The sequence below is a fragment of the Lycorma delicatula genome, chromosome 5 (genome assembly GCF_047948215.1).
Source record: "Lycorma delicatula isolate Av1 chromosome 5, ASM4794821v1, whole genome shotgun sequence".
Classification (NCBI taxonomy): Eukaryota; Metazoa; Arthropoda; class Insecta; order Hemiptera; family Fulgoridae; genus Lycorma; species Lycorma delicatula.
The window spans coordinates 124720245-125541565 of NC_134459.1; the positions used below are offsets into that span (position 1 = coordinate 124720245).

Here is an 821321-nt window from a genome sequence, read left to right on the forward strand (position 1 = left end):
TCTTAATAATTGTGTCAACAATAAATACCCATTTACCTGGTAGGTTCAAGATTTATTCAATGATGGTAAAATAAACAATACAGTTTGTTTCAGTCACTGCAACACACAATTAGATTCTACTTATTATTGATATAATTAAAAACACTGCAAATTTATATAAAAAAGAACTATTAAAGATAAAAAACTATTATAGATAAAAATTTAAGGTCAGTACAAACAAGTTAGACCACCTTAAAAAAGAACTTATGAAAAGAAAACGAAAAAAACTTAAAAAAGAAAAATATGAAAAATTATTTGATGTAACTCTATTAACATAACTTTGGGGGAAACGACATAACAGAACACTTCTGAATATTTTTGTATGAAAAATCAATGAGTTCGCTTAAAAACTTCCTGATTGGATATGGTAAAAGCTAGTTCAGGTTGGGAGACCCATTAAAAATTTCCTAAATCAATGAATGCTAATGACATGAGATTTTTAAAAAAATATGTAAATGATTTAATGTACAACAGATTGTTTTTAATTTAGTATACATAATTTTGAATAACTTTAAATTTATTTAAATTTAGCACATGCAATCAGTTTCAAAATCTACTTGAATTAGTGAACATATGCAGTAATAATTCCAATTCTACTGAGATATAACCCATTTGTATACAAAATGGGCTTTTCTGAATTATCTGGATTAGTATTTATTCAAATAACTTTAATTCCTATTTTATTAGTTTAAATAAATTATCCTTATATTGTTTCTGTATATTGTTTTGTTATATATAACGTTTAGAATTTATTTTCCTGTTTTTATTTTTTGTGGAGAGTATCTCTCTGTCAGGTTATCGAAAGATTTTTCAGAGAATATTTAAGAAAAAATGGAATATGACAGAAAGAAAAAAAATGATGGTTGATTAGTTGTAGGAAAATTTATATATTATAATACATATATAAATATATTTTGTTTTTTATTACAATTAAGTTTTGAAATGTAACGACAACATTGTAAGGGAAACTCCAAGAAGTTTCGTGTTGTAACGCGGCCTAGTGATATGTAATTGTATATAGCTTCTAATATAATGAGATAAGTTGCTATAACAACGCAAATATTAAAATTATAAAGCACACTTGATATTAATTTTTTTTTGTTATAATTTTTTAATTTAATTATCTGTTTATTTTCTTATTACTGAATATTCAGTATCGTTGGTGTGACTCTGTATATATTGTATAAATTATATTTAATACATCTGACTACAGTATGATGAACCCATATGCAGGTCATCATTTTCTAGTTGGATATTTTTTATTACCAACATTAGATTAAAAAAAAAAACGAATACTACTTAAGAATTCTCATAATATATTATTTTAGTAAAATTTGTAGCTGATTGCCATTAATTTTCACTGATTAACAATAAAAATGTGATGTTGTGATATAATTGTAAATTTTAAGCATATTTAAATTCATTATTGTATTATACTTATTGTTAGTAACTTTAATAATAAATTTATTATAAAAAAACAAATCAGTTAAGTTTAAAATAATGAATAGTTAATAAAATTGTTATGTTTAATGTTAAAAATTAAACTTAATTATTTCTATCCTAAAAGGATGTTAAATAATATTAACTTAAATTTGGATTTTAAAATATAATTTGTTTGATAAAATCCTACACAAATTTATTTTTATAATTTCATGTGAAATACTTATGTGATATTTTTATTTTTAAATTAGTGTAATAAATCATATATTGCACTGTAATATATAAGAACATAATATTTATATTTTTGTCTTACAGTTGTATAATTATCTACTGTACTTATGTTTTTTTTTAATAATCAGTGCATTAATTTAATTATTGGTGTGTGTGTGTGTTTAAAAATCAATAAGTTTTTTTTTAATTTTAAGTTTATATTATCAAATAAATTGTTCTTAGCCTAATGGTTAATTTAGCAAAGTTATAGGTTTTAAAATTTTAAAACTACCTTTTTATAGATTTTTAACAATTTGTTAGCAATTTTTTAATTTTTTTTTAAATAGCCAGTTGTACAAGAGGCTATAAAAAGTTAAATACTGTTCAATGAAGTTAATTGTACACGAGGATTTATGTGATTTGTATAATAGAAAATAAGAGATGGGAATATAAAAGAAAAAGTAAAAAATAAGATTAAAATACAACATATGTTAAAAAAGAGATGTTTTAGGAAAACTTCTACTCATACTTATTTGGCTACATAAATTACAGATTTATTTTAACAAAAAAATTCATGAAATCAAGAAATAATAGTGAAATAAGTTTATAAGTGTAGGATGTTGGACATAAACTGAATCTGTGGAATTAAAATAATAAAATGCTCTGTGTTAATAAGTCATGGGTTTTTGTTCAAATACTTTACTAAACACTGGTGTATGGAAAATAAAATAGATTATTGCAGCGAAATTTTCTGTCATATTGTGCACCAAATCTTTCTGTTTTATAATTCTTATTGGAAGACTTAAAGAAGAATGTCTCATTTTATTAATGCATAAAACTTATGCTAGTAATAAGTACATGATTTTACCTTTTAGGTTACATTACTGTATTTTCAATTACTGCAGTAGCATTCTTAAATCTGTGATTTTAGAAAGGATGTATTCAATGAGCTTTAAAAAGCTATAAAGTATTACTTGATTTACTGCAGAAAATTTGATTTAGTTCTCCAAAATAATTTTACTTATACTTCAGTCATGATTTATGAGCTATCTCTGACTATAGTTCTGAAAGATGTACTGCATTATATTGTAAAAAGCAAGCCATAATGAATCAGTTTCTTTTGAAATGCATTACCTTATTTTTTTATGGTTAATTCACAATATAAATATTTTTACACATATATCAATGTTTAAGACAATTGTTTATAAACAAAATATGAACATTATCTCTTGAATTAAATGTATGGAAAATAAATATCATAATAAATGATATAAAAAAATAAGAAATTAAAAGTATGTTAAAACATAAAATGACATTTAACTCATGGATTTTAAAGTAAATGGATTAGCTTCACAAATTGTGTTATCTGTTCTTTAGTTAATATTATACACAGGCTTTTAATAAAAGATGTTCAGGTCAAATTATTTTGTAAATGTGTTACAATGAAATACAGTATAACTTATGTGATGTTTAATTTTAAGTATCTGACTCAGTTTTGAATGATAAATATTCCCATTCTTTTTTTAATTTGAAAATATCAGTATCCATTAACTATATTCTACTTTGTAGTTTTTTTTCATTAATTTTTTGAGTGGTCCTTGATTTCTTCTTTAAGTAACATCCAATACTTACCTTTGAGAATGGTATAGTAGTAGAACATATTTTCACACTGTACCATAGCAATGTATGAAATTATACGTTCATGTCTTCCCCGTTTTATGGCTATTAGATTGCTATTACCCAATTTCTCACCATTTAATCTCTCATATTTGTTCCAAAACAAATTTACCATATAAATAAATAGGGTAGTAGTGCTCTACGTTAAGCCACCACTATTAGGAACAGAAAATGGCCATTACTGTAAAGCTGATTGTATTAACATTGTTACGAGTGTAATAGTTTCACACTGTATCAATTTGAAAACTGATGGGACTGTCTTCTTATCCTACACTTCCCTCACAATTCTACTTCTTTTCTCTCTCACTCTCTCTCTCCTCTCTTTTTCTATATGTTTATTAGAAACAGACTTCAGGTATAATCCATTATAAAAAAAATTAATTCCAAAAATACATGTTATGTTTAAATTCTGATAATTATATTCTAAGATTGAATATTCATTAGATTAATTTTTCTCGGAATGAAAAATGATAGTGTACATTTAGGTAGGTTCTGTTAGATATTAATCACACGTAAAGGAGAAACAGAGTACTTCGAAATTATAACTGAAGTTGTAGATGAGAGTTATTAATTTCTCATACCGACTATCTGCTTTTAATTTTTTATCAATGGCCATATTTTTCTTCACAATTATATAAATTTTTTCCAATCACTTTTTTTCAGTGGTTCATGACTATTTATTTTTTTGTGTTTATGTTGGGCATGACTAATTTTGGAAATTGTTAGCTTTATTATTATTTTTAACTAGAAGAGAAGCAACTTTTATTTTCTAAGAATTATATTCTTGATAAAGAATAAATACTTTTTTTTTATTTCGTATAGAAACAAATTACAGTAGTTTTCATTCTGGTCTTGAGTATATTATTAAATAAATCCCAGCATATTTATTTAATATTGGCACAAAAAACAAAAGAATACAACTACAGCTAAATTAATGATTAACAAAAAAGAAAGCATTTTATAATAATAAAAAAATATTTATAATTTTTGAATTTTTGCCTGACATACCACTTATATAACTTACCAAAACAGTTGTGATATTTACTCCTGTCTATTAACAATATGGATTAGCTGTATATAGGGTTTTAAAAGTATAATTAAATTAATATTACTGATAAATAAAAGTAGATTTTTTTTTATAATTATTTTTAGTGTACATTAGGTTATCAAAGTGTATAATATTACATTATAATAAGTAATGGATTTATAATATATTAAGTTAACAGTATAATATTGTAAGATTATATCACATTTTATAACACTGTTTCTTTTTTCCTTTTTTATAGCCATATTTGTAATTATAACAAGATTATTAATATTTGTAAATTTGGAGAATAGTGATTTACACATTCATGAACTGTTTTTATTATTTTCCTTACTATGAATCCACTGAAATAACTCTTAATGATCAAAAATCTAGTTTAGAAGTGATCATATTAGTTTAGATTCTTTATCCTTTTAATAATGTGATCCTTTAAGTAAGTGGTTTTTCTACTTGTTAAAATGGCTTTTTGTTAGATCAGCTTTGTAAGTTCTGCAGTTCTGCTTGATGAATTAATTCTGATATAAATTTATTCTGATGAATTAATTCTTTTTTTAGTGTTGCATTGAGAATTCACAAATTACATCATTTCATCATTTCTTTCTAATTAAGATACAATGTTTCACCATCCATTTTCTCTTTGGTAACCTATTCTACAATTAGAAATATTTTATTCTGTATGTAAATTACTGAAAAAATATTGAATATCTATGGCATCTCTCTCACTTTCCTGTCTCTGTAAAATGTGTTACCACTTTTGGTTAGTTTAATCAACATTATTTTCCTTTAATGAAAAACTAAAAATATTTTTGCATGTGACAGTATTATTTCTGGTCTAATGTGATGTAATTGTCAGAGTTAATGATTTGATTTTATTATATCAATAAATAACTGCTGATATTGTGTCTTTGTAAAAGTAAGAAGTGGCTAATAAGAAAGAATCTAATATTAATAAGAATGTTTTGTTGTAGCACAATAAAAAAATACACAATTTTTGATTTTTTTTTTTTTAAGTATACATATTTTACGTATTTATGTATGTATTACGTGTTTACTTATTTCGGTTTTTTTTTAAAGTTTGCAAAATGTTTTATTAAAGATTCTAATTTATATACTAGTTAATCACATCATGTGCTAAAAATATCATTAATAATTATCATAACAAGAATTGTGTTTTTTCATCATAAGTAGAACAAATGGTGTTATATTTTTAATAAACATTATAATTGTATTCTTTAATTACATTACTTTCAAGTAATTCTTTTTTAAAAAAAGAAAGTTAATGTTAACACTGAATTCACAATTTTTTATTTTTGTTAGTGCATAATATTGTGATATGTATAAATTAATTAGTTGTTTGAAAAGATTAAATTTTTAGGAAAAACAGCTCAATATCATTTCTAAAAATAATTTTAAATATTCTACACCCTTATTTGGTTTCTCATTTTTAAGCATTACTTTTTTAAAAAAAAAATTAATTAGTGCCTGTTATCTATGTAACTGGTTTTTTTTAAATTTATTTATTTTGCAGTTATCTTTCATATTTTGGTTTTAATAATTTTTTTAATATAAAACCTAATTTATAAAGTGCTGAATTAAAATAAAAAATTGTTAAATGTTTCCACATATGAAAAATGTAAAAAAGTTTTTTATATTTCAAGGATTCATTTTTTATTATTTTGACATTCTTTCTATTTTCATTTAATATCCTTATTACCTATCTTAACAACAAAAAAATTTGCATTCTTTTTAATTTAAAATAAAAATTAGTGTTTAGTAGTCATTTTTTTGGAGTTCTTTTTCCAACCGATATAGTTGGCTGTAAATAAAAGTAGAATTAATTAATTGTGAATGTTCTTATAGTGAGAAAACCTGAATTACACATCTAATTTTATAATAAATACAACATTATGACTAAAGATGTGTCTTGTTTAAAATTAAAGTTTTTCTTGAATTTTTTCTTTTCATCTGTTTTTCTCATTTTGTCATATTTTATAACAACATACTTTTGACATGAATAACTCTTGTATTATCCATATTCTAAATATGGGCTTCCTAAATTCTTTTTAATTTAATTAATGATTTATTTTTCCAAACATTAATGATTTAATAATAGCAATTTTATTGTTACTTTGTTTCCTAAATATTTATAAATTGTAAATAGTTTTTTATTAATAAAATGAAAACTTTAATATCATATTTTGAACATAATATTCATTATTTTCTATTTAAAAGTTATTTGATAATAAATTCACGTTCACAGTATTGACAAGCATAGATGTATTTTTTATTTTTTATTAATATATAAGAAAGAATATTTTTTGTTTTCATTATACATTTATTGTATATTTATTTAATTGCATTACACATTTATTATCATCATTATTCTTAGAAAAAAGTAGGTTTACCTAGAAATAACAAAATACTGTATACCCATGATGTTTTTTCTGTTCAGTTTTACTTTTTTTTTTAATAATTTTGTAATGCATTTTAATAAAAGTAAAAAATTGAAAATATATATTATTTTTTAAGTGTTTTTTTTTTTTATAAAAATGATTGTAGTATTATAATTGTCTGGAATTATTATAGTAACGTTTTAAAACCTATTGTCTGTCTTAATTGTCTGTCGTCTTGTCTGTCTATTTACTCTCAATATGTATATCTCAACTAAAGTGTGTTTCCTTGAGTGAACGAATGAGTGATTGTAGATTGTTAATTAGATTTGATTAAATCAAAGCATATGCTGCGATCATTTTTAAGAATGAATTTAAAAAAAAAAATGTACTGTAAAGTTTGACATTATGTAAGTCATCAACGGAATACACTACTTGATTTCAGTTTATTTGTTCAAAATTTATTTTGTTGATAGTTATATATCATTACATTAGAGTTTGTAGCATTGCCCCATTATATAAAATTATTACATAATTATTTAATATTTGCTATTTATTGCGAACATAACCATTGTAATTTGGTTTTGCATTTCATTATATTTTCTTGGGGTCAATAAACAGTACAAACTGAACTGTGTTTTTTTATATATAGCTTCTCATTATTTTATTTTATTTATCGTATTCTGTAATAATTTATTTGCTGTATGTTTTTTAAATTATTTTATCTAAAATAAATTATTTAAAATAGTATGTATTTTGTGTTAAATCCAATTTGCTAAAAGTACCTTAATTTCCTTTTGTATGATTCTTTTACAAAGGGCACTAGTCCTTTGTAAAAGTATCTGTAAAAGTATCAAAGCCCTTTGTAAATCAGTTAATCACGCTGACTCGCCGCATAACCCTTTAGCTCGCATCCTGCATGCTTCAGTGGCTGGGAATTCAACCTGTGCCCACGAGCCTCCCTCGACCAGCAGCCTGGTTGTTGTGTTCATGCGAGTACTGAATTATTTTAAGGCGTCTAATCCGAAAGCAGTTTGTTTACTGATTTCTCTTCGTGTAAGGCCTAAGAATAATAGTATATGTTTATCGTTTGTGCAAATGTCACCAGTTTGGACACACAGCTGAAAGGTGTAAACATCTGGAGGTAGTGTGCTTCCACTTTGTGGATGAGAATCATAAACGAGAGGAATATACTAAGACGTCGGAGGCACAACTTGTGTTAACAGCAGACGTCTTGGGAAGGACCATAAGCACTCTGTAAATAAGTAGTGTGCGCATTATAATCGGCCTTTCATAATGTAATACAATTTAAAATCATTAGATGGTTAAAATTCAGTAAATAATAGCGTAGGGGTCTTATATTGCACAGATAGAACTTGGCAAGATCGCCACACATAGGGGGTTGGATGTTGTCTTGTTGCAGTATCCTATGTTGTGTCCGGTGAACTGCCAGGTTTTTCTCGTTGGAAATGTTCTTAGTTTGTTTCTGTTAGCATGTCTGCTGCAATGTGAAGAAACGAAATCATTCTACAGTACGCAAACGATCATCACTTTGTTGTCCGTGCGATGATCAGAACTTGCAACTGTATTCTTCACGTTCATATTTTCATTATAGAGATACTGCTGATCTCATTTTGAGGTCTGGTATAAAATCCTACGTTTCTCAGGTGGCAGTCGATTCTTTGTTTGTGTGGATGTGAACCCTAAGTCTCTTTTGTGGCATAGCGCCTTCAATGATGATGGCGGTGAATTAATAGGTTGGTTTTTTCGCACAACATAAATTGCAGGTACATAATGTAATTGGCGAGTTGCCCACCTTAGAAGGTACGGAGACGAGCGTCCGGTTTTTTTACTTTGAACAAATACAAGGACAACCATGAGTTGTGGAAGATACTGTAAAGTGGTGGTCGCAGGGCAATGTGTTGATCAATTATTGTGAGTGGTGGAGTTTGATTCACTTCTGAGGACTAGATTGCTCAGCGGGTTTCGCACCATTGCTTATGCTGTCGATGGTTTCCTGTTGGGTAAGGGATGCTCCTGGAAGCAGGTTGTATTCCAAGACACTCAAGCATATGCAGGATACACGAGCAAAAGCGTCATCAACATAAATTGTCCATTAGCTCGGAGAAGTCCACGATGATGCTTCTCAAAGACGTCAAAGTCTGTGAGGCGGCCAGTCAGCGTATCAATGTTTCGAACACGAAATACAGGTTATCATAAAAGAATGGTGCGGTTTTGAACATGGTTTAAATTAAAACAGAATTACTTACACTTTGTTTTTTATTTTTCAAATTTGTCGTCTCAAACATATTTTTACATAATTAATAAATTTCAATATGTGCGCCCTTAGTCGCTCGACAAATGTCCAAACGATACTGAACTTCTCTCCAAACATTGGTTAACATTTCTTCGTTAATGGTTGTCATTGCTTAATTATTCCTGTTTTTTAAGTGGTTTAGGTCGCAAATTTTTTGTGTATAAACAACGCTTTTGATGTACCCCCACAAGAAAAAGTCGCAAGGCGTCAGGTCTGGACTCCTTGGAGGCGAAAGTATGGGTCCTTGCCAGCCTATCCATCGATCTCCAAATTTTTCGTTCAAAGCGTCCGTGAACAATGCATTGAAGTGCGGGGTAGCACCATCTTGTTGGAAATGAAGTTTATGAATGTTTTTGCGTTCATCCAGCTGACGAAAGCAATAAATGGTTAACATGTCAAGATACACAACTCCATTAATTGTTTTTTCAGCAAAGAAGAAAGGCCCTATTATACAATTTTTCATCACACCACACCAAACATTAACTTTAGGTGAATCGCGTTGTTTCTCAATAATTGCGTGTGGGTTTTCAGAGCCCCATATTCGTGAATTGTGTCTGTAACACATCCATTCACATGAAATGCAGCTTCTTCTGTAAAAATTATATCATCTAAAAATGATTCGTTTTCACTTATTCTGTCCAACATTTCAACAGCGAAATTGTAACGTTTTACACCATCATCGATCGGGTTTCAATTCCTGCAATATCTGGATTTTATAAGCATGCTATTTCAGTTTTTTATGTAAAACTTTGTGAACTGTTGATTTCGGAATACCTAATTCGACGGGAGATGGACTTCCCAGGACTTCTAATTGCCGATTGTCTAATTAGTTCAACCGTTTCGTCTGGTACACTTGGTCTGCCAGTTTATTTCTGTTTCTTAACTGATCCAGTTTTTTCAAATTTTTAGAACCAACGTGTAATGTTATTTTTGTGTGGTGGATCTCTTCCGAATTCTCGTTGAAACGCACGTTTCGACGTGTTTTAATTCAGGTATCAATAAAGGTTCAGGTTTTAATTTTAATTCAGGTATCAATAAAACACACTTTGCTTTATCTTTATCCGAGAACATAGTAACTCACTAAACTCACCGCAACAGCAATACAAGAACTGACGTTGTGGTTACAACTGCTAATAAACAAACTTTTGGGTTGGAGGCTTTCAGGGATACCTAGAAATTTCCCTACAATCTTCCTATTAATTACTGAAACCGCACCATTCTTTTATGATAATTCTGTATAATGCAGCTGATGATGCGAAATCGGGAAAGCACTCCTGCATATATAGAGGAATAATGTAAGTCATCTTATTTTATTTATTCTGTACTTTGGTTGATCTAATAAAATAAATTTGCACGTGTGCGCATGTTGTATGTTTGTATAATATGCACTATTAATGCAGCAAACTTAAATAAAGATGAAATCAAGTTAGACTATTATCACATGTTTGCTATTCTATCAATTTGTCGTTCTAGCATTTCAGAGCAAAAAATGAAATCAAAATTTGATTTTAACTACCGAAAACTCTACAAGGATAACAGAACCAAGAAAGTGGTAACCGTGTAATCTAGAAAACTCTATCCTCTTCATTTCTTATTTTCTACAGAGAAGGTAATTTAAAGTAGAGTGTTTTCAATGTACTTTTTTTATTGCCTTTACCAAAACAAGATAATCAGACTATGTTTACAAACAACTTGGAAAAAAAGGAATATGCTTTACAAACCCTTTAAACGTGATATATTATACTGAATGAAAGTTAGGCTGGGTTTGTATTGGATTGAAAGTAAAACAAATTAAGGATTCACTCCAAAAATAAAACAGATATTATTCCAATTAGTTATTTTAATTAGGGCACCATCATTAGTACTAATGAACTTCATAATATTCGCAATTTGGACTAGAGTGTTAATCTGTAAAACACATTTGTTTTAAAGCTAACAAAATGAACTAGTTAAATTAATTAGTTAATATGGGTATTTTTAAAATAAAAGATTGTACTACTAACAAATACATAAATTTATTTAAAATATTAACAACAATAAAAAATTTGATAATAGATAAACTATATAATTAATCAAATAAATATTAAACTATCAAGAAGTAGAATCTAATAAATAATATTTCCACTAATATAGTGGTCCCAAATGATAAATTATTTTAATATTATATATTTCTGAATAATACATACAATACAGTAAAACACATATTGGTGCAATGAAATGGAAGATGTTCCAATTTTTAAATTATAATACAGTAAAATGTCAGTAATATAACAACACATAACTTTTATAAATCTGATGTGAAGAAAAAATTATACATCACGAATGGTAGTAATACTGCTTATTAAGAGTAACCACCATAAATAAACAAACACATAGAAGTCTCAATTACTAATCTGTTCTGATACACAACTAAACTTTAGTTCAGTCACTTGTACATGTAAATGTAAGTTTTATTCATAGTAATTATAAGTGACTTGTCATTAATTTTGTGCATGTCCTGGTAACAAGCTATAACAAAATTTATCAGTAGTTGTATAAAAATTTGTCAATAGTACAATAACATTTAATCAGTAATTTATAAGACAATAAAATGAACATTTTATAGAACTGCTTAATGATACTAAAATACTTAAATGAATGCTTCATAATGAAGGAAGTTTAGAAAAGGAAGAAAATTCTCATTTGTGAACAATATGAAAGGATAATATGGGCTTTTTAAAGTTGCAAGATGAGAATAACATGGAGGAGCAGGTGTTAGAGCTACACACAGAACAATAAATTAAAGAAAATTTTTTTATACAGTATTTCGTTATATATTGAATTTAATTATTTTTAAAATATGATTTCTAAAGAATGTGAAAAGTAGACTGTAGAGAAAACCAAAATGAAATATAAAGAATTAATCTCAAACAGAAAAATGACAAGTAAGTAAATTTATTAATTCTTTCATAACATTCTCTTTAAATATATAAATATAAATGAAAAATTATATTATACAAGCATATAAAGTTGAAACTAAATGTTATTGTACTTACATTTAAAAAGATAGATACTTACATTCCGGTAGTTTTATTAAAAATGAAAATAATAAGGTATTTATTAAAATAACTGATGCCACTTACAGATAGGCAAAAATGTTCACGGAATTTAAATTTCTTTTATACAAAACAATTAAACATCATAGACGACTAATGATCAGTTGTGGGTCAGACAGACTAGATACATAAAAAACACACAAATTAACAATAAAATTATATGGTGCTGGGCTCTCACCAATTAATAATAATAATTCACCTTTGTAACTTAATTAATGTACCCAAGTACAATTCAACTGTGACATATAAAAATACATAAGTATACTATTAATAATAATTTATTTAGTCATATTACCTACCTGAAATACACTACGAATAAGATTTATTTACTGATAGAAGTTCAATTTTAAATAAAATTTTTCACCAAATCATATCATCATTATCTTTTTTTGAAGAAATACACAAATAATCACTTGTGAGTGATGTACACTAGAATTAATTATTAAAATTCAGTGTTCTAATGTATGTACAACTCATTATTGGAAAGTAGATGATGATTAATCTTTAAAAAGCGACACCTGTAAACATTTTCATCCCTAAGTAATAAAAGAAGAATGACTGAAACTGAACATATATATTTTGAATTTCACTTAAATATTCCATTAAAAAAATAATGTTGTTAAAAGTTTAATATATAAAACTGAAAGCAAAAAAATAGGACATTAAAGATAATGTCTGGTTAATCCAAAGGAGATGATACAGTCAAATCAATCTAGTTCTGGGTTTCTGCTGTACTGGCATACAATTTAATTTACATGTATCATACACAGTATTAACAACAGCTGCTTAATGACAACTAAATTGCTTAAACTTCAACAGTAGTGATGTTTTCTGTGATAGTATCCATGATATTTTGTTACCCTTCTAATTAGTTTGGGAAATATTAACTTTCTAATTCAGTCATTTCGCAAATACAACAGAAATGAATCTATAAAAAAATTAATTAAAATATAGCAATACAGTCTGGTGGTTAATTTTGGAGATGAAAAAAGTTTTTAACACTCATCTCTGTACTTCCCTTCAATTGCTCCTTTATAATTATACTTAGAAAACAGTAATACAAAACTTATGTTGTGAGAAACAGAGTCAAAAATAAGGAAAGGAAGCCAGGACTGGGTAGTGGCCTAGTTTTTCTCTACACAAGCAAAGTAATAATATTATAATACTTGTTAGTACATCACCCTCAATCCTAGATGAGTTTTGTTTTGCATTAATATGAAAAAACTTGTGACAAAAACTGATGCACAACTAGCATTTGTTGGGTACACTCTTTTTTTTTATAAAAATAATGAAACTATTTTCACTTATTGTAATAAATTTTGTCAGTTAGGAAATTGATCAAAAAAATTTAATAATTATCCACAAAAAATGCAATCTTTGTTGTATATATTAAAACACATTTGAAACAACATTTTTGCTGAATTAAATGATTTCTCTGCTAACAGCCTCATACATCTCAATATATAAAGGTAATCACGGTATAATAATGTATAAAGATATAGGAAGCTACAAAATTAAAAGCATACACAGAAAATACAGTTTTTAAATTTATGGTAGCAGCAATCCTGCTTCTTTTTTAATAGTGTAAATTCTGAATAATTTAACCATACAAAAGTGTGCAAAATAAAACATTCCAAGTTTTTTTCTAGAATTAAACAGGTTACCATCTTCTAGACTCTAGAGTAACCAATTAGACTAAAACAATCCTCAGTGCCATAATAAACTCTAAAAAAATTTATACCTCAACTTTAAACTAAACTTATTTAAATGTAAAATGTTCCATTAAAAAAAAATTAAATGAGCTATCCAACACAGGAAGTGTTTTCATTTACAAAAGTATCAGTGAAAATATTTATGTACTTATTTTGTATTGTTTTATTCATATAGCATTCACTTTGGCAGTATTTTTATATTATACATTTATATAAAATAACCTTTTTTGTTATTTATTTTGACTGGTTTAAACCGTTTACCATTACTTTTTTACATAATCTTTTTAACTGAACCTATTTCCTACATCATACATTCACATCCTAAGTATATTTAACTAATATAGTTCCTTTACAACCTGTAAACACAACTCTCATTTTTTTCCTAACTTTTACTAAAATTACATTACACGTTTGTAATACAAGTTAGTTTAGAATGACCATCAGATTAACATAACTTTAAACAAAGGATTGTATAATTTAATACTATATTCAATGACACGTTTAACTGAGCCTATGAAGTACACACCGTGACTAATTTTTAAATACAAATTTATTAAAAAGAATGATGTAATTACACATTATAATAAAAATAAATACACATGGAAAAGTATGCAATATCAAATATTAACATACTGACTGTGAATTGCAATTTTTTTTTTAAATAATAAAATTTCAAATCATCTCTATTTAAGCAACAGTTTCAAAAAAATATATCATTGAGTATAAATACTTTTAAATTAAACAAGATTAATTATTAATATGTCCTGAAAAACGACACTACAATAAGTACACTATTTTTATCTACCACATATTAAAAAAAGGTTTATGGATACAAAAAGATCAGAAGCAATAATTCAGAATTAGGATAGTAATTTAACCATAATTAGTAAAAATAAGATTTACCTAAAATTACCCATTTTGCTCAATGTAAATATACCAAAAATCTTTTAAAGAACAAGATTAGATATCGTACATAAATTATGCAACATATTCTGTGAGAAGAGGAAGTTACAACGAAATGTTACGATAGGATATGAGAGCAGAGAATGTACTGTACATAACACTTACCTATTTAACATAACATAATACTTACATAACACTTCTATATTTTGATATACTCTTGAAAATCTATAATTTATTATAAAGGATAACTGGTATCTAAAATAAAGCAGGGTTTTCCTCATCCAATAATCAATCATATCAAATAGCTATTATGTGTTTTACTCATTAATATATATATATATATATATATATATACAATGCTGTATTAACATATTGACAGCATGTTAAAGTTTTTAAATATGTTTTAAATCTAAAAAAAATTGCTTACTGAACAAATATTTGTTCTAAAAATTTTTACGTAAAATTTTAATATGTAAATGTAAAAAAGAAACAAATTAAAAGATTACTGAAGACCCGAAAAGCACTTTAAAAAAAAAGTAAGGTAAGTATTCTTTAATTCTGTACTTTATGGGGTGGCTGAATAAGTTTATATTGTATAATTAGCTTGAATTTACATACAGAGGAAATATGGACTACAAAAAATTTAATCTAAATAGGTTTATATATATATTTAGCTAGTATTTATTCAACTCACAGGACAGCATGTTTAAAAAATTAAAATATATATATATATATAATAAATTAAATATGAATAAACCTGTCAAAACTTAAATGTAGTCACTTATTATTCTTCAGATATCAGTTAAATTTCCAGAGAATGTAGAATCTTGAATTGGAAATTGAAAATTAAAAAATTAACAAATCAGGGTTGAGCCATACTCACAATAAATAAGTTTATTCTATTTTAGGTACTTAATTACTTGGTGCACTTTACTAAGTAAAAAAGTAGGAAAAAATAGAAAGCTCATAAAATTTACAATACATTTGTAAATATTTTTTTTCAATTGCAAGTATATTTTTTAATAATTTATTTGCACAGGGAACAATTTAAAAAAATAATCAATTTTTATGAGAAAATTCTTCTGAATTTTGACTAGAGGTTCACATCCTGGAAAGAAAAAACTAGGTGAAAGTTGAGCAATAATATTTTAACTGTCAGATACATAAAACAGAAAGTCACATACATGAAATTCACATATTTTTTCATACAGTTTTGAAAACAGTGTGAAAAAATATCAACGTATCAAAAACAAAGATACAACTCAGTTGTAGACCTACACTATTAACACTTGATAAGAATATTCTGGACCAAAGGATGAAGCTCAAGAAGAAGAAATAACCATTTATTAACAGTGAAAAAAATCTATTACCTGAATCTGGTAAAATAAACAAAAAAAAAGATATACACATATAAAAATTTACTAATAAATTAACACTAGGAAATTTTTTAAATAGTAAATGATTTTTTCCTAAATAATCAAATTTAGAAAATATGCTTAGTAACAAGTACAGAAACAAAAAATTAAAATATTAAAATTAAAAGTTGTAGACCTGTGTATAAAATTGCTGTGATGCCTTAAAATGTTAAGTTTAAAACCACTTGTATATGTATCCATGTACTATTTTATTATATAAATAAACATATACATATATGCACATATTTATATATAAATATATTTACGTGAAAGATAATTATTTCAAGATGACATTGCAGCAATTGTCTTAGACTTAAAGGAAGTTCCACAATCCTCAGAGGTTGTGGTACGTCACAGACAGAAATTGGAAGTCAAAATACTGTAAGAAAAGATTACATAATTTATCTCATTAGCAGAATTAGTAAAGTTAATTTTTTTTTTTGCCTGAATTATCTAAAAACATGTGTATAAATAATAAAGTTCATATTTATTGGATAAATGTGTTTTCTTATTAAAATCAATTAATTTATTACTTGTGCAGATTTGTTAATTCAAGCGAAGTGAGTTACATTACAATTCAATATTTATAAATTTCATGTCCTGTAACTTGAAAATTATACAAAATAACAAGCTGATATTCTGAATATTTATTTAAAATAACGCTTAAATAGACATACTCACAAAAGATAAACTAAAATATATATTCTTCTCACAGAAAAAACAGTGTAATAAAAATTGTACATTGTGGAAGGTGATAGCTGTTACTGGTAGGTGACAGAACAGTTATTTATACATCACTTTATACATAAATGACATTTTATGAATAAAAGAACATTTTATATTTTTTTTCTTTTTATGATTCTGGCTTTATAACTTTATGTTTAAAAAAAATATTTTTAATACTTTTCCGAAAAACACTTTAGTGGACTTTTTAATTAAAAAAAAATTAACTTAAGTGGCAATACAGTGTTATATTTTCATAATAAAAGCAACTACTCTGAATTTAACGTGTTTTTAAACTCAAAGTATAAAGCAATTTTCACATTGTGAAAATTGATTTGACTTTATACAACCAATTACTTTCTGAAAATACCTTATTGTAAATTAATGAGTCAAACTGAATAAACCAGAATTTATAAACAAACATACACTTAAATAAATACTTTTTAACGGTTGTTTATTTTATTTCAACAAATAATTAGGACATTTAGGGATAGTTAATAAAATTAATTTAAGAACAACTGAGTTTTAATATGGAGGATATTCAATATTTTTTTTGGTTTGAAGATGGATGCCCTAGATTTAAAAAATGTACATCCAACATTTTTTTGATACTGATGAATGAAATTATTTCCACTCTGAAATAATCTGGATAACATCTACAAGTGCATCCTTCTGAGATCCCATTACACTGTTGTTAGTGATAAAAATATGCATTACAATCATTTTATTAATGCATTTAAAATGCATACAAACATAAATTCTTACAGTTAATGTAAAAACAAAAGAACACAAAAGTGTACAAATTCAAATATTCAAAAGTTTCATAACATAGATTCAGTGTTTCTGACAAACTGAAATATATTTCAATATTAATTATTACATGTTACTGTTAATTACTACTTTTATAATATTTTTGTCTATTATTACATATTACTTTTTTAATTTTAAAATTACAAATTGTAAAAAAAAATAAATGTTCCTTATCTTCGATTATTTCAGTTTATCTAAGTATTTTCAAAGTTTTATAGAACTGCTTAATTCTTTATAGCCAAGCATTATCATTAGAGCTTCTTCAAGGTAAATTAATAAATGATATATGTGCATGTTAATGAGTGAAGTCATTTAAGTAATTATGAGTTTGTTTTTCAGTTATTTATTGAAAACAAACTTTAATCATATTTTAATTAAATAATAATGCATTATTTACAAAAGTACTGTAATTATTTTTAATGTATTTTATGTTATTTAAGAATGTTTAATTTATACATGCTTAGATAATGATGCTTACCGATTAAAAGTGCTAAAGCACTGTACATAAACCTGTATAGATAATAGATAAACAAAATTATTTAAATACTTCATATTGTTTAATAATACAAGAGCTAGTGTTAAAAAAGTATAAATTTATTGGATATTAGAAGACCCAAAATTTAGCAAATATTTAATGTAATATATCAACCTACCAATTAATCACCATCTTAAATTGTTTATTTTAAAAGGATCTAAATAATCCTTTTATATAAACCTACTTTTACATATTTTATAGTTATTTTTTTCTTTCTTTCAGTACAAAAAAAATTTGTATTCAAAAGGCAACTAACAAAATTCAGAAAATAAAGTCTGAAGAAGAGAGCTGTGTTGGAAAGAATATTTATGAACACTAAAAAAATGCAAAAATAGTAAAAAGCACCAATTTTAACATAGAACCATATAATTCAAACCTAACTAAACCTATTGCTATCATTGATATAGGGTTTACATTGAAATTCAATAAATGATCAAAGACTGCATTAAAATTTAAAAAATATATATATTTATAAAATTAATTGAACAAGAGTTAAAGTAGTAAAATATTTGTAGTCACAGAATTAACTTATAATAACAATGGAAAAAACTCTTTAACCAAAAATTTCACTTAATTTCTTTAAAATAAATTTTCTTTTTACTGAATATTCAGATAATATTTTATTTTAAAACTTTACTTCCAAAATTTATACAATACGTAATCCTTATAATATTGTAATAATTACATGTATCACATGGTAATAAGAATTTTTTTTCATTTATTAAAATTTAACTTATTTACAACATGCAAACAACATAAGTTAGAATAAGTAGTTACATAATTATTAAATTAACAAGTACATACTAATAAATATATATATATATATATATATATGTATGCAACATGTAATTTATCTACACAGATTGATTTTTTCCCTTTAAAATATTATCTTTTACCTGAGTATAAAAATTAACATTTTTATCAATTACATTTATTACTTATATACATGCACATATTTTATAATATATTTACAAATGCATTTTGTGATTAAATTAATTACTATCATAATTACACAGAGTTGGTCATTTCTACTTTTTATACAATGTATTGTATTGATTGAATAATCATAATTTTACATAATATAAAATTGAGACACTAAAATTGGACACTATTGAGATTTTATCAACCATAAGGTGCTGATCATCTTTAATGAGGTCTTGTTCAATCAAATGTCATCCATCACACTTGTCCTTGAATGCCTATTGCGACTCATTTTCTACAGTTTCATGACTTCATAAATTTCAGTCAATCTCTTAAATCTTTCCAGAGTGACTCTTTGAACTGTAATAAAAAATAAAAAATTTAAGCAGCATCCATTTTAAGGCTTTTACACTTTAAGCTATGAGAATTTCTAGAGTTCATGCTTCTATTAAAATTAAAATGGAAAATTTGTTGAACATCTTTACTGATGATAATATGATGAAAGGATTCCAATGATTATTTGATTATAAGGCCATAATTATAATCTTATCTGAGAATCTGAAAGAGAAATACAAACATGATACTTCAGAAACATTTAATGTTAGTAAGAAATGTTTCAGAAGATTTAAGAAGGCTTTATTTACATAGTGTAAGTACTAAATAAGGAATAGCATAAGCAGATATTGGATGTCAGTCAATAAAACTGATCTATAATGAAAAAGTATGCCAAACAAAACATTTTAGTCCTATGAAGGGAAAAATATGCCTGGATATAAAGTATAAACCTTTGATGAAGATTTAATTATGCTTTTGGGTAATAATGCTGCAGTAGATTTTAGAATCAAGCCTCTTATAACACAGAATTCTGAAATTCATTTGAATTTAGAAAAATTAAAAATTTAATTCATTGGTTATCTGGAAGCTAGAACATAAAACCTCTCTTTTTTCCTGTTTAGCCTCCGGTAACTACCGTTTAGATAATTCTTCAGAGGATGATATGTATGAGTGTAAATGAAGTGTAGTCTTGTACATTCTCAGTTCGACCATTCCTGAGATGTGTGGTTAATTTAAACCCGACCACCAAAGAACACCGGTATCCACAATCTAGTATTCAAATCCGTGTAAAAATAAACTGGCTTTACTAGGACTTGAACGCTGTAACTCTCGATTTTCCAAATCAGCTCATTTGGGAAGATGCGTTAACCACTAGACCAACCCGATGGGTTAGAACATAAAGCCTAGATAAAGCAAACAATTTTTCAACTTTAACCAAAAATAATTTTGATCCAGAGTTTGAAGCCTTCAGTAAAAAGCCTAGTTTGGCAAGCAAATGAATACCATTTCTTGACAATGCATCCAATTATTCTAGTGCTGAAGAACTTGAGTTATCTTTTCTCAAGTATGATATCATTATCCAGACACAAATAACCAGTTAATAACTGATAATAACCAGTCTATAACTGATAACCAGTTATTTAAAGGAAATGTTTTCAAAGGTTTTCAACTAACAAACACGGAAATAAATTACTTTTATATAAAATCTTTTTTGTGGGTTCTGAAAAAAATACATCTTGCATGTCTTACAAAAAAATAGCTCATACCTGGAATAATATTAAAAAAAATAAAATAAAAAATCTTACTACGAGTTTGGCATAAATTTTCATTCAAGAAGAAATATTCAACATTCAGGGAGATTAAAAAATTATCGTTCTTCAGCTGTAAAAGAAATTGTCAAGGAAGAATAGTTGGATTAAACATCTTGAACAAAACGTTAAATAACTGACTGATGATGACAGACTTGACCTTCCTAACAAGGAACTAATTCAAACTAGTCAAGAAGTGAGAAAAGCAGCTACTAAACCTACTTATGATGACAAACAGCCTTCATTAACTATAGATAGTAATTTTGATACATAGACCGCTAGAGTTGGACAGTATGATTGTCAGTGAAGGAATGAATGATTTTTTTTCACTTGCAGAAACCTTTTGATTATGTCAAACATAATGGAGCCTGATGATTATTGCAATGTAAAAGTAATCATAAATGTAATTTTTTATAACAGTACTTTGATTTACAATATTTTTTTATAAATTATTGTATTCTGTTTTCATTTTTATAGCGTAGTACAAAACTTTATTTTAATTTACAGTATTTATCAGTAGATACACTCAGTAAATTTTTACTTGTAAAAATGTCAGATGTTCATATAAGCAGTTTTTGTGAAGTTTTGACAATATTTCAAGTTGTGTATAAATGAAATGTTAAATAAATAATAATAATAATAATAACATTATAAATCTTATTGTAAGAACAGTTATCCAGGGTAAAGGTATATCCTAAAGTAACAGATTATATTAAAAAAACTAGTTAAGTTAATTTTTTTTTTAAGTTTTCGAGCTACGATTGGTCGTGGACGTCTTTCGTAGTGCTCTGTACTTGAGATCTACTTACGTGTTTTTTTTTCTATTTTTGTTGTTGCTATCGTTCGTTGTTCTTTTCATTTCATGTTATAGTTTCATGGTTTTTGTTAGGTTTTTTTTTTATTTTACTGTTTCACTGTCGAAGTTCCCATAGCTAAGGATTGTTGTGCCGGTTGGCAACGGTAGGTTGAGTGTTTTTATTATTATATTCTCTATGCTATTTTGTTTTTACTATTTCCATGGACTTGTTCAGTGGCTTATTTGACTGTGAATTACTATTTTTTACTGTTTTTTTTTGGACACATTAATTGACTTCTGCTGTGGCGATTTGTTTACATCTCCATACCTGATTCTATGTTTACATTCTGGACTAACTCATGTTTGTCTGTGATGACAGATCCTGGTGTACCCTTGCCCGTGGGTGGGAAGTTTGCTACACCTATGATTAGACGGAAGCCTACACAGCATGACAAGACCTGTGGGGGATTGTCCGGTGACAGCGAGAATGAGCAATCAAGAGTCAGGCATTGGGTACCTAGGCGAGTGCATAGGAGTTCGGGTGATTCGGTGGCCTTGAACTGAGTACTGCTGCTTGTACGAAACATATGAACTCAAGGCGAGACGGAAGGCAGAGAAATATAAGGCTACATTACTTAGCCGGTAATTACTATCAAATGCTTCCTCGTCGGTGGCTAACGACAACTCAGGGAGTGATGACTCTGATGGAGCCCTGAGTTATGTCTACTCCAGCGAAGTAGGTCTCAATCTCTAACTGCAGATATGTCGTGGGCGCAGTTGGCTCCTCCAAATGAGACTGTTGTAAATACGAAAGATGTTATACTGCAGATTAGGACAACGACAAAGTGGCAGTACGGTTTCCTCCCCGACCACGTTGTGGTCGGTTAGAAGGGAGGGGAAAAATCCAAGGCTCATAATGAGGACTCCTTCGTTTCGATAGAGGGGATGGAAAATGGAACATCAGTGTGGGAGCTAGTTGGACTTCATGAAAGGTGTTCTACTGTGAATATGGAGGGCGTGGAACACCTTCCGGATTGTAGTGACGAATTTAACTTAGAGATGAGAGAGTTGGGCAACCAAATTAAATTACTGAGTTGCCTAGTCACCACGAGCATTACTACAAATGATGAAATCAAACAATGCGCAAAGAAGCTGAGTGCTTCTATGAACCAGTTTGATGGCCACCGCAAAGTCTTCTGGCGGTCTGCTCAGAAGCGAGAAAATCAGGGGGTGGAGGTAGCCACACAGACTCCCATTACGTATGGTGGCCAGGAGATCCAGAAGTCTTTGGAGAAAAGCGACGAGGAGTAGGTGTTGATGGAGTTGGCCGGAAAGAGATGGCCGAAAGAATTCTTCAGGTACAGTGAGCTGGTGGAGGACCCTGAAGGCTTGGGTCTTTGACCTGGCGGCTGATATAGAGCAAAAATTACAGAGGAAAGTGGTGACAAAAATACCTTGGATAAAAAAATTAGCCCTATACTTTAACTCGGGATCGGCGCACACATAACTCTTATTTTTATATTTTATATAACCGGAAAAGCACTTAGTAAAATTAAATTTAAGGCCGATGTCGCCAAAAAAGGATTCTACCGCGTTTAGCTGTCTCTTCCCAACCCTTGGACAACAAGACAGCAGGACCAAGTCATCGGTAAACCCGATGGCAGCAGTCGTTCCATCAAGCTCACCTAGTGTCGAGCCAACAGTTAAATTAAAAACGGGGTTAATAATTATATTAAAAAGGAGTGCAGACAGCGGATCACCCTGTTTAACTCCGCGGTGGAGAGCAATGTTGAACTGCTGACCCTCGGACTGGAATACTGTCTGGGCCCCGGTGTACATGGCCCGAATAGCTCCGACAAATCTGTCGGGAAAACCGCGCGCCTTCAGCGCAGCCCAAATGGCTTCATGCGGGACAGTATCGAAGGCCTTTTCCAAATCAACCATCGTGACCACTGCTTCCTCCTGTATACCTGACTTGGCCCCACGAATTGCTTCATTCAATATAAAACAATTAGTGAAACATCCATTCCCGGCCACAAATCCTCTCTGAGACGGGTGCAGCTGGACTCTCGCCCGAATAAGGGACTCGAGAAGCCCAGCATACACCCTCGCTAGAATGGAACCTATGGTTATAGGCCGCCAAGCCCCTGGATTTTTCAGATCCCTATTAGGTTTAGGAATGAATGTCGTCCTATTTACTTTCCACGGCTCAGGGTAATAATTTTTAATAAATAAAAGAGAAAATAACTTTAGCAGGAGGTGCTCGTAGCCTGCAATGAGAACATCATTACGACACAAGCCATCAGGGCCAGGAGCTCCCTTCGCCTCGAGTCGCTTTACCCTTTGCCTGATTTCTTTTAATTCAAATGGCGGCATGACAAAATCAATAGTCATAAAATCAATAAATCAATAGTCAAGTAAGATAGTTAAATTTCGATCTAACTGATTGTTCCCAGAGCTCGTTATAAGTTTCCTTCAACCGAGCTATCGGGGCATTTATCCTCTCCTCCGAGTCTTTGAGGAGGGAAAGGTCACCTGCAACTACCATCTCAAACAAGTTTGCTCGGCGCCTTGCGGTAGAGGTCCTGCGTTCTTGCATATCGACTCTTCTTCCTGTTATTATGGCCTTTACCGCGTGTGCGTCCCATATTTCATACTCTAAATTTTGAATTACGGGGTTTTATATTATTAGATTTGAATTTCAGTGCATCGGCGAGTTCTCCGACCAACCCGTCAATGATTTCACACCCGAATTCCTGCCCTGCAATGACATAATCTAGCAAAACATTACACTGGTCGATAAACTTGATGAGTTTACCGCCAGAGAGAGTTTACCGCTAGAGTGGCTTCTCTAGCCTTCCGCGCCACCAAGAAGAGATGACCGCACCCATCACTTCCCGCCTCAACCTCGGTCACTTTTGTATGAACGGTGTCCTGGCCCCTCATAGCCATTAGCCTGCGAGATGGTGTATCTCGGTTCAGATATGGTTAGATATCTTAGTTAGATACGGTTAGAATAATATATATATATATACAAAAGAAACTATGGTTAGAATAATATATACAAAAGAATGAAAAATAATTTGGAGTTAAAAAAATAAACGTAAATTTTACGTATACAGTTGAACTTTGCACAGTTTCAACTATTAAACACTCATGCTAGTAGCTTTTATAAACAAAAATCAGTATCATAGAGAGCTAGCTGTGCACTTCTCTTCTCCAAACCTGCCAATAGGCAGTTAAACACCATTCACTCAGGCGATCAGAGACACAAATAATAAAACAAGGTTCAAAATTTAGCATCCCAAGGAAATATATGACACTGGATAACGCCTTCAGCCGGTGATTTTAACCGGCTGAAATTAAAATTTAAAATAGAAGAGAAAGATCGATGGGGGGCGCCTGCCTGCTGGTAATAGGCAAAGGCGTCGCATACTTTAAAGATAATAGGGCGGGAAACTCCTGGCTGTATGAAGAGGGTCTCCTCACGGATTCCCGATTCATTAATACCCTGAAACTGAGGTCGGACAAGCTCGAAATTAGAGTCGCATGCGCACGGGCTTTAGAGCCTGAAAGTGATGTAAATTGCAGAAATTGCAAGGAGTGTCACGCTTTCGGAGGAAAGAGCTTCAGATAAGTGCAGCAAGGAGTCCCATGGTATATGACGAAATCATGGTCCTCGTCATGAAACCGTACTTCAATATGCCAGCGGAGCCTTCAATCTGGCGATGTGTGTCTTACGGACGGGAGACAAGGGGAGGCGGTGAGGACCACCAGTAATACGTTTCCAACTATACGGATGGGCTATGGCAGGTGTCAGGGTGGAGACCTCTCAGGCACTGCTTGTCAGCTGCTACTTCTCCCCGAACGCATGACGAGTTTCTGGACGATGAGTTGAGAAGAGAGGTCGCTCGCCGGTCGGAACTTTGTACGATTATAGCGGGGGATTTTAATGCCAAGTTCGTCGCGTTCGAAGGAGGCACTGACCGACGCGGACGTGCTCTCACGGAGGTGATGACCGGATTAGCCTTCGTTGAGTTGAACGATGGTGGTGTGCCCACATTCCACAGAGGTGACAGCCATTCATACATTGATGTCACCTTCGTTAAATGAGCTGTGAACGAACCGGGTCACTGGGTGACGCGTTATAGAAGAGGTATCACTCAGTGGCCATCAAACTATAGCTTTTGAGGCGGGCTCACATGATGCAGTTCAGCGGAGAAAGTGGATGCCTCGGCCGAGGCTGACAGCGGCCAAAGTTAGGCAGTTCGAAAAAGCAACAGCGACCCGGCTTGCGGAGGATGAGCATGTGATCCCAGAGCTTCTGTCGGCAGTCGTCCATGAGAAGCATATGGTGGAGTTCAGCGCTGGAGTGCGTGACCAGTAGAAGAAGAAGTATAATGGTGGACGTCCGAGATCGCCAGATCGAGGAGGGTGTGCTGGAAGGCCAGGCGAGCATTCTAGAGGTGCTCCAGAAATGTTGTAAAGAGAGACGTTCAGTGTGAGTGTATCTGGGAGCCAGCACTTAAGTGAGCCATTAAAGATTCCAAGCGCATCAAATAGAGAGATCTGTGTAATGAGCTGAAGGAGAACATGTGGTGGGATGCCTTTAAGATAATGTCCAAGAAGTTCGAGAGGAAATTGCCGCTGCTGAGCTCTGACCTTTTATGGAGGTTGTGAGGAGCTCTTCCAGGAAGGGTGCAGGGTGATAGAGAAGAGATTGCGGCCATGAAGATCCCTCTGTTTATGTACCAAGAATTGTTAGCTTCGGCCAAGAAATGTGTGGCTGGCAAGAGTCCTGAACCAGACAGGGTCCCCCAGGAACTTGGAGCGAACTCTTGCTCTACTTTAAACTTTAAAGTGGTGTTTGGGGCGGTCCTAGAGGCCTGCAACACTGTGCTGCTTCAGGGAGTTATCCCTCATGGGTGGAAGGAAATGGGGATGGTGCTATTGAAGAAAGAGGAAAGCCACCAGACAATCCATCAGCGTACTGGCCAGTATGCCTCTTGAATAGTGTAGCCAAGCTGTTTGAGAGGATGCTGGATAGGAGGTTACAAGTGGAGGAGGTTGAGGAGAGTAGAGGTTTGAGTGAGGCCATCAATTTGGTTTCAGGACAGAGCTCTCCACCATGGATGCTATCAGGAGATTGTGGACAGGGCAGTGTGTGAGAATCGACATTGGAGGCTGATTCCAGTCGTGCTCCTAATTAATATAAGAAACGCATTTAATAGTTTATATTGGGTGAGCTTTTTTGATGAGCTCAGAAAAAGGAATCACCCTCTATTTGAGGAGGGTGGACAATGATTACCTATCAGACAGGTTGGTGACCATGGCAAGTATCAACGAAGATTTTGAGTTCATGGTCACCAGAGGCATTCCCCAGGAATTGGTTCTTAAGCTCCTGTTGAGGAACATTGTTTATGATGGGGTCCTGGGGTTACGGTTCCCAGAGTGGGTATACCAGATCGCTTTTGCAGGTGACCTGGCACTAGTCGTCTGCAGGAATATGGAAAGAGAAGTCATGGATGCCAGCAATCGCTCCCTTAACATCATCAAGAAATGGATGGGGAATAAGGGATTGTGCATCACGGTGGAAAAGACAGAATTAACAAATATTTTATTATTTAAGCCATGGCGTCAAACCAAAATTACAGACATGATAGACAGTCAATTTATGGAAGAAGAGTTTAAAGAGATATTCGTATTTGAATGCAATAACAGCAAGAAGAAGTCAGTTACATGCAAGATGGAACACATTATAAAGGCAAATCTATACAATGTAACTTCAAGGCAAGTGGATCTAGTGAGTCCAAAAGGTTCAATCTTTGGCGGTATGTAAAGCATAATCATCTTGAAATTTAAAGGATTAGTTAAAAAGAAGGATCAACAAGATGAAGCCGCTGCAAGAAGAAAACGTAATCACAAAAATTTTACCATAGCACTTTTAATCATGAAAGTGCTATGGTAAAATTTATACATATTTTACATCATCAAAGAATACAATCATTATGGGATAGTAATACTTTCCATGAGGGACTTCTTGAGATGGTTTGTATGAGTATGACACCACTCACTACATTCACATTAAACAACAAAGGTTTTTAAAAAATTGCTGGTGAAATGCCTCCAAAGCTTGGTGTATCAACAGGACATGATACTGTTAATAAGCACAGCAGAGTCTGCTAACGTCAATCTAAGACAAATTTTAAAAGGAAAATTATGCTATTTAAAGCTAGATGCTACAACCCATGGAAATAGAAATTTTCTTGCCATCAGTGTGCAGTTTTGGAATGAAAAAAATGAGAAAACTGAAATAAAAACATTGAATACTGTCGATATTGAAGGAAGGCATAATTCTTTATATGACAAAAATCAAATTAAAGAAACTTTAAACAAATTTGAAATCGATGATCAATAATAATAAGTATTTGTGTAGATAATGCAGCGAACATGACATGTGCTGCAAATAAACTTGGCCATCATGAAAATATTTCCCAGGATAAAGAAGATGAAAAAACTGAAGACATTGAAGAAATGAATGTAGACATTTCACGACAGTGGGTTAAAGATCCTTTCCTAATATTGCCAGCATGGGCTAATGATAATACAAAAATTCAACTAATGAGGTGTGGGATTCACACTCCAACTGGTCATTTGGGATAGATTAAAGAATGAATGAATAATAAAAATATTAGGGAAAATTCTACAGATTGTGGTAAAATTACAAACACCAACAATTCGCAATGTTTTGCTGAAAATGTATGGTAAAACTCAATCCCTACATATAGTAACTAGATAAGGTTCTACATATGACATGCTTGATCATCTTTTTTCAAAGACTACTGCGACCAAGTAGCTGCTGCCAGGACAAAAAAACCTATAACTTAGCAAAGCAGAATGGTATGCAGTAAAGGATGTCAGAGCAATTTTAGAAAACCCGAATATTTTGACAATTTCCCTTCAAGCTGCCGATCTTACTCCGGGGATATTTATGAAAAAATGGTGTAAACTAGAAAAATGTATGGAAGAATTTGGAGGATATATTGTATTAGGAATTCTGTCCTCCATGAAATAGCAGAAAGAAAAGCTTTTTAAAAACACATATTTTCTTGCTGGAGTGTATTTTGATTCTAGGTATAGAATCTTATTAAGTACGGCAGAAAAACTAAAAGCGAGAGAAGGTCTTTCAGACATCCAACGGTGAATCAGAAGGCAAATACTAATTGATTTGGCTGAAGAGCCAGCAATTGTTGAGCTGTCACAGTTAACCTGTAATATAATAATTATAGATTTGGAAAACAATGATTTTGAAAAAGAATTGGATAGAAGAGAAAACTGTTGTCGAATTTCCACTATACATAATAAAGATGACAATGAAATAGACAAACATACTGAAGAAGACTGCAATGCAATAGATTTTGTGGCGAGATTAAGGGTGAATGTATTCAAAGCCATTGACCATTATCCGGAGCGCATCAGAAAAGCACGCAGAGTCGCTTCAGGCATACCAACTTCTCAAGCAAGTGTTGAGCATCTAATTCCAGATTAAGATTAATTATATGTAATAATGGGACTCAACGAAGGACAATTTACTGTGTGCCATTTATTTATTAAACTCAATGAATAATTTTTGATTGTATGTTAATTTTTTAATAATAAATAAAAAAAATTAAAACTCTTTTAGTTTTCTCATTTAATTTGTTTTGTATACTTCTTTCACAAAAAAATCTTAAAAAATCATAAAAAAATATTATTCAAAATAAATTAATAAATAAATTTATAATAAATAAACAAGAAGTCTGTCTGTCTTCTTGCATAGAACTCTGTAAGAATTTTTTTTTCTTTTATAATAACAATGTCAAAAATAAATTTTGTTTTTCCAAATTTAACCTTATTAAATTTTATCATCTTTAGATATCAGCTTTTTTCCTGGTCTTAAAATATATTCATACATTTCTAACATGTATGAATATACATTTTGTTATTAACAGCTTAGAGTACTGAGGTGTTATGAAGAACTCGTCAAATACTAAGCATAAGGTATGATTGTATTTCAGTGTACCAATTACGTTTACTTGAATTTTTTAATAAACTGTGTGATTGCACTTGAGAGTTCTTTGTTTATAATACTGAATAAAATAAAATGGTCTAAAATTTTAACATAAAAATTTTATGTTCAATACGAAAATAAAATTATACTTATGCTAAGAATATATCTTAATAGTTGCTCATTAGAAGAGTATATCATCAAAACAGAATAATTCAAGAAATAATATAACACAATTTATTATACTGGTTATCCATTCTTCAGTATCAAATTTGCAACATTTAAAAAAATTCTACACACTTTTAATAAAATTAAACTTTAGTAAGCGTAAAAAACATTAACACTTCCGTGTTAAATCATGTTACAAAATGCAAGTTCTGAGTATTTGAATAGCATGATAAAAAGCAATAAATAAAAAATGAGGAACAGTAGAAAAAAAGATAAATTATCTATTAAAAAATAGTAAAGTTTATAATTATTGAACAACTCTGCATTTCAATTTATTAAAAATAATTATTTATCACAATAATTGATTTTGTTTTTAATGAATGACAGTAGACTTTCCTGTAACCAACATGCTTCATTGCTTGCTGGATCGAAAATTTGGAAAATGTATCAAGACGAATTACATCAGATATCATTATTTCAATGTGTTTTATATTATATTTCTGATGTGTTACCAACCTGCCCTTAACAATGGTAATATTATAACTGTATAAATAGTATTGTTTTGTGCGAGAAAAAGCAATGTTTTTTTTTCTTTGATTGAATCATCAATTCCATCGAATCTTACATCAGTTGTTAAAAATTTATTCTAATAATAAATGTGCATCTTATTGGAATTTTAACAGTTAATTTTTTGTATTCTTTTAATTAATTAGAAACACATTAAAATTTATAAGTCAAAAGTAAATATTAAATTTGCTAAATAGTCTTTTGTTTTTCTTTGCTAAGGCATTGTTTCATATGAAGTTCATTGATAGGAAGCCTACTTCATTTCTAATTTATTTATTTTTATTTTGTTTAAATAATTATTATTTTATCATCAATAAATAGGATACAGAAAACATTAACATTTATCTATACAAAGATATATAGTAAAGAAATTAATTACAGTAATTATTATTTCTTTTTTTGAGAAATTTCTTACTTATTTATCACAAATTTTTATAATAAAATAACAAACATTGAATAAAAGAAGTGCAAGATAAATATAACTATAATAATAATATGGCACTAGTTTAGAAATTGTTAATAATATTATTAGAATTAGAAGAGTCAAGTAGTAATAGTAAATAGAGTATAAAAAAATGTTTGAACAATCAACATTTCTTTTAAAAATCTATAACAATAATACAATAGTGTATGTCTGACATTATATATATCCAAGAAGAATAGTAACTTAAATTTTTTAAGAAATTTGATAGAGATACCAATAATAGTAATATTAATAACGATACATCAAAACGGTAACACAATTGTCTTACACTATTGATTCACTAGCCACTAGGTCTTTCTTTTAATTCATGATAGTTTACTACATAAATCAGCAACAAAAGTTTTTTTTTCATAATTCAATCCTTCATTGAAAATAACAATATTTTTACAACTAAATTATATTCATTTTTAAAAAATAAAAATTAGCAACCCAGATAGATAATTACTGTTTTCCTAAATATTTAATAAAGTTTGCTACTTTTTTAATAAAAATAATTCTTACATACTTAGAGATCAAATTCCAGTTATTAATACAGTAAACCCCCAATTACTTGAAATGAAATGCCAAATAAACCAAATTTTGATGTTTAATTTATTGCTAAAAATTGAATGATCCACAAAAAGTTAAATTCAGTTAGCATATGCTTATCATATCTATAACGACTTAATAATGGATGTAAATAAAGGAATTAGTAAATGGTGTGTACTTAGTAAAATAGCATTTATAAAAAAGAAATCACAGACATTTTATTACCTTTTTGCTAATAACTGTTTATCATAATTTTACTTCATTCTAATTCTCAGATGTGTAGGATTTATAAGATTATCTGCCCCACAAATCTTTCATGGATAAATAAAACCTGACAAGTAACAATGAAACATCTGAACAGGCAAATAGATGAAATATACATTGTTGGGGGTATCAAAAGTTTAGAGGGAAGGCCAAGTTAAAGATGTTATTCTAATAATTTATAATATACCATGTTTTTGTATAATACATAATATATAATTGTCTATCATAAATTAATAATATTTATTTAAAGATATTAGTTAAATTAATAATTTTTAATTTACCACATTAAATAGCAAAACATTAGAGTTATAAATTAATAATTCATTAAGTGATTAGAAACTACTGATATATTTTTTTCTTACTTATGTAATTATTGAATTAGTAATCTATTATTTTGTCATTTTTAATGTTGAGATTTAATTTCAATAAATTTTTAGTAGTAAAGTATTAATATAATTTTAATTGCTCACTTACAGTTACTAGTATGGATATCAGTTTACTAAAACAAAAATCACACACATTAATAGAAATAAGAATTGTATTACAAAAATTCAGTAAATTTCAGGAAAATAATATTAATAGAAAAATAAAATGCTTTCTCTTTAAATTTGTTTTTGCAGAATACTATTCAATTGGTAAGCTAGTTATTCTAATGGATACATACACACTATAAAACTAAAACTGAGTTTGTTTTCAATTCAAATAACTCCTTTATATCTATAACACAGATTACTTCTCTGTATAATGTAATTATTGAGTCAATTACTAGGATTTTCCTCATCAGTAGACTTTCTGTCTCAATTTTAATATGTTTTTATTTACTTTGAGTGTTTAAATTTACATGAAAAATATTAGTGTAAGGGAATGTAATTAACAAATATCAATTTTGAATATATGAAATCAAGTAAGAAGCTTTCTTATCTATCATAAATAAACTATTAATGCTATCACATTAATAGTGCAAATTATCACTGTAAAAGATCACCAATACCCATTTCATTTACAATATTAATAAATAATTTAACAAAGTAGATCCTAGCAGCAGATTATAATTTCTTTATTAAAGTTTATTTTCTGTGTTTTTATTTACTACTTTTTCTTTTTACCTCAACTGAGTACTTTCACAGAGATCTATCCTTCTTCAGAGCTCAATTTTTATAAAAACTTAATTAAGAAACATAATTAAAATTTTAAAACTGGTAGTGAACGAAGTGTGATTTTAAACTGAGTAAACAATAAATCTAGACACTATACTTTTCATATACATTTTCTATATTTTCCACTTGTTTTTAGGAGTTTAAATTGTAAAACTATGCTTGCTTGAAATCTGTATTTAAAAATATCCACTGATTGAAGTTTTATAAGCTGACATTTTTTATTTTTTTTTACTGTATACCAGATATTTTAATCAATATATAGTAGAAGATGAAGTGATTCTTCTGTTAGTTTTTAAATCAGTTTAAAAATGAATACTTGTTTTTTTAAGTACATAGGTTTCTAATGAGTATGTTTATGTTTCCTACATAAAGATGATTTTGTGCCTAAAAACGGAATAAATTCAGGTTATCCAAAATCAGTCTGCCTTCAGGAATAAAGGAGGAGGAGGAAACACACTACAGCTCAAATTTTTTAAGATTAATTCATTAAATCATAAATAAATTTAATGATTAATTAATTCACTGCGTAAGCTCAAAGGTAGTGCATGGGAGTATGGAATGGAAATTTTTTAGTACATGAAAAATCCCCAAAATTCAAACAAGGTATCTTCTGAATGAAAGGCTGAACTGTTATGACACAGCACACCTTTATGGTGGAGTGTATTAAAATTGTTTAACAGACCACTATTAAAAAATATGCTCAGAAACACCAATAAGAGTAAAACAACAAATGGATTCTTTATTCTTTGGATTTACTTCAAGTAAAAGTTGTTTTTTAATTCTTTATGGGCTTGTTATCATCCTAGACGCTTATCTGATAATTTTATGAGGAAATTAGTATGTAAAAAAAAATGATATGCATTTAAGGAGTGAACTGTAAACAATGGCAAAATTTTGATATTATATTAAAAATGAAAATAACACAGACCTAATTGATTTGATACATGAAGAAAGATATAGAATGTAGCAGAATTTAATGAGTGATGAGAGATTGTCAACTTCGCTAACCTCTGTTGTGGTTGATACCTTTCATTCAAAGATTCTTGATTTTAATACCAGTCGGGCATTTTTCACGTTATGGAATTCATTTCATCTTATCTTATCCAGCAGATGTATTTGGTCTTAAGCCTGTAGTTGTTTGTGATTGTAAATAAACAAATTATATAAAATATAATTTTAATATAAATAATTAATATAAGATACAATTCATATAAAATTATGTAAATTAAATATAATCATTTTCAACCAACCCCCGTAAGCTTAGAAAGACAAATCCACTTCATACAGCTCTTACAAGTGAAATAAATTGGCAAATGAGGTGGTTCCTAGGTGGTTGCAGGGGAAGGCATGACAGTGATCTATTTTTGCTGTTGTTGAGCAGAGTGTGGACGAGTGGTAGTGGAAACAGTGTTGGGTACTTGGCTGATGTGAGCTTGCTCTGCTGAAGTCTTGTGCTGTTCAGTGTGAACCAGTCACTTAGGCCCTTGGCAGGGAGTGTCCCATGGGTATCAGAGCCCTTGCTGCTATGTGCGAGATCTGGATCATCAGTATAGTAGGTCAGGCAGTACCTGAGTCCCCAGCCAAAGTTAAATTGGTGGAAGGCAGCTGACAATTACTGATTCAAGGCATGCTCAACTACCTCTCTGCACATACCTTGCAACATCTTGACTGGTGTTTTTGTAGATGGCATCTTTTACTTCCACACTTTCTGTGATAGAAGGTTCACTCAAAAACCGTCATCCTGGAGAGCCTTTGTCTTTACAGTGAAGAGAAGGAAGAGTAAAGCATTTAGCGATGTAGAAAAGACAGAATTAACCAAGTTTCAATCAAAGAGTAGTGTAATGATGCCGAAATATTGGGTTATCAAGAGGAGTGAAGGGGATTTCGTTAAGATCAGCCCTTTTGTGATAGCTCAAGGCATCATGGAAGCTGAAGGAAGAATGGTAAAGAAGGTAAGAAGACGACTATGGAACTGTTTTCTGAATCATCAGTGATTTATAATCACTATAGCTACCCAAGAAGATTGGAGTGATGGATATTGAGGTTGCACTGCATGGCACTCTAAATAACTTAAAGGTAGTTATGTGCAGGGACTTGTTGAACTACACAGAAGAGGAAATAGTTGACGAACTTAAAAAACGTGAAGGCGTTACAGTGTATTGATAATTGAACACACAATATAATGAAGTTGTACCCTCCACGTCGCATGTCCTAACATTTAATAAACTGAAATGAATCGAGGAAAAAATAAAGGCTGGTTCTTACAGATTATTTGTTGCCCATTCATCCTGACTCCATTGTGGTGCTTTGCATAACAGAGATTTGGATATACAGCAGCTTGATGTTACAAGGTAACAGATCTGTACCCACTACATCTGGATGTCCCCTGTGCAGGGATCTAAGTGTCTATGTCAGCTGTTATGGTCATTATCTAATAAGATCTCGAAACTGCCCAACATGTAAGGAAGAAGTAGAAATTCAGGAAATGAAGACTATACAAAAGGTCAGCTACTCTGAAACAAGGAAAATCATACATTGTAGATCTTATGCCCAAATTACTACAGCTCCTGCAATGTCTTTGAAACTGAAATATGTAATCTCTGAGTTAGCCCTAATTAATATGGTTGAATGAATTAGTGGGAAATTGAAAGTTGGCCAACCAAAGAAAGCAGCCATATTCTAAACCAGCATAAAAAAAAACCAGATATTGCTTAACAAAAGAGTTCTTTTCAACTCAAGAATGAGCCTCTGACAATTCATAAGGTGAAGTAAATGAAGCGAAAATACAGGAGGTCTGAACCTAATGTAATGTTGGTCAAAGTTCAGATGGAGAAAATCCCCAATTTGCGAAGTAAGAATGATGAGATAATGATTGTAAATAAATAAGTAGCTATGGTGACTCCAAAAACAAAATTGACTCCAAAAGTGAGGAAAAGCAGTTTAGTCATCCCAAAAATCTCAGCAGGGGGTGGATCCATCCCAACCCCGTAGGGGAAGACACCCGCCTGGTGATGTTCTGGTCGCCACCCCCCTCCCCATTCATAGCCCTGTTGTGCTTTAACGGGAGTTGTCTACCGCCCTCTGACTTTTTACATCTCATAGTAATAAGCTTGGCTTCATTGGGATGCCATCAATGAAAATCCTAGGTAGACACCAATGATTTATTAACTCAGTTTTTGCCTTCACTGTAGGCCTTGTCCGGAAGGGAGTGGATCCAGTCTAGACCGTGCTCCACCTAGGATATCAGCTGCTAAACATCCTCTCAACCACCACTGGTGATATCAGAGGTGAATGAAGATGCCAACTCTGAGGTCCCGACACTCTGAGTTTCAGAGTCTGTCATATCAGGATGATGGAGAAAAAAAATAATAAAAAAGACTGGCCTAAAGGATAATATAGGTGATAAAGCTTATGAAGTAAATTTTCTAAGCTACTGATGAATTTATTTTAATGATGTGTTTTTAATAAAAGCGAGCCCTTTATACCTTTTGATAACATTTTTTTTAGAAATTGATTATGTTTTTAAGTACACACCCATGTCACCTAGTGTTCTTTTGGTTTTAATGTGTTATGAGAAGTTTGTTTTCAAGTTTGTTTTCGATCTGACAAGACTGGGCTTTTGACTTGGACACTATTTTTTATCAGGGTGGGAATGTTTTAGTCTGGGACAAAGGCTAATGACTGTAGCAGAAGATGCCCACTAACCCAGCAAGAAAAAAACCATCTTTCTACCTGTAAACTGTAAAAACACACACTATTATTTTTAATCACCAAACTAAATGTAATGTATGGCTTTATCTTGAAAACTAAGCAACAGCCCATGATACTGTTGCTTAAATTTCTACTACATTATGTATTTATTTCAATACATGATCCTAATGTGCAACAATATCATTTACAACTTGGTACAGAGTTATAAAACATAAGCCAAGGTAACATATAACTAATTGAAAGAAGTAACTTTTTTATGTTACATCCATTTTATCAGAACAATTTAAATCAATAATAAATCTACTGAACGACATATTACACATGGCATTGTTTAACCTCATTTTATACAAAAACCTTCACTATGATTAAACAGCCACTGAAAATAACATATATTAGTGTCCTAAATTTGTGAGGACCCTGACATCAAGTTAAATTGTTACAGTGTGCATGGTATTAGTTGGATGCTGAGTTTGGGACTGCTTTTAAACCAGTGAACTGTAATCATCCACACATGTTTTAATTAATGTTTTTTACCTTACTACTTTTTATAGATTGTTTAATATGTATATAGAAAAAAATGTTGGTTTTTATGATGCAACTGTATTTTTATATAAACTTTTTTGACAGTCCAAAAATATGCTAAACCTAAAATTATACTGTGTTGCAATTTATGCCTTCAGCACATTATTTCCCTGTGTATTGTATAGAATGCTTTTATTGATATCTGGATGCTTGAATCATTGCTACAGTTAAAATATGTGCCATTTAAAATCTATTAAATTAATATATTACCTTAAATTCTTTTTTAGTTCCTTTATAATAGAATTCTTATGCTCTGCTTATCATTTTTCTTACATGTTTAGATTAACATATTTTCTGATATATGGATTAAACAAACCTACAAAGTACTGAAATTAGAATGTAAATATCTTATTTGTCTATTCTGATATACTGTACATGTTTATGTTATTTAACACTTAAAATCTCCCTCCAATGACTTTATGATTATATATTATGATTGATTCTTTATCTAGAATGTATAACATTAATGTCATCATCAATTTATCAACATGATTGTAAGTCAAATAACATAATTTTTATTTTTAATAAATTCCAGTAATTTTTTTATTATTATAATCATAATGTAGACTAAAATGCTTTATAAAATAAACAAACCTTGGTTTATATTTAATAAAAATTATTCAAATAAATAGTGTTTACTGATTAATTCTAAACACTGAAGATATAAAATATGATAAAAAATTTTTGTACACAAAAAATACTGCCCCAAATAGCATTAATTAAAAATAAAAAACAATGCTTAACAAAAATATTTACAATATAGGCATTATTGTTCAAATTTTTAAACATGTTTAACTATTCTGCTAACTTAATGGTAAATACAGAATCAAAGATTGAAAAGAAACCAAAGAAGTTAGAATAGTAACAGTGGTTTCCTAAAAGACAAAAACAATCTAAGTAGAAAAATAATTTTTAAATAATCTCTTATATCAACTATTTCCATTGTTTATAAAACTTTTACAAAATTCTGTAAAAAGAAGTGTTGTGTATAAAACAGATAATAATTTATAAAATCTATAAATTTTTATCTCAATTTTTCTTATTTAGAATAGGACTGTTTATATACACTTTATAAACTTTAATGTCATTAAGGAATTGGTAATGGTGTTTACATGTTTAGCAAACTAAAAATAAAGGCATCATCTTAATTGCTTGATTAATCATTATTATTTTATTCATTGCACAGTAGAATCAATACTGCAATTATTTTAAAGAACAAACTCTACCTGCTTTAAAGACCACGCAAAATTAATTGAGATGAAAAGAAAATGTAAAATATATTTGTACCAAGAATTTGTTTAAAACTCTGAAATTTCTTCTTTAATATTATTTAATTAATCTTATTATTCTGGATTTAAAAATAAATCCTATTATTGAATTAGAAAATTCTATTATTTAAAGAATGATAAGTTATAGCTACAAAATGGATAAATCAATATTTCATTAATAAACAAATCGTTTACAATTGCCAGTCTAAGAATATATTTTTTTTAAATATAAAGACGTGATAGACTTTGTATTCTAAACAATTAATATCCTTAATGCTGTATGTTTTACTGTTATTTTTTAAAACTTGAAATTTGATTTTTAATAATATTAGGATTTCTCTAATTTTAACACTTTCATTGTCCAAGTGTTTTATAAACTGTTACTCAATAATATGTCATCCTTTTTTTCTATAAGGAACCAACTAAAACTCAACAATTTTTCAGAACACACAAAATTTTTTAAAATATTTTACTTAAATAGGGTTCCTACAGAATGATCTGCATTATGCAATTCAATCTCCATCCTTCCCTTCCATCCAGTCCCCAGCCACACTCTCTTTCATCACCCTCTGCACCTCTTCTCTTCAATTAATTTTCTTGCTCCATTTACGGTATTCCTCTTTTTAATTTCCTTAGCCTATATGAGATATCCACAGCATTATTAGCCAACACCATCAATCATCTGCAAACAATAGTGAAAAAGGCAATCATTTCCAATGCCTACTCCCATCCTTCTACACTTTCTTGCTTCTTCAACGCTTCTTGTACATATAATTTATAAGTGTGGGTGACAAACACAACCTTGTTTCAAACCTTGGTCATTTTAAAACTTCTTGAAATATTATTCCTCATTTTCAGTGAACATTCATAACTTTTATATAAATTATATATTGTCCTGACACATAACTCATTTAAGTTTGTTTCCAAGAACTCCAAATAATTTATACAGTAGGATATTGTCATAAGTCTTATCTAAATCAATGAAAAGCATGTGCACTACCAAGTTCCTCTATCTTCTTTTCTCAGTCATCAGTCTCAAAGTAAAGATATCCAAATATGAACGCCCTGCTCTAAAACCATTATGCTCCTCCAGATCAACAATATTGCTTTCAATTCTCTCTTTTAATATTTGGCCATACAATCTTGTCAAAGAATTAATGACACTAATCCTTCTATTTTTACTACAGACCTTCTTGTATGCTTAACTAATATTCCATTCTTTTAGTGTTATCCCCTTCCATTAAATATTTTACAAATCCATTCAATAATTCAGTAGTTCCATGCTTCACCAATTCAGTAAAAATGCCTTCCATCCCAGGCGACTTGTGATTTCGCACCCTTTGCAATTCTTTCACCCATTCATCCTTAGTAATCTCTTGGCATTCGGTGTTACTTCTCCAAAATTAACTGGGTTATCCTCCTTTACATACTCTCTTCTCTCTTCATTCAATAATGCCTTATAGTAATCCATACCTTCAAACTGATTACACTCACTGAGCTCTTACATTTTTCTGATCTATCTTTCCTCAAATCTTTAATAAGCTTGCAAGCCCCTGGTACCTGTGCACCTTTCTGCATCCTCACATCTCTTTTCCTATGTCTTCCCCTTAGCCCTTACAACTACTTTCTTAACCTTTCTGTCTATCCTTGAATAAGCTTTTCTATCCTCAATATATCTTGTCTGAATCCAAGTATAACTCCTTCTTAAGCTTAACCTTGATTTCTATATCCTTATTCCAACATCCAGGTTGAGATGTACTCCATTCTAAACTATCCAAAGCTTCCTTTGCAGCTTGCAATATGCTTGTTTAATCTGTTGATAAATGCACTTTGCACTTCCTTCTTTAGCTCTTTAGTTAGACTGAGTTTGTATAAGAATTCCACCAACTCATTCTTCAAACTATCCAAATTTAATATAACTACATATAACTTCTCATTCTCCAGATTACTCAGCCTCTGAATCTCCTGCTTCTTATAATTAAAAAACACTTTTGCACCCACAAAAAAGTGAACTGAATCACACTCCATTCCTTTAATACACCCTAACATCCATTAAAGTGTAATTCTGATACTGAGTAATATAATCTATAATTTACCTAAAGTTCTTCGTAAGTTGAATCAATGTGAACATGTGTATATACTTACAGGAGAAAATATTTAAAATTAAATAGTCCCATTTAAAATTTTTAAGGAAAGTTCTCTACACATATTGATTAATCTTCTGCCACTGTCATTTACACATTCCTCTCCATATTCGTCCAAACATGATATTACTATCTCTCCCTTCCTTGGATTAAAATCCCCTTGAATAATGATTTCCTTTCAAGGATTATTATTAATATTTATAAAAACTCCCTTCAAATTTTCATAAAACTTTTCTTTAATCAATTTGTTTGCATCATCCTTTGGAGCATACACTCCAATTTAATATTAATGCACATGCATTTGTGTTACGCTCCACTAGTATTATCCTTTCTTCTATTTCTTCCCAGCTTTTAACATATTTCTTTGATTTCTGATGAATACCAACCAGTAGACACAACTATCTTTGCTCTTTCATCCCTACTAACCCCGATGTAAAAGTTAATATATTTTCCAATTACTTCATTTCCCTTCCCATTCTTCTTTGCCTCCTTGAGAACACATACATCCACTGGCATTTTACCAAACTCCTGAAACATCTCCATTCATTTATTACTAATTTCTTAAACATTCTATGTAGCCATAAAAAGTGTATGTTTCCATTTTAGTTTATCCAATTTTTTTCCTGATATTGTTCTGATTGAGATTTTTAGCAATAAAGAATATTTTCCCAATGGTTTTTAATACAGAAAGAAAATTTATCTTTTAATATAGAATTTTTTTAAATAATTGATAAAATGTGATTTTCCTACTTAAATTCATGTTTCTTTTAGCCATTGTAACACGCAGGAGGCAAAATATAATTTTTGAAATAAATTAAAAAATTTCAGAACAAATATTTGTTCTGAAATTTTTAATTTTATTAACAAACAATTTTTACACAATAAAATGTAAAAAGCTAAAATTAACGTGTATATGTAAACAAAGAAGAATTTATTAAAATAAAAAATATCACTGAAGATGGTCTTGGGCCTGAAAACGTTTTGATGAACATAAAAAAGTAAAGGTAAGTGTTCTCTAAATCTGTACTTTGTGGAGGCAGAAAATATATTATATTATACATATTTATTTAACTTACAGATGAAAAAAGAAAATGGACTACAAAAAATTTAATCTAAATATATTAATATATATAAACTATGTTCAAATTTTTTATGTATTTTAAATTTATTTTTTTAGACAGTAACAATAGGCTATAGTAACTTGATGATAAATGTATTTCTGTAGCCTTTGAAAAAATGCCATGCTTGACTAGAATTCAAACCTGGGACCTCCAGAAGTAAGACCAAGATACTGCTACTTAGCCTCGGGGATCAGCAAAAATGTTTGATCAGTCATTTTTGAACATGCTTCATACGTTTAAATAGAGTGAAATAAATAAATTAATATTAAAAGAAAGAAACCTTAATTTTTAAAAAACCTTTTATCCCTATGTCTGAAATATACCATCTACTTTCCATGTCCAAGGTAGTAAGAGCTGTACATCAGTACACCACATACAGCCGGCTAATGGTTGCTTTAATGATCCCATACTGACTTCCATCTTCAGTTACAAACTGGACACTTTGGTCCCCTGCAGAGCATGTATAATAGAAAGCGATTTTGAAAATGGACATATACCACCTTTAGAGCTGGCAAGCCAGGTTCAATGTGATAGCAGGTATAATAAAGACCTTTCCATTGTCCACATGCATGCCCCTGTAATGGCATGTAGTAAGGAGCCTTTGCGTGTCAATGCATGGGAGCCCTGGGAGCTTCAGTAGGGAACTGGATTTGTGGAGAGTCTGCACATCTGCTCTCTGCCCGAACATACCCCAGTTCTACTAGAGTACTGAATCAGATCTCCAAGATTGGTAGCCCTGGAGTGATCGCACTTCTGATAGTGATCAGTTTGGAATGTATCGTATATAACAGTTTCATCAGTAAGAAACAATGTGTTGTGGTTGTCTTTGATCTGCAGAAAGCCTTTTATATGACTTGGGGGTCAAGGAATAATACTTCAATGGGTCATTCATGGCAATTTACTTGGCAACACATTTATGTACAACTGTAGTTTTCAAGTACAGGTTTGTAATGCAGTTCTCATCATCCCAACCTCATAGGGGAAGACATCCACCTAGTGATGTTCCGGTCGCCATCATAGCCCTGATGGGCTTTAATGAGAGTCGTCTATCGCCCTCTGACTGTTTACATCTCATAGTAATAAGCCTGGCCTCATTGGGATGCTACCAATGTAAATGCCTTGGCAGACATTTACATCAGTGATTTATTAACTCAGCTTTTGCCTTCGCTGTAGGCCTTCAGAAAAAGGCATACCACAAGGCTATCCATTAAGCAGTAGTTTGTTCACAATTGCTGTTAATAAACTGATATTAGTCATTCCAGGAGAAATCAGTAACAGCATTTACATCTGTGATCTGACAACCGTATACGCTAGTATACAACCATGGTTGTATTCTAAGCTAAAGGTTGTATAGCGTATACTAAGTTAAAATTGTAACAAGTTATGAATGCCCTCAATGAAGATGCAAAGAATAATGGATTCAAAATTTTCACTAGAGAAAACCTGCTATGTACACTTCTGAAGGAAGAGAAATCCACATTGTAGTTGCTGTTTTTAACATTGATGACCATTCAGTTCAATACAAAGATAATATTTACTTTTTAAGCCTATTATAGATAAATCCCTTACTTGGGCCATTACACAAACAGAATTTGAGTGTTAGATGCAAGAAAGCCCTCAACATTATTAAATGTTTATCAAATATCAATTGAGGGATAAAGAGACACTATTGTGGTTATATAAAACATTGGTTCAATCGTAGCTCGATTACAGATGTATTGCTTACTTGTCCGCTAGCAAAACACATTTAAGAAAATTAAATGTGTACAAGCCTGGAGTCTAATGTCTGAAGCCAACATGATACCATTACATTATAGAAGAGAGATTAAGATAGCAAATATATGAGCCTATCCTATCCATACAAATTGTGAAACTTAATAATAATTCATTCCTTCTTTATACTGTGAGTTAGCAATTAAACACAAAATTGCTTTGTCTAATACATTATCAATTTCAATATGAGAAATATCTTTGTGACTTCTGCCCAACATAACAAGATCAGATCTCTCCTACGGAAAAATAAATGGGAAATCATGAATGGTCATCCAACTGGACCTCAGTAGCTATGAAATACTTTTACTGATAATTCTAAAACTGAACACTGTGTTGGATGTGCTACATACATTAATGATGAAGCTCATTCTTGGCTACTTCCAGATATGGCCAGTGTTTACATACCAGAGCTCATTTCTATACAGTAAAGTCTTCTTTACGGAGAACATTTCTGTAAACAGAGAGTGTTCATATATTCTGAATCTTTAAGCACTAACTGATATTCAGAACAAAAACATTGATGATGCCCTTGTCGCAAACATCCAGTCCATTATTCCATTCTATATATACTAAACTGAATGAGAACTGATGTATATTCATACAGAGTTCAAGGCACGCTGGCATCTCAGGAAATGAAAGCACAGATGAAGCCGTCAGAATGGAAACATATTGTTAGAATACAGACATAATCTCTGTTCAAGTGGCAAACATCAAAAATCGCTTAACCAACACTGTCAAAAATATTTGGAGTAATGAATGGAGAAGATTAAATACTAAATTAAACTGAATAAAAATTATTCTATATTAGAGGAAGAGTGATATGAAACTCACTCATCAGGAACAAGTGTTGTTGACAAGAGTGAGAATCGGTCTCACAATAATAACACAATCATATATTCTTACCAGTGATGAAAGACCAATGCACAATGCAAGTGACAAACTTCTCACTGTTGGTTATCTACTTGTTGAGTTACAATGTATGGAAAACTCAGAAAGAGATGTGGATTAAAAATTAATGTTGCTGTTGATTTGGAAAATGGCTTGGATTATTAACTTGTTTGTAATAAGCCTTTGGTAAAATAAAGATTTGTGCTTATGTTTGATTGTAGATCCTCTGCATGAAAGCCCTTTACACCTGAGCATAGGTTTTCTTGTTTTTGGAATTGTCTAGCAATTTGTATATTTTATTTAATTGTTTCTAATGTTAAGTTTATTTTTGGGTTGATGACACCTACTGGTGTCATCTACTTTATTTTTAAACCTTTGCAATAAGGCTACTAACCTTAGAAGTTGATGCCCTTACATCTAAATATAAAATCAATTACAAGCATAAAAAACATTTACAAACATATAAATGTGCAAACCAATAAACAACAGTTCATGCATAGTAAATTATTATTTACTATTATTGACTTAAATCATTATTATTGACTTCTGAACTGAGTTTGCAAGTCAGAAAAATAAATTCCTACTAAAAGTTTCAAGTTTCATCTATTTAATTATTTTATATAGAAAATATAAACAGAAATAACTCATATATCAAACTTGTAGTAACTAGATGACTACATAAATATTCAACAGAAAGAATAACTCTCTCTGTACTATTTATTGAAAAAAATATTGCAATGATTTCTTAAAAAAAAATTCTATACAATCAGTTTTATTGACTATGTTTAAACAAATGTTGGCATATCTAATTTATAGATAGGAACAAATGCTGATGTGGAGACAGCACTTACAGTAAAATTGCAGACTTCCAGAAAACTGTATTTAGACAGTGAAAGAGGATACAAGGATCTTTAAAATTTCAATTTAAATACACATTTATTTTATATACATTTAAAAAAGAAGTTCCAAATTTAATTCAATGTAATCAAATCTAACAGCTTAATATCAATATTATCAAGCTGTTAGATAATATTAATATTCTTTAACAAAGCTCTTAATATATTTAAAATGCTCTTAAAAACATTTATTTAGCTGGAATCAGTGGAAGATCCTTTAATTAGATGGAACACTAATTAAATGTTTGGAATGCTCAAGTGTTCTAACAAGACACTATTACAATATCGTAAGTTACCAAAAAATATCAACTCCAAGCAAGAATGTTGTTATTTGTATAACACCAATACTTTTACAATAACATGTAAAATCAGAATCCAAGGAATTTAAAAGAAATTATTTGTTATTAATTATATCACAAATTATCATTATAGCATAATTTGTTCCACATTTATGCATGTAAAAAACAGAGTACGGTATACATATTTGTTAGCATGAATGAAAAATATAAAATCATGTTATACAATTTCTTTCAAACTATAAGAGATATAATAAATAATAGAATTAAGTAAAAAGAAGTGTGTTTTTATTTTTATTCTATTAAATTAAATATTTATTATTTTATAATGGAAATAAGATCATTTGAGTCAATTAATTTTCACAAATAAATTTAATTTTGGGACAATATTCAATATTTGTGCACAAAAAAAAATCTCTAAAATATTTATCATATTACAGGATAATACTGATATAATGTTCAAACTTTACATAAGATACAATGATAAAAATACTCTTTTATTAATTATATTTACAATTTCATAAACGTATAAAATATTAAATTTATAATTACAGTTTCTCTACGTATAATAAACAATCTAAGTGAAAAATTATACAACTTCCTTCATTAAGTTATAAATATTTTACCAATTAGTTCAAATTACAATTTATACATTTTAATTTAATAAAATAAATTCATACATATATTTTAAAATTATAATTTGGCATATGTACATGTAAATAATTTAATTAAAAAAACCCCTTTGACTATAACAATGAATATTTTGTTCTAAAAATAGGAAAATAAATAAATCTGCTAAATATATATACCATACTTTCTTAATATAAAAAACATCTGAATGTAAGCTTCAAACCAAGAATTAGATTCATGTATGATTGCATTTCATTTTATTCATATGATGAGATTTTATTTTGAAACAATCTTATTTTATATTAAAGAACATTATGAACACAGTCTACTCCATTCTACTACAATAATAATCACACAATTAATTGTCTGGTTAGAATAAGCATACATAGTGATTAACTATGGTGGGTGTTTAGAGGAAACGTTTAGTGTTCAATTGGATGTTTCACACTCTAGATCGGCTTCTTTTCTTTAAATTGCTATGACTTGAAAGAAATAAATCTTTCTTAAGTAAAATATATTTACATAGATAATAAAAATAATCATAATATGAGGGTAGCTCTTCCTTTAGGAAATCTCTACCTTTCTTAGATAGCATGTTAAAATCTGGAGAAATAGAAATTTTGGGCAGAAAGTCCAAGTACCTGGAAGGAACTTTGAGCTATCCTCTGGATGGTAGGGTTGTTTATCTTGTATTGTGGTTTTTCTAAGAGTACATTGTTCTTTCTCACATTTTCCCCTTTTCCTTCCAATTTATATTTATGAATATAAGTCTGTCCCTACAAGATCTACGCAGAGAATGCTGGGGTTAGTACAGCTAGTTCATCCTTAGTGTGATCTGTTATTTGGGTTTGCCAGTGGATCAACCCTCCTGGTTACTACCTGATAAAAGGATCAACAGAGACATTATTTTCGATTGGTAGAATCACAGTAAGCCTAATGGCTGAAGTACCTAAAACTTGCCATAAACTAGATGTTTTTTTTTCTAGCTTTGTTATTTGGCATTTGATTAACTAATGTAAACATGCATTTATATGCTTCATCAATCATACTTTTTTCAGTTTTTAGGTAAGAAAATCAAGTAGAAAATAAGTTTCAGTATTAAATGTTCAGATTATATTCGTTAAAGATCACATATTTGTAGGACAAAACATATATAGGGAGATTTTTTTTAAATTAATAAACTTACACTGGATAGTAAGAGTTAATTAAATTGACATTCCAGGGCTTATCCACATTACTTTAGTTTACCACATTAAATATTTATTTAGTAATTTTTACTAATTTAATATTTTAACTTTAAAATCATTTTTTCATCATTCAGGTTCTGTACAAAAATGTTTAGTAAACAAATACATTTTTATTCATATCAAATAGCATTAACAAATTTTACCATGCAAAATTATACAAAAACTGATTATAAAATAAGAATTATACAAATATAAGTAGATAAATTAAATAAAAAACAGACAAAAAATAATATTTTCTAAGATACTAAGCATAAAACTGTGGATCAAAGGGTTTCAATTAATTAGAAAAATGATAAGGTAACTAAATTATAATTATTAAATCAAATAACATAAGTATATTAAATAAAACTATTAGAAAAGGTGATATGATATTTTGTTTTACTCTCACTTTAAAATAATGTAAATACTATAAAATCTCCTTTTAAATATACTACTAAAATATTTTACAGTGAAGTGACTATTTACAGAAGAAATAAATGATACCAATTATTATTACATTTTTGACAATCAGAAATAAATTTTTCCAGCGAATGAAGTAAAATTTCGTGGAATAAAAAGATAAATGTACAAACTTATCAACAATTTTCATAAATTAAAAATAATTAGCAATTAATTATTGTACCTAAAGTGAGAGTAAGTTTTAACAACTACTTTGACTTACTTAAATGGTTATAACATTTTAAATTACCGTAATATATAAAACTATAATTAAATATCACTTTGTATATACCAAATCTGGTATAACTATAAAATAATTTACATAATAAAATTAAGCACCATCCTTATTCCCTTACATTATCAACATGTAACAAATATCAACTAATGATGTAATCATAATGTTAAATGCATATTTTGTTAAATTTCATAAATATTTACAAATAAAAAACATAAAAATTTCAATTTCTTATTTAAATAACAAATTAAATATATAAAACCATCTTTTATATAGAATTTATAACTTAGATTAATAAATTCAAAATGCATACAAGTTTTTTCTACTCCTTGAGTAGTAGTAATTAATCTCAACTAAAACAAACAACAGTACAGTACAGTAAAATACTATTAATAAAAGAATGTTATATAATCAAACCACATTACTGAAATTTCTAATTATTTCCTTAATATTGAGAAGTACTGTACAATAAATAGATTATTAATCATATTTATTATAAAAACAATGGAAAAATATTTTAAAAGAAATTCTGTAGTTTAACATAAAATTAAGTACAAACTCAAATACATATGGAAATAGGTGGTGATAAGTAAAAAAAATCATATTTTTAAATGATTTTATGATGAATGTAAATATTAAATTTTGCACAACACATGATTTCAGTCAATTGTCTGACCCAAAGCATTCTTATCATTCAAGCTGTTTTGCTCAAGGCATTCATACCATATTTTAAAGCTTCATTTAAATCTTCTTCATTTTCTTTTTCTAAAGCTGTCACAGAAACAACACCGCCTTACAAAATTTCATTCCTAGAAAACAAAATTTTAAAAATTACCAATTTTTTTTAGGATATAGACTAATATACCTATCACCAGGGGTATATCCAGGCTCAAAACAGAAAGAGGAGCAGCTTTATGAATTTAACTTCTTTCTTGGAGAAATGGTAATTGATGACAGTGGGTTGCTATGCAATCATACACAATAATAACATTAAAGAATAAAATACTTATTTAAAAAATAATAATTTTTTATCAATAGTTTACAAGAATAAGATGCAAATTGTCTAACTACAATCTCAACTAATTACTCCTCGCTAGTGATTCACCCATTGTTGGTGAATACCAACAATGGGTTATGTTAAACATTCGTTTAACATATCTAACCACCCGTTTAACCTTTTTTCACAAATGGTGCTTCTGAGCTATGTTTTAATTCACTGAAGGGAGCTAAATGAACGCTTGACAGTAATTGTTGTGCAGGGCTGTGAAAGCAATTTCAACAGAGCCTTCTAACAGACGGGAAAAACAAGTCCATCTTTTTTTAATGAATGACTATAGTAGCTGATAAAATTCAAATGTATGACTCTTATCATTAAAACATTAAAAACTTATGGAAGAATCATCAATAGACAGACGATAGATATTTTTTAAAAACCACTTTTTTGGATCTGGGATCTTTAAAACATGTACTTACATATATAAGCATATCATAATCATAAATTTGTCACAAGGTAGTTAAATATTTTCCTTTCTTTACTGACAAATTTAAGGTAGAGTAGCAACAAGCAAATTTTACTGACATCAAAACCGAGTAATTGCAAAAAGCAATATTGGTAATTAGACCATGTTTTGAATTATTTTTAATTGTTCATCAAAAGTATTTGTTCAGGTTGGCTATAGATATTCACTTTAACAAATTACTGCACCTGATATTAATATAAAAAATGTATTTATTACCGATATGTAATACATTACAACAAATTAATACTTAAATAGTAATAATAATAAATAGGCTCATGAACATTTTGAATTTCTTGTCTTTTAACCTCACTGAGTCACTGTCCTTCATCAACTAACCAGCCACACAACAATTCAGTTCGTTGCCACTAAATCTCACTTCCACTCCATCACATCTGACTGAATTTTTATTTTCAACAGTATTGATAATTCAGAAGAACTTAACAAACATCATAAATTTAATATGTTGAAAAGATCCAAAAGAATCCCAAGTAGCATAACATTAACAAGCATAGAAAGATAACCAAAAACTGAAGAATAACAAATTTTTAGTTACTTGCTTTTAAAGCAAGATATTAATGTAACACTTATGTAAATTTATGGTAAACATTCCAAGTTAAGTAAAAACATATAAAGAAACATCACAGTAGGCTAATTACCAAAAAAAAAATGTTCTAATATCTCTTGTTACAGTAAAGTGGATGACAGGTGACTAACAAGAAAAAACAAACTTTACAATCATAAAAAATTGTCACTACTTACACACTTGTGTGAAAGTAACAACTGCAGTAACTCTAATCAAAAATATGTGCGCCCTTATATACTTCGTAAATAGCTTCTGGAATATTCCCACTGTATCATGAAATGAGATAAGAATACCAGAAGAAAACTCTATTCTAGAAAATTCTTGTTTTCTAGATTAGTAAGATGGCATACCGTTCTTTAATTTTCTCACAAATGGTGCGAGTGTTTTGCTTTATTGAAAATTTTTTCTATCTTGAAAGGGGGGGGCAGCTGCCTCCTTGCCACCCTCTGGATACGCCCACGCCTATCACTAATGTTAACATAATTTTAAAATTAAGAAAATATTTGGATGTGCATAACTTATACAACTACCTAATATTTCTATACTACTATATAAAGATGAAGAGGATTTTTGTATGTTTGAGATAAACAAAAACATTACTCCAACCATTAAGCGCAACCAAATTTTTTACCCATGTTTCTTGGCGTAACTGAGAAGGTTTTTAGATATACTTCATCATCAAAAATCTCAAAAAACCAACCAGTCAATTGCTTTGAAATTTTCAGGATAGATTCGTATTATACCATGGAAGGTTTTAAGCTGCAGACTGAGGTTCTAGCTCCCTTGAAGGTTAAAATATTAAAAATATTCATTATTTCTTCACTCCAAGGAGGTGAAGTTGTAAAAAAAAGATATTCATTAAGGAAAAAAGAATAATCCTTTTACTTTATTATATTTCTACCTCAAGGTGTGTATACTTCAGTTACCATAGCTATATAATTCTAACCCATCGAGTTGGTCTAGTGATGAATGTGTCTTTGCAAATCAGCTGATTTCAAAGTCGAGAGTTCTAAGGTTCAAATCCTAGTAAAAAAAGTTACTTTTATAAAGATTTGAATACTAGATCATGGATAACGGTGTTCTTTGATGGTTAGGTTTCAATTAACCACACATCTCAGAAATGGTCGACCTGAGACTTCACTTACACTCATACATATCATCCTCTAAAGTAATCCTGATGGTGGTTCCAGAAGCTAAACAGAAAAAGAAAAGAAAGTCTACATAATTGTATCTTTTGTAATTAAGTTTCTTTTCCAGGTAAATCCTGAATACTTTAATTGTTATTTATCAGTATTATTTTCATAATCATGAGGATAACGAACAGTGCGGTGGTTCGGGGCGCGTCTACCCTCTGGGTAGATGGGAACGGTGACAGAAGCAAACTCTGCAGGTGTCAAAGGCACTGTCGCCTTGCAACACGGAATGGTGAGCAAATCAAGCTGTGTGATCCTGAGTAAGACCTGTGGCCTTGGGAGGCCCTGAGGAATCCCTGAGTTGGCTCCGGGCCAACTCAGGGCCCTGAGGATCCAGATTCTGATTAGATGGCCCAGCTAACATAATATAAATACAATGATAATAAATTATACATAAAAGTAACTAATTGCACCATTAAATCTAATAAAAAAACAATAGTAACTAACAATACCTTTGTAAATCTGCTTTCTTAAGTAAAGCTGCTCTTTTCCTAAATTTAGGAAAAGAGCAGCTTTTCCTAAATGTGTATTTTTAGTTCGGTTACCCGATACTAGTCAGCACTACATAAATCTCTCCTAATATATTCTAATACTGTTTTTCATAAAATCTAAAAAATGTTTACTAAATCATGTTCTCAAATTCTATTCTAAGAATTACAATATTACTACTTTTTCTTTATTCATAATTTACAAACTAAAATAAACATAAATTATGCCCATGAACCTAAACTGAAGAGTCTTCTTAAGTTTTTTCAAGTGTACTACATATCATGAAAGGAAGTCAACAAGAATATATGTATTAAAATATGTAAATATATATATATATATTTGTATATGTAACATATATAATATTTTCAATTTAATCTGTCATGCATGAACTTAAAAATCATTAATAAAAATGAGATAACCTATTCATTTTCTGGAATCAGATAATAAGTTTAAATGGAATTGAATGCTTACGTTATTGGTGTTCATATTTTAACTGGGGTTCACTTAATGATGCTGTCATAACAATAATTATTAAGCTGAGATTGGACAAAACAGACTGCCAAACTGTAATTAAATAGTTTACACCGAATTGTTAGGCAAGCATAATTTGGAATGAAATCGACATAAAACAAATTAAGTAATACTGACATGTATTCCACATTAGACTTTTGATGAAAATGTCACAGACAGAAACAAATTTATGATGATGATGAATGAACGTAAAGGTACAGTCCATCACAATACGGTATCCAGAGTCTCCAGTGACTGTAATATTTGTTCATCTCTTGAACACCATTCTACCAATTCATCAATAGTTACAACACCATCCTTGTTAGTATCAATTAACTGTAATCAGAATAAAAACCATTATAAAGAAAAGGCAGCAAATGAAAACAAAAAAATGGAATGGGAGTAACTAATACAGAAGTTACACATATCGGATATATGTAACATATATCTGATACAGTATTCTAGGCAAGGTGAGTATTTTGCTATGAACTGTACAAGTGAAGGTTAAAATACATGAATCACGTGAAAAGTAGTAATTCATACATTTTAACTGACATTCTTCAAGAGTTAAGAGGAACCACATTCTATTCACAAGTGCATCATGAATATTTTGGAACACTACCTGTTGATTCAGCAATATTCAAAATGCTATGATTTTACATCCAATTCTTTTTTCTTGATTGTAGTGTATAACCTAAACCTCCAACTTTAAATTAAAGACTAGATCTATAAAAAAGGTCTTGTTGTGGAATACAAATGTAGGTCGTCTGCAAACTTTACAAACAAGAAAAACATTCATCAGTTGCTGTATTTTCCACAAAAATAACTGAAAAAGATTTCTCAAGAAATCAGCTGTCTCTAAGTTCCATTCAAAAGACTACAAAATACTTAGGGCATTATAGGATTCAAGAAGTACATAATCTTCAAGAACCTGACTTCAACACAATTCTTCAGTACTGCTGTAGGTAATTAGTTCTTTAAAACAGTGGTGGCTTGTAGCTAAAATTAGTGAGGGTGCTGCTCCAGAAAATGTTTTCTGGGCCTTTTCAAGGACATGGTTAAAGTTTTCTGTAAAATAAATGAACAAAAAAAATGAATCAAATAGAATAGCTGGTAGCAGGATAATAATCTAATTTTACACTTTATCACATTCAAGAATATGGTACACGGTTTTTAGGCACAATATGCTTAAAAACCATATTCAGTTTAAATGAATGAATAATAAAATGTCAATACAGATAATATTTTTTAGTATTATGAGATAATACCTTAAGAAAATGTCCACTTAAAAACACTATAGTCCAATGGCGCTTACTTAATTTAAATTTCTGTGTGTACAGAAACAAATACATAATTAGTTTTTACTAATTACTTTCTCTTTCACCCTTTCAGCAAGTTTTTGAACAGATTTGGTAATAAAAGAGCTTTTGCTTTCCACCATCTTCTGATTACTACTAAAAAATAGCTAAACCATTTTCATATTCCTACCACCGACTGAACTAGTAAAGGGAAAAACAAGGAACGTTCCTTATACACATGGAGTAAAAAAAACTACCTTCCACCAGCACGCCGACACTGTGGGAGCGACAGTGTCCTCTCTCTCTCTCGCAGCCTTGTGCACACGCGCAGCTTTCTATGTGCGCATGTGCACAACAGCCAAATACCACGCTGGTGGAACTGTGAAGCGCACAGTTCCATACAAAGATTTTTTGTATATTTTTCATAAACTAGAGGATGGCTACTGATTAAGCTTAAGGATTATATATTATACAAATATAAAGAACGAATTAAAGAAAAAAGGCCTCATTATATTAAATTATCAATAATATCAAGTGGAAATAGGGGGTGTTGCAGTTCCACACTGCCTATACACGAGCTGCCACTGCTTAAAAGATATGCAAATCATATCTTCAAAGATATGACCATAAAGATTTATAAGACCAAGATTATATATTTGTACAAAGATATGTGGTAAGCTTTTGAAACTTTTTAAGTAGGTGAAACATAGTTTCATTTTTTCAGATACATTAACAGCCAAAACAATGGAATGTACTGAGAATCTCCTTATTTTTCAGGAAAATACTTTTGCTTTCTAAAGAAATACTTAATATTTGATGTATTGTTTCTAGATGAAAAGTAAATGTGTCCATCTTTTCTATGACATTAATTATTAAGTGTTACTTGGAAATTATATATTTAGTGTTGGAAACTGATGAAGGTTTAAATTTTTGAACAGAAAGTTTTTACAGCAGGAATTATTAAATAATGTGCTAATTCACATTTTCAACCTGTATTAAAGAACTCAGGTGTTTTAAGTAATTGGTTTTATAAAAAGCAACTATAAGTTTTTTACTCAAAATATTAATAACATCTAGAAACAAAAACAGTACTATGAAAACTAACATGGAAGATTTTTTCAACATGTTCCCTTGCAGAATGTTCATCCACTTGTGGTTGTGTTGATCGTCCAAGCATCTCGTATATACTTGAAACAACATCCAACATTTCCTTTTTTGTTATCAGTCCATCACCATTCAGATCATATAACCCAAATATCCATTGTAATTTTTCCTGAACACTACCACGTGATACCTTGGACAGAATTCCAAGAAAATCCTGTAACAAAAATAATAGTTTTATGGTAATAAGTTCGTCAAAAAATAAAAAAATAAAACAAGCCTACAAAATTCTAAACATTTCTTACTCATAAATTATAAAGATATACTTTATTCATTTGCTAATCGAAAGAAAATATTGTTTTACTACCTCATCGTTTTACTTAAAACAATAAAACACTTGCTTTATGCTTTATTACAAAATGTTAAGATTAAGAGTACATTAATTTGTTAGTTTACACTACCTGTCCTAGTCTTTGCTACAGCTATGATGCATGTAAAACAACTTGAAATACAAGAGGCAACAATCAGAGTTGTTTTTTCTGAGAATAATGATACTTTATACAGCCAATCAGTCCACAAAGGTGTCACTTGTATTATCTACATTTTGGCTGGTTTTTCATAAATTATGTGTTACATTTTGGAAAATCACAATTAAACCTGAAAAATATTGATTAAAATAATCTAAACTACTCAAAATTCCTACCAGCTTGGACTATTCATCATGTCCTAATACAAGTCCATCATACGAGTATATTGATGGAAAATAAAAAAAATTATTTCTGGAAAAACAGTGATAACATAAACTTTTAACCACCGACAGAAATATCTTCTTTCTTAAAAATAATTTAAAAAGTTGTTTAAAGTTATTATGATAGAAAACTTTCACAAAAAAAAAATTTAATAAATTTAAAATTATAAAAGTCTAACACCAAAAAGAGAGAAAATAAAATAAATTCATTTAAAGTTCAATACAAAAATTCAAATAATATGACATCTTTAAAAAAAAAATTAAGATATTGCATGAATTTCCTGATCTTCCAATCCTCTCCCCTCATTCTCTCTTTCTTACACACACACACCCTCTATTTATTTTTTGTCTTTCACTTACATTCTCTGTATTTCCAACACACATGAATGCATGCATGTTTTTTCATACAGTAATAAAAAATCAATGGAAGGTATAAAAGTTAGATTGGGTAGAGACTGTAAATTTGATTTTTTTTAAACTGAATTATGCGTATATTACATTCATTAATAAATTATGCAGAAAAATAAATGAGATGCTTGTTGACTGATTTACCATGCAACAACTGCTACACATCTTATGTAAGATGGAATTTATTTATGCATGCATTCATTTATAAATGGCACTAATTTTAAATGCATAAAGAATATTTTTAGGATTACAAAACAAAAATCTTACAAAAACTGACCAATTATATGAGAATTTCATTAGAACTTAATAATTTAGTTCATTAATATGAATATATATTTTTTTTTATAATAACATTTTAATTAAATATTATGAGTTGTAAATATTATAATTAGTATAATAAATGAATTGTTTTACAATTTATTAGATCTTATCATTGTTCAACAATGAATTTTCTTTAATATTGATAATAAATTTAATTTCCTTGCTGTCTAATTCATATGTAATACAGACATTTTCCACAACTTCGTTTCTTATAAACTAACTCTGTTATCAGTTAAGTTTCTAGGCAATGGTGAGATATAAATAATTTCTTTGAGCTTTATGCTTATAACAAGGCAAATGATCCGTTACACTACTTTTAATGTTTCTTTTACTTTGTCATACGCATCCTAAATTACATTTTTACAATTCTTATCATACAGAAATTCAGAAAAATATTATTTACTCATTCCAGCCATCTAAATGCAATACTGTCCATTTAGTTTTATGTAGAATGTTTTATTTTGGCACTTGTTTCAGAATGGAACATTCCTCTGATAAGGAGGAAAAAATTCAAGGAGCAGCCTAGTTATTTTTTTAAAAGTTTTAATATTTAATTACCATTAATTTATCATACAGGAAAATAAATAATTCATAAATAAAGAGCAGGTAAAGAAGATTTTTGAGGAGGACATCGCAAGAGGTATGAGTAAAAAAGATAAGGTAGAAAATGTAGAAGAAGAATGGGAGAATGTTAAAAAGGAAATTCTTAAATCAGCAGAAAAAAACTTAGGCGGAATAAAGAAAACTGGCAGAAAACCTTGGGTTTCAGACGATATATTGCAGCTGATGGATGAACATAGAAAATATAAGAATGCTAGTGATGAAGAAAGTAAAAGGAACTAACGGCAATTAAGAAATGCTATAAACAAGAAGTGCAAACTGGCGAAAGAAGAGTGGATTAAAGAAAAGTGTTCAGAAGTGAAAAGAGAAATGAACATTGGTAAAATAGACGGAGCATACAGGAAAGTTAAGGAAAATTTTGGGGTACATAAATTAAAATATAATAATGTGTTAAACAAAGATGGTACACCAATATATAATACGAAAGGTAAAGTCGATAGATGGGTGGAATATATAGAAAAGTTATACGGAGGAAATGAATTAGAAAATGGTGTTATAGAGGAAGAAGAGGAAGTTGAGGAGGATGAAATGGGAGAAACAATACTGAGATCTGAATTTAAGAGAGCATTAAAAGATTTAAATAGCAGAAATGCTCCTGGAATAGACGGAATACCTGTAGAATTACTGCGCAGTGCAGGTGAGGAAGCGATTGATAGATTATACAAACTGGTGTGTAATATTTATGAAAATGGGGAATTTCCATCAGACTTAAAAAAAAGTGTTATAGTCATGATACCAAAGAAAGCAGGGGCAGATAAATGTGAAGAATACAGAACAATTAGTTTAACTAGTCATGCATCAAAAATCTTAACTAGAATTCTATACAGAAGAATTGAGAGGAGAGTGGAAGAAGTGTTAGGAGAAGACCAATTTGGTTTCAGGAAAAGTATAGGTACAAGGGAAGCAATTTTAAGCCTCAGATTAATAGTAGAAGGAAGATTAAAGAAAAACAAACCAACATACTTGGCGTTTATAGACCTAGAAAAGGCATTCGATAATGTAGACTGGAATAAAATGTTCAGCATTTTAAAAAAATTAGGGTTCAAATACAGAGATAGAAGAACAATTGCTAACATGTACAGGAACCAAACAGCAAAAGTAACAATTGAAGAACATAAGAAAGAAGCCGTAATAAGAAAGGGAGTCCTACAAGGATGTTCCCTATCTGCATTACTTCTTTACATGGAACTAGCAGTTAATGATGTTAAAGAACAATTTAGATTCGGAGTAACTGTACAAGGTGAAAAGATAAAGATGCTACGATTTGCTGATGATATAGTAATTCTAGCCGAGAGTAAAAAGGATTTAGAAGAAACAATGAACGGCATAGATGAAGTCCTACGCAAGAACTATCGCATGAAAATGAACAAGAACAAAACAAAAGTAATGAAATGTAGTAGAAATAACAAAGATGGACCACTGAATGTGAAAATAGGAGGAGAAAAGATTATGGAGGTAGAAGAATTTTGTTATTTGGGAAGTAGAATTACTAAAGATGGACAAAGCAGGAGCGATATAAAATGCCGAATAGCACAAGCTAAATGAGCCTTCAGTAAGAAATATAATTTGTTTACATCAAAAATAATTTAAATGTCAGGAAAAGATTTTTGAAAGTGTATGTTTGGAGTGTCGCTTTATATGGAAGTGAAACTTGGACAATCGGAGTATCTGAGAAGAAAAGATTAGAAGGTTTTGAAATGTGGTGCTATAGGAGAATGTTAAAAATCAGATGGGTGGATAAAGTGACAAATGAAGAGGTATTGCGGCAAATAGATGAAGAAAGAAGAATTTGGAAAAATATAGTTAAAAGAAGAGACAGACTTATAGGCCACATACTAAGTTTTTGAAGATTCTTTTCTAAATCAAAACAAACACACTTTGTTTCTTCATCAGCAAATTCTGTAAAACTGAGAAACTGTTTTCACTGCCGCTAAAACATCTGGAAGATTTAGTGGGTTGATGTCTTCATCGTGTCACTATAGTTACCTTTGTTGTCATTACCAACGTCCCTGTCTATTTCTGCTAGTACTGAAGCCACTACATCATCATCTGTTACAGTATCATACATTTCTAAATCTTTGTCAACTTTTTGATAATCTTCAAACAATGCATTTGATATTGATTGGTTTTGCAGACTATTGTCCCATTCTGCTAGATTCTTCTTTGCATGCGAGGTCAGTAACTTCACCAGCCTATGGTAAATATCCTGCATGTCGAAAGCAATTATTTACAGTCAGCGGACTCATTCTATGATCTTTCTAACATAATTATAGCATCCAGAATAGTTATCTGTGTTTCCTTTTTTGATCTAAATCCTGTGTAATTTGTAAAATTATGTGTTTTTTGTAGTGGACTTTTACCGAACACGGCTTGATCTAAGGACTGTAAGACTGCTGTTATTTTCAGTTGTAAGAACACTACCTTTATACACGAAAGATTTTCAACGTGTTGATGAGCCGAACAGTTGTCAATGAGCAGCAGTATTTTTGTCATTTTCAATCTTCAATTCACTGTCCCATTTTCATAATAAAGACGTAAAGATATCACTTGTCATCCAAGCTTTCTTGTTACTTTTGTACATAACAGGAAGCGATTTAAAGTTTCAAAACATCGAGGTTTAGCACTTTTCCCTATAACCAGAAGTTTGTTTTTGTCAGTTCCAGTCACATTTGTAGCAATTAGTACTGCTAGTCTTTCTTTTGATAATTTTTCCTCCGAACACATTTCGCCTGTAAACAGAAGGGTTCTTTCTGGCGTCAGTTTAAAAAAAAGACCGGATTCATCAGCATTATAGAATTTTCGTCCGAACAGCCCTCTTTTAATTTTGGCCAAATGGTTTCTAGCCATTCTTCTGATACAACAGTTGGAGGTGCTGTGGCTTCGCCGCTTACTCTCCCAGACACACCGTTGTATCCAAGCTGAAGTTATTTCTCGTGATTTACCGAATTTTTTGGAAAAATCGTTCGCCTTAGTTTGCAACGTTAAATAAAATACTGTACCTGCATGATATGATACGCTCACAGCAAAAGATTAATAACAACTGAATGTGGTTGCTTCAGTTTACAATAATCTGGTACAGGAAGAAGATAAGAAAAACAAGAACTATAGTACATATGCAGGTAAAAAAGAAAGGGTGACTCAATTTAACCGTCAAAATACTTCTGTAAACAATGTAAACACAACAATATAAAACGTAGATTTACTACGTAACTGACGAGTCACTTCTGTCCGCCATTATAAGCGATAAAATGTTGCACTGTAGTAAAACAAATGTCATAATAACCGATTTGTCACTACAACCGTTGTAATTATAAACAATATACATACTGTGTTTATGTATTAACAGTGTACCAAAACCAACAAAGAGACAAGTTTTTGGTCACTATATTGGATGTTATTACAAACGATACTTACTGTAATTGGATAGCACTGTTTAATAATATATATATATATATATATATATATATATATATATACATACAAAGTGTTTCTAAAATGGTGAGATATAACGGATTGAAAAATAAACATGGCCGCCATTTTGTAATTTGCGAAGGTATTAGTTTTATAAGTAGTCCTCATTTTTTGCAAATTTTAAAACTATTACAAAGACGCTTACCAAATATTAATGTGTTTCCTCTATCCGGACTTGAGATATAAATTTTTATATAAAAATAACAAAGGAGAAACTGCCATTTTTCCTAGGATATTTTTTGTTTAGTTTAAAAGTAGAATTTGAAAAATATAGCCAGCCCACCATTTTAGAAACACTCTGAGAATAAGACTACACCTTTTTTTTCACTGTCTTAAATCTTTTATTTGACGGAAGAAAATTCTTCAATTAAAACAAAAAAGAAAAACATTTTTGATTCAATTAAGAAAATGATTCATAGCAAGTAGATGTGCATTATAAAACGATTAGAATTCAGATAATAATCATATTAATTTTAAATTTACAATCCTTTTTTATTTTGAAATAACTATTTGGTAGGTTTTAGCTTAAAGTAATTTGATATTATAATATTAAGGAATTCATAGATATGATCATGCAAGTGTATAATGTTACACACTTTATTGACTGTGCACCAAAATACATTATTGCAATCCATACTCATAAAACTCATTCATTATAGAAAAAATATTTTCAAAAACTATATATATTCATCAGGAAAAAATGGAAAGTATTGTCTAAATTCTGCAGGATAAATAAAGGAGTTTAAATTGTTATGAGTTGAAAGTTAGTATTGTTTCAGAAGTATAAAATATTCGTGATGAACAAAACGTATGTTTTATGTGTAGGAATAGCAGCTGGATACAATGATTGAATAAAAGTTTTGCAAAATTTAGATATTTTTTAGCTGTGATTGTTGTAACTTTTTCTCACTCATTTAAAATGTTGAAAACTTCATACACATTTCTCGCTTCAATCTAAATTATTCCCACTTTTTCCACACCTACTTTTTCTTTCTTTCAAATGGAAACTTTGTTTTTATAAGAATAAATATTTTATTACTAAATACGGTTTCTTTGTGAAGTTAAAGATTTATATTCTGGTAAAAGACCCCCCTCCAAAAAAAATACAAAAATAAACTGATCTATGTTTAAAATTTCTAACTATACTGACTTCTGATAAAATTTTATTTTCAAAAATCTATATTATTGTAATCTATATTGTCTATTATTAAACGTAAATTAAAACATTGCAAAGAACAGAAAGAAATGGAGGTTAGTAAAAACTAGATGAATGAATAATTTCTCCAAAAAACACTGACATAATGTTTAATTCACCACAGAAGCTTTGAAAGTTTGTGTACGGGAATATGGAAATGTAGTTTTTTAGCATATGAAAAATCCCACGCCTGACCAGATTAGAACCTGGGACCTCTGGATGAAGGGCCAAAACACTCCACTCTACCATGAAGTATAAAAATTAAATTTGATAAGATATTGTCTTTATAATCCATTTAAAACAAACGTAGGTTATGTAAAAGGGAATTAATCTTAAATTTATACTCAACATTATAAATAACAAAAATTAAAAACTCTATTTTTATAAAAATTACATCCATATAAGTATATTGGTAAAAAAATTATAAAAACAATAAAAAAGTGTTTCAATTTTTTTTTCCTATATCTTTTTTCATCATTATTACCTTGCTAAATATTAAAAAATAATCCAGTCTTTTTTTAATATAATAACTATTTGTATTTACAATTATAATAAAAAAAATGTAATAATAATAATAATAATAATTCGTTAAACAAAAAAATCTCTATTTATAAGAAAATTATTAAAGATTGTATAAAAAAGCCTAAAAAAAATAGTACCTTTAAATTGAAATTATAATATTAAAAATGTAATGTTTAAAAAAGGATTATGTTAAGAAATAATTTAAACTGCATGCAGAAAAATATTCCTTGTATATATTTATATGTACAAAATTACAGAAAATACAATTTTTTTCTTAATAACAAAAAAATTTTTTTTTAATTTTTACCATCTCTTTACTTCATAAAACTTTGTTAAATATATGAAAGTTAAACCTAACAACAAAAATCAGAAAGACAATACTGTAAAAAATATAAAAAGACTTAACTGATTTAGAGAAATGATAAAATAGCTGCATATAAACTTTACGTTAATTGCGAGTAACAGTCTTCCAGTTATTAAAGTTGTATAAAAAAATACATATAGGCTATAGGCACACCAAAAAATTAAATTCTAATACTCCGTGGTAAAGTGGTAGTATCTCAGCCTTTCATCTGGAGGTTCCAGGATCAAATCTCAGTCAGACAGGGTATTTTTCATAAGCTACAAAATTCCACTTTCATATTACTACTTACAAGCTTTCAAAGCTTCTGCGATGAATTAATTCAGCAAGCAATCTTTTTAATAAAATAATAAAAGTGGGATACTAGTTTTTAAGAGCATACTAGCTAAATAGAAAAAAAGTAACAGAATCAAGAAAGAAAATACACGGCTGCCTATCAGAATAGTCTACCTAACTGGTTCAGAAAAAGAGGTAAAACAGAGTACAAAGCAAATTTCATATAAATAATTTCAAGGGGAAAACCAGTTGCATGTATACTGGATTAATTTGTACACATGTTGTCATATGATGGACAAGGAGCACATAAAAAATAATATATTTATAAAAATATTTTGAAATAATCTCTGAAACATGGTTTTTTCCTGTGTGTTTCTCTGTGTACATATATATATTGTACATATTTAATCTTAAGGGCTCTTCTACTCTTCTAAGTGAAAAAATAAAAATAAACAAAGAATGATATAAATCTGTAATATAAAAGATTCTTAATTAAAAATGCAACATATATGCAGATATACAAACAAAAGTATTTCAAAAGTGTCCATACTGAATAAGACATCTCAAATATTTAACTACTGTTGAAAATAAGAAATGAATTTAAAAATTTGTATATTTTTTTTAAAAATCAGATATACTACAATTATGTTTTCTGTTCTTTAAAATAATAAAGAAACACTAAAAATGACTTTTAGTTTTAATGGTAATGGGACGAATTTTGAATAAGAAAATGAGCCAGATACTAGCACAGTAAAGTGATAAATTGATGAAACCACAACAAACTATGTGGTCTTAGAAGGTACACAAGAGGTTTTGTTTGGCAATGAAGTCTACACCTAAGATAAAGAGGCAACTATAACTAATTTTAAGTAATTTCTCAAAGTGTCTAAGCGGTGTTTACCAAACCCCTTTAACCTATAATGTTCTAAATACTTTTAACAAAACAGAATACTTGGTTAAATAAGAAAAATTAAAAAAAAAATATTTTTCAAAGTTTTTTTTGAGTTAGTCAGATTATTAAGGTTGGATACAAATGCTGATATTGACTGAAAAGCATTAAGGACAGAAATTTGTAGTGCGAAAAAGTGTCAACACTTACTGGGATTCAAACCCAGAACACTGGATGAAAGAATAAATAATCTAACAATACCTTATTTTTTTTAATTAGCAGTAAAAGAAAATCCCTTTCGGCACGCCGGAAGGCGGAGGTAGATTTCTCCAATGTTATGTAGGGAATAAAAAGATTTCCACCTTAAAATTAAGAAAAACTTAAAATTTAATCAATGTGACAATGGTTGCACGTGAAAAACGTTTCACATGTTTATCATATGAAAAGCCCCATATTCTTACAATAATAGGAAAGTTATAGTGATATTTTGGTTTTTTGAAAAAGTCTTTCCATTTCCACCCCCATGGTCTGTTTTCGGACATTAACAAATTCAACCAAGATATTGAGTCGTTATATTTTACATATCAATTTCAAAGTGATTGGTGCAAAATTACAGCATTTACCATGTCCACAATATATATATATACATTTCACTTTCTTATATATATTATTATTATTATTATGCTTTTACGGCCAACATGGGACCACTTAAGTCAATTTTAGTTGGATCTTTTCTGAGAAAAGCGTGTTATTTTACTCTTTCGAGCTGCCCAGTATTTCTTCATCCGTTCAGATCTTGCTTTCTTTTCTTCATCCGTAAACACCCTTCGTTGTATTTTGTCGTTTGTCTGTCTTTTGTTTAAATCTAATGCTTTTATCTTTTAGCTTTGTAATTTTTCCAGTTTTATTCTGTAGGTCAGTCAGGGAAATTCCCAATTCTTTCATATCTTCTCTAATTTCTTTGATCCATCCTACTTCTAGCTTTTGGAACCAGAGCTTTTCAATGATATTTCTTGACAGTCTTGTTTGCGGTGTCCTTATGAGATGACCGAAGAAAGAGATTCTTTTTTTCCGCATAGTATCAGTAACAGGCTCTATTTCTCGATACACCACCTCATTTGGCACAATCCACCATTGGCCTTCTTTTTGGTGTTTTTTATTGATACACGTTCTGACAATTCTCCTCTCTATTTTCAGAATTTTTTCAATTCGGTTTTTCTGAGTGATTTTGAAAAGGGTCTCGCTTCCGTAGGTGACTTCTGGCTGTACTACAGTTTTATAATGTTTAAGTTTTGTTTTAGCAGAAAGGCATTTTTTGTTATATGTTGACCAAGTTAATTTTTGGGATTTAATCATTTTATTTGTCCTGTTTTGCCATGTCACTTTTTCATTTAAATTATAAGTTATTATTTCCCCTAGATATTTAAATTGTTTTACTATTTTAATTTTCTGATTGTTTACCGTAATGTGCTCTATTACCAGAGGATCTATGGCCATTAGTTCAGTTTTTTCGAAAGAGATATGAAGCCCTATCTTTTGTGCTAGGTTTTGAAGGCTCATGATTTGTGTTTTGGCTTCTTGAATATTATTTGCTAAAAGAGCGAGGTTATCTGCAAATCCTAGGCAATTTAGTGTGATGGAGTTTTTCTTAGTACCCATTTTTATATTTTTGGGATTTATTTCATACCATTTTCTCATGACAAATTCGAGGGCGCAGTTAAAAAGGAGTGGTGAGAGGCCGTCTCCTTGCCTCAATCCAGTTTTTATGTAGAAGGGTTGAGAGAGTTCACCTCTGAATTTCACTCTGGACTGGGTATTGGTTAAAGTTAATTTTATCATGTTTACGAGTTTAGGGTGAAGGCCCAGGTTTCTCAGAATATTCAGCATGGATGGTCGGTGTATACAATCATAGGCCCTTTTAAAGTCGACGAAGGTGATTATTAGTTGTTTTTTCCGTCTTTTATATAAGTCCATCATTAGTTTTAGGGATATTATTTGCTCCGGGTAACCTCTCCATGGCCTAAATCCCCCTTGGTATTCCCCAAGTTCCAGTTCAAGTTGGTCTTTGCATCGGTTGTATATGATTCTCGACAGGATTTTGTATGTGCAATCCAGGAGAGATATGCCTCTGTAGTTTTCAGGATTAGTTTTATCCCCTTTTTTATGTAATGGATGGATGAGGGCTGTGGTCCAGTGTTCTGGAAGTTTTTCTTCGTTCCATATTTTCACGAGGCATAGATGTAGGGAAGTTTTGACTGAATAAACTGATGAGTGTTTCCAGAGTTCTGCGAAAAGCTGGTCTTCTCCGCTTGCTTTGTAGTTTTTTATTTCATTTAAGGCTGCGAGAACTTCTTGAATTGTTGGCGGGTTGATATTTACTGGTGAAGTTTTAACTGGAGTTTCAGTGTCAATCTCAAAAAGCTCTGGGGGGTCGTCACAGTTGAGGAGTCTATTGAAGGTTTCTGCCAAAATTTCAGCATTTTCTTTATTGGTGTGGGCCATATTTCCTTTTTTTCCTCTCAGCATAAGGGTGGGTGGTTCATATCTTTGAAGAGCCTGACCAAAAATTTTATAATAGTCTCGGAAATTAGTTTTCTTGGAACTTTCTTCTTTTGCTGAATCAAGTTTTTTTGGGCTTGTCGTTTGGTTCCTCTTATAATTTTCTGTATCTTATATAGATATAGACATTTGAACTGATGGTGGTTTTGGGGTCTGCGGGATGTGAAACGCAAAGATATATTGAAATTCCGGAAGTTGAATCATAGTATTCATTACAATAGATAGCTTTCTCATGAAATCTACCTAAAAATGTGAAAAATATATATATTTTATTGTGCAAAAGTGAATAACCAAGTAGTAACCTAAAAATTTCCATTACAGAGATTTACATCTAAAAGCTTTTGTTACAAATATTAAATGAAATATGATAAATAATACTACAAAAATTAATATTTTCCATTTTGTGATTTTTACTTCACAACATAATACATTTATCATTAAAAATTGAACAAAAAAAAACAGAACTATACAAACTGTTTATGAAGGCAAACTTTATAATGTGTATTTATAACTATTAATAAATTTAACAAAAAATTTTCAAATGTTTTATATTTCATAAAAACATTCGAGAATACATTTTTTCTTTACTTTAGAATAAAACTGTATTATAAATTTTTGAAAAACTATATTAATTTTACTTTCTCTAATAATATAAATTATAAATAAACTAACATTGAAAATTTATGAAGCATTTCTTGATTTAATATAATCTGTTAAAATTCTTAAACACCCGGAAGTGATTTTTAATTCCTGAAGATTATCTTTAAAAATATTTTTACCTATTAATATATTTCTTATAATTTTTCTCTCTACTTAATTACTACTTACATAAAAGAGCTTAATTTATCTTATATTTTAAAAATAATTTTGATACATAAAAAAAAGTAACAAATAAGCACTGCTGTATGTTTTTGTGTTATTTGAATGAACTTATAAAAAGTTTACGGTATGTCAGTATTATGGAGAAAGAGGCAAATATAGTTTATATATAAGCTTATATATTTTTTTATTATTTAGAATAAGTAAATGGATCTCACAACAGTAAAACTGATAGTTAATGACTCCCATGATAAATAGGGTGCAGTATACTATATATATATATATATATAATATATAGATATATAGTAAAATAATAAAAAGGTTACATAATAAAAATATAATCAGTAGAACGGAATCAATAATTGGATAGTAGTAGAAAAAACAGAAAGGGAATAAATAATTATATTTTCAGCAACAAAGCTGCAAGTTAAAAATATTTATAATAATTTCAAAATCTTTCCAATAGAATAATCATGAACCTTTAAAGGATTTCAATTTTTCATTCCATCTAAAATTGGTCGCACAAACACGCCCTACCATTATAACTCATAAACACAAAAATGAACTCCTTGAATTTTTTCCAATTTTTTATCTTATTGCCTTCACACCATTAATTCAATTCTCTTCTTGGCCTTAATTTATGTGTCTGATTTCCTTACCATTCACTTTAAACTAATTTCTATGGAAATTTTTTTTAACACAATCTTCACTTTACGGAGAAAGTTATTCACGAGTAGAACATTTATTACTAAAGATAAGTTATATCTAGTAACAGAAATCTGAATTCGCAAAACAGTTGTTACATTTAATTACAATTAAGAAAAACAAATTTAAAGTGTGAAATATCTGGAGGCCCCAGGTTCGAATCCCGGTCAGGCTAGGCAGCGTTTTCACACACGTTACAAATCATTCATCTCACCCTCTGAAGCAATACCTAACGGTCGTCCCAGAAGTTAAAAAAATTTGAATTTAATGGTTTAGTAGTTCACTTATCATTATATATACATTCATTCTCTATCAAATCTGGATCTTAAGAAGGCAAATAAAACAGCTGAGCATCTTTCAAATACAATAAATATTTTTCCTTAATTAGTAATTGTTTTAATAAAAAAAAAAAAAAAAAAAAAAAAAAAAACAGTATAAATTTATTACATACAAGCTATTAATGTACATACATACATACAACAGTAATTTTTACGCAATATAAGCACAAAACTACGAATTACTTAAAATTTTAAATAAAATGATAATTGTAATCAAGAAATAATCATTATCTTATTCCAGCCTACCTTTAATTTCTAAATAAAACATAAAACGTATTTATTTTACAATCATGCACTAAAATAGGCACCAAAAAATGAATTTATTTACTTTAATAAAAAAAATTACTTGCTTCACATCATTTTAACATCAGAAACAGTTTACAAAAAAAATTATATTTAAAGTTTCAAAACGCGCGCGCGCACATACTCACAGCACATTCATATCATAATAATGTGTAAAATCAACTCCTGGAAAATTTACAATAAAAAATGTCTTACAAAAATAAAACCATAAATTTATTAAACCCCTGTTCTATACAGACAAATGAAGAAATGAGTCTACTGACTGCAGAGAAGTCAAATGAATTTACGAGGGAACAATCGCATTAGATAAACGACAGTAAAAAAAAAATTATATCATAGTTTTTTTTTTATTATACAGAGTTATAAAAGAATGATCTGAATGATAGATGAACTCCATCCAGCTGAGTTCATTCGCTCCATCGATCTCGAGCTAAAGGGTTATGCGGCGAGTCGGCGTATCGACGATGTCTAAAACACGAAATATATTCTAAGTTCTCACAGAGATAATTATAAGAAGAATCACTTTTTTTAATTTTTCTTACTTCCTGTTCATCCTAGACCAAAACTATTCAGGATCTCCACCGATCAAGAATGGTTTTGGTCTAGGATGAACGGGATGTGAAAAAAATTAAAAAAATTGATCCTCCTTATAATTATCTCCGTGAGAACTTAGAATATATTTCGTGTTCTAGACATCGTCGATACGCCGACTCGCCGCATAACCCTTTAGCTCGCGTATTCTGCATGTTTCAGTGGCTGGGAATTCAACCTGTTCCTACGAGCCTTCCTCGACCAGCAGGATACCACCAGTAGCCTGGTTGTTGTGCTCCAACCGAGTTCTGAACTATTTTAAGGCGTCTAATCCGAAAGCAGTTTGTTTACCGATTTCTCTTCGTGTAAGGCCAAAGAATAATAGTATATGTTCATCGTTTGTGCAAATGCCGCCAGTTTGAACACACAGCTGAAAGGTGTAAACATCTGGAGGTAGTGTGCTTCCACTTTGAATTCAGTCCCCCTGACAAAAGAGATTAGCATGACCGCTTTCTTAACACTTTTAACCACTAGTCTTGTATTAATAACAATAGTACAATACATAAGACAAGTATAAAATTCTTTTACTGCAAATACCTTTGCTGTTCACAAATAAAACTACTCAACCGTTTATGAATGAAATTTAGTGCGTTATTTCTTGCTCTTACAGCCTAACAGTAACTCACTGAACAATTTCTCGTTCTCATATATTTGAATTACTTGTGACGTCCGCTTAATCGCGTCGAACTTTCTACACACTAGAGATTCGCTCCTTCACTGACCTCCTCACAAAATACTCACTCACAGCCCTCACATCCCGTAGCCTCTGATCTCGCAGACTGACATCATAACGTCTCGCTTAGACTAATTCGCAGAACCGATTTCAACTGGTCTTCCCCGGAATATTTATCTATCTTCTTTAACTGCCGGACCAGACCCCAGTTGAGCGTGAGAACAATCGCCGGAGCCCTTTCGTTCCCATGCATTTCTAACCTAAGTCCGGTAACTCTTCTCACGGAAGAACATCTGTTTATTATGTGTCAATGGGCAGTATTAAAAAAGACAATTGTTAAACGAACCTGTTACTTTAATAAAAGGGTTCCTTTTAGCCCCTTTCTGGATTCCTCCCATTATTATTTTCTACTACTTTCTTCTTAAATGGTAGGAATTCATTACTTAGGTTCGTTATACCAGTCTTATTACAATATGTTATTTAATAGTAAGAAATTAGTAGGTGGTAAATTTATGGAGAAAATAAGCACAAACATAGCTCTAAAAATTGTTATACTTCTTTATACTTTATTTTTGTAATTTTTCAATCTCACTTGTGACAATGTTCCTTGTGACAATTTTTTTAGCTGAACAAATAATATTTCTATATAATACAGCAAACCAAGAAACATGAAACAAATTATTTCTCACCTCATAAAAGTTGTAATAAAAAGTATTATTTTAAATTTCTTATCATTTTTTGGTTGTAACAGTAATTTTTGCAAAAGCTGACAACACAATTGTTCCCGTCATGCGGCTTTTTTCTGATGCATAGCTTACACACACAATTTAAAATATTTATAATTTTATTTAAATACAATATTTTTTGTTTATCTAATTCAATAAATATAAATAAAGCGCGCGCATATTTATATTTTATTCGCGCGGTCGTGGCGGTACTAGATGCTAACAGAAAGAATTGCAACAAAAAAGACCCACTGTACTGCCTTCTACAACGTTTTAAAATTATAAGTACTTTTTGGAGTGGGAGTGCAATTTAGCAAACAAATTTTTACACGAAAGATGTTTTTCTTTTATAATTGTTCCCTAATTATCAAAAAAAAGAACTGCAACGAAAATCACCCCTTGTAATTGCCTTCTATAACTCTTCAAAATTAAAACAGTTTTTAAGGGTGGGGATGAAATTTAGCAAATTTTTTTTACAATAGTTATTAACTTTATTAATATTCACAGAATTATAAAAAAAAATTTATCATTAATTATACAAAATCTGGAGACGACTTCGTTTCTCCCCCCCCCCCGCCAGTAATCACCATCCCCTGATCTTTTGAATTGAAAATTTAGTAGCATCAATGCCCCACATATAGAAATAATGTGACCAAGTTTGCAATCAGTCGAGTAGTTCTGGAGATGTAAGGCGATTTATAAGCCAACATACGTACGCACATTTTGTCGCGGAAATTTCGATCCAATTTTTCAGTTTTCTGGAGTCCTTAGGGGTCAATTCGTCAAGATTCACTGAAAACCAGATACGCCCAATTTTGGCTGATGCCATTTTTCGGTTTTATGGGGTCCTTAAGAATCAATTCATAAAGATTCAGTGAAAACCGGATACAACCAATTTTGACCGATCATCATATTTTCCCTTATATAACTGCTATATAGACGGGAAAGTAAAATTTAGAATGGAAAATCTTAGTTTTTAGAATATTGATGTAAATAGTGTTCCATAAAAAATGTATCAGTTTAAAAAGTATGTTCTTCTGTCAAACAAAAACGGCTACTCCAAATAACTAGAAAAACATAATTATGTATTTAAAACATTTTGAATTTTCAAAATGATTCGTTACTAATGATATTATTCTATAGCTAGAAAAAAAAAATAAATTTAGCAGCCCTTTAAATGTTTTGAGGACTAATTTTTTTTTAACTAAATAGATGATCTTGACTATCTTTTTTTCTGTGTAGCCTCCAGAACCACCGTAAGGTATTACTTCTCAGGATGAATGATGATGATATGTATGAATGTAAATGAAATATATTCTTGTACAGTTACAGGTCAACCATTCCTGTGTGGTTAATTGAATGAAACCCAACCACCAAAGAACACGGGAATCCACGATCTAGCATGCAAATTCGTATAAAAGATTTACTAGGATCTGAACCTTAGAATTATTGACTTCAAAATCAGCCGATTTGCGGTGACGAGTTAACCGTTAGACCAGCCACGTGGGCGATCTTGCCTACTTGCTTCCAACAAAATTTACTTTTATCAAAATTGATTGTTTAGGTAAAATTTCTAAGAAATTCTTATACTCCATTTGTATAATTAATTAATTTATAATTTTCTTTGATGTGACCAAAATTATACTTTGCTCATGATAGATTTAACAACAATTCAATTCAATCTCATTTTTTAACAATCTATCTTTCTTACATTTGTAAAAATTATTTATTTTTTCAGTATAAAGGCTTATCCAAGTCTTTCTGCAAATGTTCATCTTGTAAATAATTAAAAAGACAATGAACAAAGACAATTTTATTATTTTCATTAAACAATTTTATATTTGCAAAAAAAAATTAAATATTTTAGATAAAATATATTTTGTTTAGTTAAGATTTTAACAACCTACATCCCATGGATCAATTAATATCATTTTGTACTTGCTAAATTCTTTGTAATATCTGCAAACTAAAATAGATAAACTGTTTAAAAATAATTTTTTTTGTATATACCAGTCAGATCTTTACATGTTTTATTTGGAGCATCTATCTAACTAATCACTCCTTTACAACTTACTGTTAAAACTATAAATGTTCAAAGAAATCAATAAATTAATTTTTTATCTCTATTTTAAAAAAAATTAAAAAGAGCATTCACAACATCCAGGAAAATAACACAAATTATAACAATTTAAAAATAATAAAAATAACAATAACTGATATAAAACAAATTTTAATTAGATTTGTGTAAATACAAACAGTATTTTCTTTATAAAAAAATAATTTTAAAAAGTTTATAAAAATAAAGACTTCATATAAATTCAAATCAAAAAAAGAAATAAATCCAAACACCAAGGAATCATAAATTTTATTTTACAAATAAAAAGAGGTTTTTGATACATTGTAATGACATTCGCATGTTGAATGTTAGAAGGTAGAGTGAAGTTTCAAATACACAATGAAAAGCACTCAGCACCCAAAACAAGTCAGTCAGAGGATACTGCACAAATGGGAAGGGAAACAAACAGGATCAGGCAAACAAGGTACAGGAGAATGTGGTTGTATCTCAGTGGATATGTTGATAATCTATATGCTTTTCTGTTGTGTTAAATTTTACATACTCACGCATCCTACGCATACGCAAATCTGTTGCAAAATTGAAAAGAATCAACTTTTTACTTAATTTGTTACAATGTAAAAAATAAATATTGGTTCAATTTCTTAACCTGATGTGTATGTAATTTTCTGAAAGTAATTTTTAAAAGTTTCTGATATTTTTTTCATTTACAAGTAGTTGTATGAACATATATAACAGGAAACCCAGTTTTATTTTTTTTTTTTTTAACACATAATAACATTTTTAATTTGAACAGTATCACATCAAGTAGAAAAAAAAATATTTACAATAAAAAATGATAGATGAATTATGTGTTAGTTATATTCTGTGTAGAAATCATGCATGCCAGTATCCATTCTTGCAGAGTTGTGAAGAGATCAGTATACTGGAGGTTTTATTTTTAAAAGGTATTATTTGACAGATTGGTAAGGGGAATCACTAAGCCACAACAGAAAATCCGGGTTAGAATCATAAGTGAACTCTGCTTATAATTATTTTTACTGAAAACTTTCTTAAGAAAAGGATGATAAAAACAACCTGTTTTTTTTTTTGTTTTTCTTAATACTAGATGATATGCCCGTTTTTGACAAGGTGAAACCTGAAACCAGAAGAGTTGATAGGATATATGTAACCATCCAAAGATGGTCGGAGAAGGGTTGACAAATCTGTGAGAACAACGTTGCATATAACGCATGAAGATGGTAGAAGAATGGGTTTTCAGTTAGTGTAGGGATGGGTAGGGCAGCCCCGCCCGGGAGGGCCTGCATGCCGAGGTGTGCTGCTGGTTCTGATGAGCAGTTGGGACTCCTTGGGAGATCAGGTTGGGGTTAAATTAAAGACTAAGTCCTAGTCACTGGGTTGGGGCCCATAGTCGGACCTGATTAACCCTCCCTGGGATTTGAGGCAGATGATAGATCAAACTGTAAGCCGACCTGCCATTGCAGACGTTCTGCCGGTAGGTATGGGGGCTCATTTGAGTTAAAGGACACTCTCCTGGGCTGAGCTTTACTTGACTGTATGTCCAGCCCAGGAAAGTACAGAAAGAAAAAAAGAGAATACTGAATTTTAATTTTCTTTCTTTTATATTCCTTTGTCCTTGTGATCTCCAGAAAACACTTTTTTCCTAAAAATTAAAATTTTCATTTGTAAGAAAGCAAATAAATGTCAATAAATAGTGTCATTGGTGGTCAAATCAATTTTAAATTCGTGTATGACTGGAATATATGAATAGCTACCTAAAATAGAAAGATTTAACTTTTCACATGATGATTTTATTTAATGATTTTAGTGTTTTCAGAATATGAACTGAAAAAACACAAAATCATTTATTCCAGTTTCTGGTTTTAAAAGAAATCCTGAAATAAATTTTCAAGGAATTTTATAACTAAAATTATCCAAAACATAAAAATATATAAGAAACTGGAAAATTCATGCTTATCCTTTATCACCTGTAATGTTATCACCCTTTCCTTTTTATGTTCTTTGTGGCTTCCACGATGCACCTGTTCTTTATGACTGTTGTGTTTAGGATGTCTTGAATTTAACTTTACATGCATATTCTCTAATTTTACTACATGTATAAAGTACTGGAATGTTGCATGGATGCTTTAAAGTTTGTGTACTTTTGTGTACTCAACAATTTAATTTCAAGGTGAATGACTTGAGTCTGTTCAAACTACTACAACTTGCTACTTAAGCTAAGATAATGTATCTTACGACTTACTACAGATCTGAAAATAAATTCATAATCTTTCTAGAATGTCATCATCCATATTTCTTTAAAGATATTTTTGGAATGTTTCCAGAGCTAGAAGATACTTGCTTATCAAAATTGAATCATAAAATATATCAGCACTATAGAATTCACCCTCGATTCAGCTTTTAGAGAAGAAACTTAAACGGAATTGAACCAAAAAAAATTATGTAATTAATCCAATCTCTCGACAGGCCCTATCCCCTTGCATTTCAAAATGATCTAAAACAATCGGAATACAATTCTTTCTTCTTCCATTCATATGTTATGAATGCTCATCATTTTAAAAATCGATAAAATACCGTAAGCACCATCCAGCAGTAAGGGGAAAAAATCCAGGCTCTGTAATACCAGGGGTACACATCTCTGAATTTTCACACAATTAATGAAAAAGTAATATGTCGTCTATCTATAGATACTGAACATTAACACTTTCAGAGAAAGCAACTTAAACAGAACTATTTATATCTCAGATAAATGCATCATAGCCTTAAGAAAGACTGGTACATGATAGAATAACATAACTAAATCAGAATATTATAATAATCATAAAAGCAAGACAATCATTCAACACACCAATATGAATAAAATTAAACTGTCAACTGTCAGTAGAATAATTAATAAAGAAACTGTTAACAGTTTTGTCTTGTCTTCTAATAAGCTGAATGACTAATATTTATAACATTAATATGCTTGTGATATAATGATTGTGATATAATATATAAATATTATATATATTTTTAATTTATATATATATATATATATATATATATATAAATTAAAAACATACAAAAGGTGATCTTGCTTATTTTACAGTAACTGATAGTATTTACTTTAAATCTAGATTGCATTAAAAAGGAAGCTAAGGTGTTTATGTATATTATCCATAACTATTAATGTTGTATAAAGAGATGTGTGACAGAATAATTAAAATAGAAGGAATCAATTTTCTAAAAATCTTGCACAGTTCTGTGCAAAAAGACTGAAATTCTTTTCTGACACCCTTACTATTTCATAGTCAGAAGTGCACTGATTTTCACACTATGTTCATTCTATTAACCAGTAGATCTACTCAGAAGCATTAAGTTTCAACTCATTTACCACTGTGATTACTAAGTCACAGCTTATGCTTTGGCATAAATGCATTTTAAAAATACACCACTACACAGTCAACATAACCTCAAACTAGTTTTTTTTTTACTTTAAATTGAGCATAACTCAAGAAAGACTCAACTAATCTTCATCAAATTTTCACTTGCACAACTTCCAATGTACTAAACAACCCACTGGGTTGGTCTATTGGTGAACTCGTTATGGGAAATCAGCTGATTTTAAAATCGAGAGTTCTAAGGTTGAAATCCTAGTAAAGGCAGTTACTTTTATATACTAGATCATGGATAACAGTGTTCTTTGGTGGTTGAGTTTCAATTAACCACACAGGAATGGTTGACCTGAGACTGTACAAGACTACACTTCATTTACACACACATACCATCCTCATTCATCCTCTGAAGAAATACCTTACAGTAATTCCGGAGGCTAAACAGAAAAAGAAAGATATACACTAAACAGCATATCTAAATTTCAATGAAATTTATCTAATAGTTTTGGAGTTTTTCAAGCCAAAAGATTTTGTATATAGACCTGTAATATATGTGTGTTTTTATATATATGTATAAATAAAAAACACAATTTTAAGTGAATGGTATTTTTGTACTCCTCATACCTCAAAATGTAAAAAATTCATTTTCCACTCCCACCATACAATCAAAAGAAATATATAATTTTTATTTATTTGTTATTTTTTATTTTATTTTTATTTTTACCGACTTTTCTATTCTAAAAAAGTTACTTTATTTAATTATATTTTCATCATTTAAAAAGATTAAATAAAAGATAGAAAGAATTTCTTAGTGAAAAACAATTCACCTAACTATTAAAACTGGATAAAAAAAGTATGTTACTTTCTACTACTAGACTTCTTGTAATTTAATGCGGTATCAAAGTATAATTATGAGAAAAAAATGTTAAATAGAACTGAATTTAAAACACTTTGAATAACTTTATCCCCAAAATCAAATTTAATTACACAGATTAATGTTTGTCATTTAAAAAAATAAAATTACATATATGAGAAGATTCAAATAGTTGCCCCTATTTTTTTTTTAAATGTTGTATTAAACTATAGCTCGGTAAAAGGAAGAAAGAAAAAAGATTCCAGCATAAGTGACCTAGAACCTACACAATCATTTAGGCTGTAATATTGGTTTTAGAAGTTTGGCAGGTAGAGCACCTGAAATAAATAAATATAAATTCTGAAAGGTAAAATAAAAACAATGATAAATGATTTCATTTATTGGTTAATTCAATACAAAAATGTATGTATTTCAACTTGGATTGAAAAAAAAAATTGTAAGAAACATAATAAAATGTATATACATAATAAAATGTATGTATAAAAATGTATATACATAAAATATATCATGATACTAAAGTGGAAAAAGCAAAATTTTCATATTAAAATTTAAAAGGTATGGTTCCAAGATAAAACAAGATTAATTATGAAGTAAAGATGAATTGCATAATTTGTTATCAAAATGTAATAATTTTGACTGTTTAAAGGAAACTAAGGATGATGGCAGAATACCAAAGGGTGAATTCAAACGTAAATTTTTACGTTAAAAAACATGTTATTAATAAGATTAATTAATAGGAATGAAGTAGAAATAGCTTTACAAAAAGAAAATTTGACAAAGAATCAATGCAAGTAATGCTAAAAATCAATAATATACTATTAATAATAGTTGTAACTAGTTTAACTATTTTTGTTAAATTTTTTTAATAATGAAAAATGTATAAATGTAGATGAGGAAACTGAAAAAAAATGTTAGCTTTTGATGTTATTTTTTTCAGTAAGATAGCTTTTCTTTTTCCAATAACAGTCATTTACTAATAAAAGAAAGTACTAGTACTTTCAGTTTTCATAAATTTCAAACAATGTCAGTCGAATTGACAACTAAAGGCAAAGTAGAAACTGAATGAAGCATAGATTCTTAACTCATCTTAACATCTGACATACTTTTAAAATAACTGACAAATAATAATATACACAAAATTTTGACAGTAAGCCTAATGCATTTTCATCTAATATTCATTTTACATGTTAAACTTTTTAAACATAAAACTTCTGGTTACCTTCTTACACCACAAATTCACTCTTTTTTCTTTCCGTCACTCACTCACTTTTTCATTTTTTACAACTCACTACCATTTACTCAGTTCCATTATTACAAAAAGTAAATTTATACATAAAATTCAATTTTATATGTTTTTTACTAAAAATTTTATACATTTATAATAAATAATCCATAAACTATGGTTATTATAACAAAGCTAAAAAACTACTTATAACACAGCATTTTATTAATTTATTGTAAATATTTTGTGTAAGAAAAGAAAGTTTTACTGTGAATCAGTAAAACATATTTTACTCTGTTAAGTTTAACTCATTCATTGTTGTAATATAAATATATAACTGGTGTAAATTTTCATTAATACAATAGTGGTTAATAGTAACACTATTATTTAATCACAATAGAATCTACAATAGGATAACGTTTTATAGAACTAAAAATAACAGTTTGACTAGGTGCATGTAAATGTTTCCACATTGTCGGTCTCCATGGCGTGAGTAGTAGCATCTTGGCTTTTCAATTGGAGGTCCCGGGTTTGAATCCCGGTCAAGTGTGCATTTTTACACACTACAAATCATTCATCTCATCCTCTAAAGCAATACCTAATGGTAGTCCTGGAGGTTAAAAAAAAAATGTCCACATTAGCGCTGACTGTTTTTTCAGTTTTTATTACTGCTATTCATTATCTACACCCACTATCATCTTATTGTTGTACCATACTTGATAAATTATTAAATAAACATGACAAAAACTGTACCTAAAAGAAATGAACTAATATTCATAAATTTTACTTACTGTATGTTAGTAAATTACAATCTTATAATAATAAAGTAGGAATTAAAACACTATACATTCTACCTACAACTGACCTCAAAACTTATTTTCCCAGTCTGATTGTGTTTGATTGTATTGAACACATAATGAGCATATTGACTTGCATCTGAAAATAAAAAGTAACATTAATTTTTGTATATACAATATAAAAATTATATATAATATAAAAAAATACAATAAATATATTAAAATAATGTAAAATGTATTCACATACACAAAGTAAAACAATTTTTATTCTCATATATAGATAACAATACATTTTAAGATCACATCATGAACAAGTAGATATGCTACTTATAGTTAAAATGAAAGTAATCATCTCCTGGATGATTAAGGAGAAATCACGGGAAAAAATTGACTAGCAACACAAAATATACAATTCTTTAAAAAACAGGTAATGGTAATTTAAGTCTATATTAATTATTTAAAATATAGGTAAATTTAAAATATGAAGATACTGAAAATAAAAAATAACTAAAAAAAATAAATCATAATTTAGAAAAGTGTTAATGAAAATTATTTTCATTAACTACGTATTTATGAAGTTAACATGTTATGTATGTGTGAACATATTTATGTACACACAAAATGGTATGCAAAAGAAATTCAGGATTTTTAAAAAAAGATTATTAATTAAAAAGCTAAAAATAAAGTTTCTAATACTGTATTGACATTGGTTATTTATTTTTATACACTGAAAAAATAATGATACATGAAAAAAGTTATCTGAGAATTATTTTTTGGGGTGGGGGTAATTTACGATGAACTTTCATTATAAAATTATTATGTTTAAATAAATAAAAAAAGTTCACAAAATTAAAAATTCATATTTTTTATTTTTTTTCTGCTCCTCCACCTCCAAAATCACCTTCCAAGAACTTTTTTTTTTATATTTCTACATTTAGTTTGTTAAATCGAAGGAACAAAAAAAAATTCAATGAAAAATGTACAACCAAGAAAAAGTTACCTAAGATTTCATTTTTTATTGGTAGGAGGATAAATTAAGATGAAATTTTATTATAATAATAATATTATTATTATTATTAAAACTTTAAATAAAAAAAAAGTTTTAAAAAATTCATAAAATAATAATTTGATTAGCTTCCATACACCAAATATTGCCCCCAAAGTATTTTTTTTTAATCACTTGCATTACTATTATGCATGGGAAGACAAAAAGAATTTGGTTAAAAAATATGCAATAAATAAGATAGCTTTTATTCAATTTTTCGGGAAGGGGGAACTTTGGAGCAAAATATTTTAAAAAATAAAAAGATAAGCATGCTTAACTATATATAAAGTGAGTTTAAAATTTTGAGAAAATTGACCTCAAAAAACCATCTCCCCGCTTCTTAGAGATACTTCCTTCAAAATTTTAAATACAGATTGAAAAAATTGACCCCAAAAAAACCATCTCCCCATTCTCTAGAGATACTGCCCTCAAAATTTTACCTACAGATTCCCTTTGTATACAAAACTACAAAATTTCAACAAAATCAATTTTATCCAGTCGAAGTTATTAAGATTCAAACACAGCCACACACATAAATATGTATGCACGAACATTACCCCCCATTTTTTTTGTTTTTTGGGTTCCTGGATCATGAAACATCGAGAAATGCAAAAACCCATACTCCATTTTTTGACTGATTACCATACTTTCCTTTTTGCAACTCTAGAGCTACAAGTATGATGTCAGGAAAATAGAAATTCATTGAAAGAGAAATATTGTTTTTACAAATGAAAAAATCTGATGTGGACAATACGACTTTCTTGTATGCCTATTAAATTACATTTACACATTTTTTAAAATTAAACGTACATAAATCTTATTTCATTAAAAACTTCTGATATTTTTTCAATTTTTTTTTTGTTATTTAATTATTATTTACTGTAAAAATTTTTTTGCATTAAGAGATTAATAATTATTAATAAATCAATATATTAAAATTAAAAAAAAAGGACATGAAGTCTGATTCGAACCAATGTGCCTTCCTCTAAGATCCAAATATTTCATTAATTAAAATTTTATTTGGCAATAAATCTGGAACAAACGAAAATAAGTATCACTTATGATACATAGTTGAAAAGCACTCAATGAGAATTTATTACCAGTTAAGAAAAATTCCAAAATCTAATTTTTTTTTGGATTTTGGGCTTTTATGGACACTTTTGATTCAGTCGATTGCAATCAAAAGAGGAGGTGCACAACTAGATGTACAAGCTTCCAGCTTATGTATCGATATCATAAAAAAATGAAATAAAATAAATTAATTTGAATAATCAAATATTTATCGCCTATCAGAGAATCAATATATCATATTACCTGAGAAATTGTATACAACTGCATTAACCTACTATACGTATATCAAAGAAAAGAATTAAAATTGTCTGATATTCAATAATTAACAATAATCAGCAGCTTACGCTCTCGTGATTAAGTGGATTGACTTTAGCACATGTCCACCACCTAGCGAAGAGCCAATATACTACGTAAAAAGTTGTTGCCTGAGCGCAACATATCCACCTCTCAACATAAAGCATCAACATATTACGTATGGAGGCAGTAAAGCATTATCTTTTTAATGTGTTTTTTTTATTGTTGTTTTCAATGTTTCTTCTAGATTTTTTGAGAAGAATCTACAGACCTTCTCACTTATGCCAAGAAACATGGGTGAAAATTTGATTGTGATTGATCGAGTAGTAGTTTTTTTGTTTATCCCAAACAGAAGAACCCCTTCCTCTTTATATAATAGTATAGATATGATTTTTTTAATATGTATCTGACTATAAAAATAATTTATGTTAAAAAATAACAGTATCCATCTACTTTATATCAGACATGACAATATTTTATGAGTAACATAGCATTACACTTCTACCCATGAGAAACTAACTACTTTATTGTGCTTTTTTGCTAATTTTAATAAAAAAATTAGTATTTCAGTTAAAAGATCTTCCAACTATTTTATTTAAATTGATATCTTTTGATAAAAATTTTTAAGTCGCCAAAGAAATCCGTTAGATATATGGTAGGAATAAAGCAAAATTAAATATGTAGGCAGTATTTTTTTTTAATTTACAGTTAATGACCGTACTTTCATTACTTATGAAAAATAATTAACTGTAGGCAGTCAGATTTTAAAATTAATTTACAGAGAAGGATGTCTCTGCTAGTCTGCTTGAGCTACAGAATTGTCTCCTTTTAGGCGGCGTTCGTTATTGCCAGTATGCCACCGATAGATTTGCCGGCAGGTTCAGGGATGACTGTTACTGAGGGAAGGATAGGAACTTTTCTTACGGTGTTCTCCTAGACAAGGGGCTAACAGGCTAATTAAACGTGTCACGTCATGGGTTAGTAAGGGATTTGGAGAGGTAGACTATTTCCTTACTCAGTTCCTGTCGGGTCATGACTATTTCAAGTCATGGCTATTTCATAAATAATCACAGATATTGATCATGAAACTGACCTTAGAATGAGTTCACCTAACTATCTAATTATTATAGTTTAACTTTATGTCCACTTGAATATAAATATATATTTTTTTCATTAATTATTACATTATACCTCTTTCTCTATGTATTTGATGGTATAAAAAAAATCCCAGTGAATGTTCAAGCAATGAATGGAGGGCTTGCAAATGTTGCAAAACTCTTTTGTCTTTATTAGAAGTGATGATGTATTATTGCATATTCTAATAATGGTGAATGCAGATATGAGTGTACATATACTCACTCCTCTACCACTAATACAAAACCATTAATCACCACCAGTTTTCAATAGAATAATTCAATACCTACATTTTCATTCATCTCTGCAGCCACATGAAACCATGAATAAACTATATTATTATTGAAATCATTGAGTGGTAATATAACAGTTTAATTATAATTAAAAAATATTTCAAAGGCAATAAATGATTCATGTATAAATTATATATTGTGAAAATAAATGATATGTTCTCAATGTATGATGAATGAAAAGTATGCTGATGAATATAAAAACAACAAATCAATAATATAAACCAAACCGATGTTGGAAAATGAAAGTTTGATAAGTAGGCCTTAAACAAAATATACCGTTTATTAAATACATGATTATTTTTAATAATTCTTTACGACACTTATAATGTAGTTTTTATAATTGAAGACAAATGAAAATAAAAACAGGTTACATTAATCTAAGTACTAAATAGTATTAATTCATGGATTTGTTAGAACTCCAATCCAGAGTAATGTTCTAAAATGTTTTTTCCCAAAGAAGATTATTTTTTTTTAACTTTCTTCTTTCAGAGTTTTTGTTTTATGTTATTAATAGGTTTACAGTAATAATAATAAATAAAATAAATACAAAATAATATGCTAATAATAAGGTGTGTATATAAATTTGTAATGTTTGAATTTTAAATATTAATAATTTAAGTCATTTTCCAATAAATAAGAACACATTTGCTTTTTTATAGTATGAGATTTATATTTATTATAAACAATAGATTTCAACATCATTGTAAACTAAAGTAGATCATTTAATATCCTAGTAGAGAAACACTCTAAATTCTTACAAACAGATTCAAACAAAACAAAGTATCATAAGAACATGTTCAGAAATAATGAATGTTGTAAATAACACAAAACAATATTACATTATATTCTAAAATGAATATTATACACAACTTAACCTACACCTATAGCCTTCCTATACACTTCTGTATTTTCAGCATCAAAATAGAAATTTTTCTGCAACACAGAGCAAACACATATTCTCACCATCAACAAGTATATGCTCATATAATAGTATACTTGCAAAGGTATATCGTGAAGATACCATCTTGTTGCATCAGAATAATGCATGACAATGAGAACTATTAATATTCATAAAAAAATACCGCTAATTAAATGTTACACCTGAATATTAATTAAATAATTTTCTTGACCAGATCATTACAAAAAGAAACAAACATTCAATATGTACTGAATCAGCAATGATATTCTCTTTCATTGACAGCACATCAAACCACTAAATCAAAATAAAAATCTAATTAACATTAACATAAAACGATTAATACTTTTTTAAGGACATATGCATTATACAATGTTTACTATCTGCTTTTAGAAGTATGACTTTTAAACTATTTGATTTTTCACTTGAGTGGACCAGCATTATATAACCTAGCATGCACACAGACAACACACATATTTATACATAAAATAAATATAAATAAAGGCAAAAATAAATCAATAAAAAATATACATTTACATAAATAAACACTTTGAAAAAATAGTTCACAAATTAAAACTCTGAATACAATGTGACGTTCAAACCAATAAACAGATTGAATCATTATAGGTACACAAATACCAAATATAATACCGCCACTGTAATATACAAATTGAACTGCTCCCCAAGAGCACAATGTTGCACTTGCAGATAGTAAAATGGACACAGTTTCAAAGGTACAATGAATGTTAAAAGTCCACCATAACAAGAGTGGGCAGTAAAGTTTATGATCTTCAATGAGATGGTTGAGAAAATTTGCTAATCAATTTACAGATGCAGATCGCAAGTCGACCAACATTAACAACAACCATGATATGGATCATAAAAAAAATTACATGTTAACTCACTCAAACATTTTGAAATACATAAACCGCACATAACAATATAATAAATGAACAAATACAGTTCAAATCTACGTACTTTCTAATCACATCTAACTCAAACATAAGCTTACTACATCAAATTGATGCCAAGGTGAGAATAACAGCACAATTCACTGAAGATCGCTACAAGAGGAAGTGAAAACATTATTTTATAAATTTTGAAAACATTGTATTTATTAAACATAGCTCGGTTTGCAATTTAAAAAGTTTTATTTAATTTTCTTCACAGATCATTGCAAATAAGAACATAGCAGCTTATTAATTTGTTAATAATAGTATATAATAATAGTTTACGCAATTAGTTTAATAACTCAGAACAATGAAAATTGACCCACGGATTTATCCTTCCAAGAAATGAAATTGTTGGGTAAGTTAACAAAAATAAAAGAACACACAGCTCATATTTGCCAAAAGAAATTGGACTTTAATTAGAAAGAAAAACTGAACTTATGTTAAATCACAACCTTAAAAAATTAACAGAAATTATGAAATAAACATAACTTAATAATACTTAATAAACATAACTTATAATAATACATAACAAATACAGAAAATAAACATTATTCAAATAATAGTTTTGAGAATCTACAATTAAACAAAGCCTGAAAACAAGAGAACATAGAACACCTTATTTACAATTATATACTTAGAAAAACATAACATCAATAAACATAGTATGACTGGAAAACTATTGCATTACTTACATATGCTGTAATATTGAAAAATTAGCAATGAACAAATGTCATTAACTTAGACAAATAAACTACAGTAAATCTTATTATTGGCACTGGCCTTTTCTGAATTATGAACATCATCAAACTTAACATTAAATAATTAAAGCATGTAATTCTAGTTTAGTATAGAAAAAAGGTCACGATAATATTCCAGTATAAAAAAAGTTAATTACAATAATCAAATTGAAATAAGTAAGCATGTAAAATATGTTGCATATGAACAATAACATAACTTTATATACGCCACCTGACGTGACTGCACTTAAGAAAATAAATGGTTTTTTAAACCAAACTTGAAATTGAAAAGCATAATGTACGATTAACTGAATGTTTCGCAAATTTTACTAATAGCGTAACTGTTTACAATAAATAATAATGAAGGATTTGAACATCCCTTAATAACAAACGAATATTGGTAAAAAAGATCTCGTGAAATTAAAGTGCACATATTCATACAGTTTATCCTTGGCGTAATCTGTAATTGCGAATCAAAAATAACAGAGGTAACAATTTGTGATTAGAAGTTGAAACAAGACGTGGCGTCTCAGATTTGTAGTAATGAGTTTGGAGAGATTCTGCATCGATGAAAATGTAATCAGCAGCTGGAGAAGATTCGGCGTCGATAGAGTTGGCTGGTTTGTAGTAATTGAACCACTTTCAACAGAGACGTTATCTATTGAATTTGAAAATTAACTTATCGAAGAAACGAGGCAAAAACGAACATAGAAATTTGTAAAATCACAAAACACTGACGAGTAGAACAAGAGAATATTTTGACAGAGAAATACCACAACGTTTATGAGAGTATGAAAACGATGAAAGTATTAACATTAATTGAGAGAGAGAGAGAGAGGGCCGCAAGCTGGTCCCCACCCAGGGACCAGCCTCTACATCCAAACAACATGAAATACTGAACTGGAATGAACAAAGCTGGCGTGGTGAGAAGTAGGGGAAGCGAACAAAGCAATGGACAGAAGAGTGGGTGTGTGTTGACAACAAGAGTAATGTGTAAGTGTTAGTATGAGAACGATTATAGAAAACGAGTGGAATTCGGGAACGAAGACATAACAAAAATAATTTACAAGCAAGCAGACCACTAAAGAATTACACATAAGGCTGAAAAATAAATTTCTGAATACGCACAAGTTGAAGAAATGACATCAGGGCATTAAACAGAAATAGACTTCTAGGAACTATGACAATATTGAAATGGGTTGAGAATAAAAAACACTTAAGAATAATATATATATTAAGACTAAACAGCAATAAATAATGCGTGATAGAAATAAGCTGACACCAATATGATGATGCAACAGTCAAACTGGACCCTGAGAGAAATGATATCGAAAACAAACCCAACAACCTATTTTAAAAATACACGTATGATAAGCCTTACAAAAATGCAAAATAAATTTACCAAGCCTGTAAACTACAAGACTGGACCATAACCCTGAATTTATTGGAATAAAACGCAACTTTACGCAATGGCGGAAACAGAAATCATAAATGAAAAAACATCTTTTTTACAAAATAATCCTAAAAGGTTACTTATACCAACAATTAACCTAGGTTAGATTAGCCTGTTAGGTTGAGCAATTCACTGAGAGAGAGAGAATGAATTTTTACCAAAAGTTAGTTCAGTGAACAGATTTTTTTTACTTGATGATATCTCCACATAAGCTTTAAGCTTGAGCGTGTAATATATAAATGGAATTTTGTAGCTTTTGAAAAAGCCATGCCTGACCGGGATTCAAACCCAGGATCTCTGGATGAAAGGCCGAGATGCTACCATTCTGACACAAAGATAATGAAAGTTAAGAATTCCAGCCTTAGGCTTTAGTTCTATCATTAGAAGAAAAAAAAAGAGAAATTGGTTGAAATATCTAATAAAAATGAAATATTTGTAATTTGAATATCTAGGTGGTAAGGCTTAAACTCTCTGAACATGAGATAATACAACAGAACAGATTCACCAGAATCCAAGGTAATGAAATGACAAAAACCAATATGATAGAAAATCCTTTGTAAAAATTATTCTTCTACTGGTAAGGATAAATTAATCATTGAACAGAAATGACATTATAGCTTGGCCAACACTATTTTTGATCAACCTGCAAGGCAGGGTATTTACTTCTTTGTACAAAGTAAAGAAAGTATTGTGATCGCGAAAAATCTCAGATTTCAACGAAAATATCCATTTTGACTAGTTTCGGCTTGACGTCTGTATGTACTTATGTATCTCCCATAACTCAAAAACGATTAACCATAGGATGTTGAAATTTTGGATTTAGGACTGTTATAACATCTAGTTGTGCTCCCCCCTTTTTTGATTGCAATCAACTTGACCAAAAATATTCAAAAAAGCCCAAAATCCAAAAACTTATGATTTTGGACTTTTTCTTAACTACAGATACTTATTTTCATTGGTTCCAGAGTTATAGCCAAATGGATACTTGGATTTTACAAGGGGAAGGCACTTCAGTTCAAATTCAACTTCATTTCCTTTTTTTTTTTTTTTTTAATTTAAATATATTAATTTATAATCTCTGATTGTAAAAAAAGTTTTACAATAAATAATAATTCAATAACAATAAAAAACAAATATGAAAAAAAATCAGAAGTTATTAGTAAATAAAATTTTATGTACTTTTAAAAATGTGTATACGTAATTTAATAGAAGTACAAGGAAGTCATGTAGTGTCTACATCACATTTTTTAATTCTGCTTCTTTGAATAGTGGTATGGGTTACAGAAAAAAATTTTTTTATTCAGAAAATTGTATTATTTAGAAAGAAATCCTTTTAGAAAAATATAACAGCAATAAATAATGTAATCTTTAAATTGTAGGACATGACCATGAGAACACCAAATAACTTTAGAATTACGAAGAACATAATTTTTTTGAAAGTGTTCAATATAAGTTTTCATAGAAATAGCTTTGGAATTCAAAAAAATAATACTTTAGTTGTACCGATCATGCAAAAGTAGTTTCTGTTGCACATGATTATGATTTAAGCTGTTTTTATTTTTAAATGTCTTAAAACAAACTGTAAGCTGAATTATAATTCAAAATTCATTGTTAAATTGTTCTTGAACAATATAAGGCCACTAATAACTCTGATGATGCCATTTACAAAATCTGAAAGGAACAGAATATTTTACTGATGAAGAAAAACATCTAGAACATAATTTAATTCAATTAAAAGCAATAGATCTTTAACTGGACTTAAATCTGGGTTCTGCAGCATCCCAAAAAAAGATGTTTAAACAGCCAATTAATGGATGGTGTTAATAATTTATTAAACAATTGATTAGTGATTTGTTTGAGCAGTGTATCAAACATTTTACAATGAAGACATAAATATAAATATCACCATAGTTAGGAAAAATTCAAAAGATTATTTACAAATTAATAAAAATCTAAAGCCAGATATTAATCTCAACTCAATATTATAAGGGAATTATGATGTATTTAATGTAGTCGGCACAAAGGTAGTAATAAAAAAACTGAAAATAAATAAAAGAAGATTTGACAAGAGATGGACTTACCCTGATTCTAATCAACTGCGTCCTAGACAAATTAATGGACATCTTTTTGAAAGAAAATACATTACACTTAAAATTAGGGCCTAAAAAGGACAAAATGTACTTCCCATCTAACATCATGGATTATGTAGCTTTATTAGCCAAAACAAAACAGGAAGCAATTAAACAACCGGAATACCTCAAGAAATAGCAGAAAAGATAGAACTACAAATATCATTCCAAAAGATAAAAATAATCTCCAACAGAGTAGCCAAAAACACACCAAAAGAAATGGAGATGAAGTAAGGCAAAATCATAACCACAAAAAAGTTCTAATATTCAGGAGAAATAATAGCAGACAATGTTCTAGATGAAACACCATTCCAGGACAGATAGGTGAAGTTGGAAAAATTAATGAACAGTCAGAAACTTGTACAACAAGAAAAGCCAAACTGAGGCACTAAACCATTCATCAGACCAGTAATATTCTATGTACCATAAAGACTCCCACTAAATACAGAATCAAAAAACCTTTAGAAAATAGAAAAGAAGATTCTAAGAATAATATATGGGTTGTTGAAAACAGAAAACTGATACAGAAGAATGCCCACAAAGATATATAAACACTTAACTATCATCAGACAAAAACTCAAATTTCATGGACACATAAAAAGGATAGAAGACAAAAAAATGTTTGGTGGATGAAATAAATCTACACCAAAATAACCATAAAACCAACTACATGTTCACAAAAACAATGAAGGAGGTACTAAGCAAACATAACATCATAAATGAATTATGCAACAGATGGGAACACAGACAACACCTGCACAACATCAGAGTCCTTGCAAGCGAAAGAAGAAGATGCAAAGAGTAGCCCAGTGATCGGATTCAGAGAAAAAATAACTTCTCAGAGCAGATGAAGGTCTATTGTAAACGAGAAAAATGAAAACCCAAAAACTCTCCAACTAATATTTGCATAGTTCACTTAGAAGGCTAGATTACAAGAGAAAAAAAAAATTGGCAAATATAAATAAACAATAAAAAAAACACAATACTCATGAATTGATATATTTGTTAATTATTTTATTGGTGTTTATTTATATGAACAAATATATTTATGTCAACCTTTCTTATTTATTTATATTGACTGGCGTCTATGGATCACATTACAACTTTTACAACTTCCTTGGTCTGTTATTTTCTCTTTTTTCAATATTCTTTCTTCACTTCACACTGCTGTTTCTTTCCTTTTTTCATCAAACGACAGGATCTTATGATTTTTTACCTTGGAAACCTTTTAATTTTCTGATTCTTTTCCTAAAAACTTCTCTACATTGGATTTCCTCTACAGAGATATGTTTTCTCTGAAGTATTTCTGACCTTCTTAGAATATATTCAGTTTTTTAAAAACTGTATATTTTCGTTGAATCTATTTTTGTCCATTCCAGAAAGATTTCCATAAAATATGAATTTTTTCTTATTTATCAAATCAGAAATGGTTTTTTTTTTACATACTCAACGTTTCCTCTTTTGTGGGTTCTAAATTTTTCTTAATTGTTTTTTTACATACAATCAATTTTCTGTTTCTCCTCTACAGATTATATGTAAAGATTTCTGAGTTTCATTAGTATGCAATAAACAACTTTTCTTTTATATGTGTTACTTATTTATTTGTTTACCTTTGCTAATTCTTCTTTAATAGTTGAAATACAAATTTAGTTTTAAATTTGTATTCTTTTATAAATGGTTTTTGAGCATTTTCTGATACTAATCTGGTTTCCTAATTTGGCTTCTTTACTAATTTACTTTGATAATTATTTATTATGTTTCTCTGCTTGCATTATCAACACTGATGCTGAAGAAGCAGCATAACAATAAGAAATAAAAAGAATGCAGTCAGTACTAAGAAATATTTTTAACTTTTGTATTTATAAGTTAGGTATGCTTTATTTGGAAATATATTTAGGTTTACATATCTATAAAAAATGAAATACATTATAATGTACTGTGTATTATCTTAAAAAATGAAATCCTCAAATAAAACCTGCTCATAAATAAGGAAACATAGATCTTACAAAATGAAATCAATAAAAAAAAGAATAATAAATAATTCAAAACAGAATGAAAAATTCAATCAGTCTTTGTATAAAAATTGGATTGAATTGGAAGGATGCTTTAAGAGATTTACGAAGTACTGAATCAAATTTCACAAACACACACACACACATGCGCGCGCGCGCGCACACACACACACACAGAGAGGGGGGGTAGTGAGAGAGAGAGGAGTGAGAGGGTAGGAGGGAGAGAGAGTGGGAGAGAGAATAGAACAACATTGTGATACGACTGAATAAGTGAAACGATATTGAAATGCTGTTACCATGGAAACTAACTGGATGTTTTCCCTAAAACCCTCTACTAGCTCTGTCCTCTTTTTGAACAGTTACAATCTACCAGTTTTGCGTAACAGGTAAAAGAGCTACAGGTGTATGTGGACAATATGTGTTCAAATTCAAACTCAATACCTTAAGAGTAACTGCCACTCAGGGGAATAAAACAGTACAAAAATGGGTAATGGTGATATTTAAATCAAACCATTAGAACACTTAAAAATAGAGATGAAACATATTAACACGTATTAAATGAATCACTTTCAAATTAATGGAAAATGTTCTGAAGGCCTTTCAGACCTAATTAACTACTCTTTTCTCAGTACAGTGACTATAACATTATAGGAAATGATGTCCCCTTTGAAAAAGCTGGAAAACTCCTTTCTATCATTTTCTAAATATGCACTTGTTTTCATTTATTTGTGTTTATATGTTGTTTTTGTAAATTTCATACTGTTGATTTCAGATGTTTAAGTACATCTGAAATATTATTGGTTTTCATGTACTACGTATTTAAAATTTATGGGTTATTGTTTATATATTTAGCTCCTGTTTCTATGAGGTGATCACAAAATTTTATTCTATTGTTTGCATACTAGAAAATTTGATTCTTTGTATGATTTTAATTTTTTAGTTATTATCAATGATTTGTATATAGGAAATCTCCCCCTCATTACTGCATCGGTACAATGATGCCTTGCATGTTATACAATAGCTTAAAATATTTCCTTAAAAAGGGAACTGACTCTCATTCACTTTCTTCATTATTTAACAATTTTCTGAAATTACAGGCAATATTAATGTGTATTCATAAACCTTATTGGTTCATTTGTCAAACAGATAAAAGAAAAATAATAACATTCAGTAATAATATTATTAAATCTTAAACTTATTTTCTAGCTATATCAGTGACATATATATAAGAAACTTCCCCCAGCCTCATTACTACATACACACATTTTAAAAAGTACATAAAATTTTATTTCACTAATAACTTTTGATTTTTTCTTTATTTTTTTTATTGAATCGAATGAATTGGCAATTCATCGTCGACCACCACCTGAAGAAGAAATTGGAAGAAAAAGTCCCCTGGCCGGCTCAACGTGGGACCTCCTGGCGGTTGCCAACATCCCCGCCGGAGCAGCAGGCCTGGCCGGCCCGCCAAGGGAGCGGCTGGATGCAGAGGCTACCTTCCCGCTCCAGCTCCAGCTCACCGAGCTCAGCAGCAACAGCCATCCCAGCGTGAGATCGCTCGGGGAGAACCGCCTCGGCCGTGCCAGCGAAGGAGGACCGACGCCGACCCAACACTGCAGGGCTCTGGGGGCCACCACTGCCAAGCTGTAATGGGAACCCAAATGCCGCTGAGGAAAAGTCCGGTCGGACTTCCCCGACCTGAGGGGAACTCCGACAGGGGAGACAACTCCCCGACTTCGCTGGAGACCAGCTTCTGGACCCATCAGCTCTTCTCAGAGCTAATGCTAAAAAACGGTCCTTTTCAGGGCCACCGCAAGGTTATGAATTATGTGCCGTCGAAGCCATTTGGCAACAATATGTATATAAGTACAAATTATGTGGACTGAAAATATTTTGATGTAATGAGAATGCAACACATTGTCATAAAAAAGGATTGATTAATTTGTTGCTTCAGAGAATTTGTCACAGGTTTTTTTACAGCTCTGACATAATCAAAGCATTTGAGGTAAAAAAGATATCAATTTTTAATGACAACAATGATATTCGCGTTGAATAGTTAGTGCTTGTGAAAAGCAACTTTAAGTGGCATATTCGTATTTGATTCTTTTTTTTTTGGTACCACACAATGAAAGCGTTGTGATATATTCAAGTGAAAAAGGCAACAGGAAATTCCTTATTCTTCACTTTTCTTAGCAAGTTTGTTATTCTGACTGATGGTTATGCCATCTTGGGGAGTGAACTTATATCATATCACTTTCATACTTCAGTAGGATACTCACATGATACTAACGACAAGTAAAGTTTCTTTAGAAACCTATTCCTATTCTTGGATAAAAAGTAATTTGTCGCAGTACATATTTTTGATAGTTAATCTGAAACCATTTATTAGTCTTGTGCTTCTCGTACCTATGTAATAATATCTTAATCTCTTGAGGTACTGTGGGGATTGTGGATATCTGCTAGTAGATGGTGAAGGTAGCAAACAGTACCTATGAAGCTGCATCCTTGATGTGATCTGGAACCAGCCCACATACTGTTTCCTGTCCAATGACAATGCAACAAGCCTTATGACTGAAGTCCAATCAGGGTAATGCCAGGTCTCTAAATTTCTTCTTCAAAACATAAATATGAAACTTATATTTATAATATGATTGTTATTTTCATATTTAATATAGAAATACCAATGATATTATGACTGTAAGAATCCAAAAAACCATCCAAAATGGAAAATTTCCATTTCAAGATTGTTAATTTTGAATTCAGAGATTAAAAATCTTTGATTTTCATGTATTGGAATGACTAAAATTATTTACACATAGCTCTAACATCTTGCTTTTATTCTCACTTTAAATCTTTATATTTATACTGTATGCTGGCTTTTAGATCAAGTAATCTCATACTTGTTTCCAAGCACAGTTCTGGCATCTTTTCACATGCCATCTCATCTTTCTTCATTAAAGTATGAGTTCATCATGCCCAAGGATACATTAAAAAATACAAATATTTTCCTCTCTTGAGTTGTTCTGTAAGAAATAAAACCAAAGATTTATAAGGAAATTAACACAAAACTTAAAAATAACAAAAACGAGATTCCAAGAAGTTGCTTTGGAACTGCTTCCTAAAAATCATGAAGCCATTTCAAAAAGGAAGAACCTTTGATAAAACTAATTTCCAAAAGATATTAAGAAGGAATTAACAAGTTTCTGACACAAAGGTTCAAAAATGAGTACGTCGGACTGTAACAGATAATTTTTCAAACCAGAATAGGGTTCATTATTATTCCAAAGACCAAAAGTAGAGCTTGATGTCTCTGTGCAAGGAATAAATGCCTAGTGAAAAGATAACAAAAAAACCAAGCCAATACCAGAAATAAGTATCTATTGCATTTCAGAAGCTTCTATATAAGTGAGGCAAGCTGTTTTTCTAAAACCACGGTTATTAAACATTTTTACCACATCTATTGCTATAATGAAAAATACTACAGAATCTTTCAATGCTATAGAAGATAATTTTAAAAGTACAGAATGTTCCAATGGTACATTTCATTAAATGAGAGGAACTCAAAATTTATGAAAGAGCAATTTATTATAATTACATAGTAACTGTATCATAACACATATTTTATTCAACTCTTCTAAAATTTATAATATTCAACTTTAAACTGAATAAAAATCAACTGACACTACATGAAATACACACATATTTATTTCTAAGCAACAAACTTTAAACTGAATATTTAAAAAAAAAAAAATTTAATTCATTCAGTTTAAGTAATGTTGTACATGAATTAAGTTAAATAAAGAAAGTTTAAAAAAGTAAAAAATGAATCTTAAAAAAAGATTTCAAGTATAATATCTATTTAAATTTTAAAAGAAAGTAAAAATATTATGTCCTACATTTTAAACAGCCTTTTTTATTTGTATGAATTGCATCTGTTGTATGAATGGACTGAGATATTCATTTGTACATTCATTTCATTTTTACTTTTATTTGGCATGTTTTGCTTTTTAAGCTGATTTCTTTCATTCATTTTTCTCGTAAAATCTCTTTCCTTATTCCTTTTTTTAATGCCATCCTTCCATACAGCTTCATTTTTCATTGTCCCATATTAAACGTAGAAAAATTCTTATTTAAAATTAAAAATCTGTGTAAATACTGAGAGTAAGCAAAAATATTAGAAGATTTAACATTTCAGCAATAAGTATTTTATATTTCTGTCGACTAATAAAATGTAAAATTTGCAATTATTAATTTTTTTTTATCCAAAGAGTTCAGTAGGGTTTCAATTTATAAAGCTGACACATATTTAATTGCAATGTATTATTTACTGGAAAATTAATTTTAATATATTATCGATGATGAGTTTTATAATAAGGGTAAAAAAAACTGAGGATGGTTTTATTTATTCCCCAATCATTCTTCTATTAATTACTATAATTCAATTTCAATGGTGAAATTTATTCAAAAAACTGAAAAAAGGATCTATTAAATGCCTTAGATGTAATCTTTTCTCATTTTCTCACCCAATTTTTGGACCAACAGTTTTCCAATTATCAGTCATTTTAGAAGTTATTATGTAAAAAATAATTATGATGGAAAGGATGAAGTAAATAAGTAAAGATAATAATAAGTAAGGATTTGTAAATAATTTGTGATTTTGTGCCAATATGGTTGATGAACAATAATTTTTTTCAACAAAATATTCCCTGGTATGTTGTTTTATGAGCAGCAGTCTAATATGTAATCGTTAAAATAGTCTACTATCAAACACTACTTAGTTCTCATAGTAACAATTGCCATTTTAAATTATCGTTCAGATTCACTTATTAAGATAATAAAAAATAATAAACCAATTTTATAATTTTTAAAAATAACCATTTCTGACTGAAATAAATATTATTTCCTAAATTATCAATAATCAGAAAACCATATATAAAAAAATGACCAAATTATGAGAACAAAATGAGAATGAATATATTGGTTGTTAAGCACATATTTCTTCTTTTTTTTTTGCGCGATTCACGAATGTGTAAATTCGAGTTAGATTAAAAAGTATTGAAAAAACCTTCTTTTTTGTACAAAAAATGTAATGTTTTAAAAATGTCAGATTTTCTTCAGTTTTTTGAAGAACAAATTAATAAAAGGAGATTTCACAGTTTATCAAAATAAAGAAAGAAGAATAACAATAAAAAAAACCTTCCGCCAATCTCCGTTGCAGAGTGATAGCGTCTTTACTTTTTATTTGGAGATCCCAGGTCCAAATCCCGGTTAAGCGTGCATATTTTATAGGCTAAAAAATTTCCATTTATCTTTACCATGGCACAAGATTCGAGCTTTTGTGGTGAACTAATTATAAAACAAAAGAAAAAACTACCCTTAATTTTTCAATGTTACACGAGTATTAACCTTTAAATTCTTTAGAAAGTTTTGGTTATTTTAAAAATTATTCACACCACATTTTTTGACAGATTTATTACTCAATTAATAAATAAATAAATATATATATTTAAAAAATTCCATATTTGATAAAAATGTAAAATTGTTTTAAATAATTTGTGTTCATATAAGCGATGTTATTTTGTACTAAGCATACTATTAGTATTATTATTATTAATAACATCGTGTAATATAAAATTAAATTTCCCAAAGATTTATGTTGGGTCTGTCAGTAATTTTTTTTGTATACCAATCTGCTACCTGCCAACGTAAGAATGCTCTCATTTGAACTATTTTTAATTAAAAACTTCTTTCGATATATTATTATTTTAATAAAGTTATTATAATATTTAGCAAAATAGAAACGAAATATAGCCTTAAACAATACATAAATTAAATACTGAATACGAGAATTACATGTAAAAATGAATTATTCTTAATTAGTGAAGGCTTATAAGAAAATTGGAAAATTATTTTAGCTTAATGGAATAAAGTAAACAGAAGTTTAAGACAATTTAAGACCTAATTAAAATTAAGATTAATTTATTACATCTGAAGACAGAAGAAGAATACGAAAAGAAGTTCAGTTATTAATTAAATAAGAACAGAATATACGGTCGTTTCTACGTTTTCTTTTAAATTTAGGTGAAGGTAACACATGGTATACACATTATAACTTAACGATAACAAATTTTTGTCACTTAAAACTTTCACATGCTGTGACTACAGCAACCTTTGATCCTTTATACAAGTGAACAAAATAACCTGATCAAAATATATAAACTAAACGGCAGTTCAATTTTCGATAATGCAGACTTACGTCTTTCTCGCCTTGAATTCTTTATTTTTAAAATTTATTCTGTTTTATTTTTTCGAACGACAGCAAATTTCTTCAAGGATTGCATGAATATGATATGAACATATAACGCCCATCTACATTTCGTAGTATTTAAAAAAAGTGCCTGATCGGTCGATCGGTTGGTGATTTTAAAATAGAGATTATTGGCAGCGTAGTAGATCGGGAGAGGTAAAAGGTGGGTATTAAACCTTGGGTTTACAAAAAGTGGGATGAATCAGATGTTAAACTGTGCCAAAAGAAAAAATATGTACAATAAATTAAGCTCAATACGGTGATATTAGATCCAACAAAATATATTTACAAAGATTAAATAATGATGATTTCTCATATATTTTATTTTCATTATGTTTGTATTACAAAGTATAAATGAATTTGGTGTTATAAAAATGAACATTACCTCTTAATATAAATTGAATGACTGAATGAAAAATACGAACCCTACCTATCAATTATCTAAACGACACTGTCTATCAGCATTCTATACACAAAAAATCTGATGTGGAAATCACGTGACTTCTTTGTACACCTATTAAACTACATACACAAATTTTTTAAAAGTACATAAAATATTATTTCGCTAATAACTTCTGATTTTTTCTTTTTTTTATTGTTATTATTGAATTATTATTTATCGTATTTTTTTTTTACAATCATAGGTTAATAGTTATTAATAAATCAAAAAATTTTAATTAAAAAAAAATGAGATGAAGTCTCATTCGAACCGATGTTCTTTCCCTTGTAAGACCCAAATAATTCATTAATTAAAAGTTTATTTGGCTATAACTCTGGAACCAATGAAAATAAGTACTATTTATGATATATAGTTGAAAAGCTCTAAATGAGGGTTTATTAGTGCAGTTAAGAAAAAGTGTAAAATTCAATTTTTTTTGGATTTTGGGCTTTTTTAGACACTTTTGGTCCAGTAGATTGCAATCAAAAGGGGAGGTGCACAACTAGATGTTACAACAGTCCTAAATCCAAAATTTCAACATCATACGACTAATCATTTTTGAGTTTGCGAGATACAGACGTACGTACAGACGTCACGCCGAAACTAGTCAAAATGGATATTTCTGTTGAAATCTGAAAACCGAAATTTTTCGCATTCACAATACAGGGTTATCATAAAAGAATGGTGCGGTTTCAGTAATTCATAGGAAGATTGTAGGGAAATTTCTAGGTGTTTTACTGGTATCCCTGAAGCCTCCAACCCAAAAGTTTGTTTATCAGCAGTTGTAACCACAACGTCAGTTCTTGTATTGTTATTGCCGTGAGTTTAGTGAGTTACTATGTTCACGGATAAAGACAAAGCAAAGTGTCTTTTATTGATACCTGAATTAAAATCCGAAATTTTAGTTCAACGTGCGTTTCGACGTGAATTCGGAAGAGATCCACCACACAAAAATAAAAATTATATCATCTAAAAATGATTCGTTTTCACTTATTCTGTCCAACATTTCAACAGCGAAATTGTAACGTTTTACAACATAATCGGGTTTCAATTCCTGCAGTATCTGGATTTTATAAGCGTGTAATTTCAGTTTTTTATGTAAAACATTGTGAACTGTTGATTTTGGAATATCTAATTCGACGCTTCGACGGGAGATGGACTTCCCATGACTTCTAATTGCCGACTGTCTAATTAGTTCAACCGTTTCGTCTGGCACGCTTGGTCTGCCGGTTGATTTCTGTTTCTTAACTCATCCAGTTTCTTAGAATTGTTTGAACCAACGTGTTATGTTATTTTTGTGTGGTGGATCTCTTCCTAATTCACGTCGAAATGCACGTTGAACAAGAATTACGGATTTTAATTCAGGTATAAATAAAGCACACTTTGCTTTGTCTTTATCCGTGAACATAGTAACTCACTAAACTCACGGCAACAACAATACAAGAACTGACGTTGTGGTTACAACTGCTGATAAACAAACTTTTGGGTTGGAGGCTTTCAGGGATACCAATAAAACACCTAGAAATTTCTGTACAATCTTCCTATGAATTACTGAAACCGCACCATTCATTTATGATAATCCTGTATATTCTAACTGCTCACAGAAACAATTATAAGGGGGATCACTTTTTCTAATTATTCCGACTTTCGTCCCAGACCAAAACGCTTCTGGTTCTCCATCGATAAAATTCAAAAAACCCAAAAAATTACCCCCCCCCCCCCCCAACACCATCAACAAACTCTTCGCCAGGTCAAATCCTTCTGTTTAAAACAGTTTTTCGCCATTTCCGACCTTTGACCCAAAATACTCTATAAAAAAAAAAACAAAAACAAACGCCTAGAAACGGCAAGATTTTGGCGGCGAAATGTTTTTGGGGAGGCGTAATTTTTGGGGTTTTTAGGACTTGGGGTCAACAGATGGCGGTGGCCCGGATCGGTGGAGATCAAGAATGGTTTTGGTCTAGGATGAACGGGATGTGAAAAAAATTAAAAAAAGTGATCCTCCTTATAATTATCTCTGTGAGAACTTAGAATATATTTCGTGTTCTAGACATCGTCGATACGCCGACTCGCCGCATAACCCTTTAGTTCTCGTATGCTGCATGTTTCAGTGGCTGGGAATTCAACCTGTGCCCACGAGCCTCCCTCGACCAGCAGGAGACCACCAGCAGCTTGGTTGTTGTGCTCCAACCGAGTTCTGAACTATTTTAAGGCGTCTAATCCGAAAGCAGTTTGTTTACCGATTTCTCTTCGTGTAAGGCCAAAGAATAATAGTATATGTTCATCGTTTGTGTAAATGCCGCCAGTTTGAACACACAGCTGAAAGGTGTAAACATCTGGAGGTAGTGTGTTTCCACTTTGTGGATGAGAATCATAAACGAGAGGAATATACTAAGACGTCGGAGGCACGACTTGTGTTAACAGCAGACGTCTTGGGAAGGACCATAAGCACTCTGTAAATAAGTAGTGGGCTCGTTATAATCGGGCTTTCATAATGTAATACAATTTAAAATTGTTACATGGTTAAAATTCAGTAAATAATTGCGTAGGGGTCTTATATTGCACCCATAGAACTTGGCGAGATCGCCATGCGTAGGGGGTTGGATGTTGTCTTGTTGCAGTATCCTATATTGTGACCGGTGAACTGCCAGGTTTTTCTCGTTGGAAAGGTTTTTAGTTTGTTTCTGTTAGCATGTCTGCTGCAATATGAACAAACGAAATCATTTTACAGTACGCAAACGATCATCACTTTGTTGTCCGTGCGATGATCAGAACTTGCAACTGTATTCTTCAAGTTCATATTTTCATTATAGAGATACTGCTGATCTCATTCTGAGGTCTGGTATAAAATCCTACGTTTCTCAGGTGGCAGTCGATTCTTTGTTTGTGTGTATGTGAACCCTAAGTCTCTTTTGTGGCATAGCGCCTTCAACGATGATGGCGGTGAATTAATAGGTTGGTTTTTTTGCACAACATAAGTTGCAGGTACGTAATGTACTTGGCGAGTTGCCCACCTTAGAAGGTACGGAGACAAGCGTCGGGTTTTTTTTACTTTGAACAAATACAAGGACAACCATGAGTTGGGGAAGATACTGTAAAGTGGTTGTCGCAGGGCATTGTGTTGGTCAATTATTGTGAGTGGTGGAGTTTGATTCACTTCTGAGGACTAGATTGCTCAGCGGGTTTCGCACCGTTGCTTATGCTGTCGATGGTTTCCTGCTGGGTAAGGGATGCTCGTGGAAGCAGGTTAAATTCCAAGACACTCAAGCATGCAGGATACACGAGGAAAAGCGTCATCAACATAAATCGTCCATTAGCTCGGAGAAGTCAACGATGGTGCTCCTCAAAGACGTCAAAGGCTGTGAGGCGGCCAGTCGGCGTATCGATGTTTCGAACACGAAATACATCGTGTATATTAAAGCCTGTCTGATAAAAGTTAAAATCAGTTTCTACTGAAACGAAATGTAAACAATAACTACGAGTGATAAACGAACTGATCACACTCTTTTACAATAAAGCGTAATTTAGAACAGAATATCAAAAAGAGATGTATTGTATACCTAATGATCCCTATGCTACTAAATTTGGGCTTTTCTGTCAACTATTTTTACTTTCCTAGCATCATGGCTCTTTAGAGCTATGCTGCAAGAAGGAAAGTATGGTAATCAATCAAAAAATATGGTATGAGGTTTTTTGCATTTCTCGATCCAAAGATCACAAAAAATAAAAAAGGGAAGAAATGTTCGTACGTAAGTACGTACGTGTGTTGGCGTAATTGAAGTTTAATAATTTTGACTGGACAAACCAATTTTGATGAAATTTTGTACAAAGACTCGTATATATGGAAAAGCAAGTTTTGGTAAAATTTTGGGGTAAATAATTTGGTCGGTGAGGGGGGTTTGGGGATCAATTTTCTCAAAATACGAGAAAAGTGTATTATAATGCCCTACAAAGCGACTGTCTGCCTCGCGCAAGCAAGCTTTTATTTCCACGTATGCGCTATACATACGGATCGAAATGAGTATCTCTCTTCATCTTTTAAAGTCAGTTTTAAGCAAAAGGTAATGACAGTTACAAGGAAAGTTGCATGAATACAATTTATAGCTCCTTTATTCAGGTACGGATAATACTATGGTATGAAATCCTTTCTTTCAGAGAATAACAGAGAGTGAAATCCGTTATAACTAAGTACGTAATTATTAATTTGTTTAATAATTTGACTGTTTAACTTTTACCAATCACAATTAAGTCTTTTCGATTGTTTTAATGAATGTTTAGAAATAACTAAACAAGAAGCTATTTTAAAGAAATGTTTATAAATTATTTAGATGAAGGCTTTTTACAAAAGTTTATATTTTAGAGATAAAAATATTAAGAAAATTTCATCGGGTTTTCAACTGTAAAATATAGATAAAAATTAAGAATTGTTATTTAAAATAATAATAAATAAATTATTTATACTTCGGCATAAAATATTAAATAAAAGTTATTTTATTTAATAACGCATTTTACCACGAAATAGCGTATTTGTTCATTAAAAACGGCAAAAGGCACAGTAATTCAGCAATTATGCAACATGCAAATTCGTCCCTCTTCCCTTTAATTTCCCTCGGTAGATCACACAAGCTTAACTACAACGGGGGGTAGTTCCACAAGCCTTCTGGCGTTCACTCAACTTTATTCAAGTCGGTGGCAAAACCGAACCCCTTCCCACATGGCCAGTATTTACCAATGAAATTCGCTCGGTTGTCGTCGTATTATTAGTAACTCCCTAGGAGATTCTTAACCGTTTAATTAACGTCTACTGAGCAGACTATGGCCCGACTTTCTGTTTCTATTTGACCGATACCAGTAACATTGGCAGTATGCCCGATAAACTTAACCGGCTACACGTACCCAGACCTCACCGAACTACCGCATCTTAATGGCGATAGACACTTCCTGCTTGCTGTTAATTTAATAAACTAGCTAATTTTCAGAGCTTTCTGACGACCCAGAAGGCACTAATGAATATACCAGTATACACGCACACACGTCAGTATACACGCACACACGTAAATACAATTATCGTAAGTACGTGAGATAAATAAATAGGACGAGTACAGAATTTCTTCGGGGGATCCACGTATAAACTATTCAGTATAATAGGAAAATACTTCTCAGTAATTCCAAGTTATTGTCAATTAAGTTAAATAAATTATATGTATTAGGATTAACATTTTTTTACTTCGAACAAGTAATTCGTATATAAACTCAAAAGAAATCTATTTTTTTCGTAATAATGAAAAATACAAAGTTTTATGCAAGCCAAATATGCACTTTCTAAAGTATAGACGTCTAAAAGATACATGTACACGATACATACGTCAGTTTTCACTGGTCACTAAAATCTTAATATTTTTTATCAATATTATTAAAAGATGAATAAATAGTTGTAATACATTCCTGAAATTGGTTATTTATACTTGTATAGTGAAAAAACAATTTATACATGAAAAAAAGTTTCCTAAGATTTCTTTTTCGGAGTGGGGAGTGAATTATTATTGTAATGTAATATTATTACTAAAAGTTTATTAATTAAACTTTTAATAATATAAAAAGTTTAAATACCCCAAAAACGTTTATGAAATTTAAAAAAATCTCAATTTTTAAGATTGACCGGCTTCCCCAACCCAATATTGTCCCTAAATTATTTTTTTGGGCCGCTTGAAATACTGCCACGTCTAGGAAGACAAAAAAATCGGTTAAAAAATAAGCAATAAATAAAAAGATAGCGTTTATTCATTTTTTTGGAAGAGGATGATAATTTGGGGACAAACTTTTTTTTTAATTATAAGATAAGCATGTAAGCGTGTACTGAGCTTAATATTAAGTGGGGTTATGTCGAAAAAAATTTGACAAAATTGACCTTAACCCCTCCGCCTCCAGTCTGGAGATATTTATCTCAAAATTTTACCAAAAAAAAATCCCCCATATACACGAGTCTCTGTACAAAAGTTCATCAAAATCGGTTTATCCAGTCAAAAGTATTTAAGTTTCAGTCACGCCAACACGCATACAAACGTAAGTACGTAGAACATTATCTCCCTTTTTTGTTTTTTGCGGTTCATGGGTTATAAAACTTCGAGAAATGCAAAAAAACCCATACCCCATTTTTTGACTGATTATGATACTTTCATTCTTGCAGCATAGCTCTAGAGAGATGTGATGCCAGGAAAGTAACTATAGTTGACAAAAATAAACCTAAATTTAGTAGCATACGGATAATGTTTTTACATAAGTATACAATACCTATCTTTTTAATATTCTGTTTTAAATTACGCTTTATTGTTAAACCGTGTGGTCGGTACTTTTATTATTTATTGTTTACATTTTGTTTTAGTGGAAACTCATTTTAACTTTTCTCAGAGAGGCTTTAATACGAGGGTTATTTTTTTCAAGGTCCTATCGGTCATGAAATTGAAACCACAGTGAAAATAAAAAATTTTTTATTTGTAACAAGTACTTACATAGTTACGCTATTTCTCTACATAGTGGCCACTCCGATTTAGACATTTGTCGTAGCATGTTACTAACTTTCCAATACCCTCGGCATAGAACGGAGCCGCCTGTGTTTTCAGCCTAGCCAGCGTTTCATGTGATCAAAGAGATGAAAATCGGATGGAGCCAATTCCGGGCTGTATGGTGGGTGAATAAGAATAAGCGGAGAGGAATGTTGTCAGCAGGCATAGTCTCTCTCCATGACAATCGTCGGCCGCACACTGCAGCTGTAACAAAGAAGCTCCTGCAGCGTTTTCGTTGGGAAGTGTTTTATCACCCACCATACAGCCCGGACTTGGCTCCATCCGATTTTCACCTCTTTGATCACATGAAACGCTGGCTAGGAGGACAACATTTTGGCACAGATATCGAGTTGCAGACCAGCGTAGAAACATGGCTGAAATCACAGGCAGCTCCGTTCTATGGCGAGGGTATTGAAAAGTTGGTACCACGCTACAAAAAATGTCTAAATCGGAGTGGCGACTATGTAGAGAAATAGCGTAACTATGTAAGTACTTGTTACAAATAAAAAACTTTTTATTTTCACTGTGATTTTAATTTCGTGATCTATCGGACCAAAAATAATAATAATCCTCGTATATTATAAATTTACAAAGAAAATTATATTCTACATTTTATTTTTGTTACGAATTTAAAGATATTTAGTGTGAGTTTTTATATAACAAAATTTGAAATACTACATTTTTTCTTTAACAAAATTTTATTTACAGAAGCAATTAAAATAGGATTGTATATAATAATATGCCACCAATAGTATACAACACACTGAATCAAACTTCTGAGGATAAGAGAAGGAACTAAATTAATGTGTTTTAAATTTCTTAAAATGGACATTATTTATGTTTTAAAGATTAATCGCACCATTTTAAACTCGTGTGTGTAATACTCGTATTTAATATACATCTTAACCTTTTTCGTCAAAATTGTTTGACACTACTTCATGGAGAAAAACTTACGTAAATCATTTTTACTCTATTATACAATTCCAAATCATTGTTTCAGGATGTTTGGTTTTTTGAACACATTGAAAAAACTCAATTTTATAATAAAAAAAAATTGAAGAAATATTTATAAACTGTTTTACTAGGTTAAGAGAAATATTATTCATTATAATTTTGACGTAAAGTATAAATGTTGACGTAATAAGTAAATACTAATTTTAACTTAAACTTTAAGATATAGAAGGACAGAGATAAAGTTTAAATTTAACTCAAGTAAGTTTTAATTTTATTCCCGTCGCTAATTAAGATTTGACAGATCCATTAATAAATCTAAAAAAAAAAATTATATAAAACTGAAATGAATGGATGCAAGACCCTACAGTCTTACATTTAAATTTAACTTTTTTCTTTGTATTCTTTCTTACCTAAGAGAGAATTACATGATTTTTTTTATATTAAAAAGAAATAAAAAATGAACAAGTAAAATTGAGAGCAGAACCTTACCTCCTTGTGGGAAGAACTGAGAAAAAATATGTTTGAAAGAATCTTCATCCACCATCCCTGTCGGGCATTCCTAGAAGTAAAAAAAAAAATACAAAAATAAAAGATAAAGTAAGAAATACTGCTTTATAAATCTATTTTCTTCACGCAAAATAAATCTAAAAAAAATATCTTGTCTGTCAACGTTACTTCTCTAAAAAAAAAATGTATATATAATAAATAACCTTTACAGAATGTAGTTTTGTGCGAAAAGAAATACAATAAAGAAAGAAAGAACTTAATATTTCATCAAAAAAACAGAAAAATATACACATGCAACAAAAGAGAAAAGAAAATATGAAAACCATATATAAAAAGGTCTATTATAAAAATGTTGTAAAGTTTAACACATACTTTTATCAGTTTTAAAAATACTTATAACACGTTTTGAACTTTCATTCTAAAATAAATATAAATCAGAATAATTCAGAAAATTGTATTCATTGTGAGAATACAATGCAAAGGTTATTTGCAAGAATTACGAAAATTTATTAAATTATAAAATAAAAGCAATTAAACAATTATTTCTAGAAATATTCAATTAAATTTATTATTAAATTAAGTATTGTATTTCATACTTTCTTGCAAAATCATTGTCATATTAAACATAGCGTATAACAAAAATAATGATCCGATTTAAAAACCGTACACCTGTGCAATCACGCATGGTCAGTGAATGAATTTTGCTTTGAAAGTGTGAGTCTTACGAGTTTCGCTAGATTCCAGTGCTAGCGCTCAAACGTATGATAATCTCAGTCGGAAACAACACTGCATCTATGCATGTTGTCACAAAACAGAAGGGGTTTTGTGATCTATAATTTAACAAGACAAGAGTCCGTAATAATAGTTCAACGTGCGTTTCAGGAGTGATCCACTATCGGCTAAGAACATTCATTGCAGGTAAAAACGATTTGAAGAATCGGGGTATTTATGCAAGGTGAAGAATTCAAGGCGACCACGCACTTTCGAGAAAATGTACAACGAATTCAAGAAGCTTTTCAGCGAAGTCCAAAAAGTCCACTCGTCGCGCTAGCCGAGATCTTGCAATCCCTCGTACGACTGTTTGGTGTGTTCTAAGACGAGGCTTGCATTTCAAGCCGTATCGATTAAAACTAGTACAAGCTCTTCGTGAGCCGGCCACCGTGGCGCGAGTGGTAGCGTCTCGGCGTAAGGGGTGGTCCCGGGTTCGAATCCCGGTCAGGCATAGCATTTTCACACACGCTACAAATCATTTATCTCCTCCTCCGAAGCAATACCTAACGGTGATTCCGGAGGTTAAACAAAAAAAAACCTCTTTGTGAAAACGAGAAAAGAAAATGAAAATATTTCTAGGATATGCTCTTAATTGTTATGGAAGATGATAGGTTCTTACAGCGGTTAATTTTTTATGATGAAGCAACATTTCATTTAAGCGGTAAAGTTTTAAGTCACAAAGTTCGCATATGGGAGGACTTGAGAATCCATATGAGATTATGAAGCAGGAGCGAGATTCACCGAAAATTAATGTTTTCCGGGCGGTTTCGTTTACAAAAATTTATGGTCTTTTATTTTTGAAGGAAATACAGAATTAGGAAATTTTTATCTTTAGATGCTGAATGACTGGCTTTTTCCACAACTAAATTAAGATTCTGAAGAATCGATTTTACACAAGATTGAGCCCCCCGCCAGCATTGATGATTGTTTCAAACCGACGATGTTCGTCGGTTTCTAAATGAAACACAGCCTCAACGCTGGATAGGAGGGCGAATGAGAGCCTAAGACATGAGATTACACTCTTGAACCCCTAGATCCCCAGACATTACACTTTGTGACTTTTTCTTCTGGGGATATGTGAAACAAAGTGTCTATGTTCCACTATTACCTGCTGATTTGGATGAGTTAAAAACCAGGATCGAAACAGTAATTTCTATAACAGAAGAATGTCTACAACGCCTTGCGGAAGAATTCAGCTACCATCTTGATGTTATCCGTGCAACAGATAAAACTTTTATCTGTTGCTAGTAAACTGTTGTTAGTAAACTTTTATTTTTTTATAAAACTTTTCTAACTTATTAAGTGAAATTTTAAACAATTTTGAATAGTAGGTAATTTTTCTCCAAATTGTATCAGATTTTAATTATGAAATATATCTGTTTGAAATCGGGTCATTCTTTTTGATACACTTTGTATTATCTTTATGTGAAGAAACAACCTCAACTTAAAAAAAATCTAGAAATTAATTTGCATATTAAAATTCTACAACACAACTTATCAATCATCACTAATTTTTTTATCTTTCTTGAAACTTTTTTTCGTGCAGACCTATCAAAGTATAATGCTGTCCACCGATATCTGTTCTATTTTAAATTACAAAAAAAAATTGGTGTACCGGAATATGATGAATTGATGAATTACAAAAGATTTTGTTTAAAATTTGTTATTTTAATAATAATAACAAAAATAAATAAAAAAAATTATAAATTTATAACAAACATATTTCATTTTTTAATTACGATTTTAAAACAAAAAACCTATCACGTAAAATTTATAGTGCTCTAATAAATATTTTTAAAAACAAAAATGTTGAAAAAACTAAAGATTTTAAAAAGAAATTTATAAAAAAGAAAAAAGTTAAAAAATAATTAAAGCCTGTGTAAGAGAGCTTTCGTCCACGTTTATGTAGTTTAGAAAATCTAAAGAACTATTTTTCTACTCTGAAGAAGTTTAACATAATACGAAAGATAACTCAAATACAGATAAAACTTTAAGAACTTTTATCTCACGTGCGAAATAATCGATTTTTAAAAAAAATAACTTTTTAAAAACGGTAAATCATGTATATCACAATTCAAATTTTAAAATATTTCACTCTCAAAAATGTGCATAGTTTTATATTTTAAACAAAAATAATCAATTAATACTGCACTAAACGAAATGTTCTTTTAATCACCTTTTTTTTAGATTGATAGATGTTTGAAATTAGAAATCAAATCGTTAATATTAAAAATTATACTTAAATATACAAGCGAAAGTTCTCTACTACCTTTTCCTTACATCCAGGCAATCTGCTGGAATAATAAGACCTCCCCGCCCATATACTACTTTAGTCGCCTGCAACCTTAGAAACGATTAATAAAAATTGATACATATTATTTTAAAACTGGACCTAGCATAGAAGAGATAATTTTGGTGCAATTATAAGAAAGAAGAATTATATTACTAAATTTCTACCGATCAAACTTATCAGAATTGTTCACAGAATTGCCTGGAAAGAGCTACAACATTGTCTTCCAAACGTCATAATCATTTCAATTCGGTATCCGTAACTAATTATACTGGCGAATGTCAGATGTAAAATTATATATTTTTTTATTTTTACGTTTTTTAAGTAAAACGTTACTGTTTTTATTTTTTTATTTTTAGGTGTCTTTCTAATAAGTAATTATTTTTTATCTATATCAGATTCTCCATTTGTTTTTTGTTTGGCCAAAAAATAACTAATTAGTTGAAACTGCTGAAAAACTTTTACTTTTAATTACAATGTGCTATAATTAAAAATCTTACCTGAAAAGACATTTTTTCCCTCAGAAATTTTGAGAAAAAGCATTAAGAAAATAATTAAAAATAATTACCTATTTCAAACAATTATCTTTTTTCTGTGAAAAATGGCATGTAGAATTAAAGTAAGTTAATTTTGTTTGAAAATATGCATATTAAGTTAGGTTAATTACACAATAATTAATTATAGATTTTTGTATAGGTTTGGTATAAGCTTACCTATGTAATTACAGTGACAAGACATGTTACATAGACAATACAGATAACTGTGAAAAAATAAATAAATAAAACAATAAATTTTTTTCTGAAATTTTGAACTTACTGGAAAATAAATCACATTATTGTACACAGTATGATATTTATTTTTTCTTTCATACATCAATTATACATTTATATATAACAAATATACATCAATGTATATTTTGTTTTAATAAAATAAAATGTTTAATTTTTGATTTTACATTCATCAGCAGTTAATTTGTTTAAAAAAATTAATAAATAACTTCCAGACTTATGTGCGATATAGTTATTGGGATTTATAACTGAAATATTTGTAATAATTTAAACCGTCAACAAAATTAAAAATTGTCAGAGCAAAACGTTTCATTCTTTACCAACAGTTCTTTTTTTTTACGCACCCAGTACTAAAATAGTAGTACTGTCTCTTCGTATCGGTAGTAAGGATAATAGAAAAAAATGTATGTGTAGATCATCCGGACTCCGGCGTCAGGTTCCGTGGTAAACGCAGAATCTACAAGAGCTACGTCAGAGGTAGAGCGATTACATCTTGTACAACGGCTCGTAGATGCCATTCAAATAGTTGGAAGTAGGATTAGTTAATTTAAATGAGCGGTTCAGTCGTGAGTAAAAAAAATGTCGCATCAGGAAGGAGGAGACAATGCAATGTAATTACACAAAAGACTAATCAGAACAATTCCAATGGAAATTATTTATAATGTATTTCAAAATAAGCAGAAGAGGGAGAATATTTTCATACAACAAATTTACTGAGATATTATTTTTGGATAACGTAGTCATAAAATAAAGCGACTTTCACTGTTATTTCAAAGATGAGGAAGTTAATAGAGGTTTGATGAGAAATATATAATGGTAAAATAATTGAAGAGTTACTTCGCTGCATATTGAAGGGGTGGTTCTCATAGGAAAGTGAAATTTATGCAATTTTAAATATGGAATATTGTAAATGACTAATGACTATTGTATAAACTGACAATAATATCATAAATATTATATGTCCTTAAGAGATGTTTTGATCAGGTCAAGACATCACTTAATGAAATCTTATAATCAGTACCTAAGGTATGGACAATAACAGAGACCAGTTAAACTCCTTTATAGATGGTTCACAAATGGATGCTGAATTAGGAAAGTTAAGCTTTAGCTCTAGATAAGGAATGAAGACTGATATCATTTATTCCTCACCTACTGTATTTTGCCTTCAGAAACTCTTTACGGTGCATTCATTTTATTAATTATATTAGGATTTTACTTCGTGAAGAACGACTAATGTTAAAATCGGTTTTTATGTTTTACCGTAATGTCTGATGATGCGCTAAGTATTTTTTTAGAACGTACCATCGGTTGATCAAGAGGCTTACTTACGTAAGCGGATTCAAGATGGAAAACCAGCAGGTAAGTACGAATTGTAATCGCTAGGGCTGTAAAAGAAGGATTATGACAGACATGACAGAAAAGATGGAACGACATTCTTTTTGCAGGTATCGACTCGTTTCATCTATTTTTTAAAGATTTAACTACAGGGGATTCGTTGATGTTGAACTATAACTCCGTGGCCTGTCAACATCTGGGATGACCCAGATGTTCATAGGCCACGGGAAATTCATCACTAGTTATAGAAAATAAATATTGTTGAAGAGACTTCGTGTAGGTTATGTAGGGATAGTAAGGATAGTCTGTCGTGATAATTTGACTTGTTTATAGGTGAAGGATTTGAGAATAACATTGCAATTAGGTATGCCGGTAGGCATACTTAAGCGACTAGAAACAATATAGAATAGTAGAAAAATATTCAAAATTTCGACAAATTTTGAATGTGATTTAAATGATTTCATGTGTTATAGCGCCGGGTATTATCTGCGGACATACAATGTAACTAATACTCGTTAATTTATAATTCTGCAGTTCTACGGATAAAATTATGAGGAACATTACTAAAATAACTATGGAGTACTAAAATAACTATGGAGAACTAATGAATTTCCTGTTTTGTTTCTGTGCCAGGTATCAATTTAAATCCCGTTGGCGCCAGTACAGGATTTATTCCTGTTCTCTCAGCCGTTTCCATGAATCTCTGGTATGAATTTTGTTACGGGCTGAGAAGGCTTTTTAAAAGCATTCATGACTTAGGATTGTGCGGAAAAACAATATTCATGTAGTAAAACTACCGTTATGGGCAGTAAGCCGGGTACAACCAACCGGGTTGGTCTAGTGGTGAACGCGTCTTCCCAAATCAGATGATTTGGAAGTCAAGAGTTCCAGCGTTCAAGTCCTAGTAGAGTCAGTTATTTTTACACGGATTTGAATAATAGATCGTGGATACCGGTGTCCTTTGATGGTTGGGTTTCAATTAACTACACATCTCAGGAATGGTCGAACTGAGACTGTACGTCATTTATACTTATACATATCATCCTCCGAAGTAATGCCTGAACGGTAATTACCGGAGGCTAAACAGGAAAAAGAAAGTAAACCGGGTACGGTAGGTTACCCGGGTATGACTTGAACAGTACCCTCGCAATCCCAAACTCCGTCCATCTTTAAACTAGAATAAAAATAGATCTGTAATCGTCATTAAAAGAATTATATACCAGATAAATAGAAAGACCAAGCAGCAAGGGACTGATTTCCAGGCTCTGCAATAAACAAGACACCCCGACACCCTTGAGTTCCATTCCGTTATCCTACGGTAAGCATCTCCCTGCTTCGAGTTAGAAGTTTGATTTCCATTAGGTCCTTTAATTTATTTCACGAATTATCTTTTTTCCAACCGTATATACTGTATAACTTGCTCATAAGTACCATAACGTTTGAAGCCAGATAATGTATTATCTAGAAAACTAGGAATTACGGGATAATGACTTAAAAAAGATTGAAGGAATATCGGTGGTAGTAAAGAACACAGTATCTTTATATTAATGGCATAATTACTCGATTTTTGATCACCTATGCTTAAGTCACTGTAGAAAAATAACCCCATAAATCTTACGTTAAACGGTAGCGGTGCAAGATCGCTTGAATTATTCAAGCGAAACTGACATTATGTCAGTTTAGCTTTAGGTTTCTGTTTACGTTTATCTGAAATGCATTATTCATTTTTAATTAAACAATGAAACGAAATATACGTAACTGAAAACTTATGATTAATGTTGGTGTGTGATGTATGAACATTCCATTCTTTTATTGCAGCTGAGCAGTCTCTATTGTGATCACTAGTACATTACTAAATTATGTGGTATATTATTTTACTATACTTAATATTTAATGAAATTGGCAAATAATTAAGAAAATATTGTACTAGTGACCGGATGTATTCAATTTAAATCACTGAAAGTAATTTATAAAGTTATCTAATATTTATATTACAATATATATTTTTTACATTAAAAACTTAGATAAACAAAAATTTTAAATAATTAATAATTAAAAACCCACTTACTAACAACTCTTTTATATATGCGTTCAAGCGCTTTCAGAGTAAAATTCCATCATCAGGAACTAAAAAAATTTTTTTATGTTATGATTATTAAAACTAAAACTGCTTTGTCATGTAAACTGTTATATTACGTAGCATAAACAAATTTACCTGACAAAAGAGTTTTAGTTTTAATAAGATAACAAAAAAAATAAAAAATTTAAAAAGCTTTTTTAGTTCCTGATGATGGAATTTTATTCTGAAAGCGCTTGAACGCATATATAAAAGAATTGTTGGTAAGTGGGTTTTTAATTATTAATTATATAATCATACCACAGGACCATGTTTGATAAAATTATTATAAAATTGTAAATACCTGTTTGAATCCTCTGTATATTAGTTGAATCTCCTTTTTTGTAAATTTTGTGGTTTTTGTTAATTTAGTCAACTCTTCTGGCCTATACCTAGCCACATGGATGTTGAACTGATCCAACTCCTCTTCTGTTAACACACAAAAAAGAAAGAAAAATGAAAGGGTATAGTTATATATTATTTATTTACATACGAAAGCTAGACACAGTATAAGTATTACGGGAAAGAGATGGATATGAAAAGTTTTTTTAAAGAAAACTTAATAAATAATTTTATTTAAAATTCTAGAAAAAATTACAAAATCGAAAATATTAGATTTAAATACAATAGCAGAACATTAAAAAAAAATTATATCTCCTTGCTGACAAAAGCGGTAGCGTTCTCGATTACTACTTGGGGTTAATTTTCAGATAGGGCCTGGAGAATTTATAACGAATCAGCTGCAAGTTTTAAATCTCATATTAATCCATGATAAAGTTATATCAAAGTTTTATACAACTTAAATAAATTTTATTTAAAATACGTCACACGATCAATAATAAATAAAACGATTAAAAAAACTCGATTACTTTCTATAAGAAATATGAAAAAGAATTTAAATAGTTTACCTGTAAAATTTAAAGTTAATCAGAAGAAAAAATAAGAAAGAAAATAATTATAAAAATATTAAAAAGAATTTAAATAAAATATTTGAAAGATTCTTAGTAAAATAAAAAAAGATGTTGCTGGCATTAGATAAGTTTAGAATACAGAAAACTCTAAACTTTACCCCCCAGCGGTTTATATAGGTTGCAGACATTTTAAAAAGACATTATTGGAAAATAATTTTAGAAGATAAAACTTAAAGAACAATTTCAACCAGTAAAAGAGAAGTTATAAGAAAAAAGGAAAAAAGCTGAATAACGAGAAATTGAAAAATCTTTAAAGAGAACTTGTAAGCGGTGTCTTTACAAAGGAAGAAGTTTACAATATTTATAGCCTACGGATCCATGGATATAAGTTTTTCAGAAAAAGGATTTGATAAAAATTAAAAAAAGCATTAAATAAATGAAGGTGAAAATTCAAGAAAAAGAAATCAAAGTTTTTGATTAAAGCTTAATAATTTAGATATTTTAGGCTTGATTTAAAAGTCAAAAATAATAACAGCATGTGAATATGACAGATGTATAATAACACAGGAAATTAGCTTGAACTCACTGAAAAAACAGTGGAATTCACACTGATCATAAATCTTTAATGATTGAGAAAACTTGAGATGTTAATTTTCGAGCTTCAGTACTTTTTTCTAATGTGGATTCGAAATTTAAACAAATACTAAATAACCTGTAATATAACAGCGATAGACATCAGTCGAAATGAATTAGCATAAATATTATAAACAGAAAGCTGCTAAAAAATTGAAATTGTATCCCTATTGCGTACGATTAGTCCAAGAGCTTCAGCCTCCAGATTTAAACAAGCGATTGCAATATTGCTGTTGGTTTAGGTATCTCGTAAACGATAACGGAATCGAATTTTTAAACACAGTGTTCTTTAGCGGTGAAGCTTGGATCCATCTAGATGGTTATGTGAACAGTCAAAACTGTCGAATTTGGGCGGTTGAAAATCCTAACGCTTTACAAGACAAATCTTTGCATCCTGAAAAAATTGGTGTGTGGTGTACGATATCTCGTCATCGTATAGTCGGACCCATATTCTTCGAACAGACAGTAAATGGTGAAGTATACAGGAATATTGTGCGCAAATTTGTGTCCCGCCTGGAACCTCAAGAACGGTATTGCTGGTTTCAGCAAGACGGCGCTACATGCCACACGTCTCGAGAAACCATGGATTTTCTGCAAGAGTTCTTTGATGATCGAATAATAAGCAAGGGTTTATGGCCTCCAAGGTCCCCAGACCTCAGAACTCCTGACTACTTTTTGTGAGGCTATATTAAGTCCGAGGTCTTCAAAAACAATCCTCACAATATTGATGAACTTAAGGCAATATTACAGACTTAATCAGGAATATTTCCAATGCAACTCTTAAAAAGGTTTCTGCTAATATGCTGAAAAAAGTCCGTGCATATATAACCGCAAGGGATGGGCATTTTGAGCATATTATTTAATAAAATAGCTTTTTATTAAATATTTTTTGTAAGTAACAAATACGTTTTTTTATTCCACCTAAATTCCCTTTCTTAATTACATTTAAAATTGGGTAACAGGACTAAAAAATCACTCTGTAGGCCTAACAAATCAAAAAATTGCGTGTTGAGTTGTTTCTATCTCATGATGCATAAAATTTAATAAACTATATCGTATAACTTACACGATAATTGTATACTGTCCTCATCCATGTCGTTAAATACGATACGTATTTCAGATGTGCCTGGACAATGAAACTTTGCTTAAAATCAAAGCTCTACAACACATTGCCTAACAGAACAAAGGCTATCGAACAAACCTGGTAAACTACATAAGGTACAAGATTAAATTTTACTTAACCGACAACACCTATAAGTAATTTCGGTTCATGCCTAAAGCAATATTTAACTATTCAAAGTTAAATAAATAGATCAATGAAACAGTCATGTTATATATTATATTATTCAACTTACATTTAAAAAGTTAAAAACTCCATTTACGAGCCTTAACAAAATAAAATAATTTTGATGCGTTCTACAATATCATATGAATAACGCAGAGTTTCCGTTATATTTTATAAAAGGAGAAATATTCCAAAATATAAAAAAACAACTTTAACTAGCTTATCACGGAGTTTGTTAGAACTTCGTCGTTAAGAGGCGACGAAGTCAACGAACTACGTTAACAGTTCTAAACATGACCTAACGTAATAGGGAAATGAAAATTGGAAAAAATAAAATAAGCGTGAAAACATTATATTTCATATTTCAGTTCAATTAGATTTGTAATAAAGAATGCTTTCAAAAAATACCTCGTATTAGACTACTTTTTTTTTCTTGATGAACCGCGGGACTCGAATACGTCATTTTATTCATTTTTTTTTTTTTTTTTTAGTGTACCTTTACGAATCGCGCCGCTAGATAGTAAATAATTACAAATATTTCATTAATTAAAATTTTAATTTTAATTTCGATTGCAATCAAAAAAGGAGGAACACAACTAGATGTTACAACAGTGCTAAATACAAAATTTCAACATTCTACGGCTGATCGTTTTTGAGTTATTTGAGATACATACGCACATACACACATACGTACGTACAGACGTCACGCCGAAACTAATCAAAATGGATTTAGGGATGATCAGAATGGATATTTCCGTTGAAATATGAAAACCGAGATGTTTCACGATCACAATACAAAGAAGTAAAAATATCACATTTCCACTTTATGAGAATTAAAAAAAAAGTAAATAAACTTGATTACGATTACGAGTTTTGATAGTTTTTCAACTGTGCAGAAAGATTTAATTTTATTATGATTAAAAGTGAACAATGAAGATTAAGACTGGACAATAGGTGGTACCGTTAAAACTGTTCAAGAGAAAAAAATAGTAAGTATTATAGAAAAACAGGATAACATCTCAAGAGAGTTCACCCTATCATTTTTAACGTTTGGTCTCCTACTTCATCCACTCTATCTTGCATTGTGATTTTCCAGTAAAAGAAGAATATCGACTAAAACCATTGAAGGAAGACAAGTAAGCCGATTTAGTAAAATAAAACATCAACACGAAGCTGAACAGTGACCCTTTCAACAATCATTTCAAAAGAATGAAATAAAAGATCAAAATAAAAAAGTGAGAAAAAAAGATACAATAGTCTATGATCAGACAGATCGTGTTGAATTTACAACGTACTTTTAATTAAAATTAAATTATTTTCCAGGTTGATGGTTGTTATCAAGAACATAAGTTGAATCAGAAATAAATGATTGTAAATACAAGGAGCGTATCAATGTAAAAAACACAGATAATTTCAAGTAAAATTTATTACAAATGAGATAAATATCAACTGAAATAAATATTTTATAATAATTCGGTAATTGTTATATTTATTTATACAATAACACTCTATTAATTTAAGAATAAAACTCTAAAAATGTTAACTTATTAAAACTGTTATAAGTATTATATGTGAACTAGAATAGTGCATTTTAAAGTTGTAATTATAAAGATAACTAAAAAATAAATGCGAATATAATTTTTAATTACTGTACGAAATTAAATGCACATTGCAAGATTTTCAGTTAAAAAAAAGAAAAACAAAAAACAAGAAAAAAGAGTTAAAAGAGTTAAAAGAAAAAAAAACACGTTTAATTAAACTTACGCGTTTAAAAATAAAACGCATAACTTTATATGAAGCTAAAATAATACTGGCGTTGACTATTCAAAAGTCAATAAAATAGGTCAATCTTAGTCAAAATTAGTCAATTTGACTAATGTCAAATGACATTAATAAACGTTCGTTGACTAACGTCAATCAACGTTTATTAATGTCATAATATAATTGACGTTAAAATAAGTAAGATTATTAGGTTTATAAAAGGAGATGCAGTAATCAGTCTGTACGCGACAGTTGTGGCGTACACCATTCTATGAGATCAAGAAATTGATAGGTTTTTAATATGAAAGTTGCAATTCAGTGGAAAAAGACTGTGCAGAAAAATTAGGTATTTTATTATAAAGAAAACTGCTAAACGGTAAGAAATTTTTCATTCAGATTGTCACAAGTTCTGCATGTATGGAACAAAGGACTAAAACATTTACCGTGTCGAAAAAGACAGAACACAATTGACAAGCATGCTATATTCAAGAAAAAAAAAATCAAGTAAGAAAGAAAAATAAGAGATTGAGAAAAACTTCCAACAGCAGAAGGTTCTCCAGAAAAACCGTCTCTAACCCTTAAGAGAAAAAAAGAGCACTCCCGACTATTTAACGTATGTACGTTGACAATGGCTTCTCCGGAGCTCTCATCCGGTACGAGCCTTCCTTAACAAGAAAGATTGGTCCTCCATCTAACGTAAAAGGAAATCAACTACTTAGGAGAGAGAGAAATCCTGGAAGATCACCTAAGAGTGTTTTTAATCTCAGGTGGCAATAGTGAGAGTGGCTCACTAGAATCAAAGGCGGGCTTTGACACAGGATGATTCAAAGAATGGACAGATAAATAAAAAAATAGGTACATTATTTGAAAAAATATAGAAAGCATGAGTAAAATGCCTAACTGCAAAACTGTAAATACATAACTCTAAATACATAACTCTAAATACGTAATTAATTTAAATTAAATGATTAAATCTGTAAACAGATTTAAATAATTTTTTTATAAAATGCCACTGAAGAAAATCGAAATTTTTTTTCTCGAGATATCCCCCTTAACGAATTCCCACCTCCTAAATGAATTTCCAAAAAAAATTAACATGATCAACGCACCACATATAGGAATATTTGAGCGGAATTTGAAGAAATCTGTTTGATCAATCCTGAGTTATAAGGGCAAAAGCAGTGCAAACATACGTAGTAGGAACATATGATTTTTTTTATCTAGATGAACTAGTTGCCACTCTAAAAAGTAATATTTGCAAACACCTCAATACCTCATATTTCTCTAGATAACCTTACTTTCCCTTTTAACTATTCTAGCTGTATTCACCGGGAAAGTAAAATTTTATACATGTAAATGCAAAAGTTAGTATCACAGAGCAATAAGGTCTAAAAGAATTTTAAAAAATGTAACGAAATTGTATAGATAAATTCTTATTGAATAATTTAATAGTAAATTGTCTGAAAATTCCAAACATTACATACAAGTTACTTATATTTAATGTATTTGTATAATATCGTAGTCAGTGATGTATGACTCACGATATAAATTTCAAATGTAAAATAAAAATAAAATATATTACATTAAAAATAATTTTATAAAAAAATAAGTAAAAATTAAAATTAAAAATAATAAAATAAAGTAATTAAATAAGTAAATATTAATAAAATAATAATAACATAAAAATAAAAAGTAATAAATAATTTTTATACCTTTCTTCAACTCTTTCAAGGTAGAATTTCGAAAAATCCAGAAATATCTTTTTATGATATTCACATGAAGATTAGACACAACAAAAATCAATTTGATATCTTCATTTATTACCGAAAAATTGTAAAATTTAATCTTACCCCGTTTTAAACTTTTAAACTCGGAACTTCAAATAATCCTTTCCTAGCGTGCACTTACACCGTAAGAACTTATATACAGATTTTAATCAGTTTATCTTCAGTAGTTTATGCTGGTCACCGATTATAAGTTAGTTAGGACATTTTGTTTTATAAGTGTGCATATATGGGAGGATTACATTTTGTAGCAAATTGCGTTCTAGGAGCAGAATACAATTATTTATAAAAAAAACTAAATCTTCCACTTAAGCTTTATTATTTCTTTTTTACCTCTAAGTTTAGCGTTTTTGAAGAAATTTATTAACTGTACTGACAGTTGTTATTGTTAATACTGTTTAATACAACCACACCAATAAAAATTAACAACATACTGTTGATGGGATAATTAAGCCATTCTAATAAAAACTAAATGGAATATAATATTGAGTTAAATAAAAGATTTAATTTAACTAGATATATTATAGAAATAGAAAATTATTATAGTATAAAGGACTTGAATAAATTAATTAAACGTAATAATAGAATATATAAATTTAAAAATTTTAAAAAATACACAAAATAATTATTATATTTCATTAGATACAAACTCGTATAACTCAGAAAGCATTTAATAAATAATAGAACTGCAATTAAAACAAACAATAAAAGACTAGATACAATAATTAAATAACAAGTCTAATTATAACAATTATAATAATGCAGGAGTTTATAAATTGAATGCAGAGAGCAAAATTATAAATATTTCAATTCAATTTTTCTATAAAAAAGACAGAAAGATAGAAATAAAAACAAAATACACTTTAACCGCAAGTATTTACAAATATATAAATATAAAACAGAAATCCAATTATGGTGATCGCATAAATATACATTTTCCAATATAAATAACATAAATAAAATTTTAAATCCAACTCTTAAGAAAATACGAGTATATATAAGAAAATACATATAACAAAAAAACAACGTAAAAATATAATTAATGAACAAAGTTTAAAGATAATTGGATTACGGATTAGAGTAGTACGTAGATTTAATATAAATTTTTAAATTCAAATTTAAAAATATATTATATTATAACACCAACTATAATATCATTGCTGTTGATATTACAAATAGAACTATTGTTCTAGTTTCTGCCACCCTGTAACAGCAGCAAAATAAGATGGGCTACATACTTTATTATATTTTAATTTTCTAATATAGGATGTTTTAACCTAGCATAAATAATTTGATACACTCTAATAAAGCAGAGATCTCTACGAAAGCATTAAACAAGAAAAAATAAAAAATAATCCGCGTTATAAACAAAACAAATATTTTCCTTTAAGGATTTTGATACTGATACATATTAAAAATATTGTGAAATAGTTTTATCATCAAAAAGGCAAACACGTATAAAATACAAGATCCACAAGAAATATGAAACATGATTTTCCAACCTTCTGAAAACTTTAATAAAAAAATAAATTGTCAAGACTGAATTTTTATTTTTAAAAATATACACACAGAAAAAAATTAATAAATGCAGTAAAAATTTATGTTGTGTAATTTTAGATTCCCTTTAATTACAATTATCTAATAAATAGAAGTATTTGATGACGAGAATGCAAGAGCCTATGATAAATTTTAACGGAGATTTTAAAACTGATAGGAGGTTATTTATTATAATGATTCATAAAATAAATAAAAATTCCAAAAATTTACTAAGAATTGAATTTCATAAAATGAAGCAAGCGTTCTAATTATTACAAAAACTGATTCTGATAAGAATCAGGTATTTTTTTAATAAAAAAAAAAAAAATTAATTATGTTAGTAATGTAGAAAGTAGTTATATGAAAAGTCCCTAGGGGAAAAATAATGAGAATTCAATTGTGATTCTTCATCGGGCAGAATCTTATTAAAATACAACTATAAAGTAAAAAATAAAAAATAAAAGAACGTAATCAAGAGAAAATTCTTAATTTTAGGCTAAAAAGCATTTCTACAACGTATTCTCGCCCTAGTACATTTTACCTTAATTTAACAACCATTATATTTATTTATAAACAATTTCGGATGGAAGTGCTTATCTATAAAGCAATCAACTAATGCATTACCATGGACAAGCAGCTAAAGTAATTAGCGTAGGTAAATAGGATTGTTTACAAATGTATAGCATTTCAAAATTATAACATGGTTTTTTACTGGACCATAACAAAACTTTAAAAGTAATTCCGCTTCTTTCATAAATAAGTATATAAAACTTAATTTGTTTCCAATTAATTTATTTTCCTTTAAAACAAAAAACGGTGAAATAAACGCTTAATTAATATTAATTATAGATTCCATACTGTGCCTATTAAGGAGGTATGATTTTTTTGTCTTCAAACCCCATTTTTTCCACTCCCTGGGCCAATGGTTGGTGATATCAAAAAATCTTACTTAGATAAGTTTTCGTCCCTTATCCGAAGAATAGTACGAACTTTAAAAGAATTCGATATTTTACTTAATAGGAAAGTTATAGGGATATTTTGTTTTTTTCGAAAAAGCCTCCCTCATTTCCACTTCCATGGTCCGATTTTGGTCGTTAACGAACTCGAACGAGATTTTGTACAAGTTATTTTTAAGGAACAATTTGAACGTGATTGGCGCAAAATTACGGCAGTTGTCATGTCCACAAGAAAGTGAAATATATATATATATATATATATACACATATATAAATGTACAGAAATGTACAGTTATATATATAAATATAATTGAGAGGAGAGTGGAAGAAGTGTAAGGAGAAGACCAATTTGATTTCAGGAAAAGTATAGGGATAAGGGAAGCAATTTTAGGGCTCAGATTAATAGTAGAAGGAACATTAAAGAAAAACAAACCAACATACTTGGCATTTGTAAACTTAGAAAAGGCATTCGATAATAAAATGTTCGGCATTTTAAAAAAATTAGGGTTCAGATACAGAGATAGAAGAACGATTGCTAACATTTACAGGAACCAAACAGCAACAGTAATAATTGAAGAACATAAGAAAAAGCCGTAATAAGAAAGGGACTCCGACAAGGATGTTCCCTATGACCCTTACTCTTTAATCTTTATATAGAACTAGCAGTTAATGATGTAAAAGAACAATTTAGATCCGTAATAACAGTACAAAATGAAAAGATAAAGATGCTTCTACGATTTGCTGATATAGTAATTCTAGCCGAGAGTAAAAAGGATTTAGAAAGAACAATGAACGGCATGGATGAAGTCCTTCGCAAGAAATACCGCATGAAAATAAACAAGAACAAAACGAAAGTAATGAAATGTAGTAGAAATAGCAAAGATGGACCACTGAATGTAAAAATAGGAAGAGAAAAGATTACGGAGGTAGAAGAATTTTGTTATTTGGGAAGTAGGATTACTAAAGATGGACGAAGCGGGAGCGATATAAAATGCCGAATAGCACAGGCGAAACGAGCCTTCAGTCAGATATATAATTTGTTTACATCAAAAATTAACTTAAACGTCAGGAAAAGATTTTTCAAAGTATATGTTGGCAACGTTGCTTTAAATGGAAGTGAAACTTGACGATTGAAGTACCTGAGAAGAAAAGATTAGAAGCTTTTGAAATGTGGTGCTATAGGAGAATGTTAAAAATCAGATGGATGGATAAAGTGACAAATGAAGAGGTGTTGCGGCAAATAGATGAAGAAAGAAGCATTTGGAAAAATATAGTTAAAAGAAGAGACAGACCTATAGGCCACATATTAAGGCATCCTGGAATAGTCGCTTTAATATTGGAGGGACAGGTAAAACGAAAAAAATGTGCAGGCAGGCAACGTTTGGAATATGCAAAACAAATTGATAGGGATGTAGGATGTAAGGGGTATACCGAAATGAAACGACTAGCACTAGATAGGGCATCTTGGAGAGCTGCATCAAACCAGTCAAATTACTGAAGACAAAAAAAAATAAAAATAAAATAAATGTATATATAAACTTTTGAGCTGACTGTGATTTTGGGGTCTGGAGGATGTGAAACGCGAAGATGTTGAAATTTTCCGGAAGTCGAATCATGGTGCCCATTATAATAGGTAGCTTTCTTATGAAATCTACCTAAAAGACATGAAAATAGCAGGTGAAGAATAGAGTTTACTTTTTTAAATAACTTAAAACCTTGACTTTCACAGACTTAAAAGTTAGGATCATTTACCGGATTTAGGTCCCTAAGATCCTAAAAAAAACGTTAATTACAATAAAGTAGTTAAGGGAACGTTACAGATCATAAAATCGTTAATGTTCACCTTTTCTGATGACAGACTTAATACCAATTCACTTGGAACGACTACGAAGAATTATATATTTTAAAAAACCATCCTGCTATTTTAAGTTAAATTTAATTAAATGATAAATTAATTAAAAATGAGTAACTGAACAGCGTTTCAAAACACTGTAAAACGAATATCTTTAACACTTTTTAGAATAAATGCAAATTGCAACAATTGATTTATTTTTATTCACTTCCAACAAAAAGATAAATTTAACTTAAAAACATCTGAACCACTGTAATTCGTGCTACCCACCACAACCTATTACACGGCTCTTTGTATAGGGTTGCATAAAATAGAAATTTATCTCAAGAATAATAGAGATAATATGACACCAAACCGATCGAAGAAATATCCACTCCTTCTAAATGTTATTTAGAGCCGTTTTAAGTATTTTACGGCAGAAACTATTTCTAAGATTTAAAATTCTAAAAGGCTATTAGATATTGATCCGCCTATAGTTATTCAGCAATAAAATTTCAGCATTATGACTGATAAAACTAAATTTGCCAATAACTGTAATATACATCGTTTAAAATTTTCGTTTCTGTAAACATACTTTGTAATCAGCTTCGAACCAGAAAAGTCGGGCGTAACTCAACAGGTTACGATCCTTTCTCTAATCTTTTATATTTACAATGAGCCAAATGGCGTTCATTCTAGTTTTCATCTCACATTCTAAACTGGAATTATTATCTTACAAATAATTTTAAAATGCAATTTCTTTTCATTTTTAGCGTTTCCGAGGGTAGAGGAAAATTTCCTAGACGTAGCTACGGTAACTTAGAATTGTAATTTTTACTTCGTGTAGTTGTTATAAGGATAGCGGAATGTAATTTTCCCATGCTTTCTTCAATCCTGGTTCTGTATTTCTGAAATAAAGTTGCTTTGATACAATTACTATTTTCTTTATGGTTTTTCTAGTAAAAGAATTCGGATGTATCGTTAATAAAATTCATATCTCTTCAACAAGGATTGAGGCTAACTGGCACCCGTTTCGCTCAGTAACTGTCGAGTTGAAAGCTGCCATCTTATGTTTACAACAATGATGGTAATATATCGAATAGTAAGTACACAAATCTTTTCTTAAATATCAATAATGATTTTATTATTTTTTGAATAGAATTTTAAATCTAAAATATATCCATTTTTAAATTTTGTATTAAGTTTAATTTTTTTATAAAAATATTTTCAACACGATAACAACTGCCAAAAAAAGTAAAAAATCATTCATATTTTACAACTAAACTCGTGGGAAATACAGAACATATTTTTTAGCTTAATTAATTTTTTGTTTAATTACCGAATAGAATGGAAAAATTTCTTAGAAAAACAAACAGAGAAGTTACAATCAAAACTGCTATTCTATCAGTTTTTCCAGAAAATCATAAAAGTATTTTGTTTTACACAAAAAATTTGTTAATTTCAAATAATTCTCTATTTTATATGAACCAAACGGATTGGATATCGATCAATCACTCACAATCTCCATTTTTCATCGAAAGGAGTGGTGAGATATAAAGCAGCAACATCAAAAGAAATAAAAATCTCATCTGATCCATTTGTGAAACCTAATTTTATAAATTAAGTTTTATTCGTTCTATTATATACGACAGTATAATGTTACTTCATAAAATACGGTATAGTTATTGCATTCCAAGTAAATACAATAATAATCATATATATTGTAGCTAACAGGTAAGGCTATCGATATCGATTACAATATAAGGAATCATATCGATATAAAGGTAGATGAATCAGCATTGAGATAGTTTCCAGAGAAACTTAATTACTTTTGTCTGTTAAACAAGCAACACAATTGAATTGAATGATCAAAACAGAACGTGTACCAATATATAACAATTACACCGAACATCCCTCAAGGCTATTACAAACCCGCAGAGCCTAGAACAAGAAAACATTGCATTGTAATTCAAACAGATCCATCCAAGCTAATATATTACCTACAATACGGGTTAGCTTATATATAGCCAACAGTAAATAAAAGTTATAAGAAAGGATCATTCAGTATCAATAGGGAAAAATTCAAAAGTATAATAAATAGATGGGATTATAAGGAATCTATTAAATACAATAGCTTTGAAATCATTATTGTGATATCTATCATCTACATAACACGTAAAAAAAATAAAAATTAAACTACCTACAAATTGATCACCCTTATCTTAAACAATTTTATAATCTTGTTATAAAACGAAAAAACTAACTGACTTTATTCCAATTAAAATAATCTAGAATAAAAATAATTTTAACAGCACGAAATATAATCATTGTTTTAAATTGTACAGCTATTGGCTTCTACACTACCAAAATAATAAATACGTACCATCTGACGACATCTGTGGCTGAGTAGATAGCGTCTCGCCATTTCGTGCGGAGATCCTAGATTCGAATCCCGGTCAGGTACTGCATCTGACCGGGATGCAATACCGATCAGATGCATCCCAATCCCGTAGGGGAAGACACCCGCCTAGAGACGTTCCGGTCGCCACACCACCCCCCCTGGTTCCTAGCACTGTTGGGCTTTAACGGGAGACCGATCAGATACAACCAATTTTTCATATGCTACCAGTTTCTACCGAGCTAATGACTATAGTTGTTGATGCCCGCTCTTTTAAAACAAAAAAAAAAAAAAAACAGCCCTGGAAAATTATTTTTTCAAGAAGAATAATTTATAATAATCAACAATATTTAAAGAAATAAATAACTGAACGAGTTTAAGAAACTGCCTATTCGCTTGTTAAATATTCTTATAATTTTTCTATTTTTGTATATATTTTACTGTCCTGACATCATAGCTCTACAGCTGTGCTGCAGAAAGGAAAGTATGGTAATCAATCAAAAATGTTTTTTTTGTCATTTCCCGACGTTTCATGACCCAAAAATCCCAAAAAGCAAAACAAAAGTGATAATGTTCGTATGTATGTACACGTGTTGGCGTGTTGAAATTTAATAACTTTTGACTGGATAAATGGATGTTTATGAAATTTGGCACGGATCCATATAGGGTAATTAGTTGGTAAAAGTTTGGGGGTCAATATTTCCAGGGAATAGGGTAGATAGTAGTTTCATTAGGGTCAATTTTCTCAATATTTTGCAAACATAACCCCACTTTATGTTAAGCTCAGTGCATGAGTACTTACTATTTAAAAAAATATTTGCCCTAAATTCTTCCCTTCACCAAAAATCGAAAAAGAAAATATCGAAAACAGAAAATAAAAATATTTTTTTTATTTATTCCATATTTTTAACCGATTTTTTAATACCTTCTTAAGCATATCAATAGTACAAAATGGTCAAAAAAAATATTTTGGGGCAATACTGAAGGAGGGAAGCCGATAAAAGTTTTAAAACATCATTTTTTAAGATAACCCTTTACTAGTTGTAAATTTTTTCAGTGGAATTTTTTTTAGTTTCTTCCATTTAACATTGTAAACGTAGAAAAATCAATAAAATTTATTGGGAAGTGATTTTGGGGATGGGGAACAGAAAGTTTTTAGAATTTTTTTAAACTTTCATCTCATTATTTTTTTATTATATAAGAATAAATAACCAATGACAGGAAAATATCACATTTTTTTTTTTAACGATATAAATTCACTATCTAATGATAAATGGTTAAAATTCTGCACCAAAAAGCTCTTATGTAAGATCATTTATTTATATTAATATGATAATGAAGTACATACAAGATCGATTTATGACATTTAGTTTAAGTTTTTTTATAATAACATATTTAATACAGTTATAAAATGAGAAATATGAAATTATAAATATCATCGGTGTTTAAATATATTCAACTGTTTTATGCATCGTCACAAGTGTTAAAAGTAGGAAAATTCATAAGCAGGTGTGAGGCGAGTGAACGTGAGTAATCTTTTATACAGAAAAAACAAACTAAAAATTTTAATTACGTAAATCAACTGTAATGAAATCAAAACGTAATATTTTACATATGAAGTGCAGATCCTTAAAAATAAACGGAAAAAAGGAATAAACAGAGCAAAAAATTGAAGTGGTGTATAATTTACGAGCAGACTGTATATTAAATAAAACTCATTTGCAATTTTGAAGCAGTTTATCACATATTTTTACTTTTTGTCAAGTACGAGATAAATTGAGGTGAATTTGTTTAAAACGATAGCAGAAAAAGTTAGTTAATAGAAAAATGGTGGATGATTAGGAACATTTTATGTATGTGTTAATAAGTACTGCACGTGACAGTTAATGTAATAAGGGATTAAGAACGGGGTGGTCGCTAAAGGTATTAAAGGTGCAAATCAACCCTACCCGGTTACGTCGCTAATGAGGGAACCAGACAACAAATCTGTCATTTTAAATGTCACCACCCTCACAAGTTAAAACCACAAAACCCCACCTAAACAGTCACTAGCAGACTATATCAACCATCACAGACACCACTCTCTAAATACACAATTCTGTATAACCTCCTTTAATTAAACTCTTTTAACTATCAGAATATATTATAAAAATCAATATTTTAAATATATATATATAAAAGTTGATCTTCGCGTGAAAATAATAAATAATAACTTTATAACAAATATTTTAACTGAAATAAACCACAAATACTATTTTTGTTTAACATTTCACATTATAAAGATAGTATAATAAAGCGTTGTTACTCCTATACTCATTCACAGAATGGTCATTAAATTTAGCAACAAAAGAATGTTAAGGTGGCTGAATTGTTATATTTTAATTAATAAAACAGCTTGCGAAATCAGAAAACAAATCATTTCTAATTTCTAAAATTCCTCGTTTGAAAAAACTAATCAAAAGAAAATTATTTAAAGTATTAAAATAATGGTGAAAAAATATTTTCCAACTAATTCTCAATTTAATTCGTAAATTTTACGATAATTCAGTTAACGTCTACTCTTAAAATCAATGATAAGACCAGCGGAAATTTACTAAGGCTACACCAATCATAAAAATATACTCTTGAATAAACTAAAAAAACACTTACAAAATAAATTCATGTATATTACAAAACGTTGTATATTTATATCTAATCTTTCCATCATTTTAGATATTAAATAATTGTACTTTCTATTAATTTTTCTTAGAATATTTTTAACATATATTTTTGAGAAATTTTTTCTTAAAAAATAATTACCAGCTGTTAAGACTCGTGTCTCTCTTTCTTTTTATTCATTTCTAAGAGTAAAATTGTTTATTTTCAGCTGGCCTATGTTACCAGCTGATATTTAATAGTAACGATGTATCTAATCGTAATTTATTGAACTGTTCAATCTTCGTCTATCTACACTTCATACTATAATCATGTATATACTACTCCTAACATATTAAAAATTGTAATATTTTATAGTGGAAAAATTAAAGATTATATTAAATTATATTTATCATGGCTAAACAATAACTATTATTTAACTGAATTATGAACCAGCGAAATTAGAATATAGAATAAGAACACCCAACCGATAAACCAAGGCGGTTATTGATTCGAACATCCTTCTCTATACACACATATCAGAAGCCAGAAGCCAATTCCTCTCTCGCTCACTCTCTCTCTCTCTCTTTTTCTCTCTCATCCTTACTGTCTACACTTCAAAAATAATATCGGTAATGAAGTACTTTAGTCCATATTATTAATACGTAATAATGTAAAAATATCTATTCATATTTTATTATAACTTTATTAATAAAATAATATTAAGAACTGGGACAGGCTGCAACTTATTGCTATTTCATTCACTTATACGTTTTAATTTTTTTATTATTAAATACTACGTAAATAAAGTATCTGCAGTTATTTGAAAGATACAGCTTGCATCATTCATACATGTATTATTTATTATCTAATAAATTGCCATCTGTTTAGTTAATGTTTAAGTATAGTAATTTACATTTTCCTTAACGTTTTCGATAGTATTACCATCAACATCAGAGGATCAAACTTAATTAAGTATATATATACTAAAGAAATGAATATATTACAACAATAATTTTTAAAAAATTTTGTAATCATGTCGTGATCATGTAGTCATGAGCGCGCTAAGTAGAGTAAGAACAGTATAGGGCTGCTATTTTTAAATCTGAGCCTGCTCCATGTTTTTTTTCAGAAATTCACTTCCTAGGTTTATTATTGGAAAAGTAGAATTAAAACTTTCAGCATACAGGTGTGAGTTCTTTGAACTTACTTTAGCAGGGAATTGAAATCCCGAAACTGAGATTCAACGACCAATAAAAGGTTGCAATCTAAGAGATCATACACGAAGGGCTACGATAAGGGAAAAACTAAATTGTAGTTACCTGAAAAATTGAAACATGACAAAAGGATACCGGATTATACCGTTCCAAGCTATGGCCTATAAATCATTTGGAAGAAAACATTTGGGCAGAACTAGAAAGAAGTGGAAAAAACTGGAATATACTACTAAATCCATAATGGAATATTAAGAAAAAGAAAATAAACAATAAAGAAATGTAAGAAAAATTTGGAGTCTGCAAATACAGATAAAGAGTAAAAACTGAAACATAATTCATCTTTTCTAAATAGCTAAAATATAAATCTATTTTAATTCATTAGTTACGTATTATTAAATACTACGTAAATAAAGTATCTGCAGTTATTTGAAAGATACAGCTTGCATCATTCATACATGTATTATTTATTATCTAATAAATTGCCATCTGTTTAGTTAATGTTTAAGTATAGTAATTTACATTTTCCTTAACGTTTTCGATAGTATTACCATCAACATCAGAGGATCAAACTTAATTAAGTATATATATACTAAAGAAATGAATATATTACAACAATAATTTAAAAAAAAATTTGTAATCATGTCTGTAGAATAAAATAACCTAATTGGTATTGAAGTTTAATAATATCTATTAGTTATTAGATTTTAATTCATAAAATCTGCATGGCAACATTATTCGTTTTTATAAGTATGCCATATGATAAAAAAAAAGTTATAAATATGAAAAAACGAATCATACTTTTCGTTACGAAGTTGTTATCTGCTTTCTATGTACAGCTATAATAAATGGTACGCGAATCTATAATTTGTAAACCTGAACATAAAACATTTTTGTAAAGCTGAAAGTTCCATAGAAATTCTTTAGACCACCAACTAATTATAAATTTAATACAAAGTTTTAGAATTTAAAAATGGAAAAATATCAACAAATTTCTTTGGAATAAGATTAAAGATAAGCAATCTTTGAGATTAAATGCTTTGCTTGGGTGCAGATTTTAAAAACAGTAAAATAATGTAACAAATTTTATGTTATAAAATTGAGCGCGAATAAAATTTACTTTTAAAATTGAAATTCAGATTCTTTAGGAGTTACTGATTCTAGGAATAACTGTCTTGAACATTCCATGCGACAATATTTAGAAATCCGTTACTCACAAAACTCTATTCTTTTTTCGTTTCTGATTGATAGTTTCCTTAAATTGAAAATCCTGCTCACATTATGAGCGCGCTAAGTAGAGTAAGATCAGTATAGGGCTGCTATTTTTAAATCTGAGCCTGCTCCATGTTTTTTTTCAGAAATTCACTTCCTAGGTTTATTATTGGAAAAGTAGAATTAAAACTTTCAGCATACAGGTGTGAGTTCTTTGAACTTACTTAAGTAGCAGGGAATTGAAATCCCGAAACTGAGATTCAACGACCAATAAAAGGTTGCAATCTAAGAGATCATACACGAAGGGCTACGATAAGGGAAAAACTAAATTGTAGTTACCTGAAAAATTGAAACATGACAAAAGGATACCGGATTATACCGTTCCAAGCTATGGCCTATAAATCATTTGGAAGAAAACATTTGGGCAGAACTAGAAAGAAGTGGAAAAAACTGGAATATACTACTAAATCCATAATGGAATATTAAGAAAAAGAAAATAAACAATAAAGAAATGTAAGAAAAATTTGGAGTCTGCAAATACAGATAAAGAGTAAAAACTGAAACATAATTCATCTTTTCTAAATAGCTAAAATATAAATCTATTTTAATTCATTAGTTACGTAGTACTTAAGGATTTTTTTTCAAACAGTAAATCTAAATCGAACTTTTAATATTTTAAGACATCTACATTCTTAACAGGAAAAGAATAGAGAAAAATGACGTAATGAATCTGACCTGTAATAGAAATGATATACGGTTGTAAAACATTTAAAATAAATAGAGAATGCATTCTAAGCTCTTCCGTCGTGCAACATGCCATTTTATTCTATGAGTATGAAAAAAGGGCTTGAATATAAATGAGCTTCAACTAAAAGTTTAAAGTATAACGTGGAGGAAATTTGTAAAGAAAAATATTTTAAAAGTAAAAAATATTAAAAAAAAACATCATTTAGAATTGAATACTTCCTTGTAAAAGTAATTTTGACTAGACGTAGTATTTTCTACAACTAAATCAGACTTATCGAATATATTAACGCCTTATGTTGATATATATATACACATAAGCTTTATTTATATGAATATTATATCCTACCCTGCTAAAGGGCATTTGTGTGTGGGTCAGTGTATGTGTATGTGTTCATACCCCTTAGCTTAACACCGGAATGTACCGATCACTAGCGGAGAATCCCGATTCGTTAGTATAGGTATCGCGGTGGTCAGCTGTTTACTTGTTATATTTTTATATATCGATACATAAGCGAAATATATATTAAAATTATATTTTTTTATTTATGTGATTGTTTTTCTTCATAGATAATGAACTATAACCAAAAAGTAGGCACCGGAATGTACCGATCATAAACGGAAAATCCCGATTCGTTAGTATCAATTTCTAGAGTTAAATTTCTAATACTTTCGTTACATCAATTTTCAATTAAAAAAAAAATATTTTTACACAAAAGGTAATCAATTATGGACACCTAATAATCCAATTCTGAGACGTCGTGCGGAGGGCCTAAATAAACTAGCTGCAGAGGGCGTGCTTTAGGCACGTCCTCTGCAGCTAGTTTATTTACTAAAATTAATAATTAATTACGACATAATACGTTAATATATAGATTAATTAACTTAATATCTTAGAAGCGTCCCACGCCCGGACATTTTAGGTGTTAAGTGAAGTGGTTTTCTCTTACATTGACTCAAATCTATTATCATCATGTAAGCACTTTGATTTTTAGAAAACATTCAATCTGTTCACTTTCACTTTTTTTACTAAAAATATATGGCGAAATAGTGAAAATCATCATTTTCAAAGACAGCAACACTGACTTGTACTTATTTATAACTCGATGTTTTACAGGCTTCACAGCCATAAAAAATATTGCGATAGATGATGTAATTAATATACTAGATTATATATTAAATTGATGTAATTACTATTGAACTGTGTATCTTTTTCTGCCGTAAAGTAACGCATTCAAAACACTGCCTCTACTACATTACATTAATTTTTTCATACATAACATTTCTAAACTTCTGAGCGCAGGACTCTTATTATATTGAGTACATATTTGTATATATAATAGGGGATCAGGGATCATACATTTATTACGTATATAATGTACGTATTACATATATTTCAAATGAAATAATAAAAACATGCTTGCTTAGATAAATACGCGAATTACGCCCACAACACTCTCTTAGTAATCTAAACAGCGGACATAAAGCTTCTCACTTCAAATATAAAACTAATTAGCCGGTTATGAATAACATATATTACTCAGGAAGCTAAAACGGTAAAAAAAAAACTTAATTTCGTTTAGTGATGCCAATTAATCATCTTTTTATATAAAATACTTTTTTATACGTGCTTTATGTTTATTTGCCAAATATTTCTTGAAAAATAATTGATCCTTTTCTCCACCCTCATCATAAATATAATAACATGAAATAGAACGTTCATATGTTGAATACCTATGACAATACGAGTTAATTATCTTCTGATACGTTCTAATAATAAATTCATCTTATTTAAATCATTTCATAATAGTTTTTATTTTCAGAAATTCTGAGGAAGAAAAGTGATCTGAATTTAAAAAAAAAGTGTTGTTTACTTTTCTGCAATCACATAATTATTTTTTCTTGAACGCTTACGCAAAAACGTATTACTGAACTACTGTAGAATAAAAATCAATATAGTTTATAGTTTTTAATACAAAAAATGGTAAACCGATAAAACAATAGAACTATGTAAATTTTTTTTTTCTGCATGATGAATTAATTCACCACAGAAACTATTATGGTTCTAACAAAGCTTAATTCCTATTTCCCTCCCCTTACATCAAAACCATACTTAACTGCATTTGAAATAATGTTCGTGCATCCATACCATCATGATCCTGCATCCGTTAGACAATTACGTTATTGAGAGTAATAGCCAGTTCCTTTTCTCTCACAAATAGAAACAGTCCATGCATATTATTGGCATACTAATCTTTAGGTGATACTAATCTGCAGGTGAGGAAGCGATTGATAGATTATACAAACTGGTGTGTAATATTTATGAAAAAGGGGAATTTCCGTCAGACTTCAAAAAAAGTGTTATAGTAATGATACCAAAGAAAGCAGGGGCAGATAAATGTGAAGAATACAGAACAATTAGTTTAACTAGTCATGCATCAAAAATCTTAACTAGAATTCTATACAGAAGAATTGAGAGGAGAGTGGAGGAAGTGTTAGGAGAAGACCAATTTGTTATCAGGAAAAATATAGGGACAAGGAAAGCAATTTTAGGCCTCAGATTAATAGTAGAAGGAAGATTAAAGAAAAACAAACCAACAAACTTGGCGTTTATAGACCTAGAAAAGGCATTCGATAACGTAGACTGGAATAAAATGTTCTGCATTTTAAAAAAATTAGGGTTCAAATACAGAGATAGAAGAACAATTGCTAACATGTACAGGAACCAAACAGCAACAGTAACAATTGAAGAACATAAGAAAGAAGCCGTAATAAGAAAGGGAGTCCGACAAGGATGTTCCCTGTCTCCGTTACTTATTAATCTTTACATAGAACTAGCAGTTAATGATGTTAAAGTACAATTTAGATTCGGAGTAACAGTACAAGGTGAAAAGATAAAGATGCTACGATTTGCTGATGATATAGTAATTCTAGCCGAGAGTAAAAAGGATTTACTCTATTACGCAAGAACTATCGCATGAAAATAAACAAGAACAAAACAAAAGTAATGAAATTTAGTAGAAATAACAAAGATGGACCACTGAATGTGAAAATAAGAGGAGAAAAGATTATGGAGGTAGAAGAATTTTGTTATTTGGGAAGTAGAATTACTAAAGATGGACGAAGCAGGAGCGATATAAAATAACGAATAGCACAAGCTAAAGAGCCTTCAGTAAGAAATATAATTTGTTTCCATCAAAAATTAATTTAAATGTCAGGAAAAGATTTTTGAAAGTGTATGTTTGGAGTGTCGCTTTATATGGAAGTGAAACTTGGACGATCGGAGTATCTGAGAAAAAAATATTAGAAGCTTTTGAAATGTGGTGCTATAGGAGAATGTTAAAAATCAGATGGGTGGATAAAGTGACAAATGAAGAGGTATTGCGGCAAATAGATGAAGAAAAAAGCATTTGGAAAAATATAGTTAAAAGAAGAGACAGACTTCTAGGCCACATACTAAGGCATCCTGGAATGGTCGCTTTAATATTGGAAGGACAGGTAGAAGGAAAACATTGTGTAGGCAGGCCACGTTTGGAATACGTAAAACAAATTGTTAGGAATGTAGGATGTAGAGGGTATACTGAAATGAAACGACTAGCACTAGATAGGGAATCTTGGAGAGCTGCATCAAACCAGTCAAATGACTGAAGACAAAAAAAACTAATCTTTACTATGTAGTAAAACGTAAATATTTAATTAAAAAACGGATGTGGACAACACATGACTTCCTTGTTCGCCTGTTAACTTACATTTACACATTTTTTTTAAAATGTAAAGTACATAAAATTTTATTACGTTAATAACGTCCGATATTTTTTCCTTTTTTTATGTTTATTATTGAATTATTATTTACTGTAATTTTTTTTTTTGCAATCAGAGGTTAATAATTATTAATAAATCTATATATTTAATATAAAAAAAAATTAATAAAAAAGAAAGAAGATTAAGTCGGATTTGAATCCATGTGCCATCCCCTCGTAAGATCGAAATATTTCATTAATTAAAATTCTATTTGGTTATAACTCTGAAACTAATGATAATAAGTACCACTTATGATATATCGTTGAAAAGCGAGATGAGGGCTTATTATTGCAGTTAACAAAAATTCCAAAATCCAATTTTTTTTATTTTGGGCTTTTTTGGGCAGTTTGGTCTAATCGATTGCAATCAAAAGGGGAGGTGCACATTTAGATGTTATAACAGTCCTAAATCCAATATTTCAACATGCTACAGCTAATCGTTTTTGAGTTATGCGAGATACATACGTACAGATGTCACTCCGAAACTAGTCAAAATGGATATTTCCATTGAAATCTGGAAATCGAAATTTTTCGCGATCACAATACTTCCTTTACTTCGTACAAGGAAGTAAAAATTTAATATTCCTAAAACAATTAACTGCATTTGTTGCGGCTACGTATTGATCGCATATGTTTGTTTACTATACATATAAATAATACGAATTTTAATTAAAACTATTTCCACAAAGCTAAATTTAATTAAGTTAATTGTAAAAGCTAAAAATACTTAACAATGAAACTGTTAGAATTATTTGTAACATTTAATGAATCAATGATAACAAAGGATTTTTGTACACAAAAAGGAAAACAACGAATTTTAATAATTAAAATTCCTTTTTTAAAACTCTGTGAATCATTTATTTATTTCGTTAAATTAAAATAAAACTAACTGAAAACGCACATTCTTTTTGTAGCATTTTTATACCCTTTGGAAATCCAATCGAAATTTAAGAATGTTGGTATACGACATTAAATAAAGTAAAATTCTGCTATATGTAAATAATTAATTTTTTTTATATAGATTACTAGCAGATCCGGCAATGCTTCGCTATTGCTAGATTTGAGTGTATATATAATAGATTAAATGAACACAACTGAAAGTTTTATAAAACATTAACAAAATGAAAATTACGAAACTTCACAAAATTTAACCTTTCCCTTTTACCCTTTCTCCTTTTTCCCCATTTTTACTTTTACCAATTTTCATTTTTACAATATTCCCTTCCCCTTTCCACCTATTTTAGATTTCCTCCCACTTTCCCTTTTCTTCGCCATTTCTCTTTCCCCTTCTCCTTTTTCGCCTTTCCCCGATTTTCCTTTTCCCTTTCTTCTCTTTTACTTTTTCGATTTTTCCCTTTTACCATGCGCGAAAATCGGTCCAGTGGTTTTTTTTAGTTAATAGCGGACACCTATATTGGAAACATTGAGATGGAATCGTAAAATATTTAGTGTAGCGTGTGCTGCTTTTACGTCCAACAGATAGCGCTGTTTTCCAAAAAAAAAGTATATTTTTACCTGTCGTAGGTGTTACATAGGTAACCCACCGGGTTGGTCTAGTGGTGAACCCCGTCTTCCCAAATCAGCTGATTTGGAAGTCGAGAATACCAGCGTTCAAGTCCTAGTAAAGCCAGTTATTTTTACTCGGATTTGAATAATAGATCGTGGATACCGGTGTTCTTTGGTGGTTGGGTTTCAATTAACCACACATCTCAGGAATGGTCGAACTGAGAATGTACAAGACTACACTTCATTTACACTCATACACATCCTCATTCATCCTCTGAAGTATTATCTGTACGGTAGTTGCCGGAGGCTAAACAGGAAAAGTAAGAAAAGAAGGTGTTACATATGTATATAAAAACAGGCGCGTATTCGAATTCAACGTAGTGTCAAAATTTCAAAGCAATCGGTGAAGAACTTTCGGATTTTTATGCTTTTGAACAAACGAACATTTTACATTTTTATTTATATAGATGTTTTTACGTTTCTTAATAAGAAGGGCGTTAAAAATAATAACCGGAAACAAAAAACTCCAAATTGTGATCGATATTTTACTAAATTACATTAACAAATCTAAATAAAAACTTACGAAGAATTTATAAAATAAAATTATAAAGAAGAAAAACTACATGGTTTCTCAATTTTTCAGACCATACATTACCAAACGGCTTAGCAAATTTGTATTAATAATTCTTGTTATTTTTTTATACTGTACGTTGATGACTTTTTTATAGTTTTAAATATTTTCTTTGGTAATTTAATTGAGATGTTTATGATTTTAATAATCTTAGTCTATCTATTTTTTGTTGTTACTCTGTAATTTAAAATGATCTGTTCTGAATTAAATTCTTATCGATGGAAAATTTCATTATCAGAGGTAATGAAGATAGATTGCATTATTTTCAGCCATGATTTCACGCTTGATTTAATCATTTCATTACATTTTTAAAAAAATTCATAAGATATTTGAAATTTTTGCTTTCCTGGCTATGAGGATATATATGTTATAGCAATAACGGGAAAATATAAGATCGGAAAAAATCTAAATATATTGGTCTTTTTTTAAGTTTTGGGCCTTAAAAAGACATTACAAAAGTTAACAAAAAATCCTATTTAAATAAATTGAAATTAATCTGCGAAAAATCTTTATTCCAATGCACACAAGCCGTTGTACCTGATAGACGTTTGTGCGTATATACGTAAATGTACCGTCTTCGGGGAATAAATTTACTCTCCTCGGGAGGAAAGAATGTATAAAAGTTTTGCAAAAATTGGAAAAAGAAGTGTAGGTGTTTTGGCCGAAATAAAATTCCAAATCTTTACTGGGTTTTTTTAGCAAAAAACCTTTCTTACTCAAGATCAAAATTACCGAAAGTTTTTATTTAATATTCATTCCCCTCCCCAAATAATGACTACATATTTTTCATTTTTTTAAGTTATATTTTCCTTCAGAAAACGAGTTAATTGGAGTTTTTTGAATGCATCTTTTTTACATTAAAAGGCATTAAAACCATTAAACGATTTTCCCCCATCCCACTTCAACGGTATGTGGTAACAAAAAATATTTTTTTAAATTAAAACAACTTTTTTAAAAATTTATTTTAAATTTAAATCGATCTCGCACAAGTTACTCACTGCATTTAAAATGTAAAATTCTTAATTTTTTGATAGCCCATATTCTATAATATTTCTTGAAACAAAAAGTTAGCCAAAACTTTTCACCACTTCCTATAAAATTTACAACTTTATTTATTTAAAATTATTGCTGTATATTTTTTCACCTCCGTGGCTGAGTTGTTAGCGTTTAAGCATTTCGTGCTAAGGTGCAAAAGTTTGTTTATTGCTATTTCAAATTTTTACTGCTCAAAACATATTTCATTAAACAACAGTTACTGAAATAACTTAATAATCCTTCACTGATGGAAAAGCTGCAATATTTAAAAAAACAAAATCGAATTTTTTTAAATTTCTATTTAAATTTATTTAAAACCAATCTTCGTGAAAATTTTAATCGTCAAAAACCTCCTGATGCATGATCACCCCCACATTTTACAGAAGTTGAAGACATATTTTTCGAAATTATAATGAGAACATACTAATATTAAACATTTTCAATATTGATTTACTTCATTCAGGATCTTGACTTCAAAAATTAAAACATATTTTTCAAAAATGAACTGAACATTGCATAATACAATTGCCGGTCAAGCTATGCAACTCATTACATGTTTTATATCCGCGACAACGTCATAGTGATGACAACCAAACCAGACTTTTTAAGATTTATTTTCTTTCGTATTTTAAATTCCAAAAAAAAATTATATAAGCAAAATGATTGAATCTTATACATTTTTTCATCACCTTTCGACTTAAATACATTTTTGATTTATTAAACGATACTTTATCACTGCCTCGGTGACTTTCTGTTTATTTTTCTATAAATGATGATTTCTATAAAATTTTCAATAAATCCTTACAATTTTCAACAACACAATTAATTAAATTCGTTTAAAAAAACAAAATATTCAATAATTCTATGCGATTGCATATAAAAACTGATATTCATAACCCAGTCCCTAATTAATAATATACAAAAAAGTTTATTTTATTAGCACTAAAGGCATGTGGTAACGTTTTGGGTTAACGCTGACGTCTATATTAAAAATATTCTGTTTGAAATACCACACGCGTATGTGAAGTTGAGAGTGGGCTGATAATTTTAAATAATATTTTAAGCATTTTCAAACTGACGTGTTTTCACTGTCACTCATACGTTATGAACCTCATTTATGAATATTAAAATGTTGTTTTATTTTTATTATTTTAATACTCGTATATGCCAATACTCAAACCATGTTTTTAGTCTGTTTTGTAACACATGGTATTATATATATTCATCTTTTGTTTGCGATTTCAGTATCAGTTTCATATTTATTTATCTAATGAATATCCGGGAAATCAAAATTAAAAAAAAAAAATACCATAAAAATGTTTTAAAGTACAGTGCGCGTTCGGAAAGTCGCTGTGAAGTATGCTGTAGAATTACGTGGTGCATTCTGTTCTTTCGGCATTAAGTAGATAGCCCTGTGGGTTCGTGGGTGTTGTTCGATAATAAGCCATTACGTCAGTTGTTGAGTTGTGATCGAACGTGCTTCGTTTCGTTTCGTATTTTTTCGTTTATCGATATCAATAGTTTCGAGAAACGTAACGGTTTTTTTCGGTTAACTTAATTTTTTCGTCGATCGTCTTTCGTGAACGCGACAAGTATACTGATTTAGTGAAGCACAAGTTTCCTGAAAAATTTTCAAATACTCCTGTTCCTCACCGCAATACAGTTCCAACTCTTCGAAAGATTTCGGGCAACAGGCTCTGTTGAAGACGCTGGTCGAAGTGGAAGACCACCTAAACTAAACGAACAGAAGGTGCTTGATATTTCGGATCCTATGACGAAAGTCATAAAAGTCAACGCGTAAGTTAGCACAGCAGCAAGATATCGGACTTGCTACCGCACATAAAACTGTAAGAAAAGAACTGAATCTTTTCCCCTACAAGTAACATGTGCTCAAAAATTGAAACCTATAGAATACACCGAAAGACTAAATTATTGTCAATAGTTTATGTGATCAACGAATAACATTTGAAGTTCGGCGCTGATTCTTAAATTAATTTGTCATAAGTTGATGTTATTATCTATTGTTTATTATATTTAAATATACTTTTGTATGTATAAATTGAATGTTTAATATACTTGAATGATTAAATGAATTGTTTATACATTATTAAACGTTTATTATAATTAAAATATGAATTGGAACGTTACTAAATGCGATTGTACAGGAATAATGCGATTGCCGTTTGTAGGTGAGTGGCTGGAACTGAACAAGAATGACGACTGAAGAATGAATAATGAATGACGATGGACTTTCTTAAATAATGTTGCTGGAGCCGTCGCTTCGTCAGGAGCTGAGTGATGTGTAAGGAGCAGCTAAATCGTCAGCTGCCGAATGTATACGAAAAGAGCCGAGTGTACTGTATACATCCGAATGAATCCGGCCGAAGATATTTAAATTTAATAATTCTATTAAATACATTTAAGCTTCAACATTTAAACGATGACAAAATATAAATATGTAGAGTATTTAAAAATCAATGAAAACTAAGCCCGAACAGTTAAAACGTTCTATTGATAAAAATTCTGTATATCCTCATTATATTTTGTACAGATGAAGCGTAGTTTCATCTGGAAGGGTATATCAATTCAAAAAATACACGCCTGTGATCGACAAGTAACCCCCGTGAATTACAAGAAGCGAAAATTGGATTCTGGGTCGGTGTGAGTAGAACGCACATTGCGGGTCCAATCTTTTCTGAAATTACAGTAAAATAGTGATCGTTACCTGTGCTGTTTTAACAAACTTCATTAGTCAATTAACAGAAGTGAATGAAAATCAATCACGGTTGCTTCCAACATAATGGCGCTACAGCGCACACAGCTATCAGGTGAATGACTTTTATACGAAGTGTCTTTGGTAAAGGAATCATTTCAAGGAGTTTGTGGCTTGCATGATTACCCGATCAGACTCCTCCAGATTACTTTCTACGGGAGGCAGAAGAAACAAGCAGTGTATCGTAAGACTGACAAACTAAAAACCGCAATAACGGCATACGTACGAGGCATTCCAGTACATCAGCTAGTTAAAGTGTTTGAAAACAAATTGAAACGCGTGCAGTGTTTTACTGATTTTAGTGGAGGTCATTTTCAACACCTTTTATACACTATTCGTTATATAATATCTGTTCCTTTAAAATAATGAAATAAAAATACAAAGTAATAATTAGAAAGTTTCGTCATTACACTTTCATAATTCCAGTGCACAGCAACTTTCCTAATAGATACCTTTTTAATCTTTATAAAAAAAAATTTTCAGGCCAAATATTGTTACACTAAAATATACTTATGTAGAATAGTACATTTATATAGATTTGAAATTCTCCATTCAAGGATTTTATAGTTCATTTGATAGATTTAAAATAATTATGGTTTTTAAATTGAGAAAAAACAGCGTACACCAGACGCGATTTTGTTTTTATTTTACCAATAACTGTCAATCTTAATTTTTTAATAACTGACAATAATTCACGCAATTAGGATATATCGTTTATTACCCATTTATATTACCCATCGTATATTACCCATCATGGATATTGAAGCAGATAAAAAATAAATTAACGAACAAAAGTGAAGTAGATGGAAAACTTAACTTCCAGTTAATCAGTTGCTGGTTTTGTTCAGTCACAAACTAAAAGTTCCTAACAAATGTCAATAATTTAATTATAGTGGCAGAAGTAAACCAATAAATCAATGTTAAAGTTAAATTATTCCGGTTTAAGAAAGAATTCCTTCAACTAGATTTGACTGCAGCCAAAGGGCTGTGGTCAAATATAAAATATAGGGCTGTAGATAAACAGAATTAATATCTAGTTGGTAGTTTAACCACTCATACGGCTGATAGAATTGTATAAAAGCATGAAAAGAAACGTTAAAACAATTTAAAAATGATGGTCAATTTTTCTTTTACTTAACTTTTATTATAAAACATAAGTAGAAGTAGAGGATTTAGTTTTGCTAATTTCCCCCCTGAATCTTCTGACGATGATTGTTTAAAAGTTGAAATATGCACCCAGTTTTAAGTTTTTTGGAAAGTTTTTAGAAGCACTTATATAATTCACGAAGAATGTAACAAATTTCAGAAAATTTTACAGATAAAAATAAAGAAGGAATTTCATAAACATAGATTCGAAAACGCTTCGTTAGCGAGTGTCAGCTAGCGAAAGATATTACCTTGATCTCTGCGCCTTCGGTAAAATTAAACCAGATAATTCTTAGAATTTAAGTAATGGGATAAACTTAGTGCTTTTATATAAAATCTGTTCTGGAAAATTGAAAAAAAAAAATTGTCCCATAACTATATTTTTAGTATTTTTCAAGAAATCTGCCATAAAATACAGACATTTGGGTCTAAAGAACTATTATGTTTGGCGTAAGTTAAATGGTAAACACATAAAGATTTTAAATAAAACTTAAAGAGAATTTGATTCTAAGTTGTACGAGTAGAAATTAAGTACAATTAAAAATTTGTAATAGAAATTAAGTACAAAAATAAGAATATCGAAGTTAACGAAGACAAAACATAACAAAATGTGGCAGATTTTAACTATGCATTATGAAAGACCACACTTCATTTATACATATCATTCTCTAAAGTGATAACTTACGGTAGTTCCGGAGGCTAAACAGGAAAGAAAAGTATTAAACGAAACAAAATTTTCAATATTACGAAAAAAAAGAATCAAGTATTTAAAAAAGATAATAAATACAACATAAACAAAAAAACAAACTCAGAAAAAATTAAATAAACTGATGAAAAATGACCACTACAGTGAATGCAGCACTCTGACTTATGAACAATGTTTTTGGGGTAATTCATATCTGTTTATTAATATTAGTTGTACTGCACTAAGAATTCTAAAAACCGTTTAATAACAAAAACATAAAATCTGTCATATTTTGTTTTTAATAAATATCGAAATTCTTAAATTTATACTTTTTTCTGTTTAGCCTCCGGAACCACTGTCAGATGTTACTTCAGAGGATGAATAAGGATGATATGTATGGGTGTAAATGAAGTGTAGTCTTGTACAGTCTCTGGTCGAACATTCCTGAGACGTGCGGTTAATTGATACCCAATTACCAAAGAACACCGGTATCTAGTATGCAAATCCATATAAAAATTAACTGTTTTTACTAGGATTTGAACGTTGGAACTCTCGACTTCAAAATCAGCTGATTTGCGAAGACGCGTTCACCACTACACCAACCCGGTGAATTAAAATTGTACTTAGTTTCTGTAGACTTTATTCATACCATTTTATTTAGAATCAAATTCTTCATTAGCTTTATTTAAAATGTCTACGTGTGTATTACCCGTTTAACAAAGTTATTTTAAGTCAAAAATAAAATAGCGTGTTTTTCGACCCCAATTTTTTGTCTTTTACTCCAGATTTCTCGAAAACTACTAAAAGTACAGTCGTGGGACCAATTTTTTTTTCAATCTTTCAGGTCAGATTTCATATAAAACCACTATACGTACTCTATAATTTGAGTCCAAAGAATTACAGTTTGTCTTAATTTTACCAAAAGCGCAGAAATCAGGATGAAACCTTTCGCCAGCCAACACTCGCTGACGAAGCATTTTCGAAACTATGTTTATATGAACTTTCTTTATTTTAACTAGTAGAATATGTTTTGAAAGATTGTTACATTCTTCGTAAATATGTGAATATGTATTATATAATCTGTCAATCGATAGACCCAAGAATTACAAAGAAAAAGATCACAAACCACGGACAGTAAAGAAGTGGACTAACGAAGAGAAGAGGAATCATAGTGAAAAATAAGCTAAACTTGAAGCAACGAATTACCCGCGGTACAAAGAAGATCAAAACGAATATGAATGAATATATATCTTATATATATATATATATAAATCTCGTATCACGATGTATGTTGGGGATAAATTCCGAAACTACTGAACCGATTTTGATCAAATTCTTCAAAGGGAAGAAAAGAAATGGGGGAAACAGAAAGGAAATATAGTATAAATGAAAATGGAAAAAAGGGAAGAAGGGTAAAATGGAAGAAAGAAAAAAGTAAAAACGGGAAAAGGAAATGGAAAGTAGAAAAAAGGGGAAGGGAAGAAAGAGAAAGGAGGAAAGGGAAACAAAAATGAAGGAAGTAAAGGGAAACGAGTAGAAAACGGAGAAAACTGCAGAAAGGGAAGAGGAAAAATGGTGGAAAGAGAAAAGGAATATGGTAAAAATGAAAATGGGAAAAAGGAAAGAAAGGGAAAATGGAAAATATTTTTAAAAATGTGGAAAAGGAAAAACGGGAAAAGAAAATGGAAAGGGGAAAGGAGAAAAATGAAAACGGGAAAGGAAGGAAAAAAGGGAAATAAGAAAAGGAAAGGAAAAGGAGGAGAAAGTAGTGGAAATAAAAGAGGGGGAAATGGGAAAAGAGAAAGGGAATATGGTAAAAATAAAAATGGGAAAAGTAAAGAAAGGGAAAATGGAAAAAAGAAAACAGGGGAAAGGAGAAAAAAGAAAAGGGTAAAAGGTGAAAAAGGAAGAGTGAAAGGCAAATCAGGGAAAGTGAAATGAGAAAAGGAATAGAAAGGGGGTTAAAAAGGAGAAATTTGTGGAAAGGGAAGAGAGGAATGGGGGAAAGAACAATGGAATGTGGTAAAAATGAAAATGGGAAAAGGAAAGTAAGGAAAAATTGAAAAATAAAACAGAAAAAGGGGAAAATGTGAAACGGGAAAAGGAAATGCAAATGGGAAAGAAGAAAAAAGGAAAGAAAATAAAGAGAAAGGGGAAATGGAAATCAGGGATAGAAAAATGAGGGAATGAAAGGGAAAGGGGAGAAAAGGAGAAAATGGTGGAAAGTGAAGAGGGATAAAAATTGTAATGGAAAAAGAAAAATGGGAAAGGAGGAAAAGAAAAAAGAAACTGAAAATAAGAAAGGAAAAGGGAGAAAAGGAAATTCGGAGAAAGGGAAAATAGAAGAAAGGGTAAAAGGGAAAGGTTAATTTTTATTAATTCCGTAATGTTCATTTTTGTAATGTTTTATGAAACTTTCAATTGTGTTCATTTAAACTATATATATATATATATATATATATATATATATATATATATATATAAAAATAAATAATTAAACCATCTTATTGTTTCTATACCCTTAAAAAAGGTTTTAATGGAAATTTTCTGTAGTTAGATTAGGCATATTATCTATTAGTATAAATATTAATATATGAAACAGCATCAAGATTCGGTGGAAAATATGTCGAAGCAAAGGGAATTTTCAACTGATTGCCTACTGGACCCTATTACCGCTATGCTACCTGAATAATTAATAAATCGAGATGGCTTACTGGAGTAATTGGTGGACGAAACTTTGTAGTCAATTCACTTTGAACTTCCTTTTATAAAAGGAAAATAAATAAATATAAAAGGTTCTGTAACACACTTATTTAATTTTAAAATCTTCACATCTTTACATGTTTTTAATAAACTTAATGATTATGGAAAATTTTGTTGCAACATAAAATTTAAATATAATGTAACAATCTTCGTCTTTTCTCCTTTCTCTCCATGATGCAATTTTTAAGAAAGAGGGAGATTAAAATAGTTCACTACAAATTCAGATTGAGAAAAAATTACTTAATTTTTTCATAAATACCAGTAAAACAAAATTTAAATGACCAAAGATACGAATATAAGAAACGATGGAAAGTAAATATTTTGATAAAGGTCAAATGATACAAAAAGGAAATATTTCTTATAAAAGATTAACATATTTTAATATGTTAACTTTTAATATTAACATATTTTGAAAACCATTTTCTTTAAATTTGTAAAAAGTAAAATTTTAAAACTAGATTGGAAAAGAAGACTGCAGCAAGTTCTATCACAAATATTCAAATATGAAAAATGTGATACTTAAAACATGAAGAGCTTAGTTATTGATAAATCTCATATCAAAAGTATAAAAAATAACCATATAAAACCTTTATTGGAAAAGAAATATAAAAATATTTACAGAATAAAGTTGAAAATATCTCGTATTACGGATTATGGTATACAGGCAGAAGTTGAGGTAGAAAAGATCTGTATGCAGAAAAGATGAAGCATTTCATCATATTGTTAAAAAAGAAATCACACATTTCATTTCCTTATCTGCACTAACATAAAGCATTATTTTTATTATGTATAACACGAAAAAAGAAATCCGTTTAGAACTACACAATTTTATCGCTGCAAATTCATAAAAAAAAAATAATTATATAATAGCAGAAATAAACCCAAGTTTATTATTGCTTATTATATTATTTAAGTAAACACGAGATTGTTATTATTAATTATTAAACTGTACGTATATTTGTGTATATAAAAGATTTGTGTATGTTACAGCCATTTATAACAAATTATTTTTTCATTTCTAATGTAAGCCATCTTTGAGGCTACTTAAAAACTCAATTTTTCGTGCAAAAACTTTCACTACGGAAACATTTTTCTGCAAATATATCATAGTAAGATAACCTTATCGCATATATTTTAGTCAATAAGTACACCATCCCTCTATTTCAAGAGGTTTACACTTTCAGAACCATTTACAAAAGGAAAAACAATGGGAAGAAACATTAACCGTTGCTTCATATTCTTTATCCTTAACCAAAAAATTTAAGAAAAAAGGTTATATATCCTTAAAGATTTTCAACATTTTATAAATTTTTTTAAGAAAATGAAATATAAATATTTAATCAACTTTAAGAAAAAAAATATATTTACCTTAAAACTACTGCACAATAAATAAATAAATAGATGGAGCCTTATCTTGAGCAGACACTGGTAAATTATGTAAATAAATTTTCTGAAATCTAGTCGGGAAAATAAGTTAAATGGCTATAGGGAACCAAGTAACAGAAATTTTCGATGTGAAATTGGAAGAAAGTGCAATGTACGTAAATAGATACTGAACAGTAGGATGGGTCTGGAATCGTGCGAGAATAGGATAGGATGATAAGTAAAGGTTTATGTAGAAGGAAGAGAGAAATGAGAGTTTGGGTGGAAATTGGGTGGGGAATCTTAGGAAGGGTGAGAGAAAGATGGTATCTGAAGGCAATTTCTGTTGGCAATAAGTTATATGCAGATAGATTTATTGTGAAAACCACCATCAATATTAGTTTAGTTTTGGTGAAACTAATAACTGTAGTCTAACAATATTACAAAATAATATATTACCTGCTTACGCACAACTTTATCTAATTCTATATCATGAACTGCTACTTTCTTGTAACATACTAATTATAAAATTATACAGAACGCTGAGGTTGCTTAATATATATTTTCCAAATAATAACAACTGATCGTTTTAAAATTAAATTAATAAACAAAGGACTAATTTTCGCCGAAGGATATTATAATAAAGTTTTAATTAAAAAAAAAGAAAATTATTTTCTTAAATACCCGTTAAAATAAATATAAGCGGTAAGCGTAGGTTACGTCCGTTTTTTTATTTTTCAAAAAAAGAAAAAATGTTCAATTTTTTATTCCATTTTAATTATAAAAAAAATCACTACGACGGAAACAAAAACACAAAATCAGTCGAATGTTTTATTTAATTTTTAGTCACCGATTTCATTTTTGTTAAATCTTAAAAAAAAAGCAAGCTGACGTCAATGTGGGAATACACAAAGTAATTAAAATCTGTAGCATATATTTCCAATAGAAGCATAAGTTAAAGTAAACACGTTCAGAAAACAATAAAATAACATATACGATACGTAAGGAATAATTTGGGTCAAGCCAGGAGTGCGCCTGTGTATATATTATACATCTACACACATACACAGTATAATATATATATATATATAAGGAAGTAAAAATTATATGAGTTACAGCAAAAAAAAAAACCACAGAATATTATATTTGTTAAAGGTGGGGAATATATTTTATAAAAATTTTAAAAATATTCATTCATAGGTTAAGGTTTAATCAGATTTTCTTTAAATCTAATACCCTGTAATAAAAGGTAAACAAGAACGTAGCGTAATAATTTTGAAAAAGCTTTACTTTGTTTAAGGTCCGGAGTTTATAATTTTGAAAACTTGTAGACATTTTTTGATAGGCCTATATAATATGACAGACAAATACCAAAAAATTTTAGAGATATATTAAAACCGAAGGGTGACAGAGCAAAAAGATAAAAATATACATATATTTATAATTAAATTTTAAGAGCTGGGGGTTGATTATTTTAAAAAAGGATTTTTGATCTATTTATACAATTTAGGTAAAAAATCTGCCAAAGAAAACGTTTTTCTAAAATGTCTCTGAAGAAAATCGAAATTGGTTTTTTCGTGATATCTCCAATCCACTAAAAGAATTTTGAGAAAAAATTAACAAGATCAATACCCGACATTTAAAATTTCTTGACCCAAAATTTGGAGAAAATCGGTTCGGTCAATCTGAGATATAAGGCCAAAAGTGTGCGACAGAAATTTCTACATACGTACGCATATACATCCTAACATAAATATGTTTTTTTTTGTGTAGATGAACTAGATGGACCCTAAAACGTAAGATTTGAAATACCATTTACCATTTCTATTTTTGGTACGATCAATATACTATTCCTTTCAATATAGCTATTCTAGCTATATTCGCCAGAAAAACAATACACACGCAAGATACTAAGTCAAAAAGTAAAGGGAAATCTATAAAACCGTTTACTATTATTTCCATTTAAAAAAATTACGCTTATTTTTCAATATAATCCTCTTCCTTCTATGCACTTCAGTCTAGTTTTCAACAAGCATTTAATTTCCTTTAATCGTACGCAAAACTTTTAATATTTTTAACCGATCAGTCTATTCAAGGATCCTTTGTTCCACTCAAACAACTCTTCATATCGTTAAAACTAATTTACAAATCCCTTCTGTTTTCATATCTTCTGAAATGAGAAAACACTACATTAATTTCCCTAAGTGCAATCGGAAAAAGGAGCACTCATCTTAAATTAATTTTTAAACACAACCACAAACAGCTAAAAACGAAACGATACTTCAAATCAACAGATTCTAAATTATAATTTTCAGTAATATTAAAGAATCAGATGTTTCACCAAATCTGATGTGGACACCATATGACTTCTTTGTACGCATATTAAATTACATATACACATTTTTAAAAGTATATAAAATTTTATTTCTCTAATAACTTCTGATTTTTTTTCATATATATATATATATATATATATATATATATATATATATATATATATATTGTTTGAGATAAAATATTTAAATTGAGTTTATTTGTTTTGTAGTTTTAACAAACTGGATTTTTCTCAAAAGTCATTTTAGACTTATGACATTATTTTACTGGGTGTACGATATGACCTCATTAATGATAGAAGATTTTGAGGAATAAATTACATTCAATAATACAAAATATCACGTTTACTACATTTTTATACACTCCAAAGATACAAAATCTATTAAGTCCAAGAAAACTAACTATCTGGCATATAAAACACCAACGAAGATAAGTTTTTTTACAAAGTAATAAACAATGTGGGCAGGAGAGGGAGAATAAGAACAAGCGGCTTGCAGGAGGTGGTGAAAAATTTAAGAATTATGGGTATAGAGAACTGGACAGTAATGGCACAAAGGAGAGAGGGGATTGGAGTCAACTAGTGGTGATGATCCACAAGGGATTGTAGCTCGAAGAAGAAAGAATGTTATTGGCCAACAATACATCACAGAGGATTCTAATTGGTGTAGTGTAGTAGTAAAGAGATACGATAAACGAGACAAATAATTCTTAGTAAAATTACTGGTTAAATAATTTTTCTACAATATTCAAATAATTTTCTGAAAGAAAAAATGTAAATAAATTATTAACTAGAATTATGACATTGTAAGTAGAAAGTCAGAATTTAACAGTGTGAGAGCTAAACAATGAATGCACAATCAATTTTTTAACAGATTTCTAATTATAAATAATATTTAATGTTAATATTGAATTCCAATAAGACACAGTCATTATAAATAATTTATTTACGAAAGTAAATTAAAAATGAGGTAAATAAAAAATGGGACGAAATTTTTACTACGTCACATTAATTTAGTGATAGAAAAATCCTTTCTAATACCGTATTAATAAAAAATTATTTTGATAAATAACCGACAGTAGCACAAAAACGAAATAGCAGATAAGTGGAAAACAGAACAGTATTAACAGAATATAAATAAAAATGAATGATCAAAACACTTCAATTTCATAAAATTTATTGATCTTATCAAAAAATATCCAGTTAATAAAAGAGAAAAAAAGTAATATTTATTGCGATGAAATTGTAGCTGAGAGTTGCATAATAATAGATTTAACAAAATCATATTTTCATAAAACTAATTTTTTTTTAATAATACTGAACACATCTTATTTCTAATTAATCCCACGAAATTTTCTACTGAAAATAAAAGTAATGTAAATAACTAACAGACAATAAAAGAAAACCTTATAACTGCAAATAAAGTATATACTAGAATAGTAAGTCGGTGGAAACAACTACGAGAGACAAATTGGTTTCCAATTTAATTCATCTGCTCCAGTAGTTAAACCGTTCAACCATCAATATAAAGAGTACGATGGTTCAAGTACTTTTACTCAAACTAATCCCATTTCATTATAAATAACAGAGGATTCACAATACGTTTTGGATCCACAATGAATTTAAAAAATAAATAAAAGTATAGCACATCGGATTACATAATTAAGTTACCATGTTAGGTAAAAAGTTCAAATAATTGTCATGTGATTGAAGTTTAGTTAACAACGAAAACAGAAAGAAACATCTCAGTTTAAATCGTTATAATTTTCTTAAAATCCGTTATAAAGACAAAACATATTAATGTTTTTTTTTTTACATTCTTTAATAAAAATATCAATTTAATCATTAAGAAAAGAACAGTAATATTTTTATAAGAACTTAGAAAACAATTTTTACATCCTTTTTTTATTTACGATTTTAAAACTTTAAAATTTCAGAGAAAATACTTAGTTAACATAGGTTAATGAGTCGGAGTTGAACAGACAGTTAAGGGTTCCGGAGGGAAGTAAAGGTAAAAATTGTATATTTAAAGATACTATAATCAGGCCACCGATTGATCTCCGACAACACAACCTGACCTGGCGATCCAGAGACGTAACGAGCTGCAGGCACACTCATACGAACAAGGGAAGTATTTCTTTACGGGAGTCAGGAAAATGAACATGTACAGCAGAGATTTCTAGAATACCACATGAATAAATTAAGCATATGTTATTAAAATTGTATATTTAATGTTATTAAACTTTTATATTTAGTTTCATCAGAATTTACGTTTTTTTCTGTTATTTCGAAGGTTGACTTTTAAAAAACATACTCTTCTTCACCAAGTACATAATCAAAACGATTCTTTTACAGTAATAAACAACAAAAAAACCAAGTCATATATATGAAGTGACCGTACTGTATGCCCAGTCACTGACTATGAACTATGAATTAAGAATATGAACAGTCATAACTACCAATGAAAAGATAAATGAAAAAAGATGGCATAAAAGTAAATTATATTTTCCACAAAAACTTAAACTTATTTTTCCGCCTAGTTTCTCCCAACGATGAACCGGTTTTCTCATTTCATCAATGAAGAATGCTGGCGGTGTTTCCTTGATTTATTACCTTAATGTTTTCTTCAATTTATCATGGTGAAATAAATATTCTTTATATCCCTCTTCAATAGCAGAAAGAAATGAAAATCGCCGGCCTCAACTGGTGAATTTGGAAGATGTCAAAATGTGGAATTTCGACTTTACAAGAGCCTCGGTGGTTGCTAGCGATTATGCTAGGTGGCCGAGCATTATCGTGAAACATAATTATTAACTACGTTGATTATCGAATAAGACACACGCGTTTCCTAAAATGTTTAAACGTCTATATCTATCAAACAGGATTTAAAATCGATACATTTTCCAGATAGTCAGTGACATAAGCCCGTTTTGAATCTCAGAACGCTGTCAAGAAAAGTTTTTTTGCAGTTACGTTTTGAATTTTTTTGATTGTGGTGCCCATCTCCCGCCTGCGGAGGAGGCTTTACAGCCTCGCGGTGGAAGCAGGGCAGCAGGAATAGCACGCCAGGACTAAGGGAATGTCCTTGTATAGATTTATACAGGATCTGGGGGGATGGTATACCTCTCCTTCATTTTTAAGGGCAACGGGAGCCCGAGTGCTCTCCAACCATGTAAATATTTCTTTAGGTTCCACCTGGCAGCTGATGAGCTGTGCGTCTGCGGGGAGGTCCAATCGGACGAACACATGATGTTCGATTGCCCAGCTCTTGGGGGGGCCAGAACTCAGGCCACCCTGGAACTTAGAGGTCAAAGGGAAAATTGGCCACTCACAAGCGGTGAGTCAATGTGGCGAGAGCCGCATTGTCGGACCGTGTGGGAGTTCCTTGATGCGGTTGCTTTGTTCAACCGACATCAGTAGTTTACCTAAGGAAAAAGCCTCCTACTGCCCTGCTGTAGGAAGCTAACCAAGAGATACGGCTGGCTACCAGCCAGATTAATGCTCCAAGCATTTAATGGTGGACAGGTACTTGCTGACATTCAGCGGCCTAGACGTGGCAGCGAATTGCTGTCTTTGACAAGATAAATTAATTATTGATAGTCATAGTCTTAGTAGTTGACGGGGTGCGCCTACCCATTTTAGTGATATATGACAAGTGGACGGTGGAACACGCAAACGAGTGGTGTATGGTACCACGATTATTCCGCTCACGCATTTAGGTTAGCTCTAGGAGCTAGTTAGGACACTGGCCGCTAAACTGTTTCGTGGCTCAGTAGGTGTTTGTGACACAGACATTCGGTCTTATGCTTTAGGGCGACCGAATGGGGCGGTGGCGGGAGAAATGCCAAGCAAACCATACAACCACTTCAGTGGAAATGTAATTAATTATTCATTAACATAGTGCGAATAAAATTTTCGTTAACGTTTATAAGATGGCGGCAAAAAGCCATCCAATTAATTCGATTAGCATGGATTAAATGTACTGAATTTTATATGGTATCGTGTGTAAATCCTTATGTGAAATCGTTCAAACGTGTTTGACAAGCAAAGTGAAACTACTGAAGACTGCTTAGGACTTGCATTGCAGCTCAAAACGTCTATGTTTTTCTCTAAGCCTTTAATGGTTTAGCTGACAGAACGGTACCGCATTATTCCGATGAATAAATGAAATGGCGTCGAAGCAAACATTAGGAGCCTGTAAAATTGTCTCCATTTTTGTAGAATGTTTTTACGTAAAAGCTCGTTCTTTACTCGTTCAAAATGTATTGTTGGACAGATATCTACAAATTATATGAATAATATTCATATTTAAATGCTAATTTTTATGTAAAAGGAATCCATTTTTACCGGATTTGTTATGTTATCGGAAAAACGATGTTTATAGCCGCCCATTCTATTGTCTTCCTCTTTATTTTTCATAAACGTAGCTTTTATAGTTAAAATGTTCTATTTAATTAATTTAAAAAACATTAATTAAAAAGGTATTAGTGGATAACAAAGTTAACAACTCGCTGATCAGTGTCGTTTTATAACATAAACGTTTCCTACATTATATTACTATTCGTGTCTTACATTATATTATTATAAATAAAACGAGTTTCACTATAAAATATTTATATTTTCAGCGAAAACTTATGACGTATCCTAAAATTTTACACACACAAAATCATGAATATATTTACGTTCCTATCCATCTTTAATTAAATATTCTTATTGAATACTGTGTACAACAACATATCTATTTTTATTAAGTAAATTAAAAAAAATCATTTTACCAGGTACTTCAATTCATTATAATCGGTCATAATCCATAAATATATCGGTAATAGTTCAATTAAATAAAGTATTCGATAAATTAAAAAACAAATCTTGTCTAATTTTACAAATACTTGATAAAAACGACTTGAAAATGAAAAAAATATATACTACTGGTATTAAAATTTATGTAAAGTTATTCATAATTAATTTTAAAAACAACTTTTTAAACTAATATTAAGTCAGCATAACGTTTCTTTATTTAACAAATAAAATTAAGTTACATAAAGATAATAGAACAAAGTTTAAATTAAAACGACACAGGTGTACAATAAAAAGTAATGTCACAAAATAGAAAAAGGGGAAAAAGATTAAGATCTAGCCGAAATTAAATAGAAAGGAAAAAGGTAGAGAAAGACAGAATAGAAAAATTGCGAAAGAAATAGAGTAAATTAAGTGATATGGGATTACAGCACACATGTATACGATTTTATACGCATCTATGTTAGAAGTTTATAAAGGTAAACTTACTTAAACTGCAACGTATATACATGTGGATATACTATGAATGTTTATTAGATGAAGTACATTTCGTTCTACTTTATAAAAGTAAAGCACTATTCGAAATTGCCTTGTGCATTGTACTTCACACAGTCTGTAAACGATGGGTTAAGAGAAAGTAGAACAGATATTAAAAGACAGATAGAGAGAGAAAACAATTCTCAAAGGTTTAGATTTAGATTTTGAATTTTCCATTAAACTGTCTCCTTTAAAATAAATACGACCTACCTAAACCACCATTAGTTTTATATATTCGTACAAGCTCCTCTAACCGTGATTTCCGAAAATTCATTTCAGAAAACAATAACATCGGAACCAAAGGAAATAAAATATTTTAAACAGGATATTTGTTGGAATAAATTCTAAAAGAGCAAAGGATAATTTTCTATCATAAACAAATACATATGATCATGCGGACGCGTTCACACGACTTAACAAAATATATATATTTTTTTTATAATTTTGCTTCAAAAATTAATTTTAGAAATATTAATTTTCAATTAATTAAATCGAGAATTTAGATCATTCAGAATTAAAATCTACAGTAACAATTAATGGTAATGTAAGTGACAACGGCTTTTGCGTATCTCAATTTTTCTTCACTACAATATATCAAGAAAATTTAATTTAATAAATTAATTAATTGTATTTTCATTAAAATTAATAAATTTTTATATAAAAAGTTTTAAATAGGCTCATTTCAAAAGTACATAGAAATACGTTTCTAGAATTTTTTTAAAATTTTTTTTCAGTTTCTTCAAGACAAGACCATTAACATCACCATCTACAAAATCATTGATAAAGGAACTGACCAATCCTTCCAAACAGATGTTCTAGAAGTGTATTTAAAAGCGAGTAATATATTTTAAATTAGTACTAGCCGGTAAAGGGCTGGCTTCGTTCACCCGACCGTCTAGCAAGTGGGTTCCTCATGTTTGTGAGAGTATTAAGTATTTTACAGATATTTATTAAAGAAAAAAAGATTAGTAATATTACTTATATATATAAGATGGTACGATTTGCTGATGATATAGTAATTCTAGCCGAGAATAAAAAGGATTTAGAAGAAACAATGAACGGCATAGATGAAGTCCTACGCACGAACTATCGCATGAAAATAAACAAGAACAAAACAAAAGTAATGAAATGTAGTAGAAATAACAAATATGGACCACTGAATGTGAAAATAGGAGGAGAAAAGATTATGGAGGTAGAAGAATTTTGTTATTTGGGAAGTAGAATTACTAAAGATGGACGAAGCAGGAGCGATATAAAATAACGAATAGCACAAGCTAAACGAGCCTTCAGTAAGAAATATAATTTGTTTACATCAAAAATTAATTTAAATGTCAGGAAAAGATTTTTGAAAGTGTATGTTTGGAGTGTCGCTTTATATGGAAGTGAAACTTGGACAATCGGAGTATCTGAGAAGAAAAGATTAGAAGCTTTTGAAATGTGGTGCTATAGGAGAATGTTAAAAATCAGATGGGTGAATAAAGTGACAAATGAAGAGGTACTGCGGCAAATAGATGAAGAAAGAAGCATTTGGAAAAATATAGTTAAAAGAAGAGACAGACTTATAGGCCGCATACTAAGGCATCCTGGAATAGTCGCTTTAATATTGGAAGGACAGGTAGAAGGGAACAATTGTGTAGGCAGGCCACGTTTGGAATATGTAAAACAAATTGATGTAGGATGTAGGATGTAGAGGGTATACTGAAATGAAACGACTAGCACTAGATAGGGAATCTTGGAGAGCTGCATCAAACCAGTCAAATGACTGAAGACCAAAAAAAAACAAAAAAAAAATATATATATATATATATATATCTTTAGTACCAAGAAGCATGATGGTTTTATACTTATTTATTTTTATAAAAAATATCAAAACAACTTATGTCTACAACATTTTTGTTTTAATAAAATGTAAAAAAGTAATAAGTATAATAAATGTTAATGTAAACATCGTACTGTTTATAGTACGCTATACAATTTATTATATAGTTATTAGTTCAATTTTTTCCGCTAGATGGTAGCGCTCAACAACAGCTATGCGCAGCCGCCCGGCGCAGCACGTGGTCCACTCTGCGCCAGTAGTAGCTAAAATAAAAATCTGAGCACATACTACAAACATACTAGTCCACTATGCGTTTTTATTGAAGGACTTTTTTTTACATAATATTACAATACTACTAATACTAATTAAAAATTTTAATTTTTTATAAATTACCTAATTAGTATTTTTTTAAAAATAGATTTAAAAACCATACTTTTTATTATGTTGTACCAGTTTTGTTCTATTATTTAAAATTTGCCATGTTTCACTTCATGTAAATAAAACAAGGAAGATAGGTAATTGAAAATAAAAGTGTAAGAAAAACCCCCTAAAAATTAAATATTTAATTTTTTCAAACGTTAATTTCAAAATACATCGTTCTGAAATATATTTCCACAGTTATTACTTGTGAGTAATAACGTGACTGATATTGTTTTAAATTACGGTTAATCTCTGAATTTAACTAACCATCTTGATCGATCAATTACAATTAATTCTAGTTTTCTAAAAGAAACTCTCAGATATACAATTACAAAAATAATATTCTAATAAAATATTATTAAAAAATTTTAGAAAATATTTTTTAAAGCGATATGTGAATATCATCTACATCCATTTCAATCTGGATAAAAAAAAATGAAAAAATAATAAAATATCTAACTACGCTTTATTGGTCCAATGTAGTTATAACTTTACCTGAATTTTCTGAAAAATTTGAATGATATACCTATAAATACAGATCATAAAGAAATATTAATAAGTTATCAGATTTTCATTAAATTTAGTTAAAAAATTAAATAATGCTCTTCTATATTCCGGTTATTATCCGCAAAAATCAGTCACATGAAATCCCAACTGAAAAATAAAAAAAAAAGTTGAAATTTATAATTTATAAATGTTGTATCCTCGGGCCTAACTGAACTCTGCACCCAATTTATTCTTTTTTTTAAAAGCCTTTGTTAAATTCACACAATTATATATAAGCTAATGAATTATAGAAAAAATTGAGCATAGGTTTACTAAATTTAGCTTAAAAGTAAACAAACGTGTCAGTATGGGAAACAGTACCGATTTATTCAAACTGTGAATTAGAATTCCAGCACGACAAGTAAAAGAAAGTTAAAAAAAAATCAAACAACAGATACATTACTATTATTATTTTTTAATAGTTATTAATTCCAAAATGTTTTGGTCTTAAAATTGAAGGAAATATTTACTGCGGATACCTTCCTTGGACCAACTAAGATCCCTGCAAAGCATCATATAAATGAAATTTAATCATCATGTGTTTTTATAACTGATTAATTAAAAGTTGGCAATCGAATGAGTATCATTTGCATCAGTACAGAAAATTTATAGTACAAAAATTATATCAAATTAGTCCATTTGATATAACTTTACTAAATGGTTACTATTTAGTACAGCTAAGGTCGCTAACTAATACAAGCCCAATAAAATTTATTACTTATACTAGTGAATAAAATTTGGTCCCTTAATGGTTGATAAGATTACACTTATAAATTACAAATCGGTGTAATGTTTTTCAAAAATTTCATTCTGGAACTGTTAAATTTGATTTTTCAGATCAAAAAACATAAGAAACAATCACATTTACCTTTTACACAACGCCTTCAAAATTTTATTATGACCTTCATTCCTCAAATTCTCTAGATGATATAAAATTTTTTATTATTTTTGAAAACATGAACAGTAACCACATTTCTTAATTTAATTTCCTGAAATTCTTAATATACCCTATAATAATTTTTCTACTAAAAGAGTATGCAGAAATCTTTGAATAACTAGTATAAGGACATCAATTTATGATCTCGGATATATTAATCTCAAGGATTTAAGCTCACTCGTTATTAATAAAAATTAAAACGTTTAATTAATGAAATACAATTTTATGTACTTTTCATTTTACAAAAAAATGTAATTAACAGGCGTATAAGGAAAGTCATGTGGTGCCCACGTCAGATTTTTTTATCTAAGGGGATCTTGATTTTAACTACAAATTTTGGCCAGTCGCTATACACTTCCTTTTCAGCTATACTGCTGCAATAGTACCAGAGATTAGTCGGAAAAGTAATTTATTAATACGCATAGAAAAATAATAAATGACGTATGTAGGAAAAAATATAATGTAAACATAAGTATCATAGTTGAGCGATGAAACAAAGTAACAAAATAAATGTATATGTACTAATAAACACATACGCATGCGCGCATACAGACATGTGAAGTGAGGAAAAATAGAAAATGACGTAAATTATTAACAGACAACATAACAGAACATTTCTTCTGGAATTGTTTCACAAATAAATAGTTGTACTTTACAATTCTCGTACGAAACTCTTTGAAAGAAATCCTTAAGAAAAATTATTGTAGATAAATAGGGATAAAAAATAATAGTAGACGTACGAATGGGTAAACTGAGGGTGGTAGCATTACAGCGATACATTGCAAGCAATCTGTAAAGGAAAGGGAAAATCCTGACAAATTGTGGTCGATACATTTGTCCCACGTAAATACATACAGAATCCTTGTAACAGAGGTATAGACGCAACAAAGGGCGGTTTACATCCTAAACCGCCCTAGTACCGGCTGCAACTGACTTGTTCAAAACTACACCGCCTACCAACTTAATCTTCCATATTATCCAGACAATAAATAGTCTCCTCCCAAATGTCAAGTTAAGTAAACAATTCATCAATGGTTTATGAGTATAACTTTACATAACCAACTCAAAAAAAAATTCAACCATTATTTATATGATAAATTTATACGCTTAACCAGTTTTTTAACACAGATTTGTCCTAAAAAAAAGAGGTACGAAAATGTGTAATGTTCAAGTAGAATTAACCAATTAGTAGCCACTTGAATAAACGTTTCATATTGTATTATTTACATAATATTAGAAAAATTATCAACATGTTCAATAACGTGAAATAGTCATACTGGTTAAAATTTTGGTACAGGTTTTATACTGAATGCTGCTGAAAAAATGTCATTCAAAAAAATTAACTAAATGACATTACGTTTAGTTAAATGAAAATATATTTTGAATCCTACGCATAAAATAATAAGAAAGTGTAAGGAGAAAATATTGAAGACAAAAAAGATTTTAAAATCAAATGTTCTCTGAAAGAAAATATTATTTATTTATTTCTACAATAGATGGACAATGAAATTGCAATCGCTAAATAATGAGTACATAAATTATCTTACCCTTATAGGATATAAATTATTCCCAAAAACGAAGTATACGGGCACATGAGAGGAATTGATTATATTGGTTGTTTACAAGGCGGTAAAATGACAGTGACCGCGACAGAAATTGTTACGTACACTTTAGATGGGTTACAAGGAAGTTGGCTGTAAGCATATGACCAATAAATAAACTATACTATGTATTTTTGCCATTATGTAACATTCTGCCATAAGTCAGTGGCTTTTTAAATTTTCTTGTACGAAGTACAAGGAAGTATTGTATTCGAGAATATTTTCGGTTTTCAGATTTCAACGGAAATATCCAATTTGACCATCCCTGAATCCATTTTGAGTAATTTCGGCGTGACGTCTGTACGTACGTATATTTCTCGCATAACTCAAAAACGATTAGCCGTAGGGAAATTTTGGATTTAGGACTGTTGCAACATCTAGTTGTCCAGCTCCCCTTTTGGTTGCAATCGACTTTACCAAAAGTGTCAAAAAAAGCCGAAAATCAAAAAAACACTAGACTTTTTCTTAACTGCAGTAATAAACCCTCATTGAAGGGTTTTCAACGATATATATATATAATAATAATAGTGGTACTTATTATGAATGGTTCCAGAATTTTAGCCAAATAAAATTTTAATTAATGAAATACTGGATCTTACAAGAGGAAGGTACATCGGATCAAATAAGACTTCATCTCCATTATATTTATTTTTAATTTAAATATATTGATTTATTAATAATTATTAACCTCTGATTGTAAAAAAAAAATACAATAAATAATAATTTAATAATAACATTAAAAAAATCAGAAGTTATTAATGAAATAAAATTTTATGTACTTTACATTTTTTTTAAATGTATATTTATAATTTAATAAGCGTACCAGGAAGTCATATGGTGTTCACATAAAATTTTTTTTAATAATTGGATTTTATTGGTAAGAGGAGATGTCTATATCTCGATTGTAACTATATCACCTAATCGATTGTAACTTTATCGGACGTAATTACTACAGAACATAACTGGTTATCTCTACTAAGACCTCAGAAAAAGATTATAATCGAACATGATTTTTTTTTTTTTTTGTCTTCAGTCATTTGACTGGTTTGATGCAGCTCTCCAAGATTCCCTATCTAGTGCTAGTCGTTTCATTTCAGTATACCCTCTACATCCTACATCCCTAACAATTTGTTTTACATATTCCAAACGTGGCCTGCCTACACAATTTTTCCCTTCCACCTGTCCTTCCAAAATTAAAGCGACTATTCCAGGATGCCTTAGTATGTGGCCTATAAGTCTGTCTCTTCTTTTAACTATATTTATCCAAATGCTTCTTTCTTCATCTATTTGCCGCAATACCTCCTCATTTGTCACTTTATCCACCCATCTGATTTTTAACATTCTCCTATAGCACCACATTTCAAAAGCTTCTAACCTTTTCTTCTCAGATACTCCGATTGTCCAAGTTTCACTTCCATATAAAGCGACACTCCAAACATACACTTTCAAAAATCTTTTCCTGACATTTAAATTAATTTTTGATGTAAACAACTTATATTTCTTACTGAAGGCTCGTTTAGCTTGTGCTATTCGGCATTTTATATCGCTCCTGCTTCGTCCATCTTTAGTAATTCTACCTCCCAAATAACAAAATTCTTCTACCTCCATAATCTTTTCTCCTCCTATTTTCACATTCAGTGGTCCATCTTTGTTATTTCTACTACATTTCATTACTTTTGTTTTGTTCTTGTTTATTTTCATGCGATAGTTCTTGCGTAGGACTTCATCTATGCCGTTCATTGTTTCTTCTAAATCCTTTTTATTCTCGGCTAGAATTACTATATCATCAGCAAATCGTAGCATCTTTATCTTTTCACCTTGTACTGTTACTCCGAATCTAAATTGCTCTTTAACATCATTAACTGCTAGTTCCATGTAAAGATTAAAAGGTAACGGAGATAGAGAACATCCTTGTCGGACTCCCTTTCTTATTATGGCTTGTTTCTTATGTTCTTCAATTGCTACTGTTGCTGTTTGGTTCCTGTACATGTTAGCAATTGTTCTTCTATCTCTGTATTTGAACCCTAATTTTTTTTAAATGCTGAACATTTTATTCCAGTCTACGTTATCGAAAGCCTTTTCTAGGTCTATAAACGCCAAGTATGTTGGTTTGTTTTTCTTTAATCTTCCTTCTACTATTAATCTGAGGCCTAATATTGCTTCCCTTGTCCCTATACTTTTCCTGAAACCAAATTGGTCTTCTCCTAACACTTCCTCCACTCTCCTCTCAATTCTTCTGTATAGAATTCTAGTTAAGATTTTTGATGCATGACTAGTTAAACTAATTGTTCTGTATTCTTCACACTTATCTGCCCCTGATTTCTTTGGTATCATTACTATAACACTTTTTTTGAAGTCTGACGGAAATTCCCCTTTTTCATAAATATTACACACCAGTTTGTATAATCTATCAATCGCCTCCTCCCCTGCACTGCGCAGTAATTCTACAGGTATTCCGTCTATTCCAGGAGCCTTTCTGCCATTTAAATCTTTTAATGCTCTCTTAAATTCAGATCTCAGTATTGTTTCTCCCATTTCATCCTCCTCAACTTCCTCTTCTTCCTCTATAACACCATTTTCTAATTCATTTCCTCCGTATAACTCTTCAATATATTCCACCCATCTATCGACTTTACCTTTCGTATTATATATAGGTGTACCATCTTTGTTTAACACATTATTAGATTTTAATTTATGTACCCCAAAATTTTCCTTAACTTTCCTGTATGCTCCGTCTATTTTACCAATGTTCATTTCTCTTTCCACTTCTGAACACTTTTCTTTAATCCACTCTTCTTTCGCCAGTTTGCACTTCCTGTTTATAGCATTTCTTAATTGCCGATAGTTCCTTTTACTTTCTTCATCACTAGCATTCTTATATTTTCTACGTTCATCCATCAGCTGCAATATATCGTCTGAAACCCAAGGTTTTCTACCAGTTCTCTTTATTCCGCCTAAGTTCGCTTCTGCTGATTTAAGAATTTCCTTTTTAACATTCTCCCATTCTTCTTCTACATTTTCTATCTTATCTTTTTTACTCAGACCTCTAGCGATGTCCTCCTCAAAAATCTTCTTTACCTCCTCTTCCTCAAGCCTCTCTAAATTCCACCGATTCATCTGACACCTTTTCTTCAGGTTTTTAAACCCCAATCTACATTTCATTATCACCAAATTATGGTCGCTATCAATGTCTGCTCCAGGGTAAGTTTTGCAGTCCACGAGTTGATTTCTAAATCTTTGCTTAACCATGATATAATCTATCTGATACCTTGCAGTATCGCCTGGCTTTTTCCAAGTGTATATTCTTCTATTATGATTTTTAAATTGGGTGTTGGCAATTACTAAATTATACTTCGTGCAAAACTCTATAAGTCGGTCCCCTCTTTCATTCCTTTTGCCCAGCCCGTATTCACCCACTATATTTCCTTCCTTGCCTTTTCCAATGCTTGCATTCCAATCTCCAACTATTATTAAATTTTCATCTCCTTTTACGTGTTTAATTGCTTCATCAATCTCTTCGTATACACATTCTACCTCATCATCATCATGGGCGCTTGTAGGCATATAGACGTTAACAATCGTTGTCGGTTTAGGTTTTGAATTTATCCTTATTACAATGACTCTAACGCTATGCGTCTTGAAATACTCCACTCTCCTCCCTATTTTCTTGTTCATCACGAAACCTACTCCTGCCTGCCCATTAACATGATTAATTAACTTAAATACCATTAATGAAGGGAAAAAAGAAAAAAATTAATGAATTAAGTTTACTAATTTTCGTATTTATAATATTCTCTTTAGAACACAATGGATTCATATTTTCATTTGCAATATGTAGAGATACTTTTAAATTGTAATTAAAAAGTGATTATTAAATTACTGAAGTGTAAATGAATTTTCACCAATCGAAAATCGAGTCCTTTTATAAAAGATGATTATTTAGTTGTCTTTAAAATACTAAAAAGTTAGCAATATAAATTTAAATGGAATCTCTCATTAAAGCGCAAAACAGCAGTTAAACATGCTCGCATGCGCAACGAACACATACCGCACGCACGTGCGCGAAATGTATACACATAGTAAATTTATTAATAACCTTCATCTTTTATACAAATAATCCTTGATGCGTATACATGGATGCAGATAACTCAATGTATTTTTCGTAAAAAGAGAGTAATATGAAATATTTTCACATGTAATATAGAGAAAGCTTTTAGGGTGTAATTTAAACAGCCAATACATTACTGAAATGGTCATAGATTTTCACCATTCATACCACACTTTAAATCAAATTTATAAAGAAGCTTAGAAAAGTTGCTTCATTTTATATTTTTACCTTGCATTTCATATGCAGGTTTTATCAAAATTAGGGCACAACACTAACCTATTCCTTCTAATACAAACTATAAAACAAAAAACCGAAAAAAAAGACTGCAATAAAAACTTTAAAATATATATTTTTTTCATTTCTTCATTAAATCTTGAATTTGAAAAACTTGCTATAAAATAAAAAACCAAAAATTACAAAAAAGTTTCAATATTTAAATCCTCAACATGACGCCGATTAAAAAAAGTAAAATTTATTTTGTATCTTAAATTATAAGAAACCGTAAGTAAATTTCAATCACAATAATGAATTTATAAAATTTTCCTTGAAACACCTTAATAAAATACATTCTAGACATTAACAGTAAATCAAAGGTAGACTAAGCATTGATAAATTCCAGCCAGTAATGAACTAGAAATCATATTAATAGGCTTGGCATTTCTCCCGCCACCACCCAATCGGTCGCCCTAAAACATAAGACCGAATGTCTGTGCCACAAACGGCTAATAAACCTCGAAACAGTTTAGCGACCAGTGTCCTGAATAGCTCCTAGAGCTTACCTAACATCGTGAACAGACTAAGCACGGTGCCATACACCACCGGCTTACGTGTCCCAACCGCTCACTTGTCATATATTTACTACAATGAGTAGGCGCACCCCGTCAACTACTAAAAATATATATGACATCCATAAATTAAAATTTACTTCGTCTAGACAGCAATTCGTTGCCACGCCTAGGTCGGTGAATGCCAGCAAATACGTATTCACCATATTAAAGCGCTTGGAGCCATAACTGGTGGGTGGTCAGCTACATATATCTCTAGGTTAGCTTCCCACAGCAGTGCGGTAAGAGTCTTTTCCCTTAGGTAAACTACTAAACTGATGTCGGTTGAACAAAGCAACCGCGTCAAGGAACTCCCACACGATCTGACGATGCGGCTCTCGCCACATTGTCTCGCCGCTTGTGTGACCAATTTTCTCCTTGACCTCAAAGTTCCAAGGTGGCCCGGTCTCTGGTCTCCCCCAAGAGCAGGGCAGTCAAACATCACGTCATCATTTGACTGATCCTCCTCGTAGACGCATAGCTCATCAGCTGCCAGGCGGAACCGAAACAGATATTGATATATATTAACATGTTTCGTGAGCACCCGGGCACCCGTTGCCCTTAAAAACGAGCTCGAGACATACCATTCCCCAAGATCCTGTATAAACTTATACAAGGATCTTCCGTTAGGCGTGGTGTCCCAATCCAGCTGCCACACTCCATAGCGAGGCTCTGCAGCCTCTTCCGCAGGCGGAAAATGGGCAACTGAACGAAATTTAGATCCGGTGTATTGTGATCACCGTTCCGCTCCGGTATTGGCCCGGCTCGAAACTACATCCCAAATACCTCGGCCTGCTGGCCTCTTCACAATCTCCAAATGGCTGCTCGAACTTTCACCAATAAATCATTGGAAGAGCCTTTCCCAATACGGTGGTAGCCTCGTAGGAGGTTGTTTTAAAAACACCAGTGCATGCAATTAAAGCTCTGCGTTGGGCACTCCTTAATTTTGAACAAGTGCTCTATTCATATCCAACCTATGCGCCCAAACGAGCACCGCGTGTGAGGTCATGCTTTCGAAGACACGTCGGTACACCATGTACAATTGACGGCCGGACAACCCATAGTCTTTCCGAGCAATCCTCATACGTTTGTGCATTACTGAGACGGCGTCCACCGCTACTTGCCTAATGTGGTTGCTTAACAGTAACTTTTCATCAAGCAAAACACTTAGGTACTTATGAACTCTAACTCTGCTGATTACACAGCCTTTATATTTAACATGGGGGTTTCGACTGTACGATAATTTGTCTGCACCCTTGAGAAGCATAAACTTCGTCTTGAGCACAGAAATCTTTCATTTTTAATGTCCATCCAGCCCTCCGCGGTTGACAAGGCCGCCTGCGCCCGGTCTTCTAGCTGTGGTCGTGAATTACCACAAACTAAAAGAAGACGGTCATCGGCGAAAGCCTGGGCCGTGACCCCTTCTGGAAATGTCAATCCCAGAAATCCGTTGAATAACAGGTTCCACAGCAGGGGACCGAGAACGGAACCCTGCGGACTTCCCCTGGTAACGGATTTTTCCCCAATTAGGTGCGCATCCTTTGTCTAACCGTACGGTTAGACAAATAGTTATTTACCACGACCTGCAGGGCTATAAAGGCAGACCTTCCAACTCATAGAAGACAGAACTCCGACACAAGAAAGGAACTAGAAATCATTACAATGTCCAGTACTATGAATAAACCACAACGTGAAAAGAAAAAATAGTAACATAGGAACAAATAACATAAATACTTTGATAACGCACAACTTAAGAAGAGAAGCCTCATCATGAGTATTACTTCTAGGTTCCTAGATTCATTACATGTACTCGCTTTAATGTCTCGGAAAGTTAATGCATCTCGCAAATTTATTCTGGAAACCCTGAACAATCACTTGATTGCTGGAACTTTCCAAACCCCACAGTTAGGATTCGTATGTTTTAGAATCACTTTGTACAAAAAAGTAGCTTATGAGATAGGAATAGTTGCGATTTCCTGCTTAATGACTAGTATACTCCTTAAATTCGATATCTAGCTGTTTCGTTTATTCTTTAATGTGAACCTTCCATGTTATACGACGATCTACGTGAGAATTTAAATACCATATACTTTCAGCTCGCGGGATATAACCTCCATCTAAGTAAAAATTTAAAGAAGATTAACTGGAAGTATAATTTTTTATAGTTTTTGGTGTAGTTTTTTTTTTACACAAACAAAGTAAATACGGGCTTTTACCTACTTACTTTATGAAAGTCGATAAAAAATGTATCTACTAATTTTAATGTTTCACAGAACATTCATATAGACTGAATTATAATTATTTTCAGAATCTGACATCTAAAATATAGAAAAAGAAAAATAACAGATGATTGTATAATTTGTATAAATAAAAATGTAAATATTCGTTGGTTCAAAATCTTAAATCAATGAAGTTGATCTGTGAAGTTCTTCATAGATTGCTTTGAAATTCGGACACAATGTTACATTCGAATACGCGCGCGTTTTATTATATATCTACTATTTATATACATAAGATATCACACCTGTGACAGGTAAAAACTGCTTTTTAAAAAAAAAAACTGCGTTATCTGTTGGACGTAAAAACAACACACGCTATACTAAATATTTTATGATTCCATTTCAGTGTTTCCGATATGTGTGTCCGCTATAAAGTAAAAAAATACTGGACCGATTTAAGCGCGGGGAAAAAGGAAATAAAGGGAAAAATCGGAAAAGGTAAAAAGGAAGAAGGAGAAAATGTAAAAAAAAGGAAAAGGAGAAAATATAAAAAGGGAGAGGGGACATAATTGAAAGAGAAAAAGTGGAGGAAAGAAAGGGAACGGTGGAGGAAAAGGGGAAAACGGGGAAAAAGGAAAGACCATATGGTAGAAATAAAAATGGGAAAAGGAAAAAGTTAAATTTTGTGAAGTTCCGTAATGTTCATTTTGTTAGATTTGAGTATATATATATATATATATATATACTCAAATCTAACAATAGCGAAGCATTGCCGGGTCTGCTAGTAAGAAATAAATTTTCAAAATGTTTCACGAAGAACTTTAAAACTTTGTGGAATTTAAACAAAAATAAAATTAATATATAAACCGGAAATGCATAAAATTAAATTTTTTTCTATTAATTATAAAAATTATTAAACAAATTTAATAATAAATTTTTTCTACTTACGAATCTTTAATGAGAAATAATAATTTTAACTTTTAATTTGCAACTCGTACATACCTGTAATTAGAAAAAATATTTAATTAAAAAAGTTTTTTTTAAACAAATATAACGTTTAAAAGACAAAATTAAATCGTTCTAACTCAGTCACATTTTTACCTACGTATATCAAATAATTAACAACTATACTTTATCTTCTTCTCAGAATCTTATGATTTATCTTATCTTTCTGTCAGAAGCCTTGACAGACGGTAAGGGTCAAACATTTTTTCAATTATTATATCATTCATCTCAGCTTCCTTGCCAATATACGAATAATCATTTAATATATTAATTTAATGAATAAGGATAAAAAATTAAAAAAAGAATTCATGATACACATACAAGTATGGATGCACGCACCTTAATACAAATTGTTTCTTAGATGAATATATGAAGTTTTCTTTAATCTCATCGAATAATTTTTTATTTCAATTAAAATTACATTAGCTTTTCATTTCTAAAAGCATTATCTAGAGATGTGCTACGAAATAAGAAAACTTCTTTTAATTATTTACTGAATATCACTTTTATTACCAATTATCATTGAAAATGAATATATTGTCAGTTATCTTTTACTCTAAATATAATGTAGTATACTTCCTGTAAAAGATAATTAATTTCATACAGTATATGTGTTTTTGGAAAGATACAGTTTATACATTTATTACAACAGAATTAATTATATCTTGGTTCCTTTAGGAAAAAAGTTAAGAAAAGTTGAAAAACGTTATTCGATGTATATTATAAGCTTGTGATACTTTTAAATAAATGACAAGAAATAGAAAAAAAAGTTAATAAAATAATAATAGGTTCTAATAGTTGGTTTGTAAGAGAAAGTTTTACGTACATTTAATTTTATCGTAAACAAGAGTACGCATATTAAACGGGAAGTATAAAAAGCAAAGGTTAAAACGACCACTACGAAACCGGTAATAGAAAACTGTTTTTACAACATACTTTTTAAATACAAAAATTATATGAAATGAAGATAAAAATATTATTCATAAACTTATTTCATTTCAAAAAAAGTATGAATTAAAAAATTATAACGTTGTATAATTAAATATTACATGATTTAACTTACCAACAGAAAACTTCAACAAAATTAACTTATAACTAATTAAAAATAATTAAGAGAGCACATCTTCAAGCAAAATATAAATTTTGTAATAACCTAACTATAAAGTTTGAAAATAAAAAGAAAGTTTTACTAAATACTATTAACTAAATTTTTGCTTATTTTTATTTTTCACCATAAATGGAACATCTTTATGTTTGATATCGATTACATTTACATTATAAAAACGAAATATAAAAATAATATTTGGACTTCAAACAACTAAATAATTTATGTTTTATTTAATTTTTTTCTTACGAGCTCAAACGAAAAATTAACTTACTTTTTTATAATAAAATTTTATTTTATACACGTTTTATTATATAGCCAAATTTAAGTTCAGGGAATAAACTCTCATGAATAAACTATACAGGAAAATTTATGATGCGTAAATTTAATTCTTCATTAAATGAATACTTCTTTAATTTTTTCCATTTAATATTTATTTCTTACCAATGAATTATCCAGCTACCTTATAGCCTAACTCTCGCAAGCATCCTCCTCCAATAAATAGATGATTTTTTTTTTATTGTTATTAAGTTATTATTTATTGTTTTTTTTTTTTTTTTTTTTTACAATCACAAGTAATAATTATTGATAAATCAATATATTTAAATTAAAAAAAAGTTAAAAAAAAGGAGAAGTCAGATTCGAACCGATGTGCCTTCCCCTTGTAAGATCCAAATATTTCGTTAATTATAATTTTGTTTGGTAACTCTGGAAAAAATGGAAATAAGTACCACTTATAATATATCGTTGAAACGCTTTCATGAGGGCTTATTACTACAGTTAAGAAAAACTACAAAATCCAATTTTTTTGGATTTTGTGCTTTTTTGGACACTTTTGGTCCAGTCGATTGCAGTCAAAAGGGGAGGTGCGCAACTATACGTTACAACAGTCCTAAATCCAAAATTTAAACATTCTATGGCTAACATTTTGAATTATGCGAGATATATACGTACAAACATCACGCCGTAACTAGTCAAAATGGATTCAGGAATGGTCAAAATGGATATTTCCGTTGAAATCTGAAAATTGAAATTTTTCGCGATTACAATACTTCCTTGTACTTCTTACAAGGAAGTCAAAAAACTCATAACAATGTATAATTCCCACTACAATTTTATTTCAGACATAAGATTTGAATCATGTTACTCATTTACCATTACTTATTTCTTTACTTAATGGTTTCCACATCATACTTAACAGTTTACGAAATATCTCCACACTGTCATTAGTTATGGATTAATAGAAGAAAAATAATTATCTGTCGCGCTTTAAAAATTGTAAGTCGAACTGTTAATTAATAATTAACATTTTCAGTAAAGTATTTAATTTAGTTTATACTAGTTATCAATGAAAACTCTAGTAAGATTTTTCACCAACCAAATCCTGCTTGAAGCGAGGATAAAAGGACCTTTTCTTTCTAAAATCCAAACAAATCGATTTATTTACATTTTTTCGAGATTTTTCCAATAGCACGCGTGAAGGAAATAGGTAATAGAAGGAAAAAAGGTAAGATTGGGGTAGGTCAGATTTGTATCTTTTTTTTTAGAATTGGAACAACATATGCTTTCTTCAACTGCCACGGGTACATTCCATTCCCCCGTATCTGACTATATAATTCACTTTGTCAGCGGTGCTTAGGTGTCAGCAAAAATATTGTTTCTGTAAAAGAAAATATTTTAATTATATTTTAAACAAACTGGTGAGAAGATTTCTTATAAAAAGTTCGTTAATTTATGAAAAATAGTAACGAAAATTTAATAAGCCTCTTTCAAATAAACAGAAGAATTGTACTGAATTATATGAAATCAGTTCTACTGACTCGTTTGGTAGAGGTGGTAATTCTTATTTTTTAAGGTATAACGATTATTTTTAGTACAGATTATAATAAAACAGAATTATTTATGAATTCTTTTTTAATTTTTTTGAGATGTATTTTAGACATCAACATCTGAGGTAATAGCTCAAATGGGATTTTAAAGCGTATGAAAAATGCAATGCCTGACCAGGATTCGAACCCTGGACCTCCGGATGAACGTCCGAGACGTTACCACTCCACCACGAGTTCGCAATTTTATTTTTAACTAGCATACTCGGCAATGCTTCGCTATTGTTAAATTTGAGTATATATATATATATATATATATATTAAATGAACACTATTGAAAGGTTAATAAAACATTAACAAAATGAATATTATGGAACCTCACAAAATTTAATCTTTACCTTTTACCCTTTCGCCCTTTCGCCCTTTTCCCATTTCTTTTTTCCTTTCCTCTATCCATTTCCTTTTCCCAGTTTTCCCCTATATTCGTTTTCCATTTTCCCCTTCTTCCCCTTCTCTCCTTTTATCTTTTTCAATTTTCCCCTTTCTCTTTCCCCCCCCGCGCTTAAATCGGTCAAGTAGTTTTTCGACTTTAGCGGAAAAACATATCGGAAACACTGAAATGGAATCGTAAATTATTTAGTATAGCATGTGTTGCTTTTACGTCTAACAGATAGCGCTGTTTTTTTTTTAAAAAAGCATGTTTTACCTTTCACAAGTATGACATCTTAGGTATACAAATAGTAGGTATATTAAAACACACGCGTATTCGAATACAACGTTGTATCAAAATTTCAAAGCAATGGGTGAAGAACTTTCGGAGATTTAAGATTTTGAACAAACGTACATTTACATTTTTATTTATATAGATTAAACCTTTTTGGAGATATTGTGACGAATACATTAGCTGTATAATTATCACGAGTTTATAAAAGAGAATATGAAACTTTAAATAAGAGAAACATAATTTATTATAATTTTCATTCATTTACGTATAACACGCTAATTTTTAAAAACTGAACCTATTTAAACATTGATATGAAACGAATATTATACGCAACGATATTTTTTAATCGACGAGATTACAAAAGCAATCTTTGTACAAGAAGCTGTAAAGAAAATATTAAAAATTTAAAACAAAAAACTTTTACAATATTTTAATATCAAAGATTTCTCACTCATAAATTTAACACTCTTTGACAATGTTAGCGGTTGTTCATAAATAATGTACGAACATTTTAAACTTAGCAGCAAGAAATATTGGTTTTTTTTATCAAAGACGACGTGTGAACGGGAAGGATAATTGATGTGTTACAAAACAGTTTAACGTTAAAGTAAAAGATTTCAGGAATCGACAAATAAATTTTGTTTAAAAATATAATCTGTTTATGTTCTAACCATTTTTCAAATAAGGTTTAAATAACATGATTTATAATTTAACTGCTGTTCGTTAAAGCAAATTTTTGAAAGAACTCTGCTAAGTAGATTTTCTTGAAAAGTTCCACAACTTTAATTGAATCTGAATATTCCAGTTGCTGGATATGTAAGAGAAAAGAGGAGGTTGCGAGCGCAATAAATTTGTTACTTTTATACGACTCATCAGCTCAAATTGAAAGACATACACCTTATAAATTAAGATATATAGATGTACGTACTATTTCATCCTCAATATAATAAGATTGATTTTGTATATTTTCTGTTCAACTTCTCAAAAAAACAAAAAGTTTTTTATTTATAACTTTAAAAAAAAAATATTAAATAATATTTAATGAGTATTATTTTTTCTTTTTCTTTTTTATTCCGACGTACATAATCATTACCTATAAAAAACGTTAATCGAAAATAAGTGCTTCAAGACCAATTAAATTCAACAAAATGGTAAGAATAATGAAAAAATAATAATTTAATAGTTAACATTTTATTAGTTTTACCAGTTTCCCACGGACATAACACGTCAACTGAATTTAAAATTACCCAAAAGAGAGTACATCTTATTTTTTCCCGTTATTTGAAGACAAATTAAGGTAACACAGGTTAATTCAGATATGATTAAAGAATAAAACAGGACTACCCTTGATTTTTAATTGTTTTTATGAAGCGAATTATTAAACTTCAAACTCATTGGATATGATACAACGTGACTAGAATAATGTTTGACTATTTTTTTATGATATAAAAATATAAACTAATTTAATTCTTGAAAAAACCAAATATTTTATTTACGTAATACTGAATATAAAATTTCAAACACTTCGTCAAAACACCGATGACTTCGTCGACTTTTCAATGTAAATTATTTGTATATAATTTACACTAAAGTTAAGATTAAAATATTAATAATTTTTTAATCGATAAAACTCGAGATAACTATAATTTTGTTTGCTTTTATAAGTCAAAACAGTTATAATATCTGATCAGTTCTACCAAACAGCTATAGAAATCTTAAGTAGCATTAGGCAGGAGTATAAAATCGAGACTGATACTTTAAAAGCTACTTGTTATCACCTTTATAATAAAAGAAAACAATTGAAATTAGATATTACGAAATATTTTTGTATGTTTGGAGAAATTTATAAATCAATATCTGTTAGAAAATGGAAACAGATAAATTTAGAAGAAATAATCATAATAGTTACGTTTGAATGTAAATGGATATTCATCAACATTATGTAAACAGGTAAACAGCAATGTACGATAATTTTGGTGGCGTTTACATAAGACATGTAAACTTAACAATATGTATAGGCTACCTTCCATCTACAAACAACGATTTCGAATGCAACGATATGTTAACGTTATAATCATCAGGTAACTAAATAATAATAATAAGTAGAGTAATAAGCACAATAGAAACTTTGTACCGAATCAATAATTTGAAATGTTACTTGTTACCCCTATAATTGGAAGCAAATAATACGATGAGAAGTTGGTACCTTTATACTAATGAAAACTAGTAATATTATGATTTATCATACCGAGTTCGCCGATGGGCAATCAGAATTATGATTGTTTATCGAAATTACCTAAACAATTTCTGTCTGATAATTGCTTATAACAATTTTATTACTTGACAGTGGCTAGCAGTACTGTATAATGAAGTGAATAAATTAAAATTTATCTATACCTATTTGCAATTTGCATGAAGATCATATCAATAAGCAGTGTTTCTGACTCAAATACACAACATATATTTTAATCAAAACCCATCTGAAAATACAGCGTCCATGAATAAATGATTACAATAAATTAAAATATATTTTTATTAAAGAACGTAAATGAAAACTTTTTACAAATATACAACAAAAAACGTTTAAAAGTGAGCTTCTAATAACGTGAAAATATCTACATAAAATTCACATCTACTTCATTACATTATATTTTGCATCATACGTAGCAGGGGTTCCTAATCATTGTTGATCGACAAAACACTTCACTGAAAGCCCACGATATCGTGATACATTTGTTTTTTATTAATAATAATATATAATACCTAATTCTGAGCATCAGATATCCATTGTACACAGACCGATGTTAACACGCAAGCGGGCGCATTCTTCTAAATACAAGCAGCATTTCAAGCGGCATCAGAGAGAGACAAAGGTAAGTAAGGAATACCGACCTATTCATACCTGAAGTTCGAGTGGAAAAAAAAATGTATATATATTATATAAATACATATTTTTTTTTTTAAACTCACCTCTAAAATTAATGTGAAGTATGCGCTCGGTGTGTTCCACCAAGATTGTGTGTTCAACACGTGGCCTTACAGTTGACAGGTCAACACGCAAATCAAGATGTACCAGTCTAAATGTTCATTCTGTTAAAAACCAGTCTGTTAAAAATGTTTCATTCAAAAATCACAAACTCTGCTAGTTTAAAGTACTCCAATCAGCCAGATTTTATTGAGCTACTTCTTTCGGTTGGGGAAAAGCATGTTTAATTATCGCTTCTAAAAACAAATTTAATCGTGTTTATCGTGGAAGAAAACATATCTAATTATGTTTAAACCTGTACGAACATAAGAGTACGTTATTATCTACATATGTTCACCTAATTTGACTACTCGCATATTCTTGTGCGTAAACACATACAAACATAAATCAATGTTAATATTTTATGGACATGGGTATCTTGTCTGTTGAAAACTTGGAATACAAAAGTTTAAGAATTAAAAATTTAATGAGAGAAATAATAACATTTAGTTTGTAAATAATCGTACGTACCCGGATATACCTGTAAAATCCTTTTTGTGTACATAATTTCTCTGCCGGATCTTTTGTATAGCAATACGGAGCAATCCCTCTAACATTCTTTTTATTCAAAACATTTCCATACTTAATCTGGATTTTTAAAGGTATTAATAAAAAATCTTTTTCATTCAAAAGTGAGCAGGGTATGCTTTCAGAAAAATAAGTAATTAGTAGATAAATAATAATAAATGAAGAAAAAGAACCTTGAACATATTACTGAATGAAACAAAACTATACACATCTACAATAAAAAAGAACAATTTAATTCAACAACACAGAATATCATCAGCGAGAAAAACTAAAAGGCTTTTAATGACATTCGAAAAGTTGAAGTCACTGAAATGAAAAAAAAGTTATACTTTTCTTCATAAATTCATATTAATCCACTTAATCCTGACAAATGAATAAGTTAATAAAAAATAATAATAATAATAGTTTTCATTGAGAATAATTATATTTTATCACGAAAATGTTTTTATTGGTTTTAGCATTTCAATATTAAAAAAAGTGATCTTAAGAATATATTTCAAGGTTTGATACAAGGAAAATATAAACAAAAATGGTACTTAATAAAAAAACAAAATCCTTCAGAATATTTTTACTTTTATGATCATCATTTATTCAGGTATCGTAAATCTATTTTTATCTACTAAACAGTTTATTAATTTATTTAGCATCTGCATTAAATCTAAATTTTTAAATAGTTAATACTACGTAAAAGAAACGTCTTTCAGTTAAAAAAAAAAAAAAAAACTATTAAGACGGTAAAAACTAAATTTTAAACAGAAACTGAGATGATATATATGAATATTTCTGAAAAGAAATAACATTAATAAATATTGAAATCAGTTTCAAATGATATATCATTAAATAATCATAATAATATAAATCAGATGTTTTTAATACAACTGTTTAATTATTTTAATGGAACCATTAGACGAGTCCTAAAAAACCAGTTGCGTACAAAACTTCATTAAAATTTTATAAGACCGCTTCGGTTCTTACTTTTATACATGGAGAAGAGACTAGTTGCTTAACAAAACAGAATGAGAAAGGAATTCAGGCGGCAGAAATTGTTTTGAGGAGTGTTACAGGATACATCTTATTGGATCAGAAACGAAATGAAACTCAAAACTCGCGGCGAATTGGATATGTTTAATTTGAATGAGCGTATTAAAGAATATTGGGAAAGTTGGGTCAAACATGTGGAAAAAATGCATGCTGTTAGAATACCTAAGGGTTTATAAGATTATAAGCCAATTGGGCCAAGAAGTTTGGGTTGCCTCAGGAAATGAATGGAAGGATCAACTTGTATTGTCGTTATCAGGCTATAGCACAATACTTGAGAAAGAAGAAAATTAAAGAATAAAAAAATAAATATTTAATTACCATTGTAAACAAATATCAAGTTTACTGAATTTACTATAATACAGTAAAAACAATACAGAATATTGACAATACAGAAAATCATTAAATCCCGTAAAAACGAATGTCATATAAACCCTTAAATAATATTCTTTACATATTCTGATTTCATGGGTAAAGATATTGATAAAACGATTATTTATTAATTTCAATATGGTAATTTAAACAATAAATGTGTTTTAAATTACTACCCAAATGGATTTAAATCCAATATTGCATAAAAGAAATTAGAATATTCTACTAGAAAATAATCATATTAAACGATAAAATGGAACTAAGATTTTAATTTTTTATTATAAACAGAATTATTCCATAAATGGTGTTTTCGAATGTGATTTGAAATCAATTTTAAAAATGTGTAGAATAATTTTTTTTTCTAATTATAAACTGTTCAATTCAGACAATATAAATTTCGTAGACATAATAAATCTGAAAGTAAAGGTTTACAAGAATAAATCTTACCTACTGAGCCACAATAAATCTAACAGGATTAATCCTTATTTTACTATTTTATAAATTTAAAATGAAACATTATAAAATTTGTTGTTATCTTCAAAACTACATAATTCTTGTACATGTTTTTGCAGGAGAATAAATATTTAAAAGATTTCAAAAAAATTTCAAGGAATTGAGGAAAATAATATGTAAAATTCAGATTATAAAAAGAAAACTATTGCAAAAAATGAAAGCGAATGTACTATATAAGCTCGGATTTAAAATTTTCTGTTTGTATAAATTGTTAAATGCTCAATTTAATATTGTTCATTTGGGAAATGCGGGTATGTAATAATGAATAGTGTTACCTTGTAGGCAGCAGCGTTAATTCCAAATGAATAACTGATAACTTTTGTTTTTTTTTTTTTTTTACTTGTTTTAAAATTAACATATTTGATTATATAATGAACTTATTTATCCACAAACCGTAAAATCAAGCAGAAAGAAATAAAAAAGAGTTTTTAAAAAAGAGCAGATAGAAATGGTATTCATGCAAATACTAAATTAACTGTAAAACTTGAAATTTTTTGAATTTTACTATTTATTTGATGATTTACATAATAGCATTGTTAAAAAATGCTTTTTAGTGGCATTTATTAATTTAAAAACATATATGCATAATTTATAATATTAATTTTATTAATTCCTTTAATTTTGTAATATGACTGAAATTCATATACTCAGAAATGATATGGTAGGAGAGATGATCGATCAACCAGACGATTCGTCCTTGTTCATCAGAGGTTTGATGAACTTCCTACCGAAGTTTATTTAAACTCACCATGAAATAATCTGGCAAGTATAGATAAATAAGAAAATTCTTTCAAACGTATTAAATATCTAAAACAATTAAAAATTATTATTTAATAAATAATTTCGATTTCTTTAAAATTTTTTTTTATATATTATATTTTACAATGGTTTAAATCTAAACAATGAGATACCAAGTGTGCGGAAACCAAGAAAAGATACACAAATACAAAAGTAAATAATGTACGAGTAATTAGATTTTATTTTACGTCATTTCAATTAAAAGTAAATAAATCTTTTATTCTGATCCCAAAATAATACATTATATAGATTTCATCATGAATATTTACGACGGATTATAAGATAACAAATTTCTTAAACGAGAGTGGTAATGCGTTGGTTTGTTGTATGTGCTCACGTTTTTATTTTGAATGAAACGTTACCGTCTAGCGGAAAAAATTGAACTAAAAACTGTATAATAAATTGTATAGAGTACTGTAAACAGTACTCTATATTTATTATAGATTTATTATATTTATTATTTTTTTACATTTTAGTAAAAAAAACTATTGCAGACATAAGATTTTTGAAATTTTATAAAAGTAAATAAATATAGAATTAATATTAATGTATACAACGTACTGTTTATAGTAAACAATAAGTTTATTATAAGTTGTTACTTCAATTTTTTGTCATTTCCTTCATTTTCATTTTTTTGGTGTTGTAACGGTTATATTATTTTGTATAAAAACATTATTTACGAACGATATAAAATGAAACAAAGCGCTCCAGCATTTGACTGGATGCATTAGGAGAAACCATGATAAGAACAGAGCTATAAAATACTTAATCCTTCCTTTATAATAATGTGGTAAGAAAAACGCTGAATACACGAAAAACTGCAATAATTCGAAACCTAATTGATCTGTTGGGACAGACAATGGCTTAAAACATTTGGATAATCAAGTCACACCTAATGAAACTTTACCCAAAATTTTTTCTCAACTCAGAGTCGAGATATGAGCGAACGTTTATTCTTCCTATGTTATAACATAGTAAGAAAACCCGTAAAATGCTGGCCACGAAGCGGCTAGTAGATATGATTTAAGTCCATTTCAATTACTTAGAATATGAACACACGAATAAATATATGAAGATATTATGATATAAACAATTCGCAATTCACAAGGAGTTATTGAAAATTATCTGAGCTCATATTTATATACACGTTGAACGGGATGAGGAAAATTTATGGCTTTTAATTATTTTAAATTACTATTATTAAACAATTCACTGAGAGAGCGATATTTTTACTGTAAAAGCAAATTTTTTAATTGTATTTTAACTATAATGGTAGGACGATTATTTATAAGTTACGTTTTTTAAAAAAACAACGGAAGCACAATAACGTACCTTTTCTGTAAGATGAAGTAGTGTGTTGAGTTACACAAAAAGAGTTCTTTTGTCCAGTATGATACAAATAGATGTAATTTTTTTAACAATAAGTGATGTAATAAAGATTGCAACATTCATAAATGAGCGAAGGGATAAGTAAACGTAATTAATTTTCTAAATATTGGTCAACATGATTTATAATTATGAGCATTAAACAATGGGCGCTAGAAATGAGCCCCCTTTTTTATGTTTAAAACTCATTCTGATTTTTGAGGGAGTCTTAAGAGATGACATTTTATTTTAAACGGGAATAGGTAAGCATTAAAATATTTATAATGATGACGAAAGTGGTTCATTAAGAAGCTTCAAAGTAAAACAGTCCGATTTGATTTTGATAAAACGAAATCAATCTGATCAAATTTAACATAAATTATCATGTAAATAAAACACCCAGAAATTTTACTTTACGGGCAACAGAAATGTCAGCGTTATCATTAATGTGAATTCTACGAGTATCTTCACATAGTATCACGAGTATCTTCTACCTGAGAAGCACAATGAAATGGTTTTATACGTATTTAAAAGTTTGATGAGCAGAATCCATCCAGTGAATAATTTTTTTTAACTGCAATCGCAGAATTGTCAATTCATTTTAAATAATTATTTTTCAGATGTAGATGCAGTTGTGTCATCGACGAAGAAGGTATCGCTGAAGATAGTAAAAAAGTAAGGTAAGTTAATAAAAAATAAGAAAAACAAGGAACAGAGGGAAATTGCTTCTACAAGTAGTTTACTATCATTCTAGGCACGGGACTTAATTGTTTCAGAGAATCGCTTCTCTTAACGGTACCTTGAAATTAGTTTCGACAATGTAAACCGATTTATAGCGTTAAACTTTTGAAAATAAATTATAAAACAAATAATGCAGGTTGTATATTTATCTTCCTTTTTTTCTTTTGAACAATATAAAGATCACGATGTCCTTCGAATATTTAATCATTATTTCTCGGTGATTTTATCTTCTTTCTACTGTCCATGCGTAGGCTTTTAAAGATGTTCTTTTCTATAGAAATTTTTGCTGAAATCAACATTTTGAGAAGAGATCTGTCCACTATATGTATTTTTATATCTTAAGCAATATAAGATCCTTCTCGACTTCTTGAAATTATTTCGTTTTAATTTCCTTTTTTCAAAAAAAGTTAAACATTTGTTTTGTTAATCTACTGATTTCTATTTTACACTGATGACCGTAAACTTTTAATCTTCTTTTCCTGAAAAGATGATCAATTCTCTCCTAGTTTTTGAAAAGATTTTCTTTTTTTTCAGTTCCTTCCTCTAAAATCGAATTATGAATTTTTCCACGTATCTTTCTTTCTACTTTTCCAATTATTTTTTTGTAAAGAAATCAAGCATTCAGATCCATATGAACTAGTTATTTACAGTAATCACCCTTAAACTACAGTATTTTTTAAACGTACATTTTCTTAATTTAAGTGTGGGAAAGTGAGAACTGTCTTTTCCACAGTTCCGATGTTGGCGTTTTGGTGGATGGTAATTGTTTTTTTTTTAATCTGCATGAATAAGTAACGTTTTTTGTTCGTTCTTTTTTTGTAGTTTATTCGGAAAAAAGAATATGAAAGCTGTTTTTTTTCAGTACTGATCGGAAGATGGCGTAACGAAAGAGCTCTTTGATTGACAAATCTTTTCAAAAATACGTCGGAAGGGTGAAAGAGATATTAATTAATTAAAACTAATTTCTGTGTACATAGAAATTTAAATTAATCACCGTTAAACTATAGTATTTTTTAAGCGGACATTATCTTAAGTTAAGTGTGGGAAAGAGAGCACTGTCTTTTCCACAGTTCCGATGTTGGCGTTTTGGTGGATGGTAGATTTTGTTTTTACTCCGCGTTAATAAGGAAAGTTCCTAGTTCGTTACCTTTTCTATTTTATTCGGTAAAAGGAATATGAAAGCGGATTTTTTCAGTAGTGATCTGACGATGGCGTAACGAAAGAGCTCTTTGATTGGCAAATCCTTTCAAAAATACGTCGGAAGGGTGAAAGAGATATTAATTAATAAAAACTAATTTCTGTGTACATAGAAATTTAAATTAATCACCGTTAAACTATAGTATTTTTTAAGCGGACATTATCTTAAGTTAAGTGTGGGAAAGAGAGCACTGTCTTTTCCACAGTTCCGATCTTTGCGTTTTGGTGGATGGTAGATTTTGTTTTTATTCCGCGTTAATAAGGAAAGTTCCTGGTTTATTTTTATTTTCTAGTTTATTCGGTAAAAGGAATATGAAAGCGGTTTTTTTTTCAGTAGTAATCGAAAGATGGCGAAACGAAAGAGCTCTTTGATTGACAAATCTTTTCAAAACTTAAGACACACTGTCTTATAGTGCCTAAGTTTAGAATCTCTCGATATTGATTTTTTGTTATAAATTTGTGCTATCACATCTATTTTTTTCCATTTTTTGTTTTTTACTCTTGCTTTCATAATTTCAATTACCAGAACATTAGAAATGATTACTTCTTCAAGGTATTTAAATTACGAGGTTTTTAATCTTTTTATTAAAAGATACTTTAATTACACGACCGAGCTTTTGTGTTAGAAATCTATTCCGTTCTTTCTTCCTTGTACGAAGCAAAGGAAGTATTGTAATCATGAAAGATTACAATACTTCGGTTTGCAGATTTCAATGGAAATATTCATTTTGTCCATCCCTAAATTAATTTTTACTAGATTCGGCGTGACGTCTGTATGTAGATACGTATGTATCTCGCATAACTCAAAAACGATTAGACGAAATTTTGGATTTAGAACTGTTTAACATCTAGTTGTGCATCTCCCCCGTTTTGAATATAATCGACTTGACCAAAAATGTCCAAAAAAACTCAAAATCTAAAAAAAATTGAATCTTAGACTTTCTCTAAACTGCAGTAATAAGCTCCCATTGAGAACTTTTCAAGATATATAACTGGTAGTTATTTTCATTGGTTCCAGAGTTATAGCCAAATAAAATTTTAATTAATGAAATACTTGGATCTTACAAGGGGAAGGACATCGGGTCGAATCCGACTTCATACGTATATTTTTTTAACATTTTTTTTTAAATTTAAATATATTGATTTATTAATAAATTGTTAACATCTGATTGTAAAAAAATGTTTACAATAAATAATTCAATAATAAAAAAAAACATGAAAAAAATTCAGAAGTTATTAGTGAAATAAAATTTTATGTACTTCTCAAAAATTTTTACAGAGGTTAATCAATATATTTAAATTTAAAAAAATATATATATGTATATCAAATCGGATTCGAACCGATGTGTGCATAGTTACGCATCCGACACGTATTTACTTATACCATATAATTACTTGGGCGACGTGAAACAAGATTAAAATATAAACTAATATAAAATGCTGATACGGTCACCACAAAAGTGTGATACAATGTGGTGTCCGCCAAAATGCAATTGTGTAACTGTCCCCTTTATTAAAGAATTGGAGGATCGTACCTCACTCTCAAATGAAATAAGTTTAAATGAAGCGAAGCAAAAATGTATACATGTAATTTAATAGGCGTACAAGGAATTCATGTGGAGTCCACATCAGATTTTTTGTATGATATTAGTAATCTGTTTTACTTACACATTTTTCTATTTCTACTAGTTTAGTTTGTCCTTTCTCTGAGTTATTTGCAACGATTGTTTTATCATCCAAGAAAGCAAGATGATTGATTGACAGAAATTTACTTTTAGTGCCAAATTTTACAGAATTATAGAACTGCTAAAGCTTCTTGATCGAATTTCTTACAACCTTTTCCAAAGAACAATTAAACAATACTGGGGGGAGAGGAAACCATCTCCTTATGAGAAAAGTGATTCTCTTTGAATCGAATCACATGCGTTTTTAAAGTCAACAAGAATTGCTACTACATTTTGGTTTTTAATTTGTGAATAATATTGTCATTTTTCTTCCAAAATTGAGGTTATCAAATTACATGAGTCTAAATAATTGTGTCCACAACGTTTAAGAGAATGCTTTTTAAGTGATTTTATTACCTTCTGCTTATAAACAGATGACATGAATTTTCTTATGCAGAAAGAATTAGCCATATACGATTTAATTAATGGGAAAGTTAATAGATAGAACGTTTTTTTATCCATTACCATTATGGAAATGTTATTAGAAATCAATTCGATCTGAAAAGCGGTTATTTAGTTACAGAATGATTTATTATAGTACAATGTACTATAAATAAACATAAAAACACAGGTAGGTTTTTCTGAATAGTTACTTTTACCCCTCTTTAACTGTAAAGTAAACAAAAGAGTACTAATATATTTCCTTTAGTTTAATATTTAAAAAAAAAAAAAAATATTTATAAACTAGATCTATTTAAAATAATTTCGTATTGAAAACTATAAATCAGAAAATTACGAATAATAAAATATAATTTTAGAATTAAAAAAAGCAAATTAAACGAAAATGGTATTTTTATTATATAAAAAGATTAATCGTTTTAATTTATTAAAATTATAATATATATACGAGGGTTATTTTTTTTCAAGGTCCGATCGGTCACGAAATTAAAACCACAGTGAAAATAATAATTTTTTTATTTGTAACATGTACTTACATAGTTACGCTATTACTCTACATAGTCGCCACTCCGATTTAGACATTTGTCGTAGCGTGGTACCAATTTTCCAATACCCTCGTCATAAAACGGAGCCGCCTGTGTTTTCAGCCATGTTTCTACGCTGGTCTACAACCCAACGAAAACGCTGCATGAGCTTCTTTGTGAGTGAATAAGAATAAACGGAGAGGAATGTTGTCATCAGGCATTGTCTTTCAACAAAATTCCAACCAATCGTATTCTTTGTTTTTTAACCAATCATAAGGTGAAAGTAATTCTTATCATTATGAGGCACAAAATTCCAACCAATCGTATTCGTTGTTTTTTAACCAATCATAATGTGAGAGTAGGTATATATAATCATATGTTTCAATATGGCTCTTTATATAATGACAAAAAATAGAATTTTAATAACCTTAATTTAGGTCCATCAATGAAAAATGTTAAAGATTTTTATATCACCCGTTTAGTTGAAGGGTAAAACTTTGGTTCTGCTAAATTTTAACTGTTTGACGAATTTGATCGACTGGTATCTATGACATCGGGAATTTGTTTTGCGCGGGAAGAGGGCTTAAAATAGATGAAATGCCCGTTATAAAAACCTAATATGAAAAAGGTTATAAACATTGGAAATAGATTTTTCAACACGCCTTTTTACAAATACTTTAAAAAAGCATGTAACCCAAATTAGTATCAGAATTATCATATCAAATGTATTTATAAAAAAAAAAAATATATATATATCACTCCGTAAATGTAATTTTAAAGGTGATGAACTTGAGATTATGGGTCCAGTTAGTCCTAGATTGTATTGGCTGTAATATAAAATACATTAATTATATTTTGGGAGGCAGAAATTTAGAGAAAAAGTACACAAGTTCATAAAAGATTTATAATTGTTCAAATACTTTTGAAACAAAACAGTCGACAAAATTGGATTGGCATATTAGACAAACATTTTGAATTTGAAACAGTTTATTACTTACAATATTATTTTTCTTTATGGACGATTAACTATTTAAAAAAAAAAAAAACATTAGGTCATCATTTTTAAGCCTCTAGGACCACCGTTAGGTACTGCTTCAGAGGATGAGATGAAATGACAATTGTTCACAAGTTAAAATGCCATGTCTGACCGGGATTCGAACTCGAGACCTCTGGTTGAAAGACTGACACTACCAATCGCGCAATGGAGGCCGTATAGTATTCATTATCATATGCCTTGTTGAAAAATATTCACGAATCTTATTATTATTATTATTATTGGTTGCATAAGAGGTAACGGGGTATACGTTTTTGAATTGAAGATGCTGAACTTCAAAGACAGGCTTGAATTTGAACGGTTTTTACCATATCACAATTCAAATTTTTTATCTTTAGTTTTCATTTTCAGCAACGTGATAATTACGAATAACTTTGTATAACGGGTCTTAAGCTAAAATGAATAAGTACTATCCATCATATTCATTTCGATTTTCCACACAATTTCAATATTTTTTTTTTCTTGGAGAGGGGAAATATATCTCTTTGAAATGATAAATATTTTGCAGTTACAAAAACTTTTCTGCTCTAAATACTTGTATGACAGATGAACAATTCCAGATTAAAACACGGTTTATTTACAATTTCTATAGTAAATATAGTTCGAAACTGACATTTATAAAAACATCAGAAACAGAAACTGAAAAAGTATATCAAACGTTCATCGATATTAAAATCATTAAATAAATAAAATGTAAAACGTAATGGATTTACCACAAAAGAAAGTTTAAATAATTCTTTAAACTTTAAATAATTCCTTAAGAATTCGATTAACTTAATGGAATGAAATACCACTTAAAAATTTATTTCCTATAATAATTGTCAAAATATTTAACGGTATTTTAGGATAATAATAACAATCTAGTAAAGGAATTCACAAAAAACCATACTTATGATATATAATTATGTCTGTGGTAATTCAAAACAGATGGACGTAATTAAAATAGCTTTAGAAAAAATTAAGGTTTTTGTTTAAAATAATTTTCTACATCTATTAAAAATTCGCAACACATTCTTCTAACAACCGATAAAGGGAGCGTTAGGCAATTTAAATTCTTTTTGTGGTTTTTTCTCACTCTCCCTTTTTATATTCCCTTTCACTGTACTGTTACAAGCAAAAAATATTAGCAATAAATATCGTTTATAATAAATAGTATTATTTTATAATACCGTTGCACAAAAAAAAAAAAAATCGGAGTTTTAATTTGTTATATCTCTTTGAGTAGGTGTACAGGTTGATTTACGGGTAGAATCAAAGAACAAAAGAGACACTTTTAATTTTTCATATGGCCGTAGATTAATTCCTTATCTTTCCGCTTGACAGCGCCACTAGCAAAAGTGGCTACTCATAAACAGACAGTCTTTTGTGTTTTCCAGTTTGCTAAATGTGATTTTCTAGTTACAATTCAACGTGCGTTCCGTAGAAAATTTAATTTTGATCCCCAAAGAGATAATAACATTCGTCGATGCCATAATCATTTTGAAACGATCGGGTGTCTGTTTAAGGGTAGAGAAGGGGACGACCAGGATTTCTGAAGAAAATGTTGAACGCGTCAGAGTGTCCCTCCTGCGTAATCCTAAAAAATTCGTTAGGAAGACCGGCCGCAAACTAACAATGCCGGTGATGACAGTGTAGAATGTTTTAAGGAAACCCTTATAAATGCGTTAATACTGTTTACAGCTGTTATAGGCTTTATAGCCTACTAACTACGCTGTGCGTGCCGATTTCACAAACATATTGTTGTACTATGAAGATGACAAACTTTTTGATTATATTGTATTTAGTGATGAGTCAGCATTTCATGTTAACGGAAATATTAACGCTTATAATGTCCTTATCTGGGGATTAAAAAACCCCATGAACTCATACTGCGAAATGTAACTCCTCAAAATGTTAAATGATTTCTTTGCGATAACTCGACGGGAAGTTTACGGGCCGTTCTTTCTCGCTGAAGTAAATGTAACAGTAATTGGTTATTCGGATATGATGCTACATGGCTCTTTCCTCAATTGCAAGATTTTATTTCGTAAAAATATTATCCGCCTTCTCATTGGCATAACTCTGTACGTTATCGGGAGAATGGTTGGGTGGTTATATATAATATTATTTATATATAAATCTAATGGAATGTAAAGCAAGTAATATTTTGCATCGATCAGAGCACTATGATGTTAAACTGCTACTTAATTCTATAAATATCCAGTGATGTTTTGGGATTCTTAAAGAAAATTTAAGCCTTAAGATTTTAATATGATGTAGCTCAACTAAAGCAATTTTTTTTGTAGTACGTATTTGAAATACTCGACGCGGTAACTACAGAGCTGTAATAATTTATAAAGTATCTTGTGCATGTGCCTCTGCTGCCTACTGATCTTCCTGGTTTGAGGTACAGGTTATTGAAGTAGCTGTCGTTTACAATACTCCGGATATGATGATTAAAGTACAGGACAAACTCTCCTATCGGTTGGATATGTACAGCATGATTAAAGGGCTAACATTAAACACCGTTAGAAAAAAATTGTAAGTTATTCTTTCATTTTATTTCTAATTCATTATTGTAAGTCAAAATTAGGATACATTTAAATAGCTTTAAAACCCCGACATTATTTTTTGTACAGCCGTAGTATTAAATAAAAATTTATAACATTATATAATAGCAATTTTGTTGTTGTATGTATTTGAGATAGTCGACCCGTAAATAAGGAGTAGTAATACAGATCCACCATCAGTAAATAGTGTGTATAGTGATACAGATACTGTATAGCAGCAATATATTATCCTCAATCTCTTGGGAAGGATTGTGTGCAGAACGAATCTCCATTCTAATTTACTAATATTAGAACCAGAATAAAATAGGATTTTAGGTAGATTTCATAGGAAAGCTACCTATTGTAATGGGTACATGATTCTACTTCCGCAAAATTTCGACATATCTTCGCGTTTCACATCCCCCAAACCCCAAAACCGCCGTCAGTTCAAAATCATATTTATATTATATTCTATATAATATATTCTTATTTTTATTTTTAAATTAAAAATTTTAAAAACATTTTTTTAATATTTTATATTCTTATTTTTTAATAATTTATTTTTATATTCTATTTATTATATTTATTATTTAAATTTATATTTTCATCTATTATATATTATTTATATATATAATATAATTTTATATACATAAAATATAATGACCCAAAATCTCGGTCGAGTTCGTTAATGAGCAAAATCGGACCATGAGGGTGGAAATGGGAGGGTTTTTTCGAAAAAAAAAATCACGATAATTTTCTTATTAAGTAAAATATCGAATTCGTTTATATCCCTACTATTTCTTGGATAAGGGCCTAAAACTTATCTTAGTAAAGATTTTTATCACCAACCTCTGGCCCAAGCGGTTAAAAAAATGGGGTTTCGAAGAGAAAAAAGAATCAATCATAAATCCCTTAATACACAAAATATTTAATCGGTTTAAAGTGGTCGTTAGTTCTCTAAAATTACCTAAACCTTTTGTCTAAAACAATTTTTTATATGACCAAACCCTTACGGCAAGGGATGACCAATTTTGCTGAAATTGTAAGAAGCTAGTCGGATGCTTAACATGTGAAACTTTTTTCACATGCAACCATTATCGTATACAGTAAATTTGAAGTTTTTCTTAACTTTAAGGTGGAAATATTTTTTATACCTTACTTTGCACCGGTGAAATCTACCTCTGCCTTCTGACGTGCCGAAAGGGATTTTTTGAAATCCCAAAATTTCCTAGAAAGTGATAACAAGATTAATTCGTAAAAGCCAAACGTTTAAAATAAGCTGCCCCCATAATAAGCTGGAATTACATGGTTGGGAAACCGACTTATTATCAATAATGATGAAATTAATTGTTGAATAATGATGGGGTCCAGTATCGATCAGCTATTATGCATTTTTAATTTTTCATAAATTAAATTTAAATTAAAGAAATAATATTTATGTGAAACTGTTCTACAGTAAGAACATTACGCCGGCCATCCCCTCCCTCAAATTTTGTTTACGGAAGGGATTTTTTTTGACTGCCTAATCTTTGCTATGCTATCAATCTTTCTTGAAATAAATTTTTGCCTAATTCAACTGAACCATAAAGAGCGCCATTTGGTCGTGATAGGCAACCTACAATAGAACCTTTAATACTTAGACCGTATTTGAGAAATTTTCGCTTTCTTAGGGAATTATTTAAAACTATGCTTTATAATTTCTAGTCATAAATTATCTCTATTTTAAAAATATACATAGCTATTCTTTTTGTAGCATTCAGTAATACTGTTTACTTAATTTAATACTTCTTTTAATTAATTTATTTTGTTAATTTAAGAACGGAGGACTTCATGTATAAAGTTAGATAATTTTAATTATTTTAAATATTACATAGACAAATAATCTTTTACATTACTTTATATGTATCATAGGATCATAGCTGAATAAATAACCCAAATTTGAACCACCAAATTTTGTTGTATTTAGCTTACCAAATTGAAAAATCATTAAAACATTATATTTTAGAACCCCATAATTTAAGCTGAAAAATAAATTAATGAAAATAAAAGAACTTGAGTTGGTGAACAGCCTTTTGTTTGTTAGATTTAAACAACTGGTAAGGTAAAGGACCTGGACTTAAGCCAAGGAAGGTGGTTCGCGAAAACCACATTTAGTGAAGTCTTTTTCCAGTGGCTTTAAATAAATTAAATTTTTAATTTTAACTACACTTTTACGCAAATATATATATTTTAAAATTAAGCTTGACTTCTATTATTTACTTATGTTTAAAAATATGTATCTAGGGGCTACCTAGTAGAAGAAAGTCAGAAACAGCTTAGGGCAGGAGCTTTCCAGATTTTAGTTACAAAAAAACATTTTTTTTTAAATTTATTTTATTACTAAGATCTCGTAAATGCTTCTTTATTTATCTTAACAAGAAAGATGAGGTGAATGATATGAAAAGTTAAAATAAAATTCCAGACGGTTGTCGGGTATCGTATCTAAGATCAGCTGAATTATAAACCAGTATGATAACCATTTAAATAACTGACCATATAAAAAACCTAGGCAAAATGATTACTTTTTTGAAAATTTTTTCAAATGATTTAAAATAGGCCTACGTGAAGGAAAAATTTGACTTGTATTTTACTGATGCAAATGTTTGCCGAGGTATTTACATCGGTGGCATCCCGACCGAGGCCTGGCTGATGACTGTGAGAAGTAATCAGTAGAGACCGGATTATATGCATTTACATATTAAACCCATTCTCACCGGTTATTGCATATTTTCCTTAAAATCTAGTGATGATGCATATTTTCGCTATATTTACATAGTTTTGGCAGGGTACTTTCATAATAAATGAAATCGTACGTTGTAGCCGGCCAAACCTATTAGCTGCACGGCTCTTAAAGCGCACTTAGCAGCCACGGAACAGTATCTCTGATTGTTCATGTTTAAAACAGCAAAAAAATGTTACATAATTGTTAATTATCGAATTTATCGATAAGTTATTCAACTACTTACTAATTGCATATTTTGCTTAATAATAGCTGATTTTGAAATAAAAATATTAAAAATTACTATTTTTTAAAATTATTTAAAGTTGCATATTTTGACACTTTTCATGCATACTTTCACGCTTTTTATGTTGCATATAATACGGTTTCTAGTAATCAGTTAGAGGGTCTAAAGACGACCTCCGATAAAGCCCCCCCAGGGCTCAGATCGGAGGGGATGTTGTGGCGTCCGGTAACGTCACAAGGTTGTCTTCCCCCTACGGGGTTGGGATGATTTAAAATAGATAAGTTACTAATCCTATTAATTTATATATATATATATATATTTATATATAAAACTTCTACCTTTTAAGGATTTATCATTTATTTGGTGAAAATAAACGATTAAAAAAAACCTTCAAATGGGAAAAATTTTCATTTCACAAACGAATGATGTTATTGCTAATATTTTAATATTAATCTTTCCCTTTTAATTCTAAAAAACCATTTTTCCAATTTCTATACAATTTTTATTTCATAAGCCACCTTGTTTTGTTTATGAAGTAAAAATATATACGTCCGTAAAAATATATAAGTATATTTACGATATAAATTTACTTCTATTAATGAATCACGAAATGCAATTTAATCTTTAAAAATTTTAATTTTTGGGCCTCTTGTTGACACGTTCGGGAAATTTAATGTTTCAACCGTTTAGTTAGAACGATTTACCTGCAAAATTTTGTCACTTCTACGGCATTATTAGGAAAACTGTCCTGTTTTGTACGGTGAGAGGACAGGATAGATGAATTGGTAATCATAAAAAGAAATTTATACATATTCATTTTTAAAATTTAATTATAAAAACTGTAAAAACAATGGACTAAAGCATATTTACGATTAGAACATGAAAGTACTCAAATGATATATTTGCACAATATCGGGCAATTATATTTACAATTCTATTATTTATTTATGGTTAAAAATATGTTCAGAACATAAGAACATATATTCAAAGAATATATTTTATAAAAATAACAGTTAATAAATAAGAAATTCTAACATTATTACAAAAAAAGCAAAACCAGGGTAATCTATTCACCTTTATAAAGCGCAATGACGTCATAAAGGTGAGTGAACACTGTTGTTTATCTTCATTAAGAGTGTCACCACCAAGCGTTGCCATCGTACTTTACAATTATGTGGCACAACAGGTGGTGGCGGTGCTATTTTTATTAACGATCCGCGACTCAGTAAACCTCCCTCCATCTACCGGTGAACCTGGCTTTAAATAAAAATTTACCTTTGAGTATATTTATATTCAGTAAACAGTTACAAAATCTTACTAGGTTCCCCCGAGAGAATACTGCGGGGTAAAGTTGCATTATCTAACTTTAAATAAAAAAATACATAAGAAAAATTGATGTACAAACATAACTTATTATAAGTGCTAGTTACCGTTATGCATCCTGAACTACTGTAATAAGTTTCTGTTTTTAAAAAAAGTTCATGTTTTCAATATGATCGTTTAATCATTTAAAATTTGAATGCATTCAGATCCTTTATTGATAAGCTTCCATCATCAAGCAAAGTAACTACTCATAGAGGGGGCGCATAAACGTAGATTGCTTCTATTTTTATAAATGTCAACTTTAAGTTCTTACAGAGTAGAAATTTAGTGTTGCATTATTCATCATAGAATGTAGTATGCATCGTAGTATGTTATTCATTCAACGAAATCAGTACAAAATTGTTGCATGCTTTAAAAAAATAAATTAATAAAATAAGAAAAAATAAATAAAATTTTTGAAGATTTAGAAACCATAATCCAAAAGACAAGATTCAATTTTGTGGGACATAAGATTCTATTGAATTTAAAGAGATTGAACAAAAAATATTTTTTGATAAAAATTGGAAATATAAAACTTCGCCCCCATATAAAAAAAGAAGTAAAGGAAGACCTAAATAAAGTAACTGCAGAAATAAAAAGTTGTTCAGATAAGAAAAAGTTTAGAGAAAAGAAAACGCAAAGGTTGGTTAATTATTCAACCAACTTTTACTTTTATCTTTTACGTTATTTTCATTCTAACCTTTTTTCCTTTTTCTTTTTCGTGTTTAGCCTCCGGGAATTACCATTCAGGTATTACATCAGAGAACGACGTATGAGTGTAAATGAAGTGTATTCTTGTACAGTCACTGTTCGACCATTCCTGAGATGTGTGGTTAACTAAAACCCAACCACCAAAGAACACCTTCATTTTTAAACTCGTCGAAATAAAATAAACTCCAGACAATTCCATTAACAATCAACATGATTTACACAAAGATCTACCAAAGCAAAATAAATAAATAGGGTAAGCAATTAACTAAATCAGCCATGCTCAACCTTTATTTTTCTATCGGGCGGCGAGTTACATTTGTTTGCTATACAACGCGGGCTGCAACTTGTTAATGTACAAAATTGTCAATTAGTTAAGACCGCTGTCAATTTTAATCAAAGTAGTTATATAATAGTTATAATCAAACTTTAAATTCTCCAAACATTTATTTATTTAAGTATTAATGTGATTTTTGGCACTGAGAAAAAATTTCAAAAATTTTAAATAAATTACCCTTAGTATTGCTACATGTTTCTCTTTATACATCATCCAGATATGAATCGGTAAGCCGGATTTTAAACTTTCTTCGGATATCTCATTTTAAAATAGGGTGTTTCGCAAAGATATGTTGATGTGAACAACGTGAACATGTGTACACATTTGTATAGTCTTATTTTTTTCAGGTACTAATTTCCAAAATTCTGCATACTCCTTTACCTTGAATACTTATTAAAAAATACAGCAAAAGTATCAGAAATTGTTATTTTTATTTGTTTTCATAAAGAAAATTACCCAATAGATATTTTTCTTGAAAGATAACCTCCAAATTCGTACAGTTTTTGAACTCAATGAATTCGTCAAATAGTCTTCCAAAATTATATCTAAATGTACTTAGCTTTGTAAGAGTTGCTGTTTCTAAGCGCTAGGGATTTTCTATTACAGAGACAATTCTTAATACTTCTTAAATCTAGAAATCTACTTATAAATTCCTTCGACAAGGCAGATAAATAGCATGAAATGATCGTCTAGGTATATTAAGAAATGGTAATACTATCTTCCTTAGCTTGTATATGGCTTTCTATTTCTTCATGATAGACACTTGCTCAGTTTCTTTACAAAGGCGAATACTTTATCCGCCATTTGTAAAACAATTGCATTTTCACCTAATAAACCAAGGTTTAGATCACAAATTTTGTCTGTTATGTCGCATAAAAAGGCTACAAGACACCACCCATTATTGTAAAGCTCGCTGTATTCTTTAGTTTCTTGTAAAAATAAAATAATTTCATGAAATAAAGGTAAAAACCAATTCAAAACTTTTCCTCTGCTTAGCCATCGTACCGAATTATATACAAGTACGTCGCCGTTAATTTCTTATAAAAGATTTAAACATTTTCTGTGGTTTAATTCTCTGGATCGATTATAATTTACTACGTTAATTATTGTTTTCATCACGGCATTTACTCCTTTAATAGACACATGCGCTCCAAGTTTTCTTGGTAAATTAAACAGTGAAATGATAAAAGATTTGTTAAATTGTATTTTGTTTTTAATATGGAAACAAATCCCTTTAAGGGCCGACATGAAATGCATCATCGGTGCACAGGGAAACCAATTTTTACTTCCTTGTACGAAATAAAGGAAGTAATGTGATCGCGAAAAATTTCGGTTTTAAGATTTCAACGGAAATATCCATTTTGACCATCTCTGAATCCATTTTGACTAGTTTCTACGTACGTACGTATATATCTCGCGTAACTCAAAAACGATTAGCCGTAGGATGTTGAAATTTTGGATTTAGGACTGTTGTAACATCTAGTTGTGCATCTTCCATTTTTATTGCAATTGACTGAACCAAAAATGTCCAAAAAAAGCCCAAAATCCTAACAAATTTGGATTTTGGACTTTACTTAATTGCAGTAATAAGCCCTCATTGAGAGCTTTTCAACGATATATCCATAAATGGTACTTATTTTCATTGGTTCCAGAGTTATAGCCAAATAGATTTTTAATTAATGAAACATTTGGATCTTACAAGGGGAAGGCACATCGGTTCGAATTAGACTTCATCTACTTTTTTTAATTTAAAAAAAGAAGAAAATTAAAAAAAAAATATGAAAAAATATCAGAAGTTACTAATGAAATAAAATTCTATGTGCTCTTCATTTAAAACAAATGTGTACATGTAATTTAATAGGCGTACAAATAAGTCATGTGAGCCCACATGACTTCAGATTTGGTGAAACTTCTGATTATTCGTTTTAGTTTTAATTTTGTTGATGGTTACATCATAATTTAAAAAATATAGTATAAGATACATATAAGACTTACATTTATTTACAGAGTAATAAAGGGACTTTTACTCTATGTTACTATTTGAGGTAAGATTGTTGAATTAATAACTGTATAAATATTTGATGATAATAACTAATATTTTAACAACTGTGAAACTGTCCACTTTATTAAAGAATTGGAGGATCGTATCTCACTTTCAAATGAAATAAGATTAAATGATGCGCACCAAAAAATGTGTATATGTAATTTAATAGGCGTTCAAGGAAATCATGTGGTGTCCACATTAATGTTTTTATTTCAATATTGTTCTCCTCCAGAAATGTATTACTATTTTCTAGAAAATCTCTGGGTTTAATTCATCCGAAGAATTTCAAAAAAAATCTTCCTGAATTAAATTTTATTGAGTAAAATATCTGATAAGTATGGAACATTGAATGTTGAAATGTTGGTGCTAGAATCAATAGCCAAGCTAAAATACGAGTATTTACAATTTTCCAAATTTCCTATAATGTGATTAGAAATATATTTCGCAACTTGCTCAATTTGTCTAACGCAAGAAGAATTTGAGAGTTGTAGTTTCTTAATTTCTCTTATTATTTGATTTTTAATGTTAAATTAAAGCAATAATATGCTGGAAGCGTTTATAAAACATTCGTTCACAGCCTCTCGTCAGTAAATGGTTTCATATTTTTGTCAAAAAAGTAACAAAATTCATATGATTCTCTTATAACTGATAATTCTTCTGAGATCGCCATTGACATTAAGCTTTGTTGTCCTTCCAATAATTTTTTGAAGGAAACTAATTTTTCACGTCCCATTACAAACCCGCGAAGAAAAGGGTCATTTAACGATTTGTGTTTCATATTACAATGACGAACAATATTACACTTTTTAAAACAATAGTCTCCCGACAAATTAAACACGCTGCTGAACCTTTTTTGTTTATAATGACAAAATATCCCTCATTCCAATTGTTTTGAAATCCCCTATTTTCCACGGAAAGTTTTCGTTTGTTTATGAAAGTCATTACGTGTTGTTAAATTATAGTTTTGATTTTAAAACAATACTTTGAAAGAAGATTTTTCTTAATATATTCTTTCTGATATAATAAAGAAAATTTAATAGCATAAAATAAAAATTTGTCACTCACCTAAATAGGAATACCTTCAGCAAAATGTAAGACAAACAAATTTTTGAAGTAGAAATACTGCACTTTTTACTGTTACTGGAGAACTGACGAAGAAAGAGTTACACCTCTAGTTTTATGCAAGCAGGCAACTGACTCTCCTGTCAGATTACCCATCAACTGATGGCTACCGTCAACTTCAAATTTTTAAAAACTTAAATTCTTAACTTTGCGATTGAGCCGTAGGTTGAGTATGACAGAACTAAACTCTAATAACATTAAGAAAAAATAACTTTCTAGTGAAAACGTTGTTACAAGATTAACTTACATTTTTTTAATAATCTATTATTTAATTTTATTATTTATTTATTATTAAGATACAAATAAAATTACAAAACCGATTTTTTCCCAATCCCGAGACAGGAAAATCCAATCCTTTACATTCAAAATTAAGTCGAATATTGTTTATTAATAGTAAAGGCACAGATTCTCCATGAAGATTATGGTAGATAGAACAATTCTTTGTTAATAACAATTAATTATCTAAGGTTCGACTAGGATATTCCTTAGAATAATTTCTCTCAGATAAGATGGATTTACCAAGATGAGTAGAATTTTTTGAGACATATATTCGAATCGTCAAAAATCGTTGATCTGTAATGTACGGAATACGATCATTCTCGGTAAAGATACTCCGTATCCAAAGGAGATGATACTGATATTGATATCCAGTAGAAATGATTCCATCACCTGAAGAGGATGTGATAAACTCTTTTGAATCGGTTTTCACCTCATGTTTCGCAGTTTCATCTGAGCAGATTGTGTTCCTTTGTCATTATTCAACGCTTTTATTACTCATGATCAGTTCTAGTCCGGGATGTTCTGTAGGTTTGGGTAAATGTCCAATGGATCAGTGCAGTTATACATACAGACGTATAATACCTACAGAGTTTTGGTATTCTTGAAATTTCTTTGGGTTTGTGGAAGCCGATTTGTTTACGGACCTCTCTGAGGTTTCCTATTCTTTATCTGCTGCCTGCAAAACAAATTTATCTCGAAGCTGAGAAGCTTATTAGAAATACCAATCAAGGCCAAATAATTTGTTATAATACATACTGGACAAATAGATTTTAGAGCGAGGGTAGACTGTATTTTTGTTTTTAGATGATGATGATGATGATAAAATAAAACAACGCCTTGTTATTCTTGATGAATCGTTGTTTAATTTCTTTTTACACATAAATTTACTTGAACATTATCAAGAATTACAACTAATATATATACTTGAAGATTATTTAGTAACAGTAACCCTAAGCGCCCATCCGGACTGAAACGAAAAACATGACCGAACTGTACGGGATTCTAACCTCGAATGAAGTTCACCTAAACCATCATAACCGCTCCGCGTGGTATTCTGACGTAGAACGATCGTATGATCCTAGCTTGCCAGTGAGCTCTAGTATCCACTACATAGCAGCACCTGACGGCTAGAAGTGGAACGTAAAACATACATAAGCGTTCCAAATCTTTTGCAAGTGATTTGAGTACACAATGTAAAATAAATATGCATTATACATATGAAACAGTTCCTAAGAACTGTTTATTTTATTTTGAAAAAGCAATCAGGTTGCTGATTTAGTGTTCCTCAACAATTAATTTAGATATCTATCTCCCTAAACACAGTTAACAGATCACTTACGTGAAATAGGTAAAGGTTTTCCCATGATTTTTACTTATTTGCCAAAAGTTTCATAATTTTGAAAAATTCTGTCATAATGAGAAACGATTGCTACAAGATTTTATAAAAAAAATTGAATTATTAAAAGGGATTAATTAATTCAGTAATGGAGGAAAGTTTATCGGATAAAAATTGAAGTGAAAACAAATATTGGAGTATATAATGTAAATAATTAAACATACAGAACATTCTAAATATGTTAGCACGGAATAGAAAGATATGAAGAACTGCACCAAACTAGTTGAGTGAACTATAACGACAAAACGAAGTGCGTGAATGCTCGTTTACAGCAGAAATTACTACGAACGTGAGCCATTTTTTAAAGAAAAAATAATTTTTAGTTAAATAAAACATCATGTAAGTAATTATTTTAATAGTGAAAGAAAAAATCAATAAAAGCAAAACAAAACGCAGCAAAAGAGTATGATACAAAAAGATTATTATCCATTTTTTTCTTAATTAGTTATTCTAACTTTTAATATTTATCTAGTGAAACCAGCCAGTACGCCATTTGAATAGTGGTTAAAATAAAGTGAAGCAAGCAGTGAGAGAGTGGGAAGCTGATTAAGGAGTACGGATGAAGGAAGAGAAACAAATAAAATTTTAATTTCATGAAGTCATTTACTCTGTAAAAGTATTATTATTTTATCAGCTTTTTAAAGTTGAAATTCCGTTTGAAGTAAAATAAGTCGTTTAGATGAAACCACTACTTTTCATATTTATCAAATTAAAAATAAATCTTCACTAAAATTTTAAATATATTTTGCTCTGTACTATTTTTACCGTTGTTTTCTTTTGACGTCAAATAATTTTAAAATGTAGGGTAAGAGTTAATTTTCATTCAGAAATACTCTTATTTAAATAACCTCTATATTTTCTAATTAGAGCTAAAGAACTTAAGGAAATCTTTCCCAACATTTTTCTAGATTATTAAAATTAAATTGCTGTTTGAAATTTTCGCGCAATTCAAATTTCTTTAAATATTAAATACTTAATAAACTATAATTAGTTTAAAAATAAAAAAAGTAAGTTATAAAGTTGAAAGTTATTTAAAGAACCTACAATGGAAAAATCCCGATTTTACCAACAGAATTCCGAATAAAAACCCAGATGAAGTGAATTGATCGTATGCTTTTCGTCGAAGAAAACCCAATATTCAGAATTAAAAATTGTCCCTCGCTAAGAGCTGATCGAAGAAGCGAAGAATGAAAAACTTTAATCTAATCTAGATAGTAAAACCAATATCTAACTAATGGAGGCTTGCCTGTTGGAAGTATGCGTGGTTACAAGAAACAAAACATCACGGCTAGTGAGAACCAAACAAATATTGTGATCACAAACAACGATTAAAATACAGAAGTGAATAGCAAAAATAATTTATCTTCATTATTCTTCGGACACTTTTAGAAAATATCGGATAAGCTTCCTGTATTTGTTTTTTATTTTTATTTCAACTGTGCTGTTAATCCTAAAAATGGAAAGCATATTTTTGTCTACTTGCACAGAATGACAACACAACGGTTATTTATTGAACGATAATGTATTTATAAAATTATTCGTACATTCTTTTATCTTATGATATGCTGAATCACTGAAAAATTCTCATTTATTATTCCGTACAAAAATCTGAAACGGTTGAAAAAATTCAACAAAAAACATTACTCTTTTCATTTTTTACACGTCAGCGAGGGATGATTTTTCTGCAGAAATTAAAATGGCGTACGATAGAATGACATGTAGAGTACATCATCCGAAATTTACTAATTTTATCTCTTAATTGATTTATTTACTCTGTATCTTGTTATTACGAAGCACAAAGATGTGCTTGACCTACTTTAATTAATTTTTAAACCTTTAAATTGCGAAATTGATGTAGTAATTCATCAAAATAACAATATAATATTCATGACCATGGTCTATAATAAGTGAATCATTAAAAATATTAATATTTTTACAGCATTCTGTCAAATAGATATTGAAATATTTTACACAAGTTAATAATTAACTCTGAAAAAAATTGAAAACAACTTAAAAAGCTTAAAATATCGATACGTACGCGTAACAGACGTCTTCTAGAAGCTAATAATAAACTGTTACCAAGCGGGCAATTATTTTTATAAATCATACTAACAGCCGACTCACAAAATAAATTAAACCGCTTTCTTCTGAGAAACCTGAGTAAAATAGTTTAAAAGAGAGAGAGCTTAAAAGTAATGAATAGGTTTACTTGGGCTTTATAATTTTTATTTGCGAAAGAAATGGAACAAAATGCAGGCGTCATAATAGAATTAAAATGCATATTATTCAGTAACACTGCCTGGGAGGTTAAAGATTAGCAAAATTTTCCCATTACGAAAGTAGTAATATTTTAATAATTTATAGTATTATTAAAGAAAATTGTTTTGAATAAGCACGCTCTGAAAATTTAGATATACACCTGCCAACGGTGAGCAGTGTGCACTAAGGCACTTTAAAAAAGCTACTAATGAATTTTTAAATAAAACAAATAATAATTTTTAATAATCTAAGTGTAATATCTTAGTATGCATTTATGTGTGGAAAAAAGGGTGTCGAGGTGAACAAAAGTAATTCTCATTTCTATATATACACGAATAATAATACTAGGTCAAAAATCTAACGGTAGATTAGTAAAGTGATAGATTATCCCGTATATTGTCGAGATTATTTTTTTATCAGGCTTTGTGATTCAAGCTTAGCGGATTATGCAATACATTATCCTAAGAGTATAAGAGGATTCCGTTCATATTACATCGCTAGTTTTTACTTAAAAGCAATATTAAAAATGTTCAAACGCGACGTACTCTCTACTCCGTACCAAGAGAAATTTTATATAATAATAATTTTTAAACGTTCAATCTTCTTTAACATCAATTTCGTATCTTAAGTTTTTTTCGAAATGAATTATTACTAAGTTAACATTTCATCATCTTTAACCCCTGTTACACATACCTGATGCACGTCAGTAGGTCAAATATAAATGGCACGAGAAATTCATCTCGATAAATAATAGATATGTATAATTATTAAAATGTAAAATCATACTAAGTACGACATTTTCTCATTTCTAATGAAGCATCATGCTTTTATAAAATGTATAAATGTAAGCTTTTTCAAAGTTAAATTACAAATTATACAGATAAAACGGATATTACACGTTAGAAGTAGAAAACCAGTTGAATTTATTGCAATTTAAATGTGAGAAAATATTTTTATTTATTTTTTTATCATTCTGAAAAGATGTGCGATCCATTCAGTAAGTGAGTAAAAAAATCTGATACGTACAACACATGACTTCCTTGACCGCCTATTAAATTACAAACACACATTTTTTTTTTAATGAAAAGTACATAAAATTTTACTTCATTAATAACTTCTGATATTTTTTCATATTTTTTTAATTTTATAGATTACTGAATTATTATTAATAGTACTTATTATTTTACAATCAGAGGTTAACAATTATTAATAAATCAATATATTTAAATTTAAAAAAACAGGAGGTGAAGTCGAACCGATGTGCCTTCCCCTTCTAGGATTCAAATATTTCATTAATTACAATTTCATTTGGGTATAACCTTGGAACCAATGAAAATAAGTACCACTTATAATATACCGTTGAAAAGCTCTCTATGAGGGCTTATTACTGCAGTTAAAAAAAGTTTAAAATCCAACTTCTGTATAACTCGGCTACTTGTTAACCGATTTTCAAAAATAAAATGTTATTTTGTTTAAAATAAAAGGCTTAATACTTCAGCAAATAACTTAAATTTTGATAAAACTAACATTTACGGAGATGTAACAAATTGAAAAATAAACACGGCCACCATTTTGTAATTTGCGAAGATATTTAGGTCCTGATTTTTTGCTACTTTTAAAACATTATTACCAAGACGCTTACCAAATATTAATGTGATTCGTCTATCCGAACTTCAGATTTATATTATTTAAAACTAACAAAATGGAGGACAGGAGGAGAAATTGTAATTTTTCTTAAGGATACTTTTTGTTTAGTTTTACAAATAGAATCCGAAAAAGTATAGCCCCCACCATTTTAGAAATACTCTGTGTGTATGTGTGTATATATGTTTTTTATCATTCTGAAAGGTGAGCGATCTGCTCAGTTATTGAGTAAAAAAAGAACATTTTAACATGAATGGCCCACTTAAGTCACTTCATAAAAATTAATTACATCAAGAATGAAGAAGTAAATATTTTATTAAACTAAAACTAATGCAAAGTCAAAATTTTATGAATTGGCTGTCATTTTAATGAGAAAGACTGAATGACTGTTTCATTTTCCTTTAACACAAATGAGAGTGGAGAAGTATTAAGTACTGGTATTTAAAAAGAAATCCTCAAAATATTAATATGGTTCTGTAAAAAAAATTATTCTTTCATCAGTCCTCTCATGTCCAGAGCTGGTGATCCGACTCATATCCCGCTGACAATTTCCCGCCATATCTCACGATCCTCTGCCTTTCGAATCAACGTGCCTAGCGTTTCTCCAGTCGCTTTTTCAATTTTTTTTCTAACCATCTTTTCGGCGGTCTTCCGCGTGACCTGGTTGATTTTTCCGTGTCTACGGACTGTATGGGTGAAAAAGCGGAGGATGCGCTGGAAGCATATTACAGACAACCTCCTCTGTACACCCAATTAGTTTATAATCGAGTTGATCCTCTTTTCCGTTCATGCGACGTGGAGAATTCTTCTATAGCCCACATTACGAATGCATCAATTCTCCTCCGGTCTTCCACTTTGATCGTTCAGGTCTCAACGCAGTACATGACTACTTTTCTTTCTTCTTTCAGCTTGGAACCATCGTAAGGTATTACTTCAAATAAATATGGATGAAATATTCAGATAAATGAGGATGATATGTTGAATATAATTGAAGTTTAGTCTTTAACAGTCTCAGGTCAACCATTCCTGAGATTTGTGGATAATTGAAACCCAATCGCCAAAGAACACAGGTATCCACGATCTAGTATTCAAATCCATATAAAAGTAGTTACTTTTAAAGGCAGTTGCCTTTAGTAGGATTTGAACCTTACAACTATCGATTTCGAAATCAGCTGATTTGCGATGTCCAGTTTACCACTAGACTAGCCTGGTGGGCTAGTACATGACTACTGGGAAGACTAGTATCTGAATCAGTCTCAGCTATGTATTCCTTGTAATTGCCCTATCCTTCCAAACACCTGTCAACTTCATAAGCGCCTCCTTCACCATAATAATTCTTCGTATTTCAGCCAAATCTCCATCTTTATCTATTGCGGATCCTAAACATACAAAACGGTCTACCTTTTCGAAATCATACGGACATCACTGACTGTAAAGTCGTTGGCTCTGTCTACGATCATAAATTTTGTTTTTCCCATGTTTATTTCAGCCATAGTGTTTCACTTTCTCGGTGAACTCGGTTGAAGATCTCCTTCATTTCAACTTCAGAGCCTGCAAACAGGGTCGTATCGTCAGAAAACTTTAGGTTAATTATACGCCGGCCTCCTATTCGTACAATGCCATGGCAGTTTTTCAGGCTCTCCCGTATGATATATTCGCCGTAAATGTTGAATAATTTCGGGGACAGAATACATCCTTGTCGTACTGCTCTCGACGGGTGAAAGTGTCAATTTTCAGTCTTACTACCCTCTTTATATACAGGTTCCGAATGAGGGTAACATGGAACGCCCACCTCCTTCAATACTCGCCACAGATTTTTCCATCTGACCATGTCGAAGGCTTTGGCGTAATCTTGGAAACATATAACAAGAAAAGTATTAAATACTCACAGCTAAAAATTCTTTAATTTAAACAAAAATCGAAGTTTACTTTAAACAAAATCGAAGTATTATGCTGTATTATCTTTTAAAAGGTTATAAATTATAGGTTGCAGTAATGAAATTAAAAAAAAAAAAAAGTGTTATAATTGTATATTGTTAATTTTCATTTAAATAAAAACATTTTAATGTAATATACCAGAAACAAGAAAAGTATCAAAAACAGTCAAAGTGTTTTACCCGGTTTTGTTAAATGAAAAAGTGAATGACAGCCTTTTCTCCAATGGTAAACTACCAAAAACATATGTGTAAAATTTTGTACGGATCAACTGAAGACTGTTTCTGCAGCCTGAAATCACAAATTAAAAATATTTTACAATGTTTATGTGAAACAGTGATTCTCGTTTACAGTTTGAAAGAGTTGGATAAAAAGAGCAGGAACATCAAACGTGTTAAAATGAATAATAAGTACACCAAGAGAAAATTGAATTGAATACACAATGTTCGTAAACTTTCTACAATAGTATATTATAACAGAAGAATGAATTTACTGTCCAAATTTCAACTGTGATTTAAATTTAATTAAGAATTCCTAAAAGTTTTAGTAAAATAATTTCCTTGACCTTCTATATCATTTCCTTTGATAAAATGTTCACGTATTTATTTACAGATAAAAAAGACGTTTAGAATTTATCTAATAACAAAAGCTATATAACTGAAATAAAGTTTGTTAGTTAACAATATTTATTGAAAAACAAAAAAAAATGAATCATATTGAATCTCTTTGTAAACACATTCAAATTTTCAAAAAATAAAGGTAATTTTTTTTTTTAGTAGAACTTTAAAGCACATATGTATAATATAATACAACACTGAACGAAATATTTTTTTTAAAAATAAAGCGTAATTTTTTATGTAAAGTTACAATTTACGGCATTAAGTTTTTTAATTTCACTTTTCCTTTATGAAAACACTTTTCTGATTTTACAGCAGTAATAACCTAATAATAATCATAATTTTATACTTAAAAATAATATTTTTAAGTCAAAACCAAACAGAGTTTTAACAAGTAATGAAATACAAAATTACAATCTTAATACTTCAACAAAATGATTATACATTTGAAATTTATTTGTACAATAAATTATTAAATTATAATTATACGCAGATAATATTGACAGTATTCGTTACAAGTTGCAAAAGATAATTGAAAAGCGTTTTAATAAAGACGACAGAAAATTCAATAAAACAGTTAATTGATTTTACTGCTTTTCAGTTGTTTTAATATATTTTCAACTATTACTTATTCAAATCGCTTTCAAAACTCATTTATTATCTTTTGTTTTTACACGTGTCTTATAAAACAAACATAATTTAGTAGACTATTGATAAATGAGAGAGTTTCATTACGTCTGTACGTCTTATCGTTTGTCCTTCAGTCAATTAACCATACTAAAAAATATACTGATATTCCTCAACCACCTTGTTTCTCAACACTTCTATTAATTCAAAGACGAAATGAAGGCTACACGTACATTTAAAAATTTTAATTAAAAAATAAATAAATTCAATTTTATTACGTTTCCGATTGTTATATTCCATTTTTATGTGTTTAGACTGAAAAAATTGACAAACACATTATCTTTACTGTTTAAAATTTATAATTTACTAAAATCGTTTCAAATTAGAATTTCACAATTTTATGAAGCGATTTCGAAATCGCGAAGACGCGTTCAACACTAGACCAATCCGGTGGATTACAACTATAGATACACCTCTCTTTTTCCTGTTTAGCCTCCGGTAATTACCTTTCAGATAATACTTCAGAGGATGAATGAGGATGATATGTATGAGTGTAAATGAAGTAGTCTTGTCTATCAGTTCGACTATTCCTGAGATGTGTGTTTAATTGAAGCCCAACCATAATACACCGGTATCCACGATATAGTATTCAAATCCGTGTAAAATTAACTGACTTAACTAGGACTTGAACTCTGGAACTCTCGACTTCTAAATCAGCTGGTTTGGGAAGACGCGTTCACCACTAGACCAAGCCGGTGGGTAACTATAGATACCTGGGAGTAACGTGACTAACCACACTAATTTAATTTTAATATAACCGTACTTATTAAGTATCTATTAGATTTTGTAAATTTGGATTTCACCCATAACACAGATTACTCTAATCATTTTTAAATGAGTTTAATATTAATCCGTAATTTACGTATTCTAAATTAGAAGTATTTTCTGGAATAAATTATTTGAAAATTTTTGACAAACATCTATGGTATTAATAACATACGAGAAATTGTACATAATATTAATAATTTTCGTTTAATAATAGATCAAATCTATTTAAAATAAAAGGACTATCTTACAAATATATAAAAACGATCGATTATCATTTTAGAAATTAAAATGTACACTTTCAAATTAGAATTTTTCCCTATGATCACTCATTTTAAGTGTTCATATTTAATCTTTTGTAAATATGACATAGCTTTATATCGCATCAAAACCAGTTATGTTTAAAAAATTCCATTCATATTAATTTTTTTAATATCTCAGTAATGTGAAATCTGTTCGGCAATACTATTACTCACAGAAACGTTTAATTTCTCAATGTTATTTTCATGAAAAGTTTTTTTGTTTATCTGTTAACACTTACAATCGGTACCTCATAGAAGACCATAGGCAAATTTGATTCATGATAAATCATGTGAAGAGAGGTCTCCAACTAAACGCCTCATTAAAGCACGATAAGGTTCAATACCTCATATATAAGAAAAGGACTTGCACAGACGGTCTAAGTACAATACTTAACATAGCACTAGAAATAAACGGTGAACCAGAAGAAAAAAAATAAAAGTAATATCTTAAACACCAATATATGAAAATAATACTATAGATAAAACAAATATTCGTCGGTAAATAGAAATAGCAATAATTCGTAGATTAATAAAGTAACGTTCACTACACATAGACTGAGCCATCCTGTGTTTCCACTCTTAGGTTCCTTCTCCAGATCAATCCTCTGGTTACATCTCCAGGGCCAGCACATAGAAACATTTCAGTCGTCTGATATCATCGCTGTTGACCAATAGATTTACTGCCAGATAACTTAAATGTTTATCTAACCTGTTTGTACTGCGAGCCAATCTTTTTGGATTTCTTTGTAAACAGAAGGTAATCCAAGATAGTTATGAATTTCTCTACCCCCCTAACAAATCACGGCGCCATCTGTGGCCCTCACCAATTTATTTTTGAATTTTTTAATTATTTCAATGTTGATGCTGCTCATCGTTCTCCACAGCTGGATTCCTATAAGTACAGATAGGTTTAAGGATATTTCTGTACATCAACAGTTTATTAGACAACAGTAACTGAGCTTTTCTACCCAACAACTAGTTTAATTTCTATACTTGATGTAAAGCTGTTTACCCTTTTCTACCACGTAGCCATTCCACGTCAGATAACGATCCAAATGTAAGCCAAAGTACCGTATCCTATCCGTGTGAGGGATATACACGCCACACAGAAGGATCCAAGAACAATCACCCCTTTTCTTCGTAAACGTCACATGACTAGATCTGTTCTGGATTCACCCTCATTTTCCATTTCGTCAGCCATGCGCCGACCTCCTATAACTCTGTTTGTAGTTTACCAGAGGCTTGATTCGGATCTTCAACTGCGAGTTAAAATTGCCGTTTCGTCTGCAAACGGTGCGACAAGTGACGTAAACCGATGGAGGAAGGTCTGATGTAAAAATCGAATACAGAACAGGTCCCAGAACAGAACTCTGAGAAACTCCCGACTTCATGTTGAAAAACACCGATAGTTCAAGACTGAACTTAACTTGGGAAAACGCCCATTCAAGTAACTTCGCAGAATTAAGTAGAATGGCTAAGGGAGGCTCTGTTTTAGGTTATACACCAGACCTTATCAAAGGCCTGCTGAACATCCAAGAACGCTGCTGAGTAGTACTTCTCCTTCGAGCATTTGGTTATGATGGAAATAGCCATTATTATTGTTAATAATAATAATGATACCTTTCTTTGAAGAGAAAATATTTACATTGCACAGTAAAAAATATATATTATATGCATAATAATTCAAAACAATACTCTTGGTCATCATAATGCTAAAACAAAATAATTAACGAACGAAAATGAATAACTTCCAAAATACATTAAATTAAAACAAATTTGAGTAAAAAAAAAGTAAATTCTTTAATTAATCGATATCTATATTACCCATGCTTCTTGAAAATATTTAGTAAAAACTATCCAATTCAAGCCATTTAAAAATTCCCTTAATTTATAGAAAGATAGTATTATTTATACAAAATGCTCAAATCTTATTTTGTATAGCATTGGACAGGCAGCAATAAAATTTTCATGTAAGATTACAAGAACCTTCATACAAGGAAAGGTTACATTACATGAACCTTCCCTTTAAGGTTGCATAAAAATGAGTGTATTTTACAACTGGAAACAAATAACAGAAAAATTTTAAACAGTAAAACTCTTTTTTAAAAAGTAATAAAAAGATAGAGGGGAAAGCGAATAAAGATTTTCATGGTACAACAACAGTAAATAAAAAAATTAGAAAAAACCCAAGGAAATTTTCGTATCAATTTGTTTCATAAAAAATAGACATTTAAATGCAGTGCTGATAGTCTTTTAAACCAAAAATTGCCTGATAAAAATAAGAATGCATAACTGACAGCATTTTTCTTGCTAACATATTTTATGAATTTTTTTTTTTTATCTTAAATAGGTAAGCTTATGTATGTAATTAAATAAATTAGTTTTTGCCTCGTATATATAATATGTAATTACCCTTAGTGGTAACCTGTCTGTTTTGATAAAAATAAGTTTCAGGACGAATCTGAAAAAAAATTCATTAAAAAACCTTACAAGAACACCAATTGTTGGACAGAGTTAAAGAAACAAGGCTTAAATTTATTTCGAATGTAAGGAAGAGGATCAGAATGATATACGGATTTAAAAAAAAAAATAATTTTTAAAAACGTAACATATAAACATATTTATTGATTTCTAGTCTTGCAAAGCAAGGAATTACCTTAAAGGTACTACGTGTTTTAGTATTGTGGTCTGGGGCACGTAGCCAAACGTTATACTGGCAACCTGTACAAATTTATTCGTATTGTGCTAAGGGAGGGTTATTTTGCCAAGGACTGCAATCAGGAAGGAGAACGGAGGCTCTCCACTACGTGTTAGTTGTTTGCGGGTAGGGAAGCCCGCTCAGAACGACTGTAGGTGGGACACCATTGTCCTGCCTACAAACGTACTCAGGAAGTGTTAGGCAGTCGGACCGACCTTTAGATATGGAAGATTCAGTGTGTTTGTGGATGAGGATTTTGTGGGTTTCTTCTGTGTTGCTTTTTTCTATTTTCAGTTTTGGTTTGATTTGTGTCATACGAGTATGTTCTATGTTATTTGTTTATCATTTTTTTTATTGTTCTAATGTTTGCTATTGTGAAGTCATTCTTATTTTAGTATGTTTTAGTTGGCTTTGGCTCAATTTGTTGTTGGTTGATTTTGGTTTATATTATTGTTATTGTTTCATTCATGTTTCACGTCTCGAGTTTATTATTAGTAATAGTATTGGTGTTTATAGTAGTTAGGTTTTGCTGTTGATTGTCCTTTAGTTTTGTTTCTTTTGTAGTCTATTGATTTTTTGGTTTTGATATCTTAATGGTAGTTTTTGGAGTACCTTGTGTCATTGTTGTTTTGGGAGTCACTTTTTGTTGTTTCGAGTTTTCTGATTTTATCTAGTTTAGTTAAGGGTACTTACGTATTAACGCCACCGCGGCTACAGCTTTATTTAAAAACAAAGTAGTCAATCGGATTTCGGTGGAAAATGAAAATATTTTATAAATATAATTTAACCAAACTTAACCTACGCTCGCTAACCTTGACTAATTAACACCGTAATTTTTTGAGTATTTATTTAATAAATTCAGTAATTATTACAATTATTTATTATTTAAATAATCAAAACCCTCCTGTTAATTAGTCAAGGTTAGCGAGCGTAGGTTAAGTTTGGTTAAATAAAATAAATATAAATAACCATTTATTAAAATTAATAAAGAGACTGTTTTGAATCTATGTTAAGCTCTATATCGGCCCATTTTCCACCAAAATCAGATTGACTACTTTGTTGTTAAATAAAGCTGTAGCTGCGGTGGCGTTAATAAGTACCTAGTTAAGTTTTGTTTCTGTTTTTATGTTAGTTTTGTTTAAATTGTTTATCTTAGTGTTCATTATTGTATTATGTTGTCGGTTATTTCATTTTGTTGTACTTTTGTTTTGTTCACGTTACAGTCACGTTGATGTATTGTTATTTTATATTTTATGTTTCTGATGTTTATTTTTCGCGCCATTGATGTTTCCTGTTGGAACTTATTTTTCGGTCGAGTAGGTTTTTCTCGATCGGTTGGTTTCGCCCGAAAATTCTTGATAGTGTTTTGTAGGATCTACAATAGGCGTTTTACACCGATGGGAATGTCAGACGTGTTATTCGCATCGGTGGAATTTTGACTGTGGCCAAACTGCAGTATGTCTTAAGGCTTCGAAAATGACTGCCGGTAAAGCCCCTAAGTGCTAGGTACGGAGGTGGTGGCGTGACGACTGGATCCATCACATGGCGGATGTATTCCCTTCGGGGTCAGGATGGTAAGGAATGAAAAAACAATTATCAGAGGACTACAAAAGAAAGGATAAATGGGAATAATATTTTGCGCGCGTGCAAAATATACCTAATTAGTTATTTGTTTTTAAATATTTTATTAAGCAGAAAGGATAAGGCGATAGTAGATTATTCAGCCATGAAATCAGCGCTACACTTTTATAACTTAAACTCGGCGTTATGATAAGTGATTTGACATTCATTCATTGATAATTCAAGAGAAAGCAAACGCTTGTTAGCGAGGAAACTATTTAATCGTAAATAATAGAAATTAATAGTCAATGACGTTGTACAAATATTAAATCATTGGTCATTGTACTTTTGATTTTATGAACATACAAAAGAGAAATTCAAATAACAGGAAGGTCACAGTCCGCTCGGTCAAGGATAAACAAAAAAATCGATTACTATGCTATGTGTAATAAATATTGATTAAATTTTTACCCTTATAATGCTGCACATTATTCATCGAAAAATGACAGGTTAAATTTACATTCTAGATCATCATTGATACGCTACTACCCTTCACTCTAATGTTTACAAATCACACTTTACAAAAATAAATAACATATAATTTAACAACAAAAAAAATAATAGAAGTACAACTTAATACAACTAACTGTATTCTTCCTAACAGCAGTCTTCAACGAAACGTTTTAAAAAAAATATGAAGAAAAAGATTACATCAGTTTTAGTGAATGTGCAACTTTCGTTTAGGCTACGTGACAGCTTGAATCGTCCCTTAACTAAGTCATCGAACAGTGGTTAAATGAATGGCGAACTGTAAATGGAACACATATATATATATATATATATATATATATATATATATATATCGCCAATAAGTGAAAATATGAAAGCGCTTGTACACACACGCACTAAAAGAATTAAATAGTATAATAAGTTATTATAATAGTATTCACAAAAGCTAAGCATTTTGAGTAGAGCTCTGTTTTTTTTCATCCTATCTGCATGTATGTTTAATTTTTTATTTTATTTTTAACGTTATATTTACATTCAATCATTATTGTATTATATAAAAAGATTCAGAAAAAATTCTTTAAATTATTTAAAAAAATTGTTTATTCAATAGCATATCGCAAAACAATTTTTTCTATCACCATTACATAAAACTGATCAGGGCAATAGGCAATTTAATAAAGGAGAGGATTTTAATATATTTAAATAAATAATAATAATACAAAAATAATAATAATCCAACATTATACACAAACTTAATCATGTTCATCCAGAAAGATTAATTAAGTATAAATCGTACATTAAAAAATACACAGTTAATTTATGTAGCTATTGAAAAAATTTAATAATTAAATAACTTGCAAAAAGGTACAATTAAACATAATCGTATAGTATTTCAAAAATAAGGGAAAATCTTGAAGTTTTAACCGCTATTATTCAGAGTTAATCGGTTTTGAATTAAGAAAATACTGAATTATCACGCTCACTTTATCTCTCATTTATCCACTCACTCAAAAACTTAACTAATTTACGTCTTAGACTAGTGATTCCCAAACTGTGCACTGCGGCCTCTTCACAGAGGCGCCGCGAAATATTGTAAAAGCTTAATAATTAATTGAATATTTATAAGTATTAATTTAATGTTAATAACTTAAAAAAAATAATGAAGATACACGGGTTTTATTTGTTTTTATCTCTCTCTTACTTACGAGTAGTCATACTTTTTACTTAGGGTAGGGCACCATGGAAAAATTTTAATTGAAAAAGGGCGCCGCAATTCGGATAAGTTTGGGAACCACTGTATTAAGATTGTTTTAGAGTGACAGTCACATTAGTGGAAGGAACTATTAAACATAAGAACTGAGTGACAATAACAAACACGAAATTAAATTCGTAAAATCTTCGAGTCATTTTATGAACTGGTACATTCAAGTTTATTCACTACACGTATTACAAATATTAATTATTTGCCATTAAAAATAACAATACAATGAATAACCGTTGCATGATGATTCAATAATGCTATGCATGAAAAATAGTAACAGTGGTTATTTGTTGCTATGACGAATATCTATATTAGTATAACAACAATAACTAACACGGGCTAGTTAAAATCCCACAAAAATTTAGTTTTCAAGTTAACTAAAAAATATCTATTATGTATAATAAAATTATAATTAGGGTCGTCCCTGTGCGGGCATCACGTAAAACGTCTGGACAAATTTTAACATAATTTTGTAGGGGTTTATATCTTAGAGGCTTAGTAATTATTTCCAATTAGAATTACCACAATATTCCTGATGGGGTTAAGATATTAAACACTTTATTAAAAAAAAATTCATCCTTTTACTTCATTATACATGCATTTCTGTTATCATGGTAACAGAAAAAGATTTCTGAGTACAAATCTACATGAGCTCTGTAAAATATTAAATATGTCATTAATTTATTATTATTAGTTATTATAGTTACTTTTTTTTATGTAACGGGAATCAACTGCTATGATCATTTTCCCAAACACAAAATAAAAATAAATTTCTTCCCCACTCTGATAAAATCACAAGCAAACTAATCAGAGAGACCAGAGAGACTAAGACCAGTCCGTCAGACAGAGCATTCAAAAATAGACTGGTTATAAGTTTATATGTTATAAGTGTATATGAAAATCCCCACCCAGTTAGTCTAGAGGTTAAACTCGTCATCGCAACATCAGCTGATTTTCGAAGTCGAGAGTTCTAAAGTTCGAGTCCTTGTAAAGGCACTTGCTTTTATATGGATCTGAATAATAGACTGGTGGATACCTGTGTTCTTTGGTGGTTGGATTTGAATTAACCACATTGGGAAGGCAATAGCAAATTACCCGTAAAACCGCCAGTAAAATTCCAAGAAACTGGAATCGCCAAGGTTCTAACACGAATGTGGCAAAATGTTTATTTTTTCTTTTTCTTTATATGGAAAAACTCCAAAAGAACATAGAATGAAATTAGGTGGTCCTTGCCACTTAACAACATACTTCCACTTCAAAGAAATATTATCATATCTGTCAAAACGGGTGTAATAATTCTGTTTCTTAAAAACTAAGCCTTAATGAAAATTCATCCAGAAAATTATAAGAATAACTACTTTCATATTATCTATCGCCTAGGTTTACCCTTAATTCATCCTTTTTTGTTTCTTTTTTCCATCTTCCTGACGGCCTCCACCTCTCATTTCAGAATGCCTGAGGCCTCGGAGATGGAATCTACAGATCCTCTAGCGTAAATCAATGAGAATTTTTTTGCTGCTGGAATCAGATGATATCGGCCCAGATGTGCAGTGAACACTGTAGCAGAATCGAAATTTGATGCACTCCACGCTAAAATGTTTTGGGTAGCTAAAGTGCTCGCCTCCACTTTTAGAGGCCTTCCTGCTTTCGGGGGCTTCATTGTTACTTGCCGGGGTTCTCTCGATCTGAAGCTTGACTTGTGATGCATTTAGTTTAGGCTTCTTCTGAACTTCCGCTTTATTTTCCTTCGCTTTAAAACTGGTCGAACGTTAAAATTTTAATAACATCTGCTAACTTCTGTACCAATTTTGAACTGGCTTCTCTAATTGGCCAACTTTTCAGTTTCTCATTAATATGTTCGCTACAGCTGGTGCCAATTTACAGATAACGACTTTTGGTTTAAAGGCTGCAGGAGCTGCAATAACTTGAGCATAAGAAGCAGCCTTCGGTGATCTGCTAGGCACCATCTTCCTAGCATAAAGTAGCTGATTTTTGTATGGTCTTCACTTTCTGAATTGATACCTCTCCTTTATAAATCAGACAATCACGCAGAGTAATGCCCATGACATTTCAGGTAGATTCTTGTATGGGTCATCAGAATGCAATAGTTCACCATAAATACAGATTTGCTTTCTCGTGCAACGCGCTGCTGCATTGTCCTAATCTCTGTCAGCCAAAACACGACAATGAAGTTGGGATGAAAGAACGAACATCAAGTCTATGAAAGCCAGCTTTAATCTTCTCTGGAAACTTAGGTTTTTGAAATTCAGACCTGTGACATGGAAGATACGACTTCACAAATTGTCGACATGCAACAACTCGTTGCCAATGAACTTCCTCAATAACTTTATTTTCTGTGCAGCTTAGCAAATCCCTGTATACAACTACTTCCTTGGAGGTATTTAGTGTACCGTGCGGTACAGCCTCAATGGGTACGAGTCCAATGTTCACGGCTTTGAGTAGCCGTGACGACTGTAGGTCTTTGACGGTTTCAACAAACAGTTCTACAGCAGTATTTCTTGTCTCGTTAACAGGTTCTCATGCAGCTTCCATGATCCTTTGAGCAATCACAAAATAGCTAATCTTAGCAAAATCCCCTTCTTTCTTCCTAATCATCAAATATTTTGGGATTTTGGTAGCGCTTCACTACCCTTTAGTCGGAACTTAGTTTGATCCTTCTTTTCAAGATCACCGAACTCAACGTTCTTCCTTTGCTCGCTTGCAAGACTCTCCTGGATGACAGCTTTTATGTGAACCCCCTGCCAGAGAAATTGTGAATGTTAAAAGCTCCATGAATAAAGTTTCGTTAGTCATGATGGGCGGAGAGGCGGTTGGGCATCTTCCAAATCATTAATCCTGTCTGGGTTCCCCCAATCAGCCGCCTCCCACAGATGTAACCGGGGCCGTGTGTCAGGTACTCTCTGACCCGCTATACCGTCATAACAGAGCTGACACGTAGCAGTAAGGGCTCAAATACACTCACTCATGAGACAATTCCTGCGAGGGCCCGAAGTGACCGACTCATGCTGAGCGGCGCAAGATTTCGGCAGAGCACGATCACAACAGCTCGCCCTCAGCCCGGTCTCCACCATCAGGAGGAGGGATAAGCACTCCCCGTCCGCAACCTGCGCAACGTCGGCAGAAATAGATCACGATCTTGTCCCCCGCCCTGCTCTAAGCAGCGAAACCGAAAAGCACAATCGCAACCAGCTCGGGACTGCCAATCCCGTGCTCCTGAGCAATACCATTGCCCCGTTTGCCGGCATAAGTGAAAGTGCATAAATGGATTTGGTCCAAGGCATTATTATTATTATTGTTGTTGCAATTAGCTTAAGTTAGCACATTTAGCGACCTTTTATGGACATGACTGTTTATTTTGTCTGACGATATTGGATTGTAAAATATAAAAAATAATATGCCTTCAAGAAAGAGAAGTAGTAACCTTTCTTATTATTCAAAGTCTGCAAAAGAGTGTGAGTTTCTCGGTCTTCTAAAACAGCTGAAGTGCTTGGTTATCGGGTAGCTGCTGACCGAGAGCGCTACGCCTAGACCCGAGCTGCAATAAATTTGCAACGCGAGTTGCAGTTAAATTCCTCACGAGTTCTTACTGACGTCATTGTACAGCTATCATGGTCACAGTCACATAAGGATAGAAATGGATTTAGCTGTAATGTACATATTATGTATTATTATGTACGCCGATCACGGACATACTGGCGCCACGATAGAAGTTTGATATTGTCATGTTTGGAAATGGAAAGAGAAACCAAAAGGAGTAGGCTCGTCTGCAGCAGGAAGGTATCAGAGCTTCTATGTCAAGAGCAAGGGAAACGTTGGAGGAAAGAGCTTTTCAGACTTTAGTTATTATTTACAGTATTATTCTTACAACCATGAAGATAACGAACACAACGGGGTTTAGCTAAGCGGGAAGGTTAAGTGAAGCGAGCCCTGACCGGCTAGTTATTGAATAATAACTTTTCTTTGTACAGGATTAATTAAAATCAATTAAAAATAGTTTTTTAAGTAATCAAGTTATTTAGTTTAGCGGAAGAATTAAAAATTAGATTAATTAAAAAAAGATCTTGATCAGTTTAAAATCGAGACTTGAAGAAAATTCTCGGAAACTATTATCAGAAAAATGATGATGCAATCAATGTAAAATATTTATTAGTAAGTATATCTTTAATTTATACTAAACGGAAAAATCAAAATTACGGTATCCTAAAATTATACCTACTTTAATTAAATCATTTAACGGTGTTTTAGTTTCATCGAACAATATTTTAGAAATGCAGACAGTAATATTAAATAAATGTATACAAACGAGCGAGCACACACGCGCACGCGTATGTATATGTGTGTATATATATATATATATATATACACATATGTGTATATATATATATATATATATAAATAGTTTTTATAATATCGGTGAAAAGTTATACATAAAATAAATTATACATTATAGGAACATATTAAAGCATAAATTACAATAAATACTTATACAGTTTCTTTCAACTATACTTATGAACGTCAATAACAATTGAACAAATAAATTTCAAGCTTTTAGCAAATCGGTTTATAAGTAATTCATGAAATATGCGATTTGAATAAAATATTAATATTAGATTTTAATAAAATAAAATTCAACTCCATGATCTCTTACAGTCTAATAAACTAATATAACCGTTAAAACTACATTTTTCTAGCAGTTTATTATCAGTGGAAATACAATAACTAAATATTTAATTAAATTCTAAATATTAATTAAATATGAACTCTATTTACAATGAATTAACTTTTTCTTATAACTAAAAAATGTAAAATTTTATTATATATATATATATATATATATATATATATATATATATATATATATTTTATTTTGTTTTATTATGTACAATTTTTTACTCCAAAGGAACTAGTAAGTATGAGCTATGTAATATGAATTAGTAAATTTATCAATACGCAGACCCCAGTAATGAGAAACAGGCTTAATTTGTTTGCAGTGGAAAAGTAAACTTGACTAATACACAAATTTACAATATGTAGTTTTCGGTGAACAAAAATGTTACACGTCACAAACATTCACATTAATTTTTTCTTTCCTTTTTAGCCTCCGGGAATCACCGTCAGGTATTACTTCAGAGGATGAATGAGGATATATGTATGTTTGTAAATGAAATGTAATCTTGTACTACAGTCTCAGATCGACCATTTCTGAGATGTGTGGTTAATTGAAACCCAACCACCAAAGGATCCACGATCTAGCACTCAAATCCGTAAAAAAGTAACTGCCTTTGCTAGGAAATGAACGCTGGAATTCTCGACTTCGAAATCAGCTGTAAAAGCATTCTACAGTGACAAAATAAATAAACTAATGTAAATATTAAAAGCCTAGTGAATACATCCAAAAGATAAATAATTAATTGGAGAATTGCATCTCGAATAAAAAAAAAAGTTACGAAATTAAACTTCTTAAATTGAATAGTAGTTTAACTCAGAAAGAAGAGTAAGTTAATTGTGCTGCCTATCACAAACTTTGTTTAATATTAAAGTTGAAGATACGATCAAATTTTGCCTTGAAGAAGACCAAGGGACAAATGTATAAAGGAAGGGTTATAATTTGTATAAGGTTTACAGAGGACAAGATTTTTTTTTGCACTGGATGAAACAAAATCATCAACAAATAAATTAAAAATTTTAAGGCAGAATATAAATATATATGAATATATATAAATGAATTGTACGACAGAATACAAAATGAAAATTAATATTAAGAAAACAAAAATAATCAGGATTAGAGGCAGTAATCCAATAAATACTTGCATAAAAGAAATAAAATTTGAACAAGTAAAACAACCAGATAACAACACAAAGTAAGCACCATGTTAACAGTAGATTTCCAAAATGAAAACAAAATAAAACACAAAAATTGCAATTGGTATGATATCGTTTAACAAAAGAAACAATTATTACGTAGTAAGATGAAGTTAAACTTGAAGAAGCATCTATTCAGTATTATATTGGGAGAGTAATACTATATGGATGGTGAAACAACATGAATATTAAAAACGGAAGGAAAAAGATAAGCTGAAGGCTTTGAAATGTGAACATGAACAGAGACTGGACGAATAAAAGGAAAAAGTATTCAGGAATGTGAACGAGAAAAGAAACTTACTTGGAACAATTCTGAGTTAAGAAAGCTAACTGGCTGGGAGATATGAAAGAAGAGAAAGTTACTGATATAACATTAGAACGATCTGTTGAAGGTAAAAAAAAAAGGCTGGAAAAGAGTAAAAATTATACTTTAATTTAGAAAGAAATACGAGGTATCACAATATCCAAAGTTTATTCGAGTATAGAAAGGAGATAAATATTACGCAAAGGACCAGCATTAGGAAAATTAATCATGTAAAGGTAATGATTAAAACAATTTATAGTATTAAACTTAGAACAGGGCTACAATTAAACCAAAACTAATCAACTAATGTAGATATTATTATTACTACGAATATTAAAAAATTAATAATACAATTATTAATTAATATCCGACGTTAATCAATTTAAAAAAAGTTGTATTTTTATTTTAGGTACAATAAAGCTACAAAAGAAGAAACGAATTTTTTTAGTATGGTTGAATAGGGTTTATCGAATTAATTTAGAGTTTATCCGATAAATAAGCAAAATTATAAATTCATCAAAAGTTGACGTTGATGTTTCTGTTCCTGAAAAAAAAAGAAGAAACAAGGAAAAATAAATCACAACCGAATGAGCAAAATAAAGTGTGAAATATTTACAATAAACGATTTGAAATATAAATAAATAAAATAAAAACGAAGTCAAAACAACAGTAAAATATTATTAGGCTAATATATTGTCTGCCTGACATAACATGCAAATCCTAACAATAAACAAACCAGGATACAACATCCATAAATCATCGAAAATCTACTTAAATTTATTGATTATCATTCTAATATATTTATAATTTCGTGGGAAAATTTGTAAAAATTTCATTCTTCCATCGATTGAGCGGTAATAAAGGGGATGTTATTAATAACAGTAGATGATACGATTAAAACCTCTCGAATTTTTTATAATCTTTGATTTATCTGTTTTCAAATTGGGTCTGTTATTAATATGACGTAGTAGTCATCCAAGTGAGTTAATAAATAAAACAAAGAAATTTTTATTACGGATTTTGATATTTTTTTCAATTATACTGAGAAAACCTGCAAAATTTTTAAGGTAAATACATCATTTCATCAAGAGGATCAAATTAGACACAAGTATTTTTAATGAGCAATTTGATATTTTTTGCAATTGTGGGTCAAATCTGCTTCCTTACCAGGTCAAACAAACTAACAAAAATAGTATTTTGACTGTTATTAAATAGATTTCATAAGAAAGCTACATATTGTAATGGGTACCATTGATTCGACTTCCGGAAAACTTCGACATACCTTCGCGTTTCACATCTCCCAGACCCCAAAACCACAGTTCAAAAGTTTATATATATATATATATATATTTCACGTTCTTGTTGACACAATAACACTGCCGTAATTTTGCGTCAAACACTTTCAAATTAATACATAAAATATAACGACTCAAAATCTCGGTTGAGTTCGTTAATGGGCAAAATCGGACTATGGGGGTGGAAATGGGGGATTTTTCGAAAAAAAAACAAGAAATCGCTATATTTTCTTGTTAAGTAAAATATCGAATCGTTTAAAGTTCCTACTATTCTTTAGATAAGGGCCTAATTATCTAAGTAAAGCTTTTTGATATCACCAACCATTGGCCCAAGAGGTGGAAAAAATGGGGTTTCGAAGACAAAAAAAAAATCATACCTCCTTAACACACACAGTATCGAATCTGTTTAAAGTGTTCGTTTGTCCTCTAAACATTAACTAAAAACTTATGTTTGAAACAATTTTTGGTATGACCAACCCTTACGGCAAGCGATGACCAAAATGTTGCTGGAATTGTAAGAAGATGAGGCTTGTCGTATACTAAACATGTGAAAATTTTTTCTCATGCAACCACTGTTGTCGTATTGAGTAAATATGAAGTTTTCCTTAACTTTAAGGTGGAAATATTTTTTATCCCCTACTTAGCACTGGTGAAATCTACCTCCACAGCTTTCCGGCATGCCGAAAGGGATTTTTAATAATAATATTATTAATAATTTATAATTAATAAATACTATTAATTGGTTTATTTATTATAATATTTACTATTTTTATTTTCATTTATTTTATTTAATTAATAAAATTATTATTAAATCTCATGCCACTAAATGTTGTTTGACTTTTGCATTCAAAAAACCAAAATTATTTACAATTTTTATTTAAAATTAAGTACGCTTTTCTTAATCTTATTGTATTACTACCATTTATAAAATTTTATTGAACATAAGAGGCAGTGCCGGGAAAGTTTTTAATCCATTTCTGGAATTTTTCTTTTTTATTAATATAAAGTAGTAAATATTTATAAAAAACAGTGTACAAAATTACACTTTTTTGTTTAACATGGTCTTAGATTTTACGTAGAGTCAAATATTTTGTAAATTATTATTCTGTTAAGTAATAGAATAAAACTAAAGAAAAAAAATTAAAAAGCGATTTTAAAATCAATCTACGCTACTAAATATTTAGGTCGCAATAATTCTGCTTTTAAAGAACATAGTTTTACCAAGGGTATTTTAGTGATCGTGTGTGTGTGTGTGTGTGTGTGTGTGTGTGTGTGTGTGTGAGTGTGTATGTGTGTGAGTGTGTGTGTGTATGTGTGTGTGTATGGGCGCGCGCGTGTGCGAACGACCTAGTGAACTATGACCTTTATTGTTTTATAAATTCTTACAGACTTATCCTGCAGGGAGAACAGCTTTTACTCTTTTTAAAATCCAGTGCAAGTGTGCTAGGAAATAACTCAAAATATATATGTCAGACGGAATATCTTTATCTATTCATAAATATATAAAAAAATTTGAATGTGAAGAATTTTTTTCAAAAATAATCATGTAACAAACCGGAAACTATACTTTTTTTGGTTTATAACTGTTAATAAAAAAAAGTAAAACGTAAAATAAATTTCTTGAATTCGATATCACAAAGCAAATCAATAATCATGTTACACTGGGTAGTGGAATTTTTAATATTAATAAACCCGTCACAGCAGTCGGTACGTAAATGGATTCGCTGATAAAAAATAAAATTACTAAATTTTTAATGAGAAATGATCATCCCAATTGTTAAAGCTGCAATGAAAAACAATATTACTGACCTCTAGTGAAGGGGTGTGGCAGGTTAAGGGTGAACAAATAAATCATAATTTAATGTATTTCCGTGACATAAGACAATATTTGGTAAATTTATGTTTAAAAAAGTAATCTAGAAAAACCGTTTTTTTTTACAAATATTTTTTGAGATACGATAAAATGTACTAATTTTTCCCCTAAGCAGTCAGATGATTCTCCTATTCATAGAAGTCTAAATATAATTAAATTATAATCAATAAATAAGAATAAATCTATATGTGTAAATATAAAAATAGTCTTTTCTAAGCTAAGAGAGATAAAACATATACAGAGGTATTAAAAAAATACTTTTAATAATGATACAAAAAGGTTCAGGATACAGCTGAACTTTGTAAAATAAAACCATTATTCAAATCAGCCGAAAAAATTAACCGAGGGAATTAAATCCTATTCATTTGTTAAATAACGTCACAAAAATTATGGAAAAAATAATAAAGATCACATTATTGTGCTTTTAAAAAAAAAATTTAATATAACTGATCAAAACTAGTATGGATTTCAAGAAAATAAATGTACAAAAGATACAATCATAAAACAAACACAACGATTACTAATAATCTCAACAGCATAAAAAAATCATCCATTATTTTGGTTACGGGAAAAGCGTTTAACACGGTCCCTCATGATAGATTAATATACTTCAATTTTATGGAATTTGTGGTACACCATTGAAATTAATTACAAGCTATTTGAATGAACAGGAAAAATTCCTGGATAATAGTATTGAATTTCTATGTAACTATCGTTTACCACAAGGGCACGGTACTCTCGCTCTTGCTATATATAAATTATCTGTTTAAAACTAAGACGGGTAATATGTTTGTTGTATCTTTTGCCGACGACACTGCTATTTTATTCTCACCAAGTGTTGAAACTATGATTTCTACACGACAGAGTATTCTTTTAAAATTAGAAGATGGATTGAACTTCTAAAATTGGAAAATGGGTTGAACACAATATGCTAACTTAAAATCGGGATCAAATCAAATATACAGGGTCATTCACGGGAACCGGATGTTTTTTAAGTGGGTTGTACTCGGGCGTTCGTGGTGGGAGGGGCACGTGGCTGGTGTCTGACGTTTCCTTTGTTCATAGCATTTACATTTTAGTCGTTGAGATGGAGCCGTGGACGCTAGACCAACGCCTGTACGCGTATGACAGTTTTGTGCGAAATGACGAATCCGTTAACTGCTGTTCAGCGAGATTTCCGCCGTCAGTTTAATATCCATCGTAATGCAAGTGTCCCTTCTCGTAACACAATATTGCGATGGGTAAACAACCTTCGAACAAGTGGTTCAATATTGAAGAAAAAACTACCAGGTCCCCGACGAACTGCTAGCACTCCGGAGAACATTAGGGGAAACCATTGTCAGAAGCCCACGCCGCTCTATTCAGAGGCATTCAGCAACGCTTCAAATGAGCACAAGTACGGTAAGACGAATTCTGCATACAGACCTGCATTTCCATCCTTACAAGATAGCCGTCGTGCAGCAGTTAAACGAGCAAGATTTCACGCAGCGATTACAATTTTGTCGACAAATGCTTACCATTTTTGAAGAAAATTAAAATTTGTTATTGTTAATGAGTGACGAAGCCCATTTTCATCTGAATGGCTTCGTCAACAAACAGATTTGCCGGTATTGGGCAGAAAGAAACCCACATCAGCTAACGAGAGACCACTTCATAGCCCAAAGGTGACTGTCTGGTGTGCAATAGAAAAGGTCGGTGTTATTGGACCATATCTTTTTGAAGAAAATGACGCTGCCGTAACTGTAACATCTGATCGTTACATTGCGATGTTGAATACGTTTTTCATCCCTGAGTTACGAAACCGGGGAATCGATTTTCAAAATATGTTATTCCAGCAGGATGGAGCTACAGCGCACACAGCGAGGGCAACGATGGCTGTTCTCCGTAACTTGTTTCCGGGACGGATCGTTTCCAGATTCGGCAACATTCCTTGGCCCCCTCGGTCCCCCGACTTGAGTAGTTAAGATTTTTTCTGTGGAGGTTTCTGAAATCGCGTGTATACGGCAATAAACCGCGTACATTGGAGGACCTAAAGATCGCAATTCGTCATCACGTCACCCAGATTGATGTAGACATGCTGCAAAGAATTAAAACCAGTTACCGTGAAAGGCTACAACAATGTATTGCCCAAAATGGACATCACTTGCCGGACATAATTTTTCGTTCATGAGTAAGTAACCAATGCTTTGATTTAACAAGTGTTTCAGTACCAATAAAACTTTTTGAAAGTAAATATTCAATTTTTTATGATTATTTTAAAAACATCCGGTTCCCGTGAATGACCCTGTATAACAGTTTCTCCAAATGTTGCTGGCCAGCCTATGGATAACCACTGGATCAGAATTAACATTACCACTTGTGAGGTGGTTCATGATATTATAAGTAACAGCGGTTGTAAATTTATAACAAACGCTACGACGGTAAAATATCTGGGTATCATGATAAATCAAAATCCCAAGTCAAATCTTTAAGTAATAGATTAAGGATATTTAATTTATCAGTTTCGGAAAGTTAAATTTTTTTTATATAATTAAATTAATTTACTTTTACAAGGAGCATTTGATCCTTGTAAATAATTATTTTTACTGCAAAAATATATTATTCTTAACAGCAGTCTTGGGTAAATGTCGCCTATATTCTAGCAAATTTTTTTTTAAAGAAATGGATGTCCTAACAAAAAGACGTCAACAGTTTAATTAAGAATAACAATTTAAACAAGAAAGAAATTTTTACAAGAAATTTGTCATATCATATACAACGTGAATTTTGTTTCAATGTACCGAGGTTTTTCATGACTAGGTGTAGGAGCGAGTTTCATTACACGTCACAAACTGATAAACCTTATACTTACAGAATTTATATTTTCGAGGTTAAGTAAATTCACACGTGGAAAATTCTACGAGAATCATTTTATTGTTTTTATTAGTATTATTCTGACAACCATGAGGGTAACGACCACTGAGAAGATCCAGGGGACGGAGCCCTCTGGGCAGACAGAAATGCCGACCGAAGCGAATTATACGGGTGTCCAGAGCGCCGGTCCCCCGGAATGGCGAGCAAAGCGTGGTCTGCGGCCCTGAGGTAGACCCCGTGGCTTCGGGAAGCCCCGAGGAGCCCCTGAGTTGACTACGGGGTTCGCCTGAGGTTCTGGCTTGACGGGCCGGCTAGTGAACCCAAAAAAAGTTCTAGTGGTAAAAGTAAACTAGTAGTTAAGTGGGTATACTGTATCATTAGTAGCCCCTCTCCCCAAAAGGCGCTAGTACAGCATTGATATACAGCTACTGTAGTCGTCTATTATGTTATAACGTTACAGGTCAGCAGTAGAATTAATTTAATGAATTATATTTAAAGTGTAAAAAACTATTTAAGTGGTTGCTAGTACCGCCACACTCGCGCGATTGCAATATGGTATGTGCGCGCGCTTTAGCTAGAATCATTGAATTAAATAAGCAAAAAAAATTGGATTTAAATAAAACGATAAATATTTTCCGTGCATTAGAAAAAGGCCGCTTGGCGGGAGGGTCCTACAACGGTGTTGTCACCTTTTTTTAATATCGATCGGGCCTGGTAAAACATTAATTTCCTTATTTCTTAAATAAATAAATTGTTGCTGCAATTTTTTTGGTTTGTAAACTGTTATTAAATAAAATTACTGGAATAATTAATTTTAAATTTAAAGCAAAGTATTCTATATGTTTACAAGCATTAAATATTTAATTTTAATTCTCTTATCGGAACTTTTTATGTTATTTTTCATTAATTTTTTTGTTACACTTTAATTTTGTTAAACTCAGCTATTTGTTTTACAGCGTATAATAAAAATTACTACGGATATTTATTAAAAACTGATTAAAATGGATTGTAGAAGTTTTAAATTAAAACAACACAAAGCCAAATGGAATTTTTATTTTTAATTAAATTTTATAACTAAAGTGTTAAATATATTACAATCATCTAAATAATTTATACACAATCAGTGTAATAATCATATGTAAATTTAATTATAATTGTATAATAATATTTTTTCTACCATTAGTGTAATGTGTAAATTGTAAAAAAAAAAACGTTAAATATACGTATATTAACCAAATTATTCAATTATTTTATTCCTATACATTACTAAAAAATTAATTAAATTAATTATCAAATTGTATGTGCTAATGATTTCATTCTTTAATTAAGAGGTTATAACATAAAAAGATTACAGTACTTGAATTAACTAAATCAAATTGAATAATAATCGTTTAAATAGAAAAAAATTTGAATATATTAATTGAATTTCCGGGCGCAGACGTAACACGTAAACAGTTTCAACGATTTACATAAAAATATAACGCTGGCTTTGCAATTTAAAAAACACATTACCTAATACTAATATTAATAATTATACTATATAAACATTAAAATTAGACAGCCGCTATAAATACTGAAGTTTAAATTATATAGTATCAGAAAAAGAGAAAAAGAAAAATTAAACAGAAAATAAATAAATGTTATAAAAATATATGTTTTAAACTGTTAAATTATAATTTAAAAAAAAATTAAATAAACTACATTCCAATAAACGGAATGTTTACGAAGAATTTTATATTCTATTCTATATTTCATAACTCGTATATCCCGACAAATTTATCAATCATAATAATAATATTAGTTATTAAAAGAGACGTAAATATAAAAAAAAAATCAATTTTTTTACATTATGAAAAAGCGAGCATCAACTACTAGCAGATATAAATGAAGAATACACTTACAAAAAACACATTGGAAAATTTGAAATTTTTAACCGGTCCCGGAATAATAAATTTAATTTAATCTTTTGAATAGCAAGATGACCATGCAGTACACAATTTTCATGCAAATTTTCACAAATAAACGAAATAAAAACATTCTTTATTAAGCTTGTTTTTCGGTTGACAGAAACAAAAAAAGTAAGCTGTTTAAGTCAGGCAAGAAATGAAACGAGAGAGAACATATAATATTTTTATGTCACGTTTTAAATTTATATTGTATTTAATATACAATATGTTTTACAGCAATAACACTTACTTCTGTAAACGAACACAAATATTATTAAAATTTTCAATTAAATGTTTTATTATGCATCTTTGTACACAATTTAAGATACTTACATTATATAATGCAAATTATTATGAAATTAAATAAATTATTATAGATCACGTGATATTTACAAAAATTATAATTTAATGTATATTGGTATTTTCATTTCAAAAATGTTTTAACTCACACTAATACAAGCCTTGATACGAGACCAGTTGAAACGGAATTTTCTCAATAAAATAAACAAAGAATTATCGTTATTACTGCGTTACGTGAAGATAAACACACATATGAATAGATTAAGAATGTTTTTTTAATGTCCTTTAAAGAAAATCGTTTGCGTAAAAAAAAAATAAAATTAGTTTCACAAAGAAACATCAGAACGAAGCTAATCATTGTATCTTAGAAGGAATGAATGGTAATTAAATTATTATATTTTTATCGATAAATTTGAAAACTCGTTTAATTATAAGACAACTGAACATAACCTTATTTTATTCGCTAATCATGTTTTTCCATGCGATTAAGTTTCATTTTATTTCAAAATTCCTCTTAATTGAAGAAAGTTAAAAAAGTAACATATTTATTCTTTAATGAAACTTAAACTACATAAATGACACAAGCATTTAAAATTTCTAAAATAAGTTATATATTTATAAATTATATTTAGTATATAATATATAAATATAATATAATATATATATATATAATATAAATTATATATAGTATAACAATAACAGAAGATTACAGAATTGTATCATCTGACTAGAAAATTTATATCCATCTATACCATTAAAACGAACTATAAAAATTTTAGAAAAGAAACTAAATAAGGAAAAGATAAATTATAACTTACAAACAGAAACTATTAAAATATTAGAAACAATTTTTCAACTTAACCAGTTTAAATTTAATAATAAAATTTGTAAAACGAAGGATGATATGGCATGGATAACCCAATATCAGCCATACTGAGCGAAGTATTTCTACAGAATATGGAAGTAGATAATATACCAGATATTATGAAAAAATACAACTTTAGAATATGTTATTAGGTACGTTGATGACACATTATTAGTATTTAAAAAGATATAAATAATTATGAAGAGTAAATTGAATTTATATTTATTTATTATTATAAATAAATATATTTATATAATAATTATACAATTATAAATATAATAATATATGTGTATATATATATATATATATATATATATATATATATATATATATATATATATAATAATAATTTTTATTTATTATTTATATATATATATATATTTTTTTTTAATTTATTTTTTTTTTTTATTGTACGATGGAAAAAGAGAAAGACGAAACTATTAATTTTCTATACCTAACAATAAAAAGAAATAATAAGAATCTAGATTTTGAAATATACAGAAAAGTAACCTTTACAGTTATCGTAGCTTACGATTCGAATCACCCAATGGAGCATAATTAGCGGCTTTTAGATAAATGATACAGTACATAAATTACCTTTAAAGAAACCAGCATACAAAAAAGAATTAAACACTAATTTTCAAATAACAGAAAACAACGAGTACAAAAAAGAAATGATCAGAAAATGAATAAAAATAGAAATAAATTAAATGAAACTAAACAACAATTGATATAGAAACCTTTAAATGGAGTAAATTAATATTAATGGGAAAGAAATTTATCCAATTAAACAATTCTCTAATAAAAATAATATAAAAATACATAAAAAAAGATTTTTAATAGCAATATAGAAGAAAAAAGTATATACAACAGTAATGGTATACAAAATAAAATGTAAATGCAATGCAACATACATTGGATAAACCGGAAGAAAACTAAAATGAGATATAACGAGCACATGAGCTCTTTCAAAAATAAAAAAAATGATTCTAATTATGCAACGCATTTAATAGAAGAAGAACATACTCCAATGAAAATGGAAGAATCAACGAAATTAATTCACAACTGTGTTAAAGGAAGAAGAATGAACATTTTAGAAAATCTAGAAATCTTTAAATTAAAAAGTAAGAATAAAAGGATCATAAACGAACAGATCAATAATGAAGCTGATGTCCTTTTCAAGAACCTCAATTTATTGAAAGCAGGAGAGATAAATCAAATTAAAAGATAAGTAGAACTATCAATAAAAAACAAACGTCTGTACGTTTGTTTTGAGGACCAGATAAGGCATGATGTCAAATAAAGGGAGAAGCGTTGATTAAAAACTAATGAAGATTAACAGAAATATAAAGTATCAGTAAAGTAAGTTTTGCAATGGAGTGGTTCCGAAACGCGTCAACAAGAGATAAAAGAATGAAGCTGTAAGAAAGGTATGCAGTATTAAACATAGAAACTAAATTTTGAAGTCTTTGTACTACAAATTCTACAATTAAATATTAGCTATCTCAGTCAAGAATGGTTATTATTTTTGGTCATGATATTCGAGGACATCCAGAATATAATACGAGTCAATGAGTCAACCGATCTCATACTTCGAATATAGCAGCAGTCTAAATATCGCAAGCAGCAGCAAACAAACTATTTTTCTTTTCGTGTGAAAAACGTAAAACGTTGTACATAAAACACTCACGTATGAAATTCTAAAAGAATTTCATTACTACGGAATGGATTTTTCTGTGGAAAGATTATAAAGTATTTTATTTTTTATTCCAAAAAAAGTGGTAAAATATTTAATAAAAATTCTCATAACTACTAGTTTTGTTCATTGAATTCAAATGAGTGTTGCAATTTCATCCTTACTGAGGAACATGTTGTAGACTTCATCATCTTTTGAGAATTTCTTTTGACTTTTTAGTGTATAAAAACTACAAGTTTTCGGAAAGAAATTTGTGCTGCTTTTTCAGCAATAAAATCCGATATTGAGATAGAATCATTTCAAATTTACAAAAAGTCAGTTAGTATAACGTACTTTAAGAGTGTTTTAATACCGACATATATCCGTTTTCTAAAAACGGAAATTCACAACTGTTCTGGTTATTGTAGATAAAAGAAAGATTAAACAGTAATATCACAGTTAAAAAAATCTACACGTTTTAATTTTTTTCAAAAGAGTTTTATTTTTCTTGTTAAATCGAACCGACAATAATTTGTCACGCGTTTTACGTCATTATAACAACCCTAGAGGAATAGCTACATTCAAAAGATTCCCGAATTATGTATTTAAAAAAAGGAAAATAATTATCTAAATAATTAACTATTTCATAAATATCACACTAATTAAGAGACGATGTAAATCCGCTGTTAAGTTTGAATTTCTGAAATAATCATTTATAATCACACGTAATGATGATATAAAATTGAAATTATTAAAAATAAAAACAATGTTTTCATAAAAATGTGTATCTAAAGATTATCCTTGCATAACGAAAGTAAAATATAAAATTATTCAATAAAAAAAAGCCTACGACATTATAATCTAAGTAAATTATTAATATTAATAAAATTCAGTTTTTAATAAATGAATTATGGATTCAATGAAAATTAAATAGTAGTAATAATAATAATAAAGCGGGATATAATTCAGCTGCGCTATCCACGTTCTTCAGAAGCCTGAGCAAACCTGGTGAGATTAAACTGCCTACTACATAAGCGTTCCTTCTTTTTACCCTCACCGCAATTTATTTACATTCTTTAAAGAAAACCTACGACCGAGCTATATAGCCAAAAAAGGATTACCCAAAATAATCTTTGGAACGCAGCACTGTTGTAAGTTAACACAGAAGGGATGAAAAAATTTATTCAATATATTTTTTAATATTTCAATCTAAATTTATCTAATCTTTAGACAATTACAAAAATTTTGACTAACAATGAAATTAAATTTTATGATTTTCTTTTTTTAAATATTCTCTACTGTAATTTTATATATATATATATATATATATATAAAAAACAAATTGTTTTGTTAAGAACACATTTTTTTAAAAGAAAGAAACAAAAAACTCATTACGTCCTTTTTTGGTAAATATGTTTTCTTAAAACTTTAATAAGACGATTTCAAAAATATATACTTAACACATATCAAATTTTAATTTTCAATCAAATTTCAAATAGTTTCATTCAATTATTTGGGGATGATAAACTTCTTAAAAAAAATGTTCTATCCCCTCCCCAGGTATCAAATTGAAATGTATTTCAATAGTTTTATAAATATAAATTAAGAAAATTTAGTCAATCGTATAATTATAATTATATTTATAAAGAAAATTGAAAAAATAATTTTTCAAAATTCTATTTCATTTTTTAAAAGATTTATTTTAAAAATCCAAGTACTTAAACAACTGATACTTAATTAAAAATTTTTTTTAAAAAACTGTCAAAGTGTTTCATGACTTTTCCTGCTTCGCCTGCATTCTGCATGATTTATAAAATAACAAAACGATTTTTTTTTTAATATTAAAATCGAAGGGAGATCAAGCGCAAGAAAAAAAAAACAAAAAAAAAATATAATTAATTTTAAGAGGTGTGTTTTTTTTGTTGAAAAAAGCTATTTGGATTATTTACATAGGCAATTTAGTTAACATATTTGCTAAAGTAAAGGTTTTCCTAAAGTGCCTCTGAAGAAAATCGAAATTGGTTTTTTCACATTATACCCCACAAACGAATTTTGAAAAAAAAGTTAATATGATCCATGCCCCTCCAAATATAAAAATATTTCAAGAAAATCGGTAAAGTCAATCCTGAGAAATAAAACAGTGCGACATTCATACTTACGCACAAACCACGTTTATAACCAACTGCAATTGCTGTTTTTAAGATCGCATCTTAAAAACAGCAATTGCAATTGATATTTTTAACAGATGGTAAGTTTAAACATTTTTGGGGCGCTAGAAAATTTTTGATTCTCAATGTGAGCGGTGGGCGAAAAGATTTGAGAATTAACGCTCTAAATGAACTTGTTGGATCCTAAAATGTAAAGATTTACAAAAATCCGGTACTCATTTTTACATGATCACCATACTTTCCCCTTTAATATATCCTTGTACGCCTAATTACATATACACATTTTTTTTAAAAAGAAAAGTACATAAAATTTTATTTCATTAATTCTAGGCTCGGCTGACAAATTTTGCACACTAGCTACGCTAGTATGCACAGTGTGCTAGTGTTACACGGAGACAAAAAGTACTATCGAGTTGAGCGTGGCAACATATGATAGCTAAAATCCCCCTCTACAAACCTGCGATAATGCATTGAAATCCGTTGACTGATTTGTTTTCGTAGCAGGTAAACTGGAGTCGAGAATGGCCAAAATGTCAACACGGTTAAAACAGCGCGCAGTGAAATTTTTAACAGCAGAAAATGTGAATCCTACGAATATTTTTCGTCGTTTAAAAGCGGTTTATGGTAGTGAAACTGTTAACAGGAGTACTGTGAATAGGTGGGCGTTGAAATTTCGCGAATGTAAAGCTAGTAAAGCGACAATCGGGACGCACCTAGCAGCAGACGACTAGTTTTTATGATTGACGAGAAAAATCGAAAGAAGGTGGATGATTTGCTTCAAGGGGACCGGCGAATCACCTAGAAACGCATCGCTATTCAGTTAGTAATATCTAAAGAATGAGTAGGCCATATTATCGAGTAATTGGGTTACCGTAAAATCTGTGCATAAAGGTACCGCGCAAACTCTCTGATGGCTCTCCGCAAACTAAAGTTTGAGGCTATACCGCATCCGGCATACTCGCCGGATTTCGCTCGGTGCGACTTCCATTTCTTCCCTCATCTCAAGAGGGATTTGAAAGGTAATCATTACACCATTAACGATGCGATAAAGGAAGTTGTGGCCACTTGGATCCGAGAAAGACCGCATAAATGTTTCAGTGACGGAATGCAGAAACGTGTCACACGTTGGGAAAAGTATATCAGTGTAAACAGGGATTACATTGGAAATTAAATATTGCATTTTGTAACTAAGGTATGGAACTTTTATTCATTTCTTATTTCATTCCAATATATCTTTTCATTCCCATGCTACGTATACATGGGCAAAATTTATCAGCCGAGCTGGTAACTACTGATATATTTTTTTATTGTTTTATTGGATTATTATATATCGTTTTTTTTTTTTACAATCAGAGATTAATAATAATTATTAATCAATATATTTAAATTAAAAAGAAAAAAAAATCTGATTCGAACCGATGTGCCGGGTAAGATCCAAATATTTCATTATTAAACGTTTATTTGGCTTAAACTCTGGAACCAATGAAAATAAGTATCATTTATGATACTTATTTATGATATTATTGATTTATGATATATCGTTGAAAAGCTCTCAAAAATGGCTTATCCTACACTTAAGAAAAAATCAAAAGTCTAATTTTTTTTGGATATTGGGCTTTTTTGGACACTTTTGGTTCAGTCGATTCAATCAAAAGAGGATATGCACAACTAGATGTTACAACATTTTTAAAATTCAAAATTTCAACATCCTACGGCTAATCGTTTTTGAGTTATGCGTACATACACATGTACGTGTACATACTTATGTACAGACGTCACGTCGAAATTATTTAAAATGGATTCAGGGGTAATCAAAATGGATATTTCCGTTAAAATCTGAAAACCGAAATTTTTCGCGAACACAATACTTTCTAAGGAAGTAAAAATAGGGAATTTAGAATCTAGATTAATTAAGGTAAATAATAAATGGTTACTTATATTTGAAAGTGAGGTATACTTTAACGAAAGGAATGGGAAAATGATATAAATTCAATTTACCATATTTTTATCAATATCATAAGTTTGATAACCTAGATAAATCCATTTTATTCAATATCTAGCTCGAATAACGGAGAAACAAAATAACTAAAGTAAATAAAATAGTACGAGTACGTTATATAAATGCTGAAATTAAAAACAAACAGTCCTGAACAGAATTTTATTATTATTATTTTTTTTTTTAATATAAGACGAACGAATACTGTATAATCAAAACATGAACTGTAACAAATATTAATGGAATTACTAAAATCTTAAAGCAAAAAAAAAACTTGGTACCTGTCAAAACATAAAATTATTTTGAAAAGATTCAATCAATACTAGTAGTACTAGCTTATATAGTAACATCTTAAAATTTTTAAAGTATCATTATTATATATTCATTTAAAATTGAATTCACTATATATGTATGTATTTTATAAAATGAAGATAAATACGAGGTGTGATTGGAGTGTTTAAAGGCTGGGCATATAATTTCAAAATGGCAGTACCTCTACAGGCTATTGCAATGGATCTCCTTCAAAATAGTTCCTTTCTACTCAACACACTGATACCAACGGTGTTTCCACTTCTGGAAACTTTATTTCTTAAGGGTGTTAAGAACCCTCTCCGTATTTGCCAGGATGTCTTCAACTGAGTTAAATCGGTTCCCTTTCAGCGAAAATTTCAATTTAGAAAAGAAGTAGAAATCCCCAGAGCTTAAATCAAGTGAATAGTAGGTTTACGAAAGCACAAGAATTTGGAATACAAAATGTCCGCCATCGAGAACAAACGATGAGCCGGTTCGTTGTTGGAGGACCCAATTCTAGTCTCCCTGAGTACAGGCCTTTTCTTCCGCTCATTTTAGTGCAAACGCGGAAAGACACTTTTATAGTATTCCTGGTTGACTGTCTGCCCCCTAGGGATAAATCTGTGAGGCATGACACTGATAGAATCGATGAAAACCATCACTTCACATTCAACTAACTTTGTCGCCCTTTGTTTGGTCGTGGCGAACTTGGACCCTTCCACTACGATGATTGTGACTGTTTCTGGATCATACCCATATCCATGATTTGTCGCTTGTAATTATACTATTTAACATATCTAGATCTTTTTCGGTCCGATTAATCAGTTCTTAGAACTATTCAATTCGATATTTTCTACTGTTCTGAAATTTTGGATTTAATTTCGCGGAAACAATTTCGAGCACGTTCAACAGTTAAAATTGAGTGAAACGGGTAGGAACTTAAATTCAGTTCAGCAGCCATCTCCCTAATTGTAAGTCTACAGCCAGAGTGTAATAAATCGCGAACTTTCCCAATGTTTTCGTTGGTTTTTGAAGTGGAAGGCCGACCAGACCGGGGTTCATTTTCGACTGATTCTCGGCCATCTTTGAATCTATTGAACCAGATAAAAACATTTGACCGGCTCAGGCATATATCCCTGAAGTCCATTTTTAACAATTCGTAAGTCTCGGAAGTTGATTTTCTGGTTTTCAAACAAAATTTGGCACAAACTCATTGTTCTGTTTTTTCATCCTTCTGCGAAATCAATAATCCCGCCGAGAATCGAAAACACGTCTTCACTCACCAGAATGTCACTCTCTACTGAACATAGATATCGAGGTGATCTTTTCAGGACGTTTCAAGAACAAAACAAGCTTTCCCTTCCACACGCGGGAAAACTTACCCTCTCATAATGAGCAGTGGCGGGTTAAAACTTTCCAATCAGATCTCGAATTTTACTATAAATATATTAAAAAAGCAATTACGGGATACGTAAAAGAATGAAATTTACGGATATTTAATAATAAATTCTGAACAATATTACTTCCACCTGTAAAATTTTAGTAATAAAATTTAAATAAACAAATTTATTGGCCACAGTAAAGAATAACGTCATAGTCATACGACTTTTTATATTTGCCTGTACATATCTATGAATAAAATCTGATCCATAAAAGAACAATAAATAAATTTACAAATATCTTTAGGGGAAAACTCTCAGAAAAGTTACCTCAAAATATTAACAAACTGTTATTACAACAATAATAATTAGTATAAATCTAAAAAAAAGACATTCATTACTGATATCAAATCTTTCTTTCTTGTTTAAGAAAGACGATTTTTAACCTTTTTTTACAGCGTTTAATATTATCCAGTGTTGGTTTTATTTATAAATGATTCTTAACTATGCTCAATTTTAGAATCTTTTATTATGGAAATAACGTATATATTTTTATTTATTATGTACAATATTTCTGTTGTCACGGTTTTAAGGTCTTTTACTGAAACATTTAATAATTTCGATGTTCGAATTGTTTGATGTGCCTCATAACTGGATGCCGTATATTCAAAATTGTTTTATTAATGGTTTTTATTTTAAATCAGTTTGTTATAGAACAAATTAACTATAGTAATATTTTTATATTATTCTTAAAGAGTAAGAAATATCTGAACAGAAAATGTTAATTGAAGTTAACTGACACCAACATATACAATTATTATTATTATTAATGGTATAATACTCTTTACGCGCAAAAAAATAATATCATTCTGATAGCATAATAGATTGGAATTTTAACTGCTGTATTTTTCTATACCGAAAAGGATGCAATCAAAGAAATATTTTGAGAATTTTTTAAATTGTCAATTTTTGTAAATTGAAATGAAATTTCTAAGATGTTGAAATTATTTGGGTGATAGATAGGTTCAATTTCTTCTTACAAAACTAATTCACTGAAACTACACAAAAGTAAAAGTAAAAAAAAAAAAAAAAAAAAAAAAAAAAAATTGAAAATGATTTAAATAAAAATGTATCTGTTTTATTTAAGCTATCTTTTCATCCCATTAATTTATTTAGTAAATACTTAGAAAAAAAACTATAAAAACATTCAATATTTTATTATTTTAATTTTGTTTGAATCGAATGATTTCACCAGTTGCAGGTGCCTCACGCCTACAAAAATTTCTTAAATTTTCCGATTTAAAAAAAATCTTTTTTTTTACTCTATTCCTGGAATAAAAAGTCGGAAAAGTTATAAAATGCTTAGATGTTCACGTAACATTTTCTTTCCTTTTTTTTACTTTACAACGAGAAAATTTACTAAATAAGCGATGCAATTATTCTTTAGCTTTGAATTTGTCCCATTCTATTGTGTATAAGTGTTGTACAGCGCGTTTAAACTATTTCAAGGCTAAATAGAATCAAGTATGCACAAACTGTGTGCCACATGTTCCCTGAGCCGGGAAGCGGCAGGTACCATTTAATTAGAGTAAAAAGGTTTAAATATTTGTTTCGAACACTACCAAAATAATGACAGTAGGTTTACGACTACGTAATTACTAAAGTAGGATATAAAATACTTATAAAGTCATTAAGAAGAAATTCTGAAAACCAATAAATGAAAGAAGATTAAAACAACTGCAGTAAAAGATTTATGTGAGAAGTGCAGCAGTAAAATCGAGGAGTCATTTTAGCGTTCGTTAAGATAATCCTTAAAACCTTAGCTCGTATTACTTTACTCGTCTAATCTTGTTTTAACACTTCCTCATTATCAACAAACTCTTCTCATCAGTAAACAAAAGCAACTCTTGTCGTCAGGTTCTAGATCATTAAACTTGAAATTAGATATTTCTCCTTTTCGTTTACGTCAATTTTATGGAATAAAAATATTTTCTGTTCAGACTGATCAGTAATTATTAGCGTTCAAACAAAATATCTCAGAATCCAATGAATCTGATTTGTTCAAAAAACTTTTGATTGACATTATACATCAGTGATTTACTACGGTAATTGATTTTATCGATAAACTTACTGAGCTCTAAAAAAGTATAATTTTTTTTTTAATCAAAAAAAGTTTATGGTATATCATTACAGCTGGGAAATGTGGTAAAATATAACTTCGTAAACCTATTAGAAATTTCAGGAAAATATTCCTATTTACTTATGTATGGTTATTCTTTTAGTTCTTTTTTCTTATAATTTCACCTATTAATAGTTTTTAATAATATCTTTTTGATGATATAAATGACTGGAATTTGTAGATTCAGAGCTATGCACGAAATAGAAAATGAAAAAATCAAAACAGAAAATATGAACCTCTCAGAAGAAAGTTAATTTTGGATTAGAAATCTAAAATTGCAGACATAAGAACTGCTTTAAAATTATAATAGAACAAGAGTAAATTTTGGGAAATGCGAAAATTATAACTTCAGAAGAAGAAATTAACTGTGTACAAGAGGACAATAACAATTTCGTATGTTTTTAAGTTTCGTAAGTTTAGCCTTAGCGGAGAAGTACGTTGGTCATCCAGAAGAGGAAGCTGACTAAAATTTTATTTTATTTTATTAAATTATGTTTGGTTTATAGAAAGGTAAATGGTCAACAGAAAAAATATCGAGACAAAATATCGGATAAATGTATTTATCAGATACATCAGTATCAAAAGACCTGACGTCACGTTGCAACTTCAGTATAAATAGCAATATAATACTAATGTGGATTCTATACAGATATTTTGAATTCCCTCTCAGTGCTGGCTGTGTCATTGATCTTTTTCATACTCCCTAATGAAATAGTATTAGCTGTACGTGACTGACTATTCTATGACTATCACAAGAAGAAATTATGATAAAACTTTTATCGAAAATACATTTGATATCGATGATAAATTATTTAAACAGAATCATAATAATGATTTATGAGAACGAACACTTCATTACACAATACGAAAAGAGGAAACAAATTTTGTTTTTATATTTTGACTGATAAATTTATTCGCTTCATAATAACTGTAATAAACCTAGGATTGTCTTATTCGCTAACGTACACAATTTCATTTCATTATTCAATATTCTTCTTCAAAAATAAAAAGAGTAAATAAAAATACTTTTTTTGATTAACTTTTAACAAAAATCGTGATTATGTGAAACGTCCAAAAAAATTCTAAAAACATCTCCTGTTGGCTAAAGATAGCTTAAATTTTCTTCTCAATGTTCTCACCCAATCTGGGCATATTTGAATCAAAGATTTTTCAGTTTTTGACCATTTTTTAAATATTAAAAATTTCAGTCGGCAATGGTTAATTTAAAAAATACTTAAACTGGTATGTAATTTAAATACGCCGTAGTTAATAATCGTTATGACAACGAGAATGAAATATTACTTGAAAATAAAACTAACTGCTACAGAAAGAAATATTTTTAACAATATTATAAATATAATCGACAACAGTAACAGTTGAAACTACTAGCAACATCCTAAGAACAACATAAAAATATTTTTCTTACGGGAGTTTGAAACAACCATTTATCAAGTGAAAAATTCACCTAAACATCCCCAGTGTTTGGTATTAACACACTGCTTTTTATGGATTTATTTATTAAAAATTTATGTTTTTAGACATTGGAAAAGATTTTTCCTTTACGCTTTATAGATCCAAATCTATATTTTGTAATTTTTACACTAGCATTCATTTTCTAAAGCTATTCGAGACGATAATCAATGTTTTGGGTTCAATTACAATTTCATTCTTTCGTTTCCTTATGAATTAAAATATATTCATTTAATTATCTTTTCGTCTAATTCAGATAAGAGAAAGCTTAGGGGGCTCCAACTCAAAATGGCTTTGACCCAAGCTATATAATTTTATTTTTATTTTCCGTACTGTGATATAAATTTTTCATTGCTCTTTCTCTCTTTCTCTATATACACACACACACACACACACACACACACACACACACACACACACTGTTGCCACAAGTTGGGCTTCAAATCGGTGAGCGCAACGTTAGCCGGTATGATGTCAGGGAAAGTTACAGTTTTTAACTACGCGTCTACACGCGCTCCTCCCACCAAAAAAAATTAGCGCAAAACATCTTTTGGTTTCGCTAGAATTTTCAGTTTAGTGAGTTAATGGTTTTTATGGGATAGGATCCCCAGGAATGGTATTTAGTCCAGTTTGGTTCACAACTCAGTTAAAAAAAAAAAATTAACAAAGAAATATTCTATTATTTTTCGCTTTTAAGTCTCTTTTTTAGTATTAAAAGAGTCTAGGATCGAATAATGACCAGGTTGTCCTTTTTGGTTGTCCTGAATTTGTGAATTTCCCTGTTGGTTTCATATGACCGGAAATAATTCATTTCTGAAAAGAGTCTCGTTATAAAGCATCCTAATTGTTGAGATTTGTAGATAGATATATATATTATAACAACAGATTTTAAAAACATTTCTTGTAACTCTATTTAGATATCAATTCCTTTGTTTCGATATCTAAGTTTTGTCAAAAGAAACACAGTTTCTCCTTAACTATGAATTTGTTAATTTTTCCCTCAGCTTTAGGTAATGAGGAAAAACGTCCCTATCGTGTTTGAATTCCATATAGGTTAGAATTTATTTCAATTAAAAAGTGAGGAAGTAAGTCAGGCTTGTTGTTTAATACTGTATAGATTTAATATTCCCGGAGCAGTTAGTACTTAATTCAACTTATCTTAATTTAAGTGATAGTTTCAATTAACTGCGTCATCGAATGTAATTACAGACTACATAGTTAAATGCTGTTCATAACACAGAACACTGCCTTTTCATTTTCTTGTAAGTTACTGACGATTCAAAGCTCGAACTGATGCGTAATATTTAATCACATTTTAATTATAATCTAAATGGCGACGTAATGTTTTTTTACACCTTTATATACATTTCACACTTAAGTCATCAAAACAACATACCAAATTTTTACAATTTTATAAAGTTACGATTAAAATTAAAAATACTGTTATTAAATGGAAAATACTGTTCGAAAACCCTCTATAATGGCAGAAAAGAAAATAAGAAATTAGATAGATAACTAGGTATATTTTTTATATTTTTTTGCATCTTCCTCGTGTTTACAGTTTCATTTAAAAGTAGGAAAATAATTAATAATTTTTCAGTTCTTTAAAAAAAATTGTTGTGCATAAGACCAAACCCTGTTATGCAAGCACAAACTTCAACCAGAAGCGAAATTCAAAATGAAGCTATCAGAAGTATTAAAAATCCAACGGAAGTAAGACAAGGAAAGGGATTATATTCAATTTTTTTAAACGTATATTAGAAAAAGGTAGGGTGACGAAAAAAATAAAATTGAAAAAGTACGATTAAACCCAACAGAAAAAGCTCTAGATAGGTTGCTCGACTTTTTCAGGAATCCTCGTAATCCTACACAAAAATTTAAAGACAGCCCAAGAACAGATCAACGCATTGAAGAAAATAGCTAAAAAAAAAACGGCCTACGAATAACTTTCGAAAGAAATCAGAGCTCATAAACAATGTACCCACACATCTTAGTATAAGATACTGTAAAATCAGGAGAACTGAAATCTATAAGTACCTTGGAAATTTATACACGCCAATAAGCCTGTATAACGTTAAGTAATAGTAAAGAAGCCAACAAAACCAGGATCCAGCCAGCACATGTGACTCCCTTAGAAAAGGGGAGTGCATTGCCTCCTCAAACACTAGGGTCCCCGGAAGTCGGATTATTGCTAGGCCGAAAAACGGTAGCACTGACAGGACTTCCGGAGACGGACTGAAGGGGAATCGTGAAGGGAGAACAAAGCTCATATGCGCCTAGTTTCTTATGATCAGTTCCTGGTCAATTATTTCTCACTGGTCTAAAGGATCGGAACTCAAATAACAACTCCGTCCATAAATAAAACGCAAAAATCTATAACCGCCACTAAATAAATAATGATCCGCCCGATTCAGACTCAGCAACGAGGGACATTCGGCCAGGCTCTGCGATTAGTCCTAGCGTTCCGTTCCGTTCCAAAACCAAGATCACAAAAGCTTATTTAATGACAGAAATTATATATATATTTTTTTTAAAAAGGGGAATTAAAAAAAAAAGAGGTATATACGCTGTCGGATGCACAACATTAGAACAGGGAGAAATAAGCAAACTTGAAAACATAGAAAGGAATACACATATATATGTGGAAAATACTCGGGCATAGAAAAGCAGAAAATTGTTAAAACAACGAAAAAAATAAACTGTACCGGATGGTAAACAAACTCTTAGTGGCGATTAGGGGAAACGTAGACTTGCCTTCTATAGACATCTGATGAGAATGGACGAAAGCAAGACTAAGCAAAGAAACCAATAAAACCAAGACAAAGTGGTTTAACAAGGTCAAAGAAGATCTAAAAAAAATAAAGTAGAAACAAATGAGATCACAGAAAAGAGACACGTCCACAAAAAAGTCAAAACATTGAAAGATTCTAGAACAGAATGGACCAAGCAAAGGCGAGAAGAAAAGTCAGACAAAGTGAAGAATACTGGGAACCGAAGAAAAAAACAATAAATAAAAGTTTTTATCGTGATCCTACAGCAAACGGTGTCGATTTACAAAAAAAAAAAGAAGCAAATTAATTAAACTTCGATACTCGGTAAATATTTATAGATAACACAACTAGTATATAACACCAAACTGAAAATCGACTGAAGAATCAGATATCAAAGGACATTAATAATGTACTGCAATGCAATACTGCGTTTTAACCTACAATTATATTATCATATTATTAATCGGCAGAGACAATAGAAGACTGATCAATTTTAAGTGGTAAAGAACAAATATTAAAAATAAAAATAATATTATATGCTGATAGTGTCTGAAAATATTTAATTTATATAACACTTAACTGGAATATTATTAAATAATATCTAATTAATAAACGTAAAATTTTGTAAAGCAATGCTAGAAAAGAATTAATTTAGCTCTCTATGGTAATTGCCAAATGCAGTTTCGTACAATAATAAATTCATTCTGTAAATGAATTCTGCAGAATTCAATGAGAGATGAAATCTCTCAATTTGCTTTTTTCATATTTGTGTACTTCTTGATAACCGAAGAACATATGAAGAGTTAGTAAATCAAAATTTGAACACTTTTTCTGAAAATACAATTTGTAAACATAGATGTGAATTGAAAATAGTAGAATACCTACACCTAAAAACCTTTTTTTAAAAATAAAATCCTCAGAGTTTATTTTCTAATAAATTACATTTACTTTCATTACATTCAAAACTATTGAATCATGCGATTCAATAGTTTTGAATGAATTACAAATCCGTTCTAATTGTATCCTCTTACAAAACAATATGGAATAGTATGTACAGGTGATTTTTTAGTCCTGTTACCCAATTGTTAATGTCTGGTAATTTTTTTCTAAGAAAGGGAAATTTTGTTTTGTGACACGAAGTTGGTAGCACTATTCAACCGGTATAGATACGGCAGTGTGAGTTGATTCTCCTTGAGTTGTGTAAACTTTTGTGCCGTTTCCGGTCGTGTTACGAACAGAATGTCTTTTACCATAGAACGAGTTTTCATTCTTGAACAATATTTGGCTACGAAATCGTACGCAAGTGCAAAAGAATCATTTCAGATTAAAATTTTTGGTGTTCTTCCGCCAGAAAAAATGTCAATTTCTAGACTAGCAAACCGATTTCGAGAGACAGGTAGTGTTTGCGACAGAAAACGTAGCGGTCGACCAACTCGCTTGACAGATGACGTTTTAGAGAATGTGAAAACAAGATTGCTCAATTCTCCACGGAAAAGTTTACGAAAACTTTCAAAGCAAGTTGGCTTGTCATATTCAAGTGTTCAGAAAGCTGCTACAAAAATTGAAATTGTGTCCGTATCGCGTACGATTAGTCCAAGAGCTTCAGCCTCCAGATTTAAACAAGCGATTGCAATATTGCCGTTGGTTTAGGTCTCTCGTAAATGATAACGGAATCGAATTTTTAAACACAGTGTTCTTTAGTGATGAAGCTTGGATCCATCTCGATGGCTATGTGAACAGTCAAAACTGTCGAATTTGGACGGTTGAAAATCCTAAAGCTTTACAAGACAAATCTTTGCATCCTGAAAAAATTGGTGTGTGGTGTGCGATATCTCGTCATCGTATAGTCAGTCGGTCGGACCCATATTCTTCGAACAGACAGTAAATGGTGAACTATACAGGAATATTGTGCGCCAATTTGTGTCCCTCCTGGAACCTCAAGAACGGTATTGCTGGTTTCAGCAAGACGGCGCTATATGCCACATGTCTCGAGAAACCGTGGATTTTCTGCAAGCGTTCTTTGATGATCGAATAATGAGCAAGGGTTTATGGCCTCCAAGGTTCCCAGACCTCACATCTCTTGACTACTTTTTGTGGGGCTATTTTAAGTCCGAGGCCTTCAAAAACAATCCTCACATTATTGATGAACTTAAAGCCAATATTATAGACTTAATCAGGAATATTTCCAATGCAACTCTTAAAAAGGTTTCTGCTAATATGCTGAAAAGAGTCCGTGCGTGTATATCCACAAGGGGTGGGCATTTTGAACATATTCTTTAACGATTATGTAAGTAATAGCTTTTTATTGAATTTCTTTTGTATGTAACAAATACATTTTTTTATTCTACCTAAATTTCCCTTTCTTAAATTACATTTAAAATTGGGTAACAGGTAAAATCACTCTGTAGTACATGCAGATATGCGACAATATATTTTGGCTCGGTGAAGAAAACGACAAGCCAAACCGATTCATTTCTCACTTTTTTTTAATAACCCCTCAGAAAATGAAATAATGTATTTTTTTCGAAGAATCTCTTTTTTTGAATAAAACTGTACCGACCTACAATAAAATATTAAAATAGGTTACAGGCTTAATGTTATAAGATATTAGTCATAATTGGTGTTTTATTTTACATATACAGAGTATAATTTCATTTTAAAAAATCTAGGAAAAATATTGCACTGTCAAACAAATTGTGTAGGTCATTTTATATTTATTGAAAGGAAAATCTCATTTCTCATTATTTTTAAGTTTTAACCAGTGAATGGGTTCTAAAGACCAATTTTATTTGCTCAGAATATAATTTACTTCATTTTTGATAAGTATTCCATAACAGTATCACAAATTAATAATTCAGTATGATCTAAATTTATCTTTTTTTCCTGGTTTAAATATTTATTTTCCCATTAAAATCCTAGTTTTGAAAAGTAGGGTTGCTTATTTTTAAACTAAACGTTTTATAAAGAAACAAAGCTAGTTAAGATCTGATTTTTGGTAAGATTTGATGACCAGAACATTGGAAAAAGATTAGTGTTCATGAACAGAATGTTTGGTCGTATCCCAGACGTTTGCCGAAGTTGTGGAAGTAATTCAAGACATCAAAATAAACGAAAACGTTCATGGGAACAACCATTTCTTCCGTTTACCATTCTCTTTTTTTCGGTAAAAATGTATATTTTAAGCAAGGACTGAAATATTTTTATGAAATTTAGTACCCATCTAATCAGTATCTTTACAAAACAAATAAGTTTGAACATTTTTATGTTTTACACATTTTTATATTAGAAATTATTATAAACTGTTTTTTAATTCATTATTAAAGTAAGTAAAAACAGGCACGAAATTGTCAAAGTGCGTAATTTTTTGCAATTCACTTTCAGAAACTTCAGCATTCGCTGTCAAAGTGGGCGATAATGCCCACTTGTGGCCGCTGAAGGCCTTCAGGGGGGTCGGTAGAAGGCCCACAGAAAATTGGGGAAAAGCACATCAGATTCACAGAGCACATTAATGTGTTATTTTTCAAATGAAAGCTTTGTTTTAATTATTGTATTGTTATATTGAATATGCTATCACTATTGTTGTTATATAACTATATAAATACTATCGTAATTTTTTTGAAAGCAGTTTTAATAAAAATAATTCTAAATATAATTAAATATGTGTTTTAATTGCTCTCATTTATTTATAAGTTTCAATTCAAAAATAGGATATGCCACGTTTAAAAACAATAATTGCAACTGCCGTTTTTAAGAGCGCATCTTAAAAATTGCAATTCCAATTGTTATTTTTTACAGATGGTAAGTTTAAAAAATTTTGAGGGCGCTAGAAAATTTTTGATTTTCAATGTGGATGGTGGGCGAAAAAGATTGAGAATCAATGTTCTACAACAATCTAACATATTATTATAATAAAGATTACTGTACTAACAAAGGAAGAAGCAACAGCATATAATGTTGAGAAGAGGATCTGAAGGTAAATTATCTGAGCACACTAAACTAACCGGTCAACTCAAAGTCAAACACAGATCAGATTACATAAGTAAACAGCCGTTTCAGTTTTAGTTATCAACACAAATTTGCTTACACCATGAAATACAATCAACTAGAGTCGAAAATTCTACGTTCTAGGGCTTACATTACATATTAGCGGATAATGATAAATAATATCATACTGTTTTTACAAATTTTATCTTAGTACGAAATATGAAACTAAGACAATCCGTATTAATAATACTTTATAAAAAAAGGATAGGGAAAACACAAATTACCAATCAAATTACATAGATTTAGACTAAGAAAAGAATAGTAAGATTTAGATAAAAAGAAGAACAGTAAGTACAATAAAAACCTAATATAAAATTATATTTAAGTTACTATTAAATTCCACTTTTAATTTTTTTCTGACAGGTTTACTTGTAAGTTTAAAAAGGTAAAAATGTTAACTGCTCCTGTGCTGAGTGGAAGCAATATATGTAAGCTAAAATAAGGGTTGTTACTTCACAAAAACGGGGAAATTAATTTCTTATTTAACATTATATTTCCCTATCTTTTTGTTTCTGTATGTAAATCATATGGGCACAAGTAGTAATACTAAACTTTAAATGTAATTTCTTTCCCTTAAAGTAATGTATTCATATATGAGTACAACCAATGTACGGAGAGGGGGTTTGGATATGGATAGGTGACCATAATGTCATTTGTAAGGTTGAATTTCATCAGTATTTCAAAGTGCTTGACAAGATTATATTTAAGGATTTTATTTAGGCAGTGAAAAAATCAACTGAAACTATTCTTCTCCTTAAGTTTCCTATAAACCTGATAAGGACAGCTTGTTATTTTTGGGGATAACTTTATTATTTTAAGAAGTGACTTATCTAAAGTCGCTTACAATCATTAAATTATAGCACCAATCATTAAAGCTACGGTACAGTGCGGCCTGTTAACTTAGCCGCACTGTACTCCCTTAAATGGCCGCACTCCCTTAAATGGGAGAAAAGTTTGATTTCTAAACTATCATTTGTCTCGATCGTCGTATGGGGTACAAGTACAGACGGGCAAGCGTCCATTACTGTTATTCATATGTCGTATATTAAGCATTATTATTTTCTTTTATTATTACTAATAAATTTTTATTGATATTATTGCTACTTGTATTCGGTATGAAAAATATGTAATTTTGAATTGTTAATTAACGAATTTTTCAATTAACATTAAATTTAGTCTATTAGTTGGTGATTTATTTTTTATTTATCTCATTTTCTTTATTTTGGAATAGTTAAGACCGAAAAAACGATCGCAAAAGACAGCAAATATAAGAAAACTGTATATTCCTTACAGATGTAGAAATGTTATTAAATACTTCGGTGAAGAGAGAAAAAAGAGGTAAATTATTTCATCTTCTTCAATGGCAAGTTGTTAGTTCTTATTTTTCCCGCATGTGAACTTAAGTTCATTACGGTGTAGATTGGTAGTGATCACAGCGCTGTGACAATCAAATCTCACATGCAATCTTATTTGGTCACGGAATACGTAAATGCATATATATTTTTTAAAATTAAATTTGGGAAATTTTTAATTAAATTAGTTTTTTATTCTGATCAGATTAAAAAAAAAAAAAAATTACTTTAAATTGTTCGTAAGCGTTTTGTTTGTACATGTATAAAACAAATACGTATCGAATATAATAGTATAACATATATAATATTTTTAAGGACAGGTTCTACCCAATAAAATTCTATTATTATTCTTATTATTTTGATAAGTGGTAATATAAATTTATAGAGCATGTAATATAGTCATTAATATGTAATATATTACAAGTTAAATGTGAAGAATACAGAACAATTAGCTTAACTAATCATGCATCAAAATCTTAACTAGAATTCTGTACAGAAGAATTGAAAGGAGAGTAGAAGTGTTAGGAAAAGACCAATTTGGTTTCAGGAAAAGTATAGAGACAAGGGAAGCAATTTTAGCGCTGAGATTAATATAAGAAGGAAGAATAAAGAAAAATAAACCAACATACTTGGCATTTTTAGACCTAGAAAAAGCATTTTAAAAAAAAATTAGGGTTAAAATACAGACATAGAAGAACAATTAGTAACATTTACAGGATCCAAACAGTAACAGTAATAATTGAAAAGCATAAGAAAGAAGCAGTAATAAAAAAGGGAGTCCGACAAGGATGTTTCCTATTCCTGTTACTCTTTAATCTTTACATAAAACTAGCAGTTAATGACGTTAAAGAACAATTTAGATCCAGAGTAACAGTACAAAGTGAAAAGATAAAGATGCTATGATTTGCTGATGATACAGTAATTCTAGCTGAGAGTAAAAAAAGATTTAGAAGAAACAATGAACGGCATGGATGAAGTCATACGCAAGATCTACCGCATGAAAATAAATAAGAAAAACGAAAGTAGATGTAGTAGAAATAACGAAGATGGACCACTGAATGTAAAAATAGGAAGAGAAAAGAGTATGGAGGTAGAAGAATTTTGTTATTTGGGAAGTAGGATTATTAAAGATGGACAAAGCAGTAGCGATATAAAATGCCGAATAGCACAGGCGAAACAAGCCTTCAGTTAGAGATATAATTTGCTTACATCAAAAATTAATTTAAACCTCAGGGAAACATTTTTGAAAGTATATGTTTGGAGCGTAGCTTTATATGGAAGTGAAACTTGGACGATCGGAGTACCTGAGAAGAAACGTTGGAAGCTTTTGAAATGTGGTGCTACAGGAGAATGTTAAAAATCAGATGGGTGGATAAAGTGACAAATGAAGAGGTGTTGCGGCAAACTGATGAAGAAAGAAGCATTTGGAAAAATATAGTTCAAAGAAGAGATAGACTTATAGGCCACATCTTAAGGCATTCTGGAACAGTCGCTTCAATATTGGAGGAACAGGTAGAAGGAAAAAATTGTGCAGGCATGCAACGTTTGGAATAAGAAAAAGAAATTGTTAGGGATGTAGGATGTAGGGGGTATACTGAAATGAAACGACTAACTCTAGATAGCGAATCTTGGAGAACTGCATCAAACCAGTCAAATGACTGAAGACAAAAATAAATTTTACAAGTTGCTTCTGATGAGGGAAGAACACGTAAAAAAGGCTTTACTCAAAAATACTGATTAAAAGAAGACTCAATATATTAAGTAAAAAAAAAAGTTTTAAATTTAATTACATATCCAATTTTATAACTTGCTTTAATTTCAAACACTTTCACAATACTTTAAGATATTTATAGAATTTATTGTTTTTTGAGTGAACGTGTTCCAAATAGTAATAGGACTATGAATCTATATCTAAATAATAGAAAATTAAAAGATTACATCTACCAATATGATTGACTATTTAGCCTTTCTTTTTCCTGTTTAGCCTCCGGTAATTACCTTTCAGATAATACTTCAGAGGATGAATGAAGATGATATGTATGAGTGTAAATGAAGTGTACGACTCAGGAATAGTCGAACTGAGTCTTGTACAGTCTCAGTTCAACTATTCCTGAGTTGTGTGGTTAATTGAAACCTAACCACCAAAAAACACCGGTATCCACGATTTAGTATTCAAATCCGTGTAAAAATAACTGACTTTACTAGGACTTGAACGCTGGAACTCTCGACTTCCAAATCAGCTGATTTGGGAAGACGCGTTTACCACTACACCAACCGGTGGGTTTGACTATTCAGTCTGAATCAAAATCAGCGTTACTATTGTGTACGTTTTACTATCTATTACGTACAATGTTATCAGTAACGTTGAGTCTGGAGCTAATAATGTAATATAAAGAGCACTCAAGTAAATTTCATCCATTAGTACAGGGTCACAATGAGAAATATTTTAAAACTAGTTTGTGCAAGTTTAGAGTGAAAACAGAGCACATGACAAAAATCACCATTTTTTTTTTGTAATAATTTTAAATTCAACTTAGATAATTTTATTTTATAATTTTATAAAAGTTTACAAAAACTTACATTAAAAGTAGGGGGAAAATATTTTATTAAATATAATAATTTTTATATTAAATTTACACATCAAAACCAGATTTAAATCTTTTCCATAAAAAAGAATGGGGTGTGGGTTTGTTTATTTATTTATTTAAACTGCTATTGGAGCAAAGCAGACCAATAATGGTGCACCGGGCGGCTGCGCGCAGGACACGAACGATTCATTAGTTCGAATTATTTATAATGCTTGATAGGAACGATTTATCTGAAATTATATTTGTGATTTACGGATAAAAAAGTAAAAAAATTGGGTTAGAGCTGTGTTTATAAATAACAACTCAAGAAATAGCCAAAAATGTTCAGGATTTATTATTTTTTTCTCCGATAATCATTCGTGGTGCGTTGGCGTGTTTCTTCTAAGTGTGTTCACATTTTTATTTTAGCTATTTACTATTGGCGCAGAGCCAACCACGTGGTTCGCTGTGCGCCAATAGCAGGGTAGCTGCGAACAGCCGTTACAGAGCGCTACCATCTAGCGGAAAAAAATTGAAATAATTATATAAAAAATTGTATTGTGTACTATAAACAGTATGTTATTTATAATAACATTTATTACACTTATTATTTTTCTACATTTTCTTAAAAAACAACTATCGTAGGAATAAGTTGTTTTTTTTTTTTTTAATTTTGTGTAAAAATAAATAAGTACAGAAGCATCATGCTTCTTGAAACGTTACGTCACATTACTGAAATATGAAACTAAGACAATCCGTATTAATAGTAATATTTACTCTATAAAAAAAGAATAGGGAAAACACAACAAACAGTTAGTTATAGATAAAAAGAAAAACAATAAAAACCTAATATAAAATTATATTTAGTTTTACTATTAAATTCCACTTTTAATTTTTTCTGACAGGTTTTCACTGGTTATACATAAAAGTATACTTTATTTTGAAAAAAAATTATCCCTTAGATAATTTCGTTAGATACGAACGATATATATATATATATATATATATATATATATATATATATATATATATAATATGTAAATATATTAATCCTTTTACTTCATTATATTTCTGTCACTAAGGCAACAGAAATATAATTAAGTAAAGTTACTAATCTTTTTTTCTTCAACGAGTATCTATAAAATATTTAATACTCTCATAAACATGAGGATAGGAACGCGTCGAGGGCCGAGGGGCGGAGCCCTGACCGGCTAGTGTTAATAAATTAAGAGTGTACAAAATAATAATTCCAATTATAGTTGAACCATTAACCTACCTATCGGTTAGGTAATTCAATACATTCTAAGTAATCAATTTATAATGAACTAAGTACATTCAATGTAATCAATAACCTTTGACCAAACCTCCGGTTACATTAAGATAGGTTCAAATATCCTCTACGGTAAATATTCAAGTGTTCGGTATAACAATGCGGAGATAATTACACCTCATTTGAGTAAGTAGCAATACGATGCATTCTGTAGGACCTAGAATGCTCATTATTTCGCTCCTTTAGATGAATACAAACAGATTCAACAACTCATTAAACAAGTTTGCTACAAGGTAGCCCTTTGGTAATTATTTACACCAAATAATATTCTCGAATATGAGAACGAAATTGGATATAACAACAATAATGAAAACAATGCTGACAATAATTTTCGAACTTCCCCGACTATTTCTAGTGTATGTAATCATTCTAGTGGTGTATCATTCTAGTGTATGGAATGAGAATTAAAAAAACAAAAAAAAAAAAATATAATGTCCTTTTAAAGTATAAGTGAGTAAAAAATTTCATATATTACTTTAATTTTTTGTACTTTTATCACGATGGAAAAGCTTTTTTTAATTATAGCCTATTAAATTTTTTATAGTCCTCTTAACATTTGTTTTGAAATTGCTAATTTTGATATTGTAAAGTTAAGTTTAACGTATAGGCAAGTCTTTTATACTCTTTTTAATCTATGCATTTTTGAATGTACTATATAATAAAAATAGTAATTTTTTATAACGAAAAGTTCAATATATTTTATTGAAAATAAAATATATTGAACTTCAAATACGGGTAATATATATTATTAAAATATAACCAATATTTTTAAGTTTATTTAAAAAACTAAGTATTTTTAGATATATAGAAAATCTTTATACATATTAAATAAAATTAATGGTTTATAAGACAAAAAAGTTCCTCCCCTTTTGGCCTATAAACCAAATTAAATTATCCTATTTAAAGGAAATACAATCTTTTTATTGATGATGTAACAGGCTTGCAGGAGAAACACAGACGAAAAGGAAATCATGAATAAAAAAAAAGAAGACAATTATCTTTCTGTTTCAGTTATAAGAGCCAAATATATACATACAGGCTGTTATGGCTTACGATTTAGGATCTGATAGGAAAATATAAAAGTTTAAAAATTAAAAAGTAAATTTTTAGTAAATTTTGAAAGCCGACTATACAGAATAATATTAAATTGGAGATTTTCTTTCTAAATCATTGGTAGTTTGCGTGATTTGATGCTATTGATGATTTTTTTAAGAACTACGCGAAGTTTTATTATCAAGATACTTTTATATCCTACATCCTCAATTACCCTTTACAATCCATGGTTTGTATCCTTTGCAGATATTTTATCTTCTCTATGTCCCTTTACCATCAAATTAAATAAACCTGAATGTCTTAAATACATGGCTCAGTAATCTAATTCGTCACGAATTACCAATTTCTATCCTCACCTATTCGTCTTAGATCTTTTTTTTTCCGAATATCTAATTTTTAACATCCTCTTGTAACATTATATATCAAAGGCATCTATTCTCTTAATCTCTGTTTTTCTATTGCTCATATTTTGTTGCCGTAAAGCGTTACAATTCAGACAATATGTTCAAGAATATTTTACAGATTCTTAGTCCCACATTTCATAGTCCCACAGTTCCCTGAATTAAAACTGCCCTTGTTTGTTCTAATATGATTTTGATCTACATTTACATTATTTGACGGTCTAAAAACTAATTTTTGACTTCTACAAAAAGGCAAAGAACAACTGCGAATCTCAACCTTAAAATTTGATAATTACCGCTTTGAAATTTAACAGAAAAGCCAATAAAAGTTTTATAATTAAATAAATACAGATTTCTTTCTGCGGAATTCACTAGGTAAATGCATAGTGTTGTTAAATTACTAATTATTGAATGTCTATATCATCCATCACAAATCCTTGAAAAATTTAAGTATGAAATTACCGAAAAATAACCTAAGTCGCCTCATTCTACCCAATGTTCTTAGAAACAAGACATTCGAAATATGTTAATCAATGAACTAGTAGACGAGAACTAAACTTTTAAAAATAAAATAAAGAAAAATTTAACTGTCCATGATGTGAATTGTCCAATTTACACATGAAAAAAATCTGATGTTGACACTACATGACTTCCTTGTACGCCTATTAAATTACATATACATATTTTTTTTTAAAAATGAAAAGTACATAAAATTTTATTTCACTAATAACTTCTTATATTTTTGCATATTTTTTTTAATTGTTATTATTGATTTATTTGTCGTAAAGTTTTTTTTTACAATCAGAGGTTAATAAATCAATAAAAGCCAATTAATAAAACAATATATTTAAATTTAAAAAAAAGGAGATGAAGTCGGATTTGAAGCGATGTGCCTACCTCGCGTAAAATCCAAATATTTCATCAATTAAAATTTTATTTGGCTATAACTCTGAAACCAATGAAAATAGGTATCACTTATGACTTATCGTTGAAAAGCTTTCAGTGAGGGTTTACTACGACAGTTAAGAAAAAAATCAAAATCCATTTAAAATTTTTTTTTGATTTTGGGCTTTTTTGGACACTTTTAGTTTAGCCGATTGCAATCAAAAGAGGAAGTGCACAACTAGATGTTACAACAGTCCTAAATCTAAAATTTCCCTACGGCTAATCGTTTTTCAGTTATGCCGAAACTAGTCAAAATGGATTCAGGGATGATCAAAATGGATATTTCCGTTGAAATCTGAAAACCGAAATTTTTCGCGACTACAATACTTTCTTTACTTCGTACAAGGTAGTAAAGATGAGCAATTGATCTTTAAATCTTTTTGACAGACAAAATTAATTAAAAGATGATTCACGAAGAATATAACAAACTTTCAGGACATGTACTACTGTTGAAAATAAAAAAGAAAATTCATACAAAACAGATTCGGTAATACTTCGTTAGCGAATGTCGACTGGCGAAAAATTTCGCCCTGATTTTTGCACTTCTTAAAAACTACTAAAAATACAAATCTGAGACCTATTTTAAAAATGTTTCAGATCAGCTGTCATATAAACCCCTAAATTTATTCGTTATTTGGGTACCAAGAATTTCACTTAATTTTACCGAAGACGAAGAAATGAGGGCGAATTATTTCGCCAGCCGACATTAGCTAACGAACTGTTTACGAACCTATGTTTATATGAACTTTCTTTTCTATATTTACCTATCTATTTTATATTTTTTATATTACATGTCCTGAAAGTTTGTTCTTCGTTAATCACCCAGTATAAATAATGGTGGATAAGAAAAAATTATACGCTATACCAAAATAAAATAGTTGAGTTTGTTGATAACATAAAAATAAACATTCTTTAATTAAACTGACAATTTTTTTTGCGAAAAGATTATATTTTGTAAGTAGAAAATAAAATATTTGAGCGATAAAAAACGCTAACAAGGCATAACTTACATCATTTATTATTACTATTTGATGAACACATGTAAAAATAAGCAAAGTTTCCTTCATATATCTTCCAAATCATAAGATCTGAAATTACACCTAGATAAAAATTAAAATATGTATCTAAAATGATAAAGTACAATAATTTAAACTACACACACTCCTCAAGAATTAAGATAGAAATCACATTTTTCAATGAATACCCTCCCCTCTTAACGTCTTATCAAATATGTCACTTCAATATTTCCCATCTATTACGATTATTTTTATCTAAATCGTTTAAATTTCTTGAACATGGTTCTGCTAGTGTATTTTAATGAAATAATTTAAAGTAATAAGTAAGTGATTTATATCCACCTTACCAGTAAATAAGTGTTAAGTCCTCGAGATCTTTCGATTTTTTCAAACCATCATCAGGAGTTAAAATATTATAATTAAGTCAAAAGTTAAAATACCTATACAGTCATCACTGTTTGCATGTTAAGAGTATACTCAAAATGAAACTGGATTTTAACTTTTGACATAATTATAAATTTACTCCTGATAAATCATTTAATACAGAATAAAACTTCGGATGTTTATCTGAACAAATGCGTTTATGTGTATAAAAAGGTATCTTTCTACGAAGTGAATTTTATTTTTATTAATAAAATTTATTCGACTGGAATAATGGATACTAAAATAACAATGAAATGTAGCAAATATTTAATTAAAATATGAAAATTATCTGAACATAACTCATAATAGATTTAATAAATCACATTTATTATTGCTCATTAAATTATTAAAATAATTAAAAATATATGAGTGCGCTGAACAGTTAATTAAGTAGTATGCACATATAGAAATAAATTGTTTCACTAAATTACACTGAATTTACTTTCATATTAAAATAAACGTCTTAAATTGTTCCCCAATCTTTCCTTTAGATAGCAAATTGTTTTTTGATTAGATATTTTCAAGGTGTGGGGGAAAAAGCCAGTCTATTTTATCATTAAAAGCCAATCGTTATTAACATTATCCCTCAATTAAATTCAAGTAAAAGTTTAGTATTTATACGGAATAAGTATAAGAAATATGTGTGTTCCATTCCACAGATTAAAGTACATATATATTAATCTAATAAAATAAAGAAAAATCTATAATATTATTAAACTCCTTTATTAAAATATCAATATCAATGTACGCCTACGCATTTTCAAGCACCAGGATAATTTTTCGAAAGGTCTCATTCAATTTACTTGGCTCTCATAGTATACGTTATTCCCCAACTAAAGACTAAAAACTCGTGTTTATCCCCACAACTAGAACACTCATCATTCAAGCAGCGTTATACCAAGCAGCACATCATTACGACATGAAGCACATATCCTATTTCATCTCGGTAGGATTTCTAATTAGGCTTTTGTTGTTGAGTCGAGAGTTTGTTGAAGTTTTCTCCATCTAAACCAGCCGCCTTATTATTCACAAAAACAACAGTATAATCATCCCTATAGAAAGAATAAACTTTTATAAATGTTATAATCACACAGCGGTAATATCAGTTGTAGTATAATTAGTAGTTTTTAAAACAAACAAAGGTTTTTTTCGAAATCACTATAAAAAACACATAAGAATCTAATAATTTATTTTAATATATTTCCATTCGAAAAGGTTAACACTTTTAAATATTTTATTTTTATTATTATTATTTTTTTTAATTCTTTCTATTCTATTTATAAATAAGAAAACAAGATTGTTCAAAGCGAATATTCATGATTTTTTGTCTCCGAATGAAACACAACTTAAAAAATATTTTATTCTCATCAATATATAATAACACGTTAGATTACTTTAGAAATAAGCTACTATTTGAATAAAAAAAAAAAATCTGCCCCAGCATTTACCCGGATAGATCAAGAGAAACCACAGTAAAACATTATCTGAATAGCATAACAGAATACAAAATTAATTAAAAAATAAAATACAGAAATGGTTGGAGTCCGTACATACAGAGTGAGGCAAAAGTATGGAAACCTCTCAACAACTTTAAAACCGTTCTAGATAGAATACTCTAAATTTAAGGGTAAGGTGTCGGTGAACTACTTTACCTTTTCACAAGAAATCGAATTTCAACCCCTTCCTGAGGGATGGCCCAAGGGTTGTAAATAAAATATTTTAAATGGTAACACCCTTTGTGCGATACATCACTTTAAAAGTGTCTTTAAGACAACTGAAATGGTATAAATAAAAGTTGGTAAGATGTGTCAAGGGGATAAAGTTTAAATTTTGAAAAAAAAATTACATTGATAATTTAAGGTAGTGTCATCATAAATAAATAAATTTATAAAAATTTTATTGAATGGATATTATCGAATAAATTTATTAAACAAAAAAATTATTAAGCAAAATGTTTGCTTATTTACTAAGATTTCATTTTATTCCGTTTGTTTGGCAGTGTACCATTCGGTTGTAAAAGGATGACTGTATTATTCAATAAATAATGATGTTTTGCGATGATTCTCGAATTTTATTTTATAATTTGTCAATATAATGGAGCTTATTATGATAAACAATAACTTTTAAGTGGACCCGTAGAAAGTAATCCAATGGTGACAGATCGAGTGATCTTGATGGCCATTCTATTTGACCCCTTCATGAAACATGGATTAGCCATGTTTCAGGAAAAAATGCATTTAGAATTTCACGTATCCGAAGACTGAAATGGGGCGGGGCACCGTCTTGTTGAAACCAAATGTTTTGGAAGTGTGGCCAACAACGTTTTGAATGTTTGGAACGATATGGTCAAGAAGCAAAGCCTTATATTTTAGTGCGTTTAATTTACATCAATAAATATACGCCCTATCAACACAGGCCCGGATTTACCTTTGTCCGGCCGGTTTGAGGCAGGAAAAATGTGAAAAAAAAGATCCAGAACTAGGGCCGGACGTACTGCCGGCGTGTGGGAAGCCCGTTAGAGTCACAAGGACACTCCCCTGGGATGAGAAATACTTGACTGTTGATCCGACCCAGGAGAGCAAAGAAAAAAAGGCCCTATCAATCGTCCAGCAACAATACTTGCCCATACATTTACTTTGACTGGATATCGTGTATGCGCCTCACGATACCAGTGTGGATTAATATCAGTCCGGTATCGATAATTTGTAGTGATTTAAAAAAAAAGGCCTCATCACGGAAAACTATGTTTAATAAATTAGGATCTACACAAATATTGTGCATCATAATTTCGCAGAACTCATATTTCCAATCGCAGTCATCTTCATTAAGTTCTTGCACCGGACGAATTTTGAAGGGTTTGAAATTTTCACTTTTTAATGTTCGAATCACTGAACTTTGGGTAATGTTATGTTCGTATAAATATGTACGTTTAATGTAATGTTTGTAAGAATACAAAAGGTAAATTCATATGTGTTAAGATACGGATAGGTTTTGCCCATAAGTATAGTGTGTATATAACATTTTTATTTACTAAGTATCCTTTTACATGACTCATATTTACGGATGCCAAAAAATGACTCAACTGCCTATTGATATATCTTGAAGAAACTAACTTTTTGAAGGAATCCAAAAAGATGAATTTTACTTCAAATAGTTATTACACTTATATATTTAGAAATAATATATTTTCAAACTTACTTTTATTAAAATGCTTAAAAAACATAATGTTTTTTGTAAACAAAATCCATTTAATTATTATCCCAAGAAAATTTATCATACAATAAAATACAAAGAGATTTTACACAACAGGTATCATAAATACTACTGATATCATTAATGGTAATTCTAACCACGTGATTGGCAATGTTACACCTATCTGAGAAGCCATATAATACGTATCACTGTCAGTTAATACTTAACCACGTTTTACGTAATATTTACGTTAAAAAGAATTTAACTAAAATGTTTTGTACTTTTCCGTAAATATATATCTTAACTGTAAATAGTTTCTGTAACACGAATGACGATAATTAGAAATGCATTTTTAAGAAAGAGGTACATAATATAAATACCAAAATGCTGCAGTAAAATTGCAAAGATGGGTAAAGTAAGGACTCTGAAAGGCAGACTTAACATACACAAGGGAAGGTTTCAAGCCAAAAAAGGATCGGCTAGCATTAAATATAAAACTTAGAATTAGGATAAATTCTTGAAAATATTTATGTAATTTATAATTATAATTATCTATGGTACTGAAACTAAGAAAACAATAAAAATATATAGGAAAAGCGCAGTTCTTTGAAATTTCATATTTTGCTGTTGAAAAATGCTTAAAATTAATTCATACGTATGAGGTCTGATAACCAATAGGAGAGCCCAAAAAATTCCATCAAACAAGGATAAAATGAATAAATGAATCATAAATTAAGGTGTCCAGGTTAATTAATAGCGGATTGTTTAAAAAAAGTAAAAACCGTAAAGGAACACAAAGAATATATTAAACAAACAACTGGAGTTGTAAGATTTAATAAATATCTCAAACTTAAAACATTACATAGAACAATTAGAGAATGGTATAAAAGCAGTCTAATAAAAAAAAGCTACAGGAAGAGCTTCAAACCAATATTTTCTTTAATTTCTAACGGTTTTACGTGTAATTTAATGGATAGCAATTCCTGCGACCAAAAGAATATATGCAAAAAACTTAATCTTTTACAAAAAAAACTTAGTATTTGTTAAATACAGCAATATTATATATAACATTAACGTATTTTCAAATATGTGAAAATATTTTTCATAAAATGAGTTAGAGTTTACATAGTCGGAAAAAAACTGGATCTCTGGAAAACAGAGTGTTCCGATTTGTTACGCTGAAGGTTACGATACAAAAATAAAAGAGCCCATTCCACAAAACACACCTGAAAATATATATACGCCATTATTCCAAGAATCTCTCTCGTAAATCATTTCTTAATGGACGTACTGTACTCATACTACAAAAATGCAAGAGTTTTGAATTCTTTTTTATTTAATGTAAATATTTCATTGACGCAGTTAGATCAAAACAACTACTGAACCTGAAGTATTTGTTTATAATTAATGAAATGTTTGGTATGCAACAGATTACGGATTATCTTTCTTTATTTCAACTCAGTAAAATATTTTGCCAGAAAATTATCGCAATTAAAGACTACATCTCTCACGAGCTACTACTGGTTCCTACACACCCGTTTTCATACATGAATTAAGAAAAGTTATTCACTCACACTTCCAGAACCTAGCCTAAATGCTTATCTGCATCACATCGCGGACAGAACCTTGAATCGTACCATAAAGAAATATAAAATATTTTTATATTATTGTGGTTCAAACGAATACCTATCCAACACATTTATTTCAACCCACAATTATCTTCAAGAAAAAAAATTCCTACAACAAGGATTATAGATAGGTAATATTTTTTTCTACATTCTCGTGTTATTTGGAAGTCATTCAATAGTGTACGGTATACGGTTATTTTTGCTTTCCAGTCTAGAGTTATAGCTTACAAAAAAAAAAAAGAATTGTAATCGGTCCAATATGGGCATGTGTGGTTTTAATCCGATCTTTACGTTTTAACGCCAACGAAACCCAAAGAATCGGTTGGAAATATTCCCGATGTTAATGTTCGTATGTACGCTTTGTGTTCGGTATCGTCCTCTAAATCATCTTATATTTCCAGAACTACTGGACCGATTTAGACCAAATTTGGTCAGATTACTTCTATATATATTACTTTTATATAAAAGGGGCATTTATGCCATTAAATTTTCAACTTAAAGGGTCAAGGGAAAGAGGCTGTACAGCAAGGTCACCTTCAGTATCTCGAGATTTTGCCTATTTAAAGTTTTAATTTTCTTAGGCATATTTGTTAACAATTAAGATATAATAATTTTATCAAACATGGCGCCGTTGGTATGAATATATAATTAATAATTAAAAAACCCACTTACCAACAATTCTTTAATATATAGCGTTCAAGCGCTTTCAGAATAAAGTTCCATCATCAGGAACTAAAAAAAAAATTTTTTTATGTTAAATTATTAAAAGTAAAACTCCTTTGTCATGTACATTTGTTTATGTAACGTAATATAAATAGCAGTGGTCGTTATAATTTAAAATTATGTCGACGTAATAATAGTATACATTTTTTTGGTATAAAAATTAAAAAAATAAATTAAATACTGACATTTTTAGGAGGCCCACCAAGCAAAATACAATAATGCATTACGAATCTTTTCAACCTTATAACCAAAACATGACCACTTTTAATAATTTTATGTATAGAGCCTTAAAATTTCTAAAATATAATGATATAAAATTTAAAAAAACGATAGAAAAGTATCAAATACATCGCTGTAAATAACGGATATAATAAAAATTTAACAGATAAATCACTTAATAGAATAAAATACAAAATTTACATAAAGGATAACGTAGATAACATCTATACTAAAATCGAGTGTAATATAAATTATAGGAATTTCAACAACATATTTAAATGATTTGGTTTAAAAACTGTATATGCAACAAATAATAAAACATAAATAATGTAGATTTAACATTTAAAAAAAAAAAAGTTAATAAAATTAATTTCGATGGACGGCGTATAAGTTTAAAATGTGCAAATTGTGAATTAAAATACAGTGGCAAGACCAATAGGTTATTCTCTGTTAGAATACGAGAACATATGAAATGTATAAAAAACGATAAAATAAAAAAATGTAATTTCGCCCAACATATTATAAATAACAACGATAACTACAACCCTGGAAATTTTATTGACAATCAATTTTTCAAATAATACACAGATTACCAATAATTTAGAAAAGTACCATATATATTTTAACAATGATAAATTAATAAACGAACAAACATGATTTGTTAATGATATATTGTATAAGCAAGTACTACATAGTAACTACAGAGTGAGTTGACCATACTGTTCCCATTACATTTTACAATAATGGTGGAGACAGTCATACTGACAGGACGTTATGTCGACATAATTTTAAACTGTGACAAACACTGTTATATTATATTACGTTACATAAACAAATGTACATGACGAAGGAGTTTTAATTTTAATAAGATTATAACAAAAAAAAATAAAATTTTTAGTTGCTGATGACGGAAATTTATTCTGAAAGCGCATGAACGCATATAAAAGAGAATTGTTGGGAAGCGGATTTTTTAATTATTAAACAATTAAATATAATATTTTCAAAAAAAAATTGTTGCAAAATCCCATCCCATTCCAAAAAATGCTCTAAATAAACAAATGGCTAAGGAGGTATACTGCATCAATAGTGCTTCCTCTTACCACAAGCAGCGCTAGTGTAGCACTGATGTACAGCTGTTGCAGTCGTCTGCTAATGTTGAGACGTCTCAGGTGAGCGGTAGAATTAAATAAATGAATAATATTTAAAGCGTAAAAAGTATTTAAAGTTGTCGCTAGTACCGTCACACCCGCGCGAATGAAATAAGGTGCGCGCGTGCGCTTTAGTTAGAATAATTGGATTAAATAATAAAAAAATATAGTTAAATAAATGATAAATATTTTTAATTAAGTTTGTTTGTTTGTTTGTTTGTTTGTTTGTGTGTGTGTGTGTGTGTGTGTGTGTGTGTGTGTGTGTGTGTGTGTGTGTGTGTGTGTGTGTGTGTGTGTGTGTGTGTAAGATGTACATAAGAAAAAAGCCGCGTGACAGGAAAGTCCTACAATTGGGTTGTCAGCTATTTCAACTGTCGGTCTCACTCGAATCGACCGAGATTTCACGAAGGATAGAACAATCAATAAGGACTTGCGACCACCCCGATTTCCAGACTTAACGCTGTGCGATTTTTACCTCTGGGTCTAACTGAAAGGGACAGTCTACAAGAACAATTCACGGATGTTGGAAGAGTTGAAACACAACAAATGACAAGAGATTACCAGGATTCCAGTTGGAGAGTTGCAGAAAGTTTTTCTGAACACGATTCGCCGCGCTGAATTTTGTACAGCGGTTGGTGGTAGGCATTTAAACACAGACGTTAAAATTACATTTCATCATAATATCTATTATTTATAAAAAAATTTATTGGTGTCTGTGAGTGTTACTCTTTCAAACAAATTTAAATGAAATATATCAAAATCCAATCACTTACTACGGCTGCTCGTAATAATAGTAAAAGATATTCTCACCAATTTATTTAAAATCAAACTAACGTACATATAGTTTAAAGAACAAATTAACTTTTCGATAAGTTTTGAAATAAAATAATAACAAAGATAATACATAGTAAGACTGAAACAAAAATCTCCTCTTTCACCACGAAAATAACGTATTAACAGAATAATTTATCAGTACACATAAACTATAAAATGAATTTAAACTTTAAAATTACTAAATTTAATTTTTAGTTTTTTAAGGTGATATTCGGATTTCTGAATTAAATATTACATTGAGTTTCGTTCCCATAAATCTCGAAAATCTTTTTACATCACGTATTCATAGTGTATATTTCAAAAACAATTATTAAAAACATTTACAAAAACTCTCTTTTCTCGTATATGACGGATAAAGTTCAATTATTTTCGTTATAATATGTTCAGTATGCACAATAAGTCTTCCCTACCTTTTCCAACGTTATACATGTTACTACCGCTTTAAAAGTGGCGCGGCATTCGGTTCTTAATAAAAATCTCTTTACTATAGTTGTATCCTTCCTCTCAAGCGCCATGTTAAAATAGAACCGGGTATAAAACGATTTTTACCAATTTTTTTATTGAATGCTGACATTGAACAGCGATGTAGTGTGCTATCGTTTATTAGCAAGATATTCAAATGCGATTTCCTGTACAAGAGTGATGTTTTCTGAAGAATGTACAATTTATTGCAGTTACGTCAGGAATGTAGTTTTATCGGAAAACTATTTAACTTTGGAAGCTAACTACACCGTATTGGAAGGCGTGACGCCTTAACTGTACATTATGTACAGAGCACGACATTGTCGAACACACCTTAGATGCGAGGACTGTTACGCCTTGGTGTGCCATCTACAATGATCAGTTGGGAACTTCGTACGTGACGTGTACCGCTGGCAGTTCCCTGTTGTGATGAAGATTTTGAGAACCCGTCATCCACTAAGGGGAAGTTAAGACCAGAGTCCGGTGGGGGATCCTCTTGGGGATCCCTCATTTGAGGTATAAGGCACAGACATGACAGAGACCCGGCCTTCGACATGGAAGTAAAGATTGCAGCTTAGCTGGATCCGGAGTCTCCTCGCTGAGGGTAAGATGCTGACACAATAAAAAAGATCCAACCAGTGGCCCGATCTGCCTTGCGGACGTACAACTGGTGGGCGGGAAGGCCCGTTAGAGTTAAAGGTCACTCCCCTGAGCTGAGTTATACTTAACTGTGAATCCGGCACAGGAGAGGGGGAAAAAAGGATGACATCGTGATATTTGTGACTTTGATCATATTTTTTTGAAGAGTATTTAAATAGTGATTCTTATCTGCTAATTTTGGAAATATGGTTAATATCTCAACTTGAAAAGAATAGTATTATTGAATGTGTCTGGAAACGGCAAATGGGGACCCAGTTATTTTTTATCTCGAGTCCGCGATTTCCTAAATGAACAATTTCTTCATAAGCATTACCGGCCCCCGTAACGGCCACCACAAAGCTCCACCTTACCAATACGGGTAGTAATCAAAGGGTATACACCTCAACATCAATATGCAGCAAATGAAGAATTGCGTAACAGTGTGGAGGAGATCCTTTGAACCGTAACTCTATTACTATCATCATTATTATAATCATTACATAAATAAAATATTTATATTATCATTATTAAAATAGTAGTATTTTCATACATTTTTACCTGTAACAAAATTAAAATTATTTAACTGTTTTAAATAACAGTGCTGTACAATGTTTGATAAATTCATTTTCACAATGCGATTTTGTTTTCTACACTTACGCGAAAAATAAAAAAAAAAGAAGTGTCGTTTTTAAAACCTATTTTTACTTAAATACTTCTGCTTATATTATTCAAGCTGTTTTCGCGAATAACGAATAACTAAAATATTATTAAATGAGTCTTTTTAAAATAAATTATTATTATTAAATGTAAAACAGTAACTTAATTCGTTTAAATTGTTTATATGATTTTTACTGCTTAGTAATTAATTACAACCGAATTAAACAAAACAAAAATTATTAAATAAGCCAATGTGCATTTACGATTTGGACTTGTTATAGATGTATGAAACCGATATTAAAGCGTATAAAAGTAAGAAATACCATTCAAGTCGGATTTGAAAAGAAAATTTAGAAATCTCGTAGAAATCCCTTTTCTGCTTGAGACCAATTCGTGATTCATGATTCATACATATATATGGCCTACATTTTTTTAACGATAACTGGCGAACTGCTAAAAAAATCTTCTAAATTAATTCAATAAAATATTAGTAGTAGTAGATTTAATAACAATATTATTACCAGGCAAATTTTTCTTCTCATAAAATTTAATGGGTTAATTTTATCAATTTAAAATCTAAAATAAAACACAACTCGCAGTATCCAGATTCCTATTGATTTAATTTTTGTGATTAATTTTCCCACAAGAGTGTAAGACGAAAAAAAAAAATAATAATGCAAAATTAATAACCATTATAACAGCAACACTTAAATTTTATGTAGTGATGCACAAAACATGTAAATATATGATTATTCATTCAGAATTTTTGTACGCTGCAGAATATTTGATAGTGATTAATGAGGACCTTTTAAAAGAGATCCATACGGAAAATATATTTTTAAAGAAAATATTTGATTCTATACGGAACAATACATTTAATTTATATAAACGCTACCCCAGAAATAAAAAAAAAATCTTTCGGCACGCCAGAAGGCGGAGGTAGATTTCACCGGTGCTAAGTGCTTTTATATATATACATTTTATATATATATATATATAAAATGTATATATAAACTTTTGAACTGGCGGTTATTTTGGAATCTGGGGGATGTGAAACGTGAGGATATGTTGAAATTTTACGGAAGCCGAATTATGGTACGCATTACAATAGGTAGCTTTCTTTTGAAATCTATCTAATAGCAATGCCGAAGAGGAGATTGGTTTTCATAGGCGACATTTTATGAATTAGTAATAATAGTATTTCCAAGAATATCCCTTCTTCTTTTAAGTATAAAAAAAAAAAACTAAAATCAAATATGTTGATAGGGTTAAGAAAGACTTAAAATAAATTCCAGACACACAAAATCGGGAGAAAAAATTAAAAGACATTTAGAAAAGAAGGATTCTACAATGAATCAATTCTACAAAGAATCTACAAAACAAAAAAAAAGTAACAGAAAAATTCCGGAAAAAGGTCATTAACAGACGTAAACTGTGAAGAAAGGAAGAAGAGGGACACTAAGAAAAGTATTAACATGTTTCATAGCTCGCCGAAACAAAACAAAAATAATAATAATGCCAAGTAAAGCCTGATGTACGATCATTAACTGACTGACCAGACAGCGGGGTACTGGTTGATATGTGTGTGCTTATCTGCGAGCTGACAACACTGGTTAACAATACGTTCACACAATATTGGTCTAGATTTACTAGAGTTTTTGCAAGTCATTTAAGTTATACTTAATAAATAAAATTCGATGAAATAACTAGTTCTCTAGTCTACATATTAATTCAATAATAATTTAATTTTTAATAAAATCTAAATAAAAAAAGCTGAAAACACAGTTTCAGGACTTTCCCGTCACGCGGCCTTTTTCTGATGCACGGCTTACACACAAAACTTAATTAAAAATATTTATCATTTCATTTAAATGCATGTTTTGTTTATTCAATTCAATGATTCTAACTAAAGCGCATGCGCATACCGTATTTTATTCGCGCGGGTGTGACGGCACTAGCGGCCACTTTGAATCCTTTTTTAAACTTAAAATTACATTCATTTATTTAATTTTATCGCTCAACTGTGACATCACAACACAGCTGATGCCAGAGGCTAACAGAAAAAGAAACATTGACTATAGCAGCTGTACGTCAGTGCTACAATAGCGCTTCTTGCGGTGAGAGCGACTACTAATGACAAAACACACGTACCCACTTGGCCACTAGTTTATTTAGAGCATTTTTTGGGATGGGGTAAATTTTTGCATTTTTTTTTAGCAATATTATTTTTTTAATTGTTAACAAATGTGTTAAGAAAAGCAAGACCATACTTAGGCGAAATCTTGAGATACCGAAGGTGAACTTGCTGTAAAGCCTCACCCCCTTATCCTTTTAAGTAAAAAAATTAATAGCATCAATACTCCAAATATATAAGTAATCTGATCAAGTTTGGTCAAAATTGGCGGTCGAGTAGTTCTGGAGATATAAGATGATTTAAAGGCCAACACCCCGAACACACACACACGAAGATCCGGAGATTCCATCCGGTTTTTTGCGTTAGCTCTGCTATAGGAATAGACGAGAAAGTAAAAATAAAAATAAATTAGCTGTCGCATATTTATTTTATATCAAACAGTAACTTTATGAGGCAGGAAATGTTCTTACTATTATTTTTAATTTATAATTTTGGTTCAATTATCATTAAAAAAAAAATCACGATTAATCTTTGAAATAAAAACTATATTTTTACATTACGAACTATTATTGTAAAATATAAACGGTTATAAAACGATTTCATAGAACAATTTAGAAAAAAATCTTTATGATAGTTAAAACACTTTTTAATTCTTAATTGTTTCACGTAAAAAATATAATAATTTTTTCCTCCGGTTATTTAAATTGGTGTTGTGGGTTTATATATGAGAGTTTACGTACTGTTGACTGGAATGGGAAAAGATTAGGTGATGGATATTTATTTATACCTTAAGTAGTAAAAAAATTTTTAAATTCAGTGTTACATCCTCAATTATCTTTATTTAAGACTGGTTGAAAAGTGTACTACCACTTATCAATAATGGAAAAAAATGTCGAAATATCAATTTCAACTCTTACAACACACACACAGCATCCCACGAAAAAACGGAGAAACTTTCAGGACAAGTTCTACTGGTGACAATAATGAAAACAGTTCATACAAACGTAGGTTTTGAAATGATTTGTTTTCGAGTTACGTCTAGCGAAAAACGGTCTACTTTTTAGATTTTTTGAAATTCAGAGTTTAAAAAGTTAAAAAGTAAAAAAATTGAATTTTTTTTTATACCAGCTTATTTTTTTTATATTTTCGGCAACAAATTAGATATCAACTTGATTTTAGGTGTGTGTATAATTTTCATGTAAAAATCTAAAAACAATTTAAAAATTTTTCCAAATTCGACCTGGAAAGGGGTGAAGAAAGGTAAAAAAAAAAGTTGAACAATGTTTGCAAATTTTCCCCACTTTCGACTATACTAAACGAGATATTTTCTAGATTGGGGCTTGCAAATAATCTCAGATAAATAGCTAAAAACCATTTTCAGTTTTTTTAATTTCCATTTTTTAAGGGGTGCGACGGTGTACGGCATGGTGGCTCAACTTACACAGCTACTGTTACTACATGTGCGACACGCCTGGCTGCACCTGCCTCCGGTTACTTGGTTAAAAAAAATATAAAAGTAATTAAAAAAATTAAAAAAAAGAAGAGTCTAAAGTATGGTCACCTCCTGCTGATATTTATCGGATACCGCTAAGGACCGGGAAAAGTACAACATTACCCGTACTTCGTACAGGAATACCTAATATTTTTAAAATGGAGGCCTACTACTGTTTTGAAACACGCATTCTTCAGACCACTCAGTTTCGGGTCCTGTACTGACCAAACACGTTGCTGTAAAAAATTACAATACACTGATAATTTTTATAAAATTAAGAGGTTTTAATTTTTATTTACCATTATTATTCATAAAAATATTAGTTTAATGAACACAGTGGGGTCCACTGTGCTAGACGAGAAGGGCGAGGGAAGCGAGCCCTGACCGGTTAAACATACCCTAGCCGCGACGGGAAACGCATGAATATATATATATATATATATATATATATATATATATATATACAAACTTTACCCCCCTCCAGTTTGCTTCCTTAATACACACAGAGATAAAATTTTAGTAACTGTCATTACTGCAAAGTTGATGTATTCTTTATTACGATGAAGGTAATTATTTTTTCATGATTTCAACATTCAAATTACTAACGTTATAAAAACTAAATTACAGTAAATTTAACAAAACAAATATGAGTTATCATTACAAAGAGTTATCAGTTATTATTACAAAAGTTTGTAGAATATAAATAAATTCATAATGCTCTTTAAATAAAGTACAACTGAGCAATGAATTTATAATAAATTAATAGATGCTTCCAACCGTAAAAAAAATAGTAATCTATTACAATTAAGTTCATTAATTACGGCATTTTACAAAAATAAATTAATAAACTCAGAACGTAATAATTCGCGGTAAATAAGATGTTAAAAATAATACAATTGTGTTTATTTCCTTTTTAATTTTTTAAGAAATCTATATATATACATAATAAAATGATAACTAGCTAGTGTCGTCCATGTGCGCGCATCGCGGAAAAACTACTGGGCAGATTTTAATACAACTTTGCAGATTTATGCCTAGAGGCTTGGTCATTATCTCTGATTAGAATTATCAAGATATTCCTAATGGAGGTTGATATTAAAAATATTCATTAACGAATACAAATTAATCCTTTCACTATTATATGTTTGTTACCATGGTAACAGAAAAATATCAAATCTACATAGGTATAATCTATTCTAATCTGTAAATATTTTCAATACTTTATCAGTTTATTATTATTATTGTCGTTATAATTAATTTAAATTAGAGCTTTTATAAACTTAAATTTACCGAATTTTATGGGTTTTGATTGATTATTTTGGCTGTCTGTATTAGATTATCAAAAGTTAAAAAGATAAGCCTTCAAGAAAGAGAAGTAACCTTTTTTATTATTCAAAGTCTGCTAAAAGAATGAGAGTTGTCGGTCCTCTGAAACAGCTGAAGTGCGTGATTCTCGGTTAGCTGCTGACCAAGAGCACAACGGCTAAACTCGATCTGTAGCTTCGTCCACAGTTCCTACATTAAGAACGAGGAAAACTTTGGAGGAAAGAGAGCTTTTCAGGATTTAATTGTTATCAGTATTATTCTCACAACCATGAGGATAATAAACACAGCCGGGTTCAGACGGGAAGGGCGAGCGAAGCGAGCACTGACCGGCTAATTATGTAGTTTTTTATATGTTTCTATGTACGTATGTTTTTGTATTAGTTTCTTTATATAAAAACATAATTATTTTTCTTCCTACCCTACGGAAATTCTACTACTACGGAAACCGTATGGTAATAATTTAATTCATCATTACGCTTATAACATTTCTTTTTATTTCGTTTTAGAAAAATGTGATTATTTTTAACTTATTAGGTTCACTAAATAAATTACTTGATGAACTGAATTACGGAATCGATAGGTTAATGGTTAAACTATAATGGAAATCATTATCTTGTACTCTAATAATTCACGGAACAAAAGAATAGACCATTAAACCTTTTTATATAACCTTTTGTGTAAAAACTCCCGTAGTAATTTAAATCTGGTTTTATTGTGTAAATTTTATTTTAAGATTATACTTAATAAAATATTTTCCTAGTGTTTTTAATAATGGTTTTGGCACATTTTTACGAAATTATAAAATAAAGATACAATTTTAAATTAAAAAAAAAAAAAAAAAAAAAAAAAAAAATGGTGAAATATGTCATGCGCTCTGTCTTTAAACAAACACAACATAGTTTTAAAATATTCATCATTGTGTCCCTTTACTAATGGACGAAATTTACTTGAATGCTTTGATGTTAAATGAATAACTCTAAACTCAACGCTAACATCATAGTAACGTTAACTTTGATTTAGGCTGAATAGTCAATCATATTGTAAGATATAATTATTCCATTTTTTATAATTGCAATATAGACTCGTAATCATAATCTGTATTATTACAATTGAAACAACACAATCAGTCTAAAAAAATTTCCATATAAAGTATTGTGAAAATGAAATTAAAGTGTTTTTAAAATTTAATATAAATTAAATTTAAAATGTTTACGTACTGATTTTTTAATGAATATTTTTGAATAAAAAATTTTGAAAGGATTCTTCCATCATCATCCGCAATTAGTATTATATTATAAACTAACTATATTATATAGGTACTATAAAAATTCACAAAACTATAAATCAAGAATACGATTTTATTGAGTAGAACACTTCTTAAAATCATTATTGTATTTTATACTGTAATATCCTAAACGTATTTTGTTTGATGTAAGTAGAAAAAAACACATAATCAAAATAATATTTTCATTATTTTTAATCTGATCAGAATAACAAGTTCATTATTTTAATTTAAAATTATCCAAATGTAATTTATAAAAATATATAAATGTATGCTTTACATGACCAAATTAATATTTTATCTAAACCTGATCGGCAAAAGAGCTATCTATGATCATTATTAATCTATACCGTAATCAAGTTAACTTCATTTGCGGGAAAATTGTGAACTAACAGCTTGCCATTGAAGTAGATGAAATTATCAACCAGTTTTGTTTCTCTCTCTTCAACAACTTATTTAATAACATTGCTAAAAATATTTCTATTTCTTTATGGAATATACGGTTTTTACATATTTGCTGATTTAGAGATCATATTTACGGTCTTAACAACTGCAAAATAAAAAAAATTCTATATCAATTATAAAAAAAAAAACTAGTATTCTAATTTTAATGAAAACAGAAATGTAACAGACGCTCTCAACCCATTCGCACTTTTAATCTTGTGACTGCTGAGTCAACTGGTGGTTTGGATATGATAAGACATTCTAGTTTAAACGTGGTTTGGATATGATAAGACATTCTAGTTTAAACGTGCTTAAAATTTATTAATTGATAAAAACCAATTGGATAAATCCCGCGAGGTAAGACTCCTTTAAATTTATTTTAATTGTTCTTTATTAGATTTCCTAGTTAAATTTTATTTATTTATTTTGTTAATGAAGTCTAACGAAAAAAAATATCACACTGAAAAATTCAGTTAATTACTAATAATTATCTATTACATCAATTGTTTTAAAGTAAAATGGAATAATTTTGCAAGAAATAAGCGATTATAAATTTTTTAAGAAGCACTAACAAGCGATGACGGAGTTCTTTGATTACAGATTAGAAATCATATCTATAATTAAAATAAATGAAATGAGAATAAGTGAATTAGTGAGTGAAGTAATAATGTAGAATAATGAATCGTACAATTATAAAATCAGATATCTAAATAAGACATACAGAAAAGATGTTAACATAAAAGTAGAACAAAAAAAAGAAATAAAAATAATATCAAAAGAAATAAAAATAAGAAAACAAACTTTGCTGATAAAACGTTTATTTGAATGATATATATATATATAATTTATCTGGATGACTGTTTTAAATGTTTAAAATATTGAACTATATGCGTGGAACACAAAAAAAAGAATTGAAATATTTATGAAAATAAGTGAGTACTCATAGGTTTTTAGGGAAAAAAACGACTAAAGATGCACGGGTCATGGGGTTATCAATTCCACTACCTAAACCATTGGTTACTGATAATAGTAGAATATGGTACATTGAATTTTATTAAGCAAAACATTTTATGATAAAATATGGAAAATGGTTTTTGTTAATTATATAAACTAGTGTATATTACTCTATTGATTTACTTTGTCGTCCCAATTTTTCTTATTATTGTAATATATTTAAATGCCCTTTTTTCTATGGCACACGAAGAAAACACATCCACTTCCAAGTCAAGATACCTATGGCACAGCGGGGAATAAGTGCACCGCACTTATATAAGTAAGCTCTAAATCCCCCGTGCTCCATTAAAATCTGAGTGAAGGTATAACCGATCTCTCCATGTTCTTTACTGAACTACGGGTCCAGGACCAGTGTAATTCTGTATGTCCTCCGCCCCTTATGTGCCGCGTACCAACGCTGCTGCCATACCTCAACACTTGTCCTCCTCAAGTCCTCTTTACCTTGAGGTGCCACCAATAAACCTCTTCAGCGTTCATATATAATCGTAAGTTCATTAGTCCCGCCAAAACTAAGGCTGCAGTCCCCGCCGATAGTGTCCTATATGCACAAAAAACACGGGTAGCGCACTTCCTGCGGACTGATGCCAGCCTAGTTGCCCTTGCCTTAGTTTTAAGGGCCTTTTAATAGCCTGAGCCCATATCGTCGCTTCATACAGCAGCACCGACTAAATAACGTCCGCCAGTAACCTTCTTTTTTCCATACTAGGGCCGCCGGTATTTGGAATTCCTAGTCAATAAGACGCCCAAGACAAACGCCCTGTCAGGTACTCTCTCGATGTGAGGCCCAAATCAGAAACGAGTATCGAGCCAAATACCGTGATACTTAATTGTAGGCTTAGACATGATCTGTTACCCGCCCACTTCGACTACCAGAAATTTCATCCTCTTTCTTTTTGAGATGAGGAGAGCTCCGTTCTCTCTGAAGCGATGCGCAATCCGGCTTCAATCATCCAATCTTCCTCTAACCGTCCTCTTGCAGGTTTGGCGCGACTTGTTCCAGATTGTCGCCAGCAACAAGGAGCGCTATATCATCAGAGAATCTCACAATCTTGGTCCCCACGGGAATCCCAACCTCAGGATGATGTAAACTCCAGGGGGATAGAAAGTTTATTTGAAATGAATTTTCTCAAAATTTTGAACACAAGCCCAGTAATTTTGTACTGAGCTTATATTATGCTCAGTACATGGATGCATGCAAGCTTATCTTACATTTAAAAAAATAATTTGCTTCAAAATTCCCCTTCCCTCAAAATCGAAAAAACCTGTCTTTTTATTTATTGCATATATTTAACCGACTTTTTTTTAGGTCTTCCTAGGCATTGTAGTAGGGCAAGTGACCCACAAAAAAATACTTTGGAAGGTGATATTAGTGGTGTGATAGGGGATGCCGATCAAAGTTTAAAAATAACGTTTTTTGAATTCTTTAAATCTTTTAGGATTTATTTTCATGTGTCATTACTTTTCTACTACATAAGAACAAATAACCTATACCAGAAGTATTACAAATTTGTTGTCACGGTTTTTTTTTTAGAAAAACCTAAAATTATTAACAATGTTTAAACAATTCACAACCGACATTTTTAAACGTTATTATTATTATTATACAAGTAAATATAAGACATAATAGGATATTGAAAAAACCTTGTAAAAACTAAACTGTTTTTCATGATTATGTAAATTTCTCCCATCTTATAGATGTAACGGAAAAAATGTAAATAACATTCACCAAAAATAAATGGCGGTATAACTTGAAAAGTAAACAGAGAAACTTTCGTAGTATTATAAATTATTCCGATATTCTTCACATTTTTTATCTATTCAACTAAAATAATATAAAAAATTTATTTTATTTTGTATCACATAAAGAAAAGACGAGACAATACAAAATGTATACCGATTATGAGGTTTACTTTACACTAGCAATCGATGAAAACATTTGTAAGAATAACACTAAGCAAGAAAGAATGGTAATAAAACTCTTTCGGGTCTCCGTACGATCATAGTTTACAAAAATTATTGCTTTGTGTTATTTATAACACTCCGTAGGTTTATTATATAGCTCAGGGCTTCTTAAACTTTTTTATATAGCGACCCCCTTCAAGCTTAGGAAATTTTAAACGACCCCCTCCTCCATATAATGAAATATATATTAACCGTAGATGTAGATGTAATATCGCACTATTTTACAATGTAAATAAAATAAGGATTAAAGAATACGTACCCATTCATTTCACATATATATAATTGGAAACGTTGACGGGATATCGGTCGTAATAAAACACAATAAATAGAATGACATAAAACTATATATATATTTATTCAATAGAAAAAATAAACTTTTGTAACAATTTTTTTATAAGAAAACATAAAACTATATCTATATATTCAATAGAAAAAATAAACTTTTGTAACAATTTTTTTAATAAAAACATATTATTAACATCAAACAATATTAATATGACGGATGTGATTGTTTATTTTTACACAAATAATTAAATCTAGGCTCAATTTGAGTTAGTGCAGATCGTAATAAATTTTCAACGTTTATTAAAGTTGAACGGTATTTTGATTTTATGTAAGTTAATGTGGAAAAGGCTGATTCACATAAATATGTTGTACAAAATGGCAGTAATTTGTTCATTGCCATTTCCGATAGTAGGGGATATTCTGATTTGATTTCTATCCAAAATTCATGCACAGGCACTTGAGAAAATCTAAGTCGGAAGGTAGTATCACTTGTTAATTCGGCAAATTCTTCTTGTGCTTTTAAGTTTAAAAAATTAATTTCTTCCATTTCAATTGAAAATGGATTGCAAATCCATTGTTGTGTATCGATATCATTGGGAAAATACCTATGCATGTAAACTTCCATATCCTTCAAATGATTAACTATAATTTTTGTTATAGGAGTATCTTTTTTTGAAATATTGTTACTAATTATATACTCGTCAGTAAATGGAAACATTTCGAGCGATCCACTTTCCACTCTGTTCTTCCATATAAGAATTTTTTTAACAAAGGCCTCAAGTTTATTTTTTAACATAAACATATTAACGCAGACTCCCTGCATTGATAAATTCATATCATTGATTTTATCAAAAATATCTGCCAAATAGCATAGCTTGAGAAGCCATAAATTATCTTGAAAATAATCGGCCAAATTAGAATTTTGCTCTGTTAGAAATATAAGAACTTCATCTTTTAAAGTTAATAATCGTTTCAAACTTCGACCTTTTGATAGCCACCTAACTTCAGCATGTAACAATAAACTTGTATAATCCGAATCCATATCAATGCACAAATTTTTAAACAATCGACTATTAAGTGCTCGACTTTTAATAAAGTTAATGATTTTGACTGCATCAAAAAACACAGTGTTTAATTCTGGTGCAATTTTTTTAACAACAAGTGCCTCTCGGTGAATCATACAATGTGTAAATGTAATATGATCATTTCCAGCTTTAACAAATGCTGTAAAACCAAGATCTTGTCCGGTCATTGCTGCAGCACCGTCCGTGCACACACCAACACAATTTTTCCAATTTAATCCTTCTTTTTCAAAAAACTCATTTACTTTTTTATATATATCTTTTCCACGAGTATGACCTTCCAGAGGACGACAAAACAGTATATCTTCATGAATGCTTCCCTCATAAATATATCTTACAAAAAGTAACAACTGTGCCATTTTTGAAATGTCTGTCGACTCGTCCAGTTGTATTGCAAACTTTGAGCTGTCTTTAAGCCTCATAAGAAGCTGTTGAAATTGATCATTGCTAATGTCTGAAATTCTTTTGGACACAGTGTCATTTGATAATGGAATTTTACTAATTTCAGCAGCATACTGTTTTCCATGAACAATTTCAGACATTCTTATAGCTGCAGGTAGTAAAAGTTTCCAATAGTAAAAGGCTTTTTCGTTTTTGCTATCAAATACGAAACTTCATACGATGCCAATAGATATTTATCATTCAAAGTAACATACTTCTCCAAAGTGTTCTTTTCTTTATTTGATGTTTGCAAAAGACGCTCAAAATATTCTATTGGCTTTTTTGATAACGTTGCATGTTTAGTATTCAAATGTCGTTGCAGTTTTGACGGTTTCATGCTTTCTGCAGCCAAAACTTCTTTGCAAATTAAGCACACTGGTTGTTCTTCATTGTTGTGAGAAGAGCATGTGAAGCCATACTGCAAATATGATTCGTCATATTTTCTTTTTTTTGTTTTGCTAGAAGTCGGATTTGAAGCACTGCAACTTGGTTGTGACGGCGTGGCAGACTTATTAGTTGGAATTTTAATTAGCCATTTATCCATGATGGTTAAATAATAATAAATAATTAAACAAAATGTAGTTGAACTTTAACGTAATAATTAAAAACACCAACTGAAAATTACACAGTAAATACACACATGTCACTACGAAGACAAAGCTGAGTCCAAACTGAAGTACAAACAGAAAAATAACTACACTCGAATCTTTACCAGTGTAATGACAACAAATTACGATCAGATCAACCCCGACGCATGGCGTGTTCAAAGTGTGCAGCGCACAAAGGCACCGTATCACAAAGACGCCGAAAAAGAAGCTTTCATTTAATTTTTTTTATTCTTTTATAAAAATAATATGCCGATTCGCCTAGCCTAGCATGATTATGCTTCCGTATTGTATGTGTAAGCTGTAAGGCGACGGGGCGTCTAGGTACTTATAATCACTAAGTTATCTTTCAAACACTGACGCCGGCGGCCAGACATCAATGTCGAACGTTCAGTTGAAAATCGAGGAGCGCGTTGTATTTATTATTTTAAATGCTACTTCCATATTTTCATTTATAGGCCCTACATAACAGTTTTGCATTGCCACTTTTTTCAAAAAATAGTTATAATAAAACTACAATAGTATTTTGTATGATTTTTATTTGTATTTATATTTGTACGTAGTGTGTATACTAATTTTAAAATTTTATTTATAATGATTGAAAAGTATCAGATCTTTGTGACCCCCTTTCAGTAGTCTCGCGACCCCCCTGGGGGTCGCGACCCACAGTTTAAGAAGCCCTGAATAGCTTATACCGGTCTCACGATCGAAGGATTAACACATAATCGCAACATATGGTTCTTGAATAAACGATCTTTTATAGCACACACTATACATACATCAATCTTTCCATTTATTGAAACTGTTATTTTTTTTTTAAGAAATACTAACAATTTGTCATTAGTTTAGAAATATATACATACATCACTGAGTGATAAAGTTAAACGTCGAGGATCTTTTTCATAACCGCTATGATAAACATTTCATAACAGTAATAACAGTTAATTAATTTATATTTTAACAGTTAATAGTCGCAACAGTAAATTTCAAAACTGCACGTTATGAATTATTTCAAAGAAATTTAATGGGCTGATGCACAGTAATGTTTGAACAACATTTTTGAGTAATGTAAATAATTTACTGAGCAAATGTGTCAGCATTGATTAATATATATATGTATTACCGATTTATTGGAGATATTAGGGGTTCAACTAACAACACTGTCTCAACGTTAACATCAAGACTAGAAAAACAACAAACAAGATAAATTAATTGATTTATATGAAGCAGTATGACCAAAACAGAAATAAAAATCAAACTATTAAAAAAATAATTTTTAGCTATAGTTCTCTTCGACTACCAAAAATTGAATAATTTATAATTTAACAATTATTAAGTATAAAAAGTGAAAATGAAATAATTACTAAAAGGAAAGAAGGATTCTCTCAATTCAACTCATATGTTTAATTCTTGTTCGTAAAGAATGCGACAGATTTCGATGACGTTTCAATTTTATTATATGTAGTGCCTCAGCCTTTGGTGATTTTGTAGGATTAAATTTAATATAACTTCAGAAGAGAATTTTTAAAGGAAAGATTACACGATCACAAAAACTATTTGAAGTCATTACTTCATTAGAAACATGTAATAATAAATAGTAAAACCTAATCATTCTGACATTCAAACTATTTCAATGAGATTTTTTTTTAGAAAATAATTGGAGAATTTGAGGTGAAAAACTGTATGTATTCCCGAATTCCAGGCAAACTTAGCTCACGCTCGGCAGTAGCCTACTTACCCAATATTATTTTTCTGTATTCCTTTATGAAGGTGCACCGGTTTATCAACCTAATGTTATTAGCGAATGGTCTTTTTATATCGGTATTCTTTTTCGTAAAAGAAACAGTAAAATAAAATAAGCTTCAAAATAATAATAATAATAATAAAATTCACTTATAAAATGCACCAAATTTTATTTCATCCTTCTATTTCAACTTATGTCTGTACCAAATAAAGAATAGCTACTTCTTTTTTTACTGTAGAGTACGGTATTATTTACGGTCATATGGTAAGAGAGGGTGAAAATGAATTTTTCTTTAGGTTGTGAGGTTTTAGGAGTACGAAAATACAATTTACTTAAAATAGGGTTTCCTATTTATACCTATGTATAAAATTTTGTGGCTCGAAAACCTTCAAAACTATAAAACCAATTTCACTGAACTTTAGATATGCTTTATTAGTGTACCTGAGGTTGTACATATTGAAATTTGATGAATATCGGTCGAGTCGTTCATGAGTTACGCTCAATTTAAGGTCGAAAAAGGTTGAGGTTATGTCGACTACGTAGTGGTATATTATTCATTCATACCGCTTACGCAGCGAGTTTAAATTTGTTATTTTTTTTATTTTTTAGAGTAGTGATTTTTTGACATTATTTTTTTATGAATCAAAAATTTTTTTTAGATTTGGAATTAACTTCAAAAGATTTATGGAAGAATTAAATAGTTTTGTTTTTATTTACATTTTAGTACGCTTTTAAGGTCTATTCTCTTCTTTTTTTTAATTATTTTATTTACGAACGAAAATCAAATTAATTAATTAAATGGTTTTATGAGAAACACAGTTTCAGAAAACAAAATCGTAATTTTTGCTTAAAGTGGATAGTGACAAATAAAAAAGGAAAAAGCAAAGTGGAAGGAAGAAGGAAAACTGATGAAATGATTACTGTTGTTATGTTTGTTCGACTGATGATTCGGTGACATGAAAACCAGACATCAACTCTACAGAAAGTATTGACTAAATGACAAAACTGTATAATGTATTAGAAATGAACAAAACAAAGTGAGAAAAATTGTGACCAGGAAAGAGAAAGATAAGAATAAAACAAAGAGGGAAAGAAGACAATCGTTAGAAAAAAAAAAAATATATATATATATAATGTTATAATCACACGCTAACAGAAACATGAAACTTCATTATATTTATCAATAGTCTATAAACTTCGATCCGATTTTAATTAAGATATCATATGAAAATCATACCAAAATATAGTTGTGCATGCATAATTTATAGAAGTACGAAGAAAATCTGTGTTCATTTGATATGTCAATAATTTACTTCTAAATTAATTACTTATCAATTATTTCATAAACTAATGCAATTTTTATTGCAAAGAATCTTGTACCAATAACAAAAAATAAATAAATAAATACATAAAACCATAAAAAAGGAATTTATTACGGTTTATAAATAAATAAATCAATAATCAAATAATTATTATTTCATTCAAATCATTAATCAATAAATAAACTGATAAATTATCAGTTCATCTTGAAAGTTTTATGTCCAGTCGATCTCAAAACATTTTCAGAAAAATACGTGGAAAAACATCGTAAAGATGTAAAATATTTCCTTTAATACAATTTTTTTTTCTTAGTATTTATAGAAAATTATTTAATTTTAATATTTTCGCGTAAATAAATGTTTAAATCTGTTCTTTTCAGTTGAGTGCAACATTTTAGTTACACTAATAAACACAATTTTTGCACATGTAAAAGTCTTATTGTGTTCCTAATGTAACGTTTTATGCTGAATTCAAAAGGGCAATCAGAATTTTTCTATAACCCACACTTTTTGTGTATAAGTTTGCATTTGCAGAATTCTACATATTTTTTAAAGGAATAACTTATGTATATAAAATAATGTTTTAAATGATTTCTAACAGATGGTGGGGAAAACATAACATTATGAAGGCAATAACTGAATATACGTGATTATTTATTTAATGTAAGGTTCTGACATGTTAGAACAGAGCATTAATTTACACATCAGTGTAGTTACCATTGATTCTCAAACTTTTTCGCCCACATTGAGAATCAAAAACTTTTTCTAGCGTCCCCCACAAAATTTACTTACCATCTGTTAAGAATAATGATTGCAATTGCTGTTTTTAAGATTTTTAAGATGCGCTTTTAAAAACAACAATTGCAGTTATTATTTTTAAAGAGACATACCCTATTTCTGAACTGAAACTTACATTTTACTTTTCAAAAATTATTTTTTCATGATATTTTATCATGAAAAAACTTTTCCTTTTTGCCTTTTTTTAATCTACCATCGCCTTTCTAGACCGCCTGAACGCCCTCAATTTTCTGTGGGCCTTCCACCGCCCCCCTGACGGCCTCAGTCACTCACAAGAGGGCGTTATCGCCCACTCTGAAATCGAATGGTTTAAACGCTCGCTGTGTATGACGTACTGAGGTTTCATTATGTCTTGTGATTTACAATTACTGTGTAAAGTGTGCTGCGTAAAATAAATATGCCAAGGGAGTGCGTAAATAATCCGGATAACTCCCGTTACGGATGCGGGAATTTGACGTTTAAAGAACGACTAAATTTGCCACCACTTTTCAAAATTTTTTATGAACCATATTTTGGCTGCAAAGTTGGGGATCAAGATAAGAACTGAAGCCATCTCATCTCTTGTTTGGCCTGACTGACTGGGCTATGGGTAAATGGCACATGAGCTCTGCTACACTGGATTTTGGCGTGAAACCACATGGCTATTTGGCCGACTGTTATATCTTTATTATAAAAATAAAATTAACAAGTAATAAATCCAAACAAGCAGTGCAGTACTCGAATTTATCGTTTGTTATAAGGCCTTATGGTGAGGATTTACCTGTACCGCATACTCTAAGACACATCTAACCTTAGAACATGAATCGGAATATGAGGTAGCCACTGACGTTCGAAATGAGGAGTAAAATGATCCTATATCTGAAACAGAATCTCTACTCGTGAACCTTTGCTGACAACTCAAGGTAAATTAAACAACCTTGTCCGGGATTTAAACTTTTCGAAGAAACAAGCCGAGCTTTTGGGATCTAGGATGAAAAGCTAAAATCTTCTATACACTGAGACTAAGGTGCGTTTCTTTCGTAATCTTAAGGAAGGATTTCAAGATTTATATTCTGAAGAAAATAGTTTAGTGTACAATAAGAATACTTGTGCTGTCATGGATGCACTTCATCATGGATATAACTCTACATAACTGTTTATTAATTCTGGTAAAATTAGAATAAATCTAGTACAATTACCTGTGGACTATAACCTGCTATTTAAAAGATATTAATGGGATTGCATCTCGACTACACTAAATTTTGTTCCTTTTTGAGAAAATGAAACAAGAAAAATCCTTATATCAGGAACGAATGGCCAAAGTGTGAAGCAATTAGCCTAGACAGAAAAATATTCTTTATCGTCGATGTAATTAACTTGGAAACGATTCTTCTACCGCCACTCCATATAAAATTAGGGTTTTTCAAAAGCTTTGCTAAGGAGATGAATAAAAATGATGCTGGATTTCATTATTTGATAGAGAAATTTCATCGTGTTTGTGACGCTAAAATCTAGGAAGGAATATTTCTGGGTCTCCAAATAAAAGCTTTAATAACAGAAGACAACTGGAAGAACTGTTAATCCAAATCGAAAAGTCAGCATGGAAATCATTTGAAAGTGTTATGAAAAACCTTTTAGGAAATCATAAATCCACAAATTTTCACGACAATATGGATGAATTATTAGAGTTATAAAGCCATATGTAAGGTAATACGTCTAAAAACGTATCTCTTGGATTCGCATATCTCTTGGATTCGCATCTGGATTTCTTGCCGTACAGTTTCGGCGTTGTGAGTAACGAGCAAAGAGAACGCTTTCACAAATCATGAAAAAATCGCAATCATGATAAACAGTTCCAGCGACAGCAGAGCGTAAGAATGCTCGCAAATCTTGTTGGATGTTAAAGAGGGGTGTTCCAGATTCTAAATGAAAACAACTACCACATCTTAGATAAGCTGAATAGTGACCTGCATCTATGTAAATTCTTATTTCTTTCAAAGTTTACCTTCCTATCACAAAAAACTGTGGTTGATCGAGAAAAAATTTATTTAATTGAATTCAGAATGAAAATTTTTATTAAAATCACATATTTTGTTCATTGTGCCAAAAAAAAAAAAAACAATTAATTTTGTTCCTCAATGTTATTTTGAATTTATATATTTTGTTATAAGACAGAAAAAATGATTAGGGCAATTAAACAAACACGTTCGTGAACTAGTCTGAGATTTCTTTGTTAGATTTGTTGTATATATGTTCTGTTTTGATTTGATTTTGTTTGATCATGATTTATATTGTCTGTCGTTGGATGCTTTTTCTTGGCGTAATGTTATTGCTATGTATTGTTTGGACGGTGATGTATTGCATTATGGTGTATGAATGTATGTGTGGGTGCATCACCCCCTTTCCTGAAATAATGCTTCTTTAAGCAATTCGAGGAAGGGCGGGTAGCCAGGGGTGTAGGTTTAGTCGGTAGTGCGCAGGTACACATACGCATTTAACAGCATCTTACAAAACCGGATAGCGACTCCGACACTGCCATATGGCCTCTGTAAAATGGATTCCCCACCTCTACGAAAAAAAATTAAACAAACAAGTAGGAAAGAACAATTGGTATTGAAACAAACACATTAGTCAGAAAAAAGACATTGAAAAGTACATCTACATTAAAGTTTTTATTTATATTGTAGTTGAAACTGTAAGTTTTAAATTTTAGTACTTGAAAATTGGATGAAGCGATTAGAAACGGGAGATTTGAAAAATTGTCTGAACAGATCGGTTAGGAAATTTTTTACCGATCGTTTATCTAAAGCCTAAAACATACACGTCCACAATACTTTAAAAAATTGAACTAAAAATCATAATTTTTATGATCGTTATGGAATTTTTTTAGACAGACCTCAATTTATTCACTACTTATAATGAGCTAGAGTGTGATTTTCATACCAGCAAAAGATGTACGTATCATAGCTAGATTAAATGAAGACAATTCTAAATTATAATTCCAATAATAAAATAATTAATGAATTTTAAAATAAATCTATTAATTATAATACTTATTAATTAAATAATAATAATTTAATAATTATTATTAATAATTATTATTAATTTAATAATAATTTATTAATTGCTTAATGAATTACTGTAACAACCTTTTTATTAATTAAAGCTGTATTTACCTTTATATCTTGAAACTATGAAATCTGGTTCGTTTGAATTCATTTTCAATTAACGTCACCTTTTACACCACAAAATGTAGTTCAAACTAATAAAGAGAACTAGTTACAATAAATTAACTACCTAGTAGACACATCGAGGCATATGCACATACTATGAATATGTAAGTAATATTCTTGCTTAAGAAGCCATATACGTCTAAGCACCACAACAAGATTTCTTTATTTTTCTATAGTTTTTACTGTCCTCAAATTACAAACTTCAATAACTTTTATTACGTACTCAGAGAATCGCGTGGAAAGATAAAATTTAATATCATTAAATTTTTGAAGTTTTTTTTTTTAAATAACTAATTTTAACTAGGGACAACGATTTATATCAGTCTAAACAAAACAAGGAAATTTACTCACAAAATTAATTAATAATAATCGTATAATGTAATCATATTCAATAAAGGTAAAGTAATAATAACCGTACAAATTCTATTGATAAGTTATTTTAATTTCTAGTCAACATTTCTTATCAAGCTGAAGACAAAACCTTTAATGTAACTTACAGACAAAAAATTAATTTCTTATAAAAGTTTAATAATTAAAGAAGATATAGATAATGTTGTATCATTACTACCTCAATCAATAATTTTTTTTCTTCTTTTGTTATGAAATAGCATGCATTAACAACTAAACTACGGTCATTGGCCTGGTAAAAATTGGTAGCATATGAAAAGATGGCTTGCCTGACCGGAATTTGAATCCGGGAAATTTTTATATAGAGTAATACGAGGGACGATCAGAAAGTAAGTTATACCCCCTCTATGAAACAAATACATATTTATGAAACAATTGGTTTATTTTTTATTGATCAAAAAACTACAATTTTTATCTATTTTTCAACATAATCCTCCGACTATTCCTGGGATATGTGGTTAATTGAAACCCAACCACCAAAGAACACCGGTATCCACGACCACTAGTATTCAAATCCGTATAAAAGTAAACTGCCTTTACTAGGATTTGAACCTTAGAACTATCGACTTTGAAATCAGCTGATTTGCGAAGATTTTTTTTATTGAACAAAAAACTACATATTTTTATTTATTTTTCGACATAATCACCGAGTTTTTCTACACACATTTCATACCCTGACATAAGGTTTTCAATTCCATTCTCATAAAAAAATTTCCTCCAATTTCCTACAACCATTTAAGGACCGCTTTCTTAAGTTCATCATTAGCGAAACGCTCCCCTCCCAGGTCTCGCTCGAGAGGACCAAACAGATGGTAGTCGCAGGGTCCTAGGTCAGGGCTGTAAGGCGGATGAGACCACACTTACCACTTGAATTTTTACAGTAACTCCTTTGTCACATAAGCTGAATGAGGAGTAGCTTGTCGTGAAGAAAAAGAAATTTGCAGCGTATGAAAAATGCCACGCCTAACCGGGATTCGAACCCCGGACCACCGGATGAAAAGCCGAGACACTACCGACTCAGTTACGGAGATCGGCAAATTTATTCCTTCTTTTTCTAAAATATGAGTAATTTATTTCACGTAAATATTTAATTTAGTCTTTTTCTGAGATTTTCATTTTTTTGATTATACTTTTATTATTGGAAAAAATAAACGTAGAATAAGTACAGTAGTTTTATAAGTACGTAAAATAAAATACGTTTAGTAAAACTTAATCATCGGAATATTGGAAACAGTGTTAAATTCATTCAAATTTTATGTAGAAAACAATCGATTGAATAGAGAATAAAGTCCAAATACCAACAAAAAAATTGTACAATTACTATAAAATAAATGTACTTAAAGACTATTCCCTGAATTTATCTATCCTATTTTATCTATTGTTTGTATAATATACATACGAAAACAAAAATTTGATTATACTAACAATATACATGATTCCGGTGTAGAATTTTTTTATGCAGATCTTAGAATTAAACAGATTTTTATTTTTAATATTTTGCAAAATAAAACACATTAAAAACGAATGGTAATATCAAGAAACAGAATGACGAGATCGTTAAAAAAAATTCAACCAACTTTTTACAGTTTATTTTAGGTCGACACTTATCTATCTTTAATGAGTTTCGAATAAATTTACAAATATTCATAAAATCGCTCAAATAGAAAATGTATTTCAAAGAATATTAAAAAAATATTTACCAGTTAAGCATACTGTGCAAGTATCATATTAAAGTTCAGTAGAACTCAATAATCCGAATTTTACGGCATCGCAAATTGTCCGATTAACTGGAAGATATCTTGATATTTCTATTATAAAATAAAATTTATAATATTTGTACTATTAACTTCTTTTTTTTTATTGAACTATTTAAACTAAATTTATAACTTGTTTATTATTTTTTTATATATACATCTAACCCCAAGTACAACAACGGAATTTTTACGGAAATGTAAATCAGTGATGTACAATTAAAAAATTCAAAGTATTATCGGTAACTTTTTTCTTTTTCTAGTTAGCCTCCGGAACCACGTACGGTATTACTTCAGAAGATGATATGTACGAGTGTTGTAGTCTTGATGGTCAGGTCGACCATTCCTGAGATGTGTGGTTAATTGAAACCCAACCACCAAAGAACACCGGTATCCTAGATCTCTAGTATTCAAATCCGTATAAAAGTAGTAATCTTGCCTTTACTAGGAATTGAACCTTAGAACTATCGACTTTGAAATCAGCTGATTTAAGAAGACTGTAACTGCCTGTAAAAAATAAAACTACTTTCTAATAATTAAACTGAGTATACAGTAATATTAAATTTTATAATTTCTTTCATTATTTTATTGTGGTTGGAAAATTTTATTCGATCGGCTTAAACCAATCCTGTTTAACGGAAACTCCAGTCCAAATAAAAAGATTAACTAGAATGTAAAATTCTGTAAGGAACAGTAGCGAAAATATCCGCTTTAGACAATAAGTATCTACAAAAAAAAGCTGTTTTGTAATAAAATATATGAATGTAAGAAAAAAGCTGTTGGAATCATAAAATTTATATTTGATGAAGAAAACAATGCACATAAAGATCAAAGGATTCTTCGCGATACAGAGAAAAGATAAATATTAATTTTTATCACCATTTCCATCAAAAGTCTTTCGTAATTTTTAATCTTACGCAATACTAGTCGCTTTAACTTTATCCAAACAGCAACTTATCTGAAAAATTCAGTCATAATTTTATGTGACTACCCCAAGAATAAACTGAAAACAATGTAGAAAGAGTATTCATGATTTTTTCACTTGTACGTAGAAGATTTAACAAAATTATTTCTACATTTCTGGATTCAGTGAACATTAAAACGTTCAGAAATCAAAAATACATGTCCAGTAGCTTTTTGTCAGATATCAGCAATTTGGGTTGTAATTATGATAAACTATAATAAATGGAAAAAATCTATTAAAAAGTGTCAAAACTATGCACAAAGAAAAACCTTCTCTGTAGATACATATGTAAATTTTCAATTACGACCCAAAGTTAAAATCATCGTAATTACGAAATTTTTTATTTTTGAGCACGAGCGGTATCTTTTCGGATAATTATACATCATAAACGGAACTTCTTCAAAATTACTGGGGTATAGTAATTTATTTCTCAAAAAAAGTAGTTTCCAGTTATCCAGAACATACAACTTCCACTAAGATTTTGTTTGTTAGTATGAGTGAAGTAACCATTTCGTTTCACCTGTATTAATTTAATTTTTGTCTATTCACTTTTAAGTACAATAATTTGTTTTATCAATACTTTTTATTTAAATTGAATGGGGTACGGAAAACATAAAAATAAAGTACTTTACATTAACAATAAAAAAAATTTAATTTTATAAAAAGTGTACAACCATTTCTTAAAAATTTAATAAAAAAAAGAACAATGCTTCTTAACACATTAAAATTCAATATTTTCAGTCAAAGATTGTAAGATATATTTATTCAAAGATTAAATGTTTTTCAATGCATAAACAAAAAGAATTATTTAGAATATAAATTTAATAAAAACAACCAAGTCAAACGTTATTCTGAAATGAATAAAATAACTCAACTGGAAGACGGTGTAATAAATAGAATCTGTTAAAGAAGATGTAATATTCTTATATTAAGAAATTCTTCTATCATAACGTATTTTCCTCACGAACATATCTGTTAATGTAAGAAATTTATCAAAACCACTTTCTGAAACCATTACATTACATGTTTTTCACTATTTTTCATACTTTTCACAACTTTTTTTCGAATGAATTAATAATAATAATAATAATAAAGTAATACGATCAAAGCAAAAATTGTTGACTTTGATAAATCGTCAGATAAATACGTTTTAGATATTAAAGTAATGAATAAGAGAAGTGTACCTTTTATTATTATTCTGAAACAAATTTATCAATATTTAGATAATCTATTTAAATAAAAATGTAAATGTTCGTTTGTTCAAAATCTTAAATCTCCGAAAGTTTTTCACCGATTGCTTTGAAATTTTGACAGAACGTTGCATTCGAATACGCGCGTGTTTTTATTTAACTAAGATGTCACACCTGTGACCGGTTGTTTTTTTTTTTAAACGGCTCTATCTGTTGGACGTAAAAGCAACACACGCTATACTAAATATTTTACGATTCTATATCAATGTTTCCGATGTGTGTCCGCTATAGACTAAAAAACTACTGGACCGATTTACGCGCAAGGAAAAAGAGAAAAATCGAAAAAGGAGAAAGGAAAGAAGGGGAAAACGGGAAAAGGAAATTGAAATAAAAGAGGAAATGGGGTAATATGGAGGGGGAAATGGAAACAAGGGGAAGGAAATGAAAAGGGGGAAATTGAACATGGTAAAAATGAAAATGGTAACAAGAAAGTGGGTAAAAGAGGAAATGGAAAAGGGAGAAAGGGTAAAAGGGAATGGTTACATTTTTTTAAATTCTGTAATGCAAATTTGTTAATGTTTTATCAAACTTTCAATTGTGTTCAATTAATCTACCAATACACTCAAATCTATAAGAATAAGGTAATAAGAATAAAATATACACTTCAAAATTTAAAGGATATAATATGTTAAATTGATATATATATACATATACAGGTATATCACGAAGTTCTCCCGACACTTTCATAACCAGTTCTACTCGTGAAATTAATGGAAAAAGTTCATATAAATATGTCCTAAAATGCTTCGTTTGCGAGTTAAGGCTAGTGGAAGATTTCGCTCGGATTTCAGCTACCCCGGTAAAATTAGCTCGTAAAATTCGAATTTTATTAAGAAACAGTACATAACTATATCCGCCAGAAAAGTACTTATTTAATCTAAACAAAAACCAGATTATTTTTAGGTGATATGAAAAATTTGTAAAAACAAAATTACACAATTTCAAAATAAAAATTACTTAGATAATAATTTTCTTATTAATGACAGAAATACAATAAATTATTTGGAAAATTATTATTTCAAAATTGGCAATAAAATAACAACAGATGATCGCAATACTGTACAGATGTGCGCAATACTGTATTAGTGTTAACATCATTCTGTACGTTTCATTAAGTATAACGAGTGTTAGGAACTGTGCTGTCGGCGAAGATTATCAGTGAATTTTAGTTTAAACATGATCAGTTTACCATTGAAGTAATGCCTTACTCATTTACAACAGAGGAACAGGCTGATATAGTATTCAATTTGGGTGTGGGTAATGATAATGCTGCAGTTGAATATGAAATTCGTTTTTCCGAATCGGAGGGTTCAATATCCCAAAACAATTAGCGCGACTTTTCGCAACCTTCAGGAAACAGGTTCATTAGCTAGAATTCGTAACAGCTACGAACGATCTGTCCAACACGACGCTGTTATTGATGAAATTATTAACTATGTATTTACACACACACACACCCGCGCGCGCGCACACACAATATATATATATATATATATATATATATATATATATATATATATATATAGTCGTTCCTATTTAGTCAATCCTATTTATATAGTCAATCCTATTTAAAATTGAAATTTTTTTTTAATTTAAAAATGAAAATGAAAATTTTAAATACTTAATTTTGAAACCTTTAAAAAGAAATTTTATAATTGAAAATTTCAAATTCCTTAAATTCATAGCAAGGTTAACCTTTGAAATATATATTTTATTTTGTGATTTAGGCGAAAAAATTTCAAATTACGTAAATTCTTAGTGAACTTAACCACACTATTTCGGTTAAAATCAGAATACAGAAACTAATATGAAAGCACTGCAGAAAAAATTGCATTCTGTTTGAACACTTTTTTTCAATTTTATTGAAAATGAACTTTTACTATCAGTAACACTTGTTATTTTAGACGCCGCGGCGGTTACCATGGATCTTTCATAGTTCCTGTACATTAACGATTTGCCAGCCTCCGTGGTAGACCAATAAGTAATACAGTCTTCCATCTACAAGTTTCTGGGTTAGAATCCCAGTTAGTTTTGACTTATTTCATATGTTACAAATTTTCAAATCATTTTTCCACGCAAACGTTTATACTGTAAATTAATAAACAAAAATTAATTTTGGATTTAAAACTTAATTTTTTGCGTACAGAACGTAAAATTCTAAGAAGTTATTCGAAATGCATAATTTACACATGCTATAACTAAATATTTAATAGCATATTTATTTTCTATGATTTTATATTTCTTTTTTTAAAGATTTATATTATTTTCTGTTTTTCAATGATCAGTCCAAATTTATAAATGGTTAAAATTTCTAATTGCTTCAAAACGGTTCATTACATTGAAAAAAAAATTAAAAAGTGTCTATAACATTTCTGGTAATGAAGGAACTAAAGTTTTTCTGAAATGCCTACACCTATAGCCGATAAAATGGATGGAAGGATGTAAAATAAAGGAAAAAGCTTTTGTAAATTTGGGAAAAAGTTGTAGAATAGTTTACTGAAGTTATTGTTTTTGGAAGCAAAAAAGTCACATTATTTTTAAGAAAATAGAGGTATTTTCTCTTTTTTGAAGTAAACTTAATAAAACAATAAGGGAAAGTATAAATTTTAATTTGGTATTTTGTATATGTCTTTTTCAATAGCTTTTATCCGTTTAATTGTAGCAGCATACGCTACAAAAAGCACAATGCTAATGTGAATTACTTAAACTTTCTACACATTTATAAAAAGGTTGTATTATCTCTTGCATACAAATTAAAACTCCATTTTTTATATAAAATAAATCTTTTTACATCCATCCGTTTTTTGGAGGGAAAGGAAGAATAGAAGATACATTTTATATTAAAACTAATCAAATATATTTTTTACAAGCAATTACGTTTCTAATATTATTTACTAAAGCTTTGACAAATATTATTAATTTATAAATAATTTCAGCGTGTGAACATGTAATTACACACTACACAGAACAATTTTATTAAAAATAAAAATGTTTGGTTCCTATTAGAAGACTTGTTAATTCCACTCAAAAAAAAACATCACGGAATGTCATTTGACGTTTTTCCTACTCTCTCATCTATAAGATAACATCATTCACATTATAAATCATTAGATTTCAGCTGTCTAATTTTTCATACGTCACTTTCAGCACAGTAAATGTTCAATAATCTCCAATTCTCAATGACACTGTACTGAATAGATTATGATAGACGTACGTTCAACTGTAATCTCTTTGTCTCTGATTATGCTGATGACAGAACAATTAATCCTAACTTCTACTGCAGACCCTATTCCATACATTATGTATATATATATATATATATATATATATATATATATATATATATATATATGTGTGTGTGTGTGTGTGTGTGTGTGTGTAATGACAACAGGAGAGTACGAGACATCTCAGTTTTAAGCTAAAATATTTCATTCAATAAAATCGAAACTTTTTTAAAAATATAATTATTAATGAGAATAATCACTAAAGAATAACACTGATGGAAAAATCATAATTTTTAAATGTATTTAACATTATTACTTCGGCTAAATATAACTAAAATTTACCAGAAGTATGTCCGTGGCATATTTATACTTTTGAAATTAACTGTACCGCTACCAGTTAAATTTACCTAAAAGTACAGCCATTAAAAAAGAATAAAAAAATCTAAGAACAGGAAAGTATTCATTTAGCTTAAAACGGTTCATTGAGTGAAGCAAGAGTAAATATGAATTTAACTATGTAAAATAATAACTGTTTTTAACAAAGAAAATCCTCTTTATAAACCTAATTGAGACGAATATTAAAGCAGGAAGAAAGATTTTCATTAACAATTCTTTTTTCTTTATTTAAATTAACCTAATGAATTTTTGCGCGAGATAAAACAATAAAGTTTTTAACAAAATTTTATAAAATATACAGCAATTTTTATTGAATCTATAGCTTTACTTTTAATTACTCTTTTGTTTTATAACGTAAAATATCACGTGTAAGGACAATTTTCAAAACTGCATCCAGTATTTTCCATAATTCTACTTTATTTTTTAGTTACCCTAGGGCTTCGTACTCTGCGGTTAACCGACATCAAAAGGTAGGTTTCTAAAATAAATGAACGCGCACAGTACATATTAAACAAAGGGCTAGCTGGCACCACTGGTAACACCTAAAATATTTTTGTGAATGCGTAATATAAATCAGCTTAAAAACTAAATTAAATATTTTCTTTAAAAGAAATTCTTACTGAACATGACTTATAAATTATAGAAAGTTTTACGGGATTATCATTATGGCCCGTCTATTTTTCCATGTTTTTGAATAATCATCTTAATTTATAATCATCACGGTGTAATTTAAAATATCAATTTTAATTTAACGGTTCGTAAAATATCAATAGACCTACAAAATCTCTTAGGTTATACTTATAGAAATTAAATCCATTTTATTTCCATAATAATGGTTTTATTCCATTTATGGTAAAACATTTTTCTCATTTTCTTTAATTTATTTTAAATTTACCATTATATGAAACTAAATTATATAACTAACTTAAAATCAAAATAAATAAACATTTTTATTAACGATAATTAAAAAACAGCTACACTTTTTTTAAAAACACACCATGACTTCATTCGGGTAATTCTAATAATTCTTGGTGTAAGGAAACACCAAATTTATATCTACTAATTCGTTAAAAATTCAAATTCTTGTCGGGAGGAAAGATACAATAAAAAAAAAAAAAAAAAAAAAAAATTATTGAGATGTAGGTACTTTACTTTAATAATTAACATTTAACTTAAAAGATTCATATACACGTTAGATTTCCAGATATTCTCTACTAAATGTCTTCAATAAGAAGCGTATAACAATATCCCTGCTGCATATTTATCCTTCCACTAACAGTAATATTAAATGAAGCTATAAACCTATCTCCTTGTACAGAGTGAGCAACGTAAAACCGAATCCATAATGAGACTGCTACCCAACACTATTTATGAAAGACTATCACACAACTAGCGCGACTAGGGAATGTATATGTTACTACTGATTGTTGCTGCCGTTTGTCAGGCGGTTACATGTCACTGCGGTATACGTTTTTTTACAGATCAGTATTGTGAGTGCAGTTGTGTTTGGATACCCAAATCATCTGGAAGTCGAGTGTTCCAGCGTTCAAGTCATAGTAAAGTCAGTTATTTTTACACGGATCTGAATACTAGATCGTGGATACCGGTGTTCTTTGTTGGTTGGGTTTCAATTAACCACACATCTCAGGAATGGTCGAAGTGAAACTGTAAAAGACTACAATTTATTTACATATCATCCTCATTCGTCCTCTGAAGTATTATCTAAAAGGTAATTACCGGAGGCTAAACAGGAAAAAGAAAAAAGTAGTGTTTGGTAAAATGCCTTATTCAATCCCGGAGAGAATAGCTATAGTTGAAGCCTATATTCGTTCTGGATCGTTTGAAGAATCGCGTTGAGTATTCGTAGAAAAGTTTCCGAATGCCTGTATCTCAAGAGTAGAATACACGATTTAATTAAAAAATGGCGTACAACTGGTTCGATTTCAAATGCAAAATGAAATAGGCAACTTTCCGTTAGAACTCCACAGACCACTGCCGATATTGAAAGGAGAATTATTGCCGGTCCAAAAAAATCACAACGCAAGTTATCCCAACAATCTGGTGTTAAATACACATCTTTTCGTAAAATTCTTCATGAATTAAAATTGCAACCAAACAGCATTACAACTGCGCAACAACTGAAGGAAACCGAAAAACGAAACGACTTGATTATTGCAATTGGCTTCTGGAAAAAATTGTTGGTGGACAGATAGAGTTGTCTACTTACGATTTTTTCCTTTGGGGCTACATAAAGGATATAGTTTATGCATCTAATCTCAACAATTACTGATAGACTGAAAGTGAACATTCAATGAGAAATCAACGCAATTGACAACAACGTTTTGCGCCAGACGACACTCAATATGATCAATCGAGCGCAAACAAGCATCGATGCCCAGAGTGGTCATTTTGAACATCTTTTGTTACAATAAAGTAAATAAATACAACATTTAAATTATGTTTTACGTCTCTTTTATTTAATTTAACTGTATCATTCATAAAAATTTCATTCCAACATAAACTACCAATTCTGCATCGGTTACGTTATGGGTACGGTTTTATGTTACTCATCCTGTACAATTCACAACAAATGTTAATATTGAAATTAAAACTGCGGAGCTTCAAGATGTCGTACTAATAACCTCCAGATATCGTAATGGTAGGAATTAGCTCATTTTTACTCCTTGTACGAAGTATTTTGACCATCCCTGAATCCATTTTGACTAGTTTCAGCGTGATGTCTGTTCGTACGAATGTATCTCACATAAATAAAAAACAATTAGCCGTAGAATGTTGAAATTTTGGATTTAGGAGTGTTGTTGTAACATCTAGTTGTCCACCTCCCTTTTTGATTATAATCGACTGAACCAAAAGTGTCCAAAAAAAAGCCCAAAATCCAAAAACATTTGGATTTTAGACATCAATAACAAAAAAAAAAAAAGGTGAAACAATATCAAAAGTTTTTAATAAAATAAAATTTAATGTACTTTGCATTTAAAAAAAATACACATGTAATTTAATAGGTGTACAAGGAAGTAATGTGTTACACACATCAGATTTTTTTCTCATAATAAGGTAGCCTAAAAAATTCAATTCGACAAAATAAATAAATTTTAACTTAATAAAGGGATTATTGAAAGGATACAGTTTTAGTGTAACATTTTACGAGCTATAAGGAACAAATGGAACATTTACAACAGCTTGGAAAATGGAAAACCAACTCTTGAATAATATCAATGCTTTTGAATTTTGTAGCGTATCTCTAATGTAATATTAAATTACTAAATAATGAATTTAACATAATAACGTGAAGATTAATTATTTAATGAATTAAATAAATGATTAATTAATTTTATATTAGATATTATGACAGTAATCAGTTTAGTTTCAACATATTTTAATAAAAGCTGTTACATTTATCATCTCTTTGGAACTATAATAATTTATTAATAATTCTACAAGGAGAAAATATAAAATCATTATGGTTAATCATCAAAGAAATTCAGTGAACTGGAAATTTTGCTGCAGAATTAAAAACAAACTAATATCGAAGCAAAATTGAAAAAAAAAACTTTAATAAATCATCACTCCGTGATATGATTTTCTGTTACGTTATAAAAGAAAAAATAAATTGAAGTTAAATACAGTGTATAAAACAAAAGAGCTTACCAAGCGAAAATGACAAACTCATACTAGAAATAATATTTTTGTAATTCATTTAGAGAAGAATATTTTTAACACCAGTATATATTTTTTTTAACATGCGTAGAGTTTTCACAGTTGACTAATCGAAAATGAAAGTTAAGCTTAAAATAATATTTATAAAAGAAGAAATAATTAATGAAAATATTCGGAAATCAATTTCTTGTGAAGTAAAATAGCCTCTACATGTAAAGTAATCAAACGTTAAAAATAAAAAAAAAAACATCCATACGTATGATAGAATTTTTTCTGTGCGATATTCAAATAAGTCTGTTTAATTCACAGGTTTATATTATTGGCGTAAAAAATATCATTACAAATGAATACAACGAACGAAATCCCAGAATTTCTTCACACGATACGGTTTAGGTTCGGTGTTTTGCCTGATCGTTTATTTTGCCGAATCCAATGCTGTGTTCACACGATACGGTTTGGATTAGGTTTTTTGCCTGATCGTTTATTCAACCGATTGAATTCTGTTTTCCTTCACGCGTTCTTTATCCAGTCGTAATTGTGATATTGTAGAAGATGGATGTAAAAAATATAAACATGTTTTTTCTTTTGTATTGCTATCGCCGCCGTCAACAAAAGTTAAGAAACCGAATTAAAAAATATTGGATACATCCTATTTTGAAGGAAAGGTGTAGTTTTGGTGCCTTCCAAACAATAATGTGTTGACTCAGAAATGATGAGTTGGAATTTTTCAAACATTTCCGACTGTCGCAGGCTTTATTTGATTACCTATTAAGTAGAGTAGGGAAGGATCTAACGAGGCAGGATACGACTATGAGAAGGAGCATATCTGCAGAAGAAAGATTGTCGATATGTTTAAGGTAAGATTTTTTAATTATTCTCTTCATCAATACAAATTTTATTTCTTAAATTTGATAACTTACATGTAAACAGTGATAACAATACCCCAAATTAATTTAAATAATAAAAATATAATCGTTTAGAATAATTAGTAAATAAAATAATCGGATAACTGCATGAAAAAAATTACAACGAAGAATTTTCAATATCCGATCAATAAGTGATCGGATAAATCAATATCCGAATAATTAGTGTCTTGAGTCGTGCTAGACATTGGTGATGACACTGACGGCGAATTACGACTATCAGTTACTGCAGCATTTGACTGAGGTAGAGATTGGTTACACGGCTCAGTAAAATAACCTACATTTTGCCAACCGCAATAGTTCATATTTTGTTGGGCTTGTAAGTTTGAGGTTGTGAAGAAGTTTGCGGTTGAGAAATATTCGATTGTGCCAATGTGCTTCTTTTGATTCTTTGTAAGAAACTTATAACACCTGACTGAAATTCCAAAATCTGGTCATCAGTAAGTGACGACAAGGGAGGCAAAAGGCTAGTAAAAAATGATAAATGGCGGTCACTTTGTGTATTATTTGTACCTTTAGTTGAAAGATTAATTTGATGTTCCATGAATTTTATTATTTTAGAATCCAATTCATAGTTCAGCATCGACCTACGTTTCTTTGTTACAACAGAGGAAACCGGTTTGGTAGTTGGTTGGTGGTCAGTTTCGCAGTTTTCTTCGTTTTCGGGATATTCGCGCACCTCATTGCTTTCTTCGTTTTTGTTGTCTGTACTTTCGTGGGTGGCTGTTTATCCGTAATAATTTTTAAAAAAAAATTCATTTGTTCATGGTATATATAAAAACGTGATAATTTTGAAGCAGAATCAGTAGTTATTTGTTGGTTCTGTTTTTTCACGGATTTCATCCAAGAATCTCTTGTTTGTGTCCACTTTTTGATAATTAGTTTGCCTGTAAAAAAATAGATTGGCTGTAAAACAATATTACATTACTGTGTTTTAGTTTACAGTAATTTGGTATTAAAAGCAATTCAATTTTTTTATTTGTTGCAGATATTTGGCATCTGGTTGTTCATTTAAAGATCGTCATTATTACTATAGAGTCGGTGTTTCAACTATCAGCAACATTGTGAAGGAAGTAACGAAAGTAACATGGAACAATCTGCACAGCGAATTTGTGCGATTACCAGACACATCTGATTCATGGGAGGAAATATCAAACAGATTTCAAACGAAAGCAAATTTTCCAAATTGCCTTGGTGCCGTTGACGGGAAACATTCAGGATTAAAAAACCTCCATTCAGTGGCTCAATGTATTTTAATTACAAGAACTATTTCTCAATTGTATTGTTAGCGGTTGTAGATTCAGATTATCGTTTTATATATACAAATGTTGGAGCGTATGGTATATATTGCGATTCTTCAATCTTTAAAACGACTACTTTTTGGCAACTGTTAACCGAAAATAATTTGCATACTCCGACACTAAGGCCTTTGAACGAACACTCAAATACCGATGTTCCGTATGTGCTAGTTGGAGATGAGGGTTTTGCATTACACAAATACTTAATGAAACCTTATGGTGGAACACATTTAGACGTGAAGAAAAGAATATTCAATTACCGCCTAACAAGAGCTAGAAGATACATAGAATGTGTCTTTGGAATCTTAGCCAATAAATGGAGAATATTTCATAGGTCTTTAGATGTGGATGTTGAGACAGCTATTTGGATTGTTAAAGCTTGCACAGTATTACATAACTTTGTCCGTGAAAAAGATGGTTTAAATTTGAACGCCTCCTATCCAGAACAAGAGAAAAATAATCTGCGTAATTTGACAAATACACAAATTAGACGGGGAAGCAAAGATGCTAATTCAGTAAGGGCAATATTGGCTGACTATTTTGTTTCTGAATCTGGGTCACTTCCCTGGCAACATGAAGTTGTCAAGTCATAATAATAATGATGACGTTATTATGAAGATGTCATGATAACGATATTATTCGTAGTATTCACGCTATGTTTTCTGCAACTATGATTATTTAATGTCGAAAAAGTAAGTTTTTAATATTATAAAGGCTTATGAAAAATTGCTGTAATTTAGTAAAAAGAATAAAAAACTTCAACTTACAATATTGTTGTCTTTACCGTTGTCCATAGCCTGGAACCCTTCATTCAACGCCATACATATTTCCCAAGCTGATTCTTTAAAATGTTTGTCTTTATAGGATTCTAAAAACTTATCCCACATTGCAGGTCGTTCTCGTAACAGATCAATCAACATTTCGGTATTTATATTGTAAAATGGATACTATTACACACCGAATCGTGTGAACGTGCTCATGCTTAATACATGCTCCACTACTATAGACCGTGAAAACACCTATACGGGAAAACAACCGAAACCGTATCGTGTGAACTAACGCGTAGTTTTCTGAATCTACTTTCACTTATACTAGCATATGTTACTTTATTGTGTGAGGACGAGTGTATACACCTATTACATGTGTACAGCCGCAGTTAGTTTTTATTATCGCATACCGTCGTTCCCTTGCAAGTGGTAATATATTATTTCATTACTTTTTTTCAAAATTACTTCGTTTTTTTTTATTCAGCACGATTTTTTTTACATACTGGGAGTTTTTTAAATTTTTTTTATTTGCCGTAATTCTTTTTTTATCGAGACACAATGAATGACGAACAGATTAGGGTTGCGCTTGACGAAGGACTTTCAGATTATCACGAAAATGACAGTGACGACCTTGAGGGCTTGAACGACATCAAAAATACTGAAATTAGGAGTGTCGATTTTTCGGAATCGCATCTCCTGAATTTTAGTAGCGACGATGACGATCCAGGTCATTCGAGTAATGATACTGACACGGGGCAGGAAATAAATGTAGCGGTTCAGTTCTACATCACCTGCTGAAGGAAACGATAATTTATTTCATGAAATCCGTTATCGTTCTCCAGTGCAGTTGGATGTTGAAATGCAACCAGCTGTTGAGTTTCCTCTCCAAGATGAGGAACTTGAGTTACAAGAAAATCCAACTGACCAGGCCCAAGATGACGAAGGTTACGAGTTGGAAGTTCGTCTGCCGGTTCTTCGAAATCCCTGGTTAGTTTGTACTGATAGTTATAAATATGACACACTAAACAGTCTGCCTTTTACGAGTCCGGAACCAGGTGCATTTGTAAAGAATACCAACTTTTTGACTAAATCCGATCCTCGTAAGACAGGTCGGCCTAAGAAGCGTCGTAGGAATTTACAGAATGTGTCTGAATATATTCCTGATCCCGTATTCATGGGCAGACGCCGTTTGCCGTATTTATGTTGTTTTTTTGGGCTATCCTTGAAAAAGTAACATTACAAACTAATTTGTATTTTCAAAGACGTAGACCTGATGGACCATTACCTCAGGACAGAATTCAAGGTGACGTTAGTCTTGATCAGACGAAACGTTTCTTTGCAATCATCTTGGAAATGGGTCATACTGTAAGACACACTTTACAAGAATACTGGTCAACTGACGAGGTTTCCCATATCGCTTGGTTTGGGAATACATTACCGAGAACTGTCTTTCTTCATATTTTGAAGTATTTACACTCCACTAACCATATGATCCAATAGAATCAGAACTGCAAACTGGTAACTATGACCGTCTCTGGAGAATACGCGAAATATTTGAAATTGCACGTCAGAAATCTCGTGAACTCTGTAATACCCCACAACAAATTGTAGTTGATGAGGTTTTATGCGCCTACAAGGGTAGAGTCTTGTTTCGGCAGTATATACATAGTAGACGAAAGCGCTTTGGGATAAAGGTTTACAGTCTCATTTTGTATTTTGATTAATCAAAAAATAAAAAGTACAAGTTTAATTTGTACTTTTAATTGCATAATTAAAATCGGTTTCTTCTTTTTTTAATGTGAAGCTCCGTTAATTATCTTTTCCTCCTGTGTTTCTCTAAGCTTCAAATTATATTAAATTATTATTCCTTCGCGTAAATAAATATTTTTCACTTTTTCGTCGCTCCTATAAAACCCATTGAAACATGAACAATTATGTGAACAATTAAAGGAAGGTCATGCGGCATCCTTGATATGCAGCAATTGAATCTTCAACCGTGTCTGAAGTGTAATCTACAGTATCACTCTATCTGTCTAAAACGAATTAATTACTCTGGCTGATATCTCTCTTTTTTCTGTTTAGCCTCCAGAAATACCGTAAGGTATTTTTTCAGAGGATGAATATGAGTATGAATGTAAATGAAGTGTAGTCTTGTACACAGTCTCAGGTCGACCATTCCTGAGTTGTGTGGTTAATTGAAACCCAACCACCAAAGAACAACGGTATCCACGATCTAGTATTCAAATCCGTACAAAATTAACTGCCTTTTCTTGGACTTGAACCTTAGAAATCTCCACTTCGAAATCAGCTGATTTGCGATGACGAGTTTACTACTAGACCAACCCGATGGGTTACTCTGGTTGATATTATAGTAACTTAAGAGGTCACGGATCATAAAAAAATTGTCATTTGTGATTATTAATTAAATAAATTTGGATTTACTACAATTCATGTTCTTATAACTTCAGCCCTCTTAGTTGACAGACTTTAAAGAGAAAGCTTCTGTGTGTTTATGCTCGTATAATACTTTTCTTTAACTGCCTTCACTCAAATAAACAAACGAACGAGCGGGCGTGGAAAGGCAGGCAAGGAAGGAGCAAACGAACGAAAAAACGAATAAACAAACACACACTATCTATTTGCATTTAAGTCTCTGGTGATTATGTAGAAGCAATTTCTTTTTATAAAAAATTAATCGTGACTTCTGACTTTTTTTCCTAAAAGCTCAAAATTCAGGAAATCTATCTGAAAGAATAAATACGTGAAAGATGGAACATTGAAGTTTAATAATATTTTCAACTGTCTTTGTCAGTTAAAAAAGTAATAATTGGTAAAATTTATTTTAATTATGAAAAATAAACCATTGCTGAATGAAAATAAATTTCACAAATAATTATTTTTCGTTTTAGAAAAGAATTTAGTATTTGTATTTATTTATTATTTAAACAACTTCAGAAAGAACATTAACAAAACATTTCGAAACAAAACCTTAAAGCTAATTAGAAATTAAAAGCAAAATGTATAATGATAATAGTAATGCGATTACAGAGAAATTATTTTAAATAAAACTTAAATTAAAATAAAAAATAAAAATTCCTTATACATAGTTCAGAATGTTTTAATCAAACTTGTTTCAGAAATGATATTTATTAATTAAATACTGTTAACAAGGATATTTTCCTAATTGAATTGTAATTCTATATCTTGTTAAAACTAAGAATTATCTTAAGTAACAAAAAGTTTTAAAAAGAAAAAAGTACAAAAAAGTTGCCATCAGCTACACAGTTATGAAATATTAAGAGGAAATATAAAATATCACCGACATTTAATAAAATTAATTTTCTATAAAAAAGTTTATTTTTAGTGAAATAGATAAATGTAAACTAGTATAATCTAGTATAACGTAAAAATTAAGCGCTTTAAGTTAACGTACAGTGAACGAAACTGAAAAAATGCACATAATATATTTTTATAAAAAAAATAAGTACGGCCTCTAATATACTCGTATTTAAAACTAAATTTTCCCCTTCATTAATTTCTATTAATCGTATAAACATTTTTAATAAGATTATGTTCTCGCCAGACATCGCAATCTTTCCAGTATAATCAATTAAATACACTATATAAACAAAGCATAAATTTCTTCCAGAATTGTATAAGGACAGCTTTTATTGTTATAAAATTATATGACCTGAACGTAATAGCCTATGCACATGTTAAGTTTTAGCGTAGCAATTTGTTGCGCGTTAAACTTGAGCATATTTGATGCAATCTAATCCACTCTTGTAGCAGGCATATATATGTATATACTGTACCTATATTTAAGTTTATATGAATGAGTGTGTGTGTGTGTGTATATATATATATATATATATATATATATATATATATATATATATATATATATATATATATATATATATATATATATATATATATATGTGTGTGTGTGTGTGTGTGTGTGTGTGTGTGTGTGTGTGTGTGTGAGAGCATGAACCACAGTGATTACAATAATTTATAATAATGATATAAGCTAGTAGTAAGAACAGCTCTGCCTTGAATAATCTAATCGATTAAAATCCAGCAATACCAAATGTTCTACCGCAAAACCAATAGACTGTTTCAAGCCTCAACAGAATAGTAAATCATCGCCTATATCACTGTATATAAACTATTAAACAGGAAATTAAATTGAAATTTCTAATGCACTGATCGTATGATTTTAAATTAAACAAGAATATATACGAATATAAACAATTTAAAAACACGTATTAGACATAAATTCTACGTTTTGTTATACTACGGATAAGGTAAAATAATTAATATTAAAGAATAAAGGATGCAGTGGCAGTGAGGAAAAAATGGAAGCCTTCCATCTAAAACTGTTCATCAGATAACGCTGTAAGAAAAGAAGGAAAAATAAAAAAACTTAGAATCCTTTTTTTGCACATGAAACGAGCAAGAAAAACCACACAGGTAAAATTGGAATTAAATTGAGCTCATACTTTCTTTAAATTAAATTGGACCGTAATTTCTTTCACCCATAGTTTTAGGCTTACGTGATGAATTAATTATCTAAATAAAAACAGGCCGTAATCCTTGTAAAATGACTTGCAAGTATGGGTATAAACTAAATTTTGTTGGTAGGTGGACTAGCCTAAGTAAGTGATACTGCATCGAATTGGGCGGTAATCATAACAACCCATCGGGTTGGTCTAGTGGTGAACGCGTCTTCCCAAATCAGCTGATTTGGAAGTCGAGAGTTCCAGCGTTCAAGTTCTAGTAAAGTCAGTTATTTTTATACGGATTTGAATAATAAATTGTGGATACCGGTGTTCTTTGGTGGTTGGGTTACAATTAACCACACATCTCAGGAATGGTCGAACTAACACTGTACAAGACTAAAATTCATTTACACTCATACATATCATCCTCATTCATCCTCTGAAGTAATATCTGAACGGTAATTCCCGGAGGTTAAACAGGAAAAAAAAAAGAAAAAGCGGTTATCATAACAACACGCTAACACAACCGCTAGCTGTACCAAATCATCACAAAATGTTACATCTTTAATATCATTATCTAATCGTCACAAAACTGTTCTCTTCAACGCATAAAGTATTGATTCGTTAGGATTATACAAAAACATTTCAAAGAAGTTTATTAATTTCTGTAATCGCTGTTTAGAAAAAAGTTATATAATAAGTTTTTACTACAGTACAGTTTACAGTTTGAATATTATATAAAAAAGAAGAAATAAGCTCTTTTCAGTTTAACATGTATGAGTTATTTATTTTATAAAACTTTTTTTACATTAGATTTCCCAAAGATCATCATTATATTTGAATGAATGACAAGATTGAAAAATTTAGGGGCTAGAAGAATAAGAAATCAATGATAGGACAATTGTTCTATATACGTAGAACACAGCTTTGCCTTACTACGGATAATTGTTCGAAGTTACAGTATTTTATTCAAATAGTAGTAATTTCATATTCTACAGGCCTATTTTCCGATACCGTATCCGACTTTTACAAGCAGTATTTTTAACTATTACGAATTTTCTCCACCAGTTCGATGATTATGTAACAAATACCGACTTTTCAGAGGTAACTTTTTGAGTCCATAATTTTACTGCTACAACAGGCTTATCTCCTTTTAAAAAATCATTTGTTGAATTAAAAAAAAATTGTTTTGAAAAATCACTAAAATTACACGAATTCAAAAAATCAACTGGTAATAAAAATCAACTAATAACTGAAAATTATGATGATGGTTTAAATAAAAGAATTAACCGAACGATTCATGAAAGACAACAAATCTGATCACTACCAAATCCTTAAATTCTTTCTGACAGCAACAAAAAAGATTTCCGTCTTAAAATTAAGAAAAACTTCAAATTTACTCAATACGACAATGGTCGCATGTGAAAAAAAATTTCACATGTTTAAATACGACAAGCACCATCTTACAATTCCAACAACATTTTGGTTATCCCTTGCCGTAAGGGTTGGTCATATCAAAAATTGTATCAGACAAATGTTTTCGATATGTTTACAGGACTAACGACTACTTTAAATCGATTCGATACTTTGCCTATTAAGGGAGGTATGATTTTTTTATCAATGGTTGGTGATATCAAAAAACTTTCCTTTAAGTTTTAATCCCTTATCCAAATAATAGTAGGAACGTTAAACTAATTCGATATTTTACTTAATAAAAAAGTTATAGCGATTTTTTTTTTCAAAAAAGCCCCCACTATCACCCATGGTCCGATTTTTCCCATTAACGAACTCAATCGAGATTTTGGGTCGTTATATTTTATGTAGCAATTTGAAAGTAATCGGCGCAAAATGACGGCAATTATCGTGTCCACAAGAAAGATTAGAATAAATATATATATATATATATATATATAAACTTTTGAACTGACAGTGGTTTTGGGGTCTGGGGATGTGAAACGCGAAGATATGTCGAAATTTTCCGGAAGTCGAATCATGGTCCCATTGCAACAGGTAGCTTTCTTATGAAGTCTACCTAAAAAGAATATATCTTTCACTGTATATCTGTATATTTTTAAAGAAAAGACTCGCTTTGGAAGCAAAAAAGAAAAGATTTTTAACCCTCTTTTGAAAAATGTTTACCATTAAAATACAATTTTAATCAGAGACAGTGTGATGTATTTTACGTATACGTAAACATATATTCACTGGATCTGCGTTTGACAGATTGTAATATGTTACAGAGTCTATTTTCTCTAGTCAAAATAAACTCGCCTAATCAGTGTTGTACTACTCTATAATCATGAGTAATTACGTTTATAGGTGATTAAACGCAATATTTTCTTTTAATTTATTTCAATATTTATATGAGGTTGGATAGGAAACCTATCATAACCTAATTCGGTTGAATTCGGTTTCGTTACAGAATACTATTATTTTATGCTCTGTTATGCCATTTTTAATATATTTATTCCCTCTCCGTACAGCTACTACTACCCTTTTTCTCTCTTTCATTACGGTAAGAATTTTCTGAAGTGTGAAAAATACCAAGCTGGACCGAGATTCGAACCAAAAACCTGTAATATTAATAAATGTGTTTATGTTTTGTTAAAAGTTAGTATTTTGTTAGTGCGTAGGACAAGATCATGTTAATAGTGAAACATGTATCATAGATTGTATGTTATCAGGGGGAGAGAGGTTTCGTACGGTAAGTGACTTTGTGACACGGAAACTCCAGCACAAACCCAGGGATGATTAGGTGGCGAGGGGTTGAGGGACAGCCCCCTGCGGAGCTGCCGTTCGTCTGTGCTTGCACGGATGGGCGGCAGTGAGGAGGTACTGGGACTCTCTGATCTCTTCGCGAAAAAGACCGAGACCCGGAGTGAGTGTCATGCACAGGGTGCTCTCACTAGAGGCATTGGCGTCAAGACCGAGTCCCGGCTTCTGGGGTGGAGTCCAGGAACGAAAATAGTCGGGCTTGGATATCCCGCCCTAGGGAGGCGATGAAAAAATAAACCGATGGGCTCACCTGTCGGACTAGACTTATGGCTGACGGACGGGGAGGCCCGTTTGAGTAGACAACCCCCTGGGCTGTGCTTTTCTTTGTTGTAGATCCGGCCCGGGGAGGTAGGGTGGAAAAAAATAGTGAAAGAAATCTCGTTTTAAGTATAAATAATAATGACATCTGGCAAATAGAAAGTTGTTACAAAAAGTACACAAGTTGTGTATTAATGAAAATACGATTATTTAATAGAAAAATAAAGACAACATTGCTCAGTATAAAATTTTTAGCTCGGTTTTACGTACTTCAAAAAAAGTTTTTGGTTACGTAAGTAGAAAAAAAAATCCGGTAAAAGATACCGGAAATAGATTTTATAAAGCTTTTATAAACGTAAAGAAAATTAAGCCATGGCAATTGCCCAATCGTAGAATTTATGCTGGTGTCGAACTAATTATTATTATTATTATTAAATCAACTCAGGAAGTTCCCATTACATTAATTTTTTTAGAGCAAAAGTCAGAAAGTAACGTTTAATACAGCAAAAGTTTATGAATTAAAATTGGGATAAATCTCTAAATAAGACAACGAATAAAAGTACAAACATAAACTCTATACGATAGGACAGCTTTTAAATGATAACTTAGCATAACTAAGGTTTTAAACTCACTTTCTTTAACACTTTAGAAACTTTATTTCTACTTGAGAAAGTATAGGACATGACAAAAGAACTTTGGGTGTCTTGATGACTTGTTTTATGAGTGAATTTAAAATAATACACGATAAAATGTTCCTGTAGATTCTTCTAATACCTTGTTAAAAGAGAATATTTTAGTCAACATAAAACAAAACTTATTTCCAAGTTTTATAAGAAAAGAAAATCTTGTTTTAAATTTATAAAATCAGGTCACATAACTAAAAACAGCAAAGCTCACCTAAATAAATCCGTCATTACTATAAAAAAAATCAGATAATATAGCTAATTTTTGGTGTTTTAAAAATGTAGAAACAAATAAAAACATCTAAGATTAATTTAGTTTCACCTGGTATAATTTCGTTGTTTCGAAAAGGTACCGCAGTTAATAAGTATTCCTATTAATAGATCTAGTAAACACAGTGGCCAAAAGAACAAATTTTGAAACTATATGAGTTTAATGAACTAAAATTTAACATGTCATACATTTATATACATATGATAAAGATAAAATTTTACATTTTTTAAGTAGATAAATTTATTTGATTTACGAAACGTAGTTTATTAGGATTTAAAGTTGTTTAAATGATTTGAAATCTGAACAGTATTGAAATTTTAACTAAAATATTACGGGAAATATGAAACATAATATTTCTTATATAACGATCAGTTTACTTATAAGGAAACGAAGGAAAAGGCATGGGACAGAAATCAAAGGAGATGGAGACCTAAGGAGCCCTGCTGCCAGGTACAACACGAGATGATTTAAGTCTCGGTGGATGATTAAATTAGAAATGTACTAGAGTGACTGTGAAGTGTGTTCGAAGTATTTTGAATTGAAACTGCGATAGACTTTTTAATTTTGTATTGTTTACAGTCTCTTGTACTTAATTTAATTTATATGAATTGGTTTGAGAATACGTCAAAAGGTTTCTTTTAAAGTGAGAGGTTTGATTTTTTTCCAAAAATCGAATTAATTTTATAAAAAACAAAATTTGTGATTTAGTTGTTTATGTTTGGTTCGTAGATGAATTTTCAAAGTTGGTCGTCTGCTAAGGTACACTCAAATGTATTTTTTATAATCTTATATCCTGTAAACCTATTTTTGCCATGATTTTTTTCTAATTAATCTTAATTTGAAAAAAATAGCTCGGTATGTTACTTTCATAACTGTAAATAAAATGTAAAAATGGCATAAATACAATATGATAATCAGAAATCTAAAAATTTTGATCACCAACGATCATTTCTTATTTGATGGTATAAACAAAGAATCTAATTAATTAAAAAGAAATAAGTTAATTTTATTGAATTTAAAGACCTGTCCTATTGATCAGTCTAATAAATAAAAAATTAATAATGTAACTTAGCTTAACTTTCCAATTTATTTATTCGATTGTAATTCGTAACTAAACTATACAACCGTCAGCGTAACTTAAAACTGTTATGCTGCACACGGATTACACAGTATTCTATTCCAATTAAAATTAAAAAAACAGACAGAAATTAAAAAAAAATATAGAATTAGCCAATTATAGAAAATATAAACAATAAAACTAAATTAAAATGATTTTATTAATATAACATAAAACAAAAATCTGATATGGACACCATATGACTTCCTCGTACGCCTATTAAATTACATACACACATTTTTTTTAATGAAAATTACATAAAATTTTATTAAATTTATTTAATTACCTTGTGTAATTTGTTCATATTTTTTGTTATTGTTATTACTGAACTATTACTTATTATAAAAGTTTTTAGAATAGGAGGTTAATAATTGTTAATAAATCAATATATTTAAATTTAAAAAAAGAAGTTGAAGTCGGATTCGAACCGATGTGACTTTCGCTTGTAAAATCCAAATATTTCATTCATTAAAAATTTAATTGGGCTATAATTCTGGAACCAATGAAAGTAAGCTCTACTTATGATATATCGTTGAAAAACTCTCAATGAGGGCTTATTACTGCAATTAAAAAAAATTCCAAAATCCAATTTCTTTGGATTTTGAGCTTTTTTAGACACTTTTATTTCAGTCGATTGCAATCGAAATGAGAGATGCACAACTAGATGTTACAACAGTCCTAAATCCAAAATTTGAATATCCTACGGCTAATCATTTTTGAGTTAAGCGAGACACAAACGAACATATGAACGTATAAAAGGTCACTCCGAAACTAGTCAAAATAAATTCAGGGATAATCAAAACGCATATTTCTGCTGAAATCTGAAAACCGAAATTTTTCGCGATCGCAATACTTCCATTACTTTGTACAAGGAAGTCAAAAAAAACATAACAATGTCACACAAAGACAAAAAATCTAGGTGTTTTTACATTTTCCTAAGAGGTTCCAGGGATATATACAAAACAGCGGTAAACTACAAAATTTCATTTAACTAAGAAATTTCACTCAAGTAAAATCTTTACTAAGATTTATTTTAATATTCAACAATTATAATAATAAGCGAGTGATAAAATGAAGGCATATTTACAATGGTTGTATAGTTTTGCAGTAAAACTTCACTTCACCGTTTAGGGTCCCAATAAAAAATTTGGATGAAGAAGATTTGAAGTGCAGTGAAGAAATTTAAAGTGAAGATTATATTTGAAGTTTATTAAATCATTTTAATAACTATGAAAGATGGAAATTTTATGTGAGTAATTTAAAAAAATGCTTAACTTCTAAAATAACTTTCTTACAACTGAACAAACATTAAGTGAAAATTTACTGTTTATGCTTTGACAGTAAAAAAAAATATAAGAAATAAAGAATAAAGCGAGATTGGAAAAAATTGATTATAAATTAAAAAAATTATTTGAAAATCTAAGGAAAAATGTGAGAAATAATGTTTAAGGTAAGATAAAAGTGTGTGAGAATGGTCAATGATCTTATTTTTTCAACTGAAAATTATTTTTAGGAAGTTAAAAAAAAATCTTAGAAGTTAAAAAATTCTAAATCTGAATAATAATTATTTTTTAAAAACAAATATTTTGTAGGAAATTAGACACAATTAATAATAATGTTGATATTAAAAAGAGAAATCAAAATAAAGGAGAAATGAAGAAGTAAAATTTAGCTGCACCAATTGTAAGCAAAAAAATTGGAGATCACAACTTATAAATTAATTAATTATAGTGCATGTATAATCATGATATTTCGTTTTTTCATATTGTAAAGGATTTTCGAAATACAGAATCTATTACTAAGGCAAGGGCTTATGAACTCTAAAGATCAACCAATGAGAAATTTTCGGAGCTCAAAGTTATTGAAATGCGACCCATATAAAAACTACTGTACATTTTATAATTAAAAACTGTCTTAACATCCCAACGTTTATTCGTTATTCTATTACATTAGCATTAACCAAGTATTAAATAAATTTAATTGCGTTGTTTACAGAAAATTGACTAATACACAAATTAAAGAACAAATAACACTTAACACTGTTTGCAAGAACAAATAACACTGCATCTAGACTTGATCGGCACAACGCTTCTATCAACACCAATCTACGGTGCAACTAATTCCACTTCACACGCAGAAAAATAATAGCCCCTGATAAACATCTGATTGAAACAGAAGACGATTTCTATTTTTTTCTCTTTACCAAAGTATTTAACAATGTTATTAATAATATTTCTACTTTGACAATGAATATACGATTTTTCATATTTTCTGACTTGTTTTGCTTACTATTTTAACCACTGCACAATAAATACGAAAAAGACAAAGTGTCTTATCAATGAAATGAAAAATTAAGACGAGGTAGGTGATAAAAAAAAAACTAGTAGAAAGAGAACTTTTTTTTTTGTTTTTTGTTTTTACCTCCGGGTCCGCAGTCAAGCAATTCATTCCGCAGAGGATGAGATAAACGTTTTGTAGCCTATGGATTTGAATACTAGATCGTGGATACCGGTGTTCTTTGGTGGTTGGGTTTCAATTAACCACACATCTCAGGAATGGTCGAACTGAGAATGTACAAGACTACACTTCATTTACACTCAAACATATCATCCTCATTCATCCTCTGAAGAATTATCTAAACGGTAGTTACCGGAGGCTAAACAGGAAAAAAAGAAAGAGCCTGTGTGAAAAATGCCATGCCTGACCGGGATTCGAACCCAGGACTAATAATAAAACAGAACTAATAACAACTAAAACTAGAAAAAGAACTAATAATAACTTAAAATTCCGTAAATAAACAATGAAAAATTAAATATTAATATCCGTACTAAATACAGATAGAAATAATAATAAAAATTTGTTATATTTATTAGCAATAAGATAATAATATAGAATTACATAGAAAATAATATTGCTTAATATACAAAATATGAACAGATTTAAAATAAACTTGCGAATTGCCTGTATTTGTAACCATATGGATATTCGAGTCAACTGATGGTTTACAAGTCTTTGTTCACATTTTCCCGTATGAATGATAAGTTGGTCGCAATGTACGGAATGGATATGTTTGAGTATAAAAATTCCCCGAAAGACATTAAATGTACAGCATAACACATTAATACATTTTTGTTTTGTATAATTTTTATTAAGGTATTTAGTTCATAGCATTTTAATTTTTATGATAAATAAATATAGACGGTGACTTTTTTTTTTAATTTTTAATGTGAAAAGATTTTGTTACTACTAGCTGTAACCAAAAACCTGTTGTAAATTTTACCTAAAATAACTATTTATAATGCGATATTTAGTTTAAACAAAGAGAATAACAAAAAACAATAAATTCTATTAAAATATGCAGTGCCTTAATCATATGAAATAACAGCAATTAAAAATGTACAAACAAGTCAACTGTAATTTAGGTTGTTCAACATTCTAAAAGACTTAATTTAAAAAAAAAGTAACTGTTTGATTGGAAATATAAAACAACTGTAAAATATGAACTGCTTTTAACTTCTACGAAATATTACAGGCCTTACATTTCTGATCTAATAATTCAATTTAATAATTATTATACTTTCTAAACTAAACAAAACTGAAACTTAGTTTTACACAGTAACAATGTTATTATCAATACATTTAGTCGCTAAAAGATTACATCTTAATGTATTTATTTTATGAAATAATGATAATTACAGAATCATGAAATTTGAACATATTTTTCGATGCGATAAAATCATTCAGGTTTATTAAAGATAGAGATTTAAAAATATGTAAAAATCTATAAGAGAATTTGATTAAAATGAAATTAATCTGAATCAGACGTACAGCCCCGCCGGAGTTAAGTACAATCATCATCAAACGTAAATGATTTGATAATGGTGAACCGGATAGACGGTAAGTCCCGCTTCCAGAGCTTTTAGTCATGAAATGATTAGTGGATCGATGGGTCAATGCATTACTGTTATACTAGTACTAGTACTAATACGCATTACTGCCGTTGACAATTGAAAGCCAATCTTCCTCACTTATCATGTTTATAAACTATACATGAAATAGAATAATTTGTTATCCCTGTAATAATAAGTAGAGAAAGGAGAATAAAAACCATTTACACAGGTACTCTTAGATCGAGAATTCAGAATGAATTTGAATGTGAAATTGATCTAGAATTTGATGGATTCTAACAATGGATTATTAACAACAGTGGCTTAGGTAATACTAATGTATAGAATAGACGAACTAATCTACTGCTCCGTTTCTGGACTGTACACAATAAATTATAAACAAGTTACCGTAAGGCAACATGTGTATAAATATATAATATATAAATCACAATGTTGACAACAAACTGGCATCGGCCTCCGTGGCGAAAATGATAGCGTCTCGGCCTTTCATCTAGAGGATTCGCGTTCGAATTCCGGTCATGCATGGCAAAAAAAAAAAATTATTACATTAAAATAAAAAAAAAGTTTCAAAGAATTGATATTTTTAATGATTTAATTGCCTCCCTCGCCCAAAATATTGCCCCAAAGAATTCTTTTTGGGTCACTTGCTCTACTGTTATGCCTAGAAAGACATAAAACTTTCGGTTAAAAAATATGCAATATATACTGCCAAATTACGGATGATAAAAAGAATCATGTTTAACTGATTAAAAATTATACAACAATCTTTTTTAAGTAACACTGATAAAAATAATAGTAAATGACAAGTTCTGTTGGAAACAAAACTAATTTAAAATGTTTTACAAAATTTTGAACAGATTTTAATAGTAAAATAAAAAGAGATAGTACTGCAAGACTTTTCACGCCGGTCAATTCATATAATACCTTGCCTAGCTTTTTCATTGCAAATCGTTATCTACATTTTAAGTTTGGGTCTATAATTTTATAAAATTAGAAGTAGACACCACATGACTTCCTTGTTCGCCTATTAAATTAAATATACAGATTTTTAAAGTACGGAAAATCTTATTTCACTAATAACTTCTGATTTTTTTCATATTTTAGATAGATTCATAAGAAAGCTACATACTGTAACGAGTACCATGACTCGACTTCCGAAAAATTTCGACATATCTTTGCGTTTCACATCCCCAGACCCCATAACCACCATCAGGTCAAAAAATTATATATACATTTATATATATACTTTTTTTTTTTTCACTTCCTTGTGGACACGAAAACTGTCGTATTTTGCGCTAATTACTTTCAAACTGTTCCATACAAAAACACTCGACCCAAAATCACGATCGAGTTCGTTAATGGGCAAAATCAGACCCAAGGGTATGGAAATGCGGAACATTTTCTAAAAAACTAAATACACCTATTACTTTTTTATTAAGGAAAAATATCGAATTCGTTACATTTCCTACTATTCTTTGGATAAGACCCTAAAACTTATTTAAGAAAAATCTATTGATATCACCCAACCATTGGCTCAGCGGGTGGAAAAAAATTGTGTTTTGAATACAAAAAAAAAATCATATCTCGCTTAATAGGCACAGTATTGCATCGGTATAAAGGGGACGTTAGTCCTCTAAACATTACCTAAAGCAACTTTTGATATGACCAACACAAAGGCTAGGGATGACCAAACCAAAATATCGCTATAACTTTTTTATATCAAATTCAGTTTAAGTTCTTAATATTCTTCTTACTATTCTTTGGATGTCTAAAACTTACCTAACTAAAGTTTTTTGATATTTTCCACCCAGCGGTGGAAAAAATGGGGGTTTGACGACAAAAGAAAAACATACCTACCTTAAAAAAGACACAATATCGAATCTGTTTAAAGTGGTTGTTAGTCCGCTAAACATTACCTAAAACTTTTTTTTTTTTTTGTCTTCAGTCATTTGACTGGTTTGATGCATCTCCCCAAGATTCCCTATCTAGTGCTAGTCGTTTCATTTCAGTATACCCTCTACATCCTCCATCCCTAACAATTTGTTTTACATATTCCAAACGTGGCCTGCCTACACAATTTTTCCCTTCTACCTGTCCTTCCAATATTAAAGCGACTATTCCAGGATGCCTTAGTATGTGGCCTATAAGTCTGTCTCTTCTTTTAACTATATTTTTCCAAATGCTTCTTTCTTCATCTATTTGCCGCAATACCTCTTCATTTGTCACTTTATCCACCCATCTGATTTTTAACATTCTCCTATAGCACCACATTTCAAAAGCTTCTAATCTTTTCTTCTCAGATACTCCGATCGTCCAAGTTTCACTTCCATATAAAGCGACACTCCAAACATATACTTTCAAAAATCTTTTCCTGACATTTAAATTAATTTTTGATGTAAACAAATTATATTTCTTACTGAAGGCTCGTTTAGCTTGTGCTATTCGGCATTTTATATCGCTCCTGCTTCGTCCATCTTTAGTAATTCTACTTCCCAAATAACAAAATTCTTCTACCTCCATAATCTCTTCTCCTCCTATTTTCACATTCAGTGGTCCATCTTTGTTATTTCTCCTACATTCCATTACTTTTGTTTTGTTCTTGTTTATTTTCATGCGATAGTTCTTGCGTAGGACTTCATCTATGCCGTTCATTGTTTCTTCTAACTCCTTTTTACTCTCGGCTAGAATTACTATATCATCAGCAAATCGTAGCATCTTTATCTTTTCACCTTGTACTGTTACTCCGAATCTAAATTGTTCTTTAACATCATTAACTGCTAGTTCCATGTAAAGATTAAAAAGTAACGGAGATAGGGAACATCCTTGTCGGACTCCCTTTCTTATTACGGCTTCTTTCTTATGTTCTTCAATTGTTACTGTTGCTGTTTGGTTCCTGTAATGTTAGCAATTGTTCTTCTATCTCTGTATTTGAACCCTAATTTTTTTATAATGCTGAACATTTTATTCCAGTCTACGTTATCGAATGCTTTTTCTAGGTCTATAAACGCCAAGTATGTTGGTTTGTTTTTCTTTAATCTTCCTTCTACTATTAATCTGAGGCCTAAAATTGCTTCCCTTGTCCCTATACTTTTCCTGAAACCAAATTGGTCTTCTCCTAACACTTCCACCACTCTCCTCTCAATTCTTCTGTATAGAATTCTAGTTAAGATTTTTGATGCACGACTGGTTAAACAAATTGTTCTGTATTCTTCACATTTATCTGCCCCTGCTTTCTTTGGTATCATTACTATAACACTTTTTTTGAAGTCTGACGGAAATTCCCCTTTTTCATAAATATTACACACCAGTTTGTATAATCTATCAATCGCTTCCTCACCTGCACTGCGCAGTAATTCTACAGGTATTCCGTCTATTCCAGGAGCCTTTCTGCCATTTAAATCTTTTAATGCTCTCTTAAATTCAGATCTCAGTATTGTTTCTCCCATTTCATCCTCCTCAACTTCCTCTTCTTCCTCTATAACACCATTTTCTAATTCATTTCCTCCGTATAACTCTTCAATATATTCCACCCATCTATCGACTTTACCTTTCGTATTATATATTGGTGTACCATGTTTGTTTAACACATTATTAGATGTTAAACTTTTGTATGAAACAAATTTTGATATAACCAACCCTTACGGCAAGGAATGATAAGATGGGCTTGTCGTAAGATGGGGCTGGTAAGATGGAGCTTGTCGTATGCTAAGTATGTGAAACTTTTTTCACATGCAACCATTATTGCGTAAATTTAAAGTTTTTCTTAACTTTAAGCTGCAAATTTTTGTATTCCCTCCTTAGCCTTTTTTTCAACATTTTTTTTAGAAATTTAAATATATTAATTTGTTAATAATAATTAACCTCAGATTGTAAAAAACGTTTTACAATAAATAATAATTCAATAACAAAAAAAAAGAAAAAAATTAAAAGTTATTAGTGACATAAGATTTTATGTACTTTTCATTAAAAAAAAGGAAATGAAGTCGATTTCGAACCGATGTACCTTCCCCTTGTAAGATCCAAATATTACATTAATTCAAATTTTATTTGGCTATAACTGTGGAACCAATGAAAATAAGTACCACTTATTATACATCGTTAAAAACTCACAATGAGGGCTTATTACTGCAGTTAAGAAAACGTCCAAAATACAACTGTTTTGGATTTTGGGCTTTTTTGGAGACTTTTGGTTCAGTCGATTGCAGTCAAAAGGGGAAACCCACCGAGTTGGTCTAGTGGTGAATGCGCCTTCCCAAATCAGCTTATTTGGAAGTCGAGAGTTCCAGCGTTCAAGTGGTAGTAAAGGCAGTTAGTTACTTTTATACTGATTTGAATACCAGATCGTGGATGCCGGTGTTCTTTGGAGGTTGAGTTTCAATAAACCACAAATCTCGGGAATGGTTAAACTGAGACTGTACAAGACTACATTTCATTTACACTCATACACAGCATCCTCTGAAGTAATACCTGAATGGTAATTCCCGTAGGCTAAACAGGAAAAAGAAAGTAAAAAGGGGAGATGCACAACCTATGTCATAACAGTCCTAATTTCAAAATTACCACATTCTACCGCTAATCGTTTTTTAATTATTCCAGATACATACGTACATAAGATGTCACACTGAAACTAGTCAAAATGAATTCAGGGATGGTCAAAATGGATATTTCCACTGAAATCTGAAAAGCGAAATTTTTCGCGATTGCAATTAGTACAAGGAAGTAAAAAAGAAGACATTTCTTGATACCTACATATATGAAGTATAAACTTACAAAAGTGTTTTGGAAAACATTTATTTTAGTATAAAATTTTCTTGAACAATACAATATTAAATAAAAAAACTATAAATATAGATGCAATAAATTATTTCTAATACACACATAAAGTCTGTTGTTAAAAGTAATTACTTAAGCCGAGAGCAGGAGTAAACGTAGATTTACTCCTGCTAAGAAGATAACATAGAGTAACCAAACAAAAAATTTTGCCAAAATTTTTATTTACATCTAAAACAATATTACTAAAATACCACTCACAGTAGAAAGGAAATAATTTATAGTAGACAAAACGTACTACTACTATTAATGAAATATAAACGCAATATTAACTTATATACAACACATGTTTCAGTATAAGAAACAGTCCAATAAAATACCTCTTATAAAAACATTGCTTAGCGGAATAAAACCAAAAATATTCAAATTAATATAATTAATAAACACTGTTAAAATTCATAATCAACATTTACAGAAAAAAATCCTTCAAATATCTCTTTAAAGAGTGAATAAAAACAAAATTACCCAAATCGATACCAAGCTATTTTTTGAATACCCCACCGAATTGGTCTAGTGGTAAACTCGTCGTCGGAAATAACTTCGGTGAATGCATACAGCTGATTCTCCTTTAACCTAACAGCTTAACAATAATCGATTATCTGCATTATAAGAGAACTCTATTAGCAAGAGGTAGTATCCACAAATATTACTCATTAAAGGATGTCTAGTAGGTAAGCATTGTAGTTAACAAATCTACTTTAATAAGGTTTTCTCTAAAATGCCAATGAATAAAACTGAAATTGATTTTTTCGTGATATTATCTCCTACTGAACGAATTTTGAAAAAAAAAATAAATATGATCAATGCCTCACATATAGAAATATTTGAGCCAGATTTGAAGAAAATCAGTTTGGTCAACCCTGAGATACGAGTATAAGAGTAAAAGCAGTGCGACATACATACGTATTCTTTTTACTTCCTTGTATGAAGTAAAGGAAGTATTGTGATCGCAAAAAAATTTGGTTTTCAGATTTCAACGGAAATATCCATTGTGACTATTTTGGCGTGACATCTGTACGTACGTATGTATCTCGTATAACTCAAAAACGATTAACTGTAGAATACTGAAATTTTGGATTTAGGACTGTTGTATCATCTAGTTGTGCACCTCCCTTTTTGCTTGTAGTCGACTGAACCAAAAGTGTCCAAAAAAATTATGATTTTGTACTGTTTCCTAACTGCTCATTGAGCACTTTTCAAGGATGTAATGATAAGTGGTACTTATTTTCATTGGTTGCAGAGTTACAGCCCAATAAAACTTTAATTAATGAAATATTTGGATCTTATAAGGGGAGGCATAACGGCGAGAATCCGACCTCAATTACTTTTTTTTTTACCTTTTTTTTTTTAATTTAAATATATTGATTTATTAATAATTATTAACCTGTGACTGTAAAAAGTTTTACAATAAATAATTCAATAATAAAAAAAAAAAAAAAAATATGTAATTTAATAGGCGTGCAAGGGGAAGTCATGTAGTATCCACATCAGACTTTTTATAAAAAAAAACAATGTACTTTAATAATTTATTTATTTCATTATTAAAAAACTCACCTAAGTTACATTTATATTTTAACAAAAGAAATGTATTCATAAAGTTATATTAAAGATTACAAGCTGAAAATCGAACACCAGTTGATCTTCTTAGAAACTACAGTGGCTGAATCCTATATGATGAAAATGAATAATTAAATAATAGATGAGACTGATTTATATGTAAAGATAGTACAGTACTTATTATTTAAGTACTGTATTTTAATCGTAATTTTACTAAAAGAATATCTGAATATCAAAATACAGTAGAAGTTTACTATCAAGAGGTGAGATATTATATATTAAAGGTATAGTAAAAACGTCAGGTTATAAAAAGCTACAGCGAACAACGAAGTAAAATGCATTACCGCTAATTGAAAAGTACGATAGATTATAATTAGAACATCAAGAAACTTCATCTCAAGAAACAAAAGCATACAACCTGGCAAAATAAAAAAAAATTGCAAAAAAGAAAATTATGAATTTTTAAAAAATATTAACTTTTGAAGTATTAACATACATGAATGTAAATTTTAAATAGTTATCTGAAACAATTACAGTCATTCATAAAAAAGTAATGAATATACTTTTCTACAGTAACGTAATGTTTCATTACTTATATAGCTGTTACACAGAAAATGAACGATTCAGGGTCTCGTTCCGGCAACTACGCTTTGCAAAAACTGTTTATCGGAGCTCAGGTGTGTATATAATACATTCACGAAAGTAAATAGAAACAATTTCCCGCATCCGAATAAACTATCAGTTTTATAACGTTCAAGAAAATAAATTAAAAATAAAATAGATTCCACAAAACTATGAAAAAAATGTTTTATTAAAAACAGTTTTTAATAAAATGTTTGAACTATAAATTACACTGATCTACAAAACGGAAAAAACATTTTCAGAACAGAAACCTCAATAAGTGAATTCTGTTTTTTTGTTGTGCGTGGAATCTGAAAATGAAATCAGTTTTCTTCATCACCCGTCACATTTTGTTACACAACCTTCCGAAGTTTATAAATATAATAAATATTTTAATATATTATGTGTAATTTTAATAATAATCTTTAATTTTGCATATTACATAACAATAAAAAAAAGCTTGTAGAATATAACCCTAACAGAAAAAAGTACCTAAAATTTAGGGTTCTCTCTTTGTATAAACCAACAGTAGTCACTCATCATCAATTCGTCCCATCTACCTTGAAAATACTGCTCCATCATTTGCATTATATCCTGGTGGAAGCCAGGATATAATGGCTTCCACCAATGAGCCCTGCTCATCACTCACAGCACCCAAATTTGGCAAGAAAAAACTCAAAATAGAAATGTTAAAAACTGTCGGCTCATTATGTAAACTGATATAAGCTAAATTTATGTAAAATTAAAAAAAAAAACCATTTCGAGACTGATTATTTTATGAAAATAAACTGGAATTGAATATCTGGAAAAACTAACTCAACTCCCACAATTTAGCACGTACTAACGCATTCAAGTATAAGAACCAGTGGCTTTAGCTACGCTACGATATTTAGTTTTTTCAAAGAAAAATATCATTTATTCTAGGGTGACTCATTTGTTAAACTGTGGTTGAAAGAAGTAATATATTTGTGCAGATTTTATTTATTCTTCAATTAGTCATACTCTTAGTCATATAAGGCATCTTTATAATACACAAGATAACAGATCGTTTCTATTATACGTCTCAAAATGATCCGACTGCATAGTCAAATTGTAGTTAGACATAGGAAGAAAATTTGTGTGAAACCTTCAGTGTTAGAGGAAGACGCGGGGATCGAGTTCCGCGAATCGGTTAATTTGATACTTGAGAGTTATAAGTGATGGTAGGTCAACTTTTAGCTTTAGCTCAATTAAACGACAAATTTGTAATGAGAAATAAATACAGTCCAACCCTAAAATGTTTACAAAATATTGAATCGTTTTAAGAAACCTTTCAAACTGAAAAATTAATAATTATCTCTTGCGTTTCGATTTAGAAATGAAACTTATAAGAAAGAATTACAAATTTTAATTTCCTGGCATAATAGCTCTAGTTATGCTGTAAGATTAAAAGTACGGTAATCAGTCAAAAAATAGGGTATGCAATTTCATCTTCCATTTCTCGATGTTTCATCATCCAGGGACCACAAAAAACAAAAACAAAATGGGCGGTAATGTTCGTATACGTAATTTGGGTTTTTTTTGACAGGATACACCGATTTTGATGAAATTTGGCACATATTCTCGTGTACATGGAATAATTTGTTGAAAAATTTTGGAGGAAATATTTTCAGGAGGTGGGATAGTTTCTTTGGGGTCAATTTCCTCAAACTTTTACAAACATAAATCCACTTTATATTAAGCTCAGTAGGTGCACGTACTGATAAGAATGTATTCTTACATTAACGTTTAAAAAAATAAATTAGCCCTGAATTTTCCCTCCTACTCAAAAATCGTAAAAAGCTATCTTTTATTTATTGCATTTTTTTTTCAATGCCTTCCTAAGCATAGTAACAGTGCAAGTGATCTCAAAATAATACTTTGGGGGCAATTTTGGAGGTGGGGGACCCCTCCAATATTGCGATTTAAAAACTTCGATTTTTGAATTTAAAAATTTTTTTAGTTTATTTAAATCTTTTATACAATAATAAAATTTCATCATAATCCACTCCAACCTCCAAAAAAGAAATCGTAGATAACTTTTTTTATTGGTTGGTTGTGCATTTTTTAGTGGAATTTTTTTAGTTTCTTCCAATTAAGATAGTAAACGTAGACAAATCAAAAGTTTTCTGGGAAGGGCGATTTTAGGGGTGGGGAAACAGAAAAAATATCGATTTTATTTTTTTATATCTTTTTAAAACTTTTTTCATGTATCATTATTTTTCTACTACACAAGAGTAAATAATCAACGCCAAGAAAATATAATACAACTTCGTTGTTTTTTTTTTTTTTTTACTCTTTTTCACATATAAATTGAACATATAGTTCTAAATTTAAAAAATCAAAAACTGTTAATCATGTATTGGTTATATCCGAAGATATAACTTTTCTTTGTTTTATGTAACTTATCTTACATCATTTTGTTCAGAATTAAATTTTCTACAAACTTTGTTTAAAAGCTTTATGTGTTTAATACCCATTTAACAAAGTTATTGTACGTCAAACAAAAAAACAAGGATTTTTACCCCAATCTATTGGTTTTCACCAGATATATCGCAAAAACTACTCTACAGATACGGTTCTGGGACCTATATTATTCGATTTTTCAGGTCAAAAACCGTAAGATATCACTAATTATGTCCCTTAATTAACGTCCTAAAAATGTCAGTACGATTTAATTTCACGAAACTGAAATCAAAGCTAAATCTTTCACTAGCGGTAATTCGCAAACGAAGCATTTTAAGACGTATGTTTATGAGAACTTTCTCCATTATTTTCACGAGTAGAATAGGTTATGAAAGTCCCTGAAGAACGTTGTGATACACTCTTTATATAAAAATACATACATACGCGCGCACACCGCGCGTATATATCTGAAAAAATTCAGTGAATTTTCACTGAATTCAATGAAAACATATTCTATCTGTTTAATACTATATCGATATAAAAAAATCTTAAATAATTCATCGTAAATAATTAATTTAAAAACTTAAATAATTCATGTAAAAATTATAATTTTTTATATAAAAAAAAATTATTTCAGACATTTGATCGAAATTTTAGTTTGATATCCGAGCCATAAAATTTAAATTATTTAAATAATTGAGACATTTATTTTTCAATCTCATTCTATTATTCGATTTCACGTAAAAGTATAACGATTTATTCAGTAACATTAAACAGATGAATACCGTTTTAAAGAAATCATTTATGTTAATAAATTAAGAGGTAACAACGTTATTTTTAATACACACTTAGAAATAAAAATAATGTCAAACGGAAAAAATAATATATATATATATATACGTTTATAAGTTATATATTTAAAAAAATAATAATAAAACGGCTAACAGCAGTCAAATGATTTGTAAGCAGAAATACCCTATGGATTAGCGTCACTACTATAATTTAATTTAAATTACTGGTAAAAATAGAAAAAGAGAATGACTTAAAATCGCTATACTTTTTTTCAATGAGATTTGTCGTTTTTTTCAACTGTGAAGCAAACCATCCGTAAAATTAAATAACTAAAGTAATGTTTCCAGACCGGAAAATGAGGTAAAATACCTCGTACGTTTCGTTTTATTTAAATTGCAATTTTTATACTATTATTATTTAAATAATGAATAAAAAAATACTTTCTGTATTAAGTATACGTAGTTCAAGCATTGTATCCTGTTCGTAACAAAATAAACACAAACTAAAATTAAGTAAATGTAAATAAGTAACAAGGAAAACTAATATCCTATCATAACACAGAAATAGAAGTAAAACTATTCTGCCACGACAAAAAAAAATTACGTATTTAAATATTGTACTCACTACCAAGTATAATGAAAATTAGACAAACATTGGATGAATTAATTACACACCTGCAAAAAACAAGAACAATAAAAAATGACATATTTTATAAAAACTAGACTCAAATTAACAGATTAAACAATAAATAGAATTTCAAAAAATAAAATAATTGAGGTTAGCTGATAAATGCAATATGAAAAACTACAAGATAAAACAATCAGATATTTTATTGTTGTCTTGTTATTGTGTAAAATTTCAGCGTCAACTAATTAATATTTTAAACCAGATTAGCAGCCCTCTTAGGTTCCTAGGGTACCATAATTTGATACTCATAATACATATCCAAAACTAAACCTCGTGGTTCTGTTTATTCTAATAAAGACCTACTAAACAAAGTTAATAGATAACCGATTTTACAGCTAATTCACAGAGCACACCTGAATTTTATGTAGAAGTATTTCACTAAGAAATAACCATTAAAACTTACCGAAAATCTAAGCATTCTTTAGAATTATTATTTTTTTTCATCATAACCGTAGAAAAAGAAGAAATTCTTCTAAAATAAGGTTAACACAAGTTTTAAAGGTGGCTGGCCTACCACTAAATATTCCGGGCAAACCTCGGTCCAAAGTGAGAAAACATGAAGAATGTGATCAGCTATATTTGAAAGAAGTAACAGACGAAATACAGTGGATGTCCAATGGGATATTCGTAAATTTAGTCTTTTTTTTTTAGAAATTATGTAAGAATTGTAACCACAAATGCTTTAAATTTTAAGAGAGAGGTTGATTTTTAATTTTTTTATGGATTATTTATATACGGTGTAATGCGTGCACAAATTTGCTTCAATAAAGTTTTCTTTAAAATTCTTCTGAAAAAATCGGAATTGCTCTTTTTTCACAATACCCCCACCACTTAATGAATTTTGAAAAAAAAATGATTGATGCCCAATATATAGAAATATTTGAATCAAATTAAAAGAAAATTAGTTGGATCAATCCTGAGATAGCCAAAAGCAGTGCGACACATGTACACAGATTTCTTTTTGTCTAGATAAACTAATTAAACTCTAAAACATAAAAATTTGTAAAAAAAAACCTAATACCTTATTTTAGATATGATCACCTTACTTTCCCTTTTAATTTTCCAGTTATATTAGCCGAGAAAGTAAAGAAGTATTAAAATGATCTAAATCGAAACGAAAATTTTTTATCATTGTTATATTAAAAGACAACTACCATTTTTTAATTGAATATTTTTTTAAAAAAATAATCGAGTATGAAAATTAAAAGATGTAACTTAATGAAAAAAATTACGATAGCTAGGGGTGTGAACAAATATTTGTTGACAGTTAAAGTGTCCTTAAGAGACTTCCGTAATTACTTGACTTGTCTACATCCTCCGTACTCATTTTCGTTTTATATTTCCTCTTATTATTACTGCTACCCTTATATTTCTTTTACCACTTTTCTCTTATTTCATTAATTCTCCTCCTTCAACGATAATTTCACATACAGTATGTGAACCCTAGTTTAATTTAATTCTGTATTGTATTTTAAATTTATAATCTAAATTCTGCTATTATTACTCCGCTTTCAAAACAAAAATTCAATAATATGATTTCATAAAATTATAAAACAGTATTATTTTTTGCCCCTTTTATAGAAATAAAAATAATATTATTCATTTAACCTTAAAAACTGATCCAAAACCTTCTAAAATAAATTTTTTCAGGGGTACTTAAGAACAGCGAAAATGATATACGTTTACGAACAGGTGGCGTTGGAATTATTTAATATATATTTTATTAAATTTAGTATGAGTTTACTGCTTAAAACACAAAATATTTCAAGGTAAACGGATAAATTCTTGAAAAATAAACAATAATAGTGGCAGTTCAGTTTCTTTACTAAAAACATGGAATATTAACACAGTTTGTTTATAGATGAAACGATACGGACCGTACATTAACTTTGGAATAACTAAATTCCAAGGGTACAAGTGAAAATTATAATTTATGTAAACAAATGAAGAAGAAAAAAAGGAAAACGGTAAAATATGTAGAATGTATACTGTGCAAATAAAACACCTGAATATTTTCGAATTTGGCTTGTACAAGAGTTTTGCATATAGTTCAAACAACGAAATGGCCGTTCTTGCTTCCTAGTTGCTCATATGACAGCCAACAAAGGACACGAACAATAGCAGAAGAGTTAATTCTTCCTGTAGTAAATAGAATAACCACTATTATTTGTGTAGATTAATGTAAAAAGAAAGTTTTCTGTATGGTTATCAAATTGCACAATGAAAAGACGAATTGATAAAATTCGTCTTTGAATTGATGAAAGAGTTAGGATGAAAGCACTGACATTTCAGGCAATGCTAATCAAGTATGCTTTGCAAGGTAAGAATATGACATGTTATTTTGCCATTATACAAATACAGTGGCAATACAGTGCCATTATACACTACTGGTGAGACTGTTTGTTATTGTTAATTTTATCGAAGGCAATAGAATTAATTGGGATAAATGTGTTGAGAAAAATGCGTAAAAGACCTATGCTAGGAAAGTTTAAGGGCATGTTATTGACCTCTCGTAATATGTGTATCGTATATGAAATCCGTTCTTGATGATTCGGTAAAAATAATAAATTTAATTAAATCTCGGTCTCTTAATTTTGCATCTTCACTGTACTAATCAAGAAATGGGAAGAAACACGAATATGTGTTGCTTCATTCAGAGGTTATCACGAAGTAAATTGTTAACACGGTTGTTTCAGTTCCTTGACGAGGTGACGGTTTTTTCTTCTTGATTTCACATTTGAACATTAAAATTGTTTGTGAATTTTTTTTGGCTCGCTTGTTTATTTATCTGATATTTTTAGCTTTCTAAATGCTCTAAATTGTAGTCTTCAGGGTTTGTCTTTAATAGTGTTCTTCATTCAGAATAGGATTAAAGCAACAATAAAGAAATTTAAACTTTGTTCACGCCGACCTGCTAATCGAGAATTCGATTTGTTTACCTCTTTCAGAAACATTCTTGCAACAAATGATGATCAATTCTCTTGCGATATCACTGAAAATATAAATGAACATCTAGAGTCATTAGCATTAAAATTAAGGAAATATTTTCCTTCCTACAGTAGAAATAATAACTGGATGAAAACCCGTTCGTGTTAATAGAAAATAGTCTTTCTGTCAAAGTAAAAGAGGCTCTGTTAGAATTGTCATGCGATTCCAGTTTGAAAATAGTATTTTCTTCTATGCTCCTGTCCAATTTTGGTTGCATTCGACCGATGTATCCAGATGTTTCCCGGACTGCATTACAACACTTATGTAATTTGCATTCAATATACTTGTGTGAATGTACATTTTCTACTCTAGTCTTGAAAAATAACTAAAGAAATAAATTTAGTGTGAAACCAGATTTGCCGTAATAAGAAAGAACATTTGGAAAAATATAGTTAAAAGAAGAGACAGACTTATAGGCCACATACTAAGGCATCTTGGAATAGTCGCTTTAATATTGGAAGGACAGGTAGAAGGAAAAAATTGTGTAGGCAGGCCACGTTTGGAATATGTAAAACAAATTGTTAGGGATGTAGGATGTAGAGGGTATAGTGAAATGAAACGACTAGCACTAGATAGGGAATCTTGGAGAGATGCATCAAACCAGTCAAATGACTGACGACAAAAAAAAAAACAGATTTGCTGCTTAGAGTAATTACAACTGAACCAGGCTTCGGAAAACTGGCAACTTCAAAATAGCATCAACCATCCCACTGTCAATCTTATGATAAGCTTGAAAACTTTTTCTATACAGTGACATCATGTAAAATTATGTTCATTTCTACACAAGTCCTCAGAAATATTTTCAACCTAAAATTGAAATGTAATTTCGCTATCACTTCTTGAAATGTTTAATTCGTTATATTATCTCAGTATTTAATGAGAGTATATATTAAGTTGAACACAACGTTAATTAGGAAAAAATTAGGGAGTTCGTCAGAATATAGTATGGGCTTTAAGGAGTCCGGGACAATGAAAAGGTTGGGAACCGCTGACCTAAGTAGTTAATCCCCGAGAAAAAATAAAATAAATAAAAATACCAATAATAGAACAGACTTCAAATAATAGTTCTTTTAAGTAAGAAGTAATACAATTCTTTGAATTTCTATTTTTTTTAAGTCAATATTAATTAATGGTTAATAATTAAATTACTGATAATTTTATTTTCATTAAGAACCGGTTTAAAAAATCAGGATTAATAAAATTTATTATTTTCAGTTATTGTAATCCATTTTATTTTGTTAGAATTTTAAAGTTTTCTTCTTTTTTGACTGTTAGAGTAAGTAACATTTTTGTTTCTACGTAGATATCGTAAACAAATTAATTTTATGTAGATTACATAACATACATTTTCTTAACCTACAATTTATCAGCAATCACTGATTACCTTTATTTATTTATTTGCTATATTTAGATTAATTACTTTCTTTATCTATTAGTAATTATAGATTATATTAATTTTTTTTAAAACAAATAAAAATTTGTGTTACTTTGTTTAAATTTTATGACTGTATTAAATTACTTATTAATATAATAAACTTGAATAAGAGAAAACTTAAATTCGAAGTCATAAAACGGTATCTACGTCTTAACATAACATTTTTGTCATGCAGTTATATTCTGGTAAAATTTCATAATAAGAAGCAGCACATTCCGTTAAAATTTAAAAGATTATTAAATTATTCAATTAAAAAAATTATAAACGTTTACCAATTATTAAAAATTAAGCAAATTTAAAAAAAAATAAATCAAGCATATGAAACCATCTCTTCTTTTTCCTGTTTAGCCTCCGGTAACTACCGTTTAGATAATTCTTCAGAGGATGAATGAGGATGATATGTATGAGTGTAAATGAAGTGTTAGTCTTGTACATTCTGAGTTCGACCATTCCTGAGATGTGTGGTTAATTGAAACCCAACCACCAAAGAACACCGATATCCACGATCTAGTATTCAAATCCATGTAAAAATATCTGGCTTTACTAGGACTTGAACGCTGTAACTTTCGACTTCCAAATCAGCTGATTTGGGAAGACGCTTTAACCACTAGACCAACCCGGTGGGTTATATGAAACCATCTGGTTCACAAAAAAACGTTTTCTGACTCAATACCTAATTACTAGACTTAGGATATGTAATAAATTACCTCAATCAATTAAATATGACCTCTTTTAGTGAGTTTATTCATCATTTTTATTTTATCAATAAAATAAGGTTATATAGACTGACTGACAGAATATTACTCACCGGGTTGGTCTAGTGGTGAACGACGTGTCTTATCAAATCAGTTGATTTGGAAGTCGAGTGTTCCAGCGTTCAAGTCCTAGTAAAGTCAGTTATTTTTAATAACTGACTTGAAATTTTTACACGAATTTGAATTCTAGATCGTGGATAACGGTGTTCTTTGGTGGTTGGGTTTCAATTAACCACATATCTCAGGAATGGTCGAACTGAGACTGTACAAGACGACTACACTTCATTTACACTCATACATATCATCCTCGTTCATCCTCTAAAGTATTATCTGAACGGTAATTACCGGACGGTAAACAGGAAAAAGAAAAACTCACAAAATATTAACTTGTAATATACAAGTATTTATTTACTCTAGTATGGTTCATGTTCTACTTTGTTTTCTGATAATGTTTTTGCATTGTATTTAATTGAAAATAATATGGTTTAAATAACATTTTAACATTTAAATTATAATTTATCCAGCAGTGAATAAATTGTAAGGTTATATCATTAGCTAATCGATAAGATGCGTCAAAAATTTATAAATACATAAAATGTTAATGGTTCAGAAGAGGCAAACTTAGGAGAATTTTCTAAAAAGCAACGTAATTCTCCGGATGTGAAAAGCCAAGCGGATATCTGCCATGTTGATGACTAATAAACAACACTACCCATCGAAAAAAAATATAACACATAAAAAATAGGAGGAAAGAAATCAAGTTAAAAGTGAAGAGAATTAGTGGCGCGCTGAATTTTATACGCAACAATTTGTATAAAAAATTTATTTTCATCGCTCGGCCGATTTTGTGTATTTCTTACTAAATCGAAAGAGGTTAAGTGGCTCTACTAAAAATAAAGTTATCATTTAACTTTAAACCCCAGTTAAATAATTCGGTAGTCTATGTGTATCGTACAATTTGTTTTCTTTTTTCTAAAACTCATTTACCATGAATTTGGTAAATCGATATTTCAAACATATTTTTTTAAAAACCTCTGGAACATTTATTAACAATATTTACTCTAAACGATTTCAGTTCAAAAAAATAAGTATTTATTGCTCCATTGATCAATTTAAGTACAAGATTTTAACAAATAGTACTGGTTTTATTACGTCATACTTTGTCTTATGAATTTACTACTGTAACATGACTGTTGCATTATAACTAGAGGCTAGTATTTTAAACATGTAATGTATCACAGACTTTCAATTGTTAAATGTCTGATTTAACATATCCATCTACCATGACAGAACTTCACGCATCCCCAGGGCATCTTGACGAGCAGTTCGGTAACTTATGCATTATTCAGTTCTATTCAACTTACTTTCTTTCTTGTTTTCTATACATTCGAGCCAAAAATACGCAAACGAAAAACTAAAAAAGTTTCTTCAGCTAAATGTTTCCGTGTAAGTAGTTTTTATTCGTGAAAAAACTACCGCTTTTTGAAAACACACGTTATAAAAATAACAGTCTCCGCGTACTATTGTGAATAAGCAATATTAATTTTTCAAGACAATGCAGACGACGAAACTTCCTAGCATCTAATGTTTTTTTTTCTTTTTAACTGAATATTGGTTTATTCATGATATATTCATGTAATATGTATGAAACCATAAATTTATTGTACTACATCTAGTCAATGTATTGAAGTATACAGTGCATTATTAAGCTTACTTAATAATTAAAATATTCACTGTTCTTTTAACCATTTCTTTAAAAAATATCCCTTTTCGGCTGTTTTTAACCTATATCGACCCGCGTAAAAATGAAAAAAAGAAATATTTAAAAAAATATTAGTAATATTTTTACGGCTTAGTAATTAATTAATATTAATCTAACTGTCCTAACCAATCTAGATTTTATGAATAATGATTTTTTCGGTCAAAGGCCTTTTCTTCAGGTAATTTTCATTAAGGCTGAAAAAAAATTCACTGTTCTTTTAACCATTTCTTTAAAAAATATCCCTTTTCGGCTGTTTTTAACCTATATCGACCCGCGTAAAAATGCAAAAAAGAAATATTTAAAAAAATATTAGTAATATTTTTACGGCTTAGTAATTAATATTAATCTAACTGTCCTAACCAATCTAGATTTTATGAATAATGATTTTTTCGGTCAAAGGCCTTTTCTTCAGGTAATTTTCATTAAGGCTGAAAAAAAATTAATCAAAATAATTTTATTAGTTTCTCATACACATTAAGAACATTGTATAAAAATATTATACTGTATTAAATTAACTAGGTAAGTAGTTTCGCTGTGTGCAGAAAGAACAGTTTGAATTTGAAATAAAGAGTTCATGCGTAAATATTCACCCATATGTCGGTTTACATGTATATGTGCAACTGCTTGGGTGTGCGTGTGAGTGTATGTGTGAGAGAGTATAAAAGTAGTGTAATCAAACAAACAGCCTTAGCACCACTTTGATTTTCATTTGGCTTACTCAAGCGAATAATATTTTCAAGCTCGGATGATTTGCAAGTCAACGCTTTGTTTAAAGTGTTACCATCGACGCATATGTTGCTATGTAACGGGTGCCGGTTTTTTTTTTTCAGTTATAAAAATATCAATATTATTTAAAAATACCGAACCTCATAAAACATGAAAATATTTGAACGAGGTAGTATACGATTTAAAAATCTTTCTGGGATGACAATAAATGAAAAAAAATAAAAATATTTTCAATGGATTGATTGATACACGTATTAAAAAAAATGATTTTTTTTTTATTTTCAACGTAACACTACTAATATTAAATCATTCATCAACAAAACACCCCGCAATTATTTTATGTTTTTTTATTTTTTGTACTTTTTAAAAAATATTTTATCAAAGAGATCTCTGACCTAGTCATAATAAACTAATTAATTCTTTTCAATTTATTATAATATAGTACAAATATCCGTCAATTTTTACAAATAAAAAAATAAATATAATATTTCATAAAACTTTAACTGATAATTTAGTAAATGATTGCATTCGTTAACGTATTTCCATTCCCTGTTAATTAAATTATTAATTATTGCTCCTCCTATAAAAAAAAAAATTATTTATTATTTTAAATCGTACTACACACATAATTATTTAATCTGTGAAGATCAAATATAAAGTTAACTTGATAAAGGGTTCCTCAGCAGCACAGAGGAATATTTCAGTCTTCAATTTTCGCCTGATAGATTCCGGTTCGGTTCCCAGTTAGGCAAAGGCTTTTTAAACGACAAAAATTTCTAAAGTGCATTCTCTCTAGTAGACTAGAACCAGGAATTGCTTCCTATAGTAAAATTAATAACAAATTTTTCTCACTTAACTACAAAAAATAAATATGCGTGAAGAAAAAAAAAGCTTTTTAGTACTCAAATATAAAAAATGTATGATTGGATACCAACAAGAATATTAAGGAACATGGATATTAAAAAAATATCCAAATAATCTTGTGATATAAGATAATATTAAATTTTATATCGGCAAAATATAAGCTAAATAAGTTACAAGCAATTATCATGAAGATCCAAACGGATATAAATAAAAAATAAGCCATTAAGATTTGTTAAATAATAACTCATAAACAATTCTTCCCTACTTGATCATACTAAAAAAATAGATGCATGTTACACGTATATACAGAATGGTAATTAATTTCACTAAGATAATTTAAATTCCTGACTGTTTTTAAACTCTTTCTTTAAAGACAGATGATAAAAAAGTATGAAAAAGAAATTTCCTGACATATTGACAGTACTTGCAGGTGAAAAGAGACTTAACACCATACGTTAAAGAAAAATGATTGCACGAAGAATAAAAAAGATTTTTGACATAGAATTATAATGTGTACGTTGGAAAAGGTTTGACTGGATAACATGTTGGTTTAAAACTGAGTAAAATGTATCTAGAAATAGAAACCTGGACTATTACGTTAATTGTGAACAGTTTCTACTAAAGGAAAACAATTTACGATACTAAAGGAAAACTGGCTGTTAAAAATGCGACCAAGTTGATGCACATTCTACCACACCATTTAAATTCTAAACAAAAACTCTGAGATCTAAAATGTATCACAAAAACTTACGAAACATTATTTTCGAGTAAAACCATAATATTGTCATGTTCTTTGTTTGCAAGTAAATTAAAAAAAATTAGAATTTTAATCCGTTTAAGGATCCCCTAGGATGTCCCCGTTAGAGGCACGGCAATGGCAAACCATAGTCCCGGTGGGGCGGGAGAGTCCCTTTTGGGGTTGCCTCACTTGAAGCGAGGCGTAGAAGACACTCCCGGCCGCTTGGGTTGCTCTGGCGTGGACGGCATACCCGATCGCGCCGAGGGGTTCTGAATGGTTAGAGGTGAGGCACCTTCCAGGACCGCGTGATGCTTAATTTCAGGTCCAGTCCTGGGAGGCTGAAGAAAAAAAATTTATCTACATTGCATGGATATTTTAAAAATATACTAAATATAAGTTTATAAACAATACTATTAGTTACAATTTCAGAATTTCTTAGGATTTAGTAATAAAAATAAAACGTGCAACTGAAGAAGAAGCAAATAAAATTAAATAAATTAATAAAATAAAACTATCATCAGAAAAATAAATATAAAAAAGATAATGGAAAGAACCAAAATTAAAAACAAAAAATATCAAAATCAAAAACACACCTCCAAACGATTTATTAATCGTTTGGAGGTGAAATTTGAAATTAATCCAAACCAAAGAGAAATTCTATTCTGTTAATAAATAACTAAACAATAAGAAACTAACCCCAATCCATCTCAACCCAACAATAAACAAATTAAATCAGGCATCAAAATAAATTTAAAAAAAACCAAAAAATAAAAAGGAATTAAATTTAAATCACCATCCATATATCCCAATCTATATAATACACACCCTCTAATTAAAAAAAAAAACAAAAGAAATAAAAAACAATAAACTCAATCAAAGAGAAAAATTAAACCTATAGAATAAGAATTACAGATAAAAAATAATCACTCAAAAGAAAAAAAATTAAAAACAATAATTATAAACTAATCACTAAATAAAGGAGATTTCTCCCTAAGAAAGTAAGATGAAGTTACCTTACACTCCAACTGACCTGCTAAATTAATAGGAAATAAAAGTAAAGGACCAAAAATTAAAATAAAATAAGCCAACAATTATAAACAAATCCCTAATTAAAGGAAATTCCAAATAAGAAAATACTCCAAAATAAAAAAACCAAATAATTTTTTTTTTTGGGGGGTATAAAGTCACAGATTACACCGTGTACAATAATTACTAGTTATTAATTTTTTTTTTTTAAATCGTACAATGTAGGAAGATAACTTGTGATAACGTGACGTTGACTGGTAATAAATATTCCACACATTAGCCAGGGGAATCGATACCAGGACTTCAGCATAGCAGTTATCTTTGTTTCATCGTGGCCAATAAATAAAATTAATCTATAGTAAAATAAATTCAATAAATACGACTGTTATAAATGGTCGAATTTACGGTACACTATCAAATTATTATGTAGAATGTCATAAGCAACTCTTTCTCTATCTCTGATTTTCAGAAAGATTAACAATTAACAAAGATTAATTAAGATTAAAAATTTGAAGAATAAATATACAGATGCATACAATATAAGATAAAGGTGAAATAGTACTAGGCTAGTCCTCACAAGAGTTTTTTAAATTCTATTCTAAAGAATAAACTTTTTTTTTTCTAAATAATATTTTTCTAAGAATTCAACCTCCAAAGTTGAAAATAGGAGTTCGAACTGGCAATTCACAGACAGACGTATTCTGATTCTGCCAATTTCAAAACACTAATAAAAATAATAATTGTTCAGTTCAATTATACAAATTATTATTTTATTAACATAATTTTGAATCTTCAATAAAATTTAAAAGAGATTCAAATATTCACCGTCGAATCTTCAAATTTCAATTGTATTGAGTAGATAGAATGCTGAAATTTGATATGACTGTAATTCAGTATGTACTTTAAAAAGATTTCAAATACCTTATTTATTTACTTAATCTAATTACCTGATGTTTTAAAGAACGATTCGGCCGAAAACATGATGTAGGTAAAAACGTTCTTACACATATCAAAACCTAGTCTTAATAAATTATAATTTTACTTTGTAGTTCAAAATACCCAAATTAGCTAGGCATTTTGAAAAAAACATCTATTTACGCTACCCATTTCATTCATAAGACTCCAGATTCGAGTAAAAGAAATTTTCATAAGAAAAGTCAATGTTAAGGACACTTTATTAAGATAGTTAGCAGGATCTGACTGTGATTGTTTCTCTCTAGCAAAAAATCAATGTTATTTGCTCTGAGTAAGCTCTTTCAATCGTCTTTTCATCCTGCTGATGAATTGATGAATGCCCATCATATTTATAATGAGACTCTATGTTCTTAGTATCTTATATTTTATTTTTGTAAGAATGTAAATTTATTGAGTGAAATAAATAAAATCTATTAGGAGAAAGAGCATTTATGTGCATGTGTATGTACACAAGTGTGTGTTTGTAACGTATTTAAATAATTAAAAAACCGAAAAACGTTTGCTACAAAAAATTTCCTGTTGAGGTTTCGCAATCTGAATAAACGTATATTCAGCTTATACTAAGGCATATGTAAACAATTATTTTTATTGTTTTTTTACATTAAAACAACTAGTTCATACACTTAACGCAAACAATCAGCAATAGATGATGTGTTAATGGAATGTGGTATAATCCATTATGTGTGTTATAAAAGTTAATAAATCCATTTCGTTTTAACTATTTTATAAGTAACTTTAAAAAAAATAAATCTCTTACTTTTTCTGAATGTTTACACCAAAATCGTGACACAAAAATTATATAATTTTTTTTGACTGAATTTCATACTGCAATGAAAACACTAAAATTTTCGTTAACAAATATCAGTTTTACAAAATGAAAAAAAAAACAATAATAAATATTAATATGAAATGAAATAATGTAAACGTTGCAAGAGAAAATTCATATTCTCATTTTCTTCAACAAATAATTGTTTAAAGAAATAAATTAAAGTAACCTACATGTTATATTCTCTTTTATGTGATACTGAAGAAACAAATTACTTGGAAAGGTAGAAGTAAAGCGTAAAATAACATACAAACACTGAAAAACCTACACATCCAATTCAAAAAAGAAACGTATACAATCACACAATACAAAAACGCCCACATTGTAGCCGACGCTTCCGTTTAAAGTAGTAGCCCTGAAGGAAATGTATTATTCATTTCTACTTTTTTCTGTTATCAGTAAATGAGCATTTAAAATTATAATCAATAATAAAGACAGTTTATTTAAAATTTAAAAAAACTCAGTGTATCTTATTTTTTTATTGTACTTAATTTCTGATATGACGAACGTCAAATTGAAAAGTAACAACCAAATAACACAGGTGAGAAATTTAAATCTATTGATACGTAACAATACCCTTTAACTAAATTGAAACCGGTATCCGGCAGAATGGACGACTAACGAAATAGTTGAAGGTCATGAAAACCACTTATTTTTGTATCTTTTTAAGGATTACCTACTTTACTAGCCGGCCCGTCTAACCAGAACTGGGACCCTCGGGACTGTCAGCCCAGGTGAATCTCGGAGCCAACTCAGAAGCTCCTCATGACCTCCCGGGGTCTACCCCATGACCGCAGAGCTCGCCATTACCAATTTGCCAGGGATACCGGCGCGCTAGACCCCTGCAGAGCTCGCTTCGGTTTCGCTATTCTTATCTACCCAAAGTGCTCCACCCTCTGCACTGTACGTTATCGTCATGGTTGTGAAAATAATTCTGATAATAATAATTACAGGATTCAGGCTTTATAGAAACCTGAAAAAGAAACTAAATTAAAAAAGATAGAATAAAAGTAACGGTAATTAAACTGCACACACATTACGATGAAAAATTCATAACTTATTTCTTTGCCATGGTGGCAGAAATATAACAAGGAAGTAAAAGGATTAATCTATTTTTTCCTTAATGAATAACTCTAATTCACATCTTCACCGTCTTAGAGAACGCGAAGAACCAATGAAAAGTCATATCAGAAATTAAGGGCCATAAAAAAATAAACAAGATAAACTTTAAGTATTTTTGTAAATTTTAAATAAACTGTTTTTATTAATGATTGTAATTTTAAACACTCATTTATTGACAACAGAAAAAAGTAGATATGAATTTAAATACCTTAAACTTCAAAGGAGCTAGGGCCTCGGTCAATGGCTTAAAACATTCCCGTGAGATAATACCAATGTATCTTGCAAATTTAAACGTAATCGGTCAGTTGGTTCTCGCGTGATGCGTTAACAAAAAGACATATATATGTCTTTATATGTATATATATATATATATATATATACATATATATACACACAGACAAACATTTCCGAATAACCATGATCTGTTAGTTCATGAGGTAAACCTGATACAAGCAAAAATTAGCCTTCAACCTAACAAATACCCCCCCCCCCCCGTTTGAATTTTGAAAATTGGACGGTTGTTTGACGATATATTATAAGAGCACCCCATTGAACTTCCCAAAACAGCGCCCCAGTCAGTTGATGGTGACGATTGCTTTAGCCTCCCACGAGGTGCTCGCATACCTCACCAACCAAGCGTCACACCACGCAGTCTCCACATTAAATATTATTTAATTTAACGTAAATTTACTTCTATGATTTTTTATTATTATTCATTCGATTGGTTCGAATAATTTAGTTCAAACCCAGCTCATAGAGTGATAGAGATTCAATTCATTAAAGTTTGTCCTTCAACCGGCAAATCTCCACTGTGTAATCACACACGTAATCTTGAAAAAAAAAATTATTTTTTCTTGATTTTTCGAGATGAAATATACTAAACACCTTCTCAGTTACGCCAAGAAACACGGGTAAAAATTTGGTTGCGATCAATCGAATAGTTTTTTGTTTTTCACGAATAAAAACCTTCTTCCTCTTAAATAACAGTATAACCCTCTTAATACAGTAACCTTCTTCCTTTTTATATAACAGTATAGAATAGATAAGCACTGATAGAAGGAAATGAATCATAGCTGAAGTTAGTTAATATACTTTATATATGAAATACTGTTATACATGAGATCTACTGAAGCACATTCAGCTTTAAAAACCTGACATAGAAAGTTATATAAATTAATCGTTTACTTATAGTTTAATTAAAAATTCTCGGTGTCCGCAAGTCCTGATGCTTAAAGAAAAAGATCCCCTACTCATCCTTTAACCTACTAATTCGTAGGTAACGACATGTGTTGCATGTAGGAATAGATCATTAACAATTTTATTACATTGTTGCTGTTCATATCGAACGACTTGAAAATTCTAGTAGATAATTACCACTCCCCGGCCTCCCTAGTGAAATTGTAGCGTCTCGCTCTTTCATCCAGAAGATCCCGGGTTCGAAACCAGTCAGACATGACATATTTATTTTTTTGGGATTATGTGATGGACTAATCGTAGAAAAACCGACTAAAGTCGCTATTTAAGTAAAAGCAGGAATTTTACTTTTATTTTCTTTCAAACTAGTTTGATTCTATCATTCGTACCACCAACTGTTATATAGTCTAACGTAAAATTAATGAGAAGCGTTAAACTAATTATTATGGGATAAATTACCTAACTATTACTGTAACAGTTAAATATATATAGTATATATATATATCAGATAATAAATAATTTTTATACGGCAAAATATTTATACATTTCAACCAGTTTCTCCAGCTTGCTGTCGAGTCTGAGTGGTTTTTGTTTAATTTTTTATACTCTTTTTGGTTTGCTTCCTTTTTTGTTTAGAATTTTTTAAGTTATTTAATTATTTATTCTTTGATTTTCTTGTTTGTGTATATAAGCAAATCCAATTACTGCTTCCGGATTTACAGGTGTGCAGCAGCAAGTATAAATGTAAATGTACCGGTACATCTGTAGTCCTGAACAGATTCAGGTCGACAACTCCTGAGACGTATGGTTAATTGAAACCCAACCACCAAAGAACACCGCAGTCTAGTATTCAAATCCATAAGTAACTCCCTTTACAAGGACTCGAACCTTAGAACTCTCGACTTCAAAAATCAGCTGATTTTGCGATGAAGAGTTTAACCACTAGACTAATCATAACATAATATACAATGACCTCGTACTGACTATTATCTCATCTAAAGGAGTGATGCGAAAAAACTTTTTAATAAAGAATTCAAATTTTTTTTTCTGGCTTGATGATATGGTCACATAAGCTTGAATCTTGTGCGTCGGATATGGAAATGGAATTTTTTAGCGTATGAAAAATGGCATATCTGACCGGGATTCCAATCCGGAACCTCCGGATAAAAGACCAAGGCGCTACCACTCTACCACGAAGATCGGCAAAGATATAAAAGGTTATAAATTCATTAAAATATTTTAAGCATTTACCTTAGTAAAAAAAAGATTAAAAACGTATTTAATCCTTAAATAAATTGGAAAACTTTACAAATTATTTTTTTTTAACAAAACATATACATTTTTTAAAAGTACGATAACTTTTTTTAAATTAAGATCGAGTAAAAAATAGCATTATTTTAATAAGAATTTTAATACTAAATGAGATAACGGAATCTTGGTGTTAAATAAATGACGAAGAAAAAAAGTCATTTTTGTCCAAAGTCAAACAAAAGAAACTAAAAGAAAAAAATAAAAGAGTCGGTCGGAAGAGAAAGACGAAATAGTGAGTTGGATTCAAAAAGCCAAGGGAAAATTAGAGATGGCATCGTTCATTCGTTGTGATTTGAATGTCAGAGGTGATTTTCCTTCTGCCTTTCTGGGTTTCCTTCATTAAGGGCACAGCTCTGTACTGTAATATATCATCGCTAAACATTAAGCTCTACACTCAATGTAACACTCCCTTAACAACTTACTTAGCAGGAAAAGATTCAACAAATGCAGAAATACAATTTCCACTGGATTTTCATATTTTTGACGACATAAAACAAAATATTATATTCTAAAAACTTAAGTAAATAGTTTTCTTATAAAAAAAGAAAATTATAGAAATAAACAATTTTTATTAACATAGTCAACAAATTTCCTGTTGTTTTTTTCTTCAATATTTACTTGTAACTGTACAGTTTTCTAATAAAAAGATTTGGAATAACTAAATTTTTCTTTGGTATTTATAATACCTTATAAATTTTTTTTTTTTTTACCTAGTTCAAAAATCTGTTTAACGAGTAATATAATAATGTAAAGGTATGAAAATTAAAGTGCAAATTACATTACTATTCGTTACTATGTAACGAAAAAGTTGTAAGTAATATGTTAACAATAAACATTGTACCACATACAAACATTTCTACCACATAAAAAGTAACACAGTAAACACAATAAAAATTAGAATATGAAAAAAGACATATTAATATCATAAAAGAATATGAAATAAAATGACATGCGAAATACAAAATAATATAATATAATAAATACATAAATTAGAGCGAAATAGACCAGTCATAGTTTTAAAAAACAAAAATTAAGTTTTTATTAGGTTGCATATTTGAAAATGAACTGTACAAGTTCATTTTTTTTTTCTTTGAAACAAAAAGAAAAATTACAATTTATTCTTAAAATAAGATATACAGAACAATAAATGATTATTTTAAAAGACCACAAAATGAAAATACAATTCACTAACCAGTAATGTATTCCAATATGTAGGTTGACTTTTTTATGTAAAACAAAATTTCTTTCCCCCCACAAAAGATATAATACAGAGTGATTTTTTAGTCCTGTTACCCAATTGTTAATGTCTGGTAATTTTTTTCTAAGAAAGGGAAATTTTGTTTTGTGACACGAAGTTGGTAGCGCTACTCAACCGGTATAGATACGGCAGTGTGAGTTGATTCTCCTTGAGCTGTGTAAACTTTTGTGCCGTTTCCGGTCGTGTTACGAACAGATTCATTCTTACCAGGACTTACAGGACTAAAAAATCACTCTGTATTAAAAATCTTATAACAATCAAGAATATGAATACTATTTTTCTTCTTTTTTTTAATAACAAGGAGAAATTGTATCATCCAAAATATATACTTTTTTAAGTTAAAGAACTAGAAAATTAATAAACAAAAAGCATTGAACTGTACAAATATATATATTCATATACTTATAAGTGTATACACATATTTGAATATATTAAATAAAGTTATATGTACTCATATATACTCATAAAAACTAGTTACGCTGCAACAACAGTACAAGTATCCAACATCATTTAAATTCATATAGTTTCATCGTAATCAATAATCAAGATATACGATAATTTATAATTTAAAACAAAACAGAGACTGATTGTTATTTTAGAGTAATAGTAATATTAATGAAAACAATGATACAAACATTTTTATTTATTAAAAAAATTTATATTCTGTCTAAATTTTTACCTTACTAAATGGAACAATATATTATTTTAATTATTTCTTAAATTTGCTAGTTAAATATTGTTCCGTTGCTAGTTTGAGCCAGCTAGTGCTGCGCTCTAGTTTCTATTAGCGCTGGCCTGCGAATCAGTTTCATACCATGCATTCTAGTGAAGAATCCCGTCTGGCGCGGTCATGTATTTCTTGGTCTACTGTGACTAGTGTTATTTAGTAATGTACGAAATAAATTCAACTGCCATAGATGAATATGGTTTCATTTTATTTCATATGAATCGACGATCAATACAGTCCATCCTAGCTCTAAAGACTTAACAAATATTTTTAACATAATTATTAAATTATAACTTATCACTTCATCAGCTTATAAAACTTAAGTATTTAATAATTTTAAACTTAATGTATATTCTAGTTTCATTTTTACAATGAAATTTAGATACCACAAACGAGATCACTGAGTTAAGGTTTCTCCTAATTATGGAGATCTACATTCATTGATTATACATACAGTTTTATCTGTTGGAAACTCATGGATTTTTCCTTTATTAATGAACAGTAAAAATAGATTTAATAATGTGCATTATTCCATATGTAACTGCTCATTTAAATAAAAGCATATGGATCTTAAAACAATAAAATATGATTTACCTTGTTTTCTGATACCGTCAGATATTAATAGCAATTTGATATTGTCAAATTAATGGCTCAACAGCTGATTTCTATGTTTCCTTGTTGACATTAATTTTTATTTCCATAAAGATTAAAGCGATTGTTTACTCTTTTGTTTCCAGTGTTTGGTAATTGTTGAAAATGTGTTTCGGTGTGGTAGTGAGAAGTGAAAAAAATACTTAATAAAATATTTCCAGACACAGATTTTCCACTCGCAAAACTTGGTCAATAAGTTCTGACAAATTAGATTTCTATCACTCCCTCAAGTGAGAAGATCATTTACACTGTTAGAGAAAAAGTTTGATGATATCTCTACACGTATAGCTCAAAGCCCAAAAAATTGTCACAACAAGCAGAAATCTCAAGGAATAGTAGCACTGACTAAACACTTAAAACTCTACATTAAAAAATTCAAATAAATTAACTGCCATATATCAGTTACAAAAGACTGATTTTTCTAATCTTGTTGAATATGGCCAGTGAATTTTTATTTTATTTTTCTTATAAATGAGAAAAAAGAGGACATTCCTGATGTAATAATTTTCTTTCCAGATGAAATATGATTTCATTTATCGGGGCATGTCAAGAGCCAGAACAGCCGAGTGTCCATGAATAATCCAAATGAGATCTTGGAACCACTATTAAATGAAGAAACGATTGATCTTATGTGTACTGTATCGCATCGAGTTTTAGGAGACTCAGTAAACTAAGAACGTTTTGCAATGAAATCATTTGATCCTTTCACCGGCCAACTAAATGAGAAAGAAATTGCGAAATGGGCTCTGCGGGAGCGACAGTGCACTCTCTCCCTCGCAGCCTCACGTGCAGCATGTGTGCATGCGCACAACAGCGAAACACCGTGCCGCTGGAAATGTGAAACGCACAGTTTTATATAAAGATTTTTTTTATCGTTTTCATTAACTACTGAAATTAAGTTTAAGGAATATATATTGTACAAGTATAAAGAAAGAATTAAATAAAAGGACACATTATATTACATGTTATCGATAATATCAAGTGAAAATAAGGGATGCTGCAGTTCCACAGTGCTTATACGCGGGCCGTCACTGTCGGTTTCATTCTACTGATTTTCCTTGTATGTTTAATACTGCCGGTGATCTATGGATTTTATACAGAGTGATTCAGGAAGAAAGGGAAATAATTTGGGAACTGATTCTAGGGCATGAAATAAGGTAAAAGAGTTAGTCAGACAACGCTTTGTTATCGAGTTACGGCTAGCAAAATCCTTCGCCCGGATTTCAGTTCTTTCGGTGAAATGAGGTCAAACTTAAGGCGTTATACAGAGTGTCCCACGAAGAAACGTTCAGGACATGGACTACTGGCGAAAATAATGAAAAAAAGTTCATATAAAAATACGCCTGGACACGCTTTGTTTTCGAATTACGAATAGCGAAGGATTTTAGCTCTTCTAATAAAAAAAACTTGGAACTTCTTCAAGAAAATAGTTTTAATCATTTTCTTAAATAATTAAAAAAAAAAATAGAAAGCAGATATAAATTCGATCTATGAATTCTCCTCCCATACTGACAAAATTGTATTTTAACGTAACGAATTTATGTGTGTATATATACATATAATATATCAAATATAATATACTAAATATACCTATATAATGATTTTATATATATATATATATATATATATATATATATACAGGTGATTAAAAAAAAACGGGAAATTTTAAAATTAAATAACGTTAATGAAAACCTTTTTTAGAAAATGAATTTTATTTCATGTAATTGTACAACTGTTGCCATTTTAGGATACATACATTTTAGTTTATTTTTTAAAGATGACATCTTCCAGGTGACCTTCTCTTCTACGTAAACACTCACGAAGTCTCTTCGTTAAATTGTTAATGGTTTGCTGTAACATCTCAACTGGAATTTCCACAATTGCTTTGCCTTCAGTTCTTCCGTTGTAGCAGGTCTAATGTGAAACACTTTGCTTTTAAGGTGACCTCACAAAAAGTAATCGCAAGCTGAGAGATCAGGCGATCTGGGAAGCCATCTAATGTCAGCATTTCGTGAAATGTCACGTTGTCCAAACAATCGGCGTACAGCTGCCATCGATATTCGTACAGTATGTGACGTTGCTTCGTCTTGTTGAAACCAGGCTGTGTTAAGAATTGGTGGAAATCTCTTTTGTTGTTCCACAACAAAGGTTTCAAGCACGGCTACGTAACGAGCCGACGTCACTGTAATCGCAAGACCGTTGTCATCCTCAAAAATAAGGGCCTCTAACACCGTAAGATGACATAGCACACCACACGATCACTTTCTGGCTGTGCAACGGACGCTGGTGTAGCTGCGTAGGATTTTCTTGAGCCCAGTATCTGAAATTTTGCTTGTTAACAAATCCACTGAGGTGGAAATGCGCTTCGTCTGACATCCACAGTTCGTGAACAAACTCTTCGTTATCATTTATCTTCTGAAGCATTATATTACAGAATTGTGCTCGCACAACTGCATCGTTCGGTTTCAGTTCCTGGACGATCTGCAACTTGTATGGATGGTATTGCAAGTCCTTCACTAACATTCTCGAACACTTAAACTAAGCAATTGTAAAGATGCTGAGAGACGACGGATTGACCGATGTGGACTTTGTGTGACAGCATCTTGTAAAGCTTGAACATTCTGTGGTGTACGGACGGTTCGCTCACGTCCTGGAGGTTTCTTTTTATTGCCGAACCGGTTTCCTCAAAATTAGATATCCATGTTTTAATTGCATGTGCTGATGGAACACGGTCGTGCCGTCCCAGATTAAAATGACGGCGAAATTCTCTACGCGCTCCCTCCACACTGTCATTGTTTTTGTAAAACGCTTTGATAGCAAATGCACGTTGCGCACAACTCCAAGGATCCATGACAACAAAATGGGAGGTTAGGTTAGAGAGGCTGGCGCCACTTATCAAGTGGTACCAATCGCCCACGGCTACCAACACAACTTTCAAAATTTCCCGTTTCTTTGAATCAACCTGTATATAAAATACACATAAACACACACATACACCAGGTGATATTTAAGAACTGAAACAGCCGTTAATTTACAACAGTACAGTATCGCGGATCCAAGATGGCAGACAAAAATTAAAAACCCACTGTAATGCAGATTTTTTTAACTATGTAGAACCGTATTTCTTTCTGTCTCCAAATACCTCTCCGACTGCATGTCGGAGAGGTAAAAAGCTCTACGACTGATAAAAGTGTGGAAGCAGCTTAAGCTGTTTCCACACTTAAATTATCACCTATATATACATAATTGATTTTTTTGTAGGATAAATCGTTTCTTAGTGACAATGATTTTAAAATTAAAGTATTTAACTGTGTTTCTAAGGTATTCATATAGAAAATAAAAAATAACCATACCGTTAAGTTAATCTTATATAGACGTTTGGATATTTAAGTCATTAATATGACAATGAAATTGCTGTGGCATAAACTACAATGCACAAATACTACAAAATGTAAATTGTGCATTGTATTTGACTATATTTGCCTGATGACTCAGATTAGCGGCAGATTATTAAGGAAACTAATAATCATAATTGCCTATATTTGATAACCTTTCCTATCCATATCATTATTAACTCACACTCCCGTAGTTCAATCCCCCATTAAATATACACCGCACACTATATCCATGTTATATAATGTAGGCGACGTAATTTCTAGTTAATGCAGGACAATTGAATTCCATTACAGATTGCAGAGTTGTTATAGACTAAACTGAGTTGATGTAAATCGTATTTATTCACGGTCATAAAAACATATTATTACACTATGCATCATCATAGCAACAAAACAATTCTACCATATTATTATAAAGTATTTAGTTGTACTAATTAATATAGTTCCGTTTACAACATTATTAAAATAGTTATTCTATATCCTACATGTTTATTTAACTCCTAATAAATTAAATTCTAATCCTAATTAATTGACAAATCTAGGCAGGTTTTACATACAAATCGTATACTAGGTTTTAATCATGACTAGTTTGTCTCTATTCATACACTGCATAAATGTCCAAGTAAATAATAAAATTTAAATATAATACCGAATCATGAGTAGAATATGCAAATAAATGTAAGGTTTATCTAAGCTCTCGTATGAATATGCAATTGTATCACAGAGTACTACAATACGGCTCAAAAACTAATACTGAATAAATGGGAAATTTAGAATTAGCAACGCAATTTTATGATGTCGTTATTTACTGAAATTATTTATTTCATTTAATTACGAAAAGGAACAGTTTTTATATATTTATTTATCTGTTTTGGTTGTCGATTCTTATAACTACGGGTAGATCGTATACGAGTATTTTTCACTAGTCACCCTTTTTCCCATATTTTTCTCCCTTTTCCCCCAGTTTTTCTTGGAGTTACGTCTAAATACCCAAATCATTCATAAATGAAACGATTTGTAGTTTACTGCATTCTTAATATTTATGTCATTTAGTAGGGGAAAAATGTCAGTAGATTTTTTAAGTACTCCTTCTAAATGCTAAAAAAAATTTTATCATATTTGTATACCTGGGTCTCCAGATATAACGAAATTCGTTCACTTATTTTGATAATGTAGAATTTCTTAGTTAATTCAGTTTATTTTTTTTAATTAATGAAATTTGAAAATAATTTATTCATCAAAACTGACTTTTTAATGCAATTTATTCATACAATAGTCTCGCAGCAAAATAGAGCTGAATAATTCGTTGGCATTGATAAAAGTAGAAATTTATATACATCCACAAACTGAAATAACATTTATCTATTGATTTTCAATTTTTTATCTATTAATTTTAAAACATAAAGTGTTATATTTCTTTTGTATAACATTGTAGCTAGTTACTTTATACTTAAATCGTTTTAGATATAAATATATATATTTTTTAAGTTTAATTATTCGCTACATAATGAGGTAAAGCATAAAGGGGATAATTATACTATAATTCGTTTTTCTCGATGTAATTTTGTAACTTAAATTTATTTTTAAATAATCGAATGAAGTACAGTTTTATAAATAATTTTTAAGCAAACTCGAATTTAGCGCGAAGTAAAATGAAAAAAAAAAAAAATTTCTACAGATATATCTTATTAATTGCTTAACCCAATATTTTTTCATTAGCCTTACCCAGCTTAGGCGGTTTTGAAGATGAGTTTTCCGGTAATCAGTAATTTTCCAAGTAATTGTTATTTTAAATTAAATATTTAAAATAATCTGATATGTGCATTTTAAATGTAACAATTATTTTTTTACGTGATAAAAAAATTATATTTTTAAACAATGACAAAACTTAAAAATAAATATTAAACTAAGAAAATATTGAAATATGTCGTAATAGACTGCATACCTGCTATTGAGAATTGTTTATTACAAGACAAGATACTAATATTAATTTTCTAAAAATGCTGCTCGTTGATTATTTTGAAGTAGAAATATTGATTTGTTCACATTTTTATCTAAAAAAAAACTATTATTTCATCGGTGGCGTAACAGTAGTTGTTTTTTAATCACTATATATTTTTGTTAGAATATTTCTAATAAATAGTAAAATGAGAATGTTTTAATAAGATTATAATTTTAAAAAGAATCAGACAGTATTTTTAAGTTTTAAAATTCGTTTCATTACTGAATTTTTTTAAATTATGGATAACTGAAATACTATCGGTCCATAACATTAGTCATGCGATAAAATTAGAAAAAAAAAATAATATTATTATATTAAGAATACATATATTTGTAGTTTTTTATGTGCTTCAAACTGGTGTAAAATTCACTTAGGTTAGAGGCAAAAAAAATGAAATTTTTCTTTTCAGATGACTTAAGAATATGAACACGGAAATGAACCTAAAAGTTAAATAAAAACAAAATAGATGAAGAATACAGTAAATTTAGATTTTTTATCCATATTAGGAGGTTATTAAGCTACAAAATCATTTGTAAAGACGTAAGGAAAAAATAGATTTCACAATGCTTATCGTAAACTAGAATAATTAGAATTACATATACCTTTGTTGAGTACAAACAAAAATTTAAAAAAATCTTCGAGTTCCTTAACCAAAATCATACAGTAAAAAAAATGCTTCTGTTATAAGAAAGATAATTAAAAAAGACATAAGAATGAATCAGATGACCTCTGTGAAAGCAAGCTTTAGAAGGTTAGGTGAGAACAGGTAGGTTAATTAACGTAACGAGGCTTCCCTTACTTTAACGAGTAACATCTCTTAACTCTTAACCCTTACACTCTATAACTGAGCCCAACTGTAATACTCGGCTTTTCCTACCGTAAGTGTAATCAAACAGGATACTCTCCACTAACTAGCCTGTAAACTCAACTTACAACTGAATCTTTACTTAAAAAGCATATTTTATGATAATTTTAGTAGTATAAAAACAAACACATCTAAAATTCTACTTTAAAACTCACCGACTTAATAATTGATTGTAAGATAATCAAAGTATAACAATTTCGTATAAAATACACGATAATCTAATTCGTACAATTAGACGAAATCAGACAGTAAGTCCAAAATATGACCAACTAATGCAAGTTGAAAAACATCAGCATTAATTGTACAGTTTTTTTCGTCCTGCTATCTCTCGTTTCTTCATATTTATTTATATTTAATAGCTTTATTTGTAACCAAGAAGTTTTTTCCTCATGAATAATATGATTACAAATTTATTTCAAATTTAAGTTTTTAAAACGTGACATAAACTTACGAGAAATGAGTACATTCTACGGAAGCTACCGTATTTCATTCCTATCTAATACACTTTTTTCTTCAGCTACTTACTTTATCGGTTTAATCAAAACTTCATTTTCCGTTTTAGTCTACGTTAAACTTTTTTAACTTCAACATATTTATTACATTTGCATTTTAATTCGTGTTCTAATTTTGAACTACCTTTAAAATTATTATCCAATACCCTTTCTTCTTTTCAAAAATGTATTTATTCTTAAATGCATTAATTACTCCTTGCATGAAGTAAAGGAAGTATTGTTATCGCGAAAAAATTATTTTCAGAATTCAGCGGAAATATCCATTTTGACTAGTTTCGGCGTGACGCCTGTACGTAGTATGTATCTCGTATAACTCAAAAACGATTAGTCGTAGGATGATGAAATTTTGGAATTACGACTGTTGTAACATCTAGTTGTGCACCTCTCCTTCTGATGCAATCGAATGAACCAAAAGTGTCCAAAAAAACCAAAATACAAAAAAAACATTGGTTATTGGACTTTTTCTTAACTGTAGGTAATAAGTCTTCATTGAGAGCTTTTCAACGATATATCGTGGTACTTATTTTCATTGGTTCCAGAGTTTTAGCCAAATGAAATTTTAATTAATGAAGTATTTGGATCTTACAAGAGGAAGGCACATCGGTTCAAATCAGACTTCATTTCCTTTTTTTTAAATCTAATATATTGTTTTATTAATATATCAACCTCGGATTGTAAAAAAAATTTACGATAAATAATAATTCAATAATAATATTTAAAAAAAATATGAAGTATCAGAAGTAATTGATAAAATAAAATTTTATCTACTTTTCATTTTTTTTTAAATGTGTATATGTAATTACGAAGCGTACAAGGAAGTCATGTGGTGACTTCACATCAAATTTCTTACTTAAAACTGAAAAAATATTTTACTACTTTCAGTGTTATTAACGTTGAAAGTTTCTTCAAATGTCAAATCTTTCTTCAGTCTGCCTTCGTAAATTAAATCGGAGATCTAATATTCTCTCTCCACACACACGCAAATGCAACACGGTGAGTTGAACAATTATTTCATATTGAAATATTATTTCAATATCTTTTATAAAAATAAAAAAAAACTAAAAACAATTAATACGAGTTAGTGGATGTCATCAGAGCCGATCTAATTAATATAAAAGTGAAATTACTTTAAACTGAATCTGAATGCACGTATCAAAAGTATTTTTCTACAATTAAGGTTCAATTAACGGAATCATCTCAGGAAGGTAAGCATGACTACTTACCATACCTAAGACTTATGTTCTTCTTACTGTTTCTTTTTACTTCTAGTACAGAACTAACTGAAAAAAATCAACGATTAAGTTGAAATTCGGTTTTCGGTTACATTGAAAATGTTTTACAAGACGGTGACGTCTTAAAAAATTCTCGTGTAATACATTTTATAACACTGGATATGTCCTTGTAAAATAAAAAACCACAATTCTAAAAAAAAAGTTTACAACTGTAATCCGATTAAAAATATATATCTACAAGAAAATAAATTTAACAATGACAGGAAAGAGACACACGAAGAGGAATTAAAATGGAAATTATTGAGTTTTCCGTTCGTTGTACGAATATATCGTATCCGTTTTACGTCACTGTATACTTTTAATGAAGTATGGAAATACACAATAATAATGCCACAAGCTATTATACCTAAAAAGAGAAGTACTTTTTCAATCACAAATATAAATCCATTTTAATGTATTTGCATTGTTTTATTCTAATACCGTAGCGTTTTAATAAATGCAAATTAAAAAAAAAAAAACGTATAGCTAAAAATATGTTATAAAATATTACTTTAAACAATATTAAAGATATAAAAACTTTTCTAAACGAAAATGGCAAAACTTATACTTTACAATTCAACGTAATAAAATACAGACTGTTATATCCAGTCACAAAAGTTTGAGGCATTATTGATAATACCATTAGACCTTTACTTTACATTCAACTAAAGGAAAGATAAAAAGTTTGTTTTCTTTACTAATATGTTTTAATAACATTTACTTGCTACTGACTGACGCATTACAAATTAAATATGTTGTATAAACCTAAAAAAATTAAATAATACAGACAAATTATACCCTAGTTTAGAATTGAACCGAAGACCACCAACAAAACAGATGACAACACAGTCATAGAACATTCCTGTCAAGCGGCTAAAGCCGCGTTCCGGGAAGTCCTACAATTGTGAGTTATTTCTGAAGGACGGCTTACACACACAATTTAATTAAAAATATTTATCACTTTATTTAAATATATTTTTTTCATTTATTTAAATCAACGATTGTATCTAAAGCGCGCGCGCATACCGTATTTAATTCGCGCGGGTGCAGCGGTACTAGCGGCGACGTTCGGCACTAACTAAACTAATGTAATTTCACAACTTACGTTGAACAAATTTCGCTTGTACGGTAGGCAGACTGGTGTAACCGCGAAACTTAACGCACCAGGTACCGATATAACTGGGCCATCGTGTTCGAGACCCGGCCAAACCGTGTTACTTTTTTACACTATTAATATTATTCATTTATTTAATTCTACCGCTCACCTGTGACGTCACAACGTAGCAGACGGCTACAACAGCATTTTTTGGGAAGGGGATGTAATTTTGCAAAAAACAATTTTTTGTAAGTGTTGTTATTCTTAATTGTTCACATATGTGCTTAAGAAAAATATTTCTTAATTAGGCGAAATCTTGAGATACCGAGGGTTACCTTGCTCTACAGCCTCACTCCGTTGTCATTTGAAGTTAAAAATTAAATGCCCCATATATAGCAGTAATCCAACCAAGTTTGGTCAAAATCGGTAAATACTTCAGAAGATATAGGATAATTTAGAGGCCAACACCAAACATACGAATCCACACACGTACATACGAAAAATTTCCATCCGGTTTTTTGGGTTTGTTTAGGTGTCAAAACGTCAAGATCCGGTGAAAACTGCATATGCTCAAATTAGACCGATTACAATGATTTCCCTTCTAGAGCTTACAGCATTGCTAAAGCATTATCTAGACGGGAAATTAAAAACACTCAACTACGATCCGTACCACAGCTTCTGGACTCGGTATATCAATATAATATCTATATGTAAATATAAAATAAAAAAGTTTTTTTTTCTTTAGAAATCATTACGTTGCAAAAATATGTTATGTCTAGTTTTGCACAAACAATTTGGAAAACGCTATTGTGCTAAAAGTAAAATACAAAGTAATTAAATAAATCCTAGTGCACGTTAAAATATTGAATAATTCACATTTTTTCTGTTACTAAATCGCTCTATATATATTTTTTTTCAATTTACCGGGAAAAGCAAAACGAGAACAAATACTAATGTAGCAAAATATAATTATCTACAAAGTCTATAAGAATTTTATTGAATATGGTTAAAGTTCATTAAGCTACCGAAATAAAAATCTGGTTAAAGTTTACAAATTTGTAAATTATATCTTATAGTTACCATTATGAAATTGTTCAACTTAAAGAAATTCTTTATCTGCGAAACGAGATTTCTTTTCTTTTTTGAAGCTATTCTTTTGGCGCGTTAGGAGAAACTGATCAGAGTGTATTTTCAGCAAGTTACGGAAGTTGCGCGCGCCGATGTAATACACCATGAAGATTTGCGCAGACCCAAGTGGATCAGATTGCTCGCACATCCGTGTAGTGTCTAATTCAGTCATTCACTCAATGCAATTGTGATCAGCACGTGTTGTACACATAACAGATATTAAGTCGTAATAAATATATATTTATGTACAGGGATTTCTGAAGACGAATATTTTATACTGTGAATATTGTTATTCACATTAATAAAACTTTATTTATATGGTAGCGTACATTTATTATTTTTTTTTTTTTTGAAAATTATGTATGAAGATTTGAGGTTATATTTATGTAAGTATTATTTTTTATGAGTAAAATTATATTGTTTTAATGGTACGGAAATAGCACACATCAGATAAATTCTTGATTTTGCATAAATAATTTTAAATTTACCAAAAAAAAATTTTTTATAAAATACACTATTATAAAACAATATATTTGTATCATATTTTTCACCATAAGCCGCTGATAACCCTCGTGACTATTCAATCGTCATCCGAAGAATTAATGAAACCAAACGAAATATATTCGATGAACTTTGTTTTATATGGCAACGAACACTTCAATACTTTTTAAACTATAAAAAATAAATATTATTTAATTTAATTTAAGTGTTATTTATTCAAACTTTCATTTATGGTATTTAATGTCGTCTATCGATCTTTTCACTCAGTTCAAGTTTGTTTGATTGTAAAAAAAATCTTTTTTTATTCACGCCAAAGAAGTATAAATTCTTACGTGCGTACATAAGTACATACCAGCTTTTTTTTTGCTTTAATTTTGTTTATTTACAATCGGTTCCAAGTAAGGAACTACAAGTAAATCGTATTGCTAAAAGCACATAATGAGGGTCAATAAAACGGTCATATACATAAAGATATATATAAATAAAGTACATACATACGTTCATATATAACTTTATACATACATACATATGAAACGTGTCCCATATAAAACCAACCCAACCTTATATTGGTAAGTATTGAAATAATAAAAAGGCATGTGTAAATGTAAATGTAATTTTTATTATTACCATTCATTACCTTACATTTAGAGTAAATGTTGGAAGTGGCCACCATCTTCTTGAATACAAGCTTCAATTCTTTTTACAGCGTTTCTTGCAACTTTTTTCAAAGTTTGTGGCTGGATATTTAATACAGCTTGTTCAATATTGACTTTCAATCGTTCAAGTGTTCGTGGTTTGTTGCTGTAGGCTTTTTCGTTGAGGTAACCCCATAGAAAAAAATCCGCCGCAGTTAAATCTGGAGATCTTGGTGGCCACAAACATCGACCGATAACACGATTACCAAAGAATTTCTCAACGAAATCAGAAGTTGAACCTGCGTAGTGCGATGTCGCACCGTCATGTTGTAGCCAGCAGTGTCAGTCTTCCTCTTCCAAGAGTGCAATGAACTGAAATATAATATCCTGATATCGTTCTGCATTAATGGTGTACTGAAAAAAATAGGACCGATTATTTTCTTCCGCGATATCGCGCACCACACGCCCGACTTCTGCGGGTGTAATTGTTTTTCGTGATAAACGTGGGATTTTTAGCACTCCAAATTCTACTGTTTTGGCTGTTTACGTAGCCATCCAAATGAAACCGTGCTTCATCTGTGAAAAATAACGAAATCCATAACATTAATTCCCTCACGCAGAAATCGACGGAACCGTTGACAATATTGTAGCCGTTCTTCTTTGTCGGGCTCAAGAAGTTGATGAACATTTTGAATGCGATAAGGTCGTAATTGTAATCGTTTGATCGCCCGATGAACAGTTGATTTAGAAAAATTAATTTCAACCAGACAAACGTCTGATCGATTTATTAGGGGAGGCGAGTAATCGGTCTGATTTCAGTGACTGTATCTGTATTCAACACTGACGCAGATCATTTGTGTTCCTTGTTATTAACAGAACCGGTCTCTCTAAATTTTGCAACTAACCTTAATACTGATGTTTTGTTAGGAGCTGGTTTATCTGGGTACTTATGGCGAAACAAATCTTGCACTGCAACCACTGATTTCGTGCTGAAGTACGACTCAACAATGAAAACACGTTCATCTAGCGAAAACACCACCTTGTCTCCAGCAATACACTGAACGTTATGATTGCATTGTTGTTACTATCGGTAGTGTTCTACTGCGTCGCCGCAACGTTCAGATGTTGGACGAGTCCATTTCAGTAACGAGTAGGGGAGTATGCTTGACTTTTGAAATTTCATGGATTGCGTTTTATATGGGACACCCTATATATATATATATATATATATATATATATGTAACCATGTTACTCATCAAAGTTTACTCACACACATGTTCTATGAACGTTTCTATAAACAGAACTAAAAATGGATGGATTCACAAAGAAAATAAAAAAAAACTTTGGAGATAATAATATCTATTATACTTCCGATGGATCTAGAAGAAATATTTAGGTCAACAATTCATCACAATAGCCATTTTAACAGAGATCAAATAAATATCAAATAAATAAGTATCAAATAAATACACAAAACAGTTAAAATTTATTCTTCTATGAGTAGATTTATCAAGTAAATCAACAGGATGTTACTAATTAAATAAAATTACAGTATGGTAAAGTATGTAATCTTCTAATTAGGAATAAATTACTGAATCTTAATAAAAATAATAAAAGATAAATAAATGTACAAAAAAAAAATTAGAGGTTTTTCACGCGTTTGGTACTTAGGAACGAATAAGTTAATCGTCAAATGACAGTCACAAAAAATGTGACAAAGGAAAAAGATTGGCAATAATACCTTAACAGACTTTATACATTAATTATAAATAATAAGATTAATTTTAGGATTTATACAGATCTTCAAATATCGATCTCAACCATGATTTTTCCTCCTTGACTAATACTACATTTAATGAATACAAAATATAATGGCTTTGTTATTAAATAATGAATTTTCAAATTAAGCAATTCATTTATTTTTTATTGCAGCGAAACTCCTTTTTAATTATTCCATTTAGATACAAATAACATTTTTATAATTATATTACAATAACCGTATATTAATAAACATAAACTACGAGAGAAAAAAATAAATGTAAAAAGATAATGTAATCATGAATGACGTAAGTAGGTCGAATCCAAAAAAGGGATATAATTATAAAAGCTGAAAATAATTATTCGAATGAGCTAATGTGCATCGGAAAATTTACTTAAGTGTATGTTATGCAAAATTATGTACAAAATTACTTTTTTATTAAGTGAAAACCCCTTTTGTTAAACAAAATATTATATTTATGTTCGAAATTTTATTAAAGAGTATATACAATAATGTGTTCATGTATAAAAGCATTTTGCAATTTAAATTATACTTAGGTTTTATGACGATTTTCTCATTTAACTTAACTAGCTGAGATGGTATAATTTCACTTTAATTTACCCCAATTTCCAAGTTAATGACTTTGGTAGTATCACACTGAAGCTAGATTTGTAATAATCCTTAAATTTAATCTAAAATTTAGTAGCTCAGATACTGGTAAAAAAAAAAATAAAAAATAAATGAAATAATAAAATGATTATTTTTTCTCATACAGATCAATATTACGAAATCTCTTCTTCAATATTGTGAAAATAAAGAAAATTTACTATTCCACATATTGATTTCGAATTATACAAACCCTGACCGAAAATGATACTGAGATATTTACCGGCAATCGGAAAGCTGAAGGTTAATGCAATTATTTTGACAGCCATAAAAAATAGTAATTTCTGAATTCTTGAAACTTTTAATTTCAATTCAACTACTCTTCGTATTACATTATTAGTTTATATCTAATAATTACAATATTACGAGATTTGTTCAGAAAGTAAAAACCATTATCGTTTTATAACAAATTTATTATACTTATTTTAAGTTTAATGCATGAATCAAAATCTACATTTTTAAGCTAATTTTCCTCATAATCCATTTCCTAATTCAAACAATTGTCAACTCATGACACTAGTTTTTGTAAGCCGTCGTCAAAGAAGTCTGGTATAATTTACTACACCATTCAGTAACAAATATCTTGACGTTTTCTTCACTTTCATGTAACAGAGACCGGGAACATACAAGAAATTTAGCATTAAGTTTACCTAATGTGAAACGCCAGTTCTCTTTAAACATGTCTGTCAATTTGCTCTTTCAGTTGTTCAATAATGAGAATAAGACCTCATGAGCGTTACTCGTCATGAGCAGATGCTCTCCTTGCCGTAGATAAATGACACCATTTCCTTACGTTTCCATCATTCATTATACTGTCACCATACACGACAGTAATCTGACGATGTATTTCCGCAGGATATACACCTTGCGCATTCAAAAACCATATGATCGATTGTACTTCACAGACGGCGGGATTTTCAATTTTTTTTATTCATTATAAACACACGCAAAATCACTCTGTATCACAGTATAGCTAAGAAATTTTGTTCAGCACTAGCAGAATAACAACTGAGACCAGCTGACTTTGACCCATTGTGAGTGAGGTTGCGCGCAAGCGGTTCTTACTTTCTTGACGATCTACGTACAATCAATAAAATTAAAAATATTATTTCATAATAATAAAATTGTGCTCAATAAAATATTCAAATAAGAATTAAAAAATGATTAAAATTGTTTATTTACAATTTTAATAACTTACCTGCTGCAACATACATAACTATATTTGTAAATACTTCGGTTTTCACTTGTTTGATGAATTTCTCCACCTCTCTATAATCTGTATAAATCATTAAGCCGCAATATCCTTTTCTTTTTCCTTCTGTTTACCCGTTATAGTCTTTCAACAACCAAATTCGTTAACCTTTGATTCCTTAGTATTGGCACAGTAGCATTGTAAGTAAATTGTACTTTTACTGATATATGATAATTTTCTATAATTCTATGTTTCCTTTATAGTATTCACTACCACTTATTTACTTAAAAAGATTATACATTTTTATCACCTAATAAGAAAGATTTTAGGAATCCCCCTTGTCGCAGATTAAATTACCTCTGAAGGAAATAATTAAACGTAATTATTATCGCTTTATTTTTTATTTTAAATATATTAATATTATAAATCTAACAAAGTTTTTAATTTCTTTTAATTAATATCTCTGAATAATTTTATTACTCGTATTTCGTTTGTTTTAGAGTAAGAAAAATGTTTTATTTAAGTACGATATAAAATACTATATTTACTTTACAATGTACAACGGTATTGTAAAAGAAACTTTAACATGTAACATAATACCTTATGCGTGAAATCCCAAAAAAAAGGATTAGGTTTTATCAATTTTTTTGTTATTTAACACTAAGGTAAAACTTAAACTATACTTTTACAAAAAAAGGAATTTCAAGTAAAATTTATACGCAACATATGCTTTCGCTTTTAACAGCAGCCTCGATTCATACGAAATGAGTTAAAATTATCACTTCAGTTCGAAGAGTGAAATGTCTAAAGAATGTATATGACAAGGTGATAAAAACTACAATCGAAAATGGAAAACGTCATTTTTTTTTAATAGAAAGCCAAAAGTTTTTAAAATAGACGGTTCGAGTGGTTGGAGTATGATGCTTCATAAGTACTCTGGGGACAGCTCCTGGCCTTCGCTGTGAGCATCTCCGCTCTGTGGTTTATAGATAATATAAAATTAAACCACACGAAAAAAACTGATATAAAGTTATGTACATATTATAAATTTTCGGAAAATAAAATAAGCATGCAATAGTGATAAAACTGTTTGTAAAATATATAATATAATATATCGAAATAAAAAATTAAAAAAACAAAAGTATATTTATTTATACGAAATTTAATAAATTACAAAAGATTGTCATTTAAAATTTTAAATTCACTGGAAAGTCTTTTTAAAAAAAATTGTGTCTAAAATAATACCGAGATAATTATTAAAATTAAATTATAATTCAATCTCTGCAGCAGAATGGTAGCACCTCTTCTTTTTTTCTCCTGCTGCCTTGGGTCGGATCGGCATTCAAGCAATTCAAGTAACCCAGGAAGGAGATCTTTTATTCGCCTGCTTCAAATCACTGTGGCGGGGTAACCGCGCCAGGCTGTTTTTCGCGTTCGTATTTCTTGCGAACTACTTTCTTTTAAATATAACCTTATTTAATCATCAGCTGTTATTTGTGAAAGTGGTGTAAAAAAATTGCTTCTGATTAAAGGTTAAATTTGTTTTTTAATGAGTGTTTATAAATTAAAATATAATTAAAAGAAGAGACAGACTTATAGGCCACATACTAAGGCATCCTGGAATAGTCGCTTTAATATTGGAAGGACAGATAGAAGGGAAAAATTGTGTAGGCAGGCCGCGTTTGGAATATGTAAAACAAATTGTTAGGGATGTAGGATGTAGAGGGTATACTGAAATGAAACGACTAGCACTAGATAGGGAATCTTGGAGAGCTGCATCAAACCAGTCAAATGACTGAATACAAAAAAAAAATTAATTAAAATTTTTTTAATTTTATATTGGTGGTCAATTGAGCCGATTGGGTAAGCGGGTACCAGGTTTTTTTTATCAAAAATAATAATAAATAAACGGTAATAATTAACATTTTATATTCATTTTAAATATTTTTGTTATTAATAAGTCGTATAATTTATATATTTAAAGTTTTAATTAGACAAGGTTAGCGAGCGAAGCGAGCGCAGGATATGTTTGACTAGATTATTCTGATTCCTTTTAATGATGAATCGTACGTATATCAACATAACCTAAACAAGCATAACCTACGCGCGCTAAACTAGTCTAATTAACGATAAATCAACAAATAATATAAAACTTATTAATAACGAAAGTGATATTAAAACAAAATACAGTAATATTAATTATTGTTATTTTACTTTGATTAAAAAAGTATTTAATATTTTATTGTTATTTTTGAAAAAATAAAGAAAAAAGTGGTACCCACTTACTGAAAAAGGTACGACAATTGTCTAACATTATTAATATTAATTTTAGTTAGATATTAAGATTTTATTTTTATTTAGTTTGAAGGTTACAACCATAACATTTTTTCGCCTCCGGGACCACCGTTAGGCGCTGCTTCAGAGGATGAAATTAAATAGCAATTCTTAGCGTGTGAAAATGTCATGCCTGAACGGGATTCAAACTCGGAAATTCCAGATGAAAGATTGAGGCTACACACTCATAACCTAGAGTAACTTAAATACGGATCAACAGCCAACTGATCGATTTGATGCAATCGATATTACGACTGTGGAACTAACGCTGGTAGAAAACGTGGATCTTCATCAACTTTAAATTGAGATCCTAGGAAGTTATCGCGGCAAAAGCTCATTCGATACGATCTTATGAGCGACCTGAATATGCATTTAATATATGTATTTTCGAAAAAAAAATATATATGCCTGTAAAAAAGAGACAACTATTTTTCGTGGAAGGACACGAGAAAATTTCATTGGCCATCGCCTCAATTCCCTCCACTAAAGAAGTCAGATTGGTCTTGGGTTAGAAGTGACAATGAGAAGGTTGAACGTTTTGCTAGTCAAATGCGATCGATCTTACAGCCTCTTAAGCTGCAGCGCTGAAGATAAAAACTTAAGCTTTCTTCTGCAGCACTGGTAGAGGAAATTCTGGACTTCTTAAACAGCCCGATTCCAATGAGTTTTCCAATTAAGCTTTCTCATCTAGGGAAGTGCTGCAAATGACTGAAAAAGAGCAGAACTCAAAGAATGCCTGAAGAGGCTTCGACCCCTGAATTGCTCGTTGCTCTCCCACCTAAGGCCGTAATTTATGTGATTCAACTGTTCAATGACATCCTTCGAAAGAAGTGTTACCGGTCAGAGTGGCAAGTGTTTTAAGTAGTGATGGTATCTAACCCAAGCAAGTCGTGCATGGCATGTCCTCGTAGAGGCCAAGATGCCTCTACCAATTATACCGAAGGTATTCTAAAGGCTATTCCTTCAGAAATTATGGCCTTTATTAATAGAGGGACAAGTTATTCCTGTCCACCAGTTCGGTTTCCGTCGTGGTGACTTTACCATTGAACAGACTTACAGGAACATTCATGTTGTCATCAACCGCTTAGAGGAGAAAAAGTTCGACAGCCTTTCTAGATTTACAGCAAACATTTGATAAGATCTGGCTGTCTGGTCTGCTATACAAACTAAAAACAAATTTACCTCAACCTTTTTATTTAGTATTGCGTTGTTAGTGGGATGATTCTCCCAGATTAAATACAAGGTGGGGGGGGGAGGGTTATCTGCTTTCTTTAATACTTCCCCGGGTGTTCCTCAGGACTCATTGTTGGGACTTATCTTTTACTCCATCACTACGGACCCTCCAGTTACACTATTGCATCGTTTGGTAACGAAATAGTAATCGTGGATATCGATGATGATCCAACTGAAGCCTTGATTAAGTTGCAATCTGAGTTAGACTTTCTAGCCTAGTGGTTGAAGAAATGGAAAATAAAGCTTAAGCAAGTGAAATCGACACACATAACATTCTCAAAGAGAATATGTACCTGCCCAGGAATCCATTCAAATGAAGGTTACATCCCGCAAGCTGAAAGTGTACAATAATTATGTAATCACACAGATCGTCGTTTAACACGGAAGGTTTGCATTAAGGATAAAAGGAAATAGCTAGATATCAAATTTAAGGGGTTATACTAGTTATTAGGCAGGGAATAGCGACTACTCCTATCTAACAATCTACGTCTGTTCAAAGTGATTCGAAAACCGGTTTGAACATATAGAATCCAACCCTGGGATACGACTAGCAATATAGATTTTTCAGCGTTTCCAGAATAAATATGTGAGATACATTACATAGGCTTCATAGTCAACGAAATTCACGAACAACGAACTTCACGAATAGTAAGGATTACCGTGTGTTCTAGAGAAAGTAGATCGATTTGCAAACCAAGTACAACATAAGACAACTAGCACGTAAACTAGCTGTTAACCTCTTAGACAATGGGAAAAATATAAGGCGATTAAAGCAGGTACATGTACTGGATCTAGGAAGCCAGTAGTAATACTCAGGATGAGGCCTCTCTTCTTAAGTTGTGCGTCATCAAAGTATTTATGTTTATGTTATGTTATGTTTCTAATGTTATTTATTCCTACGTTATTATTTTTCTTTTTACGTTGTGGTTTATTCGCAGTAATGGGAATTATTATGATTTCTAGTTTATTACTGGCTGGACATTATCAATGCTTAATCTACCTTTGATTTACTGGTGTTGTCTAGAATATAATTAAGGTGTTTCAAGGGAAACTTTTCATAACTTGATTATCTTTATGAAATTTACTTATGGTTTCTAATCTACGAAACCGATTGTAACAATAATTTTAGATAAGAAAAAAAATGTAACCGATATTCTAGTGTTATCTAGTACAAACAAAAAACTAAAAAAAGTAAATTAAAATTAAAAAAATAAACGCATAATAAAATCAACTTATAAAAGTGTTTTGGTAAGTAAAACAACTACTGAAAAAGTTTTTTAAATATCATCATTAAATTCGGAGTGGATTTTAAGGGTTTATTAAACCGGTCGTAGTTTTTTTAATTTGGCGACGACATCAAGAAGTCGAAATTTAAAAATAGCACTAACTTTTTATAGTGGTTTTTGTGAAGTTGGTTTTATTACAAATAGAATTAATCATCAAATAGAAAAATACAAAACTACGGGAAATTATACTAAATAAAAAAAAATCTATACAATCTTTATAAATGATAAATTTCCAAGAAACAACTCATTTCAGTTACTATACTGAAACGAACTGTTAGTAGCAAGATTAATAATACTGCAAGATTCCACCACACTTACATTCTCATCTCTTCTCACCTCAACTACTGAGTTTATTCTCATGTCTAAGTTATCATTAATTACGTTGTATTAATTACTCATACGTAACAATTAGTTAATTATTCTGTGCTGGTATAATATATATTAAAGATAATATTGTTATTTATTAATAAATGGAGAATTACAGCAGATAAGTAAAAAAATAATAATAATTTAAGATATCTCATCAAAATAGAATTCGAAAAAAGAAAACGTATGAACGAAGATAATTAAGTACAACAGACGAAGCCTGGTTCGTATGAGTACATCTGGGTGTCACAAAATAACAAGTCTTTCTTCCTTCACCGTATATATAAATACATATAGTCTTCCTATATATATATATATATATATATATATATATAGAAAGAATGTGTTGTTACTTTATATACAAGTATATATACATACACACATTCACTCAACAAAATTCCTATTTTCCTAAGGAATATAAATATAGTAAGTTTATATGTTATTGTATGTATATATATATATATATATATATATATATAAATAGGTATGTATATAAACCCTGTAAGAATGGCATATCAACCGAAACAATACATTAATGTTACTAAATGTGACGTACAAAAACAGAACGCATAAATTTAATTAAATTCACCAATGGTAAACATTCATTCTATTTTACTGGTTCAACATCGACCGTTTAAAGAGTGGGTAGTAACAACATATCTAACCGGTGACAACTGTCCGCCACAACCCATTAACTGCAAGCATCAACCACATCACTACTGGTCATTTGAAAATAGGAATAATTGTGAAATTACGTGAAAAGTAAAATTAAAATTCGTTTCATATCCTTTCACATTATTCTTCAGAATCGTTTTAATAACGCTTTATTGTTACAATGAATGTATAAAACGTTATCCACTTTATTGTGCAAATAACAATATAAATCAACATGTTGTGAATAGATTTTCTGTAACGTATTTTCATAAACAGTGTCTTTTTTACTCTTAAACTTACCTACTCGTCTCAAACTTAAAAAAAAAATATGGCATACGTTAAACTATTTAGACTAATACCCGACGTTAGTTTTAATACTAATAAATCATTTAGATCTATAGACATAGATTCTAGTAATGTAGGAAATTCAAAAATTTCCCATTATATATTCTTCTTCTTCATTGATTCCTAGCTGGCGTTTGGTTGGAATCAACTCCTAAGCCCGTACGCTGCTGTGGGTGCCAGTGGTTGTCTGACTTCATCAAAAAGACGCCTGCATGCATGGCAGTTGTCCTGGCCTAATTAAGGTTCAGCCTGAGGTTTTTTTATATCATCATCGATCTGCTTGATCGATATTATCTTTGGAACTGTTCGTTGGACTCTCCAATGGGTGGTGGGTCGTTCATGCCAGAAAAGTTTGTATCGTAGTCGGTTTCCAGTCATTCTGCAGACATGGTCAAATCATCGCAGTCTTCGTTTTAGAATTTGTTCCTCGATTGTAGGCTGTTGATCGCCGCGATGGTGGATATCTCATTTCCGATGTGATTGCAAAGTGACACTTCGAAAATCTGGCGTGGGCATCGCATATGGAACAATTCAACTTTTCTCAGGTCGGTCTTAAGTAGTGTCCACGTTTCTACTCCATACAATAAAATTGGTAGGATTAGGGTCCGGAAAAGATGAACTAGGGTCTTCACCGAGATACTGCTTTTTTCCACCAGCACTACTTCAGGAAAGCAAATGCTGTGGTTGCTTGACCGATTCAACTGTGGATTTCCGCAGAAGTTGCTATTTTCTTCTTCTGGATACGCGAGCCCAAATATTTGAATTCCCACACTTTTTCAATTTTCACACCATCCAACTGGACGATGGCGCATGAGCCGTTTGTTGTTAATACATGTGTCTTATCCGCAATTATTTTCAGACCATAAGATTGGGCAGTGCGGGAATATCATACAGAATATTAGTGGCCTCAGAGAGAATATCACTGTCGGCGAACACGGCACTGTCATCGGAAAACATCACGCGTCAGAAAGCCAAACTCCAAACTGAATTCCTATGTAAATATATATTACCTGATATGTAAATAGATAATACCTATCCATCCACGGACTAGATAAAGCAAACAGTGAATTCAGCTCTATACAACTATATTTATATAGAAGATCTTCAAATAAAAACTGTTAAGATGTTGTAATTTCTCCGTATTTGGGAATATTTAGACTTTAAAATTATCATTACTCGTAAACACCTAGATCCTCAGTAGTTATACTAGACGGCATAAAGTAGTGATGGCACTACTTTGTTTGCATGGCTAATAGTATATGGGACTGCATACCGCTACGGACTTTGTAGGTAGCAATATGCCAGTCGCAATCCATCATCACCCTACATGTCAACTGAGCCCCTTCTAAACTTCGATAATACCATCTAAATTACTTTCTAATCTAAAAAGATTTCCATTTTTATCTCTGTTAAATAGCAAAAAGTTACAAAAATGTATTAAATTCAATCCTATGCTAAGCAACTCTACGCTGCGCTTTAGGTACCTTTTTAAGTGCAGTATGTAGTTAAAAACATCTAAGGAATAATATTTAGGAATTAGATCATTTTTTTAAATATTTGTTTAAGTTACCTCGTCTTCAATGATAAACTTTGTAAATGATAACCGTACTGATAAAACTTCAAAAACAGAAATTTACAAGTCTGGTTGGCTAATCGAGTAATAAGAAAAGGACGTTTAAAAACCTTAAATTCCGATAACAGCAAGAAAGAAATATCATAAAACATGTTTTATCATGATATCAACAAAAATAACATCATAAACATATAAACCTAAGTTTTTTTTTAACATTAATCTACCAAATAAAGATGCTGAGCATCCTGTAAATCATAAAGCTTACTACTATTGAATATTTCTGCTTTGTTTGCTATAATAAAATAATATTAATTTCCTATATTCATAAAATTCAGTGAATAGTCGCCCATCTTAAACTTTTACTAACTTGTAATAAGATATCTGATATGTGTAATTTTTATTATAATCAGATTGCAGCTTTCCACTCCATTTTTATTTTTAATTAAATTTCAGTTGACTTACTTCTGTATTCATTTCTTAGACATTGCATAAAACTTTTCTCGGTTCAAATGAAATTATATAAATTTCAATTAAGGTTTTAACTCTACTGAGACCCATAAAACTTGGAATTAGGCAAATGTGGATTTCCCTATTCTACTATTTCAAAATTAAGAGGTTTGGAACAATACAATTTATTTTGTTTTGAATTGTATTTTATTCTTTTATTTGAATTTAATTTAATATTTAAAAATATTAATATATTTCTCTCTTGTTCTCTCTGTCTCATTTATCTTCTAGAGTAGATAGTAATAAAATATTAGTTTTCGCGACTACGACGAGAGATTAAATTATTTTTCGCTTTTTCATTAAATTTTATTCATTATAATTATTTTAAAAAATTGACTCAGGCAATAAATAAATTCTCCTTCCTTTACTTAAGGATGTGGCCTGATTTTGCAGGCGGCAGTTTTTTATCTCAACAAAAAGAAATTGATTCGTTTCATTTATACACTCTGACATTACCGTCAAAATCCTCTCCCGTCTCAATACAATTGTACTGTGTATTTCTTAAGTGAAATCTTTTTCGAAAAGGAAAGTGATTCTACTTATCTTTATATTTAAATATCTTATTTATTTATCTTTGTAAAACATGTATAAATAATAAAAGGTAAATATTAGACGATTTCCATGGTGGATAGATACCATCTCGGCCTTTCATCTGGAGATCCCGAACTCGAATCCCGGCATAATATTTTTCATTAACTACAAATTTCGAGTTTATATTCCTACGTACAAGTTTCCTTGTAAGATTCTATAGTGAAAGTTAATATAGCAGTTTTAACATTAATAGTATTCCCACCCCCAGTTTTACTATTAATAATGAGATATTTTATTAAAAGGTAATAATAGCAATTATAATTGCATTAACAACATCGAATAAGTAGTTAAATGATGGGGGAAAAATAAATTCCTAGACATAGTTAAAAATAACAAGCATTCCATGCCAGGTTTGCTTATAAAAATGAGGAGTGAAGTGCATTCCTGTTGTTATCTTCACCGAAATGAATATGCACTTCCACATCAATAGCACGTTGAAATGAAGGAGGTTACTCAACTCTATAGTTAACACTTCTGAGCTTCTGTTTACCAAAGAAACAGACAATGTGAAATGAATATTATTACTGTCAGAGAAAACAAGTTTGACTGATGTCTCTTATACATCAGGTGCTTTACATATGTTACCTTTATAAGAAGGAGCGGAACAGTTAGTGTACATTATATTAATGTACCTTTCTTTGTTGTAAAATAATAAGTTACATACACTATTTTAATTTAACACGGATTTATTAATAAATACTAAATTAATTATCTTTTTATCTATTTTTTCAAAGGTTATAATAAAAATATTGTTGTACTTTGAGATTATGTTGTAATAATTTCTGTTTATGCAGTCAAAATTTATTTTAAACATTTTTAGACATTTGACTACCCGTTTGAAAAATATTTTTTCAAATTGTATTGCGTTTTTATATTTATTTTAACGTGCGTTTTAAACTTTTTATTATAGTTAGAATTCGTTACAAGAGAGTCAACAACCGTTTGAAAAAGCGAGATATCTATACTTTTAATAAATTCTAGTTTCTGATTTTTAGATAAGGTCTTTCGCAATTTCCATTCATTTCATACAAGGAATACTTGATTCGGCGTTAAAGAATTTATACAATCGTTAATCTTGGTGATAAACTACTTCTACGTCCTTTGCAATAGAATGAAATGGCCGTTATATCTAAATTAGTTATTCTACATAGAAAGATATAATGTAGAGCGATACAAATTTATGAACTGTTTCTAAATTAATAATGTCCATTTCCTAAAAAATGATTAAAATAGTTTCATGATGATAAATTAAAGTATTTAATAGTGTTACAAATATTTTTAAAAATTAAAGATTAAAGTATAAACTATTTCATCTTATTGATAAGGACAGAAAACCTTTCCCAATATGTTTCCCTTTTTAGAGAAAATAAAGTCAATAAGTTCCATCAAAACTTCGAATTCATAAAACTTAGATTTTTGGGAACACGGGTCCACATTCTTCTATTATTTTTCAAAACATTTCTTTGGTACATTTCAGAGTATTATTTTTAACTTTTTTTTTAGGTACTGTTTTTTTTAAAGCTGCAAACCACAAACAAGTTAACTTTTCATGAAGTGAAAAACAGAAGATGCCTTACCTTATTTTACATTTTATTAAAATCTTACTCTACATGTTTAAAAGTTGTGTACAGTTAGAATTTTACTGAATCTAAAATACTGATAAAGGTAATTTAATTATAAAAAATATAGTTCCTATTTTTAGATAAATATTTTATTGTAAATTAAACAGGAAAGAAGATATATTGAAGAAACATTAACAGGATGAGGATTAAAACTAATTTAATTATAACAAAGGTAATGTAATACAGAAATAGTAACATAAAATAAATTTAATTAACAACCAAGACCTTTGAATAAAACCGAATTTTCTCCATATAGTGGTGTGATGTTCTTTTCAGTGATAAAAAATCAATCTTAAAATTTTTTTAGTTATTTAAAAGCTGAATTGGTTATTGAAATTTATTCGTTATCGTTCAAGACGAGTACCCAACCACAAAAATCGAAATGTTGAAGTTTTTATATCACTAACACCATATAATCATTAAATCACATAAAAATAAAGAGAAAACAAGGCTATGTGAGTGATATTGCAATTACTTTACACACCTTCCATTTTATAGCGTAAAAAGTTTCTATGCTTAAGTCTATTTTAAATAAATAGGAAAACAGATACAATTAAATACAATATATTTAGTTCAGGTGAGTATATTTTTATGAAGAGAAGTGATTTAACGATAGCTTGATCCACTGTTACAAACAATTTCAGAAATTAAATACAGGATCATTTTTTTCAAATTATACCGGGAAATTATAGTAGCAAATATGTATTTTATGATATAAAATTATTTAAAAGGCTAAAAACAAGATTAATAAAACGAGTTAATAAACATTTTTTATTACTATTATTTTTTTTTAAATTTTATTAATAATTATTATGTTATAATATAGGTGCTTAGAGAAACCGATAAAGAAGTAAAGTATTAAATTCCACTCTGGATATCTTATAAATGAAAACTAATGATAATACTAATGTTCTGTAGCTTTTATATAAACTTAAATAGGTCAAATTTTACTATAACTACTTTTAGCGGGAAACATTAGCATCGGAACTTTAGCAGAAACTACCAAACGTTAGAAGCGTAAATGTAATTATTGTTTCAATGTTCAATGGTTCAATGATTATTTATTGAACTTAAATTACCATAAAAATGACACTGAAAATATTATTGATTAAAATTTTGAAATTAAAATTAAATGTTCTTTTTTTTTAACTAGTTTTTATCGATCATTAAATTTATAATTTAATAAAAAAAAAACAAGAATAGCTTTTTTTTAATATAACATTATAGTAGATAAAAATAAACATATATTTATAACACGGAATACAAATATACCCAAACATGAATGTCACGAAATATCTATCTACCTTGAAATATTTTGATAGTATTTACTTTTTTCGTAATACTAATCTTGCAACATAGTTGACGGAAAAGACGAGTACTTTGCTTCATTAATATTAATAGTGCAGATTCTCCTACCATCGAAAAAATAGTAGCACACCATTTCAACAAAAAAAATTACTTTAAATGCTGTTTATAGAAAAGCAAATGCGAGTTTATAACAAATCATCGTACTATAAATTCAATTTATGAAGTTCAAAAAACAGATCAGCATACTATAACCGTATTTAAATATGTAGAAATAGTAAATTATTTTAACCTGTCCATTTTACCACATAATTTATAACATTTATTTATTATTCTAAATAAGTTTTTGTAGTTTAAGGTAATGACTTAAATAAATTCTTAAATAATATAAATAGTTTAATCAATCATAAAATGCTATCTTTTTATCTTGAAATGAAACACTGAATCTTTAAAAGTTTTCTAATATTTATAAATTATTCTTAAAGCTAAAAGTTTCACTTATTTCATGAAAAGTACGTTTAATTTAGTCTATTTATATCTTAATAGTGCTTTGAATTTACAAAATTAATTAATTACTGTTTTCTACAAACGGACAGTTTTTCGACATCTATCTGTTGATACCACTTGCATCCACCTAACCTCAAGAAGACGCCAGCCTCCATGGAACGTCTCGGCCTTTCATCCAGACCTCCCGGGTTCGAATCCCAATCAGGCATGGCATTTTCATACACGTTACAAATAATTCATCTCATCCTTTGAAGCAGTATCTAACGGTGGTTCCGGAGGTTAAACAAACAAAAAAAAAAATCTGAGAAGACCCTTATCAGTTTCAAAGCATATTACAGTAATGTTTCTACAATATCAAGGTATGCGACGCAAGATATATTTCAGCATTTATTCAACATTTCAATAAACTTAAGACATATATCGATATTTGATGTGACTGTGTAAAGATTTGGACGTTGAAGTTTTAGGTAGTGTTAAAAATTACACAACGCAAACAAAATTTATTTCTACGTATATAGATGAAATTCATCACTCAAAGAACATTTATGGATACAAACACCCGTAACTGATCGATCTCAATGTAAACGTTTGACAACCTGTTGAAATCGACATCTCATTTATCTGTTTGATAATACAGTAAATATTAAGCAACAGACTGAATCTCAATAAAACATTTTGTTAGTATAAACAATAAATTCTGGAAGCAATTTTTTTTTTTAGCAAAAACGTACTCGGGGAATTAGGCTCTCTGATAAGAAAAGAACCTTTAAGATCTCTAATAAAGGTTTGAGCTGTTATAAAAAGAAAGAGACACACCACTACTTTAAAATTTTATATTTTGTCTAATATTTTTTCACGATTAATTCTATGGAATACGATAAAAGTAAATAAAAAAATAACAGTAAAAAAATAAAGTATAAGTTGTATAATATTAGTTGCATGCAAGTAAACAAAAGTTTTACAATTTTTAATAATTAAATTTTATTGTTTTATCTCTTGAAAACTGAAAACTATTTTTATACCTTTATTACCTTTTTTAAATCTGTTATTGTAACTGAATTATTATAAAAAATCATAAAATTCTAAATGATTGTTTGAAATAATAAACAAAACAAAAAAAGGCAGAAAAAACAAAACACCCAAGTGTCATCCTATGAGGAGTGGCTGAACTATAATGCACATTCGCTGATAACTCACGAATAAACACATAGCCTAATGAAAAAAAGATGGCATAAAAGTACGTTATAATTGCAATAAAAATTACTTTTTTTTTCCACGTAGTTACAATTTGTAATTACACATTTCTCTACCAACGAAGAACCAGTTTTCTCATTCCGTCAATAAAGAATGCGGAATTACGTTATTCGTCAATTCTTAACCCATGACCTAACTGCGTCCTTCAATTCATTATCATTGTGAAAGGAACCTCCTCTTTTCCCCCTTTAATTGTGAAAAAAAGTGAAAATCGCATGGCTCTAAATCTGGTGAGTGTGGATGTAGAATAGGTCCAAATTTCAACTTCACAAGATCCTCGGCCGTTGCACACGATGTGTGATCGCGCAATATCGTGTTGTAGAATTATAAGCTGTGTGCACAGTCAAACACGACACACACGTCACTATGTATCTCACAGAATTTACAGTCAATCAAGCTCTAGGCTTCAAGGCCACGCTCCAGGCTTGATTATGTATCTGGCTAGATACATAAATTTGTTTTGAATTCCAGACGTTGTCAATGAGAGGTTCATCTTCAATATTCGATTAGCTTCACACTGACGAAAGAAATTTTATTGATAATCGACTTTATAGTAGTAATACTTCGATGAAAAGTCTCACTTTTTCCACTGTCAAAAATTAGTTCACTGCACGAGGCTTCAGACGCGTTGAAAGTTCAGGTTTTTTTCTCTCCATAATAATGGCAGCTGATAGAAAATGAGAGTGGATGGGTCAAAGATATTTGGATTAGCAGTAAAGAAATGAAACTACAAGATGGTAGCTCCTACCGTTTTGTGGGAAATTTTGTTTTACCAGTAACGTTTCAGTGTAAATTACATTCCAGAGTTCCTCCTAGAAAAATGAGAGCATCTGAGTGAGGAATTGCGAATATTTTAAACATATATACACCGAAATTCATTCGTGATTAATTTACTTACTTTGAATAATAATTAAGTTCATATAGCAAACGAAGGTATCTGGAAAACTGGATGTGATACAACATAGACTCGAAATACAACTGAATCTATTGGCTGTCGGTCTAGACTATAAGATGAAAAAAACTCAAACGGAAGCAATAAATTTATCCAATCACGGCCAGCGAGCTTTCTACTGAAGGCGACTAGAGGAAATTAAAATTGACTGGTTGTTCTCCGGCTGGTGGAGACAACCGAACCACCGTGAACTACCACCATAAATACAATCATTTATAACTCAATATTTGCCGGCCGGTTACTACCACCCGGCAAACACTGGTACATATGTAAGCAGTCTTAGAAGTTACAACGGATTTAATGTACAATTTTACTATCTAACGCGGTAAAACGAAAATCATAAAAAGTAGTAATTTTTTTTTTGACATTCGTGTAAAATATTGCAAAGAACAGGATTGTAAATCACTCAGCCTATTTTTCTCAGAAACTATATTATATACACTTTTCAAAGGTTAATTAAAGATACAAAACTTCATCGAAATCGATTCGGCTTTTTAAATATTACAAAAGGATAAATACGTAGGAGTGGGATGTCGAATTTGCATAAATTGAATTTAAATCACGTTACATTAAAAAAAATCTAAGTTAAACCCTTATTACACTGTATTAAAAAAACAAGATGAAAGAACAAAATATGGGATATCATAAATTTAACTATCTTGAAAAATATCAAATTTAAGGTAAACTGAACTCTAACTTTTGTGCCCTTGATTTCGTATCAGTGTTCTACTTAGAATTATGTTCTAAATAGGTATATATCTTAACTGTTTTCTAATTTTCATAAATAATTATTTCCAAAATGACTTCACCAGTGAATTTTTACGAAAAAATATACACCAGTATAAGATCAGATTACACGATATAACCTGTAGGTGGAACATTTTCTTTTTTTTTTAACGTTTAGGAAGATATTTAATACCTTCATTGTTATGTAACTATATTTTTGCACATAAAAGTCTGCTAAAAATTTTCAAAATATTATTGAAAATAATAAACTGTTTAAAATTATTTAAGCTGATAATTTTTAAAAAAATACTAATTTCCAAATTTTATTCCACAAAAAACGTTCATAGGATTTTAGTAAATTTATAGCACATTATTTTTAGAGGTGAAACACAAACCTTTTGAACTATTTTAAGTTACTGAATAATTTTTATGTATTTATTAAAAAAAAATACACTTTGTACGGTTTAAAGCACTTTACGTTTTGAAATATGGAATCAGTACATTTCACATTTTAAACGAACATTTAAGTTAAAATCTAACTCTATATGGGTACAACCCATTGTTCAACAATCATCATCATTAGACTCGAAAAAAAATATAATTAAAAACTTAAATAAATAAGTAAAATTTGTAACAGACAATAAGCAAAAGTTTTTGCTTTCACTTTTTTAAATTATTTATTTAAGATACATTTTAATATTTAAATAATACTTTACTTGTTTATTAACGCAGTGTATACTGAGGATAATCGTTTACCAATCGACACGGCCATTTAAGTTTAGATTTTAAGTAAAATTTTTATGAACGGTTTTGAGCGTAATTTCTTTAATAAAGTATCACTTTTGGTTACAAGTAAAACTTAATAGTTTATAAATTAACCTATTTCTAAATTTCTAAGATAGTGTCAATACCTAAGGGTAAAAATATATACATATATTTATATATGTAATATATATGGTAATAATAATATTAGAAGGAAAGTGGGAACAGACTACGTGGCTAGAAATATTAATACCGACCACCTGCTCGTATGTAATATTGTACAGAACTACGATTTCACTCACAATTTAATATATAAATGCAGAATAACTATTTTACATTTAAATATTTTCCATTTAAAAGCAAAAAGAGTAATTTATATGAACGTGAACGTATAGAAGAGGTTTTAGGAAAGGAGGAAAATAGTAATGATAATGGTTCAATGGGTTGTGAATTCTAATGGACAAGCCATTAACCATTTAGCCATTTACAATAACGGATCACTTTAAAACCGATCCTACGTTGACTCATTCATTTCAAATCGTCTAAAGCGATAATCCGATTTCATTTAAAAGTTTCTATCATAAAGCCACATCACACAGACTAGTCTCATCTAAAGCTGGTATTTATTGCTACTACCCACCTCCACGGAAAACCCCTCTTCAATAACAAAAAATAAAACATAACACATGTACACATGCGGCAAAAGAGTGTTGTTCGTTACAATGCAGTCGTGCACAAAAGGAAACCGATTTACTGGATATTAAAACAAATCGTAAAAAAAAAATAATAAAAAGCTCAAATAAATAATATTACAAAACTCTTTCAAAATGTTTAAAAACTTGCTCTATACTTTTTAGTCATTCTTTAATCAAATTATTATCATACATTACACGAGTTTAATTAGTACGTTAATTTGGATTTCAAAAGACATCGTACATTGAAATTTTTAATATATTTATAAAATATCAAACAAATTTTCAATCAAAATGTTCTATACAAATTAACGAAATAGTGAAGTTTTTATTTCATTTACTTAATTCAATTACTAATTAAGGAGCTGTGTCTCAACATACTGCCCGCCAAAAATCATCTGTATATAATATATATATATATATATATATATATATATATATATATATATATATATATATGTGTGTGTGTGTGTGATGAAATGTTGTCAAATTCGAAACCACAAAAACTCCCGTACCAAGTTTTTGTCATTTTTTTATGTCTATAAACAGCTATCGGATTTGTTATCTGAGACCCCCAAAACCCCGCATAGCCGTTTTGCAGATCTTTCATTTCCACCCTTAATTTACCTCCGTACGATCGTAGTAATGGTGGAATATTGTATTGTCACCCGACCTTAATAACTATGCAAAATTTTATCAATCGGTACTGTCAGGAAGTATGTTAAATTAACGAAGCAAGATCTGAAGACAAACATGAAAAAAACATTTAAAGTTAAAGAAAACCAAGTAAATACACAATCAACGTATAAAAAATAATTTAAAAGAAATAAGGTCAATGGGTCGGTTTTTAAATGAATTAACTTATAGGATAATGGGTTTTATTCTGTTAAAATTGATATTATTTTTGCAAATCATAAATTGTCACTCTTAATTGTACTAACATGATTAAATTACTCGAATTCCCATTCAAAAGTAAAAATTAAATGCAATAAACAGCCTATAATATGTGTAAATTTGCTATAAGATTTAATAATTAAAATAAAGGTTTTATCTTTTGTTTCTATTCCTATAGATTTTTTTCATAAAGACCTTTGCTTTTCCAAACTATTTTTTAAATGAAAAATCAATAACAAACTTATTGACAAATTTAAAAATGTACTCACATGATTCAAATAAAATTAACTACTTTGTTGCTATTATGATCTGATTGGTAGGTAATGTAACATTTATTTTGATACAATATTTGAAAAGAATGTTTCTATGTAAACTATTGGATTTAAAACAATTTTAATTAAATTTATTATTTTCCATAAGCCATTAACTGTATTCATATTTTACTTTTTTCTTCATTATATATTTTTTTTACTACTATTTTTTATCGTGCAAATCTTTATAAACGTGAAAGTTTTAATTTAACATTATTAAATTTTAGAAATTATCATATTTTTCAAACTAAAAAAAATAATTAATTTTGTTTTATATCATCAGGATAATCAGACTTGTATTTATATAATTGTAAATATTCCTTAATTGTTTATATACTTGTATTTGAGTATTTTTTTTTTTTTTTTTTACATCACACTGATTAAAGAAGTCACGCACAGTAAATAAGTTTTGGATAGCTCTTGAACATCGACATAGAGATTTTGATGAACGGTTTTCTCTATCGATTTTTTGTCAAAACTCCCGGTGGAAATGATGTGTCACATGATTGTAGTGGCATTAAAAAAAATTAATACAATATGGCGGGAAAAATATGGTGGTAAAAATTTAAGATTAGATTAAGAAATAGAAAGATTAAGATTAGATTAAGAAACTGAGGGAGGGCAGTCATCTGATTTCTGGCACAAATCTGACTGTGGGCGGATCGTTGTGGTGAAGGAAATATGAGTTGTGTCGCCACAACCCTGGTGTCTTATTGCGGATTTTTTCACATAATCGTTGTAAAACACCTTGATAGTATGCGTGGTGTTTCACTTTGTGGCAAGGATTCAAAATTCCATTAAAATCGAAAAACAAACATTGGATCGATACTAACTTGCTTTCTTAGGACGTGAAGATCCTTTGCCAATCCATTATGATGATTGAACTTTTGTCCCAGTGTCGTAGCCGTAACCCAGCTTTCGTCTCCCGTTATGATCCTTTGCGTGAATGTTTCATCGTCACTGGCTTGTTCAAGAAGCTGCCGACAAACGTCTACTCGATGTTCTTTCTGCGCTGTTCGGTCATCAAACAAGGAACAAACTTTGCTGCAACACGATGCATGTTAGTTTTTCAGTCAAAATGTCATGGAATGATCCAATTGAGAGGCTAACTTTCTATGCAAGTACTCTTGACAGTCAATCAACGATTTACACGCACCAGATTGTTGATTTTCTGAACTTGGACGTCATCAGTTGTAGTCGAAAGCCTTTCTGATCTAGGCTCATCTTCCATTCACTGACGATCACTTTAAATCATGAAAAGCAGTCGTAAAATTGCGTACGACCCTAGCATCATCTCCGTAAGTTTGTTTCAAAAGTTGAAACGTTTCTATGAAAGTTTTCCCAGTTTCACGCAAAATTTTACGTTGTATCGTTGCTCCCGAAAATCGCACATTACACAATTAACACTTAAACCCGTTGTACTCAAATAATAATAACACGAAAACTAAACGAGATACCAACAATCCAAGAAAACTTAGTTACAGAGGAGGTTATGCGGGTCAAAATGCTGCCAACCGCACGTTACTATACTATACAATCTCCGTTGACACGTAATTAAAAATGTTCGTTAATTTCTGAACAGACTTCGTGCATGTGTGTGTATATATATATATATATATAGAGAGAGAGAGAGAGAGAGAGAAAGAGCGAGAGAGAGAGAGAGAGAGGCACAGACATTCGGTCTTGTGCTTCAGGGCGACCGAATGAGATGGTGGCGGGAGAAATGCCAAGCAAACCAATGTGATTACAATTATGATGATTCTAATGTAAAATTTTACGAGAAAAACGACTGAGTCGATTAATGCCTTTGTTTCCGAGTTACAAATTTAATTCGCCAAAACGGAAAAATCACAGTAGTAATAAAACGAGGTACAATTCCTCGAAGTAACTTTTCTATTTCGTATTACCTTCAGAATTACATCCAATAACAAAATTTTAACAGTTAATATTAGAATTAATAGCACAAACTAATAACAACCTTCAAAATAATAAATAACACTAATAATAATAATACATAATAACTAATAATACGCAACTAAATTAATAAAAGAAGATGATGTTAGTGGTGTTGGTGATGGTGATAATGATTGATAATAATAATAATATTAATAAAATTTGCACTTGAAACAAAGATTTATACCACATCTTAATTTTTCAATACGTAATAAATCTAAGATCAATCAAATGTATTTGTATGCTGAAGTAAGAAGCTAATATGAGAAGATTTGCACTACGTTAACGTAACGTAAATTGCAATGTTGAAAAGTAACAACTGATTTACTACTCCAAATTTGTAATAAATACTTTAAATTTTTAAAAATTATTATATTAACTAATTTCTTATTAAAAAATCAAATTTAGTATCATTTATTGCTTTTATGTGTATCATTTGTTAAATTTTATTTTATCGAAAACCAATATTGTGCCAGTAACAATACATTTATCTAACCCAAAAAAAAAATATCAACTCGTACCATAATGGGATCAATAGAGCTCTAAACTGTATAGACAATATATTGAATTAAGGGAAGAATGTATTTTTAACAAAATACATAGCAACAGAAAATATTTATAATGTGAAGGCTATAAATAAATTAATTAATAAATGTCATTCTTATTAATATATATTTTTACTTCCTTGTACGAAGTAAAGGAAATATTGTGATCGCGAAAACGTTCGGTTTTCAGATTTCAACGGAAATATCCATTTTGACTAGTTTCGGCGTGACGACTGTACGTACGTATGTGTGTTCGTATCTCGCATAACTCAAAAACGATTAGCCGTAGGATATTGAGATTCTGGATTTAGGACTGTTGTAACATCTAGTTCTGCACCTCCCATTTTGATTGCAATCGACTTGACCAAAAATGAAAAAAAAATTCTCAAAATCCAAAACATTTGGATTTTGGACTTTTTCTTAACTGCAGTAATAAGCCCTCATTGAGAGCTTTTCAACGATATATCAAAAGTGGTACTTATTTTCATTGGTTCCAGAGTTATAGCCAGATAAAATTTTAATTAAGGAAATATTTTGATCTTACAAGGGGAAAGCACATCGGTTCGAATTTCCTTTTTTACAATTTTTGTTTTTTTTTTAAATTTAAATATATTGATTTATTAATAATTATTAACATGTGATTGTAAAAATAAAATTACAATAAATAATAATTCAATAATATAAAAAAATAAATATGAAAAAATCGTAAGTTATTAGTGAAATAAAATTTATGTAGTTTTAAAAATGTGAATATGCAATTTAATAGGCGCAAGGAAGTCATATAGTGTCCACATCAGAGATTTTTTTATACTTCTACTTATTATGGTACCTTACTTTACTTTCTATTGTTCTAGTGATGTTGAAAGTCATTTAAAATTGCTGATTTTATGTTCTTGACGTAACATTTTTTAATATACTGCTATATAGTTTTCGTTAGACTCCTATGATGCAATCAAATTTACTAAAGGTTTATGTTTATGTAACCGATAGTAAATAAGTTCGAAACAATAAAAAAAAAAAAGAGAGAGCGAGAGAGAGAGAGAGAGAGAGAGAGCGTGAGAGAGAGAGATTTTTTGAGAGTGTATGTGTGTGTGTGTGTGTGTGCGTGTGTGTGTATGTGTGTAAGAGAGAAAATCTTACTTAACATTTACGAATATGCAAGTTTCCCATTCTACCGTCGCATTAACGACAATTCAAAACCTAAGATTATCAATGCCAAGTACGCTACTTTTATCAAAGTAATTGCAGCACCGGGTAAAAATAGCAATTTTCTAAACCCGGACAGAAGAAATTCCACATTAGTTATAGTTTCTTTTACGAATCAGTTTATTATATCCCATTCGGTTAGTTATAGCTTTACTTCCTTCCGTAGCCTGCATATTCTTTGAACAAATAATTTACAATATTCTTTAGAGATTATGTGATCCAGCAGAGGAGGATAATGCTACTAAGTCCTTGAATACGGGTGGATTTATATTTTTAATTGCATACAGATTTAATAGCCAGATAAAAGTAAGAAGAAAAAATAGTAGATTATGTAAAGAAAAACGAATAAAAAATTATTATATAAATTTAATTTTTTATTTTGTCTTTTAACCGTTTTATAAGTAATAAATACTAGTATAATTTTTAGTTTTCTAAATTAAATATGATTCATATACAAAAAAAAATTCTTACTGAGCAAGAGATGTACACGGAAAGTTGAAAATGATGAAAGATAGCACAAAACCATTTTTATTTAAATAAAAAATGTTTCAACATTAATCATAACGTTAAAAAAATTTTAATTCACCTAACACAAAAAGAAGGTTAAATAAACGACACTGTCTCGGGAAATACACCCGAGTATAATCTCAAAAAACAAGTGAAAAATAAGAGAATTAACACAAAAATATCCTTACCATCTTACTTAAAAACGAGAAACGCTTTTAAAATTATTGGAATATTTAGTAATATTAATGAATAAAAAAAGTATTTTGTAATGAAAATTGTTAACGATATAAAGCTTTATGTGAATGATATTTTTTATTAATTATTTGAACAAAAAAATAAAATTCATTAAAAATAGAAAACCAATTTATATTCTAAGTAATATTTCATACATTTCAAAATTATTATTATAAAGATTTTTTTCAATCATAGCAGGTTATATAAGTAACTTTTGAAGAGAAACTTCTTAGCCTTGTCAAATCACCAGATAAAACCGTTCCCTTGAACATTATTTCGATTATATCCAACGCTTACTCAAATACGGTTGTCACTTTCTATTTCCTTACACAGCAGAGTACTCTCTTCAAAGAGTCCATATTTCTTGATTCTAGTTCAGATTTTCATACCAATAATAAATGTCAAAATCAATAAAATTAATGTAACATTAAGATAAGAGCAAACCACTATGAATTTTTAAAGTAGCGAATAGCTTGAATGACAAACGATATATTTTAAGATTACAACACTATTTATTATTATTAAACAGTTTTATACAGGATTTTAGCTATAAATTATTAACATCAAATTATAAAGTTAAAAGATTAAGATGATTAAATTGATATTATATATATATACTAGCAGACCCGGCAATGCATCGCTATTGCTAGATTTGAGTATATATTAAATGAATAAATGAAAGTTTGGTAAAACATTAAAAGATTAACATTACGGAACTTCATAAAATTTAACCTTTCACTTTATCTCTTTTTCCATATTTCCCCTCTTCCCTTAAACTTTTTTCTCTTTTTACCTTTTCCCTTATTTCCCTTTTTCCTTCTCTTTTTCCCTGTTCTTTTTTCTTTTCCATATTTCCCCTCTTTCCTTTTAAATCGATAGCGTAAATCGGTCTAGTAGTTTTTTAGTCTATAGCGGACACACATACGAACACTGGCTTTTATATCTATAAAAGAAGAAAGTCGTCTGTATATTTCTTTCCTTCGTAAATATCTGGACACCGGCGCCAACTAGCGCGTATAGTTTTTGCAAAAATTTTTCTTTTCGCATAACTAATATGTATTCTGAATATGAGGCAGATCGGTCCATAAATAAATTTTTCCAAATATCTCAACCCCAGCGTCATCTAACGGATCCATTTTTTGCAGAGGTATTTTTTTCCGTGTAACACATATTCTGAATATGAGCCAAATCGGACCATAAATACAATTTTTCAAAAGATCTCGACCATAGCGCCACCTAGCGGGTCCAAACTAATTCAGAAAGCTTTGCGGGCGTGCGCACAACTACTTACCAAAGTTTCATCGCAATCGGATGAACAGTTTAGGAAGGCATAAGAAACGTACAGACAGACAAACATTCATTTTTATATATATATATATATATATATATATAATTTACCGTATCTCGTATATTTTCATTAATCATAAATTTTGTTGTTTTCTATATTCATATTATTTGAGAAATAATATCCAACTGCATTTTTTAAATTTATAATGTCCTTGTCGTTTTACGGTTGAAGTAATCAAGTTATATATATAATGTTTGTTTTTGGAATCTTCGAACTTCTATTCTTTAATGCCTATTTTTTAAAACTGAATAATGAATTTTTTTAAATATATATATAAAAAATTGGTGTGGACATCACATGACTTCCTTGTAGCCTATTAAATTACATATACACATTTTTTTTTTTTTAAATGAAAAGTACGTGTACATAAAATTTTATTTCAGAATCAACTTCTGATATTTTTTCTTTTTTTTTGTAGTTATTATTGAATTATTATTTATCGTAAAACATTTTTTACAATCAGAAGTTAATAATTAATAAATCAATATATTTAAATTTAAAAAAAGGAAATGAAGTCGGAAACGAACCGAAGTGCCTTCCTCTTGTAAGATCCACATATTTCATTTATTGAACTTTTATTTGGCTGTAACTCTAGTAACAATGAAAATAAGTACCACTTATGATATATCATTGAAAAGCTCTAAATGAGGGCTTATTACTGCAGTTAAGAAAGGTCCAAAATCCAAACGATTTGGATTTTACTCTTTTTTGGACACTTTTAGGCCCAGTCTATTGTAATCAAAAAGGGAGGTGCACAACAGTTCTAAATCCAAAATTTCAATATCCTACAGCTAATCGTTTTTGAGTTATGCGAGATAAATAAGCACATACATAGGTACGTACAGACGTCACGCCGAGACTAATCAAAATGGATTCAGGGATAGTCAAAATGGATAGTTTCGTTGAAATCTAAAAACCGATATTTTTCGGGATCACAATACTTCCTTTACTTCGTACAAGGAAGTAAAAAGCTTTCTTGGAGGTTAAATTGTAAAATGAATAAATATAAAAGTGATAAATAGATCTTTGATTCAGAAAAAAATACTTAAAATTTTTTTAAATATTTTAGTTTGTAATATACAGACATACATATATATACACTTAGACTGATTAATATTTATTTTATTATAATAAAAGTATTAAGTAAAACGTTGCAGTTCTCTATACTCTTTCAGAAGCACAGATCACGTATTTTAGATATTGTCACCGACACTAATTGGCGGAATTTTCTGACGATAAGGTCAGAAGAATGTTGGGTTTGTAAGACAATTTAACATTACATTTTGTACCCGCATAAGATCGCAACTGCTGCAGAAGCAAGCAAGCAGTGAAAGTATTTATAAATTATTTTGTATTTAAGTTTTGTTAATCCTTCCTGCGCTCTGAAATTTAAAGAAAATATTTCCAATAAAAAAGTTGTTTGACGGTATCAGTTCGCCATGAATGTTTGCATAATTTATGCTTTAGATAACAGAGATGATTTTCATTACTACCGTATTGGTTTAGGAGGTGGTGGAGTGGTTGTGATTGTACTTGCTAACAAATGATAAGGAGTTAATTTACAAACAATTTCTAAAAGCCTACATATCGAAGTTTTGTATAAATTTAATGAATAATGGCTTAACATACTTAAGTTTATCATATAAAAATTTATTGAGTTTTAATCTACGCTGAAGTATAATAGAATAATTATTTTATCAAGTTTGCAAATATACTAACTGAAGTTAAAACCAAAAAAGGTAACTTCTAAAATTCAAAATTAATCATCTGCTTATTTTCACACTTTAAAAAATGTAGATCAAACTTTCTAAATTATATTTTATAATATAAAGTACAGGTTTTTATTTTTAGAAAAAAAAAATTTATACGTAATTTTTTCCTCAAAAAAAATCAAAGAAACTTGTAAGATATACCAACATTTTTTCTGGATGTTGATGATTTATTTCTAATATTTTTTAAGTATAAATTGCGTGTTAAAGAAATATTCAAATCTTAATTTTTTAGCTAAACATCGATAATTTAGCACGTGGATCTCGGTGAAATACAGACATTTTCAACAGTGTACTGAACTAACTGGTGGATTGTCGGGAAAATTTTTTTCTTCATGCAAGTCTGAATTTAAGTAGTAGTTCAGTTCAATGTAAATATCCTTTTCATTGTGTGTCATTTGTCTGTTTTTGTGTAAATCTTATTTTCTTTTCCTTTAGTTTCTTGATGTTTTCAGTTATGTTTTGAAGATCATCCAGTTATTTACAGTTCCTCATTATCCTCTCTTAATTCTTTAATCCATCCCACGCTCTGCTTCTGATTCTAAAGTCTCTCTACAATTTTTCTAGTTAATCTGGTTTCCGGTGTCTTATGAGATGCCTAAAGAAAGAAATCCTATTCTTACGTATAGCATCCGTGATGAGTTCTACCTTCCTGTGAACCACTTCGTTTGGTACTTTCTGCTATTGTCCTTTATTATTATCTCGTCATGACATTTAAGAAAATTGTGTATATATATATATACACACACACACACACACAAACAGACTGATTCAATTTTGTATTTAATTTTCACATCAGCCCTTCCTTCTCCAGATTACGCCAATGCCGCATTTTTTGCTGAGGAGCGGCAATTCTAGCTGATTATGAAGATCCGAATCAAGTCGTGACTAAATTACAATCAGAGTTAGATCAAATCGGCAAATGGCTGACCAAACGGAAGATGAGAGTGAATCAAAACAAATCAAGCGGTGTGACATTTAAGTCGATGATGCTCAAGCGATCATCGTTTGATGTGTATGGGATTGTTGGTGGCTTGAGAGATCGCTACCGCTGTAACGTTCCGGTGTAACAGGGTCGTTTACTGTACAGGCATGCGAACTGAAATAAATTTGTGGTTTTTTCGGTCAGGCTTCGTGTTTCAAATCTAAGGCTGAATGGTCTGGATTTGGAAGACTTGACGGTAGATTTATCGGCGGCTTTTACAGATGCCGCCTGAGTGTTCAATTCCACGTAGTTGAGGTCGAGAGAGACTTGCAACATGGTGGAAAAGAGAATTATAAATATAAAAATGGGATATTAATCCCATTTTTAAACATCAAGACAGAAGTTTTCCTTATATTTTGGCTAAAAAGATTATAAAAAGTAAATTCTATGGTTTGCAGAATGGAATAAATTAAAACGAATGTATTATTTTCGGATAATCGACTAGTACTTGAACGCATGAATGTGAAGATGTGCTTTCAAGTGTTAAAAATAAAATAAATAGTAATTTTTAAGTGGTTGCAGTAAAAATACAAAGATTCGCGTTTTATAATGATTTATATGCATTTACAGGGAAGAAAGTATTTTCGCTGATCAATTGGCTCTTTGATGCTACAGCGAAAACTAAGACATCTTAACAAGTTTTCTTTTGCGGGTTCATCACCTGAGTGATGAACCCGCAAAAGGTTACCCCTTTGTGTAACCTTAAAGCGAAGGAAGACTTTTGAGATATTTTATTACTGTCTGTCCGATACTATCTGAGATAAGGTTCAAGCAGTTTAATAAAAAAATAATAATAACGTTATTCATGGAGTAAGGAAATCTTTGATGCATAAATTAGACAGTTTTGAGTAAATAATGTCAGGTAATGTAGATATCAAATAATTAAATAATTTTTTTTTTTTGAGAATTTTGTGAAGTCATAAATTTTGTGTTTGTTTACTATTTAGTTTACAGTGCTCTACCGAACGATCTGATGACCATTTTGAATTTATGTGAACATAATTTTTTCAGTGCAATGTAAATAATTTCTTTTAAATTATTAATATTAATTAGTACAAAAAAAAAAAGTTTAGTGCTAAGAACACTAATTTAATAATAGTAAACATTAATTGGTTACATATAAACTACATTTTACTAATCAGTTCCTTATAAAACCACCTTTTTTCTTTTTCTTTAAATTAAATTACTTTTCTTTACCTTTATTATAATACTGCTTAAACTTGTTTATCTATAATTTTTCTGCATCCTAATTAGGTGAATCCCAAATTTCTTTTAGAAAAAAGTTTATTTGTTGTATCTTATACAGGTATTACTAGGAGAAATTTCTCTCTCCTTAATATAATGTTGAAAAGAGATAGAAAATGTAATGTAATTCCTTTACTGTTATTGCATCCACACTTTGTGAGCGGAATGTAATACTCTCATAATCGTGTGACACTATTGGAATACTGCGCTTTGTAATTGACCATTTAATTGAAATAATACTACCAAACCAGAATACAAATTTCATTAAATTTATTAGTTAAACGAAGTTAAAATACTCCAAATATAGTTAAAATAAATATTAGACACATACGTTAAATTTAAATTAACTTTTGTTCTGTTAAAAAAAAGTTAATATTTAAAAGTATCAATTACCGCAATAGAATAATTAGTCTAGACTAAGCAGTGTAAAGTACGTAAGTATGGTACAGAAACGAGGACATTAAATGAATCTAAACGACCAAAGCATACAATGACATGGATTAGAACCATCTAATCCAAAATGAACTAATTCACCATTAGATTGATCTCAAAGATTGGCGTGCAGCATCTTTTACCATTTAACCTAATTGAAAAGTATGCCGTAAACTCGACCGAAATTTAAACTTTAGTACAGTTGATTATTTTAAATCAAGATCCGTGGTTATCGGGAAAGAAGAAAATTGTAAATAAATGTGTTAACCATTACAAATTTGAAACACGAATTCAAATTGTTACAATATGACGATTCAAGTTCTACGATTTTTTCCAATACGCTAGTTATTATTTGACGCAGGCTAAATTTCTGAAGGGAAATGAACAAATGACTGTTCAATAATTCTTGAGGGAGAACACTTCTGTAATGCTACCAAGGCTTTGTAAATCAGCTGATTATATCACTATTATTTTAGATGTTTTCTATTTTCTTGAACTAATAATTTGCGATTTGAACATTTTTCATTAATAAAAGCTACGGGGCTTTATAAATGAACTATTTTTTTAAGGTTACACGAAGTCTGTGCAATCCATTAATGGTTGTCTACCTGTAAAATTTAATAAAATTTGTTACACCTGAGTTACTATTATAAAGAATCAAATTATATAATTTATTTTTTTTATAAATATTTATTTCTTTTTTATGAAATCGTCTTCTAGAGACATTAGCCATGTTGTTCGTAAATTATCAAGATCACATATGTGGCTAAAATTTGCATATCTAATAAATTTTACTGATTACGAAATTATTAATTACGATTCTACAATAGGAGCAAACATATCTGAACAGCATCTGTAATAATCTGCTCACTCCTATCAGTTATCTTTTACATAACCAGGCAGGAGAAATACAGACCACACATTCCCGATTAGGAAATTTTAATTTTAATTTTTTTTTAATAATAATTATATTAATATTAAAAATATTGACCTTATTATAAGTAAACAAATTACTAGGTCAAACTTAAGTTTCAATTTCATTTAAAAAGAAAATAAAAAAAGATATCATTAAAGGTACAAAACTAAATAATATATATTTTTCAATTTTCCTTTTGTAATAAGAAAAAACCAATTTCAAGCTTAGAAATAAAAACCGCTTTGCTGGTTAAATTCTAATATAAAATCTTCATTCTACCACAACCTCGTAATTTATAATTTCATTTACAATTATTTTTTTCTTTCAATACTTTTAACAAGATTGTTTTTAACGTAACGTTCTTTATTCAAAACAAAAAAGAAAATAATAATTGAATTGCTTAATATGAACATTAGCAATAAAAAGAAAATTATTTGAAAAATCTTAATTATTTTAGAAACGATTAAGTTTATTTTAAATTATTTAAGTAGACTTATGTCAGCGTATTCACGTATGTCTATTGTGTGTATGTGTTTTATATATATATATATGAAATAGGTGATCTGAAAGTACGAGTATATGACATTAGACTGTTAGAAAATAAAAAGAAATCACTTTAGAAATTTTTTTATTTATACCGTGTTACCAAAATCTTGATTTTTAACAAGATAACCTTGATAAAAAAATTTTTATCTATGCCTTTCTACAGATTTAATTTTTTTTTTTTAAATAAATATTTATTTTATAAAATGTACAAGTCGGATTGTAGTTCACTCTTTCAGCCTGAAAATGAAAGCGCATAAATTAGATGCTTATTAGTTTCTTTTTGTTTTTTCCTCCCCTGCCTCCCCGAGACGGATCCGCAGTTAAGCATAGCATAGCTTCGGGAGATGCCTTCGTCACTAGTCACGAGGGAGAGGCAGAGTCGGGTCCGGCTATGCCGTTCCACCTATACCGACCACCACCAGGACTCTGTATCCTTGCCTGGCATAAATGGGGCTACCCTGAGGAGAAGCCCGCCGGGACTCGGTCACCTCCGACCACACGTGTAAACACGGACATTATTATTTATCTTAAGTATATCCATCATTACATAGGGGAAGTTATCTCTTCGATAATCTTCATATATCTCTTCAATATCCAAAAAGAATAAATATCCAAATATAAATAAATATAAAACACATATACTTATCGAATATTTTTGTAGAATTTATTAAAATTAAAATTTATATTTAAAAAAAATTAAAATCGTTTATATTTTAACTGACGTAGAATGATTATACATGTATTTATTCTTTTATTTCCGAGTTGTTTAACATTTATGTTAGAATAAACCGTGAGTTACTTTAGTTCAAGACTGCGGATATCTCAAGAATCTTAAAACTAAAAAGCGTACATTATTTTTCTTATCAGCTCAATAGTTTTTGATTTTATAGCGTGCTACAAAAATCATGAAAATTTAAACAACGATCTATCTCTTTAGGATCCGGCTCCACGCAAATCTTTTATGGGACGATATTGCGTTAATTGACGGGCAAAAATAAACAGGATTAATTTAAATATGATTTGACAACACGTCCGATAATGTATCGTACTGATTACGTCTTCAAGTCATTACGTCATTACGTACTTGCAGTTTATTAGGTAGATTTCATAAGAAAGCTACCTATTGTAATGGGTACCATGATTAGACTTCCAGAAAATTTCGACATATCTTCGCGTTTCACATCCCACAGACATCAAAACAATCATCTGCTCAAAAGTTTATATATATATATATACATATTTCGCTTTCTTGTGGACATGATAACTGCCGTAATATTTGGCCAATCACTTTCAAATTTATACATACATTATAGCGACCCAAAATCTCGGTCAATTTCGTTATTGGGCATAATCAGACCATGGGGGTGGAAATAGGGGGGCTTTTACGAAAAAACAAAATATTGGTATATCTTTCTTATTAAGTAAAATATCGAATTCGTTTACAGTTCCTACTAATCTTTGGGTAAGGGCCTAAAACTTATATACGTAAAGATTTTTGATTTCATCAACGATTGGCCCAGGGGGTGGAAAAAATTAGATTTCAAAGACAAAAAAACCATATCTCCCTTAATTGGAACACTATCGAATCGGTTAGTCCTCTAAACAATACCTAAAACTTTTGTCTGTAACAATATTTGATATGACCAACTCTTACGGCAATCGATGGCCAAAATGTTCCTGGAATTGTAAGAAGATGGGGTTTGTCAAATGCTAAACATGTGAAAATTTTTTTCACATGTAACCATTGTCGTATTGAGTAAATTTGAAGTTTTTCTTAACTTTAAGGTGGAAATTTTTTTATCCCCTACTTCGCACTGGTGAAATCTACCTCCGCCTTCCGGCGAGCCGAATGGTTTTTTTTTTAGTTTCTGGGGTAGCGTTTATAAAATTAAGTGTATCGTTCTGTATAGAATCAGATATTTTCTTTAAAAATTTATTTTATTTCATATGGATTTCTTTTAAAAGGTCCTTATTGATTACTGTCAAATATTCTGCAGCGTACAAAAATTCTGAATGAATAATCGTATATTTACATGTTTTATGCATCACTACATAAAATTTAAGTGCTGCTGTTATAATGGTTATTACTTTTGCATTATTATTTTTAAAGATTTTTTTTCGTCATACACTCCTGTGGGAAAATTAATCACAAAAATTAAATCAACTGGTTATTATGAGTTGTGTTTCATTTTAGATTTTAAATTGATAAAATTAATCCATTAAAATTAATGAGAAGAAAAATTGGCCTGGTAATAATATTGTTATTAAATCTACTACTACTAATTTTATTGAATTAATTTAGAAGATATTTTTAGCAGTTCGCCAGTTATCGTTAAAAAAATGTAGGCCATATATATGTATGAATCATGAATCACGAATTGGTCTCAAGCAGAAAAGGGATTTCTATGAGATTTCTAAATTTTCTTTTTAAATCCGACTTGAATGGTATTTCTTACTTTTATACGCTTTAATATCGGTTTCATACATCTATAACAAGTCCAAATGGTAACTGCACATTGGCTTATTTAATAATTTTTGTTTTGTTTAATTCGGTTGTATTAACTACTAAGCAGTAAAAATCATATAAACAATTTAAACGAATTAAGTTACTGTTTTATATTTAATAATAATAATTTATTTTAAAAAAAGACTCTTCTAATAATATTTTAGTTATACGTTATATAAACATATATTGGAAAAGGTGGGGGGGGGTTCTTCGAAAAACAAAATATTGCTATAACTTTCTTATTAAGTAAAATATAAAATTCGTTTAAAGTTCCTACTATTCTCTTGATAAGGACCTAAAACTTATCTAAGTAAAGTTTTTCGATATCACCAATTATCGTAAATAATTTAATACTACAATCAAGTGTATACAGAGTGGTATTAAAGTATGGAAACGGCTAGATATTTCAAAAATGAGGAATACTAAATAGAGGTAGTAGGTAGAAATAATAGCGAATATACATAGTTACAAACTTATTATTCTATAGTTTTGAATTTTTTCCGGCATCTTGGATCTGCCACATTGAATCAACTTTTTTTTAAATAGGAAAATATGGTAATGATCATAATGTAAAATTTTACGAGAAAAACAATCGAAAAATTATTTCTAGATAAATGCTTTCGCTTTCGATTTGTAAGCAATCATAATTTCCAAAAACGAAAAAATCGCGGTAATAATAAAACGAGGTAAAACGCCCAGTTGTAAATTTATTTCGTTTATCTTCAGAATTACACCCAATAACAAACTTTTAACACATAATGTTGAAATAAATAGTCCAAACAGTAATAATAACTTTCATAATAATAAATAACAAAAAAAAAAAAACAATAGTAATAATTTATTTGTTTACCTACTAGCAACAGGCTTAACGCCTCTTACAGTTACAAGACGAATGATAAATTAATTTTGCAGCGTGTGTAAAATACCCATTCCTGACTAGGATTCAAACCCGGTACCTCTGGATGAAAGGACAAGACGCTACCATTATAACTAGTAATTTGCAATATTACAACAAATTAAATGGGTAAACACAAATTTGTTTTTAAAATTTCCTGCTTTATTTTTTCTTTTAAGTTTACTACTTTCGCAGAGAGCTCGTTTCAATCAGAACGCTTTGCGAAAATTAAACTAAAAACATAGATAATGTATTGATAATATAGGTTTGTTAGGCGAGTCAATCATTGTTATAAATGAACTATTCTGCTTTTGTTAAAATCAGTAATAGAAAATGAAATTTAAATAATTACGTGTTTTACATATATGTTAAATCATTGAATTAGGTGTATCATTTCTGTAACCCAATAATTCTTATCCAGAAATTACATTTTTGTAGATGTTTTATATTTTATTGATTTTCCTAAGAGTAATGAATTTAATTTTTTTTATTTTCAATACGATCATATTTTTTATACTGAAAAATTGCGTATTTATTATTATTACTAATGTGACTGACAAAATTAAATTTCTATTTTAATATAATTATATCTTTGACCTGAAGGATTCTCTCTCTCTCTCTCTCTCTCTCTCTCTCTGTGTGTGTGTGTGTGTGTGTTTCTCACACATACAAATCTGCATTAACACTTAAAGCCTCATGACATGTAGAACAGGAAAGATAATAGATAACTAGAAATATTTATTTCTCAACCCACTAAAATCACTATCTGTATTTTACGTCATTTAACGCATCAGCATAATTATAACACTGAAATGTGGTCGACTGTGCACAATTCAAACACGAGAATAAATAAACCCACTACATTTCGATTAAAAACGGAAATTTCTGATTTAATAGGGATGTTATGTAATGAGTTATATTATAGCGTTTATCAAACTATACATCCATCATGTATATGAGGCATAATCTATCGTATCGAGAATGTTACATTTGTTCAATTACAAAACAGTGCAACCAGAGTAATATTTGTTATAATTAATATTAATATAAATGATAAGATAGAACTTTTCATTTGCACTTTTAAACACATTTTAACCACTTAAGATGATTAGTTTTATATCTGTCTGGTTTTCATTAACTTTATTTTACATCATAATATCTCAGTTTACTTTTCTACAAACAAAAACTCTTACAATAATACATAATTCTTGTTCAAAAAGATTACAGTTGAACAATACTGCAACATGCAAAACAACCAAATAAAATGAACAAAAAAAATGAAAAAAAGAATGTGTATATGTATATATATTAAAAAAATGTAACACTGAAATGTTTTTTTAAAGGATCAATAAAATTATTAACTCTAAAAACCTGATTTTAGTTTTTTAATGTAGCTTTTTGCGTTAACAAATATTTTGAAATTGGTTATTTTAGGGTTTGTTTTGTTTAGACATAACATCTTACGTGGATTCAATGAGTGGTGCAATTTGTAGGGATATTTTCATACTTCATTTTATATATATTACTTCTTTAATGATAATTAGGTAATATGAACATAAAATTAAAAAGACATTACTTTGTATGTGAATTTTTTTACTCCCATTAGTTAAATTTATGAGGTAGGACAAAACGAAATTATCAGAAAGCGATGTGTGGGCCAATAAGAAAATTACAATTTAATGAAATTATTTAGCAATGTCTTTCCTCGCGGTGAGGTGATTCTTTACTTTTCTCCGGAAAAATCCGGGTTCGTACACTCTTGTCAAGCTTAACACTATTTACATACCAAAAGAAATTCCAATATAATACTCACAGACCTAAGCTGTAAGTTTATGTAGGAAATTAATATTTCCAAAGTAATATTTGTTATAATTAATATTAATATAAGCTGTAAGTTTATGTTGGAAATTAATCATCCTCACAAAATAATCCTGAAACCGCAGGGTTAAACATCTAATATAAATTTATACATCGATAGGTCGATCATTTTTTTTACAATTAGCGAATTATATGATTAACATTTTCTTTTTAACAATAAACAACACTTAATTTCGGTTAGTTTATTTTTATAAATCTTTATATGTTTCCTTTACTTTTGAATCAACTAAAAAAAAAAGTAAAAAAATAGAGAAATGAAAGAAAACTTTGCAATTTAATTAAGGTATTTACTATTTTATTATAAAAAAATATTGTTTTTTGTGAATATAAACCAAAGAAATATGACTCTATAGAAACTTATAAATGTACTTTCTTTCAAACGATATAGAGCTTAAAAAAATTCATTTTATTTACAAGGTGACTAAAAAGAACTGAAAAGAATTAAACAGGTTAGTATAAAAAATAAAAGAAAGAAAATTACATACGCTCTGCTATTAAAAATTAAGTGAATAAACACAGAATGAAAATGTTATTCTTCTGTTTGCTCATTTTTAGCAGATATAATCTTTTTTTTCAACTTTCCAAGAAATAATTCCAACATTTGTTTATTTAATTCTCTTGGATTTTAAATAAAAATTGTACGTAGTGTTCTACATAACTCTACTTATATCGTTTTAGTTTTTTTAAAAGCTAAACACACATCTTTTAATTAATATCTGTTTTTGTTAAAAAAATAATCAAATAAAGATAACTTAATCTCATTTTTTAACGAATTAAAAATATCTAAAAAAAATTTAATAGCAGAATCAATTACAGTAAATTATTAAAAAAATTATTTGTTTTAAAAAAAATAATAATCATATTTTTTTAAAAGGAGGATGGAACAGTTTAAATAATATACGTAAAAAATGTTTTTCCTTATGAGGAAACAAATCCGTAACAGAGTTAATTCAGAATCCAGAATGCCATTATTATAACAACTGGTAGATATAAATTTTAATGCTTCAAATCACTTTATGAAGTTATGCCGATATTCATGCCAGAATCTGTATTTAAAAATGTATGAACTCAGAAGTGAGAATTAATTTGGGGCATTAAAATAAGTACATAAAGTTCTTTAAAACCTAATTTGAGAAATCTTTGTTTCCCAAATCCTTTGTTGTTGTTTTTCAAACCCAATGACAGACTGAAACGTTTCAATAAAATTCTTATATTATTTATATACAAAAAAATATTATATACAAACTGTGCCATGTTTACAAAACTTAACTTAAAATTTTTATACTTCGTACTTCTTTAAAATATATATTTCCTGTTTTACTTTAACAAAATTAAAAAAATGAGGACCATTCAAACTTATGTTTATCCAGTAAATTCTATATGACAAAAGGCTGCAATTCCAAATGAAATAATAAAATACCTAACAATTTTGTTTACTTTACTGTATAAAAGAAAATAATTCTTTTTTTACAATTACGTATCTCAACAAGAAATATACTACAAATGAAATGATAGGTGAAAAAAATGTAAGACACTTGCCGGGAATCGACCAAGTAAATCAGAACCGAAGATGGTAACTACATCGGCCAGCCTATGTTTATTATTAACTTATCTAAGATATTTGTTATTACAATAAAAATAATTTTCATTACAGACGTAAAGATTAATAATATGTTTAAGAAAATATTGATACTTCGCCTTTATAAAAACGAACGTAGTAGTGATTAATTTATTATAGTATTAAGTTTTCAGATGAATCTTGGTAAAATTACTAAACGGTTGAAGATAACCTTTATGCAAAGAGGCTACAGATTTTCAACGATAATTTTTAAGAATGCATTGTCAATAACCACACTAATGTTAAATAAATTAACATGACAAACCAAAATTCAGTTGATATTTGACTCTATAAGTGACATGTACTTTCATTCTATCACTATATGAACTGTAATATCTATTTAATGAACATCATTTCTATAAAAAAAAGCTGTTTACTAATTGCCACTTACACCTCAAAAGATTTAATTTTGTCGCAGCCATAATAAAGATAACACAGATAGTATAAAGCAACATTTTCTTTTTTTTTATTTGCACAGTCTTCACTGAACAAGAGAAATTAATTTTGTCTAATATTTTAAATAAAATGTTATATAATTTAGTTGACTTTTGACAATTAAAATTTATGGTTTTTACATATTTATGTAAAATAGTATATCAGAATTGATAATAATTAGAATAAATATAAGCAAACTTGGAAAACCACTTCAACATGTTCAACTAGTTAAAATCTTTCAGCAGGAAATTGATTTTAAGTGTTCATTAGTCCGTATTAAATCAATAACAGACACTGATGACTAAACAGAGTACATCGTGTAATAACCTCCCTTACCAGTTAAAACAAGGCATTGATTTCTGTCTACATTGAAAGAAAAAAATTCGATACCGGTAACTAATTTCACATCCAACTGCATTCAAGCAGATGATGACTGTATCACTCACCTTTATCAAACATTGTTAAAAGATGGCATATTACAGTCGAATTGGATTGGAAGTATAATTACAAATTTTAAACAAGTGCTGGTCGAAGTATAATCTGCAACATTTGAATTAGAAAGAAGGTGCTGTACCACTTAACAGTTGTAAACCTCCGTACGCTAAAACAGTATTTAAAGAACATCGAATCATATTTTAGTACAAAATAAAATTAATTAGTACATTACCTACCGATAATACAAGGAGGATAATCAGAGTCCAGAGTAGATATTAAGTTTGATGGTTTTTTCTGCAAATAAAAAACTATAACACTGATGAAACATTGCTACAACTACAATGCTTGTAACATTGCTACAACTACAATGCTTGTAACATTGCCTTTTCTTTGACGCTGAGTCCAAATATGATCTCAAAATTTGTACTAAGGCTTCATTTTTAGTAATTATCATTCGTAAAAAACGAGTAGTGAATGATCTATTTTCTCTATTAAGACTAAAGATTTGTTGCGAGTCAATTTGTACATTAATAATGAGATATGAATGTCTTAAGATATTTATATATGCCTCGGACTTGAATAACTTTGAGGAGTGAACAGTACGACTAATAGGATATTACATTATACAATAATATCTATATCTATACTAACTCTTTAATATGACTCATTCTTCTAGGAAAAATAAATTTATCAATGTTATATGATTTAATTAATAAGCGTAATTAATGAAATAGTAAAGTGATACAGTCATTTCAATCTTTATTTTCACTCTGGATAACCCAGATCAGAGAATCAGTTTCGACCTGGCTTTCATGCGAATATAATCTCGAGTACGCTTAGTTTTTTTTATTCCTACTTCTGATACAGACATGTACTATTTTTTTTTTTTTTTTGTTTGATATAGTTGTTAATTTGTGTATTGTTAGAAATTTGTATAAAAATACTTCGTAGTGTATAAATCATTCTAACATTTTTTGTCATGTGCGAGGTGAATTTTTAAATCTAAAGAAATATTACTCCTTCAGAAAAAAAATCATATGAACAGGGTAAAATAAGATGAGTACAATATTTGGATGTATAGTACGAGATCAAGATAAGTACTGGTTCCCTCGTATCTGCTGCAATTCTTGTGTAACTTAACAAAGCAGCTGGCTGAATGGAAGCCTCAACATATATATCTTTTGCCGTTCATGGCATGGAGAGTCTACGTACTACTGGACAGAATATTATTTTTATATTATAAGAATAAAAAGCAACACAGTAAATTCAAGCGATATGTTGCATATTTTAGTATTACTTTAGCCGTAAAACCTATTCCATGTAATGTAGAGTTATCTGTTCCAATTCCGGGAGAAACATGGAGTTTAGAAAAAATTGCTGCCGAAGAAGAATGTTGTGATGATTTAGAAATTAAAGAAGAGAATCCAGATCTCCAATATGAGAACACTGAACCTCATAATATTACTCAAAAGAACAGGTTAACGATCCGGTGCTCGATCTTATTTTTTCTAAAATGCAGTCAGAATAACTGCCTTGAAAATTAAAATGCTGGTATTTCCTCAAAAATGACACTAAAATATGTTGTATTTTTTTCCCCGTGTTAAGTATGAGAATTTCAACATTGGTTCTCCTTTCAAAATAATATAGTGAACTGCAATAATGTAAATTCTTTATTGGATTTGGATTTACTATCACAAATCTGCAGAATGAAAACTATAGATTTCTCTAAAAAGAGTCTGAAAGTCGTCCTGCATTACAACGGAAATGAAAAACCATCAAATTGTCATACTTATGTATAATAAATTAAGAACACATATGACAATATGACATTTTTAGTGACAATTATACAGTATGGAAAGCATTCTGGGCAGATATGTTAAGTTTTTGTGAACTCGAAAAATGTATATCTTACACCATTTCACATTCATAAAACTTAGTTTTATGAAAAATGTTGTCAAAATAATGGTCAAGATTTTTGAACTGTAAGAGCAATTTTCCCACGATATGTGAGGTCAAAATCAAAAAAAGGGATATTTTTTAGAACACATACGGATTTTGAATAAATTTGAGTAAAGAACAAGGATATAATTTAAAAATATTGTTGACTCATTCCTAGGCAAAAAGAAGGCTCAGAATTAAACAAAATTCGTGAGTGAACTTCAGAATTATAAAAAAAAAAAAAAAAAAAAAAAAAAAAAATGGGGATGGATTATATGTAAATATTCACATGTTGCATTCCGTTCGGCCTTTTGTTACCTAACTTGGCGATGATGAGCACGGTGAATGCCTTCATCAGAATGTAGGGGTATGTCTAGGTGTAAACAATTTAATTGTTTTACTCAGAAAAACAATTATAAAAAGAAATATTTTTATTTTTTTTTGTTTTTTACCATCAGTATTTGAATAGGGTTAACAAAATTAAATCTTAATTTACCAATATAATTTAATTCCTTCCGAATCTAAGTATAAAGAATTAAGTAACGGAAAATGCAATTATAATTTAAAATATTTATTTTTTTAATTGATCATCCGAAGTAATAAATCTTCATTCATTGTCCTAACCAAACCTAAGCGACTTGGATCATCGGTTTTCCAATGATTCGTAATTGTTACATTAGAAGTAAGTAGTAGCTATCTCCATCAGGATTTGTTATTTTTTATAAGTAAAACAAAATCACCGTCGATATTTTAATAAAAATCATCAAAATTTACTGAAAAAAAAGAGGAAAAGATTTTCCTCAATATTACGTACTGACTGGAACATATTTTTAGATCTATATTTCACATTGGAGTAAATTTGTAAGGTAATAATCAAAAATATTTTTTCTTCAGTGGCCTTCCAGATTTTGAAATCAGTAAAGAAATGAAACTGAATATATTTGAAGCGGGAAATAAAGCAAGAAAATACTGGAGTTTATACATTTAATAAAATGAAGTCAATTATTAAACTTCAAACTCATCGGAAAAGATATATCATACATAACTTCTGCAAACGTAGAATATTTGAATGTTAAATAATAATCAAAATTATTAAACTTTCTATTACAAAAAAATATACATTCTAAACAACTCCAGTCAAGCAACTATATCACTTGAAAATTTCTTAATTATAGCAAAACTGATCTACAACGAAAATTGTTGTTTTTTGAATATTAATTTGTTAATCATGCGCTCAAAAATGTAATATTAATTAATTATGCAAGGTAATAATTACAAAATGTGAAAAATATGAAAGTTAAAAACGAGACTCCTGGTTTCAAAATAGAAAAAATAGCGTCAGCATAATAAATAACTGTCATTCATTTAAATACGTGGAAATACATTACCGTTTATTTATTCTACAATTATTATTAAACAACATTAAAAAATTTTTACGTACGAGTAACAAAGAAATACTGTTTACTAAGGTCTAACTTTTGATATTATGTTTATAACTGTTTAATGCAAGAATATATTATTTATAAATTCTTATAGGAACAGCACCTGAAAACGTATTATGTCTTGTTGATGTCTGGGTCAACATAATAAATACAGCGTACCGGGAGAAATAAGGATAAGGAAGTATACGATTTTCTTTCTTTCTCTTCAATGTAAACTTCAGGTTCTCTTTCAACTATCTCAGTTTATACGTATATAAGGAGAGAAGGTATAAAGGATAATACTAATATTAAGGAGTATATATATATATATCAACTGTGTTTGTTTATGCAATATAATACAGTATACTCATGTAGCTCCTATGGAGAATGTATGAAATCTTTGAAATAGAAAGATGAAAGCTAAGAGATTAAGGTAAAGGAAAACTAAACAAACATTGCATGATCATTTGAATAATGTTTACCGTACCAAAATAAATTAAAATACAGTATTTCACTCCATCGAAAATACATATCTTCATATACAATAAAATTTATCAACGTTGCAAAATATAAGTAATTATAGCATATCAAAAAAAAGTAATCGGTAAATAAAACGAAAAAGATAAATCTTAAATTCGTGCTAGGTAATGTAAAATGCAAATGAAAATAAAACTTAATTTTAAGAAACTTCTAGAAATACTTATATCAGAAACGATTTAAATAGAATCGGATAAAAATTAATTAAAATTATTATACTGTGTGCAAAGATTAAAAAATAGCACTGATCTTAGATGCACTATAACGTTCAATTCACGCAAGGGTGAACATAGCGAATGAAATGATGGAGGCGAACATTTTTTAGTAGTGTATTTTATCGATTTAAAAAAAACGCAAAATGGAAGCACATACATAAATCCTTTTTATACGCAACAGCGACGTCCGAGATACTTTACAAACATTATCGATCATTTATTATTCACCAGACTGCGGCCACTCGTAGGGGTGGGGGGGTGGGGTGAAGCCGGATCAGGTCATTGTGGGCAGACCCGCCGTTGGGTTCCTCGCAGGCAATGCGATGGAGGTTATACTCCAGCATATATCTTTGTGATCTTAAGAGACTCCAAGGAGTGCGAGGAACTAGCTATCAGGGAGGTACAGATGCAGCTCTCCAAAATCATGAAGACGTCGGATTCGACCAGGCTGGGTGTCGGAGTCCTATCAAACAAGATCTCGGGCTTTGAGTTACTCGCCTCGTAGAATACCTGGCAAGATGTTCGGACAGGAAGTTCGTGGTTTTTTTGAAGGGCTGGACACAGGCAGGCTCAATAAATCCATAGTGCGCCGTGCAACGCGCCGCTAAAACTGTTATCAAATCTAGCGGGAAGTCCTCCGCCGACTTCCTGAGGTCAGTTAAGCAGCAAGTCCGATAAGGAAGTCATCCTGCCCATAAAGAAGGGCAGGAACGACGAATTTGTTTCTTGTTTTTTTTTTTTAGCAAATCAAGAGGACTTTGAATAAATTGAATCGTAGGACAAAATTGTTGTTGCGATCAACACTAGTTTGTTGGTATGAAAATACCAACAAAACTTGCCTTTTAAACACTTTTTGGTGTTTAAAAGGCCAGCATCCCATGTTATAGAAGGGAAGAGTTTTAGGTGGGTAGGTCCGCAAGGGAGAATCTCATACTATTACAGGGTACAAAAACCAAATGGTGCCAATAAAAGGTTTCCCTCCTCCGACAAAAAAAGGAAAATTATTTCTTAACCAACTGAACCAAGATATACAAGGGAAAATACTGATTGAGTAAAAAAAAAAATATTTTGTTAACTTTGAAACATCAGCCAAAGATTTGTATTAAATATTTGCATACTACCTCATGCGTAAGTTAATATTCATTATTAAGTACTAGGCATAACTTAGTACCATTTACTAAGTTTTGCACAACTATAGATTAATAGAGCTATGATGTAGAATACGTATTTACCACTTTTATTATTATTATTCAATTTCTATATATATATTCAATCCTTTTAATTTTGATAATTAGATATAGATTTGTTTGTGTATGCGCTACACATGTGCTGTACGAAGTTTCAGTGAATAAAATTATAAGTACGGTGTAAATAGTAGACTATTTTTGTGTGTTCTTACATTAATCTACTTGGAAAAATGTAGAAATATCATTTTTTAAAAACATCAAAACACTTTGGTGACAGTGGTAGAATTGTTTTTGTTCATTGATTAATTTTTGAAAAATGTATAAGTCATCTTTCACTCATTTTTCACGCCATTTGAAAACGATCACATAAAACTATATATTGTAATTTCCAATTCAATAAAACATTCTTTTTCAAAAATTTCTTACAAGAAAAAATTTAAACTATTTACCGAATTTATAAAAAAAATGATATTATCTAAAGTATAAAAAAAATACATTTTATTAGTAACGTTTCGTATTTTTCCGATCAGTTAGTAGTTTAATAACTCGATTCACAAAATCTATTGTTAAAAAAATAGGTTGGTCATAATATATTCCCCAAAATATGTTTTATATAATCTTTACATATTTCATTATTATTAAAATTATTTTTAAACGCCTAAAACAAATCAAATTTACATTTTTTAACGATACTCCCGCGTTAAAATGAAGAATTATTCTAAAAGAATATGACATTAACTGCCTCTAAACTAATATTTTATAGTTTGTGCTCAATTCTTCTTTCCAGTTAATAAACAGCTATTTCCCAGTTAACTACCTCCATAAGATAATAGCTACCTTTGTAGGATCTTAAAAAAATAAAGTAAAACGTAATTAATTTTTAAAAACGGGTGTTATAACCAAATAACACCCACATCGCGTAAATCAGGGATAACGTAATAATTTCAAAAAATGTTTATTAAATATGTACTGTTAGTATTGGGCAATGTACAGTAGCTTTGCCAAAAAAAAAAAAAGATTAATTCATGCACTGTATTATGAGCAACAGCCTGCTACAGCAGCAGTAATCAAGTATATTTATTACGTAACATTCCACTAAATGGAATGTTACGTAACATTGTAACATTATGTTACATCCTTTGAACATCACTGTTAAAAGGATTTTTTTTTTAATTTTAAGCCCACTCCTTACTCACCGTAAAAATAATTACGGTGGGTAAGGAGCATTCTATACACTGATGTGTAACAAAATGAATAAACTATTTTATTATTTTTTTATAAATAATTATTCCAAACTGACAAAACTATTGCTTGGAAAAGAAAAAGACAATAAAGTGAAAACTACCCGTATAAAAACGTCCAAATTGACTGAGCTGAGAGGAAAGATCATGAAATTAGTATTACATATCTTAAGTTTATTTTTTTGAATGCTTCATCATTTGGGTGTAATTCTTGAAAAAAAATATATATCTGGAAATAATATTACAACAGTCTTTCCTTTTTTGGTTGTTATTAAAAAAAGTTGAAGGTTATTTGTTAAACTTCAACTAATTGGCAAAAATGTAACGCGACCAGTATAATTTAAAAAACAGTTAAATCCGATTAATATTTGGGAAGTAGGAATCGCATTTCTTTAGTAGAACCATTTGTTTGAGTATATCATTTACTTTATATCTATTACATACTTTGGAATAAATCTCAAAATATTATGTTGCAAAAACGTAATTATTTTGCATACCAAAAATAAACATCATCTTCTAAAGAACATTACATAAATCTTTCCTTTAAAGAGATAATTGAATTGAAGATCTGTAGGAGAAATCTAATAAAGGAAGCAAATCCGTAGTATTTACAATTCTGTAAACTGTCCTGTACGGTTAAGAATATAGTGTCCACCCCTTTTTAGAAAATACATTTTTCGAATTTTCAGGATAAGGTAGTTTCTATTTAAAATGTAATAGTATTATTATTTCTCCTAGGATGTTATTAATTTTATACTGTAAGCCCACTCTAAAAATTCCTTTTTTTTAATAATTCTTAGTTATTTAATCGGCAAATAAAGTCCAAAATCTTGATAACCTACTTTATGTTTCAATATATTCGTGATTCTGGTATATCTTTAAAATGTTTAAGTATTTAAATTTAAAAAATTTCAAATTTGAAGAATAATAAAAATCAAAGAATTCACACATGTTTGAATTAAATAGATATACTAGAAAAGTGATATATATCATTTATAGGAAAGAATTATCAATTATAAATATTACAAATATTAAAATGTGAATTTAAAAAAAAAGAAAGAATTTTGTTAAGCTAGTTTAATTTTGTAACAAACATTCACCAGTCACATAAATCAATTTCAATCCTAATCAGACCAGTAATATGACCCGGAAGTTTAATAAATTTAGAAAATACAATCGTTGATAGAAGATAAAACTGTAAATCCTAGAAAAACTTCATCTGAATACTACTACTATCTGTGAATTACCGTACGTAATTCACAGATTTTTTTAATGTTTTCTAATTGTCTAGTATCTTTAAAAAAAATGAGCAGGCGATTCTTTTATATTTAATACAAAAGTTTTGTGTTTCTTTAACTATTTAATTTTATTTTAGGATCTAGGAATTTTTCGAAAATATTCTTTGAATATGTTTTTTTTTTATTAATTCTTGGAAAGAAAAGTACATTTTTTGAGTCCATACAAAATCTGAACTTCAAGAAACATAAATTATCTTCATAAAAACAAAATAAAAAATGTGATTTAGAAACTCCAAGTTTATTCCTGGCAAAAAATTACCCAAAAGTCGTTTTTTGAAATCCTATACGTATTTTTCGTTGTCATACTTAATAAAGGCCAAGAAAAAAATAATAAATGTAAAAATTAACTAAAATTACTTTTCTCGTGCCTATACAACTAAAAATAATACGTAATATGCAATTAGATATAGAATAAATAAAGCTCTTGTCATATTTTTAATATTCATATATATAATAATTTATACATATATATATGTATAAATTTTATGATGAATTACACACATATTTACAAACGTACAAGCGTAACACCTAGGGGCATACAGTCAACATGAAGTTTTTAAAACCGGACATTTAGGTTAAATGAACTGTATCTATTAGGTGAACTTCCGAATCTAAAACAAAGAAACTTTGTTGTTTAGTTTACAACAATGAAGTACTCCTACTGTAACGCAACAATATTTTGTATAAACATAGTTTTACACACACTCTAACAAGATATTTAAGTTGACTCAACTTTGCGTACTAGTTTATTAACAATACAAGCTTTAACATTAAATATTTGTTGAGGGTAAACAAAACGGTAACCAAATTTAATTTCGTTTCATTACTTTTTTTACAAAAAATTACTTAAACGCACGTAGAAAAAATTTATTATAAAAATATTATAAAATAATAATAATATTATTAAATTATAAAAATGAATTATTGAGCTAGAAATGCAAAAACTCTGCGAAAGTTTTTATTTAAACACTTACAGCCCTAACACTGTACATGTTATTTTAATAAAAACAGTGAATAAAATAAAACTAATTATCTAAAAAAAAAAACTGATGTGGACACCACATGGACTTCCTTGTACGCCTATTAAATTATATATACACTTTTTTTTTTTAATGAAAAGTACATAAAATTTTAACGTCTGATATTTTTTCATTTTTCTTTCTTGTTATAATTCAATTATTATTTATTATATATTTTTTTACATTCAGATATTATCGATTATTAATAAATCAATAAATTTAAATAAAAAAGTTAAAAACAAAAAAGGTAGTTATGATATATCGTTGTAAAGTTCGCAATAAAGGCTTATTACTACACTTAAGAAAAAGTCCAAAATCTAAATCTGTTTAAATTTTAGGCTTTTTTGGATACTCGATTGCAATCAAAAGGGAAGGTACACAACTAGATTTTACAACATTCCTAAACCCAAAAAAACATCCTAGGGCTAATCGTTTTTGAGTTATGCGAGATACATACGTACATATATATGAACGAACAGACGTCACGCCTACCCTTTTTAGTGATATATGACTAGCGGGCGGTGGGACACGCAAGCGAGTGGTGTATAGTACCACGCTTATTCCGCTCATGCGTTTAGGTTAACTCTAGGAGCTGTTTCGCGGCTCAGTAGCCGTTTGTGACAGGCACTCGGTCTTATGCTTTAGGGCGACCGAATGTGGCAGGTGGCAGGAAAAATTCCAAGCAAACCAATTAGAAAAAATAAGAACGATTCTTGAAGTTAATAAAAGAACACCTAAACGCAGTAAACATTTTTGTAACAAAATATTTCCTACCTTGACCGTTTCAAAGTTAGAATAGATAATTTCTTCTTTTGATACATCTGGTGAGATCAACATTCAAAATGTCACTAACCTTACTGTCGATGAAAAAAATTAATTGTTAAAATTTTCATGCGATTCTACCATGAAAACAAACTTTCGAGACAGTTAAGTACAGTACTTTTGGATTTATGCGCGATGTCAGTATCCCACAAACATAAAGAGGACCATAAACGTTTTGCTGCTGTTTTAAACACTGTACTTGTACGAATCAGTACTTTTAACAATGAAAATAGTAAAATCTAAACACCGTAATAGACGGGTATATCTTCAACATGATTTACGTGTTGTCCTGTCAACCATAAGGCCACGTGTTGACAAACTCTTTGGAATTCACCGAACGCAGACTTTACATTAATTTTAGTAATGAGTTTCAAAAATATATATATTTTTAACTGGACTTTCAATGTAGGTAGGTCGGTATTCCAGACAATTTGGCTTAGTCTTTCTCAGGCGCCGCTTGACATGTTGCCTGCATTTAAAAATTCATCCGCTTGCTTGTTAATATCGTTCTACGTACACTGGATATCTGACGCTTAGAATTAGATAATACAGCACATATTATTATTAATACCGGTATCATTATCATAATTATTATTAATCAAAAACAAATAAGGGTTTAGCGATACCAGTGAAATGTGTTGTCGGTCAAAAAGGTTTCGGAACCACTAATGTAAGTAATCTCTTCTAGAATTTTTGTTACAATGATTTACATTTAAAAATAAAACTTTTATAATCTTATATAATTTGAAAATTTTTGGGAATAGATAAGAATATTAAGCTGTAGGCTATATATTTTTATTTATTTTTCTCTTCTGTATCACTTTTAATGTGTATTTTATAGCTTTATTAAGTCCTATTGAGTACGTAAGATAGATTAAACCAACTATACCAAATAAATAAAAACATATCTTTAGAATTAAAAAAAAAAGTTCAATCACGATAAGGAATGTAAATCTACATAGGAACAATAGTGAATACGAATAAACATAAATTTAATAGGAAGCTGCAAAATAAATAAATTGACAACAGTTTTAATACTAAAAAAAAACAAAAAAAAAAAACAATAATGTTACGAGAAGAGTTTAACAACCATTAAGGGTTATCCATGCACTTAAGTTAAGTACCCGATCGACGGACTTTAGAACAGAGAAAAAGTGTTTTAAAAAGAATCTAAAACAACTTTTTCTCAATAGTAAACAATAATAAGCTATCTTATAAACGCTGAACTAAATATTTCACTAAATTTTCCTTTTTTCTATCCAGGATAATCTGTATTTAAAAAAATAATAAGGACAATTTGATGAGCTTTTTTTATTAAACATCAAAAAATTATCATAAATAAATAACCTTATCCATCATTTTACGACTTAAATACTTAATAGTATAATAAATATTGATCCTTTAATAAAACCAGTAAGCTCTAAATTCTTACTTTCCTAATATCTAAAAAATAATAAGAAATTTGTAAGTAAGAAATAAGCGCCACTATTTTTTCAACAAAACCAGGCAAACAGCAAAATTAAACTACCAAAGAAATTCTCCAGTAGCAGCCTCATATCCAACCAATAATCTAAGGAATATTATTATTCAAATGAGAGCAGCACACTACTGGTCAGTGTTTTAGCCTTGATCACTTTCAATATATAGTGAAAATTAGTGCAAATAGTGTAATTTTAATAGAAATATATTTTTTCACAACTCTTTCATTTTTATGAAAAAGATAAAATTAATTATTTTTAAGCATTAGATATATATATGTATATGTACATAAAACACACACAATACAAAAATTAAATGCAGTTAGTGTTATTATTTATTAAACTACAAAATTTTACGCGAATAAAATCTGCACCCGAATAAGATGAAACAGTAGAATAAAAGAAGATTACAAGTGAAAATACAATAAAAAAAATCAGGTACAGAAAAAGAAAGATTTGGTAGCAGACATAAGAGGTTTTCAAAAAGATCCTCTAAAAAACATTTTAGAGACTATTTATAAAAGGAGATGTGTATAAACTGGAAATATCCACTTTTACTACAGCAATAATATAAAATATAAATCATCATTTACTTTAATTTAATGCTTTTTGTTAAAAAACAAACAGAACTGAAATTACGGTAACCCAGTACGGATATTACCTGGTTATATTTTTATGAAACTAACAAAGACATAACAAAGAGAGGTAAACAGACGAAGAAAGAACGAGATAGAAACAGATACAGGGAAGGTGTCATAGCACTCTAAGTAATGCTTCAAATTACCACTCAGAGGCTTTGCGAGCAGTATTGGTAACTGCTAAGCGGTATTCCTAGTCTCTGGATTTCCGGCAACGGTATAAAGTTTTACTGCATTATTAAACAGTCTTTAAAAGATATTTGATTCATTTATATTTATACAGTTAAATGTCGTACAAGCTTAAATCTCATATAATTTGGAAAAAATAATTTCATACAAAATAACTGAAATTAAAAAAGAAAGTAAATAAGAAGAAGGTTATAGAATTTCGGCTATACTTCTGAATAAATATGAAATCATATTTATTCAAATATACATATACGACAGATATAAATGATATTTAAATAAAAATAAAAATAAAATACGGTCTAATACAAAGACCTTTATTATTTAGATCATTAAATGATTAAATAAACTCAACTACGAATGGTATTTTTTTTTCTAAAAACTATGTATTCCTAAAACTGATTTTAGCAATCGATCAAAACCATACACCGAAAAACCAATATCAGAGTAGCTTGAACAAATAATATATGTACAACAGAAAAAAATCTCATGTGGACATCACATGATCCCCTTGTACGCTTATTAAATTACATTACACATTTTTTGCTGCACATCATTTAAACTTATTTTATTTGAAAGTGAAATACGATCCTCTAATTCTTTAGTAAGTTGGACAGTTACACAACTGCATTGTGGTGGACACCACATTACAACAACAGTTTATAAATTTATTTCACGTCGCTGAACTAGTGATGTGGTATAAGTGAGAACGGTGTTGGATCTGTAACCAAGCACATATCGGTTCGAATCCGACTTCATATACATTTATCTTTTTAACCTTTTTTTTAATTTAAATATATTGATTTATTAATTATTGAATTCTATAAAAATTTTTGAATTAAAAAGAAAAGTACATAAAATTTTATTTCACTACTAACTTTTTCATGATTTTTTTCAATCAGAGGTTAATACTTATTAATAAATCAATATATTTAAAATAAAAAAAGGAAATGAAGTCGGATTCGAACCAAAGTGCCTTCCCCTTGTAAAATCCAAATATTTCATTAATTAAAATTTTATTTAACAATAACTCTGGAATCAATGAAAATAAGTACCACTAATTATATATCATAGAAAAGCTCTCAGTGAGCGTTTCATGCAGTTAAGAAAAATCCAAAATTCATATTTTTTGGTGTTTGGGCTTTTTTGGACACCTTCGGTTCAGTCGATTACAATCAAAAGAGATGGTGCACAACTAGACGTTACAACAGTCCTAAATCCAAAATTTCAACATCCTACTGCTAATTGCTTTTCAGTTATGCGAGATACAGACGCATATACGTAAGTACGTACAGACGTCACGTCGAAACTAGTCAAAATGGATATTTCCGTTGAAATCTGAAAACCGAAATTTTTCGCGATCACAATACTTTCTTTACTTCCTACAAGGAAGTAAAAATGTTAAATAATGAACTTGAATTTTAGTATTTTTACTTTTTTTATGAATTTAATTACTTATTTTGCGTAAAGTAAATCCTCTATTGCTGAGTATGACTTAAGGAAAATCCAGATAGAGTAATATGAAATAAAAAGGTAGGTATTATGAGGAAATCATTAGGTTTTTATATTTGGACTATTTCTTAAGTTTCTAAAAAAATAATAATAATGAAAAAAAGTAATAATAATAATAATAATTTTATATTTGTTATTATGAAGAAAAAGTATGGACATTTTACGAAATTATGTGAAAAAAATCTAAACGAAACATAATTTAGATTGAAAGATATTTCTGTTGCCAACCACGTCCTGTTCTACTTTGAAACAGAAAATATGACATTTCGAAAGCCCCAAGCTGTTTAGCTGTCGTATTAAAATGAAGTAACTGTACGCGAAGCGAATAAAACGTAAATAAATTATCTTATCATAATGCAGTAGAACATCACAATGTTCTACGAATAAAGTATGAAAAACAGTAAAATAATTCTCTGTAACACGTACATATACTGTATAAAACCGCTCATTCGCTATTAACATAAAAACTAACGAGAAAAACTTTTTTGTAAAAGTGAAATGCAATATTGTTTTTTAATTAATTAAAAAATATTTTCATGAAACTAAATAAAACAGTTGAATTAGTAGCAAACAATAAAACAGAATACTTTAAGTTCAAAAAATTATGTTACAAATTTTTAAATAATATTTTTTTGACTTACCAGGAATATCTTCCGACAACATTACGTTTTATTTCGTTTTTGACTAAATCACTTTATCACTCTTATTTGATAATAAATAAAAATAAAGCACTATAATTATGTTCTAAATGTGGTAGAAAATAAAATAAAGATTAATTTAATTTATTAAAACCAATTCTGTTAGCGAAAATATTTCTGTAATAAGGAGAAAAGTAAAACAACGATTTCAATAAAAATTGAAATAAATATTTGGATATTTATTTTAAATATTTTGACAGTTTTAAAAAGATATTAAGTATTACCAAACTTAAAGCAATAAACTATTGAGTAAATTGAAATATAATAAATTTATATATTAAATTATGTAGTGTACTAACTTTAACTTCAAAATTCTAATCTCTTTTGATGTTTGTTTAAAGTTAATTATAAACAAAAATAAATGAAACATAAAATAAATACTTATTAACAATTTTAATAAGGATTATATAACATTAAACTTATTGAAAAAATGTATAACAATTTATTTTTAATTCATGGTACTTTAAATGTAATAAATTATATCACCGCTAAGGTTATACAATTACATGTTTACGGAAAAATTTTACAAAGTAAGAAATGAAAGAGAATTTTCAACCCACAATGATACAGAAAACTAAAACAAAGTCAGCCTCTACTTGTTCGTATGACGAGATGAGAGACACTGCTAATTGTTTATATATTGTATCTTTCGCTTCACAGATACTTCACATTCCCGCTTCTTCTACGTTTTAGTCACGTGATACTCCCACCTATAAGAACTAAATTTTACATCTATATACACACACACACACAAATATTTTTTTCTCTTTTATTTTTACAAACCTGCTCCAAGGTATACATGAGAAGTATGCATGCTATACACCTGAGAGTTTTTATCAAGTTTTTAGTAAAGTTTGTAGTGCTATTTTCAAATCTAATTTAGTTAGCAACAAAATATTCGCTGTTGTAGAAAAAACTGCACATATGGCTGTATAAAAAAAAAATATAAATATACATATATTATATTGAGTGATAGCTTTTCTCTTTATAACTGAATTAAATCTTTTCTCTCCTCGCTTTGTCCGGCCTGTTAGTTTATTAGTGTGATATATTTAATAAACAGAAAAAATTCTAGATATTGTACCAGAACAAAATTAAAGCATCTCCGACAAGTTTTTAGTAAAGTAATTATAAACATAAAAAATAAACCGTTTATCTTTATATGTACAATGACATTAAGTCGAAATCAAAAACATTTTTGCTTGTCGATGATTACATTTTTCAGTTTATTACGTAAAAATCTCTATAATTAAAAAATAAAATCTTTTTCTAACAATTTACTTTTAAACATAACTTTTTTCCACAACTTCAAAAAGATTATAATGAAAAACAATGAATTTTTTTTAGATGTAATCCTAATTTTTGGATTATTAGTTTGAATTTTATTGTTATTATCTAATAATACCCAACGAATTTTTAAAAATTATTACAAAGTTATGGTAGAGAATAAGTGAGTTATAAATTTGGCATTGTTTTTGGTCCACAGTGGTTGACGAAAATTAATTTACACTATAAAAAACGAAGAATATAATATTATATTGTACTATAAATACAACGATAAACAAATTATAATAAAAGACGTTTTATTAAATACAAATCTAATAAATACTTTTTTCACTTCCTTGTACGAAGTGACCATCCCTGAATTCATTTTGACTAGTTTCGACATGACGATAGGTACGTAGGTACCTATCTCGCATAACTCAAAAATGATTAGCCGTAGGATGTTGAAATTTTGGATTTAGGACATCTGAAACATCTTGTTGTGCACCTCCCATTTTGATTGCAATCGACTGAACCAAAAGTGTCCAAAAAAAGCCAAAATCCAAAACACTTGGGTTTTGGAATTTTTCGTAACTATAGTAATCATCTTTCTTTGAGAGCTTTTCAACGACATATCATTAGTGGTATTTTTTTTCAATGGTTCTAGAGTTATAGCCAAATTAAATTTTGTACGTAAAATTTTGTAGATTACAAGGGAAAGTCACATCGGTACGAATCCGACTTCATCTCCTTTTTTTAAATTTAAATATATTGATTTATTGATAATTATTAGCCTCTGATTGTAAAATATCTTTTACGATAAATAATAATTCAAAAATAATAATAAAAAATAAAAAAATGTGAAAAGTTTTCAGAAGTTATTAATGAAATGAAATTTTATGTATTTTTCATTTAAAAAAATGTGTATATGTAATTTAATAGACGTACAAGGAAGTCATGTGTTGTCCACATTAGATTTTTTATTCAAAAGCGACGGAGATGATATGACTGGAAACATTATGACCTAAAATGTGAAAACTTTGTACTTTGTTCGATTGTTGTATACAATTTATAGTTTATAAGTTATATTAATAACGTTGTTTAAAATTTACTTGAAATTTTATAAAATAATTCTTAAAAAAATGGTAAAGTACAAAAAGCTCTAAAATTAACTTTTGAAGAACTTAGAAAATACAATTTATAAACAAACAGTTGGAATTTTGTTTTGAAAAATAACGTAAATTTTAAAGCTTTCTAAATGGAATTTTAAATGTGTTAAATTGTCAAATAAATTACCTAACATATAAAAGATACGAAATTTGTTCATGAAAAATAATGTAATTATTTATCGATTGCTATAGAAAAAAAATCTAATTATTTAGCACCCTTTAAAAGTGGGCTATGTAGTTGGAAAGGATTAGTCTCGAAGGTTATTTGATGTTACACAAGAGAGAGAATGAAAAGAAAGAGATAGAAAATCGTTTAAACGAAGGAAAAGAATTAATCATGAAAATGAAAGAAGATTATCTCTACTAATGACAGCGTAAAATACATCTCTATGATTAAAAAGAATCGTATTAGTTAATTACAATTTAGAAACATTACTAAGACTTGAATGAGTTTATTTTATAATTATTTATATTCAGTATAAAAACAGTTACTGATAATTAAAATATTATAAATTAAATAATTAATTAAAAATATTATATTTTCCCACAATAGATCAATTTCTGATGGTTAATTTATTAACGCAGTGTACACCTTTGATAACATTAACTTTTGCAATCTTGCGATTCCGTAACAGAGTAAACATATATAAAAAAAAAGACTAAAAAATAATCACTTATCATCATTATCCTTTTCGTATGCTGAATACAGATGAATGAATATCTTCTAATTAGTGAGGTCAAATCATCTAAGCCAAAATGTTTGGAGAATAAAAAATTTAATTCTGGAAATAAATTAGTTATTTATCAGAAAAAAGATTACTTCTATTCTTAAATAGAAAATAATTTAAACTAAAGTTTAATGATATCATGAATTATTAATCAAACAATATAATGAAATAGTTCAAAGAAACAGAAAATGATCTCATTACACTCCAAATCACACAAAACATGCTCTTGGACTAAACCGCCAAACAATTACAAAGGCCAAAACCCGAAATTCCAAGCCAAAACCAAACGTAAGATCCAATTTTCCGAACAAGAAAATAAAATATGATCGGTATAACAAGCAAGAAGTTAAGTAGAAGTAGAAGAATAAGAATATTAAGTCAATCTATCACAGAAAAAAATCTAATTTAAGTCCAGGAGATTAAACTTTATTCCACTGAAAAACTATTAATTCTAAGTGGTATATTTTAAAGCGATGTTGGGCTGTATGTTCATAGATGATGATTGAAGACAACGCCTGGTTGCTTGTTGAATAATGGTTTAATGAACTGTCGTCTTGATAGTTAATGAAATGAATTGTAACATAACGTATAACTTGACATATAAAAATAAAAAAATAAAAAATTCAATAAAACATTAAAGCTAACGTTCATCCGAACAAAGAATGGAGTCCATCCGGACTAAGAGTATGACGTGACCGCCTTGGATCAGATTCGAGCGCCGAATACTAGTACGAGATTAACTCTCCGGTGAGCGCTAGCACCCACTAGATCACAGCACCGGACGGCTCGACGGGGAACGAAACACTAAGCGTCCACCCTCTTGGCGGAGAGAGTCTCAGACTTGCAGCCAGAAGGTCCCAGAATTGAATCCTGGTGTGGTGTGACACTTTTCATAAGCTAAAATGGTTAAAAGAATGAAAACTGAGTAAATTTAAATTTAAAAAGGCAACATACAAACAGAGTAATTATAAATAAAGTAGAAACTTACGGGAGTTCATAATTTTTTTTTTTAATATGAAGATTATTATTTATATGGTTTTTCAGGAAATTTTTTAAAGTTTGTATCTATAAGTGTTCCGTGTTTTCATCGTGAATCACACGACAGACATCAACACGGTAGTCCAATTCATTCCAAATTGGACTACCTTGGTGCAAGATGTAAGAAAGCATTTCCCGTTCAGTACTAACAAAAATATACGCATTTTTCTTTTTCTGTTTAGCCTCCGGAACCACCGTAAGGTATTACTTCAATGGATGATTGAGGATGATATGTATGAATATAAATGAAGTGTAGTCTCTTACAGCCTCAGGTCTACCATTCCTGAGTTGTGTGGTTAATTGAAACCCAACCACCAAAGAACACCGGTATCCACGATCTAGTATTCAAATCCGCATAAAAACTGCCTTTACAAGATTTGAACCTTACAATTCTCGAATTCGAAATCAACTGATTTGCGATGACGAATTCATCACTAGAGCAACCCGGTGAGTTAACAAAAGCATACGTGATTCAATCTGTTTCAAGCCATCTGCATCGAAAGAAAGGAAAAAATAATCGCAGGGCAGAAAATATTGAATTCTTGGTGGCCAGATTATTAACGCCATACCTTTGTGAGTTGCAAGATCAATCCAATCCCTTGGAAGGAGTTAAACCAAATAATTTCAAACCTCTACGTGTCACCGAGGTGAAATTTCATAGTCTACAAGAATGAAGCTCCAAGTGAATTGCTTGAGTTGAGACATTACAACTTTCTTAAACGTAAAAAAAAATGTGCGGAATTAATTCATAAAAAAAAATCCTCCAGTTATTTTGTACATATTAAAAGAAAATGGTTTATTTAAAAACAACCTTCACTTTAGGCGAATTGCGAATGTTGCACAGTTCCTCTAAGGTTTTTTGTTTCCAATATTTGTACGTTGTCGCTATTGTTATTTCCATTAATGTGAAATATATACTCGTTAAAATTAGCCGATGAAAGAAACCACCTTCCCATCTTCTTTGTCAACATAGTAAATTTTACGAAGATTGCTATACATTTTATCAGTTAAATTACGACATTTACATTTCACTTAAATTAAACTGTAATTTATAACACGTCATTTTCAATCATTTCCATAAAATTTTCCAAAAGCTCGGTTGCAAAACTTATATTTCTAAACCTGCTGATCTAAATAATTTACTGGGATTAGACGAACAACTTGTTCTTCTGTTACGGGAAATCTTAGAAAACGTTTTTTTACACGATCGTCCTGTGGTTTATTTTCTTGTCCGTCGTAGATTAATTGCCTTAGTGGTCGTTTATGGTAATTTATTCTAAAATTTCGTTCCACAACCGTAACAGAGTCTGTTTTGTCTAATTCGAGCACGCAAAAAAGCTTTCTCCACAAAAGTAGCAGTCATCTTGCCAGACTGATTATGCGAAAAAGCAATAGTATTGACATCAACAACAGAAGTTATACAAAAGTTAATTCACTATATAACCATTTAGTTAATGTTGTTCACATATAAAAGTTAAATCTTTATAAAACATCAAAATTATATGTTTTATTCATAATCAACCTGTAGAATAAAAGTATATTTTTAAAATGTTGGAAGAATAGTTGGGAGAGAAGTGAGTGAGAGGGTTGAGAGAGGGAAGGAGGGTCAGAGAGAGAATGGAAAATGTCTTATTCAATCCTAAATGTACGAAAAAAGTATTTTAATGTATACAGTTCGATTATATATACATACGAGTATATATATATATATATATATATTTTTTTTTTTTTTTTGGTGGAGGAACAGATATCATCACACTGTATGCTCCTTTCTTACAACAGACTGTTACCTATTTAAAGGTAGTTTGCATATGAATGTTAGTCAGTTATTAGAAAATATGAATCAAAATGAGAAAAAAATATAAATAGTTTTTGAAAATTAAATTTGATTCAAAGAATACTTATTCATGTTGTCATATATTATGGTTTCTCTATAATTTTTAGGCGGTTAAACCTCGGCCAAACTGAATAAAGGGATACATTAAAACTTTAACAGAAAATCGGGTTTTACTTTTTTTTTGTAAAATGTTAAATCCAAATTATGTGTAAACTATCTATCATCCTATTAAAAAAAAAAAAAAATAGATTTGATTCAATATGGCAGATCCAAGATGACGGACAAAAATTAAAAACCCACCATAATGCAGATTTTTTTTATTATGTAGAACCCTATTACTTTCTGTCTCTAAATGCCTGTCAGATATGCAGTATAAAGCTGTTTTATACTTAAATATCACCCGGTATATTAGTAAAGAAGTAAAGAAAAGAACAAGAAACCACTACACTCTCACTTTCCAAAGTAATTTAAGATGCGCTACATACCTGAAAATTACGGAAATGTTTTATGATATCAAGTTTCCTTTATCTGTAATTGTAATACGACTTAAATTATATCTACATTTCTATCTGCAAACTATTCAAAAATATTAATTGCAAAATCATTATGAAAATAGATATTTGTTGAATTATTAGAAAAGAAAAGACGGATAAAAAAATTTAGTTTTAGAATGATTTTTTTTAATAATAAAAATTAATATTATTACGTAAATATAAATTACTTATGAAAAATAATATTGTTAACGTTCAGCGTTTTAATAACACAATATGTAAATTATAGCAAATAGTCTGCTTTATTCAAAAATTTTCAAACTTTCAAAAAATAAAATAAAATTAAATTAAATTACGTGTTAATCTAAGTGATAACATTAAAGAATGAGAGTTTCTATGAGATTTTAGAAATTTTATAATGAAAATATGATTTTTGAATATTCTTGTGACATAACAGAATTTGAAAATTTGTATATTTTGATGGAAATGGTTTGTGTATTTTCAAGTGTTTTGAACAAGTTTTTTGAAATGTTTTTGTGTGTTAGTTTTAAATGATTTTAAGTGGCAAGGACCCTCTACACTTTTGTCATACTGTATTTCTTTTGGGGTTTTAATATCCTTTGACAGGTTTATTTTTGGGTGATTTGTTATGGCAAGGCTAGTTTACTGACAGTAGCGTGTTTTTAACAGGAAGGAACAAAGTATTTTCTTTTTTTTTGATTTGGAAGAGGGCTATGGCCACAACAGTCGATTCCTCATTTAACGGGCTTTTACTGCCGGAAAAAAATTGAAATATTGATTATTACTATTGATATAGAATCAAAGTCGAGATTCTCATACTTTTTAAACATCCTATTAAAAAAGAATAATCAAAATCAACTTATAAGATATTGAATAATCAATATCTTATGGATATTACCGAATACATACGCAGTGAAACTATACGGAATCTCTACAGATTATCAAAAGTGGTTTTGGATTAGTTATATCTTATTTATTTTTAAATAATTATTTTTTTCAATGATCCCAAAAATTAAAAGGCATTCTATAAAATCATGGTTTAATGAAATTAACATATTGATTTTTACAAAAAATATTTTATTAAGAGTCATAACAATAACAGTAAAATAAAATTAGTATTAAGAAACAAATAGTTAAAGGGAATAAGCACAAATTCTACGCAATTAAAAGCGTGGAAAGAGACAGAGCATGGTAAAGAGAAAATTCTGAAATAAAACAATATCATTACACACAGCTGCTTGGAATTATCTACAAAATCATAATGACGATACAAAAACACCAGTTTTGATTAACACACCAGTATTTATAAAGAACTTAAAATTACTCTTTATTCCAACAATTCGAACAATTGTTGGACAAAAAAATTAAATCAATGTCACAAATGTTAGCAAATTAAATGTTATGTTATATAATTTCATTTTATTTTAATGAAATGCATTCAGAGTTACAATTTGGAAAAGAAACTTTTGGTTTTCATCTTAAAAAATCTGACAATAAAGGTTTAATACTTTTCTAGCATTGGTTATTTTTTCTTAAAAAGTGGAAAAATAATTATACAAAAAAATATTTGAGGTGCGGATAATTTATTATGAAGTTTTATTGTAGAAATCTGTTTAAATACACTAAAAAAAGTTTGAAAAATTCAAAAAAATTGGTATTTTCTTTTTTTTCCCCCACCACCAAAATCACCTCCTAGAATATTTTTTTCTACGTTTACCTGTACTACTACTCTATAACTATTTTAATAACTATTAATATTATAATAATAAATATTTTACACTATTTTATGTACGTTTACTTTTTTTCTACGTTTAAATGGAAGAAACTTTAAAAAAATCTACACAAGCAATAAAATGTTAACAATTTTTTTTTTTTTTTTTTGGGGTGGGGGGAGGCTGGCAGGTGAATTATGATGAAATTTTATTGTAACATTATTACTCTAAATTTATTATTTATTATTTAAACTTTTAATACTATTCAAAGTTCAAATAAATTCAAAAAAAGGTTTTGAAAAATTTAAATCTTGATTTTTTTAAAACTTTATCGGCTACTCAACCCCAATATTGGCCGCAAAGGTTTTTTATGGGTCGCTTGGACTACTACTATACTTAAGAAGACATTTAAAAAATGCAATAGATACCCTTTTATCGATTTTCTGGGAAGGAGGAATTTTAGAGCAAAAATTAAAAATAAATAATTTTAGAGATTAACCCCGAAACACCTCCTCCCTCCGGGAGATATTGATCCCAAAATTTTTACCAACAAACTTCCCCGATTCGAGGTTCTGTCCAAATTTCATCAAAATCGATTCATCCAGTCAAAAGTTATTCAGCTACAAACACTCCAACGCACGTACATGCGTACTAAGATTATCCCCACCACTTTTTTGGGGGGGTTGAAAAGGAAATGAAAAACCCAATATACCATTTTTTTGACTGATTACCATACTTCTTGTAGCATAGTTCTTGAGCTACGATACCAGGAAAGTAAAAATAGTACATTTTCAAAAGTACAGATTGATAATATAATTATAATACATATATAATAATCTGCAAATCTGAAACAATACTTCTGTAAATAGTAGAATATCACTTTTCAGAACGCCAAAAATATTTACTTCTATAGACCATCTTCTTCTTTCTGAAAAATTAACTAATCAACAGAGATAATGACTAATAACGATCACTTTAAACCGATACGATACTGTGCCTATTAAGAGAGGTATTATTTTTTGGTGTTTGAAACCACATTTTTTCCACCCCTTGGGCCAATGGTTGGTGATATCAAGAAACTTTACTTAAGTTTTAGGCCCTTATCCAAAGAATAGTGGAAACTTAAACGAATTCAATATTTTACTTAATTAGAAAGTTATAGCGATATTTTGTTTTTTCGAAAAAGCCACCCAATTTCCACTCCCATGGTCCGATTATATATATATATATGTATATATAAACTGATATATCTCAAAAGTTTATATATTAGATATATAAACTTTTGAGCTGACGGTGATTTTGAGGTCTGGGGAATTCGACATATTCGAAGATATGTCGAAAGTTTCCAAAAGTCGAATCATGGTTCCCATTACAATAGTAGCTTTCTTATGAAACCTAACTGAAACACAAATTTCACTTAATAGGTCAGATCTAGTCGAAGGGTCAATGTAGCAGTAAAAAATAAAATAAGTATTAGTAGATTGTTGCACACAACTTGGTTACGTATTAATTAAAAAATTAATTTTTTTATCTTCAGATGAAGACAAATGAAATTAACACCTATCAAAAATAAAATCTCATTAAAATTAACAATTAAGTTTAATAAAAGTTTAATGTTAATGGAAAACATAATACTTCTATTTATATGCGTGCGTAATACAAAACCAAAGTTAAGTCTTTTATAGAATGGACAATCTATCGATATTACGCTAACCGTAAAAAAAATTAATAGATAAAGCCAATAACTCGTAATATACCAACATACTCGTTAGGTAAATAGATAGTTAAACGAGTTTGTAAGTTACAAAGCATTATTGGAACCCTTTGTAACACTCCTCTGTGACTAAAGCTGACCTATCATATGAAAGGTATTTAACACATTGGTTACTTCTTTTATTCATCCTGCAAACTTTTTATTAAAACAACATTATTAAATAATAGTTTCTATTAAATTTTAATATTTTTTTAAATTAATAAAGTTTTAATTACCAGAAGGCAAATTAAATTCATTTCAACAACAACAGGATGAATTTATAAAATGATTAATTCCTTAATTCGGGGAAAAGTACGAAAATAATTAGTTTTTAAAAAGTTTGTGACTCTTTTTATTAATTTTACATATTATTTTTCTTTCCATAATTATTTTATCTACGATTCCACTTTTTGTTTTTATTCCTTTATCATTCTTTAAAAAATAAAGAATTACATCAAATCAATGATTTTTTAATTAAAAAAAAAACGGAAAGTAATTGTTATGATTAAAGATTACATGCCAAGAATAGTTTTTCATTAGTCCAATATAATAAACGAACAGTGATGTCGCAATAAATTGGATACAAACTGTAATAATGAAATAAATGCTCTTTATCTATTTCAAAAATGGAAACAGTTCTTAAGGTTTTTATTCCAGACAATCTGTAACATATGTGAGAAGAAAAAGCCCCCCTCAAATTTTTTAGATAAATATTTTTTTGATTATTTAACAGAATTGCACCGCATTTCTTGGCCAGATACAACAATTTTTAAACAAAATAAGCTATCTATATTCTGTATAAAAATCTAGTTTTCTGAGAGTATGTTACACCTTCGAACAAAATTAATTGACCGATTAAACTGACAGTTTGTATGAACATAGTTTTTATACCTGATAACAACAAAAGGATTATCGCCGTTAAGAAAGGTTTCATCGTTTTAGGATGTTAGCCGATCTAATGGCTTGCGGTAACAACCGGATTATGTTCCTTGCCGATATTCAACTTTACCAAACCGCCATAGTAAAAAAAAATCGAATAGTTGGTCAAATCGAATTCGAAGAACACTATTTGAAATTAACATTTCAATAAAAAAAAGGTTATTTTGTCTTTTTTTATATCCTACTGTTATCGAGAAAAGTAGTGTTAAAAATGTAACAGTGTACGCCGTATATTCCTTTAACTTGCCTTTCACATTCAACCGTCTCCAGTTTCAACTTAACGTGGCTTTTTCGATGACAATAAAATAATCGCAAGGGCAGATGCTTCAAGTAGCTGATCTCCAATTGCAGGATCACTGCTTCTCGAATGGTCAACTGTACATATGTGCGAATATTTCCTGTGGGAATAATCTATATGTATATACATTCCAGAGAGAAAATTTGTAAATATTGTATTAAAGTTCATTATTTAGTTCACGTTGTTCACAAACAGTTCCACAAAAAGCATAAGAAAGTTAAAAACATAAAATAAAAAAAATCTTCCTTGTATGCCTATTAAATTACATATACACAGTTTTAAAAGTACATAAAATTTTATTTCATTAATAACTTTTGATATTTTTTTCATATTTTGTTTTTTATTATTGAATTATTATTTATTGTAATTTTTTTACAATTATTAGAGGTTAATAATATTAATAAATCAATATATTTAAATTAAAAAAAAACCTTTAAAAAAAGGAGATGAAGCCGGATTGGAACCGATGTGCTTTCCCCTTGTAAGATCAAAATATTTCATTAAATAAAGTTTTGTTTGGCGATAACTCTAGAACCAATAAAAATAAGTACTACTTATAATATATCGTTAAAAAGCTCTCTATGATGGCTTATTACTGCAGTTAATAAAAAACCCAAAATCTAAATTGTTTGAATTTTTGGGCTTTTTTGGACACTTTTGGTCTAGTTGATTGCAAAAGGGGAGGTGCACAACTAGAAGTTACAACAGTCCTAAATTAAAAATTTAAACATCCTACGGCTAATCATTTTTGAGTTATGCGAAATACATATGTACATACGTACGTACAGACGTCAAAATGGAAACAGGAATAGTCAAAATGGATATTTCCGTTGAAATTTGAAAACCGAAATTTTTGCGATCACAATACTTTCTTTACTTCGTACAAGGAAGTAAAAAAGAAAACGAAAGAACATTGAAATAAAAAATGAAAAACGTAGTGTGGTCTTCTCCTCGTGGTTTTAACGGGTAACGCTAAGAACTGTGCATACAATTTTTTACCCTTACGAAGGACGCTAAACCAATTATAAAAACTATTTTTACGATGGTGACCGACTATTCTGAAACCAGCATTCTTCAGATCACTCAAAGATTCGAACTCCGTTCTAACCAAACTGTTGCGCTTAAGAAATTACAATACACCGATAGTATTTATGAATTGAAAGGCATTAATTGCTGTTTATCAGCATTACTCTCACAAGCTTGAGGTTAATGAACACAGTAAGGAAGAGCTAGATGTTAGTAAGTTACAAACAGTCATCAAGTAGTAGCAGTACCAGTAGTAGCTTTTAAAGGTATGTATAACGTTTTTCGAAAATAAAAATAATATCTTTTTCTGTATAACTTCTTTTATTTTTAAAGACAACACAAGACAAACTAATTCGAACTTTACCTAACCTAACCTGTGCCGATGTTACTGCTTACTCTTCCCTCGGATAAATTATTTAAAATTATCCAATATTTCCAGAAGACATTTAGAGTTTTAGGATTTTCTTCTCAAATGTTCCAAAATTATTTCGATTCAGGCGTTTTGCTGATTACTCTACAGTCGGTGATCAGCGATTTTTTGGAATGTTTAACATGTTTGAAATTAAAACCGGATTTTTGAATCCAGCTTGTATCCATTTCATAAAATGTGAATATTAATATGCTGATAGTTGCCAACTCAGAAACCGCAAACAAAACCCATAAGCAAGCAATGACCCCAAAAACCCATTTTTACTTCCTAGTAAAAATATTTTAGTAAAGGAAATTTTGCGATCACGAAAAATTTCAGTTTTCAGATTTCAACGAAAATATCCATTTTTACCATCCCCGAATCCATTTTGACTAGTTTCGGCGTGATGTCTGTACCTACGTACGTACGTATCTCGCATAACTCAAAAACGATTAGCCGTAGGATGTTGAAATTTTGGATTTACGACTGTTGTAACATCTAGTTGTGCACCTCCCCTTTTGATTGCAATCGACTGGACCAAAGATGTCCAAAAAAGCCCAAAATCCAAAAAAATTGGATTATGGACTTTTTTTAACTACAGTAATAACCCCTCATTGAAAACGTTTCAACGATAAGCGATACTTGATTTCATTGGTTCCAGAGTTGCAGCCAAATAAAATTTTTATTAATTAAATATTTGGATCTTACAAGGGGAAAGCAAACCGTTCAAACCAGACTTCGTCTCCTTTTTTTTTAACTTTTTTATTTTTTTTAATTTAAATATATTGATTTATTTATTAATATATTGATTTCATTATTAATCTCTGTTAGTAAAAATGTTCTAAAATAAATATTAATTCAATAATAACAATAAAAATAAAATGTGAAAAAATATCAGAAGTTATTAAGAATTAAAATTTTATGAAAGTTTATATAATTTATATTATGAAATAAAATGTTATGTACTTTTCATTTTTTAAAAGAAATTTGTATATGTAATTTAATAGGTGTACAAGGAAGTCATGTGGTGTCCACTTCAGATTTTTTAGGAATATTCTTTAATATAGAATCTGAGGAAAACCTCCATTTTTCCCCCAAATTATTATGCAATCAGCACTGGTTAAGATTTCACCCAAAGAAATCTTAGTTTAGATATAATATATTTATTTCAAAGGAAAATCTAGTTCAGCATAGGACTTTTACTTAATCATATTTCTAATCCGCATCTTTTTTAACGATATCTTCACCGCTTATAATTTTTCGAAAAGAATAAAGGATATTTAACTTAATTGTAACGCTTACAGAGTAAAATAATTTTGTCAAGCAAAATTCTTCGTCATTCAATTTACAGTTTGTTTCACGTACCTAATAAATAAAAGATAATAAATTAACTAGACTCTACCACAATCAATAATAAATAAATAGATTCTAGACGAACATCGAACGGGTGAGTGAAAATACAAGGTAAGTAATTAGAGACTAACGTAATTAGAATGTAAAAACAGCCAATATAAATGAACAATATAAGTAAATTTATATTTATATTTCACATTTATATTTCATTTCTTTCTTCTCTTCTTATAGTGTAATAAAATTAAATAAATTAAAAAGGATTAAGAATGAGGCATTTAAATCTAAACATAAGTTTGATTAGCGTCTACAATGACGAAAATATTATTTTTTTTATAATTATAAATCGGAGGAATGTCAGTAATTTATCATTATGCCTCAAAACGTTTTTTGCTGTGATGCAGCTGTTTTTCTGAGATCCTAGTAACAACGGAAAATTTTCTGTACCAATTTGAACATGTAAAAAAATTTCTAAATTATGTTTATTTATATCTAAAGCTTAATTTCTTAATATGTTTTTAAATATTCCGTAACGAAATTAGAATAGCATTTAAATTTTTTTTCTTCAAGTTTGAAAGCAGGGCACATTTTTTTCTAAGGTTTTCTATTCTTTCTTCCCAAAATCTTATGAAATTTTTATTGAGATATTAGATATTATTTTGCTGCTACTCGATTTTCAATTAGCCTGCTCATTGAATTATTTGGAGTTTTTCACCAGCAGTAAAAGAAAAATATTTTTGTGAACGTACTACGTAGTTGCAGAACTTTGGGTAATGATCAAATTAATGTACTATAGCTCTGGAATTATCGCACTGGAAATTGTGTTTATGATATTAGTAACAAACCTACATGTTTCAGTTAATTAATCAAATGCTAAATGAACAGTAAATATGTTGTAATAGCAACATTTAAATATGATATCACTTGACTGAACGTTATATTATTAGTGAATGACCACTTACTCATATGAAGTTCCTTCGTAATAAGCGAAGGAACGCTTAACACCTAGCGCATTCCTTCTTAGTAAAGCGTAAGAAGGAAAATAACAATATACCTTTCTTCGTACGCTTTACTATTATCGCACATATCCTCGAATCTAATGGCACACTCTCTTCGAATGTTATCGATGCTGTACCAGTCGTTTGCCTAGCGAAGATCTCACGCCAGACGATCTATCCTCTTATTTATTTAAATAAAGATAACCGGTTTCAAATTATCGTCCCAATCGTTTATATTATTTAAAAATTCTTTTCATTTCATTCTTCTCTTTCTAAACTTCTCTTAAACTTCTTTTAAGTTTATTTGCCAATTTACATTCTTCATTTTCTAGTTCTTTCTTATTCCAGAGTGTTCCGTTACAAAAACTTCTCTACGTAACAAAATACCATATTTATTAATATTGTTCCGGTAAGAACATAAGAATTCTTTTGTTTAATATTTTTAACTTAAATATACTGGTCAAGCCAGTAAAACTTATGTATTAAATTAACAAAGAAATATTTAGCATTCGCCTCGAAGAACGAAAAAAATATTCAGCAAGTTTTTCTTTGTCTTCAGTCATTTGACTGGTTTGATGCAGCTCTCCAAGAATCCCTATCTAGTGCTAATCATTTCATTTCGGTATACCCCCTACATCCTTAACAATTTGTTTTACGTGCTCCAAACGTTGCCTGCCTGCACAATTTTTTCCTTCTACCTGTCCTTCCAATATTAAAGCCACTATTCCAGGATGCCTTAATATGTGGCCTTATAAGTCTGTCTCTTCTTTTAACTATATTTTTCCAAATGCTTCTTTCTTCATCTATTTGCCGCAACACCTCTTCATTTGTCACTTTATCCACCCATCTGATTTTTAACATTCTCCTATAGCACCACATTTCAAAAGCTTCTAATCTTTTCTTCTCAGGTAATCCGATCGTCCAAGTTTCACTTCCATATAAAGCTACGCTCCAAACATATAGTTTCAAAAATCTTTTCCTGATGCTTAAATTAATTTTTGATGTAAACAAATTAAATTTCTGACTAAAGGCTCGTTTCTCCCGTGCTATTCGGCGGTATTTTATATCGCTACTGCTTCGTCCATCTTTAGTAATTCTACTTCCCAAATAATAAAATTCTTCTACCTCCGTAATCTTTTCACTTCCTATTTTTACATTCAATGGTTTATCTTCGTTATTTCTATCACATTTCATTACTTTCGTTTTGTTCTTTGTTTCATGAGGTAGTTCTTGCGTAGGACTTCATCCATGTCGTTCATTGTTCCTTATAAATCCTTTTTGCTCTCGGCTAGAATTACTATATCTTCCAGCAAATCGTAGCATCTTTATCTTTTCACCTTGTCCTGTTACTCCGGATCTAAATTCAGCAATATATAGTAGTATATACTTAATAAATAATGTCGGTTTTAAAAAAAATAAATTACACAAAAACATTTTAAAAACGAATAAAGATTATCGAGGTACTATTTCAATTTAAAAATGATGTTATGTTAATTCAACGATTTAATACCGGAATGTGCAATATACTCAATTTTACACTAATATTTATTCCAATATGTAGAAATTAATATAAATATTTTCTGTAGTCAGCTTGGTACTTGAAATCTTATCTAGTTAATAATTAGCTAAGAAATAGTACAGATTACGGGTCAACATACCTCACAGAGGTCTACGAAGTTGAAAAGTTGACGAAACACATATTTAAAAAAAAATTAAGTAATAATTTATTATATATTTAAATAATTTATTCATTTTAGGAAAATTTTGTTTTTTAAATAACTATGTTTTAATAAAAGAAAAATAAGCAGTAAATTTCGGTATATGTTTTATGAGAAAATTCATAATTATTTTTTTAATAAAAAGAAACAACGTTCTTAAGATAAAGGAAATTTATACGGTAGTTTTAGGCGAATAACATATGGGTCATGAAACAAGAGAGTTAAAATAATCCCACGGGTCAAAGTAGTAGCAACAGGCTAACTCAGTCTTGACGTAGGGTTAAGTAGGGATGTATTTTACGAAACATATTTCTTTTTACAAATAATTTATCTTCACTCTTCCCTTCATCCTTTGTACTTACGCGAATACTTTTATTCCCTAATGCATCAAAATATGTAAGTTTTATTTACTATACCTTATATTTATATATATATATATACGATGACAGATATTCTTTCTTCCGTATTTTACAATGAGTAAATATTTTACAAAATGCATATGTCCATACATTGTGATAAATGATTGTCCACCATTTTAAAATTTGTATATAAACTTTCGGAAGCAACTTACACAAAAACATAGTTGACTTATAAACCTGACTCATAATTATTGCGATAAAAAATTACGTAAATAAATTATTTTTAAATTACAAAACACAAAGTAGAAGTAAACTATAGAATATTTTTGCCAACAGTTTATTTTTGTAGGCCTATTTAAATAACAAAATCCAAGCAATTTGATAGATTAGGTTCTTTTGAATTCAAATCAGTATGTTATTCATAACGAATATAAGCAATAAAATAAAAAATGTTTACTAAATCAATTATTAATTTTCATCCTTTCTTATCTTAAATCACTTCCTTCAAACAGAGTTTAACCAAATATATATCATCCTTTTAAAATAAATTGAAAGAATTAAATGTAATCAGCATGCGAATTCCATACATAATCCGTTAACAATTTATACAATTCCACAAGAAGAAATTAAACATGTTATAATATTCGTCAAGAAAATGTTTGGTTTTGAAAAGTTACATGTATTTTAGTAACCAATAGATCGAAAATATATTACTTTTATACCGTATTAATGTTTGTTTTTTTTGCTGGATTAGTTGTTCAATTGCAATTTATCAGAAGGAAACCTGCAGGAATTTTATATATATATATAAGTTTCCCGGGAGGTGTTGCCCAAACTTAAGGATTCAGGATATCAAAATACACAAAAAAAATTTTTTTTAACGTAATTTGATGAAACGCGATTTTTATTCAATGAAAAGGCTGACAAATAATCAAAAGGTTATTTATTACCTTTTTATGCCAACTTAAAACTTAAATGCTCTATTAATTAAAAAATAACTAAAAGTGCAATGCACATATACAGCTCACGAAAACAACCTGAAGATCTTCCATAAAATTCACTTTGTGTAAGCCGAAAAACTTATTAACAGATATAATTATTTCATAGCGAGAACGGGTCCTATTTTATAGATATCTCGGTTAACACCGATTACTTTCGTGAGAGTTATGTTACTCGTACATAGTATAAATTTCATAACCCATCGGGCTGATCGGTGAATGCGTCTTCGCAAATCAGCTGATTTCGAAGTCCAGAGTCCTAAGTTTCAAATCCTAGTAAAAGCAGTTACTTTTATACGGATTTGAATACTAGATCGTGGATACCGGTGTTCTTTGTTGGTTGGATTTCAATTAACCGCACTTCTCAGAAATGGTCGACTTCGACTGTAGAAGACTACACTTCACTTAGTCATATCATCTTCATTCATCCTCTGAAGTAATATATGACGGTGATTCCCGGAGGTTAAACATAAAAAAGTATAATGTCACAGATTTGGCTGACAAATCAAGCAATTTTTTTTTAATTACTAGAAATTAGATTTCTGTAGCTTTATAAGAACAGATTTGGAGTTGAGTGTACTTAAACAGTTTGTTTTGGGTGTAAATAAAATGCGTAATGATAATATCTTCAAGTTGTAACTGAGAAATTCTCAATATGCAAGCTGAAACCACTTGAAGCCCGGAAAAAGGCTGAAATAATTCTTGAGTTCAATGGCAAAATTTCAACATCCTACGGCTAATCGTTTTTCAGTTATGCGAGATACATACATACGTGCAAACGTCACGCCGAAACTAGTCAAAATGGATTCAGGGATAGTCAAAATGGATATTTCCGATGAAATCTGAAAACCGAAATTTTTACTTTGTACAAGGAATTAAAAAAAATGAATTTCTTCATCCTGTTTATGTACAAATAATATTCAAGAACATATTCTAAATAAGCCTACCAAATTGTTATTTTATATTTCTTTTTTTTATTCGACTTTATAAATTTGCTTTACTATTTTTCCATAAACTTTTTTTTTTATTATTAATTTATAAAATTATTGTATGATTTCTTCAAATTAAAGTTTTCCTTAATCCTTCAAAATAATTGCTAGGGCATCTCCCTTTCATATCCGAGAAATTGTACACCTACCCATTCCTGAAGCGATTTATATGACGTTAACACAGAATCGATCAGAGTAGAAATTCTTTTACAAAAACACATAAAGAGGGGAAAATGTAAAGCGGGGATGTACTTGTAGTTATTGAACAGATGTCTTAGCTCCTTTCGCTTTGTCAAGCAATAAATTGTTATATACTACTTTAATAAATTAATACGTTGTATTAAAAATTACTTAACTGTTATCGATAAATAATTATATATAAAAAAAAAGAGTTGCTTGGAAAAGTCAGCCAAACAAGAGAGGTTTAATAATACACCAGAAGATAAAATATATCAATTCTGTACTGAAAATAAATGCTTTAGAAAAGTCCTGAAAATTGTAAAGACTACAAAATCGATAGTTTTGCTAAAGTTCTAAAATAATTACGAATTTTTCGTGTTTCAAAGGTATCTAATTATAAAATTCTATTTTATTATTAAGTAGAGAAAGCGAGTTAATTAATTAATTAATAATCATCAACTAGTAAAAAAAATTAGAGTATAAAAGCAGTAAAGAATTCTTAAAAAAAACTTCGTCAACCACTTTAAAAATAGAAGTACATTTTAAAACTTTTATTTTACGTCATTAAAGGTGGATACAATCTTCTTTAATTAAAAATATCGAATTTTGTCGTCGAACAACGATAGAATGATATGATTAAAAGTAAAAAAGAAAGAAAAGTGCAGATAAGTTGGTAAACTTGAATCACTTGTATTATACTTGAAGTTGTTGAACTTTATTGTACAGTAAAATAAGAAGAAAACCAAAACGTGAATGGCCCCATTAAACTTTACAATCTGGCTTCAGCAATGAACAGGCGGTAAAAACTAAATTTCTGTTGAATCTAACGAACAAAAAAATGCACTAAAAATGAATCTTTAATGTATTATCGCTTGGAAAGACTTGTTATTGGTTACAAAATAAAAACATTTCCCTCGGGTTAAAAGACTCAAGGTGTAAATTATCATAATTATTAATAACTCTACGAATATTTCAACTTTTATGCTGAAAATTTTTACGTCTAATTTGTAATGTAATTCAATCATGGCACATATATATAAGATCAGAAAATGAAAAAATAAATGAGAATTTGGATTTAAAAAATGAGTTACGAGGATTATTATCGTGGTTTCTGATTAAAATTGCTAATTTTAGCAATTTTAATCAGAAAATGTTGTTTTAAAATGAAGTGAGTCACGGTAATAAAAAAAACCAATACGGCCACCATATCAGTTTAGGCCTACTTTTTGGAATAACTTTACCGTCATTTATTTAGAAGAAATGGTATAAATATAATAATAAATAATGTCCATTTTTTAATATATAGTTAATGCGTTCTAGTTTAGTTCCATCGTGATTTTGTATTTATACCCCGTTTGATTTTTGAAAATCGGAAGATTGGTTGTAAGATACAAAAACAATTCCGAATAACCGTGATCTGTTACATCGAGAGTGAGCATGATGCGTGCAAAAGTTAGCCCTTCAACCTACTAACAAGAACCACGTTTGAATTTTGGAAATCAGACAACTGTTTGCAGACATATTACAAGAGCACCCACCCCAATCCACCAACCAAAACAGCGCCCCAGGGGCAATTCGTTTCTTACCGGTTGATGGTGATGTTTGGTCTACCCTCGCATGACGTGCTCACACCATCTCGCCAGTCTAACCTCTCACGCAGTCCCCACAGGAAACCCATTATTGTTAAACAGAATTTTTTTAAATTTATTTATTATTATTTTATTAGCATTTAAAGTAAATTTAATTCTATTATTTTTATATTATTCATTCCATTGATTCGAATCATTCAGTTCAAACCCAGCTAACACAGTGATCACGGAGACTCACCGTTCACAGTTCATTAAAGTTTGTGCTTCAACCGGCAAATCAGTTCTGCACCGATTGAGCTCAAATTTTAGCACGATATATAACCCGCATCAAAGATTGTTTTCATCTATTTTTAATTTGTACATTTTTAATTTGGAAATGTAAACAAAGGAAAACCAATCAGATCAATGCAAGATGGCCGCTGTCAAACACATCGACCAATCACAAAGAGCCCATATGGCTGTTGCCAATGTAAACAAAATCACAACTGATTAAGTAACAAATTTCTTTGAATTATATTTAACAGCTAAAACATCTGTATTTTATAAAAAAAAAAAACAAAAAAACACCAAAACAAAAAGAAAAGCCACCAAGAAGGATGACTAACAGTAAATAAATTAACACCCAACCTTTCTTATAGCCCAGATAGACTTATGACTATGCAAACAAAAAAAGTCGAAATAACCAAATACACAGACAATAATATCCCCTACATAATGACCAAAAAATCCTTTGTTAGGTTATTTTTTTACATGTATATGACCGAACAATCGTGTTTTGGTCATTTAGCGTTCTTTGCTATGTAAAAGCAAAGAACAAAATTCACAAATAGTAACACTGAAACCACACAACTAAGTATTCGTTTTTTTTTTGTTTTTTCTAACCACCGTTATGCATTGCTTCAGATGATGATATGAATGATTTATAGCGTATGAAAATGCCATGCTTGACCGGGATTCCAACTGAGAACCACCGGATTAAAGTCAGAGACGTTACCACTCGCGCCACGGAGGCCGGCAAACATATTCGTTAGGAGCCGAATAAAAACACGACTTACCAATATGGCGTTGTGTGTCAAACCAATTGTATACGACTATAATTACTTTTAATACGCGAAACCCTTTGCAATGATTGAACATTAACTTAAACCTCTTCAAAAATTATTCCTTTTGAACTAACCCACATTTTGATATCATTGTTTTTCTATAACACGGCTGGAATTCTTTTCGTTTAATAATAAGAAGCGTTGTCGAAGACAATAACCGAATTCTCTTCCAAAGGACATAATATATCGCTAAACTATTTCTAAATAATTCAAATTCGTGTAATTTTTTTACGAATCGCGTTTTTATCAAAATCTCACCTTTTTCTCAATTGATCTATGGGGTTTTGTTTTCATTGGAGACCATAGTTCATTAGTAGATTCATACTCGAGAATCACGTTGTACACTGAAGCAACACAACTTCTACTTACGTTAGCAGTTCATTAACATCTGAAATCAACGTCGTTTGATTATTCTGTAATTTGTAAGCATTACTCTGCTTTTGTAAGCAATTAAAATGATGTGTTTTTTCGTACGACTTAAAGGCTTTTTTTCGCAGCCCACAAATCTTTATATATAAAAATGTTAAGTTCGTTTGTGTACGCTTCAAAAACTCAAAATGTTCTGCACCGATTGAGCTCAAATATTAGCACGATATATAACCCGTATCAGAGATTGTTTTTATCTAATTTTTGCATCAGTCACATTCCCGCGACCGCGAGAAAACAGTTTTTTAAAGGTCAGCTGTGTACCAGTGACCGCGCCATCTGCCGGAAGCGAGGGAAACACTCGCCATACTAAATAACGACAACCGCAGTCACATGTGAAACAATACCTGTTCCCAATTACATTGTTTATTAACAAAAAAAAAAAGTATCCACTTGCATCTGATTCAGATTATTATACAATCTGAATTAAATATTCACTTTAATTGAGGTACTTTTGTGTAATCGTGTCGTGATTGAGCTGGGCCTTTCACCAAGCTCTGAATTTATTAGAAAACGACCAACAGTGGGATATATGTATTAATGACGTGTGCAACACTGCACATCCAAACCAAATTCGCGCATTATTCGCAATTATATTGACCACTTGCTTCCCTTCATCACCCATAGAGTTATGGGAAAGATATCGATCGCTGAGGATATTTTGCATAGAGTACGCCTAGAAAATACCAACATGACCATGGAATTTACAGAAGGCATCTACAACGAAGCATCGATAAATATTGAAGACAAGTGCTTAGCTATTGCAAATAAAGTTCTTAGTCAATTGGGAATGCCAGCACCCACCGGAGCTCCGATTGCTTCATCTGATGTGGAATTTACGCCGTGAACAGAGTTACAACATTGGTGATCTTCAGTCATATATCCAATCAAACATTCCCAAATTAACGCGTGAACAGAAAGGCATTTATGATCGCATAATGCAAATGATAAATGACGGAGTTGGGGGGACCTTCTTCTTGGATGCGCCAGGAGGAACTGGGAAAACATTCTTCATTAGATTGATTCTACCAACGGTTCGATCAAAAAATTATCCTGTTGCGGAATATTAATCAGCCTAAACTCTGCAACGGCACGCGACTTGCGGTTAAGAAATTGATGAATAACGTAGTGGAAGGAACGATTTTAACGGGACCTTTCAAAGGTGAAGATGTCCTCATTCCTCGAATACCCATAATCCCGGCCGCTACACCATTTTAATTTAAAGATTGCAATTCCCAATTCGATTGGCATTTGCAATCACAATCAATAAAGCTCAAGGTCAATCTTTAGAATTGTGTGGTTTAGATTTAGACGCGGATTGCTTCTCACATGGGCAACAGTATGTTGCATGTTCCCGAGTCGGCAAACCACATAGCCTTTATATCTACGCAGACAGTGGAAAAACAAAAAATATTGTATATCCACAAGTATTGCAAAATTAAACTTCTATGAAACGTATGCTTTGTTTTGTTTCTCATTTCTCATCCATGCAACCACAATGTGCCACAGCGAAACGTGGCGGGTAGAGCTAGTATATATATATATATATATATATACACACATCCACGCGTATATAGGTGTTTCATTTTAATCGGCCCAGGCGATTTTCTCGTCAACTATGCACAATACAAAAAAATGACCTAAACAAAAGTTACTCAGATTGGAAGGAGATACCTCATGCTCACCTTGTATTTGACATTGATCTTATTTCAAGATTAACACGATTTTTTTACTGGAATGGCCTTTTTTTGACCCCACCAATGAAAAAAGCAAAAAATTTTACAATGAAATATGTGGTCACAGATATGACCTTAAACCTTTTTTGAAGGTCATATAGCTAGCCATCAGAGATAGTGTTATACGATAGTGTTAAGTCATTTTTATGTTCGTTTCCATAGTTGGCGACATAAATGGCCTGGAATATAAATATTCTAGTATTATTGTATGTCCTTAAAAAACTGTAACTTGTATAACATCTCTGTAAAAACTATCACCCGTATAACAACACTATTTTTGATGGTTAACCGTAAGACCTTCAAAAAGTCTAAGGTCATATGTGTGACTACAAATTTCAATGTATAATTTTTAGGTCATTCCATTTAAAAAAAATCGTGTTAATTTGAAATAACGGTGAAGATCAAGTTGAAATCCAAGTCGCCAGGAGGTGTCCCTCTTCAATCTGAGTAACTTTTGTTTAGGTCATATTTTTATTGTACGAGAAAATTGCCTGGGAAGATTAAACTGAAATATTCTCTCCCTCTCGCTCTCTCTCTATCTCTCTGTAAAGAAAAACAAGTTCATGAAAATCTTACTAGGAAAGACGGCAGTGAAGTGGTTTCCAGCTGACTTCTACTAAGTTGGCAAGCAGGGCAAGCTCGCCAAAATAACAGATGACATTCACTCTGTAAAGTGTACTTTCACTCTTTTACCGTAAAAATAAGCTATATATTGCTAGTGGATGCTTTATGAAAAATCAGTTAGTACCTTTAGTACACACACAGTACCGTTAGTACCACATAGCATGTTACTATTTAGAAAAGCATTATAAATAATAATTAATAAAACTAGTATAATGACCTTTACAAATCGAAAATCCGTGATGTAATATTACACTTATTACTTTGCAAGTGCAACCCTCGAATTTTATCGTTGAATTCGACTTTATCGAATTTATTTCTGTTTTATTTATTCCTTTTTAGTAAAACTAGTATCTTGTAAACTAATACTTTTAATTTTTTTTAAGAAGTGATGGTAATTACTTCTTTAAAAAATTATTTCATCTTCAGTACTTTCATTAACATAACAGCATTTACTATTAAAACAAGCTGCAGTATATTTTCTTTTAAACTTTATTATTTCAAGTACATTATCAAGTTTTTGTACGGTACTTAGTTCTATCAAATACTGCTACCTAGCGGCGCGATTCGGAAAATCACCTTAAAAAATGACACATTCGAGTCACGCGGTTCATCAAATGGAAAAAAGTCAAATAAAATCCGAAGTATTTTTTGAAAGTATTTTTTATTACTAATCTATTGAACTAAAATAAAATGATTTTTTTTTCCATTTTCATTTCACTGTTAGGTTAGATTATGTTTAGAACTGTAAACGTGGTTCGTTGATTCGTCGCCGCTAACCAACAAAGTTCTAACGAACTCCGTGATTGACTGCATGATGAAAATTATGAATTTATATATAGCAACAAATATAATTATGTAATTTTATGGAATTAAAAAAATTAAAAAACAAGATTTTCTTAACTTTTAAACAAATATTAATCTAATTCATTAAAATTATATCTCTCTTTTATATTAAAATAATCTACTTTTTTATTAATAACGAAAAATGTTTAAAAAAGATATCTGGATAATAACAATATAGAATAAAAACAAATATAATATAGAAAAATTAAAACCCGAAATAAATTAAACTGGAAGTTAAAAAATGAAAGTAAATTTTTTTTTTCATCTGTTATATTTTCATTCGGATTTTACGGATGAAATATTTATCGTAACTCTAAATACAGTAATTTAACAGAAACAAACAGTTTACCTTTAAAAAATGTCAAAAAGATTAATAAAATTCTGTGAGATAAAAAAAAATTAATTAAAAATAACGCGTTTAAAACTAGTTTTTGTGTTATATAAAAGTGAATTTTTTTTTAATTTAATGTAAATTTCAATAAAGGGATAAGATTTTACAGGTCAAATGAATATTTGACCAGTAAATATTTAATAAAATATTTATTATTAATTAACAAGTTTACATTTCCCCAATATGTTATGAAATATTTTAATTCAAATTAAACGACATATGGCGTCGTATGGACATATGATGCCCAACTATGAGGCACGATAAGCAAGGCAAATGTTAAAATCGTAGTTTACGAATTAGCGAGGTGTATAGCTGAGGCGCTGTGCTGCTAACAACAGTGAAATCCACGAATATTTGGGTCAAAGATACGTCAAGGAAGAAATACTTGTGCAACGTTTCAGTTTGAAATATGAACTTCAGTTAAATGATCAAGTTAACCAATTGGCCGTAAACTTTTACACAACGATGAGGATAAATTAAGCGGCTACACATTTTGGACCTTAGTAACTCTACAGGGCAATTACACCCGCTGAGTGTTGTGCATTAATCAATCCTTCACTTCCTTCTTCTCTATTTCTTTTTTCACTTTCACTTCTGTTTTTTAATTTTTGGTTTATTTTTTCTTCAGTCTGTAAAGTATTTCGTCAATCTGTTATTATTACGATTTTTCTTATTGTTACTGTTTTCTACTATACTACTGAATGCACAATTCTACAAAATTACCTTGTGTACGCTCTACGTTCTACCCTCAGAAGTTTTTTAGAGTGCAATTATGTAATTTTTGAGGAATTTCAATGGGAATTACTTTTAAATGTGAATATGTATAATTTACTTAAAGTTCCTACAAAAATGTAACAGATTGTAAATAAAAATTTGAAAAAAAAATTTACGAATATAAATTTGCATTTAAAGTATATTTATATTTAAATAATAAATACGTAATTTATATAATTTAAAGGTACTTTTATAGAATTCAAAAGTACTCATACCATTTTTGAATTACTTATTCGTACAATAAAGTTGAGATGAAAAATTAATAATTAACTACTATTTAATCCCGTTTATTCAAATCTTGTTAAATTAAATCTTATTAAACCTTGTAATCCGATTGAATCGAATAGAATAACTGGAAGCAGGATAATAATCTAATTCTACGCTTTATCACAATCAATGTGCTTAAAAACAGTGTTCGATTTAACGGAATAAATAATAAAAAGTCAATACAGATATTTTGTAGTAAAATTAGATATACATAATACTAATTATGTATCTGTTTCTATGTACACAGAAACAAATACATAATTAGTTTTTACTAATTACCTTCTCTTTCGCCTTTTCAACACATTTTTGGACAGATTGGGTAATCAAAGAGCCCTTACTTTCCGCCATCTTCTGATTAATACTGAAAAAACAACTCAAACGCTTCCGTATTCTTTTCACAGACTAAACTATAAAAGGGAACGAACAAGGAACGTTCCATACACACGCGAAATAAAAAAAACTACTATCCACCAGCACTGCCGGAGCGACAGTGCTATCTCTTCCTCGCATGCAGCTTTCTATATTCCCAGGCGCACAACAGCCACACACCACGCCGCTGGAGCTGTGAAGCGCACACTGCCATACAAAGATTTTTGTATATTTTTCATAAACTAAGGGATGGCTACTGATATTAAGCTTAAGGATTATATATTTTACAATTATAAAGAAAGAATTAAAGAAAAAGGACTCATATTAAATGTTATCCATAATATCAAGTGGAAATAGGAGATGCTGCAGTTCCACAGCGCCTATACGCGAGCCGCCACTGTCCGAACTTCTTTGATGAAAATAAAATGCGAAAAGTTCCCTTTAATTTCAGTTAGGTTATTTTTAATACAGAATGTTATTTAATTTTTTTATTCTGAATCCTACTTTAATTTTGTATGTTATTTATTTCGTGTTTAAATTAATATTTCTCTTTTACAAAATAATAAATATAAAATTCTCTTTCTAATTGGTTCAAATACTGTAATTAAAACTTGAGTTTAATCAGGAAAAAACAGAAAATATGTTTTTTATGACATGAAAAATATTTATTCAAAGAAATAAAGGAGCTCACTTTATGAAAAAATTCACTTAATTCAAAATCATCATTCCCTCGATATTTATTTAAAACAATAATTTCTGTATAGAATTCAATCGTTACTGAAATAGAAATATACTTGTCAATAGGAATGTACATAATACGTTAAACATGATTTACAAATATTTAAACTTAAACCTTTTCTATAAAATATTTAAAAAAAATTAATATTAGATACAAAATCTAAATCAACTGCAATTAATAAACTTAGTAAATCAATAAACACCCGGAGCGATTTTCGACTCTTTCTAGTGCAGCTGAAAATATTGTTGAGAAACAGAAACAAATTCGCAATCAGATGTATTTTACGTTTTTTAAACACGGTTTGTAATAAAAACAAATTCTTTGAAAAAAATATTATTAATTACAAAGTAAATCGAGTGCTTTTACTCACCATAAAATGTTCATGAGGAAAGTATTAAACAGCCAAAATCATCTCTTACCTGAAATCAGAAAATAATTTTAAGTTTTATTACAGAAATACCTTGAAAACCGTATGATATGACCAAAAAAGAAATTCACGATGGAGCGCCGCTGCAAAGTATTTTATCTCTATTTCTCTAACCAGTACAAACAAATATAACTTTCAATAACACTTAACATTACAATAACAACTTTCGTAGTTGACTGACCCATTCAAGCGCTACAGAAAGATCTTCACATCGCTTCAAACCACCTACAATTCACTTCAAGCAAATTGATACTGGAAGTTGCAAATGAAATGAACAGAATAGTCTACTGTCATATATACTTACAAAGAAACATGCTTTCCAGTACTTACCAAAAATAAGTACATATATATATATATATTCGAACACGACATGGCTATAAATCTAGGTTACAATTACCCCGAAGTTTTACCTGTAAAATATAAATATGGAACAAAGAAATCCAATTAAGTCTTAATAACTTCGATCGATATTAAACAACAAAAAAAGTCAAAATTATAAGCAGAAAAAAATTTTTTTATCGAGTAAAAAAATTCTTACCCCCATCTCAATATACGACCCACTTCTGGGCTATATCAGATACCATAAAAATTAAAAAATGCTTCATAAATTTTAATAAAAAATACATCAATTCACATACCCATCGAAAATAAATATTAAATACTTTAATATATAAAGATATGAACATTTCTTTCGTATATTAAGATAAATATATAATACCTTCTTTTTTTTCTTTTTCCTGTTTAGCCTCCGGTAACTACCGTTTAGATAATTCTTCAGAGGATGAATGAGGATGATATGTATGAGTGTAAATGAAGTGTAGTCTTGTACATTCTCAGTTCAACCATTCCTGAGATGTGTGGTTAATTGAAACCCAACCCACCAAAGAACACCGGTATCTAGTCTTCAAATCCATGTAAAAATAACTGGCTTTAGGACTTGAACGCTGTAACTCTCGACTTCCAAAATCAGCTAGCTGATTTGGGAAGACGCGTTAACCACTAGACCAACCCGTAATCTTCCTAATTACAATAAAAAAATTATACTTTAAATTATAATCGTAATCACCATAAGAATTTTCACAGCGTGGGTTACAAAACATCCAGAAATGTTTGTGAACAAAATCAGCATCCCTTATTAAATAAAAATCATTAAAAATGTATTTAACTATATTTTTGATGAATTATTCCATAATGCAATTTAATTACAAACACATTACAAATTATATTTGTAATAATTAAGAATTTACAGCTAAAATATCCTATTAATTTTATTAATTAGTAACAATGAAAACAATTTTGACTTCTAACATACATGAACTATTTAATTAGGCAGTATTTAAATGTAGATTTCAAAATACTTTATCATATAAATTAATAGAGAATTGTACGATATTACCTTATCTTCCAATAAAAACACGTCTATTACATAATTTTTTCATCAGCTCCTTCGGTACCTGATTCCAGATTTTCAAACTGCAAAGCTTTTATTTTCTGTTTGGCCTCCGAAACCACCGTCAGGATTACTTCAGAGGATGACATGTATGAGTGTAAATGAAGTGTAGTCTTGTACAACGTCAGGTCAACCATTTCTGAGATGTGTGGTTAACTGAAACCCAACCACCAAAGAACACCGGTATCCACGATCTAGTACTCAAATCTGTATAAAAGTAATTGCCTTTACTAGGATTTGAACCGTAGCATTCTCGACTTCGAAATCAGTTGATTTGCGAAGACGCGTTCACTACTAGATTGACCCGGTGGGTTCATATTGGTAAGCTTACTAGGCTGCTCTCCACTAATGAAATTTTTTTCTTACGAAAAACGAGCAATTTAAATACAGTAAAATGATAATAATTAGAATTGTCAATATATAACATTTTACGAATCTCAAAAATCTCAAAATTATGACTAATTTTAATTATTCTATATATTCCATTTTATATACAAATAAATAAAACGAAAAATAACAAGTTAATAAGCTGAAATACAACTTTCAACTTATTTATTCTGAGCATACTCTCATGAATATGCTCAAAAAACCATTAATAAAGAATTTGTAATCTAAACATACATTACTATTTCGATTGTTAGAAAATTATCATTAGTAGACATTAATGAGATAAATAAAAAGGTGTGAGAACAGAATGAAAAAAATAAATAAACAATAATAACTGAAGAATTAACACTATTCATGAAACATTACAAAACAAGTACAATTTGCCAAGATTTTACAAAAAAAAAAAATTAAAAGTAAAAAAAAAAATGTATTGAATTCCGGTTAAAAGAACCACCAGTTATTCGGGGCAACCGTTTAATTGGGACAGTTTGGTAAAGACAGAAATATATTGGTATAATTAACGTAAAAGAAAAGAAAAAAAGTTTCGCCAGTTTAACGGCACAAAATGCCAATTATAAGACCGACTAGTTCGAATTTTTCTTTATTTTACTCGTAAAATAATAAAATTTTATTAATTTTTACGTCGCTGAACCGTTGTTTAAACGCTGTAGGAGGATGGTATCTTCTCCTTAATCACTAAGAGAAAGATTTTGTACGTATTAGTCTGCACAGTACATGATTTTTTCAAGTTGTGTGGGAATAATGAAAAATTAATAAAAAAATTACTCAAAAACTGGACGAAGTTGATGATGATGATGAAAAGCCGAAATCAAATGCTCATCTGCAAAAATTGCAAAAAAATCATTGACGGACTTCAGCAGTATTTTATGCAAGAAGGTAATGAAGGAAGCCCGCTAGTAGAACGGCGAATCTAAAATAAATTTGTAGAACGCCAGATAATGAAAGGAGGTCGACAGAGCAATATATAAACTTTTTTTCAAGAAGTTTAACCAAGTAAGAAGAAATTAGGTACATATTAAGTACATAAGAACAAATAAGTATTTCGTTTAAGTTTTGTATTTTACTGACCATAAAAGGCACTCGTTTCGTTTTTACTTGAACCTCTATCTATCGTGTTTAGCACTACAAAATAATTTAATTATTTTGTAATTTGATGATATATTACAGCTGATGGATGAACGTAGAAAATATAAAAATGCTAGTGATGAAGAAAGTAAAATGAACAATCGGCAATTAAGAAATGCTGTAAACAGGAAGTGCAAACTGGCGAAAGAAGAGTGGATTAAAGATAAGTGTTCAGAAGTGGAAAGAGAAATGAACATTGGTAAAATAGACGGAGCATACAGGAAAGTTAAGGAAACTTTTGGGGTACATAAATTAAAATCTAATGTGTTAAACAAAGATGGTACACCAATATATAATACGAAAGGTAAAGTCGATAGATGGGTGGAATATATTGAAGAGTTATACGGAGGAAATGAATTAGAAAATGGTGTTATAGAGGAAGAAGAGGAAGTTGAGGAGGATGAAATGGGAGAAACAATACTGAGATCTGAATTTAAGAGAGCACTAAAAGATTTAAATGGCAGAAAGGCTCCTGGAATAGACGGAATACCTGTAGAATTACTGCGCAGTGCAGGTGAGGAAGCGATTGATAGATTATACAAACTGGTGTGTAATATTTATGAAAAAGGGGAATTTCCGTCAGACTTCAAAAAAAGTGTTATAGTCATGATACCAAAGAAAGCAGGTGCAGATAAATGTGAAGAATACAGAACAATTAGTTTAACTAATCATGCATCAAAAATCTTAACTAGAATTCTATATAGAAGAATTGAGAGGAGAATGGAAGAAGTGATAGGAGAAGACCAATTTGGTTTCAGGAAAAGTATAGGGACAAGGGAAGCAATTTTAGGCCTCAGATTAATAGTAGAAGGAAGATTAAAGAAAAACAAACCAACAACTTGGCGTTTATAGACCTAGAAAAGGCATTCGATAACGTAGACTGCAATAAAATGTTCAGCATTTTAGAAAAATTAGGGTTCAAAAACAGAGATAGAAGAACAATTGCTAACATGTACAGGAACCAAACAGCAACAGTAATAATTGAAGAACATAAGAAAGAAGCCGTAATAAGAAAGGGAGTCCGACAAGGATGTTCCCTATCTCCGTTACTTTTTAATCTTTACATGGAACTAGTAGTTAATGATGTTAAAGAGCAATTTAGATTCGGAGTAACAGTACAAGGTGAAAAGATAAAGATGCTACGATTTGCTGATGATATAGTAATTCTAGCCGAGAGTAAAAAGGATTTAGAAGAAACAATGAACGGCATAGATGAAGTCCTACGCAAAAACTATCGCATGAAAATAAACAAGAACAAAACAAAAGTAATGAAATGTAGTAGAAATAACAAAGATGGACCACTGAATGTGAAAATAGGAGGAGAAAAGATTATGGAGGTAGAAGAATTTTGTTATTTGGGAAGTAAAATTACTAAAGATGGACGAAGCAGGAGCGATATAAAATGCCGAATAGCACAAGCTAAACGAGCCTTCAGTAAGAAATATAATTTGTTTACATCAAAAATTAATTTAAATGTCAGGAAAAGATTTTTGAAAGTATGTTTGGAGTGTCGCTTTATATGGAAGTGAAATTTGGACAATCGGAGTATCTGAGAAAAAAAGATTAGAAGCTTTTGAAATGTGGTGCTATAGGAGAATGTTAAAAATCAGATGGGTGGATAAAGTGACAAATGAAGAGGTATTGCGGCAAGTAGATGAAGAATTGGAAAAATATAGTTAAAAGAAGAGACAGACTTATAGGCCATATACTAAGGCATCCTGGAATAGTCGCTTTAATATTGGAAGGACAGGTAGAAGGAAAAAATTGTGTAGGCAGGCCACTTTTGGAATATGTAAAACAAATTGTTAGGGATGTAGGATGTAGAGGGTATACTGAAATGAAACGACTAGCACTAAATAGGGAATCTTGGAGAGCTGCATCAAACCAGTCAAATGACTGAAGACAAAAAAGAAAAAAGTAATTTAACGACGATGTTTATGTAATTTTAATACTGCATTAAAAATAAAATTATGTTTAAATTTTGTTTAAAAATAATTAGTATGTGCTGTACTATATTTGTGTTAATCTCCTCAATTTTTATTAATATAGCCAGGCCTGCCGTTTAATAGAGAAATTAGGTCCCAGACTAGAACTAGTTCAAAATCCACTGTAGTAGTTACTGTTTACGCAATCCCGTAAATAAAAAAACGTATATATATAATTTAAAAGCATCTAAACCATTAAACCTCCAATCCATACTACCGTTATAACTTAGTGCACGCTTCTTTAAAAGCTGGATAGATAAAAAAGTTTTCTCAAGCATGTAATTTTAAAAAAAATAAATAAATAAAAAATAAGGATTGCCGTAAAATTAGTTACGGCTACGCATATGTAATTTTTATACATGTTTTCTGTGTTCTTTCTTCCCCACTATTTTAAAGTACGGTAATTTTTCTGCATTCATAACCTTTTTTTTTTTTTTTGATTATTTTCTGCATGTCACCAATACTAATCATTCTAGTTAAACCATTGTACCTGCCTTCATATTTGATGAAATTCATTTCCTAGCGGTAAACCTCTAGATCAAGTTGCATTCACCACATTCCTCTGTAAACCAACGCATTAAAAAGGTGCAATCTTATGTTTCAGAAGATAAAAAGAACTGTTGTTGATATTCTCGTAGTGTACGAACATTTTCAGCAGATATATAAAGTACGAAAAAAAGTTAAATAACAAATCCAAAAACGGTAACATCTTTATACTTTCAGTTTTACACATTTCATGTAGAACTGAAGGTAAATAATTCAGCTGATTATCAATCAAAATGGCCAAATATGATTGGATTTTATTATTAATCATGTCCCGTTGGTATTAATATGAATTAATTATATAATAATTTCCACTTACCAACAATTTTTATTATTATGTCCGAGCGCTTTCGGATATTGGTCCATCATCAAAAACATTTATGTGTTACGCATTATAATTATTTCCTTCACAAATTAATATATCAAATGAATTTTGAATTTTAAAACAAAAATTGTAAATACAACAATTGATCGTCAAAAGGTAAAAATAATCGTCGACGTTGTCCGTCATGTCAGTATGAAGGTCTCAATTATTATGTAGACAACCATTATCTACACAATCTAGTTATCCACATAACAATTGAAAGCTTCATACTGACATGACAGAGAACGTCAACATCCTTTTTCCCTTTTTACGATCAATTGTACTTACAATTTTTTTTTTAAATTCAAAATTCATTTAATATATTAATTTGTGAAAGAAATAATTATAATGCATAACACATAAATGTTCTTGTTGATGGAATAATATCCGAAAGCGCTCGAACATAATAAAAATTGTTGGTAAGTGGAAATTATTATATAATTAATTACGATTGGATTTCAAACCGTTCTTGGAGTGTGATTTTGTTTTCCTATCTATGTAATTATTGCACAGTATTGATTATTATAATATAATATTAATTTAATAATTAAATAAACAATAATAATTATAAATATTTAAATTAAATAATTTTGTAATTTTAAGTAATAATTCAATAATTTAATAATGTAATATAAACGAAAGATATTACTGTATTATAATAATAGCTAAGTATATGTGAGTATTTTTTAATATAATTTCTATTAAAATCAGTTAAACCACTTATAAAATATCTTTAAGGTAGGCTGCGTTCAAATAAATTCGCGTAATGAATTTTTCATAAAGAAGATTAAAAAATTATTATTTACTCTTCTGAGAAAAGTCAAAAATATTTTTGGATATTCCCAAAGAAAAGACTTCCAATTTGCTTCAAAAAGCAATTAGAAAAAATGTTTCCATTGATTTGGAAGCTAATAGTTAGATACCTAATAGCAATTTTATAAAGTTTTTTCATGAAACTCTTAATGAATATTTTTGGAAGTGGAAAACGAAACAACTCACGTAAATAAAATATACGTGTATTTATTATTTTTAACTGAACGAAAACAAAACGTAATACCATAAATTAAAATCTACATACCCCTTTTCGAAACGTTAGGTAGTTTATTTTTTCTATACGTATGTACTAGAAAAATAAAGAATAAATGTGCCGGTCAATCTATTCAGTCATTAACAAATTGCAGTCAACTCCCGATTATTCGCTATACCGGGAAGAGGATCGCGCATAACTCAAAATCACAACAAAGTCGCGGTTGATCCAAAAATAATATTTAATTAAGTAATATATGTTAAAATTACCTAACATTGTACTGCAGTTTGGTATTTACATGTACTATTATATTAAGAAATAATTGTAAATAATAAAATAAAATGCAGTACAGTACACTTCACTATTATGTACCTGGTAAAAGTAATATCCAGAAGTTTATTCAATAAACGTATTAACATATAACAAATTTTCATTATCACTAATACTGTACATAAATAGAATGTACATACAGCAGTATAATACTAACAAACTACGTAATGCAACAAACTCACAACAAACTTACTACGTAATGCAACAAACTCTTATTAAAACAACAGTAGATAATGAGAAAAAAATACATAGAAATAATGTAGAAAAATTAATAAATGTGCATCATTTTACTCTATCAAACATTTTATTTTAAATAAGATGCAACTGATTGTTGTTTTAATGTCGGAAAACACTTTAATGTAATTGAAGTTCGTAGTTTCACAGCGAAATAATATCGCACAATGAACGTCCTATCATATTCACAATGAAAGATTGTACAGAATTATGAAATTGAAACCAAGCTCATATTCAAGTAGCAAATGAACGAAGAAGTAAAACCTACCACAGAACAACGAAATAAACTTTAAATTTTTAACTTCTTTAAAAGTTTTTAAAACTTTGTTTTTTTATTAGAGGCCTCTCGGTTATGCCACAACGCAGTAAACCGCTCGAGAATAATCGGCAGTCGACTTTTCATCAGTTTCTGTGCTTTTTTCTTTTAATACTTAAAATTTAAAACTTTAATAACAATTTCTATTTTGTGTAAGAGTTTCAAATTTATTTGGTATTTATTTTAAATAACTTCTTCACAACCCACTAAATTTATTAATTAAAATTTCAATAATTACCTTATTTATATACTAATTTAACATTCATTTGATAGGCTTTATAACTTTTTTTCTAATGGACTTAGTATAATTTTTTCCTAATCTGATACAAAAAAATTAGAGAATAACTATTCTCACATTTGGGAACCGATTTATGGGTTGTAAAGTAGGCTTACTTTAAAACAGAAAATATCAGAATCATACACCTTTCAAGCATATTTATTTCAATTTGCACTAATGAAATATATATTTCGTACTTATACTTATTTAATACAATAGGGTAACATTTTAATAAATTATTCATTTATTTAAAATTAATTATGACCTCGGATGGAGAAAAGTTGTGAATACTGCAACATCACCCATTAAAAAATAGATTTTCTAAAAACGTTTCGAAAAAAGATATAAAAGATGTTTCCACGTTAAAAAGTATAATCGGTTTTTAATTAAATTATAAGTATTTACTTAATTTTTAAATAAGCAAAAATGTTAACTTATTTAAATATTATGTAGTGACAGGATATCTGCTTTTCATTCAGAATATACTGGGTTTGAATAGCAGCTGAGAATCACTGTTCTAGAGCTATGTTGCAAGGAGAAAGTATGGTAATCAGTCAAAGATGACAAATGGGATTTTTTTCATTTCTCTATATTTCATGACCCGGGGATCCCAAAAAAAAAAAAAATGGTTGTGGGGGATAATGTAATGTACGTGCGTGGCGTGTTTCAAGCTTAATAACATTGACTGGATAAACCGTTTTTGATAAAATTTTACACACAACTCGTCTATATGGGATAATTTATTTTTAAATGTGTTGGGTTATATCTCCAGGGGATTGGGAAGATAGTTTCTTTGAGGTTAATTTACCAAAAATTTTGCAAACATTACCCCACTTTATATTAAGCTCAATATATGCGTACATGTGTTTCATACCATTAAAAAAAAGTCCCAAAATTCTTCCCCTTTTCCAAAAAAATATCTATTGCATATTTTTAACCAATTGTTTTACATCTTTCTAAGCATATCAGCAGTACAAGTAGCCAAACAAAAATACTTTGAAGGCTATATAGGAGAGCCGATCGAATTTATAAATATAAAGTTTTGAATTTTTCAACTTTTTTTAGTAACCTTATTTTTCTACTATATAAAAATAAATAACTACTGCTAAGAAACAACTTTGTTGTCAGTGTTTTCACTATTTACGGTGATAAAAATATTGTCCGATTTTTTTTTTGACAAAACTTCTTCAAATGATGTAAAGTACGTGTTTTTTTATCGGAAGTATTTATAAAAATTGATTTACTTCAGTACAGTAGTGAAATTCGATTAACGGTACTTCTATATCATAAGCATATTATTATTATTTTACTTTGAATTTAAATTGGAATAAGAAGAGAAAATATTTTAAAGAGTGAGCTGTTTACTTGTTCAATTGCAATAAGAAGATTTGCAATAAGAACTAACATAAAATTTGCAAATAAATACGAAAGTGAAAAAAATTATTTTAAGCATCACGTGCCAGAGCGTATTTGACACGCAAGATTCATATTTTAGTGTTATTTCAAGCTGCTGTAAATCGAGACTGTTTCGTTACTGACACGTGTAACATCATTTTTTACTTGCAATAAAGAATAGCCATATTTAGCCACTATTTCTGTATTTATCAACTAAACTACACAAAATAAAAAAAAAATCGTCTTCTACAATATAAGATGTGGGATATATTACTTTTAATTTCCTTTTTAAAATTTTGTCGATGACATAATAAATTAGAATTTGAAATAATTTTTAATAATTACCAAAATATTTTCCGTAATTTAAGAGACCTCATCAGAAAAAATATATCTTTTAAAAATTTGTCCTTCTAAATGAATATTATTTCTCCCTTTTTATATATTCTTAGACTAAATTAGTGCTAATAGTAATATTAACTAGAAAACTTTATACAGTGTAATTAATCAGTAAATATTTCAAACTGATTAAATTTTGTTAAGATTAAATTGTTCCTATATAATATTCAAGATGGAAGTTACCAAACCATTTCTGATTACGAGAGGGTCAGCACTCCGCCAAGTCTACTTCTGAAAAGCTACATAGCTGTAATTTTGAAAATCCTTTCATTATAAACTACTTACATTATACAATAAAAAACTTTTGAAAAACTGTTAGATTATATATCCAACGTAACGAGATAAAAACTAAGCGAAATTTACAAAACAAATATGTCTTGTTTTATTTAAATTCAACAAAAATTTCTTTTGTTTTTATTATTTATTTTACATTTTTAAGAAGAATAAACTCAAAAAAAAAAAAAAACTAAAATGAAGAGAACTGGATAGATATGGTAGAACAGAAAATGACATAACTTGAAGTGAAGTTTACTCGTTAGCAATTAATACTTTTTATCAATTAGTAAAATAGTAATGCAAATATTCAACACCATATGCCATACGCTAAATAAATAAATAAATCAACACCATATCTAAAAATATCTTAAGAAGCTTTGATTTATGATATTTTTACAAAGTTTATAAAATGTATTACATGGATTGAATCTTCAAAATCTTTTTAACTAATTTTTAAAAAAATAATAATACTTGCGTAATTGATTTTAAAAAAATATAAATCAAGGTATTTGATACAGTTTTCTTCCTGTTTATTTCACTGAATGATACTTTAAAGAAACACTAGAACTTTGGAATATAAATAAATTCTATACGTAAATATTGTCGTGTGCGCGCACGTTTTTGCTTTTGTGTGAGTGCACGCGCTCTGAGTTTTATAAGGTAAATGGGTTCATCCATCTACAACAGCTTGGCGCCTTCCCTTGAGTTATTTTGAAAAAAGCGTACTGAATATTTTTTCCAGTTTTCTTTCCTGCATATTTATTCCTTTTTGACCTGTATTTTATGTTTATATATTGAATTTTTTTATAGCGAACTATTTTAGTACGGTAGAAAGTCAGCATTCGTTTATTTGTCAGGTTTTTTCTACTAATGACAAATACTGGTCCGTAAAAAAAAAGTCATTAAATTTATTGTGAATTTGGTTATAGAAACGTGGAATACTACTATGGAATTGGCATTCCTTTATAGTTAGTAAAATAAAAGAAGTTTCTATTTGGGTCTCTCGGTATCAAGTATAATATTTTACAAGAACTGAATTTATACAATAATAATATTGTTTATTTTTACTTTTTTTATCGATGCCATAATTCATATAATTCATTAAACATTTTTTTTTATAAAGATTTATTAAAACTCTTATTTATTTTTTTTTAAATAATATTATATCATCACTTCCTTTTTTATTTGACAATTTACGTGCAAAAATATTTTTCGTTTATAAAATATATTTCTTCGTTTGCGTATTTTACCACTAAAATTTTGTTTTTTAAAATAAAACTGTTCACATGAGGACATCAGGAAATATTTCTGTAAATGTTACTACTGGATGCGGTCGAAGATAAATTCCATTTAGTATGGAATGAATATTCTGGTAAGGTAAACTGTATATCTGGCCGTAAAATTGTATGAATTTATCGTTAATATTTATCTCTTTTCATTTATATATTCACTTTTTTATCTATAAATTTCTGTTCAATTCGGTTTTAAATTTTAATCGTTATTTACTTTTTATTTTATAAACAACATTTTTAATTTTTTATTTCATAAACTTTCATGCAACTTCTATAAGATGATAAGAATAATAATTAAATGTATGTTTTTGCGCACCTGTTATTCGAAAACGACCAAGAGATTTTCAAAAAGTTGTTATAAAGTGATTCTCTATATTCATATCAGTAATACTAAGTACACTGCGTTTCGAGATAACAAAATTGTAGTCAATAGATGCAAAGTGAAAGTGGTTGTTATGGCTGGGAGATGCAGACTACATCCATTGCATTTTAGAGTGGGACACACGATGGTCCACCCTGTCCCAGCTGCTTACTATTTAGGCGTGTAGCTGTACAAGCACCAATCCTTTATTATACATGTTGAGGAGGCGGCGAGAAAGGGCAAAAATGTGATGAAGGCGCTCAGCAAAATGATGGTCCTCAGACGGGGAGAGGAAACTGTTGGCCAGTGTGCGCTTTTCGGTGGTGTTATATGGAGTTTCAATATGGCTGGAAGCCTTGTCGAGGGCCAGGAACGTGAGGCGTTTGGTTATACAACGTCGGCTAAATATACGTATTGTCGCAGGGTATCGTACGATCAGCGTCGAGGCGGCAACGGTTATAGCTGGAGTGCCGCCCATAGACTTACAAGCGCAAATGAGAGCTTCAATAGTGGCTGGACGGGGTAGAAAAGAAGCAATTGACGGTCTCTACATGGCTTGGCGTGATAGATGGCGAGATTCAGACAAAGGAAGGTGGACCTATGGACTCATAAGCGACGTCAGGAACTGGGTGGAGCGAAAGCATGGTAACACAGGCTACGAATTTACCCAGTTCCTGTCTGGACGTGGATATTTTCGGGACTATTTGTACAGGATGGGCAGATGCCATACAAGTCGCTGTCACGATTGCGGCGGACTCGATACAGCAGAGCATGTGGTTTTTCTTTGTCCTACATGGCGCGACTTAAGAGTAGTGCTCGAGGATCAAGGTGTGAAGGGAGCTAACAATATAATCGAGGTGATGTTCAGCAGTAGCAACAAAATGAATTTATCTTGACTACGATCACTTCAATGACAGGAGAAAAGACCAATGAAGGCAGGCTGAGCAGATACGGATCGATAGAGACATGGAGTTCGATGACGGATCAAGGGAGGCCAGCTTCTGTGGGTGGTCGGCGGGGGCTCCTCGGAATTGTCGATCACCCCCTGAGGACGCCTTCCGGTTATCCGGATTCGGATAGTAGAGTGCCTGGGTGATCATGCAGGGGCTGTACATACCATATGGCTTAGATCCGGCCCCTGCATGATAAGAGGGGAGGTTTTTTAGCGGGTGAGAGGCCCGCACTGCCGTCAGTGCGGGCCTGATGGTGGCTGGCAGAGCTTTTTCATCCTCCTACGAAGGAAAAGAAAAAAATACATAGAACAAGTTTGTTTTGAACATAGATATTTGAAACATTGAATTTCATAGATATCTAACTTAACACATATAATTTACAAACACATTTGTCGATATTATTACAACAAAATTAATAAAAATTAAAAAAATTTATAGTTGTATTTTTATTAAAAGAATAAAAATTTAAGATAAAATTTATGTCACATGCATCCTAAAAATATATAAAATAATAACGTTAAATATTTCTATAAAACTAAAAGCCTATTTTACCTTTTAAAGATTAAACTTTTTTTTTGTATCTCAAACTATATTTACAATTAGTTTCGTAGGTTAAAAACCATAAGTAAATTTCATCACAATAATAAAGTTATAAAAGAGGTTCCCTTGAAACACCTTAAATACATTCTAGAATCTTAAGTAAATCAAAGGTAGATAAGCAATGATAAAGTCCAGCCAGTAATGAACTAGAAATCAAACCAATGTTCAATACTACGAATAAAACCATAACATAATAATAATAATAATAACACAGGAACAAATAACGTTATAAACATAAATACCTTGATGATACACAACCTAAAAAGAGTAGCCTCGTCCTGAGTGATACTACAAGATTCCTACGTCCAATACCCGCTGTAATCACCTTAGATCTTCCCCATTGTCTAAAGGTTAACAGGTAGATAGTTCACGTGGTCGTTAAGTCTTATTTTGTGCTTAGTTGCAAATCGATAGTACTTAGTTGAAAAGAAAATCTTTTTGTCTTGTCTGTTACCATCAATTCTGAAAGGGCTGTCAATTTTTAATTAAACTTGCTAGCTATTTAAAGTTTATCTCTAATTAAAAACCAGGCTATTTAACATTTCAAAATTATTCCTCAATACTATCAAAAAACGTTTTTTTCATTTTATTATTACTTGAATGTGATTTTTGAAAAATAAAAAAACACAGTAAGGCTATTTTAATGAATGTTAAATTTAAAAAATGAATGTCTAAAGGATTTTTTGAAAATAAAATATTTTATTGGGTTAGAAGTATTTACATTTTTTTTCGGTTATAGGTACTTATAACAGCTATTTTACTCCGGTTTTTAAGACAAGATTTATATAAGTCTATAACGCTAAATACTACCATAATTACACCAGCAAATAAAATAACAATTGTAAGTAAAATATTTATTTTACAATAAAAGTAACTAGAAAAAAGAATGATTTATGATGGTACGAGTATAATTCCCTAGCTCGTTAATGTCAGTAAGACAGCACCGATATTAAATATTTTATAAGTTTTCAACTTTTTTCAAACCATATGTAACCAAGAGTTACATTCATTGAATGGATGTAATGAGAAAAAAGTTTAATTTTTTTTTATACATTAAAATCAATAATGAATGAAACATGTTTATTTTATTTTTTCTTTGTAACATTTTTGTTTTATTATTTCTTACCGTAATTTCAAATATTATATTTCAAACAAAAATGTCTAAACGTATTTAGATTAAGTTTTAAAATTGACCCACCGGGTTGATGTAGTGGTAAACTTGACGTCGTATATTAGCTGATTTCGAAGTCGAAGTTCTCAGGTTCAAATCCTAACGAAGGTAGTTACTTTTATTCGGATTTGAATACTACATCGTCGATACTGGTGTTCTTTGGTAGTTGGGTTTCAATTAACTACACGTCTCAGGAGTAGTCGATTTTGTTTAAGGCTACAAATTTACCGGTACAGTTGCATTACACTGGTAAGTCACTAATGACTTTAATTGTTGATTCGACTATAAATAAAAATATTAAAAAAAAAAAGAAAAAAAAGGTTTAAAATGTATTAAACAATTTTGAAATTTAATTTAATATTTTTTTTAACCTCCGGAACCATCGTTACGTAGGTATTTGTTTCAAAGGATGAGCTGAATGAGTAGCGGGTGAAAATGCCATGCCTGACCGGGATTCGAACCCAGGACCTGCGGGTGAAAGGCCGAGACGCTATCACTCGCGCCACGGAGGCCAACAATTTAATAATTTTAAAAAAATCTATAAAAATTATGTTTTATGATATTTTATTATAAGTGTAGTTCTGAAACTTCGTTTCAATCATTTTCATCTGGTATTTTACTTTATAAGTTTCAGTCAGTTCTGATTTATTGGCTTTCAAAAAAAATTGTAAACCTTCCATCCAGTTTTCATTTCATTACCTTACCAAACGTCGATTTGAAACCAAAAATCTATAGGTTTAATAATAAATTTATAATAATAATAAATGTATGTCTGGTCAGTTATCCACCAGTCAATTTGTTTTTTGTTCCTTCGTATGATGTTTGGCTGCAAATTGATAATTTTCGATGGTTTCGATTTCAACTTCTGTTTAACTATACCTTACAAAAATATTATCAAGATTTATGATTTTAAGACGCTAAGTGAAGCGTCAAGTTTACGATGAAATTTGAAACATAAAGCAACGTTCCATTACTTTACTGAATTATCAGTTAAGCTTTCGATAAAATCATATATTAATTACATTATCATTTATAGAAAAGGAATTGAATAAACAGATAACATGAGTAATTGAAAAATCTTTTTTATACAGAGTAAAAATGAATCATCTTTAATGTCTTAATTTTGTAAATAATTTTTTGTTGAAAACACTTTATATTCGTAATATTATTAAAAGGATACGTAATTCATAATTCACGAATGTAATTTTTTTTATTCTTTACTTCCTTGGACGAAGTAATGTAAGTATTGAGGTCTCTAAAAATTTCGGATATCAGATTTCAACGGAAATATACACTTTGATCAATCGTGAATCCATTTTGACTTGTTTCGGCGTGACGTCTGTACGTACGTATCTCGCATAACTCAAAAAGAATTAGTCGTAGGTTGTTGAAATTATGGATTTAGGACTGTTGTAACATCTAGTTGTGAACCTTCCTATCATGACTACAATCGAGTGGACCAAAAGTGTCCAAATAAGTCCAAAATCCAAAAAGAAAAATTGGATTTTGGACTTTTTATTAATTGCAGTAACAAGCCCTCATTGAAAGCTTTTCAATAATATAACATAAGTGGTACTTATTTTAATTGGTTCCTGAGTTATAACCAAATAAAATTCTAATTAACAAAATATTTGAAACGTACAAGGGAAAGGCACATCGGTTCGAATCCGATTTCATTTCCTTTTTTTAATTATTTTTTTTAATTTCACTATATTGATTTAATAATAATTATTAACCTCTGACTGTAAAAAAAATTACCATAAATAATAATTCAATAATAACAATAAAAAAAATAAAAAATTACAGAAATTATTAATGAAATAAAATTTTATGTACTTTTTATTTAAAAAAAAATATGTATATGTAATTTAATAAGCGTACAAGGAAGTCATGTGGTGTCCACATCAATTTTTTTTTAATTTTAGCGTATGTTCTACTTTTCAAAGGATGATCCTATATACTTTTTTCCTTATTTTAAAATATACCTTAGTCAATTCATTGGAAACAGTTCTTTTTTTATTAACTTCATCAAATATTTTTAATAAATATTTAACGAAGTACAACAAAATTTTTGGATCAAATGCATTTGAGTAATGCATTAAACATCTACGCAAGAGAGAACTACTTAACAGTACTACCACATTAGAGAGGCTTCAAACCACGCATATTTTAATAATATATTGGTGTTGCTACTTGTGTTAGTTAAGATATTCATTCAGATCTACAACATTCGTCCCCTTTACCGAGATATAATCATTAAGATGACGTGAAAAAGTCATTAATTAAAAATTTATTACAACTCCGGAGGTAAATATCTTTCAACACGGTAAACTTTAATAAGTTCAATTAACGGTCACATATCAAAAATATAAATGCACGGCAGAAAACGGTAAAATAAAAAAAGAGAGTTGCAGCCTGCTATGAGAAAATACAATTTAAAAAACATATAAACGCAATCTCATTAGTTCGTAATGATCAAGTTTGCACGTGCCAGAGACCGAAAATACCAGACTACTGAACGTCGCGTGATTTTGAAAAAGTACGATAATTCAAGTAAAAATGAAGCACAAAACCTACTTACTAGTTGTTAAATGAAAGCACATTAAGAAAAGGGATCAATAAAAATTTTGTACAGGTCGATTGAAATTACGAAGATATTAGTCTTACCATGGCCACATGTTTTTAAACATCAGCCATCTTCAGTACATTCCATGTAATAATAAAAATAAACTGTAAAAATAAAAGATAATAGCAATCACTTCGTGTTAATAAATTACACATGTTACACATGCTATAGTAATTTATGACCGTACTGCATTATTTAACGATGATTTAAACGTTAAAATAAATGGTTAAAGTATTTTATTATGTGTTCATTAAAATAATAACAAATTCGATTGAGAGACTGATAAATATTAGAAATAACTCACAAAAATAAAAACAATATGTTTTAATTAAGATGTTTATTTTAAATATAGAAATCAGTTTTTATTAAACAATAAGTTCTTAAGAAACTGTAAACAGTACACTGTAATACATCACGGCATGTTTGTCTTACGTAAAGTTCTGGATTGATTCCTAGAAGGCTAGAGATATTTTCTCATCATTACAAAAATTCATCATCTCAAAAAAAAAGTAACTGCTATTTGGTCACAACCTTTTTTATATGAATTAATAAAAATAAACTAAAGCATAAAAGTTATTCAATAACTGACAAACAACATTCAAAATGTTTAGTACAAATAATATTTACAAATTATCTAACGAAAATCATTGCTATTTTTCACTTGTCAAATTTATAAATTTCGAATCTTTTTGTCTTCAGTCATTTGGCTAGTTTGATGCAGCTCTCCCAAGATACCCTATCCAGTGCTATTCGTTTAATTTCGGTATACCCCTACATCCTACATCCCTAAAAATTTGTTTTACTTATTCCAAACGTTGCCTGCTTACCAAACTTTTCCCATCTACCTGTCCCTCTAATACCAAAGCGACTATTCCAGTATGGCTTAAGATGTGACCTATATGTCTGTTTCTTCTTGTAGCTATATTTTTTCCGTAAGATTCTTTCTTCATTAATTTGCCACAACATCTCTTCATTTGTCACTTTATCCACCCATCTCGTCTTTAACATTCTCTTATAGCATCGCATTTCAAAAGCTTCTAATCTTTTTTTATCAGGTACTACGATCGTCCAGGTTTCACTTCCATATAAAGCTACGATCAAAACATATATTATTCTAAATTCTTCTCTAAATTCCACCGATTCATCTAACACTTTTCCTTTAGGTTTTTAAACACCAATCTACATCTCATTATCACTAAATTATGGTCGCTATCAATATCTGCTCCTGTATATGCTTTGTAGTCGACGATCAGAGGAGATGATTTGTAGTCAAATCTTTGTTTAACTATTATATAATCTATCTAATACCTTGCAGTATCGGCCGGATTTTTCCATGTGTATTGGGGGGATGTGTACATCCCCCCAAGTCCTACGTTTTTCTATGATTTTTAAACTGTGTGTTGGCAATCATTAAATTACACTTCGTTCAAAACTCAATAAGACGATCCTCTCTTTGATTTCTTTTGCCCAGCCCGTACTCATCCACAATACTGTATGTATATCCTTCCTTGCCTTTTCTGATGCTTGCATTCCGGTCTTCAATTATTATTAAATGTTCATCCCCTTTTATGTGTTTAACTACTTCGTCAATTTCTACGTACCGTCTACCTCATCGTTATCATGGGCACTTTTAGGCGACGTTAGCAATCGTTGTCGGCTTAGGTTTTGATTTTATCCTGATTAAAATCATCCTATATTTAGAATAACTTATCTCTAAAATGTATAAACAATCTATTTTTATAACCGACACATAGAGTTTAAAGTAGATAGACTTCGGTATGCTTGTAAACCTTCAGTTATCAAGACAAAAACATTAATTTAAATCCTTTTATAGAATTAAAAAAAATTTGTTTCTATTAAAAAATGGTACTCAAGATGTTAAAGACTGTAGATGTCTGTCTAACGGACCAGCATTATTAAATCTGTGACCGAGATGAAATATTAAAAATTCATACACCTGAAATTTTTTACTGAAAAATGCATTCATATATTTTTATGGAAGATAATACGAGTATATTTAAAATTAAATTAGTTTTATTAAAAAGGACAATGAATTATCTTACTTACACCGTTCTTCAATCAATTAAAGACATATTTTGAAGAATGACGAAGTTTCAAGTCACCATAATAATCGATATATTTCTGTGGTGCGCAAGTTTTACAAAAGTTTCTTCAGAAATTTTCTAGATTATAACAAAAAAAATCCATCAATCATAGTAGACAAACGTTGTTGAGCTTATGTGGTGAATTAAAAGCAAAAAAAAAAATTGTGGAATGGTCATTATTAATACAAGATTACTCATATGTATACATAAAATACTGTGTAGAGGTTTCAAGCCTTATATTAAAACAAATAAGATTAACAAAATAGTTTAACAATACTATTTTTAATAGTAATTACACAATAATAAGAGTTTAAAAATATTAATGCGCAAAAACAGTAAAAATAATAGTGTAAAAATTGTCTGCGAGTCGTACCCGAATTGTAAAGTTTCATATTGATAATGAAGTATTCATTTAGCTTAAATATATGTACATTTTTTTTCCGATCGGTCTGAGGAACCCCATTTACGGACGAAGTGTCGGGCTCGATAACAGGTTCCGTAAAATGTTATTAAGAGTGCGTATGCATGCCTGCGCCCTACCGACTAAACTTCATATCTTACCGATCCTCCCCTCCCGGGGGCCGGTTCAGCGATTAAGCAATTCTCAGCCCTGAGAGGTGCCTTTGAACTCAGGGGTTCAGGAGTCCTCGTGCTTCATCGTCACCATCCATCCATGCTATTGCTTAGGCCAAGGAGCAAAGAAATCGAGACGACAAAAAAAACGAATTTCTCGTAGCCAATTAAAACAAGAGCGCATTTAGGTGAAATACAGAAGTAGAAGAAAGACTTGCAGCACATATATGGAATTACGTCACTTTTGATGTAATTTCTACAGAAATGTGTTAGAAAGCCCAGGAAATCAACGATGGAATAAATATCGGTAGGAATGAATTTAAGGCAAGTCTTTACTGGGTACGCCGATTTCTTTACCGATATAGTTTATATATTCGAAGAATGACAATAGCACAATCGTTCTGATGTGTATACGAAAGTAAATAAAGTTTCAAAGACACGTCGTAAATTTACAAAAAATGAATAATTTATTCCCTACATCAAATTGAGAATTCGGATCAGCTACCGGTGACTTTCGAAATGCCATCGACAATTGAAAGTGTAGGTACTATAGTGTTCAGATATGAACTGCCGGTTATGAAAAATAACATTTTTCGATGCTAATGAATATACTTTCGGACTAAGGGAAGGTCCTTGTATAGATTTATACAGGACTTGAGAGGATGGTATGCCTATCCTTCACTTTTATGGGCAACGGGTGCCCAGGTGCTCTCCAACCACGCGAACTTGAACCAATATTTGTTTTGGTTCCGCCTGGCAGCTGATGAGCTGTGAGTCTGCGGGGAAGTCCAGCCAAAAGAGCGTATGATGTTCGACTGCCGAGCTCTTGAGGCGGCCAAAACTTAGGCTACCCTGGAACTTAGAGGTCAAGGGGAAAATTGGCCACTCACAAGCGGCAAGTCAATGTGGCGTGAGCTGCATTGTCGGACCGTGTGGGTGTTCCTTGATGCCTTTACTTTGTTCAACCAGCAACAGTAGTTTATTTAAGCGAAAGACCCCTACCTCGCTGCTGTGGGAAGCTATCCGAGAGTTATGGCTGGCCATCAGCCAATTAAAGCTCCAAGCGCTTTAATGTTGGTGAACAGGTACTTGCTGGCATTAATTTCTGTCTTCACGAGATAAATTTAATTTATTGAATGTCATATATATTTTAGTAGTTGACGGGGTGCGCCTACCCATTTTACAATATATGACAAGTGAACTGTGGGACACGAAGCAAGCGGTGTGTGGTACCATGCTTAGTTCGTTCACGCAATTAGGTTAGCTCTAGTAGCTAGTTAGAACACTGGTCGCTAAACTGATTCGAGGCTCAGTAGCCGTTTGTAGCACAGACATTCGGTCTTATGCTGTAGGGTGACCGAATGGAATGGTGGCGGGAGAAATGCCATGCAAATCAAATAAAAAAAAAAAACTTTCGGATGGGAAAAAATTACCCTCGTATGTAATTTTTATTAGAATTATTTACAGAAATATGAAAACTTTCCACCGGATATCGTCTTACGACACAAGAAAAGGGCCTTTCGACCCAACAAATAACTGGGTAAACCGACCATTTAAAACCACTCGTAAATACTAAAAAAACTGGATGGCCAACAACACACACGAGACTACATCATCTGATAAAATTAAGAAATTGTCTTCGATATTTTTTTTTTTGTCTTCAGTCATTTGACTGGTTTGATGCAGCTCTCCAAGATTCCCTATCTAGTGCTAGTCGTTTCATTTCAGTATACCCTCTACATCCTACATCCCCAACAATTTGTTTTACATACTCCAAACGTGGCCTGCCTACACAATTTTTTCCTTCTACCTGTCCTCCCAATATTAAAGCGACTATTCCAGGATGCCTTAGTATGTGGCCTATAAGTCTGTCTCTTCTTTTAACTATATTTTTCCAAATGCTTCTTTCTTCATTTATTTGCCGCAATACCTCTTCATTTGTCACTTTATCCACCCATCTGATTTTTAACATTCTCCTATAGCACCACATTTCAAAAGCTTCTAATCTTTTCTTCTCGGATACTCCGATTGTCCAAGTTTCACTTCCATATAAAGCGACACTCCAAACATACACTTTCAAAAATCTTTTCCTGAGATTTAAATTAATTTTTGATGTAAACCAATTATATTTCTTACTGAAGGCTCGTTTCGCTTGTGCTATTCGGCATTTTATATCGCTCCTGCTTCGTCCATCTTTAGTAATTTTACTTCCCAAATAACAAAATTCTTCTACCTCCATAATCTTTTCTCCTCCTATTTTCACATTCAGTGATCCATCTTTGTTATTTCTACTACATTTCATTACTTTTGTTTTGTTCTTGTTTATTTTCATGCGATAGTTCTTGCGTAGGACTTCATCTATGCCGTTCATTGTTTCTTCTAAATCCTTTTTACTCTCGGCTAGAATTACTATATCATCAGCAAATCGTAGCATCTTTATCTTTTCACCTTGTACTGTTACTCCGAATCTAAATTGTTCTTTAACATCATTAACTGCTAGTTCCATGTAAAGATTAAAAAGTAACGGAGATAGGGAACATCCTTGTCGGACTCCCTTTCTTATTAGGGCTTCTTTCTTATGTTCTTCAATTGTTATTGTTGCTGTTTGGTTCCTGTACATGTTAGGAATTGTTCTTCTATCTCTGTATTTGAACCCTAATTTTTTTAAAATGCTGAACATTTTATTCCAATCTACGTTATCGAAAGCCTTTTCTAGGTCTATAAACGCCAAGTATGTTGGTTTGTTTTTCTTTAATCTTCCTTCTACTATTAATCTGAGGCCTAAAATTGCTTCCCTTGTCCCTATACTTTTCCTGAAACCAAATCGGTCTTCTCCTAACACTTCTTCCACTCTCCTCTCAATTCTTCTGTATAAAATTCTAGTTATGATTTTTGATGCATGACTAGTTAAACTAATTGTTCTATATTCTTCACATTTATCTGCCCCTGCTTTCTTTGGTATCATAACTATAACACTTTTTTTGAAGTCTGACGGAAATTCCCCTTTTTCATAAATATTACACACCAGTTTGTATAATCTATCAATCGCTTCCTCACCTGCACTGCGCAGTAATTCTACAGGTATTCCGTCTATTCCAGGAGCCTTTCTGCCACTTAAATCTTTTAATGCTCTCTTAAATTCAGATCTCAGTATTGTTTCTCCCATTTCATCCTCCTCAACTTCCTCTTCTTCCTCTATAACACCATTTTCTAATTCATTTCCTCCGTATAACTCTTCAATATATTCCACCCATCTATCGACTTTACCTTTCGTATTATATATTGGTGTACCATCTTTGTTTAACACATTATTAGATTTTAATTTATGTACCCCAAAATTTTCCTTAACTTTCCTGTATGCTCCGTCTATTTTACCAATGTTCATTTCTCTTTCCACTTCTGAACACTTTTCTTTAATCCACTCTTCTTTCGCCAGTTTGCACTTCCTATTTATAGCATTTCTTAATTGCCGATAGTTCCTTTTACTTTCTTCATCATTAGCATCCTTAGATTTTCTACGTTCATCCATCAGCTGCAATATATCGTCAGAAACCCAAGGTTTTCTACCAGTTCTCTTTATTCCGCCTAAGTTTGCTTCTGCTGATTTAAGAATTTCCTTTTTAACATTCTCCCATTCTTCTTCTACATTTTCTACGTTATCTTTTTTACTCAGACCTCTTGCGATGTCCTCCTCAAAAATCTTCGATATGGAATTCTGAATGGATTATTATGGTTTAATCAGAAATACTGAATGATTTGATTAAAAAATCGTTCAAGAAATGTTGTAATTCGAAAGCTTTTGATGGAAGTGGAGGAGATTGTTTTTGGTTAAATGAATACTAAGATAACTGGAATTCTTCGGATGACGGAATCTCAAGCACTGATGACAATTAACAACGTAATACCTTATATAAGGTGTATGTTATTAATTAAATATTTACAGTACAGAATTATTTATTGACATTACGCAAATAACAAATATTGTAATACGTTCAATCTCCTAAGATAATTTTGTTAATAGAATACAAAAAGTAATAATAATTTTTTTACATTTACAATTTTCCAAACTAGGGTGCGGGTAGTATATTGTATGTTTCTGTTATTACATTCATTTATCTATATTTAAAATGATTATTCCATCAGAGAAAAATAGAATCGACACTGTCATGACAAAATAATTTTGTAGAATAGCGACTCACTCATATTAATTTAATACTACAAACAAACAAGGAAACAACGTCATTATTAAATAAACATGTTGTACAGCGGTAGAATAACGGAGAAACAAGTATATTTGAAATAATTCACAGCCTCTAGAGAATAAAAGAGTTACCACATCAGGAACAAGAGTGAGAGAGAAAGAGATTGGACTGTTTTTTAACAGACATTTGTCATGTTTTACCTACATCCCAACCAAGTTCATTGTTCATCTTTCTACATAAATGTCATATTATACAACATCTACTAAAAATTAATCTCAAACTACTTTCTACATCCACGAGGGTTACACTTAAATTTATTATTGTTTGATCATTACACTAATAATGTTAATAGTTAGTGGCGCCAGTGCCATCACCATTACTACTATTACTACAAGTACCACTGCTGCTAGTATAATGCATAAGTTGCGGAATAATATAATTATATATATATATATATATATATATATATATATATATAAAATATAACCATGAGAATGGTGAGGTTCTTCCTTCAGCCTCACATGTGTTTTTTAAGATGTGAAAGAACCCCGTTTACGAGCGAAGCAGTGTCGGACTCGCTGTCAGGTTCCGCAAGATGATATTAGGTCGTATTGTATTCCTGCGCACTACCGACAAAACCTTCACTCTGACTACCCCTTCATGGTACACTTGGTATACATTTCATCAGGAACGGGATAAAACGCCCACACACACAATCAAACACCACTCAGAAAGTCTCACACACACACTAACACGATCACATAAGACAAAAGCGCACCACACACACAACAGCAACCTCAAACTACACACGTTGCTATACATCACAAGTTACATCCATCCCCTTAACAACAACACATTCGTCAAAACCTACTCTGGCTGAAAAAGTACGTGCTGGCATACTTCGTCTAGATGTACGCGCATTTATCCCGTAATTTATGCAATGTTTTAAGCGCAAACGTTTCACATCCACTGCAGTCAGATGTGTAAGGCAAGAAATCTGTGTGTGCGGAATTGAAACTCATGAAGGCGGTCCGTGTAAAGATCCTCTAGTTTGCATTAACTGCAAAGGACATCATAACTGCCGTTAAAGAAACTGCTCTGTGTACAAATTGGAGACGGCTATTCAGGAAGTTAAGACGCAGCAAAAAATAAGCTACCCTGAAGCGAGGAAAATTGTTAGTAGTAGAACACCTCGACCAATCACAACTTATGCGCTGACCCCTTCGACATCCAAAGTAAACATGGAGCAGTAGCTTTGCAGGCTTGCACCAAGTCTTGCGACTATGATTAAAAGAATCATCGAAACAAAGATTTAATCTAGTCCACGAAAAGAAATAATTAAACCCGTGAAGACACAGATGGATACTAGGATCGAATCCTCTCAACGAAAAGAAATCGCAAAACCCGCGTTGGTGGCACCACCAATCGATGTTTTGCTTAAGGATAAGGGGACATCTGAAAAATCCAAAACCTCACTCTCCTATGACCAATCATAAGGCGAAGGAGGATGTGGCAAGGACGCAGAAAAAGCGTAAAATTAGTCCGATGGAGGTGCAAGTAATAATGGAAATAGCACCAGACGTAGGCACTATAGAACCCGCACCTATGGAACCTATAAAACCCCAGAGGATACCTAAGGAAAGTGTGCGTACTTTAGCCGCCCCAAGTATACCATTAGAGACTGAATCGAGTTTAGATTCAGTAACACCCATGCTGACCGCCCCTTCTAAATTATCGTCACCTGATGTCAGCCGCAGAGCATCTTTGGTATCCGCAACAGAGGAAGATGCCATGTCTGAGTCTTCAGACACAATGTCATCCGAAATAGAAACTCTAGGAGGATGGAAAAAAGACTGAAGAAAGGATGGCCGAAAGGAAAGCCTAAAAGGTAAACCAAAACACTACGAGTAGCTTGTTTCTTGAACAGAAACAAGCTTTTTCGTGATCGTATTTCTTTGTTTGCTTTGGTGTATAATCAGGAATTAAGTAACAGTGATTAGTTTTGTGTGAAACGTTACGATTAAAGTCTACTTTTTTCTTTTCTGATGTGAAAGGGGCTAATGGCCTTAGCAGTCGATGCCCCCTAAAACTTCAAAAAATGTGCCTCTCGTTAACAATTATCTTTTCTTTTTATTTATTGTTAAGAAATTAATTAACCAAAAATATAAATACAAGAATAAATTTAAAAAATAAGAAATTCAGAAAAACAATCAATCTAACAAATCTAGTTTTTTATTTAAAAAAAGAAGAAAACACGACCTATCCATAGCTTAGTTTTATTTGTTTTAACTTGTTAATTTTTTTTTTTTTTTTGACTGATGAATTAATTGACCACAGAAGCTTGTACATGGAAATTTGTAGATTATGAAAAATGCCATGCTTGACTGGGATTCAAACCCGGGACATCCGAATGAAAGGCCACACGTAGTTAACATTTTTCTCTACCAATTTTTTTCATCTCATTTATTATTATTATTGTTTTGTAGTGCATCTTATGTTTTGTTTATTATTATCTTACATTTTTTTCCTATCTATTTATATTTATTTTTAATCAATTCCTTAATCTACTGATAAATGACTGATCTCTTCTCTTTCATTGGTTTCAATTTTTTACAATTCCTTGCTCGGTCGTTCATCATCTATTTCATTAGCGCTTCTGTTTCATTAGCAAAAACTACGAAACCATAATCGAAAGAAATTCGTTCTAGACTACATTTATATCGTTTATATTTCCTTGCAATATAACAGCTTCTTCATCACAAATTTTAAAGCATTCTTTCTTACAAATCAGTAATAGCAATTTACTTAAAAGTAAATATAATATTACTTAAAAGTAATATTATAATAATACTTAATATTATAGTATTACTATTACTTAATAGTAATATTATAATAGTAAGTATTATAATAATATTTAAAAGTATTATAATATTTCTCAAAATCATACCTATTAATTTCGGTTTGTTTGTTATTCACCTTTGGCTGATATTGAATTTTGTAGCGAATAAAAACTCTAATTTTTTTGGACGGGACTCGAACTCAGATCTTCTAAACGATCTTCTTCGAACCGCTACTACTCCTACATGATGATCAACCATATTGATTATAAGATGCCATAATAGTAATAATAATTAAATAAATAAAATTATAATGTATTTTAAGAAAACTTTTAAACTATTAATAAGTTTTAATTTTTAAAGAGCATAATAGTAAAACCTCTGTTCTAAAATATAATTTAACACTCTTTTTTTTGTATAAACTACTATTGATGTTATCAAAGTTGTAGTTGCTGTACTCGAGATTAAGAAAAGCAGAGTATAATTTGCCGTATATTACTATTAATTAATAAATTAAAGATCTAATAAATATTAGGAAATGGGGGCATAATTTAACGTAATTCTTCAGGTAACAATTGCTACAGGTTTTCTTTAAGTAAATTAAAACTATAAAAAATATATGCAGTGAATACTAACGTTTAATATGACATAAAACTCAAATTTTAAAACAATGATTTTGATGTTTAATTACCTTCCAATAAGCCACATCTTATATCACAAGATGAATTAAATGACTTCATTAGGGATTTAAATTTATCAAAAAATTCAGCTGAACTGTTAGGATCAAGACTGCAAGGTTGGAATTTACTTTAAAAAAAAAATACAAAAATTTCGAGCTTTCGACAACAACTTTCTCAGTACATTACTGATGAAAATAATATGGTTTATTTCACAAATATTGATGAGCTTATGTTGCATTTAGGACTAGCTCATAAACCCGAGGACTGGCGTCCTAAGTATAGTTTAAAAATGGTTCTACTGCACAACGGTAACAAATATCCTTCGATACCAATCGTTTATGGTATTAATTTGAAAAAGACATACGATGTGATGAAAAACGTTCTTGAAAAAATAAAATATAAAAAATATATCTGGATATATATTTTGTTAGGCTATACTAAGTACATGTGTTATCTTTGCGAATGGAACAGCCGAGCTAGGGATAAACATTGTTACCAAAGAGTGGATGAAACGAAACAACTTACCTCCAAATGGCAAAAATATTATTCATGAGCCCTTAGTTGAACCCAAAAAAAATATTTTTACCCCCTCACCATATCAAGCTAGGAGTAATGAAAAATTTTGTAAAAGCATTGAAGAACGATAATCCTGGATTTTTGTACGTCAGGCAGAAATTTCCAAATGTAAGTGAAGGATAAATTAAAGGATTATTTGTAGGTCCTCAAATAAGAGAGTTGGTCAAAGATGATGTATTTAACTCGATGTTAAATAATGTAGAAAGTGCAGTTTGGGCTTTTTTAAAGATGTTTGCAAATATTTTCCCGGCAAACAAAAATTCGACAATTACCACGATATTGTTAATCACCTTCTTACTTCATACACAACTTTGGGATGTAATATGTCTTTGAAAGTACATTTTCTCCACTCACATCTGGATTTTTTCCCGGACATTTCGGAGACGTAAGTGACGAACAAGGTGAACGTTTCCACCAAGACATTTCGGTAATGGAAAGCCGCTATAAAGGGAAATGGAATACTAAAATGCTAGCCGATTACTATTGGACATTAATTCGAGATGTGCCTGAGGCTATTTATAAAAGAAAAGCATCACCGATATCATTGTAACACAGGTATGGCCGTGTAAAATTATAAATTATATAAATTTTAACTATATTTTCCCTTAATTTTTTTTGAAGCGTAATTTATTTTAAACTAAGGGTCATAATAAAATACAGATCTGTAATGAACCCAAAAAAACAATTAAAGAAATGGTATCAAACTTAGAAAAACATTAACATTTTATTTTCTATCAGTTATACATTTTTAAAAATACGCAGCGGTTTACTGTTCTGTCGATTGCGAATTTAATTTTACACGAATGAAGCTAGAGGATATTTTTTTTTTTGTTTTAGATGGGTTTATAACTAAAACATTTTTTATACTATTTAGAGTCACCAAAAAAATGAACATCTAAACCCAGTAAAAACACACTATTATAAAAAATATAAAAAAAAAATATATCAGTACGTGTATGTTATCATACTGTACTTAAAATGTTATCACATTGTGTTTCAATTCTCAGTGAAAAATATTTAAAAATTATACTCCAATAATCTCATATTCAACGTAGGTCACAGCGTAATAATGCAATAACTAAAATGGAATTAAACATTTCTACCTTTTTTATTCAATTTTTAATCGTGTATTATTCTTAACTTTATTACAATCAATAATTATGCTATGCTATAACTTTACAAAATGAGTGCATTTTAATGATTATCAAAGGTACTAAATTAATTTTTAAGTTTTAGCAAAAAATTTTCATTTATGACTAATATAACATTATTAAATTAAGAATATTCTTCGTTAATTAAAACTTTTACATTACGTGATGTTTTGAAAAACGCATTAACGACGATGGATACGACTGTAATTTAATAATAAAAAATATATTATATATATATATATATATATATATATAATATATAAACAAACAAAAATTATAACTTTATTCATTTATAACAATAATTTCTGATTTTGTTTGACAACCTCTTATTTTTTAAAAGGATTCAATATATAAACAATACATAAATCAAATAAATACATACAATGCAATAAATATATTACAAAGTGGGAAGCTTCGGTAATTTTGTTTCACCAATTATCACTCTCCATAAAAAAGGATGGTGGTGGGTTTGTTTGTTGTGTGTTCACATTTTTATTTTAGCTGCTATTGGCGCAGAGCAGACCAATGGTGATGCGCCGAGCGGCTGTGGGCAGCGCACACCCAACGATTCATTCGTTCGAACGATTTATCTAAAATTATATTTGCCTTTTGGGGATAAAAAAGGTTAACACTGGGTTTAGAGCTGTGTTAAAAAATCATAACTTAATAAACAGCTAAAAATGTTCAGGATTTTGAAGCTTTTCGTTGTAAAGTTTTTATTTTTGTTAGTACGCTAAATTCGTGAACAATTGGCAAAACATTTAACAGATTCATGTGTAACGAAACTAAAACCAAGTAATATTTTCCCAGCGGGCCATCTTTTTCCTAGTATTAATTAAAATTATCGATATTTTGAAAAATGATTCGTTCACATCCTATTCTTATATGTAAAAAAAATTGAAACACTTTCTAATTTAAGATAAATCAGTAATATATGTAACCGTTTAAAGACAATCTTTTTCTTTAATGATTTAATACTACAGTTACACCTTATCTATTTGTAATTGCTGTGTGGACTGATATGCAATCCCTTTCCATCAGTCGTGTGACTGTTCACCAATGATAATACCATTCTCGAATTAGTTAACTAGTGACAGTATGCACATAGATGAACGTATTCTCTGCAAAGCTTAGCTTGTCAGGATCGGTAAATATTATAACAGCAGTAAATTTAAGATTGACGACTACTCAAGCATAATAATATTAATTACACTAATGAAATATGCTTTGTTTTAATATTATTTCTTCTTTATTTTTTAAAAGTTTAGCTTTTCATTAAATTTCATTGTTTTTTCCTTCATAAAATGATACTGAAAAAATCATTAACCACTAAGATTATATTGTAGTGAAGAAATATTTAAAGCGTGTTATTAAATTGCACCCGGTATTGCTAATTATAATTTTTACGTACATAAATTCTTATTTAATTCAATTTTACTTGTAATTCGGAAAACGTACGTTTTTTTACAAAATTTTATTTTATCATGTAATAGTAAAAAAAAAAAAAATAGTAAAAATGATTTAGGTGACTGAGTAACCGTTACAAGTTCAAAATAAACCAACTATCAATGGAAGTCTTACTAGACTTTCCAGAACGGACATTCTTACTATTATTATTGTTCCCTCAATTATTATTAATTCATTTCTAACAAATCTTCTACTATATTTGGCAATTCTTCCAAAAAGGTAGTTTTTCCGCTATTTTGGGGCCTAACAGATGATTTACAAAATTTATATTTATATTTCTTATCCATTTTATTAAATCTAGAACCAACACGATAGCTTAGAAACTTGAGTAATGATTATAACATTTTAAATTTTAGCGGCCATTTTGAGATGAATCCGACGGCCGAACGCGACCATTCGTGCATTTTTTTAATCCTCTTATCGGAATCCGAAATCAAAATTAAAACCGGAGAGAAAAAGTGTTCACACAAAAAAATACTGAATTCAATAATGAATTGTTCGTTCCTTGAAGATATAGAGATTTTAATTTTTAAATCCGAAAATAAAAAACAGGTACTATACATTAAACCATAATGCATGACATTTACGACAAATTGTACGATCAACTATTTCGTAGCTACATCTCTGAATTTTGGACTGCATATGTGAAAAACGTAGAGATCTGTATGCAGCAAAAATACTTGGGTTGTCATACGTTTCGCTGTAGGACAGGAAGTAAAATAGAATCTTTGATCTTTAATTCGATTTTTAAAATTAACAAAAACTATAACAAGGTGTTTTAAAAAAGTAGAAAAAAGGTGGAATAGTTTTTTCAAACTCTAACACCCGATTGTTTTGGGTAACTGTTAAAATGTCTCCAAAGATTTATTATTTTTCAATACTACCACGCCTATTCGCTCAGAAGTAAGAATAGAAAATTGATGTAGAGAAAATCAGTCTCTAATTTTTAAGGTATGTAACACTTACGTAACATTCAAGATAAAAATTTTGGTAACTGGTATAAATAGAAACCACTGTGCCCCGTTCTCTCGGAATTTCTTCTGGTATCGTCAGAGCTATAATGTCGTCTATTATTATTGATTTACCTGCATTTGTTTGTCCGTATAGTATTTTAGTTCGTTTATATCTTATATAGTTTCGTTTTAATTAATTTCATTCACGTCATTATTTCTACTGGGTCTATGTTGTTTTCGTTTAACATATATTCTACCCATTTTGGTTTAATTTTAACACATATATACCCAAATGGGTATAAGTTTGCCATACCTATTTCTCTATTTATCACTCTATAAAAATAAACTCTCTTTTATCATAACGAGTACACAGAGTATAAAAATTAATAATCTTTTTAACGTTTATCAAAAATAACAATATCTAGGAAATAAATAAGGTTTTATTTACTTGTTACCAAAATGTTGTCTGTGGCATTACTGGGTAATATCATCGAACAGATTTACCCGATTTCAATTAGTCCACATAAATCAGAAAAGAAATTATAAAGCAAGGAATCTTTATCTTATATTGACACCAAATTTATCTTATCTTATTGACACCAAATTTTTTTTTTTTAAACTCTTGAGAGCAACCGGTAACCGCCTAGAAGACGTTAATTCGGTTGGTCCCAAGTGACGTGGCTGAAGACTAGTCCCCCCTTAGTGCAGCAAGAAGTTGATCTCCCGACGTTCCTCACGGTTGCTACGGTGACTCTCCCCAAGAGAGTACCGTACCTTTCCCTTCCCTATCACCTAGTTTGCATCCGAGTATGAGCCCTTCGTGTACCAACGCCTGAATTGCGCGCCCACCTCACAAACCTCGAGGGTCCTCAATGCCTCATCAGAACGTCCTGATCCAGCCATCTGCTAGACCCGAACGCCCTCAGCAAAGGACATCTGATATTTAAGTTCAGCCTAACTTTCGTACGAAAATGTTTCAACTACGAATGTTGATAGTAAAATATTGTTGTAATAGCAAAATTATCATTTGTACATCCGGTGTATACAAACCTCCTATCAAATCATTAACGCGATGCCTTATTAATAGAAGGTATTAAATGTTAACAAGATGATTAATTTAAAATGTGTACCAAAAAATTATATGTGAACATTTCAAATTTTTATTAAATTAACTTAAAGGATTGTGGGAGAATGTAAAATTACAGAGTAATATTAATAATTATTAATTTCACTAATGAAATAATCTGACAATGCTGTTTCATGTAGTCTGAATTAGAATACATGCCTAAGAGTGACCTAAATAATCCAACATTTAAAAAGTAAATAATAAGATATCTTCACTACATAATACTAGAAAGTTTTTATTTGATATATATTGTTGTAATAAACTACAAAAATCTGAATAAGTAATGCTACATTTATATTTTTAATGCCACACTTTTATTAATAGTATTACAGTGCTCCCAATTTTAACATAAATTTCCCTTTCTGCTACTGCAGTTAATAAAACTTAATTCAAATGCCCTCACACGCGTTTGTTTTCTCATGACACCTTACATTATAAATGGCTTAAAACCATAGAGTAAGAAAAACATACATAAAAGTAAAAATAGAAATTGTAAAAGAAAATTATTAATAGCTAATACAATAATAAAAAAAGCTTAATTTAAATGATTTTTTCAATAATACAATAAAATAAAAATCCCTTTCGGCACGCCAGAAGGCGGAGGTAGATTTCACCGGTACTAAGTAGGAGATAAATAAGATTTGCATCTTAAAGTTAAGAAAAACATCAAATTTACTCAATACGACAATGATTGGATGTGAAAAAAAGTTTAACATGCTTAATATACGACGCATCTTATAGCGATGGTGCAGCCCTACCACTCTCAGGCTCCAGTAAAAGAGTTCACCACCAGAGTGAACGCAATTCATCGTCGACCACCACCTGGAGAAGACCAAGAAGAAGAAGAAGATAGAAGAAGACAAAAGAAGTTCCCTGGCCGGCTCAACATGGAACCTCCCGGCGGATGCCAACATCCCCGCCGGAGCAGCAGGCTCTTCAATCGCCCTGGCCGGCGGACTCGGCAGCAGTAGCCGGCCCAGCGTGGGATCGCTCGTGGAGAACCGCCTCGGCCGCGCCGGCGAAGGACAACCGACGCCGACCCGACACTGAAAGGCTTCGGGGGCCACCACTGCCACGTTGAGAGAAAGCCCGGTCGGACTTCAATGGACGAGCCGCAACTCCTCGACTTCGCCGGAGACCAGCTTCCGAAACCAACAGCTCGTCTCAGAGCTAACCCAAAAAAAGGACATTTTCAGAGCCACCACAAGGTTATGAATTACGAACTGTCGAAGCCATTCGACGAGAACAGCCCTTCTCAGGGCTGTTATAACCCTAAGGATAGCAATTATAACGAGCTGTCAAAACTAATCGACGACAAAGACGGCCCTTTTCAGGGCCACCATAAGGTTAGTAAGTGCCACGTGCCGTCGAAGCCATTCGGCGACAATATATATATATATAAACTTTTGAACTAATAGTGGTTTTAGGGTCTGGGGAGTGTGAAACGCGAAGGAATGTCGAAATTTTCCGGAAGTGGAATCGTGGAACCCATTACAATAGGTAGCTTGCTTTCCTATGAAATCTACCTAATAATAGAATTATGACGGTTTTGATTTATTTACATTTCAGCACACATATACTAAGTGTATATTTATCTTCACATAAAAACAAGGAAACGGCATTGCAATCAGATCAAGGAAACAAGGCAAGTAAATTATCATATAAAATAAACAAGTAAAGCATCAAAACAAACTAAACAGGATTACGTAAGGGCCCTAGTAAAGACTCTTCAGAGGATCCAAATTGAAAAAATACTTAAGAATTTCTAAGTTTTATATGTATGTGGTTCTATTAGGACTCCTTAAGCAAGACGGTACAATCTCTTTTGATACAAATATAAATATATACAAATCATCAAGAAACTTCAACTCGAGCCTAAGATCCATCTTATATTATTTGTTCCGTTGGGCTCAGCGTTTTCTTAGGAAACTTAGAGCCTATATTCTCTTTTGATTTTATATGTATGGGGATGAAGCAGATTTTTTGCAGTTTATTTCAGTTGGCAAGAGATAAAATAATCATTCATCAATGTTCCTCTCATCGTGTTTATTGATCTTCATCAATATCTCCGTTAAAAACTCTTGTAACAGTAAAATTTAAACTTTTATTTCAGTTAGCTGTTCACGTAAAAAGAAGAAATCGTTATCCAACCTATTGTAGTATAAATACACAGTCGCTACACAGTAATTTATTTTTCCATTAATAATTTTATAACATCGGTATTTGATCAATTACTCAAACTGACAGATTTATTTAATATTTTCCTCCACTTTAATACAGCATATCCTATACTGCTACTTACCCTGCCATACAGATAAACCCATCGGCCTACATCCACTTTATAACGTAATCATGGAGTACCTTATTGAATGCTATTATATCTTGTTCAATAAATGAAAACGTTTTTAAAAAAAACGAAATTTAGATGTGATTAAATTATATAATTAATCACAGAAATCTTTTACATAAAAAGTCCTAAATTCTAAATCAAATATTTGTTATTTACATTAGAAATGTTTATCCTTAAATATACATTTAAAAAAAAATCTGATGTGGACACCACATGATTTCCTTGTACGCTAATTAAATTACATATACACATTTTTTTAAAATGAAAAGTACATAAAATTTTATTTCATTATTAACTTCTAATATATTTATTATTATTTATTGTAATTTTTTTTACAATCCAAGGCTAATAATTATTAATAAATCAATATATTTAAAATGAAAAAAAAGTTAAAAAAAAGGATAAGTCGGATTAGAACCGATGTGCCATCTACATGTAAAATCCAAATATTTAATTCAGTTAAGTTTTATTTTGCTACAACTACGGAACCAATGAAAATCAGTACCACTTATGATACATCGTTGAAAGCTCTCAATGAGGGCTTACTACTGCGGTTACAAAAAAGTTCAAAATCCAAGTGTTTTGGATTTTGGCCTTTTTTGAACATTTTTCGTCTAGTCGGTTGCAATCAAAAGGGGAGGTGCACAACTAGATGTTACAACAAAAAGAAAATCAAAAATTTCAACATCCTACGACTAATCGTTTTTAAGCCACGCCGAAACTAGTCAAAATGGATTCAGGGATGGTCAAAATGGATATTTCCGTTGAAATCTGAAATCCAAACTTTTTTCGCGATTGCAATACAACGTTTTCATCTGCAGGTTCAATAGATGAGTCATCACTTCCATCACAACCGTATTAGATCCATAACATTTCGTCTTAACAATATGTACTTCACAACTTCTTTTTAACCGTAAAATGTTCCTTCTAGTATAAACTTACGTCGTTTTAATTAAATCTTTTTCGTATTTTTATAAATTACAATTAATTTGTAATAACGCATTACGCGATCGCTTGTTTCATAATCTTACTTTTGTAAAACAATATTTTTTTTATCTTTCAGTGTCTTTTCATATCTGAGTACCACTGCCTTTTTCGTATTATACATCAATGCAATTTCAACTGGCAAACCCCTAACCAACCCGGATTGGTCTAGCTGTGAACTCGTCATTGCAAATCGGCTGATTTCGAAGTCGAGAGATTCAAATCCTAGTAAAGGCAGAACTTTTATACGGATTTGAAAACTAGATTGTCAAATGGTCGACCTGAGACTGTACATTTCGTTTACATTCATACATATCATCCTCTGAAGTATTACCTTACGGAGGTTCCAGAAGCTAAACAGAAAAAAAAACTGGCAAACTCCTACTTGACACCTTTCCTAAACATCTAATACAATTTATTTAATTTTCTTTTATTTCTAAATTTAGAATATTAAAATTGTCAAAAATTTTAAATCTGATGACATATGCTTTTCCTTTTATCATCTGTTTATTGTCATAAAAGATTAAATTATTTTGCTTCCTTAGACTTTCTATTACGTTCGCTGATTCTTTAATTCTTTACTTATATTTTAATATTAATTATTTAATTCAATTAACACATTTTAGACTATCTGCTCAATATCTATTTTGATACCATTTTTTTTCAAACAATTGCAATAATTCATCTTTATCTCTGATCATATCATTGGTTTAATAATTTCAGTTACTATACTCATATTAATAGATGTCATATATTATACCAAATACGATATGGTAATTATATTTACTTATATATGATAATTATATTAACAATTTATAACCATTATCAAGAGATAAAACTTTTATAAACACTGGTCCTACCCAACAATTCTATAAGGCAAAAATTTAAACGCTTATGAATAACAGTTTATAAAAAACTTTATTCTAACCTCTATTATTATTCTTAAATAATTATTATTCTTAACATCTGAGTTACACTTATGTGAAAAAAACAAACAATTTTACTTAATTTTTTTTTTTTGATGGCATCAACTGACTTACGAGTTATTTGCCTCTACCAAACAAGAGATAAATACTAAAAATTAAAAAAATACGACGGCTAAAAAAAATTGCTTTTTAATACAGAATAATTATTGGTAATATAGGATAACTAAAAAACGTGCCCCCTCCATGACACATGAGACCTTGCCGTTAGTGAGGGGGCTTGAGTGCTCAGGGATATAGAGTAGCTGGACCGAAGGTGCAACCATATCGGAGAGGTATCTGTTGAGAGCCAGACTAAGGAATGATTCCTGAAAGAGGGCAGCAGCTCTTTCAGTAGTTGTTAGGGGCGTGAGTTACAATGACTTAAACGGCCATATCAACATCACTCAGTCCTCTGAGTACTGCGCAGCTGAAAGCAATGGAAAACTACAGCTGTTTTTTTTCCAAGAAAATGTGGCTCTCTGCGTTTTCACATAACAATAATGGAGGCGCCTTCCTTGGTAAAATATTCCGGAGGTAAAATAGTCCCCCGTTCGGATCTCCGGGTGGGGTCTACTAAGGAAGGGGTCACCAGAAAACTAAAAAATAACATTCTATGAGTCGGAGCGTGGAATGTTAGAAGCTTAAAAAAGGTTGGGAGGGTAGAAAATTTAAAAAGGGAAATGGATAGGGTAAATGTGGATATAGTAGGAATTAGTGAGGTTCGGTGGGAAGAGGAAGGCGACTTTTGGTCAGGTGATTTTAGAGTAATTAACTCAGCGTCAAATAATGGGCAGGCAGGAGTAGGTTTCGTGATGAACAAGAAGATAGGGAGGAGAGTGCAGTATTTCAAGACGCATAGCGCTAGAATCATTGTAATAAGGATAAAATCAAAACCTAAACCGACAACGATTGTTAACGTCTATATGCCTACAAGCGCCCATGATGATGATGAGGTAGAGTGTGTATACGAAGAGATTGATGAAGCAATTAAACACGTAAAAGGAGATGAAAATTTAATAATAGTTGGAGATTGGAATGCAAGCACTGGAAAAGGCAAGGAAGGACATATAGTGGGTGAATACGGGCTGGGCAAAAGGAATGAAAGAGGGGACTGACTTATAGAGTTTTGCACGAAGTATAATTTAGTAATTGCCAACACCCAATTTAAAAATCATAATAGAAGAATATACACTTGGAAAAAGCCAGGCGATACTGCAAGTTATCAGATAGATTATATCATGGTTAAGCAAAGATTTAGAAATCAACTCGTTGACTGCAAAACTTACGCTGGAGCAGACATTGATAGCGACCATAATTTGGTGATAATGAAATGTAGATTGGGGTTTAAAAACCTGAAGAAAAGGTGTCAGATGAATCGGTGGAATTTAGAGAAGCTTGAGGAAGAGGAGGTAAAGAAGATTTTTGAGGAGGAAATCCCAAGAGGTCTGAGTAAAAATGATAAGGTAGAAAATGTAGAAGAAGAATAGGAGAATGTTAAAAAGGAAATTCTTAAATCAGCAGAAGCAAACTTAGGCGGAATAAAGAGAACTGGTAGAAAACCTTGGGTTTCAGACGATATATTGCAGCTGATGAATGAACGTAGAAAATATAAGAAATATAAAAAAATGTGATGTGGACACCACATTACTTCCTTGTAAACCTATTAAATTACATATAAACGTTTTTAAAAAAAATTAAAAGTACATAAAACTATTTCATTGATAACTTCTGATTTTTTTTGTTATAATTGAATTATTTCGTGGAAATAATTCACAAAACCATGGATTAAAGAAAAGTGTTCAGAAGTGGAAAGAGAAATGAACATTGGTAAAATAGACGAAGCATACACGAAAGTTAAGGAAAATTTTGGGGTACATAAATTAAAATCTAATAATGTGTTAAACATAGATGGTACACCAATATATAATACAAAAGGTAAAATCGATAGATGGGTGGAATATATTGAAGAGTTATACGGAGGAAATGAATTAGAAAATGGTGTTATAGAGGAAGAAGAGATCTGAATTTAAGACAGAATTAAAAAATATTTAAATGGCAGAAAGGCTCCTGGAATAGACGGAATACCTGTAGAATTACTGCGCAGTGCAGGTGAGGAAGCGATTGATAGATTATACAAACTGGTGTGTAATATTTATGAAAAAGGGGAATTTCCGTCAGACTTCAAAAAAAGTGTTATAGTAATGATACGAAAGAAAGCAGGGGCAGATAAATGTGAAGAATACAGAACAATTTGTTTAACCAGTCATGCATCAAAAATCTTAACTAGAATTCTATACAGAAGAATTGAGAGGAGAGTGGAGGAAGTGTTAGGAGAAGACCAATTTGGTTTCAGGAAAGGTATAGGGACAAGGGAAGCAATTTTAGGCCTCAGATTAAGAGTAGAAGGAAGATTAAAGAAAAACAAACCAACATACTTGGCGTTTATAGACCTAGAACAGGCATTCGATAACGTAGACTGGAATAAAATGTTCAGCATTATAAAAAAATTAGGGTTCAAATACAGAGATAGAAGAACAATTGCTAACATTACAGGAACCAAACAGCAACAGTAACAATTGAAGAACATAAGAAAGAAGCCGTAATAAGAAAGGGAGTCCGACAAGGATGTTCCCTATCTCCGTTACTTGTTAATCTTTACATGGAACTAGCAGTTAATGATGTTAAAGAACAATTTAGATTCGGAGTAACACTACAAGGTGAAAAGATAAAGATGCTACGATTTGCTGATGATATAGTAATTCAAGCCTAGAGTAAAAAGGATTTAGAAGAAACAATGAACGGCATAGATGAAGTCCTACGCAAGAACTATTGCATGAAAATAAACAAGAACAGAACAAAAGTAATGAAATGTAGTAGAAATAACAAAGATGGACCACTGAATGTGAAAATAGGATGAGAAAATATTATGGAGGTAGAAGAATTTTGTTATTTGGGAAGTAGAATTACTAAAGATGGACGAAGCAGCAGCGATATAAAATGCCGAATAGCACAAGCTAAACGAGCCTTCAGTAAGAAATATAATTTGTTTACATCAAAAATTAATTTAAATGTCAGGAAAAGATTTTTGAAAGTGTATGTTTGGAGTGTCGCTTTATATGGAAGTGAAACTTGGACAATCGGAGTATCTGAGAAGAAAAGATTAGAAGCTTTTGAAATGTGGTGCTATAGGAGAATGTTAAAAATCAGGTGGGTGGATAAAGTGACAAATGAAGAGGTATTGCGGCAAATACATGAAGAAAGAAGCATTTGGAAAAATATAGTTAAAAGAAGAGACAGACTTATAGGCCACATACTAAGGCATCCTGGAATAGTCGCTTTAATATTGGAAGGACAGGTAGAAGGGAAAAATTGTGTAGGCAGACCACGTTTGGAATTTGTAAAACAAATTGTTAGGGATGTAGGATGTAGAGGGTATACTGAAATGAAACGACTAGCACTAGATAGGGAATCTTGGAGAGCTGCATCAAACCAGTCAAATGACTGAAGACAAAAAAAAAACGTGTCGGTGACAAGTATGCAGAATTTTTTAAAAATCGGTTCAGCCGTTGAGATGCTACAGTGGAACAAACATACATACATACATACGTAAACCCTTTTTTTTGGACAGTAGTGAAAATAGGTCGATTTTAAGATAGATATTTAGATAGATAACACAACAATAATAATGCAGTAACATAAAAAATAAATATTTTCGGGTGCACATTTAAACACCCCCTTTCTTCCCCATTCATGATACGCATTTTTATTAATCCGTATTATCATGTTTTAACAATTTAAAGAATTTTCATTATTTTATTACAATAAAAATTAACAATTATTTCCATTAATAAAATTTGGTAACAATACAACAATAATAATAATAACTAGATAATTTTGAGATCCTGTCTGATCAAAATTATTAACATTTTAAAGGTAATGTTTTAAACAATATTTTAATTCACAAACAATTTTATTAATAATAACTTGAAAAAACCGTAGATGAAAAATACCATGTTATATTTCTATCAAAAGTAATTGGATTTGTTTCTTGCAAAAGCTAATTCAGCACTATATTTATTTTTGGTCTACAATAACTGAAAAAAAATTAAAATAAAGTTGAAATAAAACACAAATGAGGAAATAATAGAACTATACGTGTTATTCGAAATGTGTGTAAAAAAAAAATAAATAGATTAAAAGCATTAAACAGACAGATATTACTAGTATTATTTTATTAGTACCACCGCACACGTAATAAGTCTACACAAGAAAGATTTATAAAAAAAATAAAAGCACAGAGAAGAAACAACATTTTATTAGACAGATAGAAGACAACTCGTGACATTAAAAACCGACATTCGGTGAAGATATGTCAGAAAGTCGACGGAGATGCAATAATAAAAATGGTGACGATGAAAACAGGTAAGAAGAAAAAAGAGAGGATAGTGCATCGGTAGGGTAAATGGTAGCTATGACAACCGGAAAAGTGTGACGTCATCCCTCGTTGTCAAGCGCACACAGGTATTCTGCATAACTGATATTAAGTGCTTGATACATAGAAAATATTGTATTTGTATAACACATTAGTATCAACAGTTAAGCAATAAAAATAATAATAATAATAATAGATGACTTTAATTAAAGTTTTTAAATAGATTCTATTACGTGTAAATTCATCGGTAAAGCGTTGAAATATATTAAAAGTTTCCTTAAATTAGAAATCTAATTAGCCGATAAATCTGACGCATCTAAAGTACTTTGACAAGTAAAAGTTTTCGCTTCACAAAACAAATAACTTTAAATTCTACTTAAAACATTCAATGCGAATAGGATGTACCGCATTATATAGAAAAACGATGTTAAGAAATTTTCTTAAATTTCATCCTTTGTACTTTTTATAACCGATTGAGTTTCTTTACGATCAAAAAACAATTTATTAATTTTAAAAACAGTTAAAACTAGACAAATTTTTACAATTGGCCATTACATACTGTTAAAATTCATAAATTTACAGTTATTACTTTTGCAAGCCTTACTGCTAAATAATAATAATAATAATTAAATCATAATTTAGAGAATTATATTGGAAATAACAAGAAAGTCTTCCGGGATTTCAGAAAAGAATATTTTATTGTGTACTTTCAATAATCCTCTTTAACATATTAATTTTTTTTTACTATACCCAAACAATACGAAAATCTCACATTACACTTCATATTTTTTTAAAAATCCATTAACAAAAAAAATATATTTATTCCGAAAAAAGTAATTATAAAAGAACCCTATGATTCCTAATAATAAATAATAAAATTTAAGTCTAAATGACTATATATAGTTTACACTTAGAAATCAAGACTGTGTTTGAAGTCATTTAACACTGCTGAACTATCCAGTCTTAAAGTTATTTTTCAAATACTCTCGCTTACGCAAACACGATAATTTTAATATAATTTAATATTTCATAGCTACAAAAAATATCTCTAGAAATATATATATAAATACAGAGTGCCCGGTAAGTCACCGTACCCCCTAAAGTTAGAAATAAAAAACTGTAATGAGTAATAAATTAAAAAATCTATATAATTATGAATTATTATATTTTTTCCTACAGGTAAGGTAGGCATGGTATTTTTCCCGCCACTGCCCAATTCGGTCGCCCTAAAGCATAAGAGCGAATGTCTGTGCCACAAAGGGCTACTGAGTCTCGAAACAGTTAAGCAACCAGTCCTAACTAGCTCCTAAGCGTGGTGCCACACACCACTCGCTTTGTATCCCAGTGCTCACTTATCATATATTACTAAAAAAAAGAACGAGTAGGCGCACCCCGTCAACTAATAAAATATATATTACACTCAATAAATTAATTTATATCGTCAAGACAGCAAGACACGCCAAGCTCGCTGAATGCCAACAAGTTCCTGTCCACCATATTAAAGCGTCTGGAGCTTTACTGGCTGATGGACACCTATAATTCTCGGGTAGCTTCCCACAGCAGCACCGTAGGATTCATTTTTCCCCGAAAAACTACTGATGCCGATTGAAAAAAGTAACGGCATCAAGGAACACCCACACGGTCCGACAATTGAGGCTCTCGCCACATTGATTCGCCGCTTATGAGCGGCCAATTTTCCTGTGGTTGGAGAGCACCTGGGCACCCGTTGCCCTTAAAAACAAAGGAAATGCATACCATTCCCCCAAGTCCTATATTAATCTATACAAGGACCTTTCCTTAGTCGTGGCGTGCCATTATTGCTGCCATGCATTCATCGCGAGGCTGTAAAGCCTCCTACGCAGGCGGGAGATGGCAACTGTTCGAAATTTAGAACCGGTGCATTGAGATGACCGTTACGCTCCGGTATAGGTCCGGCTCGAAAACGCATCCCAGGCCTGTACCGGAATTATTTTATTTAGTCGCTCTATACAAAGTATTAATTTTAATGGTCCAGTGGTCTGTGTGTTAGCCCTCATGTTGCACTCACAATTCTATACGTCGCCACGTCCTCTGTGACGTGCGACGGAGCATTTCTGGTGTTACGTTACGGAAGACATTACTCAGCGTCAGGCAATTCTTAATTTGTGGTGTAGAGACGTGCAGATACATGACAATTCCCCACAATGAATTATCTGGTATGGTGAGATCAAGGCCTTCGTGGTAGACACGAGCTGATGACGCTGGAGTACCGCGGCCAATCCAACGCCCTGGAAAATTTTTCATTCAGAAACGCGCTGACTGATGCAACAAAATGTGCAGGTACCCCAACCTGCTGCAACCATACTCTTTCCATGAGATCCTTATCTTGAAACTGTGGTATTAACCAATTAACTGTGGTATTAATCTGTAAATAATTTTTAGCATTCATTGGCCCGTCAAACAAATAATGAACAACAAATGACGAGTACATTCCAGCCCATATCATGAAGAGCGGTGTCGTGTAATAAGGATTTTATTTCGCTGAGTAACACGTTTCTGGCACGCGAACTGCGGAAATGATACCATGAGCTTTAAAGAAGATGTTCTATTCCATGAAGAAAATTTAAGGGTGCCACAACCCCCCTAATAATAATGTTCTTAAGTATGAAAACAATTAGAAAATGTTTTTAATAAATTTAATAGCCTATTGGATATGAACACCTTACGTTGCCCAACAAGTTTGAATATCTAAAGTAAGTATCCTAGCTAACTAATTCCTGTAGATCAGGAATGAGATAGTTAAGAAGTTTTTTGAAATATATATAATAAATAAATTTTATGATTACTTCCCAGACAATATTGGGCTACATCCAAAAGTGAGTTGAAATTTATAAAGCTAAATTTAGGCTTTCTATTGGAATTGCCTTATTCCAAATAAACTCTTTTACTTTTACAACGTTTTATCACTATTGTTCATATTTCAATCAATAATTTTCATTATTACTTTTAATTTTTAATTTATTTATATATTTTATATTCTTATAAATACTACTTCAAATTTATTTTAATAGCCATTTATCGGAACTCCTTTTTTTGTACTTTGATTATTAATGTACATTATAACTTCTCAGTAGTTTCAGATAAACTGCTTCCATTACATTATTATTACTATTATAAGATATACTTATAAAAAAAATTATGTAGGCACAACATGACTTCGTTGTACGCCTATTACATTTTACATTTACACATTTTTTAAAATGAAAAGTACATATAATTTTATTTCATTAAAAACTTCTGATATTCTTTTTTAATTACTGAATTATTATTAATGGCAAATTTTACAATGACAGGGTTAATAATTATTAATCGGTATATTTAAATAAAAAAAAATAAAATAAAGGAAATGAAGTTTGATTCGAACCGATGGGCATACACCTTGTAAGATCAAAATATTTCATTAATTAAACTTTCTATAACTCTGGAAGCAATGAAAATAACTAATGATAATCGTTGGAAATTTCTCAATTATTATTACAGTTAAGAAAAGTCCAAAATCCAGTACTTTTTTTTAATTTTGGGCTTTTCTGAACACTTTTGGTTCAGTCGATTGCAATCAAAAGGAGAAATGTACAACCAGATGTTACAACAGTCCTAAATAAAAAATTTCAACACCCTACGGCTAATCGTTTTTTATCTATGCGAGATACGTACGTACGTACAGACGTCACGCCGAAACTAGTCAAAATGGATTCAGAGATGGTCAAAATGGATATTTCCGTTGAAATCTGAAAACCGCAATTTTACGCGATCACAACACTTCCTCTACTTCGCGTAAGGAAGTAAAAAACTTACCGTTTAAGAGAGAAGACAAGCTGGTTTAAATATCACTTTAACGCGAAGCTATTGCTTGAGTATCATAACTGTTAATTAACATTTTAAATACACATAAACGATCAAATAACTGCAAGTTTTATGCAAATAGATTTAAAAATTAAACTAAATTTTTCATTTATAAAAAAATATTATTTGTAGGTTTTATATGTTTTATTGAGTATTACATCTAAATCATTAATAAATAATTAAACATCATAGAAAAAATTTCAACTTTTAAGACTTGTTTTTAGATATTTTTCTTCCACGTTTAATTATAAGTTGAAATATTTTTCTGTTTAAGTATGATTGAACCGAAATATATTACTAAAAAAAATTCTTAATTGATTATTTTTCATGTTAAACATAGAAGTCAAACGTTACCAAAAGTTAATAACATTATTATCACGGAGTGTTGGATCTTAATAATAACGTGGACTTCTATTTTTATTTTTATTTGCACTTCTGCTACATTTGTAATATACGTTATCAATAACAATAACAATTACATAAATATTCACGTTCGGAACGGAACGGAACGCAAAGATAGCGGGAGATGTATTTTGTCTCCCTACTAATCCCAGAGCCTGAATAAAAGTCCCTTAATGCTGTACCATTCTTTTTATCGAAACGTAATTTGTCGGTCATATTTTAATCTGTTAATTTATTTATGGACGGAGTTGTGAATTTCCTTTCCGATCCTTTAGACCAAATTGAAAAATTTACTCGGACTGACCTTGGGAGAATATATGTGCTTCATTCTCCCGGAGTGATTCCCCTTCAGTCCGTGCGCTAAAAGTCCTTCCGACCTAACAGGAATGCGCCTCTTAGGGTCCCTAGTTGGAGGATGCAATGCACTCTCCTTGCTGGAGGGAGTCTCATGTGCTGACAGCGATTTAAATTGTAAGAATTAGAAAAAAAGGATGGTTTGGTTGGTGAAACAAAGCTAGAAAACGTTTCTTCACTCACGCTGTCTCCATAAAAAGCTACTGGCTGGGCCGAGTTCAATCCGTAGCAGCGGGTCCTTCTTCGTTCTTTTCTCTTCTTTAGCCTGCCTTTCCGTGAAACCGATCGTAAATAACTTACAGACCACGCTTTGATGATGTTCAGTGAGCAAATAATGAAAACCGCCGTTCTTACAGTAATAATAACATGAAATCTCTAAATAACAAAATAATATTTTTCTACATTATTTATAAAATATCAATAAAATTTTAATATTACTGCTGAGAACATAATGTTTTTATAATACTATATTATATCTTTCTTAATTTTAATACTACTCAATTTTATAAAAAGTAAAATGATGAAGTTTTGTGTAAAAATTCAAGGCGAAAAAGTAGAGAAAAAATAACTTTGTTGATATTACAGAAGTTTGTAACAAAAATATCAAAAATTACAAAAGGTTTTAAGATAAGATTATTCAGAGAAAGTAGTAAAAGCGAGTCGACACTACTTGATAAAAATATCTAAAAAAAACGAAAGAGATAAAAACTTTAAAATACATAGTATACTCGTATTTATTTAAATTCAAAAGTATGTGAATACAAAAATAAAGAGCTGTTTTAGTGTCAGACGAAGTTACACATGTACCTGAGAAGGAAACTTTTATTGTAGAATATGTGTACTATTTCAAGGCAGAACAACTGAGCGTATAACAACGAGGTTGTTTTCCATGCTACCAAAATGCAATAGGATAAACACCTCAACCCAAAAACAGTGTAAAATAAGCAGGCCTAATCCCACGAAAACTAATTACATGTAGTACTGTACAGGAATGTCCACAACATGTGCATTCTTTTATAAATTTTTTTTAGACAAATATTAAAACACAATGCTTAAAAAAGTCAAATATAAGATTTAATAATTACAATAAAACTTAACAATAACGAGTGAAATCTTAAACACAATCTAACAGTGTAATTAAAATCATAACAAATAAATTACGTAATATCGTATAGGCGATTAAATTTCATCCGGCACTGATATTAGTCGCTTTGTATGTTACTATGGACGCTGTTTATAGTTATAACAGTTTTTATTAGGTTTCAGCAAGGTGCAGCGAATACAATATTGCTCATTAGTGAACTGTCAGGATTACTTCAATAAGTATTTATAAGTAGAGAGATTTTCCGCCAACAAAATCCTGACGCTAGAAATAATATTACTAATGATTGAAGATGAAGTCACAAAAACGACTGAAAAGGTTATATAAGTTTACATATGTTGTATTAAAATAAATTAGATTTGGTTTATTATTAAGTATTAGGAATATATACTATTATATAAAGAGGAAGAGGGTTTCTTTGTTCGAGAAACAAAAAAAAAACTACTCAATCAATCGCAATCAAATTTTTACCAATGTTTCTTGGCTTAACCGAGAAATTTTTTAGATATATTTCAGCTCGAAGTGGAGATTTGCCGGTTGAAGCACAACTGTGATTTTCTATCACTGTGCGAGCTGGGTTTGAAATGAATGATTCGAGTTAATCTAATGAATAATATTACAAAAAAAAAGAATTAAATTTACGTTAAAAAAATAATATTAAATAAATTTTTAAAAAAATCTGTTTAACAATAACGGGCTTACTGTAGGAACTGCATGTGAGGGTAGAGTGGTGAGGTATGCGAGCACCTCGTGGTATCCTATACCAGCATCACAATTTACTGGTAACAAACGGAATGCATCTAGAGTTTGCTTGAGAGATACAATGTGGCGCTCTTATAATATCTCTGCAAACATTCGTCTGATTTCCAAGATTCAAACAGGATATTTGTTAGTAGGTTGAAAGCTAACCTTTGCATGTATCAGGTACACACTCGATCTAACAGATCACGGTTGCTCGGAAATGTATAAAAATGAAAAATTATTTAATAAAACGTGTAAATAATAAATTATTCCGTTGCGGTGCTGTACCTCTCACTTGGACCGCTGGTTGACAAGCCTATAAATTTGCATGCTCCTTTCTTACAGCAAGCCGCTCCCAAGATATTTTTCAGTAGAAATATTTTCAATAGAGGCCATATTTTGTATCATAGTAACGTAGGTTTGGTGTGTCATTAAATATTAGTAATTTTTTAAATTTTACTTAATTAAATTAAAATTTATTAACTTCAATATTAATAAAATTAATAAATTATGAATCACATTACCCCTTACCATATCAGTAATTATATAACTAACTGAACGTTTGGTAAGCATAGTAGAGCTTTTTACAAGCCATAATAAACTTGTTCTTGAAATGTTTCACAGAGACAACACATTTCGGGGTAGGAGTATGCATTTGTTCAGTTGCTTCTTCGTTGTCGTAGTGTGTTGTTACTGTGTCTGTATGAATATATGTCTGTGTCTGTATATTATATTATTTTTGTGAAAACATCGTGTTGTATTTTGTTTATAAAAATTATTCGCGTCATAAGAATTTTTTAATTTTTTACATTTTCTTTTGTTAATATATTATGTTTCTTTAGATTACAGTAAGTTTAACGTAGGATAGTATTATAATTCCTGTTACTGGAAAAACTGAAGTAGAGGTATCGGAGAAGGCAAACGCAGCGATACGAATGGCAGAAGTCTGGATGTCCACTAAAGGCTAAAAACTTTCGCATAGTAAAACAATACGTAGTCATGACAGGTCGTAGGAGAATATCTGACATCCTAATTCGAGTAGGGGGTAATCTTGTCCAGCAACAGACTTCAGCCAAATATTTAGGGATCTGGCTTGACAAGAGGAGGAGTTTTACGGCACACGTGAATGAAATACATAAACGAGCTGAATGCACGGTCAAAAATCTTAGCAGATTACTCGGTAATATGACAGGATCCAGAACTGCGAAGCGTAAGATTTACACTCACGTAGTTAATTCCATCTTACTTTACGGTATACAAGTCTGGGAAAGAGCTCTGCGTGCCGACAAGAACAGAAGAGCCCTTGAAGGAATTCAACGGCGCATGGGCTTAAGAGTGATATGCGCATATTCTTCAGTCTCCACCGAGGCAGTACTCGTAATTGCAGGAGTTCCTCCGCTTAAACAACTGGCGGAGATGCGAGTGAGTATAGCACGTCGACAACCTTCTAAAGAAGCATATGAAGAGATGCTGCGTAATTGGCAACATCGTTGGGATGTAGCCAACACGGGACGATGGACACATCGTTTGATACCTTTGATCCGACCATGGATAGAAAGGAAGTTCGGGGACATAAATTACTGGATAACGCAATTTTTTACAGGGCATGGGTCGTTCAGGTCCTATTTATGTTCAAGACTAAGGGTAGATAACAACAACTGTCCTTACTGTGGGGCATATGATTCCCCTGAACATGTAGTATTGGAATGTAACCGTTGGACTGAAAGCAGGCAATCCTGTGTAAGACGTATAGGGCCATTATCTACGGAGAATGTGGTGGATAAAATGCTACTTAACGAGGATAACTTTAATGTGATCTCGTCGTTTATAACCGCAGTTATAAAGAAGAAAGATGAGGAAGCTCGTCAAGAAGAAACCGCTCGCTGATTACGGCTTGTCGTAGGTGGAATTTCCACCTACGAAATAAAAGAGCTAACCGGTGAACTGACCTGCCGTGCCGGACATACAGCCGGCGGGCGGGGAGGCGAGCTAGAGTAAAGGACACTCCTCTGGCGCGAGACAAACTTGATTGTAGATCCGTTCCAGAGGAGTAGGTGGGAATATAAAAAAAAAAAAGAAAAAAAAAGTATTATAATTCCTAACCCACCGGCTTGGTCTAGTGGTGAATGCGTCTTCGCAAATCAGCTGATTTTGAAGTCGACAGTTCCAAAATTCAAATCCTAGCAAAGGTAGTTATGCAGTAGTCTTCAAAAAATTTTAAACGCAGAAAAGACTAATCCCTATAAAGACTTTAGCACTCCTTAGAAATCGTAACAAAAAAAAATTAAACATCAGTGAATAACTTTGATTAGTGTTATTCGTGAAATGATTTATAATTTTCACATTGATAAAGGTGAACGCGTTATTCTTAGTAGTAAACGAGAAAATAAATTTTCAAAGAAGCCTTTGGTCTTTATTTTTTATTTTTTGTCTTTATGGTGCATTATCAAAGGCTTGGGGGCTTTAAATGGAAAAAAATCTATAGGTAATAAAAAATTTTAGTAGAAAAACTAAAAAAATCGGAAATTGAGATTACGTTACTTAAAGAGTACCGTAATCAAAAGAAACGAATAATTACACGGACCAATCCTATGGACATGCCAGTCATCCAATATCGTGGAGTGACGGTTCTGACTGCAAACTTTCAGCTACGATTTCTAAAGGCAAGCGTACTTGCAATAGTCCATGCCGGTTCCGAAAATGTGGTTTTGTCTAGAAAGCGATTCTTATATTTAAATATGGTACCAAAACAGGAAATTACCATGATGATATGAATTCTGCGTTGGGTAAAACAACAATTAATTTCTGATCTTCCCTCTAACTCAGTTATGATCATAAATAATGTTTCGTACCATAACATACATCTGAACCGCACTCCGAATTTGAACTCGCGAAAAACAGACACGATTGGTTTATACGAAATTACATGTCATTTACGAGTACAATGTTGAAACCAGGACTGTACAGTTTAATAAAACTGCATAAGCCACTTGTTACATTATTTAAAATCGATTCAGGTTTAGCTGAGAAAGGTCACAATGTTTCGAGATTGCCTCCTTATTCTCCAGAATTAAAACCGATTGAAAAAATTAGGGCGGATTTAAAAGAGTATCTCGCGAAAAAAGTGTTAATTTTAAATTAGATTATGCCATTAACTGAAGCACTAGCATATTATATTACGATTGTTAGATGAAAAACATGAGGAACCACGTTATGAAAATACAAACATATTTGTCTCGGGAACTTTAAATTGATAATCCCATTGAAATTGTCGGTATTAACGTAAATGGCCGATGATAGTGACTTAAATATTAGCGGTGACAATATAAGCGATAATGAGTTATGAGGAATTGAAACATTATGGTTTGATTTGTTAAGTAGCACTTCAGATCTATGTTCGTACGTAGTGTAGTACTTCCCACAACACTTCGTTTTTTTCCTTCTACATCAATAACATCCCTGCCGTTCAAACTTATTGTGGTTTGCTACAAGCTCTAATAGAATTGTGGTGTTTAGCGTTGATATCCATCCACTCTTACTGTTCGGATAACGTGTAAAATTAAGTTAAAAAAATGTAAAATAAGGACTTTTAACGTGTATTTTAAATTGAAGTTATTACATAATAAGTTATATCTTCAAAGTTTATTGAAGAAAAATTCGTTTAATTTAAATTCAAAAGAAAAAAGGAATAAATTCAAGAACAAAGATAATAGCTAAAATAAAATTAGCAAGTTAATAATCTAATTAAAAATAAAACAAAACTTAATTAAACTAAGGTTTGTTTAAAATATTAATTTTATAGAACAACACATTTTTAGAGTAACGAGTCTTTTAAATTTGTAATAAAATTTTTATTTAAGAATAAAGAAAAAGTGAATAGAAATACGGAAAATCGTAAGAATAAAATATTTGTCGCTTAAAAAAAGAAAAGAAAAAAATTCTATCCTAGAAATTAATTAAATAAATATACTGTAACTAGTTCCTGGACGTTTCTTACACGTGCTGCAACCTAATTTTAAAATAAAGAACTACGTACTAGCAACTCAAATAGAACTTCAACATTTTGCATATTAACAATGGAACTCATAGCGTGCCACCAGTTGATTTAACAACATAGAGGGATTAAATATATTAAAATTTATATTATTATTTAAATTTATTTGCTTAATACACTTTATACATTTACGGTCCAATCATCAAATTAATCTTCGTTAATTCAATTTACAGGTTGTTTCAATAATCTGTTATTAAAATTTCATTATTAATTAATTAATTCATACATCAATTAATTTATACAGCTAATTAGGGTCAAATATGTAGTCTTAACGGAGTAAATTACCGGTTATATCTATTATCCAACATCAAAAAGCTGTTTTTCTTCATTCTAATATGTGATCATAAAGCTAAAGAAATCATTCTAATCGAGAGGAATGTTTATTTTTCTAATACTATACGTTTTCTATGAAATTCCTTGGACTTATTTGTTAAGTTAAATTTTTACCAATGTTGACGCATAAGAAAAAAATTCGATTGCATGATCTGAAGGAACAAATTGAAAAGTATGTTAATAAACAAAACTTTAGTTGAGTTGTAAGAATTAATTCCCATCACTTTTCTTATTTGTATATGTCTATTAATTTCCGTACTAACTGCTTGCCTAAAATTGATCTATTGATCAATTGATCTATTTCAGGTACTCGGCTTTCCTAATTGTACTTATTTCTTAATATATTATTTCATTAAATCTAATTGTAATACTTCGATCAGGATTTTGATATTATTTCGGAACAAACGAGAAATACAACGCATAAAAAATTCTTATGAAATATTTGAAAATAAAATTTAAATTTTACATTTTTAAATTTATAATATTTTAAATTTCATAATTCTAAATTGTAAAATATTGACTTTTACTTTCCCGTCTATAGTTCTATTGCTCCTCCAGCATCATGGCTATAAAATAAAATAAAAACGATCGGCCAAAATTTTGGTTAACGGAGTTTTTGCAAATATCAACATTTCAAAACCCCGAAAGTCGAAAAACACAAAAAATATTAAAGAAATTTCGGGAAGATGTATGTACGTACGTTCGTATGTTTGTCTGTACTTTGTTTAATATCTCCGGACTGGCTTCATATAAATTTTTCTTTAAGACAAAATAAAAAACGGGAAGGAGTAGTTTTCAGCATTATTAATTTTTGATTTTTTGTGTAGTGGTCGTAGAAAATTGAGCTTTAGTATGACGAAAGTACTATTAAGTTATTCAATATTCCTAAGTTCTAAAGTGATCGGAATTTATGTGTGGTAGATACTGAACAAAATTTTTAACTAGGCCGAAAACAAGTTGACCAAAAAATTTGAATTTTGACACAAAATATTTAGATAAATATATATATATATATATATATATATATATATATATATATATACATCCCACCTCCGATCTTCCACCCCATCGGACAAGAGGGCATCATGGTACCTATATCATTTTTTTAGTAAACATTAATTTTTTTAGCCTTGGTGTAAAACCTGCACCAAACTGGACCAACTTATGAAGATCAGAAATCACTCAAACAAATAAATTTTAAGCCAAAAATAACAAGGTGGCATAACGGAAGCCGTACTTAAAATATCAGGTTTTTTAAACTTTAATCTTTAAAATTAAAATTCCAGCTTTCTCTAGTATTAATATACACGACGTTGGAACGTTTTCTTTTTAAAAACGAAGGTCCCATGTTTTTAATTCGAATTTTAAAATCTTTCCATAAGTACTTTTTTAAATCTGATGCTTTATCTGTTTTTACATTTTGTGCCTGTGATTAAGAAGTTTACATGAGGTAACAAATGGTCGAATAAGGCACAAATGTTTTACTAAACATTTCTATGTTTTTCGTACTTGTTCTCTACTCTAAATAAATTACAAAATTTAATCTTTAATATTTAAAAATCCTAGAGCGTATGCAAGAAAAATCTGTCAAACGCAAAAGCAAATAGAACATAAAGTTTTATACTAAATATATTGATGTTTTTCGCAATTGTACTCTGATAAATTAAATAATTAATTGAATAGTAATTAACCCACCGGGCTGATCTAGTGGTTAACTCGTCATCGTAAATCAGCTGATTTTGAAGTCGAGAGTTCTAAGGTTCAAATCCTAGTAAAAAGGCAGTTACTTTTATATGGATTTGAATACTAGATCGTGGATACCGATGTTCTTTGGTGTTTGTTTTCAATTAACCATACTGATCAAAAACGGTTGACCTGAGGACTGTACAAGACTACACTTCATTTACACTCATACGTATCATCCTCATTCATCCTCTGATGTAATGCCTTACGGTAGTCCAGGAGGCTGAACAGAAAAAGAGAAGTCATTTTTAATTAAAAACCCTAGAGCGAGCGTATATGTAATAAAATTCTGTCAAAAACAAAGCTGGAAAATTTATGCAACCTTTTGCGTCATTATTTCTACATAAAAAAGAATATGAAATCGATGTTTCTGTACTGTCCAGCAACTTAAACACATCATAAATAAAGTTAAGAATTCTCTCATTGATAAGAATTATTTTTCTACTTTCTCTGTAACGTATTTTCTTATTTATTTAATTTTACTTTCCTCTTGAATATAAGTAGAATACCTATATTAAAGGGAAAATATGGGATAACATCCCAAAAATTACCTATCGGGTAAAACCCACAAAGCTCAATTACCTTTAAAAGTTAAAATTCATCAGATTTTAATATTTCTGGTTTCTGAATAAAAAAGTAATTGAAAAAAAAAATTTACTTCTCTTAAAGACTGCAACCTCCTCTATGAATCATGAGACCTTGCCGTTGGTGAGGGGGCTTGAGTGCTCAGGGATACAGAGTAGCTGGACCGAAGGTGCAACCATATCGGAGAGGTATCTGTTGAGAGCCAGACTAAGGAATGATTCCTGAAAGAGGGCAGCAGCTCTTTCAGTAGTTGTTAGGGGCGTGAGTCACAATGACTTAAACGGCCGTATCAACATCACTCAGTCCTCTGAGTACTGCGCAGCTGAAAGCAATGGAAAACTACAGTTGCTTTTTTTCCAAGAAAATGTGGCTCTCAGCATTTTCACATAGCAACAATGGAGGCGCCTTCCTTGGTAAAATATTCCGGAGGTAAAATAGTCCCCCGTTCGGATCTCCGGGTGGGGACTACTAAGGAAGGGGTCACCAGAAAATTAAAAAATAACATTCTACGAGTCGGAGCGTGGAATGTTAGAAGCTTAAAAAAGGTTGGTAGGCTAGAAAATTTAAAAAGGGAAATGGATAGGGTGAATGTGGATATAGTAGGAATTAGTGAGGTTCGGTGGGAAGAGGAAGGCGACTTTTGGTCAGGTGATTTTAGAGTAATTAACTCAGCGTCAAATAATGGGCAGGCAGGAGTAGGTTTCGTGATGAACAAGAAGATAGGGAGGAGAGTGGAGTATTTCAAAACGCATAGCGATAGAATCATTGTAATAAGGATAAAATCAAAACCTAAACCGACAACGATTGTTAACGTTTATATGCCTACAAGCGCCCATGATGATGATGAGGTAGAGTGTGTATACGAAGAGATTGATGAAGCAATTAAACACGTAAAGGGAGATGAAAATTTAATAATAGTTGGAGATTGGAATGCAAGCATTGGAAAAGGCAAGGAAGGAAATATAGTGGGTGAATATGGGCTGGGCAAAAGGAATGAAAGAGGGGACCGACTTATAGAATTTTGCACGAAGTATAATTTAGTAATTGCCAACACCCAATTTAAAAATCATAATAGAAGAATATACACTTGGAAAAAGCCAGGCGATACTGGAAGGTATCAGATAGATTATATCATGGTTAAGCAAAGATTTAGAAATCAACTCGTTGACTGCAAAACTTACCCTGGAGCAGACATTGATAGCGACCATAATTTGGTGATAATGAAATGTAGATTGGGGTTTAAAAACCTGAAGAAAAGTTGTCAGATGAATCGGTGGAATTTAGAGAAGCTTGAGGAAGAGGAGGTAAAGAAGATTTTTGAGGAGGACATCGCAAGAGGTCTGAGTAAAAAAGATATGGTAGAAAATGTAGAAGAAGAATGGGAGAATGTTAAAAAGGAAATTCTTAAATCAGCTGAAGCAAACTTAGGCGGAATAAAGAGAACTGGTAGAAAACCTTGGGTTTCAGACGATATATTGCAGCTGATGGATGAACGTAGAAAATATAAGAATGCTAATGATGAAGAAAGTAAAAGGAACTATCGGCAATTAAGAAATGCTATAAATAGGAAATGCAAACTGGCGAAAGAAGAGTGGATTAAAGAAAAGTGTTCAGAAGTGGAAAGAGAAATGAACATTGGTAAAATTGACGGAGCATACAGGAAAGTAAGGAAAATTTTGGGGTACATAAATTAAAATCTAATAATGTGTTAAACAAAGATGGTACACCAATATATAATACGAAAGGTAAAGTCGATAGATGGGTGGAATATATTGAAGAGTTATACGGAGGAAATGAATTAGAAAATGGTGTTATAGAGGAAGAAGAGGAAGTTGAGGAGGATGAAATGGGAGAAACAATACTGAGATCTGAATTTAAGAGAGCATTAAAAGATTTAAGTGGCAGAAAGGCTCCTGGAATAGACGGAATACCTGTAGAATTACTGCGCAGTGCAGGTGAGGAAGCGATTGATAGATTATACAAACTGGTGTGTAATATTTATGAAAAAGGGGAATTTCCGTCAGACTTCAAAAAAAGTGTTATAGTTATGATACCAAAGAAAGCAGGGGCAGATAAATGTGAAGAATACGGAACAATTAGTTTAACTAGTCATGCATCAAAAATCTTAACTAGAATTTTATACAGAAGAATTGAGAGGAGAGTGGAAGAAGTGTTAGGAGAAGACCAATTTGGTTTCAGGAAAAGTATAGGGACAAGGGAAGCAATTTTAGGCCTCAGATTAATAGTAGAAGGAAGATTAAAGAAAAACAAACCAACATACTTGGCGTTTATAGACCTAGAAAAGGCTTTCGATAACGTAGATTGGAATAAAATGTTCAGCATTTTAAAAAAATTAGGGTTCAAATACAGAGATAGAAGAACAATTGCTAACATGTACAGGAACCAAACAGCAACAATAACAATTGAAGAACATAAGAAAGAAGCCCTAATAAGAAAGGGAGTCCGACAAGGATGTTCCCTATCTCCGTTACTTTTTAATCTTTACATGGAACTAGCAGTTAATGATATTAAAGAACAATTTAGATTCGGAGTAACAGTACAAGGTGAAAAGATAAAGATGCTACGATTTGCTGATGATATAGTAATTCTAGCCGAGAGTAAAAAGGATTTAGAAGAAACAATGAATGGCATAGATGAAGTCCTACGCAAGAACTATCGCATGAAAATAAACAAGAACAAAACAAAAGTAATGAAATGTAGTAGAAATAACAAAGATGGACCCCTGAATGTGAAAATAGGAGGAGAAAAGATTATGGAGGTAGAAGAATTTTGTTATTTGGGAAGTAAAATTACTAAAGATGGACGAAGCAGGAGCGATATAAAATGCCGAATAGCACAAGCTAAACGAGCCTTCAGTAAGAAATATAATTTGTTTACATCAAAAATGAATTTAAATGTCAGGAAAAGATTTTTGAAAGTGTATGTTTGGAGTGTCGCTTTATATGGAAGTGAAACTTGGACAATCGGAGTATCTGAGAAGAAAAGATTAGAAGCTTTTGAAATGTGGTGCTATAGGAGAATGTTAAAAATCAGATGGGTGGATAAAGTGACAAATGAAGAGGTATTGCGGCAAATAGATGAAGAAAGAAGCATTTGGAAGAATATAGTTAAAAGAAGAGACAGACTTATAGGCCACATACTAAGGCATCCTGGAATAGTCGCTTTAATATTGGAAGGACAGGTAGAAGGGAAAAATTGTGTAGGCAGGCCACGTTTGGAGTATGTAAAACAAATTGTTGGGGATGTAGGATGTAGAGGGTATACTGAAATGAAACGACTAGCACTAGATAGGGAATCTTGGAGAGCTGCATCAAACCAGTCAAATGACTGAAGACAAAAAAAAAAAAAAAAAAAGACTGCAAAACTCTATTCACAATGAAAAGGACAATAATTAAAAAACAATAATAAAATTTTTGAAACTGTTAAATATTTCCTTTATGTGCCATGTCTGGGTGATGAAACGTCATCACGGCAATAGTAATTTATAATATGGCTTATCTGAAAAGCTACTATTTCTAAATTCAAAGGCGATTACTTCTTATAATGAGTATTTCATTATATTACAAACTGCAAAAAAAGAGCTGTACAACTTCCGACGCTCAATAACATAAAAATATTGAATTTTCAGCTGTATAATTTTCACCAGTGGTTCCGTTTTTTTATTTAATATTCTTACCATTACCACATTACACACCCTATTCACCCAAGAGATAAGCTAAATACTCTGTATACATCCATATTTCAAAGTTTTTTATCAGTGAAAATAATTTAAAAAATCTGGAAATATGTAGTTATTAAGGTAGAGATCCGTTAATTGATTAATAAATATTGATAACATTTCTTTCTCAGATAATACCTTATTTAGAGAAAAATAATTAAAAAATTTCAAGTCGATAAGAGGCATTAAAGTTTGTAAAACTACTGCTTTTATAACAGGAAGATCCTCATTTAAACAATGTAAAAAAAAATATGTCAATACCCACATTGGTATTTTTTATTTTTTTATATATATATATATATATATATATACACACACACACACACACACACACACACAAAAAAACACGCACGCCCGCCCATCCACAAAAAATAGAGAGAGGGTGAGGGGGAGAGAGAGGATTAGAAAGGGAAAGGGTGAGAGAGAGAGAGAGAGAGAGAGAGAGAGAGAGAGAGAGAGAGAGTTAAAGACAGTCCTTTTATTTCCATTAACCTTTTAATGGTTGAAGATCACAATTTTAATTCTATAGACCTATCATTTATTATTACTATTTACTATGCCTAAATACGGCATAACGTTTTTTTATTTTTGTTAAAAAGATTTGTTTTAATATACATATATACAGTTACGCTTTTTTTAAGTCAGTTATGAGCGTATCTATAAGCATTGTTTTATTTTTACTATCTGCTGAATTATTAAAATATCCCAAACATTTATTGCAAATCTAGCTAGTTTTCCAATAACTTATACGTTTCTCTTTACATTTTTTTATAACTATTATAAACAGTTTTACTACTGCACATGAAATATAGATGTTCAGCTTGAAACGTGAGACTTTTACTCAGTTACCCAAAGAATCTGATTGTATAACGAACAGCACATCTTTCAGTGACATCTCTGACTCGTGCATCTTGCATCTAAAGTGGTTTACATACCATAGAACCAAAGATACGACTGAGAGAGAGACAATGCGAAGAAACAAATAACGTATTCATTTTTATGAAAAAACAATGCATTATATGTACATATTGTCTCTATTCAGTATAATATAATAAATAATGTAAGGGAAGTTCTTTACATATAAAATCAAATATAGCTATACACTCGCGAATGCGTATGTGTGTAATTATATAACCTAATGTTAAGTACTTATGAGCCGTGTAATGTCAAAATATCAAGACATTAAAAAAGTCGGAGGGGAAAAATTTTACATCAATAGTAAACAATTTTCATACACTATACGATATTCTTACGACCTTGAAATAAACAAAGGAGAATTTTTCAAAAAGTTAAGAAGTATTTAAATGAAAACCGAGCAGCAAGAAGTCAGAAGATTTTTTTCTATTCTTTTACTTTAACAGTGAAACAACCCATTTAATTGCTCGAATACTTCTGAACGAGTATAATTTCACTACATAGAAATAGTGGAGGGTGTGTCTTTTATCCATTTTAAATTAATATGAAAGAGTTAAAGGGAACTGACCATGAAAACGAGCTGCGAAATATTATTTGTGAATTGTAATATTGTTTTTTATACAATAACTTGCAACACAAAACTTTAACTTACAAAACAAAAGAAAAATTGTACGAAATACTTTTCTATAAAAATCCAACATAAATGACACAAAATCTAATACAATAATACTTTATATTTAATTAATATTTCAAACACGGTACCGCTGATATGTTAAATGAATAAATTAACAATTAATATAATCCACCTTATCTTTACGTTGATATGTCTTTTAGCTCTTTCGGCTTACTTGGAAGACATCATCAGGAGTTAAAATTAATACATTTAAAGTCAAAAGTTTAAAAAAATTCACAATTAAAATTAAAAAATGTATAACAATCATGACTGTCCCGGTCCTAATACTTTACTATTACTACTACTTTTGAGTATACTAGTAGGAACGGGACAGTCATGACTGTTTTTAAATTTTAACTATGAGTTTTTAAACTTTTGACTTTAAATGTATTAATTTTAACTCCTGATGATAGCTTCCAAGTAGGCCGAAAGATCTACCTACAGTTTATATCAACGTGCTGGTAAGGTGGATTATATTAATTGTTAATTTATTAATTTAATTAATAATTTACTTTTTTATATCTATTAAAAATACATTTATATAAACTTAAGAATTTTGTTGGAACTTATTAATTACTGTTAACTGCAGTAAATTATTAAGAAATTAAAAATAAGTGAATGTACGGTGTTGTAAAAAATAAATGGCATTAATTTTAAATAACAGAAAAATAAACAATCTATAGAATAATAAGGAGGAAAGAGTAAGTAAAACAAGGATCTGCAGGAAAATTCATTTACGAACCAACAATAACTAGCAAAATTATTCAATAATTTTGAAGGATCGAGCGCCTTGAAGATGGCTACAGAAACTATCGGACCGGTTACTTTAGCAAGTCGGACGCTAGATGTAGCTGGAAAGAGATCAATTAACAAAAAACTTGGTTGGTTTTAAAAAGAATCGTTCCATAAAAAAAAATGGCTGTTCAAAAAAAAACAAATTTTTTAACTTACTTTCTTTCATTGTATCACGTAATCCCACTTTTACTACATAATGCATCATACTTGTATAAAAAAACTTTAAAAAAAAACTAATATTGTTTTTTTTTTTTAGTAATAAAAATAAATTTTAGTAATTTAAAAGTTATTCAAAAAAAGAAAGAAAGTTATGTAAATATTATTTTTAATTAATAATATTCCTTAGTACGATAACGGATATTTTTAATTATAATACGCATTTTCTTATTTAACTAAGGTAACGTAGTTACCTCCTCCTTCATCTGAAGATCCCGAGTTAGAATCCCGGTCAGGCATGGCAATTTCATACGCTAAAAAATTTTCTCATCACACCCTCTGAAGTAATACCTGACAGTGTTCGCGGAGGTTAAAAAAAAAAGAAGGTAACGTGAAATTTGTAACGTTATATTAAATGAAACGTATAGTTTGATAGTTTCAAACTTCAAATTCCTACGAACATTTTGTAACAATTACACACCAAATGTGCAAAAAACAGAAAAATCATACAAACGAAGAATTTAAATTGATAAAGGACTAGGTACTTACAACTGTACAAGGAAATATTTATGGAAGGTTAATTTACAAGCGACACATCAAGATAAGGAAACATTACAAAAACTGTTTTAAAAAAAAAACTGTAATCGCGAAAAATTTCGGTTTTCAACACTCAACGGAAATATACATTTTGACTAGTTTCGGCGTGACGTCTGTACGTGTGTATGCATCTCGCATAACTCAAAAACGATTAGCCGTAGGATGTTGAAATTTTTTATTTAGAATTGTTGTAACATCTAGTTGTGCATTTCCCCTTTTGATTGCAATCGACTGAACCAAGAGTGTCCAGAAAAGCGTTAACTGTAATCTAAAAGTTTTCTTAACTGCAGTAATAAGCCCTCATTGAAAGCTTTTCAATGATATACTTTGAAAAGCTTTTCAATGAACCAATGAAAATAATTATTTTCATTGGTTCGAGAGTTATAGCCAAATAAAATATTAATTAATGAAATATTTGGATCTTACAACAAGAAGGCACATCGGTTCGAATCAAAAAAAAAGTTATTAATGAAATAGTTTTATGCACTTTTCATTTTTTTTCTAAAGTTTATATGTAATTTAATAGGTGTACAAGGAAGTAATGTGGTGTCCACATCACATTTTTTTAAAAGAACATAGTATTTCATAAAAAGGGGAAATATGAGAGTATTTCTATAATTTAAATAAATTTTTCGGGATAAAATAAAAACTCTTCATTTTTATTAGTATTCTTAAGCGAGTTATTAAGGACTAAAGTCACGGATAAGTTATAACATGTAAAGTACAGGTGACAAGATTAATCAGCACATAAGAAACAAATATAAATAAAATTATTATTTTTTTTTTTTATTTGTCTCAAATTACTTGAAGTACAAATTCTGTGTAAAAATTCTTCTTCTTCTTCTTCTTGTTGATATATGTATATATATATATACATATGATATATAAAATATATATATATATATATATGATATAAAATAAGGGTTATTATTTGACATCATTGTTAAGAGTCTTTGGAGACTGGTTGCTAACAAGAGATTTTTTGAATAAAAATACTATTTTTTATATATTTTCAAACAATTTTGTCTCCTAGTTATTATTTATTTATTATTACTAAAGTTGTTTACAAACATAAGTGCTAATTGACCTTTTCCATTACTTTCAATTTCATAACTATATTCACAAAGTCAAACAAGATTCTCGGTAATCTAATATTTTTAGCAATATATCAATAAAAAAGAAAACTCTTTTATACTATAATATAAAACTTGTTAATTTAGTTGAGCAAGAAAACACGATGAATAAGATTCCATAACAAAGAGCGACAACCTTTCTTTGAATTTTCGAGAGATACAATGAATTTTAAAATTAAAATTTCGTAAAGTTCGAAGAATATAAAAAGACGTAAAAAATTTTTGAAGCAAAATAAACTACAAGAATTTTAACAGTAATTCCAATCAAAGGACGCAGATGTTTTAGATTTTGTAACTGGAGGTAATGAATCCTTGGGATTGAAAGGATAAAGGTAGATTTTTTTCTTTTCATCCAGTATTAGAACATTCATTTAAAGGAATTTTTTAACAAAAAAGCAATCTCTTTACAAACTTTAAAGATTGTATTGAATCGCTTTAAATGAAAAATGTTTGCAATAGTCAACCACTTTTAAATATACTTTTTGCCATATCCTCATTAATACAAATTTAAAAATCTGATGAAGACACCACATGACTTCCTTGTACGCCTATTAAATTACATATAGATATTTTTTTTTAAATAAAAAGTACATAAAATTTTATTTCATTAATAATCCCTGATATTTTTTTTCTATTTTTTTAAATTGTTATTGTTATATACACTTATTAAATTACATATACACTTTTTTTTTTATAAAAATGAAATGTACATAAAACTTTATTTCATTAATAACTTCTGATATTTCCTTTTTTTGTTATTATTGAATTATTATTCATCGTAAAATTTTTTTACAATCAAAGGTTAATAATTATTAGTAGATCAATATATTTAAATTAAAAAAAAAGTTTAAAAAAAGGAGCTGCAGTCTGATTCGAACCGATGAGCGTTCCTCTAAGATCTAAAATTTCATTAATTAAAATTTTATTTGGCTATAACTCAAGAACCAATGAAAATAAGTACTACTTATATCGTTGAAAAGCTCTCAATGAGGGCTTATTAATGCAGTTAAGAAAACGTTTAGATTACAGTTAAGGATTTTTGGACGCATTTGGTTTAGTCGATTCCAATCAAAAAGGGAGATGCACAACTAGATGTTAGAACAGTCCTAAACCCAAAATTTCATCATCCTACAGTTAATCGTTTTTGAGTTATCCGAGATGCATACACACGTACAGACGTCACACCGAAACTAGTCAAAATGTACATTTCCATTGAGATCTGAAAACCGACATTTTTCGCGATTACAATTTTTTTTTTCCATAAATATTTCCTTGTTCAGTTGTACGTACGTCGTCCTTTATTAATTTAAATTCTTCGTTTGTATGGTTTTCCAGTTATTACACATTTGGTTTGTAATTGTTACAATATACAAACAAAAGAACAGTTCAGTTAGTGACTTATTTGCAACATGCGTCTTTAAAATGAATTTGTCTTTTCTTTGCTAGTAAATAGGCTTGACAGAAGATCCCTTCCATTAATACTACACTTCTTGAGTAAAAATTAAATTATGTACAATTTTTTCTAACAAAAGTATTGATATTGTTTTTAAATCTCAATTTTGATAGCTCAGCGACAAAAGCTACAAAAGAAAAGACAGAAAAATGTACAATCATTTTAATAAATTTTTATTGTGGGATTTTATGGAATTTATATTTTTATTTTCTTAATTTTTTCCCCGTTGATTTTGAGGAACCCCATTTACGGGCGAAGTGTCGGGCTCGAAAATAGGTTCCGCAAGTTGTTATTAACAGTGCTTATGTGTGCCTGCGCTCTACCAACTAACCTTCTATCTTACCGATCCTCCCCCTCCCGAGGCCGGACCCGCAATTAAGCACACAACACCGGGAGGAGCCATGGGCTCACCGTGGCTCATCACCGTCGCCGAAACAACGACGGCTCCCCAGGAAGCTGTCCTCCACCCCTTTGTCGTCCGGTTGTTTTCATCACCTCAGGCTTGGAGGTCTTATTCTAGGATATCAAGATTTTCATAATTTGTCGATGAGTAACAATATTTCAAATCAAATGAAAAAACTGAATACAGATTAATATCAAGCTAATGGGATATTCCATATAAAATCATTCAGGTCAGGACCTAGCGTCCGAATTTTGATGAAACTCAGTGTATTTGCTGTTATTAATAAATCTAAACATATCTCTAAATTTTTTTTGCCCTTTGAGTCTTTCAGTTTCAGATTTTGGTTGCTCGAGTGTTCAAAAAAATGCCGTTACGTTACAAAAAAACTTTTTTCTCAAGACTATTTCAATTTTTTTTTTTTTATTTAGATTTGTATCCAGTATTTTATGCAGATTCCCGAAAAAATGTATAATCCATTTACAAAAAACGTTTTGCTTGGTTGTAATTTGAAGTTTATGTGAAAAATTATGCTATTAGAAAAAGTTTAATCAAGTATCCAACTTACTGGAAACGTCATTTTATTCCAATTGTTCATAAAAATATGGGCTTTATATTGAAATAAATAGAATAGTGGCTTTCCAAGAAAGCGGCTTTCTCATAATAATGAATTTTTTTCAATTGTCATCTCTGCTTCCTGTCTTATCGATCCGTTAATTATCCAAGATAAAAACGTGAGAATTCAAGTAAAAAATTGTAAAATTTGGCGCTTTGGAAATAGTAGATGCTTGTCCAAGTTAAAGCATATAGGAGAAACGGTCGAGGGAAAAATATTTTTTAGTACCTCATTTATCGTACAAGCTGAAAAGGTAACACTATAATGGCTTATTGCGTGACATATCACCCTACATATGTAGACCCCACCTCCGATTTTAATAAAAATTTGCATAAATAATTAATCTAACATCTTTTGATTTTATGATATTCGCGTTATTTATTTAACAGCTCAGAAATGACTTTGCGGAATTGATATTTTTAATTAAAATTTTATTTTTCAATAACTACTCCAAATATTAATATGAAATTTTTGGCACCTGTTAAGCAATATTCCAGAATCTATAGAAATAAAATATTAAAGCTATAATATCTGTAAAAAAAAAAAATGTCAACAAATAATTTTTTCCTCAAACATTGCAGGGGTTTTACTGAAACTGTAATAATTAAAGTAACCAACTAATTAGAAAGATCATTCTTTAAACTATTTTTCAATATATAGGCTAAAGAATAGGCTGATTAATAAATAAGGCTTTCCAACAAATGTAATTTTATACTAGTTTTTTATGAAAATTTTGAAAAAATACGTATTCTATTTAAAAAATTAAATATTTTCAAATATAGAATATTTATTACAATTTAAAATATTTCAACCTCTATTGAAAAAATTATTAAATTAGTTTTTAAAAATAAATTGAAAATAAGAAGTAATAGTCAGTAAAAAAACAATCACGGGAAGTTGAATTATTGTGTGTCTGCACTAATAAGTATTTCAATCTGTGCTTGTTGCATAACATGCAACTGCATTCACTGAGTTTGCTTCAATTTATTGCCTTAATCGGTTACTGCCTTTCAAAGATTTATCATCCATGATTTTAATATATTTAAGTAAAGCTGGAAGTGTGTCATTTATTAATTTTTTTGTTAGTTACTTTTTTGTGGTAATTTTATATGAATTGATTATAATATTAATTATAAACAATACATTTAAATTCCACAGTTGCATTTATGTACAATTTTTAATCTACTAATTTACATAAAACAAGGAAAACAAATTAAATAACACATTAGCAAACTCGTTAAACCGTTAGACTAATTACAATTACATCACGATCCGTGATTGTAATCGTGTTTAGACAGGCCATCTGCCGTTTCAATGAGCTGATTAACGGTTACATTAACCAGGTAACGATGAAAATGCATACGTCCACTAGTAACAACTTTGTAATTACGTAGGTTATGTAAATTGTTTGCAACAAATTCATAACACTAAATACATTTAGCCTTTACAGTTGCCTGGTCAATTGAAATTCAATCACATAAGAAAATAGTTGAAAGTATTTCAAAATTGTAATCAGTTAAATGAATTAGAGTTTATCAATAGTTAAGGGAAATAAATATCTACGATGCTAGGCAGCGAAAATAAAGACTGTTACTGGACACGGTAATGATTTCAGTAAAATCTCTATTACGATTTAGATAATGTTAAACATGCTGTTCTGCAGTTTTAATTTTTAAATGCATAAATCTTATATAACAAAATTTAATTATACCGTAAGTTCGTTCCCAACGATATTACAAGAAAACTGTAACCTGACAAAAAAAAATTTAGTTAATATTTTATAAATTGTAAATAGTTTTAAACTTCATAGTGAAACTCACTAATCAATATTATATGAATTTTTCCGGACAAACAAAAATCGTAAGTAAATTTAAAACAACCAGTTTTTCATTTCGTCTGACATACTCTGTAAATCAGTACTTGGAGAAATTTTATAGAATTACTGATGTTAAAAATCATAATCAAGCTAATAAAAAATATTTTTAAAGCTTTTCTAGCATTGCTTTCTGGTATTACTTCTAGAAAACAGAAATATATTTCTGCATTGCTTTTAAGTAAATTATAGTATTGCTACTATATGTTATATAGTATAGTATATACATATACACATACACACACTATATTACATAATACTATATATTTCTAGTATTGCTTTTAAAAACAAATAAAAAAAAAAGCTGACAACACAGTTGTTTTGATGCACGGTTTACACACACATATCCTCACAGCTTAATTTAAAATATTTATCATTTTATTTAAATATAATATTTTTTCGTTTATTTAATTCAATAACTCTAACTAAAGCGCGCGTGCATACCGTATTTAATTCGCGCGGGCGTGGTGGTACTAGCGATGACGGTCGGCACTAACTAATGGTATTTATAAACTTACATATAACAAATTTTGCTTGTATAGTCGGCATATTGGTGTAGCCGCGAGACTTAACGCACCAGGTACCTAGTCACCCGGACGATAGAGTTCGAGACCAAGCCAGACCGAGTTACATTTTACACTTTAAATATTATTCATTTATTTAACTCTACCACTCACCAATGACTTCACAAAAAAGCAGTAGTTTAGAGCATTTTCTGGGGCGGGTGGGTTGTTTGGGTGATTTTCAATTTAATTTGCAAATATTACTTTTTAATTGTTAACAAATGTGCCTAAGAAAATATGACCTTAATCAAGCGAAATCTCGAGATACTGAGGGTGACCTTGGTCTACAACCTCACCTCCTTGACCTTTGAAGTTGAAAATTTAATGGCATAAATGCCCCATATACAGAAGTAATCTAACAAAGTTTGGTCAAAATCGTGCCAGTAGTTCTGGAAATATAAGGTGATTTAAAAGCCAACAACGAACACACACACACACAAACCTTAACATACGGAAAATTTCCATCCGGTTTTTCGGGTGGCTAGATGTCAGAACCGCATATACCCAAATTAAACCGATTACAATACTTTTCCTTCTAGAACTATAGCGCTATCTAGACGAGAAAGTAATAACTTTTCCAAATTAGAAAACCCATCTCGAAAAATCCTCTAAAACATACAGTTTTCCTTTTTTAAATTTTCACTGCTTGACGTTTAATTAAAAATAAATAACAACCAATTAAGAAAAAAAAAGATTAAGCAAATTTTTAATCACTATAATTTTTCTACTTAAGTTTAATTCTTCTGAATTTAAACTTGCAAGTTGAAATTTAATGAAAATTGCAAAATGTTTTCTTTAGATTTTTTAAAGCGCATTTGAAACACCTTTACTACTATTTTTTTAAAGTTTATTTAAACATTTTTTTTAATGTTTTTATTTTTCCTTAATACGAGAAATCTGTATCAGAACAAATATAAGAAAAGGAATATAAAAAATAAAGACGTAACGAAAGTACTACTTAGTGTAAAGTTTTTCAGTTTTCTAATTAATTTTCTTGAATGTTCGGAAAAGACTTTGAATATAGAAATAAAATTTGGCCACCTACAATGTTACGGTGCTAATCTTATGCTTAACGTAATCGTAACATTGAGTTAAAGCTTACATTGTCAAGCTATTTAACGTCTTCAGGAGAACAAAAAATTAATAAAAAATAAAAAAAAACAAAATGGATCGATGCCAGAAGCGAATTCCTCGTACAAATTCAACTGTATCTTCTATTAAAACTGATTTAAAAATAATTAAGAGTGCTTTTAATTACTGCTACAGGAGCTAAACGTAAGTGGTTTTAAAAAACTAATTAATTACAGTACTTTCTTTTACAGAATATCTTTTGTATTAATGAATAAAAAAGTAATATTTTTAATCAATCTAGAATCAAAGATTTTGACAATTTTCGAATTTATAATTTTAAGAATAAGGTGTTCCTTTGTTATTAAATTTTGAATTGAGAAAATAAATAAATAACTGCCAGCCAACCTAAGGGATTAAACAATAGTGAAAGCTTGACAGTTAATCCAACAGAGTATTTCCATGTTGTCTGAAATAAAAAACAGATAAAAAGTGAAATATACGGAAAAAACCAATTTATGATTAAGGATCATAAAGAACTTATACCTTAATTTCATGTAAATTTTATTAATTTTCTTATTAATGTAATTTTGTCTTGTAAATAAATACGATGTTCTTTTCACGTAACTAATATATGTTCTGAATATGAGCCAAATTGCACCATAAATACAATTTTTCGAAATATCTCAACCCCAGCGCCACCAAGCTGGTCCATATTTTCAAAAATATTTCTTTTCACGTAAGTAATACATATTCTAAATATAAACCAAATCGGGCCATAAATACAATTTTTCGAAATATTTTGACCCTCGCGCCACCAAGCGGGTCCAAACTAATTCAGAAACCTTCACGGGCGTGCACACAACTCACGAGAATTTCATCGCAATCAGATGAATGGTACAGGAACGCATACGGGACAAACAGATAAAAAACATTCATTTATATATATATATATATATATACACACATAAGATTATAATAAAATACAAATGTTTATTCAGTAAAAATTGTTTCATAAAACTGAATACTGTATATTTGGTTACGATATTATAATGTAGGTTAACAGTTTGTGTAAAGTAGAACAGTCCAAGAAAAAAATATCGCTGAAAACGTTACAGAATATTTAGAAATTCCATGGTAGTAAAATTATGAGATTATAAGAAAAATATAAAACAAAAATATTCTTATTACTGCTACGATGACGTACATGGAATATTCCCAGTGAACACGGTACAGTAAAAGAACAGTTAGGAAAGTCACGTACTCGATTTATGGAATTCCAATACTGGAGAAAATTTTCCCACATTGTAAAATGCAAAATATAAATGCAGATATAGAATTCATACCGTCACCAAGAAAAACTAGATAGATATCATTAAATGCGTTACGGAACAAGATAAACCGCATGCGGTTTTCCCGTTTATCTTATAAATTGGGTCGTGCATGAAAAATGAATTTAAATTCTAATAATCATTCATTGAAATAATTTTTCAATAAAAAAATTACATACATTTTCAATAAAAACAAAAAGGTTAAAATAATACAATTACAATCGTAAAATAAATTCCAGGACACAGCCTACTCAATTTTGTATTTTCCACGAAAAGTAAAATATACAAATGAAGGTCAATTGGGTTACAAACTATCCAAAATCATCTTAATGAGTAAATCATCCTTTTACTACTCTATATTTTTCCCCTGTTCTCGGTTCTGTAAGTGCATCTGGTGAAATTGCTAGGTTCTACATGCTAAACAGAATCTGAAGAGCAGATCTAGTTAATCACAGGCTTAGTATGGACCGACTTGGGGACCGCAAAAAAACTAATTGCTGATTAGGGGACCGGAAAACGCCGGGTTTTCAAATCCTTTCCATAAACCAATTAATAAAAAAATAAATAACAAAAGAAAATTCCTGGTAATAACGAATAAAAGAAATCTTCAAAAGTTTATTCAATATGTGTTCTATGCATTTCCCGCCGTAACAAGGGTAAGTCTTATTACTTCAGCAGTAGAAAAGATATTTTCTTACAGCAAACAACATTTTAGAAAAAAAATATTTGGACGGTCAAACAAAATCTTTACGATTTGTTAAACTTTGGTTTGCCAATTATTACAACAAATAAAAACACTTGTATAAATTTTCAAAATTGACACATTATGAAAACACTGTATAGCTATTTTGATTCCAGTGGAGTCATCTACAGTAATATAACATAAAAAAAGTAAAAATGTTTAAAATTGATAAATTATCAGTATTTTCTAAATACGGAAAGAACATGTAGCTTTTGCGAACATCCACACGTTATTATGTAGAAGCGAAGATCTGTTGTTACTTGTAGAACTCTACAAGTAACACGTTGATCTTCGCAGAAGCTACATGTTCTACTTTCCGTATTTCAAAAACACTGATAGTTTATTAATGTTAAACATTTTTATTTTCTTTATTTATACTGCTGAAGATTCCATTAAATCGAAATAGCTATGTAGTATTTTATATAAAATAAAGTGTCAATCTTGAAAATTTGTACAAGTGTTTATATAGGGTCTTTGACGGGAACCGGATGTTTTTAAAATAATCATAAAAAATTGAATATTTACTTTAAAAAAGTTCCGAGGGGGCCAAGGAATGTCTCCGAATCTGGAAACGATCCGTCCCGGAAACAAGTTACGGGAACAGCCATCGTTGCCCTCGCTGTATGCGCTGTAGCTCCATCCTGCTGGAATAACACATTTTGAAAATCGATTCCCCGGTTTCGTAACTCAGGGATGAAAAACGTATTCAACATCGCAATGTATCGATCAGCTGTTACAGTTACGGCAGCGTCATTTTCTTCAAAAAAATACGGTCCAATAACACCGACCTTTCCTATTGCACACCAGACAGTCACCTTTCGGCTATGAAGTGGTCTCTCGTGAAGCTGATGTGGGTTACTTTCTGCCCAATACCGGCAATTCTGTTTGTTGACGAAAACGTTCAGATGAAACTGGGCTGCGTCACTCATTAAAAACAACAAATTTTCATTTTCTTCAAACACGATGGATATTAAACTGACGTAGTAAATCTAGCTGAACAGCAGTTACGGATTCGTCATTTCGCACAAAACTGTCATACGCGTACAGGCGTTGGTCTAGCGTCCACGGCTCCATCTCAACGACTAAAATGTAAATGCTATGAACAAAGGAAACTTCAGACACCAGCCACATGCCCCTCCCACCACGAACGCCCGAGTACAACCCACTTCAAAAACATCCGGTTCCCGTGAATGACCCTGTATTTGTTAAAATCTTTGCTATCTGCTTCAGTGGATCATTGAAAATCTTATGCAGAAATTTAACATCTTTTCAGGGTATTTGACTTTAACATCCTACTTAATAAAGTTCAAATAATTTATTTTTTTAGTTTGAAAGAAATGGCACTTAATGTCAACCATTTTTTTTTCGTTTAAACTCGTAAGGTATCATTCAGATAGAAGAGATGATTTACTTAATAATTTATGTTTCAATTTCAACAGCTATTCTGGGTTCAGGGAACACAACAAACACAAAGCTACTTATAAGGTTGTCAAAAACACTATTATACTTTACAGAACGGAAAAAGTATAACATTTCTAGTTTGAAATACAAGTACTGAACACACCGTTTGGCCTCTTAAGAATATGTCAGCTTAACGTTTGCTGAACATTCGTCTTTCCAATCATACAAATTTTTTATCAGTCATGCAGCCACTCTCCGATTAAATTATCACAATAATTTCACTTGTATCTGCAATTTTGAGCGACTCAAGTAAAGTCAGATCAAAGGAAAGTTATGTATAGAATAATTGACGAAGAACATAAATGTTCAGGACTGTTATGAATAAAAAGACCATAAGTTCATATAAACAAACTTAAGAAACCCCTTGATAGCGAGTGTCGGTTGACGAAATATTTCGTCCTAATTTCCGTCGGTAAAATTAAGTCAGACTGACTGTAAATCTTGGAACCCAAATTAAAGGGTAGATTAAGTGGTTTTATATGAAATCTGAACTAAACATTGAAAAATAATTGGCCCCAAAACTGCATTTTTAGCAGATTTCGAGAAATCTGGGGTAAAATACAAAAGACTGAGGTTGAAAAACACAATATTCTATTTAAGTGCGGAAGCAGAATTTCTTACCGCACTGGTTTAACACAAAGTAATGATTGGCGATTACCTCAAAAAAATGAATTCCTTTTAACCTAAAAAAAGTACAAAATTTACTTCCTAGATATCTTCCTGAGACCTTCTGGACAATGGTCCTTAGTAAGGACATGTTACCACATTCTGGACAATGAGTATAGATTCTATTTTTCTTTACCGATGAAGCCACATCTTTTACTCGAAAAACAGTCACAATAAATATATATATATATATTTATGTAAAAGAACAATTCCTGACTGACTGACTGATTCATCAACGTTCAGCAAAAACGACTGAAGATAAATTGATAAAATCTGTATCCCTACTTTTTTTTTTTTTTAACCTCCGGGTCTACCGTTAGGCATGCTTCAGAGGAGAGGAGATGAGATGAATGATTTGTAGCGTGTGTGAAAATGCCATGCCTGACCGGGATTCGAACCCGGGACCTCCGGATGAAAGGCCGAGACCTACCACTCGCGCCACAGAGGCCGGCTGTACCCATGTACTTGTTAGGGTGTAAGTGCAAACTAAGAGAGGTTTAGAAATTCCGAGTTTAAGCATAAAAATGAAGTAACAATGAAAATATCAACCTGCCTTTTGGCGTACCTAATCATCATGTGAATATTTAAAAACTAATTTCTAGTTCTTTAAATTTCCAGCTTAAAGGGTGAAAAAAAATTTTGGATTTTTTTGAAACCCGGATATTTTTTTTATTTCTCGGTGAAATATATACTTCGATAATATATAATATATAACTTACTCGATAATATACTTGGCGTTTATAGACCTAGAAAAAGCATTCGATAACGTAAACTGGAATAAAATGTTCAGCATTTTAAAAAAATTAGGGTTCAAATACAGAGATAGAAGAACAATTGCTAACATGTACAGGAACCAAACAGCAACAGTAACAATTGAAGAACATAAGAAAGAAGCCGTAATAAGAAAGGGAGTCCGACAAGGATGTTCCCTATTTCCGTTAGTTTTTAATCTTTACATGGAACTAGCAGTTAATGATGTTAAAGAACAATTTAGATTCGGAGTAACAGTACAAGGTGAAAAGATAAAGATGCTACGATGTGCTGATGGTATAGTAATTCTAGCCGAGAGTAAAAAGGATCTAGAAGAAACAATGAACGGCATAGATGAAGTCCTACGCAAGAACTATCGCATGAAAATAAACAAGAACAAAACAAAAGTAATGAAATGTAGTAGAAATAACAAAGATGGACCACTGAATGTGAAAATAAGAGGAGAAAAGATTATGGAGGTAGAAGAATTTTGTTATTTGGGAAGTAGAATTACTAAAGATGGACGAAGCAGCAGCGATATAAAATGCCGAATAGCACAAGCTAAACGAGCCTTCAGTAAGAAATATAATTTGTTTACATCAAAAATTAATTTAAATGTCAGGAAAAGATTTTTGAAAGTGTATGTTTGGAGTGTCGCTTTATATGGAAGTGAAACAAGGACAATCGGAGTATCTGAGAAGAAAAGATTAGAAGCTTTTGAAATGTGGTGCTATAGGAGAATGTTAAAAATCAGATGGGTGGATAAAGTGACAAATGAAGAGGTATTGCGGCAAATAGATGAAGAAAGAAGTATTTCGAAAAATATAGTTAAAAGAAGAGACAGACTTATAGGCCACATACTAAGACATCCTGGAATAGTCGCTTTAATATTGGAAGGACAGGTAGAAGGGAAAAATTGGGTAGGCAGGCCACGTTTGGAATATGTAAAACAAATTGTTAGGGATGTAGGATGTAGAAGGTATACTGAAATGAAACGACTAGCACTAGATAGGGAATCTTGGAGAGCTGCATCAAACCAGTCAAATGACTGAAGACAACAAAAAAAAAAGTCTGTAATCTTCATGTTAATATTAAAAAGAAATTTATATATTTTAGAGGGTTAAATTGGTTTAATTAAATTTTTTTTTTTTTTAATTTGTCGGTAACAAAGATATCAATTTCATTCTTGGTGTATGTAATCTTCATGTGAATTTCTAAAAATCTATCTTAGATTTTTTGAAATTGGACCTTGAAAGGGGTGAAGAAAGGTAAAAAAAAAAAAACGAACAATGAATGCAAAAGTTTTCCCTATTTCCAACTAAAGTAAACAAGATATTCACTTGATTTGGGCTTCCAAATACTTTTCATATAAATATCTGAAAACCATTTTCGGGTTTTTTAAATTTCAATATTTTCAGGAGTGAACAAATATAAATTGTTTTTTTACATTTTTGCCTTTTGGGAGGGGCAAGTGAAGTGATCCCTGACCGGCTAAACGTACCCTCACCGCAATTGGTAAGTAAGTAAGTAACAGTATAGAGCAAGCGAAGCCGTGACGGGGGATCTAGTATATATATATATATAAAAAAATTTACATAAATTTCCACACCTCATTATTAAGTACAAGTAAAAAGCTTGAATGGAGAAATAACCATTAAAAAAAAGTACTTAGATGATTTTTTAGCAATTTAAAATCGATCACAAGTGCATTACACTGAAAAAAAATCTTCATTTTTCATTAGGATACTGTACATTAAGACGGAAACATTTATTTCTTTTCTTACTTTTTACTAAATTACAGCTTATTTAATGGTTAAGAACAAAATCTATGTATACATACTACAGAAGTATACTTTTCATATCTTTTTTAATCGACAGAAATATTTTATTTAGAATAGTATTTAATAGATTAAAAAACTAATTTTAATTAAATTACAGTCTGACAGGTACGGTGCAATAATAATATTTTTTTATAATACTATATATTCTAATTCAGTTAAATATGACAATTTGTTTTATTTTTCTTGCATAGATTACACATAAATAAGTTGAATCATTCAACCAAGTCTTACTTCATTTCAACGAAGCAATTCTGTACTTCCGTCTTAATTTCAATACGAGTACTGTTCCATAATTAAATTATAAATTCAAGTTTCACATTTATAATCTCTAACACAAACATACACAAAACTGAAACTTATAACTAAAACGCGCTACAAATAAGATTACAATAATTTTATGATAAAATCCTTGAGTTTACGATATTTGAAATAATTCCTGAAGCTTATTTTACAATCCTAATAATTAATTTAAATGAAACTTAAATCAGAAATGGAAGGTTTGTATTTTACTACCAATATTTAGAGGTGTGTTCCCTTCCAGACGTATTAAAAGAAAAAGAAATGTATAAATCAATTTATTTTATTAATCAAAAAACGTAAAGAAAATTATGTTAATTTAATAAAAAAGAAAAAAGTGCGTAAATATAAATAAAATACATTCGTAAATATTTAATTTAATTGAATTTATGAATAAACAAATAAATTCATAAATCGGGTTAATAATTCCAGATTTTTCTATTTATCAATTAATGATATGAAGCTTTAATTTTTTTTACTGAAATTTAGTTATATAGATAAAAAAGTAGGTAAAGATTTATTAAATGAGCTTTAATCTCGAAACAAGAGGTATTCAATATTTACAAAAATAATTGGCACTAAACTTTTAAAATTTTACACTTCGAGTGATTTTTATGAGTTTTCTCCATAAAATATTCCTACAGTAGATATAATTTCTATTAACTGAGAAAATCTGAAATAAAAATTCCCATCTGGATAACGATTGTAACATTAGAGAATTGTAAAAATAATTTTCCGATTAAAACCATCTCAAAGCGACTTTGATTACGATTAATAAAAGAGTTTCAATAACGAAATGGGTTCAGAAACATTTTTTTTTTTTTTTTAAAATGGAACCTATTGCATAAAGCGACGGGATAGAGCTACCATCAAAGCCTTAGAATCCTAGTACCATGAAGCATTCTATTCGATAAATACTGATAATAAATATGTCTGTCTTCCAATATGTCAATTATAAACATAAAACATCTGCTTACTAAATAAATTTAAACTAGTGTTTACACATTTATTTGTAAACTGGTATGAAAACAAAACAATAAATGTTTATTTATAAAAATATAATACAAAAAAATATTATTTCTTAATATCTTCATATATTCTTACATATATATATATATATATATATATATATATATACATACATATTACATATACTATAATTAGTAATATATGAAGATATATTACTAATTAGAGTACTGCAATAACGCTGCCCATTTACATAATAAACAAACTGTATTCCTCCTCGTGTATACGGAACATAGTCAAGTATGATCTTATACCAAATAGACATTACTTTTTTCTTAAAATACACTGGTAATTTTATAAAAAATAAGAAATTATCATCTCCGGTTTAAATTTTTCAATTTTTCTTTTCGTGTAGAGTTAAAATCAAAGCACATTGTACATTATAAAATGATGATTACCTGATTATGTATGTTATAGAAACAACAAACATACACAATTCTGTAAACATAATGTATTTAAGTAAATAAATGGCAATATGCCAGTTTGGCAACAAGAAGGACTTGATTAAAGTAATAATAATAATAATACAAAAACAAACTAATTATCTATCGTATTAAAAATGGATGTTCACTATTGATTTTGTATAACAAAACTTTTTACATAGGATCAATTTATAAATTCAAAAAAGGACATACCGGGAGCAATGTTTACCTAAAAAAAAACATCCCGTTGGGAAAAAAATATTAAGATTTTTCAACTAAAGGATAAAAGTAACCTAATCAATAAGTAGTCAATTTACGCAAACTAAGGTTACATCAGTTAATAAAATACACAACTGGTTGGATTTCAATTACTTATCAGCTAAATTATTCAATAAAATTTACTCTTAAAATGAATCAAATTATAAATTTTCTTTACTATAAAATTCCAAATTCGACTTTCAAAATTAAGATGAAGGCCTAACGTCAAGAAAAGGAACCACTTGCATTAGTAAGATTAATTTAAGATAAATTATTTGAAAATGATATACATAATTTAATTCTTGAAAAATCGAAGAATTTTGTTTTTCTTGCCACACAGTTGATCTTTTTTTTATCATCCCTTATCACAAACCGAGCACACGTAGTTTAGACATACACTAATTATTATTAATGTGTATTGTTAATATATAAATCGGGTAAAAAGAAAAGCCAATTTTTTAATATTGCTTACGGATTTAGTATACGTCAAATGTTTTTATAATAATAAAAAAAACCTGAGAAACTTTTAGAACATTTACACAGAAAATTTCATCAATGTTGAAAAGAAAAGTTTTCCTTTTGTTAAAAGTTCTCAACGAAATTACTCAACATAAATTGTATATTTCATGATTCATACAAAATCTTGCTTTTAACAACAGTCTACTAAATTTACAGAGCACACAAATTTTTTTACCAAGTAGGATTATTATTATTATGCTAAGTATTCTGTTCAAATTAGATTTCCTAAAATTTGTTTAAAACTTATATCATAACTGTGCAAAATAAAGCACAGGTATATATATTATAACAAAGTTTTCAAACTTAATCGTGCTTGAAATATACAATATTACAAGGGCAAAATTCACTTATTAACACCAACAAAATACAAGTAACATTACGAAAATCTTTCGTAATATCACTTTTAAGATAAGCCAATAGCTATCAAAACATAAAAGAAACACATTTTTTTAATGTCAAGCAGGCCTTTCATAAGGTCCTTTAAGTAGACCTTCGAGGCCTACTTTATAAATAGAAACGGTGTCTTTCTCAACAGTATTACTTGATCCTAACAGCTATTTGGAAGGACGTTTTTTCTAGGTGAAGTACAATCAAGACTTGTCTAAATTCTTTGATAATGAAACGGTGTTCCTCAGAGCTCAATTCTAGGACCGGTTCTATACTCGATCTTCACTGTGGGGCCCCCGATTCCAGAGAACATTACATCGTTTGCAGATGACTTGGCATTCCTGGCTGTGAATGCTGCCCTATCGAAGCTTCTGCTAACTGCAAACTGTATTGGATCTAATTAACGAATGACTAGCTTAATGGAAGATGGAGGTCAATCCGACTAAATCTACAAACATTATGTAAGTTATGAGGAGGGGGTGACTCTCCGCGAGTTCAACTTAATGGCGTTTGGCGAAAATGTCATTAAGATTGCATCTGGATCGCCGGCTGACTTGGATTCATGCCAGGAAGAAAAAGGACGCAGCTGAACATTAAATTCAGGTAAATGTACTGGTTATTAGGCAGGAGATAGCAATTATCATTACCTAAGAAGTAACTGCTTTACTCAGCAGTCCTGAAACCGATTTGGACCTACGGAATCCAACTATAGGGCACGATTAGTGAGAGTAACATGAAGTTGTTCAACGATTCCAGAACAAACTACTGAGAAATATAACTGGTTTGCTAAAAACACTGAAATGCACCATTATTGGGGATTGCCAACCATTCGACAAGAGCTACAGCGATTCGGTACAAGATACAAAACGATACTGGACAGACATATGAACTTAGCTCACGATTAACCTGCTGGATAACAGCGAGGACGTAAAGCGCCTAAAACGACTCCATAGATTAGAGTTGTAAATTTTCCGAGATTTGATGCGAATTAGCTAAAAACCAACATAAATTTATTTGTGGTTTGTACATTGTCAAAATTTTTCCTTTCATTTCGCCACTTACCCTTGTTGGTTCTTTGATTTGCCATTGACATTTAATTGTTTCTATGCTTTTGTTATTGTTTATGATATGACTATGTTTTTTTTTAGTTTCGTTTTATGTTCTGAACAATATCAATATTGCTTAGACTCATGTTTGTATATACTTATCAATATTTATTGTCCAAATTTTTCATTTCTTTCAGCCACTTTCTTTCGTTGGTTCTCTGAACTGTTTCACTGTCTCTTTGTTTGCTTGGTAATTCTTTGTGTGACTGATACGGCTATTGTTTGGTGTTCATTTTTCTTCTTATATTCTGAACTTTATCAATGTTGCTTGGACTCATCGTTGTATGTACTTATTTATGTTTAGCATATATTTATGTATACTGAATTGATTTGATTTGCATAGCATTTCTCCTGCCACAACCCTATTCGGTAGCCCTAAAACATAACACCGAATGTCTGTGCCACAAACGGCTACTGAGCCTCGAATCAGTTTAGCGACCAGTGTCCTAACTAGCTCCTAGAACTAACCTAATTGCGTGAACGAACTAAGCATGGCGCCACACACCGCTTGCTTCGTGTCCCACCGCTCACTTGTCATATATTGTAAAATGGGTAGGCGCACTTCGTCAACTACTAATATACATAAGACATTCAATAAATTAAATTTATCTCGTCAAGACAGAAACTCGCTGCCATGCCAGGTCACTGAATTCCAGCATGTACCTGTCCACCAATATTAAAGCGCTTACAGCTTTAATTGGCTGATGGCCAGCCATAACTCTAGGGTAGCTTCCCACAGCTGCGATGTAGAAGTCTTTCTCTTTAAACTGATGCTGGTTGAACAAAGCAACGGCATCGAGGAACACCCACACGGTCCGACAATGCGGCTCGCGCCACATTGACTCGCCGCTTACGAGTGGCCAATTTTCCCCTTGTCCTCTAAGTCAACTGGACTTCTATGTATACTGGATAAGATATGTTCACATATGTATTCATAAACAGTACTTTGAAACCCACCGGATTGCTTTAGTGATGAACTCGTCTTCGCAAATCAGCTGATTTCAAAGTAAGTTACTAGTAAAGGCAGTTACTTTTACTAGAAATTCTTTTTCGAATACTAGATTGTGGATACCGTTAGTTTCGAATGTCAAATTAATTTTGATGGTTTTATGCTTCCATCGGGGCGGACTTGAAAGCAAACAACGCACCATGGCTTTCCATCCATTAGGATAAAAACTTAATTTAAATAATTATCAACAATATTTAAATAACTGTTACGGTATAATCTTGTCTTTTTACCAATCAGTTCACTGGATGTAGATGGCACACTTCGTTTTTTCACAAATTTATGCATTCTGCATAAGAATCTAACTGAAAAAAGCAGTTACATCGTCTTGTCGCACACTAAAAAAACGAAACTTCATTTATTATTATTTTCAATGAAACTACGTTTTTAAAACCTTAAATAAAGGCACCAGACAGATGCTACGCATTCGAAACTAAACTGACGTTCTGCAATCCCTTACGCCTCTTTTACAATGCTGTAAGCACATGTTCAAACGTATCAGATGCATGTTCGAACATGATGATCTCACAGCGAATATACCAGCAAACCAAATTACAAGGAGTTCGTAAACATCAAGTTGGAACCTACATTGGACATGTTAGTACACTTCATACATATATGTTCATACTCGTCGCTATTAACGCAGCTAAATAGTTTTAAATGCTTTAATTGGGTTTGGTTTGTGGGTCGCGAAATTTCATTATATGCATTTTTTTTACTTTTTAGACTGACGGTTTTTTGGGGTCTGGGGGATGTGAAACGCGAAGATATGTCGAAACTTTCCGGAAGTCAAATCATGGTATCCATTACGATACATAGTTTTCTTATGAAATCTACCTAAATATATATATATATAAATATAAAAGTGTATCAAAATCAAGATAGTTACCGTTGTAGTTAACGCAACTTTAAAATTATAAATTTAAAGAAAACAACTTATGGAAAAAGATGAATTTTTTAACCTAAACTTTTTACAGTAGAAACGAAATAACATAATGTCTATAATTTTGGTTACGAAAGTAAAATGCATACAGATTTTTAATTATTATAAAACGGCCTTGGTTATATTTTATGTCGCACAGTTCATTCCGTATCCGTGGGCCGGATGGTCTGGTGGACACCCGCAAACTACTATCGCGAATGTATTTGTAGGGTCACGCTTATGAATAAGCATGTTTTACTTAATAAAATATCAGTGTGTTGGATATTTTCCAACTACATGCCTTGGTCTCAAGAGTGATTTTGAGAAAAGTGTACCGTGGGTATTGATAAAAATTCTTGTAGTGTGAGTGAAAAATTAGTTCCGGTCTAATATTTATGATAGTTCTACTGTATAGAAATTAGTTTTCAATAGCGACTGCTTGTCATTGGCCTTCTTCGTCTTCAACGAGACATCCCTGTACATAAATAAACAACAAATGCTCCATAGCGCGACTATAAGGCACCTCTCACTTCTACAAGCTTCAGCATATTCAGTTCACTAGCTGCTACAATACATAATATTACAAACAAAAGCAATTTACTATTAGAATCTACCCAGATAGTTACAAAACATTCACGTGGACATATCGACAAAGAAATCGCCTGGCGAGTAATTTCAGAACATCTGTCGTCTACTATCGTCCAATGGACGAATGGATGCAGTGCGAGTAGTGTAGTGTTTGATAAGCTAGGATGTGATTTTTTCAAAATATGGATCCGTCAACGGACGATGGATGGAACGTGCGATCTTAAAAGGCCTTTACTCTTTGAGAGTAACGATTTTTCATTACATGACCTGCCACAAGCCCCGTGTGGAATAAGATGCATCTGGTGTAAACAATCACCGCTAAATAATAATTGGTTTTAGGTGATTGTTTAGTCGATGTGAAATAGTACAGTGGCTAAGTAAAGGATACAGGAAACCATTTCATTTCTCTAAGCTTTCTTCATTAATACCGGGATGGGAACTTCCTACCTTAGAATAAAGTAATCCTAACTTAGGACTAGTATCAAGTAGTGTAACAACCATTTTTGGTAATAGCACCTAACAGAAAGGAAAAATGGAAAATATTTTAACTCAAATTCCGTAATAGTAATCAAAAAAATACTTAGTTCTGAATCTTCATATATAAATCAATAATTCATAAATACGAAATCGTAATAAAGTGATACATTTTATTTGAAAATAGAAAACGATTTTTTATCCAATATTCTTCTATTTTCCTATAGCGTATACGGGTCATTACCATTTAGATCACTGATTCTCAAACTTTTCACCCACCGCCCACATTGAGAACCAAAACATTCTAATGCCCCCGAAATTTTCAAACTTACTATCTGTTAAAAATAATAATTGCAACCGCTATTTTTAAGATACGCTCTTAAAAACAGCAACTGCAATTATTGTATTTAAGCGTGGAATATACTATTTCTGAGTTAAAACTTACATTTTACTTTACTTTTTTTTTTTAAATATCGGGAAAACGTAATTTTTTCCTTTTTTCAACCATCGCCTTCCTACACCGCCTGAACCCCCCCATTTTTCTGTGGGCCTTCTGCCGCACCCCCTGATGGCCTCTAGCGTCCACAAGGGGGCGCTATCGTCCACTTTGACGCATGATCTAGATTATAACTGGATTCTATTTTCTTTTCACAGTCTCTACAAATTATGTGAAATACGTTACCCAAAGGTAAGGACAAACGCGGAAGGATACATTTTTAATAAATCTTTATTCACACTGAGAACATAACCAAGAACTCTGGTGTAGAAGCAATCAAATTTAATGTTTTTAATACTGGACCGATCAGCTAACTGTGTAATCGTTAACACAGGGAACAAATTTTAATTTAATGGAATTATTTGTAAATATCAAAAATATTATCCATTGTTCATTTTTTAAATTATTTTACAAAATACAGAAAAAAAGCTTTTAAAATAGCTTAAAAGCTTTTCATTATTTTTACATAACTTGAACTATTTCTATAACCTGAACAGCTGGATACATAACCAACCGGTATAAATATATGTTCAAGAGTATTAGTACAGAAAATCTTTTCTCAAAGTTTATACGTACTAAACTTTTAAAAGTGTTTTCGCGTACAAACAAGTAACTTTTAAAAATAGTTTTAGAATAGTATTAAAACTACACTCGCAAAGTTATTTTAATGCTTAGAAGTTGTTTAAAATATTTAGAACCTTTATAATTTCTTAACGTTTTTTTTTTTGTTAAAAAAAATTATAAAAAATAAATTTTTAATTAAAAAGTTTGCAAACCAATAATTAGTGTAATTAATTTATTTTAATGAGATAGTAGATGCGTACTTCTAAAATATTAGTTTTCTTTTTCAAGATAACTATGAAAGTTTACGTTTAACCGTAGTGTCTTTATCAACAAAAAAAAAGTAAAACTTAGAAAGAAGTTAGTTAAAGGGAATAGTTTTTTTTTTTTTAAATAATTACTTTGTCGTTGAGAATAATTTATAATGGAAAAAAGTGAATTGAATGAGTTACCAATCTATTTCCAAAAGAAAAAGCAAAAATGCTCTCTACTTAATAAAACAAAGGAAATAATAATATTTAAAAAATTACAATGAAATTGTAAACCCTACGCAATGAGTCTCGCAGATATTTCTTCCGTCCAAAAAACAAACATTTCTGTAATATAAATAAAACTGTTTTTAACAAAACGATACTGATATCAAAAAAGGTGAGACACTTCAATTCTATTATCAAAATCTGTTATTAATTTAGAATTTTCTTTAAAAAAAATACATGTTAAATATATGTAAAAGACAATAATAGATAATAAACAATGTTTAAGCGTTCCATGTAATAAACAAAAAAAGAAAAATTTATTACAATACTTTTACTGTCCCGATTTCATTTATTAAACAACGAATAATCATAAGAATTGTATTATTTCTGTAAATGTGATGTGTATTACATATAAATGAAATTGAGCTGGTAAGAGTTTTGTAAATTTTTTTTCTTATTATATGTTTTGCTTAAACATTGTTTATTATCTATTATTGTACATCTATTTTCTACTACATATATTTAACATGTATTTTTTTTAAAGAAAATTCTAAATTAATAACAGATTTTGATAATATAATTGAAGTGTCTCACCTTTTTTGATATCAGTATCGTTTTGTTAAAAACAGTTTTATTTATATTACAGAAATTTTTGTTTTTTGAGCGGAAGAAATTATATCTGCTGGGAGACTCTTAACCGTACACGTACAGTTTACAATTCATTGTAATTTTTTTTGGATACTACTGCGTTTTGTTATTCTTTTACTTTTTTTTTATGAATTTCTGATTGTTATCTTATGGATTTATTATTGAAATTTATTGCCTTAGAACAAATAAATTGAATTTCATGGCCAATTTTTTTGTGATAGTCATATCATTCACTTCATACCATATTTTTCCTTTTTTAATAAAACTAGTATTATATGGAATGATTTTAGATTCGTAAAGGTTTATGAATCGAAAATCCGTGATGTAATATTGCACTTTGTAAGTGTAACCCCTCGATTTTTATCGTTAAATTCGATTTTACCAATACAATTTATTTGTGTTTTATTTATTCCTTTTTTAATTTAAAAATTTGACTAAAAATCTATTAACGTCTTTTTCTTCATTCAAAAAACAAGAAAAGACCGTATCCTATTTCTGGGTTAAACGATTTTGACTTGTGCGCTGTTCTCCGTGTAGTCAACAATTTTTACACTCAAGAAAAAATCTACTGAGAGTATAAAAGTAGTTTAAAAAATTATCTGTTCGAAGGTTCCGGTACATCATTAAGACATATTTTGAAAAAGATCGGCTTCAAAAGGACTAACATTTCGACTAACAGATCAGAGTTGCTGGAAAGACATGACAATCAATACAAACGTTATCTGAAAAAAATTAGTGAATTCAGAGAACAAAATCGTTCAAATACATGTGTTTCTCGATCAAAGGTTCATATACATTACTCATATACAAAACAAAAGATGAATTGAAAAGAACCCGCCTACAGAATCATTGGAAAAAAAACCGGTTGGCAAAGGATAAAAAAAAATGATTTTGCACGCCGGTGGAGGTATGGGATATCACACCATCTTACTATGAGAAAATCCCCGAGAGACTGTCATCACGAAATGAATTTTTAATTTGCTGAACTTTTCAAAGAGACTTGAAGAGAAACTGCTTCTAAATTTGCCAGTAATAGAACTATATAACGCCCGTTATCGCAACATTAAAGAGAACAAAGTCCCTAATTTGAATTAAAAAAAAAATCGACATCCAAGGCTGGCTGAAGTCCCATGGCATTCCTTCCATGAAACCGACCTCAAAGTAGAATTTTATGAAATAGTTAAAGAACATAAGATGTCATCTGAAGTTTTTGTAGTAAACAAAATCATTAAAAACACCGCGATATTTTGAGACTTCCCCTTACCAACCAGAGCTGAAACCGATATAATTGATTTGGGCAGATGTCAAAAATTGATTTGCTGCTCGAGATTACATTTATCTATGAAGATGTTGACAGACTTTGGAAAAATACATTTACATCAATGGGTAAAATTACCCATTTACATTTACATTGGGAGAAAATTCAAACACCGCTTGAAAATAGAAGGCGAAAGGGGAATAAAGATCGACCCGCTGACATGGACTGGAATATGACACGACCGAATCCAGCCGAGATGCAGTAATGAAGATAGCCTAAGTGAAGAAAGTTTTCTAACTTTTCTCATCAACCATCCTTCGTCCTTCCCTAATTCTTACAATTATGTCACCGTCAGCATATACGACTTCCTCCGGAAAGGGGAGCGCATTTCATCATCCTCCAAACACACACTAGGGCCCCCGAAAGGCGCTTCCCTGCTAGGCTCTAGCACCGAAAGGGCTGCAGGGGTCGGACTGAAGGGGAATCACGCCAGGAGAATGAAGTTCATACGTGGTTAGGCTCCCACGGTCAGCCCCTGTCAAATAATTTCTCTCCGGTCTAAAGGATCGGAACGCAGCAAGTAATTCCATCCACAAATAAAACAAAATAAATATAACCATCACTAAATAAAAATAATTATCCACCCGATAAAAGAAAGATACAAATTCTCCCGCTATCAGGAGAATAGGAGGTTAACGAACATTCTTAATAAACTTAAGCTACGTGACGTTTACGGAAATACAAAAACACTGATGAATACGAAGATGGGAACAGCGAAGAAACAATGAGAAGGAAATGTAATTGTTGATAACTACAACAAATTGGTAAGTATTTATAATTTCAAATTGAATCGAATAGCGGTGAAAAAATTATTTTGTACACATGAATTTTAAACAGCGTTTGTTTATAAAAAAAAAGTCACTTTGTTATTGATAAGTTGTTTGTAAAAAAAGTATAAAGTATAGCATTATAGACAATTAGATACATTAATGAAACAATAAACAATCTGTAAATTATAGTTATTTGTTTGTCTTTTTTTTAGGCCATGACTTGCGTGTACCATTACTGATTGTATGTGTAAAAAAAGACCATATCAACGGTTTACAGAAGATTGATTACACTGATAAACATAATTTTTGTTTTTTAAAACCAATTTGTCTGGTCATACTGCCAATATTTAAGAGAATAAGCAAGACTAATTTTTATTTTAATTATAAGATACAATACGATACATAAAGCGTTACAAAAAAATTCACTACGTTAGAAGAAATGATCTGCTGCTAATTACGATTTTTACCTGGTTGGTTTATTTATCAATAACCAGTAACTCAATTACGTCCGTTTTATGTAGCTTTAATAAATATTGCGTATACTATTAGAGTAAGAATAAATTTATCACAAAAAAACCTTGTAATATAGTCAATTTTGATTAGAAAAGGCTTTAATAATGGAAAAATGTTTATATCCCAGGAGAATTTCAGTGATGTAACCTATATTGTGATGAATATTGTGTGTATAGTGATGTAGCCTAACAACGGAGATACCGGTTAATCTGCCAACATTTCATTATAGACATTTTCAGAAATAATTTTTCTTATTTTTAACTTTCTTATTTTCTTATTTTTTTTTAATACAAGAATAAAACATAAATTTTCTTAAAATTAAGATCTTTAAGGTATATATATATATATATATATATATATATAAAATCCCTTCCGGCAAGCCGGAATGCAGATGTAAATTTCATTGCTGATAAGTAGAGGATAAAAAAAATGTCTACTTTAAAGTTAAAAAAAATTCAAATGTACTAAATACGACAATGGTTACATATGAAAAAAAGTTTCACATGTTTAGCATTCGACAAGCCCCGTCTTCTTAGAATTCCAGCAACATTTTGGTCATCGCTTGCCGCAAGTTGGTCATATCGAAAATTGTTTAAAACAAGAGTTTTAGGTAATGTTTAAAGGACTAACAACCACTTTAAATCGATTCGATGCTGTGCCGAATAAGGGAGGTATGTTTTTTGTCTTCAAAGCCCCATTTTTCCCACTCCCTGGGTCAATGGTTATTGATATCAAAAGACGTTACTTACTAAAGTTTTAGGCCCATATCCAAAGAATAGTAGGAACCTTAAACGAATTCGATTTTCAGCTTTATAAGAAAGTTATAGCGATATTTTGTTTTTTGGAAAAAGCTTCTCCATGATCCGATTTTGCCGATTAACGAACTCGACCGAGATTTTGGGTCGTTATATTTTAATATCAATTTTAAAGATATTGGCGCAAAATTATGGCAGTTATCGTGTCCACAAGAAAGTGAAATATATATATATAAAATTTTGAACTGACCGTCGTTTTGGGGTCTGGCGGATGTGAAACGCGAAGAAGATATGTCGAAATTTTCCGGAAGTCGAATCATGATACCCATTACAATAGGTAGCTTTCTTATGAAATCTCCCTAAAAGCAAGTATCGAAAACCCATTTACAAACGCTCTTTGTGTGTCAAAGTCATATACACGCGTACCGTATTCAATATAAGGAGATTGGAAGTTACGTAAGGGTTAAGGTATTTAATCGAAAGGTAGGTAGCATTGTTTGAATGTGTCCGTGGAAACTGAACAGGTTATTCTACAAACGCTAACATTGTATTATTTGTATCGCAATAATTATAACATGTAAATCATTGACGTTTCTAAATGTAAACCAGAAGATCGGGGCACCTAACTTGTTTTAGTACAAAGTGAAAGTATGTAATTTTGTAACTATAAATTTATTAATAATTCATTCGTACTAAATCCAAACAAAAATTAAATTAAATTAATATATACTGTAACTGAAAAATAGTTTGAATTAGGTTCTTTAATAACAATTTCTGTCTTATATAATTATGAAATAGTTTTGTTTAATAAAGGCAAGGCAAGGCAAGCCTATATAACTTGATCGACAAATTAAGCCACAGTAATGGAATACTACAATATGCATCGCCCTAAAACAATACCCAAATTCGGTTTTAGGTTAAGTGATGCGATATTGTCATCCCTTGTACAGTTTCATCGATTGCTGTTTTGATAGCAAAATTAATTAATTAATAAGCAAGTAACGTAACCATCAATGACTGTATGTATTATAAAATGAACAATAGCAAATTCAGTGTGTGTAATAATAACACATTTGAATGATTTTTTTCCAAAATACGCATGTATTAAGCTTTTCACATATTTTAAATTTAGAAATATTTTAAGGAATTCATTAAAAAATGAAAATTCCCATTGCATGGTGAAATAATATTTATCCTACACCATAAAAATTTCAATAATGTCAATTTACTCAATTTTGTAACATGAAAAGTTTAATTTAATAAAGATTATATTTTTTAATAATGAGGGAAAATTTATATAAATCAAAATTAATACAAATTTTTTTTTTCCACCGAAATAGTATTGTTTTAATATTTCAATTCTAATCCTGTTAGGAATTCAATGTGTCCTTTAAGAAAATTGGAACTCGAGGTACTGAGTCGTTTTTTTTTTAAATCTGCCTTATTCTTCAAGGACTCTCAGGAAATATGGATATGCTTTGTCTTCAAGATAAAATTTTTCCTTAATCAATATGTGCAGATTATATATTCGAAAAATAATCCATTTTGTCCATATTGTATTTTTTTTAACTTTAAAAATTGCCGGCCTCCATGGCGCGAATGGTAACGTCTCGGCCTTTCGTCCGGAGGTCCCGGGTTCGAATCCCGGAGGTCCCGGGACCCGGAGTGTTGGGACCCGTTTAGCGTTGAGTGATTTTCAAACAAGCTACAAATCATTCATCTCATCCTCTGAAGCAAATACTAAACGGTGGTCTCGGAGGATAAACAAAAAAAAAAATTTTAAACTAATATATTTTGATAATAATTATCAAGCTTAATAATATTTTTCCAGAGATTAACGATTAATAATTTAAAGCAATGTCTTCATGATTTCAATAAGATTATTTCAACCAGATGCAAAATACTTGCATTGTATTATTTCGTAGAGGAATAAAATCGACTACCTTATGAGGAGTTTACAGTGTATTATATGTGGTGTACTGGATCGGATTTCTTGCAACCATGTTCAAGGTAAGTAATAAAATATCAGTAGCTTCATGATAAAGATTATACGTAAGCGTATTTCTTCCAATATTCAAGTAAAATAGTAAATTGGATAGTAAATGTAAAGGGAATGTAAGAAAATGAGTTAACAAAATTATACTCTTAAAAATTAATCTATCCTTTTTTATCGATTTTTTCAATGCTTTTTTCGCATATTGAAAGTGTAAATATGATTGGAAGAAATTTATGAAACGGGTGAATAAAATTTTATTTAAAAAAATAATGAAATGTAGTTCAATTAATGTAGATGGACCTCTGACTATAAAAGTAGGAAGGGAAAAGATTACGGAAGTAGAAGAATTCTGTTATTTGAGAAGTACAGAGTGATTTTTTAGTCCTGCTACCCAATTTTAATTGTAATTTAAGAAAGGGAAATTTAGGTGGAATAAAAAAATGTATCTGTTACTTACAAAAGAGATTTAATAAAAAGCTATTACTTACATAATTGTTAAAGAATATGCTCAAAATGCCCACCCCTGGCGGTTATACACGCACGGACTCTTTTTAGCACATTAGCAGAAACCTTTTTAAGAGTTGCATTGGAAATATTATAATAATAAATAATATATATTATTATAATAAACAATAATGATTAAGTCTATAATATTGACTTTAAGTTCATCAATAATGTGAGGATTGTTTTTGAAGGCCTCGAACTTAATATAGCACCACAAAAAGTAGTCAGGAGATGTGAGGTCTGGGAACCTTTAAGGCCATAAGCTCTTGCTTATTATTCGATCATCAAAGAACTCTTGCAGAAAATCCATGGTTTTTCGAGACATGTGGCATGTAGGGCCGTCTTGCTGAAACCAGAAATATTGTTCTTGAGATTCCAGGAGGGACACAAATTAGCGCACAATATTCCTGTATACTTCACCATTTACTGTCTGTTCGAAGAATATGGGTCCGACTATACGATGACGAGATATCGCACACCACACACCAATTTTTTCAGGATGCAAAGATTTGTAAAGCGTTAGGATTTTCAGCCGCCCAAATTCGACAGTTTTGACTGTTCACATAACCATCGAGATGGATCCAAGCTTCATCACTAAAGAACACTGTGTTTAAAAATTCGATTCCGTTAACATTTACGAGAGACCTAAACCAACGGCAATATTGCTATCGCTTGTTTAAATCTGGAGGCTGAAGCTCTTGGACTAATCGTACGCGATACGGATACAATTTCTAATTTTTAGCAGCTTTTTGAACACTCCAATATGACAAACCGACTTGCGTGGAAAGTTTTCGTAAACTTTTCCGTGGAGAATTGAGCAATCTCGTTTTCACATTCTGTAAAACGTCATCTGTCAAGCGAGTTGGTCGACCACTACGTTTTCTGTCGCAAACACTACCTCTCTCTCTAAATCGGTTTGCTAGCCTAGAAATTGGAATTTTTTCTGGCGGAGGAACACCAACAAATTTAATTTGAAATGATTCTTTTACAGTCGCGTACGATTTCGTAGCAAAATATTGTTCAAGAATGAAAACTCATTGTTGTCGTTGTTCTATGGTAAAAGACATTCTGTTAGTAATACGACCGGAAACGGCACAAATGTTTACACAGCTTAAGGAGAAGCAACTTACACTGCCGTATCTATACCGGTTGAGTAGCGCTACCAACTTCGTGTTACAAAACAAAATTTCCCTTTCTTAGAAAAAAATTACCAGACATTAACAATTGGGTAACAGGACTAAAAAATCACCCTGTAGAATGAATAAAGATGGACGAAGCAGGAGCGATATAAAATGCCGAATAGCACAGGCGAAACGAGCTTTCAGCCAGAAATATAATTTGCTTAGATCAAAAATTAATTTAAACGTCAAGAAAACATTTTTGAAAGTATGTGTTTGCAGCGTAGATTTATATGGAAGTGAAACTTGGACGATCGGAGTATCTGAGATGATAAAATTAGAAGCTTTTGAAATACGGTCTATAGGAGTATGTTAAAAATCAGATGGGTGGACAAAGTGACAAATAACAGGTGTTGCGGCAAATCGATGAAGAAAGAAGAGTTTGGAAAAATATAAAAGAAGAGACGTACTTATAGGTTACATATTAAGGCATCCTGAAATAGTTGCTTTAATATTAGAGGGGCATGTAGAAGGGAAAAGTTGTGCAGGCAGGCAACGTTTGGAATATGTAAAACAAAAACAAATTGTTAGGGATGTAAGGTAGGGGTTACATCGAAATGAAATGACTGGCACTAGATCGGGAATCTTGGAGAGTTTCATCAAACCAGTCAAATGACTGGATAAAAAAACACATTAAAAATAGATTTAGCGTTTCCAGTTTATATTTTTAAAATGTGTATGTTTCCCATTAGGCTCGATAAATCGACTAGAAAATTCTGATAAATTAGAATAAATAATAATAATTTCATAATTCTTTCAACGGAAAGATATTTTATAATAACATAAAACAAATAAAGAGAATCAAAAGACAATTCATACATTTTACATTAAATAAAGGTATAAAAGTTTATGAAAGAGAAATATTATAGATAAAAATTGTTAAATAAAAAGAAAACGTTAGTATACATTTTTCAGAGGTTTCTTTTATTCTATGTGGATTAGGGTATGACAGAGTAGTGAAATACCGATTTTTAGAGATATCGGTAATAGTAGAGAAGAGGCAACGAATTGATATTTTTTTATGGAATCCATTACGTAAAAGCACTGCTATTGGCTATTGAAAAAATACGACGATGATATCACAGATGCACAGTGAAAAGAAAAAAAGAAAAATCACTAAGCCCTTTGTAGGGCTCTTTTATATCTATAAAGACTTTTAACTCCATATCATTTAACATTATGGAAGATATGAATTTCCTGATGTAATCTAATTCTTGAAACTAAAATTTAATACTTCTTAATAAAATGATACGGTCAGTTCAGCTAGAATGGAAGCACTTCATTTACAATAAAATGTTTTATAAAATTTCATAACGCATTGACGCAATTTCAAATTATCGTTTTATTATTCGTTCAATAAATAAATGCATTATTTAGATTAAAACCTAAATTATAAGTATTATGGATCACGTCGTTTCAATATTAAGAATTCTTTATATCGCTGAAAAAAAAAGTTTATTTTTTTTCTAAATAAATTATCACATTATATTTCTGATAAGCTGCTTTATTTGGAATCCCTTAGGCAGCAAGCACTCTCTTAGAAAACCTGTTGCTTGAATATTTCTTATATTCTTATTTATGGGTATAAATTTTATTATTAATACATTTCGGACGTATAAATCTCGTCTACTGTGTATCAAAAAACAACACAATCTTACTTGTTCTTAACTCTAACGTGATGCAAACGAACCGACGTAATTAAATGTTTTCTAATTAGCATGGTAAACAATACGTGAGCTGAAAGTTGGCTTCTCGCCAACTGCTGTGTCTAGTGTACAAGTCTGTTATATTTGCATTTTATGTACAAATGTGTCATTTCATTAATAATCGGATGATCTCATATGGTTGGCCAGATCAACAAATCCCGCTCGCCGGTCCCGCCAAAGCCAGCTGACAGTTCGGTTGACAAAGACAAGGGCAAACCTTCAACTCACTTATCAGTGTAGCAGCATGACAAATGCATACAGTACAGTCATGTTCCGGGATTAAGATAGTATTGTCAAACTCACTGTGTAAACTACTATGGCTTAAGCAATCTGCGAATAGACGATATTGTAGGATTGTAAAAATGAGTCATTTTCAAAATTTTATCTCCATGCATACGCGGAATCACATTGGAGCGCTTGCACCCCTGGGTCATTTAATCAAACGAAATATTAGGTCAACATTAATAGATTACAACAGTAAATTAACAATTAATATAATCTACTTTACCAGCACGTTGACATGTACTCTAGCTCTTTCGGCCTACCTGGAAGCCATTATCAGGAGTTAAAATTATATATTTAAAGTCAAAAGTTTAATTAGTCATAGTTAAAAATTTTAAAAAACAGTCATGGCTGTTTTAACTATGACTTTTTAAACTTTTGGCTTTGAATATATTAATTTTAACTCCTGATGATGGCTTCCAGGTAGGCCGAAAGAGCTAGAGTACATATCAACGTGCTGATAAGGTGGATTACAATAATTGTTAATTTATTCATTTAACATATCAGCGGTACCATGTTTGAGAAATAGATTATAATAGTATTGCACGGCAAGAAAGCACGTTTGAATAGTGGTAATGGCCTGTGGTTAAACTCGTACATTGTAGAATTTTCGAGGTTACCCATCCACCCAGGTCTAGTGATGAACGCGTCTTCCCAAATCAGTCGATTTGAAAGTCGAGAGTTCCAGCGTTCAAGTCCTAGTAAAGTCAGTTATTTTCACACGGATTTGAATACTAGATCGTGGATATCGGAGTTCTTTGGTGGTTGGGTTTCAATTAACCACACATCTCAGGAATGATCGAACTGAGACTGTACAAAACTATACATCACTCATCTATTCATATACTCACACATATCATCCTCATTCATCGTCTATTATCTGAACGTTAATTACCGGAGGCTAAACAGGAAAAACAAAGAATGTTGGAGGTTGGATTTAATGGGAAAATTATAGTACCTTCTGTTCCCTATTTAAGCGCTGCAATCAGTGCGAGTTAGTCAGTCAAATGAATTGACGTATTTGAGTTAGTTTAGACCGCAATCCCGTAACAATAGCAATCTAAAACGGATATTAGAAACTTTTTTAGCCCGAAAGGTATAATTATTTTCATTTGAGTCTATGAGTTGCAAAACCTAAAATGTTCAAGAAATGCGAAGACTGTTTTTTTTATTTATAATAATAGTGATATTGTTATTATTGTTGTTTTTATTATTGAAATTTTAAAAAAATCAAACAATACTAAATAAGGAAATAATGACAAGTATACCAACCACACTCCAAAAATTTTAAATATTGATTGAAAATTGTAATTAGTTACTTTTGCAGCAATTTTGCTTAATTACATGGTTTTGAATTTTGAAATGGTTGATTTTGCAACTCGCTACGTCTGCTAGTTGCAAAATTTTTTTTGTCTTCAGTCACTTGACTGGTTTGATGCAGCTCTATACCCTTTCTAGTGCCATTCGTTTCAGTTCAGTATACCCTACATCCTACATCCCTAACAATCTGTTTTACTAGTTGCAAAAACAAATTTATACAAAATATTAAAGGTTTAATAAAAAAAAAATAATACAATCAGTCAATAACAAAAAAACATTAAAATTTCGTTAGTTAATAAATAGTAAACGATTAAAAATTCATAATAATTCAATTTTTGTTGTGATCAAGTTCAATCATTACAAAAGTTGTTATGTTAAACGCAACACAATCTTGACAAAAAAATTCCTAACCTGAAATCAAAACTTTGTTGGTTCACATTATTTCATTCTACACAGCCACAGCCTGTCAGATTTGACCATTCCACCAGCTTCTGTGTTTTTTGTACTTATTCCACTAGTACACTTATGTAAAAATGAAAAAAATTACTTTTGTAAATTTGAAAAAAAAAGAAAAAGAAGACAATTAGATGGTTTTGAAACTCAAGTCATATTTCTTTCATTCTTCTTCCTTTTTAGTCTCCGGGAATTACCGTTCAAGTATTACTTCAAAGAATGAATGAGGATGATATGTATGAGGGTAAATGAAATGCAGTCTTCTTGTACAGTCTCAATTCGACCATTACTGAGATGTGTGGTTAATTGAAACTCAACCAAAAAAAAACACCGGTATCCACAATCTAGTATTCAAATCCGTTGCAAAGGCAACAAATGCCTAGTAAAGGTAAAGGTATGCGTAGTAAAAGTAAAGGTGGTAAAGGTATGCGCAGTAAAAGTAAAGGTGTTCAAATGTCTAGAAAAGGCACTAGGACTTGAATGCAAGAACCCTCAACTTCCAAATCAGTTGATTTGTCGAGACGCGATCACCACTAGACATAACATAAATAGGAGTTGATGAACCCACCTGGTTTGGTCTAGTAACCCGTGAGAACATTTCTCACGAACAAAAAAATTATTCTTAATGATTTTCAAAGGCTGTAACTTTGTGAAAAATTATGTATGGAGACGATAAAAAAAATGTTTAAGCTTGAAGTTTCTAGCAGAGAGTCTGTTCAGAAGCTTAATTTCTTAGTTGCTTTATTTTTTTTTTGGGAGGTGTAATAGTAATTATTGATTTTCTTTTAGGGAAACAGAATAGAAAGCAACCAGATAAAAGAAGTGCAAAAGCAGAGAAGGTGATAGCGGCAGAGAAGAGAAATCTAAGCAGCACGTCGGTGAAAAATCAAGTAGATTTTCGATACCATCTGGTTCTGATGTACAGGATTCAAACGTATTTTGATAATAATGTGGATAACTGACTTGAACGTTCGTTTAGTATGACCTCATCTCAAAAAATTGGAAGTTTTAAAAAACTGTTCGTCACAAACTCCAAGTTATGACTTTGCTAAAGATGCAGTTCAATTAAAAAGAAAATTCAAATTCAGCTGATAGACGGGTTTACGCTCCTTGGCTGGCGTATTTCAAGAAATTAAAAGGCGCGTTGCGCATATACTGTGTGTCGTTTTCAGTAACTAATATGCATGGTATTTTGGGTTCCTTCATAGTGAGGCCCATTACTAGCTATAAAGAAATGCACGAATTAGCAAAATCTCGCATGACATCTCAGTGGCACAAATCAGCGGCCACATCAGCAAAATGTTTTGTTAAAAATATATCCATGATGTACAGCTGACTTCTGTCCACCAACAAGAAAAATGTTGCATCAATAATTTTGACTGATGTTTTGCGGTACACATAATTGAAAGATCTAACAATTAACAAGTGAATTGCTTTGCGAGGAGTGTTAAAAAAAGTAGTAACAAAAATTGAGAACAGTTGAAGGACTTTCCCGTCATGCGGCTAATTATAAATAAAATATAATTAATATCGTATTGAAAAAAAATCCCACAAGATAATAATATTGGGTTGAGGTTAAAACCGCAAATTTCAAAATCGTTTTCAGCGCCCTTGAAAATGTAGATATTGATACCTCACATGACCATGGCTGTTACTTTTTGCGCGAACCCCAAAGTGGGAGTAAGTTCAATTTTATAAAAAATCTTTTTTAACGCATTCTTGATTACAATAAAAGAAGAAAAATGTTAAAAAATGCGGGACTTTTGGTCGGGTCCGGCCGTTAGGTGAGACCTGGGGATCCCAATTTAGTAAAGATTAATTTTTATGGGTAATTAGACGACAATAGAAGAAACCACAATGAAAAACAACCATCACAATAAAGCTTCAAAGTTTAGAGCTTTTTTTGGGGTGGGGGTGCGATTTTGCAAAAACGTTTTTTGCAGCAAATATTATTTTTTAATCGTTTAAAAAAATGTGCCTAAGAAAAACATGACCTTAACCTTTTCCCATCCGCGGTTGATTAGCGCTTCGCGAAAATATGTTGGTATATGATTGCCTCCCTTCATAGTCCTATGCTACCCTTTTGGGAAAAAAATTTCAAAAAATTACAGTATATTAAAGAGATTTAACAGATTCTGACAAAAAAAAAACAGTTACAATTAGATTTTTTTTATGCCTGTAACAACAAAATAATTGAAACGGTAAAAAAAATTACGATAATTTAATGGCACAATTTTTTGCGCATTTCTACCGCGTTTATTATTAGCGAAATTTTTTTTCCTTTATGTTTATGAAACATAGTTTGCTGATTTTAAAAATAATACTTTCAAGCAAATCGGTTGAAAATTCGGAAAAATATGATGAAAAACCCGTCATTAATCACAGATTAGTAACATATGTTAGTAAAGTGAAAGTAGATTCAGAAAACTACGTTTTATAAAAATCCCCACCACTCAAAAGGGTCTTCAGATTGACAAAAAACCATTTTTACTGTATTCATTACGAATCGATATGTGTTACATATTTACCGAGATCATTTGTCTGAAAAGATATTTATAGACCTCAAGTAAAAGTGACGTATTTATGACCACAATTCCTTCTTTTTTTTGTGTGCCGTATATCATAATTTATTATGTTTCAATACATCGATATGTTACTAGTAAGATTTTACTAGTAACTACTATACTAGTACTATTATTTTTTGTAAATAATAAATAATTCCGTAATCCTTATAGCAATTATAATACACAAGTCTCACACACACACACACAAGCACATTTCTGGGGAAAAATCGTCATTTTCTTTCTAGTCTAAATGAAACATTTTACATCGTATAAACGTCGTTCAAATTGTGTAATAAATCTGATTCCTTCGTGTGAACAAAAAAAAAAATAACCGACTTAGATGCCATATAAAATGATTTTGTAACAGCGTTTTAAAACTGACGCCGTACATAACCAGTTCCAAGGCTACATGATCTGTAATTTGGCGAAATCTCAGGATATTGAAGGTAATCTTGCCTACAGCCTAAACCCTTTATCGTTTAAGCTGACAATTTAATGGCATATATATAAAAATAATCTAAGTATGGTGAAAAGTATTTTCACCATACAGAGATGGTGTAGATTTACACCATCTGGAGATATAAGAGATATAAGATGATGGAGATATAAGATGATTTAGAGGCCAACAGCGAACACACATACGCACATACGAACATTAACATCCGGAAAATTTCCATCCGGTTTTTGGGATTCCTTAGGAATCAAAACGTCAGGATCCGGTGAAAAGAGGGTATGCCCAAACTAAATCGATTGCAATACTTTTTCTCTTCTAAAGTTATACTTCTGCTATAGCGCTAAACAAGAAAAAAGAGTAAGTTCGAAAACAATTTTTATTTTTAACAGAAAATCTTACCTGTTGAATAGATGCGATATTTAAATAAAATTAAAAATACATTGTTTAAAAAAACATTAAGGAAAAAGAAATTAAGTAATTTTTTTTTAATAAATTTCAAACTAGGGTTATACTTATTTTGAAATTAATAGTCATGATAAAAATTATATTTATCAAATTACTTTTTATTTTAAAAAATTTAAAAACACTTTATTATGAACAAAAAGACTCAATTAAATACGTTTTTTAATAACCGAATTATAGCGAAAATCGTTGTTTCCTGCCGATACTGCATTCGAAAAACTATAAAGAACTCGAAAACAAAATTTTGAATTATTTTCTATTTCTACATTAAGAAAAATATCTATTAGAAAACACTAAAGTCTCTTCAGAACAATCATTTTTGTTACTGAAAAAAATCTTAGCATTTAGAGATTTGTATCTGAGACAAAGATATCAGTTACCGTTAACACCTCATCAGACAAGGCTTTATATCAATTCATCCCCAGTAAGGATCTTTCAATTAACTATTCTAGTTTATAATAGTTTATTGTTTTTAAACTCAATATACAAACAGATGTTTCGGGAGGTAGAACTCGAATTTAAGAAACTAACCCAATTTGCAATTTCAAAACCAGTTTGGATGAAGTATTCATTATTTGTTATTAGTCTGTTAGGTTTTTCCAATATATTTTTTATTATTTTGTTAAAAATTTATATATAGAGTCCGGATTATATGCACTTGCAAATTAAGCCCATTCTCACCGGCTATTGCATATTTTAATAATTTTCCTTAAAATTTAGTGATGATGCATATTTTCGTAATATTTGCAATATTTTTCGGTAGGGTACCTTGTTAATAAATGAAATCTTACGTTGCAGCCGGCCAAACCTATTAGCTGCACGACTCTTAGAGCGCATCTAGCAGCCGCGGAACAGTATCTCTAATTATTAATGTTTACAAAAGTACAAAATGTTAAATAATTGTTAATTATCGAATATATAAATATATATATGTTATTCTTCAACTACTTACTAATTGTATGCTGATTTTGAAATAAAAAAGTAAAAATTACTATTTTTTTATTATTTAAAGTAGCATATTCTGACTTTTCATACATATTTCAAGCTTTTTATGTTCCATATAATCCGGTCTCTGTATATAAAATACAATACTCTTAATAAACCGAAACTTACAGTAAACTAGCTCAATATCAAATTAATTGATGTATCCCAATAATTTTTTTTTGTCTTAAGTCATTTGACTGGTTTGATGCAGCTCTCCAAGATTCCCTATCTAGTGCTAGTCGTTTCATTTCAGTATACCCTCTACATCCTACATCCCTAACAATTTGTTTTACATATTCCAAACGTGGCCTGCCTACACAATTTTTCCCTTCTACCTGTCCTTCCAATATCAAAGCGACTATTCCAGGATGCCTTAGTATGTGGCCTATAAGTCTGTCTCTTCTTTTAACTATATTTTTCGAAATGCTTCTTTCTTCATCTATTTGCCGCAATACCTCTTCATTTGTCACTTTATCCACCCATCTGATTTTTAAGATTCTCCTATAGAACCACATTTCAAAAGCTTCTAATCTTTTCTTCTCAGATACTCCGATTGTCCAAGTTTCACTTCCATATAAAGCGACACTCCAAATATACACTTTCAAAAATCTTTTCCTGACATTTAAATTAATTTTTGATGTAAACAAATTATATTTCTTACTGAAGGCTCGTTTAGTTTGTGCTATTCGGCATTTTATATCGCTGCTGCTTCGTCCATCTTTAGTAATTCTACTTCCCAAATAACAAAATTCTTCTACCTCCATAATCTTTTCTCCTCCTATTTTCACATTCAGTGGTCCATCTTTGTTATTTCTACTTCATTTCATTACTTTTGTTTTGTTCTTATTTATTTTCATGCGATAGTTCTTGCGTAGGACTTCATCTATGCCGTTCATTGTTTCTTCTAGATCCTTTTTACTCTCGGCTAGAATTACTATACCATCAGCACATCGTAGCATCTTTATCTTTTCACCTTGTACTGTTACTCCGAATCTAAATTGTTCTTTAACATCATTAACTGCTAGTTCCATGTAAAGATTAAAAAGTAACGGAAATAGGGAACATCCTTGTCGGACTCCCTTTCTTATTACGGCTTCTTTCTTATGTTCTTCAATTGTTACTGTTGCTGTTTGGTTCCTGTACATGTTAGCAATTGTTCTTCTATCTCTGTATTTGAACCCTAATTTTTTTTAAATGCTGAACATTTTATCCCAATAATATTAAATAGATATATATTAAAATAATAGTTATATTTTCAAAGATTATGGTTGTGAATCGGGGTACATTTTTTCTTTCTTCTACTGTATTTTTTGTAATTCAAATTTTTTTCTTTTTCCATTGAATTAATTACTTAAAAAAAAAAAAACAGTTTAACATGTTATTGTCCGGAATCATTCATAAAAATTCCAACTAATAGAATTTGTTATGTAGGTTTTACTATTTATAAGAAAATTGTTTTAAAATAGCAACAACGAAAACATGATATGTTCTTTTATTCCAAAAGAATAAATAAAATTTCAAATAAAAACATTAATACTTCGAACACACTAAAAATATTTTCCTTTGTAATCCTCTGTACAAAACATGTATGAATAAATACATGAAATACGTTAATACTTGGAAAATCATTATGATGAATATTTTTTTAAAAATAGTCGCTAATTAATATGAAGATAGCAGTGTGATATGTGCTAATTTTTATGAATAATTTATTAAGAACCAAATTTTAATCAATCATAATCAGCATTCCTTCTAGTAAACTTTGTAATACAACTAATTACAATTTACAGATTTTTTCCCTATCCGTGTACCGAAATTTTTGACGAATCATTTTACTGAAAGTTGTTACAAGTACGAGTATTCATGTATTTTTAACATGATTATACAGTATAAATCAGCGCGATAAAAACTGAAGATTTAAAGGGGTTATTTTTACCAACTGGATTATTGAATAGTTCTGATCCATCCGAACGCATCATTTCACAACTAATCACAATACTGCATTATTATACAATCAGAAATATATACTTCTACCAATAATAAAGCAAAACATTTATATAATTACAATACACATTCTTTTTTTCTTTTTTTAGTAATCCAACTACTGAATGATTCTGATAAATCGGATTACTCCTAAATTTTATTTCGATCGATTAAAATTATTGGATTATTTTTACCACGTATACGTCAGCCCAATTAGAAGACACCAATTTGTATTCAATCATAAGATTAATTTGATCTCCAAGTGATATTTTCCCAATAAATAAGGAATAAAATAGTCAAAGCTGTAATATGAGTAATGCTTAATTTTTTAAACCTTTTATTGCTGCCTTGTTCTTTCTATATTATTCCATAGTTCCGAGCGGTGCTGGCCTGTCTACTGGCCAATTAGATATTCTCATTTAAATGTGCTCCATAGTTTCCTATTCGCTAATCTCAATATGATAATATTGAGTTTTTATTTCCTTTTAGAGATGGTTAGAGATGAACTGGTTCATCATTTTTTAGCTAAAAAACAGAATTATTTTTCTTATTGGAATATATGTTTGAAAAAATATTTTGCGTGAATTTTTTTTTGTAATCAAAAACGGAGAAAACTTTTCTCTTATCCATAACTTGTTTGTATACGTATACTCTCGTTTTTTTCTCTCTTTCACACACACACGCGCTCTTTTTGAGATTGAGAGGGACGATGTACACAGTTACATATATCAAACATGCAGCGCACGTACAATAGTAACTACTGAAGCCATCTCTCCCAATATTGAGCGATGTGGCAACTTTTATTTAAGCTTATAAACTTAAAAAAAAAAACACACAAAAAATAGTGTGTTGTTACTAATATGAATTCTAATTTTGGCTTAAGTTACCAAAGAAACATTCAGGATTGGTTAATTCCTAAATTGTATCTGTTACGTAACTTGCCGACAATATTAACAATAAAAAAATACAGATAAATTTTGTTACGTATTTTAATAGATTCTCATTTCTCTAACAGGGATTACAGATGTTACACGTACAACTATTGTTGTCTTTTGAATAAATTTTAAATTGAATTTGCAGAGAGTATACTACCTTTCCTAATCTATTATTACATCAGAAAATGAACAAAAACAAGTTAGGCTCGCGAAGATGGGTGGGGATTTACACGTTTAGAGAGAGAAAGAAGAGGTTTAAAAACACTACATGTACAACACAAGGTACGGTCTTGCCGTTCTTTAACACGTAGATTAACGCATTTCACACTACAAGAGATCCTGCGTTGAAGATACGCACAAGTATTATAGGCTCGCGTAGACGAATATCTTACACAGATTACGTTAATTACGAGGGGCAGGGTACAGTAATACATACGCAAGAAGACACTAGTGCTCACCTATCAATTTTATGTAGATGTATGTGTGTTATAGTGGAAAAGAGTAGATGTATTCTCACAATAATATTAATTTTTATCTCTAATAAAAATATATTTAAAAGAATAGTAGTAAAAAAATGTGATCAGAACACCACATGACTTCCTTGTACGCCTATTAAATTACATATACACATTTTTTTTAAATGAAATGTACATAAAATTTTACTTCATTAATAACTTCTATTTTTTATTTATTTATTTTTTATTGTTATTATTGAATTATTATTTATTGTAAAAATGTTTTACTATCAGAGGTTAATAATTATTAATAAATCAATATATTAAAATTAAAAAAAAAGTTAAAAAATATATATGTATATGATGTTGGATCCGAACCGATGTGTTGAGCCTTCCCCTTTTAAAATCCAATTATTTTATAAATTAAAATTTTATTTGGCTATACCTCTGGAACCAATGAAAATAAGTATAATTTATGATATATGTCCTTGAAAAGCTCTCAATGAAGGTCAGTTAACAAAAATCCGAAATCCAGATTTTTTGATTTCGGGCTTTTTTTGGACACTTTTGGTCCAGTCGATTGCAATAAAAATGGAAGGTACACAACCAGATATTACAACAGGCCTAAATCCAAAATTTCAACATCCTTCGGCTATTCATTTTTTAGTTATGCGAGATACATACGTACGTATAGACGTCACGCTGAAACTAAAAATGGATTCAGGGATGGTCAGATGGATGTTTCCATTAAAATCTGAAAACCGAAATTTTTCGCGATAAGAATACTTCCTTTACTTCGTACAAGGAAGTAATTAAATAATAAACTGATAATTTTAAAAAATAACTTTTTTATTCATAAATGTTGTTTTATATACACAAAAAGGAAACAAAATCTGTTATTTACAGGGTTAATTTGTTATTAATTTTTCCCACCGTCTGATCAAGGGAAAAAATTAAGATGAATATAACTTGAGTCGATAATTTAAAAATTTTTATACTTTGTCGCTAGTAAAAAAAAAAAATTCTTTGTTAAGATAAATAGAAAAATAAATTTTATCCGAGACCCGTATAAACACTATGTATAACGCCCTTACATATTTTATAATTAAAATGTTGAAAGACAATATTAGCGACTTAACATTGAATAACAATATATTAACGTTGTTAAAAAATAAATGAAGGTTTAGCGTTCATATTAAATTTGGTTGTTGCGCATAAGATGCAAGTAGTTAAATTGATAAATCAATTTTTGTGGATTGTGGATGGTTCTGAACATGACTAAATGCGTGAATTTTCTTCGACAAGTAATTTGGTGTGACTAAATGCGTGAATTTTCTTCGACAAGTAATTTGGTGTATATATACCACTTATGTATTTGGTATATACCACGTCATTTGGTGTGTGTGTGTGTGTATATATATATATATATATATATACACACACAAAAATCTTTTTAACTTTTACTATATATAGCTAGTTATAAAACTCGTTCCGTCACTGTCAAATATGTTATTTTGGCTGCCTTTTTTTTTATCTAGCTTTAACAAATCATTATAGATACGCATAAGTATTATAGTATTATAGGCTAAGTGTGTGTGTGTGTGTGTGTGTGTGTGTGTGTGTGTGTGTGCGCGCGCGCGCGCGCGCGAGTGTATTGAAAAAAAAATATAATCCCCATTTTTTCCGACATAATAGAAAAAAATATTATTTCTGACGTGATCCGAATATCATTTTTATATATCTGTATTCTGATATGATTAATGTACTTATTTGTTTAAAATAATTTCTTTCACAAAAATTAACAGTAATCAACGACTGCTGTAACTTTAAAAATGACGCTTTACTAGTAACGCCTGCTCCTTTACAAATGTTACAGTGATAAGAAAAAGCGGAAAAATTATTTAAAGCAATCTTTTTTGTTGAAAATTATTGTAATATATACCAAAGTCTTTAGTTACAGCAGTTAAATTAGAAACTGTATATAAAAAATAAATTTAAGTGGCCTAGTATTTCAAAAAGAAGTTTGTTGTTTAATCTTGTCATGTTTAAAAGTGATTGCACTAAATCATATTTTTGGTTACCTTTACTTTTCATTTATTATTATAGCATTTCTGTGAAATCAAAGCAATTTAGTTTAAATAAAAGAATAAAAGTAAGTCTAGTTTAAATCAAGTTTTGACTATTTATATTTCACGTTTTTTCTTTTGCTTTAATGGTAATAAGATGGATAACTGAAACGATAAATAATGCTAGAATCTTTTCAGGAATCGGATCAGAATTCAAATGTTTCACTCTCATTACATTAACCCGGATTTAGTCGATACAAATAAATGTGTTGAAGATAACTGACTTCACTGCTTTATTTTGCAGGTCACTTATGTGAATGTTTAAAAACAACTGATGCGTGAAAACAAAACTGCGATCGTGTGTGTGTGGGAGCGCGCAAAGACACGCGAAAAACATACTCATGAACGTTTTTTCCTGTTTAGCCTCCGGGGATCACTATCAGGTATTACTTCAGAGGATATGTATGAGTGTAAGTGAAGTGTAGTCTTGTACAGTCTCAGGTCGACCATTTCTGCAATATGTGGTTAATTGAAACCCAAACTACCAAAGAATACCGATATCCACGATCTAGTATTTAAATCCGTATAAAAGAAACTGCCTTTACTAGGATTTGAACGTTGGAACTTTTGGTTCGAAATCAGATGATTTGCGAAGATGCGTTCACCACTAGACCAACCCGGTGCGTCTATACTCATGAACTTACAAACTCATAAATTTTTTATTCATGAATACAAATCCATTTTTTTTTAAAGTTTTTTTTGAAATCCTTTACCAAGCTATATTAAAATTTGTATTATCTGATAATAATAAACCTTTGATGTTTTTATTTAAATCTTACATACCGATCCTGTATATGCGAAACATTCAAGGCAAACTTAGTTTCATTTCAGCTGTTTTCCCATGGTAAAAAAATTACAACAATACGATTTCTGAAGAATATATTAGAATTTTACTCTCTTTAATTTAAACATATTTAAATTATTTTCGATAATAAATTTTTTTTTTTTACAAATAAATTTTTTTTTGTTCAAATTTTGATAATTAGTAGTTATTAAAGTAGTGTTGATCACAGATAATGTACTATTTTGCACTTTGAAAAGAACGGTATATTTCATTTTATATGAGTATCTTTTAGTTTTCTAATTTATTCTAATAAAACAATTGAGAATTGAGAGTAGGTAGTGTAAAACATGGATTCCGATAGTTACTGGTAGTCATTTTCTGGCTATTCTATAATTTGGGTATGGTCAGAGAAAGGAACTGCGTATGATTTGTGGTTTGGGAATCGGGCGGCCACTATTTTTTGTAGAATAAATTTATTATTCATTTATATTATCGGGTAATGTGTAAAGAATATTCGTTTATCTAGAATCGAATCTTTGATTAAAATATATAATAAATTGTCATGTATTAATTTGAACTGGCATAAACTAAAATTATGATTTTAACAATTTTTATTTTTTTTAAACATCTATATACAAACTGTACATTACTTTTTAGTTAATAGATAATATTATAATTATTTATCACACATAAATTTGAACGTGATAAATATATTTTATATTAAGTTCGTTGTGCATTTGATTTAAACTTATATATTTTACCTTCATCCACCTGAATATAAATTATATTTAAAAGGAATAAAACAAACACTAATCTCCTAGAAAATGAATTTTTTCATTTTTTCGTTCAAAAAACAAATCAAATTGTTAGTCGAATATGTTATGTTTATGTAAATGAGAAGGTTTTTTCCAGCTTAGTTAGTCATGGAGAAAAAGTTATATTAGTATATTTTCCGGACTGGAAATACTTTGCGTTTTGGTTCCCCTTACCAGTTGAGCGCTGTAGATTTTGCAGTGTACTGATAATCACTCTGTTCATTAGAAAATTATTCGTATTTAATTAAAAATCCACGTACGTTGGAACAAAGAATATGAAATGGTTTTTTTCTTGTTTTGCTCATTTCCATTATTCCGAGAAATAATAAAATAATTATTATATCGTCATACTACGTATCGGAACTAATTAAGAAATAATTGGATCATGGTTAATTGATATTAAATTATTAATTAAGTGAAAGAAAAATGTCAAAAATACATTTTTTCTCAAAAAGGAAGGCCGACCGCTAATAATTCCAAATGAAGAAATTGCAAGCATCTCTACGATTTAAAAAGTATAACTTAATTTTTAGTTAAAATAAATATACTCTTCACGTTCTCATAAAACTATTGAAACTACTGTTCGTGGTTATTCTAAAATGATTAAGTTTCAAGTGATTTAAAAGTGAAAATAACAGGAAATTTATAATTGAGCAACATGAAAGCCGTTGGAAAAGAATATTTAAACGCAAGTATTTATTACAAAAAAATAAAATAAGTTCAACTAGTTTTTTCGAAAAATCGTATATTTTAACTTCACATTTGACAAGGAAGTCACAGTCCAATGACAGGACTTAAACCTTTAATTAGTGTAATCGTATAATAATAATGATAATAATCTGTTACAGGAGAAACGGGATTCTTCCAAACGGGATATTTACTTAAAAAACCAGTTTAACTAATTATCATGACATGAGGGTAAAACATTTTAACTATATCTGCATTGAATTCCCACTTCCTCCAAGACAGGGGTAGGTTTTGATAATGTCTCATTATTACAGCTCACACTAGTTGATAAAGCTACGAATTCTAACTCCAAGAAAGATTTTATGACAGACCGGCCAACTGGTAAAGAACAGTATTTCATTCACTTCTACAATGCTAAAACTACAATGGCATGAATTAATTAAATTACATAAAACTGCACGGGGAGGTATCAATTTCTAAAAACGTTTAGAAAAACGTGGACTTCAGGTACTTAGAATTCCGTCTTACTACCATTTGATTCAAATCAAGATGGTTAGCTATAGAAGTCAATGTAGTTAGTCATAACAAAATTCTTTTATGTTAGATGTTCAGAAATGAACTAACAATAAAATCAATTAAATAAAGATCATTCATTGGAAGGCTTATTGTGAAAAAGTAAAAACAGTTGAAACTGATTATTTAAATCTTGAACCGTTAATAAGTAATATGATAGAAAAATTTGCTATAATTTAGATTGTGATACTAAAAGTGATTATCCCTACGAAAAAATGAATTGCAGAAGAATTGGATGGATTATAAAAATTTAAATATTTTTATGTTATTAACAAGTAACGGTTAAATTACTTTTCATTATATATATATATCAACATATATCATAATATATATATATTATGAAAGAGCCAGCATCAACACTACAGTCATTAGCACTAGGAAGTTGTGAGCGTATGAAAAAATGCCATGCCTGACCGCGATTTGAACCCGGGCCCTCCCCACAAAATGCCGAGACGCTATCTACTGAGCTATGAGATTGGCTTTTTTTCTGTAGTACAAAAATGTATTATCTCCTGACGAAACGTAAGTAAATAATATGTTAAAAATATTAGATGGAATGGGCCATCCAATGGTGACTTCCCACGAAAACAAACAGTAAATCATTATTATACAGATTCGTCCATGTTAATAAACATAGTTATAGTATATCAACACCTAACCCACCGGGTTGGTCTAGTTGTGAACGCCTCTTCGAAAACCAACTGTTTTCGAAGTCGAGAGTTCCAACGTTCAAATCCTAGTAAAGGCAGTTAATTTTACACGGATTTGAATACTAGATCGTATATACCGGTGTAAACTTCTGCAATGTAAATACAAAATGAAAACAGATATATTAGAATTCTTATTAGTACTCTCATATCCAGAACTTTCGATGATTTCAAGGTAAACTATTGTAATAATCGAATTAAAATTGATTTAGTTTCTTACGTTAACATATATTAATATAACTAAAGATAGTTTAATGTAATTATGATACGAATGATATTGTAATAATAAATACAAATAACTAAATTATTTCAATTTACTCCTCCGATCGCAGTACAATTTTTACTTGGATATGATGACATTCTTCAAACAGTAATCAACTAAATCGCTTTGCAACTAATAGCATAAAGAAATACCAAGAAATAAAAATAAAATGCACTGCTCTTAAACCCCACCCTTTTGAGAAGGGAAAAATCGGATGGTATATTGTATTATAAGTAGAGTCCATAATAAGGCTGAGCAACATCAGATTATAGTATATACGACTTTATAATGGAACTTGATCACCTGATCAACTTGTGTTAAACAATTAAGTACTGTAATAACATTTTAAACATAAACTCTGTAAATACATATACACAAACACACATTCACACTCATACAACTGCACAAAAAAAAAAAAAATATATATATATAAACCACGGATGATTTATACCACCGAGTAAGTAAAACTGGCATACTTGATTTAACATTTATAAAAAGGTTTTCTCGATAATAAATCAGCAAAAACTGATTAAGATTTTTTACCATTGTAATGTAAACTAAGCATAAATTACCATCCATTTTTATTTCTTTAAACTGAAGGAATTTAAACATTTTACGAGAGCTAAAAACGTGAAAAAATATATTACATCATTTTTACCCTATGTAAATTTACTTTTATTATTAAAGTTCTGACACGTACATTTCCGAAACAGATTATTGAGAAAAAATGATCATGTAACTGCGACCTCAAATTATTTTTTTCCTACTTTTTAGTCACAATTTTTTATTTTAATATGTAGTTTTTTTTCATATTTTTGTAGGAAATAATATACAAATTAGTTATATATCTGAAATCCGGAGTTCAGACATCACAAAAATTACAACGAAAATTATTTTTTACGAAAATACTTTGTTAAAATTCTATAGTAATATTTTTTGTTTTATTATTTGTTTCAAACGACAAAGGAAATAATCATTGCTGACCTTGGATATTAAAACATTACAAAAAAAACAAGCTAGGTTTTTTGTAACATGATGAAAGACAAAATAATACGTGAGCAAAGCAATATTTACAGATTGCCTTCTTTCAGTCTTCAATAATTGCAGCTTTGACGTTTAGCGAAAGACTAAACAGCGGCCGAAATTTAAAAGAAAAAAAATTAAGCAGCCATAAATAGATAACAAAAAAAAAGCTTAGCAAATGGTTTTTAACTAAAGACAAAAAAGGGTATGAGTACATGTCTATACTCTTGCAATTGCGGTCGAACTAATACTGTCATACATGTTAATGCAATCCGCCAACCACTTCCTTTGATTTTTTTTCTTATAAGCTATTAATGTTTTTTTCTTAACTACTACTTCACTTTTAAAATGAATAAGTATGCTTTTTTTTAAACTGCCGGCCTATAATATTTTACGAGCACATTTATTTATTAGCAGTTATATTTAACTGTGAACGTATATCTTAACTGAACTTCACTGATTATACATTTGGTTCGAGTTACAACTAATAATTAAAAATCTGATAGCACGAATCTTCCTGCCCGTATGGATTTCCTAAATCTGAATAAAAGAAAAATTTCAATTAGTAATGCAATCATTCCTTTTAAGAATCGATTTAATGTTTTTAAATAAATAATTTTTTTTTAAATTTAACATAATAAACCCCGGTGGTTTTATTGACCCATATCTCTTGATGAAACATTAATTTCAAAAATAAAAAAATAAAAATCATGAAGTTCGTCCATATGCGTTTTTTAACACAAAATGAGATATATATTTCCACTTATTTTTAATTTAAATTCATAAAGCATACGTTTTATTTCTAGTTTTTCCCCTCTTCAACAACTACCATTTAAATTAAATTAATTATTCAATGTAATTTTTCGATAAATAAAATACACCACCGATAGAAGTAAAACTGAAAAACTTGATTTAACATTTATAAAAAGAAAGATTTTCTCCATAATAAATCAGCAAAAACTGATTTAAGATTTTTTACCATTTTAATGTAAATTGAGCGTAAATTAGTTTTCCGTAGTACACCCATTTTTGTTTCTTTAAACTGAAAGAGTTTAAACATTTTACGAGAGCTAAAAACGTGAAAAAATGTATTACATCATTTTTATCCTATGTAATTTTTTTTTAAATTATTAAAGTTCTGACACGTACAAATCCGAACCAGATTATTAGGAGAAAAATGATCATGAAATTGCGACCTTTCACAGTTCTTTTTTTTTCTCCTATTTTTTATTCACTTTTTTTAACATGAAATTGTTTTACAATGAAGTAAGGTATACGTTGATAAACGACCGATTCTTATCATGTTGAATTTGTGCGGAGACAAGATTACAATAGTGCTAATCGTTATGATAAAATAAAATAACACACACACTACTTTAGAATTACTAGCTTTTCACTAGATTTATGTATGTATCTCAGAATAGAATGCAATTTAAAAAAAAAAACGAAGATGATGTATAATTCCAAGAATCATAAATAAAAGGCTTGCTTACACTTTGAATGATCAAAACATTTTGATTAGTAACGAACAGCAGAAATCCAACATTTTAAAATTAAAAAATCTGATGTGGATATCATTTTTCATATTTTTTTTTGTTATTACTGAATTATTATTTATTGTAATTTTTTTTACAATCAGAGATTAATAATTATTAATAAATCAATATATTTAAAATAAAAAAAAGTTAAAAAAAAAGGAAATGATGTCGGATTCTCGCCGATCTGTCTTCCCCTTTTAAGATCCATATATTTAATTAATTAAAATTTTTTATTGGGCTACAACTTTGGAACCAATGAAAATAAGTACCACTTATATCGTTGAAAAGCTCTCAATGAGGGCTTATTACTGCAGTTAAGAAAAAATTCAAATTGTTTGGATTTTGGGCTTTTTTGGGGACACTTTTGGTCCAGTCGATTGCAATCAAAAGGGGAGGTGCACAACTAGATGGTACAACAGTCCTAATTCCAAACTTCCAACATTCTCCGGCTAATCGGTTCTGTGTTATGCGAGATACAAACGTATGCATAGACGTCACGCCGAACTAGTCAAAATGGAAGTTTCCGTTGAAATCGAAAAACCGAATTTTTTTCGCGATTACAATACTTCGTAAAAGGAAGTAAAAAATAAATTTTGTGCTAATTCTATTACGTATGAATCACTGTTCACAAAACGTATCCAAGCAATTGATCAAAAATAATTTGCATAGATTTTCAAAAACTAAAAGTGGAAAGTTGGACAAAGGACCGATTAGTGCTAATTTTAATCAAGTTCTAGGTAAACCCATATATTATGGGTTTATATTAATATATTATGGGGGTTATAAAAATCAAAAACAGTAATTTTCTTCTTTTTTTTAAATTGTGTTTGATTTTTAACAATATACTACGTATCTATATTTAAACAATTATAAAATTTTAACGTAAAATAACGTAATTATTTATAAATTATCAAATTTAAATAAACGTATATCAGTTATACCAAATTACGAAGAAAATATTTCATCGTTAATTTTTAAAAATTAAAATCAGTGAAGTGCAAACTAAATTTGGCAGGCTTAATTTCACTTTCCTACGATAAGAGTATGAATAATCCGCTCACAAACTTTATAATATCGTAAAATATTGTTTAATTCAAATACTCGTAAATCTGTTTTTACTAAGTACATTCTAGTAAACGTTCGTAATGGTGATTTGCACACTATAATAATAATAAGAAGAAAAAGAAAAAAGTTTGTAAGAATCACTTCTACAAAGACGTGTTAAACTACTTTACAACAAAGAAGATAAGAAGTGTAGGCTACTTGACTGAGCTCTTAACTGAAATTATATGCAAATGACACGACTTTGGTAAGGTAGATTAAGATTCGTCTGTTTTTAATGTATATGCTTACATAAATCAGATGTTATTACTTTCCAGTTTTAGAGCTATACCAGTTTCCAGTTTATGAGCGATAACCTTTTAACATTATACACTACATATACATAAAGTTGCGGTGGTAATAGAAACTACTAAAGTCAATAAACTTAACCCGCAGACCATCAGAAAAAAAGATTTTTATCCCGTTCTTAAGATCCAGATCTTAATTATTCTAAGTCTTACTTGTTTCCTACAAAAAAGAAAAGTTCTAATAAAATACATAATTTTTTTAAATTTTCAACATTGCTGGTTGTTAAAATTAACAGGAGAACTGCTACTGAAAACCCCCATTGTAATCGCTCTTTTTACTTCTTTGTACCAAGTAAAGGAAGTATAGCGATAACGAAAAATCTCGGTTTTCAAATTTCAACGAAAATATCCATTTTTATCATCCCTAAATCCATTTTGACTAGTTTCGGCATGACGTCTGTTGTAACATCTAGTTGTGAAACTCGACTAGCTGACTGGAATCGACTGGACCAAACAAAAGTGTCCAAAAAAGCTCAAAATCCAAACAATTTGGAATTTGACTGACATTGACTTTTTCTTAACTGTACTCATTGAGAGCTTTCTATCTATATATCATAAGTGGTACTTATTTTCATTGGTTCCAGAGTTATAGCCAAATAAAATTTTTATCAATGAAATATTTGGATCTAACAATGGGACTTATCGGTTCGAATCAGTTTTCTTCTCATTTTATTTAATTATTTTTTTATATATTGATTTATTAATAATTATTATTTATTAACCTCCGATTATAAAAAAAATTACGATAAATAATAATGCAATAATAAAAATAAAAAATGATAAAATTTATTAATCAAATAAAATTTTATGTAATTTTCTTTTTAATAAAATGTGTATATGTAATTTAATAGGTGTACAAGGAAGTCATGTGTTGTACGCATGAGATTTTATTAAATTGGTTTTAGAGAAAATAAATAAATTCTTAAAATACAAGTATAAATATTTTTATTTTACAGTTATATAAAACACGTTGAAATATATTTGGTGATAAAAATCTGAAATATGATCAATAGATTTATAATACTCTTAAAGAATAATTTAGACACCTTTTTTTATAAATTAAAAAATTAAGTATTCTACACTGGTGTTCAGCCACGTTTAGCCTAAAGATTAATTGTTTGGAGTTATACAGCAGTTGTTATTTGTGACCTTTAATAATTTCTACGAATTCTTTATTCAGAATCCGTTTGAATAAACCTCATTTTTTACCAATTCTTAAATCAAAACCCTTGTCTTTAATTAAATTTTAACAGTAAAAAATTTATGTGTTAAAAATATATTATTTGCTTATAAATATTTGTTTTATTTTTACTTCTGTTATTTTTATAAAACTAGGCACTTCTAAATTCAAATTCCCAGTATTATGCTGTGTATAATAGACCCTATATTTATAATACTGGTTTAGGACTTATACCTATTAACAAATTAATTTTTATAGGCGTCTATTACATTGAGTTCCAAAACTTTAATTATATAGATCTGTTAATCTACCATAAGATTATCATTTAAATAATTTAAATTATTTAAATTTAAATGGAAACTAGTTGTGTTGTAAGTTTTCTTTGTATTGTTGAAATTATCTTACTTAACATTTTCGTATTATTATAAATTTAATTAATGGCGGCTACGTTTGCTCTCTAACAATTTTTTTTTTATTTCGGGAGCAGAATCATAAAAAAATTATATATTATTTAATCCTAACTTCTGTACTGAATTTTTTAAATAGTATTAAATAAATAAGTAAAATAAGGGAAATAAAAAACTACGTAATTTCTCACAACAGATTCGTCAAAAAATCAATTTTTAGTTTTAGTTAAAAAAAAGTCCGTTTACTTTTTGATTTATGGCCATATAACAAAGATCAAATTTAGGATAGAAAGAGACGGGACAATATATTCGTAAAAATTGTATCAACCTTTCCGTAACTACTGTACCACACACGTGCGCGCGGGCGCGCGCATACACACACAAAATACCATATACATCCATTTCAGTAAAATGCTTTACTAATTGAATAAAAACCTAAAATTCATTTATAATTATTGTTTTTCAAAAAATCTGTGAAAATAGTTACATGTTTGGTTGATTTGTATGATAATATCCAGATTTTAACTACTTTATCATCGTTAATTCGGGGTCGATATGCAGGTATGTCCAGTATTTCTATGATTATGGGAAATTATAACATTAAAGAATTGCCGGAGCAGATGTGCTGTTAATTAAAGCCTAACAACAGACTGACAGCTGGGATCAGTATTTAGGAAACTTTAGTGGTGAAATATAACTGGATTCATCTGGGGCTCGAGTTACGCTTAAAAACTACACTGCATTGTTAAAACTACTTTTAACTAATTCTAAACATTTACACTTATATTGACTTATTAGACTTATTTATAATACGGACAGATTATTTATAAGTATGTATTACATCCTTTTACATATTTTGAGTGTGTTAAATACAGACCTTCCTTTAATAAGGCCTTTATTTTTAGATTAATACAAAAAATAATTTTTTAATTGAATTTTTTTTTAGTTTTTAATTACATTTTTATTTCTGAAAAATTTTTGTCCATTAAAGGTATCATTTTTCTGACGATAGCCTTATAAACATTACCATTTAACTTTCATTTTATGATAATTTTTCTGAAAGTTACCAGATTTCTAGCGTAACTTTCTTGATTAGGGGCTAGTAGAAAGTTGCGATGCCACATCTGTACATCTCTAGATGAACAGGCAGACGAAGATTTGCTATTAATTAAAATTTAACAACGGAATGGCGGTCAGGAGATAACATCGCAGTGACCACAGCGTTAAAATATACTGATTCAGTCGAGCTCCGAATTATCTACCATCCGCAGGAAAAGGAAAACGCCTTTTGCCTAACAGTCGCACTTAGACTCTAAAATTTAACATTTAATTTTTATTACGTCATTTGGTAACTTGATATTAATAATATACGTCACAAACCGAAGATCACTTTCGACATAACAAGAATCAGGTTTCGTATCAGGCGCCACTACGGAAAGTGAAGATTGAAGTGGTCACTTATCTTCCTCTTACTGAATTTTCTTTTTTTCTTTTTTCCAGTTTAGCCTCCGGTAATTACTTTTCAGATAATACTTCAGAGGATGATATATATGAGTGTAAATGAAGTGTAGTCTTGAACAGTCTCAGTTCGACCATTCCAGAGATGTGTGGTTAGTTGAAACCCAACCACCAAAGAACACCGGTATCCACGATCTAGTATTCAAATCCGAGTAAAAATAACTGACTTTATTAGGACTTGAACGCTGGAACTCTCGACTTCCAAATCAGCTGATTTGGGAAGACGCGTTCATCGCTAGACCAACCCGGTGGGTTTCCTCTTACTGAATTAAAATACCTTACCACATACGCATGCAAAGCTAACTAAAATACAGCAGCTTATTAACTGACTACCTCAAACTCTTCACCAGTTAGGCCTGAAACAATAGATATAAAACAGATTTTTCGAAAACTTCCGTACCTCTCTGTAACTAGGCATGATAATGTAACCGATAAAAGTAACATGAATCAGGTTTCCAAAAAGGGAAAAATTGAAAAAATGGCCCGAGTGACCGACGAAAATCGCTTATAGCTCGATCGGAATCACTTTAGAGAAAAATGTTTTAGGTAATCGCTTAACCCAATAAATTGAGATATTTTAAATAACGATTCCATAATTAGGTCACGTACAATACGCTAACAAAGTGCAAAAAACGCGAAAAAATGAAATAACCTTTGAGATTTGTAGCTTTTTTAGTTTTTTCTCAAATTACTTAAAATTTTGGGGAAAAACAGTTCTAATATACAAAACCTAACTTCAAACTGGAAGCTATAAGTTAATCTGTTATTGCAAAATAATCACTGCAAAAACCTCAAATATTCATAAATTTTGACCATACAGGGATTTCTGGGTCTACTTGGGCTAGATTGAAAGAAGAGACAAAATGTGACATTTCCTTATAAAAAAAAACTTTTTCACCTCATTTTTCTATTTTTTTATTGTTTATAACATTTAGCAATTATCTAAAATAAAAATCTCATTGGAAAATGCCTATATTCAAATGAAACCAAACGCATCTGAAAGTACTTTTTTACAATTAATTTAAGATTCGAAAAACTTTAATCGGTTTAATAGTTTCCGAGATATTTGTAGTAATAATGTGTTTTTTATTGCAAAATTCATATCTCCGAAGCTAAGTAACATTAAGGAATAAAATTTGGAAAGGTGTTTAAGGAATATATAAAAAATATTGATTTTATGCGCATTTCAAATTGTTTGGTGCGAAAATTGTCCAAGAAATAGCGAACCGAACACGCGATCGAGTTCGTATTAATAATATTTACTTCATATTCTGTAAACAATAGGACTCGAACCTAATGTCAGAGAGTATATAACCAAACTTTTTCATTAATTTATCCAATTCTGATGAATCCATCACAAATCAGAATAACTTACTGAGGAAAATAAAGATAAATTTAAGAACTACGTAGAAAATCTAAAACTCAAGTTAAAAAAATAATAATAATAAGAAATAAATTATTCGTAAAAACACTTCAATAATAAGCAAATAGAAGGATTCGTTTTAATTTCAAATTAACAAACGTCCAGATTAGAAAAAAAAAATAGAAAGAAAATGGAGAAATATAATGAAGATAAAAACTTAAGATAAAAATTAGGACAAGAGCTAAAGAGAGTATTCTATATGTTTACAATAAGACATTGGATGGAATCAAATTGCAAAATAAAACAAACTTTGTATAGAATCACTTGTAGTCTCGATCAATTCGACAAAGGTCTGTTATGTCCATCTTGGTTTCCGGTTTCAACTCCCTCAATTGTACAACAAAATCGTACAATAAAGAATCCATTGGAAAATCAAAATCTCTTGGTAATGTAAACGAAAATATTATATAATGCACCACGATTAAAGATAATATCAACATATAATAAACTAAATGAAAAAATCCTATTTATTTAATAATATAACCCGAATACAGTAAATGTAATATATTACAAAAAAAAAAAATGTTTTAAACAAAGAAAATACAGTACACATTAATTCGAAATAAAAATAATTTACAAATTCAGTTCGATATATATTCTTATGACAAAATTATTCAGAAGTAGATGTAGAATATTTTCTAATAATTTTTTTTTTCCATAATTTCATTACATTTTTCCAAAAACTATCACGATAATGAACAATTTTCAAAAAAAAGCTGACGGCGCAGTTGTAGGACATTCGCATCACGCGGCTAAGCCGCGGATTCGGGAAAGTCCTACTGTGGGTTGTTTCTGATGCACGGCTTACACACACACAGAACTTATCTTAAAATATTTATGATTTTATTTAAACATAATATTTTTTCGTTTATTTAATTCAATGATTCTAACTAAAGCGCGCGCGTATGCCGTATTTAATTCGTGCGGGTGTAGCGGTAATAACGGCGACGGTCGGCACTAACTAAACTACTGTAATTTCACAACTTACAAAGAACAGATTTCGCTTGTACGTCCGGCAGATTGGTGTAGCCGTGAGGGTTAACGCACCAGACACCGAGCCAACCGAGCAATCGAGTTCCAGACCGAATTATTTTTTTGAACTTTAAATATTATTCATTTATTTAATCTACCGCTAACCTGTGACGTCACAACCTGGCAGGCGAGTACAAAAAATGTACGTCAGTGTTACCAACCTTTGAAATATTAATTAAATAAAATAAATAATTCATATTTATAATGTAAAAAAAATAGTTTAGTTGGCAAACCGGTTGAATTAAAAATTTCCCGTTCCAAGATAACGAGAGAAAAGGGAATTTCCCACAGGGAAAAAGGGAAATTCAAAGATGGCGGACTATCGGTCCTTGTATTGACAGGGGATACTACTGACGCAATATGTCAAATTAACTACTAGTTTATAGCATTTTTTGAGGTTCGGATGCGATTTTGCAAAAGTTTTTTTGCAAATTTTGTTTTTTTTTTTTTAATTAACAAATGTACCTAAAAAAAAATATGAACTTAATAAGGCAAAATTTCGAAATAGTGAAGGTGACTTTGCTCTACAGCCTCACTCCCTTGACCATTTAAGTTGAAAATTTAATGGCAGCAATGCCTCATACATAGAAGTAATCTCATCAAGTTTGGTGAAAATCGGTCCAGTAGTTCTGGAGATATAAAGTGATTTAGAGGCCACACCGAACAAATACAGGCACATTAACATCCGGAAAATTTCCATCCGGTTTTTGGGTTCCTTAGGTGTCAATACGTCAAGATCCGGTGAAAACCGCATATGCCCAAATTGGACCGATTACAATACTTTCCCTTCTACAGCTATAGCGCTATCTAAAAGGAAAATTAAAAATTAAAACATGAAGTTGAAAAATATATAACTGGAAATAACGAAATGATGTTTTTACATGAGATATATGAAAATTTTCCATGTTAATTATTATTAATAAAATAAATGTGTATCAATACACTATTAGGGTAACTGGTATTTAATATTTGTCACTCCCGAAATATACAGATACAAAAAATTAATACCCATCGGTAGATAACGGAAAATTTTATAAAAACGTACTTAACGTAATTAAGTAAAAAAATGACTATAATAAAAACAACAATAATTAAATAACCAATATCTACAACGCTATAATCATTATTTTTATTCTAAATATTAAGAACATGTTTGACTACCTGTGATTTAAAATAAAAATAAATAAACTGTTGATTAAAAAAAAATTCAGGAGGATCGTTTACGACAATCCCCTTCAAAAGCGGAAACATTTCTTAAAAAACATTTCATAAACCTCTCATCCAAGCAGAAACTTTTCTTAAAAAACATTTTATAAACCTCTCATCCAAATTTTCCAACTCCAATAGCTCATTTTTTCAAACGTTTTAAAAGGTTTTCAATTTATGTCAGCCTTATTAATAAAAGTGAGGAGTGGAGTGGTTTACAGCAGCCTTCTTCATCGAGCCGAATATACTTTCTTTCTTTTTCTGTTTAGCCTCCGGAACCACCGTAAGGTATTACTTCAGAGGACGATATGTATGAATGTAAATAAAATGTAGTCTTGTACAGTCTAACCCACCGGGTTGGTCTAGTGGTGAACTCGTCTTCCCAAATCAGCAGATTTGGAAGTCGAGAGTTCCATCGTTCAAGTGCTTGTAAAGCCAGCTATTTTTACACGGACTTAAATACTAGATCGTGGATACCGGTGTTCTTTGGTGGTTGGGTTTCAATTAACCACACATCTCAGGTATGGTCGAACTGAGAATGTACAAGACTACACTTCATTCACACTCATACATATCCTCCTCATTCATCCTCTGAAGTATTATCTAAACGGTAGTTACCGGAGGCTAAACAGGAATATGAAAGAAAAGTCTTGTACAGTCTGAGATCGACCATTTCTGAGATGTGTGGTTAATTGAAAACCAACTACACCAAAGACCAACAGTATCCACGATTCAGTATTCAAATCCGTATAAGAGTAACTGGCATTACTAGGATTTGAACCTTAGAATTTTCGATTTCGAAATCAGCTGATTTGCGATGTCGAGTTCACCACTAGACCGACCCGGTGGGGTGAGCCGAATATACTATTGCAAATCATCAAGTGAAATCAACCAAATGCAGATTATATCCAGCTCTACATATGGGATTTAACTCTATCTACCAGAGAATGATTGTATAACAAAATTCATTAATTTCAGAAAAATCAATCTCATTAGTTAAAATTTTAACTCGTTCTTTAAATTCATTACGGCCATAAAAATATAAGAATAGAAGTTTCAAGGCAACAAATTAATTTATTTTATTTTGTGAAAAATAATACCCTAATAAAAGTATTATTCATTTAATGCTATATATGAAATAATGAAATTTTTAGCATGTTTACCGCCAGTAAGTAATCGATATCCATAAAGATGTTTAATTTCTTTTTTATATTATGAAAATTTCAGCTTAATGTTGTAGTCATTTTTATCTAAAATTCTGATAAAATATTTATATTATTAACTTTTACTTTTAAAAATAGTAAATACTAATTTTAATACTAATTTACTAATTAAACACTAATAAAATTAATACTAATACTAATTTTACTTTTTATAAAATAAAGTTAGTCAGTATTTCGATTTTATTAGTTTATCGTTAAAAAAAAAAAACAAAGACATAAAATAAAAATATGTAAAACGAAAATCTCTTATCAATTTCTCTCTAAAAGCATCGCTCCCGGCTTTATTTCAGTCGAATGGCTTAGCCATTTTAAATAAAATTAATAATAAATTGAAAAACAAGATTACGATTTAAAAAGCCGTTTAAAATAATTTTATTGAAAAATGAAACACTAGCTGACCAATTCGATTGTTAAATAATCATCAGTAAAATAAAGAAGAAAGAAAAATTTATTTAAAAATGAACGGTAATTCTAAAATACTATTGATAAGTATTTTTAAAGGGAATTTTAGAATAAAAATTAAAAATCACAAAAATTATCTAGGCAATCCCGATATACATATATATTTATTTTAAATATATCTAAACCAATTAAAACATTTAATCTACAATGCCCATCGCTGCTTAAAGCACGTCTTTTACATTGGCTGGGTAAACAAAATTTATCTCAAAAATGATAAACAAAAAAGACAACAAGACTCTAAAACCAATCAAAAAGATGTCTCCGCCACGAACAAACATTTTAAGGGTGGAGATAAAAGTTTAACATGGTTATGATAGAAAACATTCATAATATATATATTTTTTTTCATTTAAAATTCAAACCGGCCAGTAGATATTGATCTCTAAACGTTGTTTAACAATTATTTTTCTGTTTCATTTAAGTAACTATCCAACTTATTCAATTACTGTATATTATGTAAATTACCTAAAATAATCGCTTCTAATAAAAAAAATTTGTTTCTAATTTTCAGGCAAAGGTAGGTTACAGTCAATTTCTGTGGTATATTTATAATAAGAAGAATATCCCTTTTTATTCTTATTTTGATCTTTCTTTTACCTTTTCACCCCAAAATCTAAATAAAAATTATTGTATTTACAAATCAATTTATAAACATAAATCACCACTCTTTTGATGGAATAAATTTTTATCTTTATCGCTTTTGGGTCGAAGTAGTCATGGTAACGTTAAAATTGTGAATTTAAAAACAAAAAAAACGTTATTGATATTCTGAGAATATCAATTCAATTCAATTCTTAACCGTGATTTCTCCAACCTTCTCCAAATTTTTGGAAGGTAGTTCGCTATATATTTTTGTCCATTCTTTTCTGTATTCTGTCAATTGCCTACTTAGTCAGACCATTAAACTCAGGTTTCTAATATATATTATATTTTTATTAATTTTCTCTGCGAGAACCCAGTAAATCAAGCGGCACGTAGTTTGCTGTGTAAATCATAGCATTTCAAATGATAAAAAGAGTTGTAAACGATATAATTACCAGCGTGCCTACTAGTAACCCACCAAGTTGGTCTAGCGATGAACGCGTCTTTCCAAATCAGCTGATTTGGAAGTCGAGAGTTCTAGCGTTCAAGTCCTAGTAAAGCCAGTTATTTTTACACGGATTTGAATACTAGATCGTGGATACCGGTGTTCTTTGATGGTTGGGTTTCAATTAACCACACATCTTAGGAATGGTCGAACTGAGAATGTACAAGACTACACTTCATTTACACGCATACATATCATCCTCATTCATCCTCTGAAGAATTATCTAAACGGTAGTTACCGGAGGCTAAACAAGAAAAAAAAGAGAGTGTGCCTACTAGTGAACATCAAAACTGATTCTATTCTCCTTATAAATTAAATAAAAAATTGTTACCTTGCATACAGCAGACGGAAACATTACAAGATAAAGGTTACCATCTAGGTTATATTAATGTATTTATGCAAAGAAAAAAAAGAAAATGTTTAATATTATGAAATTTACCCTGTCAACATAATTTAAGGTTATTAATTTTAATGAGTGCAGGTTTTTTAGTGATGTAATGTATAAATGGGACGTATAAAGAATTAATTTATTATTTTTTTATGTTTAACATAAACATGAAACGTTTTTGCAATTTTCTCTGTTTCTATTTCGAAGTACCTTTTAAAATAATTTCCATTATTTTAAAAGTTTACTTCATATTAATTTTTAGATTCATTAATATTTTTATAAGTGTGCAGTTAAATTTTCTGAACGCTTTATTAAAAATTAATATAAATTTGTTACATAATAAATTTATTCTGAACGTTTTAGTTAATATTAGTAACAAAATAACATTAGCATTTATTTTTAACGATATTTTCACTATTATTTTGAGTAAATGGTACAGGCTACGTTATTAATGATATGTATACATAGTTTTTAAATATAGTCTGTAAGAAAAATATTGTTACGGAACATTATAAGACCTATACGTTACAACCAATACAACCTGCAATTGTTTTTTTAAATTATCATTTTAAGGACTTCTATTTCATTTATTATTTAATGGAATGAAAATAACTATGAAATTTTTATCTCTTTATCGTAGCATACGGAGAATAAAAAACTCTGAAAATAAAGAATAAAATCTTGTGAAATGAGATTTACAGAAAAGTTTGACAAGTCAGGTTGATGAAGTATAAAATAAAGCTGCGTTAACGGGAACTAGAGAAAAAGGAATTTTTCATAGACTCTTGTTAAAAAGAACAAACAAGGATGGTCATTTTTTTGTGTAGAGAAAACCGGAACAGTAAAGGAAATCATATATTATAATATATGAAACGGATGATATGTAATGTAAAAAGATTTGATGGAGCTAAGAGATTGGGACAGAACAGAAGGGAATGGAAAAGTGTGTCAAATCAGTCAAATTGAAGATGAAAAATACATACAGTATTTGATGAGTTTCAAAATATCTACGTATTTTCAACGGTATATAGAACTTTTCATATCTTCTTGTCATTCGGCCGATTTTGACACTAATCTCTCCACGCATTAAAAAAAAAATTCAATTATACAAAAATAAATATAAATTTATACTTATATTGTATCTATTTATTATTGAAAAATGTTATTTATTTATAATAACAAGACATATTTTGTTTAAAAATATTATCTTTAAAAATCTCTTGGGTTAACCAATCAAAAATACAAATTTATAAATTAAATACACTACATTTCACTTAGAATTCTTTAAGTTTCCTTAAGTGAAAATACACATTCATACACAGATCATAAAAAATTCTCTTACATCAAGTATTAAGAGAATTTTGTATGATGTGTGTATGAATATGTATTGTCCCCTGAGGAAGCTTAGAGAATTCTAAGTGAAACGTAGTGAATTTAATTTATAAGTTTGTATTTTTGATTGGTTAACCCAAGAGGTATAAAGATAATATTTTTAAGTAAATTATGTCTTGTTACTATATTTAATTCTATCCGATCAAGAGGAAAATAAACTTAAATAAATTACATTTAGGTTAATATATACATACAAATAATACTGTAAATATATTGTATAAAGTGTAACACCTTATAAACAGGACTATAAGGAATTACCTTCTTAATAAACTACCACAAAACATCTTTAAATAATTTTACGTAGTTTTTAAATGGCAGGTAAGCAAAGCTGCTGCCATTGATAATAAAATTTATACACTCCGGAAAAATAAAATACTGATATTACGCCGATAATGATTTAAGGTAATGAAAATTAATTGATGATTATCCACAATTATCCTAATAACCCAAATTTATATTTTATTACAATTTACCAACCGCAAGTAAGAAAGGGTTTGTAATTTTTACATCAATTTAATTAAGAGTTAAAATTAGATATTTGCAAATTAAGTTAATGTTTCTAGCTCACAACAATACATAAGATAATTAATGAAGTAATTAGTTACGCAGTAAACGAGTAGGAGTACTTTTAACTCAAGAAAATCTTATTGTTTTCGGTTAAATACAGACAAAATAGCAATTTCCTGCTCGAAATTCTGCACACTTAACATAAAACCATTATAGAGAGTTGGATTAAATTAATTATGTTGAACGAAATACAATCAATGCTATTTTATCAGTAGATAAGTACTGAATATAAAGTGTGAATCATACGAAATATAAATAATAGTAGTATAATAAAACCGTAAATAAAAAATTCAGTCGGTGTACAAGCAGTTGAAAAGTCTTTACGTTTGAAAAAATTGAAAATAATAATTTTAAATTACACTGATAAACATAATTTCTGTTTCCTAACAAGCGATAGATGATTTTAATCTGTTTTTTGATGCTGAAAACGAATATGAACTCAGAATCTTTCTACAACCCACCATTTTTGAAAAATGTTTAAATTTAAATTAAAATTATAAATTTTACAGATTTTATCTATATTTTTCCTTATATTTTTTAAGCGTAATTTTTTTAAAAACTAAGGGTGACAGAAAAATTCTATTTACAGATCTGTAATGTTCGCAAAAAAGCAATGCAAGAAATGGTATCATAGTTAGAGAAAAATTAAAAAATATTTCCTTTCTATCAGTAATAAAAACAACTTCAAGTCAATCAGCTGAAATAAATTAGTTGTTTAGAAATTTGTAAAAAATGAAATATTTCATTCACGGAATGATTTTATGATTAATTTAAAAAAAAATATATATATATATATATTATATTATATATATATATTCCAACTCTCTTTCTTACAATATTACTACTCTTATACTTAAAGCCTGGGAAGAGTTGAATCTCCATGAGATATCACTTTTAAGATATTATATTTCTACTACGTATAACCAAAAATTGGTTCATATTTTCCAACCTCTCACTCAATAAAAAAATAACAAATCAATCCCTGAAATAGAAAATATAACACAAAATTTGATTGTAAGTATAAAATCAAACAGACCTTAAAATATAAACAAAATGTTACAATATACAAATAACATTACAAAACAATATATGTTAAAATAAACAAAACAATATTTTACTATTTCTGAGCTCAAAGCATCGAGAAATACAAAAATCCGAGTGGGAGAGTTGCCCAATAGCAATACTTTTTCTGTGATAAATAGACATAAGAGCCGAGAATATAATATACGATTTATTATTATATAGGCAAACCCAAGAGCTTGAATACGTGACATCAATGATAAAAATTTAGAAAAAACCTAAATAAAAGATAAGATGAAAGAGACGATAAGAGTAAAACAAATTCAATACATTTTATCAAATAAATTGGTTTCGATATTTTTTCAGTACCCCAAGAGTAATATAAATAGAAATGCGCTGATCTTATAATTCATACAGTAAACCAACCTGAAATAAAAACTTCAATCAAGTAATATTTGTAGATTTTAAAAAACATAATTCTATACTTTAAGTAGAATAAAATTTTTAAAACTAAAGTAAAATATCGCTTACGGCTTACGTAAAATGAGCCGACCTGCCATGCTGGATTTCTAGCTGGTTGGAGTAAATACAATACCAGCCCAGGGGAGGGAAAAAATCAGAATAAATTAACCGCAAATTATCCGTAAAAAAATCTTTTGATATTAAACACCTATTTAAAAATTAAAAGTAATTTTTTTTTAGCATTTAGAGATAACAAAGGACAGTGGGAAAAACAAACTGACATTCCAGAAAAAAAAAGAAAAGAAAAAAGGCTCGTTTCTTTTAAAATTTGGTGTTAAGAAGAATTATAAGGGTTAAGTAAAGAATTAAAAGATTTTTAAACCGCCAACTGGTGAAGGTTTTGTAAAAACAAAAAACTCGGTAGTAAAAAGCAAAAAATTAAATGAAATATTTTAAATTAAAACATCGAGACTGTGTGAATTTGTTCTTAGAAAGAAATGTACAGGATATAAACAATATAAAAAAGCAAAAAAAAAAAAAAATCAGAATTAATTAAGCAGATGATCTGAGGTCGTAGGATGATGAAGGAGGTACATTTAAGGCTAGGAAATTGGCACACACAAAACTGAAAGGAATGGGTAGGTGGATAAAAGAAACAAACGATTAAAGTAAAAAATAAATAAAACAGGTCGATTTTCATAATTTCTTTGTTTGACGAGTTAATTCACCAGAGAAACCTTTGAAGTTTGTACATCTTAATACGGAAATGAAATATTGTAGCCTATTAAAAATGCCATGCCTGACCGATATTCGAACACGGAACCCCCGGAAGCCGAGACGTTACCAATCCGAGATCGGCGGATTGGTAATTATTGCGGACATGTAAATTTTAACATTTCTACTTAAACCTTCCGCTCCAGAAAACTTGCTATTTAAAACGACAATCTTAACAGGAAGTTTTTGTTTCTTGAAATGTTTATATAAATTCAGAAAATACACGTCTACTGCGTCAAAAGATTCAGTTTTTGCTGCTCCCGATATGGTAAGTTTTTTTTATACAGTTGTAATACCGCCCACCCCACCCACAAGGAACCGGACACTCACTTAAGCATAAACTCAGCTCCGGGGGGGGGGGGTTGCCTTCTCCTTAAAAGTACTTCGGAAGGATGGAAGGCCCCGCCCAAGCAACCGGGGCCTGGTCTTTTTGCATGACATTCCTAAAATGAGGAGTTCCCAAAAGGGGACTCCCCACCTACGGTCGTACATTTTTCCCAATGGCATCTCAAAGGAGTCCCCACCCGATCATTGAAGGTGGAAGACCGAAGCCTCCCACCCCTTCCGGGTAGAGCTGTCCCTCAAAGACACCATGACGCAATTGTGAAGACACAACTCCTGACGCAGATGGACCCGTCTTGCATGCTCGACCTCCAGGCGCTTACAACTTGCAGGATGTACATCGAGGCTGCTGCTTATAATCTTTACGTACATGGCCGGCCTTACCACACGTAAAAAAATGGCCACTTCTATCTGCGCCATTACAGAACCTGGCCTTGTGGCTCGGACTCCAGCATCTAAAGCGGAGTAAGTCGGAGGCACGCCGCGTCACCCGACAGGCCAACCACCCAACGCGAACACGCCCATCAGGCAACACTTTGTCCGCAAGGATAGGCGGCACAGCTAATTTTACTATTTGCTGCATAGAGCCGTAAGCCTGCCGGATTGATAGAAAGTCTATAATGACCGACTCACCAGTTATTTTACGAATTTCCCTGAGAAACTCACCCTGCGTTGTGAGAACACGGCAGGTTTAGGTTTGCCTTCTTTACTCCCCCGGATATTATGTTTTATGTCTTTATTTTTTCACTGTTACATCTATTTTTAAAATATCCAACTGTTCTTCTTTATTTTTCCATCCAATGTTATTCCTCCCATCCAAATATTCATACTAGATGACTATGTTTTCTTCTTATGGCCTTGTTCAATGTTAATGTCTCTTATATCCCTGTTTCTTACAAATATAACAGTTATATTTATTATAAATAAACAGTTATTTCAAATATAACAATTTGAAGAAATTTCATCATTTTTCGAAAATTCTCATTCAACTAATCTAAAAATCGTATTTTATTTTTTACATATTTTTTTGGGTAGCAGTAGTAATTAAACACATAGTTCTTTCATTTATGAGGATGAATAATTGAAATGGAAAAAGGTACAAAGATATTTTTAAGGAAAATTTGAGATAAATGATAGTAAATACAAAATATAAAAAATATTTGGCAAGATTTTATAGTGTATTACAGTAGAAGGAGAACGAAGAACATACCAGAAAGTTAGAATTAGAACAAGTTTCATGCCAAGTTCAAACTGTGTATTCACTGGCCATTAACAGAGACAATACGTGGTTTAATGGCTCCGTACAATGTCACATGTTCGTAAAATATATGATGTTCTATTAAACTAACATACAACACGTGCGGGCACTCAAGCGATACTGGTTTTACTCAAAACATACAAGGACACTAATTTGTTGTATGTGAGAAAGAGTGAGAGAGAATAAATTAATATAAATATAATATTAATTTAATTTCATATATATTATATGATGAATCGTTTAATATTTTACCCGTGATAAATTAATTAATATGATACACGGTTATTAAAAAAAGAAAGTTTTATATAACACTATTCATAATAATAGTAATAACGACAAATTCTCAACATGAGAAACAGTCATAAAGAAACACCTAATAAATTTGAAAATTAATTAGTACACAGATTTAGTTAAACGTGAATATAATTTGACACTGTGCCTAATTACCGTGGAATAATTATTAATTGGATAACAAGCAGGAACATAGAAAGACAGCAGAGTAAGGAGTAGAATAATTAGATATAAGTAAATTTCGCTTCTGGGTAAAACCAACTAAACATAAATTTAATAATGATCAATACAATTAAACATAAGTATCGTTAAAAAAAAAAAAAATAAATAAAATACTACTCTTTCATGATAAATGAATCGTAAATTGTACAGCATCAGTTCTCTAACATAATAACGACTACATGTAATTTGTTTCCAATATTAGGATACGGACACCTGCAACCATTACCGTTTTTATACACTTACACTAGTCTCCTTTTATCTTTGCCGATCTGTTTAATAAAAACGTTTCAAAAAATAATAAAAAAATAAACACTATTTCTGAACCTAAAATATATTTACATCCGTTTTATCATACAAAAAATACCCTTCATTCAAAAATATATTTTAGTTATTTACTTACTCGCTTTAATATTGAAAGGACAGGTAGAAGGGAAAAATTGTGTAGGCAGGCCACGTTTGGAGTATGTAAAACAAATTGTTGGGGATGTAGGATGTAGAGGGTATACTGAAATGAAACGACTAGCACTAGATAGGGAATCTTGGAGAGCTGCATCAAACCAGTCAAATGACTGAAGACAAAAAAAAAAAAAAAAAAAAAAAATTTACTTACTTATACTAAGCCTAATCTCACTTAAGTACGTCCAACGCCTTTTTAAATATCAACCTTATATTTTCGCTATAGATTTTATAAAAAAAAGAATTTACAAAAAAACATTCTATAAAACAAAGGTGTTAAAGAATGTTGTAAATTAAATAAAAGGTATAATTTACAGTACCATTAACCATCTAGTACTGTACTTGAGTTTGAATACATTAGATATGCTTCAAAATGTTAAAAATAAACAATAACTTCAGGTCGGTTGAAGAAATTGGTCAAAAATTTGAATTCAATAAGTTGAATATGTGTATAAGAAATATTTACAGGGAATAAAATTTTACGCTAATCAGTTGGCTCTTTAAAGTCGGAGTGGAAATAATATATGTGAATAAATATTCTTTTATGGGTTGAATAATTTATGTTTTCTTAAAGAACTGATATATTTTATTGTTTTCCGTCCAATATGAGATAAAGCTCAAATATCTAAATAAATAAAAAATTACAGGTCAATAAATTAAGGAATTTTTTAAACGGCGTAAGTTGGACAGTTTTGAGTAGATACGGTCAACCCACGGGTTGGTCTAGTGGTGAACGCGTCTTTCCAATTCAGCTGAGTTAGAAGTGGAGAGTTCCAACGTTCAAGTCCTAGTAAAGGCAGTTATTTTTACACGGATTTGAATTCTAGATCGTGGATACCGGTGTTCTTTGGTGGTTGGGTTTCAATTAACCACACATATCGGAAATGGTCAAACTGAGACTGTACAAGACTACACTTCATTTACAACTCATACATATCATCCTCTGAAGTATTATCTGAACGGTAGTTATCTAAACGAAGGCTAAAACAGGAAAAAGAAAGATTAGCTATGGTGTCAGGAATTAAGGAAGTAGTAAGAAATTAATTATTAATGTTTTTTTTTTTATGGACGAAGTATTGTTTTTTACTTTAATTATTTTGAAATGTTAAATATATTTTAACTTCTGTGAATAATACCAAACGTATTTTTATACTCACTTAAAAATTTAAAAAAATTCATATGCGAGGGATTTTTTAAAAAAATAACTGGTTTGGATGCAATATAAAATTATTCCGTATTTTTAAAAGTTAACACTTCAAACAAGTGATAATGGGAAAAATTATAATTTGAAGGCGTATATTTTACTTTCTAAAATATATAACTGATCTGTAACGAACATTTAATTACGTTTGAACGATATTCCTAGATAAAAGTAATCAAAAAGTTAAAAACTTAAAATGCAGTTGTTGTTGAAGACTGACTTGAAGACTTATTACACAGCAACTAAACTTCGTAATAGAAACATCAGTTGTTTAAAACAAACCGCATTGAAATTGGTCATTATATTCTCAAATTCCATACACAATTCGAAAAAGAAAGAGGTAAAATAATAGAATAATTACTAGCTCTTTTGCGAGACGAAAATTCAAGAATAACAGATTTTTCTTATTAATGGACATACACACACACACACAACTCACAGGCAGGAGTAAGTCACTTTGTTTGTTCCCCCTCTGTTAACACCTAACTACCTTTGTGCGAGTAAATGTAAACACAAAAGGGCATTTTACGTGTAAAGCTACGGGAGCATGAAGAACTCTGTTAATATTTCACATCGTAGGGGAGTGTACACTCTCTTTGCACATTCAGCTTAATAGAGAGCAAAAAGGGTTGAAAAACAGTAGGACAGGAAATAGGAAACACAAAAAGTAAGTGCGTGACAAAGATAGAAGTGAAAGTGTAATAGTGAATACGATGAAGAGAGAGAAGCTGTGACCAGTGTTCTCTTTGCGTGTTTGTATGTCTACATGTGCGCGAGTACACTCGTTTCTGTGTACACCGAAGTTCATGAAACACTAATTTGTCAAACTGGAAAAGTGACGCCCAGAGGCTCTAACAGAGCAAAACCCTGCCTTTATGTTATTTATTACACCCCGATAATCCTAAAGTAAAATTTCATAGCAAAGAAAATTATTAACAACCCCATTAGCGAGAACATTATACATTCCGAACTTTTCGTTATAATTAAAACTGGGGCAAATATATTATTTTTAATGAACAATAAAAGATAACGGTTCTTTTCAGGATGAAAAATAACGTCAAAAGAGCCGCAATTTTTATAAAGTTCTAACACCTAAATGTAGAAAAACTTTGTCCCAAAACACCATCTCCATCATAATGAGATAATATCAGTGGAATTTATTAATAAATAATTCCCACAATAATTTGTGGGCGATGGAGGTCTTTACGGGGGGGGGGGCGGTAGAAGGCCCACAGAAAATTGGGGCGTTCAGGTTCAGCAGGTCTAGGAAGACGATGACCGATTAAAAAAAAAAAGGGTAAAAATTATGTTTTATATTTTTATTATATTTCAAACTAAAATGAAATACCTAATAGTATAAAAAATTAAAGTGACACCTATAGTTTATGATAAAAAATTATTACCCTGAATTATGGTCGATTGTTCAAGGATTTCTGATAGCATTTCCATCGTCTTATTCATCTGAACGTGGATTTAGTGCTGTAGCAATGTTATTAACTAAAAAGAGAAATCGGCTACATTTTACTGAACGCGGCGACTTACGGCTGTTTTTAAATAAATTCAAGCCTGATATTAACAAAATCGCACATCAGATTCATCCTTCACCTTAATGTAACTGTAACTTTTCAATTGAAAGCTTTGTTTTAATTACGGTATTAACTAACTATAGAGACGTAGAAACTTAACGGTTTATTAAAACGAACTGACATTAAATAAAGAACACAAAACATCAACTAGTTGAGAAATTCATTACAGTCGCGCCTGTATTAAACTCCGTTTCAAAACTTTCTATAACCCATTAAAGCTTTTCAATATTTACGTCTAAAGTAAATTAATCATTTAAAACTAAGATTTTACATCGTCTAGACTACGCTACGCAAAAAAAGTACTCAATTTCAAACAGTATGGTAAAGACAGGACGAGATCGCTTTAATAATTCTTTTTACTTCATTTAAGGATTCTCGCCAGCAGGAATTTTGGATGTAAATTGCAAAATGACATATCGTACTATCGTTCCATTATACTATGACAATAATTTACAGAGGTCAGTACGGCAACAGTTTAATTTAATCCGGGTAATATATCAATTGAGTCATAATCTTCTACTGAATAATCAAGGTTTAAACAATATAAAGCTTACTGAGAGGTCATCCGTGTAACAACTAACACAAATTACTGTGACAGTAAATAAACTTCAAATACATTAGTCGCTATATTCAAAATGCTTAGTAATTTATATGTAGCTGATAATAATAGTATATTATCAGTTAATTCAGAAAACAAGTAAAGCTTTTGACAATATTATCAATTACAAGTAATACCCTTTACTGTTGCTACTAAAATACGGCAAGGATCAAGCGACCACAGACCATGTAACTGACAGAATAGTTAATTCTACATTTCTTGCGAGTTACCAGCAAATAAACATAATAATTGCTATTCAGTGGCGTGTACACTTTATACGCTTGCGCTCATACTTTTAAAAATTTCAACTATATTTTTTCCATTTAGTTGCTTGTCTCTAAACCACAATGCTAAATTTAAAAAACTTGAAAATAATACAATTATATCGGTAATGTGTCGTATCTTTGTTTTCCCAATTAAGCCCAGTCAAACTTGAAATAAAAATATTATCAAAACCCAAGCTTTACTTTCCAAGCTTTCTTTATGATTCCATGTTCTCTGCTTTCTTCTATAATATATTACCTCATTGATGTTACCCCTATGAAATCCTTATACCACTATGAAATTTCCTACATCGTCCACATCTTCTTTCATAAACTATTATTTATAGAACTCCAATCAGAGCGTTTTACTACCTTTAAGATCTATTGTCGTTTCTTTCTGCTTTTAATAAGGTTTCAATGAGCCACATTATTCTTCAAATCTCTTCAGCACTTTCTCATTTATCATTTTATTCCACTAAACTATCTTATCTCCTCTAAGACCATATTTCTAACGAAATTAATCTTCTTAGAAACCTCCTTCCATCAGGTACAAATTTCCGCCAAATAGAGCGTCAGACTCCATAACAAATATTTTGCTACTCTCTTCCTCAAAATGTTATCACGCAAACCTCCTCTTCGTGTTAAAAGATTTCTTAGTAAGTTCTTGGTTGGTCTTAATTAATTCCAAGTTGCAAGACGAATCTTGCTTTACTAAATATCATAAATACTTTTATGCTGTGACGTATTTCATAAGAAAGCTACTTATTGTAATGGGTACCATGATATATACATGTTTCACTTTCTTGTGGACACGAAAACTGCCGTAATTTCGCGTCAATCACTTTCAGATTGATACACAAAATATAACGACCCAAAATCTAGGTCGAGTTCGTTAATGGGTAAAATCGGATCATGGGGCTGGAAATAAGGGGACTTTTTCGAAAAAACAAAATATCGTTATAACTTTCTTATTAAGTAATGTATCTAATTTGTTTAAAGGTTTTACTATTCTTTGGATAAGGACCTAAAACTTATCAAGAAAAAGTTTTTTTAAATCACCAACCATCGGCTCAGAGTAGAAAAAATGGGGGTTCGAAGACAAAAAAAAATCATGCCTCCTTTAATAGGTACAGTATCGAATCGGTTTAAAGTGTTCGTTAATGCTCTAAACATTATCTAAAACTTTTGTATGAAACAATTTTTGATATGACCATCCCTTACGGCAAGGAATGACCAAAATGTTGCTGGAAATTTAAGAAGATGGCGTTGTCGTATGCTAAACATGTGAAACGTTATTCACATGAAACCATTGTCGTATTGAGTAAATTTGAAATTTTTCTTAACTTTAAGGTGGAACTCTTTTTATCCCCTACTTGGCACGGTGAAATCTACCTCCGCCTAACAGGCGTACCGAAAGGGATTTTTTTTACTTCTATCTATTATTATGCGTTCATAACACTTCAACTTAAAATTGAATACTATTAACGTTGAAAAGTGATTTAAAAACTTCTATATCCTGGAAAATTTTGGTTATTATTTTCACCCCGTACAAAAATAATACCACTCTTGAAAATTGGTCTTATCAAATCTAATTTTAGAACAATTTAACAACGAGGGTGAAAAAACAACTTCAAAAAAATAATAATTTAATTTATAAATTAGAATTCTACAATTCCCCAAAATTTGGCTTAAAATTATATATTAACAGCTAGAATTTTCTTCGAAATTCGGGATGATTTTCTTTATTCAGGAAGATGGTGTGCTTTGTGTCCCATATGGATTTAGGCAACCCAGGTCGGGAACACGCTAGTTTAGAATACAGATTTTTAACAAAATTCTCCTTAATCCACACACTGTGAATCAGTGATATAAATCATACATTTTCTAATGCTTTAAATTTACATTTATTTTTTTCTAGCTTTTTTAAATTTGTGAATTTAAAACAGAATTATCATTGTGTAATTATTATGTTTTGTAATGATTTCAAATTTTATTTAGGGATATAATTTTACTTTTCGAAGTCAAATAATGAACCATTCCAAAACAAATTAAAGCAAACTTGGAGGGGATTTAATGTGATAATTTAGTTTAACTACAGAAAAAAATAAGCAACACAGCAACTAAAAAAATATAATTTTTTAAATAATATCCTGTTGAAAATTTCAAAATTATATCAATAACGGTTTTTGAATTTTTTTTATAATGCTAAGCATTTAATATGTTAACTCCAAGATTCGACTTTTCATTCAATTTTGGAATTTTTACTAATCTCACTACATTACGGTCGGTTTATGTTTACATCCTCATAAAATTTCTATAGATCGTTGAGAATTATACACCAAATTAGAATTCACACTAAGAATAAAAAAAAATCCCCCCTCCAAGTTTCCCTTAATTTTGTTTTACAATGGTTAATTATTTGACATTGAAAAGTAAAAGTATATTTGTAAATAAAATTTGAAGCTAAAATAGAATAATTTTAAATTTGGAGTTTGAATAAGCATCTACTGATATAATCTTTCTTTCCATTTTAATAAAATTCCGCCAGTATTTATCGAGTTTATTCTAATCATTTTTTTAAATTGATTTTCAATAAATCAAATTTAATATTACGGCAATAATGTACAGAAATTAGATCCTTTAGAAATTTTATTGAGCAAATTTTGTTTTTTGGATTTTTTTAAAGTAAGATTAAAAATTTACCTATGCTCTTTCAATTAATAACGTTTGCAGTTAATTAAGTTTCGATAACGTGAACAAAAGCAAATTAATTTTATAGCTAATAAAAAAAAGTAATGTTTTTTAACCCTTTATTAAATTCATTAAACAAAAACAGTTCATTTTATATATATATATATATATATATATATATATATATATATATATATATATACAGCGTACTATATATATAGTACGCTGTAGCGTACTTTTCATTCTGTTTAATAAAACTACATATTCTACCGGGCATCTCATTGTTTATTCAATATAGGTTCTGTATGCATATATATAAATACACATTTATTTTAACTAGGGAATCGTTTTCAAAATCTATTATCTTCTAGGGTTATTTTAACCAGTTGCTACAACAATAAAATACAGATGATGTCTACTTTGTTCTATAAAACAATAACGTTATAAAATAATCATTTCATAAAACAACAGTGATTTTGATGTGAATACAGTTTCATTTTATTGCTTTTCTAACAAAATTATTATTGCAACTAATGAAATCTAGAAACCAAAACCAGTGAAGATTTGGAAAAAATTAATTTTCCTCCATTTTACTCCACATTCGTAAAGTTTCCAAACCAATTTATTTCAATCATCCTGTTGTTACACAATTTTTTAAATGACTCAGTTTTTCCTTTCCTGCTTCCTCTTATTAGTGGAACACTAATAATTATAGTGTTTGTCATCAAACTAAACATAAATATTTTAACACTAAATACATTAATAATAATATGAATAACGTTTTAAATTACCAAATTTTTTTAGAAATAAAAAAATTCTTGTTCATGCTTACTTCTCCATTTTTTTTAAACCATATAATTTCTTAATGTTACATACATTTATTACAAATATCTCCCTATTCGTTACTAGAGACGCAGAGGTCTCATATTCTCATCCGACTTTGTAGATGAAGGCATTTTCTTTAGCCTCGACAAGATCAGATCTGGAATTCTACGCCCGTAGAGAATAGTTCCAAGAACTTATGATTGCTTATCGGAAAAGCAGTTTTGGCTTGCGCGATAGCGGGCATGAATCGGGTGATTTTATTAATGTATGGTCGGCTATGCCCGTAGCTTTTCATGAGTTCTACACCAGGTCCACCTACTAAAGAATTTATTATTCTAGATAGGACCACACTACTGAAGTAGAAAGAGTCGATTCAAACATCTTAGGTGGACAAGTACGTATGACTGACAGCTGCAAATGAAATAAATGAAAAGTACTCAACTTTTTTCGCAACTTATGTTAAAATGTGGCTTGCAGGAAATTATATAGGCCTGCCTAACATCTAAGGGCGATTCATCGGGTTTCTTAATTCTGGGGAATATACGTGGGGCACTGTAACCTATTGCGGGGTAGCAATGGGGTGCTGGATAGTCCCTTGAGGAGTCGGCATCTTTCCAAGCTTGAGTGGGTGGTCGTCGATGATGAAATAGGGAGACTGGTGCCCCGGAGCTGATAAGACCGAGTCCCGGCAGGTGGGACCTGCAGATCGCGCTTGTTAGATGCAGGCGCTTGAAGACCTCCCAGAGTTCACCTCTTCCGGGAGGTGAAGGTCAAACGCAGGCGACCTATTAACGGGTCGCCTCCTTTTGAGGCAGGCAATGCAAGACCGAGTCCCGGCTTCCAGGGTGGGGTCGCTGGGCACGACTTTGTCGGACCTGGTGGCTTTGCACTGGGGTTAGAAGCAGGACAAGGAAATTAAGATCCTACCGGCAGGCCATCTGTCATGCCGGACTTACAGCGAAGGCAAAAGCCGAGTTAATAAATCACCGATGCAAATGTCTACCGAGGCATTTACAACGGTGCCATCCCAACGAGGCCAGGCTTATTACTATGAGATGTAAAAACTCAGAGGGCGATAGACGAATCCCGTTGAAGCCAAACACGGCTAGGAATGAGGGAGGGTGGCGACCGGAACGTCACTAGGCGGGTATCTTCCCCTACGGGGTTGGGATGTCATGCCGGACTTACAGCCGGTAGGCTCGTTTGAGTAATGGACGCTCCCCCGGGCTATGTTTATGCTTCACGTTGATCCAACTCGGGGAAGATGAAAAAAATACCTATTGCGATTATGCATTAGAGACTAATCTGCATTAGTTTGATAGAACCCTATTGGGCTAGTTAAAGCTCACCCATCGTTCATTTGGCGTCCGTTTATCTTTTGGAGAAGCCCACAAAAATGCGTTATTCTTTGTACAACGATAAATGAAATCTGAATTAATGACCAAGTGCTATACTAATGCTTATTTAAAAATAATTCAACCGAGATTTTGGGTCGTTATATTTTATGTATCTATTTGAAAGTGATTGGCGCAGAATTATGGCAGTTATCGTGTCCACAAGAAAGTGAAATATATATATAGAATTCTCTATAGTCATTTTTTTAAAGTTATTATCAATATTTATAAGACAAAAACATTAAGGATGTCTTAATTTCAAAGATCCTGTCCATTTTATACGATTTAAATCAACGAGGACAGCGATGCATATTTGCATGGACTCCAGGGCATGCTGGTATTACAGGTAATGAGAGCGCAGACGAATCAGCCAGAAAGGCAACAGTCTGCGATGATTTGGATGCATTTCCTGTAAGAGTGGCAGATGTTAAAAGTTGTCTAACTACCGTAGTAAAAAACAAGTGGAATACTGAATGTAGGAGTTTAAATACAAAATTAAACTCAGTTAAAACTGCTCCATATAAATGGAAAAGTGACGTGAAGTTGACTCACCGAGAACAAGTAGCTGTGACCAGACTTAGAATCGGTCACACGCGATTAACAAATTCATATTTGTTAACCGGCGATGAGAGACCAATGTGCGGTGTTTGCAATAAAACACTTACAATTAAGCATCTAATAGAAGAGTGTACCATATATGAGGACCTCAGAAAGAGGTTCCGTCTAAGAAATGATATTACTGCTGATTTCGCTAATGGAAATGAAAGAAAAATAGTTGCATATTTACACGCCAGTGGACTTCTTAAAAGTCTATAAAAATGGAAATTTTAAAGCTGTGTTAAAGAGTCTCTAAGAGGTAGTTTCATCCATATATGGGAGTCTCGAAGCGTGGCACGTATAGTGACGGGAGGTAGCCCTCTTGCCTAGGCCACTCTGGCTTGTCTGCATTCAAGAGCAGTGAGTCGGGGTGTGTCCAATGATGGCATGGGGGACCCTTAAGGGTGGACGAGGGCGCGAGGCTATGGGTGGGCGCAATGCATGCCTGTAGCCTGTTTATATGGAGAGTCAACTGCCACGGCATCCTGGCGCGACTGATATTCTGCTTAACGGCGGTTCTGGTCGCCCCGAGGGTGCTAAAATTAACAAATAATCGAGACAGGTAGAAGAAGATAATGGTATTGATAACTTGTAATTTTAATTGCATGGTTTTTTGATAACCTTATCTCAAATTTTAATATCGGGGCCCTTTACACCCCGTAAGTGTTGTACTTGTCTTTGTTATTTGTGTTTTAATGTTCTGTGTAGTTTGTGCTTTTAAATAAAATGTAAGGGCCCTTTACACCCTTACATATGACGATCCAGATGGTGATACTAATTTCTTTCTAAGAACGTGACGAGGGCTAATGCCCATAAAAAATTCAGGAAAAAAAAATACAATACTGAGTATAACATTTCGTGACGTCGGATAAGCCGTACAGGAACTGAATTAACGGTCGGACGTATTACTCTATTTTATTAGGAATATACTAAATTTTAATTTATAAAGAAACAAACGTTTTAGTTAATCGATAAAAAACTTATAATGAAATATTTATAACTGAACTGTAGTAATTGTCGTAACCAAATTGATTCAAATGAACTAAACTTGTTCAGTTTTTTAATCAAATTAATGGGGAAAGGAAAGGCAAAGAGTTAAACAAACAGTGATTCGTTCTGGACGTTTACATGATAGAAATATCTATCTATCTTGTAATCCAATTAAAAAGTCCGTAGACTGGATCGTGAATCTAAAAATATAAACTATGCAAATTTAAACCTTGGGTAGCTATTATTTATATAATCTAAAATATATACGAGTACATATATATGCAAGAGCAACTGATAGAATTTATAAACGGTTTAAGTTGGAGATAGATTAGTTGATGCTTGTTTTTAAACTAATATTTATCATTAAATAATGATCACCGAGCCGTGAGAAAAAACTGAATCTCATTTATTGTTTTTTTTTTATGAAAAAATAAATTGGAGTACTAAGCTAATAAAAACTACAACAAAAAAATATTTACAACATATATTAAACACAATTTACAACAGACAACAGAGAACCTAACAGTCGTGAATAATCGTTAAAAAAATACATAAGTGAAATAAATGAAATGCAATTTCATTACATTGTAAGAAAATATTCTTAACAAAAAATAATTTTTTACAAAATTACAACATTTTAGAATATTTTAAGAGAAACAAAAACTTTGTTATTTTGCTGGACTCAGAAGCTGGCGCAATATTTAGGGTTTGACACATTCTTCTTTCTGTACTTTAGATAGCCGAGTTCAAAATCCGCTATATTGTTAACAATTGACTTAATCATACTCAGTATAAATGAAAAAAAAAGTAATATTTTTACAAATCAAGATAAAAGCTTCCTTTAAAAACACAATTTATAGTTTTTTAGTATAATTAAATTTGATGATAATTTCATTTAGTAGTAGTAAATTCGTTAATTTGATTTAACTTTTATACTTTGATACACAAAACTTGATTAATTATGGATCAATTTTAATGAAATTACTGTCCTGCATATTATGAAAATCAATATTTTTGTATCTTTTGTAGCTCGCTCAATAAATAAGCATAAAAAAATTCCCATTACTTTTTAAATAGAAAATATGAGTAATATTAAAACCACAGTTACTAAAACTTATTAATCGGTAAAAATAAAAACTTATGTAACAATAAAATACTTGATAGTAATGCCCAATCAGTCGTTCCTTTACCCTGGCACCATCTGATAGAATTAATTTATTCAAAAATCAAATGGATATAGCAGAAAGATACGTTACTTTTGATTTGAAAGATGTTCAAAACTTATGTATAGATAAAATAGATATTACAGCTGATGGTTGGAAATTATATGTAAAAACTTAAAACGAATACATAGCAAAAGAAGATCTTGTAAATCAAATAGATAGTTATGCAAGGATTATTATTAATATTAGAGACGATAGTAGTTCTACAAAAGAAGATGAGTTATTAAAAATAATGACTGATGACACTGTACAGAAGACAGCTTAAGTGGACTTGAAGAAAAAAAGACTAAATTTTTGTTTAATATTTATAAAGTATTGTTCAAAAATATTAATGTAGTAGTAATTAACCGATTAATACAGGCCAAACCAGATTCGTATAATAAGTAAATAATGTTAGCATAATATACAATAAAATAATTCTATGAAGACTTTTCGATTATACGAGTGTGTAAACATTAAAATAATTTTGATAAGGGAATGTGTAAATTTATTTTTAATCGAATGTACTAAATGAATCGAGGTTAACACAGAAAGGGAGTGCTGCAGTTTTAAAAGTAAAAAGCACATTAGGTAAGGATAAATTTACATTTCATTGAGCACCACAGAAATAACCCAAAAACGAACGACGACTTGTATATTGATTTTTATCTAATAATTCGCGATTCTAAAAAAAATATATATATAAATAAATTACGTCATACTTTAACAAAAAACACTATTCTGAGGTAACGGAATTACACCACTTACTTTAAAGTATTACATTACATTAAATTTTCGGAAGAGATACAATTAATAAAACAACTGCATATATTAGATTGAAATGCTTTTATACATTTCTATTCTTCTATCCCAATTCTATCTCCTTATTAAAATGGAAATTCTGTTCTACAAAACTAAAACTAATATCTGGGAGATGGTCCTTTGGTTTTGGATTATTTCACATTTCAGTAATATCTTCTTTTTTTCTTTTTTTTAACCTCCGGGACCACCGTTAGGTATTACTTCAGAGGATGAGATGAATGACAATTTCTGAAGCGTGTGAAAATGCCGTGCTTGACCGGTATTCGAACCCGGGACTTCCGGATGAAAGGCCGAGATGCTACCAATCGCGCCACGGAGACCGGCAAATACCTAATCTAACAGTTCGTGTACACATTCGTTTTCCTGTAAAAGACATATATTTTTTAATAAGCCTTAAACATGCCTTGTCTAAATACACAATTCTTCAATCTTTTGTTTTATGAAAAAAAAAAATTAATTAGAATCGATATCAAAAAAATAAATTTTAATACAGGTTAAAATAGATTTAATAATATAAACACAAAATATACTTATGTTACAGGTTACGTTCTCTCCATCGTTTAATTATTACTATTTAACAAATAATTTGTCCACAATTTTAGCTGATGTCTTGCTAATTCAGAAAGCTAGTTCCAACAAATGGTGTGGTCCTAGCGTCTTATTTACACATAAAATCATTCCTCTATCCCTGAGAGTATTCACACGCAACCCCCATTGAGATTAAGGCATTAAAACATTCAATGACAGATATACATATTTACATAATATTTCCAAATTTTTGAGGTAATAAATAAACTATTTTGTGGTAATATATTCACCACTAAAAGTAAGAAAAGTATTACTTCACGATAATACATTTGTGATCAATACAATTATCTGATATGCTTATCTTAAATCTGTTACTAATTTGTTGTATTAAAATACTACATAAACTAGACAGCCTTTAAATGTTAAATCTTCAACAACAAGATTACAGCTTAAAAACTGAAGCCCGGACACAAACACGCGCACGCCAAAAAGAATAACCCGATTTAAAAACCACACATTCGACCGTTAAACCACGCATGGTCTATGAATGAAATTTACATCATTTGAAAGTGCGCGTCCAAGAATTTTAAATACCGGTCACCAGATTAAGTCTGAATATTTCATGAAGTATTTCAATATTTAATAAGTAAGTATTAAAGTATTTCAATACTCGCGCTCAAACGAACGCTAGTCTCAGTCGTAAACAAAGTGGCGTCTACGCGATAGAAGTTTTGTGTTCTACAATTCAGCAAGATAGAGTCCGTAATAAAGGTTCAACGTGCGTTTCAGGACTGATCCACCATCAGTTAAAAACATTCGTCACTGGTATAAACAATTTGAACAATCGGGATGTTCATGTAAGGGGGTGAGTTGTTGGTGACCACGCACTTCAGAGGAAAATGTACAACAAATTCAACAGACTTTTCAGCGAAGCTCGAAAACGTCCGCTCGTCGTGCTAGCATTAACATTCCGAACCTTCATACGATTGTTTGGAGTGTATTAAGATGACGCTTGCATTTCAGGCCAAACCGAATACAACCAGTACAAGCTCTTTATGTAAGTGACAAAAGAAAACGTAAGGATTTCTGTAATATACTCTTAACTGATAAAAAAGGCAACAGGTTCTTACCGTGATTAATTTTTAGTGATGAAGCAACATTTCATTTAAGCGATAAAGTTTCACTTCACGATGTTTGCATAAGGAAACTTCATTAGCCGTACGAGATTGTACACCAGGAACGATATTCATCAATAGTTAATGATTTTTATGCGGTTTAGTTTACAAAAATTTGACCATTTCTTTTTTGAAGGAAACACATTAACAGGGCATTTTTATCTTGAAATGCTGCAGGACTGCAGAAATTAAATCAAGACTCTGAAGAATTAATTTTTCAGCGAGATTAAGCCCCGCCACATCGGCAGAATCGAGTTCATCGGTTATTAAATGATACATTGCCTCAACGCTGGATAGGCGGCGTACAGGATCAAAACCTGCCTTATATTTTCGGCCCCCCAAAATACCCAGATATTACACTTCGTAATATGAGATATTATACTTCAGGAATATGTGAAACAAAGGATTTATATTCCATCATTTCCTGCTGATTTAAATGAGCTAAAAACTAGGATCACAGTTGCAGTAACTTCTGTACAGAAGACTATGTCCAACGCATTGCGGAAGAATTAAGAAACATTCTTGATATCCGTGCAACATAAGGAGACCTTCCTTTTTTCCTGTTTAGCCTCCGGGAATTACCGTCACGTATTACTTCACAGGATGAATAAGGATGATATGTACGAGTGTAAATGAAGTGTAGTCTTGTACAGTCTCAGGTCAACCATTTCTGAGATGTGTGATTAATTGAAACCCAACCACCGAAGTACACCGGTATCTACGATCTAGTGTTCAAAAGTAACTGCCTTTACTACGATTTGAACGCTGGAACTCTCGAATTCCAAACATATGGAGGCCATAAAGAGTATTTGTATCTAGGTAAGTGAAATTTTAAACATTTTTGAATAATATGCAGTTTGCCTTGGAACAAATTTTTATGAAATATATGTTTAAAATTGCGCCATTATTTTTAATATAGTATACATATATATACATATAAAGAAATTTACTTAAATCCACTTTCAATTTATACTGTAACTTTTCCCTAAATTAATAAATTCTATTCGACTTATTCAGATTTTTGATCTGCAACATTAATAAATGATAAACATTATAAAACATACCTCGTCATTTTTAATAGAAGTACTCTTTCATCATGACCTTTAAGGATACTTTGACCTTTGACAGGTCTGAGAACGCAAAGGATTCATTCTTTTATAAGACACATTTACGAAAAAAGAACTTGAAAATTATTTTTAATTTTTTGTTTTATAAATTTAAACAACTTTTCCTGTTATACAAATATTCCACAACAAATATAATGAACATTGAACATTGTAAAAGCTTTTAAATATTACATATGTGGTAAATATTAAATATTTTTCACTAATTTTATTGTTACACAAAGTAATGTAAGTAATAAGTAATATAAAAAAAAAAAATTATATCGGGTAATTATTAAAAGGCTAATTAAAAGATATCTTTAATAATAAAAATTCGTTATTGAAGAACATACGGTGATATATTGATGAGCATACAAAATAGAATTGTTCTCCAACAATTCATTTTTTTTTTAAAACCAATTTTTTCGAAGATCACGTTTGCTGAGAAAGACGAATGATGGATGGTAAAATGCAAGACTTATGTAAAGAAAAAAAGTTCCGAAGTAATATTTTATAGGATCAATCTTTTTTTGCGATTTTCTTTAGCATGCACTCACGAGATTTTCTTACTAGGATCATGGACTAAACATATCGATTACATTTAATGCAATTTTGAAAAAAGAGATGATTAACTGAATTAATAACACGATAAAAACGAAATATCCGGTGTGAAGATGATGTTGGAACAAATTATTCTACATGGATTTATACTGTTATTGAAAATCTATTTTAAAATTAATTCAAAAGAGAATAATGCGTTATTGATTTATTTTATTTCCTATAAAGTTGTAAAAGGAAAGCGTTACATAATACAGGAAGTTAATCTTCAATTTGGAGCCGTTAATTATAATGATGTTTATGAAAATAAAATAATAGAAACTATTTCATTATTGCTATAATAATAATAATCACTATATTAACCGATGGTTCAATAATTTGTTTTACTGGAATAAAAATTAAATTCAAAGAGATTTCCAGTCGATATACTCGTATAAATAATATCACATTTCTATACGTACATTAAAAAATTAAGGTTTAAACAAATCTTACACAAACATCATAAGATATACGAGGGTTATTTTTTTCAAGGTCTGATCGGTCACGAGATTAAAACCACAGTGAAAATAAAAAAAATTTATTTGTAACAAGAACTTGCATAGTTACGCTATTTCTCTAGATAGTCGCCACTCCGATTTAGACATTTGTCGTAGCGTGGTACCAACTTTCCAATACCCTCGTCATAGAACGGAGCCGCCTGTGTTTTCAGCCATGTTTCTACGCTGGTCAGCAGCTCGATGTCTGTGCCAAAATGTTGTCCTCCTAGCCAGCGTTTCATGTAAGCAAAGGGGTGAAAATCGGATGAGCCAAGTCCGGGCTATATGATGGGTGATCAAACACTTCCCAACGAAAACGTTGCAGAAGCACCTTTGTTACAGCTGCAGTGTGCGGTCGAGCATTGTCATGAAAGAAATGACTGATGACAACATTCCTCTCCACTTATTCTGAATTGTGGCTTTTTCACAAAGAGGACAGCGTGTAGCTTATCACATCAATAGATTTCGTAACAGGATGTGGTATTAATTATATCCCAACAATAGAATAGCCGGAAATAATATCGTTAAAAAATAATTGGTTCGGTTGAGTTTTAAACTAATAAACTCCAGCACAGGACGATTATCTTTAACCATCAATGCAAAATAAATTACGTTTAAGCTAGTCAGAACTTTTTTTCTTTTTAAATTTCCTCACCAAATATAAAATATAACCAATTAAACCCGTAAAATAATGAATAATGGACTTCATATTTAAAAATTTTATTTAGGACGTTTTTTCTAATGCAACATCAGTTTGAAGAACAGCAACGTGAATAAACATTATCTTATTACTTCACATTAATTCAGGCTTGAGCACGGAGTGTAGAATCAAAAATACTATCCTCATACCAACAAAACATGTGTTGATAACACAACGACAATTTTGTCCTACAATTTAATTTATTCAAAGTCCTCTTGATTTACTTAAAAATCAAAAGAGATTCACAACTTTAATAAGCCTCTAATAAAAAAATACCGTATTTCTTTCCGTTCTACTTTCAGATGATCTGCGCTATGTCTTGTATGTCTGACCCAGATACGAAGCTGAATGTACCAAAGTATCTAAAGAGCTCGCGAGGATTTTGGTTTTGATCTGTTAGTTAACTGGAAAACCGAAAGGGAATGGAACACAATAGTTGGCTTCCTTAGATTCTTAACCCTGCGGAGAATGGCCGAGACGGTCTGTGTTGTTATAGATGTATAACAGGATAACAACCCAGATGGCTACGGGCCTGCCTGGATGCTTACTTCGCTAAGATAGGCGTTTTGGGATCGAGTCCCGGTTAATTGAGATATTGGTTGTTGGGATGAGAATGGATGTGTGGAGAACTCTGTGATGGAGCTGCGGTGTGGGAGGGTGTAGGCATTGATTTCGCTCCCTAAAGCGGACAAGAGCAGAGAGAAATAAGGTATATTTTCATTAGAAGCTTATTAAATTGGTGACCCTGTTTCTTGATTTTAAATAAATCAAGAGGACTTTAGTAAATTGGATTGTAGTACAAAATTGTCGTTGTTTCGATCAACACTTGTTTTGTTGGTATGAAGGTAGTATTTTTGGTGTTTAAAGTCTTAGTCAAGCAATGATATGAGTGCATAATCTAATTGAAGTTAGATAGAAGAAGAGTTTTTGTGTGAAACCTTTGGTGTTATAGGAAAGCGAGAGGACCGCGCGTCTGCGAATCGGTTAACTTGATAGTTGCGAATAGTAAGTTATGGTAGGTGATCGTGGCTAGAAGCCATACAAAGGCGACAGTAAGTTGTGTAAATACACTGATGGAAATGTCTGCCGAGCATTTGGACAGGTGGCATCCCGACAGAGGCCAAACTGATGACTGTATTGTGTTAGCAATTTTAGAGGGTCATGACTATGAATGGGGACGATGGTGTGGTGACCGGGATCGTCTCAAGGCGGGTGTCTTACTTTACACTAACAATTTTTTATTTCTAATACTCGATAAATAACGACACCATCTCCCAATAAAAACAAATAATTCTTTAAATATAGGCATCGAAAAATAATGGATATTTTCAAGAGGTTACGTTAATAAATAAAAACTAAGTTCAGTTCAAGAAGTAATCAGATGAAATAAACTCTATAAAAAAAGGAAAGTCGTGAAAATGGTCAGTCAAGATATTTATTTATCTTTATTTATGTAATGACGTAATTATGGATTCTGAATCTAAGCAATATGGAAAATAGATCTTGTTGGACTACAGGTCCGACTAATAAAGTATCAGTAAGAGATAGGCCATTAGTGGTTTTAGCTGAACCGTCAAAGACCAACTCGAATTTTAGTAGTTAGGGAACCAATGACTCGTTCCGTTTTAATTGATTTAGAATTATGAAAAAATCTAAAACAGAAACTAAATGTGGAAATTAGAGTATAGTGAAGAAAATTGTTCAGTGTAATCGAGTACAACAGTAGTTCAACAGCATGTTACTATATTTTTTCGTTTTTCTGTTAGACATTCAGAATTCATAACAATGTCATTACGCCTGACAATTCATCGTCACGACGACCTTCGGTGTACTTTCTATTTCCTGCTTCTGAGGTATAAATAAACATGATAACTAAATAATTGTTTTGTATGTTATTCCATAAATCTAGCGTTTTAATTTTAATTCTTTACCATTTCGAGAACCTTAGGCTTTGTATGAACCCCTAATTCATATACGGATTTTCTTGAAAGTAGTTAAATTTCAGTTTAACTAGTTTCAGAACAGGATCTGTTTTCATTAAAATCAAGTAACAGGTGGATCGACGATCCAATAAGATTAAAAATAGTCTGTCAAACCCACTAACTCCCTACTCCTCAAGGAAAAGGCGCTTCGCTTACAGATTGGGACAAGTAGCGGATAGTAGTACTACACTTCAATTAAGTTACCGTCAAGTAGCCGTTTACATATGACCAGAACTGATTGGGAGTTAAACGTCTGATTTGGTAGCCAATACTCAGGCGACTGGCAATCATTGAAATGTTATTTTTTTGTTAAAGATGTTACGTATTGTACCGGACTTTAAAGAATCCTTCGGAAAAGTTATTGGTGAATTGGTGGTTAGTTTAAGTGAAGAGGTCTAACACTTGGGAGTTCACGTATTTGGAGGAGGGTTCATCTTTTTCAACATTTCATTCGTTTAATTTTTTTTTTGGAGTTTATTTCTCTTTGAAAAACACGACTTCTAAGCAAAGTAGATGGCGATTACAGGAAATTTAATGACCGACAGTACATGTTTAAAAAGGGTCATTAATTGATCGCCAGTATATCATTGGACCTATTTATTAATGGGCCAGTTTATTGGCTAGCAAATCAAGAATGGTTATTACTTTCCTTCTAAAAGTAAAGTACCTATTTACTCGGGATAAGTAGACGAATAGTTTACTCGAGGCCAATGGTGTCCAATTTAATTTGCGCCCTCAATTTTCTTCCCGTCTATAAGAAGGTACAGTTAAGCGCTAATCGTCTGTGATACTCCAACTAATAATTGTGATATGAAAAGGTAGTGGCTAAAGAATTACAAAACTCTGAACAAAATAACTTTTTTTTGGGAAACAAATGGTGAAAATCTTTTACCAAAAATACAAATATAAAATGTATTTCAGTGTTGATAAAAAAAAAAAATATAAAATTTATCTTTAAAAATAATATTCAATGAATATTTCACAATAAAAATTAATTTTTTAAAGGCCCTCATAATGTTTTATTATAATCATTAAAAATTTTCAAATATTAAATCCTGTAGAAAACATTTTTTTTAATATGATTATATTTATGGATATCAGTCTAAAGCAGACATCATGCAAAAAAAATAATAACAAATAAAAATGTTGCAAAATAAAATAATACAATAAACTAACTTCATTATTGTTACAGTAAGTTCCTTTTTTTTCTTTTTTGCTTAGCTAAATATAAATTTTTACCTTTTTTCTTGCCTCCAAACATATTTCCAAAATTTTAAAGTGATTATCTTTATCCTGCGTCTTGTTTATCCATAATTAATTGGTGGAGCGGATAGAAAAAGATGACAGGCCGATAACATCAGGAACAAGACCAACCCTAATTTTATAAACAAAAATTCCATATAATTATAATATAGTAAAAAAAAAAACATACATAAATATTTTAATAGAAAAATTAAAATATATATAAAATAAATCAAATCAAATTATGTAATACGGAAACCACATATTTTATTCCAAGGAAATTTAAGAATAAAAGTATAACCGATAAAGAATACATTTTAAGTATTAATTTACTTACTGTAGATGATCTGTGATGCCATTTAATTTCAATAGATTGAGAACCGGTAATATTTTAATTTAAAAACTAGTTAAACAAATTCTAATTTCTTCAATAAATTTTTAATACTATATTTTATAAATCTATATTTAAAATTGTTAATAAAACGTACAACTAATTTTAATGAAATATGCCTTGAATTAATTTTTAATTCTGAATTGATTCATCAAACGTACAGATATACGACAAAAATGCACGTACAGCAGTTTCTAGATATCGAATTTGACCGTACTACGATATTGAGATGTAGTATAATAATTAAATGTTGATCACGAAGTGTGAAGTAATTATCGTTTATATTGTAGACTATGTAAACAATGACTCGATCGTTATTAGTCGCTTTAGGACTAAAATAATACCAACAGCTATTGTCTCGTTAATATATAACCAGTTAATTAATAACTGACAGAACAACACTTGAATTCATTGATCGAATTAAGTGCTTTAAATTCACTTTGATGTATAATCTGCATACATCATCATTCAATTTAACCTTAAAGTTACAATCTACAAGAATTCAAATTAATAAAAAACTTAAAAATATTAAGTTTAAAAAGTCAATGAAATGATGGTTAATATATTAACCTTAATATAAATAAGTTAGTACAAAAAAGTTTCTTTAACATAATAGCGCAAAGAACATTTTCTTTATTTCAAATTATCTTCAACTTTTACAGATATAACTGATTATTCACGATATAACTTAAAATAAAGAAACGCTAAACGTAGTATTCAGAATAAATATAAAAAAAAGAAAAGATATGAACATTCCTTTTTAAAGCTACGTTCCCCACAGATGTAACTGTCTCTCAGTACTCAATCGCAAGTTCTCCAACTTTCCCAGACGTTTTCTCATAAAGTTCTATTCCGAATTAATACATGGATTACATTCGTCGAAGAATTTCTATAAAACTTGTTTATCTAATTTTATTTTAAAATTTCAAACGGAATTTATCATATTTTAAGGGTAAAACCTTCCTATTCAATTTATCTACATCAAAATATAACTAACAATCTTTTATAATTTACCTATATATATAATCTTAAAATTATGTTTTATATATATATATAAGAATAGATAACAACAGACTGACGAAAAGGATCTTCAATCACCTTATATAGATGAAAGCAACGACCAACTGGGTTAAAGAAACGGCAAAAGGACCTGGAGAAAATGAAGATTTAAGAAGACATCACACAATATAGAGATGAATTCAAGAAAATAATCGACAGATTAAGAACTTCAAAGACAAAGATCACAAACAAAGGATAGTCAAGAAGTGGACTGAGCAACAGAAGAAAAATAATAATGAAAAGATGAAAAAAGGTCTGCGAAGCAAAGAACAAACCGAGAACATCATGCAACTAGGTAACCGTGGTCCAAAGAAGACCAAAATGAATATGAATGAATTTCTCTCAGAAAAACTCAGAAAACAAAACAATCTGTGCGTATCGCAATAAGTACGAACGCAAAGCCTGCGGTGTAATTCCTATTACTGCGATAACATTTCTCAGTACATCTTCCTAATCAACCTAAAAAAAATGTTACAACGAAGAATTCCTGAAAACAAAGCAATAATTCGAGAAATATTCAACACTAACAATGATCGACTTGAACGAGAACCGGAATCGGTTAGACTGGTGAATCCCAAACTGTGCGCCGCGGCCTCTTCGTAGGGGCGCCGCGAAATATTGTAAAAGCTTCACAATTATTTGAACTAAGACATTTATAATTATTAATGTAATGTTAATAAAGTAAAAAAAATAATGAAGATACACGAGTTTTATTTATTTTTATTTCTTACTTATGAGTAGTCATACTTTTACTTAGGGTCGAGCGCCATGGAAATATTTTAATTGTATAAAAGTACCGGTAAACATACGGTCTGGAACAGACCACATATTTAGGGGTGGTAAGGTCGACCACTACTGAGACGTGTGGTTAATTGAGACCTAACCACCAAAGAACACCAGTATCCACAGTCTAGCATTCAAATTCATATAAAAGCAAGTGCCTTTATGAGGAATCGAACCTTAGAATTTCGATTTCGAAAATCAGCTAATTTAGCGATGACGAGTTTAACCACTAGACTAACCCGGTGATTATAAAATGTTATATTCCATTCCATTCCGTTTCGGTTAAGATAATTCTGTTGATCAGCGCAAATTTTTGATATATTACAAAGACATTCGTTATAATTTTATAAATAAAGTAAACAACAATAACAATAACGTAAATTGATTAAGATAAAATATAATGAAATTATGATAAGATAATTTCATTGTGACTGTTAAATATTTATAAAATTAAAAACTTTATATTTGGTAATTCTTTAAAAAAAATTGTAGAAAATGGTTTTAAAAGTTTTTGAACTTTACAAAGCTACAGAAAAATGCAGATTTAAATATTTTGAAATGTAAAAACTATGAAAAACTAATATTTTCAACGAAAAAATCCTATACAAAAAACTATTTTTTTAAATTCTAATTTCATTTTATTAAATATTTTTTTAAGATATATATTACATATTTAAAAAGTAAATAAATAAAACTTAATTAACATTGCACATTAATGCAATAAATAACCTAAATGATATATTCATTGATTAGGGAATTTAAATTATATAAAAACCTACTTTCATACTTTTAAAACGAGCAGGAGAAAAAAGAATACATTCTAACACTAAGAATTCATTCCTCAAAGAAAAAGGAACCATTGTGGACTTTATAAAGAAAAGAAATAGAAAAAAAAAACAAGATAAAATGGAAAGAGAATAATTCTAAGACGACCCAATAGGGACAAAGGAAGGCAATAGTTGAGTTACGTGAAATGTAAATGAAAAGAAAAAACAACAAAAGGGAATAAAGGGTTAAAAAAGAAATGATGAGATATGAAGCTAAAAAGAGGTCGCACATCGTAAAAAAATCATTACTTTCTCTGAAGGCTTGTATTTAAAATAAACAAATAATAAAATCTTTATAAATATTAATTATACGGCTCGAAAAAGGTACGTAATAAAGAAAAATGGTAAAGCAAAAACAATACAATTTTACCTAAAGGAAAATAAATGTTAATATTTTTACATAAACAATCAGACAAATCTTACAACTCCATAATTTTACATATACTATAATAAATTAAACTTTTTTTGTAGGTGATCATTGTAATGATATTACAATTACTGAATAATTTTACATTTAATAATTATATAGACTAAAAAGACAAACCTATAGTGTAAATAAAATAGCCTTACACATTTCTTTCGAAAAAACAAAATGGCTCTCCAACGATAAAAAAATAAATTACAAATTCTAAAATTTCTCGAAAATCAGGAAATTAAAAGAGTATCAAAATTTAAATACCTCGAACAACGCCAAACGCTTTAGAAAAGAAAGCGCTAAAACAGTGTGCGCAGAAAATGGGGTTGGCGTTCAACTAACACGAAATTTATATAATAAAAAATCGCTTTCGCATATTGCTGAACTCCGACATTACAAAACAATAATTCTTCTGGAGGCATTATAGGGCGCTGAGTATTTGTGAAATTTTTCGGATAAAGACCTTTTTAAAATAGAATAAAAAATGTAAGAAATACTTATGGGCCCGATTACCACGACGGAATATAAAAGTACAGAAAAAATAAAAGACACCATCCAGAGAAGAAGATTACAATTTTATGGGCATTTATACGGAATGAGCGAAAACAAATTAAAAAAACAATTATTTAACTTTTATAACAGTAGAACTATTAAAATTAGCTGTTGTAAAGAAGTAGAAACGAGCTTAAATTTTAAAAATCTCAAAAGAAACCTGTTTAAATAGAAATAAATTTAGAAAATGAATCAAAGAATTTAAGTTTTCAGAGAAGAAGGATAACAGGGGCATAGGAAAAAAGTGGACCGAGGAAGAAAAACAACAACACAGTGAAAAAATGAAAAGATATTGGAAAAATAAAAGAAGTTCCAAACTATTATGCAAACGTGATCCTTACTGGCCCAGAAGAACAAAAAAAACCCTACAATAGAAAAAAAAAAGATGGCCAAATTATTTTTCAACAAATTCTTTTAAAATCAAATGCAATGCAGCGTTTCGATTTCTTAGTCAAATCGAATAATAAAACATTCTGGAAAAACACATTATTGAATTTTAAAAATCTCATCCATATAGATCGATAACATATATCTTCCAACCCCTTACATGTAAAAGAATTTAACTTAAATGTAACATGAATTATCCAACATTGCAGAAATTATAGATATTAACACTTATACTAGTACTATAAAATTAACCGCACATATTTGTTTTCAGGTGATTAATCTTGGCGCATATAAAATGACAGTAGAATTACCAAAACAAAACAAAAAACCAGTACTGTGAAATCTACTATTGTTTATATAATTAAAGGTAATAAAAATCAGTTATTTACTATGCATCTAAAATGTAGAAATAGAAATTTAAGGATATGCAACCTAAACGCATTACTTTCTTCTAATTTGTTTTGCGATAAAAAAAAGCTGACAACATAGTTGTATGACTTTCCCGTCACGCAGATAAAGCGCGCACGCATACCGTATTTAATTTGTGCGGATGTGGCGGCACTAGCGGCGATGGTAGGCACTAATTAAAATATGTAATTTTACAACTTATAAATTTCGCTTGTACGGTCGGCAGACTAATTTAGCCGCGAGGCTAAACACACCAAGTACCGAGTCAACCTTCTTTTCTTTTTCCTGTTTAGCCTCCGGTAACTACCGTTTAGATAATACTTCAGAGGATGATATGTATGAGTGTAAATGAAGTGTAGTCTTGTACATTCTCAGTTCGACCATTTCTGAGATGTGTGGTTAATTGAAACCCAACCACCAAAGAACACCGGTATCCACGATCTAGTATTCAAATCCGTGTAAAAATAACTGGCTTAACTGGCTTTACTAGGACTTGAACGCTAGAACTCGATTTCCAAATCAGCTGATTTGGGAAGACGCGTTCACCACTAGACCAACCCGGTGGGTTACCGAGTCAACCTGGCGATCGAATTCGAGACTCAGCCAAACCGAGTTAATTTTTTACATTTTAAATACTATTCATTTATTTCACTCTACCGTTCACCTGTGGCGTTACACGTGAACACGATTTCAATACTTTCTCTTCTAGAGCAATAGAGCTATCTGGACAAGAAAGTAAAAATATGTGGTTTTAGTAAGTATTCAATTTGAAAGTTTCAATCTATAGACTATAAAAATCTATAGTACGTAGCTTAATTAAATTAAAATAATTAAAATAAATACACTTGTTTACGTATGTATAAATACTTAAATTATCATACTAAACTAAAAAGAATATAATTACTTAATTAAAAACTTTTAAATAAATAAAATACAAGTTTAATTAACACTCATGGTTTAGATTATTCTAGATGATCTATATAAATAGAAATGTAAATATTCGTTGGTTCAAAATCTTAAATATCCGAAAGTTCTTCACCGTTTGCTTTGAAATTTCGACACAACGTTGCATTCGAATACACGCGTATTTTTATATACCTAACATGTCACACCTGTGACAGGTAAAACATGCTTTTTTTTTTTAAATCAGCGCTATCTGTTGAAAGTAAAAGCAACACACGCTATTCTAAATATTTTACGATTCCATTTCAATGTTTCCGATATGGGTATCCGATATAGACTAAAAAACTACTGGACCGATTTACGCGCGGGGAAAAATAGAGAAAGGGAAAATGGAAAAAAGTAAAAGAGAAGAAGGTAAAAAAGGGAAGAATGGGAAAATGGTAAAAAGAGGAACACGGGAAAAGGAAATGGAAAGGATAAAAAAGAAAAGAGGAAGAAGGAAATAAGGGAAAGAGAAATGGGAGAAGAAAAGGTAAAGGGGAAATGGAAAAGGAAGTGGAAAGGGAATATGGTAAAAATGAAAATGGGAAAAAGAAGAAAAAGGAAAGGGTGAAAGGGAAAAGGGAAAGGTTAAATTTTTGTGAAGTTCCGTAATGTTCATTTTGTTAATGTGTTATCAAACTCTTAATTTTGTTCATTTAATCTACATTTATACTCAAATCTAGCAATAGCGAAGCATTGTCGGGTATGCTAGTTATTTAATAAAATTAAAACGTATTCTTTCGTTAAAAAAAGTGAACTTAAACGTACATTAAAGTTTGAAAAATTATTTTTATAGCTGTGTGGAAGTAGAGATCCCTAAATAAACGATGACGGAAAAGAATTTTATTACCAGTTTTATGATCTCTTTGGAAGCAGTAAGTACGTTTAACTGCTAAAGTAAATAATACCCATTGTACGAAACGTTTGTTATTCTTACAATCATAAAAGTAGAAATTAAATTAGGCAGATAAAAGTGCCTAATTATCTTGAAACCACTAAATACGGAACGATTGTAAAATTAAAAAATATATATATACATGTCTTTTCACTTGATATTTATATTTCTATGGTTCACTGAATTGGTTTTATCTGTGAACCAAAGCTCAGACTATTTTTTTTTCTACTCTTTAGTTGTACCAAAACAATCTCATCCCTCCGTAAAAAGTATTTATCGGGTACAACCATGATACCTAGTTCACACAAGTATATATCCATTCATGAAACAAATTTTCTACCAATTTTTATAAATATTTAAAAAATATTTGATACGTGAATCAGTACATATGTATGTAATAATAGCCCAGATGTCGGCAACCTTTTTGTCAGTAAGAGCGAAAAATAAATTCAAAAGTTATTGGGGGTGCATTAAACTTTATTGGGAGCGCCATACTATTATTACACAATAAGCAGATAGATTTGCCTTTAAAGTTAACAAACAAAATTGTTCTTCCCAGTCAACATTAAAACAGTAAATTCTTTTTCTTTTACAATTATTAATGGCGGGTTATTCATAAAATCCGTTTAACCAGTTGATACGTATTTGATAGTGAAAAGCGCTACTACCTTGCGTGATATGGTTACAATAATACGTAAAATAGAGTCAATAATAATAACACTCAAAACACGTAGCACTCAGAATACGGTAACATCTATCAAATTTATCAGAAGCTACAATATTCCTACGTGCTAAGTAACAAATGTGCAAGTGTATGACCTTGATTGCTATTTGCTGACACTGAGCTTGCGCACTTATACTGTCTTATATACGCGCAACGCCGATACGGTTATTGGGCTTAGGTGAGTAATATAGTGAGGGCGTATAAAAATCTTCGAATTTTTTCGAAAAAAGTTTCGAATTTTCGAAACTCCGAAGAACATTATGAAACGCCTTATACATGGCTTACAAATTTTTTCTCCAAACTGCACAGTAAACTGTTTGTCCTTAAGTGCTTTAGTTCTTAATTCCTTCACTAAAACGACACAAATTTTGAATGATACCTGGGAAATCATTCATATAATTTATGCTAAAAGTTATCAAAGGTTATCACCTGTTTGCTTACATAATTTATCTTTTTTTTTAAATTAAAAAAAAAGTCATTTTAAATCAGGATACGAAACGATTAAATTGGACTGCCGTAAAAAAATGCGAAAAAGTTTACAGTTTATTCATGAGTTTCCATAACTGCTACAGGTTTTATTTAAATAAATTAAAACCTACAGAAATAACGCAAGAAAAGATACCAGTGTTCTTTGGTGGTTGGGTTTCAATTAACCACATATCACAGGAATGGTCGAACTGAGACTGTACAACACTACACTTCATTTACAGTCATATATATCATCCTCTGAAGTATTATATGAACGGTAATTACCATTAGGCTAAACAGAAAAAAGAAAAGAAAGGCCTCCGTAGCGCGAGTGGTAGTGTCTCGGCCTTTCATCCGGAGGACCCGGGTTCGAATCCCGATCAGGCACGTGCGTGAAAATGCAAACACGCTACAAATCGTTCATCTCATCCTCTGAAGCAATATCTAACGGTGGTCTCGGAGGTTAAAAAAAATACAGAACTCAAATTTTTTTAATACATTATTAAGTAACACATCTTCAAAGGTAAAAGTTTTCTTACGCGTAAAGAAAAAAAATCGCCATATTACCATTTTAAACACCATGATGTACTTATTAATACGTAATGGGTTTTTTATTTTAAAAAAATGTATTCTATTAATTAAAGAATTTTTAACAGAGAAGATATTTAGAGCTTTAAAAGTACTAAAGAAAAACTGAGATACAAATTATACAGCAAAAGGGTTATAAGTGCTCCCAAACACGTAAACTTCATTAAATTTTAAAAGTATAATAGGATGAATAACAAATTTTTTTAAACAATTTTTATTTTTTATATTAAAAAAAATTAAACAAAACTAATCGTAGGAAATTTAATAACTACAAAATCCTTTAATCGCTTAAATAAGATTATTTAAAATAAGATCTCTTCTTATGCGAGTAATTTCAGAAATGTTTAGAAAATATAATAGAACTTTTTTATTACATAAACCTTTAAGATAAAATACGAGAATATTAATAAGGTATATATTCTATAGCAACATCTACGTTTATACCTACCATAAAATCTTGGTCAAGTAACTTAAGTTTATAGCAACTTTTAGTAACTGTACTCGGTCTGCATACTTTATTAATGAACGTAAGTTAATGAATGTCATGTATTAATATCAAACAACACCCTTCATTAATCTAACTGAAAAGGACACGATCTCTTTCTAAAAACATAAAAATCTTATTTAAAAAACAAATAACAGTTTATAAGCCACAAAAATAATTTAGCTACTTTGTTAAGTGAACAAAAAATAAATTTTTACCTAAAATCATTTCACGTAAAAATATAGGGACGAAAAATTTGATGACGTAGAAGTTTATGTAAAGATCTTTGACACAATAATTACTCGTATGACTATTTTAAGGTGGAAGACTGACCAGGTTTTGATAATTTCTTTGAGTGTAATTCAATATTAATGAGAAAATAATAAAAATGTAATTTTAAGTGTTGGAATTATTTTTATTTCTGATAATTTTTTTATCGAACATTCTATTTTAATTTTTTTATTTTTATTAATTACTTAAATAATGTATGTTGACATCAACCAGGAAAATTTAATGTCTTAAATTATTTTATGTTCTAATTTTTACGTTTAGCTTCAGTTTTTTATTTTGGTTTTTTTTTATGCTTAATAATCTGGCTTCTCTTTTGGGTTAATCTGGCTTTTCTATCGTGCACATTTTGGAGGCTACTGCTTGTCTTTAAATGAAACGTTAATTTTAACTAGGTGAAAAGATAAAGATGCTACGATTTGCTGATGATATAGTAATTCTAGCGGAGAGTAAAAAGGATTTAGAAGAAACAATGAACGGCATAGATGAAGTCCTACGCATGAAAATAAACAAGAACAAAACAAAAGTAATGAAATGTAGTAGAAATAACAAAGATGGACCACTGAATGTGAAAATAGGAGGAGAAAAGATTATGGAGGTAGAAGAATTTTGTTATTTGGGAAGTAGAATTACTAAAGATGGACGAAGCAGGAGCGATATAAAATGCCGAATAGCACAAGCGAAACGAGCCTTCAGTAAGAAATATAATTTGTTTAGGCCACATACTAAGGCATCCTGGAATAGTCGCTTTAATATTGGAAGGACAGGTAGAAGGAAAAAATTGTGTAGGCAGGCCACGTTTAGAAATGTAAAACAAATTGTTAGGGATTTAGGATGTAGAGAGTATACTGAAATGAAACGACTAGCACTAGATAGGGAATCTTGGAGAGTTGCATCAAACCAGTCAAATGACTGAAGACAAAAAAAAATAAACTATACACACAGTGTATCACGAAAGGTTCGCCTGAGACTTTCATAACCAATTCCACTCGTGAAAATAATGGAAAAGTTTATATAAACTTATGTCCTAAAATGTTTCGTTTGCGAGTTACGGCTAGTGAAAGATTTCGCTCGGATTTCAGCTACCCTGGTGAAATGATAACGCAATGAAATATTTAGGATGTTTATTAAGGGGCAAAATTAGTGATTTATTACGATTGTCGTCCTGATAAATGTAATAAAAAAGGTCCCAGAACCGTATCTGCAGTAGTTTTTGAGAAATTTGTGGGGAAAAAACAATAAATTGAAGTAAAAAAAATCTGTTTTTAATGTCTGACGTACATAACTTCGTTAAATGGGTAATAAACACAAAACGTTTTTAAACTTGTAGAGGATTTAATTCTGAACAAAATGGCGTGAGATAAGTTTAATAAAACGGAGAAAAGTTGAAAACCTTCGAATTTATTTAAATATAGTTCGTTACAACGTTTGCAAGAAAAGTATTTATTTAATTGAAAAGGAAAATGATTTAACTGAATATATTATTATATATTACAGTATTAAGTTGAGAAATTGTAAATAATATAAACAATTCTTTTTTTATAGTCGCATGAACAGCCTAAATCTAAGTCATTAGCGACTCATCAAGATCTGTATGAATGTACCGGTAAACGCTTTTGAACAGACTCAGGACGACCAATCCTGATACGTGTGGTTAATTGAAAACTATCCACGAAAGAACACCGGTATCCCCATCTAGTAATCAAATCCAAATAAAAGCTACTTTTTTTAGGATTTGAACCTTAGAATTCTAATGAAACAATTTTGTTTTATTAAACTGTTATTTATGATTTTTATTAATATTTGACTCAACAAAAGATTAATGCATGTGTAAAGATATAAAGATTATATAATCGCAGCATATTATAAAACGAAAATTATGGTTCATATATAATAAAAAATAATTAATAATATCGTATTAAAGTATTAATGATAAATTATATTTCGTACTTAGTACCACGAAAACATTAATAAGACTGGCGCAGGTGGAGTTGGTCGGTCGGAAAGAAAATTATAGAACAAGACAAAATACCCATCTGTCACAATACAAACCATAACAAACAACTTTTTTCTTAAAATAAAAAAAAGGAAAAATATAACAATATATGAAAATAAAGCGTACAAAAACAAAACGAATACGACTAGAGGACAAATAACTTTATTCCGTTTTTTATAAAAAAAAGAAGAAATCTCTTAGATGTACGTAGTAATATCCGTACTTTATTTAGTTGCTTTTATCTTTTTATGCTCTAATAATCCGCTTTTGTTTTTTTGAGATGACTGTACACAATTTAAACTTCAGTAGATATTTATTTAATAATTTTTATTTACATGCAATATGCTACAAAAATGGTAAAATATAAATTAATGTAAGTATTTTAATCTGAACATGAATTTTGCTTAGTAAATATTACACAAGAACACTGAAAAAATGTAGATAACAAATGATTTTTCAAGTTTTTCTTTTAAAGACTTACTTCTACCTCTTCTTTTAAAATCTAATTTTTTTTTTAATTTTTCACTGAAAATAGAATTTAAAGAAAACATCTTTTCTTTAATTAAAAGAGATTTTAAAAATCGTTTTTATTTTCCTCTTAGTATCGACAAATTTTTTATTGGATATTAATCTGCAAACCTCATGTGATTATGTACATCACGTTTTTTTTTTTAATTTTAAATAAACATAGTGCCTGAATATTTTTAATTAAGCAAACATTTTTATTTATCAAAATTCATGAAATCTTTGCTTTTAACACTGTAAAAATCAAATAAACCCGCTTCTGTGTTGTAGAGTGCGAAGGTGTCAAGTTAAATGTTTAATGGGGTCAGTGGGGTTGACATGATGTGCAGTAGCACACAGGCAAACAATTCCATCATTCTATTTACTATGCGTACCATCATGGAATCTTGTTCATGAACATTAAACATCGAAATCGATAGTCAACCAGACATATTTTTCGCATGCGGTATTTTAAAATAGTAAAACAATCAATATAACAATAGTACTGGATTCTCAAAAAGATTTTTTTCAAACGAAAAACAGCGATCATTTTAAAATAACCAACAAAAGTATATTCAAGATATATTTTTTTAGTGCAAATAGACCATCGAAGGTTCACGCAAATATCATTTTTTTAATCTTCTTCAGTCAATTTCCTACAACTGGGCTTTTTCTGTTTCACAAGTATGTTCAAACTAACCTACCGGGTTGGTCTAGTGGTGAACGCGTCTTCCCAAATCAACTGATTTGAAAGTCGAAAGTTCAAGCGTTCAAGTCCTAATAAAGGCAGTTACTTTTATACGGATTTGAATACTAGATCGTGGATACCGTTGTTCTTTGGTAGTTGAATTTCAATTAACCACACATCTTAGAAATGGTCGACCTGAGACTGTAAAAGACTACATTTCACTTACACTCATACATATCATTCTCATTCATCCTCTGAAGTAATACCTGAACGGTAATTCCCGGAGGTTAAACTGGAAAAAGAAAGGTATGATCAAATTGTACAAGAAATTCCTAAATTCATCACCGTTTGAGAAAATTTGACGAGTTAGATGGAATTTTTGCATTTCTGTTTTCATTTCTTTGATATGTTAGAGATGGTTTAAAAAAAAGAGATGATTTATAAAAATAATTTATAAAATTATAAAATATAATTAATCATTTATAAAATGATTTATTTAGAGATGGTTTATAAAAATTTGCTTGTAGAATCTCAACCTGGATTCATTCATTCTCATAATTTACCGAGAAATGTAATATTGTTTTTTCTAAAATTTATTTCTAGTGTATTGATTTTTTATAAATTTCTTTATCTGATCCAATTTATAAGTATTTTTGTCCTTTATAGGTCCCGTTTTTCTGAGGACTCTATTCTCTATTTTTAACAACATTAGTTTCTCAATTATTAAAGTAAACTAGTTCCAGGCCATAAAGAATGACAGGTGTAATTACTATATATAGTTTTATTATTAAATAATAAATTTTATTTATACTTTTAAATAAAATATCACTGAAATCAAGTGAGTGCCGCATATCCTTTCAAATAATTAAATAAATTGAGTACTAAATCGTCTAAAACTGAAATTTGCCAACATGTAAAAAAATATATACCGTACAATATTACTTACAAGAAACAAAGCACACTGTTTGTTTAAAGTTGATTTTATACTGAACTTACAGATTAAAACACCTTTTATGGTTAATCGATGGCCGTAAATATATAAGAAAAAATATGATGATCAATCAGAATCGCGGACGAAGCTCGCGCTATATGACTGTAGTGCTTCAAAACATTGGAATAAGTTTTTAATAATATTATGTGTGGACTCTTACTCTAATTGTTATCGCTAATAATAACTTATCCAATAAAAAATATTTAGATAAAGGATGTGTCCCCAAAATGAAATTTTTAATGAAATCAGCAGGATATTGAGTTGTTTAGAAACTATTTTGTCTCTAGAGCAGCAAAATCCAAGAGTATTCCATTTTTCGGAATGGTTACATATTTTAATCACGCTACCTTTCAAATTAGATAGTTAATTTCAGAGTGATAATCAAAAGCTGATTTGAGGCCTAACCTATAAGGTTTGGCTCGATTTTGAACGGAGTGTATACGTAGCTCTTTGAAAACGTTCTGGCGTAGATTCACGTCATCAACGATAATAAATTCTAGTAGACCTAGAAATTGTTCTTTCTGTATGTGATCTCGCTGACCTAGGCATTAGGAAAATATTAATACCAAATTGAAAGTCGAATCTATACCAATTATATGTATGGTTTACCCTGATGAAACTTCATACTTCACGATATAAAAACATATGGCTACCATTTTCGCATGAAAATAAGTTCTCGCGTGTCGTCGCCAGATTATACAATGCCATTAAATTTAATAAAACATATAACTTTTAAAAGAAATCGATATAGAAATTCAAAATATTCCTCAAACCGTCAAAACATTCTTAAATATGTAAACAGTCGTTTATTATCTTTTTTATTATCAAATCAATTTATTTTTACGTATATTACGATAGTAATAAAAAATGTGATTATTAACAGAAATAACATTAAATTTAGTAAATCACATAATAATTGTCTGAAGAAGTCGATATGGACATGCTGACCGAATGGAAGAACAGTTAGTATGTAGGAGGGGTGGCACAATGGATCAAGCGAAGTATACGTGACCTAGACGCGTGGAACGGCAGGAAGTTTTGTGAAGTAAACTTCTACATAGTGCAGATATTAACGGGGCATGTTAATTTTCAAGATTACCTGCATAAAATAGACGGACGTGCATCACCGTCATGTATGTTTTGCGAAGACAAGGATTCTGTTGAACATACAGTCTTCAAATGCCGAAAGTGGGACATACAACGGAATAGGGCGGATATCGCACAGTGCACATCAGATACCCTTGTGAACAACATGTTACAAAGCGAGGAACATTGGAGGAGAGACATCACATATACCACGGAGGTAATCAGGAGTAAAAAACAAGAGAAGCGGCGCCGGGGCTATTAGTATAGGAACGGGAGGACAGCCCCAAAGGTGATAACCCACCGGGTTGGTCTAGTGGTTAACGCGTCTTCCCAAATCAGCTGATTTGGAAGTCGAGAGTTCCAGCGTTCAAGTCCTAGTAAAGTCAGTTATTTTAACACGGATTTGAATACTACTAGATCGTGGATAACGGTGTTCTTTGGTGGTTGGGTTTCAATTAACCACACATCTCAGGAATGGTCGAACTGAGACTGTACAAGAATTACACTTCATTTACACTCATACCGGAGGCTAAACAGGAAAAAGAAAGAAGAAGGTGTTGCTCAGTAATAAACCAAGACGTCAGCTGTCAAGTTATGATTGATGTTACGTTTTCACCCCCTCTTGCGTCGGGTGCTGAAACTTAGCGGTGGCAAGGGGGCCCACGATAAACTATAGTTGCCAGACCATCACGCCACTCTACGTCACAAGCTGCTCCCTCGAGCATTGTACGTAGCGTCTTCTAACCGTACAGTCTTCAAATGCCGAAAGTGGGACATACAACGGAATAGGGCGGGTATCTCACTGTGCACATCAGATACCCTTGCGAACAACATATTACAAAGCGAGAAACATTGGAGGAGAGACATCACATATAACACGTACTCATACCTGACCTAAGGGGGTCGCGTCCGGATACTCTCTCAATTCTTGTCCGGATGAACATTACTTTAAGTTTTGTTTAGTTTATGTTTGCTATCTTTAATGTTAAGTTATAAGTTACAAGTGTTATGTTAGAAAATTATTTTAAACTGCCAAGACGGCGTACAATTAATCAATCCTTCAATAATCAACAAGGTGTTGTCTTCATTAATCACCTATGAACACATACAGTCCACCCTCACTCTAAAATCTACTGCAACGTTGTTAACCAAGGGCGTCCCGTTAGGGTGCCCTTGGTTATGTCGCAACACGTTTGCCGTGGGCACCCTAGTCACCGCTAGGTTTCAGCAAGAGTATATTAATTTACAAAATACGCGACTGAGGAACAACTAATCTGCATGAATTACACGAAGCGAAAATTGAAGTCGGGGTCGGTGTGGATAAAAAGCGCAATTAAATACAATTAGTAGTGATCGTTATTGTATTGTTTTAACAAACATTAGTCAGATAACAGAAGTAGAAATCAATCACGATTGGTACAAAGAAGATGGCACCAAAGCGCACACACCTAACAGGTCAATGACTTTTTTACGAAATGTCTTTGAGGAACGAATCATTTCCAGGGGTTTGTGGTCTACACGATTGCCCGATCTGACTCCCCCAGATTACTTTCTATGGAGGACAACGAAACAAGCAGTGTATAGCAACAACAGACCATGCACAATTAACGAATTATAAACTGCAATAACGGCATACGTACGAGACATTATAATTCATCAGCTGACAAAAGTGTCTGAAATCAAATTGAAACGTGTGTAGTGTTATACTGATGTTGGAAGAGGTCATTTTCAACACCTTTTATAAACTGTTCTAGTTATTGTTATATCAGTTCTATAAAATAAAATTACAAAATAATAATTAAGAATGTTTTGTCGTTACACTTCCATAATTCCAGTGTAAAGCAACTTTCCGGACGCAATGAATAAAGTAACTGTTGGTATAATATTAAATAAATTATTTATTGTATAAACATAATAAAATTAAAATGTGTTATAAAAATATGTTATTTCATTATAATTTAGACTAAACTTAAACTTAAAAAAATAAACTATTAACTCTAAATCTTCTGAGGAAAGATGCTAGACTTAGTATAGAATTCTGTATACAATTAACACAATACTCTCCACTGAACATAATACTTAATAGGATAATATTAAATCTATGCTGAACTCTACGTCATTAAAAAAACGAGTACATATATATATTGCGCTGATAGTAAATCTCTTATGAATCGATAACTTCATGTATTTTATTTTATACTCATAAAATACCATAATTTAATAATAAAAGTAATTAATAACAAAGGAAATAAGAAACAGTTTTACTGAAAAGTAAAATTGTACAACTATTATAACTCATTAGTTACGAGGTAAAATATAACATTTTAAATTAGCATATTATAAGTTACTAATGTTTAGAAAATGGATGATACTCTGATTAAGAGTATCACAGTACAGCTGCACTCTTCAGCAGATGAATTGCAATTTTAAATAGACGTAACAGCTGTATTGTAACGAATCAATAATAAATAAATAAATAATGCTATTAAGAAATACAAGAGGTCAAGCTAAGCGTACCGAAGAATTGGCGTGAATAGACTTTAGAGTAGAGTTGTGATAGATTTTGATATGAGAAAAAGAAATCTTACAAAAGGAAAAAAGAACACAGCCTACACAAAAGTTAGATTGTTTTTTGTTTTTAGAATCAAATGATTAAGTATAGTATATAAACTACCTTCAAGCAATTGATTCCAGAGTTAAAATTTACCATTCTTACGGTCAGTAGTTGAAAAGGAACTTATACCGCAGTGATAGGTTTATTTTATGACAGGCTTCTTTTAACCACATTCTCTTTCTGAATTACTTTGTGTAATTCGAAGTTTTTATTTCATATCACTTATTTTCCAGCAGATATATCAAAAAATACAGAAAAAATATTAAATATAAATAAAATATTACTTAGTAAAGTTACGTCAAATAAATTAAATAAAAAGATAGCTTAATTTTTTACTCTATTATTTTTTTAATCTGTATTTATAATAAGACAAAACATTTAATTATGGATTAATATTTCATACGATAAATTCACAAACTTAATAAAAATAGACACTAATATAAATTAAAAATATTTTAAAATAAAATACAAATTATTATTTATAATTAAGCGAAATTATAAATCAGTAAAATTGTATAAAACGTCCCATTTACAGGACTTATTTATATTACGAATACATATGTAATATAATTTAACCGTTTTACACATCGTCGTATGCGTTCAAATAGCTTGTAGGTTGTAATATTTAGGTTAATTTGATTTAATATTTAATTGTTTTAACCGTGCCAATTAGCGCGTAAAATCTCTTCTTATGTCCGTATTTTCAACAATAAACCGATTAAATATGATCCGATTTTAAATAAAAATACACTATAGTACACATTTCCGCTCCTCTCATTCCTAAACATTTTAAAGAATCCTTAACCAAATAATCATATTGTATTTGAAAAGATACTATTAAAATTTTACTGTAAAAATATACTTCATTATAAATCTTCAACATAAAAAATTTCCTAAATGGAAATTAAAAATTGATGTGGACACCACATGACTTCCTTGTACGCCTATTAAACTACAATACATTTTTTTTTTTAAATGAGAAGTACATAAAATTGATTTTAATCGATGTGCCTTCCCCTCGTAAGACCCAAATATTTCATTAATTAAAATTTTATTTGGCTAAAACTCTGAAACGAATGAAAATAAGTACTACTTATGATATACTGTTGAAAACCTCTCAATGAGGGCTTATTACTGCAGTTAAGAAAAAGTCCAAGAATGTTCTCGTTGTAATGCTGGCCACCTGAAGGATGTGATTTTCAAAAATTAATATAGTGTGCAAAATTCCTGTATGTCACTATGTATTCAAAAAAGTTTGCATTAAAACTTGTTAATGCAAATCGAGATATTTTATTTAAAATATGTCTCATAATTAGATACACTAGTAATTAACGCAAAATATATTCCCGTTCTCTTGGTTGTTCGCGCATAACGTCTGTTGTTAATTAAGTATTGGTTTCTAGAAAAAAAAAAAAAAACAGTCGTTATCTCTTAATACTATTCATTTAATTTTCAACTCATGTTAATCTATACAAACATTTAAACACTACTGTATGTCTAGTTGTTCGTAAAATGCTCTTACTGTTGTTGATCTCAATACCCACCAGAATTTCTTATTTCTTCGCAGAGTTTGCTGCCATTTTTTCAATAATTATTATATATACCCTGAGTGAGTATCCTAAACATTAAGACAGATTTATTAAACATCGCCAGATTTGTGCTTTACCGCTAAAAGGATTGTTAAAATTTAATACAGTTTTACTTGCGATTTAATATAAAACAAATATTGAAAATAAAGAATTTTCATGATGCCGTAATCATTGCACTGTCCATGACTAGACATACTACCACACTTTATTCCATGGTTTGTTTTTAAATGTACCTTAATTATTGGAATGGTATATTTTGGTTTTTTTAATCAACGATTTAAAACGTAGAAACGATTTAAAACGTGAATGGGGAATTTTAATTGGTACCAATTAAAATGAGTAACTCTCTTTTTTAATAAAATTTCTGGTTGAGTTCACTTTTAATTTTAAAAAACATCAACATATTAAATTTTAGTTTAACCTAAATTTTGATAGCTGCCCAGTCTTCAGTTATTGAAGCTAGTAAATTTTTTATGAATTCTCGTTGTAATCCAATGTGATTCGGGGGTATTTTCAGTAACGTTTAATCATCGAGAATGACGAATCAATTTCACAACAAATTAGTTATATTAAACAATGTATCTTTCCAGGAAACAATATTATTAATAATGGGATTGCCTCTCATAATATTAATTACTCTGATGATGATAATAATAAAATTGTTAGTCAAGAGGTATCAAGATTAGATTACTCGTATGGTTCTTATATTTATAACGAGCCTGTTTTAAATTCAAAATATAATTCTGATATCCAACCACATGTAAGGTAAGCATCTTGCTTATCTTTACACACCTTGCATAAAGGGACATATGGCGGCACTCACTCTTCCACTTTACTGCATTATCTTAACTATGAAACTTGAAAGCGTTATTTTCAGAATTTTATTTTTGGTCGTTTCATATTAAAGATAAAGTCAAGTTAAATAATTTTTTTTATGATTTTACCCCTTTTCCCTTTATTTTCTTCAATTTCTTTGAATGAAAAATTAAAGAAATTAAATAGTACATGATTTCTAAATAAAATATGATTACACATGATTTTTTATTTTTATAAGGAAGAGAATTAGCTTCAGATTCAAGGACAAAGACAGAGTGAAAATTGTTATTAAAAAACTTTTTAAAAACCTATTCATAAAAAATTATGTAAATGGCAGTGAAAGCGGCTAGCCCAGTGTAGAGAGGACAAAAGTTATCATAGAAATAGTGAATGTGTAATCAAATTTGAATAAAATACTCGATTTATATTAACAGACAAACGATGAAAAAAGATAAGATTTTCCTATAGTATACTTCAATTATATATATATTAATTAATTAATATTAGAAATAAAAAGATTTTTTTTTTACAGAAAAAATATTTCAACTTAAATTTTAGTATTTAAACAAAAAAAACTTAAACTAAAGTAATAAATAACAAGTTTTATGTAATTTTTCCCGATTTGAAATTTTGAAAACAGGTAATAATAAATAAAATAGTTTCGGAAAAACAGCATGAAAACAGATAAACAAAACGCACGCAAACATATTATTATTTGAAAAACAATGGCAACAGTAATTTATTTTAAATAAAAAAAATTAAATACAAAGAAATTTTTGTAAAAAGAATAATGTAAATTTAAGACTGTACTTATAACAACGATATGAAAATGAAGAATGAATAAATTAACAAACAATATGAAAGCTTAATGAAGATGTATATTATATATATATATATATATATATATATATATATATATATCATGTAAAAAGAAAGAGTAACAAATTATAGAACAATTGCAAAAAAAAAGCTGTTGTTGACAGGGTGGATTGATTTGCGCTCGTTTAAAAAGAGAAAGAGGAAGAATGTGACAATGCGCAAAACGAACGAAGTAGTATAAGAGAGGGTGATAAAGAGAGAGAGAGAACGTGTGCATGAAAAAGGCTTAAAAATATGATGTGCTAACGGTTGACTGAATAAAGAGTAGTCTATGGTATCGGCAGGAAAGAGAAAACAAAACTAAAAGAGCAGAAGAGAAAGGGAAAGCGAAAGGGGTGGAAAAATCTAAAAGCGGTATGACTCCAATGTATATAAAGTAAAATAGGCTCTAGGGAAATAAATATAACCCGCCCGATCGACCTACCAATCTCTTCCACCTTATCACAGAACCCGTGATCAAAGGCAATACTGTTTTAAAACTGGAATTGTCTTTCACTGCATGACAAATGATTTGGTGATAAAATATAAAAGAAGAGAAGAAGAAAAAAAAAGACAGACCAAAAATAAATACCAAAAAACATAAAATATTCAATTTTAAATAACTATTAATAACCTACTCATAATAAACTAATCATATTAACTCTTACAAATATAATACAAAAAAATAATTACGAATAATCCGTAATAAAACAATAGATAATAATAATCATTATTATTATTCTGAACTAATAATAATCGTTCCTAAAATAAATACAAAAAATATTTTAATCTGATATAATTAAAGCCAATAATTAGTTATTTAAACCGTAAATCTTAAATATTTCTGGCTTCTTATCATTTATATCCCAAATGATATAGACTCTGGAACGCTTACGGGCGCTGAATATGGTATGATAGAAAGTGTAAATCGCTGTTACCTTTTGAATAACAGTTTTTTTTTTAACTCCTGAGTTGTTTTTAAAAATATTTTTAATTAGAAGTTTTCATGACAAATATAATTGCCTAATTTTGAAATTAATTTAAAAAAACAACAATAAATTGCTTTAGAGTTTGATGTTTTAATAAAGTTTCTTTAATTAAGAAAAAGATAGGAGATAATGAAAAATAGATTATCACAGGAAATTGACAACATAATTCAAGCAATTATATCACAAAGTTAACAATATCTGAACAAAGTAACAGGTATGAATTTTATACCTAATCTGGTTTGTTATGGTACACATAACCTTAATAATGCACATATAAAATCTCATTAACTTGTTACTATTTATGTAACGGAGAAACTGACTGTATTAAACCTTATAGAAATTTTAACTGTATTCTAACTTAAAACATTTACTTAACCCGCTTAATATACTAACGATTTAATATTTACCAGAATACTTAATTATGTATGTAAAAATTTATATTCAATGAATTTCTTAGTAATATTCAGACATTTTTATCAACATCTATCTATGTTCCCATTATTCGTTTTCCTGTCGGGAAGTGTTTTTATAACTTTCTCACTTAAAAGTATTTTAGCAAAAGATTTCAAGGGACAAATATTAAATAAATGTTCATAAAAGTTTCAACAAACACCTGTTGTATCCTTGAAACTTTTATAGAAAGATAATGAAACTATTCTCTTCGAAATGGTTTTTGTGTATTTAAAAAGCTCAGAACATATTTTAATAAAACAATTAAACGCAAAATAAAATTGATGAAAAACTTCGGTAAAAAAAAAAATCAAGAGATTAAAGTTATTAAAAGATTATAATTCTAAACAATATTCAAATTAAATTAATTTTTTTTCTTGTTTTTACGGGCATCGACTGCTAGGGTCATTAGCCCTCGTCACATTCTTTAAAATAAATTAGTATCACCATCTGGATCGTCATATGTAAGGGTGTAAAGGGCCCTTACATTTTATTTTAAAGCACAAACTACACAAAATACATTAAGACAAAAACAACAAAGACAAACACAACACTTACGGGGTGTAAAGGGCCCCGATATTAAAAATTGAGATAAAAATCTCAATGAACATGAAATTAAAAATGTATGTCTATACAATACAATTTCCTTATTCTACCTGTCTCGTTTATTAATTTGTTTAAGCACCCTCGGGGCGACCAGAACCGCCGTGAAGCAGTATATTAATCGCGCCAGGATGCCGTGGCAGTTGACTCCTTATAAACAGGCTACAGGCATCCATTGCGCTTAACCATAGCCTCGCGCCCTCAGTTTACCCTTGAGGGTCTCCCATCCCATCATTGGACACAACCCGACTCACTGCTCTTGAATGCAGACGAGCCAAGATGGCCTAGGCAAGAGGGCTACTTTCTGTCACTACACTTGCCACGCTTCGAGACTCCCATATATGAATGAAACTTAGAGACTCTTTAACACAGCTTTAAAATCTCCATTTTTATAGACTTTTAAGAAAGAAGTCCACTGGCGTGTAAATATGCAACTATTTTTCTTTCATTTCCATTAGCTAAATCAGCAGTAATATCATTTCTTAGACGGAACCTCTTTCTGAGGTCCTCATATATGGTACACTCTTCTATTATATGCTTGATTGTCAGTGTTTTATTACAAACAGCGCACATTGGTCTCTCTTCGCCGGTTAACAAATATGAATTTGTTAATCACGTGTGACCGATTCTAAGTCTGGTCACAGCTACTTGTTCTCGGCGAGTCAACTTCACGTCGCTTTTCCATTTATATGGAGAAGTTTTAACTGAGTTTAATTTTGTATTTAAACTCCTCCATTCAGTATTCCACTTGTTTTTTACTACGTTAGTTAGACAGTTTTTAACATCATTAAATTAATTTTGGAAGTTTTACTAAAAGTTATAGTATTCCTAAATACTTCATATGGTATGAAGTATTTAGTATGAAGTTTAGGTATGTTCCATAAGTAAGTGTTTCCTTAAAACGCTCCACACTTTCGTCACCGATATTACTAGTTCGCAACTGACTTAACTAATTTTCTATTTCTACACAGGACACTCCCTGACATGTTCAATATATTCTTAAGGAACCAGTGGACGTCCTGTACTCTTCCCTTTACTCAGATATCTGGTCTTTTCAAACTGATTATGGCATCGATGAATGTTTTTTACATTCCAAGGATCACAATTAAACTTTTTACGAAAAGCATGTTGAATTGTAACTAAAGATTTACATTTAACAAACAAAAAAACCACAAACTGTACCTTGCCACTCCTGTACCTTCCGGTACAGGAGTGGCCATTTTTGCTAGCGGTGCTGTTAAGCAAAAAAAATTGTGAATCAATATACGGCCATGAGCATAGTTAAAACTATGCTTTTTTCTCTTGGATTTTAGCTTAAATCAATACTGTACACCTCACCCAAAAGATTATAACAAACTAAGATCCCGATATTTTTTAGTGTACATCCGGTATATTTAATATAGATGAATGAGTTTAATTTTATTTATATTGTATATGTCATTCTATTACAATTATGCAGAGAAATATTAAAAGAAAGTTCTTTGTTATTGCTTGGGTTGGACTACAAAAAACTTAAATATACATCTAATGTAGTTACAGAGACATTTTAAAATATAAAATTAATACTTCGTATATGTATAAAAACTTCATACATGTATAAATACTTAGTATTTATTTATTTTTGAATAATTTATATTTGGAACTATTAGCTTATTTTATGTACTTGATGATTTTATGTATTTGATAACTGTGTGGGATAATGCTTTGCGCATTTAATACACAGTAATAAAAATTTTGTTAAACAACAGGTCTCAACTGTACTTATAAAATAAAGATGTATAAATTTTCCATAAATATATTGTGAAATAAATAGCATTAATAATTAATAAATTTAACAAATAAAAAATAATTAAAAATGTTTTTGAATTTATTCTGGGAGTTTTAATGTACTTATAAATAATTAATTTAAAATAAATGGTTACAGGTTTTGTGTTATTACCATAAAAATACACATTTCTGATAATTAAATTTCTTTTAAATGTGTTAGTCACCCACTTAAAAATATAATAAAAATATTATAAAGTTTTTAATATGTGTTATTTCGAGTTAATTAACGCAGAATAATGAATAATATTAATACATTTAATAAGTAACACAATATCGAATGGCAATATATGTATCCCACCTCCTGTACCAAGAGCAGTTCAGTAGGACTAGTTGCGAGAATCACTCACTGATCGACATAGAACTCATAAGATCTGCTATAAATGTTAGCGCACAGGAAAACATAAGTAAAAGTAAAAATTAACGTTCTTCCAAGAAAAATTACATCTATTGAAAAGATAATAACCTAAATAAACAAACCACCCAACTGACAAGAAAATTTAAAAGATCTAACCTATAAATAACAGATTAGAACATCACTTATACTGTCTTGAATAAACTTAGTTCATTGGGATGAAAACTTGAACTACAATAAAATCTGTAAGTTAGATATTAGAGGATGGTCAGCATCGCTGAAGATTGGATGTTTTTTATTGGAATAATAATAATTGTTTTGTTCAAACAATAAACAAATATATGATCTTAAATAATTGATTTTTCAATACAGTTTTCAGATGTAGAAAGTTCATTTAGAAATTTTATTTTTGAATCGGAAACTACACCTGCAATTATTATTGATGTTTGCTTTTGTTTAAAAGGAACATGTTAAAGCAAAAGGCCATTACATGAAAAGGGTTAATGTTAATGTATGGGATGTGGGAGCTGTTTCCCAAGGTTGCAGTCAGAGTTGTCTTCATGCAGTTGACATGAGAGGCGTCCACTGTTATTTTGTAGCATCAACAAGAGGGGAGATAATGTGTACTGTATGTGTTTTACGAATGCAAGCATGTCAAGTGTTTGGTTGTTACTTGTGTACTTAGTTTAGTTACACTGAACTACATTTAATATAACAGTGCACCGTATAGTTTACTTATTTTACTGTACACAGATAGAACGTCAACACCTAGTTGAAACATATAAGGTGTATTATATGAAATGGAAAAATAATATTTGTACATTCAATGTAATTATCACGAGATGAAATATTTTTATAAAAGTCTTACAATAACTTGAAAGAATTATCCAACTTATCACTAATCAAAATGAATAAAATTGATTGTAATTTAATTTAGAATGTTTTTTTAAGGTAATAAAAATTTTAATAATTTTGAAATAACACTGGTCAACACAAAATTTGAAACTGAAAAGGGAGTAGGTGTTCTATATAGTATTTTATATGCTGAATCTGAGTATGTATTCTAAAACAACCCACAACGTAATGTTCTCAAGTTACAACCCCTTAAATTGATTTGTTCCATAATTTATGGAACAAACAATAAAAATAATTTAGTATGTCTGTATGTTTCCTTATTCACAACTGATTTGTATTGTGATGAATGTTTGTAGACCTATATTTGACACATAACAGTCAAATAATGTCATTTTAAGCCATACATGTAAAGACTTGTCACCAAATCAAGCAATGAGTAATTCAGCGTGATGAAATTTTCTTCAGTATGAGTTCAGCTCTTGGTATGACTTGCTGCTGTATTTTTTAGTTGTGGTAGTGATTTTATTATATATATTATAAAGATTGTTTCATAAGTGATGCCATAAATTTAGAGAAAGCCTTTTATGACAGAACAACTTTTGTTATTATTTCATTGAACATCAAAATTTGTTAAGTTGTGTATGTGTGTTTCACACTGTTTTATTGCACTCCATGGTGAAACAATTTTATGAAATATTTTAGGTAATTTAGTACTTATAAATTAAAACTTAATAATTTTTATGATTAATTAAGTATTTCTGAAATATTTCAGTTTACTTGCATTCATTAAAAATTTTTAATTTTACATTGAATAAAGATTGGCTAGTAAAAATTTCCCAAATATTTTTTGTTACATTTGCAGAGAAAAGTCAACGAAACACGTTTCAAATCTGCTGAAAACTGTTTATAAACATTATTTTGACTGTCCCTTGGGAGATCAAGATAAATTATAGACTCCATATGAAGCATGTACCAAAAGCTACGTTACACTAACCCAGTGATTAAAAGGAAGAAAATAGCTTTGCTTTTAGGGGTACTTCTGATTTTGCGAGAGCCTACTAACCATTATGATGACTGTTATTTTTGCTTAGCAAATGTTAGTGGTTTCAATTCAAACAATGAAAGCTTATCCAAAAGTTCATTCAGCTGTGAGACCAGTACTTAAAGATGTTGATTTACCGATTCCGATTGCTCCAACTTCTTGGAAAGAAATTTCTGATTCCCCAGAAGGCCCAACTAATGAATCCTCAACTTCAATAGTTATTGATCACATTCCATAAGTATCAAATACTGAACCTCAGCTCATCACACAAGCAGAACTGAGTGACCTAATACTAATTAGATCACTTGTATATCAAAACAACATGCAGAACTGCTAGGTTCACATCTTAAAGAATGGAATTTATTAAGCAAGGATATTAAATTTCAGTATACAGAAATTAAAACAAACATTTACTGAAATACTTTAGAAGAGATGGTTTAATTTCTTCTTGCCATGATAACAGAGACTAATGTCTGAACTGGATATTGAATGTCTAGCCATGATCATAGTTTATTTATAGACTCATCAAAAAGAAGCTTAAAGGCAGTAGTGTTGTTGCATAACTTGAATAAGTTTTCTTCTATAACAGTAGCACATGCTGTAGGAATGAAAGAAACATATGAAAGTATGTCAAAAATGTTAAATTCTATTAAGTATGATGAACAATCATGGCCAATCATTGCTGATCTGAAAGCGATAGGGCTTCTTCTCGGTTTCCAGTCGCTTTACAAAATATATGTGTTTCTTGTGTTTGTAGGATAGTTGGGTAGGCTACAGATAAACACTACGCAGTTTAAAACTGGCCAAAAAATAAATCAGTTTACCCCAGGAAAGTAAAAAATGTTCTCAATAATCCACTATTCAAAGCATAACGTATTATTTTACCACCTCTACACATAAAACTAGGCCTGATGAAGAATTCTGTAAAAGTATTAGATAAAGATGGAGACGGCTTTAAATATTTAGTTGAGGTTTCTTCACAATTAAGTGAAGCCAAATTAAAAGAGGGAATATTTACTGGGCCAGAAATAAGAAAATTAATTCGTGAAATTATATTTGACAACAAACTGAATCCTTAAAGAACTAGCAGCATGGAAGCCAGATATCATTAATGGTTTTTTTGGAAACAAAAAAGCTGAAAAACACGATCAGCTTATAAATGAACTCTTAATGAACTACAAAAATTTAGGCAGCAGAATGTCATTGAAAATCCATTTTTACATTCGCATTTGGACTTTTCCTTTTAAATTTGGATTTGGATTCATCAGCAATGAACAATGAGAAAGGTTCCACCAAGATATATTGCAGATGGAACAATGTTATCAAGCCAGATGGGATGAACAAACAATGAGCAACTGCTGTGGATGATAAAAAGAGATAACTTCACTGAACACAAAAAGAAAATAAGGAAAAATAAATTAGATGTCTGCAAAATAAAGGTAAGAATTTATCAATATTTTAAAGGGTCATAAATAAAAAACCTGAGGTGATGAAGAAAAACTGATTTCATTTTAAGTTTCAGCATAACAAAAACATTCTATTCTAAGTCATCTACTTTTATCCCAGTTCCAAATTATTATTTATTTTTTTTTGTTGACCTGCGTAATTAACTACACAAATCCTAAATTAAGAAGAAAATACTGTAAATATTATAAATTTTCTATTTATCATTGTTATTATGTTATTTTAACAGAATAATAATAATGTTGTATAAAACCACAGGAACACAAGTTAATAGCAGCTACCTCAAAGTTTCTCCTCTTTTAACCACACCCTTATACCCTAATCACATATACACATACCTAACCACACATGCTCAGCTTTACTCAACAAAGAATATTCAAAATGAATCAGAAAATTGTTGAATCATCTATTTAACAACAATGGCTTCAATATCTTCTTGTTAGATATAGATGGCTACAGTACAGACACAGTACAACAATTTGAAGAAACAGCAATACATCTCAATTCTTAAGCAATATTTTGGCATATATCACAGCCTAAAAAGAAAAACAGTCAAATGATATCTTCTTTTTACTATTTTGGAATAAGGAAATAACAATATTCTACAAAAAGAAATTAATGTAACAGAATAGTATAATAATCGTTTCAAAAGTCATCTTTCAACTTTTTTGATTTTCCTGAATCCAAAAAATCTTTTCCTGGGTCTGCATATTCGAGATTGAAAAATGTTTCTTATCTATATATATATATATATATATATATATATAACTGCAAAATTAAAATTAAGGTTTTAGTCTAATTGTACAACTTTCACCATATTTATTGTTTATAATTTACATTTTGTACAAGTAAGTTTTCCGGGAAAATTTAACCACGCCATTGCCTATATAATTTTAGCAGGCAGGATTTAATGAAAAAAATAACATATTTCATAAAATGTTAATTTCAATTAATTTAAATAAAAAAAAAAAGGGCAGAACAATTTAGAAGAGGTCGCAGTAAACCTACTATCTGCAGGCTAACGTTCGTTAGTAAACTCAGCCTCCGAGTTGAAATGGTTTGTAAAAGCCGTAAATATCTTAGAAAATAAGATTTAATAGAGAAACCATGTTGCAGGCAGTTGGCTCTCAAATGAAGAAGGGTGTACTACCTCAGGTCTTTAATTTCCTTCCTTTTCCCCTAAAATGCTATCAGAATGGAATAACATCATACTTCTACAAGTAAAACTACGAAAATATAGATCAAAAACTGAATACAATATAGAGTATTCATAAAAAGTGGTGGGGTTTCTATAATTCAGATCAAGGAAGTAGTTTACCCACCGGGTTGGTCTAATGAACGCGTCTTCGCAAATCATTTGATTTCGAAGTCGAGAGTTCTAAAATTCAAATCTTAGTAAAGGCAATTACTTTTATACGGATTTGAATACTAGATCGTGGATACCGGTGGTTGTATCAATTAACCACACTTCTGCCGTAATTTTAGTTCAGCGTGTATTTCGACGTGAATATGGAAACGAGCCACCACATGAAAATCATACACGACTTTGGTTCAAAGAAACCGGATTTGTTCTCAAGTAAAACTCAACTGGCAGATCACGAATATCAGACGAAATTGTTGAACGAATTAAGACAATGTGCAATCAGAAGTCCTAACAAATCTATCTCTCGTCGAAGCCTCGAGTTAGATATTCCGAAAACAACAGTTCACAAAGTTTTAAACAAAAGATTGAAGTTACATCCATATAAAATCCAGCTACTGCAAGAATTGAAAACTAATTGCGGAGAAAATACGTTTCAATTTCGCTGCTGAAAGTTCCCACAAAATTAATGAAAACGAATCATTTTTAGACGATATAATTTTAACGGATTAAGCTATATTCCACATTAATGGGTGTGTTAACAGACCAATTCACGAATATGAGGATCTGAAAACCCGTATGTAATTTTTCAGAAACGTCGCGACACGCCTAAAGTTAATGTTTGGTGTGATGTGATGAAAAATCGTGTAATCGGGAATTTTTCTTCGCTGAAAAGACTATTAATGGAAATGTTTATTTCGATATGTTAAACAATTCTATATTTCAATGTTAAGCAATAATTGAATTCCTCAACTAGAACTCGAAAACAAACAACGAATTAATTTAAACAAAATGGTGCACCCTAGCACTTTAATGCATTCTGTCAGCATGGCATTGAACGGAAAATTTGGACTTTGGATGGATAGGCTGGCAAGGACCTATACCCTGGCCTCCGAGGAGTCCAGACCTGACATCTTAAGATTCTTTCTTCTGGGGGTTTATAAAAAAAAAACATTTTTATTCGCAAAAAATACGTCACTTAAAGAAAAGGATTAATGAAGCAATCGTAACCTTAACAGAAGGTATGTTAATTCGAGTACGGGAAGAAACTGAGAATCCATTGGACATTTTCCGAGACACTGATGAATGGTGCACGTATTGAAATTTATTAGTTTAAAAAAAATAAATAAAAACTGTTTGAGATGACAATTCGATAAATAATATACAACTTTAAATATTTTTGTTTTCATTTAATCCATGTTCTAAACTTTTATGTTTTATGTTTTTTTATGTTTGAGAAAATACTTCTTTAATTTAAGTAAATCGTTCTACAATATAAAAGCTCGCAATTAACTTACGACAATGTAAAAACTTAATCACATATTACCAATCTATAACTTAATTCATAAGGTAAAGTAGATACGAAATATAAGCAATAAATTATCTTGAACAATGCAGTTCGAAGGTTTAAATTAGTAATTCCAAAACTGTGCGCCGCGAAATATTGTAAGAGCTTCATAATTAATTGAACCAAGACATTTATAATTATTAATTCAATGTTAATAATGTAAAAAAATAATGAAGATACACGAGTTATATTTATTTTTATCAGTTACGAATACTCATACTTTTACTTAGGGTAGGGCGCCATAGGAAAATTTCAATTGAAAAAGGTACCGCGACTCGGAAAAGTTTGGGAACCACTGGTTTAAACAATATTTAAAAAAATAACGCTAATCTGATCTTTACAGAATGAGACTAGATTACCAGAAATTCCGTTGTAAATGTCAAAACTAAAAACCTATTCAAAAATTGCATAGATTAAAAAAAATATATAGATATATATTTTACGATCTTTTCATATCTTGAAGTTTTTGAAGTGTTTAATCTGAATTCGCGCATTCAGCCAGTTTCCAAACTGAATATACTAGATTTCATTCGGGTAGATTCAAAGTAAAACTATGTAGTAGTATAAATCAAAAGGTTTAACATATATCCCCCGTTTAATGCATTCCTGAGATAACTTCTTTTTTAAATCTATTAATTTGTAAAAAAAATTAAATTTTCAATTAAATTAAGACTTTTTTGTACTGTGTTGCTTGGCTAACACTTTCACCTAAACAGTATATACAAACCTTCTAGATTATCAATCTCAAATAACTGACTTTTGAGGAAACTAATAAAATACTTTTAACTTTCAGCAAAATGTGGAACAGTAGTAATATAATATAATTAAAAAAATAATAAAACCCCAATAATTAGTTGGAAGGCCTCAAACAAAAAAATATATTTTAATGATTTGGGTGCACGATGATTTTTTATAGATTTAACTTATGTAAGAGGATATCATCCTGTTCTTTCTTATTGAATGTTTTTTTTTATTTTGGAGCCAAAGGTGATTTTTTTATTATTAGACGGAAATTTCACACCTTTACATTTACATTTACTTCCTTGTACAAAATAAGGGAAGTATTGGAAAAAAATTTAATTTTCAAATTTCAACGGTAATATCTATTTTGACCATCCCTGAATCTATTTTGAATAGTTTCGACGTGACGTCTGTACGAATGTATGTACGTGTCTCGCATAACTCAAAAACGGTTAGCCGTAGAATATTGAAATTATATATTTAGGACTGTTGTAACATCTAGTTGTGCACTTCCTCTTTTGATTGCAATCAACTGGACTGCAGAAGTGACAAAAAAAGCTCAAAATCCCCAATATATATTGAATTTTGGGGTTTTTCTGCAGTAATAAGCCCTCATTGAGAGCTTTTCAGCAATTTATTAAAATGGTATTTATTTTCATTGGCTTCAGAGTTACAGGCAAATAAAATTTTAATTAATGAATTATTTGGATCTTACAAGGGAAGGCACATCTACTCGAATCTAATTTCATCTCCTTTTTTTACCTTTTTTTTTTTTTTTTTTGTTTAATTTAAATACATTGATTTATTAATAATTTTATTAACCTCTCATTATAAACTAATTTTTATGATGAATAATAATTCAACAATAACAAAAAAAAAAAAAAAGAATGAAAAAATATCAAAAGTAATTAATGAAATAAAATTTTATGTACTTTTCATTCTAAAAAACGTGTATATGTAATTAAATAGGCGTACAAGGAAAACATGTGGTGTTCACATCAGATATTTTTTATTTTATCAGCTAGTGATAGTAAGCACAGTGTTTGGATCCTATGAAAAAATGACCAGGCAATGTTTATTGTTTACTAAAAGGTGCCATAGTGGACCAGGTAGGGAAAAAAGAAACAAAGTGATATAAATACTGATGAAAATATTAACATTATTGATAGTAATGATTCCAATACTGCAGGTGATAGTCCAGTACTTCTAGGTTAGGTGAGACACCTTCAGTTAGTGAAACTTATACTCCTTGGTCAAAAAAAAAAAAAAATTATCTTTGAACATCAGTACTTATGAAACTGAAATGCCTGAAAAATTAATATCTGGAAATATTATTAGTATTTTATCTTTGTTGTGCGACGCAATAAAATCTTTTGTTCAATGCAAGTACTGTTCATCTGAAAATAGCATTGAATTACATGAAAACACAAAATTTAGGGTTAGACTTGCGTTAAAAAATATCACAACTGTACAAAATGTGGGGAAGAATACAGTTTTTATTCATCAGACAAGAAAACTCATGGTAATGAAGTAAATACCAGATTTGTGTATGGCCTACGGTCCATAGGGAAAGGCCATGATGATGCCGCAAAAACTTTGTGTGGTATTATATAACTTCCAAAACCACAGACTAAATTTTGAAAATTTGATATTTGTCCCACTATAACGTGTGCTGAACAGTCTTTGAACGATGCACTGCAAGAAGCTATAATGCAGAATGAAGGATATAAGGACTTAGCAGTGGCACTAGATAATAGCTGGCAAAAACGTTAACATACTAGTCTCAACGGATTACTTTCTCTAACTAGTGTTGACACAAGCAAAATTCTTGACATAAAAGTAATGTCAAAATATTGTCAAGTGTGTGCAAATTTAAAAAGTAATATAAATTAGATGAGCACAAAAAGGGAATACATGTTGTGCAAATTATATGGTACCACCTCTTGTTAAACGAAGTGTCAGATATGTAGGGGTCGGGGACAGCAAAGCTTTCAAGGTTTTAATAACTAAACCTGATGATGAGGATGTAAAATTTGAAAAACTTGAATGCAGTGGGCACATCCAAAAGCAAATGGGTTACAAGCTTAGAAATTTTCAAAAAAATATATTGGTAAAAAACCTATTGATGGTAAGGCTTTGTTTTTGACAAGTAATTAGGAGATTAATTAGCAATAAGGAGATTGATAGACTACAAAATTATTACAAGCAAGCTAAAAGAAACAACACCCATTCCATAAATGCTCTGAGTAAAGCTGTGTGGATAAATTTTTACCATACGATATCTACAGACAATTTCTGTCAGCACGTATTCTGCCCAGGTGATGAATCAACATGGTACAAATACAATAAAACTAGGTTAGCTTTGATACCTTACCATCACAAGCACCCATACCTCAAAGTGTAGCAGTCGTAATCAGTTCTTTGAGTGTTTCAGATCCTGAATTACTAAAAGAGTGCTTCTACGGACAAACCCAGAATCCCAACAAATCTTTGATAGTGTTGTTTGGACTAGAATTCCTAAAACTGTGTTTGTAGGTCACAAAACATTTAGTGGAGAGGTATATGATGCATTTTCATCATACAATGGGCGTATATGGGAAAGACAAGAGTGCTGTAACAACTGGGGTTAGGAGTGGGAGTCAACGCCAATATTATTTTCTAGGAAATAGATGGAAAACGTGTAAATTAAGATGAGTATGAACAGTTAGTAAAACAGTATGGAGTAAAAATGAATAAAAGAAGAAAACTGAATGACGGAGAAGAAAATCCTGATGTTCCAGATTATGAGGCCCAGATGCATTAGAAAGGTATGAAAAACTTCACCTTAAAATTTATGTAAATTACTTTTTTAAATATTTAGGAACACTTTTCTCTAAAACTCGCAAAAATTAAATGATATTTTTTATGGGTGTTTACTGGGTTAAGATGTACCTACACGTTTTTTTAGTTTTCTATCTGTAACAAATAAAGTTTAATAAATGTTTTATAATTGAAATTTTCATAAAAAAAGTATTTTTAAAAAAATTGAAAAAAAAAATTTGTCAAACAAACAAATAAAGAAAAAAAGGTGTATATTCTACAAAAAATATTCCCTTTAAAATTATATAAGATTAATGTTCTTATGGGAATAGTCCTTTAGAAAAATGTACCTAAATATCACTAATATTACATTGCCGAGATACAAGGTAATACTCTCCTTAAAATTAATTTTTTTTTTTTTAACGTTTTCTACTAGATAGGACAACCGAAAGTTGCAATAGGCAAAACACTGTAAATATTCTTTACAACATTATCTCTTATATCTAACCAACTAGGATGATTAGAACAGTAGTTAAATATTTACCATTATGATTGCTCCAAAGGTAATAGCAGTTTTGTTACCAATAATAATGTTACTCTCACCAAACTGCATAATAACCAATAAAATTGTTTATGTGCACCTTGTTTTATATCATGATCTGCTATATGTGTAGCTGATCATAAAATGAAGTCGAGTAATGCAAATTTTGTTTATATGGAATAATGCAAATCATTTTGTTGGTTTTTTTTACCGTATGTGTAGTACAGGGTCTGTTAATTAACTAACAGAAACAACTGTATGTTTCCAAATACTGTAGATTCTTTACACTCTTAATCTTCTAAACTTTATTGTTCCCAAAAATTTAGTTAATATCAAATAATATTTGCTAGTACATCCACTTCAATACCTGTTCAAATAATTAAACAAACTTTTACTTGATGCTCCTAAATATCTTTCAACTTCTATATCTGTAGACAACAGGAATTGAAGGATATTAGTGATGAAATAGGAATAGTGAGGAAAGATGGGAGTGTCGAAGGAGAGCAGCACGAATAAGTCAAATGTGAGGTAAAAACTGGGCGACAGACTCACAGCATGAAATATGATATAATATTGAATATTCCATCTCATTTTTTCTACACATGCCCTCTTTATTATATATATTCACTGACATTCAGAAAATGTATGAATACAGTGCAGATAAGAAACTGGTATTAAATAGAAGGCCATAAGACATATATAACATTTACCAATAATTAAATATATCTCTCGAATCAAAATAAGGATGAGTCGAAAGGAGGAGCACAAGAAAAATATAAATAAATAAGGAAGAATAGTCTTTCATGCTGATCAGATTCATTACTTATATAAACAGAAGAGAATTGAGGCATCCCAGTCAAACATCTTGTTATTTATTAACATTTAATAAAACAATATTTTCGTAAAACTGTTCTAGTAAATTTTGTTAATTTCACATCTCATAACTGTCTTTTGTATTCACCGCATAGTACAAGCAGCTGCAGATGTTTGTGAGTTGAATAGAAGCTAATGATCCAAGGGAGAAAAATTCTCAGAATGAACAATACGACTGGGTAGAGTGAGAAGAACCGCATCATCACAGTCATGGGTCATACAGATCACTCACTCTCTCTTAGTCTATCTCTTGTTCATTCTTAATGTCATCATTAATTTGATACACAGTTATAGTAAATTCTATTTCTTAGAAATCATTCATAATTTGTTTTAAATCAAATAAAAAAGTTACTCCTGCCCAATTTTAAAAAAAATTTTCACACAGAAAAAGTTCATTTGAAAAAAACTTTTTAGTGAGAAAAAGAAAAACAATAAGTTTTCAAACTTGAAATCTGTATTTTATAAATATTATGAAAAAAAAGGATTAAACAGGGATTCCTTGAAAAAATAATAAATTTGAGAGTTAACAATTCACACTAATTAACCCCTGTCCATTAAATTTATTTAGAAAAAACTCAATCCTCATTAAAAAAAAAAAAAACATTAGACAAATTTAAACACTGAGAAATATATCTAATCAGAAGATGAAAAAAATTAAATGTACTTTATATAATAATACTTCATAAGTTCCAAAAAGAAAGCTTATTTTGTTTTTTACATCGGTTTGTTCCAATGTTACTGTGAAAATATAGTCAAAGGGATTGGTATCCTTATTAGGCTCCTTCAATTTTTCTTTTTTTTTTAATTGAAATCACATTTATGAATTTTATCTGGAACACGTGATAGTGTTTTAAAATAATAAAATATCTGTTAATCATAAACATTTATATAATTATTTTAAATTACTTATTCACATTAATTTTAATAATTAGGGACTTTAGTATTCCTATTTATCTACAATTTTCTTCCAGTATCTAAAACATCATTTCTGGCGTTAGAGGGGAACGGCATAAACAAAAAAGCATAACCCCAAAACATAAAATTTCCTCCTCTTTGCAAAATTGAATAAAAAATATAAGCTCTTTGCTTATTTTCTTAATGTCTACATTACAATAAAATAAACTAGCGAACATGAGCAATCTCCCCCCACCACCAGGGTACAATGACAAGAAGATGATGATGTATGAGGTGTGATGACATGTAAGTGAGGTGTAATGTTGTACAGACTCAAAACGACATTCCTGAGACGTGTGGTTAATTGAACCCCAGCCACCAACATAGTTATCACACATAGTTACATAGTTATCCACTGCCTTTTATTCAGATCCATATAAAAGCAACTAACTTTTAGTAGGATTTGTACATCAGAACTTTCGACTTCAAGAATCAACTGTTAGAAACAGATTTGTGGCGAGTTAACCAACCTGGTGTGCTTTTTATTCTTTAGGTTAAAACAATAAGTCCCAGTAAAGGCAGTTACTTTTATACGAATTTGAATACTAGATCGTGGATACCAATGTTCTTCGGTGGTTGGGTTCCAATTAACCACACATCTCAGACATGGTTGAAATGAGACTGCACAAGACTACACTTCATTTATACTCATACACATCAACTTCATTCATCGTCTGAAGTAATACCAGAACGGTAATTCCCGGAAGCTAAACAGGAAAAAGAAAGAAACGGTAAAGAAAATAGAAATGCTTGAGAATAGCTGTAGTCTTTTTGAGATTTAATTTTAAAATCAAAATTCGTAAATATCCAACAAAAGTTTTCGATAAAAATTCTGATCTGAAAAATAAATTCGTTATTTAATATTTATTTTCCCGGTGAATATAAATAGAATAGTTATATTAAAGGAAAAAGTATGGTGATCATGTCAAAAATGGGAAATCGGGTTTTTCCAAATATTTACGTTTCAGGACCCAACTAGTAGTTAAACTAAAAAAAACATATGTATGTTTTTCGCACTGCTTTTGGTCTACCTCAGGAATAACCAAACCGATTTGTTTCAAATTTGGCTGAAATATTTCTATACATAGGACACTGATCGTATTTATTTTTTTCAAAATAAGTTACGAGGCCGGAGGAATATCGCGAAAAAACCAATTTCGATTTTATTCAGAGAAATTTTAGAGAAAACTTTATTAAAGCAAGTGCATATATATCTACAATGCATATATAATTAATAAAATTTATTATTTTTAATAATTTAATAATTAAATTTATTATTTTTTTAAAACAATAAATTGTTTTAAAAAAATCAATCCCACCTCTAACAATAGATATATACAATTTTTATTCTTTTGCTCTACCTCCGTTCGGTTTAAATATTTTTCAGAAATTTCCTTAAATTTTATACTTCATATATAAAGCAATAAAAAAAATGTTACTACTTTTTAAATTATAGACCCCGGATTTAAAACGTAGAAAGTTCTTTCTTCTTATTTTAGCAGTAGTTGAAGTGGGTGGTAGATTTAGAGAAAACTTTACTTAAGCATGTTCAGTTTAACATATGAATATATTTGGAAAATTTTTTTAGAATTTTTTGCCCATCTCAAAAAAATATACATTCTATTTCTTAGGTTTAACTCTTTTTAATTTTTTATTATAAAAAAGAACATTTTTTGTATTTTTCTTCATTACTTAAAGACTATTAAAATTAAAGTAGCATTGGCACCTACATTACATTCCGATCACAAATGAGAAGCAATTTTTACTTCCTTGTACAAAGTAAAAGAAGTATTATGATTGCGAAAAATTTCGGTTTTCAGATTTCAATGGAAATATCCATTTTGACCATCCATGAATCCATACTGACTAGTTTCGCCGTGACTTCTGTACGTACGTATGTATATATGTATGTACGTATCACGTACATCATAATTCAATAACGTATCATGTTATAACGTATTCACGTATCATAACTCAAAAAAGATTAGCCGTAGAATGTTGAAATTATGAATTCAGGACTGCTGTAACATCTAGTTCTGCACCTCCCCTTTTGATTGCAATCGACTGAACCAAAGTGCCCAAAAACCAGATTTTGAACTTTTTCTTAACTGCAATAAAAAGCACTCATTGAGAGCTTTTCTACGATGTGTCATAAGTGGTACCTATTTTCATTGGTTCCACAGTTACAGCCAAATAAAATTTTAATTAATGAAATAGCTGGACTTTAGGGGAAGGCACATCAGTTCGAATCAGACTTCATCTCCTTTTTTTTAAATTTTTTTTCCCCCATTTAATATATTGATTTATTTACAATTATAAAAAAATAATCAGAAGTTTTTAATGAAATAAATTTTATGTACTTTTCATTATAAAAAATATGTAAATGTAATTTAATAGACGTACAAGGAAATCATGTGTTGTTCACATTAGACTTTTTTAATTATATTCGTAAAAGTTATAACTTATTTTTAATACTTTAAATTAATGTTTCTTAAAATGTATAATTTAACTAATTTATGTTAATTATAATTAACTTTTAATTAATGTTTAATTTTTTTTTTGTTAGTGATCACTTCTTATAAATAAATATTCCCCAAATTTTCCCACAAACTAAATAGTATAAGCTCCTAAAATCAAAAATATGTTTATTAAAAATTTAGGAATTTTGATGGTTAAATCTTATTTTAATAATAATCATAAACAATAAAAAATGTTCCCTTGATACTTTGGCTCCCAAATTTTACAAAATTCGGAAAATTATTTTTTCATTTATTTCGATTTCATTTAGAAAATGTTGACAAAATTTACGTTACATCGTTTAGAAAATTAACTTTTGTGAATGTTAGCATTATTAAAAACGTCTTTTTAATATGGAAAAATTGTGCAAGAACATTTAATGATTATTTGCGGTTATTTTATTTTACAATTTCGTCGAATTTTTTGCGATTTTATTTTTTACAACTACTTTTTAATTTTTTTTTAAATTTTTAGTATTTTTATTTCACAATTTTTTAGAATTTTTACCATTTTACAATACTACATTTTGACCAGCGTAGCCGGGAAAGTCGTGCAATACTTTGCCAACTTTTTTGTCTTTAAAATTAACCAGTCAATAAAAGTTATACACTGAGAAAAATAAAGGTTTATCACAAAAATTGTAATCACAAAGAACTGTGATTGTAATCTTAATGACAACCAGATGAATGTAACATAATAAATATGATTATAAAGTAAATAAAATTTAATTACCAAGTCTAAGCAGTTTATCAAGCTATCAAGAAAAAAGTTTCAAATTTAAACAGTGTTTTATATAAATACTGTAAAATAAACAGTTCTAAGTATTCAGCACTAGGGATTTTTGATTGGTATAAAATATTTCCGGCAAGAAATAAGTTTTAGGGGAGAAAAAAATCGGCATCTTTTAGTGTAGTTTGTTTACCACAAATGATAGCTTTCAATTATTTCGTAAAAAATATTGCATATGAAAAAGCCTGCAACAAAGACGTGAGATAAGTAAATATGCTATGCAATATACCCCGTCGAGAGACACTGTTTTATCTCTTTTTGACTGTATATAAATCTTCAAAGGCTTATCTAACTAAAGGCCGTGGTGTATGTTTCCTTCATCCTTTTTCAGATGTTTTTCTTTACAGATCTCCACAATAAAGAATAATAATAGTATGTTAATTTAATAATAAAAGATTTGTATGTTAATTACAAGTTTAGTCATTTGTATTCAATTAAACATTTTTAACGGCAATTTTCTACTTTACACAAAAACCAATGAAGGCTTGGATATTTAATGAAACAACTAATTTAGTTTGCTATGAATGCAATCTTTGGCGCATAGAGCAAGTACAAGTAACAATTAAAATAATAAATATAAACAATACATGAAATAAATTAAATATACGCTTGATCTGTAACAATTTTATAATTTGTAAATTTATTTTAAAACACAATTTCAAAATGATGCAGTATAAATTTTTAAGAAAATTAACAGATAGATCACCCAAGATATAAAATTAAAATCCTGGAAAAAATTTAATATGTAGGTTATGTAATCTAGAAGAATGAAGTAGACAAAATGCGTTTAGAAAATTGGGCAAATAAATGGAAATGGTTTTCCAACTAACCAAAAATCTTTACAATAAAAAACTCGACTTATTACAACGCGTTATTCAGATATTATAAAACCTTGAAACTCTTTACGTGTCAGAAACATTAACAATAAATAATCAAGGAAGACTAGACAAGATTTTTAAAAAAGGAAAGAAAAATTCTAAGAAAAATATTAGACCCAAAATGGGGAAGTAAAAAAAAAAATGTTATAAAAAAATAGGAAATTCATAAAAAAAATTTGTAAACAAAATCGACACAATTAAAATCGTAGAATAATCCTTTACGGTCGTTTAAAAAGAGTAAATGAAGAAAGATTTTCTACTTCTTTGATAAGTTCAAAAGTAAAAACAATTGGCTTCTACAGATAGAAAAGGATCTCCCAAGAGATCGGAATAAGAAAATAAATTTTACAGACGGTAATTGTTTAGAAAAAAACACGTAAATGAGTTTAAAAGATTTAAAGTGACTCAAGACGGAAGAGAATCATAGAATAACATAGAGAAACACTGAGAAAAATGAAGACAGTGATGGCAGAAGAGTAAAGCCTCAAAGAAAAGGTAAAGTTTGTACACGCGGTCCAGAGATGGCAAATTCGAAAAAAAATTAAATATAAAGAAAAACGGCTGACGTTAGTTTAGACTGGATGTTTTATAACTCGATGTTATTTTCAGTTTAATTTAAGTTTCTAGCTGATTAGAGAGCGAGTAATTTTTATTGAAGATATATTAAAACCCGAAGAAAAGAACTGGTGCCCACCTTATAACAAAACTCCCTCAAACAAAATTATTCCATAAAAAATAAATGTAATAATACATAAAGAGATAATTTTGCAATTCTTACAGAAATAATAAACAGTAAATGAAGTAAACATACCATGATGAATTATAATATTATTAGAAATTGTTATTTTTTAGTTAAAAATAACATTGTATTAGATATATAGTAATTCTGTAAGTAATTTAAATTATTAAATTCTTAACACCGTTAATATATTTATACGAGGTATGTGACAAAAGTAATGAGACTGACTTTTTACTTACCAAAGTTTTTTTTTTCAAACAACAGTATTATCTCCTTCAAAGTAGTTACCTTGGGCAGCTATACACCGGCGGAATCGTTGTTCCTATTCCTGGTAGCAGCGCTGGAAGGCTTCAACTGGTAGGGCTTTTAACTGGTCGGAAACAGTCTTTTGAATGTTCTCCAGAGTTCCAAAATGACGTACTTTTAAGACATGTTTCAATTTCGGGAAAAGGAAAAGTCACAAGGACTCAAATCAGGTGAATAGGGAGATTGAGGAACCGTAGGAATGCGTTTTGAGGTGAAAAATTCCCTGATGGAAATGGCCGTGTGACACGGCGCATTGTCATGATGAAGCATCCACTTGTCTGCAATGTCTGGTCTCAAGCGAATCACTTTTCCTGAGCCTTTCAAGGACACCTTTGTAAAACAAAGGTTGACAGTTTGTCCTGGAGGAACAAATTCTTTATGCACGATACCCCTAATGTCAAAAAAGTAAATCAGCAGTAAATCTGGTTTTGATCTTTGATTTGCTCATTCGACATTTTTTCGGTCGAGGAGATGACGGAGTGTGGCACTCTTCGCTTTGCCGCTTTGTTTCAAGATAGTACACAAATACTCAGGATTCATCACCTGTGATCACACGATTGAAGAATTCTTGACCATTGTCAATCCTGTCAAGAAGATCAACGCACACGTTTCTTCGATTGTCCTTCTGTTCCGTTGTGACATTATTCGGCACCAATTTCGCATGTCCAAATCGTCTGCCAAAATTTGATGTACGGTGAAAGTGTTTAAATTTAACTGTTCACTCATCATCCTTATTGTTAAACGACGGTCTGATCTCACAAGAACCCTCACACGCTCAACGTTTTCGTCAGATTTTGAAGTTGAAGGTCTCCCTGAGGGAGGTTGATCTTCAACATGTTCTCGGCCTTCCAAAAATGATTTATGTCAGCGGAAAACATGTGCTCTTGATAAGCAATGTTCCCCATAGGCCTGTTTCAACTTCATAGGTCACACTCGCGGATTCCCCAAGTTTAACACAAAACTTGATTGCACAACGTTGCTCTAAATTCCGATGCTTCATTTTCGTAACACACAACTTCACTGATGGAGCTGTCAAAAATAATGTGTTAGCTGAACGGAGCTGAAACTCGTACTGAGCATGTGGAAGGGATGAACAAACCGGTCTAGCACAGACCGGTAGACACAGCGTTGCCAGATCGCTCGCAGTGTTACCAATCTCATTACTTTTCTCACACACCTCGGATATATATGAAACAATATATCGATATTGTCTAAAATTTGTATAACAACTAGTAGGATTTAAACAAAATTTTAGAACTGATAACTTATTTATAAAATATAAATGATAATACTACAGAATAAATATATAAATAAAGACTTAAAAGTTAAATTATGAGTCATAATATTGTTTTATAACTAACACGGTTAAAACATACTTCTTTACTAACCTCAGAACAAATAGGATCTGTTTTTATTAAAAGGTGAAAATAATATTAACAGAAAACTTCCAAACTGAACAAACAGAAGTATACTAAACAATAACACATTAATAAAATGATTAAATAAGCCAACGGAACGTAAACTGATTGGATTGCCGCATCAGCAATAACAGCAGTCTAAGTTTACACCGGTAGCTCAGTTATAATATTAGTATTAGTCTAACACAAAAATTTATCTAGAATATAGATTTAAAGTAGTTTGTAGTGGTCACAGAAAAATGAACCAGGTAATATATAGCGGTCGTACCGGAAAAAATCGGTATCTTTATAAATGACTACAATTTGTCATTCCCAGACATCCACTTGTTTTACTTTTTTCCCAGTTATTTCTTTTTATAATTTGTCACTCATGATGTCAAGTCTACAAAAATACACAAAGATAGATTAGTAAATTCTTCAAAGCATGCGCACTACCTTAGTATATGCTTGTAAGAGCCTATGCACTCGATTAACGCGACTACAATAGTAACTTAGGTAAATTTTAACTGATATTAAAATCCGCTTTTGTGGACTTTAATGCCACATAAATAAATACCAATCAAACCGTTTTTATTTTAGAAGAATACAAACTAATTTACTTACGCAGATACATTGTTAAACCGTGAATCTGCGACTCACGGTCGACTCATGTCGTAGTCGGGTAAAATAATAAATAATCTGGAATTATATGAGTACATTAACAATTTCTAATGAAACCTTTATTTTTCACAATAAAAATTTTAAATATATATATATATATATATACAAATACACGAGGTCAGTTCAGAAAGTAACCGAACATTTTTAACTACCTATCAACAGAGATATAAGACGTGCGGTTGGCAGCATTGTGTTCCGCATAACCTCCTCAGTAACCACATTCATTCTTGGCTTGTTGATATGTCTTTTAGTTTACGTGTTATTGTTATTTGAGTGCAAAGTGTTTAAATTTTAGTAGCGATTGCAATGTACGATTTTCTGATAATTGAACTTTTGTCGTAGTAATAAACCCAGCTTTCGTCTCCCATTGTGATCCTTTCTATGAATGTTTCATCGTCATTGGCTTGTTCAAGAAGTTGCTGACAAACGTCCACTCGATATTCATTCATCTGTTCGGTCGACAAATGAGGAAAAAACTTTGCTGCAACTCGATGCACGTTCAACTTTTCAGTCACAATGTTACGGCATGATCCAATCGAGATGCTAACCTCTTCTGCAAGTTCTCTGACAGTCAATCGGCGATTTGTACGCACCAGATCCCTGATTTTTCTTAACGCGGGTATCATTAGTTGAAGTCGAAGACTTTCCTAGTAGAGAGTCATCTTCAATTGACTGACGACCACTTTTAAATCGTGAAAACCATTCGTAACATTGCGTACGACCCAGACCAACAAGCTTGTTTCAAAAGTTTAATCGTTTCTGTGAAAGTTTTCCCGTTTCACGTAAAATTTTACGTTGTATCGTTGCTCCCAAACATCGCGGCTAATTCTTACACACGTTACACTCAAATAACAATGACACGAAAATTAAACACTAACAATCCAAGAACATGTAGTTATACAGAGGGTTATGCGAAACACAATGATGCCAACCGCACGTCACTAAATATTTCCATTGGCGCGCATTTCCATTTAAAAATGTTGGGTTATTTTCTAACAGACCTTGTGTGTGTGTGTGCGTATATATATATATATATATATATATATATATATATATATATATATATATATATATCGCGAACTGATACCTTTTTTTTTTAATTTATTACAGTAAAATTTTATAAAACTGATAAGTTTAAGAAATATCAAAAGTAATAATTATTAGTTTAATGATTTATTAGCTCCATACAAACTACCATTATTTACACAGAACTACAGATAAAGGGAAAAGTAATTTCACGTCAAAGAACGAAAATCAGATAGTTAATCAGCCCGCATTTACAGAAACTATATACGACATTTTCTTTCACAAAGTTTGAAATTCTTTCCTAAATGATATTTTAGATATAAAACCAGTAACGGTAAATAGGACAAACACATAAAATATTATAAAATGAAATAGTATGTTTGCATTTAAGAAACACGAATAAACAAATCTTTTTTTTTAAATGTTCAAACTTTATACATAGATTAAATTTAACTACGTAAAAAAAATGTGGAATTTGAATAATTCCAAGAAAACAAATTTCCTTTTCAACTTTCTTGAATTAATTAATTATTTTATTTTCAATAAATTATAAAAAACGAAAAATAAAATATTAAAATTATAACGCAAGTAACACTGACAACTACACACGTAACTAATCTTTAAAAATATAAAACTCGAACATGATAACTATAAAACTCCTGGACAAGCAAAACTACTCACGAACAAATGTTCTTAACGTATAATATTTCACTTCATTAGTGATTTTTTTTTTAATATAGAAAGTATCTTTTTTTAAATATTTGTACTCGTATTTAACCAAAATCGATTAAGCAACTTTGTGGAACAAGAAAAATGTTTTTACTAATTTATTGACTTAAGTCTTCCACACAAAACTCGTCAAAATTGAACGATTTTGAAAGAATGATTATAGGTTATCGTTCATTTTTCAAATAATAACTATTTCAATGAGGAATTTTTTTCGAAAAAATGAATGGGATTTTTGATTTGATAAGGTAGTAAATAAGAAAACTGTTGATGAAGTGGTATTTGAAAAAAAAACTTTTAAAATATAACTTTATGAACTGTTGTGGTAGGAAATTACTGTAACAACCACATATCAATTTCAATAAAACTACGTAAGATATTTTGTGGACTGCTGTTCATATTTCCTTTACCATGATTACTTTTTAATCATATAATCTTGTAATACATTACGAATTATCTTGTTATATATAATCTTGTTATGCAGCTTATGAAACCAGGTTTTTAGTTTTTAAAAGTAAAGTTTCCTGATAGAAGAAAAATTATTGAAAACTGGATGCCAAAAAATTCTCGAATTGTATTAACACTAAGAAAAAGCTGTTACTGACTGAAATATAGATCTTCCGTAAAAAATTGTCGATAAACAAAAAATCGTTATTCCAAAAACGATCAAATCAGAAGACAATAAGAAAAATTAGTTGTTAGGACTAATATATTTTTTCATTGTTTTTACAATGATTGCAAAATCGAGTTTTTTAAAATAAATCAAACAACCTTTTCTAGTTTTTTTTTTTGAAATTTCAACTATAAAATTAATTACGTAAATTAGAAGTAAAAGAAAAGACAACTTCTTTGAGTAGAAGTTATAAAAGAGCAGAGGAAAGTTGGGTAACGAACAGAAGTAACGAAATTAATTTTTGAAGATATTATGTTACTGTATGGCTACATTTACGGTATATGGTATATGGAGAATACAGAAAAATAGAAAAAATAAAATAAACTACAAAAAAAATAAAAATTTGTTACAAAACTCTTACCAGCCCGATTTCATTTATATGTAATACATATCACAGTTACAGAAATAATACAGTTCTTATGATTATTCGTGTTTAATAAATGAAATCGGGCTGTAAGAGTTTTGAAACATTTTTTTATTTATTTTGTTTATTATATGGAACACTTAAACATAGTCTATTATCTATTATTGTATATCTATTGTCTATTACATATATTTACCATGTATTTTTTTTTTAAGAAAATTCTAAATTAATAAAAGATTTTGATAAAAGAAATTAGTGTGTCTTACCTTTTTTGGTATCAGTGTCTTTTTTTTTTAAAACATTTTTATCTATACTACAGAAATTTTGATATTTTGAGCGAAAGAAATGCTATCTGTGAGACTCTTACCGTACGGTTTACAATTTCATTGTAATTTATTGGACACTATTTACTAATTAATAATTGTTTGGCAAGTTTATATTTTATTTTCTCATACTTTGTACCAGCGTACTGTTACTCTTCTTTTTAAATGTTCTTAGATCTATAGCTAGATCCTGGAATAAGAAAGATTTCCTTAAACGATGTTGTACGAAGTTTAACGCATTAATGTAGGGAAAAAAAGAAAATAGGAAAAGTAGAATTGAAAACAATAGAGGACTTTGAAAAGCGGTACCTAATGTGATGTTGAAAAGCATGTAATGTTTGAAAAGCAGGAGAAAAGGGAAGTTATCTTAGTATCCAATAATAAAGAAATGAATTAGGCTGGTGATCACATATTAGCACAAGCAGATTTAGTTAATCTAGAAATAGAGAAATTTGTAGCGAGTAGAAACTACAAAGGAAGTGAAAGATTGAAATTAATATATTAGATAACTGAGGACATAAGACGAATTAATTATTTTGAAGTTAAAAGATCGGTATAGAATAGAAAGGATTTAGAATACAATCAAACTAGACAAATAACTAATGAAAAAATTTGATGTGCACACCACATGACTTCCTTGTACGCCTATTAAACTACATATATACTTTTTTTTTTACAATCAGAGGTTAATAATTAATAAATCAATATATTTAAATTAAAAAAAAAGGAAATGAAGTCGGATCGGAACTGATGTGACTTCCCCTTGTAAGATCCAAATATTTCATTAATTAAAATTTTATTTGGCTATAACTCTGGAACCAATGAAACAAAGTACCATTTAAGATATAACGTTGAAAATCTTTCAATGAGAGCTGATTACTGCAATTAAGAAAGTCCAAATTCGAATTTTTTTTCTTTATTTTTGGGCTTTTTAGGATACTTTTGGTCCTGTAGATTGCAATCAAAAGGGGAAGTCCAGAACTAAATTTTACAACAATCCTAAATCCAAAATTTTAACATTCTACGGCTAATCATATTTGAATCATGCGAGATACATGTGTACGTACGTAGAAACGTCACGCCGAAACAGTGAAAATGGATTCAGGGATGGTCAAAACGGATATTTTGCTTGAAATTTGAAAACCGAAGTTTTTCGTGATCACAATACTTCCTTCACTTCGTACAAGGAAGTAAAAAACAATATTTTTCTGATACAACCTACTTTAACAATAAAAAACAACGAAAACTTTATTTAATATTTAAAATGAAATCAAAACTTTTCTGCCTAATTTAAAAAATAGCATATATTGAAATATATTATATTATATTATCAGCATATATTGAATAAAGAAATAAGAATCCAGTATTACTGAATCACGCCGTTTGTATCAACATACTACCAGGTATATTAGACAAAAACGGATAATGGGAACAAATAATACAAAACCCACTTGTAAACTTTAACATATAATTTTTTAATGTATTCAAAACCTGGTAAATTGACAGTTTTAAATCACAAAATCTACACCTACAATTATAATCTTAACATTAATCCAACGCATTAATGGAAACGTATTTAATTCGATCTGAAATACCAAACTAAGGAAAATTTTTCAGTACTTATTAAGAAAATATTATTTTCTTAAGCATTTAAATTGTTTGAAATTATCACACAATTTTAATTCATACTTTCGTCTATTGAAGTTAGTTAAATTTAAGACAAAAATGCATTTTATTAATAATATATGATTTAATTTTTATCTACGGATTTATATGTTAAAAATATCTTGAAAATGAAAAAAATATTTTTAATTTTGTTAATGAAAAATTTACAACGTAAAAATTTATTTTTAACCAAGAAATGTAAGAAAATTAAAACGATATGTACTGTAAAATGTAACTATTTTGTAAAGATCAACAAGTATTTATGTACGCTAAAGGGAGTGAATCGTTATTACTCGGCAAGTATCCGGCTACTCAGGAAATTAAACACTGCTCGATGTTGCAACCTGTTTAATTTGAAGTAATCTTTCATCACAAACCCTGCATAGCACAGCACAGTTGTAATTTTCTCACACTGAAAAAAGGGCAAATGTATTTCGATTTTGTTAAAAAGTACAACGCTCCTCATCGTTAATACAATTAAAGCTGACCCTATAAATTTTCAGTTCGAATTAATATGGAAATAAACAAATGGTTGTTGCTCAGCACCAATGAATATTCTGATTTTTAATATTCTAGATCAACGTTTCTCAAGCTGGGGGCTGCGAAATTAGCCTATAACTTTACACGTAAACAATAATGAAATAATTTTACGAGAAAAAAAAAATTTATTATAAACATTTTACTTAAATTTATAAGTACACTTTACAGAAAATAAATAATGAGAAGGTTGCGTTTGTTTTTCATTTAAAAGTTTCTCCATACATGAAACTTCATGATCGAGTTTCTCCATCATTTCTTTTATGCGTGTCTATGTTAGAAACACACAAAAAAAATTCCTTTCAAGAAATAAAAAACGATTCCTATAACTAGTTTTTAATGTAACCATAACGAAAAACACAGAGGTAAGATGTGGCGAAAGGGATTAATATTTTCAATGCTTCTGTGACTAAATTTCCATATTCACCTCGACAAACAAGCCAAAACCTATCTAAATCTTCAGATGTGAATTGTAGTTGTAACGTTTTATCGGCAGACATTTCGATAAAACTTGAGCTGGTCATGAATCTAAGTGGTAACTTAGCAGCTGCAATAACGTTTTCATTTAATGGATTCTCTACTCACCTCTTCGAGAAATCATTTTTATCTTCAGCGAAATACTCCGTCAACTGAATTTTTAGCTCACGCAAATGCACCTTCAAGCTATCGAAACCGTGGTGGAATAACAGTGCCTTCCTCATCCAAATTTTTCTCAATATAATCGGAATGAGTGGAAGCATATAAAAATTTTTGCTGGCGAATAATCCAGAGCTTCTTATTGAAACCAAGAACTTTGTGATTAATAAAATGCTTTAATCATGTCCTTTTAAATTCATATTCAATTCGTTTAAATGATAAAATACATCAGCTCTAAATAAGCGAAAAGCAACATATACTCATTATTCTGTAAAAATATTAAGATTGGCGTTTGTTTATCCGGAAAAAATATTATTAATTATCTCGCATTCCAATGACCAGGTTAACAATTTTCCCAGCGAAAACCATTTGACTTCTACATGGAAGAGAATTTTTTCTTTTCGCACAGTTTTGCAAGCAGCCGACATGTAACAGCAAACTTTTAATAAAGTTAACCATTTTTACAGCCATCAAAAAAAACGTATTTGAGATTTTCCGGAAGATTTTTTGTGGCAAGAACATGTCTTGTGAAGGAAGCAATGCGTCCGTTCAGCCCTTGGTATAAGACGATCTTTTAATTTTTTCCAGAAATCCACTATTCTTCTAGTTATCTTCTTTGCACCATCACTGCATACAGCAATACATTTTGTCCAATCTATTTTATAGATTTTCGTAACTTCATAAAAAACGTAAAAACGTCCTGTTGCAAGAACATGCATTGATTTACAAAACAACACATTTTCCCTATCGCATACATATCTCACAAAACAAAAGAACTGAGAAATGTTTGTCACATCTATTCATTCATCTGAATACTGAATTGAATATTAAAAAATTCACTTGAACTCACCGCGAACATCGGCTGCCATCCAAGTCATCGATTCGTCTTGATACTATGTTGTTAGAAAGCGGAATATTTTATCAATTTTTTGCTTCTTCCGCGATTATTAAAGCACTGGCCAAACAACTGCAGTAGGCAATCTGAAGTTTTCTGTGATTGAATGGGGTTTGAACATCTTAGCTACTGCTAATGCTACGGGAAAAAATGCTTTAAGTGTACTTTTTCACTATAGCTTGATTTATATATAAAAGTTTATTGATTTCTCAAAAGTATGTAATTTTCTTTCGAAAAATTCCAAGGATTTTCTTTCATAATCCGGATGTTTAGTTTCAAAGTGTCGAATTAATTTTGATAGTTTCATCGGAAAGGACTTGAAAGTAAACAACGCACTGTGGCTTTCCATCTAACGAGATAAAACCAAAATTTTAATAACTGCCGTTGTTCAATTTTGTCTTTTTACCAATCGATTCACTGGATGTAGATGGGATCATTTCGTTTTTCAAAAATTTATCCATTATGCATAAGATTCTAACTGAAAAAAAATTAGTTATACCGTTTGACCGCACACTAAAAAACCGGAACATCAATCATTATTATTTTCAATGAAACTACGTTTTTAAAACTTAAGTAAAGGCACGTAACGCAAGCTTTGCATTCAAAAATAAACTGAGGTTCTGCAAACCCTTATGCCTCTTTTATACTGCTGAGAGCACGACTTCTTCAATATATCATATGCATATTCGAACATGACATTTCCCCAGCGAATATTATGCAAGCAGACCAAATTACAAGGAGTTCGTACATATCAAGTTGGAACCTTTAATTGCTCATGCTTGTACAATTCATACATGCATGTTCATACTCATCGCTATCAACGCAGCTAAATAGTTTTAACTAGATTTCATTGGGTTTGGGGTCGTGAAATATTTTTTTACTTTTTGGGGACGTACAGCTAAAAAGGTTAGGAAGCACTGTTGTAGATTTTATTCAAGGTTATATTTAACTGGGATGTATAACTAAATTCGATTAAACTGGTCTAACATTTACGGCAAATGGATAACAAACATAAATATAAACATCCATGCGCAAAAAAAAATTTAAGTATAGATCTTAGCCTATGAAATATTATACGATATTATTTAGTTTTTAATTTAAACAAATTAAATGTAATGCAAATTTACGTTTGTTTTTTGGTACACTGAATACAACAGTTGTGGAGGGGCAAACTTTCAACTCACGAAATTTACGGGTGTCGAAAACCACCCTTCCACCCCACCACCATTTTAAAACTGTTTTTTTTTCTCAAAAAACTCATGGATCCATGTTAAATAAATTGGGTGAGCTCTATCGATTGCTGATATCAACTTCTGATTCCCGCCGGAAGTGAGTTATCAAGACCGGAAGTTAATTTTTTTTAAATAGACCACAGTTTTTTCAATTCTGGATTGTACGTTGGAAAGTTTTGTCTGAAACATTTTTTTATTAAAATGCGATTTTTCATTTCTAAATGACTTTTGAAAATGATCTCGTGTCAAGTTATTATGAAATTTTTCATCTTTGAAAAACAAATTTTTAGGATATCAGGAATGATGTCTAACCTTAAACCGACATCGTTCTTCGGTTCCTACCGGAAGTGGGTTGTCCAGACCGGAAGTTGATTTCTGGCATGAAATCAACTTCAAAGATAATTTAGAAGTCAAAAATCGCGTTTTGATAAAAAATATGTTTCGCACGAACATACGTATTTTCCAACGTATAATTCAAATCAGTGGTCAGAATATGCAAGTTCTATTTTTAGAAAATTAACTTCCATGGGAAATGTAAATTGATATTATCAGCAATCAACAGAGCATACCCAATTTATTTGAGTCATGAGTTTTGGGGGGACGGGTGGTTTTGGACACTCCGTATATTTATGAATACGGAAAATGTATAGGCAATTTCTTTAAAATACGTAAAAAATAGAGAAATAATAATATTATGAAAGGTTTTCTCAGGAAACTGATAAAAAATGTAATTTCATTCAAATAATGAATAAAAAAATAGACTGATAAAGAATTATAGATAGATGTAAAAATTATAGTTTTCTTAAAACTTTTGTTAGGAGTAGCACTTTATGGTAACAAAACATAGATGTAAAATAGCACCACATTTAAAACTACAGTAAATATGTAGTCTGAAACAGACTCTGGTCGATCACTCCTGAGACGGTATGGTTTTAGGAGTATGTACATATATATCTTTATATATATATTTCTTGTGTGCATGTGTATGAAAGTGAACTCCTCCTAAACGACTGACTGATTTTGATGAAATTCTGTGTGTGTGTTCAAGGGGATTCGAGAATGATTTAGATTCACAATTTGGTCCACTGGAAAATGTTTTTTTAATTAATTTTTTATTTGTAAGTAGTTGTTGATTTTGGAATGTTTTACATTGGATCCGGCAGACTGCACAACCATCGCAGTATCGAATATTCAATAATATTATATTTTAATTTTAGTTTGTCCCGACAGTTGGTGCTGCGATCAAATTGAGAAAAATATTTCGTAATTTTGTGTTCTTATTGTGTTATAAAAAATCGCGAGAAAACAGTTTTTTTAATAAATAAGAGGCTAATAAATCAGATGGAAATGTAAACAAAGGAAAACCAATCAGATCAATGCAAGGTGGCCGCTGTCAAACACAACGACCAATCACAAAGAGCCCGTATGGCCGTTGCGAATGTAAACAAAATCACAACTGATTAAGTAACAAGTAGGCAGCACTGCAATCGCGTTTAGAAATGTGCGCGTATTGAGGAATATTATATTATTATTTATTGAAATAACGTTTGAAAGTGTAATTAAAAAATATACATTGTGCAAATTTGTAAGGTATAGTATTGAAGATCTTGGGATGGTTAATGTTCACAATTGGGTCCGGTAGGAAGAGCTGCAATCGGGTTTTAGAAGTTTTTAATTTTTGGTTTATCAGTCAAACCCGGTAGTTGGTGCTGCGATCGGATTCTAGGAATTTTTTTTTTATTTTGTTGCTTTTTCGCATATCAGTTACTTGCTTCGTAGCTTAGTGTTGTTCTTACATTAAAATTCGTATTTAGAGAATAGTTTGAATTAAATCCGATAGGTAGTGCTGTTCTGACAATTGGATTTATTTACATTCTGAATTTTATAAAGTTAAAGGTGAAATTTTATAAGGTTCCGTAATGTTTTGTAAGTTTCTTAATGTTCAGTATTAATTGTAATGATTTTGCAGCCACAACACTTTTCGTTAAAAATTATTTTCCACCGAATACTGTGATTAGAGAGTAGTGTGAATTAAATACGATAGGTAGTGCTGCTGTTTTGCCATTTGGATTTATTTACATTCTGACTTTTATAAAGTGAAAGGTTAAATTTTGTTTAGTGTGAAATGTTAAATTTTTAATGTTCAGTTTTTGAAGGTTTTATGAAACTTTCAATTGTTGTCATTTAATCTGTATGTATACTCAGATCTAGCAATAGCGAAGCATTGCCGAGTCTGCTAGAATTGCGCGCTTATTGAGAATATTATATTATATTATTATTTATTGAAATAACGTTTTAAAGTTTAATTAAAAAATGTACATTGTACAAATTTGTAAGGTGCAGTATTGAAGTGAGTATTTTACATGTTTTTTCATGAATTTTAATGATGTATACACGTGCATTCAGTAACACTCAACTTAACCTACAAATTTAAATTGTCAGTTCTCATTTGATTCTATGCAACTTATGAAGTATTGAACGGCTCTTTGAAAATAAAAATTTAAGTTTGTAAAATAGATTATAACATTTATAAAATAAAAATATAAGTTACTTATAATATAGTTTAAAATATATTTAAAAAATTGAATTTATAATGTTTTAGCTGATTAATTTTATAAAAAGTTTTCTAAAATTATTTTTAATTTACAATTATCTAAAATTTGGTAAAATAGATGTTAAAATAAAGAATGATAAAAATGATAAAAATTTCTACTAAAATTTTAACTACGTTGCTTTTTTACAGTGCTTTAAATATTTTATTAATTGATTAATTAAGCTGTTACATGTTATGAAACATCAAAATGATTAAATAAAATAAAAAAATATGTAGGAGGTACTTTTTTAGAATGATGTTAAGTGAAAATTATTAGTAATGTGGATGAAAATTTATTAATTATACAAATTATTAATTTTACGTTTCGATTGTTTAATTCAATTTTCATTGGACATCTCAATATTTAGTTAAAATAAATATTAACCATACTACACATAATTAATCAATAAACCCACTAAAAAAAATACAACAATCACAAACTGATAATATCATACTAATAGTAATTTTAATGAAATTTAGAACACATTCCCGCTAATTTTAACTTAATTAAGTTACTTATATTTATGTGTGTGCATTTATTACAGAATAATGCCGCGTCAGGACAAAGTCTGTCGGGTCCGCTATTATATATATAGCGGATCTTTAAGTGTGTAACGTTTATAATTTCTGTAGCTCACCAGCTACAGAAATACAATACAATATACCGCCGTATATTGTAACTTGGCATGATTCAACAATAACAGACAAAACGTCAGCCTTGGTAGCTCAGACTGAAATAAATGTTTTTTACAGACTTCAGAAATACAAAAAACGAATAAGTCTAGCAATATGGGAAATATTTTACATTAGTCTTACAATAAATATTTTTTTTAAAGTGGTTAAAAAATATAGATATTATTTAAGTTATTATATTATTATAATATAAACAACCTGATGACGAGTTACAGTTTTATAATGATGAAAAATTTTTGAAGCGTATGAAAAATGTCAAATCTGACAGGTATTTGAAGCCAAAACTTCCCAATAAAAAGCAGAAACGCTACAACTCTGCCACGGAGATGTGTCCAGTCGGATGAGAAATATGAATATAAAAATACGTCTCAAATTTTAATTCTTTTGTTTTAAATAACTTCAGATGTGAGTAAAATAGAAACCTGTTTAACAATATACAAATAAAAATAGTCGATTTCTCTTTAACGATGAAAAACAGACATTGATACTACTGAAAATAATAAGGATATTTTTCAATAAATCAAGACTTGCCGCAAAAAATAAAATCAAATCTGATATTTAAGAATAAATAAACAATATAAATATACCATGAGACTATTTGACATCAGGTTATTTCTCCTTAACCTAACCTCAAAATATTCACTAAACGCAACGAAAATTAAAAATATAAGGTATAAAATTTAAACTGATAATTTAAATGGAATAAACAATAGTAAAACAATGTAAAGTCTGTCTATGTAAATATTAATCTAAAAAAAATGATGTGATACAGGTAATGATGATGCTAGGCTGAAAGATGAGAAGGTAGAAGGGGATGTGTAATAGGCAAGGGGAAGAGTTTACGAGAGAAGCAGCACAGTATGTGTGTGAGACAGAGAATCAGCGGAAGGATGATTATAGAGAACAGAAAGAAAGGGGAATGAGCTCCCTAGAAGGTTCCATGGAACTCTTGGACTTCGAACTTATACGAGAGATGACCTGAAGTCTTGAAATTCCAAATCCACCTAAATGCTTACACGTTCAATAAACTTATTAAATTCCAATATAAAGTAAATTCAATAAGCGTAGACATTATTTGCGTATTTCATTATACTTTAATTAACGTAGCACATAATCAATAAATTCCAACTATTGCAGGTGCATAAACTATTACCGGTTCAGAATTTTAGTCGAGACGTAATCGATTAATAAACAGAATATTAGTTTTGTAACATTAAATCATTGAAAAGTTCGAATAAAGAGACAAAAATACATTGACAAAACGTTAATTTAAATAATATAAAATTATAAATTAATATACATAAAACAAATATCATTCTAATTAACTAACATCGTTAATATAGAATTTTTTAAAACAAAATTTAAAAAGTTATATTTTTAATACAATATTTATACAAAATTATAAACATTTATATGTCCATATTCTGTTAGGTCACTGTTTAGGATTTTGATACAAAATATAAAGACGTTTGTGTTGTCAACCAACAAGTAACCGAAAAATTTTTAATTTGCGACAAAAGTCTCATTTATAAGCTTTTTATAACATGAAATATCTATTGAAAATATGTACATTATAGTGATGTCGACATCTTCATAAAATTAAAAAGATAGATTTCAGGATTTTATCAACAACAAAGATTAAAGCTAAAAACAATTGGTGGTTGAACGAGCTCTAAGCTATCGTTCACATACTTACTACACACTCATGGTCAAAGATTTCTATGCTGCATGCGCACGTTGTGCTAGTCCAACCGAGATTTTAAAGTAACCCAATAATAAAGATAGAGTTGACTAAGGGAACAAGGACTAATTTCGTTGTTGCAAACATTTTTGGTGGTATGTTGTTGTTAATTTGCCTTGAATTTCGAGACATTTACTAGAAGAAATTGGCTCAATAAAAGTAGAACTAGGCGCGGGGGTTCGTGCTTCCGCGAGCTCGGTTAGGTAATTCAGAGGGTAACAATGTAGGACAATCAAGATGTCCGGACGAGGCCTACAGCGAAGGCAAAAGCTGAGTTTAAAAATCACCGATATAAATGTCTACCGAGGTATTTACATCGGTGGCATCCCAATGAGACCTGACATATTACTATGAGATGTAAAAAGTTAGAGGGCGAAAGACGACTCCCGTTTTAAAGTCCATCATGGCTAGGAACGTGGGGGGGGGGGGGAATGGTGTGGCGACCGGAAGCGTCACAAAGCGGGTGTCTTCCCCTTCGGGAAAAGTCCAACCGAGATTCATCACTCAATGAAGACGACGTGGAAAGAGCAGTTTCGTGATTTTATACCAAAAAATGAAGCTTCGTTGACAAAGACACAGCTTGATTTGTTACGTTCATTCAGTATTAAGAAAAATCTTAACTATAAGCTTAATTCAAACATTTTATCAATTAAATCGTTCGATGGAGCACATTAAGAGGGAAATTGTGGCAATTGTAAATGCAAAAACAAATTGCACTTCTATAATATTTTATTTGAATAATCTTCGCAAGGTATATCCCAAATCGTGTTTTCTTTTAATCTCATGGTCAATAAACAGATCCATATAAATGTTTCCTTCAATTATAAAATTGCTGAGCACCAGCACAACCTACAAAGCAAAGTGCACACATCAACTTTATGTAAAGAGATGATTTATGTAAAGAGAAGTACCAACGTCAGTCCAGAGAGCATTGGTATAATGCATGCTTTGGAATGTATACAAGTCGATCGTGTATATCCAGTAAACACTCGTTTGGCTAATGCGCACTTAACGCTCGCCAAATGCACTAAAATTACAGTTGTGCTAATTTAATACAAGTAATAGATTTTATCAATATTAAGGTATAGTAATTTTATTTATTATTATTAATAAGTTAAGGTTGTGAAAATGAAAAAATAAAACAAATCGAAAACAATAAAATGCTCAAAACTGTTTACCAAAAATAAATAAAAATTAATTATTAAAAATTTATGTTAGCAGTTTTTGAGCGTTGTATTTTTTCTCAGTTTTAACCATTTTATTATTATAATAATAATAATAACTGATTTATATTATACAAAAATTTATTTGTATAATTATAATGTATAATGTGTATGCATTTTAAGATGTATAATTATACCTAATTTGTATATTTATTTATACAATAAAGAGGAATAAAATTTTGTATATTAAATATTTCTCATCCTTTACGGATGCGAAACCATATTTGGACCGTACCAGACAAGGTTTACCGACAAACTGGAAAAGATTGAAAGACAGATTCTACGACGATGCATCGGAAAAAACATTAAAAAAGACGGGATTTGGAGAATTATTCCAAACGAAGAGATTTACAAAACGATCATCCCGATAACTAATAAATTTAGAAAGAAGAGAATTTCCTTTCTAGGACATATTTTCAGAATGGAAGAGACCAGACTTATCAGACGGATAATAGAACTTTTCTGGAACAAGAAAAGCAGACTGAACTGGTTTTACGAAGTACAGAAAGACATGGAGGAATTAGACATAACCCGTGAAAACCTAAAAACGAAAACCGGAAACTATGAGAAATTAAAAAATAAACAAACAAGATTCCTATCAAAACCCAAGAAAACAATAAGCCGGGTGTACTCTGAACAAGAAAGGGCAAAAAGATCTGAAACCCTTAGAAATTACTGGCAAAAAAGAAAAGCTGAAAAACAACAAATCAGCAAGAAAAGAAAGAACTTGCCAAAAAAAATGAACTAAAGTGATCCATTATGGTCTTAAAAAAAATAAAAAAAAAGAAGAGGAAAAACATAAAACGCCAAACTATTAATTTTTATTTATTTTTTATAAACGGTTTTGAGCATTTTATTATTTTCGATTTATTTTCTTTGAATTTTCACAAAATGTAATATACAAAAACTGCCAAAATACATAACCTTTTAAATAAAATTAAAAAAATGACGAGCTTTAACATACTTCCCAGACAGAGTTTAGTAGATATAAGAATAATTTGGTGTAATAATACATTTGCACCAATGTGTATATATGAAAAGCATTTAAAGTGATATTAATGAAAATCACTTTCTCCGAGATATTTATAACAGCCAGTTGGTGTGGTAAACAGAGAGAATGTCACATGTAGTATTGAAATATCACAAATATTTCGACGCGCTTGGGATATTAATATACAACATTACATTCAGGTCACTGAAGTAGCTAACAGAAAACCCTACTTATATTTTACACTCTCAATTACGCCTGGAATGATTGTTATTCGTGAGAATAGGTATACTGATTTTTGATGAATCAGAAAAGATTAGTTTTTCTCTCGGTTCACTTACAGGTTTTTATTTGATACATAATGCACATACACGCATGAACGTTCACGGTAAAAATAATTTAACGAATATAGTTTGCTACACTATGGTAAATCTAAAAGTAAAGAATTGGAAATAATAGAACTAAGAACGGAAAATGTATTAACGTTGATGAAAATATTTCAGGCAAAGAATAAACGTTTTGTTATACTCGTATATACAAAGACAACGCAGAAATTTCATTCATAAAATACGGATCATAAAAATGACCTCAACTCGTGTAGAAAATTGAATGAAGGACCAGAGACAGAGGAGAAACCCACGCAACGTAAAGCAAGAGACTTCATATTTTGCTTAAATATATTAGTACAAAGAAAAATAAATTTTGTCAGAAACTGATAAAAAAAAAAAAACAATTTACTTTCATAACGATTACTCAACTTAGCTACGGTTCCCATTTTACATGTTCAGCACAATTTCGTTCTATGCCAGTAAAGATTACTTATAGCGTCTTCAAAAGTGTTCTTTTTTTAAAGAAACAAAAATCTTTCGTTTTTGATTTGTAATTCACTGATATTTGCTTTCATAAATACGGATATTGTTTGACGTAGTTAAATAATTTTTACATTATGATGTATACAACATATTAAAATACAAAACCGAAATAGAGTTATTTCATTTTATTAGTTAAAAATCAATACTTTTTGATTATTTTTCAATTTAACTCATCATTGAACTCTAATAAAACATTAAAAAATAATCACTATAATAACTACCTAAAAAAATAATAATTTCTTATGATCCTTATTCAATTTCGGCACTTATAGAGCAATGGTATACCAGTTAACGGCGATTGTTTGATAATGGCCATTCAACCAGAAAGGATTATTTTTTTAATAATTAAGCAACAAAACGAACTTTACGCACAATTTAAACCGATTGGTGAAAAATAATTAAAAAGCACAGCTAAATTGATATTTTTCAAATAAAAATGAGAATAAACATTTTAAACAATTGTCGACTACACGTCAAGTAACTCTCATAAGAAAATGATTAACTGGTCGGCGCATTGTTTGTCGGGGAAGCTATCCACAGTAGCAACTATATGGGCTCTTCAACAATACTTTTTCTTTCACAACACTTTTGCAGCAGTTATTTAAAACAATTTTTTTTTGTACCATCTTATCTCCAAGTAATAATTTTTTTTTTTAAATTTCTTAACGCCTCTTATTCACTTCTTTAAAACAAACGTTAATAATTTATTTTAATTTCTGTATGAAAAAAGAATAATTTCTGAAAAAAGAAGAGTAACTGGAATGAATATCACTGGTCTAAAAACATCTTAACTGTTCGAGGGAAAAAAAAAATTGTTTATTAGGCAGTTAATAGGGGATATATGTTTTTAACCATTTTACACAGATGAAATTTCAGGTCAGTTAAAAAGTAGGCAAAAATAAAGGTACATTTGACTTCTCTTTCTGGAAAAAAATTTTGATTAGTGAAATGAAATTAGATAGATCAACAGAAACGGGATTGGGGATTAATACAACACATCACTGAGTTTGTATTATCATATAAACCGTGTTATTAAGCTTTAAATTCATCGGCGTATACATAGCGCAACTAGTGTATTAAGTTCAGACGATATGTAAGATAGTGAAGATTGATAACTGGTCCGAACCAAATCAAATAAAACCTTGTACTGCAGCAAGGCAGTTTTAATTTAAACTAACAGATTTAAACATATTACCCTCTAGTTTAAAACACTTCATATCTGGGTTTACCAATACACAATAAATAAACAGAATTTAACAAATTTTTCAGAATAATCTTAACTCGAATTTAAATCTTGGACAGTTTTACAGTTTTTACAACGAAAAAAGATATCCCCTATTTCCCCATCTCAACGAAAATAATTTTTTAGAATTTACTCGCTAAAAAAAACTTCACTATGAAAAAATAAAGAAAAGAAAACATTGCATCCTAAAAAAATTAATAACTTTTAGAGTTAATTATTTTTTTTTAATTGTATTAGTGCTTTAATCACCTGTAGTAAAAACTGTTGTTATGACTTACTCTCTAAAATCAACGTAATTAAAAAGATTTTAATGAACTAAATTTTAAGAATATTAAATTTGAAATAACAGAAACATCTTTACTTTTAAAAGAATAGTGTTAGTTTATTTTAGATTTTATTAGCCGAGGATACGTTAAATTTATTTATACATATATATAAATATATTCTAACAAACTTTCAGGACATGTTCTATTGGTGAAAATAAAGAAAGTTCATGTAAACATAGATTTAGAAAAACTTCGTTACCGAATATCGTCTGACGAAACATTTTCCGCTGGTTTCTGCGATTTGCATATACTCAAGCCAGAACAACAATTCTTGGGACCCGAAATAATTTAGTTGTTTTTTTATAAGAACTTATCTGAAAAATTGAAAAAAAAAAGGTCCCAGAATTGTAATTTTAGTAGTTATCGAGAAATCTGGGGGTAAAAGAAAAAAGATCCGGGTCGAAAAATACATTATTTTATATTTGGCGTAAAATAACATTCTTAAATAAAAGACATAAAATTCTTAAAAATAAACACATAAAAGTTAAAAAAACAAAATTTGTAGAATATTTGATTCTGAGTAAAATAGCGTTAATAAATTTGAATTACACGGTGTATATATATTACACTGAAAATTTTGTTTTAATACACGGTTAAAATGTGCCATTTTTAATATATTTTGTTTTAATAAACTTTGAAATTCTTACGGTTGTATTCATTTTGCATAGACTTTTTTCATGCCGTTTTACTCAGAATCAAATTCTGTATAAGTTTTCTTTAAAACTTTTATATTACCCAGTTATCAAAGTTATTTTATGTCAAACATAATAAAGTATGTTTATTGACCCCAATTTTTTGTTTAATACCCCAGATTTAAAAAAAAAATATTAAAAATATATAGGCTGGGATCTTTATTAACAATTTCTCATGTCAAATTTCATGTAAAATCACTAAATTTACCCCTTAATTTTGGTTCTAAGAATTATAGTCTGGCATAATTTTACCGAAAGCGCAGAAATCAGACAGAAATCTTTCGCCTGTCGACACACATTAAGGAAGCGTTTCCAAACCTATGATAGTATGAAATTTTTTCTTTATTTTCACCAGTACAACATGTCGTGAAAACTGGTACAATCTACTTCAATTACCTTCAATTCAAAACAAACAAAAAAAATCTGATGTGGACAACACATAACTTCCTTGTGCGTCTAATAAATTACATATTACATTTTTTTTTTTTTGAATTATTATTTACTGCAATTTTTTTCCATCAGAGGTTAATAATTATTAATAAATCAATATATTTAAATTTAAAAAAAAAAGTTAAAAATAAAGGAGATAACGAACTGATTCGAACCGAAGTGCCTTCCCCTATGATCCAATTATTTCATTAATTAAAATTTTATTTGTATATAACTCTGGAACCAATGAAAATAAGTACCATCTATAAAAAATCGTTGAGAAGTTCTAAATGAGGGCTTATTACTACAGTTAAGAAAAAGTCCAATATCCAAATTTGGTTGGATTTTAGGATTTTTGGACACTTTTGGCCCAGTCGATTGCAATCAAAAGGGAAGGTGCACAACTAGATGTTACAACAGTCCTTCATGAAAAATTTCAACATCCTACGGCTAATCGTTTTTGAGTTATGCGACATACATACACGTATGTACGTACAAACGTCACGCCGAAACTAGTCAAATGGGAATCAGGGATGATAAATGGATATTTCCGTTGAAAGCTGAAAACCGGAATTTTTTGCGATTACAATACTTCCATGTACGAAGTAAAAATTAATAAAGTGGTTCAGGAAATTTTTTCTATTTCGACTTACGATTCCTGCCAATTCCAAATAAACGTCTATATAGCTTACTGATTATATTACGTCAGACCAGATACATCATCATTAGTGAAAAAAGGTGAACCACAAAAGAAAAGTTAAGCGTAACTTAGGATGTCAAATAACAGAGAAAATTGAACCAGAATTAGAAATTCTCTTTGATCTTAATTAATTTTTTCATTCCAAAACAATCATTTGAAAATTTTATTTTCAAAACATAATATTTTTTTATAATCAATTAAAAAATAAATTAAGTATCAAGGATTCAGTCATTACCTTAAACTGAATTCACAAGGAGTTCTAAATAACTCAAGTTAATTAACTCACAACCGGGATTAATCTACTTCGTCTATTTTGATACCTACCGCGGTATTTCTTACGGCTGTTTTGTACCTAAAGCTTTTGAGATATAAGTAGCCTCATCTTCTTTCACTCAAATTAATAATGTTTAGTGAAAAGCCAATCCATCTGATACAAAAGGAATATATACGTATAACAGAAAATCTCTTGAATTTTGATAAATTGCTTGGCGATCATAAATTCAGCAGTATATTTGGCTCAGTGAAAAATACCAATGAGAAACGACGATTTCTCTTCTCACTTACCGTAGTAAAGCTGATATGAGGTGCTTTTATTTTAGAAATACTATGTCGTTTTTATGAGCGATTAGTCTCGTCCCTGGTCGCCTATACAATGATACCAACACAACTCATAATAAATACGCTATTCTAGTTTCCTCATAATTTTACATTCTAATCTATATGTAGGTAAAATAACTATTAATGATTTGAAATGTTGAAAATATTCAACAGTTTTGGCAATTATTTTTTTATATTATTTGAATACTTATCCGTACAACTAAATAAAAATACTATGTTATACAACCTTAATTACAACAAAATTCACTAAAATCATACATTTACCTAAGTGTCTACATTTACTGACGTAATTCCAAAAATTATATCTACCCGTATGTAGAACGAATATTTCTTTACTGATAAAAAAACAAAAAATATATAAAATAGTAGTATATATACTTACACTTTTCGATTATATTTTTCAAATCCAGTATATAACTGGTACTAGCCACATAAGTATTACTATCAGTTTATATCTAACAACTGTTATGGATACTAATAAAAAATTTCAAATTTAGTGTAGGGAAGGAAATGATAGCGTAAATTTAAAGTTATAATTACGGAACAGTTCACGTAGAGTAAAACAAAGCTTAAAAAACAAAGAAGGAAAGGAGAAAGAAGACATTTATTGAATGTCTGGAGTGTATGTCACCCAGAAGGAAGAGATGCATCCTGTAGTAAGAAGACAAGAAGAGAATAGGTCGATAAAATGTGCAGTGAAGGTTTTGAGAGGATCTCAAAAGACAAAGGAAGTTAAGATGAAAGCTGTTTAATTAACTCAGCATAAAATATATTTTATTTCATTTAACGTAAAACTCAGAACAATTGTAATTGTATAACCAAAATCAAGATGAGATAAAAGCACACCTGAAGTGGTGTTTAAAAAAAAATTTAACAACGAAATAAAAAAAGAGAAGCTTCCGTGACTGAAAAATTATGAATGTTTTAAAACACCAAACCGGAAATCACCTTTTTTCACTACTGATGATGTGATGTGTCCGGTCTGACGTAATATACTCAGTAAGCTATATACACGTTTATTTACAATTTACATACAACTAGTAGGGAACATGGAAAAAAAATTTATTAGGTGTTAACAATAATTTACAACTATATTTTTCTAATAACGGTCATAATCACAGTTCAATCCAATTCCAGTTCAATTACACGAATGTTTCAAAAAGTATGCAACTTCTTTGTTGACGTGAATTTATTAAAAAAATTCTAATGTTAATAAAATACTTATACAACAATAATAAATTTACAATAAATGTTCAAAAAGATTTCCTGTAATCCCGATGCAGGTTGGTACACGTTTCATAACATTTGCAGCCACTTTTCGTAATGCTTTAAATTTCACTTTCAATGTTAGCCTAATTAAAATGTATGAGAATTGTTTTAAAAAACTACACTTCTTAAATACCACCAAAGGAAAACGTCTGCTGGTGTAAGATCTGGGGATCAAGGAGGCCACAACCCTTTTCATATCAAACGATGGCCAAAAGATTCTCGTAACATATCCAGCGTTTCATTAGCAGTATTGACACGTTGCGTTATACCACTGGAACCAACTTTCTCGTACGTGTAAATCTAACGTGCAATAAACTGTTCGATTAAGTTGCGATAAACCACACCGTCTACCCACCGGGTTGGTCTAGTGCTGAACGCGTCTTCGCAAATCAGCTGATTTCAAAGTCGAGAATTGCAAAGTTCTTATGTTAGAAAAGGCTTTTATACGGATTTGAACACTAGATCGTGGATACCGGTGTTCTTTGGTGGTTGGGTTTCAATTAACCACACACCTCCTCAGAAATGGTCAACCTGGGACTGTACATGACTAAACTTCATTTACCGTCATACATATCATCCTCATTCATCCTCTGAAGTAATACCTAACGGTGATTCCCGGAGAAAACAGGAAAAAACCATACCGTGTACAGCTTTGTCAAAAAATAAAGGTCCTGTCGGGAGACCGTACACCTAATACCAATTTTGTGTGCGTGTAATGGTCGTTCATGAAACGCGTGAGGATTTTCAGCGCTCCTTATTCGGCACTTTTGGCTGTTAATATAAGCCATTCAAGTGAAACCACGCCTCGTCGCCGAGATAAACACTGATGCAAAATTTAAACACCGTTGTTATCAACAAGAAAACGAAACCAACGACAATACTATAAATAAACTGTAAATAAATAACTGTAAACGTTTTTCATAGTCTACTTCTTTCAGTTCTTAAACGACACCGATGCAATAAACATGCAACTGTAATTTTTTAGTAGCCATAAAAGCTATAGTGAAAGCCCAGTCTGTGAAGATAACTTTCTGGGCGATTTTCTGGGGGAGCGAGTCAAACGTTCTTTCATATCCTCCAGAACTTCTACTGTTAACAGTGGTGGTCAACCTGTGCTTTTGCGATCATCTCCCAGTTATTATTATTTTAATTTTATTTAGTTAATATTATTTTAATTGATAAAATATTTGGATCTTACAAGGCACATCGGTTCGAATCAGGCTTAATCTCATTTTTTTAAATTTAAATATATTCATTTATTAATAATTATTGATTATTTATCAATCATTATTACTGATCATTTACTGATAATTGATCTAATTTACTGATTACTGATCATTTATTAATAATTACTTTGATTATAAAATAAAATAAATAACAATTCATAAACAATTTTTTAAAAATCAAAAAATATCAGAAGTTATTAATGAAATAAAATTTTATGTACTTTTCATTTTTTTTAAATGTGTATATGTAATTTTTAAAAGGCGTACAAGGAAGTCATGAGGTGTTCACAACAAATTTTTCTTATTTACTAATATTATTTATAGTAAGTTAATTAAAATAGTACACACAGAAAAAGAAATTAACTTGAAAATACAACACCCAGCACTATTGCTTCCAACAGTAAGTGGAGTATAACAATGTAAATAAATAAGTTGAATTATACAACATCGTATCTTTTAATAGAAGATCGAATAACTTGATTCTCTTTAACCTGGAATAGTTTTCATTCTGTAATATTCTTGTAACTCCGGATTATCGAAGTTGTTTTCATACAGTTATATGTAGGACTTACTATAGCCACTGTATATAGGAAAAAACTATTTGTTTAAGCATTAGTCCTACTTACAATCAAATTCATCGATTTTAATCATTAATTTTTGTTGTATAAGATCCTTTACTGACCCTGTAGTCTGTTGTAAGAAACTTACCACAGACTGTAGTCTGAGGTTTTAGATAAAATCTACTATCCTAATGTAAACACTTCGCAGAAAATGTTTAATCTGTTTATTTTCATTATCTAGTAATGTATAACCTTAAGAGATGCTGATACAGTCAAACCTCCCTAAATCTAGCCTCCTTAATTCGAATAACTCCATAAATCGAATATTTACTTGTCCCCTTGAAAAATCCTATTTAAATCGAATTAAATCACCTCCTTTATTCGAAAATTTCGAGGACTACATATTATTTCTTTGATGAAAACATTTTCAATAAAGAATTTACATACTCTACACGATTTCCAAAGAAGCATAGATAGCAGTAAATTCAGTTTAATAAGTGTATAGCGATCATTTGTGTCGACTGTAAATTTTATCAGGTACTTTTTACGCCTAATTTTAATCAACTTTCGACTTATTTCCGTCGGTCGCCGGTCGCCGAAGTAGTCGATAACAAAACTACGTGCACGATGAGTAATATCCGGTCTTATTCTTTCGCTGACAAATGACAAAACGTGGAGGAATGTCTGTCCAATAACATTGTTAATTGCTTCAAAACTTGTGGATTTTCATCCAGAAAAAATCAAAATGGATATGCAGACCCTTTCTCAATTTTAGAAGAAGAATAGTCTAATTTGTAAAAGCTTTAACATTAGTATGGACGAAATTTTATTTGATTTGTTCGCACACTTTGTTGATGATATTGCAGTTAGTGCCATTCAAACCGATGATGATATTATCGCGTCTGTATCACATTCAACCATACATGAGGATTCCGATGAAGAAGACGTAACGGAACAAGAAAAAAATGCGAAATCGGCAATAAATAACCTATGAACATTCTTCGAAAGTTCAAGCGAAGTAAAAGACTGTGTAATTAGTGAAGATGGAAAATGCTCTTGATTTTCAAATCTGCCGAAAGAAAACTCAAAAAAAAAAAAATTACAGCCTTTTTTCAAGAAATAATTAAAAGTATTGAGTGTACTTCTTTTTTTTTTATTTTTACAAAATACTATGCACATTTTGTCTTTTCTAACGTAATTTAGTACTGTAGTACATTATTATAGAATAACGTAAATTTTTATTAAATTATAAAATTCTTTTGTACAATTTTTGAGTTTCATTATTTTACATCTCTTAATACAAAACTCCCTAAATCGAAAAAAGTTGACCTTGAGATTCGAATTAAAGAGGTTTTACTGTAGTCCAAGTATTGTTTCCCATAATTTGAGAAAATCGAGATAAATTCAAATGTTTTTACCACAAAAATCATAAATCTAAGGAATTAGTTTGAATAAAAATCAATTAAATAAAAATGTTCACAATTAAAATAAAAAAAAATATACAACTTTAAAAGAAATACTGCTGAAATTCTATGCATACAACCCCAATACAGAATAAAGTGAGTTTGATGATCAACCAGCAATTATAATAAAATAAACTCTAAATTCAGGACGAAAATATTCCCTATAAATAACCTTAATGCATCTCTAAAAGGCTGAAATAAATCTAAAACTCTACCCTAATTAGGGCCTCTTCAAAACTGAATATAACCTAAAATCCTACGTTCAAATAAAGTAAAAAAACAAACACCTAAAAAAATAAAAACACAGAACTAAAGGAAAAAATTTTGCTAAGTTACTGCAAAAATTTAAATTTACTGCAATATTTTAAATTTAAAATTAAATTTTTAAATTTAAAGCACTTAAATCTGCCAAATTAGAAGATTTAAGTTACTTGTAATAATTACAGGTAAAAATACCATTTACAAAATTAGCACATTCCAGACAGCTTTCGTTAAAACTTGCTAAAAGTTATTTGATATCTTTTTGCATTACTTATGAATGTTTGTTTTGTGTAAGAGTAATTTTTCAGTAGGTATATCCATATTTTACATACAAATAAAAATTTTTTAGACAAAACAAATATAAAAAATTCGAGTTAAAAAATAACATTCATTTCTTCTATGTATTTCAAATTTTTAAAACTGACAGCAAATTAGACGTTTGCAAATTGATAGCTGAAATTGAGCAATTTAATTTATTTTCTATATTCGTTTAATTTGTAGTTATATTATAAATAAATCTTATTTTTTAATAGTTACTTTTTTAATGAAATATTGTTGAAAAAGAAAACGAATGAATTTTTTTAAAACAACTAAAATTTAATAATAGAATGCAATTTTTAATGGAGCTGTAATAAATCATCCAAATGTCTGATCAGACGACATTTGAAATTTTGCGAGAATTTTTAAATGATTTATCAAACTGACGCTGGCACTAAAAGGACTGAATAAAAAGACTTTTTAATAATACAATGAATTAATATCTGATAAAACTTTAAGTGGTACACAATTTAAAATAAACTAATAAAATTCTAAGAAATCTTTTTAATAGAAATAAATTATCTGAAAATAATGAGTAAAGAAATTGAGTGCTGTTGCATTATGAAAAGATCAATGCAAAAACCATTAGTAGAGTTCCGCAATACCTGAATATCTATATTACAATAAAGAAATATCCGTCAGTTACATGAACCTGCCAAGATCAATAATAATATCAAGGAAATTGTACATAAATATTATCATTCAAAATCTAACGTTATTATTTTTGTACGTCAGAATATTTATGTAATTGCTTTCAGTGATATGTGACCCATAATTATTATGTATATCTCACAAAACAAATACTAAATACGTGTAAAAGATTAAATATTTATTTATATCTGATTAATTTTAGTTTTTAAAGAACAAAAATCGTAAATTTTATTTACATATACAATATTATAATTTTACTAGTCAATCTTTTCAAGACCCATATTCCTCTGTACTAATATACAAATATAAATCCAATTCATCCACCCAAGTACATATTTTTACCTTATTTTATATCTTTACCTTATTTACCTTATTTTTTCATATCTTTACAAAAACGTTTTCGTGGAAACCCACATCTTCATTTGTAATTTATTTTAAACTGTTTATATCAAATTACATACTACCCTCAAACACATTGAAATTTATCAAGGTAAATATAATTTATTTTAAAAATTAAAACTTTTATAAAATATAAATGATAGAAATTATAAATTACATATATAAAATATGACGTCATATTTTATTACGTAGTTTTTAATTTTTAACTTTTTATTTTTCAATACTTTTATTTATAGTCCCATAAAAAATTAACGTCATTAGCGATTTATCGGTGTAATGTAACTGTACAGGTAGTCTTGAACTCGGTCGACTCCTCCTGAGACGTGTGGTTAATTGAAACTCAACCACCAAAGAACACCGGTATCCATGATCTAATATTCAAATCCAAATAAAAACTACCTTTATTAGGATTTGAACCGTAGAACTTCGATTTCGAAATCAGCTGATTTACGACGAGTTTACCAGTAGACCTACCAGATGGGTTAACTTTTTAATTTCTATAATTTATACTTTAAAAACGTTTAATTTATTTTTAATTAAAAAAAAAAATATTTACCTCAATAAATTTTAATGTATTTGAGTATAGCATGTAATTTGATATAAACAGTTTAAAATAAATAACAACTGAAGATGAGGGTTTCCACGAAAACGTTTTTGTAAAGATATGAAAAAATAAGATAAGTGTCATCTTATTTAATGTATATTTCTGTACTTGGGTGAATAAATTTGGTTTATATTTATAAATAATAAACTCGTAAGCCAAGTAACGGTAGCCATACATAGTTAACGAGGAGGCTTTTTACTGAATGAATAGTCAATTTTGCTGAAACGGATCCTACCGTTACATCCTAAACTGTAAGGTGCTAGGCAAGAAAGAACTAACTGAACGGAAACATTTCGTTCAGTCAGATAATTGTTTTCAGTTAGTGCACACGTTCGATATTTCTTTTTATTTATACACTGTGGCAAACTTCAAACCCTCAAAACTATATTCTTTTGCTAAAAACACAATGTAACAGTCTTTTATTCATGCTAACAGCATTTCTCATTACAGTATTTTATCTTTCAAATAAATGGAATTGCCATATGCAATATTGTTTGATAATCTATCACGCATTCCTAAACAATATTTTAAATCTAAATCTGTTAAAAAGTTGCATGTTACTCGTTTGTACAACCACTGTTTTATCAAGACGGTTTTTTTTTGTATTACCAGCATTTTAATAATAATAATAATAATAATAATAATAATAATAATAATAATAATAGCAGCCTACTACAACGCGGACTTTATGGCGACTAACAATTTAAAAACTGTATGCGTTTGACGAATCTACTGAAGGCAATCATCTTCACATTAACTGCACAGTTTTCATCTGAAGACAACGGACTGATCAAAATTGAATATTTGTATCCTTTTTGACGCGCCCGAATTTTCGTCCTAGTTCGTTCTCTTCTGGTAAAATTTACGTATACATCAAAAGCAAGATAAAATGTAAAGATTAACAGATTACTAAATTACATACAGACAAACAAAATAATGTACGTCTAGTAATTAATAAACGTATAAAACAAATTCCTAATTACATTAATTTCTCATATTAATTTTTTATGTAAGCGAAGTCGAATCCAATCTCTCCAATCTGCTGTATTTATCGGAGTTGAACGCGTGGTGGGACGGATGGACTTGTCTTTCGATAAAACATAGTTGCCGGATTTTACTTACGTAATACATCTTTCACGCAAGTCTTTCATATATAGTGACGGCAGCAACAATTCGGCAATGTTGTACCTTGGTTGAGTAATTGTGATGACTCGTTGCTATGACTACAGACAATGCTTACGAGGAAGCTATGTTCCCCATTAAGCAAAGTTTCTAAAAAAAAGCTTACAAAAATACGAGAGTAGTAGTCAAACCAAATTCTACACCCAGCACAATATTGTTTAAATGAGTGTAAACAAAGATATTAAATGTTAGGCTGAAAAATTCGACTACCCTTTTCATTAATAACCATCTCTGTTTCTACCGTTTCTTTTCACTAAGCGTAGTCATTTATGTATTTTCTACGGAGAAAATATCTTGAGGTTTCCATTATTAACAATTCATATTTATAGATAAGTTTAATAATCTTTTTTACTAATTCTAGCTTCGTATTGATTATTATTTGTTTAAATATTTAAAAAAAAATTATTAGAATATAATTTAAAATTACAAAAATAATAAAGGTTTCATTAATAATTTAAAAGTTACCATTACATTATAAAAAGAAAAAATTATTTTGTGACAAGATAGAATATTTAAGATACCCTTTCATGTTAAAACGAGCTACCGTTTATTTAACGGAATAATTTACCCGTTGTTCCGGCAAATGAGATTAACTAGCAGTTGTTCTTAATTCATAAAAAATTCAAATCGAGTTACATTTTTTATATCCTTGTACGAAGTAAAGGAAGAAGTATTGTGATCGCGAAAAATGTCGGATTCCAGATTTCAATGGAAATATCCATTTTCACCATCCTTGAATCCATTTTGACTAGTTTCAGCGTGACGTCTGTACGTACGTATCTCGCATAACTCAAAAACGATTAGCCGTAGGATGTTAAATTTTTGATTTAGGACTGTTGTAACATCTAGTTGTGTAACTCCCTTTTTGTTTGTAATCAACTGAAGAAAAGTCTCCAACAAAAAAGCCCAAAATCCAAAAAACTGGACTTTGAACTTTTTGTTAACAGCAGTAATAAGCTGTCATAGAGAACTTTTCAACGACATATCATAAATGGTACTTATTTTCATTGGTTCCAGAGTTACAGTCAAATAAAACTTTAATTAATGAAATAATTGGACCTTACAAGGCACATCAGTTCGAATCAGACTTCACCTCCTTTTTTTTTAAATTTAAATATATTGTTTTATTAATAATTATTAACATATCATTGTAAAAATATTGTTACGATAAATAAAAAAAATTATGAAAAAATATCAGAAGTTATTAATGAAATAAAATTTTATGTACTTTTCATTAAAAAAAAAAAAAAAATGTGTACGTGTAATTTAATAGGCGTACGAGGAAGTCATGTAGTGTCCACATCAGATTTTTTCAATTTGTACTAGAAAAAAAAAAACAGATTTTTCATAAGAATGTACAGAATTATTACTATATTACCAAAGAAATCTTTATAACATATCCATGACAGAACAAAGAAATATAAAAAAAGCCATCGTTTTCGTTTGAAAAAAGTTATCTTGGCTCCAGTACGTCGTAGAGAATTTTGTTTTTTTAAATTCGTAGAAAAATGGCAGCTATCAAATGGCAATAATGCCATTTCGATGGAGTTCAACTTTAAAATATAATTGAAGTTTTTTGAGCCTAAAAAAGTCGATGTTTTGGTCGATTTTTCGCATATTTGCAATTGTTTTGCAATACAGGCACTATTTACACAGGTTAGTACTACTCTTAAAGAAAATTTTAAGCCCCGGATGGGCCACATAGGTGCATTACAGTATGTGTTATGCGAATTTTAAGAAAATGTCTTTTTACTTTTGCAAAAACTACTGAATATTTTACAAAAGTTCAAAAAGGCACTAATTCTACTCGCCAAGGACTACATATTGCGTAAGTTTCGTCAAAAAATATGTTTCATTTTAAAGATATTAACAACTGAATAAAACATTATTTGTAGCGGTTTCTTTGCAATAAATATTTTTTTTTATCAATTGACATCGGGCAGGGCTTAAAAGTTTTGTTTCAAAAAGTTCTACAACTTTTATTTAAAAAGTTTTTTTTTGTGAAACGTCTAGTTTTTCTTTAAAACGAAAAAACTGTTTTACGCCAACTATGGACGCAGTTTTGAAAATGATGGGGAAAAATAGTTCATTCAATTCTTCTTCTCTTTCCTGTTTAGCCTCCGGTAACTACCGTTTAGATAGTACTTCAGAGGATAAATGAGGATGATATGTATGAGTGTAAATGAAGTGTAGTCTTGTACATTCTCAGTTCGACCATTCCTGAGATGTGTGGTTAATTGAAACCCAACCACCAAAGAACACCGGTATCCACGATCTAGTATTCAAATCCGTGTAAAAATAACTGGGTAGTTCATTCGATTCAAGGGAATATAATCTGACTGGCCTATATAAACAATTTTTACTTGTATGAAATTATTACATTTTTTATTCATAAAAATTAGTTTAATTTCGGATTCTACAAATTTGTTGCAAAAAATTATTTAAAATACCCATTAATTCTTTAACATTTTCTCAAACTTGATAAATCGTTTTTCTCTTTATAAGATTTTAAATTAATTATTTAATATGAACACCATTCTCTAATAAAATTTTCATCAAAACCTACCAATTTCTTTTCTTCTCAAAGTTCAATTTTCCCCAAAATTATTTTTAGTTTAATTGCGTGTAAGGATGTTACGGTATAGATCAAGAATGGATGATGATGATGAATTGTACAAATGTCATCTGATCACTGGAAGATGCAGGGAAAACATTAAATTTTTTTAAAAATATTTAACTTCAAATTTATTTCCATGCACAATTATGCGAAAACTAACACACACATTATGATTGGGATGTAATTTCACATTGTTTTATAACATACGATTATAGCACAGTTTCTTAGCGTCAACAAGTCAACAATGTTAAAATTATATTACAGTAATCTTGAAGCCAACTAACCTAGTCTTACAGAGTGTAATTTTAGAAGCACTTTAAATATTACTTACTTAATATAATATACCATACATTTGTTAAGGATAATAATTATTTATATACAATGGTTTAAATGACAGAAAAATATTTTTCAAGGTTTCTATTACTTGGAGCATATCTCTGTTTTCTTCTTTTGTGTAACATCTTTGGAATCTACAAAATTGCAACCAGACCTCAAAACGGGTAATTCAAAAGTAAATAAATAATGAAATTCCTAAAATATCATTCTTGGAATAAACTGTGCAATTACTCATTTATAACAGCAATAAAAATTTAATTTATAATAATAAATTCTAAAAATGGTTAATAAATTTAAATATGTATCAGTAATTAATTAAAGAGTTAATTTAGGTGATCAATTTAATTATAACATTCTGCAGTATAAATTATTGATTTATATAAATAATATATTAAATAAATAAATGAAATATAAACAAAGAGCAATTGTCAAATGTTATTAAAATTAATTTTAACAAAACAATACGCTTCAAAATCATTTACAAATTTTTTAACCTACAATTTAAAACTAGATGGTCATTCCGGTTGTTGAATAACTATCATCATCAATAGATATTAGTTAAAAATTGTTTCAAAGAAAATCAATAAATAGATTAAAAGAAGAAATAATAGTATAATACTAGTTGACAACACGAAAATTTCTTACAGAACACTATTAAATAGCATTTTTAGCAGTGTTTTTAAAATAAGAATAAAAAAAATATAGATGGTTAAATAAGAAGACCAAGGTCAAACCTATACTTAGGTGAAGATGAGATAAAGGGAACAAACGAGATTAAATTTTTAGGTGAGTCTTTTGATGAGAAGCTGACAATCCTGTGCCACATTAATTAAGTACACTAAGGCTGAATGCTTAAGGAAAATTAACGTCCTTAACTTCATATCATCCTGTAACTAGGGTGCTGACAAACGCATCATTCTGAACACAAGTAGAAGCATTGTTTTGTCGAAGCCATAATACTATCCTGTATGACCCTGCGAGAGATAAAATTAAGGGCATACTAGACTACTTACACAATAATTGCATTCGAATATCCATAGGGGCATCTGCTACTAGCCATATACTAAGAATATTAACGGAATCCAATGAACTCCCATTATATTACAGGAAGAAATTCAGGTTATTAAATACATGGTCAACAGGTCCCGTCTCTCCGACTGCTCAAGGCAGGTGACCAGGTACGCTCGCACTAAACAAATCGAAGGGAAGAAGCCCTTACCCCAGCATTTCGACTGCTTTGCTATCTCCAGAAACTAGGCCTGTCTTTTCCGAGAATTCTCGGAAAGAGAATAGGATGTGCCGGTACTTGGCTACGCGCACCTCTAAAGATTGAATATTTACCGTTTGGAAGACGTAAACGGGTGCCACATTACGGATCTGCTAGGGACCAATTTAGCGAGATAACTAAGAAGTATAACGGTTACACACACATCTATACGGCTCTGTTTCGGTGGACGGGTGTGGCTGTTCAATATTATTCCCTGACAACGAGATAATATATAAACGCGTAGTGTTTATTCCTCTTTGTTCTTTCGCGAGGCCTACACAATCAACTCTGTCTTGAGAATTAGTGAGGCCGTGGTGACGACAGCTTCCTGATAATAACTGACTCTATGAGTTAACTTGACAGCTTGAGCTGAAGATGATCTGAATCCATCATTCAAATAATCTACGACACTCTTTCAAGAGTAAACAAAACAGTGGTATTCATATTGGTCCCGGGCCGTTGCGGCATCCTTGGGAAAGAACGGGCTGATGAAGCTGCCAAGAGAGCAACAACAAATGGCCTCCGATTAGAATTAACGTGTGAAAGCGACTTTATGAAGGTAGTCCGTGTCAAACTACGTACTCAGTGGAATAAGTTCTGGCTGTTGAGTCCTCCCACGGCCATACATGGCATCCGGGAGAACGTCGTCAAGAAATCTTTTATCCTAAACAACAGAAAGACCAAGTCATCCTAACTCGGCTGAGGATCGGACACACAAACCAAGCTCACGCCCATCTATTTGACTCTCCTCAGCAGAACTAAACGCATGGAATATAAAATGGTCCATAAACCATTTGCCCGTAGATTACCCGATGTTCGGATCTATTCGACAACAATTAAACCGGGGTTCATAGGTGAAGGGTTTACTCAACCAGAAGAAATACATCAAAAGAGTGTAGCCGTTTCTCTGTGATACTGGGATGAACTTAATTCAGCGGTTTTGCTTACATGAGATCTCTCACGGAATACTGTGTGCAGAGTGAAAATAATCTAGTGGTAATGTTCCAATATTTGTTATTCATGTTCCAATTTGTTATCCAATGTTTGATGATTATTGTCTAATTATTTATGTTCCATTAGTAATTTTAAATCCATTTGAAATTGCTAATGACTGACCCAACGGGTTGGTCTAGTAGTGAACGCGTCTTCGCAAATCAGCTAATTTCGAAGTCGAGAGTTCCAACGTTCAAATCCTAGTAAAGGCAACTGCCTTCACTAGTAACTAAAAAAGTACTTACAAAAGTACTTTTAGTAACTACAAAAGTACTTTACAAAATGTTTAGTAACTTACTAAAGTAACTAACTCGTTACTTTTGTAAGGATACTAGATCGGGGATAGCGGTGTTTTTTGGGGTTGGGTTTCAATTAACCACACATCTCAGAAATGGTCGACCTCAAACTGTACAAAACTACACTTCACTTATACTGATACATATCATCCTCATTCATCCTCTGAAGTAATACCTGACGGTGATTCCCGGAGGCTAAACAGGAAAACAAAATCGCCGACTATTATCGTTGACGCGACTATAAACAAAAAAAAGAAATATAAACTGAATTAAGAATTAAAAAAAAACATTTCTTAGAAAATTATAAAAGCATAAATTTAATGTAAAAACAACTAATTACCGAAACCGTACAGGCAATTTGTCATCAAAATAGGCTGTATTTGAAAATCCTTACCTACCTACCGATTGATCTGTTGTCCATGCGTTAGGAGTGATGAGGGAAGCTTAACTCCAGATTTTTAACATCCCCTCCCATAGATTTTTGAAAAACTCGTAATACTCAAAAAGTTTTTGAAATGCGTTTTTCTCTGAATCTATGCATTTTAGAGAAAAGTTTTTTCAACAAAAGATGTAGAGGACATTCTCCTCTACCATTAATTTTTTTTTAAGTTATAATTTGAAATTGAAATACTAGGTGGCGCTGAAGTTGTAAACGACTAGACCGGTTTCGAACACGTGCCCAATTCACAACATTTTCACACTTTCACAAGCTACAGCTCCAAAACGGTAAGTCGTTTAAATAAAAGTTGTCTGTTTTTTTGAGATTAACACTTTTCCAAATGCAATACAGACGAAAAACAACTTTTTCCGGAGTAAAAACCGAAAAACACGTTTTTTATAATAACTTCAAACGCATTAATTGTAGAGGAGAATGTTCTGTACATTTTTTGTTTGAAAAACCTTTCTCTAAAATGCATAGATTCAGAGAAAAACGCATTTCAAAAACTTTCTGAGTTTTTCAAAAATTTATGGGTGGGGGATGTTAAAAATCTGGAATTAAGCTTCCCTCATCACCTTATGGAAAAAACATCAATCAGTAGGTAAGGATTTTCAAATCAAAATACATATTAACTGTACTAACCGTGTAAGGCACGCCGCATGTAAATTGGATTAATAAAAGTTATTACAAGAAAGATAATAATGATATGAACGTTTAACCAATCGAAGAGATATTCCTGCTCAGGGGATAACTTTTAGAATTCTTCCAATTAAAATTATTCCCAAAAACTTAATAAATTAAAATTCAAAATGGCAGTTACATTCTGGACTCCTACTGTTGTACAATTAAGTCTTTTGTATTACTATTGATAAAATATGTTTCCTCATTGTCTAATTTTTATTTCTTAGGTATATTTTTCAAAACTGTCACTTTTAATAAACTGATTCTGTAATCAGTTGCGATGCTGTATTAGAGTCGATTTCTTCTATATTTGAAATGAGCTGAAACCTCTTTTATTTGTAATCTTTTAGTAAATTGTAATATTTATTGTCAATTGAAAAATACATATAAAATTTTATTCAGCATTTATCCTTGACGCTGCTAGCAAAAGAACCTTGAGCGGCAGCCGCGAGTTCACTGTCATTATAACAGTATGACTAATAAAAAAAAAAAACTAATATATGTATATATACATATTGTATTTATAATTTTTTTTAATACTTTTATTTATAGTCGCATCAACAGTTATAGTCATGAGCAACTTAAATGTAACTAACTACATGATCGTAAATAATAAGCAATAAACAACACAAACCAAATTACACAACTAAGCAAAACCGCTAAATAACGTTCTTCTTCTCCATCCGAGAAAAACCCCAACAGTCTTTTTATACAATCCTTCCGGTATAATAGACTTCACATCTGAATCCAGTTCTAATTTTTGTCGAATAGTTCCGAAGATTGGGCATCTATGAGCAAGTGGTAACTGACCATTTTACATTGCACGCCTCACAGTTCTGCTGAGGAGAGCCAAATAAATGGGCGTAAGTTAGCTTTGTGTCCAATCCTCAGCCGAGTTTGGATGACATGGTGGTCCCTTCTGTTGCTTGGGATAAAAAGTTTCTCTAACACGTTCTCTTGGATGCTATGTAAGACCGTACGAGGACTTAGCAGCCAGAATTTATTCCACTGAGAACGTAGTTTAACACGGACTGTTTTCATGAAGTCAGTCTCGCATGTTAATTCTACTCGGCGGCCATTTATTGCCACTCTATTGGCAGCCTCATCAGCTTGGCAGAGTTATTTCGTTCCCGAGGATGCTGCAATGGCCAGGGATTCATACCAATATTCTTATTTATTCTTGCGAGGAAAATATAATATTTAATTAAATAAAAACATAAAAAATTCAAAATGAAAACCTAAGTTAAATAAATTAGACTAAAAGAAAAAATACGTAAAACCAGAATGTAAAATTATTTAAATTTACATTGAAATCAATCAAATAAAATACAATAAATTCGTAATCTAAAAAATGAGAAAAAAATAATTTCATAATGGAGAAATAAAAAATAAAAAAATACATACGATAACATATGATAAAACAATAAGAAATACTTATAAGTCAAGACAACTGATAGTATTATGAATTTGAACATCCTTAGCATTCACTTAAAAATTCGTAGTTTTATATATATAAATTGTTTAATGTTAAGTAGTATATTAATTTATTTTGCTGTATGCTATTCATTATACTTGTAATAATATGTTAAAATTTATTGTTATTAAAATGGATTATATTTATTTTATTTTTATTTCAATTTGGTAATTTAAAATATATAATGTGTTTTACCCATTCATCTAAATCAAAGAAATCTTTGATTAGATTATTACTATTTATTATTTGGACGTTAAAGTGATTGGGAACTTTTTTAGAAAATATACTGGCATAATAGGAAAACTGATGTTTGCAAAAAATTAATTTTGCAAAAGAATGTGGTATTATTTGTTCCTGTTGAACGAGTATTGTACGGTGTATTTTTAAATTCAAATTCATTTATATATTTATTTATGTGCAGTATTACTTTCTTGACATATATTTGTCTCAAAGTAGGTACTTTAAATTCTTCAAATAAATGTGTACCGGGATATAAGCTTCGTCTATCAAGAACTGTTTTTTCTGGAGTATAAATATTTTATTAAGATGGGTATCATACGTTCCACCCCGTATCTAGATTCGATATTGAAAAAGTGAATGAGCATATACAAAATATATAAATATTATTTCAAGATCTTTAATTTTGTTTATTTTGTAAAAATTATGAATAAGGTATTTTAGTCTTGATGTTAAATACTGTACATGGACATTCCACTCTATATGATCGCCCAATATTATTCCAAGATATTTTATTGACGACTTCGTCTACCGACTAACAACGGCAGTTACTGTGTATCGTTTCTCTATTACTTACTGAATGAATATGTATGTAGTTTTAGTTGAAATTCACGTTTGCCGGTTTCAGTAAGCGCGAGAATGACATATATTTTGTCTTATTTAGGTTGAGCGTAAGAATATGGCTTTCAAACCAAGATTTTACCATAAGTAATCCATGGGTAGCTCTTATATATTTCATCCCACGTCTCACCCGAAAAAACCAAACTCTGTCATCAAAGAAAGATACTATAGTACTGTTAGGAAGATTCAGTTTTAAAAGATTGTTGACATACATTAGAAAAAGTATTGGCGAGAGAACAGTACCATGTAGCATTCCGAAGTTTGAGGATTTTCTGTTATAACCGATATTATTTAAAATCAGAATTTGAGTTCTACATTTAAACTAGTTTTCAAACAGTTCTTTTACTGGTCCTCGAATACCACAGTTATTTCGTTTATGTATTAAAATTTTGTAAGGAATTGTGTCAAATGCCTTAGCTAAATCGAGGAATATTGCTGTAGTCTTATTATTTTTATTAAAATTGTTGTTAATTATTCTAGTTAAATATAAAACCGCATCTTTTGTTGATTTTCCAGATTGAAAATGATACTGATTTTTATGAATAAAGTTATTTTTATCAAGAAACTTTATTATTATGTTTTTTAAGATTTTTTTCAATTATTTTGGAAAAGTTACAAACAGACTTAACAGACTTATAAGTCTGTAATTTTCCAGGTTGTTTTTATCTCCCGATTCATGTACTGCGATTATTTTGGGTATTTTAAATTTAGTAGGGAAATAACCTTCAATAAAGCATCTATTTATTATGTGTTCAAGTAGTTTTACTACGTAGTTACTTATTTCTTTTAAGCAAGAAGCATTAAAGCTGTCGATTCCAGGTGACGAGTTATTTTTTAATACATTTAATACTTCAGTAATATTTGTTGGGTTAAGAAACAGGCTATTAACTGACGGTGGGGTTAACCCACCGGGTTGGTCTAGTGGTGAACGCATCTTCGCAAATCAGCTGATCTTGAAGTTGAGAGTTCTAAGGTTCAAATCTTAGTAAAAGCAGTTATTACTTTCATACGGATTTGAATACTATATCGTGGATACCGGTGTTCTTTGATGGTTGGATTTCAATTAACCACCTCTGTCGACCTTAAACTGTACAAGATTACATACAATTCACTTACACTCAATACATGTAAATCTCATGTATTGAGATTTTATTCATCCTCTGAAGTAATCCTGACTGTGGTTCCGGAGACTAAACAGGGAAAAAATAAAGGTGGGGTTAACGAAAGAGGCAGATTTAAGTTATTTGTATTTTTTTAGCATCACATTTACATAAATTTCTCCTATATTTGTAAAGTATTTATTTAATTTATTAGGTTCAATTTTCGGTTGTATAATTTTTTTTCATATCTAATATTTTATAAATACATTCCCACGTTTTCTTAAAATTGTTTTTATTTAGTTGGAACTTATTATCAAAACAATAAATTTTCTCCATTATATTGTTTAATGTGTCCCCATATTTCTTACAATAATCTTTTAGTTTTGTATTAATAGGTTGTTTTAATAATTTATGGTGCATTTTATCTCTTTCTTTCATAGTAGCTGCCGCACGGAGTAATCCACTGTTTTGGTGGTTAATTTTTATGTGATATTTTAATAATCTGTTTATTTATGTAATCAGTAAATTTATTAATAAAATTCGCTATTAATGTATCTACAGTATCAGTGTTATTATTGCATACTTCGTTCCAGTTTTCTTTATCTAAACTAGATTTAAGTTTCTCATAATTTATTTTACTGATAATATTATCGGTTGTTGTCTTCTGTTTTACAAAGTTTGTAAGTTTTATATGAAATGAAGTACAGTAATGATCAGAGATAGCAGTCTTCAGGATCGCTCCCATCACACCACTCTGCCCAAAGGAACCCACTTTTAAAGAAAATGTAGTCGATACAGCTGGTCGACTGCATTTCGCCATTGAGACTGTTTTTTAATCGTGCAGGTTTGTTAATATATGATTTAAATCCATATAGTTGCATAATACTAAGAAATTCATTCATCACGTTAGTATTCTCAAGAATATTTAAATCCTATCCCCTATTAAAATTACGGTATCATCCGTCTTTATTTTCTGTAGATAAGCATCAAGGTTAATCAGGCAAAAATGTACGTTTTGCGAAGGCGATCGATAAATGACAATCAGTTTACGGTTCCCATTATCAATTCTAAAATTAATACCAACTGAATTTGCATTTTATAACTACTTTCATTATCTCGAGTTTAATATTTTTATCTATAAATAAACATATACCGTCATTCTTTGTGAATTTATTATTTTGAATGACTGTTATAACCTTCTAAACTGAAATTAAATTCAATGTCATCAACGATCCAAGTTTCGGTCAATTTAATCATTTTAAACTTAACTTTACTACTATTTAGTAAAAAAAAAATCATCAAAATTTTTTGTTATTAGGTCATATTTATGGTTAAAATATAGTTGAGGAGTAAAATAAAAAATTATTTCTATTGTATCGTAGCACTCATACGCTATCAAATCATCTAATTCATTATTGAAAGGCATAATAGGATAAGTACTTAAGCAAACAAGTTAAAATTTATAGAAAGTCTGATAAAAAATGAAATAAAAAAACACAACAATAATAATAACGCAATAAAAACAGTAAGAAATCTCTTAAGTTACCCAATTCCTGTCGGGCTAAATTTAATTCCTGTAATCTGAAAAATCAATAACGTACGAAAAATATTTAATTTTCGGTAATCCATAAAAAAAAAATTAACACCTACACAATTATAGTGAAACACAGATACATAATGAAAAATTGTAATTTCACTCTTTCTTTTAGTTCGCCTAAACTATAAATATTCTATTTTTAAAAAAAATTAAAAGGCCTTCTCTTTCGATGAGAAAGAAATTTCGAAGATGAGGGTAAATTTAGTTAATCTTCCTTCGCGTTCCCGAAGACGGAGGCAAGTTTTCTGAATGTAGTCACAGTAACTTTAGTTTGTATTTAAAAAAAAAAAAAAAATCATTTTAATTTTAAGTAGTACTTTTTTACATTATTGCAGTATAAGGCAATATACAATTTTTGTCCAGTCTTTTCCCAGTCCTGCTTCTCTCATTATATCAGCTAAAATTGGTTGCATTTTTTTTATTGGCAATGTTGTTTTGTATTCTATTAATGATTTTGCTACAAATTATCACTGATCTTTATCCCAGAACGTTTAATTTTTTACTGCATCAACCGAGTTCGATTCTTTTTTTTTTTTAAATCTGATGTGGACACCACATAACTTCCTTGTACGCCTATTAAATTACATATACACATTTTTTGCTGCACCTTATCTAAACTTATTTCATTTGAAAGTGAGATACGATCCTCCACTTCTTTAATAAAATGGACAGTTACACAATTCCACTGTAATCGACACCACATTATACTGCGTCACATTTTTTTGTGGTGTCCTTATCAGCATTTTATATTAGTTTATATATTAATTTTGTTACACGTCGCTCTAATAGTTTCGTGGTGTAATTGAGAACGTGTCGGATCCGCAACCATGGACACATCGGTTCGAATCGATTTCATATACGTTTATTTATTTTTTTAACTTTTTTATTTTTTATTTAAATCTATTGATTTATTAATAATTATTAACCTCTGTAAAAATTTTTGGTTTAAAATGAAAAGTATATAAAATTGTATTTTATACTTCTGCCTTTTTTCATATATTTATTTTTTTTATTTTTTTTTATTGGTTGATTGAATTATTTATTGTAAACATTTTTTCAATCAAAGGTTAATAATTATTAATAAATCAATATATTTAAATAAAAAAAGTTACAAAAATGAGATGAAGTCTGATCCGAACAGTTGCCTTGTAAGATCCAAATATTTCATTAACCTTTTAACTGGTCGCATTAGGTCTATATCACCCGAGACACAATTTTATATTTAAAGTTTAATATTTGCCTCAATGGTATTAGGTTGGCAAGCCTTTTTCTTTCTTTTCCCTGTTTAGCCTTCGGCAACTACCGTTTAGATAATCCTTCAGAGGATGAATGAGGATGATATGTATGAGTGTAAATGAAGTGTAGTCTTGTTCATTCTCAGTTCGACCATTCCTGAGATGTGAGGTTAATTGAAACCCAACCACCAAAGAACACCGGTATCCACGATCAAATATCTTTCTTCAAATCCACGTAAAAATATCTGGTTTTACTAGGACTTGAACGCTGTAGCTCTCGACTTCCAAATCAGCTGATTTGGGAAGACGCGTTAACCACTAGACCAACCCGGTGGGTTAGGTTGGCAAGCCTGCTAATCTTCTATCGTAATCCGTTCTATCAGTCAGTATCCAGCTTCCCTAATTTGTGTAATATAAGTAAAAAAATAAGCTATTTGACCCGACGCGACTAGCTGTGTTACACTATTGCGACATATTTTCTTAAAAATTTAGGCCATATTTCAGTAAAAAATTTACTTGTTAAAAGGTATCTCACTCCGGAAATCAAAAAAAAACTTGAGCGATATGTGGAAGTTGGAAGGAAACGTAAACGCTGTCATCTTTGCTCGAGCACCAAGGACAATAAATGCAATATTGTTTGTGTGAAATGTGGGCACCATATTTTTAAAAATCACACTTCTTTTATTTGTAAAGATCGTGATAAATGTTAGTGTTTGAAATAAAGAATTTCTAACTCTGAAATAATAAATTTAAGAAAAAATATATACAAATGTACTGTTCAGGACATAAATTTGACACAAGGGTAAATTGTGCATTGTTTACTTGTAGATGTTCGGCTCAGTTCAAATATATTTATTTGAAAACATATTTACAGATGTGTTGTAAGTTTGTGTTCAATAATCAATCGGGAATTTTTACGCCAGCAAAGTTCACTAAAATGAAGATCTTTATTTTTTACAAGGTTTTGTAATTTCGGTTTTTTTTAAATTATTTTGTTTTAAACAAGGAGATATTTATTTTTATTTGAATAAAAAATAGTTTCTTTTTCGAATATAAGTGTTCATTTCTTTTTAATTCGAATAATGTAGTATTAATTTAATTTACGAATGTTCGGGTCATGGTGACTCGACGCGACTAGTAATGTTATAAAAAGAGCGTGGCTAGTTAAGTGTTAATTAATATCTTATTTGGCTATAACTTTGCAACCAATGAAAATAAGTATCACTTATGTTATATCGTTGAAAAGATCTCAATGAGGGCTTATTATAGCAGTTAAAAAAAAGTCCAAATATCAATTTTTTTGGATTTGCAATCCAAAAAGGATTACAATGCTTTTGGTTGTCGATTGCAATCAAAAGAGAATGTGCACAACTAGATATTACAACAGTCCTAAATCCAAAATTTTAACATCCTACGGCTTTTTTAAAACCCTACGGGTTTTTGAGTTGTGCGAGATCGATACGTACGTACAGACGTCACGCTGAAACTAGTCAAAATGGATTCAGGAATGGTCAAAACGGATATTTCCGTTGAAATCTGGAAACCGAAATTTTTCGCGATCACAATACTTCCTTTCCTTCGTACAAGGAAGTAAAAACTTTTATTTGGAATTTTTTTTTTGTTTGTCATTTTTTCCAGGTAACCTAGGTAAAAAAATATTAAGCCGACATGTATAATGTTTGTATAGATTTGAATTTTTTTTTTTTCATTTTCTGCCGTAATGTAAGCAGTAAGTATATAATATCGTACAATCCAACGCTGGATTTTATAATATAATGATAAATAGCCTGATATAATCCTGATAATCAAAGTAATTTCAAGTGAAAATTCAAGGAGATTAGTTGAAAAATTTAAGATAAAATAAGTTACCAATGGAAAGTCTACTAAGACTTTCCGTTGGTAACGAACACTCATATTATTACTCTTCTTTCAATTATTAAATTCATTTCTAATAGTTATTATCTCTAATTTCTACTTACACTAAGTTCATATAATTTATTTATCTTGTGTTTTGCCATATAATCTTTTTGGAATTATTAACAAATAAAATTTTTTGCCATTTTAGGATGTTACATTTCATTTACAAAATTGATATTTATATATTTTATGCGATTTAATAAATCTTACATTAGTACGTTTGAACCAACTTGACAGCTTACACCGTTATTGCGTAATGATTATTACAGAATTTTAATTATGGCAGCCATTTGAGGTGAACCCAACGACCATTCGTGAATTTATATCTATTTTTCTTTCTTTTTCCTGTTTAGCCTCCGGTAACTACCGTTTAGATAATTCTTCAGAGGATGAATGAAGATGATATTAAGTATGAGTGTAAATGAAGTGTAGTCTTGTACATTCTCAGTTCGACCATTCCTGAGATGTGTGGTTAATTGAAACCAAACTACCAAAGAACACCGGTATCCACGATGTAGTATTTAAATCCGTGTAAAAACAACTGGCTTTACTAGGACTTGAACGCTAGAATTCTCGAATTCCAAATCAGCTGATTTGGGAAGACGCGTTAACCACTAGACCAACCCGGTGGGTTGAATTTATATCTCTAACTTCTATTTACGCTACATACGCTAAGTTAATATTTGGCGGTTCTATGGAATAATTTGAATTTTTCAATTATTAGAAAGTTAGTTTTTCTGTCATTTTGGATTCTTATCTTATATTTAGATTCTATAGATTTAATACTTTTTAAAAGAACCAAACTATAAATTAACGTATTATCAATTTAATTTTTAAGTTCTTTTAAACGCAACAGCGATATCTCATCGAACGAATATGTTATGCATATTCTCTGAGCTGAGAATTAAATTTACATATTTATAATTCGTTTCACTTATTTGTTTTAAGAGTCGAAAAAACCGAACGGCATAAAACGGTGTTTAATTTGTATTTTTCACCGGAAAGTAACGTTGGTCGATACACAAGGTCATGTCAGAAAAACGTAAATGTTGAGATTGAACACTATCGCTTCTCGGCCTCCTGGCTAAGATCAAAGTGTAGACTGAACACTATGGTACAACGGAGTATTTAGTTTTTACTAAAGAATCACGAGAGGTAGGAAATAGTACCTGGAAATTTTGCATTCCGGCCGGCTAACACAGCCCGACTTAGTAATCACTAGTCTAGGTACGTTTATATAACAGGACAAACAGGATGATGGCGATATATAGTTTTACTTGGAGATCGGTCAGTAACAATTAAGGTATATTAACGAAACTGCTAATTATCTTAGTAGAAGAAATATTACTTTATAATATTTTTAATATAGTTTCACTTACTCCTATGTTTTTTCCCAGAATAAAAAAATTTAATTTACGAATCTGACTAGAAATATGTATGTCAATCGGTATTAAAATATTAGTTTACATTAGGAGCTAATAAGAAATTGCATGTACCTTTGGTAGGTAAATTGACATTAAAGTCGTCAACTCTACATTATGCAGTCAACATTATAGTAAATAATCATTTTTTTGAAGTCAATTTTAAGACTTATATTCTTCTGTACTATTACACAAATATAAACAAATAACTTGATCCATCAAGCATAAAATAAAATAAAATTAGTAGGATGACACTTACCTTATATATATCATTACATATACACAAGAGTACTTTCACGATTTTCTCGCATCTTCAATTGATTCAATTTTAAATTGTTCACGTACATTACATATTACAAATACACACCATTAACAAAATAAATTCTTGATATATACAATAAAACAGAAGTTTATATTGTATTTTTCTTCTTGTATTTATCAAGAATTTATTTTGTTAATGTTGTGTATTTATAATATGTAATTTTACGTGAACAATTAAAAGATTGGATCCACTGAAGATGCGAGAAAATCGTGAAAGTACTGTTGTGTATATATAATGATATATGGGAAGTGTCATCATGACTAATTTAATTTTATTCTGTACTTGGTGGATTAGTAAATGTTATATTTTTTTACGGAAACAATTTACGTTAAATATCAATTTCTATGATTACCGAATTTATTAATCTACTTATTTTCATTTACAATTTGTTTTTTTAATTGAGACTATCATGCTATAACAATCATTCTCTGTTTATATTCTACTCCATCCCAATTAGACAAGAAATCTGAATAATTTAATGGGTAAACCCCGCAGAAAAATTTTAGTGATCATTTTCTTGAAAAAATTTTGTCACAAGAAGAATTAAGGCAAGATCTCGTTATGCCCTTAAAGACAAAAAAAAAATGCTTGTTTTCATTATAAAATAATACAAGCTAATATTATTGTTTTATTAATTAACATACATAGACATTTTTGTAAATACAGTAACACTACCTCATAAATTTCTATTTAAAAACTACAGATCATTTGCAAATGTTATGGTTTTTATATTCAAAATAAAGGTGATAACGAATTGGACGATAAGTTCTGAAAGTCATAATCTGAAATAAATTGGATAAAATATTTAAATTAATAAAATTTTTTAGTGAACATTCAACCCTTGTAAAATTTCCAATCAGGTCATGTTCAAGATACGTTACATCATTTTACTTTTCAAATGCAAGTATATTTTAACGGGTAATCGTAAAAATAAATGAATAAAAAGTTAATTTTTGTATGAAAGTTTTACTGGCAGAGGCTAAAGTAAAAACAAGTAAACTTAAAATACCGGCATTTACTGGTTTTTTTATAATTATGAAATTTGGTGAAAATTTATTTAAAATTTGTCCTTAACAGACACTTCACGTGTGAAAAAAATGAAATACGAACCAAACACGATTCTAATCCTCCCAAAGCAAAGCCGATAAAAATTAAACCAAAGCCAATACACGTTCATCCTTCCATATCGCAAATTACACTTAAGTTTCACCGCCCCCAAAGATTACTTCAGTAACTAACTAATCAGAACACCGTATTTTCCAAACCAATCACAAGCACGAAAACGGACCAATCAAAAAGTCACTACTTCACACCAATCACAACTGTAATAGGTACAGACCAATTATTAGGAAATAAATTCCAACCAATCATAATTCTTGTTTTTCAATCAATTATAAGGTGAGAATAAAATTTCCCAATTGGAATACAGCAAATTTTGACGGATAAAAGAGGTACCGTCCCTGAATGCTTCTAACATTACATTATATACTATCCAAAATTTAATATTTTATCAGACACAAAGACTGAGAATCATCCACACAACAATTACTTTTGATCAATCACAAAAGAGAAAAATATCACCATTATTATATCCAGCAAGCATAAAAACCTATATTTGTTAACCAATCCAAATCCATTTATTCATTATACAATATCTATATATGTATATACAACCAACTGTATACAATATTGTAAGATTTCAATTTAATATGTGAAAGATGTACCTACTGTAGGCATTTCACTTGGCATGTCGTGAGACAGAGGGCGTACAGGTCAGTTCAATAGTTAGTAGACCTTTCCTACTGTCGGTGTGAAGTTTCGATGTTTATAATATTCATTAATTTTTATTAATAATTTTTCGTTATTAATAATATTTATTTATCTTATTTTATAGGAAAATATTATAGGATTGCACCTTTACTATAAATATTTAGTCCAATGCAATACTGAGAGATCTCTGATTTAACTTCTAAGAAAAATTAAAAAAAAATAAGTTACCACCTGACAAATAACTCCTTTATTCCACTCATAGTTTCAGCATTAGCATCCGGATCGCTGTCGTAGATACTACTGTGTTGTTATTTTCGTCTAATCATATTATAAAAGATTCTACTTCATTTTATAAAATAACTAGTCTACTTTATATTTATCTTCACATCGTAAGCGATTATGAATTTTTCGTTTCATTGTTCAGGCCCAACAGAACTAAATTTACCCATAAAAAGTTTAATAATGTCTTCGTACATGAAGGTTACGTTGACTTTCCAACCTAGTTTTTCACATCTCCCCGCATCAGTTCAATGACATTTAGGAGTGGAAACTACCTAAAAACTCTATTACAGAGTTTTCAGGTATTTATTTTTTTGTTTTTCACCTCCGGGACTACCGTTAGGTAATACTTCAGAGGATGAGATGAATGATAATTTCTGTAACATGTGAAAATGCCATGCCTGACCGGGATTCGAACCCGGGACTTCCGAATGAAAGGCCGAGACGCTACCACTCGCGCTACGGAGGCCAGCTTTCAGGTAATTATGAGGAAAATTGCTTTGATTCCATTTAGAGAAGTTAGCGTTGTTCATATCATGGTGGTAATCCCCTGCTATACTACTTGATTTCCACATCGTCGGAGAAGCCGGTATAAATCCCATCATTCTTCGTGCATGCAAAATTGTTGTCCTACTTTACTAATAGAGTTCTTCAAACATTCTGCTTTATTAAACTTTCCAACCCAAATTTTTTTTTTTTTGCAAATGATTGCTATGGATGTACATCTCATCTACAGAAACTATTGATCGATTTTCTTTTCTGAATTCAGAAATGTTTTGTAAATACTTAAATTTTTGGTATTGAATATCAGACCTTTCAACCGATACGGACGTATTAGAGGGAATTCCAGTCCATTTAAACCCTATCGCTTTAAGAATTCGATGTAATGATCGGATTAAACCGTGAAACACATTATCATCCTGTTTTTTGAATACTTTGTTAACCGAAGGTAAATACTTTCCTGAAATATAAAAGTGGTACACTGAATTACAGATAACAACGATATTAAAATCATCAAGCCCTGTCACAGCTTTCGGCCGTTGAGAAGTTTTCCTTGGTGTTTAAAAAGACGTTTCTTCCTTTGTTAAAGGGAACCAACCAGTCCCCTGTAAATGTTATACGTCAGAGATAGCTAATGGTTCAATTATTCTTAGATCAGAATTCAGGATCCGTTCTTCTAATTTTATTCTATCTCTACTGTATTTGCCTGCTGCAACATTCGACAAAGAAAACCACATGATTGGCTCATTTGTTTCAATTTTTTACGAAACACAAACGTACGACAAAAAAAATATATTGTTAGTAATTCGTAGACAAAACATCAGTTATTTCTATTAATGAATACCCTAAACAGTAAATACCATCCCTTGGCTGACCTTAAAAAAATAAATCAAAAAAAGGCCATGGTCGGACTTAAAGAAATCCGTAGAAAATTTAATTCCTGATACGGAGTTAAGGTTATTGTAGAAGGTTTTTGATTTTCGGATTACATTTTTGGAAAACATTATAAGGAGTTTGAATATACAACTACAAAAGCAATCAAAAAAATATGAAAAGATATCTTTACTAAACGTCATGACTCGGCGCATGACTAAAACAACGTTTAGTATTCATAAATTTGTAACAAAGAAAACCTTCATACGTGAAAACGGAAGTCTATCTTATTTTACTGAAATATTGCGTATCTTTGTTATTTTGTTTTTGACTAAAAATTATAAAATGCATATATAACAAAATAATTTTTAATTCGGTAAAATTTAATCATATCCTACAATATGGTTTAATCAACTTAACGAAACTTATTAACGTAAAGATGTAAACTTAGGTAAGTCGACATACAATCTGTAATTTTCAACTTAATAACATAAGAGTAGAGATTAATAATAAGTTTGACAGTTTGATAAAGTCAAAGCACATTTTAAGCCTTTTGTGCTACCTTTAGAAATTATGATTTTATATCTTTATTAATTAATTTTAATAAAAAGTTATGTATTTATAAAATAAAGAAATATAATAAATAAATATTTATTAAAAAGATAAGCAGTGTTACTAAAAATAATCTATAAAAAAAAAAAATAATAAAAGAGACATAAAATATGTACTACAAATTAAAAAAACTTCTTTTCAATTCTTCTTCCTGTTTAGCCTCCGGGATTCATCGTCAGATATTACTTCAGAGGATGATATGTGGATGAGGATGAGTGTAAGTGAAGTCTAGTATTGTACAGTCTCAGGTCGTCCATTTTGTAGATGTGTGGTTAATTGATACAACCACCGGTATCCACGATCTAGTATTCAAATCCGTATAAAAGTAATTGCCTTTACTAGGATTTGAACGTTGGAACTCTCGACTTCGAAATCAGCTGATTTGCGAAGACGCGTTCACCACTAGACCAACCCGGTGGGTTCTTTAGATTTTTTCCCTACTCCCCTGGGCCGGACATACAATTAAGTAAAGCTCAGCCCAGGGGAGTGTCCTATTAAATTTAAGGGGCCTCCCCACCTACCGGCAGTAAGTACGGCATGGTAGGTCAGCCCCCCCGGTTGGATCTTTTAACACGTGCCTGCCTCAAATCTCCAGGAAGGGATAACCGGGCCCGACAATGTTGTTTCCCCCCAGTGACCGGGAATCGGTCTTAACTTTTTCGCCTGCCTCTAACCACCGGGCAGGGGAACCAGATGGACCCGACTATCTCATTCCCGGCACCCCACTCACAGCCGGATCTCGGTCTTTTCATTTATCGTAAGCATAGAGACCCCAGGAGTCCCCAATCGTTCATCGGTACCAACACACCTGAGCATGTTGGCCCTCCAGGCTGGGGCTATCCGCCCTACCCCAGCTAAAAAGCCCTATGCCTTCTGCGTCCTTACTGTGCAGGACATTCACAGCGAAATCCTCCACGTGTTTCTAGTTATCGGTCGATACTGGCATTTATCCCACTAACTCCTCCAGACTGACACCTACTTTTACTAAACATGCTTTCACACGCTGCACATCACACTCAGTGCTATGGAACAACGTGTGTTCTGCGGAAATCACAGAACATACTGTAACTGTTTTTTACATTTAGACTCATTTAAGTCTACGCCATATTATTAGGAAATAGCCAAAAGCAACTTATTAAGGGGGGATTATTGTGTCTTTTCTGTCTTCCCTACAATAGTTTTTTTTTTACGTTACGTTACGTATTATATTTTATATTGTTTCTTCCAAATCAGTGGGTATTTGCAGAGAAATTATAAATATAATCTAACCAAACTTAGACTACGCTCGTTAACCTTGATTAGCGAGCGAAGCGACCATAGATTAAGTTTGATTTGATAATATTTATAATTTCTCTTCAAATACCTCCAAAAAATATAAAATATAATACGTAACGTAAACAACAACCGTATGGGATAAAAGACCCCGCTTATTTTTAAAGTATATTATACTTAAATTTTTATTAAAATATGGCTTAGCCTAGACACAAAAAAAAAATATTTTCAAGAAAGGCAAAAGGTGAGAAACATGGAATCTGATAAAAATAAGAGAAATGATATAGAATAATACTGAGGGTGTACTGGAAAGGGATAATATGCGTATTTATTAACACAAATTTATATCTATACATTCAAATAAAATAGAAAGTTAAAAGTTTTTGGAAATTTTCTTGGCATTATTTTTAAATTTCGCTTTTATTTTAGTACTATGCATATCATAACTTTAAAACAATCCAATAATAAAGAATGAAGATGGGAAAAAATTAAAAATAACTTCAAAAACCTTTTGTGTTGTATATTCACTTTTACGTTTATTCGTTTCAGAAGACAAAATAAATAAATAAAAAATATATATATAAAACTTCCACTTAAATTATCGGAAAAAAATTTAAGTTCAACATCTATAAAAAAAGACAAATCGTTGAATTGAAGATTAAATTTAAATACAAAAAATTAACACATACGAGTTGAATTGAGAACCCAACAATGAATTGAATTTATAATAATCCAATTTATAACAATAATATTTCATAAATAAATAATACGTCATAAATAATTTGTAATACAAATATAATACTACAAAACTGATTGTTAACCTACCAGGTTGACCTAGTGCTCCAACTGGTCGTAAATCAGCTGATTTTGAAGTCGAGAGTTCTCAGGTTCAAATCCAAATAAAGTTTTGCTTTTGTTCGGATTTGAATACTAGATAATGAATACCTGTGTTGTTAGGTAGCTGGGTTTCAATTAAGCACACATCTCAGGAATAGTCGAGGAGAGTTTATTCAAGACTACACATTTATCGGTAAAATTAAATTACACTGATAAGTGAGTAATGAATCTAACTGTTGATGCGATTATAAATAAAAATATTGAAAAAAGAACTGATATCAAAATTTATTTTTAATTAAAAAAAACCTTTAATCAGGCTACCTAGGATCCAGTTGCTACATTTATTCCATTTTCGATGGAAAAGACATCCGTATAATGTATAATATTGAAACAAAAATAGAATATAATTAAAATATTTTAGTTGTTGCCGTAGTTTACTTCAGTTTGAAATAAATGATCTGATTAATAATAATAAACAAAATGTAAGTATAATTTATGATCCTACATTAAATAAATCAGTTTTAAAGTGAAAACTAAAATGAGTAACAGGATAACCTGAAACGAAAGTAGAAAAGACAAAAAAAACCAATACCAGTCAACGTGAAAGGATCACCGCCTCATGGGATTAAAGAAAGAGCTAAGTACTCGAAACAAAGAAACGAAATTATATTTAGTCGATTAATCGTTATAAGAAAAGATCGAATTTATCCCAATTCACTACTGATATCTCAAAAAGAATTTAAAAATTCACAGAAAAGAAAATTATATTTCGATTTTTTTAGTGTAAATCGATAAATTATCGCAGTACGTAATGCATCTCATAATAAACAAATTATTTTAAACCTATTACAAAATATTACCTCACTGATAATTATAATTATTTAAAAAATAATATATAATGTAATAATAATACAAACCGCTACTACTGGAGAACAAAATATTTACTATCCGAATTCCGCAGATGGTGGGGGTAGCGTGTTCGGCGGTATATTTTTTTGTTTGTACCGCTGTAACTCTAGAATAATTCCATCAATTTTCATGAAATAGGAATCAAACGAATTATTTCAATTTTATGAATTGAAGTAAAGAGAAAGCTTTTAAATAAACACAAACCTGAACGGTTTAAGCCATTCTTACCAAACTGAAATATAGGGTTATCGGTTTCACAAAATACATATTATTACAGGTTCTGTAACAATAACGTACATAACAATTACGGATAGTTGACTCAAAAGTATAATATTAAATATATTATAAAAATAATTATACCCATTATGAGTAGGCTGCACTGTTTTTACGGGTTATAAGAAAAGTTGCTGGTAACGGTTGTTGGGTTTCATGGGATCTTGGATTCAGTAAACGATGAATTATTGAACAGTGCAGCATCGCATATTTTGTGTGGAATAATTCCTGTTAAGCAAGTCTATTAAATCCGTGCGGCATGATCGGTAACATTGTTGAGGTTATATCGACAAAAAAAATAATCAGTCACTGGCATAAGATTGGATCCGTTTATTATAAAGCTTGCATTCGTCGAAACACCGTCCTGAAAATACCAACCTTGTGACAACAGTCTTTTAAGAGTAATCCACGTTGATATATGCGGCGGCATTCCCAATACTAGAATTTTTTTTGGTTTAAGTATAGCGACAAATTGTACACCATATCTTGCATTTTTACCCGTACAAAAGATGCAAATTGACCATGAATCTACGCACAAACCGTTGCGCGTCTGTAGGTGCTAATAGCTACCTATGAGAAAAAAACTCATACTGCATGTCGGCCTCCGTGACTCGAGTGGTAGCGTCTCGGCCTATCATCCGGAGGTCCCAATTCTCATCAGATATGGCATTTTCACGCGCTACAAATCATTCATCTCATCCTCTGAAGCAATACCTAACGGTGGTCCCGGAGGTTAAAAAAAAAAACTACGACACAAAACGGTATGACACATTGAACTCTATTTGTTGGATTCTTCGACGACTTCTATGTCGGTTTGGTGACATTCAATACCCCTCCCATTTACTAAAATTAAATGCAGCAGATTATTTTTTTAAGAGATATTTGAATATTTGACTCGCACACTCCCTAACGTTAAAAGCCTTAAATGCAGTTCGGCCGGAGATTTCTGATGTTACGCAGGACATTTTACTTCGCGTCATGGTAAGTGTACCAGGAATTTGACAAGAATACCTTGACTTTCATTTAGGATATTTCCAAATCCTTGTATTCACGATGCGAAGCCTTGTTTTGTGGATTGAAGAGTCTGACTTATTTAAACATGTTTAAATTGGATTTATTGTTGTGTACAGTAAATAAGTTATCGTCCTTTCAAAATGAGTAATGTTAAATACCGCACCTGTAAACTGTTCTGGCCACGGAGTACAGTGGAGTGGTAGCGTCTCTGCCTTTCATCTGTAAAGTTCTAAGTTCGAATCCCAATCAGGCTTGACATGCTACGAAATTTATTTTTTGTAAAAAAATAAAAGGAGTACGAGTATCTATAACTGGAATTAGTTAATGACTGTTGCATCCTGACCGAGGCGGACTGGAATATGTCAAAAGCCCAGGTTTCGAAGATGATCTCCGGTAAAGCCCATAATGGCTCAGAACGGAGGGGGTGGCGGAGGTTGTCTTCCCTACGGGGGGGGGGGGGGGGTTAGAATGTTGTTACTGGAAAATTAATAAATAATTACATTTGAACTTATTTAAGAATTAAATACATGAAAAAATTATTATAAAGAGAATTTATATAAATTGTTTATGATTTTATATCAGATCACAGGAGATTCAGAGAGATAATACAGAATTGGTATTAAACTACAACAAAAGAAAAAAGCAAATACAGTATTACAATTTAAATTAATAAAAAAGAGCTTTGAATATGGATTTTACTGCATATACCAGAATTAAATTTTCATGAATAAAGTACCAAATTCTTCAATCATATTCTGTGAATGAACGAGTACATGCTAATGTTGATAAAATATGGAATATTTAAAAAAAATATTATTTATTATTTGTAGCCCCCAATAGCCACTTTTGTGCTAGAAAATCCCGCTTTGAGAAATCATATATTTACCATCCTCATTTTTCATAAAAGAGTTTATTTATCTTTTAATAAATTCGTGGATGTAATTGAATAAAAATAAAATATAACGAGGAGTTTAACATTAATTTTTTTCTTACATTCTGCTTGTTTTTAAATATCATTACTGTAGTTCTTAGTTAACTGAAGAACTTAACACATTTTTAACAAAGATTACTTATTACAATTAAAAAATTAACACCATCTTTTAATAACAATATTTTTCTTAATTCTTCTAAAGTTAAGTTAAGAAAAGTCACGTAAACATTGATTTTAGAACGCTATCTTTGCAATTTAAATTTATACCTTACTGTTGCATAGTTGCGCAATATTTAAATTTCAAAATACAAATTACGTTCGTTAAATCTTGGTGCAACGATAAAAACTTCCACACACCAGAATAACTTCTATATCTGGTTCAATGACCTAGCGTTACAAATGAAAATTATCCGATCTATTTATTGTTAAATTTATTTCCAACTGATAAGTTATCAAAAAAAACTTTTAAAAGGAAATTACACTGGAAAATGATAGCTTTAGTTTGACAAATTAATCCTACTGTTTATCACTATTACTTTAAACTATACTGCATTTTTATCTGGTGGCCAGACATCAAACAAATCATGACTTTTATAATTAACTACACTTCATATTTTCTCTGAGAGTACCGATGCTCATTAACCGGGCAGCCCTTATAATCAACAAAAATGAAAAAGACACTAGTAGCACTGAATAATACTTGATTTTCGCCAACTTTGGCGTGATTCGAATCAGAGAAAATGGATAGCTGTTTGTATGCTTTCTAAAAAAAGAGCTTTTTACTCACACTTAAGATTCCTATAGTCTGATTGTTACATTACAATCGTAATATAACAGACTTACACCTAATCAAAGTTTATGATAAAACTACAGATGGCCAAACGGATTCAAATCCAGAACCATCCAGATGAAAAATAGAACGCTACCACTTCGCCAGAGAGGTGGCTGGCCTAAAAAATAATAATATTTATTTATTTATTGTAAGAGCAGCAACAGACATATCTAAATTACAGTCACTTTATGGCAGATGAATTTCGTAGAGAATGAAAAATTTTACAAAGTTTTATACCGAGATTTGAATCAAGAACAAATAATAATTTCATCTAAAATCATAATAATACTACAGTAATAATTAATAATAAAACTAGACTGAAGATCCTGAGTTCGATTCTCAATAAAGGTCTTCTGGATTTTCATGGTAAGATAGTACTATATTTGAGATTTTTCTATCAATGCAAACGATATGAAAAAGACATTAAAATTTAAAAAAATTATACATCTACGATGTCAAAAAAAGGGGAAAACTTTTAATAACATCATTCATGAATTATATAATTAAGGAATAAATTAACAAAAATATAAAATTAATTTTAGTAATCATGGTTGGTATTGATATATAATTCATTTATATAATAATTTCCACTTATAACAATCTCTAAATGTTCTAGCGCTTTCGGATTAGTAATCCATCCTCAGAAAATTAATGTGTTATAATACTTACAAATTAAAATTAATTAAAAACATTTGTTTTTGAAATTCAAGTTAATATAATTAATGATATATGAAGTAAATAATTATAACACTACAATGTTCCTGAAGATGGATTATTAATCCTAAAGTACAGGAACATACCATTAAAGACTGTTGATAAGCCGAAACTGTTATATAAACAAAAAATAAAAATATTATTGAAATTAACCGCGTATTTGTTTTACACTTTCAAATTTCAGAATCTTACATAAAATTTACGTCCTTTCAATTTTCTTAAATGAAAATAAAATATAAAAGAAAAAGAGATTAAAAAAATGTAATGATCTTGAACTTTATCGAAAAGCTTTAAACTTTCAAGTAATTAAAAAAAAGACACCAATTAATTGATCTTAACAGTTGGCTGATTTAAAATGGAATTCTTTTCGCTGTATTATTAAATTATTTTTTTAAAAATTGGAATCATTGCTCTCGTATTATACAAAGCAATCCCGTAAAGTTGCCTTATAAGCTATAATTTAAGAACAATAATTAAAATATTTGAATAAAAGGAAAGATGATTCCGTGAATACTTTTCTTCCAATTTATAGTGAACGCAGATATCTATCTGTATTCACTATTTAATAAGAATATTTGCTAAAGTTTACTACTAAAAATTATAATAGAAAAAGTATGGAAGTAGTTGTATTGAATTCCTACTACTCCATCAATAAAATCAACACGTCAATTAAAATAATAATAATAACTTTTTCATTTTATTATTATAGCAGATAAATCGTATCGTCAAAATATGGATAAATTCGCTAATTAAACCAATTAGCATTACTTTAAATTTAAACAAAAAATTTTAATTGTAACTTTTGTCCCTCCCCTTCATACCTATCGAAATATTCCGGTTACCATGGTAACGCTGGGGTACTTGTTTATAGTAAAAGCAAAACAAAACCCACCTACTTGATCTTACCTATATTTTTAAATAGTGGTAAAATTTTCAGTATAATAACACATTTTCACTTATTTCCCATTTTGTTATTATGAACATATAACAGACAGCCTACAAAAATAACAACGCATAACGAACACAAAGAAATTTTAAATACTTTCGCAGAACAATTGAAACAAAATGCTTTGAAAACACAGTTAACGTTTTGATTTTAGTCTAAAAGACTTCCAATGTGTTAATAAAAGAAACCATGAGATAATTTAAATGTCTCATCGGTAAGAAATTTAACCCTCCAAAAAAGTATCACAAATTTCTACTGTTTCTACTTGTAATTTAGCAGATAAATAGAATTATTTTAAGAGTAATTAAAAATATGAAAATAAGTAGATATTAACTGTAAAGTAAAAATATAAAAGAGTTTTATAGTACTCTAGAATCTTTAGCACGTAAAGATAATTATTTTAGCTCGTAAATTATGGAATGAGACTTTATACAAGAAGAATAAAAAATATTTTTTTCATGCACAAAGTACAAGTTTAAAATTATGATAAAGAAAAAGTAGACAATTTGAAATAATTTCGTTTTTCTAGAACGCAGAATTAATGAAGAACTGTCCTTGAATAGCCGTGTAGTGTGGTCTTAATTAGAATGGAATTACTTGAGTACATGTAACTAATGTATATGTAAACCTCTTACATGCTTAACCTCAAGCCGATAGTGGAGATTATTAGTTGGTTATTTTAAAATCAATAACATCTGAACGTAAAATCTGATGTAAATCAAGAACCGAAATCTAGAGCGCTTTGTTAACAAAGAATTTTATGTTAAAATCGGAAAATTGTTACTGAAATGATAGAAGTTGTTGAAATTACCAAAAAGTGTGGATGCTCAGATGAAAGTTTTAATGGAAAAAAAATTGTGTTTTAATTGTATAAAAGATAGGCGAAAAGATGTAATATACAGACAAAATTACCGACAGAAATATGAATCGAGTGCGAGAATTTGTAAGGTCTGGGAAATAATTAAGCGGGCCATTTACGACAGATGAAACGATTAATTATACTGAAAAAAATTACAAGATTCTGTTCGTAGTAAAAGATCTAAGTTGTGGCTGGACAAGTGACATCCATCAAAAATCGCTAAACCAGAAGCGCTAATTTTGAGTGTATTTCTGCTAATAAAATCAATTCCCAAATTTAATTATTCCCTTGCTCACCCGATTTAGCTTAGTAATTTAAAAAAGTTAAAACAGCATAAAAAGGCCGAAGATTTGCTTACATAGATGAAAACCGGCAAAAAAGTGATAAAGGAACTCAGGAGTATTCCGAATAAAGATTTCCAGCCTTGTTTTTAGAAATGGGAACAACGTTCAAACCAGAGTACAGATGCACAATGGGAACAGTTCAACGCTTTAGGGTACTGATGTACATTTCCGAATGAATCTTATTTGACAGATTCGGGAACTAATCGTCACAATTTGTATACTCCACCATCCTCGTATATTAATCGAAGTAATAAGCCTAAAAGCAGAAGGATAAATAATGAATTGATCAAAGCATGTGTAGATTTGTAAAAGTCTTTATTTTTCCTGTTTAGCCTCCGATAATTACTTTTCATATAATAATTCAGAGGATGAATAAGGATGATATGTATGAGTGTAAATGAAGTGTAGTTTTGTACAGTCTCAGTTCAACTATTCCTGAGATGTGTGGTTAATTGAAACCCAACCACCAAAGAACACCGGTATCCACGATCTAGTATTCAAATCCGTGTAAAAATAACTGACTTTACTAGCATTTGAACGCTGGAACTCTGGACTTCCAAATCAGCTGATTTGCGAAGACGCATTCACCACTAGACGAAACTGGTGGGTCGTATTAAGTGGATTTAAATCTTGATAACCCCCACGTACACAACCCACCGGGTTGGTCTAGAGGTGAATGCGTCTTCCCAAATCAGCTGATTTGGAAGTCGAAAGTTCCAGCGTTCAAGGCCTAGTAAAGACTTTTATACGGATTTAGATACTAAATCGTGGATACCGATGTTCTTTGGTGGTAGGGTTTCAATTAACCACACATCTCAGGAATAGTTGAACTGAGACTGTACAAGACTACACTTTATTTACACTCGTACATATCATCTTAATCCATCATCTGAAGTATTATCCGAAAGGTAATTAACGGAGGCTAAACAGGAAAAGAAAAGAAAGGATTAACTCCACCTAACACAAAGTGGGGTTATATCTTCAAAATTATGAGAAAATTAACCCCCAACTCCTACCTGAGATATTGACCCCAAAACGTTACCAAAATATTGCCCCATATACAAGAGTCTACACAAAATTTCATTAATATCGGTTTATCCAGTCAAAAGTTATTATTAAGCTTCAAATACGCACACACACTTACATACAAGTACGTACGAACTTTACCTCCCTTTGTTGTTTTTTTGGGATTCTTAAGTTGTAAAAGTTGAGAAATGTAAAAAAAAACCAAACCCCATTCTCTGACATGCTTTCTTTCTTGCAGCATTGCTCTAAAGGTATGGTACAAGGAAAGTAAAAATTAAAACAAAGTATAAAACGAAATATTCGATCATAATTGATTGTAGAAGTTTTAGCTACAATAAAAAGATAATCTTATTGCCTTCTGAAACACTTTTCCAGGATACACCGGAAAAAGGAGCGCGACTGGTAACTATCGTATAGATGGTACTCCTAGTTCATCCCCATGTTTCTTCTCTCTTTTGTTGTAGTCTAAAACTTGTAAATAAGGTAACCAAGAGTAAAATGATGAAGAATGTTTATCAAAATCAAATATAATTTTAAGTATATTTATTAACTTGCAGTGAAAGAACGATGCTGCACAAGAGAAAACCCGTCTCAGAGAAAAACGTTACTTTATTTTTTTAAATGTTACTTTATTTTATTAAATGCTGGGAATTAAGAATCTAACTCAAACCGCTAGAGACAAACGTGAAATGTGTGATGTCAGTTTCAGCTCACATTGGCAGTTATTTATTTACTCCACCGTATCCTAACACTAAGAAAGATAACAATGTCATACTTAAACTGACAATTTGATGAAAATCTTTACGCATCGTTGTTTGATATCGTTGCTGATATTAAGGAAGATTACCGAAAAAATTTCATAAAAATCGAAAACACCTTTGGCCGTAACTGGATCATAATATACAAACACGAAAAAGTAAAATTTCAAGTTAAAACAGGAACTGGCTTCGTCGGTCAATCAAATTCGGATCTAAGGATTATAATGACAAATATTCATGAAAATATTGATCGTGAAGTAGCATTTAATGGTAACGTGAACAATAGGAAATTTCATGGATTATAAAACATGAAATAAAGTGATCCTAAAATGAATAGGAGGGGAAATAAAGTTATTGCAGAATTTTATAAAGATGAACTAGATAAGTGGATCGTATACGTCACCCAAGTTTTCCAAAACTGTACAAGAAAATATTAGAAGTTAAAAAATTATCGCAAAATAGAAAACAATGGAGAATGACTTTAACCGAAAATATAACTGATAACACAAAAAATTACACCGCTGAAGAGGACATGAACAAGTAACAATTTATTCATTGGGCTCTACCCAATGACAAGTGACAGAGCGAGCATATGCAATCTATAAATAGGTAACCTAAACTAAATTATGCGAACTGTACTCAACTATATGAATAAATTATGAATTTCATAGAGCGTATACGTCCATGTGTTACAGAAAGGTATAAAAAGAATATTATTTGTATTCATAGTACGTGGCTAACGGATACATTTGCATTTCTCTTTCCATATTAGTTCGATAAAATTCCTTGCTCCTGTACATGATTACTCCTGTTTTTTTTCTCTCTTTTTTTTTATAAAACGTTTGATTAATTTATCATATTAATTTTTCTCTAAATGCTGTTTTACCTCAATAAATAGCTTTTTCAATTCACTGGAAATGGTGCAAAAGCAGAAGAGTTGCATTTTTATATTTGAATTTTTTTGGAAAGTAGAATTACTAAAGATTGATGAAGCAGAAGCGATATAATATGCCAAATAACACAGGCGAAACGAGCTTTTAGTCAAAAATTATAATTTTCTTACAACAAAAATTAATTTAAACGTCAGGAAAACATTTTTGAAGGTATATGTTTGGAGTGTAGCTTTATATGGAAGTGAAACTTCTACGATTGGAGTACCTGGTTAGAAAATATATTAGAAGCTTTTGAAATGCGGTGCTGTAGGAGAATGTTAAAATCAGACGGGTGGATAAAGTGACAAATGAAGAGGTGTTGCAGCAAACTGATAAAGAAAGAAGCATTTGAAAAAATATAGTTAAAAGAAGAGACAGACTTATAGGCCACATATTAAAAAATCCTGGAATAGTCCCTTTAATATGAGAGCGACATGTAGATGGGAAAAATTGTGCAGGTAGCCAACGTTTGGAATATGTAAAACAAATTGTTAGAGATGTAGGATGTAAGGGAAAATGAAAAGACTGACACTAGATAAGGAATCTTGGAGAGCTGAATCAAACCAGTCAAATGACTGAAGGTAAAAAAAATTGAGTTTGATTTGACACTAAAAAAGCATAAATTTTTCCTTTTAAAAACAATGGCAAAAATTATTTCAAAAAACCGCATTTGAATCAATCAAATTGTTTAAAAATTAACAAAGAATGAATTTCTATTCGAAAAACATATACCCGCTTTGGAGGTCGATAAAAATCACCACTTTTGACTGTAATAGGCAAATATGGAAAATTGTCTACAAGTGGAAAAAGGTTGGGCCACAAACCCCTAAATTGGGTGAAAAAATAAGGAAACTCTGTTTATTAAAGCAGTTAATAGGATTAATTTTTTTTTAAATGCCTCATATGTACGTAAATTGGAATAAGTACAAAATAACAATTTTCTTTAGTTCATTGAAAACAAATTTCAGTAACGAAATGAAACTGCATATAAAAAAGTGAGTTATAAATAATTAAGACAATCCGCTAATTTTTTAACATTATTATGAAACAAGTTATTAAACTACTCTTGAAAACACTGGCAAAGTTTGAACACGTTAATAAAGATATAGAGCGACAACTCCAGTTGTAGAAAGGGAAAAACAGTAGTAACCTACTCGCAGTACTAAAAACATACAATTATATGGATGAATCAATTCGAGTTTCTCCTAATAAGACTTCATTATGACAACAGAATGATTAATGATGTCTTCACTGACAAACAAACAACTCCACCTGATAGGTAAGCACTATCAACATACCCCTTGCAGATTGTCCAACGGGCATAAACTTTACACAGTTTTATAAGACATCTTACATAAATATCATAACCGGTTTAAAAAAATTCAATATGATATACTACTATCCAGCGATAATATTTTATGATACTACTACCGAGCGAAAAGGATTTGTGAAAATACAGAAATACATTATTATTTTTCTCACATTTTCCAATCAGTTTCTTGATTTTTATAAAAAAATACTTTAGATATAACTGCCATCAAGCTATATACCATACCAATAATCATCATTAGCCTTTTTCTTTACCTGTTTAGCTTCCGGTAATTACCGGAGGATGAAACGTGTAAGTGTAAATGATGTGTAGTCTTGCTACACAACACAGTCTCAGTTCGACCATTACTGAGATGTGTGGTCAATTGAAACCCATCCACCAAAGAACACCGGTATCCAAATCTAGTATTCAAATCCTTATAAAAGTAATTGTCCAGTAGGAATTGAATTCTGGAACTCTCAACTTCCAAATCAGCTGATTTGGGAAGACGCGTTTACCACTAGACCAACCCGGTGGGTTATCATCATTAGCCTTTTTTTTTCTTGTTTAACCTCCGGGACCACAGTTAGGTATTGCTTCTGAGGATGAGATGAATGATTTGTAGCATGTGTGAAAAATGCCATGCTTGACCGGGATTCGAACCCGGGACCTCCGGATGAACGGCTGAGACGCTATCACTCACGCCAAGGAGGCCTGAATCATCATTAGCCTTTACTTTCTTTTTCCTGTTTAGCCTCCGGTAACTACCGTTTAGATAATTCTTCAGAAGATATGTATGAGTGTAAATGAAGTGTAGTCTTGTACATTCTCAGTTCGACCATTCCTGAGATGTGTGGTTAATTGGAACCCAACCACCAAAGAACACCGGTATCCACGATGTAGTATTCAAATCCGTGTAAAAATAACTGGCTTTATTAGGACTTGAACGCTGTAACTCTCGACTTCCAAATCAGCTGATTTGGGAAGACGCGTTAACCACTAGACCAACCCGGTGAGTTGAATCATCATTAGCCTTTATAATATTTACTATACGTTATAATTCCCTCCCCCCAAAAAAATTAAACCTTATTTTTCTTTTAAAAATGTTATTTTATTTTTTTAATAGATGAATTTGATTATGAATAGTCTTGAACATGCAAGTACCATAAAAAATGAACCTTATCTTTTTTTTTTAAGTTGTTTTAAAATCATTCATTTAAATTAAAAAGCTGATAAATAACAATGTTACACTAAGAAAAATTATTTATATTATTTAAAACATTTTATTAGACATACATTAAATTACAATATATATTTTAATTCTGAAAGTTTTTTATACCACATTGTATCAATATATCGCTAAATAAAAATAACATCTAAGAATAAAATTATAAAATGGTAAGAAAATAACAGGTGTTTCACATAGATTACTTCATTTGAATGAAATGAGACAATTGTCTTGCAAATACTGTAAAATTTCAAAAGAAAATACTTAAAGGAAGGAAAATGAAAGCACTGTTCAACAGTTACGACGTTTAATTTATTAGGGTGCGCTCAATCTACGTTAAAAGTAAAGTCTGTTAAGTCTGAAACAAGAGTTCCGCTGAATAAACGGAATTCTCATTCTGTTCTAAAATACAGACGAAGCAAAACGATGGAAATTTATTGACGTCGATTTTCAGCCGACAATAATAATAAAGATGAATGCAGTCTGAACACGTCAAGATAACGTAACATCAATAAGATTAACCGTTATATTTTTGATACAATTCCATACACTGACAAATGAAATGACACAAAGACATTTTTAAAAACTTATATTGTATGAGAAATGCTTACATTTCAATAAAAGAAATTATTTCCAGCCATTTATTAGATAATAATAACAAAGAAATGAAAAATTAAGATGAAAATTTATTTTGACATAAAAATCTTTAATTCTTTAAAGCTACGGCAAATAAATATAATAAAGAGATGTTTTCTTTCACATCATTTTGATAATCATTTACAAAAATAAAAAAATCTGATTTGGACACCACATGACTTCCTTGTACGCCTATTAAATTACATATACACATTTTTTGCTGCACTTCATTTAAACTTATTTCATTTGAAAGTGAGATACGATCCTCCAATTCTTTAATAAAGTGAACAATTACACAATTGCTGAAATATTAATTTATATTAATATCAAATATTTATACAATTATTAATTTAACAATCTTACATGAAATATTAGGATAAAATTAAAGTTACTTTTTTACTGATATTACAAGATCAGTATCATTCATATCTTCGTGAGTTGCTGATTAACAAAAGTATCAGGTTTCTAGTGTGTCGAATAAATAAGAGTTAATAATAATTAAACTATCAGTTTAGTGAACTCCTGTATATTGATTACAAATGTTAATTTCGACTTTACGGGGTAAAATACTCAGTTTTTATTTATCTGGTGAATAATCAAAAATTAAAAAAAAACAATCATACAGGAAAAAGAAAGATAACAAGAAGAAATATATATCAAAAAACGACAAGATATGAATATGAAAAGTAAGAAAATGTTAAGAACAAGGGGAGAATAAAAAAATTAAGATGTTAAAATCAAGGAAAGAATAAAAAGATTAAAAGAGGATGATGAATATAAAGAGAGAAAATTTGAAAACTACGTGTACACAAATTAAGATCAGAGAATTATATCAAACCAAAGAGCGATTAAATGATTGGCAACAAAAAATCATGAACTCCGACTTAGGGAAAATATTGTCCGACAATATCAGAGGAGTAATTAACTAAAAGATAAGAATTTTTTTATAATTTATTAAAGATCGAACTTGTATGCCTGTATATGTTGTTCTTGTAAGGGTATATTTATCAGTCATTCTGTAGTTAACTTTAATGTATATACAATTAAACAGAAATTCCAGAATAACTGAATAAAATTAACCGAAATTAAACTAGAAAACTCAAAAATAATACGATTCTGAATTATAATTTTCAATTAATATTAAATAATCAGATGTTTCACCAAATCAACTACATATACACATATGTAATAATGCCTATTAAATTACATATACACATTTTTAAAAGTACATAAAATTTTATTTCACTAATAACTTCTGATTTTTTTTATTATTGAATTATCATTTCTTGTAATTTTTTTTTACAATCACAAGTTAATAATTGATTATTAATAAATCAATATATTTAAATTAAAAAAAAAAGGTTAAAAAATAAATTAGAAAAAAGTTCGTTTGTAAGATCCAAATATTTCATTAATTAAAATCTTATTTGATTATAACTGGAACCAATGAAAATAAGTACCACTTATGATATATCATTGCAAAGCTCTCAATGAGGGCTTATTACTGCAATTAAGAAAAAGTCCAAATTTCGAATGTTTTGGATTTTGGTCTTTTTTGGACGCTTTTGGTTCAGTCGATTGCAATCAAAAGGGAAGGTGCACAGCTAGATGTTACAACAGTCCTAAATTCAAAATTCAATATCCTACGACTAATCGTTTTTGAGTTATGCGAGATGCATACGTACGTACAGACGACACGCCGAAACTCGTCGAAGTGGATATTTATTTCTATTGTAATCTGAATACCGAAATTTTTTGCAATCACGGTACTCCTTTACTTCGTATAAGGAAGTAAAACAAAAAAAAATGTGTTATGAAAAAGACGCTTGAAAAGAATAAGAACTCATGTTAAAATAATGTTAAGTATACATCTGTACTACAAAAATTATTTCCTACGAAAAGTCTAATAATCTGCCACTATTAATAATTAAATTCTACCAAAATACAAGCCTACGTACTTTACATTTTTTAACGTCTGAAAGTATTTAAATACGTTCTACGTAATTAATTGAAGAATAAATCATACTGTACCGTATAATAAATAAAAAAAATTGTTGCTCTAATATTTATAAACTATTTTATAGGACTGTACATAAAATATTAATCACTGATTATTTCGTTTAAATAATTCGTTTACTAACGCTTCGTTTGGTACATACACGTTTCAAAGACCAATAAACTTGGAGGAAGGAATGCATGAGTATGGATTAAAAATAAAAGTAGGAAAAACTAAATTAATGGTAGTAAAAAACAAAGAAAGTGATGAGAACAACTGAAGGAAGAACAGCAAAATTAATAAGTAGATATTGGGGGATTGTGACGACAATCGGGCTGGAATAGTGTAACTAAATGAAAGGAAGGAGAGTGATGTCAAATGACTTTAATAAGAAAAAGAAATTACCATGTAGTAAAAGTTTGGACACTTAAGAGTTAACGAAGAATTTACCCAAATGATTCGATCGATTGATGAATTTATTAAACCGGGTTACATGGTAACAATACATTATTAAGTAAATATATATTTCAGTCTGCAGAGATACTATGAGCATCTGTACTCCGTGTAGCACAAAAGAATACTACTAACATTATGTTGCTAAAAATAAAGATACAAAATAGTAAGAAATAAATAACAAGCAGGTTTACATTATTTATTTACGCATCTTAAATACATCGTTAATTCGCGATTACATTTTTTCTTTATAGTTTTTAATATTCAGAATTTTCAATTTGTTCGGTTGCTTATTGAAAAACTATATTCCGTTACAGTAATGGTTTTTCTTTTCATTTCTTTTTACACTACAGGTATTGAAATAATCTTATTTCTAGTATTGCTTGTTCTATTTGTACATATTTAAGCGGAGATCTTTGTAGTAGTGCGTTGCAACTTATAAAATATACTTGTCTCTAATATCTAGAGTTTTATATATTTTCATTATTTTATTGTAAATGTTTTGAATCAAGATGAGAGTAGTTTTGTTCGCAGATCCACATGCAATTATTACGTTCATTACAAAAATGTAACGTAATCCACATAACATGTTTGTATTAAATATTTTCTTTTATGGAAAAGAAGTACGCATGAGGAAGAAGAGATTGGTTGAGGCTTTAGAGATGTGGATATGGAGGAAGTAAGATGGACGGAAGCAACGAACAGGATTAAAGAAGGTAATGCACCGCGATTTGCGTTCCGTTGCGATCAGGATGTAAACACTAATTATAAATTTCGCTTAAACTGAGGTACTATTACTCCTTGTGGGGCATTACAAAAAAAAACCTTACAGGAAACTGATATAAAATTTTATATTATGGTAATGCCTTTAATACAGCTCAAATATCAGTAAAACAAAGAAAAATTACGCTTCTTGTAATAAAGTTCGAAGATGAGCTAAGAAGTTAAGAATTTCAACATCAGAATTTGTGAGTTTGAAATAATGTTATTCAGGGTAGATAGATGTAAGCAATGGGGGTTACCTTAGAAAGGATGGATTTTCTAAAACAGTAGAGCAATGTCCACTGGTCGGCATGATAAGACTGGACTGGGATCACAAAAAAATATTGATGAACGATTTCTTGAGATCACATCAGGAGACTACTTGATCTTTAAAGGGAAAATAATAGAAGAAAGTTCATGACAATGGAACTGAGATTATTTATAAATTTGCTACATCCATAATACAGTTACAAAAATACAATTAGAATGGATATCTACTTTTTTAATGTTATATTTAATAAAGTAAAAATAATTACATCACAATCTATTATAAAGCCTCCTTAAATTTATGTTTAAACAGCAGTAAATATGAGTTTATCACTCAAATATATTTTCTTGTTATCCTTTTAAACAGAGAGATTTGTCCTTATAACTAATCGAGTTAATGAGAATGTTTATGTGTATTGCTTTGAAAAATATACCAAGAAATTAGATTTAAAGTCATTATTACTGGAAAAAACTCAAAATTATTTTATTCCCTTTTACACAAGTTAGGATTAAATTGCAAGAAGACTTGTAGAAAAGTTAGAAAAAACTGCCTGCTCTATTCTATTGTTTACGTCACTGAACGAAATAATATAGTTATTTCAAGATTTCTATCTGTATTGATTGCATGTACATATTAAGTTTATCAGTACGGTCAGAATGTTTGCTAGATTGTTCTGCAAGTACTCAAGGCCGATCGTAATCGGCTGAACACAGAAAAAAAATACCAATGTAATGAAATAGTAACCATTAACAAGAACAAGAGTAACCATAGAACAAGTATATTAAAAGACCTAGAAAAAGACTAGAATTAAAAATTATCAAAAGAGTTTTTGATCATTTTTAACCTTTACTTTCAATTTTGATTTATTTTGGTTCTATGTCTTTAATTTTATTATCCGAGAAGGGAGCCTTTTGCACAACCTATCGGAATTAGGTAAGTTTTATATAGTTTGTTTATTCTATTATTTTAACTTTTATATTTTAAAGACTTCGTCTGAGATATTAGTTTTGAGTTTTGTTTGAATTTTCGACTTATTTTAATTCAAGTTTTATTATTTTGGAGTTATTTTACAGTTTTATTAATAAAAATTCCGGGCAATCATCTTCGCCCCCCCCCAAAAAAAAACAGTAGATTGGGACTCCACCCGCCTGGACCCCGGTCAATTCAGGCGTAACCCGGGGCCGAATCCAGGACTCCAGAGCTCGTCATTCTCGTCTGGACTGGATGTTCCACCCCCTGGATCCTCGCATTGTTCGTTACCCTTATGGTTATTAGAATAATATATTGATAAATAACAATTAAGGTATTCAGGTTTTATAGAAACCTGAAAAAGAAACTAAATTTAAAAAACAGAGTAGCAATAACTATGGTAACTAAAGTACACAGACCTTTGACGAGGAAACTTCCACAACTAATTTCATTTATCATGATGACAGAAATGTAATAATGAATTAAATTGATTCATTTTTTTTTGTTTTAATGAATATTTTTAATTCACAACTTACCCCAAAGGGGGCTAAGTTATAGCCTCGATCTACGGCGTAAAACCTTCTCTGGGATAAGACGAATTTATCTTGCAAATTTGAAAGGATAGGTCCTTTGAAAGGAATAAAAAAGTACTGGTAAACATTATGAAATATACGCTAACAATAATTGTACGATGAACGAAAACTAATAGTACACGTTTTAAAATAGTAAAATATTAGTCTACAGTTTTATTTTGTTAAGTTTGGAATTTTTTGCGACAAATTTCGAATATTGATTTATCCAAGTCGATCTAGATACATCTAGGGCAGTTTGACTATGCTGCTCTATTAGTTTCTGTAGAAATAAACCCGTTGAAATAACGCGCCTTTTTTCCAAGTCAGTCTAATGGTCCGGAGATTTTCTCTCCCTTCTACATGATTTTCTGTTTGCCATCGACTTTGTGTTCATCTATATTATTCTCCACTTCTTTTTGATGCATGTTGTTGGCCAATTCGTGTGCAAAAATGTCAACACGGTTGGCATTAAGAAAAATTACTTTATTTGTCTTAAAATTATACTTTCAGTCAAAATGCTAAAGTAATTTAGAAAAACTGACTACAAGATTTTACCACCGCTGAGTTTCTTTTATTACATTATCCGCTGAATAAATTTTAAAAAATAATTTAAATCAGTTGAAACTTATATAAAAATAATAAAATAAAAATAAAAAATAGCAATCATTATTTATATGAGTATAATTATTATTACTTAATTCAATTTATTCCAGTCAGAAAATCAAAATATGAACTGTATAGCTGAAATTTATTTATAACTTCGGTAATTGAATTTTTTCCCAAATAAAAACTGAAACTTTCTAATGAATATAAAATTTTAAAATAACTTATTTTTATTTACAATTCAGTTTTTTAAGGCAAATATTATTAGGTATTATTAAAGCAATACGAAATATTACCACAAAATGCATACGTCCATTTAGTATAAATATGAATATTGAAATGAACTCTACATTAAAATTATTTCTATTAACAGTATGAATATTAATGCACAATTATGAAAGGTAATAATTAATAACTAATTACAGAACACTTTCAGCATTAAAACTATTTTATACCAAATGCAGTAGAAACTAATATTAAAAGAAAAAAAAAGTAGTTTGATTATATTGGTCGCATTTCTTTGCAGATGAGTTTAAAGCTTAATAATAAGCTTTATTAAAATAGCAAAAAATTGAAGGCGGTGTTATTTCATATTCACACATTTTTATTTAAAAAAAAAATATATATATATATATATATATATATATATAAATCGGTCCATTGTTTCGAGGTAAATCAGACAGTTTCATAACTGAAATTCTTCTACTGAACCTAAAGGAAATTAACATTTTTTAAACTATTCTTTAATATCGAATTTATGTCCTTGTCAAACGTCCCAAAAAAGAGCGGTAAAGAACTTCATAATTCCTGACTTTGTGCGGGAATCTTTCCGCCAAAAAAATTTTTTTTTGATTATGGGCTTAATGAATCATTAAAAATTGATTGTCATCAATGATTTATATATATTCTCACGAAATTTTCATATTTTTATTTTCAGAGATTTTATGTAACTAAAATCCGTTACCATCCCCATTTACTTCGAAATATTAAAAAAAATCAAGACTTTTGGTTCAATAATTAAGTTACACCAACTATTAAATTACAATGAAATTAGTAAAAACCAATTCTGATTGAGATTCGTATATTTAAAATGTTTTAAAGGGTAATTTTCTGAAAATTATTTTGCAAAAATCATTGCTCGATTTAAATATTATTTTTTTAAAATTTAGAAAGCTCAGTTGAAGCGCAAATGAAAGGAAACGGATTTCTGGATCGATGATCATCTTGCTACTCTACGCACTCTCACTGATTGCTTGCTACTCTACTCGCTGTACACTAACTCCTGTTGTGTAGTTAGCGGTGCCAATACTATTTCAGTCTCTCTCTAAATAGAACTACTGGGCATCTTTGTGTACGCTTTCTAAACTCTGACTAGTATAGATGAGCAATAAACAATTGAGGGTAAAATTTTGCATCCTATGACAATAACGCAATCATTTATATTTCCAATCCCTCAACGGATTTGTTATAAACTTTAATAACATCAATGTCGTGTATATAGAAGATATCATACCAAATTTCAAACGTTTACGATGGTGTAAATGAAGTTACTTCCCTTACACTCCCCACTCATTTTAAAAAATTCATCAAAATGAAACTTAATCCTCCTTAAAACATCATTACAGATACTTAACAATTAAATCACAATTAGTAAATCAAGCATTCATTAAAATTCATAAGCACGAATAATGTATACCGTACCCTCTTATGAGGGTATCTCCATAACACCACAAAGATTTTTTCAAAAATTTCATAGAATTAATGGCCCGAATATAGAATGGTGTAGTAACAAATTGTAAGTTTTTACCTTACCCTGTAATATGCGAAATAGAAGCCAACATACAAATACACACGTTTTATGGTTCCCTGAATCAGAAAATTACACATATACCTCGATAGGTTATTTTTCATACGAGAGTAATACTTTTTCCTCTACTATATTCTATAATAGTTGGAAAAGTAAAAATTATAATATTATATAATGAAATACCAAACACAAATCGAATCCTTTCACTAGTTCAACTACTGTACAGGAGAACCGACATTACTAAAATATTTCAAATAACTTACAAAGAAATCTGATGTGGACACCACATGACTTCCCTGTTCGTCTATTAAATTAAATATTAACATTTTTGCTGCACTTCATTTAAACTTATTTCATTTGAAAGTGAGACACGATCCTCCAATTCTATAATAAAAGTGGACAGCTAATGTATTCTTTTTTATTAAAATCAAATATTAATACAACTATTAATTCAACAATCTTACTTGAAATATTAGGTTAGAGTAAAAGTCCCTTGATTACTCTTTAAATAAATTATTTACCAAATAGTCTTTTAATAATAAAAACAGATTATTCTACACCGTAAGTTCACAATTAATATTTGTAACCAGTATACAGCAGTTCAAAACGGAATAATGTAATTATTATTAACTTTTATTTATACAACACACCAGAAATTTTCACTTGTGCCTATTACGCACAAGTGAAAATAAGGTACTTACGTATTAACGCCACCGCATCTACAGCTTTATTTTAAAACAAAGTAGTCGATCGGATTTCGGTGGAAAATGGAGCGATATAGAGTTTAACATAGATTCAAAACAGTCACTAGTTTCAGTAATTACAATAATTACTGAATTTATTAAATAAATACTCAAAAAATTACGGTGTTAATTAGCAAGGTTAGCGAGCGAAGCGAGCGCAGGTTATATTTGGTTAAATTATATTTATAAAATAAATAAATATAAATAACCATTTATTAAAATTAATAAAGAGCTGTTCATTTTCCACCGAAATCCGATTGACTACTTTGTTTTTAAATAAAGCTGCAACTGCGGTGGCGTTAATACGTAAGTACCGAAAATAATTTCAACAATCACTTTAAATTGAATATAATTTAAAAATGTATTAACTTTTTGACAAATAAATAAAGTAGCTTTTTTTAAAATAAATATACAATTTTTCTAAGAATTTGCTAAGAAAATCCAAAAATAATACGAATCTAACTTTTAACTTGCAATTAACATTAAATAATCAGATGTTTCACCAAACATATTACATATACACAAATGTAATGCCTATTAAATTACAATTACACATTTTTAAAAGAAGATAAAATTTTATTTCACTAATTTTTTTTTTCTTATGATTGAATTATTATTTATTGTATTTTTTTACAATCACGGGTTAATAATTATTAAATCAATATATTTAAAATTAAAAAAAATAAAATAAAAAAAAGGTTAAAAAGCAAAGATGAAGTCTGATTCGAACCGATGTGCCTTCCCTTTAAAGATCCAAATATTTCATTAATTAAAATTTTATTTTTAGTTTGGTTTACAATCAAAAAGGGAAGTGCAGAACTAGATGTTACAACAGTTCTAAATCAAAAATTTCAACATCCTACGGCTAATCGTTTTTCAGTTACACGAAATAAATACGTATATACGTCACGCCGAAACTAGTCAAAATGGATTCAGGAATTGTCAAAATGAATATTTCCGTTTAAATATGAAAACCGAAATGTTTCGCGATCATAATACTTTCATTACCGGAAGTAAAACAATCGTACAAGAAAGTAAAAAATCGAGTTTAAAAAAAAACACAGGTATACGCATGTTTGATAAACCTTGATAGTTACGAATGATACTAGATATATATATATATATATATATATATATATATATGAGAGAGAGAGAGAGAGAGAGAGAGAGAATTCGATGTGTATATATATCGAATTTTTTTATTTCACCAATAATTATGGAACGAATTAATAATTCGTTTTTCATAAAATTGTACACGTAAAAAATTTTACGAGTACAATTCATCTAATATTCACCCAATTCGGATTTTTTTAATGATTTAATTATGAAAATGATACTTTGTAATAATTAAGAATATCAAAATCCAGATTAAAAACAGTAATGTTAATAAATAAAGAATTCCTGCCAAGAAATTTATTGTCTAGTGTAAAATTCGAAAAAAATTACATCTTGTATAAGCAATAGTCCATAATAACAATTATCTATCCAATTTTTACTTCCTTGTACGAAGTAAAGGAAATATTGTGATCGCGAAAAATGTCGGTTTTCAGATTTTTCAACGGAAATATCCGTTTTGACCATCCCTGAATCCATTTTGACTAGTTTCGGCGTGACGTCTGTACGTACGTATCTCGCAGAACTCAAAACGATTATAATATTTTTAGTACTGAAATGCGATTATTGCATAGGAAGAAAAACGCGATGTAAAATAAAACCAAACTCTATTTTTACGAGACGCGAGTTGTAGCGTCTCGGCCTTTCATCCGGAGGCCCCGGGTTCGAATCCCGATCAGGCATGGCATTTTCACATACGCTACAAATCATTCATCTTATTTTCTAAAGTAATACCTAACGGTGGTACCGGCGGTTAAACAAAACAAAAGAAACCCTCTATTTTTAAGCGTTTTGTAAAGTATTATTTAAGCTTCATGTTCATCGGAAACAATATAACGTGGCTGAGTTAAGTTAGCCGATCTAACAATTAAATCCCTTGTTATGTTTCAAAAAGAGTAATTGCATTGTAGTAGTAAACATGTGGAGAACAGAACTGATCATTTTGAATCACCGTCTCTGGCGCATACCTTGGGGTGCTAAAAATGTCAAATGACGAAATTCTTCATTGGATGAGGAAGCAAAAAGAACTGCGCTCACTATAAAGAAAAGAAATACTTAATATCTAAGGTACATTGGTATCAGTTGTTACAACTCATAATTGAAGGGAAGATACAAAGTAAAAGATCTGTTGGGAGGCGGAAGAATTCGCGGCTGAAGGATATTCGAAGATGGTACAACTGCACGTCGTAGGAAGCTTTCCATGCTGCACCATCACGTTCGAAGGTGGCTGCGTGGACGTCGACCGCCAACCTTCGCTAAGGAGAAGGGGCGTTTAAAAGAAGTGATTTCAGTAACAAATAAATTTATCAATATTTTTTATAAAAATGTACCGTTTATTTTCAAATGACCAAGTTTTGATGCACAATTACGGAAAAACGTTTTAAAAAAAAGACCAAATTAAACCAATAAAATACGGTTACAATCGAATGTTACGCACTGTCACCCAGTCTTTTCGATGAGTTCTACTCCTTCAAAAATTGTGAAGGGTTACTACACCAGTAAATTTTAATTCCAAATAATCCACTTTTAGCTCCGCACAAATAAACATCACAAATGTTAAACTTCTACATCTATTTCAGTTAACAACAAAAAGTAATATTTATTAACTAAAGTGTATTAAAGTAATTATATAAAGTAAATATATAATATATAAAGTAAAGTATAAGTAAAGTAAAGTATAATATATAAAGTAAATATATAAAGTAACTAAAGTAATAAAGTGACTTCAAAAAAAGTGTTATAGTAATGATACCAAAGAAATCAGGGGCAGATAAATGTGAAGAATACAGAACAATTAGTTTAACTAGTCATGCATCAAAAATCTTAACTAGAATTTTATACAGAAGAATTGAGAGGAGAGTGGAGGAAGTGTTAGGAGAAGACCAATTTGGTTTCAGGAAAAGTATAGGGACACGGGAAGCAATTTTAGGCCTCAGATTAATAGTAGAAGGAAGATTAAAGAAAAACAAACCAACATACTTGGCGTTTATAGACCTAGAAAAGGCATTCGATAACGTAGACTGGAATAAAATGTTCAGCATTTTAAAAAAATTAGGGTTCAAATACAGAGATAGAAGAACAATTGCTAACATGTACAGGAACCAAACAGCAACAGTAGCAATTAAAGAACATAAGAAAGAAGCCATAATAAGAAAGGGAGTCCGACAAGGATGTTCTCTATCTCCGTTACTTTTTAATCTTTACATGGAACTAGCAGTTAATGATGTTAAAGAACAATTTAGATTCGGAGTAACAGTACAAGGTGAAAAGATAAAGATGCTACGATTTGCTGATGATATAGTAATTCTAGCCGAGAATAAAAAGGATTTAGAAGAAACAATGAACGGCATAGATGAAGTCCTACGCAAGAACTATCGCATGAAAATAAACAAGAACAAAACAAAAGTAATGAAATGTAGTAGAAATAACAAAGATGGACCACTGAATGTGAAAATAGGAGGAGAAAAGATTATGGAGGTAGAAGAATTTTGTTATTTGGGAAGTAGAATTACTAAAGATGGACGAAGCAGGAGCGATATAAAATGTCGAATAGCACAAGCTAAACGAGCCTTCAGTAAGAAATATAAGTTGTTTACATCAAAAATTAATTTAAATGTCAGGAAAAGATTTTTGAAAGTGTATGTTTGGAGTGTCGCTTTATATGGAAGTGAAACTTGGACGATCGGAGTATCGGAGAAGAAAAGGTTAGAAGCTTTTGAAATGTGGTGCTATAGGAGAATGTTAAAAATCAGATGGGTGGATAAAGTGACAAATGAGGAGGTATTGCGGCAAATAGATGAAGAAAGAAGCATTTGGAAAAATATAGTTAAAAGAAGAGACAGACTTATAGGCCACATACTAAGGCATCCTGGAATAGTCGCTTTAATTTTGGAAGGACAGGTAGAAGGGAAAAATTGTGTAGGCAGGCCACGTTTGGAATATGTAAAACAAATTGTTGGGGATGTAGGATGTAGAGGGTATACTGAAATGAAACGACTAGCACTAGATAGGGAATCTTGGAGAGCTGCATCAAACCAGTCAAGTGACTGAAGACAAAAAAAAAAAAAAAAAAAAATCTATTTCAGTTAACAACAAAAAGTAATATTTATTAACTAAAGTGTATTAAAATAAAAACTTAAAACTACTACAGAAAACAAAGATTTATGAGAATGTAAAATATAGTACTAATTTCTGCTTTTGATTTACGTTCAGATAAATCATAGTTCAAGTTGCAGAGATAAGAAGTGGTTCCTAGATAAACTAAAGCACAGAATTAAAACCATCCTTTCATGATTTCTTACCTCTAATATTAGAAACTTCATTTTAAATATCATGTAAAATGAAAATAAACGTATTTCTTTAACGGAAACACTGAAAATTATTTAAACGTTAATAAAATAAACGACACCTAACAATAACATTTCTTTTGCATTAAATCAAAAAGTTACGTAATAGCTAAACAATTATTTTTTACTAAAAAAAAAACAAACAAACAAAATACGTAATCTATGTTAATAAATGATTATACAAGGATAAACAATTCAGATATTTCCAAACATTCCTTTTTATTTCATTTTTAGGAATTATCAGTTCCTTAGGTTCCTAAAACCAAATGTAAATACGCAGTTTACAACGAATGATAAGGAACAGATTTTATGATAAAATGTATAAACCAGTATATATTTTAATATGAATTTTCTTTTATATATTTATCACAAAAATATTTATCTGACCAGCGTTTTCTCCTTTTCAAAATTTACTCGGAGATTGTATATGATAGTATCCGTAACAATAATGAGAATTAAAGCCATGATTTATTTTTATTATGAAAAATAATACTACTGTTACTTTTATTTCCATGAATATTCTAATTAGTCTTCCCTTTTTAAAAATCATTTACTTTATAATAAAGGTGTCTGTAAATGTTTTACGTAATATAAATGAACTTTTTTTGGACGTTTCATTTGTATATACTGATACTTAAAGAAAATTCAAGGAAACATTTTTTCCCTTTTAAAAACGACAAATTATAAATATTAAATTTAAAATATAAAAATCCTTTAGTTTTAATTTCATTTTTTAATAAAAGTTTTTTAATGGTATTTTTTTTTTAAATAAAAATTTCTCAATATTTGAGTAAATTATCTCTGACAAGATACCACACATTGTTAAAGTGCCGACAATGAAAAAAATCGTGAAGCAAGAATTTAGAAAGACATAGTCTATAAGAGGAAGATACCGGTAAGATAACAGAAAGTTACGATAATCAATAGAAAAGAGAACACGATCACCAATCAAGGGAAGTGAGCACATAATAAGAATGTAACATAATTAGCAAAAATAAAGATAAAATAAAACTATTCTCATATAACTGTAACTAGATTGTGGCCTGGATTAGAGGAGGGACAAATTATTCCTGACCACCAGTTCGGTTTCCCCGATGTACACTCACTATTGAACAGATACAAATGATCATTTGTGTTGTGACCCAACAGCTTGGAAGAGAAAAAGTTCTGTTCGGCTGCCTTTCTAGATATCCAACAAGCATTTGGTAAGATCTGGTTGCGTATTCTGCAAAACAATCTAAAAACAAATCTACATCAACCCTTTTATTTAATATTGCGTATTTACCTGGAAAGTTGCTTCTCCCAGATTAAATGTAAGAAGGACTTACTGAATTTTATGACACTTCTTCGAGTATTCCTCAGGGTTCAGTGTTGGGGCCTATCTTCTACTCTGCCTTCACTGCGGATCTTCCAGTCACAGACAATACTACTATTACATCAATTGCCGCATGACAAGGCAATCGTGGCTATTGATGATCCAACTGAAGCCTCGATTAAGTTGAAATTTGGGTTAGACCTTCTAGCTGAGTGGTTGAAGAGATGAAAAATGAAGGTCAATTCAATCAAGCGAAATCGACTCGTATGACACTCGCGATGAGAAGAGGTGATTGCCCAGGAATCCATTAAAATGGAGATTACATTCCGCGAGCTGAAAGTGTACGGTATCTAGGTATTCACTTTGTTCGCCTTTGAACATGGAGGAGTTCATATAAAAGAAAAAAGGAAATAGCTAGATAACAAATTTAAAAACTTACACTGTTTATCGGGCTGGAAATCGCAACTATCTCTATCTAATAAGCTGCATTTGTACAAAGTGATTCTAAAACCGATTTGAACACATGGAACCCAACTCTGGGGTATGTCGAGTACCAACAATATAGAGATTATTCAGCGTTTCCAGAATAGGTTTGCGAGATGCATTATACATGCGTCATGGTTCGTAAAGAACACCGAACCGAATACTTTTAGGGTTACCTTGTGTTTGAGAGGAAATCGATCGATTTACAACTAAGTACAAAATAAAGACTTATCAACCACGTAAACTTCTAGTTGTTAACCTCTTAGACAATGCGGAAAATGTAAGGCGATTAAAGCGAGTACATGTATTGGATCTAGAAACCTAATAGTGATACTCTGGACGAGGCTTCTCTTCTAAGTTGTGCATCATCAAAATATTTCCGTTTATGTTAATGATATTTATGTATCTAATGTTATTTGTTCCTATTTTTTCTTTTTACGTTAAGGTTTTGTTCGTAGTAGTGGACATTATGATTTTTAAGTTCATTACTGGGTGGGATTTATCAATGCGTACGCTAACTTTGTTTTTCGCCATTGATGTATTGTCTAGAATGTATTTAATTAAGGTGTTTCAAGGAAAAATCCTTTATAACCTGAATATTGTTATAAAATTTACTTATGGTTTCTAATTTACGAAACCAATTGGTAATTTATTTGAGATAAAATACAGTTATATATTTATAACTGTAACTGAAAGTAATGACAGGTTGAAACAACTTGAAGAACGCTATAATTTGAATTTGGACATAACTACTTCCAATAAATAAAACAAACAACGGTAGATGGTCACTAAAAATATTAAATCGGTACCCGATTCAACTGACGAGAAACAGAGAGAGACCAGCAAAAAGTAAGGAAGAAGAATTCAAAAAGTCTGCGCAGACTTAACAAGGCAAAGAGTACCAAGAGGATAATCGTCATACAAAAGAATGAAAAATAAGTTCGGAAGCGGATAGCTAAATGAAGTTTAAAGTTCTTTTTCTGTTTTTATTAATACTTCTTAATTAAAAAATATAAACGGAATGGTAATTTTAAAATAATATGAAAATACGTTATTTGTGTTAAAGAAAACATTTTTCTTATATATTGCATTACACTATATTATAACTGACAGGTTATCAGTAGGTGGTTAAAATTGTCAAAATGAAGTGGTATATTGTAAGTAATTACAATTTGTTTAAAAACGGACTAGCATTCGCAGATTTTTTATAAGTTACCCACGGTAGAAGCTTAATTGCTAAACAGAAATATTTTATAATTGTATCACACTTAACAAATGAAAAAGAAATCGATAATTTTTTTTATTGGTTTGGATAGGAAATCATGAAATATTTTAACATTTAGAAACGTTACCGATTACACAATAATTATTAAACATTATTTTGAATATTATGTAGAATTATGAAAATAATTATAACATAAGATTAAACAAAAAATTTATCACACTAAAATGTTTCACCAAGATTGTTAAATCAACACCCGAAGTATTTGTTCCGACAATCCTGAACAAGCTCCCATATAACATAAGATGTTTAAAGAATTACTCTTTATAAAAGAAAGAATTAATAAGATTGTTATTATAAATAATAAAATAAAGTTTAAATAAACACATCACGATCTTATTTTTTCCTTTCTCTTTTCTTAAACACTAATATAATGAAATTCGCAAATTAAAAAGTAATAAAATTATTATAATATAAAAAGATATAAATGTAAACATTCTATTTATATGAATTAACAGCACCTTAAAATCAATAGATATTATTCATACAAATAAGACATAACCTAACAAATAATACATATTCGTTATCGATATATAAAGGAAGTAAAATTGAAAACTATCGATTAAATTAGTGAAAATTATTCAAATTTATGAACACTGGAATACTGAATCAAGACAGCAGTGAAATGATTTGATATGAAGAGTATGATGGAAATACACATTTCTTTATTTTGCTACATTGCAATCTGTTCAACTAATGAACAACCTCCCCCCTTCCACGGCCCAATTAGATGAGGATGATATGCAAATAAGATGTAGTCTTGTACAGACACAAATCGATCATTCCTGTGAGGTGTGATTAATTGAACCCCAACGATCAAAGTAAACCGGTATTCACCAGTAATCAAATCCGTATATAAGAACTAACTTTTACTGTGATTTGAACCTCAGAACTTTCTACTTCGAAAATCATCTGTTAAACAACTGATTTGGGACGACAATTTAACCACTAGATTTAACAACCCCGGTGGACTATAAATACACTTTTTTGTGGGGGGGGGGGAGATTATATAAACTCCCTCACACAATTTTAGCTTTCGAGAGAGATGCCATAGGCTTTATGAATTTGAATTTCTGAAAATTATTACAAGAGTTATATAAATACAGTTTCTTTATTTTCAGGACAATTTCTGAGAAAACAATCCAATAAAATAACATTTTTTTATGGCAATCATATAAAACTGAAAAACTATTCGCAACTGATACAAAACCAAAGCCCACATTATAAAGAAATGCTACGTTTTAAAGAAAAATATAAGTTTACATATTACAAAAATAATAATTCTTTTTTAATATTAAAAAAGATTAATTTCTAAAATATTATAAAAACAAAAAAAAAACAAAGGGTACGTTAAAAAAGTAAACTATTTTCTCATGGAGTAAAATCAACAGCATAATAAACTTTATAAACAATTTAAAATAAATAAGAATTATTTCAAAATAATAAGTGCGACACACCTTGCATATATTATACCAACATACTCGTATACTTATATATAGCAGACTGCAATAGGAGAAAGGAAATCCGTTTGACTGGTTAGTTTATGTCTACTCCAGTAACTCGAGAACGGCGGCACATTTTTCCAAGAAATAGGATTGCACAAAGAAACCCGTGTCAAATGAATAGGACATATGACAATCGGAAAATAAAAATAAATGGCGAACGATTCATAGCATTTATCAATTATTAATAAATCAATATAAATTTAAAAAAAAAAAAAATAGTTTAAAAAAAAAGGAAATGAAGTCTGATTCGAACCGATGTGCCTTGTAAGATCCAAACATTTCATTAATTAAAATTTTAATTTGCTATAACTCTGGAACCTTTGAAAATAAGTACCAATTACGATATACTGTTGAAAAGCTCTCAATGACGACTTATTACTGCAGTTAATAAAAAGTAAAAAATCCAAATGTTTTTAGATTTTGGGCACTTTTGGTTCAGTCAATTGCAATCAAAAGGGGAGGGGCACAACTACATGTTTCAACAGTCCTAAATCCAAAATTTCAACATCCCACGGGTAATAGTTTTTGAGTTACGCGAGATACATATGTACATAGAGACGTCACGCCGAACTAGTCAAAATGTATATTTCCGTTGAAATCTGAAACCGACATTTTAGCGATCACAATACTTCCTTTAGTTCGTACAAGGATATAAAAAGGAAATTAAGATAAATTTAAAATAATAAAAATTAATAATAAAGTTATACAAAATTAAAAAAATAAAATACGGTATCAAATTCTTTGTCCATATCCCAAAAATTATACTTTTTTATCTGGTAAAAAGAATTAGTAAAAGCTTTTTTAAGCACACATCAATTCTGGTTAAGGAAAGTTAAGACATCAGAATGATTTTTTGCATCCTAATTATTACTTATAATAGTACTTTCATTCTTTTTATAGATATACTGAAGTAATTTATTGTAAACCAACTGCCATCTAAAGTGTTTCTATTATTCTTTTAGTTTTTTCAAAAATATTATTTTACTAATTTAAAAATTATTTTTAATGAAAAATTTATAGTAAATTATTGCTTAAAAATTCTCTATTTTTATTGTTAATTAAATAATTAATTAATATAAGGTACGTAAATAATTAATGAGGAAAATGTGTTTATTGACGTATTTTTATTTCTTTATTACTTCCATAGTAAAATTTTTATTTATTTACCTACATTCATTCGCCAAGAATAATTTTTATTCTGAAAAATCAATATTCACTTCTCAGCTTCAATCTATAATAAGAAATTGATAAGCAAGGTAGTTTAATGGAGGAGTAATATGAAAAATCAATACTTAAATTTATACGCTCTAAATAACACTGATAGTACGTACTATATAATAATTTTTTTTCAATATTAAATTTCTAGGCTTTTATTTAGTAATTAATGTTTATTTCTTTCAAACAATTTTATTTTGATGTATAGTTTTGATGTATAGTATATTGATTTTAAATACATAATTTATGAATAATACTTCAAATTAAAATTATTAAAATTAAAACGTGGTTTCCATATAAAAACTTACATAATAAATAAATACATTTAATTATACTAAACACTGTTCACATAATAATGAAACGAATGCATAAATATTATCAAACAATTTTTATTAATAGAAAAATAAAATTTTTAAATAGTTTGTTATCTGTTTACATTATTAATACTGAAAGAATTTACAAACAATAAACAAAATCAATTTATTTTTACTAATTATCGAGCAACAAACAGAATTAATTATATTAAGAAACCGTGATTAAATAATACTGAATTGTAACAAATTCTGAGAAATATAAATTCAGAAAAATATTACTAATTAATAATATCGATTGATTGAACTATAAGATTATTATCTAAATATATATATTGAATGGTTGACGTATTGAATGATCAATCTACCAATACAATCATATTGGTTTACATATCAACCAAACAAATATAATCGTTTACATCAACAGCAAATTGTAATTTTAATGAAACGATAATGAAGCCAAAATAATTTTATTAACTGGCTAAATTCTAAATTAAAGTAATCGATTCAGAAGTTTTTACATATTGGAGCAGTATTATTTTTAAAAAAAATAAATAAATAATATCAATTAATATTTTAGAATTTTTTTTTAACGAAACCATTAGGGAAAATTTTTATCAATGTGATAATAAAACCGATAATAAAAAGTGAATAAATCTAAAATACTTTCCAAAAAATGACCGTACTATAAAAATGTATTTAAGTTACTGAATTAATGCGCGACCTGATAAAAAAAAAAAAAAAAAACAACAAACAGATAAACAAAAATACAGAAAAAATTAAAATTTTAAAAAAGAGGGAAATTTAAGACAGGTAGTTTATAGTAAAATAGGAAATTTACCTTTTAAAAATTTATAAAAGTAGTTTTTTTTTAATATCAATATACATATGTGCAAAAAAATTATGCGGTAGAATATATACGTGCGTCTATATGTAGACTACAACGTACACCTGATAACTACACAATCGCGGTGTTTCCCTACGCTGTACAACAGCGACTGCTCGACGCTCAAGCGTCGTTCGGTTCATCCCTTAGCTCTCACTCGAGCGCCCTTTCGAATTTCCCCATTCCAGCAAAATAATTTCCCTCCTCTTTTATTCATCGGTTTAGACTACAGGTTAATCAGTATTACGCGAATAAATTCACAGGATGGGAATATATATTTCCTTTTTGATGGTAACTACATTTAATAGGTTATTCGTATATGTAAAACGAGATTAAGCGCTTATTTTAAAAATTAAGAATGTAAATGCATTCAATCTCCTCATAATCAATAATTTAACTGTACGTTCATCAATTTTAACTTTTAATCAATCGCTGGATAATCGATACTATTATCATGATAAGAGCTTCTGAAATAAAAAATTTCACAATATTATTTACAATACGTTTCACGAAATTTAATGTAATTTCTGTGTAAAATTGTTTTTGTAATTATTTCATTGATTTTATAAATTATTCTTTTGTATTAAAAGAGTTGATAACTAATCAATACATTAAAATATATTAATGTAAATTCAGTATTATATAATATTCCCAATCTTTGCTAAAAGATAACATTCATTTATTCCCATATATACAATTCTTAAATAATTGAGTAAATAAAGAAAAATATTTTTTTGTTTATTTAAAACAGCCGCATTACTAAATTTTTTCCGAAAAACAAAAATATAACCTATAAATTACATTAAATAATTTTTGTTTAAATGAAAAAAACTGATGATGGAAAAACTTCCGAAAACTTTTCTTCTATATAAAATAAGAATGCATCATTAAGATATGACTATCTTACTCAAAGTTTTACTGCTTTGGTGAATTCACTAATTTGTATAAAACATGGTATTCGAAATAAAATCTCTACGTTGTCCCCCTCATTAGAGGCATGGCGATTAATTAAAGACCGAGTCGCGGCTGTCTGGGGGGAACGTCAGTTCTCGACAAGGCAGTTTGAGGCGATGGCACCCCCTAGAGCTGTGTTCATGCTTGGTTTCGGGTCTGGCTCCTGAGAGGGGGGGGGGATAAAAACTGATGAACTCAAAAAAAAGAAAAACGGATAAAAAAAATGTCCATCTTAAAATTAAAAAACGACAAATTTACTCAATACAATGGTTGCATGTGAAAAAAGTTTCACATGATTAGCATACGACAAGCCCCTTCTAACCATTTCAGCAATATTTTGGTCATCCCTCGCCGTAAGGGTTAGTCATATTAAAAATTGTTTCATACAAGTATTTTAGGTAATGTTTAGAGGACTAACGACATGTTTTTTTTACACAAATGAGAGATTTACGAATCTAGAGTAGGATGAGGAAGGAGTAGATATTAGAAGTCAGAAGATTCCTAATGTAACATTACCGGATTATACTGAAGTATTACAGAGATGATATTTTGGTTAGAAGTGATGAAGGAATATGGCATGAAAATTAATGTCGGGAAATCAAAAGTTATGACAGTTAATGACAAAGAGAGTGAAACTGGAAACAGAGGAAGGGGAAGTAGAACGAGTTGAGAAATACAGACGTTTGGGAAACATGTTAAATGATAATTGGAGGAATGATAGAGAAATTAAATCATAGCCATAGCAAAGCAAAGGAGGCCTTTAATAAAAAGAAGAAACTGTTTTGTAAAAAAATAGACTTGAATTTAAAGAAAAGGCTGGTTAAGTGTTATGTATGGTGTTACTTTTATACGGATGCGAAGAGCAGTCTTTGGGTAAGAAAAAGAAGGATAAAATTCAAGCTATGAAAATGTGGGTGCGAGGGAGAATGGAGAAGATTAAGTGGGTAGAAAGAGTTAGCAACGAGAACGTATTGAAAAGGGTAAAGGATAAGAAAACAATAAAAAAAGGAAGGGCATCTGGATGCCAAATATTAAGAGATACGAGTATATTAACAACCGTGATTGAAGGTACTATGAATGGTGAAAAGGTGAAGAGGACTGAAAATGATGACATATGTAACGAAAATTGCAGATACAAAAGCTGATCTGGAACAGAAAAAACTGGAGGCGTCAGTGGTATCAGGGACCTGCCAATGGGCAAAATACCTCATGATGATTATAAAACATAATGCGAGAATGGACTCGATTGAACTTACAGGTTAAACTACATTTAAAAAACGTTTGTGTTAATTAATCTATTAATTTAAGTGATAATGTTTATATTTCAATTACATTAAATGTTCTATCGATCTTTTTTCTTGAACATAATATATCTGCTAAGACATTACAAAAGAATATAAAATGGACAAAATATACACACAGGTTGGACAAAAGTCTGGAATTTATTCTATTCCTAGACTTCTAGTTGATTTAAGAAGGTGTTTGACATGGCGTTCGTTGGAAAGCTGTTCGTAAGAGTTTAGTCATTGTGTTGAAAATGCATTACATACAGAGTGTTTAGAAAATTAGCATTTTTTTTTAATTGTTATTTCTATGTTGAGAATATACAGTTTTCATAGCTTCATTCTGTTATTATATGTTGACGCTTTTCAGAATTACTCCATTGTCAAAACTTATCCTATTGGTAGTTTTAAATTTTCGTTAGTCTTTATATAAATAACGTTTAGTCAACGCCCCTTCCTTTATTTGACGTCATGCCTTATATTTATTTTATTTGTTAATAACGGTTATACTTATCTTTTAATTTTATTTATCTATTTCCTGTTTTCATTAAATTAAGGTTCTCGAAAAGGATATCCGTTTGATTATTGATATGTTCATTTTATTATTTCTGATTAATTTGAATATTTTGTAATCTATTAACAGCACTAAATAAAACTTAGTCCTCACGTACAGGAAATTCAAACAAAGCCAAAAAAATAACTTCCTTTTTATTTTAAAATAGGTTGATTTAAATAAACTGTTCGCTTTTTTATCAACTTAGTTCTCATACAACACGTAGTGTTGAACAAACAACTGTATTTTTTTCGTAATTTATTTTATTAATTAATCATAAAAATTTTTTTTTTTGTTTTAGAACAGAAAACATTCGTCCTTCAACGCAAAAATATATGAAACTGAGGAAAAGGCTTCCAAAGATTAAACACTTTTAGATGATAGCTTATCATAAGAATCAAAAATATAAAATAAAAAATAAGCAATTCAAATATTAAGAATTGTAGATAAAGAGTTAGATCTACAATAAAATTCTTTAAAAATAAAAATATAGTTCTAAAGAACAAAAAAAAAATGTAAATCACTCATTTTCACGATTTGTAGATACGCAACTTTTGTTTTAACCCTTGAACTTTGAATTGAAGAATTGTTAGCACCTAAATATTGGAAGAAATAAATGGTTTTATTTTAGATTTAAATTATAGATAATTTAAAACAATTATATGTATTTGTTGAACCCCCTGTAGATGAGGACTAAGTTTTATTTAGTCCTATTTAACGGTTAGTATATAGCTTTTTAAATTTTGGTCGAGTGAGTTTCTATGTTGAAGGAAGACGACAGACATCTCATGTAATAAAAGAGTTCTAAGGTTCAAATCCTAGTGAAGGTAGTTATAACTTTTATTAGGATTTTAATATCAGATCGTGGATACCGGTGTTCTTTGGTGGTTCTTTCTTTTCCTGTTTAGCCTCCGGTAACTACCGTTTAGATAATTCTTCAGAGGATGAAATGTATGAGTGTAAATGAAGTGCAGTCTTGTACAGTCTCAGTTCGACCAATCCTGAGAGGTCTGATTAATTGAAACCCAGTCACCAAAGAACACCGGTATCCACGATCTAGTAGTCAAATCCGTGTAAAAATAACTGACTTTACTAGGGCTTGAGCGCTGGAACTCTCGACTTTCAAATCAGCTGATTTGGGAAGCACCACTAGACGAACTCGGTGGGTTATGGATAACTACCTAAAAAAAGCTACTTATTAGGAAAATGTTTAAGAGAATCCTTTAAATTTTTAGGTCTATTTGGTATTTTACTATAGAAACTTGAGTTGGTAGTACTATACTATTTCTAGAAAAATGCTAGTTTTATAACTATTCAGTTTTTGTTTTGTTTAATTAGTTGTTTTATTGACAAATAGATTAAAGTATTTTGCATCAAACTTTTGTGAATTTTTTCAATCTGTTAATGCATTTTTCTTGTAGTTTCTACTTCTTTTTAACGGGATAATTTATAATAAAGGAGGTTCAATATTCGTATGAGGTAGTAGAGTATATTACAGTAAAAATAAATTTTATTTCATTGTATCACACTATATGCCGCATCGTTAAAGAAAGTAGACTAACTGCTAGCTTATCAGTTCTTGAGATTTGTTTATCAAATATTTAAATGGTAATAACAAATAAATCACGCAATATTATGAGTAGATAGATTTTATGAATATTTATAATACATTAGATAAAAATTAAAATAAGTGTACAGATAAGTTAATGAATAGCGGATTACTGTTCAATTATTATTTAATTATTTTGAATAACGTATCACCAGGTGATAAAGGGAATGATAAATAAGCCTTCGGTATGTTCATAATACGATAAGCAGAACATTATTACAAAGAATTCAGATTCCTTTCTTCTGGCTTATCGAAATTGCCAAAATCGAATTCGTGGCGCAGTCCTATTATTCCATTATTTCATCTTCTACCACAGAATAAATTTCTGAAACGATGAGTCAAGGAAATACATCGAATATTTTTCGATGTGCAAAAGGTAGAGAAAGATTATTTTCCTACAATCGATATAGCCGTAAGCATCCCATGAATTTCGCAAATCAAAGAACATAAACAAAAAAAGCTTAAGAAAGTTGATGATCGAGTGATAATACAATAGTTAAAAATAAATCTCGCAAAACTTACAACAAAAACAGACCTACAAAATATTTCCTCTAAAAATCAAAAACTGTTGAAGCAAAATAAAATGTTATATAACAATTATAAGAATTGAACTAGGTAATAAGGGATAAATTATGAGAGATCTAGATTACAGGAAAAGCAAGAATAACCTGATCTTAAGGACCTTATCTTTAATAGAAATGACGTAATAAAAAAAATTATACAATTTCTATCAGCAAGATCGGATAAAAATATATTCTAATCAAGCGTACTTCTTTGGTAAAATAAAAAACTAATCACTCGATTATGGCACACATTCCTCATGATCAGGATAATTAACAAATCTGCAAAATACGCTTAAATGTATTAATTTTTATGAAGACGGACTAATTACATATTTCAGAAGGATTTTTCAGTTGAAACGAGAATAAGATGTTAATTATCAAAGAAACAAGACTGTTAGTTGGTACCCGGTGATCGTAGTTATGCTTTCTGTATTAATGACGTATTAAAATCGAAAGTGGCAAAGAAGATTGCGTTACCATACTATCATGAATGTATGGAAATCTGAATACGGTAAAAAGTTTTTTAATATAAGATATTAAGAAATAGGTTGGGGGAAAGTCTCGCAGTTTTATAAAAATTCAACGGGTGATGTAGAAATAAATAATCCCTCAATAACAGGAGCAATACTAGAATTAAGACAACCTCCATAATGTTGGCAATTAAAGGTATTAAAAATTATTATTCGGATTTTTAACTATTTGTATATAATTACGTGGATATATTCATATCCTAAACGTATTTGGAGGAAACATATTTGTATTTATAGGAAACATATTTTCAACCCACCGGGTTGGTCTAGTGGTGAACGCGTCTTCCCAAATCAACTGATTTGGAAGCCGAGAGTTCCAGCGTTCAAGTCCTAGTAAAGACAGTTATTTTTACATGGGTTTGAATGTTAGATCGTGGATACCGGTGTTCTTTGGTGGTTGGGTTTCAATTAACCACACATCTCAGGATTGGTCAAACTGAGAATGTACAAGACCACACTTCATTTACACTCATACATAATATCATCCTCTGAAGTATTATCTAAAAACGGTAGTTACTGGAGGCTAAACAGGAAAAAGAAGAAGAGGAAACATATTTTCAAGATTTTTATGTTGAACTTGGCAATCCGTAATTAAAGTAGATTTGATTGATAAAACTAAGAGAGAGAACAATTTTAAGTTACAAGTCGCAGATTAAAAAATACAGCCAAACGTTATGCTAGAGGTGGGTTTAATGTTATACAAATTAAGCTTCTACATAAAGAAAATGTGCTAATACGTTAGAAAATGACATATAAATCGATATATTTATTTTAGAGTGGGGAGTAGGGATATGGAATGCGAGAATGTTTTTTAAAGCTTTGGAACTTATTAATAGAACATTTGGGAAAATAAAATATTACTTCAATAATAAATTACCAAAAATCTAGATTATTCTAGAAACACTTTAATAGTTTCTAAAGTTTTGTTAACTAATAGTAAAAATAAAAAGTCCTACGAGTTTGTAAGATTCTATGAACGGTGATGAAAAGAGAAAAAAATATACCTTCCTAGAACCTATGGATCATCGATGATAAATTTTGGGTTGTATCTCCAGATCTATTAAAAGAAAACCTTTACTATCACCGGTTGATGAATTTTTCAGATTACGCTTGAAGTGATATAGTTGATCTGACCAGAAAATAACATGAATTTGGTTATCCTTCATCTTGCTTCGAAATTGAAGTTGACTAGGAACGAAGCTAAGTATTTTGGAGATAGAATGAGTAAAAAAAATGTTTGACGATAAGAAAATTTCCAGAAAGTGTAACGACGCGGTAAGGTATCTGATTGGATGTAAGGGATCTAATTGTGTTTATAATGCGGATTGTATTAAATTAAAAGTTCATTATGGAGAACGTCGGAAGTTTCAATAAAAATTGTTTGATACCGCATGTAAAGAGGAAAAAGAAAAGATATTTATAGTAACTACGCCGTTATCGAAAAAATAATTCGATTTTTATATTAAAAAAAATCTGACACAGCTGTAATATTTTTCTGGAACAGATTAATTATGCTTATAGTATAGTGGAAACATGTTATATAAAAAAAGTTAATTCAGATTTTTTTTTGGGGTGGTGGGTGGGGGTAATTTTTGATAAAGTTTAAAAAATCGGTATTTTTTTATTTTTTGCTGCTCTCCACCTCTGAAATCACTTTTCAGTTATTTTTTTCTCTACATTTATTAAGATAAACGGAAGAAATTTAAAAAGATTCCATTGAAAAATCTACAACCAATAAAGTTACCTAAGTTTTTTTTTTTTTGATGGAAAGAGGGGGAGTGAATTATGATGAGATTTTATTGAAATATTATTATTAAAGGTGTATTATTTATTACTTTTAATAATATTAAAAATTTAATTAAACCAAAAAGCTATAAAAAAAAAAAAATCTGATGTGGACACTACATGATTTCCTTGTACGACTGTTAGTTAAATTACATATACACAATTTTTTAAATGAAAAGTAGATAAAATTTCATTTCATTAATAACGTCTGATATTTTTCATATTTTTTTTTTCTTTGTTGTTATTATTGAATTATTATTTATCGTAAATTCTTTTTTTATAATCAGATGTTAACAATTATTAATAAATCAATAAATTTAAATTAAAAAAAAAAGGAGATGAAGTCTGATTCGAACCGATGTGTGCCTTCCCCTTACAAGATCCAAATATTTCATTAATTAAAGTTTAATTTGGCTATAATTCTGGAACCAATAAAAATAAGTATCACTTAAGATATATCGTTGAAAAGTTTTCAATGAGGGCTTATTACTGCGGTTAAAGAAAAGTCCAAAATCCGATTTTTTGGGTTTTTGGCCTTTTTTGGACACTTTGGTTCAATCGATTGCAATTAATAGGGGAAGTACTGAACTAGATGTTACAATAGTCCTAAGTCCAAAATTTCAACATCCTACGGCTAATCGTTTTTGAGTTATGCGAGATATATACGTGCGTACGTAAATATATACGTCACGCCGAAACTAGTCAAAATGGATTCAGGAATGGTCAAAATGGATATTTCCGATGAAATCTGAAAATAAAAACTTTTTTTACTTCATACAAAGAAGTAAAAATTAAAAAATCGATATTTTTAACTTTGGCGAGCTCCCCAACCGCCATTATTACCCCCAAAGTACTGTTTTTTGGGCCACTTGCACTCTAATACTACTATGCTTAGGAAGACAATTAAATCGATTTAAAAAAATGAAATAAATAAAACGGCAGCTTTTTCAATTTTTGGGAAAGCCAGAGAATTTGGTGTCAAACGGTTTTTTAAATGGTAATATAAGCGTTAAAACATGCACTGAGCTTAATATGAAGTGGAGGGGAAACCCCCCCACTTCAAATTAAGCTACATAAACATGTTTGCAGAATTTTGAGAAAATTAACCCCAAAGAAACTACCAACCCTCTCTCTGAGATACTGATTCCAAACTTTTACCAACCAAACACCCCATATACACGAATCTCAATACCAAATTTTATCAATATCGGTTTATCAAGTCAAAAGTAATTAAGCTTCAAAAACGCCGACACACGTTCGTACGAATATTACACCCACACTTTTTTGTTTTTGAGATCTCTGGGTCATGAAACGTCGAAATGTAAAAAAACCAAAAAAAACCGCATACCCCATTTTTTTTTATAATTACCATATATTCTTTCTTGCATCATAGCTTGAATAAGCTTCCTAACACCAAAGCTATGATGCCAGGAAAGTAAAAGATTATCTAGATGTTAATAAATCATATAAAACTTTAAGAAAAAGTAATACGTTTAAAATATATTTCCGAAATGGAAATTTTTTAAAGACGTTTACGATATTTTCCCTTTTAAAAAAAAAGGCGGTCTAGATTAAGTTCAAAATTACACAGATATATCGTTTGTGGACGTCATCATAAATTTTTTACGGAAGACGTTGGATAATTAAGCTTCCAGGTTCAGTACAATGAATGAATATAAGGTAAGCTTTCCCAAACAATATTCTGCGATAAATAATGTTTTTTAACCTATTTTGTAAATCTGCACATCTCTAAGTAAGATAAGAATCTTTACTATTTTAGGTAATTTCGTACGAAAGCTACCTACTGTAATGAGTACCATGATTCGACTTCCAAAAAATTCCGACATATCTTCGCGTTTCACATCCCCCAGACCCCAAAATCACATTCAGTCTAAACGTTTATATATATATAAATTTCACTTTCTTGTGGACACGATAATTGCCGTAATTTTGCGCCAATCAGTTTCAAATTGATACATAAAGTATAACGACGAAAATCTGTCGAGTTCGTTAATGGGCAAAATCGGACGGGGGGGGGGGGGTGAAAATGGTGGGGGAGGGGCTTTTCGAAAAAACAAAATATCGCTATAACTTTCTTACGTAAATGTTTTTGTTATCACCAACCACTGGCCCAGGGGGTAGAAAAAATAGGGTTTCGAAGAAAGAAAAAATCATACATCCTTTAATGGGCAGTATAGAATCGTTTTAAAGTGGTCGTTAGTCCTCTAAACATTACCAAAAACTTTTGTCTCAAACAATTTTTGATATAACCAACCCTTACGGCAAGGGATGACCAAAAAAAAAAAAAAAATTGCTATAACTTTCATATTAATTAAAATATCAAATTCTTTGAAGTTCCTACTATTCTTTGGATAAGGACCAAGGAGTGGAAAAATGGGGTTTCAAGGACAAAATAAATCATAGCTCACCTAATAGGCACAGGAATCATATGAAAATTTTGATAAATTTAGCATTAGCTTGTAACCTAATTAGAAAACTTAATGACTTTCCATTTCCGTAAAACATGGAAACAAGATACGAGCTCGTGCTATCCGAGTTCGCCTACCCCTACTTTTCCCCGGTGAAATCTACCTCCACCTTCCGGCGTGCCGAAAGGAATATTTTTTATTGACTTAAGCCCGTCTTTCATAGTTTTGACAGATATGAGTTGTTTAATAAGTTAAATAACACAACTGGTTCGTCTTATAAATTTTTGAATATATTATAAGCGACTTTACGATTAGACAAAAACCATGTAAAAAGTGATTATTGATTAATTGATTTTGGTGTAAGATTAATTAACAGACCTGTTTCAAACGTCAAATGGGATGAGGCAAGACTATTTACTGTCTCCTTTGTTATTTGCATTGTTTATAAATGACACATAATATGACACAGGGTGATATGAATATAGAAGATTCATATATTAAGCTACTTTTTTCACAATTTTTCATATTTCTTCTTGGATTATTATAATTGATATGAATGTTATTTTCTGACCTTCTTACTACTGTCAGAATAATATTCGTAGTTGACACGTTTAGGAATACCTCATTCTCAAAACTACTTTTATCACTGAGTTAGGATAAACACTCGATTCGATGTAATATTTAAAAATTTAATTTTTTAAATAAAAGATCAGAAGGATTAGTTTCGAAAAATTGTTTAACTATTAGAGCGGAAAGGCCAAAGCAGGTCGTGACAGTAGGGATGGTGAACGGGAGGAATTTAACATCGCCATCTATTCGACAATCCCAACTCAGGAAGACTTGTTCACCAACCAATCATCCTCCTTTCCTAAATCTTACAATTATGTCGCTGCCAGCACATGCAGCTACCTCCGTTGACGGCAAACCACTGCATCCTCCAAAGGGCGCATTCCTGTTCGTTCGGAAGGCTTCAGAACCGAAAGGACATCAGGGGACGGACTGAAGCGGAATCAAGCCGGAAGAACGTAGCACATACGCGGATAAAGGGGCTTCCAAGGTCATCCCAACCCCTTAGAGGAAGACACCCGCTTTGTGACGCTTTCGGTCGCCACACCATCTTCCCCGTTCTTAGCCCTGATGGGCTTTAACGAGAGACTCCCACGGTCAGCTGCAGCAGTAAATATTTCAATCTGGTTTAAAGGAAGGAACACAGTAAAAACATTCCGTCCATAAATGAAACAAAATATAACCGCCCGATGAAAAGAAAGACACAGCAGCAAGGGACTTTTTCCCAGGCTCTGCGATGAATAGGCATACATAAATTTCCCGTAATTGTTGCGTCCTGTTTTTCGTTCCAGGAAAACACTGTGTTAAAAGTAGTTTTGGGTATGAAGGTACACCGAAACGCGTAACTACGAAGTTAGACTTACAAAGCTAGAAAGGGCAGAAAATAACACTCAAATCTACTACTTTTTATTTGATATTTATTTTTTTTTATTACTTTTATTTGATATTATTAGTATAATTTCCATAACAAAGGCTGAATCTTTCGTTACATATAACTCGAAAATAAAGTGTTTGTCATATAAATAACAATAGCGAATAATGTTTAGATGAATTTTTTGTTTCAAATGATTCCCAACAATTAACTTTTGAAAAGTTTAAACCTATTTAAAATTTTATTAGAATACTAATTTAAGAAATCATTTTTTGAATCAATTAATAACATTTTTATCATGCGATTCATTTAACAGCAATTTAATTTATATTATGAAATTTTTAAATTACAAAAACATACATAATCTTAATTAGTCTAGAGTTTTAATAATTTTTCAGATAATTAACGTAGAGTGTTATTAGTTTCTGCAATTAATATTTGCGAAGCTAATTGTACTTTTTATTTCATTCGGTAATGAATGAAAAATCAGATGTAACTAATGATGAATTACTAATGAAGGGTATTATTTTATTAATAATAATAATAATGAAACCTCTTTCATTTATTTCTGTAAAATTTTATTAATGAATCAACTGTAGACTATGTAATACTATAAAAACATGCATTACTGTTAACTCATTCGTACCACGTCATCGCAATGTTCTTTCAAGTGGAACAGATTCAATCAGGAGCAAATAATTGATGATCTTAAAGGAAAAGGGGTTAGAAGCAACTGAGTTTCGTTCGTAAATAAATCTTAGAGCAGCACTTTTATCAAACTACGTATTACGAACGTACTTGCCTGCTGGTGGTCCCTACCTGCTGGTTACCATAATTGAATAAAATCTATGACCGTTTTCATTTAATATGTATTCTTCCCCATTTTTTTAAAAAGATTTTACCTGACAGTTTTTTATTCATATAAATTTTATATCAAAGTAAATGTGAAGTTAACTTAAGAAATTAAAAATTTAAGATCGATTACAGATGGTATAGAATTTTACTGACGAATATTTCGTACAACAGATGCTTATACATTTTTTTTTTAATACTCGTATGTTTTATAATAATTTTAATTTTGTATTATTATTATTTCACATATTATATACATCTCAAAGCCCTTCAAATATTTTTCTAAAAATTTCTAGCATTGCATAAGGCTCTTTTTTTCATAGCATGAAAATTGTATGCTTTTGAAATCGTTTGTATCATTTTATCTCATTGTTATAATGTTTAGACATATACATACTGTGTATGCTCTTCCGTTGAACTTTTCATTATTTCACATTTGAATATTTTCATTAGTGAAAGTCGTTATATAATATTATTTTTACTACACTTCTATCGAGTTATTAACTAAGCTAAAACTTCTTTTATTTCGAAAAAAATGAAAACTTTACAATTTAATCTATATATTCCTGTCTACGTAAAATATAATAACACTTTATACTTAGTTCCCACAGAAATATCGGTGACTTGTATGAATGCTCCATTTATTTGTATTCTCCAAGCAAGGATTAAACTACTATACCTATATCAGAAATCTGGAGTATTAAGAAAATCTAGCCCGCTAATTTACTTTATAATTTAGTATATATGATAGTTTATGTGCTACTTTGTATGAATGCTTTTGAACTAAAGCCTAAAAATAAGAATAGTACATGATAATTTATGTAATTATCGACAATGAATATAGTAATAAGAATAACATAAAAAAAAGACTTTTAACAAATAAAAAATAATAAATAAAGGAGTAAAATTATTATGATGATTTATCGACATACAACACAGAAATACGTAAAATAAAGCACGTTTAGGCAAGATTATTGGGATACAAACAATACGGAGAACACAATCATTTTTTTCTTCAACATCACAAAACTAATTAAAGATACTTCTACTTCTACTTGGCCTTTATTCGGAGCGTGCTCGACAAAAAATTAGAAAAACATACAAAAATTTGCAAAAATATTTTTATGACTTCTCGAATTTTAGATTGCGTATTCTCCTTAACGAATGAACAGCATTCTCAATTTATGATTGATTATCTGTCGTATTTATATATACAAATCATGGTATAAAAATAATTAGCAGTGCAAAAAAATCACGGTGCAGTACATCTTTGATAGTAAACCTCCTGAGACCCTTGCCTTCCGTTACACTACTCCTGGTTACTCAAAGGTAACTTTTTTATTCTAGAAAATTGATACACAAAACATAAATAATAATGACATAATAAAATTGATATAAAATCCATTAAAAAAAGAAAAGATTTTGAAATAATTATTTTTTAAATTTCGACTTTTTTAAGTTATTGGCAAATTAAAAACAACAAACTATAATCTTATTTTAATCCCCTTTAACAACACGCTTCGAAGTATGTCTATCCGGCCGAAGTGAATCCGGTCGGGGGCGCCTTCGGACCTCAATGAGTTAATTATTACATATTGTCTGGCTAAAAAACAAAATAAGTTTGCCAAATCTTCGTCTAAGAGTAATAAGTAGAGTCGAAGTCGCCAAATGCGATGGTTTTACATTAATTTAAAAATTTTGAGAATAATTATTTAAAGGAGTGTAACTTTATTTCTGCGTTTTTTAAGTCGGTTTTGTTTAATATATATACGTTAAATACTGCTGTATGGAAATAAAAACTCAGAAGCAAAGTAAACGGGTATAAACCAGTGTCTTGAAAAAAATAAATTGAATGTAGAGAAACTATTTAGATTACTATCGACAGTGAATAAAACTACCTGGAGCAAAGGTACTATTTCTTACCTTAATTATTTTCCCCACTACTTTCGATTTTTCGCTCGAAAATACATTGAATATCAGAATTAGATCAGGCTTAATAATGTTAACAAATTGTCTACACATATATATATATATATATATATATATATATACATAAAATGAATTTGTCCACACGTGAACTAAGGACTTTTTCATTAAAAAAAAAACTTTCGCTTAATTTTTTTAAAAGAAACTTGTTAGACTATAAGAGGGATTTCCTATATAAAAAAAAAATTAAATCAATAGTCTTTGTAATTAGTAAAACTTCATAAAATGTACATACAGAACAAACTGAAAACCACCTCCTCTTTTATTTTGAAACCGTTAAAATTATCTACACTAGAATTAAACCAGGGTAATTTAAATATTTTAGAAAAATATGGCATCAATCAACTTAATTTAATCAATTCTTAAATTATTGATTTTATTAACATTGTTTTTTACCTGTTAGCCTATGTTAACTGTCCCTAAACGAAGCAGAACAGCTTTAAATGAAGGTAAAATGTTGACATTTCATAAGTTTAAATGTTAGTATGTTAATTAATCATAAGTTTTACTTTACTGATCGTTTCAGTTAGCGGCACTATCTCAATTCAAACAGGATGTAAATTATAGTAAATAACGAACAGCTATTGGTTTATAAATTTGCAGGCAAAATTATTAATCAAGAAATAAATTTGTGCTATATTTGACAGACACCGTCAAGTTTCAGTAATGTCGTATCTTTTTTTTCCCCTGATTAGCCTCCGGTAACTACCGTTTAGATAATTCTTCAGAGGATGATATGTATGAGTGTAAATGAAGTGTAGTCTTGTACATTCTCAGTTCGACCATTCCTGAGATGTGTGGTTAATTGAAACCCGACCACCAAAGAACACCGGTATCCACGATCTAGTATTCAAATCCATGTAAAAATATCTGGCTTTACTAGGACTTGAACGCTGCAACTCTCAACTTTCAAATCAGCTGATTTGAGAAGACGCGTTAACCACTAGATCAACCCGGTGGGTTGAAATTTTATATTGGACTTTAAAAAATTTACTTGCAACTATTTATTGAGCATTACTTATTTTGGGGTTCCTTTAGGACCTCCTTATCACGTGCTTTTGTTAGGAAACTTACGTATTGCTCCGCAGGAGAGCCGATTGTAATTATAATTGTTATTAAGAATAAAAAAAAAAAAATAATATTTGACGGAATCATCTGGTTAAAGAGTTATTGTGTTCATATATTCAGAAAACGTTCCCTGTCATGAGTTGAGAAATTCAAATAATTTATACTACTGTGGATGTATAACACTTGCAAGCGATTACTACTTATTAATATTCTATTGATTTAAACATGAATTATTAATTTAAATATAATATTCCCTCGTACTAGTAATTATTTTTAATAAAATGCTTTTAAATGATTGAAAATATTTTATTGCGATAATGCAAAATAATATAAATTTAGTAATAAACCATATTAAGTAATTTTTCGAAGCTAATTTTATTCCAATCATAACAGAGATAAAATAATTAAATTAATTTGTTATCGATGGAAAATTATAATTCAATACTTAAATATTAAACTCAATCAGGTAGCATACAAAAACACAAAACCTCAAATAATTATTTCAAATCCAAATATTCCCTAGTCAGGGGTAACGTAATAATTGTCAAGATTGATTAGTTTTAATTAATATACATATATATATATATATATATATATATATATATATATATATATATATATATACAATGTAATACATAATTAATAATGTGGTCTTTTCAAAACCGATAAAAAAATAGTCATGATGTACGACTGATTTTGTGTTGCATTTATTAAATAATCTTTCATTTTTTAGTACACAGTATATAGATTTTTCTAAAAAGAAAGTTATTCTTTCAAGAATATTTTATTTATCTTTTTGAACGCTGACAGAAATGGTAGACCATTTAAGTATAAAAAAAAAAAAAAAAAGGTAAGAAGAACTCTAATATTGAATTGTTCTTAACTTTTTGTAAGTAGGTTTGCTTGTCGAAATAATTTATTTAAACTGTAGGAGGCGATGAGAGGATAATCGTGAGCTTTTTCTTTCATCGGTAGATTTAGAAGTGTTAATTTAGAAATTTAAGAAATGCTAATTATACTGACATTTAAAACAAAAGAATTCACAGCTAAATCAGGGCAACTTTGATTTTGGGGGCGGAGTTAAATCGTATGATATTTCCGCCTGTTAACCGTATAGATCAAGGGAATCGATCTGCTTTATATTTTTTTCCTATCTTTACACGTGGTTTTTGTATCTAAGGTAAATTATAAAATGGGAAAATTTTTTAAATATAAGAGGAGTGGCAATTAATGAGTATGATGCAGTCGCTTTTCATAGCAGCAGAAACCTAGTTAAAAAAAAATCTGATGTGGACACTACATGACTTCCTTGTACGCCTATTAAATTACATATACACATTTTTGCTGCGCTTCATTTAAACTAATTTTATTTGAAAGTGAGATACGAATCTGCAATTCTTTAACAAAGTGAACAGTAACACAATTGCTGAAATATTAATTTTTATTAACATCAAATATTTATACAATCATTAATTCAACAATCTTACATGAAATATTAGGATAGAGTAAAAGTCCCTTTATTACTCGTATTACTAGATCAGCATTATTCGTATCTTCGTGAGTTGATGATTAACAAAAGTTAATTTCGACCTTACGGTGTAAAATATTGTTTTTATTATAAGATTATTTGGTGAATAATAAATAAAAAAATGCAAAAGAAACAATATATAGGAAAAAGAAAGATAACTTGGAAAAATATATCTAAAAAAACGACAAGATAATGAATATGAAGAGAAAGAAAATGTTAACAAGGGAAGAATAAAAAAAATTAAGAGATGATAAATATAAAGAGGAATAACATGTTAAAACCAAAAATAAATAAACAGGGAGAAAATGTTGCAAACAAAGAAAGAATAAAACATTAAGAGATGATGAATATAAAAAGGAAGAAAATGTTAAAACCAAAGAAAGAATAAAAATATTAAAAGAAAATGTTAAACATAAACAGGAAGAATACGTTAAGACCAAGGAAAGAATAAAAAGATTAAGAGAGGATGATGAATATAAAGAGAGAGAAAATTTGAAAACTAGAGAACGTGTCCATAAATTAAGATCAGAAGAATTATATCAAACCAAAGAGCGATTAAGTGATTGGCAACAAAAAACAAATAAACGAAAACATGATCAACTCAGTCGTAGCGAGAATACTGTCCAACAATATCAGGGACGTAATGAACTAAAAGATAAGAATTTTTTGCAATTTCTTAAGGATCGGGCATGCATACCTCAGTGTATATGTTCTTGTGAGGGTCTATTTTTCAGTCACTGTAGTTAACTTTAATGTGGATACAATTAAACAGAAATACCAGAATAAATAAATAAAATTAAACTAGAAAATCCAAAAATAATACGATTCTAAATTATAATTTTCAATTAATATAATATAATCAGATTTCATTAAATCTGTTACATATACACATATGTAATATGCCTATTAAATTACATATATACATTTTTAAAAGTACATAAAATTTTATTTCAGTAATAGCTTCCGATTTTTTATCATATTCTTTTTTTTATTGTTATTGAATTATCATTTTTAGTAATTTTTTTTAGAATCACGGGTCAACAATTATTAATAAATCAATATATTAAAATTAAAAAAAAAGAGATAAAGTCTGATTCGAACCGATGTGCCTTCTCTTGTAAGATCCAAATATTTCATTAATTAAAGTCTAATTTGGCTTTAACTCTGGAACCAATGAAAATAAGTACCACTATATATATAGTTGAAAAGCTCTCATTGAGGGCTTATTTCTGTAATTAAGAAAAAGTTCGAAATCAAAATTCTTTTTTGATTTCAGGTGTTTTTGGACACTTTTGGTTCAGTCGATTACAATCAAAAGGGAAGACGCACAACTAGATATTACAACAGTCCTAAATAAAAAATTTCAATATCCTACCGCTAATCGTTTTTGAGTTATGCGAGATACGTACATACAGATGTCACGCCGAAATGGATTCAGGGATGGTCGAAATGAATATTTCCATTGATATCTGAAAACGGAAATTTGTCGCGATCACAATATTTCCTTTACTTCGTACAAGGAAGTAAAAAAGTATACATACTTCTTTGATCAGTGGTTTTTTTTTACGGTATGGTGTACTTTCATAACTAAAAACACATATAATTTTTATCATCTTACCACACATTTGTTATAGAAATATTTTTTCCTTACACGTTTTGCCGCATCAGTGTATCAGCATCATCAGGAAATGAAAATTATCCGCATCATTCATCAGCGTTACATACAAAAAACACATATCACACCAGAATACTACATATTAAAGAATATATTTTCAAAAAGCACGCACAATTGCCATATTATCCGGTCTAAGTTTAAGCCTGAACCGGATAATAGGCCATTTTGCATGCTTTTGTAAACAAAACAAAAAAACACACACACATCAAAATATTATATATTAAAGTAGTACAAATTTACAAAAAGCCCGTAAAATTGTTGTATTATCCGATCTAAGTTTAAATCTGAACTGGATAACAGGTCATTTATATACCAGAAAAATTGTACCGGATAACAATGCAATTTGTTTTTTCTAAATATATGCTTTAATGTGTAATATTGTGGTGTGATGTTACGTGTTTTTTGTGTGCAAGACTGATGAAACGTAAAGTGGATAATTTTCATTCCCTGATGATGCTGATACACTCATGCGACGAAACGTGTGGGAAAAGATTTCCTATGATAAATGTATGGTAAGACGATATAAAAATTATATGTCTATTTTTAGTAAAAAAATAATAACACACACTTAATTAGTTGTACCTTACTTTGGATTCATTACATCTAATAACAATACTTTTCCGAAATGTTTTACTACAATTCCATTTATTTTTAAGAATATTTTCAAATTTTTCAAACACGTTTCAATATAAACAGCAAATGTTGGTTATCAATTTATAATCTACCGATTCCCGATTCCCAAAGTGGTCCAGGTGGACCCCCAGGGGTCCACGGGAGACTCGACGGGGGTTTACGTTGGCGTGACAAAAAATGGGGATTCATTTGCTGTCAATCCATTAAGTACATCCCTCCCATTAAAATTGTAACTATTTTGTGATTGTCATAGTAGAAGTTACATTATGTTATTAATGTTTAATTTTAATTATATTACGACAATTTTATTATATTACATTGCAATATGATAACAATAATAATTAATAGTGTAATGATTACATATTTGAATAAATGCAACACAAAAAAATATACTATTTTTCTTTTGCTTTTTACCACTCTGAATGGGAAGTTTTCTAAATAAAATAAATGAGAATTGATTACTTTCTTGTGCTCTGAGTAGATGTCAAAAATGTAAAGTTGGATGGAAGCATTTTTTTTGATCGGCCAACTTTACTTTTTTGACATCCACTCACAGCAGTCAATCAAAAATTAACCAATAAATTCTCACTTTTTTTCGGAAGCTGTTAGTTCGTGGAACTCAGCCGTAACGAAAATTTTCATAGTTAGATCTAATCTTCACATTTTCCGTCGACTGGAAATATGGTTATGTAGCTGCAGGGGGTCCACCGGAACTAGCAAAATTTTGAATGTGTCTATGAGAAAAATAAGTTTGGGAATCTCTGATCTACCCCTTCCGTAATCAACAACTGTACAAAGGTAAAAAAAAAACCTGATACGTATACGCGACAAACTGTCTATAATCTATACTTGTCAGGCAAGAAACAGATTTTCCACAAAATTGGGAATTTGAACGCGGTCACGGCTTACTATACTGCGTTATCAGGAAACAATGCAACGAGTCATAAAAATGGTATTTTCTTCTCACTGCTGCAACCACTTTTAAATGTTTTTATTTCACTGCACACTACTAATTTTTATCTTATCAAATTCTTATTACTTTTATATTTGAAGGCACCAATTTATTGACGCACGTATCATCGTCACCAGTACTCCTGTTTCTACCTGCTGTACTACCCCTGCTACACATATAGTTGTACGAACTACACAGAAAACCCAGATCCTTTTACCCTTGTACAATCATTGATAACAATTCCTCAAAACGAAAAATATATACAATATATTCAATTACTATTGCAAAACTAAATATATTTTCAAATAATTCTGAATTACATCAAATGGAAAAAAATCATTTTGAATTGTGATATATATACTTTTTAACTACAAAAAATTTTAATAAAAAAAAAATTGGTTGTGAGGAAAAAAATACCAAACACGTAACACATTAACTACGTTGATATGAATAATTTAATTTCTTCTTAATAAAGATATTCATTTGTTAAAAATAACAATTAAATAATGAAAACATTACAGAAAGCTAACGTGGAACTTACTTCATAATTTCACAAAGACTGTTTCGACAAGTCATGTACGTAAATTATGCAAGCTTATGTACATATGTAAATGAATACAGTAAGGCAATTAAAACAAATCAGAAACTAAATTATTCGCATAAAATTGAAACAAAAAGTAGTCCCTAGATAATCGGTACAAAATCATTACCTAATAAATCACGATTCTATTAAATTCTTAACAGTTATAATGCACAAAATAGAAACCAAACGTTCATAATAGAAATTAAAACCATTTATCAGAGTTATTTTTTGAAAGTAAATTATACAACCATATAGATGTTCATAGCAGTGCAGATTAAATTACCAATGGTTCAATTATTTCAACGCAATTAATTCAGCAATGCTATCTAGTTCATCAAGTAAACCTCAGTACAATATCGATTCAATATTACAATTTAAAAACCTGAATATAACTATTTAAAAAATCTGATGTGGACACTACATACTTCCTTGTACGCCTATTAAATTACATATACACATTTTTTAAAATGAAAAGTACATAAAATTTTGATGTTTTCATATTTTTTTTTTATTGTTATTGAATTATTTATTGTAATTTTTCTTTACAATCACGGGTAAACTAAAAAAATATAATTCATTACAAAAAAAAAAAATTACAAAAAAAGGATATGAACAGACATGCCTTCCCCTTGTAAGATCCAAATATTTCATTAATTAGAATTTTATTTGGCTATAATTCTGGAACCAATGAAAATAAGCACCACTTATGTGATATATCGTTGAAAAGCTCTCAATGAGGGCTTATTATTGCCCTTATATTATAAACCCTTGAGGGCTTATTATTTAGTTAAAAATAACAGAATAACCTAATAATTACAGATAATTTCTTTTTTGCCAGAAATTAAGTTTTGATAGAAATTCGAAGCCATATATAAAAAAATATTTTTTACGAAATGAGGCAGAATGATCAATCATGATGAAAAGGGACTAGTGATTTTTAAAACGATATAACATCCTTAAAATCACAGAACGAATTCTAAACAAACCGAAGCCAGTAGTCACCATCTCACCTATAATTCGACTATTTTTACCCAAACAGAAGCAACCTGAAATGATTTTGAAGTAGACCAGATTATAAATATACTTAAATCAAAATTTATTTTCCTCAGAAAGTTAAAAACCGAAAAGCTGAAAACAGTTGTAGGACTCAAATCCTAACAACACCCATCCTCAGAACTGCGTGGGTTATAGGAGAAGCATCTAAGTGATTCATAAGCTGTTTAACTACATATCAACTGGAATTAACCTAAATCGGCGAACGCACCTACATACAGGTTACTAATTTTATCACCTTTCAATTTTATTCAAATGATGTATATATATATATATATATATATATATATATATGTGTATATATATATGTATGATGTATATATATATATACATGTGTGTGTGTGTGTACTAGTCGACCCATCTAGCCAGAACCTGGCTCGGGGTTCAGATCAGCCCAGGCGAATCCTGGAGCCAACTGAGGGACTCCTCGGGGCCAAGGGGCCAACCCCATGGCTGCAGAGGTCGTTTCGCTTACCGTTCCATTTTTGTCAGGGGGACCGGCGCCCTGGACATCCGCAGAGGTTGCTTCAGTCGCCATTCCCATCTATCCACAGGGCTCCACCCCTACACCCCGCACTGTACGTTATCCTCATGGCTGTAAGAATAATACTGATAAATAATTATAGTATTCTGGCTTTATATAGACCTGAAAACGAAACTAAATTACAAAACATAGAATAGTAACTATGGTAACTAACGTACACACACCATTGACGACGAAAAATTCATAACTTATTTCTTTGCCATGGTGGCAGAAATATAATAATGAAATAAAAAGATTAATTTATTTTTTCCTTAATCTTATCTTTATTTCACAACTTCACCCTTTCTGGGGGCGAAGAAATACTGAATATTTTTAATATCTTAACCTTCAAGGGATCTAGGGCCTCGGTCGATAGCTTAAAACCTTTACTGGGATAACATGAATATATCCTGTAAATTTGAACTTAATCCGTCGGATGGTTCTCGCGTGATTCGATAACAAACAAACAGACAAACTTTATATATTTATATATACATTTCCGAATAATCGTGAAGTGTGATATCGAGAGTGTATCTGATGCATGCAAAAGTTGTCCTTCAACTTACTAACAAATACCCCGTTTAAATTTTAAAAATCGAACGATTGTTTGTAAAGATATTATAAGAGCACCCAATTCACCTCCAAAAACAGCGCCCCAGAGGCACCCCATTCGTTACCAGTTGATGGTGATGATTGGTCTAGCCTTCCACGAGATACTCGCATACTTCATCAGTCTAGTCTCACACGCAGTCCCCATGGGAAGCCCATTATTGTTAAACAGAATTTTTTTTAATTTATTTAATATTATTTTACTTGAATTTAACGTAAATTTAATTCTATTATTTTTATAATATATATATATATATATATATATATATATATATATATATATATATATATATATATTATATATATATATATATATATATATATATATAGTGTTTTTAAAATTGTGAGCTGGTTATACTTTTAAAACTAAACAAAAAATATCTTTAGAAAAACTGGCAATCTTTTCTTCGATCTCTCATTATCTGCCACTTTATTATTTTTATATAAAAATTTATATCTCAAGTTCGGATTCAGGAATTACATTAATATTTGGTAAGCGTCTTGGTTTCAAAATTATCAAAAATCAGGACTTAAATATCTTCGAAAATTACAAAATGGCGGTCATGTTTATTTTTCAATTCGTAATATTTCTATAAATATTAGTTTTATCAAAATGTATGTTATTTTCTAAAATATAAAGCCCTTCATTTAGAAAAAAATAACATTTTATTTTTTTAAATCGGTTAACAAATAGCCGAGTTATGGCAGAAAACTGATGTAATCAGTTATTTATTTATTGTAAATTAGTATCAAATTAATTAGAAATTTTCTTACAATAAAATTTAATATTAAATAATAATAAAACAATTGATGTTAATTTTTCTCTTTTGAAAGATTTTACACAGCAACTATTACTGCTGATCACATTAACAATATAAAAATGCAATGCCTATCATTTAAAAATAAAACCATATGATTTTACAGTAATTTAAACTCATTGTTTACTTGTGAGTATTTGTTTAACATTCAGTTTCACTGGTTTATTTTTTAAGTTTTGTTGTTTTATCATCATGGAGTTTGAATATTCTTTTGCGGAAATGTGTTGTGACATGCATTTAATGCACGGTTTAACAAATTGCAACAGGGCGGAAGCAAAATGACTGTATGAAAACACGTTTCCTAATGGACGTGTGTCAAACGAAACAACTTTTGAAAGACTTAACATACGGTTTAGGGAAACAGGTTCATTTACACCAGAGAATCATAACCGTGGTTGACTAAGACTTAACCACCGTTGACCGTGGAGTACTAAGACTTTTGAGTTAGAAGAAGGTGTTCTAAATCGTATAGAAGAATTCGCTGATAAAAGAACACGTATTCTGGCAATACAAGAAGAAGAACAAGGTGTGGACCACGTGACTGTATGGCGGATTTTAAAACTGTCTTTACCCTTATCACTTGCTGTGCGTACAGGGACTGACTGCCGATGATTTTCCACGTAGATTGGCTTTCTGTAACTGGTTTCGAAGAAAATTAATTGAAGATCCTTTATTTTCGGCAAGGATTCCGTTCACGGATGAAGCTTCTTTCAACAGGAATGGTGTTCAAAACTATCACAACCAGCATACCTGGAGCGACAAGAATCCTTATGGTACCTTCCAAAGCAGCTACCTACAAAGATTTTCCCTGAACGTATGGGCAAGTATTTTTAATGACTATCTTTTGGGTCCTGTCATTCTACCAAATCGTTTAAATGGAGAAAAATTTGACGGAAAATCTTCCACATTTGCTGGAAAACCTACCTCTACAATTACGAGGTTTCACCACAATGAAGCTCCAGCACATTTCAGTCAGTTTGTATCAGATTTCCTGCACGAAACTTTTCATGAAAAATGGATAGGCCGCGGTAGGCCAGTGCCCTAACATGCCCGATCACTTGATTTACACCCTCTTGATTCTACCTGTGGGACCATTAGAAACATATTGTTCATTCATCTCTAATACTCAACATTGAGGATCTTCAACAAAGGATTCAAAATGGATTTCAAGAAATTAGGAATACTCCCGGGATTTTTGAACGGTTGAAGACTGGAGACTTGTGTAATTTCTAATGGTGGACACTTTGAACATCTCATAACTTTTAACAATTGTTAACTGTTTTTTTAAAAAAAATATATACCCTAACATTCTACAAAATTAACCTAAGATTATCACAGATAATTGTTTTATTACAACTTCAATTTTCTGTCATAACACGGCTATTTGTTAACCGATTTTAAAAAATAAAACGTCATTTTGTTCAAACTAAAGGGTTAATATTTTAGCAAATAACATAAATTTTGATAAAACTAATATGTATAGAGTATAACGCATTGAAAAATAAGCATTACCACCACTTTGTATTTTGCGAAGGTATTTAAGCCCTAATTTTTTGCTACTTTTGAACCTTTATTACCAAGACGCTTACCAAATAATGTGATTCATCTATCCGAACTTGAGATATAAATTTTTATGTAAAAATAACAAAATGGTGGACAGGGCGAGAACAAAGAAATTGCTATTTTTCCTAATAATATATTTTTGGTTAGTCTGGAAGTAGAATCCGAAAAAGTATAGCCAGCCCACCATTATAGAAACACCCGTGTATATATATATATATATATATATATATATATATTTTTTTTCTGTCTGGAGATTTTCGAAATGAAATATATATATCTTCTCAGTTATACCAAGAAACATGAATAAAAATTTGATTGCCATTGATCGAGTATTTTTGTTTTTGTATATATAGTTGAACTAAGCTGCTCATTGTTTTACAACAGGAAGGAATATAATAGAAAAAAGAATGTTTCTTGCGACTGTGACGAATGTAAAACGCGTTAACTGCGAGATACCACTCATAACTGCTTCTCTGAGAGTAATGACATTCAGTGCACAATCAGCCCCTGAAGTGAATTACTAGGACTGAATATCACTGTATATTTACTCCAGTATAAAAAAGAATGGGAAATCATTTTACCTGGCATGGGATGCTTATAATTCAGAGGAATGACAATGAAATACATCAGAATGATTGGTAAAACTCATATGAGGTGGTAAAACTATTATTGTTAGTACTCAATATAGAAATATATTCCTACTCAAATGAAATTAAAAGAAAAAAAAAATATATCTTATATAGAATGATGCGGGATAAAACGGAAATAATACCATATAGGCAGACAGCAATTTTTATGTATTTGTACATGCATATTTTACCTACCCAACTGAAAACGTTTAATTAAATTTAATGGACTAATGTTAAGTGGATGTATAATTAAATAAATTAATAAAAAGTTCATCCATCAAGAAAAACTTTTTAAATGAGTATTATTTAAGTTTAGATGTATAATTCATGATTAATATAAGGATAAAATGAGTAATTTTATCTCTATTTTTTTATAATCTAATATTTCATTAGATCTGCAGTTCATAGAATCGGCTGTAAAAATATCTCATTTCATAGACTGAAAATACATTAAATATATTTCACAATTTTAAAAAGAAAAAAAGTATTAAATATGGTGCTTCAGTTTTTAACTTTCATATTAAAAGTGGAATTTAATGTTTTAATTATATGTTACTTCCACTTGATAATTTTAAACAAATATTACCAAATTAAAGAAAAACTTTACTTCGTACAAATGTAACCCATTTAAGACCTTTTTCGTTGTTTCGTAGAAGAAGATACAGAATTTGTGTTCGAAGTATATGAAAAATGAAAGATATGGAAGATACGAAGCGCAAACCATAAAGAATATGATAAATTTTACTTAAAATTATACAAGGTAGACAAGTAAAAAAAAATATTGTTTATAACAAACCAGTTTTTTTTACACTAAAGAAGAAATAAACTTTTATAAAATAACGAATTATAATTTTACATAAAATTTTAATTTTTAATTCATTCCACTAGTGTAAATTATCTAGTACTTCAAAGTATAAGTTCTTGAACAGTTTTATGGCAGTCCCGGGAAAAATATAAAGAGCAGAAACAACAAACTTTTACATTACAAAAATTTCTTTTAATAATGCAAACGCAATTTAAATAAAAGTTACATAAATATTGCAAATTCATCTCTATAAATCTAATTAAAAGTTGTGTTATAATTAATTTTTCTTTTCAGTTCAAATCTTTGTTTAAATGACAAGAGAGTATAATATATATTAAGAATTAATACAATTTAAATACAGTAATATCACGCAAAAACCACCAAACTAACTTTAATGACAGGCTCTAAGAAGTTTTTTTTTTATTTTGTAGTTTCCCTTGGATAATCTCGTTGTAAGTTTTTTTTGTTATCACATAAAGTAATGAGATGTTTTTTAAAATTAAAATTTACATGCTCCAGTACAGCATAAAAAAATGTTTTATTATTATTGTCATCGCTGTCTTTTGTTCGTTATATTGTAATGACAGATCATTCTGATATTTAAAGCTACTAAATCGCGAAAATTTAATACAAAACCTACGGTAAAACTAAACAATATTTTCCTGAATTCCAAATAGCCTTAGTTCATGCTCGGTAGCAGTATCTTTACGTTAATTATTTACCTTCCTTTTTCATGTTTTTATAAAGATGCAGATTTCTTCTCTTTTCGTTTTTTCATAAGGCATTTTTATTTGTAATTCTGTCAATATTTTAAATAAAAACAAAAAAAAAATTCAATATAATTAACTTGAATTACGAAGCGGCAGTCTCCAGCAATGTAATGTATTATTCTGAGATAATTAAATTTTTATAATAATTAGTGAAAGTAAGATTAATGTGGTTTCTCTGCCTTTTTCACAAATTTAAACGTACTATTGTTGAATATTAACATGCCACGCCCACTACAATTAAGATGATATTAAGCCCTGTTAAGTGACACCTTCATTCTGTGAAATATGCGGAGTGATTCGAGCCTTTGTAAAGGCAGTTACTTTTATATGGATATGAACGCTAGACAATTCGCTAGTCAATTACCGATGTTCCTTGGTGGTTGGGTTTCAGTTAACCACAAAATTCAGGAGTGGTCGATCTTAAGTGTGGTCCAGGCTACACGTTTACGGTACATTTACATTTATACTGCGTTAACACTATGCGTTACACTATGTTACGTAAGCCCGGAGAGCCGGTAGCGGTAATTGCATTTGCCTATTCGTACAACCCCTTCACACACACACACACCGAGAGAGAGAGAGAGAGAGACCCCCGGCAGTAGCTGGAAAACCGGTTGGAAAAAATAATCAGAGTGATTAAGAAGGAAAGGGAAATAAATAATTTGAAAACTAATTCTAAAGCTTCAAATAAGAAAAATGTTCATACAAACATATGTCCGAAAACGCTTTGTTGTAAAGTTACAGTTATCGAAACATTTTGCCCGATGAAATAAAAAATACTGATAACTTTAAGGGGTAAACTTGATGGTTTCTAAGTTTCTTACAAAACTGGGCATCTCGAGGTAGGAACCATCGTTGGAACAACGTTAAGCAGTCCGGTAGACACTGTAATGGGTTTTGTCAGAAATACTTCAAATGAAATATCGGGAAGGGACGGGGTGAGGGATAGCTCTGTACGGAGCTGCCGTTCGCCCGTGCTTGTACGGGTGAGTAGTTGCGATGAAGTGCGAGGACTCTCGAACCCCTGAGCTAAAAGACTGACTCCCGGCGGGGCTTCGGCGGTGTCCCCTTTAGAGGCTAAGCGCAAAGGACCGAGTCCCGGTTGCTGGGTGATGGAGATCGGCCTGACGTTTCCCTCATCTGGCAGCTGGAGGCGAAGGTACCTACCGGAACCATGTTCCTGCTTAATTGGGGGTCTGGTTCCGAGAGGCAGGATAAAAAAATTAAAAATAAGTTTTGTTACCTGAAAAATCGAATAAAATATCCACCTGTATCTCTATTTTCATGATATCCGACGTAAAACAGAAAAGTTCGGTGAAGAAAAAAGTTTGTTACGTTTGAAATACAAAAACTTTTGTTAAATCACTAAGAAATACTGATAAGAATCTGATAATATATATATATAATGAATACTGATAAGAAATCACTAAGAAATACTTGATAATAATCTTATTATCAAAAATTGTAGAGAATTTAATTCTAAGAAAATTAATGTGATAATGTATAAAAAAAACAAAAATAAAATCAACCTTTATTATTAAAATCAAAACTTAACAGAACAATTTTATGAATTTGTAAAATTCATAAAATTCTAGCATTTCACGAATGAATTCTTAACGAAGACAATTCTTAGATGAACAATTTACTGGTAAATGGATTGGACGTAAAGAGCCGGTAAATTGACAACCTAGATCTGTGGACCTTACTCTCTTAGATTACGGTTTATGGGGGTGGATGAAATGCGAGGTATAAAAGCAAAAAGTAGACACGAGTGATGAACTGATCACATTCTCACTGCTGCCCTCATCAAGAAATGCGAAGATATCATTAGGTTGGCGACAGAAAATGTAAGGAAACAAATTGAAAAGTACATGGATGTCAATGTTGAAATTTTCTAACACTTATTCTAAATTATTTGTTACTTATTACGATATTTGTTTTTAGTACGATAAAGTTATACCTTTGAAAAACCAAAATATTTTTTATTTACTTTTACCAAAAAAATAAAAAAAATAAAAAAAAAATAATGTGGTTTATACAGTATTAATTTACAATAAATGTAAGTTACTATAAAATGAAACGAATGGCACAGAATCGAGGGCGGCCATATGAAAACCTACCTTTGGGCAGAACACTTCTTATTATTATTATTATATAAATGTTCGAAAATTCCACCACTGACATCGATTGTACTTAAAACCTGAAAAAATGTGTTTTTTTTTGTCACCGAATGTTTCTGTTTTACGTTGGATGTCGTGAAAGCTACGGAAGATACAATTCTGGGACCTGTTTTATTCGTTTTTTCAGGATTACTTACACTGAAAAATAATTTTCAATAATTATTGATCTAACTCCAAAATCAAAACAATATATTATAAACAATCCATAATTAACAATAAAAGAAGATATTAAGTTAATATAAAATATAATACATAACAAATGAACAGTACATGATGCACTAATAAAGTTTATATCAAAACAAACGATGCAACGACCGACCACGGAGGTTTTCATTTTTGTGTATCCTACATAAATTTGTAACGCCCGAATGGATTTTAAGTGAAACTTTGTAGTACTGTTCATTAAACTTGAAAGGATATAAGTTCATTTGTAAGAAAAGTTTGCCAAGAGTATGCCAACGCTTTAGAAAATTTCTATCCCTTCAAATATTTTTTTTTGTGTAAATTGCCACTCTGGACGTTTCTCTTATTCTCTTTCAAAATACCCCACAAATATAGATTCGAGAATTAAATTAAAAAATGAAGAATACGGAACGTCCATGCAGGAAAATATAAATTTTACTACAGGTAGAAATTTGTAATGTATTTTATCTAATTAAAATATAAAATTTTATATTAGAATTGCTAATTTTGCGGAAAAAAGTGAAACATCACTTTTTTCCGCATAGCTAATCATGTCTTGTTGAAAGATTTTAGAAGAGTATTTTAATATAATTTTCTTTTGAAAATGTAATATTCTCTTTTCCACATTTTTAAAGAACTCCCCAAAGATTGCAAATGCTTAAGCAATCTTTCTGATATTTAATGAACCCTTTAGTATTTTGTTTAATGGGTAAACAACCGTAACCAGTATGGATGACTGTAAGCTTGAGCTCGACAGACTTACTCTACAACGATATTAGTTAAAATCCATTAACACTATCGAAAAGGCAGAGATGTATCCAAAGATATACATTAGTTCTGAAAGTGTTACTTTCCTGAGTCACTGTTTTTTATCAGTCCATAGAAAAGTACACGCATGATGTGTGCTAATCGTGTTATAGCAATAAGGAAAAAATAGAAGAAGAAGCTTCTTAAAGCTTAAAAAAAAGCTCTAAAAGAATAGAAAAAATAGAGGATTTACATTTTCAAAATGGTTTTTACACCATTTAACACAGTCTTTTTTATGAGTGTGATGCATGTAAAAGCATCTGAAATAAAAGCAGCAACAATCAAAAAAGTATTTCGAGGAGAGTAGGAGTGTTAGGTGAACACAGAAAAAATGTTCTCTGAAGATCTCAATAACCCCTCATTTCACGGGAAAATTATCTGTTTCGTTAATGAGAAGTGTAACATGAAACCACTCATTCCTCATTTTTCCAGTAAGCCTTCATTCTTCAGGCATATGGCATTTAGGTTATGGGATCTAATGTAGATACGGTATGATAACACAAAAATCTCTAATTTATTCTTTTCAAGGCGTCTGAGGTAGTTATATCTTCCAGCAGCCAAATGGGTGATGTAAGTTGTAATTTTCTCCGCAAGACAGAAGAGATAATTTGAATAAAACAGTTGATAAATTTTATAAAAATAGCAACGTCAAATCATAGAAAAGATCTATCTGCTTAGAAAATTAAGAAAGTCAGCAAAATCTTTAGTTTTCCCCCTCGGTGAATATTGTTAAAATAGCTATATTAAAGGGCCGGCCACCGTGGCGCGAGTGGTAGGGTCTCGGCCTTTCATCCGGAGGTCCCAAGTTCGAATCCCGGTCAGGCATGGCATTATTCATATACTACAAAATTCCATTTCCATATCTCACGCACAAGTTTTAAGCTTATGTGGCGTAATCATCAAGCAAAAAAAAAAAGGATGGAGATAATGTTAAAAATGAATGTGTGTTGCAATGCTTTTGGCTTTATATCTTAGGACTGATCAAAACGATTTTCCTCAAATACGGCTAAAATATTTATATATATATATATATATATATGGCCCGTTGATCGTAATAATATTTTTAAAGTTCGTTTAGAGGGTGGAGGTATCGCAAAAAAAAACAATTTCGATTTTCTTTAGGGGCAGTTTAGAGAAAATTTTATTAAAGCGAATTTGTTACCTACAACGCATATATAAATATTTAAAAAAAAAAAATTTTCTCGATAACATTTTAGAAACTCAATATCTCTCTTAAAATTGAAATATATATATACATATATATATATATCCGTTTTAATTTTTATTATTAATAACCTGGAAAGTCATGCATACTTTGCCAACTTTTTTTTTATTAAACCATAAGATATTTTTCTAATATATCCGCTAAATGATAAAAGTTACCCTAGTATTTAAAATTTAAAGAAAAATGAATCGTGATAAGGAATTATTTTTACGGGATTTGAGTGAATGTACATTATACATGTTCATACAGATGTCAGTTAAACAAGAGGATAATAAATGGACAAGGAAGGAGAGGTCTATGAAGAAAGAAAATATCATCGTAATAACGCATTCTGGTGGTGACGATACGTATATAATGTGGTATTATGGTGATACATCAAATATGTGACAATGCATAAAAGCTAGCGCTGCTTAAAGCTACTATATATATATATATATATATATATATATATATATATATATATTAAATATACATTAACTCATATAAACAGATAACACACTTACACGATCAAGTAACCACAACAATAATGTATTATTCTAACCCTTTCTAAGCACAACTTAACTACTCACACCATGATTTTAACACCTAGTCAGTAGTTACCAGTGAAGGAAAATAATAATAAAGATTTAACATTGCCATCGTTAAAATTCAAAGCGATCTTGTTAAAACAAACAATTTTCCTTACCAGAAAATACCTAACTTAGAAGATAAATATAAACATAAACCACCGCATTGAAATGACGTGGCAAACATTATACAGACTATAAAACTAAGAAATAATATATTCATGCTGTATACAATCTCAGATTCTAGAAGCAACTTTCAATTTTGTTTAAAGTAAGTAAATTTGCATAAGAATATTTTATAAATATAAGACTTTCATTTCTTTCAAGAGCTGAAAAAAAAATTAAAAGAATGATATAATCACAAAAGCCAGTTTATTTATTTTTAGTAAAGTTCAGTTTGTAATGATTAACTACAAACTTGTTTCATCTGAACTGAAGCGCCCTAATCCAATTGGATGAAAAATCGAATAAACTTTTGTTTTATTACAGTTAAGAATGATTAAGGAATATAACATAACAAGCGAATCGGAAATCCAAGCGAAATCAAACCTGGAATGCGGATGAATTACAGAAACGGGCAGAGATATCAGAGTTCATGAGTTATTTTATCATAGTACTTCAGAAAAAAACGCCAACCATAAACACCGTTTCTTCCTCTTATAATTAGTATTATTACTTTCCGAAGAGACATGTATACACTCGTACTTACTTAAATAAGTAAGGCTTATTTTGTACGCCTACCACAACTTACAACCAAGCCTATCCAGTTATATATATATATATATATATATACACACATATTTCTCTAACGAATATTAGACCCTTCCCTATAAAGTCAGAAATGTTGAAACTTTCAGAAAAACAGGTTTCATTTCACTCGCATTTTTCTATTCTAGTAATCTGGTAAGCAGATATCTAGTCTAGATATAACCACAAAAAGATCTGAGATCTAACTAATAATATGTAATGGGAGATCTAGAAACTCTTGATTTCACTTCCTAAAAAAATATTCTATTTCGCTCATCTATGTTGCGGACTCAGGACTAATTCTGTTTTTATTTGATTCTAATGAGCTCAATTTCAACACGGACTTTAAGTAAATAAAAATATAAAATAAATTTAATAACTATCTCTGGTTCTTAATTTTAGGAATCTTGGCGCTAATTAAAATTATTCAGGGGAGTTAATTAAGATTAAATTGTAAAACTGATCGAAAGGGCAAGGAAATACAAACCTTATGGTTCCCGTATCGTAAATTGTTACAAATTGTATGTAAATTTTTTCACATAATTTCAAATCCCGTTAGGTAGATAAGATACTTTCTGATGGTGCTCGGTCCTACTCAAATATCTAAAAAGGAGTAGGTTAAAAAAAATGTCCTTTTCTCGAGTTTCTGGATAAATTTTTGAATTAACTAGTTTCGTAAAACTAGTTCGTCACTTTGGTTATATATTTGGACGACTTCATTCGGGGTAGGAGATAATAATTAATCTAATATTTTTGCTTATAAAAATTTATCGTGTGGGTATGATAATTGATAAAAGATTAACGGAGAAACTGGACTAACAAACAGATTTTCACGAAAATTTATGATGACTTCTAAATACGGGTTATTGATTCCATATAATTTTGGTTAACACTGTTCAAAAGGGTAGGGGGTACACAATTACCACGGGTCCCGTACTTCAAAACTTCACACAGAGTAGAATAATCTTATTACATAATTTTTTACTTGCATACTTACATACTTCATTGCCTCACTTAATTGTCTTTTTAAGTAGTAACTATCGAGAGCAAAGCCGGTAGCCCGAATCGCATAATTTTCTCGGTTTGGCCAGGAAAGTTACACAACTTTGGTTTTGCTTACAATAGAAATTTATCTTTCAGATTTCTTTCAAAATAATACGTTACTTTTTAATCGAATCTGAAAAAAGAGGAGATTCGTAATCCGACCTGAATGTTTATGTCTTACTTACTCTTTACCAAATGACAAGGTTTCGATGAGTTTTTCTTTTAATTTACGGAAGTTTTATGATAATCCCGTTGTAAGTTTTTTCCTCGCAATTTATTGGGTTTTTAACGAACTAAAAAAGTTTTATTTTTTATTTCTATGTTTCATTAACTCCTACAAATATTAATAACCAATAAAGGTGAACAATATAACACGTAATTTTGGTGTTCTATGTAAACTGGTTTATTAAAAGTGCCTGACACCCAGTGGCGTGGCGTGGCGTAGCGGCGGCGGCCCGCCCCGGGCGGCAAAATTTCTCAATAAATAATAATAACAATTTGAACTAAAATTTTGAAACATTTCTTTTCAAATTTTTGTCGCATCTACAATTCAGATCGATTAAAATGAAAACGGAACTTATTATTATTTAATCTGTGACGGAACCTGAGAGCCCCTTTCTTTAAGTGAGTGTAGTCACCTCGCTCGCTCTAGCGACTGGCAACACCGTCTGTACTAACCAGTTTCCTTGCGGTAATTCCCCGTATTTTATTTTGTGCTCGGATTGTTCACGACGAATATTCAGCGAGAATTGATTCTTTTATATAAAGAATAGAGTTCAATATTGTCTAACACCTGCAATATCAGTCGTCCAATTCACATTGAGTGAATTAACCTCAGTTCATGATTTTCTTAAAGTGCATGTTGTGATTGTTAAATTACTGAACTATGTCGAAAAATTTTGTTATCAATTTTATGTAATAATAACTTATCTTGTCGACGCATATCATAAATGTGTTTATATCAAAAAGTGGCATACTTGTAAGAACATTTTGCAACATATATGTTTATTATATTATAAAAACATATATACGAGTACATGACTTCTTTATTTGTACCCTGTACAATACACAATAAGAAATTTATTCTTGCCGAAAAGTTCTTTAGGATTTCTGTAAATTTTGGAGTCTTTTGGATTTAAATACCCAAATAAGGAGGCGGCGAATTTAACCTATGCCCTGGACGGCTGAAACCCACGCTACGCCAACTGCTGACACCATTACCATTTAATACATCATAAATCATTTTCTATACTGTTACTTTCTGAAACTTTTCAGGTATTGCAGAACAATTAGGATATGATGGAACTTGTAATTATTTCTTTATATATGGTTATCATAGTAATTTTTATAATTATTTAATCATGTGTTGTAAGATTTAGTGTCTATTTCAGGAATGATAATGAGTTTTTGGAAATTAATTAGTTTGTGTTCAACAGAAGAGTTTAATAATATAGTTATTTATTTTGTTTAATAAGAAACTGTATTGTTACTCAATTCGGTCCTCTATTGTACATTCTTTTTTTTTTGTTTGTTTACCCTTCCGGGACCACCGTAAGGTATCGCTTCAGAGGATGAGATGAATGATTTGTAGCGTGTGTGAAAATGCCATGCCTGACCGAAATTCGAACCCGGAACCTCCGGATGAAAGGCCGAGACGCTACCAGTCGCGTCGCAGAGGCCGGCTTTATACTGTACCTACCCTGAATTAACTTTCTACTGGCAAGGTGATTTAACGATTCAGTTAAAACTCATATCCTGAGTCGGAGAGGATATTTTGAACCAGTATTATTATTAGCATTTAAAAATTACTAATTTTTATCGTGCCTTCTAAGAAGAGATCGAATCTAGGACGTTCAACAAGTCCCGATAAGCGTAGCCAGGTTTCACAAGAACAAGAAACCAAAAAGAAAAGAGATCAGCGCCCGGAGGTTAAACGAGATATGGAATGGAATGGAATGCAAAGTTGGCGGGAGTTTACAAATTCTCCCTACGGATCGCAGAACCTGGACAGTGTCCCTTGCTGCTGGATGATTCTATCGGGCGTGTTTTTAAAGGTTTATTTTATATGACGGGTCTAATTTTTCAATTTTTGTGTTACTTTATATTTTGTATTCTAAGGACGGATTTAATTGCATTCCAATCCGTTGTTAAACCAGCGTTATCAAACCCATTTTATGGGCCGACCGCGGAAGGCTAGGCTTTTGAAACCTGTCCTCCCGACGTAATTCCCCTTCAGACCGTCTACTGAAGTCCTTTCGGTGCTAACGCTTCATGGGCTAGCAGGAATACGCTACAACGGGACACTAACTGTATCGACCTCTTCTCCGGAGGGGTCGCAGTTGCTGATTTAATTTAATTTAATTGTACGTTTTAAATGAAAGGTTAAGTAGAAGCTCTTCATCCACTTCTGTGATGGCTGCCTTTCAGGACGCATCTCTGTTGGGCTCTTTTCCGGACTCCTGTTCGTGATGTTGGGTCGAGTAGAGGGTCTTCCTTCTTCTTCATCTTCTTCTTCCGATGACCTCTTCTTTCTTCTTTGGCCTGCACTTTCCGAGAATTGGCAGTAACCGAAGATACATGCCATTAACCTTGGTATTCCCATGGCCCCGAAGGACTGAACGGGGGAAAGTGCAGGTTTCTTCTTTCTTCCATGCTGTCAGTGGCTGCTGGGCTCGTTCCCTCATTTTTCTCTCTTGAAAGGAAAGGGAATAGAGAACTTACAAATTTAGTGATACCTATTCGCGATCGCGGTTTTGGGGCGGCGATCGCCTTTTGAGAAGAAGTAAATAGCTGGTTCTTTACGCTACATAATATTAATCTCCAGACACACGTGTGTCCGGGAAGGATTTGGGGGACCACGTGGCCGCAGTGAAGAAACCATTTATGTTTGTTGTGGTGACTGTTGGGAATATCTGCAACAAAAGAAACAGAGCACACACACGAAAAAAAAAGAAAAAAAGGAATTTATATTTTCTTTTTATTTTGGGATGGCGGGATTAAAGGGAAAGGCGTTTCCCTCTCTATTTCGGTAATCCAACGACCAAGACCAAGTGAGCACGAATCGCTCCACACTCGTCTCTCACGTATCTGTAACAAAAGAAACAGAACATACACAGGCGAAAAAAAAAACAAAAAAAAACGCGCATTCCCGACGCCAAACGGCGTTTGCTAATCGGCCCTCAACACTGTCGGTCTTGTGGCAAGGTTCCACGTTTGTAGAGTTGTCATGGCGGAAGTTGTTAGTCTGGAAAAAACTTACCGCATTCTGTTGTCTTTTAGTGAGACAGTATAACTTGTTGCCTTGTTTTACAATTAATACTTAAAACTTATTCACTCGCGACCCCGGAAACGTTTCTAACGCGTACTTCCGTTTATGGCTCATGCGATATGGAGGCCCTCAAGCCTGGTTTGTCGATTCTCGGACCCCGCACCTGAACGAGATATATATATGCGAAAGTTTCATAGAGCCATGAGTATAACGAACGCGTCGGAGGTCCAGGGGACGGAGCCCCTGGCTTGGCTCGTATTACAATATTATTATTATTAGTATTTATGAAATTTAAAACAATGTTTGCTATTAAACCCATGTAGGTCACACAATGTAAGTATGTATATATTTATTTATTTCTTTAACAAAATTTTTATGTTTAGAAATACTATAAAATGTGCAAAAATTCTGATTAAGTGTATAATGTGCTCTTTGGTGGTTGGGTTTCAATTAGCCACACATCTCAGGTATGGTCGGTCGAACTGAGAATGTACAAGACTACACTTCATTCAAACTCATACATATCATCCTCATTCATCCTCTGAAGAATTATCTAAATGGTAGTTACCGGAGGCTAAACAGGAAAAATAAAGAAAGAAAGAAAGTGTATAATGTGCTGTAAAAAATTAATTCCAAAGAATTTTGTGTTTGCTACTAACGATCATTATCTAACGTCGTTTTATTCATATCGTTCATAATATTGCCAATTGTGATGTTTAATAAAATAAATAAAAAACTTTTAAAAAATCCACAATGTTTTTCGATTTTTTAATGGCTATTAAATTTTAATCTTTACAATTATTAATTTAAAAAATTGTTATAAATAAATGTATTCTTTTATTCCTTCAGTAGTTTTTTTTTTACACTGTTAAGATCAGGTTTCATTTGCTCCTTTTTTAATAAAAGGAAGAACTTTAAATTTTATTAAAGGACTTTTATATTTTAAAATAAAAATTTTCATTTTTTTTCTTACTCTTTATAAATTATCACTTTTTCCTTACACTTCATAATTTGTTTTTGTTATTCTATTATTTGAATTGGTCTTATGCCCTATTTTTAGTTAGCCTTGTTCCATCCTTTAAAGGCTCAACTTGTGTTTTTTACGAATGTATAATTAGTTTAATTGATATAAAAATTATATACACACACATATATATATATATATATATATATTTGAATTACAAGTTCAAAGTATAATAAAAATAATTTATATTATAAATAAATAAAGACCTTTATTTATTTGGCTGAACCAGCGAGTAATAAAATATTTAGAATAATTAAACCTAACCGACATACTGAACCAAGGCGGCATATTATTCGACACATACTATTCGAAAAAGTACGCGTATCACTTTCAGTCACATAGTGGTAATGAGGAGGTGAGAATGACTTTTCTTTACGTCTTGAGAGATTAGGAGTACGAAAATACCATTCACTTAAAACCGAGGTTCCTTATATATATATATATATATATATATATATATATATATATATATATATATACATACACTAGCTATTAAAGAATAATCTAGCCAGGGGGTCCACCCCCTGGACCTCCGACGCGATTGTTATGCTCATGGTTGTGAAAAGATTTTCGCATTTATATTTCGTTCAACCTCCAAGCGTTGATCTCTTTCCTCTTTGGTTTCTTGTTCTTGTTAAATTCAGCTACGATTAGCGGCACTCGATGAACGTCCTAGATTCGAAAGGGGACGTTACGTACAAAAAGAAAAGAGAACAGGAAACGACGAAGTAGAAAGTATGCAGGTTTTACAAATACTCGTACGTGAAAAAATAAACTAAATTATAAAAGATAGAATAGTGTGAATATTAAATATAAGGGATCAAAATAAGGAAAAATCTGTGGATGGACCACGAAACGAAACAAGAAAATTCCACTCAAAGAAATGCTTCACGGCCTCTTCTACAACGTGGGAAGTGTGTGGCGTTCACAAACGCTGAGATGTTAGGTTTTACAGAGAAGGGAATTTTATTCGAGAATAAAGTCCGATCAACAAATTTAAATGAACGCTACGATTATTATTTTTCGTCCAGATGTTACATTTCATTTATAAAAAGGGCAACAGAAAACTATATTTAAAAGAATTTCCCTAATAAGTTTGACATAGGGTGCTTATTATACTTGATAATGGTTCTCTTTTTTGGGAATGAATTGTTCTCTACCGGGTTACTTATAACTATTTACTCTAGCATCTAACAAAAACACATTAAAAACCACCTGAAAAGAGGCTTAACCTTCTTTAAGCTTCTTAAACCTGCACTTATAACTTATAAACTTATATGGTAAGCAGTATCCAATTAAAATATAAATTGTAAAATCAGACCTCCAACAAGAAAGTGAAAAAACTACAACAGAACTGTGAAAAAAAATAACGCTAAAACTTAAATATATTCTTTACCACTTTAAATAGGTCAGTAGGAATAATATGAAAAATAAAATTGTTTACACTAATTATTTTTTTAAATGTACGGATTTAAAAATACAAAAAGTAGGGTATATCAAGGTAAATGAAGAAAGAGTAATGAATACTTGACATAGAAAAGTTTATAACAAATTCTACTGCAGTACTATTACTAAAGATTCAAAACGTCTTTATATTTCGAAGTACATAGTTCTCTCATTTCGTTTCTTTAATTATAAATTCTCACTTTGATAATTCTTATTTATTTATTATAAAAAATACGCTTCAGAAAAAGTTAGGAACTTTGCACTGGGTTGTATTATGAATAAATAGAAAAGAAATTTATAATTAATGAGAAATCATTAAACGACATAAAATCTTTGACCTTTTTAAAGAAATGAAATCATTTCTATTAAATAAATTAATAAGAACGTAAAATATTTGCCTAATTACATTACTTTTTTTATACCATTTGAAAAAGTAAAATTAGAAAAGTATAAAAAAAAATTAACTACAGAAAAATATAAACAGATTTTATTTCATCTACAGTAAATTCCTATTAATTAAAACTTTCATGTAATTCCAATCGAACATTCAAAGAATATTTATCATATAAAACAAATCTGACATGGGCACTACATGACTTCCTTGCATTCCTATTAAATTACATATACACATTTTTTTAAATAAAAATTATATCAAATTTTATTTCAATAATAACTTCTGATATTTTTTATTTTTATTGAATTATTATTTATCGTAAAACTTTTTTTACAATCATAAGTTAATAATTATTAATAAATCAATATATTTAAATTAAAAAAAACAAAGTTAAAAAAAGGAGATGAAGTTTGATTCGAACCGATGTGCCCTTCCCTTTTAAAATCTAAATATTTCATTAATTAAAATTTCATTTGGCTATAACTCTAGAAACAATGAAAATAAGTACCACTATATCGTTGAAAAGCTCTCAATGAGAGCCTTATTGAGATTATAAATCCATTATAAATGGCCTTATTTGGATTATATGTTTCCGTTGAAATCTGAAAACCGAAATTTTTCACGATCACAATGCTTCCTTTACTTTGTGCAAGGAAGTAATATATATATATATATATATATATATATATATATATATATATTAACTCCTAATTTAAATTACTTTAGATTATATACAAAATAAAACCATAGACAATTGGTTACGACTAATCTCCTAAATTAAACAGAAATTTCTCTTCATTTAGCGATGTAAGATCGTATTCAGATAGCAACAGACTGAATAAACTGAATATTTTTTACGTTATCAAGGTGTAATATGTAGGCTATGATTATATATTTTGCAACCTATTATAAGCATTATTTAAACTACCACCATGAATGCAGCAAGTACTGAGAAGGATACAAATACAAGTACACATAAAATACGGAACATCACATTGCTTTAATATTCACTAAAATTTTAAGAAATTCTAAATTCATCACACATTTGAATTTTAAATTCATATCCTAACATTTATAAGATGGTCTTGTTGAATTAAACAATATTCAGTGGAATTTTTTTTAGGTTCATAATATTCTATTCAATTCTAACAGAAAGTGATATTGATATTCTTACATCTTTCTAAATCGAAAGAAATAACGTTAAATCTTTTCGATCAAAATTTGAAAATTGCATCCATTTTTTTGAATCGAAAAATAAAATATTCAAACAAAAACAAGATAAAATAATTGATTGCAGATTAAGCTCAGTGGATACCTAGCTTTAAAAAAGCCCTACTTATGGTAATATTGAATTTCTCAATCAAGAGTTCTCAAGATTCAAAACAAGGATTGTATAATAATAAAAAGAAAAACAAATCAAAAACGGAAAATCCTAAGAAATAGTTGATATTAATTAGATTTAATTACTTTTATACGTTTTAAAAAAAATATATATTCCTAAATGAGGACAGCAATCCTTTTGTTAGTTGTTGAGCGTACCGAGTATGACAGCTGGTAAGATCTCAATAACAAAAGTATAAAAACTACTATGTTTTAGTAACTTCGGATGAGAAAATTAAGCTGTACTTTTAAAGGAAATTTGTCCTTCAATCCTCTTTCTTTCTTTAATAAGGAATGAATTAGTAAATGATATGTATTTGCTCTGGGGAAGAAATTCAATCTCCAGACAACCAAGAGTAAATCAATCCGATAAGGAAATGTGAAAAGACGATGATTATTGTTAAAATAAGAGAATACAACACCAATAAGTTTTAAAATGTTATTTATACAGTAAAATTGCAAAAGATTAGGAAGTAAAAATGCCATCAAAATAACTAAAAAATAAAAATTACAAGTTCATGGTACAAGCCAGGTAAGCTGTATTTCATAATGGAAATTTTTTTGTGTTTCTTCTCCTTGGGGTCTTATCTGCTTTGATTTAGAACACAGCCCAAAGGGAAAATCAGGGGTAAATTCATCCCTGTACTTCTTCCGCCATCTTTGTACGGATACTGTCACCAACATCTTCGACATGCGTGCCACGCCCGTTGGTCTGTAGCATAGTCTCAATGATGTTATCGGGGATAACCTTGCCGAATTCTTACAGGCGGGCTTCCCGGAGCTGCAAGAACCGGTCGCATTCAAATACCGTGAGTTCTGCGGTCCTCCCTTCCGAAATAATCACATTCGGCACAGGATCTTAGTGCCCGAGCGCACACGAATGCTCAGAAGCAACCGTGACCGGTCAGAAATTGAATCAACTCGTATCCTAATTCCCCGTGCTTGCGGTCCAGCCATCTCTGAATTTACGGGATCAGTCTGTAAGTCCGTATACCCTTCGCTGACTGGTCTCATCTCTCCTGCCACTTGCGAACAAGCAATGCTTCAGCCTCCACTCAACTTAACCGCTGGTACAACACCTCACCTTTTCCGAACGATGAGATCCGGGGATGAAAGACTGGCCACAAGACCGGCGGCATCGCCAGAGATGTTCCTGTAACAGCAGCATACCCGAATGGAGGTAACTCTGTGCACTCGGTTAAGAATTACCCGCGCTTTCCCCTTTTCCAAAGCGACAGACCAGGAACATCGTAGAACATCGAGAACAAGACCTGTGACAAATGACTTCTCTTTGATGTGCGGGAACCCCCAATGTTGGTAATCACCTGACTAATGGCAGCTGCCCCGTTTTTGGCTTTCTGAGATATATCGGTGTCAGGAACGTAGAGTATTTTTTACCCATACCCCGAGATACTTCACATCAGCAGAAATATAAAAGAAATTTACTAGTACAAAACGTAAATTTAAGAGTAGAGAAAAAATTCTTGGCAGAATTTGTATAGAGACGGGGTTTTATGACAGAAATACATGAATCAGTGACAAAAAAAGAATTTTGTGTTATGGTGTTATAGAAGCTTAGAAGGCTTAACGCAGTATAAAATTTAAAAAAAAATTAAAGGTGAACTGGAAAAAAGAGAATTTTGTGGCAGAATCTTTCAAAAAGAAGGATAAGTTTGGTAAATCACAACCTGATATATTAAGTTTACCTTACATGCTCGTAAAAGTAAATTAAGGGTGCGTAACAATAAGACAATAAATGAAAAAAAAAAAATAATAATAATAATAAAATGTTGAGTTATAAGAGTCAAGAGTAGGAGATTGTTGGGGTATAGAACAGGAAGGAATGGAGAATATTATTAAACCAGTCAAACGAGTGAAATATTGACAGTCTTTCCTATTACTCTACATAAAAATATTTACTCAGAAATAATTATATTTTTTAAATAAAATGTTCATTCGCATTAATTTTCTACTATGTTTTCATAACTTTTCTGCCTTTCTCTTTCCTTTTCAGTCCCAAATTATTTGTTAACAACAGGGACTTATTAGATTGGGTAATTGCATACGATGTTGAAATCACCTTCAATTTTTCCCCATTTTAATCCTCCAACTTTCTTTCTCTATTTAACGAACAATGTAACTGACATCGATCGGATGACATCACCTGATGACTTTATTTGTTATAAGATTGTTGTTACAATTGTAGATAAGGAGAAAGTAAATAATATCAAAAGAGTGTAAGTGTAATATTAAATTATATTATATTTTGGGACGTTATTATTTCACTGCAAATTTTCTAATGGTCATATGTCGATTACTAATCTATTTGAATAACAATTCCACCTTCCTGACAACAATCTACTTATTTTAAACTTTATTATTCCGTGTAACTAAGTAGACTAGTGCTCATATTTACGTGAGGTGTGTATATGCTGAATCATGTAAAAAATAATAAGAGGCTTATTAGACGATTTGTAAAATCGTGACGAAGATGAGACAATCGAATTTGGTGGTAATTACAATCGAAAAAAAATTAACAGTGTGAATTATCGACTGGATAGAAAGCGGATTCTAAAATTAGCTCTAGAACCAATCCTATCGTCACTCGTGGCCGAGAGAGATTAATGTAAATGACTAAGAAACATTTTCTGTCGGACAATACTGTAATCAACGATTATTGGTAATCTTACAAGTCTATATGCAATTTGAAGGTTTTTAACATTTAACGAATAAAACAATACATACAATTTTGTAAATCCTATGATTTTTTTTTTTAATCTCCAGGATCACAGTTAGGTATTGCTTCAGAGGATGAGATGAATGACAATTTTTATAGCGTGTGAAAATGCCATGCCTAACCGGGATTCGAACCAGGGACCTCCGGATGAAAGGCCGAGACGCTACTACTCGCGCCACAGTGGCCGGCCCTTCATATAGCTATTCTAGCTATATTTGCCGGGAAAGCAAATGGGGAAAACTGAAGATTTGGCTAACTTTCTTCACCTTCTAAGCAAATTTTATCTATAATTTGACGATGCTACCGCTCGCTACCCTACGCTACCACTCGCGCCACGGAGGCCGGCAAAATCCTGTATTTATGACTGATTAAATGCACGATATAATTTGACATTTAAACAAATATTACTTTGTCGGCCTTCTTTTGGAATTTATGTTTCGATAATTTTTTTCCTGTTTAGACTTCGGGAATCACCTTCAGGTATTCAGAGGATGATATGTATGAGTGTAAATGTAGTCTTGTACAGTCAAAGGTCGACCATTTCTGAGATGTGTGGTTTAATTGAAACCCAACTACGAAAGAACACCGGTATCCACGATCTATTATACACGTCCGTATAAAAGTAATTGCCTTTATTAGGACTTGAACGTTGGAACTCTAGACTTCGAAATCAGTTGATTTGCGAAGACGCGTTCACCACTAGATTAACCTGGGTCATGTTTCGATACTTGAACCTGGATTATCGTACACGCATTTGTTATTTTAATGTAATCGCTGAACAATATGATGGAAGCTCGAAAGAGAGGTGAAGTCATTGAAAGATACTTCTTTCTAGTTATTTTTTATTATCTGACCTTTAGATTCTTTTTTACAATAAAATGGCATGTAGAAGGATAATTAACAGGTGACATTAATATAGTATACAACTGATATGAACCAAATCGTTTCACACTTATATTATATGACAACTATTTCAGTTGTTGTGGGGTGTTACTGTGATATAAAACAAATAGACATACTTCCACACGTTGCAAGGGAATGTACTTTGCTCTTGAAATAAACTGGTAAAAAGGTTGGTAAATATTTTTTTGTTTGCTTGTTTTTGTGTGATCAGAAGACTGCAAAAAGAACTAAGAATACATTTTATGTTGAACGAATGGAAAAAGAGAGAAGTGACTGTACATAAGAGTCACTTAAAGAAATGAAAATAAAAATGAACCAGACAAGTCAATGAGTTGTATAATTACTTCTAATGTTAAAACAAAAAAAAAAAAAAAAAATCTAGTATATGGTACTATTAAAAGGATAAAAAAAATTACGGGAGCTTAGTAAACGGCGTTCTTATATAACCAGCTAGTCGTTAAACTAGAAATATACAACCAAACCTTTACATTTGAACCCTGTCGACTAATATAAAACTGATTTTTTCTCCTCTACATACTTTCATAAAGTCACGTAATAATACAGACACGCATAGACATGCGTGCATATAGCTTATGTATGTAAACAGATTTGTTTTAGTTTTAACGAATAGTATTTTCAAACCGAAAAAAAAATTTTCAAAAAAAATACAGAAACAAATAACTATTAAAAGTATGAATTTTTGTTTTTTATGATATCGCCACATAAACTTGAAGCTTATTGAAATGTAATTTTGTAGCGTATGAAAAATTATTCCTTGCCTGAATGGAATTCGAAGCCGGGACCTCTAGATGAAAGACCGAGACGCTACCACTACGCCTCAGAAATCGGCGTAATTTCTATCTTATATTGTTGATATAAATGATTAGTTCAAAGTACGCAAAACTAATTATTCAGGAATATTTATTTAAAACAGAAAAAATTGAATAATTTAATGCAGTATTACCATGTGACATTTTATTGGCAGTTACTGAACAATTAAAAGATATGCTGATAAAGATTTCTTATTGGATTAAAATATTTATTTATCGGGAAAACTGTTGGAGTAATAATTTATGCTTAGCCATGATAAAGCATTTATACTATCTATAATTTTAATAAATGTTACGAGTAAATGATAATTGTTAACTAAAACGCAAATAGATAAAATTTCAATTAATTTATCATTTCTAATAGGAATATAAGTTATACAATTCCAGTATTAACTAAACATATATACTGTTGTAACGCACAACAATAATTTGGTATAAAAATAAAAATATTATAATTAAAGAAGTTGAGTTAATCAAGTATTACGTAATTGATATTTTTATTAGAGAGCTTTAACGATCAGTTCAATCCATTTTGGAGATAAAGAATTCCAGTACAATATTACGACAATTCGAGAAATTTAGAGTTCTTTGATTACTAAAATCCTTAATCAAAGGTACGTAACTTCTTGTGAATTTTATCAAAATAAAAACGCAAAGGCTTATTTTATTTCTAACTTAAAACGGATAATGAAGCCTGATTTTGAAATGAGATACTAAACTTAAAAACAAAAATGAACAAAATCAGAGAGTAGATATTTTTCATTTATACAACAAAGATGATTACAAAGAGATTAATTAATTAGTTTAATAATAATTTAAGTTAAAAGGTACTAATTCTACGCAGATAATATCAATTATTGCAACTATAACTGTCAGGGTGGTAACTATTACCAACCATACCAGGTTGGTGGTCACATATTATCATCATTACTTACCTAGAGGAGATAAAATATAATTCCTAAAACGTTATATATTTAACTAAACAGATACAAAATACAATTTTTATTATGCTCAGGAAGAATCAATGGAAACTGTAGATGGCGAAATGATCTCCAATAAATTTTTCAATTAAAAGATAGATAATTTCAGTTAAACAGAGATAGAATAAAATTTTAGTTACGGTTAGAAATTGGCATCCTATTAAACTAGCAACATTCTTTTTATACGACGATCAAAATATTAAATACTTCCTAGAAATCCTTTTAAAAAGGATTCATATGGGCTTATGGGCATCAATTTTGTTTGTCTTTTATACATTACCTTCATATTCTTAAAAATTCTCGTAAATATATCTCCTATATTTATTTATAAATACTGTGTTTTTTACAAAGGAAATAGCGAGGCGTATCCACAGCAATAGGGATTAGGCGGTTCTGTGGTGACGATAAGCAGCTTCCTTCACGTTGTACTGGACATAAATGCTGACAATTGGAAAAAATTACAGTTTTTATTCAGCCTGTAACTACTGGTCTTCTACTTGTAGAAGACAAATAACGAAATTCCACATTTACTTGGAATGAACTTTACTTACGACATAGTAAATAGCAGACAATTCGTCGATCCAATTACTAGGGCGCATAAAATCGTTGTTTGGATTCATTAAACGACGCAACAAACGTGATGATGGATCAACTCGCGATACGCTCTTTACCTTTGTAAATGTATTAATTTATTTTTGCAGTATGTAAAAGGATTTATTGGAGCAGTAGTGGGCTTTTCGGTTTTGGTTGTGAAGGACTCCTGAAGTGCACAATTCTAAGGTTACACAAGGTTAGGTTTTTTACGTATGGATATTTACAGAGAATCCCTCCGGGTTAGTCTAGTGGTGAACGCATCTTGGAAAATCAACTGATTTCGAAGTCGAGATTTCCAACGTTCAAGTCCTAATAAAGGTAGTTACATTTATACAGATTTGAATACTAGAACGCGGATACCGGTGTTCTTTGGGTTGGGTTTCAATTAACCATACATCTTAGGAATGGTCGAACTGAGACTGTATATGATTACACTTCACCCTCATACATATTATCCTCATTCATCCTCTGAAGTAATACCAGACGGTGATTCCCGGAGGCTAAATAGGGAAAAAGGTATTTATTAAGAAAAGAGTTAGAAATGTTTTTAAAAAAACTTCTTTTTTTCTTATTTAAGTTATTATTATTATTATTTAATTCAATTAGATTTTTGTAGAAAGATTTTCAGGAAACTGGGAAAAAAGACTATTTCTTCAATACATTAAATATCATATCATTAAGAATATCTGTAGAAAAGTTTAGATTTTATACATATAGATTTACATTAATATGTTAATTACAAATCCCATCAGATTTTCAACCCCACTGATTTTCATTTTCTTAAGAAATAGGAATTCTAAAAAGAGTCGTTGGAATGTTATAATTTTTGTTAACTGATGGTTGAAATAGATAAATTTTAATTAATTGACGCTTGGGTTGGAAGTAGTCCTTTTTAACAGAATTCAACTTTTATTTAAACTGGAAAATTAATTTATTTCAAAGAATGAGCAACAGAAAATTTCTATTTTTATTAATGAATGAAGTAAAGGAATGTAAAGTAGTTATAAGAGCAAAGGACGTTATTACATAGTTTTTACTAGCTTTATGAAGTAAAACAGCTTTGAAAAAGAACAAATACAAATAGCTCAATATTTACTTTTAATTAAAGGGAGCAAAAGACCTTTAAAGGAAAGAGAGATGCAAAACAACTTGGAGACCACTATGAAATATTTTAAAAAGGAACTATTCGAATATTGTATTATTTCAGTTTTTTACCGTTTGACTAGAGTTAAGTGCTGCTACAAGTCTATGGGGTCTCTTCAACGAAATTATGTTCATTAATTTCTTCCTGAATGTAGAACAAACTTTGAAAGAACGATTTAAAAATAGCATTATTTCAATTTTTGTTAATTTAGGAGTCTAAGAGTACAGTACCGTGGAGGATAATGCGACCTGAACTTTTAGACATCATTGTTTTTTAACTTTTTATTTCATAAAATAGAGGTAAAAATGTAATAATAATTAATTTTTACCCGCGTAAAAGGATGAAGAAATAACGGGGGTTATGAATAATTGAAATATTTTCAATATCGGTGAAGTGCTTTTGGTCCTCTCAAGAATAAGATTCCAAATTTAATAGATGTGCTGTAACATTTTTTCATATCGACTTTATTTTTTTATGCATGTAGATTATTTATCTATAATACACAATTAATCATATTACCAGAACAAAAGGTGTGAAATTAGAAGGTACGGGGATCTGGCTAAGTTATCTTTAAACAGTGGAATTTTTCATGCCATTTAAAAAAAAAATAAAGAAACAAACAAATTATCTATTTATTAATAGCATAGATTTGATAAAACGGTATAAGCATAGATACCAAACCCATCGGGATGGTCTAGTGGTTAACGCGTCTTCCCAAATCAGCTGATTTGGAAGTCGAGAGTTCCAGCGTTCAAGTCCTAATAAAGCCAGTTATTTTTACACGAATTTGAATACTAGATCGTGGATACCGGTGTTCTTTGGTGGTTGGGTTTCAATTAACCACACATCTCAGGAATGGTCGAACTGAGAATGTACAAGACTACACTTCATTCACACTCATACATATCATCCTCTGAAGTATTATCTGAACGGTAGTTACCGGAGGCTAAACAGGAAAGAAAAAAGAAGAAGAAGAAGCATAGATACCAGTGGGTAACATAATTTATTACGAAACTTGGGTTAACACGATATGTACCGGAAAAGGTATTTATGTATGGATGCATAAAGAAATAAAGAGAGCAAAAGACGCTTTTATGAAAGTTTGTCAACTGGGATGAAAACCCCGGCTGGAAACGGTTTATAATTAATGGAAAGGCACAATTCTATTCTACGTGAAAATGGGACTTTTCTATTCTTTGTTTATGGATATTCCAGATCCTCCCAAAATGATCACGATGAAATAAATGGTGATAATCTTATTTAATTTTTAAAAAAAAAACGTGTTAATTGATGCTGAAAGATCCGTAAAGTAATGGATAATGCGCCGCACCATTGCCAGAAAATTGGAAAATTTCCAAACGCTCGACCCAAAATCGGAAATTGCCGAATGATTAAAATTGCGTAACGGAAGACATTTTAAAAGTAGTACTTTTAAAAATACTAAGATCAGTTACATAAAAATATATTCATCATCAAGTAAATGAAATCGCAAAATCAAAAAAATTGTGTCATGTTGCGTCTTTTTCCATTCCATTGTAATTTTAACCCCATAGAATTTATATAGACGCAAGAAAATTAAAGACTACATTAGGATTAAAAACGCAACATTTAAGTTAAGTGATGTAAAAAATTTACTGACAAGTGTAATAAAACAGATGGAAATACTTCTCTTTCTTTTTCCTGTTTAGCCTCCGGTAATACCTTTCAGATAATACTTCAGAGGATGAATGAGGATGATATGTATGAGTGTAAATGAAGTGTAGAGTCTTGTACAGTCTCAGTTCGACTATTCCTGAGATGTGTGGTTAATTGAAACCCAACCACCAAAAAACACAGGTATCCACGATTTAGTATTCAAATCCGTGTAAAAATAACTGACTTTACTAGGACTTGAACGCTGGAACTCTTGACTTCCAAATCAGCTGATTTGGGAAGACGCGTTCACCATTAAACCAACCCGGTGGGTTAGATGCAAATACTTGGAAAAATTGTATTTAACATGTAATTAAGGAAGAATAAAGCGTGGGAAGCAAGAACACAATTTACGTGAAAATATTACTGAAGATAATAGTGATAAATTTGGAAAACGAAGACAACAGTTCAATAAACAGTAGCTTATCAGATAATGAAGAAACAAATATTTTTTTCTGATTTACTTGAAATTTTAATACAGCTTAATGTACTTCCTTAATTTTTAGGTAGATATCATATGAAAGCCACCAATTGTAATGGGTACCATAATTCGACTTCCGGATAATGTCGACATTAAAAATGTCACACCCCCTGACCACAAAACCACCATTTTGTGTCGTATATATAAACCAAAAGTTTATATATACATTTTTGTATACATATTTATTTAACTTTCTTGTGGACACGATAACTACCGTAATTTTGCGCCAATCACTTTCAAATTTTTACACAAAATATAACGATCCAAAATTTCGGTCGGGTTCGTTAACGGGCAAGATTGAAACCTGGGGGTGGAAATGGGAGGGCTTTTTTGAAGAAAAAAAACAGAATATCGCTATAACTTTCTTATGAAGTAAAATAACGTATTCGTTTAAAGTTCCTACTATTCTTCGGATAACGGCCTAAAATTTATCTAAGTAAAGTTTTTTGATTTCACCAACCATTGGCCCAGGGAGTGGAAGAAATGGGAGTTTCGAAGACAAAACGAAATCATAACTTCCTTAATAGGCACAGTACCGAATCGGTTTAAAGTGGTCGTTAGTTCTCTAAACATTACCTAAAACTTTTGTCTGAAACAAGTTTCGATCTGACCAACCCTTACGGCAAGGGATAACCAAAATGTTGCTGGAATTGTAAGAAGACGGCTTGTCGTATGCTAAACATGTGAAACTTTTTTCACATGCAACCATTGTCGTATTGAGTTAATTTGAAGTTTTTCTTAACTTTAAGGTGGAAATCTTTTCTATCCGCTTCTTAGCACCGGTGAAATCTACCTCCGTCCTTCGGCGTGCCGAAAGGGATTTTTTTTTATTTCTAAGGTAAATATATTATTTTTTCACAAATATATATGTGTGTGTGTGTGTGTGTGTTTTACAAGTTATTTTTACTTAATTTATATTAAATTACTTTACTTTATGTTAAAAGTAAAGAGAAGTTTTTTCTTGGATGGATTGTGCTAAATTAAATTAGAATCATTATACTGATTTTTTTAGGTTTGCTGCTGCATGCTTTCATGAAACAAATTACATGTCTTCGTATTGAAAATATGAACAACTAATTAAAAAATTACAACCTATTGATATTTCTACTCGAAATCCGTTCTATGCAAAGTGATTAACTCGTATTTTATATTCAGCGTAAGAGGTATTGTAGCTGTTGTTTATAGAAGTGAGATTTTATCCAGCGTATGCGATTGTCTTAGTGCAGTAATGTACCGGGGACTCAATTTGTTAGTCCTCTCCAGTATTTAAATAATACTTTATCGTCTATCGTGTTTTACTCAACGCTGATATAGCTTTAAATATACCTGCCATTTAATTAATTCGTAAATAACTCGATTCAACCAAAATGAAAACATAAAATATATAATTTGTTCGCGTAACTTTCGAGAGTCTAGTACAAGGCCAAGCGGTTTGTTTACAACAGGATCTTAAAGTGAATCGAGTATATGTGATGATGCCTAGTGTTCCTGTGTGGACAAGAAAACAATCAAACCACACGATTTTGTTTTTTTTTCTGGGTTAATTGTATTAATTACATAAAGATAAATACTTATTACTTGTATCAGCTATGCTTTTACGAGTCCGGATATGTTCTTTACGGGTTTTGACCCCAAATGCCATGCATCCAGAATTAAATTAGATAACATGATTTAACACGTTCTGCTACATGCGAAAATTACAAAAAAAAGAATATATTTATTTATCTAGCATAGATTATACGATCTCCGTAATTTTGAAATAAGACATAAAACAGAGAAAAAAATCAGTTGCATTTTTCTCTTATTAACTAATCTAAAATAGCAATAGAACGATTAAGTATTTTACTAAGAATGTTTATAACCCTCTGTGAAACACAGCTAGAATAAATTTTAGGTCTAAGGAAAAAGTAAACACAACAGAAAAAATCTTTCTATAACTCTCATGTGAATTCAAGCAAGTACATAAAATGGGTAAATCAATCTCTGTCGCTCTTTGTTTATAGTTTGAAATAAGATATTCTTTTAAAACCATCCAAAGCCCAACCTAAGAGAAAAATATCTGATCTTCTGAACTTAAATCAAACATTTTTATCGCATAAAAACGAGATCAACATACAAGTAGAAAAATAAACTTCTATAAACGTGTTATTAATATTTTAAAGTGTCAAAACTTTAAATTGACTTATTTTAAATTACCATTAAATAACACGTAATCATATTAGTCAAGTAATATCTATGTTATGAATTTGAAGCTTATTCATTTTAGAAACAGTAAAAATCGAGAATGCATTTATTTATCTCTAATTTTTTTTCTGGTGTCAACATATGCAATTTGATTTCATAATTAGAAATTCTTTGACAAAAGACCTTCCAAGAAAACTAGTCAGTCTTTCTTCTTGGAAAATTTCAACTACGAAACGCGTCAATATTTTCAAAAAAAAAAGTTCTAATTACTATTTATTAACTAATTGTTTCTTAATATCCCCACTCGATTTGAGTGTTTTTTTTTTTTTTTTTTTTTTTGTTTTTTTTTACAAACAGATTTTTAACTAGTTTCTCTTTTAAGTAACATTATTTTAGTGTGGAAGAATTATTGGTTAATTTCGTTACATTCTCCGCAACTTATTAAATTTGCTACACATTTTATCTGTTGTAATTAATGTGAAAAATACAACAGAATTAAAATACTTCTCTTAACTTAAAAAGTAATAGAAATTATTATGTAAATTTAACGGGTTAAATTATTTTTTTTACCGATGAATTTTTTTTGTTGTATTATGTAAAATAATTTATGTAACCTTTTCCTTTACAAAGAATAAAAAAAAAAATTGTTTTAATTATATTTGTTACGTAACAATATATAATACGATAGCAATACTACATCTATTTTCATATTACTTTGTTAGATCTACGTAAAGATCTAGTCACTTAATTTATTTTAATTTTATACTTTTTTAAAATAAACATAAATATATCAACAGCCTGTTTAGAATATTTGAAGATTTCCAGTTACGTAGAATGTAAGTAATCACCGTTCCGTTGTAATATTAGAAAAAATTGTTTTAAAAGAAAATGTTATTTCTTTTTAAAACAGTTATTTGTTGAGAATACGAGAGTACCGTCAAACATCACAAAATTATATTAACTACATAGTTGGTAATCTGAACTATCGCTCATAAAACAGAGCATTTGCGCTTGTTGAAAATGCTTCGTATTTTCTTAGGATGTTATTTTAAATGCTGATACTGATGCAAACTATTAAATCACATTTTTTACATAAAATTCTCATTTCAATTCGGAGATAAATGTTTGTTTGGTATTTTATTACCAGACAACTTTTATTATTTTAAAAGTATTACCAAATACTTTTTATTTTACTAAAATAAAGCTTATCAAAACAAATTTAATAAGCATGCAGTTATTTAATACTTCACAATCATGGTATAGATGTAGGACGAATAAACCTGCTAACAATTACTGCTTGAGTAACAAAATACTAAACATAATTTATAAGATGATTCTTTGGTAGAAAGAAAATTAAAACGTTACTATAAAATAAACTGGGAAACAAGATTACGCTAAAAGACAGTTTACAATTTTTTTTTAAATGTAAACTTTGATGGTCATTTCAACTATAAAACAACCACAAACACGATACAACAACCCATGATAAAAAGATAGTAAATAAATGAAAAAAAAGAAGAAAGAATTAATAAAAATAATCATATTGCTTATTGACAAATAAACAGTATTATTATTATAAAACTACAAAACGTTTCTTGTAATAACTGTTGTTTCCTGCAATCTCAAAAGGGATTATACCTATTTTTTCCATAGTGTCTACTGATGATTATTTAACAAAGTATCTATTTAGGTTGGGTTTTACGTAAAATGTTTGTAAACAGTTTTTGGGAGCATAATCTTGTTTTCCATTTATTTCAAATATTTAGGATAGATCTTTACTAGTATAGAACTAGTATGCTAATTTATGTAAAATGTTAATATACTGAAAATGTTATAGAAAAAATTCTAAAAAGAGAGTTCTAACTGAAGTTTTTAAGATAAATAAAAAAAAAAATTAATAAATGCAAAATTTACTATTAAAAAACTCTTATTGTGAAAAAATTAGCAATATAGAATTAAACCATGTTTACTGATAAGAATACACGTTTATTTTTTACTTCCCACTAATTTTAACAAAACGATATAAGAATTATGTTGCTTAAATTTACTAATATAATAAATTTCTAAAGTGAAGTTATAATTTGGACCTATTGGCTATACAATTATGAATTTATATCTGAGACCAATTTAATTTTAAAATTATCAAGTATACTAATTGTAATACAATAACATGTATACATAGATTAAAATATTAATTATCTAATACGGAATTTGCCAAAGCAAGATTAAATTAAAATTAAAATTAATTCAATAATATGAAAATCCCTAAATATTTATAAAATGAAATTTCTTCGATAGTTAATTGTATAACAATATTAATAATAATCAACTGTTGATTAATTCAATTAAGATGATTGTAATAATAATAAAATATGATTCCAGTTCACTTGAAAAACTGTACTGTAAGATATTAAGTTCAAACTGCGACAATAAAGAAAAACCAGAAAAACCTCATCAGGGTATAAAATTTTAATCACAATGACAAAAAAAACAACTTAATTTCAAGTTATTTAAACTGTGTTTAAATAAGACGAAAAGTTTTAAACCTGTTAAGTAAAAATAATCGGACTGAATATAATGGAGTTAGAAATAAGATCAGTTGACTAGATAAGAAATAGGGGAATATACAATTTTTGTTATGTAATTACGCTACGAATTAAAATGTAAATTGATGGTGTACACCCACCTGGTAAACGTAACATTAATTCTGTTAACCGTAATACACTAAACACAAATGAACAACCACTATTCAAAGTAAGACAAGACATAAGAAAGGCACTATTACAAAACAAAGCAATTTCTTAATTGCGTTGTTTTCACGGAACACGGTCGGCGAAATAGATAGTCTCCACTATCTAAACCATAGGCGACGTATTTAAATGCAACTGGATGATGGATGCGGCGTACATGATTTCTCTAATATAATTTTAAATTTCATTTAAAATACTTCTGAAGAAATTTTTTCTCAATATAAATATATTATATAATTAAAATTAAACGTAATATATAAAAAAAAGATACAGACGTAGTATGACACATTAGAAAAAAACGAATAAAGGAAGTTTAGGAATAAAGAAAGAGGAGTGTTTTTTGGTTATTATCACTGTTCCTACTTCATGTTGGCAGCACTGTTACACATTTCAACCGCCAAATGATATAGACCACGTGAGTACAGACAGTACGGTGGGCTGTAAGGACGCTGGTGTTGTTTTATTATAAGTGAACTATTTTGTTTATAAAAATGGCTGATAACATTAACTTAGAAAATACATCCCTTGATGGTCTTAGTTACCGTGAACTTCAAACAGTAGCTATAAAACATTGTATTCCTGCTAACCTTAAGGTAATAATCTCAATAACTAGCATTTTCTGTTTTTGGTTTATGATCAAAATTACTCAGAAATGAAATATTTAGATCAGAATCTGCTTACTAAAGATGCGATGAGTATGCTGATCTCTACGTGTTTTATTGTATTTCAATATTTTACTCTACTGTATTTCATTATTAATAATATATTTAATTGTGTTTTAAGGCTGTTTGTTTTATGTAAAATAATTTATAATTCTAGATAGTTAATGTATTAATATTGAATTCTGTTAATTGTTTTATTTGGTCATAAATTCATGTAGTATGAAATCTTTTGCATCATGGTTCATAAATTTTAAATAGCTTCATTTACAAGCCACCCATTTCTAGAATTTTCATTCTTACCCATTCAGATAACTTTTATATTAGTCTTTTATCTTTTTATGAAATTCGTTGACATATTTTATCGATTTGGGTCGTAACCAAACTGATAAATCTATTTAATTTATTTGAAAAATATTTCCCTCGTGAATTGGTCGTACTTAACCTTAAAAACTAATACTTTGTTAGTTTTGCACACCGCAAACATTCTTAGGCAACCTAATACAATAAAACCTGAGTTAAGGGAATTTCGCGGGACCGAAAATATTTTCCGTTGACAGGATTCCGATGAATACAGGGATGAACTAGCGTACTATACAATTAAAAACAAAAATGTAGTAGTGTACTTACCAGAACTCCATTTCATTTGCAGAAGTGGATTGTACAGTAGTTTGTTAGCAAATTCGTAAGCACAAAATTTCTATCTTATGTTACACGTACAGAAATGTATTATGGATTGTAGAACAATTTTCGTATTTTAATTTAAAAAATCTTAAATTAAGGGTAACTAATAATTTTAACAAATTTCAGTACCGTAAACTAATGATCTTTAACAAGTAAACATAAATAAATTAACCAAAATGTACTTTATTACTGTTCATTATGTAATTAGTCTTTTTTAGAAGAAAAAAAAATCGTTTTTTTTTATACTGAACTTTTACTTTCAGCTACTCTGTTTTCTGTGAACATTCTGCTTCTTTATAAATTATGTTAAACAACTGAATCATTTGCTGTAATTGAAAATTTCTGAAGGTCAATAGGTTGGATAACGCTGCATTGTATGATCTAGTTTATGTATTGTTTGTTACTGTTGCATTGCTGTTACGGCCCTCATCACCAGAATCGATTTTGTCTTTGTCAGTTTTCTCTTGATGGTGGTCAATAAATTCATCTATATACTCTATGTTAGCGTCAGTCTGTAACTTGTCCATGTTAACAAAATCTTCGCCAATTATATTTTCATAAGACGCCATGTTCAGTTCTTCCTGCAAGTCATAAAATGTAGTAAGTTTTGTTTATGTAGTCGTGTGCAGTTGAAAGTTTGCTTTTTGGAAGCAGTGTTTAACCGTCTCTGCCGATAAGCACTTAAATGCTTCTGACAGCCAAATTATAGCGTCGAGCACTGATATAGATTTAGTCAGTTGATTAGTTAACCATGTCGTTTCGAGTTGCTAACAGATTTCATTAAAAATCTACGGTAGTGTAATCGAGACATTTAATTACACCCTGGTCCGTAGGCTGAATAACGCTTGTCGGTTTTGGTGGTGTCGTAAGTTAATTTAACATGGCCTAATGCAATATCCGAATGACATGTGGCGTTATCTAAAAAGAGAAGAACGTGTCTATTTTGCTGTTACTTTGCAACCACTCCTCCATAATACGCGACGTCATCCATGATTTTTTGTTGGATCTCCATACTACAGGAAGATTATCTGTATTAATGTTTCTAAAACGCTTCGGTTTTTCCGTTCTCCTGGCATAAAATCGCAAACAAAAACTCAACCTTTCCTTGGAATGTTTCCTTCCTGAACAACGTTCTCCTTTCAAGCAAAAAGCCTTACTCTGTAGTGCACTATAAAAATGTCCGGTTTCGTCTCCGTTTGCAATATTTCTAGGTTCGTAATTTTCAGTCCGAGTAGCAAGTTTTGTTTTCCAGTTAGTTAATGTCTCGTCACACACATCTCCGGCCTCGTCACAGACATCTTTAAACACAATTTGATGCCGCTTTTTAAAACTTTTCAGCTAACCCCATTTGAAGCGCTGAAACTGGTGCTACCTAATTTCTCTGCAATTTCCTTTGCTTAGTGCTGTACAGTTACTCCTTAAATAGCTAAATTTCTTGTCCTCGTACTCCCAAATAATTTTGTTAATTATTTCGTTGCCAGTTTTTCACATTTGTTTTTTATTTGAAACGCTCCCTTTCAACCATTCCAGTATTTAACTCCATTTTTATTTTTTTAAATTTCATAGATTTGAGTCTTACCTACGCCAGATTTTTCAGCCAAGTTTTTAACAGACGGTTAGTCTTTTTCGCGGCTTCGATTACTTTGATTTTGTATTTAAGTCCCAACAACTATTTTTTTCGATGGCATACTTGTTACACTAATACACAGTATCCGGAAGAACACTAAACTAACAATCGCACTGTACAGTTTTGTACTTTAGGTATTGAACTGTAATATGGATCCGTAAAAATAAAAAAAATAAAAAATAAAATGACATTCAGCGAATTAACGGAAAACAACAACGGCATACAACACATACACGTACAGTAAAGCAGACTTCGTTGTAACGAACAAAAATAACACTGAATAAGTTAACGTATAGTGGCATTACATAAATAATTTAAATAAAAATTGTGAATCGAGATAAGGATTGGTGAGAGATGTAAAGTTATGATTCACAGGGCAGTAGGCATAAAGGCTAGTTTACTGTAAGTAGCCAAAACAAAGGTGCTGTGTGCCTTTATAAGGTTTTAATACTCTGTCGCTTTTATGATTGGCGACGAATTCCTGAAAATGTAAACATTTATGTAATGTTAAATGCGAATTTATCAGTTTCAGCTCTGACATGTCTAATTTTCATTTTTGTTTATGCAGGATAATTTGTAACGTAGCGTAGTACAGTATATTGTATTCAATGTGTATAGTACTGTACTTTATGTAAAGCATTAAATGGGTATACATACTTTTTTTGTGCATAAATTACAGTACTCTACACGATTCTCAAAAAACGTTTCTGTTAAGTCTTGAGATTTTTTCGTTTCGCGTCAGTCAGGTTTCCGTTATTTCAGGAAAAATTAACATCATATGTTTGGTAAAATTCACAGGACCAGAGAAAATTTCCGTTCTGGACAGAATTCCGTTAAATTCATGTTCCGTTAACTCAGGTTTTACTGTATACCAGTACAATTTTTATTATTTTTACTTTTTTTGTGATTCCATCATACTGCTTGAAAAGGAATTATAAAGAAAGGTCCTGCATAGAGTTAACAAAAAAAAAAAAAAAAAAAAAAAAATCGTTAAATTAGTAAATTTGTAATTTTACAATATTTGATGTAATAGTTCATACCAACGAGTGAATCCCATAAATTAAACCTTTATAATAGCAATTTTTTCGTGGCTAATTTAGTTGCTTTATTTCAAATTATTTGTTGTATCAAGAAATGAGTGGGATCGAAAATAATGGGATAATACTGTGAATAAAAGTATATTTTTACATTAAAAATTAAAACAACAATACTAATCAAGGTACCGGTGCTTAATTTATTAATAATTATAAAGCTTTCATATGTTTATGTTGCAACTTTAACTACTTATAAGCTTCCCTTGTTATTCAAATTTACCTGTAGACGTTCCATGGGATGGTATGGAAGTACCTTTACTGTGCAGGCATCCCAGATCAGGAACCACTAGAATATTACATTAGAATGTAATATTAATTATTAGTGCGCCTACAAGAAGAGAAATTTAATTTGGAATAACACTGTTTCTATATTCTACAAATTGTAATTTTAATCAAAATTTTTTTTTTGTAAATTTTTTTAACAAGTTACTACTGTATTTTCTCATAATAGTAAATGGCTTTTGTACAGGTGCTGTTCAAGAAGTACTCGTCAAAATTATTATTAAGGAACTGAAATAAAATTAAACGTATTGTAAAAAAAAAAAAGTTCTGGTGTATTTTTTTTTTTTTTTTAAATAATCGTTGCGTTTAGGTTACTTTTTTTTTAAATGTACAAAAATTTTAATTTATGAATAATGAATATTTTACTAAACTTCGCATAAGTTTTCGGACCATTAAGCCATTCGGACAAGATTATATATTTTATACAATTCATTAAAAAAAATCATAATTTTTATATTTCTTTATTCTTTGTCAAAAATTGCTTTAAAAATTACTTTTCAAATCTTGTATTACATTTTAATTAACGGGTTTTTAGTTATTTGTTGTTATTGTTCAAGAAATAAGTTTTGTTTATACTCCTTTTCTATAAACTAAGTTAGAAGCCGGAAATTTATTAAGAAATCAGCTCTTTTCTTTTATAGCGGCTAATGAAGCTTTTCTTTTTTACAAGCATGTGATAAGATCACTGGCGACAGTAAATTTAATTTTGTTTGGGTTATTCTTTTACAAAAATGACAACTTGTTCTGTTCTTTAGCTCTTTATGTTTTTATTTTAACAATTTATTTATGGTTGGGAGTGCTTGATACAGTACTGTGTAAGTTATTACAGTAATTTGTTCGGTGTTTATAGGAGTGGGTTTTATGCGTAGAGGATACCGTTTTTTTTCTTTTACAGTTATTAGTTATTAAGTGGGCGTATAAAAAATCAGTGGGAAATATTTTTTGTTTATTATTTGTTTTTACAAGTACCATCCAAAGTACGTCAGTGGGAAACATTTTGTTTATATTTTAAACTTAAATAAACTTTTGTTTCAGTTCACTAAATTTTTATGTTAATTCAATGTATTATGAATAATCTAATCATCCATTCGTAATAATGGATTATGAATTAAGATTAATGTGATTTTTAAATAATTTTTTTAAGAATTTTTAACTCTTGATCACATTCGTTGTTTTCGGGAACAATAACTGGTAGTCGATCGGTCCATGGCACTAAAACTGTTTTGTGAATTGTAAATTCAATATGTTAATAATTAGACTAGTCCACGACATTGCCGATGAGTTTATCCTTATAATCTATAATAATCGAGGTCTTAAGATTATTCCCCAATCAAGAGAGTAATTCATCTCAGTACTGAATATCTTTAAAACAACTCCTTTTGACTGCTTTTCAACGTAGCTGAAGTTTATACTAGTACTGAAGCACAAAAATATTATGAAATTAGTTTATACTCGTGCTGAAGCACAAAAATATTATGAAATTATGCCTATTAACTATGTAATTACCAGTCTTTTCTCATTAGTTTTCACTAGTTAATTATACTTCTCTTTTCTAATTAACAGGGTTTTTCAATAAAACTATTTTAATCAAGACTGATTGTTATTTTTTTTAAAACCTATTATATTTGTTTTGATGAGTTGAGCGGAGTTAAAAAAGTGTAAAAATGAAAAGCATCAGTTACTACAGTGCTGATCAATAATATTTGTTTATAAAAATGTGATTATTTTGGTTCAGTATGCGGATAGTGAACAGTAATTCGTAAAAAAAATTATTATTAGCCAAAGCATTGAGTTTGAATGGCTGTCTCAGAGCATTGAGTAGTTGTCTCAACTGCACACATGTATTTTAATGACAGTTGGACTGCTTTTCCTCTCAGATTTTTTCCAAACAGTATTTCATACACTTAGTAATAATGTTACTTTTAATTACATAACTTATTTTATTCAGCTTATCAAAATTAACAGAATATATCTTTCTTTAATTTTAAAAATAATCATTCCTGGTTGAAATAGTTATTACTGGCCATAATTGGGAAAACTTGTGATCCAAAAATATCTAATCAGCCCAAGATTATGAGAAATTATTAGTTGGCTGTAGACCGTTTATAGAGCAAATGTTTAAAATTTGTTTGCCCATTTCACCGGGATTGAAGTTGATTACGATTGAAAACCAGTCAAAAAGAACACTTTTGTTTATTATTGATGAACATAATTATGAATTTTTCTTTGTACAGATTAGTGATATAGGAATAAAATATTATTTTTTATTACCTCTACTTTTTACAGTTATTATAAAGCGACTCATTAAGCTCTAAACTTATCGTAATGATTAAAAATAAATCTTGACTTAAAATAAAATCATGATATCAAAAAATAACAACAGACCACATAATAGAACAATTGAACACCGTATTTACATTTAAAAATCAATATAGGTTACATATAATAAAATTACGAAATAAAACAATTAAATGTATATTACTATTAAAAAAATAAATCTAGTATATTAAAATAAACTAGCGTTGTGAAATATATTTTAAAAAGGGAATATTTTAAACAATTTAAATTTTACATTTTTGTATAAATAAAAATAAAGTTTCGGGACGTTTACAGTCTATAAACTGAATTTAAAAAAAATTGTTCTTAATCGTATTGATTATCACATATATTCTAGTTACAGGTGGAAGTTAAATGAATGAATAATTTCACCTGGACGGATTTGTAACTTAAATTTGTTAAATTACAATGAGGTGTTTAATTAAATGTAATTACTACTTACCTGGAAGGTCGTTTAAGTGTTCCTTACCTAAAAAAACACAAAACAAAAACCAAAGCATTATTAATACCAGATTATTATGTTTTGTTTTTATAAAAAAAAAATAAAACGTTACTTTCCTAATTACTATACTTTTCCTTTATTATAGCTAATACTTTTTATTTTTGGGTAAATACAAATAAAGAAACGTGGAAAATGTTTTATCTCTTTGCGTCTGATTAGAAACTTTATTAAATTTGTTAGGATATGCAGATATAAGTTTATTATAATATCGCGGATTTTATTTATAGTTTCGGATTTCCTATCTCATTTGTATTACACCTTTCAGTAATATTTTTAAATTATTTTTACTCTAGTTTTGAGGATCACGTACTGCTTAGTTCTAGGTGTTCAAGATCATTTATCTCAGTTGGATTAAACGACTCGGTCGTAGGTTTCTAAGAATATATGAAACTCGGAACACAAATTTTTACGCAAAAGGTAATCTTTAAACATAACAAATCGTGTAATTTTTGTCTTCCTCGTTAACCGGTTATAAAACTAAGGGTAGCTTTCTTGAGAACGATATTTATTTGAGAATATCCCCGGTAATTAATGCACTTTATTTTATTAGCAAGGAAATACTTTATAATTATAACCTGTAACTAATAATTGTCTCGAGCCAAAATTCAAGCTATTTGTTAAGAAAGAACATTTTATTTTCACGAATTACTCATTAACATGTATTTAATATATTTTTTCTACCGTTTGTTTATCACATAATTTGCTGAAGAAATGGAGTTTGTATTCAGTGGATTTTGTTGTTAACCCTATAAAGTATGCAAAGAATTAAGTTAACTTTGTTATCTCTGGTTACTATTAGACCATCAATATACAATGAGTACAATAATTATATTAATGGCAGTATGTAAAATTTTACGAACTTCTGAAAACTTGCTCTCATGTATTTCCAAGTTATTTCTGCAGAAGGGTATGTGCGTTTCTATTCGAGATGATCACATCCTTTGAAAAGAACATCAAAATCTTTACCGCGAATTTCTGCAATTGAACAAGAATAGTTAGACAAAGCAGAAAAGCCTATTAACTATTGTAGTCTTGCTGCAATATTTATTGCAATTTATGAATGCTGTGAAGCGTTAAAGAAGAGGTTTTTTTGTTTTTTAATTAATCCAAAAAATTATTTCATCAACTCATAGTCTTCAAATAATAATTTTTTTTTCATTCTTCAAACACTAATTCAATATTTTAGAATTTATCTTTTTAATAAAATCCAATTCAGCAAGTGTTTCTATTGCTTTTGTTGAATAAAGAAGTAGCTTTTCATGTCAGACCATACTTTCTTTTTTTTTTTATCTTCAGTCATTTGGCTGGTTTGATGCAGCGCTCCAAGATTCTCTATCTAGTGCTGGTCTTTTCATTTCAGTATACTCCCTACATCCTATATCCCTACCAATTTGTTTTGCATATTCCAAATGTAGCCTGCCTGCATAATTTTTTCCTTCTACCTGTCCCTCCAATATTAAAGCGACTATTCCAGGATGCCTTAATATGTGGCCTATAAGTCTTTCTCTTCAAGTATATTTTTCCAAATGCTTCTTTCTTCATTGATTTGTTGCAATACCTCTTCATTTGTCACTTTATCCACCCATCTAATTTTTATCATTCTCCTATAGTACCACATTTCAAAAGCTTCCATATAAAGCTACGCTCCAAACATATTCTTTCAAAAATCTTTTCCTGATGTTTAAATTAATTTTTGATGTAAACAGATTATATTTCTGACTGAAGGCTCGTTTCACCTGTGCTATTCGGCATTTAATATTGCTCCTGCTTCGTCCATCTAGTAATTCTACTTACCAAATAATAAAATTATTCTACCTCCACAATCTTTTCTCTTCCTATTTTTACATTCAGTGTTATTTCTACTATATCTTTGTTATTTCTACTATATTTTTTATTACTTTGGTTTTTTTCTTGTTTATTTTCATGCGGTACTTCTTGCGTAGGACTTCATCCTTGCCATTCATTATTCCTTCTAAAACCTTTTTACTCTCAGCTAGAATTACTATATCATCAGCAAATCGTAGTATTTATTTTATATCTTTTCACCTTGTACCTGTTACCCCGGATCTAAATTGTTCTTTTACATCATTAACTGCTAGTTCTATATAAAGATTAAAAAGTAACGGGGATAGGGAACAACCTTGTCAGACTCTCTTTCTTATTACAGTTTCTTTCTTATGTTCTTTAATTATTACTGTTCCTGTTTGGTTCCTGTTCATGTTAACAATCGTTCTTCTGTCTGTATTTGAACTCTAATTTTTAAAAAATATCATACTTCTAACCTTTTTTCTAATTGTTATCATTTTTTAAAAAATGGTAAGTTCTTAAAAGAACAGTTCTTTAAAGAACTGTAGCCTTTTTTTTGTAGGGTGTACAAGCTGAACTGGTGCAAATTCACACATTGAAAGTAAAGTATATAATTTCTTACCCTTGTCTATCAATGTTTTTTGCCTGAAGTTGGCATTATATGAGAATTACAAAAATTGGTAATTTGTTAATAAAACATTGAATGATTCATTTTTATCTTTTATTTAGTGTGATAGATTACTAATAACGACAGATAGAGTATATAACTACATGAATAAAATTAGGTTATGCATAATGAAAAGGCTTTATAGCATAGGTAGTCAGTAATCTTACATGGTGAGGAGCAAAGAGTGGAGTACATCATACCGTATTTTTGTGTGCCAGTTTGGCGTGTACAAGGTATACTAGTATATTGCAGTTTTAAAAAGCTGTAAATCACTTACTCTTAATTTCTGTTTTCATTTTTATTCTAATCTTTAAATACAGTAATTTTTTTTAATTGTACTGTTTTACATTTAATCTACTTTTATGATAATTTAATTTGATGTTTTAAAATTCTGGTGTTTTAGAAATCGTTACTCTGTACGCTGATAGAACTTACACGAGCAGGTAAAACATCAGAAGCAACTAGAATACTTGATGATTATCGTAAACAAAGGTGCAGGAATAAAGATAAATCTCTAAACAATTATGTGTGTGATGCAAATACTAACATGAAAACTAGATATAAGAAGAAAAAGGATAAAGAATATTGTAAACAACAAGATGAGAGCCTGGAATGTACATTATTAGAAAATAATGCCTCTAACATTATTGAGTCACTAACAGATTATCGTCTCCAAACTCCTAGATATGAAAATGTATGTGAAATATTTATATTTTTTCTTCTGTTACTAAATTTTTTTCTTGTGATTGATATAATAATGCATTGCTATTTAACAGGTATCGCTCTTGTAAGTTGATTTGGCTTCGGTTTATTTAAACTTTGTTCTATGAACTATAGAAATTTGTTGGGAATTTTGCACTTTTAAGCAGAATTGGTTTTTACATATTTTTTCCATTCTTAAAAAAAATAAATTTTGTTTATAAAAATTTAACAGATTTTTTTCAACATCTTTTGATACTTCTGGCATTTCTCCCAGTATTGATATTCTGCTTATAACACAATATAAAGGAGGGGGTAGGTAATACTGGGTGCTATTAAAATGTTTATAAAATCAGAGAAAATATAATATTACTTGTGTAGGTAAGATTCTCAATCAAGACTGGTAATAACTTATGAGCTATACAAACTCAAGAATAATAATTATTTTGTGACATCAAAGTTTTGAAAGATGTTATTTTATTCATAAAAATCTAGAAGCATTAAAATTTTATGAAACATTTTGTCGTTTTTGTCAAATAGTTTATATCATAATTTTTTCTGTGTATAAATTTTTAATAATTTAAAAAAAATATCTAATGATTGAATTTATTTTAAATTAACCAATCCAACAAAGCAGTGTTGACAACATTTTTGTAGCTTACAGTTGTAGGGGTATTCCATTTTAATTCAACAACAGATGATCAGTGCATCACTATTTTTGATTTTGATGATATTTGGTATATGATAACTACCCACCTTGTAGTGGCCAAAAAAATTTTTTTTTTACGTTTTCAGAAAAATTTTTTCTTTAGTATTTATAGACTATTTTCTTTCAACAGGTAAAAACAGACGTTTTCGTCACTTTTTCTATGAGCTATAGCATTCTTATTTTACACCATACAGAGAGTTAAAAAAGGACTTTTTGGAAAGCGAAAAGATGGAACTTCATCTTAAGTGTACCCAAGATTAATTTTGTTACATAACCAAATCTTGTAATGTTTACTGAAGTTATGTTAACAAGTTGTTATTTTTGCAAATTTTGGGCCCATAATAAACAGGCTTGTTTTTTACCTTTTAACTCTTAGGTACTAGTAGTACCTATAAAAAAAATTGGACTGTTACTGAGTTTCCTTCATTAAAAAAAAAAAATGGCTGCCAAATTGTACGATTTTGAAAATGTCTCATTTTTGGGGCTCACAAACCACATGTGAAACAGGTGGCAAAAATTTGAAATGTTTACGGCAGTAAGTACTTTTTATGTACTTTAAAACCATATAAAATTTATTTTTTTGCTCAAAGGGGTTGACGAATAATGAAGCCAATAATACTACTAAAGACATTGTTCCTTCTAACTGTAAACAACGAATCCAAAATACTGATGTTATGCATTTTTTCAGATTATAAAAATTACCACAAACTCAGAATGAATAGAGTGATAATTAATAAATAGTCAATTACAAAATAATAAATAATCAATTACTGAATGATAAATAATAATTATAAAATGATAAACAATTCAAATGCATTAACAAGTTGTTCAATACAATTTTACCTTATTTTACTTCTGCTAATGGAAGTTATGAATAAATTTTGCACTTTGTGATAAACTTAACTAACATAATCTAGTGCTCCTGCCAATTTTTTATTGAGTAGAACTGATAAGTCCTTATTCATCTTCCTCCTCCAGTAGGTGATAGAAAAAGCGCTGAAGGTGTGAGACTTTAAGGTATTTTCCAGTTGAACTCATGTTTGATTATCCCTCAGTGATTTCTTGAATGAAGTACAAGGATCCTATGGATGGAAAAAGTGTATTCAATATTCCTCTTCATTTTCGTGTATTTTGACTTAAATGATTTCGCCTAACCATCACTTGCCATTGTATATCCAGCAGACATAATTTTTATATTTTAGCTTTAGTTAACCTATAAAGCAATCAGAAACACTAATGTACTTGTTTACCAATACTAATGTAAATGTCTCTGATTTAGAGATCGCTCAGACTTTCAGAATACATTTCTGACTTGTTGGAACATAACTGTGAAAGGTTCTTGTTTCTGGGACTGTTTTGATTACCTGATTACGAGAACTGAGGTATTCTTCACTCTTGAACATTTTTATTTGAGCAGAAAATAAATGTTATATTTTTAATACTGTCTTAACAATAATTGTACCTTTCAGAAGGTGTAACAATTTGATTGTTGACTGTCCTTTGAAGGTTTGCTTTACTCGCAGTCCTTTTTACAGTTGCACCAATATCATCACATGGTCCTTTTCCATGGTAGAGGCAAAACAATTTCATTCAGCTGCGATTTCAAAATCTTCTTGATGGTGGCACAAATTTATGAATTTTTTTTTTGTTTTCATACTGGGCTGAGGAGCCGTCAGAAAAATAAAAAAATTGTTTAACTTGTGGTAACAGTGTTTTTACTTTATTTATGACTTGCTTTTGGAAACAGAAGAACGATGTAGTGTTGCGCTTCATGTACTCACTAATCACACAGTAGCTTGGCTTTGTAATTTTCCTTATTTCGTAAAATATATGAGAAATGGATGTACTGTGGCATAAGTTTTTGACCAGTGATATGACTGGACTTTATCCTACATCACGAAAGGAAAATTTTGAGAGACGTCACCAATTACAATACATTCACCCTCCATCAAGTTTTCTTTTTTAATGTTGAGGAAATTAGCTTGTTTCTTTGCAACAAAATTATGCCTGTTTAGATTATTTAAATTTTCAGTAACTTTATCTAAGTACTCTCGGAATGGAAGAATTTGAGTAGTTAGTTCACAATGGTCAACAGAAACCTACTGTTTGAAGATTTCAGAATCAAAATCATCCCAACTCTCTTGCAATAATTTGAGCACTTCATTAGTGCCTGGATATTTTTCACACTGTGACAGCATGCATGTTTTGCAGCTTGCTGTGACAGCAAGCAGGAGAATTTTATAATCAAATTTCATTTTTTGAGTTGATAACATGAATTTTACATTTTGGTATGTGACACACACACACACACATATACACACATACACACACACACACACACACACACACACACACACAGAGAGAGAGAGAGAGAGCCAGAACACAAAATGTAGGTCTTAAATCAGCAAATTTTGAAAAATAATTTTTAAATTGTTTCTCTTTGAAGACTATGTACAATTCTTTTAAGTTACATAAGATAAGTATTTTTTTGAATATTAATTTTCTTCCTGTCAGCTTGTCTTACAGAGACACAATCCTTCTTGCCTGGCATCATTCTGCTGTGCTCATCATACTGGTAACAATCTTGGACACATTTAATTACATTTTCATCAGTTATATTTCCTACCTAAATCAGCTTAATTTTGTGGTACTAAACTGGCTTCTTCTGTAGAAATATTTAAATCAAAGTAACTGTTTAATTTACTGGTAACTGACTCAGGTATTTTTATGATGTTAATTTTTAAAATTGGTTCTTTTGTGCTGCTCGATAATTTTTTAACCTTAACGGGGAAATGCTAAGAGCTGAACAAGCTTTTTCAACCGACTTGACTATAACACATTGATGCTCAAATATATCTCTACATTCCGGTTTGCTTTCTGTATCATCTTGTGGTTTTTGTATTTTGTTTTAGCATTTTGCACACAGTTTGTCCAATCTCTGTCTGGAATTAATTTTAAATTTGGATTGCTTGCTGAAAGTGTCAAAGATATTTCTTAACTGGTTTAGTGTGACAGCTAGATGGGTCAGAGCAACTTTTCCCGTTAATATGAAAATATTTATCTAAATATTCGGTTTTATGAAAAGTACAGTTATTTTTTGTTTCAGTACATCCACTTCATAAAGATATCAATGTTATTTGCTGCTCAGTATACTCTAAAATATTCTGCAATACTGAAGATCTATTATAAGTCAATTGTACATACTTGTGACATATTGTTTCAGTGTGAATGCCAATTGAACACTCCATAATTCGTTTTTATAAATGCAAAGATTCTTACAATAACAACACAATTAGTATAAATTATAAAACTACCAGTTGCACCTCACTTTGTCTTATCCTAGTTTCTCTACAACTAAAATAAAAATTTCTCTAATTAATAAAATTAAAAATAAAAGATATTGCATAAATGAGAAGAAGTTCACTGCTAATAAAATTACTTTATAAGCAAGTGTACATTTGTACATTACCTAATCACAGTATTAACACTAGCAACAATACAACATAACCCACCAGGTTGGTTTAGTGGTGCACCCGTCTTTGCAAATTAGCTGATTTCAAAGTCGAGAGTTCCAATGTTTAAATCCTAACAAAGGCAGTTATTTGTATATGGATTTGAATACTAGGTCATGGGTACCGATGTTTTTTGGTGGCTGGGTTGGTCTCAGTTAAACAAACATCTCAAAAATGGTCAACTTGGCACTGTACAAAACTATACTTCACTTATACATACATACATACATACATATATATATATATACTCATACATACTCATATATATGTACACTCAAACATATCTTCCTCATTCATGCTCTGAACCTGAATGTGATTCCCAGAGGCTAAACAGGAAAAATAAACAAAAAAAATAATAATACAACATATCACATTGAAATCAAAACAGTAACTAAGCCTTCTACAATGTTTACATGTAGTATTTCACAAACATTATGTCCATGAATGTCTGTTCACTTTCATGTTTAAACATGAGTTTGCATGTATGAGCCATACTTTAAGTAACAATCTATCTAGAATATAAGCTATCTCATTATAGACATATCAAAATATTTTGTATAGTAGATCTACAATATTATATGAAAAAATACATACAGTGAATTTTTTGGATACCAGGATCCACGGTTAGAAAGAACAGTGTTTTTAGCGATTTTGATTGCTTCGTTACTTGTCAACCCCTTTGAGTAACAAAATAAATTTTATATGGTTTTAAAGTACATAAAAAGTACTTAATACTGTAAAAATTTCAGATTTTTGCCACCTCTCCCACATGTGGTTTTTTAAGCCCCAAAAATGAGACATTTTCAAAATTATATGATTTGGCCATTTTTTTTAATGAAAGACTCTTTGTAACCATCCAGTTTTTTTTTTGTAGCTATTACTAGTACCTAAGCGTTAAAAGGTAAAAACAGATTTGTTACCTTAAGCCCTCCATTATTTATTATGGGCCCAAAATTTGAAAAAAAAGCAATTGTAAACGTAACATCAGATTACTAGATTTGTTTATGTAACAAAATGAATTTTGAGTACACTAAGATGAAGTTCCAATTTTACTCTTTCCAAAAAGCCCTTTTTGACCTCTGTATGATGTAAAATAAGAATGCTACAGCTCATGGAAAAATTGACGAAAATGGCTGTTTTTACCTGCTGGCGAGTTAGAAAATAGTCTATTACTAAAGAAAACAATTTTTTTTAAATATAAAAAAATATTTTTTTGGCACTACAAAATGGGTAGTATACACGAAATATCAAAATCAAAAATAGCCATGCAATAAAATTTTTGAAAATTTTTTGAATTAAAATGTAATTCCGCTACAAGGGAGAGACATTTTTATAGTTTTTTCTAAACCCCCTCTCTCTCTGTGTTAAAATAGTTATGTATATTTTTATATATGTATTTTAACAAACATACGTACACGCATGCATTTTAACAAAGAATACATTTTAAAATTGGTAAAATAAAATTACTGTCTGAAATTATACAAATGGTTCAAATCAATAGATGATTGATATAATAATCAGATCTGCAGATGGGACTCCTTGATATATCTTTCCATTTTATCAAACATATTGTATTAAATATGTAATATAAAAACACATTTTATTATTATGAGAAACACATGTGTTACTATTGTATACTGTATTTTATTAGTACTTAACTAATTTCTTTTTTTATAATTTATTTAATTTTTCAGATGTATTCATCAACACAGAAACATCATCAAATAAGACCATTTGAAAATATGAGGTATTCACCATATTATAATAATCAAAGGTCTCTCATGTCACCTCCATCATTACTGCAAACTATGCCTCATCCACCACCACCACCACCATTGATACCAATTTCACATCCACAATTAACTCCTTATACACAATCACATGTTGCTACCACAAAGGCACTGCCTTCAGCACCACTTCCACCACTGACGCATTTTTCTTTGTTGAAACCACCAAAATCACAATCAGTAATGCACTCATCTGTGCAGAGATCGTTATTATCAGCTCAGGTAAATTTGTTTTTATTTTGAGAACTAGTGTTAAGATTTTTGTTTTAATCCTGTGTAATATGTAAGCAATCAAAATGATAATGATGATACTTAGAATCAATAGGTAATAGCTATAATATGTTTATCATACTGACATCATACAGAAGTGTTTGTGAAAATGTCAACTGTTGGACATGGAAATTAAAGGCTAGTATCTGAACATGAATTACTGGTTCAAGAGAGAGAAAGAGGTGAAACAATTTTCCTTTATGACTAGTTATGAAGTGTGAATTTCATGTCAATGTCTTGTCAAAAAAAAAAATTGCTGAAAACACACATTTTCAGCAGATTTTATCCAGCCTTGTATAAGAATTGCAGACTAAGTATTTAAACTATTAATATTGTGACATGATATCCAGACCTGAAGATGCTGTTATGAATTATTTTGATTCACAATGCATTTCTATGCTGTATTCCTTACACACATCAAGAAGATTCATTAATTGTGTGATAGGAACATTTTTGTGACTCATTACAGCTAAGACCTGTCACTTAATGATTTTCATGACTGTACTCAAAGAGATAACTTGTTTCATAATGGTTTAAGGAAAGTGAGAAGTTAAGAATAATGTGTTGTAGTTTCAGGTGGCATATTTTTTACACAATAAAAAAAATCAGTTGTTTCTGGATATTAAGTGCTTCGAAGCCCATTGATTTTTTAACATTGCACAATGTACAATCACTGACAAATGTACAAGTAGCTGATAATTAATTTTTCATGTTGTTTTTTTTTTTTTAATGTTTTCACATTTTACGTACGCTTGTGTATAATATAAATGTGGAAAAACACCAAAGATTGAACTCCATTCTAATGCAAACCAACAGCCAGGAATATTCATTAAATTATACAGCACTTTTATAATTATTATTATGACATATCAACTGTTAAAGGGTACAATAGTAATAGTACTAGGATACTAAGTCTTCAAATGTTTGAAGACTGTTGGTTCTATAATGTTCAACTTAAAAGAGGCTCCATCTTTCATTAGTTTATAATAATTGTATATTTTTGTTAAAATGTATATATTGGTGTGAGATGGGTAAAATAACGTGGAAGATGGTATGACTGACGCTGGGGTGGGGAGGATTGTTTATTGTCTGCACATGTGAGTATTGCCAGTCTGTATTGAGCACTGGTTTTTGAACAAGTTGTATAATCATGTGTGGTTTGTTAAAATGCAGTTAACTGTTGAAGAATTTGTATTCATGATGGAAACAATTTAGAGACGAAATCTCATGTTGTGTGTCGGCAAAAGTTAAAGGAGAAATTTGAAAAGGAAGCACCTGTGAAAAGTTTTATTCAGAAGTTAATTAAAAAAATCTTGTAAAACTGTTGTGGTTCATCTTATTTGGTATATTAATAGTCACAATTACTGGACCTGAACGTAAAGTTGCTTATTTCAACCTACTGGACCTGAGATACTGAAAACTTGCACATAAAAATAGAGATATAGTTTCAAAGCGACAAATAATAAGACCTTTATATATGTTTTTTTTAAAAACTGGGTGCTGTCATCTACCAAAAAATTATCTACAGTTCACATCCTTACTGCAAGAGGATAAACATGACTGTTGTTGCAGCATGTTAATGTCACTTGCCATACTACTTGGTCTACTATAGATTTTTTCGGTTGAAGAATCATTTCTAAAGGATTGTGGACACCAAGATCCCCTGATCTGACTAGTCCAGACTCCATTCTGTGTGGTTACTTAAAAGAAATTGTTTATAGGAGCACTCTACACATCCTGCAGGATCTAAAGACTAATATTGCCAATGTCATCCAGGAAAGAGACAGGGTGGAGCAAAAAAGATAAGCCAAGAACATGGTCAAGTGTATTAACAAGTGCATAGAAGTGGATGAATATCATTTTCAACACCTTCTGAATATTATTATGTAAGTGTTTGCCAATAAACTCTTATTTATAGACTAAACTAAGTGACAGGGGCTCATTTAAGTTGAACATCCTGTATGTACTGTTCAGCAGTGGTATATGGGGAAGAAAAATTGAAAATGTTCATATTTTATAGAACATTAATATGACATTGGCAACCAAGTTAATACATATGTCTGTACATTCAATAAATAAATTAAGCCTTTCCAATGTAAACTATCTGCTAAAGAAAATGAAATAAGTGCATCTTTTCTAAAAATATTTTAAAAATTAACATATAATGAAAATTGGTTGAAACAACATATGTAATAAATGTTTAAAACATAAGAATTTTAATAATTATTGTTTTAAAATGAATTTTTAAATAAGAAAATTGTACCAAAGTTTACAAAAAACATACATGTATATGTATAATTAAAAGTATATACATAATTTTATTCATAATGTCTATAGTTATTAAAACCAGACAACTGTTGCAACAATTCTTTTAGCTTGTGAATTTATTCATTAGTAGTTTGGGAAGGGATTATTTTGAAAATACTAAAAGGATTCCTTAACCAACAAAATCTGATATTTTATATATGTTATAAACATAAGCTCAGTGCATTAAATATAATTACTTACTAATATATTTTTTTTATAAGGTTAAGGTTTTAATATATGTAGCTTATATTAGTTACTAATATATGTAGTAATATTATATGTGTGTGGGTGTGCAATATATATTTTATGTTATATTTTATTTCAAGATTAATTGAATTGCAATTTAATTTTAATTACAGCATTCTGAACATCAATCTTCAGGTGTAGGCCATGAAAGAGAACAGACAACAATACTTGGAAGCACTCCATTGCATTATCCTCCTAATTTGTATAGTCATTCCTCATTACCATTTGTCTCCCCTTCTAACACATTTTCTAGATCTTTACCTTTTCCTCCACCACCACCAAACACACCATTTACTTCTGTACCTTACTTAACAATGGAACTACAACAAAGTATGTTTAAAGAACAATTGTACAATAAAATGTGTGTTTTGAAAGAAAGGAATCCTAATTCTACATTTTCGTTATACAATCATTATAATGGCAATTACAGCGACAGTAATTCTAATTATGACAGTCATTTTGATAATGATACAAATTACAATCAAAATCATGTTGATTACAATCATTATAACACTAATCATGGCAAGAATGATTTATTGAATAATTTTTCTTCATCATTAGTTCCATATAGTAATAATGTGAGGAGTACATTATCATGCAGTGAGCATCAACCAAAAGAAAACCAACTTCATGAACTAAACCGTAATGGTTTTCCACAGGTATTTTAATTAAATTAATTTTTCCTTTTTAGAATAAAGTTTGTGCAAGTATTAACTATGTGTTCAAAATTATTCCCTAACATTAATTTAATATTAACATTCAGTAATTTGTTTAATAATAGTTTAATAATTATTGAAGTCAACATAATATTTAAATACTAGCAAATATTATTATTTTATTTTATAATGTAAAATTTATTCATACTGTAATTTAGATTTATTATCATTATTATTAATCGTATAATCATTGTCATGAAATTTATTCTCATTAGGACTGACTTGAAATATAACCTCATTAACATAAAAAAAGTGTTTTATTGTAGAAGTGTTGTATTAAGGAGATAAGATGGGGGAGGATAAGTAACAAGTGAAGAAGTGCTGCAAAGAATTGTGGAAGGAAGACAAACACAGAATCGTGAAGAATGGATAATTGTAAAGTAAAGGACCTACTAGACATGTTGTGTCAGGACCTGCCAGAAGGTAGACACAATTGACTGATTAACATAATAGTTTGCATCAAAAAACCTGTTTAAACTAGGAGCATTGGACTCAAACAATATATGTCAGAGATATGGTTTCCTTAAATGCAGTTGATAACTCATGATTGTTAGAACACTTTTATCAACTTCATTTGCATCTATTCTAATTTTTGCCCTAGTATGAGTGATACATATTTTTTAATAGCTGTAAAGAGTGAAATTTTCAAATATATAAACTTAAAAGAAAAATTAAGCAATTTAATTTGATGAATTGCTTGGAATAGCAATTAAATACTGCTTGGACCAATCTTCCAAACTGTTACTGCAGATATTAAGAGACTTGTGGCTTTTATTCTCTTTAATTGTCTTATTTTATTTACTGCATAAGTATGAAAAAGTGTGTTTTATTATAAAACTAGCATCCCCCTTTGAGGCTTTGCATACACTGGCAAATTTCACCGAAAATCTCCAGCAAAAACAAAATGTATTGAGGAATAACTTAAAATAAGTTAATGGGAGGTCATTAACTTTTCACATGATTTTATGTCTCTGAGAGTATGGTCAACTGCTTCTACACAATGAATCGTGGATTCTTCCCATATCATAAGTCTTTTATCTTGCAAAAATTTTACCAAGAAGATCATTTTTATGCATAGAGCAAACTAATTCTTGTCCTAATACATTTAACAGCATTTAAAACTTGAATGAGCAGTCCTACCTCCTATGAGGAACTTGTAGTGATGTTGCATCAAGCCAAGCCACCTGTCCATCAAACACATGTAAGAAGTAGATTAATCAAAAGGTTTTCCCAGTGCCTTAAGGAGCATCTAAAAAAAATCCTCTTTTCTGTCAGTATGGATATTGCGAGTGATGGAATCATATGCGTGGTACTGATCTGGTTCTAACTTAGAAAGGTTAATATTTTTCTACTCTTGAAGTTCATTGATATTAAACAAATTTCAAAACATTGTATTATATAGTTTTCATTATCTAGTTCATCACAAATTGATGGTAAATTGAAATCATATAAATACTTTTCACCAAGACTTATAACTTTGTCTTTAATTTCAATAAGAACTCTATTGAAAAATATCTTGGGAGTGACTCACCATAAGAAAGGAGCGGCCTGCTCCTTTTATTATTATTTATGCTCGCTCCTTATTTATTATTTACTTGTTTAAATAAATATTTTTCATCTTAATATACCCTATGATACTATGAATTCATAATCCAGCTACAGTTAACATTTGGTAGCAATTAGTTTTTTGCTAACGTACAAACATTTTTTCTCTATATAATAAGGTCTATATGCTATTCAATAATTCAAAAAGAATATCACCAAATGAATAATCGAATATTTATCACCTATCACAGAACCAATATTCTATGTAACCTAAGAAGTCGAATGAATACAACTGCATTAACCTAACCTAACTTACTGTACGTATATCAAAGAAACAAATTAAAATTGTCTGATATTCAATAATTAACAGGTATTGGGAGCATACATTCTCGTGAATAAGTAGACTGAACTGTGAAAATATTGTGTGAAGTGCCCCACATGTCCGTCACTTAGTGGAGAGCCAACATACTACGTATACATGCATTGAAGCATTAACTAGTATCGGCAGTGTACACTCTTGTGATTGAATAGTCTGAACTGTGAAAAAGTTGTTGCGTGAAGTGCATCAACATGTCTGCTGCCTAACGGAGAGCCAACATACATTATCATTAATCATTATCTTTTTTTTTTTTTTTTTTTTTTTTTTTTTTTTTATTATTGTTTTTTCTAGATGAAATATAAGTAAAAACCTTCTCAGTTATGCCAAGAAAGATAGTTAAAAATTTGGTGGAAGTTGATTGAGTATTTTTTTTGTTTATCCTTAAACAAAAAACCCTCTTTGACTTTATATAATAGTATAGGTTTAAAAAATAATGTTAGCATGTTGACATTTAGAAACAGGTTTAGCTAAGATAAAAACAAAAGTAGTTTAGATTCTAAATGAAAATTAAATAAAAATGTCATTAATTTCTTAAGACAATGTGTTATATCATTTTATTTGTATTTTTTATTTCATACATCTAATTATTTTCTGAAATAATTATTATAAGAGTAGGAGGTACTTTATCAATTATGTAATCCCTAGATTAAACAGTTTTACTTTCATAATAATTTATGGATGCTGTGTGCGATTAGAAAAATTAATTATAAGAATGTTAATGCTAATTCATTTAAAATTACAGTAATAATAATAATTTAGTTTGCTTAGTAGATTGAGTTATGATATATAAGTTCATTGATTTAATAATTTACAAATATAATTTTTGTTTGTGTAAATTTGCTTTAAATAACCAACTAACTTGTTTTGCTGGCATTACGTACCACTATTAAAGCATGATATCCACTAATATTTGGATTATTTTTTTATAATATTCTTTTAAGTGAGGCAAGGTCAGTGAAGGCTTAATTGGTTCTAATATTTAAAAATTTACTGAGAATAATAATTAGAAGATAGTTAAAAATAATGTGTTATAAATTTCAGGATTAATTAAAAAATAAATTGTGCTATTTTAGCAATATTTTGTGTTTTGAATTTTTATAATTGGATTATATCTGACAATTTATGCACATAAAAATGTGAGCTAAAGTTATACTGCAAACAAATTATTAAATAATGCTAGCTGATCCAGAAATTAAGATATATCTTTGACATTTTAAAGATAATTGTAAAATGGTCCACTTTTGAATATTATTTTTTATAATTTTTTGATAAATGTTTGACAAAGACATGATGGAAATGAAGTAGTGTTGAAATACAGAACTAGTCTGTGGATAAGAACATTTTAGCTGTTGCTTTAGAACTTAGCTGGCTCTTGCGTTTAAAGAGTTAATCTTCCTAGTTCAGCACCGTTAGCATATTCTTTTTTTTTTGCTTAAATTAATGCAATGATTCAGAAATATATATATTTTTTTTCTTTAAAATAGTAATATACATAGTTGTTGCAATTGTGCCTAGATTTCTGGTCTTTAATCTGATATATAATATGCAAATAATTCTAAATAAATATTTCTGGATATATTTATTTGGAAAAAAAATTCTCTCATTTTCAGTATACAGAGAAATTATCTAGCAGTTAAACACACTATTTAGTTCATATTATTGTTATATTTATGCCAACAGATTGTTGTAATTTTAAAAAGAAATTGAAATTAGAAAAAGTTCAAATTATTGTTTATTGTTGATAACGGACATGATATTTTTAGTACACACTTCATTATTGAAATGTAATGTTTTAGTTAGGCCTGTGCTCCTGTGACATTATTAAATCAGTGCTTGATTGTACACTTTAAAATATTATGTTTGAAAGATAGTGTCTGTGTATCTGTGATACTCTAATAAAGTTTAAATTAACTGTATAGAAGTCGAAGAACTGGCAATGTCTGTATAGATATATGAAGCTAATACCTATGCATTGATTAGAGTGGCTGATAAAGAAAATAACCAGAATTTTATTTTAATGTTTTAGTGTAAAATTTCCTACTTACAAAATGGTGAGGATTTGTAAAGAAACTGTTATAATTGTTTATAGAGCTGCCTGTGTTGCATTTCTTGCCAGCATTAATTTATGTAAATGCTGAAAATTAATGATGATAGTTTTTAATTTTGTTTAATGTTTTACATGTATTTATAATAACTGGGTGATACATTTGCATTATATATATATATATATATGTTTGCTGAAACTTATGTCTGGAGTGTTCTTACTTATGGATGTAAATCATGGATGCTTGGGGAAGTAGAAAGAAGAAGACTGAAAGCAGTGGAAATATAGATTTGGAGGAGAATAACAAGAACAAGCTGAGTGGATAGGAAAAAAAATGATGAAGTGTTAGCAGAAGTGAGTGAGAGGAGGTCCTTGCTAAATGTTATACGAAGAAGGAAAGCGAAATTGATAGGATATGTACTAAAATATGACCAGTTCTTGATGAATATATTTGAGGGCAAGGTTTTGGGTAAAAAACCTAGAGGTAGATCAAGAGCAACCATCACCAATAATGTTAAAGAAGAGATGGGCCGTGGTTCATATATTGACTTGAAGAGAGAAGCGGAGATGAGAGTAACATGGCTAAATCGACAAGGCATAGCCTTTAGTAAATGATGATGATGATATATATATATATTTGTTTTTTTAACTATATTTGATATATATATATTTGTTTTTTTAACTATTAATCTTTTTTCATCTATTGAGTTATCTTTGCTACAGGAAAAACCTAATCCTGAAATATCTTATGTTATAATCATAAATTATGTTTTACTGCAGTAATGTAGATTTTTTGACAAAGAGAATTGAAATATACTGATCAGAGCTAAATCAGGTTTTAGTTATCGCTTATCTACAATCTTTAATGAAATGTTATAAAATTTAGAGGCATTAAATTAATCACTTTTGGAATTTTGTTGTAGCAACACCTATTTACATCAGTCTGCAGAATAATTGAATTAAGTATTCATACTCATTATTACATTTATTAAGTACTTTTTGTAATTATATTAAACTGTTTAATTTTTGTATTTATAATTTTGTTTCAGATAAAATCTAGAAATTTTGAACCATCCATTACTTCAAGTATTGCTGATTTTAGTGGTATAATTAATCATAACATGGTATCTGGTGGTAATGTAGCTGTTACCCAACAAAATCAACAGTGTGGAGATATAAATTATGATTCATATCAGATGATGCCTATCGATGGGTGTAGAAAGGAACAGCAGTTAGAACAATATTCTCAAACAACTTCAAAAGCTTTGCCAAGTAGTTCTGATGATAATAATAGTAATAATAATACAAGGTGAAATATATTTTTAAACTTAGATAATTACTGGCTATTTCAGATATCTGTACCGTGTAAAAAATGTAGTAATAATAGTTTACATCATTATTTGTTTGGTTAAAAATATTAATGAAAGTGAACTATCTTTTTTTGTAATTTTTTTATTTTAAGGGAAAGTTGCCTAAGTTTATTATATTCTAGTATTTATTCACCTAAAAATTTGAAATTCTTAGAGAATCTTACAATTAAGAAAAAGAAGAAAAAATGTGATACAACTGAGTTATTTTTAAAATAATCAGATTTCTGAATTACATCACTATTAATTGTAACTTGAGAAACATTATTCTCCTTTTCTACAACTCTTTTATACGGCTCTCTTATCATATAATATTCACATGATAAACTGGCTGGGGTATATCCTGAAATTTACTATACTTAGGATACTAAATATTCACTTGAGGGACTATCAAATTAATTTTATCTGTAACAAAAATTAAACCTTGATGTACCACTTTGAAATGTCTTAATAAATGCTAAAAATGCTACCATTATTAATTTTTTATGCCTATGTATTTTTTAGTTTGATATACATCTTGGGATAATTCAAAATCAAGATAGGTTTTTATAATGTATATAAACTCATTTTTTAGTGCTCATTAACAGCAAATCATATTAATCAATTTATAGTAAACTAATAATACTAATATTTCTGAGTATTTATATTAATGTATGTGCTGCTTCTGTTAAAAAAGTCATTATTTAAAAAAAAAAAAAAAAAAAAAAAAATAGCCAAATTAGACAACACTGTTTTTATGTATATTTTGGTGTACAAAGAGCCCTATGATATTTTCATTACCACTTGTAAAAAGACTACCTATCAACCCATTTAAAAAAATTCACCAATTTATTTAAAACTAAATTCAAGATTCTCTTATAGAAAAAAGTATTTGTTATTAAATGTTTACATTGCATTAATTAAACAAAAAAAAAGTCTACTTTCTTGTTTAATGAATGCAAATGATACATCCAGGTAATTTTTTCCAGCTAGTGCCTTGATGTAATGCTTGGTTTGGTACATTTACGTACTGTAAGTGCAAATAATACACTGCATGTACATACTGAAACCATCCATAAAATAGTTTAAATATATTAAGTACAGTGTTAAAGAACAATTTAGATTCGGAGTAACAGTACAAGGTGAAAAGATAAAGATGCTACGATTTGCTGATGATATAGTAATTCTAGCCGAGAGTAAAAAGGATTTAGAAGAATCAATGAACGGCATAGATGAAGTCCTACGCAAGAACTATCGCATGAAAATAAACAAGAACAAAACAAAAGTAATGAAATGTAGTAGAAATAACAAAGATGGACTGCTGAATGTGAAAATAGGAGGAGAAAAGATTATGGAGGTAGAAGAATTTTGTTATTTGGGAAGTAGAATTACTAAAGATGGACGAAGCAGGAGCGATATAAAATGCCGAATAGCACAAGCGAAACGAGCCTTCAGTAAGAAATATAATTTGTTTACATCAAAAATTAATTTAAATGTCAGGAAAAGATTTTTGAAAGTGTATGTCTGGAGTGTCGCTTTATATGGAAGTGAAACTTGGACAATCGGAGTATCTGAGAAGAAAAGATTAGAAGCTTTTGAAATGTGGTGCTATAGGAGAATGTTAAAAATCAGATGGGTGGATAAAGTGACAAATGAAGAGGTATTGCGGCAAATAGATGAAGAAAGAAGCATTTGGAAAAATATAGTTAAAAGAAGAGACAGACTTATAGGCCACATACTAACGCATCCTGGAATAGTCGCTTTAATATTGGAAGGACAGGTAGAAGGAAAAAATTGTGTAGGCAGGCCACGTTTGGAATATGTAAAACAAATTGTTAGGGATGTAGGATGTAGAGGGTATACTGAAATGAAACGACTAGCACTAGAAAGGGAATCTTGGAGAGCTGCATCAAACCAGTCAAATGACTGAAGACAAAAAAAAAAAGTACAGTGTAACCCCGCTATATCGAAGTTATTGGGGGACATATGTGACGCCCGTGTAACAGGCTAACTGTGTTATTTCGAGAAGTAAATTTTAAATCAAAAAGGGGAACAATTAAAAAAAATAGACAAAAAATTAAGCAATAATGGGGTAATAGAAAAAGCCAATTCAGTATATTGTGTACTTACATAGAAACAAGTTAAGTGCAGAAGATACAATATTTTTTTTTTTTAATGTAAATTATTTTTTAAAATAACAAGTTATTGTGTTTTGTTTCACGATTATGTTTCTTATTTATAATATATGACTTTATACTTTGTAAATGCAATAAATGACGATCATCACTATCACTTTGTTGCTCCATCCATGTTATTACACTAGTTATATTTTCCAGAATGTTTTATTGAGGGTGTAGACCTCTTTGTAACAGCAACCTTTGCAGCACCTTCCCCTTCTTCCTCCGACAAATTATTGGTTAGGTTGTAGAATGGAGTTTACAATTTCTTCATTGGTCATGTAATGGGCAACAGGTGTGTGATTGTATTCTTGAACCCACTCATTGAGATCACTTACAGAAAATTCTTGCCCGGTTGAATTTGATAATTCCAGTGCATGTTCGTCAGTAAAAATATATATATTTACTGTTTCAATGTTTTCTGTATTACTCTGTGATAATTCCGACCAACAGTTTTTAATTGTAATAGAATTTACATTACTCCATGCTGTTCCAGCGCTGTATAAAACACTCTTTAATGACAAAGTTTTAAGAAATTCTGTTACATGTAACTCTGAGTTAACGATAGCAGTCAGTAACTCTCATTGGTAATAAGCTTTAGTTGCCCGAATAACTCCTCGATGTAATGGTTGGATCAAAGATGTGGTGTTCTTGGGTAAAGTCATTGCGATTATTTTCCCATCTTTAGATTTCATCAGTCAGTAGACTGATGAACAGGGCAATTGTCAAGAAGTAATAAAGTGTTTTCTTCAAATTTTCTAACTCATAAATAATTTTTAATACAAGGACAAATTCATCATTAAACCACGTTAAAAAAATATTATGTCATTCAAGCATTTTTACTATTTTTAAAAATAATCGGTCATGAATTCATATTAATATGTTTGAAGCAACATGGGCTGGCATACTTGTCAATGAGCAATGGCTTCAATTTATGATTTCCTGACTTATTGGCACACAAAAGAAAAGTTACTCTTTCTTTGTTCATTTTCATAACAAACTTATTTGGATCCCACTTTGCATCTAATATTTTTGTTGGCAGTAGTTTATAATACAAAGGAATGTCATCACAATTATACAACTGTTCATCACTGAAGATATTCTCTTCTATAACTGATTGTAATATTGTCTGTGAAAAATGTTCGGCTGAACGAGATTCTCCTTTGATATTTACTTTTCCTATGCAATGACGGATTTTCTATCTCAATAACGAACTACTAGAAGCCCTGAATTCTTCTCCATTGTTAATTTGTTCATGAAAATTTAGTGCCTGAGCTTGAAGTATTGGCCCTGATAGCGGCACTGTTCTTCACTCTGTTTTTTTCAAAAACCAAAGGTACATGCACTAATCTACAACATTAACATCACAAAGTTTAACCTTTTTGCAATCAAGTCCGACTGTTCCATCTACCAAATCAATAAAAGAATCACAATTTATCTTCTTTCATTCAACCACGTACACTACCTTCAGGAACATTGAATTCCCAGGATAAACTGGCTTTCAAATGACCTGCCTTAACCTTTTTAATAATATCTCATTTTTCCTTTATAGAATACGTTTTTTGTTTAGATGACATGTTAGGCAAATATGAAACGAAAACAAATACTACATAACCTAATAAATTAGCCAATGTAATAAAACTTAACGATACTGATAAATATAGTAAAAGCAACTTGGAATAAATCACAATATGTAATAACATTTAGATACAATATACTGTGCCTTGTACAAGCAGCACATTGATGGTCTTATTGCTGTTAAAGGAAATGAGTCATGTGCAGTATATCATAAGAATTTTTCTTATTACTGTATTAGAATCATAGTTTAGTTTTATTGAATCGTCGTTTTTTTTTTTTGGAATTCAAGGCTTTAAAATTGGTTGTGACTAATTTACGGATGTTATATTAGAAGCATATTGTTGACAATTTCAAAGGATGGGTTTTACAATGATATCGAATACAGTGGTAGGGTGACTAGCATTTCTTCATCCTATTTTATCTTTTCAGATATTTAGATATTTTTGGGGGGACACGTTATAATTCGCATTATACCAGTATCTGCGTTATATTGAGCCGCGTTATAGCGGGGATGTACTGTATTTTGTTATTAAATAATTTATGTACTTTATTATACTATAAAGAATCTGATGTGGACACTAATGACTTCCTTTTACGGCTATTAAATTATATATACACATTTTTGAAAGTACATAAAATTTTATTTCACTAAACTACTGATTTTTTTTTCATATATATATTTTTATATTTTTATTATTGAAGGATTGTTTATTATAAAACTTTTTTTACAATCACAAGTTAATAATTATTAATAAATCAATTTATTTAAATTGAAAAAAAAGGAAGTGAAGTTGAATTCGAACCGATGTGCCTTCCCCTTGTAAGATCAAAATATTTCATTAATTAAAATTTTATTGGCTGTAACTCTGGAACCAATGAAAATAAGTACTGTTGAAAAGCCCTCAATCGGCTTAAAGAATGAAAACTACAGTTAAGAAAAGTCCAAAATCCAAATTTTTTGGATTGTGTATGTATAGATGTCACGCCAAAACTAATCAAAATGGATTCAGGGATGGTCAAAATGGTTATTTCCATTGAAATATGAAAACTGAAATTTTTCATGATCACAATACTTTCTTTACTTTGTATATGGAAGTAAGAAGCACATAATATATAATCAGGAGTTGAAAACAAATTAATTATTTAATAGTTATAAAAAAATTCTAGTAATATAGTAATTTCAATAGTTATATATTTACCTAGAGAGGAAACAACCAAAATTAATTAATTAGTACTTATTTTGTTAACATAATTTATTTCGTAATTATTTTGTCAAAATAGAAAGGTACTGTAAAAGATATGCCTTACTAAAACTTGAACTAAAAAAGATTCACAATAGAAAAATGATCATTTGATACAGATTTATCTTATGATTAGTTTTTAGTTTTATTACATCTGTTAATTATAAATGAATCTAATATGTTGTCTAATGGTCTTTCTGTTTATTTATGTCGGGGGTTTATCACTTTTAACATGGTCACATACATATTTTCTACCTGCTTGAACTTCTCTGGTCATGTAGTATTATAATAAATTAAATGACAAATGAAGCCATTTCATGTATTAGGGCATGATTTGTTTTTCAGATAATTTTGATGTTACATAACATGCAGCTAAACTATAAAAATATTACAAAAAAATGTATGCAGAGTAAATTTTTTTTTAAATATTAAATTTCTATGCACATAGTATAGAAATAAAAGCCCTGTAAACCTGCACAAGAGAATTGTTTGAACATAAAAGATAAAAAAAGAATTTGTTTATGTCTAGTGTGCAATTCATTACTAGCTATTAATTTTAATAACAGTAATTCATGTATGATTCATTTAAAAGAATTTTGTTACTATTAGCTTAATTTGAATAAATAATTATTTATCATATATAAATGTATCATTATAGGTAAAGGGAACTATTATAAGTAGCAGTCAGTAATATATAATTAAATTATTTTCATAAGTTGTACTAGTAAGACACATGGGGACAAGTGAAAGTTTATTGCACGTGTACATCACAGTGCTGTAGATAAACAACCTGTGGTAGTAAAATATTTTCAACTATTTTTCAAGTTTTTGTTTTTGTACAAACTTGATTTATTCATTTATTATTTTCATGTATTTGCTTTACAATTGTTCACACATGTATTATTTTTATGTATTAAAATGGACTTGAACCACTGATTTTCTTTTTATTTATAATTTATTTTTTTGTTGTGATGTTCTGCTAATGATTTTACTAAAGTTTCACATAATCCATCCTATCTATTTCTGATATGGTCTATGTAAAATAATAATGTATTGTTCTGTATAAAATATTTTTGTATTTTATGCTAAAATGGATGAAAGGAATAATAAGCTATCTGAAAATGTTAATATTTTTGTACTGTTTTGATGATAACCATTCAATGTTCACTGTTAGCCTAATGTTGCAGTCAACATTAGGCTAATAGTGAATAGTTACCGAACCCACAACCAAAGCTACTGAAGCCTAATGTTGGGGAACTCCAGTAATTAATTATTATATAATAGAAAAGATATAATAAATTGAAAAGTAGGTTAAAGACTTTGTTAAAATACAGGCAATCAATAGTTTTTGTTATAAATATATACATATTTCTTAAGTAAAATATTTTTAGTTAATATTTCTGCTGTTTATATAGGTTGATAAACTTTGTGCAGCTACAGTACAAGTGAGCGTGTGTTTGCTCCAAACATAAACCAATGAAGTTTATGTTTCTATTATTTTATATTGAAACATTGCTGTAAATCTGTGATAGTCATTGTTGGAGAAGTACTGTTGCTTCCTGATTATCACACATTACATCTACCTTATAATTTAAAAATAACACGTGCAAAATTTTGAGTTTATTACTCTGTCAAAATAAAATCTGTTGCATAAAATAAACATTATGAAAAAAATGGAATGATATGACTTGTTGAAAACTAATTAGTCAATTTATATTTAGTCAAAACTAATTTTCTTTGGAAACTTCTCATTGAGTAGATTTTTACATAGATCTCTCAGGTTTAAACTTAAATCTATTTCAGTTCATTATTATACTTGCAGTGGTTAAGATTCTGTTAAGTGGGAGGTCTTAGCAGTTATAGTAATCTAAAATAATAATCTATTGCTTATTATAGTTTCATTCTATTATCATTTTGAATGATTTTTAGGTTAACACATTTTATTTCTAAGAAAATTCAGCATAAAATTTTATCTTAAAAGTTAATGGACGAATTGTTACTTTACCATTTAATAACCAATTAAACAGATTTTTTTTGTTGTAAAAATAAACTATTTTGGTAATGAAATGCCTTATTTTGTGCAAAATAATGTTCACATGTTAAAAATAAAATCCTTAAAGTAATTTTGTAAGATAATAATCACTGTGCCAATTAAAATAAAGAAAAAAAGCATTTAACCACCATATAGTAAGAGAAAACCCTAAAAAAACTATTACCAGATGGCCAAGGGTATGATAATGGTGCAATCATGCACTATTTTAAGATTCTTTATATTATATCTTCTTTTTTTTTATTTAACCTCTGGTACCACTATTAGGTCTTGCTTCAGAGGATGAGATGAATGATTTGTAGTGTGTGTGAAAATGCCATACCTGAGTGGGATTCGAACCCTGGATCTCCAGATGAAAGGCAGAGATGCTACCTCTCATGTCACAGAGAGGCCTATGTCGTATTATCTTATGGTTTTATAACAATACTGCAGCCCTTAGTTTATTCCAAAACTGATCCCATAAAAAATGGTGTTTTGGTGTGGAGTAGAGGCGGCTGGTTTTTGATTAAAAACTTACAGAGTTGAAGGAAATATTCTTGGACACTTAATATTTTCTAATTTATGTATAATTTTATTTCACTGCAGTGTCTTTTTTCTAAAAGAAAAGTTTGTCTTTGATGAGTTTATATCTAACAAACCACCTTACAAAACAAAATGTTTAATGATCACTGTATTGAGGTTTGTTTTTTCTGTTTGATAGCTGAGAGGTACAATTTATTTACAAAAAAATTAGTCAAAGTACCACTTTAACTTTTGCCGTTTTCCTGTTTGTAAATTTCAATGTTTCATAACATGGTTAAGTTTATTTTAAGAAATTACTAATTAAAAATGTTTAAGAACAAGCAATTTTGTCATATTTTTAAAAATTAAAAAAAAAAAAAAACAGTTGGTAGCCAATTTTCAGATGGTGGTAATTTAAAAAAAAATCAATTTAGCTCTTTGTAAAGAAAGAAAATTTGTTCACATTCAACCATTTGTTTTAACAATGATTAAACAGTACATATAGACTTTTATAGTTCCAAATGATAGTATAGAAAAAGGATAATGAAGGAGATATGATAAATAAACTCATAGCGACTGGCATGTTGTGTTGTCTAAAACGATAGTCAAAAGGCGTTAAATTCTGATTATTTGGACTAGGAATTGTATTGAACTGCTAACTGATGCATTTTAATTATGAAATTACTTTTCAATTTGAAAATTAATTGCATTTATAAAGCAATCTAAGTACTCTTATAAGGACTGTTATTTTTATTTATTTATAAATATTTTCTTTCATAATGCTGTTATTTTCTTACTTATTTATGATGAATAATTAAAAATATTTTAATAAATGCTGGTTTAATTACTTTTAGAAATTCTAGTGAACTCATGACTTAAACCAGGATTACTTCTGACTTCAGTTTCATGCTGAAACGTTTTATGATTTTATTAACTAAATTAAGCTGTTTTAATCTAAGTGCTATATTAATAAATTTTCTTTTATTCTTGACCTAATTGTTTATTTGTTCACTCAGTGAACAGAATTGCGGTTATTGCCCTGGTTTTTGTTTTACAAATGAATTTGTAACATTTAAAAAATGGCCTAGTCTAGACAGGATTTGAACCCATAACTTATTGGATGGTTGAAAGGCAGTAGAAACTCAGCCATTAAGATCAGTGGAGGGATTCATTCATTCCTTGATGTCAGGAACTTGAAAATTTTAATCCAAACTAAAATAGCTTTCCTAACATTTTAATAATATTTCCGAACTTGAAGAAGCAGAAATATATTTTTTTCCAATTATGATAATATCCATATTCTCTTTCCCTCTTATGAAAGTATTCAGGCTGATATCAAAAAATTATAAGTGGTATGAATTTTTAAATGCTCACATTTTCTAATGTTATTAACCTTGCTATTTACTAACAAATTACCAGATTTAAAAAGTTCTTTCTCAACATAAATTAATACTTTTGTTACACTTCATCGACAGTGTATTTATAAAAATTTATTTATTTATCCATTTTATTTATAAAAATCCATGTATGAATAAAAAGGTTTGTTAATTCTATACCCTTGTTAGGAATATTCATTTGAAATTGCACTGCTTTTTTAGACAGGTTTAATGGTAATCATTGTTTTTTAAAAAAACAGTATTGGGTTTTTAAAAATGAATTTTTCATAAATCTTTGAATAATTTATTTACAATTAGCAGTATGTTAAAATTTTACAGGATTAAAATAATTTGCAGTTCTATTTTCCATAATATTTATACAATTTAAGCTGGATTTAAGGTAATAATAAAATATTCCATCTTATTTAAAGCTTATTTAAAGGTAATATAAGTATATTTTCTGCCTCTGTGATGTACAGAACATTAGGCCTAAATAGTATTGAACTTTTAAGCTAGTACTAATAGTTTATGAAAAAATATAAGTTTTTTTATACTTTATTTGTTTTTATGAGATTAATTTTGAGGAGAGAAAAATAAAATTGTCTGAGAATTTATGTTTCAAGTGAAAATGGTAGATGAAAAATAGATAGTCTGAGCCATCAGTGAATGAAAAAATTTAAACATCTTTTTTCTTTCTGTTTAAAAGGACTAATCAGTATGCAGATGGACCCATCCTAGAAGGCAATAATTGCATTTCTTATGGGCATCCTGAACATAATACTTCATTAACTGAAGCTTCTCCTGCTTGTGTTTCCACGTCTGCATCTGTGTCTGCTACAACATGCGACTCAAATAATCAGTCCAATATGTTAGTGTTATCATCGTCAGCAAAATCTGGTAGTCTTTCAGTCTGGGGTTCAAACGGTATTTTGAATTGTATTTCTTCAGCAGATGATGGAACATCAAATTTTGAATCTGCTTTTGAGTATTTATTTAACAGCAATGGTGAATCAAATTCTGAAATTAATAATAACAATAAAAATAACAATTCTTTATCACCGCCTAATATATCCTCGACTCTGATTCAAAATAATAATCTAACATTTCCACAAGTATATAATTACGTTGCATCAACTGAAGTTCAACAGGTATGAGATGTTGTTTTGCAGTGTTATATATTTTTTTTAATATTGTAATTTAAAAATGATTAATAGTTAAAAATTTAAGCTGTGATGGAATAAAATATGCTTGTCGCTAAAGCATAGTAATAGCTCAAGGCAAATAAACCAGTTGGAATATTCTTACATTAGGATTATTTACAGATTGTTTTTCCCTTTGTTAGTTTCTGACACAGTTGAACAGATTTTTTTTTTTTAAATAACCATAAAATATGGTAAAAGTCTTTATTATCATTATTCTACAATTTTATATTTTTAATATTAGTGTTAGTAATATATTTGTGAGGTCTTTTGTTGTAAGTATTATGGAGTGCATTCTCATCCAATTATTATTAACTTGAAAAAGTTTGCTGATGTGAAGTAAAAATAATTTTAGTCTCAATATTTCTTGATTAGGTTTTAGTAAAACCATCCACCATTATTTTGGCTACAAAATTTATGCCTGTTGGATCTATAAATATTAACAGATGCCACAAACAAATGTAAATGGTTTGTATTATAATTTTCAATATGATATATAAAAGAAATCAATAAAGAAATTATATTTAATAAATATGAGTGTAAGTACAAGCAATAAATAAATTTAAAAAAAATCGTCATTTATACTAGTTGATGGCCACAATCTTTAATGATTAGATTGCTGTTGGCTGACTGTAATTAATTATTTTTATACTAAAGGAACAATGAGTACTGCCCAAGTCTGTCATGAAAAATTCATTTGCTGTCCAAAATCTGTCTTGGGATAGCTGACAAATGCTGCTGGGTTGTTCAATGACTGTCTTCATTCTACCAGCTGTAACATATTTTTTACTGAAAAAATATGTATTATTTTTAGTTATCAGTTTTTCTTTTTCATTAATATCTATGGTGATTTGAAAAGTTCTCGACCTGCCACAGAGTTGGGGCAATTTTGACCAAATGATTGCGATATTGCAAAGTACATTTCTTTAGATGGTGTGCTGTGAAATTTCAATAGGTATGTTTATAGTTGCTTGTTTGTGATGATCAAATAAAGCAAACGTTTTCACATTTTCTGAAAAAATGGACAAAATTGAGATTTTAGCTGTTATAAAGTACTTTGTTTTAAAAGGTTTCACCTCAACAAACAAACAAAAAGAGATTCCATTTTAAAGGATCTTATCCTTTGTAAAAAGGTAGGCTACTGAATTTAAACATGGTGGTACATCCATTCAAGATTATGAACACTTAGCATATCGAAAAACCGCTATGATCAACAGAATTGTCACAAAAATCCACAATCCTGTATTAAATGATTGCTTACTGAAAGATTGAGCTTGCTGACATTGCATACATCTTGATAGTCTGTGTCCACAACATTTTACACAATGCTTTGGGTAAGACATGTTTTTTCTGCTTGATGGATGCTGCACATGTTAACAGTCGACAGAAAACAATTTTCAAGGCATAGATGAAACAGACAGCATAAGCATTTCGTTTTTATTTTTAAAAATTCACATTAGTGGTTCGGCATAAAACATAGATTTATATTGTAGTGACCAAACAGTGAGTGTAAGCAGGTTAAAGTATACCAGAGAAAGCTAAAATAATCCCGTATGCAGGAAAAGTCAGGGCTGTGGTTTTTGGGATTCTTGTGGTGTATTGCTTATAAACTACCTGAAAAAAAAAAAGGCAGAACCATCATTGGGAAGTATTATGATATACTAGTGGACTAATCAAAGGGTGCTATTCAGGTTAAAATATCCACTGCTGGGAAAAAAGAAAATGCTCTTTCATCACGATAATTGCTTGAAGATATTCTTTTGCTGTAGTTGGAAAAACTCCATTACCTATGCTTTAAAGTGTTTCCACATGTTCAGGATTTGACTCTCAGTGATTAATTCCTCTTCCTAAATTTGAAGAATGGCCCACTGGACGAAGATTTACTTCAAATAACAATATCAAAGCCGAGACAATTGCTTATTTTGCAGAGTTAAATTGCATTTTGCTGAGGATATTAAAAAGCTGAAGACATTGGTCTAAATGTATAGAATTGCAGGATGACTAGATTAAAAAATGTTGAAAGAAGTCTACAAAATTGTACTTTCTTTGTCAGGTTGAGAACTTTCTAAAGGAGCCTCTTAGTGGGGTCTGTTCTTCCTATGAATTACTTCAAGCTTTTCAAGACAAAAAAACATTTGTGGGATTTTAGGGTAGCATTTAATTTATGTGTGTAAGTTAATTAAAATAAGCTGTTGAGTAATGGTTAGATGGACTAGTAGCAAAGAAGTAAGACAGTGTTACATAAAGCTCATGTATGTTATTCAGATTCCTCAAGGTTGTCAGCTATTATGAAAGTAATGGCTAAAATGTGAAATTTTTTTTAGAGAAATAATCATTTGTAATATTTCCATTTTAAACAACTAAATTGGATTGTCTTTTCTTTAATATAATCTTCACATTCAAAACAATTAGTGAAGTTTTTTTTTTAACTTACATTTATACCATAGTTTCATAGCATGTGATTATGTACAAATTTCTTTTTGCTTATTCTGACCAGATTCAGACAGTAAATTCTGTTAATGAGAAGAGTATTGCTGAAGAAGAAAACAGCAGTATTAATTATATAACTTCTGTTACTGATGTTCAGCAAGTAGGTACATCAATTCTACTACAAAATAATTCTGTAAGTTTTGTTGTATTTTTAATCAAATTTATACAAAAATATTATTTGTATGCTTTCTTTTTGTGAATGTCTGGTTATGAGGCCAAATTACACTTCAGCATTTAGTTTTGTATATTATTATACCTCCTCTATGAATCATGAGACCTTGCCGTTGGTGAGGGGGCTTGAGTGCTCACGGATACAGAGCAGCTGGACCGAAGGTGCAACCATATCGGAGAGGTATCTGTTGAGAGCCAGACTAAGGAATGATTCCTGAAAGAGGGCAGCAGCTCTTTCAGTAGTTGTTAGGGGCGTGAGTCAGGACGACTTAAACGGCCGTATCAACATCACTCAGTCCTCTGAGTACTGCGCAGCTGAAAGCAATGGAAAACTACAGCTGCTTTTTTTCCAAGAAAATGTGGCTCTCTGCATTTTCACATAGCAATAATGGAGGCGCCTTCCTTGGTAAAATATTCCGGAGGTAAAATAGTCCCCCGTTCGGATCTCCGGGTGGGGACTACTAAGGAAGGGGTCACCAGAAAATTAAAAAATAACATTCTACGAGTCGGAGCGTGGAATGTTAGAAGCTTAAAAAAGGTTGGTAGGCTAGAAAATTTAAAAAAGGAAATGGGTAGGACAAATGTGGATATAGTAGGAATTAGTGAGGTTCGGTGGGAAGAGGAAGGCGACTTTTGGTCAGGTGATTTTAGAGTAATTAACTCAGCGTCAAATAATGGGCAGGCAGGAGTAGGTTTCGTGATGAACAAGAAGATAGGGAGGAGAGTGGAGTATTTCAAAACGCATAGTGATAGAATCATTGTAATAAGGATAAAATCAAAACCTTAACCGACAACGATTGTTAACGTCTATATGCCTAGAAGCGCCCATGATGATGATGAGGTAGAGTGTGTATACAAAGAGATTGATGAAGCAATTAAACACGTAAAAGGAGATGAAAATTTAATAATAGTTGGAGATTGGAATGCAAGCATTGGAGAAGGCAAGGAAGGAAATATAGTGGGTGAATACGGGCTGGGCAAAAGGAATGAAAGAGGGGACCGACTTATAGAGTTTTGCACGAAGTATAATTTAGTAATTGCCAACACCCAATTTAAAAATCATAATAGAAGAATATACACTTGGAAAAAGCCAGGCGATACTGCAAGGTATCAGATAGATTATATCATGGTTAAGCAAAGATTTAGAAATCAACTCGTTGACTGCAAAACTTACCCTGGAGCAGACATTGATAGCGACCATAATTTGGTGATAATGAAATGTAGATTGGGGTTTAAAAACCTGAAGAAAAGGTGTCACATGAATCGGTGGAATTTAGAGAAGCTTGAGGAAGAGGAGGTAAAGAAGATTTTTGAGAAGGACATCGCAAGAGGTCTGAGTAAAAAAGATAAGGTAGAAAATGTAGAAGAAGAATGGGAGAATGTTAAAAAGAAAATTCTTAAATCAGCAGAAGCAAACTTAGGCGGAATAAAGAGAACTGGTAGAAAACCTTGGGTTTCAGACGATATATTGCAGCTGATGGATGAACGTAGAAAATATAAGAATGCTAGTGATGAAGAAAGTAAAAGGAACTATCGGCAATTAAGAAATGCTATAAACAGGAAGTGCAAACTGGCGAAAGAAGAGTGGATTAAAGAAAAGTGTTCAGAAGTGGAAAGAGAAATGAACATTGGTAAAATAGACGGAGCATACAGGAAAGTTAAGGAAAATTTTGGGGTACATAAATTAAAATGTAATAATGTGTTAAACAAAGATGGTACACCAATATATAATACGAAAGGTAAAGTCGATAGATGGGTGGAATATATTGAAGAGTTATACGGAGGAAATGAATTAGAAAATGGTGTTATAGAGGAAGTTGAGGAGGATGAAATGGGAGAAACAATACTGAGATCTGAATTTAAGAGAGCATTAAAAGATTTAAATGGCAGAAAGGCTCCTGGAATAGACGGAATACCTGTAGAATTACTGCGCAGTGCAGGTGAGGAAGCGATTGATAGATTATACAAACTGGTGTGTAATATTTATGAAAATGGGGAATTTCTTAACTAGTCATGCATCAAAAATCTTAACTAGAATTTTATACAGAAGAATTGAGAGGAGAGTGGAAGAAGTGTTAGGAGAAGACCAATTTGGTTTCAGGAAAAGTATAGGGACAAGGGAAGCAATTTTAGGCCTCAGATTAATAGTAGAAGGAAGATTAAAGAAAAACAAACCAACATACTTGGCGTTTATAGACCTAGAAAAGGCTTTCGATAACGTAGACTGGAATAAAATGTTCAGCATTTTAAAAAAATTAGGGTTCAAATACAGAGATAGAAGAACAATTGCTAACATGTACAGGAACCAAACAGCAACAATAACAATTGAAGAACATAAGAAAGAAGCCCTAATAAGAAAGGGAGTCCGACAAGGATGTTCCCTATCGCCGTTACTTTTTAATCTTTACATGGAACTAGCAGTTAATGATGTTAAAGAACAATTTAGATTTGGAGTAACAGTACAAGGTGAAAAGATAAAGATGCTACGATTTGCTGATGATATAGTGATTCTAGCCGAGAGTAAAAAGGATTTAGAAGAAACAATGAACGGCATAGATGAAGTCCTACGCAAAAACTATCGCATGAAAATAAACAAGAACAAAACAAAAGTAATGAAATGTAGTAGAAATAACAAAGATGGACCACTGAATGTGAAAATAGGAGGAGAAAAGATTATGGAGGTAAAAGAATTTTGTTATTTGGGAAGTAAAATTACTAAAGATGGACGAAGCAGGAGCGATATAATATGCCGAATAGCACAAGCTAAACGAGCCTTCAGTAAGAAATATAATTTGTTTACATCAAAAATGAATTTAAATGTCAGGAAAAGATTTTTGAAAGTGTATGTTTGGAGTGTCGCTTTATATGGAAGTGAAACTTGGACAATCGGAGTATCTGAGAAGAAAAGATTAGAAGCTTTTGAAATGTGGTGCTATAGGAGAATGTTAAAAATCAGATGGGTGGATAAAGTGACAAATGAAGAGGTATTGCGGCAAATAGATGAAGAAAGTAGCATTTGGAAAAATATAGTTAAAAGAAGAGACAGACTTATAGGCCACATACTAAGGCATCCTGGAATAGTCGCTTTAATATTGGAAGGACAGGTAGAAGGGAAAAATTGTGTAGGCAGGCCACGTTTGGAGTATTTAAAACAAATTGTTGGGGATGTAGGATGTAGAGGGTATACTGAAATGAAACGACTAGCACTAGATAGGGAATCTTGGAGAGCTGCATCAAACCAGTCAAATGACTGAAGACAAAAAAAAAAAAATATTATAACTGAATGCTGCATATACTTAGACAGCCATATAAGAATTTACAGTAAGTTATTTCTTTTGTGTATATTTTAATTGCATATAACGATATTAGTTTGAATTTATATCATATGCATTTTAACTCTTATATATTTTAGTTATTAGGATTAAAATAGGAGAGTTTCAGGTCTTTTTTTTCTGAAACTAGGCAAAACAGTTTACTGAACTGTAAAAGGGTTCATGAGCTGCCAGACAAAAAAAAAAATGAGTGAAATAACTATTTCCTTTCAGTTTGTATTGATTATTCAAAATAGTTAATTTAAAAAAATATCTGAATATTTTCATAGGAATTAATGTTAATATTCACTTCATTCGTAAGTATTATATTAAAATGTAATCATTTTCTTAATCATTACAATAACAATTCTTTCAATTCTGAGCATCACTAAAAACCCTATTGAAATGTTATCTTTGTAATTAATTTTTTTTTTTATATCCTGATTACATTTCCAAATGATGATGCAGATTATTGACAATAAGTAAAAAAAAAAAATGTATATACTCAAGTATGTATGTATACATTATTATCAATAATAAAATGAAAATATCACTTACTACTTGTTCTTCTTAAAAATTCACATTAGTGCTTTTACATATGCTCCACTTCATCAGATGTGTAAAAATGTTTTTAAAAATTCATAAAAGAACAACCCCTTCTTAGTCCAATTGTTAAATGTTAGTTTGAAGGAAAATTTATCATTGATAATAACACTGCTATCTATATGGTGCATCTATTTCACTGCTATCTAATGGATGAATTTTCACTATTTGTTGAATCCAATCATCATATTAAAATTTCACTTACTCTTTAATAATAATAATCATTGTTTTTTATATGTATTCTTTCAAGAGACTGTCTTTCTTATTTATTATTACTTATTTCTAATACTTTCATGTTCTATAAATTTGGAAATGTATGTTTGATGTATTGATCGTAAGAGATTGATTTTTATTTCTTGAATTTTTTATTTTTGATGAGTTGGAGGAACCCCATGTATGGGCTAAGTGTCAGGATTGCTTACAGGCTCTGCAAGATGTAATGAAGAGTGCGTATGTGTGGGTGCTCTACTGACTAAACCTCCTATCTCACCGATCCTCCCTCCTGCGGCTGGAGTCGCAATTAAGCATACTCAGCCCCAGAAGGTGTCATCGGGTTCAGGGGATTCAGTCTCCATGCCTCATCACTGTTGCTGATCCACACAAACGCGGACCAACAATAGCTCTGCAGAGAGCTGTCCTCCACTCCTTAGCCCTCTGTTCGATTACTTCACCTCAGCCTTGGAGGTCTTATTCCAGGCATCAATGCTCGCTCAAACGTAGGTCTTCCATCCTGGCTGGTATATCTGCATCCCATCTTAGCAAGCTTTTCAACTGCAGCCTATTCTTGTTTTCCCATCAACATGAAGTATGATAGTATTTTTTGGAGTGTCCTCTTACTCCCAGCCTCTCCTTTGCCTATATTCAGCATATGCACCTGTAAAAGGTGTGTTCCAAGGTATATGGATCTCCATATATAAGCAACTCATTTATTGCATTCGTACTCCCAGCTACCCATTCTGTGACTGATTTTGCCATATAGAAAACACCTAGATTTCTCCTTACAATCTGCCTTTTGGTGACCAGGTACACCACAGTTATAGCAAGCACAGCTCCTATCTATTCCTTTACATGTGAACATCTGAAGCAGTTTAACTTCAAAGCCTCCTGATCTCAGCTCGGCATGACTGCCAACCAATGAGTATTCTCTTACTGGCCATCAGCTGCCTTGCTTCACATGGTGACGGAACCATCATGGGGTTTTCAGTGCAACTGAACGCCGGCCTCAATGACGTAACCTTGGCAGAGGTGGTGTCACTCAATGACCTCTTGATCCCGGCCATAACCTGATCCTCCGACAACTCAGCATAATAATAATAATATGCACTACAGCTGTCCTTAAAGCTCCATCTTGGGCTACTGTCGCACCAGGAATAGAAGCCAGGATTTTATCTTTTAAATCCTGGGGCGTTCTTCCTCCATCCTTTAGCCTAACTTCTAGGTCTTCCCCTCTGCCCTTTCTAACGGACAGGATATCCTGAGCTAAAGCCTCTCCAACTGATGTCTTAACATTTCTAAGAAGGTCGATGTAGGTGGCGCCCTGTTGGCATACCACCATTGTTGCCATCCTTTGAACCTCCCTTGGGATCAATTTGGGTCCCTCATCTGCTAGGAAGAGTTTGGCCACTAAGTTTCGCCTCCTGAGTAAGCCAGTACTCCAGAGTCTTTCTAACTGTCAGCCCCAACTTGCTTCCCCTTGGTGGTCGCAAACACCATAATGTTCTTCAACCTCTCATATTTTGTCCAGGCTCTTCACTAGGTCAGTACCCACCTCACTGCCTTCATCCTCCACAACAATCACATAGTTGTTTCCTTGACTAATAAGATCGAAGATCGTCTGCTTCCCTGAGGATGGCCACTGCGAAGATAACTGATAACTGCACTTGGGGAAAGCTTGCCACCATTCAGTTTCCTCCTTGCCATAGGTGCCACAGCACACATGTCCGGCAAGCTGACTCCTTTTATCACCATTGGAGTTTAGGATAAAGATCTTGTCTCTCTTCTTCCTCCAGCAGGTAGCCGGATTCCTCCAATACTTTATCATACAACGAGTTGGACCATCTCTTGTCTATCACTATGGCAAACTCCTTTAGTGAGCTGATTGTAGAAGTCTTTGCAGCAGATCTAGACCAATCGTGGGCCCAATAGCAGAACCCTCCGTCTGTAGCCTGTGTCATCCTCACAGGCTGGATCCGCACATTCCCAGATTCTTCCCAAAAACCTTTAAAATGTGTTAACTGCCATGCAGGTTTCACCAGCCGACTAACATCCTCTTTTATAACATTCTTGATGTTACGACTCTCAGAGACCATCTGGTTAAAGCACCCAATTTCAACCAGCAGATTCTTCAGTTTGCCGAAATTCTTCCCCCTGTATGGGCAATTAAAACTCCTCCTTGCTCCCTTCTTCCTCCTCCATTTGGTTTTCATAATCAGAGCCTAGCATTGCTGCATGGAATTTCTTCAAGTCTTCGCCTTCAATAGGAGATACACTTAACCTCTGTTTAGCTGAAGGCTCATCAACCAGCTGTTCCAAGTCCTCGCACACTGCAGAGATCTCCCTCAGGGGCTGAGATAAGCGTGAGAAGTCCTCCTCATACTCCTCCCAGCGATCACCTTCTTCTGAAGAACTGTTAGACTTACATTCGGCTGTGACTACCCCACGATGGGTACTTTGTATAGTCTCTCTGGAAGCCTTCCTCCCCTATATCCCAATCAGGACCAAAAATCACCATGTGGATGCAAGGTCACACCTCTTGACCCACCAGAATGTGACATGACAGAATAGCTGAAAAAATTGTATTACCAGTAAAAAAAAACAAAATCAATGTAAACAAGCCGAAACAACTGAGATGGTGTAAACAAACAGCTGACACAACAAAATAATTCTGTAAGTCGCAATAAAATGCTTAAATGTGATGTGGGGCCACTATAACAATATTATCTTATTACAGATCACTGCAAAACTCACTTATGTAGCCAAAGTATAAATAAATCAGCAAAATATTCCGAAAGTTCACTTCACCTAGCGTCACTAAGCAATCACTGGGCAAGACAGTCAAACGGCAAAACAGTTCAAATAAAACAAACTAAATTAAAAGAAATAAAACAAAACGAAATAAAACACCAGATTATCGAAAACGAAAACAAAGAACAAAACTGAAGTAAATAAACAAAAGAACTAAACTAAACTAGGAGCGTAACAGCACATCAGTTGCAACTTTGTTTATTGTATTTAAATGTTTGTAGTGTTCCTTAAATGTTCTACTTGTTATACCTATATAAAAATGATTACAATCCTTATTACTGCAATTAATTCTATACCTACACCTGGATTAACTTTAATGTTTTTATTATCTGATTCATTATTATTAATTAGTTTTTGATTTCTTGTTATTAATTATAGGAGCTATTTTATAAAAGCTGGTGTGATGTTTTTTGAAGAAGTGAAATGAACTATTATTATATGATGTAGGTAGAAAAGTTTTATATCTAACGATAGGAGTAGAAAATGTTTTTTCACTGTTGTATTTGTATATTAATTAATTAAATTATTAGTGATTTTTTTATTGTATCCATTTTCAATTGTTCTATGTTTAATTAAATCTAATCAATTTTTTAATATTATATTATCGTTAGTGTATTGTAAAGCTTTTTATATAGCACTTTATATTGTATGTGACACTCTTTTGATGGAATGGATGGAGAGGTTATTTATAGTTATGATTGGTTTTGGTTTCCTGTATACTCCTAATTTTAATTCTCCTTTACCCTTTTTAATATTTATCTCAACAAAATTTATAATGTTATTTTTAATTTCTAAGTATATGTTATATTTTTATGGAAATCATTAAGTTTTATTATGTACAAGGTATATTCATAAAGGGCTGTCGGCTTATATTTAAATATTAGCGGGTCTGAACACAGTTTCACATATTCAGGACCATTTATTGGCTATTTACAAAGCCACTGCTGTTGTATTGATTCAGTAGTTGCTTGCCTGCCGATGAAAGCAATCGCAATGTTGGCGACAATCATTTCTCCCGTCAGTTGTGAAGTATGCGCTGTGATTCGATTTTTGTGTGCAAAAGGATCTTCAGCTCCTGAAATTCATCAGTAGTTGTGCCTAGTATATGGACCTACAGTAATGAATGAAAGAAAGGGTTAGACAATGATGTTGAGACATCAGAAAAGTGGAGTGGCAGGCCCAGTATTCAGACCGATGAAATCGAACAAGTGAACTGAAAACTGCGATGTGATCAATGATTGACAATTAGTGCTGTGGCTGATGAATTTCTGCATGTTGGACACATCTCTATCTACACAATTATTACAGAAAATCTCAGATATGACAAATTGTGTGCAAGGTGGGTTCCGAAAATGCTCACAATCAACAAAATGAGCAAAGAATGTGCAGGTGGAGTGGATGAGCGTTTTTGGATTGCTGTCAACAAGATGGAAATAATTTGTTTTCCCACTTTGTTACGGGCGACGAGACATGGATATCCTACACCAAAACAGAATCAAAACAACAATCAGTGCAGTGACACCATTCAAGTTCCCCAAAACCGAAAAAGTTTAAGCAGTCGTTGTACTCAAGTTGAAAAATGTTGGCTACCATTTTTGGAACAAAAAGGGCGTCATTTTGGTTGAATTCATGGAACTTGAATCAACAATTAAAGTTGACATGTACTGTGAAACATTCACATCAACGATGCAGGAAACTGTTGTTTGGCATAATCCTTCTTCACAGCAATGCGCATCCTCACACTGCTGCCTTAACCAAGAAGAAGATTCAAGATTTTTGTTGGGAACTTTTTGGCCATCCTCCATATAGTCCCAACTTCACACCTATTGACTACTTCCTCTACTTTTGCCTTTGTAAAAGTAGCCTAGTGGACAACGGTTTGAAAATGAGGAACTCAAGACTGCCGTTGTCAACTAGTTCAATTCCCAGGTGGTGAACTTCTATGCAGAGGGGTTAAAGAAACTGGTGCAGCATTATGAAAAGTGCTTAGAACTGAATGGTGATTATGTGGAAAAGTGAAGTACGTATGTTGTAAACTAAAACTAAGTAAAAACCTTTTCTCATAAGTTAATTTCTTTTTAATGGCCAAACAAACTTCATGAATATATCCTATAAATCATTAATAGTTATTATGTGTTCTGAATTTATTTGATTATTAAAATATGCTATTTTTAAGAAAGGTCTGTTTTTATAATACAAACAAAAATAGTAAAGATATTATAATTTTTTCACTTTATGCTACTTTTGTTTGTAATTACTTGTTTGTTTAAACATTTATCATAGGGTTTTACTAAATTGTTTATGCCCACATTATAGAAATTGCCTGCCTGTTAAGATAACCAGTCTTCAATCATTGTTTTCATTTTTTCATCGATGTCAGTGCTGACCGCTGAGAAACTCCTTCAGGTAGCAGAACATTGGTAATTGATCAGTACAAGGTCTGGGCTGTATGGTGGGTGGTTCATTTGTTGTCATCCAAAAGATCTGATTAACTCTAGAGTTTAAGCAGCAGAATGAGGTTGTGTACTGTCATACAGTAACAAAACTCCCGATGACAGTAGGCCATGTCGCTTATTCTATATGGCATGCCAAAGCTTTGTCAAGGTCTCGCAGTATGCTGCTGAGTTAATTGTTGTCCCTTTGGGCATAAAATCAACCAACACGACACCATGTGTATCCCAAAAGACAATTGCCATAATCTTGTGTGTTGACATTATCTGTTTGGCTTTCACTTTGACTGGAGATGTATGTCGCCATTCCATTGACTACTGCTTTGATGCTGGAGTGATGTAAGATGTCTTGTCTGCTGTCACATTGTGATCAAATCGTTCATCTCCTTCCTCTCTGTATTGGGTCAAAAATGTTAAAGAACTATCCATTCTCATTTTTTGGTCTTCAGAAAGCAGCTTGGAAGATATCGTGAGCAAAGTTTTTTGAACTGCAAGATTTCAGAAAAGTTTTTGTATAAAACTGACCATGAAACTTGTGTTAATATCAGTGACAAAGTAGAAATCATAAATTAGAGTTCACAAATTTTTTTATCAGCTTTGTCAAATTGTCTGTGATTACAGAATGTCGCCTTGATCACAGTTCATCATGGTCATTGTCCTTCCTGTCATTGAACAATCTTACCCATTTACATACTTTGCTGTTACTCATTGGATTAAGACTGTGAACATCACATATCTGGTGATGAATGTCCACTGCCGAAACATTCCTTGCCGTCAAAAATCAAATCACAGACTGTATTTCACAATTGATGGGCCACTCAATTATTTTTAACATTTCAACTTCACAATATAAACTGTACACAATGACGCTATGATTGTAAATTGCATTTGTGCCAGTGGATTTGTGTAAGGCATGCTGGAAGCCAGAGTGCATGTACTTTTCAGAAAGCCGGGCAAAATTTTCATAGCTACAGCCAATCGGACCTTACTTAAGAAAATAGCGTGTATTACAAAAATATCATCTATGTATTTAAAGTTTTATATTGTGAATATGTCTAACATTAAATACAACAATAATCTCTTCTATAACTTGTAAAATATTTCTTAATGGGGATCTTTCTGATAAACCTTCTTGTGTAAAATTCATTATTAAATTACATTAATGTTAGTACATTAATTATGGTCTAGGGTGAGTTATAATAATCATATTATATGATTTATTATATAAATGTGCATTTTATTTTTATGTAATAATATTTTTACAATATTTAAAGTTTCTTTTATTGAAATTTTTATATACATATTGTTTATATCGTATGCAATTAATATGCTTTTATTTATTTAAATTTTTTATAGCTTCAAAACTATTTTTGATGTTGAATGTGTTATTAATTTTGGTGTTATTTTTTAAGAAGTCTGATAGAAATTTTATAAAATGGTGTATTTACATAATTGGTAAGTGGTCTAATAGGTAAATTTTCTTTATTGATTTTTATAAGACCTGAAAATTTAGGTGATAATGAATTGTTAATATATTTATTTTTCTATTTTCTATTAATTGGTTACAATTATTCAGTGTTTTAATAAATTTTGCTTTTAATTTATTAGTTGGATTATTATTTAATTTTTTAATGTTATTTTTAAAAATCTGGAAATTTTTTGTTACATTGATATATAAAAATCCATAAAGAAATTTTTCCAAGGCATCACTTTATTAGTTACATACATTTTTTTAAATAAAAAATTTCTATCAGACTTCTTAAAAAATATCATCAGACTTAACTACATCAAAATTAGAAGCTGTAAAAAAATTAAAAGAAAATAAGTATTATTAAATAAGCACTGTTTAAATACCAGTCTTATTATCAAATATAAATCTTCCTTCAAATTACCATTTAACAAACTGACTAAGAAGGGCTAATATCCTTCTTTTCTGAATGTAAAAAAAAATTTAATACATCTGATGAAGCACTACATACTGTGAAAGTTTTATCGTGAACGTTTTTAAAAAATAAGCAGTAAATGAGATATTTTTATTTGCTAATAATAATTATTGTATACTGCTAGGATGCTAAACTGCAAATTCATAAACATATTTATGTTTATATTTATCTACATATTGACCACTAGGCTAATTAAATTAAAAAAGTAACAACTTAACCACTAAAACTACAAAAGTACGTAAAGATGAACCACAGATCATATTTGAAGATGATGTTTTAATTAAAAACAAGTGGGTTGTACCAGTTGGCAAAACGTTTATGAACATAGTGTGTAACATTTTAAATTTTCATCATTCCACTAATGACAATGGATTTGTGCAGTTATTACAGATTTTATGGTTAGAGATTTTATGATCTAAATTTTTAAGTTTTGATTTCTTTTTTGCTATTTGTCAATATAATTATAGAATTGTGTACCAACTGATGATGTGGGATCCCGCTAAATTCGACTATTGGTATATTTTTTTTTTTTACTGTTTTGTTGACTAAGTTTGTATTTTTTTAATATTTTATAAATATATGATTGGATGATTCCGTAGACTGTATAATCATGTACATAATTTTATACATTAAAAAATTATTATAGCATTACTGAAGTGTAGAATTCAGACTTGCTCTCATATATTTTAGTGCTGACTAACTGGCACAGCCTCTAACCCTCATGTAGAAGTTTAAGAATATTCCAGTATCTTAAATAACATTAAAATAATTACTAAACTTATAACTTTTCATTATTTTACACAATGATATACAATATGCCAAATCAAAATTATTCATTTTTTAATTTATATGATTATACATTATATAAATAATGTGATGTATTTTCTTTTTTTAAAGGAAACATGTCGTTATGAGGGACTAGGATGCACTGAAGTGTTTCAAGAAGCAAGAAATGTGATGCAACATGAAAAAACGTGTAAATATCAACCGACACAGTGTCCTGTTGATTTTTGTAATTGGCAGTCTAATCTGAATTCGTTACCTATTCACATCACAGAGGTAAAGTACGTATTAAAACATTCTGATTTTTTGTACCTATATTAATTTACTAACAATAAAGAAAGATCACAAAGATTAAAGTAAACAGTAAAGGAAAAATTAAGAAATTCAAGGATGCATCAAGAACACCTGGTCAGAAGAAAGAAAGAAACAGTTTAGTGAAAGAATACTACAGAAGAGAAAAAGAAATCGCAAAGTTATTTCAGCTGGAAATAAATACATTTTTTGAAATTATTTTCATTAGTGTTACACAATTTTGATGGAGGTTTTCTGTTAATTTCCAATAATTATTTTCATGTTCTTTACATCATTGAATATGCATTTTTAAAGAAATTGTTTTAGTTTACTGCATTTAATTTGTTAGAATTTCCCAACACTATTATCAAATATACTTATTGATTTTTCTTGTAATTATATAACTTAGATTCTCTATTTTTTATAGTTTTACAGCTTTTCTGAGATGTATTGGCATAACTATTGACTAATTAATTTTTTTATCAACTGATTGCAGTACTAGTTATTTATTTGAATGAAGTATGATTTGGTTATTTTACTTAAAAAATATATTTGTTGTTTCATATAAAAGTCACGCATTATATCACTATCCTTATACTTGTGATATATTAGTATATATTCTAAGCAGATGAAGATTATATTGTTATACAGTGAAAGATTACAGAAATCTTTACAAAAATATATTGCCTTTTTCATTTTGAGAGTATAGGAAAAAGCCTATATCTAACATAATTTTCTATTAACTTTTTTTGGGAATATTTTTATGGTAATTTACTGATTACTGAACTTTTACAGCCAAGTCTCTTAGTTGTAAAAGTACCAACAATTTTTCAACTAAAATTTTTTTGTTATGAAACATTCTATTACAACTGTGTTTGTTTTTGTTTACTTTGAATAAATATACACTAACTTAAATTATTATACATGTAATAGGATAATGAAAACTATTATACATACATAGGATGAGAATAAGAACTACTATACATATACGCGTAATAAGAACTAAAAACTCTATAATCAAATGGGTAAGGTATGACACTTTCCCTTCACTTTTTTTGTACTAGACCAGTTACTTATTTGCAGATAAGTTTTTAGCTGAATAACTACTATCTTTATAGTTGTGTTGATAAAATCACCAGCTATATCCCAGTAGTTCCAAACAAAGAAAAAAATACCTCTCCCTAATACCTGTCTAGGGCTGGAATGATTAAAAAAAATTGGTTTGTTTATTTTATATGCTAAATAAGAAACTTGAGTATCATAATTAAAAACAGCCTTTGAGACAGTTGTGTTCGAAAATATCAATTTATGCAATGAAGTATTGATTGCTGTAAAGGGAAAAATTATTTTTGACAAAAATAATAATTATGTACTTCAGAAGTTGTCTAAAGAAATGTGAAACTGTAGTAAATACAGTTTTTATTTATTTGGTTGCTAATCAAATATTTACAAATTTTATATTTTATTTACAAATTGTATATTTTACAAATTTGACAGTGATGCTACCTCCAACTTGCCGACCACAAAAAAAAAATATTTTTATACTTTTTTTTACGCTAAAATAATATTAACATTCAGTTCGTAAAGATAACAAGTTATCCAAAAATAAATGATAAGATTAGAACAATACAATAAACTGATTGACAATGATAAAGTACATAATAATATATGTCACTGATAACAACAACATGGTTCGAGTCACAATAATAAATACTTGTTAGTGAAATAAAGATTTATTGAAGATGATAGGCCTTCAGTCAGTGGCATTGAGGAGAACAATGCAAGGAAAATGATTCTTGAGAGTTTGAAGAATGAACATACGGTAACATTGAACATGTAATAAAATTACAGCAATTCGCAGAAATACAATTGATAGATTACAACTTGGAACACAATATAGCCTTTCATGATGTGCATAAGAAGTTATCCGATATATGGTATTTGCAATTTTCTGATGTATCAAAATTATCAGAACTGGAAGATATTCAAGTTCCGACCCAGAGGACCAAAAAAAAGTTGGAGAAAGATGTAAAAATGCAATAACATGTGGCCTGTATCGATATTTATATATTAATAGGTGCTACT

At 30.0% G+C, this 821321-nt stretch overlaps 1 protein-coding gene across 1 annotated transcript; it reads right to left on the reverse strand.

The window, feature by feature from the left end:
- Positions 1 to 48655: 48655 nt before the first annotated feature.
- LOC142324525 (Kv channel-interacting protein 4-like) lies at positions 48656 to 768905 on the reverse strand. Its single transcript, XM_075365357.1, has 8 exons — positions 768767 to 768905; positions 586051 to 586186; positions 113108 to 113232; positions 105486 to 105555; positions 78765 to 78835; positions 54814 to 55026; positions 52549 to 52746; positions 48656 to 48924 (listed from the first exon to the last, which is right to left on the reverse strand). Exons 2-7 carry the CDS (start codon positions 586070 to 586072, stop codon positions 52636 to 52638), a joined length of 612 nt encoding a protein of 203 aa, XP_075221472.1. The 5' UTR covers positions 586073 to 586186; positions 768767 to 768905; the 3' UTR covers positions 48656 to 48924; positions 52549 to 52635.
- Positions 768906 to 821321: the final 52416 nt, after the last annotated feature.

Bases quoted from the DNA above. Each gene is read 5' to 3' on its own strand.
- LOC142324525 (XM_075365357.1), bottom strand. From the start codon at position 586,072: ATGTTTGGAGGCAAGAAAAAAG. The intron at 78,836-105,485 runs GTAAGGTTCTGC...TTTTATTTTCAG, and splicing joins TCAGTTCTTCCCACAAGGAG to ATGCAAGTCAATATGCTCAT. The intron at 55,027-78,764 runs GTCAGTTGTAGG...TTTTTGTTACAG, and splicing joins CTGGGAAAATAAGTTTTGAG to GATTTTCTTGGAATTCTGTC.